General features: G+C 40.8%; 5 protein-coding genes and 3 long non-coding RNA genes across 37 annotated transcripts; 3 read left to right on the plus strand and 5 right to left on the minus strand.

Annotated features, from left to right (window-relative positions):
• Positions 1–124,815: 124,815 nt before the first annotated feature.
• LOC125401976 (uncharacterized) lies at positions 124,816–129,220 on the minus strand. Of its 2 annotated transcripts, none has more exons than XR_015001242.2 (5): positions 128,914–129,220; positions 128,412–128,489; positions 126,812–128,309; positions 125,678–126,062; positions 124,816–125,235 (listed from the first exon to the last, which is right to left on the minus strand). It is a non-coding gene; the product is annotated as an uncharacterized LOC125401976 (long non-coding RNA). The 2 variants fall into 2 exon arrangements; XR_007232505.3 differs by having other exon boundaries at positions 126,853–128,309; positions 128,914–129,216.
• On the plus strand, positions 127,013–128,528 carry LOC146894832 (uncharacterized). The gene is made up of 2 exons (XR_015001243.2): positions 127,013–127,130; positions 128,189–128,528. It is a non-coding gene; the product is annotated as an uncharacterized LOC146894832 (long non-coding RNA).
• A 5,862-nt stretch (positions 129,221–135,082) lies between the features above and the next one.
• On the minus strand, positions 135,083–143,365 carry Zbtb18 (zinc finger and BTB domain containing 18). Of its 4 annotated transcripts, none has more exons than XM_085687646.2 (3): positions 143,212–143,258; positions 140,986–141,069; positions 135,083–138,727 (listed from the first exon to the last, which is right to left on the minus strand). In XM_085687646.2, exons 2-3 carry the CDS (start codon positions 140,996–140,998, stop codon positions 137,148–137,150), a joined length of 1,593 nt encoding a protein of 530 aa, XP_085543772.1. In that variant the 5' UTR covers positions 140,999–141,069; positions 143,212–143,258; the 3' UTR covers positions 135,083–137,147. The 4 variants fall into 4 exon arrangements, with proteins under 4 accessions (XP_085543772.1, XP_085543774.1, XP_085543773.1 ...); XM_085687648.2 differs by lacking the exon at positions 143,212–143,258 and adding an exon at positions 139,879–139,986 and having other exon boundaries at positions 140,986–142,832; XM_085687647.2 differs by lacking the exon at positions 140,986–141,069 and having other exon boundaries at positions 143,212–143,365.
• Positions 143,366–188,109: 44,744 nt separating this feature from the next.
• LOC125401974 (uncharacterized) lies at positions 188,110–278,233 on the minus strand. The gene is made up of 4 exons (XM_085687649.2): positions 277,770–278,233; positions 266,468–266,509; positions 213,871–214,033; positions 188,110–188,339 (listed from the first exon to the last, which is right to left on the minus strand). Exons 1-4 carry the CDS (start codon positions 277,774–277,776, stop codon positions 188,216–188,218), a joined length of 336 nt encoding a protein of 111 aa, XP_085543775.2. The 5' UTR covers positions 277,777–278,233; the 3' UTR covers positions 188,110–188,215.
• A 59,254-nt stretch (positions 278,234–337,487) lies between these two features.
• On the minus strand, positions 337,488–348,740 carry LOC125401973 (uncharacterized). The gene is made up of 4 exons (XR_015737847.1): positions 348,372–348,740; positions 344,636–344,769; positions 339,498–339,718; positions 337,488–338,380 (listed from the first exon to the last, which is right to left on the minus strand). It is a non-coding gene; the product is annotated as an uncharacterized LOC125401973 (long non-coding RNA).
• A 446-nt stretch (positions 348,741–349,186) lies between these two features.
• Positions 349,187–591,018, plus strand: Akt3 (AKT serine/threonine kinase 3). 9 transcript variants are annotated; one of them, XR_015001246.2, is made up of 15 exons: positions 349,188–349,340; positions 358,730–358,896; positions 462,860–462,985; positions 490,248–490,359; positions 494,199–494,343; positions 503,288–503,419; positions 511,281–511,346; positions 512,767–512,835; positions 533,475–533,597; positions 552,284–552,412; positions 562,018–562,232; positions 569,794–569,881; positions 579,573–579,675; positions 585,665–586,883; positions 590,345–591,018. XR_015001246.2 is itself a non-coding variant. In XM_085687652.2 (14 exons), exons 2-14 carry the CDS (start codon positions 358,851–358,853, stop codon positions 585,748–585,750), a joined length of 1,440 nt encoding a protein of 479 aa, XP_085543778.1. In that variant the 5' UTR covers positions 349,188–349,340; positions 358,730–358,850; the 3' UTR covers positions 585,751–591,018. The 9 variants fall into 9 exon arrangements, 8 of the variants coding, with proteins under 8 accessions (XP_085543780.1, XP_085543778.1, XP_085543779.1 ...); XM_085687652.2 differs by having other exon boundaries at positions 585,665–591,018; XM_048436441.3 differs by lacking the exons at positions 349,188–349,340; positions 358,730–358,896 and adding exons at positions 458,829–459,037; positions 465,570–465,726 and having other exon boundaries at positions 585,665–591,018.
• Sdccag8 (SHH signaling and ciliogenesis regulator SDCCAG8) lies at positions 587,149–784,523 on the minus strand. Of its 6 annotated transcripts, none has more exons than XR_007232497.3 (19): positions 784,283–784,519; positions 773,470–773,622; positions 771,659–771,744; positions 769,414–769,524; positions 767,178–767,303; positions 762,329–762,469; positions 756,921–756,985; positions 756,458–756,646; positions 749,257–749,395; positions 740,245–740,397; positions 733,012–733,146; positions 729,312–729,428; positions 694,383–694,525; positions 664,047–664,174; positions 661,890–661,998; positions 654,169–654,300; positions 599,194–599,320; positions 598,425–598,552; positions 590,670–590,981 (listed from the first exon to the last, which is right to left on the minus strand). XR_007232497.3 is itself a non-coding variant. In XM_048436432.3 (18 exons), exons 1-18 carry the CDS (start codon positions 784,347–784,349, stop codon positions 587,852–587,854), a joined length of 2,145 nt encoding a protein of 714 aa, XP_048292389.3. In that variant the 5' UTR covers positions 784,350–784,518; the 3' UTR covers positions 587,149–587,851. The 6 variants fall into 6 exon arrangements, 2 of the variants coding, with proteins under 2 accessions (XP_048292389.3, XP_048292388.3); XR_007232496.3 differs by having other exon boundaries at positions 769,414–769,527; XM_048436432.3 differs by lacking the exons at positions 590,670–590,981; positions 598,425–598,552 and adding an exon at positions 587,149–587,872 and having other exon boundaries at positions 769,414–769,527; positions 784,283–784,518.
• A 651-nt stretch (positions 784,524–785,174) lies between these two features.
• Cep170 (centrosomal protein 170) lies at positions 785,175–875,049 on the plus strand. Of its 13 annotated transcripts, none has more exons than XM_048436420.3 (20): positions 785,183–785,435; positions 805,083–805,227; positions 806,106–806,195; positions 809,406–809,484; positions 813,609–813,667; positions 813,754–813,913; positions 815,201–815,335; positions 819,936–820,412; positions 825,394–825,551; positions 825,738–826,031; positions 840,253–840,402; positions 843,027–843,147; positions 844,326–846,146; positions 851,626–851,752; positions 859,387–859,564; positions 861,940–862,110; positions 864,733–864,821; positions 871,059–871,152; positions 871,783–871,834; positions 872,723–875,049. In XM_048436420.3, the coding sequence occupies exons 2-20, from the start codon at positions 805,123–805,125 to the stop codon at positions 873,010–873,012; spliced, it is 4,650 nt and encodes a 1,549-aa protein (XP_048292377.2). In that variant the 5' UTR covers positions 785,183–785,435; positions 805,083–805,122; the 3' UTR covers positions 873,013–875,049. The 13 variants fall into 13 exon arrangements, with proteins under 13 accessions (XP_048292385.2, XP_048292386.2, XP_085543777.2 ...); XM_048436419.3 differs by having other exon boundaries at positions 785,186–785,435; positions 851,518–851,752; positions 859,387–859,483; XM_048436417.3 differs by having other exon boundaries at positions 785,187–785,435; positions 851,518–851,752.
• Positions 875,050–1,153,433: the final 278,384 nt, after the last annotated feature.

Raw genomic sequence — 1,153,433 nt, forward strand, 5'->3', positions numbered from 1 at the left:
ACAAGCAAGCCAGCCTTCATGTTACAGCTGAGGGTGATTTGGAGACAGTGCTTCATCCCCTAAAGCCCAGGCCATCAGTGCATCTAAGAGTAGATGGTACCTAGAGGGGACAGAGACTGTGTCCTCACAGACAAGGGAGCAGTAGTTAGCGGTGCTGAGAAGCTGAACCAAAAACTGAGGTCACCTGAAGAAAAAGAGTGAGGAGGGGGTGGGGATGAAGATCACTGCCAGGACTGGAGCATTGGGGTGGCCTCCAGGGGAATGTGACAGCTGAACAAAGACAAGCACCAGAAACAACCAGAAAGCCAGGAAGGAGCCAAGAGGAGCTAAAATACAAAATGGCTGTCTTGAGTATCTTAACAGTCATGATGGAAGTCAAGAAAGGGTGCCTTTATTTTATCATTATCATTGCTGTTATTATCTTGGAGGTTTGGTTTTGTTTGTTTGAAACCAGGTCTTTCTCTACAGAGTTGGCCCAGAACTCACAGTACTGCCCTCAAACTCAAAGTGACACTCCTGTCTCAGCCTCCTAAGTGCTGGGCTTATAGACATGAATCATTACACCCAGCAATGAAGGATGCCTTTGTTTATTTTGTGTGTGTGTGTGTGTGTGTGTGTGTGTATACGTGTGTGTATGCTTGCATGTGGTATGTGAATGTGGGAGCCAGAAGCTGATGTGAATGGTCTGTCTCAGAACATTGCCTTCAAAATGACTGTGATTTGGTCATTGTGCACCATTGTTTTGGGTTGAGTATCTGATCTTGGTGGGAATTGAAGTGAGTAATATTTCTGCTGGGCTGAGAATAGATGCTACCTAGAGGGGACAGAGATGGAAAGCCATAAGTGGTATGCAAAACTCTGGAATATGCCAACTCCAGGGTCAGAACCACAATCTGCCTAAGGCAGGAGTCATGTAGAAGATCCAATATGACACCTCACCAGAACAGGAAGCAAGAAAAAAACCTGCCAGTGTAGTCAAAGACAAGCAAAAGCTCAAGAATGGGCTCTTGCCTCTGCAATATTTTACCTAAGGGTATTTTGGTTAATATATCTGTCATGGTTTGTATCTCTGCACTATTCTGAGAGCAAACTAAGCCAGGAAGGCAACCCAGGGAGATGCCCCACCACGTTCTCCAAAATGAGCCAAGAAGAAGGTGCTTGCACCTCCCCTTAGTTTTTGCTGTGGTTAGATGTGTCGGGAAGTCCATACCCTGGGCCTAGGTCCTAAGGAAGCTAATGCTGTGCTGTGTTGCATCTTAATGTCCCCACAGACTCATGTCTTGGTTGCTTGTTCCCCAGCTGTTGACTGTGCTATTTTAGGAGGCCACAGAACCTTTTGGAGGTGTTGGGGCTAGCTGTGAGAAGCAGATCACTGAGAATAAGCCTTTGAAGGCTATATCTACGTCTGGTTCCAATTGCTCTCTAATTCCTGGTCTGCTGGGATGTGGGAGCTGCACACTCCTGCCACCATCTGCTCTGCCGTGCCGTCCCCAGCACAGTGGACTGAAACCTTGGGAACCATGAGCTGAGATGAAGCTTTCCCCCCTTCCCCTCTGTTTTTGCCACAGAGATGCAACAGCAGCTGACAAACCTGAGTGGTGGACAGGATGTCAGTTCCAAAACATGCATGATGAAGGATGGTACCATCCTGTCAAGGACTCAAGGTCTGCTGAGAGAGGGCTCGGCTATCAGGAGTACCGCAGGACCACAGTCTGGGCAGTGACAGTTCTGGGCGCTTAACTGTGAGGAAATTATAGAGCACCAGAGAACTGGAGGACTTAGTTCAGAGATGCAGCATTGGATGAACGGAGGCCCCACATGTGATGCTTTTTCTACTCTCGGGGGTTTGTGATTTCAGAGTCCAGCCTTAGACACAGGTGTTTAGGAATCTATAAAAATGGATGAGAATTGGAAACCTTATTGGCCCCTAAAGAAAATGATTAAATTGAATTAATAAAATTTTAATTAGTGGAAATGGCACTATAATGATATATTTAATTGCTAAGCTTAGTACAGTTGTCCTTTAGGGTCCATGGGGGACCCACTCCAGGACCCCATGCCCACATCTGAATCAACAGACACCCCTGTGCTGTACAAAATGGTGGAACATTTGCCTATCACCTGCACAGACCCCAAATAATTCAAATCATCCCTGGATGACTTTAAGTACCCGATGTGGAGTAAAAGTGCTGTTGAAATAATTATTTCACTGTATTGTTTAGGGAATAATGTAAAAAAAATAAAATAAAAGCCTATACGAGTTCATTACAGACACACTTTCCCCCAAGTATATTCTATCCAACATGCCATACAGAACCTCCAGAGATGGACAACTGACTACTAACCAAATATCACATTTGAAACATGAAATCTATAGTTTTCTTTCCCCCCCACAGCAAAGATTCCTAAGCAGGCGCCAGAACTGCCAGGAAGTTGCCGCCAGTCATCATTTAAATTACTTGTAGCCAAAACATTTCAAAAGCAAAAATTATCATTTTAAAGTCCTTTTTTTTTGAGGCAAAAAAAAGAGTACTCAGTAGATTGGATATGAGATGTGGGGTTAGGGTCCAGATCTGAGACGTTGTCAGCAAGTGCTCGCCCGATCTGTGCAGCCAGGCGGGCAAAGGTGGAACAGCAGGCCCAGGTTAGGAAAACCTTGTTGCTCCAGCTTCCTGTGGGCGCCCCTGCCTCCCCCTCTGCCTTTCACACCGCGGCCTCGCTCATTTAGTTCAGTAACTCTTTTCTGGAACAAATTCTCCCATAGCGATCCTTTCCCGAATGCTACAGTAACAAGAGTTCTCAAAGACTATGATTGATGGGGTTTGAAACACACTTTCTTTTTGGCAATATTTATATTTGATCCCTTTTGGACCGACTGCACATAACTAGAGCTTATCACATTGCTGGAAATTATGGAAAGACTCAGAGGAGGCACAGGAACCCTGTGCCTGCCGAGCCCTGAGAGAACAAAGATTAATACCCGTTTCTGCTTCGTTGCCCCTGACCTCTGATATCTGTAAATAACATTTGGAAAAGATGGGGCACATCATGATCTATGATATGGTGGCGGCCATTTCAGTTGTTCTGTCTTCAGATGTGATTTATCACTCTCTATGGTGACACAAATCATGGACCTAGCTTGACATGCTGGAATGTTGGACCTACGGACTGCAACAGCGATGAACCTGAGTTTGCATCCTAACATTTTAAACCTGAGTTAGACCTATCTTCCCGTTTCAATTCAGAAACACGCTGAAAAGACACACTTTGCAAACCCTTTGGTTTTGCTGCTGGCGAGAAGCGGCAACTCCTTTCCAACTCTTGGGAGGACCAGTGAGAAGGAATATGAAGAGTGAAATGATCTAATTTTTTTATTTAAATATTTTTATATTTATGGAGCTGGAGGGATGGGTTAGCAGTTAAGTTCTTTGCTCTTTTAGAGGACTCCAGTTTCTAGTACCCATGTTGGGCAGCTCACAACTGTAGGTCACTGTGGTTCCAGGGAATCTGATGCCTTTGAACAAAGGTCATTAGGTGAAAGAGCTGTTCTACTGTGTGTGTGTGTGTGTGTGTGTGTGCGTGTGTGAGTGCATGTGCACATGTGTGCAGGTGCCTGAGGATACCAGAAGAGGGTGTTAGATAGTTCAGAAGTGAAGCCACTGGCATTTGTGGGGTGTCCACTAGGACATCCACTGGGATGTGAACTCTGATCCTCACATTTTCCCAGCAAGCTCTCTTAGCCAGTGAGGCAACCCACCAGCCCAAACTAGGTCTAACTGCAGATGAAAAATTGTCCGCGCTTTTATTTCTTGCCTGCCTTCCTTTCAGCATAGATACTATGCTGAGTGAGCACTGAAATGAGCCTGTTCCTGCTCGCTTCAGAAGCCTAAAGAAGGCCTTGGTAGCTTTCTGTCTTTAGACCTGAAACCCAGGAGCATGCTAGTTCACTCTCTGCCTGACATGGAGGGCCTGCAGGCTTCTGTAGGTGAGTGTTTGCCTCTGTGGAGGTATGAATTTGTCCCTAAGGCAGGCTGAGCAATCACACGAGACCCCCTCAGTCTGCCCCTTATTGTGACCATCTTCCTTGGAGAGGATGAGGACCAGAAGATGTAAGGAGATTCTATGTGAAAACACCCAATTTATTTAGAGCCTGTTCCTTTTTGTAGAGGGTGGTACTTACAGAAAGTACAACTTTAATTTTTAAAAATGACATTGTGTCACTTCTCTTTGGAATGACCTTTATATTTTAATCAAAATTATTGCTTTTTAAAATTTATTTAAAGAATCCAGGAATCTTGAACTTAAAAATAATTTGGTGATCTTTCCCCATTTTGAGACAGAAACTCACTATGTAGCTCAGGTTGGCCTAGTACTTGCTATGTAGCCCAGGCTGGCCTAGTACTTGCTATGTAGCCCAGGCTGGCCTCAACCACATCACCCCGCCTCAGTCTTGAAAGCGCTGGGATTACAGGCATGTGCCACCACACCCAGTAAAAATAATATTTGAGTTGCAGTGAGTCACATTTAAATGGTACCTTCAAATGGCTGCAGTTGTATGTTAGATCAAAATCTTAAAAATTAAAAAAATAAATGGTTCTGGATTCATGCTTTGTTTGGACTGAAATGCAGAGGCCTAGCCTGAGAGAGCAGTGAGGGGAATTTTTCTTCTCTTGGGTCCCACCTCTATCAGAGCGTAAATGCTCCCACCCAACCTTGGCTTATCTTACCTGACGCCCTCCCAGTCTCCTTGCTTCCCTCACAGATTGTCCCCTAGTTTCAAATGCCTGTCACTGAGCTAAGACGGCAGATTTACTCGTGCTGACTTGCAGAGGCAGTACGTACTTGAGCTCAAGTCTCCTGTGACACTGCTGGGCCCAGCGGCGACCTTGAGGGCATGAGTTTAGGTGAACCTGCATCCTGGGGAAGGGAGGACAGAGCGATCTGAGAGACTCCCGTCACCTCACTGAAAGGAAGACGCTGTCCCTTAGCCTACTTTGTTTTTCCAACTTTTAGATGTAGACTTCCGAGCCACACAGTAGAAACTTCCCCAGTGTTGTCCAAAGTGACATTCGCTTGCTCATCTCCCCAGATGAGGAGCGACAATGAACTTTTCGTGTGTAGCGCACTTTGTCATATAGAGTGGGTTATTAATACTACCCCAGAGCCTTGGCAAACGCTGGCCTCCATCGCATTCCACACTCCACTTTTTCGTAAACATCTTATCTCATCCAACCTAACATAGCTCTTAATTCTTTATATAACCACGAAGCTCAACACTCCACCTTCGCTGGATGGGTCTTCTGTTGCAAACCCGGTCCCTTTCATACCCGTTTTATATTACAACAACATTAATTGCTATTTTATGCACATCCACAGACAGACATCTTCACAACTTCTTGGTAACTTCCAAGTGCACTGGTTGACAGCATCCTCAATTAGCAGAGTCATTTCCATATCCTGGACATATACATTGATCAGAAAAGATGACAATTTATTTTTAGACAGACGCAGCCTGCATAATTTAAATATATTTCCCATTTGGCAAAAATGGTGTTGTAGCTAATGTATGTTCAATATTTCCAAAAACATTGGTACTTTCCCATAAATATCTTCCATATTTTTTTCAGTGAGTAATAAAAAAGGTTGAGGTGGGATGTGTTTTAGCCCACCACATTATATCACTCCTATTTTTCCTCTTTGTTGGATGGCAATCAGGGGCCCCGATGCCAAGCTTTGGAAGCAACAGCATCTGGCTCCTTGGCAGAACCCGCAGGCAGACTTGTTGCCAGCCTCTAAGCTGTGTCTGGGTCTGTTGCAGAGCTTGGCTGCAGATGGACGCTCTGGGTTGCCTCGTGCTTCTGGAAGCCAGTCCTGGCTTTCCTTTGATTCTGAGGACTTTACTCATTTTTATTCATTTGTGAAGAAGGGCCCATCCAAATGTTTTATGAAACCAACACAGGAGAACATTAATGGATCAAATTTTGCCTTTGAAGAGGCAGAGGTCAGTCCGCGTTTGGGCAGGAGACACGACATGCCGGAGACGAGTCCGCGCGTGGGTGAGCTTCGTCCCGTGAGCGTCTTTCTATTCCAGAGGGCTCTGAAGGAGGGTGGATTTGCATTCCTCTCTCTCTCTCTCTCCCCCTCAGGATGAGGCTGTGTGCTTACTGGAAAAACAGACACAGCGAGAGCTCAGCCATCCTCAGATGGAGAAAGTCCCTTGTTTCTTTTGTCTTTTTAATGGGCCCAGACCATGAGGACACAAGGACCATGAGGGAAGCCCTCACCAAGCTTCTGCTTCTCTCCTGTGCTGTGCCATTGTTCACCTGGGTGTGGGACCACACCATGACAAGAAAGAAGCATGCATGTTAAGTCTTAATTTAGTCTGAACTAAGCACATACGTTGAAGCCAGATTACGTCTACTAGCTTTGCCAAGACTATGGCCTCTGGGGCACGTCTTCCCCATTTTCTTAGAATTTTGAAATGCTGCCTCCAGCTCAGTGGGATGGTATACTTACTTCTGTGATACCAGGGAGCAGGGAGCAGGGAGCAGAGGAACAATAGTGAGTTCAAGGCCAGCCTGGGCAACCCGGCACCCTGGACTCCATCTCATAAACAACAACAACAAAGACATCACAAATCATAGCAAACCATCAACAAATGAAAAACTCCTGTCACGATCCACATTGTTTCCCACCAGACAGACAGACAGACAGACAGACACACACACACACACACGCACACACACACACACACACGCACACACACACACATGCACACACACACACGCACACACACACGCACACGCACACACACACGCACACGCGCGCACGCACACGCGCACGCGCACGCGCACGCACACGCGCACACGCACACACACACACACACGCACACACGCACACACACAAGTGTTGGTGGAGGCTTGAGGAAGAGTTAAGAACTCTAGCTGCTCTTGCAGAGGACCTGGGTTCAGTTTCCAGCACCTACAAGGCAGCTCGCAGGGGATCGGATGCTCTCTTCTGGCCGCTGCACGCACATGGTGCATAGCCATGCATGCAGACAAACCACCATAGACATAAAGCAAAAATAAAAGGAAAAAATCCACCTCTGTCTTGGGCGCATATGCCAATACCACTGTTTCGTCAACATATATTGCATGTACTCTAAAGATGCAACCATTTTGCAGTGTTTCCTGGTGTACTCCTCTCTTGATTCATCTGCAGGCAGCTTTGATTGAATTCTACTTATTTTTTTTGTCAAACACGAAGTCCTCTCACAGTGTTTATTTTCTAACAGGAGAGGGGTGGGTGTTATCCAATTGACTACCGAGATCACCGAAGGCAGTGAGCGTGCTGTTAGGGAAACAAGACAGCAGCACGCAGCACACTGTAGTGCAGGTGGAGAACCATTCGAGTCAGCTTTGGGCCCACTTCTGGGCATCCATCCAAAGGAAATAAAATCACTATCTCAAAAGAAATCTTCAGAAGCTGGGGAGACAGCTTGGTTGAGAGCTCGGGTTGTTCTTGAAGAGGACCCAGTTCAGATCCCAGCAGCATTAATGGTCCAGTTCCAGTGGGTCTGGCGCTCTCTTCTGGATTCTACCGGCACCTGCACACGCATGTAGCATGTAGAAATACACAGAGAGAGTGAAGGGGGATAATTCTTCTGTGAGGGCTTCTTCCCGCTGTTCACTGAGGCATTTTTCACAATAGCCAAAGTGTGTGTCCATTCACACACGACTCAATAGAGGAGATGTCCCATGCATGCACAATGGCATTTTATTTAGCCTTAATGAGGAGGGAATCCTGCCATTTAGGGCACCATCTACCAACCGCTAGGACACTATGTTCAGTGAAATAAGCTAGGCACAGAAAGACGATACCACACGATTATCACTTATTTGCACAACTTTCAAAAAAGAACTCCTGGAAACGGGAAGTAGAAAACTGATTGCCAGGAGCTAGAGGAGTGCAGAGACATTGACAGAAAGGCCACAATTCTTATGTAAGACGGCTAAGTTCTGGACCCCTGGCTTACAGAGCAGAGAGTAGTACTAACAAGCACGTGTTTCATGTTTGAGATTTGCTGTGAGTAGATCTTAACATGATTGTGCACGCACGCATGCACGCACACACACACACACACACACACAGCCTATGTAAGGTCAGCTTGTTGATACCATCTCTACACAAAGTGTGTATCCAAACATCGTGTTAAACATCTTTAATGGGTATACTTGCTTCGTCTGTTGGTTTTGTGTGACTGTGTGTGACTGCATGTATGTGTGTGCATGTTGAGGCCAGAGGAGGGACCAGTGTCCTCCTTCGTCACTCTGCCTTACTCTCTTGAGATGGGGTCTCTCACTGCACCGGAAGTTTACCGCTCTGGATGCGCTGACTGGCCTGCTTCCGCTTGTCTCCATCTCCCTACCCTGGGAAACAGTCACATGTGACTATCCTTGACTTCTTCATATGAGTGCTGAAGATTTGAACTCGGGTCCTTATGCTTGCAGAGAAAGCACTCTTATCCCCTGAGCCATTTCCCAGATTCCCAGACAATTTGTTTTGGTAGTCCTATCACACTTGAGAGAGGCCTGACTGCAGGCGCTGTTTAGGGGAGTGGCATTGGGTCTAAGATCTCATTCGATTGTTTAGGGGAGTGGCATTGGGTCTAAGATCACATTTGCACAACAGATCCTGCAGTGGTCGTCAGGGACAGTGGTCCTGCAAGAGTAAATAACAAGGCCAAGGTATCAATGCAGAACGACCCTGGCACGGCTGAGGCACAGGGGGCATGGAGTGCTAATCCTGCTGTTGTTGGGCAGGGCCTTGCTCACTGAGAGCAGATTTGTGAGTCATGCAGTATGTTCTAGCTCAGTGGGAAGGCACTAGTGCTTCTCAGTAGAGCAATGACACAGTTAGATTAGGAATTTGAAAGGTCACTTTGGCTACGATGTAGAGTGAGAGAAGAAGTAGAGAAGTGGGGAGGCTGTTATAATAGTCTGAGAGATGACAGCCAATAATAATGTTTATATTGGGTAATCTTTACACAAGCTCATGCACGCACACATGCATATGATTTTGGAATAATCTCCTGGACCTAACAGGACAAACTGTGGGATTCCAACTGTACATCAGGAAGACATGTTACCTCCTTGCACCATGAAACTGAGCAGAGGAAAAAAGTGTTATCTTTTTGTTGTCTTTAAGCAAAAACAAGATAAAGTTAAGCCTAGATATACTAGTGTATTCCTATAATCCCAGTATTCTGAGAGAGGTAGAAACAGGAGATACATAAGTTTGAGGCTAGCCTGGGCTACAAAGTGAGACCAAGGGAGGGGAGAAAGGGAGGGAGAGAGGGAGAAGAAATGGAAGTGTGTGTGTGAGAGAGAACAAAAGGATATATTCAGCAGGATGTGATGCCACCTTTAATCTCAGCATTTGGGAGGCAGAGGCTGGCAGATCTCTGTCTGTGAGTTAGAGTCCAGCCTGATCTACATAAGGAGATCCAGGCTGGTCAGGGCTACACAGTGAGAGATTGTCTTATTTTTTAAAGAGTCATTTAGATAGCAGACCTTTATATGTTAAGAAAATGGACCAAATAATCTAGAGGCTTGAAAATAGAGTGTGGTAGATTGCTCAGGAAACAGGAAGTCAGGCAGAGATCGCTGAACAACTGGCCAGAGGTGCTTGGCACACCTTTCTGTGTGTGTTAAGGGTGGGAGCACGGTCCTGGTCCTAATCCAAAAATCCGAGCTCTCCTAGGAGAGCAAGCTGCAGCTTCTCCTCCACCCCAAATCTCAGTGCTCCCCAGATGCCCTTATTGTCCTGATACTCTTGTGGGACATGGAAGACGGTCCCCTTCCTTGGGCTTTACAGATATTCCCTATCTTTTAGTCCCCAGCTATCGACCGCCCTGAGCTGAAAACCCTGACTGATACTGAGGAAACCGAGTTTCAGCCGACCCAGAAGGAGGAAAGAGCTCTTCCAGAGGTGCGAGGAGTTGTTCTTGTTTATCTTGTGGGTGTGTCTGGGAAAAAAAAAACCACAAAAGACTATAAGATGCAGTCCTTAACTGGTGACTAACGTGGGGTAAAACACAAGGCCGACAGCCGTGTGATCTGTGAGCTCTCGGGTGTCTATGGCTGTGGCAACCTGACCAGACTCAGATCTCACATTCTTAACTTCCCGCTCCCCTTTTTAACATCACCACGAATGTCAAGTGTCGGTACTTCTCAACGGCTTCCCAGTTCTGGCATGCTATCACTTTCTATGTTAGCCAAAGGGTACTTTCCCCTCGATTTTTAGTAAACTGCTATTAAACATTGCCAAACCTCTTCAATTAGTCTAAATAAGTGTAATCTACTTAGTGTAAATTGAAGTGTTCCATCCCTTTTGAGTGAGCAAATGCCTCATGATGATATGTCCATGTGGACAGCAACTTTTCTTTTAAGTCAAATATTGGACTGAATTGACCAATAATTTGCCTGAGTGTATTCACCAATTTGTAAAAAGAATGTATGTATACACACACATAGACACACACCTATGTGTGTATATATGCGATCACAATATTGAACTCACTTTCCTCTGAACCTGCTTTTTACTATTACCATGTAGAGCAGCCCATTGTTCATTCCCCCTTTTATATGAAAACTCTGTTCTTCCTCTAAATTCCACCCCTCGGTTTCTACCAGGGTTTTTGGTTTTGTTTTGATGTCAAATGAAGGCCTATGGATTTGTCATTACAAGTTATGACTGGAATGTGGCTAGTTTCTCATCCTTGTCATCAAAAGCTTTTAGGATGTTGCCAGTGACCTTGAGGTTCCTCATTTAGACTGGAGCAGAGTGACTATTGCTTCTGACAATGAAACAGAAGAGGCAGCCTGGTGTCCCCTTGGCTAGAGGGGCTCAGAACCTTCCTAAAACATCGAAGTGTTGTCTGACCTCAAAACTAACAACTTCTGGGCTCCTGCTGTCTCCTGTGGTGTTCTCTGAAAGCTCAGTGCTTAAGTTATGGTGATTGGGGTCAGTTCCAGAACAGGAGCCTGGCCAGAGCTGGCTGCCAGGACCTGAAGCATCTATGCGGTCTTCCCTTCCTTGGCAGTGAATCTGAGTGGGTATCAGCCTACCTAGTCCACATGACAGCATCTCACAGGCTGATTGGCCAGTGGCAGAGTTTTCAGAACCATTTGATCTTCTGACTCTCTTGAGTGTGTTAGGAGATATGATGTGGGTAGCTCCTAGCCCCAGCACTCCCCTAGCACAAATCAGGTAAAGATCTGCGATATGGAGAGCCAGGAATGGAGCTGGTCATAAAGTACTTGCTGTGCAAACATCAGGACCAGAGTTCAGATCTCCAGCACCCATGTAAAATGTCTAGCATGGCTTCATGCACCTGTGACCCCAGTGCTGAGGTGGTCAGAGACAGGCAAATGCTTGGAGCTCATTGGCTAGCCAATCTAGCCAAATCATGAGCATCAGGCTCAGTGGGAGACTCTGCCTCAAAAAGACAGACAGACAGACAGACAAAGAAAAAAAGAAAAGAGAAAAAGAAAAAAAAAAGATTGGGGATGTAACAGTGGAGAAGCACTTGGCTCACATATGTGAGGCCCTAAGGTCAGTCCACAGTGTTGCCAAACAAATACATAAAATAAAATAAGTAAATATCTTTAATCCTGGTACTCATGAGGCAGAAGCAGGTAGATCTCTGTGAGTTTGAGGCCAGCCTGGTCTACAGAGCAAGTTCCAGGACAGCCAGGGTTGTTAAACAGAGAAACCCTGTCTTGAAAACAAACCAACAAATAAATAAGTAAACAAACAAATAAATCATAAAGTGGAAAGCAACCAAGTTACCTGTCTTTGACCTCTGACCTCCACATGCACATGAATGCATAAACCCACACTAACAAGCACACACACACACACACACACACACACACACACACACACACACACCACCCCAGACATGCACACACAAAATTTTAGCCTGGAGCATGTATAAAGATTTGTGTCTGCCGGACAAGCAGCCCTGGCAGGAGCAGAGTCCACATCCAGGCAGCACACTGCAGCTCTCCTTGAAAACACTGAGGAAGTGCATTTATTCTTTCTTTTTTTGCCTATCTGAAAGTTTACTGTGCTGCTCTCGTGGGTTCACAATATGTTCTGAGGATCCAGCTGTCTCTGCAACTCTATATCTGTGGGACCCAGATACAGAATACCCTCAGAGGTATTCTGGCTACCCTGGTCTCTTTGCAGGCATCTCTTTCCTCTTTCCAACCCCCCCCCCCCCCCCCCGTGAAGCAGATGAGCTCATCTGCTTCCCTTCCTCCTCCTCAGACCCCAGTCACCTCTGTCACTCAGGGAAGACCTTGGCTCCTGTGCTCACAACACCCCCTCCCATGGCCATCATTCCTGGATACTTCATCGTCCTCAGCAAGGATCTAGCTCGCATCCTGGCCTCTGATTCTTGGACCTTTGCTTGAATGTTTTTCCTGGACTCCTGTGGTCAAATCCAAGATGTCACCATCCACAGGTATCTCCATGCAAATCAGGCTTCAGGGTTTGGGCTTCCCATAAGAGGAAAGTCTCCAGGTTGATGGGTCTTCTTCATTGCTGTTTTGTCACTTTGTAAGATCTCCTGAAAGCAGTCTAACCCAACCACTGTCCCCTTTACTGAATCAACATGGCTCTAGTCCCTATTACAGTCCAATGCCCTGAATTAATTCTCTGGCTTCTCCTCCCAGATTTCTCAACAGGGCTGGGCAAGGGTGTGGCCACCTCTGGCATCCTCCATTTTCGGGGCTTCCAGGGTGCTGTACAACCTGGACTGTCCTTCACTCTGGGCTGTGCTCCTCTGACTCCGGACCCTCTTCTTCACTTACTGGCTACCTACATCCTCCCAAGATGCTCTCAGCTCCACATGCTCCACATGTAAGGAGGCTGCTTGCCACGGTGTAGCCCATAAGCTCTAGCTTCTTATTTTGGCTAACTCTTATATATTAATTTAAGCCATCTCCATTAATCTGTGTATCACCAGTGGCTTACCAGTAAAGTTTTGGGATGTTTGTCTCTGGCAGTGACTCCATGGCTTCTCTCTGACTCCATCCTTCTTTCTCCCAGCAATCAGTTTAGTTTTCCCTGCCTAGCTCTGTTCTACCCCATCAGGCTAAGTCAGTTTCTTTATTAACCAATGGTATTCACAGCATACAGAAGGGAATCCCACAGCACCCACAGATTCAGAACATGTTTATTCCTCCGACCATCACACCAACGTATGTAACTCTGATATTTCTTGTGCTCAAGTCAGAACACAGCTGCCTACCCCTGAGCCTCTCTTAGAGGACTACCAGGCTCACGTCAGCACACAGCTGCCTACCCCTGAGCCTCTCTTAGAGGACTACCAGGCTCATTGCTGAACTTTGTTGTTGTTTTTTTTTCTTCCTCAATATAACTGAGCCTTCACTCCCTGCCTCAGTATATGTCACAACCACCCACCCAGCTGCTCAGGCTAAGAGCCTTGGGGTCATTTCTTATTCTTCTTCACTCAAACTCCACTTCCAACCCACGAATAGGTCCTATCAATGCTGCTTTCAAAATACATGCCACACTGAGCTCATCCCAGAACTATAACCCATGGAGCCAGAGTATTGGCCTCACGACAAACTGCTGCGTCTTTTCTGCCTCCCTGCCTCCACCGTGCCTCCTGTTGTTCATCCTGCACAGGGCAGATGGCAGATTTCCCTGAAGCATAAATCCGGTTAGATCACTCCCATCCCTAACATCCTGCGCTGCCTTTTCATTAGGCTTCAGACTGAATCCGAAATGGCTGCCCTGGTCTGATCCTGCCATCCCCTCGTGAGTGTTTCTCTGTGCCTTCCAGGCTTTCTGTCCTTTCAGCCACACCCATTCCCATCTTAAGACTACTGCACCTGCTACGCAGATGGTACAAAGCGTTCTTCCCTCAGGTCTGTGTGCACTTCCTACTCTTCTTCGGGCCGCAGCTCACATGGCACAGCCTCGCAGACTCCCTTGGTCCTGCAGTGCCCTCTTTCCACCCCAGCCCACAGCATCTCCTCTTACAACGCTCAGTTTTATCTCTTGGGGCACACAGAAAAACTCGAAGTCCTCATGTTTGTTTGCTGCATCTGCTCCTGGTCTCCATCAGATTATAAAGTTGTAACATCCCGTGGACTCCGTCTCAGATGATATTTCTTTCCATCAGGCAAGGAACCACGTCGTATACAGATGAACATGCCTCTTCCATGTAATCATCATCACCAGAAGAAGTCATACGCAGAGAAATGTGAGCATATACAGTTATATACATTTATATGGATATACATAAATACATGTATATAGGTATGTATATACATGACAGTGTGCTACTCAAGGTAAAATATTAAGAGATTATTGACCTATCAATGTATACATGACTTCTCTTTCTCATGGTTCATGTTGATTAATTATCCAGCACAGGTGTCTGAAGCAGAGTGACAGTCTCTTTCAGAGGGTTTGGTGGATCTAAGGTTTCACCAAGTCTTGACCATGTGCCAGCACTTGATCAAAGTTCATGATGAGTCTGGGGAGAGCCTAATGAGAACTTGTTTTTTTTTTAATTTTATCAATTTTTATTGAGCTCTACATTTTCCCCTGCTCCCCTCCCTGCCTCTCCCCTCCCCTTCAACCCTCTCCCATGGTCCCCATGCTCCCAATTTACTCAGGAGATCTTGTCTTTTTCTACTTCCCATGTAGATTAGATTTATTATGTCTCTCTTGGGGTCCTCATTATTGTCTAGGTTCTCTGGGACTGTGATTTGTAGGCTGATTTTCTTTGCTTTATATTTAAAAACCACTTATGAGTGAGTACATGTGATAATTTTCTTTCTGGGTCTGGGTTACTTCACTCAAAATAATGTTTTCTAGCTTCATCCATTTTCCTGCAAAATTCAAGCTGTCGTTATTTTTTTTGTTGCGTAGTACTCCGTTGTGTAAATGTACCACATTTTCCTTATCCATTCTTTGGTGGAGGAGCATTTAGGTTGTTTCCAGGTTCTGGCTATGACAAACAAAGCTGCTTTGAACATAGCTGAGCACATGTCCTTGTGACACGATTGAGCATCCTTTGGATATATAACCAAAAGTGGTATTATTGGGTATTGAGGAAGGTTGTTTCCTAATTTTCTGAGAAATCGTCACACTGACATCCAAAGGGGCTGTACCAGCTTGCACTTCCACCAGCAATGCAGAAGTGTTCCCTTTACCCCACAAACTCTCCAGCATAAGTTGTCATAAGTGTTTTTGATCTTGGCCATTCTTACAGGTGTAAGATGGAACCTCATGAGAACTTTAAACGTGGCTCACTCCAATTCCAAAGTGAAGCTTTTGTTTGACTAACACTAGGGTCATGGGCTGTCCTCACTGGTTTGGAGGGGGAGCATCCAGGTCTACCTGGGCTGTAGGAATAAGATCTGAGGAGCTACCCTGATGATGGAGCTCCCAGAGGCACAGACCACATCTATGATAGGTGCTGGTCCCCAGAGACCAGTCCTGCATTAAGGCCATCTAGGTAGTGCCAAGAGCTATGAAGATGGTGTTGTGTGTTTAAAACACTCTCCAACAAAGCCTGGGGACACTCAGGCAGTCAAATGAAAGGAAATTGGGTAACAGCAAAGGCATTGAAGACTCTCACTGAATTAGGAGTCCGCATGGAGGAACCCCTATCCCAGAAGGGAAGTGAGTCAGAACTTGCTTAGCGGCACTGCAAGAGGACAACTGGAACTGAGAAGAAATTTAATATTCTCTTCTTTAAATATTCTACCATGTTTTCTTATGTCCCACTGTCGAATCCTTCAAAAGGTATCTATCTCAGGAAGGATCTTCAGGTGAAACCATCTCTGACAAGAGTAAGTCTAGGGCACATTCTGACAGAGAGTGAGGTCCCACTGTGAAGAGGGCCACAAAAAGGAGTTTCCAGTGTTCCCTTAGCTGTGTTGAGCAGCTGGTAACAACTCTAGAACTACACCTTATCCCATCTTGTGTGAATGTGACCCGGTGCTGTGTGTGTGTGGTGCATGAAGGCAGGCGGTCTGTCTGTAGTTTACATGTTACTTAAAGTGCTTGAAACAGATAGTGGGAGTTCATTAGTATAAGCTTGCAAGTAGCCATGTAACCATTAACGGCCATCTAAAGGCCAGGGAGAAGCTGCCAGCCTGCTATACCTGGTACCCCAGGAGCAGTGTGGGGAAGACACAGGAACTTGCCCATCTGAGCATCATCACAAAACCCATCCATTCTCTCCTCTCTCATCAGAAGAGATGAGATATTTCACCCAGTTGACTCTCAGGCTTCACTCAGAGGCTGGACAAGAGCATGTTTTCATATTTAACAAACAGCCAGTTAAAGAGCTACCAATGGGGGGGAATGCCACCATGAGTGCTGGGAGATTCTATTTCAAGGATAAACCATGAATATACTCATCCTCTCCCTACTTCCTGGGGCCCTCCTAGGACTCACTCATTCTTTGGAATAAAATTCTCCTTGGGACCCTTGGTGGCCTTGGAAGTCAGGAGGATTCTACTGCCACCATTCATCTTTGTACAAGGGAAATGGTAAATGAACTATAAAAACAAGCAAACAGACGAACCTGTGCCCAGGCAAACAGTGGCCAGCAAGCCATGCCACCGGCAATTGGAAACAGCAATGCGCCTGAAGCTCTGTCACTTCACAACTGCTGGGTCATTCCACGTCTCAGAGCTTCCTGGCTAGAATGTCATTTGCTCTTCAGATCCTTCCCAGGGTTGATGAAAAGCTATTTAGTACTCTGTTGGGTTGAGACTCTTGATACATACGATCACCTGGAAGGATTCCTTCAAGTACGATTTACTAGCATTTGCTCGGCCACCAACTACTTGCTCATTCTCTAAAGACGGGTTTTGTGGGATCTCTGAAGATCCAGAGAAAGAAAAGATCATGCCTGCTCTCAAGGGGCTGATGGACAATGGGAAATTACAGGCCAGAAAGTGCACAGTGGAAGCCCCAGGGGCTATGGGGTATAGAAAGGATCGTGTTGGATAAGGGCAGGGTGTCTAATTCAGCCTCAGAGACCTCCAAAAGGAACTGCTTTGGGAGGGAGGGGACTTTCACATCTCCAGATTCCAACGAGGAATAGAAGACCAAAGAAATAGCAGACAAAGAGAACCTGAGGTGTGGTCCAGATAAGTGAGAAAGCAAGGCCCTCTCAGGCACCTGGCTACAGAAAACAGTGGGCGTACCCATCTGAAGAAAGATAAGGCAGGCAGGGACCAGACAGTGGAGATTCTTCTAGACAACTCTATGAATGCTGCTATTTGTTGTGGAGGCTGTGGGAAAGCTGGCCTAATTACTGCTGAAGATTCCTCCTGGCCAGAAGGACAGGATGTCGAAGAGCAAGCCCAGGGGCTTAGGTGAGATCAGGGTGTGCGGTTGAAACTAAGAATTCACCACCCATCAAATGTAAGGGAGTCTGGTGTTATGCTCAGCCTTCTGATACAGACAAGTCACTCTTACTTCTAATGCACTACTGATTTTGAACACACACACACACACACACACACACACACACACACACACACATATATATTCCCTCAGTGGCTACAAAATTTTCCTTATTTCCACAGGAACCCCCGCTCCTTGCTAAGGTTAAGCTCAAAATGATTTCAACTCAAGGAGTTTACTCTAGGTCTCACCTTGACTTTGAATCCAGAGTCAGAGTGTGAAGCCCCAGGAGGACTCTGGATCATAGAGCTGAATTATGATGGCTTGATGTTCTCAGGGTATATTACAGTTCTCGCTTAAATGGGGTGTGACCTTGAGGACACAAAGGATGGGGATCCCAAGAATAGAGGTTGGGCTGCCGTGCAAGTGAGATATATAAATATGAATGTCAAGCCACTCGAATGCATGAAAGGTTTTTAAAATGCCCGAGAGTTCCAAAGTACACCGGGCCTCACCGCCACAAAGAGATGGTAATGGAGGCAACCAGTGGCAGGGACCACCCACCAGCGGCTTCATTGCTGGAACTGGGAATGAAGGGTCTCCCTGGAACTATTGACACTGGATGGCATTGTCATTTTTAGCACATGCTAACTCTGTGCCTGTGAAAGGAATTGTCTCTGCTAAGCTGGAGCCAGACTATTTATGGACATCCCGGCTCCCACCGCATTCCGGTGCCATGGCCATAGGTAAGAAAAAAATGGAAAATGCTTGCTTGGTTTCCACACACTGACCCATAAATTCCCTGTCTGTGCTTAATTAACCGAGGAAGAAATATGCTCCAGGGCTCTCTTTTCTTTCTTTCTTTTCTTCTTTTTTGGGGGTGGGAGGGCTCAAGCTTAAGTTCAGTACAAACCCCTACCTTCATATTCCTTTCCTTTTCTTTTGGCTGACCTTGGGTCACAGTGGACACTGGGGCCACCCACAAAGAATAGGGTTAAGGCCTGCACTTAACCCTTTCTCCACTCATAAAGAGAGACAAAAATCACTTGCTTTTCTTTGCAAAATGCAAAGATCAGACAATAATTACTCCATTGTCCTTGCTTTAGAAATATAAGCACATGCGCACACAAATGAATATATATATATATATACCCTCACAGAAGTGTGTGCATGTGCACACATGTGTGCACACACGTGCATGTGCACACACGTGTGCACACACGCGCATGCACAAAGTGCTCTTGCCATCTGTGCCGCAAGCAGGCATGCACAGACACAGGCCTTGCTGATCTTTCTGTTACTCCACAGTTAAGACTACTCAGAGAATGAGGAGTGTGGAGGCTTTTGTAATTTTTCTGTCCTGCTGGATTTTCAGCTCAATACTCCACCCTTGTAACTGGGGTAGGCAGGGAGCTAAGAGGTGACAGCAGATAGTCGACAGGGGCTTCTAAGTGATCTGCACGATCTTGAGGGTAACCCAAGGAAAATGAGGTTGTGGTGGAGTCTATAGACCGTCTTTTACCCTAAGAATCTGAATAATAGGTAGCAAACATGTATTTGAGTAGAAGCAAACAGTTCTCGTATTGTACCATCCAGTGGGGTGACTAGGGGTCACAACAGCCCAATGTACAGTTTGTGAGTGATGAAAAGGAGGGGCTGAAAGTCTCCAAACACAAAGAAATGAGAAAGAGATGTTAATTACCTTCACTTGATTATTATACATGAATTGAGATATCACATTATTTATAAGTAAGTACAAATTCTGAGGCAGGAGTTAGGCCACCCTGACATGGAAAGGGTATGGTTCGTGGTGGATCCCTTGATGTCAGGTCCCATGGTCAGGACCCATCCCCTGAATCGTTAGTTATACAGTCTCTCCAAGTGCCCAAAAATGTCCAGTTTCAACAAAATGCCTTAGTCTGCATCTTGTTCTTTCCATAAATCCTTAAAAGGTTGCTGGGTGGGGTTTTCAGTCTAATTGCTTTCATGGAGCCCTTCCTATTCTCAGGAGTTCTTTCTCCCTTTCCCTTATTTCACTAAAAATTTCATCTATCTATCTATCTATCTATCTATCTATCTATCATCTATCTATCTATCATATATCTATCTATCATATATCTATCATGTGTGTGTGTGTGTGTATGTGCGTGTGTGTGCATATGTGCATGTGTGTGTGCACGTGTGTGTTTTGGAAGCTGCATGCTGCAGCATCCGTGTGGAGGTCAGAGGACACTTGCAGGAGCTGGTCCTCTCTTTCCACGGTGTGGGTCTTGAGAATTGAACTCAGACATCTAGACTGACTGACTGATCACCTTTCCTGCTCAGCCATTTCATGGCCCCTTAGTCACTTTTCTTAATGAATCTATGTTGACTCGCCTCGCTCCTTGTGTGTATTTTCTTACCGTCTTGGGTATGAGACAATGAACCCAGAATCCACCTGTTAGGGATCCTTTGGTGACCATTAATCATCCAGTGCCTTAGATACTTGGGTTAAGTCCACCAAGGGCTGAGTAGGCTTCAGCAGGACTTAAAAAAAAATCATTAAGACTGGGATGTCAATATAGTATGTGTTTAGCATGTACAAGACCTTGGATTCCACTCTTAGCAGCAACAAGCAAGCAGGTAGGCAGGCAGGCAAGCAAGGAAGGAAGAGAGGAAGGAAGGAAGGAAGGAAGAGAGGAAGGAAGGAAGGAAGGAAGGAAGGAAGGAAGGAAGGAAGGAAGAAAGAAAGAAAAAAGCAAGGTAAGAAGTAAGGAAAGAAGAAAGGAGAAAGCAAAGAAGTTTAAGAAAAATATTAACTATTCCTGATTTGATCATTTCATACTATGTCTACATATGGGAACTGTGATACTATACTCCCCAAATTTGTATAATTAAAACAAAAAATAACCAAGTAAAAGGGGGTATAAGGTTTTTTATCACAAGTCCATTTCACTGGACATCTGGCTTATTCTTACGATTTATGTTTGTTACCTAGCTGTTAGAATAGGAGATTCATTTGTTTAACAGAATGTGTGTCCTAGATACTGAGGAGAGCGAGGGCTGGTACGGTGAGGCTTTCTCCACAATAGAAAGAGGTTGGAGCTCACACCACAGGATGTCTGGAAGGCTGACAGTCCCATTGGAAACCATGAAGACCAAAATGGGCTCCATGGGAGGAGAACTGAGGGCATGTGTGTGCTGACGTAGAAGAGATGCCCAGAATCAGCTCACTGGGGTTGTGACAGCACAGAAGAGGTAGAGGCACTGGGTGGGCACAGCAACCCAAAGGTCTGTATCTGAGCCTGGCGTGGTTCCTCGGACTCTCAAAGGACCGTTAGTACTGAGCCCTAAGCAGTTGGGAGAGTGGCTAACTTGGATTTCGTGCACCTATTTTGGATCTCACCATTGCCCTTCATGACCTGGGTAGCCACAGAAAGGTCAACCATGCCAAGCTTCAGTTTCCTCATTAGTAAAACTGGGCATGAATAGGATCCAGTGGAATTATGGTGTGCCCGGGTGAGATTTTTAGAGTTCCCCAGCATGCAGTAACGTCAGCCACTGTGGTATCTTTGTGGAACTGGGGTGGAGGCAGGATATTGATGCATGACAGCTCTATGTCTGGGAACCCTGACTAGGGACTGTTATGACTTCCGAATAAGGAATAAGGAGTCTACTCTAGGATCCCTGTTCTCATTCACCGCCAAGCCCCATTGACCACTACACATTGCTCTCTAGGATGCAGTGGAAACCTCAGATAGTCTCACAGCATCACGTCAGGCTCTCGTTGCCAGGGGACACAGATATGTGACATTATCTTCCGGTCCCTAGACCAACGAGTAAAGTACATGTTTAGGAGGCCCCCACACTTATTTCACTATGATCAACAGAATGTGCGTCCCTCTGTACCCAGTGGCCTGAGGTTACAAGTTGTTAAAATCCTCCATTCACAGATGAATTAGAGACTCAGCTTTGTATTTGCTGAGTGTCCAGGGCAGGAGGAGAAGGGCACAGAACTCAGAGGAGCCAGGAAGCGAGGAAGTAGAAAGAAATAAAGTCAGCATCTGGGAATGACTCTGCACTGCCTACCCACTGCCGATGTGGCTTTCAAGAAGAAAAGTCCGTCATTGAGAAAAGAACTCAATGGGGTCAGAAGTGTGGTGGGGATTGAAGACACTCTAATGACTTCAGCTAAGAAATAATGATCATTTGATGTGTAGAAGATGTGACTGTTCTCAGTGCCTATGGTTTAAAAGGAGAAAGGACTATATCTCTGCTCATGATGTACCATTTCTACCATAAAAATCAAATTAGGGGGTAGAGCATGGCAAATTATGTAATTCATGCAGAAAATTGTACATTTGTACTAAAACAATGGTTCCCTCCTGTCTGACATCGTGTAAAAACTCTCGGGGCCTGTGGCTAATGTTTGGATTTTGCTTGTTGCGATATTGGCTGCTTCTAACAGACATGAAATTGTGAAAGTGTATCTAATGAGTCTTCATATAAATTCTCTGCTATGTTCTGATTTTTTTCAAATAGCATTTGAAATTTAATGCCAGAGAGAGAGAGAGAGAGAGAGAGAATAGAGTTAATAGTTACTAGCATACACCTAAGGATTCTGAATACTGTGAGTTTAGTTAAAATGTTTCCACAAATCCTTATCTTAAACATACCTCTATTGGAAGTCAGATTTAAGCTGTTTACCCTCAAAAGGCAACTATCATGATAACTCACACAAGGAAGCAGGTGGGTTACAATTTGCAGGTAAAATGTCCCCAACAGGCTCCTGTGCTTGAGGTCTTGTCCCCGGATCACAGTGCTGCTTTCAGATGCTGTCATACCTTTAAGAGTTGCCTTTAGCATGACTGGAGGAAGCTGGTTGCTGGGAGAATGAGCCTCCTTTGCAGCCCAAGCTCGCTTCCTGTACCAGTCAGATGTAACAAGCTGTGTCTCCAGATACTATGCCTTCTCTGATGTGATGAACGGTGGATCTCCTAAGCCTTTTGTGCAAATAAAGCTCTTTTCCTTTATGCGGCTTCTGCCAGACACGTTGTTCCTTCAGTGAAGAGAGTGGCTACATGGAAGCATGTTCACGCACAAGTAAGTGGGCCAACAAAGAGTGGCAACCCACACTGTGGAATTTTACTGAGCCACCCAAAGAGGGAAATCCTGACACAAGCTACAACACGGATGAACCCTGAAAACATTCTGCTGAGACCCTCCTGAAAGGACAAATACAGTGTAGCAACTTAGAGGAGAGATTTAGACTGATCATAATCAAAGACACAATAAACACAGAGTCTCAAGGGCTGCAAGAGGATATTGCTTCATGGTTACAGTTTCTATTTAGGGCTGGCATGGAACTCAGTGGTGGGGCACTTGCTTCTTTAGTGTCACAAACAAGCAAAACCCAGAGCTTCCATTTAGAAAGATTAAAAACTCCCCAGCTATATAGAAAGGAATGGTGAGCCAGTGTCATGAACAGACTTAATGCCACACCGTGTGCTTCAAAATGGTGACAATGCTATCTATAGCTTGAGCACATCTGTCAGCAAGCAAACCAACAACCAGAGGAGTCCCACTTTGCCCTCTGCTCCTCAGCTTCTAAAACTTGGGAAGAACAGAACTGAGTTTGGTGTCTCCGGATTCTAATGCTAAACCCTGAAATTTCTGCTCCTCAAATACCTGGAGGGACCTGGGAAGTGTAAACCCGGCATCGGCACTGGGGTAAGGGAAAAGGTTTCTGAGACTTGCCAATGGTTGTGTAACAAGTGGGCAGGGGAGGCGGGGCAGGATTAACACATATATGTTAGAAAGCAAAAACAAAATCAAAGTTTTAGAATAGAAAAATATCAGTAAAGAATGACGGGCAAAACCACGAACACGGAACCTGTCGGGGATGATACCAGACATTCTATGTGTAGGGATGATACTTCCCGCCTGTGTATTTCTTCTTAGACTCTTGAAAAGAAATTGAACGCATTTTCTTTTCTCCTTTCAGATGCCTAGAGCTGTGTTTTCTGGTTTTGATCACAGCAAAAAGTTAATGATTGTCTTTTCCCGAGCATTGGCTGTCAAGCGGTTGCCTTACGATGGAAAGAAATCCAGCTCCATGGTCTCCTGAAGTTGATGGTAGTGGGGCGGGGTACTACAGGGTGAGCCTCCCACACTTGGAAGATATTGCCATAGAGTTTATCAGCATGGCTGAAAAAAGCGAGAACCGTGTAGAAGAAAGCAAACAGCAAACAAAGCATCCCTTCCTGTAGCTGTTTTCAGGCATCCTCAGTGGTGTCAAGGTGCAGAGACTGAAGGGCTGAGAGCAATTGTCTGATGGGCTTTTGAACTAAGTGACCCGGACTCCACACATGCATGGTTTGGTGTGGGTGTCGTAGTGCCGAGGGCTTACAACAGTAACAGGGCAGTGGCCGAGAACTGGGGCAGATACCTTTAAATACAACTCAATCTAAGTAAGTTTTCAGTGGTGACATCCTTGTGTGCCTTATTCCTACAGATGCTCATCTCTCCCCATAAGACGTCCGAGTGGCAAGCACGGATCTACCAAGAGGGCCCATTTCTTCCAGGGTCCAGCTTTTAGAAAGACGCAGATGCAGCCCTGCAAATGCAGCCAGGATGATAGTGTCTGTGCCCGCCTCTGCGAACTTGGGTCAGCAGCCACACAGCTGGTCTCCTCTGTCGGTCTGTCTGTCTCTGTGTAAGTACACATGTGTGCATGTATATGTGAAGGCCAGAGGCAGATGCCAAGTGTCTTTCTCTGTGACTTTTCAACATATATTTTTGGCATAGGGCCTCTCATTGAACCTAGAGTTTGCCAATTTGGCTAGAACGCTGGTCAGTGAGCTCCAGCGACCCCCCACCAACCCTGCCTCCTCCACATCTCTGCTTCTCTGGTGGTAGGATTAAAAGGTTTACCTGGGTGTTGGGGATTGAATTCAGGTCTTCATGCAGGCATGATAAACGCTGTTCTGACTGAGTCAATGCCCCAAAGCTGGAGTCTTGTCCACGGTCACCACCAAGCAAACAGGGTGATGCAGATTTGGACAGCCCAGTACAGAAATCAAACAGAAGAAGAACACAGCAAAACTGTCTGGATCGTCCTTCCAGACACTTAGCCAATATGATTTCAGAGCTGCCCTTTCCTCTGACCCGGGTAAGGAAACGTTTGTGTGACCTGTGACTGAGCCCCATCCAGGCCATTCACATGTAAAGTTATCTTGGAGGTGGCTGGCGAGTGCAGCTGCCCAGCGAAGCTTTGTGTGGCTGCACCGTGGTCATCTCACCCTCCCTTCCAGGGCACTGGGGGTTCGTTTGTTGTCCCTGCCACTGCTGCCACCGCTGCTGTTCTTCAGCTGTCTGTGCGAGGCTGCGTGTTTGAAGCTGGGCACAGTGTGCCTTTGAGGTGGCTCTTTGGCCTGCCCACTGCAGCTGTCCCACTTGCTCTGGCACCGTGAGAGCAGCTGCCCAGAGGCCCCCTGTACACATCCGGCCCACAAAGCCCGGCACAGGCCGTGTGCCCTTGGCGTCTAAGAGCTTGCTCAAGCCACACCCTGCCGGTCCCCACTGACCTTGTCCCATGCCCAGTGCTGGCCGTTGCCCCCTCTGCCAGTTGTTTTAACATTACCTGGGCCAAAACTGCAAGTCTGATGTCCACGTGGTCTGGCTCAGCACACCCTTGATTTGTGAGGCCTGACTAACCCCAAACCTCGTAAAGATGAACTTTGACCGCAAGAGGCAGGGCAAGAAAGCAGGGGTTAAACCCATAAAAAGTCATGGAGAAATCTGATTCTACTATTTTATTTTTAATTTTTATTTGGTTTTATTTTATTTAATTCCTGTTTTGCATAGGGTCTCATGCCTGAGAAGTAGCTGTCCTACCGCTCCCCATCCCTGGGCCCTGACCCTGGATCGTGAGTGTTATTGTGCTTTAGTTAAAGGGTCTTCTCCATCAACAGTTTTCTTAAGTGAACTGCCTGATTTACTAAGACTAGAAGATCGCTGGAGATTTGTGAAAATCACGGATCTTTCTGTAGGACACATCACCAAAGCTCGATTATTTTGACCACTCCAGCGTTGGGTGGTGGATTTACAAAGGACATAAAAAGATGCTCAGCTTTGCTTTGTCCACAACAGACTCAGGGCCCGCCTTGTTCTCGGAACGGACTCAGGAACTAAGAAATGTGCTTATGGTGGCTTGGTTTGAAGGCATTTCCCACGGGTTCTGAGCCGGGTTCTTCTTCCTTCCTTCCTTTCTGTTACTTTTGTTTTGTTTTGTATTGTTTTGTTTCGAGACAGAGTTTCTTTGTAGCTTTGGAGTCTGTCCTGGAACTAGCTCTTGTAGACTGTTGTGCCCAGATTACGACCCCCAGAGAGAGGCCACCCAGAGAGGCCCAGACTGTAATAAGCAAGGTTTAATCAGCATAATACAAACATGTTTGGAACCCATCTCTGACCCCGCTGCAGTAAGATAGAGAGGAGTTCCAAACATGTTTGTACTATGCTGATTAAATTTTGCTTATTACAATCTGGGCTCTCTGGTGGTCTCTCTCTGGGGGTCGTAATCTGGGCACAACATAGACCAGGCTGGCCTCGAACTCACAGAGATCTGCCTGCCTCTGCCTCCTGAGTGCTGGGATTAAAGGCGTGAACCACTGCTGCCAGACACCTTTATTGCATATTTTTAAATGTAATGTTTTGAGAATTTTATATGAGTATAGTATAATCATTTCTGCCCCTCTCTCTTCTAACTCCTCCTGTGTCTCAACGTCCAAATTCATGATTTTTCTTCAATTTCTATTGTTACACACACTCACACACTTACACCACACACACACACACGTGCACACATGCACACACACATGCACATACCACACATACACATACCACACACACACACACACGCACACACAGACATGAATGTAGCCTGCCTTGTCCACTTAGTGTTGCTCATATGAACATGCGTTTAGGGCTGACCACTTGGGATTGAACAAGCTCTCAAGAGGCTCCTTCCTGGAAAAGTCTGACTCTCTCAGAGCTGCCTTTGATTGGCTGTAGCTCTTCATCTAGGGATGGGACCTTGCAAGATTTCCCCCATAAAATTCTGAGCTGACTTCTTCAGCAAGCTAGCATCAGGGTCACTTTTGCCTTACAGCCTTCCTTAATAAAAAACAAGTGATAATATCTTAGTATGCAATCTTGCTCGTTATAAATGCAAGGCAAAGCAGAAAGTCACTAGGTTGAAGAAAGAGGTAAAACACTTGATTGAAAATCTTAATAAAAGCGACACTTTGGTGAGACTTGACCCTTGACCTTTGATCCTTCACCTCCTGGAGTACTCTTGACCCTTGACCTCCTAGAGTACTCCCACAATAAATGTGATTCTCAAGGGAAATTTTTCTGGCTCTGTGGAGAGTTAAAGCTTCTAAAAATTAATACTTGATCTATCAAAATTATAAAGCTTCACAAAATTCACAACCTAATTTTTTCCTCAAACCTTTAGGTTTCACTCACACATCTTGTTATTCTATTCGTATATTACACAGATTTTTACAACTGCTTTCGAGAACTTTTTCACTTCTGGATAAAACTGCCTGAAATATTTTAAGGTATTTTAAAATCTGTACTAAATTCCTTTTTTAAAATGCTTCAATTGTCTGATAGAAAAACACCCAAGTTCATACATCACTCCTTAGATCTAATAAAGGAGGGCATCTACATGTAATGAATTTCACACTGGTTCACATTTAAACTGAACTATAAAATCGGATTGGTTATTTTTATATACCGGAATGTGTCTATTCTTCCTAAATATTCCAAATATTTGATATAGCAAATATATACATATTATTCCTGAATTTAGTTTAAAATCTTAGTATTTTGTTTTGATTCATTTTTTCAGATTTTTAAATTTTAATTAATTTTTATTTAATGTGCTTTGATGTTTTGTCTACATGTATGAGAGTCAGATCCCCTGGAATTGAAGTTACAGTTGTGAGCTGCCATGTGGGTGCTGGGAATTGAACCTGGGTCCTCTGGAAGAGCAACCAGTGCTCTTAACCACTGAGTCATCTCCCTAGCCCTCATTTTCAGGTTTTAACATTTAACCCTATATATTATGGGCTTAAGATCTTAAAAAAAATTAAAATTTACCTTTAATAAAAACAAATTTGGGGCTGGTGAGATGGCTCCAGGCTGTTCAAGTCTGCACTTGAATTTGATCATTGGAACCAGCAAGAATGGAGAGACTCAACTCTCTGGTCTTAACATGCACACACTCACATACACACACACATGCACACACACACACGTACACACACATGCATAAATACACACATGCACACATGCGCGCACACACAATCTTTATCTATAGAATGCATATTATATATTAATATATTTATGTATCAATCAAAAAATAAATATAATTTTTATCACACCAACTCATGCAAGTATATTGAAGTTTCTTAAGGATTTGGAGATACCTGTGAACTTAAATTTTCTATAATCGTGGTGAAACACCATGAGATTGTTTATCGTCAGCACAACAGACATTCGCCTCTTATCCTTGCCCCTTCATTAAGTCCTGTTGTGTCTTCACTTTTTATTCGTTCTCTGAAATCTCCAGTCTCTACAAGATACAGCTAACTGCTTCCATGACCTCTATTGGACTTGTCTGGTTTGGGCTCTTGTGATATACAACCAATGGTGTTGATGTGGCACATTGGAGGCAGTACAGGAGAGGTTGAGGTCCTCTGCCTAAAGGGACCTAACCGAGCCTGAGGAATAAGCAGGGGCTACCGAAGGCAGCATAGAAACTGCTTGGAGATACCCATATTCTGCAGGAGAGCATGCTGACAGCAGAGGGGATTGTTAGTTGTCAATCCTAAAGGCAGGGAGGTGACTGCCAAAATCCTAAGAGGTGTCATTGGCCAGTGAATGGCGGCACATGAATGGCAGGGACTGAAGATGACAGACCAAGGAGAGAAAAGAAATCCGGAGCCTTAAGCAAACTCTAGAAACAGTTGACTTTTGTCTGAATTTTTAAACAAGCATCTTTAGGTAGTGATTCCATGTTGCCACGCTGAAAGTGAGAACAGAAGCTTCTGAGTGACAGCTGCATTGGGGTTGGGTAGGAGGACAAAGCTGTCATCTAGTTATGAACATTCGGCAGTCAGACATGTGTTCACACTGCTCTTGAAGGTCGTCTCCTTTCGCTTAACAGCCCTTCTCCATGAGGGCCGCACCTCTTCTCACGCTCACCTCTCTCCTGCTCCCTGGGCTTCGCTTTGAATAACGCATTCAGATTGTGATTCAGGAGTTATTTGAGTAATTGGACAAGATCTGTCTCTCGTACTCTCTGAGAACCAAGGCTGGGTCTGTTTTGCTCAATGATAACATCCTCAACATCTAGTTCAATCCTAAATCTAAAATGTTCTCGTTAGTTCTTCATTGAATAACAAAGAATAACTGACTTAATTAATCAATTCATTAATTAAAGCAATAGACACAAATCTAGCAAATTCCTTTAAGTGGTGCTTAGGATGCTGTCCAAGCATGCATGGATCAACATGCTACAATGATCAAGACCATTGGCTTTGCTCTAAGATTCACACTTATACACGTCTCTTGGTTAGGGTTTCCGTTGCTGCAATGAAACACTATGATCAAAAAGCAAGTAAGGGAGGAAAGGGTTATTTGGCTTACACTTCTATATCATTGTTCATCACCAAAGGAGTCAGAACAAGAACTCAGTCAGGAAGCTGGAGGCAGAAGATGATGCAGAGGCCATGGAGGAGTGCCGCTTACTGACTTGCAGTCTGATTTCTTACAGCATCCAGAACCACCAGTCCAGGAGTGGCCCCACCCACAATGGGCTGGGCCCTTCCCCATCAATTACTAAATGAGAAAATGCCTTACAAGCTTGCCTACTGCCTAATCTTATGGGAGCATTTTCTTAACTGAGGTTCCCTCCTCTCAGACAATCCTAGCTTCTGCCCAGTTGACATAAGACTATCCTGCATAATCGACTCCTTGTCAACCTGACACACAAACACACCACCATTAAGCCACAATCTTTCCTTTCTCATTCATCCCCAATATTTTAGATTAAAATATAAATAAAACTTTAAAAATCCTAGTCTTTACAAATTCGAACACATTAAAAGTTCAGCCTTTTTAAAATAGCAAATTTCTTATAAAATCTAAAGTCTTTTCAAGTTCAAAGTCTTTCAACTGTAGACTCCTGTAAAACCAAAACTAAATTAAATATTTTCTTTTTTCAAGAGGGAAGAACCAGGACATACTCAAAATCAAACTCCAACAATGTAAATAACTCAATATCCAATGTCTTGGGTTCATTCACTGGGATTCACAATCTTCTGGGTTCCTCGCAGGGGCTTGGGTTTCGGTCACTTCTCCAGCTCCACCCTCTACAGCACACACAGCTGAAGCCCAGGCTGGCTCTACTTCACCAACTGCTGTTGTTCTTGGGTCAACCCATGCCACTGGCATCTCCGAAAAGCTGGGGTCTTCTGCTGCGCGTCCACCCATATCCTCTCCTGGGTTTTCTCCGCGGTGCCACGTTTCAAACGCTGCTGAGGCCGCACCTTCACCAATGGACTCTCTTGGCCTCTCCCAGGGCCAAGCCTCGGCTTCTTTCCATGACTTCATGCCCCCAAACCAGTAGCATCTGAGTGGCCCTTATACTACCAAACTCAACTGCCAGCAGGAGGGACAACCTTGGCCACCTTTGGGACATGGTGTCTGTGTGCTGACCCTGAAGAAACACTTCCCAGAAGATTTCATCTTAGTGATGTTGGTCTCTTCTTAATCGCTGCTGATTCTTCAGCTCCAGCTGGCCAGACACTTCACACGAAAGGCCGGATAGAGTCTTTGCTTCCCTCTGAAACTCCACACATCAGGCCTCCATCATTTGCACTCCTCTTGACATCTCTTGTCTTCCAGACCCCCACAGAACAACTCACTGAGCTCTCAGCACACAGTGGCTTTTATATCCCAGACTTCTAAAGTCCTTCCACCATCCTCCCTAAAACCACATGGTCAGATCTGCCACAGTAACACCCCAATATCTTGGTACCAACTTGTCTTCATTAGGGCTTCTTTTCACTGTGATGAAACCCCACAACCAAAGCGAGCTGGGAAGGAGAGGGTTTATTTGGTTTATACTTCCACATCACTGTTCATCACTGAAGGAAGTCAGGACAGGAACGCGAACAGAACAGGATCCTGGAGGCAAGAGCTGATGCAGCGGCCATAGAAGGGTGCTGCTTACTGACTTGTTCACTGTGACTTGCTTAACCTGCCTTTCTCTCTCTCTCTCTCTATCTCTATCTCTATCTCTGTCTCTTTCCCTTCTTTCTTCCTTTTCTTTTCTTTGTTTTTTTTTTGTTTGTTTTTTTGAAATGGTTTCTCTGTGTAGCCCTGGCTGTCCTGGAACTCGTTTTATAGACCAAGCTGCCCTCAAACTCACAGAGGTCTGCTGCCTCTGCCTCCTGAGTGCTGAGATTAAAGGCACATGTCACCACCAACTGGCTAAGCCTGCTCTCTTATAGCACCCAGGACCACCAGCCCAGGGATAGCACCTCCACAATGGACTAGGCCCTCCATCCATCAACCACTAATTAAGAAAATGCCTTACAGGCTTGCCTACAGGTTGATCTTATGAAGGAATTTTCTTAATTGATATTCCCTCTTTCCTGATGACTCTAACTTGTGTCATAAACTAAGTTGACATAAAACTATCTGGAATGCACATATATACATGTATCTATCTATCTATCTATCTATCTATCTATCTATGCTGGGTTTTCACAAGCAATCCACTTAAACTCTGGGGCTACTGTTTTCTCATTTGTAAAATGGGAATAATTACAGTTTAGGGTGTGGGGGTTGGTTTGGTTTTAGAGAGGCGGGGATTACATATCAAATAATTTTCTGCAAAGCTAGGGTCTCAAAACCAACAAGTTGTAGTCTCATCTCCCTTACTTTGCCTTCTGTAGAAATGGTGTAGAGTCTTCCAGAGTGCAGACACGCATGCTCATTTCAGAAGCTATAACTTGGAAGAGACAGGTCAGAGGCAGACAGGTGGGAGAGTAGACATTTTAGGAAACTCTTAGAACCTGTGTGCAGCTTTCAAAGAATACAACGGAAAACAATCCCTCTGTGAACTGTGTTAACCAAAGATTGTAATGAACACTATGTTTGAAATGATTTAAATGCTGTGATGACGTAACACCTATGAGCCATTTGACTGTAAGTCTCATTTACACTGTAGTCACACACACACAACATAGTGTCTTCGGTGTCTATTGATGTGAGGAAACACCATGACATGGCAACCCTTACAAGGGAAGACATTTAATTGAAGTGGCAGCTTATAGTTTCAGAGGTTTATTCCATTATCACCATGGTAGGGAGTGTGGCAGCATGCAGGCAGGCATGGTACTGGAGAAGGAGCTGCTACATCTTGATTCCCAGGCAACTGGAAGTAGACTAGGACAATGATCCTGGCTTGAGCATATATGAGACCTCAAAGCCCACCCCCACAGTGACACCCTTACTCCAACAAGGCCACACCTCCCAATAGTGCCACTCCCTGTGAGCTTATGGGGGCCAACTCCATTCAAGCTACCGCAGTAAGTATTTGAAATTGTTAAAAAGAATCTTAAGTTCAAGATCAGTTTGAACTTCATCAGGAAATCCTGTCTTAGAAGAGAATAATGCAAATTATAGAGTCCTGTTTCTGGGGTATTCTGACCTAATCCTAACATAAAAGATGGCTTCTCAAATCTGTTTGCTAGGTTTATGGTACTTTGATTTAAAAACAAATTGTAGACCTGTTTGAGTGCTAGAAACTTCTGACACCTAGTCTGAGAGTGAAGGATGCCTCTCAAGGTTTTTTTTTCTTGCCAGCTTTACAATTTTATGGTGATGTTTTATAACTGTAAAAGTTGCCATAAGACATTCTTGTTCCTCAAGCCACATTTATTATAACATTTTGACTTGGTATTTTTGTGCCTCTGAAAATTTTATGGTCCACAGGATGAGAACCCACAGAGGGTCTGCTCTGCTAATAACCCCTGGCCTTCTAAAAGTAAGCAGGGTCATAAGAGCTCATAGAAATGTTCCTATTTTTCACTATGGACAGGCTCAGGGTTTTAAAAAATTAAGTATTTCATAAAAGCACATTCAGACATTCACATAACTATCAAGAGTAGGGCCAGGAAGTGGTGGCACACGCCTTTAATACCAGCACTCAGGAGGCAGAGGCAGGCAGATCTCTGTGAGTTCAAGGCCAGCCTGGTCTACAAGAGCTAGTTCCAGGACAGGCTCCAAAGCTACAGAGAAACCCTGCCTCAAAAAACCAAAATAAACAAACAAAGATTAAGATGGAATCTGAAATCAGTTGGCTATGTACGTTCTGAGACTCCCGCATTTTAGAACTCCCTTTTAGTGACAGGAAGTGAGACAATTTCCAGTCAGAGTTAGGGTCCGTGAGGAATTCCAGGACTCCTTCACACCTTCAATTTTGTGCTTTAGGGAGCTATTTCTATTCCAGATAAAACTGTCCACACAAAGGATGAAGGAACTTGACCACTGGGAAGTACCTACTAAGTGTGAGAATTCTAGAAAGTTTTGCATGAACCTATAGAGAGGGCTACTGACTTAGGCCAAAATGCAAACTAAAGCCTAAGACCATTCCCAATTGCTTTGTGGGAAAGCAAGCAAAAGTTAGAATCTGGGATGTTGCCTGGCTCCCTGCATCCCCGGCTAAAGGAGAAAGGAGGTCTATTTACCATTTTCTCCTAAGTGTAGGCTTTCCAAAGATATGGCAGCCAGTTTACTTTCACATATATAGATCTTGGGTTAGTCATACTGAAGAGGAGTTGGTTTTGAAATGTCAAAGCGCTGGCCTCGAGCAAGTGGGCGCAGTTCCATTTCTACGGCAGAGTGTGGAAGCTGGCCTAGAGAGGAGGCGGGGCTTTGAGCTGGATCCCTACCTGTGGGCTCCTCCTTAGGACTCAGGGGCCCCACGCATGCTTTGCAATGTAAGCAAAGCTCAGGGCACCCACCCAACCTGCTGTGTCTTCCTTGATCTTGGAGTCAGCTTCTGGAGTCTGTCTCCTTCAGAGGAAGGTTTCCACTGTGTTCCGTGGGGGCGAGCACACAGTTCAAACTGTACAATGTGGCCTCGGTATGGTGGGCTAGGAACACATGACACATATTCATACCATGTCAAAAGAGACAGCTAGCCCTCCCTACATGCCTGCACAGGAGACGAATGACAGCCTAAGCAATCCTTGAGAAATTCCAAGTCTGTGACTTTTAATCCCTGCTGGGCTGCACATGACCCTAGAAAAGCCCCGGTAGGATTCCATTCTGCAGCAGTGTCCACATCTGGAGCAGTGGAGGCCCGGCCACACAGCTGGGAAAGATTAGCAGCATGTTACTGCTGAACTGATGGATGAGAGCCCCTCAGAACTCTGCTACCTTCCCCTTAGAGAACGGGGAGAGTTTCTAAGACATGAATCCATTTAGGGCTTCGGTAGACCCTTCACACAGTCCCCGGCCCATTTCTGGATAAAACCCCACCAGTTCCTTCACTCACAGCCGTCTCTGCCAGCCCTTAAGCAGTTGCCGTTGGATGGCAGGGGTGGGCAGAAACCACTACAAGCAAGAGACTGAAGCATGAAGAAAACGAAGAGGTTGGTTGAGCTGAGCATGGTAAACCATACCTCTAATCTCAGCATTTGGGAAACTGAGGTAGATAATGAGTTCGAGGCCAACCTGGGCTACCTAGCCAAGGCTATTTCTTCAAACAACCAAAGCAAAAATGAGGAAGTTGGCAATGGAAACTAAACATGTACCAGGGAAGAGGGGTTCAGTATGTGTCTTAGGGGCGTGATGGGACTCAGGCAGACAGACCTCAGCTCACGTGCCCAATGCAATTGTTCTCTGCGTCATTCAGTGAAGGCGAGCATAGGTTACCGAAGATGAAGCCATGGCTATGTCAAGATCCCCTTCTTACGTGAGTGATAGTCACTAAAATTCTTGTCATGCCCGGTCTATCTTATTGTGTCATGGACACCTGTCTGTTCCCCTCTCTGAGTTGCCAGAGCCTCAGAGGCAGGAATTCTACACCCCAGGTCATTTAAGGAGGTAACGTGTGTAGGACACTTGGCCTGATAAGTATGCATGTAATTCCTACTGATCAGGCTTTGGGAGACACGGGAAATATTTATTGAACCTAACTCTGTGGTGAGCATTTACAGTTTGTGCCCGGACTGCCAAAGTGGTTTAACATCTTTGAGCCTACAAAGTAAAGAACGATAAGGAAAAAAAAAATGTATTTTGTGTGAACCTACAGGAAGTGTTGAGGCTAACTTGAGAGTGAGGGTTTCCCGTCACTCTAGGCTGAAAGGGAACTCACGGCCAAGTCCCCACAACTTGCCCTATGCCGCTCTGTGTCAGAAACATCCCGGAGGTTTGTTCCCAGCTAAGTTGTTTTGCTTTCCAATGAACGTTGTTCTCGATTCGCTAATGCTTTACCCAACCACTTTTGCCTGCCATAGGTCGGAGAGAGTCCGACGTCGATGTCATAACAACAGAAGGGGCATGCGCAGATACTTCTTTCATTGACATAGAAGGAGGGCTCGATTGTCTACTACCAATGCTCCCAATGGCCACTTTATTGAGCAAGAAGCCAGTAGTTCTCATTCTGAATTCCCAAAGTTATGACCAAAATGAACCTCACCTTTAGCTTTTCAAAAGCCCGTACGCGTGTTTAAAGGATGTCAGCCTCAGCTTTGTGACAGTCACTGTTTCCCAGGATTACTCTGCAATTATTCTGTCACTAAACAACAACGTGTGTGTGTGCATGTGTGCGTGTACATGTGTGTGCACGCGCATGTGCGTGTGTGTGTGTGTGAGTGTGCCTGCATCATATGAAGGACAGCTTTGACACTTTCCATCACTTGTTTGTTTCCACGTGCTTCTGCCTCCCCAGGATCACAAACGCAGACCACCATGCCTGACTTTAAAAAAAAAAAACAAACTGGGTTCTGTAAAATTGGGTTCTGTAGCTCAAACTCAGCAAGTACTTTACCAACTTAGCTACCTCTTCAGATCTTTTGTTGTTGTTTTCAACTTAAAAAAAAAAGACAGATGAGGTCATTCTACATCAGGCGCTGTTCTATGCACTTTAGACCCTATTGACTTGCATTAGCCATTTGGTTCTAATTTTAGTATATGTGCTGTTGCCGTGAGCATTAGCCTCTTGATTCGAATGAGATAGGTTCAATTAGTGTTCATCTTTTGCAAATAAGGGAAGTGAGGCAGAGTGGTTAAGGAAGCTTCCATGAACTCACACAGTAACACCAAAGAGGAGCACTAAAGAAGGGCTAAAAATAACACAACTTTTCTCGTAATTTTTTAACGTATTTATTTAGTGTGTGTATGTATGTGTACAGGCATGTCAGTCCACAAGGCGTGTGTGGAGATCTGAGAACCACTTGCATAGAGTTCTAAGGATTTAACTCTGGTCCCTAGGCCTAACAGCAAGCATATTTACCCACTGAGCCATCTTCTTGGTCCACCACAGAACTTCTTGATTTAACATTCCCCCTTTTGTTAATGGTCAGGAACATCATTATACATATGCTTTTATTACTAGTATCTGACACTGCTCCATACCTTTGAGATATGCGTGTGTATAAACATCTTAGTTACGGTTTCTATTGCCATGATAAAGGCAGTGACCAAGGCAACTGGGGAGGAAAGAGTTTATTTCATCTTATGATCTACAGTTCCATCACAAAGGGAAATCAGGGCAGGAACTCAAGGCAGAAACCTGGAGTCAAGAACTGATGTAGAGGCCAAGGAGGAATGCTGCTTACTGGCTTGCTCCCTGGGGGCTTGCTCAGCCTGCTTTCTTATAGAACCCAGGACTTGCTGCCAAGGAGTGTCCCTGCTCACAATGAGTAAGCCCTTCCCCATCGATTATCAATTATTGATCTAGAACACACCCTGAAGACTTGACTACAGGTCAGTCTGACAACAGCATTTTCTCAGTTGAATTCCCTCTTCCCAGATGACCCTAGTTATATCAAGTTGACAAACAAGCAAACAAGTCAAAACAAAACAAAACAAAACCCACCCAGCTAGAACAATAAACAAATACAATCTCAATGCCCTGTGTAGCTGAGCCTTAAGATATGGGTCAGAACTTTGTACTTGGTCAATTTCCTGTCTTCCTCCTTTAAGAGTGTTTGTTTGGAGGGTGCTGATAGAGAAATGGGCTCACCACACATTAATTCGGCTGACTGGACACTTTACAGCCAATGATTCTGTTTGCATTTGTAAGTCTGGATTTTTTATAGTGTTATTGGGAATTTAAATGAGTTCTTTTAGATATATTCACAGTTGCATCTAATATAGACAGAAATTAGTGTTTGGAAGATTGTGTTTTAGCCTACTCTGCGCTCATAATGATTAGTTATAATACCCTGAAAGAACATTTCCCAAATATCTGTTCAGGTAACAAATACTGCGGTCATAGCCTAAGAGACAAGAAAGCAGTCATTGGAACACTTTCTTGCCTTCGACCAAACCCCAATCTATAATACAATAGAGTGTCTTGAATCCCAATTGACAAGCTTCCCAGAGAAGAAATTGGTCCCACCTAACAAGACGCCAATTTCTGAACAGCTTAATTGAGTCAATGGGAAGATTATTCTTCTGACAGGATGTTGTGTGTGTGGTGGGGGGTGAAAGCTGTTGGTTGCAAAGCGGACTAACTCAGGCACAACTGGCCACTGCTGTCAATCGGTGGTGTAGATCCTACCTCAAAGAATTCATCACAAAATTTGGTTAAAACAAGCATCAATCATCCTAAGTCTCTTTGGTTGAGTGTCTAAGTAACTCCCCTGCCTTTCAAAGGCACAGCATCTTTCTCTATCTTGTCTGTTCATTTCTTCTGCCCGCAGTGAGGACCTGGTACTGTGCCAACAGGATGTGGAATGGTGTGAATCTCAAAATGAAGAGGAGTTTAAGGCCTCTACTGAAGGAGGCTTCCTTTCTATGCCTCCAAACCATTTTCCTTCATGGATAATTTGAGGTTTTCTTTTGAAAATCCATGAGTAACCACTTCCTGACATGTTAATGATTGAATCTTAGAATTTGAACAACAGTGACTTCAACCTCTGGTTTGTGGCATTTAAAGTTACATTTCCTAAAAAGTTGAGAGTTGTAGGGTTTTGTTGTTCTTGTTTTGCTTTCTGGTTGTTTTAAAACATGTTTTTTTCCTTTTACTGGAAATAATTTTTCCATATAATATATTCTGATTATGGCTTCCCATTCTGCTACTCCTCCCAGTTCTTCTCCACATGCCCTCCCATCTGGATTCAATAATTGTCTCATTAGAAAACAATATCCCTTCTATGGGATAATAACAAAAAAGATAAAACAAAAAATAACATCTCAAAATAGGACAAAACATGCAAACAGAAAGGGGGGAAGCCCAAGAAAAGGCACAAGAAACAGATATAGGCACAGAGACTTGCTTGTTCATATACTCAGGAATTCCAGAAAATTAGTAAACTTGGAACTATAATATATATATATGCAAAGAAGTGGTAGGGTTAAAAAGGAGAGGGGTAAATAAATAAGTAAATGAGTAAGTAAGTAAATAAATAAATTATAAATATGTAAAATAAGAATTAAAAACTAACATATATATATATGTATATATATATATACATATATATATATATATGCCCTGACAGGACATTATGAGACAAGAAACTTCCAAAGATGCCCTTGAGTTTGCTTCCTATTGGCCATCAACTGCTGGGCATGTGGTCAACCCTTAAGAGTAGTTTGTTTCTCCAGGGAAACCCTTGGAGAAAGTTAAATTTTCTTTTGCAACTGGTTATGAATTGGAAATTGCTTCTGGGTTACGGACGGGGCCATGTGTCCACTTCTATAAGTTCTAGGCTCCATCTGGTATGGATCCATACCAGCCCTGTGCGTGCTGCCTCAATCTCTGTGCATTCATGTGAGCTTTGTCCATGCTGATTTAGAGGGCCTTGTGTGCTTGGTGTCTTCCATCCCCTCCAGTTCTTATACTTCTTCCGCCTCCTCTTCTGAGGGGTTTCTGATCACTACCGGGAGGGATTTCATAGAGACATCTCATTTAGGGCTGAATGTTCCAAAGTCTCTCATCTCTACATAATGTCTGGCTGTGGGGCTCTGTATTTGTTCCCGTCTACTGCAGGAGGAAGATTTTCTGCTGATGATTGGGCAAGACACTGATTTATGAGTTAGCAGAATGTCATTAGGAATCATTTTCTTGTTATGTGCTTTGGGTCTCTGGGCTATCTAGTCTCAGGTCACCCAAGCCATGTCAGGTATGGGTTCCATCTCTTGAAGTGACCTTCAGTCAAGTCAGGTGTTGATTATTTCCATAAGCTATGCATTCCACTAGCTTATCCTACAGACAGGACACCATTGTAGACCAAAGGCTTTGTAGCTAGGTTAGTGTTTACATTTCTCCCATGGCAGCATGTAGAGTCCCTCCCTGTACCAAAGACGGTAGCCCATTAGGGCAAAGGCTCTATGCAGGCGCCAACTTGACTTCTCCATGTTCAATAAGTTGTGCAGGGCCTGGTTGTCCATTTGTGGAGAGCAACCTATAATCTTGGCAACAGCCTGGTTGTTTGGGGTTTCTCATGGGACCCCCTTTGGTGTGGTTGCTTTCTGATGTGGTAGATGACACAATTGGGAGTTTCCACTTGGGTCATCCCAAAGAGGATGTTGGCCTCATGAGATACTGAGGTCAGGCTGGCCCCATTGCAAGAGGATCTGCACTCAGCTATCCAATTCTCCCAATTCCTTGACTCTCACTTTGAGTTTTCTCCACTATAGCATCATAATTCTGGATTCTAGAGGCTGAGGTGACATCAGGAGTCCTTTCTTAAATATGGGTCTATAGGCCAGAGTTAGAAGTGTATAGCTCAGGGTAGAGAGTTCCATAGAATGTGCAGTGAATATCCTGTGTTATCCTCTCTTCAAAATAAAAAGAAAATTATTTATATCACAGAAAGACTGGTACAGGGCCCAGGTGTGGAATAGGGAACCTGGAGAGGGAGGAACCACAGAAGCTGATAGAGGTATCTGAGACATACATTATTACCACTCTGGCAGTGTGGAGTCCTCCATCCACATACTAAGGGAGGGCGGAAGGAAGGCATGTGGGTGGACCCTCCCTTTTGTCCAAGATGGGGGGCTCCTTTCCTGACACTGGTCAGGAATTTGAGGTCATAACTGCATAGAGCCTCTTTTCTAGCTGGCTTCAGCTGCCAACTTGACGCAACCCAGAGTTACCTGAGAGGTCTCAGTTGTGGGTTCAGTCCCTGAATCAAATTGGCCTGTGGGCATGGCTGTGGAGCATTTTCTCAATTCTAATTGATGTAGAAAGACCCAGCCCATTATAGATGATGACATCCTTGGTGGGACAGGCCGGTATAAAAAACATAGCTGTACGTGAGCCTGGGAGCAAGTCAGTAAGCAGCATTCCTCCATAATTTCTGCTTCAAGTTCCTGCCCTGCTGGAGTCCATTTCACATCCTAACTTCACTCAGCAAGGGACTGTAAGATGAAATAAAGCCCTTTCTCTCCAAGCTGCTTTTGATTGTGGTGTTTATCACAACAATAGAAAAGCAAACTATCACACCCTCTGAAGACTTTCTGTTTTTTTCTGTAGCCATTGCCCCATAATTACAAGCTCCAGAAATGAGCATTCTTCTTAGTCGGGAAATCCGAGTGAGTTTATCTCTGAAACCGGCCCCTGGAAGCCAGCAGATTAGCTTGCTAAGAAGCAGACAGTTCAGTGGGCTGTAGTATAGGCTCACACATTCAAACACTTGGTCCCGAGCTGTTTGGGGGAGGTTATGGAACCTTTAGGAGGTGGAGCCTTGCTGGAGGAAGAGCATCACTGGGCGGGGGGGGGGGGGGGGGGGGGGGCGAGACACTTGGAGAACGTATAGCTTTGGCCTACTTCTAGATCAACCTCTCTGTCTCCTGCATGCTCTTAAGGATATGACTGCTCAGCTTCCTGCTCTGGCCCCTGCTTCCATACCTCCCCACCATTATGGACTCTCTCCCCCTGGAACCATAAGCTAAAATAAACTCTTCCTTCTATAAGTTGCTTGATCATGGTGTTTTATCACAACAGCTTAAAAGTAACTGATACAGGGGCTTGTGGCCACTCTTTAGGATAGGGAACACACATACACACACATATATTTAATTTGGTTTAGAGGTAGCCTCACCAATCTCTCTGTAAACCAAGACATGAAGCTTGAAACCTAAAATTCTTTCAAGGACACTTCAATGCCCTCTAGCCACTGACAAGCCTGAGTCCACGATGCCCTCTAAGAAGGAGCCCCATCAGGTGCTGCTCCATAATTTTAGTGTTGTCTGTCTCTCTGTTCTCAGATTTAATAGCTCTTAGCGAGGATGCGCATCTTTATTTACATAGCAGCTGATGAGGGCAATTTATATTTACTTCAAATAGACGTGATGACTTGCAGGACCATCTATGTGCTTACAGCGCTCTAGAAATGTCACACTGAAGCCGCTACAAGGATGTCAGCTGGGAGACTGCCTTATATGTGTGGTATTAGTCATGTAGATTCAACTTTTAAGATGTTTTAGGTATTAGCACATGAAAGTGATTTCTGCAATAATGTCAGTCCCTTGAGTATAACATTGGGCTTGAATGTTCCCCAAGGGCCCGTGTGCTATATAAAGGCTTAGTCCTCAACCTGGTGTCATTGGAAGGTAACAAGGTGATGGAATATTTAAGAACTGGGAGCCTGGAGTAGGAGTGAATATGTTTTAAATCACTGAGACACAGACTCAAACAGTATAGAACCTTTCTGTGTCTGTCTCTCTCCGCATGTTTCTCTGTCTTTCTGTCTCTCTGTCTGTCTGTCTCTCTCTCTCTCTCTCTCTCTCTCTCTTTCTTCCTCTCTCTCTCTCTCTCCTCCACCAGAATGTGCTACAGACTAAAGCAATGGGTATCAATCAGTCATGGAATGAAGCCTCTGAAAGCATGAGCCAAACACGCCTTTCCTCTGTATAAACTGGTTACCTCGGGAATTTTCTTATAATGATAGAAGCTGTCTACCACACACAGAGTGGTCTGGTTATCTAAGATACTGTCTATAATCATTTACCTTTATCATGGCCTGTCCTGGGCTTGGGAGACCAGCACATCTCAAGTACTCAGCTCTCGCTGAGACTGCAGCAGCTGAGGCTTCTGTCCTCTGAAGGCTACTTCAGTAACATGTCTGGTGGCTGGCCACGCCTGTCAGCATCTTTTATTCTGAAGCCTGCGATACCTGGGATTTCACTGAGGCTGAAGGAACACTCCTCCTAGGGTTGGTAGATTCGAGATGCGAGTCAACCATTGAGGGTCCATTCTTCAATCACCCCGTTTATCGGTTCCCTTGGATTGGGCTACTGTCTGTCTGCCATCGTCACCTTAGAAGCAGGCATCAGGCAACTAAAATAGTCTTTATTTTCTAAAGCCACTTAAATTACACAAAGAAGCCAAACTTAAGAGGCTAAGTCTAAGACTCTCATGATGCTTCTAGACAAAATCACACTAAAGGTCTTTTCTCCATCCCTGTATCTTTACTTTCTGACCCACACTGATGCACCCTTGTGCAATCCCCATGATGTGGCATGCCTTCTGAGATCTGCAAGCAGAAAAATGTCCTCCTTTCCCAGAGTCCTTTGTGTGTCTGGGTATCCAAGCATCACTCTCCATTCGAGTAAACCCAACATGAAGTTTAAAGCTGGGACCACAAGTCTCCCAGGATCACCTACACACAGCATCTGTGTGTGAGTTGGGCTTCCTCCCATCATGACTACTGAATTCCCAGGATACGTATCCAAGATGAGAGAGCCAGGTAGAAACTGCATTGGCCTTCTCACTCCTCCTCAGAAGGTATGTAACATGACTCACTGTGAAGCCCAGGCTGGTCCTAAATCCATGATCCTCATGCCTCAACTTCCTGAGTGCTGGGAGGCACCATGCACAGACTTTGTCTTATTATCGTTGATAGAATTCAATCGGTAAGGCCAACCTACATTCGGAGGGAAGGCTATTCGACCACATCTCAATGGGAAAGTGACAAGGAGCTTGCAGTCCTGGTCTGCTCGTGTGGGTCCCGACAAGCTCAGCTCAGATGTTTGCACAGTGCGCCATTTCCCACAGCTATTTTTGCCATTTCCCCTTCACTATCTCATGGTGGCAATCTGCATATTCAAAAACTGTATTTCTTTCAATATTTTATGGCTCCTGCATAGTAATCTTTAACGCCTCAAATTTCTGGGTTAAATTGTTCAAAATATTTTAAGGTTCGAATTTGAAACTTAAAGTTTGTCTTCCTGTCAAGTCATTTCCTTAACACAAATTTGAGGAATAATATACACTCCGAGAGCTGAATTGTGGCCCAAAATTAAAAATAAAAATAGACATCCGAAAACCAATCAATTAAAATGTAAAAATTAGGCTGTGTGAATGTGGAAAGTTGTTACTGGGATTTTAGTTATGGTATTACAAGAATTTATATTTTCCTGATCTAAATGTTACTTTAATTTCCATTAATTTAAAAAATGAAAAAAGGAAACAAATGTTTGATGGGGTGTAATTAACTGACTTAGAGTAATTAGTTCAAAATTCTTGATAGTCATTTTTAAACTAGAAGAAGAGAGAGGGAGGAAGGGGGCAGGGGAGAGGGGAAAGAGGGAGTGAAGAGATTGATTTGGTTTTACCAGCAAAGATGAACAATGAAGCTAAGCCCTCTACATGACAATATAACAGACATCTTGAATGGGCTAACCTCAGCATCAGAAGGGGCAAACCTTGGCAATCTGGAACAGAATTAGCTCTTTCAAAATAACCAAAATTAAACAAGAGTTTGGCCTTGGGATGAAGGAGGACTTTGTAGGCGTAAAAATGGCAAGGTAAATAATGAAACCAAAGGAAGCAGAAGGACAGAAAATAGCCTTGAGGAAAGACTGCATGAGGAGAGACGCCCCAAGCTCTCTCTCTTTTATAGATGGGCCCCATGCACAGAAACCATGCAAGAGGAAGGTGAAGCAGCGGTAGCTGAGACTCACAGGGTAATCTTTGAATCTACAAGTTCTGAGACTTTCATCCCTTGAGGGACTTTTCAGTTCATTGTGGAGGTCAAGCTTTGCACCATGATGAAATTTAACAGCTACTGAAGGACCCACACCAAGTGTGATAACCCCACTGAAAGCAAAGGAGGGGCCTCCGAGATACTCAGTCCTCTTGTCTCTAGGAAGGACCATGTAAGCCTCAGCGAAGCACTAGGGACAAGCTCCCCCAATTCACCCCTGTGACATGCAAAAAGAATACATATGTCAGTTGGCTCTTTGCTGAAACAATGCGTTCATTGCCCGGTCTGAATTAACAACTCTTTCCTGCTGTCATTTATAAGAAACATCTCTATTTACTCCTGTTTTCCCCAACCCTCATCTAGGCAGTGCTAATTCCCTCACCATTTACATTTGCTGGAACCATAGCCATTTAAATTTCAGGGCTTCTTGATGGTTATTATACAACCCATGGGACACCCTGAGCATAGAATCATCTTCTACTCCATTTTGCACTGATAGTAACCACTTGTAGGGGTTTTTCTTCCCTTTGTATTAAAACGTGGGGTGACTGTTTCCAGTTTTAAAATGCTATAGGTTACAGTGTAATTCAGAGTGTAACTGGCACATTTCCCTTGCATGAGAGACATTCATTCTATGTATGTTTCATCTCTCCTATTACCTGTTGTAAGAAAACACCACGACCAGAAGTAGTCTGGGGAGGAAAGGGTTTATTCCGTCTTATACTTCCACTTCACAGTCCATCCTAAAGAACATCAAGGAAAGAACTCAAGAGAGAAACCTGAAGCCAGAAACTGATGCCGAGGCTGTGGATGAATACTGCTTGCCAGCTTGCTCCTTGGGACTTGTTCAGCTTGGTTTTCCAGACACTCTAGGACCTCCTGCGTGAGGAGAGCACCACTCACAAGGGTCTGGGCCCTCCCATGTCCATTATTAATCAGGAAAATGTCCCCCACAGGCTTGCCTAGAGCCAAATCTTATGGAAGCATTTTCTCAGTTGAGGATTCCTCCTCTCAGATGACTGTAGTTTATGTCAAGCTGATAAAAATCTACCTAGTACAACATGTTAAGCCTTCATGAGGCCCTGGGTTTCCTCCACCTCAGTAAAAGAATCCCTGCATCTGTGTGACACCAACTACTTTCCTCCTTCTCCTCCTCCTCCCCTCCTCCTTCTCCTCCTTCTCCTCCTCCTCCCCTCCTCCTTCTCCTCCTTCTCCTCCTCCTCCCCTCCTTCTCCTCCTCCTCCCCTCCTTCTTCTCCTCCTTCTCCTCCTCCTCCCCTCCTTCTTCTCCTCCTTCTCCTCCTCCTCCCCTCCTTCTTCTCCTCCTTCTCCTCCTCCTCCCCTCCTTCTTCTCCTCCTTCTCCTCCTCCTCCCCTCCTTCTTCTCCTGCTTTCTCCTTCTCCTCCTTCTCTTCCTCATTCACTCTTCTTCCTCCTCTTCCTCTCTCTCCTTCTCATGGTGTCAGAGAGATGTGTGCATTTTGTCACAGTTGTCTTTAGGCAGAGACTGTTTTTTTTGTTTCCCAGTCTGTGGCCTACTGGTAAGGTTTTCTGGCTTCTTTCTCCTTCAGCAGCTACATGGCATCTCTGATGCCACCTACTTTCTCTATAGATCTCTTCCAGCCTGGCTTTACTCTGTTAAACCATTGGCCCAAACAGCTTTATTCATCAACCAACAAAAGCAACCCATATACAGAAGGACAGCCCACATCAGTTGTCTTCTTTGATTTTTGAACCATCGTAAAACATAAAACATATACTTTTCCTTTAAGTAAAGGAAAGATGATTGACAGGTAGCCAGTTGTCTCTGTCATCTACTGCACATTTTGTAAGCTGCTCGATTGTACTTCCTGCCTACTTAAGTAATATCATCTCCCTTCTCAGGTTGTTGATGGGTTTAAAGACTAGATAGTCATAGTTACTTTCCTCTTACGACTTAGCCAAGCCATTTCTAATACAAGACTTAGACTCCTTAAGATAGAATAATTATTGAAACATTTAGCTTATGTTTCTTGCTTAATATTGCTTATGCTGATTGTAATTCTGATTTTTATACTTGATATCTGTACTTATTATATAGTTTTGTTTTGTGTTTGGAACTCTCTTATTTAGATCAAAGGGGGAGGTGATGGGGAACCTCCTTCCGCCAATGGCCTTTGAGAGGCTGGACAGGTTGAGCGTGGCTTTGGGTACCGAAAGGTGCACTCCTGCCACTTGCTCTCTCTCCTTCTGCTCTCACACCTGGATGCTGGATTCTGTTCCCGTTCCCTGTTGTGATCTGTGAGTCCCCACTTAATAAAGAATCCCTTATTATACCCTATTCGGAACTAGTGTTGGATTACTTTATTCGTGTTCCCTTCATTTGGCGCGCTCCCCTTCACATACGTGTGGGGGGCAAAAGTCAACAAGGTCTTGTTCCTGTTGTCACTCCTCACATTTTTTTAAGACCGGCTGTCTCAATGAATCTACAACTAGCTCCTTAATTTAGGCTGCTTGGCCATTGATCTCTGGGGATCTGCCTGTCTCCAAGCTTTATGGCTCTGAGGTTACAGGCCCTGGGCACTGTGCCTGGCTTTAAGTGGGCGATAGGGGCCTGAATTCAGGTCTCTGTGCCTGTGCAGCAAACACTTCCCAACTGAGTCATCTCTCCAGCCCTCCAGCTTTCTTGTCCAGAGAACGTGGGTATCTTTTCTGGATTAACTCAAGCCCACCCTTGCAAACACACAGAGCTACTACAAGTCCAGGCAATGTTCTTTCTTGTCTGTGCTGGGCAGGATTTCCTGCAGAGGGTCAAGAAAACATACTTTTTCAATTGTCTTTGTTTAAATTGCAGAAAGTCCTTGTCTCCAATTGGAGAAGCTGTTAGTTGCTGCCGTGGCAACAAAGGAAGATGGGCAGATCATTCTTTGGCATTGTCCACAAACTCCTAATGATCACCTTCTTAGCTAAAGCGATTGAGAAGCCTGCATGTTTCTGAATCTGTCCCATGACTTTCCACACTACTCCAGTTTATCCAGTAGGAAAACCAGTGCAACTGGAGCCAAGGGAAGCAAGAAAAGACGAAGGGACATGCCGAAGATCTAGTCTGGTCTCCAGTGTTCCTACTCAAGACACCCACACCATCTGTCTCCTTATGAATGATGGAAAGGAGTATGGTGTCCAGCAAAAGCAGGAGGCAGAGTCAGAAATAACAACGTGAATCTTGAAGCGACAGTCTCAATGTCTTGATTGTCATAAATAAAGTCCTAAATGGGTTAGTAAGGGAGAGCCAGCAGATGGATAACCGATCTAGGACGTGAGCTGTCTGGTTCAGGGTCTAACAATGAGCTGGCAACAATGAAAGTAACAATTGGAGCAGTGAGCAGAGGACCTTAGATGTGACTCCAAAGAGGAGTAGAGCCCAACTTTGTCCCCACAACTAGAAGCTGCTGGCCTCCTGGCTGCGGTGTCTGTTGTGCACCCACTGCCTTCCTGCTCCTTATAGGCCCTGTGAGGAACTTGTCCCATAGTGATTTCACGGGGTTTGTTTGCAGCTATTTGGAGGTGGGAATCGCAGTGAATACCAGGGCCGTTTTCTCCGTCAATGTTTCCCAGAATGACTCTATTAGGAAGCTGCCTTTCAAAGCCTTCGTTCCCTGTGTCTCAGAATACACAGTGAAGGTCAGTGCCGGCCAGAATACCAGGGATGAAGAAAGCTTCTAACAAGACTGAAAGTGAAGGTAATGATATAAAAAATATTCTCGGAAGAGTGGCATGCCACTTGCCTGGGTTTACAGAGTTAATAGCAGTTTTCTTTTGAATAAACAAAAAAGAAGTACAGTTGGTCACAGGCATAAAAATCGTGTTTTGGTAGCTCATCCTAGCCTAGGGAGGGAGGGACCTTCCTGCCACATGGCCACTGATAGGACCCTTTGATTGGATTGATAGGATCCTCTATCAATCAATGATGTTACCAGAAAGAAGTTATGTGGTTAGCTACCTTGAAGGGCAACAGTATGTCAATTCCAGTCTGGAGAAACTACATTAATATAATTAAGATGGGGCTTATGCTTGCATTCATGCTCTGCTTCAGAAATTCAGGCTAATTTAGATATTGATAAGTTGACACAGAAAAATTTCACACACACACACTCACATGTATACTTACAAATACATTCATATACTCTCTCACACATACATGCATGCACAGGTATACTTACAATACACTCATACACACACTCACACACATACACATTCACACGTGTATACTTATAAATACACTGATACACTCACACACACACTCACATGTATACTTACAAATATACTCATACACTCCCCCTACACACGCATGCACAGGTATACTTACAATACACTCCTACACACACACACACACACACACACACACTCACATGTATACTTACAAATACACTCATACACTTTCACACACACACACACACACACACACTCACACACTCATACATCTTTAGGAATGCTGACTAGAGTAGAAAATGGAATCCTCACTTCAGTCAAGTTCACAGTAAAGTCTTAAATCTGCACCTTTCTGGGCTCAGGTCAACTGAATGATCCAGGTACATTAAGTTTAATGTATTTGCTCCCAGGTACTGTTTCAGAGCCCACTCTCCTCTGCCAGGAAGTTAATTAGGGAATTCAGCTTTGGTCTCTGAAGAGACAAAAAAATTATAAAAAAAAAAAAAAAAACAACTACCCAGACAGCATGCTATAAATGCCTGAAGATAAAATCATTATGATTCCATTTATGGAAATATGAAACAGTTAACGTGGTGCTGCCAAAAGGCTGGAGAGTTGTGACCCTGATTGGGAGGTGAGGGTCTGCTTCTAAGAGAGACTTCTGGGGTGCTGGTAGCTTACTGATCCGGGTATTGGTTACAACAGAATATCCAGCTGCAATCATGTAAATTTATGCACACAGTTTGTTTGCAAGTTACACGGCAATAACATTTTATTTCAGCTGATAGGTAAAGCAGAACTGAAGTCAGAGGGTCCCCATAGCAGGGAATGGTCTGCTTTAGGAAGTGAAGTTGAAGCTGTGTTGAGATTGATGGGAGCCCTGTGGATCAGGAGTGCCCACTCATTCCTAGAACTTAGAACAATTCTTGGCACAGCCAGGCTCTCAATAAACAGTTGTCAAGAAAGTGAATGGATTGACGAGTTAAATATGCACATTTTGCTAACAAAGGACTCAATAACACAGTTGTGTAGATCAGCCAGCAGGGTGACGCTTCCATCTTGTCATATCCTCAACTTACCTCTCGGGAGCCACATCATAGTAAGCCAGCCTAAGGCTGGGGTGAATTTGTCCAGGGCTTTAAGAGCCTCAGGATGCATACATGCATATATGTCTGCATCTGAGGCTCGGGGCTTAAGCATCCTCAAAGGCTATGTGTTAAGAGGTCCAGTCACTAGGCTAGACTTTGTTATGAGGTGGTAGGCCTTTAAGAGATGTGACCCAGTAAAAGGAGCCCGTTGGGGGCAAGCCCTTAAAGGGGATTGTGGTGTGGGACCACAGACCCTTGTGCTTATTTTTGTTTGTTTCACAGCCATAGTGGACTACATAGTTTTGACTCACCGCTCGCTCTTGGCATGAGGCTCTGTATGACCAGGCACCAAAGTAATGGAGCCAACTAATCACAGGCTGAGATCTCTGAAGCTGAGACAACACAAACCTCTCCTCCTTTAAGGTGATGATGATCTCTGGTGGTCGCATGGCAGAAAGTTGACCAACACGTCCTCACACCTGACGGTACCCACCATCTCTCATTTTGGACCCATTTGTGTTTGGTGGATCCCAGAAAGGATGTAAATAAAGGAGGCAGAGACCCAAGCATTTCTTCAAATAGTTACAACCTCCTTTGTTCAAGAACATTCTAGAGTATGAATTGGTCAAGGGCACGTCCCATTTTTACAAGGGCCTAAACTAGAGGTCAGCACATGATTTGATGCTCGGTGATGCCAGCTGAAAGAATGAGTTAAACTCAAGAAAGTCACTGTGTGGCTTACTCTACAGAGCTCCTGCTGTACCTTCTCTGTGTTTTTAAACACTAGTCAAACCCTCATCTGCTTTTTCAGTGTTAAGGGGTGCAGAGGTATGGATGAGGGAGAATATTAACTGGGTTGAGTCTGCACCTCCAGAGGCATGAGCTTTTGACATGGTCATCATAAATCCAGACCTGGTCCTTACACAGTTTTAAAGGTCAGGAGAACAGGTTGTGTTTTATTAGTTCATGCAGGCACAATGGTCTATGGGAAATGATGCATAAGGATCAAGGGGCACACCTATGTACACACTTAGAAGTGATTTCCAACAGGTTTGAAGCAGATACTTGCCTACTTCTCAGATCTCCAGCTTTAGCCTGCCTCTTTCACTCCAACCTCCACCATCAAGGTGGCCCAAGTCCTACAATGTATTTACCTTTGGTCCCAGGATCGCCAACCCCAACATGAGTGTGCCTGATAAACTCATCAGCTTCCCTAGGTGGACACAAGCTTCTGGAGGAGCTTGAACACCAGCATGGGTCTGGATAGTGGCTATGTCAGGGCCAGTATGTGGGGTGGTCATGGTGAACCAGAAGTTCCCATGCCCCTTGGAGCTAGAGGTGGATTCCAATATCTAGGCCATGCACATCCCCAAAGGGGAGAGATCAAGCCCTCAACGAGAAGTCCACCTCCTTCGCCCTCGAGGTGTGATTCTTTCAGCAACAGAAGAAGATCCTAGAAAGCAAATGGGACATCCTGCAGCAGGACAGAGTGGCTAGCAGCAATATGGACCGCCCATGTACAAGCTACATCAATAGCCTGAGGTAGTAGTTGATCACCTTGGGTCAGAAGAAACTAAAGATAGAGGTGAAACTTGGCAACATTCTGGCTTAGAAAACTCTAATAGCAGAAGGATGAGATCAACCAGAGATGGAGAATGAATTTGTCCCCATCAAGAAAGGTGAGGATGAGGCCTACACAAACAAAATGGAGCTGGAGTTGGGCCCTAAAACACTAATGGGTTTCCTCATGCAGACTCACTTAGAGGAGATCCATGTGCTACGGTCCCAGAGCCTGGAGATGGCTGTGGTTCTGTCCACAGACAACAGTGCTACCTGAACATGGATGACATCATGTCAGAGTCCATTCCCTGGGTAAGGAGATCCCAACAGAGATTGAGGTTGAGGCTGACAATGTGTAGTAGATCAAGTACAAGGATCAACAAATACTTGCAGGAAGGCACAGGGGTGATTTAAGAATCCTCCAAAGATGAATCATCAGCCATTTGCAGGCAGAAATCAAGGGTCTCCAAGGCCATGTCTGCAGGCTTCCATCACTGATGCCAAGCAAGGTGTGGGAAGCTGGTCATTAAGGATGGCAAGGCCTACCTGACCAAGCCAGAGGCTATTGGATAACAGGTCAAACAGGTCATTGCCCAGTTACTGCATGAGGACTGTGAGCTTGTGAGCTTCAAGCTGGTTACAGGCGCTGAGATCACCACCTACTGCAAGTTTTGGAGAGAGATGGAGAGTCTGGGAGGCAGAACTTTGGATTCTATATGAAGAAGATCATTGATGGTTACTTAGGAGGGTCAAGCTCTGTCTACAGGGGCCTCGGAAAACCAGGCTCCAGGGATGGTGTGGTTCCTTCCATCCTAGCTTCAGTTCTGCTGGAAGCTGTCATACCAAGGCCATGGTTATGAAGACGAGAAAGAAAATCACAACAGGCATCGAATCGTTGACGTCCTCTCCATGAGAAAGGTCACACAGGCCCTCCAAGCCTGCTTTCCTCCTGCATCTGTCCTCAGACCCTGGAGCCTATGGAAGAAACAGCTCCTTGGGTGAGTGCAGAGAACAAGGGGCTCACCTGAGGCTTCAGCCCGCCTTTGCGAGGAATCTCCTGCCATCTTCACCAAAACCCAACTTAATTGTCTCTTCTAAAATAAAGTGGCAGTTGGCTCTGTCACCCCATCTCCCAATGTGCTGTTTTAATGTCAGTCACGGCAGTGTTTATACCTATAGTCCCCATGTGTAGGAAACTAAGACAGAAAAATGGCCAATTTGAAGGCAGCTTGTGCTATCTAACGAATTTCAGATTAGAATGGGCTAGTAAAATCCTATCTCAAACAAGCAAGTAAATCTTCTAAGGATTTTAATTTTATTTTATTAATGAATGTGTGATGGGTGTGTTTGGGTGCACATGGGTACCTGCCGTGGCACAGTGTGAGGGTCGGAGAGCCTCGGCTTTGTCCTTGCCTTCTCTCTTGTTTGAGGAAGGGTGCCTTTGCTGTTTTGTCTGAATTTGACAGTCTTTCTACTCCAGAGCTTCTGGGGGCTTGCTTATCTCCATCTCTTGTCTCCCCACAGGAGGTCTTGGATTTCAGATGTCTCTCTACATGCACAGCTTTTCTGTATGGATGCTGAGGATCCAAGCTCAGATTCTAATGCTAGCACAGTGAATCTTTTACCTACTGAGCCATCTTCCTCAGGCCAAACACATGATATTTGGAGACATGTATTGACTTAAAATGAGGACGGTACATCAATTCTTTCATTCTTTTGATTTCTGATCAAAATTTTCTGGAAGGATGACATTAGCATGAGAATGTAGATTGATGAATGTAGTTAGAGTGAGGGAGTGAGATGATCTTGAATTCGCATTTGAATTTTATCAGCACCTTCTGTGTACAGAACAATGTGATAGCGCGAACCTAGATACCTTCTAACCTTTAATATTAGTGGATATTTTGTGAAATTCATATTACTATTTTCATGCTATAAATGAGTTAATCAAAGTTCAGAGGGGGTAATGCTGACACCACGGATGAGAAGAAATACATGAGTTACCAGTGCTTACAGAATCAATGTATAAGTTAATAAGTCACATAGACTCTGAACTCTGTTTCCAAATTCATCTGTCTGGAGTTCTGATGTAGCAGACAATGTAAAAACTTACTCAGCAGGCCAATCGGAATGACTCTGTCAAAGATCCTTCCCTGGCTGGAGGCAGAGAGAAGTGGACAAGTTACTTATCCCATATATGTGCTCATTCATTCTGGTAACAAATCTTAATAAGTGTATATCATGAAGCTGGTATTGCCTATAAATTACTCTGAGATGTAGAGAGGTGATGTAAGCAAGGCAGAATGGGGACTTTCTACCTCTTCTTGTTTTGGTTTCTTGTTTGTTTGTTTTGTTTCTTTGAGACAGGGTTTCTCTGTGTAATGGCTCCTTCTGTCCTGAAATTCACTCTTGTAGACCAGGCTGACCTTGAACTCACAGAGATCTTCCTGCCTCTGCCTCCTGAGTGCTGGGTTTAAAGGTGTGTGCCACCACTGCCCTAACAGAAGGATTTCTACTTTACATGGTTCTTATGAGAAGCCACTGACTCAGGAAGGGTCACAGGAATTCAGTCTAGTGGAGAAACGGTAAGAAAACAAATACAATACGATTGCATGGGAATTCATGGTTGAGCTTTGGAAAATATAATTTTTTTTAAAAAAAATAAAACTTTACCTGCCAGTTAACTTTGATAATTATTTTCCTTTAAAAAGGGTGCTCAGGGGCTGAGGGAAATGGCTCAGTTGACAAAGTGCTTGTCATGGAAGCCTGAGTTTCTGAGTTCCCTAAATAAAATCTGGGTGGTGCCCATCTCTAAGTTCTGTGTACTGAAGGCGCAAGGACACAGAGACAGGAGGATACCCAGGGCTCGTTGGCTAGACAGCCTGCTCAATCTCCAAACCAGATTCATCAGCAGACCCCCCAAATCAAGTGGAGATCGATTAAGGTACATGTGCGCTCACTCACACAAACGCATGCACATGCGTACACCATGCACAAACATATACCACATACACACAAAAATAAGAAATAAAAGCACTGTCGTTTCACTTCAGATGTTCAGGAGGCATGGGATGCAATTCTGCTTGGTCACGGAAGGCAAGCCCAGGCATCATTACCATGGTTTGGCAAAAGATTCATTTTCTGCAGACAGTATTGAAGGGAAGTGGAGGTTGACATCTATTTTCTCTGTAGGCCTATATTCAGCTGGGAAACTGTTGTGAAAAAACTAAGATGCCTGTGTCTCTGACTCTGCACTCACAGACATCATCAGCCACAAAGCCACGTGTTCTCTTGTGGCCCAGACCCTCCCAGTAGAAACAGCAAGCTGACAGAACCGTTCGTCTTCTCAGCGTGTCAGGCAAGGTAGATATTTTTGGTTGGAACATTACCAAAACACAGCTTTGCTTCAACACACACACACATGCACACACACACACACACACACACACACACAACTTTGTTTTTGTACATCTCTCAAAGCTGATTATAATATTCCTCAGGAAAAGAATCTACACACAATGTTGAAACCACATGTCTTGGAAAAGAGTCAAAAGATTTATAGCTTGGATTGGAGACGGAGTATTAAAATAGCATCTCTATCAACCATAGTCATCCGCTCCAAGAGCACACACATGGTCCTTCTGTCCGTGGGTGAAGGTCATGCAGGGGTTGGCTCACTTGAAGATGATTATGGACACCTTCCAATGCATCTAGGCTTTGGTTTTTACTTATCAGATGCACACTGATACTATAAGAAATTCCTTTTGGAAAGATCAAAGGCTATGGACAGCTCCAAAACCATAGCAGACTGTACTGATCAGACATGACATAGGTACAAAACCTTAATACTCACTGATATACGAAGTGTATGCTACATTTAGCTTTGATGTATCTGGTTTATTTTCTTGGTAAATAAAGAGGCACAATACACCATCATGTTCAATTACCCTTGATGCCAGTATGTGCTCACCTCTGAGACATGACCAACAATTTTGAGATTATGTCTGTTGCTGCTTAACATCTGTTAATTTCATCAGCACCAAAGCTTTGAGTTCTCCATTAACTAACTAGGAGACTTTTTATTCATGGCACAAAAGAGAGTATTGTGTTCTTAATTCATCCTTGTAAGTATAATGACTTTCTACTGGGTAAATTTAAAGTTTGAACTTCAGACAGAAAGCATTTGGAGGTGGGGAGATGGCTCAGTTGGTAAAGTGTGTGCATGCATAGGGACCTGATTTCAATCCTCAGAACCCAATATAATAAGCTGGGCACAGTGGCATCAGTTTGTAATCCCAGTTCTGAGGAGGTAGAGACAGATGGATCTCTGGGGCTCCCTGGCCAGTCAGTCTAGCCTACTTACTGAGGTCTAGGTCATTAAGAAACCCCATCCCAAAAAAACATGGACAACAACTGAGGAATGACACCCGAGCTGCCCTTTGGCCTCCACAAGCATGGGTACACATGTGCACCACTTACACTCCTGAACATGTGCACAAACACACATATACTCAAACTCACAAAAGAAAGCATTTTGTTGTCATTTGCAAAAGACATGGAGGAAAAAAGAAAGGTTTTCCCCGGAATACGACACTATACTAAACACGGCCTTCTGCTGAAGCAAAACAGCTGAGATGCTCGGCTTAAGAAGACAGGTCTGTTTTGATTCACAGTTTTAGAGGTTCAGACACTGACACTATCAGAGATTTCCTACTTCTTAAACCCCTTTGGAGGACCTCAAAGGCCGTGGACATCCCCCAAATCACAGGAGAGTCTACCAATCAGACATCTGCCATGGGCACAATGTTTTACTTTGTTATGATGATGTCAGTCTTTCCGATCAAAGTCCGATCATCATGATCATGGGTGTTGTCCCTCCGAAAGAAGAGGGCAGTTGAGTAAATGTTCTACTTAGCAGGCTGAAGTTAAAAGTGCCAAACCTGATTTAAATCTTTGAAGGAAAACAGTTTCTTGCGTGATTGACAACAGTCGAACTCCCAAGATACCTATATATTCATCTCATAGATATTTAATTCAGTACATAGTCATATCCATTTATGTTGATCTGTAGTAGCTTCCATTTCTTTCTTGTTTAAAATTTTTTGTGTGCTTGTGGGCATGTTCACATATTTGTTCATGCACATGTGTGTGCATGCATGTGTGGGTGTGTACACAAGTGCAAATGTGTTGTGTGTGTGTGTGCACTCATGCATGTGTCACAGTGTGAGTGTGGAGGTTGGACTATTTGTAGGTGTTAGTTCTCCTCTTCCATCATGTGGATTCTAGGCCTTGAACTGAAGTCATCACACGCTGGCAGCAAGCACCCTTACCTACTGAGCAAGCTCACTGACCCCAGCCTTTATCTTTTGAGACCAGGTGTCCTAGTGTGCTTTCTGCCACTGTGTTATAACATTGACAAAATCAGCATGGGGAGGAAAGGGCCTGTTTCAACCTGCAGTTTACAGCCCATCAGCAGAGAAAGTCAAGGCAAGAACTTGAGGCTGAACTTGGAGGCAGGAACCAAATCTGAGACCACAGAGAAAAGCTACTTACTAAGTTGCTCCCTCTGTCCACTGTCTTCTAGTTCTCTTGTCTGATCCAAGATCACCTGCTCAGGGGTGGCATTGCCAATAGTGTGCTTGGCACTCCCACGTCAATCATTAATCAAGATAATGTCCCCACAGACATACGTGCAGGACAATCTGAGGGAGGCAATTCTTCAGTCGAGGCTTCCTTTTCCCAGGTGTACCAAATCGACAACCAAGATTACCTGCCGCGAGTACAGACAATGGCTTTTGCAGCTCAGAGCTCCCAACTCTTCCATTTTCCTCCCACAAAACAACCCAAAGCATGAAAGCCACATGGCCACGTTCTCCACAGCCACATCCCTTGGGCTTATGGTTCCGGAGAGAGTTCATAAGCTGCAGAGAGACATGGCAGCAGATGGCAATAGCAAGAAGCTAAGAGGTCACATCTTCACCTGCAAACAGGACACAGAGAGAGCACACTAGGAGTAAGGACAATCTAGGAACTCTCAAAGGCCACCTCCAGCAAGGCCTCACAGTCTAAAGGTCCCATGATCCCCTCCAACCAGTTGCACCAACTGGACCAAGTGTTTGAATAAATGAGCCTATTAGAAACATTTCTTACTCAAACCACCACACAAGGTCTCTCACTGGTCTACGAGTTGCCAACTAGGCTAGGCTGGCTAAGCAGTGAGCTCCAGGGATCTGCTCATCTCAGTCTCCTCCGCCCTGGGATGACCAGGGTTTGCCACCGCACCCAGCTTTTGTGTGGATGCTGGCATTTGAACTCATCTCCTCACACTTTAAAGACTGAGGCATTTCCCCATGCCCACCAGCTTCCATCCTAACTGTACTCTATAAAGGTATATCGCCATTCAAGAGGAATACCATTTCTGAGGTATTCCCAATTTAAAAAAAAAAAATGAGATCATCATGCCAAGGTGCTGGGGAAAAACAAGAGACAACTGCATCAACTAGCACACTTAAGGACTTTCTCATCTCCTGAACAGCATTATGGGAAATTCCTGCCTACTTCAAGGTTGTCTAATTCAGCCTGATCCTCAGTTAGGGATAGAGTCACTGAAATTAAGATTTAGGGTCAGGATTTCACAGATACAAGTTTTAAATATAAAATACAAATTTTGTCTAGACGTGAAGTAAATTATTTTTATCTCTTTACGTGACTGGAAGGGTTTTAGATTTAGTCTGGCTTTACAGCTTCCTTCCTTTTATTAATCAGCAGGGAACAGTCGACATTAACTCACGACTGTGAATTTATGATCTAGAGGGTCTTCCCCACTCTTAGCTTCTTTCTGTTGTTGATTTAGTGTGTTGTGAGATCAATATATTGATCAAAAATGGAGGTACTAAAATTCAGGTTGACTAAGTTATTAAATGTGAAAGAATATTATCATACTCTTTAAGTTCTAAAGAAAATCAAGTTTGTATGTAATAGAAACCTAAGGTAGAACATCTGCCTTTTTTTCAGACAAGGTTTTGCTATGAAGCCTAGGCTGGCCTTAAAGTCATGATCTTTCTGCTTTGTCTTTTTGAGCAGGATAGAGGGACTCTTGGGAAGCGAGACTGCAGAGCTAAGCAGTCTGTTTCACTTACTCTTTGAGCCTGTACCTTCATTCTTCCATGGCCATTTCCTTCTCCATCTTGCTTTAGATTTCGGAGGGTTTTCCCATTATCTGTGAGTCCCAGAGTCAGTCACTGATTCCAAATAGAATCCTCAGATATCAGAAGTCACAGGTACTGCAAGTGGATGCTACTTACTGCTTCTGAAACAAATGGCCTCAGACTTAGCCTCTTAAAACACATTTGTTATCTTCCTGTTGTGACAGATGGGAGCCTGGGGTGCATCTCGCTGGGCTAACGTCTTAGTGTCCAAAGGGGCTGCATTTATTCCTGCGATCCGAAAGCTGCTTTGCTGCCCTTTTATGGGTTTTAAAGGTCTCTGTATCCCTTGCTTATGGTCCCCTTCCTTCATTTTCAAAGCCAAGAACTTGAATTGGGATCCTTTCATGTTATATCCCCTGTCTGTTGTTCCCCCTCCCTCTTGTTCTTTTTCAGCCTTTCCGCTTACTTCTAAGAACTCTCATGATTATTCTAACAGGCCATTTGTCCATTACAAGACCGTCATATCTACAGAGTCTCTCCTGACGTATAAGGTCATGTGTCCACGGGTATTAGGATGCAGACAAACATTCATTCTGTTTGTCAAAATATCCTTGGGACTATGTAAAAAGTTATGTTCCCAGGCCTGGGATGGTAGGAAACTTAGACAGTAGATGCAGGGTCCTCAGTTTGACCCCTACTGTCCCAAGGCAGCGCCAGTGTCTTTCAGGGCATGGTGAATTCTTCCTCCTGAAAAATGGTGTTGTGTCAGTTATGGGAAGCAAGTGAATTTCCCCAAAACTGTACCCAGAATATTGAGTAGACAGATATGGCAGCCAGTAGTAGTATCACCTACCTCTCTGGCCATGACCTTTCTGATATTCTGATCATAAAAAGGACAGGGAATCCACAGCCCCTGAGCAAGCTCTGGCTGGCAGGAACCGTGAGTTTCCCAGAGCGCCTGCTACTGCTATTTTAAGGTTCCATGAGGTACTTAGCATTAGTCCTGAAAGAGTTACTGTTGCATTCGGAAAGCTTTATTTTTAAGAATATTTGATCCTTAGGGAAGAAATGTATGTCCTAAATTTGCTACACTTGAAAAGAACCAAAGGGCAGCCAAGACTTCTTTTTGACATTATTCTAATCTCTCCTCCCAAGAGGCGGATGCTTTATGGATCCATATTTTGGATTCTGTTAACCATTTTCTGCCCAGTATTAATTGGTTTTTAGATTTTCACAAGCTGAACATTTTAAAATCATGCTTTTAAAACTAAACAACAACAAAAAAAATTCTCTAAACCTGTAATACTTTTTCTTATCCAAATATTCCCTTTCTCCCTTCCTTCCATCCTTCTCTCGTTCTTTGCTTCCTTCTCCTATTTCCTTCTTTCCTTATGGCAGTTACAAGGGCTTGAACCCAGGGCATCGTGCATACAGGCAACCACGCTGCCACTGAGCGGTACCCCAGCCTGAAACTCCCGTCTTCTTATTTCCATAATTTATGATTGGCATTCCATAGAACGGGGAGGCTTGCAAAGCTCTGACAGTGTGGACTGTGCTCCACAGTTTAAAACCATTGTGAGATTCACCCTGTATTGATCAGAGGAAAGACTAGGCGCAAACAAAATCGCTACCATTGCCAAGGGCACGTGTTTAATTGGCCAGAAGCTTCTGCTAAACAAGGCATTCCACATGTGAATTTAATACACCTGGGAAGGCTACCTGGCATTCCAGACTCGAAATGAGAGGAAACGGGGTCCTTCTGGGCTCCTTAGAGAGGAGTCAAGACTAAAGTGAGTAAAGGAAGATTTATTTCTCTGCTGGGCAAACAGCACAGAATTCCTTTTGATGGTAGACTTGTTGCCAACACAGAAAGAGACCCAGTGTCCGCAAACTCTGCCCTTGATCATGGATGCATTCAAAGTCACAGTAAGGATAATTGTCGGACATGTGCAGCCCACATTTCCCATTCTCTTAAAGCATCTCGGGTGAATGAGAGGGAAAGACAGTATTTCTTTTTTGCAACCCTACAGGTGGTTCTAGTTACTCAATCTGTATGTCTAATTGCTCAGATGTTACCTGAGTGGTATGGAGTGCGCATAATCTTCTGTAAAGTTCCTTCGTCCCCCTCCTGGAGGCTGCCTGCACCTTCTCCAGCACACGGAGGCTTTTCTGCATGCAAAAGCTGAAGTATGCCCTCTTCCTGTCTCACCCTTTGCCACGCAGACTCAAGAAGCTGAGGCTGACAAGCCTAGCAGTGAAGGTTTGGGGGAGGGACTGCCACCAGCTGTTGCTAATAAAACAACTGCAGCCTCTGCCTCAGTACTTTCCTCCGACTTCACATCCCTGTGGTGTTGGCAGTAATTGGGAGGGGAATTAAGGGAGCATTCCTCTCTCCAGGGACACAGTAGGAATATTAATATTAATGCGACTTTCTATTCCCTCAGATGGGAAAGGATAGGGTAAAATGTTTTAAAGGAGGCTGATCAATCATTCCAATTCTGGCAAGAAAATGATGCCTTTGCATTTAAGGAAAAAAAAAGAAAAAAAACATCTGGGTGGAATCAGGGGTGATTTTTTTTTCCCCAAAGGGGAGACGGCAATCCCAAATTCACCTCTACGATAGAATAAGCTTTTGCCCCTTTTGAGACCTTTGGCCCCATGGGAAAGAAAGTAAAACTTTGAAATTCATGCCTTGAAAAACCAGTACCTGTGTTTCAGTAGCCCTGTGTCTACTGCTTCTCTGAATTATTACCGGAATCCCCGAGGGCGTCTGGGGTGGTCAGACTCTCAGGACAGAGTGGATGCGCTGAGAGCCTTTCTGACCCTTTGAACCCACATCTGCCCCAGTCAAGCGCTTTCTGAGTTCTGGGCAGCTTAGGAAGTGTCTGCCACCACCAGCTCTTCAGAACTCCAGGACTCAGAGCCCCGCCTTTCAGCGTCTGGGAGGTTGCTGCTGGCCCGTGCTCAGGGCACCAGTGAGATCGCACAAAGGACTTCGGAGGTGGGCAGATAGACATGGGTTTCTCAAGACTTGAAAGGTTTCAAGGTTTTGTTCCTGGAAGTACAAGAGGGGCCTTGTGTGGGAGACAAAGATGTGTGGGCTTGGGGAGGGGGTAGGGACAGTCTGCTCCTTTCACTGTCCTCGTGCTGAATAGTGACGGGCCCAGCATGGAGACATTTGTGACCTCCATCCCCCTTGCCAGATGCCAGACGGCCATTAGTTAACCAGAGAAGCGACCTTTCCAGTGACATTCCGCCACCCGTTCACTCCCCCTGGGGAGGCCTAGGGCCTCAGAGCTGGCGTCGCTGCAGAACAAGGTGCAGTTTACTGGAGGCGCAATGAGCTCACGGAACAAATTTGGGAAAGCACAGCAAGGCAGAAGCATCGACTCGAAGACAGAATGAGGAGGAGGCACGCATTCAAAGAGGCTTTCTGTCTAGTGGGAGTTTTTAAAGATCATTGCGAGAGCCCAAGGGGATGATGGCTCATTTTCCTGAAGAGCATTTACGCACATGCTGCCCATCCCTCAGCCTTTATATTTTTAGGTGATTCCTTAATTATCCAGACCCCTAGGACCTCTTCTGCTGCTTTAACAGCAGGATTCATCCTGGGCTCCCCATCACCGTATCTGGCAGAGCAACCTGGGAATTTCCCTCTCATTCTCCCCTGTCTATCGCCCGCTACCTCTGCCCTTTATCCCTGCCTCCATACTCTTTCATGCTCTATTCTTGAGGAAGATTTAAATCAGCATTGACATCATTGAGAAGGCCTTGCACTGAGTGATGTGACATCTCCTGTTGTTTAGTGAGACATTGTCCCCCACCAGAATGTCACCTCTACTCTGCCACTGAAGCCTCCCCTGAACTGGCCCTGCATATAAAAAGTTCTTAGTGAGTTTTCAACTTAATGAGTGAGCAGATCTTTGTTGTTCATCCGCTAAGATCATAGATCTCAAGAAGGTATCATACAGTGCCCCAAGGCAGAAAGCTGGCCTCATTGAAGTGGACAGATAAATACCTGCTACATTACCTTTTCTAAGATGCATTACCATTGTTCCGCTTCTGGACCACACGCAGGTGAGGCGCTTCAAAACCCCTCCTGGGAACACACATCCGTACACGTGGTTTCTAAAGAAACCCTATTCTACTCTTTAGTACATTATGTTATTGCTATGGAAACGACGGTATTTTAAAGAAGAACACTGGAACTTTCCAAATACAGTATTTATTCTTCTGCTGCTAGCAAAATAATGTGTTTCGCCTAAGAACTTGTTAGGTGGCCTGCAGCTAAATATAAAAAGACAGATTCTCGTTGTGTATAAGTCTATGGGAAAATTTGGACCACCAGCTTTTCAGGATGCACGTGAAAATAAACTCCCTGCAAAAATTCTAGACGAAATTGGGGCCTTCAATGAAGCACTTAATATGTTAGGTTTCCTTTTTGAGTTAAAGAACCAATTTAGATGTGGACCCTGGAAATGCACTTTGTAGATTCCACCCTGGCGGTGCCCCTGGGGTTTCAGAGGATCAACGCGGCTTATTGCTGGCATCCATCTGGTTCAGTGGCCCCAGCTGATAGGCTGATGTCTTATTTAATCAAGATGTTAAGGGACAAAGTATGAACTCTGAGGCTAAAAGGAACAGAATGGGACTGCTTGAGTGTTGCCAAGGGGCTGTTCAGCTCTTGTGTACACATTCCACTTTCCACAGTAGCAGATAACACCCACTGATAGCCTCGCCCTCCTTCATGGTGTTAGTTTGTGAGTTCGTGTGTTTGTGGTGCTGGGGACTGGACCCAAGGTCTGGCACACAAGAGGTACCTTCTCCACCATTTGGAACATACCTTGGCATTAAATAACTGATGTAGCTTGGGTCTTAAACACCCTCGCCTTCTTTTGGTCCTCAGCCTGGCCTTCTGGGAGATGGTGGATGTTGGGGTAGGGCCTAGGAGGATACCCTTAGGTCAGGTGAAGGTGTGCCCCAGGTCAATGGTATGACCCTGGTATCTTTCTCTCTCCTCTCTCCTTGGAGGTATGTCCCTTGACACTCCAGCCTCACCAAGTTCTCCATCCTTTCTAATATATATATATATATATATATATATATATATATATATATATATATATATATTGCTTTAATTTATTATGATGATGGTTTTGGGAGGGAGAGTGATTAGGTGACAACTTTCAGGCGTTGGTTTTCTCTTTCCACTCTGGGTTCCAGAGATCAAACTCAGATTCCTCAGTCCTTGGCTGCAAGGCCCGCTACCTGCTGAGCCATCTCAACAGCTTGAGCTCCCCATTGCATAGGGCTGCCTTGAGGGTTAAGTGAGATTGCAAACAGGAGACCTAAAGCAGGTCTGAGCAAACATGACTTTCTTCTTTTCCCTGTTAGTGTAAAATAACTGTCATGCTTCCCCTTGTCCTTTTATCTGTTTTTTTTTTTAACCATTAAAATGCAAGGTTTTTGTTGTTTGTTTTATGCTCAGTAGCAGGAGGTGTCAGATTAGGATTCCATGAACATAGTTCGCTTTAGCAGATATTTCTTCTGCTGGGAGTTTAGTTCAGGTTTAAGATAAGAACTCAACTGACAAAATCTGTCTATTGTTCACGCCGTTCTAATTGGCGATGCCTTCCATGCAAGAACTCTGAGGAGAGTCAGGAGCGGGGACACAAGCCTGTGAATTTACATTTCAGAGAACTCTGACTTTTCAGATTAGAACTGATCTGCTAAGGCACTGATTTATACAATGTGGCACGCTGCCTTGATGGTGTAACTGAGAAAAGAACAGACCTTCTGGTTGACATGTGGCCTGCAAAGCCAGCGTCTTCTGTGAACTTGCCTGTGGGCCCAAACCCATCACAGCAGTGTCTCGTGTTGATCCCCAGAGTTTTCAACACACGGAACTCTAGGTAACATCCACCAGGCAAAAGGAGTTGGTTAGTTGGTTTAAATCTATCCATCTTCCCCAACTTAGGTGATTTTTCCAAACTTTGATTTCATTAAAAATACATCTACGTTTACACAGGGGAACAAAAAGGTTTACTTGGATACTTTCACGTTCACTTTAAAAAGTCAATGAAAATGTACTTAGTTTCCATTTTTAATTGGGCTAGACATAATTAAATCCCCAGCACAACAAGCTGGAGGAAATCATATCCATGTAATTCTCTAGCGCTCTGATCAAGCACTGTGAGGCTCATAGCTTTCACCCACTGTGTTTCACCGCTGATCCCCTCTCCGTCTGCCCTGCAGCAAGCTTCCTCTCTCTTACTCTCTCTGTCTCCTACATCTTCTCTTGGTTGAATTCTCCGAGGACATCCCCATCCTGTCTGGCTCCAATATGCATTCACGACCCCTGCTTTAAGCTGCTCCGTGATCTGGCTCCATCACCAGAACCGGCCCTTTCCCTGTTCTACCATCCTTCCCAAGCATCTCACCGAGCTTCTAAACCTTCATCAGTTTTCTTTCTTTTCTTTCTTTTCTGTCAGTCTCATCCCTCCAGCTTTCTTAACTCGGCAGGCACCAACCTGTCACAGAGAATTCAGGTGCCCTTAGCTGAAGTTAGCCACCGCAGCCTGTGCGCTCCTCACTGTTTTCCCTGGCTCTCATCTGATACAGGATCCTGTGCGGCTGTTTTCCTGCCTCTCTCCTAGCATACCTTTTTTAGGGCCTCTCTTCAAATGAATTCTCTTAGAGACTTAACTGAGATTAAGAGTTTGACAGTTCCAGGCATGGTGGTACATGCCTGCAATTCCAGTACGTGGAAAGTAGAGGCAGCAGGATTGGGAGTTCAAGGCCAGTCTCAGTTACAGGTAGAGTTTGAGAGCAACTGAGGCTCCCCATGACCCTGTCGGTAACAAAGAGCTCAGTTCACAAAAATCAGCTAGGCAACAAATAACAACAAAATAGCCAGGAAGGCAACACCCGGGCCTTCCAAAGATCCTGGACGTTCATGTGGACTTGTGTGCTTCATCTGTCTTCCGTGTGTCCTCCCTCTTGTTCCGTCTACCGGGGGTAGAATTCTGCCTATTTCTGTACCTCCAAATCCTGCCCTCCCTTTAAGAAACAAATCAGGGCTGGAGAGATGGCTCAGAGGTTAAGAGCATCTCCTACTCTTCCAAAGGTCCTGAGTTCAATTCCCAGCAACCACATGGTGACTCACAACCATCTGTAGTGGGGTCTGGTGCCCTCTTCTGGCCTGCAGGCATACACACAGACAGAATACTGTATACATATTAAATAAATATTAAAAAAAGAAACAAATCAAACGTATATTCCTTTCTCATAATCCAAACACAAGTAGTCCTCTGCTCTGGTAGCATATGCACCCCCTTCCTCACCTCTTTCTCCCTTGTGCTGTAAGCCCATAGACCACTCCTCTCTTACCTCCTGGGAACCCTGGAAGGTTGGGATCTGTGTCAGGTGCACGCAGTTGTGTAAGCTGCATTTCTGTGGGTGTTGCTATTTTCACACTGGTCACAAAACTGTGTCACAAAAGTCTCCATGATGCTTTCTAAACCACAAGGCCCCAACTGTCACGTCCCTTTAACTCCTATGCACAATTTTGTATTCTCTAATTTTTCTTCAGTTCTGTCACAATAATACCGTTTTTTATGGTCTGTAGCAAGCCTCTTTGGGTACCAGCTTTCTGAAGGCATTTTAAGCACATCTATTTCATGATGTACACAGTAGGAGCTAAATCAATATTGGATGGATGAGTGAGTATATTTTGGGTGATGTCATCCAGAAAGCTTAATTTCGTTAGGGGAGAAATCTGAAGTTTTTGCTAAGTGTGGTGGCACACAGTCTTCAGGAGGCCAACATAGGCAGGATGCAAGTTCCAATCCATCCTGGGATTGACTTGAAGCAAATTCCAGGCTCCAGCCTAGGCTACAGAACAACAATAACAAAAATCCTGTTTTACACATACACACACACACACACACACACACACACAGAGAGAGAGAGAGAGAGAGAGAGAGAGAGAGAGAGAGAGAGAGGAAAGAGAAAGGGGAGAAGTAGGAGGTGAGGAAGGGGGGGAGGGGGAGGAGAGAGAGGAGGGAAGGGGAAGGGGAAGAGGAGAAGAATTTGAAGTGTTTGGGCTAGGAGGAACATATTTGTTTTTCAGTTCTGGGTATGGAGCTCAGGGCTTCATTAATGCCAGGCAAATGCATTTCCACTGAACTAAAGCCCCAGCCCACGGGAGTCAGCTCCCTGTCAGCCCTGCAGTCCCAGCAACCCAGCATGCAGACCCCGCTCCAGACATCACGACTGAAGATCTGGGAGGAGTAGAGATTTCTCACCTCAACAATGTGGCTCCATAATCCTATTCTCCCTGTGTTGTGAGGAGCTGCAGGCAGGTCTGTTTTTTGTCCAGCCTGACTCCCGCATGGCTAGCTTAGCCCCGGAAATAACAACACACAAATTGTATTCATTTAAACACTGCCTGGCCCATTATCTCTAGAGAGTTAGTTACTGGCTAACTCTCACATCTTGATTAACCCATTTCTAATAATCTGTGTAGCACCACAAGGTGGTGGCTTACCAAAAAAGATTCAGCATGTCTGACCTGGTGACTGGCTCCATGGCGTCTGCCTCATTACCTTCTTCCCAGCATTCTGTTCTGTTTACTCCGCCTACCTAATTTTCCGTCCTATCAAAGGACCAAGGCAGTCTCTTTATTAACCAATGAAAATAACACATAGACAGAAGGCCCACCTACATCATCCCTGTCATCTCTGTCACTTTCTCTCTAACTGTGTGTGTGAGTGTGAGTGCATGCTCATGCGTGTGTATGCATGCATATACCTCTACCTCCCCAGCCCCCGTGATTATAAGCATGCATTTTTTTGTGTGTGGATTCTGTGGTGATCTCAGGTAGTCACATTTCAAGGCAAGCACATCCTTGGTTGTCCCGGCCCCTAGCATTCTCTTTATTGTGTTTCATTTTCATGTTTAGGATTTTGACAAATTAATATATTTTTAGATTATAATATAAACATAATTTGTTCTCAAATTCTAGCTGCCAAGTTCTGATTCTCATGATCAAAGCTAAACCTTTCTCGGGTCATAAGAAGCTACTAGATATTTTCTTTGTGTTCCCAAAGTTTCACCCCAGCAAGTAACTCATTGAGTCAGGGGACCAAGTTCAGATAATTAAGGAAAACTGGTGTAAAAAAAACCCCACAAAACAACAACAAAAAATTTCCATTGTTTCCTTAGTTTAGGATGACATGGAATATAAATTCTAATATGAATCCGACTGGGGACAGTTCTGCCGAAGAGGGCTCAGGTTCCTGTCTTACTCTATATGAGATGTGCAGTAGTGATGCTCTCTTACAAGCTCAGTTTTATTTAATTTGACAATGATAGGATGATACAGAAATCTCCAGGCACCACAGGCATCTTCAGATCAATGCACAGCTCCCTGGTTTGAAAGTGTTGAGGGTGCATATTTCATCATTGCAGGGCACATTGTAGTTCTTAATAGAGTTGGAAAAAAAACAATCACTCAGACCCCAAAGAGTCTTGCGTTCCTTAAAGAGGCTCAGTAGCCACCACAGATTGCCATGTTCAAACAAGGAAAGGAGGGCATTGGCCTAGCAGAATTCTCCAGCAAACCTCATGGGAACTGTAAGCATGTAAAGGTAGACTTAGAGCTGTACAGAATAAGGAGGGACATAGAAGGGCACAAATTAAAGTTGGATGTATTTGCATTTTGTTCTGTGATAAAACATTGATCAAACAGCTTGGGGAGGATTGTGGTGTGCACATCCCCATTACAGTCCACCACTGAAGGACGTCATGGAAGCAGTTCAAACAGAAACAGGAAGGAATCTTTGAGGAAAGCTACTTGCTCATCATGCTTGTCTGACTTGTTTTCTTATGCAATCTAGGACCACCTTCCTGGGGTTGGCACTGCGTACAGTAGACTGTGACTTCTCACACCAATCAACAATTAAGAAAGTGTTCCACAGACCAATACAATGAAGGCAGTTCTTCAACTGAGGTTCCCTCTTCCCATGTGACGCATTCTGATGGAGGCAATTCTTCAATTGAGGTTCCTGCTGCTCAGAACCGAAATAATCACACAGAAACTATATTATTTAAATCTTTGCTTGGCCCATTAGCTCTAACTTCTTATTGGCTAACTCTTGCATAGTAATTTAATCCACTTCTATTAGTCTGTGTATTGCTACGTGGCTGTGGCTTACCAGCTACAGTTGTGGTGTCTGTCTCCTGCGGGGCTACATGACTTCTCTCTGACTCCACTTTCTCTCTCCCAGCATTCAGCTTAGTTTTTTTTCCTGCCTAGCTCTGTTCCCCTATAGCTCTGCTGCAGGCCCAAAGAAGTTCTTTTATTTACCAATGTAATCAAGCATACAGAGGGAAATTCCACGTCACCTCCCCTTTTCTGTTTAAATAAAAAGGAAGGTTTTAACTTTAACATAGTAAAATTACATAAAACAGTTATCAAGCAAGAATTGCAGTTATATCTATTTTATCTTTTATTATAACTAAGGAAAACTATATTATTACTATCTATTCTTCAACTCCATCAAAGATTCCAGAAGGATATAATATTACCTAAGTAAATAGGAAGTACATTGTAAGCAACTTCCAAAACTCTAGAATTGACAGAGACATCTTGCTTCCTGGACAGTCACCCAAAGTTACTCTGTACCAATTAGGGCATCCATCTTCAGCCTACAGGCTCACAGTATCCAGTAAACTTTTCCATGAAGCAGGAAATTTCAAAGACAGGTCTGCCTATATTGGCAGTTTGTCAGTCACTTTCTTCTATGTCCTGCAGAATGTCTGGCAGACTCTTTCATGAAGCAGGAACCTTGACGGATCATCTTACCTTTAGGAAAGTTCAGCAGTCATCTCTCTGTGGGTTCTGCATGTCCAGTTTATACAGCATACCATCAAGCAGTCCAGACAAGAGCAGTTTCTCGACCAAATGGCTAGCAAACTCCATAAGAAGCCTCTTTGATGCCCATCTTCCTATTGAAGTAGCTTGCGGCTGCTAGGAGCGGATGTGTCTCACTGTCATGAAAAGTCCTAAGTTCTTAAAACATTTAAATACCGTATTCTATAGGTCTTTGAAATGTTTGAAGAATACCTATCTAATTGAAGTATATCTCTGTACATTTAGAAAATTTAACTAACATGACTACAAGCTTGACCATTATAAATGATTATCTATTCACCTATATTTCTTAATTATACACTACATTTTTAAATGAGCTACACACATGAAACCTTAAAAGCAGAAATATACATATAACAGAATTGACCTTAAATTTGTATCAATAGACCAAGATCCATACCAATGCAGATTTCTATAACATATCCCCCTTTAAATATAAACAAACATTTATAAACAATATTTGAAAATATGGGTGTAGTTATGTCCAAACTTCTTTCTGTTGTTTATTGGGCAAAGTAACTTCTTGAGGGGTGTTCAAGGTGACCTTTTAGGGGTTCTTGGTCCATCAAACCACATTAGCCTGGAATGAATGCACATGTTCTAATCCTCTGTGGAAACAAAAGAAGAACCTCTTTTCCAAAGCAACATATCCTTAGACCCATATTTTGAAGTCAAGATACCTTTAAAACATACATGTTCGTTTAGCTCAGCAGTCCCCAGAATCAAATGTCTCTCTGCAGTCAAAAAAAATTTTTAAAAAAACCACAATAATATACATTATCCAGACTCTCTGTGCATATTTAATCTTTATGTGGCTTGTTTTTCTTTACTCCTTTATCTATGACTATCTGTACTCTGTCCCTTTAAAGACTTTGATTCATTTTTTTAAACCATTTACTTCTTTTTATAAGAAGTATCTGTCTATATTCTTTTTCTTTTTCCTTCCAAGCCTATGTACATTTAGCCAACACTGTGACTCATTTAGAGGTCTTTTATGTCTGAATCTGTCCTATTGTGTATCTGTAATTCTTTACTGTCCAGGAGTGCTTCTTAAAATGCTAAGCACTTCTTAAAATTTAAGCTGCACCATTGCTAGGGAAATACGGTACTTCCTGCTTGCTCTGCCCAGTCCAACATGGCAGAGCTGTTTGCTGCTTCTGAGAGCCATGATCACAGTCCCATTTTTAGGCACACAGCAAGTATATGTTGCTTTTAAGCAAGCTGTAGCACTCTGGTCACAAAACCCATTTAAATGCTCTATAACCAGACCTCCAAAAAGAGCCAGAGCCATTTTAGCTATTTGCTGCCTCTGAGATTCCCATGTGACTCATTCTGATGGAGGAAATTCTTCTCTTGAGGTTCCCTCTTTCCATGTTACCCTTTCTGTTGAAGGCAACTCTTCAGTTGAGGTTTCCTCTTCCCATGTGACCCATTCTGATGGAGGTAATTCTTCAATTGAGGTTCCCTCTTCTCAGGTGACTGACTCATGTCAAGTTAACAATAATCAGGGCAATATCTGTGCAAAGGAGCCATAAAACTGAATACAAAGGTTGAACTACATCCCATTTGCTTTAGTCAAGCAAGCAGACTTTGTATCTAACTGGGACCTGCACACATCACTGAGGCAGAGTTGTGCATGGAAATGAGGAGCCCGTGACAGCACTGGTTTGCAGCTACCTAACACAACTTGTCTCCCCAGAATGGATATTTTAATCTCTAATTTATTAAAAGATGAAATGTTGGAATGTTGGAGAGATTGAAATCATTTGTCAGATCACGAAGTCCTCAAAACATTTCTCAGCCTTAATAACACATCTGCTCTTAGAATGTGGTCTCTTGGTAATAGCTGTCTGAAAGTGTCTGAATTTAGGGATTATTTGAGACAACAGATTTCCTTCTATTTGGAATTGAATGAGGCATCTGCTCCCTCCCCTGTTAGCTTTGTGCGATAGTCTCAAGGCATTCATAAAAGGCCAGATCATTTTGAACATTATGAGAAAGAAAGAAAAAAAAAGACCCCTGTCGATGTTGCAGATTCAGAAAGAGGAATTAAGACCCTTTAAAGGTAGTGTTTAATGTTTAGAGATGTTATTCTGTAGCTTACTTTATAATTGAGGGGACTGCTGTAGCTCCTACTAAAGGAGGGGCACGGTGTTCCAGAATTAACAGTTGAGGGACATTTTTTATAGAAATCTCAATAGACATTTACATTTGATCTCATTTGAGTCAATAGAACCAGCAGAACTCAGTGGAAATGGGCCTCTCTGAGCATTCCAAAGACCGTATGCCAAATTAATGCCCAACTGAAAGATGAGGCTACACACAATGAGAAACCACACATACGAAGCGTGCTCTTGAGGTCACTTTCCAGAGAACGTTTTCTAAAAGACGAACCATCACCAGCTTCCAGCATGTCTAGGAACAAATGCAATGAGCACAGAGCAACGCAAGACAGGGCTCGGGCACATTTAAAGGCGCGTAACTGATGAGAGCCTGGTGTCGCTTGTTAGCTGCAGTGACTTATTCAAAATCACCGTTTAAAGAGCTGGTGAAATTGTTCAGTTGGTAAAGTGCTTGTTGCCACAAGCGTGAGGACCTGAGTTTGATTTTCCAAAACCTGCGTAAAAAGCTATGCGTGGTAGCTATGTTTATAAGCCCAACATTGGGAAGGTAGAGCCAGGCAGTTCCCTGGGGGTCCCTGGCCAGCCAGCCTAGTCACGTCAGCAAGTCCTTGACCCTCCTGAAGACACCCTGTCTCACAAAACAAAGACAGTTCCTAAGAAGCAACACCCAGGATTGGATTCAGGGAAAGAGGAATTGAAGCCATGCCGAGAGACCCCCATGTGTCAGAAGATCTGACCCAAGGCAAAAAGGGTCCCTGAGGGAAGGAGATCACTGGTGGCAAATGTATAAAAGAAGGCCAGCAAGTAATGACACCCTGGGAAAGAGAAGGTAATTGGACAGGTGTTCCACCTTGGTTATTCTGAAGCAGCTACTGCTGTCCTGTATGGGCAGTGATCAGCCAGCTGTATTGTCCTTAGGCAGGGCCCTTGTTACAGCTCAGTGTTAAACGTCTGTTTGCAAAGTGCTGTTGTCTGAGAGTCTAGCTCATGACTGTGCACATTATGCATGTATATTTGTACATGGACACGGACTGATTTATAGGAAGAGTGGTTTTACAAGCAACAAAGTTGCCGTCTGTGAAGCTATCTGAAGATGACAAGATGCAAAATTTTAAAATTCAAAATGAGTTTGTCTAATGATAAACGTTTGTGTGTGTGCGTGTGTGTGTGTGTGTGTGTGTGTGTGTGTGTGTGTGCGTGCTTGCACTTATGTTCATGTTAGGGTGGGTGTGCACGCATATTCGTGTGAAGGTCAGATGTCAAACTTGGATGTTGTTTCTTAGGAGCTGTATTCTTTGCAAGACAGTGTTTCACAAGGGTCTGAGGTATAGTGTCTCACAAGAATCTGGGACATGGTGTCTCAGAGGATCTGGGACATGGTATCTCACAAGGATCTGGCACATGGTGTCTCACAAGGATCTGGGGCAGGGTGTCTCACAAGGGTCTGGGGCAGGGTGTCTCACAAGGGTCTGGGACATGGTGTCTCACAAGGATCTGGGGCATGGTGTCTCAGAGGATCTGGGACATGGTATCTCACAAGGATCTGGCACATGGTGTCTCACAAGGATCTGGGGCAGGGTGTCTCACAAGGGTCTGGGACATGGTGTCTCACAAGGATCTGGGGCATGGTGTCTCAGAGGATCTGGGACATGGTATCTCACAAGGATCTGGCACATGGTGTCTCACAAGGATCTGGGACATGGTGTCTCACAAGAATCTGAGGCATGGTGTCTCATAAGGTTCTGGGACATGGTGTCTCACAAGGGTCTGGGGCTTGGGCTGGAAGATCCACAGCTACATCCAGGGCAGTTTGTCTCTAAATGTGGCCTTTTCCAGTTCTCCTGTGGTTGGAAAGTACCACTGGCATTTAATGGGGAGCAGAGGGAGGAGGAGGCGGGGAGACGAGCAAAAGCCGAAACTGTTCTATGGGAACACAGATGGGTGCACGCAAGCAGCACCACACTCTCGAGAAACAGTCTCGAGCCCCTTGCTTCCACTGGGGGTGAGTCTCCTACATATTCCCAAGGCAGCCTCCCTTCCCACCCGGACATCTGCTTGATCTCCTTCTTAGTGCTCTCCTGACCCGTCATGCTGGTGGCTGCCAAAGGAGTCCTGATAGATAATTCCCGCAGACGTTCACCCAGAAACCTGGCAACTGTCATCTTCTGCTTGTCCCTTCTCGCTTATATACCGGAGTGCTTGGGCTCTGCCGTTCTGTTCACCTACAGCATCTTTGGAACTGGTTTCTTTGTCAGGGTCACAGCAGGTCCTCGGCAGACACCTTTGGTACCTTATGCCTGTCCTGATGGCCTTCCCCACCGAAAGCCTCTCTTTGCCATGCGCCTTTCACTCAGGGGAGCATCCCCCTTCCTGGGGATTCACAGGGCCAAACCTGCCTATTGGTTGTCATTGTGACCCTTCCTCCCATCCTCAATGATCTCCATAGCTTCCCCCAGCAGTTTACTTTTTATCCAATCAAGGATTTTGTCCGTTGTGGTTTCTCCTTCAGTGTTTTTGACCCAAGGTCTCACTGTCCCAAGGCTGCTACCTAACTCACTACACTGTGCTGCTTCAACCTCCATGGTTCTGGGATTACAGATAACCGGCAGAGTCAGACCTGGGCCGGGCTTGACAGCGCTTGCTATATACTTATTCCTGCTTAGACAATGCTTTATGATGATAGAAGCCCGAGTCAGTCTCAGTGGCCAGGAGATGAGTCCTGGTGGGGCTGAAGTTGCCATGTCTGAGGATGGCATCTGGAGGAGCAAGCACTATTGCTACAAAAGCTGACTGGGGAGGGGAGGAGGGAACAAGACAGGGTGATGGCTGTCTGGTCATGCTGAGCACGGGCTTCTAGACTTTTGTGATGCTGCTGTTTTGATACTAAATATCTAACCAACTGTGTCAACACTTCTAGACATCATCACCCATCGTATCTGAGTCCATTGCTGAGCATGAAATGAGGATGCCTTTCACGATGCCAAGCTGAACACAGGCCTCAGTTTGCAACCATGGCTCCTGATAGCTGCGTCAGAATCATGGAGGAGCGTTATGGTGATGGACACCCAGATTCTATCAGTCGGCCTGTGTGGAGCCTGGTCCCCTCAGGACTAAAGCACCACCATGGCTAAGAACTGTTAGACAAGCAGCTGCTGCCCCTGCTTGCCTGGCTTCCCGTCGCTTAATCCTCTGAAGCTCCCAAGATCAAACAGCATGGCCCAAACCTAGTAAGTAAAACAGTGGTCCTGGCTGAGACAATGGCCTCAAAATACAAGTGTCAGCAAGTCTGAGGCAGGGGGATTTGCCACAAGCTTGAAGTTAGCCTGGGCTGCACAGTAAGTTCTGGACTAGCCTGGGATACAGTGTGATAGATATCGTATTTCAAAAGCAACACACACACACACACACACACACACACACACACACACACACACACAGAGAGAGAGAGAGAGAGAGAGAGAGAGAGAGAGAGAGAGGAGAAACAGACAGACAGACAGAGACACAGAAACAGAGACATAGAGACAAACAGGGAGAGAGACAGGCAAACAGAGAGACAGACAGACAGATGGACAGAGACAGGAAGGAGATAAGGGGAAAGAAAATATGAGACGAAACTATAAATTTTTAAAGGGTAGGAACATTGCTTCTTATTCTTTCTTATTTTACTTTTGCTTTTCCTGAGATGGGGGACAGGTCTCACTATGCAATCCAGCCTACCCTGGAGCTCTCCACACCACTGCCTCCGCATCTTCAAGGCTGGCATAAAAGACACGAGCCTCCATGCCCAGATACCTTCATCTTTCAGCACGGCCCATCTCCCCAACAGGATTGTCTGCATTTTCATATTTTGTTAGCATCTTCCCAGCTACGGCTGCCATCAACGCCATAGTCTTTTCCTCCCACTCACAGACTCTCGGGGGAGCCTGGGGGGAAAAGAGGAAAAATCAGAATACTAATTGTGTCTTTCTTTAACATTGTGGCATTTAACTCATTATTATTTTTTTAGCTGTAATTTGAAAACTGCTGCATTCAAATAATCCTTTTCTTGATGCCTGAGGATTTTGGTGCCCTCTCCAAGTTTTGCCCAGGAGCCCAGGGGTTCTTGCCTCCTCAGCTCTCCTCTGTAACTTCCTCTCCATTTGTTCCTCTTCTCCAGGGAGGACCGGCTGGGAACTCCATGTGAATCACACCCTTGAAATCCACTACCAGCACCAATCTCTCCTCTGTGGAGTGTCCTGTTGGGTCTTTGCCACAAGCTATCGCTGGCCTCTGCGGGCGTGTGGTGCTTGATCCTCTCCAGAACCAGGACTCTCATGCTGCCCTCTACAGCAGAGGGAAGGGAACCTCTAACCAGTGGATGCTCAGTAAAGATCCAGTCATTCCAGAACACAGAACTGGGTGGATGGAAACCTAAGCTAAAGCAGCAAGATGTAGGAATAGCCTGTCAGTGTTAGAGACACGGAGAAACAAACCAAATATCCTTACATTACTGTGCTCTCAGTTTTGCTTTGGGTGGAGCTGAGACTGTAGCTGAGCACTCACTTAGCAAGCATGGGAAATCATCTGCAAATAAGCATCAGCTATGCGAAGATCTGGCAGATACATAGAGAGGAAGGTCAGTGGTGACTTGGAGGTAAGTCTATGGAGCACTTGACTTGTGCTGAACAGCTGCCTGCACCACTGCCCTATGTCGCTGTGGAAGACCCTCTCTGTTCACACCATCTGCCCTTTCATGGTGAAAAAGAGTGGGTACTGTTCCTCCTCCCTTAGTGTGAAACATACAGCTATCAGATAACAAGGTTCAGTCTTCCTGAGGCATGTGGCAGAATAAATTAGTTTCATCTTGCTAGAGGATGGAAAGACACCCTGTAGAAAGACAGGCAGATGTGAGCCCAAAGGCAGCTCTTCGGGAGCTGAACAGGACCTGCTGATACCATCTGGAAATGAGTGGTCAAGCATTGGGACCCTTGGACTTCAGGCTTCTGGAAGTTCCTCTCTCTGCTCCTCCCTGGTAGCACTGCACTGAGTTCTGATGTCCAGAGAGTGGGCAGCTGAGAATCTGGGTCAAACCTGCTTTCTTTCTCATCTGTGTCCTTTTCTCTCTCCTTCGTCACTCACCCCCGTTCCAGTCACTTCTTTTTCCTTTCCCATCCAAATCCCCTTCTTTGTCCCTAAGATGAACAACACCCTTCACGGCACAAGAGTAAATATGAAGTTGATTTTGTGCCAATAAATTATTCTTCTGTGTGTATACCCTGCTTGATAGTTTCTGTGTGTATGTTTCTTGTGTAGAACAAACTCATACTTTATACATAGGCTGTTCTTCTAAGATGGAATAATTTCTCTGAGATTTGGCTACTTTGAATGCTAAATGGGTCAATAAGAAATATACTTTCAGTACATCATGGATCCCGAGTGTTCCAGGAGTCCATTTGTTCAAGGGCTGATCTCCAGAGTGAGGCTCTCCAGAGCTGATGGAACCTTTAGAAGTTGGGGCTCAGTAGGAGGTCATTGGGTGATTTAGGGTGTGTCCATGAAGGGAACTGTGGGACCCCAGCCCATACCTGTTGCTTTGAGGTCTCTCTTTCTTTCTGGCCACCATGAAAGATGGATCCTTCTTACATAGCTTTATTGTGAAGCCAGAGGTACAAAGTAACAGGGCCAAGAGACCTCAGACTAAACCCAAAACCCAGAACAAGCCCTTTACGTCTTTGAAGATGATTCTGTCAGGTGTTTTTCCTTCCTTCTTTTCTCCCTTCCTTCCTTCCTCCCTCCTTCCCTCCCTCCCTTTCTTCGTTTCTTCCTTCTTCCCTCCCTCCCTTCCTTCCTTCCTCCCTCCTTCCCTTCTTCTCTTCCTCCGTCTCTCTCTGTTTGAGGACAGAGAGAGAAAGCTAACAAATACACATTTCCAACAAGAGAAAGACATAGACGTCATGACATCTGAGTGTTGCGCTGGGATTCACTCAGCTACCCTATTCTGAAAGAAAAATTACAGATAATGACAGGATCATTAAGGATCTAGAGGGATGGATCAGCAGTGAAGAGCAAGTACTAGTCTTGTAGAGGACCCAACTGTGACCTCTGGCACCCACATCGGGCAGCTTGCAATCACTTGTAACTCCAACTCCAGGAAAATCTGATGTCTCTATCTTTCCTGGGCACATGCACTTCACACACACACACACACACACACACACACACACACACACTTAAAAACACAACGAATGCTTTTTTGTTTTTGTTTTTGTTTTTGTTTTGAGGGGTTCTCTGTAGCTTTGGAGCCTGTCCTGGAACTCGCTCTTGTAGACCAGGCTAGCGTCAAACTGACAGAGATCAGCCTCCCTCTGACTCTTGGGTGCTGGGGTTAAAGGCCCGAGCCACCACCACCACCTGGCCCAGCAAACACTTTTTTAAAAGAGGAGGTGAAATACTCTAGGGCCATGAAGGCCGATGGGATGCAGAGGAGGCTCCCCTGGGTCACTGGGTGATTCTGTCTTCTCCCAGCAAGGCCCCTCCTTGCAGCGTCAGCTTGTTGAATGTACTGCCATCAACGGAACATCCAGCACACGCATTTCGTTTACTGGATGAAAGATTGTCTACGTTAAAAAGTAACAGATTTGAACATTCTTACCCCATCAATATCTGAAAAGCCCAGAAAGGCTTTTGAAAATTGTTATCTACTTCTCCAAATGATGCCTCACATCTTCTGAGCCCCAAACAACAATGTTTAAGGAAACCAGCGTGAAGCAGGGATAATAGTGTGGTGAGCTCAAATGTTACAAGAACACATATGGAATGTATTTTATAGAAACATAAATAATGTTCAGAAAGAAAAATAAAGTGGGGAAACTGAAGGGTCAACCCCAGACGATGACAAAAACCGCTCCATCAGTTTGAAGAAGATGGAAGGGAGCGCATTAGTAACCTGTGGCTGCAAATTGTCCAATGATTTAATGGCTTAACACCACAGGAATGTATAGAATAAGGCTGAAATCAGGGTGTCAGCTGCTGTCCACATTGTAGCATGAGGGCTGGCTTGTTGGGGTTTCCGTCCCGACCGGTACCCCAACAGCCGGCAAATCCCAAAGAGAAATTACACACAGGACTCCATAAGGTTATAAACTGATTGGCCCATCAGGTCAGGCTCCTTATTAGTCCTTGTAACTTACATTAATCCATTATCATTATCTATGTTAGCACATGGCTCCGTACCTTTCTCAGCAGGGCAGGTTACATGCTGCCTCTTCAGTGGTCTGCGCAGGAGTGGCGAGAGAGCTTCCTGTGTCCCAGAAAACTCCCAGTCTCTTTGCTCCACCCCTACTTCCTGTCTGGCTTTCCCGCCTATATTGCCTGCCTGGCCAATCAGTGTTTTATTAAAATATGATTGACAGAATACAGACAATTCTCCCATATCACCACATTCTCCAGGAGACCAAGGACTCTCCTTCCCTGCCACTCACTGTTTTCTAATCGTGTCTCTCCAGCCTGTCTCACCCTCTTCTATCGGTGTTAGACCTTCTTCTGCCTCCCTTTTACAAGGATGAGTGTGATTGCAGCTGGGGTCCACAAGGACAAGCCCGCATCCTTATTGTAATCCTATTTGCAAAGTCCCATTCCCCACATACGCAATGCGCAAAGGCTTCAGACTTGATGCTTCCATGAACCTTACTTTTTCTACTGTAGGAGCTGAGACTCGGGCTAACAGCCACAGCAGCTGGACATACGTAGAGACAGACACGATGAACAAAGAAGAGCCTGTCTTATGTCTTAGGACTAGAAAAAGATGAAACAAATTACTTCTAACTGCTTCCAATTTCTCCAGGAGGAAGAACTGCCTTCTTACTTAAAATGGTATGGTTGAACACATTCCATCAACTGATAAAGATAGAGTTGAGTGAGGAGCTGCTGTATGTACATTTGGTCATGTGTGTGTTTATTGATGTGTGTGTTGTTTAATCCAGGTCTATATGTCAGGTTCTCAGAGAAGTGGCAAATATAATCTCAAGACTACTAGAAAAAACCAAAACCTTATTGTATGAGTCTTTGTTCTTCATTCTGTGGCTTTAACATCACTCCTTGGGGAAACTGATCACCCTGAGGTTTAACACACACACACACACACACACACACACACACACACACACACACACACTGCTGCAAATCCACAGGTTATACATTCTTTCCTTTTCATTACCAACATATACCCAGCACCTGTCACATTCCTTGGCACAGAGGAATTACTTCACTGGTGTTTGTTAAATGGATGTTCATAGTCAATGTTTTGGGTACTTGATTGTACCAAACACTTTTTTGAGTACTTTATATTTGTTACTCCTCTTAGGGGAATTAGGAGAAAGGAAAACAGAAAGAGAAGGAAAAAATGATAATAAGAGAATTATAGAAAGACAGATGAACAAATGTCTCCATTTTTATAAGAGGAATAACAAGATATAGGAAAGATGAAAAAAATGTAACCCTGATGCTTATTCCATATGAAGACTGAGAATGAATTATTAAACAGACATAGGGTGTGAATAATGTCAGATCACTTCAAGCTTGGCACGGATCTTGAATTCAGGTCCCCCACACCTGCCATGAGTACGAGAGGAAACAGAACAAGAGTGGTGCGCGCGCCCAAGCCCCGAGCTGCTGCGGGTTTAATACGGCTTGGCATCCTGCTCCCCAGGGGAAATGTCACCCTCTCACGCTCCCGCTGTAGAAGCAGAGCCCACCGTTCGTGGGAAGAATAGAAATCACGGTGAACCTGATGCAGCCAAAAGAGCAGGAGGCCTTTGACATGGGTGATATGAGCCAATGGCTTAAAATGTCAAAGTTTTTTTGTGTGTTTGTTTTGCTTTTGACTTCACCACCTAACTGCATGTCTAGCCTTGGGGTTACTATAGTAATGAGGTGAAGAAAGGAAGAAGGGTCTGACGCATGCTGTGCTCTACAGGGTGCATTTGCAGCTCCTTTTCCTTCCGACTGTATGTTGCATGAGGCCAACAATGGGTGGGTGAGCAGCAAATTCAACACTGGACACTATGCACTAGGAGGACTGGACCAACTGTAGAAACTGGTGGACGGGGGCACTAGCTAATGAGTTAGCTAGAAACTATGTCTCATAATAATACTATCTTTTTGCTGTTATGCGATATTTTTAGTAATTCTTTGAGAATTCCACACAGGCATATAATGCATTTTGATCATGTCCACCCCCCAGACCTCCCCATAACTTCTTCCAGACCCCCACCAGCCTTATTGTATAAAAACTGACAATTCTTAGAGGGTTGACTCACCCAAAAGTACCACCAGGGCTGAATGTTAGCACCCCATCTTACAGCTGTACAAATGACCATTGTGATCAAGAGACTCACTGAAGGTCACATAATTCATAATAATTAAAGGCAAGTCACAGATGTATGCTAAGCATTCAGTCTAGAAACTCTTTCGTTTCTAGTGAAGCCTCCCCTACAAGCAATAGTAGAAGGCCTGGGAAGAGCCATTCTGAAGACGCCTAAAGAAAGACACAGCAACTAACAGAAAACATTCATCAGGCTGTGTCAAGCTAAAGAGAAGAGAATGCTTCCTGCATGTAGGGACCAGGAGTGCTGGGTGACAGCTACGGGCAGACAAACTTTGGCTACACTAGGGGGTGGGGGTGAAGGCAGGGCAGGGGAGGCCCTGGAGCCCTTGGAGGTAAACCGTCATAGATGAAGATTAGCTAGAGGACTAGTAAGTAAGACTAGTAAAGACGAGATGCTTGCCCTGTCGTACCCCTGAAACTCGGTTCATCCATTTAGTCCAAGGTTGAGCATGTCATTATCGAGCCAAGTGCTGCACCAGGCATCAAGGGGGATGAGTAGACTCTTAAGATGTTGTCTCTGGGGTGGAAATCACCTCAGATGCCCTGCACAACTTCAGAAATCGTGAGTGTTTGACATTTTTATTTAAACAGATTTTTGAAGGCATTTGGGAAAACACAGTTGGCATCAACAGTAGAGACCTTCCCAACTGGCAGATCAGCGTTCATGCTCACCTGGACGCTTTACTTCGGCATCCTCAGCGGGCATACGGAAAGAGGGCACGGCTCTGAGAACCTTGTGTGCATCTTCCAGGACTCGAAACAGAGGATGTGTCAGGGTGATGGTGCTTTCCCTCTCTGTCTTCTTTCTGCGGGGATCATTCTTTTTATTCTCACACAATGGAGAATGTGAGCTGCAGTTCTGAGAGAGGTCAGGTCAGTTCAGTTCCCATGCTTTTGAAATTTTGAAAAGGTAGCCACGTGCTAGTCCAGGGCCTCTCAGTATTTGCATTTCTAAGCCCTATAAATTATAAGCATTTGTTTTATGGAACTTGGAAAGATTAGTGTTTGTCTCAAATTACACTGGTTCTGCCGGCATCCCACCAGAACACAGAATGGTGGAGCATATGAGATAGAAACCTGACACCCAGTTCTCAGCGATGTGTTAAACAGAGAGGGGGGAAAATGTGCTGCTGTACAAAAAGCTGGATAACCAATCTCGGGTTGCAAATTAAAAGATTAAAAATCAGTCAAAAGGACAGAAACGATGTGGAAGGCTCTTCCTTATCCGAACCTCTAAGAGAGTCGAGGAGCAGAAGGCAGGGGAAACGATGCAAAGCCAAATGCTTTCAACCTGATCGTGAGGTGACTTACTTGTTTTAATTTTATTTATTTAGCAGTAGGCATTAATTCTAAAGCTTTGTACAGGCCTGACTAGTGCATTATCACTGAGTTATAACCAAGCTATTGAACTTATAATCTGAATCCAAAGTGGGATTTGTGTAGATCCATAGCACATGTCTAATTCTAGTGTGTTTAAATATGTTTGGGGTATTGGGTAATTGTTTTTTATTGTTAATTTAAAAAATAAAACTATTGTAGTCCCCGTCATGTAGAATAGTGTTTCCTATGATTGAAAGTAAAAGAAAAAAGAAAATGATGGTCTTCTCCAAAAATTAGTTTCAAAACTAGAGCTTCACCATACAAACAATTTCCATCCTGCAGTGTTTTCTCAGGCCATCCCACATATATAAGTGTCAAAGTAATGATGCCTCTAATAGCAGTAGACCAGGAGAACCTTAACGAGCCACCAAAGAGGCCAAGGGAACCTTAACGAGTCACCAAAGAGAAATTCTGCAGATCAGCCTCCCAAATCCTACCAAACCTTCTGCTTCCTACATAGACCATTTAACCTGACATATCAGAGGTACCCCCAGACTCTCTTGTCTCCCCCAAGAATTCAGACACAAGCAATCACTATCCAGAGCAGATCTTGAATTCCTGATGGCACTGATGTGTGTAGAGGTATTCTTTGATTGACAGGAAAACTGCTTTAGGAAGCAACATTTAAAAAGCTTCCTTATTTCCCAAACCTAATTTCTGAGCATTCAAAACAGGAGTGAGTAACCAATGTGAGATCCGGTGAGGGACTGAGACTTAATGCGAACCAGCAAGATGGCTCAGTGGTAAAGGTGCTTGCCGGCAATCAAGCCTGATGGCCCACATGATGGAAGGGGAAGGGTGACTCCTGGACATTGTCTTCTGACCTCTGTGTGAATGCTCTGGTGAATGCAGCACACACACACACGCGCACACACACACACACACACACACACACACACAGAGAGAGAGAGAGAGAGAGAGGCAGACAGACAACTAATTACAATTTCCTCTAGATTCAATGAAAATTGTTGACCCCAGTGGTTTCCCAGAGGAGTCACTAGTCTTAGACTTTGGTACTAGGAAAGAGACTGTTCTTAATTAGCAGATATGAAAGCCAGAGGCCTCTTACTTGTTCACAGCCTTCCCTGGCCGTGATCTGTCTCTGGACTATGCTCATCCAATTGAAAATAATGGAATGGGATCCACGTTTGGCTCCCAGAAGTCTGCAGATGCGTGGCTCCCATGAATGAGCTCGAATGACTTACTCCTACAGGATCATAATACCAGGGGACAATTCACAAAGGACAATAATGACACAGTCTTAGAGGGATCAGGTCGTGGGCCTTTGCCGTGGACCTACTCCACTTCTGTTTAAAGAAAAACCTGTGTTCTTTTCTAAAAAGAACTTCTGCAAGATGGTCTCATCATTCCCTATGTCAGAGAAGTATTTTGTAGATGGAACCAAAATCTTCCATACTCCTGATGTGATCAGCTCTTGGAACAGTTTGTGAGTACTGTGTGGCTACCCTCTGCACAGCACGGTTGGTTCTGAGAACAGAATCAATTAGCCCTCCGCCCTTTCTTCCCACGGCTTCCTCGTCCCCCACCATCCTGCACAAATGCTCCCATTAAAGACATTTGCTGCGTTAAGAATCTGAGTTTGGAAGTTGGGAAGATGGCTCCATGGTTGTGAGGGTTTGCCGTCTATGCATGAAGGCCTGTGTTCAAATCTTCAGCGTCCACTTAAGGTGGCAGCAAGTACCATGGCCCCAGCACTTAGGGAGCAGAGACAGGGGGATTGCGGACTGCTAGCCTGACTCCAGGTTCAGTGAGAGACCCTGTCTCAGGGAATAAAGACAGTGTTAGAGCAGAATACTCCATGTCTTCTCTGGCCTACATGTTCACACATGAGTACACACACACACACACGTGCAAACACACACATACAAATATATTTCTTAAAAGAATCTGAATTCAATATTGCCATGTCTCATGTGAAGATCAGAGGTGTCCCAGCTCTGGTACCTTCTTTAGCCATGACTTTTCTGGACATGTGATCAGGAGCCAGCTGCACCCTGTGTGGGGAGGACCCCTAACACCTCCCTTAGAAATCTGTTGAAAAAGCTGACTGTGGCCGGGGACACCTATAATCCCAGCACCCAGCACCCAGCACCCAGGAAATAGAGACAGGATTCTGGGTTTAATGGAAGCCAGAGCTACATACTAAAGTCCTGTTTGAAAAAGAAATAGCTGAGAAAATTCAGTTTTATAGTGCAAAGAAAATATTTAGGTCTCTGTCTATGCGCAGTCTACACTTGATACATGTTAGTCGATACCCATAGATTTAGACATTGAGCTATGATCAATTTGGGTAATAACCATAGACAGTTCATAGAATTGGCCTTTTTAAAAACAAATGTACCCTCAAAACCATGTGATATCTAAGGTTCTGTTTGACACTAGTTTATGTGAAGCCCGATGGATTTTGTTTGGTGTCTGCATCATTTCCTGTAGTATAGAAGCCCCAACAGTACCCTGGGGCTTTGGCAAGGTTCACACAAACAGAGGGAGAAATAACCCCAGGACTTTAGGAGAGGACCCTCATTAGGGCAGGGCTCTGCATGCCAGGTGACAGAAAAAAGATCCTGCGGGAAGAGTGTGGCTGCCTTGAGGGAGCCAGAGAAGAAGGGGAGACAGGTGTAGGGAGCGGCTTGACTTGCAGTTAGTTGGTCCTGCTATGGATCCTCTGATATGTGGACCGACCAGTGGGGGCGCGAGCAGGGCTGGGGCACCTCAGGAGCACACTCACGGGCAACCTTTGTGCTGAGCAGCGTGTCCAACACCCATTTCAGAAGTCTTCGTGGTATGCTCAGTTGTGTTAAGCAGGAGTTGGGAACACGCGCCCTGCTGTTCCTCTCCTTTCCAAAGTGCTAAGGATCAGAGGACATTTGAGGGCTTTCTCGGTTACACCACTTAAAGGGCACAGTGTTCTTAATGTGCTCGGAAAGTACCTAGCTTCCCATATCGCTGAAGTTTCTGCATAACCGGCTTCAGCAGTTGTGATGGAGATGCCTCAGACACAGGTTCCAGGATCTTACTCACGAGTGTCCATGTGCGCTCAGAGCTAGCAAGCATGCGTCTCTCTCTCTCCTTACTGTGTCGTTGCCTCCTCCTCCCTATCCCCTCCCCACTTCTGCAAAAGACCTTACGGTTTTGCTCTTTTATTCCAGACCCTTTACAGTTCCACAAGCAGATTTGAAATACATGCCCAGTGGGGGCTGGAGAGATGGCTCAGAGGTTAAGAGCACTGACTGCTTTTCCAGAGGTCCTGAGTTCAATTCCCAGCAACCACATGGTGGCTCATAACCATCTGTAATGAGATCTGATGCCCTCTTCTGGTGTGCAGGAAAACATGTTGTATATAACCAATAAATAAATCTTAAAAAAAAAAAACGAAAGAAAGAAATACATGCCCAGGATAAAAACTTACCATCGCAAAATATTTAATGACATAGTTATTGAAACAAAATGAGAAAGAAATCTAATTATATTTTAAATAGTATAATCCTTGTATATATAAGTGTGTTCATAGATACATAGGAGGGATTGTCAGTTGATCCAACTGTAGCTGTGAAATCAGAAAGAAAACATTTTCCTTTTTAAACCTGCTTTCTGGGGCTGGGGAGCTGGCTTAGTTGGTGAAGGGCTGGCTGCAGGAGCATGAGGATCGTTTGGATCCCTGATCCCCAGCACCCACATAATAAAGCTGGACGTGGCTGTGTGTGCTGCAAACTCGGTGCTGGGGAGTTGGGGACAAAAGGATCCCTGGGGCTTGGTGGTCAGTGGGCGGAGCAGAATCTGTGAGTCCAGGTTCCGTGAGAGATTATGCCTCAAAAAATAAGGTAGGTAACGAATGACGAAGACACTGGGGATGACCTCTGACCTCAGCATGAATGTGTACACATGTATTTGATGTACAGTGCACACACACAAGCAAGTACACACATATACAATACTCACACACGAGTGCGGCGCGTGCGCGCACGCGCGCGCACACACACACACACACACACACAGTTTCTCAGAGTAAGCCTCACTCATTATAGTATGCTCCAATCATGCAGATACAATTACAAGGCCGGCCATTTCTCTCTTCTCTGTCTCTCCTCACAGCAGAGGCATTGCAGTAAAAGGAGCAGTATTGATTTCAAGCTCAAAACCACCAGTTTCTTCGGGGAAATTACACTTGTGAATAGATGCTCTTCCTACAGAAACATCATGACAGGGGGACAAATTGCTGCGACTTCAGGGCAGGATATCAGGAAGGCAGAACCTGGGTCATTTGCTCGCTAACAGCAAACCCTGGGCAAAAGTTTTCCTTGAAAGGCTCAAGATCCTGTTTCCCAAGTTCAGGGTGGATCAGAGCAGAGAGGACCTTGGTGCTCATTGGGCCTGACATCTAGTTTTGTGCTGGGAACCTGAGAGATTGAAAGGGTTAAGGGACTTGTGGGTGATGCCAGGTAATTAATGAGCAAAGTCAGGAAGGGGTCATGGTTCAATGCCCCTTTTCCTCCTACAATGTAGTTACCTCTTCTCTTGACAGAAATGGAACCTGCATCAAAATTCTCCTGAGAGATGTCATGTGGAGTGTGTGTGTGTGTGTGTGTGTGCACATGCGCGTGTATATATATATATATATATATATATATATATATATATATATATATATATATATATATAAATATAAAATATATATATATAATATATATATAAAATATATATATAAAATAAAAATGCATCATTCATATATATATATATATATGAATGATGCATTTTTATTCCACTTTGAGAAAACTGCTGCCAAGCTGCTCTCTTGGGAGTGGAGCCTCCATGGAAAGAGGAGGGCTTCTGTGCTTGGGGATCACAATGAATAATCGCTCCTTTCACACCTACACGACATCTCAAAGGCCACCGCCACCCTGGGGGAGACGATCACGTGCAGAGGGCATGTGAGCTGGCTAAGGAAGGAAGCCCCATGAGAAGAGCAGAGGAGCAGAGGGGGCGGGCACAGGGGAGAGATGGAAACAAGGAAACCGAGACATCGAGAGAGAAGCCTAACCGATAGCTCTATCAATATTATATTATTTTTGGATGTGTAAAATACCTTTCTATAGCCATTGAGAGACCCATAAAGAACTAAATAGTTGCCTTTTGCCTAGGCTGCAGGGCATGGGGTGGGCGGCTTCCAGTGTCTTTCTATGTGTGTTTGCCTTTTAAATTCATTAAGTCATTAGGAAGCAGAGGCCTGTGTAGGAGAACAGGAGTCTAGAAGGGTTTAGGCAAGACAAAAGCATGCAAAAGGGGATAGACTTGAAATGCTGATGGGTCAAGCCCCAAGAGTTCTGTGCCCAACTCAGTGAAGAAGGGTGATTCGTTTCTTTAAGGCAGATGCTTTCTGATCTCGTCAAAGTCAGTTTCTTTTTTGTGAAACATTTAAAATAGTAATTTACTCACTATTTAGTTACTTATTGAGATAAGTCTCATGATGTTGTCCTGGCTGATCTCCGTTCCTGAACTTAGAGGATCCTCCTGCTTCAGCCTTCACAGTAACTGGGAGTGCTGGTGTGTGCACCCAGTTCTCTTTGTTCTGAAAAAGTCTAGATCAACACCACCACCTCCACCACCTCCACCACCTCCACCACCTTCACCACCTCCACCACCTTCACCACCTCCACCACCTCCACCACCTCCACCACCACCTCCACCACCTTCACCACCTCCACCACCTCCACCTCCACCACCACCTCCACCACCACCGCCTCCACCACCACCGCCTCCACCACCACCTCCACCTCCACCACCACCTCCACCACCTCCTCTACCACCACCACCTCCACCTCCACCTCCACCACCACCTCCACCTCCACCACCACCACCAGCTCCACCACCTCGACCACCTCTACCACCACGCCACCAAAATCTAGATATTCTCAGTGCCCCAAAGTTCCTGATAAAATTATCTTATTCAGATGTCAGTGGATATTACAGTATGTAGTATATTTCTTCACCCAGTAGGTGCTGAGGAGCTAGCCACTGACTTGGATCCCATGCAACTCTTTGCTAAAGGACTTAACCTGGCACCCATGTGAGACCATGTGATCTATTTGCACAAACCCAGTGAGCATCTTTCTGGGTTTTCTCCTGCTCACACGGTCTCAGAGCACCCAGAATCCTGAGAAGGAAACCCACATCTGAGATCAGTTAGATCTCACATCTAACTGATTGCAGGTTTTTTTCCCTTCCTTTCTTTCACCCACCTTGAAAAGAATCTTTTCAGCTCTTCCTGAGAATAAGGCAGTTGACACTTAGATCTTCCGCTCCTCCACCTGAGCACAAAGCGATACAATGACAGCAAAGAACACATTCTTCCTCTGAACTCACGAACATTCTTCCCAAGCCGAGCTCAAAGACGGAGAGAGAAGAAATACAGCTAGGTCTCGCTGAGGTGTGAGTCTCACAGCCTCCTGTCTGAATACACACAGCTGCCTGTAGGGGCCCAGAGGCTCTTCATCACAAAGGCCTTCAAGCTCCGCCAGCTTCCAGAGAGTTCCACACACTGGCCTGGAAGATGATTTTTGGTCTGGAAAAGCAGTCCTAATTTCTAAGCAAATTTTCATTTACAATTTCCTCATGAAGGATACCTTTAAAAAAAAATCCAAAACCATTTCTCCTCATACAAAGAGAAATATTCAACAGAAAGAACACACATCTCTCAGCTCATAAGTATTTGAGTTCCCACAGGCCTTTGCAAACCCAACACCACAAGTGGCTTGTGCGAAGAGTCCCCAAGTGACACAAGCAGCCTGGGAGTGGCAGAGGGACCACACCCTCTTGTGAGGGTTTCCCAGGAAGCCTGTAGGAGAAGAAGGACATCACGTTTTCTTCACGAGAAGCGGGGCTCTGGGCTCAGATTCCTTTGTCGTATAGAATTCCTTCAAGGTGAATCCTGCTTTGTTTCTTTTGTTTTTGAAACAGTTTTGGATTAAAAACTTATCATTTTGAAATACAGACTTTCAACAGTCCTCCTGTTCTTACCAAATTGTGATAGTTGCCATTATTATTACTATTATTAATTTTAAGTTCAAGGCTCTGCGCTTCCTTGCCGTTCACTCACAGTGGCTTCAGCATGGACTACCCTTGAAAAACACTGCTCCATTTCACCGTTCATCTGAGTTAAAGTGCTCAGAACTCTGTATCAACAAGCACCAAATGACCTTTCTAAATACACCCAATTTACTGCACCCATTAAGTTTATGATAATAAATAAAACCTCTGCAATACCTCATAATAGCAGGAACGCCTTTCAAACGACTCTGCGCTTAATGGCCAATTTCAGAGCATTAAACGTTGTTAACAATCAATTGACTGGATATCACTGTGCTTCCGTTTATAAATATCAAATTATAGAGGTCACGGTGTTACCTTTGCCGGCTAGTTGCAGACTTTATATCAGCGTTCTGTAGAATAATTACTAGACGCTTGATCACAGTGGGTTTTTTTTATTATTTTTTATTAGAAGTGAGAAAACTCTGACTTTCTGAAGGTCCCAGGCTCTCCCTCAGACACTTTCTCTAGCCCCCGCCCCCCCAGGATCAGGTAATTAAAAGGGTATTGATGCGGAGGGAAGCGGAGCACCACATGGCTTGGCAAAGTGCTTCCGTAAAGTTCCGCCCTGTAGCTGTGGATACAAACTCAAGCTGGTCACGTGCGGAATTCCAGCATGTCAGCCCACTACCCCTCGGCACAGCCAAATGTTTCAGCAGCTGCCCTTTTGTCCTGTTTCTTAAATAAACAAAGAACAGATACAAATTAATGACCTAAATTTATGGCAAAACACACTGCCTTCCCAGAGCAAACAGCCTTAAAAGAACAGATGCTAAACTAACGTTTCTTACCCACAGACCCCCAGAGATCATTCCGGAGAGCACTCCCAGTCCATAGTAGTGAAACTAATCATGTGTTAAAATGTAACGGGTTTGTGCAATGTCACGTTCACAAGCCAACTTCACAAGCTTCCGGGTGTGGCCAGTGGGGTCCCCGTGGTCTGTTTGGTGGTCCTGATGCCCCCATTCTGCTCCAAGGATCCCCGCAGCTTTATTTCACTTTTACATTTATTTGCACCCCCCGCCCCTGCCGCTGCACATGCACAAGAAACATCAAAAGGCCATTTTCTTCTAGGATTCTAAATAATATCCAAAATGGTTGGATTTGGTTGGCAGTATCGTGGCTCTGACTTCTAAGCTTGTCAGGATGGTGAAAAACCTTTGTTTTCGTGTCTTCACTGTGCAAGGAGGTTTCTTTCTTCGTGAAGATGGATGATTTCTATGCAACTCAGTTCGGAATTTGTTTTCTGCATTTCCCCTTGCTTTCTGTTTTACCCAATGCCAGTCACACATCACCTGCCCCCACAACCCCCTCCCCTGCCCCCAGGAATGATGAAACCAAAAGGCCTCACTGCTAACTTTGCGTCTAGGGACGGAGCTAGGTCACCTCCAAGCAGACATTAGAGCAAAAGGGTACAGCGTGTTCATTGGCCACACGCAGTGCACTCTCTTTATCCCACACTGTACAACATTTCCAATCTTATTCAATAATTTAATATACATTTTCTTGTCAAGCTTCTTGGCAGCCGGCTATGCAGCTTGCAAGATGGCCCGAGAATGCTACAGGTGGGCTGATTAGCGGGTGGCATTTCTGAATTCGAACAAGCTGTTAGCATTATGTCTGTTTGCTTTAGGTGCAGATGTGAAATGATTTGACAGTAGATTTCAAAAGTGTGTGAGTACATTTTTTGTATGTCAAACTATGGAAATCTGTGGGTTTTTTTAAAAAAATTTCACACATTGATAGTATGTATTGTATTTATTAATTTCAGAAAGTATATGCCACTGGCATGGCATAAATTTTTTTAAAAAAAGCAGTATCCATAATGTATAAAATGAACAGATTGGATAAACATCCCACCCCCAGTTAATCAGAAAGTCTTATCTCGTGTTTCAGAAAAAGTCAGAGGTTGGAATATCGTAGCCAGAAATGAGAATCTTTGCAAAGTTTGTTTTAATTGGTTTTATAGTGTGATGGCTATTTTAAAAAAAGAAGAAGAAAGAAAAAAAGGGGAAAAAGAAGCAAAAGGAATAACAGCACGCACACACACCAAATGGCGTGTGGAACATTTGCTGGTCACACTAAGTGACATCTGCCCTTGTCTGAAATTTCAAAGGTGATTTCAGGATTTATAAGGGGAAGTCTGCTTGACATATAAAAAGAAAAGCTAAAATAAATCTTAGGAATTTAAATTTCCATGTATGCTCGAGCTACAAGATGAATGTGAAAGCTGAGATGGCGGAGCTGGTGAGCAGCCTGGGTGGCTCCTCTAGGCCCCTCCAGGTGACCGGGAGAGGTGGGTCTTTGGGCTGAGGGGTCAGTCACCACAGCGGTGGAGCTCAAAGGGAGTATTCATGATCAAGGCTGGTGGGCACAAGTTCGCTTTGAAGTGATGAACAGTTAGGTAGCCCATTGTTCTCTAATGTAACTCTTTCCTCATCTTTGGAGAGTCCATTGTTAATCCATCTAGCCTCATCTCTACCCACAGAGGAACTCTGCTGAAGCAGTAGATGGCAGAAGGCCTCCATCCTTCCCAGTGCCCCGGCCCTACTCTAGTGTATCCAGGGGAGACTTGAGCCTGGCAGAAGCCTATATTCAACCATTATATTTACAGGCTTGTGTGCACAGGAACACAGGAAGTGGGGAGGACCCCAGAAAAACACAAGCGAGAGCCCTAACACCTGTAGGGTACAGAAGTGGAGACCTCTGGGTAAAAATATCACTCAACCCATCACCCGTCATTATAGCTAGTGCCAGGCAACCGGAGAGAGGCTCTCATTCTGTCCTCACCATTACCGCAGCCTAAATAGCACTAGGCAACCTTGAAGAATAGCTAACACGACGCTCCAATTTGACAGATGAAGACCCGTGGCTTGGAGAGGGAACGTGTCAAGGCATTTCACAAACAGACTCCGTTTGTTCATCTCAGCAGATTTTGTGACCGGCTGAAAAAGCCTGCTTCCCCAGGGACAGAACAGATGTGGGGAGAGCCATTTGCTCAGGGCCACACAGGTGGGTTTTCGGGCTCTGAGCTTTGCTTAAGATATATTTTCAAGACAGATCTATTCAGCACTATTTGCTGGACATTAGCTTCATGTCACACACCAGCCTATGTGCCGAGAGCGAGCAGAGAACACACTAGAGCCGCACCTCTGCCATGGGGGCCTGCTTCTGGTGGGAGAGCCCAGCAACAAACAGAGACAGTGTCTAGGGTGGTGACAAGAAGCGAAAAAGCCTCAGTGGAAAGGAGGTGACCAGAGGTGATGTCAGAGCTGAGGTCTGCTGTGCCCAGCGAAAATCTTTTTGAGGGTGAAAGAGGCACTCACACCTAAGGCGTGGGGCTGAAGACAAAGTCCTGAGGTGGAGACAGCCTGGTGAGACGATGAGACACTGAGTCAGCGTGGCTGGGGCAACAGGAGCTAGGGGACAGCAGGCAAGAGGGTATGTGAGGTGGAGCATGGGGTTCTGAGGCCATGCTAGAGAGGAAGAAGGCATCCTCAGGTATTGTCAGAGAAGCCCTGACAATGTGTATGTTCCTCATAGCCGTGAGGCAAAGCATTCCAAATTCTACACAACAGATTTCCAAGCCAGGTTTTGGAGCCCAGCTCATCGAAAACTGGGTTCAATTATACAACAGTCCAGAACCTGCTCACTTATTTTGGGTTCAAGTCCTTTGCACACAACACTGGAACATTGCTTTTAATCCTTGCTCTTGTGTCCCTGGGCGCTGGTCTCTACCTATTATCCTGTGTCTCTCCATCATTTCCATCCATTTGGACAATCAGCAATTTGAAAAAAAAAAGTGATCATTTTAGCCCCTAGACTTTCTTTAACACTGTTTTCCTGATTGTCCTTATAATAGGTCTCCAGTTAGTAAATACAAACAAGTTTATATATTCTGAAATAATATCAAAATAAGTAGTCATAAGGGAAAGGGCATATAATATGGAATCCACATGGAAATCTTTAAGAACCCAACCCACATGAGAGTCTATATTGTTGTCCTTGCCCTTCATACCTGACACACTGTAGGCACCTAAGCAAAATCTCATGAATGTTAAAAGGCATCGTCAACAGAGGAGAAGAAAGCAGACAACTAAGAAAACTTCTTTCACATTTTACATTTTTGTTATGATTGGAATGTGGGATGTTTTCTCCTGCATCAAAACCTACTTCTAAAAATAGCTGACGTTAGAAAGTGGCTCCATCCTGGATGTGGAACGGGAACAGCACCTCGGGAGTGGGAAGTGTTACACACAGACACTGCCCTGGGCATCCTTCCTGGGTGCAGGGCTTTGATGGCGCCCTTGGTTCAGAGACGAATAGAAAAAGTCAGAGTCCACAAACACTTCTTGACCTCTTGCATTTGTCCAGCTGCTGCGGCTATGTCTGGAGCCCAGCCCAGCTGCTCTTTGCTGCCCTTGTGTGCCCGGCATCCTTCATCCGTACCATCAGGTCTTAGAACCTGCAAGCATTCCCTGAAATGCGATACTTATCCTCTATCAACAATGTCCCATAAACACCACCTGTGTTCCTACATACATATGCCCTGCAGAAACCCCAAGCCATGAAGTAAATACCAGTCTGTGTTTATGTTCAGGACAAGAAAAAGTCTCCTTCAAAAAACGAACACAAAATTTTACAAAATAACCAACTTCATGGCAGCGTGTGCCTCTCTGCTAGGAAGTGGATGCTGCTGGCTTGCGGCGATCAGGGCCAGCGCCTGAGAGATGCATGCAGGGAGATGATGGATTTGAGCTGATCCATCTCCACTCCCAGGTTGCCCGGTCCCCCCTGTGACCAATGGCAAGCATTTGTGAGACAGCTGGCAGGGTGAGGGGTGGAGGCGAGGCCATGCTCCTGGCTCACCGGCCTCTGCACAGATCAAAGGCTCATTAGCATTTTCCTCTTACCAAATCAACTTATTGGCTCCGATGATCTGTATTGCTTTAAGTCTTCTGACAGCTGTAAAATCTGTCAAGCAGGCAGAGATAGGATTTGGTTTTTGACACTTCAGTACGTAATCCCTACACTACACGTATTACACATATTCAAGGGCTGTGGGTTTGCTTTTGTTTGTTTGCAAGGACAACTTTAAAAAATCATTTCCCAAAGTAGCGAAATACTGTCTGGGTTATACATCTGATGTCTAGGTCAAAAGAAAATGGAGGAAAATGGTCTCACCTCACACATCTGGTGGCAAACTGCTCAAGAAGGGACCTCAGAATCTATGGAAAGATATACAAGGCTGGGGAATTGCAGGCAGCATTGCTCATGCTTCCTAGGCTATGAAGCATTAGTGTCCAAGGGGCTCATCAGGCATCATCAAAGTGGAGAATGTGGAAGAAATCACCTTCCAATCCCAATTCATTTTTTCTATAATTTATTTGTATATTTATATATTGATTGATTGATTTATGTTGGATACAGGGTCTCAATATGTGGCCCAAACTATGTAACGGGCTTTTTCTTTAGGCTACCAGCTCACAAAAAATGACATGGAAACTTAGTATTAATTTAAAAACTCAAACTTACCTTAGGCTTATTCCTAACTAGTCCTTACAAGTTAAATTAACCCATATTGTTTAATCTGTGTGAGTTTTTTGTTTTTGTTCTGTTTTGCATGACTCAGTTATCTTTACTCTGTACCACCCATCCTGCTTCCACTGCATCTGGCTGACAACTCCTTCCTTTTTCCCAGAGCTCTATCTGTGCAGAAGTCCCACCTCCTGTCTAGTTATTGGCCATTTAGTTTTTTATTAAGCCAATCAAAGTGACTTATCTTTCCACAGTGTACAGAAAGATTATTCTACAACATTTTCCTCTTTTGGTCTAAATAGAAAGGAAAGGTTTTAACTCTAACATAATAAAACTTTCAACAATAAGAATGATTATCAGGTAAGACTTACATTCATAATGTCCAGTCCATTTGCGTTTTGCAAGTTCATAGAAAAACTCCTGTGTTCAGGGGACCCTTCTGCCTCAGCTCACAAGCAGCTAGGATAGGTAGATCTGGATCACCAATCCACTTGGAATTCAATCCTGTCTGCTGGCTGCTGATGTAATAGCAAGTTTGTGCCTGTGTCTCCCAAAGCTACCAGATAGAAAACAAGTACCAGAACCAGATATATGTCCTTTGTATAAACTTTGGAATAATTTTTATTTAAGTCAGAGTGCTTTTTACAAGTGCTAGTGGTCTATTTAAAACCCCACGAGACTCTCTTTCCCTAGAAAGGATACTGGCACAGACATGGAAGCTTTCCGTTTTGCCTCTGCTCAATGGAGACTCTCTGGTTCTCTGTGTAGGGTGTCCAGTCTTTTGAAACAGGAAGCACACACAACTCTTTGCTGTTTATTCTCTTTTAAGAACCTACTGGTTCCCTTTTTGGAGAGGTCTGGAAGGAAAGAAAGGCAGCAGCCTGCTTTCCACATGGCTCCAGACATGTGTTTTGTGCATCCCACTTTCCAGCAAGGCCCCAGCACAGTGCTGACCACAGAGCTGGCATGACAGCCAGGGCTGAGAGGGTTGTGCCCTCCTCAGCCTCAGTGGCCCATCTCTACCTGTCCAGTTCACCGAGATATCTGCCCTGAGCCAGGCAGTTTCTTAGACTTGCAGTGTCAAATAAAGTAATGAGAACGACCGCTTCGTTAGTCCCAAAATGAAATCATAAAAACTGTATAAATGTCTCCTTTTTTAAGACTTAAAATAAATTAAAAAAAAAAAACCTCATGGTGTGTGGAGTGCAAGCAAGAAACAGCTGTTGGGAGGATGGGATAATGGATAACGGGTCTGGCGAGCAGCTCAGAAGAGATGGCCCTGTGGTCCTAAGCAGGGCGAGGATGCTTCTGGCAGGGAGAAGGGAGGACGTCAGTATAATCAATCAAGTCAGGAATGCCAACCATTGCGTTTTACAGGGAGGACTTGCTTCTCAGCGGGTTGCATTTTCTCGCTCATAATCCTCTTCAGTGGGAGAGAGCGAGAGGAGAAAGAGAGCCTATTTTATGGGCAACTTGTTAGGAAGGGCCTTCTTACGATCCTTTGCTAAGCATGCTGTTAGGTACCCGAAGTCCCCGTCACACTGCCTTGGGATGCATGGGCCTAACGTTCATGTAAAAAGTGACTTTGAACCTGTGGTCCCAGTTACGGAGAAAGCAGATAGGAAGCTTGCTTGAGCCCAGGATTCAGAAGCCAGTCTGGGCAACATATCAAGACTCCATCTCTTCTGGGAAAAATAAAAGGGCTGGAGGATCAGTGTGGTGGTCGAGCAGACTCCGGAGGAGGGGACCATTGCTTGGCACTGCTCCCCACCCAAAGGAGATGAAGGAGATGTGTGCATCCAACATTCCAGTGTCTTCTGAGCCGGGATGTTTCAGCGTCTCTATCGAGACATTACTTTTCTGTTCTATATTGACCCCTAGCATAGTATTTACATGAATTACATAGTGCATCTACTGTTTAATGTCTGTTCACATTTTTAACAGTTTGAAGTCTTTAACAGCCATACTTATTTATAAAAGGTTAAATTGTCCTCGGATTAATACCTCAGTACATGACTTCAATGAAGTTAACAAAATATGTCAAGGATCTTAGTTAGCAGCATGCCTTCACATCCAGATTGAGCATATTGTTAGCACTGGGGAGTTTTTTTTTTTAATCCTATGCATTTTACTAAAAATAGTTTACCAAAGAAAATCTGCTTTAATTTAATTGTGCTTAAAAAAATCCATCATCTGCCAGGAATTAGTTACATTAACATTAGAATTTGAAACTATATAGTCAGCAAAAGGAAACTCCACATAAAAGAAATTTCACCGGAGCCGAAGATGAAGCTGGATGAAATCATGCCACAAGGCCAGGGGCTCCACTTCCAGCACCAAAACAGGATGGGGGGGGGGTGCATAGATGCGTTCCTGCGTTTACTTCTATCAGCCTCTATCTCCATGGCGAACAGAGATCTGGGGACACCCTGGAGCTCCGAGAGGTGGGTGGAAGACTTTGCTGGGCACATGGGATAGCCACATCCTTTTGAGGCTGATACGGAGAGAAGGGTCATAACTGTGCCAGGGCAGCCACAGCAGGAGCAGCAGCCTCCCCTACAGGCACGTGATGCTCAACTTGGTGTCTAAGGTAGCAGAACAGAGCCATAGAAAGCCATAAGAAAAAGGGAGCTCCATCCATTCCCTTATCAGTAGCCCTCTGCCTCCCAGAGGTGACCAGCTGTCCCTCGCCCACAAAACGCAGGGGCCTCACAGTTCTCCTCCATTTTACAAGTTTGTTCTAACCGGCCAGCTAGTTTGATGTATGCTGAGCAACTTAGCAAGCACAGCCAGAACTGGGGGTTCCCTTCCTAAGAAGCTTGCTTAAACATAGGAGTGGCGGGGAAAGGAACATGATGAATGAAGGCGGGAGAGGTACAGGGAGAGGAAAGGGTCAAAACAATAGCAAAAAACAGACAAAAGGCCATATTGCCTTCATGGGAAAAATTCTTGGCTTAGTGAGTAAATTTTTTAAAGAGGTCTTCTTCTTCTTCTTCTTCTTCTTCTTCTTCTTCTTCTTCTTCTTCTTCTTCTTCTTCTTCTTCTTCTCCTTCTCCTTCTCCTTCTCCTTCTCCTTCTCCTTCTCCTTCTCCTTCTTCTTCTTCTTTTTAATGTGAAGGAACAGTTCTCTAAGTGAAGATGCACCAAGATGTTCTGAACAACCATGGAAGGAACGACAACAAAATTTTCAGGGTGGCAAAAGTCAGAGGAACAACCAGACTCCATCGGAAAGGGTAATCTTGATACCCAGCTGGACACTTGAGATTTAAGGGACACTAGAAAGGGGACAACAAAAGGAATATGTGCTAATGAATCTGAATTATTTGGCCATATCATGAGTAAGTCTAAGTTAGCCTGGAAACCTCAGACTACCCAGATAAATGAATGCTTTTCGTTTTTTATTACACCTTCTTTTTCTTTCTTTCTTTCTTTCTTCCTTTCTTTCTTTCTTTCTTTCTTTCTTCCTTTCTTTCTTTCTTTCCTTCTTCCTTCCTTCCTTTTCTCCCTCCCTCCATCCCTCCTTCCCTCCCTCCCTTTCTCCTTCCTTCCTTCCTCCCTTTCATTCCTCATCTGTGTGTCTAAGTACACACATACCATCATATTCACTCAGAGGTCAGAGGACAGCCTGGGGGGTGTCAGTTTTTCCTTGGACCAGATGGACTTCATGGATAGAAGGTGGGGACTTGGCAACCAGTTCCCCTACCTGCTGAGCCATCTTTCCAGACTGAACTATTCCAATTGAGTTGTCATCCCAGCCTTTGAAAGCTTTTCTGAAAGTTCTCAGTCCTCCTGACTCTCAGTTCTTCCCTGTCACTGGAAACCTCTTTCTGTAGTTGAGGGTAGTGCTGAAGGACAGAATGTGGGGTCTGGGGCTGTACAACCTGGGTTCAGACTTGGACTTCGTCTTTGAGAAAGTTGCTTAAAACTCATCCGTACAGAAGACAACAGTAAGGATGACTAAGCCCTGGGATTGCCATGAGGCTAGTCGGGGGCAGTGGTGTACGTCACTCAGCGGTGTCTGCCACATAACAACTGCCTGTAGAAGGAAGGTGGGCTGCTTCCCGCCGCCCGGCTAGTTTTACCCAAAATAATTACACGGAAACTGTATTCTTTTAAACACTGCCTGGTCCATTAGTTTTAACCTCTTATTGGCTAATTCTCACATCTTGCTTTAACCCATATTTAGTAATCTGTGTAGCACCACAAGGTGGTGGCTTACCTGGAAATGTCCTAACCTGTGTCTCTCTTGGGCAGGAGAAGCATGGCGTCTGCCTCACTGCCTTCTTTCTCCCAGCATTCTGTTCTGTTTACTCCGCCTACCTAATTTTCTGTCCTATCAAAGGGCTAAGGCAGTTTCTTTATTAACCAATGAAAGTAACACATAGACAGATAACCCTCCTCCAATTGCCCAACAAAGCTTAGATGTTCATATTATGTATGAGGAGACAGGAAGCAAGCACTTGTCGGTTTGCACACATTTCCCATGTCACAGCTATGATAAGTCTGCTTTCTTGGACTTAGCTGTCTCTGCCTTGGCTATAGAATATATTAGGAGAAGCGGCAGAAGAAGGGATTTGACCAATTGAGGATCCCAGGCAGATAGGATTAAAGTTCATCATTTTGTTAATGTTTCTGATATGATAAATTGTTATGTGTTCACCTCTAAGTCACATTTAGAAACTGCCTGTTGTTGTCCTAAGTGTAAAATGAAAAGTTTATTACCACCTCTGTTTTCCTTCCTCCAGGACTGGGATTCTAATTCTCTCTACAATAGTGCAGTGAGATCCGTTAGTCCAGCACGTGTGCATAAAATCTTCACATCATTCTTTTCTTTTTAAATGTATTTACTTATTTATATTTGTGTGTCTGTGTGTACCTGTGTGTGTGTGTGTGTGTTGTGTAGGTCAGAAGACTTGTGGGAATCAGTTCTCACCTTCTGTGATGTGAATTCTGGGAGTTGAACTCAGGTCATCAGCTTAGTTGCAAGCACCTTTATCAACTGATCCCTTTCAAATCATTTTTAAAACGTTGTTGAGCCTTAAATTACTTTCTCAAACCAGAGTAAAATAATAAAGAAAAGGATTTAGCAAGAGGGCTATAGAGAGTTGGCTGCAGCAACTTCAGACAAATTGGCTTCACACGATTCTGGAGTTCCTGAAAGAACACCAGTGTGCTCCAGAGACCACAGAACCCCAATCTTAGTGCAGACCGTGATGGTCAGTTCTGCTGATGAGAGCTGAGACTTAGGTGCCCTCAGTATGAACACATGTGGAAAGGGAGGGTGTCAGAAAAGAGAGAAGATGCTTGTAGATTTTGTTGGGTCTTTCTTTTGGGAGATGAAGTTCACCATCTCAGAGTCTACTTCCCAGTGTAAGGAGGTCATCCTTCAGAGCCCCTCGGTACATCCTACCAACTGCCCTGACCCAAGTGAACCGACAGAAGTCACAGCCCAAGATGGGATGGTAGCAGGCAGCTTGACTAATGGCGGTTACTCCAGCAAACGGAAAACTAGACGCAACTTTCCATGGACTGCGTCTACCACAAAACTGCTGGATGTGGCAGAAGGACACTAAGAATTGCCCCTTACTTAATGGAATAAAATCGCCAGATTTTTACTCACATCCTTCGATAATTTTCACAGATCTGTCTCCAGTGATGTACATTTTAAATTCGGTCCTGTCCGCCCCGTGTAAAACTCACACCACACTACTAGGATGTATGACAGCTCCTGGTGCGTGGAGTGGCGGGCTCCTCTTTAAATGCGTGCTCCTGCTGTCTCCCTGACAAATGACCTCTCCTGGGTACTGCTCCACAGCCATCTTCCAATGGGTACACACACTTGGGCTTGCATTGCCGAGGAAGCGTGGTTTCCACCCACCGCCAGAATGCTTTGTGAGCATTTCGGTTGTTTTGTTTCATCTCTGCTTTTTGTTTAATTTCATTTACAGTGCAAATAGCCTCAGCAGAAGCCGACCATTAATTCTGGGAAACAGAGCTGGCATCTTGTTCTATTCCTTCCCTCCCCAGTAGACCAGCTCTTCATGGACTAGGAGGGGCCTTACTCATACTCCTTCCACTGTTGCTGGAAGGAGAAGGAGCCCCATGTCCCTTCACGTCTGCTGCAGGACAGGGGCCCATGAGGGCCTCAGCGCTCTGGCTGTGAGACAGAGGGAGGTGGTTGGAGCCAAGGCTGCAAGAAGCAAAGAAAGCTCCTTTTTTCAGGAGCTTTGGAAGGATCCAAAGAGCCTTCCAGTGCTGGGCAAGGGTGCCAGTCGGTGCTGGAGCCTTCAAACAGTCGGTGCTGTGATCTCCCCCTCCCCTTCCCCATTCCAAGGGAGCCCCCTCCAGCAACTTTGCTTAATTAACCTGTTCTGAGATGCTAGAAAATCCCCTCAGCTGAATAGCCCACAAATTGAGCCTGAACGGCCAGCAGATTCCTGTCATGTATGCCGTTCAGAGTATTAATTATACTTCCAAACCCTCTGTGTGCCCACCCTGCCATTAAAGGGGCAGAATTAAGAGGAGTACCCATTTGCTAAGCAAACCCATGCAAGTCCGCGGAGGCTTGGAGTGGGGAGGGGGTGGAGCCAGTGCATGCCTACACACTCAAGTTTCAAAGGATGGAGGTCAGGCTGGAGAATTAGTTCAGCAGGCAAGGATGTGAGCATGAGGACCCGAGTTCAAATCCTCAGCACTAGTGAAAACAGACAGACAGACGGACAGACAGACAGACAGACAAACTAGGTGCTGCACAAGCCTGTAGCCCCAGTACTGTGGCTGGAGCCCAGAGATGGGGAGATCTCTGGGGTTTCCTGGATGTCCACCTAGCTCCAGGCTCAATGATGAACCTGTCTCAAGGGAAGCAGGCGGAGAGTGAAGAGACTGAGACCGACGATCACCTCTGCGGAGATGTACACACGCACAAGCAAACACACATACACGTGGTGTAAGTTTCTCAGCGGGTGCAGACAGATGGTACCAAATCTCAGGTATGCTGTTCATGTATCTGCAACTAAATAAAAAGTAGTTCATAAATTAGGCCTGGAAAAATATTAATTCATCGTAGATAGAACAAGTGGGACAAATGCCATAATTAAAAGCTACATTTATGGGAATATACTCTTCCTCTCTCTTCAGATACTTTAATGAGACACACCCATCCTCCTTCTCGTGATGGGATTTGATACAGCAACTATGTGAAGAGACAGGACCTAAATGACAGAGGCATCATGCTATGGCAGAAATGACTGTGGCAGGGTTACCTGAGGACTACGTGACCATGACAGTTGACTTGATAACAAAGATGACTTCTGAGTGACTAGCAGGTGGGTGGTGGGTACAGTGCAGACGGTCTGAACCCAAGGAAGACACTAATGTCTGGAGATTATGAATCGTTTATTTCTGGAACGTCCCTTCTTCTTCTTCTTCTTCTTCTTCTTCTTCTTCTTCTTCTTCTTCTTCTTCTTCTTCTTCTTCTTCTTCTTCTTCTTCTTCTTCTTCTTCTTTTTGACTGTGGCTGGCTGTGGGCAACTGAAAACACAAAAAGTGAAACTGTGGGTCAAGAATGGCAACTGGCTTTGCCTCCGAATGGTCCTGGAGGATGGCTGAAATGCTAGTACACTGAGCTGGGGGTTTGAGGAAGTTTCCATCCTTACCTTGTCACCCACCTGTCTCTCTGGAATTTGTCACTCATCTCCCCTCAAAATGAGTTTCCCATTAGTAAATTCCAGGGAGGAATTGCCCGGGCTGTTACAAGGCCCTGTGACATAAAAACACAAGAGATAGCACTGGGCTAGCCAAACACAAGGGACATCTACATCCCCGCCCTCTTAGGAATCCCCTTCCGTGTCACATGTGATATGGTTGTCTGCTTAAGCTGTTTCTGTCAGATTGTTGGCTTTGCCTCCGTGGGTGAATCAGGCAGTCGATTTCACATGAATTAGAGAACTATGAACTGGTTCAAATTAAATAATTAAATTAAGTCAAATGGGAGTTTAGGGGATCCGAGATGGGGTTCAGAACCTTCCTTTGTCCCTTGCCATGCAACGTTGGACAAGTTATAGATCCCCACAATGGCCACTGCTGTCTTACTTTGCTTTCCATTGCTGTGATAAAACACCATAGCCAAAAGCAACTTGGGGTGAGGGGAAGGGTTTTATTTGGTTTACACTTCCACATTACAGTCCATCATTAAGGGAAGCCAGAGCAGGAACCTGGAGGTAGGAGGGATTAGAGACCATAGAGAAATGCTACCTATTCTTTTCTCTTTGTGACTTGCTCACCCTCCTCTGTTATACAACCCAAGACTATCTGCCCGGGTAGGGGTAGCGCCTCCCACAGTGGGCTAGGCCCATCCACATCAACCATCAATCAAGAAAATGACCCTACTGACTTGCCTACAAGCCAGTGTGATAGAGTCATTGTTCCAAGTGACGTTTCTTCTTCCCAGATGGCCTTAATTTGTGTCAAGTTGACAAAAGACTGGCCAACACAATTTCCTTTACTATAAAGTGTACTTGTGCGAGGGTAATGGCGTTCCCTACAGCCATGATTAAATGTGAGAATGCATGTGAAGCCTCTGTTCTGGCGCCTGAAGACGCTGGAGTGACTGCTTCTGGATGCTGGATCTCACAGCTGATTGTCTATACAGTCAAACTCCACCAGTGATACTGTAATTATACAAGTGGCAAGTGGCCAGGCCAGCAAAAAGGACACAAATCTGTACTCTGGAGTCCTTGGCACACATCCAGACTCTGCCAGGTATTATATGAAGAGCGTGCTCCCCATTCAGTGAAGCTACTTTCCCAAACTCCACTAGAGAGTTCCATCTTCCATAAAGCTGCTCTAGATTCAGTGTCAGCTCAGCCAGGTGAGTTCAAGTACTGTTGGCCATGAGCTCCAAGTTAACAGGTTGATAACTTTATGACCACATATATGAATTAATTTGCGTATACTTGAAAACGTTATAACAAGGATGTGTCCTGGTGCCCTTTCTGCTCTTGTGATAAGACACCCTGACCACAGGTATGTTAGTGAAAAGGGTTTCTTTCAGCTCACAATTTCGGGTTGCAGTCCATCACGGTGCTTACATTGTAACAACAGGAGCTTGGGTTAGCTGGTCATATTATATCCAAACTCAAGAGCAGAATAACAGGAATGCATATGTGCTCATAAGCTTTCTTGCTTACGCCCAACTTGATTTCCCCACTCTTAGACAGTTCAGGATCCCTCATCTAGGGAACTGTACCACCCACAGTGGGCTGGGTATTCACACACCAATCAACTTAATGATGACAATCCCCTCCCACAGACATGCCCACAGGACGCCCCAGTGCAAACACTCTCTCTTTGAGAATCTCTCCCAGGAGATTCTAGGTTTTGCAAAGTTGACAATGAAAGCTAATAATCACAAATATAATGATCAATTGGCAAAACTGTAAGAAGCTTGAAGAAATATTACCTGACATTTCTTGCTTGGAATAATTACTCAGTCCTCATTGAATGCAATGTTTACAGCAAGTTACCAAGCATAACTATCACTTGTCACAAGAATTATCTGTAACTCTTTCTGAAGGAGGTTAATAAAACCTGGTTTTATTAATCTTTTTATTTTTCCATTGTCACCGCCTCCTGTCTGACTGCTAGAAACATACTGGTGATCACAGAAAGTCAGCTGACTTATGAGGTCTGAAGACGCTGGAGGAGCGCCTTCTGGATGCTGGATCTCATTGCTTGTTTTCTATATAAACAAAGTCTACTTGTGATACTGCAATTACACAAGTTGATTCTACTCTGTAAGAATCGTCTTTTCCTTCGTAAGATGAGAAAGTACAGCTGCAAGTGGCCGCGGCCTAGTGGTCCCCAAAGTTTTGCAGTTCTCTGGCAAAAATCCTGAAAGCCTAAATGAATATGTATTAAGGAAAAAGATATCATAGAATTTCCAAAGGGGAGGTTAGTCAACTAAAAAGTCTGTATTTTACAGGGAATCCTGGATAGGGGAGAGATTTGATTCAGAGTCCCTCTGAAATGAAGCATTTGTCAAAGGTTATCCTGGATAAAGATCGTGGTGAGGAATGTACCCACCACTCAGGAGAGGACTGGCAGGCTTTTGGGATAAGCAATTGCTTTCGTGTTTAATGCAGTTAGGTTTGCTGGATCCCAGACCCTAGAGTCTACACAGTATAGAAGGGACGAAGTGCTTTTGTTAGTTACTAACAAGCCAATGGCAAAACCCATTCCACTCTCTCATAGGTGAGTGATAAGTAAGCACAGCTTTCTAAATACAAATATCATCCGTTCTCTATTGGCTGAGCCAGGCTCACCACGACCCTCTTTAGGAGGAAAGGAATCAAACTTAGCCACTTCATGCGAGGTACTTGAAGAAAAGCACATATATTGCATACATTGGGGCTTAGCAATACTCAACGGGTATAGCACTTGCCCAGTAAGCATGAGAACCTGAGTTCGAATCCCAGCAACCACATAAAGCTATTATGGTAGCACGCATCTGTAGTCCTATGTAGTCCTTAGTGCATCCTTATGATGAGACAGGGTGAGGGTGGGATGGGGGACACACAGGAAAATCCCTGAAAGCTTCTAGATCAACTAGCCTGGCACATGTATAGGATGCGGGGTGGTGGGTAGGATTAGCAAGAGGCCTCATCTCAAGCAAGATACAAAATGAGGATCAACTCCCAAGATGGCCTTCGACAGCCACACCTGCACTGCGGTACACGCACACCCACACCCACATTTACATACATAAATGTCTTTGCACATTCACACATCTACATGCTTAAATCATAGATACATCAAAAGGGTCAAGAGGAGAGACATCTGGCGTGTGGACACGATGGCTTCTCCCCTATCCCACTTCCCATTATCACCCTCCCCCATTCTTGACCTTCATTTCATAGCCAGACAAGACTCTTCAAGGGGGCCTTCTTCAAAAGCAGCAAACCCAGGTTGCTAAATAAACAAATAAGATGGAGACAGACCTGTCATTAAGATGGTAAAGCTTAGATCTATTCCACAACCTGTTGATAAAGCAGACATGAGGGTAGAGCAAGTAAGGAGGAAACTACCGTGTATCCTGACAACCTTCGTAACGTCTAGACCATATCTCTTCTGACAAAGAAATTAAAGGAACACCTTGGCCCTTGGTCGCGCTTCTTTAGGTTCACTTAGCAAAAATCATATGTGAATGGTAAGTCTTACAGCACAAAGAAGCCTCAGGAGAAGAAAGCACACATCTTCAGGAACCAGGAGGGAGGAAACAGCAAGTGCTGAGATCTGTGCAGAGCACCCTTGGGTGGGAGGGCACAGTGTGAAGGTGCATGTGGGAGGGGCAGAGAGGATAGAGCCTGTATCGCTCAGTGAAGTCCAGCAAAAGCCTCTTGAACTGGAGATAAAGGTGTACATAAGCCGGGAGACAACAGAGATCCACTGGGCATCTCTCAGCAGGGGCTCACAGTGCTTGGAGCTGCAGCGAGGAAAATAAAAACATCTGAGCACAGAGATGACCAGAGAAAGTCAGGGCCGCGCAGAGGCTCAACCGTGAGGAGGCTTAACCTCTGCAGGCAATGTAGAGGAAAAGTGGGTGCCTTCAGTCACGGTCAAGAAAGCTGGGTCTGTGGTCTTGGGCACTGAGCTGATGGAACAGGGGGCTCTGGGAGATAGAGATTCAAAGAGTGGGTTTGGAGCGCGGTGGCTGGGGGTGAAGGTGTGTGGTGAGCAAGGTGGATGGAGGGTTTGGTGTGTGATGTGTAAGACGCTGGAAGCAATTGAAAATTGGCAGAGTCCCCACATGACTTCATCTGAATTGCATTTCAGATATTAACTCACCAACTGTTCCGACTTTGTTTCTTTGTTACCTACTAGTATTTCCCAAAAAGAGTGGGTACAGGCCTGATTTCTGAGACCAGGGCTGGCCAAGTGGAGTTTAGTCTATCACTGACAAAGTGTTTGTTAGAAAAAAAGTGTTTCTCAACAAAGGCTGTCTAAGGATTGCATCCTTAGACTCTGGGCTGCTGATGCTAGCAGCAAAATCTTGAGCTGATCTCTCTCTCTCTCTCTCTCTCTCTCTCTCTCTCTCTCTCTCTCTCCCATCCTTCCTTGAGTCTCACTTCCACATAAGTACACATGTATACACACACACACACACACACACACACACACACACACATACACACTTCCTGTTATACTAAACCCAGATGCTGTCCACTGTGAAAGGCAGATGCCCAGGTGAATGGTCACCACGCACCTTTAAGAGAGCTTACAGATCTGTCGAGGACTCCGAGGGCTGACTGTGTTTATGATTCCTGAGCACCCAGCGCGCCTAAAACAGTGAGTTTGGCAGCACAGAAACGTGCACTCCTAACTGCTGAGCCGCCTATCCAGCTCCAGGTCAGCCTTTCTTGTTGTCAGAACCAAATGCCTGACAGACACAGTCTAAGTGAGGAAAAACTTGTTTGGGTTCATGGTTTTAGGGGCTTCCGTCCACGGTTGCTTAGTCCTGGTCTATTGGGTAGGACATCTGGGTAGCAGAAGCGTGTGGTAGAATTCTTCACCTGGAAGCAGAGAGAGGGAGGCCGGCAGGAGCTAGGAACAAGGTATCTTTCGCTCTGAGAAGTCAGACCAGTGAGCTACTTCCTCCAGCTAAGCCCCGCCTCCCAAACTTGCCAGACTATCCCCAAATGGCACCAAAGATAACAAGACAGTGAAACTCAAAAGTGTGTTGTATTGCTCATTAATACTGAGAATTTTGATTCAATTATTAAAGGCCATGATGCCTCAATCTTCTCATCTGTACAATGGTAGCAAAAACCTGGCTTCAATTTACGAAAATCAAATGCTAACTAGGACCTAACCTAGTGGTGCTAGGAACTCACTTATCCTCCCAGGATTTGTTAAGCGGTCATCAACACATCTTGGCGCTTCTTAATCAGCAGTGCCTTCACGTGTGCTATGTCATTTAATCCCTGCTGCCGTTCCACAAAACCAGCATTACTTTCTCCGCTCATAAATGAGGACCTCAAGACCAAAAGAAAGGGGCTAATCTGCCTCAAGTGGTTGACAACGCCATATGTTTTGTTTCAGGGCAGAGTGAATTAAGGAAGGATGCTGCGACTCTGTTTGACCTATAACCTCAAAACTGGAGGCAATTTAAAACTGGCCAGTCAGTAAATAATCAGTTAATGATGAGAGCTGCTGCTAGCTTCCCTAGCTTAAGCTTATCCCACAGATAGCCAGTTAGCGTTATTTGATTGTGATAATAAATTAGATTGGCCAGGTATTTTCTTCTTCGATTCTGTGAACTGTCCTCAGAGAACAGGCTTATTGAAAAATTAGCTTCTAATTTCCTACGATTGGAATGAGTTTGCTATAATTAATAAGTGAGTTGATGGAGTTTTAGACACTGTCAGCTTATAGTCAGAAGGCTCTGTGGAAACGTTAGTGAGAAGTGTGTGTAACACAGAGATGCCCAAGGGAGGTCAGGATGCTGTGAAAAGGAGCTCTGGGCCACACAGAAATGGATGACCCACAGGGTCTACTACTTCTCACTCACCCGTCTCCTGTGGTGATGTCTGCCCTAGGCTGGCTCCCCTTCAGCATTTTCTTATTTCTCCTGGAAGAGGCTTTTCCCTTTCTTTTTTCTATCTTTCTTTTTCAGACAGGTCTCACTACTACATAGCTCTGGTTGGCCTGGAACTTGTTATGTAGCCCAGGCTAGACTTGAACTCAGAGGTTCTCCTGCTTCTGCCTCCTTAGTCCCAAGATTAAAGGTGCACAATACCATACCCAATTTGGAAGTCTTTTTTAGTTGTTGTTGCTTTGCTTTTGTTTTGTTTTGTTGTTGTTGTTTTGTTTTCAAGACAGGGTTTCTCTGCATAACATCCCTGGCTGTCCTAGAACTTGCTTTGTAGACCAGGCTGGCCTTGAACTCATGGAGATGCGCCCATCTCTGCCTCCCTAGTGCTGGGATTAAAGGTGTGCACCACCACTGCCCAGCAAAGTCTTTTTAAACAAGATTTATTTATTTTTATTTGATGTGTATGAGTGCTTTGCCTGCGGTGCCTGCGGAGACTGGAGGAGGGTCTTGGGTCCCTGGAACTGGAGTGACAGACAGCTGTGAGTTGTCATATAGGTGCTGGGAACCAAACCCAGGTCCTCTGGAACACAACAAATGCTCTTAACCCTTGAGCCATCACACCAGCTCCTTAAATTTAAGAGATGAAAGGTCTCTTCAATCTGTAGCTTTATTGCCTTCTAGTTGATTATCAGCATGAATTTGGGTCCAAATTTCCTTTTGGGATAAATCAGGTAAAATGTTTACTTCGAGTGGCCGACAATCACATGATTAACCTTGACTCCAAATGAAAGCCACTGGTCAGTATAGAAGGAGGTGCATCGGGCACCAAGACAAAGAAACAACAGTAAAGACTGCAGATGAGAAGTGAAAATGCATGTGAGGTAAAAAGGACGATGGGGCTGAAAAGATTGCTCGGTGGTTAAGAGCACTTACTGCTCTCTCGGAGAACCGCATGTGTATCAGGTTCCGGGAGATTTAGCACCCTCACCTGACTGCCGAAGACACTACCCACATGTGGCCCACAGAAACTTACAAATACACATGTGGACACACAGATGTGGCTGGGAAGATGTCTCAGTGTCTCAAATGCCTGTCGCATAGCATGAGGACCTGAGCCCACATACAAAGCTAGGTATGCCTGCAGAGGTCTGTGACACCAGGCTGGTGGGGCAGACACACACAGACCCCTGGAGTTATTGGCCAGTCACCCTAGCTACATCTGTGAGCCATAGGTTCTACAAGAAGCCTCACCTCAAAAATAAGGTAAAGAGCAATGAGAAAGACTCCCAATGGTCCAGGAAGGAGACCGCCAAGCACGAGATGATACATTCTTCGTGGAGCATGGGGGAGCATCCCAGGCCTGTTCCTATAGGTGCTCACTGAATCTGACAGGAGCACAGCACTTGATCCATGTGTCCTCTCTACAGTAACTGAAACCTCTGTCATAGCTTGTCATTTTGTGCCCCCCACAGGGTCTGACCTATGGCAGACACTCAGCAAATGTACACCAAATGGGTGAAGCAGTGAGGACATGGACTCAACGTATTGCTCTAACCTCAACCTGTAGTAACCAACTGTCAACGGTGAGACACTTACTGCATGCCCAAAATTGTACTAGGTATAATGTGTTTGTGTGTGTGTGTGTGTGTGTGTGTGTGTGTGTAGTGTGTGTATGTCTATTAATAGATCCTCACAAACATTTTTATAAGGGAGATTCTCTTAGTCCATTGCTGTAAAGAGTGAAGTAAGGCATAGGGAACTTTTCTATCCTAAATACTAAGTCACTACTCAGAAATAGCAGTCTATCTGTTCCCTCACTTGACGAGTTTGACCTCTCAATTAATTATACTGTTCAAGAAGCACGGTTTTGTTTGAACCTGAATTGGACTCCAAGAGTTGTGTCAAGAGGCTTCCCTGTCCCCTCTGGGGATCCTCAATCAAACTGAGGTCATTGTTCTTCTTGGCAAGGTGCAGGGAAGGACTGAGGCAGGGTCTCGAGGAGCCCAGACTGGCCTTGAACTTACTTTGTGGCTGAGGCTGGCCTTGACTCTGGCCTTCCCGTCTTCACCTCCTAAGGCTAGGATTACAGGTGTGTGTCACCACGCCCAGCTTCCTTGCCCTTGCTGTGCACTCTCTGAGCATGTCCCCACTGGCACACTCAACACATTGTCAAATAATTAATTATCCGGTTAGCTGGGCATTCTGACAGCAGGGACTCTTGTTCACCTACGTTCTCCCATTGTGAAGAGCGAATGCCTGGAATACTATAAGTACTAAATAAATGTTTGTGGAGCTGATTAATTATCAAACTCTGAATAAACAATGGGTATTTAGAAGACATGTTGGCTGGAGACAATTTTGACTTTGGTCCAGGGTTTCCTTCATGCAAGACCTGAATGGTCCAGGTGATAAGATAATACAATGGTTTCTCCACTTTTCAGCAGCCCATGTGGGGCTGGATTTATTGCCCTCTGGAGTGCAGTGCTGGCCCTCAACTTGGCTGCTCAGTCAACCAGTGATTTTAAGTGTGGGGCTGTTGACGGCCACACAAGTTGACTGTGGAAACCTAAAGCTGTACCTAGTTCTGGGTTGGGAGATTTGTTATGAGGTGTTAACAGGACCTCTGGGTCCCCAAGGAGGGTGAGCGGAAGAAGTTAGCAGGAACAGGGAACATGATGCTCCACTTTAAAAGTTTTAATGGCAAAATAAAGGGTGACTTTTTAAACTACAAAACGTGAAGGCTTTAGTAAAACCCAGACTACAACATTGTAGAACCGTGGGCAGTGGGTGACAGCCCAGACTTTGGGAGTTCCACATTCATTTCAGTCCCTACCTTGACCCTCTCACTTCATCTGACACACAGGGAGAGTCTCCCTCTTGATGGTCTTGATAAAATCTACTGCAAACAATCTATTCCCTCTTCATTTCTATAACAAATACCTGAAATGAATCCAGCTTGTAAAACAAAAAGTTTGTTGTGGTTCACCATTTGCGGGTTCAGTCTGTAGTCTTGGCTCCCTTGCTTTGGGGCTTGTCTACAGCATCACCTCATGGCTAGGACACGAAAGACAAAAAGGAAGAAGCCATTGTTTCATAATCCCCTTCAAGGAACGCCCCCAATGACCTGTCACTGCCTGTTAGGCCCCACTTCCTAGAGGACTCACCACCTCCCAGGAGTAGCATCCTGGGGACCCAACCTTTGACACACGGGCATGTGAAGGGACGTTCAGTTCCAGACTGCAACATACAGCAGCACAGCAAGCATCCGAGGCTGCACGTGGCATTGCTAAGGTAGGCCGATTGTGTAACAAAGATTCAGCCGAAGATACTCGCACTCAAGCAATGAAAGACACACAGTTAGATCTGCAGCGATGGCTCAGCAGGTAAGAGCAGGCCCAAGTTTGGCTCACAGAACTCACACTGGCAGCTTATCATTTCCTCTAACTCTGACTCTAGGGGATCTGGTGCCTTCTTCTGACCTCTGCAAGCTCATGCACCCGTGTGCAACACACCCTCCACACACACATATACATAATTAAAAACAAAATAATAAATCCTTTTTAAACTATAAGGACTGAAGAAATGGCACAGCAGGTGGAAGAGGGTACTGGTCTTACAGAGGATCTGGTTTCAGCTCCCAGAACCCACCCTGGATGTCTGTTTCACAACCTCCTGTGATTCCAGTTGCAGGGGGTCTGGAGCCTCTGGTCAGGCACTATGCTGCCTACTTCTCCATAGAAAGGTAACCAAGCACAACTATACTCCCACTGAACTTGGAAAGTGAGCCACAGGCTCTTCTCTCAGAATCCACATCCGGCATCCCCTACCAATGCTCCCCACTACCTCCCCCCCCCCGCCCACCCCAACATGAAGTCAGCCATCACCCTGACTCTGACCAACACAATGTATACAGACTTGAAGTTTGTTACATGTTGTCCTGTCTGGCTGCTCACAAAGCCACCAAGAACACATGAGAAAGCCAAACTAACCCCACGGTCTAATGGATTAGATAGATAGATAGATAGATAGATAGATAGATAGATAGATAGATAGATAGATAGATACTACCAGGCGTGGTGGCACACACACCTTTAATCCCAGCACTCTGGGAGATAAGAGGCAGGCAGGCCAACCTGATCCATAGAGTGAGTTGTGAGTCCCAGGACATCTAGTGCTACACAGAAAGACCCTGTCTCAAAGGAAGAAGAAAAAAAAAACCAAACCACTACTAGCTGATCTACCAGACACATCAGAGATCCTACAGAAGCTGGCTAACTAGGCTTAGATCTGAAAATATATCACACCAACTCATAGAATCGTAAGCTTAAAAAATTGTAGTTTTTCTAAACAATTAAGTATTGGGGGCAATTTCTTATGCGGCCAAAGCTAACTGATACAAGCTTTCAGCCTACACTGGGGCTAATAAGCTTTTTCTGTAAAGGGCCAGATGGTGACAATTTTAGCTTTGTACGCCATCAGTCCTCTGTGGAAACTATTTGACTCTGCTGCTGTCACCAACAAGGAGCCACAGACAACATGGAGAAGGACAGTCATGGCTGAATTTGGTCAGAAAGCTGTCTTTGCTGACCCTTGTTCTAACACCACTGACAGGTAATCACCACACAAGAATGTATACCAGCTGCCCTTGTGTCTGAGCAACTGAGTCTTGTGTTTTATCAGAAAGAACCATTGGAGAGCCCACCACAGTCTGGCAACTTGGACGAGATAAAGTATTTAAATGCACCCTCCCCTATTCCAAACAGACCCCAAGATACGGAGTTCCGTGCAAGCAAATTCTGGGCAGGTAATCTTGATTGGGGAGCATGGTAGAAGAGTGGGATGTAAGACAGGAAGGAAAGTTCAGTATGGAGTCAGTTAGTGAGCAGGGTAGGACAGGCAAGTGATGTCTGCTCCATTGGAACCTCCAGAAGATGGCTAAGGCCATTGGAAGGGCAAGGACACCAGGTCATATGTCCAGGACTGCTCCTGGCAGCATTAAATCCACAGTGTTTTCTGGCCTGACCCCAAACTACTTACTGCAGCCAGAGAAAGCTCCATAACAAAGGATAAGAGCTTACAATTAGAAGCTGGCCTGGTGGGAGGCCAGCATCCTCTGATACAGAAGCCTTCCCTTGGGGAAGGTCTAGATGGGACTAGGATGGGATTTGTCCCCGAGAGAAGCTGCTTCTGGAGGGCAGGTGGAGGGAGTTGCCTCTGAGGAAGGTGTGCAGAGAAACATTAGGTCAGCAGTTTGACCGGAACGTGCCCTACAGGCTGAGTGCTAGAGACTTGGTCCTATCTGGAGGCACTGTATTGTGAGGTACTGGAAAACTGGGGAGATGGGGCCTATTTGGAGGATATAGGTTACTGGGGTCACATCCATGGGCCTTACCTTGACTCCTTCCCCTCCCCCTCCCTCTCTCTGGTTCCTGAGGACCATGAGATGGACAGATCTGGTTCTATGATGCAGCGTCCCTCACCACTGTCTAGAAACTGAACCCTCTGATGCTGTAAGTCAAAATGAACCCTTCACAAACCAAAATAGCCTGTGACAATTCACATCCATTGACAGCTGATCCTGGGAGGAGACTCTATCCAAGGTTGGTTTAACAAATTGCCCCAAACTTGGGACCTTACACGAGAGAAATTTGTTCTCCCATGGTTACAGAAGCAGGGAGTCTGAAATCCAGCTGGAGCTGTGAGTGTGCTTTCCCTAAACACTCGGGACCGGACCCTGCTTTGCCTCTGCCTGGATTCTGGGGGCTCCACTAGCTACCACCTCCATCATCACGTCCCACAAATGCCCCTCTTCTTACAGACGTTAGACTATAAGAATGACCCCGTTTTAACTGGATTATATCTGTCAAGCTTCCATTTCCAAACGAGTTCGTGTTGTCAGGTAGCAGGACTCAAGTCTGTCGTTTTAGGAATGCAGTCCACACCGTGAGAGAGAATGAGGACGCACAGACACAGGAAGGTGAAGAAGCAAGCGACTGTGTTGTCACATGGACCCCAAGGACTCGCCCACTGACACATTTTGAGGAGAAAAATGTGGTTGTCATAAATAAGAGGAAGATGAAAATATGCTGGTGGGACTTAGAAATGTGGACACCATGGTTCTTCTAAGAGATAAAATAGAAAAAGAGAGAGAGAGAAAGAAAGAGAAAGGAAGGAAGGAAGGAAAACAAACAAACAAGCAAGCAAAGACATGAAGAAAGAAGGACTGAAAGATCAGGGATAACAGTGATAGAGATGAGATGGGCGAGGGCAGAAATGAGGTCCTGGAGGCAGTGCAGACCCAGCCCCATCAAGGTGCTGAATTGTGCTGGGCGATGGTGGCACACGCCTTTAATCCCAGCACTTGGGGAGGCAGAGGCAGGTGGATCTCTGTGAGTTCAAGGTTCAAGGCCAGCCTGGTCTACAATAGCTAGTTCCCCTCACAGCTAGAGCTGTAAAACAGAGAAACCCTGTCTCTAAAAACAAAACAAACAAACAAAAACTGCTGAACTATAAAAGGAAGAAGTAGACAGGGGTTGAGGGAGGTTTTTGTTTGTTTGCTTTGCTTAAGGTGGGAGTGAGCATGTCCAGAGAAAGGACGTGGTTTCCAGGGGGTTGTTGAACATGGAGGCGATGTGCCTAGAGCCATGTGACGTTCTGGCTTCTCTGGAAGATGAAGAAGGGATGAGCCTAGTGGTACAAGTTCTGGAATTCCCTTCTAGTGTTTTGTGCCCCATCCCATAAACTATCATTACAGCACCCTTTGCAGCAGTCATCCCCCCACCCCCAAGTCTGCTATCACTATACATTTTCCCACAATTGCCTTTTGTGGTCCTTTTACTAAAACTTATCAATAAATGCTTTCTGTGTCCACCGTGGACCGCGTCTCCAACGCGGTATGACGAGGAAGCTTCAGGCTGCAAGGCTGGGCAATACAGCCTTACTCTACTGATCTCGACTGCAGCCCCTTATCCTCATCCTACACATAGACAAGCAACCTAGATTCTAGAGAGGGAAGCGCTCTAGGTACCACACGGACCCACCGTCATATCCTCAGAAATCTGATTGATGCCTTACGCTGCTTCCTGCATCAAGTGATAGCCAGGGCACTTCTAAGGCTACAAAAAGATAGGAGTTTTCTTTTCTTCGAAGGGAACCTAGAGGGAAATGGGTCACTCTTTGCAAGATTTATTGAGTAACAAGAAGTACGCATGGCCTCACTGTCCTAGAAGGAATAAAGGACGCTCATTAGTGGCTTAGGACTAACTTTGCCTCCCTCGAGAAGACCGTACAACCAAAGAACACAGAGAAAATGAAACAAGAGCCGTTTCTCCGTCACAAGTGAGCATTCTTTACCCAGCAAGCACTTTTCCAAGCTCCACTATATGTCAGGAATTATTCTCAAGACTGCGGGATGAAGATAAGTCGGTCGTTATTTTTTCTGTTCCCAAAGATCTTGGTGTCATAGTTTGTATCTAGACCTTTTCTCAGTGTTTAGAATTGTTCCCTAGCTAGACACTACTGAGTGGTGGGGACTTTAAGAGGGTTTCTGCTTGGAGGTAGGGATTGAAGGACCTCTTTTCTCCCATTGCAGTAACAGGAGCAGGTTTGCCTTATATCACACACTTCCCTAAGAGCAATGAGCCCAGTTCATAACGGACAGAAGCCTCCGAATTCAAGAGCTCAAAGAAACCATTCCCCCTTTCAAGCTAGGGCTGGTGTTTTGTTACAATAGTAGAAAGCTGACCGAGGTGCCCAGGATCTGAATGGCAGATACCATATGGTACAGATAACCTTGGCCACTGGGGTCAAGGAGCACATATGTTTGAGGAGTAATGACATGTCAGGTGAGCTGGTGGGACACAGAGTCTCTAAAGTAGAATGTGGGAGAAGTGGGGGGAGTCCTGGGGGATAGGAAGAGCTCTCTATCCCTATAACGGTGATAATAGTGACCATAACGGACAATCTTTATGTGATGTTTATGGCTGACAACACATTTTTACATAATTTCTTTTGCATTTAATCTTTATAATAGTCCTTTGAGAAGCAAACAGAAAGGCGCCTTCCCCAAGAAGATTAGGTCTATGAAATGACTGCTCCCCAAGAAGCAATATAGTCAAGAATAACACGAGCGCTCCACCGTTAGTACACGACATGGTCATCAGACATAGCTTCCTGCATACCGTTTGATGGCTTTGTCTGGTTTTGGTGGATGCTGATGTATATCACAGCTAACCCTAGCAGGGCTTCCCTGATCACTCTGTCCTACAGCTTCCCACCACCCCAGCTGATCTCCACTTCCTGAGCCAGATGCACCTCCTTCCTGCCTTTCTGTTGACTGCCACCAGTGAAGGGCTAAGAATGAACAGCCTCCACTGGAAAATTCATTTAGGTGGAGTCCCAAGCCGTCTCCCAAGGATGAACTTCCTTCTTGACAAAATGACTCATCCACCCACCCATTCAGTCAGCAAACTGTGGAATGCCCAGTGTATACAAGACTCGAGCATAGATTTTGTAGAGGACTCTAAAGGTCCAAGCATCTTTTCCTTTCTTCAGCAGTTATGAGAAAGGGACAAGGCCAAGGCGTTCACATTACTTACTGACTCCTCCCAGCCTGGCAATAGAGACTCTTGCCTTCACATTATAGGAGAAGTCAGAGCTTTCCTCTCTGCCTCTTGACCCAAGAGCTTCATGGAAGGAGTTTTCGGTTTGGTTGATCTTTTTGCCTTTGTTTGATTTTACTTCCTGGTATTGATCAAACTGAACTTTGGATCGACTTGCAACACTGGAGAGGGCATACTCTAAGGCCCGTGCAGGTGAGCCTTCAGGGCTCCATGCTACCATGGGTCCTTTCCAAGGTCCTAGGAGGGATCACAGGGGTGAATTCACATCTCCAAGTATTTTTGTGAGGTTTCCCCAAGTAATACTTTTTTTTTTTTGCATTCTTTTGTTCTAAATCAGGTAACTTCCAGACCTCATGTGATCAGGATACATCTCTGCATTTGGAGGTGGAATATATAAATATGTATTTATTTGGATGTTATATATATATATATATACATATATATATATATATATGACAACGAGAAAGAGGTCAGGGCTGTGCAAGCAATTAAATACAGAAAGGTGGACACCCATTGGGAGTCCTATAAGCTTTCTAGCCCTGTAATAAGAATACTGAGATTATCAACTTCTATGAAGGGAAGGTTTTTTGTTGTTGTTGTTGTTGTTGTTTTGAGTTTCAAAACTCCAGTCCGTAGTCCCATGGCTTTGGCACCTGTGGGGGGTCAGCATATCATGGCGGGAATACTTGGCTGCTCAAATAACTATGAGACAGTGGAAGGGCTAGGAAAGGAGCTAAGCTCCCTCAGTCCCTATTCAAGGTTGCACCCACAGTGGTTAACTTATTCCTACTAAGTCCCACTCCTAAGGGACCTACCTTAACCCAGCATCAGCATGGACTGCTAAAGGCAGTCAGTCATTGTGTGCACATGGCCTTCTCTGTCTTAGTCACTTCTCCTGTTGCTGGAGTAAAACATCTTGAGAAAGGACGGGCAAATTCAGGCTCACAGTTGGAGGGGCTGTTTTCTAGTATGGTGGACAAAGAATGGTGGCAAGCAGGGGACTATTGGTCATATTTTATCAGCAGTCAGGAAGCAGAGGAAGAACAGGAAATGGGACTAGATTATAAAATCAGAGACAGGAGGATTGCCATGAGTTCTAGGCCAGCCAGAGCTACATATAGCTTGTCATGTCTCAAAAGAACAAACAAAATAAGTGGAGGAAAAGAAGAGTGAGGCAGGGGAGGGTACAGAAAAAAGAGGAAGAAAACCCAAGAGAGGACAGCACCTATATAGAAGCCTTACCCATGGTTAGAGTATAAATGGCCTTGTTGGAGTAGGTGTAGTGTTGTTGGAGGAAGTGTGTCACTGTGGAGGTGGGCTTTGAGGTCTCATATATGCTAAAGCCACACCCACTGAAACAAACCACTGTTTGTTGTCTGCAAGTCAAGATGTAGGACACCCAGCTACTTCTCCAGCACCATGTCTGCCTGCACACCACCATGTCGCACCATGATGATAATAGGCTGAGCCTCTGAAAATGTAAGTCACCCCAATTAAATGCTTTTCCTTTTCAAGAATTGCTGCCAGGTGGTAGTAGTGCACACCTTTAATCCCAGCACTCAGGAGGCAGAGACAGGTGGATCTCTGTGAGTTTGAGGCCAGACTGATCTACAAAGCAATTTCCAGAACAGGTTGCAAAGCTATAGAGAAATTCAGCTGGGGGCGGGGGAAGAGTTGCCATGGTCATGGTGTCTCTTCACAGCAAAAGAAACCCTAAGACAGCTAGTACACTGTTAGTGACCACTGACACTATTTCCACTTACAGAAATAATGCAGGCTCATTGGAAAGTATCTGGAAAGCCCAGAATCTAAGAATCACAAAGGAAAAACATCCACTCCCCCAAGGATGGCAAAGTATTGGTGACTGTGTCTGGTGACAGGCAGCAGGTATTCCTAAGCAAACAGACATAGTGCCAGCTCTGGGGCCGGACAGAGCTCAACTAATCACTTTGTAGTGACCTTGGGCATGTCACCTCACCTTTGCTTGCTCTGTATCACAGTTCTTGGGGACCACCAAGGTCCTGAAGCTGATGTAGGAATTTAAGAGTCACTGTCAAATGCCCAAGTGATAGTAGTTCTCGCAGTCCCAAAGAGAGTGAGGACACTCAGGTTCTAGGCAATGAATGCTATGGTGTGTAGGAATGATTGCCCAGAGGGAACGAGGGAGGTTGCGGAGGGCAGCAGGTGTCTCTCCGGGCCAGGCCTGGGATGGCAGTGACCTCCACATTCCACGGCTTCTAGCTTCCATCTCTCCCTTCCCTCCAGGTCGCAGCGCTGGCAGGAAGCAGCCTGTGGGTGGTGCAGAAGGTGTGGAAGCTGTGACAGTAATACCGACAGTAGCTGTAGTAATAGCTGGCACCTTCCCGGAGGATCGCTGTGTGCCAGGCACAGAGCCAAGCCCCTTCTCACCTCCCCCTCAACTCCAAGAAAGGGGGATGGAGAAGTGGGGGGGTTCTGCGACAGCATCTAGGCCTGTGAGTGCCCTCCTGGAGATTGGGAGCCTGCATGGAAGATGCCTGATCCTCACCACCAGGCCCACCTCCTTGAGACCTGTGCAAGTACGTGCTTCTGAGAACAACCAAGTCCGCGATAAATGTGTAGAACCTGATGCACAGTCCAGAAAGGCTTCAGCGAGTAAGAGGCCGTTTCCTTCTTGGATGGGAACCTACTCCATGAACCTCAGATCCACAGTGCCAGCAAAAGCAAGCATCCCCTACCTGTAGACTGAGTCCTCAATGCAAAGAGGGGATGCAGTGGGGCTGAGCCACTGGCCAGGGGAAGCCTAGCTCCTACCAGAAGGCATAGGTACCCCAGGTTGTATGCACAGTCAGAACTATAGTGTAGTTTCTCCATCCAACACAAGGTGGAGATGACCTTTTTCCTGAGCCATGGGTAATACGGGTGCAACCATCTCCTTTACTACTCTGAGCAGCACCAAGAGGCCGGAAGTATGTGGGGAAGAAAACAAGTCTCCTGTCTTCGCTACAACCCAGCTGTGTGGCTCTGGGCCAGTCACCACCTCTCTGAGCCTCATTTTCCTTACCGGTATAAACAGAGATTTAACTGAGTTGAAACCCTTCTTTGTGACTTTCAAGACCCCTTTTGGGCATTTCAATCTGAAGTTCTGGGCCATCAAATCGAGGCAAAATTTGGTTGGTTCAAAGCTTCTTCTAGATGAAGCATCAAGCATCATGGCAAAGATTTATACAATAAATTAGCATATTTGTGAGGCTGTGGGCGAAAGTCAGCCAGGTAATAACTATATGGTGGGACTAGGACTGGAGAGATGGCTCAGTGGTGAGGAGCACTGTCTGCTCTTCCAGAGGACCTGGGTGCAATTCCCAGCACCCACATGGCAGCTCACAACTGTCTGTAACTCCAGTTCCAGGGGATCTGACCCTCACGCCAATGCACATAAAATAATCATAATCATAATTAAAAGAACTATATGGTGGGGACATTAAACCAGTGGAAGGGGAACGTGTTACCAAGGAGAGCAGGCTACAAAGAGGAATGAATGAAATATATCAAGAGGAAACCACAGTTCCGCTTGCCTTTTCCAGAGCTAGACAGTGTCAGCTGCCTTGGGATGTTTTGCTGGGTGAGAGATGTAAGAAAAAGAGAGGATGAAGACACCACTGCAGGGACAAGCTAAGCAAGTACTCAAAGTCTAGGTGCTCTGACTCCCGCCTCCCAGCTTGCTGCCTTTACAGCCAGTCATGCCAGTGATGAGGCACCAAAAGGAGACGTTTGCTGAAGGTTCCAGGTCAGTGGAGAGGGTCCCTCTGAGGACAGGTCCTAAGAGACCAAGGCTGCAGGTGGAGAGGGAACGAGAAGTAAGTGCTGGGCACAGTTGAGCCCTGGGGAAGTACCAGCCGGAAAGGGGACAGGCCAAGCAAGAGGAAGGAGGGGGAGCTACGCACATCTGGACACCCACAAGGTGCCAAGTCAGAGACCCATATCCTAGTCCTATTGACATTTAATTCTTCCAAGAGATCTGAGAAATGGAAGGAAGCCCTGGGACTTGAACCCAGATTTTTCCAACCTTCTTCCCATCTCCCAGGGCTGTCTTCTCGGGAAAAGCAGTATGGGGATTCAGATCAGAATGGTACTTTCTATCTATAATTCCCATGTCTCCCCCATGCCAGCTATCCTGCTGCCCCACTACCGCAGGTCTGTTGACTGAGTAGACCTATGAGCTAACCACACTTGTTCAGCCCTTGCTCTGGTGAGACCTTAGCCAGTTCCCTCCCTTCTGCTCTGGACCCCAGCCGTGATCTCCGGCAACATAGATATCCTGTTATCACCTTACTATCTACTTCCACAAGATATCGTGTATTTCTTCTGGAATGTACACGTGAATGATTCTGATTTCCTAACTCTAGAGGCCCTAAGAGCTGGCCCTGTCTAACAACCCAGAACACACTCCCTATTTGCCCCTCTGTTGTGGGCTGGATGGTAACTCACTAAAAGACACATCTTCATCTTAGCACCCAGATCCTGTGAACATTTGAGGCCAAACTGGGGTTCATGAGACCCTATCTTGAAGCAAAGCAAAACACCCATGCTTTCTACTACCTCCCCCTTGCTCCTGCCTTCTTACCCCAAAGTTCCTTTCCTAGAGGAAAAACTCAGTGAGACTTCCTTGTAAAATCTTCTCTGTTTTGACCTTCAGAACTTTCTAGTTCGACTTCTACCTCTAGAAGACCTGATCTAAGGCTTATGTGTGGTCCCCAAGCTGGTCTAAGCATGGCTCCCCTTCTCAGGTGACCAGAGAGCACAGTATCTAAGGGAAGCCTAGGTAGCTCTTCCTTAGGAGTGAAACACAGACATTCAGAGGGTGCCACCCCCCACCTATTGGGGTATGACTATCTTTGTCCATCTTTGATTATTTCATCATATAAAGAAAGTCTATTTTCAACTGGGATTATGAGAATAAACCCAAGAAATGTGGGAAAGGAGCAAGGAGGGAATGAGAGGGATGCCATCGCCCAAGCCTTCTGCATCTCTCCCTATCCTGGTTACTGCCAAGACCATCATCACCTCTGGACTCCTCAGTTACGTGAGTTAATAAACCCCATTCTTTCCTGAGTCGTGTCTGAGTCCATTTTCTGTCACCGGGGACAGCAAGCGTCTCAGCTGAAATGATGCTTCCACTATTTAAACAGTGTCAATTCTTGGGCTCTCATTCAAAGGGAGCTGCTGGGATGTCTGTCTTGACCTAGAAGCCAGACTTCAAGTCTTGCAATGCTGACGTCACTGCTTCTCCATCTTGACCTTCGGGGCTCACCTTTTGCATTTTTAGAGGTCAGACCTGTGGTGGTTTGAAAGAAAGAAAATGGCCCCCAAAGGCTCACAGGGAACAGCTCTCTTAGGAGCTGTGGCCTTGTTGGAGGAAATGTGTCACCGGGGGTGGGCTTTGAGGTCTTAGATGCTCCAACCAAGCCCAATGTGGCAGTCTCTTGCTGCTGCCTGCCAGTCTGGATGTGAAACTCTCGGCTACCTGTCTAGCGCCATGTCTGCCTGTGCCCTATCATTCTTCCCTCCATGATGACAATAGATTAGAATCTCTTGAGCTATAAGCCAGACCAAATTAAATGCTTTCCTTTATAAGAGTTGGTGTGGTCACGGTGTCTCTGAACAGCAACAGAAACCCTAAGACAGGACCAAGAGCATCTAGGGACTGGTACACCTGTGTCTGTCTTCCAATTGGTGTGGCTCTTTCCCTGGTCGCTGGACAGTGGGTCTCCTCGGGGCTTGGTCTTTCTTTCCAGGAGCTCAGTAGCTAACACCCTGACTGTGATCAGTGTGCTGTGCTCACAGACGGCAAGGATTTCGCTGGCACTAGCTCAACCTCAGTCCTCCTAGCCCCTCCCTGGGTTCCCACATCCCTAGGTGAAGAACACACCTTTCTCACCTGTGCCAGGGCAGAACTTTGTGGACACAGAACCTCCCTTCTGGGCCCCAGACAAGTAGAGAGGATGTGCCTCTCTCTGCTCGGCTCTGACAGTCTGACTACGCATCGCTGGGTTCATAAGGCACATTGGACAGTGGTCTGTAAAGGAGATAATACCTGCGGTTGGGTTCCATGGACTCTGCAGAATGAGCCAGGTAAGGACGTCGCAAGCATGCACGTGGAAATGCTCCAAAACTGTGAAATGATAAGGGAAGGAGTTGACACGAAAATTAATTTTTTCACAGTGCTTTATCAAACATACATTATTTCACTTAGCGCTTGACCGCGGGTTAGAAATTAACTGCTGTTACACCACAAGGGAGAACATATTATTCTCACTTCCAAATAAATATCTTTTCATAGTTTCCCTTTAAATTCCGTCCAGAAACATGATGGGCCCCTATTGTTTTGTCAGACTAGATCGGCCTCATTTCTGGGAACTGTGTCCCTGGCTCCTGGGAACTATTCCTCTGCCCCCGGCCCCCTGAACATGCAGGCCCCTCAACATGCATATGGCACCACAGGAGTCTGCCTGTTGGCACAATAGGATGCACTCTTGGCCCTGGCCATTGGTGGAGAGGTGGGCACCTGATCCGAGCTGACCAATCAGAGCCCTGCCCCAAGATTTGGGAACTGCAACTGACAAAAAGAAGTCAGTCTCCCCCTTAGTGTCTGAAAATGAAGACATGTAAATGCAGAAGCAGTTGGCAGCCCTGTTCCACCATGTGGACTGAGGAATAGAAAATGCCAATCAGCAGAAAGAGAAGCAAAGGCAAGAGAAGGAGAGCGAATCCAGACAGCCACTGAGCTGCGCGGTCTAGCTGCTCCCCAGGCCCAACCATATTCCACTTTTGGATCCCACCGAATCCACGTAGCCTTCTGACAAAAATTCCTTTTTGGCTTCAACTACCTTAAGTTGGATTTCTCTCCTTTGCCATCTCAAGAGTTTTAACTACTAGGAGAACACATCCCTGCTTCAATCTTGCTTCTGCGTCAAGCTTGAATTTCTCAATCATTTTACTTGATGACTTCAGAATGAAAAAGAGAAAAATGAAAATATTTTAATTAGACTCCCACACAAATTAATCTGCACTCATTCTCCTGGATGGTTTCTACACAGAAAACTCTGGGAGAATTTTCTTCCACATGGAGTGGATTAATAACACTAGAAATATGGGTGTATCGTGAGATTCTTCACTAAAAATTTAGTCTTCTTAGATCTGGTTGGAGAGATAGCTCGGTGAATAAAGTGCGCGCTGAAGAAGCACGAGGACCCGAGTTTAATCCCAGAATCCACATTAAAAAAAAAAAAAATCCAGCATGATAACAAGCCCTTCCAGCCCCGGGAAAGTAGAGACAGGCAGGCAGATCCCTGAGGCAAGCCCAGCTCCTAGTAAGAGACCCCCACACCCCCCAACAGAGCTGATCTTGGTGACTCAGACCTGTAATCCTAGCATTTAGAAGATTGAGGCAGGTGGATCCCTATACATTTGAGGCCAGCCAGCATGCACTAGTAGTGAGTTCCAGGACAGCCTGTCTCCCAGAACAAAAGAAACAAAAGCAAGGTGGATGGCCCCTGAGAAATAACACCCAGGTCGATATATGGCCTGCATGAACATACGTAACACACACACACACACACACACACACACACACACACACAGAGAGAGAGAGAGAGAGAGAGAGAATGAGAATCTGCTTTTCTCTAATTTTAAAGCTTATCTGCGAGAACAGTATGTTCTCTTTTTTATAATCTCTCAGATTTAATGTGGCCTCTGACCTCTAGATCTACAGGCGTCCCTTTGGCACTTGTTGAAGTCCCACAACCCATATCGGAGGGGCAGTGGTCTTTTGCATGCTTTCCTTTGACGGCTGCTTAAGGATCAGAATTAGCCTTTTCATAGGCGAGGTCCTGTGGTGCAAGGTGGCGGAGAGCTGTCCAAAGAAAGCTCTGCAGAGAAACTGAGACAGAAAATCCTTTTGCAGAACGAACAGGGAGAACTGCTTAGCTAGGCGAACTCCCTGTGTGTTCTGTGATCCTTAAAATAACCGATAACGAAATGTACAACATGGCCGATTCTGTCTTCATCCACTTTCTTAAGCGTTGGATACTTAGTGTCAACAAGATAAAACAAACCACAAAATAAGTTCTTGCTGTGTATTTATTTAGCATCTCTAGGGGTTTGCCTGTTAAAAAATAAAAATTAACCCTAAACCCACTGGGCTTGACCACAGACCAGAAAGCATATGCTTAGCACATGGCTGACATGTGTAAACGTGAGTGCAGTTAGATATTAAAACCCCAGCAGCCAGGAGAAACCCTCCCCAGCCCTCCCCCTGCCCGCCCTTATCGGAGCAAGCACGCCTTTGATCACACGAGCCTCAGAAGCCTAACAGTATGTTAGCCACCATCTCTACTCTAATTGGAAAATATTTCCCTGTTCAAGTTCAATCAGCATTTCAGATAAATAGGTAAAAGATGCCCAAGAACATGGAGCTGGAAAGAACCTCAGAGGCATATCTGGCTCAAAAGGTTTATTTTAAAGATGAAACGATAAAGTCACGAGTACAAGACAACACGGTTTAGTCGGCAAAGGACAAGAGGGCAGATTTCTCGTCAACTTTCTCCCTCCCGGTTTCTGGTTTTTAGAAGCAAGACCTTTCCAGCAAGCTTCCAAGCCTTCTCTTTTCAGCTTCTGGTCAGTCCTGCCTGAGGCAAGGCTGTGGATGCTTTAGAAATCAAGGGCGCCCCTCCAGAGGAAGTTGCAGGGCACTTGGGGGCCAGAGCTGCGGGGTTGTAAAGGAGCTCTGCTTTCAGGGATGCGGTCCAGAAGTCCTCACATCCTCTTCGCACACGCAAGCCTCAGATTGCCGCAGTCTCGCCACGCGACGGCAGAGTTGCAGGTTTCCAGGAGCCCTAGGGATACGTTTAAAGGATACCTAAGAAAACAGAGCAGAGGTGGTCACCCCACTGGGAAAGAAAGCAGCCCGCTGAATGGTAGGGGGATGAATGCAGGGACCCTGTCCTCCTGTGCCCTGCCAACTTCCTCCCACACCCCGTCATTGGTTATGGAGGGGCACGAGGAAACAACCAAGTAGCATGGCGCACAGAAGTCACACTGACACAGCCACACGTAGAAGAGAGGGCCCAGTTGCTCGGCAGCTTGAGTGGGAATGTGAGAAAAATCATGGGGATTTCACAGCGCAGGTGGAGTTCGGGCACAAACAACCCAGAGTGTCTTGCTAATCATTAGAGATGGCACCTCTGTACAATGTCAAGAAGTGGGATTTCAGGGGGCATTTTCTCCTTTTTTTTTTTTTTTTGAAAAAGACACTGTGCAGATAATACAAATTTGCTTTAAAATCAAGAAGTACAACAGACCAATGCGAGCTTCCCAGGTAAGGGATTGGGATTGGCACCGCCGCTCGTAGTGGCATCACACCATGGCTCCTCCAAGAGTCACAGGCACACGAAGAGATAGGCACCCTGCTCTCGGCTCCATCTCCTTTTGAACAGTAGGCATGCGCAGGACATGCGGGTTCAGAGCTGCTGTTGGATGCGCGTGACGAGGCTCTCTCCGTCCCGGTCATTCTCCCTGCGACTGGTTTTCAAGTCATTACCTGAACAGAGGTGTCAACTCCACATAGGCTGGCCCTGAGGAGAACACGCTTCTCACGCAGCTCCTATAAATCACCCTCTTCTCACTTTAATATCAAGTATGATATGTATTAGAGTGCAGGCTTTGGGCTAGACTCAAGTTGGAAGGCTGTCAAATAAAACACAAAATAGAAAAATAAATCCAAAGTGGAATTTATGACATGAGTTTTACTCCCATTACACTCCACTTAACAAATGCATATGTTTTACAATATCTTTAATAATAATTATTAAACATAGTAAAATACTTCCAAACTTGGCTCATTGCATAATTGTACTTCGAGTGAAAAAAAAATTATCTGAGGCCTTGTCAGTGTGCCACTTCCTCCTCCCCCAGTTTTTAACAGAAGCAGCCTCCAGTGGGATAATCCAAGCTGTGTTCAAGAAGTTGGCAAGTAGGTCCAATTAAATGTGGTTTTACTGTATTCTGGCGTTTGCATATCTAGTTTGCCAAGAAGTAATCTTTCACAAAAAAAAGAAGAAAGAAAAAAAAAGAAGAAAAAAAAGACAGAAAAAAAATTTGCACTGGCCCAGAATCAGACTGAATGGTACAATGTATCATATAACTTTACCCCATGACTAAGATAATCTCTCTTTTTTTTTCTTAAAAAGCTATGGAAAATGTATCATCTATCCATCATATTCCTGTATGAATCACGAAATGCCATCCTGTGTGGGATAGCTTACATTTACACATGACAAAACTGGAACTCCTCGCAATAGTTCTGTTTATTTTAATTATTAAACTCCAAGGGGTTAGTGCTCAGCCACCTGAGATTGATGTATTTATTCAGGTGTACTCCAGTCGGATTATCTGGAGGAGGCTGTAAATGATCCTATTGCCTATTAAATACCCACTTGTCCGAGCAGGAGCCGTACACATTCGCAAGCCTGGGTACCTGGAATTGGGGCGGGGGAGGGGGTACGCTCCTCAGCTTTTGCAACTGAAATGCCAGGCAGTCCCTTTGCAGGTGTTTTACTGCCCCGGGCCTTCATGGAGGGGCAGATTCGAGCAGTCCTTTCCAGCTCACCCAGGCTCCCCATGAACGGCCGGCCGTATCCAAAGTCCAGATGGAGAGCTGTCAACAAAGAGACTCCTTCCGCCCTGCCTACCGCATGATTCATCCCTGGCATGAAGACAGGCCCGGAGATGGCCCCACCACCTTGACTCCCATAGGTGAGCCAGGCAAGGAGCACAGGTGCTCACTCTGCAGGTCAGCGGGAAGGGATCAGGTCCGAAAAAAGGCTGCAAACCTCACAACCTGGCCTTTGTTACGAAGCATCATGAGCTCATTAAAAACACATGCAGAAATGGTTAAACAAAACCCTCTAAAACCTTTTACCAAATCACCAGTCTATTAGAGAGACAGAGCCCTCAGCGAACTCTCTCTCCAATGTGTGCAACGGAGCAGCTAATGTCCTTTGGACTCTTGTCTATGGCATCAAGCAGAGGGAAGGTTTGTGTGTGTGTGTGTGTGTGTGTGTGTGTGTGTTCCCCCCCGCCCCGGGATGTGTGTGTGAGTGTGTGTGTGTGTGCTTGTTTGTTTTTGGTTGCTGTTTTTTTTTTTTCTTTTTAAATTCTTTCTAATTTCTGATTAAATATAGCAACAAATAACCGTTTTTACCAAACACGTATTGTTATGTTCATTGCCTTTTACAAAAACTGATGAAAATTATAAGATTAAAAAGGAAAATTGTGCCATGATAACAAGGGGGGAAAGAAAGAAAGAAAAAGATGACTGTGGCCTGACTGCTTTTGTGGAATGGCACGGCATCAAAGAGGGATGTGGGCAGGCTGAATAGGGACTCTGCAGCCATCCGGTACTTGGCCCTGCTACACATTCACACACGCGCACACGCGCGCGCGCGCACACACACACACGTTGGAGCATATCTTAGTATTTAACGTGTCTGGATAAACACAACACGCAGTGGTACTCTGCTGTTCTGTGGACTTTACCCAGATGCACCGTCCTCCCGGTGGATGGACGCACACCCGTTTGCACGGCACCATGGTGTGGCTGTAACAATACATGGGGCACATCAGTGACACGAGACCTGACTGACACGGAGATGCTTGGGCTCTGACCCGGCATGTGCCACCTTCCGCTGGTTACAGGGAGTTGTGCGCTTGTCTTTTGTCATTCTGTAGATCCGTCATTCCAGTTTTTATACTTAACGATACTCCAGTGAACATCAGTCATAGCTTTTTGATCTTGATTTCTTCATCATTAGGAATGTGGGGAAGTCCGTATCCAGTGCAGGCTTGACACAGCAGATTTTCTCTGAGAAGTCGACGATGCTGTGCCTTCATCCTCCCTTTATCCCCAAAACGAAGTGATGTGGATGGGGCAGCCTGGATTCATCAGAACGGGCACAGAGAAACTTGTCAGGAGGAACCAAAAGTGTGGCATCAACGAGAGAAGGATTGCACATGCATTCGCACCCACAGGCCTACCTGAGAGTGTGTAAGCTTTTCACGAGTATGACCCTTCCTTTCACACAGCCTGTAGAAATTGCTTTCCGTGAGGGCATGCTGGAAAACATAAATAAAGTTGAGATTATTAGTCCTTGATGAATTTAAATTTTTTTTAAAAAAAATTTAGAGTTGGATGGTGGTTCACACCTTTAACCCCAGCACTTGGGAGGCAGAGGCAAGCGGATCTCTGTGGGTTTCTGGCCAGCCTGGTCTACAAAGCAAGTTCCAGGACAGCCGGGTTCCAGAGTAATCCTGCCTGGAAATAAATTGAAAGAAGAAAAGAAGAGAAAAGAAAAGAAAAGAAAAGAAAAAGGAAAGGAAAGGAAAGAAAAGAAAAGAAAAGAAAAGAAAAGAAAAGAAAAGAAAAGAAAGATCTACATTTAAAAAAAAATACCCACATTGCTAGGAAGGCTTTGTGATAGAAAAAAATCTTTCGTAAAAACAACTTATTTTTATAGTAGTATTGTTCCCTAAAACTGACCTAGCATCTTCCCTCAGAGTTCGGTGACCTGCACATTCCTGCTTACACGGTGCCAGGGAAGAGGTGATAGGGTATTGCCACTCTGCTCTTAGAAATGAAGAAACGAATGTGGCCGAGTGGGGCCCCTCCTGTGGCATCACTATGTCTTTCTGATTTTCCTTCAAAGCCTCTTTCCAGTAGACGATGATGAGAGGGGTGAGAGACAGTCTGAGAAGATGGGTCCAGTAAGGGGAAACACAGAGCTCCCACTTGGGCAGCAGAGGAGTTTTGAAGCTCTCGAAGGCTGACACCTCAGCACCTGACCACGCTTCTCCCACGCCTCCCCGTGCCCAGGAACACTCTGGCCAGTCCCCGCCTGGATCCGCCTGCACTGAGCACTGCCTCTTTGTGACTGAACAAATAATATGGGTTTTTTTGTGGGGGGGGAGGGTGGGGGGACTCAAGCAACTCTTTCCTAGCCGGGAACATGTCGGGAACGTGTGAGTCTGGAGGATGCTGTCAGGTTTCCGTTCAGACCCCAGCAGGGTACCCAAGGTGGAGGAAAAGACAGCATTCCCATCTAGATTCCGACAGTAAGTGTTTCTAGCAGACCAGGGGTACGGTAACTGTGAGGGCCTTACGGTGAGCGTTTGATCACAGAGGTGATCTAGCCAGGATGGAGGCTCAGATGCAGCCTTGATCTGAGACAAACCTAAAGCAAGGGATTTGACCATCTCGTGCCTCTAAAGAGAGCAGACATCCATCTTTAACATGCTACCCACCTAAGGTTTGGGAATGTGTGAGGTATTTTGCAAAGACCCAAATCTGCTTCTCTCTCCTTCGCCTTGCCTGGGCCTGTTTCTCATCTGAGTGAATGACTTGGAAGTCACTTCTGTCCCTGCCAGCTTCAAGTGTTGATGATTCTAGGTTAGTCCCTACACATGGCAGCAACCTGTGAGGAGAGACTATCAGACAAACACCACAGACCTTGACAGCATGGAGATCCGAGCCACTCAATCCTTAGGTTTTTTTTTTTTTAAATTTGAGCAACAAAACTCATTTATTATTTTAAAGACAATCAATCCAGAATGAAAATATTCAGCCTAGAGGGCAGATTTAAGTTTTGATTTGTTTCTTGCTTATAAAGCTTAATTGTTATTTTTGGAGAGATTAAAAATATATGTACTAATAAATAAAAAGAACATGAGGATTGATGGCTTCATTCTCTGATGGTCTTATTTGACTGACTTTTAAGCAACACATCAATCATTTAAAACCCTGCCACACTGGTCAAGCCTACAGAACGCCTGCCACATCTTCACTACAGCACTATTTTTACTGCAAGATAAGCACCTTTGCATAACAAACTGAACAAAGGAAGACGAGCTTCCCCTCCCTCCCCTCTGCGCAGAAGTGGCTCTAGCACCTCTTCAAGGCGTCCCTCAAGGAAAATAACACATAAATAGAACGTGAGAAACCACCACATTTTTCTAGACTTCACACGTACTATGAAAAGCAAAAGTTCTTTGTGCCCCAACGTATCCTCTAATTTCTCTGCCTTTTGCAGAGGGTTTTCATCCAGTTTGATGTCATTTCTTGTAAGGAACCCCAGAAATGCCTCAGCTCCCTTATCTTCAGGCTCAGGCCCCCTGCCTGGGTGTATTAACACATAGCTAACTGGTACCCAGGGTGGTAAATAGGCCAATTTAAATTGGAGTTTTCATTTCAAATTTCTTTCTTTCTTTTTTTTTTTTCACAAAATGGTAGAAAGACATGAAAACAACTTGGCTGGAAAATTCAGTTGTATCATGGTGTCAAAATCACTCAGTGAATAAACTTGATCCTCTTGTAGTAAAGAAAAGGACACGGAAACACTAAAAAGCAGAACACGAGGTAAGAATTTCAGCTTGTGTTTCAGCAACAGCCAGACCCGAGGAAGCACCCACCCAGCAGACATCAATTTCTCTTAGATTATTCACTTGCAAAATCCTGGGGATTTGGAAGAGATCTTAAATTTTACATGAGAGACTCTTGTCCTATGACTGTACATTGGCTATAAACCCATGTTGTTTCTCTCTCCTGCCATACTTGAATCTAGAACCTTCTTTGTCAAAGCCAGGTAGAAATAACTTTATAAATCTGACTTTCTTGAGATATGGTTTGTTTTTCTCTCTCTTTTTTCTCCAATTTCTTCTATTTGAAAAGAATTTTAAGTGACAGAGAAATTGCTGTAAATTAGAAAGTGGCTTTTTTTAAAAAAAAAAAAAACAACTAAATCCACATAGATATCAGTAATTTCTATGACTGCTTCAGCTTCAGCTCACCGGCCATAGATTTTAAATTCCTTCAGTATCTTAATTATTGTACTATTGTGCTTTTTCCAAAATGGTCTACAGCGACCTGCTTAAAAGGCATTGCTGTCTAGTAAACATGCAAATATTTCAGTATTACCAAGCCACATATGTGCTATGGTTTTTTTAAAAAAGCACATGTATATTTTCAATCTCTTAAAAAATTTTAAAGAGATTTGAAAGAAAAGTTTAAATGTTTTTACTCTGATCAAAGCTCATCTCAGATCATCAGAAACAAAAAATGTTTGAGTCATTAATAATCTCAGATTTTAAGGTGACATGCATTTCAATGAAATGTATATATCCTTTCTATAGGTTTGAGTAAATGTATTCATACATGCATGATTGGTGCATATCTTGCAAATTCTGTCACATGTCAAAAGTTAGCTCTGGTCTGGTATGACACATAAATAAAGCCATGCTACTCCTTCAAGTTCAATGGCATCTACACATTTTCTATATTAAAACAGATTTAATCTGCTCATACACGTTTACCAATATTAAAATACATTCTTCCATGCTCCATGTCATGTACAACAAGTACACTTTGGACAAACTTGAATATCTGGGACAATGACTTTTAAAGCATGCACACTGACACTTAATAAAGGCCACCTGATTTAATGATTAACTACAAAGATCATAGCAAACTGCATGCGGGTGCTTTCAGTGAACGGATTTTCTGAGTGACCAGAGACTTTCAAAGCCACCCTGCACACACTTATTTAAACTATTCCTGCCTGAATGTGCTACATTTTAAAGCCAAATGGTTTCTGTTTTTGTTTTGTTTTGCCGTCTCCATTCCGAAAATTTAGTAAATTCATGCCTAAAGCTTAGAGAAGGACATAGCGTGTTGTGGGGAATAAGTGACCACAAATTCAAGACAATCTTTGGTTTTAAAAGATATTGTTAAGGCTATCATCCCACATAAGGCTAGAAACTGAAATGAGATTATAAATATCAGAATAGAATTAGGAAAGGTAACTGGATACTCCGTCCCTCTCCCCCAGTCCCTCTTCCAGGTTCAAAACCAACCAATCAGACAAACAAACAACAACAAACCTGATCATTTTCAAGGGTTTGAATGTCTTAAGAAAACTATTCTATATGTCTGAATTACGTGGAGAATTACAACTTATTTAGCATAAGCAGAGACATGATAAAGAATTTGGATTTTTAAAGAAAACTGTTCAAACTATTGCTATTTGTTGATCTATTTCTACATAGCCAACCTTCCTGTTTATAGCAGCACACAAATTTGGAGTTCAGTTTCTTCCACAAGAAATCACAGAAGTCAATAGGTGAGGATTTTTATTTTAAAGGTATTGGTTTGCAAAAATGCCAAAAGCTTAATTTCTGAAGTTTCTCTTAAAATGAATTTCTGAAAGCTCTCAATGTTGTATCTAAGATGTCATTCGATAAGGCTGATGAACAAGGTGGGGACGGCTAGAGACAGAAAACATCTCTGAGCTAAACTGAATACGTCCAATAAGTGACTGCATGTCTAGACTAAGGGATCACATAGATTTTGCCAGGATTCCGCAGGCAAAAGGTAGAAAAAAAATTCTAACATAAGGGACAAAATCCTGTCAGTGTAATAAAGTTGGACTCTAGCCAAAATAAAATTCCTAAAAGCCATTTGCTTTTAAAAAATAAAACCACTGTTTTATTCTTAAGACGACATTATCTCCAGTTTTTAATGGCAGCGGGCTTTAATGAAAATGACACAGCCTTTTTTGTCCCTTACTTCAAAACTCATACTTCATTCACTAACCTTATCAGCAACCGCAAACATTGCAATAATAATCAAAATTTATATTATTATCTACAATTAAAAATTTTCTAGAGGTATGTGTGATTTCCATTGTTAGGTTAGAACTCAAATTTCTAAACTTTTTAGGAATGAAATAGTCAAACAGTGCAGAAAATTTTGAGATCTTAAGACATTTAGAAAATTTATATCGGATTTTTGGGTTTCCCAAGCTTTTTTTAGAATGTATTTTATATGTGTTTTATCTGTAAGACTAGGAAGTTCAAGACTTTTAAAGTAGACTTGCTTATTAGGTTAAAAAAATCCCAGCTATTTCTTTTATAGTATTTCAAAACTAAAATTTACTTGGAAAAACAAGCATTTTTAATACTAATTATTAATTTGAGTTCAAATATTCACCTTTTTCTAACCTCCCAAAAAGCTGTTTTTAGAGACCCATGTAAAGTCTGTTAAGGGTAAGCTCTATTGATTCACCTATTAATCCAATAGCATAATTAACTAGGAAGGAAGTCCCCAACCGGCATCCTTAGCATCTTCTACTTGTCGACTGTCCCCCAGGGTACACCTAGCACACAATGCTGGGCCCGCAGCAATCCAGGGCATAATTGATTATCTGAAAGAAACAGATGTTTTCCAAAGTAAGTGAAACCATATTTTTACCATGCATTTAGGGAACAGCCAGATGTCAAAGGAGAGCCTGATTTTACAGGTTTCCAACTGGATTACATGACAACTGTCTTTCTTCATTGTGGTGAATAAACACGAGATGCTTTCATGTCACATGCCAAATGTGACCATTTGTGTAATAGCACTCTGTGCCCGCTCTGCGGTATTTTAAGAAGTTCTTTCCAAATCACAATCAGAACGCTGTGTTGAGGAACGCATCCCGTGAAGGATATACTAAGGCAGTTCTCACTTAAGACAGTCAATGGAACTGAAAGATATGCCAACCCCCAGCATCTTCGGGAAGCTTTGCATGTACAAGAGAATGAAAGGTATCTCTCCTCACTTACTAACTGCTCAAGGGATTGTGTAGAGGCCAGATGAAAATGTCCCCTTCCTGTGAGATGTTTGTTTAAAACCAACTGTGAGTTGTTACATTTTTTCAATTAAAAATTGAATGTTATCACTTCAAACTGCAAATTATGGCTCGTATTTTATAAAAATCTTTGTGGACGTACAGCCAAAGCCATCAAAGACCTTCTAAAGGGCACGTTTCACACTCTGGATTCCTCATATTAACCTTTTTAAAAAACATAAGCTTTTTGGTGTAATTATATCTCAGACAGTAGTTATGTAATTTCCATATTTGTCTTTAAGATTGGGAGTTATGGGCAGTTTAAGATTTGATATTTATACAACTTCAGGACCTGGGCCCCACTGCAATCTACAGCCAGTGTGACAATCTCCCAAAATCCCATATACATGTGTTCTGTCAATTTTGCAGGCTAAGCAGCCCTTACCCAACAAGACAGGCAAATTGGGGTATGGGAATGACAAAGAGGAGGGAATAGTTCTTTCTAATGATGCATTGCTTAAATGTTTTAAAATTAGAACTTAAACACTAAGATCTTTTGAGTTCTGGTAAGAAAAACGGACATACGCAGCTAATCTTGAACCACCGAATGCCTCCTAATTCAATTGCCTAGACTTCCACTCATTAGCCAAGCAGTGTTCCAAATTGAGACATCCGGTCTCCTTCAATTTTCCACTTAAGCCAGAACATGGGAGAATGGATTTGACCAATCAACTTAGGATAAAACCATGCATGGAAAGTGACTTGCATTGTATATGGGTTAATAGCTGTGTTACTTATTATGAAAAACCTACCTTGCCACTTGAAGTTCTTTGTATTCACGGTTTTCTACAGTCTTTCTACACTGTAGAAATGTGTACTTGGTGTCTCCTTAAGTGGTGAGCCCATGCACATTTCAGTTTGGGGGACCGACCCTGAAGCATTCTAGTAACTTCCTAACCTGAATAAAACTGATGTTAAGATGAAGATGCCATGCATTATAAAGGCTTCAAAATCTGTTATGCGATCATAATACAAAAACCACACAGAGAATTCTCAGTTCATATAATTTATTGCAGTTAGCACACAGTTTAAAAATTCACCAACACACCAATAGTACAAAACTAAACAGCATTATAAGTTATTCCCCCTCAGGAAATAAAACAACTATGATTGTCAAAGCTAGATGTCAGCCTAAGATTTAGAACAAAGGAAGAATATGAAACTAAGAAAAAGAAAAAGCAATCACTCACAATGACCACAAAAAAATTCCAAAAAAGTCCGTTCTCTCACAGACACTGATTGTCTTCTCTAAATTAATAAAGATTATTTTAACATAAACTGTATTAAAAAAAAAATCTAGAAACTCTTCAAGTAACTAAATATAATGCTCCAAGGCCATTTTCACAGCTTTTTTTGTTTGTTTGTTTGCTTTAAATGCCATTACAGCCAAATTAACATACATTTGACCAAATATTTCCAAAACAGTCCAGCAACACACAATGGAGTTTTCCATTCAGTATCTTAAGCACAAAAATAGGCTATGTTTACAGTAGTTAAGGCGATCAAATTTTAAACAAAAGCAATTAAAAAAGAAAAAGGGAAAAACAACATTTTCCATGCTACTCCCATAGACCTTATTTGTAAGTGCAAGACAGGAAAACAAACACTGTGCAAAATGCTTCTCCCCTGCGTGCTGGTCAGTAAAACCACACGGTGGGCTGCAGCCTCTGCTGCCAATACACATACTCTACTGACCCCCTTCCCCACGTCAATCAAGGCAGTTCAGTCCTTTCAGCCTGGGGCTTTTTCAGTCCATAGAATCTTTTCATGAGTAAGGGGGTAGGGGGAAGGAAAGGAAATAGGGGAAAAAAAGAAAAGGGAAGCCAAGAGAGGAGAGAGAGAGAATGACCTATGACCTATTGTCAATTTGTGCAGTAGTTATTCTAAAAACGCTCAGCTGGGTACATGTGCACACCTAAACTCTGAGCTGGCATGGGTTCTGTGCAATTCCAAGTGTGTTATAAATGCACACTGCACATGCAAATCTTTAAGCCGTTTGTAAACATTTATATGTTCCTTGTAATGTAGCGAAGTTATCAATTTGCAGCTTAAGTTTTTATTCAGCTTAACAGTTTCAACTTAAAGACAGTGGGAAAAGTCAATTTAAATTATATAAAATAAAAATAAAAACAGTGCATTTACGTTCTTCGTAACACCAGTTTTTTCCCAAAATGGTGCTATTTTTCTAAGGAAATTAAATAATTTTAAACTCACTCGTTGAAGTTATACAATGCAAACAAAGACAAAAAATATATTGAAACTCATGCATTTCTGTAGCGTTAATATTTACTTTTCAAGACTCAACTAAGAGCATCAACACAACCTGTCAAGTTCTCTGACACCCCCCCAGCCCGTGTAATCAATTACAGTATACAAGAACAGTAATTCACATTTTAAACACACAGTTCAACACTGCTGAAGCTGCAATATCCTTTTTCGTCTCAAGCAAACCTTCACAGAGACAGTCCCAGCGACCCAGTGTACTGTCAGAATCTCTCACTGGGAACTGTCAGAAAACCAGAAGTTGCCACAGAAAGTTTTAAGTCAACTGCTTGTTTAAAAATAGATAATCCAGCATTTCAGAAATTTTCCATTTGGGTCTAAAAGCATTCAGGTTTCCAACAGCCAGAAAATATTCATGCAATTTGAGACATATAAAGAGGCTAATAAAACTGGAGGGAATTTCTACTTTGAAAACAAAACAAAACAATGTAGGGCACAAGAAAAGCGCTCAAGACAATGCAGTGTTTACAAAATTAAGCCATATGAAAGCATTTTGAGACAGAACCATTTGTTGAGGAGGATTTATTGGCTGACTTGGCCCACCCCTCAAAGAAAAGACACCTCTCTACTTCCGACTTGCTCTAAAGTTTCTTTTATCAGAATGCTAAATTAGTGAGATTCTCATGCTATTATTCTAAAGTGCAAAAACAAGTTAAGATCCCAACTTTTCAGTTCCAGGAAACAAGACTGCTTTTAGACCGTACCACAACTATATAGAGATCTATGTATATATATGTATATATATATATATTATTTATATATATATATAAAATTATTTCCAAAGTTCTTGAGAGCTATCTTCTAAGGTCCAGTCTCTGACAGTGGGCAAGCTCAGTGGTTCACTTTTGACCGACAAGGAGTTCACCAACTCACAGTGGAACTTGCGGATGTGTCTGTACAGGTCTCCCGACTGCGTGAACCTGCGCTCACACCACTTGCAGGCGTGGGGCTTCTCGCGGGTGTGCACCACGGCGTGGCGGCTCAGGTTGTGCGAGTACTGGAAACTCTTGCCGCACTGGGTGCACGTGTAGGGCTTCTCCCCCGAGTGAGTCCTCTCATGGCGCTTGAGGGTGTACATGCAGGAGAAAGTCTTCCCACACAGGGAGCACGTGGGCACATTGACATCGGCGGCAGGCTTGCTGCGGATGCCATCCTGCTCGCGGAAGTGCGTGCTCAGGTGGATCTGCAGGATGTGGGGGCTGGGGAAGACTTTGTTGCACAGGGGGCACATGAAGATCTGGCCCGCGGGGCTCAGGATATTGGAGACATAGGGAAGCAGACTGCTCTCCATGCCCCCTTCCACCTGGACCCGCTCGCTCTCTGGGGTCATCATCTCATCGTCGCTGGCTTTGTCCTCCCGATCCAGCTCCCTCAAGACCGAATCCTCCCTCAGCGGAGCCAGGTGGGCTGGCTCATACTGTACCCTGTTAGTGCTCACACTCTCTTTCACAGTGCTATGTTCCATGTCATAGTCATTAGTGCCAACATCACTGTCATCACAGGACGCCTCTTTCTCCACCTTCACCTGCACCAGGTTGCTTCTCAGCACGTCCTGTGAAGAGAAATAAGAGCTGTTCAGATTTTCAACTCCTGAAAGGCTGGACTTGACAGACAGGTCCAGCACACAGTCAACATCTGCCGAATCCCTCACGGAGGTGACAGACCTCTGGGACAAAGACTCTGTTGAGCTGCAGGGGCTGGCTACTGTTTTTCCAGCTGCTGTGGCGTGTGGCTCGGCCTCTCCGCCAGCCTGGGGGATGCCTGCTGAGTCTGAGGGCAATCGCATCCACATGTTCCCAGGCTCAGCTGCCAAGTCCCTTTTGCTGGGTAGAATGTTCAATTTCTCATCTTCACCTTCATCTTCATCACTGGGCAGGTCACCTGCCATGTGGCTGCTGCCGTCTGAGAGGCTCTCGACTTTGTCTGAACAACTTGAAGCGTCTTCTTCTTTTTTGGTGCTGTCTGCCTCTGTGGTGGCTTTCTCTTTCAGCTTCTTTTTGCAGACTTTGACAATGTCATACATGTGGAGATAACTGGCAGCTGCTAGCACGTCCTCAATGGGCAAGTCTTTGAACTGGAGTTTCCCTTCATACATGAATTCAAGCAGGAGAGCGAAAGCGGGGGCTGTCACAATGTCGCTGTTCAGATGAACAATGTCTCTTTTGTCCAGCTGGTCCTTGTAAAAGAGGTGGAAATACATGCTGCATGAAGCCAGTACAGCTCGGTGCGCCCGGAACTGGGCATCTCCCACCAGAACGGTGCAGTCACAAAGAAAGCCCTGATGTCTCTGCTCGCTCAGACACTGCAGCAAATGTCTGCTGTGGTCTGGAAACTCCATACTGTCTTCATAACCTGGGGAAAAAGGAGGTTCTCGTTAGAGCCTGCTTAGGAGTTTAGCCTCTAGACCCCACTCTAAAAAAATCCACCTTAGTAGTGGAGAGTTTCACGTCTATGAATTTTAAATCAGGCTCACACCCCAAAGGACTCCCAAGTCACACAGGCGACCTAAATGTACTTGCCAAGGACTCCCTCGTCCTTCTCAGAACTCCTGGTCAAGTTTAAAGACTTCCTTTAGCTATAGCCTACTACTGAGAACAAGAATTCAGACCACTTCCAAAAGAAATTTAACCAACTACTCATAAATGACATCCCACAAAACCTACAAGACAGTTTTGCCTTCACAGGAAAAGAACGGATACTAACAAAGCAAAGTTCCACACAAATTCTGTAAGAGTCAGGAAAACTTGCCCAATCATTCTTTGTATTTTATCACTTTTCATACCTGACGACTTAGAAAGCATAGACTGAACACACATACACATTTGGCTGAATTGAGGGGGAAAAATGAAATTGCATAATTAGTCCAGAAATCAGCAAACAACTTACTTTTAAAGTCAGAGTGTTACAACAACAAAAGCCCTGTGTATAAGAACAGATGTTGGTGCCGTAAGATTTGCAGGTACTGCACACGCAGGAGATCAGTCGGAACTGCACCGACAGATGGGAAAGATCATCTTTACTATGAACAAATCCAAACATTTTTAAAATGAATGGGGGGGGCTGTTTCTTTGTAGAACAATATTATTAGCAACTAGAGAGGCTGTTAACTTTGAAAATTCTCATCGAAATTTTGATCTTCTACACGGCAAAACAAACTCCATATTAAAATTAAACTTTTCCCACTATAAAATGAGGTACAAAAACTTCATAGGTTCAATATTTAGTATTTTTTAAAAGCCTTTCTAGAAAAAAACACTTTTTCCACCCCTGGCTCTGCCTTACCTCACCAACAGAAAATACTTTGTTTCAATAATAACTTGATATATTTTGCTTTCCCAGTAGCTCTGTTCTTTCAGTTATGCATCTTTGCCTTGTTTTCTGGCAAGGGAGGGTGGTGAATGAGGGAAGGCAAAGATCTGGTCAAAATTCAACTGTAGTGGCTGAGGATAAAGAGAGCCCACTTCCCCATCCAGTGAACAGAAGGAAGGCTCCCAGTCATTCACCTCAGCAAGTGCATCTGAGGGTGGAGATGGAGTCAATATTCAGAATTGGCTTCCCTCCTTGTCCACACGATGCTAAGACAGTGGAACTTTCATCCTAACCTCGGATACCTTCGGAAAGACACCACCAATAGAATAAACCAAGATTTACAAAACAATCACTTTAAGTGCCCCACAGCTAACATCAATCCTAATCCTGGAGAGGGCTAAAAATAAAGATTGGAGGGCAGCTCACAAGGTAGCCGTGATCAAATTAGGAGGCTGAGAGGACAGAGAGGGACGAAGAAGGAAGCTTACAAGCATCTGATCCAGCTGACTGTGGCCATATGGCAGCTGCTGCCCAGATAAAGAGATTAAGAATAGAGGAGTGCGATTACAGCTGTCTGGCCAATTCAGGCAGCTCGAATCTACAAGTTCTAAATTAGTCGCTAACACAGAAACTCCTGCAAATAATTATTGTTATGCTGAAATAAAAGATCTCTTAAATATATATTTGAAAGAGAAATGAGGAAACTGGTCAAACTATTCTCTTAGGGACAAAAGTTGTCTTTCTTTTTCTCCACCCCCCTCCCTTAAAAAACAAAAAAACCAACAACAAAAACCCTCCGGTTTCAAAAGCACTACAGCTGTATGCTGCTTTCAGCAGTGCTTGCCGAATGTTTTGAAGAATAAAGTTTCACAGTGGAATTAATTACACAACAACCTAGCTTCTTAACCAGAATAATCTTCTCATATAAGTTTGAAAGCTGGATTCCAGACAGTTTACTGTTTCTGCCCCCCTCAAGCAAAAGGAATCTAAACAGCAGTGAACAACAAAAGGCATCTTAATCCAAAGTGAGCTCAGAAAGCCATAGTCCAAAGCCTTTCTTGCCATCTGAAAACTTAAAATATTTCTATGTATTAAAGTTATTTCCTTGTTCAAAGAAAAGAAATAAAAATTTAAACCAAGCGAGTCCAAGACTTTCAGCTTCAGGAAGATCATCACTTCATGCTCAATTTCACATATTATTTAAAAAGTGGATTAGAAAAGTAATGCGATTTTTTAAAAAAAAAAATTAAATAAAACACCCAAACAGAAAGATGCTCAATCTAATCTCTTGCTACTCCTACCTTTAGGACACATAAACTTGATTAAGTCCTTCCCTCGGAGTCTTGCTGGCTCCAGGTCTGTTACATCGGTGGAAAAAAAGCAGACTAAGAGAGACAGATGCAAAGTGGAGATGATGTTGGAGAGGAATGAGATACCTTCCCCAGCACAGATCCGCACACACTAACTCCCTGTCTGTGTGTTAGAATAAAAGGCTGAGGGATGGCAGGCTGTCAGCTGCTCTGACATCATGTTCAGATGGAAATGCTACCTCCAGCTGTGCTCCTTTAATGCCATATGCTACTCCTCTACACTCCTGCCACCAGCTTTTTCTTAGGAGAACTTTTCTCTTCTGTTAGTATAAACAAAATACTTCAAAGTCTTCCTTTTCCCCCCCAAACTTTCGAACAGAAGAAATTGAAAAACTCAGCATATGGAGTCCTACTGTATTTATGGAATCGCAACACTTCTGCCTCGAGTTGGTGGACTGGCTTACATATGACAGCACACTCAAGCTCGGTGCTATTCAGGAAACCCACATTCACTTTTATTCAACTCCAACGTCTAGTTTCAAAGGCAGCTTAGGGGTATTTTTAAACCAACCCATTTGACATCCCAGTCCCATTTCAACGTTATTACAGCATGTTTTTCCCCCTGCTGAGATAAATGGTAGACATCTCCAAAATGTTGGCAGACTTATTAAAAACTATTACTTCAGCGTGGCTCACCTTATTATTTCACTCTTACTTAGCAACTTATCAGCAACTACCTCCCAGGAAAATAATTCACACTGCCACCGTGAATGCAAATTTCCATCCTCAGCATCAACAAACTGAAACTGCACTTTTTGAAATCCTGGAAAGTATTTCAGTCCAATAAGGCAAATTAATAAACCGAAACAACCTGCTACAGTCTCTTAGGATGACTGTGTGACCACTTCTCATTTTCTGCTCAGAAAAGGCGTCACTTTGTCTTGTCCTTGGTCTCTATCACTTTGGGGGAAGGGGCTGTAATCACCCGGAGGGGTGGGAAGCCAAGTGTAGACTCTGGGAACTTTCTTGTCCTGGAGTTTGTGGGTCTTTTCTAATGGCTGATGAAATGTTAATGTAAACGGGGCTGGGCCGACCGATCCCTGCAATGTGCTACGACATCTATGAATGTCAGGACACATCTCCACAGACTTGGGAGGTCGAGGAGTTAAAAAAAAAAAAAAACAGAAATTGGGGCCTGAACCGCAAACGTCCCAACCCGGGCGACAACCACTTAGGCTCGCTTTAGAAAACCGAGGCAAGGAGCTGGAGAACAAAACCCCAACTCTGTCCTGCCCTCGCTCACGACTCACAAACCTAACTTTCTCTAACTTCGCGGTGAATGACATAATTCTGAACTCGTTCTGGAGGCACACTATGCAGATACATTACTTCCCTGCCACACACACGCCCTCTTCTCCGCAGATGCCCTCGCCCCATTCCAATATATCCGACATTAATCACCCCGTTTACCCAGTGGGGTGGTGGTGGGGGTGACAGTCACTCACTGGAGCCCCAAGCACCGCAATGGCCCGGAGTCATCCACTCCACAGACCAACCCGTCCAAGTCTCGCTACCGCGGACCCACACGGAGGTTCTGTGAGGTTTGGGGTTTTGTTTCTCGGAGGTGGGGGCAGGGTGCCCCGGGTGTGTGTGAGGTTTGAGTGGGGGGGGAATGCAAATCTTCGCGCAGTTCGCCGTGCATAAAGCACTCAGGGAAAGAGGAAGGGTGAAACCACCGGGAAGGAGGTGCAGGGCACAGAGCCGGTGCAGCAGGAAAACACCTTCCACAACGGCCGAGAAAACAGACCCGGGTCGCGGAAACAACAAAAGAAAAGTCGCAAGAAGCGGCGCGGCGACCGCTCCCCCGCCGCCGCGCGCCAGCCCCCGGGGCCTCCCGGCAACCGCAACCCGGGCGCCGCGCCCTCCCCCTCCCCCGGCCCTGCAGCTGCACCGGCCCCGGAGCCGCGGTCGTCCCGGGCGCTGCAGCTGCGGCGGCCCGGACCCCTCCCCCGCCCGCCCTCCGCACCGGGAGGCGCCGCCGCAGCTGCACCGAGTCCGCCCCGCGCCGCAGCTGCACCGGCCGGGGAGCGCGGCCAGGCGAGGCGAGGCGAGCCCGCACCGCACCGCACCGCTCGCCCGCCCTCCGCCGCACTAACTAACTCCGCCCGGCGGGAGCCCACGGCCGGCAGCGGGGCAGGGCGGGCGCGGGGGACTCACACGGAGCGGCCCGAGTCGCCGCGTCCCCGCCGCGTCCTCCTCCTCCTCCTCTGCCGCCGCCGCTGGACTTGTGGGCGTCCTCCGCCGGCCCCCGCCCGCCCGCCGGCCCCGGCCCGGGCCCCGCGCGCCCCCGCCGCCCCCCGCCCGCGCTGGCAGCCTGAGGCGCGCGGCCGAGCCACAGGGCCCCACTCTTTCAACGGCTCCCCATGGCAGCAGCCCAGCGGCGGCCGCAGCCTGCCAGACGCACGGGCGGGAGCGGGCGGGCGGGCGAGCGCGGCGCCGGGCCGGGGGGCGGGGCGGGCGGGGCGCGGGCGGGGGGCGGACGACGCACACGCACGCACGCGGCGGCGCGGCCCAGATGTGGCCCCGCCCGGCCGGGCCGCCCCGCGCCGGCCGCTCAGCGATTGAGCGAAAGCGGCGGGCCCCCGGCCCCCGGCCCGCCCCCGGTCTCAGCTTCGCCCAATAGGAGAGCGGCGTTTTGGGGGGGCGGAGGAGCGACGGGACAGACGGGGCGGCTCGACGAATGATAGTGGCGGGCAGGAGCTGCCGCCTGCTCGCGCCAATCGCAGGCGGCGACTGTTGGGTGGGCGTGGTCTTTCCGGGGGGGCGGAGTCCGCGGGCCGTGGCGGCGGCGGCGGCTGCAGCGGCGCCCCTCTGGGTGACTTGGCCGTGAGAAAGTGAAAGGAGCCCTCAGGCGGCGGCGACAGCTGCGCGGGGAGGGGCCTGTTTCCAGGCTGGAGACGAGCGCGTTTTGGGGGTGTGGAGTGAGTGAGTCCGCGTGCCCCGCGACGGCCATAAGTATACTTTTACACAGGGCAGGTGTCCCGGGGAGACCGAGCGCGCGGGGCCGCAGCTGGCCTGAGCCGGCCTGGGGCGGCTGGATCTGGCCCCCCCTGTGGTGCACTCTTGGATCGCGTCCGCGGGGACGCGCCGCCTCCGGCCTGCGGTGTCGGCCGCCAGGTGCACGGGGGCCGCTCGCTTCGAGCGGCTGCGAGAGGCGCCTTTTCCCAGCGTCCTCCCTGCAAGTTGCAGCTGCGTTTCTCTTCACGGTCCCCGAGTCCCGTCCGTACTCACGGTGACAGGCAAAGACATTGCCCCGAGAGCAATCTTGGAGCTTTCCAGTGAGATTGATACTTAGAGACGCTTTAGCCCGTTTCTTAATTGGTACTTAACGAGCCAGGGCTTTACCTCCCGGAGGGGGAGATGTTGTTTTGTGTGGCGCTTCCCTCCCTCCCTCCGGATAAACTTCCTCCGTCTGTAACCTGTTCTTTGTAGCTAACCTGTGTTGATCAAGGAGGAAATGTAGAAAGGTTTTGCTCTCAAGACAATGGAAGGCAAGAATAGCACACAAGTAAAGTTGGGTGATAAATGGGGAAAAGGATGATTCGAGACAAAACAGAAAACTGCATAGCGAGGAAGCCAACACACTAGTAATTGTCTAAATGAAATGTGTTTACTCTGTGCTAAGTGGACTCAAACTGGCAAGCCCTGTTGCTAACCAACTCGCCGGGACTCCTTGCAGCTGAGCAGAATCTGCTTTGTCTTTCTTCCACGTAAAGAAGTTGAAAGTAGTTGTGTGGACAAATCAGACATATTGAATTGTTAGTGAAGAAACATACACCTAGATACACAAAATTCCTACAACTTTGGTATGCTATTAGAAACGGCAATGGTTTCTACTCTTTCCTCCACCCTCCTACGTTCTCATGATGGATTTCAGGCGGGGTCACAACTGTTCCAGATCCCAACCCAGTCCGAATCTGTTTCAAGATAGATGAGTTTACAAGTGGTTTTTGATTTGGTTTGGGTTGGATTTTTGAGACAGAGTCTCTCTACTGTCCTGGAACTCTCTCTATAGATCAGCCTGGCCTCGAACTCAAAGAGAGCTGCCTGCTTCTGCCTCCCAAGCGCTGGGATCAAAGGCGTGTGCCACCACACCCGGCTACAAGTATTCTTGGTGAAATGAAACACACTTAAAAAAAAAAAAACCACAAAAAGGAATATATGTGTTTCGTGGAGAATTCACCAGGTTTAAAGGGAAAAAAAAGACGTTTTTATTCATAAAGTCATTTCTCACCAATTAAAATTTAACAATAAGGGAATATGTAAAGTAACTGATAATGCCAGGATAGCAAACCATAAATTTATAAGAAAACTGGAACATTTGGATTAGCCACCAAAACTTCCACCCAGTTTTATGGTCCCCAGAGGAAATCACAGCTCTGACGGCGGGTTTCTAGAATGTACCTGCTAGTGGAGCTGATGGTTCCAGAGATAGACAGAAGATACTGGTGGGTCAAAAGTCATAAATATCTTTTGGTTTACTTGGGGCTGTGTTTTCTTCCAAGCTATAATTAGTATCCACTTTGAGAACTGAAAAGTATGTCCAGGAAATACAGACAAAATGGATATTTAAGGAAGCCAGTCTGTCACCCCTTATTGCTTTGACAGTCTTATCCAAGGTCTCTGGTACAATTGTATTTTCTCTGCCCCTTCCCCCTCTAGCTTCATTTAAATTGTCCTAAAAACTTATTTCGCAAATGGTACTTTCAATTCTGGTTGAAAAACATCAACAAACAAAGTAGATTGGCACCCGAGGTACCTCTACAGAAGGGCTACTGTTGGTATTCTGCATCCATCGGATCCATGAAAGATAGAGTCCCAAATAACTCCCTTGGTATGTTTCTGAAGCTGAGGTCTGCCTCACTCCTATACGACAGTCTAAACAAATTGACCATGAAACAGAGAGACTTGACAGAGTCCACTGTTTTAAACCTAACAGACTACTCCCAACACCCACCTCACACTGGAAGAACAAATAGGCAGAAAATCCCAACACTCATCTGTTGGAGAAAACATGCCATTGCTTTCTCTCTGGAGGAGTGGCATTGCGGCACAATTCTGATTCAAGCTTTTCTGGGAATTCTGATATTTAAAAAAAAGATACAAGAGACTTCTTGCTAGGGAACAAGTTTTAAGTTTTCATAACATGCATGTCAAACAGTAACAGTCTAACAGAATAAACATTGACAGATCAAATAAAAATTGATTTGATGAGCAGCTCCATAAAATGAGTGTCTGGGTTTTAGATGTGAATCACAAGTTAGAGCTTTGAAAAAAACATCTTTGATTTTACTGCTGGTAACATAATCATGTTGAAAGGTATAAAAGTAAAATTTAACCGTTGGATTCATAAGCTTATCGATTTCATGTATAGTTGGAATTTTTACTAAAAAAACTTAGAAGCAAACAGTAAAAGGTCACATAACCTAAGGTGTGTAACAACTGTTACAGGTATAAACGTATGGCTAGAATTCAACCTGATTATTTTATTTATTTATTTTAGATAAGCACTTCCTGTATTGCCTAGTACCATGTTTGGCTCTGGTTTTCATCTATAGCTCTGTAGAGAAAAGGCACACTAAAATAAAAAGTTTGTTCAAACTTCTGTTAAATTCACTGCTTTCCATACATAGCATGGGTAAGACTCTCTGAGCTTCCTGTTTCTTTTTGAGACAAATACCACTATGTAGCCCAGGCTGCTTGGAATTTGTAATCCTGCCTCAGCCTTCCAGGTGCTACAACACCCATCTCCTGCCCCACCCCCAACCCCTCTTGTGACTTAGGAGAAAGAGCAGGTTGGTTTGGTCTGAAGGGAGGACTGGGCACAGAAACAGAGCTGCAGCTAGGAGTTGGAAAAGTAAATGAGCTGCAAGCCACACCACAGTGGTGGACAGGGCGTATACTCCTTAATGGGTCTGTCTCTGTCTCTGTCTCTCTCTGTCTCTCTCTCTCTCTCTCTCTCTCTCTCTCTCGTGTGTGTGTGTGTGTGTGTGTGTGTTTCAGTGCAAACTACACTTGGTGCCAGTAAGGTGACTCACTGGGTAGAAGCACTGACTGCGTAAGCCTGAGGACGCTCCTTTTTTAAAAGCCTGATGGGTGGGTAGGGTGGAGAGTGTCTGTAGCTCCCTGTAACTCCGGAACTCCAATAGTGAGAGGCTAGAGAATCACCGGGCTTCAGGGCTAGCCTGCCTGGAGTTGGTGGTACAGCATCAAAAACAGGACAGACTTTACCTTAATCTGGAAGGTGATTACCCTACTCCTGAAAGTTGTTTTCTAACCTCCACATACATAGTATGGCATGCACTCACGTGCATTCACACACATACAAAATAAACAATGTTTCTGTTTAAAGTTAGGGTCTCACTATGTAGCCCTTACTAGTCTGGAACTTGCTGTATAAGACCAGGTTGGCCTTGAACTCACAGAGAACTTCTGCCTCTACCTCCTTAGTCCTGGGATTAAATATTGGCCATATTCAGCCAATAAAAAAATGTTTTGAAACACTTAAACACATGTGCACACATTTATGATTCTGTAGAGCACATAAACCAAATCATTTCCGAGGCTATGGCATATGTGGTTAGGAAGCTACACATTAAAGTCTTGAACTGATTGCCCAGCATTGGAGACAATTCCTTTAGATTGTCAGCCCCAAAGCCAGAAACAACAAGAGAAACTCTTGGGGAAAGATCCTTGCACGGAGTGTAAGGGCAGTGGGGTCACCTCTGTTCTGAGAGCAGAGTGGGAACCACACCCAGAACAGCTGGGGGGTGAGGGCGAGCGAAGCAAGCAATGCCATCTTCCCAGATGGCTTTCCTGGAGTTCTCAGCTGCCTACTGTGAACTGGCACGCTGACGGTGCGGTGACTGAAGGGGGCCTATAGTTTAGACTTGCTTGGGACCAGGACTCCTTGCTTCAGAGACTTCAGGAAGAAAGCAAATTTCGGTAGCTTTTTAGCCCACAATCCTTGTCTCAGTTTCTTTTCTCTTTCATAAATTATTTTATGCCTTGTGTGCATACAGTGGGGCTTTAATAGTCAGCCTTGTTCTTGCTTCATCGTCTCCATCGATTGCTTTATATACCATACGAGGCCACCTCCCCCCCCACATGCCCACAGCCCTCCCAGTTACACTGGCGATGGCACTCAGGGACTTATATATGCTAGGCAAGCGCTGTGGCACCCACTGGCATCCCTAACTCTACCCCAAGTTGGATTTCTTCTTTACTAAACAAAAAATTTGCCTACCATTTCTTAATGGGAGTGCAATAACTTAGCATTTATTTCAACCTAAACAAATTAAGCTGGTATAGGCAGGGCTGCCATCCTTGAAGATTACACAGAACCTCCTGAAACCAGATGTTGAAATGTTGAAGGCACATTAATTTGGATCACTAAAAGGTGAGTTCATTTCATCTGTCGGTTTTTCTTCCCCAGACTGGATTATTTGTAATAATCTTGCTTGCATAACTTTTCCAAATGAGTAACTTGCAGCAGGAAAGAGCTGATATGACCTTAGCGACTAAGGATATCAATTTTTCTGGGATCCCATGAAATATGTAATAAATAAAAGTGATTTGCTTTGCTTTGTAAAAAGAATAAAAATTCTAAAGATGTAAATGCTAGTGTTCATGATTGCATGTGGCCACTTCTGTTGGGTTGTGTCGAATACAGGGTACAAATGAACACAGAAGAAGGTAGTCAGGTGTTTTCTTCACTTTAGAGGGAAGGCAGCCATGGGGTGGGGGGAGTAGGGAGGAGTGGAAGTTGGGGGAACGGAGGGCATGGGGCATGGGTGAGTGTGTGTGTGGGGGGGCAAACTCATATTTGTTCTACTTCAGATGCTGTATAAATGGCAGAAACAGTGTCTCCCCGTCTGCATTCCAAACAGGATCGGAAGACTCTCTCAATTCTACCTTATTTCAATCCTTCATGAGCTCACACAGGCAGAGAAGAAAAAATAATAAAGATACATTCAAAAGTTATTGATTGAGAGCTTGCAATGCATCAGAGAAACAAATATGGACTCACATTCTCCTGGGTCCTGTAGAATTACTGCCCTGTGCTAGGTGCCAACAATACATGAATTAATCTCACCCCCTTTTATCTATTTTGTATAAATGTCATCTCGATTCTTATTTCAGTGGCTAATATGTAGATATCTGATAAATGTATAGCAATCCCAACCATCATAAGAAACCTTTTAATTAAAATCTTTGGTGGTAAAGAAGTTCTAAACATTTAACACAGAAGTCTTGATTCATACCAAATTCAGACTAGTCTCTGTAATAGGAGCAGACAGAAGGTTAAGTCTCACTCCAGAATTTACTTTGCCCTTAGCGATCACATGCAGTTCAGGAAGTTCCTTCCTTTACAAAGAAACAGCATTTATGCCTAAGACTAAAATGATTATTTTTAAAGAACCCATTTTACAATGCAAATGTGTATCTAAATTAAACTCAGTAAAAAAAATAAGCATCTTAAATTGAATCTACAGTAATGACTTTATGGGAGACAATAGGAAAAGTGGTTCTTCAGTATGAACTTAGAGAAAACAGATTTTAAATCCCTCTTTGGAGACTTTTTTTTTTGGGTGTGTGTGTGTATGTTAAATGTCTGGTACAGCTTGTACTGAGAACCCATTGCTCAGAAGTTACTTTGTAGCATTGAGGCTGTTCATCCAGATCGTATTCAAAAGGAAACAATGTGTGAAAAATCACAAGCAATCAGGCTTGGTGGGCAAGCCAGTACTCCCTGCACTCAGAAGACAGGCGAGAGAATCAAAGTTCAAGGCTAGCAAGATCTACAAAGTGAGCTCCAGGTCAACCAGGACTAAGCAGAGACCCTCTCAAACAACAACAAAACAAACCTGACATCCAGTCTACAATGCCAAGCCATACCTTTGCACTTGAAGTAGGGGACAGTTGCAGAGACCCCAGGTCCCTAAGACAGAACAGCCAGCGACAAGAGACGAGGGAACAAGGATAGACAGACAAATGCAGGCCCAGAAGAGCAGTGTAAGAGGGAACAGCCACACAGAGGCGGAGGGAGGGCTTTAAAGAAGAGCGAGAAGATGGTGACTGTAGGTTACCTGAAGAGATGGAGAAGCAGCAAGACCCCAAGGGGAAGTGGGTGATGCCCCATACTCGGAGAAAGTACAGAGAAGCAATGGCCACAGCAGCGTAAAGCAGACATCAGCACTCCCTCCAGGGCTTTGCCCATCACCTCCACTATTTTTTTCTGATCTGCTAATTGCCTTTAAATAATGTTTTGTGAGATTGCTAGCTCCAAAATTAAAAAAAAACAAAACAAAAAACCTACTAGAATACCCTTTGCATTGAACTTTCCTAGGCACAAAGCGTCTGTGTTGGTTCACACGCACTTGTGTGCTTTGCTCATTTGTTAGGTTGATTTTTCAGATGAGACCTGCTTAATACAACCTAGGTTTCCTTATGATCGGTTTAGTGATTGTTGCTTTAGCACAGTGATGATGGCTTTAGCGTGACCCTACTGGGAAAATATGGACCCGTGTTGACTTTTCAATGGCGAATACGAACTTTTTTGTTTTTGTTTTTCAAAACAAGGTTTCTCTGTGTAGCAGCCCTAGCTGTCCTGGAACTCTCTTTGTAGACCAGGCTAGCCTCAAACTCTTAGAAATCATCTGCCTCTGCCTCCTGAGTGCTGGGATTAAAGGCGTGCTCCACCACGCCCAGCTGAACTTTTTTTTTAAAAAAAAAAAACCATAACTAATCATACATTAAAATAAATTCATTAATTCGACGGTCACTGAATCCCTGTGATACAAGGTCTGGGACTAGGGATACTGATGCAATTGTTTCAACGTCAGTTGCTGAGCAAAAGACAGAAATAGTGTCTACCCATCTGCATTCCAAATAGGGTAGGAAGGCTTTCTCTGGTTTGCCTTATTTTGATCCTTCATGGACTGACTCAACCAGGCAGAGAAGAAAAATGATAAAGATACATTCCAAAGTCATTGACTGGGTGCTTGCAATGCGCCAGAGAAACAAATATGGACCCATGTTCTCCTGGTCCTGTAGAATTTCTGCTGTGTGCTAAGCTGAACATTTGACTCAAGGGTTCATGTTAGGTGCATCAATTAGCTTTGGGAAAGAAAAATTGTGTAGAGGCTGAAGCAGCGGTTCTCAACCTGTGGGCCATGAACCCTTTGGGGGATCCTTTCTCAGGGGTTACCTAAGACCATCAGAAAACACAGATTATTCATAACACTAGCAAAATTACAGTTATTAAGTAGCAATGAAAATAGTTTCGTGATTGAGGCTCATCACAACATGAGGAACTGTATTAAAGGGTCACAGCCTTAGGAAAGTAGTGAACCACTGGGCTAGAGAGATGGCTTAGCAGTTGTTGCTCTTCCAGTGGTCTACATTTCCAGCTCAGCAGGACCTGATCTTCTCTCCCTGCCTCTGAGGTCATCTGGACTCATGCGCATGTACACACAAACATATAATCAAAAAATCAAATCTTTAAGTATTTTAAAAATAAAGAATATGGAACTACTTTGATAACACAATCTAGGAATTTTGTACAGTCCATGAAACTTTTCTATGCTTTATTTTCAGTTTGTATGATTTCCGTGCTAGGGCCTGCGCGAGCTAAGCTGTGCTTTCTTACAGAACCACACTCCACATCCAGTGGCTAGTTTGCTTCCCTGTCTTCTTCGTAGGATTTTCCATGGTTTGACCATTTGTGCCTTTAGTATGTAGGATGCTACTTGACACCAAATAGGCATTCAAGAAATATTTTCAAGAAGAGGGGAAAAAGAACACGTGCAGAAATAAACCTCTTCATTTTTCTGGAGGTTCCGGGGAAAAGCAGTATTTTACACAGTCGAAACCTACTTCAAACTGCAGGGCTTCGTACAGATGAGAAGCAGGACTTACTTTGTAAAATATGTATCCAATTTCTGCCCCTCCCTCCTTCCTTTCTTTCCTCCCTCCCTCCCTCTTTTCCTTCCTTCTTTCATTTCTTCCTTCCTTCCTCACCTTCCTCATCCCCCCATTCCCCTTTCTTTCTTTCACTAGGGTTTCACTCTGCAGCCAAGGGCAGCCTCAGCCTCTCAGGTGCTAAAATTACAGTCATTCTTGACCTCACACAGCCAATTTGCATTCTTAAAACAAAAAACTTGAATTCTGGAGGGGTGTTTGGGGACAGGAGGAGTTAGAGGGGTAGGGAGGAGTGTACTTATTCATGTATGAAAGTCTCGACTTTAAGAACAAAAAAACCCCCAAAAAACTATGACTATGTGTATGATGTGTGTACATGCCACAGAACAACTTCATGAAGTGAGCTGTCTTCTTCCTCTTTTGAGACAGGGTTTCTTTGTATAGCTCTGGCTGTCTTGGAACTAGCTTGGTAGATCAACTGGCCTCAAACTCACAGAGATCCGCCTACCTCTGCCTGGGATTAAAGGTGTGTGCTGCCACCAACAGCTTCTTCCATTTCTATAAACATTCTGGAGATTGAACTCAAGCTACCAGACTATGCAGCGAGCACCTTTACCCACTGAGCCATTTTGGTGACCTGCCAATTTACTTTCATGAGTGTGCTGTTGTGTGTGTGGTGGAGGTGTGTAGGATCGTAGAGTCTCTGTACTTAGGAACTGAGTTCCAGGGGTTCAGGAGGCCCAGGAGGGAAGATCACTTAAGTTCAGGTGTTGGAGGTCAGCCTAGGCAAATTAGTAAGACTCCCAAGGGGGAAACGCCCTTCATCTTTATAGATGAATTAGCTCTCAGAACTTCGGTGTAAGGGGTGTTTTTTCCTCACTTGGAGATTGTCCAAAGGAAATAGCTAAGTGACTTTCCAAGTTTCTAAATCAACATTAGTGAGTCTAAGAGCTATCTCATCATTGTCATGGAGTCGTTGCATGCAGAACATTCGAAAATGAAAAGAAACCCCCACCAGACGGCCCATACCTCCAGTCCCAGCCACCACAGGGGAGGCCAATGCAAGAGGCTTTTCCTGGCCAACAGAGTGAGACTCTGTTTCTTTACGAAAAACAACAAAACAATAAGCACATAAAAGATCTTTATTGTTTTTTTTTTTTGAAACCAGAATCTGCAGTATTTTATAAAGAACTCATCTATCGAGTTCCTATATTTAAGGGAAAGCCCACAGTCTCCATTGAACCAGACAGACAAGCTAAAAATATAGCAGAATAAATGATTCCTGACTTCTTGGGAGAAAACATACGTTGGTGGTGGGTTAAAATGAAGATACTTTCCTCTCTGTGGCTGCTGCCGAGATCAGAGGACCCTGAGAACGGAGAATGCAGCGCTGCAGAAGACTGGCTAAAAAACGCTATCTGGGTGCGTCCTGTGACCATGACAGATAAAAGATTATATTTTCATTTGCATGGTTTGCTGGCTTTTATTTGGCAGATATAATAACACAGGCTACACGAAACCCATAAAACAAAGCGAGAACAGCAGCTCATTCGGTGGCAGAATGGAACAGTCATGGCCAAAGGGCTTACATAATTCATTTCAAACCCTTGTGCCTGTATTTATTGTTGTTTAAATGAAAATTAAACTCTCACAGCCATAAGGAGGGATCGGGTCAGAAATGTGATTGAGACTCTTCTTCTTGTGCAGCTCCTGACATCAGCAGTCTGGGGCACTCAAAAGCAGCCATGGAGCTAGAAGGAGCACACGCAGATCAAGCCCTCTAGTTACCCAGCCCTCCCATTCCACTTTGCTACTCAACTCTAGAGTTTAACATGGGGTATACTTTAGGGGAACGGCAGGATCATGTCCAAGGAAAGGCCGAGGCAAAAGACACCGGCCCAACGATTTCACAGACGTGCAGTGTATTTTAATATTATTAAAAACATTTCTATTATATCACATATCTAAAATATTTTTAAATTAATGACTTTAAATCACTTTATTTTCATAAGAGAGTAAACATTTTAACCTTGAGTGTGAGCGCTTAAAACAGTGGATTTGCTGTGAAGGAAGAATTTGGGGCTTTGGAGAAACAAACATGAAATATAAAATCTTAAATGAAAACCTACTCTTTCCCCTCAGCTGTAGGCACCGAACACAGGTTCTCACATATACTAGATAGAAGCTCTGAATATACTTGAAAATATCAGTAATTCCAATACTAATTTAATTGAGTTTCAACAGTATGGCTTACAACAAGCATTTAAAATAGCATAGTCTTATTTTCCTCATATTTCATGGAGGTAATCTATAATACTACCATATAAGAATATAATTTATGATAGTTAAAAGGTGCATGGCATTCAATGTGCTAAAGAGTTTTATATTTCTGGACTATAATCAAAATGGTCTTGAGTATATTAATTCTTCATTTTTATGTTTTTATATTTTATTTATTTGTTTCTCTTTTGAGACAAGAGCTCATTATGTAGCCCTCACTTGCCTGGAACTTGCTATGTAGGCCAGACTGGCCTTGAACTCACAGAGTACCAACTGCCTCTGCCTCCCAAGCACAGAAATTATTTATCACTACACATCTGGCCCAACTTTTAATTTTTTTTTTATAGTAGGGGGTTAAGATAAGGTTTCTCTGTGTAACAAACTCACTTTGCAGACCAGGCTGGCCTTGAATTCACCGAGATCCACCAGCCTCTACCTCCCTAGTTCTTGGATTAAAGGCGTGTACCACCATGCTTAGCTTCTTAATTATTTTTAAAGACAGTATTCTTTGTCTGTGAAAGTTGAGTTAATGTCATAATAGTTTATTTATTTATGAAAGTCAACCAAATAATATGGTCTAAGTTTTGCTCACCATGAGCCATGCACAGCAACCGTTTTTGAAGCTGGATTGTCACTCTTGATCTGACGGCTACTGCGTTATTTTTAGGTAAATCAGTACGGATGTGAGTGTCACTAGCTTATACTTCTCAAATTTGAAGATTTTATGCCACGTAGGCTGTTACTATCTACATATATAAGCCAATTTAGAGAGAATGATAAATATAGAAGAGAAAGTCATTTTAAGCCGTTATTAAGTGTAAGTAAATAATTCATTTTCTAAGTAATGAGATAATTGAAGGATTTCATTGTCCTTTGGTAGTAAGCCCAAGCAGTGTGTGTGTGTGTGTGTGTGTGTGTGTGTGTGTGTGTGTGTGTGTGTGTGAAACCGTAGCTCTAATTGTATATTCCTCTAGTTTAATAGGACTCAGCTAAGAGGGGAAAAGAAAATAAGAAATATTGAAAGCAAGAATATTTTGCCTTTGCCTCTGAGACCAAAATGCTACTGCCATACATGCATTTACTCTTCTTAGGAAGATGTTTCTTTGGTAATACATATTCATTTTTCAATCAGTTGACCTTGGTGGCTTCCCAGTGACTGCAAGAAAATCTGAGAAGTAGACAGAAAAGGTAATTTAACCCTGATTAGAGGAGAATTTCAGAAAGAAAAGGTCAAAGGGGGGAAAACAGATGGAGAGAGAACCAAATAAGATTAGGCAACATTTTAGAAACAGTAGTTTTACCAGTTTTCAATAACTAATTTTTCACCAGTACACTGTATATACATACACACATACATGTTTACATACTGCATTTTAGGGGATAAGACCGAAGGCCTTGTGAACATGGGACAAGTGCTCTACCTAAGTTGCAGTTACAGACCCCACAATCTTTTGTTTGTTTGTTTGTTTTTAAATGGGAAATCATGAGTTTTAACACGTTACTTCTAGAAAATCTCCCTTCACTAAACTAAAAACAAGGGACCCGCTTTGGGCAAATGCGAGCATTCACTACCTAACGCCTTGATCATGAGCTGAAAGGGACCACGGTAGTATTTGGGGTGGCCACTCCTCTATGAGGTGTGCGAACTTTTGAAGCAGCAAGATTTTTTTGAAATAAGAGGATCTTGTGAGAAAACAGTTTTATTTTCTTTGAAAGATATTGGAGCCTGAAGAAACATCCCTTTCATCAGGGCCTCTCATTAATGAGCGTAGATGTTTCTTTGCCCAAAATGAACACCCAGATTCCATTTTTCCAAATGCTTTGCATGGGCCTCAGACCTCACCTCCACCCCGAATGGTTTTCTTCATGCTGCTTTTTACGTTGGAGCTCGAAGCATAGCGTTATTATTTTTAGGGTTGCAATCTCCCATAGTCCTTATTTTCACCCAAAATTACAATCCAGGGGACTATGGCCAATGCTATGCAGATGGCCAAATAGATAATAAAGACTCGGTTCATGAATAATACCCACTCAGAAAGAGGACAAAAGCAACAGGAAAAAAGAACCCAAATTGGACAAAATGTGCATGCTATATTTAAAAAAAACCACACAGGCGATCATTGTCAGAGATCATTAAGGGTGCCCTGTAGTTTTAATTATATGCCAGTGGCACCAATTTGATGTGACTGTTTGCTCCTATAGTCAATAAAAAAAAGTCATAACTGCCATCAAATTTAAATTTAATTTATTTTCCACACAGCCCTTTCTGTTTTCCTTGTTTTTTTTCTTTTATAACATTAACACTTTTTTTGTTAAAAAATGTGTGAAAGATTAATTTGTAGAATGAGAGGAGCTGTGGGTGCACAGCAAAGGACAGATGGAGTGGGTGGGGCATGACGGTTTTTGTCTGTGGCATCATTTTGTTGTTGCCATTGCAAGGGAAATGAAGCTACTGCTACCACGATCCTTTCTTGGGGTGGGGTGGGGCTCAGAGAAGGTGTGCACCTTCGCCTCATGCTGGCCACTGATGTCTAAAGCCACAGACTTCCTACCGCCTGTGTTCCCAGACTGCTCATGAGCATTGCCTGCTTAGAGCACGTTCACGGCACAACTGAGATTTACATAGAATCCCACCCGACTTTTGTATGGAGCAGAATGAAGCATTGTTGCAAGGTGAAGATGCTGAAGTAAATTCATGCTTTATCTCCTCTGAATGCTGTATGGTAAAGCCAAGTGCACAGAGGTCTGATGGTGGGGGAAATTATTCTTTAAATGTAAACGATTTGGGCAGAAGTCAAGAATTTTTCTCATGTTAAAGGGGGTCTTGGGCTGGAGAGATGGCTCAGAGGTTGAGAGACCTCACTGCTGTTCCGGAGGTCCTGAGTTCAATTCCCAGCAACCACATGATGACACACACCCACCTATAATGAGATCTGGTGCCCAGAACACTATATACATAATAAATAAATTTTAAAGGGGGGTATCTCTCTCTCTTTTTAATGTCAAAATCACAATGTAGAACTTTCAACTTGATTTTTGCCTTAAAACATCTCTAATTTATACGTAAGTGTTTTGGGAGTTCACTATTGTAAAGTTTGTTATTGAAGAAAGCAATTACCAGAGAAAATCACTGTCATACGGCACACACAGACATTCTGAGAAAAAGTAAAACTTGGAGAAGGAGGAAGAGGGGAATTCAGGACACCATGTGGGAGGGGAGATGGGAGTTCTTTTTATGCACAAAGAGATCCATTAACAAAATCTTTATCTGTTTCCTTCCCCTTGTGAACTGAACCAACTTGCGGTGCCCAGAATATGTGAATGTGATTGCAAATAAATGACTCGGGTGGCAGAGGAAATGAGCGAGTGCCTTCCGATAGAGATTGGCGTTTGATTCCGTGGCAAGATGAAATTTACATGGAGGAAAACCTTCCCAACATCTTTGCCTCGAAGGTTCCCATCTGCCTTTTCGAGAGGCAAGGCAGGGCAAGGTGGTCCACCAACGGATGTCTGCAGCGCCAACTGAACACCCTAGCGCCGATTCTGCATTCCCCAGATCACTTCAGCTGATGCTCTGTGCTCCTACGGAGAGGGGATTTGAGATTCAGGTCATTGTGTATCCTTACGCTATTTTTCTAACTAGACAGTAGGCTGTCCTGGAGAGGGATGTCTCCTGAGAGTATAATGTCAGTGAAGTGGCCGTGTTCTGCCACTGTGCCTGGTTGACATGGTCCCTCTGCTCAGATCATGGGATGATGTGAGACCATAGGGAAGCAGCTGGGGCAGACCACCCACACCTGACATCAGGTTAGCTAGCTTCGCTGCATCCCAGTGACCAGTACACCCACTCTGTTTCTGTTTTTGTAAAAGCAGTCATGACATTAACAGCATGTACCTTCAGTGAGAAATTAGACCCTATCTGTCAGGAAGTTCAGTGACTCTAGCTTGTTAGGAGTCAAGCTTTGGATGTTCCCAACACCCCATCCTGAGGATACTCGAGTCCCCAGACCTTCAGTATGAAACAGTTATGTTGTATCATTAGGAAAAATATGGTGTTAAGAATAGATACAACTTAAAAACATACAGCAGTGTGATGCAGACAGAATGAAACTAATATTGTAGGAAATGGGGTGGGGAATGAGTCTGGTGTATATGCTCAGTATCTGTAGATTATAGTACACAGAAAAAAAACCACAAAGGTGTCCATTATCTAATTAATCTAGAGAGAGTTATTTGGTCTTTGTTCTCCCACACTTTCTCCTTGATTCCATATGGTAGCTGGCATTACAGAAATGGAAAATACAGCATGTTTTTGTGCATCCCAATACATGCACAGGCACAAACAGGCTCAGAAGAGAGTATCTACCCACAAATTAGTATAGCGGTCTGAACACTAGCCTTGCTGATATTGAGACAATTGCAGCCTGTTGTTATATGCCTGTGTATGCCCGCAATTTTCCCTCTCCATGGTGATGAACAAGTTGTAAAGTGGCCTCTTTCCTCCTTTACTGTAGAATGCATGTAAGTCTGTGCTACATCCTGGAGGATGATTAATTCACTGACTACCGAGGGATTCTGATGGGCTAAGAATCGGATGGAAATGGCAACCATCTGCATTCCATCTTTTCTCTTTTATGGTTCTGATGATGGAAGCCAGATCCTCATTCCCACTAAGCCAAGAGCTCTGCTGCGGAGCTACACCCTCATCCTGCTTATTTTCTAAAATTATAAACAAGAAAATATCTATATGTATATGTATACAGACGCATATCTAAAACAGCCGTTTGTGCAAGCTGACTTTTCTGTACAATAATACATTTTTAGTGACTAGCTCGAGTAAGTTTTTCTGGTCATTACCCTCCCGGCAGTTCTCTTCCTTAGTGATAAAACTCAAGTACATGATGCCTTCAAATAAACGGTTTCCCAGCTTCCTTTGCAGCTAGATGTCCATATGGCAAGCTCTGGGTATGTAAGTAGAAGCATTTTATGTCCTCATTAAAAGATAGTCAATATGCCTTTCGGAATCTTTGAGTTGTGTTGCTATATAACGTCTGAAATCTAAGTGTTGTGGATGGAGTGTGGGCTGATATAATGGACTCCAATGATGAGATGTATGTGTCTGTGATAGCTTCTATTGAATGTAACTAGATGGGATATAGACTCACCTAGGAGAAAGTTTCTGGGCATGCCTGTGAGGGATTATCCAGATTAGATTAACTGAAGTAGAGAGAGCCAGCTACTGTGGGTGGCAACATTTCACGGGCTGAGATCCTGGTTGAATAATAATAATAACAAAAAGACATTAAGTCGAATTAAGGACTCACCTCTCTGCCTTACTGTGGATGCAATGCAGCGAGCTGCCTCAAGCACCTGCTGTCATGACTCCTCTACCATGATGGATTATGCCCGTAAACTGCAGAACTAATACACCCTTCCTTTCTTAATTACCTTCAGAAAAAACACCTTTGAAGCAAGGTCTGTCACTGAACTGGGGCTCGCCAACTAGGCCCGACTAGCTGGGCAGCAAGCCCCAGTGATCCTCCTCTGTTGCCCCCCCAGTGCGGAGATTACAAGCACACGCCACCATGGCCAGACTTTTACATCGGTTCTGAGGGTCAAATTCAAGTCCTCATGATTGTGCAATGAGCACTTTATCATCTGAACTATCTCCTCAACCCCCAGTGCTGTGATATACTTGGAATCCACTAAGAGTGCAAATCTTAAGTGCTCTCCACACACATACACACACACACACACACACACACACACACACACACACATCCCTACTCACATACATACACACACATATATAAACACATATATACACACATACATATACACACACGTTATATATAGATATGTACACTTACACACACACATATACTCACTTACATATACAAACTTACATACACACATACATATCATACATATATACTTATATATACACACATATACTCACATACACACATACTTATATATATATATACATACACTTATACACACATACATATACATGTAACTGTAAGAAGAGATAGACATGTTAATTAACCTGACTAAGGAAATCATGTCACTACAGAACAAATATAAACTTCACGTTGTACTCCTTAAACATATACTATTTTTTACTTTAAAATAAAATGACGAAGAAGCTAAATTTAAAAAAGTTAAATAAAAGCAAATATGTCAACTTAGTTCTAGGTGGATAGAGTATGGTCACGTTTGCTTTGTTTGTATTTTTTATGGGCTTTAAAATAAAAATAAAAGTTGATCTGAAAGAGAAAGAAATCATGTATGTCTTGCTGAAGGCCTGGTTATCTGGCATTTCTTCACTGGCAGCCCAAGCATCTCTAGTTGAGGCTTCGTATATAACTTCTGCAATACAAGGGATGGCGGGTACCTATCACTACAAGGTCGCCACCTTTAAGTGGCATGCACGTGAATACATTACCTTCAGAAAGACCATCTCATCTCAAAGCAAAGGGAACACTGAAAGAGAAAAATCTAATATTCCTTTGAAAGCATGTTTGTGCTGCATGTAAGAAAATCAGCTAGGGTAAGTGTGTTAGTGAGCTTCTGGCTGCTGTGACAAATACCCGACACAACCCACTTACAAAGAGCAAAGATTTGCTCTAGTTTCAGTCCAAGCTTAACCTCTTAGCTTTTGGGCAGGGCGGCACACCAATATAGGGATTGAGAGCAGAGTGGGGAGGCTGCTCAACTCCGGGCAACCAGGAAGCAAATAAGGAGGGTAAACAGCTGGAATCCAGACATCCCTTCAAGGTGCATCCCCCAATGACATGCTCTTCCCACCAGGCCCCACATCTCAATAGTACCTTCAGCTGGGTGGCCTAGTCTTCAACACATGGACCTCTGGAGGACATTTAATATTCAAACTACAACAGTATATAAGGATAGGCGTTGAAAAACCCACCCTCTAACCTCAGCACTGCAATAGGCCAAGGCTAGTTTCTGAAGTAGCTGTCTGATGTGGGAGTCTCCGTTCCAGGCAGGTATTTGGGACTAAGATGCTCTGTCTTGCCATCCAGAGAGTTGTCCATATATGGCCTCCCAAAGCTTCACCAAATAAAAAAAATGAACTAGTGTAGGACATCATACATGAGAGGTTTTCATTGGGCCAGGCCTAGAATGGCATCTTACACTCCTGCCAACTTTCCATGGGCCAGAACTCAGTCACAGGAGGCAAAATCCACTATATGAGAACTTAAGGTGCAATGAGTTCCCAGAAGGCAGGGAGGAAAGAGAACCTAAGCCATAAACCATGTCTTACTCAGCAAAGAAGTGGGAAAGAGTTTCCCGTAGCCCTCTTTCTACCCCCCCTTTTTCGTGTGTGCGTGTGTGCAGGTTCACTCACTTATGTAAAGGCCAGTGATTGACACTGGGATGTCCCTTCCCTCCAGTGCTGGGGTGACAGGTACACACCAACACACTTGTTTTTTTCCGTGGGTCCTGGAGAGCTGGACTCAGGTCCCCGTGTTTGTGCAGCCAGCCCTTTGCCCACCTAGCTGTCTCCCCAGTCCACCTAGCTGTCTCCCCAGTCCATCTAACTTCATTTCCAGAGGACCACGTGCTCAAAAGGCACAGAGCATTCTATCGCGACATGATACTCTTCCAGGTCATCTTGATACTGAAGCATCACAGACTCAAACATTTCTCTCTTCTGAAGTAAAAACTTACTATTTCTCAAATGAACTGCAGAGATGGGTGTGGCTTCAGCCACGTGACTGGGCATTATTCTTTCTGTCTCTGGTGCTGCTCCACCCCCGTATAAATGTGCTTTTCCCCGGTGGTGAGGGAGATTTTTTTTTTCTAACTTCTATCTATAGAAGTTTAGACTTTAATAAGTAAGTTTCCATGGGGCTTTATGTTAAAAACACATCTAAGTAGTGGTTGTTGAAGACAGTAATTCACCATTGAGGCAGATAGGATGCTTAAATTTTCTCGTATTATCAGTGTTCTATGCTTTACAGTCTATGGTGACTAAGTGATTTCTGATGACTAAAAATGAAATCAGTTTGGGCATTTTAGTAGTGTCAGAAATTCCAAAAATGGAAGGGAGGGAGGGAGAAAGGGGAGAAAGAGGGAGAGAGGAGGGGAGAAGAAGAAAGGAAGGGAAGAACACAGATAGGTGGATGGGTGGCTAGATGAATGGCTGGACATGTAGATGGATGGATCAATCTCTATATTCCCTGAAAAATAAATCATGTTTTGTTGAATCACTGTTTCCATCCAGTGTAGGACAATTATCAGGAAGTCCATTTGAGAAAATATAATTGAGACCAAAAATAATCACAGATATAACACAGAAAATAAAAGCAACAAATTCAAGAGGAATGGAGCCCAAGATTCCATTTTACCCCATGGAGGCAGTGGCCTGCATTATCAAAACCATTCTCCTCCATCATCTTCTATCATGAGGGGTGCTGTAGCTTGGAAACAGTGTCCCCCACAAAGTTGCATGTTGCAGCCTTAGTCCTTAGTTGAAGCAGGCCTTCTGGGGTGCAGGAATCCCAGGCTCTCTCCTCTTTCTGCTGCCTGGCTCCTATGGGTGAGCAGTTTCCTCCTCATGCCTCCCTTCTGTGATGTTATCTCTGCCAAAAGCCCTGGGGCCAAATGATCAGGGTCTTAAACCAGGAGCAAAGATAAATCTTTCTTTTTTAAGTTGACTGTCTTGGGTATTTTTTTTTTCACAACGATGGAAAGCTGACAAGACCCCCGAACTTTAATAAAAATTGATCTCTACATTCAGAACTATCCAGAGGTATTATTGCCTTTCGCACCATAACTTTCTGAAGCTCAGCTCCCCTCTAGAGGGTTGAGGTTTATGAGATAATGGTATCTGACTGGTTTGTTGATTGCCTAAACAAATTTTAAAGTTTTAAAATCTAAAAAAATAAAATAAAAAAAATTTAAAAAAAAGTTTTGATGCGTTGGTCCCCCTGTCTCTGGAAGTACAAAATTGTGACACGAGGGCCAGGCTTGTTGGGGTTTCTGTCCTACCTGGTACCCCACAACCAGCAAGCCCCAAAGAAAATCACACACAGAGGACTCCATAAGATTAAAAACTGATTGGCCCATTAGCTCAGTCTTCTTATTAGCTCTTGTAGCTTATATTAACCCATTATTCTTATCTATGTTAGCCACATGGCTCAGTACCTTTCATAGCAGAGCAGGCCACATGTTGTTTCTTCAGTGATCTTGACTGGAATGGGAGGAATTGGCTTCCTCCTTCCCAGAATTCTCCTGTTCTCATCACCCCACCTCTACTTCCTGTCTGGTTGATCCACCTACTTCCTGCCTGGCCAATCAGCGTTTATTTAAAACATGACTGACAGAATACAGACAATTCTCCTGCACCATTTCCCCCTCTTTTTTTTTTTTAAAAAGAAACAAAAACAAAGGAAAATAGCCATAGTCCGTTTTTTGGGAATGTGGGCATAGTTTTCCAGGCTACTTTCTAATGGTTGGGGGCACTGATAATCTCATAGGGACCTAAAGAAAATTTAGAGTTATAATCAAGTCCTGACTGGAGTATCCTGTGAGTCTTGATCATCTCAGGCAGCAGTCTTGAATCAGTTCTGGATGTAGAACTCAGACATCCGGGCCATCTGTTCCTAGCGGAGAATTCTCAGGTGATCTTCCTTGATCAGACTGAATTTTTCTTAACTCAGAATGAATCCACAGCCTCTCATTTTCTGTGGAAACAAAAGCAAAATCTCTTCTCCAAAGTAACATACATTTTGACTTCAATTTTGAAGTCAAGGTATTTTCAAAATTGTAGTATGAGGGGGCTGGCTTGTTGGGGTATCTGTTCTGCCCAGTACCCCACAGCAGGCAGGCCCCAAAGAAAATCACGCACAAGACTCCATAAGATTATAAACTGATTGGCCCATTAGGTCAGGCTTCTTGTTAGCTCTTATAACTTATATTAACCCATTATTTTTATCTATGTTAGCCATAATGGCTCCGTACCTTTTTCAGCTGGGCATGTTACATGCTGCCTCTTCGGTGGTCTGCGCAGGAATGGCAAGGGAGGTTCTGCTTCCAGAATACTCCCAGTCTCTTTGCTTCACCCCTACTTCCTGTCTGGCTTTCCTGCCTATACTGCCTGCCTGGCCAATCAGCGTTTAATTAAAATATGATTGACAGAATACAGATAATTCTCCCACACCACAAAATACCTATCTTGGATTATCAACAGCATTTATAAGCAAATATCTTTTAGCAGCTGTTGCTCATTCCTCAGCATTCAAACAATTCAAAGAGAGCACAATAACATATAGTATCAAGATTCTCTGTGTATTTTTCATCTTTACATGGCTTTATTTTAACCTCTATTTCTTTTATTTTTACTTTTAACTTTTGGCTTTTTGAGACAGGTCCATTGTGTATCTTTGTCCTGGAACTCCCTCTGTAGATCAGGTTATCCTTGAACTCACAGAGATCCACTTGCCTCTGCCTCCCCAGTGCTGGGATTAAAGGTATGTGCTACAACACCTTGAACTCACAGAGATCTGTCTGTCTCTGCATCCCAGGCATTGGGATTAAAGGTGTGTACCACCACATTCAACTACTCTCTTTCTTTTTTTTTTTTTTAAGAACTTTAACCTTTTTTTCTTTTAAGGCTGCATATATTTTTAACACACTGTAAACCATTTAGAGGTTTTCTTCCTCTTTGAGTCTCTCTTTACTGTATATTTCTCTCTTTTTCTGACCACATGAACCTTTAATTTACTAAGCAATATGGAGAACCGTGAGCTTTCCAGCCTCATGGCGGAGGTACCAGCTATAGCCATTTTTTATTGCCACAACTCTATGGCATTTTAAGGTCCCTGCCAGCAAGCAAGCTGCAGCATTCTGCTCACAGACCACATTCAGATCCTCCATAGTCAGTCTGCCTGCCTGAAAGAGTTAGAGTTTGCCCTGACAGGACGGCCCAGAAAACCAGCATTTTAAAATGGCGCAGTTTTTTTTCCTGCTACGTAAGAAAACCAAAAAGCATGCATTCAGCTTTTCATCAATACCGTTTAAGTGTTGGGTGGCAGGACTTCTTAAAAGAGCTGCAAGATTTTGCAGCTAAAGCTGAGTCAGGAAGCCTCTCTTAGATGAGAGTGCTTACTTGCCTCTAACAAGCAGAGCAGATCTTACAAATTGCTGCTACCAAGAAATCATGCTTTACTCTATTCTTTCCCAAGCTTTCTCAGGCTTTCTGTGGATGCAGTTATCCACATAGGCACCATTCTGTAACAAGAGGGCAGCTTGTTTGGGTTTCTGTCCCACCCAGTTCCCCCTCTGCATTTCTCACCCAGACCACCAAGAAGCAAGATGTAACCTGCCAGGCTGAGAACAGTACCAAGTCATGTGGCTAATATAGATAAGAATACTGGGTTAATATAAGCTATGAGAGCTAATATGTAGCCTGAGCTAATGGGCCAATCAGTTCTATAACTTATGGAGATCTCTGTGTGATTTTCTTTGGGGCTTGCTGGCTCTGGGGTACCAGGCAGGACAGAAACCCCAATGAGCAGGCCCTTCGTGTTACAAAAAATGAATTTAAAATATTTCTGTCAACTAGAGAAATCTGAGGCATTGCTGTTTATATAAGGCTCAAGATGCACTGTACAAAAATACTTTCATAAAACCAGAAAGAGTTCCAGGCTTAAAAATAAAAACACCTTCAATATATTTGTGTATATTTCATGGGAGTCCATTTTTGAAGTATGGGACCACCTGTACAACAAGGCCGACATTCAGTGACGAGTCAATCGTTTTTGAATGCTGGGAAGAAGCGCAGGGAAGAGTCTTGGGCGGTGTTTGTTCTTAGTGTAACAGTGGGGTGTTTGCGTTTGCATGGTTCTGCAGACCCAAGATGTCCTCCTGGTCAAAGGGAACTCCCGCATCTCCAAGAGGATGGAGGGAATGCTTCCAGCATGATATGGTATGAGTATTCCACTCCTCATACTACAAGGAAACCACCCAGTACCTTGCCAGCTTCCTGGCTTAGAGGAGGAGGTGGAAGAAGAAGAGGCCGGGGAGGAGTGGGGAGAAGGAGGGGAGAGAACTTTTTAGGTTGTCTAACCATGGCTCTGATCTACAGGAAAACCACAAGGACTGCCCAGTCTCCCCCTGTGCTGCACTGTGGAACCAAAACTATCCCAGTTACTTCTTCAATGACATGTTCAGGCTTGGAGATATGAGAATGAACCTATGTCACTTAGATCACAAGGTCATGGCCTAGAATGTTTCTAGAACCATCTGGGGACTGTCTACCTCACCTCAGACTTAAGTGAATCCAAATTAACTGAAGTCAGGGAAAGGATATGGACAAGGTCTAAAGGTGTGTGCCTTCAAATGCCTCTCTGTTGAGTCTATTACTCACTCAAAATCAAGAAACTCTGTCCTGGAGGGGTTCGCCTTGATGGTTGAACAAAATGCATCGTACTTGCCCTGAACGCTGAAATCAAAGTCCTTAGTCACTAGTTCAATATGCTATGATCTGGATCGTAATGTCCCATTAAGGCCATTGTTGGAAGGTGGTGGAACCCTTAGGAGATGGGGACCTAGTGTGAGAAAGTTTAGTCATTGGGGAGATGCCCTTGCAAAAGATTCTGGGATCCTAACAGTTCTGTTTGTTTTCACGTCTTTCCCACCACACACCCTTGCTGTGCTGTACTGAACACAATGGGGCCGAGCGACCACAGGCTGAAACCGTTGAAATAATTCTGTGAGCCAAAATAAGCCTTCTGTCCTTTTAAGTTGATGACCTCAGGTGTTTTGTTATAGCATCAAAAAATTGGTTAATAGAACACAAAAGGACTCAGTCAATGTTCTCACTTGCCAGTGGCCAAGGGATCTCAAGTAAAACACTTTCTTACAGAAGTCTGTCCCCACTTCGCATCAGGAGGGACAGTCCTGGTATCTTTAAAATGTGCCGTCATACCTAACAACATAGTCAGTTCCTAAGCATTTGGCCCGAGTTCCTGTGAACATCTGAGCACTCAGAAAAAGAAAGATTGAATAATTGCCGGTGGACAGTTAGCAGACAGAAAATGGTCCTTACGTTCAGGGTACTTACATAACACCATGGAAAGGATTGATGCATTTCTTGGTAAATAAGTGGCTAGAGTATGGTGAGCAATCTGGTCTATAACCGGAGATGTTTGTGAAGGCGAGGCTGTCAATCAAACACCAGAGTGCAGGTCTGAGGCTACTAGACAATGCGAAACAGGATTGTCCGGTCTTAGGCTCCTTTCTTACAACTAGTGTTCTGAAGTCTACAAATGGGGTGCTTCTTGGGATTAATGTTCTATGGTATTTTTTTATTTGGCCTGCTGACTTTCTACAATACCGATTTCCATCTACTGAGTCTTTAGCTACAAATCAGTCAGACCAAATGAACAGAGCTTTTTGGTCTAGTTTGCTTTATCTTAATAGCCAGAACGGAGCATGCTTTTTTCCTTTCAGGACTTTAAAAATAGTCTATATAAAATCAACCACTACCTTTTCATACACACTCAACCCATTATTGAAAAATTATACTCCCTCACACCTCCAGGCCTTGCCACAGCTAAATGTAACTTTTTGCACTTCAATATTCATGGCAGGAAAAATCAGTAAATACTAATGTTCAAACCCCAAGGGGGCAGCCTGCACACAGATGAAAATATGACCGAGCGTGCACCAAGTTTTTGTTGCATGGCACCAGGCCCAGAGGAAAAAAAACCAAAGCAAAAGATTTACCCTGAGAAGTAAAAGAAATGAGTCCTCCCCCATATTCCAATTAGTAGGTAACTAATGGCTAAAGAGTCTACAGAAACCCCAACATTGTCTCAGGCCTCAGCAGAGGATTGGCAGCACAGCAAACACATGCATCTCTAGCTTGATCCCCTTTTCCTTAGTAATACAAACCATCAACTTTGTTGCCTCATGTCCAAGTAGCAGGCAAAACAAGTTATTTTTCTTTATGAGTCTAGCCAGATTTATGATGGTGTGTTCTAAGAAGCCCAAAACTACAAACACCAAAAAAGGCCATTTTCAGGATTATGGTTGCAGAACCAAGACATCTTGTTAGGGAAGCACCATCACCAGAGACCTAGGAGAGGGATGATGTGTGGGTATGACAGGCCTATTAGGATTATGGGAGAAATAAGCAGACGTGTGCAACGCAATGCATCCTGATGGCGGTTGGATGACTTTACATTCAAAGGGCTGTTTTTCCGTGGCTTTGCCTGAAGGCTTGATCAGGGACCGTAGCAAGTGAAATTCGTCTGAAGGCCAATTTTCTTAGGAAAGGGACTCAGGTAGGGAGACAGCAACAACTCTGTTGAAGACACACTGGCTCCTTACTTGATCCCTAGTGTTTCCTAACTGCTCACAGTTAGGCTGTGAGACTGCAGGTCCCTGCTCTCATCAAAATGAGCTGCAGGCAATCAGCAGGAATGTGGGGGCTACAAAACGCTTTTTGGGTGTGGTATTCTGGGAGAAGTGAGCCACAAGAACTCCTTGGCAAGTGGGACAACTTCTTAGTCCATCCCACTGTTCAGCGAGGCTCTGTCATCTTCCTTCTTCCCGCTCTGTGCTGTGCCAGGTACCAGGGTGGCCAGGACATCTACTACACTGTCCCAAGGAGCTTACCTGCCTATCATTTGTAAATAATAAAGATGCCAACAAAGTTTGCAGTTGGAGCACAATTCCTGGAGCATTCTGGAAGAGAAAGGGTAGGAACTTACTTACTGTGGGATCAGTGGTTCTCACTACAGTATGTCAGTATTGCTCACTGCATTTTGTCCTTGGTGGAGTCCTGCGAGTCTCACAGGTTGAAGGGAGGTGAGGAAGCTTCGCATCTTCAGCTGTATCCTCCCTCACCATGGCAGTTAAAAATAAGACCAGCTTGGCTGGTGGAGCTACAGTAGGAAGACAGACACCTAGCAGGGGAACCCAGCTTACCTCAGACCTCACAAAATGAGACCCAGCTTACCTCACAAAATGAGAACCATTTTCCGTGGTGTGAAATCACGGAGATTCGGCGCCCCCCTCCCCTTTTAAGCCACAGTATAGAATAGCCTATGCTGCCTGAGACCATTAATGAACATCTGTTTCACTTAGGACTTTGAGAGGAGGCAAGAAATCACAGACCATAGAGAGCGTCGTCACCCAGGCCAGGACAGCTCCAGGCAGAATGGGCTCAACATCTCCCCTATGTATCTTTCCCTCTCAGTCAGTGTGGTTATCACACTGTCCTTCCTAAAATGTCAGGTGCCACAGGCTCTGCTGCCTTCAATCCTGGTCCGCATAATACCGACTACCTGAAAGAATGCTAAGCATCTTCCAGGTTAGTGCAGGCACGAGTGGGTACTTCTAAGCAAACCTTTGTTACTAAGAAGGGGAGATAAAAATAAATACAAGTACATAGGGGCCGGAGAGAAGACTCCATAGTTAAGAGCAAGCATCGCTTCCCCAGAGGGTCTGAGTTTTCTTCCCAGCACCCACAGCAGGTAGCTCATACCACCTGTGACTCAGCTTCAGGATGGTGGAGTGTCTCCTCTGGCCCCCCACAACTTTGTCTCCTGCATCCTGAATTCATCCCATTAAAGTTTACCTGGAACCAAAATGGGGAGATTCAAAGCGGCTTATGTCTCGACTAGATGCTGGTTCTCTTTATCTATCCAAAATGGTGCCGGGTAAGCTTTCTTCTTTTCTGTGGCACGATCGCTCTCCCTGTGAACAATATAACTCTTCAAGAGCAATATTTTCATTAGCAATTAATCTGTGATTTTAGAGTGTTGTGTGTTCCTTGCGAGCTGCAGGCGCGTGAACAATGCCACTCATCACCATATTTTAAGTCTATTCATGCCCAGGAAAAGAGTGAGGAAGTGCTTTATAATGGAAATTATTCCTAAATTCTAGACATTCAGTTTACCCTGATAAACATTACTTAATTTCAAATTCTCCTATTAAAATATGGAATTGTTGGAGCAACAAGCTCCCTATGTAATTGTCAATTCCTTGAAGTGAAAACTCCACTGAATCTTGTCCCCAGAGGGAGGAAAGTGAGCGCAGACCGGAAGGAAGTTTATCTTGCAAGGCATGGTTTAACCATCTGGAAGAAGTCAGTTCTATGTCATTCACCCTTATTTAATTCCTTGTTTTTTAAAATTAAAATGATTTTCATTCTTTTTTCTTCCTTCTTTCTTTTTCTTTCTTAATGTGTGCGTGCATACGTGCGTGCGTACGTGGGTGCGTGGATGTCTGAGTGTGAGTGTGTGCGCATGCTCACCTGTGCATACGTGTATGGAGGTCAACGCTCAGTCTCTTCCTCTGTAATTCTCCATCTTGTTTTTGAGACAGGGTCTCTCACTGACCTGAGAACTCATGGATTGGCGAGGCTGTCTGGCCTGTGAGCTCCAGGAGTCTCCCTGTCTCTGCCCTCCTCAACTCTACGGTTCTGGACCAGTGTGCTGTTTCCACCTGCCAGGCTTTCCGTGACTCGTGGGGATCTGTCCTCAGGTCCCCGTGGTTGAGCCTTCTCCCCACCTCTAACGTGCTTTTCTTCTTTCCTTGTGAAGCTGCTACAAACCCACAGTTTAATAGGGAAGTGTACTGTAAAGGGTACACCATAGACTCCGAAGTTAGAATCCTGGGTTTAGCTCCTCTCCTGCCTCTGAACCTAGCTCTGTGAATCTGCACAGCTTCCTTCACTCTCCCAGGAGGCCTCACCTTGCCCAGAAATGATTGTGCTCCTATCCCAACTCAGTATCTAGTATAGCGTATGCAATTACAATGCCTACTGAACAAGGATGGATTTCTAATCTAGTTCTGAAGCAGAACCCCGACATGCCAAGCCACAGCACTTCAAAGCAGAATGCAGAAGAGGCAAACTTCCTTGGCCGACAAAGAGCACAGAGACTGCTCTTCAGAGATGAAGTTGAGCTCCGAACCACCTACCCTCTTGCCTCCAGGCCGACCCTACTTCACCCACAGCAGCTCTTCAGGAGAAGCCCAGGAGTCTGAGCTAGCACACAGCACACATCTGCAGGCGCACAGCCATCCTAAGACAGGCCTGGCTCTGGGTCTCTGCCGGCCACTGCCGGTGAATGTGACCATTGTCTTCCTCGGGAACTTCATTTTAATGACACTGCACTTCCCAGCAGGAGACTCGAGGGAGTGATTGCTGGAGGGCCAGCAGTGTTTAAGTCACGTCAGGTTTCTCAGCTGCTCTGAGGAAGAGCAAGCCTATGAACTTGACGAGACCCTGTTTCCACTATTATAATTTACTCAGCACCTGACTGAGTAATTTGGGGTAATTCAGGGCCACCATCTTCACTGATAAAGCTCTGCTAGGGATGAATTTGAGAGGGGGGCTCACCTCAGAGAGAAGGCTGGCTCACAGTGCTATTGGAGTAAGAGGCAGAAAGGAAATTAAGTCCTTAACCCATTCATGCTTTTGTTTGTTTCAAACCAATCATAATTAGGAGGCAAAATAGAAGATTCATCTATCAGTTCTGTTCTGAGCCGTCGTTTAGTCATAAGCCATATGCCCATCACGCCTCTAGGATAGTAGCTGGGCTCGAGATCCAGGACAGGAATGGATTGCTGAAATACTGGAGAAAAATGGCTTTCCTTCTCCGTAAAGCCAAGCTTTGTCACTTACTTGAATGATAAAAACATCACTGCTGTGGGTAAGGATTTTATTTAAGGGAAAAAATATGGGATATACATCTAAATTTGAATTTTTGATAAATAAAATTTTTGTATACATATATTTCAAATCTTACCCAACACACTTGAAATGCTAGGGACATACTTACACAAAACAATTATTAAACATTCTCCTACTATGTTAAATTCAGATTCTAAATGGGTTTCTGATATTTTATCTGGCATCTTAAATCACACGGTATTTTTACTTATGGACGCTCATCTATATTTTTTGTAAAGTAGCATTAATAGGAGAGGAAAATGAGCATGTGCACTGGCTGGTTTTGTGTGTCAGCTTGACCCAAGCTAGAGTCATCAGAGAAAGGAGCCTCGGTTGAGGAAATGCCTCAATGAGATCCAGCTGTAAGGCATTTTCTCAATTAATCAATGGGGGGGGGGGGTCTAGCCCATGGTGGGTGGTGCCATCCCTGGGCTGCTGGTCCTCCGTTCTATAATAAGGTAGGTTGAAAAAGCCATGGGAAGCAAGCTAGTAAGCAGCTACCCCCACCCCACCCCCCATGGCCTCTGCATCTGCTCCTGCTTCCAGGATCCTCCCCTGTTTGAGTTCCTGCCTTGACTTCCTTCAGCAATAAACAGCAGTACTGATGTGTAAGCCAAATCCTTTCCTCCCCAAGTTGGTTTTTGGTCATGGCGTTTCATCACAGCCATAGGGACCCTAACTAAGACAGCACGCAGCATAGATACAGCCTTCTTTAGTTATCATCTCAGGGTTGTAGTCTGAGTCTTAGAGAATGAACCCCAGGAGAAGCTGGCCTCGGGATAAAGCCAAATATGCAGCAAGGCAGAATCCAGCCCAGGTCCCTGGGAGTTCAAAGGCAGTTCTTCCTCCCCATCCTGTTTGCGGGTTCTCAGACATCCTGTTACTAACACAGGCAAGCTTTGTTTTTTTTTTTTTTTAAAATATGATAACATACATATAACATTAAATTTACTATGTTAACTACTCACCTCTGTGTCTCTTCAGCCCCTGGCAACCGTCATTTTATTTACTGTCTGTAAATTTGTCCACATAATACTTCTTAAAGATGGCATCACACAGTGTTTGTCTTTTTGTGTCTGGCTTATTTCACTTAGCTTAGTGTCTTGAGGTTCAGGTCCCATCTATGTTGTGCCGTGACCCTAGTCTCCTTTTTTCCAAGGCCGAATTGTATAATATATGTAATTCACATCACTGCATTTTCATTTACCCATCAATGGGCACTTGGGTCACTTTCAACTTTTCTCTATTATGAATAATGTTGCTTAAATCATACAGTAATTACAGTTTTCAAAACTTTATAGTTCTAGGACTTCAAGGCAGAACCTTAAGCACGCTAAGCAAACACCTACACCTGGGCTGCTTCACTACTTTTAGACCTCATTTTTAATTTTTGGAGAGACTACCACACTGGTTTTCAGCAAGGATGCAACACATTGTGTTTCTCCCAATATTGTGTCTCCTTGCCATCATTTGTACCTTCTTTTCCCTTGAAGTATCCTTCCTAACGGATGTGAAGAAACTTTGCTTATTATTTCCATGACAAAAACAAATGAGACATTATAGTTGATTTTAAAAAAATAATTTGACTATTTGTTGGAGTCTGAAGAGCTAACTTTATGGATCTGTGTAGACCTATTTCCTTTTCTCCTGAGATTTATTTTTATTTGTATGCATGTGTATCATATCTGTATACGCCCAGAGAGGCCAGAAGATTCATCAGAGTCCCTGGACTGGAGTTATAGGTGGTTGTAAGCTGCCTATGTAAGTTCTGAAATCAGAGCTCGAATCCTCCAGAAGACTAGCAAACTCTTCTAACTGCTGAGATACATCTCCAGCCCCTGGATCTATATATTTAAAATGATTTCCAGATTGCTAACTATATGGGTGTTTTAGTAGGTTAGAAAAAAAAAAAGAAAAAGAAATTATATAGACCCAAGTTTTTTTTAAAGCACTTTCTATTTTTGGCTGGTTTAATCTTTGGATATGGGACCCAGAGAAGACCAACAAAACTTTATTTTTTTTTAAAAAAAATGTTTTTATTGAGCTATGTTTTTCTCTGCTCCCCGCCCTTCTGTTCCCCTCTCCTTTACCCTCTCCCAAGGTCCCCATGCTCCCAACTTACTCAGGAGATCTTGTCTTTTTCTACTTCCCATGTAGATTAGATCCATGTATATCTCTCTTAGGATCCTCTTTTTTGTCTAGGTTCTCTGGGATTGTGAATTGTAGGCTGATTTTTCTTTACTTTATGTCTAAAAGTCACTTATGAGTGAGTACATATGATATTTGTCTTTCTGGGTCTGGGTTACTTCACTCAGCATGATTTCCAGCTCCATCCATTTGCCCACAAATTTCAGGATGTCATTATATTTTTTCTGCTCTGTAGTACTCTATTGTGTAAATGTATCACATTTTTCTTATCCATTCTTCAGTCAAGGGGCATTTAGGTTGTTTCTAGGTTCTGGCTATGGCAAATAATACTGCTATCAACATATTGAGCACATGTTCTTGTGGTAAGATTGAGCATCCTTTGGATATATACCCAAAAGTGGCATTACTGGGTCTTGAGGAAGGTTGTTTCCTAATTTTCTGAGAAATTGCCACACTGATATCCAAAGGGGATGTACCAGTTTGCACTCCTAGCAGCAATGGAGGAGTGTTCCCTTTACCCCACATCCTCTCCAGCATAAGTTGTCATCAGTGTTTTTGATCTTGGCCATTCTTACAGGTGTAAGATGGAATCTCAGAGTTGTTTTGATTTGTACTTTTCTGATGGCTAGGGATGTTGAACATTTCCTTAATTGTCTTTCAGCCATTTTAGATTTTTCTGTTTAGAGTTTTTATTGGATTATTTGTTCTTATGATGTCGTGTACAACTTCTTATGTGGCCAAGTGTTTCCATGTCTTTTGGAAAACTTTCTTAGTCTCCTGGGCTGCTATAGCAAAACCCCATAAGCTGGGTGGCTGTAGGCAAGTGAAATTTATTCCCAAATTCCTAGAGGCTAAGAAATCCAAGATTATTGGCTCTCTGATAGAGACTCATTCTTCATGGAGGGGAGGAAAAGGGAACTCTCTGACACACCAACCCCATCCACAATGGTGGCGCTGTCATGACCTAATAATCTCCAAACCACATTGAGCTTTTACCAGTTTAATATACAAATGGTCAGGCTGTAGTACATACCTAGGAATGGAATAAGAGGATGACAGGATGACTCTGGATTGAATAAGTCAGCAGCAGCCAGATGACCTTCCAGGGCCTCTGAACCATACTTTCTAACCAGACACATAGGAGTAGACTACGAGGTTCTTCAGTGTGGCTCATCAGACATAATCCTGATGGGCCTACCATTTGAATTTTCCCTCCTTGGAGATACAGCCCGAGCTTTATCAATACCGCACTATGCCATACCATAGAGAATTAAGCAAGTACAAAACTGGAAGCTTCATCTCTACTGGCTATACTTTTTTCCCCCCTGGAATATACCAGACACACGACTGTAGGAGAAAAATAGTCATTAGTCTTTCTCAGCTTCAAACCTTGTGAACTGCAATAAAGATTGTTCCGGCAATATATGTCCTCTAGTACACTAGCGGGGCAAACATTATGTGAGGAACCGACCATTTTCTGGTTGGATGTCAGGGTCACTCCACAGGAGGAAATGCATACCCAGTACCGTAAACCTGGTCAAGAACCCACAGTTGAAAGTCTCACAGGCCCCACAGATGACTCTCTTACTATTATTTTGCTAAATGACATGGAATCAAACTGCCCTGCAATGGTCAGCAGTTAATGCAGACACTCACAGAGGACCAACGTGTACACAGGAAGTTTCTGTGGGGTGCTCAGCCAACCACAACTGGGCCGTCTAGATCACACCCCCTCCCCAAGTTTTACCACAATAGAAGAGGGAGTAGAAGTATAAAAACCAGAGGTCAGGAAGAACTGGCATGAAAGGATGATTGATTCTGGGCACGGCAGGACTGAGCTCATGAATTCACAGCAGCTGTGATGGCCTGAACAATCCTAGACAAGATCAAGCTGGTCAGCATTCTAGTGTGGAGCGGGGAGGGTTTCATGAGCCCCCACCCTTAGCTGAACAGCTATCGACAATTGATAGATTTTGGTTGGGTGTGATGGTACACACCCATAATCCCAGCACTCCTGAGGCCTAGGAGGTAAGTCTACTTAGTGTATATAGCATATCTGCATGTGAGTGTGCGTGCACACACACATGCATGTGAACATACATGCACACTTGCACACACAAAAGAAACAAAATAAATAATCTCAATAAACACCGCTTTCTTCTACAGGTGCAACACAGTTTACCTTTAAACTGCAAAGCCCCAGTGCTAAATTATTTTCTCCTTAAAGGAGGATATAATCTCATATTTAACCAGCACAGCGTTTTCAGCCTTACAATTAAGTCTGCAGAAGCAATTATTATCACCCTTATGGTTACAACTGCCCCCCCCCCGAAAAAAAGTCAAGAATGAAATGCAAAGCTTCACCTAGAGAGCAGTAAGCAGACTGCTAGAGAGAGTCAGCCTGGATGCTACCTTTGGGGAGCCCCACGTGTCCTTGCTATGCTGGGCATTAATAAGTAGATGTCATGCACGCAGAAGGGCATTTCTATGTATCTTGGACTTGGACTTGGGCTTTTGAATTTGATTACATTCAGAGTTCAGTTTTGCCTCGTAATCTCTGTTGGCGTTCGCACTGAACTTGGCTATCCCTGGCTGGCTCTATCAAACAGTAGAAGTAACCATTTGAAAAGTCCAGCAATAGGAGTGGGGTTTAGAACCCCAGCAGCCAACTCCAGGGCTGGCCTCCTTCCCAGGGAGGGAGATGCTGTGGGTTGGAGCATAAGCAGTTCAGGGTGTGAGTAGAATGGAGAGCTTGCTATGGAATGTCTACTAGAGAGTGGTGACTTCTGGGCTAGAGAGAGCCTTGAATTAAGTTGGTGCATTCAAAGTTGCCATAGAAACCCTGTTGGAATGCCCTAATTTTCTGGAGAGAGTGGGTTTCATGTTTAAATGTTAGTCTTTTACATTTAGCGGTATATGGAATAGAAGATTAATATGGAACAACAACAACAACAAAAAACATACCCCCAGGTCTGAATCCCCTAAGATACCGAATGATCTTCCGATATGAAGTTACTGCCCAGTGGCGCGAAGAGGTGGGAGGCTGCCCCTGGGAGCTGTCCAGAGACTCCATGCCTTTGCGTCAACGCTGAGCTCTGAAAGGCCCCGCTGTAATTCAGCAAACCCAGCCTGCACTTGAAGCCAAATGAAATGCAAAGATCCTTTCAGTAGCAAACCTCACAGAGAGGAAAATGCCGGTTAGCAATTGTGGGAAGTTCCAGCTACTGTATCTCCCCCCGCCCCAGATTGAATTTTACCCCGCAACACCCGTGAGAAAAACATCAAGAGGCTCTTAAAAAAAAAAATGGTTACATTATCAATTAATCTATAGTATGTTTCAAATAAATATTTCCAGTAAGTGGAACAAAACCCAACATTTATATGGCTTGCACCTAAATTATCATCATCTCGGAGCAGATGCGGGAAGCAAGACAAGGCGAACAATCCACACTGTAATTTGCCCAGTAACATTGTCTTAGATCTAATTAGTGCTTATGCAGATCCTTTACAAAAATGTGAAAACGGCACCAGGATGTAATTGTTTAATGAATTTAGTGCAAAGCACATCTGCATAAATTCCATTTTAGCTGAAAAAACTAAGTTCAACCGCTATTTGCTCTAGAGCCAAAACATTGTGAATTGTGCCCACTGTGCTGATGCCTTGCTCCGCTGGCTCGGAGATTTCAGATAAATGCTGCAGAGTTAAAGCCTCCAGCTGCAGCCCAGCCCATCTGTAGATGTTCACTATATCTGGCCGTATTCTAGAATACTTGGGCCTTACTGCTCAGAAAAGGGGACAGGAGGCAACCCAAGTTTTGTCAAGAAAAAAAAAACGGGAGATTTGAAATATTTACTACCCAGGAAAAGAAAAAAAAATTGAAACTGAATCTTACCTACTTGGTAAATTTTAAAGACCTATTTTTATTGAGCCTTGTATGAAAATTGGAACGATGCTTTATCCAACAGTTAGTTTTGGTGGAAAAATCAGAGAAAGTTGAATTTGGACGTAAGTTTTTACTGAAATTGGAGTCTGAACCTGCCCATTTGCTTGTCTGAAATTTTACTTGACCCATGATCAGGGTTTAATATGGAATTCAGTAACTTCTATTAAAAAAGTGGATGAGTCACACACATTTATGCTGTGGTTAACTTGAGATATCTCTAGGGTTGATTTTGTTTTGTTTCTTTCTTCTTTTTGTTATTGTTTTTAGATTTTTTTTTTCTGATGCTGTGGAAACTGTTAAACCAAAACCATTTTTTCTCTTCACTGACTCTGCTACAGATGGAGTGGTGAGGACAGGGTTTGCGTATATGTGATATGAAGAAGTTGGGGCCCGAGTTCTCTAAGATTCTATAAAATGATAAACAGAATTTGTCTTTATTCATGGCAGTGATCCAGTTTAGGTATAATTAGCCTGGAAGCAGCATGCCCTGGCGTCCTGACTGAACCAAACACCATTGCTCTATCTTTATTGGGTTTCTATGGCAGATCAAGTTTCAGGCAAAGGTTCCCTGGGAACATTCAGAGGCAGAGAGATGTCTGCAGCACACTTACGGTGAGGTACCTTGAAGGGGGTGGAGCCTAGGACTGTGCAGGAAAACAAAACAAAACAAAACAATGTTTCTCAGAGTAGCCACAGATGCCTTAGTGACTGGGGGGTGTCACTTCATGCTGGAACTGAAATGAGATAAAAAGACTTGACCCTAACTTCTCCTACCCTCCATCAGTTAAATGTTGGGGGTACAAGGGAGAGGTCTAGACTTGGCTGGACTCTACGGGGAAGGGATCACAGTTCCCTGTGACTGAGGGGATATCCGTGAACTGACTGCAACCCACATCTAGAGCCTGGGTCCTGAGTGAGGATCTTGGCAGTGAATTATTATGCCTACTGCAGTCATAAATTTCAACCTACTTATTTTGTATAATAATTTTGTCCCATCTGGGCCCCGTGCCTGCAAGGTTCTTGCCATCTCTTCTCCTGGAGAAACTGACAGGGCGGCCAGTGGGATGAACGGCAGGAGCCAGTCTTGTCACTACAATTGCTGCTCATCCCTTAGTCTCCCCCACCCATCCCACATGGCCCTCTCCCCCAGCTGGCACCTCCGCCCACATAGCTCACCTGCTAGGCTAGACTAACCTTGTCCTTCAGTCCCTGTCATCCTGTGCTTCCCAGACTCTGCAAACTGCACTTGTCTGTTATCAAGATTTCCCAGAGGAACCCCAACGGATCCTAACGCAGGTCACCAGGACAGCGGGCACACAGTCCTTTGCCCCACTATGGACCAACAGTCCTACCTCCTCCCGATGATCTTGTGGAGGTGGCACCTCTTTCCCTTGCCTGTCAGCACTTCAGTCTCCAGGTGTAAGGTGACTCTTGCTCTGCCCCCTGGTGGAAGCATTCTCATTGGAGCCAAATTTCTAATCTTGCAAAAGCAAGTAGTGGGTGGGAGTGCAGATTCCCCAGGCAGATCCTCAAGAGTAGGGGTGGAGCTATGCTTTGGTTACCAGATCCTCCTTTTCTACATGTTGAGGAAATAGCATCACAAAATGGTTGCTGATTTAAGGTCCTACAGGTTAGTGTCCCATGCTGACGTGCCTATTGTCACCAAGCTGCTTCATAAACTCTTCCTTGAGGAATCTGCCTCATGCTGTTCTGCCTGCATTATGCCTGCATGCCAGAAGAGGGAACCAGATCTCATTACAGATGGTTGTAAGCCACCATGAGGTTGCTGGGAATTGAACTCAGGACCTCTGGAAGAACAGCCAGTGCTCTTAACCTCTGAGCTATCTCTCCAGTCCTCTTCTGCCTGTCTTTAAAGTCACTCCTAGGAGGGATTGCTATGCGGTCGGTGTAAATCTCAGGCTTGCACTTACTGACTCCTGCTTAAACTAAGCTTAGTCTTTTTCCTTTCCTCAGTTGTCCAAAAGTGATGGTGTATCTCTTGTCATCCTGCAGGTGAGCATCATGTACACGAACTGAGGAAGAGAAGAGGAACTGGTGTGAAGATGATGGGGACCATGGGGATCTGAAACGTTCTTGTGTCTACTTGCCCTGTTTCTGTCCAATGGGGATGTACCATTTCTGTCTAGTGATGGATGCTCCCAGGCCCACCTGACCTTACGAGCTGATGGGCTGGATAGATCTCAGATTATCATGGACAGTTTGGCCACATGGTCACTTGATATCCCTTGTTAAGCACTTCATCTCAACCAGGGCCCACTGGCATGCCAAGAGCTATTCTTTCAAATGGTATATAATTCTCTGCTGCAGATGGCATGGCCTCGCTCCAGAACCCCAGAGGTCTTCACTGTGAGTCTCTTATTGCCATAAACTCCACATGGCATCTTTTCCCACCACAGATACCTTGAATCACAGAGTCTGCTCACCATGGGGGGTCCAACCAAGGTCTCTGATTACTTACCACACCTCCTTCATCTGGACGTGTCAACACGATGCAGCGGCTCAGCGAATCACTGTGTTCTCCTTACACAGACAGACTAGTCCTGGAAGGACTACAGACAGCAGAAGAGTTAGCACAGGACTTGGGCAAGAGGTAAATGGATAGTAGCATCCACTTCATGTCAAGGCCGACTGCTTCTGGCCTTGCCCCCGGAAGGAATGGAAAAGGCTACCTTCTCTGGACCCAAGCTCATTTTTTTTCTGTGCTCTGCAAAACAATTATGCACTATATCTGTAGTAAGAGCAGTCATTAGGACAAGTCCTCGCCCAAGTTTGCCTTGTAGGACCTAACATCCTTCAGAGTCCAGCTTCTCTGGGGCCAAGACTGATGAATCAGACCAAGGCTCTGATGGGCGTGATTCCGCCTGCATTCCATAGGTCTTCATGCATGGGGTGACTCCGTGCTCTCCTTGGGGTACAGTGTTGTTTTCATTGCCATTCAATCTTTGGGCCAAGGGAAAGAGCCCCTTCAAAATCTTCTCATTCAACCCCCTTTACTTGGATGTGTGACTCTGCAGACTGACAAACCGAAAATCATCCTTGGGTTCTGCCAACAGCCAGCCACACCCATTCCAGGGAAATTCACAGGCTAAGTAAGTGCCTCTTTTGGGGGTTCCAAGGTCCTATGAGCCTGTTATAAACCATTCAGGTTTGAGTTTCTGCTTAATACCTGGCTCCCGTAGGCCCTGTTCCAATAAGATAAACATGAAGGGTCTCTAGATCCTGATTTAAATTAAGAAAAACTCAGAACCTATATCCAATAGTCCTGGAGCCCTGTAAGCATACTCTCATCCCTCTGTGTGGTGACCTGAATAAAGGGACATAGGTCCTCTCGGGGAAATACTATCTAGACCACTGTCATATGTGGTGGCTGTGGTGACTAAGGTACAAGCTCTCTTTTGGTTAGTAAATGCCAAGTCTAAAAACTGGCTCAAGTATAGACATTCGATAAAGGCATATGATGTTATTGGACAGCTGCCTGTGGCCTGGTATTCACTCATGATTTTTAAAAAAGACTTATTCTTTAATCTCAGTACTTGGAAGGCAGAGGCAGTGGATATCTGTGATTTCAAGGCCAGCCTGGTCTATAAACCAAGTTCCAGGACAACCAGGACTACACAGACGAAACCCTGTGTTGAAAAACAAAAGATTAAAAAAAAAAACCCTAAGAAAAAAAAAGATTTATCCTCTCTCCCTTTCTCTCTCTCTCTCTCTCTCTCTCTCTCTCTCTCTCTCTCTCTCTCCCTTTCTCCTCTCTTTTTCTCGTGTGTGTGTGTGTGTGTGTGTGTGTGTGTGTGTGTGTGTGTGTGTCAGTACACGAGCACAGGTTCCTGAGAAGCCAGAGGGATTAGGTCCCCCCTGGAGCTAGAGTTACAGGTGTTTAAATTACTTGATTGTGGGTGCTGAGAACTAAACTTGGCTCCTCTGCAAGACCAGCTGTCAATCTTAACCACCGAGCCATCTCTTCAGCCTGATCTCTTTTAACACACACATAGAGAGCAATACCCTTGTCATGTCCATCTTTTCTGCTCCTAGCAGCACCAAGCACTGTTAACCATCTGTACCCACCTTGATTCTGATGGGGTAAACCCAACATTTAACCTTCATTATTTGGGGCCCTACCCTGCTTACTGTCATCAGGGAGTGGGATTCTATATCACCATGTTCACCTTCAGTAGGTACCGCAGAGGACAGTCATTCCCAGGTTACTCCATATTGAGGCTCTTCCATCATTGTTTTCCATGCTGCACTGGGGGCATTGTCTTCACATGGCTGGAATACTGGATTCCTCTTTATCAAGTGATGTGGGTCTAGATTGGCCATGGGATTTCTTTTTCACCTTCTGCCTCATCTTCCTAAGACTTCCCATGTCAGTGGGTGGATTTCCTAAGGTAGCTAATCACACCCATGCACTCATCTGAGCCTTTTGAGCTCTTGCTCCATCAGTTCACACAGCAATCATTTGGTGGTTCTGATAATAAATCCCCAGGGCACAATCTTCCAGGGTCCTGGCAGGGTATGCAGTTCTGTATCAAAGGAGAATGGAACTATATTGACACGCTTTCTTCTTAGACTTCATCACTTGTAACATGAGGGGGCCGGCTTGTTGGGGTATCTGTCCCGCCCAGTACCCCACAGCAGGCAGGCCCCAAAGAAAATCACACACAAGACTCCATAAGGTTATAAACTGATTGGCCCATTAGGTCAGGCTACTTATTAATTCTTATGACTTATCTTAACCCATTATTCTTATCTATGTTAGCCACATGGGCTCAGTACCTTTCTCAATGTGACAGCTTACATGTTGCCTCTTCGGTGGTCTGCCCAGGAGTGGCAGAGGAACTTCCCTGCTTCCCAGAATTCTCCTGTTCTCATTGCTCCACCCCTACTTTCTGTCTGGCTTTCCTGCCTATACTGCCTGCCTGGCCAATCAGCATTTTATTAAAATATGATTGACAGAATACAGACTACGTCCATATTCCCAAATATTGTTTATAAATGTTCTTTTACATTTAAAGGGGGATATGATATAGATATGAATAATTTCATTGGTATGGATTTTAAGGTCAATTTTGTTATATGTATATATATTTCTGATCTTGACTGATGTATTGTGATTGTGTAGTTCATTTTAAAAATGTAATATATAATTAAAAAATATAGGTTGTTAATGGATAATATCGATAATAGTCAAGCTTATAATAATGTTAGTCTGATTTTCTAAAAGTACACAGATATATTTCAGATAGACATTCATATCTTTCAAAGACTACAGAACATGGCATTTAATGTTTTAATAACTTAGGACTTTTCATGACAATGAGACACGTCTGCTCCTGGCAGCACCAATCTACTTCAAGAGGAAGATGGGCATCAAAGAGGCTCCTTATGGAGTTGGTTAGCCGTTTGGGCAAGAAACTGCTCTTGCCTGGACTGTTGTATAAACTGGACACAGAGAACCCGCAGAGAGAGGACTGCTAAACTTGCCTAAAGGTGAGATGATCTTTCGAGGTTCTTGATTCATAAAAGAGTCTGCGAGACATTCTACAGGACACAACAGATAGTGACTGAACTGCCTTTAAAATTTCCTGCTTCATGGGAATGTCTCTGGATATTATGGGCCTGAAGGCCAAAAATGGATGCCCCAACGATACAGAGGAACTTTGGATGACTGTCCAGGCAGCGAGATGTCTCTGTCATTTCTAGAGTTTTGGAAGTTGCTTACTTCTTGTTTACTTAGGTAATATATCCTTCTGGAGTCTTTGATAAAATTGAAAAATGGATAGTCATAATTATAGTTTTCCATTATTATGATAAAGATATAATTATAAATATTGTGACTGTAATTCTTGCTTGATAACTGTTTTGTTATGTGTAATTTTACTATGTTAAAATAAAAGCCTTTCTTTTTTATTTAAACAAAAAAAGGAAAAATGATGGAGGAGGGTTATCTGTCTATTGTGTTATTTTCATTGGTCAATAAAGAGACTGCCTTGGCCCTTTGATAGGACAAAAAATTAGGTAGGCGGAATAAACAAAATAAAATGCTGAAAAGAGGACAATGAGCCAAAAGCCATGGAGCCAGCCACCAGGTCAGACATGCTAAATCTTTTCCGGTAAGCCACTACCTCGTGGTACTACCACAAGATTATTAAAAATGGGTTAATATCAAGATATGAGAGTTAGTCAGTAACTAACTCTCTAGAGATAATGGGCCAGGCAGTGTTTAAATGAATATAACTTGTGTGTTATTATTTCTGGGGCTAAGCTAGCTGTGCGGGAGCCGGGCAGGATGAAAAGCAGGCCTGCCCGCAGCCCCTCACTACAATCACTCTATTCCCCTTAACCAAGAGTTCTCAAGGTCCTACTCTATATACGCCTTCACTTTCTGGGTGCATGCCAGCTAGTTCCACGGCTTTGTCAGCATGCAGCCCCCTTCCTCACTTGCCAAGGCAGATACATCTTTAATCACATCACCTGATTCTGGACATTTATATGATAAGAATTGGACCTGGGATAGATTCTGAGGTGGGAAAGGGCCATCTGCCACTTTGGAGACAGAACTCTGTTCATCATTCCCATAGATGTAGGGGCCGTTTTGATGCCTCAGGTATCAAAGGGACTTTAGATGCTCAGGGTTCTGGAGTGCCTAATCCAGGTGTTCTCACCCCAGGTCTAAGGTTCTCTGTATTGTACTTTAGTTTCTCAGCCTCTTCAAAGGGGACAGAAGAGCCCAGTAGGTTCAGAGGCCACCATATGAGACTTAGGGGAAACCCTGGTTTTTAGAGGCTCTTGAGATGATCCTGTCTGTAATGGATTCCAGAATATGTAGGTCACACGTTCTGGCCTGTGGTCTCCAGGGAGGGCTCCTGGAGACTTAGTTACAGTCCTCCTAAAGGGAAATGTCTTGTCTTCATGGGTCACACATACTGTGCCCATCTACTCCAAACTGAGACACCAACAGACTAGGGAGAGCCCACATTGGGAATCTGAGTCACTGTTATTGCTGATCTCTCAAAACAGCTGGCTCCTGTTCATCTGCTCTCTTCTTGAGGAGGTGATAGCCTTTGAAAAAGCACCTTTAAAAGTAAAGTTACACCTTTGTGTGGAGACTATGGAGTCCCCACACATCTCACTCAGCTTCCCTTAGTATTAGCACCTTCTATTAGTGTGGTACATTTGTTACAATTCAAAACTGATAATAATATATTATTACCAGCTCTAGAATTTATCCAGATGTCTTTAGATTCACCTACTGTCCTTTTTTTCTGTCTCAGGATGCCACCCTGCACACTATATTACATTTAGTACTCAAATCCCCCTGAACTCTTCTGAGGTGTGGCATGTTCTCAAATTTCCCTCATTTTGAATGATTTTGGAAATCTTAATGGTTATCAGAAAGAATTTTGTAGGATGTCTTTTTTTCCTGGGGTTAGACTGAGTTTTCTTCTTATTATACTGAGGCTATAAAGCTTGAGAAAGAAAGGGCACAAAGTAAAATGTCATCTTGATCATATTAAATTAAGGGTACTGTGTCAGTCAGCTTTCTATTACTGCAACAAACACCTGAGATAAATCAATGTGCAAAGTGTAAATTTTTATTTTGACTTGTGGTTTTGGAAGTTTCAGTCTATGATCAATTGTTGTGGGATAATCTTTTGTGTACTGAGAAGATGTGTCTCTGCCAAGGCACATTCTGATTGGTCTAATAAGAGCTGAACAGTCAATAGCTAAGCAGGAGAGAATAAGTGGGACTTCCTAGAAGAGACAGAAACTCTGGGAAGAAGAGAGGTGGGATTTGCCAGTGAGACATGGAGCAAGTCAGATGTACAATATGGAGGAGAGGTAATGAGCCATGGGACAGAACATAGATTAATGCAAACGGATTAATTTAAATTTTAAAAGCTAATGGGGAATAAGCCCAAGCTAAGACCAAGCTTTCATAATAAGAAGTCTCCATGTCATTATTTGGTAGTTGGTATCCAAAGAAAGTCTGACTACAATTGGCACCCAACAAGGGGTACCAGATGATGTGTTTATCTAAGTTGTTCTATGACCAATAAAGACTTGGGAGTCAAATATTGGGGTGAAAACCTGATCAATCAAAAAAGCATCAGAGGACTGACCAGCTATCCTTCTCTCCACAGTTCCCAGATCAAAGAGACCATGACATCCCTAAGTCCGTCCTTACTCTTTCCTGTGCGTCTTCTCTATCTGGATTTATGGCTTCTCTATGGCTAATTTCAGTCAGCTAGTCACTGGCTCCACCCACTTCAAGGTTAACTTTTATTATTAACACAGTCTTGGGGTGTCATAGTTCAATTAAATATACCACAAAAATCAACTGGCCCTGTGATTTTGGGACCCATCACAAGTTAGCATACAATGGTCAAAAAACAAAAAGAGCAAGAAGACTACAGAGTCTCACATTAACCTTTGCAAAAATGATCCCAATAACCTAAAGCCCTCCCTCTGAGCTCCACCACTTTCCAGTAGTTTCTTGCTGGACACCAAGCTTCTAACACATGGGCAGTTAAGGGACACACAAGAATCAGACCTTAGCAGGTTCACACTTACAACGTGATTTATCACTGTTGGTATTGGCTTTGACCTCCAGAGTACAGCCCCGTCTATCAGTCTATCATGGTTTTCACTGTGAATTTACTCTCTCTCTCTCTCTCTATACACACACACACACACACACACACACACACACACACACACACACACTGCCCTTTTGAAATGGTAGTTACTATGTTCAACCCACACTTGAAGTATGCTGAGTTGGGTTTCACCTCCCCAAAGGTTGACTATTGACATAAAGTGTTTGGGATTCTTCTGCCAAGGAGAATTATCTTTTCTCCCTCATTCATTTACTCAATTATCTATGGAGACTTCTTATTAATTATGAAAGTTTGGCCTTAGCATAGGCTTGTTCCCAACTATCTCTTAAAACTTACTAACCAGTTTATACTAATCTACATTCTGCCACATGACTCGCTACCTCTGCTCCACACTGTATGTCCAACTTCCTCCATATCTTGCTGGCAAAATCTCTGCTTCTCGGATCTTCTTCTGAGTTCCTCTGTCTCCCTGAAGGTTCTGCCTATCCTCTTCTGCCTAGTTATTGGTCATTCTGTTCTTCATTAAACCAATCAGAAGAAGCCTTGGCAGAGACACATCTCCACAGTGTACAAAAAGATTATCCCACTACATCATGCTTTGTATTATCTCCCACCCTGTTTTATTTTGCTTTTAAAATTATTTCAACTTTGGCCACTGGGAGAGGTAATACATTTTAAAAAGCTGTATTCACTTTGGTGGATTTTCTGTTTCCTGAACTAGTGGCAGAGCGCTAAGAACACTGCACAAACCTTCGCAGTTACCCTTCTCTGTGTATGACTCAGCCCCATGTTAACTAGGAAAAAAAAATCATCCTACACCAGAAAAGAATTCTAGTCTTTGATCTACTATCTGGGAACTATCATAAATACAGCGGTCAGATGAATGACAACCAGCAAACCACACTGTACACTTGGACCACCTGTGCACATGTCAATCACACTGTAAACTTGGACCACCTGTGCACGTGTCAAGGGCCATGTTAAAAAGAGGAAGAAGTCACAGGGAGGGAGCAAAAGTGTGTGTCAGCCAGTATCATAGTTTAATACTCGACAGGAGAGTTTCCTTAGAGATTTTCGTGTATTTAACAGCCAGCATCATCAGACAAGCCTCCAAGTCTTCCTGACATGAGAGCTGTTGTCTACTCAGAGGAAGCCCAGGGGCTGAAGAGGCAGCTCGGAGCTCGGTGGCATCTGTTGTTCTTTTAGTATACCCAAGTCCAGTTCTCAGCTTGCAACCTCCTAAGACTTCAGCTCCAGGGGATCCTATGCGCTCTTCTGGCCTCCACTAGTACCACCCATAGTATTCAACACACACACACACACACACACACCACACAAAGATAACGTCACAAAGAGTAAATGAATTTGAGAAAAACTCAAAGAAATCTGATTACCAGGTCTATTTAATAGTCACACATATCTTATTCATGCTAATATTCATGAATGTTCAGCAAATTACATAAAACAAATATTTGGGGGGGGGGGGAAGACCAGCTAGGGTGACACCATTATGTAGCTCTTCTTGGAAACTTGACCCCACATTGAAAGTGGGGGGTTGGGGTGTTGGATACATGCGGGTCCCAGTTCTTCTGCTTCCTCCTTTCCCAGATTGCTGAGGCTGTGACATATTGTCTGTAAAATATTCACGGTTACCATGTTATACGTTGCCTGGGGAACTGTGAGAGCCTGTTTTTGTTGTTTATCATATACTCTTTGCTCTACGAGGTTGACTCATTTTGACTACCTGAAATTTAGAAATGTTTAACCTGGAAAGCGTATTAGAAACCACACAATGAACTTTACAAACAAACACGAGACAAGGAGCAAATGCGGCCCCAAATGCCCGCTCTTCGTGATGAATAGGTGAGTTCAGTATTAACCTAATAAAAAACATTGCTAACTTGGGAAAGGGGATAGGAGAGAGCTGGCGTTTTCCTGGTGGAGCCACAGGGTTTATTTGTTAAAGTGAAAATGAGATAAGAACTACAAAAATGCTAAAGCAGTGCTGAAGTTCATGTGCAGATCGCCGTGCAGTAAAACCACTGCAACAAAAACAATTATGTAAATGCTATTCAAGCCCTAGAATTACTGCAGTAAATGACTGGGTCTATGAACTAATTGGAGCATCATGACAAGATCTAGTTTGATTGTTAGAAGTACCCCCACACCCCAGAACTTTTAGGTCTCAGGCTTCTCAAGTATCCAGAAACGAACTCAAGCTAGACTATAGGATTTCTGGCAACTACATAAAAGCCAGCATTCCTCAGGTGGTGTGGGAGAATTGTCTGTATTCTGTCAATCATGTATTTTAATAAAACGCTGATTGGCCAGGCAGGCAGTATAGGCGGGAAAGCCAGACAGGAAGTAGGGGTGGAGCAAAGAGATTGGGAGTATTCTGGGAAGCAGGAAGCTCCCTCTGTCATTCCTGCACAGACCACCGAAGATGCAGCATGTAACTTGCCCAGCTGAAAAAGGTACTGAGCCATGTGGCTAATGTAGATAAGGATAATGGGGTAACATATGTCATAAGAGCTAATAAGTAGCCTGACCTAATGGGCCAATCAGTTTATAACTTATAGAGATCTCTGTGTGATTGGTTTTCCTTGGGAGTTGCCGGCTGTGGGGTACCGGGCAGGAACAGAAACCCCAACAAGCCGGCCCTCATGTTACACTCAGGAACTTGTGAAACTGGTTCCCATCTGCCAAAAGGAGTCATTTTCCTTACCTCTGGCAGAAGGGACATATGGCTCCATTGACCTGTTCCTATGGCTGCATATCAGAGCCCATGCCGGCCTCCAGGCTCCCCATGCCCGTCTCCTGGCTCCTCTCTCTTCCCAGCTACTCACTCTCCTTATAACCTGCTAGTCTCCATTATCCCTGCGTTCTTATTCTCTCTCTCTCTCTCTCTCTCTCTCTCTCTCTCTCTCTCCCTTCCTCTCTCCCTCCTTCCTTTATTCTCTATCTCTTGCCATCTCATTATCTGCACCATTCTCTCTCACCTCCCTAGCCCTGGCATGTCCCTGGATGTCCCCCACCCCCGTCTCTATCTGTCTCACATCTACAATAATGGAACAGTCATGCTGGGAGTTTCTTTACAGTGCCCCTCACATACAAGAACACAGTTCTAAGACCATTTTTGCCTATATGTTAAAAAGATTGGCTGATCTGTAGGGGTTTTTCACGCCTGATTGTAGAGCACTTTGTGTAGAGCTCCTCCAGACTTTTGGAAACTGGGACAGTACCGCAGGAGAAGGGCTTTCGGTGAGTGAGAACTCGGCTCCTCCTGGGAGGCCTAGAGATGATAGCCGGCATTAGGAGGGTACTCGGGGTAAGCAGGACAAGGGCATCAGCCTGATCCAGGGCCCCAGGGAAAACATTGCCTGGGATGAGCCAATCCTACCCTCTCTGGAGCTTCCAGGGGCTGGCTAGGGTAGCTGCCCTGGGAAAGGGCTTGTCTCCAGGCCCTGCTGGAGTGGCCAGCTGACGTGGTGTGGGGAGGGCAGAACTGAGAACTGAGAATACCCTCCCTTTACTCCCTAGACAGAGGGTATGTTTTTACTGGTGAAAACGAGCTTCAAGAGCAGGTGAGGAGAAGAAAATGAGCCAGGAAATAGTGTGTGCGTGCATATGTGCATGTGTGTGTATGTTCACTTGGAAGGGAATGTGCATGGGTATATGGGTGTGGATCTCTCTCTCTCTGTGCATACGTGTGTGTGTGTGTGTGTGTGTGTGTGTGTGTGTGTGTGTGTGTGTGCTTGAATGTGAATATGCATGGGTATATGGGTGTGGATGTCTCTCTTTCTGTGTATACATGTGTGTGTGCTTGAATGTGAATATGCATGGGTATATGGGTGTGGATGTCTCTCTCTCTCTCTCTCTCTCTCTGTCCCTGCATGTGAATGTTCATTGTTCATGGGTGTGGGTTTTTTTTTCTTTTTTACTTAGCTTTCCTGACCCTGACATGAGGTCAAAGGAAACCATCACACCCAGAGAAACTTGCAGCCATTCACTCTGCTTGCTTCCCCAGGGGCTCTGGTTCTGTGCCTGGAGAGGCCATTTGAGGAGCAGCAGGCTTCCCAACATGAGGAGTTTGCCAGATGACCACCAGAACCTGCAAGATCCCTGGACAAGCACATGGAGGGACGAAAATCAGTATCTCAACAATTTGTAAATGTTAACACCCAAGTAAAAGAATTCCCTAGCGCGATGGGGAATTTGTCAGCTTGGAGGACGCTGATCTTCAAGGTTCTGAAGAACTGCAGTTTCTAAAATGGAGAGATTTTATGCTAAAGTCTAAAGCTCTAGCTTCTCTTGGAAATCTTTCCTGGAGCCTGGGGTTGGAGGTGAGAGGAGGCTCTTCCTCGTGACACTCCAGTTTCCGGTTTCCCATCGCTCTGGCGCATGTTGTTTCTCACTGTTCTTGGTTTGCTGGCACACTGAAACACTCACCTGATCTCAGCCAGGGTTTTGAGCCTCTCCCTGATCTCCCCAGGGAGAAAGGAAAATAATAGTGACAGGTGAGAGCCGGCACTGAGGGGGCTGACAGGGGAACTGGGCTTGCCGCAGTGAGGCTGCAGGGGACGGAAGGAGAATTGGGACTTCCTGAAGATTAAGCCTGGGAGATGAGGAATGTAAGACCAGTTATTGGGAAATATCCCTGACCAAAGAATCTTGAGGGAAAACCTGTTAACGGGGAGGTGTAGAGTTGGATTTCTGTGGTACTTCACCAAACACAGCTACAAACACCAACTACACATGCCTTATAGTGACAGATTTTAAATTTAACAACTGAACATATATAAAATTTAATTAGGGCTCAGGATTCTAAGAAACTCTAAACAATTCCTCCCATTAGGAAAGCATTTTAAAGCCACCCGGAAACCATTTTCCTACGCACAGTACAGTGATGGATTCAAATTCTTTGGTATATTTCAATTTCTGGAAGAAAAAAAAATAAAGAACACACTTGGTGTATATCTTCCCATCTCTTAATGATTAAATGCCAGTCTTGGTGATTAGAATTGTAAAAAAAAAATATAGAGGAAAATGAACTCCTATGGACTTATCTAAGTAAAACAGTTGAATTTGACTTAAAATATTCCAAATAGGCCCCCGAAGCTCTTAGAATTTGAGAATAAAATTTACTGTAAATAAACCAGAGCCACGTGCGGCCAGAGAGGCTGACACCGAAGCCAGCGAGAAACTGCTTATTTCGCCTCTTCAAACAAAAATGAATTGTTTTGATGAATGAGAATTCCTAAATGAGTTACCATCTGACATGCCAGCCATTTTTTCAATGTCAACCACAGAAAGTCTTCATTTGTCTTTTGTTCAGCTAACAGCTGCTTAAAAACAATAGAAGGTCAAGGCCACAACACAACCCTTCCCATGGTGGCCGTGGAGAGGCCAGATGTGCCCACACTTCACCTATGGAGACAGAGGAGGAACAGGCCTCCTCCACCCACCAGTCTCCCTCTAGCCCGCCCTTCCTTTCCCTACACAGGGACTACAAGCAGCTGCCAGCGGAATCACACCTCCTGTAAGCATGGGGGTTGGGTGGCCACATTAGACTCTAGGCTCAGAGGTCAAGGATAGTGTGCGAAGCCTTAGCAGGAGGCGTGGGTACCAGTGAAGGAAGCTGAATTAGAAAGAACAGAAGGGTGTTTGGGGGCCATCGTGAGAAAACAAAGAAAGAAAGGAAACAGAGTCATTACATCTTATTCCAAGGCACCAAAGATGCCTTTCTCTGTACTCACATACACTTCAGGGTTGATGCCAACTGGGTAGAGAGGAGTCCTTTCCCACACCATCCAATTGTGTCCTACAGTTTAAGTGATCTTCACACTGGCTTCCTAGAGGTAGCACAAGCTCCCGGGCCCCACAAGACTACCGCAGGTTGCAGGTTGCATACTGGCCTACTAAACTTGCAACCGACTGGCTATAAATCAAAAGCTCCCTGCATCCTCCTTGGAGTAGAAAGCTTGGTCGTGGTTACTGGTTCACTATAATGGGTACAACTAGGAACAACCAGAAGGAGTGGGTGCATAGAGTCAGGTACACAGGAAGGGCGGTGAGTTTCCTTGGGGTCTTTACCCTCCCAGTCCCTCTGTGTTCACCAACCTGGAAGCTCTCCATAGCCTGTGGTTTAAGGGTCTTTATGAAGAATATTAGCTAGCTTCCACATCCCTTTGCTCACAATACCTGGAAAACAATCAAACAAATAACAGGACCCATGGTTTCAGAGGGATCCAGCTCACTAGGGTAGGGAGGAGACCATGGAGCAGGGCAGCTCATGTTACAGTGGGCCCACAAGCCGCAAGTGATTGGAACTATCCAGGGATAAAACCCTGAAGGTCCGGCCCCAGTGACCTGCGGCCTTCAGCCAGGCACCACCTCCCAGAGCTGCATCAGGGAGCTGAAGTTTCTATCTGGGACATAGTATCCAACATGAGTATATTGGGACATTTCAGATTCAAACTGGAATGAGATTGCATTTCGAACATTCTATAGACCTGACTGATGAAATCATTGACCAAGAAGTAGAGAACTGAAGGTGCAAAGCCTCATTTGTTGGTTCCCTTAGCAACCAGCTCCTATCTTTAAAGGCTTTCACTGGGGCATGGTTGAAAGACTTACCTCCTCCACTCAGGAAATTCCAAGGGGTTTTAGGAGCTCAGTACCAGGACCTGGGAATGAAGACCAAACTGACTTTTTTGGTGCATCATAGTATCACACAGGGTAAGGGCATACATGGAAGAGTATCATAAAATCAAAAGCATTAGACTTGTTGGAGGGAGCCACTTGTTGGTTCCCAGCCACTTAGTCCCAAAATAACCACACAGAAACTATATTATTTAAATCACTGCTTGACCCATTAACTTTAGCTTCTTACTGTCTAACTCTCACATATTAAATTTAACCCATCTCCACTAATCTGTGCATGACCATGAGGTTGTGGCCTACCAGCAAAGTTTCAGCACATCTGTCTCTGATGGCGGCTCCATGGCTTCTCTCTGACTCTGAATACTTTATCCTAGTATCCCGTTTAGTTTTCTCCACCTAGCTCTGTTCCCCTATAGCTTGCTATTGGCCCAAAGCAGTTCCTTTATTAACCAATGATAGTCACAGCATACAGAGGGGAATCCCACATTATAGACTAGAGTCAACATAGGGCAAGATGTGCCAAACTTAGGGTTTGAGAATAACAACTAAATTAATATCTAAGAGTTAGCCAATAAGAAGTGAGAGCTAATGGGCCAAGCAGTGATTTAATTAATACCAGTTTCTGTGTGATCATTTTGGGACTAAGCAGCCAGGAATCAACAAATTGCCCCCTCCTTACAACCCCCCAAACTGCAATAGAAGGCCTGGAACTGAGTCCTACCGGCTTCAGCTGACTCGATCTGGATGGTCAGACTTCCCTGATGTCATTGTAAATATGGCATCTGGCTCTGTGACTGAGGCAGTTTTGGCCTCATATCACCCTTGCAAATCAAAGACAGGGTCAACCCCCCAAAACTCAGATGGACCTAGAGTATCAGGAAAAGATCACAAATGTCCCCTGGAACACTAATAAGGGCTGAGCCTGAAGTCTTCCAAAGGCTGGGAATGTACCTAGCCAAACTGCCTGATGCTGTGTGCCCATCCATTGTACTTGTAATGATTGTTCTGCCTCTTTAAGAAACAAGCCACGCCCACTCTCTCCCCCATCTGCTGAGACAGGCTGATCTTCAGCTTTCAGCCTGAGTTCTCTCTCTTTACTATCTCCCTCTCAGAGGCAGCTTCTATCTCTCCCTTCTCTCCTCTCTCTCTCTCTCTCTCTCTCTCTCTCTCTCTCTCTCTCTCTCTCTCCTTTTCTCCTCTTCTCCCCTCCCTTCCATAAGCACTAAATAAATATCCAACCTCACCCTGCACGACATGCCTATCTGGCTGTCTCTCACCTGCCACCTGCCTAGGACTGGCTGCTCTCAGGTCCCGCTGCCCCCTGCCTGCCACCACATGGCCCACTGCCTGCAGCTGCTTGGGGACCTACAGCATTTCTGCTGCCTGCCACTGTCAGGGATCCTGCAGCATTTTTTTTTTTCGAGACAGTACTGAGTTCTGCTTGCCTTGGGGAAGTTCTTGTTTGGACACATGGAAATGAAAGGAAAATTATAACCCAAATGTGGTGATATACATCAGAAATCCCAGTAACTGGGGAGGCTAAGGAGAGAGGATTTCTGGAGGCCAGAAGTTGGGTCCAGCCTAGGAAACATCTTTAAAACTAACGTACAAACAAACAAAGCAAGAAGATCTTGAGTTTGAGGCCAATCTGAGTTGTCGTGAAACCTGTCTAAAGAGAAAAGCGTGGAACAGGAGGGTAAAGTAATAGCTATGATCACAGTCAAGTATTAAGTACTGGTTTTAGTAAAGTAATACCTACGGTTCTCTCCAAAACCAAACATCCACATCAAATCCAAGGCTCAGCTAGAGCCACATGTTGCCAGTCAGCCTCCTCTGCCATGCCCCCGCCACCTTATCTCATCATTACAGAAACAAAAGCAACTAGACCACCAACCACCGGCATTAACCAAACACCCGAGGCAATCTAGACAGAGACAAGGTGGATTTTTGATTCACTGCTTGATTCAGAGTCCACGGTTGGTGACTCTGTTGCTCTGGGCCTGTACTAAGATAACTCATGGTCATGGTGGGAATAACGTGGAGCAAAATGCTTACCTTGTGGTCACAAAATGAAAGACAGAGGTGGGAAGGGCCAGGCTTTCTTAATCCCTGTGGCGATAACCTCAGTGATCTAAAGCCTTCCTATTAGGTTCTACCTCTTAAAGGTTCCACAACCTCCCAATAGCACTAAGCCGAGAAGCAAGTCGTTAACAGTCACCTCTTTGGGGGACATTTCAGACCCAGCTACACAGGAGAGCTCAGACTGATCTAACATATCATTTATCCAGATAATTATTATGCATAGCTCTTAGACCACAGCACTCACCTCAGTGGCTCCCCGTGATGTAGGCTGTCATTTAGGACCCATGCTATCTGGTCCTTTTCTACTTCACAGTGGCTGTGAACTCTTAGGCTTGTCACCATTGGCTTACTCCCGCTTCTTGGTGAGTGCACACCCTCCCAAGGGGCAGGCTCACCCAATCCTCCAACCCAAGGTCTCTTCTCGCCACCACCCTTGGCCTGCAGGACCCCTCATCAGAGAAGCTTGCCGTGCTCTTCCTTGCTCACTCCCTGCTAGGAAGAGGATTTACACAGAGAAGTCAGGGATTATCAAAGCCCCATCTGGACTGCTCATCAATGCAAGACTGCCTTGCTACCAGGAGAACCAGCTGACCTATTTTGTAACACCCAAGGTGAGCCCAGGCTAGCCTGCTTGTTGCAACAAACCATTCCAGGAGTTGCTCTTCCACTGCCAGGCAGAGATACAGGAATGGCAGGTCCTGGCAGTCACTCCTCAACACCCCAGCACCAGACGCACAGGCTCCTTTTAGGTTCCCATGGGAACGATCGGCACCTGGGGAGCTGTGTTATTCTTTCCATCACTGTGACAGATACATGGGAGAAAGGTTTAAGGAGAAAAGATTTATTTCGGCTCACTGTTTCAAAGGTTTCAGTCCATCATCAGCTACCTCCATTGTTTCTGATCTGTGATGAGGTAGACCTATCCTGGTAGACACTGTGCCACTTGCAAACTTCATGGAGATCTGGAAGTGGGGAGGGGAAAGAGAGGGAGTGCTGAGACTAAAACCCTTCTCCCCAGTTTTTGCCCATGGAAACCCTGAAAAGTAATAGTGCTCTCAGTTTCTCCCTAGACGACAATCGTGTAGACCACCAAGAAGTTTTGTTTCTGCATTTTTCCTTGGAAGTAATTTGCTCTTCACTTCTTCAGGACAGCAGTAGAGTGACCTGGCCCTCTTCAGGGTGGCAGGAGAGTCCACATTTACAAGTTCAGTAAATATCCCTGTCTGACCAAGTGCGGTCTTTTTGTTGGCCTTCTTGGCTTCTGTTCATAAGGTCTAAGGTATGAAAAAAAGGCAAAGGGCACTGAAACCAGGCCATCTTCATTAGCCAGTGCTGTGTGGAAGGACGTGTCAGAAGGAAACACTAGTGAAAGATGCAGAGTTGATGCTTGGGGCTTAGTAACACAGGAACATTTTTCTGAGCCCAAACTATCCAGACTCTTTCTTTTCTGCCAATCACTGGGTCAAGACTTCCACATCGCTCCTGTTGTTTCACCTAAGGGTCTTCCCTTACTGGTCACCAATTAGTTTAGAAGCTCCTTTCCCCTCTAGAATTGGATTATTAGCAGCAGAAGGCAGATGTCACCAGAGGAAATGGTTTAGCCTTAATGACAATTCACCACCTGTCGTCTTCAGGTTCTGTCTCCTTGCTGAAGCCAGCACTCTAGGGACCACCCCATGCCCTGCCCACCATAATGCCCTCCCCCTCCAGTCTTACTGTGTGGATATCCTTCACACCATCCTGTTTCCTGTCATTTCCCACTGCTTCACTTCAGGCTGGGCCTCTCACCTGCAAGCTGCCCATTCCCCTCCTGCCCCTCCTCCACACAGGTCTTTCCATATGTCCTTTTATTTTGAAATCTGAGTCTGGTGGTTCAGCCCCGTTATTCCAGATACTCAGTGGGGTAAGGCAGGATGACCACAAATTCAGAGTTTGCCTAGTTGACAGATTGAGTTCAAGGCTAGCCTGGATAAATTAGTAATAACCTGTGTCAAAATCAATCAGTTAATCATCAACCAGTAGGGAGCCGGCAAAATATAAGCAGGATATAGCACCTGCCTAGCATGATTCAACCTAGGGAAAGAGAGGGAAAGCAGGGTCCCATTGTTCCTGTTGAGGGCATGCTTCCAATGACCTAACTTCCTCTCCTAAAGATTAGGCCTCTCCTAAAGATTCTGCCAGCTCCCAAAACCAAGTCTTATGGATATGTGCCTTGGAACAGTTAATTTAATTAGTTATGACAATTAATTTTAGAGTGAATTTTGCTATGACAAAATACCTGAAGCATGCAACTTAAGTGTTTGTTTCAGCTCATGGTTGGAGGCGACAGTCGGTTCATCGTGGTGGGAAGGCATGGCAGCTATACTGTGAGGTGGTTGGTCACGCAGCATATGTAGTCAGGAAACAGAGGGATGAATTCCGGTTCTCAGCTAGCTTCATCTTGTCTCATTTTATTTTATCTGAAACCCAAACCATACGATGGTGCCATCTGCATTCAGGATGGACCTTCCCCCTGGCCCTAAACCTCTCTTGAAACAGCCTCACAGAACTATCCAGAAGTATGTCACCTGGTGATTCTAACTTCAGTCAACTTGTCAATAAAGACTGTGTTACAGGGTACAGGCCAGGTCCAAGCTATAGTACTCTGGTCTCTGTCTAACTCTCTAGTCTTATCAGTGGCATAGTGTCTGGTACATAGGCTGTTAGTGTTTGGTGACTAATGAAAATGCCACATAGAGTCGTTAGTTAGATGTACAAATTTAAGGGATGAACGAGTCTACCTTCGGACTTCCCACTAGGGCTGTGTGATCGTCTCCCACGCTGTGTTTTCACAGCATAACAACAGACACGAGGCTCTACTAGAAGTCAAGTGCAACCCCGGGGCCAGAGTTGCCATCCCAGGTCACTAAGCACTTTTCACCCACCCTCTACCTGATTCTTGTCTTTCTTCTTACAGCCCATTCGGAAAAGGACCCCATAATCTTATGCATTTATCTTTTTTATATACTTCAGATGAATATGTTTAGTGAGACTTAACTCAATTTAATTTTTTGATTAGTCAGTTATGGTTCTCTTGATGTAAAATCTAATCTCTCAGGACTTAGGATCTTGGCTTTCTTATGAATATTTTTTTCATTTGCAGTGGCGGCTCCTATACCACCCCTCTACTGTGCATCCCTTGGGGCCGTCTTCTCCTTCCTGTATCTGCTGGTCAGAATGCCACCTGTTTCTATACTGTGAGTCTGAGTGGGTGGTCAGTCATCTCTCTATTACAGTATTCTAGAATCATCACAGTACTACTGAACTATGGTTGCCTAGTTAACATGGACCAAGTTTTACTACAGACCCAGACTTTTCACAAAACAAGAAGATGGTAGGATCCCTTTTTCTAACTGTATTCTCACCATCATGGAGTGCATGATCAGTTTGCTCTTTGGAGTTTTGACTAACAGTCACAGAAGAATTCTGGCACAGAATAAATCCTTTACAGACGAAGAGTGATTCAAATTTAACCTTTCCTGTCCAAACACACCCTTTCTGGATGTGTTTGCCACTAGCTATGTTAATGGGTTACCCTTGTTTGTGTGTTTATTTGTTTTTTATTTTCTTTTATTTTTTGAAACAAGGTCTCACTCTGTAGTCCAAGGCGACTAGGAACTCAATTTGTAACCCAGTGTGGGCTTGAACACACCACAATCCTCCTGACTCAGCATCCTGACTGCTGAGATTATAGATGAGAGCCACTGGGCCTGCTTAATGGGTTGCCTTTGAAACCAGGGCCAGCATTCATACAAACAGGCATCTTCCTGAATACTTTCTAATATCTACATTTGGAAACTGACAGTTAAATACCAACCAAAGCCTGTCTGACTGGAAGCGGATTCACTCTATCAGTTCTATGTATGATCTGAGTTTCTACTGAGATGAAATATTCAAGAGATCACGGACTGAATTTTGAAGTAGTCTCATTTTGTATATAAAAGCTATTAAGGAGAACAGGCCTGAGGCAGCGAACTCCACAAGAGCAGGATTGAGCCTGGACTGGAGCAGGCCTGGGATGGTGAACTCCATGGGAGCAAGAGCGGATCCAGACCAGGGACATTTGCGGAAGTGGAACTGGGCCAACATGCCTGAAGGGGTGAGCTACACGGAAATGAGAATGAGCCAGTGACCTAGGCCGGAGAGGGAAAGGGACGGAGACAGCAAGCTCCACGGGAGTGGGAGCAGATCCAGACCAGGGACATTTGCAGAGGTAGGACTGAGCTAGCGACCTGGGCCAGAGCAGACCTGAGACAATGAACTTCACAGGAACAGGTACAGGGGAGAAACTGCTGGGCGAGTGGACCAGAGCCAGAGCCCACTGCGGGTCTGGCCGTGAACTTGGGAGCTTGGAGGGAGAAGACCTGAGCCAGGACCCCTGTGGGTCTGGGTGTGAGTCTGGGACCTAAAAGGAACTAGGCCTGAGCCAGGACCTCTGAGGGTCTGGACATGAGTCTGGGACCTCTGAGAGAGTAGACCTGAGCCGGGACCTCTCTGGGTTCAGACATCGGTCTGGGATCTCTGAGGGAGGAGTAGGCAGGAACCAGAAACATGTGCAGGTTCAGGCATGAATCTGGGACTCCTGAGGGAGTAGGCCTGAGTCAGGTCCGCTGCTGTCCGGTCACACCTGAGTCTGGGACCTCCAAGGGAAAAAAAATTAGAACCAGAGGCCTTTGTGGGACCAACCCCAAGCCAGGTACCTCCACAGGAGCAGATACAGATCAGAGACATTTACAGAAACATGTCTAAGCCAGCAACCAAGACCAGAGCAGGACTGAAGCAGCAAACTTCATGGGAACAGAACAAACAAACACCAGGAGCGCTGAGTGACCTCCAGGAACACGGAGTGACCAATGGGGTAACTGGAACCATGGCACTGACTGTACCACGAGGAACAACCATCTGAGCCTTGGCACCTAGAAGATTAATCACCAGAGTCACAGACAGCTCCAAACACACAAATTAGAGGAAAAGATGAGTAGACAAGGTAAGAACACATGCAACACCACAAAGAGCAACACAACACCAGTAAAATCTAGAGACCCCACAACAGCAAGTCTTGAACAACCAAATATAGATGAAGCAGAAGAAAATGACCTAAAAAATAACTTCAGGAGAATTTTGAGACTCTTAAAAAAGAAATGAGAAATTCCCTCAAAGAAATAGAAGAAAAGAACCACCCCCTGGGTCAAGGAAGAAATAAATAAAGAAATTAAAGTCTTCCTTGAATTCAACGAAAATAAAGACACAGCATACCCAAACCTAAGGGACACTATGAAAGCAGTGCTAAGAGGCAAGTTCATAGTACTAAGCGCCCACAAAGAAAATGGAGAAAGCTCACATTAGAGACTTAACAGCATACCTGAAAACTCTAGAAAAAAAAAAAAAGACGCAGACTCACCCAGGAGGAGTAGAAGACTGGAAATAATAAAACTGGGGCTGAAATCAACAAAAAAGAAACACAGAAAACAATCCAAAGAATCAATGAAACAAAAAGTTGGTTCTTGGAGAAAATCAACAAGATTGACAAACCCCTATCCAAACTAATCAAATGGCAGAGAGAGAACACGCAAATTAACAAGATCAGAAATGAAAAGAGGGACATAACCACAGACACAGAGGAAATTCGGAGAATCATTAGATCTTACTACAAAAGCCTGTATGCCACAAAATTGGAAAATGTGAAAGAAATGAACACTTTTTTAAGATAAGTACCATATACCAAAATTAAATCAAGACCAAGTGAACAATTTAAATAGACCTATAAATCACTAGGAATTAGAAGCTGTCATCAAAAACTGCCCTACCAAAAAAAGCCTAGGACCAGATGGTTTTAATGCAGATTTTACCAGAACTTCCAAGAAGAGCTAATACCTATACTCCTTAATGCGTCTCACAAAATAGAAACAGAAGAGTCATTGCCAAACTCCTTTTATGAAGCTACAGTTACCCTGATACCAAAACCACACAAAGACTCAACCAAGAAAGAGAATTATAGACCAATCTCACTCATGAACATCGATGCAAAAGTTCTCAATAAAATACTGACAAACCGAATCCAAGAACACATCAAAAAATTATCCATTATGATCAAGTAGGCTTCATCCCAGAGATGCAGGGCTGGTTCAACATACAAAAATCTATCAATGTAATCCATCATATAAATAAACTGAAAGAAAAAAAAACCCATATGATAATTTCATTAGATGCTGAAAAGCATTTGACAAAATACAATACCCCTTTATGATAAAGGTCTTGGAGAGATTAGGGATACAAGGTTCATACCTAAATATAATAAAAGCAATATACAGCAAGCCAACAGCTAACATCAAATTAAATGGAGAGAAACTCAAAGCCATTCCACTAAAATCAGGAACAAGACAAGGCTGTCTACTCTCTCCATACCTCTTCAATATAGTGCTTGAAGTTCTAGCAATAGCAATAAGAGAACATAAGGCAATCAAGGGGATTTGAATTGGAAAGAAAGAAGTCAAACTTTTGTTATTTGCAGATGATATGATAGTGTACTTAAGCAACCCAAAAAACTCTACCAAAGAACTCCTATAGCTGATAAACACCTTTAGTAATGTGGCAGGATATAAGATCAACTCCAAAAAATCAGTTGCCCTCCTATACACAAAGAACAAAGAAGCAGAGAGGGAAATCAGAGAAACATCACCTTTCACGATAGCCACAAATAGCATAAAGTATCTTGGGGTAACTCTAACAAGGAAGTGAAAGATCTATTTGACAAGAACTTTAAGTCTTTGAAGAAAGAAATTGAAGAGGATACCAGAAAATGGAAGGATCTCCCATGCTCTTGGATTGGGAGGATCAACATAGTAAAAATGTCAATTCTACAAAAAGCAATCTATAGATTGAATGCAATCCCCTTCAAAATCCCATCAAACTTCTTCACAGACCTTGAGAGAACAATAATCAACATTATATGGAAAAACAAAAAACTCAGGATAGCCAAAACAATCCTACGCAATAAAAGTACTTCCAGAGGTATTACCATCCCTGACTTCAAACTCTATTACAGAGCTACAGTAATGAAAACAGCTTGGTATTGGCATAAAAACAGAGATGTTGACCAATGGAATCAAATTGAAGACCCGGATATTAACCCACAAACCTATGAACACTTGATTTTCGACAAAGGAGCTAAAATTATACAATGGAAGAAAGAAAGCATCTTTATCAAATGGTGCTGGCATAACTGGATATCAACTTATAGAAGAATAAAAAGAGATCCATATCTATCACCATGCACAAAACTCAAGTCCAAATGGATTTGATATAAATATAAATCAAAATATAAATATAAACCTCAATATAAATCTGACCACACTGAACCTGATAGAAGAGAAAGTGGGAAGTAGTCTGTAACACATGGGCACAGGAGACCACCTCTTATGTATAACTCCAGTACCACAGACAATAAGAGCAACAATGAATAAATGGGACCTCCTGAAACTGAGAAGCTTCTGTAAAGCAAAGGACACTGTCATTACGACAAAAAGGCAATCTACTGAATGAGAGAAGATTTTCACCAACCCCGCATCAGACAAAGGCCTGATCTCCAAAATATATAAAGAACTAAAGAAACTAGACATTAAAATTCTAAATAACTCAATTAAAAATGGGGGTACTGAACTAAACAGAGAATTCTCAACAGAAGAATATCAAATGGTCAAATGATACTTAAGGACATGTTCAACTTCCTTAGCTATCAGGGAAATGCAAATCAAAACAACTTTGAGATACCTTCTTACACCTGTCAGAATAGCTAAAATCAAAAACACCAATGATAGCCTATGCTGGAGAAGATGTGGATAAGGGGAACACTCATCCATTGCTGGTGGGAATGCAAACTTGTGCAACCACTTTGGAAATCAGTATAGTGGTTTCTCAGAAAACTGGGAGTCAACCTACCTCAGGATCCAGCTATTCCACTCTTGGGAATATACCCAAGAAATGCCCAATCATACTACAAAAGCCTTTGTTCAACTATGTTCATAGCAGCACTATTTGTAATAGCCAGAACCTGGAAACAACCTAGGTGCCCCTCAATGGAAGAATGGATAAAGAAGGTGTAGCATATATACACTTTAGAGTTCTATTCAGCGGTAAAAAACAATGACATCTTGAATTTTCTATGCAAATGGATGGAAATAGAAAACACTTTAATGAGTGAGATAACCCAGACCCATAAAAGACGGATATGGTATGTACTTAATCATTAGTGGATTCTAGTCATAAACAAAGGACATTGAGCCTATAGTTCGTGATCCTAGAGAACCTAAATAGTAAGATGAACCTAAAGAAATACATATATTTATCCTCCTGGATATTGGAAGTAGACAATGTAGCTGGACAAAAGTTGGGAACATGGGGGTGGGGGTGGGGTGGGGGTAAGGCGAGATGGGGAGAGAGAAGGGAGAAGGGGAGGATTGGAGAGAGTTTGGGGGAATGGGATGATTGAGATGGAGAAAGGGTGGATATGGGAGCAGGGAAGAAGATATCTTAATTAAGGGAGCCATTTTAGGGTCAGCAAGACACTTGGCTCTAGAAGGGTTCCCAGGTGTCCAAGGGGATGTCCCCAGCTAGGTTCTTGGGCAGCAGAGAAGAGGGTGCATGAACTGGCCTTCTCCTATAGCCACACTGATGAATATCTTGCAAATCACCACAGAACCTTCATCTGGCGATGGATGGAGATAGAGACAGAGACCCACATTGGAGCACTGGACTGAGCTCTCAAGATCCAGATGAAGAACAGAAGGAGGGAGAACATGAGCAAGGAAGTAAGGACCGTGAGGGTGCGTTCATCCACTGAGACGGTGTGACTGATCTAATGGGAGCTCACCAAGGCCAGGTGGACTGGGACTGAACAAGCATGTGATCAGACCGGACTCTTAGAATGTGATAGACAATGAGGGATGACTGAGAAGCCAATGATAATGGCACTGGGTTTTGATTCTTCTGCATGTACTGGCTTTTTGGGAGCCTAGTCTGTTTGGATGCACACCTTCCTAGACCTGGATGGAGTGGGGGTGAGGACCTTGGACTTCCCACAGGGCAGGGCACCCTGACTTCTCTTAAAACTGGAGAGGGAGGGGGAGGGGCAATGGGAGGGAAATGGGAGGAGGGGAGGAAGTGGAAAATTTTAATAAATAAGTAAATAAATTTAATTAAAAAATAAATAAAAAAGAAATGGAAGAAAAGACAAACAAAAATTTTGAAGACATCAGCAACTCCCTTAAAGAAAACCAAGAAAAATTAATCAAACATATGAAAAGAAACTATTCAAGACTTGAAAGCTGAAATAGAGACAATAAAGAAAACACAAGCCAAGGAAATTATAGAAACAGAAATCATGAGAAAATGATGAGGAACCAAAAATGCAAACATAAACAGCAGAATATAAGAGATGGAGGAGAGAATCTTAAGTGCTGAAGATGTAGTAGAGGAAATAGACTTGTTGGCCAAAGAAAACATTAAATCTAACAAAAGCTTAATGTAAAATATCCAAGAAATATGGGACACCATGAAAAGACCAAACCTAAGAATAATAGGTATAGAAGAAGGAGAAGAAGTTCAACTCAAAAGCACAGAAAATATGTTTAACAAAATCATAAAAGGAAACTTTCCCAACCTAAAGAAAGATATGTCTATGAAGATACAAAAAGCATACAGAATACCAAATAGACTGGATCAAAAAATCCCTTTGCCACATAAAAATCAAAATACTAAACATACAGAATAAAAAAAAGAATATTAAGCACTGCAAAGGAAAAAGTCCAAGTAACATAATAAAGACAGACCTATCAGAATTACACCTAACTTTTCATTGGAGACAATGAAAGCCAGAAGGTCCTAGTCAAGTGTTATGCAGACATTAAGAGACTACGGATGCCAGCCCAGACTGCAATACTCAGCAAAACTTTCAATCTCCATAGAAGGACAAAACAAGATATTCCGTGATAAAACTAGATTCAACTAATACCTAGCCACAAACTCAGACCTACACAAAGTCCTAGAAAGAAAACTCCAACCCAAGGAAGTTGGCTATATCAACAAAAACACAAGACAATTGATAATCTCACAGCAGCAAATCCCAAAGAAAGGAAAAACACAAAAATTACCATTACCAACAATGAAAACTAAATAAACAGGAGATAACAATCACTGGTCATTAATACCCCTTAATATAAATGGAGTCAATTCACCTATAAAAAGACACAGGCTAACAGATTGGATATGAAAACAGAATCCATCCTTCTGCAGCATACAGAAAATACATCTTAGCCTCAAAGACAGACATCGCCTCAGAGTAAAGCATTGGGAAAAAAAATTTCCAATCAAATGTATCTAAGAAACAAGCAGGTGTAGCTATCCCAATATCTAACAAAATAGACTTCAAACTAAAATGAATCAAAAGAGACAAAGATGGACATTTCATATTAATCACAGGAAAAATCCATCAAGAGGAAATCTCAATGCTGAACATCTATGCCCCAAATACAAGGGCACCCTCATGTGTAAAAGAAACACTTCTAAAGCTTAAATCATACATTGAACCCTGCACACTAATAGTGGGAGACTTCAACACTCCATTCTCACCACTGGACAGGTTAGTCAGACAAAAAATGAACAGAGAAATAAGAGAACTAACAGATGTTATGACTCAAATGGACTTAACAGGCATCTACAGAATATTCCATCCAAACAGAAAAGAATATACCTTCTCAGCACCTCATGGAACCTTCTTAAAAATTGACCACATACTCAGTAACAAAACAAACTTCAAAAAAAAAAAGGAATAATCCAATGTTCCTTATCAGATCACTATGGTTTAAAATTAGAATTAAACAGCAATACTAATTCCAGAAAGCCCACAAACACATGGCAATTAAACAATGCTCACCTGAATCATCAATGGGTCAAGGAAGAAATAAAGGGAGAAATTAAAGACTTCCTAAAATTCAATGAAAATTACCACACAACATACCCAAATTTATGGGACACAATGAAAGCAGTGTTAAGAGGAAAGTTCATAGCACTAAATACCTACATAAAGAAGCTGGAAAAATTCCATACTAGTGAATTAATATAACATTTGAAAACTTTAGAACAAAAAGAAGCAAACTCACCCAAGAGAATTAGACATCAGGAAGTTATCAAATTGAGAGTTGAAATCAACAACATAGAAACAAAGTAAACAATACAAAGAATCAATGAGACAAAGAGTTGGTTTTTTGAGAAAATCGACACAACAGACAAACCTTTATCCAAAATAACCAGAAGGCAGAGAGAAAATATTCAAATTAACAAAATCAGAAATAAAAAGGGAGACATAGCAACAGACACGGAAGAAATACAGAGAATCATCAGGTCATATTTTGAAAACCTGTAGTCCACAAAATTGGAAAACTTAAAGGAAATGGACAACTTTCTGGATAAATATCACTTACCAAAATTAAATAAAGACCAGATAAGTAAATTAAACAGATCTATAACTGCTGAAGAAATAGAAACAGTCATCAAAAGTCTCCCAACCAAAATAAAGCCCATGACCAGATGGTTTAAGCTCAGAATTCTACAAGACTTTCAAAGAAGAACTAATACCAATACTCCTCAAATTGTTCCACACAATAGGAATAGAAGGAATGTTGCCAAACTCTTTTTATGAGGCTACAATTACCCTGATACCCAAACCACTTAAGAAAGAGAATTGCAGGCTAATCTCACTCATGAATATTGATGCAAAAATACTAAATAAAATACTGGCAAATCAAATCCAAGAACACATCAGAACTATCATCCACCATGATCATACCGGCTTCATTCCAGAGATGCAGGGATGGTTCAACATATAAAAATCTGTCAACGTAATCCACCATATAAACAAACTGACAAATAAAAACCACATGATCATCTCATTAGAAAGCTGAAAAAGCTTTCGACAAAATACAACATCCCTTCATGATAAAGGTCTTGGAGAAAGCAGGGATACAAGGAATATATCTAAATATAATAAAGGCAATATACAGCAAGTCAACAGCCAATATCAAACTAAATGAAGAGAAACCCACAGCGAGCCCATTGAAATCAGGAACAAGACAAGATTGTCCACTCTCTCCATATCTATTCAATATAGTTCTTGAGGTTCTAGGTAGAGCAATAAGACAACAAAAGGAGATCAAGGGGATACAAATCAGAAAAAAAGAAGCCAAACTGTCACTATTTACTGATGATATGATAGTTTACATAAGCGACCCCAAAAATTCTACCAAGGAACTTCTACAACTCCTAAACATTTTCAGTAATGTAGTAGGATACAAGATTAACTCAAAAAAATCAATAACCTTCTTGTATACAGATAATAAATTGGCTGAGAAAGAAATCAGAGAAGCATTACCTTTCACAATAGCCACAAATAGCATAAAATATCTCAGAGTAACTCTAACCAAACAAGTGGAAGACTTGTATAACATGAACTTTAAATCTTTGAAGAAATTAAAGAAGACACCAGAAAGTGGGAAGATTTCCCATGCTCTTGGGTAGGTAGAATTAACATAGTAAAAATGGCAATCTGACCAAAAGCAATCTACAGATTCAATGGAATGCCCATCAAAATCCCAGAAGAATTCTTCACAGACCTCGAAAGAATGGTACTCAATTTCATATGGAAAAGCAAAAAACCCAGGATAGCCAAAACAATCCTGTACAATAAAAGAACTTCTGGAGGCATCACAATCCCTGACTTCAAACTCTACTACAGAGCTACAGTCTGAAAATAGCCTAGTATTGGCATAAAAACAGATAGGAGGACCAATGGAACCTAATTGAAGACCCCGATATTAATCCACAGATTTTTGAACACCTGATTTTTGACAAAGAAGCAAAAAATATCAAACGGAAAAAAGAAAGCATATTTAACAAATGGTGCTGGCATAACTGGATATCAACATGTAGAAAAATGAAAATAGAGTCGTATCTATTATTATGCACAAAACTAAAGTCCAAATGGATCAAAGACCTCAACATAAAACCAACCACACTGAACCTGATAGAAGAGAAAGTGAGAAGTACACTTGAACACATTTGCACAGGAGTCCACTTCCTAAATAGAACCCCAGCAGCACAGACACTGAGAGAAGCAATTAATAAATGGGACCTCCTGAAAATGAAAAGCTTCTGTAAGCAAAGGACATGGTCAATAAGACAAAACGACAACCTACAGAATGGGAAAAGATCTTCACTAATCTCACATCCGACGGAGGTCTGATCTCCAAAATATACAAAGAACTTAAGAAATTGGTCATCAAAAGAACAAATAATCCAAAAAAAAAATGGAGTACAGACCTAAACAGAGAACTCTCAACAGAGGAATCTAAAGTGGCTGAAAGACACTTAAGGAAATGCTCAACATCCTTAGTCATCAGAGAAATGCAAATCAAAACAACTCTGAGATTCCATCTTACACCTGAAAGAATGGTCAAGATCAAAAACACTGATGACAGCTTATGCTGGAGAGGCTATGGGGTAAAGGGAACAGTGCAAACTGATACAGCCCTTTTGGATGCCAGTGTGATGATTTCTCAGAAAATTAGGAAACAACCTTCTTCAAGACCACTTTTGGGTATATATCCAAGGATGCTCAGTTGTGCCACAAGGATATGTACTCAACTATGTTCATAGAAGCTTTGTTTGTCATAGCCAAACAACCTAAATGCCACACCTCCTAATAATGCCAATCCCTATGGGGGCCATTTTCTTTCAAACCACCATAATGTGTGTCTGTATATGTGTGTATGTATGCATGAGTGCATATGCGTGTTTGTGTATGTATGTATGTGTGCATGTGTGTATGTATGTGTTCATATGCATGTGTGTGTGCATGTATATGTATGTGTGCATGTGTGTGTATATGTATGTGTGTTTATAGACCATGAGAGTAGAAAGAGGACTGTGAAAGGAGAGGAACAGATATTAAGAGAGAGAGGAAGGAAGAGGGAGGAGAGGAAATGGAACACGTGACAAGAAAGCAAAAGGGGGAAATGTTTGGGAAAGAACCTTTGCTGAGGCTCTAAACTGACACCCCATTACCGAGCTTCACTGACACCCATAGACAATATTTAGGCCATTCTTTCTATGTTTTCATTTCCTTCATCTATTATTAGCATGTACTCATAGTGTAAAATAATGAAAGCAGTGTGGCATTCCCATACATGTATGTCATTCTATGTCACTTACAACCCCACCACCTTCTCTTTTACCCCCTACGGACTCCTGCTGCTTCCTTTTCTGGGCATATTTATTTTAAAAATATATTTTTAGCTGTAAGTGATAGTACACACTAGTAACTCCAGCATGCAAGAGGCTGAGGCAGGAGGATGACATGCTTGAGATTGGCTTTAGTTATATAATAAAGTCTTGTCTCAAAAAGCCAAAATTATACATGTAATGCTTTCGAAATGTACTTCAGGCCTCTTTAGTCTAGCCACAGAGTCATGTGACCCTCCCCACTCTCTAGTTCCTGAACAGTTTGTCACCCCATATCCATTAGTGGTCAGTGTCCATCTCTACCGCTCTCCCTGCCCCCATGGCCTGACAGTCATTACTCTGGTTTTCATCACTGTGGATTTTTCTAGATAAATAGGGAATTGCCTAAAAATGGAACCACACAAGTGTGGCTTTCAGGGCTCCCTTTCTTCACCTGGTGTTTTCAAGGCTCACCATGGTGTATTATTTGCCAGTAGTTTTATGTACTGAAACCTTACTGCTTCCCCCTCCACACCCAGGTTAATTTCCTTTCTTAAAGAATTCTTTCAAAAATGCATAAAACATCAGCATTAATTTTCTTCAGACTCAATATGCTTAATCACATCTTCATTCAGAGTCACATTTAAAGGAAATATTGGTTAAATATAAACGCTTAGATTCCAAGTTTCTTATCTTCGTGGTTTTGAAGATCATCTCTCCATGACTATCAATAATCCTGTTATCCATCTGAATCTTGTTCCTGCTAAGGAATGTCTTTTCAGTACATCTAGTGGAGTCCAGAGCCCTGCATCTAGCTCCACCCACTGCCTCATTCCTGTTTCCACTAAAGTGATTTGCCCTTTCCAGAAACTTGAAGAGTTTTCTCTCTGTCTTTGATTTCTTCCATGTGAGTGTGAAAGACCTGGATAAATCCAGATCCCCCTAGCAGGAAAACAGAGCCAAAAATCTAGCAGGAAGAGAAGAATCAGAAATCTAGGATTAACCAATTTCAGGGGTTCAGGAACTAGCTGAAGATAAAGGTAGATTGTAATCTTGAGAGTAATCTTGAGAAACAGAGAGATTCCCCCTAGTAATTATCACCCCCTAGTAATTATCATTGGTATAGGAACTAGCTGATTACGACCTTGAGAATGATCTTGAGTGGCAGGGAGTTGCCCCCTTGTAATCATCACTGGAATTTTCAGAGTTTTCTGTGACACCCTCCCTGCCCCCCTTTCGGATTACTGGGTTGTGTGGTTTCTTCCTATAAAAACTACTTCTCCGGGTCACTCGAGGTCGAACTCTTCCCCTGCGTGGGTTATGAGTCTCGGCCCCAGTGCACTGGTCCCCATCTTGTCGTCTTGTCATTAAACCTCATGTGATTGTAGCAAGGACGGTCTCTCGTGAGTTACTGGGGGGGTTCGCGTCATCCCGAGGCTCGAGTGAGAGTCTCCCCTAATCGGGGGTCTTTCAAGTGTAACACATCTCATCTCTTATTTACACCCCTTGATGGTTTAGCACTGGATACAACCTTGATTCTGAAATTTCTCTTTTTTCTCTAATCCTGGAAAACCATTTCTTACATTGTTGATGACACATGAGGGAATGGAGAGAGATAGAGAGACAGAGACAGAGACAGAGGAGAGAGAGAGAGAGAGAGAGAGAGAGAGAGAGAAAGAGAGAGAGAGAAACTGCCTTTTGAGGTGTTTTAGAACAGGAATGAACCAAAAACCCAATTCTCTGTTTCTCTCTGTGGTTTCCATCTGTTCTTAGTTTATGGACTGTGGCCTGTCTGTAGTCTGTCTGTTGTGTGTGTCTGATTGTCCTTGCCTGTCCCTGCTGCCTGCTCTGTATTTACTGAACAGCACAGAAAATGTGGTGTGGGAATGAAATGGGGACACTTTGTTGCTGTTGTTTTTAAACAGAGATCTTTAACAGAATTTCACAAGGGAAGAGGTGACTTTACTGATCCCAACTGACCCAGAACCTCACTCAAAACTGCACACAGATGTTGCCACCCCATTTCAACATGTTGCTTCCAATATTGATGGGATATTTGCTGCTCAAGGTTGCTTTCAACCTGATGGCTGTTTTCAATAAATGAAGAGTACAATACACATACTCTCTCTCCTCCCTTTCTCCCTCCCCCTCTCCCACTCTGGTCAGGGTGGAGGCATGAAAGAGAACAGAACAACACTAAAGCTATGCATTAACTTAGGCTGTCAAAGGTGATCATAGGGGAAGTGCTGCAAGGCCCAGTAGGGTTGTTTACAGTGTTCTCTTAAAGGCAGGTTAAACTTATCCAGACAGAGCACACACTAGGACAGCAGGTTAAAGACATAGTCTGAAATTATCTCAAGGCATATTCATAATTTGTTTTCAAAGTCTTGAAATAGATCACTGTCTTTGAAGGGAAAAGGTGCTTTCAGAAAAAAGACAACGCCACAATTTCTTTAACTATTTTTCTCCATGTTTGGTTTTGCCTCTTGTTTGGGAATTCCCATGATGCTCTCTGAAGGTGACCATTTTGCTTCAATGCCATTTAACCTTTCTCTTTTCCTTCCCTGGTTGCTTTCTTTGAGAATCTCCAGCTTGATCTTCCAGCTCACTGGAAGATCTTCCTCTATATCTGTCAGTTCTGGTCATTCTGTCCAGTGAACGTTTTCTTGGTGACTTTGCTTTGTGTATTGTATTTCTAAGATTTCTAATAGTTTTATCATAGACACGTCTCTCTTTTATGGGCTATTAATTACACACATTAAAAAAAACTTACTCAGGGCCGGGTGGTGGTGGTACACACCTTTAATCCCAGCACTCAGGAGGCAGAGGCAGCCTGGTCTACAGAGTGAGTTCCACGACAGCCAAGACCGTTTCACACAGAAACCCTGTCTCAGAAAAACAAACAAACAAAAGTCTTCCTTGGTTCCTTGGTTTCCTCATTCTTCTTCTTCTTCTTCTTCTTCTTCTTCTTCTTCTTCTTCTTCTTCTTCTTCTTCTTCTTCTTCTTCTTCCTCTTCTTTTTTTTTTGGTGGTAATGACTAATCACAGGGCCTCCTGAATGGGAGCTGGGTGCTTTATCACTGAGTGATCCCTCCAGCCCTTTTCTAGTAGTTTTGCTCTCTCCAGAAGCAAATGGGCAACGATAAAGAATGAAATTTAATGATACATACACCTGAAAATGTACAGTGAAACCCATCGCTTAGTATTGTAACTTAAATTTTTCATTTAAGGGCTAGAGAGATGGCCCAATCGCCAAAGACTAAGCTCACAACCAAAAATTTCATCTAAAAATTTTAAAAAGGAAACCAGCACAGGGCATTTACCCCCTTGGGTAAAAAGGTACCACAAAGGAGATGAGGCGGCTGAAGCTGAAGGACCTCAGAGCCTAACCCCAAAGCTAACGTGGTAGGGTGTGGCCTGCAGTGGGACAGCCAGAGCCTCTTGAGTCTTTCCTTCCATCGGTTTCTTCCTTCACATGCTGTGCAGGACACAAGTGCAGTGCCTGGGGGAACTGGGGCGAGGACAGCCCAGCACAGGCTGGGACACCAAGAGAGACAACTGGAGGACAGCCCAGCATGGGCAGGGACACCAAACACAGCAAGGCAGGTGGACAGCTGGCAGGAGTGCCTTCCTGCTCTATCCATGCCGGAGCCTTCCCGGGATATAACTCCTGGGTGATCCCAGCTGACTCCCAAAAGAGGGAGAAGAGAACTCGGTGAGCATGAATGCAACACAGGACTGGCTTACTTCTGAGACAGACCCACTTCTGACCCCGAGCCTGCCCAGAAAGCACAAGCAAGAAGCCTGGGAGACAACTTAAGACGGTAAGGCAATTGTTCAGAGAAAACAGAAGTCACGGGAGAGGAGTCGAAGGTGTGGCTCAGCAGTACAGCACTTGGGCCAACACTAAAAGGAAAGGAGGATGGGAAATAGGATAAAAAGTTTAAATGCATATAGTTAATAGCCCTGAAAGGAGAAAAAAGCTTAAGATTTAATCGATAAGTAACTGATGAATGGATAAAGCAGGGACGTGTCCAGTGTGGAGTCTGATTATGATGTCATTTGATTGACAGGGATGGGGAAATGGCTCGGTGGATAAAGTGCTTACCTTGCAAGCATCAGAACCTGAGTTGGTTCCCTAGAATCCTTAGGGGAAAAAAAATCAGTGCAGTAGCATGGGCACGTAATTCCATCACCAGGGAGGTGAAGACGGGTGGATCCTTGGGGCTCACTCGTCAGCCAGGCTAACCTAATTGGTAAATTCCAGGCTCCTGAAAATGACAAACACATCCAAGGTTGTGCTCTGTCCGCCACACCCATGTGCGCACATGTGCTCTTGCATGCAGGCTAACGCACCCTCACCCACACCCACTCCCCCACAGATAGCTTTTAAGGGAAATAAAAACCAGAAGGCCTAAAGGAGAAGTAGGAGTGTTGAGAACAGCAAAGAAATACTTCTACAAAAGAAGCTTTTATAATAGTTAAATTCATTTGGGGAAGATATCTTTATTTAATGGAGTGTTTCCTTACTTGATAAAACATTCATCATAGAATTGCCTTAAAACTGAATCTCTAAAAATATGACAACATGTCATAAATGTATTTACACTCTACTTCCTTGAGATAATTTATTGCTTTGAATGAATCTCATCTGTATTGATATTTTAAGTGTTGTAATAATGTAAAGGTGACAAACAAGCGTTCCTTTTTCTCCAGGGAAAAGAATTCAGCTTCACGGCAGCGTGAAGCGCTAGCGCGGGTGACGAGGCAGAGCATGAAGATATGAAGGGATGTCGCACGCACAGCGACAACTCCCAATTCAATTTGCTGTTCCAACACCTTCATAAATCATTAAAGATTCTGACTTAAGCAGGATATTTGAAAAGTGAGGGAGTCCATGAGCAAGACCCTTGAGTAGTCAACATTTCTCTACTTTACAAGCACACCCCAAGTCTCGTCATTGCGCATTGATCTGAGAGGGATCCCAGCCGCCAGGTCATTAGATCCTTTTCCACAGGCCAGGATCCCAGAAAGGTTCACAGACACTTGCAAGGAACTTGGGACTGGGAATGAGTTCTCTCCTGTATCATTTCAGGGTTCTTTCCAGCAGCTGGTGTGATCTCTTCTCCCAGTGACGTTTTCACAAGTCTGTTCATTCAGCTGCTGCTCCCTATTCAAGCCCGATTCAACACCCTGAACACCCTGACCAACGTTTTCCAGGGCCAGTGGCCCGCCATGTGCCAGTGCCTTTCCACTTTGGTGAGACAACCACCTCGCCGAGCAAAGACTGTATCTCTTCCAATGCCACACTGGATGGGACATAGAGTCAACATATTTAAACGTAACATTCATGATATTCGATCTTACTAATGAGATGTCACACATGTCACCTGTGACTTCCACCACTGAGACCATCATTTTTAGAACTAAGAAGAATCGTGTGGGAAAATATTCTCACCGCTGGTGGAAAAAAAATCACGTTTTCACAGAGTTTGCAAACAGGGAAATATTTGTGGGTTTGTCTCATATGTTTTGCTTTTTTTGGCAAAAGCAAAAGGCAGTTTTCTTTGCAACGAAAACGGCCTTTCGTTTTCGCCAATGCTTCACATCCATTTTTGCCAAGCAAAAAGCTGTTTTCCCAGGAGAAAACAGCTCAAGCTGAAATAAAAGGGAAGCACTATTTGTGAAAAATTTCCCTTTTTGAAGACAAAAATCACTTCACTCAATGCAAATGTCACCTGGGGGACTTCACAGGAAGGAAGGTAATGGGAGGGCGCCTGGCGATGACACACACTGATATGAGTGTAGCTAGGAAATAGAAAAGTAAGTTCAAGGTCACATGGGAGGCAGATTTTAAATTATGCCCAGAATTAACACACACACACACACACACACACACACACACACACTTTAAAATAGTAAAGGTTTGTGGCAAATTTTATGTGTATATTTAACACAAAATAGGGAGAAAGAATGAGGGTTTTATTTTAACCAAGGCTATGATTAAGCATGCCAATCTTAAAAGTAAAATATTTGCCACTTTCCTGCATGTGGCTTCGACTGTTTCGTGTGTGGCAAACATGGAGTCTCCTTGACAAGCTCGATCATGAATTTCCTGGAAACCTGAACCACGTCCACACCTAACCTAAGTCCCTCCCAAGGATTACACAACTGTGACACAGCAGACCCTAAATCAATAACTATTGATTGTTTAAGAAGGACTTCCTTGTTCCTGAATACATTTCAATTTAATGCATTTTTCAAGAGTCTTAAATACACATGGGGAAAGCGACTTCATGGAAAATCACAAAGGTCGCATTTTACTGTGCTGTATCTTAAAACTTCCCATGAACACAACCTCATCAACTTTATTTGTGTGTGGGTGCCATGCTGGGGATTGAACTGAGGGCCCCATGCATGCAAAGTGGACTTGAGCTACAGCTCCAGGCTCTTCCTTCATGAGACAGGGTCCCACCAAGCTGCCCAGGCTGAAGTTGAACTCACTCTGTCATTAACCCAGAAGGATCCTCCTTCCTCATCCTAGCTTGGAATTCAAGCCTATCACGTCACTTTAATGTTTATTCACGATTATCCTTTCTATGTTTAAGGAGATTTCGCAGAACAGCAAGGCAGCAAGCAACCAGCCCTGATTGATACCTTGGACAGCGCCAGGTGCGCCGGGTTATCCCATGCTCACGTGACTGACTGGGACATTTGATTAAGTGAACCTTTAGAAAGCAAACAACCAAGAAAAAAGGAGTGGGCAGGGAAGGAAGCAGCATGAAAAACAGCACACCCCTGTTACTCAATCAGAGAATTAGAGCACTCTGGAAACCCCTAGGGCACCACTTGGAAGCCTTGGGCTTCCTGTCTCCTTGTCTGTCCCTGGAGGCTAGGCCCTCCTGTGTGTCTACATCAGCCAGATGGTAGCAAGACATCTGGAGCGTGTCTACGGGTGCTGAGTTGTCCCTAACCAACAAAGGAAAAGGGGCTGTGGCTGTCTTCATCCCCAGTGGCTCTGGTGTGTGTGTGTGTGTGTGTGTGTGTGTGTGTGTGTGTGTGTGTGTGTGTTAGCTCTTCAGTGCTCTAAGAAAGGGTCTTGGGCTCAGCAAGTTCAGGACCCTTGTCTGTCACCCTTCCCTCTCCGAAGCGAATGTTAAGAAGCTGACATTTATGTACATGAACAAACACCTGCCACCAGTGACTCGTGCCCTGAATGAGGACACACAGGAGAACATCAGGAGCCTGTAACGAAAGCTGGAGGCTGTTACACTGAGTGTTACCAACAGCAGGCATCGACTCACACTGAACATGGCGTTTATTACAATCAGCCCCACAAGGAGGGACCGCTGTCATCCACGCTATGCTGTACAGACAACGAGGTAGGAAGTATCCTGTTTCCTTTTTGAGGCGCAGCCCAGAGCCTCTGCCTCCCAGTCCTCATTTGTCAGATGCAGTAGTTCAGTTATATTCTTCTGGGCTTCTGCACATGAAATCCATCTCTGAGTGGGTGGAAGTAGCCCCAACTTACTTCCAGGCTGTTCGTAGAGTTATTTTCATTATTGGTACTTTACATGCTATCTCTGTAACTCACTGTACTTGGAGAAACAAATGTTGAACTCTGGAAAGAGGAAAACCAGCTTAATTGCCTTGACTCCCTTATCACCGTCAGGGTGGGCATTGTTCTCCATCACCATGTATCAAATGTGTGCATCACTAAGCCTGGGTCTGAGGTTTCAATAGCCCTGGTAGGAAAATATTACGATGTGGACTTCGGGAGTAGAATTAGTATTCTGCCCGATGCCTTCATTTTTATGCACGGATTATGCAAATGAGAAAATGAGTGTGCTCCACACCTTCTGCTGGAAAACTTCCTTGCAAAGTTGCTTTCTGTGTCTTGTCGTTTGTTTTCTATACTGCAAGGGGTTAAAGTCAGTACCTTCCACAACAGTGTGCAGTCCCCCATGGAGCAACACCTTCAACCCTCTTGTTTCCTACACTTAAGATTTTGTTTCAATCCTTAGCACTGGAAAGATCTTAAGCATAAGTTCAATTATATATAGGTAAGGATTTGGTTCAGTTTGGGGGAAAGAGAGCTCACACTTAGCTAAGAGCCTTCCATGTGCTAAACATTTTCACAGGTCTATTTCATCGATTTTGTCTCGTGATGATTAGTGTTATCAGCTTGACCAAATCAACTGAGAAGGGGCCTCTGTGAATGTCTGTAACAGGTTGTTGTGATTAATCAAGGTGGGACAATCTGTCCACTGTGGGCAGCATCATTCCCTAGCCAGCAGATTCTCGACTGTGTAAGAGTGGAAAAGGAGGGCTGAACACAAGTATACACATAAGTATGAAATTCACTGTCCCTTGCTCTTGGCTGTGGATGTCATGGGACCAATTTTTTTCAAGCTCCTGCTGCCTGTTCATCCCCATCACGGTAGACTGTACCTGGAACCGTGAGCTACAATAGTCTATTCTTCCCGTAAGTTGCTTTAGTCGGGGTGTTTTACAACAGCAACAGAAGAAGAAACCAAGGCAGGCCTACAGTATCTCTGGGTGGGGAATCTTACTAAACATATGCTATGGATGAGGAAAGGGAGGAATAGAGAGGTGAAGTCCCTTGTTGACATGCAGAGCCAACATCCAAATCCAGGGCTGCTGCTTTTCATATTTGTGTCCTTTCCAATCTATTGCACAGTCTTTTCTAGTGTGCAGGGCCTATGGGACAAGTGCTAACGTCCAGAATCTTTCAGAGTGCAGCAGAAGGTGACAGCTGGACACTGCTCAGGAAATTGTGAATGCAGTCGGTTCTGATCCACACATCACACCTGACTTTTGCATTATAGATAATAAAAGAACACCTGGATCACTACACATACTTTCTGTCACGTTTGTCACGTGTTTTAATGTCCCATTAGCCTTAGTTACTCTTTCACATTTGACATACGTTTTCTGCTTTCAGAGACAACAAGTTCTATTGAGACAGCTGCCCAAAAGATTCATCTTTAACATCAGGATCTCAGGACTTCGGGATATAGCGCAGTGGTAGAGTATGCTTAGGCATGTTGCCCTGTGCTCTAACTAGAGAGCCATAGAGATATAGAGATAGAGGATATATATATATATATATATATATATATATATATATATATATATACAGATAGATAGATAGATAGATGGATGATCTTCAGAGATGAGAATTATGTCTCCATAGCCACATGGGTCACCTATTATGTTTCAATGATAGTCTCTGTTACTTACTGATAAATCTTGGACAATTTGCTTCTCTTTGTATATTTCAGTCACCTCATCTACAAAATTAGAAATAGTAACAGTACATCCTTCACAGCCTCATCTGGGGGCATCATATATTAATGTACCAGTCCTTGGATGACATCTGACCTTGGCAAGGGCCTTCAGTCTTTACTGCCCTGTGGCAACAGCCCTAGAATGGAGTCCTCTCTTCTTGAAGGGCCATGGCATGGCTGGCTAGGAGTCTGAGGACACTTATACTTACTAAGTTTGGGAGATGCAATGCTTTTGTTTTGTTCAATGTACTGTAAAACAGTCCTGGATTTTTGCTGTGTATTTATGGATTTATTCTCCTCTTTCATGCCTCTGTAACTTGGGAAAGGTCAGGGTATAACTGTTGATATCTTACTCTGATTATACACTTTGACTAAGGCCAGAACCTACATTGGAGCCTTTCCCATGACTTTTCTGGCATCTGTCTTGACAATACCTCGTTCCCCTTCACTGTTAATAACTTACACAATGTGGTCTACTCAATAACCCACACCCTGGGTCTAGAATGTGTTCTGTGTCCTATAATCATTTCACAGGATCTAAAAGAATTACAGAAATGAAAGTGCTTGGTTTCAAGGACCTTTCAGAGGTATCCTTTGGTTAGACTTTCAATTTCTTCTATACCTACAAGAACCAATGCATTGATATGTTGCCTTTTTCCATGTATGCACACCATGCATGTGTATATTTATATGGCTTTGCTCAAGCTAATGATGCTTACTATATTCTGATAGCTCGGCATAGTTATAGCTAAGAAATGTACTGTATCTAAATGTGGTGGCATGTCTTTAAACCCAACCCTTGGCAGACAGAAGAAGGCAAATGTCTTGTGAGTCTGAAGCCATCCTGGTTTATGTAGTTAGTTCTAAGCCAGACAGAGTTACATGGTGAGATCTCAAGAAAAAAAAAGGAAAAGGGCGGGGGGGGGGAGGGAAGGAAAGAGGGAAGGGTAGGAAGGAAGAGAAGAAGGCGTAGTCTAGTGGCACAGTGCTGAGAACTGTCTCCAGCACAGAACCTCCAAACAAAACAAAAATAGACATGTGTCATAAGGTCTACCTTTAAAATGTTGTTCAACAAAGAATACTGACTCACCTTTAGGGGCCAAATGTCACTCTAGGCCCTGGAGATAATGCCAAGGACATGTCTGCTCATGACATGTCTGCTACTCTTGTAAAATGACAGTTTAGGGGAGGGCAGAGGAAACACAGTTGGCCATACACACCGAGTATTGTATTGGAAACTCTGGAAAACGTAGAGGAGATAATAGGATGTGGGGGAATGTGGTAGAGAAAGGCCTGAGGGTGAGTGCACCAGGGATGTTTGAAATGGAGACAGTCCTTTCTGTTTGCAATGATGTTCAGGATAGTGTCTAGAGAAAGTGAAGACCCAGCACTAAGACAGAAGACAGAAGAAACAGTACAGGGAGAGGACAAGGCAGAAAAAGAGTGTAATACTCAAGTTGGAGAAAGAACGCCCATGTGATCAGACTAGGAAGCCAGGGCAGAGCCCACGGTTGTCAGCATAGACACAGTATAAGACAGACCATGGTGGCCATTGTAAGTCTTTGTGGTGATGAGTAACGTGTCCAAACCTTACACTGCAGGCTAGATTCAATGACACAAGGGTCCTTCTTTTCCTTCTTCGGGTAGCTATTTCTGCCAGAGTTAAACACCAATAGCCTACCTCAGAAATTACCAACAATGCCAAAGAAAACAGACAGAGACTCACGGGAAGGACTAGCCTTCTTTCTTTTATTGTTTTGTCTTTGAGATAGACTCTCACTGTGGAGCAGCAGCTAGCCTCAAGCTTGCTACCCTTCAACCTCTACCTTCTCAGTTCTTCAGTTCCAGACAGGGGCAGCCAATCCGCACGCAGAAATCAAGTTTTAGATACTGTGCCAAGAGCTAGATAGAAAGAGAAGAAAATAGATCTTCAGTTCTGGTGCTCCTATTTTTAAATTTGTGGTGGCTTTCATCTGGTCTGTTATGAAGACAAAGATGGCCCGGGAACGGCGATTCAGGCTTCTTTGGGTAACGCGTTTAATTGCTTTAACATGAAGTATTGGTATCAGAAAAGGAAAGTTAATCTGTTACAGACACATTCAAAATTCCAGACGCAATCCCTCAATTCTCTCATAGAAATAACAGCTTTCCCCTTGTCTTGCGATCTGAACTTAAATGAAGACGAGGTGCTTAGAGCTAGGTTTTCTGCTATGAGCTGAAAATTCAAAGGCCAGTGTTAACACGCAGAAGCTAGAGGAAGGGCTGACACACATCCCTTCGACAAACTGACGAACTTTGAGTGTGAAATGAAACTCAGAAAACTGCTCTGTACAATCGTTTGCTAAGTGTCATTGCCTGGTTTTAAAGTGCTGGTTTCTTCTAGAATGTGGTTCAAACTGTTATGCTAAGTAACTAATAGAGGCGTATTTAAGAGATGAATGCATTCTGTTTGTGGGGTCTTTTCCTTTTGTTGCTTGCTTTTGCTTTGTCTAAAGCTTTGACCATGCTTCTTATAACATCTCAAAAAGACAAGAACGGGGAGAGCCTCCTCGATGGAAGACCACGCCAGAATGCTCTCCCACCTCCGTGAGCCAGAGGGAGAGAAACCCAGTGATTTAGGAATCAGAGCTTCCTCTCGGGCAGATTTAATTAAATACTGAAATGTTAATGCAGCACTTGTCAGTGGACTCTTTAATTACCTTGAAAGCAATACACTCCCCCTTGTTCATTTTCCAGATGACAACATTGAAAATCAAGATTTATTAAATAATCACGATGACAATTAGGACAAAGTCCTCTACAATCTCTATTCTTGGGGAAAAATTATCTCACCTTGCCTCAGTCTTATGAGGCCAGTGCCCATCATAGGACCTTTCCTGTGAGCTGTCCTAGGGATAATGACCTCCCCAACCTTCCAGAATAAAATCATTTTCTTTTCTAATGCTTCCTGTAAGAATGGGCTCTAAATAAAAACTTAAAAAAACACACCACACATTGCTTGCTTCTCTATATTTACACCTTCTGCATTTACATCAGAAGTGAATTTTAATTTAAGAAACACAGCAGCATAATATTTTAAGACCAAATTAGCCTCACTGCCTAATATAAAATGCTGCTCCTCCAGCTATCACTCTGAGGTTCTTCTTTAGATTATATTGATCTTTTCTTTGCCACCAGAAGTCAGTCTTCTGATTGGAGAGTCCTGTGCACGGAGTTGCTTTGGCAACTCAGGTTCTGCACTTGGTCACCATCTTTTGCACACATCAAGAGGTATGCACAAGGAAGTGAAGAGCTAAGTTGCTCAAGCAAAAGCATTTTGTGGGTGAATGCTGAAACCACGTTTCCAGTAGCTACCTCTGTGAGCAACTGTGTCGAGAAGCCAGGCTCTTGGAGAACTGGGGCTTCTGACAGAAGAGCAATTGCATTTCACTCTGGCAAAGGGTCACAGCCAAAGCCAATCTAAGGACTTTGGAATGAAAAGCACGATGGTGATGCATTCTTATTTTACAGCCAGGAGCCTCCTTCCACTCCCCCAAAAGACAGTTTAATCAGCTGCTTATAACCCTGTGAGTCTCAGGAAGTGTTCTTTCATGTCAGTTTTAGTCTTCCATTCTTATGACAATTATACTTGAATCATAAATACTCATAATTTTTTGTGGCAGGCTTTGGAGTTTTTGTATTATAATTTAATACAGTATATTTTAATGTTTAAAAGAGCTGATGCAGAAGCCATGGAGGGGTGCTGCTTCCTGGCTTGCTCCCCATGACTTGATCAGCCTGCCTTATAGAATCCAGGACCACCAGTCCAGGGATGACACCTCCCCCACTGATCACTAATTAATGATCATGGGCTTGCCTACAGCTCAGTCTTATGGAGGCCTTTTCTCAGTCGAGGCTCATTCCTCTCGATGACTCTAGCTTGTGTAAAGCTGACATAAAACTAACCAGGACGTGAGTGTTACCTATAGGAATATGGGTAAAGGATTACTTACAGGAGCATGGGAAATTTGCCAGAAAACATCTCTCCCTCCCCCAGCAACCATGGACTGGTTATAGATGGTAAGGGGTGAGCAGTCCCTTGTGAGTCCCTCTGTCCTCTGTGGTGAGATGTTAGCAGACTCAGTCTAGCTTGTACTGGTGATTACAGCTGCCAAGAGTTCAAGAGTACACTGGGCATGTCACGCCGGGGACATACAGTCCACAGCATAGCACCGTTTCCTCTGGCTCTTACATAATGCCCACCCTCTCTTCTGTGATGTTCCCTGGGCCAAAGGGGGTGGGGTGGTACAGATGTTTCATTTAGGGCTAAGCATGCAGCAGTCGGTTATTTGCAGGGCTCCGAATGGTTATGAGTCTCCAACTATCACCTACTGCAAAAGGAAGCTTCTCTGGCAAAAACTGACAGCATGATTTATGAGCACAAATGTGCATATTTAGAAAGCAGCTCAGCAGGCATGTCTCATCCATGTAGCCTAACAGTAGCTTCTCCACTAGGGGCACTGACCTTCCCAGGCACAGGCTTTTGGCAAGACTTAAACTACAAGACATTAATTTCCTCCTATGGCAAGAACCTCAAATCCAATCGGAAAGTGGTTACCTCCTAACGGTCACACCACTATAGCATCACAGGCACTTTGTGCCTGGCAAGTCAGGATTGCTGCAGTCAGGGTCCACAATTGAGTAAGATTGGTGATGACAATTCTCCCCCTATGGCCTGCACGGCACCTTCTGGCACCATGAAATCTGGCCAGCAGGGAGGAAGCTTCCAGATGAGGTCCAGCTTTATTACCCCATGTTCTGCCACCAAAGCATGTGCTGTCTTCAGCAATAGGGCCTCACCATCTAGTTTTGGTTGGCAACCAACAGCAGTGGAAAGGTTTGTACTATGTTGGCAGCCAACAATTCATAAAGAGGTAGCCCATCTCTGACACGGTATTTTTATTTAATAACCTTATGGCTTCTGGGAGCAGCTTTTGCCAACCATACGAGGTTCCTCCAATCCAACTCTCTGTTACTTTGAAAGCTTTCACACATGTTTATGTTGTATGTGAAGTATATCCCCCCTCGTATCCTTTTTCTCCTCCGTCCCTCCTTTTTCTCCTCCGTCCCTCTTCCCCTATGGGGCTCCTTTGTCTCCTTAAAGTTGTATTTGTATTTTCAGGCCAAGTAAAAAAACACACACACGTAGTGATGGATATATGATTTTGTGTATCTATATAAAAGCCTAGGAATCACAAATGAGAGAACAATAAACACACACACATAGTGATGGATATATGATTTTGTGTATCTATATAAAAATCTAGGAATCACAAATGGGAGAACATTAAATTTGTCTCTTTGTGATTGGTTTAATTCATTTAATATGTGTATCTCCAGTCACATCCATTTTCCTACAAATAACATAATTTTTTTATGACTAATAAAATCCATTCCTATATGCCACATATTACCTACATACCACATATTACCTGCATATCACATATTACCTACATACCACATATTTCCTATACACCATATATTACTTATACACCACATATTACCTACATATCACATAGTACCTGCATACCACATATTCTTTATCCTCCTTAGATGGACATCTATAATGGCTCCATAAATTTACCTATTTAAGTGGTACTGAAAAAAAAACACACACAATGTGTCGATGTCCCTGTGACACACTGATTTAGAGTTCTTTAGAATACTTTTAAATATAAGTGTGACATTCTTGTGACTCTTTCAAGCCGGGTCACACAGTCCATTTCCTCATAAACCAGCCATTACATGCTGATCGTTTTTGCTGTCCTATGCTGATTTGACCCTCTTCCCTCAAATCTCCCTGCTTCCAAGACCAGAGCACAATATTCTGAGGTGGTCTTGCCAAATCCACTGAATTACTCCATGTCTCCCTCACATTGTGATGTGATGTGATGTCTCTACGCACACAGTCCCCAAATCACATTAGCTTCCACAGTATATTGCAAACATGTCTAATCGTTGTCTTCTGCTCTGCTGGTCTGGCTGTTCTCTGGACTTTCCTTTCTGTATGCTGACGTCTGCAGTCCACCCCACCTCTCCAAAGCACTGGGGTTGTACCTGTCTGATTTCCTTCTCATTTCATTTGATTCTGCCCGTATTTTTAACCTCAGAAATCCCACATAGCACTTCTCTTTATTCACTGGTGTGTTTCCAAATCCTTTCTGATTTAATTTCATCTGCAAATCTAATTAGCATGCTGTTTACTACACCCCCCCCCTCAGGTTACAAATAGAAATGCTCAGAATAAAAAAAAAAATGTAAAACCCAACCAGCATTAACAGGGATTCCCGGAGCCTTTTCTAGCGCCTCTCCTCCTGGGATAGCCTGGGAAAATGCAATTAACTTTCTCCAGCTCAGGGGATGGTTGTTTCAGCCACTTTACACCATTTTGATGGACAGCTGTGTCTCTTCCCTAATCAGCCAATTTGGAGATAGAACAATTACAAAAGACGGCAATTATTGAATGCAGTCTGTCATTGCGAAGATGGAAGCTGAGAAGGACAGAGGAAAGAAGATGGCCCACATTCTAGTCAGATGATAAAAAGATCTCAACTCTCAAGGGAGTGTACTCCCACAGGGGGATGCTAAAAAGAAAGACAGAGGGTGGAAATGCAGGCTGGGTTTCCAGCCCTCTCACAGGGTACTCCTGATCACAGGCAGCCATTGCTTTTCCTGTGTTTTGTTTTTGTTTTACTTTTATTCACACCCTGGTATTTAAACAATTGCTTGCAAGGCATTTCCTTTCATCTCGCTCTCTCTCTTCCTGATTTTTTGTTTTTGTTGTCATCATAGCTTAAATATATTGCACTTTATTTTTTAAAACTAATGAAATAAGTGGCAAAATCTTTCTGATAATAACCAGAAGCCACAAGACTTTGAAGAGAGAGATTTCTGTTCCCTCTTTCTTCTTCAGCCTCAGTAGTTCCAAGTTCCTCCTTGATCAGTCAAGCAGCTGTCTGAAACAAGACAGGACGTGGTGTTCCGTCTCTAACACGGAAAGCTGGAAAATGAAGATGCATCCTTTCTCAAGTTTAATAAGCAGAGTTTCTATGGTGAAGCTAAGAAAACATCACAATAAAGTGTGTCTCCATTTAAATGTATAAAATTGGAGTGATTTCAATGATTTCTAGGTAGCTTAAAAAATACAGGAACAAGAGAGTAAGGCAGTAAAATAACTCATGTTAAAACTTGTGGATTTTAGTGAAGCAGGTCCTTCCCAGCATAGGCTGTTAGAGTGTCATGAAAGAGAAGGCAAAGACCACAGTAAACAGATGGAAGCCAGGAAAAGCCTTCTCATATTTTAGAGGAGAGACTCACGTTAGATCATCTTAGGAACACTGCACAAAAGCCTTTGCTTCTCTCCAACCTTTTCCCCCTATTCTCAGTGGGAAGGTAGAAAACAAAAATTCCACATAAAATTCCACCCTTCTGGGGAGGGAGAGAGAAGGGAGGAGAGGAAAGGTGTGGATAGATATGTCTGAGGGAGCTAAGGATTACTGAAGTCAAGCAAGTATCTCCACCGTCAAGTAAACTGAAAATAGACCACAGGAAACTTTTAACACCCAAGCTTCCTGGAACCCTGAAGCAGGTGGAATGGGCTCCAGTGAGAAGTCTCCACCGTATTTATACAGATGCTCCAGAACATCTGGAGAACAGCGTGAGATACAGGCAAACGAGGCTGAGCGCTGAGCCTGGTGCCTGGCTTGCTTTCTCTTGGTTATGTGGTCTTCTGCATGTTAGCCCATCCCCATCGCTCTCAACGTTGTCACTGGTCACGTGCCCCCCCATCATGCTGCAGCAATGATCAAATTGAAAGATGGAAGCAAAACCTCAAGCTGCATGCAGCTATCAGCACATAACTAAGATTTCACGAAACCTTAGATATTTTATTATCACTGAGAACACCTAGAATTGCTGTCAAACACCACAGGGAAACATTCAGTTTTGTATTCGTTAATCCTCATCTAGTGATATTAATGCTTTAATTTTCAAAAAAACTTATAAGAACACAAAATATAAAAATGTTTGATGGCATGGGATATAACTTGATAGCAGAACACATGTTTGACATTTATGAGGATCTAGGTTTAATCTTCAGCACTAAAACCATTGTCATCATAATAAGCTTAAAAATTAAAATTACTAGTAAATACTTAATTGTACATACTTCGGTTGTTGTTGCTTTTAGAGACAAGGTTTCTCTCTGTGTGTAGCCCAGGCTGTCCTGGAACTCCCTCTGTAGACCAGGCTGGCCTTGAACTCAGAGATCCTCCTATCTCTGCCTCCTGAGTGCTGCGGTTAAAGGTGAGCACCACCACTGCCTGACTTCTTTTTTTATTTATTCAGTAGTAATCTTTCTCAAACAACCAAAGAAATCTTGTAAGTATTTTTTCTACAAGATTTCAATCTTGAAATTGAAGTTTATATTTTGGAATTAGTCTGCCATTTAACTTTTAAACATTTTGCTTTATTTTCCATTTTTTTCAATGATGTGAAGAAAACCAATTTAATACCTGATTTACGAAATGAAAAAACATTTAATAATCAAATGATGAATTACTAAATAATAAACAACAGAATAAAAGTTAATTCAATTCACTTGGGCGTAAGGATTCCTCAAACAAAAATACCAACCCTTCGGGAAAAGGATATATATCCACCTATTTTGAATACAGTATAACTGAGATTAACCAGACCACAAATATTGACCCTGACTGAACCCTGCAATTGCTAAGTGAGTCTTCAGTGTCAGTCTGCAAATGGTCTGGACATTTGAACATCAAAGCATGCTATTATCTTTATTTAGCCTCCTGTGATACATAGGTGACAAAACCACATATAAAACATGCTATGGAAAAACAAATCTGTGTGTGTGTGTGTGTGTGTGTGTGTGTGTGTGTGTGTGTGTGTGTGTGCGTGCGTGTGTGTGTGTATGCAAGCTGACACTGCCCGTTGGTCACAGGGAAGTCATGGCAGCAGGAGCCTAAGCTGGGTGGTCACGCAGAAGGCATGACAGCAGCAGCCTAAGCTTGGAGGTCATATTGTATCTACAGTCAGAAAGCAGAGGCAGACAGAGGTCGATGCTCAAGTGACTTTCTCCTTCCCCCTTTACTTTTGGGATGGGTCTTCTCTTCTCAGTTAAAGGCCTCTGGAAACTGCCTCCAGGACACACACGTCCAGAGGTGTGTCTCCTAGAAGGCACTGTGGAAAGAAGCCTAGTGATGAAGACATCACACCATCTGGATTTACTGAATCTCAGTGTCCCTGCCCCCACACAAAGTGATGCAGTAAGAAACAGACAGCAAGCACCAACAACAAGGTGTTCCCATCTAAAAATCACCCCTGAAGCTAGTAGGTGCAAGCTCTAAACACCAGTCCACAGGAGGGACCTGCAGAAATGTCGCAAAGGAAACCTGTGGGATAGGGGACTAGGTTGGAGTTATTATGTTTCTCATGGTCATGACAAAAGCGGCTTTAGCGAGGGAGGATTAATTCTGGCTCATGGTTTGTGAGGGTGCATCCATCACAGTGGAGAAGGCATGGCGGGATCTACAGTCTCAGTGGACTAGAAAGAGCTATAAACCACAAGCTTCACCCAGGACCCTGTATCTGTCAGCCGGACCCTATATCCAAAAGCTTCCACTACCTACCAACCAGCACCACCAGCTGGAGACAGTTCAAACACAAGAGCCCATGGTGGGGGCATTTCACATTTAAACCAAAGCACAGTCTAAGAGCCTAGGGACAAAAGGCCCAATTGACCCAAAGAATCCATGAAATGAAGGAAGGAAAGAATGAAGAAAGGGAGAAAGAAGGAAGGAAGGAAAGAAGGAAGGAAGGAAGGAAGGAAAGAAGGAAGGGAAGGAAGGGAAGGAGGAAAGGAGGGAGGGAGGGAAGGAGGAAGGAAGGGTGAAAGGAAAGAAACATTAACCTTTGGTGGGTCCTGATGTGAACAAGGCAGCAGTACAACCACACCCATGGGATAAGCAGGGGACTTCCAAGGTGGATCATAAATTAGATGGTGTTAAAGATACACTGCCTTGTTGTCATTTGATGGTTAGAATTTTAAGCTGCCTTTTCTCAACTGGAATGAACACTGTAATCTTTCAGAGTGAAATGACATTTGGAGTTTGGTTTAAAATACTTCAGGGAAGGAGGAGAGAGAAGGGTGTGTGTTGGGGGTGGGCGGACATGGCAGGAGGAAAGACAAAACACAATCACCACACTGTTGTTCAGAGCTGGCCCAGGTGATGAACACGGGAGATGCAAGCATTCTTTTGTTTGTTTAATGTTTTTTTCCACACTGAAACATTGTTTTAAAAGTCAGTAGGTCTACAGTGCATTTAAGCTTTTCGTTCACATCCCATCCCATAGATAATTACACAGTAGTTTTGGAGAACCACCAGCCTGATAAACAATTATCACTCAGATCAGTCTAAGCTGCAACGAAACTAAGCTGCCCAATACCCTCAATTCTGAACTACTCTGGTTCACATTAGAAAATAAACAAGATGTAGTGGTTTGAATAAGAATGCCCCCCACCAGGCTCATAGATCTGAATGCTTGGTCACTAGGGAGTGGCACTATTAGGAGAAGTGGCCTTGTTGGAGTAGATGTGGCCTCGATGGAGGAAGTGTGTCACTGGGGGTGCGCATTGGACTTTCAATGCTCAAGCCAGGACCAGTGTTACTCTCTCTTCCTGCTGCCTGTGGATCCAGATGTAGAACTCTCAGCTATTCTCCAGCATCATGTCTCCTTCATGCTGCCATGCTTCTTGCCGTGACAATAATGGATTAAATCTCTGAACCTGCAAGCCAGCCCCAGTTAAATGTTTTCTTTTATAAGAGTTGCCGTTGTCTGGGAAGAGGGGCGGAAATGGAAACTTTTATAGTTTAATAAACTTTGAAAAAAAATAAAAATAAAAAAAGAGTTGCCGTTGTCATGGTGTCTCTTCACGGTGACTAAGGCACAGACAACAAGGACTCACTTCCTGTTCAGTGTCCTTGAGGAAAGGTGGTGACATCTCTGTAGAGCCTGGTGATGCTGAGGTCTGTCAATGTATCCCAAGCTAGTGAAAGATGTGGAGAGCGTAGAGGGAAGGAGAAAGGACTACCTACAGAGATGCTGTCACACAATAATCTTCCTCTTTCCCTATTGGTAGAAGGCTCCGTCTTACTTCTGCATGGTCATAACCACAGCCCAAAACCCTAGACTTTGAAGTGCACTGGATAAAAACAACATCAAATTATGAAGAACATGGTACACACCACTTGTATATGACTGCAAAGCAAACCCCACCTAGAGCTGAGCCTAGTCGTACATGTCTGCAATCTCAACACTTGGGAGGTAGAGTCAGGAGGATCAGGAGTTCAATGTCATCCTCAGCTACACAGTGAATTCAAGCCCAGCCTGGGCTACATGAGGCCCTATCTTAAGTAAAAAAATAAATCACCTGATTTTTGCCTGTGTCTCCTTCCCTATTTCCAACAAGAGTAGAGCCACTCACAGTGACGTCATTGCATCTCTGTGTGGGAGTCTATGTAGAGCTGGGAACTGATTCCTGGGTTTCAAGACTGCTAGGGAAGATCTCTACCACATGGGCATCCCAGCTCCAGTCTGGGCATCCTTGTCAACACACACTTCCCATGGTAGATGGAGGGAAGAAAAACATTCCTCTCTTGGGAAGGAGCTCCACCCCACACATGAGCTCTTCACTCCAGAAGAGCAGTGACTGGGCTTGAGGGGATGTGAGGGATGCACCTGGAGAACATAGGGAAGGTCGGAGATGATGTCCGGATGTAAATGTGTCTTAAGTTTTAAGTATATATATATTTCCCTTGGGTCTTTGTTGCGGTGCCAGTGGTTTTATTTTAGGTGGCTATGCAGACTTGATTTTATTCACTAGCTCACCAATACAACAGATTTCTTTTTATGCCCAGGAAAACGTGTACCTCCAGGCCCCTGTGCAGAGGAGTAAAGCTGCTGCACGTAAAAGGACCCCCGACTCACACCCCACCCTGCAGTTCCAAGCACACACGGCTCCCCGGCCCCTCTGGGGAGGGCAGAGAGGCATCAACACTGAGCGACTGTTTGAAGGGCGGAACAAAAGCTCACCCCCATGTCTTGGAGCTAACAGAAGGAAAAGGACATTTACATAAGATGAGACGCCAATAAATCGGAAAGTTCAATGTGCTTAGAAATAGACAGCGGCGGGGACAATGACAGGGAAACCGAATCGCTGCAGCAGATTGCATCTTTCATGTTCCATTTGCGTTTAATTCCTAAAGAAGGCAGAGGTTCAAAGGAATGGCTCACCCCCAGACTCCTCTTCCTGAAAAACTTCTGCCCACCCCTCAGGCGCCAAAGCCCAGAGACACCCCCTGTTCGTTACACTTGAACCGATCATTTTTCATTCGATACTTATCGATTAGAAGCAATGTTCATCTGAGTCTCAGCCACGAAGTAGGGCTTCAATCAAGCGAAGATGGACATTTCCAGCCTGTTCCTGTGCGCTGACCCATCTGTCACCGTCTTCGTGCCCAGAGGGAACAGCGAGTCCTCTTGCCTCCCCTCCTCTCCCTTCGCTGCTCTTTGTCATACACAAAAATACACAGGCAACACAGGAATGTGTTTTATCTGTTCTAAGCAGAAACTTTTTTGTCAGCTCAGTCAAAAGATGAAAAAAAAAAATGGATAGAATTAAATCTCCGAGTAGCGAAGAACTGTTTCATTGGGTTCAACACGAGGTTAGAACAAAGTAGAAGCAATGGGGAAATTGAAATCAGATATGTTTAAATGACTTTAGACGGTGTTTTTTATTAGTAAAGGTAACGATATGCAGAGCCATCTGGAAACCGGGACCACATGTTTTTGATGGTCATGAACTTGACACCCAGTGAGGCAATTAACCCTTACTGTCCTGGCTTCCTCCCTAACGTCTCAGGATTGTTGTGTTGTGCTGGTGATGTTGTGCTGGTGATGGCTGGAGCTGATTTCAGCCCAGGTTAAATTGGGAGACATAAAGAACTTGGGCCTGACTCAGGGACATAGAGAAGGTGACATCAGCTAGTGTTCCCTTCTGTGGTTGCCCGCAGGGAAGGAACAGAGCTAAGCGTTGAGATGTAATGATTCTTATAAAATCTGAGGCCTTGAGCAAGACCGCAGGTTGATCTGTTTGGTTTCCTCCCTGAGGGTGGTGATTGCTGTTTTAAAATTATGAATATTGATATTCACTTAGACTAGAGTTCATTCATTCAACAAGTCTTTAAGGAGCATCAACTATATTTAGGACAGCATGATTTGAAATTTTAAAGTTCGTTATTTATTCCTTTATTAGGTTTTTATTATTTTATAATTAGGCATTTTTTTTTCACTTTGCTGTGAAGGAAACAAATCTGGGTTATAATAGAAAGGACTTGTGGCCAAACCTGGAGCTTGAGATGGCTCCTCTGGTAAAGGCCCTGCTGCTGGGCCGGACAGCCTGGATTTGAGCCTCAAGACCCACACAGTAGGAGAGAAACAACTCTAAAGGTTTATCCTTCGACACACTGCGACACAAGGGTACAAGTGCGTGTGCACACACACTCCCCCAACACACACACACACACACACCACAAAATAAATGTAAAAATGTGATTCTACTTACTAACAAACAAGCTGCTTTGCTCTTTCAACTTTTCATCTGATATACCATTGCCCAAAAGATTACGCTATATTGTATTCTTAATTCAAGCCCCAAATTATAGAATTTCTAAATGAACTCAGAGCCAAACCCCACTGGTATTTGAGAGTGTCAGATCATCATTTCTCCACATTTTGTATTCCAGCGTTTGTTTTTTTTTCTTTTTCCAACCTGTTCTGTAGACAGGTTTCCAATTTCATACCCCATCTTCAAGTGTGATTCTACAGGAAACCGCATAAAATGGGAAATACTCATTCTACTTCTGAGACAAATAACCCTCTAATTTGATAACAAATACATTTCACTTAAATGCAAAGCTCACTTTCACTTCCAAAAACCTGACCTTTATTTCCCACAAAACTCCTATGAAGAAATCCCATTCATGAATTTCATCAGTACCAGAACAAAAAAATATCTAATTGCCTCTTCTATGAAATCTGTATTTATCAATTATGGCTTTCTCGGGGAAATTCTAATTTGCAAAAATGCTCTGCATTCCAAGCTTTAACAGTTGGAGGTGGATGTCCTTAAGGATGGAGGGGAGAAAAGTTCTTTTTTAAATGGCACATTTACTAATTATAAAATGCTCTTATCTCGCTGTAGCCGGAGCCAACAGGAACATGTGCCTAGCACTCAGAAATCCCAGGATTGTCACAACTTGTGCCAGCTGTGGAGGTTATGACACCTGTGCCAGCATCGCCAGCTCTGCCCACTGTCATCTGTTCCAACTGTTCCATCTGCACTGTTTGTACCAATTCTCCCATTTCTGCATCTGTACCTTCTGCAGAACCATTTCCAACAATGCCAGCTGTGTCATTGGTGCCAAATATGCCAGATGTTCTATTTGTCCACCCTGGGCCAAATCAATGCAGTTTTGTGCTCATTAGTTTTAGCTGGTAGATTCTATTTTACAATTTTTTGAGATGTATTTAGATTGAATCCAGGCAAATATCCCCCTCTCTGTCCATCTTTTCTGCAACCCCAACTTTATATCTGATAGCATGGACTTGGTCGGTGTGATCTGGATTTTGTTAAAACAACTCACCAGAACTGGCTCGATATTAATTATGGTAGAGAATCTCCTACAAGGTAAAATTATACACCTCAAAAGGCCGTGGAACACAGCATCAAATTTCCAAATTAATTAAAAGAGAATAAACTTTGTTCTGATAAACAAATCGAGAATGCTCAGAAATCAATATGGTAAGCCGATTAGAGTAATCTGCCACATAATGTCCCATTAAGCTGCCTGTTTATTGGTCTTCTAATTGACAGAGTTTTGCATGCGAATTAATGGTTATGTCATACTGCCCCCCCCCGCCCCCGTCCTTCCACTTTCTGAGTTCTGCTCTGGAGAGTATTAACCAAGGATGTGCCTGGATGGGGAGGAAGACCCAGTAACCTTGCTGCTTCTGGGTTGAATGTCGAAAACTCAGGGTCTGGTCCTCCGGCTACAGTCTAGCTTCTCTATTCTCCCAAATGTCATTTCCACTGGTGCCAACACAAGCCATTCTTATTCATGTCATCTTCCAGCTTTAAAATTGGAAGGAAAAAAAAAGTGCTTTCATGCCCACAATCTCAATATTCCATATCGCCACAAACCAAATCCTTTTTTTTTTTTTTCCCCTCATCTGGGAAGGTTCTTCTAAGGAGCCCTGATGCTTAATCTCTGGGTTTCCCCTCAATTTTTTCTCCTCCCATCATTCTTGTGGGTGGGGGTAGGAGGATGAGCTGTTGATATTTGAAAACTGAAGGCCTGCCAGGAATGTGAGGTCCGAGGAAGAAGAAACATCTCATTTGTTGACCGTGGATTAGCTAGCTGAGCCCTTCAGGTGATGTAAATCACATCCATTAGCTAATGCTTCAAACCATTTGCTATGAAATTCTTGACAGTGGGTAGAACGTCAGCTCACAAACAAACCCGGAGGTCTACATTCCATCTACATGTGTGTTTCAGAGTTCCGCTGAGATTGCTGGGGGATAGGAGGGCTTGGGGTGGAGTGGGACTTGTAGCTCTCAGGGTTGGATGGATGGGAGGGTGGTGTTGGAGCAGCCTACCTCTCATCTATGTGTGTGATGATGAGAACCCAGACTATGCCTCAACAGCTTTATCGGGCTTTCAAATTCTATACAGGAAATTCTAAGCATAGAAGCGCATCCACCACTGAGGAACACACCTAGTTACACCTTCCTAGACTGGGGCCTGTACACCGAGGTCCTAAAATCTACAGCGTAACAGTCCCTGAATATTCCTGTTTGGGGACAACACCCTCCCTCCCACACACTCTTCCTTTAGAAGGTCAGAGGTTATTTCTCAGTATATTCCTCCATTCCTCCCACCGGAGTTTGACCTGTTTCCGATCCTTTTCCTCAGAACCTTTCCTTAACTTTTTCTGAACATGGGGAGGAGACTGGATAAATATCAATTTATTAAAAATGGTAGTTTCGTAACAAAACATGCCCACTTCTGAGAGGGATTCAATCTGAGTCTGCTGACCCTACTTCTAGAAATGTCACCAACTTTTTTATTCTAATTTCTGTGTTGCGAGATGCCAGTAAGGAACATCTTAATTAGGATTAAAATAGTCTGTGACTCGTCAGGAGTGCACCCTGTACCTTCTTGGTACATTTTAATTAATACAACTTCTGCTCCCTGCTGACAAAGATGTTTCCGATGGTGTTTTGGCCCAACATATTTACCGCCTTCATTGATGTGAGTCACTTGAATACTTGGAGGAATCCACACACTCCATGGCTTCATGTAAAAGGGATTGAATGTTAGAACTGCCAGGTGGGCACACACAGCAGAGAAGACTTCCAAACATCTCTCTGGTCTTCTTTGATGCAGATTCTTAATGCAAACACTGAAGACCACAAAGGATTTGCATACACAGAATAGAGAACCACACATCTCAAGGTCCGAATGGCAAAGACCTGAGTGCTTTGGAAACCTGTTATTGTTCCATTTGCCTTTCTAGAATTAGTAAGTCACCAAGGAGAAGAACACTATCCATTCTAGCTATCTCTATCTGCTTGGAGTCAGCAGAGAACCACCACAGGCCTTGTATGTTTCTTGAATATTTATCTTCCTACTGTTCCAATTTCAAAGTCCACATATTTAAATCTAGAAGGAGAATGGAAAACTCTGTCCTTTTCCTTGCTTCATGACTAGGCACCTTGGTTTAGCATGCTGTGTCCTTCCCTACATTAGAACAGGACAGCAGTTGTAAGATCAATTTCCATTACAACAATATGGAAGGGATTAGAGAGCTAGCTCAGTGGTTAAGAACACTTGTTCTTGCAGAGGACCTGGGTTTCCCAGAATCCACATGGTGACTCAGAACTATCTGTAACTCCAGTTCCGAAGATTCAACACCTTCTTCTGACTTCTGAGAACACCAGGCATACATGTAGTGCACATAGATATATGCAGGAAAACTACTCATAAACATAAAACAGAATAAATCAATCTTTAAAAATGATATTTTAAAAGACAACATGGAAGGAAACAATGACTCTCCCTGGGGTATCGTAGCCCAGCATTACTTTGGTTGCTATTTTTGCCATTTTCACTATTTTCTCACTCATTTCTAGATGGTGGTGTTTTCAGGAAATGTCATATCTTGATGCGCTAATGTAATGTTTCAAGTCTTTGTACTTGGCTCCTAAGTGACAGTCCTCGATTCTAGGATGGATTCATCAGACAAGCTAACTACATCTAGAAGAGAAGTCTGCCCAAATGTACAAGAGTTTGAGGGATCAGGATGAAGCTTGATAGAAGACAGAGGAGGGAAAAGAGGAAGTCATTGCAGCCACTCAGGGCAATCAATGGGCAAGCGTAGATATATTTTCTTCTAAATAAAAGAAGATCAGAGAGCATTAGGAATTAAAGACTGAACCATCAAGCAGATTTACTGAGTCATCAAGCAGAAGACAGTCAAGGAGATTCACTAATATAACTATAAACTGTGAACCCAGGAGTAAGCAATGTAGCCACATTCACCCATTTAATTGATAGCAAAACTAAAATCAACCTGTCAGCCAGGCATGGTGGAGCATGCTTATAATCCCAGCCCTTGGGACGCTGAGGTAGGAAACTACTGTGAGTTCAAGTTCAGCTAGAGCTTCATACTGAGATCTTTGCCAGCCTGAAAAACAATTTCAAACCCTAAAAAAACAAATTAATTGATTGAAACAGTATCTGAGAGTTCAGGGCCAGCCTGGTTTACAAGAGCTAGTTTCAGGACAGGCACCAAAAGCTACAGAGAAATCCTGTCTTGAAAAAAAAAACAGTATCTTAGAGTTAGGTGTTTGGTGCATGACTGTAATCCCAGTACTTGGGAGGCTGAGGCAGGAGGATCACAAATTCAAAGCCAGCCTGACTATGTAGTGAGATTCTGTCTCAGGATGCCAAACAGCCAACCCCTCTGTGCCTTTGTTTCCTTGTCTGCAAAAGGGGGATGAGAACACTCCCACCTGGCAAATCAAAGCACTCAAAATGAGATCTTACAGGCAATGAACACCGCATTTGTGGTCATTATCATCACCATCGACGTCACCATCACCATCATCATCATCATCACTATCACCATCATTACATTCATTATTATCACCATCACAATCATCATCACCATCACCACCGTCATCACCATCATCATCATTACATTCATTATCACCATCATCATCACCATCATCATCATCATCATCATCACCATCATCATCATCACCATCATCACCACCATCATTACATTCATTATCACCATCACAATCATCATCACCATCACCACCATCATCACCATCATCATCATTACATTCATTATCACCATCATCATCATTACATTCATTATCACCATCATCATCACCATCACCATCATCATCATCACCATCACCATCACCATCATCACCACCATCATTACATTCATTATCACCATCACAATCATCATCACCATCACCACCATCATCACCATCATCATCATTACATTCATCATCATCACCAACATCATCATCATCACCATCACCATCATCATCACCATCATCACCATCACCATCACCATCATCATCATCACCATCACCATCATCACCACCATCATTACATTCGTTATCACCATCACAATCATCATCACCATCACCACCATCATCACCATCATCATCATTACATTCATTATCACCATCATCATCATTACATTCATTATCACCATCATCATCACCATCACCATCATCATCATCACCATCACCATCATCACCACCGTCATTACATTCATTATCACCATCACAATCATCATCACCATCACCACCATCATCACCATCATCATCATTACATTCATCATCATCACCATCACCATCATCACCATCATCATCACCATCATCACCATCACCATCATCATCATCACCATCACCATCATCACCACCATCATTACATTCATTATCACCATCACAATCATCATCACCATCACCACCATCATCACCATCATCATCATTATATTCATTATCACCATCATCATCACTATCATCATCATCATCACCATCATTACATTCATTATCACCATCCAGAATCATCATCATATCACAATTGTTGTTAGGATTTCTTTTTTAGAAAGATTCTCTCTCCCTCTGTCCCCCCCCCCGTGTGTGTGTGTGTGTGTGTGTGTGTGTGTGTGTGTGTGTCCGAGTGTGTATATATAAAGCACATGTAGGAATCTTTGGAAGCCGGAGGAGAGAGTCAAGTCATCTGGAACTTGACTGAGTTTCAGGAGGTTGTGAGCCACCATGTGGGTGCTGGGAACTGAGCCCAGGTCATCTGCAAAATCAATAAGTGATCTTAACCACTTAACATTCTCTCCAGCCCTGTCACGATCCTTGAATGAACCACACAATCTTAACTCTTCTGGGTCATACCGACTAAATCTCACAAGCTACAGTATCAATTGAAGGCTAAGCTGTCACCTTGAATCTCATTTCCGTATTTTTATTTTGATGATCATATTTCTGAGAAAAGAAGTTGGATGAGCCTGTAATTAAGCATTGACCCAACGACCTGCTTTCTGACACTTACTACACAGTGCAGATTCAACCCATGCAGGGGACGAACTCCAAAGGTCCCAAGTTAATAGAAGGGAAACAAAAGCGTGATTAATCCAGGACAGTAAATAGCGCCAAGCAGTGTCATTTAGTTTTACAAAGAAAGCACATCATCCATCAACAGCAACCCCACCCAGACTTACTAAGATATTTTCCATAAAATTAGTATCTCATTTAATGTCTAAATCATTGTTTGTGCATGTGATTCTGAGGATGTGGCCCAAGGCCTCTAGTATGTTAAGTATAGGTTTTACAGTTGGGCTATACCCTATCTGCTGTGATGTACTTTATACTTCAGAGTTTTTGTTTGTTTGTTTGTTTTGTTTTGTTTTTTAACAACCAGGTGGTGCACACCTTTAATTCCAGCACTTGGGAACCAGAGGCAGGCTAATCTCTGTGAGTTTGAGGCCAGCATGGTCTACAGAGCAAGTTCCAGGACAGGCAGAACTGTTTCACAGAGAAACCCTGTCTCAATAAAACCAAAAACCAAAAAAGGAAGGAAGGAAGAGAGAGAGGGAGGGGGAGGAAGGAAGAAAAGAAGGAAGGGAAGAGGGAAAGAACATCAGGAGTGGAGTGGGCTCCGTAACAGAGGACATGCTTAGCATACATGAAGCTCTGGGTATAATCCCTAGTACCAAAAAACCTTGGTAAAGTGTGGAAATTAAATGAGAATCTCTTTGGGAAAAATGTCAGGCATTGGGGTGGGGGATTTGCTGCTGTTTGTTTGTTTTTTAATGGTCCTGGGAAATAACCGAGGGTTTCACCCATGCTAATCACATAACACCCCTGAGCTACACCCACAGCCTCCTGTTGTCTGTATTTATAGATTGTTCTGATGCACTCTGAAGGTTGAAAAGCCACTTTGTGTTTTATACACACACACACACACACATACAGATATATTAATTTACTTATTTATTTACTTACTGTATGCGTGTGTTTGTCTTTGTGTATTTATGTAAACCATATGCATGCAGGAGCCTGAGAGGGGCAAAAGGGTGTCAGAGAGCCTGGAATTGAAGTTACGGAAGCTTTGAGTCATTCTGTAGGTGCTGAGAAACAAACCTGGGTCCCCTGCAAGAGCAGGAAGCACTCTTAACCTGAGTTATCTTCTCAACCCTAAACTGGTCCATACTCGTCCCCCTTCACTGAAGCAATTCCCTGACCGGGGGCGGGGCTCTGACCGGGGGCGGGGCTCAACATCACAGCAGCTGCAGGTGCACCCCAGTACCAAAGGGAAAAATAGCAGCTTCTAAGCTTGGGTTTGAGTTTTAAACAGGAAATTGGTTTTCGTTTGTTTGTTTGTTTGTTTGTTTACAGAATGTTCAATGCCAAAAAGGTTCGGATGAAACTGGGTTAACTTTTCCTGTCTGGGCTTCTGTTTCCAAACTCATTTCTTGCCTGTCTCAATCCATTCAATTCGGATTGAGTCACAGACCCCAGAGATGGACAGAAGATGAGCTTCCCAGTTTGCTCCCTATGCTCCTGTCAGAGTTGCCTGGCTGTTAACCTTGCTGTAACTCCAGATACATTAGGACAGGTGTTGGGATGTGATGACACAGACGGAAGTGTGTTAAGGAGATGGGTCATGGTGCTGGTACGTAGTGAGATCACAAATACACAGCGGCATCTAAACTCCTCTTCATATGCTAACGCGGAATCCATAGGGATTGGATGTACAGCAGATACGCTTTTTTTCTCACCAAGCAAATGTTTCAAACCGTGTTAAATACAATACCTAGCGCTCTTGCTGCCCAACCTGTGAACTATGGCATACGCATGGGGCCCAAATGGTTCCCTAAGGTGGACAAGACAGGGGACCCTTCATCCTGAGGCAGCACTGCTTCTGGGCTACTTGCATTCAGATATTAGCAATCTCATCTATTGGTCATCCAAATATTGCCATCTCTGTACACACAAGGATTTGTTAACTGAAATTCCCTGAAAGAAAATCCACACCTGCAGGGAACGTTCCACCAGGCTGATTAGCTGAGTAGCAGGTCAGTGGCTGTGGAGAGGTTGGGATGTTGCAGGTCCTGAGTCTAATTCTCTTGGGTTATCTTGGCTCCCTAGGCAGTCATTTCCTATTCACCTCTGGGTGTGATCTAACATCCCTGTGACTATTGGATAAATTCTTTCGGGATGTACAAACAGATCCTTCCTGTCCACCAATCCAACCACTAAGAACAGCTATAGACAGCATCGAAGGCCGCTAGGTGAGGCGTCCTTTATGCGCTGGGACCCACCCCCCTGATATTTACACCAATATATTTTAATATTTTTATGATTTTTTCTGTTCTGTTATTGTAAAAGCTTTGTGAAACTGTTACCCATTTGAACACAGTATTTGGGGTAGCCTAAATCTATGTCCCTAGCTCAGTTACTCGTATTTGGCTCCAGATTTATCCTCTTACTGGCTTTGAGGTAGGGGTAGTTTTTGTTGTTGTGGTGGTGGTGGTTTTGTTTTGTTTTTGCTTTATTTTGACCGAACGCTAAAGAACACTGAATAGCACAAGCCAAATACGTAGAACATTGCTCAGGAGACGTCCATGCTTTAAAGAAAAAAAAAGAATCTTGACTATGCTTAGAAGCCCAGTCCTAGAGAGGCTGAGACAAAAACATCATGAGTTCAAGGCCAGACTTCACTGGTTTGTTGAAGACCCCCATCTAAATTCTTCCCAGGAACACATATTCATATTCTACCTCTCCCCTCCCTTCCTCTGCTTCTTTCTCTCTCCCCCTCCCTCCTTCCTTTCCCTTTTGTTTTACTTCTGATGTGCATTATGCATTTTAACAATATTACAAAAGTACAATCAACAGTATATGACCAAATGACTGGTTGTCTAAATCATAGTATTCTGGATAAAACTTCAGGGAAAGGGTAATTTTATATTTTTCAAAAGCCCACTAGCACCCAGTACCACATTGTTCTCTGTTCTCACCTCTTTCAACGTTCAGAGTGTAATGAAGGATAGGACCATTTGTAATGAAAGATAGGCCCACTCTCTTGCTAAATTGCCAAGTGATCATTCAGCATTTTAGGGTCCCACTCTGTAGACTGGAGAGAAAGCCACATCTTTTGACTACAGTAGATGTTCTGAGTTCTAGAGGCATCCTGGCTTTAAAGCCTACAGGCTCCAAATTCATTGTAAGTTTAAACAACTCAGATCATGAGTACAAAATCAAAAAATCAAGACTTAAACACCAACTTAATACTTGAGATTGTTAGAATTTTTAAAAGTCAAAGGGTATAGGCTGAATTTTCTTTTTATCTGCTGTAACTTTACACAGTCTGTTCTTTAATGGCCAGTATGTTTATCTGCTTTTAAAATGCTAATTTGGAATTGGGAAGATGGCTCAGTGGGTGAAGGCACTTGTCATCAAGTCTGACAACCTGAGTTCAGTTTTCTGGAACTCATGTGATGGAAGGAAAGAAATGACTACCACAAGTTGTCCACTGACCTCTAAACAGTGTGCACATGCATGTGTATGCAAGTATGCATGCATGCACATGCACAGAAGAGGGAACGATATCTTTGAAAGGCAAGTTTTGCAACTAGAATAGGATACGATTGTCACTGGGGTCTTGGATGGAACACATGGGCTATCATTTCAGTGGTGATAACAGATCCCCTTTAACCATCTTATGGCATCCTCTCCTATCTGAGAGGCAGGTTAGGGGCAGGTGGTTTGTAGACTTCCTACCTGACAAGGGAATCTTTCAAACCACAAGTTATCAGGCAAAAAACAATTACCAAACGCCACCATGTCCTTTAGATAATGTGTTCAAACATTATAAACCAAGCAACCGTTTGTATCATCATTTCATTGACTGAACTCAGACTTTTTGCTGGAATCTCAAAATGACCAGATGCCTTGCATTAGCAATCTCTGTGATGTTAACAAGGCAGTCATGCAGCTTTGGGTGCCTGAGTTTCCAAGTTGGGAACAAACAACAGTGTCATCTTCCTGAACTCTTAGGCCTTTCCCACTTGGAACCAAGACTCTATTATAGCTTCTGGTTGCTAGTATTCCTCTGGGATTCTATCTATCCTGAGACCAGGAATCATGGTATGATCCAACCTGCCTGTCGAAAAATGAGAATGTATATTTATAAACCTCCCAAGGTAAATAATGTGCTACAGTCTACCCATTTAAAGAGGAGACACAGAGAGTCTCCTAGGATTAAGAAGCTTATTCAGAAGTAATGGCGTGTCACAAAGAGAACACACGTGACTGGAGACTGTGGGTGTAGTCACAGAGGTGGAGGGGAGCTTTGAAAGGCAGCTTGAGGAAAGATGTGTAGGTTCAATAATTCATGGATACAAGGATCAGTAAAAAGAACAGCATTAGTCCAAGGCTGGTGCCTTCAGATGTGTTTTCTGAACAAGGCTGAGGACCTACCGGAGTCTTCCATGAAGTTTTCACTGTCAGGCACGGGTGCATGACATACCTGCTTTAAAACCTTCTGCCATGGTTTGGTTTTGTGCTAAGGTCAAACACGAGAAACTCTATTTTGATTCTGACAATTTACACAAAGAAAAACCAGTCTTAAACTTAAAAGAAAATGTGTGTGCTTATGATGTTCAGACATATCCTTAAATGTTAAATGCTCTGCATATATGAAAATGTTAGCAGCATCATTTAATTTTATTTTGAGCTTTAGTGCTGAGGGCAGAACCACCAGTCCCCTGAGCCACAACCCAAGCCCCATTTGACATGTTTAACAAGCAAATCAAGATGTTAGGACTGATGAAGACTAACAGCTAGAAATAGCACGTGATGGCACTGGGTTAGAGAACTGGACAGATATGAAGGTGGAAACATCAACAATTCTCTGTTCCCCAAAGAGCAGCAACAATGGTTTTAGCACAGACTGTGTTCTCAGATATTTAGGACCCTCATTGCAGAAACATGACACAGAGGGTCCCAGAGCTAAGGCCACACAGATATTTATAGTCTAACAGCTGCAAACTGTCCTTGTACTGAGCAGTGGTCACACAGTAGGTGCTTACATAACCAAGCTGGTTTGGATTCTGTTTGTCTCCTGCAGACCCATGTGTAAAGATCTGCCTCTCAGCATGGTTCTACTGTGAGGCAGGGAAGACCCTGAGAGTGGGGAGCAGTGGGAGGTTTTATGTTGTCTGTGAGACTCCAGGCTCCTTCTCTTCACCTCTTACACATTCCAGTCAAAATGTGCTGTCTTGCACCAGGTCTAAAAGCAATGGCTCCTTAGAGCCATAAACTAGATCCTCTACATCTGTGATTCATAATAACCTTCCTTCTTTATAGTCTGATTGCCTTGGTCATTTTATTACAGAAATAGAAAGCTGACCACCACATTTTCAGCTTCCTCAAAGCCAGCCTCACTGCTCTCCACTAAATTAGGACACAAGAGTCAACTGGAGTCACTTTTTCTACCATTCAGCCATGCTTTCATGATGTAATTCCAACCTAAGGCCTTCTCAGTTAAGAGCAAGAAGAAAGGCCCTATTGAATGGTAGCCAGAGAGAGACTGTGTGATAAGATTCACCTTAGTCAAGCCCTAGATAGCTAGGAGTTTTGTATACACTCTAGCTGGAGGTAATTAAGCTCATAATTTGATATTTGTCTTCTCTTTTATTAATTTTAATTTTAGAATTATTGTGTGTGTGTGTGTGTGTGTGTGTGTGTGTGTGTGTGTGTGTGTGTAGGCACATAGCCACTTCATTCATGTATAAGTCAGAGGACAACTTTGTGGGGTCCGCCTTTCCACCTGTATGTGAATCTCAAAGATCAGGCTTGTGTGGCAAGTATCTTTACTCACTGGAACGTCTCACCACTCCTGTCTGATTTTACAGACAGGGTCCTCCTGGTCTGTAACTCACTACGTGGTCCAGGTTGGCCTGAAACTCACAGCCATCCTTTTGCCTCAGCCTCCCAAGTGCTGGAATTGTATAAGTATTGTAGTAGGAGGCTGCTTGTTTGTTTCCCAGCTATCCTGATCAGAAATAATCACACAGAAACTATATTATTTGCAATGTTGTTTGGCCAATATCTTAACCATATTGCTAGCTAGCTCTTATATCTTAAGTTAACCCATTTCTATTCATCTGTGTATTGCCACACTGTTGTGGTCTACAGGTTCTGTCCGGAGTCTGTCTCCTGCGGAGGCCCAATGGCTTCTCCTTGACTCCACCTACTCTCTCCCTCTGCCTTGCCCTATTCTGCTAAGCCACTGGTCAAAATAGCTTTATTCATTAACCAATAAAAGCAACACATAGACAGAAGGACTTCCCACACCAACGTATGGGTCACCATACCCAGTTATACTTGTGTTCTAAATGATATTTTAGGTAATATGAAAATAATTGTGAGTTTTCAGTGTTTTAAGTTTCTGTCAAGATGTACTTGTCATGTAAAAATTACTCATTTCTTATGTTGTGGCTAAAAATAGTATGTGTGTGTATGTGTTTGTGTGTGTATGTACAAGGTAACGGGTCAAAGTTCTCACATGAGTCTTATTCTCAAAACACACCAGGAAGAAAAATTGCTGTCCTCTGCACCCCCCCCCCCCAGCCTGCCTGTGAAGGATGTCTCCTCCTTGAGCATCCTGTCAGCTGCTGCTCACTTTTGAGAGTCTCAACATTTAGCTCATTCCTTGCCTTCTTCCCAGGACGTTTTTCCAAAATGCCCTAAGCATGCCATATGAATCACCCAGACTATGTTTCTGACAGGTGACAGCCACCTCTATGAAAAAGCCTTCTTTCATTTGCCCCTGTGCCCTCAGGGTCTTCCTCAGTGTCTGTGCATAGTACACACTCAGTAGGTTCTTTTCCTAGAATAGTCAGTGAGTGCTTGAGGAATGCCTTCCCAGTCAGGATCATCCACTGCATTGGGGATTTTCTTGAAGCAATTGTCTCACAAGTCAGCGAAGGGCTGAGATATGACTTGAAGGCCTATGTTTCCGGAGAATAACAGACAAGATGGGGTTGGGGCTTGGGGGTTTATTTAGGAAAGTCATAGGTATAACTGTAAATTCCAATCATAAGCAGGGAAGAATAGGGGCTGATTCATGTCTGGGGACAGCTGAGGATCCTGGGGCCTTCACAGGCAGGGATGTGGAAACAATTCTCCAAGGTCCTAAGCCGCTTGGGCAGTTCCTACTTGTCCTGTTTAGACAGGCTGCCTCTGTTGTATGACCTTGAATAATGGACCCTGCACACACAGATGACTGGGTCACATGCACACAGAGAGTCTAGGAAGTAGATGAAGTTTAAGACTTGGGCCTGGAAACCGGCCTAGACGTCTTGCTAGACTCTCGAAAGACCCCAGACAATTGCGCATTTGTTGCTGTACGCTGTTCCTATATGAGTATGTATAATCTACTTCCCAGTGTCTCTCTCTGGTCTTGAATGTTCTATGCAATTACAGTTCTTTTCAGAATAACAGCATGGACCCTCTCAAGACGGTCCCTTTGGCTCTTCCCAGCACCCCACCACTGACCATGGTCCTCTCTGACTCCCCCTACCCCTGCCCATTCATCTCACAATAAGACCAGTCTCTCATCCTATAGAGCTTTTCTTGACCAGAACCTGGGAGCGTGCAGGCGAGAGCCTTGTTTTCCTGGGACATTCTCTTTCCAGTCTTTCTCTCCCACTCAGAACACAGTTCTCCCCCACCACAGAATTCCATTTCACAGTGAAAAGAAGCACAGGCCCTGGAAGTTTTAATAGAAAAGGTGGCAGCAGAACTCAAGGTCACCCTGGCAACGGAGACCCCCCGGGGATCTGCACCTACATCTGATACAATAACTTCTGACTAAGCTCACCAGTACTAGTTAACTCCAGTTACTCAGTTAATCCACCTTCATGTGGGCAATTCCTCTGCTGCTGACAAGTGTCCGGTAGAGGTAACTCCTCCAACCTCCCCTCACACAAGGTTATTAAACTTCTCACAGAGGAAAGGTCTTTCCTACCCCGGGACATTGGAACTCAGTTTTCCCTCAGCCCCAAACCACTGTTATCCCACACTCAGGAACGGGCTGCTGCCTTCTCATCCTTCACAGCAAGGTATTAAACACCACTTCCTTAAAAACAGGTTTCCCTTGCCCTCTAAAGAGGCTCCTCTACCTTTCTCTGTGCACATCACATTTCCTTCTCAGAATATGAAATTACATACGCATTGATTTACTCCTTGTCTGTACTTTCCTTCAAACCACAAGCAGTACAGAGCTATGCACTCTGACCGTCTTTACCGTATGGGAATCCGTGTGACGAAACACAGCCCCTACCTGGTTAAGGCCTCGACTGATATCTAGGGAGAACTGTTACTGGCTTGACAACAACAGGCATCATTTTTTTTTTCTGACTGTTTCCACAGTGCACAGGAAGGCACAGAGCCCTTGGCTAAGGTCAAGCACTTCTAGCAGGCAGAAGCAAGGGACCTGGCTGTGACAGCAGTCTCTGGGCTCAGAAGTTTCTTTCTCAAGCACACAGGAGATACATGCCACCATCAAGGTTCCTATGGTGTCTGCTGCCTATGGCTTCCCCAACAGGCTAGCTCTTGTGCACTTGCTTTGTGAGCCAGTATGGCCCAGCCAAGGGCAACTCACCAGTGCCAATGAAAGGGTCTTAACCAGGTATCCTGTGACATTTCTTTTCCATAGGATATTTGGTTTTCAGACATGGGTTCTTCACTTATACAGATCTCCCCCGTCCTCACTGAGGAGGAAAAGTAGGTAGACGGTCCCCTTCAACAGCTTCTCAGGGCCTGAGGGAAGAAGCAGCGAGACTTCCAGGGTTCTGGTACTAAAGGAAGTTTCTGAGATTCTGCCCTTTTCTCCACTCTCTCATCTGTGACAGTGTTCAGCCGCAACTGTAAACCCAGGGGGTCATCAGAAGGTTATGCTGAGATCAGGGCCAAGTGTCACTCAGGATCTCCCCATAAGACCCAGCACCACAGATTTTGTACACAGCATAAATGCAGCATAAGTAATGAGAGGAGAGGGAGGGGAGGGGAGAGGAGGGAAGGGGAGAGGAAAGGAGGGGAAAGAAGGGAAGGAGAGGCGAGAGGAAAGGGAGGGGAGAGGAGAGGGGTGATGGAGGGGAATCTTAGCCTCCACCAAGAATTCACAGTCTTGTCCAATCTGGGTTAATCTTGGGAAACTATTGGCTTGGAAGTTACTTGCACCAGCTATTTTTTTTCTTCTCTTCTTTCCTATACAGAGGGAAATTTAGGTGGATGCTTTCTCAGGAGACCTTAAAGGCTGGAGTTTGCATCTAAGACTAATTAAAAGAAGACAGGTACCTCATTTGTGTTACAAATCTCTAGATTTCTGTCCTCCATTAGCCGTTAATGATGTGAACAGTCAAAACATGGTTCAGATGTTAGGTTAGACTTTTGGTCACTGTGACATAAAAATGAGAGGACCAGCTAAGTAAAAGGAAGAAAATGGACGATTGGAGCTCATCGTTGGAGGTTCTGATACATCGTCACTTAACCCTGTCACTTTGGGTCTGTGGTGGCACAAGACATCGTGGCAAGAGGTCTGTCCAGCCCTTAGTACTCAGGAGGCAAAACGAGAGCGAGGAAGGTTGCTGGGATCTAGGTATGTCTACGTAGGCATGTCAGTGATGAACTACCATCCTATCTTCAAAGACTCCACTCAACAGCACTGTGGGCTGGAGACCAGGCATCCATGCAGTAGCCTTTGGAGAGATACCCCTAGCCAATAGCAACTCAAGGAAGGGACTGCTGTCCCTCCCTGGAGATCTCATCAAGAGACAGCTATGACATGCTACCTAACTTGGGACAGGACAACTATGCAATTGAATTTCTTTGAGGTAACTGTGGCAATTGTTCAGCATGGGCTTACCATGACACCCCTGCCAATTATAGCTGGCAGGAGATTTTCCAGCAAGATTTGCATTTAATATAGAACGAAGTATGGGGGGGTCATGGGTGTGCTGCCATGGCAGGCACGTGAAACTCAGAGCTTACTGTCTCCTTCTGCTACAAGATTTGGAGATAGAATCAGGACCTCAGGTTTGAGTGATAAACACTTTCACCCACTAAGCGACCTCACTGATCCAGAAGAAACTGTTTCTTAGGACCTCTGCATTACAGGCTGAGCCCTGCAAACCAAGGAAGTCGGCAACTCGGATGGTGAGTGAGGAAAATGATGACAACACGCAGCCCAACTCAGGCTTCCGCATTGTCTGGTGTTACGCTTATATTTTTGGTACCCACTGATCAATGAAGAGAATTCTCAGTGACAAAAAGCTGTCATGAATTCAGTCATGCTTTTAAATAGAGTCCTCTCTAATTAAATTAGATACAGAAGTATCTACCCATTTTCAAAACATAATGAGAGTACTTATATAGAGCATTCTACATTGGGTCCCCAGACGAAGCTTGGTAAGACGTCTGGATTCCTTGCAATGTACCATTTCTGGCCAGGTGCCGACAGCCTTATTTCAACCACTGACTTGAGACTCTGTATTGAAAGGTCTAGCCTTTGAGGCAGGGTACAGAAAGCCATGGATATGGTGACAAACCCAGCCATACCTTTAAGGACCATAAACCAGCAGACCCTGATTCTGAGTGGGTGGGAGGAGACACATGAGTGGGCCCCAAAGGGCAAGACCAGCAGAAGTCAGCATCGTGGGGTGAAGAAACCTATCCATCAGGCTGGGGCTCAGGACAGGACATGGCTTAGTCGAGGTGGCAGAACAGCCCAGTGGTCTTCGGTGGATGGAGACACAGGTATGGCTCAGGATGTAGTAACTGGGGGCGGGGTGCAGAAAATCAGTGGTCATTGTGGAGCTGTAGGACAAGAAGGAACATTGGGTGCAGAAAGGTTAGCAGACATGGCCCTGTGTGGCATCTTGAATCTATAGAGGTTTTGACTTCACTCGTTTGATACTATTGAGTCTACGGACATCTTTCCATCATCAGGACCGATTTTAGGAGCTGGGGTTGGATGGAGGAAGTTGAGAAGACAGATTGTCAGACAGAAAGATGCTGACAGGGCAATGGAAGTAAGCAAATTCTTCCCACAAGCCTAAGAAAATGGCAGAACATTCCAGTTCCTAAAGCATGGAATTTTATCATGGAAGTAGGGCGAGGCAGAGCTGGAGAGCAATGGCCCAGCAATGAAGATTATTTATTCATTTTCCAGAGGACCAGAGTTCTGTTCCCAGCATCCACATTGGGCAGCTCACAACCATCTTTTCTCCTGCTTCAGAAAGATGCTACACCTCTGGTGTCCTTCTGCACCTGTGCCCATGTATGCACTTGCATGCATGTGCACAGTGTATATGCACATATGTGCACACACACACGCGCATGTGGGCACACACACACATACACACACATTAAAATATTTTTAAAAATTAAAAAGAAAAACAGTATCACAGGGACTCAGAACACACTCCTCAAGATCCTGAGAACCTAAGTTATGTGTTAGGGAGGGGAGAACTTTCCAAGTCCCCCCTCTTTGTGTATTCCACTTGCAAAATGCATTCCATGGGGTAAAACATTAATACTTGGGACCTCACTTCCCAAAAAAGAAACTGAGAGTGGAACAGCTTTCTGGGCAGAATCTTTGTGGGCTCTCTTGATTCAAATCCTTATTGTAATTCAGGAGCCAAAAGCTTTTCCACACCGCCCCCACAACTCAGCCCAAAGCTGCCTCTCCAGACTGGAGGCACGCTCCTAGAAACAGCCCCTCCCCGGGCCCAGCAGAAATGCTCCTAGAGACAGCCCCTCCCTGGGCCAAGCAGAAAAGCTGTGAAGCTTTTGTTTGTGCCTCCGAAACAGGATGATTAATGTGGAGACCGGCATGCCTTAAAAAGGATCCCTGAGACTGGGGATGTTATCTAACGACACGTTTCTCCAAAATGCTCTCCATACACTTCCCAGCCTTCCCCACTGAACTCACCCAGTGGAGCAGAGTGAAAAGACCAGAACAGTGCAATGCAAGACAAACACACAACAGCAGTGTTTGGAATAGCAAAAAGTTCCAGTAAAGGGCTAAAGTCAAAACACCCCCTCTAGCAGCAGGAGGATGGAGGTGGTCGGGTGGGTGCGACACCTCTGCCCCGAGACTAACCTTCATGCAAGACAATAAATGAAACCTTCAGCATGAAGGGGAAAGGCACAGCCTAAGAAAACAGTGTGCACACGGTAGACTGGGAGTCCTGTCACTACCCAATGGGACACATTTTGCCAACTTTCCCCTGAGAAAGACAGATTCTTGGCAAGAGAGGATTTTGGTTAACTCAAGAGGAGAATTATCAGGCAAAGTCCTTAATCATCCTTCAGGTGTGTGCTAGCCCCCACAAAATCCTTCAAGGTAGCAATGGTTCCTACTCAAACAAGTTTCTACCCAGCTCATGCCTCAGGCATACAAGTCGGATCTGGGAGCTTCTTTGTCTTTTTTTTCTGTCTTGACCACTCTCAGTGTGAAGCAGAATTTCCACAGGTTGGGAAGGTTTGGCCAGTTTCCTTCCCCACTTCACCCCTTCCTTTTACAACATAGGCCAAGTTCAACACCTGTTGTTAATCCCAGAGGTCACCAGGCCCTGATAAGCAGAAATAACTGCATGTCATCTACTCTCTACTGCATGTGGCTTTGTGCCAATGGTCCCTGGGATGGAACGACTGCGCCCACTCCTTCCTTTTTCCAAGTGAAATCCTGGCTAACCTCTCCCCCCACTAAACTCAGGTGACACATGGGAAATTGGCCCCATCCCCATCTCTAGAGATAGGCAATGCCAATTCTCTATGAATCACACTGTTTACTAGGGATTGACTTTGGAACACAGGCCTGTGTTAGGCATTGTTATTAGCTAGAGGTAGGCATTGGATCTAAGTTGGTCCCATACGGCTGGGGTCCTCTCTGCTCTCTATCCATGTAGCCAGAGAAGCATGCTCCACCTGCTGCTGTGGGTGGCTATCTCAGAACCACGGGCAGAGAGCTGACGTGTGCAGGTGGGATGAACGAGGAGTCCTGGATGTGGAGCCAGAACCTGAATCCTTGTATACTAGAAGGCTGTTTGACTCAGTACTTCCTGGTGTGGGAGACAAGAGATGCCACGATTTTTTAAAGCAACTTTGGATTGAATGTTGTTACTTATAGCCAAAAGCATCCTAACTGATATAGTTTATCTCTCTTCTCTCCCCCTTGCTCCTCTTCCCCCCTCCCCGTCCTCCTTCTTTTCTCTTCTGTCTTCATCTCCCCTTTCTATCGCTCTCTCCTTCCTTCCTCCCTCCCTCCCTTCCTTGTCTACTACTGCTGTTTACTCTGTGTGATGTGACCTTAGGCAAATTCCTCAGCCCCACTAGCCTTTGGTGTCTACATGTTTAGCAGAAGAGCTAGACTAGAATGGCCTGTAAGATCCTTTCCGATTTCTCCACTGATAGCAGAAAGCTGTAGAATTTTCAGCATGTCTACTGAAAAGACAAGTGTCACGTTGAGGAGGTGCGCCACTGAAACGAGCTTGAACTAGTTCGAGCTGAAAGCAGAGAGTTGCCAAAGCGGTGAGGAGATGCCTGGAGAGGACCCGAAGCGGGCTCCGGCAAACAGCAGCCTTCAAGTCAATGAGCACAGAAAATCAATGAGGCGAAAGCTGTGGACCCCTGAGAATGGACGAGGTGAAAACAAACTGACCACAAAATTGTATGCTCCCTTTAACACTCAGCCAAATATTCACTCAATTGCCCATTACTCTGTGTGCCTGCTGGAACTGTTTACCTGGAGAAGATGAGGAGAAAGGGCTCCAGCAGTCTTATTCATGGGGAAAGAATAGTAGAAAGAGCTGGAACAAACAGAAAATCAGAATGCTGCTGCATGAGTCCAGGGGCCCTTGTCCATCTTGGAGATGTTTTTATTGATGCATACCCATTGTTTTGGGTTTCATGAGGGCATCGTCTTATGTCTACAATCTACTTTGAGTATATTCCCCCATGCCAATCCATCATTTTTCCTTTCTATATTCATGTGGACATTTAGCTACTTAGAGTCTCCAGTTATTGTGTGCTATAGTCACCAAATGCAGGTTCAGTTCAGAGCAGTTTTGCTCCAGTAAACAGACAAAAGCCTTCCTGTTGGCAGGCCTGGGAGTGTAGCTCAGAAGTAGGGACACACATAGCATGCCCAAGGCCCTGGGTTCGGTCCCCAGCAGAAAAATGAGGGGGAAAAAAAGAATTGTTTGTAGAAAAAAATAACTTTCTGTTTCTGCAATCTACTGCCACCAAGATGATAAAAGTGTAGTTTAAGCATTATTATTATTATATTATTTTCTCTCCTTCTCTCTCCTTCTCTCTCTTTCTCTCTCTCTCTCTCTCTCTCTCTCTCTCTCTCTCTCTCTCTCTCTCTCTCTCTGTGTGTGTGTGTGTGTGTGTGTGTGTGTGTGTGTGTGTACAACTATCAGGAGTCAGCTCCTTCTACTATGTGAGCATCAGACTCATGTTAATGTCAAGGTATCTTTACTCTCTAACCCATTTTGCCAACCCCAGATTGACGGACTTATTGATTGATTGATTGATTGCCTTACTTTCACTATGTTGCCAGGACAGCCTAGAAACTCCTGATTCAAGAATCCCTTCGCCTCAGCCTCCAGAGGAGATAGGCCAATAGCCATGCACTACTACTCTTTGCTGTTGAACACAGGTAATGGTGTGGCTGTCGGTTCAGGGATTAGAATAACGGGTGCTCGGTCTCGAGAACCTAGGAACAAGCTCAACCTTCTGTGTCTTAAGTAGCAATGGTCATGAGAGCTTGGGAGCAGAACTACTGAGACCTGCATTAGGAAGGGAACGAATGCTTCTTAACACTGACCCTACGGAGCCCAATGTCATAGAGAAAGACCCTGCCATGAAATCCAAAGCAATGCTTCATTGATAAACTTGGTAAAAACACATCTGAAAGAAGATGCTTCATGAAAACAGGGGCTGGGAAACGGAACAAAGGCGATGACAGGTGGGAACTGTGCCTGGAAATAATGACGGGCTGGGGTCCAGGCTAGCAGCAAAATTTGTACACTAGGAGCTGTCAACTGTGGGTGACATTAGAATCATCCGAAAAAAATCAAAGACGTCAACCACGGTGCTTGAACCCCACCCCAACAAGTTTTTATTCAGCTGCTCTGTGGTGGAGCTTACGTGTTGAAATTGCAAGAAGGGAAATAATGGTTTAAATCAGCCCTCACCGCTGATCTTCAGGCGCTCGTGTTCCCCAAAGGGCCATGCGTTAAAGGCTTAGGTCTCTGCTTGGCCGTATTGAGAAGCACAGCCTGGTGGGAGGTCTTCTGCTCATGGGGTGTGCCCTTGGAAGACATAATGACTCAGAGGTTAGGAGCACTTGCTGCTCTTGGAGAGGACCTTTTCATTCTAGTTCTCAGCACCTACACTAGCAGCTCACAACTACCTGTAACTCTAGCCCTAAGGAATCTGACACCCTATTCTGAATCTGAGAACCCCCATATGCATATGCAAATACACAAACAAACACATAGCTACACAAATAAGAAACATGATTTTTTTTCTTAATTCATTAAAAATAGATTTGTAAATTTTAAGGTCAGTGTCTATACTCACGCCCCCATGCTTGAGGTTCTAGAAAGCAGTCAAAACCACTCAAAGAGCCTGGGAACTTGGTCCAAGATTATATGTTGAGTAGAATACCTGGGTGGGGGGGGGCTTGGAGTCATGGAAACGTTTCTCAGGTCTCGAGGTTGCATTTCTAACTCATTCACTCAACAAGACCCAATGTATTCATTGTTGTTTGAAACTGGGTCTCTCTCTGTGCAGCCCAGGCTGTCTTTGAACTCACAACCCTCTTGCCTCAGCCTCCTGAGTGCTGAGACTCGGATCAATGCCATTGCACCCAGTCCATTAGTGTGCTTGTTAGATCGCAGCCTTGAATAGATGCATACTGAACCTCCCAACATCACAAGCACAGTTCTGGGCACGCTGTACATTTGCCGAACTGCTTTCATGTGTGTGTGTGTGTGTGTGTGTGTGTGTGTGTGTCTGTGTCTGTGTCTGTGTGTGTGTGTGTGTGTGTTCTCAGATCATCATATGATGGACACGTAGATTATCCTCCCCAGTGTACAGAAGAGGGCACTCAGAGCTGACAGGGTAAATGGCTTCATCCAGAAGCTAACTCTATAAAGCCATGATTGAAAGGTGGCTCTCTGAAACCTAATTTTTGGAAGAAAAACCCAAGAATACGGAAATGTGATTAAAGATCCACTACCCAATGGCCTAGACGATCTGCCAAGGAGCACCAAATGCACGCGTTCCACTGCAAGCCTCCAGCCATGAGCGAGCAGCCCGCGCAGAACCCGATTCTCATCAGCAGTTCATCACGCGCCGTGTGCCAGGCACTGCGCCAAGGAGTCGCAAGCGCATTTTTCATTTAAGTTAATAATCTCTGTAAACCTGTGTAGCAGGCTTTTTTTCTCCCGGAAACACAGCCCCTTCCCACCTTTAACCCTTTATTTTCTTCTTCCAAGGAAAACTTCTTTGGACCTCAGCACAGACATTGCCTCCTCATAAGAGGCATTCAGAGAACAGCCTACTCCAGGGTTTTCAAGTATTTTGAAGGCCCTTCAAGACATTTAAACTTAAAAAAAGAGAGAGAGTTTTTTTTTTAATTTTATGTGGGTTATATTATACTAACATTTCTATAAAAAGAATGCAAAACATTAATTGGTTATTTCATTTAAAATAACAATAAAAGTTTCATTGCAAGGTAACATAAATCATGTACTTTTATAAAAAAAAGGTTATTTTTTTCTACAAGATTTTTCTAGAATAATCTTTTCCTAAAAGATTATCGAAGTGGCCTGGTTTATAGTTTTGCAGTTCTCTTTACTGCTCAGTGTAAGAGGAAGGATTTGGACTCCATTGTTCCTTCACCATTCAGCCTGATGGGATACATGGTTTGAAGTGAAGTAATGGAAGAAGATCTGACCTTGTAGAATTCTGTAGTTAGACAAGGATAAGCAATATGCTAATAGACTCCAAGTGGCTTTCACCCATTCCCAATTTTGTGACATTATACACTGGTCATTTAGAAAAGAGTAGTTTGCTCAGTTAGGCTGATCTCTCAAATGTTGAGACATCGCATGACACCCAGTCAATATTAAATGCATTAATGTCAATGTTGACCTCATCAAAACAAGCAAACAAGCAAGCAAGCATGCAAAAAACACCACTGGGACTCTTATCAAGTACAGAGGGGAAGACAGAAGTTTTCCAAAAGTTTAATTTTTACTTGGGAGCTTGAACTTTATTATTGGTAACAAATATTGTCAGTTACTTTCTCAAAATGACTCAGTACTTTCTTTGAGAAAAAAATATCCAAGTCTTCCTAACAGTGATTTTCCAATTAATCAATCCATCCATCAATCATCTTTTAAGTAAAAGTAGAGTTGCATGAAGGCAAACAAAACAAAGCAGCTGGTCTAACTGGTAACTCCAGCCATTCCATGAGTGCTTTTCCTGAAGGTTAACTATGACACTCTGGTTTGCAACAAACGCTATATGTACCCTTCCTGCCAAAATTCGGATCTGGAATGTTCCCAAAGGGCCACATGGTAGAGAGTTGTTTCTCAGCCCACAGAGCTATGGGCATTGGTAAGACCTTTAAGAGGAGGGGCTGAAGGAACTTTAGGAGACTATACTAGACCTTAAATCCTTAAAGGTGTGCCCTGGAAGGGGATACTGGGACCCAGTCCCAGTTCCTCTCTTTCTCATATGCTGACTGATGTGAGCAACACCATTGTATATTCTATAAATAGGGCACTGCCACATGACAAGTCCAGAAGCATCACTTAGTGAAATCTCTGAAACCAGAAGCCCAAATCAATCTACTTATAAGTTGATTATTTCCAGTATCTGTTCCAATACCAACACACTTCTGGTCTTTCTACAAATTATTTAAATGTGAGGTGACGACAGCAAAATAGGCAATGATAACATTCTGTACTAAAAGACGTGTGAACACGTTCTCTCAGTCTAAAAGGTTTAATATACTGTACTAACCTTCTTCCTGTGTTGTCCGGAGAGGAAGCCAAGGGTGAGACACAGCATCAGGGTACTTTATTAGGGCTATTTGAACACAGACTCTCTGGTACCTTGGGAGCTGATCTGCTAATCAGTATGGATGCTAAGTTACAGGAAGGTAGCATGCAAGGTGCGGATGTTCTTGAGAACTTCCGCCCTCCCTCCATCGTCCCACTCCATTAACTGGTGACTCGTAGCATGAGATCCCCATTATGTGGAATTCTCTTTGTTTCTCACTTAATATCTATTACTCACATTTGAACATAAGTTCCTCTTGAATTCCAAATCTCCAGTGTCTAGCTTAGTAACTGCCACATGACAGGTGCCCAGTCTTTTTGTCTTTGAAGGTTTTGTTTTTGAAACAGGACCTCAATATGTAGCCCAGGTTAGCCTCAAACTCACCCGTATCCTCCTGCCTCTGCCTCCTGAGTGTTGGAGTTACAGACGTGTGGTATTGCACCTGGTTAATCAATCATTTTTGACAGATCAATGAACTTCCCCCACTTTCTATATGAAGAAGCCTAAACTCGAGGGATCGGTTCATGTTGAGAGGAAGAGGTGAGTCTTTGGACTGAAACTGAATTTCCTGCTGACTTATCAGTAGTCAACCAACAGGGGAAGGTGAATTTGATAGAAGATTCTACAAAATAACATTTCATTCTCGACTACACTAAAGAATAGATTTCAAGTCCGGGAGACCCAAAGGATGACTTCCTGCTTTTGCTTGGTTCAGCTGGTTTTGTTGTAGCAAAAGAGACTAGGGTAGGGAGGGGTATACTAGCCTTTACCTCTAGCTTGAAGCAGAAGTATGGTTGGGGGAGCCTGCAACTCTGGCAGCCCTCAGCAGGTTAGCCTTAACCCTTTCCTGCCTCTTCCTGGTCCCACCCCTTGCTGTTCACCGCCTACCATCTCTGCCCTACTCTTTCTGTCACCAAAAGGCTTTTTGTTTTGTTTTGTTTTGTTTTTGTTTTTTTGACAAACAGGACCCACTGGAATGTTGCAGCAAAGAGGAAGTTACAACTTTTCTACCCCAACCAGAAACTGCAAATGTCAAGGAAAATCCTGCGGGCCTCACCCACTCCCACTCAGAAACAACATCTGAACAACCGAATGGCCAAAGGTGATTCGGACAGGGGCACTCAAAGCCCTGATGCTTCAGCTGTGGCTCCTGCCTGGGGTCGCAGCTAATAGGGAGGTTGAGGCAGGAGGATCAGTTGAGCCCAGGAGTTGGAGATGCACCTAGACGACAGGAAGACCTATGAAGAAAATAAGGGAGGAGTTGAACTCATCATGCCTTTCTGGTGACCCGCCTTCAGATCCGTTCGCTTTCATGAGTGTAACAGAAAAGCTGGAGACCCAGATTCTAACCCCAGGGCTGCTTACGATTATTTTCCCAGCTCAGCCATGTAAAATGATAGATCATGTGCCTGCTAGGTCTAGCATCAAACTCTTTCTTACTCAGGCCGGTCACCTACAAAGGTCATAGCCGAGTGAAATCATTTTCCCACCCGACTAAGGACTAACAGGACCTGCGTCTGTCTGTCGGTCTTTGGAGATTGCCTGCTTTGCACAGTCCTTCCACCTCTAACAGAAACAGCCTCTGACCGGGGTTCTCAACGTGTGGGTCGAGACCCCTGGGGACCCGAAGGACCTTTCCACAGGAGTCGCCTAAGACCCCCGGGAAGCACAGATATTTACATTACGGTTCATAACAGGGGCAAAATTACAGTTATGAAGTAGTGATGGAAACAATCTTATGGTCGGGAGTCACCACAACATGAGGAACTGGCTTAAAGGGTCGCAGCTTTAAGAAGGTTGGGAACCACTGAATGGACCATTCATCAGTGTGACTGCTCTGTCTCATAGCTGCCAGTCAACCCAAGCATACAAAAAGATCCAAACAACAACAAAAACAGGGGTTGGACTCAGCATCCTCTCCTTGAATCGGAGTTTGGGGCTGCCTGGGTGCTGGGGTGCAGAGCACCTGCAGCTCTGCGCAGGGGAAATGGGGCGGGAACGGGGAGCAGCTCCACGCGGGCCCCCTGATCCGAGTGTTTTTCCTGCGCCAGCCCTGCAGAAATCTTCAAAGGCATGAGAGGAATGAGCGAGGTTACAGGGGCGCATTATCAGCCGCTCGCCCCCTTTCACCAGCAGGACCATAATCCCCTCTTTGTGCTCGCTGCAAGAGCCCAGAGCCACTTGTAATTCCTCTCCCTTTTCCAGGTCCGCCGTGGAGACCCGCCGGGCTCTTAAGTCCCTCGATCCTGCACCGGGTAGCGCCGGGAGGGTGGCGGATTCCGGCGCGGTCCTCGGCCCACACAGCCTCGGGCAGCGATTCCCACACTCTCGGCCCGAGGGTGGCGATGCATTCAGATGAGGGGAGGAAGTGGTTCAGCCAGGACCTGGGGCAGGCAGGGGCGATGATGCCTCCCGACTGAATCCTTCAACGAAAACACTTTCAGGATCCTTACAAGTGAAAGCGCTCAAACAAACACACAGGCGAATCCGCACTAGTATGGGCGCCCAGCCGACTGAACTAACGTGCGCTCACTTTCAGATCCACTTTAGGGCCCAGGAGTTCAGGAATTGATCCGAAACTCCCTTTGAGTAGAATAGGAAAACGGGAATTTCCTACCTTAGGGACGACGGTAATGCCCCACTGGGTGCTACAAGGTAAAATTAAAAAAGACTTGAAAGAGAAGAGAAAACGGAGGTGTGTGTTTGGGGCGGGGGGGGGGGCGGCACCTGTCAGAAAAAAAAAATAGTAAGGGACTTTCTCTAGGTGTCAGGCCCAGCTGTACACTGTTGTAGTATTTAATCTCACACAGTTCCGGGTGTGAGACATTTGACACCACAGCATGCCGGCATACATGTCTGTACACGTATACATATATGCACATGTATATGTATGCATACACACAGACGTCTCAGTGGTATCTGTCCCGTCCAGAACCCCACACGTTAGCTCGGAAGCTGGAATAGTTCATTTCCAAGCCAGGCACCCAGCCTAGAGGTTTTCAGCAAACTCTCTTGAAAGGACAAAGTCCCCGAGTCCTGCTCCTTTTGTTTTGCAAAACGAGACTAGTGGGCAGACCCCTGGGAATTCACCTGGTTTCAGGTGACTCCCAGCCCCTCCCACCTCCCCAGCTCTTTTCATCTCTTCAAGCCCCAGTTTCTTTAACAAAGCTGAGCATGACCACTGTTGACTTCTCAGGAATGTTGTGGAAATCAGTGTGCTTACAAGTACTTTGCCCAGCAGAAACCACTTCTCAACTGTAATTTCCATCGTCCTAGTAGAACTGAGGCCCTAATCACATCCCCAGAGAAGGCCACCAGTGTGTCTGTCTTATCACCCCTCAGAGACACTTCCGCCTCCATTATGGATTACACAGACGATGGAAAATCTCATTCCAAGTACCCAGCGCCCCATCCATTATTAGAATTCTTTCTTCAACATGTTGAATATTGAATTTAGGTTGCTTCCCACAGGCACGTCCTTGTAACTGAGAGACAAATTACAAGGCACCGTGTTGGTTCTCTGGTTATTATCCCAGACTAGAAGAGAAATTTGTTTGTTAGGCATAAGGACAGCTAGTGAAGTACCAGCTCTTCTCATTGGCTGTCTACTCAGCTCATGGCTATACAGGAATTTCGGCGAGACTTTGCTCAGGTCCATAGTGTCCATAGTGCTTTTTAAAATCCTTCACGAGGGCCGGGCGGTGGTGGCGCATGTCTTTAATCCCAGCACTCGGGAGGCAGAGGCAGGCGGATCTCTGTGAGTTTGAGGCCAGCCTGGTCTACAAGAGCTAGTTCCAGGACAGCCCCCAAAGCCACAGAGAAACCCTGTCTCGAAAAACCAAAAAAAAAAAAAAAAAAATCCTTCACGAGGATGTGGTCAATGACATCCTGCAAAGGAAGAGAACACATGCGTAACTCTGCACACAGCTGGCTTGAAAACCCTGTGTGTCTTCTGCACACAGTAGAAAGCAAGCACTTCTCTGGACTTGAGAACCAGCATGTGGAAAAGTAGCCCAAGCAGTGGAGTGCTTCCAGGAGAAATGCCTTCTATGGACCAAAAGGCTGCAAGGGTAGGACTGCTGCCTTGCTCAAGATTAGAAATGTCCCCAGACTCAAGTGCTGCACCCTTGGCACATGGCCGAGCTGATAGGTGGGATCTAGTGAGACAAGCTGGTCACTGAAGGCCTGGAAGGGATATCCTGGCTCTAGTCCTTTCTTCCATTTTGCCTCCCTGACACTGTGAGGAGAACATCCTGCCGTGATACCATGCCACCACAGAGCCAAGGCAACAGGGAAGAATAACCATGGATTGAACCTCTGCATCCAGGAGTCAAAACAAACCTCCCGTTCCTTATTGCTTGTTTATCTCGGGTACTTGGTCACAGCAACGGAATCCAACTAACAGGTACGTTGTCCGAGGCAAGAATATCCACAACCTGTGAACTCTGACTACCCTGTCAGGAGGAAAACTTACGTCTTTTAGGAAAATAGAATTCTTTGTTTACTATAAAAATGGCAAATCATCAAAGAAAGAATAGTCCCTTTGATATCACAACTTGCCACATTCCCCGTTTTACTCCACTGATCAGAGAACTTGGACACAAATTTGTTCTTTTTAGTGCAAGAACAAACTTTTATTATAAATACTTCCACACTATTTTTTTTAAGACAGGGTTTCTCTGTTTTGAAGCCTGTCCTGGAACTAGGTCTTATAGACCAGGCTGGCCTCAAACTCACAGAGATCCACCTGCCTCTGCCTCCTGAGTGCTGGTATTAAAGGCGTGCACCACCATCCAGCCCTCCACACTATCTTACATTGTGATGTCCTGGAACCCTGACTTAATGATTTCTCTGTTAGTATACTATATATTCTAGGTGTTGTATCTGTATTGTGGAACATCAGAGGAATATAAATGAATAAGATAGTAAAGATTTCTGAACTCTGGCTGAGACCTGAGCCTTAACAAACACCAAAGGAAGAGAATTACATACTAATGTATATTAATGAGTTAATATTAATGACATATTTGCTCCAGAGAGCATGAAGCCACTTCAGAAGCAGAGTTTGTCAATGAAGCAAAAACAATCAAGGAAGTTAATACTCTTTCTAAACCAAGCAATGTTCCATCTCTTGGCAAATATTGTGTCCTAGTGACTACTGTCCTGCTCAGCAGCCTTCATCAGCTCTACCTGACCCCAGCCTTGGGACTTACCCTTGCTTTATATTCAAAGGTTGTGCCTGCTTTGTTTATGTTTCAACGGTTTTTAAAAATTTTAATGTAACTGAATGTCACTTCATTTTGACTCAGAATCCATAGTTATATACTAAGACATACGTACAAGAACCATATTTTTGTGGCAATAGTTATTATATTATGCAAAGTGTCCTGCTCTCCTGCTATTTTTCCTTTGTTTCTTATATCCTTGGACAGTTTCCCATGTCAGTACTAAAATTATATTGTCCTTAAATGGAAATACGATGTTGAGAAGTCTGACTTAGCTAATCTATATAAGTCATACAAGACAGTGTCTAAAGAAAATTTTGTTTCAGATAACTTACAAAATTGTTTCCTTGAGGTTCTAAATTCAAAACACCTACTTGGTAGAGCAAGGTCACAATAATCAGATACAGTCATATTTGGGGATAGCTTAGTTGTTTTACTGAAAAGCCTTTGTTTCATAATAAAAGACAGGAAGGTAAGTGCCACTATTCAAATATTTTCCATTATGAAAGCAGGAGACCCGACAGACAGCACTAGGGTTGGTGCCACCTGAAGCTAAATTATCACTTAATATACATAGGGAGCAGCTGATGTCCAGAAGTGAGCACCAAGCTTCTTGCTAACATGATGAGCAATGGCCATCTGTCCCCACAAAGCCAGGCAGCGTGACCTTCAGTCCCAGCATTTGCCAGCATCACTCTTTCCCCGCAATGAAGGATGGGAGGGGGGAAAAATGCCTGAAGAATTTTCTGTTATGGACAGCAACAAAGACAAAGTTCTTGTCCCTGTTTTACTACAAAATTTTCAAAACAAAACAGCAGCAGCAGCAACAGAGAAAGGATCAACAGGAATCTGGGCAAAAAGTTAAAGAACAGAGCTGAGTGAATCTATTTTCCTTATAGGAAGATAATGTACATAATTAATATGTACTCAAAGAGCAAAACAGAATGCAAGCATTATGCTAGAAATTCCTTCATGTTTCATTAATCTAAAGTACATGAGGATATCAAGCTGGAACAAAAGGCACAGATCAAAACCTCCTACCACCAAACGTCTATTGACAAAGCGCACCTGACACTCAGAGGTGACTGCTGCTGTTGGCACAAAGTACACACTCAGAGAGATAGGTGAGGGCAAATCACTGCAAAGATACAACCTTGCAGGCGAGGAGTTTGGTGTTAGAGTGGCTCATTAAGTCCTTATGTGAACTGAATGCATTCCCCCATTTGTCTGTCAACTGAATGCATTCTTCACTGTGTCTGTCACACAGGAATCATTAGCATCATCAGAACAAAAAAGAGAGGAAGGAGGAGGCTTCCTCTTAGTGGGAATCCAGCATTGGGCAGAGGGTAAGATAACCATGTCCAAGATCAACACTGCCAGACATCATATAATGTTTTTCAAAGCCAATGCCGTTCTCATGATATCTAACAAATATGGATGTAGCCTGTTATTTTTGTAAAGAACTCCATTTTTCCATAACCTTTATCTTAGCTCTTGGGATTTTTCAGACTTTTAAAAAATGTGTGTCATTTCTTAAGAACTTGGTTTGACACACTTAAAGAAGCAGGAAACATTCTAGAGAGCAGTAGGCTCATCATGATTGGTTGATAGTTAATGGATAGTTTAAAACAACTAGTATAGCACATCCTCAACGCTCCTAGCACAAAGAAGTACTGCTGATCTAAGGTGACAGATATGCTAATTAATCTGATCTGTTCATTACATGTTACATACAGTACATGTCACACTGTAATCCGCGAATAAGTAAAATTACTATGTATGGACTAAAAACAAAATATGCTTTAAAAATGTAAGAAATAGGAACACATAAGACAGGAGTCAGTCCTTCCCTCAGCCTGTGTTGAGGAATAAAATGCTACACCATGGAGAAAGCCATAAAGATGCTGTGGGATAACGCTTTTGTACACTGTCAAGATTTGTCACTCATAATGGTTTAATAAAACGCTGATTGGCGAGTAGCCAGGCAGGAAGTATAGGCAGGCAACCAAACTAAGAGAATTCTGGGAAGAGGACAGGCAGAGATGTAGTCACCAACCAGACACAGAGGAAGCCAGATGAGAATGCCTTACTGAGAAAAGGTACCAAGCCACATGGCTAAACACAGAATTATGGGTTAATTTAAGTTGTAAGAGCTAGTTAATGATAAGCCTGAGCTATTATTAGATCAAACCACTTATAATTAATATAAGCCTCTGTGTGTTTCTTTGGGACTGAATGGCTGTAGGACCAGGCAGGATAGAAACTTCTGTATATATAAAGATTAATCATTGCTTACCTGGGGTGTAGCTCAGTGATAGACTGATAGTTTAGCATGCTCAAGTCTCTAGGCTTGATTTCCCCCAATATCAAAAAAGAAGAAAGGTTATTCATTATTTACTCTAAAGATTCTGAAGGGGGCATGGCTTCAGGAAAGGTCAGTGCTCTATAATTACACCTCTCACTTTTCTGTTTTCCTATGCTCTGTGTATTAGTTTCCCACACAAATGTTTGTCAACTCAGACCCCAGAGATGAGTAATAATACTTCATGTATCCTAAGATCTTCTTACTAGCATCCCAGGGAGCAAGAAATCTGAAATATTCCTGCTTCTGCCTTCTGAATATGAGAATTAGAAACCATGGGTCACTGCGCTGATGCCTTAGGTTCTCTTTTGATACAGGAGGGGAAGTTCTCTGTAAATTTCCCCTTGTGTATTTATTATTTTTCTCTTCACACTGACCAAACACCCAACAGAAGTAATGTGTGGAAGGAAAGATCAACTTTGGCTCACGATTTCAGAGGGCTCAGTCAGTCATGATGGAGGAGGCCTGGCACAGTATGTCAGCTCACTCCAAAACAGCCATGGAAGGAGAAGAGGCACTATAGAGTAAGGATGTATCCACTGATCAAGTTCCTCCAAAGGCTCTGCCTCCTAATAATGCCAGCATCATGTGAGTCAATTGAAGGATGGATGCATTGATTAGGTCAGAGCCCCCAGGATGTAATCATCCTCGGAAATGAAGTCACAGAGACACCCAGTGGTGTGCTTCACTTACTTCCTATGTGCCAATTAATTCAATCACATTGACAACTAATACTAATCATCACACCTTCTATTGTGTTGGTGACAGAGTGTTAGGTCCATCCGCAGACCAATCACTAACAAAATGAAAACAAGCTTCTGCCAATCAAAATTGAATCTTGAGATGAAATCCCAACAGCAGCCAGGAGTAAAGATGTGGGCAAAGGCTTCTGGGAAGATGAAGAACGCTATTTCAATGTCTAGCCCAGTAGGCCAGGCCTCGTTTTCTCCCCACACTTCAAAACATCTTCTATCACATGGAACTGCCAGGACTTTAACAACAACAACAACAACAACAACAGAGTTCCATGTAAAATAGCCATGCATGGAATGGGGATGTATATTCAAAATCTGTTTTTATGTTTTTCCAGACATTTATCTATGGTTTTTTCATTGTTCTAATGTTTTTTTTGTGTCACCTGTCAATACCTCTCTGTCAACTCTTAGGGCTATCTCTGAGTCTTCTTTCATAGTACACCCTATGTCTGAATACCTTTGCATGAATAAGTCTTACACGTTGAATTCTTTTTCACTACAGAAATTGAAAACTCAAGTGAGCCTACTTATGGATATTAAATTCAGAGTGATATTGTTGAAACCATGCCTTCAGTTCCCAGGATCAAAACTGCCTCTCACAAGACCATCTGGGCAAATTCCCTCAGTAGTAACAGAGTATCACACAGCAGAAGCATTTAACTGAGGGTGGAAAAACAATGGTCTTTGAAAGAAGGGAACTTGTCTGATCACCCAGTGGCTGACAGCTACCTTCTGCCTCTTCCCACAGCTCAGCTCTACACCAGGTGTCAAGTTCAAACCTGACCTATGTCAAAACACGCTCAGACAACTGCACTTCCAAGCTCTGGCACATATTGTTTGCCCCATCCTTATAGAAAATTATAAGGAAACTGTTGACCCACACACTCAAAGAAAAATGAAATAAAACCAAATGTGTGTCACTTGAAAAAGAAGGCAGAGTTTGAAACTTAGATTCTTCTCTGTGAATATGCCATGATGATTTAGATCTCCACACCCAAGGTTGACCTTACCTAGCAGGTCAGTGGAGAGAGCACAGCCGTTAGGGCCAAGTGTGGCTGCCTCTGTCTTGCTCTCAATCCTTGGGGCTGCAGTTGAGGCCAGATTTTACAAACTAAATGTTTATAAAGATACAATAAAAAGGAAGCGTTAGTTTAGCTTACTGTAAGTCTAGGGGTTTACCTCCAGTCTGGCTCCACTTCACCTTCCTATGTTGGAGACCATCTACAACAGAATGAGAGAAGGGCTCTGTGAGGAACCAAAGGTTGATTGCAACTTAAGACTCTAAAGCAGTGCTTCTCAGCCTTCCTGATGCTAGAACCCTTTAATAGAGTTCCTCATGCTGTGGTGACACCCAGCCATCAAGGAGTTGAGACTCACATGTTGAGAATCACTGTTCTAAAGCAATCTATTCTAAGCAGGGGTAGTGTGCCTTCCCACACCCCACTCCTCCTTCCTCCCTCTATCCTTATCCCCACCCCAGTTCCAGGGAACACATGGCAATGACTAGACATGTTTCAGCTGTCACAACTAGGGGAGACAATAAGGCTGGAATGGAGTAGGTAGAAGCTGAGGTGTAAGCAGAGACTGCTCACTCTTTTTCCCAGCTGCCCAGACCAAATAATGACATAGAAACTCTAATAATTGCAACACCACTGGCCAATAGTATAAACATATTTTTAGTTATCCCTTACATCTTAAATTAACCCATATCTATTAACCTGTGAATCACCACAAGATTGTGGCCTACTGGTAAGGTTCTGGCTAGCAGTTGGCGCCTTTCTCTTTTGGCAGCTACATGGCATCCCAATGACTCCACTTACTCTCTATCTCTGATCAGATTTCCCTCCTCGCTTTATTTTGCCCTGCCATAGGCAGAAGGAGCTTTATTCATCAATTAATAAAGCAACACATATACAGAAGGAACTCCCACATCACTGAGGTGTTGCTCAACATTCAGCAGCGAAGAGTCAGGTCTCATGGCAAGGAATTCACTCGCCCAAGTGTTCTGAATGCTGTAGCTAGAAAACCCTGCCCTAAGACAGGCACACACCTTTAATCCCAGCACTTGGGAAGCAGAAGCAGGAGGATCTCTGAGTTTGAGGCCAGCCTGGTCTATAAGAGTTAGTTCCAGGACAGGCTCCAAAGCTACAGAGAAACTGTCTTGAAAAAACAAACACAAAACAAAACAACAAGAAAGAAAGAAAGAAAGAAAGAAAGAAAGAAAGAAAGAAAGAAAGAAAGAAAGAAAGGAAGAAAGCCCTAGAGGAAGACAGTGGTCCAAATTTAAGGAAAAAGGTGAACTAGAGGCATATGAGGAAGAGGACAGGGCTGCCAGGATCTGTAGCGATCTCTGCAGCTCTAGGGATGATAATACATCATGGCCAGAATATGTAACAAAGCAAAATGACTTCTCTACACCTGGGAAAACAAAGGAACAAAGGAAGAGACTGGAATCCCAGTATCCCCTTATTGTGATCAAACATTCTCTCAGGAGACATCAGTGTTTAAAGCTTCCCTGATATAGGGTGTCCTTCTGTATATGTGCTGCTTTTATTGGCTAATGAATAAACTGTTTTGGTCACTGGCTTAGCAGAATAAAGCTGGGTGGGAAATCTGAATACAGATATATAGAGTAGATGGAGCCAAAGAAATGCCATATAGCTGCCAAAGGAAAAAGATGTCACCCGAACCACAGCCTTGTGGCAATACATAGATGAATGGAAATGGGTCAATTTAAGATGTAAGAGCTAGCTAGGAATATACCTGAGTTATCAACCAAACAGTGCTGTAATTAGTACAGTTTCTGTGTGATTATTCAGGTCTGGGTGACTGGGAAACACAATCACAGTCTCCATCAACAAATAGCACCAATGTGGGCCAACTACATCCACATAAAACCTGAGAGTTTGAGAAGGAATTCTACACACACACACACACACACACACACACACACACACACACACACACACACAACAGAGTTAAGCACGACTTCTTGGTAGCAGTATTTTCTTGGGTGGGCTCTGTTTGCTGGAGGCAAGCAGAGGAAAATGATTCCCTTAAGAGAAATCTTCCTGTCTCAATTTAGCAGCAAAAACTGCATGGCTCCTTTAAGAGTCAGCTCCCTGGGTCATGCTGGCTGCAGGAATGGCTCAGAGGTCCTGTTACAGAGCACTTAAATGAGGTTTGTGCGCAGAATGCTATAAACTGTTTAATGGTGACATAGACCCACTGTGCCCCTGGAGCTGGAGCAGTGAGTATGGCTCGCAGAGGCAGTGAACATACCTCCACTATGTTGGATGGGGTGGAGCCAACAGGAAAGGCTGTGGAGTTGGTCCTAGCCATGCCTGTTTAGCATAAAAAAGGCACTCCTGGTCAGAAAATGATACAGATACACAATAGGGCAGATTCAGACATAAAAGACCTCTAAATGAGACAGTGTGTTTAAAAAATGTACATAGGCTTGGGAGAGAGAGGAAAAAGAGTATAGACAGTTATAAAAAGACAGAAAGTCATAGATTAAAGGAATAAAGATAACAAAATAAATATTGAAAAGTAATAAAATAAAAAAATAAGCCATGTAAAGATGGAATATACACAGAGAGTCTGGGTTATGTATACTATTGTGTTTTCTTTGGATTTTTTTTTTTTTTACTGTGAATGAGATAAGTACAGAGAAACATTTCATTGTTTGGGTTACTAGGCTAAACCAACATATATATTTTAAAGGTGCCTTGACTTTAAAATTTGAATCTAAGGATATGTTACTTTGAAAAAGAGGTTCTGCTTTTGTTTCCACAGAAGATGAGAACCTGTGGATTCCTTCCAGGCTAATACAGTTTGATGGAATAAGACTCCCTGAAAGGTCTCTGTGAACCCTAACAAACATCAAGAAGCAATTTGGAGAAAACTATGCCAAAATCCCAAAATGATTACTTATAAACATTTGTTTTCATTTAAAAGGGGTTGCATATAAATGGTTAGTGATATAGAGAATACTTTGCATTAGTATGGATCTTGGTCTATTGATACAAATTTAAAGTCAATTTTGTTACACTGTGTACATGTATATTTCTACTCTTATTCTTGTTTAAGGTATTATGTTTATACAACTCACTTTAAAAATGTAATGTATAATTTAAAATTATGAATTAATAGTAATTTATAATAGTCAAACTTGTAATCATGTTAGTAAGGTTTTCTAGATGTACAGATATATATTTCAGATAGATAGATATTCTTCAAACTTTTCAAATACCTAAAGAATATGGTATTTAAAATGTTTTAAGAACTTAAGACTTTTCTTGACAGTGAGACATGTCTGCTTCTGGCAGTGCTAATTACTTCTGAGAGGTTGATGAAGAAACTCGTTATAGAACTTGCCTTTAATGTGACAAGGCTAGCCATTTGGACAAGAAACTGCTCTTGCCTGGACTGCTTGATGGTATGTATGCTGTATGAACTGAACATGCAGGACCCACAGAAAAACAGCTGCTGAACTTTCCAAAAGAAAGTTAGATCAGATAGTCCTTCAAGGTTTCTACTTTATAAAAGAGTCTGCCAGATATTCTGGAGGATAGAAGAAAGTGACTGACAAACTGCCCATATAGGCAAAACAGTCTTTCAAATTTCCTGCTTCATAGAAAAGTCTGCTGGATACTATGGGCCTGTAGGCTGAAAATGGATGCCCCGACATTACAGAATAACTTTGGGTGACTGTCCAGGCAGCAAGATATCTCTGTCATTTTAGAGTTTTGGAAGTTGCTTACAATGTACTTCCTGTTTACTTAGGTATTATTATATCCTTCTGGAGTCTTTGTTAGAGTTGAAGACAGATGGCTATATTTTCCCTTAGTTATGATAAAACATAAATTAGATATGAAACATTAGACTCACAAAGAAATATTGTAACTGTAATTCTTGCTTGATATATGTTTTGTTATATGTAATCTTACTATGTTAAAGTTAAAACCTTCCTTTTTAATTAGACAGAAAAGGGGAGATGATATGGGATGTCTTTCTGTATATGTGTTGCTTTTACTGACTAATGAATAAAGCTGTTTTGGCCAATGACTTAGCAGAGTAAAGTCAGGTGGAAAATCTGAACAGAGATATGGAAAGAGAGTAAGCAGAGTCAAAGAGAAGCCATATAGCTGCCGAAGGAGAAAGATGCCATGGAACCTTACCAGTAGACTACAGCCTCATGGCAATACATAGATTAATAGAAATGGGTTAATTTAAGATGTAAGGGCTAGCTAGGAATATGCCTGAGCCCATTGACTGAGCAGTGTTGCAATTAATATAATTTCTGTGTGATTATTCAGGTCTTGGTGGCCAGGAAATAAATGTGCTGCCTCCATTTACACTTTCCCACCTCCCTGAAGCCACAGTGGTAACTTAAACCTTAAGCACATTGGTCTAGGATAGAGAAACACATTTAAAATACAAACTACAGCACCTCCCTTGTCTCTTCGTCTGAGTCTTATTCCCACACTGGACACCACAACACAGGTAAGGTAGGCCCTAGATGGACATAATTCCTTAGGAGCTGAAGTACTCCCCACCACTTTTCCTTCCACACCAGAAAGCCAATACACAATTCATAAGTGACTTTACATAGACAGAGCCTGGAATCTAACCTTTGTGAAATTCTTAAAGCGTTGCTGCTCTGCTATTGCTCCTACATTGCTAGGGGCACATGACACAAAGAGTCTTGACAACTGGGAACCAGTTAATGGAAAGACCAATGACCTAGCTTCACTTCTAGCTGCTGTGCTTGCTAGCAAGGCCTTGCCCTTGGAATCCTTTGTCTCCACTTCCTCACCTGATGAAGAGGCCTCCAGTTGTTATGGGGACTAGTGAGGTGAAATGGTTTGTAAAGAATACTGTTTCCATAAATGTCAGCCTTCTGTGCACAGAGAGGTAGCTTGGAATGCAACTCATGGAACTGGAACAAATCTGACTTCTTGCTAATTTTACCTGTACTCTTGTGTGCATCTGTGTGTGTGTGCTCTTGTTGCTGAAAAAGGCTATAAATCTTTCTGTTCTTACAGCAGGACTGATGTACGTGTCACCATGATTTCTGCTCCATGCATCTGTTGCGGTGCTTTCTGTTGCAAGCAAGCTTTAGGCTTTCCAGCACATATTTTCTCATTCTATTGCCAATGGGTGACTAAATCAAGGTCATGTCATCAAGAGCCCACTATTTCTTCTTTCTGTTCTTTCATACTCAGCACGGTTGCTTTTGACTTCAGGCATATTGTTTTGCAGTCACAAGATGACCATAGGTAGCTCTGAGACTTGTATGGTTACAACATTAGCAAGGTAGATAAATGGAGAGTTTCTTTGCTATTTCCTTTTGAAAATCCAAAAATCCTTTTGTAGAAGGTCACTTCTGGGCCATCTTCCTTTCATATGTAACTGGTCAGAACTGTATCACATGTTTATGATTAACCAATCAGGTCAGAGTAATGATGACCCAACTAGGAATGGCTTAGACCAATTAGGATTCACTCTAGGAGTATGGAAGAGTACAAAGATACCAGAGAATGAATAGACAAGGAATGGTCAACTCCAACATCCAAAACATTATATCTAGGCTGAGATGCATGATTTTTAATCTTTGTCCTCAATTTGACAGGATTTAGGATCATCTAGGAGATGGTGAGGCACACTCTGGACTTGTCTGTCAAAGTGTTTCTAGAGAGGATTAATTGAGGTGAGAAGACCCTCCCTAGACAAAGGCAACACCATCCTCACACTGGTGGAGCTCAAGCAGAGTTATCACACCCCTTCTCACTGCTTCCTGTCAGTCATGGGCAGAAAAGCACATGAAACCAAGTGGTCACAGACAGAAATATCTGAAAATAGGAACCAAATAAATTTCTACTCTATAAGTTTTTTCAGGTCTTTTTTCATCATAGCAATGAAAAAAGTAACTAATATGAACATCATGTGAGTCCCCTCAAAGTCATCCTTGATGCTGGGTAAGAGGTACATGTAGTGGTTATAGACAGTGACTTCTAATTTGCTCATCAGAGAAATTCATTTCCTTGACCTCTTGAATATCTCTTCTCCTATGTTCCTGTCATGTTTCTGACAGATTCATTTACATTTTTATCAAAATAATTATGCTCACATTTTTACTCACTTTTAAATTGAGCAATTCAAGAAGAAACAAGAGAAAAGTTTTTTTTTAAAAAAATCACTACAAATCCCACTTCTCCAGACTAAGCAATACAAAAATTTAATTAGCATGGTTGAAGGCATCTCTATCTGTGCAAAATGAATGCCAAAATGGATATATAATATTTAATTCAATGGTCTTTGAAATAAAGATTCTTATCTGAGCATTCAGGAACAAATAGCTACTTTCTGCCCCTCCTTTTTCTCTTCTCTCTCTCTCTTTCTCTCTCTCTCTCTCTCCTTCCTTCCTTCTTTCTTTCCTTCCTTCCTTCCTTCTTTCCTTCCTTCCTTCCTTCCTTCCTTCCTTCCTTCCTTCCTTCCTTCCTTCTTCCTTCTTCCTTTAATGTAAGTTGTTTCTGTCAGGTATTTTGTTATGGCAACAAGAAAAGCAATTAATTCAGTGTCTGAAAGTAGTGTCTTCCAAGAAGACTCCCTATGCTCTTCCTGGATTTTCCCATCAGGCAAATGGTGACCGCATTGATGTCTAGCCACATGCTGTAATTCCTTATTTTGTGCTTTGCTATGATACTCCTTTCTCACAGCTTAACTAGGCTCTACCTGTTCTTCAACAGTCATGGCCAACACCTTCAAATCTCATCGCCATCTAGTCTCTTTCCCTCCACAGCATCTACCTTTCCCCTGAAGTTCTCCTAGAGTTACCGTCTCTAGCACTGAGTTTACTATTGGGTCTTCTAGCAGTTGTTGCAAACACTTCTGTGTCATTTCCTCAAGTAAACTCTAAATATCTGGAGGGTGGGGACCAAATACAAAGCTACAGTTTTGCCCAGTAGCAGGCTGGACTAACAGAATTGCCCATTTAAAATGACCACGCATGAGCTACACAAAAGCAAGAGACTTCTGCTTAGAAGATTACAAAGGCACGATACCTATAGGAGGGACCACTTGTTTGTTTCCTGGCCACCCAGACTTCCGAAATAACCACACAGAAACCATATTATTTAAATCACTGCTTGGCCAATCACTTAAGTGTATTGCTAGCTAGTTCTTACATCTAGTATTAACCCATTTCTAGTATTTTATATTTTACCACGAGGCTTATGGCCTACTGGCAAGGTTCCAGCATGTCTATCTCTGGCAGCAGCTCTATGACTTCTAACTCTGCCTTCCTTTTCCCAGCATTCAATTTAGTTTTTCCCGCCTAGCTCTATTCTTTTGCCTTATCACAGACCCAAAACATTATTAACCAATGATATTCACAGCATACAGAGGGGAATCCCACATCATACACCTATCCCCCAATGACAGTTACTATTCATTATCAATTTGGCTGGACTTGGAATCCCACATGAGACCCAGTGATGGATATGTCTTTGAGGGTATTTCCAGAGGACTTGACCTGATGAGATAGGTCTCACCTTGACTGTGAGTAGTTTAGGTCCCTGTCCTTGTTAGCTTTCTGCTACTGTGATGAAACACTGCTCAAAACAACTTGAGAAGGGGAGGGTTTATCTGCCTGACAGTTCCACATCATGGTCCACTATGGAGGAAAGTCAGGGTAAGAACTCAAGCAGGGATCTGGGGGCAGGAGCTGAAGCAGAGACCATGGGAGGTCCCCGTGGTTCACTAAACTTGCTTTCTCCTGCAGGACCTACAGGGGCCAGACTTAGGAATGGAAATACCCACAGTGGGCTGGGCCCCCACCACACCTATCACTCATAAATTATATGCCCCAACTTGCCCACAGATGGAGGCAATTTCTCAACTGAGATTCCCTCTTCCCAGATGACTCCGATTTCTGTCAAAGTGACAAAAAATTAACCAGCATGGTCCCAGGCTGAATAAGGAAAGGGATGGGGGTGGGGAGGACAGCTGTGGACTTACGCTTAGCTCACTCTGCTTCCTGACTATGACACAACCAGCTGCCTCATATTCCTGCCACCATGACCTCTGCACCCTGACGATCCCACCCAACAGTGAGCCAACATAACCCCTTCCATCTTTAAACTGTCTTTTTCTTTCGGTTGGTTTAGTTGTTGTTGTTGTTTTGAGACAGGGTCTCCCTATGTCATCATGGCTGGCCTGGAGTTAGTTCTGTAAAACAGACTGGCCTAATCTCATAAAGATTCCCCTGCCTCTGCCTTCTGGGTGCTGGGACTAAAGGCACGCACCACCATGCCTAACCTTAAATTCCTTCTTGCAAGGCAACTGGTCACAGTAATGAGAAAGTAACTATCACCTACTGCTTGCTAATCGCAGACAGCTGGTGGTCTCCAAGCTCCTTACACCCTTTAGTAGAAAGTTTGTCTTTGCCAGGCGGTGGTGGGCAGGCACCTCCACCTCAGCACTTGAGGCAGAGGCAGTGGAGCGCTGTGACTTTGAGGCCAGCGTGGTTTACAGCTGTGGCTGTTACACAGAGAAACCCTATCTCAAAAGACCACACACACACACACACACACACACACACACACACACACACACACACACATGGTTTTACGTGTATGACCATGTATAAAAAGATTTTGTATGTCTGGTGGTGCTAATGTTTGAACCCGGTGCCTCACATTGGTTGAGCAGGTTCTCTATCACGAAAGCTCACCCCTAGTCCCAAGAGACTTAAAAAAGAGAGTTATTTGGAAGGATGGTTATTTTCAGTTTGTAAAAAGTTCAAGTCTATTCACGACTTGAACAATTGATATTGATCGAAGGCTATGTGCTAGGTACTGAGGATACATTACTGAGCTTGATTTAACAGACTCTCCTTAGGAGATTAAGGGGCAAAAAGGGCAAGCATTAAATACACAAGCACTGTTCCAGCAGGCAACTCCACAGAAAAACTGCAAGTGTTAATGGGATCAGCCAGGACGCCTGGCTGATCCAGGGTTCAGGAAGGCTGTACCGCGAGAAGTCTGTTTAACGCGAGAGCCGAGGGGGCTGCGGTTTCTGTCCCTTGGTTGAAAACGCTCCATTGGAAGACGATTTTACCTTTCACAGCACATGCTGAGGATCGACAACCAGGGGCTCGTGCATGCTAAGCACATGCTCTACCACTGAGCTACAGCCCAGCCTTGCACACAGGTGTGGCACTGAATGTCAGTGCCCACAAGACGGGTGGCTTGACAGCAGGAATGACCTCTTGAAACATTTGGCAGCGAGTTGCAAATAAGGACAAGAAAAATAACCAGAACTTCTCACTCTGAAACAGAATGCCACGGCTGAATATCTCCTTTGATAAGGAAATTAATAAACCTTCCTGTTTGCTGGTTCAGTAGTTCATAGCGTTGGCTGATTGCAGGCTCAGGATGGAAGGGTCAGTAGCTTACACTTGTGCCTTGCACAATTGCTTTTCTTCAAATGAATCTTCAAGGCTTGGGGTTTTTTGTTTTTTTGTTTTGTTTTGTTTTTTGTTTTTTTGTTTTGTTTTGTTTTGTCATTCTTTTATGTGAAAAGCTGGATTTTTAAACAATGTAACTGCAAAAGTGATTGCCCAATAAACATTGACATATTTGTTTAGTTTTAAAAATGTTACCCCTTTAAATACATTTTATTTATTTTTATTTTATGTGCATTAGTGTTTTTGCTCACATGTGTTTATGTGTACCACATGCATGCCTGGTGCCTCAGGAGCCCCGAAGAGGGTGCCCCATTCCAGAGAACTAGAGTTATAGAGTTCTAAGTGACCATGTGGGGCTTAGGAACCAAACTCAGGTCCTCCTCCACAGCAGCAAATTCTTTTAACTTCTCCAGCCATGACAGTTGCCTTCTTATTTAAGACTCTGCATGAGGTAGCTCGTAGTTCCTAGAAGCAAGCATATTAACTGTATTTACATTCCCCAGAAAGGGAAAGGGTTTGCTTGGTATGTTTTGTTGCAGAGGGACCCTAAATCAAGTGTTATGGTGTGTGTGTGTGTGTGTGTGTGTGTGTGTGTGTGTGTTTCTTTTGATATTCTACTCTAGCAACACAACCTTCCAGCTAAGGAAACACATAAACTCTAGAAATAAATGCTTCCTACATAATTGTTGCAGAACTATCAAGCCCATGTTTTCGAGACAAAAGGCTCAGTCACCATTGACAGAGTAAGGTCCCAGTCACCCCTTTGTGTTTGCAGATGCTGCTCCATTAACCAGCTCCTTTCAACTGCCACCAATCCAGACTCCTGACTGGGTACCATAGACTCAGGTTAAGGTGCTGGGGTTGGGGTGCATCTCAGAGGAAGGAAGTTTGCCTAGCATGCACTAGCACCCCGGAGTAGGGGAGACTGGAAAGGAAAATACAAAACAGGGAATATGGGTTCCCTAGCCCTTGAAGAGACTCCAACTGCAGCGACAGAGTGGGAGTTGGAGAATATGAATTTTGTTAGGGTCCTTGCTAAGTCATCTCAAAATGGGACCTATGCCTAACAGCCTCCCACTTCAAAGGGCCCCATTCTCTCAACCCCCTTTCATTTCCCCTGAGTGTTGTTCTGTCCTCTCTCCTGTTGCCCTTCTTCTCAAGTCCACCCAACCACATGCAGAACATTCTATTACTCTATTACTTTTCCTAGTCCCCAGAGGGGCTCAGAATCTTTAATTTTTTTATTATTATTTTTTTTAGAACAAAGAAGTTTAAACAGGGCCTGGTCCTATGGCCCTCATTAAGTCTCTGAGAATCCCCTGTGTCTTTTTAGGGGTGGAAAGGCATCACTCTGCCGTGAGGTCACTTCCGCATGAGCTCTGGCTCCAGGTTCAACTCCAGAATGTTGGTGTATTTTGTGGCTTCTATTAGGAGCAGGTCACCTTAGACTTCATCATCAACAAAGACGTATAATTGCACGGACTCACGGGCCTGAGATCGCACGTTCTAAGTTCTAAAAGATATCAAAGGGAAATGTGTTGTTTGGGAATCTTAACGAGGCCCTTCCCATACTCCCGGCTTCTACAACACCACGAAGAGTATTATTTCCCTCCTAAGAACTCGTTGTTAAATTAGCCGTGTCTGGATAGTTTTACATCAGAATTTTCTGAACTCCTCAGTCGTTGGAGGCCTAAAGAAGAAATAAACTAGAGAAACAATTGTGTAAACAAGAAGAATATACAAGGGCTAAATGCCGGTTCTTTTGGATAGAAAGGCAGCCTTGGATGTGCTTCAATCTCAGCCCTGGACCGCAACAGTCCTCCTTCCCAAAACTACAAATGAAAAGCAAGCCGAGAACGTAGTTGTTTTGGAATGCCTGCATTGCGATGCGTATTTACCACGGTCCTGCTTAAGCCTCGCTGCGGACGCGTTCACAATATAAACAGGAAGGATTAGAGTGACCCGCGTCCCCAAAGACTGCGGCAGCCCGGGGAAAGTTCCAGTTACCTTGCATCCTGCGCAGCCTGCCCCTTGATGACAAATGTCCCAGATTCGAGCATTCTTTTGTAGTTCATGGGAAAGCAGGCTAATCCGTGCGAGCCCGCCCGCACATAGCCCAGCTCCATTCAGCGCTCCCGCACAATGCGCTCTCTGGCGCCAGGCAGCCCGCAGCCGCAGCTCCTTCACCGCGACCTGGCCCTACCCGCGCCAGTTATGTTCCTTCCCCTCCACGTGCGGGGCTGCCGCTGTGGAGTCGGTGGGAGCGCAGCGTGGGAAAATCTGCACCGAAAAAATAAACAAACAAAAAATTCAAGACGTGGCAGGCTGGCCTACTCGCTTCAAGAATTCAGGCTGGCCTCTGTGTTCCACTTAACACTCCCTCCCCCTTTTTAAATCTTTCCATCCGTTCTCACTCTTTCACATTCCTTTGTTTCATTAGTTCGGATCTCTGTCTCTCTGTCTCTGTCTCTGTCCCTCCCTCCCTCCATCTCTCTTTCCTCCATCGAGTCACGGGGAGTCACGGGGCGCTAGCCCTCTGTTAGCTCTTTCAATACGGCAGGTCACGGGAGCTTTTCTGGAGCGGAGGAGTCATCACAGTAGCCTTGTGAAGGAGGCACATATCACAGATGAGGGAGCTGAGGCACAGATGAGCCCAACCGGTACTTAAAATAGAAGCAGGCCCCTTAAGCTACAGGTTGTCCTGGCTGTCAACAGCTCAGATCCACAGATCCATTCCGACCTGCAGCAGGTCAATGTGCACAAATACAATCGTGTTTCCATCTCAGCTACCTCATTCAGAGAGAGGTCACGTGCCAATCAAAGGAAGTATAGACCCATGGTTGATTCACAGTTCACTGAAACGCTTGTCACCGGCAAAGATCTGCTTGTCTAGGATCCGCAGTGTCTTCCATGAGAGCCCCCACTTCCACCACCTGCTCCAGGTTCTCCTCAGGGAGTTCCCGCCACAGGAAGTTGCGACTATGAGCTGTAGCCCAGTACAATGGAGCAACCCACAGGCTCAGCTATAAAACAGGCTGAGGTGGAAGGATCCCCTGGACCCAGCAGTTCCAGGCAGACTTGGACAACACAGCAAGACCATGTCTGATATCAACATAACACTCACGAAACAAAGTTTTAAAAACATGACCCAAGCTTGGCATGGTGGCACAAGTCTTAATGGCCACACAGCGGGCTGAGGTAAGAGAATGGGGAGTTCCAGGCCGGCTGGGGAGACCCTGTCCCAATAGAACAAAGAAATATCATCAACAAAGCCATGAGCCGTCCACCTGGCTATTTCTCCGTTCCTCGGATGAAAGGAGGTTGGTCTACAGGGTCTACTGATGGCCTCGGTGTCCTGGAAAATGCTGGAGCAGTGTGTCACTCACATACCTAGAATAAGTGCAGAGTGCGGGAGACAGTGAAGCAGCAGTCAGACTCCAGAAAGCCCAGGTTGATGGTTGAAGGGTTTTGGTGCACGATAGAAAACGATACTGAGTATGTTAGGGGTCAGGGAAACTTTGCACGTGATTATAGACATGAAATTAGGAGCTGAGGATGTAGCTCACTAGTAGACTGGTGTGCTTAGCATGTCCAAGGTCCAGCCACACACACACACACACACACACACACACACACACTGAAATGTAAACACCAAAAAGATTCCAAATCTTACTCCTGCAATAGCGTGGGAAGAGATAATAGCTTTTAGTTCATTGTTATCGTGCATGCCCGTGACGCATGCTGGTGGGTGTCATGGTGTGCATGTGGAGACCAAGGTTCAATTTTGGGGACTTGACTCTTTCCTTCCACCCTTATGTGGACACCAGGGACTAAACTCAGGTCTCCAGCCTTGCCCATCACGTGCCTCCACCGCCCCCACCCACCCACCTCCAGCTTCTTAAACTGTGGGCATGATCACACATAGGGTTTTATAACTGAGTGTGTGAGGCATCCATAACAATCAGCAACAGTAAATGTGTTCTGAAACCAGAACGGCCAAAAACGAATGTAAAACCAAATCATAATGAAGCCAAAGTATTTCCCGAAGCAGTAGTTCATACGGTATCATTCAGTTTTCCCTGCAGCCTTGGTTATGAGTGCAGAACATGGGCAGTTTGCACTGTGCATGACCTCGTGCCACACAGTGCCAGTGTACACTGCCTAGAACACCTCTGTTGAGATCGGAGGTTACGGTGCCAGCAGTTACAGTGTACTTATCACGTACACAAGGTGTCCTGCTCTTATAGTCACATAATGGTCTGATAATGGGAAAACAGACTTCAATATTTTCCTACCATCACTCCTCAGCATATATATATATATATATATCACATGAGTATATCTTTGTATTGTGTTAGGATGTTTGACTTTAGAAATTGCCATTTGTGGGCTGAGAAGATTGCCCAGCAAATAAAGTGTTTGCCTTATAAGGAGACTATAAAATAAAGTGTTTGCCTTATAAGCAGAAGGCTATATGTTCAAATACACATTTATTTAAAAGCTGAACATGGTGATACTTGCTTGTAATTCCAGCACAGAGGAGGTGGAGACAAGAGGGTCCCTGAGTCTCACTGGCCAGCCAGTCTTGTCTATTCGAGAGTTCCAGGACACAAAGAGAAATAATAGGGAAACATGAAAAGGTTGACCACACTTGATGATGACGCCCACGTTGGTTCTTTGACCTCCACAGGCACACACATGTGCATCAGCACACACAATGAACACACACGAATTGCCATTTTAGTTGCTACTTGAATTCATAACAAGTCATTAAATGAAAATTTGGCTTGGGATTAGGACAGAATGTCTAGCAGTTCCTGAAATGGCTCTAAACACACTTCTGCATTTTTGTACTATATATTCATGGTGGTATTCTTAGTATTGACAATTACAAAATCAAAATATTGATCAGCTTTACAAATGTTGAAGAGAGGCTGGGAAGATGGCTCATTGTTTGTTACAGTATTTGCCACACAAGTGTGAGGACCGGAGTCAGATGCACAGAATCTTGCTGGGTATGTGAGGCAGCCTCCAAAATTTCCAGCCTTGGAAGGTGAAGCCCTAGAGCAAACTGACTGCAAGAGAAGCTATATCTCTGAGCTTTGGGTTTGATTGACAGACCCTGCCTCAAGGATTAAGGTGGAAGAACAATGGAGGACGATTCCTACCATCAACCTTTGGCTTCCACATTTGTGCACACATACACACACACGAACAATTGCAAGCACGTGTGAATGTATAAATGCACAAGTGTGTGCTCCTGCAAATGCAAAAGCTTTCATACACACACATGCATGCCACACTCCACACTCACACGCAAAAATAGAAAGAAGAAAAATAGAATTAAAATTAAGATAAATAAGCACTCACTAATATTAAATTTTCTTTAATCTTTAACAAACAATAAATTGAACCAAAGAATTGCTTTAAAATAAATTTCTTTAGGAGTTATCATCAGTAAACTTTTGATTTATATACCCGTTTTATATACCTACTTTCCTTGATGTTTTAAACATTTCTCAAGCAAAAGGAGCAAGAATAGAAAATGTTTAAGATATTGTGGACCTTCCCATATAGTTGTGGGGGTACAAATGGAAACAAAGTTATGAGACACACTGGAATTATGTCTCAAAAGGCATAAAATGTATATGTTTTAACACATATACATATAGTTTCCTTTTAAGGCAATAATTTAAATCTGTCAAATAATTTAGGCACAGGAGTTAATGAAATATTGCTCGTAACAGCAGAAGAATCGATCTAGATATCCATCAACAAGGTTTGGCTTAGTTAATGTATGGTGTCATAAAAAGGGAGATTGTAATACATTAGTAATGGAACGCACAGCATCTTAAGAGTATGATATCTTAATACTTATTGGGGATAAAAAGTATGCAGAACTATGTATGGAGGGATAAACAAAAGTTGGGCTTAAGGACCAATGATTGTTGCATTTTTCCTGGTGTGTGCATGTGTGTGTGTGTTAATATTTTCTCATGGATCTTCAGTGAATATGTATTATATGGGTGATAAAGAAAAACAAACTAGCTTTTGAGTTAGGCTCTTCTATGTTACCTAGGTTGACCCCAAACTCCTGGGCTCAAGTGGTCCACCTGTCTCAGCACCCCAAAGTAGCTGCCCACCACTGTACCCCGCTAAAAGTATTTCTTTTTAAAAGAATACCGGTGTCTGTTCCTGCGATGATGGTAAACGAGATGGTTTCTGATCTGAAAGGAAAACAATTCTCCACATGACTGAGATGCCCCCCGGGCTTTCGAACGTTCGTAAGAGAATATAACTTTTGCTACTCCAGTGTCTGGTCCCTCAGCATTAATATGTCCACAGAGTACATGGCCTTAAGGTCCTCGCCAGGGAACTCCGCTGGAAAGCGTTGTTGCTTGTGCTCAGCACTTGCCCATCCAAGAGAAGGGATGTTTGAGTGCACAGTTCGATCAGCTTGCGACCCTTGTGGGTTCGTTCAATAGGATGTAACTGCACACTAGTCAGACCAAGCTCTCAGCACTAAATTATTGCTCCACAGAGGTACTTCTGCTGAGCTATGTCTCCTGTTCTGTCATTGGCTTCCATCTGAGCTTAAAGTGAAATGGTCACAAGAGGAATGCCCTTTTAAATGTCCTGTGCTACCTGTGTTTTTCATACTGTGTAATAACCTTGTATTGACTTCCTCCATAGAATTCCTCCAGCTCCCAGAAGCTACTGAGGGACCTGAGGGATCAAGCATCTTTTCCCTTTGTAGGACAGAGGGCAAACCTATGGTGATGTCATTCCCCTCCAACATCCCCCTCAGAAAAGGAGTCTCCTCGATATTCATTCCCTTAACTTCCCTCATGTCACAAGGTACTGAAATAGTTACCTTTTTTTTCTGCATTTTTCTTTTTCTTTTCTTTTTTGAATATAAGGTTTCTCTGTGCAACGGCCCTATCTGTCCTGAAACCTGAAACCTGCTTTGTAGACCAGGGTGGCCTCAAACATTCAGCCATCTGTCTCTGCCTCATGAGTGCTGGAATTAAAGGCCTCTCTCTCTCTCTCTCTCTCTCTCTCTGTGTGTGTGTGTGTGTGTGTGTGTGTATGTATGTTACTGAGGACTGAAATAATTAAGGACCTGTACATCAAGCAAATACTGTACCACCAAGTTACATCCCCTCCTGGGATTTTCGAGACAGTCTCACTGTGATGTCTAGACTAGTTCTGAATTCACAGTCCTCCCCCTTTCACCTTCACTCCCCAGCCCTGGAGTGCTGGGATTGTACACATGCTTTCCTACGCACAAAAGGCAAAACAAACAAACAAACAACCAAAACAAACAAAAGAAAAAATATAGTTGAAGTGAGTATTGTTTTAAAAGATAGCAGAGAAAGTCAGCCGAGATTTAAGCTGCTTTTTCTAGAGTTAGGGCCTCACAATTGAAAGTTTCTGGATGCCACTGAAAAACGCCTTTTAACGGGCATTTTTTCAGGAAGTGATAACATAAGTGACTGTGTTGTAAAAAGACCACAGCCATGGACTATATTTGTTTCCCAGGACTCTTGTAACAAAATACTGATTGACTTAAAACAACATGAATTTATTTACTGTCTTTCAATTCCAGAGGCTAGAAATCTGATGAAGGCATCAGAATCCTGTTTCCCTGAAACCTGTGGGAGAGGGAGGAGTCCCTCTTCACCATGGTAGCTCCTGGTGTCCACTGGCAACCCACAACATCATTCCGATTTCTGTTGCTATAACCACATGGTGGTCTTTGCCTTTTGTGTGTCTCTGCCAGTCCTTTGAGAACACTAGTCACATGGGGTTAAGGCTCTTTCCTATCACAGTATCACCTCCTTGTAACCAACTACATCAGCAATGACATTATTCACAAGCAAGGTTATATTCCAAGACACTGAGGATTAGGATTTTAGCATATCTTTTTGGAAAGACAAGATCAAACCCCGTAACTATGCCGACAGAATTAGCTTCCTATAGTCAACTAATCTGGTTTTGTATAAATGGTATTTGTGTCTGGAGGTATCATATGCAGATGCAAAGACTGCCATCTCCCGAATATTTTAGATGGAAGAAAAGCTATTATATATGACTCAAAAGGAAATTCCATTTGAGGATGAGCTTCCTGTGAGCTTTCAGTTTCTATAAGCGAAATGTTTACTCTGGCGGATTGTTCTGAGATTCCAGTCCATGATGCATTCGGTGCTGTCGCTTTGGGACAGTGATGAGATAGCCCATTATGGCGGGAAACACACAGCAAGCTGCTCACCTTGTGGTGGCCCAGACACAAGGGGAGAAAGAAGAATGGTATAATCCCTTTCGGCAGGATATCCCCAATAATTAGACAGCCTCTCACTAGACCCCACCTCATCTCACTGTGAGCACAGTGGGAATAGGAAACAATCTGTTAACCCTAGGGCCTTTGGAGGATGTGTCAGAGCAATACTGATATTTTAAGTTCCACTCAAGCTGGAAGTAGTGACACATGCGTGTGGTCCTGATGAGGACCAGCTGCTTCGGTCCTGGGTCTGTAACAAGGCAGAGCATCATGGTGTAAGGCCTGGAGCAACACAGCTGCAAATGTCTCAGTGGTCAGAGAGCAGAAGGAAAGGGACAGGAAGAGGCTAGGAACAAGGTCTGCCTTTCCAGGTCATGCTCCCAGTGACCTACTTCCTCCGGCTAGGCTCTGCCTCCCAAAATTTCAGTCATTTCCCAAAATAGTACCACCAGCTGAGAGCCAAGCCTCTCACATACTGGTCTATGAGAAATGGTTGGTTTTCAAACTATAACACTCCCCTATTTTAACTAAACCAACAAAACACAGTAACAAGATGTGTGTCCTTATCAGCAACCCAAGTCATGGGGGTTTGGATATTAACATTAGTTTTGGCATTGTCACCAAACAGCACTTAAACGTCATCCCAACTTTAAAATTACTGCAGTCACCAGACCTATAGATATTACTGTGACATATAACTTCTAATCTCTGTCTGACCCATATCCAGGCTTCCTCTCCTCTAGGAACACTGTACTCACTGTGGCTTCCATTTGCTTGTTCGGATCCTCGTAAGACTTCCTTCCTTCCTTCCTATCTTCCTTCCTTCCTTCCTCCCTCACTCCCTCCATCCCTTAATTTCTTTTCTTTTCTCTTTCTTTTTCTTTTTTGTTTTTTTGAGACAGGATTTCTCTGTGTAACAGCCCTGGCTGTCCCGGAACTAGCTTTGGAGACCAATTGGCCTCGAACTCACAGAGATCCGCCTGCCTCTGCCTCCTGAGTGCTGGGATTAAAGGCGTGCACCACCACCACTTTCTTATCCTTCCATTTCAATTCCAGCATCAACCACAGCATATCTTCTTACATCCATGCTTCGTACCTGTTTCAAGTCTCTCTCCCTCACCCTAGAGTAAAAGAAGAAAGGGGCATTAAGGAGGCCAGGAAGATGTTTCAGTGGGTAAAGTGCTTGTTACACAAGGATAAGGACCTGAATCCAGATTCTCATAACTTATGTGAAGTCAAGTGTAATTTCATGGCTCCTGTGAGTAAGACATAGAATCCTAGGAAGCTCGTAGGCCAGCTAGTCTGGAACTTGTAATAGCAAGAAAACAAAGAGACTCTGTCTCCAATAAAGTGGCAGCTGATGACCAATACCTGAAGTTGTCTTCAGACCTTCATACGTGTGTCTCGATACACACCTGCAATCACACATGCGCATGCACACATTCTAGGGAGAAGAATCAGTGGGTAAAGAGCTCTCTGTGCAGACAGGTGGGTGTGGTGGTATGAACCTGTAGTTCCAGCATACGTAATCACCTCCTTTGTAGTTCTTCTGAAACTTAATAAAAAATCATGCAAGCTCATCCCTCAGAACCATGCCACTGTGGCAGAGGTGTTGATCAGCTGTCCTCCACAGAGTCCTCACTTTGTAGTGACTGTCACCTTGGTTGGTGCTGATGATCAGGGATGACACAAACACAAAGAGGAAGTCCTGTTTAAGTCACGATAGAGGACGCTGTTTGTGCGTGCAGTCAGAAAGGCATTCAAGAAAAACCAAACAAATGCAGGATCCGCTTTGGACAGTAAATACAAGCCAAAAGGAATATGGATTCTGGAGGGAAGTAGCCTGCCTGGCTCAGGCTTTGCTGTTTTCCAGCATCATGTGTGGGCAATGCATTCCATGCCTCTGGGCTGTGCAGAGCCAGCAGAATCTGCATTACAGGTTGTAAAACCTGAATGGTGGACATGGAACAGGCTCTCTCTATGCAGCCACTTCTACTCCCTCAAGGTCTCCTCAAAAGGAAAAGCCCCTAGAGTTGCAAGGATGGTGTGGGAGAATTGTCTGCATTCTGTCAATCATGTTTTAAATAAATGCTGATTGGTCAGACAGGAAATATAGGTGAGTCAACCAGACAGGAAGTAGAGGCAGGGCGATGAGAACAGGAGAATTCTGGGAAGGAGGAAGCCCATTCCTCCCAGTCCTGCCCAGATCACGGAAGAAGCAAGATGTAATCTGCCCGGCTGAGAAATGTACCGAGCCATGTGGTTAACATAAATAAGAACAATGGGTTAATATAAGCTACAAGAGCTAATAAGAAGACTGAGCTAATGGGCCAATCAGTTTTATAACTTATGGAGATCTCTGTGTGATTTTCTTTGGGGCTTACTGGCTTGTTGGGGTACTGGGCAGGACAGAAACCCCAACAAACTGGTCTTCATGTTACACAAGAATCCTTACCAAGCTCCGATTGTGTCTTGTGGTATTTAGTGTTAGACATTTTGTTTTGTTTTTGCTGTTGTTATCTTTTTGTTTGTTTTTGTTTGCTTGTTTGTTATTAACCCACATACCCTTTGCAGGATAGACTGTTACATACAAGGAAAATTTACACCAGATTCTTTATGACATATTCTTCCCCCATCATCAGCATTAAATCTGAAAAAATCCTTTTGCAAGCAATCGTGCTGACACGAAATCACATCTGTATTCAGCTGGGACTCCCACTGTTCTTTAGGAGTAATTTTCAAATCTTTCCACACAAGTTGAAGCATAGTTCCCATTGATAAATAACAGCTTCAAGCTTTTACTTCCACACACTATTTTGACAAATCACTACCCCAAAGAAGGTTTTGTGCTTGAGAATACTAATTCATCTGAAGGAAGAGGGTATTTTCAAATCACACTTCAAAAAATTATGTCAAAGAAAAGGAATAAAGGAAGAAATGAGCTTTGGAGTCAAGGAACAAAATGGGGGCAGGGAACTGCCTGATAAAACAGAGTAAGAAGATCAAAAGTAAACAGAAAGGATAGTAAGAATCCAAAAATTTTTTGGATGTAGAAAATAAAGGGATAACAGCGCATCACACAATTCTGATAGTATTCAATGACACGAATATCAGATGGACAGAAAAAGTGGGACCTTGGACCACAGTATTGAGGATGGGATGTGACAGACTCCCAAAGATTCTTGTACTAAGGAGGTGGTTGCCAGCTGGTGGTGTTATTTGGGGGAGGTTCTGGAAGCTTCTGGAAGGGGACACACCTAGATGAAACAGAGCACAGGGAGTATAACCTTAGGGCTCTTTCCCTGGCCAATTGTATTTTATCTGTACTTCCTGGCTGCTTGTGGAGTGAAGGGCTTCATTATACCATGCCCTTCTGCCACCATGTTCTGCTTCACCACAGCCCAGAAACAACAGTCAGTGACCATGGACCGTCTGACCCACAAGACAAAGTAAATTCTTCCTTTGCTAATTTTCTCAGAGATTTGGTCATAGCAACACGAAAATCCACCTTTGAGAAAGTCTCTTGGGTGTGGCACATCTATGAAAGCTCAACAATTCAGAAGGCTGAATGATCATGAGTTCTAGGTCTTCCCGGCTGCACAACAAGACCTGTCTCAGAGACAGAGAGGGGAGGCAAGGCAGTGAGTCAATTTCCTATTGCAGATCTGTCTTCATTGTTTTAATGAACAAGTATTATAACTTCAAATAACTTGCAATAAGAGGCTCAGTTATCGTCTCATTCCCAACTCCATCAAAATGTGGCTCAGCAAGACACTGCTCACTGAACTACTAGACCATCTGTTGCTACTGAAAACTAAAAACTGTAAGTTCACAAGCCTAATGTGACGACATGCACCCGAGTTCCCCGTTGCTTGGGAAACGAAGCCAAGAGCATTTCCCGAGCCCAATAGTTTCCTGAGCCTGGGTAGTATAAGGAATCTTGGTTGAGAAGAAAAATGTCAACCCCAAAGTAATTATTTCCACTTGGTTTCCTTATGCATCATCCTTAATAACAGAATCTATAATAATAATAAAAAAAACAGCTATTCACTTTAGAAGAGTTCTTCTCACTGACCAAAGCCCTTAAATCCACTTTTCTTAATTAAACTTCATCCCAAGAAGCCCATCCCTGTGGCTGTTTCAACCATCACATTCTGTAGCTGTTACCCTACTGTAGGGCTTTTGCTAATCAAGCCCGTTGGGTGTGGAAGCTAGTTATAAGAAAGATTAATTTGAGAGAAGACTATTAGGCACCCAATAAGATTGCTATCCTTCCAAATGTTTCTAAGTAAATAGATACTCGAGGGTTTTGTTTTTGATTTTGATGTATTTGTTTTGTTTTTGCCTAGAGTCAAGGCATGTTATAAGGTTTCCAAAAATGGTTCTGCAGAATTATTAGTCATATGCTATTTAACTACCACACAGACTGTGGGGTGAAATAATCTGGGGGAAGGTACAAACTATGTGAAACCATAAAGCAGTAATCAGCATGGCTATATGGAATCCTCTTCCTTCCCCTTCTATTCCCCCTCTTTCTGCCCCTTCTCATTCTCCTCCTCCTTCTTTGACACAGGTTTCTCCATGTAGTCATGACTGTTCTGGAAATCACTCTATAGACCAAGCTGGCCTCGAACTCACAGAGATCCACCTGTCTCTAACCCCCAAGTGCTGAGATAAAAGGTGTGCACCACTGCACCTGGTTGGGAATCTTCTTTTTGTATTTACAAGATGCTGGGTTTCAGGCAATAGTCTAGGATATTAATTCTACCTCACCGGCGGTTCTGGTTCTCATAAAGAAATATCCCCAGAGACTGGCACATTCTAACAATACTGTCACTTCCTATGACCCAGGGATGATTGGAGAAACACTTCATGTGCATTTTCCACCTGCTTTCATACCCACATCACAGACGGAGGACATGAGGCTTTCAGAGAGCAAGTCAAGTGCCTACGGTCACCAAACATGGCCCTTTGACTCTTTGGAGAGGCAGTCACAATTCTTAGTGGAAAAAAAAATTGTGCTCCAAATTTATAAAGTTCAGCCAATTCTACACAACTTGGAGCATGACTGTCTAGTCACGGACTACTTTGCACCCCCACCTCCACACCATTTTCCTAGGGTGCTAGGGATCGAACCCCCATGTCTTTGTACACACGGAGCAAACACTTTACTACTATATTCTCAGCATTATTTATTCCCTGAATTTTCTGACAGGATACATAAATACAGAAAGGAACTGACTTCTTAGAGTACAAATCATCCTTGTGTACTGACAAGCAAGTTGGCACTTAGTAAGAACTAAATTAAAAACTCAGTTGGCAGAGTGTTTGCTTAACATGCACAGAATCTTGAGTTTGAGTCCCAGCACTGCATAAACCAGGCATGGTGGCACAAGCCTGCAATCCCAGCAGAGGTAGAGGCAAACAGATCAGAAAGTCAAGGTCATCTTCAACCCCATAGTGAGTTCAAGGACAGCCTGGGCATGTGACCTTGTCTCAAAATAAATACATGCAACAGATTCCAGGGAGTGAGGGGAGAATGACTAGCTATTTTCAGCAGAAACTATTAGAAAAATAATAGGCTATTGATAGCCTTTCTGGTAGGTCAGCAGAAATATAGGAGAGGACTGGGGAAATGACTTAGTGGGTAAAGTAATGGCTATGTAGGCCTGAGAAACTAAATTTGGATCCTCATCTCTCATGTAAAAAGCCAGGCAGGGTAGTGCATACCTGTAGCAGCAGAGCTAAGGAGGTGGTAACTAACACAGGTAGATTCCAGGGGCTTACTGGCCAGCCAGTCTACCCAAAATGGTAAGCTCTGGGTTCAGGGAAAGACCCGATCTTAAACAATAAGGCAGAGATAGCCAGAAGAAAGCATTCAACACTACTCTGTGGCTTATACCACAAGTGCACCTGTAGAAGTGACCTACACACACACACACACACACACACACACACACACACACACAGCCAGAGGAAAATGAGCACTTGTAAAGGGAGGTTACGCACCTAATACCACAGCTAAAACGATGCCAACTGAATGTAGATCCCACAGTGACCACGTCAGACATGAGTCACAGCAGGCCCATCAGAGCCAGGATTGGGCACTGCACTATTGCCATCACCAACACTCTTGGAAGCCAAAGCAGTTACTCTTTGCTGCACTAGCTGAGTCATCAGGCAGACTCTAACTGCCTGCTCCTTTACCTCACCAGAGCCTCACCAGAAGTCCAGGACTGGAGACTCTTGTTCATGCATTGAAGAGGACAAAGAAATGGGCAGTCTAGCCTTTTAGCTTGGTAGTAGTGGGAAATATACTCAAGATTCCCGTGATGAGAAATTTTCCTTTAGAAGGAAAAAGACCATGTTATTTATCATTGCCCATCTCATGCATTTGGCATTTATACCTCCCTCCAATACATTTTCAAATCAGTTCATGTATTTTGGTTTTCATTATTGTTGGTTTGTTTTATTAGTTTGTTTTGGAACTCCTTATGTAAGCCAGGCTGGTCTCCTCCTACCTTTTCTCCCAAGGGCTGAAATTAAAGGACTGAGCCACCTTGAATGAGTGAGGCAGTTGTCTCTGGGAAGAGACCATGGAGACTTAGAGACCAAAGAAACACATTGCCACTGGGTGGTATTGCTCTGGACATGGGCAGACAAGGAAAAAGCTCAGGGCAGGGTACGAATAGAGCCATACTCAAGAGCACAAAGCTTCAAGACTGAGGCTGGGTCATTTTCCCTTCCAAAGTATATTCTCTGCTGTGGGAGTCCCCTCTGTGTGCTGTGATTACCATTAACGAATAAAGAAACTGCTTTGGACCTATAGCAAGGCAGAACTTAGGTAGGCAAGGAAAGCTAGGCTGAATGCTGGGAAGAAGAAGGGTGGTGTCAGAGGGAGACACCATGGATCCACAGCCGGAGGTAGATGTGCTGAAACTTTGCTGGTAGGTCACAACTTCTTGGTGATATACAGATTAATAGAAATGGGTTAAATTAAGATGTAAGAGTTAGCCAATAAGAAGCTAGAGTTAATGGGCCAAGCAGTGATTTAATTAATACAGTTTCTGTGTGGTTATTTCAGGGCTAAGCTAGCATGGTGGCCAGGATGAACAAGCAGGCCTTACTCCTACATTCTCACTCTTAGGGTTCTGTTATCCCAGCAAGATAACAAATTTAAAGAGCCCCAAACCCTCTCATCTACTTCATATAACTATTGTCAACCAGAGAAAATGACCTACTTGGAATCAGTGGGCAGCTACTAGCTGCCCAAAGTTCCTTGGACATTATATCAGTAGTTACTTTTCTCATATGGCAAAAGCCAGATAAGAAAAGAAGGACTTACTGTTTAAGAGAAGATACATTTCAACATGACAGAAGACACGGCGCAGGGGTATGAGGTCAGCCTCATCTGCAGTCAGAGGCAGAGAGAGATGCTTAGGTTCCTTTCTTCTTTTCACTAAGTTGGGACCCTAAACCATAGGATGGTATGTCTACATTCAGGTCTAGGCTTCTATCCCCCAGTTAAATTTCTTTGAAACAACCCTTACAGGTACACCCATAGGTATGTCCCCATCGAGTTGACAATCAAGATTGACCATTACAGTCATGATTTCATGTAATGAGATTGCAACCTTAAGAATTACTCTTTATTTAAGTGGCATCATATTAGAGATAATTACTTAGGGTCAGAAAGATCAGGGTTCAAATTTTGGCTTTCTTATCTCATCACTTTGTGGTCTTGAGTTAGACATTTGCCTCTCTGTCTGCTTCTCCCTCTGGAGATGGCAGAGGCAGGTAGAGAATGGCCCTGGACTTGGATTCATCATGCAAAATAAAGAAGAGAATGATTGTGGAGATTTCCCCTTGTACCCATGTGCAGACAGGGCTCAATATCTGAAGTTTTAAAGTCATGGAAGATAGAGTCATTTATGCCTTCCTCGCTTATGAGAAACAGACTCCTCTATGGGCAGCATCTGTGCTTTGCTTCTCTTGGCCCTTCTCCTGATACAAGGCACATACACAGAAAAGAAAACCTCCTGGATCACAGGCTGGGTGAGTAGATGGGTAATTTAAAGGCCAAATACATATGTAATCCAAAAGAATGAGAGCAAAGAAAAATGGAAGGAAGAAGAGAAGAAGGGAATGAGAAAGCTATCAGATGCAGCTCCATTTCACAGATGAAAAGAGCTCAGGGTTAGAGAGAAGGAGAGGCAGAATCTAGTTTTGAATCCATGTCTTGTTGATCTATGCCTACCTTCCCAGGCCTCAACACAAGACAGTACAACATCACTTAATTATGAAAGCAGGTCATTGCAGAGGGCTTTTCTGCTGCAGAATTCGTAAGCCTTACTGTCAACTTATTATTTAGTATTTCACTTCACCCCTCCCCTAAGAGAAATCAGCATATCCTTGAACTGGTGGTTAGGGTGAGGGAAATGGAGGACTGAGCTCGATGCTCTCCAAGGTTCTGAAAAGCAAGGTTTGAATTTCTAACTTTAACTGCCAGAGGAAAGGTAGCATCATTTTATATTGGCTCTTCAGTTTTTACACTCAGGGCAAAACCATCTGTGAGCGGATGAAAATGAAATAATTATGAAATTTAGGCAGTTCTTAAAAGATGAAGTTTTCAACACACCCACATCCATTCACTAAAATTAAGGGATATGAACTCTGCAAACAGACTTCCTTTATGCAGTTTTGGCTTTCCTCCACAGTTATGAAAGTCAATCCATGCCAGTAATGTCTAAATTCACGATGGGGATTTTTTTTTCAGTTCTGCAGTGAATATATTCTCCTAGTGGTGCATCGTTGGCCCTGGAACATAGCGGAGGCCAGGATAAGCATCTGGAAGCAGGTACCCGGTGGCATAGGTAAGAAACAGCCAGGAGGGTGAGGATCAGTGTCAGCATTGGCAGGCTGGAGTCTGGAAGAGGAAAGGAAATCGAAAGGAGAGGAGGGGAGTAAAGGTCTGAAATAAAGAGGTAAAAACAAAACAAACAAAACAAAAACCAAAAACCCAGAAAACTTGAATGGAGCCAGTCAGGTAGGACAGGAACCTGCGGCCAGTGGCAAGTCAGAGCTTTCAGTTCCTGGGGAGAAAGGTATCGTTTGCTCTCTCTTTCTCTTGATGCCAACTGCAGCAATGCTGTTTCTTTCCAAGTCTTTCTACAGAGCTCCACGGGGGTTGACACTGGGCTGGACTGACATCTGCCGCTACTTCTTGCCTCATTCTGTGCTATTTGGAGATATTCTATTGATATCATCTTCTTTGACCTTGCTTCGCTCCCCGCCCCCAACTCTCCTTCCGCTGTCCTATTTGTAGCAACAGCTCTCGTCCACTAACAAGGACTCTTTTATCTATTGGTCTTGGTCTTGCTTTTGTTTCTCTTGTCTATTCGGAGTTAGCTTCTTGAGAGAAAGCCAGCACGAATTCACTCCTGTCCTTGAGAAACTGTTGAACGCAGCCGACTTGCTAGAACCAGCATGTGCCAGTATAAACGAATCCTGTATTTCATAGCAATATGCCTAGCGGCTTTATGTTTGAACTAAGCAAATGACCATTTTCCTTGGCAGATATTTTCATTGTGCCCTTAGAATGACAATCCCAGGCCACTGAGTTGCAAAGACCACATGCATTTAGAAGAAATAAATAAAAAGAACCAGCTCCTGTCATACGGACCCTGGCTCCGGCTGTTTAGATGATACCATAGCAGCTGAAGATGTTTGCTGCGAACAGAATACTAATGGCTCTGGCTATTTGGAACTGAGCTTTCTTGCAAAAGAAGAAAAAAAAAAGATATGAAAGGGAAGCTTATTTTGAATTGGTCACTTAAAATCATATGCTGAGTTGGGGAAAAGTCTATGTGTCACCAATATATGGATACAGATAGATCCGCAAACATATAGATCTACAGACACAATTTTTCCGAGATGCTTTGGTGCTCAGACCAAGTTGGAAGTATTGTGACTTTTCAGTTATTTAAGTTTCGTGTGCTAACTTTGTCACAGCGGTCTGCCAACAGCATTGACTTGTGCATGTGTACACAGGACAGTCAGAGGCTACTCTTATTTATCTGACTCAATTTAGATAGAACAAATTGACTTAAAAGTCCATTCACCAGAGAGTTACCATTGATCATGTGTGCTTCGATACACTATCCATCTCTTTATTGTTCACGTGGGTGTTAGGGAACTTGAAGATGAAGAGAACTGATCCTGAGACCTAGCCAAAGGGTTTCCTGCTTGGTGGGAAGGCTATGAATTTGGAGGTAGGAGTCTTAGGGAGGGGTTCTTGCCTTGATACTTACGAGTTGCTGGAATATAAGCAAATCATTTGCTGTTTCTCAGCTCTGGTTTACTATGTCTAAAGTGAAGGGGGAAAATCCAACCTGACTATGTCACACTATAACCATAAGGATTAAGTGAGGCCATGATGGGAGCCAGGCCGTAGAGACTCGACAGTGCAAGGGATGAGAAATCTTGATGCTAATTTAACACTGTGGCTATAAAGCAGCGACCACAGTTCAGAGGCTAGCCGCTCGAAATTATTGTCAGCCTATTCTCCCACGTATAAGTTAATACAATTATAATAAATTCAAAATGTGCTTCAGTCACCTCCTATGGGGATTTCATTTCATCAGATAAATTATTCAGAACTGAAAGAAAAATCATTTGTAGGGGCAGGAAGTAACCTGGTTCAACAAAGGTCTTTTTATTTTAATAATTTTTTTATAATGTATATACTGTAAAAAAGGATCAATTAAATAATCTAGGATCTGGAAAAAAATAAAACAGCTCTTCATATTTTCTAATTAATAACTACCCCCAGGCACAAAGTCCGTAAGAGGACCATTAGGAGGGACTTGTTGGGAGACACATCCTCATGGAGAGGTAGCATTCAGACGTTCTGAGACACACTAAGAAGTGTTCAGAGCATGTGTTCTCCAATGCACACATGCTCTCCAAGGTAAAGAACAGTTCCTGCTTAACTGAATCCACCTGGACTAGAGGAAATGTTTCGAGTGCCAGGCCGGTTATCTCTAGTTAAGGACTGCCAACCTGTTCCCCAAAGTTAAAAAAAAAACAAGCAAACAAACACAAACAAACCTCCAAAACACAGCATGAATTGTCACCATAATTTGGTACTCTTTGTCAAAGGAAGAGTGTTATCTTTAACACCAACAAAATGTGTCTCTCTGAAGGAGAGTTGTAACTCACTGGTATAGCACCTATTTAACAAGGGTGAGACCTTCGATTCAACCCCCAACATCACAAGAAACAGATAAATTAAATAGACAAATAGATAGTGAGATAACCATACTCCCTCATAACAAGCAACCCTGAAAATACAATCATTTAGCTGATTGGAAAACTAAAACCGTCCTTATAGTTGTCATTTTCTTGTGAGGTAGAAAAACGTCCCTCAGCCTTCTGGTGCTGGCTGGTTGCTATGTTCATTTGATGGATTGAGGGTTGTCTAGACACCTTTTACCCCGAAGACACCATGATCACCTATGTGTATTTAAACTAAACGATTTATAGGCCTTTTAGTTCAAAATAATACTTTCCAGTTGAAACACATGAGCAGTTATTTGTATGGTGATTGATATCTTTGCCCTTTCAGGGCCTCAAACTGTCATGTAAAGTTTTGATGAAGCAATAGCTCGATGCTTTTGTTAATGAGTTCTGGTCACTCATCGTCATCCAGTGATTTTGCTTTAACAGAAGAAAATGTCTATTGATAAAACTGCACAATTCTTTCACGTATTTATAACAAGCATTTGACATTTCCCCAGGTGCATGGAGGTGGCATGCCCCATTTCTGTCCCGAGAACCCAGGTGCTCTTTGTCAGGGCTGTGGGACTCATCTGCTGTCTGCTGTTTCTATTAGCTGAGACTCTCTGTGTTGGAGTTCCACCGGAGAGCCTGACTGCACTGAGCTCATTCCAGAGAGAGCAGTTCCTGCTGGGAAGGTGTTGCTGGATGAAGTCTTATGACCTAAGTGTCTGGGAAATACAAGTTCTGCAGCTTTTCTCATCATTGCTAAACAGGAAGAAGATTTGCATTATAATTTGTCTTTGTTTCCCCCGTCATCCTTAGATTCTCTCTAGGTTGAACCATGATGTATAGAAGCTCAAGATCAGAATAAATGGTTTCTTAACAGAACAAAGAAGCTGAGAGAGAGAGAGAGAGAGAGAGAGAGAGAGAGAGAGAGAGAGAGAGAGAGATCCTATAAATGGAATGAACAAGATTGTGTCTATATGGTAACAGTTCAGACTTTATACATGTGCTATACATAGCCTTTCCATTTAGCGTGCAGACTGCCTCTGCCCAGTAGAGTGGCTGAAAAGCATAATAATTGTTTCTGTCTAAATCAGGTTTCCTTTTTTAAAGCTCCTGGAGGAACTGAGTTGATTTCTCGTCCTTATTTTCTCCCGATCTTGAGCACCAGCAAATGCAGATGCGTTCAGGGAGAATTAACCCACACCACCCTAATGCTCGCTCGTCCATCAGTCCTCTTCATTGTGGTCATTTGTCGCATGTCTACTCCCTGTAAGGCACTGTGCTCAACTCTGTGATTGTCAAGATGAAAAACCAATTTCACAGTGTGATGGGATCCGAGGAGGGACCTAAGTCAGCATATATCAACTCAGAGGTGACTGAGTATTTCTCAAAATCAAAGCTTTTAGAATTAGAGTCTGCAGTGAGAAGTTGGTATAAACTCACAGATTACACATAGATATGTGGTCATTCAACCAAGATGGAAAAAAATCTTTGACTAGCTTCATTTTTTTCTGTATATATTATATTGAAATATTTCCTTTCCTAGTTCATGTAATTTTTAGAAAAAGACTCATGTGACCAACTGAACTGACAATGGGTCATGAGTCTGTGGAGTCTGTGGGTATCTCAGTGTGTAATGAAATCACAAATAAAACTATGACAATACACTATGCAGGAAATAAAGCAAAAGGCATTGTTAAAACAGTGTGGCAATGCCCCAGCTGACTTACTTGAGAAAAGTAGTTCCTACCAGAAAACTTCCTACCAAAAAATGGGACATCCTTTTACCTGGAGGTCAAAGTTAGAACTGATGAAGAACAACCTCATAAAAGGCACTAATTGGCGGACAATAAATTGATGGCCTTGATTATGTGGCAAGAGGGGATATATATGGGAAAAAATGAAAAGATGAAATTTAATCTGTTTTGCTTCCATCCACCACATTGGCACCCTGTACGTGCTTAGTTCAAACACAAGTGGCAAGAGACAAAAATATATGATAGAGTTAGATGTTTTCAGAGATTTAAATCTTGCAGGGGAAAATCTGAGAAACAAGCATATGGACTATTGAACACAGTCAGAGACTAACTGGTAATCTTCTCCATGAAGGTTTAAAATGTTGGTGCTTTGACTATTTCATACGTTTTTTCCAGGGATTTGTCTGCCTGGTCACCTCTGTTCCCCTAGTTTGCCTGGGAAAGCTTATGTGGAGAAGGTGATCAGTTTTTCTTTTTATTGGGGGGGAGTTCAAGACAGGATTTCTCTGTATAGCCTTGGTTGTCCTGGAACTTGCTCTCTAGACCAGGCTGACCTTGAAATCACAGAGATCAGTCTACTCCTGGCAGCACCAATCTACTTTTTTTAAAAAAAATATAATGGGTAACAAAAAAACCCCATATGGAGTTTGCTTTCTTTGTGGCAAAAGCTAGTCATCTGGGCAAGAAACTGCCCTTGCCTCAACTGCTAATAGTATGCTGTGCAAACAGGAGAAACAGGACACAAAGACAGCAAATGCTGAACTTTGCCAAGACAAGGTAGGACAGTTGTTCAAGAATTCCTGCTTCATAGAAAAGTCTGTCAGATATTCTACGCTTATAGGTCAAAGATGGATGCCCCAACATTATAGAGGAACCTTGGGGTGACTGTTCAGGCAGCCAGAGGTCTTTGTCATTTTCAAGCTTTGGAAGTTACTTGCTCTGCACTTGCTGTTTACTCAGGTAATATTCCTTCTTGGGTCTCTGATGAGGTTGAAGATTAGATAGTTATAGTTACAGTTTTCCTTAGTTATGATAGAAAGTAAATTAGGCACAAATAGAGTATTTTCTCTGAATTATTAAATACTCATGGACTGGACCTTGTGAATGCATTTCTTACTTGATAATTATTCTTATTGTATACAGTTTACATTCACAGAGTTAACACTTTTCCTTTTTATTTAGACAAAAAGGGGAAAATGTTTTGAAATATTCCTTTATGTTGTGTGAAGATGTACCACTGTGATTGGTTTAATAAAGAGCTGAATGGCCAATATCTAGGCAGGAAGAGGTTAGGCAGGACTTTTGGGGACAGAGAGATCTTGGGGAAAAAGAAAGGCAGAGCCTCCAGCCAGACAGAAAGGGAACAAGACATGTAGGAGGAGAGGTAAAATCCATGAGCCATGTGGCAGTACATAGATGAATGGAAACAAGTTAATTTAAGTTATAAGAGCTAGTTAGCAACAAGTCTAAGCTATAGACACAGCTTTCATAATGAATAATGGGTCTCTGTGTCATTTTATGTGAACTGGTGGCCCAAAGAAAAGCCCAACATGGTTTTGCTAAGGAATTAAAGTCCTGACAGGGAATTTGTGGAGATACATGCAAATTTTAACAGGATCTTCTGTCTTCACTTTTCTTAGAAGACTTAAGAGTACCTATTCCTAGGTAGTTTTTTGGCTGAGTCAGTGTGGTCACCATGAGTGCCACACCAGCCATGGCTGCTAAAGGAACCAGACTGAGCAGCAGTTGACTTCAGGCCTGTGAGGAGATCCAGCATCAGAGATCTGCCAGAGCAGGGGATTCCTAGTGCTTTGGGGCAAAAACACAAGCTTGGGGAATCTCAGTACAGGATTGGCCACTCATCCCAATACACCAATTAGAGAAATGGTGAATTCAAAAGGAGATTGAGTCAACATGGTCACATTGGAAGGTACAGACTCCAAGGGCATATTCCAGGCACTAACACCAGCTTGAATTTTAAGTGGAGAGAGAATTGGGGTCAGCACCGGAGGTCCAAGGCGAGCCAATCTTGGTGGAAGTGCTGTCTTGTGGTCATTATCCCCCTTCTGGTTCTGCAAGGCAGTTAAAAGAGGTCATTTATTGTTTGGGGACACGTGCCGGTTCCCTTGAGATAGTTGTTCCTGCTTGTGGAATCTCATCATGGAGCTATCTGTCTATGAGACTCTGTTGTTCCTAAAATCCAAAGGATGGGAGACTTTTAGATGCCTTTGTTGGGGGGAGGGCAGAGTCTGTAATAGTGTATAATAAAGCCTGAGCAGAAAGTATCTCAGCTACTTTTACTTTCAGGCCTTCACCCTTGAAGACAGGTGAAAGAGAGAGGAGTGGAGGATGGAGAGAAAGGGAGAGGGGCATCGTTGGAATTTAAATAGATACTCCATGAGTAATTTATATCTCTACACACAGAATAAAGTAGGTAGCTGACTCAATGTAAAGGAGACAAATAAAAAAGAAAGGCAGAGCCTGGGGAGATGGCGCATTGGGGTCAAGTGCTTTCTGTGCAAATGGAAACACCTGAATCTGGAACCTTGGCACCCATATGGTGCGGGAGAATTGTATTCTGTATTCTGTCAATCATATTTTAATAAAACGCTGATTGGCCAGGCAGGCAGTATAGGCGGGAAAGCCAGACATGAAGTAGAGGTGATGCAATGAGAACAGAAGAATTCTGGGAAGCAGGAAGCTCTCTCCCCACTCCTGCGCAGACCACCGAAGAGGCAGCATGTAAACTGCCACACTGAGAAAGGTACTGAGCCCATGTGGCTAATGTAGATAAGGATAATGGGGTAATATAAGTTATAAGAGCTAATAAGAAGTCTGACCTAATGGGCCGATCAGTTTATAATCTTATGGAGTCCCGTCTGTGATTTTCTTTGGGGTTTGCCGGATGTGGGGTACCGGGCGGGATGGAAACCCCAACAAGCTGGCCCTCGTGTTACACCCATAGAAAACCAAGGTAAGGTCACATGGTTGTAACCTGAGTGGTGAGAGGCAGAGACAAGTAGAACCTGGTAGCTCACCAGCCAGTCAGTCTAGCACAAAAGGTGGGCCTCAGATGCAATGACAGACCCCGTCTAGCTTCAGGTTGAGTGAGACCCTGTCTCAAGATAGAGAAAGACAGACGAGGACACCCTACATCCTTCTCTGGACTTTGCATTTGTGTACAGTGTGCACACAGTCATACGTGTGTGCACCCCTCACCCTACACACATGAAAGTAGAAAATTCAGGTTTTGAAATTGCTTTGAGTTACTCTATGAAGTCAGTGCTTTGGGGGGGGGGAAGCAGTTTCCGAATTACAGAAACAGAAGCGTTCTGCACTGAATTAAAAGGTTTGCCAGTCAAATCTTCTATCTTCAAGAACAGAGATACACAGAAGGGCTGCAGAACAGCTGCATCTGCATACAGTGGCAACCATGTTAGCATCGAGCTGACAAGACAACAAAGAGGCCAGAGACGCGGACAGCTTTGTTCTCATTTGCCGTTGCAGTGGTCAACGTCCTTCCCTGCTCTCTCCATGTTCTCAGGCAACCCCATAAGTCATCTGCCCTGGATCATCAAGTCTTGATTGCTCAAAAACCTAGTCTAAAACTTTCCACCCTCTCCAATCTACCTCCTACACAGTTGCAAATGATTCTTCAAAAACACAAAACTGGGGACATTCCTGCCTCTTGATTCTTTTTGTCTTCTGTTTCCTCACCAGTCAGAAACTTCCAGTCCTGAACACAGCATGACATCTAGCCCTTCCTATTGCTGTGGGTCTCAGCTTTTGTCACTGCACTAGCCTGTGTGACTCTGACTAGCTACGTGCCCTGCCTCTTGCTCATCCTCCAGTCCCCCTGATAAGCCTAGCATTTGCCATGCCTCATCATACATGCTCTTCTCTCAGGCATGCATTTCTTGTCTCCCTGTCAGTTCCTTCTACAAAGTTCCATGAAAACAATGACCAGGTGTGCCACAAGCCCTTCCGTCTGTTTCTAGTCTGTCTTCACACAGATAAAGAAGGGTCAGGGTTTCTCGTTAATTACTAGCATTTTTCATTTCCCCTCTGATTAAATGTTGTGTGATAAAATATTTCCTGGGGAAATGCAACAAACAGGTCTACTCACTGCAGATAGGGAACTCACAACAGCCCCAAGTACGGACACCACCAAAGTCCAATTTGGTGAACTAATGCATCCTATTGAGATTACTTACAGGGATATGGGTGATAGATTACTTAGAGGAGCAGAAGTGACCCAAAGACAGCTGAATCACCAAAGCCCACCCAAGTATGGGTGACAGTTCACAAAGCTGAGAGTTTAGAGCCCACTGCACAGCCTGCAGGCAGCTCAACAGGTTGGAGAGTGGCCTTTTAAGGTGCCTGAGTTGGTCTAAATCTCTTCTAGGCAGTAGGAGTCTGCTTCTTTCAAGTAGCTGGTCTGGTTTGAGTCTTTACAGACACTCTCCTCTCAGAGTCTTCTCTGCAGCTCAGCTTCACTTCATCTGAGAAAGACTGTCATCTTTCCTTGCAGGGAGGAGGCAAGTGAATCTGGTCAGTTTCATGGTGAAGCTATTTTGAGTTATTTACCTTCCTGCTTAAGGAGCCTCCTTGGAGGATGGACTGTTTCAATCTTGGAGGAGACTGTTACACAACACTCAACAAATACTTGTTGGCCTCCTAAATAGATGACCCTTTGAAGGCACAACTCTGAGCAAGAGAGATGCAATCCTTATCCACCCTTCTGCCACCCCACCACCCCGCCATGATTGGCATACAGGAAGACAAGGGACAGGTCAAAAGGAGAACAGGACCCCATAGGAAGCAACAGCACAGCTGAGAATCCTTCATGATCTAATGAGGGTCACTGGAAACCCAAGTGAGGAGTGGGGTACTATGGGAAAGAGTTTGGATGGGAGGAAGGATGGGAAATGTTAACATCACGGGAAGCAAACTGTGTGTAAAACCACGAAGGTAAGACAGAGCTTGGTGGGATATGGAAGAAACACTGCTGCAGATCTTAGAGCATCCAAAAGTGGCAGACAGGAAGGTAGGAGAGAGGAACAGTGGTCAGTTCAGTATTTTGCATTCAAGAATTATAAAGAAAATTATCCATGATACTGAGTAAGAGGAAGAGGAGGTCTTGACTTCACTTACACTGACTACTATACTTAAACTCTTAATATAATTTGTTTGCTAACAAAATTAACATGTATTCATATTTTTATGTGATGCAGTATTTTATGTATGTGTCTTAATTAGGGCTTCTATTGTTGTGAAGAGACACCATGACCACAGCAAATCTTATAAAGGAAAACATTTAATTGAGGCTAGCTTTCAGTTCCGAGCTTAAATCCATCGTCATCATGGCAGGAAGCTTGGGATCATGTAGGCAGAAATGGTGTTAGAGAAGGTGCTGAGAGTTCTACATCTTGATCCACAGGCAACAGGAAGCGAACCGTGTCACTGGGTATAGCTTGAGCATAGGGGACCACAAAGCCCTCCCCCACAGGGACACATTTCCTCCAACAAGGCCATACCTACTCCAACTAAGTCACACCTCCTAATAGTGCCAGTCCCCTATGGGGACCATTTTCTTTCAAACCACTACAATATATACAATGTAGACTGGTTAAGCTAATAAGCTAAGTAATGTAAACATCATCTGATAAATTTTAATTTTGTTTGTGGTGAGAATATTAAATTTTAGTCCTTTTTAACTAGAGTCGCAACAGTGGACAGTAGGCCTCCTGAATCTCTTTTCTTGTGTCTTGTCCATTTGAAACTTTGTACCCTTGCCCAGTGTTGATCTCCCCATTCCAACACCCTCCCATCATACCCTCTATTTCTTATATTTCTTAGTCAATTGTGCCCATGATTCTTTTACTCTTTTCTTTTCTTTCCTTTTTTTTTTTTTTTTGGTTTGTTTTTCAAGAGAGGGTTTCTCTTTGTAGCCTTGGCTGTCCTGGAACTCACTCTGTAGACCATATTGGCCTTGAACTCAGAGATCCAAATGCCTCTCCCTAACAAATGCTGGGATTGTGCAGCACACCTGCCTGGTTCAGAATTAGTTTCAACCTCAAGCCTTTGGTTTATAATGTCCCCCTTCAAATGACAACAGTCTAGCAACATGTCTGAACCACTCTGTCTCTCAAAAAGGTCACCTTAGTTGAAGGAAATGATACATATTCAAATTCCAATAGCTTATTGTATTACATACATGCTCTTGAAATTTCCTTGGTTGTTTTAACTAAAAAAATTCATGGATCCTACTGGTATATAGTTAGTTTCAGTACTAGGATTGTGCTGTAAAACTACCCCCAGACTTCTTTTATAATTGTTAAAAATTTGGCATATTAAGAAACTTATAGGTTAGGCTTTCTTAGATAAAGTTTTTTTGTGGTGAAAATGTTACACATACTCAGGTGCCTCTATAATTTCGTTCTCTGAGCTAGGGAGTAGTCAGCACTGACACTGTCCCAAGAGGAAAGAGTCCACAGCAGGTAAGTGACAAGTGACATCACAGAAGTGACATCAGAGTTACAGTTTTCAGTTCTAAATACCTGGTCCTCTCAAGTCAAATTCTGCTTTTCCAACAGTAGCTATCAGTTATATTATACGTCTGAATTGTAAAACTGAACCTATTAGAGAATTCTGTTTACTGTTTTAACCAAAACCCTGGAAAACACAATTTCAGAAGAGTATGAATATTAAAACTCAGATAAATTTCTTACAAACTGAAAAAAAAACCCAGCTTAAACTAACTGAGCAGGTAAGGCAATTTTGTTCTTTAATGACAATCCACAGCTGTTAGAAATAATCATCTCAATAATCAATGATGTATGAAGACTTACATAGCATGTATTTTTTAAGGACTGTCTAGTTTGGAACAATCATTTTAAACCCCTGTAAACTGAAGAATTAATTAGCATGAACAGAGGCTCAGTAAACTAATGTTTTAGTCTGTCAAAACATCTGCTCAGAACCACCCTTCTCAGATCTTGGCATTGTTGAGGAGGAGGAGACAGCACTTCTGATGCTGATGCTGGTGGATAGGTTGCTTGTGGACATTTAACCATCCCATCTTCCAAAGGCGTGGCAAGAAACAAGAACATAAAAGTCTTTTCTCCCTCTGCACTTACAGTCCAGCCACAGGGTGAAGCCAAACTTGATAAGCCAGGACCAGGAGTATTGTTTCTTTCAAGTAAATGTTGAGAAGGTTCTACCAAAAAATAATAATAATAAATAAACAAATAAAAATTTTAAAAATCCATGAATTCTCCTATTCAGATTATGTCTTGAAGTTTCAGTTTGGAGGGTTTTTTTTGCACTGTTTTACATATTCACCTTCAAACAGTGAAGAAAGGATCTTACTCTGTGTAGAAGGGAAAAATATTTTGCGTAAAATATTGCCTGAAGGTTAAGTTAATGGGACAACTTTATGTTTTTTTTTAATTGACCTGGGAGGCAACTTAAAAATAAAAATTAGAATTCCTGAACCTTGTTGAGTCACAGACAATGTGATTTGAATCTAGGCTTAGTGGTACAGACTTATAGTCTCAGTTACCTAGGAAGCTGAGGCAGGAGGATTGTGTGTTCAAGTCCATCCTGAGTTACAGAGTGAGTTCAAGGTCAGCCTGAGCAATTCAATTTAGTGTGACCTTGTCACAAAATTTAAATGTTTTCAAAGGGTGAGAAGTAGTAGTTCAGTGGTAGAGCATCCTGTAGTACACATGAGGTCCTGGGTTCGATTCCCAGTATGAAAAAGAAAAGAGATGTTTTGAATAAGCATGTGGCTTTCTAAGGTGGTTGCTATATTTTTTGTATAAGAGTTGCTTTCAAAAAGAAAAGAAAATACAAGAAAAGAAAAACTTCCTGCTCTTTAGCCAGCTTCACACAGGGCTGGGTATGTCTCAGTGGAAGAGCATGTGCTGAGGAGACTCGGGCCCTGGAATCAATCTTCCTCACCAAACCAAAACACCCCATATTTAACAACTGAAGTATAAACTTGTTGCTTTTTCTGCTCAGCACTAATCCTGTCCTCTTGTGAGGACTGAACACTGATTTCCTTCATGGAGCAGCCCTTTATTCATTTTCAGTTCATTTAGCCCTAGGGAGAGTCCACAACTAGGACCATACCTTGGCTGGCACAGTCTATCATCATGACTACCGTCTTCGATTGAGAGATGAGCCCCAGACCCAAGTGAAACTAATGAGATTCAATTCCGGGACCTTGGCTTCGATACTGGGAAGGACCAATTTGTTTTCTTTTGGGGTTATCAAGAATGTAAAGCTGTAATCTCTGAGAGACATCAGATGAGGAAATCCAGCTGAGTATGGAAGAGACAAAAGAGAATCGCAATGGCATTGTTTTGGTAGCTAGGCATAGCTTAGCCTGAAGCCACATTCCTGGAAATTTCAGTTATATGAACCAAAAAAATTAACTTCTGGATTTATATCACACTTTAGTGCATTTTCATATATGTAGGTTCAGTCAAGAAAAAAAACTACTAGAAAGAGATATACTTTATATACATACAAACATAGTATGCCTTGTATTGTACCTACTTGCCTTGTCATTTTCATCTTGCTACCATTAATAATTTTCATATTTCATGTTTTGCTTTCATAGCCACACAAACTATTTCCAATCTTGGATTTCTTTTACAGTACTGAAGATTTAGTGATAAAAGCAGGAAGGAAAAGATGACAAATCTTTAAGGTATCTTTCGCTGGTGACTTCTTAAGTTTGGAATGTAATGATTGTGACTAAGAGATATCCAAAGTCAGCAGCCTTACCTCAAGGGCTAAGAGAAGGTAAACAAAATCAACCCTGATGTCTCTTGCTTTCTGAGTTCCTGCCTGCCCTTTGCCTCACAAGTCAGCAGGTTTTGGCCGATGTGCCCTGGCTATCATAAAAGACACTCCTTGTTTGCGACATCCCAGCCCCATGAAGCCATTAGAGGCTGCTCTTCTCTAAAAATCGGATCAATAACATCTGTTTCCCCAAGGGTAGAGAAAGAACAAACACCAAGTCCTGATAAACCTTCCCTGACATCGATGGCTTCCTCAAGCACTATCCTCCACGCAGTTTGTACTCCAGTCCTTTGCTATTAATAAGTCCCTCTTGGGGAGAAGCTAAAAGCTCTAATTTTATCCAGATGCAGGCAGTGTGCAGAACCAAGCCACTCGCCCCAGTGTTCTTGCTGGAAGCATGGCGTGACTCACTGCCTTCTGAAACGTTCCTCCCTATCCTCCGTCTGAAACCAGGTTTGGAGCAGGATGTCCCCAGCTAGTGTAGCTCACACTATGGCTCTGTCATGTATTTCCTCTGCTCACAGAGAAAGGCAGTTACAGAGGAAGAATTCACTCAGGAGTTCAGGACTGCACCCTTAAAATCCCTCGGAGGCAAATCACAAGGAGGCTTGGAGCAAACTCTGGGCATCCTCAAAAGATTTATAAACAAGTCCTTCGCTGCCGACTCCACTCCTGGAACTTCTGCAGGCAGAGTCAGGAACGCGGTATTCTTTCAGGCCCAGTGGAGAGAATGCGCAGCAGACAACCTCTGATAAACCGAGTTGAATCTTCAGATGCAGTTCTGTCCGGCCTGGGATTGCTATCTGTTTCTCTCTCTGCTGGAAACCCACTCAGCAGGCCCCAGTTGTTCAGAGAAATTGGCCCATCTACCTTTTCTCTCCCTGTTCCTCTCCACAGTGATGTTCTGGATAGTGAGTGCTCCCAAAAGGCAACAGTATAAAAATAAATAAATAAACTCTAGTAAAAATTTTCATGAGTACTATTCTGGAACTTTTGTGATTAAAAGTTTAAGGAAAAACATTTCCACTATGAAAAAAGTTTATATGAAGAACTTACCTATCTCTACCAAACCATCTCTTCCGGACGGAAAACTTAACCTAATACATGTCTAGGAGAAAAGTAAGGGCGGTGGCACACTCAAGTGCCAGATAACTGGCCCTAGGTTGTTTCTCAGCACACACACGTACACACACACAGGCATGCACGCACACGCATGCATACATACACACAGCACGCCCTGAGGGGAATGAGAAAGGAAGGAAGGAGCTAGGAAAATGACTCAGTGAGTAAAGTGTTTGTGCAGTTCAAATCCCCAGCACCCACCTAGAAATCTAGGTGTGGCTGTGCATACCTGTGACCCCCACTCTGAGTGGCGGGGACAGGAAGATCCCCAGGACTTGGTGGCCAGGCTCTCTAGGAAATTGATGAGCTCCAGGTTCACTGAGAGATCCTGCATCAAATAATAAGACGGACACCAATGGAGGAACATACCCAATGCTGATCTCTGATTTCCACACAGACACATGGATACGTGAGAAGAAACGAAAGAGGTGGGAGTCAGTGGGGGAGGGAGGAAGAAGAGAAGCTATTGTTTCTGTCTTGAAGTAATTGTCGGCTATTTGTAACATGTTGGAAGTTTGAAAGGGGCTAAATTTTCTAGAACACCTTCTTCCCAATTATAAAAGTTCTACTAAAAGGATGGATGTTCATTTCAAATGTAAAGGGACACACAGCTTGGTCTGTTCTGTGATATTTTGTTTGTGTTCTGACAATATCAAGCTTGCTCGGAGATCAGAGGGTGAGATAGTCACCAGTTAATCATAGAAACTGGACAGTGGTGGCACCCGTTTTTGACCCCAGTGCCCGGGAGGTGGAGACCAGAAGTGAGGAGGTGGGGTTGAGCCTTTTCTGTGCGGGAAGGAGACAGGCAGAGAGCAACCGGCGACTACTCCGGTTCTCTGGTCTCCTAGGTTTTTACCCCAATATCTGACTCCCAGGTTTTTATTAATAAATATTAATTCGGTTAACACTTCATTGGTCAAAAGTCGTATCTCCTTCATTCTAAATAACATCCTCTAAGATCTTTAAAATAAATGTATACATATGACACAAATATTTGGTGAAGTCTTCTTTTGCTATTATATAATTTTCAATGCTGAGGAATATTCTAATATGTATGGACAGTATTCACAAATTATGCAAATCAAGCATGAGACCTTTAGTTGTGATGTTCAAATCACCACACAGAGTGACTAATTTTTCCAAGTTGGTAGAAGAAGGTAGAACTCTGAGCCAGTGAGAGGCTCGCCCTGATGAATAGAAATAAAACTTATGCTTTTCCCAGATGGACTGCATTTTATTTTTAAAATATTTATTAAGGCTTATTAGTCTTGTGCCTGAATTCTGTTAATAGATCTTCTCCATATGTGTTTTAACTCTTCAGAGCACGATAATGTTTAGACATGAACAGTCTAATATTGAGTCATAGGCATGGAATGGACTTGGACAGCTAATACACATAATAATTCAATTCACTCAGAGCCATAGACATGCACTCTCTTCTACTGCCACCCTTGAAAGCCATTCTGATATGTAACACAAACTTTAGGTTTAGAGACTAGTTCTGCACCATTTGTTTAAATACTATCTACCATACTATAAGCCCAGTGATAAGACCATCATGTGCCTATTGCTCAGACCTTGTCAAATGTCACACATAACAGATCTTACTCGGGGTAGGAAATAGTCTTCTTAAAGATGACAACAAACAGATAAACAACCTTAATTATCAATTAACATTAATTTAGCAATCCCTCTTGAGATCATGGCAAATATTGAAATGAGTCTCAAGAATGTCAGCAGAAGTCAGTGACCTATCTGTGGTTTTGAAATGATACACACATACATATATGATACTAACCAATGTCTATTCTATGTCTATGAATTAATATGAGATGGTTCATGTATAAATACTACATGAAGAGTCAATACACATATAATATACCCAGCACTGTTTAAAGTCTATGATGACTAAAGAAAAAAACCATACATTTTCTACCTTCTAAAAGATGCATTCAGAGGTAGCCTTGTGAATGGATGTGATATGGGAGTGTCACACTAATGACTTTCCAAAAGTATTATGTATTAACCAAAAAATTATGGGTCTGGAAAGATGGTTCAGTGGTTAAGAGCAATGAGGGCTCTTCCAGAGGACCCAAGTTCAACTCCCAGCACCCACATGACAGTTCACAACTGTCTGCAACTCCAGTTCCAGGGGCCCTGACACCTCACACAGACATACATGAAAGCAAAATTACCAATGCACATAAAATAAAAGTAAATAAATTTTAAAAAATGTAAGACTCTAGTTCTGTTTTTAAAAACATTTTAATTTATTCATTGTGTGTGTACATGTGGTGGTTTAAACATTCCATGGCACTCTGTAGAGGCCAGAAAACAACCTACAAGGGTCAGTTCTCTTCCATTGTGTGGGTTCTGAGTGTCAAAGTGAGGTCACCAGATTTGGAGACAGGGCCTTTACTGGCAGAATCATCTGGCCAACTCCAATGTACTGGTGTTAAAGAACAATGACTTATGATCAAGAGAGGAAGTAAGACATGTGAAGAAATCCTTTTAATGTAAAGAGCAAACAATAAATTATTCTGAGTGTTATGTGAAGGCTCATAATACAGTCACAGTTCCTCCAAGAGAAGCACAGAGGTGCAGAGAAAGAAATGCTAGAACTCTTTAGAGACTCTCTGGTCACAGTAAGTTATAGAACAGTTGAAAGCTTGAACACACGCTATGAACAGATAGATCCACGGGGATTTGAACACCAAAGTTCAACAGTCATGTGAAAGCCTATGTGGATAGACACAATGGACTCAGAGAGAATAATAAAGTCATCTTTTAAGGAAGGCAATTGAGAACTCTTTTAATGCTAGCCTGGCAACACATCTTAAAATCTCACAAAAGTGAAAGTTTCTGTCCTGCCTGGTCCTGCAGATGTTTGCTCCCAAAGAAGCACACAGAGGCTTGTATTAATTATAAACTGTTTAACCTATGGCTCAGGCTTATTATTAACTAGTTCTTACAACTTAAATTAACCCATATTTAGCCACTGTATCTTCAGTTAGTATCTTTTCTCAGTGCAGCATTTTCATCTTGCTTCCTCTATGTCTGGGTGGCAACTATAGACTGAGCTGTTCCTCTTCCCAGAATTCTCCTAATCTGATCACCCTGCCTATACTTCCCTCCTGGCTAATGACCAATCAGTGTTTTATTAAACCAATACAAGTGACAAATCTTTACAGGGTACAAAAGCATTATCCCACAGCAGTGCTTTGATTCCAAAAGAGATGTGGATGGTGGACATGATTCTAGGGGAACACAACTGATTGTGTGTGTGTGTGTGTGTGTGTGTGTGTGTGTGTGTGTGCGCGTGTATGCGCGCACGCTCACGTACGTGCGTGCTCACACATGTGAGTGTGTTATAAAATAGGATTATCTTACAGATAGTGACTGGGTTGTCTAATCATGGCTGTTTGCATGTTGGAGAGACTGCGAACCCAACAGCTGCTCAGTTCATGAAGCAGGATGACTCAGCAGCCCCACACTAGCTCTGAAGGACTGGAAGACTCCTGGGTAGTTGGGAGTTGCTGTGTTCAGTCTGAGTTGGAAGTTCAAGGAAGCTGGAGTCTGACAGCAGCAGTAGAAAGGACAGATGTGTCCACTCGGCAAGCAGGAAAGGCAAGCAGACATTCAGCATTGGGTATTCCAGAGACCTTTCTACATTTGAGTTATTTATGAAAGAGCCACTCACCCTAAGGGAGGGTCCTCCCCCAGCCTTATTAGCCCCCTCTGGAAATGTTTTCACAAGTCCAGTCAGATGCTGCCAACTTGAAAATGAAGATTAGTTATCACTGATGGATTTGGTTTTCTTGCTTCTATTGGCTGCTGCTGAATTATAAAGGAAAATGGGGTCACAGAGAAATAAGGATTCCAAATAGACTAATTATAAAGGGAATATGCTTGCCTGCATACTTCATTTCTTCTCATGTTTATTCTAATATGACTCAGCTGACTGCACTATTATTTAACAGGCACAAAGTCATTACAGTAAGGAAACAGATTTGTCTTACAACATATGTGACTAAAACAAATATATATGTATATAACATGTACATACATACATACATACATATGTCTATATATTTATTAAAAGAGATAAGGTCTTTCTTTGTTGTCCACTCTGGCCTTAACTCCTAGATGCAAGTGATCTTCCAGCCTCCACCTTGTAAGTACCTAGGATCATAGGAGCATCCCTCTATACCTTGAAGAAACTATTTCAAAAATTTTATTGCATTTAAATTTATTTATTTTGTGTATATGCATTGCGTGCGTGCGTGCGTGCGTGTGTGTGTGTGTGTGTGCATACACCAGAGTATACAAGTGGAGGTCACAACTTTTGAGATTTAGTTCTCTCTACCATATGGATCTCAGGGATCATATTAGTTGGTATCAAGCTATACCTGCTGAGTCATATTACTGGCTCAGCAGGAATAATCTTTAAAACTGAAATGACTACTGAATGATCAATTCTTTAGCACATAATAATAATAAATTCATAACATCTCCTCTGCATACACATATCTTGAAAACACAGTTTGGAGTGATAGCTGAGTGGTTAAAAGCACAAGGCACATACGACACCTGTGGTCCATGTTCATTTCTCAGCACCCAGGTGGGCAGCTCACGATTGCCTGAAACTCTAGCTCTAGGGGATCTTCTTCTATAGCCTCCACGGACACCTGTACTTATATACTCATACAGACACACATACAAAACATTAAAAATGAAAATAAGCTAGATATAGTTGCATACACCTTAAATCCAGCGTTTAGAAGTCTATGGTAGGCAAATCTCTGTGACTTCAAAGCCAGCCTGAGCTACACAGTAAATTCTAGACCAGCCCGGGCTACATAGTGAGATCCTGTCATAAATAAATAAATAAATCTTAAAAAATTAAAAGAACATATTCCATATCTACCTCCTACTTGATATTTTATAAGAAAATACAGTGAGTATATTTTCTTTGTGTATATATTGAACAGAAACTAGACAGACATTGGTAAAATTGATTGTTATCTACAAGGGTTTATCTTTTTGGGAGGAGGGCAGGTTTTGAGACAGGGTTTCTCTGTGCGACAGTTTTAGCTGTCCTGGAACTAGCTCTTGTAGACCAGACTGGACTTGAACTCACAGAGATCCGCCTGCCTCTGCCTCCCTAGTGCTGGGATTAAGGCATGCGCCACCACTGCCTGGCAAGTCTTCATCTTTTAAAGTTATTGGATACTATTGGTCTCTTTAGGCTTTTATATAAATGGTGAACTTTTAAATACTTGAAACCATGTTCACGTTTAGACTCACTTTCCCTGGTAGACACTAGTCATGTCTTAGTTTCTGGGAACAAACTTGCATCAGTTCTCAATGATCCAAGGTGGAAGCTGTTAAACACTTTGGGGTTTACATGATCTTTTGTCTTTGCTTTTTAAAGTGCTTGTAGCTGTAATCTCTATATTTTGGAGTAGTTACCCACTTGATATTTATAGATCTGGTTTTTTTTCCACCCAAGAAACAGAATCTTATTCAGCACACTTAGTTTTATAATGATCAGGAAGCCAAATCTCTGGGCTGTATCAGATGCACAAAGTCTAGAACGTGTATATTCACAATGTATGTATACTTTATGACTATAATAACTTTGAAAAGTATCTCCGAAAATCTGTCAGTCCCCTCTAGCTTCATAAGAGCTTTATATGTATTTAATGAAGATGATTGTGTACTCTAGTGAAACTTTTGGGCACAACCAATTTGTGTCTCTTCACACTCATCCTGTATGATCTGTATAGAGTACATCAAACATAGAGGTGTGACCTTAAATTTAACGTGTAAAAAACTAAGGCAATAAAAATGTAACCTGCTTAACAACAACAACGAAATGAAAGATACCACCTAGGACACATCTTGTGGGCTTACGCTGTTAACAGCAGGGCTTCGATGTGAGTAGCCTTTATGGGGTTATTGCCCTGTCTTTGCTTGGCACCCTAAATTCTGAAGAAAAGTCACACTGAAATGATAAGGATATTTACTGCTAAATTATTATATGTAACCCAGAACATCTGGTGGCCTTCCAATTATAGCAGAACGAATAAGGTGGGGCTTAGTTTAGAGCAAAATAACACATTTATCTAAAGAATTATAGAGACTTCCAAGGTTTCTGGTGATGTTCTAGTCAAAAATGGGGAGAAAAAGACATATGCCCGAGGAGGGCTCTTCTCAACATGTGATCTTCCTCCACTTGTCGCACAGAGTTGCCTTCCCTCCCCATAGAAGCCCTTTTCTATACTTTGGTCCCCCAAGAGGATGGTCTTTTTGGGTGAGGGGATGGCAGTCTTTCCATCCTCTCAGGGTGCTGTTTTGAAGAAGCTGGATTTCTTCCCACCAACCCTTGTTTCACAAGGATCGAATTCCATGCAGTACATGTACAGCCAAGGGTTTGGTAACATCCTCTGTCTCTTGTACTCATAACTTATATTTTCTTAGGTGTCAAAACCCTGGAGACATATAAATGGGAAGAGACATGTTTAATGAGAGGACTATTTTTTTTTATATCAGATGCAGTAGGAGACTGCTTGTTTGTTTCCTAACTGCTCAAACCCGAGTAATCACACAGAAACTATATTAATTACAACACTGTTCGGCCAATGACTCAGGCATATTTCTATCTAACTCTTGTATCTTGAATTAACCCATTTTTATTAATCTATGTATTGGCATGAGGCTGTGGTTAACTAGCAAAGTTTCGGCAGATAAATGGTGTTTCCCTGACTCTATTTACTCTCTCTTTCTATCTCTGTTTGGATTTCCAGCCTGACTTTACTTTGCTAAACCATTGGCCAAAAGTAACCAATGGTAATAAAACATATTCACAGCATACAGAGGGGAACCCCACATCAATCGGAGAGCGATTGTTGTGGATAGATCCTCTCTCTGTGGTCTTTCAATTTTGCATCAAAAAGAGTTTCAAGATTTCTTTCCCCAAAGATCCAAGCTTTTGGGAAAAGATATACAGGAAACAAGTGGATGTCAGATGGGGAAGAGAATTTTGTCTCCCACGTGTGAAGCCATGTGGAGGCACATGAGGAGGCACATGAGGAGGTAGACGGCTGCGGGAAGAGTGGGAGTGTTAAGCAGTTGTGATTTGAGAGTGGAGGTAGCAAGTGTGGGAAGAGGAGGAAATGACAGTGCTCAGTTGAGCAGTGGGCCTCACAATCTGGCAGTAAACTGGGAGCTAACAAGGCCCACCTGGAGTGGTTAGTGACAAAAGAAACATTTGTAGCTCACCGAGAACATTTAATTGAGGAGAAAATAATATGATGTTTGGCTAGCAGGAGGCTCATGCTGTATCTTGGCCCCAGCCTCTTTTGGAATTTTGAAATGGGCAGGGAGTGACTGACAGGTCTGTGCTTCTGGGCTGGAAATTGTTTTGTTTTTTGGGTTTTTTTGGTGGTGTTTCAGCTCTCGTACCAACAGTCGGGTCCTCCGCGCTGCAGAGATGTTGTCTTTTCTTTGGTGTTTCATAATTTGAGACATTCCATTACTACGTGGCTTATTAAAATTGTTCCGTCTTATTCCTTGATTAAGTTCTTGGCACAGATGTACTTTCTGAGCTAATCATAGATTTGTGCCTTTTAACATTTTATTTTCATGAAAGTTCAACTTCGCTTTTTTTTCTGTATTCTTTATAAAAACCTGTCTTCCCTGTTTAATCATAAGATTCATTCACCTTAGAGATTCCAGTATTCAGTTTTTAAAAAGCCTACAGTCCATCTGTTACCATCTTCTCTGATAAATTGTATTACCCTTTGCTGTTTCCTCCAGCTTTTGGCAGAGGGGCCTCTTCTCCAGCAAGCTCACTTGCTTCGTGTGGCAAGAAGTGCATCAAGTTTGTGCCGGTTTTGCTGAAGCCAAATCATGAAACCTGTCCAGAAATGTTTACATCTGCTACTTGTTTATGCGGCTGGTACACTGTGGAGAGTGGGGAAGAATTGGGTTGCAGATATGAAGACCCGGAAATGGAAATGCTATATCAGTTTTGTATTGCACTGCAACAAATGGCCTCAAGTAGTGGTTTAAAACCTCCTGCTTTTATTGTCCCAGCCTTTTGGGGGTCAGCAGTCCAGGCGTAGGTTAGCTGAGTCCTCATGTAAGGGTCTAGCAAGGCTGAAAGCAAAGTGCCAGCAAGGATGCATTCCTTCCTGCAATTCGACTTTCAAGCCCACGTGGCAGGCTATTCCTTGTAGCTAAAAGACTGACATCCCTATTCTCTTGCTGACTGTCAACTGGGCTTGTCTGGACACACAGAGGCCGTAAACACTTCCTTGCCCAGAGCCTGCTCTCAAAGCCTGACAGTTTGCTTCTCGGGGTACTATCTATTCTGGTAAGTAAGTCATATGTTATCTAATTGGAGTAACATATGTCATCTAATCTGTCGCCTCTGTAACACTGAGAGACAATGGAGACCATCACACTGGGCATCAAAGAGATGCATCTCTGTCTCACTGTGCAGTCAAGTTAGGAGACGCTCAGAAGAGGACCAGGACCTAACTATCCAGTTTGCTATGAGCTGAACTGTGTTTCCACGCAATTCCTGTTAGAAACCATAATCTTTATTATGGTTTTATTTAGAGAAAAGAGTCTGTAAGAGGTAGCTAAGGTAAAATGGGGATCTAAGTGAGTCTTCAATATCATCAGATTGGTGTTCTAATAAGAAAAGTATCAGAGAGCCAGTGCCCCCTTTCTCTTTGTGTCCACAACAAGAACATCAAAAACAAGGCCTTGACAAAACCTTGATTTTGGATATCTAGTCTCTAGAGCTGTGAGAAAAATCACTTTCTGAGAAGCCACTCAGTGTATATATTGTGTTATGGTGGCTCCCAAGGACACATGAACATCAGTAGCTGAAAGGCATGTTTTTCTCCTGTGTTCTTGCCTGCATGGATGGACCATGGCTGCCATTCCTTGGAGGCCATATGGACTATGAACCTATCATCGCCATGCTGTGCCATTTCTGTTTTCACACCAGAAAATGGGTTTGAAAGAGTAGTTTTTGAGGGTGATGCCAGGTCCAGCACCAAAGGTGAGTAAGAATGGAGTCAGCTTGGTTCCTGATGTAGCCCATGGATGCCCACGGATGGCCCTCTAATTCCTACTTCCCTATTTTCTCAGTGTCATCGTATTCGGCAGCTTCCTCCAGGCAGAAAATTAGATCCAGACAGACATGTTGGGGTTAGGCACGTGGAAAACCATACCACTGAGTTACCATTGAACTCCGAGATGCTCTTGGAAGCCCTAGTAGACACAGAAAGAATGCTCTGGGCCTCACAGCTGTCACATTACAATTTCTCATAACCTTCTGAGTGGGAGTGATGTCATGGGTTGTGGTCAAGAGTCCTTCTATAATGTCAGCTGTCATGGATGGCTTTGCCTGGACAGCTAAGAAGTTGGTGGTCCCGGAGCCATTGATCATAATCTCGAGCAAGTTTGCCTCCTTCTCGGGGTTTATGCCTCTCAGAAGGGGTTGAAATGATGGTCCTTCAGCTCTTCCTTTCAAGGGAGGCCTCACCGTCTCCAAGGTAGTAAGGACACCAGCAGTCTTCACAATGCACTTGGCATCCTATCACCCTATTTGATGTTAGCGGGGTATGCTGGCTAGTTTTATACCAACTTGACACAGCTGTAGTCATCTGGGAGAAGGGAACCTCAATTGAGAAAATGCCTTCAAAAGACCTGGCTGCAGACGAGCCTGTAGGCCATTTTCTTAATTAGTGGGGGAGAGCCCAGTCTGTTGTGGGTGAGGCCACCTCTGGGCTGGTGGTACTGGGTTCTATAAGAAAGCAGGCTGAGCAAGTCATAGAAAGAAAGCCCGTAAGCAGCTCCCCTCCATGGTCTCCGCCTCAGCTTCTGCTTCCAGGTTCCAGCTCTGACTTCCTTAGATGCTGAACAGTGATGTGGAAGTATAAGCTAAATAACCTCTTTCCTCCCCCGACTTGCCTTTGGTTATGGAGATTTATCACAGCAGGTGTAACCCTGATTCAGACGTGGACTCTTGATCCTGAGAGAGGGGGATGGCCTTCCCCTTAATGGCAAGCTTCTTGTTCTTCGTTAGGCCTTGATTGTGTCATGGGCTAGTTGTGAGTAGAACTGTACGAGAATATGAAGACCATGTGGTTGAGATCAAAGAGAAGATGCACTGATAGTTACGATGCCCCCTTTGCTGAAGTCTAAAGCATGTTTGGTGACCAGGTGCTGCATACAGACAAGCCCAGTCACTCCTGTCTCACCATCATGCCTTGGGGATGCAGCTGGTACTGCAGGAAAGGGTGTCACTGTCTGCCAAACAGGGAGGAGTAAAAGCTAAAATGGATTTTTAAACAGAAAAATCCAACTAAAATAAGAGTCTGTTGATGAGCTCCGCAATGAAACAGAGAAGAGGAAAGAGGCAGTGAACCTGAATGTGAACCACAGAAATGAGCCGGTGTGGTATGAAAAGAAAGCACAATGAAAAATTTAAATAAACGAAGCTTCAGGGACATGTGAGATCAGGAGGAAACACATACTATTCATGCCATTTAATTTGGGAAGAAAAGGATTTAAAGATAAGGCAGAAAACATGCTACAAGAAATAATGCCTGGAAAATCTCCCAAACTTAGCAAAAAACATCAATCTGCCTGCTCGGGAAGCAGAAAATTCCAAATGGAACAAACGTGACTGCCTGTAAGTGAATGTGTATTTTTTCTTGGTAACATTATGTATTAGTAAGTGTTCTCTTGAGTAACAGAACTTATAGAATGAATCTATATAAATACATATAGAAAGGGGTTTTGTTAGAATTATTTACAGGCTGTGATCCAGATAATCAAACAATGACTATCTATACATGGACAGTCCAAGAGTCCAGTAACTGTTCAGTCCACAAGGCTGGATATATCAGCTGGCCTTCAGTATATACAAGAATCCTGAAGAAGTAGACTCTAATGCCAGTGAATGAACGGACTTGCTAGTAAGGAAGAGCAAGCAGGCAAAGGACAAAAGTTTTCTTCTTCTGTGCCCGTTATCTTGGCTTCTAGCAGAAGGCATGGACTGCTTAAAGACGTATCTTCCTTTTTCAAAGATCTGGATTAGAAATGGATTGTCCCACTTCAAATTAAGCAAAAGTCTCTCACGGGTGTGCCCCTCCATTTGGGGTCTTTGTTAATTCCAAATATAGTTAAGTTGACAGACAAAAGTCGCCATCATAGATTATTGTCTTTCAGTTACTCTGTCTTTGTTTTGTTTTTAAATGAAACCAATTTAAGATCTACTAGTTCAGGAAAAGAATATTTGCATATTGGTGATACTACCTTCAACAAATTTCTGAGCTTCTGTGTTCACGCTCCTAGGCTGGGATAATTAGGAAACCCCAACTCTCTACATGGCAAAGAACAGACATCTGATTAACACTCAATTCTTTCCTTCCCTCTTGTTTTTCTTGCACTTTGTACACTCTTGTTTACAGACTCGCATGATTAATTTTCAGGTTCAGTTTGGCCTGTGATATAATGTTTTCCTCTTTCTCTTGGATGATACCCTATTTCAAGATACAGTAGTCTTAAAGGAGATTGTTTGTACCATTGAAGAAGATGCTTTTTGGGTGGGGGTGCTGAATGGCCACTAAGCACTTTTAAAGCACTATTTAAATCTGATAAAACTGCTATCAATGTTAACAAGTTTTTTTTCTTTTGTTGAAGGAACTCTTCAGTGTTCTTCTGAACTTTGCAGTCCAGAAGGCTTCAAAGAGCTGAAAAGAAATGGTAGCTACTGGTAAGTGGAAGAGTTCCAGACAGCTAGCAAATCTCTGGGGACAAGCCAGGTCTGAGATTGTAGCTGAAGTCAAGGGCTGAGAAATCTCAATACCTGTGACTGCTTAGAACAGTGGTTATCAACCTGTGGGTCATGACTACTTTGGGGTTCAAACAACCTTTTCACAGGGGTTGGCTAAGACCATCAGAAACACAAATATTTACATTATTATTATTAGCTTAGCAGCAGCAAAATTACAGCCATGAAGTAGCAACAAAAATAATTTTAAGGTTGGGGTCACCACAACATGAGGAACTGTATTAAAGGGTTGCAGCATTTCAAGGTTGAGAACCACTGGCCCAGAAGCTGTCATGCTAGCTGCTATCAAGGGCTAAGGAATCCAAATACCATAAATCTACAGAAGATTTTAACACCAGTAAGGTTCACACTCGAAACTTACACAGAGTTACAACTCCAGATGGTGCTGCCTGCAGCTGCACTCACCTGTCTGCTCGTACTGCTTACCAAACACTGAGGGATAAGATTGTGACCTACTCGGAAGAGCTTCTCCTTGACTAGGTAGTGTCAAAGGATTCTAGCCAGCTGACTGATAACACCATCACAAATCTTCTTGGAAAGAACATGCTTAGGTTTTTCAAGATAATAACTCTTAGCCTAGGTAGCAAAAATCCCATGGATAAAAGTAATTAAAATTCTGTAGAAGTATATACTTAAAATCCAGGTAAGAAAATAATTGCCTACACTAAGTCTTAAATGTCAGTTGTGCCATACGATATGAAGCTCTCAAGAGCTAATGAGTTCTTTTCTAAAAGAAATAGACACCTATTAAATTGAATACATTTCTGCTGGTCTCAGATGGCATGAATGAGGCATCAGAGAGAATGGGAGGAAGTGGCAGCAGAGACAGTACTTTTCAACTCCGAAATTCCTCTCAAAACATAAAGAGCAACAAGGACAACAAACTCAAGTTCTGGGGTGACTTCTATACAAACATCTAGATAGCAGAGTGTTCCCATGAACCAATTCCACTTTTGTACTAGAAGAATGTGGGGGTGTGAAAGAAAATGTACTCCACAGAGGGTGGAACTATTAGGAGGTGTGGCCTTGCTGGAGGAAGTCTGTCACCATGAGGGTGGGCTTTGAGGTCTCCTATGCTCAGGTTATGCCCAGTGTCACAATTTGCTTCCCTGTTGCATGCAGATCAAGGAAGAATTTTCAGCTTCTTTTCCAGTGTCTGCCACCCTAATTCAATGTTTTCCTTTGTAAGAGTCATGGTGTCTCTTCACAGCAATAGGTACCCTAACTAAGACAAATAAAAAGGCAAACTGCAAATGAACTCCTGACCTTATCCTGAGGTCAAGAGAAGTCCTACATCAGCAGGAGCACTCATCACAGAGTCCTGGCCAGTCTGAGAGCAAGAGCTGAGAGTAGGAGGAGGCACTGCTGAACGAAATGCATATAAATTCAAGAGGATATTGTAACAATGTCTAATGGTGTAATATGGTCCAATGAAGCCAAGTGGGTCCGATAAATACTCAAAAACTAACCAAATGTTTCCATAAAGCAAAGTCCCCCATTGATGATAAAATGTTGAAAATAGAATCCATATTGAATGGGATGCGAACCATAGCAGCCAACAAAGTGAGCATCTATTTAAAAACTAGGAAGAGAGACAACATGGTGTGATGTGTAATCCCAGCTCTTGGGAGGGAACTTCAGGAAAACTGTGAGTTCAAGGCCAGCTTGGGTTATAGGCTGAAGCCATAAACACACAAATAAGAAGAGAAGAGAAACAATTCTCTTTCAGTCGTCTTAGAAAAGAAAATAATACAGAATTTCTGTGTCTTTAAAGAATTGAATTCCATCCCTCTTCTGAAAGCACAGAAAAACTCATTTCAATAAAACAAAATAAAACCAATAGCTATGGCCTTCTGTTTTAGCCACCCAAGTGCTCGAATTAAACACAATGAACCATCACACCTGACCTAATACCTTGATACCTTCTCAAGTTCTAAGTATAAACTCTACAAGAACAAAGACCCTGTGATTCAATGGCTTGCATGCTATTTTCCATATACCATGTACAAAATACATATTAAGTGAGCAGATGAGAAGTAGTTGAAGAAACAGAATACAAAGACGGTGCGAAAGAGGAATTAACCACTATCAAGACTTTATAAAAGGCATTACCCTGGTTTTGCACTGGGGTCACCAGCAGGGCATTGAGAATGCTCTCTTGGGGCTTAAGAGATGGCTCAGCAGTTAAGAGCATTGGCTGTTCTTACAAAGAACCTCAGCTCAGTTCCCAGCGCTTACACTGCAGCTCACAAGTATAACTCTAGTTCCGGGAGATGGAATGGCCTATGTTGGCCTCCAGGGGTACCAGCACTCATGTGCACATACTTACATGTATACTTAATATAAAGATAATGAAAATAAGCCTTTAAAAATGATAATTTAAAAGCCATGCGCTATAAAAATATTTTTAAATCAATTTTCTTTTCATGTTTAAAGAAACAAATATTTTTTCTGAATGTTAACAAGGCTCTAATTTAACTAGGCTAAAAGCAAATAATCAAATTAGCTGCATCAGGAATGACAGAAATTATTACACATGAGCAAACATTAGAAGATACTATGATCAACTAACCACCAACACACATAACAGTTTATGCGAATTGAGCACACGCACTAAGGGACATGAATCCACACTGGCACAGATGAAAAGAAATATCAGAAAAACCCAATTTCCATTAAAGAAATTTAAAGTTTAAAAACCTTCTTATGGGGGGGAGGGAAGCCAAACCCAAAAAACTCCAAGTCCAGAGAGCTGCATTTGTGGATTCTAGCAAACATTTAAGATACAGAAAGAATTAATTTTATGCAGTCTTTTTTTTTCAGAGAACAAAACAAATACTTTCTAATTCATTTTATGAGATCAACTGAAAAGAAGACATTACAAGAAAGTAATATTATAGAGAAATATCTTTTATGAGGAGAGATGTGATATCCTTTGAAGAATAAAATTCAGCTAGGAGATGGTGGCGCATGCCTTTAATTCCAGCACTCGGGAGGCAGAAGCAGGCAGATCTCTCTGAGTTTGAGGCCAGCCTGGTCTACAGAGCGAGTTACAGCACAGCTAGCACTGTTATGCAGAGAAACCCTGTCTCGAAAGGCAAAACAAAAGAATAAAATACAGCAATATATATAAAAAAATACAGCATGTCCAAGTGAGTTTATCCAGGAATGTAAGATTAGTTTCACTTTAAAAATAAAATCAACTAAATCAGTAGTCAGATAATGCTGTCTTGGTCCATTTTTGAGCTCCTACAGCAGCATATTTGAAACTGGGTGATTTATAAAGATGGGAGATTTATTTCTTATAGTTTAGAGGTTAGGAGTTCCAAAGGCAAGAGACATGCATTTAGGAAGGATCTTGATATAACATCAGTATATGGTGGAAAGCTGAAACGTAAGGGTGTATACAAAAGAGAGAGTGGGACAGAATTCATCCTTTCCATCAGGAACTCAATTCTGTGTGCTAGGGATGGAACCTAGGGCCACATGTATGTCAGGAAACTGCTCTACACCTGATCCTAAAGGATCCAGCTTTATTCTTATCATTGTTACATTCAGATCAAATTTGGAACACATACATTTCATACTTTTTAAAAATACAAATCATATGTCATGATCATGGATTGGAAATGTTAATATTTTAAAGATATGGATTCTCTACTAATTTAAGATTTTGTGCAGCACTAGTAAAGATACCATTTGTGTGTGTGTATGTGCTCATGCACATGTATCTGTGTGTAAACTGACAAGATGATTCTAAAGCTTTTACAGAAATGAAAATAATCTAGAATAGTCAGAATAACTTTGAAGAACAGCAATATTTGAAAATTTACAAAGACTTTATTTTGAGGCTTATAAAATTACCATAATCAACAGAATGCAATCTGCATATAAATATGGATGGACATCTGAATCAATGAAATTAGAGACACCAGAATATATCCATGCACATGTGTATGTGTTTATATGTGTGAATGTGTGTATGAGGGAGGAATGTGTGTATGTGGGAGACAGAGAACTGAGGATAATGTCTTTTCAATAATTGATGTGATGCTGAGATAACTAGATATTTTGTGACAAAAATAAACAGGTCTTGTCCAACATGGGGCTTTGCTCACCTTTTAAAGTCTATCAGGCCTTCATGGGGCTGGATGACAACCATCCCCAGTGGCAGGAATAGTCATATTTGTTATACTGAATAAGTATTGGGAATATTCTATCAGATACACCTAGAAAGCAAAATTCACTTGATATCTGGGCATTTCTCAGCCTATTCAAGTTGACACATAAAATGCATCCTTATACTGATATAAATATTAATATTTTCTTGATTTTTATGGGTGACAAAAAATCTTAACTTCATATTTTCATATTTTACACAGAAAAGCTGAGACTCAGTCACAAATCCCGATGCTTACATTAGCTCTGCTGTATTTCATTTTTATTTACAGACTTGTCTAGGAGACAAATTAATAATTTCGGTGTTCCTTCATAATACTCTGATAAAGTTTGTGAGCAAGTGACCTCCAAAGACATTTCATTTCCTATTTTTCTATTATTCGATGTTGTGTAGCAGTTTTCTCCCTTTGCATCTCAGAGGGAAACGTCTGAAGGCACAGGATGTGGAAAGGGAAGTGAAACAACAGGCTATTTTAAGATAGGATGTTTATAGGGAGATGAAAACAAAAACAACAGACAAAACCCACAACAGGATGTTCCAAGGGAAGGTGAATCCTCCATCCTGCAAGGGATCTCATTGACAGAGGAACTCAGAAAAGCTCCTGGAAGTCCCTGAAACTGACCATATTCACTAAGCCCTTCCCTCTTCAAGAATATAAAAACAGTAAAGATCACTGAGCATCATTCTCAGATGGATCCAGTTACTTGAAAGAAGCAGAAATAAGCTCCCTGGAAGAAGAAAAGACCAGTTGAGCTACCTAGGAGAGACTCACACCAACTGAGCCACTGGGAAAGGGAGCCCTACTTGTTGAACTGCCTTCAGGTTGTAAGGTGTATTCTGTGAGCTGTCATCCATGCTGGGATGGGCTCTGATGATACAGCTATCTTTGAGTCATTTCTGCTCCTGTAAGGAACCCCTCACCCATGTTCCTATAAACAACCTCAGTAAAACATTGATTCACCAAGTTGAACTTGGTGGTATCTGTATTTTGGGGTGAGTAGACATTCATTTACATTCTCTCAGGAATAGTCCTTTATGATATTCCATAAGGATAGTCTTAATGTTTTGGTATTGATATACCTCCATTGAGTCATTTACTTATCTAGTAATTTATAATGGTTCATTTCATTAAGTCTTGCCCCTTAGGAATCTCTTATGATCATTCTTATTTAATACTTACAAGATTGTATTCTTTTTGTATAAAAAAAGGCTTTATTTTTCAAAGTAAATTTATGTTAACTGGCACATGAAACATAAAAAACTACATTATTCTTTGGGTATTGTGATGTTTTGATGATATGGTATAATATTTAAATCAGTTAAATACTTCTGTCTTGGAGCTGGAGAGTAGGCTTGGTGGATGGATAAGAGTATTTGCTGCTCTTCCAGAGATAAATAATGCTCAGTTCCAAGCACCCACACTGAGTAGACCACAACCAGGGGGAGTTAACAACCTCTTCTGGCCTCTGTTGTCACCTGTGTACACATAGCACATGTGTGCACACACATTTACATGCAAAATAAAAATAAATCTTTTAAAAAAGATAGCTTTAAAAAAAGATGTCTTCAAATGTTAATGATACAATTTTTAATGGTATAATAATATAATATTCCATTATGTATATACATCAATCACATTGTCACTCATCAATTGATATTTAGGCTACTTCCACATATTGGTTATTGTGAATAAGTTTCTTATTCTTTTGTACCATATGTTCTTATCATGGCAGTCAATATTCTAGCCTCTATATGACTAGAGAGTAAAGACGTATTAAATATTATGCAATTACTTAATGATTTCTCTTCAGCAAAAGTACTATCTCTCCATTCTACACCAGTGAAACTGAGGAACTGGGAAGGAGTTACTCATCAAATAGCACAATAATACAAAATAAAATTCACTAATAAGACAAATATAACAATTTATCTGTAAATTGTTATACTCATAAATATGTATATACATATGTGCTGTAGAATTACTGTACTCAAAATGGAATTTAGCAAAATTTATCATGAAGTTCTGAATATACTTGTAAGAATTATTAATCAACCTTGAAAACGACACATTTTCTTGCTATGAAATACAAAGTAATGACAGAAGTTCTAGTTTCACATGAGGAACTTGAACAAGAAAGTCAAGCATACATACATCTTAGGAGTTAATTCTTAGGTATTTATCCCAAAGAAATGCATATGTTTGTGTACTAAATGATATTTAAGTTTGCTCATAGAAGCATTTTTATAACTTCCCCGCAGGGAAAGCAACTTAAATAGCCATGCAAATGGAATGGACTTTCTTTTTTTTCTTTCTGCTTTAGCATATACCTGTCTGTCTTTCTGTCCGTCCATCCATCCATCTATCGTCTGTCCATCTATCTATCTATCTATCTATCTATCTATCTATCTATCTATCTATCTATCTATCTATCTATCTATCTATCTATCTATCTATCTTGGGGAGTTGGCTCATTCTATGCCTCACCTATGAAGGTCAGAGGACATTTTGTAGGGATTAGTTCTCTTCTACCATGGGGATTTTGGCAGCTGAACTCAGGCCATCAGCTTAGTGAAAAGCACCTTTACTTCCTGAACCATCTTGCCAGCTCAGTGTCCCCCTCTTTATATGTGACATAGTCATACAATGGGATCCTACATGGCAATGTGCTTGTATCTTGAATGTCTTCCAAAGCCTGTGTGCTGGTGTTGAAAGTCTGGTTCCCAGCTTACTGTTCTATTGGCATGTAGGTGGAATCTTCGGTAGGTTAGGAGGATGGGCTTTTGGGATGCTTCCTAAAAGGGAATTATGGACTCCAGACTGTCACCATTTCTCTGTTTCGCTTCTGGGCCACCATGAAGTGAGTGTAACCATGAAGTCTGTCACCACAGAATAAAATCTGTGAAACTATGAGCTGTCATGAAACTTCCATTCCTTTAGCTCAGGTATTTGTCACAGACAGACAAATTTAATATTGAAAAAGTAAACCAAACTTTAAAAAACAAACACAACATGTTTCCACCTATGATTTTTTTTTAGATGGGCAGAATCAGTGCTTTATGTTAGTCGGTGTGACGCTGGTGACTTTTGGGATGAGAGAGAATGGCATGACATGTATATGTGGGATCCTGCTGCTTTATATTTTGACCTAGGTAGCAATGACATGACTACCTCTGCTTTTCTCATAACTTTCTGAGGATTCCTGAGAGTTGGATTTTTGCTGCTATGACAAAGTTCCCAAGAAAGCTGAGCTAAAGGAGGGAAGGTTTGTTTGAACTCAGCTCCAGTGTGGTCTCTGGGCCTTCTTACTATGAGCTCGTAGCAGCATAGTATAGCATCATGGTAAGAATGGATGGTAGAGCAGACCTGTTCACCCTGTGGTAGACATGAAGCAAAAGAAAGAAAGGGAAGAGACTGGGGTGGAAAGGATGTCTAATACCCTTGCAAGGATGCATTCCACTAGCCTAACTGCCTTTCACTCGGCTCCACCTCTGAAAGCATAGATCTATGCCAGGTAACACCACAGTCTGGGGACCAAGCCTTTAACACATGGATTTTAAGGTGGTACTATAGCAGAAACTGTAATAGCAGTATTTTTGGTGATGTAGACACTGCTTCTCCTTCAGTGTTTGGCCTCTCTCGTCTCTTATTCTCTTCTCACCTTCCAGTGCCTCTCCTTCTCTTCCCTTCCTCTCTTAGTTCCCCCTCATACTTTTATCAATAAAAGACTACTTTATTAAATTAAGAGTTTAAAATGGCATTTTAAAATGCACAAAAGTCAAGGAACTATGTAACTAGCAGGTAGGTCCTCACTAACAAAACATGTTAGCTGAGTTACTCAAAGCAAGGTCCACAAACTACAAGTCTGAGGGTCCTTGCTACCAAATGACAGACACCCAGAGACTGGACAGTTATAACTATAACTGTGCAGGACATTTTGTAGCATCAAACAGAACGCTTTTAATAACTTTTGTAGCATCAATCAGAATGCTTTTTATAACTTTTGACTCCAACAATAAACACACAAGGTTTGTATTGTATAAATGCTTTTTATAACTTTTGACTCCAATAATAAACACACAAGGTTTGTAATGTATATGCCCTTGATGGGCTAAGAGTGGAGGTTGTTGGTTACTATGAGTTGGTCCTTCGAGGCATATTTTCCATAGGTACTTCTTGTCTTGTTCTTTGTTTCCTGGCACTCCATGTAATGAACTCTGCTCCACCATACTGTCCCAGTCACAATAAACTCAATCTCCTGAAACTATGAGCAAAAATATATCTCTCCTCCTTGGCATCACAATGAGAACATGTTTTAAAAACAAAACAATCTATGTCAATATCTTTCAAAGAACAGGAAAAGAGTCCCAGGACAGCCAGAACAAATGGAAACCATCAACTAAGATAATAACTAAATTTTGTAATGGTTATAGTAAATGTAAATGAACTATATCCTCAGTTAGAAGACAGAAATTACAAGACTTCGTTTTAGAAATGTAAAATACAAGTATGCAGAAAAGGGTAAAGAAAAAGACACATCTGCAGTCAGAAGAAGTGGGCAGTGAATGCATGTGTGCTGTGCTCAGTTTGTTTCTCCACACTTATCTGAGATGAAATCAAGTACAGGAGAAAATGATGTGCTCACGAGACAAGCTGAATGTGAGCTATACAGAATCCCACCCTTTAGTTCTGACTTAAAGGATACAGTGTGTTGCTTTTACAGCAAGCTTTTGAAGAATATGCTCATGCCAAATAATAAAAGTATACTATATGAACATATCAATAACAGCAGCCATAGTTGGTGCCATGTAACATGAGGGCCCGCTGTGGGGGTTTCTGTCCTGCCCAGTTCCCACAGCTGGTAAGCCCCAAAGAAAATCACACAGAGGTCTCCATAAGTTATAAACTGATTGGCCCATTAGCCCAGGCTTTGTATTAGCTCTTATAACTTATATTAACCCATTATTCTTATCTATGTTAGTTACCTTTTCCAGTGGGGCAGGTCATATCCTGCTTCTTCGGTGATCTGGGCAGGACTTGCGAAGAACTTCCTTCTTCCCAGAATACTCCTGTTCTCATTGCTCTACCTCTACTTCCTGTCTGATTTTCCCGCCTATACTTCCTGCCTGGTTATCGGCCAATTAGCGTTTATTTAAAATATAATTGACAGAATATAGAATTGTCCCGCACCAGTGCCATGCTTTTATTTATGCATGATTTTGTCCTGTCGTAGACAGACTCCAGGTCATGCATTCTAAGGAAATGCTGTACCAATGAGTTACACCCAAGCTTGTGTGTTATGTTTTCACATAATTGGAGGTTCAGTTGGTATGTTTACCATCACAAACACATGAGTATTGCATCTGTATTTTCTGTGTTTAAAATTAAGCAATATTCATGTCAAAAAGAGAAAAAATTATCATTACAGAACTATATGTATAAAAGAATGGATCTTATTCGTATAAATGCTTATATATTGATATTACGTGTGCATATGTAAGTGGTTACTCAGCTTTTTCTTTTTAGTATTTACACCCATTTCTTTGTCCTTCCCAAATATCCTTTTTGTCTTTTTCAAGCTCCTGATGCTTCCAGCACCTCCCAGTAGTGCCCTCCTGGAGATCAAGTCTTTAACACTCATAGTGGCAATGGACTTTTGGCATCTACACTGTGACAGTTGTCTTCATAAATTTTTAACTGAAACTATTGCCTTAGATAAGTATATGCATTAGATATGTGACAAAATTCTAATGCCAAAAAGAAGCAAAATTAGCATAACTTGTGTGATAGTTAATTATATTTTTTAATCTCTGTGTGTTTTGTAGTTCAAAACCAGGAATGTGTGTGTGTGTGTGTGTGTGTGTGTGTGTGTGTGTGTGTGCATGTGTGTTTTAAGGACCTTGTATATGTTCAGCATGTGCTCTACCATTGAGTAGCATCTTCAGCCTTCAATTATTTTCTTATATTGGATCATTATGATTATTTGCAAGAATTGCAACACACATCTATAATTTCTCAAAATTCACTTACTTTGTAAATCTCTGTGGCAGGAACATATATCTTCTAATTGGAGAGTTAGGGAAAACAAGCTTTTATGCTGGATACCAATGCGGTCCCCATGTCAATCTTACTGCTCAGCTCTAGTAGGTTTTCTGTTTAACCTTTGCATTTCCCCTACATTGCAGAATCTTTGGATTGCCAGCTCCCGAATAATGACATGAAGACTTCTTACTAATTTTGAAAGCTTGGCCTTAGCTTAGGCTTGTTCTCAACTAGTTCTTAAAACTTAACCAATTTATGTTAATCTACATTTTGCCACATGACTCATTCATTACTTCTCCTCAGTTCCGAGCCTCCAACTTCCTCTGGGTCTGGCTGGTGAATCCTCCCCAACTCAGATTCTTCCCAGAGTTCCTATCTCTGCCCAGAAGTCCTGTTTATCCTCTCCTGCCTAGCCATTGGACATTTAGCTCATTATCAAATCCATCAGAAGGTGCTTTAGGCAGGTGAGGTGAAGCAGCAACACACCTTCAAGCAGTGTGATCAAATATCCTGCAGCAGTAACTATCACCGCACATGTCACTATGGTTTGGAAATTGTCTTCACATCCATTAGTCACGTATTAAAAATTAGTTGAACTGGAGAACGACATTGTGTTACTCATGAAAGAAATGGAGAGAAAATGTAAACGTTTTGAGTTTGACAGGTTTTATTGAAATATGTTCTATGAGTCAAAACGAAAGGGTGAACTTCTGTCCTATGACTATAAAATATAGTGTTTTTGCTTCACCAAAGTCAAGCTATTAATCGTGTAATTGGTAAATGGGTTTTAAAATGCTCTGGAGTAAACATTAAAGAAAGGCTCGTGATCAGTACAGAAACGAAGATGACACAAAGGCAAGACAGTTCAGTGTCAGCTTTGACTCTGATGCTTCTGTGGGGGTTCTGAGCAATGGGGTCTAAAACCCTATCTTCACAGTTGTGGAGAGTAATTCTGGAATTTGCGATGAAATGAATAGCTTAGTAGGATGCTGACATATCTTCTGTTGTTGCCCACAGCATAAGGATATTCATTTAAAAATAATTGGCACATTCTGGGATGTTTATTATTTAATGTATACTGATTTTCTTGAAGTGATTTGGGTTGATATGTCACTTGTAAAATTTAAAAATAGTCTCTTCCTGTTTCTAAAGTTATGATATTATGATTTTTCAAAAGACATTGATTGAATTCAGGGCAGTTCTCAAACACAACTGGAGTCAACTGCTGAGTCGATGGGTTGACAAATGAGGACACTGTTACCAGTTTAATCCCCATATGGGCCAATTAGTTTCACATTGAGAAGAACTCTGTTCCAAAGCCACAGATTGCACCATTAACCCCAGTCAGTAGTCTTCAAATTGAGTGCCATTGATCACAAGAGGCCCAGGTTTGAGTGTCAATAGCTCAGCACAAACCCATCATCACCTCTGAGAGCTGAGTGCCCTGTTACCTTCTTCATCCTTCATCTTGGATGTCATGGAAAATATGACAATAAGATGAAGTTCAAGGTCCCTTTGCCGTTTTACACTTCCTGTATCCCACTATGTTTTTATCAAAGTGGAAAGCCACCTTTGCATAGCTTCAATTTTTTTAATGGAATCTGTGTGCTGTAGTAAAAACAGATAATAGTATTATTGATTAGCAATGCTAAGGGAAAGCAACAAATAATGATTGGATTCATTTCACTGATACTTAATGGTACCTTAAAATTTTTATCATTGACCCAAATATCTAAGAAAAAGTCTAATACTTTTTTTTTAGTTTCTGAAACCTGTAACTTCTAGCAAATAAAAAGTAATATTAAAAGAATTATTTCATATATGACATCTATAAAAGGAAATGCCTACAGTAACTCTTTGATCCAACATATAAATTTGACTTCCTCTTGTTCTCAAAACAAACCAAATCTTACCTAACTTCTTGCTATGGAAAACTTCAGAGCCATCGTGAAGTTTACACTAAGACTAAAAAAAAATGGAGTAATTTGAGGTAAAATGAGGTCACATTAAAGAAACTTAAAAATAGGCATGAATACAAATGGTGCCATTCTTACAGTTACTTCTGCAAATCTATAATAGATGTTTTGATTTAAGGATTCATTTAGCATACTTATCTTTTAGTAATAAAATGTAATTAAGTTAATGGTAAAACTGATGTTAACAAAAAACTGGTTTAGTTTTTCTTTGTAACAAAGCCAACACTCTTGAATCTTTTTGAATCTTTTGAATAAAGCCAAAAATGTGGAGAATAAAGGAACAATGATTTGAATATAGTGCCTAGGAACTTGGGTGAATTCCATTTGTGGTTTACTCCTCAAACAGGAACTGCTGTGTGTAGGTCCAGAGATTAGGGGCATTTTCTAGTGTTGGAACACATGCTTCTCTTTGATATATATATATATATATATATATATGTGTGTGTGTGTGTGTGTGTGTGTGTGTGTGTGTGTGTGTGTGTGTGTAGATACATACATATATATGTCATATGATTTTATATAGATATAGATATAGATATGCTGCAGCATGTTTATTTTCACATCCTCAACATGCTTCAGTTGATATTTCTCACTGTCAAGAACAATCCAAACACCTGGCAGCATTTTCTTTCTCTTTCAGAAGTATAGGAGCAAAGATATCAGAGAGTAAAGTCGGCCCTTCTTTCTTGTCTTGTGAATGTGGATCCCAACTGAGAAATGCGAGGGGACCTGGAGATGAAAACACCTTTGCATTGGTAAAAGTTAGAGTGTGAATGTAGGCCTACAGAAAAGGGAGCTGACTGACATTTCACTAGAGACTCAGAGAACACAGGCTGCTCTATGAGTAGGCCTCTTTGGGCAGGGGGGAAGAGTGTGATGGAGACTTCTCTGCAGGAAGTTTTCTGGGGAGTGTTCTTGGGATAAGAACCCGGGGGGAGTAAAGGAGGGAAGATGATGCAGATGGTGTCATCAATATAAAAACCTTACTGTTCCTTAGAGGCCCAGGACAGGTGAGGATTGTGAGGAGCTTGTAGATACATCCTGAAAAAGTAAGGGGGATCTTACACCTTCTACCCCATAATAGTATCATTGGGGCAGTGATGCAGTCTGTATAGTACAGTGACTTTTTCAGTAGAGGGCAATTCCTGAAAAGGCAACTAATGAGGTATCTGTGGTCAACATTCCCAGCACTGAGAAAATGTCCAAACTAGTCTCCTGAGGATTGGTTGCCGATCTGAGCATGGACTACACCAGCCACTGGCATGTTGTTTTAATCATGGTACTATTGCTGTGTTGAAGCACTGTGACCAAAAGTGAGTTGAGAGGAAAAGGTTTATTTGATTTACAGTTCCACATCGCTGTTCATCATCAAAGGAAGTTCCTGCCTTGTTTGAGTTCCTGTTATGGCTTCCTTCAAAAATGGACTACAGTATGGAAGTATAAGCCAAAATAAACCTGATTTCCTCCCCTTTATGCTTTTTGATCATAGTGTTTTATTGAAGCAGTAGAAACTCTAAGACACATGTTGAAGGAACTCAGATGTAACACACACACACACACATCATCTTATACTTAAGGAATAAAAGTGTAAAGGTTTTAGCCAGTCTTTATCTTCCATGCATCTAGCAAATATTGTCACTCCGTCCTTCATCTTTAAAGCCATGAGAAAGCCATGAGAGATACCACTTTCTCTACTACTGACTGCTAAATACTTTGTATCTATACAAATATTTTCACATTCATATGATGTGGGATTCCCCTCTGTATACTGTGAATATGTTTTATTACCATTAGTTAATGAATAAAGCTGTTTCAGCCAATGGCTTAGCAGAGCAAAGCCAGGAGGGAAATCCAAACAGATACAGATATAGAGTAGGCAGAGTCAAGGAGAGCTATATGGCTGCTGAAGGAGAAAGATGCCTTCTGGAACCTCACCTTACTGGTAAGCCACAACCTCATGGTGATACACAGATTAACAGAAATGGGTTAATTCAAGATGTAAGAGCTAGCTAGAAATATGCCTGAGTCATTGGCTGAACAGTGTTGTAATTAATATAGTTTCTGTGTGATTACTTAGGTCTGAGCAGTTGGGAAATGAACGAGTATCTCAGCCTACATTCATATTCTTCCTTCTCCCTTCTTCTTTCAAGTCCTAGAGATGGGATCCAGGAACTTGTATATAACAGGCAAGTACATATCCACATCTCCCAACCTTAACATTAGTCCTCAAGCCAGAGAGGTACCCTCCAACCTCCCTTCAGTATTTATCCCTTTATGCTTATTCTTCACATGAGACTTTAATAATTCTAAGAAATAACCCTCTTTACCCTCCTTTTCAATCTTTCTCTCTTAGCTGAAACTTGACAAGCTACTTTTTCACTTCTCTCATTCTCAGTAATAAATAAATATGTTAATATTGATGATAAAACAATGTATCACATCACCTGAATCCCTGGTGGCCACAGCGTAAGTTTTCCTTCTTTACTAACAATCTTGAGGAACAAATACCTTTAGCGGAAAGAACGCTAGCTGCAGTGTAAAGCTGAACTGGGCAAGGGTCATGGCTTTGTTGCTTTCTGATCTGGGAAAGTTCCTTAAGCCCTCTGAACCTTTTTCATCATCTATAATGTTGGGAAGACAATTCCAGTTTTGTGAAGTTGTAAATGAGGATCAAATGTTATAGATATGATGGACCTCGAGTTAATTTTCCCATTTCAGGAACACAGGGAATATGCTGTATTTAGAACTCGACTTTACTTCCATGTTGTATCTCCATACTGCTAGATGATTGAAAACTGCCTTTCTGTTTTGTGTTATGCTGGTGTTCTGGAGGGAAAGTTGAAAGAAAACAGTTAATGATTCATATACCACCCATGTAGCACATTTGTTACTTCAGTTGCCCTTTGATGGCTAGTCCTTGTGTAGCTGCTGTGATACCCACAGTCCTTGAATCCTCATTTGGTGGTAGGATGGAACAGGATGCTGATCATGAATTAGTAAGGACCCTAAAAATCTACATCAAGTCTTGTGCAAACTCAGAAATCCTGGTCACACAGGAATCATTGTTGCTGACCTGTTCACACAAGGATCCAGGATATGGGTAACCCTAATAAACTGAAGTTGAAGAAATTATTAAGTGGAAGGTGTATTTAGGAAACCTAATCTACAGAACATCTGTGCTTGGTACCACAATGCACTGTTAAATGACTATTGTTTACAATCATGAGTAGTAACTAGTGTAGGCACAGATTGTTCATTTCCTGGCTGCCCATGACCCAAAATAATTACACAGAAACTATATTAATTAAAACACTGCTTGGCCTATTAGCTTAGGATTCTTATTAACTAACTCTCACATCTCCATTCAACCCATTTCTATTAATCTGTGTATTACGAGGCTGTGGCCTACCAGTAAGGTTCCAGGGGGTCTGTCTCCTTCAGAAGGTACATGGCATCTCCCTGACTTTGTCTATTCTCTCTCTATATCTCTTCCAGCCTGGATGTATTTTGCCCTGCTAAAGGGCAAAATAGCTTCTTAATTAACCAATGGTAATAAAACATATTAACAGCATACAAAGGGGAATCCCACATCATCTCTCTTTTTCTGTCTAAATAAAAAGGAAGGTTTTAACTTTAACATAGCAAAAACAGTTATCAAGCAAGAATTATAGTTACAATATTTAGTCTATTTGTATCTGGCAAAATTAAATCAAATATACTATCATCTATTTTATCTTTGTAAATCTAAAGTTTTATATTCAATTTATCCTTTTTCATAACTAAGGAAAACTATAACTATTTAGATTTCAACTCCATTAAAGACTCCAGAAGGATATAATATTACCTAAGTAAACAGAAAGTGCATTGTAAGTAACTTCCAAAACTCTAGAATGGGCAGAGGCATCTTGCTGCCTGGACAGTCACCCAAAGTTCTTCTGTAATGTTGGAACATCCATCCTTAACCTACAGATCCATAGTATCTGGCAGACTTTTCCATAAAGCAGAAACTTTGAAGGTCTGCTTTGCCTTGTACTGGTAAAGTTTACTTTATTTTCTGTCATGCAGAATGTCTAGCAGTTTCTTCTGTGAAGCAGGAACTCTGAAGGACCATTCTGTCTTTTGGAAAGTTCAGCAACCACTTTTCCGTGGGTCCTGCATGTCCATTTCATATAGTATACCGTCAAGCAGTTCAGACAAGAGTAGTTTCTTGCCCAAATGGCTAACCTTGTCACATTGAAGGCAAATTCCATAACGAGTTTTTCAATGCCTATCCATCCCTTTGAAGTAACTGGTGCTGTCAGAAGCAGACATGTCTCACTGCTGAGAAAAGTCTAAGTTCTTAAAACCTTTTAAATGTCATAGCCTGTAGGTCTTTAAAAGAGTTGAAGAATACCTATCCATTTGAAATATATCTCTGTACATCTAGAAAACCTAACTAACATGACTACAAGCTTGACTATTATAGATGACTATCTATTAACCTATATATTTTATTATGCATTACATTTTTAAATGAGCTGCACAAACACAATACCTTTATCAAGAGCATAAATATGCATATAACAAAATTTACCTTAAATTTGTATCAATAAACCAAGATCCATACCAATAAAAAGTACTCATCTCTATAGCATATCCCCCTTTAAATGTAAACAAACATTTATAAACATTCATTTAGGGAATTTGGACATTGTTCTATAGATTACTTCCTGATGACTGAGGGCTCTTTTAATCAGGTTTTTCATGGGGTATTCTGTGTGAAAGGTCCATCTCAGTCAGCAATCCTGAAGCTATCATTGATGTTGGACCATCTGGGTAACTTCTTCAGGGGATCTTGTTTGATCAAACCATATTTGGTGTGGGAGAATTGTCTGTTTTCTGTCAATCATGTTTTAAATAAACACTGATTGGTCAGGCAGGAAGTATAGGTGGGTCAACCAGACAGGAAGTAGAGGCGGGGCTATGAGAACAGGAGTATTCTGGGAAGCAGGAAGCTCCCTCCACATTCCTTCCCAGACCACCGAGAAGCAGATGTAACTTACCTGGCTGAAAAAGGTACCGAGCCATGTGGTTAACATAGATAAGAATAATGGATTAATATAAGCTACAAGAGCTAATAAGTGGCCTGAGCTAATGGGCCAATCCGTTTTATAACTTCTGGAGACCTCTGTGTGATTTTCTTTGGGGTTTACTGGCTGTGGGGTACAGGGCTGGACAGAAACCCCAACAAGCAGGCCCCCTCATGTTACACATATCAGCCAGTAAGGAATCCACAGCTTTCTATCTTCCATGGAAATAAAAACGAAACCTCTTTTCCAAAGCAACATATCCTTAGACCCAAATTTTGAAGTGAAGATACCTTTATGTTGGTTTAACTTAGCAGCCCCCAAATCACATATCATTCTGTGGTCAAAAAATTCAAAGAAAACATATATACATATAATCCAGAATCTCTGTGTATTTTCCATCTTTATGTGGCTTGTTTTTTCACTCTATTACTTTTTAATATTTATTTTATTATCTTTACTTCTTTAGTCTATGACTGGCTGTATGTCTTTTTCTGTCTATACTTTTTACTCTCTCTCACAAGCATAAGTATGTATATTTTTAAGCACACTGTGACTTGTTCAGGGGTTTATTTTTGTCTGAATCTGTCTTTATTGCATATCTGTAATCATTTTCTGACCAGGAGCACTTTTTCTTTAAATGCTTAGAGGGTGTGGCTAGGACCAGCTCTGCAGCCCTGCCTATTGGCTCCACCAGTCTTACATGGCAGAGAGAGCTATGCACACCACCCCAGCTTCAGGGTCTCAGTAGGTCGGGTCTATGTCACCATTAAGCAATTTGAAACACCCTGTTAACAGGACATTTAAGTGCTTGGACACCTGAAAGAGCCAGAGCTGTTCACACAACTAGCATGAACCAGCAAGCCCTCCCCTAAAGAAGCCACACAGCCTTCCTTCACTGCCAATACTGAGTCAGGAAGACCTCTCTTAAAGGAGCCTTGGCACCCCTGCTCACTATTAGCAAACAGAGCCTATCTGAAAAAAAAAATGCGGCTACTAAGAAGCTGCATTTAACTCTGTTCTTTTGTGTCTAGGATTTCTTTTCAAACTCTGTCAGGTTTTGTGTGGATGTAGTCAGCTTATGGTGCTCCAACTTGTAGGTGGAGACTGCCCATGACTCGAAATTATCACACAGAAACTGTGTTAACTCTTACATCTTCTTTATTAACCAATGGTGATAAAGTAAATAATAAAATAACCAATGGTAATAAAATAAATAATAAAGTAAAGCAGCTCCTTTATTAACCAATGCTAATAAAACATATTTATAACATACAAAGGAAAATCCCACTTCAGGCTAGTCTGGTGGCTTGCAGCTACTGCCCAACATTTCAAGAGAATGTTTTATCAAGTATCACTAGCCTGATAAAGATGAAAATTCAAAGTACAATTTCTACTACATGCATCTTGTTTTCACATAATCATACAGTTGAAAAAAAAACTGTAAGCCAGGGACTATTTGTACTGTCCTCTACAATAAGCCATGTCCTGACACAGAATTGGGAGCCAAGTAGCTAGGGTTCAAAAGCTAACACTTCTTCTCCACATCTTTGTGCCACCCCTCTTTCTCAATTTTCCATTTTCTTTCAAATTCAGCTCAGTGAAGATTTCAACTCCATTACACCATGAAATTGCTTCAGCCTCGGAAACTAGTATCTTCCACTTGTTCAGTAGGCACTTATCAGACCCGTTCTTTTATCTGACCTCTGTGTAACATTCATTCTACTAAACCTTCCTTTCTTTCTGAGACCTTCTCCTACTTTGGCTTTTATAACTCTGATTATTCTCTTCCCCATTTATCTTTTTCCTTCCTTTTCATTCTGTTTGCTAATGCAAATTGTTTCCCATGGTGCATCTTACTTCTTTGTGCCATTTACCTGATGCAGGCCTCTACCTCCTTATCAACATTTATAGTCATACCAAGTTTATATTGTCTAGTTCCTCTCATATTTACCACTGACAGTAAGTCAGTTAATTCTGCTAAAGTGCTTAGGATGGTATTTGTCACAGAGTGAGCATTGTGTCATGCCACCTCTTATGCTATTGCCCGGTTAGGTAGCCTCTGTTAGCAGGACAAATACCTGAGATAAGAAACTTACCACAAGAAAAGACTTATTTTGGTTTACAGTTCTAGAAGTTTTATTCCACTTCTTAGGGCAAGACAGCTCATCATGATAAGGGGCACATGCTGGAGTCAAACCACTTGCCTCCTAGACTGGAAAGGAAAGAGAAAAAGGATTGGGCTTGTGGTATGTGTCCCATAATCTCCCTGGAGGAAACAGCCACAATGACTGAAGTACCTCCCATTAAGTCTTACTTCTTAAAGTTTTCAACATCTCTCAACAGTGCCACAGACTAGGGACCAGGACTTTATTAAATGGACTTTGGTAGTATGCTTTAAGATCACATTTTTACATTTTTTGTAAATAAAAATAATACTTAAAAAATCAAATTATAGATAGAACTGAGTTCAATCTCCAACAACATAAAAAAATTCCATTCCAAACTACAGCATGTTATGGAACAATCCTTTGCACACTGTGAAAATGTGTTGCTCTCATTGTTAATAAAAAACTGACTTGTTGATAGCTACGCAGGATTTTTCAGGGCAGAGAGAATGCTGGAAGAAGGGCAGAGTCTGAGGAGTCTCGAGCCAGACATGAAAGAATCAACATGTGAAATTCACAGATGAGATAAATGAGCCTCTGGACAGCACACAAGTTAATAGAAATGGGTTAAGTTATAAGAGTTAGCTTGGGGGGCTGGTGAGATGGCTCAGTGGTCAAGAGCACTGACTGCTCCTCCAGAGGACCCAGGTTCAATTCCCAGCACCCACATGGCAGCTCACAACTGTCTGTAGCTCCAGATTCAAGAGAATCTGACATTATACGAATGCACATGAAATAAAGTTAAATAAAGTTTTTAAAAAAAAGAGTTAGCTTGTAACAAGCTTAAGATATTGGATGGGCATTTATAATCAATATTAAGTCTCTGTATGATCATTTGTGGAGTAGTTTCCAGGGCACAGAGAAACTCTACCCACAATAGCAATTACCATATTAACTCAAAGTTTCAGAAGTGTAGTTTGATTCTATCAAAATAGTTTATCTTCTCCAATTTACACATATGGTATATATCTTTCCAAATTTTTGCCTCTTAATATAAATAATCTCTCTCTCTCTCTCTCCCGTACACACACACACACACACACACACACACACACACGTACACACACACACACGTACACACATGCACATGCATGCCTGTATCTAAGGCTTTATATAGCTCAGTGGAATCACTGTCTAAGTGATCTTTTCTCCCAGAAAATATACCTTTACATTTTTACTCGTGATTTTGTGGCATCTGTATCTTGGAATCTCTGGAGATGAAATTCCATTGTGTTCAGGTTGAAATGTTCTATTTCCTTAAAGCAGGATCTCAAGATGCCTTAAAGCAAGATCTCATGATGTAGTCCTGGCTGGCCTGGAATTTGTTTTCTAGACCAGGCAATCTTTGGACTCACAGAAATTCACATGCTTCTGCCTTCTAAATGCTGTAATAATTTTAAATCGGTTAAGAAAAAAATTTGAGGAATCAATCCAGGGCAAGAGTCTCTAAAATATTTATAACATTAATGTAAATAACAGTGTACAAAAATAGAAAAATTTGGCACATACTTGTCAAACAAAAATACAAACAAATGTAGAGAAGATATAATTTTAATTAATTTTGTCTTTAACACCTGTTAACCTAAATATTTTATTCTGTATAATGTAATATTCTGTATATTAGTCATATGAGCACATATCCAAATAAGAGAAAATATTTACACAACAGGATCTACCTTGTCCTGAAGTGAATATAAAAACTCACGACTGTCTTCATAGTGAAAGCAGCTTAGACCCAGATCACATGCTGTCTCTCTGCCTTCTTATCTCTGCCTAGTTCAAAATGTTTGCATCTCCTAATAGCCAGCATTCTCTTGGGTCTCAGTCAGGCTTAACACACGCAAGCCTCAACATGCCCAACATAATCCTCTTTGTAGTTCTAGCCTTTTTTCCCCACCAGAAAATAGGCTTAGACTGCCCACCAGCCACTGTATTTCCTGTCCTAAGGCAGCCTCCCCTGAACGGATAGAGCATCCTTGCCCTTGCTGTGCTATGTCATTTCATGAGGTCAATACCTGCCACATTTCTAGCTGAAAACCAAGCATGTTTTATAATGTCTACCATGTTTGCAGGAGGATAGCGGTGCAGAAGGGTGAGGCAGAGCCAGAAACAGAAGCACTGATAATCTACTTTTTAATAGGAATTACAATTGAAGTTTCAACTGAGAGTTCAAAACATAAAAGGGACCATTTTTCATACAAGGTCCTTATTATGAAGAAAAATGGTTCCAAATATAATCCAAATCTTTTCATTTGTTTTAGGAATATAAAATAGTGTAGAAAATACCAAATAAAAGAGATTTGTGAGAGGAAGTTGGGTTCTTCACCCACAGTGGGGAGGCATTGGAGGAGGCTTCTTCAGCTCATGCCACTGGGCTTCCATGGCATCAGGTAGATTTCCTGAGATATAATCCCCAAAATGAGGGGATGTATGGGCTGGGATCTAATTCCAACTTTAGAATTTGTAAATAAGCTGCCCAACTGCTCCAATGCAGAAAAGAGAGGGAGGAAGAGACAGAGAGTAGGGAGAAAAAGTTCTGTCAGAAGAGAATTAGCCTGGAGCTATTCTGCATCCTGTAGAGGACCTTCTGGCAAAGTGAGAAGATTGAAATAGGCTAAGGAAACAGAAGCTAAGAGGTGATTGGGAATAGCCTGCTGTGTAACACCCATGTCATATGGAATGCAGGTAGAGGAGCTGGTTGCAACATTCATAAGAATTCCTAGACAGACAGCCTGCAGCACTTGCTAGCCTTGTCATGGATGTGCACTGTGCAGGGAGCTGTGCATGGTCTTTAGTGCCTCATTGTCACTATCTTGAAAGTCCCAATTCTTCTTCAACAAAGGGTATGGCATTTAATTTTGCACCTGACCCTGCAAATCACCTAGCTGCTTCCTGATGCCAGATGGAAAGAGTGCAAAGATGGCTAACATGGGACCATCTTGGTGAGAACTGCTTAGCCTTCACTCAGACTGACTGAGGAGGAGGCATACAAGGTGGAGAAGAAAAGAAACAGAATCTGTCTACTTTCCTTTCTATGGCTATTAGCCTAAAGATGGCTCAAATTCAGTGTTATTTTAAAATCAAATTACTAATTGAGCGTTTGCAATTTAAAGTGGCCATGGTTTTGTCTAGAAACCGAAAATTTCGCAACTAGATTTCCTTCCATCATAAACAAACTTTTCCAGAACATTTGTATCTTTCTAGTGTCGGAATTTATTAACTAACAGTAAGTTTGAAAGTTACCGCAGTTTCAATGGCTTTACTCACTGATCCTCCTGATTTGTTTGACAGTCATGACCATGGCACTTTCGGTTTTACAGCCCATTTCATCGCTAAAGTCTATGGGATTGGAACACACTTCACAGGCAGCACAGAGGCCGAGAAAGGGTTAAGAGTGTCCACAAGATTTAAATAGACTTTACCCCTGAACAAAGGTGGAGAGCTGATGCAAATGTCTGGTCACTTCACAAACATCAGATCTATCTAGGGCAGAGCTTTCTAGGCAGTTCAGGCTCGCTTGCAGTTTCAAAGTGAACAGTGTAAAGCAGGGGATTGGACTGAGCTAAAGCCAGGGACAGAATCATAAGTTCATTGACTGGAGATCTTGTAATATGCACACTGGGAGGTTTGGCAAAATGGCATGTAGATGTGTGATATGATGCCACATTCTTAGGATTTTATGTTGTCTACGAGGAGCTTTTATTGTTCACTGATCTGGTATATCTGATATACTCGCAAGCATGGTGTTTCTGATATGGTTTGATAATTCCATGTGTTGTTGATTTAATTAGAAGTGTAAGTGGTATTTTAAATTAATAAATTATGAATTTGGGCCTTATGATTATGCTATGCAGCTGATGGCTGTTCTTTGTAAGTTTTGTGTGCCCAACATCTTGGGGCACTACTTGCTTACACAAGTTACCAAGTCATTGTGTCTTAGTATATGTATCTAAGTCAGGTGAAATTGCTGTTTTGTAATTTAGGACAAGGGACAAGCCTGACAGCTGATGTTCTATACAACATAGAGTACCCCAGGACAGAACACAGCCCACCTCCATAACTCCTACTAAAAAGAACTAATTAGTATGCATTTAATGAAATAGCATAGAATCAACAATTGAACAAAATATGAACAGAGTTGGGGTGGCTTTGAAACTTTCCATTTGATTCTGTGCATTTTTCAATTAATAGAGGAAACTTTTTACATGAATGAGGGAACTTTCAGAAACAAGACTGTATTTGCCTGAGATAGTTGAGGAGAGACTTTGGGCAACCCCCCAAGTGAAGGTTGGAAGTTTACCACTATTATTTCTCTGCTAGTTGTTGCATAGTTCAATCAACACAGAGTGGACTCCATAAAACCCAGAGACATATGATATCATGGACTAAAGCAAGGCTCTGGGATAGCACTATGTATAAATTTATTGCACACCAAGATTCCATTGCATTACCAGAAATAATTACTATGTGAGCTTGTTGCTTTGGAATTAGAACATGAATTCTAGTTGGAAGACATTAAATAATTGTGGCTACTAACTTTCTGTGACCCAAGTGTCTTGAAAGAAAAACATCTAGAGATTGCTTAAGTTGGTAGCAGATTTATCTAAAAGACTGAAAATATGGATAAAAAATTTATTTATACTCTAGTAACATACCAGGAAAAGAAACTGGAAAGAGGGAACTCCTCACAGAGGTTTAAGTATTTCACTTTCATATAACCCCACAACAGTGACAGAATCTGTCTTCAGGATTGCTCACAAAGGCACCTGCTTATGCTTTATTGATCTAGGGGACCACTTGTTTGTTCCCGTCTACTCAGTTCAGAAATAATCACACAGAAACCGTATTATTTAAGTCAATGCTTGGCCCATTAGCTCTAGCTTTTTATTGGCTAACTCTTATATCTTAATTTAACCCATTTCCATTAATCCGTGTATTGTCACATGGTTGTGGCTTACCGGCAAGATTTGGTGTGTGTCTCTGGCAGAAGCTCCATGGCTTCTCTCTGACTCTGCTCCCCTATAGCTCTGCTATAGGCCCAAATCAGTTTCTTTATTAATTAATGGTAATCACAGCATACAGAGGGAAATCCCACATCACTTTATGATTAGAGGAAAGGATAAAAGACAGCTCACACTGGTAACTATTACAACAGTTTTTTATTGACTCACACTCAGTTCATGCTGCTGCAGCAAAGTCTTACAGACTGGGTGGCTTAACCAACAGAACTTTATTTCTCAGTTTGGAAGGCTGTGAATACAAAATCGAACTCACAGCTCATGTAGTGTCTGGTAGGGGCTTGCAATTTGCAGTCTTCTTGTTAGAGAGGACAAAAGCCCTAATGTCTCTTGTTCATTCAGTTTTTGATTTGGTTTAGCGTTTTTGAGACATTATCTTTATATAATCTGGCTAGCATTGATTGGTTATCTTTCCGCTTCAGCCTCCTGAGTGTTGGGACTAATAGTATGCACCACTATGTTGAGTGTGGTGGGTCTTCTTAAGACGACATTAATCCCATTCGGAAGGGGCTTCATTCATGAACTTATTACCTCCGAAAGGCATCATATAATCAACAAATTATGGTTAGAATTTTAACATGCAAATATTTGGGGAGGGCAAAAATTTCATATTACTTATGACTCCGTGTTAATCCCTTTTCTTTTTTTCTTTTTTATTTTTTTTGTGTTAATCACTTTTCTTGTTGCTGTGACCAAATTCATAACTGTTCTTGAATATTACGTTAACTAGGCAAAGATGTATTACATTTGTTTATGCTGTGGAACATTACTTTAACTATGTGAAGGTGTTTTACATTTATTTGTATTGCATTTGTTTAGTTATGTAAAGATGTGCTGCATCTGTTTCACCTTGCCTGTCTAAAGCACCTAATTGGTCTACTAAAAAGCTGAATGGCCAATAGCTAGGCAGGAGAGGGATAGGCAGAACTTGCAGGTGGGGCGAATAAGTAGGAGAAATCTAGGCTTGAGAAAGAGAAGAATGGAGAGAATGAGGGAGAAAGAGGGACAGGCCTGGCATTGGAAGCCAGTCAGCCAGAGACTGGAGGAGCAGGAAGGTAAGATATACAGAAAGGAAGGACTGAAGGAAGGTAGGTAAATAGCTCTGAGACAAAATCTAGATGAAGAGAAATAGGTTAAGTTATAAAAGCTAGCAAGAAATGAGGCTAAGTTAAGACTGAGCATTCATAACTAATAAGTCTCTGTGTCATGATTTGGGAGCTGGTTGGTGGCCCAAAAGAACAAGCCAGGAAAAGCATCTTTAAGAGGAAAGGTACTTTGACTCACAGTTTGAGGGTACAGTCATCGAAGTGGACACATCTTGATGGCAGCAGCTTGAGGCAGGTGGTGGGATGTATTCGATCAGGAAGCAGAGGGAGATGAATGTTGGTGTTGTGCTTGCTTTGTCCTTTTGATTCAGGCTAGAACCACAGCACATGGAATGTGCAGACTAATTAACCAGAGATCTTTCAAAAGTACAAATGGCCAATACATGCATAAAAAAATGTTCAGCAGCCTTAGTCACCAGGTAAATGTAATTAGGTTCATTTCACCTGCATCAGAATGGCTGTCAGCAAGCAAGCGCTGGAGAGAAGGCTCAGTGGGTAAGAAAGGGCATCTGCTTGGTAAGTATGAGAACTCGAGTCCATATCCCCAGCTGCTTACTGTGGTCGTGTGTGTCTTACTCCAGCACAGGATGGGGTGAAGACATGGTGATTGCTGGCCGCAAATTCGGTGAGAGCCCGTCTCAAGGGAATATGGAGCATGTACACTGCCCCTTCCAAAGAAATCAAAGAACTACCAATGCCAGAGAGGATGAAGAGGGGAGGTATACACAGAAAGCAGTATGGCAGTTATTATTTAAAAAAAACCCTAAAATTACAACTACTGTGTGATCCAGCCTCATCAATCCTGATCGTATATCATAGAAATACATTAATCTATCTATATTTATTGCACCATTGCTCACAATAGCCAAGACATGGAATGTTCCTAGTGTTCCATTAGTGAATGAACAGATAAAAACAATGTGGTGTATATTCATAATGGAGTTTTATTCAGCTATAAAGAACAAACATCATTTGCAGGAAAATGGGTATAACCAGAAGGCATTGTGTTGAGGGAAATAAGTGAGACTCACAAAGATAAATGCTTTCTCCCATATATGGAAACTAGATTCAAATATATATTTGAATATTGAAAGTAAAAGGAGACTCTTAGGCGAGGAGGTAGAACAGAGCGGGTAAATGAGGGAAAGACTGTGAACAAAGTACCTGATAGCTGTGTGAAGATCGAATGAACAAATACCTGATATCTGTGTATGAAGCTCTAATGAACAAATACCTGATATCTGTGTATGAAGATCTAATGAACAAATACCTGATATCTGTGTATGAAGCTCTAATGAACAAAGTACCTGATGTCTGTGTATGAAGCTATAATGAACAAAGTACCTGATATCTGTGTATGAAGATCTAATGAACAAATACCTGATATCTGTGTATGAAGCTATAATGAACAAAGTACCTGATGTCTGTGTGTGAAGATATAATGAAACCCACTGTTTGGTATGTTCACTAAAAGAACTCCTCAAACAATTCTGTGATGGTGAGTTTCCAGTAACTGGTTTGATACTGAATGGGGTAACAGTAGACAACAAAGCTTACAGTGAAATAGCATTGTTAAGAAAATATCATGTCAAGCCGGGCAGAAGTGGCATATTTCTTTAATTCCAACACTTGGGAGGCAGAGGCAGGCAGATGCTTGAGTTCGAGGCCAGCCTGGTCTACAGAGTAAGTTCCAGAACAGCCTGCGTGGTTACACAGAGAGACATTGTTTCCAAAAAACAAAAAATAAAAAGGCAGAAGAGAGGGGAGAAGAGAGAGGAGAAGAGAGCAGGTATACATGAGCAAGTGCATGCATACAGTTCAGAGGTAGAGTGTTTGTCTAAATGGACAAGTCTCAGGTTCTGTACAACGCTCAGGATCGACCCCCCCCCCCCGCCATAAACAGGTGGTGATCTGTGGGGAAAGAGCTTGACATTATTTGTATCACTGCTATTATAAAGACTATTTCGTTTTAAAACTATTTATTTTTTTTTGTGTATTTGTGTCTGTGTATGTAGAACTGGAGTTATAGGCATCGAGAACGGCTTGGCGTGGGTGTGGATGAGTAGGGAAATGCTCTCAACCATGAAGCTATCTCTCCATCCCCAAAGGGAATATTTTCTTAAAAGAAAAAAAAAACCAAAGCATCTTAGGCTGTTATAAAATAAAAATCTGACCCATTTTTGTTTTATACACATGAAACCCGAAACCCCATCGTTTTGCCAACAGCTAATGTTAGAGATCTGATAATGTTGGAAATGTGTATTTTGGACAAACTGAAAAGAATTAAGACTTACTCATTTGTACCCATGACTTTCAGGAGCTATGGGAAGAGGAGAAAGCCCTTGACTCCTGCTTTATAGGTCTTTCCCCAGTCACCACAATTGCTTTAGATAACCTGTACTGCCTTGGAAAGCACTATTCCAGGCAAGACCAACCTCGTGAACTGTTTTGTGGTGCTGGGTATTGAACCTGGGACCTAGTGCACCCTAATCAATTATTTATAACTGAGCTACATCAGTTACAACTTAGTGATTCTTAAGCGGTATTCTCAGGCTAGATGGTACTGGTCAGCATCTATGTCTTAAAAGAAAGGACAACTGTCCTGCAAGTCTTGCTATCAAGTAGCATAGAACAAGTATTGAATTAATGAATAAATAAATCAATGGATAAATCTGTGAATTATACAGAATTATACAGACAAGACAGGATTCCTCTGTACAGCCCAAACAGGCCAGGCTGTGGTTGGTGGAACTGAACGTTGTCTTGAGTAGTACAAATATAATCCTTCCTTTCCACACCCCCTAGGAGACAACCTTTTTTTCCCATTACTTTTTTTGGTAGCAGTATCAGGCCCAATGAAGGATTTCTCAAATGGTCTTTCCATGTTTCCCTGGGATGTTTACCATGGGTAGAGTGGTCGGAAGTAGTAGCAGGAAGAGGAAAAGGCAGCCCAGCTCCAGTGGCAACAAGCCATGGCAAGTAGCGGCAGCAGCCAAACAGTCGAGACCAGCATAAGCGGTTGTGGGTGGTGAGAAACAGGTGCTGGAGAGGGCGGTCACGGCAGTTATGGACCTTAGAAGTCCAGATATGCAGGTCTGTCACTAGGTATCAACACCAACAACCCAAAGGCCGTACTCCTCCTAGCTGATGCTCACTACTGTCAGCTGTTAAGAGACCCAACTGTTGAGCCTCAAGAGTTCGGGCTATTGGAAACCAAAGCCAGAGCAGTAAATCTTAATATACGTTCTTAGAGCTATTTGATTCTGGTTTTTAACATTCAGAGACACAAACTACAGTTCTCTGGCTAGAGCTATAAACATCTGAAACCTGCCAGCCCAATCCAGCCTTTGCAACTTGAGGATCCATGTCTTCCATTAGAAGACATATACCACTACCAGTGACTTTGGACCTGATGGGGACCCAGCTAGCTCACTGGTAACTGCGCAGCACGTAAAGACACGATGCACTGCATAGACAAGGGGGAGTAGTGCTAAACAACAGAGCTAGAGAAGAGGGGCAGGCGACAGAAATGTGTGCAGGAAGAAGCCCAAGGTACCAAACACATTCTTGCAATGGGAGAGACTAACGGGTTCTTCAAAAGACTAGAGCCACGAGGATTAATATCGGCTCGCGAGGTGTCTCCAGAAGTGCTGGAACGGTATCAGGAAAAGTAAACTTTTATGACTTCCTGGAGTGGGTGATATGTGGTAAAATATGGTCATTTTCTAAAAAGCACTCTCTACTGTACTAAGTCTCCTCAGCCATGAACTTCAAAAGAAACGTCTTCGTAATGCCCCAAAGTCAAAGGAACCAACACCCCACACAAGGAGGTGATAGAGGGGCTCGGGATGTCACTGCCACCTCCAGGTTGGCTCTCCTACTGGACGGCCACGTCTCCCGGGATGGTCAGATACCTGGTTTGCACTGATCCCGAGTCCGCCTCGCCCTGGTGCAGGTGAGAGCGACTCACCTCGCCCCAGGCCCGCACCCCCCGCGGCGTCCCGGTGCGGTGGGTGTCCGGGGAAAGCCGTCCAGGGCCTCGGGCGCCCCGTCGAGGGCCACCCTGCCCGGGGAAACCCAGAACTTCCCGGCGGCGGGAACGGCGGCCCCGCGGCGCGGGCTGCTAGGGGAGGTGTTCTCGCGAGAGGAAGCCGAGGGGCGCGGGTCGCCACGGGTCTGAGGGGCGCGGGGCAGCCTGGGGACAAGCGCCCGACTGGGGCGCGGAGCTGAGGCGGCGAGCAGGGGCCGGGGCGCGGGGAAGCCGCTCCCGCCAGTCGCGGAGAGCCAGCCCCTGACGTCAGGAGTTTTCCTCAAAGTCAACAACAAGCCCCGCGGCGGCGGCAAGAAGCTTCGGCGGCAGCCCCCGGAGGGAGGAAGGAGGGGGCGGGGAGGCGGCTGCCGGGTCCCCGAGGCGAAGCGAGGCCGCAGTCCGGGGTCTCCGGTTCTGCACGCTCGGCCCGGAGCCTCCGCCCTGCGGCCGAGCTGCTGGATCCGGCCCCCCGCCCGAGCGGTGTTTTCTGGTGATGAATTGAATTTGTAGCCGATATCCGATTCCCAAGTAGAGTCTCCGCCTCCTCCTCCTCCCCGCGCCGCCGCCCGCCCTCCTCCTCCCTCCTCCCGCTGCCGCCGCCGCCGCCCGCTCCAGCGCCGCGGCCCGCCCGCTCGGCCGGCTCCCTCCCTCCCTCCCCTGCAGCCTTCGTCTCCCCTCCCGCCGGCAGCACCGGGCTCCAGGGGGCCAGAGGCTCAGCGGGGTGGGGGGGAGGACAGGAGGGGAGGAGGAGGGAGGGGGACCCCCGAGTCGCCCCCTCTCCTCCCCCCGCCCCCCCGCTCCATCCTCCGCCACCGCCCGAGCAGCTGCGGGGCTGCCGCCGCCGCCTTTGCAGGTAACAGCCGCCGCCCCCAGCTCTCGCCCCGCTCCCCGCCTCGACGAACTCCCCGAGGGCCCGGCGGCTCCCTCCCTGCCTCCCTCGGGAGGGGGCGGCGGCGACGCGGGTGGGTGAGGCGGGGGCGTCTGGGTGTCACCGCGGCCGCCGGGGGCGTGGGCGGGGGACCGGCTTTCCCCCTCCCTTCGGAGGCTTTGGGGCTCTGGGTGTGGAGGTGGAGGCCGGGGGATGCCCGCGTGGGTGACACCGACACCCCCTCGCTTGGGGGTGGGGCGGGGGAACGGTGGCAGTACGCGGACGGACGGGGAGGGGGTGTTCCCGGCCTAGCGGTACCGTGTGCTGCGCGTCTGGGTCGCCCGGCCCGGCGCCCTAGGGTTCTGCTTCGCTAGAGCCCGGCCTCTTCACCCTTAACTCGCCCGGCCGCGCGGCCAGGGGAGGGGGCGGCGGGCCGGGGCGGGGGGCGGCGGCGAGGTTATGTAACGCGAGCAGCCGGTGGCGAGTCGGTGTTTGGGTTGGGGGGAGGGGCTGTCTGCGCATGTGGCGGGAGTGCGGGCGAGGATGCACCGGCGTCCCCGGGGTCTCCTTCCTTCTCCTGCTACCCACCCCACCTTGCCGCACCCCGCCGGCGCCCGGGAGAGGACGGTGCTGATGGGGTGCGGGTGTGCGTGTGCGAGGTGGGTAACGTGCAAGTCTGTGTTTTTAATAGTAGTGGGGTTTTGATCCGCTAGGGAGTTGTGTGCTAAGAATAGAAATGTGCGGAAGATGCTGGGTTTGGCTGATCCACTGATGCTGTCGCTGGCGGCGGCGGCGACGGCGGCGGCTCAGGCTGCAAGTAAACAAACCAGCTTCTTCCTTGTCCACCTCCTCCGCCTCCTGCGCATCGGTCTGGTCTGCATCAGCCATGATGCTGGCAAGGCCCTTTAGAAGCCCGAAGTTGAAGCTTAGGCTGGTGACAATGATAGCCCTGATGCCGAGGCGGGGTCGCCCCTTGTGTGGGATTTCCTGGGAATCTACACTTAGGTTAGAGATAACTGACTCTCTTTAGGGCCAGGTTTTTACAGTAGTGGTGTTTTCTGTTATCTTTAGAAATCAGGGGAAAAGAATGCTTACCCATAAGTTAAAGCTTGGATTCTCTCATATCTCCATCAAAAGAATGTTATGAAAATAAAACTCATTTCACCAGTGTAATATATTTTGGTTAAAAGCATTGATAGATTGTAATTGATAAAGTTTACAGGTAGAAATTCAACAATAAAACCTGTGAATCTGTATTGACTAATTTCTGTTATTGATAGAGTTATCACATGTTTGGTGTGTCCTGAAAGGGATACAGCACAAGAGCTTCATATGTAATACATTGACACTTGTCTCAGATCATCAGTTTAGACATGTGTTCCGTATTTGGTAAAGCACGGTCATATTTTTTTAGTAGAAATATAAATTTCTAAACAGCCACTGCATTTGTTTATGGTAGGAACTCCTGTTAAGTTATATATTCACTTAGGAAAAAGTTGAAAAAGCCGAAGGTGGAAGAGTCCAATAAATATGGTTTAGGACATGAAGATGGGTCTGAATATTCCAGAAGACGGTTGTTGAAAACATTTTTGAAAAGTATTTTCATGAATTACTAGTTTTCCATATTATATGACCAGAAACTGCTTCCAAGGTGCAGTTCAAGACTGGATTTTGTTCCTTTTGTCATTATGAAATCTTGATTCTATTTAATAACTTTCTGAAAAACGGAGATGACCCTAGTATCTGTTACTTGAAGTTCTAATTTTAAAGTGTCATTTGAATGTTACAAGTTTGGATGAATGTAGGTGTAGGGTTTTGTTTGTGTTTGTTCTGTATATTTACAGTAGTGGGTTTTCTTAGTTATTACTACAAAATTATGAAATTTGTTATTCAGTTTTCCTCTACAGTTAGGTTTTCTATAATGATGAGTGAATAGTTTTCAACTTAACATTATTTTTCTTTAACCTTGACATTGGTAGTTTTGCATTGTATATGAAAGAATACTTGGAAATCTTTGGATTTTTTATATTTGTAATTGTATTTATTGTGATTCTGAAATAGAGGGGTTTCCCTGTATAGCTTAGGCTTCTATGAAGCTAACTCTATAGTCTAGGCTGGCCTGCTAGGGATCCTCCTGCCCCAGCCTCCTGAGTGTTGGGATTATAGGTGTGTGCCAACAGTACAAGCTTGTAGATGTAATTTTTCAACTAAAACATTTTAAGTAAGGTTCAATTCACTGTATAAATAGTAAGATGAGGATTGTGCTTTGGAGGGGTAAGGTTTTAGCACTTCATTCAGAAGACACCATCATTAAAGTTTGTTTTGTAGAATTGTGCATCTAAAGTCTTTTGATTAAAGTTCAGGGACAAAGCATGGATTTCAGTGTAGGGGTTTAGGAATTTTAAATTCCAGGTTTTGATTTTAATGTGAAAGTTTCTCAATGCTTAGGCTTCTTTCTAAAGGGGAACTTGTCTCATACATTGTTGTACAAGTTTAGCTTTTAATTAAACTTTGCATATTTTTATGAAGAGATAACTAGTAATACTTTACTTTGTAGTATCTGTAAGTTCAAGAATTTATCCCTGGGAAGAAAAGGTGATTCCTGTTAATGTGTAAATTGGATCTGAGTCATAATTTAGTAAGATCTTGGCTTTATAGTGATTAAGTTTATAGCATTAAAAAGAAGACCAATTTGGGATCATTTTGAATTTCTACAATTAAATGCAAGACCAAAAATTAATTTATTTGGTTAATTTCATATTTGATTGCATTTTTAAGTTACCCTGAATTAATAATGCAACTATTTTTAATGGAAGGTTTGTGTTAAAATCTTTAAGTAATTTAAAAGTTGCTGTTGAGCGCCATATTTCAAGCATCCTCTGCATTCTTAATCTGGTTTAATGCAGCATATTCTTTTCTAAAGTAGACTACTATTAACAGATGTGTCATTAAAGTCTTTAATATCTGATAGGACTGGACTTAGTTTCCAGTTAATTCTAGCCACTAACCCTTGCCATGTGCCCGATATTGCTATATTGCTATATGTACTTTAATATTGTAATTCATCTAATCTTTGGAACAATCTTGACGCACTTTTGAAAGTGAACTTCAAATAAGAAAACACTCCATACAGTATAAAAATCATTTCGTTTAAAATTTCCTATTCTGAAACACTTTATTTGTACCCATTCTTAGAGTCCACAGTGACATTGCTAAATTATATTTATATAATTATATTATGATCTATACTTTAATAAGTTCCAAAGAACCAAGTTAATATAGTTTTAAAAGCTGTATTGATTAAACTGCTAATATTTCTTTCATTTTAGTTCTTTCAAATGTCAAACTAAATACCGCAACTGTTTACATAGTTTATTGTAGCATCTTTCATCAAATTTGAAGTACATTTATTTCTTCTGCAAGGAAATCTTCAAATAGTTGGTGAATAGATCAATATGCCTTTTGATTTATAAATATACTTTTAGTTCTTAAAAACTATTCAAATATACTTATTTAAAAATTATTGTGTTAATGTACTTTGTATTTCTAAATGGGTAATTTTTCTTGTATTCTGAAAGGAAAGTAAAAAGGTTTTCTAGAAGAAAACAAAAGATGTTCAGATGAGAATTTATCTTTTCTATATTAAGAAAGCCCTTGACTATATCTGGATGTCTGGGAGTTTCAAACAGGAAGGTAGAATTTAGCCAATAATGGAGATTAGCCCAGATTTGGTTTGAGTTGAATGCCTACTTGATGTTTTGTTTTAACTGTATATTAAATTTTGAGGATAGGAGCTGTACATAATCATGATTGTCATCTGCAATGCCACTTCTGTATGAAGTCAATTGTAGATTTCAATGTGAAGAATCCTAAATATCAGCTATGAAAAAGCTATCAATATCTAATGCTACATTTCCTTTGCAGCTAAGGAAATCGAGGCACAGAGAATTAAAGGGACATTATCAGCACCCGTCTGAGTGAAGCAGAGTTGGAAACAGTTAATCAAGTTTCTTGGTCTGTCTGGTACTTTTTCTAAAGAAAACTTTGAGAAGAACTTTGCCAGGGATTCTAATCCTGGGGGGAAAATCTGCCAGTAATTCTTGACGTTTAGTGGACTAGAGATAGGTTTTATGTGTGTACATTAAGTACTTCCATTTTACAGTTGAGAGGTGTCTGAGGCAGATTTTAGAATTCTATGTGTATATTGAATTAAATGGCCAGCTGAGCCAGTGTTCTTTAGTAGCCCTAAGTTATCATAAGTGCCTTCATATACAGTTAAGCAACATTTTACATTAGAAGTAAAAAAGGATTTCATTAGCTTATTTATTGGTTTATGTGAAGCAGAGGATAAGCATATTAGTGTTTTAAATCAGAATATTAGGTCTATCACTTAGCACAAGCTTTTTAGTGATGGACATGTTGAGATGTACATTGGTTGAGATTGTACATTGATGTAGAGAAAAAGAGGAAATGCTTTTTTTGTATGTGTATTTTTGTTTATAAAGTTGTTTTTTTTAAGAATTAACAATTTGAAAGATCTGACAGTTTGTCTAAAAGTTCCAGGTTTTAGAAAAAAGTTCTACAGTGTTATTACTGTATTTTGAATAGAGTTTATAGGGTAACAACTCCAAGTAGGAACAGGTTATTCAAAATACACGACAAATTGTTTTGAATTTCATTTCTACTTCTGTGTGTTTACTTTTCCTGCATATACTTTTGAAAGTTTGATACAGCTTTGTGTATTTGTCCTGGCATATACATTAATTTCTTCTCTTTTCTTTTGGGGGGGGGAATCAAAAGCAAGGGTTTGTTTATCGTACCACTGTTCACAGCTTCTCCCTTTTAATGTTTTTATTTTGAGCCATGGTCTCACCAAGTGGCCCAGACTAACCTTGAACTTACTATACTGATCAGACTAGCCTCAAACTTGTGATTCCCCTGTCTCAGCCTCCAGAGTAGCTGGGATTGCAGTCATGTTCTACCATCCAGGCTTAGATTTTCTTACAATATACTTACTAAAATCTGAAACTTCCATAGAATCTAAAGTAGTTCCTCTTGCTCATCATTTATGTTTTAAAATATCAGTTGTTTAAATTAATTTCCTTTATTAATTCAGTTTGACTATCATAAAATCTATAAAATGATAGCATAGAACCTTAGAGCCAAAGATCAACTATAGTTTAAGGAAAGTTATTTTGAATTTTAATTTAGAAATAAGCATGTAGGAAGCCAGGTTTGATGGGTCACGTCTTTAATCCCAGCACTTGGGGGTTTGAGGCAGGTTCAAGGCATTTCCTAATAATTAGTGAGCTCCAGGGTTGTCAGGCCTACAGTTCTCAGAGATCCCCGCCCCCCTCCCCCAAAGAAAGAGGTAGCTGACATACAGGAAATTATTAACATGTGAACTTTGCACTTACTTGCATGAAAGAGAATTACTGTGTGCTTTCCACTTGTATGAAAGAATTACTGTTTGCTTTTTAATCTAAGTTTAGTTTTTTGTTAGTTCATTTGTGATAGTTTTCTTGATACTTTTATTTTTTCTTTGGTTTACTTTAAAACATTTTGTTAATTTGACAGTTTATATTTTGTTATTTCGTATAAAGCAGATGAAACTAATGGAAGACCTTAATTGCAGGTGATTACTTTTATTGATTGACCCTATGTCTGGTAACTGTGAGAAATACTGTCATTATTGCTTTTGGCCACAGTTTTCTTAGGTTCATAATTAAGAGTCAGATAGGGGTTATAAATGAAAGATCTTGGATAGCAGATATGTAATAGGCTTGGGAAAGACTTAAGATGCTATTTTAGTTCTTGTCACAGAGTAGACAGTATATACATATATATTATAATTTATTGACTGAGTAAGTATAGGTATAGTTCACATTTTTTTAGTGAATGACATTCTAAAGCATGTTTGATATTATTGCTTTAAATTGCATGACTGGTTGCTGAAGTCTTTTGAAAATTATTTAAAGCATCAATAAGAAAATCTTCCGATAATGAATAATTTTGGGTACATTAAGGTTTCTTTTATTTGGAGTTGAAAATTGATGATTTTTAACACAAAGTGATTTAAAATGTCAAGAAAAAAATAGGGTAGTTTTAATGTAGTCTAGTCCTTGCACCTTATAGAAGGCCATAGGAAACATGATTTAACATACAGGAATTTTAATTACATATAACTGCTTCCATATTGTTTAAACTTAGTTTTGTTTTAAAAAATGGCAACTTGCCATTTTCGCTGTTGACTTACTAAACTTGTTTGCATAGCTTATTCTTTATTATCTTTGTTCATTCATCTACTTATTCACTAATTCTGTATTTGTTGAAGAAGTGCCAGGCACAGTCAAATTGCTTTAATAATTTATATTGTGATTCAGTGAAATTAAAGAAGGGAAAGGTTTTGTACATTGTAAAATGATATTCAAATGAAGTTATTATATTCTTTAATGGTGAATCATGAATGAAAATAACTTTACTATTGAATTCACTATGAATTTTGTGTGTAGCTTTTTATAAGAATGATAAAAATTAGATTATCTAGCACTAAAATATTTAATTCAATAAACTTAAAAATAAACCAAATTTTATGTTAACTCACTGGAGAGAGCCCGCAGAGAGCATATTTCTACAGAAGTTACTATGGGAGGAGGGTCAAGTTTGCTTTACCATTGAAACAGGTGGCAGAACTTTAGCTCATCTTGTGGACTAATGTTTATGGAAATGTGGGTGACTGAACGGGAGACTAGATGACTGGAACAGGAGCATTGCCACTTAGGAAATCAAACCAGAGAATATGTTTACTGTTTAGGAGCCAGTAGCATTGCTTTTACATATTAAAGACAGCCTTTCCTGCTAATGTAATGATTACATTTTAAAAATTATCTTTAAAGATGATAACCATTTTAGCTTTTAGACAAAAGGTTTTAAAACTGAAAGTTGTGGTTATAGGTAAAATTTGATAACTGCTTCAAATGCGATGGAATAAGACCATCTCTAACAGTTAGGTGCAGTGGCCCTAATAAAGTTTGTAAAACTTGCTGCTTTAATTTAATGTACATTTTAAAAACTTTTTAAAAAACATATATTCATTGATTGTTCCCTCCTTCCCTCCCTCCCTCCTTCCTCCCTTTTTTCCCCTTTCCCCCCATTCCTCTCCCTCCCTCTCCCTTCTTCTCCCCCCCCTCTGTGTGTGTCCAAGAAATTAGTTTTCAGAAACAGGTCCATTATAAAATAAGATTAATTGATTTGGGTTGATCTGGTTCAATTTCAGGAAGACTTCCATTCTCTCAGTGTTATTTGTAAGGGTATTCCAGCACATTTTACTTTAATTGGAAGTATCTCTTGGATATATTGTTTTTGATACTATCCTAATATTTATTCTACTTTTACTCCCAAGAATGATATAAATTCTCTTTTGTCCAGATTGTATAGTTTTATAATGCGAAAAATAAACAATCTTACTCACTTGTCTAAACCGTACCAATGAGAAGAGCTGAGTGCAGCTATGATGGTGACATAACTTTGCACTAGTCTTTTCCAGTGTTTAACTTACAATTCTCTATACGATATACAGAGTTAACCCTTTGATTTAGCTAGTTCTATAATATGCAGTTACTTGGGTTTTTCAGATACGATCCCAATCAAAATAAAATGTTTGAATGCTATTCTTTAGGGCTTTTATTTTTTTCTGTTTGTTCTGTTTTTAATGTGAAGTAGGTATTATTTTAAATGATGTGACTTTTCTTCTGGCAGTATTCAGTGTGGGAATTGCTGCTGGTAAATTATATCTTATTTTAGAATATTTAATGTTAGTAGAGATGTGTCAGGAGGACAAAATTATAAAATTTCCCCAAAGTTACCTGAACAAACAATTTATTTTTTTCAAATTTCTTTTAGTTTAATGTTCTTTCAGACAATCATGGTTTTGGAAAAGAGACCCAGATTGCAGCATCTGTCTTTATTCTGCAGCAACAGGTCTCCATGATTATGATTTTGAGTAGTTCTGCCCTTTCCCATATGTATTGCACATAACGTATTTGCATAGCCCACGACAGGGTGGTCTTCTATTGAGCCTTTGTCAGATTGTTCAGAGAATGTTTAGTTTTAATCACTGATTGATAAAAAGTTAGGCTTTACATACAATATGTGTTGGAGGAAAATTTGTAATTTAGTTCAGTACTAGCTGGGAATCCAGTGTTGAACTTAATACTGTGTACTATTTATGAAACCCAACTTCATAGAATAGTACAGTACTCTATGTACCTGTTTTTTTTTTTTTTTTCCTAGTTACCTAGAGTTCGTGCTGTTTGTCTTTGGCCACCTAACACCAGCATATCTAGTCCATATTTTTGCAAATGTTGAAGCAATTTTTTTCTTAGATTGGTAGGGATAACAATAAATAGTTCATTAAGTTTATTGCCATATATGTAAGGAAGCCTTTTTATTCCTAATTTATCATATAAAGACCCAGGGCATACATTTCTACTGTTTGTCTTAGAAAACAATCTATTTCTTTTGAGCAATTCTGTTTTTTTGTTTTTTTTTTATATTACAGATACTGTTAACATTGAAACCTGTCATGTTTTCAAATTTGCAAATTTCCTAAAACATTTTATTCCATAACTTTGGTTCATCTTTCACATGTAGAGTTTTGAAATGAAGAGAGCAGACTTGAGAGTCAGGTTCTGAGTTCAGAACTTAGCTCTACAGTTTACTGCCTTGAAGTCTAGCAAGTTCCCTCTTCTCTGTGAGTTCCAGTTCTTTTCATTCTGTGAAGTTAATAGTGCCCTAATGATTATGATAGATGAGCAGTTAATTATTGTCATGTCTTTTCTACTTCATATTCCCTTTGTTTCACTTTCTTTATCTACCAAAAAAATTACTTAATGTTGTGCACTTAATGTAATCTACCTAAAATATTTTTAGAGCAAGGCAGATAATATAAACTATTATAAACTATTATAATATAAATTAGTTTCGTGGCACATTGTATTTTACATAAAGTACAGCTATTAAAAATACTTTGACATAACTATCTGAAATTAGAGGGATTTGGACCACTTAACTTTTATTCTTTCTCCCGTCATTTCAAGTATATGTTCTAAGACATGGTTCCTGTTTATTTGTGTAGGTCTGACATGGTTTTGTCAGGACATTTTATTCAGTCACTGTCATGGCACATTTGTCCCAAGACCAGAGCAGTATCCTCATTATAGAACTGTTCAATAAATAAGCCCCTCATGTTTGAAGAGCTAGACTTAATGTGACGTCTGGTCGGATGAAGACATTTACAAAGGCTTAGTTGTTATTGTTATGTGAGTTCAAGAGTGGGGAAAAAAAGAAATTCTTTCTTCCTTACTTCCTTCCAGGCTGAATCATCGCTAGAGAGTGGGAAGCGCAGCAGCAGCAGCCACAGCAAAGAATCCAAATCCTCAAACTGATCCTGCAAAGCATCATTTCTCCAAGTTGGGGGCTCAGAGGGGAGCCATCATGAGCGATGTTACCATTGTGAAAGAAGGTTGGGTTCAGAAGAGGGGTAAGTTAAGTGCTCAGCAAAACTGCTGACAGTAAGGTTGGCGAAAATGCTGAACAGTGAGTGTGTGCTGAGAGTTGATATGCTGTCAAAGACAGAAATAATGCTCAACATGTAGGCTAGGAATTTGCTCATAGGGAATTTCCTTCTTAATTTTGATTTTTGTAGTTTGTAATTATGATACTAGATTGTATATGCACACATGTTAGTACTGTATTTTTCTGTGGAGTCTTCAGATTCTACAGACTACAGAATTATTTAACATATAGAAATGGACTCTTGTGTCTATATAATAGAATATAGATACTTAGGTAAAAATACTATATTGAGTCAATTTGTATAGTGGTAGAAAGGTTTAATGTATTAAAGGGAAAGTTTAGTCCATACACTGTTGAATTGTTGAACAGGTCCATATTAGGTAAGTTAAAGCTATAATGTAAAAAGTTCAAATGTGGAGAGTGATTTTCTTTGTGTGTTTAATTTGATATTTCTTGTTTATATTATCTACTTTTACTCTATTTCTTGTCCATTCTTTAGGTAAACACATCATTTTTATTATTAAATAGCTGATGTAAAACTTAGTTTATAATCTGAGTGATCACCACCTTATATCATCTATATGTTTATTAGAGATCTAGTCTTTAGGCTGGATGCTCAACCACTTTACCTGTCTACCTGCATGACCAGTCAAATAGGATGAGGGATGCTTTTGAGTCTTATATTTTTTGTTAACTAAGTTACCTCTTACACATGACTTTTCATATTCTTTGGAGATCTTTGGTTAATATCTATGCTAAAAAGTCATATGTATTATGGAATTTTTAAATAGGCCTAAGTAAGTTGTATAGCATTTTAATGAGTTATGTCTAATATTTATGGTGATGCAACAGACACTACAGTCCTGATATATGTCCATCACTCTAAAAGTTTATTTCTGCCTCTTTTTGGTTCAGTGCTTCTCTTTCAACCTTGACAACCACCTAATGTGCTGTCTGTTACTATAATTATGCTTTTCTAAGATTTCAGTTCAATGGACTCTTGAAATCCACAGTCTTTTGTGTCTGGTTTCTTTCTTGTACATACTTGAGTGCTTTATCCATGTGGTATATGTGAGAAGCAGGATTCTGTGGTGTGGAAATAAAGTTCTTCATTTATTTGTTTATTTTCAATTTTCTTTTTGAAACAGAATCTCACTTTATACCCAAGGTCATGTAGCTCAGGTAGTCATCCAACTTGATGACCTTCCTGCTAGGCATCTTGAGTACTGGGATTATAGGCATGTCACTCACTTCTGCCTTTATCTTTTTAATACTTGGTAGAAATTTGGACTGTCTCTGAACATTATGAATAAAGTTTTTATGAACATTGAGTACATGCCTTCTTAAAATGTATTCCCATTTGTTTTGGGTAATAACCTAGCATAAGATTTTGGGCTATATGGTAAGTGCCTGTTTAAATTTATAAAATTGTCAATTTGTTTTCCAAAGTGACTGACTGTAGTGATAATATTTTGTGTGTGTGTTTTAACAGATAAAACTTTCCTGAAGATCAGAGTGCAGAACTAAGCCCCTATAGGCCTGGGAATGGTGGCTCACACCTTTAATTCCAGAAATTGGGAGGCAGAGGTAGAGGGATCTTTGTTAGTTCAAGGCTACCCTGGGCTACAGGAGATTGAATCTGTCTAAAAGAGAAGCAGAGCACATACAATGGTGATCCTAGCACTTGAGAGGTGGAGATAGGAGTGATATGGCTGGGTGGAGAGAGGACTACACAGTGGAAGGAGCTAAGAGCTTAGTGCTGTCTGAGGACAGGATTGCTTCCTTGGTAGAGGTTAAAGGTCTCACTAGTGGCTGGCTGTACTGCTTCTCCCATCCTTCAGCTCTCCTCCCCTTATTTCTGACTCCAGGTTTTATTAGAATTCGTGCTACAACTGACCTTCGATGTTAACTTTTTTCTTTTATTCTCATGTATTTGGAAAGCATTTAAGATCTCAGTGCTGTGATTTTTTTTTCTTAACTAGTTTATATTAGTTCTCTCTCTCTCTCTCTCTCTCTCTCTCTCTTTTTTTTTTTTTTTTTGGTAGGGAAAGGGAGGAGAGAAGATAGCAAATCATTTAAGCCTTCAAAATTTTTCTTTATTAGTTCCTAAAATCTGGTTTGTAAGATTGTTGTAAGGCTCAAATGAGGTAATGGCTGTGGATATCTTTATATTCCTGTCTGTCTAAGGCCTAAGGCCTTGAGTATTTTTAATTAACTACATCTTTTCTGAAATACCATGTTGGAAGGTTGGTATTTAGTCTGTAGACTATATAATAGAAAACAAAGAAAATGGTATGTAAGAAATTCTGTTGTTCCTATACTGGACAGAGAAGCACACACACTCTGTGTGTCTGTGTGTTTGTCTGTCTGAATTTGTGTTTATGTTTTGTTGAGAAGTAGTGACCATCTGAACATAATGTGAGTATGTGAGTAGGTACTCAGGTGTCAAATGAAATGTAAAACGTTTCTGTGCTTTACCTCTTCATTTGGTTCCTATCTTTAGAGAAAATCATTGTAGCGTCTGTCTGTCTGTCTGTCTATATATCTTTTTAGACAGTTTCTTTGGCTGTCCTGGAACTCACTTTGTAGACCAGGCTGACCTCAAACTCACAGAGATCCTCTTGCCTCTGTTTCCTGAGTGCTGGGCTTAAAGGTATGCACCATGACTGCTCAGCTGTAACCTTTATTTTTAATTCTTGTGTTGATCAGTATCCTAATTGTGCATAAAATACACAGTACTTTATTTTTGAATAACTGTTTTTACATAATCTGGTGTTTTTGCTAAAAAATGAAAAAAGTTAACTTGAGAGACCTATTCACCTTTCCCTTTTTGTTTTGTTGCCTTTATGGCTAAAACTTAGATGTTGGACCATCACCTTTGAGAACATTATCTCTAAATTTGCTTTTGTAAACTGTGTCTTGAATTCCTAATATTCCCTTCAAGGATTGTGCTGTCTATAATATTTATTGTTTATTGTCAAGGTTTATAGTAGTTAAACTGCTATAACTGAAAAACAGCGAATAACATTTATGATGGTATCCTGAAGATAAAAGGAACCTTTTTTTATAGCTTCTCAGTTCTCAATATTATGTCTTTCTATGGTTTGCATCCTGATTTTTTTTAACATTTTTTTTTCTTTTATGGCTTTTGAGACAAGGTCTGACTATATATCCCAAACTAACCTTCAACTTGTGTTCTTCCTGCCTCAGTCTCCCAAGTTTGGAATTGTAGGTATTGGTGACAATGTCTGTCTTTTTCTTAAACATTCTTATGGCCATGTTTCTTCCCTGCTGGTTGAAGAATATATACTTTATTCATTGATTGTTTTGCTTTTTAATCCTAATATGTGAAGTACTAATGTACTGTTTTTTGGGTATAATGCTAGCTAACACCATGTCATTCTCTATTAAGTTACATGCTTCCTTGGATCTCATATTGTTATTATTTTGCTTTGGACTCATTTCACAGTTTCCTACAATGTCTCCTAAGCTGATGCATGTTTTCAGGAGTAATGTGTATGGGTGCTTGTCAGTGTAATATTTAAAACTGTCCTTTTGACTTTCATGTCTGGTATATTCCTTGGCTGGGTTTAAATTCACATTTAAATTACCTTCATTCAGAATTTTGAAGGCTACATTCCTTTGCCTTTAATAACCAGTCTTATTGAGGAGCAGTGTGATGGTGTGATGGCTCATGAATTGTTTCTTTGTAGGAAATCCACTTTTGTTCTATGGAAACTGTTGATGCTTCTGTGTCTTTGGAATTATGAAATTAAAGGAGGGTGAATTACAGTCTCATTTTTTGCTCATTGTCTTAAAAGGTTTAGTAGATAATTTGAATATAAAAGTTTAGGTCTGTCTTCTTTTCTGTAGTGGGTTTGTTTTCATGTCTTTTTTTTCTCTTGTGTATTCTCTTACTTCCTAGAGCTTCTAAATGAATTTGATAAGTAAAAACATTCATTCATTTCCTGTGTCTTTCTAGGAAAGAGGAGAGAAACATTTTTTTGGATCTTCCATTGACATTTCATTTTCTTCCAGTGTATTACTGAATAATTTCAGTAATTTATATTTCTAGCAATTCTTTGTAGTTCATAGTTACTTTTATAATAGTTTAGAACACTAAGTTTTATTTCGAGTTTTTCTCCTCTTTCAGTTAAGTATTCCACTGTGTTAATTATCGTTGTTTCTTTAGGTGTCTCGTGATGTTTGTGGCACTGGTAGTGCTCTCTTATTTTATTTATTTATTTTTACCATTTTCTCTGTATTTTTGGCAACTAAGTGTGCTGAGTTAGAATTTGTGATGTAATTAACCATACTTTTGAAAGCATTATTTGAAACCTGAGAGTAAATAAATTCTGGTATCCCCCACTCTTTGTTCTTCTAGACAGCTTCAGTACTGTTCGAATAATAATTTTGTGTTTCAGTCAAACATATTTCATAATATAGACTGTTATTTGGCTTTCGTTTGGCTTTGAGAATTTCTCTTCCCCAAAGCATTGTTATTCACCCTGGACAGATAATTATAACTTGAACCCTGGTGTATTTGTTTGGAGGTATCTGTCTCCTTTACATTATAGTGTGGTTTTAAGCATTATTAGGTATGACTGTAGAGAATTGTATTAAAATTAATTACTATAGTGATTAAAATATAAAATAAATAATGAAGTTAAATTCATTGCTGAGAATGTTGCTTCCAGGTTGTTCAGTGGTAGAGCACATATTTCCAGTACTGGAAACAAGTGATAATATAGTTCTTAGTTTGAATATTAGTTTTATTTCTCTATAGATTGGAATATATATATATATATTTGAATCAGTTCTTGTTAATATATATATTTGAATCAGTTCTTGATTATTTAACTTCTTTCTAGATAAGTTGAATTTTCAGTAAATAACTTCACAGACAATGGGAAAAAAAGGTGCTAAATAGTGATATTCGTATAGGATAAATGATTTCTTAATATTGTTTGTTAGAGATTTATCAATAATGAAACTGTCTTGTGGACTTTTCTGTAGCATTTGAAGATGATGATTCAGATGACATACAAACTTGGCATTGCTAGTGTAGAATTGATAGTTATTGCATAGCATAGACTAAGTTAATATCTGTGTTTTCCTTTGAGGTGAACCTAAGGAGCACTTTTAAGCTTGACTTTATATTAACATAGTAACTACCTGTATATTTAACAAACTCTTACTGATAATGTTCTGGGTGACTCCAAACCTTTAAAGTTGGATGGTGAGTTTTACTTTTGTGTTTTCTCAGTTTACTATAACTACTGGTAATACTTGCTATGTAGAAACACATAGTACATTAGTACAATAGAAAATTCAACAATTTAAAAAGATTTTAAATGATAAAATTAAATAAGCTGCAATAATGTAGTTTCATAATTTTTAAAACTTTTTAAATAATACTGTTTCTTAAAAACCTAAATGTTTTAGCCTACTTTTTAATTCCATAGTAAAATACCTGAAATAAGCCACTTTGTAAAAAGAAGAGGTTTGTTTAGTTTATTTACAAGTTTGGAGGCTCAAAGGCATGGCAGCTACATGTACTTAACTCTGTTGAAAGTTCCCTGTCAGGTGTCACATTTGGAGACAGGCGACAGGGAGAGGACAAGAGGGACCATGCTTTGTAGCAGGGCCTTTTTTTTTTGCATCACCAACCAGCTCCCAAATCATGATGTGTAGACTTAACTAGTTTTAAGTGCTTGGCCTAGCTTAGGCTCTCATTTCTGGCTAGCTCTTTTAACTTACATTAACTTGTTTCTCTTTATCTACCTTCTGCCTCAGGGCTTTTTACTTTTCTTTCCTTCTGTGTATCTTACTTTCATTGCTACTCCTGTCTGACTTGTTGGTGACTGCCTGGCTCCCGCCCTAGGCATCTCCCTTGTTCTCTCTGCTCTTCCTTCTTTCATTCTTTCCTTTGCTCAAGCCTAGATTTTTCCTCCTGTTTATTCTCTCTGCTTGGCAATCCAACCTATCCCTTTCCTACCTAGCTATTCAGCTTTTTATTAGACCAATCAGGTACCTTAGGCAGGCAAGGTGAAATAGATGTAAAACATCTTTACATAATTATATACACGTTCTTACATTGTTAAAGAAATGTAGCATAAATAAAAGTAACACACCTTTACAAAAAATAATATTCTGAAGCATCAAATGGAACACATCTTTGCCTAGTTAAAATAGTATTTTACAACAGTGCTTATTTTTTTTTAATAATCACTTTCTTATAGGAACTAAAGAGGTCTCATGAGAATAACCCAGCAAGAGCGTGCCCCTAGTGACCCTGAGGACTTCTCTTCAGGCGTCACTCTCAAAGCATTTATCATATCCCCAAACTGCCACCGTGGGGACCAAACCTAACATCACAAAGGATGCTTGGGTGACTCTTATCATACCCCAAGTATAGCACTAAGTAATAATTTATGAGTGTAGAAAGTCAGTTCTTTGGTAACAAATTAGGAATCTTAGTAGTCAATTAATATATAATGTGACCTTTGGGACGTTAATACAGATTTAAGAGATAACTTATTGAAAACATTTGATTGATGAAAATGATGCTGGTATGAATTTGTTATACCTGTTTATTATTTTAATTTTTTTTAACAGATTGAACCTTTCTGTTGTTACTCTGTTGTAACCAGTTGTGCCTTCAAATAACCATTTTTTTGTTATTTAGCTTGTATTTGTAATATCCATAAACTCTGTCAATGGAATACTTGTCTTACATTCTATGAAATGGTTTAGTTAAAGTAGATTGGTAATGTAAACATTTTATCTCTTAATTGTCTCATAGGAGCTAAATCCTGTTATGCAAAATACACTGTAGCAACATAAGGATTGTGAGCAGGTTATGTTGTGATTTGTGGAGTTGTGATCTAATAAAATTACATAATTTGTTTTATGGAAAGCAAAACAATAATTTTTTAGGTACAAAAATCTGAGAGCCTTTCTTTCTTTGTACGTGTTCCTTTGTTCATGTTTTATTTATGAAGTAACTTTAGAAAATAATTTTTAAAGTGGTTAAAGAGAAAGAAAATGACGTGATTTCCTGTTTACTACCTAGTAGCAGGGTTTTTTCCCATAGAAAGTGGATAGCTGTGGTGGTGACTGTGTAAACCACATTTCAGGTTAGAGAGACATGCTGTAACTGTTGAAGTTACCAACAATGAGTTTTCTCTTCTACATCTCATGTAGCCAGGATTGGCCTAGAACTTGCACTACAGTGAGACTGGCTTTGAACTTCACTCCTGCCTCTACCTCCTGGGATTACATATGTGAACCACTACTAAGTTTAAATTCATTTTCTAAAGACTTTGAAATTTAGAGACTTAATGTATTTGTAATCTGGGATTTTTCTCAATTTTCATACGCTTATTTTGAAAATTGTAAGCAAGAAAGGCTAACAGAGAAAACCATCAAGTGATAAGCTCTTATACACATTCTAGGGTTAAGGAATTGTGAAATTGCTATGATGCAGATATATACTTAATTGTTTCCAATTAAGAGTGAAGCTATGTGTCATTCAGTTTACTTACAAATGTTAGTTTGTTTTCAGTGTGCACAAGGCAAATTTACCAGGGAAATATATGTCTATTTCTTCATGCTAAAGATTTTCTTCCTATAATGTCAAATAATCTGTGAAGAACCAGAATTCTTTTTTTGTTTCTACAATTCAGACATAGCCGTCATTAGGCCCATGGGGTGCATGTGGCTGAGTATAGCTATAAACACTGCTCAATGTTATGAGCTTAATTAAAATATGAAGATTTTTTGTAATTTAATTTGTGCAGTTTGCAAGTGAATTTTGTAGATGACAAAATCATGTTGCAATATCTAAAGGTTGGACAGTCCTCCATGTCTTCTCATTTCTTTTTCTGACCATATTTTACTGGGTAGGGTCTCTACTACAGTGCCCAATAAAAGTGATGATGGCGTGTTTTTGGCCTTCTCTCTTTTCAGGAGAGTGCATTTTACCACAAATACTCAAGCTGTTGCTTCTCCATTTCTGCTATTTGTCAGGCTGCATTTCTTTTTTCTGTGCTGAGTTCTATGAAATTGTTTCTCAATTATTGTTATTATGGTTATATTTCAGAATGACCATAATTCATACATTAATATATTAAAATAAAAATGGTTATTAATGCGTGAATTAAGATAATCTGGAATAAACCCCATTTGAACAAGATGCATTTAAAATATGTTCCAAATTTGGATTTAATAATAACCTATTTATGTTAAGTGTGATTATTGATATAATTGAGTTTTCTATTTGTGCCATTTGAACATTATTCATTTTCCCTGTTTTCTTGCAGTGTAAAAACTTAGCATTTTTCATGTATTCTCTTTTATTATTTTTATTGGCTTGTTATGTTTCTTAATTTTTTAAAGCATTTATAGTTAATGTTTGATGTAACTGAGTTAGTAATTGATGTAGTTTTGTGTGGTTCAGCTTTCTGTTGCTATGACAGAGTACCCAGGAAAATCAGCTTAGAACAAAGAGTTATTTTGGCTCAGGGTCTTAAGGACATCATGTTACTTGGCCTTGTTGTCTTTGGGTTTGTGACAAAACAGCACATCATGATAGGATACGTGTGGTTAAGGAAGTTATTCCTCTCATGGTGACCAGGAAATAAGACAAGTAGAGGACAAAAAGAGGGCCTAGGGTTCCAGTATCCTCTTCAAAGTCATGTTCTCAGTAACCTGACATACTTTTACTAGCTTCTGCTTTCTGAGGATTCCTCTCAGTGGTGCTACAGACTGACAACAAAGCCATCAACAGTTGCCTTTTTGGGTGCTTTTAAGATGAAGCCATAATAGGTTTGTTGTTATTTTATATGAGTTCAATCAGAAAAATTCCTTTGCTTATACCTTCTTGCCTTCTTTTGGGTAAGGTAAAGACAGGTTTTTTTTTTTTTTCAACATTTTTCTATCCCTGTCTGTATGCCTTTTCAATGAATATGGCCGTCCTCCCAAAGGTCTGTAAATTGGTTCTTGGAGGAGAGTCTAAAAGACACTTTGTAGATGTTATAATAATTTGTGGTTCTCTAGTGGACCATATTATGAAAATAGGTTGACATATGTGTGGTATTAAAATTTCATGGAAAGAAACTTAGTCATTAGTGAGAAAATAACTGAAGAGGCTCTTTAAATATGGAAGAAATTGAGAGACATTGTTCTGCTACTATTGTAACTTGGATTTTTTTATGCATTTTCTAGAGTAATAATTTTCTTTTTAAATTTTTGAAGTTTTTACATTTGTCTGTCTATGTATTTCCTTTCATGATGTCGCTTTTGGGGACTGAACTCAGGTCATTAGGCTTGACAGCAAGAGCCTTTCCTTAATGAGTGACCTTGCAACCAACCAGCTGTGTTTGTGTGTGAGTGTGGTTTTTTTTTTCTTGTTTTTTTTTTTGTTTTTTGTTTTTCTTTCCAGTACAGTGTTTCTCTGTGTAGCCTGGCTATCCTGGAACTTGCTCTGTAGACCCCACATGGAGGCTATTTCTCAGTTATGATTTCTTGGTCTAAGCTTGGCGAGTTTCTTTCCATCTTTTCTTAAATTATCCCATCTAGCTTTGGCCTTGGGGCTTTTAGCTTTCACTATTCCTGTTCTTTCCTTCTTACTCTGTGTCTAGCTGTTGCTGGGTGGCTGACTGGCCTCTGAAGTCCTCCTCCTTCTTCTCTCATTCCTAGATCTGTTTTTCCCAGATTTCTCTCCATATTTAGCTCCTCTCTCCTGCCTCACTGTTGACTGTTCATCTCTTTATTAGACCATCAGGTATTTTAGACAGGCACAGTAACACAGCTTCACAGAGTTAAAAAATGTAACATAAACAAAAGTAACACACCTTAAAATAGTATTCCCCAACAAGCAAGGTCAAGTCTGACATACAACTTGAAGAAAATATCATACTAAGCTATGTAAAGGTAGTGTACCCTTAAGTTTCTCTTATTAATGTAATGATAAATGTGATGTTTTTTAGACACACTCTGGAATCATGTAGGAAAAGACCCTGATAAAGGGTTTGTTGTTATGTTTTAATTAAGATGTTAAGTTTCTTCATTGGGACTGCTATACATAATGAATTATAACTTTGAATTGTAAACTAAAATAAACTTACCTTCCCCTGCTGTGTTTTGTCATGTTGTTTTATCACAGTAACATAAGTAAAACTAGAACAGTAAGTTAAAAGCCAACATGAACTTTCAACTATGTGAGCAAGACATCTTGGAAGTAAGTGGAACCCCAGATTATAGTACAGGTCAACTTACTGCATATGGTGCCATGAGAGATTTAATTTCTGAATCAGCTAGGTAAACTTCTTCTAGCTACCGAATAAAGCTGTAGATTAAAAGTTTGTAGTGTTGAAGGTGCTGAAACTCTTGGAGTAATCTTTGTTCAGTGGTAGAGAAGTGATATTAGCCGTAGAGTGGTTTTAATTTTAGTAGAGTGGTTTTGTTTTGCTACAACAGAATTACAGGACTATCTTGAAATTCATGAATGGGACAAAAGTTTGAAAATTTTGAGATAGTGGAAAAACAGTTTATATACAATATGAAAGCTAAGAGAGAACCTAAAATTTGCAGCTTCTTTGTATACCTAATTTAACTAAAATCAAGAAAGATCCTGAATGTGGGAGATGTATAGACTATATATTGAGTATTTTCTCAAAAACCCAAGTCTTTCCCACCTTAGCCCACCCCAAAATACAAGAAAATAGAAATAGTTTCTGGAAAAAATCACATCTAGAACATTTGTAAAAAAAATGTAGTTGCATATAAAACTGAAGGTGTGATATTTAAATCTTCTGTGATCCTTGAATGATCCAAGGTATGATTTGTACCTTCTTACAGCATTGTAAAGGACCATCTTTGGCCTTCCTATTCTTCTTTCTTCCCTCACTTTCTCCATATATTATTAAAGACTTGTTGTGGTATGTCCTTCTGTATATGTGTTATTTCTACTGGTTGATAAATAAAGCTTATCTGTTTGACTTATCAGAGTAAAACCAGGCAGGAAATCCAAATAAAGATAAAGAGAGTAGGTGGAGTCAAGGAGATACCAAGTAGCCCCTGAAGGAGAAAGATGCCAGAACATTACTGGTAAGCCACAGCCTTGTGGTGATACATAGATGAATAGAAATGGGTTAATTTATGATGTAAGAGCTAGGTAGGAACACCTGAGCCATTGGCCAAACAGTATTGTAATTAGTATAGGTTTTTTTTTTTTTTTTTTTTTTTTGTGATCATTTGGGTCTGGACAAAGGGGAAATGAAAGCACAGTTTCCATTTACAAAATGACACCCAACATTCAGCAACGTACATAAAGCCTAAGAAAGCTTTAAAAAAGTGCTTCTAAACCCACAAAAATGGGAGTCAGTTACCGCTTCTTGGTAGCCACATTTTTTCAGATAGGGTCTATTTGCTGGCAGCGAGGAGAGGCATGACTTCTGTAAGAGACAGCTTCCTGGTTCATGCTGGTGGCAAGAACTGGATCTTTTGGGAGGTCCTGCTGTGGAACACTTAAATGGGAACTGTGAGCAGCATGCTACTAGTTGCTTGATGGAGACATAGACCCGCTTTGTCCCTGGAGCTGGGGCAGCGAACATATCTCTGCCATGTTGGATGGACTGGAGCCAACAGGCAAAACTGCAGCTTTAGTCCTAGCCATGCCCACTTAGCATTTTAAAAAACCGCTTCTGGTTAGAAAAAGATTGCAGATTCACAGAAAGAAACAAACAAAAAAAAGGCCTCTAAATGGGCCACAATAGATTTGATAAATGTGCATGGGCTTAAGATAGAGAGGATCAAAGATAGAGTCATAGCTAAAAAAAAAAAAAAAAAAGTACATTAAACTGAGATTCTTTAAGAATCTATTCCTTTAAGGAATCTATTTCCTTTAAGGAAAAATAGAATAAAAAATCATGATTGGCCATGAAAAGATAGAAAATACATGAAGAATCTGGATTTTGTATATTGTGGTTTTTTTTTTTTGAGGTTTTTGACTGTGGAGAGACAGTTGATTCTGAAAACTGTTAAGCTAAATCAACAGATATATTTTAAAGGTATCTTGACTTTAAATTTTAGTCTAAGGATATGTTACTTTGGAAAAGAGGTTATGCTTTTGTTTACACAGAGGGTGGGAAATTATGGATTCCTTCCAGGCTAATGTGGTTTGATGGAACAAGACCCCCGAAAGGTCTCTATGAACCCTAAAAATACCTAACAGCAAGAAGCAGTTTAGAGAGTACCCAAATTCCCATAATGATTATTCATAAATCTTTGTTTTCAGTTAAAAGGGGTTAGGTATAAATAGTTAATGGTCACAATCATTCTCTTTCTGAAAAAAGGGATATGATGTAGAAATGAATACTTTACATTGGTATAGATTTTAGTCTATTGATAAAAAAATTTAAGGTCAATTTTGTCACACTACATATATATATTTCTACTGTAATTTAAGGTATTATGTTTATGCAGCTTATTTAAAAAGGTAATGTATAATTAAATACAGATTACTAGTCATCTATAATAAACTTTTAGTCATATTCATTAGGTTTTCTAGACATACAGAGATTTATTTCAGTTAGATAATCTTCAGCACTACAGAGACCTACAGAATATGACATTTAAAAAGTTTTAAGAACTATACTTTTCTTGACAGTGAGACATGTCTGCTTCTGCAGTACCAATTACTTCAGAGAGATTGATGGACTTTGAGGAAACTCGTTATAGAACTTGCTTTCAATGCTACAAGGCTAGCCATTTGGGCAAGAAACTGCTCTTGCCTAGACTGCTTGATGATATGCTATATGAACTGGACTTGCAGAACCCACATAAAAATGACTAATGAACTTTCCAAAAGATGGAATGGTCCTTCAGAGTTCCTCCTTCACAGATGAAACTGCTAGATATTTTGCAGGACACAGAAGAAAGCAGCTGACGAACTTTGCTAGCACAAGTCTGCCAGTTGTTATGGGCCTATAGGCTGAAGATAGATGTCCCAACATTACAAAAGAACTTTGGGTGACTGTTAAGGGAGCAAGATGTCTCTGTCAATTCTAGAACTTTGTAAATTGCTTACAATGCATTTCCTGTTTACTTAGGTAATATATGCTTCTGGGGTCTTTGAGGAGTTGAAAACTAGATAGTTATAATTATAGTGTTTCTTAGTTATGATAAAAGATAAATTAGATGTAAAACTTTAGACTCACAAAGATAGGATAGATGATAAAGTATTTTCCTTAATTTGCCAAATGTTCTATTTACATTATATATATATATACTAAAAATATTGTAACTATAATTCTTGCTTGATATATGTATTTTTCTGTATATGTAATTTTACTATTTTAAAGTTAAAACCTCAGTTATTAATTAGAAAAGGGAAGATGATGTGGGATGTTCTTCTGTAAATGGGTTACTTTTATTGGTTAATGAATAAAACTGTTTTGGTCAATGGCTTAGCAGAGTAAAACCAGGCGTGAAATCCAAACAGAGTTAGATTAGTCAGAGTCAAGGAGATGCCAGGCAGCCTCCAAAGGAGAAAAATGCCATTTTTTTGGTAAGCTACACGCTCATGGTGATACATAGATTAATATAAATGGGTTAATTTTAAGATGTAAGAGATAGGAATACACCTGAGCCAAACAGTATTGTAATTAATATAGTTTCTATGTGATTATTCTGACCTGGGAAACTGGGAAATGAGAATGCTGTCTCCATTTACAAAGACCATGTCCCTATCTCCCTGTAGCTATACTAGCTATGTGGGTAGAAGAGGTGCTACTTGATTCATAGGTAACAGGTTTTCTATTCTTAAAAATCAATGACTGGGAATCTTAATATTTCATTCAATATGTCTGGTTTGAAATCTATCCCCCTATACTTTCTTCTTTCTGTTCTTTATATAATCTGATTATGTTGCTCAGGCACTCCCTTTGCCTAAGCCTCCTAGTACCTGGGCACTTAATTTATTCATTAATTACTAAATGTTTATTGAGTGATATACTGTCATATTCTTATTACTGTTTGTGTAGTTAGTGGCGGAATGTGTCCCAGGTGCCTACTCTCTAATGGGAGGACAGAGATAATAAACAAGTAATTAACAGGAACATTTCATGTAGTGATAAGTATTATGAAGGAAGTAAACCATGATATGTGTTAGAGAATTATGGATAAATAAGAAGATGACTGTAGGGGTGATCTTGGAAGGAGTCTTTGGATAGAGGAGTCTGTTTTTAAAACTGTCTTATCAAATTTACCATTTTAAAGTGTTTTATTTTACTGCCATTTGTTCTATTGTTTGTTTTGCTATTAATCTGTAGAACTTAATTCTTTTGTCTTGGAAAATTGAAAGTTTGTATTCATTAAACATCAGACTCTTACCTCTTCTCCCAGCAACCATTACCCTTTCTGTATCTGTGAGTTTGGTGCTTCTAGGTACTTTGTATAGATAGACTCTGATGCAAGTTTGTGATATTCTAATACTTTGAGGAATTTTCACTTTTGTGATGAATCCTACAGTCAGCATCCTATTTTCAGAGGCATAGTCTAGAAGATCTGAATAACTGTCAGGCATATAATAATAACAAACATTTATCTTCTTTCTTTCCTCAATCCCTACCAAAATGGAATAAACAGAACGAGACGAGATTAGCACAGAAGACAGAAATTGCTGTACTTTGAAAATAATACTGGCAGACAGTCAGTAGTTTACTCTAATGAGCAAACATCATGGCCTGTAGGCACAGTGCTAACCATATGAAGTGCAATACTGTGCTTTTCTGAAGTTCCCAAGAACTTCAGCATTTGCAGATTCCAGATACCTAAGGAAGGTAGGTGTCAGAATAGGGCTGAAAACCAATTGATTGGAAAAACTATCAGATGGGGGTTTTCTGGTTATTCTCACAGATTTTTATTCTCATAGATTTTTGTAGATGAATAATTACTTTGAACCCAACCCATAGATTTAGGAGACCAAGGTTTATTCTTTGCACAGTTATGGAAAACATGCCTGAATTAAAATATTGGATAGTAGATAGCTTATCAGGCTAATACAGGGAGACAACCAAGGCTAAATATACATCTGAAGTAAGAAACTTGAGGCTGTTATTTTCTACTTTTTTCCAGCACTCAGATTATATTTGTTCTACTTGTGTTCATAGTTTCCTCCTTTTGTGGCTTAGATTATGCATTTGGATAATTCCTAATCTCAGCCAGTCTAAAAGCTCTTTTGCTCACTTTTATCTTTTGTATCTAGCACGTATTTTTCACTCAGGACATATTTTTATAAATTAACAATTCCCCACAAATAAATGAATAGAAATATGACAAAGTAAAGCTCAAACTATTCTTTAGGGTTATATTCATAACCTTGGTTTTGGCCAAATGGTGAACTTAAAGACTAATCAAGGTGGTTATAGGAAGGGCTTTTATTATTGTTTGTCCAAGAACAGTGAGCATTTCCTAGTACAGGAAATGACTTTCAAAAACTGTTGGCAGAGCTATGAAACCATACTGTTGTTGGCCCTTAAATCAGATGTTTTAGAGCCTGAATTTCCTTAAATCTTAATTTAAAAAAATCAATATTTTGACATAATGGAAGTTTTATTTCATCTATATTTGGCCTTTAGATAGATACAAAGAACCTGACTAAATTGGCTGATGAAACAAAATCTAGTTTTTACTAGTTCCATTTTAAAAATGTTTTCTTTCAAGTATGTAACACTGTACAATGAGCTCAACTGTGGATTAGTAGATAAACATGTTGATTCATTCAGCCCACAGCTACTGAATGAAGCCTGGAGGGGCACAATTTGTTCTTTACTCTGCCCCTTGGCAGCATGTTTTTCTTCTTGTCTCTGTGGAGGGAAGGGGACTAGAATAAGTTACTTTGGACAGCTTTACTTGAATTATTGAGAAAGGCAAGGAAAAGGATTTTTTAAATCACTTTTGCTTATTTTTCTCATTAACATAAAGCCAGTGCTACACATCCCATGCTTATTGTGTAATACCATGCAGAAGAACAACTTACCTTGTGATATTTTCACGGAGCCATTTTGCTTAATGCTTTATTTAAAATAGCCTATTGTTTAAAGCTATGTGTTGGGCATCTTCAGATATATTACATTTTTAGGCCCTATTTGAGTTTGGAAGCAGAATGCAGTCTGCTTTAGCCAGCAGAGTTTGATATACTCACATGCATAAAGTTGTAGTACAGATTTTATTGGAAGCATTTTGACAGGTTTTGCTTAAAGCAGTAAACATTGTAGTGTACAGAGGAGTCATGACTTGTGGTAAATGTGGGAGAAAAGGAAAAATGGTCAGATTGTGATAGGTCTAATTGGGAAAGGTAAATATTACCTTATAAGGAGAGTTAGGCTTTTGAAGAAAGATTTAATATGATCATCTCAGTGCAAAATGATCACTTTTATATTATGCATAGAGTCTATTAGAAAAGAGGGAGATAACAGATGTAGGACCTACAAAACACAGTTGTTGGTTAAAGTATCAAATACGGAGCAGCTAGCCATAGTTGAAGCATGTTTTGGCCATATAGTTTACTCAGCCTAGATTTGCTGTTACTCTGTTAATAGGATTCTTAATCTTTTAAAAATTTATATGTTAGTGGAATCATTGACAAGTTCATTCCAAATGTAATTGACTGTGTCTTGTTCTAGCTACATTGTGTTTTTATAACTTTGTTTATACTCTATTATCTCACACCTTCGTCTTTAACCTTGAAAGCCGCTTTCTCCTGAAAATTTTTGCTTACATTGTTTGATCCACTTACATAATGCTTACTACGTTATGATTGATCATTTTCTGTTTTTTATTTTTTTCAGTAAAAGTTTTTTGGGTTGCATGCTCTAGGAGCTGCGTCTTTAGCAGTCCAACTGTTCGTCTATATCATGTGATTAGATAAATGAATTCTGTAGGGGCAACCTTTTATTTCTTGTGTGCGTAGCAAAGTTGATAATACCAATGAGCCACTCAGTACTGTAAGAGACATTCAAGTATTGCTTGAAAGTTGCATTTAAATTCTGGCTTTAGTTTCTTTAAGCTGTATTTTTCTTTTCTGTGAATTGTATTTGTCTTTTTAGGTGTCATAACAAAGTACAGATTGGGTGCACAATTCTGGAAGCTGAATGTTTGAGTTTGAAATACCAGTATGATAGGGTTTGGGAGAAACCCCCCTGGTTTCTTGCTTTGTTTTCACATAATGAAGAGAACACAAAAGAGTAAATTTAGTTATGTTTATTGTTTTAAGGGCCCTACTTCTATCACAAGGGCCCTACTCTCATGACCTAATCTAATCCTAGTCCTCTCCAAAACACTCTTATTTCCAAATATATTACACCGAGGATTAGGACTTCAGCATGTAAGTTTTCGAGCAGAAACATTGAGTCTACAGCACTGTCTTATGTTACCCTTATGGAAAGGATTCATCAGTATGTTTCTAACAGAAGAAGTGATAATAATTGGTTTGTTACAATGATTTCCCCTTGGCATAAATTTTGCTTAAATGGTGCTGGAAGAAAACTGTTCTTTGATAGTGAGCCTATGATAACATTAGTTTAGAGGGGAAATAAAAAGAGATGTATCTTGAGCTGTTTCCTTTGCTGTATCTATAGATAGGTGTATGGGTATATACCAATGATGCTAAGTAGAACACAGAAGCTTTAATGTTGTTCAGACATACAGAACCTTCAAAGCACATTTTTGCTTTCAAGTCTTTTTTTTTTTTTAAATTTTAGTGATAGGTTTGATGTTTTTGTAATTTGGGGAAGCAGAAGTATCATGTAGATACCTGTCTATAGACAATACTAAATTGACTTTTGAGCATGAATAATAAAAACCAAGAGACAGATGTTGGAGTTCAAGCTGAAAGATCAGAGAAACAAAGCAGCCATCCCCTAGAGAGCTCTTACCTCTACGGAATTTTCAGATTGAAAAGAGAGTGAGTTCTTGTCTTACCCCACTTTATATTCCTCTCTAGTGCTGGGATTAAAGGCATGCACCACCACTGCCCAGTCTCTATGACTGACTAGTATGGCTGTTGGGATTAAAGGTATGTGCCACCATTGCCTGGCCTCTGTGGCTGACTAGTGTGGCTAGCTTTGCACTCTGATCTTCAGACAAACTTTAGTTATTAAAATACAAATAAAATATCACTATATAGTTTGATGAATTTTGAGCAGTTCTATTTCAGATATTTAGGATCCTCAGCATATTTTGCTATTTTAAAATTAGTGTGTATGATTTGTTCTTACCTTCTAGTCTTTGCATTTGACTTTCTGTTCTCTAAGTTAGCCAAAGGCTTATTTTATTAGCCTTCCTGGGACTGCGAAGAGTCTCTGTCCTTTCATAGTTGGCAATATTTGTATGAACATTTGCTGTATAGAATCCACCATGGGGGAGCTCACAGCCAGGGGAAGCATAGGATTCCTAAAATGGTGGGTGGTGAGTGCCTGAGAATTTGGGGTAGAACTTGGTAGGGTTTCTTTTTATGATAGTAGGAATAAAACATTCGAACATTTCATTGTCTGAGTGAAAACTAAAAGTACAGTAGGTGGTATAAGGTTTTTTAGTGTAAATTTTATTACTAATTTATGTGGAATACTTAGTTTGCTACCTATTTTATGATTTTCTCTCATTTCATAGTGACAGTACTTAGGGACAATAAATAGTTTGACACAACAGTGAGTAAGTAGTATTTACCAAAGTAGATGTTTTCTTGGCAGAGGTGGTCAGGGATATATTATTCCATTGGGGTTTGGACTTTCCTTTCCTGTTTTAGTAAAAATCTAGTTCTTTAGCGCATATATATATATATATATATATATATATATATATATATATAAATTTATTTTAAATATTTTAAGCAAATAAGCTTCTAGAAACACAGATTTCAAACTTGACTAAAAGAGAATACAAAAATCTCTTTATTTATACAAACATAAAATAATCATTAAGAAGGAAAATGATCAGTTTTTCTGTGTTATTCATAGTTAAGTTGAAAAGTGGTTTTTGAACAGAACAAAGATGAAAAGGCAATACATAGTCAAGGAAGGAGAAGTGCCTTAAGAGTGAAGACTCCAGTAGGTCTATCTGTGGCAGGTACTCTAGTTCTCATGGTTAAAATAATGGGAAATTGTACAATATCCTGGTTTACTCATGAATTTCTGAATTTTTCTGTGTATAGCATAGTGTGGTTTTTTGTAAAATGGGGTTGATGGTAATACTGAAGAGGAAAATGTTTCTAGGAGGTTTTTCCAACCTAAACTTTACCCCTTCAGTCTCCTGTAATCCAATCCATAGGCCTTTTCCTGTTTTGTTATTATCAAAGGAGAGCTCTAGGGACTTGAAAATTCAAATGATTTGTACATGATAACATTTAAATACTGACTTCTCGTGGGGGTGGGTTGGGTGCATTATTTTAGAGAAGCAAGCTTTTTGAGTCTGACCTTAGGTCCAACCACTTTGTGTATGAAGGGAACTAGTTCAAATATTAGTGTCTCTATCTGTAAAACCTTTTACTCAAAGCTTGTAAGGACCAATGTTCTTAATGATGATATAGAAAAGATGACCTGAGAGAAGCATGGGGAGACAAAATGCTCTTTTTAAAGAGATCATAGTGGAGGGACACAGAATTGTTCCCTTCAGACTTTAAAGACTTTGCCTTATAACAAAATAATTTTATAATTCTTTTATTCTTTTGCTCTTCTCATGCTTAATTAACCCAGAATACTAGACTGTTTTTTTTTTTTTTTTTGGTAAGGTCATTTTCCTGATTTCTTTCTTGGCATCATGTTCAATATTAATATGTAGAAAAGCTAGTGTTTTTTTTTTTTAAATACTGTTACTTTGTTGAAACTGTTCATGAGATCAGCATTTTTGGTGTGTTTAGAGAATTTTATCATCTGCAAATAGGAATAATCTTGAGTTTTTCCTTTCCTCTTTGTGTGCCTCTTATTTTTCTTGCCTCATTTCTCTGCCTGAGATGTTAAAATATTGTAATAAGTGTGAAAGAGTAGCTACCTTTATCTTGATCCTGATTTTAGAGAAAATACTTGCATTTTCCCCTCTATCTAGTGTAATGTTGGCTATGTGTTTGCTGCATATAATATACTCTTTATTATTTTAAGAGGTATGTTTTTTCTATTCCTAATTTCTTTGGGGATTTTTATTATAAAAGAACATTGAAGTTTGTGAAGGGCCCTATCTGTATTGAGATGATCATGTGATTTCTGTGAATCTATTTCTATGCTGTATAAGACCTATTTTTATTTATTTATTGTTTATTTTGAACCATCCATACTCCTTGGAATGAAACCTTGATGATACTAGTAGAAAATTTCGAAATTGTATTGTTGAATTCCTTTTGTAAGTATTTTATTGAAAATTTTTGTTCCTATAGTCATTTAGAAAAATTAGTCTGTGTTGGGGGTACAGAGATCCTTGTACTCACAGAGAAGTACTAAGAGAATCAGGAATGAATGTTAATCACTCAGGGGTGTCTCCTCATTGGAGGAGATAAAATCAAATACCTGCATTCCATCTAGAAAGCTGAGATTGGAGGTTGCTACAAACTTGGTGACCTTTTGCTCTCTGAAGGGACAAACCTCATCCAAATTCCCCAAAATGGTTATTTCAGCTCTTTGCTCCCTAGACATTTCCCATCCTTAGGGTAGATGTCACATGTACTATCTTGTCTACTGACCTCTGTACTCTTAGAATATATAGAACCCACCCTTGTGACAAGTGCTGTGTAAAGGAGTCTCTATGTAATTACACCTTAAGCTTTACTGTGCACCTGGAATTGAACTGATTGTTGTCAAGAAACCTTTTCCCAAATTGTACTGTGTATTAAATATGATAACAATGAACCACAACTTGTTTTAAATATGCGAACTATGAGCCGTCTGACATTAAACTCCCCAAAGTCAGTCTGTACTTGTTTTTCATTCTTATCTCTTCATGTGGTTTGCTTCCATGTATGACACCTGTAGGAACCAACCTCAAGTCTGTAATTTTCTGTTTTTGACCTGTTGTTTGGTCTGGATAGCTTGGTAGTAAGTATAGATGAGTTGGTACCAGTCTGCACATCTTAGTTTATGGGACAGTTTGAGGAAACTTGATGTTAGTTCTTTGAAAGTCTGACTATTTGACAATGAATCCATCTAGTACTGAACTATTCTTTTTGGGAGACTTTATCCATCTAATTGCTCATTACAGATCGACTTAAGTAATTTACATGCTCCTGGTTTAATTTTAGTAGGCCATGCATATTTAGATAATTCTCCATTTCTTCTAGATTTTACAGTTTTGGGAGTATGTACAATTTTGAACCATTTTCTAAAGATTTTTAAGATTTAATTTCATTTTGTAATTTTTTTTTACTATTCATTTTATTAATTTGTGTCTTCATTGTTGTGGCTAGAGGTTTGTAGATCTCAACTGTTTTAAAAATTTATATTTGCATTTTATTCTTTTTTAAAATTTCCTCTCATTTTAATATGATTTATTAACCAGTCAGAATTGTATTATTCAATCTCCATATATTTGTATAGTTTCTTTCTGATTTCTAGTTTATTATGATCTGATAAGACACAAGAAAAAAATATATATTATTTGTTGAGAGATTTGTTTTATAGCCTAAGATATGACCAGTTTTAGAGAACGGTCAATAGGCTTCTGAGAAAAAATATATGCTGTAATTGTTGGATAGAATGTTCTGTAGATGCCATCTAAGACCATTTGATCTCATAGCGCCTTTCGACCCTAGCATGGAGGTTCCAGGTATGCATTGTCACACTCAGCTTTTTATATGGAAGCTGGAGATCCGGACTCAGAGTATTGTGCTTATACAGCAAACACTCTCAGCCACTGAGCCATCTCTTCAACCTCTTCTTTATTTCTTTTGACTAATTTTGAGGTAACCTTTGTCAGGTACGAGGATAGTCATCTTTGCTTTTTGTCAGCTTCCAGTGGCTTGAAATATTGATATCTGTTCTTCACTCTGTGTATTTCTTTACCAGTGAATTATGATTATTGTAGCTACACAGTAAACACAATAAACAGAAATAGTTTACAGTATTTTATTATTTTTAATTAATTGATTAATTATATTATTATAGTGTGTGTGCGTGCATGTACATGCGTGCACATGCCACATACCTGTGGACAAGATGTGGGAGTTGGTTCTTTCACTCTACTGTATGAGTCCAGGGTATCAGGCTCAGTGGCAGGAACCTTTACACACTGAGACATCTTGTTGGCTTGGATTATGTTTTTAATCCAGTGAGTCAATCTATTTCTTTTGATTGCAGAAATAATCACCATTTATCTATTGGATTATTACTGATAGATGTTTGTCAGTTTTTTTTTCAGTTTTTTTCTATAGTTAGTTCGACTACTCTTTTGTTCCATTTTTCCCCCATCCATATAGTAAGTTTTTCTCATACAGTAAGTTGAACATTGTTTATTTCTAGTTCTCATTTGCTGTTCTATTTCTCTCAACACATTATTCTTTCCTGACATCATTGTTTGGGAATGACTGCCTTCTCTCTGTGTAGAATTTTTGTATGTATTATCTGAGCTGTTGGATTAGTAGTTTTGAATTGCTTTATTTTGAGCTTTTCTCAAAATAAATCTATTTTTAATAGATATTATCTATATTTCTATATTTCTCCATCAATTTTAAAGAAATTTACTAGATATAGTTGTCTTGGTCAGCAGTTTACTTTCAAGGCTGAAGTATATATATGAAAAGCTCTTCTTTCCTGGCTTTTAGAATATCTGTTGAAAAGTTGATGTTATCCTCATGAGTTTTCTTTTATAATTGAGTTCATATTTTTCTGTTGCAGCTTTTCATATTTTTCTTTTCTCTGTATGCCTAGGATTTTTAACTAAAATGTGTTGTGGAAAGGTTCTTCAGCTCTAGTCATGCCTCTTGAGGGTTATCAGTGATTCTTGTGTTTGGATGGCTATTTCTTTCCCTAGACTTGGGGAAATTTCTGTTACAATCTCACTAAAGAGACTTTTAAAAAATTCTTTTAGTTTTTATTTTAACTCTTTCTTCAATTCTTTAGATTCTTACGTGAAGTTTGCTCTGTCATTTTTATTTTTTTGGGTAAACATTTTAATGTTTTGGTGTTTGATCTGTTCATTGTCTCTTGATTAGCTTATTTTGAGGGATTGTTATTTCCTTTTTAGCCATCATTTTGCCTTGTTTTTTCATATTCCATATCATTCTGCATTGGAATTTTTCACATCTCTTGCGTTGGGAATCTTCAGCTTTCATTTTGAGGGTATTATTGAGCAGGTATCTCTTGGGGGCTTAGTCCCTTGTACCACTCACACACAGATGAGAAAACAATTCATAAAAGCATTAACACCAACCTAAAGCAGATTCAAAAACATATTCGGGGTCAGTTAAAGCCGACTTCCATGCCCACAGTGATCACAGAGAAAAACAGAATAAAACAAAAACAAACAAAAAACCCAGCAAAAATGATGTATAGTAAGACATAGAATAGATGATTAATTATTTCAAAGCAAAAATAATGAATAAAATAAAGTACAGAGGTAGAGAAAAAGATGCAGCAAGATCACACAAAAGAAAAGGAGAATTAGCAGAATCTTAGATGGCTAAAAAAGAGGGTTGACTGAAAACTAGTTGACCAATAAAATAAACAGACAAACAAACAACAACAAGTGTTAGCGAAGGTAGAAGAACATAGGAATGAAAAGTAAAAACAAAAAATAATGAGGTAAAAATGGTCCCAAACAGTAGTTCTTTTTTTTTTTTAAAGTGGGGTGGTGGGGTACACAATAAACCACTAGGTTGACTTCCTTCTTATTCTTCTTAGTATTGAAGTACTGTCAGCTAAGATTGTAGTCTCATTTGTCCAGGCTTATACTGAGCCTGGACCAGTGAAGGTTCAGTTATTCTGCAGAGCAGTATTCATTGTAGGAGCATTTCTTTTTACTGTGCCAACAGCTACTTGCCTTATCTTGCCTTGGAGTTTGTGGGCTATACATTTTCTCTCTCACTGCAGATGTTCCCTAGTTTTTACGTTCTGAGGCGGTTAATGCTCAAAGAAATCCTCTAGTGCATTGGAGAATGTGGGAAGCAAGCAGAGCTCTTAAACACCTGTATTGGATGCTTGGCTTTGGGGGCTTTCAGATCACACCAGCATTAAACATTCTGAATTACTCTGAGCTTAACATTCTTTGATCATAAGAAAATTTATAGTCTATGTATTCATATTGCAATATCATATAGTGTATTTCATTGTGTCAAGGTTGAACACTGAAAAAGTTTCTCTATATTTTTTCTTTTGCATGCTAGCTCTTATATGTCTCTGGTTATTAGAATCATGCAGACCCAATTTCTGCGTTCTTTAAATTTCTGCATTCTGTAAGTGATGGTGTTGTAGTTGTGGGAAATGTAGAAAAGAGCAGTAATAGAACTAGACAACTGATTATGTTACCATTTTCTAATTGTTACACAAATGGGTTTCTTCTGTTTAGAATAATAAACTAGGTTATTGAACAGAAAAATGAAGTTAGAGAAGAGTTATGTGGTAGAAAACATATGCTGTGTCATCTTTTAATTCTAGCTCTAGGGAAGTGGAGACAGGAGTGATTTGATTGGGCACAGCGAGGAATATAAGGGGGAAAAGACAGGAACTCAGTGGAGTATGGAGTCTGAGGTTGGAGTTCTATGCAGGATCACCCGTTTGTTTGTCTGAATCTAGGTAGAGGTCAGATCTCTTTAATGTCTTGGCTGCTTTGCCTTTCCTGATCTTCAGGTTGAGCCCCAATATCTGTCTCTGGGTTTTTATTATTTGTGGTACAATGTTTATTATAAAAATATATCTTACTTTTTTCTGGAAAAAAGAGATCTTTTATATTTTATGGTTAGCTTATAAATATTTAGAGTATAGTATTTTATAATTTAAATATTTCATGAAACCAGAATTAAATCCTAGCACTTGTTTGTAAGATTTTTTTCTTTTTCCCCTGCTTATGTATTTTGTGTCAAGTTTCCAACTTTTTGTTATGTAGAGAGCATGTCTTTGATTCCTTTTGACCATTTGAGGTTAATAATCAGAGAAACTTACAGGCATTATTTGTTATATCTGTTTGCTGTTCGGTTGAAAACACATTTATTAAGAAAGCATTTAAGAGGGTGAAGAGACGGCTCAGTGATTAAGAGCACTGGCTGCTCTTCCAGATGTCCTAAGTTCAGTTCCTAACACCCACATGGCAGCTCATAACGGTCTGATGCTTTTTTTGGGTGTGCAGATGTACGTGTAGACAAAGTACCCATATACATAAAATAGATGAATAAATAATATAAAATGCTGTTTATAAAAATATATGAAAGAATAAAAATTAAAAATACATTATAACTTTTGATTGGAGAGTTTGTAAAATTTGGCAGTCATATTCACAAACTTCAATAAATTGCCACTTTGGTAGTTGCATAAGTGAAAAAAAATTTGACTAAGTACTGAAGAACAGAGGGTAGTAGAACTGACACCCATTCAACAATCATTACCAGTTTAAACATTTTTTTAAGCTCATATTCATTCTTATTTTATCTCTATAAAATTTCTTATTTCTTTGTTCTTTCACTTATTTCCAAGCTAACCTCAGATACATATTCATAGAAACTTTATTTCTTTTTAAATGACAAGAATTATTTTAAAATAAGCTACATTTGTTGTTTTTTAAACATTAAACTTTAAAAATTAAACATTAAAAAATCTATTGGTAAAAGTGAGTTATTCATGACTGAACTAATTTAAATACATACACATTTCTCAAAATAAATATTAAATATGCTTATAGAATAAATTGTTATATAACATCAGTTATAAACTAAATGTTAGAAGAAAATAGCTTATATATTAATTAGGATTAATAATCATTTTTGAAGTTAATAATAATTTAGTAGGACTTGATCATAGTCAGACTTTTTTGTCAAGACCTTTGGCTACCAATAATGACACCAAGGCTTATTAATTATGAAAGCTCAGTGGATAGCCTAGACTTATTTCTAACTAACTCTTATAACTTTAACCCATTTCTATTCCTCCTCATGTTGCCATATGATTCTTGGTGTTTACCTCTCCTCCTGCTTGTCTGATCCCTCTGCATCTACCAGCAACTCTGCCTTTCTTCTTCCCAGCATTTGTCCAAAAAATCATTCCTGCTTAGCTATTGGCCACTCAGCTTTTTATTAAACTAATCTGAGTGACACATCTTCACAGTGTACAAAAAGATTATTCAACAGCATTTCCCTCTTTTTGTCTAAATAATAAGGAAAGATTTTTAATTCTAACCTAGTAAAACTATGAACAGTAAGAACAACTGTAAGGTAAGAATTACATTTACAATATCCAGTTCCTTTGTATTTGACAAATTCAGAGATAGTAATGTATTGTCTATGCTGTCTTGGTGAGTCAAAAGTTTTGTACTTAATTTACTTTTTATCATAGCTTGTATTACCAATCTAAAAATACATTTTTCGACCTTAAAACATTTTCTTAGATAGACAATTTGTTTTTATGTATCTCAACTTTAAAATTTTTACATCTCTCACATGTTTCTTTTTTTGAATTTGATAGCAAGGAAAGCTGTAAAACTATTAACTACCTAGTCGTTAATCTCCGTCAAAGTCACAAGAAGGATAAAAACAGCAAGTTCAGAGAAAGCATCTTCTAAAACTAAGAAATGACAGAGACATGTGGCTTCCTGGACAGTCACCCAATGTTCCTTTGTAATGTTGGGGTATTCATCTTCTGCCTATCAGACTAGAATGTCTGATAGACTTTTCTATGAAGCAGGAATTTTGAAGGACTGTTGTACCTTGACTTGGCACAGTTTGGCAGTCACTTTCTTTTGTGTCCTGCTTGTCCAGTTTGGACAGCATACGGTCATTATTTAAAGCAGGGACAGTTTCTTGTCCAAATGACTAACTTTTGCCACAAGGAAAGAAGAGTTCATATGAAGGTTTAATGTCCATCATCTTTTTATGAAGCAGATTGGTGCTGTAGGAGCAGATGTGTCTCACTGTCATAAAAAGCCCTATGTTATTAAAACATTTAAAATGCTATATTCTGTAGGTCTCTGAAGTGTTTGAAGACCATCTACCTATTTAAAATATATCTGTGTATGACCTTGAACACATACCTAACATGACTGTTTTTTTAAAATTTTTATTTATTTATTTATTAAAATTTTCCACTTTCTCCCCACCTCCCTTTTCCCTTCCCCTCCCTACCTCCTCCTCCTTCTCTAGTCCTAAGAGCAGTCAGGGTTCCCTGCCCCATGGGAAGTCCAGGGTCCTCCCCCCTCCATCCAGGTATATAAAGGTGAGCATCTAAACAAACCAGGCTCCCACAAAGTCAGTCCATGCAGTAGAATCAAAACCCAGTGCCATTGTCCTTGGCTTCTCAGTCAGCACTCATTGACAGCCACATTCAGAGGGTCCGGTTTGATCACATGCTCCATCACTCCCAGTCCAGCTGGCCTTGGTGAGCTCCCATTAAATCAGTCCCACCGTCTCAGTAGGTAGATGCACCCCTCGTGGTCCTGACTTTCTTGCTCATGTTCTCCCTCCTTCTGCTCCTCATTTGTACTTTGGGAGCTCAGTCCAGAACTCCAATGTGGGTCTCTGTCTCTATCTCCATCCATCAGCAGATGAAGTTTCTATGGTGATATGCAAGATATTCATCATTGTGGCTATGGGACAAGGCCAGTTCAGGCACCCTCTCCTCCGCTGCCCAAGGAACAATCTGGGGAACTCTCCTTGGGCCTGGGGACCCCTCTAGAGTCAAGTCTCTTGAAAACCCTACAATGGCTCCCTTAATTAAGATATTTACTACCCTGCTCCCATATCTACCCTTCCTCCATCCCACCCATTCCATTCCCTCAAACTCTCCTGAATCTTCCCCTTCTCCCTTCTCTCTACCCATCTCCCCTTACATCCACCCCCCCACCCCTGTGCACCAAACTTTTGCCTGGCTATCTTGCATGACTATAAGTTTGATTGTTATTGATGACTATTAACCTGTATTTATTAATTAAATAGCTTTCAAGGACTAAAATTTTACATTATATTTTTAAATGAGTTGCTTAGGTACAATACCTTAAATAAGAAATAGAAACATATAATATAGTCTAACAAAAATAACTTTAAATTTATATCAATATACAAAAGTCCATACACATGTAAAACATTTGAGACTCGTGGTTATTCAAAAGTACATTCAACAGTCTACCCTTTTATCCCATCGTTTCTATACTATTATCCCTTTTTTCTTTCAGAAAGAGATCTGTGAATCTAATCTCTTTTGTTTAGCTATCTCCCTGATCATGATCAGTAGCAACTTTTAACCAATCCCTCTAAATACTGGGATTGGTTAACCCATTCTTGAGAATGTGGGTGCTGTGTTCTCTAGATTGCTTCCTGTTATTTGGGGACAGTGGCATCTCTGAAGAACCCTGAGAACTAGAATAATGATCAAGTACTGGCTAGAATAGTCTGTGAGACTGACTATCTCAGCCAGCAGCCTTGAAGCTGTTCTGGATGCAGAACTCTGAGGAAATTGCAACAGAGACACTTTGAGAGGCTGGATCTTCTGGGTTACCTGTTTTCATTGGTATTTTGTCCTCTTGCTCTGAAAACACATAAACTTTCAAAGGTAATATGCATATCTGCATTAACACAGTATGGAATGAGTGTTGTGCCCTAGTCAGTTTAAAGATGGTTTTTTTGTTGTTGTTGTTGTTCTATATTTGAGCAGGTAAAAGGCGTCTGTCAACTTTATAAGTCCATTTGGACGGCATAAGCAAAGGTAATATGAATTTCTATCCATGCAATATGAAAGGTTGCATGGAATAATAAGTTACTAGGCTCTGTAGCCAACAGGATTTATCATGTCTCATTCTGTCTCTGAGTTATTCCCATGCAGAGGGATCAGCTTACATGTCATCCGTCTGTAGTCTTTCTTGGCTCTTTCTCTCTCATGTCTACAGCCAAGATGCTTAGGAGGTCTCCCCCAGTCAAATCTGACCTCTATTAACTTGGGAAGGAATTCACAGGCTTTCCTGTGGAAACAAAAGTATAATCTCTTCCCCAATGTAATACATTTTTTGACTTCCATTTTAGTCATTACTAAAGTGTATGGGTTGGTTTAACCCAGCAGTCCCTTCCACAGTGTAGTGTCTCTCAGCAACTTGTCTTTTCATTAGCATTCAAAAAATTCAAAATTAACAAAACACCATATAAGGTCCAAATTCCCATCCTTAAGTGGCTTATTATTATTTTTTAACTTCTCTCTTTAAAGACTTCAGTATTTTAAAACTATTTTTTAATCACTGTCTATAGCCTTTCCTCTTTTTCTTTAGGCCTAAGTACACTGTAACCTGTTTTAGGTTTTGTTTTTTTTGTCTGAAACTGTTTGACTGCATTTCTGTCTGCAATAGTAAAACCATAAACTGTTGTGCAGTTTAGCTCATGGTGTGCTGGTAGCTTAAGCCCGCAGGCAGTTGCTGGGAGACGTGTCTGTACTAAGGTGAGTTTGAGAGACCGCCATGCTAGGAAGATGTGTTTGGCTCCATTTTTGTGTGTTTGGACCCTCCCCCTCCACCTTTTAAAAAAGCTTTCTCTGGTCTTACGTGGAAATACATTCCCCCACTTTGGATGTCATTTGTAGTCAGACTTTTGTGAGGACTGTTGGCTTCCCAATAATGACATGGATACATTATTATTATGAAAGCTGAGTGGATAGTTTAGGCTTTCAACTGGCTCTTCTAACTTAAATTATCCCATCTCTATTCATCTGTGTGCTGCCTTATGACTCATGGCTTTTACTTCTTCTCCAGCTTGTCTGCTCCTTCTGTGTTTACTGGCAACTTTGCATTTCTTCTTCCCGGGGTCCTCTCTGTCTAGAAAATCGTGCCTAGCTACTGACCATCCAGCTTTTTAAAAACCAATCTAACACATCTTCACAGTATACAAAAAGATTATTCCACAATACTTGATTGTTTTATGTTTTGGTTACTTGTTCACTATTGAAATGTATACCTTATTTGATTTCCCTGATATTTTCCTTTCCAGATGCATTTCTTTATTCGAGTACTGTTCTGCTGACTTTTTTTTAAAAGCTACCCATAAGATATGAAGATAGCCCTTCTTGAGTCAGTGTTTGAACTTTGTTGGCTCTCTTCTATATTTTTGGCATTTCTCATGTTTTGGCTATATGTTTTGTCTATGAGTCAGTGAGTTGCAACGGTTTCTAAAGTGCAGTGTGTTTGCCTTACACTACTACAGCAAAATATTTGCAGTCCTTAAAAAGGGAAAGGACTTACCTTGAGTTCCAAGATGGGAAGAAGGTTGTGGTCTGAGATTGGGCATCCACATTGTGTGGGCTTCTTACCAGGGTGGCATTTATGATGAAGAATGTCTGACAGGGCAAATTGTTTACCTAGAAACAATGAGAATGTGACTAGAATTCCAGTGACCTAAGGACTTATTTCTTATTAGGCTCCTAAAGCTTGGTGACATTTACCAGTAGTGCCACCTGGAGATGAACCTATAAAACAGACTTTAGTGGCATTCAGTAATCAAGCTGTAGTTCCAGCAGAGAAAGGGGCTTCTCTAAGTGTTCTAGGTTAATATTTAAAACCTTTTCATGGATGTCTCATCGTCACCATAAAGTTACATCCTCAGAGCTTCCATCTTTCCTGTGACAAATCACGAGGCTTCTTCAGGCCGCTATGCTAGAAATGACAGGATCTTCGGCCTTTCAAATGATATTTTCTAAGCTGTTAATTTCTTCAAAATATGTGTTATTTTGACTAGTTCTAGGACTTTTTCTCCACAAGGAAGTTTATCATATCAAATTTGTTATATCTCCTTCTCTGTGATTCTGTAAATCCACGTGTTTTCTGTAGTCAAGGTATTTACTGTTCCTTCTTAATATAAACCATATGCTCAACTGTAACACAGCAGGACCTTAATAAATACTCACTAAATTTGAATGGGTGCTTGTTTTCTTCCTTAGTTGAGAACAGTACACATACACATAATACAGTTCATCTTCCTACATTTATGAACTGTAAATTTTAATTCCGCTATATTGATAGGTACTATCCTGATATTTCTGAATTAGCAGTTTTGCTAATGAAAAATATAATCATATTCATTCTTTGTTAGACTTGATAGATTTAGATATTTTAAAAAGAAATAAGGCATCATTTCTGGTTTAAAAAACATTTATTTTATAATAGGTATGTAAGTATTTTGCCTGCATGTATATGTACACATATGTAGTGTACTTTGTGCATGCAGTGTCCACAGTGACTTGACGAAGGTATCAGATGTGCAATTTGAGTTAGGGATGGTTGTGAGCTACTATGTGGGTGCTAGGAACAGAACACAGGTCCTCTGCTGAAGGCATAAGTCACAAACAATCCCACACCAGTTTGGAATTATGATTAATAGAATGGTTATTTATACAAAGGGGAAAAAACTTACTGATTACCGTCCCAGACAACAGCCCCTCCACACGAACAGGAAAGGAGTCTAGGAGCCGGAAGCGGAGCCGGAAGCCAGAGAGCGAGCGGAGGACAGCCGCTGCTTTTTTAAAGAGAGAGAGACCACGCCCCAATGGGCTGGTATCTCAGTGGCTATTGGTTGAAGGAGCAAAAGGATCTCCTGCAGCATCTCCCCCTTTTGCTTATGTAAGAGAGTTCTAAGCCTACTACGAAATTATATACAATAAGTACAAACCTACGAAATTATATACAATAAATACAAATATCCTATTCTAACTAGCCTAAGTCTTGTATAACAAATAACTTGGCCAAGTCATGAGAGGAAAGTAACTACATTTATATAATCTTCAATCCCATCGAAGATCTGAGAAGGGAAATAATGTTACCTGAGTAATTAGGAAGTGCAATCAAACAACTTCCAGAACATGTAACAAATCACAGAGACAACTGGCTACCTGGGCAAATACCCAAAGTCACGTTTTCAGCGTTGAAGCAACCAACTTTGACTAAGGCCTGACATAACTGACATACCATTTTCAAAGGCAAGAAATTTTTCAAAACCATCTTACCCTGTCTTGGCAGGATATGACAGTCCTGTTTTATCCATTTACGGATATTCTGTAACTCTGTCAGTAGTTGAGGTATGGGCATTTCTTTACCCAAAGGCCAGTTCTGGCAAGAAGAAAGGCTCCAGGTGGAGTGTCTTTGGTGCTCAACATTCTCTCGGGACTAGATCGGTGTTGCCAGGAGCGATTGTGTCTCGCTAGCACAGAACTCTGAATTAGATTAAAGGTTATTTTCTACAGCTCTTTGAAGAGGTTGAAGATTATCTATCTATACTGAATATAATCTCTATGTATCTAAAGAACCTGATTAGTCTAATTATAAATGACAAACTTAGATGACTATTGATCTATATAATTCTCAATACCTATCTAACTTAAAGACTGAGACAATAAACAACTGTGCAATAAATGAGGACACTATGACCTCCAAATATAAACAATGTGCAAGTATACATTGCAATATGATAAATATATATATCAATACATAAACAGTATATAAGTATCTTAATCAGAGGTAGAAGTGTACAATGCAATATGGTAAATATACATATGTCAATACAATATATATATATATATCAATACATAAAAATGTTTTAAACAGAGGTAGAAGCATGCATGCATACAATAGTCAACATAATTTAACTTTGTATCAATATATAAGAAACGATACCAATATATTTGTCTAAAAACAATAACTCACAAGTACAAACCTATTATCCCATAATCCAATTATCCCTCTTTTTTTTTAAGATTCCTGCACTTATAAAATTCCTCCCCCAACCCTCAACCGTATACTAATTATAACCAACCCCTAAATGATATTCTTAAACCCAAGGACAAACTTTATTGGGAGAGGGGACTTCGTTCTCTAGAATTACTTCCAGCTGTCATGGGGGCGACGTTCTTTCTGGGGGATCTTGTGAAAATAAAATGATGGTTAAATTTCAAGATCAGTGTCTTTTAAAATTGCAAATAGTCTCTGAGTATTTTGTGGAGGTCTGGCCAGAATGTTGTACAAGATGTGCACCATTTCAGCTAACCACGTTGGAACCATCTTGTGCAGCTGGTACCCAAAACAGGTCTTGTAGTAGTGCTATCAGTATCATGATGTCATATCAACCAGGTGGAGTTGTTGTTATGGGGCCCCATCTTCTTCCTGGAAACATCAAATGTCACTGCAGGAAAAACTCATTGTTCATTGTGGAAAACTTAAACAGTAATCATATAGACATATACAGACATGCATATATTCAATGAAAGGCATGATAGATATATTTAATGAAAGGTATGATAGATAATGAAGAAAAGTGAAGATGTTTTCTAAACTCATATTTCTTTCTGTCCCATATCATGTCTCTTGACATGAGACAGAAACTCCAGAAACTCTGGGTTTTTCTTTTAACAACAGGCTTGGAATTAGAGAGGGACTGAGCCAGAGTCCAACTCCAAAACCAGCTCTGTAAATTTAGAAATATGATTTAGTATATTTTACTTACAGAACCTATTCAGTTTTCTTGATAGTTCCTATTGGGCCATTATTTTCCATCTCTCAGTATTCAAATATCCAGGGTCCCTTGAATTTTTCAAAGATGAGTGTTTTCCTGTGGAGATAAGAACAGAACCCTGCCCCCATTCTGTATGTTTTTCTTACCACCTGTATGAATATCATCATTGTAGATGAGCTGTCATTTTTCCTGTCCAAGAGGTTTCTCCTCTTCAAATGGAACCTTTATTAATTTTGATGGTACCCACAATTTTTCTTCTCCTGTGGAAACAAGAGCAAAACCCCTTCCCCAACGTAGCACATCTCCTGGCTTCCATTGAGAGGTCAGCATGTCTTTGAAATAAACAGGTTGGTTTAGTTCAGAAGTTTTTTCCATTATCCAATGCCTCTCTGCTGCTGTTGTTCCTTTCTCAATAGCATTAAGAAAATTCATGGTTAATAAAGCATTATGCAATCTATTTCTGGGAGTATCTTTCGTCCCTTTCTGTTTGTTAAGCATATCCTTTATAGTATGATTTGATCTTTCTATAACTGCCTGACCTGTAGGATTATTTGGTATACCTGTAATGTGTTTTATATTATAGTAAGCAAAAAAGCGTTTCATTTTCTTAGATACATATGCTGGACCATTGTCTGTCTTTATTTGTGCAGGTATACCCATGATGGCCATAACTTCCAATCAATGTGTGATTACCGAATCAGCCTTTTCTGAGCTCAGGGCCGTTGCCCATTGAAAACCTGAATACGTGTCTATGGTGTGGTGTACATATTTTAATTTACCAAATTCTGGAAAGTGGAACACATCCATCTGCCAGATTTCATTCCTTTGAGTACCCTTTGGGTTACTCCCTGCAGGCAACGGTGTTTGATTATAGAAAGAACAAGTAGGACATCTCTTTATAGTGTCCTTAGCTTGTTGCCATGTAATGGAAAACTCTTTCTTTAAGCCTTTACTATTGACGTGATGTTTTTTTATGAAATTCTGAGGCCTGCAGAACGCTTCCAATCAATAATTGGTCAATTTCAGCCTTACCTTGTGCTAGAGGGCCAGGCAGACCGGTATGGGACCGGATGTGTGTTATGTACATTGGACAAAGCCTATTCCTAATTATGTCCTGTACCTGGATAAACAATGAAGTCAACTCTGTGTCATCTGGTATGAATTCAGCAGTTTCAATATGCAAGATAACTCTTTCTGTATATTGTGAATCTGTAACTATATTAAGAGGTTCTTTAAAATCCCTTAGCACCAGAAGAATGGCATACAATTCTGCCTTCTGGACAGAATTATAAGGACTTTGTTCCACCTTAGTCAATTCTTCCAATTTATAACCTGGTTTCCCTGATTTATTTGCATCGGTATAAAATGTCCGGGCTCCAGTTATTGGAGCATCACGTACAATTCTAGGAAGAATCCAAGAAGTTCTCTTTATGAGGTTAAGTCTATCACTTTTGGAATAGTTGCTGTTAATTTCTCCCAAAAAATTAGCACAAGCTCTTTGCCATGGTTCATTATCTTCCCATAACTTTCTTATTTCCTCAGTAGTAAAAGGCACTATAATTTCTGCTGGTTGACAAAGTCAACCTGCTAGTTGACGAAGTCTCAGTTTACCTTTTATAATTAATTCAGAGACCTTTTCTACATAAGTTTTTAATTTTTTACTTGGTTTATGAGGTATAAATATCCACTCTAACATAATATCTTCCCTCTGCATTAAAATCCCTGTAGGAGAAATTCTGGAAGGCAGTATGACTAGGATGGAACTAAGATTCGGGTTCACCCTATCCACATGTGCCTCCTGTAATTTTTCCTCAATCATTGTCAGTTCCTTTTCTGCTTCAACTGTCAATTTTCTGGGACTATTCAAATCTTTATCACCATCTAAGGTTTTGTTTAAATGAACTATTAGATCAGGTGTTATCCCAACAACTGGTCGTAGACTGGAAATGTCTCCTAACAATCTTTGGAAGTCATTAAGTGTCCGTAACCAGTCTCTCCTAATTTGTGCCTTTGCGTTCGAATTTTCTCTAACCCTATTCTGTAACCTAGGTAATTAATAGAATCTCCTCTTTGAATCTTTTCAGGGGCAATTTGTAATCCCCACCTAGGCAAGACTTTCTTTACTTCTTCAAACATACTTTCCAAAGTATCTTTATTTGAATCAGATAATAAAATGTCATCCATGTAATGATAAATTATGGACTTGGTAAATTGCTTACGAATTATTTCCAATGGCTTATTACCAAAATATTGGCACAATGTGGGACTATTGAGCATCCCCTGTAGGAGGATAGTCCATTGATATCTCCTAGTAGGCTGAGAATTATTATAAGTAGGCACTGTGAAGGCAAATTTTTCTCTTTCCTTTTCTTGCAAAGGTATAGTGAAAAAATAATCTTTCAAATCAATAACTATAAGAGCCCATCCTCTTGGTAATAGAGAAGGCAAAGGAATTCCAGATTGTAGCGGACCCATAGGCTGAATTACCTTGTTGACAGCTCTTGCACCAGCTGTTCCAAAGCCTGTAATTTATCTTCAGCTAGAGGCCACTGCTTGATCCATATTGGCTTCTCAGCCAGCCATTTTAAAGGTAGGGCTGTTGGTACCTCTAAAGGTTTGCTATTGGCTGTATGTTCTTGTACAGTCTGAATGGCTGGTGACTTTTTTCCATAATACCTCATTATATCCTTCCCAGAATTGTGAGTTCCTGAAACTACAGGAATGTTAATCTGGGTATTCCATTGCTGTAGCAGGTCACGGCCCCATAAATTTATTGCAATATTTTCTATATATGGCCTTAGTCTTCCTATTTGCCCTTCAGGCCCTATGCTTTCCACCCATCTTGTGCTTTGTTTTACACGAGATAGGGTTCCAATTCCCAGGAACTGAACATCTACCTCTTGAAGAGGCCAATTTGGATGCCAAGATTCTGGAGTAATGATACTTACATCCGCACCTGTGTCTAATAAACCTTCAATAAAAATGCCATTTATATAGACTCTTAGCTTTGGTCTTTGATCGTTAATAGAAGTCTGCCAAAATATATATAGACAGTTTACTCTGTCCTACTGAATTTTTTGACTCATTCGCCACATACAATTCATCATTTAGACCAGTATTAGACCAGTATTACTTTTTACGGCAGACATTGGAGTTTTCAATTTTCTTAGTGAGACACATTTTCCACTGTAACTGGGAATGATTGGGCCACTTTTGGCTTGGGGGTCTGCGAGAGGCCCCTCAAGTAGTTTCCCGATGGTATTGTCTGTTGGTATATTGATGGTATTTTGCCTTGTCTGTCTGTTGTTGACCTGCATTCATTGGACCAATGTTGGCCTTTACCGCATCTCCTACATATACCTGAAGGCTGAGGTCTCCTACTTTTGTCATTCCCAGAGGAGATATTATTCCTAGAATTTCTTTGCCTGCAATCCCTTTTCAGATGTCCTAATTTACCACAATTAAAACACCTGGTAGTTTGATGTCTCCTCATAGCTTTGGAAATCGCTTCTCTTACCCAGGATTCATCATTATAGCTAAATGTCTCAACATTCATTGTATGCTGTATCCATTTTTCCATAGGTGCTGAGTTAGATCTTAAAGGCCCAATCATCTTTTTACATTCTGTATTTGCATTTTCAAACGCTAGAGATTCAAAAAGTATTCGTCCAGCTTCTGGGTCTGTTACCCCTATGTCCAGAGCCTTAATTAATCTTTACACAAAATCAGTAAAGGGTTCTCTCTGTCCTTGCCTAACCTTGGTATATGATTCGACCCTTTTTGCTGGATCTTGTATTCTATTCAAAGCATTCAAGGCTGCTTTGTGACATAAGGACAGCACTTCTTCGTCATAAAGAGCTTGGACCTGTGGATCAGCATATGCTCTTACACCAAGAATTTGATCTTGGGAAACCTCCACACCTTTTGCTCTTCCTTGCTGTTCCATATGTTTGGATTCTTCTCTGAAATTCCAAACATCAAGGAAGTCCATCATCTAAAACTACAGACACTAGCTGAGAGAAATCATGGGGGGTAGCTCTGACATTAGAAGCCCAAGTCCTTATCATTTCCTTAACAAATGCAGAGTGCAAGCCATAATTAATGACAGCTTGCTTAATTTCTTTTAAATTATTCATTGCTATTGGTGTCCATCTAGCTTCTTTAACTCCCTTTGAGCCTTTAAAAGTTGACCCTTTGTCAGAATAAATTACAGGGTATGTCGTTAGAACCCTGGGTAAACCAGTTCTCACAGCTGGTGGTGGCATTGTATCCTGTCCTTGTGCCTTCTTACTCTGTTCACCAACTCCAATAATTTCTTCAATCATTTCTAATCTTTTTATCATTGTCTCCCTTAAATCCTGAATCTCCTCACCTACCCGTGTTTCTAGGAATTTCACTAAGGTATCAGTTTTTTGGTTCCCATTCTGGAGGTACATTCTATCTGTTACCTTATCAAAACTTTGTGGTAACGTCTGAATGTCAAATTCAACAGCCTGAACCCTTTCAGGTAACTTCCTAGTACCCTTGGATATGGAGTCAATTTTGTCTATCATAGTATCCACTTGTTCAGATAACCCCTGATTTTCAATAATTTTAATCCTTTCAACTAGTTGTTCATTATTAGTCTGTAAAAATCGTATCTTCCTTAATGATAAAATATTGAAAAGAAAACTGAAAGCTAGTAACAAGTAAATTAATGTATCCCCATAGTCATATAAACCTTGCATGATATAATCCATTGTATTAATCAAGAAAACAGTAAAATTGGCGTTGGAAACAAAAACTGCCATATTACCTCTTGTCTAGTATGTGGCGCTGTTGCCAAGTTGCGACTAGAACCACTGTAAAGGTGACGGAAATGGGGTCCTGTTTCAGTGTCCGCCTTAGTATTTGTTAAAAACTAGGAAATATAAGTTGCTCAACAAAGAAAATGTAATTAAATCAATTCCATACACGGAACCAGAAACCCAGAATCCAGGGGTAGAAAAGAGCAACCTGGAAGCCGGGTATGCCTCCATGTGACCAAGTCGCCCTGAGGGGTTGCAGCTTTTGCTGATTGCGTTCTGATTCACGTCACTCAAGCACCGCACTTACAAGGGAAATTTAAAAACAGCTCAGAAAAGAGCAAACCAGGCAGGCAGAAACTGTCCCGAGCCTGTGGAGCTTGGGAGGCGTGGGGTTTAATTGAACTGCTGACTCCACACATAGGGCACAGGCCGCAGCTGAGGGAGGGCTCGTGACTAGCCGAGCTGGTGGCAAGCTGTTGAGAGTGGGGATGGGGAGGGGCTTCTACAACCAAACATTGGGCGCCAGATGAAGGCGTAAGTCACAAACAATCCCACACCAGTTTGGAATTATGATTAATAGAATGGTTATTTATTCAAAGGGGAAAAAAACCTACAGATTACCGTCCCAGACAGCAGCCCCTCTGTGTGAACAGGAAAGGAGTCTAGGAGCCGAAAGCAGAGCCGGAAGCCAGAGAGCGAGTGGAGGACAGCCACTGCTTTTTTAAAGAGAGAGAGGCCACGCCCCAATGGGCTGGTATCTCAGCGGCTATTGGTTGAAGGAGCGGAAGGAGCTCCCGCAGCACTCTGCAAGAGTAGCAAGTGCTCTTAACTGCTGAGCCATGTCTTTAGACTCTCATTGCCCCATTTCTGTATTTAAAAGATGGAATTAGAAAATATCAAGAGGCAGACATATTTTGCTTATTGAACAGGCTATTGAAAGCTTCCTAGAGGATACTGTTTTCTCTAAAGCTTTTTGAAATTTTAATTTGAAAAAAATTCACTATATGTTTATGTATATTGTAGTGTGTTTGTAAATAGCGCAGGACAACTGTAACATTAATTCTAATTAGCCTTAATAAGTAAAACCCAGGATCAGATATTAGGGAGTGAAAGCTGAGAGATCAGAGAATCAGAGCAGCCTGCCTCTAGAGAGACCTTTACCTCTGCTGATGCTCAGACAAAAGGGGTATCCTGTTTTCAGACTGCTTCTCCAGACTACCACTGTCTCCACCAAACCTCAGACTACACTGCCCGTCTCCTCTCTCTGCCCACTCATGTCATTCTAATCTGTAGTGTTGGGATTAAAGGTGTGGGATCTCAAGTGCTGGGATCACCTTGTGTGAGCTCTGTTTCTCTTTTAGACAGATCCAATCTTGTGTAGGTCAGTGTGACCTTGAACTCACAGAGATCAGTCTGCCTCTGACTTCCTTAATTCTGGAATTAAAGGTGTGTGCTTCCACTCTCTGGCCTCTAGTGACTTAGTTCTGGCACTCTAATCTTCAAGGAAGTTTTATTTGTTAAAACACAAAATATCACTACAGACAGATAGTGAGAATAGGTTCTCTCCTTCCACCATGTGGATCCTGGGGGTAGAATTTAGGTTGTTAAGCTTGACTCATGTGTTGTTATCCACTGAGCCAGCTTGCTGGTCCTCTAAGGATATTTTCCATTAAAAAATAGTACAAGTCACAGGTGCCATTCATTACCTGGGTAGATGCAAAGAGAAAGAGTGAGAGTTACCAGCAGGGAATTATTTGCTAGTCATGAGCCTTCATCCCGATTAATTTGAACATTATTTAGAGTGGTTAGTACTTTCTAATACTTTTCGAATTAGAAATTATTTTTAGATTATTACTTTGCTACTTGAAGTAATTAAAAGAAATGTTCAGTTATGTTCTGTTTGGCCTCATAGATGCTAGGGCAAACTTTGTTGTTAATGCTCTTCAGTTTAAAAGAATCAGTGGGTGTTAACACTCAGCACTATTAATATTCTATATAATTTATTATATACTGTAAGCAAGGATTTATGTAACTCATTCATTGTTCATATTGGCTGACATAAAATTTTTTGCCTGAAAATTCAGCAGACAGTGAGAATGTGATGAGAATCCCATCATTTCTTTTTGGACTGAGCACATAAGAAACAATTGATAGGCATAGCAAGGTATTATAAGTGCATTGATGGAAATAAAAGTGAGTTACATAGCTGAAAGTATCCTAGCTTTGGTTTAGGAGCAAACAGGATGGAGTGTTTTTAATTTGATGATGGGTATTTATGAAAATATTTTTTCTTGTCACTTTCAGTTCTTCCTATCACTGGTGGTTTATAAAGTCTTTAACATCCTTCACAGGTTTAAATATAAATTTTATAATCATTGAGTTCATTATTAATATAAGCTATCCAAACTAGTTTTTTGTTTTGTGTTTAGAGAATATTTCTGTATTTTCTTCTCTACTACAGCTGTAAAATGGTGATTTTTAAATGTTAGTTTTCTTCTGTAAAGTCACCAAATATGCGCCAAGAATAAATAAAAGTGTAAATGAATTTACATTATTCAAAATTCTAGAATTAGACATCTGTCTAATGAATGCTGTTCTAAATGTTGCTAAATGATTAATAGTAATTAAAAGGTTAAATACAAGCTGAAGAAAGCTTTGAATTTTGAAATGTTTGCAACAGCTAGTAATCTGACTGATGCAGACGTTTTTGTCAAAGTTGAAAAAGTTAGAGCTAATTAATTTCTTGGGAGACATATGATGAAATTGTAGGTGTGATAACATATTTGAGTAACATATGGTGGTTATTGGGCACCTTTCTAATGACTGAACAGCCAGTTAAATATAGAGTCTCCAGTTTCTTTTCTTTCATTTCCATTCTTTGTTACTATGTATTTTTAAACTAATTTTGTTCTAGAGGTCAGTATTCAGGATTGAACAATTTGTATTTAAAATGTTAACATGATCTTGCAGTCTTCTTCTAAATGGTATATATTTTAGTCACTTTGTTTAAATATATAGCCGTTTACCCCAACATATGTGTATATTTTAGTTAATGCTACTAAATAAATCAAATGATTGGAAAATTGTACTGACAGTCCATACTGCTTCACTCTGATCACTCTGGAGTGAAGACTGAGGACGTTACGTTGATCCTTAGCAAAATGTATTTATCTTTCTTAAGAGTATAACAATTTAATTTTTATACCTTTTAAGCATCAATATAAGGTTCTTGAATATTGCTTGGTAAATAAGATTCGGGTATGGAAGTTTTTTTTGACATTTGTTGAGATACCACTTTATTGTGTTGATATTTTGATGAAGGACTTTTGAAATAAGACTTTTACAGTTAGAGTCAACATAATACAATGGCATATAGCTTATATTCTCATTTTTAATGCTTGTATTTTTACCCCCTTTTTTAAAGTGGCATATTTGTGTGAATTTTCTGTTATTTAATTATGACTGAAATAAGAGTTGAGAGTGCAAGAAGTTTGGATGTACTGCGGGCTGGGTATCAGAGGATGATGTTCCTGTTAGCTTCCTAATATTCTGCTGATATGGTTCATGAAATGAAAAAGGAAGGGAAGGTTATAAATGTACAAGTCTTCTGAATTCGACCAAAACAAAAGTAGTATTTGTGTCTAAAATGAAAATAAATGGAAATAAGATGTAATTTTAAACTTTAAAATAAGGTGATGGATAAATTTTAGAATTATTTAGCATATATAAAAATTTCTAGTTGTTTCTCAAACACATTGGTCAAATATTAATGTATTGTAAAATATAATTGTAATATTTGCATATAGTTAAGAAATTCTAATCAAGTTTAGAAGCGCTCCAAATTGGTCTACTTTTTTTTTGCATCACCACAATTGTTGTTTTCTAAATTGAATATCCTAGCAAAAATTTTGATATGAACATCTGTTGTATGAGTCCTTCTTATTCCAAGTCTGTTGTAAGATTTCCCCTGACAGTTGACATGCTTTTAGGCAGTGATGGGCTGGTGAGGTAATTTGTCTTGACGTAGTATAAACTCAGGTGAACTTTCAGATGGGTCACAGGAAAACATTGGCATTGGTCACTTAGGATTCAGTTTGTAAAATCTGGATTGCCACTTAATATCTAAAACAATCCCTTTAAAACCCTTCGCTTTAATTATAGCATAATTCTCAAAAATATGGATTAACAGTTGAAAAAATAACTTTGAAGATTTATTCTGAAGCTGTAAATTGTAAATAATTTAAAATTGATAATATTTATAATGATAAGAAACTTTAGAAACAAAAATCTTAAGCAGGCTCATTTACTTTGTAAAGTGTAATGAGTTTTAGTCTAGAGAAAAATGATTATAACTTGATTAGTTTTCTTTATCAAACTATAAGTTGAAAAATTTTTTTCTTATGGTAATAAAGTACATAATCATTATGATTTAATTTTGAATTGTTTTATATTTGAGTCTAGTAGAGATTGTTTTTATAAGTTGTTGAAGTATTTTCTGTTCTGTTAAGTGTGGCTTATGTCATAAGTTGGTAAATGACAAACATTCATTATAAACCAACATTAAAAATATCTCTATAACATATTTGACCTTATTCCCTGAAATCTAACGTTCATTCTGGAAATGTTTCTGAAACAGTGAATAAATGATTTTGGAATAGTTCAAAGATTAATATCATAAGTATAGTACCAGCAGTCTTTACCTTCCTTGCATGATTTACATCGCCAGATGGACCAAGGGCAGTGCTCTCACATTTTCTGAAATTCCTTAGTAAGTCTTGAAGAAACTTATATTTGAAAATAGGGTTTGAAAATAAAAAGAAAAGTTGGAGAGAATATGTAATTGATCATCTCACTCATAGTGTGGGAAGTCCATTTCCCCTGGGGCATGACACACCCTGTCACTCAGAAACAATGACTTTTATAGCCATTTGTTGAGGGAAGATCATTGCTTGTTTATCAGTTAGGTGTAAAAGATAATTCTGATGTCATTATCCATTCCCTAAATATATTGCAATACATAGCATGCATATTAGCTTGTTCAGATCATTATAAACAAGTGCTGAGGAGGCAATTAAAATTAAAATTACTATCTATGGTTTTATTTTAATATTGTGGTTGACTTGAAAACATTTAAGAACACATGATCCACAGTCTAGTCTGAGAATAAATGATTATTTTCACCCTCTAGGAACGAAAGATTAATTTTAATAAACATTGTAGATCTATCCATTTCACATAATTTAAATACATGCCAAAGTGTCTCAAAATTCAGATTTGTTATGAAGATACTGAACTTCAGAATATTATAAAGTATTCTTCAGAAATACCAGAGTGACTAATGATTTTATTTATTTGTAGTTGCCATTTTCTCTGAAAAAAAAATAAAGTTGACTTTACAAAAATTTCCTACAGCCATAAGTTTTTCTATTTCTCTTCTCTTTCTCTGTTGTTTGAGACCAGGTCTCAGTATGTATCCCTGGCTAATTTTGAACTTGATATGTAGACCAGGTTGGCCTTGGATTCATAGATATTTATCCGTCTCTGCCTTCTGATTTCTGGGATTAAAGAAATGGACCACCATTCCCACCCAACTCCAGTCCTGATTCCTTAAGGGTTCTGAGGTTTGTGTTAAAGTCATAGTTGAATCCACAGGAGAGACTGTGATAAGAAACTTAAATTCTCTTTGAGTTTTGCTTCAACGAAACAATGCTTACTTTCTTAAAATGCCTTCATAATATATTCCTTTAAGTACATTTCTATTGTTTTCCTAAGGAAATTTAATATTTTTAAGCTAATGGATACTGCTTCCTAACTAGCACTTAGTTTTTAATTGTGTATCAGTTACGTGCTTTGCATGACATTTTATTTAAATGGTTAAGTAGGGTCTTCTGATAATTCTTCTGATCTGTGTTCTTTCTGATCTCATATTAATGGCAATTAAAAAAATTTTTTGTGTATATACTTTACATCTTATGACCTAATATTTAATACTGTCTATTTTCTAAGGTATTTTTTTTTGTGCTTCTGTAGTTTTCTCTGTTTTCCTTGTTGTGTGATGTGATACTACATTTTTCTGTCAGTTGTTTTCATGTCTATTTTTTGAGTTCTCAAATGACCTTTGCTCGTTCATATTACTCGTTTATTTTAATTTATTGTGTGTTTTGGGGTCCACAGTGTACATGAGAAATTAAGAGGACAATTTTTGGTAATAAGAGCATCTGTTCTCTCCTGCCACCTTGTGGGTTCTAAAGATCAAACTCAGGTCTTCAGCCCTGCACCCAAGTGCCTCTACCAGCTGAGCTTTGTTGGTCCTCATGTTATTCACACAGTTTTATGTTTTACTGATAAAACTTCAAGTTTAATCTTTATCTTCTTTAGCATAAGGTAAACATACTCATTTGAAACTTATAATCTATCTGATAAGTTTGACCTTCTGAAATCCTTGAAGGGGCATTATTTTATGGTTTGTTAGTTTTGTTTTATTTTGCTTCTGACATCTTGGCTCCTAAGGTACCAATTTTAAATGACACTGATTCTTGTTGTTCATGGTAGCCATGTACTAAAAACTCCCTATACAAACTAATCATTGATTTTAGAAAGAATTTCAGGATCAGGTACCTTGAAACTTCTGCTTCTATTCTTGTCAGCTGACCATATATAATGTTACATATTTGATTATTTTTAAAGACTCCTTAAGTATTATTTCCACAACATTGAATTTATAGCCACTGATACTTTGAAGTCATGACTGAATGAAGGTTATTTAAACAGCAGGTATTTTATAATTTTCTTGCACAGAGAAACAGTATTAGTTCTTAAGCTTATATGTAGGATCTATTTTAAACAATAAAGTCATTAGAGAAAGTGTGAAGAGTGTGGCACTTCACTGTACTCTCCATAATGACTTTACTTATAATGAGTGAGTGATAGCAACAAGACAGAGTGATACCTTGTTCATCCACATCTGGAAAAATAGGCATGATTAGGTATTCAGATTATTTGCTCTTTTATATGTCACGGATGACTAGCAGAATAACTGGAGTGTTACTGAATTTTAGATTATAAAAATTTTTAGTGAATAGGTGACTTTGCAAATGCAGAATCCTAGAAAGAACACCGTCTTTGTGCTAGACATGATAATAGGAAATCATATGTATATTTACATGCTTTGAGTAAAGTAATCCCCTTTCCCTCACCACCTGGAAAAAGATTTTATATCTTTCGGATAGCTTGTAGAGCTTGTCGGCATTAAAATTCTGGAAACAAGAACTGAGGGTATTGGACTGGTTGGTAAATTATATTTGCCTTGCAAGCATGAGGACCTGAGTTCTACCCTCAAAACCCATGTAAAATTGCTGTGTTCAGTGGTGTTCCCTTGAAATTCAAATGCTGGGTAAGCAGACACAGGAAGGTCTCTGGATCTTGCCTAACTTATAAGCTTCAGGCCAGTAAGAGACCCTTTCTCAAGGGAGGTGGAGTGTTGCAAAAGGAGCGGCGGGCTGTGTGTGCTCCTTAGAATGGTTTCCAAGGTTGCCCTCTGGTCCTCATATCACATATTACACTTATACAGGGACACACACATCCACACACACATACAAGTACTAAAATGCAAGCTCAAGGGCTGATTTCTTTGGTAATTTAAATAAATGGTGTGAATTTATGCTACAAGATCTAGTTTATTTTTTAGCACCAATAAAATATATTTTTTATCCTTTATTCTTCCCTCCTTACCTTTGTATCTTAGTTTCTTCTTTCACTCACTCCCACTCATAACTATCATATTATTTTGGAAAGGTATGATGTAATGATGTAATATATGCTTACTTAATTTTTGTTTTTACTTAAAAATTTCTTTTTCATTTTATATACTAATCTCAGTTTCTCCTCCCTCCCATCCTTTTGCCTCAACCTTACCCCATCCCACTCCTCATTGACTCCTCAGAGGGGGTAAGGCCTCCCTTGGGGGGGGTCAACAAAGTCTGGCATACTATGTTGAGGCAATACCAAGTTGCCTCTGTATCAAGGCAGAACAAGGTATCCCACCATAGGGAATGGGCTCCAAAAAGCCAGTTTGTGTAGCAGGGATAGATCTCTTCCCACTTCCAGGGGACCCCTCCCCTCACTCCCAGTCCTACTCCCAACAGCTCAAGCCACATAACTGTCACCCACATTCAGAAGTCTTAGTTCCATGCCGGTTCCTCTGCTGTTAGTCCAGAGTCAGTGAGCTCCCACTAGCTCAGATCAGATGTCTCTGGTTTTCCCATCATGATCTTGACCCTCCCTTGCTCATATATATGATTCCTCTCCTCTCTTTCATCAGCTGAACTCCAGGAACTCAGACAGCCCAGTGCTTGACTGTGGATTGCTTACATCTGCTTCCATCAGTTGCTGGATGAAGGTTCTATGATGACAATTAGGGTAATCACTAATCTGATTATAGGGGAAGGACAGTTCAAGCTCCCTCTCCACTATTGCTAGGAGTTTTAGCTGGGGTCATCTTTGTGAATTCCTGGGAGTTTCCCTAGCATCAGGTTTTACCCTAACCCCATAATGACTCACTCTATCAAGATGTCTCTTTCATTGCTCTCCCTCTCTGTCCCTCCCCCAACTTGACCACCTTGGATCTCTCATTCCCATTCCTCAACCCCTCCCTTCTTCCCCCTCTCAGTTTACCCAGGAGGAGATTTTTAACTATTTTCTCTTCCTAGGGCCCCCCATGCATGTCCCTCTTAGGGTCTTCCTTTTTACCTAACTTCTCTGTGGTTAGAATTGTTCCCAAATTGCTTTTATAATTTAAATTAACCCATTTATATTAATCTACATTTTGCCACGTGGCTCATTACCTCTCATACTGTATGACCTACTTCCTTTGTGTCTGACTGTTGAATCCTGCCTCTCTGATTCCTTCCCAGAGTTCCTATTTGCCCAGAAGTCCTACCTATCATCTCCTGCCTAGCTATTGGCTACTCATCTCTATTAAACCAATCAGAAGATGCCTTGTCAGAGAGACAGCATTACAGAGTACAAAAAGGGCTCACAACACTTGATGCTTTATTTATGTTTTTCTTTATTGTTTTTACTTAAGTATATATTTATTTGAAACAGGTTTTGCTATGTAGCCCAGATTGGCCTTGAACTCGATCGTCCTAGCCAAACATCTTCATTGCTAGAATTTTAGTATTTATTTCCTTATTCAACAATAATTCTTGACTACAGGTATTTTTGTGTGCAGATTTTTACACATCTGGCTAATTGGGGCGTCTTAGATTCATGTGGTTTAATATGTCTCTATAATTCTTTGAACAGCTTTTATTGTTTGGTACAGTACTGTGTTTCAGATTCACCTTGTAAAATCTCTGCCTAGACTTCGGAATCAGAATCAGTTGTTTTCTAGGGAATATGTTGAGTCTTTTGCTTTTGCCTTTGTTTTATTTATTTATTTTTTGTAGAGAATGATACTTAGAAACCCAAATTGTTTACTAGGTCATTGTATTGGGTGTCATTGTTCTTTGGCTCTTAAAGTAAACAAAATTAGGGAATGACATATGTATACATTTATACTCTAGTTCTGCACCTATAATCAGAAACTTAGTTAGCATTGATCTTTCAATTTCTGGCTTACAGCAAACATTTTCTTCTAGCTTCCTCCGTCTACATTTGTAACTTGGAGCAAGAAACTGAGATCCATTTTTCTGTAATTAATCTATAGTTAGTGTTTTGTTTATGACCAAGCTCTTATTTGTGCAAGCAAAGCTTTATAATGCCTTTGGTCTTGTCTGATAACTTCAGGAAGACAAGAAGCAGATTCACACTTAATGAATACTACATGGGAATTTGAAAGTTTGTTTTAATATTTTACTAAGGACTTATCTTTGATAATATGGCCAGTCTTACACTTGTATTCTGGTCTTTATGAACATGATTTGTTACATCTAGTACTTGTTCTATGTGTAAAGCAGTTTAAAGACTTTTAACCATTTTTTTGTGATTCAATTTAAATTTTTGTTAACAAAGTACATTATTTAGATAAAGCTCCTTTATCCAGTAGTCTTGGCATTTTAAGAACTAATCAACATCCAAACTTTAAGCCCTTGATGGATCTAGTCTTTTATGTGTGTTTGCAAATGTGACTAATGACAAGAAACGAGAAAAAACCTTAATAAGAGCTAATGAAACACCTTGAGTGAGGCGTTTATCCACTGTTTCATATACATTAAACTTATAGCAGACTTTCTTGGATTGTCATCTTCTAAATTGTGACACAAAGACCTATCATTAATTATGAATGCTTGACCTTAGCTTAGCCTTATTTCTAGCTATCTTTTAAAACTTAACTTAGCCTGTTTTTATTCATCTACATTCTGCCCTCAGGCTCCTTTACCTTATCTACATACTGTCCATCCTGCTTTCTTGCTTCCTCTGAGTCTGGCTGGCTGAGCCTAACTGGTTGTACCATGACTGGGTGGTCCCTGCCCTTTCCTTTTACCCACAGCCCCACCTATTCCTCCTCTGCCTAGCTATTTGCTGTTTAGTTTTTTTAAAATTAAACCAATCAGTTACCTTAGGCAGACAAGGTGACACAGCAACACATCTTTACTTAGTTAAACAAATGTAGCATAAGCAAATGCAGCAATCCTTGTGTAGTTAAACAATTATTCTGCAACACAAATAAATGCACCACATCTTTTCATAGTTAAATAATCTATTCCACAACACAAACTCTTCCGGTAAAGTTGTGAGTCAAAACAGACCAGTGTCCTTGGCCTCCCTAAATAGTTCTCCGTCTTCTAAGGGTTTCTTTATTTTTATGTGTGTTGAGTGTTTTGTCTATATTTGTATCTGTAAGTGCACTATGTGTTCAGTTCCCTGAAGAGGGTACTTGACCCCTCAAATTGGAGTTAACAGGTGGTTGAACTGCCATAGGTGTCCTGGGAGCTGAAGTCCAGTCCCCTATAAGAGCAGCAAGTGATCTTAACCAATGAGCTGTATTTCTAGCCTCATGAAATATTTTCTTAATCTTAGTGCTTGAACCAAATAATTTTTGTTGTAGGAAGCTGTTCTGTACACTAAGTTATCTCTCTTCCCCCTTTACCCAGCTGCAGTAACCAAAAATCTATCTAAATACTAGTAGATGTCCATTGAGGATGTGAAGCAAAATCACCATTTGGGTTGTGTACTGCTCTTGACAGTAAAATAAAATACAGATACATAAATTCAACAGCTAATATAATCTTTGCTAAATATAACAATTAATAGTTTCATAAAACTAAAACCAAGAAAATGATGGCTATAATAGATTTGAATTTCAAATAGATCAAATGTTTTTATTGAGTATATTTGATGTGCTAAAAGAAATTTAAGAAATCTTTAAGGAATCAGTATTAATAAGTATGCTTGAGTAACAGTCAGAAATAAAGCAATTTTTACAAAAGGATTACATACTGTATTTATGTATTTTTACTGAAGGATCAAGAACATATAAGTATATAGATAATAAATTGAGAAAAATTGTAAATTAAGTGCTGTACTGTGGTATGTGGTTAACACAAGAAGACTCATTTTTATTTCTCCATCTTAACTTTGATAAAGGGCTTCAGAGGTATCTGCTCTTCATTTTATATGTTCTCTGTAGTGTTTCAACATTCCTGTTCTGATGGCACATTCAACTGCTTAAGCCCCTGGCTGTTGAAGACTTAGAGTGTCTGGAGTAGAAAACAGAGAATCACTGGGGACTCTTAAGTCTCATGGCATGGTGAAACATTTACATGCTCTAGAAGAAATCATTTATTTCTGTTTAATTTTGATACTTTCAACATTGGTTTCCAAAAAAAGTCACTATAAAACACACAGTTTAAATTGTGATATCTCCGTCAGATCTCTCTCCTCAGAACTCAGGGAACCCCACTGGAGAGGAGGTAGAAAGGGTGTGAAAGCTGGAGGGGGCAGAGGGCACCAGGAGAGCAAGTCTCTGTAAATCAGCTGAGCAAAGTTCACATAAACTCAGAGACTAAAGCACAAACACAGGGAGTACGTAGGTCTCCACCATGTTCTCTGTGTCTATATCACAGCTTTCAGTTTAGTCTTTTTATGGGCTCCTGAGTGTGAATAAGTAGGTTTCTGATTCTACTGCCTTCTCGGGATTATTATCCTTCTATTGGTTTGCCTTGTCCAAGTTGATTATGATGGTTTTTATTTTATTTTATCTTATTGTATTTTATTTTTTAAGAATAAAATAAAAAGAACCATTATCAAGCACACCCACACAATGCACACACTTTTCCCCCCTCAAATTGAACCATGTATCTGCTTCTTACAAAAAAACGTATTTCCTAGAACTATTGAGATATACAAGTGGGTATCTTGTGTGTGTGATTCCTGACAATAGCAAAACATTTTGAGAACAGTATGCCCAGAAAAGGGAAGGAAGAAATTGCATGGAAGTGAGAAAGTTACTGCTTGTAGGTCTGCTTCTGTAGGAGTTCCTTCCAATTAAATACTTTGCTTTGTATCTTGACTTTCATTTAATTTCAATAATTTCCTTGAATTTATTCAAGTAAGGCAAGATATTTGAATCTTTTTTTGTTATCTTTTGAAAGGTTTCAAGTCTTTCCACCCATTCCTTTATATCAGTTTGCACTCTGGCTGGCTAATATTGATGGAGGGAGAGTAATTCTGAAATGTGCAGAACAGTTGGGAGAGTTAAGGCTGACCAAAAATGGCATGATACGATGAATTAAGTATGATGAACGTGGAACTGGTATAAGTAAAAAGTAATTTAAAAAGGAGATACAGAAAAAGGGTCTGCTAGGGAAATAGGAAGAATTTGTCAAAGGTTCCCATTTTAGATAATACTTCTCTTCTTTTACCTTGCCAGTTAGGCCTAGATGTAGGGCTAGGTTAGCCAACCCTAATTACAACTGCTAAGTGAAAGTTCTCACAGTTATTTAGAACATACTTATTGGAACATCATTCAGATTGCTCAGAAGCCACTAGTGAGTTAGAGGAGCATGGACCACTTAGAAACCTGCGAAGTAATTCTCTTGTTTAAAAAGTTCTTGTTTTCTTTTAATCCCAACACTGCAGGTGGATCTCTGTGAGTTTGAGGTGCCTAGTCTTCAAGAACTAGTTCCAGAACAGGCCCAAAAGCTACAGAGAAACCTTGTCTCAAAAAAAAAAAAAGTTATGGTTTTCTTGAGTTTTGGAGAAATAAAAAGTTGAAAATGCCAAATCTAAGACTTACATATAATTAAAATAGTATTTAGAAAATTTGGCAAATGATTAATCCTTAAGATGTAATTGTTTTATTTATTTTTGGAGGAATTAATTTTTTTTTGGTTTTTCAAGGTTGGTTTTGTCTATGTAACAGCCCTGGCTGTTCTTGAACTTGCTTTGTAGACCAGGCTGGCCTGGAACTCACAGGGATCTGCCTGCCCGTGCCTCCCAAGTGCTGGGATTAGCCATCGTGTGCCACCATGGTTATCTTGGAAGAATTAATTTAACAGATTATTACTAGATGAAATTTAGATAATGAATGTGGATAGTATAAAATTTCCATAATATTTATATTGATTTCAAAAAAGCTGAACTAAGTGTCATCAGTTACAAAGATTGTTCATTTCAGTATCAAAGCTGTTTATAGTTACTATAATCGATTCATTGTTTTAGGGCATTTAAAATGGCTGTGCCATATTACTTTAATAGGTATTTCTTTCAGGTGCATGAATGCTTGATTTCATATGTAAACATGTTTTTATACTCTCCAGACCTGTTAATAACTTTGTCTCATCCAGTAACTATTGTTATTGTACCTAAGATAAAAGCTATCTTCAGTCATGTTAAATCAGTTAAAACATACACTCTAACAAGCTGTTTCAGACCTATACATGTCTCTAAGCCAGCTCATCTGTGATAGGCTGGCCAGTTATCTGTCTTTTCCCTGAATCTAGTAAAGGTTTGGTTGGGTGAATTGTAGATTGGCAAGTGAAAATCAGTTTATTATACAATGCCAGAACTGAAGTTTCTGGAGGCCATATGATCCCTGGAAACTCCCTGAAACAGCTTCTGTTCCTGCTTGAGCTATTTCCCTCTCCTTGTCTCGCTCCCAACCCTCACATTTGTGCAAGCCCTATTCTTTGATAGTCTAGGTTCTCTTTCTGCCCTTCCATGGATGTCATAGTTCTAGTTCTGACAAAGGCTCGTGCAACAATGAGTGTATTTTCCTCTTCCATTTTCCATTAATGAATCTGGGTCCCTCGGTACCTCCTTAATAAGTGCCTTTCATAACAATGGACAAAATTTTGTTATGACCCAATAACAAAATGTTCTGACTCTATTTAGTGAATTAAGAACAAAATGGAAAAAAGATCATTTAAAACACAAGTATACTTCTGTCCATTCTCACAAGAGAAGGAGACTATTACATACGTAAGATTTATAGTTTGTGTTAATATATTTTTACTACAAGTAAGATATATTTGCATTATATATTAAACTCTTTATTAAAATTTTGAGTTTCTTACCATATTACTCATCTAGGCTTTCTTAACTCTCAGCATTTGGTAAGAATGACTACTTTATTATTTTCTTGAACTATGAATGAAATTTTGTATACTCTAACACTTAGATTGTGTCTAGTGGTCATTTGATGCTTAACATGTGATGTTTGTGACTGTGCTTATAATATTTCAAAAGTCTTTCCTCCCTTTCATAACTTTGCTTTTAAAAAGAAGCACTTAAATTTTTTAGAAAAGAATATTGTTTTGTATAAAGTAAATTAGACTTGTGGAAGTTTATTTTTTCATAAGTAAAATTAGCCAGTACCTCAGACTTAAATTAATCTTTTTTGCAAAGTATTGTGTCTGTCTATAGCCTAATAGAATCAATACCAAGAAACTAAAGGGGTCAACTTAATTTTTTTTTTTTTTGAGACAGGGTTTTTCTGTGTGGCTCTGACTGTCCTGGGACTCACTCTGTAGACCAGGCTGCCCTCAAACTCAGGGATCCGCCTGCCTCTGCCTCCTGAGTGCTGGGATTAAAGGTGTGCGCCACCATGACTAGTTTAATTTTTTTTATTTTTATTTTTTTAAATTTATTTATTTTTAAATTTTATTTATCTTTTATTGGTGTGAAGGTGTCAGATCTCCTGGAACCGGATTTTCAGACAGTTGTGAGCTGCCATGTGGGTACTGGGAATTGAACCCGGGTCCTCTGGAAGAGCAGTCGGTGCTCTTAACCGCTGAGCCATTTCTCCAGCCCCCCTAGTTTAATTTTTTTTAAAAAAAGATTCATATATTTTATGTGCATGAATGTTTTGTCTACATTTATGTTTATTCACTATATGCATGCTTGATGCCTGAGGGAGTCACTAGAGGGTGTCCAATTCTCTGGATCTGAGTTATAGATGGTTGTGAGCCTCCTTGTGGGTGCTGAAAATCAAACCTGGGTCTTTTGCAAGAGCGGCTAGTTCAGGATTACTGAGCCATCACTCCAGCCTTCGAATTTTTAAAATTTTGATTATCATTTTAACGAATTAACCTGTTTTTCAGGCTATGTCGATTTCTGTAATTGATAGATATTCACTAACACCATACTGTATAAAGAGTATGTTTATAGTCTTGAGAATTTTGAAAAAATATCCAGAAAAGGAAGACAAAGACACTAAACTTGCTGTGCTTCTAAAATACTGTACAGTGTAGGAGAGTTTAGGGAGGCAGTGAGTGAGCTAATAACATGTTTGTAGACTATAGATTTGGGCAAACTTTTTAGACAAATTAATTGTCATTTACTAAATGAACCATTTTCTTCAGAGACAAAATTTCCACCTCTGTTTTACTAAAGCATATATGGATACTGTGTTTGATTCAGGCTGTGTAAGAAGGCGGCAGAGGAGTTTGAAATGAGCTAGAAAGCTCACAAAAGGATTACTGTGTTCCTTCAAAGCCAAGGAGAAAAAGTTATCTCAGTTTGAGAATGTAAAGAGAACACTAATGATAAACTTGTTCGTCATCTCTAAGCAGTTAATGTAAATAAGATTGTAATGGTAAAAACTAAATTGTCTGGAGTTCAAGAAAGAAGGAATAAAGAAACTGGAAAAAAAGCATAGCGCCTCATTTTAAAAAATAGATTGCAGTAGGGCATAGAAAGATCTTTTGAGGTGGAAACATGTTGAATATATTCATAGATTTTAGAGAAGGCATCCAAACTCAGAGGGAAATTCTGAAGATTCCAAAAACAAAAACAAAGACATTAGTAAGTATTGGAGAAAGAACAAACATGGGATACATGAAAGGAGCTAACCCTTGGAAATGGTCATTCATGTTTCTCAGGCATAGGGAAAGATGTATTCTGATGTTTTTCACATGGTGAACTGAGACCTTGAATATTGAAGTTATATACATTTAGTTGTCCGTTGTTTCCTAAATAGGTAAGGAGGGTGGGGTGTGGGGGAGAAGATTTTTGAATAGGTTAATTATATATAGTTAAGTCAACTAGAAATGACAATTTCTCAGGGTAACATGAATTACAGTGTACTCATTTGGCTTAGCTTTCATGACTTACTATATTTACCCTCAGAAGAAATAATCAGGAAGCAGTTTATGAAATAGGTTGAAGAATGATAAAAATGTGTACAGTCAAAGAAAAAGTAAATGAGAAAAATATGAGTTAATCCTAGATTTTGTACAGAACTAAATAAGTGAAAAAGAACTTAAGGCTTGGGAATATAACAGAGAAGTCGAGGTGCTGGGAAAATGAATCAGAAGTTCAGAATACTTGAAAAATAGTAATGTTAGCTAAAAATATCAAAGTAGAATTTATGTAGAACAATGTTGCGCTAGGTATGGTGCTTCATTTGTATCTGAGAGTATTGCTGTACCAACTGCCAACTTGCCACTAGATGTCACTCTGACTCATATGGTAAGTCTAACTTCGACTTAAGATTCAGAATGTTGAAAGTCAGACATACAGTATTTCTAGATATATCTTCGTGATCTTTGAGAGCCTATTCTAATCAGTTTCTCCTTCAGGTTTTCTTAGTTATAAAGCTACTTTGGAGAGGATAAGTTATTCAGAACAAAACAAACCATTGCATTTGGATAATTTGAATGATTAAAGTTTATTTAATCATTTATTAAATAAATGATTTATTTAACAGTACAATCAAAGTCACATTAAATAGTATTCCTTTTGGCCTATGTACTTTAAAAAGTTTTAAAATTTTCTGAAATTATGCATCTAAAAATCAAAAGATATTTTGTCTCCTATTGTTTTGATTATTTGTCTGCTGAGTTGGTTCTGGTTTTACTAATAGAAAACTAACAGCCTTTTATTGATATTAACAAAAGTGTTTATTTTTAAGTGGTCACGATTATGCATGTTGACACCAAATCTGTGAATGTAAAATTTTACTTCTAGAAATTTTCTAGTAGAGCAAAGCAGTAATGACTACTGTAGTCATATTTAGGAAGTATGTCAGACTTGTTGCCTATCCATAGTCTTTTTTAATGTGCTTCTTTCAAAGTCTCTGAACTGTTTGGAAAGCATTTATACAATATTATTTTAAAAATATGAAACATAATGAAATGTATTTAGATATGTCCAGGATCACATATAGACTGTTCAGTTACATGATATATGTTATAAAACTCATTTATGTTCTTACCGGTTTATTAAATTTCTGCTTTGATAGAGTAGTTGTGAAATTGTATTACACTATTAGAATTGTTGAGTTGCAGATCATAAAATATAATGTTCTAGGTTTTTGCTTGTCATTTGCCTAATGATATAGTCCAGCATTTTCTTAAAGTTCTCTTTTCATTGATATCTTTCTTAACTTGTGGTCCATTATTATAGTAAATAATTTTTAGCCATGTTGGCAAACGTGCTATTCTGGAATTATTAAGTAAGCCATCTTATACAATCCCCTTTACATTTAGTAGGATTAATTTTCTGGGTGTCTCCTGAAACAACACTTTTCATTTGGAAAAGCACCTGCTTGTTTAATCTACATAAAATGTATGTTAATTAAGAAATTCCGTTGTACCAAAAGCAGAGATTGGTAAGATGAAAGGAAGAAAAAAATATACGTTCTTTAGAGTAACTGAAGATAGACTGAAGATATCTTTGATATTTGACCTAAAATAACTTATAATAGTCACTGATTAGGCACTTAATTGTAATTTGTATTTTAGGACCAAATTATAGGTAATATTTTAGTCTGCATTCAATATATGCTTAGATTTTTTCTATGAATATATCACCCTTTAATCTTTTCGTATGCTTCGGGTTTGTGGGTATTATTTGCTCTTGGACAGATGGTAAACTTTTTGCATTGGCTGAGCTGTGGAGAGTAAACTGCTAGAGCAGCAGAGCAGAGCCCAGTGAGGCTTTCCCAGCGCACACCTTAACTCTGCTTCTCTAAAAGTACATGGAGACAGTCACTTGAATAACAGATTCTGTTTTTTTAAAAAGCATTTTATACAAGAATACCCAATATTGGTTAGCATAATGTAAAAGTACTTTTTAAAATTAAGGAATTATTCTTGAAATTATTCTAATTTCTCATTTTATCCTCAAATGCACTTTGTCATGTAACTTTCAAAATGATGTCCCCCCCACCCCCATAAAGAAAAGTGTTTTATTTCTTAGGACTTTAAAAGTTAAACTATTATATTTTTCTTTATACACTATGTGCCCTTGTTATGTCAGAAATAATAAGTTAGATAATACTAGCTGTCTAATACTCTCAATCTCTTTTCTTCAAAGGCCTTAACCTCCACTAGGAACAAATGTAGAGTTTTGTTTGTTTGCTTTCTTGAAATGTCTTCCTGGGCATGTATAAATGCTTTTGACATCACTATGTAGGGCCTCCTATCCTCCCAATGAAATCACGACTAACACAGAAACTTGGCAGCTGGTGAACTCCAGAGCCCCTTTTGATGATTGTTGTTAAACTCAGCATGGCAGCTCGCAGTTGTTCCTTTCCTGTTCGGCCCACTCCACCTCGCATACATGGTCTTCATGACAAAGAATTCTCCAGAGGCAAAACACAGGTTCGAGATTTCATTTGTGTTTGTCTCCTGTTCTTCCTCATTCATTTTTGCTTTAATATTAAGCATATTTAAAAAGCTTACTGGACACAGTCAAGGGAAATACCACCCCCTCCACTGTTATGATAAACTTCTCAGGTCTTAGAAAACCAGATTAAACTATTGGATACCAAAGAATTAAATATGCAGAACTGCTATGGTACCTCATCTTTATGTAGAGTATGCTAGTTTAAAATAGATTCACGCCAGAGGTTCAGTCCACACTTCTGCCTGTGACCTAGTTCTTCAAATTTGACATTTCCCTTCTTTTATATGTTCTCTGTGAATAAAACTGAGTATTTCTAACAGAAATAATTACAGTTAATGACCTTGTAACTTATCAACAAACTGATTAATAAGTTTTCATTTTAACTTTAACTAGTTCTTTTTTAAATCAAATATAGGCTTGGTTTAGTGTTACTTAGATGAAAAATATTACTCAAGGTAAACATACTTATTGAAATATAAATATGGAATCTGTTTCATTTATGAGCTAAATAGGATATGATATATTAATTGGTGCTGCAGATGCTTGCTAATATAGTAATCATATCTTGAACTAATTGAATTTAACATAAAAAACACAGTATGGTGCATTTCTTTATACAGTAAACCTTTCATTTTTAGATCCAAGGCTTAAGGGTGTTCTAAAAATAGAGTAATATTACCTATTACTGGCTAGTTGTATGACCCTGGAAGGCCACTTAGCTGTTTTTTTTTCTTGTTTTGTTTTGTTTTGACTTGATTTGCTTTATTAAATTGCAGGATCACTGTAGTCTACATGTTTTGGTAAGCTGCATTATTTTAAAATTAATTTTATTTTCTGTTTCCTCATTGAAAATAGATTCTTTTTCATGCAATACATTCTGATTATGGTCCCCCTTCTCAGTTTCTTCAGGCTCCTCCCCACCTTCCAATCCATTCAAATCTAAACCTTTCTTGGTTTCTTTCATCAGAAAGCAAGCATCTAGAGATAGAGAAAAATAATAAGAGAAGGTAAAATAAAAACAAAACTGGGTAGGACAAAACGAGCAACAGCAAAACAGAGGCAAAGAAAAAAGACAAGAAACACATGTAGATGTAGATGTACATGCACATGTAGACACATTCAGAAATCCCCTAAAAGCACAAAATTGGAAACCATAATATGTAAGTAGAAGACCTTTAAAAACAAATGCCCTGGCAATTATGTGACCAAAAAGCTTCTAAAAGTGTCATTGAGTTCATTTTGAGTTGCCTATCTACTCTTAAGCATGGTTTGTATACCCAGTGAGACTCCATTAGATAAAACTTAATTTTTCATTTATGAACAGTTACAGTTGGAGGTAGCTTCTGGTTAAGAATGCTTGTGTCCATTTCCACTCTCAGCACTGGAATCCCATCAGGCCCTGAGTATGTTGCCACAGTCTCTGTGTGCATTGGTTCTGCTGTGTTTAGAAGGCTTTGCTTCCTTGGTGCCCTCCATCATCTACAATCTTTCTGTTTCCATTCAGTAGAGTTTCCTGAACCCCTCTGAGGGGAGGGACTTGATAAAGACATCTCATTTAGGAATGAGTTTTTCAAGGCATCTCACTCTCTGCATACTGTTTAGCTGTGGGTCTCCGATTTATTCCCATCTACTGCAGGAGAAAGTTATTTGATGAGAGCTGAGCAAGACATTGATCTATAAGTATAGGAGACTATCATTTGGGGTTAGTTTGTTACTTTAAGAACAGTAGTATTTGGTTTTCTCCTGGGTCCTTGACTTATCTGCTCCGAAGTTCTTGGCCACCGAGGCAGTGTCCAGGTGGGTTCCAGCTCACAGAGTGAGCCTTAAATCCAATCAGGTATTAGTTGGTTACTCCCACAATCTTTGTGCCACTATTTCACTGATACATCTTGAATACAGGTCACCACTGTACATCAAAGGGTTTGTAACTAGGTTGGTATTTATTTTTCCCCTTTGGTAGCATGCAGAACCTTTCAGTTCCATGAACACTAGTCAGCAGGAGTGAGGACTCTACGTCGGCACCAACTCTGTCTCTTCATATTCAGGGAGTTTATAGGTATTGTTCAGCAATAGGGCCTTACTATTGGTTTGTAAACAGCAACCAGCAGCCTTGATGATAGCCTCAATATTTTAAGGTTTCCTATGGGATCCTTTGACCAAAAATTCGATTGACTGTAACCCATTACTGGAATTGGTCGCTTTATTTGTTGATAATAAATGTTCAGTTAGGGTTCTGTCTCCTCCATTATTTGGTAAATCCATTTAGATCACTTTCATGTATGTATATATTTTAGGAAGCTGTGCATATATTAGGTTGCCATATTCTCTTTCAAATGACCCTACTTTTAGCTGTCCTTTACTATATTCCCTCCTGCACTCCATCTTTCTTCTACTTCCTGTTTAATCCTCCCATTCCAGTCACCATCCCATCTATGTTTAACTCTGTATTTTCCCTTCTTTGGTGATCCATTCCTCTCCCAGTCCCTTAGTCTATACCTGGCCTCTGTAATTATATGGATGGTAGCCTGCTTATTGAAGGTGGAACAGCTAATATTCGCATATTAAGAAAACACATGTTATACTTGTCTTAATACCTTATTTCATTAAAGTCTGATGGGCTCTATACTTCTTTTCAGAATTGAGAAACTTTCAATAAAATAATACAAGAAATATAAAGAGTCAAGGTGTAGGGTGAGAGGAATGAAATTTAAAACTTGTGTTACCTGTGAAAGAACATCCTTTTGAGGAATTAATAAAGATACACTTGTGTATGAGCAAGGACTCAGGGAACAGTTATCACAAACAAGGCATTGTGGATTGTTTTTGTTTTTGTTTTGAGGTCGTATCTCCCTATGTAGTTTAGGATTGCCTGTTATCCAGTATTACCCTGGCTTAGCTTATTTGGAGCTGGGATTTCAGAGGCATGTCTCATTGATACTGTGTTTTTTAGCCTGCATTCCCCTGATGACTGATAAAATCAAGTGCATTTTCATTCATTTTGTACTTGTTTAGAGTAATGAAAAATTGCATGACAATTGGAATTTTAAAAAATTCTTGGGCTGCGGTTATAGCTCAGCGATAGAGTGTTATTGGCATTTGTGAGGCCCTGGGTTTGATCCCGGTATTTTACACACACACCCTTCTCATACCCCTCTTATGTTTAGAAAGATTATTTTAAATTTGATATTATCTAAAATATTTGGCATATCTTCTTTTAAACCTGTATTTGATGAATTTTGAAAACTTTTGTTAATGCAACTATTCTCTATATTTCAAACAAAATTAATGTCAAAGATTTTCCTTTTCAGTACTAAGATTTGTTATTGTTATATATCATTTGAAGAAAAGCTAACAAAGTATTTTAAACAAAATTTTTTAGCTTTTTTCTCCTAGGAAAACATAATTAGGCATTGAGGAAAGTGTGTTTAAACTTGGTGTGTCTAACTAACTTAGGCGCTGGTCAGTTACAAACATATGTTTTAACATTTTCAGATTTCCTGGAGCAGTCATGTTTCTGGGGTGGAAACTTACCTTCTCTCATGTTCTGATTGTTTCTAGTTTCCCACATCGTGTGGCATGACTGCTGTGACTAGCTTCTGACCAAGGGTCTGTGAAAGGAAGTATCATGCGGTGCTTTGAACTGCAGCTCTTACAGCTGGTGTACCTCCTCCCTGACCTCTTGCCATAGTGAACATATTAGTACTCAAGAGCTTGTATGTTCAAGCAAAGCCAGTGCTGAATAGCAGTCACTGCTAAGTGATCCAGTACAGTTTCTTTTCTTTGAAACTTTTTTATGAAAAGATACCCTGAGACCCTTGAGATATTTTGTGCCCCTGATTTCTTGTAAATAGAGTGTTTGCTTCCTTTCTTTTAAAGACTAGAGTTTGGAGAATAACCTTAGGAATAGATTTCAATTTATAAAAATAGTAAAAAGTACAGCAATCTTTTTTTCTATATTATCTAAAGGAAAATATAAAATATGGTATCTGATTGCTAAAGATTATATTCAATCTTTATTAATTTCTGTAGTTTCATAACTAAGATAATTTTTATTATGAGTTTGCTTTCTAACTAGTTTTTTAGTTTAGGAAGATTATCAGTCATGGAGGCATGTAGCCCAGACTACAGGGGATTATAATTTACTAAATTGTGCTTGGTAAATATTTTTTAATATTGTTACCTCAGAGTATTGCTCAGTTGGCATGAAAAATATTTAAGAAAGGGAAGTTTCTTTCATCTTAAAATTTCTTTTTAATACTTTCTTCAAAACACTAGTGATTAAAATAACAAAACCTAGCAACTTTAATTTATATTTTCTTATACTTAATTTTGCTCTAGAAAGAAATCATTGAAGCCCAAAATAAACTGAGTTAGTAATAAAATATGAAATAGCTTAATGTTGCATTATGTCTGCTACTTTTCTTGTATTAAATTACTTGAGAAACTTTAGAAGAAAGCATACAAATGTGAGATTTTTTTAACATTTAAATAAATGATCTTAAATATGGCAAAATTGTTTAAGAAATTGAAATAAGCATGAATATGTGATGAGAACCAGGGTACTGGATGGCTGGTAGAGTGTATAGTTAGCATGTGTAGTGTGTGAACCCCAGAACCTATTTGGTGAAATGTAAATCCCTTTCAACTGTCTAGGAGTTAGTTGGGTTTTTATCTTTTCTGTCATTTTTAACAAGCAGTTATTTTTTGTGATTTTTTTTTTGTATGTTTAAGACAAGGTCTGACTAGGTAGCCCAGGCTGGCCTGAAACTTAAGCTCTTCTGCTCTCCCCATAACGCTCAGATTACAGGTATGTGTGCCACTATGCCCAGTTTGAGTGTTATTTTATATATAAATATTTCTAAGTATATATGATAGAATTATCACTAGTAAAAAATTAGTTTAGTGAACATTAGCGTGAGAAAAAAGATGAATGTACCTTGATACATTTTTGGTGTGAAATTTATGTTATTGTAAATATATGATCTAGTGCATCTTCTTGCATAATGTTGGTTTATCTGTTTTGAGGGAAACACACAGAAGGACCAAAAATAAAAATAAAAAACCCCAAATACCAGTTTCAAAGACTAGCAACATTTCTACAGAGCCTAGAGATCCGTATTTTCATGAAACAGTGGAACAACATGAGATAGTAAGTCCCTGAAGAACTAGGCTGGTGTGTATAGTGCTTAGTTCTCACTATTGGCTATGAGGAACATGCAGTTAGATATCTGAGGACATTAACATTAGTGATACCAATTTCCCTGTGAAGGGCTAGCATATCTTCAAGAGCACATTTCCATATATTTCACAGCTTGAACAAGCATTCAACTGAGACTGTTCCTCTTAAACCTTGTATGTTAGAACTTAATAAATATGAATAGAAGGTATATAAAGATGAATTATTGGTGTTTCTAAAAGATTGTTTTCTACTTGGCCTTCTAAAGACTATTAGATACAATATGAAGATCAAAGATGGAGGCCAAAATACATTTCCCCCCTCTCTGTAGTATGTGCTTGAGAAAAGCATATTGGCTAAAACACTATATAGTTCATATTTTCTCATACACCTACTTACCTAACATAAAGTTTAACTTAGAAATTAAGAGCAATAAAAGATAAATAACAGTAACTGAAACTAGACCATTTGTAATAACATACAGTGATACGTAAAATGATGTCTTTCAGAATACCAGGTCACACTGCCTGTCAGTGTTGTCATAATGGGATGTCTTTGTGATGAGATGGAGTTAGAGTAAAATGATTATTAGAGGAAGTATGAAGCATTAGGCTACTGTAGGATTACTTGAATACAAGCACTGTGATGCCATTGCGGTGTACCTTATAACTGAGGCAGCTACCAACTACATGATGGGTATGTAGCATGATACACTGGGCAGAAGAATGATTCACATCCTGGGTGGATGAAGCAGATGGTGCAAGATTTCATCATGCTAATCAGAACAGAACAAAATTTATCAACTCTTTATTTCTGTTTGATATGCCAGACTGTTACTGACCATGGGCGACTGAAACTGCATGGAAAGTGAAACCATGTGTAAGGCATCAGCTGTACTGTGATAGCAGCTAAATGGGAGGTTTTACTGTGAGAGCCAAGTGACCTGTTGATTGCAGAATTAGGCAGACTTTCTCCAGCACATTTCAGGCTGTTCAAGCAAGATAATAGCTAGAGCACAGAGGTCTCTGTTGGTAATTATCTTTGCAGATAATATGGTTTTTTAATGTAATTGGAGCTACTCATCTCTGTGACTATTGTGTAAGAAAATAGCCATGGACAACATGTAAAGGTGTGTCTGTGTTTCAATAAAGCTTTATTTTAAAAGATATTTCTAGCTTGTTACAGTTATCTGTTACTTGTGTAGAGGAAGAATGACAAAATTTGCTTTTTCTACAACTCACTACCTTCAAAAGAAAAGGCTCTAAACTGAATTATTCATATCAAGATATCTCTCACCCCAGATTTATTCATCAGAATTAGAATAGTAAAGACATAGACATCTGGAATGATATGATTCCTCTTATGGAAAGAAGGGGAAAGCTTTCCTTAGTAGTGACTGAGGCAGTTTCTCTGACAATCAGGAGCACTGCCCTTCCAGTGGGCTTACAGGACTTGGAGCATAGAATGTTATTTTGTACTGTACATTTCAACTTTGACTTTTTCAGTACTGCAGTATTTTGGTAGTTTCCTTTGTACATAGTTTATTTTTTAGTTAAGTGATAGAAAAAACATGTAATGGGCTCTCAAAAGAAGCTATAAGAATGAAAGATGGAGCCTTCAGACTTTAAAAAAGAATTAAACATAGTAAATAAATACTGAACAGAAAATTTATATTTGTAGACAAAAGGCAGTGTAAATCAATTTTAATTGACAGTGCTTATCTTCCTGGCACCTCTGAACACATCTCCAGCATACTGAAGAAGCTCAGGTTATTGTTAAAATAGTTAATACTTTCTGAGTACTTACAAATGCTTTTTTCGCACTTTAATAAAAGCAAGAATGTGGGAGCAGGAGCAACATAGTTCTCGACCTGCTTTAGAGAACTAGTGTGTTATGTCTCTAAGCAGGGAAGCTGAAGAATGAGCTGGCCTGTTGATGGGGATGGGCCACAGGGGTGTTGTGCAGACCTTGCAGTAGTAGAAAAGGGTCAGTGTGAACAGAGCTCACCATGACCATGATCTGGAAGTATAAAAAGGAAAGTGGGACTAGTTGAGGCTGAAAAAGGAGGAGGAGTCCGGTGTTGAGACGCTAGTAAGTGTTTGGGTTTTGCCAGGAGGTTAATGGAATTTAGTGAAAAGGCTTTTAGGTTTAAGATGATGTGAATAATTTTCAATTATGAATATGCTGAGACTGGTTTACGAGAGGCATGTTGAAGAACTTATAGCTATATTATCCAGCAAGATAGTCCTAAACTAAATATGGCTGTTGAGCTCTTGAAGTGTGGTTGGTGTAGCTAAGAAGCAATTTTTGATTGTATTTTAAAAATTAAAATTAAAAAATTAGAGCAAGTTAAAATATGCTTTCAGTTTTTTTTTTTGAGTAGGTTGACATGTCCCTTAAAGTGCTGAAAATTTGCAATCTGAATTGCGCTATGTTGTAAGGAGAAAAGGCATGATGGATTTTGAATTCACAATGTGAAAAAGTATTTTCTATGAGTGTTGAAGTCATATTTTAGATATTAATAAGATCTAACTCAAATTAATCTCATCAGTTTCCTTTTGCTAGCTAAAATATGTCTCACATTTAGAAACTTTGAAGTTACGTATATATTTGACATTATATATTAGTAACCTTTTAGAAATCAGCCTGGAGACTTGCCTAAGAGTCAAGCAAGGTAGCATTATGTTCTGAACTGGGGTTGCCATAGCAGGGAGGATGCGTGAGAAAACCAATCACCAGGGAGCTAAAATTGATAGACTATAACATTTAAGTAAGAGAAAGGTTGCTGAATTACTTGTAAGGAAGAAAACAGGAGCCTCAATTCTAAAATATAAGGAAATGAATAGAAGTGAATAGAATGGAAAATTAAAATGTGTAAACAAAAGTTATAAATATTATATTTCACTGATAATTTAAGCTAAAAAGTTCAATAGTTCTACCATTGGACTTTAGTTTTGTTTAGGATTGCTGTGTGGAAGGTATTATCTGTTAGTTGATTCTTTAGTTATATAATTTTCCATTTCTTAGATTGTAAATGAACATCAAATTTATAATTTAGTGGTTTACTATCTATGTTTCTTTGGTACTGTTTACCTCTTTTAACTAATTACTAAGTAAGAGTAGGGTCTGAGGTCCTTACATACTTTTGAACATGTAAGTTTTCTACATATTTTCACATTCAGTAATATGAAATTTTTATCTACTTAGATTTTTATTTTAGATTAAGCTTTTTTCTGTTTAAAAGAGAAACAACTTTGTTTTTATGTGGTTTATTAGACTCTCCCTCAATTAAACTTAAATATCTTGGGTATCTGATGCTGGTTCTTTCTGTTGACAAGTGAAAAAATAAAATGCATGGCTATTTGCATTTTCTAGTCTTCTAAACTTTTGAAAATAGTCGAGACAGTTTGTTGACCTCAAGGAGACCTTTTAGTCTTTGGCTTGTTAGACAACAGGGTCTGTACTCTTCATTGGCATTCAGATCACAGGCAGCCATTGGGCTCAGTGCAAAGCCAAGCACAGCTTTAGGGTTTAGACAAAGCCACTCTGGCAAAGGAACCCAGTTGTCAGGGTAGCTGGCTGGATTGTAAGAACTGTTGCATAATGCGGAGACCAAGTAGAACTATTAGGATGCAAATGTGAAAAAAATGGTGGCGCTAACCTGCAAAAACAAACATTTCTTTTTTAGTGAAGAGTCTATTCATCGTTGCTTTCTTCTGTTTAACTTCTCTGGGCCTTAGATGTAGTTGGTGCAATTGGAATATATTGGTTTATCTTAATCTCTGTCCATAAAACTAGACTACATGTAGAATCAACATCTAATTTGTAGGAAGACCAGAGTGCTTCAGTGTTTGGATTCTTTTTGTAATGCATAATGGGTCAGTTATATATGTGTTGTTTATTATGGGTTAGGAAGAGGAATCTTATTTTGCTATTGATTTTTTTATTTATAGCAAATTATTCTTATTATTTCCACCTTGTAATTTCTGGTGGTGGCCCTTTAGAAAGGAGTCTTATATGTAGTGTAGCATCATGATACATGCTAAGAGTAATGTTATTCAAATTCTTAGGGCAGTAAGAAAATTTAATTTTAATAATATCTGAAGGAAATCTACCCCTCTTGTTTTTGTTCCTTTCTGTCTTGAGAACCAGCTTTAGCTTTCTTTTTTCTTTCCTACCTTGTTTTCTTTAGCAAAATATAATGCTGTCTATGCTTTGGTAAATGCTGTGCTGGGAAATAGGAAATGAGAAAACATAGCAGTACTAGTGGGAAAGGGGATTTTCACCAGGGTCAGAGAACAGCAGTAGTAGCCATGCTTTTTTATTTTATTTTATTTTTTTGACCATGATTTTTTTAAATTTATTTTTTATTAAAAATTTCCACCTGTAGCCATGCTTTATTGTGTCATGAATTGTCTCATTTAATTGTTAAGCACCACCTTATGAGGTATATAACATGTAACCCCCATTTTGCAAATGAGTATACTGAGTCAAAAAGAAACAAAGTGGCTTGCTCAAAGCTAAGTTTTATTTACAGCAAAACTAAGAAATGGTTTGAGGATCTGCCCTAAAAGAAGAGTTCTTTGGTGAAATGTGAAAATGTTAAACAAGAAGGACTCCCTTGTCTACCTGAAAGAGACATAGTCTGAGGAATAGGCTGGGATGATAATTAATTGATTTGTGTCAGTTTTTTTTTCTTTCCTTTTTTCAAGACAGGGTTTCTCTGTGTAGCTTTGGAGCCTGTCCTGGAACTTGTTCTGTAGATCAGACTGGCCTCGAACTCACGGAGATCCACCTGCCTCTGTCTCCTGAGTGCTGGGGTTAAAAACATGCGTCACTACCACCTGACTTTCATTTTTATTTAACACGTTCAGATATTTTATGTATGCTGTTTAATTGTACAGAATTGACTTAGCTCATGTGAGGGGAATTTGAGGTTGATTTTAAAGTAGATGAATTTAGTATTTGATAGCTCTCGTTTTAGATGGGCAAATCTCATTCTTTTAGTAGTCACACGTCTATTTCTTTGTACTTTTCAGTGTTTTTAACCTTATTAAAAGTTGTCTTGTATTTCTGTGTTTCCCATTCTTTTTTTTCTTTACTTTCAAAAATAACTTTTATGCAAAAACAATGATATCACTGTTGCTTTTCCAGACAAATATTAACTTGCATTCCAAGCCATTTGTTTCATTCTTTTCTTTGACCTGAATTTTACTGAAACCTGATATAGGTGATATGAAAGGAGAAATGGCAGAAATGGGGAGGGGCTTTTGTTTATGAGTGGAAGATCAAAATAGGAAAGGGAATAAAGAGGTATTTATGAATTTATTTCTGAAAGCTATAAGGAATCTTACCACTTTATATTGACCAAGAATTATGTATAGTATATTTAAGTGTATGTTTATATATAATGTATATAGTTTAAATGAAGTTACCAATTTTCCACACAAGAACCATAGACTATTTAACAAAGACTTAAGTACCAAGCATGAGAAACCTCTTTTCAAGTGATTGGTTAGGAGAGACCAAGAGTCTCTGAGAGCAGTATAGGGTATTGCTGTTACCCATGGTTTCCCTTTAGAAATTGAAGGTAGTTTCCTGTTGCTGAAGATACCATACACTTTGAGTACAGAATTCAGAGGAATTGAGCTGGATCTCACCTGCAGGTGCTATGCAATCTATCAAGGAAGACAAGCAATCAATAGTTCTACTCAGTTGTGACACCTTTGAATCACAGCAATAACAAGCAGTGCAAGATAGCTCTAAAGGTCCAATGATGGCACTCATTTCTTCACAGTAAGTGATTGGACTTAGGGCCATCTCAGCAGGAGGGAAATCATGCCCAGTACTGCTAGCTTCCACAGCTACTCATGACTAGTAGGACCATAGAACTATAGAACTCACAGGAGAACTACTGCTATTATAATTCCTTGCTACATGTTAAATGCTTATCCTTATACTCACAGGTAAGTGTAGCACACATTATTAAGGAAGTTTCTCTTCATAGCAAATGGAGACCATTACAGAAAACCAAAACTGGTCAAAATTGACCTTGGGTGCCCAGGCCCTGCTGATATATCTACACCGCATCTACAAACCTGAGGATGTAGAGAACATAGAACAAGAAAGGGTGGGAAGGTTGCAAGAGCTAGAGGATCAGAAAATCTGCCATGAGACTATAGGGAGCCGGTAACCTTGAAACATCAGCAGTATGAATACCCAAATAAGACCTAAATAAGGAAAACACTAACAGACATGCTAACATGGAAAGGTGAATCTCATGGGCCCCTTACTAGATAAAGAGCTTCAGGTATGAGCTATAGACTGTTGGGAGAAGGAAAATTAGTTTTCTCTGTGTATGAACCTCCTAATTGCTTATCCAATGCCAAATGGTCAGCTCTGAAAATCATATATACACAAGTGACACTGAGTGGACTCAGCAGGTTGTGTTTATGTATTTGTGCTTACACATACACACAGAAGGGGTGAGAGGAGTTAGAAGAAAAGGATATGGGCACGTCCTCGTTCAGTCCCAGTCCAACAGGTCTTGGTGAACTCTCATTATATCAGTCCCCTTGTATCAGTGGGTGCTCGCATCCCTCGCAGTCCTGATTACTTTTTTTATTTTCTTCATCCTTCTGCTCCTCATTTGGACCGTGGAGTGCTCAGTTCGGTGTTCCAATATGGGTCTCCATCTGTATCGCCATCTAACGTCGGATGAAGGTTTCCTCTGCCCTTGCCTTCTTTGCTCACGTTCTCTTTCCTTCTGCTTCTCATTTGGACCTAGGGAGCTAGGTCCAGTGTTCCAACGTGGTTCTCCGCCTCCATCTCCATCCATCACCAGATGAGGGTTCTATGGTGACATGCAAAATATTCATCAGTATGGTTGTGGGCCACGGCCGGTTCAGGCACCCTCTCCTCTGTCCAGAGAACCATCTGGGGATCTCTCCTTGGACCGGGGATCCCCTTTATAATCAAGTCTCTTGTAAACCCTAAAATGATTCCCTTAGTTGAGGTATATACTTGCCTGATCCCATATCCATCCTTCTTCCCCCCCCCATCCCAGTCCCCCGATCTTTCCCCAATCCTCCCCTACTCCCTTCTCTCTAACCCTCTCCCTTTCCGACAACCCTCCCACCCCCCCATGCACCCGAGGTTACCTGGGACTCTTGTCTATTTCCTACCTCCTGGCGGATAGCTAAATAATCTTCATCAGGTTCATCTTCTTATTTAGCTTCTCTAGGATCACGAATAATAGGCTCAAAGACCTTTAATTATGGTTAGAATCCACTTATGAGTGAATACATACCATGTTCCTCTTTTTGGGTCTGGCTTACCTCACTCAGTAAAGCGTTTTCTATTTCCATCCATTTGCATGCAAAATTCAAGATGTCATTGTTTTTTACCGCTGAGTAAAACTCTAATGTGTATCTGAACGAGGACGTGATCCAACCAGATTCTCTGAATGTGGCTGGCCCGGAGCCTTTTTGAAAAGCCATTGACAATGACACTGGGACTTGCTTCCTCTGCATATACTGGATTTTGGCGCTCCAGTCTGTTTGGACTCTCACCTTCCCTGGACCTGGAGGGAGGGGGGAGGAACTTGAACTTCCCACAGGGCAGGAAACCCTGACTGCTCTAGGGGATGGAGAGGGAGGAGGAGAGGGAGTGGGGGGAGTGGGAGGGTGTTGGGAGGAGGGGCTGAAATGGAAACTTTTATAATTTAATAAAAAAAAATAAAATTAAAAAAAAGAAAAGGATATGGGCAATGATGTAATATTTCAATTTTAAAAATTGCAAATAAAAAGTTTGATATTTTAAATTATTTTAAAGTGATAGCATGACATAATTTAAAAAAACTAAGTTCATTTTTTGGGTAAATAATAGTATAGAGTTTTGGTTTATTTATGGATTTGTGTATGCCTTCCATCACATATATTCATGAATTTTTGTTGATGAGGTGCTGGTGAGGTACAGGAGATAGAGTGGCATACAGGGCTGATACAGTCATGGCCTTGAGGTCTTGACAGTTGGATCTGTCACTGGGTTGGATTTATGAGGTTTAACTCTGCCACATTTTTCCTGTTGTGAAATTTAGACTTTTCTACTATCTAGGTTGTGTAGTAATGTATTTGAAAATCTTGGTGATAGAATATATATATTCATTTGGCTATTTATATTTGTTTATTATGGTTAGCTATTATACTCAAATGTTCTAAAATGCCCCTTCTTTTATTAAGTAGTATGTTTTCTTCCCATCAATGATCTGTAATTATAACTGTAGCTATTGACATGCCATGCCTTTTAATTGCTGTGTAGTATTTCATTTATCTAGTACCCCATTTATTCAATCTTTAGTTCGTAGAATTATAAAAGCATTTTTCTCTTTCGATTAAAATCAACTCTACAATAACTTTATTCTCTCCTGAGATGATATTATAAAACAAATTATAGAAAAGCTATCTTTTTGTCTCATTGATGAATGGTTTAGAAACAAAGTCCTAGTTTTTCTTTCAGTGGTTTTGATTGGCCTATTTTGTAGAAGGTTCTAGTTGACTTGGTTTAACTTGAGTTTGAGTTTTCTTTTTGTCATACCTTAAGAGGTAAATCCTGGTCATTTTACTTAGAGTGTGTGACTTGGCATAACACAGTTCTGTACAGGTAAAAGCAAACAAAAGTGTAGGAAAGCGGCTAATTATAGTAATTGCAGCTGGTTTCAAAGTACTCCTAACAGTTTGTGTGTACTGCTTCCTTGAAAGCATCAAATGGGTGCTAGTTGTGAAATAGAACACCTGTTTGTTGTTGAGCATGTGTTTATGCAGATGATTGTTGTTGTCAAAGCACCTTGATGTAGAGTAGTCCTGTTTACATTTACATTCTCCCCAAAGGATTAACAGTGTTCTCTCAATAAATTTGCAGTCTATTCTCTGCTCAAAGGCTGCTGTTTGGAGGGTGGTGTGAAAGAGGCAACAAGTGCTTGCTAATCACTTGAATATACATAATTAGCTACAGTCTGGTGCACTGGAGTCTTTGTAGGACCATAACAATACTGATTGGCAAATGCCCTGAACAATAGATGTGCCACCATATTGTTGTTGAGAGTACTTATTGTCTTTTCATTGGCATTTATTCTTTAATTTCTGAACTTAGGTTTCATTACAAGCTTTTATTTATTTATTTATTTATTTTTATCCTTGAACTATGTAAAGTCACCATTAAGATATAATGTTTCAGATTTATTTACTAGGGTCTGAGACTATTATTCCAAAACACATTTGACATTCAGTAATTACAAAATTGATATGTATCAAGTTTGTTAGATAGATGAACTTAATTCACAGTTGAAACTCTGTGGTGTGTGTGTGTGAGAGAGAGAGAGAGCAAGCGAGAGAGCGAGCGAGAGAGAGAGGACAAAATACATTTCTTAAAAAGTTACACTCTAGCTTTGTAATTAGATTGTTAAATGGCTCTGTTGTAGGATATGTAGACCCCAAATTCCAGATTTTGGGCCTTTTGATATGATGCAGAGAAAAAAAATGGGACTTTGAAAATGCTGTTTAGCTCTGGTAATTGGTTCCTTCCCCAGCTCCCACTACACTCAGATCCATGCAGGCGTCTATGCTGCTCTTATTAAAGCTGGAGACTGTTGATCATTACTTGACATTCTAGAGATTTAAGTGTGGTTTCTCTGTCCTCTAAAAAACACTGTGATTGTGCTGTGAGATCTCAGAAACCCCGATATGGGGGTGTTCATAAAGAGGACAATTTCTATAGAGAGTAGAAAAAAGCCTGTTTCCTTTGGCTCCCAGAAGATTGTATTGCTGACTAATTTGCCTGAGAATTCTACATTCTTGTTTTTAAGCCAGGTGCAGTGTAGTATTTATCAGAGTGTGACACTTGAGATTCTAGATGACACATAAGGGAACAAATGAATGGACTTGACTTGGGGTCTGGGTTATGACCACAAGTTCAGTAACAGTGTAAATTTTTATTAATTATTTTTATGTATTAGAAGAATGTAAATAGCCTAACAAATTTATCCTGATATAGAAATTCATACAGACCTCCCTAACAAGGACAGTCTGTTCAGAGATTGTATAGGAAAGACATTAGCAAGCAGCTTTCCTTATATCTGAGGTTCAAAGGTCAGCAGAGGAGGGATAAAACTTGATTGTCTGGCAGGGGGATACCTCATCTGATATGATTGAAGGCTCTGGGTCTGGGACAACAATTCTCTCTGATGAGTTCTGAGTTGAAAGCATGAGCAAAATCTAGGAAAACTAGCAGGGTTTGCTTCGGCTTTGATCATTCTGAGCCTTCTGCTCTCTAGAGTTTGTTCTTTGGCTTCTCAGGTTGGTTCCGGGCCCATTGAATATTTAAAGGTGTGGTGTCTGAAAACAAGATTGAACTGCTAGGACAGCATAGTATATCATGTAGTTACCCTGTGATCTTGCAGTTGCATTCTTGTGTTTCATTTTGGTTTGTAGTGGATAGCTTTTAACGTTCTGGATCCTTACATACACAAATTTATGCTACCAGAAGAAATAATACCAAGATACTATTTCCTAGACACCTCTGTAATGTCCCCACTCTCATTGGAAAAACTGAAAATTATACATGAAGAAAATTATAATCTGCTTTATGTTCAACAATGTTATTCATACTTTTGTTTCCTTAACTTTTTTCTTGTGTGTACATGGCTTTGCATATTTGAAATCCAGTGTTTTATACTGAGAACCAAAGTTTGGTTTAATGTCTGTAATGACAAGTTTATGTGTACATGTGTATGTACATCTGCATCTGTTTGAAGGTCATTAAAGAATTTTATAAATTGTTGATAATGGTTGGTGGATGTTTCTAGAAGTTTCTGTAATGGACAGTCAAATCATTTTCTGGGGTTATATGTTCTGGAACAGAAAAGTTATGTTGCACAGACAGTAAGTTGTTCAGGGAGTTAATAGTTTTAGTCTTCACTTTTCAAACTGAGTTATTTTCCTTAAATTATTGATGTCATAGGATCACACACACACACGCACATCCCACCTGTTAGAATAAAAATTCTCCATTTATTTTAAAGCAATGTAGTTGAGTTCCATGTCCTAGATTAACTTTGTGGCTAACAAATCAGTATTGCAATTTTCTCTTTCTTGTGCGTGTGTTCCTTTGTGTGGGTGGGGATGTATGCACATGCCTGTGTACATGATGTGAGGAAGCCAGAAGAGGACTTGGGCATTTACTCTGTCATTTTGTCCTTCTGAATTTAGAGTGCATGTGGTGACCAGAAAGTGATCCCCATATCTCCATACTGCTGCTCTCAGAATTGGGATTTGGGGCAAATATGGCCAAGCACTTTTTTTTTTTTAAAATATAGGTGAGTGGCATTTGACCTTAGGTTCTCATACGTGCATAGCTGTGCACCCACTGACCACTTGAACCACCACCACTCATTATTCCCAATCTTGTTTCTTAAGTAAGACCCATACAGTTGAGTCTGATGTTTGTACATTGCTTAGGATACATTTTTAAATTTTTTAGAATACTATGAAATACTATAGAGTTTCTTTTTTATAGACTAAAAAGACTTTGAATGTTTTGTCCTAAAAATTATAATTAAGGAAAGAATACTTACCATAAACTCAGTGTTAAAAAATGTACCCTGGCAGCTCTTTATTTTCCCTTCTTTTAGCAGAAGATACCTGGTTGAGTTGCCTTAATCTTCTTTTGATCAGTAATATAAATTCAATGTCTGTTTGTAGGTTAGGTCTCTTTTAAATGTTAATATCTCTCCTTTTACCCATGTGAACAACAACATCATCTTATTATTATTATTGCTTATGTTATTGCTTATTATTATATTATTGCTTATATTATTATTATTTCTTATGTTGTTGTTGTCATAACCTGTGGTGTATGCAAGCAACCTTTTGAAGGCTGAGAAGACTGGTTTTTACACTGTACTGACATGTCTGCATTACCCCTATCCTAGCCATGGCTTGGCTGTCTGTGCCAGTGTTTAAGCTGAATGGATTGATAGAGTCTTTTTTTTTTTTTTCTTGCTTTGATTTGGTTTTGCTAGGGTGTGATGAAGAATACCAGATGTTTGGATAAAGCAAGTTCTTTTTTTATTCTATCTCTTCCAAATCTGTACCTCTGTCTCACAAGGATTTCCTACCTTCTAAGAGCTGCCAGAATAGTAATGGATCAATAATAGGACTGTTAATGTGGGCTTTCTGACCCATTTTTTTTTTAACCTTGTCCCCTCTCCCAGTTTGTTTTTCTTTCTATTTATTCTGATAACTCCTTTGGGGCTATAGGATTGTTTATAGAAAAAGAACTTTCTGTTTGATTAAGAAAGAGAATGTTGGTTGGTAAACCTGGAAAATCACAGTATGTTTTTCAATAAAATTGAAGCTTATTATTTTGAGAAATTCTACTTGTAGGGTATAGCAGTTAAACTTACATGGAATTAAGTGACCATATTGAGTATGTGACATATATTTAGGTTGTTATATGTATTGGGTTTACATATGTGAAACATATTTATGTTTATTAGGTATATCAAATGATTTTTAAAATTATAAACAGATTTTAAAATTTATTATTATATCTAACTTAAGCATCATCTAATGTGAACATAATCAGTACCTGCTTAATATTGCTTAAGCACTACCCTTTTAAAAAGGACAATAGATTTTCTGGTTTTCTAAGTTTCTGATAAGTACACATAAACATCTTTCTTTGTGTATTGATCCTATGGTTGAAAATCATAATATTTGGAAGCACTTAGTAGTTGTAGAATTGCCTAAAAAAATAAAAATTTCACAAGAAATAACTATTGCTTTTTCACATTCTCTGAATCAGTTGTAATGAGTTTTTTTCTGTACTACCAACCAATTCCCAAAAAATGACAGAGACTTCTTATTGATTATGAAAACTTGACCTATAACTTAGATTTGTTCCTAACTAGCTCTTAAAACTTAATTAACTCATTTATATTAATCTACATTCTGTCATGTGGTTTTACCTCTCTTTCATCTTGAACTTTCGGTTTTCTCTCCATTTCTCCTGGCATTTCCTGTTTAATTGTTGTGCCTAGATTCTTCCTCCTCTTTCTCTTTCTCCCCAGAAATCCTGCCTCTCTCTCCTACCTAGTTATTGGCCGTTCAAATCTTTATTAAACCTATCAGAAGATGCCTTGGCAAAGACATATCTTCACAGTGTATAAATATTCTGCAACAAGTTGTGAAGTTTTTTTTAGCTGTATTATATATGGCATATGGGTACTTTTTATTAATGCTGCTAAATCATATAAGTCAGTTACTGTTATTTAGCAAGGTGGATTTGGAAAAATTAAATACATCTGCATATTCAGAAGTCTCCAATGGTCTTCAAAAGGAAGGAACAGATACATGATCTCTTCAGTGTTTCAGTTGTCATGGAAGACTCAGCTTCTGTGGTCCTATCTCTGCCATGTGCTGTGAGTAATGTTCCTACTGTAGGATGTTATCCTTCTCTTTAAAGTATAGATAAAACCAATGGAGGCTTACTGAACTGTTAATCTAATAGGTACATCACCTTTCCTCAAACAATGGCACAAAACAATACCTCTTCCCACCATCCCTTCAGAAGTAGCACTATGCTTTCCTGGAGTTAAATGGCAAAATGCTCTTTCCCATCCTCAGACAGTAGTTCACTAGCCTTGATTTATTCCCCTCAGAAAACTAAAAGCTCCCTTTAGAACATTGCCAGTACTTTATCAGAACTTTTCTTAGTACTTATAATAGCTTTACTACTTGTTTGTGTATATGACTCCCTGTTATATTGCAGAATATCTCAGAATAGTAGTGGTTTTTCATCCCTCTCAATGTCCAAGTAATTTGTTGACCAGAGCTTTGCTGAATGAATTTTATATTTAAATCCCCTTATAGGAGCTGGGTGGTAGTAGCGTACACCTTTAATCCCAGCAGTTGGGAGGCAGAGGCAGAGACAGGAGGATCTCTGTGAGTTTAAGGTCAGCCTGGTTTACAAGAGCTGGTTCCAGGACAGGCTCCAAAGTCACAGAGACATCCTGTCTCCATAAAAATCCCCTTATAGGCATTGAAATTTCAATTTTCAAGAATTAGAATTTTCAGATGTGGGATCCTAGAAGGTGGGAATCCTTAATCTTTGTTTTAAGTAACCTTAGTCACTTATCTGTACAAAAGTTTAAGACTCTAAGCTATTATAGAAATAAATAAGAATGTATTTTAGTTTGAGGAAGTTACAATTATCAAAAATAACAACATTTTAAATAAAATATAGAAGGTATCCCTTTTGTATTTGATTCTTTGAAAATTACCTTATTGATTCTTTTGAAAATTACCTTACTGATTTTCATTTTCTGTTTTATTACTGATTGGTTTACATAATCATTTTTTTGTGCAACAAGCACAGAATCAGCCAGCAGGACTTATTACTTGTAAAGTAGGAAAGAGAAGTGATCTGTACAATGAATAAAAGGGTAGTTTTATCATTCTTTGAATTTCTTGCCCTCTTCAGTTTTTCTTGAATTTGGTTATCCCTTGTATTGTTGCAGGTTTTTAATTTGCCTGTTTTCCTCTCCAATCTTACTGAGATGCTGGGTTCAGACCAGACAGAGCCTTGTAGATGCTACGCAAACACTCTTCTACTTTCACACACCTTTTCTTGTCTTGCTTACTGTGTGTAAACCTTCTTTGGAGTGCCTGGGGGCTCAGTTTCTCTTTTCTGTCTGAATGATCAATGTTCTAATGGTGCAAAACAAAACAAAACAGAAAAACACATTTCTACATACAATAATTTGTGGATTAGTTTTAAAACCTCTGTTTTTTGGATTTGACTTGAAAAATAAGGAATTATTGTACTGTTTCTCTAAGTGTTGATGACTAGTCTATACTTTTCTGTTCTTTTGGTTTTGTTTTTTTAAAGACAGGGTTTCTCTGTGTAACAGTTTTGACTGTCCTGGACCTCACTCTCTAGCCCATGCTGGTCTTGAACTCAGAGATCAGCCTACCCATTCCTCCCAAGTGTTGGGATTAAAGGTGTGTGCTACCACCTGGCTTAGTCTGTACTTGTTTAAGTATAGGAATCAAATACTTTAGTAGCTTTACATGGTGAGAACATTTAATGCAATGTAGTGAATGAATGACAATGCCTATAGAAACTTTAATTTGGATTTCAAGGGATAATTTTTATATTTATTAAAACATAAAAAAGATAGGTTTAACTCAACCTACATGCCTTCCCTTTCTCTTTCCCTCCCTTTTTCTCTTTCTTTCTTTGTCACAAAGATGTGACAGGCATCTATGAATAGTGATGAATTCAGGAAAACTCCTAAGCTAGACATTATCTTGACAGTTGGTGGACAGATGCTCCTGATTTGAGTGTGAGACTGAGGTATTCAAAAAGCACTTCAAAACACTCTCCTATGCCAGTCAACATTATTTTCCTTATATTAGGATAGTGTTTTTAGCTACTTTGTAATAATGTTTATTGATAAAAGACCTAGTAATATATGAATAAATATTTATGGTTCATTTTTTAATATAGCAACATGAACTTTTATAAAGTTATTTTAGATCTTAATACTTAGAAACTGATGCTTTTTTTAAAGAGATGAAACATGTATCTTTCATATTTTACCATGCATATGTTAAATGAAAAATCACAAATATTGAATTCAAAAAGAAGTTTTGATTTTGAAAATAGATAACTCAGAACTGAGGATGTAGGTAACTTCATAGAGCATTTGATTAGCATGTATGAAGCCCTGGGTTCAGTGCTTAGTACCCCATAAGAACAGCAGTGATGGCATGTGTCTGTGATCCCCTACTTGGGAGATAGAAGCAGGAAGATCTCAAGTTCAAGACCATTTTTGTCTACATAGCACATTCAAGGCCAGGTTGTGTTGCATGAGACCCCATATCATTTTTTTTTCTCAAATGTGTTTCTCATTACTTGAGACACATTACCTCTTTTACTGAAGCTGTAAGCCATTGCTTTAATATTGCTCATACCTAATGTACAATATTTGAGGCGTGACTTGCCATATTTTTCTGTCACAGTCAAAGGCTTGTTGAAGAAACAAATCTTTATATATTTTTACATTTAGGAAAATATTTTCTAGTGTGATTGAGAAGATTTTCCAGGTTCTCCATTTTGTATTTGTGTGTATGTATGATTTGTTATTTCTGTTTGTAGTACAAAGGTCTTCTTAGACTTTATTACATTTATTTATTTGTTTATTTATTTGCATGTGTTGGGGGCACATGTGTAGAAGTCAGAGAATATCTTATGGCATTTAATTCTTCCCTTCTGCTGTGTGGTTTCTGACTCAAATTGTTAGGCTTAGTAACAAATGAGCTTACTTCCTGAGCCATCAGTGACCGTTCTATGACTTTAGGTTTTGGTCTGGGAACATGATAGTCCTGAAAACTGTCTTAATTTAACAGTATGGGTTTTGAGAGTATATGTTTTGTAAAATAAATTTTGGTTATGTTGTAACATGAATATAGACAGAAGATATGTCAAGATATAGTAAATGTTCTTAATGTTAGAAACTTGGCTCATAAGAATAGCACTACACCTGAGACTTTTTAAACTATGCAAATTTTAGTGACTAGAACATTAAAATGTATTCATTTTCAAAAGATGTTTAGAAATTACCTAGAATGTTTATGTTTGGCTTGTTAAAAATTTTGTTATGTAGTATTTGATTTGAAATGGAAATTCATAAAATATCTAGGCTACCTTTTGTCAGTAATTTTACTTCTCATTTACATTTTCCAACAGCAACAGAAAGTTTATGTAATGTTACACTATTATCTGTCTATGTCATATAACTCTGATATTCTGTGATTCTGTGACTATTGAAGGTTATCAAATGGATAGAATAATACTGGAATAATAAATTTCATAGGGTTATTCTCTTTGTATGATGTAAAGAATAATGAAAAGTTAGAATTAGAGTATTACTTATGAGACTATATTATTGGTAATCTTATTTTCAATTTCATTGTGTTATAGAAATACTTAATGATTTATTTGCCCACTTTTTTGAGATATGTATTGTGAGGTTTTAGAAATAGCTGAAGCAACCGGGAAGATGTAAAAAGTAAAAGGGGGAAGGCAAGAGCAGTTTGATTGGCCCCAAATTATTTTACCCCTTAATATTTATCTGTGCTATAACTTTTAAAGATGATCATATTTGGAGATAGTACCTCTTTATTTTGTTTCATTCTTTTATTGAGGCAATATTGTAATTATTGCCAATTCTGTGTTTTTAAAAAAATGTATCTTGAAGCCAAGGACAATGGCACTGGGTTTTGATCCTACTGCATGTACTGGCTTTGTGGGAGCCTAGTCTGCTTGGTTGTGCACCTTCCTGGACCTGGATGGAGTGGGGAGGACCTTGGACTTCCCACAGGGCAGGGAACCCTGACTGGTCTTTGGACTGGAGAGAGAGGGGGAGGGGACTGGGGGAAGGGGAGGGAAATGGGAGGTAGGGAGGAGGCAGAAATTTTTTAATAATAAAAAATAAATAAAATAAAATAAAAAAAAGAATACCAGCAGTCCGTGAACAGGCATCAGTGGGAGTAATCACGGCAACACACTATCATTATTGGTGCTGAGCACAGTGACCATCTTAGTGATACATGCTCATTGATTTTCATCCCAGATTTCTGGAACTGAAGTCACCTGAAGCCATTTATCTTTTCTCCAGATCTCGGATTAAAAAATAATAACAATTGGAAATTCCAAAAAAAACCTGTTTCTTTAGATACAAACAAAAAGGTCAACTCAGATTGAGACTCTAGGATAAAAAATATTATAAAATTTTATGTGGTAAAACATGATTATATTTAATTTTATGTATTTTACATTGATTTACTACTTTGAAATATCTTTTAATAGTTAATTTGTGTACAAATTTTGTCTCAGTAGAAATATTTAGAAGAAACTTTTCTCTATATATATTCCTGACTCTTTCCTAAATATACATACCAAAATTTTATCATTTTAATACTGTTTAGACATATAGATGCTTTCATTTCTTAATTGTCTGTCCTAAAACCAAGGAAATTAAGGATGAATCTAGAGACTTAACAGTAAATGTTAGTATGGACATTTGTATGGACCACTTTCCTCAACAGCCTTTCTCTTCACAGTCCAGACTCCCTTCTAGTCATTTGGAAGTCAGGCGTCGTGATTCTTAGTGGTAGCTACTTAAATTTGAGCAGAGATAATGAATATTACCTCTAATCTTGCTCATAGGCAACTACTATGTTTAATCCTATTTGTATTTTCCCTTTTGGGTGCAATCAGGAAACCAAACCTCTCAGAAGACTAGGTCTACAAACATTGAGTCGTTATGAGGGTAGCATGGTGGCTCGTTGAGCAGGATGATCCATTTTGAGTTTACCTGAGCCAAAAACTTGTGCTAAGCCACTAAGATGTTTTTGTTAGTCAGGACTTCTTGTTACTCTGATAAATACCTAAAAGAAAACTCGAAAGGGTAAAACATTTAATTTGTCTCCCCCTTTCAGAGTTTTTTTTAGTCCACTGGCTAAATGAATTCATTGCATTGGGCCTCAAGTGAAGCAGAATATTATGGCAGGAGTGTGCAGTAGAGGTTGCTATCTCATGTTGCATAGCCAGGAAGCAGAGAAAAGAAGACAGGTACAGGATACACCTTTTCAGGGTGTATACCTCAAGTGACTCTTCAATTAGCCTCCATACTTTGCTTCACACTGTCTCCCATTAATGCCTCACAATATGAATTTATCAAAGAATTAACCCATTGGTTAGGTCTGTGCCCTCACTTTCTAAAACCTATCATTTGGCAGTCAAGTCCACTGTACTTAAACTTGTACCACAATGTAGTGACAGTGAGCACTGTAAACCAGTACAGGGAACAGTTCTTGGGATTTGCAAAAACAGAGTATTACAAATAAGAAAATTTAGTTTCTAAGAATTACATAGATTTTAAACACTGTTGATTTCCTAAAAAGGAAATTTGCCATATTCTACATAAAGTTTGAAAGTATAAGTTTTGCTTGTTGTGATGGCTGTCGAGCATTTGTGATATTCAGAAAACATGGAATGGCTGACGGCTAATAGGAATGGAGTTGCAGTCCTATACTGTAGGTTAAATTTGGACTCATTACTTGAATTATTCCTCTAATGAACCATTCTCTAAGGTACATGAATGAATTCTAATTATCACTGCTTTAAGTATATATAAAGTTGAATGGCTTGCATTCCTATAATGTTTAAACATAGGTGATATTTACCTTGTATTATTGAATATGTGAAATACCAGAAAGAATATTTTAAAAGGAAAAATTCATCCCATTTTACCATTATTTATTTACTCTTCATATTGAAGTTGGTAGATTTTGACTCAGCCCCAAAATTGGATCTTATCAAACGTTAAATGTAGAAAAGTTAAATGTGTGTTTTAGATTGCTTTAAAAACAGATAGTAGCTATAAATTTTGGGTTAAATATAACCTCTGAAGTTTCAATGAAATTATGGACTTATAGAGCAGATATGCTAACTAAAATGTAAATCCTTGGAAAATTATGTCATAATCAAGTAGCCATTAACTTTTGGGATTGCTTCTTTTTGTCAGGTGGAGTTGCTCCTCCTGCTTCCTGTATTCTAAAAGACTCTAGTCCTTGAGATTAAAAGTCGTACATACTTTTAAAACCAATAGACAAGATTTTTTATGAATATGTAGTAATGTTAACTAAGAGATGGTAAAATAAATTATAATTATATGAAAATCATACAATTTTTGTATATTTCTGCTATAATATTAATGTTTTCCGGAACATTTTATGTAAAGTAGTCACCAGTGCAAAAACATATTTTATTTTAGAACTAATAGGGAATTATATATTCAAATTTGTCATGCTTGGATGCTTTAATAGTTCAATGTAGTAGTCATTTGAAACATATGAGTTGGGGTTTGTTACTAATATATTTAATGATTTATGTCACAAAGTCTTTATTTGAAAATTTTCTAACAGCTAAGAGTAACACAATAAACTACAAATCTTTTCAGTCCCTTCTCCTGTTCTTTTTACCTTTTCTCTTATCCCAACCATCTCACCCACTTTTTTACCTGTGTTTATGTGAATTACCAGTGATTATTGCTTCATCCATACTTAGCCCTTTCTAAAGGAAGTTGGCCTTCCTGCCTCTCCTGTTGTTTTAGTGGACATTTGACCCAGGAAACTAGAAGGACTAGAGGGTATAGAAGACTGAAGAAGCTAAAGAAAGTAAAACTGGAACATTTTGAGTAGGATTGACAGAAGTGCTAGACAAACACTTACGATGGAACTAAATCCTCCTGAGCAAACTAAGTTGGTTGTAGAGGTCTTGTGACTAATACTTCAGACATTATGCAGAGAGAAAGATGGGCTGGGGAGGAATAGAAGACGGATAAGGAAAGTGGTGACATCAGACCTTACAAAGTCCCTGAACAAGACAAAGGGATCTTTTCTATCACTTTCCAGATCTCACATGCAGGAAGTTGGGTCAATACTGCCACATCAGTGTGCCCCCTTCCTTGAGTAGTGTGTATTCTTAGAATAAATATCTCATCATTGTCACGTTCATCATCATTCTCTATTATTGTTAATCAACATTATCTTTATGGGTGAACTTTGTTCCTAGTAATCAGAAGAGTGTTATGAAAGCACTAAGACTAAAGACAAATGTCAGGCTGCACTCGTGTTAAGAGCCTGCTTTGTACACTGTTGTCCACAGGACCTTTCCTCTACTCATTCTTTTGTGTCGTCCTTAGAATAAGATCCTTTCTTACTTTTGGGTCTTTCAGTTTGAGAGTTTGTGATAGATACTCTTACTGCTTAATTTGCCTTTATTATGGAAGTCAAACATTTATAGTAAGCTGGTATATTGCTCAAAATTCTGCTCTGGAAATTTGTGTGAGTGTGTTAGCTTTTTTGTGCTACATAGCCTTACGTAGACCTTTATCAATGTTGTAAACAAACCAACAAACCACTGTATTCTTATCTAAGCACTTCATGACAATGTTGACCAAGTATTTAAGAGTTACTCCACATGTTATAAATCGTGTTTACCCTTTGCACACCTCAAGTGCAGGGACTCTCATTTAATAACATCACATATTTGAGCTCTTAAATGTACACATTTGGCATATAGAAATGAAGATGTTTTTAAAGTCTAATATTGGGTTCTGTCATTATGTGCTAGGAAAATTTCTTGTAACTTTGTCCTGTATAATGTTCATTCTTCATCCCTTAGGTCAAGAAATTGCTTACATGAAGGACGCAGACTCTAAAATGTTATTTGGTCTCTTGGCAAATATTCAGGAAAGGCTTTTAAAATAGACAATGAAATTTGGGAGGTTTTGTCATTCTTATTATGCCAAGTAGTTTCAGGTAGTTTAGAAATGGATAGACTTGTCTAAAATCCTTTCGATAAAATTCTGGAGAAACACTGTTTCAGAAGCCGTGCCCATCATTCCATTAAAATTTCAGAACTTGCTTTCATTTTAGATTTTATATCTAAGTGGAGCTTTCAGCCTGCAAACACATTCCTAACTTGATATTCCTAAATTAAACCAAATTCTTTGCTTTTCTACCAAGAATAGCTTTCTGTCATTATGTGGGGAAAGAGATCAGTTTCATCATTGAATGTGTTTTCTAAAACAAAGTTTTTCATTTTTTGCTATTCAGTTACACTAGAACAGTAGTTATTATATAATGTTTCTCTGCATATTTTAGAAAGGAAATTACTTTATCCCCTTTGTTGATTTATACATTTTTTTGTTTGTTTAACACCAGATAGTGTCTTGAGCTTGTTAATGTAATTGGATTTACCTGTCTTTAACATATATAGGATCACAAATGATGCTAGTCAAGTATTTCCCAGACAAAACAACAAATTGCTGTTGTTCACAAATGAACCTTTAAGACTCATTTATATTTGGCAATGTTTAGTAAACTGTAAAGCAGTATACAGAAGTGAAATATTTTTACCCAAATTAAATTGGTTGTATGACCCAATAATAGTGTCTTAACGGAAGCTACCACACTGTTGTAGGGGGATAAAGTTTATCTTTTTTTTAAAGCCAAGGTGGAAATGTATTATAGGAATTAGTTGTTGGCATTTGTTGAATGGAGTTCCTTTTTCTTCTGAATATAATTATCTCTTACTTCTAGAGTGGGCTAGGTCTTTTAGAGTACTGGGATAGTATTGCCATTGATAAACATATTTCAAAGTGAAACTTAAGTAGGGATTTTGAGTTTTGATTTGGGATAAAATTTCTAAGATATTTTACTTTAAATGGACCACACCATTGATTAGATGGATGCTTGTGGCAATTGTAGTAGTTTAGATTCATGGTTTTACTCTGCTATAAACTTTGAGGATTTCTAGTAATTCCAGTTGAATGCCACAGTGTTTAAAACATAGTTGATTAAATCAACACATGACACTGTTATCTGAAGAAAAACAGTGATCACATTAAAGTAAATTTACCTGTGTTTAAACTAGTAAGCTAATGGAACATAAAATTTTTTTTCAGAAGAAAATTTGATAGATATGGGACCTTGATAAATAGTGTATTAGTGCTGTTAAAGTCTTTTTTAAACATTAAAAAGACTTTGCTGAATTTTAAAGTAGACAAAAATATTGTCAGTTTATGATTGCATGTGTGTGTGTGTTTGTAAGCTCTTCTGTACTATGTCCTCTTCTCAGCCTAGAACAGAACTTGGGACTGTTACATAACTATTCTGTTGTTACATAGTATATATAGCAGAATTTCTAACAAAACAGAACAAACCTAGGTTGTGTATAAGGAACTGTTTCTTCCAGGTTTATGGTGTATATGAGTGAGAATTCTGTGTGTATCAGTGAAATGAAGCTGATGAGTTGAGTAAAAGATCATTTTCATGCATACCTTATCTTTGAGGTTGGCTCTAGAAATCTTATCCGCTGTCATAGTTTATTCTCTTGGAATTTTCAGAAGTACTAACAGCCTAGAAACCCTTCACTGAACCTGTATTCATTAATTTCTTTGGAGTTAAGAAAAGACATTTTGCAAAGTGGACACATTGTTTAATTTTGTTTTGCATTTTACTAGATTGCAGTGCTAGGCCAATAAATTAAACCTAGGCAGTTCTGTTGCTAATTACACACAACTTCTCTTGGTATCAGATATTCAAATCCATTTTATGAATATGGTAGAGAGAATAACAACTGTAAAACAAAGCAGTGTGCATGTAAGTGACTGTTAGCGTGCATTTCAGAAAGGATAAATGCTCACCATATGGTACAATTACTGTGTCCAAGTTTTCAAATTAGCTTCTCTCATCCTCCTTATTACTGTCTTTAAAAAGAGAGGAAAAAACCCAACATGATTTATCTACTCTGCAGCAGAACTCTTGACGCAAAACAGCAGCCCAGTTCTGTCCAGTTTTTTTTTCTTTAGCATAATAGAGGCTGTCGGACTTTTTTATACTAATTACTGTGTGAGCCTCAGATGAACCCCTTCAATTCACAAGGCTTTGTTAAGGGAGGAGCTGTCAATGTGTCTGCCCGTTTGCAGCTGTGCTGTGGCTTTAGCTTGCTTAACATTATGCTGCTTTTTAGACTTGACAGAAGGGATTTTTTTTTTTTATTAAGGCAAAGCAGCCTTGTAGCGAAATGGTTTAAGCAGCTGCATTGTAGGAAAGCACAAAGAAGTTATTATTGTGTCTGTTTAGGAGGGGGGAGGATAAAGGGGGAGATATTCGGCTGCTGTTGATGCCGATTGTTGACTTGCCATCTGCCAGATAGGGAGAAGAAAAAAATGACAGCTCCAGCAGGGTGTTCAAGAGGTTGTTTGGAGAGACGCATAAACATGTGCAGATGTCGAACTGAATAATGGCTAGAACTGGAGACGGTTTATGATGCTGCTGATGTTTGTGCATATACAGAATGAATGTATGTGTGGATTTGGTTAACCAAGGGTACATACTAATTATCATTGTTTTCCTGCATACCCCCCTCCTCTGATTTTGTTAATTAGTTTAGGGGTGTAATACTTCCTCTTCCCTCTCTTGTTCTTGTCTAGGTTTAGAAAACAACTTCCTGAAATGACAATACAAACTTTCTTACTTTTCTATAATGAAGGTAGATAACCCATTTAGTTAATGTCAGATGTGTATTCCTAACTGGTAACAGGAACTTTTGATTAAATCTTTAGTTCAGTTACCATTTTCTTAATCATTCCACTGACAGTTTAACTAGCCAGTACTTAAAAGTATCATTTAAAACTGTATTGATTTATTCTATAGTTTATCACTAGGGGTAACTTTATACCACATTTATTTTTTTAAGTAATTCTATAAAACTTTGAACCTAGATATTTCCAGTTGTGAAAGAAAAGAAAGAAAAAAAATTGGTTGCACAGAAATCTATTCTTTTTTTTAAAAGTAATAGCAGTTCTCTTGTTTTTGTTTCTATTAATAATAGGAATTTTCATCAAGCATGGATGAGTTGTTTTTCTTTCTTGTCATTTCATATTATTAGGTCTTAGATTTTTGAATATCTAGAATTCTCTTTGCACATAGATAGAAATAACTATTTATCCAAATATTTTACTTTGATCTCAAATAAGATGATACAGTGATGTTATGAGATTTTCAAAGTTTTTTTTTTAAGGACACTTTAATTTTTAGTAAAATTTTAAAGTTCAATCAGAGTATGAATAAAATGACTAGAAAAGAGAGCACTGTTTTTTATTTCTCATTTAAAATGGTGTTTGGATTTTTAATTTAAAAAAGAACATGTTAGATGAATTGCTAAGAAAGATCGTTTACTTTGAGTTTTGGTACACTTATGCTTTTCTAAACACAAAAGATCTTGTAGCATAATTGTGAAGTAAGAATACCTAAAGTGGTTGAAAGACCAGTATCCTGGCAGCCTTGAGTCCAAAATAATGTCTTTCTGAAAGGGTTATTTTCTACTCATAAAGAAGTTGAGTCAGATCTTTCAGGGGATGGGGAATGGTTTTATTGTCAGTTTCTTCTCTGGCTACTCTAATCTGTACTTGCTATGAAAACACAGATAATCATCAGTTTCACTGGGCTTCTACTTTGTCTCCTGTATTTCTTTCATTTTGAAAATGTAGAATTATGCATGTATTATTTGTAGTTCCACAATCAGTACTGATATCCCTTCTAAGTTTGGGACAAGCAACTGATGTTTTGTACATAGACGTGTTGTTAAATTGAGAGTGTGGTCTGCTGGAGGGCAGTATGTTAGTGGGCAGCTGACTCGAGCCAGCTTGAAGAGCGCAAACCTGCCCGTCTGTGCTGCATTAGTCATTATCTTCTCATTTATTCAGAGCCATTGAACAACCTTAGTACAGGCCAGCACACACAGAGAAGTCATTGAAATATTCAAGACAGAGTACTTTTGAAGTTAAAGGGACTAGATTTAAATATCACTAATATAGGTGAGCTTATAAAAGTCACTTAAACTGCTGGAACCTGAATTTAGCTTTGAAGGAAATAATAACAGCCATTGAAGAAACCTGAAAAGACTAAATAAGATAGTATATTCAGCATGTCTGAAACAAAGTCAGTACTAGCTGTTAGGAGTACTTCATTTTTGGTTGGTGTTGATGAATGTCTAGAGATTGTAGATGTTGCAGTTAGTATTTGCAAAATGTTCTGTTGGGAAGTGAGTACACCAGTTTCTAGAGGATGTTTTAAGGAAGTGGTCACAGATCGAAGATTCTTATCTCAGAATCTAGTGTTTAGTGACTTACTGTTGTTTCATAAATCTGAAGGGAAATCACTCGTTTAAAGAGAGCGTGGACTCACTCTACTTGAAATTAACAAATACATTCTGTCTTTGTGGAGAAAACTGTTGAATGTCAATACTTTGGAGATGTGGTATAAATGGCTTTCCCTAATAGTTTTATAGTGTATAAATTCATTTTCCTATTTAAAAATAGGCATGCAGTTGCTATGAAATAAACCGCCTTTAATGGTAATCTCAAATTATTTTTGGAGGTTTTTTTTTCTGCTATGGCAAATGCTAGTAGTGAACAAATAGAACTAAAAATATGGCTTCATCTCCTGAGGAAGTTTAAAACATTATTTGATTGTCAGAACTCTTTACTTTGCAGATAAAAAATGTTGTCAGCTCCCTTTGGGCTAAGTGCCAGGGTGGATAGAAGTGTTTCCTTGGTGTAATTAAGAGGAAATGCCTTTATTGAGCTGAGTCGGTGAATTCCCCAGAGTATGAGTAATTCCCACACAGATGTAGCTGGTAGTTTTTAAGATTTTTCTTTTCAAATGTTTCTGTTAAGCATGTACTCTGTTAGTACAAAGCAGTAACTTGGAATGATGACTGAAGCAAGGTGTGTTGCACCTAGGAGAATGCCTTACTCAGCACTAAAGTGTGCTTCTTAGGATTAGAGAAGATGACAGTGGAGAATTTCAAGCAAAAAGTGGTTGTAGTAGGAAAAGTGGTGCATGACTTTAATCCCGGTACTCAGGAGGGGGAGGCAGAGGCAAGTGGATACTGTCCTTTAATGCCAGCGTGGTCTACAGGTCAAGTTGCAGAGCAGCCAAAGCTACAAAGAGAGACCCTGTTTCCAAAAACCAATAATAATAGTAATAATGATGATGCTTTACTGATATAATACTGTAAAAAAAACAACTGTTTACCAGAAGTAATTTACATGAAAAAGAAATGGGACTGTTTATGTCTGTGAACTGTTGTGTGACAGATGAAGAAGCCACCTAAAAATGACTGTAAAGGCATTTTCATAAATGAATAAAACTGTACTACATGTATTTTCAGGACAGCTGAAAAAAGATTTAGGATCTAATTTTTATGGTATATGAATGTATTTGAATTTTGCCTCAAAAATTATATGAATAGTAATTTTAAAAAATATTGGCCACTGTGTTGAAAACAGAAGACTATTTCACTGTCTGACATATACTCTTTAAAGCATCTTGCGAAATGTTTTGGGTTAGTGTTTTTAATGTGTTTTTGTCTCATGAAAATCTGATTGAAGATGTTGGTAAACTTGGTAGCACACTTTTTAGAACAGGAAACGATTAGACAGAAAGGTGGAATGGCCCCAATCTAAGTAGTTGGAGGGCATTCCTTCATCTCTCCCCTCCTTTTTGTTAACCAAGCAACTCAGTTTGTTTGAGACTGGAACACGGCGTCAAAGTTCATTATTTTATACTTGCAAGTGAAAACACGTGGAACAGCAGCTGTCGCTGCCTGGCATCTTTCTGAAGAGATATTTGTGTGTGTGTGTGTGTGTGTGTGTGTGTGTGTAGAACATTATCAAATGGCCATTGTTTCCTTCTCTGTGTTTGTGATTAGTTCACTCTACTTTCTGGTTTGTTTCTGGTCAAAACGATTTGGAATTTAATTTTAATTTTTTTCTCCCTCCCCCACCAAGACATTCATGGAACAGTGTAGTTTCAAAGTAATAATTTTTTTTAATTTTGGTAATAAAAATGTTAAAGGCCTCGGTTATTCAGAGTTTAAAAAATGAACATACTTGGTAAGGGGGAATTAATACCTTAAGTTATAGGGAGAAAAGGACTTTTCTAAAAGATATATAAAAATCTACATCAAAAATTCAGTTTAAGCATATGACAACTGATTGGCTGTGTAAACATAAATTTTCTGTCACCGTCTTGTAATAATTTTCATCTCTTATCAGTATGCCGCTTTATGAGCTAGAGTTTTTCTTTCCATTTTACATATTTTTGTGTGTGTGTGTATATTCCTGTTATTGGTGTGACATTTAGGTGTGGCTAATCATCAGTTAACTTATACATAAAACTGTGGTGGTAAGATTAACATTTTTATAATGCTAAATAAATGATATATCACACCACTGTATTTTACATGGTTATAATCTGTTTCATGAAAATGGTCAATAAATTAATTGTAAAAAGCATTTTTCCACATAATGTACTTTTTGAGAAATGAAATAAAATTTCCAAGGTTCTCTGAGCTAGTGTGGAGACCAAAGATGTTTTTCCCTTTGAGAATTAGTTGTGAAAACTCTGTGCTTTATAGTTAACTCACCTTTGCATTGGTTTTTATTAATTAACGAGTAACTTATTAAGTAACTTTTATTACTTTTATTAAGTAACGAGTAACTTTACAAATAAACTTATTGATTGTTTGTTGCTTTGAAGAAGAAATTTTGGGGTTAATCTTAGTTGTTAATCTGTAAGTTATTTTATTCCTAAGAATGTATATTGCCTTATAATTTAAAAACTATAAAATGACCGTTCTACAGAGAACAGCACAATGTGTGTGTGTGTGAGAGAGAGAGAGAGAGAGAGAGTGAGTGTGTGTGTGTAACTTAAAATAAATTTCTTTTGGGTGACTTTTATAGGAGACTTACAGACATTTTTCTTCCAGATATCTTGTTTTTTTTTTTTAAGTTACTAAAGCATTTCAAAATAACCATTTTGATGTCCATATACAAATGATGATAAAGATAGAAATATTAATATATAATGAGGAATGTTGTGCTCATTTACATTTTTTAAATCTGATTTTCATTAGAATGATATATAAATGTTGTTTCCTGAAATATCTGGCCATGTGTTAGGTAATACTGCCCTCAGAGGGCCAAGGTAAGCAAATTCGTTTTTAACGTTGAGAATTGGCTTTCCTGGTATTTATCCGATGTGTAAGCTTGATTTGAAGAGGAGAATGAGTTTATTTGAATAATTGAATAGTGTTTTATTTCTTGTTACTTTTCTTTGATTTGCTCTTCTTTTTAAACAAGATAAAAGTATCTGGGCTCTTCAATTTGATGATAACATTTAAGCACAGTTCTTTTTTGAGAAAATTTCTAACAGCTGACTGGCCGCAAATTGCTACATTAGCTCCATATTCGAAGAGGATAAGAAAATCAACTACCTGGGAAAGTCAAGGGGATTCTAGTTATGTGTATTTTACTTTTTCTTGCATTTAACTATAGATATTAAAGTATTATAAATTATTTGTATTTAAAATAATTTTTGTTCTTACATTTGAATCTGTATATAACAGAATTCATTGAAATAGAAGTTTATTTTCTTTTCAATTTAAAAAATAAAAAGTTTAAAATTTTAATCAAGAATATGTACTTCACTAATATTTAATGGCTATATATAAGATATTAACAGTTAAAAATGTAATTTTTCCAAAGTACTTTTAAAAGCCTAGACTCATAATTACTTTAATGTTTCTAAAGTCAGAGTGAGATTAAGTTGTACAATAAAAGAGGAAGCACAGGAAAGGAATAATGTTAAAAAAATGAGATACAGTCATTGCATTGTTCTTTTCAAGTAGCATTTTTAATGAGGTAAGAAAGACATGAAATGCGTAAGTAGTCTATCCACTTTACTGCATTTCCAGGATTACTTGATATTGAATTAAGAAAGAAGATTTCTATGAGAGTATTGACAGTCTTTTTTAATTGACATTATTTTTAAAGAGTATGGTAAATAAAAAAACAGGATCAAGTACAGTAAATAATGAAGTTGAAGATTTTTCATGTGTTGTGTTGCACGATTATGCAGAGGGTTCAGAGGTCAATGTCAGGTGCCTTCATCATTCTCTATCATTTTTGTTTTTGAGGTAGAAGTCACTCTTTGGAAGTTCACATAATCAGCTAGACTGACTGATTTGTAAGCTCCAGAGATCACTTGTGTCTGCTTCCCCAGTACTGGGAATACAAACTTGTGCCATCATGCCCAAGTTTCTTATGCAGATTCTGGAGATTGAAGTCAAGTCTTCATGCTTCTGTGCCAAACACTTTACCAACTATCTTTCTAGCCCTCAAATTTCCTTTATTTGCTTTAAAAAGATAAGTGTTTAATGCTTGATTACATGTATCGTCACCTTCCCTCCTCCCTAAGTCGTTTTCATTGTTTTTTTTATCATAGAATAGTTTAGTTTATTAGCAAACAAATAGATAATTCTTACTATGAGTATACATTTAGTTTATTATAAATATTAATTTATTTTTTCTGTTACTGTTGTCTCCATTTTCCAGAAGAAGAAACAGGTATAGAGAGACTGAGTGCCGCGTTTGTAAAAGGATGTTGTTCATATAGCTGTGTGTTCAAGTATCGTCTCTGTTCTCTACTGGCTTTTCCTTATGTCTCAGTTCTGTGTGACTGTCTCTGCAGTGAGGATGTTACGTTGATTGCCTCTTATTTTTGTGAGGACATCCCTCAGGTGAAACGTGAACACAGGGCTTAACTGAGAACTTTTGTTTTCTTTGTTTCTGTGTTCCCTTTCGTTCTTTCAGCCTGTAATCTGATGGTGATGAATGTCTGAGATTATTGTTTAAGAATGAAGAAGGAAGAAGAGCAGAGTTTCGAAGGGTTTGGATTTACCATTAAAATGATAGCAGCCTTGGGTTTGAAGTTCTGTCATTTTTAGGGTCCCATACCACTAGAAAGTGACCATTGGAGAGATTTGTAGGAAGGTCTAAGATAAAGCAGTATTCTTTCCACTAATTTTTTTAAAGTGGGGGTGAAATGGGTCATGGGTTGAACTATCTGATGTTTTTGCCCCCATATAGCACAGGCCTCCTGATTAGTGAGCACTATAGCTTCTTAGTACTTGCACAGTAGACACCAAAGGGGAGGCAGAGAGTGATCCAGATTTGTAGTATACTGAGATGTCCTGAGTTTTTCTGCCATGAGTGTAGTTCTTCAGAATAGTGGTAAGTTCTTTATTTATTCAATTGAAAGTTATTTCTTAGCCTGATCTGTTCCAGGCATTGAACAGACATGGTAAGTAGGTTTATGTGTTATGGTTACATTGTTTCCATATTTGATTTTATAAAGACTATTTACTATGATTATATTACATATATTGTTTAGACTTAAATATTTAGAGGGTGATGTGATAAAAATGGAAAATATTTACGGTATAGATGTTAATTTTTGTAATGAAATTATATATTTATATTATTAGTCCATTTCTTTGCAGATTTTTTCTTACTATTTTGTTTTGTTTTGAGGCATGGTCGCTCTACATAGTGCTCACTACCCTGGAACTCACTCTGTAGATCAGGCTGGCTTCCAGGGATCTGCCTCCCTCTACCTTTTCAGTACTTTTAACATTTCCTCATTATAAAAATAGTGTAGAAATGACTTCATATTCAAGAGTAGTATGGTGTAGAAATGGAGAGTTTTTGCAATATTGTAGAAGAGGAAAGCTCTGCTTTCACATTCTAAAAGGGCGTAAGTGAAAGGAAAATAATAATTTAGCTCACATTTAACCCAGCAGGAAGCTGAGTACAGATTGAGTAATTCTCCACAACATATCTCTTTCTATGTAAACTAATCTCATGGTTTATTCTTCATTAAATTGCCAGGATGCTATTTTCTGTTGGTGAGAATATGTGTGTCAGTGTGTGTTCTCCACTCCCCTTGATTTTCTCAGTAAAATTTGGTAACATAATACGGTTAGGACGTTGTTGTGTTTAAAAGAATAATAAAAAGGCATTATTTCTTGGTGTAAAGTGTGATGTTGCCTAAAAGCAATAGGAACCAGGGTTTGATTAACAGGTTCCTGAGTATCATTGGACAAATATCAGAACGTTTAAAGGTTAGGTGTAATTATTCAGGTTCTAGAAATATTTAAATACATTACTGATAGATCAACCACACTGAGGTCTTAGAGAGGTTGAAGTTGACCTTCTAACATCTTACAGCAATGGTTCTCAACTTTCCTAATGCTGCGACCCTTTAATGCAGTTATGTTGTGGTGACCCCAACCATAATTTTTTTTGCTACTTCATAACTGTAATTTTGCTACTGTTATGAATCATTATGTAAATATCTGTTTTCTGCTGGTTTTAGGCAACCCCGGTGAAAGGGTCATTTGACCCCCATAGGGATCACAACCCACAGGTTGAGAACTGTTGACTTACATTATTAAGTTCCTAGATTTTTTTTAAGTGTTTCCGCTTCCAATCAAAACCTGGACCCTAGTCTTTCTTAGGAAGGAGACATGAAAACTATACTTAATATAAAAATGACAAGTTCATGCATTATGCAGTGGAAGCAGAATTTCTTGACTATATTTCTCAAAATAATCATGGAGGAACATATGGAAAAGCAGAAAAATGTGGGTACATCTGGAAAGCTTTTAAGGCATCTTGGAAGTACAACGCAGAATCATCAAAATTGTAAACAACTTCCATGTTGCCAGTTGCAGTGTTGTTATTATTGTCCAGTCCAGGAGCAGTCAAACCTCTGCAAGATGAGAACAGGCAGTGCCTCTTTAGCTTATAGTTAGCACAGCGGCAACGGAATGCTGAACTGTGTGCTGAAGTCACCCCCAGACAACAAATAGTATCAAGTGCTCCTTTTCTCTAGGCACATGTATAGAAATTTGGAAATGGCAGAGAATTAGAGATGTTGCTGTTATTTACTGTGATTAAAGACAGTGCATAGATCTCATAGTTCAACACTGGTTAGTTCAAGGAGACTGAAGTGACTCCTTCGTTGAAGGAATCAGTGAAGGAAAATGATACAACTGTTTTTCATCAGAAATGAGTAAATACATTTTTATTTAGAAAACCTTTATTTTGAGTGCATCTATGTCCTAAAGTATTTTGTCCAGGCTGATCTCAAACTTCTGGGTACAAGGGATCCACTTTTCAGATTCCTGAAATATCTGGGATTGCAGATGTGTGCCGGGCCCAACTTTATTTCTCATTAAAATTTTATGACGGTTGGACTATACCTGTCTTGTTCATTTCTACATTCTTAATACTTGTATGTATTTCAATACTAAATAGTTTTAATTTTTTAGGATTTATTTTTGTTTTCTGTGTATAGGTATTTCGTCTGCATGTATGTCTGTACAACCACTAGTTCATAGGCCAGAAGAGGGCATTAAGTCCTCTGGAACTGGAGTTACAGTCAGCTGTAAGTCACCATGTGAGTGCTGGAAACTGAACCTGGGTCCTCTGTAAGAGTAGTCAGAGCTCTTAAGCAGCACCATCTCTTTAAACCCACAACATTAATTTTTTTTTAGCAATACAGCCTAATTATACACCTTTTTCTAAATTCTAAAAGCATGTTTTCAAGACATAGTCTTTGGTCTGTGGTGCTCAATGACTATCAGCCACTTAGAATAAGTGACCTAGATTGCTTATAAAGGCCTATATTGCCTTTGGTGTGTTTTGTAGACAAATTCAGGTTTTTTTAGCTTATTCAAACTAGCATATATTCAAAGCCAATTATAGCAGTTAATCAGTAATATTGATAATAGAATTTATTACTTTTAATTTACTGAAATCAAAGAAATAGCATTTGATTGACCTAGTGAAAAGGAAGGGACAATCTAAACATTAAATTTTTAAAAATTGGAGAAACTAAATTATATATCTTTATTAGTGTTTCTTTCACATTCATGTATATATCACTATGCAGATATAAGATTTTTAATGTGTTAAGCTGTATGTTGAAATAATAACTAAAAATTCTAATTTCTTTTGGATCATCTTTATCTCATTAAACAAATTGAAAAAACATGAGAATTGCCTACTGATCATCATTCTTAATGGAATGATTTACTATTCTTTGAATTATAACTATATCCCTTAGATTTAAATAATATGTTTTTATAAGGACAAAAATTTCTTTTTTAATAGTTGCATTTAAAGTAGTCCTTTGCAATTCCAAAGTATTATAATACTTCATTGCTTTGTGAATAATACAAAATAAAATTATTAGGATTGTTTTAAAGACATCTACGAAATATGGTAATGATAAGTTTCATGAGAAACCTGTTTCTTCTCCCTGAGAGACATGAGCAGGCTTCCACTTATAGCTTATTTGACACCTTCACATAAAAATGCAACAGGCAGTTTTAAAGATTGCAGATGTTGTGCTATACTTAACATAATGTGCTTTCCTATATAATATTTGACTGTAATATAGTTAAGCTATTATCATATAATGCTGCACTGTACAATATATTTTGTTTTGGGGGATAATATTTACTTATGAAATACACTGTAGAAAGAAATCATTTTCTTCTAGGAAGCTCATGTGTTTAAATTTAGTTTGTATCTATTAACAAATAACTAAATATTTAATATGATGTGAACCATGAAATTAAACAGATATTTATGCTAATGGTAACATTAAACCTCTTTCTATCTAATGTTAAAAATGAAACCCATGAAGATTTCTATTTTAGAGTACTGGTAGAGATAGTTTATGGAAAGATTTAAGTTTTGTCTTTACTGAAAGGTGCCAGACTTTTTTGGTCTGTGTAAAGACATTTATTAGAATTGTATGTGTGTATGTGTGTGCATGTGCATATGCACATACACACATGCATAAATGTATGCTTGCAAAAGTCTGAGAGTTGGCATCTGTGTATGCAGGTGAACACACATTTGTGAGCATGTGAGGATGGAGGCTAACGGCTAAAGTCAGCTGCCTCCTCCTATTACTCTCTGTTTTATATACTGAGGCAGGGTTTCTCACTTGAACCCCGAACGTGCCGATTCTGCTAGTCTAGCCATACTGTTCCAGGGATCTCCTGCCTCTGCCTTGCACATGCTGGGATCACAGCCTGAAATTTCTATAGGTTCTGGGGTCTAAATTCTTGTGGTCAGGCTTGCACAGCTTGCCTGCTGAGCCATCTCCTAAGCTCCTAGAAATTCTTTTTTTTAAATTTTTATGATTTATCTTTTATTTTATGTGCATTGGTGTGAAGGTGTCAGGTCCCCTGGAACCAGATTTTCAGACAGTTGTGAGCTGCCATGTGGGTGCTGGGAATTGAACCCGGGTCCTCTGGAAGAGCAGTCAGTGCTCTTAACCGCTGAGCCATTTCTCCAGCCCCTCCTAGAAATTCTTAAAATATCATTTATGTTTATCAGTTCATAAAAATTGTTCATAAAGAGCAGGGGGGAAGCTAAAGCTAGAGGATTGCTGAGCTTAGTTCAAGACAAGCCTGGACGGTATAGGAAAATCCCATCAATAAAGGAAAAAAGTTATGAAAGCTCTGAGACTTCTGTTTGCCTTTCTGCTATTTTATTTTTGTCTTAAAGAAGTAGTATGATTTGAACTAATGCTGTAGTTAGATACTGCATATTTGCATATTGCATAGTTCTCATTCTCTGTGGGTATCTTCAGTCACCATACATATACCCTCCCCACATATGAATTAAAATAATAAAAATAAATATTAAAAATATTTATATACTTGTCACTAGTTTAAAAGACTTTTGTTGATGATATATACTCATTAATGTTTTATGATTAAGTGAATATTCCTGAATAAGTACATTGCTGATTATAAGTCAGTTAGCAGTGATTCCATTTAGTAACAAAATCTAATACCTAATGTATGACAAGAAATATTTTAAGAGTTTCTATATTATGTCCTTACATAATTTGAGTAGGTACAATGATGATTCTCCTTTTCCAGTTGAGATGTGGAAAGGGTAAATTCTCTTAGTTAAGCAGTGGCATAATCACAATTTACATTTAAGTTGTGTGCTCCAGAGTCTTGCTCCAAACCATTACATTACAGTGTTTTTCTTAGTTTTTTTTTTTAAGTCTTTGAAGACAGTTTTACTGTGTAACTCAAAATGACCTCAAATATGTATGTAATCCAGCCTCGGCCTCTAGAGTGTAAATTACAGTTGTGTGCCAGTATGCCTGGCCACTGAGAGAATGACGAAATAGAGTAGATATTAAAAAAAAAAAATTCTAAAGCCTAGCTTGAGAAGTTTGATTAGCTTTTATTGTTTGTTTGTTTTTGTTATTTATTTAAAGAAGTCTTTTCTCATTTTACATACTAATCCCAGTTCCCTGTACCTTCCCTCCTTCTGCTCCCCACCATTTTCCAACCCTTCCCCCCATTTACTCCTCAGAGAGTGTAAGGCTTCTCTCATGGGGAGTCAACAATGTCTGGCACATCACTTTGAGGCAGAATCAAGCCTCCCTCTCCCCATCTAGGCTGAGCAAAGTATCCCTCCAAAGAGAATGGGCTCAAAAAACCAGGTCAAGCACTAGGAATAAATCCTGGTCTCATTGCCAGTAGCCCCACAGACTGCCCCAGCAACAAAGCTGTCACCCACATTCAGTGGGCCTGGATTGGGCCTTTGCAGGTCCCCCCAGCTGTCAGTCCAGAGTCAGTGAGCTCCTTCTAGCTCAGGCCAGCTGTTTCTGTGGGTGTCCCCATCATGGTCTTGACCCCTTTGCTCATATTATGGCTCCCCCTTTCTTTCAGTGTATTCTGGGAACTAGGCCCAGTGGATCTCTGCCTGCTTCCGTCAGTTGCTGGATGAAGTTTCTATGATGACTATTAAAGTAGTTAGCAAGAGACTAGCAAGAAACTTGGCACTAGGGGAATTCCCAGGAATTCACAATAGCTTAGCTGGTGAACCCAGCTAAGACCCGAAACAATAGTGGAGAGGTACCTGAACTGGCCTTATCCTGTAATCAGATTGATGAGTACCTTTACTGCCACCATTGATAACCTTTCTAATTTTTGATAAATCTAATAGGAGTGACCACTGGAGTCCTAAGCAGCAACATATCATATGTATATTTTAATAATTTAAGGTTATTCACTGTTAGTAATTAGGGTCTTTGATTTCTGTGGGGAAAATATGGAACTAAATTCATATCTCATCTTATAACATCCAATGTTATAAACATATTTTTAATATAATTTTTGTATAATTGAATTCTAAATGGTTGTTTTATGAGATTTGTGAAAAAATAGAGCCATAATCATACCAAATATTTGGGCTGGATTGTGTCTATATTTGTTTTAACAATGTCAAAATTATTTTAACTAGCTATTATTATATCTTATTAGCCTAGTTCATATTAGAATAGACTTGAGGATAGGTTTCCTGTATATGAGTATTTATGCAGTGTTCTCCACTGGCACATCTTCATTCTTGCATCTAACTGTCTGATAATAGCCTAGAGCTTTTGTCAAGTTCTTCAGTACAACCTAACAGTAAGACAGAATCATGTATTTGTGACCTCATTATAACAACAGAAGTTTTTGTCACAGTCATGGAGACCAGAGCATAGAAAACAAGACAATGAGCAGGGTTCTTCTTCCTTCAAAGGCTTTAGGAGAAAATCTGTTCTTCCTCTAGTTCCTGGAATCTTATGCCGAATCATCTGTCCTTGTTCCTGTGATCACTTGCCTCCTTTTTTGCTCCATATGTCATGTTTACTCTTCTGTCAAACATTTTAAATTTGATATGGGGCTCCCCCAGATAATCCAGGAGAAGCTGTTCTAAAAATCTTTACCCTCCTTTCTTGGAAAATGAGACGTCTACTCTCTTCTGCTATATAAGGTAATATTCACAAGTTCCACAGATCAGGATTTATACCTCTTTTGTAAATCTATCATTTAGCTCATTACAAACCCCCAAATACCAGAATTCTTTTTGGGAAATTGAAATACCATACTTGGAATTGTAGCATAATATTGATAATAAAGCTGAGAAATCCTGCTGCCCTAATAATGTAGTTATAGTAAAATTAATTACTTATGTGGTTGTGCTGCTTTTGGTATAAACAACTCTTGGCAATTGGTTGTGCAAAACAATTGCCATAGCCGGGCAGTGGTGGTGCACACCTTTACACAGCACTTGGGAGGCAGAGGTAGGGGGATCTGGTCTACAAAAGCTAGTTCCAGTAAAGTTAGAGTTTCTTTCTTTCTCTTTGGTGGTAGGGGATGGGTTCCAACTTGTGTTCTCAGCACCTAGAACTAAGTAAGTGACTGAATAAATATACTGCATGTTCATTCATGTCATAGATGAAAAATGACAGGAAAACAGAAAACAAATTAGGAATCTTGATTGAAAATTGACACTAACTTTTAGTTTAGTGGATAGCTCAGTTGCTGAGTATGTGAATCAATTAAAACCATTAATAAAATATTGAAGAATACTGCCTACTTTATTAGTGGAAGAGAGATTTTTTCTTTTCCATTTTTTCTTTGTTACACTTAAGTTTATCCCTGACTGGATGTAATGCATTTTTCTTAAAGAATGTATAATAGATTCATTTTTCACAGAACTTTTGATAGCTATAAGACCTACTGTAGGTCACATCAGATTTTTTAAATTCTAAGGATTCCTTAATTTAAAAGATAAAAGGTATTTGTGGTGTTTTTTTTTAAAAAAAACTATCATCTGAACATGTAAATTTAGGTTTAGAAATAAAATTTTAATTTTTTTGACTTTTATATTTCCATATAAATCTATCACATGCGAAGCAATGATTCGGTTTTATGATTTGATCTTTATATTTTTCAAATGAATTTGTTTTATTTTATTTTGGTATGATTATGAAATTATCACTTGCTATTCAGCTTGATAGACATATATTGCTTTAGCATAAATCTGTTCTTGTTAGCAGTAGCCTTTAGAACCTAAGTGCTGCATCATTAAGTGGAGATTTAACACCTTACAATGTAAAACTGTATAGGAATGCATAGTTAAATATGGAAGAATCAAATAATGAGGGCAGTCAACAAAGGAACTGCTTTATGTTTTTTTAAAATAGGAATTGTGAATTTAGTTACTCTGGTTTTATAGATTTAAATTGTATAGTTGCTAAGAATAGAACTTTTATTTTTCATAGTAAAAGTGGAGAGGGCATCAGGTATTGTGTGTTTGTGAGTGTATGTGTTCAAATTTCTTTTATCTACCTGCATACATTTGTCAAATATATATATATGTATGTATGTGTGTGTATGTATACACACACACATACACACATACATATATTTCATTTATTTAATGTGAGTACCAGTCAAGTGATAATAAGTAGGGGGTTCCAGAGTATATCACTGCAAGTAAAGAAATACTGACAGTTTTTGTTAGAATAATGAAAATGAGCTCTAATACAAAGATTAGAATTTTGAAAATATGTCCACTATCGTGAGCTTTAAATCTTCCCAGTACTTTAAAAAGAGATTTTTAAAAAAATGAAATCAGTTAATGATCACAAATACAACTAACTATATAAGGTGTTTCAACTATGAAAGCTGAACTGCTGAAGTCAGTAAACCAATCTTTTTATGACTAATGCATATTTTTAAAATTATGTACAGTGTACAAGAGTTATTCAATGTGGAATCTGAGTAAATGGGAATTCACTTATTGATAAAGTTGCAAATTTCGCATCACCATTAATATTTTAGAAACAATTCCTTATTTTGCATTCCAGTGTAGTATTCAATACTACTATTTTCTGAGCCAACATGGGTGCATGTATACTTGTAATCCTAGCACTGCCCATAGCGCTGTATGAATAGTCTTCCTCTTTCAGCTACCTGATTTCATTTTCTTCTTATGTTTCAACCAGAACAACATACTTTAATAGATTGGATGCATTAGTAGAAAATAATTCCAGTTAACTTGTATTTAAGAGATACGGTGTTGTTGTTGTTGTTGTTGTTTTTTAACTATACAGTGCTACTCTTCTTACTAAAAGGTAGGATGTAGCCTTAAACTTGTGGTCCTAGTGCTAGGATTACATGTACATGACACCACACTGGCTCATAAAATAGGTTTTAAAATGTATATATGTTACATTAAGTGTAATGAGTTGGTTTTGTTTTGTTTTGTTTTTGAGACAGACTCTCACTATGTAGCCCTGTTTGTCCTGGAACTCTCTGTAGACCGGGCTGGCTTTGAATTTTACTTATGCCTCTGTAACCCCATGAGTGCTGGGATTTAAGAAATGCTCCCCATGCCTGTCAACTTGTGTTAGTGTTAAAGTATAGAGTGGTTCTTTACAGCAAAAGAGTGTTAAAAACCAATGAACTAAAACATAGGTAAGATTAATCTGGAGTTGGTTTGTTAGTAGGAGCTGTGGTGAGTATAGGTTGGGGAAAGCGGTTAAGAACATTAGTAGAGGCTGATATAACACAGTAACATGCCAGTTTAGGTAAGGCCAGTAGGGAAGACTTGGGAAGTCCCTTCTGACTTAGCTACTGGTCCTGTAAGGCATGGAAGAAGCCAAATGCTAGGCTTAAACTTGGTCAAAAGAAGCTGCTTTGTAGCTAAGGTAAACTTTTCAGATTTGTAGTAGTGAGATTCAGCATTTGAGATTTACTATCAAGAGACAGATAGTTACATGGTTCCCTACTCCTCCTCTGCTTTTTCTTCCTTCTCTTCTCCCCTTTTCTTTCCTTACCCACTCACTCTTCCTCCACCACCACCCAGTCTTGCTTTGTAGCTCAGGAAGGTCTGGAATTCATGGTGATGCTCCTGCTTCAGCCTCCTCAAGTGCTAAGACAACAAGTGTGAACTGCTGTCCCTGGTTTGCCATTAAGTTATTAAGGTGTCATGGAATCACCTCTGCTGTTTCAAATTTAAGCGTATTTTGGTGGCTAGGTAGGAGCGCGTATGTACATCTAATAAGTGTACATTTATCTACTGTTAGTTGTGCTCTGTAATGGCTGTATTTTTCTATATGTAAGTTTGATGTGGTTTTGAGCGTTATCAATTCATGTTCTTTTATTTTTGTGAGTTGTTCATAGCATGTGTGAAAAGGTTATTTTCCTAGAAAGAGGAAGTTAAGGTCAATATTTATCATGGAAATACACCCTATAATCATCCCGTACCCTGGAGGCTGAGGCAAGAAAATTGAGAGTTTGCGGCAACTTGGTCTATGTAGTAGTGAAACTCTGTCTTAAAAATTAAAAGTAATTACTCTTCACCTATTTTGAAAAACAAAAAGCATTATTATTGGTCATGAAGATGGAACATGCATTTCACACTGTGATTATGATGTGTTTTTCCTTGAAATTCATAAATATGTTCTGGGTTATTCACCAATGTTTTCTAAAATGGCTGAAAAAATGTTATAACAGCTGTCTGATAAAGTAAAAAAACTGAACAAAATGTGTCTTCAGGTGAATGATTTTCTGAAGGAAAAATGGTGCAGATGAGTAATCAAAGTATGAAATTATTAAACACAACTGTTAGTTTTGGTTTTTACTGAATCTTAATTATAGATTTATTTTCTTTTGTAAATCAAGTTTAAAAAATGCCTCACTAAAATTTTGAAGGCCATTGTTCAGGACATGTTATATCATAATTTACTTTTTACACAAAAGTAACTTCATTTTTTTGGCATTAATGTATGCTTTCTTCATGTAGGAGAATATATAAAAAATTGGAGGCCAAGATATTTCCTTTTGAAGACAGATGGTTCATTCATAGGCTATAAAGAGAAACCTCAAGATGTGGACTTACCTTATCCCCTCAACAACTTTTCTGTGGCAAGTAAGTGTATAACAATTATTAATTCATCTTGGGTTTATTTATTTGCATGGCTTTATGTGTCATATGTGTTAATGTATCTGAAAAACCAGTACAAAAATTTAAGTTTACATTTAATTCCAAAGAAATTATAAACTCTGTAAGAATTTTGAGCTCTCTAAGATAGAGACTTCAATCTTATGCAGTGCAATATAGTTTATTATTTTTATATTTAGAGTTTGAATATGACAAATATAATTGCCCAACTATGTGTCTTATGTTTTTCATTATAAAAGAAACATAAGGATGTGTAAAGCTGGTCCTAATATCTTATGCTATTTACTACATTTCCTCCAGAATTCTGTCACAGTGGTTGGTTGGTTGATTGATTATATGTTTTCTATTAGAAATCATTTTCTAAAATTATTTTATATTTTTAGTCATAGTTGTTTTTCTTATGAATAGCTAACAAAATGCTAATAGTTTACCTAGAAATGTTCTTCGTTTAATTGAAAGATGACTGTGATAATATTTTTTTTTATTTTTATTGATTTTTGAGACAGGGTTTCTCTGTAGTTTTTGGTGCCTGTCCTGGAACTAGCTCTTGTAGACCAGGCTGGCCTCGAACTCACAGAGATCCACCTGCCTCTGCCTCCCGAGTGCTGGGATTAAAGGCGTGCGCCACCACCGCCCGGCCGACTGTGATAATATTAACATTGATTATTTTATACTTATTTTTATGTTATGACCAAGCTCTTAAATGGCTTATACTTACTGATCCAATAAAAGGATCTTGCTGTGCTAATTTAGAAGTGGAGCATTTTTAAGTTTAAATTTGAGTATATAAGCCTTTTTGAAAAGCCATTGACAATGACACTGGGACTTGCTTCCTCTGCATATACTGGATTTTGGTGCTCCAGTCTGTTTGGACTCTCACCTTCCCTGGACCTGGAGGGAGGGGGGAGGAACTTGAACTTCCCACAGGGCAGGAAACCCTGACTGCTCTAGGGGATGGAGAGGGAGGAGGAGAGGGAGTGGGGGGAGTGGGAGGGTGTTGGGAGGAGGGGCTGAAATGGAAACTTTTATAATTTAATTAAAAAAAATGTAAAAAAAAGAACTAGATAGAGATAAAAATTTTAATTAGTCAATCTCCTGTACTCTGTTTTAATTGGATTTTATCTGTTAGATATAGTTGAAAAAAATTGAGGTAAAACTGAAGTTTATAAACATAATTAAATAACCAAAGAAAAATCTTATAAAACATTTAAGTATTACAAAATTAATTTTGCCTTATAGGAACTTCAAACTTTATTTTCAGTTTTAAAAATAAACCTAAAAGAGTATGGAATTACAAATAATTATAGAATACTAACTTTATTTTTCCAAGTTTTTTATCTAAAAGTCTTTTATATGCAACGTATTGATCATGCGTTTTGCCCTCTTTGATACGTCTCCCAGATCCTCCCTGAGAACTAATTTTAAAACCCTCTGCATTCAATTCAGGAAATTTTCTTGTGGATTTTTTTTTTATTTTTGAAGTGAAAGCTCCCTGTCATTGTATAAATTATACATGCACATTTTTGTATGTGCTTGTACATGTGTGTATTAAGGAATACAGCCTTTTCAGTATCAAAACATGTTCCTTTTATATTAATTGCTCTACTAAGAAAGAAATTATTTAAAATCATTTTGACAATTGGAATAGTATCTTTTAGTTTTTAAGTTGTTTTAAGATATGTATTTTTAGTCTAAAGGTATTTTGGTTGAACATTTGTTTATTAAGGTGATATAAATTAATCTTTTAAGCAATTTCCATGTCCTACCTAAATAGTTTGTTTATTTTATGAGCAGTTCTATAGGTTTGTCTGAAATAATTTCTGAAAGTGCAGAAAAATCTCTATCTGCTGATCAAAATGCAGCATTTTTTGACCTTATGAAATTTCACACCCCAACAAGTTTTAAAGACATACTGTATGTCACAGTCTGCCAACATCTGCTCTAACACTTCCACTGGCAGAGGCTGAAATAAATGTGTACTTGTGGAAAGAGATCCTATTTAGTGACTGACAGCTTTTCCACAAAATAAATAGCGGTTGACATCTGTAATTTTTACTTGCACAACCAAATACTTGTTGGTACTTGACTTTCACAGGTAAACTTGTAGTTGAACCCCAAATTTTCAGGATTATTACCTTAGATCTTACTATGACTCCATCATTTAATTTTTTTAATTTTTAAAGAATTATGGTAACCTTAAATTATATACCTAATTAAGGAAATAATACCTTAATTGAAAGGACATGAATGAAAGAAAAAGTCCATATTTCAACTTTGGCACATGCCCCGAGTATGTTTAGAAGCAGATCATTTTTTTAAACTCTGATTGTAACAATTCCCTCATCATCATCCTGGACTTCTTTCTGTTGCTTTTTAAGGTAGAGTTTGAGCAGGCCCATGAAGATTAAGTAAGTAAAAGCTAATTCAAACAAAGGAGGAAGTATTAAAGGCAGAGAGTGACAAATTTTTTGACGCATTGTGCAGGAAAAAAACCTGCACACCCTATTTTCTTTGTCTGATAGTTCTTTACTTGCCTTGGCCTACATTACAGTATTGTTCTCAAAGAGGCTGGAGAGATGGCTCAGCAGTTAATACTACTTGTTGACTATGGCTCACAGCCATCTGAAACTCTGATTCCAGACGATCTGACAACCTCTTCTGGTCTCCATGAGCACCTTCATGCATGTGGAACACATTCAGATAAACAGGTGAACACACATACACATAAATAAAAATAAATTTTAAAATTTAAAAGAATTTGTCTAGCTTAGTACTTCTCAGATATATTAGAAATACTGTATTTTCCATTGAGAGCTACAATTGGGGTCCCCTATTCTTTTTGTTGTTGTTGCTTTTGTTATTTTTCTTTTTTTAAAATTTTATTTATTTATTAAAAATTTCCACCTCCTCCCCGCCTCCCTTTTCCCTCCCCCACCCCCACCTCCCCCTCCCTCTCTAGTCCTAAGAGCAGTCAGGATTCCCTGCCCCATGGGAAGTCCAAGGTCCTCCCCCCTCCATCCAGGTCTATAAAGGTGAGCATCCAAACAAACCAGGCTCCCACAAAGTCAGTCCATGCAGTAGAATCAAAACTCAGTGCCATTGTCCTTGGCTTCTCAGCCAGCCTTCGTTGCCAGCCACATTCAGAGTGTCCAGTTTGATCACATGCTCCATCACTCCCAGTCCAGCTGGCCTTGGTGAGCTCCCATTAGATCAGTCCCACCGTCTCAGTGGGTGGACGCACCTCTCACTGTCCTGACTTCCTTGCTCATGTTCTCCCTCCTTCTGCTCCTCATTTGGACCTTCGGAGCTAAGTCCAGTACTCCAATGTGGGTCTCTGTCTCTATCTCCATCCATCACCGGATGAAGGTTCTATGGTGATATGCAAGATATTCATCAGTGTGGCTATGGGACAGGGCCAGTTCAGGCACCCTTTCCTCCGCTGCCCAAGGAACAATCTGGGGACCTCTCCTTGGACCTGGGAACCCCTCTAGAGTCAAGTTTCTTGAAAACCCTACAATGGCTCCCTTAATTAAGATATTTACTTCCCTGCTCCCATATCCACCCTTCCTCCACCCCACCCGTTGCATTCCCCCAAGCTCTCCAGAATCCTCCCCTTCTCCCTTCTCTCTACCCATCTTCCCTTACATCCACCTCCCCACACCCCCGTGTACCCAAGTTTTGCCTGGAAATCTTGTCTACTTCCAATATCCAGGAGGATAACTATATGATTTTCTTTGGGTTCACCTTATTATTTAGCTTCTCTAGGATCATGAACTATAGGCTCAAGGTCCTTTGTATATGGCTAGAATTCACTTACGAGTGAGTACATACCATATTCCTCTTTTGGGGTCTGGGTTACCTCACTCAGTAAAGCGTTTTCTATTTCCATCCATTTGCATGCAAAATTCAAGATATCATTGTTTTTTACCGCTGAGTAGTACTCTAATGTGTATATGTTCCACACCTTCTTTAACCATTCTTCTATTGAGGGGCACCTAGGTTGTTTCCAGGTTCTGGCTATTACAAATAGTGCTGCTATGAACATAGTTGAACAAATGCTTTTGTAGTATGATAGGGCCTCTCTTGGGTATATTCCCAAGAGTGGAATTGCTGGATCCTGAGGGAGGTTGACTCCCAGTTTCCTGAGAAACCGCCACACTGATTTCCACAGTGGCTGCACAAGTTTGCATTCCCATCAACAATGGATGAGTGTTCCCATCACTCCACATCCTCTCCAGCATAGGCTATCATTGGTGTTTTTGAGTTTAGCTATTCTGACAGGTGTAAGATGGTATCTCAAAGTTGTTTTGATTTGCATTTCACTGATTGCTAAGGAGGTTGAGCATGACCTTAAATGTGTTTTGGCCATTTGAATTTCTTCTGTTGAGAATTCTCTGTTCCGTTCAGTACCCCATTTTTTAATTGGGTTAATTAGAGTTTTAGTGTCTAGTTTCTTGAGTTCTTTGTATATTTTGGAGATCAAGGATGTGTCCACCCACTGAGACAACATAAGGAGATCAAGGAGATTCGAATTGGAAAGAAAGAAGTCAAACTTTCATTATTTGCAGATGATATGATAGTGTACTTAAGAGACCCAAAAACTCCACCAAAGAACTCCTACAGCTGATAAACACTTTTAGTAATGTGGCAGCATACAAGATCAACTCCAAAAAATCAGTTGCCCTCCTTTACACAAAGGATAAAGAAGCAGAGAGGGAAATCAGAGAAACATCACCTTTCACGATAGCCACAAATAGCAAAAAGTATCTTGGGGTAACTCTAACCAAGGAAGTTAAAGATCTATTTGACAAGAACTTTAAGGTTTTGGAGAAAGAAATTGAAGAGGATACCAGAAAATGGAAGAATCTCCCACGCTCTTGGATTGGGAGTATCAACATAATAAAAATGGCAATTCTACCAAAAGCAATCTATAGATTCAATGTAATCCCCGTCAAAATCCCAACAAAATTATTCACAAACCTTGAGAGAACAATAATCAAGTTTATATGGCAAAACAAAAAACCCAGGATAGCCAAAACAATCCTATACAATAAAAGTACTTCCGGAAGTATTACCATCCCTGACTTCAAACTCTATTACAGAGCAACAGTAATGAAAACTGCTTGGTATTGGCACAAAAACAGAGATGTTGACCAGTGGAATCGAATCGAAGACCCAGATCTTAATCCCTATTCTTTTACTAATTAATAAATGTTCCTTCATGGGCTGACTTGAGAGATGGGTCAGTTGGTTTATCTGCTTTCTGTGCTGAAATGAGTGTATGAGTTTGAAATGAGGGTCCAGCCAACCTCTAAAACAGGTGCAGCAGAGGATGTCTTTATTCTAAGTCTCCAGTGGCAGGGACAAGCTGCTTCATGGAGCTCATGGCTTGGTCATCCAGCCTAATCAGTGCACTCCAGGTTTAGTGGGGGATTGATAGGGGAGTTCAGCCAATCACATTCTGTTCGTGTGGCGTGTTGCTCTAAGGCAAAAGTTTACCTATAAACCTGGCATGTGCAATTCCCCGCCCTCTCTCTTTCCCTTTCCCTCTGGCCTGGATCCAGCGTTTTGGACTGGTGGGATTCTGTGTAAGTTTTTCCTTCTTTTTTATTAAAGCTATGTCTTTTGTAAGATAATCTGGGGACCTTTCATTACCGATCACACCACGTCTTCAGGGGATTACCTCAAAAGTAGTCTGGCCTTCACATATATGTGCACACACAAGTGCCATAAACATGTATTACATCTATATGGACTTAAGTACAGTTTCACAGAAGCAAGGCTTTTTACTCATTTGAAAAACACTTAAAAAAACTTGAAAGATTTAAATTTTTTTTCCAATCTTATATTTGGTTTTCTTCACTTATTCATAACATTGCCCAGGCTAGGGGTATATCTCAGTAGTAGAGTACATGTTCAGCATACATAAGACCCTAGGTTTGAGCCTGGTGTTGGTGATGTACACCTTTAACCCTAGTGCCTTAGAGACAGAGGCAGGTGGATCTCTATGAATTAGAGGCCAGCCTGGTCTAGAAAGTGAATTTCAGAACAGCCAGAACTGTAACAAAGAGACACCCTCTCTTGAAAAACAAACAAATGAACAAACAAACAAAAAGACTCTGGGTTTAGTTCCCCAGTATTTGAAAGAAAATTCTCAAAATCCTTCTGTTCTCATTGATTACACTTTTTTTCTCTGTGCCAGAAGAAGGCATCAGATCACTAGAGGGGACTGTGAGCCACCATGTGTTGATGGGAATTGAACTCAGGACCTCTGGAAGAACAGCCAGTGCTTTTAACCACTGAATCATCTCTCCATCCCCTAATTCTACTTCTTAACTGCTGTGATCTAACTTCTTCTCTTATCTATCTGATTGAAACCACTTTTGATGATTTCTCTAGTGGTTACCTCATTTCTAATTTGGGGAGGAGAGTAAACATTTTTTTTCTACCTATATTGAGTTCATGGCTAAGGACTCTATAAACTCTATAAAAGAAAAGTATACACACACATTTGTTTAGCACTGATTTTTGTCTAGACTTTAGAAACTCAGACTCAAAGAAGACTTGTATGTTTTTTGTGTTTTTGGTCCCCCACTAAAGTTTCACTGTGTGGCCCTGATTGATCTGGAACTTTCTATATAGGGTAGGCTGACTTCATACTGACAGAGATCTTCTTCCTTCGGCATCCCCAGCGATGAAATTCAAGGCATGTGGATTAATGAAGAGGTAGATAATCATGGGGAAATATGACTGGGAATATGGATTATAATAATGGCAATAGGTTGGGAAGAACTGAGCAAGGCCTTTGTGCTGAGAACTGCCTAGATGAGGATATTTTCGTAGGAATAGGAATGGCACTTGTTAAGGAGGAGCTAAGACCTGCTGCACAGGAGACTCGGCAGTCTTTACTAGGTTAATTGTTCAGGGGAAATGGGATGGGCATGAGAACATGGAAAGTGACTTTCTTGCTTTACTTTTTCCTTAAATGCCAAGGTAAAAACCCCTGATTAAGCTTAAACTTAATTTTCAGTTTTAATATGTTTTCTGGATTGGCATAGAGACTGCATTTCATCTGCTGACCAAGATTTGAGATCGTCTTTTCCTCTGTGTTGTAAGGTTTCTCTGTGTCCTTGTGTTTTCCTTTGCATAGTGGATAATTTGTGTTCAGTAAAGTATATAGTATTTAAGAAACCTCTGGTCAGGACTTGATCTCATTTTTCCTGCAATTGTAGTTACAAACTGTCCACCTTATTCCCACTTTTTCATGTATTCAGACCAAGCTGCTCTCCTGAGAGTTATGTTGTCACATTTCACTTAATTTCACTATTAAGTTATTGCCACCATAGATGTTTTATAGCCTTTACTTGTCGTAGACTGTCCTCAAGATGGTTCTCTATTTCCCCTAGTTATTCAGTGTTTCAGTTCTGCCTCTGCTGGAGCAGAAACCTTCTTTTCTTTTTCTTCACATCTTTACCACACTCTCAGTTCATATCTAGTTCTGCTGATTTTATTCTTATATTTGAATTTACATAGTAATTATGTAGGTATTTGAACATACTAGATTCAAATATGTAGGTTCAAACTTAAGAATTGTAATGATTTTCCTGGAATGAATCACTCTCTTACTCTCTGATGCAGATTCTTAGTAGCTTCTCTGCCTCTAGTTTGTGACACTCATGTTCTTCCTTCAGTTGTCTGTCAGAGTGATCTTTCTAAAATTACATCCTAACTATGCCATCCATCCCCCCATGAAAACCCTGTCTTGGATCTTCATTGCCTACTGGATGACATCCAGCTCCCTTAATGTATCATACCAGGATCTCTTCAATCTGGCCTCTTCTTTCAGCTCCTGCTTCATGTCTCTCTGTCTGCAGTTCTGCTCAACACTGCTGAGCTGCTTACAGCTCCCTGGGACTTTGCGGCTCCTCTTCTTCTGACTGGAATGGCCTTAACTTCTATTTGTCTGTGCAATTTTCTTTTGCCTTTTAATTCATATTAAAATTTCTTTGCTCATTCATGCCTTCAAAATTGTTCGCTTGTCTTTCTCAAACGTGTGTGTGCGTGTGTGTGTGTGTGTGTGTGTGTGTGTGTGCGTGTGTGTTATCTTGTTCATGAATATGTCCCACTTACTCATCTGAGTTATTTTAGGTGAAGTAGTTTAATCTTATCTCCTAGTGTTTATATATTATGACTTTAATAGTTATTCTTGAAGATCTGAGAACATATTGGGTAAATTTCTTCTTTTTATATAAAAAATGAAATCTTTTAAATCAGTGTTTTGTTTAATGTTATCTTAGTAGGTAATGCTTTTTAAATATCAGGATTAAAACTATATACTCTAGGCTGAAGAAATGGCTCAGTAGTTAAGAGTGTATAATATTGACCTGAGTTCAACTCACAGTCCCTGAATCAGGTGACTCATAACTGTCAGTACCTCAAGCTTCAGGGAAGCTGAGGCCTCTGCCTCCATAAGTACCAGCCTCACTGGCACAGAACCTGTCCCTTATATATATTTAAAATTAAAATGAACCTCTGTTGTGTCAATGTTGTTCTTTTCCCTGTCTTCATACTAGAATATTATGTTAGTTAGTGTATTATGTACTTATCTTCTCATTGTCATGCAGTGCCTAAAAGAAGCAACTGAAGGCAGGAAAGTTTTCTTTGGCTCATAACTTTTGAAGTTGTCTTCAGTGCAGGTTCACAGTGAGGCATGACTTTGTGGTGAAAGCATGTACCAGAGAAAAATGCTTTACCTTATGATGGGGGAGCAAAAAAGAGAAAGGACCAGGGTCCTATAATAACCACCTTCACGAATCTGGTACCAATAATATAAAAAGTTCCCAGGACGCCCATTGTTTAAAGTTTCCTCCATTTCCCAAGGACTCCATGCTAAGCACCAAGAATCCAACATGTGTCAAGGGAGCATATTTAAGATCTACTAACAGCAGGCAGTTTTCATCTTCCCTTTTCGTAGATTTAGAGTAATAATAAACAGTACTTAAATTGCTAAGTACCTGTTGGCATGCAGAATGGACATTCATGAAGTTCTAAAGGATGTGGATGACAAAATTTGACTTTTATTCTAATCTGAGTGTATTAAATAAAATATGGACTGTGATTGAGGCACCTTCTAAATGCAGTGTAGGAGAGATGAAATTTATATATATTTAAAACAAATTACAATCTACAACTTGACTTATTTCTAATAATCATAGATTGAGGTCATCTGTGGTCATCATTGAGAAAATATACATATTGGGTTGAAAAATACTGTTAAAAATACACATTGTCACAGGTACATTAAGAAAAGTAGCTTTTCTATTTAGTAGTCATGGTCTCTGATATTGTACAGCCATTATCCTTTTTACTGAATTATTAAAATTATCTTTTTTACTAATTATTAAACTACAAAGTAGAAATAGTTCCTTTATGGAAGACTGGGTGAGTAGCTGCCTAGATGTTCTTAGGTTCATCCATCTTTCCATGTTTTCTTCTTACTCTAGAAGCAGGTGTACCAGCAATTGTCCCCAAGAAGCACCTCTTAGAACTCTTGCCTTCTTATGTGTTTCACATGTTGGTCCATCCCGAAAAATGTCTCTTATCCAAAACTTTTCTTCAATATCTTCTATTAAAAACGGACATCGACATTTCTAGACCATTTTTTAAAAATAAATATTCTCTGTCTAACCTATTTTTTCCTTGTTTTTAAAGTGGAAAATTATGGGTCTTAAAACCACCGAAATCGTCTTTTATGCCTGAATAAAAATTAAATATAGCTTTTAGATATGGAGAAAAACCAGTTCTTAGTTCTAATAAAGATTTATGGGGAGAGAGGTTTATGGCTTAGCAATAACCCAGTATGTTTAGAGAGCTATAAGCTGCATATATAGATATGGATTATGAGAGTTCAGAATAATTCAGTTTTAAAGATTTGTTGATCTTTTTACTTGATGCCTACAGGATTATATTATAAAGTTTTATATATAGGAATTTGACATAGAGACTGGATATCATATTATCATTGCACATATAGTCGGGGAAGAAAAAAATAGGTTTAGTTGCCAAAATTAATTTTTCTTTCTTTTCAAAATTAATTTTCATAGAAAATAAATGTTTTACAACATGTGTTATCTATAGTTATGTCAGAGTTTACTTTTGAGTTGTTAAGAGCTCTCGATGATGGAGTTTGGAGGAAAAAAGGTATTATTAAATACATAAGCATTTTTAGTCAGAAATTAATACCTTGCTTGAACTTCTGGTTATATTGTGTGGTGGTAGGTGTGCATCTTCAAACAAACAACAACAACAACAACAAAAAAAAACCACTGTCAATCAGTGCTTTATGTTACCAGCCAGCTCAGGTTTTTATTAATTCTTCCTGGATTGTGTTAACAGTCTCCTTATTGGTTTCTTACGTTCAGATATTCTCATCTCTGCAGCACTCGGAGGCAATGCATAGGATATGTCAGGACCAATGTTGTGCAAATACTGTTCCTTTTCTCAGAAAAAAATCTTAGGAGTTGCTCCTTTTTTTTTATGTGGGGAAGCTGAATTATTACTGCTTTTACTTATCTATAAAGAGTTATAAAAATAATCATATCAATGTTTATATACTTTATGTCTTTTCAATATTCCTATATATGCCTTAATATTCCACAATTTTTGTTGTGGTAGTGGTGGAGATCAATTCCAGTGCCTAATACATATTTGGAAACTCTGCTGATGAGGTACACCCTCTATGAATGTTTTATATGTAAATTGCCAAAGTCTGTTGAGTTCAGTACCATGATCATTTATAAGTGGTTTTCTTTGAGTGACTTCTTAGAGTATTTTATATACTTAATCCTTTGAAAATTAGGTGTGTTTTATTCTTAATTGTGGGGAAACTTTTAGATAAATGGGAAATGAAGTCTAATAGTAGGTATATTCCTCTATAAGAAATCGATGCCTTGTTTAAAAATAAACCAGAATGTAATAGTATAAATGTAGTCAAATGACTTTTGAGGGATGAAGTTTCTGCAGGCTGAGTAGTGCCCACATGACAAGTGTTGCCCTTGTGTAGTCAGAAGTTGCCTTTTTCGTTTCACAGTCTTTCAGTATCTTTCTAAATTTTTTAAAAGAAAACGTTGCTTGCTATCTATTGGGTAGAAATTAAAATTAAGTTGTTTGTAAATTGAATTATTGTTGCTTTAGAAAGGGAGAGAATGTTGTAGGTAATGGTTTTAAGGAAAGCAGGTCAGGACTGGTAAGCCGCATCATCTTACAATCTATGACACCAAGATGGAAGTCGACCCCAGCAGAAAAAGCCTCTGCTCCTACTCTTCTCTTCTGCCACAAGTTTTCCAAGGTCCATCATCTCTTACCTGTCTATAAGAGATGGTTTGTCTATAATTTTTACTAAATTTCATTTTAGTTCTTCTGACTCCTTTTTCTTGTTTGCTATTGTTTTCCTAAATTACAATTTACACACACACACACACACAAACACACACACACATATAATTTAATATGTGTATTTTGACTCTATAGGAACAGAGCTGGTAGAGTGAAAATACAAATATATGAGATTTATTAGAGTGGATTATAGGCTCTGATTCAGGTAGTTGAACAGTGGTTGTCTCCTAATGGCAATTGTTTAATCTATGAGACTGGTGTCTGAGCAGTTCCAGTCTGGTGCTGGAGTCCCAGGGAAGTCCTGGAGTGCTGCTGGCTTTCTATGTTGGGTTCTTGAAGAAGTAGTTTCGAATAACTATTGAAGGAATGCCTCAGGAACAAGATAGATGAACTTACTAGTGAGAGTGAAGGCAATAAAGCAAAAGGCAAAAGCTTCCATCTTTCATGTTCTTTTATGTGGGCTGCTACTAGAAGTTGTGGCCCAGATTTAGGGTGGACCTTCTCACCTTTTAAATAATCCAATCAAGAAAAATCCCTCACAACTGTGTCTAGCTGTCTAGCTGCTTGGGTTTTAGTTAATTTCAGATGTAGTCAAGTTGAAAACCAAGATTAGTCATCACAATATTTACATATTTTGAAAACTTAAGTTCTAATGAATATTTAGAAAGCTTTTTTTGGGAGTGTCATGTTCTTAACATTGTATCAAGTACTCAGAGAAATAAAGAAGGAAGGAAATAAACTTTTAAAAAATGTTATTATGTGCCACACCCTTTTATTTAAGGGCACATAATAACATTATTATCTCATTTAAGCCTTACATTTATAAGGTAAATATTGTGTTTCCTATTTTGAAAAGGTTCAGAAAAATGTGGCATGATTATTTGATAGTTCTCGGAGCCAGAAGTTAAATGCATGACAAACAGAATGTGAACTTTGAATTCCATGTTAGCTTCAGTACTCCACAGAGAACAAGTAATAGTCATTAGACCTGAAGAATTTGTAATATAGTAGCAAAATGTTCTGTGACACTTGGGATTAGTGCTTGAAATGTTCCATGATTAAAATATGGAATTGGAGTAGGTTTTACAATTAAAATACAAAGTTTAGGAGATTCATTAGAAATTAGACTATCAGAAAAATCTCTTTGGAGATTGTTTAGAGAAATGGTAACATTTTAAAGGACAAACTGGTTTCTAGGTAACAGTACTAATCTAATTAAAAAATCAGTTCTCAGAAACTTGACCTGAATAACTTCCCTCTTGAATTAAGTGGGTATGGAATTCTCAGAAATGAATCAGAGCTTCATGGTATGTCCTTTTCCTGTCCCTGTATAGTGTGAAAAATATGGAGGGAAAGGATTTCTTTCTTATGGTACAGTTGCTGTGATGAAACACCACATGACCATGACCAAAGCATCTTGGGCAGGAAAGGGTTTATTTCACTCTCAGTTCCATATACCAGTTCATCATCAAAAGCAGTGAGGGCGGAAACTTAAGCAGAATAGGAACCTAGAGGCAGGAGCTGATGCAGAGGCCATGGAGGGGTACTGTGTACTGGCTTGCTCCTCATGGTTTACTCAGCCTGCTTTGTTATAGACCCCAGGACGACCTGTCCCTTTCTAGGGATGTCACCACCCACAATGGACTAGGACTCTCACATCAACCACTATTTCAGAAAATGCTCTACAAGCTTGCCTACATACCAGTCTTATGGGCATTTCTCACTTGGGGTCAAGTTGACATACAGTTAACCATACAGACGGGTGGTGGTGGTGCTCACCTTTAATCCCAGCACTCAGGAGGCAGAGGTAGGAGGATCTCTGTGAGTTCAAGACCAGCCTGGTCTACAAGAACTAGTTCCAGGACAGGGTCCAAAGCTACAGAGAAACTCTGTCTCAAAAAAACAAAACAAAACAAATAAAAAAATAACCATCTCAGAGGGATACCTAAAAGAAAGAAACATGCCACTTGAATTAGTTAATAGATTGCTTTAACCACTCCAGATACTTGTTTTCTTAAAGCCAGAGTTAGGAATTCTGTTAGCTTACCTAGTGTTTCATGTACAGTTTCTCTAGTATCATTGCTATTTATTGTCTTATTTAGTAACTTATAAAATAATTTTATTGATACAGATAAATATTGTATTTCAAGTCTCATCTCAGGGGTAATATTTTTAAACTAAAATGTTCTTAACTATAATTTTTAGCTTGCAAAGGATAGATATCTCTTGAAATATTTCATTCATGTGGGCATGGTGTAGTAAGGTGGGTAGAGAGAGGAAGGATGGTTGGGTTGAGCACTGTCTAATCAATGTGTATGTAACAAGTCACACATGGTGAACTTACTATAGAGTTTGTTTTGCCTTGAATTGCTTATTGATAGGTCAGTATATTTCAGTTATTCGGGCCAGAATTTATTAAATGTTTAGACCACGAGATACCTAGCCAACTTTGATGCAGAGTTAAGGATCCTTGTATTATTATCTTATATTATTGCTGATCCTTGTATTTTCTTCTGTGATATCCTTTCATATTTGAATGGTAAACCACTTCTTTCTACTGCTTTCCAAATGCAATCAGTTATGACCTGATAAAATATGTACAAGATGTTTGCTTGAGTATATATATTTTTATCTGGTTTAGTCCTTGACTTTCTTTTTAGCAAATCATTTTTGCAACTTAAAGCTTGAATTTTTAGAAAGTAGATTGTGTGTAGTTTAAATATAATGATTAGAATTGTGATTATGTGCCTATCATAATTGGTGCTTTAATCACATCTTAAAATTAAATAGGTAATTTCCTATGAGTAAGGAAAGAATTGACAGTAAAAAAATATTTACTATGTATTACCTATTTGACTTTTTGTAAATATATTTACCATGAGAAGCATGGCTTAAGCATTATTCTTTTTTTTTAAAAAAAAAAACTAGATAGTAAAGCAGCCTTATAGACATTAAACATGTTCTTAGATTCTCTAAGCAAGTAACTCTAACTCTTAGCTTGTATTCAATTTGATTATATATGAAGTTGAGATGCCTCAAGTGATGATTAGCCAATACCCACGGAAAATGTGATCTTCCAGGTCTGATACATGGTGCATCCACATATTCTCTTATATGCTCAGAGTATATTTTGAGTATGGTGAACCTATTTAGGGTAGATCAGGGGGAATGCAGATGTAGTGGGCATTTTGTTAAACAGTGATTATTTTGTAAAAAAAAATATTGTGGAATTTTGAGCAGATCATATAACTGTCCCAAATCAGAATTTTATTATATGTAGAATAAAGGAGTTGGATCATCTTGAAAGTCCGTACATTACAAAATTGTTGATTTCAAATTCTTAAATCATTATTCAAATGAGACTACTACTAATAATACATTACTGTTAATTAAGCACTTGCCTATTATGCATTGCATACATTCATTGTTGCTTTTTTTTATTAAAAAAACATGTCTGCAGTGTGGCAGTACTTGTCTCAGTGGTAGAACTGTGAACACATCCATGGTGCTCAGGCTTTGGGGCAGCACTCATGTTCTCCCTCCTTACTGCAGCATGCCCACCTGCTTAGGGCTTCAGGGTCAAAGTTTTTCTAGTGAGAACTTCAGAAGGTAAGTGCTTATTGTGTCTCTTTACTAGTTTGTCAGTGTTGTGGATCAAATCTTGTCATTCTTATCTAGTATATAAAGATAGATTTCAGAGTTTTAGGTTACTTCCATTTAAGGAAAGTGGAACAATGCAGAAGAACCCCTAGTGCTTAAAGCCTTCAACATTGCTCGTCGAATTACAACAGAAGATATAACATAGACATTAAGTTTCAGAGAAAAGACCCTCTGGATATTTTTGGTAAATTATATAGTATCATTTTTGCAAATTGAATTTGAGGTTCTCATGTTTGGTGCCACTTTTCCAGAACTGTTAGTTCTATATCGCTGCCTTACTGCCCCCTCCTGTGTCTTTATTGATTTAAAAACATTTGTTATATTTCTTGTAATGTTAAATGAGGCCTAAGGCCAGAGTGGAAGAAAGGGCCTTTCAACCTCAGTATTTAGAAATAATATAGAAGAGTTGTTTTGGGTTGGAAATAATACATAATCAAGCAGATGCTAATGAAAAAATGCAATGCAGAGGAAGAGAAAAGAGATTGGGGTGCTGTTTGGAAGTTCCATAGAGGAGAGTACATTACCCCTTTATTATAACAATGTTTCTGCACTATAATAAGGCCTTTCACTGCAAGTTCAGCCTTTTTCATTCATTTGTTTTGTGCTCTGCTTCCTCTGTTGCTAATTGTCAGCACAATAGTCTTCCAACTATGAAGTCTCAGTGTCCTTTTAGACCAATTTGTCATTGTGTTTCTCTCTCACCCCCAACCCGTGGACTCAGAATCTATTACCATGGTTGCATTTTTAGATTTCTGTATGTTTTAAAATGGCAGTGCTTTTGAAACATGCCAGAATAGTTCATGGTAATTGAATCATCTAACTAGCAACAGTTACTGCTTCCAAAATGCATGCTGATAGTTTCTATTTCTATAGGCTATTCTTATAGGATGGCTTAAAATACAGATATAATATATTTAAAGCAATATTTCAGTCGTTCTTTTTTAAATTAATTGTAGTTTGTATTATTTACATATTTATTGTTTACCCTGTAAAGTTTTTGTGACTTTACAAAATTGTATATGTTCCTTCTCCATCAGTAACTCCTTATTCTTACAGATAATCTTACTGACTAAAGAATAAGCAAAATTGCCATAGGCTGACAGAGTTGAATAAATTCTGTTATAAGATTCAAAAATAGATTAGGTTGATAGACTTCCTTCCTAGAATTTACAAAGCCCAAAGTTCAGTCCTAACACCTTGTCAAATTGGATCTGACACTCATTGTAGAAAGCCAAGATGATCAGAAGTTCAAGTTCATTTTCAGCTAAAAGGTGTATTTGAGGCCAGTCTGGGGTACATGAGATCTTATCTTAAGGGGAAAAAAGATACTAAGCAGAAAATAATTTTGAAGTAGTAAATTGCATTTTGTTATAAATTTCATCAAAATATATACTTAAAATGGTTGAAGTTGGAGATTACTTGTTAAAGTTACAGATTTTAAAGGGCCATGGCTAGTCTATTGCAATAAGTAAATAAATAAATACAAAAATATTGTGCCTAATTTCTTATTTTGAGTCTGCTACATATTTGTATTTCTATTAAAATTCTCTCAGTAAAATGTTGCACGTCAATTTTATGTTTCAATTATTGCTTCAAAGTTACTACAGTGTATTTTTACTAGAAATTTTATGTATGCAAGAATGGTTATTCTAGAAAATTCTCAAGAGGTGCATTTATTTTATGAGAGGCAGGATGTGGTTGGTAGACAACATAGAAACATTGATGTTGAAATTGTTGACTAACAAAATGTGCTTTGGGTTAATAGTGGGAACTACAGTAACCATATTCATTAAAGAACAATTTATTTTGAGAGGTTCAAGATTTAAAGCCACAAATAATATCCCATGTAATACCAAAGTAGTATTTTTAAGTGGTACAGTTTGAAATGCATGTCATAAAATGAAAAATAACCTGCTAGAATAGAAAATAATGTTAGTAACCTGATCTTAGACTCATCATGTGTCATGTAATAAATAAAAAGGATTTATTTTATCACTGTTCTTTTATGTGGAAAAATAATGTTGTCTTAGGATAATAGGTAATTGGCTTAGGCAGCAGTAACTAAAAATGTGGAGCAGGATGTAGGAAAGTTTGAGAATCAGTTATTTGCCATTAATAAGTAAATATGGTTATTATCATCAACTTAATTGTTAGTGTACAGGGCGAGATCCATCTGTGAAAAGAATCCAGAGAGACTAATGTCTTTCTCCTTGGCTATTCCTTACCTGAGAAACAGTCAGTGCCATGAAGCAGGATTCTCCCAGGGAATATTCCTTATCCTGTTCTTGTAGTGTCAGAGCCAAGAAATAAAATGCCTCTAACCTTTTCTTTCCCTCAGTATTGTTAGCAGGTGAAAATTTTCCTTGATTTCTTCATAAGGAAAAGAAATCAGTGTAGAGAAACCAAGACCAGACAACAAGAAAGGACAACAAGGTGGACTAGGTTTAGTCTTTTTCTCAAAGACAGTTTCATAACACTGTGCTCTCTTCAGAAAAGCATGAGATTTGGATTGTTATAGTTCTGGGATACATCTTTTAACAGGTTCACACAAGCTATGCATTTCGAACAAGTTGTTTAACTAGTCAATCCTTATAGATTTGCTCTTCTATAAAATGGAGCATAATACCAGTGTTAAGGTTTGTGTTTTGAGGTAGAAACCCTCAGGAACCACTCAGAGTGTCATATGTGGCACATGATAATTCAGTGGTTATTCTGAGACTGTTCTCCACTGGGCACCGACTCTACCTATCTTCAGTATATTAAATGAATATCTTTTAAGGTGGAGTTGTAATTGGACATCATGTCTTTTTGCTTGAACAATAGTGGAAACATTAAACAAAAGGAAATATATTAAATGAAAATATTATACTTATAAACTTAAAAATCAACTTGCAGTTGGCATCATTTAATTATTTAAATTATTTAATTATTCAGTATGAACTGCATATGTTTATAATAAATGGAATGTGTTATGTTCCTTTTACATTGACCATCAGAATTTTTTTGTTTAATTTTGAGTTCTTTGAGTTGAGGAAGGGGGTTGTAATTTGTAGCTCTGGCTATCCTGGAACTCCTTTTGTAGATCAAGCTAGCCTCAAACTTAGAGAAATCCATCTGCCTCTGCTTCCTTAGTAATAGAATTCTGCCATCATGCACAGGCTCTGTAGAATATGTTTGAAAGGATAAAATTAATATTTAAAAGATTAAAAGGTTGAAATAAAATCTAAACTTTTTAATATAATCTGAACAGATGATGTTTCAGAATTTCTTTTGGAGATTTTATATATATATAAATATATATATATATATATTGATTTGGCATGTTACAGTCCTGTTAATTGACTTTCAAGTTTGCAGAAAAATTAGAATTTCGAACAAACTTTGTCGTCTGTGGTTCAGAATGGTGTAAAGTAAGCAGAGTGTTTGAAATTCAGCTTGTCGTTGGTTACTCTGCAGAAGCTTAACTAATATAACTGCCTAATGTAAGAGTCAGTTTAACAAACAGCTGAAAGTAAGCTTCAAGTTGAAAGCAGATGCTTGCTCTTGAGATGGTAAGATGGAGAATGAGAAGGAAGATGTCCAGTGCCCTGCTCTGGGCTCCACATCTACAGAGGCAGTCATACGCATGTTTCACATATACCATGCATACACACAGGAATAATCTAAAAATTTAGTATTTTTGTGGCATTATAGTATTCATTTTCTAGGGCTCTGGGTTGTGTTAATGATTTCCTTTTAGGCTTGGTTGATTTTAAGATGTCTTGTCTACAGGTTTGAGTAGGATATGGAGGTCATGTATTGTTAGTTAGGATGACTTGTCAAGAGATTAGAGTAGAATATGGAGATCATGCATTATTAGTTTTTCAAAACCTATTGTGGCCTGTTATGTCCATCAGTTTTACATGAAATTGGGAGACCTAACATTTGATAAATATTTATTCATAATTAATTTATTTTCTTGATGAGTTTTTCTCATTCTTAATATGCAGTACCTTTCTTTTTTATCTCTTTTGACTAATTTTACTGTTAAGTCCACTTTATTAGATACCTGAATAGCTCTAACAGCTTGTTTTCAGTTTCTGCTTGCTTGATAGATTGTTTTTTACTCTTTGACTTTATTTTTTGATCCCTTTTCCAGTGAAATGTATATCTTGGAAACAACAGAAAAGTAGATTTAGTTTTTCAATCCAGCCTGTTAAATGGTATCTCTTCATCGTTGAGCTGAGATTACTTCATTTTAAAGTTAATATTAAGAGAAGCTATTATAGAGCTACAGTAATAAAAATAGGCTGGTATTGGCATAAGAACAGATAGGTTGACCAGTGGCATCAAATCAGAGGTCTGGATAATAGTCCACACACCTATGAACACCTGAGTTTTCACAAAGAAGCTAAAATTATACAATGGAAAAAAGAAAGCATTTTCAACAAATGGTGCTGGCATAACTGGATATCAACATGTAGAAGAATGAAAATAGATCCATATCTAGCCCTATGCATAAAACACAAGTCCAAATGGATTAAAGACCTAAATATAAATTCGACCACACTGAATTTGATAGAAAAAAAGTGGAAAGTAGCCTTCAATGCATGGGCACAGGAGACCACTTCCTAACTATAACACCAGTAATACAGACACTGAGAGGAACAATAAATAAATGGGACTCTCTGAAACTGAGAAGCTGCAGAAAGCAAAGAACACAGTCAATAAGACAAAAAGTAACCTTACTAAATGGGAAAAAATCTTCACCAGCCACACACCACACAGAGGACTGATCTCCAAAATATATAAGGAACTCAAGAAACTAGACATCAAAATACCAAATACTCCAGTTAAAAAATGGGGTATAGATCTAAACAAAATTCTCAACAGAAGAATCTCAAATGGCCAAAAGACACTTAAGAAAATGTTCAACATCCTTAACCATCAGGGAAATTGTAGCATGAGGGGGCCGGCCTGTTGGGGTTTCTGTCCCGCCCTGTACCCCACAACTGGCAACTCCCAATGAAAATCAATCACAGGACTCCATAAGGTTATAAACTGATTGGCCCACTAGGTCAGGCTACTTATTAGTTCTTACAACTTTTGTTACCCCATTATCCTTATCTACATTAGCCCATGGCTCCGTACCTTTCTCAGCTGGGCAAGTTACATGCTGTCTCTTAGGTGGTCTGCACAGGAGTGGCTGAGGGAGCTTTCTCCTCCCTAGCCTTATCCTATTTTTATTGCCCCACCTCTACTTCCTGTCTGGTTGACCCGCCTATACTTCCTGCCTGGCCAATCAGCGTTTTATTAAAATACATGATTGACAGAATACAGATAATTCTCCCACACCATTTCCCTCTTTTTTTTTTTTTAAACAAAGGAAAATACCCATGGTCCATTTGTTGGGAATGTGGGCGTAGTATTTTAGGCTACTTTTTGCTGGTTGGGGGCGCTGATGATCTTATGGGGACCTAAAGAAAATTTAGAGTTATAATCAAGTTTTGACTGAAGTATCCTGTGAGTCTTGATCATCTTAGGCTGTAGTCTTGAATTAGTTTTGGATGTAGAATTTTGTCATCTGGGCCACCTGTTTTTGTTGGAGATTTTTTAGGTGGCCTCCCTTGGTCAAAGATGATTTTTTTAACTTTGAATAAATCCATAGCCTCTTATTTTTTGTGGAAACAAAAGCAGAATCTCTTTTTTAAAGTAACATATCTATTGACTTTAGTTTTGAAGCCAAGGTATTTTTAAAATACCTATCTTGGGTTAGTTTAGCAGCATTTATAAACAAAAGTTTTTTAGTAATTGTTGCTCCTTCCTCAGCATTTAAACAATTTAAAGAGAGCATAATAGCATACAGTATCAAGATTTTTTGTATATTTTTTATTTTTATGTGGCTTTATTTTAACCTCTATTTTTTTAATTTTTATTTTTAACTTTTGGCTTTTTGAGACAGGTTTTTTGTATATATCTTTGTCCTGGAATAACATTGTAGACCAGGCTGTCCTTGAACTCAGAGATCTCATCGTCTCAGCCTCCCCAGTGCTGGGAATAAAGGTGTATGCTACCACACCTTGAACTCGTCGAGATTTGTCTCTGCCTCCCAGGCATTGGGATTAAAGGCGTGTGCTACCATACCTTGAAGTCATAGAGGTCAATCTCTACCTTTGTCCCTTGAAGTCACAGATGCCTCTGTCTCCCAGGCTTTGGAATTTAAGGTGTGTACCATCATACATAACTACTCTCTTTCTTCCTTTTTTTACATTAAGAACTAACTTTTAGCCTGTATATATTTTTAACATATTGTAAAATATTTAGAGGTTTTTTTTCTCTTTGAATCTCTCTTTATTGTATATTTTTTTTGACTACATAAGCCTTTAATTTATTAAGCAATATGGAGAGCTGTGGCTTTGACGGCTAGATCCAGCCCATTTCTCATGGCTGAGATACCAGCCAGAGCTTTAGTTCATTGCCACAACTCTATGGCGTTTTAAGGTCCTTGCTAGCAAGCAAGCTGTAGTATTCTGCTCACAGACCACACTCAGTCGGACTGCCTGCCTAAAAGAGTCAGAGTTTGACCTGGCAGGACAGCCCAGAAAACCGGCATTTTAAAACAGCGTAGCTTTTTTTCTGCTACGGCTGAAAACCGAAAAGCATGTGTTTAGCTTTTCATCAACACCATTTAAGTGTTTTGTGGCAGGACCTCTTAAAAGAGCTGCAGGGTTTTGCAGCTGAAGCTGAGTCAGGAAGCCTCTCTTAGATGAAAGCCTTGCTTGCCTCTAGCAAGCAGAGCAGACCCGAGAAATTGCTGCTACCAAGAAAACATGCTTTACTCTTTCCCAAGCTTTCTCAAGCTTTTTGTGGATTCAGTTATCCACGTGGGCGCCATATGTAACATGAGGGGCCAGCTTGTTGGGGTTTCCGTCCCGCCTGGTACCCCAACAGCCGGCAAGCAACAAAGAAAATCACACACAGGACTCCATAAGGTTATAAACTGATTGGCCCATCAGGTCAGGCTCCTTATTAGTCCTTGTAACTTACATTAATCCATTATCATTATCAGGGCCAGCCTGTTGGGGTTTCTGTCCCGCCCTGTACCCCACAACTGGCAACTCCCAACGAAAATCAATCACAGGACTCCATAAGGTTATAAACTGATTGGCCCACTAGGTCAGGCTACTTATTAGTTCTTACAACTTTTGTTACCCCATTATCCTTATCTACATTAGCCCATGGCTCCGTACCTTTCTCAGCTGGGCAAGTTACATGCTGTCTCTTAGGTGGTCTGCACAGGAGTGGCTGAGGGAGCTTTCTCCTCCCTAGCCTTATCCTATTTTTATTGCCCCACCTCTACTTCCTGTCTGGTTGACCCGCCTATACTTCCTGCCTGGCCAATCAGCGTTTTATTAAAATACATGATTGACAGAATACAGATAATTCTCCCGCACCAGGAAATGAAAATAAGAACGACTCTGAGATACTATCTTACACCAGTCAGAATGGCTAAGATCAAAAACTCAACGATAGCTTATGCTGGAGAGGGTGTAAAGTAAGGGGAACACTCCTCCGTTGCTGATGGGAGTACAAACTTGTCTAACAACTTTGGAAATCAGTATGGTGGTTTCTCAGAAAATGGGAATCGACCTACCTAAAGGCCTCTCAACCAAAGAATGGATAAAGAAAATGTGGTACATTTACACAGTAGAGTACTACTCGGCGGTAAAACACAGTGATATCTTGAAATTTGCATGCAAATGGATAGAACTAGAAAAAAAAAAACATCCTGAGTGAGATAACCCAGACTCAGAAATGTGAGCATGGTATGTACTCCTTCATAAGTGAACTAGATGTAAAGCAATGGAGAATGAGTCTATAGTCCATGACCCCAGAGAAGTTAAGTAACAAGGAGAACCTTAAGAGAAGTATACAAGATTTCCCTGGGAAGGGGAAATAGACAAGATCTGAGAATATTGGGAGCATTGTGGTGGGGACAAAAGGGAGGGCGAAATGGGAGAAGGAGGGGAGAAAGGGATGGAGGATGAAAACTAGAGGGAATAGGATGATGGAGGTGGGGGAAGGAAGAGACAGAGAGCAAGGAAAGAGATAATCTTGACTGAGGGAGTGACTGTGGGTTAGTAAGAAACCTGACACTAAAGAAATTTCCAGGAATCCAAAAGGATGCCACCAGCCAGCTAAGACACTAAGCAGTAGTGGAGAGGGTACCTGAACTGGCCTTGCCCTGTAGTCATATTGATGACTATCTTAAATGTCATAGAACTTTCATGTATCAACTGGTGGAAGCAGAGGCAGAGCACTGAGCTGAACTCCCAAAGTCCTGTTGAAGACTGGGAGGAGTGAGAATATGAACAAAGAGATCAAGACCATGATTAGGATACCCACTGTTACAATTTACCTGAGCTAATGGGAGCTCACCAACTCTGGCCGGAAAGGGAAGGAACCAACATAGGCCCAAACGAGTCCCTCTGAATGTGGGTGACAGTTGTATGGCTGGGGCAAACTGTGGGGCCACTGGCAGTGGGACCAGGATTTATCCCTGCTGCACGTACTGGCTTTCTAGAACCCATTCTCTTTGGAAAGATACCTCGCTCAACCTAGATATCGTAGGGAGGGCCGTGGTTTTTCTTCAGAGTAATGTGCATTACCCTGTCTTTGGAGTGGATGAGGGTGGAATAGAGGGGAAGGTGGAGGGAATGGGAGGAGTGGGAACTGGGATTGATATGTAAAATGACAAAAGATAGTTTTTTTTAAATAAAATAAAAAAGATCATTCATTATTATTGTTTTTTGTTGTTGCTGCTATTTTTTGTCTAGTTGAACCATTGCTATTTGCTCTTTTCTATCCTGTTAGTATCAGGATGTGTTGGTTTACTACACTGAACATGGTGAACTCTTTTCTTAGGTTTCTTTTCTTCATGCATTCCCATCATGAAATTTGCTTATTTTTGTGCTCTTGTGACTGGACTGCCTTACTTTCTGTGTGTAGTGTTCCTGTCAATAAATATCTCCTGTAGTGCCGAATTGGTGGTCATAGACTGCTTTGGTTTGTGCTTGTCTTTAAATGTCGATTTGTCTTTGTCAGTATTCATAGCTATCTTTGTTGGGTAACAAAGTTCCATGTTTCCTAACTTGTAAGGATACTAATAAGAAATTTGATCTTATTCTGAGTTCTGTTTGCCTTTGTTAGTTGGAGGCTTTTTTAAAAATTTATTTATTTATTTATTTATTTACTATGTATACAGTGTATGCCTGCAGGCCAGAAAAGGGCACCAGACCTCATTACAGATGGTTGTGAGTCACCATGTGGTTGCTGGGAATTGAACTCAGGACCTTTGGAAGAGCAGACAAAGCTCTTAACCTCTGAGCCATCTCTCCAGCCCCGAGTTGGAGGCTTTTCCCAAACAGATTTTAGTATTGTCTCTTTGCGTTGGATTATATTACAGTTTGACTTGTGTTTGAAGAGATTTCTATATCTGTTTGGGATTTTAAGCATCTCTTGTGTTTGGATGTCTGTCTCTATAGATTTAGGAAGTTTTCTGTTATAATTTCATAAAATACATTTTCAATTCCTTTAATGTTTATTTCCGATCTTTCTATTCTATGGATTAATGCATTGCAACCTTGATCATATTGCATAATTCTTAGATGTTTTGGTCAGGCCCAGTTACTTACTTTTCCTTATTGATGTTTAATTGTAGTTCTTTGTTGACTTTTATCTCTGATTTGTTCTAGTCTGTCTTCACCTGGTCAAATCTATTGATGGTGCTTTCTGTTGTGCACCTACCTACTCCCTCCATTGACATTTTTATTTCCAGTTTACCACTTCTGTTAATCAGTTTCCCTTTAAATTTTTCTTTTATTTTGGTGTTTTATAAATATTGCTGATTACTTCCACTCCATTTTCCTCTATTTTTTTCTCTTTTCACATATGTTGCCGACTTTCTGGTTTCTGGATTGAATTCATCTGCTTGTTTTTATATTTTTTCATGTCTTTATTTTAACTGGTAAATTTATGATATTTTTACCTCCTATTTTTATATTTTAGTATATTGTACTTTGGTAGTTGATGTGTTACCGAACATTTGGAGGAATGTAGTATGAGGGGGCCGGCTTGTTGGGGTTTCTGTCCTGCCCGGTACCCTACAGCCGGCAAACCCCAAAGAAAATCACACACAGGACTCCATAAGGTTATAAACTGATTGGCCCATTAGGTCAGGCTTCTTGTTAACTCTTATAACTTATATTAACCCATTATTCTCATCTATGTTAGCCATAATGGCTCCGTACCTTTCTCAGCTGGGCAAGTTACATGCTGCCTCTTCGGTGGTCTGCGCAGGAATGCTGAGGGAGCTCTGCTTCCAGAATACTCCCAGTCTCTTTGCTCCACCCCTACTTCCTGTCTGGCTTTCCCGCCTATACTGCCTGCCTTGCCAGTCAGCGTTTTATTAAAATATGATTGACAGAATACAGACAATTCTCCCGCATCAGAGGAATCATGATACCTTAATTTTTTATATTTCTTGTATCCTTTTGCTATAATTTGCATGTCTCTTAGTGTGGCTTTTTCTTCTGGTTTTGGGATCTTATCAACAGCTGCTCTTGAAGGCTTAATCCCTAGTAAAACTTAGGGAGCAAAACCCAGTGTGCTTTAACAGCATCAATCACAGAAATACAAACATATGCTTAATGTCTGTTTAAGCCTTCTAGTATACAAATGGCCTTAAAATAGCAAATGGAAAAATGACTATAATGTGCTATCGAGTTAAAAATTAAGTAGGATATGTATGAATATAATTAATATGATGAAGTCAGTGTCTTCGTTACTTTCCTACTGCAGTGACAAAGCACTGTGACCAAAGTAATTTACAATTCAATTTGGGTCTCATGGTTTCAGAGGTTTAGAGTGACTATGACCATTAGACAGATCATGATGGCAGGCAGGCAGGCAGGCAGGCTTGGTGCTGGGATAGTAGCTGACAATTACATCTATCTGATCCAGAAGGATGAGGTATAGAGTAGAGACTGACAGACAGATATGAAGTGTAGAATAGAGACAGAGACATACATATATACAGACAGACAAGCAGACAGGCAGACAGACAGACAGACACACACATACACACAGAAAGACACAGAGAGAGAGACAGAGACAGAGACAGAGAGTGGTGTAGACTTTTGAAACCTTAAAGCTCAGCCCTATTGACACACCGTTTCTAACAAGGCCTTCCAAACTTTGGACCAAGCATTCAAACAAATGATTAAATGGGAGTATTTTCATTCAAGCTAACACAGTCAGGAGCCGGGAAGGATAGAAATAGAGGAGAAGCAAGAAGAAATAAATTAAGAGGGGAAATTGAAAAGAGTATTATAAAGGGGTAGAAAAGAATAAGAGATTAAGGGGAAAAGAAGAATAGAAGATTTATCAGTGATGAAGTTTTCATAAACAAAATCAGGTAAATGAAGGAAGGGAAGTAAGGAAAAATGTAAAAATGTATTTTTTTAATTCAGTGCAATCAAGTTAAAGTAGTATTAAGATTAGAGAACAGGGGAAAAGGAACAATCTTTTCTTTGAAGTCTCCCTAGATATTCTCTGACAGAATCTAATCAGTTCATGAATGACTAATTCTATTAAGTATGGATACCAAGAATTACAAGAAGTTTATTGTTTTAGATGGCTTCATAGGGTAAAAGCTACCTTAATATGTTTGGTACTGTAGTACAATGTCAGGTGAAAAACAAGGGGCATAATGAAACTATAGAGGGCAAAATGGCAAATCTGTGCCAAAAAGTGAAAAAAAAATGTAATGAAATGAGTATGATTTCACTTAGCCCTTAAAGGATTGGTATTGCTATGACAGTTGGGGTTTACAGATTTGGAGGGGTAAAATGAATAGTTGTTTCAGATAGGAGAAGCTGCTGAAGCAAAGTTAAAGATACAGAAAGAACAAGATGTGTTTGGGAAAAATTTAAGAGTTTTTGTTTAGCTGGTTGAACTGGTCATAGTAGTGATGAGCTGGAAAGAAACACTAAGGTCGTGTTGAGAATAACCTTGACTTTGTGGAAGACTGTCAGTGGGAGCGCATTCTGTTTGACTAACACTGTGTAGTTGTTAACTACTTACTTAACAGTTTAAGTACTTGTGTATATAAAGAGATATTTAACTTTATTTGTAGAATGCCAGTTAATGAAAACAGAACGACCAAAGCCAAATACATTTATTATCAGATGTCTTCAGTGGACCACTGTTATAGAGAGAACATTTCATGTAGATACTCCAGAGGAAAGGTAAGAAACTTTTTTATTGGTTATGTTAAAAAAATTAGTCTAAGATGTATTTGTAGATGTATCTATTATTTGTAATTAGATATAAATAAATGCAATGTGTTACACTTAATTGTTCTATTTCTGTTGTCTTGCATGTTTAACTGGGGCTGAAAAACGATAAATCACCCTTGGTCTATTTTAAAATAAACTCTTTAAAATCAAACAGTATACAGATATTTTTGAAACTTGAGCACATTTTATATACAAACTATCTTTTTATAATTATTGATTATACTCATGTTTGAAATTCTGAATGAAAGACAGTAGTAAATGGTTGAAGTAGCATTCCTATCTGTATGCACACTAGGTTCATATGACTGCCTGCAATGTTATTAAGTATTTTCCTCCAGATGTTACTATATGTGACCCTAATTAACAATTTTTCAAAGTAGAATGTTAATAGCCTGTAGGTATATCCATGTACCATTTGTGTGTACTTCCTTCCCAGTGGGACCTGAAGAGAGTTTCAGATCTCCTGGGACTGGAGTTGCAGATAGAAGATTGTGAGCTCCCCTGTGAGTGCTAGGAATCAAATCAGAGTCCTCTGGAAGAACAGCCAGTGCTCATAATCACTGAGCCATGTATCTTCAGCCCCTCCCCAGGTTTTTAACCAAGTGTATCATTATTATAACCTTTGTTTGCTTTTGTAATCTTGATAGCAAGGATCATTCATCAGCTGATAGCCCCTTTACCTTATTTTTTTTGTTTTTACTTTAACGTCTTCAGCACACAGTCCAGGGTGTGACAAAGTGCTTGCTAGATGACTGAACTAACACAGTGCTGCCCAGTTACTGCATTTTCTCAAAAATGCTATGTAGAGTGAATTTTTAACATTTGTTGAACTTTGATTCGTTTTGAATTGTTGTTCCCAAAGTTGGATATAAGCTAGGTCTTTTAAATTTGGGGTTGGGGGCTTAGACAGCTGTTTGTCCTGCAGTCCAGGTTGTCCTAAAATTGTAACTGTGTCACCCAGGTTTGCTTCAGACTTGTGACAGTCCTCTGCCTTAACTTACTAAGAGCTGACATAGATAGATCTTAAATTTCTAAAACTTTTTGATATTCCTTCAACATAAGTCTACTCCTTGAAGTATCATTTTTCACTTATGTTTAAGAAAATGAAAATTAGGCTATTGAGTATGCTTGTCTAGTTCATGAGGCATCTACTATCTGGAGATTTCATAGAGCTCTAATCTAATGTCAGTAATGACTTAGAGATGCTCGGGGTTAGAAATCCTCTTTTGTGTCATAAACTCGATGTATCTCTACAGTGTGTGCTGTATTTATTTGAATGAATAATATGAGATTAGGCAGCTTTTTTCAAAGTGGAGAGTCTAATGTTTCAGATGTTACTAATTCATTCTTTTTCACAATTATTAAATTATATGTACATGTGCATTCATGCATGTGTGTGTGTAGTCTTTCAGATTTTCATTTTCTTTTTTGTCTTCATTTTTCTGTTCTCTTTAATAGTACTCCTGACTTTAATTAGAAAAAATTCATTAAACTTGAACTCAAAGCAGTTTCCCATACTATCTTTTGTTGTTTAAATAAAAAAGTTCTTAGATATTTAACTGAATTTTTGTTTCTAAAATTGTTTAACTTATAGTTGAAAAGATTTTAGTGTATACCACCTCATATTTTAATGAGTATAAGTTTTTATATCTCTCTCCTCACACATTTATTTAAGATAGTTCCTTTTGTTTTGTTTTGTTTTGTTTCTTTGAGACAGGATTTTTCTGTAGCTTTGGAGCCTGAAACTAACTCTTGTAGACCAGGCCGGCCCTGAATTCACAGAGACCCACCTACCTCTGCCTTCCGAGTACTGGAATTAAAGGCACGCTCCATCACTGTCAGCTAAGATAGTTCTTACAAATGTATAGTATATTACTGTCTGGTCACCCTACTGTACTCTAGCATATCATAGTTTCTTCTTCAGCTGTACTCACATTCACTAATCAGTCTTTCACTATCCATCTATTCCCTCTTATAGTCTCTGTAGTCCTAGGTCATCACTATTCTGTTGTGAACAGGCCGCTTGTTGGTTCCCCACTGCTCAGCCCCGAAATAATCACACAGAAACCATATTATTTGTAATATGTTTGGCCAATAGCTTAAACCGTATTGCTAGCTAGCTCTTATATCTAGAATGAACCCATCTCCATTATTTTATATTTTACCATGAGACTTGTATTCTACCGGCAAGGTTCCAGCATCTGTGTGCTGTGGGGCTACATGGCTTCTCCCTGACTCTACCTTCCTTCTCCCAGCATTCAGTTTAGTTTTTCCTGCCTACCTCTATTTCCTACGCAGGCCCAAGACAGTTTCCTTATTAACCAATGGTATTCACAGCATACAGAGGGGGAATCCGACATAATTATTATTTTCAAACTTAGAAGATAATACCTTTAGATCCTTCATATAGATGATAATGTTCTTTCTGTGATGAGATTTCTTGGCGTAATGATCTCTAGTTCCATCCATGCTGCCTTAAGTGACTGGATTCTTTTCATTTTTAACAATGAAGAACATTCTACTGTATATATGTTAAATTTTCTTTATTCATTTATCAGTTTAAAGACACTTAGGTTATTTCAAGCTCTTCACTTGTGTGAATAGTACCACAATGAACATGGTCAAGCAGTTGCCTATTTGAATCACCAATTTAATTCTTTTGGATAAATACCAGAAAATGGGATGGCTGGATCATAGGGTAGTTTTTAAATCTTTGAAGGATTTGCAATATTCCTTTTCATGGCACCTGCCACTAGTACCACTAACACCTGTCATCATCTACTTCCTTATTATAATGTCCTTTGTAGCAGGGTGTGCGATATGATCTGTGGCTTCCATTTGCCTGAAGATGAAAATGCTGAGAACAATTGTTATATAACTGTGAATCCTTTTTATGACTTTGGAGAATTGCCCATTTAAGTTTGCTCAGTTTTAATTAGATTACTTAGAAAGGCACTCTTATGGTGAGAAAATGTATGTTGTGGTATGTGGGAGGGGGCAGTCAGACAGAATGGTTCATGTCCTGTGGACAGAGGCATATTTGAAAGCTGGAAATAGTGAGGGAGCAGGCTGAGGTGAGTGGATTAACTGTCACCAGGGCCATAGTGATGTCCAGATAAAGTGTAGGAACCTCTATCCTGCGTGCTTCAGCTGGTGAGGGGCAGGGCCGGTTCCCCCTAGAGATGCAGCCAGTGAGGGGTGAGGCCAGCTCTATACAGCCCTATCTTCTCAGCCCCCAGTGCTATCAGGAGCCATGGACATGAACACAGATTGAGACTGCTTCAGGGCAATGAACTTAGATGTGGGCCCCAACAGAAGCCCAGGCCCAGACATCACTATGGCCCTGGTGCCTTTCTGTATGGAACTACAAAGCACCATGTGGGCCTGTGTTTTCTCCTTGGAGCCTGGAATATGGGTCTCCTTCTTCTACTCAGTCCATCATAGTGCTAGGGGCACCAGGGTTTTTGTTTGATAGTCTATGGTTTTTGTGGAAGTACTGTCACCCCAAAGGGTAATTAAATTAATGTGTATGTATGCATGTGTGTGTGTTCGTATATAATGTGTATTTGTAGACAGATTTTACATTTTGTGCAATATCAAGTGAACATAAAATAATATAATTTTCATATAAGTGCTACTCCTGACTCTAGGCTTTTAGGATTGTTATCATCTAGAGATGATGGCAGACAGGGTGGCTACATAGAAGATTATTTGCAGTCATCTTACAAATTATGAAAGGTTTAAGTAACTTAACTTCTGTTCATGAGAAATTGTACTCATTTTTATAGAGAAGAATGGACAGAAGCTATCCAAGCTGTAGCAGACCGACTGCAGAGGCAAGAAGAGGAGAGAATGAATTGTAGTCCGACTTCACAGATTGATAATCTAGGAGAGGAAGAGATGGACGCATCTACAACCCATCATAAAAGAAAGGTAGAGAATGGTGATGACTTATTCGAACTTCTTCTAGAAAAACTATGATGAAAACTGCTTCTGAGAAAGGTGTTAGTTTCCTTATTGTATGTATAATTTTGTGAACCTAAAATACCTGTTGCTTAAAACCTAATAATGTGCCAGCACTGCAGTGCGAGTGCTTGCTGAGCTTGTGAAGGAGTGGTGATTGATGTACTTCATAGATGGCATCTCAGAGACCAGGGAATTAATGTCTGCCCCTTGAATTCAACTTCATCAAAGCTACCTCAAAAGGTCAGTCTTAGAAATAACACATTTTCTTTTCTCTACTGCTCATGAGCCATAAAAAGAGGAAAACCACAGCTTTTCTTTCCTCAGTGCTCCAGATTAGTATGTAATTTTATAAGAATTGTAAATAATGTTTTTCAGTACTAGAAAGTTTAAAAATGACTTTATTTTTAAAAATATGTTGTTTAAACTAGTTTAATTAATTATTTGAAAATTCTAACACAATGGAAGAATGGACTGAAGCTATCTAAGCTATAGTTGATGGTCTTTATAGTAGATTGAAATGTCATTTGCATGTATATCTTAAATATACATTTGCTGTTTATTTTATGAATTATATTCAGGTGTGAAAAAGCAAATGCTCAAAGTATTACCAATTACATTTTTTACTTGTTTAATTAATTAATTTTTCAGTATTGGCATTTTGAATTATGGGTTATGCAAATGTTTCTCTACTACTGAACCCTGCCATTTGGTGTTAGTATGGTGCAGAATTGCTTTTTATGTTAGATTTCCTTAGTTCAAATCCTTTCCTTTCCACATGCTTTGAACTTAATAGAAATGATATAGTCACAACTTAGAGAATTAATTCACTATGTAAAGTTTTTTCTTTAACATTCTGTACTTGATGCGTGTGAACATTTTCAGTCTTTTTATTTTTAATTTTCTTCCATTTTATTTTATATGCAAACTATGGATATTTTGCTTTCAGGTGTATCTGTATACCAAGTGTGTACAGTGCTCAGGGAGTTGAGAAGAGGGGCATTGTGACTTCTAGAATTGTATTTAGAGACAGTTGTGAGCACCATGTGGGAATCAAACCCAGGCTTTCTACTAGAAGAACAGCCTGTGTACTGAACTTCTCTGCCACCTCTAATATGCCCCCATTATGTCCTTTATGTAGACAGATCCTCTCTTTTGTGGTTGTTGATTTGAAATACTGCTTATTATAAGTTGATTTCTCAGTCAGGAATATGAACATAACTTATATTTACCCATTTATTCGGATGAGAAATTTCCTTTTGCATGGATGTGTATAACTTGAAGTTTGACTGCATTAATAAATTTGAATCAAGTTCCAATTAATCTCGTCCTTTGAATTTTAGACAACTGAGCCACATTTATGGTTACTTTTTCTTCTTTTAAAAATTTAGATAGATTCTCACTGAGTTTTCTAGAGTGGCCTTGGCTTTAATGTATAAAAGCCCTGACTCAGATTTACTTGTTGCTGGGAGTACAGATCTCTGCTACAGGTTCAGCTGATGGAGATATTTTTAATGTATTTGGTGCTTGAGGTCTTAACCACATATGGTTTCCATTGTTTTTAATGTAATTTTAAATGTATGTGGTAATTTAAAATAGTTTTAAATCACAGGAGTATCAAAAATGAATGTTTGTACAACTGGCTTCTCTGTAATGACTCTAATGATTTATTTTAAAGTGGTACAATATTACAGCCAGGTATATGACAACTAGATTTAAAACTGTTTCCTATATGTGCATCAGTCACCGTGAAAAGAATTGTGATTTACATTCTATTTTAATTTTGTACTTCAGCACATTCAAAATAAATCCAATTATTTATTTTGGTAAAATCCAATTGCCACTTTATTTTTTATTTTTTTGAAAATGTGCAGAACTATTCAGAGGACACTTAATGGTCATGGTAGCTGTGCTGAGAGTGGTCTTGACTTCTGCCTCTTGACCTTGCACTCACCTGGTTTGTTCCCAGAGTAGAGTTTTGCCACAGTATTTTTTGACACACCCAGGACTCTATTGCCATAGTATTTATCCATGTACCTAGGGCTCTTGGGCTCTTGAAAAGGGAGATACTGCATGATGGAGAAAAGAAGCAAGGTCTAACAATCAGATTTAAATATCATTCTGTTTGAATTAAAAGTTATTTCAAAGCAATGTATATGATTTTAGTACATTTGTAAGGATTTTGTTATGTGTATGCATTAATTTCTTAGATTAAAATGGCCAATTTTAAAGGAGCTATTTTTCTGAGGATTATCCATGTCCCCATCTAGTGATGATTTCTTCTATGTCTGTCTCTCTGTCTCTGTCTCTGTCTCTGTCTCTGTCTCTCTCTCTGTCTCTCTCTCTCTCTTTCTCTATGTACACTATGTAGCCCAGATTAGCTTTGCATCTGTTCCAGTCCTATGGTCATTGGGATTACAGGTTTAGACTGTCATGCCTAACCTTGTAATTGTTTCCTCTTTTTGTTAATCATTAACATTTTTATCATATCATTTCTTGTATCCCCAAAAGGAAAACATTTTGTAATACTTCTATTTCATATTTTAAATATTAGGTAGTTTCAGTGTATGCCATTCTGAGCATGTACATTTGCTAATAGACCCTTTTGATTTGCTGAAGTGATGTCAAAATAGATGCTTAACCTGTTTCTAATGATATCTTATAGAATGCTATTTAACCAATAATAGTTTCTATGTAGATTCCTTTTTTGAAAGGTTAACTAACAGACTGACAGAAAATGAAATTCATTTGAAGAATGTTGAAAGGAGTGCAGGGGTCCCTTTGTTTGTTCCAGCCGCCCAGCTAGCTTATACCCGAAATAATCAAACAGAAACTGTATTCATTTAAACACTGCCTGGCCCATTTAGCTCTAACTTCTTATTGGCTAATTCTTATATTTTAACTTAACCCATTTCTAGTAATCTGTGTATAGCCACATGACTGTGACTTATCGACAAGATTCTAACCAGCGTCCCTCTCAGGCAGGAGCTCCATGGCATCTGCCACTCTGCCCTTCTTCCCAGCATTCAGTTCCGTCTATTCCACCTACTTATGTTCTGCCCTATCAAAAGGACAACACAGTTTCTTTATTCAACCAATGAAAGCAACACATGTGCAGAAAGACCTCCTACACCAGAAGACTGTTACATTAATTTTCTTTTTTGGCTTCTTGTCCCTAAAATTTGTAACCTTCAAGTAGTATAGTAATATTTTATGTATTTTTTCTTGTATCTTAAAATGTCATAAAGCTATTTACAAATTATTGTTCTATTTTTGTCTCCAAGAACTGGGGATAACAATAATATTTAGTAATTGTGTATATTAGTATCTTTTTTTAGTGCTTTTAGATGAAAAATAAAGAAGGTACTACATGCCATGTTGAACAATATAATCTATTTTTGGCCTGGTTATGAGTCTTTTTACCTGTTTATTGTCACAAAAGTACCAGAAACAATAGCTGTGTTCTTTCTTATGGTCTTGTTGTTGGGTGGGCTGTTCTGCTGTTCCAATTAATTATTTTTGGCTGCTCATGTACTGACCTTGAAAAATCCAAAGGAAACTTTTTGTTATGTCCCAGGGTTTGGTGTTGACTTTTCCTTTGTTATCGTCATGGTTTCTGCAGCTTCTCTGTGCATGTGGTATCTTATCTTCCAAGGTCTTAGTACATAGTCTTTCCTACAACAAGCTAACCTCAGCTTCCACATAGAAGGAAAGCTAGCAAGGACCCTTGGGGTCCAGCCTCAATGCCCCTCAGGATTCAGAGAGGATGCTATAGCAAGCAAGGTCTAGGGACCTGAGGGCAAAAATGAGTTTCTCATTCCATGCTTCTTTGTGCCAGTTTCTCTTTTTATTGTCTTGCTTCTATCCTAATACTCCAGTCGTACTTCTAACTTCTCCTTCTTTCTCTCCTTCTCATCTCAAAACACTCTTTTTCCCAGGAGTCTTGAAGTAATGAAAAAAAATGCAATAGTTGTCTTTCATTGATCAATAGCACATTCCTAGGACAAGTAATAACACAAGGGTCCAAGGTTACAGGATTAATGCCATGACCAGTTAGATATGCTTTGGAGACGTAGGTCTTTTGTCAGTCAACACGTAAGCAAAGAATTGGCATGCTTTTCTTAGTAACCTTAGTTGGACATTTGTGGCCCTGACCTTGTGCATAGCTGTAAGGTTCCAAACTTACGATCTAGTTACAAAAAGCCCTTAGTTTAGTTTGAACTTGCTCTGAGGTAAAAGGGAGCTAATTGTGTGCAGTTTGTCTGAACAGAAGAACAAGGCAGGCTTTTAAGTGTCCATAGTCCTTGTGGGACAAATAGATCCAGTTATGATGCATCTCCCAGTATATATTCTATATATCAAAATTATACAACCAAATGAAAAATCATCTTCCTGGCCACCCATAGATATATGTGCCCAGTAGATAGGATATTTTCATGAGATAGACAGAGAAGCAGTGGGAAAACACCCGAAGTTATTCTTAGGGAAGAAATGAAGTTCTTAGGTAAGCAATGAAGTGACTCATGCAAGAAATTACAGACAGGAACAACTGATTTCCACAACTAGTATATGGCCTTTCCAGGTGTGGCTCCCTAGCATTGACTCTCTCACTGGTAGTCATCCTGTTGAACATTAGTTATCACCTGCTTTATTTCTCATGGCCCCTGACAGAAAGCTGTCTCTTGAGAGTTTCTATGAGAAAAAAAAATGAGGTGCCATAGGCTAGCTCTGGAATTGGCATAGACTGATCAAAGACAGGTTAAAAAGCCATGAATTTGAAAGAGAGCAGGAAGGTGTAAGGAAGGACTGGAAAGAGGAAGGGGGAATGGGGAAATTGTGTACTTACATACTATTAAAAATGCCAATCAGACAGACAGAGTGTCAGGGAGGGAGAAAGGAAGAAGTAGGGGTTGGAGGGGTTGGAGGTTGCTTGATGGAAACAAGATACTCATATGTGGGGTCTATTGGTTTGCTTCTTATCCTCTGAGTTTTTAAAAACTGTTAGTGAAATTAATTTGTCTAGCTATGTATTATTTTTTAATGCCTGAATTTGTTATTGTTTTCTGCATATGTGCAGCTCCATTTGATTTATAATTGAATCAATAAGTATATGTTATTTTCCTGCTCTTTTTGACATTTATATTTTCCTTTGAACTATTCGTATTAAGACATTGTAATTTGACATTTGGATAAAATTATCAATGTTATCAGCAAGTTTTATTAAAATTGAATGTAGCCATTCACTTATGAAATATTTAAAGTGATTTTTAATGTCAGAGTGATTTTTGGCCTCAAGGAATAAACTGAAAAATATTTCTCCCATTTTAGTTCTCAAGAAGAGTTTGTGTATGATTGGTACCATTTTTTTTCTTTAAATGTTGTGAACTTTTCCTTATTATAAAAAATGTTAAGAGAAATTCAGTCCTTACATAGGGTTCTTTAGCTTTTCTGTTACTTTGTCAGTGAGCTTTTGTAGTTTGCAGTATAGGTATTTGCTCATTTCATTTTGGTGTTATTTTGCTGGCATAAAGCTGTTTATTGTCTTAAGGTCACTTTAATCTCTGTAGGTTTGGTAGTGATGTCACCTTTATCATTTCATGTTGATAATTTTATCTTTGTGTTTATCTTTTTTCTTTGCAATACTCATTTTATTTATTTATAAAAATTTCCACTTCCTCCCCTCCTCCCAATACCCTTCCACTCCCCCTACTCTGTCTCCCCCTCCCTCTCCAGTCCTAAGAGCAGTCAGGGTTCCCTGTCCTGTGGGAAGTCCAAAGTCTTCCCCCTCCCTCCAGGTCTAGGAAGGGAGCATCTAAACAGACTAGGCTCCCACAAAGCCAGTACATGCAGTAGAATCAAACTCCAGTGCTTTTGTCCTTGGCTTCTCAGTCAGCCCTCATTGTCAGCCACATTCAGAGGGTCCGGTTTGATCACATGCTCCGTCAGTCCCAGTCCAGCTGGCCTTGGTGAGCTCTCATTAGATCAGACCCATTGTCTCAGGGGGTGGACGTACCCCTTGCGGTCCTGACTTCCTTGCTCATGTTCTCCCTCCTTCTGCTCCTCATTTGGACCTTGGGAGCTCAGTCCAGTGCTCCAATGTGGGTCTCTGTCTCTATCTCCATCCATCACCGGATGAAGGTTCTATGGTGATATGCAAGATATTCATCAGTGTGGCTATAGGATAAGGCCAGTTCAGGCGCCCTCTCCTCTGCTGCCCATGGAACTAGTTGGGAAAATCCCGAGGACACCTGGGAACCCCTCTAGAGCCAAGACTCTAGCCAACTCTAAAATGGCTCTCTTGGTTAGGATAACTTCTTCCCTGCTCCCATATCCACCCTTCCTACATCTCAACTATCCCATTCCCCCAAGCTCTCCCCAATCCTCCCCTTCTCCCTTCTCTCTACTCATCTTCCCTTCCCCCCAATCCACCCTATCCCCTGCTCCCAACTTTAGCCCGACGATCTTGTCAACTTCCAATATCCTGGAGGATAAATATATGTTTTTCTTTGGTTTCACTTTCTTATTTAGCTTCTCTAGGATCATGAACTATAGGCTCAAGGTCCTTTGTTTATGGCTAGAATCCACTTATGAGTGAGTACATACCATATTCCTCTTTTTGGGTCTGGGTTATATCACTCAGTAAAGTGTTTTCTATTCATCCATTTGCATGCAAAGTTCAAGATATCATTGTTTTTTACTGCTGAGTAGAACTCTAAAGTATATATGTACCACATCTTCTTTATCCATTCTTATATTGAGGGGCACCTAGGTTGTTTCCAGGTTCTGGCTATTACAAATAATGCTGCTGTGAACATAGTTGAACAAATACTTTTGTAGTATGATTGGGCATCTCTTGGGTATATTCTCAAGAGTGGTATTGCTGAATCCTGAGGTTGGTTGACTCCCAGTTTCCTGAGAAACCACCACACTGATTTCCAAAGTGGTTGCACAAGTTTACATTCCCACCAACAATGGATGAGTGTTCCCCTTACTCCACAATCTCTCTAGCATAGGCTATCATTGGTGTTTTTGATTTTAGCCATTCTGACAGGTGTATCTCAAAGTTGTTTTGATTTGCATTTCACTGATCGCTAAGGGGGTTGATCATGCCCTTAAGTGTCTTTTGGCCATTTGAACTTCTTCTGTTGAGAATTCTCTGTTCCGTTCAGTACCCCCATTTTTAATTGGGTTAATTAGAGTTTTAATGGCTAGTTTCTTGAGTTCTTTATATATTTTGGAGATCAGACCTTTGTCTGATGCCAGGTTGGTGAAGATCTTCTTCCATTCAGTAGGTTGTCTTTTTGCTCAAAGCTAGTCCACTAAAATCAGGAACAAGACAAGGCTGTCCACTCTCTCCATACCTCTTCAATATAGTGCTTGAAGTTCTGGCAATAGCAATAATACAACATAAGGAGATCAGGGGGATTAAAATTGGAAAGGAAGAAGTTAAACTTTTGTTACTTGCGGATGATATGATAGTGTACTTAAGCGACCCCAAAAACTCCACCAAAGAACTCCTACAGCTGATAAACACCTTTCGTATTGTGGCAGCATACAAGATCAACTCCAAAAAATTAGTTGCCCTCCTTTACACAAAGGATAAAGAAGCAGAGAGGGAAATCAGAGAAACATCACCTTTCACGATAGACACAAATAGCATAAAATATCTTGGGGTAACTCTAACCAAGAAAGTGAAAGATCTATTTGACAAGAACTTTAAGTCTTTGAAGAAAGAAATTGAAAAGGATACCAGAAAATGAAAGGATCTCCCTTGCTCTTGGATTGGGAGGATCAACATAATAAAAATGGCAATTCTACCAAAAGCAATCTATAAATTCAATGCAATCCCCATCAGAATCCCATCAAACTTCTTCACAGACCTTGAGAGAGCAATAATCAAGTTTATATGGAAAAACAAAAAACCCAGGAAAGCCAAAACAATCCTATACAATAAAAGTACTTCCGGAGGCATTACCATCCCTGACTTCAAACTCTATTACAAAGCTACAGTATTGAAAACAACTTGGTATTGACATAAAAACAGAGATGTTGACCAATGGAATAGAATCGAAGACCCGGATATTAACCCACAAACATATGAACACCTGATTTTTGATAAAGGAGCTAAAATTATACAACAGAAAAAAGAAAGCATCTTTAACAAATGGTGCTGGCATAACTGGATTTCAACATATAGAAGAATGAAAATAGATCCATATCTATCACCATGCTCAAAACTCAAGTCCAAATGAATTAAAGACCTCAATATAAATCTGACCATGCTAAACCTGATAGAAGAGAAAGTGGGAAGTAGTCTGCAACACATGGGTACAGGAGACCAATTCCTACATATAACCCCAGTCACACAAACAATAGGAGCAACAATAAATAAATGGGGCCTCCTGAAACTGAGAAGCTTCTGTAATGCAAAGGACACTGTCTTTGTATTTATCTTCCTGATCAATCTCGCTGGAGATTCCAGTTTTTATTTCTCTTTTCTCCTGTTTCTTCAAAAATGTTTCTTTGCTTCTATTTTAAAATGTTCATTTGTATATTCTTGGCTATCACTTTTTTCTGAGGTAGCACTTAATTTAACAGAACATGAGAACTTGAAAATATTTTTTAAAAACCTTATTTTAATTTTAAAAAATGTTCTGTTTGTATGGTTAACTAATACTTTGACTTATGGTGAAATTCTAGGTTCAAAATAATTTCTACAAACTCTGAGAACTATGTTAATTTTTTCAGTATCCAAGGTTGTTCAAGAGACAACCAATAGTAGCTTTTATTTTGTTTGAAATTGCTCTAGAAATTAGTAAGATCAATATTGAGTTTACATTGCAAGTACTGCAAGCAGACTAACAGTAAATTATGCCAACTATTTCATCATAGTTTCCTAATTTATGTTTTTCAGACGATGAATGATTTTGACTATTTGAAACTACTAGGTAAAGGCACTTTTGGGAAGGTTATTTTAGTTCGAGAGAAGGCAAGTGGAAAATACTATGCTATGAAGATTCTGAAGAAAGAAGTCATTATTGCAAAGGTAACTGAGTCTAAAAGACAGTGATTAATTTTTCTGTAGTATGCACATGTATCTTTGTACATCCTTGTAAATGGTATTGAGATTTCTTGAAGCAATCAAAATATTGAGTATTAACTATTACTTGCAATAATACCTATTAGCAGACAAAATTATTAAGTTAAAATTTTTTAACAGTGTATAATATTATATAAATTATAGTGAACCTGTCTTATTCCATTGAGCAAATATTTTTACTTTAATTTAGCGAAACCCTTTAGGTATATGTTTGTGATCCATATCACTAATTGTGTTAGTGTTGTTTTCACCATTTTTCCATAATATATATGTACCATATCAATTCAATATTCATTCATCCGGTGAAGGACGTAGGTGATTTTTATTTCTTAGCTATTATGTATAGAGCAGCAATGAATGTGGCTGAGCAGGATCTATGTAGTGGGCCCTTGAGTCCTTTGGACATATGCCAACAAGTGATACATATGGGCCATATGGTAGGTTTATTTGTAGCTTTTTGATGACTCTACCATAATGATTTCTAGAGTAGCTAGATGACCTTGCAGTCCACCAGTGGTAATGTGGGTTCCACTTTCCTCATGTCTCTGTGGCATTTGCTGTCAGTTCCTTTTGGGTTATTTGTCAACTGATTGGTAAGATGAAATTTTAGAGTCGGTTTGATTTGCATTTCCCTTATTGCTAAAGACTAAGAACATTTTTGAGTGATTCTTTTTTAGCTGTCTCCTACCCTTATTTTGAGAATTCTCTGTTTAGATCTCAGATTAAAAAGAATGAGCCATTTATTTTTATACTGTTTTTGAGTTCTTTATATATTCTGGATATTAATCCTCTGTCAGTTGTAGAGCTAGCAAAGATTTTCTCCAGTTTTGTGGGCCTCCTCTTCACCCGGTTGATTGTTTCTCTAGCCATGCAGAAGCTATTTAGTTTTCTATCATCCCACTTTTCACTTGCTGGCCTTAATTCTTGGGCAAAAAGAGTCCTGTTCTGAAGTCCATTCCTATACCTGTATGCTGTGAAGTATTGCCTGTTCTTTTTTCTAGCAGTTTCAGCGTTTCAGGTTTCACATTTAAGCCTTTGAGCCATTTGTAGATAGTTTCTATACAAGGTGGTAGATAGGGATCTAATTATATTCTTATGCATATGGACATAAAGTTTTCTAAGCACCATGTATGAAGATGCTTTCTTTTCTAGAGCATGTTTTTGTTTTCTTTGTCAAATATTAAGTGGCTGAAGTTTCATGTGTTCATTCATGTTTGAATTTTCAATCTTGTTCCAATGCTCTATGTTTGTTTTTATGTCAAGATCATATTTTTATTACTGTGGTTCTGTATTATAGCTTGAAAGGTCTGAAATGATAATCCAGTATTGTTCTTTTTGCTCAGAGTTGTTTTGCCTACCAGTATTTTTTTTTTTTGTGGTTTCATATGATTTTAGGTTAGTTTTTTTTTCTTCTATTTCTCTGAAGAGGAGATGGAGATTTTGCATGGAATTGAAATAAATCTCTTAGTACCTTCTGGTGGAGTGGTTTTTTTCACACCATTAATTCTAACAATTCGTAAGTTTGGAATGTCTTTCCATTTCCGAGTGTCTTTATCTCTTTCTTGAGAGGTTTCAGGTCTTCATTGCAAAGGTCCTTCACCTCCTTGGTTAGGTTTATTTCTAGATATTCTATTTTCTTTTGACTTTTGTGAATGAGAGTATATATACAACCTCTTTCCCTGCATATTTGTTGTTGTTGGTGTATAGAAAAGGTATTGATGTGTTCGAGTTGATTCTTTATCCTTTCATCATTGATCTACCTTAGTAGAGAGATTGTATGTGGCATGGGAGGAGACTGTAGTTCAGGCAGGGCAAGTTCCGTCTAAAGCCTATTGGTGAAATGCTGTACAGGAGGGCTGGACAGAGTAGTCCTGAGCAGTGGTTCAGGGCCTAGGCTATACCTCTAGGGGATTGGAGAAGGTGTGTTGAGGGAAGGCTGGGGACTCAGATGGGGACTCTAAAGAAGGATCTGCAGGATCTGGCTGATTTGAGACATTAGAAATAACATTTGTTGAAATTTGAGAGAAACACTTTAGTTTCTTTTAATTTCTTTCTGCCCTGCTCTATAGTAGTTTTCATTATGGATTCAATTGTAATTATAGTAAATATTTTTGCTTAGAAACATTTTGATAATGTACAAAAACTTTTTCAATAGACTTATCTTTATCCTCTCTCTGTTATTGCTGTCTTTAAATTACATCTTTTTATATTATGTGAATGTATTTATTTTTTGATATTTAGAAAAACACAGTGACATTGCAATTCAAGATTACAACTCCTGTAGTGTATCATTTTACACACTTGACCTATAGTAGAGGTCCTTATTTCTCATATAGTCTCAAGTTACTAATATTCTTTTATTCCCAACAGAAGGATTCGGCTTTATCGTTTCTTATAGTGCAGGGTTAGGGGTAAAGTAGCTCACTCAGTTTATGGCATATCTTAGAGACATGACAATTGAGGATTTGTTCAGTTTTTTTTTTTTTAGCAAACTTACTATCAGCTGTGTTGTTATTTTTCTTCTGAGTACTCAACTTTGGTTTTGTGTTCCTTTCATTAATTTATTCTTTAGATCGTTTTTATGCCCTTTGACATATTTTCATTTTTAAACTATTGTATAATCTCTATTCATTTTATCAGTTAGGAGCAGATAATAAAACATTACACAGGGTATTCATTTATTTTAATGAGAATAGCTAACTAAATAAATCCCAGTCTTATTCTTAGAGTGTTTTTATTATTGTAGTAATAAAAATAGAAATGCCCTTTGGTTATTAAGTAGTTATTTTTGGAAATATTTAAGTTCCAGGTATGGTGATTGATACCCCTTGTTGGACATTCTTGGAGGCCAGAACTTTTTTCATCCTCTTATACTCTTCAAGTGAAATATGTAAATGTACATTTCCTAATCTATGTAGGAAAATTTATGTTCAGTTTTTCATTCATAAAGTCGATCATGCTCTATTAGTTTACCTTTTTACACATAATGTGAACAAACTCCTGAGCATCACCAAACAGATGAAAAACATCTGAAGATATAGAATAAACAGTAAACCACAATAGAGTTCATGCTAATGGAAACAGAACACTCAGAAGATGAGTTGTCAACCATGGACTAGTGTTTTATTGAGAGGTATTAAGTATGAAACAAAACTAGGCTTGATAAATAGAGCATAAGAAAGAACAAATATAAATCTAATTATAATTATTATAATGAAAATAAAATAATGAAAGAGTTAGATTTAGGAGTTTATCTGGGAATGAGAAAACAAAAATAAATATACGGACAATATTGAGAGAATAATTTTAACATGGAGTCTCATTCAAACTAGATAGAATATCTGAGATTGTAAAGTTAAAGTAATAGAGTCCAAGATATAAAATTTGCCAGAACTGAAAAAGATTTTGGACGGAAGGGTCTGCTGCATGCTGGCGAGTAAAGGAAGCAGCTCCCCTATCCCTAGGTCTTCATGTTCAGGGTATTCTGAATGTCAAGGCAGTATACTTTCCAGCTGAAGAAGTGCTGAGGGCAGTAGTGGCAGGATATGGTGGCAGTCAGAGAGAGTATGGCACTCTATCCAGGATGTGTTTGAAACAGAAGCATCAATTGTAAATACCACACATAGTATTGAGAATGGTAATGCACTGTTCATGGATAACCTTTTTCCCCTTTCAAGTAGGTAACAACGTCTTAAGCAGACAAAATAACGAATAATGAGAAAGCAAATAGAGAGGAATGAAATTTTAGAAAGTGGAATCTAGTCCAGTGCTCAAACTTTAGGATGATTTAGAGCTTGATAAGTAAGACTTGTCTCATAAAAAGCCAGCAGAAAAGTAGACAATGTTGCTAATTCCTGACTTGTGGAGACAGTGAGCCAAGTAAACACTGATCCTTGACAGTTACAGTGGTTTAATTAAGAGAGTGTCCCTTCTGCCCTTCTGCTATTCTGTCTAATACTCACTTCATCTGTTCTTTTCATCTACTGCTCTGGAGTTAAGGAGGAAGTAAATGTTTTCAGATACAATGTATTCTGATGTAGAGTCAATCACAGGAGAACTATGGCCAGTATACAGAAAGTAATACGATTAGAACAAGGATCTGGTTAAGGAGGTATTCAGATATTTGAAAATAAGAGGGAGTGGAAGTAGAACTGAGCATTACAATTGGAGGCAGAGATGGATTAATACTCTTTCATTTTTGATTGAGAAATTATGTTCTGTAAACTTCAATTTATTAATACACTCATAATCATATACCCAGGTTTCACCTTTGTTAAAGGATTAAGCATGTTTTCCTGTTTTGTTTTTAATTAATATTCTGTTTTCTTTCCTTCTATTTTTTCCCCACTCACTTAAGCAACACAACTGTCATAAAACAGCAAGTGTGCAAATGAAGGAAGACTCTTAGGCCATTTATCTTGGAGGGTTAGTGATAAAATTGGAGAGAATGATTGTATCTCATGCCCTCAGGAAATAGTCTCCTCCAAAGTGTCTTACTCTGAAAGAAATTAGTCTTGAAAACTCATTATTTAGTTTTTCAGGATGGTTGAATATATGGAAATCTGTATTTTGAAGGCATTTTTATGAGATCATTATTCTTCTAAATTTTAGTACTTTTAAAGCTCTTCATTTATAATTATCAACAAATGAAGTTTTAAATAGTCATTGCATTGTTTTAGCCACTAAGTTTGCCAATGTTATTTTTAAGTTCTTGTTTTGACATGTTGCTTTTAACTGTAATTAAAAATTATTGGCATCTGTGTTTACTTCTTAGCTTGTATGTACCATATCTCCATAGAAATACTAATTAGTATGTGTAATACAGTACCACTAAATTTGCATTAATGGGAAATTTTCTAACCATAAATATAAATTAATGATAAAAATACGGTTAGTATATTAATTGGTCTATCCTATTACCTTTCTGTTGTGTTATGTAACAAAGAATTTTCTTAACTTTTGTCTCTTTGTATCTTTGCTTGACCCTGCATATGTAGTTAAGTAGATTGAAGAATTCAGAGGAGGAAAGTCTTTTCCGGTGAAATTTACTAACTGACCTAGAAAAATACTGTATGCAATGCGGATGTCTTACCAGAATAGAATGAAATACCCCATAAAAATGTTTTCTAAAGCACCACATTATCTTTTCTGCTATCACATTGGTTTGTTATTCAGTATTTGTAGTCTTTCTGTACTTTATTGATTGACTCACATTACTTAGCATACTACTTCACAGCAGGTAATGTTACCTTTTCTGTAAATACCTTTCTCACTGCATATATTTCTTCTGATGTACCTTTTCGGCGTAGGCATGTAACTTTTAGAATATTTTTTGATTTTATGTATAAAAATATCTCAAACTACCTCATCAGTCTAAATTATCTTATTTCTAAATTTGAGTACTTTAATGGTCTCCTAATCGCTCCTTTCTGTTTTACTTTACTCACCAGTATAGCATCAGTAAACCTTAAAACGTATAAATCACATTGTGCTATCCACCATTCCCTTCAGTACCCATTGGGATTATATTACTGAGCGTATGTTCCATTTGTTTTTCCTTTCTATCTTACTCTAATATAAATCCTCTTTTGTTAATACATATTGCTTTTAAATTGATTAGTTACTTATCTTCACTAGCCTGTGAAAGGCCCTCTTCTCCAGTATGTAAATCATACCTAGATGATTCTGCATAGTTGTTTATGTAATGGTTAAATAAAGAAACTTTTGGATTTACGACATTAAAAATACTTGCTGTATGGTAGCCATTATGCTAGATAATAATGGGTATACAAATCTGTAAGTTCTTGTGTTATTTCCTCTTCTGATTTATTTTCTAATAAAATGTTGCTATAATTGATTTAGGCAAAATAGTGTAGTATGGCAGTAACTTTCACATTGTTTGAGCACTTAAACCTGGCTCTTATAAAATAAATAAGACTGAAGTGGTTTGTTTATCCTTGGCTTAACTTGCTTTAAATACTACATTGTTAATTCACTTTACTTTTTGTTCATACACAGTTGGTATTCCCTTGCTTATAATATTAGCTTCTTTTATAAATCTATTTCTTATTTTTCTTCTAGGCATAAACTAAGGTAAAATGCTTTTGTAAGATAATAATTATAATTCAGTGTTTTGATGTTCTACTCTTCATTCCTTTCTTTATAATCTAACTTTTATTTGCCAACAGTATTGTTGATCCAGCAAGATATTTGTTTAAGCATTTCCTAGAAGCAAACTGGAGATGTCAGTTTCCTCCCTCCCTCCTTTCCTCCCTTAAGATGACAGACCTTTGAAATCTGAAGCATGTTTTCAGCTCCCCATATGTTCAAAAAATCCCTTCTAGTTTTCTTCAAATCAAGGTGGGAATGTGATTTTTACAAATAAAGAACACAATCGGGGAAATACTTTAATTTTTGTTTATTTGTTTGTTTTATGTAGCTTTTAAATTTATTTATTTGTTTTACATCCCAACTGCAGTTCTTCCTTCCCAAATCCACTCCTCCTCTGTTCCTTTTCAGAAAGGGGCAGGCCTCCCATCTGTATCACAAAGCATGTCAAGTTGCCATAAAACTAAGCACCACCCTTTATATTAAGGCTGTACAAGGCAACCCAGTATAAGGAATGGTTCCCAAGAGCCAGCCAAAGCATTAGGGACAGCACCTGCTCCCACTATTTGGAGTCCCACAACAGGAACAAGCTACACTTCTGTAATATATAGAAAGAGCCTAGAGCTCTCCCAGCAGCTTCCCTGTTTGTTGTTTCAGACTCTGAGTTTCTAAGAACTACATTATTTGTTTCTGTGGGTTTTCTTGTGACTCCTTGACCACTCTGGGTCCTATCATCCTTCTTTCCTCTCTTTATCAGACTTCTCCAAGCTTGACCTAATGTTTGGCTGTGGGTCTCTGCGTCTGTTTTTATCAGTTACTGAATGAAGGTTCTCTGATGACAATTGGGGTAGTCACCAACCAATCTGATCACAGTTCAGGTTGCACATTTACTATTTATTGCTAGGAGTCTTATTTGGGGTCATCCTTTTGGATTTGTGTGAGTTTCCCTTACATCAAGTTTCTTCCTAATGCCAAAATGTTTCCCCTTTCAATCATCTCTTTCAGTACTGTCCCATTCTACTCCCCCAACCCGATCCCTCAAGTTCCCATCCCCACCCACTGCCAGTCCACCCAGGAGATTTCTTCGTGGGAAAATACATTCTTTTCATGAAAGATGCTTGCATTTTAAAATTCACTTGAAGTAAAATATTTAAGACCTGTAAAAGAATATTAAAAAGTATCAAACATAAAAGATGTGATTTTGCACTCTCTAACTTTTTTTGCAATGTGTAATTTAGAATTAAATTGTGTATCCTGTGGTTCCTTTTTAAATAACTGACTATTAAGAGGAGAGTTTATTTTATGATCTTCTCTGAATTGTGTCTTAATGTCTCCCTGAATAAAGTGTATAACTGTGGAAATACTAGCTTAGTTATGCTATAGTATAAGCTGGTAAGCCATTTCTTTTACGGGAAAAACCAACATACTTAATATTTTCACCTTGAATAATTTTGTTAATTTTATATCATTATTTATGTCATTTAATTAAATATGAGTGAGTTTATATGAATTTATATCTTCTACCCCTCATAATTAAACTAATAATTTGAACTTTGTGTGTAGTGGTAGAGAGGAAGCATACCAGTATATATTAATAACCCTTTTTATGTCTCAGCAGTGTCTTCTGATTTCTGAAAATGATGAAAGTGTTGTGTGTTTAGTATCTGTGACATGTATTTATAGTTGTCTTTTCTTGTAGGATGAAGTGGCACACACTCTTACTGAAAGCAGAGTACTAAAGAACACCAGACACCCATTCTTAACAGTAAGTGCTTAGAATATGCTGTTAGGACAGTGTAAATTTAGGGAGATTTTATTATAGAATGGAACTATGACAATGTTTTAAGTAACATTTACTTAGCTGTACCACATTCTTTATGACAGAATGTAAGTTCAATTTGTTTGAAACTGTTGAATGATGTGAATTAAGTATATATTTTATATAGAATGCATTTATAATTCTTCTTTTGTACAAAGACAAAAATTGTCTTTGTACAATTTTTAAAAAAGTTTTTCTTTCCTCTCATAAATGTCCCTGATTTAAATATGTATCCATAGACCAAACAGGTCTCCTCTGGCATTTTAAGTTTACCGATAAAATGGTAGACTTTTAAAAGCCTGTTTTTGTTTTTCAACAGTTGTGCAATCCAGGCATGATAGCTCATGACTGTAATACTAGTACTGAGGAGTCTATGACAGGAGGCTCTCCCCGTGTTTGAGGCCAGCCTGGGCTTCCTAGTGAAATCTAGGGCCACTGGGTTACAGGGTCAGACCTATCTCAAGAAAAAAAAAATCAAGTGAAGATTTTACTTTTTCTTTCTTTGTTTACTGGCTTCATATAAACATTAAATTAACACACAGTATGGTCTTCAGTTTTCAAAGGTCAAAATTTTAAGTGAACAAATTTCACAGAAATAAGATCCCTTTCATGATAGAAATACAGAAATATGAAATGTTTTAAATACAGGGAGTCCTGCTGTGTTTTCTTCATTAGAGAAAGTACGAATCATGACTTAATTCTTGCAGCATGTTTTTAAACAGACTATTTTACATCTAGTCTGGGGTTCTATGTAGTAGAGGATAGTTTATAAAGTTTCTCTATGTTCCATATTATACCAAGCTTATTAAGATTAAAATAGCAGCTAAAGTTTAAAATTAGAACTTTTATTAACATTTTAAGACTAGCAAAAGTAAACATTTTCACAGTTACCAATAGATTCTGGTCTTTGCTAAAATGTTTCTTGTCTGTTTTCTAATATGATAATATTTTAGTATATTCTTACGACTTACAGAGTTACCAAGTCTGACCTTCCTGAGTTGGGCTGGGTTTTATCCTCAGTATATACAAAATAACACTGAAACGACATTGATCATATTGAATAAAAACAACTGTTCCTGTGGAACTTTTCCTAGAGTTTTTTGTAGAGACTGCGAGATGAGAACCAGAGTACTGAGTACCAAGTCAGGCTCAGGGGCACAGCCGGCTGAGAGTGCTCACCACCATTACTGATTTATTTTTACTTACTGTATTTCTTAGAAAGCATTCTTACAAAGTAAATATACTCTTACAGAACAGTGCTAGTCCGTTAATTATGCCGACTGCTTTCAAGTGCTCTATTTTTGGTACCATTATACTTTTAAGACTACAGGATTATAATTAACATTTTTTTCTTTTTCATTTCAAGTCCTTGAAATATTCCTTCCAGACAAAAGACCGTCTGTGTTTTGTGATGGAATATGTTAATGGGGGAGAGGTGAGTCAAGAAGTCAATCTAGCATTTGCACGGACTATTTCCTTGAAAGTATTACAAGCAGTATGAGTTATGGAGATTCTCACCTTGACGGGTTTGCCTATTTCTTCCAGTTGAGTAAACAAAAGCTGGATAGTTTCCAGTGGGATATTTTGATCCCTGGAAAGCAAAATCACTTTTCTTATTTTACTATATTTTGAAATCTAAAATATTTTACTACAGTGTGATCTTTTTAAAAGGGACATGGTTCCCTTTATTCATTGATTTTAGATTTCTTTTATTTTATGTATGAGTGTTTTGCCTGCATATGTTGTACCTGTGGAGCATGTTTGTGCTTAGTGCCCACAAAAGTCAGGAGAGGGCATTAAATCTTGTGGAACTGGAGTTACAGAAGATTCTGAACCAGCATGTGGATGCTAGGAACCTAGTTCTCTGCAAAAACAAATTCTCTTAACTGTTGAAACATTTCTTGAGTCCCAACATTATTAGTTTTGAAATTTTATTAATAGATTGTGGAACTATAGATACATAGTTAATTTTGTTTCAGTTTTTCAAATAAGCCTTCGTGAAACTTCTATAAAGTTTTTTTAACCTATTTTGAACTCAACCAAACAGTATTATATATTATATATATATATATGTTTATATGTATGCACACACACACACACACACACACACACATTGCAGCTGTGCTTTTTTTCTTGTATGTATGTAGTTACCAAGATGATAATCAAGAGATTTAATAGATCTTACACTTTTGGAGAGAAATTAAGTCGTTTCACTTGTACCTTTTCTTTATTTTCCTTCCTGTTTTGAACAAAAATCAATGTAAAGAAAAAGTGAAATGAGCAGAAACAGTAACTGGAAATGCTTTACATTGTGAGCTTTCTGAAATGAATGTATTAAAAGAAGCTTGTATCTTGTAGACTTAAGTCTTATTTCCCAATCAAAGTAAATACCTGCTGTGGAATAGTTTTCATAAAGATTATCTGGTACATAGAAATCACTGTGTTTGAAAATTTCATTCACTCACTTGGTGAATATATTTTGAGTGTTTAGACAGTACAGATTTTTCTGAATGTGTTAAGACCTTGACTTTGCTATGAAGGAGTATATAGTTTCTTTCATACAACTTGTAGGAGTATAAAGTTTCTATTGTGAGTATATTATCAGTTAGGATATTTAAGCCCTAAGTACAAATAAATTTATAAAAGGCAGCTCATTAAAGATGGACTCTGAAGGAGATTATTAGTGGACTGTCTAAGCTGAAGTGGCACTTGAGGTAGAGATGACAGCGTCGCACTGGAAGGTGAGCACAGAACAAGGAGAGCTTGAGCAGAAGATAACAGTGACCCAAGCATGGGAAAATGGGAACTTCAATTAGATGCCCGTGGAAATAGGAAGAAGTGCATGGTTTGGAGCTGTGGAACGAGTATCTTAAGAGCTAGTTTGTTGGATATGGGTAAAAAACTTTATTGTAAATATCCATACATAGTTTATGCTGTAATCGTGTGAAATTAATGGATATACTCAAGTTATGAAAAACTTTTTAGAGTGAGACTATAAAATTGAATTTTAAAAAGTTTTTGCTTTTTGAAATGTTTTTAAAAATAATTTGGAGATTATAGCTGTTGGATTAGAAGAGTAAAGGAGAACAGATTTGCAAGCTCTTCACCTAAAGGTTGTAATTTTATTTGTAGAGGTGGAAATTAAATTAATGAAACCTCCATGTTGGTTCCAATCAGAATTTAAAATATACATACTATTGGAGTCAGTGTGATACTCAATTCTCAGAGTGATGAGACCTAGATTTCTTGGGAGACAGGCCTCTTGGCATGCTGTGAAGGCTATCTTAAGTTAACTGAGCTGCCAAGTCTACTTTGTGAGTAGCACTGTTCCCTGAACTACATAAAAAGAAACTGTGAACAAATAGAAATATCCATCATGTATCACTTTCGACTCTGAACTGTGGTTCTATTGTGACTGGATGCCTCCAGCTCCTGTAACTTCCCTGTCCTGATGGATTATATCCTTGAACTGTGAGCCAAAATAAGCCCTCTCCCCATTTAGTTGCTTTTTCTTAGTGAACAACATGAAAAGTAACTGAGACACTCAGCAATTCCATTTCCAGTAATTGAAATTCCAAAAAATGAAGATAAATGACCAAATGGTATGTGAATAAATACATTTGTTGTACAAGTATGGTGTCTTAAATGAACATTCAGTAAGAATGCTGAGAAAGTATGTCAAATGTTGCAAGATGAGAGAATACAAAGCATGTTACTATTGTGCTGAGAGAAACATAGATCATGTACATGTGAATATCTCATTATTCACTTGAACTTAGAACTGACCATAGATCATGTACATGTGTACGTGTGAATATCTCATTATCCACTGGAATTTAGAACTGACTATATAGATTATGTATGTGTGTACGGGTGAATATCTCATTAGGCACTGGAATTTAGAACTGGCCTTGTGACTGAGTAAAGAGTAGAAGGAAAGTTTAATTTTCACTTGTGTATTCTTCTGTAACTTTTCATATTATAGTTACTTTGTATTTAATAATTAAAAATAAGCAAATTGACGGATGACTAGAGGAGAGAGTGATAGAAAGGAAATGAAAATCTGCAGTAAAACTTAGAGCAGCACTGAGTGCAGTGCAGGCCACAAATCAGCATCTGTATAATTAATTTTTAAAGTCTAGTAATATTGCTTCTAATATGCTAAGGGCACTCTTAGTAATTTAGCTGCTATTAAATTTAAGTGAGAAATAGAAAAATATCCCCAGGAGAAATTGTAATTTTTGGAAACAAGGTAATACCAAATTTAGTTGAAGAAGTCTCCCCTTAGATCTTTTTGTAAACTGTCTTTAGTTTTACATGTTTTAAAGCCTCTAAATTGGAATTCTGTGATCTCTCACAGGCTCAAATTTCATGGGAGCTAGAGATTAAAAGCATGGTAAATCATGTGGACCTGTTATAAATCTGATAAGTTCTTACTATTCTGTTACATTCTTTCTGTATGTACTAATGAACCTACCATTTCCATTTTTTACTGCTCATGCCTGTCAGCGCTTTGCACAGTCTGTATTAATGTCTTTGATGAAATCATTTTAGTTTTTATATATGACTTTCAGTTACATGTCATTCTTGAGATCTTCTCTTACTTATTCATATTTCTCATTATTTGGCTGGCATTTTCTCTTCTGTGAACCGAAATCATCTCATTTTAAATTCTCAGAAGACAGAAGTGCCGGCAGTCAGCATTTGAATTCTACTTACTAATTTGTGGAGGTGTGATTTGGGTGATTTTTAAGTTAGAAGTATTTCAGATTCATGGTGATGCTTTTAAAACTTGATATTTTTTTTACTAAATTTATGGTTATATAAATATCTTTATTACTAGAATCTGAGTTATTAAGCTTTATGTAGTTTATGTCACAATTTTGTTGCCTTCATCCAAATCTTTCTTTAAAAAAATTTCCATACCAAGAAAGTTACTTTGCAATATTCACATTGACATCTAAAGTTCAAGGCAAAATGAGCTTTATTTTACATGCTGTTTTATGATACAATTTTATAGTATTTGAGGTCCAGTTTCCTAAAATTATTAAATAATCATCGGAATACAATTTAAGTTAACAGAAGACTTGACAAGTCTCATTGTTTAAGATGGTTAGCTGCCTAGAACTATAAGCAATGTCCAGGAAGCCCTCAGTTTTCATGATTTCTATACATGGGGTTAGTGGTATACAATGCAGTTTCATAGTAACTAACTTCTTAAACGTTGCTTTTCCCAGAGTGACCCTTTTAAGGAGTTGCAAATAGAAAGAATTTCTCTCTCTCTTCCTCTCTTCTTTCTCCCCCTCTAACCTATCCCTAAGGAAGAAAAACAGAAAAACAACAAAAATGTTATTTACATTTTTAAAACTATGGTCCTAAAACACAGTGCACATTTTTTGTATTCTGTAAATTTCACCTACCAAAATCCTTTAAAACTCTTTTATGATTATGACACGTGCTAGTAGTTTATTTCAGTTTGCAGGGTTGCTGCATTGCAGTCATGTTTCTCAGTGTTTGCCTATAGTCATAAGACAGATGACAGAGTTCTTAGCAGTTTGGAGTTATTAAATAAATAACTGTCGTGAATATTACAGAACAAATCTTCATGAGTTTTTATTGGCTTTTAGTTATGCATATTTTTAAAAATAATGAATTTATTGTGACATTATCTGTAATTCTTAATACATTTTAGTTTATTTTGTGTGTATACATAGCACCTGTGTAGGGGCCAGAGGTACAACTTTTGTGAGTATGTTTCACCTTGTAGAGCTTGAAGAGTGAACTCAGTTCACCATGTTGACTCCTGTTAACTTTACCTACTGAGCCATCTTTCAGCTGTTAGGACTTGTTCCTTTATTAATGGGATAATTGTGTTGTCCTTCACCCTCACCATTCACCATCTTGTACCTTCTTCCTCATACTGGTCCTTCTCCACAGATATCTCCTTCTAGCTTTGTTTCTTTTTAAATGTTGAGAGAAAACATGCAATATTAGAAAATCTCCAGTTCTTGCTATTGATTGAATAATATTACATTGTGTATGTATGTGACATTTCTATTCATCTGTCAATGAGCATATAGACTTATTATATTTTAAACACTGTGAATTATTCAGCATTAAGTATGGATGTGTAAATTATCTTTGTGGTGGATTGGCTCTTGTACCCCATAGTGGATTAGCAGGGTCACATGATGGTAATTCTGCTTTCAATTTTTTGAAGAATTTCTTTTCCCATGGTGACTGGACTGATGTGCATTCTTCTCCTTTTCCTGCATCCTCTGTGCTTTCTTGATGAGGGCTACTCTTTCAGTAGCTAAGAGGACGCTGTGCAGTTTATGTATACATTTTCTGTTTGACTGATAATTACAACACTTTATCATTTAGTTGTTAGGTCTGTTTTTTCAGTTCTTTTGTTCATTTCCTAATAGGATTATTTCCTGCTTTGCTACTTAGTATTTCAAATTTGTCATAAATTCAGAATATTAATCTCTGTTACACGAATAGTTAGCAATGATTTTTTTATCCAGTTCTACTGGCTGTATTTTCACTTTGGTAATTGTTTCATTTACTGTGCATAAGCTGTGTGATTTCAGGTAACCCAGTTTGTTAGTTCGTGCTATTAGATTTGGAACCATTCAAGTTGTATTCAGACCGTTATTGCCTGTGCATATATCTTACAGTTTTCTGTTAGTGGTTCTAGAGTTTCAGGACTTTTAATTCATAATGGATTGATTTTTTTTCTACACGTGAGAGATAGAGGTATAGTTTCTTTTTTCTGCATTTATGTATATCTAAGTTTTCTAGTACCATTTTGTAAATATTTATTTTTTTATGTGTATTACTGTTTGCTTCTTTTTATGTATGTGTACTGATTGCATGTTTGGTGCCCATGATGGCTAGAAGGGGGCATCCAATTTTTTGATCCACTGTGTTTGTGCTTAGAACTGAGTCACCTGCAAGAGTATTGTGTGCACTTTCTCTGCTGAGCCATCTCTCTAACTCTTCCAGTGCCATTTACTAAAGAGGCCTTCTCTTATCCGTCTTGTATGTTTGGGGCATTTTTGTGTAAAGTCAGGTAACATCAATTTCTTGGGATTCTTTCAGGTTTTTCTATTTCATTCCATTGGTCTGTGTATCCTTTTTTGTGTGTCAGGGCCTTGTTAGCTTTGATACTGTGGCTCTGTAATATAATCTAAAATCTCGTATTATTATACTTGCAGTATTGCTCTTTTTTCTTAGAATTGCTTTGGGTATTCTTTGTTTTGGCTACAAAAATCGTTCGTGCTTCTATGTGGGTATTAGAATTCTTTTTCTAGGTCCAAAATCATTGAAATTTTGATAGAAAATGAATTCAGTACATAGAGTAGTTTGAGTAATATAGCCATTTAAAATATAAATTATGTTTATTCACAAACATGGGAGAACTTTTCTTTTTCTAATGCCTTCTTTATTTATTAAGCTCTGGAATTTTCACCATGGCAGTGTTTAATTCCTAGCTAGATTATTCCTATGTAAATGTTCTTGTTGTATATGTTTTTGTAATTGACATTGTTTCCCTGATCAGCACGATTGTTAGAGTATATAGGAAAGCTTTTCATTATGTTTATTGATTGGAATTCTGCTCAAAAAGTATTTATCAGATTTAAGAGTATTTTGGTCAAGTTTTTAGTCTTTTAAGTATAGCATCATATAGTCAGGAAACATTGAGTTCTTTCCTATTTGTCTCTTTTATTTGTTTGTACTGTCTTAATGCTATAGTTAAAAATTTGAAGACTACAGTAAACATGAGCAGAGGGAGTCAGCACTCTTACCTTATTGCATCCACCCACACAGAGGGTGGGACTGATCTTATGGGAGCTCACCAAGGCCAGCTGGACTGGGAATAAAGGAGCATGTGATGAAACCAGACTCTCTGAATGTGGCTGACAATGAGGGCTGACTGAGAAGCCATTGATATTGGCACTGGGTTTTGATTCTACTGCATGGACTGGCTTTTGGGGAGCCTAGTCTGTTTGGATGCACAGCTTCCTAGGCCTGGATGGAGGAGGGAAGGGCCTTGGACTTTCCACAGGGCAGGGCACCCTGACTGCTCTTCGAACTGGAGAGGGAGGGGGAAGGGGGGGAGGGAGAGGGAAATGGAGGCGGGGAGGAGGTAGAAATTTTTAATAAATAAATAAATAAATATACATATAAATTTTCCCCATTTAATATACAGTTGTATATAATTTTGTAAATTGCCTTTCTTATGTGGGGCATTGTACTTTATCCTATTTTTTCCCAGGATTTTCATCAACAAATGATATTGAAGATTGTCAAATATTTTTCTACATCCATTGATATAATTGTAGAATTTTCATTTTTGAGTCTATTTAGGTGTCAGAATTATTATTTGCATACATTGACCTATCTGTATCATATTTCATTTATTTATTTACATATGTTGAACTATCTTTGCTTACCTACTTCACAGTGTAGGATCTCTTCAATGTGCTTTTAAATTCTGTTTGTATATATATTATTGAATCGTTTTGCATCTGTATTCTTTAAGGAAGTGGCATATAAGTTTCTTTTTTTGACTACTTATTTGGATTTTATATGAAAGTAATGCTTATTTAGTAGATTGATAACATTCTTTTTCTAATTTTTAGAGCTATTAGAGAATATTATTGTTCTTTTTGGAAAATATGATAGAATTTGGCAGTGAAATTTTTGGACTTAGGGGTTTTTTGTTGGGAGACTTTATCGGCATTTTAACTTTATTTCTTGTTATAGATCTGATTAAGGTATTTCTGTCTAGTTGCTTTAATTATAGTAATATATTGCAAATCTTATCTGATTTTTATGTTTTGTTGAAAGATACATTTTCAGCACTCTGAAGTTTATTAGCATCTGTTGTAATGTGCTTATAGTCTCTCAAATTTATTGTTTTAAGTCAGTCCTCTTGAATAGTTTGTCTAAGCTAGTTATTTTTTGTTTTGTTGATTGTTTATATTATCCTTTTAGTCTACATTTCATTAATTTTTTTTTAAAGGTTTATTTATTTATTATGTATACAACATTCTGCCTCCATGTATGCCTGCACACCAGAAGAGGGCACTAGATCTCATTACAGATGGTTGTGAGCCACCATGTGGTTGCTGGGAATTGAACTCAGGACCTCTGGAAGAGCAGCCAGTGCTCTTAACCATTGAGCCATCTCCCCAGCCCTACATTTCATTAATTTTTGCCGTTTTCTCTTATATTTGTATTTAATACTTTTGATTTGAGTGTGTTCATTTTTCTTGAGAGTTGAAGGTGTATCATTAATTTTTTTAATTTTTATTTTTCCATTCAATTATTTACACTTCCTTCCCTCTTCACAATCTCCTCCCGCTCCTCCATACCCCCTGCTTTCTCTCCTGCCCTGCTTGAGAGAGGGCCAGGAATCCTGCCCTGTGGGAAGTCCAAGGCCCTCCCCACTACATCCAGGCCTAGGGAGCTGTGCACCCCTATAGACGAGGGTCCCAAAAAGCCAGAACATGCCATAGAAACAAATCCCAGTGCCTTTATCAATGGCTTCTCAGTCAGCCCCCATTGTCAACCACAGTCAGAGAGTCCGGTTTGATCACATGCTCATTCAGACCCAGCCCAGCTGGATTTGGTGAGCTCCCATTAGAACAGGCAGACTGCCTCAGTGGGTGGACCAACCCCTTGCGATCCTGACTTCCTTGCTCATCTTCTCCCTCCTTCTGCCTTTCAACTGGACCATGGGAGCTCAGTCCGTTGCTCTGATGAGGGTCTCTGTCTCTATCTCCATCCGAAGATTCTATGGTGATATTCGAGATAATCATCAGTGTGATCGTGGGGCAAGGCCAGTTCAGACACCCTCTCCTCTGCTGTCCAAGGACCTAGCTGGGGACATCCCTGTGGACACACCTGGGATCCCCTCTAGAGCCAAGTCTCTTGCCAACCCTAAAATGGATCCCTTAATGTAGGTATCTTCTTCCCTGCTCCTATATCTGCCCTTCCTCCATCTCCACCCTCCCACTACCCCACGCTCTTGCAAGTCCTTCCCTTCTCCCTTCCCCCTCACCTTCTCCCCTTCCCCTAAACTCACCCCCACCCCTGTCCCCACCCCCATGCTCACAACTTTTGCCCTGCAATCTAGTTTGCTTCCAATTTCCAGGAGGATCTATATGTTTTTCTTTGGGTTCAGCTTGTTATTTGGCTTTTCTGGGCTTGTGAACTATGGGCTTAATGACCTTGGTTTATGGCTAGAGTCCACAAATGAGTGAGTACATATCAAATTCATCTTTTTGGGTCTGGGTTATCTCACTCAGGATAGTGTTTTCTATTTCCATCCATTTGCATGCAAAATTCAGGATGCCATTGTTTTTTACCACCGAGTAGTACTCTAATGTGTATATATTCCACACTTTCTTTATCCATTCTTCCATTGAGGGGCATCTAGGTTGTTTCCAGGTTCTGGCTATTACAAATAATGCTGCTATGAACATAGTTGAACAACTATGTATTTGATGAACAACTATCATGCTTTTGTAGTATGATAGGACATCTCTTGGGTATATATCCTTGGGTATATTGCTGGATCCTGAGGTAGGTTGATTCCCAATTTTGTGAGAAACTGCCACACTGATTTCCAAAGTGATTGCCCAAGTTTGCATTCCCACCAGCAATGGATGAGTGTTCCCCTCACTCCACATCCTCTCCAGCATAGGCTATCATTGGTGTTTTGATTTTAGCCATTCTGACAGGTGTAAGATGGTATCTCAAAGTTGTTTTGATTTGCATTTCCCTAATCATTTTCCCTAATCGCTAAGGAAGTTGAACATGACCTTAAGTGTCTCTTGGCCATTTGGACTTCTTTTGTTGAGAATTCTCTGTTCAGTTCAGTGCCCCATTTTTTAAGTGGGTTAATTAGAATTTTAAAGTCTAGTTTCTTGAGTTCTTTATATATTTTGTAGATCAGACCTTTGTCTGATGTATGGTTGGTGAAGATCTTCTCCCATTCAGTAGGATGCCTTTTTGTTTCAATGACAGTGTCCTTTGCTTTACAAAAGCTTCTCAGTTTTAGGAGGTCCCATTTATTCCCTGTTGCCCTTATTGTCTGTGCTACTGGGGTTATATGTAGGAAGTGGTCTCCTGTGTCCATGTGTTACAGTCTACTCCCCACTTTCTCTTGTATCAGGTTCAGTGTGTTATGATTTATGTTGAGGTCTGTATTTTAAAGTCTTTGGTATGTTAGGCTTCTCTTTTCGTTTAATTTTATGAACTTTTAAATTTTTTCCCTAACCTCTTTAGTGAACCGCAAATCACAGAAGAATATATTGTATAATCTTCATCAGTTTGTACAGTGTCTGTGCTATCTTTTGCTATACATTTCACATTTTATTCCATCATTATCTGGTTAGATATAGTGTTTCATTTTTTTTGTTTGTTTAGACTTGTTTCTGTTTTTTTTCCTCAGTAAATGTTTATTTTTTTATTTTTTTCTCAAAGTTTGTTAAAATACAAAAGTCTCCATTTCTGCCCCTCCTCCCAACACCCTCCCACTCACCCCACTCCCTCCCCTCCTCCCTCTCCATCCCCAAGAGCAGTCAGGGTCTCCATCCCTGTGGGTAGTTCAAGCTCCTCCCCCCTCCCTCCAGGTCCAGGAAGGTGAGCATCCAAACAGACTGGATCCCAAAAATCCAGTATATGCAGAGGAAACAAGTCCCAGTGTCATTGTCAATGGCTTTTCAGAAAGACTCTGGGCTAGCCACATTCAGAGATTCCGGCCTCATTCAGAGAATCTGGCTGAATCACGTGCTAGCTCAGTCCCAGACAACTGGCCTTGGTGAATTCTCATTAGATCAGTCCCCTTGTATCAGTGGGTGATCACACCCCTTGCGGTCCTGATTTCATTTTTCATGTTCTTCCTCCTTCTGCTTCTCATTTGGACCTTTGAGGACTCAGTCCGGTGCTCCAATGTGGGTCTCCGTCTGTATCGCAGTCCATTGTCGGATGAAGGTTCCCTCTGATCTTGCCTTCCTTGCTCATGTTCTCTTTCCTTCTGCTTCTCGTTTGGACCTAGGGAGTTAAGTCCAGTGTTCCAATGTGGGTCTCCGTCTCCATCTCCATCCATCGCTAGATGAAGGATCTGGGACTCTTGTCTATTTCCAATCTCCAGGAGGAAAACTACATGAATTTTATTCAGGTTCACCCTCCTATCCAACTTCTCTAGGATCACGAATAATAGGCTCAAAGACCTTTAATTATGGCTAGAATCCACTTATGAGTGAATACATACCATATTCCTCTTTTTGGGTCTGGCTTACCTGACTCAGTAAAGCGTTTTCTTTTCTTTTCTTTGTTTCTGGTTTAAAATGTTTTCTATTTAGAATGCTTCATAGGTAGCCAAAACATGTTTCATGGGAGTTGATGGGAATATCCTGTAGATGGTGTCTATTAAGTCTTGAAGTTTCTTGCCTTATGGGTGGTGAGGTAGGGTATGAAAGTAGTGTTTACAGTCCTTACTATTGTAATATCTTTATCTAGACTTTAATACCCAGTACTGTCTACTTTGTGAAATTGATCATGGTGCTGGGTTCTCCCTTCTTTAGTGGACAGTAACCTTCTTTATCTCCTATGACTAATTTAGACCCGAATCTACATCAGATATATAGCTGCTTCTGTTTAACCCTGTTTTCAACTAACTTGACATAGATATTTTTTGTTGTTGTTTCCTTTTTTCTTTTTTTTTTTGCATTCATTCACTTTGATCTCTGCTTTTCTTTTTAGTGAAATGTATTTCTTGAAGCCGTCCAACCTACTTGTCTGCTTTTTTAATTGGACATTTTAGGCCAGTACATTTAGCATATTTATTGAAAGATATTTGCCATAACTTTTAAATATATATTTGTTATTTTTCTTTCTCTCTATGTAAGATTATTTTAAAGTATCTTTTGGAATGCTGGCTTTCCAATTGTTAATTAGTTTGTACTTTCCTTGAGATATATCTATTTTTCATCAATTAAAATAAGACTTTACTTATTAGTGTTCATTGGTAGTTGTAGTAGTTTATTTTCTATTGCTATGATAAATTCCATGACCAAAAGCAAATTAAACAGAAGTTTATTTTAACTTAAAAGTTACAGTCTATTGTTGAGGGAAGTTAAGGCAGATACTGAAGTTAAAGCAAAAACCATGGAGGAATGGTGCTCCCTGCCTTGCTTTCCATTGCTTGCTCAGCCTATTTTCTTACACAGCTCAAGACCACCTGCATAGGTGTGGCTAGGCCTTCTCACACCAACCATTAAACAAAAACATACCTTCCTCCCGTTTTCTACGTATAGGCTAATTTAATGGAGACATTTTATTAGTTGAGGTTCCCTCTTTTCAAATGACCTTAACTTGTATCTAGATGATTAAACAACCAAACAAACCTAGCTAGTGGTCATTTCCTGCCACAGCTTTAAGTGTTATTATTGATAGTTAAGTTGGGATTTTCTCTTTCCACTTGTAATAGTTTTTTGTTTGATAGTCATTGTCTTTTAAAAATAATTTATTTCATATTTTGAGATTATAATTAATTACCTCAATTCCCCACCCAAGCCTTCTCATATACCACTCCTTGCTCTTTTACAAATTCATGGACTTTATTATTTTATTATTATTATTAATTGTTGTTTTAAACACACAGACACATACACTTAAATATATGAGTACAAAGTGTTCAGTCTGTATAGTATTCCTTGTACGTATGTTTTCAGGGCTCACCATTTAGTATTAGGTAATCAACCTTTCTGTTCTATCCCGGGAGAACTATTTCTCCTGCTCACAGCCTTCCTTAGTTACCTGTAGTTCTTTGTGCAGGGCCGAGATCTCCTGGGCTTGTCCCATTCATTTTAGCGTGGTTTTTTTTGTTGTTGTTGCAGGATAACTTTAAGGGTGCAGTAGTGGCATGCATTTCTCATAGTATCCAACAACTTTCTAGTTGGACTTAAAATCTGCCCAATAAGGGAGGAATCATACCCTGCCACCGAAAACCTAGTCAACTACCCAGGGCTAGTGAAGTCATGATCTTGGAGGAGAACTTACAATTGCCATTTTACTGAACCCGCATAATTTCTAACTTTATTCTAATATGTACGGATAAATGTGGTATACTGCATCAAGGAAACTTTTCTTTGCAAGAGACAGACCATTACAAAAACCACAACTAGTAGAAATGAAGTTTTGAAGTCCAATCCCAATGAATATGTCTGCAAAACAACTCCTTTACTTACTGCTCAGGGAGTATTGTAAAGCAGGGGTACAAAGTGCCAGAGGACGAGAGAGTATGCTGTGAGATTTTGTCTCCTAGGAACATACCTGCTACACTCATAGTATTGCACCAACATGACTGCCTAAACATGAAATGAACAACGACAGGAACAATAGATGTTTGCCTGCATGTCAGAAGAGAATGCCAGATCTCATTTCAGACGGTTGTAAGCCACCACATGGTTGTAGGGAATTGAACTCAGGACCTTTGGAAGTGCAGTAGGTGCTCTTCACCTCTGAGCCATCTCTCCAGCCCCCAGTTGTAGTCTTTTTATAGAATGACTATAATGAGACATGACAAAGTTATTTTCTCACCATATCTACTTGCAGTTTTAAATGCCTCCTTTGCTTTAATGCCTATGTCTTCCTGTGATTTGGGATTCTTCTGTTCAACTTCATTGAATGGATTCTCTGTGACTTTATTTTATAGCTTAGCTGATGTGGAATTTCCCTCTGTATGCTGTGAATACCATTGGTTCATAAACTGTCTTGGGCTTGTGCAGGGAATAGAGGTAGGCAGGAAAAACTAAACTGAATGCTTGGAGAAAGAGGAGGAGTTAGAGAGAAGCCATGGAGCCGCTGGTGGAGACAGATGCTGGAACTTTCGCCAGTAACCCACAGCCATGTGGCTTTACTCAGATTAATAGAAATGGGTTAAATTAATATGTAAGAGTTAGCCAATAAGAAGCTAGAGCTAATGGGCCAAGTCGTGATTTGAATAATACAGTTTCTCTGTGATTATTTTGGGGCTGAGCAGCTGGAAACAAGTGACCTGCCTGTAACACTTAGCTCCTTCTCTTACCCCATGGATTCTTAGATTATATCTCAGGATTTTTTGAAAGTTGTGCTCATACTTATTTTTTCCTTATTTTTTGTGACATTTAGTGTCATATGTACTCTACCTTGTCTTTAGTCCCTGATAGTCTTTATTCTGCTTGACCTATCCTATTTGAGGTTACTTTTCACTGTGTTTTTTTAAAATGTATTCTCTGAGAGTTTCATACATGTGTATACAATTTCATTATATTTTTCCACCCTATCCTTCATTCATGGGAAGCACCAAGAGTCCTATAGCTGCTCCCCACGAATTCATGCCTTTTAAAAAAATGAAATAATGTGCTGAGTCCAACTAGTACTGGAATGTGGAACAAGAGCAACCTCCCAGCACCTCCTTTCAAAAAGAAAAATTATTCTCCTTTAATTTTCTTTGAGCCTTGGGTGGGGAGTGTTAATATCAATATTAACATCTATGGCTGAGGACTCATTAGAGTAGCTAATTCTTAGCATTTTAAATATTAATGCATCTGTATTAAACTTTATCCACTGCAGTGAGATGCTGTTTTAGCCGTGGTTGGGAGTAGCACAATCTGTGGGTATAAATAGAAGTATTTAGAAGGTAATTTAACAGTATCACCTTTTAGAAAAACAGCATCAATAGATTCTCTCTTAGAACATATGTCTTCTCTAGCTATAGGTTTTGATCATGCTTACAGTACCAGGCATGAATTCCCTCTTTTGGAACAGTGCTCAGATCCATCGAAAGAGGGTTTATTTATGCCCAGAATCAATCTTGACATTGTTATTCCAGTGGGCACATCTTGGCTGGTAGGTCTGTATTTTCGAATGCAGGGTCCAGTGCTGAGGTTTTAAGAATTTTTATTTTTTTTTAATTTCTAGTATTTCAATGCCCCTTCATCTCCCAAATCTCAGTTTCCTTGCAGAACTTCTCATCTCTGTTGCTGACTTGACTATTAGTAGGTCTGGCATTAATGTCTTCATTTTATTTATCTTGTTAGAATATCTTTTACGTTTCCATCATATTTACTTCAGTATCTTATAGTTTGGTTTTAAGCTTGAAAGGCTTTATATTGCCTTGACTTTTCATATTTCTTGAATTTCTACATTAGGATTTATGCAGCTGTTACATGGGTATGTCTTTGAGACATTTAATAAATTTTAGAGATTTTATTTTTATTGAAAATAGACATTTTCATACAATGCATTTTTTTATGGTTTTCTGTCTCCCAACTCCACCTAGACCCTGCTCACCTCTCCCTCCTCTTAAATGTATACCTATAGGTGTTTTCTCAGTGTGTTGTCTTTTCTTGGATTTGTAGCCCCATTATAATCATGTAGAGGGGGCAATGTTGACAGCAATGGGAAAGCAGTAATTTGACAAAATCAGGTATTAATATATAGTAAAAATGGAAACATCAACTACATCTTCAAAAAGAAGAAAAGGAAACTAGTTTATACTAATTCAGTAAACTAGACTGTAGGAATTCTCACAGCTAGTGCTAATGGTCGTCTTCCAGACAGTGCTCGCCTCTTGTCCTCCTAGTCTCAGTCATTTCATTAGAAAACAGTGAAAAAAATTACAAGTTGTTGCTCTCAGCATGTTTCTTTTAGGATTGTTTAACAAAGGTTAGTGATACAGACTTGGGATATAAAAAAAGGTATTACTTCTTCTTATCAAAGTTTTATATGAAATTTCTTTGTTAATCCCTGAAGTGTTCATGAGCTGTGTTCTCTGAAGCAGTGATCTGTTGTTTATGATGTGAGCACTTCAAGCTCCTCCACACTTCTGGCATGAAACAAGAATTTTATATTACTGCCTTGTAGATCCTAGTCCAGACACCGTAGGGTGAGACTTTTAGAGGTGTATTTATTTTATGAGTATGAGTGTTGTACCTCGTGTGTGTGTGTGTGTGTGTGTGTGTGTGTGTGTGTGTGTGTGTGTGTACTTACTATGTGCATGCAGTGCCCATGGAAGCCAGAAGAGGAGTTACAGATAACCATTAGCTATTATGTGGGTGCTGGTCCTTTGCAAGAGCAGTAAATATGTAAATCTTTGAGGCATCTTTTCCAGCCCCTTTAACAAGAATTAGTGAACTGCAAATAAAGGAAGAATAAACATCTTAGAATAAAATATCATCTAATATAAGAGGGAAAATGTGAGTGAAACTATAGGACTGTGTAGTACATGAAATAAGCCAGACCTCCCCCACTCCACTCCTACCTTAAGTTGAAGCTGGCAGTATGGATTTCATGAAATTACAGACCAGAAATACTAGTTAAAATATGTTAAAGTACCAGTACTCTAGGGATGGGAAAGGGGAAAAGAAAAGAGTTGGTAATTAGATACAGAAACAGATAGGATGTATAGTTCCAGGGCTCTATAGCTAAGTGAAGTGACTACAGTTAATTGATTTATTTCGTATTTCAAAATAGCTATAAGAATAGGTTTGAATGTTTTAAATGTAAAGAGATGACAAATGGGGCTGGGACAAAGCTCAGTTGGGAACGTGATTGTCTCACAAGCCCAAGGACCCAAGTTTGATTACCAGAACCCAAGGAGAAAATGCTAGGCATGGTGGCATATATTTGTAATCTCAGTGTTGGAAATGTAAAAATAGAAAGGTCCCTGGAGACCCCCCTGGCCAGCCAGTCTAGCCTACTTGGCAAGTTCTAGACTAGGGAAACACACTACATCATGTTCACAGACATCGCAGGTTACCCTTTGGCCTCTGTGTGCATGTGCTCCTGCAGCTGCACTCGCATGTGTATTTGCCATGGTGGTGCTCTTCTGTAGTCATGCACTTGTTGGGGAAGTGTTTCCTTAGATCCAGAGACCTCCATTTAGGCTAGGCTGGCTGGCCTGGGATCTACAAGGGTTTGTTTCTGCTTCCCTACAATGCTGAGTTTACAATTACATGCCACCATGTCTGGCTATTTGTACAAGTTCTGAAGAATGCAGTTCAAGAATTTCGTGAACTGAACCATCTCCCCAGCCTTTTCTTGATGCTTTTTCTTCCTTTCTTCATGTTCTTGGTTTGTTTGTGCTTCATTTAGCACTTCTTATCAGTATCCTCTTTTGCTACTTGTCCCTAACATTAAGTGTAGTAATACCCTGAGACTCTGCCCCTAGTTTTTCTAAGCTTTTGGATTGTACTTCTTTGGTTTTAACAATTTCCTTGGTATCCATAATTCTAAAATTGAAGTATAACATCAATTGCATATTTGAATTTCAGTAGGTCAAAATAAAGCCCATTGCTCCTGTATCCCTATCACCAATTTTTTTTCCTCTATGTTGTTTTCAGCAACATCTACTCAGCCAGCCACAAGAAAACCTCAACATCATTGATCTCTCCCTTGGTCCAAATTCTTCTGGAGTACTGATTCTCCTGAAGGGTGCTTATGGTCTCCTTAGCCGATGGCCCTCAGAAGCACTCGTCAAGATCCAACATAACTTCCGGTGTTCCCAAACATACTTATTCTTCCAAAGTCTTTTATAGTATTTGCCATGTTTCAGCACATTATTGTGTCCTGTGTGTTAGTGCTATTTCCTTTAATGTCTGTAGGTTTCTATAGCAGTTAGTACTAATAAGTGATTAATAACTTTTTTGCACTTTCAGAAATTATTTACCTGAGTATACCCTCAGATTCTTTTATTATTTACTTGTTAAGCTCTCTCTCTCTCTCTCTCTCTCTCTCTCTCTCTCTCTCTCTCTCTCTTTCTCTCTCTCTCTGTGTGTGTGTGTGCTCTGTGTGTGTGTGTGTGCTCTGTGTGTGTGTCTCTCTGTTAATTTTTCTAAATGTATATTATTCGTGCCATATAACTACATGTTCTCTGAAAATATTTTTATTTTATTGGGAACTTGTGGATTTTATAAAAGGAGATTGAAGAATAGCAAGGAGATCCAGGAATAGAAGGAAAGGTGATGATGACAGAGAATAGAAATAAAGCATATATAAATATGAGAAATCACAATAAAAACCCTTTTCTCTACAGTGAATATACACCACCAAAAAATTGTTGCTTTCTCCAAATGTTTATTCTTCACCTATTTCTGTGTGGCTCTTGTTATATAGAAGTACACAGAAGGATACATTTTAAGTAGTAGTCTTTATATCCCTTATGTTTTCCTTTGGTGAAAGATTCCATCTTTCAAAACTTCAGTGAACTTTATCTGTGACGTATCTCCAGATCATCTTATATAAATTAATCACTCTGTCTCCAAAGTGTTGTTACTGTCTCACAAAAATGTGTTACAGCCTGCACTTTTTGTAAACATGCCGGCATCTTCCTCATTGAGTAAGAATTCCCTAATAGTGGAGGTTATGTTGGAGATGAGTATGTATTCTTAGGCCTTATCACAGATAGAGCTATACATGAGAGTGTATATCTTAAGAGTCAGTGTACTCCTCTTTTCCTTGTTCTCCTGCCTCACAGAGTTACCTTAAAATAATCGATGGTCATTAAATAAATATTAGATTGAAATGTTTAAATACACAGATGGACACAAATAACAATGATTCAGAAAGGCAGTCCATAAATCAGGAAAGCTGTGTTAAACCAAAGCCAAGAAACACACTTTGTGAAAGAGAACACAGATAGTCTCCTAACCTCCAAAACAAGAAGGGAAGGTGACTATACATAGATCATCGGATTTGGCAATTACAGATCACTGCTTGTCTTTACAGAGTGCATTCCATAAAGTAGCAAAAGGACACATCATATGGCAGTGAGTTTTGAAATACAGAGTTGTTCTTCTTAATTATAAAACATGAGCTGATACTTTCATGGAAGTTGGTCGGCAGACCAATTTTAGCTATGCCATCCAAATAAAGACCTAGAATCTTGAATGCAGTATATTAATTTAGAGAGGCTCCGTATCTCTTTTGTCAGTGGCTAGCCAGTGATAGAATTGTTTTTTTAAAGAAATCTAGACACTGTGAAGACTACTGCAGCAACATGTCATCACAGCGTCTGCAATGCTCCTGGTGTGTCAGACTCAGTGGCACAGATCTTACTTTTTATCATTTTTTATTTTGATGACCCATTCTTCAGAAGTAATTCATTCTCCACTTGTGGTGTCACAGATTTGACAAAACATGGGAATAAAGTAGAGAACATCATAGTTTAGATATGTCTAACAAATTACTTCCAAATCTATCTAATGTTCTTTCAGTCATTTTTTAGCAATATCAATACTCTTTCTTCCTCTCCTGTCATTACTTGGGCAAATGAGTCACGTACAAAGCTGCCTTACAAAATAATTCAAGAAGAGATAGGAGTAGAACAAAGGAAGAAAGAGCGAATGTATAAGAAACTGTGTAGCCAGGTGGCAGTTGTGGCACACCGGTAATCGCAACACTTGGGAGCCTGAGGCTGATCTATCTCTGTGAGTTATAGGCTAGCGTGGTCTACAAAGTGAGTTACAGAACAGCCACGGCTACAGAGAGAAACCTAGTCTCAAAATTATTATTATATGTTGAACAAGCCTTGGTATAAGCTACAGTTCCTAGCAATTTGATATGAGTTAGTGGTCTGTATGGAAATAGTTATATTCTGGCCTTACAGTAGAAGGCACTGTTTTTTGTTTTTTGTTTTTGTTTTTGTTTTTGTTTTGGTCACAGACTTCTTGTATTGAGTATGCTCAATGACATCTTAGTGGTTTATTCAGGATTGTAAATAATTTTCATTCTTGGCATATTTCCTTTTTTTCTCTTCCATTTATTATGTGTCTTATTTTACACAGAAATTCTTTGCATTTATAAACTAGATACTGATTTATTTATTACCAGCCCTACATAATTTGGTTTTGTAAGCATGTGCATTTCCTATAATGTATGTTTTAATTTCATAATTGTGTTAAAATATGTGTTATATAAATACTAAAATCAAACATGTCGTAGTTATGTTTATACAGGGCAAAGATATTTTAGATTATCAATCTTGGCAGATTTCTTGATAAAATATAATCGTTCAACAAAGATTGATGATCAGTTCATCGTTCTCAGATCTGTTTCTTGATGTCTGTTTTTCTAAGAAAATAGATGTTTTTATTTATTCTGTGCTTAGTGTTTTTTAGCTTTTTGTGGTTCTGGGAATGGACACAGGTTCTTGCAAGTGTTAGGCAAACACTATCCTCCTAACTGTGTCTCCTGTTGAGAGATGAGATATGATGTTAATCAGTAAATGATGGGACTTATGTTCCATAAAACTATAACTTTAGTTTGTAGTTACAGTAAGTTCCCAGTAAATACTTGCTGACTGTTGGAATACCTTTGATTAGCTAGGAAATGATTGGTTTAGAGTTTCTATGATCATAGGAAATCACAGTTAAAATTGAAAATAAAAGGACTGGGCATTAAAAATCACTCCATATCAGGAGTGGTAGAAACCTCAGTTCAGTTTGAGCATTGTTAAGATATATGTAAAACTTTAAAGTTGTAAAATTTTTTATTATAGAAAATGTTATTTGAAGCTTCAGAAGTATTTCTAGAAATATGATAAATAATGGTTGTAAACTGTGACTAATATGAGTTTAAGAAAATTCTTGTTTTTCCTTGAAATCAAATATAACTTAAATAATTAAATAAAAACACCATACCTATGCTTCTGTTCATTTATTTTGATAATGTCAATATTTATTCCTTGTAAGAGTGGAACAGCAGGATAGTTAGAAGGAAATGCAATCTAATGATGCATACTTTTTCCTTTGGTACCTGAAGGTTAAATGGGTAGCAAGCAGAATGCCTTAAACAAGATTGGTATATTGATTAAAGCGCTGATTTAACAGCTCGCAGTTTCCCCTTGGAAACCTGCAAAAGATAAGCCAGCTGCTGTCTTAGAGTGCTCAGTGTCCACTGAGAGTACACTACCTATCATCACAATATGGTGATGAGAGGTGTTTTATGTTTGTGTTAATTTCCCCCACTAAATCAGTAATTATTACAATCCTGTCCCTGCTGTTTACCCTGCAGCTGTTTTTCCATTTGTCGAGAGAGCGGGTGTTCTCTGAGGACCGCACACGTTTCTATGGTGCAGAAATTGTCTCTGCTTTGGACTATCTACATTCTGGAAAGATTGTGTACCGTGATCTCAAGGTAAAAGAAAAAAAAAGTAATCAACATTTGTTTTTTGTTTTTTTTTTCCCAGAGACTGTAGGGACAAACAAAGTTATTACAAAGTTACACAGTTTTGAGAAAAGCACTCTTCTTAAAAATGTTTTTTGCTGTAGTTGATCTGAAATTTCATTCACTGATATGTAAGTGGTTCTTTTATGTTTTGATTTTTGGCATATGAAAATTCTCTTGACTGTGTAAAACTGATCTACCAAGAGTAATTTCATTTTCCTGTAAATGCTATAATTATAGAAATGATAAACATCTGAATTAAAGTCAGGTGATTTGCAATGTCATTATATTCAGACATAAATTATTTATGAAAAGCTTTGATAAGAAGGTTATTTGAAGGAAAACATGCATTTTCTTTGTGGTATTAACTTTTTGATAGGATTATATTCCTCACATTTTTCTATAAACTCAGTAATTTGCTCAGTTTTTAATTTGTCAAAACCCAGTATTGCTGTGTTGGTAATAAAAGCGTGGACATTGCTACAATAGCTCTAATAGGTAAACATTCTGTAAGGCAAGGTAACAAGTAGTCTTGCCTTTTCTGTCTGTCAAGTCTCTATTGGAACTATTCAATTCTGAAAAGTAAAATCAGCCTTAGCCATTATGTAAGTCAGTGTTTGGCGATATTCCCACAAACCTTTACTTATGAAAGCAGTTAGTGGTTTAGATTTGACTACACTCTATAATTTGCTGGTCCCTGCAGGAGATCCTGTCAGCAAATGATAATTCTCATTATGTGGTCATGAATAAGGTTGACTATGTTAAGGAATCCTGATCCTGGCATATTTTCAGCAAATTCTTAAGTTTAGCATCTTCTTTAAAATGTAAAGGCTGGGAGTACAGCTCAGTGGCCAGACACTGACTTCCATCCCAGCACTTAGTCACCCAGTGCTGCGGTTGGGGCAGGGAAGCTAGAAATAGTCTATATTTACAATCCCACCTATATAAAAAACACTGAAGTATGATCCCAAATATGAGGGTACCTTGGGCGATCTAGTGAGACTTGGTCTCAAATAAATACTGGAATGAGTGTTAGCTCAGTGGGTATAGTGCTTGTTGGGCAAGCAAGTAGACTTGAGTTCTGAACTCCATTGCCCACATACAAGCCAAGCATGGTCATATGTTTTAAACTCTAGAAAGTGAAGATAAGTGGATCCTGGGGCACATCTGGCCAGCCAGTTTAGCCTGAATGACATGCTTCAGGTTCAGTGGGAAGTTTTGTCTCAGAAATTAAGTGGAGAAGTGATTGAGGAAGAAATCCCAGTATCAATTTCTGGTTTCCGAATGTTCTCACAGGTACACTAATACAATTTAATCAAATGATTTAGATGTACTTCTTAGAATTTTAAATATGGTAAAATTTATCACTCTTACAGGAACTTCCCCAGCACATACAAACACATGTGCCTGTACACATACACTACAAACACATACCAGGTGTGTGTAGCCAAGTGGGTTTGCCTAGCATAGATGATTTCAGACCCCAGTACTTAGAGAAAAATAGAAATCATGTGGTAATATTTCCCTATTGAAATTGGATTGATAATTGCCTTACTGATCATAGAACTATTTCACTTAAAGTACAATTTGGTTTCTAAAAATAGAAGTTATGCTCCAAAGCTACAGAGAAACTGTCTTGAAAAAACAAAAACAAACAAACAAAAAAGCTATGTGATATTTTCATGGAATTACATTTTGTATGAAGTTGAGTGTGTGCCTAAGAAATAACAAATATCCTGTTATTACTGTCTTCCTTATAAAGCTGTTTGGGACTCTTACTTCTTATCCAGTTATGTAAGCAGGTGCCTAGTTTGTTTCAACATTTTCTATAACTCTCATTTATGTTATGGATAACTGTCTTAAGGACTGTCTTTTAAAATATCATTTCATACAGTAATAATAAAATTAGTATATATTGTTGTATAGTCAATTAAAATTTAAATGAAGGATTAGAATGCTGTACTTAAAGATAATGAGATATACAGCCATAAAATACCTAGTTCAGGGATGTTTAAATGTCTGAGTGCCATAATGAACACATTCAACTAGGTGGTTATATTTAGGTTATCTTAGAACTAGGAATATGGTGGAATTCGGCACCTTTACATCTATTCTATGTGTTAAGTATAGATGCTTTAAAAACCCTAGTTATACATATAATATATATAAACATATATATATATATATATAATTTTCCAACTGTACTGAAAAATCCTTATCTCTTCATAAGTTTACCTTTTTCATCACTACTCATGCTAATGAATCATATTTATGGAAAACAAGAAGGCAGAGAATCCTGGAGTTAAAGAAATAAGAACAGTTTTGAAGTACTGGATAAATCTAAAATAATCAACAGTAGTAGATAGACTTACTAGTTCAGAGAGATCTGAAGAAGACCGTTCATCTGAGCCCTAGCATCAGTATGGAGCGCAGCAGTCAGAGGGTCTTGGTCAGAGTTGCCTACTAACATCCCTAGTCAAATGAATTATTACTATAGTAAAGGTCATTAAATATGCATTTTATTGCTATATTGCTGATGATGAAATTAGATTTAATTTATCGACGTATAATATAAAGTGTGTACTCTATATGTGAATGCCCATCATATCGTTTACCATATACAAGGCTCTAACTTTATCAAGCTTTTTATGTTCTATGTTCTGTCAAAATTCCCTTTTAAAATGTTGCATTAATTTAATCTTTGAAATACATTTATAATATAGAATAGAGAGCATATCATATATCACAGAACATACATAATTAAGAAAGCAAAATTTAAAATTTACATTCATGCTCTTTGCATCTGAAGTTCACAAGCTTTTGCATGACAGAATGGGATCATTTAGGTAGGATCACAGGAAATCAAAGTCTGGATTCAAGACAGTTCTGCAAGCATAAAAATAAATTGACACTAACAAGATTATTGGAACATGGGTTTGTCAGTCAGTTTTCTATTACGATTATATAACACTTATGAAGAAAAGGGTTTTATTTTATCCCATAGATTTTAATGGTTTTATTCCACTCCAAAATTAGGTAGACCCTTTGCTTTTGGACTTCTGATGTGAAGAATCCACATAGCAATACAGGAATCACATAGTAGGGAATCTATCTAACTCATCAGTGAGAAAGCCAATGGAAGAGAAAGGGTACTCCTCCCACTGTTCCCTCAAGAATGTGGACTAAGGGACCAGGGCCTCTCACTAGACCCCATTTCCTAAAGTCCTACCCTCATCCAATATTACCAGACTGATCTAAAGAACAGCTAAGGTCCAAAGTATAGCACCATGAATCATATTTCCTGGTTTAATGTGCTTTTGTTTACAACATTCTTTCTAGAGTTGAAATGAAAACTAGGTAAGAAAATGGAAATGCATTGCATTATGTCTGTTTTTAAAGTCTTTGTGATATGTATATATGTGTATTTAGTATATTATGTGGTGTATGTGTAGCATGGTATACATTTGGAGGTCAGATGACATAACCTTGTATGTAGTCCTCATCTTTCATCTTGTTTGAGACAAGGTTTCCTGTTTACTATTGTTTGGGCCAGGCTAGGTGGATCTTGAGTTTTCAGCAATTCTGTTTCCACCTCCTTCTCACTGAAGAGTCACTGGGGTAATGCTTTCCATGGGTCCTGGGGATCCAGACTCAGGTACTCATGCTTGGATTGCAAGCCCCTTACCAACTAAATCATCTTCTCGGCCCTTATGTTTATTTTTAAAGATTTAACATTTTTATTTATGTGTGTATGTGTGTGTGTGTGTGTGTGTGTGTGTGTGTGTGCATGTTTATGCATTTGTGCATGTTCCCACAGAGACCAGAAAGAGGTATAAAATCCCCAGGAACTGCAGTTGCAGAACCCTAGTGTGGTTCTGGGAACTGAACTCCAGGCCTTTAGAACAGCGAGTGTTGCTAAATCCTCAGTCATCTCTCCAGCCCCAAACCTTTAGGTTTTTATGAAACTAAAATTAACCGGAAATATTTGAATGACTGCTTTAGATACTAGATGTATTCAAAACAGTATCACCAAAAACTGATTTAGGGTTAGGTATGATAGCTCACAACTTCCCTATACCTAGAAAACAGAGTCAGGTGGATCTCACAGTTCAAGGACAGTTCCTTCTTGTAGCCCAATAAGTTCCAGGCCAGCCAAAGCTATGGAGTAAAACCCTGCCATAAAAAGAACATCTCCTGTCCCCATTTAGGTACTCATGTTGATCAGTCTCAGAGTGGACTCTGATCTTATTAATGAATTGGTAGCTGTTTATATACCAATCAGCTTGAGATGCCTGCAGTAGCTGAACTTCTTTCTTTAAAAAGATTAAGATTCATTGTGTGTGTGTGTGTGTGTGTGTGTGTGTGTGTGTGTGTGTGTGTGTGCGCGCGCGCGCGCGCTCGCTTGCTGTAGAGATTAGAAGGCAACTTCTGGTAATCAATTCGTTCATTCCATCCCATTGGCCCCCCTGAACAAGGTACTATTACACACTGAACTTTTTTCTCTGGTTCCTGGATTTCTTTAACACTGCAAATAGTGTTCCCATTCAGAATTGGAAGCAAATCCTCTTGTTGTATTAACTTAGAAATTTTATTGGTCCTTGTTTGGTTTCATAGTTACAACTAATTACTAAAACCTTTGTTACTTTTTTAGAAAGTAGCTTTGCTTTATTTACTAGTATATGCCATTATATGAAATTCTATTTTATTAAGTACCTCCTTAATAAACACTTTGGTTACTTAATAAAAATTGATATTGTTTGAGGATACCATAAAAATTTGAAGAAATTTCTTACAAGAATCTTCAATAGTGAATGTTGTATATTTTCTTTTCTACATATTCCCTACTTACAAGAGCAATATTTATTTACAGTGACCATGGTTGTCCATGTCCAGACAAGGCTAGACAGGGACATTTACAGACGTGAATGTAATGATTCTAGAATTAGTCATTAATTTCTCTTAGTGATTATGAGGAGATAGAAAGATCTGTATGTTGCCACTGTATAATACTTTGGAATATCTAGTTTTATTTTCTATCTGTTTAGGATACCAGTAAAAGAACCCTCCAACTGTCCTTTTACCACAGACTTGGAGTTTTTATAAGTCCTCTGATATTCTTCTGAAATAATGATATATATTTTTAATACAGAAAGAGAGACTTGTTCGCATGCTGAGTTGAAGACAGATTCTGTAATTCTCAAATATTTAAATAATTTAAAAATTTATGTGTATGGGTATCTTGCTTATGTATATATCTGTGCAGCACATGCGTGCCTAGAGTCATATAGGCTAGTAAAGGGCCTTGAATCCCCTGGAAATAGAGTTAGAGACAGCTCTGAGCCAGTGTGGTGGTGCGGGAGAATTATCTGTATTCTGTCAATCATGTATTTTAATAAAACGCTGATTGGCCAGGCAGGAAGTATAGGCAGGTCAACCAGACAGGAAGTAGAGGCGGAGTAATGAGAATAGGATAAGGCTAGGGAGGAGAAAGGTTCCTGAGCCACTCCTGTGCAGACCACCTAAGAGACAGCATGTAACTTGCCCAGCTGAGAAAGGTACGGAGCCATGGGCTAACGTAGATAAGGATAATGGGGTAACAAAAGTTGTAAGAACTAATGAGTAGCCTGACCTAGTGGGCCAATCAGCTTTATAACTTATAGAGATCTCTGTGTGGTTGATTTTCCTTTGGGGCTTGCCAGCTGTGGAGCACTGGGAGGGACAGAAACCCCAACAAGCCAGCCCTCATACTACAGTGTGGTAGCTGAGAATCAAACATGAGTCCTCTGAAAGAGCAAGTGAGTTTACTAAGTAACCTCTCCAGCCTATGTAGCTCTCACTTCTAACAACACCCTTAACTCTGCATTTCACCCTTTCTAGAAAATTTAAGCCAGTAACTATAAGAGCAGCTTCCACCTGTATAATTAAATGATACCATAGAGGTATCTCCTTACTTGTATATAGCAAATTTTTCGATACCTTGGTAATGTGGTGCTAGAGTTTCTGCCACTGCCACTATTGTATCTTTCTTTTTCTTTTAGTATTTCTGCTCACTTGGATCCATGATCATTCAGTTTTTACAGGTCAGCATGCGAGATGTCAGCATCTGTCTGGATAGGCAGAAGCCTAGTAAATGGAGACTGCACTTTCATTTCTCAGGCACCCAGACTCGAATAATCACACAGAAACTGTATTAATTACAGCACTGTTTGGCCAGTGGCTTTGGCATATTCCTAGCTAGCTCTTACATATTAAATTAACCCATTTCTGTTAATTTGTGTATTGCCATGAGGCTGTAGCTTACCGGTAAGGTTCTGGCATATTTCTTCTTTGGAGGCTACATAGTGTCTCTTCACTCTGCCCTCCCCCGCTCTTTGGATTTGCCACCTGGCTTTACTCTGTGGAGCATTTGGCTGAAATAGCTTTATTCATCTGCCAATAAAAGTAATCCATATAAAGAATGACAATCCCACATCATCTCCCCTTTTCTGTCTAAATCAAAAGAAAGGTTTTAACTTTAACATAGTAAAATTACTTAATAACAAAACATTTATCAAAAAAGAATTACAGTTACAATATTTAGTAGGCAAAATTTGAAGAAAGAAATCTGTCATCTGTTTTATCCTTGTGAGTCTAAAGTTTTGTATTTGCTTTATCTTTTATAATAACTAAGGAAAACTATAACTGTCTTCAATTCCATCAAAGACCCCAGAAGGATATAATATTACCTAAGTAAACAGGAAGTCCATTGTAAACAACTTCCAAAACCATATTAGCCTAGAAAGAATCCACAGGTTCCTGTTCTCTGCGGAAATAAAAACAGAACCTCTTTTCCAAAGTAACATATCCTTAGACTGAAATTTTGAAGTCAAGATACTTTTAAAATAAATTTATTGGTTTAGCCTATTAACCCCCAGAATCAAATGTCTCTCTGCAGTCAAAAATTTCAAAGAAAACAAAATAATATACACAATACAGACTTTTTGTGTTTTCTATCTTTTCATGGCCCATTATGATCTTTTATTCTATTTTTCTTTATATTTTTTTAAATCTATGGCTCTGTCTTTTATCCTCTCTGTCTTAAGAACATGAACATTTATTAATCTTACTATGGCATATTTAGGGGCCTTTTTTTTTTTTTGGTCTGAATCTGTCTTTACTATGTATCTGCAATTCTTTTCTGACCAAGAACATTTTTTAAAATGCTAAGCAGCTGTGACTAGGATTAACCCTGAAGCTTTGCTTGTTGACTCTGCCCCATCCTCCATGGTGGAGGCATGTTCACAACCTCTGTGCTCATGACCCCAACTTCAGGGAGACAGTGGGTCTTTGTTGATATTAAACAACTAGTAACATACTGCTCACAAACCCATTTAAGTGCTCCATAACAAGACCTCCCCAAAGAGTTTGTGTTGGTAGCACGAACTAGGAAGTTGTCTCTTAAAGAAACCTTGCCTCTGCTCACTCCTAGCAAACAGAGCCTATGCAAAAAATACGCTTACCAATAAACTGCAATTGATTCCGATTTTTGTGGGTCTAGAAGCACTTTTTTAATGCTTTTTTTAGGCTTTATGTGGAGGTATGTTGCTGAACATTGGGGTGCCATTATGTAAACAGAGACTGTGCTTTCATTTCCCAGGCACCCAGACTGAAATAATCACACAGAAACTGTATTAATTACAGCACTGCTTTGCCAATGGCTTAGGCATATTCCTAGCTAGCTTTTACATATTAAATTAATCCACATCTATTAATTTATTTATCACCATGAGACTGTGGCTTACCGGTAAGGTTTTGGCATCTTTTTCTTCTGGCAGCTAGATGGTGTCTCCTTCAACTCTGCTTACTCTGTCTCTCTCTGTTTGAATTACCTGCCTGGCTTAACTATATACTAAGCCATTGTCCAAAACAGCTTTATTCATCAACCAATAAAAGCAACCCATATACAGAAGAATATCCCACATCAGCTAGATCTGCTTGTGTAGAATAGAACTCTGCGCTCTTGAGCCATAGATATTAGATATTATTGGTTTCTAAAACTGAAATTGGTTCATCTGTGCTAAAGTTAGGTATAAGGGTGAATGGTAAAAAATATTTATTGATAATGCATCTGTATATGTATGTATGCATATATCTATCTATCATCTGTTTATTCTTCCTGACCTATAATAGAACAAATGTTTCTCATCTCAGGGTCACCCTTATGTTTAAGCAATGGCTTCCCTTGCCTTCAGAGGGTTCAGAGGCACCTCCAGAATACAATTGAATGAATGATGAGCATTTAACACACTCAGTTCCATGCTCATTCAATCTGTTTTCTGGTGCTGTTTTGGAATGTATGTTGGTCACCTAGATATAAAATGTGCTGAGCAGGAATTTCTTGTTACCTTCTTGTGCCTGTGGCATCATCATACCTAAAACTTGAATTTCTCAGGCAGCCTTTCCACTGACCTTGGAATGTACTCTTAATTTCAGTTGTTTAGCTTTACTATGAGGTATAAAAGCTTTGGAAACAATGATTAAGGATAGCTAAGAATTTTAGAGTTTTATTCTACACACCAACAAAACAGAAAGAAACTAAGTAGGTTGTTAATTTTTTTTCTTCACAGATCACCATGAAAAATAGTTTTTGTTTGTTCTAGGGTTTATTGTTGTTGTTGTTGTTGTTGTTTGTTTGTTTGTTTTTGAGACAGGGATTCTTTGTATAGCTTTAGAGCCCATCCTGGAACTAGCACTTGTAGTCTATATTGGCCTTGAACTCACAGAAGTCCACCCATCTCTTCTTCCCAAGTGGTGGGATTAAAGGCATGCACCACTACTACCTAGCTTAAAAGGATTTTAAGTTTACAATTTCTTCATGTACAAATGGAGTCAAGATCACTGTCAAATAATGTTTACCACTTGAGTTGGGCAATAAATGTTGCCATTTATTGGTATAGTAATTATCTACGGCATTGTATCCTAATAATGCCCAGCTCAAAAGTGTGATATTCCTCAGAGTAATAAAAATGGTGTTGTCTACATTTTTTATTTATAGGCATGGCATAAATTTTTAATTTAATTTTTACTTTTTTCATTTTTTATTTTACTTTTTTCAAAAGGAAACAAACTTATGTTTTTTCATTTTATGTACCAATCCCAGTTCCCACTCCCCCCCAATCCCCCATCCACTCCTCAGAGAGGGTAAGGCACATTGCTCTGAGGAAGGTCCAAGGCCCTCCGTAGTATATTTAGGCTGATAGATATAATATCTATCAAAAAGCTTTCCATCTAGAGATAATGGGTTCACAAAAAGCCAGTACAACAGTAGGAATATTCCTGCTTTTGCTAGCTGTGCACCATTAACTGTAAGCTACTATCGTATCCTTAATGTGGAAAGCTTATTGTGGAAGTAAAACAGATGTCTTAAATTTTAAAAATTCAGAGTGCTTGAACAATAACCAATAATGAATTTTGCATTTATGAGGAAGAAAGGAAAACGACGAGATTTAGAAGAGAAAACCAAAGAGAGAGCATTTTCAAATGTTTAGTTTCTTATTTACACAGTAGAACTGGATTTTGACTAATCTAATACACAAATTGCTGACATTAAGAGTTCTGAAGCAGTAAATCTTAGATGTTTAGGTGAATTTGTGGATCCTGCAAGCTCATAAATCACCTCACTTATGATTTTCTTTATATATTGTATAAGAATATTAGTGAATCGTGCAAAATACTGAGTATATAATAATTATATATTACTTCCTAATTTATCTTAATATAAGATTAGACTTGATTTTTTTTTAAAAAATGGGGTATTTTCTAAGGTGATGACCTCTGTTTATTCTTTGGTGATAAGTGATTTTTTTCTCATTCATAATGTGATATTTTAGGTATGATAAAATATGATAATTATAAAAAACAAGTAATTGATGAATGAAAGTAGACATGTAAAATTACTAAGAAATAGATGTTTATATTTTATTTAAAAACTAATGAAAGTACTTTAACAAACTTACTGACCTGAAGAAATATTTTTTTTGGTTTTCATCCTTGAACTTTGCTTTTTTATTAAAAGAAAGTATTGTTCAGGAGTTCTCAGGACATTTTGATAACTTAAAAATCATCCTCTGAATGTCCGAGCATTGTGGCATGCACTGCAATCCTAATGCTTGTGCAGCAGAGGCAGGAGCATTGCCCTTAAAACCACATGGATTTGCATCATGAATTCCAGGACAATCTGGGCTACACAGCTAGACTTTTACCCCAAACAAACAAAAACATTGTTTTTTGTCTGTTTGTTTTGTTGTTTTAAGAAAAGTATACCAGTCTTTTGGGCCACCAACTATCTTCCAAATCATGATGCATTTTGAATACTCTGCCTAGCTTAGGCATTTTTTTTTTTTTTTGGCTAGCTCTTTTAACTTAAAATAATCTGTTTATCTGTTTCACTTTATCTTCCTTTTGTTTCAGGGATTTTTACCTTCTTTCTTTCTGTATATCTTATTTTCTCATGTCTGGTTGACTAGCAGCTGAGTGACTTCTGGCCCCAGGTGGCACCTATTTCATTATCTCCTCCTTCTATTTTTCTCTTTTCTCCTGAGCCTAGATTTCTCCTGTTTATTCTCTGCCTGCTTTTCCTTTTCCTCTTCTGCCTAGCTATTGGCCATTCGGCTTTTTATTAGACTTATCAAGTGTCAGCTCTTTGTTGACCAAGCAGGCAAGGTCAACATATGCAACACTTCTTCATGTAATTAAACAAATGCAGCATAAACAATCTTTGAGGCAGATTGGTGTAATATATACAAACTAGATTGTAATGGGTGCAGAGTAGGATAGAAGATTTATTCTTTTTCTAATAATTATTATTTGATCTTTTACAAATACTGTTTCACAACAGAATAGACATCAACTTCTCCATCATTAAGAAATAATTGTCACATTCTTACAGTTTTAACTCTTTTTTATTCATCTCATTGTATGTTTAAACCCCTCATTTCAAATAGGTACTGTAATTGAGTACTGTGTGCAGATGGAAGTTAGGTATGTAAAAATTAATGTGTCGGGTATTATTAATGAAAAGGAGCAGAGCACTAATTTAATGCAAGCCACCAGACCTCACTCAATACCCTAATTGTTTTGCTGCCTTCCCACGCCATGTATTGTGTTCCTGTAACCTTCACTGTGACTCCTTGCCATTTCTACCATCATCCTTAGGCTTATCCCATTTATTAGTATATCATTGTAATACTGTTTGAAGAGAAGCTAATGCAGTAATATAAAAGGAATGATAGCCAACTGCCTGGATTTACTCAAGAATTTCCAGTTAGAGCTTTTTAAAGTTCCATATTCTGAGAACCAACTTCTGGGACAACTAGAACAGTGGTCACCATTGTTCTGTACTTGTCTATCACTTGTCTTCATCTCTTTCCTCAGCTGAGATATGAGGCCACAAATCTTGGTGCAGTTCAGGATTTTTTTTATGCTTTTTTTTAATTTTTCCATTCAAATATTTTCACTTCCTTCCCTCCTCCCATGCCCTCCTGCTCTCCCACACCCCCTCCTTCCTCTCCCTCCCTGCTTGATAGAGGTCAGGGAACCCTGCATTGTGGAAAGTCCAAGGCCCTCCCCACTACATCCAGGCCTAGGGAGCTGTGCACCCCTATAGACGAGGGTCCCAAAAAGCCAGAACATGCCATAGAAACAAATCCCAGTGCCTTTATCAATGGCTTCTCAGTCAGCCCCCATTGTCAACCACAGTCAGAGAGTCCGGTTTGATCACATGCTCATTCAGACCCAGCCCAGCTGGATTTGGTGAGCTCCCATTAGAACAGGCAGACTGCCTCAGTGGGTGGACCAACCCCTTGCGATCCTGACTTCCTTGCTCATCTTCTCCCTCCTTCTGCCTTTCAACTGGACCATGGGAGCTCAGTCCGTTGCTCTGATGAGGGTCTCTGTCTCTATCTCCATCCGAAGATTCTATGGTGATATTCGAGATAATCATCAGTGTGATCGTGGGGCAAGGCCAGTTCAGACACCCTCTCCTCTGCTGTCCAAGGACCTAGCTGGGGACATCCCTGTGGACACACCTGGGATCCCCTCTAGAGCCAAGTCTCTTGCCAACCCTAAAATGGATCCCTTAATGTAGGTATCTTCTTCCCTGCTCCTATATCTGCCCTTCCTCCATCTCCACCCTCCCACTACCCCACGCTCTTGCAAGTCCTTCCCTTCTCCCTTCCCCCTCACCTTCTCCCCTTCCCCTAAACTCACCCCCACCCCTGTCCCCACCCCCATGCTCACAACTTTTGCCCTGCAATCTAGTTTGCTTCCAATTTCCAGGAGGATCTATATGTTTTTCTTTGGGTTCAGCTTGTTATTTGGCTTTTCTGGGCTTGTGAACTATGGGCTTAATGACCTTGGTTTATGGCTAGAGTCCACAAATAAGTGAGTACATATCAAATTCATCTTTTTGGGTCTGGGTTATCTCACTCAGGATAGTGTTTTCTATTTCCATCCATTTGCATGCAAAATTCAAGATGCCATTGTTTTTTACCGCTGAGTAGTACTCTAATATGTATATATTCCACACTTTCTTTATCCATTCTTCCATTGAGGGGCATCTAGGTTGTTTCCAGGTTCTGGCTATTACAAATAATGCTGCTATGAACATAGTTGAACAGATGCTTTTGTAGTATGATAGGGCATCTCTTGGATATATTCCCAAGAGTGGTATTGCTGGATCCTGAGGTAGGTTGATTCTCAATTTTGTGAGAAACTGCCACACTGATTTCCAAAGTGGTTGCCCAAGTTTGCATTCCCACCAGCAATGGATGAGTGTTCCCCTTATCCACATCCTCTCCAGCATAGGCTATCATTGGTGTTTTAATTTTAGCCATTCTGACAGATGTAAGATGGTATCTCAAAGTTGTTTTGATTTGCATTTCCCTAATCGCTAAGGAAGTTGAATATGACCTTAAGTGTCTCTTGGCCATTTGGACTTCTTCTGTTGAGAATTCTCTGTTCAGTTCAGTACCCTATTTTTTTATTGGGCTATTCAGTTTTAATTTCTAGTTTCTTTTTTGTTTGTTTGTTTTTCTTTGTTTGGATTGTTTTTTTTTAATTAAAAATTTCCAACTCCTCCCATTTCTCTCCTCCTCCCTCCTCCCTCTCCAGTCCAAAGAGCAGTCAGGGTTCCCTGCCCTGTGGAAAGTCCAAGGTCTTCCCCCCTCCATCCAGGTCTAGGAAGGTGAGCATCCAAACAGACTAGGCTCCCACAAAGCCAGTACATGCAGTAGAATCAAAATCCAGTGCCATTGTCTTTGGCTTCTCAGTCAGCCCTCATTGTCAGCCACATTCAGAGAGTCCGATTTGATCACATGCTCCTTCAGTCCCAGTCCAGCTAGTCTTGGTGAGCTCCCATTAGGTCAGTAACACCGTCTCAGTGGGTGGGCGCATCCCTTGCGGTCCTGACTTCCTTGCTCATGTTCTCCCTCCTTCTGCTCCTCATTTGGACCTTGGGAGCTCACTCCAGTGCTCCAATGTGGTTCTCTGTCTCTGTGTCCATCCATCGCCAGATGAAGGTTCTATGGTGATATGAAAGATATTCATCTGTTTCTTGAGTTCTTTATATATTTTGGAGATCAGGCCTTTGTCTGCTTCAAGGTTGGTGAAAATCTTCTCCCATTCATTAGGTTGCCTTTTTGTCTTTTTTTTTTTTTTTAAAGAATGATTTTGGTATGAACATAGTTGAACAAATGTCCTTGTAGTATGATTGAGCATCCATTGCGTATATGCCCAAAAGTGGTATTGCTGGGTCTTGATTCCCAGTTTTCTGAAAAAACGCCATACTGATTTCCAAAGTGGTTTTACAGGTTTGCATTCCCTCCTTTTATAAAAGGAGTGGCAGGGCGCTTCCCACCGCCTGGCTCTTGGCTACCTTTACCTTTACACGAAAACTATATTCATTTAAACGCTGCCTGGCCCATTAAATCTAGCCTCTTGTTGGCTAACTCTCACATCTTGATTAACCCATTTCTAATAAATCTGTGTATCACCATGTGACTGTGGCTTACTGGGAGAAGTCTAATCTAAGTCCATCTTGGAGAGGAGAGCTGTGGCATCTGCCTGACTTTGCTTTCTTCCTCCCAGAATTCTGTTCTGTCTACTCCGCCTATCTAAGCTGCTGTCTTATCAAAAGGCCAAGGCAGTTTCTTTATTTAACCAATGAAAGCAACACACAAAAAAGACCCTCCTACACCATTTCCCATTTTTCTGTTTAAAAAAATAAAGGCTTTGACTTTAACATAGTAAAATTACATATAACAAAACAGTTATCAAGCAAGAATTATAGTTTTAATATTTATATCTATTTTATCTTTTATTATAACTAAGCAAAACTATAACTATCTATTTTTCAACTCCACCAAAGACTCCAGAAGGATATAATATTACCTAAGTAAACAAGAAGTAATCAACTTCCAAAACTCTAGAAATCACAGAGACATCTCGCTGCCTCTGGACAGTCACCCAAAGTTTTTTTTTTTTTTTTTTTTTTGTACCATTGGGGTATCCATCTTCAGCCTACAGGCCCATAGTATCCAGCAGACATTTCCATGAATCAGGCAATTTCAAAGACAGTTCAGTCACTTTTTTCTGTATCCTGCAAAATGTCTCTCAGACTCTTTCATAAAGCAGGAACCCCAAAGGATCATCTCACCTTTAAGCAAGTTCAGCAGTCCTCTCTCTGTGGGTTCTTCATGTCTAGTTTATGCATCAGTCCAGGCAAGAGCAGTTTCTTGCCCAAATGGCTAACCAACTCCATAAGGAGCCTCTTTGATGCCCATCTTCCTCTTGAAGTAGATTGGTGCTGCCAGGAGCAGACTTGTCTCATTGTCATGAAAAACCCTAAGTTATTAAAACATTAAATGCCATATTCTGTAGTCTTTGAAAGATATGAAGAATGCCTATTTAACTGAAATATATCTCTATATATCTAGAAAATCTAACTAACATGACTACAAGCTTGACTATTATTGATGATTATTCATTAACAGCCTATATTTTCTATTATACATTACATTTTTAAATGAACTATATAATCACAATACCTTATTGTCAGAAATACATATACATATAACAAAATTGACCTTAAAATCCATACCAATGCGAATTATTCATATTTATATCATATCCCCCTTTAAATGTAAAAGAACACTTATAAACAGTATTTGGGAATATGTGCACAGTTATTTTTCTCCAAACTGCTTCGTGCTGAATGGGGGTGTACCTTTTTGTCTTAATGACAGTGTTCTTTGCTTTACAGAAGCTTCTCAGTTTTAGCAGGTCCCATTTATTCATTGTTTCTCTTATTGTCTGTGCTACTGGGGTTATACGTAGGAAGTGGTCTCCTGTGCCCATGTGTTGTAGTCTACTTCCCACTTTCTCTTCTATCAGGTTCAGTGTGGTCAGGTTTATATGGAGGTCTTTAATCCATTTGGACTTGAGTTTTGTGCATGGTGATAGATGTGGATCGACTTTCATTCTTCTACAGGTTGACATCCAGTTATGCCAGTACCTTTTGTTGAAGATGCTTTCTTTCTTCCATTGTATACTTTTAGCTCCTTTGTCGAAAATCAGGTGTTCATAGGTTTGTGGGTTAATATCCGGGTCTTTAATTCGATTCCATTGGTCAACGTCTCTATTCTTATGCCAATTCCAAGCTGTTTTCATTATTGTAGCTCTGTAATAGAGTTTGAAGTCAGGGATGGTAATGCCTCCAGAAGTTCCTTTATTGTATAGGATTGTTTTGCCTATCCTGGGTTTTTTGTTTTTCCGTATAAAGTTAATTATTGTTTTCTCAAGGTCTGTGAATAATTTTGTTGGGATTTTCATGGTGATTGCATTGAATTTTGTATTGCCTTTGGTAGAACTGCCATTTTTATTATGTTAATCCTACCCATCCAAGAGCATGGGAGATCCTTCCATTTTCTGGTGTCCTTTTCAATTTCTTCTTCAAAGCCTTAAAGTTCTTGTCAAATAGATCTTTCACGTCCTTAGTTAGAGTTACCCCAAGTTACTTTATCCTATTTGTGGCTATTGTAAAAGGTGAAGTTTCTCTGATTTCCCTCTCTGCTTCTGTATCCTTTGTGTATTGAAGGGCTACTGATTTTTTTTTTTGAGTTGATCTTGTAACCTACCAAATCACTGAAGGTATTTATCAGGTGTCGGAGTTCTCTGGTAGAGTTTTTGGGGTCACTAATGTACAGTATTATATCATCTGTAAATAATGAAAGTTTGACTTCTTCCTTTCAGATTCGAATCCCCTTGATCTCCTTATGTTGTCTTATTGCTATTGCTAGAACTTCAAGCACTATGTTGAAAAGGTATGGAGAGAGTGGACAGCCTTGTCTTGTTCCTGATTTTAGTGGAGTGGCTTTGAGTTTCTCTCCATTTAATTTGATATTAGCTTTTGCTTGCTATATATTGCTTTTATTATATTTAGATGTGATCCTTGTATCCCTATCCTCCCCAAGACCTTTATCATAAAGTGGTGTTGAATTTTGTCAAATGCATCTAATGAAATGATTGTCAGTTCAGGATTTTTTAAAAATAAATTTTACCCAAATTTTGAGAAAAAGATAAGTTTATTTTCGATTCTTTTTTCTTTTGTTTATACTAATCATTCAGAATAGGCTTTTTTCAAGTGCATCAAAATAATATTATATTTCTCTTTTTAATAGTACTTTCTGGGGGCTGACAAGATGGTTCAGGGGTCAAGAGCATTAGGTGCTCTTCTAGAGGACCTGTGTTCAATTCCCAGAAGCCAAATGACAGCTTAATTCCAGTTCCAGGGGTCTGACATCTTTACACATAAATACATGGAAGCAAAACATCGTGCACATAAAATAAGAATAAATAAATCATTAATAAGTTTTTTAAAAGAATACTTTATGATGCATATAAATCATATGAGGAGGATTGGTGTATTATGTACGAAATAGATTATAGTGCATGTAGAGTAGGATCGAAGATTTATTCACTTTTTTCTAATTGATATTTATTGTTTGATCTTCTACAAAAACTATACATTATGTTTATAAGAATTATTACTATTTTTGAAAATATTATAGATATTTTAAATTCTTTAACACATTAGTTAAATAAGGACTAGTATGAATATTCATTGAAAACACATTTTAAAATATTTAAGAACTGGGAATTTAGGTTGTATTCAGCAAGACAACTGAGCTTCAACATGTGCCTCGTTTTAACTGTGGCAAGTTAGAGGGGACTGAATAAGGAATGTGTTTAGAAGAGACCCAGAGAAAAGAAAGACTAATCCCAACAGCGAAAAAGATAAGAAGAGACACTCTTGAGAGTTCTTGGTTGGAGTTAATGCTCAGGACTTAATGCTGTGTGTGCAAATTGGGCTTTATTTCTAGGTTGTAAGCTGGTACAAAAATAAAATAAGGATGCAAGCAAATTTATCTGAATTTGGATAAAATAGCTTGATTTTTGGAAAATAGTTTAATGGTATTGTTAAGGTTCTTTATATCGTTCTGTAAAGAAGTTGAAGAAACAGTTACTGTTCAGAAGTACATTTTGTTGGAATGTATTGAACATTCGGTTCAATCAAGTAATCTGTTGAAGTGCTGTATAAAAAGACATGTCTGCTGTGGTTTCTGCTTGAACATAATGTGCTCACTTCCAGTTTTGATTATATAAAACATGACCATATTGCAGAATGTGCTGTGTGCATATTTGTATGATTTGTGTCTAACCTACCTGTGTTCATATGTGGCATTCTCTACATTTCACATTAACTTCAGAGTTCTGAAAAATGCTTTGAATGTCATATTAAAATATCTACTCCTTAAATAAAAGTGAAGTATTCTGCACCTTGTTAAGGTGCTTTTCACAGTCTGTATGCAGCTGTATGATTGTATCTCAGTCCACACAGATCCCTGTGTGATAATACTGTAGCTGAGGTTTGAGTGGGAGGGTCAACTACACTGGTATTCTTAATTGTGTTGGCTTTGCCAAAATTTCTTGTTCTCTGAGCATCTCATAACTTGAGATGTATGATTATGCCACCAAAGGTTAAATCTTTACAATTCTCTTTGTTACCTATCAATTAAAGTTGGGTTCAGAGATTCCAGCTTTATAACATGTTTCACTTTGGTATTCTTTTTCTTTTTATGTTGAAAAAAGTTGGGTTTTTTTTTATTAGTAAGAACTACAAAAGGAATTATATTCTCTTCCAAAACTCAAACTTTCATGAGAATGTTTCTGTAAGCCAAAGGCAGTATGCTGTCAAGGGAAGTATTGAAACTGACAGTAGACGATATGAAACTTGGGATTGTATAAATACTTTACAGTACAAAGTATTGATGTTGCTTACTGAGATTGATTCTGATTAGTCTTTTATCATGAAAACTTAATCAGGAATGGTTCTTAAGGCTGTGCTACTTTTTCCACTGATGTTAAAGTCGGAATTTTTTTTTTACAACAAATGTTTGATAAAAGATCCTTCATTTTACATGTGAAGTTATAGGACTTGCAAGGACTGACAGACAACTCCATTAAATATACCCGTGTCTCTTTCTAGTATTTTATTAATCATTTTCTGAAATTGTTCTCATGTTGAAACTTACAGAATAATTTATGCTGTTTTTGCACAGTTGGAGAATTTGATGCTGGATAAAGATGGTCATATAAAAATTACAGATTTTGGACTTTGCAAAGAAGGAATCACAGATGCAGCCACCATGAAGACATTCTGTGGTACCCCAGAGTATCTGGCACCAGAGGTAGGCCTAAATTCCATTTAAAGGAACAAGAGCACTAGTGTTTCTCAAGGAAAAAAAAAATATTTTTTTTTCAAATTGCAGTACTCCCTACTTTAAAAAAAAAAAACAAACTAGATTTCAATCAGAATTTATTTTGCCTTTAACTCATTTAATGGGGTATTTTCAGGCTACAGATGTGGAAATTAAATTTTGTGGTTTGTAATAAAGTTTTTGATATGTTTGTAATGGTTTTAGTAAAGTAGATTAAATCATATTTTTTCTTGGCTATACATTTTATTTTGTCTTATTTCTTTATATTTTACTTTGCTTATTAAAGTAGAATAATTGAATAATTCAATAAGCATATTTATAGTTTTTTAAACAATCTTGGACTTTATAGTCCAAGAAGCAGCGATTATAGTACTTGTTGGTGTTCATGCTTAACTACTGGAAATTGGGGGGGGGTTGAAAATGAAAAAAATCAATTATATTTTGGCATTTAAAGGAAAGGAGGAGGAGGAGGCTCCCAACCTATGAAGTGATCATTAGTTTATTTAAGAATCTATTGTGTTTCTGCTCTTTTGAGGGTTTGTGTGTGTGTGTGTGTGTGTGTGTGTGTGTGTGTGTGTGTGTGTGTGTAATGTGCCAGTATAGGAGCAAGATAGAAAATGACTGCTCTCAATGAACGTCTTCTATAGGACAGAAACTATATATAAATTCATTAGTTTCTCATCCTTTCTCTCTAGGCTCTCCTTGTAACTTTTTGAACATTTCATGTAAATAAAATTATATAACATGACGCCTTAATATGTCTGGCCCTTTCCCTTAGCAAATTGTCTTTGAGTTTCACCCTCATTGTACCCATTTTGGCTGTTATGGAAAATGCTGCTAAGATCATTTGTGTGTCATCTCATTTTTTGGCCTTTTTCATAGGATCCACATCACTTTTGTCATATATTTATTCCTTGAAGCTGTTGTATGCACTCACAGACTCAAACAGTACATACATAGATTATACCACCCGTTACAGAGGAGCATGTGAGGTGGAGTTACTGCAGATACATTTGGGTAACAAAATCTTCCACAGATAGAAGGCTACAAAAAGGGATGTTTGCTCAGATACATGAGTACTAAGAATGAGGAAACCAACACAGAGGAAGAAGAAGGAGTACACAGGGCAGTCAGAAGGAGTGGGAGCTGTACCAATGGGCCCACCCCCATAGAGTGCAGCAAAACAGTGTGGCTGATGTTAAAGATGAAGGAATCTTCCTTTGAGGAGTGGGATTTCTGTTATTAATCATCACTCTGTCCCTGTAACATTTGAAATAACATGTGAGATATAGTGAAACTCATTTTTCTTTTTAATAATCTGAACTCAGCTAGGGGGATATTGTGGGGGTAAACAATAATTCAGGGTTCTTTGAAAAATAAAAAACATATTTATTCTTGGAGAGTGTCATCTATGTAAATAATATATTTTGGTCATATTACTCCTCTGTACTTTCCAGGAGGATCAGGATTCTAATTAGGGTTGGTAGACCATAAAGCCTACCTTTTCATCTTCAATTATATGAATGATGGCCCGACAGGAAACGGTAATCAGAAGAAATTAGAATAAATTATGTATTAGCATGTTGCCTTACAGTATTAGTTTTTTAAACTAGGAGTTCAATTAGCATTTCAAAAGACCTAGTAATTATAAATAAGTGCTAATACTTAAAATACAGTACATTTCCAAGGATTGTTGTCTTGCCAAACATGTAATTTTCTCTGTTATAGAGGCTAAAGTTTAAAATCCTGTTTTTGTGAAAGAATTAAATGAAATTTTAGAAATTATATTTTGTTTATTCAAATATAAGATGATATTTTCTGTACTAGTTTTGTTTTTGTGCGAGTCAGGGAAACAAGTTCTTTGTTTTTCTGGTATTCAGTTGCCTTTGCTATACATTTGTGATGAATGATGGCATCCCAGATTTAGAATACCAAAATTAGTTATGTCTTAATTAGGAGAAATTATTCTGGAGAAGATAAACATGTCTCATTTGAGAAGCAGATGATCTCCTAAGAAACAAGAAAAAATACTGTTTTCTGTGGAGATGTCAACTGAAAGACAAAACCAATAACTGAATGTAAAGAGACTTGTTTCTAAGAGTTACCAATACTCAAGAAACCGTGTTTCTTTAAAAAGACATTAAGTAGTCATTCTACATATTTAATATTTTATTATTTTGTTGTTTGTGCATTTATGCATGTGTGTGCATGGGCTGCCATATACACGTGGCAGTCAGTGGACAGCCTTCAGACACTCATTCTCTCTTTATACCATATGGGTCCTGGGAATCAAACTCAGTTTGTCAAGTTTTCAGCAAGCACTTTTTAACTCCTGAGCCATCCCCTGGTTAACTCCTGCATATCTTCTTAAAGTATTAGAGCCTTTAAAAAGCAATTTGTTTATCCATTTGTGATTGATACAAATATTTTATTAATTTAAATTTTGACACATTTGTAGAAAAAAGTGGTCATTGCAGTTCTTTTTTTTTGTAGATGACAGACTTTGAAACAACCAAGTTTTCAAGTAGTTTAAATTATGTGTCCTAAATATCTATATCTTTTACTACATTTTTGTTAAATCGGAATATCTTGGAATATATTTACCTTACCTAAGACATAAAAATGTACTTTCATATTCTAGTCATCAATTTGTGCCATGTCATTGAATAATATCTATTTGTGGAGTAAAGAAATACTGAATACTTAAAAAGCTTTTAGGCTTTATGATAAGTGCTAGGTATACAGAAAAAGTAGGAAATGATTTTCTTCAATTATCTTTTGGTTTAGTAAAGTGATTGAGTATAATGAATGCAGGTTGCTGCTCAGGAAAATAATGTCTAGAGTTGCATATAACAGTGGAAGACAAAATAAGCCCTCCTGGGGAGTGTGGCATAGGGACCCTAACACTGAATAGGAAGGGAGGGAGGATGGACATGTGGCTAGTGGTAGGGATGCAAAGGAACTCACTTGGAATCCCTTGGGTAAAGGAGTACTTGTGAATTGTAAGCCAGGGGTGTAATACAGTGGGATTTACATGGTCAGCTACAGAGAAACTATGTCATGCTGAAATTAGCCTTTCCTTTTACTTTCAGATAGTGTCTACCATGTTTTGAACCTTTCATTTCTATTCTGCACCATTATCAATGCTGATCTTTTCTTGATAGGAAGATGAGATCAGTGCATCCTTGACTGCTGCTCTTGTGCAAGAATCCCGTTGATTTCTCACTTCTGCTCTTTGAGCACTGTCTGTACAGTTTGTGGGCATCATGCAGCAGCCTTCCTTTCAACTTGCATGCTCTTCTTTCAATTATTTCTATCTGATTGTAGTGGATTGCTATTTAAAGTGGATGGTGTGAACATCAAAGATTCCTTAAAAAGCATATGAGAAGTCATCTAAAGCCAGTTTATTAAATGCCCTTTGTATCAGACCAGCAGCATATTTAGGTAAATGCTTACATTTATATGGACTCCGATTATTTTTATTATTTATTATTATTATTTGGTAAATATCACCTGAAAAAGTAATTTTGCTAGATAAAATACTATTAATTAAAAAATGAATGCCTAAATAAGTATTTTCTCTTAACCTCTTTTGATGAATAATTAAGCTTACAGTATAATACCTTTAGTGGCAGTTTACTGATAGGAAGATAATCTTTGAGGAGGTTATATAGTTTATGATCTGACAAACTAAAAACTAGACATCTCATGTGCAGCATCTCTGGAAAGGCATTGATATGTACAGCTTTAAATGAGTTCATTTTTCTTATTGTAGTCCAAGGAAATAAAACCAATCCATTAGAAAATTATAGGCCATAAGATGTCTTGAGAGGATTCTGTTTTTTGTAGTCTGTGCTGGGTTTAAACACCTATAAATTATAAAAGAAATTAGAAATCACATATAATTTTTTTTAATTTCATTATTTAGTTTGGATCCTATTAAATCCAGATGATTTTATGCAGTGCTAATTATTTGGAGTCTCAGCTTTGCTCTTGAGTTAGCAGTACCTGCTCAACTTTCCAACTGTAAAACAGTTTGAAAATCAAATGTAGCTTACATGCAAGACCCAACAAAATTAAAAGTGTTAAGTGCGTTTTGGCAGTTCACTTTTATTGTGCCCAGTCCTCAAATGTACCAGCAGATAATCATCTGAATGTTAGTTATTTTTCACATGCTTATGTGATCACACAAAAAGTACATGCTAAAAAGAAGCAGATGGTGACAGATGGGCAAGGTTGAGGAAGGTGGTGTGGGAACCCAGAGAAATGCACTTCTGTAATAGTGTAAAAATAAAACTATTTGATAACCAACTTAAAAAAAAGCACAGAGATTCTGAAATGACTTGATTTTTGAGAAATATATAATATCTAGCTGTGGTTATTTTTGAAAATGGAAATAGGAAATCTTATTTTTCTAAGTGTATAAAGTGCTTTTCCCCCTACTAACTAAAAATTTAGTTTTAAATTCACTCTTTTTAGTTCTCAAAGCCCATTTCTAAACATTTGCTTATTAGAATTCTGTATATTTTTCTTTTGAAATCTATGTCTAATATCTGATGTGAAGTATTGAGAATATATAAAATGCTTCTGAAAATTGATAGCTTTTGTTAAAGAAATCTGTTTTATTGTAATAAATCATAGTACAATTGAAAATTAACTACATAAAACTTTAAATATACATTAACTTCCTAAGAAGTAAGTAGGAGCATGGAAAGGATGAGTGTGAGGCAAGATAGGTGAAGGGACAGAATGTCTAGGAGACTCTTCCAGTATTATCTTTGGGAACTCTGGGTGAGAGATGAGTATGGCCAGTGATGTGTGCTTGCACCTTTAATCTGCAGGCAGAAATAGTAATGTGCACAGTTACGTTCAGAGTAGTCCTTGAACAAGTTTTTGCTATATTCCTAAAAGTTATGAAATTATTTTACACTACTGAGCTTTGTGAGAAAGTTATTTTAAAGCTTCCTTTTTCTGAGAGTCTGGAAGATGTCATCACTAGTATTACCAGGAAGTTAAATACTTTTAAGTCCCATCAGGGGCAGAGTAATTAGTTCCGGTTGTTGTCTGCCTGATAGTTAGAATTTATATTTAAGAATCTCTATCAAATGAGTTGGCTTGTTACTTGATTAAATTTATGTCTTTACTATGGCCCTATTATGGGTGACATTAACAGTCATCCCGATGTCACATAATTGGATATTGTTTAAACGTGAAGTCAAATAGAATAAATGCCCCTTAACTTTTACAGCTTGTGCTTTTTACTAATTTGGGAGGTTTTTGTTGTTGTTGTTGTTAGGTAAATCCCACATAAGCTTCTTTTTAATTTGATGAATCAGAAAATTGGGTATGATTTTAGATATAGTCCAAGGTTTAATTGTAATTAATTGTAAATTTTCTAACTCCTGAGGATATACAAAACAGTAACCTTAAGTTAGTTACTTAAGGAACACTAATGATGCCTATTTTTACTTCAGTTACAATGACACAGTTTCTTAGAATTCATTAATGTGTATTGCTTTGCCATTAAAGAAGCAGTAGAGATCTATAGGAAGATATATGTATGTATGATTTATTTCCTGATATTGATACACCTGGCTTTCGTCTTGAGGGATTTTCCTAATCTGACTTTGGTTTACTTTTGAAATTGTGATGTTAGTTGTCTTCAGGCATTTATGTTTATTTGTAACATAAAACTTAGAGCAATAACATGACATTTATGAATGCCATATTAAGAGTTAGAGCAGTTGGTTATCAAATATAAAATGTTATTTAAAACAGTAATATGAAAAACATTGACAAACCATGGAACTCAGAATCTTTATGAATTATAAATTATTATAAATTATAAATTATTACTTCTTGAAACTGTACTCTTAAAATATGAATAAGAAAACTTGTCACTTTTTTTTATCAAGTGCCAATTTGATAAAATATCAAATGATGTGAGGAATAGAGAAATAATGTTTAGAAGTGATGAAGTATATGCATTGATGTTTTTACATAACATATATATCAGTTACCTGAAATGTGGGGTTACCAAAGAAAAATTTGAAAAAGTGGTAAATTGGTTCATCCAAGTTCACAGTTTACTTTCACAACATAGGTGTGTAGACAGTTTGTTTAGATGTTTGATTTTTCTCCCATCTGTTCTGTCAGGATTATTGATTGAGCAGCAAGCCACTCCAGGGCATACATCGTCTCCTTATAATTGGTAGCCTTGGGTGCATTGTTTGGCCTGACTAGCAAACTGAGAAAGGTGTCCCTTTACTTACAGTAAATCTTGTTTGGTAAAATAATACTGGAATTAAAATGTTTTTGAAAATGCCGGTTATATTAATGTTGGAAGCATTTACTTGATAATGTCATTTTGAAATACACAATTTTTAAATCTTTAAATTACTGTTTAAGATCTTATTTGTCAATTTAAAATTGTTTTTCATTTACCTACCATTTTTAAAAAATAAGTGTATTTACATCAGCTTTTAACAAATGTTTGGTATTAACTGATGCCTGCTTTAACATGCTTGAATATTGGGTTTTATTAGGTCTGAGAGTAAAGCAATTTCTGGGTTCTGGTAGGAAAATTGAAACCCAACCTGTTTCTTGAAGTTTGTGCTGTTTGACTTTAGATTTTACATGGCCTCTTCTTGCTTAATGGCATATACTTTTTCCTTTAGTACATTTTCTTTTGTCCCTTGTTTTTGTGGAAATTGTTTAGAGTGAACAGGCTAAATCTAAAATTACAAAGGGCATTAGGATGGAAGGCGGCACTAAATGTCTGCACCCTTGCCGAGGTAAAAATCTGTGTCATTTTAAGGTAAGAGGTGCTTAGGTCATTTCACCAAGATCAGTTTGGAATAATTAATTTCATTTGGAAATTTGAGAGTATTTCACAGAATTAAGTTTTAAAAGCATTCTATTTAAGAGAGAAAATATATAATATGAATAGTAGAGTATGTTTTACATTCTGTGTCTGTGTAGAATGTAACAATCATTTTTATCTTTATTTCTTGAACATTTCACCTCACAACTTACGTAAAATATTTCTTTGTTGTTGATAGCAAAGCTTCTTAAGAGTGTGGCTGAGTTGTTAGAGTGCGTTCCCAGCAATGCTAAAGTCTGCATGTCAGTAATACAATGCATTATATCAGGATTGTTGACCACAAAGAGATACAGCAAACAGTTCCAATTACGTGATCATGTATCTGTATGTCAGTGAAGGTCCATGTGTCAGATGCAAAACCACTTATATTAAGAATGTGTTTATTTTAAAAAGTAAATAAAATGTATTACATTTTATCTACCAGTTTTTTCTTACAATGTAGTTTTGGTTCTCAGTTGCTATTCTCTTCCAAATGAAACCTTCTTTTTATGTACTCCTACCCTTCTGGCTGAAAACCAGGTATTTAAACAAAAATAAAGGATTGCCAGTTTTGCCAGCTGGGGATGAGAACCCGGCTGGTGAAATGTGGGTTCAGAAGGCAGTTAATCCAGCTTTTATGCTTTTTATGGTTTTATGAAAAAAAAAGAGGTTAAAAACCACATTTGGCTCCTTTTCATGTATGCCACTGTTTTGTTGGTATTGTAGGAATCCAGTTAGAGATTAGTTCGGTTTTTGTTTTGTTTTATTATTGGGTAAAATCCTGTATCAGTTAGATAAAGATAAAGGTCTAGAAAACTATGCACTTTATTGTGAATTTTGAGATAGTCACTGTTACTTTAAAAGGTCAATAGTATTTTTTAAGAAATAAAAAATTCCATGTGCTTCTTGAGGCTATTCTTTGTCTTCTGTTTGTTCCCATATTACTTACATTGAGTGCGAAGGTTTTGTCTATTAAAAAAGTAAAGTTTGTCTTTCAGAAAATATTTTCTTTAGTCACAGTAACCAGGCTTTTGATCTTAAGTTACAGATGGTTTTTTTGGTTTCTTTGGCAATAAAACAACTATATGGTTGAAGTTTTTACATTCTGCCCTTCATCTTTAAATCATTCTGCTCAAATGCCCTTTGTAGTAGTTAACTTTAATGTAACTATCAGAAATACATAAAATTCAATAAAGCATTTGATTAATTCAAAATAAGAATTTTCTAGTTGATGTAATTCATATTCTACACCAGGTTTCCTCGAAGCTTGAAAGGGTCAGATAAACTTAAGTTTAATATTAATTCAAATGTAGTTATCTAAATAAAGTACTGGACATTGTCTCTACGTGAGAGATATTCCATTGAACAAGAGTCACATTTGCGGTGAGGGTATAACTTGGTAGAACACGTGGCCGACTGTGCACAAGGCCTTGGGCTCTCCAGTTGCAGTTCCATGCTGGGGTCAGCGCGCATAATAAGTGGCCCTGTTTAGATTTGAAGAGAGTGTTTTAATATAACCAAGTGATATCTTTGTGCCATAACTAAATTCTTTTTGCATTTTATATATATATATATATATATATATATATATATATATATATATGACGTATACCACAAAGATTCCATAGCTTCTCTCTGTCTCTGTCTTTCTCTTTGAGACAGGGTGTCTCTTTGTAGCCCTTGGGTGTCCTGGAACTTACTTTGTATGCCAGAGATCCACTGTTTCTGCCTCTTGAGTGCCACCACACCTGGATAAACTTTGTTGTTTCTGAGGCTTCAGATATAAAAAAAGATTATATTTCAGAACAGTAAATACTGATACTCATTTCCTTCAGTATTTTCTGAAAGATTTTAAACATATAAGGGATCCCATAAGTTGTCATATTTATTGTTTTACAGCCACACTCTATACTGTCATCATTTAAATTGTTTGATGTTTTCATCTTTTCCTGTTTGATTTGTATTATTGTCTTTAAAAGTTCTTTTAGATTTTGTGTGTATAAATGTTTTGTGTGTGTGTGTGTGTATGTGTGTGTGTGCGCACACACATAATCATGGCCACCAGATGCCCAAAAAGGAGGATGTCTAACTCCTTTAAAGTGGAGGAACAGATTTTTGTGAGTCACCAGGTGAATTCTGGGACTGGAACCCACCTCTTCTAAGTACTCTTAGCCACAGAGCCAGCTTTCCACCCCGTTTTCTTTCTTGTTTTAACTTAATTCTTAAAGTAAAATGTACAATGCACAATATGTGATCTGTCACCAGCATGGCCTAATTTTTTTTTAAGTTGTTGAAAGGACTCAGAGTGTGAAATTCAGTAGACCTAAAAGAAAATAAGCAAACATACTAGCTGATGGTTTTCATTTCGTTATGTAGATTTGGATATGCTTCAAATTCATTTAAGAAAATCTTTATGACTTTTGCTTTTTGTACATTGAATGTTTCTGAATTTATATTAACTGTTTTATATGTAAGTAATTGAAGCTTTTTTGTTTTCATATAGAATTTACTCCTTTTGAATGATACTTTAACCATTAATGTACATGAACTAGGCATGGCACTCCAGAGGCAGACAAACAGATCTCTATGAACTTGAGGCCAGTTTAGCCTACATAGGAAGTTCCAGGCCAGCCAAGGCCATATAGTGAGAGTAGATGATGATGATGATGATAATGAACAACAATAATAATAATTTTGCTGGTTTCACTTCTAGGTATTAGAAGATAATGACTATGGCCGAGCAGTAGACTGGTGGGGCCTGGGTGTTGTCATGTATGAAATGATGTGTGGGAGGTTGCCTTTCTACAACCAGGATCATGAGAAACTCTTTGAACTAATACTAATGGAAGACATTAAATTTCCTCGAACACTCTCTTCAGATGCAAAATCATTGCTTTCAGGGCTCTTGATAAAGGATCCAAATAAACGGTAAGCCTTGATATCAGTCTATAAGTTGCTGATAAATTTGGTTAGAGTTCATGATTTGAAAATAAGTTGAAATATACATGATTCCAGGAACCATTGTATTTGGTATAGACATTTTCTTACTGAGATACGGACTTATTTTTAAGTCCATAATATAGAACAGTTTAAAAACACATAAACTGTTTCTTAATTTGAAAATATTATACAAACTTTTCAAATAAGGACTTTTGAAAAATCTTTATGTATATTATGAGTAAAAAATGTCTTAATTACCCTAGGAATGGAAGGCTTTCTTTTTCCTTTCAGTCCCTAGGGCTTTATGTTTCTCCTGATTCACATCATAGAAAAAAAAGGCTTGTTTCTACTCTTTCTGCCACTAATTTAGGTTAACATTTCTATTTTCTTTTTATCTGTTTGTTTGATTGGTTGAAGATTTCTACGCAGCTTTGGAGCCTGTACTGTACTCATTCTGTAGACCAATCTGGCCTCGAACTCACAGAGATCTGCCTGTCTCTGCCTCCCCGGTGCTGGGATTAAAGGCTTGCGCCACCAGTGCTTGGCAACATTTCTCTTTTTTGTTATTTAATTTTTTTTCCAGGTATGGCTGAAAAATTGGTTGTAAGGCGAGACACTGTAATTTTGTTTTTACAGCTATGTTTTGGTTATGATCTAAGCTCTCCTATAGCCTTTACTGCTCAGTCACTGTCTTTTGTCCATTTATATATTAATTTACAATATACTCACTAGTTATATGTGGAATAATTTGTTTGTAAAATGACCCATAACTTGACGTAGTGTTTATCTTTCCACCTTCCCATAATGTGTGTGTGTGTGTGTGTGTGTGTGTGTGTGTGTGTGTGTGTGTGTGTGGTGGGGGGGGCAGGCAGGCAGGCAAGCAGGCAAGCAGGCAGAATCTGTCCTCTCCCCATAAGTATCGGCACTTCCATGAAAGCTCATTAAACTCTAAGCACCTAGAGAATAGATGACTTCATCTTTTTGGTTGCCCAGAATACTTCACCTAATGCTTTACCAGTGTTTTTTTATTCATTCTTAACATATATTTGAGAGACTCTTTAATGTTTGAAAGAAGTATGTGAATTCTTAGAACTCGATCTTTGTTTCCTTTAGCAGAGGTGTTCACTGTAGGTATCTAATTTTTAAGTGTATAAGAATGTAGGACTGGAGATGTGGTATAAGTAGTTAAATGACTGATTGCTCTTGCAAAGGATCCAGTTTCTGTTCCCAGCACCTAACTAATGGTTTACAACCATCCGTAACTCCAGTCCAAGGGCTCCAACACTTTCTTCTGATCTCCTGAGGTGCATCAAACATGCAAAAGATATGTGTGTGTGTGTGTGTGTATGTGTGTATATGTATACATATATATATGTATATATATCATGTATGTAGGTAAAACGCTCATACACATAAAGTAAAAAATAAGTTTAAAGGTAAATAAATTTTTAAGAATGTCATACTGCTTTCAGCAGAAATAACCATATATAATAGTTTACCATCACTTTTTTATTTCTTTTAATTTCTCTTGATTCTTTGTATATTTCACATCATGCATTCTGATCCCACTTATCTCTGTCCCCTTTCATTCACCCTCTGCCTTGAAACCTCCTCCCAAAACAAACCAAATTTAAAAGAAAAAACAAAAACTAAATCAAAGAAACAAAAACAAACAAAATGAGGGAGGGAGGGAGGGAGGGAGGGAGGGAGGGAGGGAGGGAGGGAGGGAGGGAGGGAGGGAGGGAGGGAGGGAGGGAGGGAGGGAATCTTGTTGTGGAAGCTGTAGTGGGGCCCATTGAGTCACACAATTTACCCTGTAGTCTGTTCATCTTTACTTGCCAGTGCTCACTGCTGTAAGTAATTGACTTGACTAAAGGTCTGTGGCTTCTGCTACACCACCGATAATGGGCTCTCACTGGGGGTTCCTCTTGGATATCCTGTTGTTGTTCTGTGTCATGGTGATCCTGCTGTTTTCAATCTGTAGGTTCTTCCTTCACATGTTTCAATAGTTCATAATTCAATGGGTGTTGAGGTGGGACAACTCATAGCCCTGTCTTTGCCTGGGTGGTAGTTGGATTGGTCAGCTCACCAGCTTTTCCCTCTCCAGCACTGCCTAGACTAGCTCACCTAGTGCAGCCTGCAGCAAGGAGCGGGGCCAGTTTTCCTGCTCTCAGGTCACCCAAACTCACACCACCAGGGCCAACTCTACTATTTTGCCCAGGCAAGGTGCAGGGCCCTCTCTCCTGATTGCTATGGGGAGCATATTGGGGTCGGGGGTGGGGGTGGGGGTACTCAGCTCAACTGTCCTGCTCTCATGCCATCGGGGCTGGCTCTCCTGAGTTGATGTCAGCAGGGTCAGCACTAGCATGTTGCCTTGGCGGGTGCAGGGTCTGCTCTCCAGTGTGATGCAGCTAGTGATGGATGGGGATAATTCTCTCACTCTTGAGACCCTGGCCAGCTCTCTCATCTGCTTAGGTGGTAATGATGGTGTCTAAAGGCAATGTTACTGCAGGGGCCATACTGATCTGGGTGACCTGTGCTGCCACTGGGACTTGGAGACTCTGGGCCTGAGCTGCTGCCAAGATCCATGTCTGGGACCCTTGTTAGCACAGGGGTTAAGGGAACCATGCTATATTGAGCAAGCCCCTTGCTAAATACTGCAGCAGGAGAGCTGACTCTGCCCCTTAGAGGAGAGCTGACCTCTGCACTAGGAAAAGATGGCCCCACCTCTCACACAGGTGTGCACCTCACCTAGATGAGAAGAAGAGCAGGAGAGCGGCCCCTCCCCCGTCTGCCATGTGTGGTATGGGTAAGGGAAAGAGGCCTCTTCACTTTGTTTTGTGAAGACCATTCAAAGATTGTATTGAGTGATCTTTAGTGGCTCAGTTGTTTCCTTAGACCTATAAAAAGATTTTCATCCTTTTTTCCCTGAGTGTGTGCTTTTCTGTTGATTTAGTTTGCTTTTTAGGGGGCCTTCCAGAGTAGATTGAGTAGATACTGTAAACATTTCATGTGCAGAAGGTAAGTGATGTGTCTGGGTCTCACTGAAAATTCATGTGGAGCCAGAATAGAAAACCAAATTTCCTGATGTGTGCATAGTATTTCTCGTGTATCTTGTCTGCAGAACCAACTTCTCAGTATAGTTTTTGAGATGTATTGAAGTTAAGGTGGTTATTTCAGTTATGGAATGAGCAGACTTTGCTGAAAGATTGTTTTTAAGCAGAGCTGTGCCTACCATTTCATCTTTTTGGGTGGGGGAGAATCTTAATATTTGACCTGGTTTCAAGGGCAGTGAATTTTTATCCCATCTTTTTCTGACTCTTCCAGACAACTTTGGTCACTCTTTGTTTTGTGGTGTTTCTGTAAGTTTCTGGCAAAACAAAGTCTTGTTTATGTTCTTTGTATCTCATTAATTTATCTAGTATTGGCTCATTCCCATCGTACAGATAGCACATAGTAGGTACTTAGAAACTTTTGAATATATATTAGGTAAATTTCAAGAATGTTAGGGCCCTGATACATATTTTCTTCTCTCAGGCCTATAAAGCTTTTTTATATAGTGTCAGGTCTCTGTACTGCTGCATCAGAGTACTGAGGATGCACAGACAGACAGCAGGAGCACATCGCTCTAAACATTTGTAGAGTAACAAAGGGCACAAACCTATTTGCATATTTTTAGGCCAAACTATGTGCAAATGCTCTTGATCATTAGCTCAGCCGAAGAGATTTTGAGAACCTGAGCTGGCTTCAGGCATCATTTGCATGTAAAATATAGCTAAACTTGCACATGAACATGACATTTGAAACGCTCAGTGCCTAGACTATAGAATATGAGTTGAGCACCATTGAAAGATGGAACAGGTTTATTAGACTGTAAGGGTCTTATGTTTCTTAGAAAATAATCTTTATTCGGGGAAGGATGAAAAACCAGAAGAATGCTTTAAAGAAAGAGATGGTGTAATGAGATATGTGTGATAAGAAAACAGCCCTGGCTGCTGTGGAGTGGTCTGATTTGCAAAGTAAAGGACAGGAAGACAGAACACTTTACAAAGCCTGTATGGCAGATACATTACTTAGGATGCTGAGGCAAGAAGATTTAGGGTTTGAGGCCAGCCTGAACACTATAGGAAGATTATATCTTAAAAACAATAAGCAAATATTTCTAATAAGAAAGCAGGTTCTTTAAAGGATTTTTAGAAACAAACAAACAATACAGTTGTGAATAAATAAAAATGTGAGGAAGTTGGTATGGATAATCCTAGAAGTACCCAGTTAGGGTGGTTAATTTAGGGAGTACAAGCAAAGATGGAGGCTTGTAGTGGTGGATGCTGAGAGTAACTTTATAGCACGTCTAAGGTTTCGTTGGCAAACCTAGATGGAAATGTCAAGTAATCATCTGGAAGAAATGCAGTCAATGCTTAAAAGAGTCATAGTAGCCAACTATAGATTTGGGTGGTCACTGACATCTAAGGGGGTAACTGGAGACTGAAAAGTAGCACAGAAAGGAGGGTGTGGAAAGAGGACGGCCTGGGCAGAAACCTGGGAAATAACAGTTTAGCTCTAGGAAAAATAAAGCCAGCAACATTCTCCAGGAGGCTTTGAACATAATCAGATACTGGGATTTCTTTTTTCATTCAGCTACTTTAAGTGCTGCTTAATTTTTTTTTCTTTTTTTGTATTCTTTGCTGAATTCCTGTGAGTTCTCCTAAAGGATTAACCATCTTTGAGTTTTTTTTAATATAATATTTTAATGATTATTGATTATTTGGGGATTTCACATTATGCACCCCAATAACACTCACTTCCCAGTCCTCCCAAGTCTGCCTGCCCATCCTTGTGACCTCTCTTCCAAAAAAGAAGAGAAGAGAAAGAGGGAAAGGAAGAAGAGGAGGAAGAGGATGAAGAACTCCTGCAGGTCCCATTTATGTTGCCCATATACTCCCATATACTCCCGTATACTCCCATTGGCCAGCCCCTTAGAGAAAACTGAAACCTCCTCATCCACACTTCTACCAGAAGCTTATTCTCTGTTACTATGTGGCCCTTCTGCATGTCTTTCCTTTATCCTCCAGTACAGCTTACATGAAAACCACCACCTCATGCTGGGTATACTACTATAGAAAAATGGGAGTTCTGTGATGTTCCTCATAGTAAGGAATACATGGGAGTTAACGGCTTATTTAGTATTCTGATGTTGAAGTTTATGGCCTTAGGCATAAAAAGGCTCAAAGCATCAGTTCAGCTCATATTTTGACACCATTTTGAAGTATTTAAATTATACATTAGGGGGCCATTGACGTTAAATTTTTTGACAGCTTAATACTTTAAAGAATTTTATGCTAATGGATTTGAGCTTCTAAAATGAAATCTATAACTATAATTTTGAGATTGCATAGCATTCACTGGCACTATTTTATGTATCTTGATAAACATGCTAGCTATGTCCTAAGCCAATTATTGCAAAAGAACTGAGGTTTTATACAAAAATGAACAACTGTATCCAGATTGACATTTTTTAACTTATAGAATGGCTGCTTCTCTAATTCATGTGCCTTCTCAAGTACACATAAAACAATATTGTGAACTATAAACAAACTGTAAACTTTAAGAAAATAGAGTTCTGATTTTTTTAATGCAAACTGGTTTGATTTATACTTTGAAATATTAAATTCTTTTCAGAAATAAATATTTTGATGTTTTTGCTTTTTTTGTTCCTTAGGCCAAGTTTAGGATGACTTTGTTAACCCAATACTGATCTCTGCCTCCCAGGGAGAGACAGCATACCAGGGGAGAGATAGCATCCCCTGGAAAAACAGAGATCAGTTGCTTAATCTTAAATACGAAATCATAAGACTGAAGGTTCCAGATAAGAACTTTGCTATCCTATTATACAATCTAATGTTTTCTCTGGAGTGGAGTTTATTTAAAGACTCCTCTGAAGATCCTAGAGCAGGCTTGCTTGCATTTCACACCAAAGCTATTCATGTATCTACTAATTGTGTCAGATTTCATTCCATGAGTTAGGTCCTGATAGCCACAGTTCAGGGACAGTTGGTCTGTCCTTACTTTCCTTAGCTGTTTGGTTTTTTTTATTTTGTTTTGTTTTCTGGCTAGTGGTGTGTTAATGTTGGCATGCACAGATCACCAGTACTGTTAAATTTCCCGCTGTTAAATTTCCAGGGATGTTGTAAGCTCTACCTTTTATTCAACAGTCATTGATTGTTTTAATCAAATGATACAAATTAAATCAGGTTCTGTGACATTGTAAATGTCGGGAGAGATAAAGGAAGTGCTCTTCCCTGTGGAGAGTCTCACATGTTTGAGTACTCACTGACAGAAGCAGATCATGGTTGCTGTTTATCATGTCGCTTTCTTCTCTGGCTTTACCATAAACAGACAGTACCATGTCAGAACTCATTAGAAAACATATTCATTTATAGTTGAATTTGTAATTGAGCAAAAATGAAATGTTTTCTGTGAGAATTCTGCGGCTGGTTGATAATGGAAACATTCTATTCTTTTTCTTTGTATTTATTACACTTTACACACTTTATAATAGTAAAAATCATAATGAACTCATACACACATGCATCTATGCTTGATTAACTTCAAAGAGAGTTTCCTATGTTAGATCCAAACTCCAGTTTGTTCCTTTACCTTCTTTTTCTCTCATTTTTTTCTTGTTTTTTTTTTTCTGTTTTCTTCTCCCTCCTTTCCAGTCTTATTTTTTATACATAGTCTCTTTTTAATGAACAGGTACTAAATTAAACCTTAAAAGATAGAAAATACTTGTTTTTCCCTATTTTTAACTTTTATTTTTTATATTCTGAATTGCACAGCAGATTAACTTGTAAGAATGTGTCATGGGTAACAATATTGTCTCTGTGCAGTTCTTTTGCAATATGACAGCAGTCTGAGATTTTATTTGGAACAGTGCTCTCCAGAGATAGTTTTATTGTTTTTCTTTTTGAAATATGATCTTGGTCTCTCTCTGTACCCCTAGTTGTTCTGGAACTCACTGTGTAGACCAGGCTGACCTCGAACTCAGATCTGTCTGCCCCAGCCACTTCAGTTTTGGGATTAACTTCACCACTAACTCCATAAGATCACAGATGTGTCTCTAACCAGTTGTTTACTTTGGGATTTACATTAACAAAGGAACATTTTGACTCAGTTACTAAAAAGGAACAGTGACTGTAGCTTCCATTATACCTGGTGATACCTGTGTATTTCTGAATCTTGTAACCCCCAGAGGGGCTGCATTATCTCTACTTGGGAGTTGGTCACTTGTTCATTACCCCCTCTCTAAGAAGTGCTTGCCTCTTTAGAGTACTCTCCAAAGCTTTTGTCTTTTACCTTGGTCTAAGGGTGGTTTTTATTTAGTAGTGTGTTTGGAAATTTTAGTTATTAAAGTTATTTAATTTTTATTTTTATGACTATGCATTTAAAATTATTTCTAACACAGTAAATTTTATCTACACAAAAGGTTTTATTGTGTGACTTATGTAAATTTTTTCCATTTATTAAATTTTATTTCTATACTCAACAGCCTTGGTGGAGGGCCAGATGATGCAAAAGAAATTATGAGGCATAGTTTCTTTTCTGGAGTAAACTGGCAAGATGTATACGACAAAAAGGTAAGATGCCTTTGTGATACTGTACACAGCAGAAATTTATGGGAATAGACTTTAGTAATGCAGTGATATTTCCTATTTTACTTTAGTGATTAAACAGTAACCAAACTTCTTAGCATAAATTTTTATTTGTAATTTTGTGCCTCTTGAAACGCCTCCCAATTGTCAAGAGTTTATTTTTCCTTTTCTTAATAATTTCTTCAGCCTTATTTTTTCCAGTTGAAAAAGAAGACACCTGACATTTTGTTTTTCATTTAGATAAGCCAAAAAGAAATAATAATTTATAAAAATTGCCTTTATGTCTTTAATTCAAAACATTTCACATTCAAATATATAAATTCTTTATTTTTAAAACAATTTACAGTGAAACAGTTTTTGTATTTAACAAAGTAAGGATTTATGGTCTTATTTGTATCCTTTCTGTTACTTGTAACAACTTTATTTTCCACAGAAATGACTTCTGCCAATTATGTACCTTTATTTTAATTATAATGTGCATTTTTCCTGATGGTGTTTGTTCATTATTTGAGACTGTGTCACACTTGGCTGGGCCTGCCGTCAGCTATAGTGGTTCTCTTATCTGGCCTTCTCAGTGCTGGGTTCCAGACGTACAGCACATGCGTGTCTAAGTCGATTTTATACTTCACTTTGCCTTCAGATATTGTTAATACAGATAATGATTTTGATTTTTAAGTGCTTACATAATTTTTTTATATGTTTGTATGTGAGGGTGGGGTTGAAGTCAGATTATTCTGCATTCTCTTACACTGAGCCTGGAGCTTACTGATGAGGCTGACCTGGCTGGCCAGTGAGCAGTAAGGATCTGCTTGTCTGTGTCCCTCAGCCGCGGGGTATCACTGTGTGCTACCATGCCTAGATTTTCGTGGGTGCTGGAACTCTGAACTCATGTTCTCATGTTTGTGTGCCAGTTACTATACGTAAAGAGTTATCTCTCCAGATCTTTATATAAAATTTTAATGTGAAATTTTGATGCTCAGTAACTTACTTGATGTTTTATCTAATTATTTTATCTAATCTAACCATTTCTGGATTTCTTTATTTTTTTATCTGAAATATTTGTTTTGTGCCAAATACTTTCCTCTTTGAGTCTCATAAAAGGATACCAGTACAAATCATAGGGGAATGATCGGTATTTCACTTCTATGTTAGATTGTTTACAATGGGAAATTTGGTTGTTTTTTTTCCCTTTCCTATATCTAAGCATTTAAGGTAATTGTCCATTTAAATACTTTACCTAAATCTTCACTTTAACCAAACTTATATATTTTGAGTTTCTAACATATGAAAACACATGTGTGTTCTAGGTCTTTCACAGCCTCTATGAAACTCCATCAGCATTCTGAAAGCTATGAATGTTTATTGACTTGATCCAGACAATTGCATCCACATTATATCATAGATAATGATCCTTACGAGATACATGTGTACCTAAGAAAGCCTCTGTGAGCTATGCTCTGGTTATCATGTCTCTCTACTACAAAAGAACTGGAAATAATGCATGGTCAGACATAAGCACCTGCACTTACTTACTGGGTCAAGGTCACCTGATATGGCCACGAGGAATGAAATGAAGCCAGGCTGGAAGAGCTGCAGCACAACTGAGGCTGTGATAGTTTTATTGCGTGGCCCCATGATACACATGGTAGAGAGAGCCACTCCTACCAGGTGTCCTCTGACCTCCACATGTGAGCTGCACCACATGTGACCTTCTACACACACTCAGACAAATAAGTATAATAAAAATTCAAATGTAACTTATGTATAATTAGGTATTTCATCTTTAAAGTTGGACACTATTACTTACTAATAAACTTTGTGTTTATTATTTTACGTATTAGTCCATAATTAATGACTAGTTTCCTAATTAAAATGTTTTTTTGAGACAGAATCTCACTGTCTCTGTGTAATGTAGAACCAATGGTGGTAACCAGTCTGACCTTGAATTCACAAATAAACTGCCTTTTTTTTTTTACTCCTTTCTAAATATTTGTGACAGAGTAGAGATGACATACTTAGTATCTTAAAACTATGTCTTAAGCATTGTCTTCAAAAACAGAAGTGAAGTAGCTATAGTAGCATGGTAACCCTCAGAAGAAGGTGGAAGAGCTGATCCTTTGTTCTCCAGTGCATCTTGTTCCTTAGCCCCCTTTGCAGAGAGGGACAAGCCATTTGAGCCTTAGGAGAGCATGATCGTTTTAGCACCCTTAAGCTGGGAGATTTTTCTGGCAGGTTGTTTGCTGGTGTAACTCGTCTACGTGGTCTTTCCTGCTGGGTCTTCCTGTGTAACCTGTCTTGCCCTCAAACCCAGCATCCTCTCTCCATTGGTACTTTGAGTTACAGGTATGCACTACTAACTAGTCCAGCCTCAGATTTTATTTCATCTATTTATTTTAATATTTTTAGAATTATTTATTTTATGTGTGTATGAGTGTTTTGACTACACATGTAAATACTCACTCTGTGTGTGTGTAGTGTCATGTTCACGAGTGTGTAGTTTCCATGGAGTTCATAGTATTGCAGATGTTTGTGACCTGCCATGAGTGTTCTGGAGCCCAGGGCCCTAACTCCCGTCCTGTACAAGAAGAGCAACAATTAACCATGGAGCTCTCTTTCAAACCCCCAGCCTCAGATTTGAAAAGAATCGAATTAATTTGGATTTAATTAATTTTTCTCTATTGTGGGTTTGCTTGTTTGTTTGGGATTTTAGTTTACTCTCTCTCTCTCTCTGTGTGTGTGTGTGTGTGTGTGTGTGTGTGTGTGTGTGTGTGTGCGTGCACATGCGCGAGTGTGCTGGGACTTGAACTTAACCAATGTCTTTCCTGTTATGTGCTAGGGAAGTGTGCTGCCACTGTGCAGTCTCACTTACCCCATTTGATTATTTCATTATTTTGCCGCATTTGTGTTTATTTTTCTAGTTTTGTAAGTTAGAACCATGATTATTGTTGAGACTTTTTTTTCCCCTAGGCCAACATTTCTTAACCTGTGGATCATGACCCCTTTGGGCGTCAAATGACCCTTTCACAGGGACCGCCTGCGGCTATTGGAAAACACAGATATTTACATTACAATTCATAACAGTAGCAAAATTACAGTTTTGAAATAAGAACAAAATGATTTTATGGCCGGGGGGTCAGCACAACGTGAGGAACTGTATTAAGGGACATAGTGTGGGAAGGCTGAGAGCTGATGCTCTTGAGACTTTAAAAGACCTGTTTTCTCATTTTGAAGTACATTTTCTTTTAGAAAATATTTTAAATATTTTATCTATATGGCATGTGGGAAAGATTAAAAAGTACAGCTAAATAATAGGGGTGAGGAAGGACCAATTGGCTGTTGTAATTATAGAAGTTCATTGAATTATCTCTGAATCTGGATAATTTTGTTGTTTGACATTTTTGTGTGACATTTTTTATAACAAAGTTTTTTTTAAAAATAAATCTTTAAGCTATCAGGGGTAGAGTAGGGAGGAGAAGAAGGAACACAGATTCGGCTTTCACTCTGTAGCATGCTTTCCCAAGATGCTCCTGTGGGTATGGGACACATGTTCTGTTAAGATGGCAGATGGTGCAGTTCATGCCGACAGCATTCTTCCGTGTACTGGTACTATCAGTTACTGACAAGCAGTTGTTGAAATCTTCAGCCACAATTGTAAACATATTTTTAATTTTGTGTTTCTTTTTTGGTTTTGTTTATTTGTTAATTTTTTTTCAGTGATCCTACTCAAACCCAGATCCTTCCATGTGCGAGGCCAGTGCTCTGCCACAGAGCTGCACTCCTAGACCGCTTTCTGTGTTCTGAATTTGCACTGTCAACTGTATATATGTTTAAATTTGGAAGTGGTATATCTTGATGAATTAATCCATGGGACTAGTTATTGTTTTTTCTCTTACTAAATATAAGGTTGTGTGTGTGTTTGTGTGTGTATATGTGTAGTATGTTTTTTCTCATCATTTTACTTTATCTGTTTAAATTATAAATAAGTAGATTCTGTTTTTGTGTAGTGTATTGTTTTTTCTTATTGCATAACGTATGACTTAATGAAATGTAATATACAGCTATCTTCATTTAATTCATTTGTTGAATATAGTTGTCTGGCTGATTTTTAGCTTGTCTTTTTTGCCTTTCTTCTTGCCTACCTCTTTTGTGATTTGTTTGGTATTTCTGCTTCCATTTTGCCTCTGCCATAATCTTACTAGCTCGTAGTTGTTTTTTTGTTGGAGGGTGTGTCTAAACTCTGCAGTGTCTGTTTCCCCTCAGTCTGCTTCCAGCTGTAACCACATCACATTCAGCAGCTTTTCCTCCTGTCACCATTTCTGTGCTGCCATTTTCCATCACAGCATATGATTATTATGATTGTTGCTTTATAGATAACAGTTCTGATATTTGCAGTGTTAGGGATTAAACCCAGGTTGCATAATTGCTAGGTAAGCTCTCTACCATAGGGCTACACCCACTAAACTCTCAGCAGTACTGCTTTAAAGTGGTTTAAAATGCTATAAATTCATCATTTACTATAGATCTATGCATCTACCTGTGTTTCGTAGGAGGTTTTTTTTTTTTTTAGCCTGCATTCTAAGGCTGCCTTTTGCTCTACACTTCAGTCATTGACCTTTCTTAGCTTTGATAACATTCATAGAAAGGAAAATTAAAGGAAATATGATATTGAAATAAATGGAAATGTGATATTTAAGAAAGGGAGAAGAACAATTTAAGGAAAGAAAAAGCAGTAATAAGTGGCATGACTGACTGGAGAGACAAGGAGAGATGTGTTAGTGGAGAGATGCCTGTCAACATAGCACACCTCTGAATAGTGCTGCTCCTGTGCCTGGTGGAAGGAAATGACGTACAGTACAGGAACCTTTTCTAGATTTGTTGGTATAGTAGCAGGGAAAGGGTCTAGAAAAGAATCCCATTAAAAGTGTGCCTCAGTGATTGTTTTAGTTGGGGTTTTATTGCTGTGATGAGACACTGTGACCACAGCAACTCTTACGAAGGAAACATTTAATCGGGCCCAGCTTACAGTTTCAGAGGTGTAGTCCATTGCCATCATGGCAGGAAGCATGGTAGCATCCAGGTAGACATGTGTTGGAGAAAGAGCTGAGAGTTCTACTTCTGAATCCTAAGACAGTGGAAAGAGAATGCCACACTGTGCTAGGTTTGAGTATATGAGACCTTAGAGCCCACCTCCAGCAACACATTTTCTCCAACAAGCCACACCTACTCCAAGAAGGCCACACCTCCTAATAGTGTCACTCTCCATGGGCTGAGCATTCAAACACATGAGTCTATGGGGGCCATTCCTATTCAAACCACCACAGTGATGTATATTAACTTTCAGGGGTCTTGGAAATTAAAATAGAGGCATCAAGGAAGGAAAAGGAAGTATGGATTCTATAGATAACTTAAAAGAAATAGGAACTGATTTTAGTCTAAAAGTATAAGGAGAGGCAAGAGGAAAAGTGCTTTAATTCAATAAAAAAAAATTGTCTAAGGAACCAGCATTTGAGTTTGAACAGGAAAGACTGTAAACCTCTGGGAGTCAGGAGTATAGAGTTGAAGGATGGGTTTCCTCTATAGGAAGAAAAGGATGACAAAGTAGGTGGGAAATGTGGCTTTGACATGGAGAATAAGAGAGTAGACGAATGGTACTAAGTACCAGGAAACATGCATGGTCAAGAATGGAGTTAGTTTTTAGAACACATTATTGCAACATATTTCAAATTCATTGGTGAAATGTCATGCAAGTGTTGTAATGGAACTTTCTGAGTCAGACAGGGTATTCTAGTGTTGCAGTTAGCATTTCTAGTTGAAGAGTTGAGTGACAGAAGGCGGTTATCCAGATGTTAGTGATTGTGATTGTTTTCATGGAACAGGAAACGAGAAGAGAAACACAGATTTATCACCCTCAAATGATGACTCACTTTTTAAACTTTATCCAGAGAAAGATGCATTCCAAATACATTCTAGACACTCTCATGGCTAAACATCATAATTGCTGCCTTGTTTTGGTCATGAGGTATTTTACGTAGGATGTAAAAGAACATAGACAGCTGTCAAAACTAACATTAGTTTTTCCATATAATATAAATAGCATAAGCTTTAAGAAATGCCTATGGATAAAATATATATCGGTTGTTTCTTATAAGAATCTCACTTAACAGAATCGAAGACCCAGATGTTAATCTACACACCTTCGAACACATGATTTTTAACAAGCAAGAAATATCAAATGGAAAAAAGAAAGCATATTTAACAAATGGTGCCAGCATAACTGGATATCAGAATGTAGAAGAATCAGATAGACCCATATCTATCACCATGCCCAAATCTCAAGTCCAAATGGATCAAAGAACTCAACATAAAGCCAGCCACAGCCACACTGAACCTTATAGAAGAGAAAGTGGAAAGTACACTTGAACGCATTGGCACAGGAGTCCGCTTCCTAAATAGAACCCCAGTAGCACAAACACTGAGAGAAACAATTAATAAATGGGACCTCCTGAAACTGAAAAGTTCTGTAAAGCAAAGGACATGGTCAACAAGACAAAATGACAGCCTACATAATGGAAAAAGATCATCACTAACCCCACATCAGACAGAGGTCTGATCTCCAAATGTACAAAGAACTCAAGAAATTGGTCATCAAAAGAACAAATAATCCAATAAAAAAATGGGAGTACAGACCTAAACAGAGAATTCTCAACAGAGGAATCTAAAGTGGCTGAAAGACACTTAAGAAAATGTTCAACATCCTTGTCATCAGAGAAATGCAAATCAAAACAACTCTGAGATTCCATCTTACACCTGTAAGAATGGCCAAGATCAAAAACACTGATGACAACTTATGCTGGAGAGGTTGTGGGGAAAAGGGAACACTTCTGCATTGCTGGTGGGAATGCAAGCTGGTACAGCCCCTTGGGGTATCTTTGTGGTGATTTCTCAGAAAATTAGGAAACAACCTTTCTCAAGACCCAGTAATACCATTTTTAAGTATATATCCAAAGTATGCTCAGTTGTGCCACAATTGCTTAAGCACCACAGCCTTAAAATAGAAAACAGACAAACAAAAAAATTAAACATACAGGTACAAGATAGTCACAAATGATTTGATACTAAAGGAAGTCTGGGGGGATTTACTTCGAAGATCTTAGTCTTACACTCATAGAGTATTTCCAACCCAAGTTGAACTATGGATTGTGAGGTATTCTCATGAATTTAAGAAAATTATCTTTCAAATGTATTCCTCTATTTATACTGTAAAGAAACATAACTATTTAATTTTAGGAAAATAGTGAATGTTAGTGTGTGATTTGATTGCTAGAAGAGTACTCAACATACTTGAGTATATACAAGTAAACCCAGCTCTAAACATGCCTTTTCAGTCAACTGAATTTAATGCCTTGAATACATTGTCTTTTGTAATAACAAAATAATCAAGATAATCAGCCCCCAAAGAGGCTTATTTGACTCACAATTTTGAAAGTTTCCACATGTGACTGACCGATCCTATTTCTATTGGATTTATCATGATGCAGATGGCACATCATGGTGGGAAGTACAGGTGGAACAAGCTGCTGACTTATGACAGCAATGAAAGAGAAATAAAAGGGAGAAACCGAGGCTCAGTGGTCACCTTCAAGAGCACGTGATCTAAGACAAAAAAAATCATTAACTTTCTGAAATCAAGGACTTTATCACATGGACATTTCTAGATCCATACTGTAGTAGCCCATAATCTTGATCCTGTTGTTCTGATCATTAACAACATTTTCTAAAAACACAGTAACTTTCAAAGAAAGATCTATTAGAAGTACAATATATTTGTTGGGTAAATATATCAAGTTTATACTTTAATAATATGGTTGCTTTTTACTGAATTAGCACACAAAAACTAATTTGTAGCTAGGTGTTTCTGATTATTAGTGCTTACCATTTCTATAGGGTTTACACTGGGGCAGCTGATAGAAGAATATTCTGAAAGAGGTGCCTAGAGATATAGATAACAAAGATGATATGATACTGTTGGCTTAAGGCCAAAATAGAAAAGCTCATGCAGTAGTTGTGTGCTGGGGTTACTATGGCAGAATGTCACAGACTAGGGGGTGTGGTTTGGTTTGGCCTGTTATTTGTTCTCGTTTGTAAAGAAATGAAGGGGGGGATTGTTGCAAGTCCAAGATCAAGGCTTACATTTGGTTCTTTCCCTGAGTTTGACATAGCCTTTCCTTAGTTCATGTATTTCCTTGAGTGTCCAAATTCCTTCTTTTTATAGACACTTAGGAGCATTAAAGCCACTTTAATGTTGTTATCTCTTTGAAAGCTGTACTTATATATAGTCTTACTTCTTTGAGACAGGGTCTCTGTGTAGCCCAGAATGGCCTCAGGTTCACAGTTCTACCTCTGTCTCCTGGTGCAGTACTTTAGGTGTATGCCACTAAATCTGCTTCATATTTTTGTTTTGTTTGCAGACCCCACTTACCAACTTTAAAAAAACAGAATCTGTCTAGAGAATAAACATTTTAATACATATTTGGTGGCAGTGAGAATGAGGACAACACACTTCTCTCAGTTCAACTGTGTTTTTCTTCTTTAATATTTTAGCAAAACATGCTAATTTATTTATCCTGTTTCTTTTTCCTATCCTTGTAAGAATTACATTTTGTTCTGATGAGACTCACAAAGTCTGGGACTAAGCATCTTGTTTTCAAAAGGAGATATATATGCTCTCTTGCCCTTTGGGGTCAGAGTTCTGATAAGTGAGAATCCTATCACCTTGCTCCCCTACAGCCAGTACAGGGTAACATGGATCAGCCACCTGAGGCTTCCTTTCCATCCTCTTCTTGCTTTGAGACCCACTCAAGTCAGTCCAGCTCCAGCTCTGTTAGTGCTAGCATACTTGCTTCAGACTGCCTTCAGGATACAGCCCTTGTGAGGGAGTAAAAGCTTGGATGCAGTTTTTCATGAATTTCAGAGGCTGCTAAGAATTCTGATTCTATGGCAAAGGTAGGCATCAATGCCCATTCCAAGAAAGCAGAATTCTTTACAAATTATAAAGGTAGAGTGTTGTCTGTGCTTTACAGAACAGCTGTGTTAAGTTGACTTTTGCTTTTTCTTTGTTGATATGTTGGTTTGTTGATTTTGAAACAGTGTCTCACTATGTAGCCCAACTGGCCTTGGATTTGTGATCCTCCTGCCTCAGCCTTCTGAATCCTGAGATCACAGGAGTGTATCACTACTCCTAGATCAGTTATATTTTTAATATTAACCAATTAAGCCAGTTACCAGGAAAGAAAGAAAGGGTAGGAAGCAAGATTGCATTCTTGCTGCCCCAGGAAGAACCGCCATCTCACTTGGTTGCCAACTTCCTTACAATAGTCCCTCTAAGCCTGTTATCAGTGAATAATTAGAACAGACTATACAGTGCTCTCTTCTCAACATGGTTCATGATTTACCCATTCTTCTGTTTCACATAATCAGTTGTTAATGGCGTAGCCAAGATCTTACTATCCTATCTTTAGACTATTGACAGAGGGAGCCAAGCACCTTGTCTACCTTAAAATGTGACTCAGCCTTCTAGTCTTTGGCACCATTCGTTTCGTTGTTTGCTCTCTAATTATATCCTAAAAGTAAGGTTTTCTTAATTAAAATACATTGACAGTATTCTCTTTTCTTATAGCTTGTACCTCCTTTTAAGCCTCAAGTAACATCTGAGACCGATACAAGATATTTTGATGAAGAATTTACTGCTCAAACTATTACAATAACACCACCTGAAAAATGTAAGTAAATTTATTACGCAGTTGATAGCTTTCTAAAATAATTGTAAACAGTCCTTTTCAGAATCATTTGCTACTTTAAAGATTAAATCAAACTGTGACTTTGATTCCATTTCTCTTGGTAATTTGGAGCTCCTTGTGAGGGAACAGCAGAGCAGCAGGAACAGGAACAGTCCTGGGTAGGAGAGTTAGAGGCTGAAATACAGACTTAGTCTTCCTTGCTGCTGTCTCAGCCGTGCTTTGCTGACTGTTGGGAGCATTCCCTAATCCAGACCTTGTTTCCTATGTCATATCGTCAGAATTAATGCTTGTTTTGCCTCCTCCTTACTTAGTCGTTTGAACTTTTTACTTTTAAAATTAGGTTTTCCTTAAACAGTAGTATCTTTCAACACAGTTTAGATTGTTATTTTCATGCACATACTTTAAATTAAAAATGGATTAGGCTGTGTGGTCATACCATTTCATGTTGTTCCATATACATTAAAATATGCCCTGTACTCTAAGAAATGCTATAAATAAGTAAATTTTGATGAAGAATGAGGATAGGGTAGAGTTTTGAGGTGATGTTTGAAAAGCTAAAAGTATCCCAGACATTCATATATAGCATCCTTTAGCATTTCTTCCTTACTTTTTCGTTGTTTGAACATATTTCTCTGTTGTTTATTGGTACTACTCAGTTACACTGAATGTCTGTGAGACAGAAAAAGAAAAAGAAATGCTATTCCCATAATGGTCACGGTTGACTAATTTTATTGTTGAAACACAAACTAGGACTCATCTGGGTTCCATGGCTCTGCACCCAGGAGAGTATATGCCCTGAGAGGAAATGTCTGTGTGGACATATGTGCACTTTTGGTCCTTTGTGCCTTTAGATTCACCAAGAAGAAGTGTTTAACATTTTATAAGTGAAGACTTTGGAGCCCAGTGTCTCACACACAGCTAGGAGCTGGGCTCATCAGCTCAGTTGGGATACCAGCAAAGCGCTCAAGATGCCCACATGCTAAAATAGCCCATGTGCTATTGGTAGACTTTTAGCATCACTAAGAAGTTGGAGAGTATTCAAAGGCCTGTGGAGTTGCAGGCAATTAGTTAAGGGTTATCTGAGTAGAAATTATGGGCACAGGCCTTGACCTCTGGTTCCAGCATAGAATGTAGCAATAGAATTGTTCAAAATGCTGGGAAGCACCAGTGAATGACTGAACACGTCTAGAAAATGCCTACCCTATGTTCTTTCTGGGCTGTGTCATTTGGATCTAAGGCTAGTTGTTTTCAGAGCATCATTCCCCAGGGTAAAGCTCTAAGCTGGGTTCCCTTTACAGTATACATCTATATTCTCACCCAGTCCAAGAAGTAGTGTAGTCTTAACAAGCTCCATTCTACTGTAATGCTTCTGTCTTGATGATGATGCCTTTATTTGCTTTTTTTTGTTAGTTTGTTTTCTATTTTTGTCAGTGTAACATAATATTACTGAGAGAAAGGATCTCATGACTTAGTAGCTGTTTGTCCCAGGTCCCAGGATAGATGCCTGGCCCAGCATAGATACTTGATAAGTATTTATTAAACAAGTGAACATAAACTGTGACTGGGACCGGGGACAGTTAGGGTAAGGAATATGCCCTGTTCTGAGCACAGTGCAGTTGCCTTTGGATATCTGGGCTTCCTTTCCTCCCAGTTGACATCCATAGTCTACACCGGGATAGGAAGATATTGGTGTCTTACTGAAAGTGTGTTGGAGGGAATCTCACAAGCCTAGCTAGGTCTGGATCTCAAAGGATCCTGATGCCTCAACCTTCCGAATAACGTGCCTGGGCCTTAACACCACACTTGACTCATGACCTGTCCCTGTCCTCAGTCTCAGCCTTGTCAAGATGGTTCTTTTCTTAAACAGAAGTTTTGTCATCCGAGGAGTCTTTTTAAGACAGCTGAATATGTGAATTTGAAAAAATATAAATAGGTAGGGCTTGAAAAGGAAGAGTCATGAGTAGATAGTTGACTTCATAAAGTTAAAAGTAAAAGCCCAATTTTACAAGTTAGAAGATGTGAAAGCATAGACTCAGAGCTGGGGAGCTTACTTCACATCTTGTCTCTGCCATTTACTAGTTCTGAGATGAGATGCCTCAACTGCCTGATGAGTAAGCCCAAGGTTTTTGGAATAATCTCTAGAGCCTGTGTTTCTCTGGAGTGTGCCTGACAAGCCAGCTCTTAAAGGCTCTAGATGACTCCAAGCTTGAGTGGCCGGATTAACTGGTCCTCATGATCTACATGAAAGTGAGGGGTGGGTCCAATATAATAAATTCCTAAGTGAAATGAGCATGAAGAAATATAAGACTAAAAGGTAGTAGCTGTAAAAACAGTTTAAAACTCTAGACAGTCTCGACCAAGTGAAATTAGAAGCTATCAAAGATACTCTTTTAGCTAGTCAGTCACTGTTTCATGAATAATTTGGCTCAGGAGTCAAGGACCAGGACATCTTGACTCCTGTTTTCATGTTTATAACCCTTAACTCATGGTAGCTGTCCTGATGAGAATTTGTATGTTAATTTCTCAGTTCCTAAAACCTCTGAAATGTTGGAGAGAAGATGCTTTATATGCTCTGCTTCTAGAATTTAACTTTAACCTCTTTCCTCACCTCCATTCATCAACCAGAGTAGGCCATTCTGCATAAGCCTCCTCAGTATCTTTGAAGGATGATGAGTTCCTTTCTAGAGTGATAAGACTGTACAGAAAGCCCTTAGGGTAGATAATTCCCAAGGTGGGTGCTATTAGCCTGTGGGAAGCTGACTTCTGTGGGCATGAGAAGTAGAGTATGGCTTTGCTCCTGCTGTACCGTGCAGCAGCCAGTGTGGTCCATGCCTGTCAGGGTATGCCGTAGACTAGGATTCGGGAAGCTATACAGCTTGGCCTCCTCTCGCCTCATTCATGATCTCTAGGCTGGAAAGGCAAGTGAGATGATGGCCAAGCCTCTCTCTGTCCCAGCTTCCTGCTGGAGGGGAGGGGTCCCAGTGGCTGTTAACTGAAGTTCTTGGTTCTAAGTGCCAAGGCAAGGGCTTTAATTTTGGAAGTCCATAAATCGTAGCTGTCCATTATGGGAAGAGAAAGGGGGCAATAAAGCATTATTACACAGAGAGTGGGCCTTTTTCTTTCTTATTTCTTTTTTGGTCTCCTTGTTAGAAGCTTACACACCAAGCTCTGGTTCAGAAGTCCACAGAAATGCCATTTGTTAGCAGTTATCTTCCCACTTGCCACCTTGGTTTTATAAATAAAAAAAAATCATTATTTTTTAAGAATAAATCATCAGTTAAGAAAGACAGCAAAATGTTCCATTTTCTACAAACAGCTGCAGTAATGTGCCAGATTGTCCTAACTGGTGTTAATTAATCGAACAGATTTTAGAATGTGTTGTCTTTCATTACATCCATCAATGGTCCTATGCTTTCCTCTCACAGAAAAGGAAAATGTCTTTGAGAGAGATCTGGTCACTTTTACTACTGTCTAATTACACTTTGTTAAATGTTCTGAGAAAAGCAGGTGCCTGAGGCTGTGTGAGTGCAGAGAGTCAGACATAACTGTAAGGTTGATAATTTCAGTGTAGTGTATGTCCTCCAGAGTAGGAACAGGTTCACATCCATTGACTAGGTGCCCAGGGAACTGCTACCATCCTATCTCAGCTGGACATGATCAAAGAACTATTTTCATTGTGACCAGCCCTGATGGAGCAAACAGGAGCTGGAGTGGGTCGCTTTAAGTGTTGGGCCTCACAGCCAGACTGTAGATTCAGATTTGTGTTTGTTCAGAATTGCTATATTATTATTGAAGTTACAATGGAGACTGTCTTAATTCTCTGGGGATACCCAACAGTATTCCCTCCCTCTCCAAGCAAAACCAACACCTTTCCATGCAAAGCCCTTCTGGGTTTAGGACAAGGTCTGGTTACAGCCAGGAGCCAGGGCAGCCCCCGTCATCTGGAGTAGAAGAGCACAATGCTTTTAGCGAGGAAAATGGTTTCTCAGACATGCTTGGCACATGTCAGAATTATAACATAACTTCAGCTGACTTTTTTGTAGAGATTTTATGCTGTGTGACTCAACAGTGGCTCAGTCAACCCTTTTCAGCTTTCAAACAGATAAAGAATTTGATCTAGAAAATGCATGATTGGCTTGTTTCTAAACCCATATTTTTTAAGGAGGCAGAGAGTTCCCTTTACCTTAGTACTACCTAGGATTGCTTCCCAGCTTCTGGCAAGGCAGTGGTCTGTTTGCAGAGGGGAATTTGTATAGAGTTCAATGCAAACTATATGTGGTATGTTTCTATCTACTGCAGCAATAGTTTATGGTACATTGTAGCTGAAAAATTTAGGTTAATGCTAATTCAGTTTTACTTCTGAAGTCCCTATGCATTTACTTCTGAAGTCCCTATGCATTAACAAGAGAATATAGAAAGGAAAAAAAAACCAAACAAAACAAAAATGTTGATTTTTTTTTCAAATGAAAGCAAAGCCTTTTATGGGGTACAGTACAGCCTCTGTTTTTGCTGTTATTACATGAAATCCGTGCTCCCTAGGGAGGCTGGGAAACAAAACAAATGGAAATAGTCCTTTTTAATGGATTTTAGGAAATGGAAATATTTTGCTTATATATATAAAAAAAGGTTATAAGTCGGAGAGAGATGATGTCCCCGTAATTAAGAGCACTTTCTGTTCTTACATGGGACCTGGGTTCAGTTTCTAGCCCTACATTAGGGCCTCACAACGTATGATTCCAGTGCTTTGTTTATATTGCTATGATGAAAACCATGACCAAAAGCAGTTTATTTGGCTTACCTGTCCTGGTCACAGTCCATCATCAAAGAAAGGCAGGACAAGAACTTAAGGCAAGAACCTGGACGCAGGAACTGATGCGAAGGCCATGGAGAAGCTGCTTCGTGGATAGCTCCCATTGGCTTGATCAACTTAACCCTTTTTTTGTAACCCATCATGGACTGGACTTTCCGATGTAAATCAGATGGAAGCATTTTATCAACGAAGATTTCCTCCTCCCAAATGACTCTAGCTTGAATCAAATTGACAATAAACAACCAGCATACAGCAGCATACGGGGATCTGATACTTCTAGACTGAGGAAACTTGCACTCATGTGTTTCCCATAAGTGCATGTGTGTTCTCTCACCCCCACACACACAATAAAAATAAAAACAAATAGTTTTTAAAGGTTTATACTGACTTGTTCATCTGGATTTCAGGTGGATTAGTGTGCAGTGAACATTAGAGACGAGCAGGAGTGGCGTAGATGGAGGCCTCTAGGCTTGAGCTCACCCCAGGGAAGAGCTTTGTGACTCTGTTCTAATCACAGAACATTTAGGGAGGAAGAGGCATGGTCCTTCCTGGCCGTTTACATCCAGGAAAATAGAGATGACGAGAGGGGCAGGTTCATACATGCTACCTTTTCCCCACATCTTGAAAATCCCTTATTTTCCTGATGAACCAGGACTTGAATGCTGCCCTTTGTTTTCCATCTTTTATCTTGCTCTCTTTATTATAGCTTAAAGTTTTATCACAGAAAATTGAGAATAGTGAGTTAATTGATGGTAGATCTTGACTAATGCTACTTAAGAAGATTAGTTTGCAGTCTTATTGTAAGGTCACCAGGAAGAAAAAGAAATACAAGCACTTTGAAGACCCAATGGATTGTGTAGAATTTAATAATGACCTAAAACTTAGAACTTAATGTATCCCTGAAAAGCATGAGTCTTGAAAGGAGAATTCTGTTTTCTTTAGTAACATTTTTTCCTGTTAGTATTGAATCTTGATATTTTGATGTTTTAAAAACGGTTTTATAATAGTATTTCTTTGTAGATCATATACATTTAGAAATAGTAGTTTTCCTTTAAAAATAAGGAGATTTTATGGAGATTGTTTATAGATTTATTGTCTGTAAAATGGATAACAGAGATAATACTGCAAACATAAATGACGATAGCTGTCTGCTGCCCACAGATGATGAAGATGGCATGGACTGCATGGACAACGAGCGACGGCCACATTTCCCTCAGTTTTCCTACTCTGCAAGTGGACGAGAATAAGTCTCTTTCATCCTGTTCTACACTGTCATCTTAGATTTTTGTCACTGAGAATGATTACTGGACATCTCCACCAGTCCTCGCTCTTACAGATAGCAGGGGCACTTCTGACATCCCTGACCAGCCAAGGGTCTTCACCCTCACCACCTTTCACTCACATGAAAACATATACACAGACACTCCAGTTTTTGTTTTTGCATGAAATTGTATCTCAGTCTAAGGTCTCATGCTGTTGCTGCTACTGTCTTACTATTACAGCAATTTTCAGAAATAATTTTACAATCTTTGGGAGTCACAAGCCCATTGTTCATTTGTGATCAATTGTCATCTTCTTTCAGTTTCTGTTTTTCCCTAGCAGTGAAGGTTGAATGAGATACACTGATTCTAGGTACATTTTTAACTTTCTAGAAGATACATCAAGAACTAATTAGACTAAGAAGATGTAGTTTATATTTCTGAACAAGCATTGTTGAAGGGTGGTGGTGTGCATATGTAAGAGTATAGCAACGCATATCTGACCAGTGTATAAAGCGCGTATTGCTGATATTTGGCTGGAAATCCTTAGGAAGCATTGAGAGGACTGAAGGGCTGATGAGATACACATGGCTTTTAATTCCTGTTGGATATTGTGGAGGAAGCCCAGGGTCACCCATGGACACCCAGATTTCATGGGCAAATGGATGCTGTTCCACCAAGTACTGAAGGTGCAGAGTCACCTAGAGGGTCTTAGGATCTACATTGTACCAGAGAGTATTTTGCCCTTGGGCTTGACAACCTTTTTCCCTTCTTGATATTTATCACCTCTGATGGCTGAAGAATGTAGACAGTATAATGATCCTGCTGTCGCCAAAATCTATACACCAAGGTGAACAGGTGTTTGCCTTATCAGTTTTGAAGTTTTACTTTCAGTTATAGGTGAATTAGCTTTTTCTCAGATGTTAAAATTCTGAATGTCCTTTAATGATTTTGTTTATATTATAGTAGTATTTATTTTTTAGTGATAAGAAGTGTATTGTCATGTTAGCAGACGCAGCTCCAACTCACAGGACATTGACTGCGGTTTCTTTTGAACCATGTGCAAGGAATGTACACACCCATTAGAATCATGCACTTTTTCTCCTTTGTACAAAAAAATGGTAAGGCTCTGGAATTATATCTGTTGGTTAGAATCTGGTTTTGGGAGAAGAGATGCTGTAATTAACCCCTTGGTGCCGAAATAAGAAAAGCCCCAACTACCCAGTGCCAAGGGGTTGGTGGAGCAAATAGATGTTGATGGTTGCTCATTTGAGTGGATGTGTGAGTATGGCCTGGAGAAAGCTGAGACCCAAATGATGATAAGAGATGAACTTTACTTGGCAAAATGAACACATCACAAATATTTACACAGTAGGAAGCGAAGGATAAGAAGCTGGTGTGTTTATTCTTATCAAGGTACATTCATTACTGAATCAAGCCATCAGGGAAAACAACAAAACAAAACACCTCTAGCTTTTCTTTTTCTGTACATACTCATGTCTCCCAATCCCAAACATTTCTCACTGAGAGGGGACATGTATGCAAACCTCATCTTTCTCCTTCATTAATGATGATCTTCAGATTAAACCCTTTGGTGCTAGGAGCTGACACTTTCCAAAGCAGACTATGAAGTCCAAGGATCAAAGCCTTTCTTGCAGCAAGCAGGAGGGCATCTACTCCAAGGAGTGATCATAGAGATGTATTCTAGTTCCTAACTGACAGCTCCCAAATGGAAGACTACAGCGTGACACAGTATTGTTACCGCATTGTCTTTTTGAGTAGAAAGTCATGTTTTCATGCAGAGGTCTTGGCCTCTAGGCTCAGACTTGGGGAGCAGAGCCGCTGCTGGCAGTGGCTGGCTGCTGGGACTGCTGGGGTTTAAAGGGCATTTACTAAGGCAGCTAAGACGGATTCAGACATAGCTTTTGTCCTAGTTTTTCATGTTTCTACCTGAGTGAGTTTATCCTTAGTATGGAGTAGGAAGTTAAAGTAAACAGATGTTCATTCTTGCATCTGTAGTCTTTTTTCCTACTTGGAATTATGTTGAATGTTTCACGCTGACAGGAAAGTAGATTAGATGGTATGTCCTTTAAGTTTTCTTGCATCCATTCTGTAAGAAAGAAATGTGAGAGGAAGAAAAGCAAGCTGAGCCTGGCTGATGTTCAGAGCATTTATCCCTCAGAGGGAGCAGACACTGTACACTAAGCACACAGCTTCTTTTGTTCTGTCTCTCCTTCCCAAGTCTTAAGGTGACTTCATGACCTTGGCCAAGGCTGCTTTCTAAAGATTAATGAGGGGGCACTGGCACTGACAATGCCTCAGGCTGGCCACTCCTCACACCTGGCCTTGGTCCCCATCCATTTGAGGGCTTTCTCTTCCCACCCCAGGCTCCCTGAGTGTCACAGCAGGTGTGTTCTTGGCTCTGATTTCAAGAATTTTTCCCTTGCAACCCCAGATGTCAATTAAATGGCAGAAGTAGAACAGAAGAGAGAGATGTGGGGAAGAGATTCCTATATCTAAGCGTAGGGTTTAGACAACTGAAATGATTTGAAACCTGGAATCATTATGTCTGGATGCAGTTCTGGCCTTGTGATTCCAGCGTGCCCTCTTGTCATCATGTAGGGTCGTCTGGAGGAAACTGACACTTGTGCTCAGATTGCTTGCAGGGTTGCTCACAGCTTTGCTTTCTACACTAACAGCATAGCATTATTCCAGTATTGTTTCCATTCCCATACCTGACCTCGAGCTTCTCAAAGCTGACTGTTCTCACAGGGGCCACATGCTTCTCCTTTCCTCACTAACTGCAGGGTCTCTACCACACCTCAGTGTACACACTTTGCTGCTACTGTCTGTACTGTCTACATCACAGTTCCCTAAGCTTGCTCCTGGTAGTGCATTACAGGCAAGCATGAAATGTAAAGTATTTATTTAAATAAAAAAAAAAACCTCTGAATTGGTCATCGAGTCACCTCCCTGGAGATTTGTAGTTTGTAACATATTTTGACTTTCTAGTTTTTCTGCTAGATCAATTCAAGATCTGGTCATCTGGTTAAGGGTTTGGAACAGACAGAGATATGAACATAGATGCTGTATCATTATCATTGCTGGTCACACTACAGACATTCGTTTCCTTACATATATGACCCTTAGGATATGAAATAACTACAAAAAAATGGCTTTGTACACTCCACCCTTAGAATCTCACAGGCAATTGGTAGGGACACACATTACTTCCTTCATACAGACAGCTTAAATAAAGCCCTGTGTCAATCTGCTACTTCTCTGCTTGTTGTTGTTGGATATGGCTCTGTAATTTCAGAAAACTAAAATTTGTTCTTTTCTGGAAAATTATTATTATAATACCCAGCTAGTATTAACCAACCCCGTATGAAGGTGTGACAGGTGGATAGGTAAATTCATCTTAGAAACACATGGGATTATTTTTATGTGAGTAGAAATGCCAATAGCATGGTCATGTGAACTAATGGTGGGCTAGGAGTGGAGTCACTGGCCACAAGGGTGCCAGAAACAGAGCATGTCATAGACCCTAAAGGTCCTAGTAAGAAACGGTGTGGACCCAGAATCCTCACGTAATGTAGCTTATCACTAATGTCTTCCTGATAACATACTGCCCCATGCACTTCCTTTGCAGTGTATCTTTAACCCTTATGGCAGTTTATGCCTTTGACTATTGTCTGGATTATGCTGAAACATTTTGGATGGGGCATATTTCTGATTTTATCTCATAAGCTACAATTGTAGAACTTGGCTGGCTTTGCTCTTGTGATTTCAGCAGAGAGAGGCATGACTTTTGTGACCAGTTTGTCAGACATTCATGTGTATTTCTCACAGCCAAATTTGGGGACATTCTACATGTGCTGTCCTCAAAATCAGCTGGGGTTGGCACATCCAGGAGGCTGAAATAAAGTGACCTCTATAACTCTTTAAAGGTGCTATTTTTAGAATATTGTATAATTTATTCATGGTATACATAAAATAGAAGGACAGTTAAAATACGTGACAGCTTTATGTCTAGCATGTTTGATGAACTCAGAAACTTCTGACTCAGAGTAGAAGTTGTGTTTGCGGTGTGCACCTCTGACGCCCCAGAGATGAGGACAGCCTGTGCACTGTCATGGCACCACCTCCTTGGCCTACGCTGCATGATGGTGAGGGGCGGGCTGAGCATGTACAAACCAGACTTCCGCTGAGAGCCCCAGGCTGCTGGGTTGCTGGCTAGGAAAGGAGGTAAGGGTGGGTTTATCCCACATGCAGCCGTGCCCTTAGTGTTTTCATCCCTCCTCAAACACCATGATCATCTCAGCAGCCACGATTTTCTCTCTATTTTTTTTTTTTTTTGTGGTGCTGGGGAAGGAACCCAGGGCCTCACACAAATTGGGCAAGTGTTCTTCAACTGAGCTACACCCCAGACCTTCCAGTGTCCATTTGTATTCCTTTAAAGCATTTGAGGGCTTGACTGTATAGTAGAAATACTATTTTAGATTAAAAAAATATGATCTGTGTACAGATATTTGATATACTGTTAAGTAAATTTTCTAATTTCACATACATTTGTTTTTAGGCTCCTCTCAAATAACTGCTATTGAAGACTAAAATCTGACACCATCGAGCCAAAGATGCCTTTTTGGGGGGAAGGGAGAGGGGGCTGTTTTGTGTTGTTCAGAGAATGGAAAGAATAATGCAGCGTGTTTCCTGAGTGCACAGTTCGATGGTAAATACTGGATGCTGGCTAAAGGTGTGCATAATCTTTAGATCACACAGGGAAGAACAGTGGACGGCAGCAGGAGAGGTGGTCTTCAGTACACTTTGGCTGACTTACAGCCTGTGCCTTTGCTGTGTTTTGTCTGTCACTGCTAGAAGATGAAAAGGAAACAGAACAACTCAAGTCTTTAGAGAGGTCATTTTATTAATCCCGTGCATACTCTAGAGTAGAGACAGTGACTTGAAGTTGTTTTGAGCACACACTCCAACTAGCCCGAGCCAGTTCATGCTGAAGCACTCCCTGTCTGTAGCACAGGGACAGAACCATGGCATGAGGACCAGCCCCCCTGCAGTCCCAGGTGGTGTCTCCCTGGGGAGGTTTTGGTGCACTGTGGCACATTAAGTACAAATCAGATGAATGTACATATCTCTTTGTAAATCATTTATTTCACTCTGTTTCATCCAGGTCAGCAATCAGATTGTGGCATGCTGGGTAACTGGAAAAAATGATAATAAAAAGTAAGTTTAAATAGATCATGGGTATTTGTTTTCTCATTTGCTAGTTTGGTCAGTTGTTATTGCTGAAGTTTTGGAGAAAAGGTTCTTGTTGCTAAAATGTGGAAATCATATATAGTCAACTGTATTGAAAACTTGTGCCTCAATCCTTGCACTGAAGACTAAAGAAAGCCCTTTTGTGTCTAAGTCTCAGGCTGTGTACCTCTTCTGCTTTTCTTCTGAAAGCAGCCTGTACTCCAGGCCTGTGTATACCTTTACCTAAGAAGAGTTGACATTATGACAATGTGTCCAACTATTTGTTAGAAACAGATCTAACATTACAATGGGCTTTAAAGTAGGGGAAAATTAGGATGTCAGCTGGTCTATATGGACTAACACAAAGGAGCCTCTGTTACCTGCAGCTCCTTGTAACATATATAAATGCCTTTTTACATATTGACACCCCACCCACATGCTGGAAGGTGTGACCCATGATACTGAGGTCTCATTTCTAAGATTTTGCACTTTTTGGTATGGGGAGAGCCAGGGGTTGGGAAAGTGCTGAACACCATTCCCCGATGACTATTCTGACTTTGCATGACAAGTTCATGATGCTATGCTAAGTATATCAAAAGTCTCCCTATTTCTGCAGTGCCTTTAGTGGAAGACAGCCAGCTATAGTGCTGTGTGAGTTTGAGGAGGGTTGTCTCTGGTGGTCCTAGGACTGCAACCACCCAGCTTGCATGACCAGATCTAGAGACCAGGCCAGAGCTCTGCTGCCTGGTGGAAGCCATGATTACATGTTGGGAATTTCTGAGTTGGAAGCCCAAGTGAGACATACTGGAAATAAACACACACACACATCCCATTTCCTTCCTGGAAAAAAAAATCATGTGTCCATTTCAGGTAGATGTATGAGTACCATGGTAGTGAGTTTTAATTAACTGTTAATTTGAGCAGAGTGGTTTCCACACAGGGAATGCAGGTGGGGCTGTGGCAAAAGACAAGATCATTTCAGGATAGCATAAGGTTAAAAAGATGAGGAGCTTATCTGAGCTTGTGCGAGCTCTGTTCTCAAACTGTTCTAGAGGGGTCCTTGGGACATCTGTCAGTCACCAAAGCCTGCCACCAACTGTAATAAACAGACAGGGGGTCTCCATTAGAGCTGACACCATCCCTCACTGAGCAAGCAGATATTGATTCTGAGAGTGACTTGCTGGGATGCCCTCCCCAGTGCTCTGAGGATAGCCAAATAGGACAGGCTGCCTGGTATCCTGGGTCCCTAGACATTGGGGCTTTTAACTCAAGAAAGTGGGTGACTGAACAAGGATCAACACAGACCATGACATTTCAGAAGACAAAAACAAATGCACTTGGGCAGAAAATCCCCACTTGAGTGCAGACAGTGGCATAGACTTCTGTGGCAGAGTGCAGCTCTGGGAAATAACATTTCCCAAGTTGTGGCTCCAAGTTCATCTAGTGATGTGTCATCACTGGGCTCCCTGTTGACTCTTGGCCTGCTTTTCTGACTGGGTACAACCTCCTGTGATGACACAGTGAGGCAAGACAGGAACACACGAAGTCCCCTGCTCTCCTATCAGCGCCAGCCTCCATTTCTAGTAGACACTCTGCCTCCTTACTGCCAATGCACCTCTTCTTTAAGCATTGTACTCTGGTGCAAAAGTTCAGTATAGGCCTGCGTGTAGCACTGCCACATTGTACGATAGTGACTTTCATTGCTGCCTGAACTCTGCAGTTACCCAGAGACATAAAAATGTGAGTTACTACCACTATCTGACATATCTGCCATCACTTGTCGGGGTGTTACTGGTTGTCTTTCTGTGGCATCAGTCCAGAAGAGAAGATGTGTGTGAAGGGAATGTTTTTAGTTTGGAACTTTAGCTTGAGCCTTTGACAGCCACCTCCCCCCTCCTGCCACCTCACCTGTTACCATGACCCCTACTGTGGCCCCCCTGAATCTGTGGCTACCCTGGGAACAGAAAAGACACCCCTTTGCTTTCCTGGTGCAGCCCGACGTTCCTGACCCATGTGCTTCTTGTCACTTTTAACTCCTATCACAGTCTTTCCCCCAAAACCTTGGGTTTTATGCCTAATTTATTTCTGATATTTACTTTAGACTTGGAGTTTAGGAAGCCAGTTGCGTGGGGCGACCCAAACTGTTGTTCAGTTGGCTGTGTTTTAGGGTCCTCAGATTCTCAGTTTGTAGTCTCAGCTGCCATTTCCATTTATTTCTTTGCCTTGCTATGTGGTCCAGACTGGCCTCACCCCAGCCTCTTAAGTGACTGACCCACAGGTCTTTGCCCTTTCACCCCAGTGTCCTACAGCCCTCCAAGTCAACATTCTTCTGTTTTTTTCTGCTCTTTATCCTATGTGGCCATGTCCACAGACATTGTTTGTCTATGCCTCTGGCAGTGAGCACCTACTTTTAAAGAGGTGGACACTTCCTCAGTGGTCCTTCCAAGCTTGTTCTGAGGTGACAGAAATACACCCAGGCCCCAGGCTCCTCTTTGTGGCTTGCCTTCCCTTCTGGTGCTGTGGGATTCTCAAGTACTCTGCTTCCCCATCACACCACATCTTTGGGCAATATTCCTCCATCTTTCTGGGAGGTTTTGAAATGACTTCTGTCTGATAGCCCCATGGTCCTGCTGTGATGTTGTCAGTAACTCTAAACTTCAGTAGCACCTGGACTGGGCTTCAAATGGGACCTATCCTATATTTGAAGTGAAGAACTGAGGTCTTAACCTAGGCATGTGACCTCCAAGTACAGCTCCTACCATGATTCTCAAGGCCTGCTTTGGCACATCATGAATTACTGAGAAGCTGGCACGGCAACATTATAAAGGGCAAGATGGGCTGCAACCCAGAATGGATCAACCTAGACAGAATAAAGGCTACGTGCTATAGACATCAGTGGGTTATAGCAATGAAGGACACCTAGCTTAGCAAGTGGTAATGTCCACAAAGCTCACAATTCAGCAGTGCCCCCAGATCCTAGAGCAGTCTCCCCAGCACAGGCCACGGCTTCTGCTAGGAACCACTAAGACAGGAAGTCACAAGTCACCATAGAGCAGCAGTGACTCTCCTTGCTGGCCACTTGTCTGGGCTTCTGAGAATAGCTGTGTTTCCCTTCCACTGATGCTCTGGCTCTGCTACCTCTGAGGAAGCCAGAGCAAGAAGAAAGCAGGATGAAGAGGCTGCACCTCTGTGGATAACTCTGTGCTGGGCTCTTGTAGAAGTCATTCGTCAACAGAGCTCCTCCTTAGGTCAGTGTTGGCTTCTGGTTCCTAAGCTCTTGCTCTGCACAGGGGCAGGTGTCTGTGTTATGGGAATCATATTTCCATGGAAAATACATTTTAAGAATTCCCAAAGGACAGACAGTGTCACCAACAGCAGGGAGTGGAGCCTCTGGTTGCCTCATGTTTGAAAGTGTTAAAGATGAAGACAACATTGACATTTGGGGTTGCATGTGACGGAATTACAGTCTTTTAAAGGCAAGAACCACTTATCTCCACTGCATGTAATATTCAGTGTTTTGTTCACTTGTCTAATTGGATTAAAATATTTAGCTCCCTTTAAAAACTTGATTGTGAATTTATATTGCGAAATGTAATGTCTAACTCAGAAAGCAATAAGAGGAGCAAATGCATCAGGAGCAATATAAAATTCAACATTTTTCATCCACTGTTCCTATTCTGGAAGTAGGCATTCTTGGACAAAGGGAACTGTTAGAAGAGGCCTGCCATAGATGGAGCCTGGTACACTTTTCAGTATTAATGACGCACACGGTGCCTAGATGAACAACTAGGCTAAGTGTGTGCGGTCTTTACTGCTTGGGGAAGTATCTGTGAGGGTTGCAGACCCTTTGTTAGAGATCCAGCCTGAGGTCTTAAGTCATTCTCTTAAAAACACCCAGCAGCAGGCAGTTAATGACATCTTAGCTGCATATGTTCAAGTTGATTTAAAAAAATATGCAAGTCACTTTGGTTGACAGTGTCTTGTACACAGTTTTGAAAGAATCAGGGCAAACTTTAACAGAGTCAGTTTTTATTTGAAAAATATTTTCTGGGAATGTATCAGTGTTTATTTTTGAGACTGACAATTCGGGTGAAAATCAGGATAAAAACAAAAAAACAACAATTTGGTTGAAATCAAATTGTTTGTTTTCATCTATTTAGAATTCTTTCCAAAAAAAAAAATCCTGGTTTAGGAGGAGGTCTTGTAATTTATTGTATTTAGTGTATTTTCTGTTCTTTCATAAGACACCATCTGTCTTGCAGGTAGTTAACTATGTGGGCCCTGAGGTCAGCTCGGCAAAGCCCCTGAGCTCTAGGAAGGACAAAGGAAGAGTGACCACCTCTAGGTCCCACGTTGACTGCCAACTCCCTACCAGCCAGTGGGTCTGGACCACCCTCACTTGAGCTGCCCCTCTCCAGCTTCCATCCTGTGTCTGCTAGTTACAAGCAGGCCTCTCCTCCCCTAGAATCTCCCTCGTATGCTTGTTTTCAGCTCTATTCAATGAGTCCTCTGATGTAATGAGATAATGTCGATGATCTTGAATATAATCACATATGGCTGCTGGATCCATGCACAACTTTAAATCAAATTAGAAAGTACATTCGCTGCCAAGAATGCTTAAAAGTCATAGGGCCAACTGATTAACCACTGACACGGCAGCTTCAGACTCTGTTTTCTAAACTGTGAGTGATTCATAAGAAGGGACTCAAAGGGAATCCCTCCCCAGACTGAATGCTGAGAACTGAACAGGCAGCCGGCTCAGGGTGGCAGCTATTGGTGGATGCCAGGCAGCTGAAACCAGAGTCATTACCCAGTAACTCCCAAACTCATCTTGATGGGAGAACAGTCCTCCAAGTAGACAGACCATTTGTGTTTTCTTCCCTCTCCCAGACCCAAGAACAGACTCTCATTTCCTCACCAGCTGGCCCCACCCTTCCTAGCCAGATGTCAGAGTCTCTGGGCTTGGGCTGCTGACCCCTGACCCTGCTGCAAGCTGTCAAGCCTTGCCTAGTCCCCAGAGACCCATGACCCTCACCAACAAGCTAGGCAACTCTGCCAAGGAGAGGGCTGGTGCAGCCCTCTCCTCAGTCAGGCTGTGAGAGGACTCGGGCTACTGGCAGGATAAGATCAAGCTAGAATGGCCGTGCCCACACAGGCAGTCAATTGATGGCTTCTAGAGGTCCTTTTCTAAAAGTTCCTCCCAGTGTGTAAATCAGGAAGTTAAGAGAGCGGCCATTTCCAGTCAGTCCTAAGTTAGGTGCACACTGCAGCTGGAGGGTCATCCTGCACTCTGGACAGTGACTTTCCTGACACATAGCAGCTATGTAAGCTCTCCAGCCGGAAGTGGTATTGCACAAGGTCACAACCAGGACTGGTTTCCTCCATGGGCATAAAGCTGTGTGTGACTCGGAATTTAAACAGAAGCCATTTAGGCTTAGAAACAAGACATTTCCTGTTGGGAGCCCATCATTCTTTCTCTGCACTGGCCAGGGCTTAGGACGTAGAGCCAATCTGAGCAATGTGCCTAAACTTCTAAGCAGCTGTCTGGTCAGAAAAATGCTCACTCTCTTTTGGGTACTGAGCAGACAGAGATTTTCAGAGTTTGACATGCAAAATTAAGTATTGCGCTTTATTCATCCAGGCTGAGAAAATAGAACCCTTCACCCTCACGTCGCCACACACAATGCACACAAAGGCAGCTGCAGGCCTCATGCCCAACAGTCCAGCTGTTCCTTCCAGAGCCCTCTGGAGCCACTTCCCCTACCAGTTACAGAGTCAGCCAAACTTTGGCCTTCTTATTTCAAGGGTTCCTTTAAAAACCCAGTTTATAATTCATGTTGACTTCAAGACAAAAATGCATCAACAGAGGCTACCAAGTGCCAACACACAGAGATCACTGCAACACTTGTGCCAAAAGGGTAGACTGTGGGTACAGAGTTGGTAAAGCCATACTGGTCTCTCTAACAGCTCCCAGCATTTGGAGCTGGGAGCCAACATCACCTCTGCCAAATTTCTTTCATCTTGGTCATCTTGAAATAACTTCCAAGATAGAATTTCAATCTAAAAATCCCCATCAGAAATGCTCCAGATAGGTCGGTATCAGAGAGCAAGGAGCAGACAAGTCATTTCTGTTGCCACTGGTAAGGGAAGAAAGACTTTTTCCAGGAATATTTTCTTTTAAAAGTGTTCCGTGCAAATCCTGCAATGAATTTTCATCTCAGACTTTTTATAGCCTAGGAAAAGGCTTCTAAACATCTCTGTTCCATGTTAAGGCCTGTGTGCTGTAAAGAGAACAGATAGAGTCCAAAGGCCAAGGTCATGTTAGAGAAAGGTCTAAAGTCCAGAGAGAAGGCAGGCTCACTTATGCCACGGATCCTGGTCCTTCATGACTTGCAGCAGAAGCCCAGTCACTAAAAGCGGGCTCTGTTGACTTTGGACTTTAAGCAGGCAGTTCTTCCTCAGATCTGCCCGCACACCCGTATTATCACCAAAATCAGGCTACTCATTTGAGAGATGGCCTCAGCATTGGGCACAGTTAAGAAGGTACTGACACCTCTGGCTCTATAGGACCTTCTCAGGAAGGAGAGAGGGTGACTTCAAGCATGGGATAGTCAGCCTACTAAGTCCTTGAGGTACTAGGGAGTATGCCACTATCCCAATACATCCAGATTTCCTAATTTCCATGGTACTCATAAGGACAGCTCAGAGAACCATGGGTGACTTGGCCAGTGTCTTCAAATGGAATTGGTTTTGGCTCTAGAACCAAACTAAGACATCCTTTGTTCCTTTCCAGTTACCCCAACAGCTTATAAATGGAGGCTTCCAGACATGCCCTGGAGAGTTGGTTGGGGATCCCAGAATCAATCAATCAATCTCTCCTCTCTCTCTCGCTCTCTCTCTCTCTCTCTCTCTCTCTCTCTCTCTCTCTCTCTCTCTCTCTCTCTCTCTCTGTGTGTGTGTGTGTGTTTATACACATTCAAGACACAGTTGTCAGTGTCTGGTCTGATCCCACTGGCCTATAACCCTATAAATCCATATTTCTACTCATTGCCTAAGTCCTCTGCCTGGTGTCCAATTTGGCTCCTTTACAACTGTGAACTCCGAGTGATTTATAAAGGGACTGAACAAGCTGAGTGTCACTGCAGGTCAGGATGATCACATCAAGGTCATTTTGAATGGAGAAATGGTCTTTCCTCCCTATCACTTCTAATGCTTCCCCACTAATCAGGCACATGCCATGTGAAGTCCCTCAGAGCCCTCACAGAGCATCTGGCTGCAATCCCTTACAAGTCCAACAGCCACCTCTTTATCTTAAATTGCTTGACGGGTGGGGAGAACCCTCTCTGGCCTCCCGTGTAAGGAAAAGCTGCTGAGAAGAACCGGAGTTTCGTGCCGCCCATCCAACTCACCTGGACTCTCTTCCGCCATTATCTAACCTGAATGGGGACAGCTTGGGCTCTGAAGTCAGACTTAGGTTCCATTTGTTGTGCCCCTATTTGCTAGCTGAATATGCTTGTTTGAGCCTCAGTTTCCCTATCTGCAAAATGGAGACAATAAAATCAATTGTGCTGGCTTGCTTAACTGGACAGTGAGTGCATGTTCCAGACAGTGGACTTCTAGGCCCTCTGCCACCCTTCCCCATCCCCAGAGCCACTGCTACTGAGTTTACTGAATTGGGAAAGGACATCTGATTCCACGGGAACACCTCTTCCTTGTAGGGCTGAAGTCCTTCAGTCCTCAGGGGCAGTTCACAGCTGTCTCCTTCCTTCACATGTCTGGCCTGACCACTGCTGCTCCCACACTCTCACTTTCTCTGTCTTTCCCACCAGTGTTCCTGCATGGTGTGGCTGCCTTTGGTGTGACTGGGTGATACGTGTGCCTAAGGCTGCTGGGAGACAAGCCTCAGCTCATACTTTTCCATGCTCATTTCAATTGGCAGGCCTGCTCTCCCATCTTCTGATCCGACCCATGAGATCAGCAGGGATTCAGGCCTGTCACAGGGGAAGAGAGGGCTCCGGTGTGCCGCCCTATCCTTGAGCTGCAGTGCACTTTGTGTGCTCTCTCATGGTCCTTGGCTGCCCTGAACTTGGCCTGCACTGGTCCCTGTGTGTATTCCCACTCTGCACTGAATACTTGGTACTTGGTACAGCTCGTGTCCCATGTGTCCTCACACCCTACCTGGGCTCGCAGACGGTCCACCTCCTCTGACAGGTTCTGTCGCTCCAGGAGAAGCTGATTCTGCTTGTTGAGCAACTGCACCAGCTGCTGGGCTGTAGCCTGGCCGTGCTTATCCAGCTGCCTGAGTCTGCAGAAAAGAATTGGAGATGGGTTCTGGGGGCTGGTTGTTTGGAGAGCACAGAGAAAAATGAGAGGCATCGGCTCCATCAGTTCTATGTGTTAATATTCCAGCACTATGCCAGAATACTCGAGGAAGAAATGGCTTACTTTGGCTTATGTATTTATAACTTTCAACCCATGATTAGTTCCCTGCATTGATCCCACAATCAGCTGCATGGATCTGGGTCTGCGGCAAGGCCGTGTCCCTTGTTTAGGCGCTGGTGACAGAAGTCCTCACTTCAAGGAGGACAGGAAATGGAGAGGAAGCCAGCATCACGATCACACCCACAACAACCCAACCTCCTCCCATTAGGTTCCTCCCTTTAGCACGGGGGCCTGAGAACAAAGCCTGTGAACAGAGAACAGGGAGATGGGCAGGAGGTGAAGATGGAGCCTTAACTGTGTGCATAGCTGTGGACGCTCTGAGAGCATATAGACATGCAAGTCCAGGGCAGCCACCTGGCTAGCACTGGGGCTGGCCATTGGCCAGCACTGTTGAGCTAGACTGCCTTCTAGCAAATGACAAGGTAAACAGCAGTCCCTTCAACATGTTCTTGAAATTGGGTATAGAAGAAAACCTGAGGCCTTAGACTCATAAGCAGAGGTTTAAAAAAAATATCAAGGGGCCTAAATGCCTGCATTGTTCATCTGGGAGTAGCTGGGGCAGATTGCCGCCCTGGCTCCAGAAACACTGAACTAAGGACTTTCCATTCTAACCCCTGTAGCTATAGGCTATGGCACTGCTGACCAGATGTCTTCAAAGATCCTAAATTTGTCCTTCTGCTGATAGGCTCTCCTACCCAGACTTGCTAATTCACTCCAGCCATTATCCTCATCCGTCCACAGACAGCCCAGGCAGTCACACGAGCACACGTGCCCATGGAAGGCAGCTTTGCGTTAAATTTAGAGTGGAGTTGCCGCCCAGAGCTTCTCTGGAAAGAAAGGCACAGTGCAGTCTTCCTCGGCCCCCAGGGGCAGGAGCAGCACTGCTGAGTGCGGATGGCACGAGCTCCATGTGCATCTCAAATGCCAGGCTCCTACACCTGGTGGCCCATGTATGCAGCTGCTGACCTGGAGGCACCTCTCTTCAGGCTCTCCTCAGGAAGTGCTTCTGGTGGGTTCCAGCACAGGCAGCATTACAGAGCCACACCTTAAGTCCTTGGGACATTTTGTTTACTAAAAATGGGCTAGTGTCTGGCTATAAGCAAAATGCATTTCTGGAAACCTGGCAACAGCCTAGTATTTTACACACACATGCGCACAGACACACACACACACCACAAAGCATGGTATAACCTGTTCCCATCTGCCTTCTCTGTACAATAAAGCATGGTATAACCTGTTCCCATCTGCCTTCTCTGTACATACAGGACCGGGCCACAGTTACTGCTTCCAAGTTCCAGCCCTATCTCCTCTTGCCAACACTTAGTGAGCCCCCTACTTCCACTCCCACGGAGTCAAGGGTTCTCATCTGGGACATCCTACTGTGCCTGACAAGAATGCAGAGGACAGTGCACTGCACATCAGTGCCCCCACCCCAGGCTTCTGTGGTCCTTTTCTATTGTTCAGATGATGGAAGGACGAAGGGGCCTAGCTTGGCTTCCTCCCCAGGGGTCCCATCACTGCCCAATAAGGGTTTCTTGCCTGCATCTGTGCCACATCCTTCCTCTGCCCTTGGAGAAGGAACCAGCATTGGGAAGCCCATGGCCTTCCACTCCAACACAAGGTCAAAGAGCAGGGGTTTCTGCGGGGCCAGCCTCTGTGCTAACCCAAGGAGGGGACTGACCTGCCTGAAGCTTGGGGGGTGCTGCTGCCTGGACAGTCTGTTGACGCAGGCCTACACCCCCTTCCTTTGTAGCACTCTGCTGTGCTGGAGGCCTGGAGTGGCCACACTGGAGGGCCACTGGCAGCCTTGTTCTTCTGAGAAGCAGTTAACTGTTCTGTGTTCCAGTCAGCAGCCGAGAAGCACCATGGGGAGCTTCCCTCAGAGTAAGTCCTATGGCAGTAGTGGCTTTTGGCTTCCTGCTTCTGAGAACAAGTTGGGCAGGAAGATGATGTTTGTGAGCAGTGTGGATGTTTCTAAGCCTGGAGTGGAGGTGGCAGTCCATGCTAGACAGAAGCTAACGCTGAGTACAAAGGTTTCCTGCATCAGCACCCATGGAGTGGTGAGGTCCTGAGATGGGAACCTGGACCCCTCCTTCCTGGAGGGAGGCATTCCTCTACCCAGGCCTCCCTTTGTTGCTCAGGCTGGTCTCAAACTCGCTGGCTCTATGTTCAAATCATGCTCCTGCCTCTCTCTGCCTCCCAAGTAGTTTTTGCTCTGACCACACACTATTGCACCAGACTTGGCTGTTGTTTCAAACCAACTTGATCACTCTATGCAGTTGGTCTCGGATATGATTTTTCTCCATTAAAAAAAGTATCCCTTTCTGTTTGGGGAGCAGCCCCAATACTGTCACTCCATATACTGCAAGGAAGTCAAACAAACTCAGAAACTGAAAAACACCCCAACTGCACATTTTCTGAAAACAGTATAGACAGAATTTAGAGAAAAGGGGTCTGTTGAGGAAACCCACTCTGGAAGCTCTGTGAAGGCACACCATGTATACCAGGAGAACGGACTTCTATTAATTTAAAGTTGTTTTAGAAACAATCCCGCAGTGTATACTACAGTGGGGACTCTATTACAAGAAGCAGTTTCTTGGACAGTTCTATGGACAAGCTATATGTCACTAGAGTCATTTTTTGATGACCTAAACTGATAGCTGATAGCAGTTGCCAACATTTGCTGATGCCCTGGACTTACAGCTTCACACTGGTTATCCAGTTATAATCCTCTGAAATATCTTTGAGTCACCAGGCCCATTTCACAGATGGCAAAACTGAGCATGATGAGTTACTTAACTTGCATAAGTCCTGCCTGTACTTGGCAGAGCCTGTAGTCAAATCCAGGCTGTGCCCACTTGGCTATCTCCCCAAGCCCACCAAGCTTGGGGGAGCATTTCCCAGAGTCCCTCACCATGCTCTTCAGCTCTGCGTGGCTGTGATGAGATCAACGACTGGAAAGAGGAAGGTTTCAGTTCACGGTTTCTTGGGTTTCAGATCCCGGGGGGAGTGTGCAGCATGGGAAGTCCCTCACCTCCCGGCAGTTAGGAAGCAGAGACAGACAAGAGGGGCCAGAGTCCCGTTCTCCCCTTGTGCCCCCCACAACCTGACTTTTTCCCAGTAAGCCTCACTTCTTAGAGGTTCTGCCATAGGCTGGCTCGACCGTGGCAAGTGCTAAGGTGACCCTGCCCTCAGCAGATGCTCTGTGACCTGTGAAGAGATAACTGTGCCAAATCAGACATGTAACTCCAACAGGAGCCTAGGTCAAGATGGCAGATGTGTGGTCTGGAAAGGCACACACCAAGCCCAGCACTCACTGTCCAGGGTGATGTGCTTAGTGCAAATCCTAGTGCTCGCCACAATTCCACGAGTTGGGAGCTATACGCCCACTTTCAGGATGAGCAGACTGAGACAAAGAAAGTTCAGTCACCTGGCTAGCAGGCTGTGATATGAAGAGATGAGTGTTACTAGTCTGTCAGGGGCCAAATAGCCCCTCAGCCTTTGGTGACTCCAGCATTTTCTCTCCTCACTGGGGTGTCTGAGCAGGTTCACCCCTACATGCTCCCCCCTCCTCACTGGGGTGTCTGAGCAGGCTCACCCCTGCATGCTGCCCCTTCTCCTCACTGGGGTGTCTGCGCAGGCTCACCCCTGCATGCTCCCCCTTCTCCTCACTAGGGTGTCTGCACAGGCTCACCCCTGCCTGCTGCTCCCCCTAAGTGGCAAGAGCTGCTTTCAGTGTCAGGTCTCATTTCAGTCTGTCATTCGACACAAGGAATCTTCCTGGCTTTAGCCTCTCCTCCACAGTGTGTTAAGTAGTGACGGGAACGAGAGGGGAGCTGCTCTGATGTGGTTGGAAGGCAGCCCTTCCAGGAAGGCACCTCACAGGTGGCAAGCCACACTCAGGCTCCACACTGCCAGGGAGAGCCACGAGCTCTCAGGACAAAGACCTTACCTGGTTCAATACATTTTCTCTAGGCTGCTCTCGCATCCTAATAATGTGTGGTCATTCTCACCTTGTTCCAGGGACCTGTCACACCTGGGGACTGCGGCTCTCAGAGAATGATTGTTCCATGAAAAAAAAAAAAAACATTCTTTTTAAAAACAGGTAGGTGCTGATCTGCCATCTGGGTCACATGGCCCCCACTTTAGGGACTTCAATGTGTAGAACCACCACCGCTGGGGGCAGCAGCTACCTATGCCAAGTTACTGGCACAGGCTTCCTTCCGAGGCATCTCCAGGAATTTCAGGTACGTAAGGGACAGCAATTTCCCTGACAACAAAGAGGCCCAGGCTTCTAAAAGTACAAATAAAGATGAAAATTATAGGAGAGCCCCGTGTGCTGGACTAAGCACATCTCAACTGGTCTAACAACCATGGTCTCAGTCACACTACAGGGACATTATCTGAAACAGCACATTTGAAAGCTATGCAAGATTCCGTGATGAGATGGAACAAGTGGTAAAATACAAAACAATTCTGCAAGCAAGTGGGCTGAGAAGAGCACATGCAGACTAGCAGCAGGGCAGGCTGCCAGCCCGGGGCCTGGGCTTCAGACACTCCTCTGCTGTGAGCACTGAGCTAGCGAATACATACACTTGCGTGTCTGTCGTTTGTGAGATGGGGATATATGTGTAGCATGTGAGCTGTGAGGTCTAAAATGTAAAGACCGTTTAGATGCCCATACCGTTCCGCTGATCCTGTCTTTCTGCCAGGGGTCACCATCCATGTCCTGCACACAGTTCCACTGGGTGCCTCCCATGGACAAGGTGGTGAAGACTTTTGTTTGGTTTTGAAAGGCTGGTGTTTTGTTTTGAGTTTTTGGTGTAGTGGTAAAATGACTTTTGTTCTGAAATGTTCTCCATCCCTATGGAGATTCTGATGGTTCTTCCTTCCTGTTCTTAGATACACATTCTAAGAAAGTTTGGATCCACACTTTCCCTGGGAGAGAAGTCTACTCATAAAATTAAGGGCATTTTCCAAACAACATACAGTTCTTAAAACTGTAAATGTGTTTGGTTCTCCTCTGCTTCTGGTGAGGCTTCTCCCATTGACTAAGCACCTTGGGACCTGGCTGTGAGCATCTCACAGACACTACACAACTCTGACTTCTCGTGTGTGGAGGAGCAGCAGAGGGGGCAGACCTGCAGATTCCCAGGACCAAGGGATAGTGCTAGGACAGCTAAAGCCACCAGGATGTCCCCCAGCTTACAGGGCTGCCTCATCTCCTCATCTGTCCATGTCCTTCACTCCTGTATCCCTTTGACATCTCCTCCATAGACTGCAAGTGCACATTCTCCAGGGCAAGGCTGGACTGAGAGGACCATCTCCTCTCTTGATGCCTTCTGCAGGCTCTCTTCCAAAACGCCTTAGGAATTTCCAGTGTGCAAGGGACAGCAATCACCAAGGTCGCAAAGAGGCCCTGTCCATATCAGATGCTTTTCTCAGACCCTGGCTCTGGGTGGACAGTTCGAGGTGCCTTGGCTCTGAATACTCAGGTCCAAGCAACCTATCCATCTGGCCTCAAACTCATTACGTGACACACTGGACCCATTCCTTCCCGTGATCTTTCCTCTGTTCCTCTTCTACTGTTGGGGATCCCATGGTCATCTTCCACCCCACCCTGCCTATGTGAGCTCAGGTGTCTTTTAACCTTTCACACCCCTTCCTTTTGTTCTTGCTATACTCCCCAAAGTTGGACTGATGACCGGTGTTTCAAATTGCTCAAACATAATTTGCAATCCCAGCACTTACAGCGGAGATGAAGGCAACAGGATCAGGAGTTCAAAGTGAGCCTCAGCCACACAAGTGGGACACCAGCCCACTACATGAGACCCTTCTCAAAATAACAACAACCCCTTCCCCTGGGGTCTTGTGCTTCTATTTGCCTTTCCAAACCCAGAGTTCCCACACTAGCTAGACCAGAAGGCTCTTTCTAGAATACCGCTCAGATCATGTCTCTGTTGATGGAAACTGTTACTCCAGCTCTATGGCCATGCTCCTTGCCATGGTAACAAGGCCTTCCATTGTCTGGCCCATCTCACCACACAAAAGGTATCCTAGCTCTTCCAAAGCACCCAGCAAAAATGCCCTCCTGCTCTGCACAAACTGGGATGCGTGTCCTACGTCCTGGTCCTTCATGGCTCTTTCCCATTGCCTCACCCTTCCAAAATGTGACCACAGCATCCATCCACACTGGCAGTCACCACCCACCCCCGCTACACTGAGCAGTGGCATCCCCAAGAGCCGGCTGTTTAACTGCAGGGATGAGCATACAACCTACCCATGTCCAATATTTAAATCTGAGCCTAGTGTGAATATGCTTTAATTCATCGTCACTGTGTTCAGAAAAGTACTGCATGAAAATTAAGCATTCTCAGTCACCATTGAAATTTGAAACTCCTAAAACAGATGAGCAAACAGTAGACTTGGATGCAGGGATACCTACTCAGAATCCACTCATATGGGCTACTCTAGCCTGGGCTTGATGCCTGTCGGTCGGGCCCTCCATCCAGACACCAGAGTCACACTTCCGACCTGACTCCAAACACAGAGGTTCAGCCCAGCGTAAGGGCATCCACACCTGGTGCTAAGGGACTGCCAGCCTCAGAGCCACTGGCACTCCAGCTTCACAGCTGTAACCACACGGCCAAAGTGGGCCATTTTGAGGAAAACATTTGTGTAGCTTCAGTTTTTGGTCAAAACAATGGACAGTTTAAACGAGAGCCATCTTTCTCTGTTCCTGAAATGTTTGGCTGTCAATCATGAGAACGTGGGCAGATCCTGGGGCCAATCTGAGATAAGGAGACACCAAAATGGGGCGAGAAATCTCAAGACGGATGACTGAAAAGTCAAGAGGAGAACAATAAGAACATGTATGGAATCCAGTTTGCAGTGTGTGCAGAATGTGAGCAGTGTGCGATCCCAGCTTGTGGTGAGTGCAGGCCCACTGAAAACCATACCCACCACATACACACACACACACACCCTTTACCTGGTCTCAAAAAATCAAGCCGATAAGGAAGGGCACAGAGACCGCATGGCCAGAGAACATACAACAAGCAGCACCCGATGAACGAACCTGGGAGAGAGCAAGCCCCCTTCTCTCTAGAAATCCCAAAGACCACGCCGCACAGGGTTTGCCACATCCTCATCTCCCGCATCACCAGCTACACAATCATAAAAGAACGCACAGAGTGGAAGTTTTGAAAATCCAATTACCCTAATTACTGTTCAAGGTAATTAATTTTGGCGACTTAACCATGCTAATCTAAAGTTGTTTACTTTATTCCAATACTTAAAATTTGCTGCTGTCTTTTACGTACTTCACCTGTCACTAACGTGGGCAGACGGACTCCCACGATGAACTCATACCCAGGGTTAAAGTGTCAGTGACTGCTTTGCAATTTAAACATCCTTGGCCTAAAACCACCCTGCTTCAAGCATGCTTTCAACAATTCTGAGGACAGTTTGTACCTTTGATAACGATGCCTTACACCCCCAAAACTGGTGGTCCTCTTTCTTTCTCGGAGGAGTTCCTCATTGGTCCTGCAGACACAGCATAGTGCTGGAGGCCGGTGATGGTGCCACATGCCATGTTGGAGCTGAGATGTGACTTAGAGATCATATTTCAGCCCCTCATGAGGTCAGAGAGTGTGCTTTTCTGGCTACCCCAAGTCCAGTTCTTGCCTTGTTGCAGCCCAGTAGCAAATCACTTGAGGCCAACCGCAGTGGCTCTCACTGAGGCCACTGAATAGTGTGGGCAGGGGAGAGGCAGGTGCAGGAAGCTGTGAGTCCTCAGGTGGCCTCTGGACACTTCTTGAGGGTCATGGTTTCACTGTAGCCTTCCTTGGCCACTGGGCTCACTGAGTAGGGCTCAAGGTGAGGTGTTCAGGTCTCCTGAGTGTGCCCAGTTGCTTTATCAGGTCCCCTCAACCTCAAACAGCACAACAAGGCTCCACTATAGAGTTTCTGCTTGAAATGGAGTTTCTACCAGAATAACCCCTTCCCCTGAGGGAATTTAGGAACAGGCATTGTATCCCTACTCTGTTAAGAGGGTCAGGGGCTTCCTGCAGAGCTAACCCCTGCCCCCAGTACTTTTGGGGGACTGGCTAGGAATGACCTCAGTCCATGAAAAAGAGACAGGAGGTGTTGTGGGGATTCATTCAGCCAAGAGCCTTTTGGGTATCAGCCCACTAGGCTGTGGTCTGAGGTGCTACACGTGGATAGATGACTGTAGAGGGAACCGTGCTGGCTCTCTTGGGTGGTCTGAGCTATGTTTGCAGCTCCCTGCACCCACAGCCCACAGCTCTTTATCCTTGTTGTGAGTGTTTCCCCAAATAAATATTTGTTATCCTTTATTCCAGGCTCTCGTGGGCTTCCTTAACTATGCCTAGAAGGAGGTGACAGGAGGTGACAGGCAAAGCGTTTCAGAGTCTGGGTTGGGTGCCCTAGGTAGCCCATCACTTTTGTAGCATATACAAGGCCCTGCGGTCCGTTTTAGGATCTCGTAAAGCAGAACTGTTGTCTTCTGAACCTTACAGACCTAGAAAGCTACTTGCTTGAAGCATAAGTCACCCCAAGTGGTTCTTCCTAAGTGAGAGCAGTGCCACATAGTGTGCGCTGCCCCCGTGCAGACAACAGGGCACAAAGAATCATGGCCGAACAATCTGCAGGGTTGAGTCTAGGGCTCAGGGCCATCCAGAAGGAAGACCGTCCCCTCTATCAAGCTGTCTGTCTGCACGAATGCTCCTACTCTTGTGAAACAGTGCCCCCCGCCCCAAAGCCAAACTTGTAAAATGTTGCAGGAAACCCATGCCATCTTCCCCAGACTGCTGCGATGGTTTGCTGACCTCTCCCCTCCAGCTCCCACACTTGCTCTTTTTTTCTCCTTAAAGAGGTCCTTTATTTTCTGTATATGGGTTCTTCGAGAGGCCAGAAGAGGACATTGTCCCCTGAACTGGAGTTAAAGATAGTTGTGACTATGTGGGTGCTGGGAATCGATCCTGGTCCCTGAAAGAGCAGCCAGTGAGTGCTCTTACCTGCTGAGCCATCTCTTTAGTCCCTTTGCTCTTCATTCTTTCTTTATCTTTCTGTTCCTTGAAACATCACCTGGCTATGTAGTTCAGGTTGGTACCAACTCCTGGATTTAAGTGATTCTCCTTCCTTAGTGTCCCATGTCATCTCTCCTGCCCCCTGCTCTACCATACAGGATCTCCCGTACCATTCCACAGTGAGATGCACACCCCATTGCCTTTCCTCTAAGATGCTGCAGTGTGTCTCCTAAAGAAAGAGCTATCCCTTATGGAACTGCATAGCAGCAAGTACATTATTTAACTACTGTAACACACAATGGATCTACCTAACCAGCAGGTTCTCAGCGGACCCAATGCTGTCTGTCACCTCTGCCCCTTGCAGAAGAGATCCTTTACACTTAACCATCAGGCCGGCTTTCCCATCTGGAGTTTTGCTTTGGTGAATGCTCTCCCAAGTTAAGCCAACAACAGTCCTAAAGGCAGCTATGTGGCCTCAGTGTGTGGCCTTCGCTCAGATGCTGCCTCGGGTCTTGGAGGCACAGTGCCCTGTTTGGGGGAAGATTCTCTTCTAATGAGGTCCTGTTGCTCCGGGGACCTCAGCCCTCATAAAGGGTGTCAAGTGAGGGTCTTTGCCACTTCCTTTATAGTGGACCATCCTTAGGGTGGTCAAATTGGCCACAGAGGTGTGATGGAGGAAGAGTGAGCCCATGGCAGCTAAGTAACCAGATTCAGTCACTACGGTGTACCTATTGGCACATGTCTTAATTAGGTTTTAATGCTAGTAATTTGATAACAACTCCTGGCTATGGGCTAGAGAACTGTCAATGTGAAAGGCTTTTTATTTCGTTTCTCTTCCCTCTCCACTGAGGCAGCCTCCCTGCTGACCCTTGTCGAAGACCCCCATCTGCTGGTTGCCACGGTAACTGAAGGAGACCAATTGAGCTGAACACAGTGACTCAGAAATAAAATCTGAAGCCAGAGGAATTCTACTAAGAGTAATAAATCATTTAGTAAAAGGGGGTCCTCCGCACGGTGATGAGTGTTGGGATAATACGATGGCATAACTCTTCCAGCTAGAAGGCCCATGACAGATCGGGGTGATTAGGCCCCGGCTGGAGGGCTCATTTGGTTTCTAGTGGGCTCCGGCATTGCAAGAGACAGATCCTGCCTAGTTATGTGCCACCGTCAGGAGGAGGAGTGAGCTTAACACTTGGCCCATCACATGTTTGAACTTGAAGGGGCGGCAGGAGAGCCAGCTGGGCTTCCAGCACACCTTATTCTTACTTCCTCTTTTAAGGTTGTACAAGTTAACCAATGGCGCCGTCAGCAGCGGCGTCTCCCAGCCGGAACCATCTATGAGGGCAGGCAGTGCACTCCTTGAGTGGCAGGGCACCTTCTATGGGTGTGACCCAAGAAGGGCTGATAAGGGACTGGGGCTTTGCCCCTAATTTTGTGAGGCTCCTTCTGCATTGAATTATGGGCAGATAAAGGGTCCTTGTCCCCAGTTCTGGGAATCCTTTGAGGCCAAAAGAGAGCTGCATTTTCGAAACAGAAGCTCGAGGTTGTCCTAACCGTCAAGCAGGTCCCTACCTGCCAGCTCTTTCTTTGGTGGGGACCAAGAGACAATGTCCTGACGGCAGATCAGGACAGGAAAGACACAGTGCTGCATAGAGCATGAGGACTTCTTACCCTGCCGGGCCTCTCCTCACTGGCTGCCTGGCACTGCTCTAAGAGGTCACGGTCAGGGTCTGGAATACTCCCTGACCCAGAGAATACACTAACAGTACCTTGGAGATAATTTTCAGCCAAACTGAAGGCAGATTTTGTTTCCTCCCTTCTGGACATTGCCAACAAAATGCTTCAGTCTTAGTTTGCGGAAGAAGGGCCACTATGCGCTTAGACCCTGCAGCATGCGGGCTCTGAACCCAGACCTCACGGCCACAGTCCCAGCAGCCTCCAGTGCGGCTGGCCACCCCTTGCTGGGCAATTGTCTTCCTGCAGGTGCAGTCGCCCCTGGGCTTGGCATGGGCCACTGGGGCGTGCCTGCCTGCTCCGCCTCTGGACACTGGGGGCTTGGCCAGCACTCCCTGCCCACCATGAGAGGGCCGGCACCTGGCAGGAGTGGGCGCAGGCCTGTAGGGGCCCAGCTGGGTGGCTAGCATCTGGTTAGGGAGGCTCCACAGGGGCTCCCTGGGCCTCTGGACTCTGGCAGAAGGAGGGGATTAAAGAGAGCTGGCAGTTGAGGGAGGAGATGGGTGAGAGCTTCATTAACTCCACGCTCACAGCCTAATTTCATTCTCCAGAGAAGCAATGAGAAAAACAGGTTGATTTCCCTGCCACGGGAGAGGTGCTGCAGATTTTATTTGCTGCTCTTACTCTTAATTCCTTCTCTGGATACAAATAAATGAGTCATTGTTTGTTGATGATCATAGGCAACCCAAATTTTAATTAAAGAGAAAAAAAATTTGGCTAATAGGCCAAAGAAATATTACAACTGCTTTAATTTTTACGCAGTTGTTAAGCCTCTCGTGTGATCTAATTGAAAACGGCAATGACTTAAGAACTCAGGAGGGAAAAAAAACGGCACTGGAGAACTGCGTGGGTTCTAGAGCCCAGGTCTCCAGTGTGCCACGGGAAACAGGACTCTGGGAGTCCACAGAAGAATTCTTAGTGGGCACCACTGTGTGCCATGGTGTTCACACCTGACCTCTGCCCCCTTCCTAGGAAGCTGCCATTCCTGTAACTTCCCAGCCTACTTAGAAACTCTCCTTCCAAATGCTTTGTCTGTCTTCACTCCCGCCAATTCCCTTCACAGTTCAGTTCCCAGACCCTCTTGAACTTTGTGCACAGTGCCAGTTCAAGCCTGCACGGAACACTCGGTGTATTAATTCCACTCAGAGACAGCGCGATTTCTCTAACACAATCTGCCCAACCTGAACTCTTTCCTTCAGAAACAGTCTGCGTTTCAAAAGAAACTCCCAGCATGAAGCTCATGAGAGGCGACATGTAACAGACAGTGCATGTGGCGCTGGGCACGCCGCGCAGAATGAAGAGAGAATTCTGTACTTTGTTCCCTCGGTGCCATGTGCATAATGTACACGTGGCCGAAACTGACACGGAAAGTAAACCGCCTGGGGGGAGGGGCTGTGAGGGTGGGAAAGACAGAAAATATGTGGATAAAAACAGTAACTTCTGCTAATCTACATTTTCCAGTCACTGTCTTAATTAAGAATGTTAGGAAATATGTTGCAGTTTAATTGCATTGTTTCAAGAAACTCCAAGGCTGACAAACTCCGGGCTGTGCACACTTGGAAGAAAAAGGGACCGAGTGACAGTTTCTTCTAATTGGTGGTTAGCAATCAGAACTGAGCTTTTCGCAGATACCGCCCCCCCCCCCCCGCCCTGTGCATCCTGAACTCACAAGACAGCATAAGAATATCACCCCAACATTTAACAGGTTAGCAGGAAATGGACTCTGGAAAAAACGGAAGTGGGGTGTTCCAAATGTGTAAGAACGTAATTTAAAACACAAATGCCAGGTCCATCAAATACTCTCAGCCATGGATGGCACTTGACATGAAATTGTAGGGAAACTTCTTATCTTTGCGGAAAATGGTTACTTATGGCAGAAGCTGGCAAGAATCCCCCATGATGTTCCGATAACCCCACTTAACAGAATGCAGAAAGGATGCTGGCTTGCAGATACATTCCCATCTATAAAGTGTCCCTTTCTCTTACTCCAGTCCAGTTACACAGACCCTGGGTTCCGCTCTTCTTTCTGAGGAGGCTGTGTGTTGCTACAACAGACAAGGTAGAAAGCCTTGTCACTGCCCCATGTCCCTCTGAGAGAAGCTGTGCTAGACACACGCCACATTGCTCAGCTTTTTTATTTAGTAACTTTTTGTCATTGCAATGTGTACATCTGTATATGTATACGATGTGTGTGTGTGTGTGTGTGTGTGTGTGTGTGCATGAACCCATGTCCTTGTGTCCGTGTCTGTGTGTCTGTGGTATATGTGGAGGTCAAAAAACAACTTGAGAAGTTGGTTCTCGCTGTCTACCTTTGTGTTGGTCCTGGGCATCAAACTCAGGTCAGCAGGCTTACACAGCCAGCGGCTTTATCTGCTGAACCATCTGTTTAGCCCAGTGAATCCGATTTACCCTGCCTCCTGTCCTTGGTTCCACTGGGGGGGAGGCCTGTGCAGCTGGGGTCCGACATTCAGCGTGCTCTGTCCCGACAGACCTCAGCGCAGGCCAGGAGCTCACCAGCCTTGACTTCACAGTTGAAAACTTGAAAAATGATTGTTTGCTTATTGAGAAAAGGGTTATATATTGAAAACTCGCTGGATGACTCTCCCAGGTCGGCCCACTGCTTCTTTGACTGTTCTCAGCTATTTTACCTTCCACTGACCAACTTATGACCCCTTGAGCCTCAGAGTTAGCTATGGTCTCCAGAGGAGGTGGACCTAACTCTCCCAGGAGCGCTAGGTCCTGCTGGATGTGCAAGGGCAGGCCTCAAACAGCAAAGAGCACAGTGCCTGCACGTGGTGGCCATGTGCTGCCCGAGTCCCAGGTCTCACTTCTTAGGCTTACGCACAGTATGTATTAGAGTAGCGGTCTGAGTTCTCAAATGTGCCAATGAATGGCAGGTGTGGCTCCACCATCTCAGGACCTCACTGTTAGAGACTGGGCTTAATTTTTTATAAAGGATTTACTCTCATGGGCTCACCATGAAGGTCACACATTTGTCTATCCCCTGGAGTCAGGGTAGGAGACACAGGGCCCCCGGGACTTTGACAGTCTTCCCACACAAGGCATTTGTCAAGGCCCTGGAAACTGCAGGACTTAGCCAGGAGCCCTGGGGAGGGCAGAGGGAAAGCACACAAGAGCATTGCTGAACATGACTAATTAATTACCAAACTGGGGACAGAGAGGAGAGTTCAAGGGGGCCTAGAGCCCAGAGAACCCAGGCTTGTAATTAACAGTTGAAAAGTTCTAGTCAATTCTGAGTTCGAAGAACATGAAGAGAATACGCAATCCTGGGCGGGGCGGGGGGGGGGGGTGCAGGGGGCGGGGGAGAGTGAGGCAGTCGCCGCCCCAGGGCCAATCGCCTGCCTCTCCAGCAGTGGCAAGGCTGTTCCCTTGCTCTCAGGACCATTTGTTCCTTTACACAATCTCCTGAAGCCATTTAGAGAGAGCTCAAACAACTGCCTGTACCAACGCGACACATGGCTTCCCATCCCGACTCTTTGCTAATCCAGACGCTCCAACCATCTTTCTTTAAGATGCCATATGGTTGGCAGAAGCCTGTAGCTCTAGCAGCACATCTGCTTGTGCCTTTCTCCTTCCCTCCATCCCCCAACAAAAGAGGGCTAGCAAGACAGCCCGAGAGGAGGGCTCGGTGTGCCCATCTGGCTGGAGGCCCTCTTAGGCGCTCTAACCAACGAGGCTTTTAAGGGATGATTAGGAATTACTTGGGATTCCACCATTTTTAGCTGCAGGGCGTGACTTTTTTTTTTTTTTTTTTGGCCTATTGATGATTTAAAAACAAGACTTAAAAAAAAATGTAAGATAGTCTTACTTTCCCAAAAGTTGATTTTAAAGCCACTTCAGAGTGTTCTCCTGGGATTTTTGCAATGCTGTCTTCTACCAGAGAGAGAGCCTCCACCTTGCCTGAGTAGTTTCTTTTTGGTCAAAGAAGACAGACTGAGAGAGGAACAGATACCGAGCTGGCTTTGTTAGCTAGCAGAGCGGCTGTATGCTAATGAGGCAGCTCCACAAGGGGCTTTGTGGTGCGAGGAGCAGAGACTGTTGACACTGTTGACATCCTGGCTCTCCTGGCCTGTGAGGCCATGGGCTGTCTTCTTGGAATCTGGCCCCCAGTGAGACACTCTATTCAACTGTCTGATGACTGAAACCTGGCTCTTCTCGTAATATGGAACAGTTTGAGGCTGGGGGTTAGGAAATAGTCTATCAAACTCAGAAAACAAGTAAAACTGATGGCTTTCTTCTGCCCAGAAAAATATTGTAGATCTGTAAGTGACAAAGACCATGAGAATAGATTCAGGAACAAAGACCTGAAAAGTGGAAGTGAGGGGTGCAGGAACTGCCTCTGTTTTGGGGTGCATGGCACTCGACAGATGGGGCTGCCCCAGTGATAGTATTACCCCCCACACAAGGCGCAAGCTGAGTATCTGACCTCCTTGTAAAGTGGTTTGGGCCTTTGGCTAACAAACAGTTCCTCATGTTTATGGGAATGTGGTCTAGGCAGAGAGGAAGGGACTTTTCTGCTGGGGCCAGGCAGATAGAGAGCAGCGAAGGGAAGAGGCAGGTCTTGGGTGCTCTGGACACTGTCTGAAGCATCGCTCTCCTGGACCAGAGGCCGTGGGAGACAGATGAGGAGACCCGTGTCTAGAAGGAGGGAAGGGAAGGGAAGCAACAACAACAAACAATCTTTAGCAGTCTTCTGTAGGCAGGAAGACCCCAGCCTCAAAGGCCCACGGCAAGTCTCACTGAGGGAGGCGAGGTCTCGGTTACGCAGGTGAAGTTGCTACACAGAGCCAGCATCTCCAGACTATGGCCCCACACTGCGAGCCAGTGAGCAATAAAGCTATCATCAGCATGCAGGCAGGGGTATCACATTGTAAATTCATTTCTTACGCTCTACAATATGAATGAAAATTCATGTAACTGAAATGTAAAAACACGAGGAATGACTTAAGAAGCCCTGAGCACAGTGATGGGAAGTCAGCTTCCCTGGTTCAGACAGCAGGGCCAGGCCACCTTGAGGACAGGCTGTTGCTGGCCGGTTCTGTCTTTAAACTTGCCTTTGTGTGCTCGGGCTGGGTGGCACAAAAATCTGTAGCTTTCAGTAAGTTGATGTTTAGCTTTGTGAATGAATATAGCTTAGGCGCATTTCATCGAAATTATATGTCTTACCCCAAAGTCCATGCAGTGGATGCGATACTACTCAAAGAGAAAACATCAGCCTGGAACTGGATGATAAAAGCTAAGTTCTACCTACCACGACGAACACAAACTGCTGTTGGCACTTTAGGACTGTAATCACGGGGATGTGGGTGTGGAGGACAAGCCTGCAGCTAAAATAAACAGGTCTCAACTGAGCTCTGAGCATGAGGCATGATCCCAAGCAAATTCTTGGAAGGCTGTTCCTTAATTTACAATAAGAAATAATGCCACCTAGCCCACAGGACTGTTAGGAGAATTGGAGCCGGCGCATAAAGGGCCTGGCTCTCTGTGGACCCATACGCGCCTGCACAATTACTGCAGTCGCTAGTTTAATGACGGGCCAGACAAAGTTCTTTCTACTCGCATTAGCTGCTCAACTGAGAACAGCTCTGCGAGGGGGAGGGAGTGCCTCTCCTGGCAGATGAATGGGGCAGATGAAATTCAATAACAAAGACAAACGACGCACAGCGTGAGACTCTTCGTTTCCCTTTATTCTTTTCTTTTTCCCAGCAGGGTCTGACTACTTTGCCCAGGCTGGTCCCGAATTCCTGGGTTCAAGCTATCTTCTACTTCGGCCTCCCAACTAACCAGGGCTATAGTTGTGTGCCACAGTGCTCAGTAATAGTGAACCCTTTTCTATGCCAAATGCCTTGCCAAACAGTTCAATCTTAACATTACGCATCACTAATGCCACCATGATGCTCATTTTATGGAGACTGAGAGACACTGTCAATATCTGGTCCTGGTACCTACTGATAAGTAAGCAGGTGTCAAGGGTTGGCCTAGGTCTACCTTTTAAGCCCACAATACTAATAATAAAAATAACGAAGTGACGGTAGGATAAAAAGTCAAATTTCTTGACAAATCCTGGCTCTGGTGTCTGTACACTTGCCACAGCATCCTCTGATGAAACTTAACCTAAAGCATTTGACAAGAAAATTTCCCAGTTCAAAAAAAGAAAGAAACCAACATCTTTATCAAGTATCCATGTGTGCTACCTAATTCTAATGAGTTCTAGGGTCAAGCACCCATGTTTGCATACATTCATTTAGCATGTGTGCTGGATGCTATCCACACCATAGTTAAGGATTAAGGCAGAATTCTTCATAAGCTAGCAGGATATGGCATATGTACTTGAATGCATCATTCATGCAAGCACACACCAGCAATGCCTTCATTACATATCTGGAACCTGGTTTAATACTGCTATAATTGTCAGAGGTTTTGTACCATGAGACTTAAAAATTAGCTCTCGATAGAAAGTTTCCAAAGTGGAATTATTTGCAAGGAATACTGGAACATTCCGAAGCTGATGATCAGATGCTGACATGAGATCTGGATTCATGGTGCACATATGTGCTCCCCAGACAGCGCTCTCCAAACACAGCCACTCCACTTCTCTTCCAGATTCGCCTCCTGCTTATGGAAGGAGGCAGGGGGCTGTCCCAGGTGGGTGCTTTTGAGCCTTCCTGTGGTGTTTGTGTCTACTGGCCAAGCCTCTCTTGCTTGTCCCCTTTAGGACCACATCTTTCAGGGTCCAGATCACATCATGGATGTCAATCTAATTAAAAGTCCAATAGGAGTCAAGCAAGTGTAAACACCCACCCAGAACTCTGGGGTCTGTCGCCAGCTCCCTGGGGTCTCCTCCAGGAAGGCAAGATCCCTGAGACTGAGCAGAGATTCAGGGGAGCCCTGTGCTAAGCATGAGGTATACCATAAACTTCAAATTTTAAGAGAAAAATTCTGCGGGTATCTCTGGAATGTTCTTGCAGGTATCTCTATGAAGGAGCACCCCTATTTCTCAAGGTGGGCACCTGCACAGTGCCTGTCAGTGGAAGGCTTCACTCTGTCCTCAGGGGCAGGCATTTCAGTTGACTAGTCCTTAATTAATTCTGTTTGTTGAAGCAGTCCTAGCTTGTCCCAGGAGATCCAAAGAGCTTTTAATTCCAGTGTTGCTAATGGTGTGGGCTGGATGAACTTCCTCCCCACCGGAAGTGAGAATGCTCTCCTTAGTCAGCCTGGCGATGCTGGGTGTGACTCCTATGCTGCCCAGTGTCCTGGGCTGTAGTCCTGACTCACGGGCACTGTTCTGAGTATTTGTGCTATGCTCATTCTTACAGATGTAGCGTAGGCCACGCTGAGTATCCTGCTACAAGTGACAGCACAGAAGCACAACCTAGATCTCAACTGAAGAGAGATTTTTTTTTTTTTTTTTTTTTTTTTTTTTTTTTTTTTTGCAAAAGGGTTTATACAGTCCTGGCTAGCCAGCAACTCACTATGTAAACCAGGATGGCCCTGAGCTCACAGAGATCTACCTGCCTCTAAATCCCAAGTGCTGGGACTAAAGGTGTGCACCACCATGCCTAGCTTAGATCTTGCACTCTTATCCACTCTTCATTAGGGATCTCAGAGACATTAACTAGCAAAGTATACGAGGCCAGTTCACAGCCATGGGCCTTGTGGCCTGCAGTGGCTCTGTTTTTCTGGATTTCTTCAAAGTGCCACGGAATTATACTTCCATCTGTCTCACAAGGGCGACAGGAAACTATATCCATTAATATTGAGAGGCAGCGCAGGTCAGTTATATCGGCTTCAGCAGAGCTCATCCGCGGCCCCCTTTGGTGCTCACTGGACCACTAACTGGAACTACGGTCTGCTGTGCCAGTGAGAGAGACGGGGCAGCGGCGCTCATGTCTGCATCCTTACTCAAGGGTCTCAGACCAACTACAAGGCAGTGAAAGGGCCAGCCCAGGGAAGATGCAAAGCTATGGCCACCACATCGGGAAGTGACAAACAAGAGCCCTGGGTCAGGCTGGGTATCTGAACATGGAACAATGACTGTTAACACAATGCCACAATAGCAGACGAACACCACTAAAAGGATGGAAATGAGGGTGGCATTTTATATAAAAAGAAATGCTGCCTGTCTTCTGGGGACGGCGCAAATTGTTAATGCAAACAAACAGCTGTTTGGAAAGAAAACATGATTTCTAAAACCCAGATGAAGCTCTATTTATTACATTTCAGAGACATTCAAATTATAGTGTCTGAAAACTATCCTAAGCTGGATATCTGTGACACCTAAATTATCTGAAAATCGGAGAGGTTAAGCCAAAATTGAGACTTCCCTGTGAACAAGACTCAGAGAGAGTAAAAACGCCATTGTTTCCTCAGAGGCTGAGGAGAGATCTGGGGCCAGGACAACCCAGTCAGTGACAGAATGGTAAACCCAGCATTTATTCCAAGATATTAATATATGCTATCTTCAAATCCTAAATACAAAATCCATCACTACCACTGGTTGGCTGACATCCGTCTGTGCTGCTTCTCCAGTGCACAAATCCCCAGGTGCATGCCTAAAGTTCTGGTACATTCTCTGTACTGGCTGCTGCGAGACTAGGCCCACCACAGGCAGTGCTGGGCACGGCAGCCTCTGAGGCAGGCCTGGGCTGAAATTGTTCTCTACTCTCCTAGAAGAGATGAGGGTCCACTCCTGCCTTTGCCAGTGACCAAGAAATGTCTGCCCATTTCCAAGTATTCCCAGTGATATGTTCTGGCTAAGGAAACATAAAAGAAACCATTCTTTACTGGGCCAAAGCAGATTTCATCTGGTTAGATTTCACCTGGTTAGATGGCCAGGTTTGGAGCCACCCCCTCAACCTGGTGCAGACTGAACTCTGTAAGCTTATTCATTCATTCAGATCAATTCAGAGTAAAGAGATAGATTCAGGTTGAACAAAACAGCAACAGCAGCACACCAGAAACATGAAGTCTGCAGGTGCCTGTGTCCTCCGCAAGCCCCTCTGGTGTATTTCCTCGGTATGGGGTGACCTGGACCTGAAGAGCCAGGAACAACCCAGGGCTAGGGGCAGTCCCAGACAGTACTCCTGCCATTCTCTGTCCAGGCATATCCTTCCTGCTCTACTTTACATCCTACGTACCTCACAGGGTGCCACACAGTTTGCTTAGTTAGTGAAGGCTTGAAATTTCTCTAATGAAAGGTGTTATGGTGTTATGTAAACACACAGTATTATTTTGCTTTTATTCCAGCATTACTAGTTTAAAACAGCTCGGTGTGTATAAATATATCTAATAATATGTATCTGATTTTTTTAGGAGTAACTCCTTGGCATTCCAGCTTAACTAAGTCATACAGCCTTATGTGTACAACAAAATACTCAGTATAATTTCAGGCCACTTTTTACTAGTCTCTGTCTTTTTCAAATCAATCTTCTGCTAGAGGACTTCATTAAACCTTATAAACATTTGCTTGACTAAACAGACTTGCCAAGCTGTGACCTTCTGCGAGTCTCAGCGGAGGCAGATGCAAAGGTCAAGGCCCACAGCGTAGCACTGGCCTGTCCCAGGGGTGGAAATCAGAGTGTAAACACCTGTGAACACTTAGCACAAAAAAAAAAATGCCTAAGTTCACAACAACAAGAAAATCCAAAGCTTTCCCAATACTGCCACAAGCATTGGACTTCAGTTTATAAAACTAAATGTCACTCTGAGGATTAACGCTGAGCTGGGGCCATGGCAGCTACTGGCAGCCATTTTTGTTCCGCTTTGTGAGTATCTTTTGGTTCATCCACATTAAGAGCTTTGGGCTAAGGGATCCACAGCAATTCTCCACCTTTCTATATAAGGTTCTCAATAAGGGGCCGTTTCCATCATTCACCCCAGTTACCTTTTGACTCTCACAGAAGCGCTCTAATCGCTTGCCTGGCCAATCTTTCTAAGAGACCCGACTGAAAGGGAGTATGTGGACACGTGCCTACTTGAAGGACAGGTGCTCTGAAGGGCAGAGATGGCAAAGTGTACTTCCGCATAGGTCAGCTCCGCTAACCCTAAAGATGAGAGGATGGTAGTGTCAGAGAAACAGTTAAAAATGCATCAGATACTGGTTCAGTGAGTGACGCTGTCATAGATGATATTTTTATCTGGCACATTATTTGTTCCTCTTCAAACTGAAAAATCTGCCTGTACATTCACACCATAATTTGATGATGCTGTAGAGGCAGGGAGAGCCTTGGTAGTCTGGAGGTTACACAGCCATAGAAACATGCCAGACTGGGCAGAGAGAAGACTCACCGAAGTCCAGAGCCACATCATGATACTGGGCACACAGGGGTAGCCAGCCACAAGGCAGGTGCTGCTTCCAACACAGGCGACTGTCTATGGTTGCTTCCCAAAGGAAATGGTGAGCAGAAGTGCCTACCGTGCATCCAATCTGTACAGCCTTAGGAATGATGTGGGAGCCTTTTCCAGTTTCCCGTCATACCCATTCCTTCTGTGATTTATAGCTTCTATGGGCTGGCCTGGCTCTCCATGCAATGTACTATGCCGAACCCTTTCTACACTAACCCGTGACCTTCTTGATCCTCACACCCTGGATACAGCACTTAGCTGGTCCCTTTGGCACTCGGCAGATGCCCTAGACCTGTAAGCGGCATGTGATGACAGCACCGGAGGAGCTTTAAGTGAGCTTCTAAAGCTCCTGCCTGCCCTGGACCACGGGGCACGTGGCACACACTCACAGACCTATTCACCTTTTAAAGAACCATGCTCATTTCTCTGTTCAATTACAATAGAGTTGCTTGTATCTGTGGCTGTCGTGTTACTTTCCCCTTCCAAAGAACACCCCCAAATTGACCCCTCCCAAAAAAAGAGAAAAAAGAAGAAAAAAAGCAAGAAAGAAAATAAAACTGGATAAAAGTGTGAAAGAGGGTGATGTCTTGGTGCAGAAAAGGCCTTGGGGACTTTCCAGGAAAACACCCTCCTTGGCAGCAGCTGGGAACTCAGCCGCGCTATGATGTTGCTGACGCTGGATAAGTGCAAAACACAATACAGATGCTGATGCTTCCTGACTGACCCACAGCCAGGCACTTGAAGGCAACTGTGGAGGAAACATGAATGCGTTTCTATTCTCACTCCCTCACTGTTCATCTAATGTCTTCTGAGCACCCCAGGGTGTTCTCTAGAGAGTATTGAGATATGGTAGCAAACAAGGCTAGACTGCACCCCAAGGTGCGGGAACAGCTGTCAGCAGGACCCACACTTCTGTCAAAGTCCTCATCTCCATAATCTGTATGGAGTTTTCTCTGTCCTGCCCCTCTCATGTCTGTGTTACCTCACACAATCACATAAGAGCTGAGGGTTTAGGCGGGGAGAGGTGATAAAGCAGAGAATGCTGGGCATTTCCATGGTGTGTGTTACAGCTCCTCCCCCACCCCCCGCTAGGTGGTGCAGGACCAAAGAGTTAGTAAAGCGGACAGTGCAAGGTTAAACCTTATGCCAAAGGACTATTTAATGGGATAGGTCTTCCTTGCAAAGAGACCCTGCTTGTATCAGATACTGGCCCTGCTCTTCGAAGAGGTCACAACTGCTTTTTGTCTAGAAAAGACTTGGCCAACAGGAAAAGAAAGAAGAAAACATATGCCACAGGGAAGGATCCAGGTGGTGCTGAGGTGGGGGGGGGGGGGGACTTAGAACTCAGAAGAGAAGTCTTGTGAGAAACCATTATTGGTTACAAAGTATTATGTGTTGTGGAAACAACAATGCTGAATAGCTATATTCAGATACACTGGCAACCCGGAAGTGAGGGGTGGAAGAATATTAAACCGACTGTCTCGCTGGTAACAAGCGGTTCTATAGAATACACTTCAAAACAGCAGAAGGCCGACACAGCTCAGGGCAGCTAGGCAGCAGCACCAAGACAGACAAGTGTTTCCCACGGATGCAAATGATCGCAGAGATAAGAAAGTTGGCTTGCAGAGCTTCTTAAAGACTGCCAGAGAAGTCTTTAAGGTACAGAGAACCGAGCCCTGAGAGCCATGCTGCGGAATTAAACCAAAGACTTTGGGGGACTGCTGACCCCAGCCATACCTGGAGGTCAGAGACAAGCTTCAGAGACACCTGGGGAAGTCAGACTGACCCAATGTACTTCCCTTTTGATCAACCTTATATTTGACTGTATTTTAGTAAATTATCCATGTAGTTGTATTTTGACAGCTCTCTTTACAGCAGTAAAACAAAATGTGTGCATCGCAAATGGCAAAGATTCAAATTTCAGCTATGTTTATCCAAAATAGCACTGAACTGCTTCTGTACTTATGCTATACTGCCTACAGCTTCACGGAAGGGGAGACAGATGGGATGAATTTAGCAGGGAAACAGCTGTGGCTTGAAGAAGAGACTAGCAAAGTTCTGCTATCAGGCTTCATTATGCATCAAGGTACCAGTGAAACGTGTATCCGTAAGGCAGCCAAAAAAGTGTTTCTCATTTGACTCGTGATAATTACCTTTCCTCAACAGCTGACAATGTTCTAAGTAGCATTAAATAGGTATAATAATTAAGCTGAAATACGCACCAGGCAGTGCCTTGCTTAGGATGGAGGTTTCCTTCAGGAGTGCTGGGAAGGTGGGGCTGAAGGGCCCATCCACACTGTTGATGGGAGAACGTACAATAGGAGAAGCAGCGGGGGACTGCCTAGGCATGCTGCACATGGATGTGGGTGATTGTAACATTGCTGAGGGGGAGGTAAAGGAGCCCCTGCCCACAGCAGGCCTATCTGTCTTCACACGAACATGCATCATTCACACTCTGCTTGCAGCTACAATGCCTTCAACTCATATAATGATGAACTTGCATTTTTAGAACCATCTCCATCCATGTTAAAATGGTCAGTCAGATGTTCTTCAAGACTAACTGGCTTCAGCTTCCCAAGAACTGGAAATGTCCAATTCTCATAATGTTGATGTTCACTTTGAGAGTGAGACACATGCAGGTGACAACCCTGGCAGATACTGGTTCCATTCTCTAGGGAAGCCCTCCTAGAACACACGTGCATACACACACACACACACACACACAACTATTGCAACTCTCCAACACATCCCTCTAGAAGGCATTATGGTATTATACATACTTTGTATTTAGAATAAGAAGCCTTACACTGTGTGTGGGGGTGGGGTGGGGGAGTTGCCTGTTTATCAACGATCTTACAGAAAAGCTTCTATATTGGGTGATCCCAAAATAAGAAATATGTATACCACTAACACCTAATTCACTGCTCTGCAAACAGGATCTTACACATCTGACATATGCCACAGGGTTGAATAATACCATGTTTTATCCAAACCAGTATCATTAATATTACCATGGTAACAGAAAGAGGAAAGTCAGAGAGTCTCTAAAGAAGAAACAAGATAAAATAAGCAATAAACCAATGGAAAGTGCTTTTTGTTAGGACAGAAATTTCCTAAAAGAAGGGCAATGAATGGCAGCATTGTCAGCCTCACAAGCAGGTCCATTGGGACTTACTGGGCTCTGAATAGCCCACCATCTCTTTATTTACCTGCTCAGAAAAGGTGGTGCATCTTATTTCTTCCAATGCTCTGTGACCGCCTTGGTCTTTTGACGGGTCTGTGCGAGGCAGGGCCAGCAGCCTGCAGCTGCGCATGCCTCTCCACTTCCTCTGGGAGAGTCTGGCTGTCTGTGCCCTCCTGGCAGCAGCAGAAGTGCAGGCTCCTGATAGGAACACACACTTTGCAGTTCTCTGAGCACCTGTGGTCACTTCCCCATCATCTGAGCCTCAGTTTCTTCAACTGCAGATTAGAGAAAGCTTGTGGGATGTGAGTAGAGCCCAACACTGTAGCCATGAGTGGAAACTATAGTGACTGAGAATGACAGCTTTTGTTAGAGGAAAGGAAGCCTCTGGAATTGCCCTCCCCTCCAGTCCCTTGTTGAAATCATCTTTCTTCTTTCTTTCCCCAGTCTCAAGCAATCTGCCTCAAATTCAAAGTAACACAAGTATATCTAAAGTTTATCATTTTGTTATCTTCTTTTTTTTTCCCATATAGCAAACACTATTTAACTCCACTGGTTACTACAAGGTATACCAGGACATTTCTACTAGGTAGCTGAATGTTTAATAAATCTTCAGTGTACTCTCACTGTGCAGACTGAGGAATAAAATTGCATAAATTGGGGAAATCAAGAAGACAGTCAGTTCATGAATGATGGGACCCAGAAGACTAAGATAGGATCTCAAAAATTGAGGCCAGCCTAGGTTACACAAAGAGACCCTGTCAAATAATTTAAAAAGCCAGTAACCAAGGAGTCTTGAACACTGAATGACAGCCAGGAAGGGTGATCTACAGTTGAGTCTTCCTGATAGCAAGGTCATGTGAACTTGAACCTCATGAGAACCGAGCTCAGATGGGTCAAGAAGGTGCCCAGTGAGAGCTCCATCCATACCAAGACTCCTGGTGACCATTTCTGATAGAGACAGTTATCTTTGGTGCCAAAATTACATTCTGTTATCTTCTTAGAATATAGAAGTAAACACAAAGTGTTGGCCTAGCAGTGGTGTGAGTCAATACTGCCCCAGACACATGTGTTCTTGCTTTATAAACAGAGCTAGCTGTCCTGACAACCACCTAACATTCTGGTTGAAGGATGGCATGTGAAACATACAAGTCTGCCTGGGGCTGCAGTTATGGGTGAACAAATATAATCTTTCCAGCAAGAATCAATTCAGTGTGACTCAGATCCAAGTATTAGTAAAGAGGAAAGCATGTACATCAAAGGAGAAAGTAGACTTAGGTGCCATACCTAGCCAGCAACACCAGTGCAGAAATTACCACCACATCTGTTTAAGATGCCTGTTCAGAAACAAATGATTTAGTTGAAAAATTATCCAAAAGGCATGCTGCTAGTCAATACAAAGACTTGATGGGCCAAGTGTAACAGAAACACAGATTACATGAAGAGGGCATTCATACTGTGTGTCTTCCACTGTTCCTGTTTACATGGCTGGCACTGGATGGCAGATTTAAGAAGGAAAGGCAGTGATATGATCACTGAAGAATGTGGACATTTGAGTGAATTTCTTTTGGTTTATGACACTTTCATCACCAAGATGACAGTGAGAATGTAATGTAATTTCTTTCACATCCTCAAAATCAAGAATAGACACAGGCTCAATCTGGGTGTTTATAATATTTCTACATAAAATTAGAAAGCAGCCAATCAGCTAATTGTTACACAATGGGATGAATCTGCCCCGAAGAGAACTGAAGGTCTATTTCCCCTACACGTAGCGCCAGTGTCTGTAGCACGTGTGATAAACACCTGTGCTTCCCAAGCTTTCCTGTGTCCAAGTTCATCACTGTGAGTGTGACAATCTGCTTCCTAAAATTCTGAATTTGAATAAAACAGATTTGATTGCTTCCCTTGCCCAGAGTAATGCACAAAGAGCCTTTAAAATGAATATTCTGTACAAGACAGTTGATAAGGGTATCTAACATCTATTAAAGACACAGGTCTTCAGGCTGAACTCCAGCTCATCCACTCAACTCCCCAATACAAAGTTAAATATGAACAGAATAAGAGGTACAAGAAAAGCACAATTAGAGAAAGAGAGAAATAAGAAGAAAGGGTGACCTTAAAGGAAAAGGGGGCGGGGGACATGACTGCACAACATTCATTTTCTTTTCTTTTCATTTAATACTTTAAAAATTGTGGGTGGGTGGGGGTCACACACGTGTGCATGTGTGTGGTGGCAGAGATGAGAGGACAGCTTGTGGGAGGTGTGTCTAAGGATGGAAGCAAGCACCTTTACCTTCTGAGCCATCTTCCTACCTCCACTCTTTCCTATAAATGTGGAGAGTGACATTCTTCAGTCCAGCAGTGTTCCACATCATTTATACTGAGTACTTAACCAGCTCAGTAACTTTAGGTCTTCTGCTTGCCCCAGGCCAGACAAGAGCCAATGTGAACTTCTCTGCTGCCCAGGGCAGGAGCAAGAATAAAAACAAGACCCGAGGAGTCTTCTCAGACCTAATCTCTGGGAGTGATGCCAACCTAGAGAGAAAGTTAAGGAGTTGGGGTTTCCGCTGTGACAGATGTGGCATATCCCTGCCTCATCCAATGGATGAAGAGTAGGAAGACTTGGGAAGCTAGGGTGATGTAAACCAGGGAAGACTGCCTGCCCTGCAGCTCCCTCTGCCCCTTGGCACAGATTGTTGGCCCCACTAACCCTCCCTCTGAAGAGACGTGACTGAAATGCAGAGACCTCTGTCACCCACGTACATGTTTCCTAGTAAACACTGAACAAACAGGGAGTGACTGGTTTGTTTGGTAACATTATTAAATGGACTCTGTCCGTGAGATGTGACAAATGCAAAGGGCTCTAATAAATTAACATTTAGAAGCATCACAAGTAAACTTACTACTGCAAATTCGGCTGCTAAGTGAAGAATGACCTCTTAACTAATTCATTTTGTAAATTTGGATTTAACATGTTGGGTTTGTATAAGTGAGATCTAGTAGCAACAGCTTGGCTTTCTATCAGCTGAATTTCGAGTCAGACGTTTTGAACTTGGGTCATTTGTTAAGTTTCCGAGTCTCTGGTCTCCCAGAGTAATCAACATAATCAAGACGACAAAAGCAAAGCCATCATGTGTTCACACTGGCACACTTCTTCACTGCAAGGCAAAAAAGACCTCATAATTTTCCAGGAATTCTACAAAAGCTTTTGGAAGTGTCCATTGCTTCATTAGAAAATAGAAAGATCCCCTTCTTTTACAACTGCTGTTGTTCTTTTTAAAAATATGTTCTAGATTTTTCATGTCTTGTGATTATGGCATTTAAATCTTATATATTATATACAACTTTAAAATTAATGCTGATTTGTGGTGTTGTGACAGCACTATGTGACAGGGGACTTTAGTTGTTTTGAGACAGGGCCTCTTTAAGCAGGCTCCACTGAGACGAAGGCATTAGCGTGCAGGCTTCCGCAGCACCTTCCCTAGGATCCCCGCCATGTGACTGCACAGGCGGCTCCGTAATGATGGTGTCAGTTTCTCCATCCAGCAGCTCAGGTTCTCCCTGATATCACTTTTATTGTATGTACTGGAATCCTGATTTGTTAATTTCTAGTGTGTTGTGAGATGCCTCAGGTTCACATGAAAATGCAGGGACAATAAAAGAATTCTTGTCTAGAGCTGTAGGAGACAGCTGGGGGAAGGTGCAGATCTTTAGACAATATAGGTTCTCGGTATTGTATCTCAGTTATTGGATAATTTAACTTCTCTGCGTTCCAATTTGATATTTTTAATAAGAAGAAAGACATTCTTATTATTTCTAAATGAGATAACATGTTGCATTTAACTGCATCCAAATCCACAGAGGCTAATAAAACCAACCTCTCTTCTTAAACCTGATCCAACAGCCTGTGTCAGTCGCTATGGAAAATACTTGAGATAATCAGCTTAGATGAAGGAAGGTTGGTTCTCGTTAAGGATTTCAGAGGTTTCCGTCTGTGGTTGTTCCCTCTGTTGCCATCAAGCCTCGGTATGGCAGGGCCAGATGGCAGGCAGCAGGCAGTAAGGTAATCCACTCATCTCATGGAAGCAAAAGACAGAGGAAGGGGCTTGAGTCCCAATATCCTGGCCAAGGGCACACCCTCAAATGCCCAATGCCAAGAGCTTCCCAGTAAGGCTTCACCACCTCCCATTAGCTCTACAGACCCATGACCAAGCACAGAGGACTTTTGAGGACATGGCCTTAATGATGGGCACGGCAGCACACACGGTCGTGCCCTGGAACAGCAGGGCACAGAAAAAGCAACAAGAGTGGACGACACTCTTCAGGACAACCACACAAGAATTAGGCCTCTCGACCCAGCTGAGTAGGCATGGGCTAGAGCTTCTGAGTGCAGCTCCATGGCTCTGTGCTCGGCTCCTGAGTCCCAGACTCACAGCCGCAAAAAAAAGACTTCACTAATAACCAGCCTTGTGCAGGGTACACAGTGACACGCTAATAACCCACCTTGTGCAGGGTACACAGTGATGTAATAACCCGCCTTGTGTCGTGTACACGGTGACACGCTAATAACCCGACTTGTGCAGGGTACACGGTGATGTAATAACCCACCGTGTGCAGGGTACACGGCGGCAAGTTTCTGTTCAGTTTTAAAGGTCACTGAATACATAACAGCTCGATAGTTGAAGGCAAATACCATATTCATCAGTGAGATGGGAGCTTCGGTGGCACTCATCTGTTCTTATTTTAAATTTACCACAGTATGTAAATTAGAGGATTTAAAAAAGCATCAGGCAAGATCTCAGCTAGGTGCGAATGAAAAGCACAATCAGAGCGAGTTTGTGACTGCTTCAAGAGCGAGCATTTGCCAAATGCAGAGGGCTTAGGTTTTACTACTAATCTGAGCTTACGCAAAGCCAATAGAAAGATCCCAATTATTGTTAAATACCCAGGGCAGGAATTTGCTGCTAAACTGCCGCAGAGTATTGGTCTCGGGTTGGCGTTTGTGAACATCTTCCTGTGTGTACTGAAATCATCACAGGGGCACCACACACAAAGCTGAACTTTAAATACACAGTGCCAGTCACACAGCGCGAAGAAAACACACCAAGTGCTGCTGGGATTGGAGGCTGAATCACCTGGTTTAAAAACTGTTTTTCCCCTGGAGCTGAATCTTTGTAGCCAGGAGCAGCAGTACTCTACCAACTTCACATTTCAGAACACGATTGATAGCAAAATGAGATAACCTGATCGCTCCTCGCAGGATTTTCTTACACATGAGAACATTCACACAAGACAGAAATGTACAGAGGCGGGTCTGCGATTCACACCCTTGGGGATCGCAGTGGGCCAATATGTTACACTGAGACATCAGCCTACTATTTCAACAACACCCTGTCTGGTTTCCATGGAACAAATTACCTTCAAAACAAGATGAGCGACATCACATGCAGCCAAGGGGAGAGCAAAACTCAAGGGCTACCACCCTCTCTCACACAAGCTTCATTAGAGCTGGGCTTCCAAGCTGCACAGATCCTGCAGGCGCAGGCTGGGGCCTTGAGCCATCTGAGAACAGTGTGTTTCTGTCTCTGAAAGGACCTAGGTTACCACAGAGTGCCTGTGGGGCAGGGACACCACTGGAGAAAACCGAACCCTGATCTGACATGAATTTTGTGACCTCCAGTCTGAATTCCTAGTCTCAGAGTTCTTTTGATTATCTCCTGGTTCCACCTAGCAATATAATGATATTTAATCAAGTCTGAAAAATTAAAGTACTAAAATAAATGCTTTCTTTGCCTCACAGTATCCATTCAAAATGTACTCTGCTAGGCTGTGGGAAATCAGTACTGAGCAAGATGAACCCCACATCAGACAGAGGTCTGATCTCCAAAATGTACAAAGAACTCAAGAAATTAGACACCAAAAGAGTACATAATCCAATAAAAAATGGAGTACAGACCTAAACAGGGAACTCGCAACAGAGGAGTCTAAAATGGCAGAAAGACACTTAAGGAAATGTTCAACATCCTTAGTCATTAGAGAAATGCAAATCAAAACAACTCTGAGATTCCATCTCACACCTGAAAAAATGGCCAAGATCAAAAACACTGACGACAACTTATGCTGGAGAGGTTGTGGGGAAAAAGGAACAATTCTGCATTGCTGGTGGGAATGCAAGCTGGTACAACCCCTTTGGATGTCAGTGTGGCGATTTCTCAGAAAATTAGGAAAAAACTTTCCTCGAGATCCAGTAAAATCACTTTTGGGTATATATCCAAAGGATGCTCAATCGTACCACAAGGATATGTGCTCAACTATGTTCATAGCAGCTTTGTTTGTCATAGCCAGAACCTGGAAACAACCTAAATCCCCCTTGACCGAATGGATTAGAAAAATGTGGTACATTTACACAATGGAGTACTACGCTGCAGAAAAAAAAAATGACATCTTGAATTTTGCAGGAAAATGGATGGAGCTAGAAAACATTATTTTGAGTGAGGTAACCCAGACACAGAAAGACAATTATCACATGTACTCACTCATAGGTGGTTTTAAAACATAAAGCAAAGAAAGCCAGCCCACAAACCACAATCCCAGAGAATTTAGACAACAATGAGGACCCTAAGAGAGACTTACATAGATCTAATCTACATGAGAAGTAGAAAGTAGAAAAAGACAAGATTTTCCGAGTAAATCAGGAGCATGGGGACCTTGGGGGAGGGTTGAAGTGGGGAGGAGAGAGGCAGGGAGGGGGCAGAGAAAAATGTAGAGCTCAATAAATATCAATAAAAGAATAGAAGAAGAAAGTCAGTATTATAAAGTCTATAATAAAGTTCAGTTTGGCCCATGAAATCTTTTAGTACATGTGCACATCTGCACTTGCATATAAGGCCTTAATGCTAAATTTATGCATTACTTGAGACCCACACTAAAGTGCATACATGTATGCTTGAATAAATGTATCAAGGTAAGAGGTGAAGGAGAGTTGAATTATTTCTGATTATATAGGGTAGAGTGTGTGCTTCCCAGGATATGGGCACAAGGATGGGCAGGCAGAACAAATGTTCTAGGGTAAGAACAGCCTGGACAGAGCTTAGCAGAGAACAGCATTAGTGACATCTGTGTGGTTTGAATAAGAATGGCCCTCATAGACTCCTGTATTTGAAAACTTGACCCATAGGGAGAGACACTATTAGGAGGTGTGGCCTTGTTAGAGGAAGTGTGTCACTGTGGGGGCTTTGAGGTCTCAGAAGTTCAGATCAGTTCACTTTTTGCTGCCTGAAGATCCGGATGTAGAACTCTCAGCTCCCTCCCCAGCACCGTGTCTGCCTGCATGCTACCATGTTTCATGCCATGAAGATAACGGACTAAACCTCTGAACTGTTGCCACCCGCAAATGTATTCCTTTATAAGCCGTGGTTATGGTGTCCAGAGAAGAACCATCTACATTGCAGTGAGGATGGCCCTGGCTGGGTGGTGGGGGAAGGGCACATCCCAGCAAAGTTAAGATGAAGCGATTGATGTTACAGAATGTCTTCTAGACATGACAGGGAAGCCACAGCCATGAAATTGCAACAGTATGGTCTCAGACAGAATGACAACATTAGTAACACGCCACGGGGCAGGGGAGCTCTCACAAGGCACCACTTCTAGATGAAGAGCTACAGCCATTCAATGGCTGATCAAAGAGGAGAATCAGTCTTTCCCATGGAGGAACTTCTTTATAGATGACCCAACCCAGCTGGGCAGAACTAAGCCTTTCAGATATGAGAAACACCTACTGTCCACCTCGCCAGTGCCAATTATACTGCGTTTTAGTCAAATGTGGGAATGCATGTCTTTCATCTCAGCACTTGCAAGGCAGAAGCAGGCAGATCTCTATGAGTTGAGTCAGCGCGGTCTACACAGACAGTTCCATGAGCGCTAGGGCTGCATCTCTGTGTGGCCAGTGCAATAGCAACAACAGAACAGAGAGCCACACTAAATGTGCTTTGTAGATTTCACATATGCACATGTATGTATGTGTAACAATATGCACATGTATGTATGTTTATGCACGTATAATGCATTTATGTGTAACAATCATAATTATGGAGAAGAGGTCATGAATTTGAGGGAATGGAGGAGGAATTGGATGGTAGAGAAGGGCTGGTAATAATGGAAATACAGTATTCATATATGAAATTCTCAAAAATGAAATTTTAAAAGGATGTAATTTTGGATAAGTCAGAGGTCATATTTCTTCTGATAAAATACTTCATATTCATTTCTTGAGATTAAATATCTTTTATAAAAACTATAAGTCTGGTTTGGTCATATAAACAAGATTATTATATGGTCAGTGTAGTGGCGCACACCTTTAATCCCAGCACTGGGGAAGCAGAGGCAGACAGATCTCTGTGAGTTCAAGGTCAGCCTGGTCTATATAGTGAGTTCTAGGATAGCCAGAGATGCACAGTGGGATTCTGTCTCAAAAAAAAAATGAATAAATAAATAAATAAATGTACATTTGAAAATAAAAATATAGACTGACTGAAGAACAATCTAAACTCAATGAGACCATTACCAACAATGGTCTTTTCTTTTCTTTTTCTTTTCCTCTCTTTAGATAAAGTCAAATGTAGTACAGGATGGCCTTGGATTTGCTGTTTGCAGAATTGTTCCTGCTGTATCCTCCTCTCCACCTCCCCAGTGCCACTTCTACCACTTTGTAGAGCATTCTGCAAGCACATTTCCAGGCATCTAAAATGTCCTTAGAAATTAGACCAGAGAAAAGCATGTCACTTGACTCTCCCCTTTTCCTCCCCCTCTCACCCCATGGACTGTCAGACAACTCTACTTCCCAAGCTCTTCTCCAATCATTCTGCTTCCTCTTCCTAGTCTGATGCCAGAGCATGGTCACGTCCTGTTTATCTTCCCCACCTGGATTTCTAAAGACCATCTTCATGTTGCTGGCAGGGTGAGCTATCAGAATCAACCTCGGCTTCCATGCCTTATTTCCAACCCTCATGATCTCTCCATTTCTGCAGGATAAAGCCCAGGTCCCTGCCATGGCTCAGGGCAACTTGTTTCCTAATTCCCTCACCTGATTCTCACCCCTTTGCAATTCTCCTCTTACGGGATATTAACTCATTTTTAAGATTTATTTTTATTTATATGCATATGAATGTCTGCCAGTGTGTGTGTGTGTGTGTGTGTGTGTGTGTGTGTGCGCGCGCACGCGTGCGTGCACGCGCATGCAACCAGTCCCCTGCAGCTGGAGTTACAGGTGGTTGTGAGCCACCTGTTATGGGTGCTGGGAACAGCACTCAGGTCCTTGAAGGAACTGAGGACAGGAGTTGCCTTGTGATAATCCTACCCCATTGTCTAATAAACCTTCAAATAAAACCATGCCAGCTTGCAGTGAACTGTCATCTGGATCAATAGTTTCACACTCCAGGACTTTGGAGATCGCTAACAGATGGTTCATGCTGGAGACAACATCTAATGAGAGAACACAGAAGACCACAGATGCACTGCCTTGGCGATAAAATGAGACACTGACTACAGAGGTGGGAGGGAGTCACTGGCTACCTTGAGTTGGGGACACTGGCCACCAGTGAAAGCACCCTTTTGCTAGCCTTACCCCTACCCAATGTTGAAAAATCTTGTTTTGACAAAATTCTGGAGTAAAATGTCTGGAGACCAAGCCCAACACATTTTCCAGACTTTCTATGGGGCGTTTTGCTCTCTGCATTGAGCAGGGAGATCCAGAATTTCACGATGGAAGTGGCTGAAGGGGCTGCAAGGGATGCCACACTTGAAGTCACCCTATAAAAAAGCCACAGTGTCCAGGACTCTATGCACCTGTGCCCAGCAAGAGCCACCCCCACCCAGCATCAGAGGGGGTTAGTCAGATGAGAAGTACACACTGGCATTGCTAATCTCACTGCACAGAGAGCACCTGGAGACACAGAAGTCCGTTTGTTTGGTTAGAACAGGAAATGTCCACCTTCCTTCCAAATGCCGGTTTTCAAAGGCTGTTCTGCTTGGCCAGCTGAAAGAAGACAAGCTTCCAACCCTCAGCTACTGTATGGCATTCTGTTATACAGAAATCACTAACATTATGAAAAATTCCATTCTAGCTGATTAAAAAAACCTGTCATAATTTGCACCTCAACAATCATGTTTAGTATATCAGGCCACTAGGGGAAAGCAAAAGCCTGGAGAAAAGTACAGAACTCTTTCCAAATGTCTGGCATAGGATTGGTAAAGTCAGTCGTTTATGTAACTGCTAACAACCTTAGCAAGTAGCTCCATTAAACACGACCTACAAAACCTTCCAAAACAGGGGCCAACTGCAAACACAATGAGTTGCTACATGGCCCAAGTAGACAGCACGAGCTATTTCTGCTCTAATGAGATCAAATCATATCTACTAAGTGTAGTTGATAATCGGTGAGTGCCCACTGGGCACTCATCAGTATACACACAAACTTTAGGTTTATATTACTTAATGACAGTAATTAGAGAGACACGGACTGAGGAAATTTCCCAAATGTGAGGTTATAATCAAAACCTTTTTAACAAATGTCACACAGACACATCAAGATTCGTATTTTTCTCACTTTTGCTTTTTCATAATTTGAGGAGAACTATAAAAGATAATTTGTAGGTACATGTGGACATCGCAGGCCAAGCACGACTGTCACACTCCTCAGGAACTATCCATCTTCCTAACACAGTCTCACTGGGACCTAGGACTTCATTCAGCTAGGCTGGCCACCCAAGGAGCCTCAGCAATCCTCCTGTCTCTGGATTACCAGCACATGCTACCAGGCCTGATATATATATATATATATATATATATATATATATATATATATGTATGTATATATGTGTGTGTGTGTGTGTGTGTGTGTGTGTATGTGCATGCTGGGTCCTCACGCTATGTGGCAAGCACATTACCCCCAGCCTTGAAAAGATGATTTGTACAGTGTATAAAAGTGTTGTAGTCATTTAGTCATGTCCCTCTGAGTCAAGGCACAATGTTGTGTGCAAAAGATACAAAAATGGCTGCTCTTAAGGAGTTCACAGTCTGTTGAATCAGACTTTTTTTTTTTTTTGAGACGTCATCTCCCAATATAGAGGCCCTGGCTGGAACACCCAAAGTAGACCTGTCTGGCCTCAAATTTACAGTGATCCTCCTTCCTCTACCTCCAGATTGCTGAACTTATATGGCATGTGTCACCACAGCTAGCACAGGTCTGACATTCTCAGGACAATTACGATATCCTGTATATTTGATCAAACTATTCTTTGAACAAACTGTTGGGTAATACAGAGAGTGGTGTCCAGAAAGGCTGCAAGTGGAGCCTGGAAAGATGAACCAGCAGGTACGAGCATTTGGCATGCAAGTAAAGGACCTGCGCTCAGGTTGCCAGCACTGGGTAATCAGCTGGGTGTGGGACTGCAGCTGCCCGCACCTTGAAACCCCAGAGCTGCATGCGATTGCTGTGAACCTATAACAGGGGCATCTCTAGGGCTGTCTCTCACCTTAGCACTAGGGTAGGTGACAGCCTTGTATCAAAGGAGTGAAGCAGAGAGTGACAGGACAGGACAAGACATATGATGGTCTCTAGCCTCTGCATGCACTCAGGGTTTTGCATACCTCCATAAACATGTATGCATACAACACACATATACACACTCAATACAGATATACATACAAGTTATTTCAAAGAGGAAAACGAAAGACTGTACACAGAAAAGTCCAGATATGATGGCTCATGCTTGTAACTTCTGGCCTCAGAAGATCAAAGAAGGGTACAAGTTCAAGGACAGCCTGGGCTATACTGCAAACACCTGTCAGGGAAGGGAAAGGGGGGGAGGGAAGGAGGGAGGGAGAACTAAAGAAAGGCAGGCAGGCAGGCAGGCAGGCAGGCAGGCTGGCAGGCTACAGCTACAGAGGAGCTGAGATAGCGGGTCTGGCCTTGACAAGTAAGAACTACAGGCAGTGAAGGAGAAGGCAGTGAGGCACAAAGGTGGGGTTTACGGCTGCTGCTTCTAAGGGACCATGCTTCAGTCTTACACACCCTTTCAATATCTGAGCCTACGACTACTGTCATGAAACACAGTAAATACATGTGTGTACACATATGTAAACAGTGGATGTACTGTCAGGAAACGAACGAACACCGGTCTTTCAGTTCATACTTAGAAATGAGTCTAGATTTCCAGAAGGGATAACAAAACAAACAGTAACAGAGAAAGCCTTTTGACAGCCCACGAACCCTCTTAACTTGTCCAGGATTTACACTATCTCAACCTCCTTGAGACTGCCCTGATGGTCTGGAATAATCACACCAAGAGCTTTGCCTGTGGGCGTCAGAATCCCCAGAGCAGTGGATGGAAACAGTAGCTAAGGCTGTGAACAGCTCTTCCAGGCCATAGATGAGACTGCAAGGAGCACACACCAGAATAAAGGAACTAAAAACCAGGGCTGGCACATACGTGACCTATCAGGACATGCCTGTCACCGGAGAGCTGGGACCTGTGCAGATTCAGACCGGCGACTGGCTCCCACTGTCTTGTACTGCAGCTTATAGCCGCCTATGCCCCAACCTCACAGCCTTACCTGTTGGTTTTAAATTTTATGAATGAATTTGTTACTCAATTATAACTAATTTAAACTTAGAGAATGATTAATGGATTTAAAAAGTCATCAAAGTTTTAAAAATATATTCTGATTCTTTAGCAGATGGATATTGCATACGATATTTCCCTAAATCAAAATATGCAAATTTTTTCAGAACCACGTTTCAAGAACTAGATCTGAAACAAAAAATATGCCCCACACCTCTGGGCTACAACAAATGTAGCAAAGGAGCGAAGAGTCATGAACACACAGCATTTTTTCCTAAGTGCGGCAGCTCGAACTGTGCGGTGGTGGCACGCGCCTTTAATCCTAAGTGCGGCAGCTATGTGCTATAGCCGTCATATTGATCAACACTAAAACCTAACTAGGAAAGAAAAGTGGGGTAGATGCTTAGATTCAGCCCCAACTTAAAAATGAATGAAAAGCAAAAGTGGAACTTTTCCCTCAGAACAGCTACAATGACCCTGTGCTTGCTCTTCGTAAATTCAGGAAGGAGGCCTAACACCCAGTAAGAATTAACTTTACACATCAGGAATCAACCTTAATCCACTGACAGAGTTCTGTTTCAGTGGCTGATGGTTCTTGCCACAGAGTCTGGGGACTGGAGCCCGGGACAGGAATTGTGGAAGGTGAGAATTAACTCCCCGACAAAGTGTTCTCTGACCTCCACATGTGCATACACACATAAGAGAGGGACAAATGAGGTTTTTAGAAAAAAGGTACTTTGGTTGGACGTGCTGACGTAGGTTGTTGATCCCAACACTCAGAAGGGAGAGGCAGGCAGATCTCTTGTGGCTGAAGCAAATTTGAAATACTTAACAAATTCCAAGTCAGCAAGAGCTACACACTGAGACCCTAGCTTCAAAAAAGGAAGTGATCTAAATCCATTTGTCTTAGTTAGGGTTTCTATTGCTGGAGGAGACACCATGCCCACGGCAACTCTTATAAAGGAAAACATTTTACTGAGGTGGCAGCTTATAGTTGAGGTTTCATCCATTATCATCATGGTGGAGCGTGGCGGTTTGCAGGCAGACATGGTGCTGGAGAGGGAGTGGAGAATTCTTACATCTTGATCCAAAAGCAACAGGAAGTGAGCGGAGACACTGGGCGTGGCTTGTGCATATATGAGACAGCAAAGCCCAGCTCCACAGTGACATACTTCCCTAGTAAGCCCACATCTCCTAATAGTGCCATTTCCTTTGGGGGCCATTTTCTTTCAAACAACCACACCATTTAAAAATCATTTGTATTTTCAACAGTTTATTTTTCTAACAAAGTTATTCTCCCATGACCTTATGGGAAAATTCGTTTGTTTTCCTATCTGTGACAACATGACTGCCACCCCTACGACCTCCGCCCAGATGACCCCAACTCTAACCATCCCCACCCCTACGATCCCCAGTGGGTATCAGGTCAGTAGAGACCAACATGAAGGACTAATCCGCAGGCTGTGAGTGTTTTCTTGGTGTAAGAAATCTCTGCTGGCCCAGCTTCTGGGCAGGATGAGGTGGTTATTCTTAACCCAGGGACAGAAAGCAGAAAATAAACAGGAAAGAGTCTCTGTTTTGTGCTTCCAGGTTGGCTTTATTTTATGATGCAAAAGGAAGCAAAGGGCGCTCATGGAGAATGCAAGCCTGTTATGCTGTGTATTTTCACTCTGACTCCAGCAATTTCTTTCAAACTACTTTCTCCAATTAAGACATGAGCCAACAACACTTTCCTCAAGTCTGTGCCCAACAAAAAGAACGGTCACCATGCACAACCACGCCCACCACGCACAGCCACGCCTACCACGCACAGCCCTGCTCCCAGGAGCACTCTGCACACACTAGGCTGCTACTCCCCAGCACAAACGGACACCTCTGCTCCCGCCAGTACTATCATTCTTCTCAAAGTCAGCTTTGCTTCTTCCAAAGTGTGGTGATGCCACTTATATTAACACAGTTGTTTAATGAACTCAGAAATATAATTGCTGAAATACTGATTACATGAAAACAAAGAGGAATGGTTTAAAAAGAGTCAACAAACCTGGATAGCCTACACACAAAGTAAGATGTGCACAAAATAAATATGAAAGAAATGCCCATCTCACAGGGCCACCAAACCGCAGACCCCACACACATGCTGCTTACCAGCTGTCTGGAGGAATGCCGCCTGTTTAGGAAAACCAAAACCGACTACGAAGAAAGATGCAGTCTGGGTGTGGTTTACGAGAAAAAAAAATAAAACAATAACACTATGCCTAGAACAGGTTTCCACATATAGAGAAAAACATCTTGTGTGTGTGTGTGTGTGTGTGTGTGTGTGTGTGTGTGTGCGCGCGCGCGCGCGCACGTGTTACACAAAAACCTGACCACTCGATATTCTTCTCTTGCTTATTAGTACTAGCCACTTGTACTCCAGAGCACGGACGAGTGAGGACAGGAGAGAACACTGGGCCTCAGTCTCCTCAATATAAGGCGTGCACTCTGAGAATGGGGGTGAAGAGTGGGTGTGGAAGACAGGAACAGAAGTGGGGCGACATAATCATTCAGGCCCTTCTGGATCTCCAAAAAGTCATTCTCTGAAATTCAACTCATATAAGATAGGCAGGGCTCCTTAAAACATTTATTAGTTGTCAGGTATATAATAGATGGAAATATTTAGAAGGGAATATAAAAATTATTAATATCAAGAAAAGTAAATTTGAGAAAATAAAATCATTTAGAAATTTTCATTACAAAGAAAATACAAAATTAGCCACCAATATAAAATGATTAAAATGAAATTTAAGTTTCCAACATAAAATACTTGTTTGAGAATGAAAAGGGATATCTTAAGTATCTAATAATAAGTGAAAACTTTTGTTTAATAATAATAAAAAGTCCTAAAATTAAAAAACAAAGCAAACACTACCACTACCACCAAAATAAAACTGACTATCTCAATTTAAAGCTTCAAAGGCAATCACAGACAGGAAGCAAGCCACAGCCCAGGGGTGGGGGCAAAAGAACGATGTTCTGAGGCTGTCCTGGAGGCATTTTAATGGTACACACATAAGGCGAGAGCCTGATCAGAGGAAACAAACACCATCTCCGCTACAGTCTTTTGGTCTCAGAAAGAACCAAATTGAAGTTAAGCCTGAGTCCTGAAGCTGGGACTGCACCTCATGGACAACAGCTGACCCACACCACCTGAGGCCTAGGCACAACCCCCAGGACAGGCAGACCACAGTGGAAAAGTCAAGGCAAATTGTACCTGAGCTGCTCTGCCAGCAGTATGGTGTGTCCAAATCTGTGTTTGTAGATAGGAAGAAAGTTGGCTAGCATATTAACATAACATTTCTTTAGCTAACTGCTAACTAAAGTGGTGCCTGAACTGCCCCCTATGCTGAGGTGACGCGAACTAGATCTTCACGAGGATAGCGGTCTCCCACCTAGTCTGCATCTTCTTTCAACACGTCCATTTGCCATTCATGAGTAGGCAAAGTAGGCCCATGTAATATTAATTTATATGCTGCCTGGGAGTCTATATGAATTTCAAGTTTCTTTTGTGATTCAGCTATTCCAAGAGTCTCAAAATATTTCATTAAAAATTAATGTGTTATCCACACAAACGGCAAATATTGAAAACTAGGAATATAAATAAAAAATAATAAAAATAGTAAGTCTACTAATACTGAAGAGGAAGGAAGACAGGAGGGGGAAAGCATGTGAGAGGGAGGGCGATTTTAAACATCCGGTTTCTATTCTGGACCATCCATGGGAACAGACAGACACAGCAAGCAGAAGCCAAATATATTCCCGGCTCTGACAGGATTTGTTTTCTATCTTGTCATTATTTCTTACTGTATTCTTCCTAATAATATTTCCTCACTGTTCTAGATTTTCTGACTGACACAGCAGCCTCTTAAGAGCCTATAAAGAACCGCGGCAGATTGAGGCACGTTCACAGACAGAGCCAGGCGGCTTCGCGAGGCTTGTGGCTGGGGTGTGAGGCTTTTCCTGCAGCAACTTCCCATATAAAGGCATGCACCATGTGACTCTGCCCCGTGTTATACAGACTTCTCAAATTCCCGTCAATCATTTTCTTAGGTCCATCATACAAGTGGTCAAGCTATAGGTGCCTGGTCTAAGGCAGCAGGCGAAGACTAGAGCCTGTGCCTGCTTCTCCAAGGCTCAGACAAAGAACAAGCCCCACATACACTTGCTGTCTGCCCGTCTCACAAGAATCAGCGAGGAGCAAACAAACATTACCTTATTCTAGTCCACCCTCTCCACTGAAATGAGAGGAAGTCACGCTGCTAACCAAATGTGCAGCATGGCAAGTACTTGATCCTACATTAGAATCGAGCAACAGAGCTGCACTTCATCCAAGAGAATGCAGGGAGGATTTTGAAAATATCAAAGATTTGTTTAATACCAACTATAAAACACCCCTTTGCATCAAAATAAGTGTCCCTCTTTATTGCACTCTGATTATTTTCTATAGAATTTAAATTGTACATAAAATTATAATTGTGCCTTGTTTTATGTAAATTGATTGTCTCAATTATTGGGAAAGGATTGGAATGTTAATGGGCTATTTTGCTGGAGACATGCCAAGTAAACCAGCACACACTCTAAAAGCTCTGACTAGAGGTACACAGCCAAACACTTACATAAATTAGGAGACCAATGTGGACTCGAGAATCAGTCTTACAGTCTAAAACAAGACTGAGTTTTTTCTCCAAGAAGATTAAATTAGCTTTGGCATTCAATGTTAGAAGGCTCTGTGACTGTGAGATTCTAATTTGGATTGATTTTTCTAAAAATAAAAAAAAATACAAAGCAGGGATCATATTTGTAGAAAGCATGACCACAGCACCATCCTTGCCCCTTCCTGCATCTTACTGAACAGGTTAGCTAGGAATCACAGGGTTCTCTCCTGAATATCGAGCGACATAAGGTCCAGTGGCATTGTGACATACTTGAGCGGTGTGGTACACTTGACTGTCTGAGGGAAGACCACCTCAGGAAGCTTGCTGCAGACACTTCCCAGCCTTCCGCCTTATACTTACTGCCTGATGTATCTCCTTTAGGTCAGTGTGGTGTCTATGCATCAAACATAATCTTCTCTACTCTTAGGTTCATGGTGCTGGCAGACCTCAGCCATTGGGTTCCCAGATGGTTACATGATTTTGATAGGTAAGTTATAGCCAGGGATGCCAGAGTTATGGTTACACATCTGCCTCCAACAGCCAGCCTTCTAAAATGGCTTCCACAAACCCTTCCCACCAGGAAACACTGTCAACGAAGGTTTAAAAATCACCCCAGGGTAGAAAGCCGCAAACCATTTTCTACACAGCAAGATTATTCCTAACTCAGATGTAAGTATGATGGATTTACTTTACTGTCAATTCAATTTGAAATATTTCAGGAATTGAAAATTTAAAGTTTTAAACATTTTAGACTTGAACAGAGTTCTTTGGCATTAGTAATAAAGGCACACACATAGATGTACGTACAGAATATAATAGAAGAGTTGAAGCAGGAACTAAAGATTTCTTCCGATCTGTAAACTATTTTGGATGAAGTTCTAGAGTGGCTAAGAATGAAGCTGAGCTTAAGGCACTTCTTTCTGGACCAAGTTCTGCTCTGGAGCCTGGAAGTTTTCCCCAGTGACAACTGAGGCTCGTTCCTTCTCTAGTGCTCGCCTGGCTGCAGACAACCTCAGCACAGAGAGAGTCTCAAGTCCACATGATAGATGTGTCTATAAATTTCTCAGAACCCAGCGTTTTCTGACAACTATGGGTGATTAAACTCCGTGGATCAAGAGCTGCAGCTGTAGAGCGCTTGCCTAGCATGCGGGAAGCCCTGGGTTGGTCCATTCTTGGCACTGTGTAAACTAGGTGCAAATCAAGGGCACGGAATGCTGCTGTTAGATATTTACAGAAAATTGTCTTTAAATACTTTCTCTTTAAACTGCTATGTATTTATCAAGGATAAGAAGGAGAAAATGGACCTGCCCATGTTCATATGAAAAAATTATTTTATAGATATTAAGTATCTTAAACCAGTTAATTTCTCAGAAACAATGGCCCAGAAATAATTGCTATAGAGCATCAAGACATCATAAAGCCAACATTCTCTTTGATCTGTAAACTCCACATCCCCAGAAGAATCCCTGTTACATGCGGCTGAAAAAAAAAATGCCTGAAATTGCTCCCCGTAAGTCCACGTCTTCACACACACAAAGGCCAGCATCTTTTAGAAGTTGTAAAGGCATCAGCCTCCTGTTCAATCCCCAGAAGTTATTTTGCTCATCATCACCAAATGAATACCAAAAGAAAGGCACCCAACAGCAGCCAGTGCTCTGGTCTTCCACTGCGGGTGACACCCCCAAGTTCCCTGGACAAGTGCTGCCTTCTTCCAAGTCAGGGGAAAAGAGTGACCTCGTGGCAAAATTCCACAAAGCTGGCCTAAAACTAGAACTTTCTAGAAAGCGAAGCTTTTGTAGTCCCATGTATTGATCAGGGGAGCTTGATTCAGATTAAAAGGTGTCCTGATGTCCTGGTTTTCTTTTTCCCTGGCTTATTTGTTACTTACTAATTACTTACTACTAAGTTGGAATGGTAAGATAAACCCCTTAAGTTACAGTTATATTTAACAAAAGCCTTTATCCTTGTCCATATGCCAGGCAGACACAATCCCAGGAGCTGGGGAGTTTCTTCTTAGCCATGAGGCAGTTGAATCACTGGGAGGAAGTTACTTTCCCAAAGTCAAGAGCAGGTTCAGAGCTGGGATCAGAACCCAGGCGGAGAACCTGCAGAAACTGCCTATCTGTAACCACTAGGCACCATATGCTCCATTAGGAATTAACGTCTTTTTAAAAGTTCACTGAGTCTTGCTGTAAGTCAGGTGGCCCTTGAAGGCAAATTAGCCTGAACAGTCCCTAGCAGAGAGTTTGACTCTTAGAAGTAGCAGTAAAGTGGGAGGCCGCTGGTGACCTGTGTGGAGGCGACTGTGAGGACCTGGGGTCCACACCCAGCTCACACTCTGACTCTCGGGAGAAACAGAGGAGATGCAGTGAATTCAGAGTGAAGACTGGGGCAGCAGACAGTCTTGTGTTCCTAGACTTGTATATCACATATGTGTGACTTGGGCACAATGCACACGTCCAAGTCTCAGTGTCCCCTGAAACAAAAGACAATGCTTCTACCCAATGGAACTGCCCTGAGGTTAACTTTCAAAGAATTCCTTGCTTTGGGAGTACCTGCTTTTCCCTGTTCACTAGCCCACTTCCATTCTTGGAAAGATTTTCCTTTTCTTAATAAAGAATCTCTTTCTACTTTCAATATAAACAAATAAACAGATAAATAAATGGATTTTCTGTTACGGTTTTTTCCACTTATTAAGTGACAGACTTGGGTTGAAGGAGGTAGCAGACGTACCTGTAGAAATGACCACGGCCAGGGGAGGACATGGCTCTGTTTGGGAAGAACAGCAAGGGGGGGTGGGGTGGGGGATGCAAGATGTGTGTGGAGGAATCTGGGGGAGCTGAATTCAAAAGCAGACCTGCTTCCCCGGACAAAAACAGGGCAATGGGTCATTCTGTTTCCAGCAGAGAGTACGAAGGGGATGAGAGAAACATGGTAAGATTTTAGTGACTGTCTTACAGTGTGAGTAGAGGCTCTGAAGCTCCCCACACAAGAGGGCAGGAGGAGCCTGCACTCAGTCATGAATTCTCGGTAGACTTCTTTCTGCTAGTCCCTACCAAGAATGGGGTATGCTCCTAGAGAATGAGCAAGGCCTTTCCAAAGATGCGGTGGAAAGCAAACTACTGTCTGCAGGAGACGTGTGGGACCTCCTCCCCCTGGTCCGGGTCACTGAGGGAAGTGGGAAGGACGTCTCTGCCTGAGGTGTAAAAGTAAAGCACCAGGTCTTTGAGAAAGACAAAGTTCTGACTCAGAGTGTCTCAAACTTCTGTGACATAAAGACTTCTACCATGGTCAATTTTAAGATAGAAAAGTAATGCAAAATGGCTCATGTTTCCAAGGATTTATTACTAGCTCTAGCACCCTGAACATCGGCTACTAATCCCATCTCCTTCCCCATCTCCGCCATAAGCCATATGAGAGTCAGATGGAAGTTCTGCGAAACAAATACAAAGTGACACAAAACAAAATCCACACTGAGAGAGAAGCCACAGCAAGAACAAAGAACTTCTTTGATGGGCCTATCAGAGAGTGCGGTCAGGGAGGGGACTGTGTTAGTTATGTCACTGTTGACAAAATACATACATAACTTACAGGGATGGATCGTTCATTTGGGCCAGGTTTCAGAATGTCTAGTCCACACTCCTAATCTCCACTGACTCTAGGCACATGGTGAAACAGAATGACATAGGAGTGGCAGTGCCTGGCAAGCTGCTCCTCTTGTGACAGACAGGAGGCAGAAGAAGGGACTGGGGACTGAGTGTCAGTTTCAAAGGCATTCCTGTAAGTTCCTGGAGGTCCTTAAGTGCCCAGGCCTTGTCCCCGAGGACCTCCAACCACCAGACTCTGCCCACAGGACAGACCCAAGGCCCTCAAGATGTAGATAGCCAAGCTCCACTCAAAAGAAGTCCAAGACCAGGCCACAAAATCCCAGGCCACCCAGGAAAGGTGTGTCCCAAAGACACACCTATATAAAGCTTCCCCTCACTCAGCTCTTTGCTGCTTCTCTCCTGAGCAGAGACAGCCACCTTCCTGTGCTTCTCCCAAGAAATCTCTCGTGTGCGGTTCCCGTGTGGTATGACTTTGTGGTATTCCTTGGCTCCCAACTATCAAGATACCTTTCCCCTCAAAGCTGTAACACTTGCATTGGGGATACCGTTCCCCTCAGAGTTGTAACACTTAAAATTCTGCCTGTAACCACTTCTTCCAGCAGGATTTCACCCCCTTTCCAAATAGTGATACTGGCTAGGGTAAAGAATTCAACACATAGGCAGACACCTTTGATCCCAGCACTGGGGAGGTAGAGTCAGGTGACTGTTGTCAGTATAAGGCCTGTGCTGTCTATTTATAAATTACAGGCCAGCCAGCGCTACATACAAAGACCCTGTCTCCAAATATCAAACAAACAAACAAACAAAAGGATTCAACACAGAAACCTGTGGAGAACAATTCTTATTCAAACTATTGAAGGGAGCATTAATCCTGAAGGTTGGCCACTCAAAGATATCTATGCGGAAGTATCTATAGGGATGGGGAGAGGATAGAAGAGGGCATTCAGGAGCTGCCAGACACCATGAGGTCCAGCTGGTGTAAAAGACAGCAAGAGGATGGGATGACAGCTCTCCTCCTGGTCTCTGCCTCAGCTGCCGCCAATCTCCTGTCACATTTAAAGCCGCAGTGCTATGTCCTTGGCTGTCCTGAGCACAGTCTCCCTTTTCTCTCTCACACATACTTTCACTTCTCTACAGCACTGTGCTAGCTAGTTGTTTCTCTCTCTCTCTCTCTCTCTCTCTCTCTCTCTCTCTCTCTCTCTCTCGCTCTGTGTGTGTGTGCCTGTCTGTCTGTCTGTCTGTCTGTTTCTCTCTCTCTCTCTCTCTTTCTCTCTCTCTCTCTCTTTCTCCCTCCCTCCCTCCCTCCCTCCCTCCCTGCAAGTCCAGGCAAAGATAGTTTGGGCACCCTAGAGGGCCTTGAGTCTATTTACTCATGAATCTTACTTTCTGGTCACTCTGCTTCCCTGACTAAACCAGAAGCTGTTTTAAGACCTCAGTCACTTTTGCTGTTGTCTGGAGTGCTCAATAAATGCTAATTAGTGTGGTGATATTGTAATAAATAGACATAAAAGAGAGCTCAAACCAGGGAATCGGAAGAATGGGTTGACATTTAACATCTCATGTCTAACATTACAGGAAGCGTTAGTGGAGGCAGCAAACCTGACAGCAGAAACGACAAACCCCATTCAACTGAAAGTGCTTAATCTAGGATAACGAAATTTCTAATCAGAGTTTACCAACCTACTCTAAAGGTAAACTAGAGAGAAAAATCTTTCCAGAGTTGACTCTGTGAGCGTGGAAAATGTGGGGTTCAAGGTAGCCTGCACCCCAAAGCATGGAAGTTTATATTAGTTATAGGGGAGAAACATACTTCTCCCTGCAACATGAGAAGAAGAGACACTTACCTGCTCAGGGACAAATGAGAGACGACCAGGTCAAGCACTGAGAATGGGCAGAGCACCGACAACACTGTGTAACAATGTATTGACAGACAGATGTCAGACAGGAGACACAAAACTAAAGGTGGAGCCAGAGAAATGGGTGGGTAAATAAAGCCCGATGGCCTGGGTTTGGTACTCAGTGTGGGAGAGAACAGATTCCTGCAAGCTGTCCTCTGACTCCCATGCAAGTACCATGACACTCCCACCTAAATAATAAATAGGTAATTTTAATAAAATAAAATATGGAACTAAGAGGGCAGCTAATGTAAACAATGGATGACGTTGGTCACGCTGATGAAGGTCTGGTAGCTGTGACTGATGTGGGAGATGGTGGCAACCAGAGAGGTTGGAGGACAGGAAGTGTAGCGTCAACCTCGTGCTTTGTGCGTGTGTACGTGTGTGCGTGTGTGTGTGAACCTAAAACTTCTCTAAAAACCAGTCTTTCAAGAAAAAAGGCGAATGCTGCTCCTAATTTCTAACTATGCTCAAAAATGTGATTTTTACAACAACTAGGTAAATATATCCCACTTGAAATCTGACTTGGAGCCAGTTTATAAGCTGACACTGGCTCATGCTGAAAGCCTACACACTGAGCAACACGAAATGTGCACACACATTCACATACTAACACAACATCACAGCTACATTCCAAGCTACAGTTCAAAATGTTCAAAATCAAAAGTTACATTCAAAATTCGGAAGGCATTTTCCCATAGAAATAACATTATGTAAACATGGTATTTTGGTTCACAGACTAAATCACAAGAACCAATTTAACCCATAATGTAAATAAACAATGATCTGGAATGGAAGGCCCTGCAGCTCCTGCTAACCCCCGGAATCCACAGCTGAGAGGCTGGTGCACGGTGGAGGTCTAATGAGTGTATTGACTATGGGATATTGAGTACACTCCACGCTGATCACGGGCCTACAGACTTATTGCGTTAAGCATTACAAGGTAGCACTTTACAGAGAAAAGAAAATGACGAAGATGAAACTTGAAGAGGAAAGAGCTTACTATGACTACAAGGCTAGACGGTAAAGGGAGAGAAACCCAGAGCTCACTCTTACCTACAACACAGACCCTCTCAGAATTAGGCCTTAAGAAGGAGCTTATGCGACTGTACATTTCACAGGGTAGGGATATGTGCTTGACCAGTGATGCACCCAAGCACACCCTAATAATGCTATAGTTCAGATACGAAGTGTTGCCACTACCCCATGTGACTAAGGCTTCATCTCTAGGTTGGCTCTATTGGGACATGGTGGAGCCTTTAGGAAATGGGAATCACTGGGGCAGAGTGTGCTCTTAAAGGGCACTGTGGGATTCCATGCCCTTTCTCTTCCTCATTCCTGCTTTCTGAACATGGTCTGAGTACATTTGCTCTGTCCAACAAGCAAGAGGCTACATTAGTCATGGACTAGGGCCTCCACAACTGAGGTACAAAATGAACCTTTTCTTTTAATAAATTAGCTGTGTTAGGAATCTTGTTATATGACAGAAGGCTAACAAAACTAAGCATTCAAGAAATACCTGGAGATTAACTGAAAGACCATGTTTCTCTTTTGCTGAGTATTGGACTCACTGCAGCTGAAAGTAGAAATGATCTAATTATGTCTTTGGTATTTTCCTAAGTTTCTTTCGCTGGGCTCCCTTCATGTTCCATCTACTCCCAGGTGGTCAGCTATCAGAGCAGCTGCCCTGTTCCATGAATGGAACTGCACAGGCTGTTTAAAGTAATTCATTAACCCAAAATAAAATCCTAACTCCTGAGAGGTAGAACTTCCTGTCTATTGGGAGGCAACAATCTTATTTCAGGTCAAACAAGGCTCCTTGACCTCTAGGGCATATTTTAGCACTGCAAAGAAAAGTGCATTTTAGAGAGATTGCTTATGAACCACAACTGACTCATAATTCTTGCACAATCTTGGGAAAAAGGAACCTTTCTAAGCAGTCTAATATCACAGCTACCCACTTTTCCATACAACATGCTCGGCTTGCTGTTCTTGGGCTCCAAGGGTTAGGGAAAGATCTAACGCACACAACCCTGTGGCCAGTGAAGCCAGTGCTAAAGAAAAAGTGCAAAATAAACTAATGAAAAACAGTGGTTAGCACGGTGTGAGCCACTTACCACTTCCTTCGGAAAAAGAACGTAGTTGTATGTTCTAACACAAAGGTATACAAACCTAACATAACCCAGACATCTTGGAAATTCACATTTACTAGTATGCTGTCAGTCATAAAAACAGACTTGCAAACAGCATAGCCAAGGAGGCCTTCTCTATGGAAATTGGTGGTGACAGGGTAGGAGGCAGAGGATCACACATCCATCTGCTTCAGCAGGAGTTAGATAGATGATATGCTTCGGAATTATAATTCATACAATTCATACCGATTACAATCCATACAATGTGTCAGTGTGTGTGTGTGTGTGTGTGTGTGTGTGTGTGTGTGTGTGTGTGTGTGTACGTACGTGCAGGTACGTTCACATGTGTGAATAGGACATGCATGTGCGGTGTGTATATGGAGGTCAGAGGACAACCCCGAGTGTCACACCTCACCTTCTGCTCTAGATGAGCTAGCCATGAGCTTCCAGGCTTCTGTCTCTGTCCCCATATCCCCATGGCAGGACTCTTGGGATGCTCACACTGTCTGGCTTTTACATGGGTTCCAAGGATTCAAATCCAGGCTCTCACTACTGAAAAGCATGTGCTTTCTGCCCACTTAACCATCTCCTTAGCACCAAGATGTAGTCACTGAAAGGGCCAAGCGGACATTATTATACTGGAATGGGTTAATAAAATAACTCAAAGCAAACTGAATTATTATAATAAAGCTAAATCTTTAATTAATAGAAGGAACAGAAACATGAAAACTGAAATGATCTCAGCACAACCTTGCTAATGAACAGTACCTAGATCTCCTTCCCACGGATGGCAGTGAGTCAGACGAGCAGAGCTTGTGTGGTAACGCGGGAGGTCTGCAGGGAAGGGCTTCACCAGTAGATAGCAAAGTAGCTTTCTTAGGAAGTTGTTTGTGCTTACAGAAACCAAATTTCAGACTCTTTAAAACATTCACTTAAAAGTCTCTTAGAGTGTATACACGAAGATGAGGAAAGACCTAGAGGTTTGGTTCTGCCGTCTGCCCACAGCCACAGAGTGAGGTGTGCTAATGACGACTCCTCTCAGTGAAGATGCCTGATTCAAGAAAGTATCTTGGGGATAGGGACTTATTTTAAACCTCGTGCCCCAAACTTAGCATTAAGACTTTCAGTTTATATCCATCACAGACAGCAGGGTGTCTTTCCCAGGTGGCCAATGGAGGCCAGTCCCCTGGGGAACCATTTCACCTCCTCTCTATGGTTTGTAGAGGCCTTTGAGCAGCCCCGAGTGACCTCATAGGAGACAGCGAGGTCAGCCATGGCTACGCAGAATCGTGGACTCACAATGCCCCAACTAGCTAGCCTGCTTGGATTTGTATTAAAAATCTCAACTCCCAGACTGACACTCTATGAAATGGGGTCTACTGGAAGGCCCGCCCCCGCCATGTCACAGGAGGCCCTGTGAAGACGACAGTGGCTCGGCTGTCTCCATTGTTCTAATTTAGATATGAAAGGTTCTCAGATCTGATGTGCAGTTGGTGGAGCTATTGCGAGATCACAGGACACTAAGCACACACAGCTCATCACTGGATTAGTCCATAGCTTGTCGGACTGCTTGAGGGTGAGCCCTCTTTACAGGGAGAACATTATTGAGGAGTATGTCTTTGAAGGCTAAATTCTGCCTCAGGCTCTGGCATTCTCTGCTTCTTAACCCTCAAGAGGTGAACGGCTTTGCTCAGCCATACTCTCTCATGATATGCAGCTTTACCTCAGTCCCCAAGGCAGTAGGACCCACCAAAGACAGACTGAAGCCTCCAAGACCATGATCCAAAACAAGCCCTTTCTCCTCTAACTTGTGTTCTGGGAGTCATCACACTGCAGAGCCGCAGCATGGGTACAGCAGCTTCGTTCTGTCGCTACCATTGCATCGCCGCGGAGCATCAGGAGCACTAGATTTTGGACTTGGATACTCTGAGCCAAAACCATCCCATTTCTTCTTATAAAGTGGTTCTTTAGGCATTTGTTAGTGACGGGGAGCTGACTGGCACCCTAGTCCGAGTACAGAAGGCACTCTGTAACTGTGGCAGTGGGCAGAGCAAGTCCGTCACACGCACGAATCCCTTGGTGAACGAGGAACAGCATGGACAAGAGCCCCACCAAGTGCAGAATAAACAGATCCAGCCTCGGCCGTCCTCACTTTCACCACAGGCTGCTTTGCAGTTGCAGGGTTGGGGAGGGGGCTCTCACAGTCCAGGACTAATCCCTGCCTAACGCTGGTGCTTTGCCACCTGCTGTTCTCAGCATCTTGACAACCTTGCCTCTTCTCCTAACTCAGCATCCGCATATTTCTCCTGACTCTCACACACTCTTCATAAAAACACGGCTTTGAGAATTCTCCTAGGGACTGCTAAAACATTCCCTTATTATGGTATAATACCACAAGCAGGAAAAGTTCAAGTAAAAACATTTCATTTAAAATAGTCATAAATGAGAAGATTTATATTAAATTTTCCTATTTCATAAATAATGTCATTATTTTATGTATATTATATATATTTTAATATATTAATTATATAAGAAAATGGCATGATTGGCCAATAACAAATACATTTTAACATAAAGATATACCCTAAACTGTCAAAATTGAAACTAAAATCATATTATAGAATCAAACAAATTAAGCTAGACTCCTTTTTCCCTGGAATTCCTGCTTTCTGAATGCATAATCTGATATGTTTATGGCACTCCTCTTTTGTCTGAAAAGGATGGAAGACAGATCATAATTTCAGGTTTAGATTCTAAGTACTTCTTGGAAAATTATGAATAATCTTAATTCTACAAAATCAAATGCTGCCATATATAAAGTTCAATATTACAATTTTCTATTTTTAACAGTGGTTTTTGAAAAGAGTTTCCATTAGCAAAACAGAATGTGGGGATTTCATCCAGATGATTCCCTGGGTGACCGAATTACCAAGTTTAAACTCATTATTAGCATGCGAGTTTCAGCCGGAAGCTGCAGTGGCCTTATGCACACTGCTCACACAAACTGCTCACTTATCCAGAAGGAACGCGCACAGTATGGTCCTATCGCCAGAACAGCCAGGACTGCGGGGCTGGAGACAATGTGTGGCCAGATGAGAGAGCACAGCCTCCAGCAGAACCCTACTGACTGCCTGGATCCTTCTGCACACCGAGGGACTTCCGTCCTGCCTGGTTTCCAGAAGGAACACGTGTCTAGGTACTCTTTTTAAAACAAAGAAGAAAACAGTAATTTTTTTTAAACAAGGAGTTTCAATACTATGTCCACTCCAAAGAAAAATCTAATTTTCTTTCTCGTTCACTGAAACTTTCTTGATCTTTACAATGATAATATTCAATGTAGTTACATCTACTCCAACTTAAGATAAAAACCTCCTTGCTCTAAAATGGACATGCCTCCAGTACATGCCCATTGTGAGCTGGCTGGTCTGGCTTTCTGTATTTCCTTGATCCCCACTGTGAACTAGCTAGTCTGGCTTTCTGTATTTCCTTGCTTCTCATCTGAGGAAACCGTGGTAAATGGCTATTTCAGATTTTCAAATCACTCCAACTTCCAATCCACTTTAATCTACCGTCTGCACCTCTTCATCAAAGTTGTTCTTGCTGACTTAACTGGTGATGTGCACATCACCCAGGCCAACGGATGTGCTCTGTCTTACCGTGTGGCTAGCATCTGCTCGACTGCTTCCTCTTTTCCAAGGCAGTTTTATCATAGGAATGAATAACAGTCCTTTCCATGTATTGCTTAGACTGCTCTGTGTTCACCTCTTTTGTTAACCTTATCTTTGAGAGTGTGGTTACTATTAAGGGTCAGTGGCCCTTCCTTCCTTCTTTCTACTTCATCCTGATGACACATTTATCCCTAAAAGTTCCAGATATTCTCCACCGGCCAAGGGAAATTTCAGCCTACAGCCTAGACCTAGTTCCCAAGTCCAGTTTCCCTAAAAACATGCAGGTTCCCCGAGAGGGAGAGCCATATCTGCTTTGTTGTTTTGTTCTCAGCAGGTGACAGATACCTCATAGCACATGGCACATAGTGGTAATCCATACATATCTGTTAAAGAGACCAATCATTCATCTGCTCTCTGACCTCCAGTTGGCATGCTTCCCTCTCCAGGCCTTAGTTTTCCATCTGGAAATAAAGATGACAACGGCAGCTCTTTCCAGGTTTGCCTCAAGGCACGTCACAGTGAACATAAGTGTATTTTATGAGTTAAAAAGCAATATGCCAGTGTAAAAGACAGACACCCCCCCACACACACACATAAACATAGCTTGTAAAGGCTAAAATATCTACTCTTTGGACCTTTATAAAAAACAAAACAAAAGTTTGTTGACCTCTAACATAGAATAGTATCTAGGTTTAAGTATATATCATATGGATTAATGAATGGATGGCTATTCCTGCAGGTCTACCTGTCCTATAACATGCTGTCAGGGGAAGGCAGCCCGCCTTGGGGCTTTTCCCCCCTCTACTTAAAGCAAGTCATCAAGGTACCAACACATAGCACCACTGTCTCCCCTACTGCTGTTTACCTTAAGTTTAAGAAAGTGCAATTGATATTCCTTTCCACTTTCCCCTAATTGTATCAATGGAAACAGAGAAAGCACAGGTCTCTGGAGGATGCAGTAGAGATAGAAGCTTGGGCGCCATGAAGCCTTCTCTACAAGAAAGCTGGTAGCTGTTCAGTACACAAATCCAAGTCCACAGAAATCTACTCATGGTTGCTACAAAACATGTATTTCATTCTTGAGGGAACTCTAGGATCAGAAGTTAGAAATGCGTATCCATAAAAGGGTCTATATTTATTACAAAAAATAAAACACTAACCAAACACTACACAAAAGGGAAAAGGAATTTGAACTCAATCACTCAAGATTTAAGTTTCAACCCTACCATGTGTTTCATACGTGACTCTGAGCAAATCCACTACTCCCTGAGTTTCTGTCTCTAGAAAAGACAGTGATCACCCCGGCTGATACCTTGTTGGTGGCAACTCTGAGCCAGAGCTGACTCCATCTTGTATGAAAAGCATCATCAGCAACAGCAGGCGGGTGAAGACACAGAAGCTCAGGCCCGCCAACTGCCTGCCTAGAGAAGCGTTACGTAAAAGCCCCGGGCTTGATGATGCAGCTCTGCTTCATCCTCTGTCTTACATGTGCTACATTAGAGCCCACTAGCCAGCAGGGAAGGCCTGAAACCCTGCTATGCTATGACACTGCCAGTGTATACTTTAAGGAGGGGTGGTTCCCCCACTGTTCTATAGGAAGTCCACGCCATTATCTTTAGAAAACAGTGGAAGAGAATGTGTGCTACTGTCTGCACGTAATGAGAACACTCCGATCTCAGAAGCAAAACTATAGGAGCGTATTCCATTCTGGTCAGATACCTAGTGAGCTCCTGACACACTCAGCGAGCATGCACCAACATTACCTTTCCTTCATCGTCTCATGCACCCTCCCGTGCTGGACGCACTGCTCCTCCAGCTCATTATTTCTCTTCTGTAACTGCTCCAGTTTGTCACACATATATCTTTTTTCTTGACTGAGTCGAACTATTTCCGATCTAAAGAGGTTAGAAACACAGAAACAGTAGATGGTAAAGATCTACCTTACTAGAATGTACTTTTATTGTATAAACCTTAGCACTGTCTTAAACTCTGCACTTAAGGCATAATAGTGAAGGAAAAAGTATTTTATATCAAAGGAAATATTTCACAAAAGTTAAAAGGCCTAGTAGAAGAATATGTACTTCATAGGGTCTCTAGTTACAATACTGCAGAGATCTGAGGGAGCTCTCCTTACAAACTGGGGAAGTGGCCTCATCATAGACGTCTGTGTTCTGAAAAGTTACATCTTCATTCCCTTTCCGCCCCGCTCCTAGGCTGCATAGTCAGGGCTGTAGCAGGAGTGGCGGACAACCTGCCCTGAGAACAAACCCACAGAAGTCTCCATAGTGACAGCTGATGTCTTTCAGGACATGACCTGTATTGACAGTGTCTTGGATAACAATCCTAACTCTTTTTCTTTTTGATTTTTGAGACAGGGTTTCTCTGTAGCTTTGAAGCCTGTCCAGGAACTTGCTATATAAACCAGGCTGGCCTCGAATTCACAAAGATCCTCCTGCCTCTGCCTCTAGAGTGCTGGGATTAAAAGCATGTGACACCACTGCCTGACTACAATCCCAACTCTTAAATCTCTGCAATCAGAAAGATATCTAAGGAAAAAGTTGTGTCCTTTTAAAACTTGAATGGCCAGCCCTGAAATCATTTCCTCATGCCTGCGTCTCATCAGTTAGAAGTCACAGTTTAAATTTCTCTACATTATAAGTAATTTTTAAGTTAACCAAAACCACTTTGACACAAAGTTAGTTCTCTCCCAAGAAAGGACTGTTTTACTACACAAGGCCACCTTTTGTTCTAGTCAGAAAGACTTTGGACTTGCTAGGAGAACTCTTACTTCACAAACTGAACATCCCAAGCATCATGAAGCTGGCAGGGTGGAGCAAAGTTAGTTCACCCCAGGCCTTTCTTCCTTTGCTCAAGGGCATACTACCACAGCCTGCTCAGACCCAAATCCTCCCCTTCCCCAGCTCAGACCTGTATCCTTCCCTTCCCCAGCTCAGCAGGGCTTTGAAACCACCTCTGCTTACCTAGACATTTCCTTAGAGCTCATCGTTCTGAACTATGCTCTACGCCCACCTTTCTCCCAGTTTTCAGGGAGGACAGAGAACCGCTCATCTCCTTCTTAAGTTCAGCTCAGGTCCTCTCCCTGCATTTGCCTTTCCTGCTAAGAATGCACCCACATGTGAAATCATCTACATCCCTGAATAAATGGCTCTTGTCTATCCATTCAAAACCACACAATACAAAAAGTAATCTGGAAGCTATAATAGTATTTGAACTTAGTACTTCTTCCCAAACTAGCACCTCCTGTCATATACTGAAATAAATTCCAAAAGGAAAAAATTCCTTAAACCAGATTAGGAAAATAATAAAAGCCATGGAAAAGAACCTACGCCTGTCCAAGAAAAGAGGCGCCATTTTCAAAGAAAGGTACAAAGAAAAATAGACAATATCAAAATATAAAATGTTCACATATAAAATCCTGTATTTGGAAAGCCATGTGTTTATGTTTATATTCATCGCAGCACTACTCATGAGAGAATCTTGGTCTAGGACCCAATACACAGAAACTTTATCAAGAACTCTATCTATAGAACATTGGATATCTTGCTTGTATGATAGGAGTTATTTATTGACCTAAAATGTAATGTTTTGATAAGAAATGCAAACATTAAAAATGAGCATGCATAACGTAATTCCATTTTACAATGAAGTTATTGAGGCATGCACCAAATATTAATACTGATAATTTCTGGATGGTGGAATGTTTTCCCTTTTATTTGTCCATATTTTTCTTACGATGGAGTTGTATTTTAAAAGTCATTTTGAAAACAATTTTAACAGCAAAATGAAATGTGAACAACAACAAGGGAGAGGTTTGGAGACGGTCAGGGCTAATAGGGTAGGGACAGTAGAGGTGGTGTTTCTGGTCAAAGTTAGGACAGATAGGGTGGGAGGGGGAGGAGAGGGCTACTAAGGACCCTGTACTTACTGCTTGATTTTACTTCTGAATCTAAACTGTCCTTAAAAAGTTCATTAATTTAAAAAAAAACACAAAACACTACAAAACTTGGTGAAATTCAGACAGATGAGGGTTAAAAGCATCATTAAAATGTTGTACCAACAAAGTTACAATTCTGAAAAAAGGAAGAAATATGGAAAATTTCGCTAGAAGGCAGAACAGGAAGTGATATTTATGAAATGGCCAATTTTACTACTATTTGAAGAAATGCAGAAAATGATTTGATATTACTGTTGAACATTTATTTCATCCCTACTCTATATCAAACCCATCTTTAGCTTACCTCAAAATCCCTGAGGCAGTAAAGATTTATTCCTTTCTCTGTGAGGAAATGTGCAATCTAAGGAGCTGTCTAAGGCTAGCAATGGGGAGTGGTCAGTCCTGCATGTGGCTCTCTTATCCTGTGTGTCCAGCTCTGCTACCCACAATGCAATGCTCATGTTCATCTCCTTCACTTTTTGCTGTAACGTATTGATAGAGGGACGTACGTACAGAGGAGAACTTATTTTAGCATGTAAGCAAAATAATGCATATTAGCAGCCTTGGAAAGTGTGTCTGGCTTTTGAAGTGTTAATCCCCTTTTTAAAACATCATCAAAATTTAATTATGTTATAGTTATTTTATTACTACAATAGTTCAAAGTTGGGGATGTCATAAACATCCAATAAGTACAAACACATGATTTGATTACGACTTGTATCTGGAGTATCCACTGACATAGAAATATGTTCATTAATGAGACAGGTAGACACCAGCTGTAAACCTGCATAGACCGCATGAACCTATCATGATATAAGCTGCTGTAATGACACATTTACACACACATGAAAAATGACCGACAGGAAGCTTGTCAAAAAATAGCAGTGATATTCCTGAGATAGCAATGCCACAGGAAACTGTCTCCCTAATTTTTCTTTATGATTCCCTACAGTGAGACGTCTTCAGTAACACAAAAATATGGATGCTATTCTATTTTCAAGTACAGACTGCTGTAATACGTGCTATTGTAACAACAATCTTTCCTGCCTTGTATATTTCCCCCCTATATTTATAATGGCAAACTGCCTACCAGCTTCTGTCATACAATACAGTTTCACTATATGTATACATATATCATTCTTCATTTAGATGGAGCTGACAATATAGTCGTACAACTGGTGGCTTGCACAGTGAAAAAAGAAAACAGAAAGCCACATTTACCCTACTGCCATGTTAAAGGGAAAGCGACTCTAATTCATTTTCATGGAAATGTAGGTAATTTCTGGCTTTCAGAAGCATGAACTTTTCCTGCATTTTATGAGGCAGCTATAGAGTATAATTGCATTTGCATGAATGGAAGACATTTTACTAGTATAATTCAGATTATAATGATAATTGCTTTTAAAGGAAAAATATGACACCTTAATTTTTTTATTCTTTTGGATTCTGGTTTGACTTTTGCTAACAATTAACAGAAGGTCAGTGTCAGGCTCCTTTTGTAGAATGCAATCTTTGTAGCAGTCCAACCTAACAACATCTGAACATGCAAGGGAAAAAAATAGTTCAACCGGGTGTGTGTTCTTTTACTTCAATTAAACTCGCACAGTTGGATACCTACTGCTGCCAAAACAGTAATATAATTTATACATTATAGTCCACATAGTAAAACTACACTAAAAGTCATTTAACAATATTTATAACACCATAAAATACAGTGTTAAAATATATGAACTGCAATATGTACCAAAATTATAAAATTTGTTTCTCATCATCAGTGATTAAAACCAGGATCATTACTCTAGCCTCAATACTCACAACCCTGGTGACAGATTAGAATTCAAATCTTAATGATCAATTTACAATTAACAAGATAGAAGTGAAACAAATTAAACCAACCATTATATATAACGAGACCCCATGGACTCCCATTGTTCCTCTTAATTACAAAACGCAAATCACAAATACACAATGGGCAGTGCTAGACATCAATCCACAGGCCTAGCAACCCCGCGAGTGACAATGACAAGAAAATGAGGAGAAGCAAAATCACACAGACCCGGCTCTGAGCTCGTTCCTGTCCTCCCGGCGTGCAAGGAGGGAGAGGGGGAGACCTAGAGCAAAGGGTGCTTGATCTCCAGCACATAGGGCTCTGCCAGCATGGGCACAGGCTCCTCAGCAGCCAGTGTCCAGCATTTCCTTCGTCTTTCCAGACCAGGTTTTTGATCATAATGCAAACTGTGTCTCAAACATTTTAATGTGGATTTTCCCAAATGTCTAGGGAGAGAGAATACTTACTTCTCTTTGATAAAGAAAATAAATTGCATGGAAGATATTTAAGTATATCTATTTACCTTCCCTCAACAACCTCATAACTATGTAAATTCTCAATATACTAGGGGAGGGAAGGGGTAGTTAAAATTTATACTTCAACTAAAACCAGTCAGAATGTCTGCCTGGTGCCAATTAAAAACAAAATGCAATTAATTCTCTTGCCTCATGGTCAAAAACAAGCTACAAAAGATGTAAAGTATGAACCAGGATTTGAGTCTTCATTTTAAATGGGACATGTCATTCATATCCCCTGCGGTGTAGGCACAGTGTAGGGTACACGCACTGCTCTGACTGTGGAGGCTTCTGAAACAGACGCAGTCGTCATTGTAATAATGCGATGTATAGTTTAGGGGGCGGGGGGACAAGCATCTCTCTCTCTCTCTCTCTCTCTCTCTCTCTCTCTCACACACACACACACACACACACTCACACACACTTTCCACAATTTCGGCACATTTCCTGCAGCCATGCAGGAGGCTGGGTAGAGAGGCAGGATATATGGGCATGGAGAGCCCAGACTGTCGGCTTCTCAATCATTACTCATGGGCTCTAGTCAAACGCCTAGATCTGTAAGCGAAAAAGCATATTTCCAATATTGAGTCCATTTGTTTAGTGTGGCATTCTGAATAACACAAAACGCTTACAGAAATTTTAGCAAGGAAAGGGGAAAATATTTTCATTAAAATCTTTACTACAGTACTTTGAGAAAAACTGGAACCAAAATTACTACATGGATTAAACAATTATTCTGGAGACTGAGTTTCCACAATGAGAGAACTTTGGAAGCTAAGACACCTCAAGGGCCAGCAGAACTTATTTATCCCCAAAGTCGGCTCAGAGCGCATGAAAGCATGCCCTGAAGTGATAGGTCTTACTACATTATTTTTCTTATTTTAAAAGAAATATTTTGAGTCTTTTGGGCTTTATAGCTGGTTTCATAGCAGAAGGTAACATCAAAGTGGAATGTCAAACAAATGGGCACAAACGAGGGGTGAAAATGTCTTAATTCCTTAGATATTGGGGGAGAAATGACGTGGGCCTGAGGAGAAAACAAAGGGTTTCCGACACACAGCCTTCAAAACAACTTACTTTATTTACTCTTTGGTGCGGCACATAAACGGTTTCCAAATAGAACAATTTATTGATGTTCACTCCATGCAAGGCCTTAGCTTTGAATGGACTCGGGAAGTTCCATGGGTTAGAACCTGGCATCAGAACCTCACCTACAAGTCATGAGCTCCAGCCTTTCCAGGTTGGTTCTGTTTGCCCTACAGATATTTTCATTGCAAAACAGACTTTGCCCATTAGAAAATGTTACTTAGCTCATGCCCAGTTACAAAGTCTGTGCTGCGACAGCAGCCCCCATACCTTACTACGGGGTGAGCAGGCACTGTGCTGGGGGCTTACAGCTGCCTTCCCCAGCTGCGGGTTCTTCAGCAGCTCGGCCAACCACAGATGGAAATGCTGGGGCTGTACTGAACACGGGCATTGTCCTGTGGTTATTTTGTATCCAGTACAGTTTAACAACTGATCATGTGGTATTTGCATTGTATTAGGCACTATAGGTAATCTAGAGATAATTTTAAATATATGGGAGAGGGGTCAGGGTGTTGTTCAGTGTTGGACTACTAGCCTAGCATGTGTTAGGTCCTGGGTTCCATTTTCAATACCACAAAAATATGAAATAGCATAAAAAATAAAATCTGTGGAAGTATATAGGCAGGTTCCATGTACCTTCCATGTTGTTTATGTTAAGAAGGTGAGCATCTGTCATCTGTGAATTTTGGTATGGTATCAGTCCTGCAACCAACACCCTGAGTTTGTTGAGGGGCGGCAGTACACAGCATAGGTGCTAACCATTCCTGCCATTAAATAAATTAAATCCCACAACCATCCCATAGCATGACTTCAGAAGTACATTCATAGATAACAGAGCTGAGGTTTAGGGAGATGGGACAGCACAAGTCAAGACTGCATACACCGGGAAGGGACTGACAAACTCAGATTCAAGTCCACGTCTTCCTGAATCCCAGAGAGTTCCTTTCTGCACACTGCCTGTCACCCACAAAGGAACAGGCTGGCACCAGAAATCAGGCCAGCATGTGGAGGGTAGCACCACACCTGCTTTTTCTATTCATTTATCATTCACTCAATAACTATGCATTGGGTGCCATCTATGTGTCAGATATGAAGGAACACGATCACTGCACAAAGCAGCAGCTGGGCTGAGAGATGCTGAGGTTCAACTTCATGAGACTTGTACCAGTTATGACTGATTAATTTAAAGAAAGAAAATAAGATCCCAGGAACACAGTGCATGTTAGCCCTGGCTCGCAGTTTAGCTACCGCATCCCACGAATGTCTACTTTCCTCGGGGATTTAAAGGTTCACTTTTCCTTCCTAGCCTTTCCACCAATTACTACTGTGACTGAGCATCCTCTCTTCTCCTTGCTATGATGCCTAGGCTGGCCTAGAACTCCTGGGCTCAAGAAACCCTTCTGCCTTAGCCTACGAGTAGTTGAGACTGCAGGTGCAAGCCACTATAGCCAGCAAGCCGGAACCTCCATTAACAGAATGTATAACTATCACCATGGATGTAAGAGAGACTCTAGATATCAGTAACAGCAATACTTAGGCCAAAACTTCTACCCACAAGCTACTCAAACAATTATGTTTTTAATCTATAAAAGAAGCTAATCACTGTCTTAAGCTGCTGCGACAGTTAACTATGTATCATTCCAAGCACCTTTGCCTCCTCAATGTCCCGAGCAATTAGCATTAAAGACAGCTTTTGTATGCTTCCAAAGAACTGTAGAAATTGATTAAAATGTATTACCTATATCAATATAAGATTGTAAAACTGCTTAGCCTATTTGTATTCTTTGTTACGGTAATGGTTATTTTGGCCTTTGTTCCTGAACTTTCATGATTTTAAATTCTAAACATTATAAAAGCCAAGTAAGCAAGTAGCAGGTGGAGCAGGTGAAGAGCGGGTTACTGCGCACAAGGAACGTTGTCTAGATGAACAGTCACAGAAATATGCATATGGAAACTTGTTTTCACAGAAAACTGACATCAACAGATGACTAATTTTAATGGCAGATTACAGTATATAAAAAATGCAATTTTAAGGCTACATTTTAGTTATCAAATAAACGGAGTTCTGAGACTATTTTATGATGTTGCCCGCTCACCTACCTGCTCTTCTGTGAGATTTTCTCCAGCTTCCTGGCTAGCGTGCGGCACTCCTCTTTTAACTTTGTCAGAAATGCATTCTGGGAGGTCAGCAACGAATACTGCTCATTTTCTAGAAACAACAATAACCCCACCAATATAAGATGTTTGTACCTTTGCTCTGCAGTCTTCCAGTGCCCAGTGCTAAGGGCTTCCTATCCCTGCACCCTGCCTAGAGCCACCGCATCACTGCCAGTGTCCGACGTGAACGAACTTAGCGGGTGGGACACGGTGCCTTGAGAGACATTTATTTTCATAATATATTTGTATACCCGGAATAATTTTGATCACATCAGCTTGTGTAACATTTTAGCATGCTCATAAACTGTCAAATATCTCAAATGAAGTCATAAATGCTTATATCTTTGAAGTATGCAAGATATTATATTTTTATTTTGACAATTTTACTATAAACAGTGTCAAAAATTCTCACAACCAGATAATTCGAAGCTGAAGCGGAGGAATTCTGTTACACTAGAGTTGGTGCTCGATGGTTCTCATATTTTACCCTCTTGGAGCCTTCATATTCTCCAGTTATGAGGTGAAATTACACAACTGTCCCTAAAAACTTGATCATTCTTTAATAGAATGTGTTTCGACAGAGCTCTGACTCAGGACTAAAGAAAATGTGATTTGTGTGTATTTGCAAAAAAAGATTTTAAAGATGATTTTAACAATTAAAACCTTACCCAACTCTCAGATGCTGCCCAAGACTCTTGGACCAGGACTGTTCTGCTAGCAGAGGGCCAAGCGACAATTTCCCCTACAAATTCCTCCTTGTGTTTTAGTTAAAAAAAAACGAACTCTGGAGGATTTCCATGTTCTCTGGCTAAATGCTGAGGAGAGACTCTCTACATGAGGCATCATGATAGCTGCCTTCATAAGAAAATAAATCATTTAATAAGTAAATAAATTATCAATGAACAGAGTATCCATTTGTGACCAATAGATGGAATCATTTTTTATCATATGATTAAATATAATATGCATTAAATCATGTGTAATTCTTCTGTAAGTAATTTTTTCCTTTTCAGCTAATAGTTGGTAAAAAAAAAAGCATATAGCATACAAAGCACAATAAATCAAGGCACTAAAATTAAGCAACATTTTTTTCTGGAAGAGACAGGATCAATTAAACTTTTGTTTTAATGGTACAATCAGCGAGGAGTATGTGGTGTGGAATTATAATGACTGACACTGTCTTGTTTTGACTAACACTGTCTGTGAACACACAACTCAAAAGCGAAAGGAACCACATAACGCTCTGACTGCACACATCAAACTGCCTATTTTCAAAGTGCATTTTACTTTCAAATTAAAGGTAAGGAGTTACTGGCCAACTCAGACTGCAGAACAGTGCCAGCGTGATGAAAGATGGCGGTTTTCAGCCAAGCTGCCAGCTGTGGTCAGTGCCTTGTATTAGTGGATTTTAACAGCAGTTGTGAGAAGCTGAAGAATGCCGAGGATTAAGCATCACTCTCGACTGCATTGGGGGAGGTGGGGAAATCATACAAATGCTAAAAATGTTCGAAGCTGCAAAGATTAAATAAAGGAACATATCAATTTGGAGCCACTGAATTCCATCCAGCTGCGACAGTGAATTAAGAACCGATTAATGGCTGAAGCTTTTCTCCAGTTTGGATGCTGCAGCAAACTCATTAGGCCTTTAGAGTAGCTCTAATGTGTGCACTGTGGGGACTGTTCAGTGCTATTCAGGAGACTCTAACTGTAAGCTCAGAGCATTTCCCGCAGAGCTTCTGATGCTATTTTCTTTATATAACATGTGTGCCTGAAAACCCAGCCAAAAACAAGCCCTTTGTTTTTCTACTTTGTTGTGGTCGCTCTCAGCTTTACGTTTCTTGAACACAGGTAAATAAACTCATAATCCAGATGGTGCAACAGATGTGAGAGCAGCACTCTGAAATCAACAGACAGTGGGCAATACTCTCCATTTTCTCTTTTAAACGCTAACTAATATGTAATTCGGAATCTCCGGTGTAGTTAGCATCTGCTCCCTTCGGCCAGCCAAAGGTTACAGGTGTTCCTGATGTCATTTCACAGTAAGGCGTGGGCCTGGCTTGTGGGCAAGTGCCCAGGCTCTGATCTCTCCCTACCACCCACCAGTTTTGTCGTGCTGGGCCTCCATTTGCTGTATCTTCTGTGTCAGCTCCTGCTCTCTCTGCTGGGCCTGAAGGGCTTGGGCCTTTGCTTCGTTGCTAAAGCTTTGCTGAATGCTATCTTTTTCCAGTCTGCAAAACAGAGAGACAGATAGAGACGTAATCTGCAGGTGCACAGACCTCCATGTTTGCTGCACAGACCACAGACATCAGGCAGGGAGTAGAGTAAAGCAGCAGAGACTAATCTTCCTCCAGTCTCCCCGCTCTGCTGAAGAGACCGTCCACAAAACTACACAGTGTACCACACGTGCCAGAAATCCAGACGGACGAAAGGGCCAAGCTTTAAAAATTAAAACAAAATTGTAACAACTAAACACTTGTATTTTGCAGCCTGGTTTTTGTGTGTGTGTGTTTGTGTGCGTGCGTGCGCACACAAAAATGCCACTGCGTAGGTGTGAAGGTTAGGGGACACCTTGCAGGAGCTGGTTTGCTGGTTTTCTCCTTTAGGCATGTGGGCCCTGGGGCCTGGACTCAGGCTCTTAGACGTTCTTCTCACAAGCACTTACACCCCCGGGCCATCCCGCCAGCCTTGTGTTTTGCACCTTCACAGTGCACACACACTTCCACTTCCCCACTTCCGTTGTTCTATCCTTTCTGTCTTGTACTATCGTTAATCGTTCATCTTCTGAATGCTCACTAGTTCCTAAGATTTTGAAGTTCTAGAAAGAATGTGATATAGTTCTTAGCTTATGCAAAATCTATTTTATAACTAAGCCTTGTAGACTACTTCCGGTTTTCTTCCAAGATGTAAGAAATAACTTCAGATATACTGGAAGGGACTGGAGAGGAGGGGCCGGAACCACATTCATACACCAGGCTACACTCTGTGAAAGGGACAGGAAGGTGAGCATCAACTACTTTCCCTTGTCACTCCATAATAAAACATCCCTTTGGGTCATGCTGACGGGATTGGAGGACAAAGACAACAACCTATCAGTGGCTCTCTTTAAAAGAGAACTTTCAATTTCTTGTGTTTTGCTGAGACTGGTCTCACGTAGGCAGGGTGGGCCTCCAACCTGCTTTGCAGCTGAGGAATACCTTGGATTGGTGCTCCTCTTTCTACCATGTGAGTATTGGATTACACACACGCACCATCGCACCCAGTTTTGTGAGGTCTGGGCATGGACCCCAGGGTCTGGTGCGTGTCAGGCACTTGGCCTACTTACCTACATCCCCATCCAGAGAGGAATTTCCTAAACAAGTCAAACCCGAGCACGGGCAAGGCCCTTGTCACCCCAACACTGTATGCATGTTGCAAATCATGTTGGAAACCCTTGCTGGGTGGGTTCTTCCAAGCTCCATGAGACGCAACGTGAGGGTTTCCTTCAATTAAGTGACTCAGTTATTTCAAACTCCTGATCTCCTTGTGGGCATTTCTCATCCATGCTGCTTTAGTTTACTAATTGAGATATTTACTGCCTAGCCTTTGCCAAACTAAAAATAAACAATTCCATAAAGCTATCGCTACCAGTCTATGTACCGCTGTGGAACTTCAATTCACTGGCTTCTAATTATACGGCAACATAAGGAAAGCCTGTACTGAGATTGGTCAATGCATGTGGTAATGTTGTAGTGTAAAGCCCCAGAATGAAAATACACCCACACCTCACTCAAATGGAATCATCAGGGGTCCATGCTAAATGTGAAATAAGGTCCCTTCTGGTACTTCTAACAACAACACCCCCCTGGATGCGGTCCAAGGTCTTGTCTCACACTCAGTTCCAAACTAGTATATCGCAACAAATGGATCGTCAGACGAGGCTACTTCTGCCTCCCCCTTCACACCACGTATTTTCTGGCTAAGGATCATTGCACATGTTCTTCCTCTTCTTGGAATGCCCTGGGCCACCCACCCAACCCCCTACACGATGCACACTAGCCCTCTTGGGCAAACCTCAAAATCCTGCCTTTCTTTCTCCCATCTCTCCGAAATCAACTATTCAGCCCTAGATGCCCTTAGTATGTGCTGTGTCCATCTTATAGTGATACCACGCATTTGCGACCAGTTTACATATGTCTTCTCCTTTATAATCTTAAACTTTCTTTACCCTAACTCAGCTCCATGCTCTGCACATGGAAAATGGGTGGTGCATATTAAATGACTGTTCTTTTTTATGACCTGCCTAATTGTGGGGGATGGGGGAGGAAGGCAAAAGAGGGATAAGTCTTTAGGTGAAACCGGAGTCCACTGTAACTAGGCAAGACTTTCTCAGACTTGTTAGAACAGAGTGCCCAGCTAGATCAACCTCAATAGCACTGCATGATATAAAGCATGAGGCTGATGTAGGAAGCTTCTGCATTCTTTCAGTGAGCAGCCATGTCCGAATCCGAGCACTAGCTGGAGTCTAAGACAGAGGCTCGAGTGTGCAAATGAGATCACTACAAGACTCTCTGTTGGACGTGTATCTGAGCGAGGAAAGGGAACATTATTCATAAAGCCAGAAGCAGAGCAGAGATTGCGCGAAGCAAGCACGGATTTAGGGTTCCCAACTGATAAATGATGGGAACCCCAGCAGTGAGCACCGCCTAGGAAGTGACACTCTGAACTGGCCAGAGAAGGGACACGGGCCGAGTTCTCATAAAGCTGCACAAAAGACCTCTCGCCACAACTGCCGATCGAGAGGATATGCATGCTATTTTCCACGGGAATGCGCATGGCACATGACTGTTTTCCTGCCTCCTTCCCGCTTTGTCAGCCCTCTGCTGTGTTCCTCTCCCCTCTAAGTCCTTTCTGATTAGGTCAGCTTCTCATGAACTCTTACAACATCAGATAGAGAGGAAATCATATTCTCTTTCATGCAACCTTTTCATTTTAGAGTTGAACAACAGCAAAATACAATCCATTTAAAAAACCCTGGGGGCCATAAACAATTTGAAATCCACTTATAAGTTATATAGTGAATGATTTTTAAGGAAAGGTAAGAATAAAGCTATCTTTGCTCAAGGAGACCTATTTTTATAATACTGTAGAACTAATGCAATAGTGGACCTGAGCAATTAGTAAAGACCACTCAGGTATCCAAGGAAAAGACTGAAGAATTCAAATGACTAATTAAGTATTTATCATATTTGTGGAAGACATTATACTAGGCATTGTATCTAGTGGAAATAAACAAGGTTTAGTGGGCCTTGACTCCAGAAGGGATTTCAAACTGGACAAAGATAAATGATAGATTGATGGTATAACACTCCATGAGAATAAGGTATAAAGAGGAAGGCTACCAAGGTGTAGAAAGCTGAGAGACCAATTGGCCTAGTAGCTTGGTCACCTCCTGAGGACAGCTCAGACAGCAACCCCCTCCCCAGTAGGTTTTCTCCCTATGGTTCTCTCAGTTACTGATGGTCGCATTAAACAAAGCAGCTATTTAACCCTATTATGCAAATAAGAACACAAATAATAATGTTAAAAATCATATTCATGGTGGCTAAAGACTGGAAACAGCCTAAATGCCCATTACCTGCTATATGAATCAACTGTGTGGGATAGCCTAGCCAGAGAAAACCTAGAAACCCAGCAAGAATGGGAGGAGCTATGGTACACACAACACCTGGATGGACCCTAAAGCAGTATGCTTAGAGGAACAGGACACCAAATTCATGCTTATAATCTTGTGTTCTTGGCACTCTAGACTAGTTACTCTAGACAACAGGGTTGACAGGAGAAGGCTGTGAGGGAAGTTCTGGGCTGACAGAAAAGGGTCTGGGTCACGGATGTGACAGCTCGAACACTGTATGTACTTCCTACAACACACTAACTAACTACCTACAATTAGTGACTTTTGCCCTGTGTGTCAGCCTGTGGCTATGGCTCTGGCACACGGATGGTTGAGCCCAGCTTGAACTATATTATGAGTCCCTGTTTCAAGAAAATTTAACTTTTATTATATTTAAATTCGGCTCAATAAATCTAACTTGTAAAAAGAGCAAATACTGTAAGAAAAGAAACCTATTTACCTTCGTTCTTCAAGTTACCGACAATAGCTGGGATCTACATGCTAGCCATGCCCATGGTTTCTTCTTCTTTTCTGTCTTTGTTTATGTGTGTGAGTGTGTGTGTGTGTGTGTGTGTGTGTGTGTGTGTTAGAGTTGTAGTACTTAGTCCCAGTTGGCTTGAAACTCTCTATGTAGACTAGGCTGGCCCTGAACTCAGAGAAGTCCACCCACCTTGTCTTCTAAGTGCTAGGATTAAAGGTGTGCACCACTACTTCAGGAATTTTTTTTTTTATAAAAGAGTTAAAAAAAAGTGAAAAGGTACTAGAAAGGCTTTAAAAATAATCCAAGTCGCCCAGTGTGCTGTCACACATCTCTAATTCCAGAACTCAGGAGGCAGAAGGAGGTTAATTTCTGTGAGTTCAGGGCCAGCCTGGTCTACATAGTGAGTTCCAGGATAGCCAAAGCTAGGTAGAAAGAGCCTATCTCAAAACAAAACAAAACAAAACAAAACAAAAACAACAAAAATATCTAAGTATACAATTATTAGATACCCCTTTTCCAATTACAGTCCCAGCTGACTATATTTTCTAAAACGATCGCAATGATATTTATAAATCTGTTTTCCATACTACTCATTATTTTCTTGTCATTTCACATGTAACAGAACTAAAGTGACCCCTTAGCTCTTCATAAAATAATTGATAGTCCTCAAGTTCAACAATAAGCCTGGGACGGAAGTGCTGTATGCCGCCAGTCCACTATGGACCTAGCGGTGTCACCAATACCATCTGCGGGTGGTGACTAAGGTACCTCTCCCATCCCACATCGCGTCACCTTTCCTGAGTGTGGAAATGCGGCTATTACACACAATCCCTGGGGATACAAGGTGTTCACTTTTAAAGTGTTATATAGAGCTCTTTGTGGTAGTCGGCACTCTGGTTGAAGAAACCTCCAAGAAGCTGGGATTTAGTTTGGTGGCAGAGAACTTGCCTACCATTTCCTATCTCTAGCAGCTACCACCACCACCATGAGAAAGCATCAGCAACAACAAAGCGGCAAGATCTACATGTGGACGAGCCAAAAACTATCCTGGAAGGAATGCAGAAAGGCGCAGAAGGCAAGTGTTTGGTGCAGGTGGTATTTTGGACACATGATACCCATTTGTCTCAGATTGGTAACACCAGTCTTGATCACTTGGTCTGTATCATTAACATGCTTGGAATAACATTCTTGGGGTTGGGGAAGAAATCTCTCATTTGTAGAGGTAAGCAATATCCATTATAGATATTTCACTGCAACCTGTTTTAAACAACCATAGAAACATCACTGGCCTAGTGTCTGGGAATAAAAACACATGATTAACCACATGAGCTGGTATCATAACAGATGGGGTTAGGTGAGCTCTCTCAGGTTTGAAATTGGTAGATGATCAGAAGATGCTGAGATTATGCAAATATTTCATTGTGTAACAACATTTAACCTGCTAGTTCCACATCTAATGATAAAGGCTTTTCCCTAGTTCTTTATATATATTTATTACTGCTAGACAGCTATCGTCCCGTATGGAAGAATTCCCCTAACTCCTTAATGAGTTTACTGATCTTACTTTGGAGTTCTGGATTAGTGTATTATAAACCATTTTGACTATTTATTTGAAGATTCACCTCATCCTGGAGTTGGGTAATGGAGTATCTTTCAAACTCATATCTGTCACTCGGACAAGGTTGTTGCTATGTGGAGTCGCTGCTTATAAGTAAAATATGTAGGCAAAGTCAGGGTACAACACATACAAGAGTATAAATATTAATACTATTAATACAGATGTAAGAAAGTGTGTGTATCCTCCATATGCACAAATGCGTGTACATGCATCTGAACATTTCAATTATAATCCAATAACACACATAGAATCTCATCTCTCCTCTTTCCATAACTGTAATTTTTGCACTCAATAGCGAGAAACTTGGCTCCTATTATTTTAAACATATTCACTGATTTGTTCAAACTTGGAAGCCATGGAAAGTTTCAAAACTGCTAACAACAGAGCAGATATACCAGTTACTAGAATTAAATATTTGCTTACAGTTCTGTTATGCACACTTTTTTTTACTAACACATACATACTATAAAGAAAGCTCACAGAACAGAAGACAGAGAATGGCATGTACCTCCTTATTATATGTGTGGCTGTTGAAAAACAAGTGTTTCTGTATTATCAGGTTCTTCATTCACAACAGGCAAAATTGTAAAATCCCTTGAGGAACTTATTATTCAATAAGCTAACACCTATTAATGTTCATCATAAACTAAGTTCTTTCCAGGTAATCACCTTTTATGTAACCCTCCTACCAACCCCGTCAGATGGCTGTCTTTTTGTCTTTTTACAAACAAGGAGTCTTAAAGGTTACGTAAGTTCTTTCCTCCTCAGTTAAGTGTGTAACCTGGAATTCCAGAACACTCTGCCTCTGACGTTCAGGAATTTACTACACTTCAGTTATTTCTAAGATGCAGAGAAACTACAAAGGGTTAAAAAGTCTTTGAGTCTCATTTCCATCACCCACACGTGCACGTCTCACACGGCAGGTCCTGGAGGTCAGATCTAAGGCCAGCTCTTCCTAATTTCCCAGATGTCCTGTATGGGTGGGGCCGCTTCTTCTTCCTAGTGTATCTATCTTGTACAAAGAAATACAGTAGCCTCTTCGATAACCCTGAAAGGTGTCAGGAACACATTTTCTGACTCAAATTGACTAGGATAGACTGCACGGAAAGAAAACACAGAGAAAACTGACCTTTGCTTTCTCATGAATGTACCTACAGATCCTTACATTGTGTCTGATATAGTTGTGCAGTCAATAAATATTTAATGGATGAACAAACAGATAAATGAATGAATAACTGCTAAAGGAACGCTGTAAGGATGCACCCAGAAGCACAGGTCTTTTTACTGACTAGAAAGGATGATGAGAAAATTCTCACGTTAACTAAGAATTTAATTTTGCTTTATCATCATTATTAGTCAAAGCAACACAAACCAATCATAACCTTAGCAGACGGCATGGTGTTTTCCATGTTTTGGGATGAACCAAGTGACTGTTGCCAGTGCCTGGCTACTGCCAACAGTGGCTGTATTCTTATATTTAAGTAAACATCAAAACTCTGGGGAGGAATAACCAGGAAAGGCCCCGGGTTCCACAATCCTCCTTCCTCAGTGGCACCCCCATCTTTCCTACAATAAATTACTTTCATTTTCCTTGCTAGAAACTGTGTCAGAACTCTAAGTGTAATGTTGAGATCTGAGCCTCGGATCCAAGCATGAGTCAGTTCTTGGAAAGAAAGCAGAAACCAAAAGGAGGTCAATCTCTTTCAAAGAAATATACACAAAGGAAAGGAAATGTTCAACAGAAACATACATCTCCCTCCCAAAATGTTCTTACAACATCTCCAAAACACCTGAGACCTCACTTTCAAGGCCAAGGAGGATGCAGCTACACCTACATAGGGGCCTGCTGATGTCAGACACATTCTATTCACATTTACTTACCCTCCCCCGTGTGTGGGGGCGGGCTCACACATACTAGGTAAGAGCTCTAACACTGACTGCACCTGCCTTTGCTCCTGTTTCATCCCGCACATGACTGTGTCTTCTGTTTCACAAGACACAGTCAGATGCATCGAACTGTCTTTTCTTCCAGTGAATTCAGCCACATGGAAGAAATTGTTCTTGTTTAACAGGAAGTATCTCAAGCTTAGGGTACTAAGATATTTCCTTTCTCTCTTTTTTAAATATTTATTTTTATTTATGTGTATGAGTGTATGGTGTGTGTATGTTGTTGGTTGGGTGGGGCAAAAGAGAGTATCAAATATCCTGATGCCGTAGTTACAGGTGGTTGTGAGCCAACTGCCAGCGTAGGTTCTGGGAACAGAATTTGAGTTTTGAAGAAGAGCAGCAAACTCTCTTAACCACTGAGGCATCTCCCCAGACCCATAGGGGGATTTTCTCAAAGCCACCTGCAAATCTGGTTTGCTAGCAGAGTTGGAACTATACCTGTCTTCTGCCTCCAAGTCCAGGGCTCTTTCCATTCCATATTGCCTTATACACAGGGAGCTCATGTTTAATCAAATAGTGTAATGCTCATTCAGCAAACACTTGAGCAATTACTTTCTGCCAAACACAAATGTATGGAGATGGATCAATACAAAATACAAAAGACACAGACCATGCTCTAAGAGTTTTTAGTCTAGTCAACAAAATAAACAATGTTTTTTTTCTTTAAAACTCAACCAAGAGTATAGTAAATACTGAAATAGGGCTAAATTCCTGCAGTCACTCAGGTAGAATGGACAGGAGAGAGGGGCTGGCTAGTGACAGGGAGGGCTGATGTCTGGAGGCTTACACAGTCAGCCTTACAGCCTGCGTCCAGTCACCTTACAGAGAAGAGGAAGACTGTCCCGACAAGTAAAGTGGGCAGCATGTGCAAAGACCCGGGCAAGAGGGAGAGCCAGGTGCCTTTGGAAAACTGCCATCATCTGGCACCAGTGGAGGCTGGAGTATATCTGTTGTGGGGTAGCAGTGAGCAGTTGGTGAGGGGAGATTATTGAAGAAAGATGAGACTGGAGATGGAAGCAGGAGCCAGAACTTGAGCTATTTTTAAGGCCCTTATCCCGAGGGAAACCGGGAGCCAATGTAGGGCTTCGAGCAGGAGACTGTTGTGATCACACCCGTGCTTGAGAAAGATCACTCTGGCGGCAGCGAGGGAACAGATGGGGAAGGGACAACATTAGAAGCAGGCAAAGCACTTATTACTACAGCAATAGTAAGAGCAATTTCTACAATGGCTTCTTTACACGGGGTAGAAACCACAGGTAGAGATAGCCATAGGCGAAATGGCCATCAGAGGCACATCTCATTAGTTTTCTGTTTCACTTCCATTGGCCCAGGGCAGGGGTAGGTGCCTGATGCATCAAGGGATTGCCGGACAAAGTTCTGTTGAACGGTAAAGTATTTCTACAGCCTATTTTACAGTACCATGTGCCCAAATCTTCACACTAAAAAAATGAATATAAATCTGCTACTACATAAATAAGTTCGATGATGATTTTGATTTTGTATCTTCACATCACCAAAAGTTCCTATTTTTCATCCATAATTAGTCCATGTAAACTGATGTCTTTGGTTCACTTATGTTTTTTCTCTGTAAAGTATCAACTTGTTTAAGAATTCCTCATGATCAATTCATCTGATGAATAACTTCAAATCAGACACTAATAGGATCAATATATATTACAAAGGCATTTCCATGACCAAATAAAGGCTGTGCATCATTCTCAAAAATTATGGCTTACTGAAGAATTCCTAATGCAATTAAAAATATTAAATTATTTTATAGAATAAGGAATTACATGGTGACAATTTGGGGGTCATTTGTAGCTATTAAATTTATTGGTAAATATGAAATAATGGTAAGAATTATTAGGTAACTTTTTATAATAACTTATTTAGCAAATATGACAGAGTAAGGCTTATTAGTCTGGAGTGCTAGGATAGAGGTGCTTTTCATGAGAGCATTCTGGGTAACAGAATACTGGCCATTTGCAGCAGAAATATGTTTAAAATATATTAATTATGTCAGTGCTTTCTTAAGCAAACTACAGCAAATCAACAGACTCTGATTTGTAATTAAGGTTCATAAGTTGAAAACAAAGTCCTCTTGAAATTATATCTCAGTGTCTAGTTGGGTTTCGAACAGAAGAAACAGCCAGGAGTTTGAAGGCGCGAGGACTGTGGTAGCGAAGACAGCAGAACCTAACTATTGTAACCTATCGCCTCTTCAACAGCGCGTCACCTCACTACTGCTAACCTGTGGCCTCTTCGACAGCGCGTCACCTCACTATTGCTTGAGCACTGCTGGCCAAACATTCAGACATCTGTGTACAGGACTCAGCCCTGTGATTTACTGACTACTAGTCTTGACTTGGTAACAAAAAGAGAAGTTCACCTCCAATGCTGGGGTGACATTTGTGTCACTTGTCCCCATGGAGCTGAGAAGTACTATGCTTCCATGGGGAGCATCAGATCTGAATGTCTTTAGATTCCCATTGTTTTGTTCTTCTCAATGGGGTAAACATTTCTCTTGCCTCAGTAATTATAGTGTCATGATTTGACTTTCTGTTTGGCTTTGTTAACACTTGCTGGTGGCAATTCTTACATACATTCTTCAGTCTCCTCTACGTCATAATTTAGGCACTCACTGGTCCTCTCTATTCCCTCGCCAGCTCTCAGTGTAACCTCTTGGGCCCTCCTGCTACCTCTTCCATCCCCATCTCGATGGCCAGCCCTTTGTCCATCCTAAAGCAATCTCCAACCTCATGTCTGTGTTTCTACTTCTTAGGAATGTAAGCAACTGAAACCCCATAATACTCGAGAGCAGCCGGGCTTTGAGTTACCATCTCTTTATCCCATTACCACAGTAGGACCGCGGCAGTCCTTTGTACACAGGAGGCAAAATTTAAGAAAATGGGCTCTATTGTCTACCAGGCATGGCATCAAAGCCCTGTGTGTGTTATCTCTGTGCCTTCAGTGTGTCTAACATTCTATTCAATAAAAAGAAATGGGGTCACTAATAGTACCTCTCCGTATAGAACTATACAGATATTGGACATACAATATTTTTGGTTTAATGATAACACAGTAAGTACAAAAATAGTAAGTACAATCATTACATGTATTATTATTCCTTAGACAATGATTATTCAAAGTGAAGCAGTAATTATAATAATCTCAAGGACAAACAACCTGAGGAGAAATGAAACCTCCATCTTGCAGCTAACAGCTAGCTACACAGAGAGTGTGGAAGTGCACAGCAGGTGTGCACTTGAGCTCTGGGGCACACACAAGCCAGGCTTCAGGCCTGGTTCCTCTCAGGACGGTGTGATGTTCAGGTGGAACTTCATCTTTGTCAGCCTCGCATCCATAAAGTGAAATCAGGATGCTGTGGGGTCTCCACACGAAGCAATTAGCTATGCCCAGTCTGGACCACCAGTTAAGGGGTGTCTAAACCTGAGTATTGGTCTAGCATCTAGTTATTTTCTTTCAAAGTCACTTTCCACAGCTCCTAATATGTCAAAGATGGGGTACTAAGATCTAGAACCTTTATACTATGATGCTGGTCTAGTTCATATGCTCCTTTATCTGATTCCTCCTCGAGAGATGGTGCGTCAGAGCAGTCAAAATGAGGCTTGGCTAAAGAACAAGCTGAAATAAATTTGTTTCATTAAAAGACCTTGTAACCGTAGAAATAGGATTCCAGGTGTAAGCTCCTACAATACAGCTGCATCTATGTTATATATCATGGACAACAGCTTACAGCTAGCAGATGCTAGTACAGGAGGCTATTGAGCATCTGAACTGGAGCTAATGGAATTGACAAGTGCTGGGAGACAGACTCAGATGGAGAGAGCAGGGGAGGAAGGGAGAAAAAGGCAAAAGTGTCTTCAATGTGCTATCCTGATCACATGTAAAAACTGTACTATTTCCTTGCTATTTAATTAAATAAACAACACCATTAAAATTAATTTTACTAGTTTCCTTTTGCTTTTAAAAATGTGGCTATTTGAAAAATTTTAAGCCTATTGCTTAATTGCAATATTTGCTTTCTGTGTGGCTCCCATGCTGGTCTATCTCAGCATAACTCTTTGGTCTACCTCCTGCACCAAAGTATTATTTTTGGTTTTTTGTTTGTTTGCTTTTGTTTTTTGAGACAGAGTTTTTCTGTGTAACAGTCCTAGCTGTCCTGAAAGTAGCTCTTGTAGACCAGGCTGACCTTAAACTCACAAAGATCTGCCTGCCTCTGCCTCGCAAGCACTGGGATTAAAGACATGTGCCATCACTGCTCAGCCAAAGTATTATTTTTAATCCAGTACTCCACAAATAAAAGTGCATTCCTCAGTCATACTTAATGGATATGCCTTATAGAGACATGAAAATTCAAAATATATAAAAGTAGATGCTATTAAAACATCTTGATAATGTTCTCATTTATGTCAGTTATCACTTAAAGGTAGAAGAAAGGATAAATTCTAACAGGACACTGAGACCAGCTAAGACTAAAGTATGTGCCACATTCTATGAGATAAATGATAAAGCTGGTAATGTAGCCCAGTGGCAGACAGCATGTCTGGGATGTGTGAGGCCCTGGGTTCTATCCCCACCCAGTACAATCCGTCACCTCCCCAAAAGTGATGATATCTCTTTAGGTTATTGCAAATTAAATCTGATTTTAAGTACCTCTCAAAATAGAACTTTACACTTAAAATTAAATTACAGACCATCATAGAGAATTATTCAGTGAAAGCAAGATATTTATTTCTGTAAATGGACTGAAGACTGAAATAAAGTTGGAAAATGTTTATCAAGTTGGAAAATGTTTATCATGTAATCAGCTTTCTGTAATTTTTAATTGAGAAATAACAGGTTAACTGAGAGCCTCCCCAGGATTCCTGGGCTCCATTTCCAGCCATCATGATCCCATCCTTGGACGTTTGTTTTTAGGAAGAAATGAGCCCTTTCCAAATTCTCCCAGAGACTGCATAGCTATCAACCTGCTAGCCAGTTTAGCGAACCATCCCTGCCTGGCGAGTTAATCCTCTGCCTCTGCAGTTAATTCTCTTCTTACAGGACATTATCTGCACCTTGAGAAACACAAATGAGCCAGTGAATGGTTCCAAAATTCCATAAAAAGCGGCGGGGTTCAATTTCTGGAAGGAATTTAATTTGAAAACCCAGAAAGAGGAGCGAGTTGAAAAGCTAGGGCAACATAGACTAAGTCCTCTTGAGAGCCCCAATTTTAGGCATCATTATCATCTCAAGATGGTTATTTATAGAAAACTCACTGGTAGAGTCTGCTTGAACTAAGGATAAGTTATATGCGCCTCCCTCCCACTGTAACTGCAGAGTTCACACACAGTGAATGCAAAGCTCTGGATTCTGAGAGCTTGCTTACCACTCACGGGCTGCTCCTCTTCTGTGGGGGGCAACAACATAGAAGGGAGGATGACCCAAGGGTTGAGGGATGAAGGAAGGGGAATTCTATCACAGAGTCCAATTCAGGGGTCCATCCTTTTCAGTGTCAGCCAGAGACTGTCTGAAGGTTTATAGACCAAAGTATCCATACTAATAGTTTATTACATTAAATCTCAGAATCACAAAAAGTATCTAAACTCAAACAGCCACTAACTATTTACATGCCAATGTTACCTTCAAGAACATCCATAAAAGCAAAATCGTGGCAGGAGAAATAGAAGACCTTCCAGCAAGGTGACTGGTGTGGGAGTGGTCAGCTAGTCACTGGGTGACAATAAAGAACCTTTACACCCTACATCCCACTTCAACAGACGGGCTAAGCTCAAAGCGGATGAAACCACCTTCCTTCTTTTTCTAGGAGTTGCAGAGCTCAGCACAAGCAGACTGGTAAGGGGTAGCAGGAGGTGTGACACAATGAGGAATAAGAACAAATAATCCCCGTATGGCAGTTTAATACGTTTCTACCATAAATTAACTCGGTTTTTCCTAATGTGTACCTTTAAAGTCTTCCTCTGGGAGATATGTAGAGACTTAATGATAACGTTCCATAAGGTATAATAACGTACTATGGGCTTTTATATATTTACTTGACAAGTCACACTGTTAAGACACAAGTCCAAATGAGTAGAACTTGGAGAATACAGGAAGAACAGTTCGCTTAGTAAGGAGACGAATATTCTATGTCCTGCAGCCACTAAACAAGTGTGGCCTTGCGCAAGCCACTTAGCTTAAGTGCATTTCAAGTTCTCACTATTACAGAAAGTATTGCATTAGCTAAATGCTTTTATTAACCCATTCATTTAATAAGATTAAATTATAACTGGTACATAATGCTTTCTAAATTATATAGACAAAGATACCCAGACATAATCTTCCAAACTTTATCTGCTACTGTCTGGTATCTGTGAAGAAAGACCGTGGCTTCTTCATTTTAAAACCTAAATGCTGTCTGGTGCAGCTGAAATAGAATATGTGCTCCATCAGTGATGGATAACAGCAAGCAAGCTGCTAACGTTTCACTGAAAAACATCTTGCAAGACCCCCTTAATTAAAGGCCTGGATTCACCACACTGGGTACAACTAACTTGGCCTTTTCTGGGGAAGCTACTTGTTCTATCTGTGAAGGACACACAACCAAATCTGCGGGTTACGTGCTATGTACAACACTGAATACTGTAGGACGTTTTCTGTCTGGCATTTTGAACCCCACAGCTCATGTGCATTCTAGTTACTACTGTGTAAGTCAGCACCACGCTACAGGCACTACAGGGAGACAGCCAGTTACTCTGACAGGAAAGGTGGCATAACCAACTTACTACAACTGAAGCAAATGTACTCCAGCCATTTTCATGTAAAATTTGAAATCACGTTGTATTTTGCCTCCCAAACATAGTTGTAGATAGCCTTGCCCAAACTTAAATGAGACCGAAAGTACTGAAGCCTACAAACAGAAATAAATGAACATCTTCCTCAATTAATAATCAAAGTTTGGTTCTTAATATTTACTGACAAAAGTGTGCCACAATCCCTAGATTATCTGAAAACTCGGTTCCATCCATTCAGACTTGGTCAAGTACCCTTTGCTGTCCAGACTGTTCTGGGTCAGGAAGTGCTCACCCTTGTGTCTGTGAGAGTGCGCAGGTATGTGCGAGGAAAAATCACTAGGTTCTGAAAACTTCAAACGAATTCTCCATTTTTGCTGTCGTCTTTGAGATTTCTCCCTAATTGCTCCTCCTCCACTGGCATCTTCTTGCTGGCCACCAGACACAGGAAACTTTTCAAGATAATGTGGGAGACAAAGGCTCATGTAAGCCACACACATGGTGTGACCACACGGACTACCAGCAAGGACGGAAGAAAGTTTAATTTTAAAATGTCCAAGAAAACAAGCAAAGCCTTTTTTCTTGCTCCACTGTTTGTTGTTCCCATTTGAACGTGTACCTCAGTGTGCAGGTGTCTGCCTGGAGGCAGGTCATGGAAGGCCACGGAAGCTAGGGCAACCTCCGAGAGGAAACCGACTGGCAAGCTGTGGCCAACAAATGTGTATTTTCAGGCATTCTCCTCACTGAAATAAGATGCTGGACTTCGCAAAATGAACAGAGACTCCGAACAACAAAAACAACCCACAGCATCGAGCCTAACATTGCAAATCTCTTAGATATTACAGATGTCACCCAACACTGCATGCATTTGCTTCCCATATGTGAACAAAACTGAGGCATCACGAGATGAATCTGAATGGAACGCTAACCTTCACTTCATTTTTTTTCCCTTTTCTTAGCTGACGACACAATTTTAGTATTATCACAACGAAGCTTCTGGCTGGAAAAAAATAAATTAATGATGGATTTAAAAAAGCTTGGAAACTTAAAAAAATAAACAACTTTCAAATATCTATACTTGATGGTGCAAAGAGCCAAGATGAATGTATTTCAATTGCAACTTGCAAACTAAACTCACAAATTACGACCATTATGCTAAGTGTTAGCTACCCCACTGTGCAGTTTTGCTTTGTGAATTTTTACCTTCCTCTATGAACACTTTTAGCCACTGATCGCACAGCCTTTCAATGTTTTCTGCCTTTTCCTTTAAATAAACTGGCTGTGGCTCCTTCCATCTGGTTCCCCTTCCGTCAGCAACCCTGCACCTGTTCACACCTCCTCTCCTGTTGGATTCCACTGAACATTTCCTCCTCTGCCAGGGCTATTCTGGCACTCGCAACCTTTCTGTCATTCAATCCATCTGTCAGAAGTGAACTTTGTTTACCGCAAGCTTCTGCTTTCTTCTTCAAGAAGCGAAGCCCCTCAAGGTCATTGTCAAATGAACTGTCGGCGTGGATTTAAATCCTCTACTGCCAGCCAGCAGAAGATGGAGTTCTGTTGTGCAATTTACTTGTGAAAATTACTTTTGGGTTCGGGAAGACAATAATTTGGAGTCAAAGTAGTAAAGACAGGGTGTTTTAATGATCATTTGTAAAGGCAGACAGCTGACATGTATTTTCTTCACGTGTGTCTGCACTTCTCATTATATTGAGTATGAACTATATGTATCAGAAGCAAAATAAAAGTTTTAAAGTGAAATCAAAATATCGCAAACAAGCTTACACTATGTAAAAATTGCTACATAGTATGTAGCATTAACTTGAGGGATAAATATTTTCACTAATGAATTAGCCAAGGGGGAAAGTATTCCAATGAAGAAATTTTACACTGAAAGGCTTAAAATGTGCAAATATGTACCATTTCAATTATAAGCTAAGGATTAACACACAGCTCCATCACTGCTTTGAAAAATTTATAATCAAGAATATACACATCAACCCATGCACATTTTAAATCTAGCATTAAAAAATAAGGTTCTGCTTAAATAATAATGAAATAGAGGCTGCCAAGCGAACACACAATCTACCTATAGAAGTGTAAGCTGTCTGACAGATCAGCTCTATGAGGAACAGCAGCCCACAGAGATGAAGTGGGAACTGGATGTTCGGTCGATCCGAGTGTCAGCTACAGCTCTGGGTACCAGTCTCACAAGACAGACACACAGAACTCCTTAGGGTTTAATAATTTATTCGTATTTTAGATACTATTATTGTCCAGGAAAGAAAAAATAACCCAGCGACTCTATTTTCAAATTTATCAATTCAAATTTAAAAGGGGAAGCTATTCTTTAGAGATGTAACCAAAGCCCTGTCACAATGTACACCTAAATATGACACAGTGGCATCCATGCAGGAATGCTGGATAACTGTAGGACCACCCTGAGATTTAAACAAATCTCAGATGTGATGTTAAATCCAAAGGTCTGAAAATTTTTATAAATTCCCTATAAAGAATTCCACTTTTCTTTTAAAAACTGAAAAAAATATTAATTTATAACCAGTCGAAGAAACACAGGGAATTTAATTTGAACCTGAGGGTTTTTGTTGGTTAAATATGTACAATTTATAAAACAGATTTTTCTCAAAGCACTTCTCTGGACGTGTGAAGGAAAAGCATTGTGTTGCTAAATACAAAGTCAAATAGAATTTACAGCTAAAAAAATGGTGCCATTTTTAGCACCAATTTCCAATATATTACTAAACTTAAATATATTATTTAAATCCTTATGTAATATGCAATAATATTTAATATATGGATTTTGTATGAAAATATGGTCTCCACGGGGAGATTTCTTATCTCACTGAAATAGCATTTCTAAATAGTTTCTACTTCGTGTGGAGAAAATTCCAACTGCATCTGATGGACCCAGCAAGCTTCATACCTTTCTGGATATTTTTTTTCTCTTTAGTGTAATCTGTGTTTGGTGGGAGTTTGGTTACCTGGATCCCTGCTTCTGGATGGCACTGAGCGAGTCCTGGTAATTAGATCGCTTCTGTGGTGGCTACGCTACATGAAAGGAACTAGCATTAGCAGAATGCTAGCCTAACAGAGGCAGCTTGCATGGAACACTTGCTCCTCAGAAATCTGTATTTCAGAAAGACACCGGAGCCGTCTTTTAGAAATATCCAGATAAGAACAGAAAGAAATGAGAAAACCAGCGAGCTTTAGCAATACTTCCAGCCACACACGGGCATCCGAATGAACACATGCAAACACGTTTCCCTTCTGTAAAAGCTCAAGGCACTGGAAAGGGAGCAGCACCAGGCTATTACAGAAGGACTCACTTAAGAATTCAGAGAGCACAAATATTTGTCTGCCTAATACTCAGTGTGCTTATTTTATCTTTGAAATAGTAAAATTAGAAAGGAGAAAGTTCAGTTTGATAACAACACCTGAGACATAAATTCGACAAGAAAAAAAAAAGGCAGCTCAGCACTGGTGCCAGGCTGCAGCAGGGAGAGGAAAGCCGCTCCTAAGGGCACTGCTAGGTGAAGACGGAGCTGGTGCCGCTCACATCTTTAACGCCAGTTTTCCTGAAACGACATATGGTGTAGGATGCAAGGTAAAACATTTAAGTTCCTCAATAAAGAGCTGATGCGTGTGTCTCTTCATTCTGGACGCCCGGCTGTCCAGCTTCCTAAGAACAAGGCGGGCTAGAGACGCGACCGTTTCCCCTGGCTCACTGATTTTTGTCTGCCAGTGTTATTTTGACAACAGGAGATAGTCATTTTTCACCCCTTTTCTCAGCTACCTTAAGGCAAGACCCTCTCTGAGACATAAAAATATTGCATATCTGGAGGACAAAGACCTGAGATGTTTTCATAGACTTGCTGAGGGGGGAAACGGGTCTGTAAGATTCTGTTAAGAGTTAGAAGAGACTAAGTGACAACTTTAAATCTGCCACAATCATTTACTAATGTGCTGCTATATCAAATAAATCTAATTTTTTGACAGCACCAAATTAGAGTTATTGCAGAAACTGCTGCACAAATCGCATATGGCTGTGTTATACCACCTATTTCAAATCCTGGGAATGCTACCCCTCCCTCTCCAACATGAATAAATCGAGCCAAACTATCAACCTTCTGGAAGAAAAGGAGAAAGAAAGAGACAAGTTTGAAAACAGATGTCAGAGACCTGGGTATCCTGTCAAAGACACGGCGTTTGCACAAATGTACTGACCCATCAAGAACGACGGCTCCTCAATGCACAATTAAATTGAACAGGTTGGGTTCTCTCTCTCTCTCTCTCTCTCTCTCTCTCTCTCTCTCTCTCTCTCTCTCTCTCTCTGCAAATTTTATTTTTGTGTTAATGTTTGGGCTCTAAGGTAAGTTTAGATTTTGATGTTTAATCCACGATTACATGAGGAAAACAGGAAGAGTAAGGGGCTCTAAATCAAATGCAGCTTAAGTTAGGTTATGAAGAATTATTAAGGAGACACACAAATATCATCTGGTTGCTTTTAGTTTTCATTTGTGAGAGACTTGTGTGGTAGAAATCATATCAGAAAGTCTTTTCTGATTTTAAGTATTGTCCTGATGCTGTAAACTGATGCATAAAATATATAAAGTGACCACTCTGTGTGCCACGCCGGAGACTAGCATGGCAGAGCCACACAGGCTGCAAAAATCAACCTTCACGGAAGCTGACACTGGAAACTCATGCACTGAATTAGGAGATGGACAGTTCCCCCGTTCTCAGTCTAACACTCAACCCCACCCTCAAGTTTGACATAAACCAACTCAATTCTCCTTTATGAACAAAAGTTTCAGTTCGTCCATAGATGGGAAAGACATTGCAAGGTCTTCTCTCAGACCAATGGGCACACCACTGCAAACATCATGGCACTCAGCTACCCCGCAGGCTCCCTCTCAGTGGTCAGCCTTCCCAGCTGCCCTATCTGTTACTGTCTGATTAGTTCTGCTAAGGAGCCCCTCCCCTGCCAGCTTTCAGTGCCATCTGTTCTACACAAGATGGCTGCTGCCCAGCAACCTAACACTGCCCTCCTACCTGGCACCCGGCTACCATCCTTACCCCAAAGTGCTAACACAGGTTCTCGCTGCTGGCAGAGTCAGAGTTTCATTACTACGACTTTGACAAGTGCAGGGTTGTTTGTAATTTCTCTTTTATCCTGATTTTGATTGTACAACCACCTCCCACTGATTCGGTTTGCTTCAGTTTTGTTGCTCACAGATTTTACTCTCCACATTAATCTCCCTCTGGCATGTTACTGCATCTGTTCCCTTCTTTATTATTAATTTTCAAATTCCCACCATTTTTGACAAAAAAGGAGGTAATCTACACTCTGTTTCTGCCCATTTCATTTTCTTTAATTTGGAAGATAAGTATGAAAGCATGCCAAAGAAGTTAATTCTCCGTTAACAGTTTGCTTTCTGGCATCCCTAAGCCTTTGTATATGAAAAACAGATAGGGATAAATGTTGATGGAATCACAACAGCAGAATCGAACCAGTCCCGACTCTAATGAAAAGCAAACATATGAAACATCATTAAGAAGTTTATTAGTGATGTGAGTTGTCTCCTGTGCCGTTATTCCCTCTACTTTTAACAGATAATTCTTTGTAAAAAATCAGTCTGGGTGCAGGAGCAAAATGTGGGTTCCTCTTCAGTTCTGACATGAGTTTTCTTTTACTGTAGATGGATTTCATTATTTCTTAATAGGATTATCATCTTTTCTCAGCTCCAACACTGTTGACCAATTCATCACTAATGGCTCTGAATCAGTGTCTCCTTTCAGAGACAGGTAAAGGACACAAGTGCCACCAGTGCTCACAGTAGATGCTAAGGAGCTCCTGGGTTGCAATGTTGCTTCCATTAGCAAAGGACAATATCAGGAAGAGACGGAAGACTATGTAAGGTTAGAAAACAGGAAGCAATATATTCAGCAAAATACTCTTTGTAGCCTTAATTTGTCAACACTACCACCTTGTCAAAAAGGGCTAGAGTAATAGATCATGCCCGCAACTGTCCCAAGTTTTCTAGACTGAACGTTGTGACAACAAATTAGCTTCTTTTACATGAACTCATATTAAAATATTGAAGTCCCTGAACAGATAGATGAACCACCCCTCCAATTTACAGGAGTATGGGTTAACAGAATTTTACATATGTGCACATCCTCATGAAGCCACAGTTAAGATCTGTAGAAAATGAAGAGCACCTGGAGGTTTTCCTCCAAGGTGAAGGATATGTGTCAAGATCAAGTGAAGCCCACTGGCTGAAGCACACCAGAACAGCTTCTGGAAAACCAGCAAGGACAGCCCACTTACAACACCTCCACCCCTCCACGCGCATCAACAGTGGATAGGGAGGGTGGGGTAGAAGTCTTCCACTAGTAGAAGTCCATTTATATAAAATCAGCCCTCCACCTTTGGGTAAATCTCTTAGTATGAAACAGGGTCTGATAAAGACAATGACATTTCCAAGGCTGACTTCTTACAGGATCTTCTTTGGAGAAGCAATCCCCCCAGTCCCCAGAACCCAAGCAACTCATCTTTCCCTGTACACCCCAGGACACGATCAAAGCAGGAGACACTTAGTTCTCTCCCAGGTGAGGGGATGCAGGCGGGGGAGGCCACGAGGAGCCATGGTAGAGCACAGACTTCCATAGCTAGACATGTGCTTGACAGGCTGCTCCCGATGGCTGCTTTAACTACCGCTTGATACACGCATGCTCTGAGCTGAAGTTGACTGTAACCCACCCTCACTTGCACACATAACCACACAGTGTAGCAGTGCACGCCCCAGGAGGCAGACGTGGAGTCAGGTCACTGAGGAGACTGAAAAATCTCCCAGCCTCTTAAACCATCTCAGGCTTTTTAAATAATCTTTGCTTCTTGGATTTATCAATCAGTGACTCATTGTTTAATAAATGTGTGGCTATTAAATAAAAAACGAGTAATGCCCAATAATTGACATACGAAACAAAGCCAGTTAGGAGGGAGGCAGTGTTTGAGAAGAAATTAAGCATCATTAAGTCAACTGACTGTTTTCTTCCCTCCTTTATTCTTACACTAACATTGGAGAACAGACCTCTCTCTTAGAAATGCTCTGATTCGGGAGTATTGTACTAACTATACACTGCTGCCTTTCCCTGTCTATTTTCCTTGAACTTGATGCTCGCTGTTGTTGAGTCAGGCAAGTCGTGTGGGCAATACTTTCTCGGTTTCCTCTGGGCTTCTTCAGAAAATGAGTTGGCTGCTGCCGCCACCATGCTCCAGGCTGTGGGCCTGTGTGGCAGGGGAGAAGAGAGCATCCCCAGCGTCGATTTTCATTGCACACACATTTGGGCGTCGCGGAACTGAGAGGAGCGAGCCAGGGAACGTTGAGCAGAACCTGCAGACACACATTTCCTGGCAGCCTCTGACTCCAGCCTCTCTGCCCTGGGCCACACTGAGACCAGTGGCCCTCGGCTGTCAGACAGGTGGAGAGACCACGTACAGGCAGTGTGGTGTCCACCAGAGAAAATGCAGTGCCTCTCTTTTCCTGGCTCTTTGACAGCCTGCTTTCCTTGATACTAGGTGGGGGAGGAAAAGAGGATGCAATTTATAACAGTACCAAGGCCATCTATTTTGAGCCTTGAAGATGTTGGTTGCACATATATTCATTTAAAATTATTTTTGACACGTTCTCTGCTTAATTTATTCATGAAAGGAGTACAAGAGGGGGAAAATGAGCTTAACTTTTAAATGGAAACTTTAGGCTAAAAATTCTTGAATAAAACTCAAGAGGAAAAAAAATGCAGTTAACTGTGTAACGGCCAGAGACACATCAATGTTACACTTTCTTCAAATGAGTCCAGGGTTGAGACCTAAGCTAACTGATAAATGCTCTTCTTTCCCATTTTTTCTTAATAATAAAGAACAGAAGTAAATTTATGCTAAACACTTGATGTCAAACTTGGTGTTAGGGAACCAAAAATAAGAGAGGTCTGGGTCCTGGCTCCAGAGCCGAGATTTTACAACCCTCAAAGTCTATCTCTAAATTGTTGTTTTTGTTTTCATACTTTTGTGTATGTGTGACTGTGACATCTAATGGCCTACTTCAAACCATGCTTCTCCCCTGCCCCAGCTATAACTTCAAGTCTCACCCTTCTAGACAGTTTCCTTATCTACTAAGGACGGCTTTCCATCTAACTCAGTGTTGGCACTGAGACACGGAGTAGCTCAAACCCTTGTAATTAAACAAGTTAGTTTGAATTCTGGATCATTTGCTAAGTACTAGTTTTGTAAAACTGCAACACAAATGAGTTGAATATTAATTTAAAAAAATACCCACTCCCATTTTTAAAAAGCCCACTCATCCCCAATTGTTGCAATTTACATTGCTATGGGTATGTATGGCTCAGTCCTCACTGTGTGCATAGCATACATAAGGCCCTGGATTCAACCCCTAATACAAATTCAAAAAAGAAGGGAGGGAAGGAGGGAGAAAGAAGGGGAAAGAAAGGTGTCTTATACAGATAGATGCATTAGCTTCTATACTGACACGATGTTTATTTTTCTCACACCATCGATGGGTACCGAGCAGACACTGTTGTAGGGATCTAGGCAATACTGGCGCAGGCTCAGTGCTTTCTTTACCTCTTGCTTGACCCTGTGAATTGGCCACGCCTCTTTGGATTTACATTGGCAACGGACAATGCCAGGCTCAGGTCAACATGAACAGAGAAGATCTCTTCTTTCCCCTCTTCTCTCTTCAAACTATTTCTCAGGTCAAGGAAAAGTTGGTGATCATCTTTTAAAATTAACAGGGACAATAGAGCAGACACCTGCTCTTTCCTTAACCAGGGTCCTTCCCACCTTCTTCCTAGTAAAAGAACTTTCTCCCAGCCAAGGGTGACTTTCCCCTGGCTCCCCGGGGCTCTGCTGGTTGCAGACTGCCATATCCAAAGGCAGCCATGGACACAGCACAATCTGCTTCTAAGCAGATTTTGTAAGTGCAGGTTGAGAGGTCATATACTTGCAGTTTGAAATCAAAGGCATCTCCTTTCTTTCTCTCCAGTCTGAAGAATTAAGGATTTGCTCTATGGGATGGAAAAATCTGAATGAATGAGCCATCACCAGACAAGAAGAGCTCGCCATAGACAGTTCCAATACCATGCCATGGTGGTGCTGCCGCCAGTCCCCAGTCAAAGAAACCAAAAGACCAGCTGCCCTTGTGTTGTATTTCTTCTTTTGAAGGTTTCTAAGAACTCAGAAAGTCTTGACTCACGCTGGTAGTTTGAGCAGTCAAACTAACTCAAGAAAGCATCTACAGCAGTTATTATCTAGAAGCTCCAGAAAAGGAGTCTTAATCCCCTGCTCTCCCAGTTACCCTGCCCGTCACAGCAGGACAGCCTCGTGACTTCCCTGCTGGAGCTTTTCTCAATTTCAGAATGATATAAAAGCTGAAAATCAACTTGCTAGCTATCGAGGACAGAGGTCAGATCTTCTCATATGAGTCATGAAAGGTCAGGGCATAATGATCTTTTATAGTCTCTCTCTTAGATGACTGCTCTGAGAAGTCTATGAAAAAACACTTATGTAAAAGAAGAGATAAGAAGTTTCATAGCAGTCACGTTGATAAAAACAGGAGTCTGCAGCCTTAATGACAACTATGTTGTCCATTTGCACTTAAAGCTTCCTATAGGAACGTCCCTCCAGGACAAACATGAGAAAAAGGATATAGAATTTAAGAGAATGTATGTCAATGAGGTACGAGAGCTACGAGGAAGACTGCCACCCGTGTAAATAGCTAATAAGTCACATAAACATGCAAGAATGGCTGCTCTAGAGAGTTTTGTCACAAAGTAGCCTGACACATGTACACAAAGAAAGATTTTATGGAGGGAATAAAATCTAGTTTTGAAGACATCTGGATTTATTAAAAATAAATACGTAAAGGGATTTCAACTTTTCTGTAAAAGCCTCCTTCCTCTTGATAAAAATGAATCCAGGAGAAAGACAGTTTCACTACAAACATGAAAGGAAATGGCCACAAGACCTAACTGTAGTGACATATATTCCTATCAGTACATGAAGGATTTATGAACACTTATTTCTATTACGAATTAGCGTTACTGATTTTCTCCGTTGTCTTTTTGGGAACAATCACATTTATCCATTTCCCTAGCAATTTACATAGAATTACAGCCTAATGGATAAGGGATTAGCTTGGCAGGCAAATTACTAGGGTTCAAATCTTCTTCTATAACGTATCAGCTGAGCGACCTTAGATAACTCATCTTACTTCTCTGTAAACTGGGAAAACAGGAGCCGACATCAAGTGAAGCTTACAAGGACAGCACACTGCCTTCTGGCCAGTTCCTGGGGACAGACTGGGGCTAGTGAGTGTCAGTTTCTGCTGCTGGTTTTGTTCTAAGAGCTATATGGGGATCACGGTACCAAGCATATACTCAAATGAATATATTCTTAGCCTAAGAGCTTTCCCTCAAGGGGGATGGAGAAACCGAGAAAAGGAAGTTCTCTGTTCTAGCAGGAGTCACCAGGCAAGGATGCAGCAGGGAAATTAGGATTCAGGGGGATCCTGAACAGAAGATAAGGTTACAATTAGGCTACAAGAAGCCACTGAGTTATTTCATTTGTAAAACCGGGAAAGGAGAGAAGCGCTCACTGCTGTATGGGGTGCTACATCCAGCTGCATCTGGTTGGGAATCAGCCTCAAGGGTTACTGGGGAGGAAGGAAATGGGAAGGCCCACGTCGGCCAGGATGACCCAACTGTCCACGCTCAGCGAGTCTGACCTCTGTGACACCCAGTGTGGTGCGATGAGAGGCTTTGAGAGCAAGAGGCAGTCATGAGGGTGGTGTGTGAGCACCCCCTGTGCAAGGCTTAGCTAAAGACTGGACAGGTACTAGATGACTATCCCCATAACCGCTGCTGGGAGCTCAGTGGAGCACGTTACAACAAGCAGATATGGCAACATGAGTGACAGTTCTCGAAATTCCCTGTGAGGTGCAAACTCAGGAAGTAACTCATGTAAAGGATATTTGAAACAATCTAAGTGTTCAGAAATAGGAAATTAAAAATGCGTAATTTTGTGCTGGGCAGTGCTGGCACACACCTTTAATCCCAGCTCACGAGAGGCAGAGGCAGGTGGATCTCCTAGAGTTAAGGCAAGCCTGGTCTACAAAGCAAGTTCAAGGACAGTGAAGGCAACACAGAGAAACCCTGTCTTGAAAAATCATTAAAAAAAGAAAAAAGAAAGGTAATCTTGTAAATCAGTTAAAATTATTATCAGAGTCACAATAAAAAAATGAATAAATAAATAATCCGGTCTCACTTCATTTTATAAGTAATAAGACCTAAAGAGTTAAGTAATTTGTCTAAAGATTAAAAAACAGTGAAGCCCCGAAGAAGAAACTATGACCCAGGTTTTCTCTACAGCACTAAATGCCCCACTATAACCATGGTGTGTCTCCATAGTCCAATGCCCCACTATACTCAGGTTTGTCTCCAGAGTCTGAGATACCTCAGTATAACTCAGGTTTGCCTACACAGTGCTAGATGCCCTGCTAGAATCAGATTTGTCTCTGCAGTACTATGTTTTACTATGGCCAGGTTTGTCCCTAGAGTCCTAGACACCCTCTATGATTTCCCTTTTGGGACAGCATGATCTTTAACAGCATTTGACTGTTTCACCAAGTTGTCTCAAATTGTCTTTCTGTATTCTTATGCATCCAAGGGCCGCATCTGATATTTGTTGCCCAGTAGCTCTTACCCATTGACTTTAAACACAGGGCCTTGGGCTGGGATTGCATTTCAGTGGTAGGGTGCGTGCTTAGTGTGCATATGGCGCAAGACCAAAAAACTGGGTTCAACATGCTCCCATATTTATATATTTGTATATACTGGTTCCTTATCATGAAGATGTGTCTGTCTGTCTGTCTGTCTGTCTATCTATCTATCTATCTATCCATCTCTCATTAAATATCTCTGTGTGAAGTGTCAGATCTAAAGCTCTAGTCAGAATCTTTTCCTCGCATGGAAGCCACATGACCCTCAGGTTTCCCAATCCAATATATTCTTTTCTTCTGTTACTTCTTTATGTTTCCTGTTGAAGCTGAGGATTACCCAGCCAATCTAAACTAGGAATTATGGAGTCACTTTTGATTGTTCCTCTCATATTTATTACTCTAAGAATGCCTCTTGTATACATGATTCCCCTCCCATTTGGCGGAGACAGCCATGGGCCAGCCTTCATTGCCATCCCCTGGACGTCCATGCTTCCTTTCTGATGGAACCTCCACAAATCCTCTCTTCCTCAATCAATTTCAGAACACTTTTCACTCATCTTCTAAAAACAACATGTGAACCTGTCCTAAATTCTCTTGACACCTCATGTGCCGCACCTGTGGAAGTTAACTTCTCTATAAAAGGCCTGGTAGGGACAGTCCAGGCTTTGCAGACTTCATTGAGCTCAGCCACACCGTCATCATTCACACACAGGACAACCAGGTCTCACAAAAGTTCAGTTACAGACGATTAGGTATGATAAAATACTAATTTCACTCGCCCTAGTTACTAAAACAGTATAAAAATATTCTTCATGCATTGATCATACAAAACAGACAGCAGGCCAGATGTGGTGCATGGGATTTAGATGCTGACCTTGACCTAACCAGGGTCTCTTCTCCAACCTCAGTATAAGGATCCTAATTCAGGACGTCCATTGTCCACTGCGTTGACAGCAAGCTTAGTGTATCAAGAATGGCCAGTCCCTCTCAGAACCACCTTCCTCCACAGCACTGCCCACTACACATCCGCTGGTCTCTTCTTGAAAACTTTTCTAGTCTTAGCTCCTGCCTGCCGCCAAGCCTTACAAGAAAGTTTATGTTTGCTTCCATGTTTATATCTTTGTATATACCAGTTCCTTATCTAGAATATGTATCCTATCTCTTTCCACTTTGGAACTTTTAACATGAACTTATTTATTAAGAGCTTTCCCAAACAGCACCCTAGCCGTATCGACTTTGGTTACTATCTTTCCCTGCACTGCAGAGCTAATCCATTCTCCCTCCTATGAATCCCTGCAGCTGCCGTTATGCTCAGCCCTGCGCTGCTGTGACACTCGATGGTGATTCCACAGAAGAGTGGACTCCTCTACTTAGTGTGAGCAACTGAAGGGCAGAAATTGACTCTTATTTTCTTCCCTATGCTTAAGGATGAACAAATTCCTTAAAGCCTAGTAGGTGTTGAATGAACAACTATGCACCAAGTAAACATGACACTCACCAGCTGGGTCCTCAGGGAAGGCTGCACTCCTATTTCCCAGCTTTAACGCAATTTGAATTTAAAGCAGGACAAATAACAAAAGTGGTAGGTGATTCTTTCAGAATGTTCTACAGATTTCTATCCTGTTTCAATTTTTTTTCTCTACCTATATAGATTCAACTCATTATTTCACCATCATTTTGTAGAATGGTTTTCACATTTACTTTTAAAATGTGCTAAAAATGTCGGAGAGTGAATGGCAAAATGCTTACTTGCAGGGGGGTTCTGCACTTCAGCTGACCGACACAAAAAAGAAAGACGCCGTTTCCCGGTCACACTCCCGGGTGCACAGAAGGAATACAGAACCGCGAGCGCAAAAACCCCACAAAGATGTTAGGAATACTCAGCCCAACAGGCACGGCTGGCTTCCAGAGTAAAGGGGAAATGCGTCTGGTTCCCTGGCGTTTTAATTGTCATTTTCAAATTTGTGATTGTGGCTTTTTTTTATTAAACATGAACATAAATGAAGCACAAAATGCTTATAAAAAGTACTACACTTAAAATAGCCAATTAAGCTTCATTCCTATGAAGTGGGCTTACGTTGTTACAGACTCTGAATAAGTGAAGCACACAGAAGAAAGCATTCTAGGGAACCAAGCTCAACCTTTTCTCTTAAGAACAAAGGAATTGGTTACCACGCATCCACTTCAGCAGGGACCGCATCTTAATATGCTCTGCTTGCAGGAGCTGATCTTGTCAAACGGTACACACTGATACTATAGGGAAACTCTCTACGGACTTTGACTCCAGAAATTAACTCAGAACAAGACAGAATCGCAAAGGGGCACAAGCAGCATTAATATTTATTTGCCAGAGCTCGATCATACCAAGACATTAAAAGCTGTCCCATTTCTATAGCTTAGTAGTGCTTAGCACACAAATGGTTGCATCTCAATAGAAGTCTGACAGAAAAGAAAAGCCAGCAACATTATCATGATGAACTAAAGTTTAGAATTCTGAGGATTAAATAGCCACAGGAACCGGGTTAATAGTAGTTCTCAGTGCCACGGTGACAACGCCTTAAATGGGCACCAAAAGCGCAGCTATTATTCTGCAATATTAAGCATTTTTCCTCATAAAAGAGTTTCATCTGTTGGGGCTTTCCCCAGGGATCATACACGTCTAAATGCTTTCTTTTCTCTCTTCTCTTTTGCTCTCTCCTCCCTCACTGCTTAAATCAGAAGGTGTCAAGCCATTTGGAAGATTATCATAACAAAATGTTTTTAACAAAGTTTGATTTGAACAGAACTGGAGGCATCTTAGCACTAACCCAAAACTTTGGGAGGTTCACCAACCTCTAGAATATTTTTTTTTTCTCCAAATGCAGGCTGTTCAAGTAGTGTTTCTCTCCATCTGTTATCATACCGTGCTCAGAATTACATTGTCATATTTAATGCAAAAAGGATCGTTCCCCTTTCATAGCTTAAATTCAACACAGTACCGCAATGGGAAGACCAGTGTTTTCCTATGCTGTAAACTAAATCAGAAACCATAAACTCACACGGGATTGTAGACAAAATTCCCTCTAAAAACTGAGACACTCTGAGAATCGAACAGACTCAAAGGCTTGATAGAAAAACTGAAAGCTGTAAACTCTGAAATGGTGAAGTGAAGTAGCTACTTCTCTTTCTTCCTGGATTGTTCTTTCGGTATATGTTTATATATGTGCATATGCACACACATGCATGCATGCTTATATATGTGCATGTGCATACACATGCATGTATGTTTATATATGTGCATATGCACACACATGCATGTGTGTTTATATATGTGCATATGCACACACATGCATGAATGTTTATATGTGTGCATGTGCACACACATGCATGTATATTTATGCATGTGCATGTGTACACACGTGCATGTGCACGTTTCTATATCAGCAAACTCACAATGTTTACAACCTAGACTCCTATTTTAATTTCGAATGAGCTATATGCTCACTTAAATTCACAATGGCAAACTCAGCACAGTACCTTATGACGAAAACATTGCCATTCAAATCCTTGCTGCAGTAAACCTGCTTATAATAATGATCTGAATGCAAATAGTCTCAACTTCATCTCTAATTTTACACCTCCTTAGGAAACACATTCCTTATTTTTGTATCAACTCCATTGCAATCTGCTCCTAGCATGTCTCTTCCTTTTGTCTCTCACTAGTGACAGAATCTGGTTATTTTCATAAATACATTTCCTCATAGTCTTCATTTCAACATTTTTATTAGACATACAATTAATAAGAGAGGTGGTGGTAGAAATATGCCATCTTGCTTATACTGATAAAGAATCACTTAAATATTTGAGTACTGTAGACAAACGGTTTTGTAATATATCAGTGATTCCCTGCCACACTCATCATTCACGTGTCTGGGTGTTTTGCTTGCCACATATCCACTTTCTGTAATATGCCTGAAAGCTGTGTGTGAATTGAATGACTAAGAGTAACAACTGTCTGGAAGCCTGTGGCAGAGTCAGTGGGACGGACTGGGTGCTGTGTGTGGCAGAGTCAGTGGGACGTACTGGGTGCTGTGTGCGGAGTGGGGTTAGAGCACACCTGGCACTGTATGCGGAACGGGGTTAGGGCATACCTGGTGAGGTGCAGTTGGCGCTCAGACTCGCCCAGCAGCTCTGTGACTTGCAGGCACTCCTGTCTGGCCCGAGCTGCCTTCTGCCGCTCCTGTTCCACATGCTGCCTGCTTTCGCTCAGTTCTAGTCTCAATTTCTCTATTTCCTTAGGCAGACAGAAAAAAAAATCCATATCAAATATATACAAATGAATTAAAAAATAGCCCAATTTCATTTCTTCCATGAATCTTAATACAATCAAAACTCATTGGAAAATTGAGACTAGCTGCAATTCCCTGACAAAGAGAATTAGCACATCCACAAATGCACACCCATGAAGTAGTTCTGGACTGTGAGACCAAGTCTGATTTAAAACATGAAACAATTGATGTAACCAATGCAAATGATTTATTTAATCTACTGTCATGCAAAGGCTAGGGTAACCCTAATCTAACAGGGGCTACCTTTACAATGCCACATTCTCTAAGAGACCTGATCAGACACAGGCAGTGATGTTAATCATGTATGTAACTGTTTACCTCAAAAGACAGATTCATGGTTTTATTTGGATGTCATAAAAACCAAATTAAAAGTTGAAACAATTTGTTTTTAGGAAAATGTGAAGCATTAAAAATCCATTAGCATGAAGCTTAATACTGTTTGTCACCAGCATGGGAAGGGGCTCGGCATGCGGTCCTCCAGCCTGAGAGTGGGACCTGAGCAGAGCACCTGCGACAGGCCGGCAGAGCACTGCCGTACTGAGCTTGGATTTCTACGTGTACGGACATGCACAGAGATTATTATTTGAGGAAGAAACTCCTTATCTTACTGATACGCAAATATTACAAAGCAAAAATAAATTATACTGTACATATTTTGGATAGTTTGTACATTAAAGTAAAAATATTCATCACAGAATATCTATGACATTAAAGCAAACCAAAGTAGCTGGACATGAAAAAAATAGATGATAAACACACACACACACACACACACACAAAAAAAAACAAAAAAAGGTCAGGAATATTTTCAACTTCATACATACTAAGTGAGAAGCAAGTCTGTTGCACAAATGCAATGTGTTTTCACATCTTACCAGACCATTTCAAAAACAGTATTTATACATACTTTAAAATGTTCTTATGTCATTTCTCAATAGTCTAAGTGACCTCTCACCACATTCCATATATCAACTAAGATAAAGCAAATGGCTCATTTTTCTTATATTTATAATGCTATATTCAGTTTATTCCATCAAAACTGCGTATTGCCAACTATATGATAAAGTCACTTGCTATGAGTATCAAATATTACTTTATTTTTGAAAATTCATATACATATAGGCATACTACTTTCATTCAGAGGATGTTTCTATACCTTTCAAACTGAAATATCAAATATTTATTTAAAATATTTTAAATTATTAAAGTTATACTAACATTTTTTAGTCTTACAGTTAAATGCAGCTAAAGATGTAAAACATTAAAAAAAAAGTCAGTAAGTTTTATTTACCTAGAATTTTTGAAATTAAGAGCAGGGAAGTCTAGAACTGGAGTTATATATTGACATTAAAACTTAAAATTTAAATCAATATTTTCTTTTACATCATGTTATTTATATAAAAAAAACTGTACTCAATATGACCAAACCAGAGCATTCCCATCTTTTCTTAATTCCACAGGCAACAATTCATGTGATAGATGAGGAAACACACACACAAAGACAATCAAAATACAATACACACACAGACACATACAGAAATAGCAAATAATTATAGAGAAAACACATGTCTCAAAGTATGGACAGACAGATTGGCATGGATGAGAACAGTAGAAATCACGTGAGGCCACAAGGACCCATGGGTGCAAGATGGGATCGCACCACCAGAGACCATGGGCTGTAGGTCCTATTCTTATTATGAATGGTAAGAGACAATGGTTTAAACAGATACGCAATTTGAGACGCTTAGTTTTAAAAACTGTATCAATGTGTATGATTAATTTTAGGCAGCAAGAAATGACAGATGGGAAACCCTGAACAGATAGCAGCAATATTCCAGACAGGGGTAGAGAGACTTAAAACAGAAATATAAAAGAAAGTGGTGATATTTCATTTAAAAAAAAAGTGATGTATCTGGCTGGGGACATCTCTCAGTGAGTGACGTGTTCATGGTGCAACTGACCACCTGAGTCTGGACCCCCAGGTCCCGTGGAAAAGCCAGTATGGGGTGTTGCCCTGCATCCCTAGAGTTGCGAGGACGGAGGACTCCGGGAGCCTGTTAGCCAGCCAGCCAGCCAGCCTAATCCACTTGACAAGCTTCAGGCTTAGTGCAGGACCCTGATTCAAATGATGAGATGAAGAGCTATAGAGGACAACGCCTGACATCAACCCCTGACCACCACCACCACCAACAACACACACACGAGAGGGAGGAAGAGGGAGACCAAACATATACACTAGAGTACTTCATAAGTACTCTATTGTTTCTTTTGAAAGAAACAAAATTTAAACTTCCTTAAAAAGAACAGACTCGATTCTTTGAGCATTATTCAATAACAACACACGTATTTTGTGCCGTTTTAGGTTTACAGCAGCTGCCTTCCTACCCTCACAGAACAAAGCGGCTGCACTGAAAGTCAGTCAGACTTACAGGCAAAGATCATGGTTTCCCGAGCACGCATAAATCAGAACTTGGGGCTTTGCACCTGTGACCCTGGGCAAGTCACTCAACTCTCAGACACTCTCTTCAACCCACACTCAGAGTGATGACTGGACCTGCCTCCAAAGACTGTGGTGAAGACCCAAAAGGACGGAATCAGGAAGGAATAACCTGGCAGGGGAAACATGGCTGTCTGTGGTGCCTGACTGAGGGCTGAGGGACAGTTCAAAGTATAGCACCTGTCTAGGACATGTGAAGCCCCGTGTTTGAGTCCCAGCACTCTCCAGCAACAGAGCAATTTAATCTAACAAACCTCCCCTCCTCTATAAAAGCATAATCTTGGTAGAAACTGAATAAAATTTTACCTATTCTAATTTCAAAATACAAAGTTCCTTTTTGTGTGGTGGCCTGCTTCTGATTAGATGTGCCAGCAAAGGGGCTCACTGGGACAGATGATCAAAACCAACAAACAAGCTCCCAGTTGGATGGAGGTTTGACACTTAGCTCCCCGAGTCAGGAAAACCTGCCATGGCACCAACTCCACCAGTTAGAAGAGAAATCTCTTGCCAGAAATGCCATGTTCCCACTGGCAGAATAGCCCTGTGCCTCGCCCAACTGGGTCAGGGCTGCTTCCTGGCTGCAGATTAGTGGCTCAGGGACGAAAAACCGGCAGTGGTCATAGGCCAAATGTACATTCCTCTCAAAGTACACTATTAACCTGACATCCACAAGGCAGCCTGACACAGCCATCTTTCGGCCAGCTGGGTGACAGGAGAGCTACATAGCTTTACACCTCACCAAAAGACAAACCTCGAGATCGGAGTGTAGCTCACTGGGAAAGCACCTGCCTAGCATGTGCACAGTCATCAGAAACAAAAGGATAAAATAAAAACAAAAGCATGCATATAATCCCCAGAATGACAAAAGTAGAAGCCATTAGGAATGGCCATTTTGAAGCTCTGGCTATATAGGTCATAGGTTGAGGAGAGAACTTACCACTGTTATTCTGCTAAATGGACATAAGGAGTAGAATTATGCCTAATGATTGTTACTGCACCCAGAGATCAGAGACTCTCAGACCTCACCAGGAAATCTTCTTGCGGCAGAGGGCAGTTACCACAGAGACCCACAACCACTCCTTGTGCAAAGAAACAGAATATACAGTGCTAGCCGGGAATGACACAACCGTGTTAAGATTTTCCTTAATCATATGTATAACCTTATTTTTACTGATTAAATTTTCTTATCAAAATAACCACCTAATTTGAGTCAAACAATACTCAATAATTAATTATCTTAAATGATACATTACTAACTCTTCTAATATTCATCTTCATTTTTTTAAAAAGATATTTTTTAGTGTATGAGTGTTTTGCTTGCATGTATGTGTAGGTATCGTGTGGGTGTCTGTTAGTTGCAGAGGTCAGCAAAGGACATTTGATTCTCTAGAACTGGAGTTGCATGTGGGTGCTGGGAACTGAACGTGGGTCCTCTGCAGAAGCAGCAAGTGCTCTGAACCACCGAGTCACCTCCATAGCTCCCATATTTTAAATGACATACTTAACATTACTATTTCTTGGTTTGTAATCTAAGACATTAGCTATCATCTTCTTCTAGGGTACATAGAAAACTGAGGCAGGAGGACCACTCGAGTGTAGGCATTCTTTGACTGCCTACATATCACTCTAAATTTCCAACTCACGACTTCAGATAAGGTTTACTTACTAGTCAGTAGTTCACTTACATTATAATGGAAAGTTTTCTCTCTACTAAGACAAGCGTCATTTTTTGAGTAAATTTTCTTCAACAATGTTTTATTATTTGGGGGATTAATAGCCTAGTACTTGTGTACAAGGGGCACTGTTTGCTTTGGAGCAAGGGTCTTGCTGTTTCAGAGGCTGGTCTCAAACTCCTGTATGCAAATGATCCTCCCTGTCTCTGTTGCATAAATAGCAGAGACTACAGGTGTGAGTATTCACTCTGACTGCCCATTTAAAATAATTTATCTTTCTAAGTAACTGACATTTTTTCCACAATTATTCAAAAACAGTTGCCAAGTAGTCACACTTCCAAATAGTGAAATATCGAAGCATAGTTTCTTCCTTAATTCTGACCCTTTGGATCTGTCTTGTATCAACTCTTTATGCCTTCTCTAACGCACCTCAAGAGTTCTTTGCTAGTCAAGTATAGTGATATTTGTGCTTAATCTGAGCATTCTTGATGTAGAGGCAGGAAGATGTCTCTAAATTCAAGACAAGGTCTGGAATATTCAGTTCCTACTTTTCTGGGTCCCATGTCACTCTATGTCAAAGTAGTTCTCAAACTATAAAGTGTGTGTGTGTGTGTGTGTGTGTGTGTGTGTGTGTGTATGTGTGTGCGTGTACATGTGTCTTTAAAAACTCTTACAGATAAACTCAAGAGTTTGTCTGTATATAAATCTGACTCTGAAGTTTGCCCTCACTCAGAACACGATAGGCCCTAGACCACTGTCTTCAGGACTGTAAGGTTACCACTGACGAGTCTCCCTAATTTCTAATAACTGCTCTGCAATTTGTTTTTTCTCTTCCTGGAAACCTTTACAATACTCTCTCTCCCATTTGCTTTGCAGTTTTATGATTGGGATCTCAGAATATGTTTTCATGCTTTGTGTCCTTGTTTTCAGTAGCCCCTTTCTATCAGAAGGCTTATCTAGGGTGGTTTAGTGTTGAGTTTTGGGACACTGCCTTAAATGACTGTTTTTAATTTTTTTTCTTTTTCCCAGAGACAAGGTTTCTCTGCCCTAGCTGTTCTGGAACTTGCTTTGGAGAACTCACTGGTCTTGAACTCACAGAAATCTGCCTCCTGAATGCTAGAATTAAAGGTGCCACACCTAGCTATATTTTTAAATATTTTAATGCCAGACATTTTGTATTATCTAGACTGCCCAGGCACTGAACCAGACTACCAGACTGGTTATCGAAATTACCTCTATTTTCTAACCAGAGTCTAACATCTGGAATTACTTCTCTTTCCAAGCTTTCTATTAAACTTAAGGAAATAATATACCATATTTCGCATTCCCATCAGTTATTTACCACATTCCCTTATCCTCTGACATAACATTCATTTTTACTTTTTCAGGTAAAATATCTCATCTGTTAGAATGCACAATATTTCAAAAGTTCTCTTCGGTTCATCATCTACATCACCTCAGTTTCATCCAGGTTGGTTCAGGGGTACTTTTGCTACCATGATTAACTGACTGGGTAATCTCTGAAAGAAAAGAGGTTCATTTGGGGTCATGGTTACAGAAAATGGGAATTCACACTGGCAGCTGTGTGGAAAGGGAAGTGCAGGCATGCAGCACAGAAAACACAAAGGGCAGGCAGCTGTCCTTTGTGAGACTTCTCTCCTGCATAACAAGCCTAGGCCCTGAGGTCATGCAAGAAAGATACTAATCCAATCATGGGGCAATGTCTCCAGACCCAAACACCTCCACTGATCCCCGCATGCACACCTCCCAACACTTCCACACAGAAAATTAAAACTTCAGAACAAAAGCTCTTGCGGGGCATATTTAAAACATAGCCAGATTCCTTTAGATTTGTTTTCTTGTCTACTTAGACCCTTTATTATATGACAGGCAGTGGATGGAAGCATGGATGTGAGGAGCTTTGGATAACACACATTGTTTTATCACATACTGCTCTGCAAATACCCACTCCTCGCGCCCTCTTCCCTGACAGTAGGATATACTAGTCTCCCCCAGCAACTCTGGACTTAGCCATGTGATTTCATTTAGCCAATGGTATCATAACACAAGCAGAAATGGTTTGACTTTACCTTCACGATGTGATGATTCTCCATGAGAAAAACATTACCTAGTGTTGCTGCTGCTGCTGCTGCCCTGGTTGTCTGAACCACAGAAAGAGCGCACATGGAGAAGGATGAAACCCTAACTTTGGCCAAGCCAGACACCCAATGCTGTCCTGATTAACCAAACCATCTTCAAGGCTCACAGACGTTAAATAACTTGGAGAAGATTCTATAGTGTGAAGTTGCGATGAACACTGGGCTGATTTCAATCTCAATCCTCCTATCATATCATATAATCTCTCTAAACATACAGCCTAAAATAAAAATCTCAGTTTGCAATTTAGTACAGGTAGAAGATACAAACAACAGGGTCACTGGAGAAGATAAAATTCAGATGGCCTGGATCAAATACCACAATTGTCACTGGTCATACAAACAAAGCCATGGCCATAGTTTCCAATGAAGAAGGATTTTCATGCCAGTATAAGCCAGTGTAGTACTGACATCTTACTAGCCTCCAGATCAAATCAAGTATTTCTGTGAAACATCTGTTTTTCTACTTACTTCTAGTCAGTTTCTATGGTGAGCAAATATTCCTTGAAGAATTATTCTTAAAAATGTCCTTTTCTCCCTATAGAATGTTACGAGAAAAGGCAACTAATGAATTCAAAAGCACTTCCTGAGGGCCAGTGCGGATCTCTGGCAAAACTGTGCACAAAACAGGTGAATTGGGACTAAGACAGATATTTGAGATGAAGCAGATTCAACTACACTATAACAATTATATAACTATACAGCAGATTTTTGGTTAAGCCAAATGTAAATCCACTGTTCTGCCATGCTAGTAGATTCATGGCAAACTAAGAATGTCTGCGGCCCTGCAGTCCTGCATGAGACCTGAGCCTTTGGGCTGGTTTATAGAGGATTTACACCCACTGTTAAGTGGGGGGTTCTGTCCAGTTTTAGGATGTAAGTCTGGTTTACTGTAGACAAAATATCAAGTCATGAAAAAACTATATTTTTTCTTTAAAATGTGTTATGTTTTTGCCCCTAATTATATCACCCCTTTTATTGTGCTAAAAGAGTTTAAATACAGCAATCTGTCAGGTGTGATAGACTTATCGATGCACACTGCAACCACCATGGACAGAGATCTGGACTGCAGTACTGTTAGAAATACAAAGGAACATTAACACAACCTAAATGAGGCAAATTACCAAATAAGATGTGATTATTGGAAAGCTAGGAAAGAAAAAGGAAGCAACTTTTTCAAACGATGCATGGCAAAGAGCAGTTAAGGTATCCTGGCGATGGCTGAAATTGACAGTATCACAGATAGAAATGAATAAAGATGACCCAAAAGCACAGACCAAAAGGAGGCAGCATTAAATAAGGTAACTCTGAGGGTGAGATGATTCAACTACGAAAGGTTAAGACTCCCAACTGAAAATACAAGACAATGCGGAAACAAATGGAAAAGTCACAAATCGTGACAGAATCAAGACTCTCTTGATTGTTGATGACACCATTTTTCATGGCGAGTTTTGCTTAGTTTTACAATATCAGGTATGAGTTCCTCCCAACTGTGGCTTTAAGTTCAGACAGCTGCTGGTTGGACAGATCTTGCCAGGAAGTCATTTCTGTAGTATGCAGGATTTGCAGCTAGGTGGGGCCACTGCTAAGCCCTTCCCCATCAACATGATTGGCACCTTCTAACACCCTGAGAGTTAGCTATCAGGGAAAGGGCATCCAGGCGAACAACAGCATGATTTCTCCACATCTTGTGGCAAAAGTATGTAGAGTGTTCAGCACAGTGTCCTAATCTCAAGTTCTGGCAGGCAACCAAGAGCAATAAACTATACCCTGCTATGGTTTGGGGTATCTCTTAAAAAGCCCTGGCCAACAGCTCTGAAGTAGTTATCCCACAACTGGCACCATTTGGTAGTCCATGGATTCGGGGGTGGGGGGAGGCATTGTGCCTCATGTGAACCATAGTCTCTAGAGAACCTACTAGTATTACCATTTTACTAATTGACAGGGTATCTAATTGCCATTTAAACACATGTCCTTATTTACATAGGTCAGTGCACCTCTGGTCCCCCATCAGAGGCTCCTTTTTGTAATAGATGGCGGCTATTACAGAGAGTCACAAATGGTTTAAGTACAGAGCATAAGCGATTATGGAATGTTCAGCCCCAGACGAGACATCTGTATCATAAACCCAATACTCAAGTCTTATGGAGCATCAAGGGAGAGGAAGCAGCAAGGGTGTGAGAGCCAGAGGCCTGGGTGAACTGCTATGAAAAAGTGTCTTCTAGGCACACAAGGATGCTGCACTCATGAAGTCTCAACAGCTATGGCTGATGAACAAGACCTGCCCAAGACCCTACCAGTCCACATCCCAGAGTGGACGGGAGAACGGCTCACAAGGCCCCGACCTCAGGTGAGGGCTGAGGAAAGGGGAATCAGTTTTGTTCATGAATGAGCGCCCTGATAGGTGGCACATGCCTAAGTGATCAGCCTTATTAACTCACGTGTACGTGCATACAGTAAACACTAATAGGGAGTGGTAGAATTTTCATATAATAATTATTATGTTATTACTACACTACTATAAAAGAAAAGGAAGTAAAGTCAATAGTGGAATATGGGAGCACTCGAGGAGGTGGAGGGGAGAAGAGGCGGATGTGCTCGACATGAAACAGACTTACGAATGACAACTCTGGAGATTTAAAATTCTTTTTTTTTTTAGATTTAAAATTCTTACAATCAGTTTTTCCTTGTTTGAATATCGGAAAGTGCTTTGAAAGCTGCATTATTAAAAGCTAACCAGCACTGCCAGTGGCAGTAAGGACCCAGCACTACAGAGCATGCCTGTCCACAGCTGCCCGGGCTGCACCACCCACCTTCTGTGTGCGGTCCCTAGTGCTTAGTGTCCCCCGGGGTTCAATGTCGATGCCTTGTGAGGGATGCAGCCTCCCAGGAGCAGACACTTGCATTCTAAAGTCACCCACTTTGTACAGAAGCTCAGCATTTGTAGCCGGCTCCACTACAGTGAAACCGTACACTTGCATCTCAGTGAGCTACAGTGACAGAGAACGGGAAGAAGCGAGCACTGAATGAGCAAGGGCTGAGAATCTGCTGAGCCTCAGTCCGCTGCACACGCCATCCCCCAGCCCATGAGCATCCCACTACTACATGTGATGCCATCAAAAATAGGCCAATTGTCACAGAAAGCATCTCCATAAATACACTTATTTATCTCTTTCTGTCTGAATAAAGAACAATCTATCCCCAAAATGGTAGAAATATTATATACATTTTGAGAAAGGGTAAATATGTTGGTTGGTTTTTTTTTTGGGGGGGGGGAACTTGACACATGCTGAAGATATCTGTGAAGAAAGAACCTCATCACTTACTTGCCTACAGGCCAGTTTGATTAATGGTTGACATAGGAAGGGCCCAGCCCACTGTAGGTGGTGCCGCCCACCCCTGGGTTGTGTAAGAAAGTCAGCTAAGCAAGTAAGCTATGGGGAGTGAGCCAGTAAGCCCCATTCCTCCAGGGTATCCACTTCTTTTCCTGCCTTGAGTTTCTGCCCTGACTTCTCCCTTAGAATGGTCTAAGCGCTATAAGTGGAAATAAACCCTTTCCTCTTCCGTTGCTTTTGGTCACCGTGTTTTATCACAGCAGCAGAAAGCAAACTAAGCCAGTATGAATGTTTGCAGTTTAAGCGAAAAATGTGGCACTAGACACAAAAATAAATATGTGCAAATCTATCTAGACTACTAAATAAGGAGCAACTTAGGAGATTTTTCAAGAGTAAGCTTGAGCAATAAAATTTCCCTTCCTGAAATGACACTCCGCCGTAATGAAACACACCGAGTTTATTTTAGCAGAAGGCTATATTTCAATAGCACATCTTGGCAGGTTGGAAGGGGTCAGTAATACTTGACTACGTTAAGTGGGAAGAAATTTTTGCTCCTGTCATTTGTGAAGATCTTGGAATTTACCACCACAAATACCCAGGGTCTGTTGTAACTGCCAAGCTGACAGTTTCCTGAACTCCCCAGCCTAGCTGAGTACTCAGTGACACCTGACACTTTAACAACTAAGTTTAATGTTTCAGCAAGTAAAAAGGCTGTAGGCTGGGGCCATGCCATCCCGGGCAGTATTTCTCTGTTTTGTTTTGTCATGGCTATATTGTAAGATCTCTGTTCACAAATTTAATAAACTCAAAACACTCTGGGTCTTTGGCAGCTCCTTATTTTACATAGTGTTCTATCTCACATACTAAGCTATACTGAGACATCGACTATCATAGTCTTATAGGTTGTCTGTGAATAAATATAGCAGAAATGATTAATGTAGGCTATATTGTTTCTTTGCTTTGTGCTTGTAAAATGAATCTCCATGTTAGAATGCTTAAAACAAAACAGGGCTCAAAACAGGAATAGATAAGCACCTTACGTTCTAGAAAGAATTTGTTACCAATATAGTCAACATTCCAATTCAATAGAAAGGGAAATAACTTTCCATTTAAAATACTAACATATAATTAAGAATTTATATGCATTTACAGATAATATCTAAATAAAGACACATATGTAAAATATATGTATATTATAAATTATAATACATTACTATGCAAGTATATAATACATTCAAATTGACTCTATGCTATTTAATGAAATAATGACTGAAATGTTAGTTTTTTAAAAAAAATCCAAAAAGGAAGCCTGGCATAGTGGTTTATATTTATAATCCCAACATCTAGGAGGTAGAGGCAGGAGTCAGGTCAGGCTAGGTTAGTAAGTTCAAGGTCAACCTGGGCTACATGAAATCTTATTGTAAAGAATGAAAAACAAAATTAAAAACAAACAAAAAACAAAAAAAAGAGCCAAGAAGATATTATGACTCGTTTTGTTCTAAGAGCATGGGGTCACACATAATCCCTGTGCAGAAAAGCAAGAGGTGGGGGCTGGAGAGATGGCTCAGAGGTTAAGAGCACTGACTGCTCTTCCAGAGGTCCTGAGTTCAATTCCCAGCAACCACATGGTGGCTCACAACCATTTATGAGATCTGGTGCCCTCTTCTGGCATGCAGGCATACGTGCAGACAGAACATTGTATACATATTAAATAAATAATTTTAAGAAAAAAAAGAAAAGCAAGAGGTGTGGCTGAGAGCAGCCAATGCAAAGGAGTACTAGACTTGTGTTTTTGGATAAAATGACACAATTTTTAGGTGGCTGGCAGGATGGCTAGGTGACCCAAGTTAAACCCTAGAGCCCATAAAAAGGCAGGAGAAACATGACTCTACAATGCTGTCCTCTGACTTCCAAATGCACACATGCCCAAGCACACACACCATGCACACACACGGAACAGCAATGATGAGTGCATAAAATAACAAAGTGCTCACTTTAAATTGACTTCATATTAAAAAACAAGTCACACTAAACTGGCCAAGTCCTTCTGAAAGCATTTCAAAAGAATGCTGGATTTAGAATAACTATTGTGAAGGAGAAAAAAAATGTCTCAAGTTGTTTCTTTGAAAATGATCGGGAATAAAAATAGTAAGTTCTAAGAGAGACTCAACTTACAGAGACTAAGACACTGAAGTTCTCAGTTCTAATGGGACATACACATCACTGCACTCTTCCCAAGGCTCAAAGATCTGCATAGAAGAGGAGGTGGGGAGACCGTAAGGGCCAGAGGTGGTCCACACCATCAAGAAAACAGTATTTTCCAGACACAACACAGCACATGTGTATTGAACTTGCAGAGATTGTGACGGCATATACAAAACCTTTACATGCTTTAGCTAGACAAAATCCCAGCACAGAGTTGCGTGAGAGGGGCACAAACCCTACTGGTGGTTGAAGAGCTATAGGCATTTATAGCTGCTGGGGGAGAAAAAGGGAATTTTTGTTAATGATGTGACCACACACCAGGGTAGGCCCATTCCCAAAACACAAAATGAACTTGATGGGGAAAGAAGAAAAAATCTTAAGTTGGGTGAAAATGGGTACAAGAGATAAGAAGGTAGAAATGGGAGAAGCTGAAGGTAGTGACTATGTTCTAAATATGTTGTATGAGAGTCTCAGAGAATTAGTCCATATGCTGTTTCAAAAATGGGAATTCCTTTTTCTCTGGAGAGACAACACATACAAAAGAATGGAATTCTCATAGGCCAAGACATTGTTCTATATGATTTTCACTTTTATTAACAAAAATAATGTACTAAGTACAAATGCCGTAAGGAAAACACATTCTTAATAAAAATCCATTTACAATTGTGACTAGAACACTTGCACGGCCTGGGTCTTGCAAGGCAGAAAAGTAGGAGAGAAGAGAAAAGCAGAGAAGAGTAGAGGCGGGAAGAAGATGGACAAGAGAAAGAAAGGGACTCTAAACAGCTACCCCCCAACTCAGGAAAGCACGCCATAGCACGGGAAAATATTTATCACCATCTGGGAAAAATCATTATAAAACAAAAATAAAATACAAAAATTTTGGTTTGGGAAAGCAAGCTATTAATTTACTGCTTTACATAATTCCTTCCCTTAAGGAAGAAAAATCATGGTTCTGGAGACGTGGGTCAGCAGTTTCGAGTGCATACTGCTTGTGCAGAAGACCAGAGTTCAGTTTCCAGCATCCAGGTCTAGAGGCTCACAACCACTAACTTCAACTACAGAGCGTCTGATGCCCTCTTCTGGCCTCCACAGGTCCCTGCATTCATGTTGCAGACACAGACAGTCAGACATGCACACATAAATGAAATAAATCTTTAAAAAATTCCTTAAGTTCTTAGTTCACTATAGCAAATGTTTATGAATACAAAGTATATAGCCTACTATGCCTCACACTATATATGCATATTTATGTTATTTCAATATCTACTTATGCAGATACGCACACATGCATATGCACTATCCATGTAAAACATGCAGTATATCTAGTCTTCTGTCCTTTATAATTACTGAAACATAAATTGCTTACCATTTTGATAAAAAGGCAAATTCAATGATATATATAATTTCTCCTTTAAATTTACAACTGCTAAGCTACAGTAAATAAGAGAAATCACTACAATATTCTTGTTCCATTCTTAGAAAATTCACAGGAGGAAATGTCTCATAAATAATAAAATGAAAGCTCCAGAACTCATGATACATTAAATCCAACCATCAACTTCATACTGTATCACTCTACTCTGGGATTATTTCATGCTTCTGTCAAAGCTATTAATACTTTCCAACAGAATAATTCAGTTGACAATATGCTGAAAATTAACATTAAAATAATTTAGTTTCTGTTGCTCACTGCTAACTAGCGACACTACCACAGCCTCCACATAAATGAGAATCTGACTAAATTCAGAAAACAGGGTAAACACAAAAGCCACACTGAAGCAGTGTTCACAGACACAGTGTGATGGTGTCTCCAGGTAACACTGAGATGTTCTTGCTAATTAAAATAAATTTCAGCTGAAAATCCTCCATCTATAAAGTTGTGTGTGATTTTGCTATAGAAAAACTTGATCTGTAAATTTAAAAATAAGATTTATTCTTTTTTTAGTTTTGAAAATATCTTTCTTAATAGTTATGTTTTCAACACTCTCAGATTTTATTGTAACATCAAAAATAAGTGAAAGATATTATTCATAATTATAAATCAAATAATTTATTTAAAAGTTTGTTCAAAATTTAAAATATTTTAAATGGCTATCAGCCTAACGATCATTCAGTGTGAAAATCTAATATTCAAATGTAGTATTTTCATAATCATAGGTATTGGTACAACATACAAATACATTTGGTTGATGTAGGCATAAAAAACTAACTATTAAAGCAGCAGTTTCCTAAGAAAACTGTACAATTAATTAAGTCATGACATCAGCTAATAAAAACTACCCTTTAAAGAATTAATTCCTTTACATGTATGCAGAAAAACAGGCCATCCTGGCAAGACTATTTTGTCTTCTAACAATGCAATTTTTATTATTTTCCTACTAGCATAAAATAATTCTTATATGTGATGTTAATTTTGCAGAAGTTGTCTGGAAAATAATCAGTTAAATATTCCCGTTTCTAAAATATATATACCAGAAATCTCTTGAGTTACTTGATACGCCTGTGTATATTTTTAAAGTTGTCTGCCTGAAATACTGTGTTAGTGATACATTTTGGAAAGTGTGTTCCTACCCTGAAGGTTTCAGTTATTTATTAAAGACACAGGCTTTTAGAAATAAAGTAGAGGACTGCAAACAGAAGCAGAAGGGAGGGGTGGGGGAGACCACAGATACTAGGGATGGTATTCTTCAGTGGTCACCTGGACCCATCCCATCCCCCTCAGCTCAGAACCCACACAGTCAACTCCATTCTCCTGGACAGAAACTCAGGCTCCCAACTCTGCTCTTAGGTGTTTTCCTACAAATGTGGAATGATGCCAAGTCAGAATGCTAACTAGTCACAGACATAAGCAAGCTTCGACAGGCAACAATTAATTTTTAAAATTAACAAAAACCACATCATTTGTTTCTCAACAAGAACTTTTTCTTCTGTTTCTTTTCTTAGCTTAATACTCTGACTTCTTTAGCTTTCAAACATCCTTTGTCAGGCACTGTACATTACACCTTCATCATAAATACATTTTCTCAGGCTTAAATTGTATCACATTCACTATTTAGTGAAAGTTGGGGACAAAATAAAACAATTCTCCCCAAACAACAAAGCCTTCATCGGTTTACCCACTCGAGATCTCTTAGATGGTTTGTTTTATAGAAAACAATGTTTTAGCTTGTCCTCTAATCGACTACATCCAGGACAAACAGAAAACTCCCCCTGTAGTCTGGGTGACATAACAGCACAGACAGGGAGTGTGCCCCCTCACTATAACAATGTCACCCCTCCCCAAGTTGCTTTTGTTGTTGGGTGCCCAGGTTACGGGAACAACAGTCTGAAGAGAGCAGATGAGGAGACATGGCTTGAGTCACACGGAAGCAAACAAACCCACAGCTGCTGCCTGAACGCCTCTGGAAGGACTCAAATGCCCTGACCACCTCAGCAACAGACCTGTGTGCAGCTTACCTCCTGGATGTATTCGGCTGCATCCTGAACACCATGGGCCTTCCTTCACTGGGAAACTGGGCAAATTCATCTTATTTTGTTGGAAGATTTTCATCAAAACTAATGAGATGTTCTTACGTGACGAGGAAATAGCAAATTTTTAACAACAAACAGCTTATTTATAGAGACACAAATGATTGGAGAAAAAAAATCCTTCTGTACTGAGACACGGTGTACGTGATCTCACCTTATGGGGAGTTTTTAGAAAAATTGACTTTAGCTGTGGGTTATAAAAATATTTCTGTAAAATTCCATTTGGAGAACTTATGAATTTACTGTACTTGGTTTTAACTGAAAAAAAAGTAACCCATTTTTTTTCTAGCTAATTTTATCCAGCAGCCCCAAATGTGAAAATAGATGTTCTTATTAATAAGTTTTCTGAGTGCAGCTCCTCTGGGTTCAGCAAAGCACACAGGAAGAACTGTGTCCAGTTTACTCTGGGAATGATCTATGTGGCTTCTCGTGGATAGAAGCCACTCTCATTTACATTACTAAGCTAGAATACCAACACTGCTTCCTTTATTTCATACTAATAATAAAAATAAAATAGGTGTAGTTCAGAGAGACTGAGGTAGGGATCAGGGAGAGTGCTTTTCATGAAGGAAAGCTAAACAGAATGAAAAGGCCTCCCACGGACTAACCTCATCTAGTACAAATTTCCACTTTAGCCCATGTAGGAATATACTATCTACAAAAAAAGTTGAATTTCAGACAAGTCCACTTCTACTTTCTTCCTCCCCTGGGAAATTCTCAAGACATATTTATATCTTCCCAGTTCTAGAACAATACATATTTTAAAAATTACATGTAAGTGTTTGGATATGTGCAGGCGAGTACAGGTGCCTGTGGGGCCAGAGAAGGCACCAGACATTCGATGCTGAAGTTGCAGGAGCTGTGAGGTGTTCGACGTGGGTGCTGGGAACCAGGCTGAGGTCTTCTGTAAAAGCAGTACTTCTCAGTAGCTGAAGCAGCCCTCCAGTCCCACAACTCATACTTAGGAAGGCACTTTCTTTAGGCATCTATGCCCAATTTCTGCATTGTTTGCCACCAGCATAATTTATTTCTGAGATCAATGGTACCTGAGTATACTGAATGAGTAGAAAAAGAAAAAAAAAATGCGGAGACCATTTTTCCTTATGTATACATTTTATGTTTGTCAGTCCCTGTGGGCTTGTCCCTACGGTTCTGTAGCAGAGTCTGAGACTGCGCTCCTCCAGCGCTGTTCTTTCTGCTCGGGCTGTTTTAGTTATTTCGGGTCTTTATGGTCTACTATGTGAATTTCAGAATTTCTTTTTATTAATACTTCTCTAAAAATGTGGAATTCTAGTGAGAATTTAGTTGAATCTGCAATTCAATTTAGGTAATACAGTAATCTTCAAAATATTAATTCTGCCAATCTTTCTAAAATTAATTTATTTTCAATCATGTGTATGTGTGTCTATGTGAGTGTATGTCATACATATTTGGGCGCACATACAGACCAGAGACATGAGATCTTCTGGAGTTGCAGTTACAGGTGGTTGTGAGCCTCCCAATGTATGGGTATTAGGGATTGAACCCAGGTTCTCTGGAAGAGCAATAGGTTCGCTTAATTGCCGAGGCAGTGCCTGCCAATACTTGAGGATGAGAGCTTTTTCCATTCTCTAGTGTTTTCTTCAACTGCTTAAGCTTTGTAAAATATTTTTATTGTAGATGTCTTTCACTTATTTATTCTTATTCACATACATATACACATACATACATATATAGTATATATATAAATACTTTATACATAAAAATAGACATATATGTATGTGTGTATATGTAAGTGTATTCACACTGTGAATAAGAATGAAATTTTTTTCTACTGGTTTCTTTCTTGGCAAGTTTATACTGGCATAAAAATGCTACTGATTTTTGAATATTGCTACTATGCTTAAAGTATTTAGCATGTCTAAAATTTTCTGATGGTCTGTAGATAAGACCATGTTACCTACAAATAAGGATGTTTGGACTTCTTCCTTTCCTGCTTTTATCCCCTCTGCTTGTCTCTTCTATCTCTCTAGCTAAGACTTTGAATATTACATTGAGGAGAGGACAGAGTGGGCATTCTTGCTGTATTCATCATTATAGAAGAAATGCTCTCAGTTTTTCTTCATTTAGAATAATGTAGGCTTATACATTTGTTATGCATAGTCTTTATTATGTTGAAGTATCTTTTTTCTACACCTAGTTTCTTCAGGATTTTAACAATGAACACATATCGAACTCTGTTAAAAAATATTTCTTTCATTGGTTGAGACATTCATGTGATTTCTGTTAAGTCTGTGTTGGGATCTCGTTAACAAATGGTGCTGGGAAAATTGGATATCAATCTGTAAATTAATGAAACTAGATCCACATATCTCACACAGTATAAAGAGTTCAAAATAGACAAAAGAGCATGATGTAAAGTGTGAAATTCTGAAATTGCTAGAAAAAAAACCACAGGTGGTAGATTTTAACAAACAGGAAGAGACATTCTCTAAAGGACTCTAACAGCACAAAAAAAAAAAACCCAAGAATTTACAAGGGCATTGTATAAAATTGAAATTTCTAAACAGCAAAGGAAAGCATCAGCTGAGTGAAGAGGCAGACTTTAGAATGGGAGAAAACCCTTGCCAATTATATGCCTGGCAGAAGATTGATATCTAGAATTTATAAAGAACCTTAAAGATAAAGCAACCCCTCAAATTACCTAATCAATAAATGGGCCAATGAAGTAAAAAGACAGAAGTACAGATGACCAATAGACATCTGAAAACATGTTCAACATATTTAGCCATCAAATGAAAATAAATCTGCTTTGGAATTCCAGTCCATCACAGTTAGAATGGCTCTCATCATGAAAACATGGCAACAGGTGCTGGTGAGGATGCGTGCAAGAGAACACATATATGCTCACGTAGCCATTATGGAAAGCAATTCAGACATTCCTCAAGTGATCCAGCTATCATCATTCCTGGGTATACCCTAAGTCATCAAATGATTTCATGCTGGTATTACACAGAGATATTTGTACATTTATAGATCTATTCACAGTAGTCAATAGATGTCTACCAACAGACAAATTGTATGAGAAACACATATATAATGGGCTTTTATTTACTTGCAAAGAAAAATAAAATTATGTCATTTTTAAGAAAATCAACAAAACTGAAGATCATCAAATGACAATAATGCAGAATCAAAGGAAAAAATTTCCTTCTTTCCTCCCATATACAGAAGTAAGTCTGTCTGTGTGTGTGCGCACACACATGCATGCATGCATGTATATATAGAAGATTGCTTAGACAATAGGTAGATAGATGGATGGAAAGAAACACACAAAAAAGACAGACTATGAGAGGAAATGAAGAGACCGTTTTTAAAAGGAATAAGGGAACAAGGGAGGCTACTAGAACATATAGATCATAAAAGCAAAAGGGAAACAAACTATTTGGGAGAGAGGAAGAGCAACAAAATGAAGAGGGGAGGATATAGAAGGGCAGTAGGGGTTGGTAAACAGTGCTAAAGTATAGCGCGTGCACGCGCGTGCGCACGCGCACACACACACACACACACACACACACACACACACAGTGAAATCTATTCCTTTAACCCAACAAAACATTTTTAAAAGGTAAACTGAGAAAAAATGAGAATTTCTTGACTTAATTATGTTGAAAGCAAGTGGTCTGATTCTTAAATGCAAAAATACACATGGTTTTGTTTTTAAACATCAGTTAAAATCATATAGACAAAAAAGCCAGATGAAGATGTTAGAGGCCTCAGCCATTGGCCATAGGACTCTGCCCTGCTGCTCTCCTTGCCACGCTGCCCAAACCTTTGAGGAGGACACCACTGGAATGCTGATGAAAATTTGCATGTGATATCAACCTGGGAGGTCTAGTTTGTTATGATGTCAAAAACTGTATCTCAGAGGCTGACAGAACAATGCCCAAACAAAAATGAGCAAGTCCTGAGAGAGAACAAATATAACTTACGCCCAATTCCAGGGCAGTAGATATGTGCCATTCCGGATAATTTTCTGTAATTTTCTTTAACAAGATCTTACACTAAAAAGTGTGGTAAACATACAATCCAAACGATAACTCGCTCTGAACGCTGGACTAACAGATGATAACCCATTTCATCTGCTGGTCAATTGACATTGTAGTCTCATCACTAGGACTCTAGAAAAGAATGAAAAAATGGAACATAGGACAGAGAAGACGGCAGACAATATGAACAAAAAGCTAACTTAGTAAACACAATATATTATTAATATTTCTTGAGCAATTGTTTGCATGCATTTACCTGTGTGGGTCAACAGAGATTGCCTCTAATTTTACACAACTGTGGAGAGCAGGAGTTGTATGTATTCTCATTTTAGGGAGACTTGAAGAGCCTCACCAGGTAGCACATAGTAAAATAAGAATTCCACATCAGGCAGACTGTTCTGGGGGCCTGAATACTTCGCCCCATCCTTCATCTAACCCTCTACCCAAGTCTGTATGCCAGGCCTGGGGTACAGGAATATAGTAGTTATGGTGACCTGCAAGGGCCTCCGCCCTCATGTACGTTCCAGTGGGAGAGACAGATATCTTTAAAATAAATGCCAGCAAAATTTATGGTACAAGGAAGGAAGGAAGGAAACAAGGTACTGTGAGAGAGTAGACTTGTGAGTGAAAACCAAATGAGAGGAGAAGTCGATGAAACAGAAGAGAGAGGGAAAGAGGAGGAGCATGTACGGCAGACGTCTGTCCGGAGCTGACAACTGCCCACTGCCCACTGGGGCCCTGAGCACAGGGAGACCTTTTCTCAAACAAAATGAAGCAAGGCAGAAGAGCCGCCATTTGCTTCCTTTATACACATGTGAGAATGAGTGGATCAAAATGGTCAGTGTTTTAAGCAAACAATCATGTAAAATTCCTTTAGTCTTTTACAGGACAAAGAACTGTGGGTGGCTATACAAAGGTCATTCTTTAGCTCATTCATGCTGCCACCCACGCATCCCTTCAACCAACAGATAACTATGGCAGGAAAAGAAAGAGTAATACAGAGCCTCACTTGAAGTAAGTCACAGCCAGTTCTCACAAAAGGCTCTCTGCTCTGGGTTGGTCTTCTGCCCCGCGGTTGCACCTCTTTTTGCCATCTAGACAGTAGTTAAATGAACCTTTGTCTAGTAACTTGTGAGTTGGCCTTCACTACCCACTCATTCTCCTTCTACACTAGGCTAACCTATGACATTTATGGTGAACGGTTTTCCAAAATAACTTAATACAGCGTTCAGAATCTGCCCACTTAAAGTATATAAGCAAATTTCTCTTAGTGTATGCAGTTAGGCATCCATCCCTACAATACAATTCAAACACGTCATCTTGTCCAAAGAAACCCAACATACATTATCAGTCACTCACTCGCTTTGCCTTTCGTCCTGAGCAATCACTACGATTTCTGTCTATATATGTTTGACCATCTGGATACTGCATAGAAATGGGATTATACAACTGCTATTTCTCATGACTGTTATTATTCATTTGGCATAATATCTTTAAGGTTAAGCCATGATGCAAATGTCATTTTTTAGAGACTGGATCTTACTATGTGGCCCTGGCTAGCCAATATAACTTGCTATCTAGACCAGATTGGCTCTGAAATCAGAGATCTGCCTGCCTCTGTATCTGGAATGCTGGTATACTGCCATGACTGACTCAGTGTTTCATTTCTTAATGCCACAGGTAGACAGTTATACATATTTCATGTATCCATTTGTCAATAGATGCTTAGCTGTCACCAAATTCGGGTACTAGGACTTGACTATGGACATTCAGGTGCACGTTTGTATATAGGCATCTTTTCATTTCTCTTGGGCATATACTAGGCATCATATGAGAATTCTATGTTGAACATTTCAAACAGCTGCCAGACTTGTTTCCAAAGCAGCTGAACCACTTTACAAACCTTCAAATATGACGGTTCTGATTTCTGCACATCCTTGCTACTATTGTCTCATTTAATTATTGTGTGCTGTGGGAGCACATTCTGCTCCTTCAGCCAATAGCCTTTAAGATACCAGCCCACTTGAGCATGGTCTCTTCTGTTATTTATGCCCGTGTAAAGCACGTGTCCGGCCTTTTTTTCCGGATGTGGAATTTGGTTGCTGTTCCCTGTGCCAGCAGAGGATTGTGATCTGTGAGTCTAATCCAAAATAAATAACCCTATATTATTCTCAATTCTGAGCTAGTGTGGGATTTCTTTTAAGTCTCCTTCAATTGCATGCACATGTATGATTGATACACTGCCATGAAGATGTACATGTGCCAGATTACACACATGGAGGCCAGAGGATAAGGTTCGGGAGTCTGTTCTTTCCTTCCACCATGGTTCCAGGCATGGACTCAGGCCCTCAGGCTCACATGGCAAGTGTTTCTGACCACTGAGCGACCCCACCAGTCCATTACTGTCTTTTAAATTAGAACTATCCTTATTAGACATGATGTGGTACTTCATGTTAGCTTGATTTGCATTCTCCTGACAGTTGATGGTGATTGTTTTTCATAAAACTTTTACCATTTGGTCATTTTCTCTAAAGAAATTCTATGCAAATCGTTCCTCAAGGTTTAAAGCAGCCTGACCTTATAGCATTAAATTTTAAGTATTCTTTACATATTCCTAATATAATATATGACCAGGAATACAGCATATACCTGTAATCCCAGCTCTTAGGAAGAATCATAACGTTCTAGGCCAGCCCCGGCTACATAGCAGGGCTCTGTCTCAAAACAAATAAGGGAAAACAGAAAAAAAAGAGTTGGGAGAGCAGTAAAGACAGTCTGTTTTTCATGGAGTTCCTTCGGCTTGCTTGTGACATATACTCCTTAATAATATTACATTAGTACACACCTAGAAATAAGAATTTCTCACAGCTCATTTGTAGCCCAGTCGTCTATCAAATGTGGGCTGGGCTAAGTTTTTACTCTTTCAGACTTTGGGAATTCTTCTAGTCATTTTTCTTTAGTATTTGAGATTTTTGTTCAATTGTTTATATGTGGTCAATGAAATAAAAAACGCTAATGATAAAAGTTGCTTCCAAAACTAAAACCAATAAACCATTACTGTGGTCTTCCTCTGAAAAGATTAATGTGTTATACTGATGGATTTTGGTCATGGTTATCCCGTCTAGTCACGGGAGGGAGTGCAAATAACGGCCAAAGCACAGTTCTTCCTGCAACACTGGTAGAAGGCTTTCTGCTCAAACCTTTCCCATCTCTTCTCTCCCACTTTCTTCTCTTTTCCACTATGCTGTTTACTCTCTTGGCTGCTGAGGTAAGTCTAAGGGATGTTAACTTCAGCACATAACACTTTAAACTTCAGAGTTTGCCCAAGGGAAAAAATATCATTAAGTCTCACTTCTTGGTTACAGATTACTGAGACACACTGGAAGACATAACCACACATAGACTTTCAACTGTAGCTGTAAAAAGATGCTGGCTCTAGTCAGTAGTGTGCCACTGTCATGATGTCAAAGTACTACGTGTCGCAGACATGGTCCCCACCATAGCATTACCTGAATGGTAATGGGTGGGGACCCAATGGGAGATCTTCAGGCCGTGGGACATGACCCTGCAAGGGCCGTGAGACCTCAGTGTCTTCCCCTTCCTGACACGAGGTGGACTGTTCTGCTCTGCCACACACTCCTACACCACATGCATGGCCTTGCTGCAAACCTATACAAGAAGAGGGCCAACGAGTAGCGGACTGACATCTCAAAAAATATAAGACAAGCAAAACTCTTGGTCTTTATAAGCTGATTATTTCAGATGCTGCTTATAGTCAAGGAGAGGTGATGGACATAGTAGAGTATCCCTTTAGGATGAGGTATTTCTGACTCTTGTCCTATAAACCCCCCATGGCTTAAATCAGTACATACCTCTGATAGCCCTAAATTGGGGTAAAACCTATAAAGGTGAGGAAAATATTCTGAGGACCTAAAAAATATTTTGTTTTCATTTTCCTCCTTAAAAACATACTTAACATGCTTATATTCTAGGTCACCTGTTTCCGGAACAGCCATACTTCGTCCTGTGGATACATTTTAAAGATGATCACCAGCTGTACCAAATGTGCTTCTCCAGCAGGAGCCCGCAGATAGATCCCCTTTATCATGAGCTCACACCCGGGGAAACTCTGGCTGGGGAGGTTGAATTTCCTGTTTTTTGGAAGCTGCCAGATCCCCAAGTTCCACCTTTACAGTCCACTGGTGCTTAATAGTAGCCTTAATTAATGTTGGGGTTTAATCCTTTTGGAGAATTAAATGATAGCTGCTTTGTAATTAAATTCAACTGTTTGAAAGGCTAGGCATTTCTTTCCTTATTAATCACAATAGAAAGAATCTGATTTAAAGTTGCTGAGACTAGAATTTCAACCTTATAATCTCAACAGAAGTGTCACTTTTATGAGAGTGAATAACTGAAAATGTGAACTGATATTTGAGAGAATATGTTCTGTAAATATAGAAATTTAGAACTAGAGAGAAAATTTTGGTTTACTTATCCAGGCTTCACAATTTACATGGGGAAAAAAATTCCTGCATCACTGAGATGTCTGCCCTTTGCCAAAGCCAGAAGTTTTGAGGCAACCATGTGGCTCAGTAGTATGGTAACTGCATGAGGCTTCAACAGCCAGCACCAGAAAAAAAAATATTGCCTTTAGATTCATGATAGACGGTTAACGCATGCATAATCTATGCTTCATCCTTCATTGTAAGTCATTGATAATTCTCCATGTATCAAGACAACCCAAACATTAATTCTTCTAGGAAACTAATTGGAATGTTAGAGATCTTAAATTTTCTGGTAGACATGGTAAAAGATGCCTGCCTGTAGTCTGTGTTACTCTGGAGGCCAAAGTAGGAGGATGTTTTAAGTTTAGGAGCTCAAGAACAACCCAAGTGATGCGGTGAGAAGCAGTCTTTAAGAAAGGGAGAGGCTAGTTGACACAGTTCACTGGCAGAGCACTTGTCTAGCATGCCTGGAGGCCTGGGTTCCTTCCCAATACCATTTTAAAATGTGGTGTGGCAGGAGATCATACAAAAGAAATTCAAAGTGACTATGAATACTTCCACAGTATAACACTCTACCAGCACTTGATCCAGGGTGCTCAGTGTAAGCAGACGGTTAACTTGAGATCGGCACGGTGCAGATGCCCAGCTCCACAGGCCGACGGCTGTAAGACTGCACTGGGGATATGTTAAACAATGCTAGGAGTCAGGAGACAGATTTACTTTGACTGTGTCTCCTTTTTCACTCCTTTGTTCAAGTTGCCATGTTGGTCCTTCTAGCCAAATGCCTTTGTCTTCCATCTGTGCTAAGCAACATCCTGGCCACCTTGCAAGGATACCATCATCCCCTCTTCCGAATCCCAAGGTCCATTTGCCATTTGCTGTTACTGACATAAGAAATATATTTGCATGCCTACCTTACCCTCTCCCTTTTGACAGAAATTCATTATAGGCCAACACAATGCACAAAACATATGGCTGTTAGATTAGGGCAGCAAGTGAAGTCTAAGGCAATGGGGTTCTTAATCTGTTAAGGTTTTGTTTCCTTCAAGATCTAACCTACCATCTTCCTTTAAAAATGAAGCTAAATGGCTATATTAAGGAGAATAGTGTAAAAAAATAAGAAACAACAAAAATGCTTAAGACATGGTAACTGAAAAAAACAGAAAACAAGATCATACCTAGGCTGTGCTTACAACACAATATCATAGCTGGATATGAATAAGAAGCAGAAGGTAAAACAAACAAACAAAAAACCAATTTACTCCATTGTATGATAGAGCCATGGATTCTGCCAATGTGCCTGTGTTTGTATAGTAAATACTGTTTTAATTGCATACACAGGTATTAATCAGTAACACTCATGCTGGATATTGGTGCTAATATTTCTGAACCATTAAGGCACGGGGTAGCTTTCCTATGTCTAATGACTGTCAGCTTGCTGGCCTGCAGGGACACATTCAACTAACTGCTGCCACCTGATAGCAACCAGACTTGCAGGCTTGCCAGGTGAGTAGATACTGCGAAAGCCCAGCAGGCTAGCCTGGTGAGTCAAGACTGAAAATAAGTATACAGAATTCAGTTTACAGTCTTAAATTTCCATCCAAAGAAAAGGTTCATTAACAAATACTTCACAAGGTGAATTACTTCTCAATGGTCTTGTTTTCTGTTTATGCTTTGACCTATTAAGACAGTCTGAGAGCAATACTTTCGATTGATACCAAATACTATTCCTATTTATCATTTAATCCTTTAAAAATAACTAGGGTAAACAGAATGACCACCTTTTCTGGAAAGTTAAATTACAAGTGAAACCCAATCATATAAATGTAAATGTATGTTTCTATGTTTTGATCTGAGGCATACATATCCTGCCACCCAAAACAACTGGGAACGCACTAGCACACAGGTGTGCTGCAGACCCAAGGCCTTGGTCCCTCCCCCACACTGACTTGGAGTTGCTTCTCTGTGAAGACAAAGCGGAAGCACAGACTCATTTATGGCTAATTTTGTGATTTTACCAACACAATGCTGACTCAAACGAAAAGCTTATTTGGCACAGTGCTTTAGAAAAATAAGCTCAATAAATCGAAACCTTTATTAAGTAGAGATATGTTAAATTCTCTACATAATCCAATGAATTCTATTTTCCACTGGAGCATCACCCAGGATAAGAACAAAAGATGGTGCTTTATTAGACAGACGCTAGGCTGAAGAATTTTCTCAGAAATCTCAGTTAGGCTGTGATAGGAGCACAAATTTCTCTAAGTATGCTGAACAACGCTTGAGGGCATACTTAGGGAAGCTTTATTACATTGCACACGTGGAACCAGATTCTCCCTCGTGGGTTGCAGCCAGCGTGAAGTTCACACTACATTAATTTGCACTTGTCGATATGCTGCTTTGCAAGTATTCTTACGGCATGTTCAAATGTGTACTCTGCCTCCTCGGCTAGAATATAAACTCCCCAAGGGCAGGATCTGGGCCTGCAGTAATTTCCCCCTAGCGTCTAGTACGCTGGTCTGGGTAAGCCATGCCCCCAGGAGCTGCCGTATGACATGGGAGAAGGGATGGCAATGTCTAAGAAGACAGGCACGCAGCGCTGTCATCACCAGGACCGCGTGACTGCACGTGCCAGAGCCATGCCCATGTGGCCCCGTCCCAGGCACTGTGTGGAGGGAATGCGATGGCAGGTGGTAGCTGAGTCTCTGAAGTCTAGCTCTCAGACTTCACCCATTAACTCAGGATGCTGCAGAGCGCATACAGCTTCAGAGAGATCTGAGCTGCATGAGATTTATTCTAATCTGTAGGTGCTAAAGTTACAAGTAGAAAAGACTAACCCTGCTGCTACCCACTCCCAACAGATATGATGGTCTATTGCTAGGATGTTCCCAGAATCAGACAGTGGATTCCAGAGGCTGAGAATCTAGGTCTCCAGGTATATTACACTCTTACTAGAAAAAAGGAAACGACTTCAGGAAGCTCAGTCCATGGCCCGCTATAACAGTCTATTTCAATCTCCTTACTGTCAGGAAAGCTGCGCTGCCAGTCGCTGTAATCAAACTGCTGTGGTCCTGAATTTCTATGTTAAACATCAAGATTAGATCCTCAGAAAGAATCAGTCCTAACTCACAAGATCCTAATGCAGGGTTTCGGGTTTTCCTACACAATAAGGTACAGTTAGTTCTCCAACCTTCCTCTAACATTGGTATTTCTCGGGTCTTAACTAGGCGTGACTTTTAGGAGCTGCCATGTTCCCCTGGTCTCTTTGCAAAGCTTCACCAGACAGACAGACAGATTTCCCCCTGCCATCTGATGGACTAATCTTGAAGAGTAATTCCTGTGTTGACACACTCCGCACACCGGTTCAGTTCTAAAGTGCCGACTCATAGTCAAACAGAGGTGAGCAATTTTTAAAGCCTTTTTAATTTTTTTGTTCTAATTTTTCCAAGAAGAATTTTCTGATGATTTTGTGTATGTGACCATACTCTTAAGTATTTGCCTTGATTACTCTATGAAGGTACTTGTAACATTAAATATTTCCTACTCAGTGGTGAGTAGCACTCTAAAGTTCTACCATATGCAGTACCGCTAAGAAGAGATACATCTGCCTTTTTATTTCTGAAAAATAAATTGTACACTAACCTATAAATTAAACTGTAAAGAAACAATGATGCTGTGTTATTGTACTGTCATCTATGCCACATGCCATTATTAAGTCGTGACTCACTAATAAGATGTGGACACAGCCAGCCATGCACTCACCAGGCAATGCTACCAGAGGACCGAGAGAGCAGAGATAAAGCATACACACTGCTCTGTGCAATATTCTAAAACTTGCAAGTTATAAGTCAAGGCTGATGTTCGCCAGTAAGGCATTCTAGTAATGGAAAAGAACTCCCAGCCTGGAGGGCTAGCCAACTCGTCCTATAAAGTAAAGGAAAAGAACCCCCACCCCAGAGGAGAGCAAGCAAATTCTTCCTATAAAAGCTTAGATAATAACGAAAATATTTGGGTTTTGTGGGCTTAAAAGTCTCTGCTACACATTCTCAGCTTTTTTTTTCCAAAAAGAGTTTTACTATTTTTAACTATGTGTATGTAGGTGGGTGTGTATGTATGTGACTGTAAGTTCCAGCAGAGGCCGGGGTGTTGGACACCCAGGAGCTGGAGTTACAGGAGGTTGTGAGCTGCCATGTGGGTGCTGGGAAATTAACACAGGTCCTTTTTAGGAGCAGCAAAGGGTCTTAACACCGAGTCCCACTCAGTTCTGCTCTTTACCAGGGAAGAAGAGCAACATGTGGGTAATGTTCCTGTGTTTTCATAAAATGTCACGTGTAAAAACAGGCAGTGTGCAGGCCTAGGAGAAGTCTCAGTTGGCTGACTGATACAGGGAGCAGAGGCATCAGGTGGACACGGGCCCTGCACCATTACTGCAAGGTGTGGCAGTGCACGGCACACTCTCAACACAGTCTCACGGTGCTGTTTAAGAAGTCCTTGCAGCTAGGTGAGATTCTGAGTTGAGAACAGTCTGGACGACATAATATGCTAAGTTCCAGCCTAGCCTTGGCTACAAGGTGAGACCTTGTCTCACAAAACCAAAAGTACAAAGAAGGGCCTGGTATTTATAACTTACGACCTCACAATCAATGTTCCACAATTTTTAGTGACTTCTATTTGGGGATTCGTAGTTTGCCATAGTCTGATGGACCAACGGAACATCAGTTCATCTTTTTGTCCTTTCTGTTGTCACTGCAACCCTGGAACAGTGCTCAGAGAGGTGTTTTCTCCAGTTTCTGCCTTGTGCCAGCCTAACTACTGCTGGGATTCCCGTAAGTGAGGGAAGCTTGTGGTCTAAAGTTGTCCTTGCTCCTAGCAGGAGTCTAGATGTGAATGCTGGCTGTTGGATATGTATCTACACATGTACATGTCAGGACCATCCATGCTCTAAGCTTCAGTGTAAATCCTTTTGGTCCTGGATCAGGAACAAATATAGATCCTCAGGGGGGAGGCTATATTCTCTTTGGGACATCTACCTGTCCCCTTTAGAATACAGGAGACTGACTCCCACACTACCTGATGGGACACAGTGCCTGGAAGAAAAAAAAAAGGGATGTTTGGGGGAGATGGGTCAGTGAGGAAAGTACTTGCCAAGCACGATGAGGACTTGAATTTGATACCCAGAACCCAGAAAAATACCAACCATGGTGATCATTTGTTTGTTTTGAAGTTTAAAACTTAATTTTTTATTTCTGGTGCCACTATAGCAATTTGCAAGGCAATATACTTGATGTAACAAGGAAAAGTAGAAAGAAAAAAAGACAAAGCTACAGCAGATAAAGACCTCAGGAATGAATACATCCAATTGACACTGCCTGCATGAATAAACAGCCGCAGGTCTACAACAGTCCCGAACAGAAGGGTTTCCTGTTTGAGCTGGGATGATGTGTCTGACCAAGGACCACTGTTGCTTCTGTGGCTGATTTTCACATTCCTCCAAAGCTTTTGGGATAACCATCTCAGAGTAACCTACTGCTTCCCTGACAACTTACCTGATGTGAGATTCCCCTCTGTATGCTATTAATATGTTTTATTGCCATTGGTTAATAAAGAAGCTGCTTTTGGCCAATGGCTTAACAGAGTAAAGCCAGGTGGAAAATTCAGAGATGTACAGAGAGAGCAGGCAGAGTCAGAGAGAAGCCATGTAGCCGCTGCAGGAGACAGACACCAGATGCTGGACAGAACCTTACCAGTAGGTCACAACCACATGGCGATACACAGATTAATAGAAATGGGTTAATTTAAGATATAAGAGCTAGCCAATAAGAAGCGTGAGCTAATAGGCCAAATGGCATTATAATAATATACTTTCTGTGTGATTATTTTAGGTTTGGGCGGCCAGGAAATGAATGAGTGGCCTCCAGCTACACTTACCGTTCTTTCTCTAAGAACTGGAACCCTTTCCTGCTGTTCACTGAAGCTTCTGCTACCAGGTTCACAGTCATTATCACCATAGGGACGACCTGAGTGTCCTCCACCAAAACTGCCCTCCTTCATGGATCCATATTTTGATTGCTGTTGCCCAACATAATTTTTGAAACCATTGTACTTCTCACTACCATAGCTACCTCTACCAGAATTTCCTCGCTCATCATAATATCAACCATATCTTCCTCCTCCACTACTGTATCCACCACCTTGGTTTCCATATCCTGGTTCACCATTACCATAGTCTCCTCTATTACTATAACCAGGACCACTAACCATAGCTGCCACCATCACCTCTAAAATGCACTGTATCAACCTACATAACTACCTCTGCCACCATAGCCTCCTCTTCTACCAAAGGTTCTACCAAAACCAAAATTACCTCTCCCATGTCTCATTTCCTCCATAGAGTTGTCAGATCCACCTCCCTGACCACTCTGTGATCAGTGGACTGCATTTTTTTAAGAAAAGATGAAATGGCCTCTTTCACTTCACAATTATGCACATTGGCAGTTGGCATTTCTGAACAATTTCATCAACTTTGTTCCCCACTCTGCCTGACTTCTAGAACTTGGATGGCTTCAATATCCCATACTTTTCAAAGTATTCTCTCAGATTCTATTCTTCTATATCTTCAATACCAACAAAAATTTCTTGTTTGTTAAATGGGCTCCAGGCTTTACAGCCTCCTCTTGAAGAATGGCTCTGTAGTTCCAGCACATGCCCACCAACCTTTGGTAGTCCATATACAATTGCTTCACCAACTCTTCAACACAAGAGTAAGTCATAAAACTAAAGCCAATGAAATGTTTTGTTGAGGGCTTCCCTTCACCACACAGTCTGAAAAGGTGGCCCACTTTTCAGAACATTCTCTTAAGCTATCATCTATAGATCATCGAATAAACAGCTTCCACAACTGCTCTGGTTTCTTTGGGTCATCTCCCCACCTCTACGGCAGCCTCAGCAACAATGGCCTGGAGACAAGCTGGGGTGACTGGGCAATAGTTTTCCCTCCATTCTGAGGCTTGACTCACCTCTTTCTACTGGAGTTCTATATGGGACCGAGAGGAAGACATTGGAGCGGGGCATCTGTAATCCCCCTACTAGTGGAACAGCGACAGGATGATCCCCAGAGCTTGCTGGAGAACCAATTAGCATAACTGGTAAACATCAGACCAAAGAAAGACCCTGTCTGAAAGGAGGTGATGGCATTCCCAAGGCTGACAGCTGAGGTTATACTCTAGCTTCCACATGAATGTGTATACACGTGAAGAAACACACACACACACACACACACACACACACACACACACACACACACACACGATCACATATGCACCCTCAGTTATAGGGCACCTATGAGGATATACGTCCAGTACGTTAATCCTTGTGCTACATATAGTTCCAAATTAAATAACAAATTTAAAATACTATGATGGGGAGCAGGAAGCAGAGGAGGAAGAAAAGAAGGAGTGCAAGAGACTAAAGAAAAAATAAAGAAACGAAAGGCTTCCTTTAACATCCTGCTTCTCTTTTCTGAACAAAAGGTCCTGTACCTTGACTTGCACTGGCCTGACGAAGGCTAGAGGCTGGAAAGGCACATCTTTGAGACTCCACTATATACTTGAAAGTTGACAATTCCCAAGATGTACCCCTCATTTCCAATCAGCTAACCCAGCAATGACAGGTTAAACACAAGGCTCGGAAATGTTGTAGTCTGCATTTCAGAGTCTCTGGCCCCCTTCTTGAATGCAGTGAAAAGCAATGCCACATGGTAGCCACATGCTCCAATAGTGTGGCAGGGGATGAAGGTATAGCTCTGTAGAGGGCAAAAAGATGTTTCAGGAATATAGAACACACACACAGCCTTCCATAGGAAATTTAATAGACAATAAAGAAAGTTGATTTTTTTTTAACTTAGAGTTCCTTTCACCTCCTTTAAATGAGGATAGTACCTGAGCATTTGAATAGACAATACCTGCCTTGCATTTTGGAATAAGCCAACTGTGAAACATTTTTGAGATAAAGAAATGTGAACATTGTCTGGGTGTCACTTGCTACTAATCATTGTTAATATTGCTCAGTGTGATAATATAATATGAAAGTTTCCTTCATGAATATAAAGTATTTGTAGATAAAATAATAAATAAAATGTTTGATATCTGTTTTAAAATTTTCTGCAAAAGGAGAAGAGGTAGAGGAAGGCAAGGAGAAAGAGGAATTTGAAAAAGATAAGATGGAAAATGTATGACAGTGGAGGTGAAGCTTAGAGAGAAATTCTAGGCTGGCCGGAACAGAATTGACACAATAGTGAGTAAGTACTAGAAGTACATAAGTTGTTTATAATATTCTCTGTTTCAAGTGCCTTTAAAGTCCCATGATGGGGTGTGTGTGTATGTGTGTGTTCCTGATATTTACCAAAAAAACCAACCAACAAACAAACAAACCAAAAATCAAGGCAAAAACTTCCCAATCTCCACACCAAACGCCTTTCTTTGCAGAACGCGTTTCTATGCAGAAGCACCCCTGAGACCCGCAGCGCTCTCTAAGCTGGAGCAATACAAAGGAGCTGATGGGAAGGGTAATTCACCCATGGGTCCTGACACAATATAAAAAGAAAAGAAGAAAGTGGGCGGAAGAGACGGCCATTGTCCCTCCTCTAACCTCTCTTTCTAATTATGCCAGAGTCAAGGCTCAGGTCACGAGGAAAATCATTTTGGTGGTCAACCATTTGCCCTGTTTTGTATACATCAAAGAGGCTCTTGTTCTTACCACATTCCGATCTCACAGTTTCCCACCTACTTTCAAAACCCATCAAGTGGCCAGATTAGCTAAAATATGAATAAAATGACTACATTATGGGGAACACCTGTTTGCAAACCAAAACACAGGCCTCTGGTTCTGATGACTATGATATGTAAGGCTTGAAAACTGAATATGCTTTATATCATTGTAGGTATTTCAGATAAATGTTTGCCATGGCCAGCTTTTCAAAGCTAAATGTAAATTTCTCTCCTGGGTGCAGATGGTGGCCAAGCTAAATAGCTCTTCGGTCTTACAGACAGAAGGTCAGGTCATGGCTGAAAGACCAAAGAACAATTGGTTCTTTGCTGCTCCAAATCATCCAGGGAATAAGAAGCTACGACTTTCTGAAACTGTCTGTTCAGTGCAGAACAGTTACAAAGAGTACCTACACGATCTCCTCAGTCTGTCCCAGGAAACACGGAAGCAGGCAAAGTCCCCTGACCCTCCACAGGCTTACCCCTTAACCACTGTACCGCCCCCACCAAAGGCGCATCTCTGTCTACACCGCATCACTAAAAACATTGGGAAACAATATTTCAGACATCCGGAAAGAGTGGCAAAGGAAAACCGTTCCCTGCAACTTCAGCCTTTAGGAAGATGACAGTGTGCTGAAGACAGACACTGGAGATGCTTTTAAACTCAGCTATCATTTCCCAATGGTCCTCTCCTTGTTAGCTTACCATATTTGTTTTTTATCACTAAAACAGAACAATATAAATTTAAATCATTCCCAAACTCTTTGCTTCTGTGTTCTATTAGTTGAAAATATACTTCTAGAGTGCTGTATAATAACTCAAAAGATATTTAATATGTTACAGGGTGTGCCAATATAGCTCTAAAAACCTGCGGGCATCAAAAAGAGGAAAGTGCTCCGTTGTTTCAGTAGTCCCAGGCTTTCATGCCTTGGTAGGAAGAACTTCCATCCCACTATCAGGCACGCCCCCAGCTGGATGAAATGAAGCCTGAACAGGCTAGTATTAAGATCTCCAAAGTCTGCATATAGTGAAATCAAAACTACTTTTATTCTGGTTGTCTGGGCTTCATTTTAGCACTAAGGGTTTCAGCCAGGATTTGAATTTTTTTTTTTTTGCAGCAAACTTCATTAGCACTTTCTTATTTAATCCTTTCCCCAATTGCCTTTATGTCATTTGTCATCAACAGCTGATGGGCTAAAAGGGAAAATATGTTGAAAATATGATAGAAAGCCTTCATTAGAAATATGTTGCAAAATTATCTGGAGCAACTTACTTCTAAATTGTAAGGATATCTCTAAATTATTGATACTGATACCTCAGTCTTATTATTTTAATAGAATACACAATCTGCTTTTCTTGGCTATAAGGAATGCAAACCTTCAATGGCCTATAATGTAACATAAAAATAGAACATCAAAAGTCAATCTGCCATAACTTTCTCTTTAAAAGCCTTCCCCGGAGTCAATTAAAATTGGAGTATCTACACACTCTCAACAGAGTTCTAACATAAAACATCTGTTCAGACTGAAATTGAAGCAAGTAGCATTTTCCCTAACATTTCTAATTCCACTGTATTTAGGCTTCCTGAGCAAACGTATTCATGGCTATCTTAGTTAAAACTGGTTCCATTCTGCCAGCAATCAATTTGATTGACATATTTACATATCAACTCATCTCATCTTACAAATTTTAAAGTTTTTCATTTAAAATTGGATGCAAGTTGGCATCTTTGAAGAACTTTATGTACGTATATTTTAGGTTCAAACTGTGCATTAGAACATTTTTTAAACTTTTCTAAGTAATAGATACATATCCAAATGTATATTTATGAACTGTCAAATTGGAATTTCATATGCAAGCAGTTGTATTCTCACCACTTCATGTCAGGCAACTATAAATGAAATTCTTTTAATAGTCTAAACTGGGTACTTACATTAGCTAGAAACAATACAAGAGAAACAAATAGCTAAGGGATAAAGCCACACCAACTCTGGAAAACGTGTCACTGATAGAATAGCTGTGCTTGTGTCTTTCCTTACCTCATCTTTAATTTCAAGATCCCTTTGAGATTTTGCTTTGTATTCTCTGTGCTCCTTCTCTGCCTCATCCTTCTCCATTTTCGTTTTATTCAACTGAAAACGCATTTCTCCACACACCTGTTAGAGCATAAAAACAGATCAATAGCCTCTGGAATCGGCAGAGCAATGCCGACAAATAGATCTTTTGGTGCCCCCTAGAGGACACACAGATAAAGTACAGCAAGACTTTTCTAAGAGTATTAAATATAGTGTAAGATTTGAAGGCAATACAAGGAATTACTGAGTTTAACATTCCAAATTATGACAATGAAAGGTTAAGCCAGTGAGATGGGCCAGCAGGTAATGATGCTTGCCACCTGCTTGAGTTCCTGAGTTCAACCCAGGGTCCCATGAGAAGGACAGAACCTACTCTTTTTCCTTCAAGTTGTCTTCGGACTTCCCTGAGTGCCATAGCACAGTGTGGACACACAGGAGCATGCACGTGCACACGTGAGTGCACACGTGAGTGCACACGCACACACGCACACACACACACACACAAACACACACTTGCACACACCAACACACCCTTGTGATCAAAAACAATAAAATAATGAAATGCATAATTAAGAAATTGAAGTAAATTTTCAGGATTCTTTCATATAAAGTAGTTTTAAATAGCCAAGCAGTGATAGTGCGTGCTTTTAATCCCAGCACTTAGGAGGCAGAAGCAGGCAAATCTCTGTGAGCTTGAGGCCAGTCTGGTCTACAAAGGGAGTTCCTGAGAAGTCCAGTCTCAAAGAACAAAAATGAACAAATGAATAAAAGCCCAAAAAGTCTTAAATAAATATTATGAACAAAAGACACTAACATCTAAAATTATACTAATATTGGTAATTAAAACAATTAAACTATGTTACTATTTACACATATAGTCAAACATTCTCTCTATAATATAAAATATTTTTATTTGTTTTCTTCACAGACAGGGTTTCTCTGTGTATCAATGACTGTCCTGGAACTTACTCTATAAACCAGGCAGGCCTTGAACTCAGAGATCCACCTGCTTCTGCCTCCTGAGTGCTGGAATTAAAATCGTGCGCCACGACCTGGCTACAAAATATTTCTTTAAAGACTTCATCTGTTGAGCTTTTAAGGAAACTTAAAAGGATTTTTCCTTGCTGATAAACTATATTACTGATGTTGAGATGTACAGCAGCAGAATTTACTGTTAACATTACAAATAGCATCAATCTTACTGTCATAGTACACAATACGACTTAAACACTATAGAGTAACTTCCAGTAAAAGCCATATATTGGCTTTAAGCACACTCTACAATTATAACTGTATATAAGAGGAAAACACACATTCAAATGAAGTAACTATGATATATTATTAGATAATTAATACATACAACACCTTTAAAATGTTGTGAAACATTATGTATGCAATTGGTTTTTTTTTTCCCTCTAATCCAGGTCACTGCACACAGAGAAACATACTTGAGAAACAGAATTATCAGTAAAGCTGAAGGAGTGTCGAGCCTTTGCTGAAACTGAGAACCCACAGAAAGCTGGGTTAGATTACAGCCCTTTCTGATATTCAAATGCAGTCTTTATGGTCATATGGCATCTAATTCTTGCCTGTAAATTTTCAATTTGACATTTCTTCAAAAATGATGGTTTTAGAAGCTTCAGAAATTAGCTTCATCATTTTTGAAATTAAAATATAGCAAAGAATGAAATCTATATGTCTTCCTTTGCTCAAATAAAAAGCTCTTTAGAAACAACAGGAACAGGAAAGAATGACACACATGGACACTCATGTAAGCGTGTGCACACCACACACACATACACACACACACAATCAATCTTTAGTGCATGAAAATTGACTCTTCCATTCAAAAAATTATAAACTGAGGTCCCAGCTCAGTGGTGGTGGCGCACGCCTTTAATCCCTGCACTTGGAGGCAGAAGCAGGCATATCTCTGTGAGTTTGAGGTCAGCCTGGACCTACAGAGTGTGTTCCGCGACAACCAGGGCTGTTACACAGAGAAACCCTGTCTCAACACCCACTCCTGAAAAAAAAAATGAAAATGAAAAAATTCTAAACTGAAAATACTACATAAAATTGAAGAGTTACATTAAAATTTCTCCCCCATTCCAAACCGTTTGGCTTAAGTAGGTCGACTAGTCAAGCGGAAAAACTCAGAAAATTTCTAACATCAGAAAATCAGTCCCTCCACTGTGATAGCAATGATGTTTATCTAAGTGTGCTGCATGACAAATGTCTGAGTCTAATCTTCTAAGGCTCATTTGATTCTTCAATTTTACCTCTCACTTTCTGAGTCCTCACTGTTTACTTTATTCATCCACACACCTGAACTTCTAAGATGAGTCAAGGCATTATACTGAGCCAGAACCATCTCAGGCTTGGAAACTATTTCAAACTCATTTAGTCTAATACATCACTCTCTGGTGTTTGAGTCCTTGTGTACAGCTGTAGGGCCCAGAGTTCATCCGTTACCTCACGATGCTTCATCAAAGGTGTCTCCTGCAATGACCCACAAACCAGTGCCACGGGTTTCACCAGCAAACCCATTCCAATGCCCATTCCTCCACAGACCCCACCTCCACCCCGGTCTCCAGACAGACACAGAAGGTCTGCTAGCAAGCAGGAGCTTCTTAAATTCCTTCGTCAGCAAGCATGACTTTTAGAAATTGGAGAATTAGACCATGAAAAGAGAAATAGCTCTTATTGTAAGTTGTATATGTACAAATTAATGTATAAGCTAAAATATTTCTGATTAATTATAAAGTAACAATGAAATAAAATGTATCAAAACTTAAGAATATGTTATAAGGTTATAAGATTATCTGTGAATTTAGTGGTAGAGAAGGAGTTGATTTCATGTATATAATTATGTACGCCAATATTTGGTTTCTTACTAGACAAGTGATTTACATGAAACCCAGATAAACTAGCATTCTTAAGTCATTTAAAACCATTATACTTCATTGGAAGTATAATGCTGCAGTATTTTAATATATAACTTAAGCATTAACAAAATAAGAATTTATGCTAAATCTAAGGTTTAACTAAGTTTAATCTAAACTCTTGGTTTTAGAAGTAGATCTGAAAAAGAAATGAGAGGAAGCAATTTTTATATCAGACACCCCTTTCACGATGTCTTAAATAGTTATTGGGAAGACCAGCCTCGCACTATCTGCAGAAAAACAACCACTCCTAGTTACCTAACGCAGAAAAGCGAGCTTTGTTAAGGAGTCCACAATTAAGGCAATATAACTTCCATTCGCAAGTCTGTCTTTGCCAATTATTTGGTATAAATTATCCTTGAATTTTCAGTACCATGGAGGGGATGCTTGTGCTAATGTTTGTTGATAGACTCACAAAGTTGACCCTTATTAAATAACAAAACTTTTCTATTCCAAACTTTTTCCTGACCACACCAGGAGCTGTGGATATTAAGGAAAATGGTTTCAGAGTGGACGAGATGACTCAGACAGTATCTGAACGAGAGGAAGATCCCACAGTGGAGAGAAAACTGGCTCTGACTTCTACAGGAGTATCATGGCCATGGCATGTGTGTACCTACACGCACACACGCACGCACACAAACACACTAAATACATCTAAATAAAGCATTTTCAAAGAAAATATGTACTTAAGCAATTAATAAACCAGGCCTTGCTCAGACCTTTGAGACATCTGCTTCTTGAGAAGCAAGCCGGCTCTGAACGTCCTCCAGTTGGCTGACAGCCGAAACCTTCTCCCTAGTCACCGTTTCCACCTGGGCCTCCAGCTTGGCAATATTCTGAGATAGGATCAATATCTGTGAGGAAACAAAAAATACAGCCATGCTAATTGAAAAGTATTAAAAAGTCATTTCAATAGCTCAGTGTCCGCAAAGCTTCTGGGCTCTGTTATTTCTCTGTGGCCTGGATACGCCCACCTCTCTACTTCCTCAGCTCACCTCACCACCTCAAACGCCTCCTTCACTCCTGCACTCTAACTTATTGGGAAAGGTGTAAGATGATAAAGTCCAAAGGCTGGTTGAAACCCTAGACAGCAGGTAGGATACGCTATGGAACACACTGCGATGGGGAACCAGGCAACTCTTAGGTCCCTTCTCACATGGCCTTGAAACATTAGGAAAGATAATTTAAAGAGAGGAGATTCCCTCCCTCCAAATCAACACAGGGCTCTCTGCTGCCCTCTCTCTCAGGCCCCACTTATCCTCTCGTTATTTAGTGTTCCTCAGTCCTGTCAAGAACCAGATGTGCAATTATGTCCTGTCTTCCAGGAAGCCCTCAATGTCCCAGCACAGGTGACCTTCACGGCCCTGCTAATCAGCTGCTGTGCACAGGACACTTCCGTCCGCTCTCTGGACCTGCTTCCCTTCTCGCTGTCACTGTCCTGCTTAATACTCTGAGAGTTACCCTGGCATGTAATTCTGCAGCAACGTCCGCGTATGCACCTCACCCCCCTCCGCCTCCGCATACCACTGCTGTGGTACCTATTACACTGTTCCATTGTTTTCACCTGTCCCTTTGGTTTTGGTTTTTTGGGTTTTGTATTAGAAGTTCCTCAAGGGCATGTTCATTAAAAGGTACCAAATGCCCCATAAGTACGGATGAATAATTAGGAGGAGTGCTTTTCTGAGGGCGTCTGTAGGCAGTATCAGGTCTTATTCGTCTCTCCTCAGGACCAAAAATGCTTTCTAGTCCTTAGACTTCGTGGTTGTGCTCTGTTTGAGTGATTCCAACTTTTCTGTGCTAACCTCTAGGAGAACTGACACATCTAAGATGAAGGAATGCTACCCCAACCCAGAACAAGCATATGGGATATCGACTTCATCTGCTAGAGAAACAATGCTGCTTGAATTCTACCACAGTCCCTGACATGGACACATTGTTCTATAATTGAAATAAATAACTAAAATTTTCTCATACATATAAGAAGCTTATAAGAGGCGGGAGAGACGGCTCTGTGGTTTAGAGCACTGGCTGCTCTTCCAGAGGTCCTGAGCTCAATTCCCAGCACCCACATGGAGGTTCTTATCTATCTGTCACTCCATCTCCTGGGTTTCTGTGACACCTTCACACAAACATACATGCAGGCAAAACATCAACGAGCATAAAACAAAATACCCAAGCAAACAAAACCAAATAAGCCTAATTAAACTCATTGGTTCATACATGCAGAAACAATAGGCCAGTGGAACAAGAGACAGCAATGGGGATGGGACAATGAATATGATGGAAATATATTATATGCATGCATGGAAAATCCTGATGAAACCACTGTTGTACATAATTAATATATGGTAACAAAACTCTATTAAGATATCAATATTCAACAAAAGTTTTGGTAAATGAAGAGCATCACAGCAATAAAATGATGTCAGGTGTCTGCATTTGATTACATAAGTAGCAAACTTGACGCATGCAAACAACAAGCCCTGTAGATTCTTTGGTTTCGAATGATCAACAATTGAGTTTTCTAAAATCATGGAGAACTGAATACTTGGTTTAGTTATTTTCATGTTCCAAACATTAAAAGATTGTACAAAAACTTAATTTGCACATAGCTTTGCTAATACCAAACTGCAAAGTACCTTTGTGCATATTACAATGTGAACCAATAATTAAATGTCAAAGGAAATAACAGGAAATCAAGTATCAATTTAATTAATTTAAGAACTCAAATTCATGACTATCCATATCATAAACCTGTAATTATAGGTCTTCTGGAACCATACAACAATAGTAAATTTTAGTGACAAGCTATTAAAACTAATATATTACATATTTATGTGAAGATAAATCTGACTATTAAACATATTAAGGATGCTCAATGTTTCAAGTAAATCTGCAGATATTTATTTTGCTAATTGTAAATGCTGTCCATTTCTACAAGGCATACATCAAATCCCTCCCTTCCGTGGGACTCCCGCCCTCTACCACCCATCATTTAGGTCCTCTGCCCACTACCTGTCTGCTGCCTCCTGTCACCCACTTCCTGAGGCCTCCCCTCCTGTTGTCACACCTTCTTCTCCCCCACGCCCACCATCTGGAAGTCAGCATTACACTGCAGGAGCTTCTCCATCCACATCTGTTGCAGGGCCAGAAGCAACACAGACAGCTGCAACACGGCTGGATGTCCAAGGCACTGACATCAGGTAAGTTCTTTAAACTTTGACAGGGGCAAGGGAGAGACAAGGACACCTAGGCTGGGAAAGCTTGATAGAGATTTCTGCAAAGTGGTTTCCAGTACATTGAATATTGCATGAAGTGGTAGAAGAGATACAAGAAATTAAGGATTCAGGCAATGGGCTATTGTCGAGGGAACCAACTAAGAAAATGTGTGGGCTGTGGGGTGGGGGTGATCAAATAAACATATGATGAATGACAGACTGACAAACCAAAGGGGCTCAGAACAAACAAGGCCTATTACTGAAAGCAAGAGACAAACTCACAGCAGGTAATATTCATGGGAAATGATGCAGACATGGGCAGGTAGGCAGAGACACCTGTTCTCCTAGAGTTTCTCACACAAATGGAGGAGCGGGGAAGGAGGTGACTACCTACTGTTGGGAAACCAGGAGCACCTGTTTGTGCAGTAACTTTACCAACCTAATATTTACAGGTAATGATTAATTTGTCACTTTCCCTATTAGATTGTATTCCAAAGCTTGGTGCTAGGTGTGCGTGCGTGTTGTATATGTGTGTACTTGTTTGTTTGTGTGCAATGTACATGTATGTATGTAAATACATGTATATACATTCATATTGGGGTCAGAGGTCAGCCCTGGTATCTTTGTCATTCACTACCTACATTATTTTTTGAGATAGAATCTCTCACAGAACCTGGACTCACAGATTCTGCTCCCCAGGCTGGCCACCAAGCCCCAGGGATCCTTTTGTCCCCAACTCCCCAGCACCGAGTTTGTAGCACACACAGCCACGTCCAGCTTTATTATGTGGGTGCTGGGGATCAGGGATCCAAACGATCCTCATGCTCCTGCAGCCAGCGCTTCACCAACTAAGCCAGCTCCCCAGCTCCAGAAAGCAGGTTTAAAAAGGAAAATGTTTTCTTTCTGATGCCATAGCTACAACTGGATCAAATGACAATCCCTTCTATGCATCTATGAACACACTTATATATACAAGGATTATGCTATTTAAAAATATGAGGAAATTTCTTTCTCATTTTGTTTCAATAAATAACTCATTCAATATTTTGTGTTGGTAAGTTTTTATCCTGGGCATGTATTTCAGATCTGCTTGTGGAATTGTAAAAGGTCTAGAACAAAAGAGCAAAACCGCAAGGTCTTTTGCAGAAGTGGGGAGGGGATGGGGAGGAGGAGGCAACGACACAGTAAGGAGAGACAGGGACGCATGCTTGCTAGCTCTTAGCGCACATGGACACTCGTGAGTAAGATCCTGGAACCCGTGCCTGAGGCATCTCCGTGACAAGTACTGAAGCTGATTATGCAGACTTTCCTAGTGTTGCACACGTCTGTGCGCTTCAGTCCCTTTAGAGAAAGAACTGTATCAGATTTAGATGAATGGAAATTGGATTGGATTAATTTTCAGTTCCCCTGAAATGAGATTAAGAAAACTAAGCTACTTGCCCAAGTATTCTCTGTCTGTCTGCACTGACTCACGGGTACAATAAAGCTGCCCAGAAAGCCCACTGCTCATTCCCTAAAATAAAATGATAACAGGTACAGGCTCATTTTTATTCAATGTCCACCATACGACAGGAATTACGAGTTTCAAAGCAAAGCATCATGGCTTTTAGTCCCGTCAAGCACTTAGAGCGGTCATCACTCCCACGGGTTGGACAAAGTCCCAAAGAGGTCAAACTGGACTTTCTCCCCCAGCTTCTTCTTTGAAGCCGTTCTCCCTGCTGAGACCACCTGGGTGCCAGGACCTGGTGCTTCCTTACTCTTACATCTGTCTGTGTACTCAGGACCCGACCGGAGATCCAATGTGCCAAAGCTTACTTCCCTGTGCCAGCGTGCTGCACTTCTGCTGCCACCTTCACTCACGAAGTGCCCTCCAGGGAGAGACTCTGGTAGAAACGCACCTGGTATAACACCAAGCACAATCCGTTGCTCTTTTTCCCCCTCTTTTTTGAAATTCTCATCCAAGCATTTTAATATTGTAAGGCTGAGTCAAAGGGTTTCCACTAAACAACCACCTTCCCAAATAAAAATGCCCAGGTTGTGAGCAATAGCTGTGTGTGGGGGGGGACATTTTGAGGTGTGTGAATTTCGTTTATGCTGCATTTATTTAACTCTGTGAAGGTGCGATTCTTTGCTTATCTAAAACACCTGATGGTTCTAATGAAGCGCTGAACAGCCAATAGCGAGGCAGGAGCAAGGACAACTGGGGCGGGCTGGCAGGCGGAGAGGATAAGTACAAGAAACAAGAAGAAGAGGACATCAGAGGCCAGCCACCCAGCAAGCCACGAACAAAAAGTAGAAAAAGATAAGAGCCCAGAGGCAAAAGGTAATCTGGATAATTTAAATTTAAAAAATGGCAAAAAATAAGCTAAGCTAAGGCCTGGCATTCATAACTAAGAATAAGCTTCTGTGGATGTGATACATTTGGAAGCTAGGTGGTGGGTCCCTCATAAATTCAAAAAAGTAAAAGATCACACAATGTGTGTGTGTGTGTGTGTGTGTGTGTGTGTGTGTGTGATTCTATTTTCTCTCTCTCACACACACACACAAACGATAGCCAATTCAAAGCTACACCTCCCTCCATACCTTCCTCAGTCACTAGGATTCTAAATCCTGCCTATTCTTTGTACCTCAGCTAATACTGCCGTTGCCCCGAGAACTCACATGATCACTTGCAGATGGATCAGTTCCGACCCTCTCCCTTAGTCCTGCCTTTCCAATGCCATGGTGCCCTCTTTCCCTTCCTTGTACATTATCCATACTTCATTCAAAACTACCTATTTGAGCAGGTGCTAATGTGCCAACAATGAGGATACTGGTTTATACATGCAGGGACTCACAGAAAGAGAAGGCAACAATCCCACAAGAATTTGCAATCAACTCAATTATGGGAACCCATAGAGCAGAACCTAGTTTTGCTTTGGGAGGCTCTGATGGAGGCTGTTCCAAGAACTTTGAAGGATCACACAGAACAAAGAAGGACTTCTCTGGATAAGAGACGAAGCCCACTCAAACCTTGCAAAAAACAGGCAGTGATGACACACACCTTTAATCCCAGCACTCGGGAGGCAGAGGCAGGTGGATCTCTGTGAGTTCAAGACTACCTATTCTACAGAGCAAGTTCCAGAACAGCCAAGACTACACAGAAAAATGCTGCCATGAAAACCCAAAACAAACAAAAGCAAAAAAACAAACAGGGCAAACTGGTCCTGAAAGATCGGGGAAGCGCAAGGATGTCAGTGTGGTAGGGACACGAGGGGAAAAGTGAAGGGGGATGAGGCTGAAGAGACAGGAAAAATGGTGGAGAGACTTTAGGTTTTGCTTTAGGTTTATCTGAGACTGCAGGGAGACGAGAAGGCTTTTAAAGCACGAAATCATCCCTGCTGGGGTTTAAAGAACAAGATAGGGAGCTGAGGTTGGTGGCAATGACACCACAGGGGCTAGAAGTGCCTGCCAACGAGGGTAAGAGAACAGCAGGGTAGGGAGAGGGCAGTCAAAGCGATGGGATGGGCTTCTTTAACTTGGTGGCAATGAGGGGAAGGCAGGGAGAGCAGCCAAGGGTGATAAGGTCCCTGTCTGGGACAACATGATGAACTGTTTCTACTGGGAGAAGCAGAAAAAGGAAAGGAGGGTCAGGAGCTCAGTGGAAAATTAAGGCTTTAGGAACCGATACATCGATGAATCAAAGGCAGAGCAGTTCCCAGTTATCTAAATCTACACCTGTTAAGGTCTATAAACCTTTCTGGATGGGTCTTCTCATGTTTTAGAGGCACACATCATCAACTCTCAAATCAAGGATATGGGTTCAAAGAAAATGCCCCAAAAGTACCTTGCAAGAAAAGAGAAACTAAAAATCTTAAAAGGAAGTACAGCACAAGGTGGGGGAGGAAGCAGCCAGTGATGACATACTGTGAATCCAGCGGCTACCTCCCAGTGATCTCCTGAATCCAAGATGTCACCCCGCCGTGCCAAACCTAACCCCAACATGACCTCCTGGCATATACTCTACTTCTACTCCAATTTATCAACAGGGTGATTTTCCTCAGATATTCATATCATGGCAACACCGTCCGATATATAAAGCCTTCTGTGACTTAATGTCACATCTGAATGAAATTTCTAATAATCATGTAGACTTTAAGAGCATGGGTGATTTATTCCCCCGTATACTTCTCCACACTTCACCCTCCACTATTCTTCCCGGGTCCCTCTGCTCCACCACCTGCTGGTTCTAAACTCCGATCACGCACAGAGCGTCAGCTCCTAAGGGCTTGTGTTTTTCCTGGACATGACACCTCCTCCTCCTGAACTCAATCAGCCCCCTGCCTATCCCTTCACCTTTCTCAGCCTCACTTCAAAATCCTCCTGACAAGAAGCCTTTTGTGACTGTCTAGGCTTGAGAGATTTGATCATTTATGAACATATCTGCTTAGTAGCCACCTTTCCCTAAAGTCTGTACTTTTAAGGGACAGCAGCCTTAGTTGCATGACTTCATCCTCAGGGTCTCCAATTCATCTGCCAGAGCCGAAAGAGGTAGAAAGGGTTGCATGGGGATTGCAGAAAGCAGCAGGAGGGCTGGATGAGGACTCGGGTGTACATGCCCCCACTGCCAGGAACTCTGCTGCCCTCCCAGTCAGGACAGACTGAAACTATGAGCAAAGCCAGCCCTTCCCTCCCCCTACACTCCACCCCTCAGATGCAATCCCTTGGGCCCTGGGAAAGTGTCTAGCACGGTACCTTTGACTCTGCATCCTCTCTCTCCTTGGCTACTTCTTTCCTTATCATCTCCTTCTCAAAAGCCCGTTTCTCTTGCTGAGCGGCAAGCTCCTTTTCCAGTCTTTCTGTCTGCCTCTCCAGCTCACTCTTCAGCTGCTCACACTGGATCAGAGCCTGGCAGACAGGGAATGAGAAGGGCATCAGGAGTGAGAAAGCACCAGCGAGCAGTCAGACAAGTACACGTTCTTCTATCTAAGACAGTTCAGACCCACTCGACAGCCCACCACCACGGACTGTCATGGCAGATGCCACCCGACGTCCCACTTGCTCACAGGTTTCCACGGCACAGTTGAGGATTCAGGACTAGCCAGGTGGAGAGCTCTGCTGGCCCTGATGGTGGCCACAGGGCAATCAGAATCTGAAAATGAGCTCAGAAAGGCCAAGCGCCTTGCTATGTGTCCTTCTGTGGTGCTAGTGCTTCATGGAAAACATACTAAAATCTCATTTCCTTGTCATTCAAAGTATTTTCATTCTTTAAATGACACATAGAAAATTTAAAGTAGATGTTGAAAACTACATTTTATTATATGCAGGCATCTATTAACACTATTTAGTAAAGCTTCCTTAATATAACTAAGAATTAGTTCACTCCCCTTAAACACAGCTTACTGCCTGCTGTTATCAGGATGGACATCTTGCAGCAACAGTAAAAGTTCATAACTGAAAAAAAAGTCACAATTTTCCTTTGTTCAAAATTGCCCACAATGCTTTCCAGAAATAAAAACTCTCCTACTTCCTTTGGCCATTATCTATAATGGCCAACAATAAAATGGAACTTCAAATCACCATACGAAAACCCAACACAGTTCTGCTGCTCTGGTGTCTGTCTTCTGAGCATTGTTTACGTCTCTGGCGCCGACAGCACCAGCCACAGAGAGCCCAGGTTGTAGAAGTTGGATGGTCACAGACGTTGACAATGGAGATGGAAATGGTCTCAAGGCACGCTGTTAGGCTTTCTGTATAGTTATACTGCTCTTTGCTAAAGGCTAACTCTAGACTGAGAATATCTAGGATCTGTGAACTGTCCTCCCTTCATCTAGAAGACATTCACCTTCAGGTCTTTATTTTGGACGTGTCTGCTATCCTAAAGTATGACAGCCAATTTCACACGTGTCTGGTTAACCAAAACAAACACAATTCTGAGTTAGACAACAACAGAGTTAGTCCCAAGCTAAAGACTAGAAGAATGCCTCAGAAAATAAATTTAAAGCTGATTATAAAAAAATGAAAAGCATATTTTTCATAACTAAATCCCTTGGAGGATAAAATACTAGGAAATACTGAATTCTGTGCTTCAAAATACAATTATCAGTGACAATTACTCTCCATTAATCTAGTGACAACAAACGACAAAGCTGCAACTTTTCCTGTCGTAATGAAAACTACCGGTAGAAGAAATAAAACCAATATATCCGAAGAAATTTCCAAATGGACAACAACTTAGGCTGAGAACACCCGAGAAAGCAGCCCAACACAGATGGCAGGAGTGGAAGGAAGAATCCAGTCAGCACAGAACAGGAGGAGAGGTCAAGGCACAGGCTGGTTCGGTGGAAAACACAGAATGTGGCTGTAAGTCACATGAGCACACCGTGCTGACCGCTGCTGGTGGACGGCCTTCTGCCAGCCACCAGCAAGGGAGTGGTGGGGACAAGAGAGTGGTGGGAACAAGAGGAGCACTGAGTAAACCTTAGGTTACAAACCAGTTATGACATCATTGGGTATGTAATCAATAGTCAAACATTTTAAATAGCTTTCACTTTTATTTACTTTTAATTTATTGTGACATTTATACCTGGTTATAATGAGAAAAGCAGTGGACTTAGTAACACTTGGAAATAAAAAAATTAGTAATGTGTGTGTGTACATGTATGTAGTGAACATATATATGTGCACGTAGAAGCCAGAGTACTCCTCAACTTCTTCTCTACCTTAACTTTAGAGACAGGGTTTCCCACTGAACCTGCAGCTCACCAATCAGACTGGTTGGCTGTCATGCCCTAGAGATGCCCGTCTCCCCTTCCCCACACAACGCCAACCTCTGCCCCAGTACTGAGAGTACAGGAGCACACACCTATCTGGCTTTTGATCTGGGCATCAGAATGCAAAGTCTGGTCTTAATGCTTGAGCAGCAATCGCTTTACCCTCTGGTCAGGGAGTTTGGAGCCCCTAAGATGCAAAACTGTCTCTTTTTCCATTGGACCTCACCTGTGGCTGAGGGGTTCCTAAACCCGATACTTAACCCCAACACTTACAAAACTATTGCAGAATGCTAGTCCTTGTAATTCAAGGGCTACCATTTATTTCTTTTCCAGGACCCCAGCTGACATCTCTCCATGAGGTAATTAAATCCTCAAAGCTATGTCACAACTGGGATGGCGTCTCCACGTGTGCCCTGCACTCATTTTCCCTGGGGTATCTGGGGAGATGGGTTCTCCTTTTCCTTACCTGGTAGAATTGGCTGCCAGCCTTGAGAATGGGGGGAATTGTGCGTTTCCACGCCAGCAAATTCAATTCAAGATTCTTCATTTGCAGCCAGCCATTTCATGCTGTCCCCATCAACACTCATTTCAAAACGTAATGTGTTGGACTCAGTATTTCTAATTCTAGTTTTAGTAAGCCAAAGGTAACTATTACTATCATAAAGGAGTCAAACATTTTCCAAAACAAAAATGATATCTATCAACTAAGGCTTTAAATCAGGAAACCTATTTAATGACATCTCTAATTCCCCTTCCCAACTGTTACGAATAGTTTCCTAGAAATTCCAGTGAAAAACTCATGAATAATAAATAAGATATTATGAGGATTTACTATTCACTGTTATTGGACATAAATTTTGAAACATGAATATGGATTTATTTTTATGAAACAAGACCATTAAATAAAAATGATTATCAACATAATTGAGCTCCTTACTTATGAATAGAACAATATATTGCTTTGAATTTATAAATAACTTGTTTACCAGAAATACGTCCATAAATCTACACTGAGACTATTCACAGGCATGCACCAGCAACCATGTTCTGAGAAAAGCATCATTATGTAATTTCACACTTACATAAGCCTAGATGTTATAGGTCATATGACTACCTGATGCAATCAAGAAACACTCTAAACATGGAATGCATAAAGTTACTGCTGGTGCAATACTACACACTGCTTCACAGTGAGATACATACGTATATGTATATGGGTTACATAGTCAAATAACGACAATAGAGCAAATATATAAACTAATAACAGTTGTTTTTATTACTGATGCCTACATATCCTATATAACTGTATATGCCACATTTTAATGCAACAGTAAGCTCACTTATTCCAGTACCACCACAAAAATACCTGTTAATACTACCATTTCAGTAGACAGGAATTCTGTCACCTCCCTTAACATCTTCCGGGGCTTCTGTCCTGTGTGTCTGTCTTTGTCTAAAGGCACTGGCAGCTTGGTTTTGTTCTGAGCAGACGCCGTGCTGCGAGGAGGGCGTTACTTCCATCCCCGTAGCTGGAGCCCAGTGCTCACTGCTTTTCTGATAAGTTTTTCCACTCCAAGTGTCCCAGGCTTTTTTGAGGGGGCCACCAACCAGCTCCCAAATCATGACACGGAGACTTACTATTAGGTTTGAATGCTCTGTCTAGCTTTGGCAGGCTTCTGACTCATTCTTTTAACTTAAATTAATCTGTTTCTCTTCATCCACCTTCTACCTTTGGGCTTACTACCTTTCTCACTTCTCTGTGTGTCTTCTTTTCTGCTGTCTCTGTGTCTTGCTGGCTGACATCTCTCTCGTTCTCTCTTCCTTCTCCTTCTCTCTCGAGCCTAGATTTCTCCTCCTATTTAGTCTCTCTGTCTGACAGCCCCACCCATCCTTTCTCTGCCTAGCTATTGGGCATTCAGCTTTTTATTAGACCTCAGGTGCCTTAGGCAGGCAAGGTGAAACAGATGCAGCTCATCTTTGAATAATTAAACACAAATGCAGCATAAACAAAAGTAACACACCTTTACATAGTTAAAGTAATCTGCACATAAACAAATGTACCACATCTTTACATAGTTAAACAAATATTCCACAACATCCAAGTTTCTTATTTCTGCTTTTTTGATTCTACCACAATCCAAGACACAAAATAATGGAGAAATTTAAAACAAACAAACTAACACTTATTTATTTAACCTACTATATTGACATTTTTTTAAAGAAAACCTTCTTTAGTGGGTTATCTTACTTCTGCTGTGCTCGGTCCATTTCCCTAAGCCTGTGCCTCTGCACAGCACTCAGCCGCTGCACTGTGAGGACAGTCAGCCAGGCTGGAGGCCCGTGAACTTTTACAGCTGCTTCTTGGAGTTTCATCAGTCCCGTACTACAAACCCTTTGTCATTCACATTTCTTTTTAAGAACTATCTCCGGTTGCAATAATTTACACTTTCCAGTAAAGCTTTTCACTGAGCGCTTGCTCTGCATTAGAGACTTTCTAAGTGGCTGGCACAGCCTCATTCCATTATCCCCAGTATGAAATTTTAAGTGGTTCTTAGCACTTGGGTGTTTTCAAACATGAAAGAATTTGCCCAGATCACACATCTATAAAGTGGAAGAGTAGAGATTTGATGGATTGTAGTTTCACACCATTACCTGAAAATGACATTGTGGTCTTCTTATCAGATACTTGTTTTCTTATAAACACTATGGGTATTTTCAGTCACCACAACCATAAACAGTGCAGTAAAATCTTTTACCTGGCATGCAATACAAATAACTTCCACTAGATGGCAACAAACACCAAGACACTAAGAAACACATTAACTTCTGCTTTGTATTAAAAAGTAGTTCTAAACTGAAAACACCCATGCTCACTATCTTTTAAGACTCCCCGAAGAAAAATTCCTATGTCTTATCAGAACTTTAGGTAAAAGCTCCTAGACATTCACCACATCACGTCAACCAGCCTTTGCCTCCATTCCTGTCACTTGAGTGAAAATGTGGATTCACAGTATGTGAAGCCTCAGTGCGCCTTCTCCCCCCTCCTTCCTTATTCTTCTCTTGTACCAGACACCCTGACTGCAGTTTCCCTGCCCTCCACTCTTCCCAGTTCTCCCTCTCTCCTGACCACCCCCCCCCACACACACACACACTGATCCACTCCTCTTCTGGCTCCCTTCAGAGAGGACAGGTACAACAAGACTAGGAGGCATGAACCCTCATATCAAGGCTGGTGAGGCAACCTAGCAGGAGGAAAAAAATCCCAGGAGCAGGGAAAAGAGTCAGAGACATGCCATTCCCACTGTAGGAGTCCCACAGAAACATCAGGCTAACAACCATAATATATATGCGGGAGACCTAGAGCAAACCAATCATGGCTCCAAAATTGCTGCTTCAGTGTTTTCGGCCCTGTTTAGTTGATTCTGTGGGCCGTGTTCTCCTGGTGTCCTTGATTCCTCTGGCTCCTACAATTTTTCCTCCCCCACTTCCACGAGATTCCCAAAGCTCCAAGGGTAGAGACCTGACGAAAATCTCCAATTCTGGCTCTCTCCCTGCCTCATGTTTGTTGTGGGCCTCTGCATCTGCCCCATTAGCTGCCAGAGGTAATGTTGACAATTGGGCTAGCTCATTCTTAACCATTATATTTCAAAAGACATTAATTACTTAATATCACATTTATAGCTAAAATTACTAATTTCTCTTCATTGCAATGAATATCCAAATGGCACGTGAGAAACCCAGGGCTAGACATAAGAGTCCTTCAGACAGCTAGAAAACGTCACCTCGACTTTATGTGACAACAGTGGGGGCAGAGAAGCAGAGATTAATTCAAACAAGAAGCCGCAGAGTTTGTACAAAGACTGCTACCTGAATTGAACCTCCTCTGACAAACGTGTTTGTCACATAGGAGCACAAAGCAACTGGTGCTGGCCCAGTGGACCCATGAAAATGCTGAGTCATAACTCACGTTCTTCAGTTGTTTGAGTATGGAGAGAGGTGACTCCAGGACAGTCGGAGAACAGCCAGACTGAAGGCTCTGAAAGGCCAGCTAGGGAATTAGTACATTTGATATGGGAGTTCCCTCAGTGGGAGTATTTACAGTTTGGAACACTAAGACAATGCAAAAGACAGGCTGGAAAAGGGAGATGCCCAAGAGAAAGCAATCAGGGGGCTACTGCCACAGTCTGCACACATGGCGGAAGGGCACAGAAAAACCACAGGGGTAGAGGAGGTGAAAGGTGGGCACAGCCGAACAGGGAACTCTGCAGAGAAACAGCATGGGAATGAGAAAGTCATGGTCGGGGTGGGGCAACGCTGGAGGGATTTTAAGGACTGCCGTCTAGGAAGAGGGATGGCATTACTCAACAAACAGTGGACAGAAGAGAAATGGGAGAGGAAAGCATGGCTGTGCGGAAGACACCAGCAGCGTAGGTCTAGGAGCAGCAAGAAAAGAAGCTCCAGGGAGCAGTGATGGGGGGTGGTGGGGAGCCTCAGGAAGGGGTGTTCAAGGACATGGGTGAAGGAGGAATGAAGCCCACCCAGGAGATCAGGCAGAGAAATGGGCATTAGAGAAGGAGATGATAAAGAAAGAAGTAACCAAGGAGAGAGAGGATGCACAGTCAAAGGTACCGTGCTAGACACTTTTCCACAGCCGTGGATTGCCTCTGAGGGGTGGAGTGTGTGCTGGCTTTGGCTCACAGTTTCAGTCTGTCCCGGCAGGGAGGGCAGCAGAGGTCCTGGAGTGGACACATGCCACGGAGGCTCCTTATATCATGATAGATGCATGGGGTCAGAAGTGGGGCCAGCCTGAAACATGCGGAGCCTGTCCACGGTGACCTGCCTCCACCAGTCACACTTCTTGTCCCCACAGTTTCACAGCTTCCTCAAACAAAGCCACCAGCTAGCAACCCAAGCTTTGAAATGCATGACCATAAAGGGGGCATTCCAGCTCAAACCAGAACAGGCAGTGGAGGCTTAACAAGGCACATTTGATGGCACTGCAGTGAGGAACAGTTCTCAGCTGAGACGAACTTGCCCAGTGAGAAAGTGTGAGTTTCATGAAGGGAAAAAGAAAGCCTTCCAGAAACTATGACTTGACTGAAAGCCAGGGCTAGAAGAGCGGACAGGGTCCTGTTTCTAGTCTGGGCATCGTAGTGGACTAGGTGCTTTTCAGTGAGAAACAGACGGGATGGATGGCAGATACAATGAGTGCCGTCTGAGGCCATAAAATTCATATTTAGGTGAGAAGGGAAGCCCCAGCTGGAAACAAGGAGAATGACAGTCAGAAGGAGAGGCGGAAGTGAAGGCCAGGAAGACGTGGAGTGAGCAAGGCTGGGCGTAGAGGACCAGGAGGAAAGGCTTGGGCTGGGGACTAGTTTCAGAATTTATGGTCTTAGTTTGTATGACACACAGAGAGAGAAAAGGATCAGGAGTTATGGGGACTGGCGTGGCTGCTGCTCCATATATTAAATGGATCTCGAAACCTTTATGAGCAATGGCTGGAGACGAAGAAAGAGAGGAAGGGTCAGAAGCTAAAGCTCCTCAGTGTCCAGGAACATCTAGAGTCAGTTTCCCCTGGGTAATGGTAGAGAAACTGTGACGAGTACAGTAAATCTCAGTCCTCCAGCAGAGGCCCTGGGGACAAAGGAAAAGTCAGGAGAGCTGGACTCTCGTGGTGTCCAGACCAGCTGAGTTTAGAAGAGAAGGAACATGTGAGGGAGTTGGGTCACAAGTGGATCCACTTGGAAAGGAAATCAGCGAAGAGTGAGGGTCAACCAGCCTGGGAATGTTACAGAGGGCCTAGAGGGAAATGGATAGGGAGTGGCTGTGATGGCCCTGGATACAGAATCAATTGGCTCTGAATTATCACATTTTCATAAAACACTGATGGAACTACATACTGAGTACCCCTTTCTTCAAGGTGTCTGGCTAGAGGTCCTTTCAAATTTCATATTCTTCATACGTTGCAGTATGTGTAGTTTGAATGTAACTGACCCCCATAGTCTTAATAGGACTGGCACTATTAGGCGGTGTGACTTTGTTGGAGGAAGTGTGTCACTGTGGGGGAGGGATTTAAGGTTTCTTATGCTCAGGATCAGTATTTCAGTCAAGTTCCTTTGCCTGCAAGATGTAGGACTCTTGGCTACTACTCCAGAACACGTCTGCCTGTGTGCCGCCTCGCTCCCTGTCATGATGATAATGGACTAAACCTTTGAAACTGTAAGTGAGCCACCCTAGCTAAGTGCTTTCATTTATAAGAGTTGCATGGTCATGGTATCTTCACAGTAAGAAAATCGTAAGACACAGTTCTGTATAGAATTTACTAGATGAGCACACATAAGCCAAAACCACAAATCTAAAATGTCAAGAATTAATCACTTCAAGTATAGCCAGTAACACATCAAAGGGAAATACAGAACAACTTTGATTAAAGTATGATCCTCAACCACAACAATCAACCAATAGTAACCTTCAGTTATTCAAAGTGTCTAGAACACTGGCCACTTAGTGTGAACTATTATTTTATTACTATGACCAGGTACAACTAATTCAGCTCACAATGAATCTAAGTTACATCAAAAGATGCTACTGGACACACACGTGTGATTAACACTGGCATATTTCGATGTACCAACAGTTCCTGCTTACACAGAGGAGAAACATTTGCCTTTAGTCAAACAGGAACACAGACACACAAGTGAGTCGGTGATGAGGCTGTTGCAAACCTGAAAGCACCCAGGAAGCAAGCAGATTAAGCACACCAAGGCACTTCCCACATTGTGCTATGAGCTCTGAACAGCAATAGGACAGACATATTTGCAGAGGAATAAGAATTCTCCAAATAGAAAGTTTGCTTAATTTAGAGAAGTCAACAGTGGTGGACTGGCATCTGCTTTGTGTGGTTAGAATTAATTTAGTTATTAAAACAATCATAGAAACATACATGGGGAAACAGTGGCTGTGTATTGTACCCATTTCCAGCCATTAGACTTGCCTTGGTCTTTTCAAAGCTGGCCTCCTCGGTCATCTGCACAGCGTGCTTCACCTGTTTGTAGGCACTTGTCTCTCTCTGCTGCACTTCTGCCAAGCTGCTCCGCACAGAAACTAGCGCAGACATTAAGTCATCCCTCTCTCTGTCAGCACAAATAGAACACCCACATGAGAAGTGACCATGTGATCGTGTACTCAGAAGTCAGAAGAAAGGAAAGCATTCGTGTGTATCAGAAGAACTGCTACCGAGGGCCTGCCCAGCACAGATTACAGCGCAGCCCAGAGAATGGCCCTCTGTCCTCCCTCAGTGAGTGGCAGGCAGAGCGGCCTGAAAGGCTGAGCTGCTCATGGCGGGACCACAGCTGCATGGGACAATAGGCTTCTGTGGAAAGGGCTGGCACATGAGGGACCACCGTGCAGAGCTTCAGAAAGAGCAAATGACTGAGGAAAAGGAAGTGGAGGAGCTGGGGAAAGCAATGGAGTTCAGAAGACTGCACTGCACATCAAAGGCAGCCTCTCAACAAGGAGTCCAGGGAAAGATTTTCAGTTTCCGAAGAGGAACCAGGGTCTGCCTCCTTGGCAGGGCGGGATGCAGAGGCAGTGCCAGGACTGCTGCTCCTGCTTGCCTGAACAAATACAAACCCGTACTTCTGCATCTTTCTCATGGGCCTCATAGTTTTCCTTCCCTTCCAGTTAAATTCTCTCAGCTAGTTATGAACAAACCTGTAGTCCGTTCACTTGTTCTGTGCATTTCAGTGGGCAGGTGCTATGCGACCCTCAACCCTCCAGTTATACATATGACATTCAAGTTTAACAAAATCTTGGCCACTGGTTTTGATCCTGAGCAAGCTTCACCTATTCCTAAACAAGTTTCAGATGTACACAAAGATAAAGCTGCTTATTGGGGGCAGCATTAAGCAGAATACTAATTTTCACGCATGTAAAATAGTAGGATCCAGCTTCACAGGTTAAATAAACTCCAGATCAAATTCTCAGGATACTTTGGAACTTATCATTGTATAAAAAACTCCAGTAGAGGGGGCTGCAGAGACAGCTCAGGTAAGAGAATTTGCTCTTCTTGAGAACCTGGGTTCAGCAGCGCCATTAAGTGGCTCACAAAGCTGTGAGTTTAGTTCCTCCCTTGGGATCCAATGCCTTCTTCTACCCGCCACAGCCATCTGTGTGCATGTGGCACACATACAGACAAGCCGGCACATATATATGTAAAATAAAAATAAAATTAAAAAAAAATGACATGTTCAGTGAGCCAAAGAGAAAGATAAGGTGGTCTGTTTTCTACACATACAAAGCATAACGCAAAGCCTGCCGGACTGTACATATGCCGTCATGTGCATTGTCAAGAGGACCAGCTATGCAGCGCAGTACCCAAACCGCTAAAATCAAAGCTCACAGTTTGCTTGCACTGCCAGATTCCAAACTGTCAGAGGAAAAACAACTGGGATTAAAAAGAAAACCAAACATTAATTTAGAAGATTGCAAACACTGAGTCTGAATGCCCTTCTAAACTAACCAATAATTCCTTTTAACAAATCTCCCGAAGACAAGAATTTAAACTATTTGTGGTTATTTGGAAAACAGTCATATTTTAAGAAACATGGAGTGCTGAACACATTCATAAAAGCCCTTTTTATTAAAAAAATTGTTACAAACAGCATGAAATTCATAGAATTATGATGAGCTTTCCTTTAGAGCTTCCTGATTTGTTTGAAATTGATGAAAATTACTCAATTTTTATTCTACATGAAATAAAAAAAGTTAATTATTCTGATTGAATATTATGAAGCACAATAATTATATGGAAAGTGGAAGACTCAAAAGCAGATTAAATTATTCTAAAGTAAAAGATAAATTGAATGCAAGCAAAGTAGAATTTGTGCTTATCTGAGTCGCAAAAAATAAGTGAGATAAAAGGGGACTAGCTTCGTAGGACACACAATCCCAAAGAACTGTGATCCTAGAAGAAAAGTTTCCTGTATGGCTCACAATCTGAGAATCATGGGGTCGCCTCTCTTAAGTCTCTGAGAGCTACCGAGAAGCAGACGTTTTAACTCAGTGACACCCTTTATCTGCCCTGAAGCTACAGTATCACAAAGATAGTTCCCAACCCCGAAGAGAACGGCAAGCAGTTCAGTGTGTGGACAAGTTAGCAGATACCACAAGGCCAAGGTCTAACAGATCTGCTTCTCATGGGAGACATCTCTAATCCACTTAGTCTATTTGGGGGCATCCACTTATCAAGACTGGCATTTGTCATGTAATAGATGCTCAACAAAGTAAATGACAGAAAGAACAAATGTACAGGGCCTGCAAGGCAGCTTGCTGGGGAAATGCTTGCTGTAAATGAGGGCCAACAAGCCAGCTAGATCCCAAGGTCCTGCATGGTGAAAGGAATGAACCAACTCCCGAGTTCTCTGACTTTCACATGTGTGCCATGTGTGCTCCCACAAACATACGCACACACAGTACTTCAACGTAAAATTAAAAACTTAAAATCTTTAGAATACTTTAATCTGCTTTGGAGTCTACTACTTTTCCATATTAAATAAAACCAAAAAGCTCAATATGGAAATCCCCAACAGGAAGACTCCAGAAGTGACCCCAAGAGAAAGTTCCCACTGTCATAATATTGTGAGATTTAAATGGAAAAGGTCGTTTTTATTTAAACAGCAGAGTCAAAGTTAATTCTTCTAGTTCAAGATGTTTCAGAATGTAAATCCATCCACTCTTAATCTATGGAAAATCATTAAAGATGAACCCAAGCACAGCTGTTTCATTAATCATCTTTCAGAAGATGGCAAAACGAGTAACTGAACATCTGCAGAGACTGGCCTGACCAGCTCCAGCTTCCTCCCATGACCACTGGCAGCAAGGCAGAATCATCCCAGCCAGCAGCTTAGGACCCTACTCTTAGTTGCAGCTCGCCTCTGGCTGGGTTCCATCTCCGCTTCCTCATTGACCCAACAGCGGATACTCAGGAAACAAAGAGCTCCGGGTGGCAGCCCAGGCTCTCAATGGGAAGTGGTGCTTCCGCCACCCCATCTCCATCTGCCTGACACTTTCTTAGCTGATCTCCTGTTTCTCACCCCACACTTGCCTCTTGCATCTGACAAGACTACTGGTTATCTGTTCTTCAGAAATATGAAGTCACCACGGCAGGCAGCCAGGTGGACTACTGGGCAGTTGTACTCCTGCCCCTAAAGCTGTACTCAGAGGGCAAATCCAGCGCTAGGCTGAGGATGTTCTCACAGAGGGACAGACATATGTGACATCTTCCAAGGCAAAGTTCCACAAGCCCTTTAAAACAGCACATGGATGGCTTCAGGGACTCAGCCAGGGAGCATCCTAAGGAAATGGCTGACCACATGATGTTAAGCTCATACTATTCCACAGCCTGGTGTGAGCAGTTAGGGCAGAAAGACACCACCGGAACACAGCTGGAGGTCCTGAGCCCGAAAGGCCTGCACTAGCAGTCACTGGTGACCGTGGTACATTAGGAACCTCATGCAGCACTGAAAGCAGCAAAGACCCTGAGCGCCTTCAGCCATGAGAGCAAATACACAGGGCAGGGCTGCGTTAAGAGATATGTGTCAACTTTACCTTGAAATGCGGAATAACTAGGGAATGGCATCACCAATTTGAAGTATTTATAATAAGCATTAGTACTACTGATCTGAAAGGAAAGTCCAGAAAGCTGATGAAGCATTTCTTTGTTCCCGTTTCTGGAAAGCTCCCTGTTGCAGCCACTCAAAGCCAACTGGACAGAAGCCAGTCAAGGATCCCAAAATGGATCGAATCCCAGGCAGCACGAGGGGAAACATTTCTCAGAAAAAAAAAGTAACCAAGATTTCACCAGGATTTCTCTGACAATTCTGAACTACCACCTTGATGGTTACTGACATGTGATCACTAAGAAAAGGAATAGGAGAAGTAAATATTACTTTGACCTTCTTTCCAGCACAAAGCGGCCCAAGTGGAAGGCACTTCAGAAGAACTTAAATCAACTTAAGAATCACAACCAATATCAACAAATACTAAGTTACTCACTACAAATCCCTATATGCCCAATATAAAACATCACAAACATACGGCTGGTCTGGTCCCCAGGTTATGCCTCATCCCACTCTGGTCTGCCATGCAAGTCACCCCTGAATCACACGTCTGAGCAGTACTTGCTGGAGGGTGGAGTGAGTCAGCTGACAACCAGCTTCCTAAGGCCATATTTCAAAAAGGCCCCAGCAACCTCTTTGGATTTATCATATTTAAGGTCCAGTTTTTGAATTCTACCTAAAACCACGCAGTATGTACCAACTTCAAGTACACAAAGCTAGAAACCCAAACCTGATCCATGCTGGGTGCCTTCCAAAGTCAGTGTGACACTCAGTGGGCAACAGTGTGCAGTAGTAAGTTAGAAAGGTTAAAAGCCAGAGTAGGCAAACGGAGCTGTACAACCCCAAAACCCTAAAAAGAACAAAGCAGAGACCTTTCACCCTTTTCTGTTTCTAAAGCAGAACATGGAGCACACTGCTGACACGGCAGAAACGGGAGCTAGGCAGCCTGGCGCTTCCTTTCTGAGGCCGAGTCAAACTTAAGACAGTGACAAGTGTCTTAACTGGCAAGAACCTAATTACTAAATGAAAGCCAGATGCTCAACCACAGTAACCATTGTAGCCTCTGCTCCCCACTGTGAACACTGTGGCCCCTGCTCACCATTGTAAACATTGTGGCCATTTTATTTGTTGGGAAATTTTACTAAACTAGTTAAAACTACCTTTGAAAATCTACTTAATATAAAATATTTTTTATTTTCATTTTTTCTAACATATCCAAGTAAAATTAGTGACTAAAGACTATTTGAAACAAATCTAGAATTCTGGTCACCTTTTTACTTTAACCATTGCTAAACATCTGGTGTCTAGTCTTTCAAATCAATTTCTATGAACCTAGAGGAAATGTCTAATATTGTTTTTGACCTAACGACTTTACAATGGTGTTATCTTCAGTAGTTTTATTTATTTTGGAGTTAGTTTCACATTAGTTCACATGTATCCTCTATACTTCCTTATGTGTGTACGTGCAGATGCAAGTTTGTGTGAACTATGCATGTGAACAATTCTTAACTTCTCATATTTATTTACTTTGTGTGTGTGTTACACGTGCATGTGCCACAGCACACCTGTGGAGGTCAGAGGACAACCTGCAGGAGTCGGTTCTTTTCTTCCATTCTGTGGGTCCAGAGATTAAGCTCAGATCATCTAGCAGCTTTACTGGCTGAACCATCTCTCCAGCTCCCAATTCTTTTTTTAAAATGCCATCCATAACTCATCAGGGTTGGCACAAGCCACAGTTTGGTTATTCCCATAGAAGGATGCTCAGGCTCCCACACCATTACAAACAATGCTCCGAAGGCAGTCTTTATGCGTGCTCTGCTGTGAGCACACATGAGCTTTTCTTCACGGGAAACCATAATGCAAAATTTAAATAGTAATGGCTAGAGCTACAGCGCCCTGCAAAGTGGCTGTGCTAATTTCATATTCCACCAGCAGGGCATAAAAAATGGTTGCCTAACCTTGCCCTCACTGCAGTCACCAATCACTAATCCTCACCACTCTGATGGGTTAGTTTTTCCTCAGCTTGAACTTCCTTAAGTACAAACTGAATGGCCATCTTCTCATTGCTGGCAGCTTCCTCTCTCACAGATTCCTTTCCTTTCCTTTCCTCACGGTGTAGTCGATGTGCTGCTTTCGTCTCAAAACTGTACGCATACTCTATTAGTTAGTTATAAATGGCAAGTATTTCCACAGTCTTTTTCTCTAATTTGGAATATCTTACTTTACATAAATTAATGAATTAAGATTATTTCCAGCTGGGCATGCTGGATCAGTATCACACCTCTGAGCAACATGCCCAACCTTATGTTCTGTGAGAAGGATCTTGTGCTATAGTTGAGGCTGGCATACACTTCTCAATCTACCAAGTGCTGTGGCTACAGGCGTGGGCTACCATGCCCAGCGTCCATGAACTAATTTTTTAACGAGTCGAGGGAATAACTGTTTTCTGTTTGTGACTTTCTCTTTGGGCGTCATACTCAGCACCCAACTTAAAGGCCGGCAGTTCGCTTCTAATACTCTCACAGCCTGAATTACATTTGGCTCTTCATACGTAATTCATTTTTGTAAAATGTTAGGGGATATTTAATCATATTGTGACCCTCCGAGACTGTTAACACGGTTAACCTTTAATCAGGGGGCGGAGTCAGAGACCAGCTGACTGGAATTAGCCTTAGAGAAGCCAGGAATTTGGATAGAGAAGACCTGAGCAGATACTCTGCTAGGACCAGAGCTAAAGCAATAAACCAAGTGTCCATGCTGCTTTCACGTGTACATGACATATTCTAAAACTCTATAGGAAATCATGATGCCAGCTGAGGACCGAGTGGGTGGGGCCTAGTGAGGAAATAACTCTGAAATGGATGCTGGCTGGGCTTTTGGATTGAGCAGAGCAGACAGAGGAGACAAGTGTCATCTGCATAGAAAAACACAGAATGCAAAGCAGCACGGGATGCTACAATAAACAATAATTTTCAATTTCCACTGAATGAAATTTTAGAGAAAAAAAGACTTCTTCTTCCAAAGGAAACAGAACAAGAGATGCACATGGAGGACTGGAGTATTTCAGCCTGGTGAGAACTTGGACAAAACCTCCATAACCACTCCCCAGTCAGCCTACATCTGCATCCTTCTTGCACTAAATCAGAATAAATATTCTTTGCAATAGGCACATTAAGAAGATGTACTGACAGTCCATTCTGCCCAAACCACACTGGTAAATCCAAGATACAGGGAAATTGAAAGAATTCCCGCCCTACTCAGTCTTGTAAAGAACAGTGCTAAGACTGGGTTCACTGACCTGGGCGACCCGTGATGATTATCTGTTTCAATTCCCTTACTTCAAATGAGATTTGAACTAAGAGGTAAAAAGATTTGTTCAGTGATATGGTTACCCACAGCCGGCAGACCAGACCCTAGCTATTATTTCTTCAAGAAAGTTACAATAAAAGAACCACCTAAAATCTAGATATTTTGGAGTTTAACCACATGTGACTTAGCATGGGATCAAAGGACACAATGCCCTTAGAGACACGATATCCCCCACTGGCAAGGTGTCCAGACATGATGCATACTTACTTAGTCAGTGTCTCGATGGTCTGGACGTGCACGTTGCTGTGGGTCTGGGAAAGAACAGCCTCGTGCTGAGCACATTTCAAACAGAGGCCGCCCACGCGGCTGGAGGCACCAGCAGCCAGAAGAGATTCTTTATGCTTCAATCTTTCCCTAAGATCCTCACAGGTTTTCTGATATTCAACTAAGTCTTTCCTAAAAGGAAGAGGAAAAATTCTAGGTAATGTCCAGGGAAAAGTGCAGTGCTTTCAAATGAAGCGTCAGAGAGAACTTCCATCACCATCTGTGGTGTGGACACATGGTCTCACCTACCCCAGTCTGGAGCACAGAGCGACTGCTCCATTGCTCTACTACATAGAAAATGCTATCAAGTAACACTATTCTGGTAACACTGGTAGCTCACCAAACATTAGATTCTATCTTAAGCCCATCCTTCTGCTCAATCTGCAAATGGATAACGTCACTTTACCTCAGAAGTGTCAACTGAGACTCCAGAAGGTCGCTCTTCGCCTCATATGTGAATTTCAGCCTCTCCTGTGAATGGGGCAAGAAAGCACACTTTGGCAATGCTTGTTTTCATAAGAAAATTTAAATTCTAAATATTAGCTCAAGTTTTTCTCTCTTACCCACAGGAAAAACAATGCTGTAGGGACGTTTTCACTAGCTCACTCTAATTCTGTTGTTCTGGTTATGAGGTGAATATCAACAAAAACAACAACAAAAAAACCCCACTAGGTCCCAAAGTGGTGACTGACTTACAGTTTTTATTTTGTTTCAAAACTGCACATAGCAGGTCTTAGCCTTCAAAGTGTGGCTCTACAGAAAATTGGTAGAATCATGAGGGTAAAGCCCAAACCTTAAGAGAATCCCCCAATGTAAGCAAAGCAAGTTTGTCATGCAATATACACATATAACGAGTGGGAAAGGCTAAAAGTTTAATGCCAACCATGATAAGATCGATGGCCACCCTACCTGTCAGCCAGCTTGGTGTGCAATCTACCATTTAACAAGTATTTTTCGATGTCTACATAGGCTGCCTCAAACCTCAGCAAGAGCTGAGACTCTATAAGGAACAGAAAGGCACATGACTCTCTGTGAGATAAGTGGGAGGGAAAACAGAATCCAGCTAAAAGAAGTCTATTGGGCTTCCCAGGGCCGGTGTTAAGACTTAAAGGATGCCCGAGGCTGTGGAACCTAAAGACACTGTACCATATCTTTGTAACGCCAGAAGGTAAAATGCTAAGAGGAAGGGTAGCTGGAATTGGGAGAATCAGGAAAGCTTGGAACATGGGATAAATATAAATGTTAAGAAATTTATTTATCCAGCCCATGTAGCTGAGGCATTGGACATACATTTTGAAAACTTTTTACCAGATTGAATTACACATCAGAATAAAGGGGGAAAGGATGCTTATAAAAAAGTAATTGCAGATACATAGATAAGAGGTCAAACTGTGAACCAAAGGAACCCAGCAACAAACACTGAGAAATAAGTTTTTAACATAGAAAGGTATTCAAGAGTTGGGTTGACTAACTCCTATAATTGGTTAGATATGAGATAGAAAACAGAAAAAGACTCTAAAAATAATCTGAGTGTTTTGAATTGAGCAATAAAGTGAATGCTAGTGCTAAGATTACTTCAGATCAATTAAGCAGAGAAAAGGAACTCACAAAAAGAATTCAAACAATGACAAAAGGGGGTAAACAACAGTACGGTAAAAAGAACTCAGACAGCAACTTATGAATAATCCCACTAATTAACAATGGCACAGATACCATACCATAAAACCAACACCAGGGTGGTGGAAAGCTAAAGCCCAACTATACTTTCTCAAGGAAACTCCCCTCAGACACACAGATAAAGACAGGTTAAAAATAAAGCGCATCAAAGAAGAAATCTCGCCATTCTAATGCTAGTTCTTAAAAAGTGTGCTTAGTAAAGTAGCTAAGCCTGTAAGATTTTTATCATGTGAGGGGTTAGGAAATGAAATGTGAAAATAGGTATCATTTATGATAGATCTGAACCAAGTTAGAACTAGTTCTAATGAGAGACATTTAAATCCTTTACTCAGAGAAACGAGTAACCGCCAAGCATGGCAGTGCATTCCATATGCCTTGTACTTCAGAGGCACAGGCAGGAAGATGATGCGTTCTAGACCACCTTGGATAGATCATGCTCCAGGGCATCCTGGGCTACACTGCAAGACCCTGTTTCAAGAAATCCCAGGGCCAGGAATACAACTCAGCAATTCAGGGCTTTGACTAGATGTGCATGGCCCATGTTTTGACTTCTAGCACCTCAAAAAAAAAAAAAAACCTACTAGAAATTAAGGATGACTTAAGCAAATGGAGTTGTGTGCAGTTCATAAGGATGGGTAAAATGGTATTTTAAGGATATCAGTTCTCAGATAACACATACTCTAAGGTCAGTCTAAATCAAATTCCACAATGAATGTGGAAGTGCAAGAGGTCAAAATAGTAAAGGTTTTCTTTTGAATGAAAAAAATGTTTTAGGAGACATGATCTACCAGATCAGGCTGTCATACTCAAGACAGCATAGCATGAACTCAATGAAACTGATAAAGAGCCACTCTTAGCCTGTGGGAAAGGTGTGTGATACAGGGGAAGCTCACAAGAGGATGCCAGCCTTAACCTGTGCAATGTCTTGGGTTTGAACCCTCAACACCACAAAAGCGAAATTCAGAAAGCAAACCATGAAGGCAAACGACTACCTTTTCAATGAATAGAACTCTGGTATATTGATAAACACACGAGAAAAAACAAAATGTGATCTGTGTACTTCACGTAACCTACTAAGATGAATTCTGGGCAGACTGTACATCTATATGTAGAAGAAGGCACAGCTATCCTCTCCGGAAAACACTTCAGGAAAAAAATCCCCTTGTCTGAGTAGGAAGGGACTATTAAAGAAGACACAGAAGGTACATCACAATGAATCAACATTGAAATCTTTGTAACTAAAGCAAGCAACTAGTTATCAGAAGTACTAAAAAGTTAGACTACAAACTTACTATACATATTAAAATGTGTGTGTGAAGAACTTTGTACCTGAATATAAAAATAACTCCCCAAATTAACATATCAGATAAATGTAATAAAATATGGAACAGAAACACTCTGAGGTAGGAGGTTTGTCATTAACTCAAGGACAGCCTGGGGTACATAATAAGTTCCAGACCAGCCTGGTCTACAAAGAGAGACTTTATATAATAAGTTCCAGACCAGCTTGATCTACAAAGAGAGACTTTATATGAAACAAACAAATACATAAAGAACAAATAAACAAAACTCCCAAGCACAGGCACACAAATCATCAGAAAAAAAAATGCTGGCAGCGTATGAAGAAGGGAGTGAATGTCAGGATCATTCCCGGGCAGTTGACCAGGAGTAAAATGGTAAAGAAGTACTTGAAAGATGGGCATTGAACACTGACATAGCCTGAGACCAAGAGTTCCATTCTCAGGGACACATACATAAAAACGGGTGAGGTGCACTCCCCCAGGTATAACGAAAGTCCTCTGCAGCAATATACCAGCACCAAGTGATATAGATATGAATAAATTGCATTGATATGGATCTTGCTTTATTGATATAAATTTAAGGCAATCTTGTTATATGTATATTTCTGCTCTTGATTAAGGTATTGTGATTGTGTAGTTCATTTAAAATGTAATGTATAATTAAGAAATATAGGTTGATAGATAATCATCTATAATAGTCAAGTTTGTAGTCATGTTAGTTAGATTTTCTAGATGTGCATAGATACATTTCAGATAGGCATTCTTTATATCTTTCAAAGACTACAGAATATGGCATTTAAAATGTTTTAATAACTAAGGGCTTTTCATGACAATGAGTTATGTCTGCTCCTGGCAGCACCAATCTACTTCAAGAGGAAGATGGGCATCTAAGAGGCTCCTTATAGAGTTAGTTAGCCATTTGGGCAAGAAACTGCTCTTGCCTGGACTGTTGCATAAACTGGTTATGAAAGACCCACATAGAGATGACTGCTGAACTTGCCTAAAGGTGAGATGGTCCTTCAGGGCTCCTGCCTCATGAAAGAGTCTGCAAGACATTCTGCAGGACACAGAAGAAAGTGACTGAACTGTCTTTAAAATTTTCTGCTTCAAGGAAAAGTTTGCAGGATACTATGGGCCTGTAGGCTGAAGATGGATGCCCCAACAGTACATAAGTCTTTGGGTGATTGTACAGGCAGCGAGATGTCTCTGTCCTTTCTAGAGTTTTGGAAGTTGCTTACTTCCAGTTTACATAGGTAATATTATATCCTTCTGAAGTCATTGATAGAGTTGAAGAATAGATAGTTATAGTTATAGTTTTCCTTTGTTATGATATAAGATAAAACAGATAAAAATATTGTAACTGTAATTCTTGCTTGATAATTGTTTTGTTATATGTAATTTTACTATGTTAAAGTTAAAGCCTTCCTTTCCTTTTTAAACAGAAAAGGAGAAATGGTGTAGGAGGTCCTTCTGTTTATGTGTTGCTTTCATTGGTCAATCCATAAAGAAACTGCTTGGCCTGATAGGGCAGAAGTTAGGTAGACAGAGAAGACAGAACTGAATGCTGGGGAGAAGGGCAGACAGGCAGACACCATAGAGCTCCTTGCCTGAGATGGCCGTTGGTTAGAATCTTGCTGGTAAGCCACAGTCTCATGACAATACACATTAATGAAGATGGGTTAAACTAAGACATAAGAGTTAGCCAATAAGAAGTTAGAGCTAATGAGTCAGGCAGTGTTTAAATGAATACAGTTTCTGTGTGATTATTTCAGGTGTAAGCTAGCTGGGCGGGTGAGATGAACAAAGGGCCTGCTCTCCCTGTAACAACAAAGCTAGAAACACCATCAGTGTCCATCAACACTAGAGAAGTCACTTATGGTAGACTAAATTTAAAAGATAAAGAGGAGGGCAGATGGGGGAAGAGAACAGATGCAAAAGCATATACACCATTATAAGATTCCACCTTATATACCATTTTTAATTGGCAAGATTCAAGTACAACGTTCAGTAATGCATTCTTGGCAAATGTTGATGAAAGAAAGGTTGGTGATTAGTTATGGGGATGCCGAGACAGTGAATGGCAGGAGCACAGCAAAGCCTGTGGAGCACAAGAGTGGTCAACAACAAAAAAACATCCTGACCCGAAGGATAATTACATGAATGCCTTTCAGAGCTAAATCACTGGGCCATGACACTTTGTTTGGAATACCTTAATGAGTGCATCTCACGTTGTGCCAGTGTTAGAGGTGCTAAGAAGCAGCCTGTTGACCTGGCACATATGGGATCAACACTGTACGGGGAACAACAGCTCACGCAGGCTGAACACACTGCTAGTGTCAGAGTGAAAGTGGGAGGCAAGGAACGCAGATACGGATATACTCAACTGTCTGGGAAAGTTTGGGAAGAAAGGGGGAACAGTGTAGGGTCATGAACAGGACAAGTGGAAAAACAAATCTTGGAGAAACCACAGACATCAAACTTACTAAAGAAATGGCTTTAAGCAACTGCTTTGAATGCAACCAAAGAGCAATTAGGAAGTATAGCCAAAGAACTACAGAAAGCAGGGGAAGTCACAAAAAGGAACCAAAAACAAAACTCTAGAACAACAACAACAACAAAAATACAATACCTGACATGACAAATGCATTGGAGGGGTTCAAAAGTGGATGTGAGCAGGCAGAACAAAGCACTGGTGAGCAGAAGGGGGACTGAAATGGTTAGCGCTAAGGAGCAAAGGGGAAAGGTGAAGAATGACCATGTGATCCAACAAGTCCACTTCTAAATATAAACTCAAGATCAAAAGGAGATGTGTAATTAAAAAAAAATCCACACTCACCAGCTCTAGCTTCCATTTTTCAGCATCGCCAATGGATGTAGTTTTGCCGATTTCAGCATCACCGTGAGAAAATGGTCTCTTTGCAGCTTCATCCACCCTGGAATCTTCTCCTGTCTTAATCCAAGAATCCTGAATGTTTCCCTAAAATAAAATGAACCATTAGTTGCAGCTGGCATTCAACATTAAATAAAAATGCAGACTATAAATGGAATCATGGTTCCCACCCATGAGGAAACATACATGCCGAGGCTCTAAGTCATGCATCACTGTGCATGGTCATGCTCTCAGAGCTAGGCTGGAAATGGGAAGTACAGGGTCAAGTGCCCACATGGGCAGAGAGCGTTTAAAACACTACTAAATGCTGACTTACAGGTGATCAACTTCGATGAACCTATAATCAATTTATAATTTCTGCTTTAAACGTTCAAGGATATAAGCAACTTAAAAATCTGGGATATGCGTGTGCATAGTAAGGACTACCATAATACTAATTCAGAGTAATCAATAATCTCTGAGTCTTTGCTAAGTGCCTAAGGATGCAATACCCATAAAAAAGGAGGGGCCCCCAAACACTGAACTACATATGACAGTGCCATATCGATCTGAATATACAGCAGTGCCATACCGATCTGTACACATGCAGTGCTGTAATCTGTACGCACAGCAATGCCATACCGACCTGTACTGTGGTTGACTGCATTCTAGAGCAGTACTGATGAGGTTTGATGGCACCTCATATAGAACTCCTCCTGCTATATAGCTTTGTGGTTTTTGTGTTCTCTATCTCTTCTCTCTCTCCTTTCTCTCATTTTCGCTCTCTCTCATATCAATTTTCCCTCTCTCTTATTCTGTCTCTCCTTCCCTCCATCCCACCTATGAACATATAATAGACTTTTCACTAATCCTCTGTGATCTGTGTTATTCATTAATTTTCTAGACAAGAACTTGAGAGTCACCGGCTGTGAGTGGCCATTGAGTTTTTCAGGGTTGTAGTTCTTCAAGCCAACAAAAGTTCAGTTGTTCTCAAAGACCCCCATGAGCCAGAATAGGGGAAGGATGTTGAGAGGAATCAGAAATTCAAATGAGTTTTCTGGAAAAGTTTTGATCCTGGTGTGCCATTTAGATGGGAAAACATCCAGAAAGAGGCCACCTCCCGAGGAAACTCAGAGTGGGACTGAGCACAGCACCCACAGGCATGTTCACAGAAAGCTCGTCCTCATTGGCAGCAGAGTTAACATACAGGTTGTGAGAAGAGAAAGCTGGGCAATCAAGAGGGGTCCCAGGCAACAAGTTTGCAATCTATTGTGTAAGAGGGCCAGCTCACTCAAGATCTTCTCTATTCAAAGTTGCTTCTGGAGTCAGTGGAGGATGAGAAACTGGCTAAAACACATACACTACACATGCTGACTCATGATATCAAATATTATTCTTTATAAGTAAGTACTTGTCTTCTACAAAAAGCTCTAAAAAACCTTGAATAGTATTTAACCAACATTTTGCAAATCCTTAAAATCATTGAAAACTTATTTACCTATTGTCAGAAACATTAATAAAGAAAATGACTCAAACATTTTCTTCTTAAAAAAAAAAATCCTATCCTGGCTGAGTGGTAGTACACATCTTTAATCCCAGCACTTGGGAGACAGGCAGGCAGATCTTTGTGAGTTCATGGCCAGCCTGGTTTACAGAGTAAGTTCCAGGATAGGCTCCAAAGCTACACCAAGAAGCCCTGTCTTGAAAAAACAAACAAACAAACAAACCTATCCTAGATCTTTAAGTGCCAAAATTTCTAATAAGTAACATATCTGATATTATTATACTTTTTAACTATAGAAAAAAATCCTGAAAGAGGAATTTCATGAGAACTAAAAAATTATTTAAGCTCTCCCTCTCTCTTTCTTTCTCTCTCTCTCTCTCTCTCTCCTCGTTCTCCCCTTTTCCTTCCCCTCCATAAATGTTCAATTTTAAAAAAATGATTTAAAAAGATGAATAATGTATACTTTAAATAGTTTATGTTTTTTAAAAAATATTTATTTATTTTTATCTTATTCATATTGGAGTTTTGCCTTTATGTATGTCTATGTGAACATGTAGGATCCCCTGGAACTGGAGTTATAGACACTGGTGAGTTGCCACGTTGGTGCTGGGAATTGAACCCAGGTCCTCTGGAAGAGCAGCCAGTGCTCTTAACTGCTGAGTTATTTCTCCAACCCTGTATAGCTTTAGTTATAAACTACCACCACCATTCTTCTATAACATCTAGGTCATCAACTAGTTCAAAAGTTCTGAGTCTTGTTGGCTAGCATGCAAGTGCAGAGATAAAATGGAGAACAGAGAAGACTCCTCTCTTCCCTGGGAGGAACTTCACCTCAATACGGTCTGGTGCAATACAAGTATCTCTCACTAATTTATGCGGACAGGTAGCATAATATGAGGTTAAGTCAATGGGTTCAGGAGCCAGACAGTCCTGGCTGGGCTCCAGTCATACCTTTACCGTTTTATAGCTCTCTGACAGTTTACCACTTACTTACTTAACTACTACATATTTTAACTTTCTCCTCTGCAAAATACAAAAAATAACACCTGCTTTATATGATTATTGTGAAACTGAAATAATAACAAGATAAATAATAGGCTTGATACAGCGCCTGACAAACCCATGCAGTCATGACAAATGATAGTTATTACTACATCACTGTTTCAGTGATTCACAAAAGAGGACATTGCACAACACTGAAAAATCTAAGTTCAAATTAACCAATGGCATTGCTGAGATTTAGTATGAACATTTGAGTTACTCTTCCTTAGAAAAATATGCTTAACCCACTGACATTTAAGGTCTCCTAAAAAGTCTTGTTCATCTTAACTGGAGTACAATATGCATTGGTGAAGAACCTGTTTTCCCACGCACCTAAAAACCAGGGGCAACTGTCCTGCAACAGTGGAGACCACAGAGACGACGAGGGTCAGCTGGCAGACCTGCAGCAGTCATTGCCATCTCTGCTTCACTTCTCATTTCATGTGAATGAGTAAGATCCACAGCAAAACCTCCCTCGTTTATTCTAAGATTATGACTGTGCTGTTTTTGGCGAAGATGCTTCACTGCAGGCCAGATGTGCCGTGCCCATCACTTCCTTCCCCCGCATTGCTCACTTCTCCTGGCCTCTTATTCCCTTGTCTGCCTGGCTTCCTCTCACTTCACTTCCTCTTCTCCCACTTCTTTGCCGCTGTATAAATATTGAAGACTATAAATAATTGACTTACTGCTAAGTGATTATATAGTTAGAGGAAAAGCAGAAGACTGTATTTTTAAATGGGCTATTCCAAAGTACTTTTTATAGAGTGATAACTTTTTCAATTTGACATTCAAATTATAAGCACTAAGATGGAATTTTTAACCACCAATATTAATTATGTAAAGCTTCAAGATAATTATATATCAAAGAGTAAGTAACTTGTCACCAATGGAAATGGAAACACAGAAAAACAAACGGAAACACTAATCATCAGTCTACCGGAGAGTTTTCAAAGTTAAAACAATCAGATGCTTCTCAGCAGAAGCAGAAAATTCTTACACACACAACTCAAGGACCAGAAATGAAACACTGAATCAGACTGAGGCAAGAAAGCTTCAAAGCCAAAATCAGACAATACATAAGTAAATCATCAAGACTCTCCCATATTCTTCTTAATATAATTGATTTACTAATGACTCCTAAGTATAAAAAACAAACAAAAAACACCAAAGTTCATAACAAAGTAAAGCACAGCCAACAAGCACTGAAACTCTCCCATGGAAGGTAGAATTTGTCTCACAAAGAACAGGCTATAACCAGTTATGTTCCACAGTTAAAAGTATGAAAAAATACTTTAATACAAAAGTATCTTTGATAGACAAGAAGATATTAAGTTTAAACACAAATTAAATATAATTCCAAGAACTTTGTGTCACAAAATTCTAAAGACAAATTGACCCACACTCTTCTTCAAAATTTGGCCAGTGATACTAGAGTCACATAGGTAACTTGAAGCTAATATTTCTAGGGCCCAACCAGACAAGGAAAATCAGCCTCTCAGGGAACAGAACCCAACAACTCCTACTGCAGACCCGGATGTGGGTAAAGCTTCTCAAACTACCAATAGAGGAGCTAATTATCCTCGAGGTTAAGCCAGGCAAGACTTACTAAACTACTTACCAAATACCATGGGGGACTAAGACTTCCGGACCACAGAGGAAGCAGCTTGAGTCTCAGCCTCGCGGCTCTGTGTTCTTCCACTACAGGACGCTGCTCATCATCTTAGCGCTCCAGAAAAACTTACAGAATTCTGGTCAACAGATCCGGGTAAGACTCTGAACCATTCCTATGTTGAGCACAGTTCCTCCTATGTAACATATTCTGCGCTTGCCAGTTCCTCTTTCCACATGGAAAAGGCATAGGAGCACGCTCAGAGGAGAAACTTGAGGAACCTCCAAGTGCCCGTTCAGTTACTTGCAGATCCACCCCACCACAGCTGATTCTGACTTTTGAGGCACCATGCAAACGTGAGCACGGTACTCTTATCAAACTTCAAAGATATGGACCCAGTGATTCCAACCTATGTATCATGGGCAATATGAGCCCCAGAATAGCTATGAAAGGAACCCAACACAAAATTATCAACTTACTTAAAATACCGTGAGTTTTTGTTTAGTTTTGCTTCTTTTTCTTTGTAACTCAACTTCACAGTTCTTGAGGATAAACGTTGTAGATGACAATTTATGTCAAAGGTGGAACAAAGTTGAAAAACTGGGATAAAGGGTGGAAAGAGACACGCCGAATAAAAGATTATGGTCATAAACACCACTCACAGATGCATCCAGAAGTGTCTGCTCCCTCAGGGTCTCCTCCTGTCTCTGAGATTTCAGTTCTTGCTGGAGCCTTTCATTCTCAAGTACAATTACTTGGACCCTATTTTTCATTCCAGATAGTTCATCCTATTAAAAGCAGAAATCAAAACATATTAAAGCATTTAAGCAATACATATATTTATTAAGTACTATGGAATCCAGCATGAAATGAATTATGGAAGACTTGTACTATCAATTTCCTAACAAACAATTATATGAAGGCAAAAAAGGACATCCAGCAATAGGTAATGTTATCAGGTACTGGGGTTCTTGGGTTACTTGACGGACAGTTGAAGGTCTGCTGATGGCCATATCACAAAAGTGTCCTTTTTCTGGAAGTTTGTTTCTTCAAGGAATCAAGGCCTAGAAGAAAGTCTTACTTAAAATGGTTACCACTTAAAAAAAGAAAAGGAATTTTTTTTAAAAAAATGCTGAAAAGTAAGAAACTTACCATCAATGGTCAAATGTCAATCACGTGTGAGGACTAAATAGCAGGAGAGACAAAGACGGAAATGCGCAGTGTCCCTGAACCAGTGCCCAAAAGAACCACAAATGCAGCAGGCTGCTCTAGAGTTTGAGCATCTTTGTTTTATACACAGTATTGGCCCAGCAATAGGTAATATAAGGAATTAGAGAATCAGGACTTGAACAGCTACTGAGTGGCACCTCACTTTCTGAAAACAAAATTCTCAAATATATGAATGCTCAAGGTAATATTCATTATTACTATAATCAAAAGCTATGATACGATATGCAGATTTCTTTCACCTACTTTAGGGGAAAAAGCAAACCTGTAGTTAATGTTGTAATTTGAAAAATGGTTTCAAAAGTCTAGTTTTCAGTTTGCCATGCAATTGATCTTGGAGGATGCCAACCCAATCTCTCTAATAAAAAAGCTTAAGAATCAGAATTTAAGAAATGAAGTCACAGAGAAAGCTGCTCCTCCAGCTTGGAGAAAACTCACTTAGAATTGCAACACTGGCACAGAAGCCAATGAGAAACCCCTGCAGCAGCCAGTACTTACGAAGGAAAATCCAAATTGTAATTGACTAACGGTTCAAAACTCAGTGTGGATCAGTTTAAGACTTAAAAACTCTGGAGAGATCAAGGAACCCCTCAGAGTTTTAATTTCATGACTACCGTTTTCTCCAAGTGAAGACTAGAAATCAGTCTGCATGCCAGGAAGGGGCAGAGCACCACTTCTGAAGGATGCCCAGGAGCCTGCATTCTCTGTAACAAGGCCTGCCGGGGTGAAACACTTTCAAGGACATATAGACATCGGCTTTATTAAAGTCTAAATGGGGTGTGGGATAATAAACACACAACCCTAGTCCTCTTCCCCTTCCCCCACCCTCCCCCACCTCCAGGGCATGTACTCAGTGAACCTTGAAAGGGATTTAGGATTAGACAGCACCACATCCCCTCCAGTGCTTTATCAGACCAAGAGGGCTCCATACACAGTGGAGAAACTCGACCTAAGGAATCTCTAGGGAAATCTGAAGACAGCTGAGGAGACAATCCCAAGACCATGGAAGGAATTTTAGACTGATGGTTACAGTAAAAGCACACTGGGAAACAGCCTAACTTCTAGTCATACAAACAAGGCCTCAAAGCAAAGACTTATAATTCTAGTTAGGTCTCTGTTGTTTGAGAAATATCAGAAACAACCTGGGGGAGGAAAGGGCTTATTTAGCTTACGAGTCCTGATTACATCCATCAGTGAAGGATGTCAGGACAGGAACTCGAGGCAGGAACCTGGAGGCTGGAACTAGAGCAGAGCCATAGAGGACTCACTGGCTTGATTTTTCAAACAACCCAGAATCACCTGTGCAGGCACAGTCAAACCCACAGTGGGCTGGGCCCTCCCACCTCAATCAGGAATAAGAAAATGCCCCACAGACACACTCATAAGTCAATCTGATGGAGGTAATTTCTTATCAAGGTTCCCTCTTTCTATAGGACTCTCTTTGCTTGAAGCTGAAAATAACTAGTTACTCAACTTGGTTATTATTACTTAGTATAACACATACAACGTTCACCAAAGAGATACCAAGGACTTTAAACAACCATAAATGGCATGATGGAGAATACCACGTAAGAACAGTCATTTTCCGTGGACGACAGTAAACACGAAAACCAAGAATAGCAAACTTCAGCATAAGGTATAATTGACATGAAGTCCTAATGAGCAACCTACCTTGCAGAACTTAACTTCTGCTTCTAAATGATGGATGTACTGAGACTGGTCGTTAATGATAGGAACGAGGTTGTGCAGAGATGGCATGCTACTGTCCTCACATTCTGATGGCTGCTAAGGGAGAAAGGACAAATTAAGCAGCCTCACATTTAGCAAAGAGTTATCTGGTTGTCCTCTCTGTATGCAATTTAGTACTGAGCAAAGACTAGATCACAATGTACTAGATCACAGAGTATATAGAGTATTTATGTCTTTAGTCTATAAATTCCACAAGTATAAGGATATGAATATTTTTGAAAGATAGAAAGTGAACAGTTATTAAAAGCACATGACACATGGAGTTTCTTTTTCAGAGCCGGGTACTATAACTGGCTTGGAATGGCTACCTGCTTAGCTACCTAACAATGTGACAGCCTGCTGAGACATAAGGGACAGTTCTCTTCAAGGCCCTGCCTGAAAGAGGGGGGCCAGCTGAAACTGCACATCTGCTCTCCAACGGGAACTTGGGAGTCAAGTGCACGCCAGTGAAGCAAAAACCTACTTCACAGGGGCACATTGAAGAGAGCTAGAGTTTGGGGTTTAATTTTGCTGTTGTTGAGTGGACTTTTTAAGCAAGTGCTGTGTGTGTGTGTGATCCTAGTCTAGCAGCAACTTAAACCTGTGCATTCCTGGGCACAGATCCTCTAAGGCTAAGCCATAAAGGAGACACACAAGCTGCTCTAAGGAGCCCAGAAGACATTCCAGAAAGTTCTACTGCTGTTGGTTTTTTAAGGAAGAAGAAAGAAGGAAAAGGGAAACGAGAGTCAGCAGGCCACCTGACAGGAAGCCCTGCAAAGAGAACCTTTCTGTTTCTCACCCAGTTGATTTTTGATGGCTTTAATTTAATTAGTTAATTTTAATGCTTTTAAGGCATTATTCCTGACTGAAGTATTTTCTTTCCTAAGAATAGGACTGGGTCTAAAACAATGAACTCTGAACTAGGCCAAATCATAATCTAGGCTGTAGGTCTACACAGTGTATGTCACAGACTTGCTAAAAGGACACTGTGCCTAAGTCCTGGAATTCTTGCAATCATAAGGGAAGATGATATATTTAAAACTCTTTAGAAACCCATGAAGGAAAACATAAATATTAATAATCATAGCAGCAGTGACCACCTACAATTCCAGCCTGTGTGACAACGGAACGTAAAGCCTGCATGCTGCACTCTACAAACATGAGGCTTGCCGTGGCTCCAGAACAAGTGTCACAACAGCCTCCTCGCAGGAGCGCTGCATTCTTCCCAACACATACTCTTATGCTTACCTCTTACTTTACAGAAACACATTTCATTCACATACTCGATATTTATAGCTATTGATTATAATTTTAATAAGCTATCTTATCACTCAGTGCATTTACTACTGCTGGCCTTTGGTTTCTGGAATGCTCGTAAAAGCATGAGGTGAATGGATGTTCTCAAGTCAATTAGAGGAAGCTACTAGAGCTGCGGCACATTCAGGTACATAAGTAGCTTTGAAGACAAGGCTGAGCACTAGCATTCTGGAGCTTACAAAATCAGGATAGGGAGGAAGGTCTGCACCAGGAGAATTTCTTTACTATTGCTTTACAAATGCACGGGTCCATTGACAGGAGCATATGTAAAAGACTGGTAAGCTTCACTGTGTATTTCTATGTACTAACTATAAGGCATGCTAATTAGATGTACCATGCATCTCTCTGTACTGTGACATATACTCTCATCGCCAGTACAGCATGCTAGAGGCATGTTGGGTCTCCTGAGAGTAAAACTAAGGCATTGTTGGGATGGAAAATATATCTAGTATTATTCTTTAAGTTTATCCAAACTATGACAAACTCTTCAAAGTTATACAAATTCAAAGAAATGCTGCATAATTTCTCACTAATTATAACACTAAATAAAACAGTATTAAAAGGAGGGGGTCTAACATTACAATTAATAACCTACAAATGATTAAATATAGACATGAACTTCTAAAACATATTTCCAAAACATTATGCCTTTGCATTGATTGTCATTTTTATATATTTGCTAACAGTTGCAAAATACATTTCTCAAACCGTTCTCTTGCCACTTTTGAATCTAAAAAATGAATTTAAAATACCAAGATTCCCTCAGTTCAAATGATTAGAGATGAAGGAATTTCTGACAAGGAAAAAAAAAAAAAGCAAAGCTAGAAAACTCATGCTTTTGTCAGGCACCAAAGGATGACCTGACACTTACCGGAAGGGACATCTTTCGTCTTCGTGGTGGAGACATCTCATTGTCCTTACTTGCTTGTTGGCGCAACAAAGCTTTGAGTTGATTGACTACAGAGCAAAAGCAATGAATTTATTGACCTTGCTAGAGATCCATGGGTTATGAATAGTTAAGGTTCTTAATTTCCCCCAAAGGTCATGCACCAAAGAAAATGCCCTTCACTTAACATTAATGGGAGATAAAGGAAATTAGAAGATGTAGGACCTAGTGAAGAGGTGGGGATTTAGTCATTAAATCAAATTATTAAATGTAGGAAGTCTTTAAGTTACTGGGGAAGGTGGGTTCCACCTATTCCTTCTCTTGTCCCCTTCCTGGTATGAGGTGAGTATTTTATCTAACAATATGTGCCTGCCTGGAGGAATTTCCCTGTCACGTGACCAAAGAAGCAAGGACAATCAATAATGGGCTAACATATGTAAAAATGAGCCAAAACAAACCCCACTAAGCTATGTTGGCAGACTCCTGTAATATTGTCACTTTGGAGACACAGGCTTGGGGTGACCACAAGTTCAAGCCCACTTGGTCTACACAGAGGGCTCCTGATCATCTAAGGATTTATAGTGAGACCCTGTCTCATAAAGAAATAGAAAAATATATTAGTTACAAGTTTGTTTATTTAGATGTTGTTATAGTGATGGAAAGCAGACTAACGTTTTATTACCAAACATCAAGCCAGCAAATATTGCTTAAACTACTATTAGGCAATAAGAACTTTGCTAGTGGTTGGGGATACAAAGAAAAGAATGAAAATTTAAAAACAACTTTTTAAATTTTTTATTGATTTTTATTGATCTCTACATTTTTTTCTGCTCCCCTCCCTGCCTGTCCCCTCACCTTTAGCCCTCCCCCAAGGTCCCCATGCTCTCAATTTACTCAGATCTTGTCTTTTTCTACTTCCCATATAGATTAGATCTATGTAAGTCTCTCTTAGTGTCCTCATTGTTGTCTAAGTTCTCTGGTATTGTGATTTGTGGGCTGGTTTTCTTTGCTTTATGTTTTAAAACCACATATGAGTGAGTACATGTGATAATTGTCTTTCTATATCTGGGTTACCTCGCTCAAAATAATGTTTTCTAGCTCCATCCATTTTCCTGAAAAATCCAAGATGTCATTATTTTTTTTTCTGCTGTGGAGTACTCCATTGCGTAAATGGACCACATTCTCCTTATCCATTCTTCGGTCAAGGGGCACTTAGATTGTTTCCAGGTTACGTAATAATTGAATAAGCCAAGTAGTCACACCAGTAGATACACGCTCTGAATGTAGCCCAGAGTGTGCACGAAGCTTCATGGACATGGAACACGGCACTAAGAGCTTGCTTCCCGGTAGGCACTAACAGTGGTAGCCAACAGGACCTAGACGCTAGGGAAAGGATGGGAAGGTGTCAGAAGCTGCAGTCATGAGGAACTGTGGTATAAAGGCATGGACGCAGGGTCAGGTCGCTAAGAGATGGCTGCGTTCAAAGACAGACGGTTCAGATGAGGCCTGTGAAAAGGATGGCTAAAACGTGAGCACGAAAGGGTCTGGCTGGAGAATTAGGTTAGGGAGTGTTGGTAAGTTATGAAAATATTGTTATTCCATCCTAAGGATTTGGAACTTAAGCCTATAGGATTTTGGAAGTCAAAAGAAAAACAGCTAAGTGAAGAATTACATAGCTCTCTCATTACACAGCAAAAGAAACTTGGCAGTAGAGTGGCCACCTGAAGGGAGTCAACCTGGGAAGGTGGGAGAAGCTGCTGTGTGCCATTCATGCTCAGGCTGACAGCCACACTCACCAGCATGGCTGTGCTGCAGTTCATGCCAGGCCACCCCTGAGTCCTCATTTTCTACATTGACGCTGGTGGGAGGATCCAGTGCCTCTTCTTCCACAGTGGCATCCACTTCTCTCAGGGCACATTTCAGTTGGTGAATGCTTCTGTTGGCACGTTCTGCAATAAAAGCCTGACGAGAGTCAGGGCCCATAGAATGGTGGAACACTTGCCCAACAAGGCATCCTCAAAATGACTGTCAGTTTCAGGGGAACCTCATGGTAAAAAGTAGAATTCTAGCTCCATTTAGCTAAGGAACATAACAGAGGAGGTATGAGAAGATAAAGTCCACAGTTGACAAGACTTGGGAATCGCCACAGTTCCTGTTCACGCTTTCTGAACACTCAGTGTGTGGGATTGCCTAGTTAGGGTTTCTATTGCTGCGATGAAGCACCATGACCAAAAAGCAAGTTGGGGACAAAAGGGTTTATTTGGTTTACACTTTCACATCATAGTCCATCATTGGAGGAAGTCAGAACAGAAGCTCAAAGAGGGCTGGAAGCCCGGAACAGGAGCTGATACAGAGGCTATGGAGTTCTGCTTGCTTACTGGCTTGCTTCCCCTGCCTTGCTCAGCCTGCTTTCTTAGAGAACCCAGAATCAGCGTCTCAGGAGTGGCACTACTCACAATGGGCTGGGCCCTCCCCCACTGGTCACTAATTGAGAAACTGCCCCGCAGCTGGGTCTCCTGGAGGCGTGTCCTCAACCTGCTACACTCTTTCTCCCTGACACAGAAAACCAGTCAGTTCAGTGATGCAACCAGGAGGACTGAGCGGCTGAGCTCCCTCTGTGGTGAGATAAGAGCAGCCTGGGGAGATACTTCCTTTCCCTCAGTGCTTGAGACCCGCCTGTCCCACCTACAGATATGAGGTGAGTGGACAGAACTATTCTGGCCCAGGGAAGCCTCGTTTTCTCTGAAGACCTAACAGCCCTGCCTCACCAAAAGAATTCAAACTGTATGACCTAGTTCTGATCAAGAGTTGGACAGCTGGGTGCTTACGGTAGCAACCCCTAATGCATAACCTGGCTGACTACATCACACCCACAGACACTTGGTTAGTATGAATGACCACCCCTGGAGTCGAAACTGAAATTAACCAGCATGAAACATGTCTCTGATGAAATACTTCAAGGTATATTGTTATGATAGCTCATCTCTAAAAATAGCCTCAGGGCCACACAGCACTTCCTCACAAGGCCTAAACTTGCATTAACAGGCTACAGTGACAGTTACATCTCATGTTTAGAAGGGTCAGCGGGTTTGCTTTCTCTGCCTTGGACTGCTTACTTGAGAGCTGACCACACTACTGAAGAGGCATATAAAGAAGCTAGTGGTTGGGGACAGACCCTGAGACTACAGGAAGCAACTCTACCTATCTTCCGAAGTGCTTACTGTAGCCTTCAAAGGATTCCAGAGACCATTTAGCTGTAAAGGCATGCAAATGAAGCTGGGGAGAAAACACGATTGGGAAAGTGCTTGCTTTGCAAACATGAAGACCTGAGTTCGGATCCCCACCACTTTTGTAATAAGCTGCATGTGGCAGAGCACATATGTCACCCCACTGCTGGTGTAGGAGAGAACAGGAGGATCACTGAGGGTCAGTGGTCAGTCACTCTAGTCGAACCTATGAGTTTCAGCCTAAGTCTCAAAAGATGCCTTGTCTCTGAAGATAAAGGTAGAGAGCAATTGAGGAAAGACATTCAAGGCCATCCTCCTAGTTCCATATACGTGCATGCATAGGCATAAGCACGTGAACACACACACACACTTCTAAAAGACTTAATTCATTATCAGTCATCTACGAAAACACATTTATGAACATACATTCTACATTTTTCTACAATGTCACTAACCTTTAAGTTTAGAACCAAACATAATAATCTTAATACTTAACAGAAAAAAATACTCCATGTTACAAAATATGTGATGTGATTTCATCACTTAGAGAAACTCACCTTCCACATGGACAACACATGTGGCTTTTCCTGTCTGAGATGAATGGTGAAACCCTATTGTCTTCATGGTGAATTTACCACCACAGTTTTCTGCATAGCAACCTGATTTCCACACAGACCATCCTCTGAACACACTCCTGGTGCTGACTAAGAGCCAGGTCTAGCCCCTCCTTACACACTTTGGGTTCCAGAAGGTCCAGATTAGATGCAGTCCCGATTTTAGCAATACAAGAGGCAACAGTGGTTTTCTAAAACTCAAACTCAATCTTTTCTGAAAAGACTTGTCAATGAAAAAGGAAAACCAAAGTGGTTTATGACATGCAATGTAGTTTAGACATTTGGATTTATGCCCTTAAACCTATAAATAAAGCTCTTGCCTTTACAGTATCCATTAGAGAGGAAACAGAAGACTCAACTGACATTAAAAGTATGCCCACAAAGCTATCAAATTACATCATTTCTAAGACAAAGAATAATTATTTATTTATACCTACTCTAATTAAAAGCTAAGAGTTATATTAGGAAAAGGGGGAAAATATCATGAAAAAATGTAGTGGGCAGTCCCTATAGGTACCGTTCTTTCATGAGATTACAACGATGGCAGAGTTTCCACTTTATACATTATTTATTTTGTGAGCCTAGGGATTGAACACTGGACCTACGGGAAGGCTGGGCAAGGGCTCTGTGACTGAGCAACATCTTCAGCCTGTAGGTCAACTTGCAATAACCCTTTTAACCTTGTTTCCAGTATTCTTATTCAGTCTTTCAGAAATACACCAGTATTACATGCATCAAAAATATTGCATGAAATTACAAGACACTGAGATCAACAATTAACCTCCCTCAAAAAGTGAATTTTGGTTTATTTGCTTTATCTTTGCAACTACTCACTCAGTTGTAAGGTTCAGAGAATGAATTTTTGCAAGAACTACATCCTAAAACCAAATCAAGGAGGTAAATGAAATTTTAAAATCATTTTAGGTAGCATTTCAAGGCACACTAAGAGATTTCAATTCCCTATAGCAGCGTGCCTAGGATATGCAAACTGACTTAATCCTGAGGGATAAATTCAGATGATTGAAGACAGACAAAATGCCATAACTCTTTAGCTGGAGCCACTGCAATGGAGCCTCCCATAATCCCCTACTCATCAGAGGCAGCTTAATGCTGCTCTCACTTGAGGAAGCCAGATTAGATGGGAGGGTCCCGGTATCAGTTCCCACCTGCTGCTCATGGCAACAGTCTAACAAGAGCCAGAAAGACTATCTGCTTCCCCTTTCTCAGAGCATAATCCCCTATCTCAGAACACATTCTGATTTCTTCTCTCCCGCACTAGCCGCAGGCTGTCTGTAAGCTTAATTATGAATATAAATGCAAACAGATCACATGAAAATAAATGCAAGCGAACATTTTTTTCTGCAGCCCATTATCTAAACATCAATCAATACAATGATCACTGAAAAGGTATGTAAGCCAAAGACTGAATCAAAGTGTGTCTTACTCATTTCTCAGTCCAATTTCTCTTCTTCCTACGTTTTAACTCCTGCCTCACCATTGAGTTCCTTTTCATCAATGTTAACATTTTAAAAGACAGTCTTAAACTTTGACAATATAAAAGCATGCATATAATGCTTTTGATCATATTCGACATCCATTACTTTCTCTCAGCCTTCTCACATCGTCCAGACCCCTTTCTGTGCCCCCAGACGTCTTCTCTTATTTAAATGTGGTTTATTTTGTTGTTGTTCTTTTGTAAAGCCCTGAGTTTATTAGGATCGCCTGCATGAGGACGGGTGTGGAGCCAACAGCTCCTGAGCTAGGGGTGACATTAACATGTTTTTGAACAATACATAATTCTTGTAAGACCAAAAGCTACATTCATCTAATCAATTATTCATTTTTACATTTTCCATCTGCCTAGGAGATGTGAAAGAAATGTCCTGGTGTAGGGGTGGGGACTCATCCCGTAAAATGCCCAGCTGTCTCAGAGAAAACACGCGACCAACCATTTCCAAGCCTGAGATATGGGATGCTGTGCAGCTCCTGACACAAGCTTAGGTCAGGAAGACAAGCAGAAAACTGAAACCACAGGAAGACAAGAGAAACGTGTCTGTTCCTACTTGACCAGAACACAGTCCAGTTTAGAATACAGCTGCCATGGTTTACTAGAGAACCAACAGGGAGCAAAACCATGAGAGAAATAAAAAGCCTCATCCAAAGTCAGACAAAGACAAGTCTTGTAAGTAGCCAGCACCACAGTGAACGCTATTAAAAGACCTATCAGAAGTGAAAACGTCTCAACAAATCTGTGACCCTAACTCTAATGGCTACAAACGGATGGAGATGGCACCCATAGGGAAAGACAACCGCAACAACAGTGTGATCTTCGTAGAGAAAGCAGAGCCTGGAAGATTATCAATGTCAGGTGTGAGGTGGCCAATCAGAGATGGGCATGTCCGCCCTGTGGCATGCACCTAGTACCTCCTTGGCACCAGCAGGGTGGACTAATGCACCTGTTCCTTTTGCCAACAGAGAATTAATTCTAGCTGGGCTGGCAGAAACCTTGAGGTAGAATCACCAAACAATACAGTCTTATTCACAATTGTAATTACTCTTGCTGGAGTCTCTTGCTAAGGCTACAACATTGTTACTGAACACAGTGCTATTGGTGTTTCAGACCTGATAGCTTTGTCACAGGAACCAGACTAAGCATCTTTGCCACTGTCCCTGGCTTCTACTCAGCAACAGCCCTCCACCCGCAGTCATGAGGATCAACAATGTCTGTGAACATTACTAAATGTTTGCTTGCCAGATACACTGTCCCTGGTTTAGAATCACAGGTTGAGATCAATGAAGCAAGATCGCTCCTGCTCAGGCTGGAGGAGCTATTCCCAGTGGCACGCCCCAACACCTACCACGTTTTATACCTACAAATGCAACAGCCTTTTGATGAAATGGGCAGCACGGCCAGCTATTGTTGTTAGTACTGGTAGGGCAGGAGAAAACCAAAGCCCACCACTGCCAATGTAGGATTCTTTAACATTTCTATTGTAATAAAGAGATCAAATTTTTTGGTTAGTTTAGTTTATTGCAAGGTTGGAGCCTGATGTAGTATCTGCTCTAGGTCCACTCCTTCAAGTCTTCCAGTGGGCTTAGGGAACTCCATCACGATCCAGGTAGGTTGCTGAGATGTGTGCAGAGTGCACTTCAGGAACCTTTCTTTGGACTCACGTGAAAACTTTGCCATGCACTGGTACTGTCACTGAAGTACAGATCTTTAAAGATTCTGAGCAAATATAATTTTTCTCATTATCCAAATAACTGGGCATCCTCTTTCCAAGAACACAACAAAGTAACATGGTTACAGTAATGGTTCGGGGTGACTTCCATGAAGTGTCCTTTCTGTCTGTTGTTAAATCTTGTCTTTGACCTTGTCAGTAGAAGATAAAGAAAATTGGGATTTTTGCTTATCTGTTTTCAATTACCCAGGGTAGCCTTGAACTAGAACTCGTCCTGCCTCAGCTTCATCAACACTCAAATGACAGGCATATTTCACCTATGCCTTGCTTATTGATTTTTGTCCTAGTAAAACAAAAAAAGAAGCCACTAAAAGCATGAATATATAAACAAAAACACTCACAATTAATTTTTAGATCTCCCAAAGTGTACGTGTACGCATGTGTGAGTGTGTTTGTGTACCTACAGACATATAAATACAAATAACACATGGCAAAAAATAAAAGTATCAAGAAATATTTATGGAAATAGAAAAGAAGAAATGTAAGATTTTTTTGTGTAAATCTGAGAAAAAGAGAAATTTCCCTGAAGATAAACATGTGTTCTTTAGTGGGCCAAAGGTCCTGATGACATCATTGCTAGCTGCAAACCTCTCAGTTACTAGTGTTATTACACAACCCTTCTGCAGATGTGAATTCTTCCCTACATCCAGGAACAACATCCACCATCAACATTATCCCCAGTTTTCTCCAAGCACACCAAATACAAAGAAAGGGACCTTCCTCAAGATTAGTGTTCTTGCCACAGGCCCCATCTCACTTTCAATGTCCTACTCCAATGTACTCCCTACTTGGAACTTCATTAGACATGAGCACAATCTTTATCCTTCAGAGCAATGAAACGGTCACCAGCCCTCCAGGTGACAGAGGGAACACTAGGCTCTTAGAGGTGTTTACGCTTGGCTTTCTCTTTAGAGCAAGAGCACAAGAAAGGAAGAAGTGGGGGAGAAGGAAGCCAGGAAGAAAATGCAAAGCACAGGACACAGAGGCTGACCACATGCTGACCCTTTCTCTACTGTCTTTCACCAAGTCCCTTACACACTTGGTTGCCTTGGCTCCTACAGGCAACAATTCTCACATCTAGTCCAAGCTTCTAACTTTGCAGACGAGAAAGCAGAAATCCAGATCCAACTTATTAACCTGTTCGAGGTTACACAGATGCTAATTGGCAAAGCGATAAGAAGTTCAGTGATCTGGCTCCTAGTCACACATTCTCTCCTGACTCTGTCATATTCCCCACAGATTGCATCTACAGTCTGAAATACCAATGTTATGAAGGCAAAGGAGAGAACTGCATACAGGGTGTATCTAAAGAGAAAGTATGTGTTCCTGTCACAGACAAGCTTGTGTGAACAGTCTGTCCACTCAGCCTAAGGTGGGGAGGAATCGTCTGATCAGGTGAGAAAGGTGCTGCTGCTAGCTGCATGCATTCCCCCATGCTGCGCCAGGAATGCGGCATGGCTCTGTGGGTGGGGACAGACACACTGCCTTGCAATCTCACGCCCCCTCCCCCTTTTTTGGGTTTTGTTTGTTTTTTTTTTTTTATTTTTCAAGTCAGGGTTTCTCTGTAGCTTTGGAGCCTGTTCTAGAACTAGCTCTTGTAGACCAGGCTGGCCTCGAACTCACAAAGATCTGCCTGCCTGTGCCTCCCAAGTGCAGGGATTAAAGGCATGTGCCATCACCACCTGGCCTCACTCCGTTTTAATACTGGAACTGATTGCTAACATGCATGATGCCTAAGACATTCAGGGTTAAAGTGCAATTCTGACTTTCTTCCACTTTTTTGGCTATAAAAATTCATCTCATGTCCTCACACAGTTTGATTTCATCTCATGCTCTCACACAGTTATGCACTGAAATTATTTAATCATTTATTTCAATGCTGGAGGTTAAACCGACCTTCCATTCAGCAGGCAGCTGCTCTACTGCGGGGCTACACCCCCAGAGCAATGCACGAAATTTAAATTGAAGAATGTATTAGTTACTTTTCTCATTACTGGGACTCAATACCTCACAGAAGCAACTTGAGAAAGAGTTTTACTCACAATCCTAAGGTCCCTAGGAATCCTGGCTGGGGTGGCACAGGGCTGCCACTCAGGATCTGGGAGCAGGAACTCTCAGCCTGCTCCTACTGTAGACACAACCAAGAAGCCAAGAGCTCAGCCTCCTGCTTCCACCTCCCAAGTAACAGGAGCACAGGTGTGGGCCACACAGCCTCTTCCGCAGGTTCTCACTGAGGCCACAGGCAGCCCAAAGGAAAGAATAACTGGGAGACAATCCATCATGTTACAGATAACATGGAGTGATGCTATGCTAGGGCTCTCACCCTAAACATTCTGCAACCTCCCAAAACAGGGCCACCGCCTGGGGGCCAGTGCTAAACACATCATTATGGGGGCTGAAACAGAGGAAGCAGATGCCTTTGCTATATTCCCTAGATACAAATATGTCTCCCATCCACTGTGTACCTTGACTGATGCCCACCTTAGGTAAATGGACACCTAATCACACTGCTAGGACGCCTTAAAAATCCCTTCTAGTTCTACACTGAGCTCTGTGGCGCCCAGGACACCAGCGATACGCTCACTTAGACCATGCTGGAAACTTAAATGTTCATATGGCTCATTCATAAAATGAAGAGATACTAGCAATTAGTAAAAAGTCTCAGGAATAAATAGGAATACCAATACTTGACTTGTCTTCCAGTGTACATGAACTAGGGAAGACATTTTATACCACTACTCTTAAATATTGGGCACTCTTGAAATAACAAATGACTTCATATTTACCAATGTTTGACTATCCAGAAACAAATGTTTACTTTAATGGGAGCTATTCTTGCTGGGTGGTGGTGGTACGCACCTTTAATCCCAGCACTCAGGAGGCAGTGGATCTCTGAGTTTGAGGTCAGCCTGGTATATAGAGCTAGTTCCAGGACTACATGGAGAAATCCTGTCTTGAAAAACAAAAACAAAACCAAAACAAAACAAAACAAAAAAACCTCTCTGAAGGTGGCAATTGATGTTCGACTCTGCTCAAGTTCACATTAAACCTGTTTTGTTTCCTTATAAATACTGTTGTATATGCCAATATAAGTAAGAAGCCACCAAATCAATAGACAATACATCCTGAAAATCAGGAGAAAATCAAGTTGTTAAAACTATGGCTTAATCATTTTCAAATGTTCATCTTTTTTTCTATATCTCACATTTGCCATTGGTGAAATGTTTTGACTTTAAATGACAAGCACACTAATTATAAAATTTACATTTATTTTAACTAGGAATTCATGCTATAATTACTGGAAGCAATAGCAGTACTACTACACATATTACTACAATATTTAATTTTTTATGGTGCTGGCAATTGAACTCAGGCCCTTGTCCAGGCTAGACAAGTGCGATTTCATCAAGTCAAGTACCCACTTCTTTGAAATTAGTTTGAAATCAGCCCTATGACTATATCAAAATGTTTAATACTAAAGCACCCCTCAAAGTCCTGCATGAATGTGTATTTTTGACAGGAGCACAGCCACGTCCAGGATTCCAGTGCCTCAGACCCATGGGAATGGCCAAGGCCTTCCCCAGGTCAGACTCTGGAGAATGGTGAAGATTCCCCTGGTCAAATTCAGGATACAGCTGACCTTTTGTTAAAATCAGTACATACAGGAAATACAGACAGACCACAGCTTCCTCATCCCAGAGGACTTCAGCCTCAGACTGCTCACCTACAGAAACCCCCTACTCCTCCTGAGTTTCCAGACCACTGCTGTTGTTTCTCCAACTGAGTCCATGGCCCATTCCACGCCATCTGGATGGAACTTGTATCTGTCATCTCTTCATTCCCTGCTGCCCCAGTCAGATCAATCATGTGACTATATCAAAATGCTTAATATTAAATAGTTCCCTAGTTGTTAAATAAAGACCCAGAATTTTGTCACAGAAGTACTAGATAAAACAAAAAAAAATCAGAAAAACTTTACCAATCTAAAACAGTTACAACCATTTATATCTCTGACTGAGCACAGTATTTTGCTTGATTCCAGATAAAAAGTTAGAAACAGTTTCTTGGGTATCCAACAACTCTGGACATACCAATAGGCTGAGGACGGCATTTAATTCCTTCATCCTATAGTTTGAACGTGAGGATGCTGACAGTCTACAACACCACCAAAAGATACAGACAATAAACACCAATAGATACAGGCCTACAAAGTCAAGAGTCATAAGGAGATAAACTTTCCAGTCTCCTTTTTTTTTAATTTTGAAGGAAGCAAAAATTAGCGACTAACATTTAATGAGCATTTATGTCAAGCATTGGTTGTCACCCTTATTTGAAAACACAGCAACCTGCAATTGTGTTATCTACTGTCGTTCCCAGTGAGCCAATGACTCCACAGCGATGGGGACTCATGGCAAAGTCATGACATGGTATGAGCAACACAAATCAGGCATTCAATTATTATTTGTTGAATAAATCACGCTACAAATGATTCAAACATTTTAACTGTTGGTCATAACCTATGCGATTATGAAAATGCAGAATAGAAAAAAAGTGCATCACAACCAAGAGAATAAAGTTTTTAGTGTTTTTTTTTTACTTTATATGTCCCGCATATACTGTATGCCCATCTCTTCTTCCTTCCTTTCCACACGCCAGATAGGCATTCTAACACTTATTCATATTTATTTTGTTCATTTGTTCCCCACAATAATCAGGTGTAGCTGACACTACAACTTCAATATAACAAGGTCTCAAGTTTCCTGAGGTTATATATGTTGTCAAGATAACAGAGCTAAATTAAGTATGGACACAACTTAACCAAATAATCATTCCTCTGGTGTTTTGCTCAGAAAAACGTGATTGAACTAAATAGATCTTCAGTTACAGTAATTATGACTTGATTAGTAAAAAAAAAGACATAGGTTTTGAAGGTGGATAGGCCTGAATTCAATGCCTGCCTTTGCCACTAACCAGACAGCTGTGTGGGTTTTGGCCTACAACTCAATCTCTCTGAGCTTTGATTTCTTGGCATGTAAAATGGGAACATTAGTAAGATAAAGTTTTAAATACTTTTCTATATGGAAATAATGTAGATCAATAAATACTATATTATTATAAATAACTACTAGTGTTTTGTTTCTGGTCTCATAAGAGTCAATAAACTAAACCAGGATTTGAATGTGTAAAAAATATGAATAAGAAATTTATTGGATTAAGCAGCAAAGTATGGCAACAGGATAAAAGTGGCAAAGAGATGTCCACAAGTTTGTACTGGCACTAGTGGACAGATGACACCTAAATCAAGATGTAGGTACCCTGTTAGGTCAGGTTACCCTAAGAATCAGCGGTAACAACGCTGCTTACTTAACCCTACCACCAAAATCAAACTATTTCATCCTTGAGATCAGAGCAGCATCCGTCTTCTTTCTCCACGGCCTGGCTGGTGCTCAAGGAAAGTGTTAGGAAAACCACCCATTATTGCCCAGGGTACCTAGGAGCTAGGCACTGAGATTCGGAGCAACTCACCCCGGAGACTCCGTTGGTATTGCCCCAGACTGTCCTCCAGGGTAGAGTTCCCTGGGGACTTTGCCATGGAGTCAGAGATGGGAGTTACGCGGGAAAGTGTCCAGTGCACCCCTCCGAGGACAGGCCTAGCGCTGGGGGTTGGGGGATGCCTGACTGCTTCCTGTCGCTGCTGTCACTAGGGAGCCAGGAACCCCGGACTGAGCTCCTGGGGGCTCTTCCTATCCCCTGGCCCTCATGGTGATCGTCGGGAGTTGTAGTTCACAGGCTCAAAGATGCTGTCTCTAGAGTCCTATGCGTCCTCCAGCTACACTACAATTCCCAGAGGGCTATGCGCTCAGGGCGCTTCGCCGGCAGTTTAGCGGCCTGAGCCCGTTGCCAAGAGACGGACTGGCAGGCCGCGCCCTTTCCCTTCTGCCCAATTTGGATTAGTCCTGCTGTCCTGCCATCCTCCAGCCACCTGGGTCGACAGGCTAACAGAAGGGGTCCGGGGAAGGCCTCGACTCTTCACAATGGGTCGTTTGTGGAGTTGATATCTGAGTCCTCTTAAGGATTTACTGTGAACTCTGTTTAAGTTAGGATTACTGTTCAAAATTGTTTCTCAAAAATGAAGCTGTCAATCTTCCAAACAACCAGACTGTGAAGGCGGGGGACACTACAACTCCTAGCATGCCCAGCGCCCCGCCCTCCGCGTGGAGTTGGCGCACTGCCCGCTGGGAATCGTAGTCCGGGTTGGTTGCGGTCCTACTCGAGCCAGGCAGCTCTTCATTGTTCAAGCGAATCTTGCGAGCACGCCTGCGCAGTGGGCAGCTGAGGGAGCGTGTGGGTGAGACCCTCCTCAAAGCCCCCTTTCATTGTCTGGGTCTGGCGCCTGCGCAGTGAGGCGTCGCTAGGCCCCGGCTAGAGGAGGGAGAGGGCCTGGCGCCTTGCCCTTCGCGAAGCGCCTGCGCACTGAGCTGCCGCTCGCTGCCGTTCCCGCTATGTGTGGGGCGTGTGTGGAATAACGTTTTTGCCCAGCGGAACCGAGGGGGCCTGAGCTCCACGGCGGCGGCGACGACGACGACGGCGACGGGGTGGGGGGAGGACAGCGTGGCAGAGACTGACGGGACGCGCCGCGCGCCCCGCCTCCCGGTCCGGTCCCTCTCCGCGGTGAGGGGTAAGTGATGCGCTCGGGTTCGGCGCGGCCCGTGATTCTGCACGTCGTCGTCCTAGCCGTCCTCTGCTCCTGCGGCCGGGGGTCCGGGCGCGGCCCGCGGCTGGGTGGCGTGCGAGCCTGGAGACCGAGGGGCGCTGCGCGGACGCCCCGCGCGGCCGCCGCCCTCCGGTCCCCTCCCGTCCCCTCCCCCACGGACTGCGGCCGGACGCCCCAGGCTGGCTTCCCTTCGGTGCGCCCGCTGCTCTAGAGCTGGCTCCTGGCTTTGTGCAGCCGCCGCCGGAGATGTTGGCAGACGCTGCGGGCGGAGCGTCCAGGGAACGAGTTTTCCGGGGCGCCCATCCCTTTTGTAGGGTTGCTTTTGGGGTGTGAGGCGGGGGGGGGGTATCGGAGGACGAGCCTTAGGGTGGTGTCGGGAGGGCGTGGAAGCCGTGCTGTCACGCAGCCTCCCCGGCGACTGCACCCCACGTCGCCTCGAGCTGGGTAGTAAACCAGCTGGAGGAGCGAGTGGCTTCCTGTGGGCTTCATTGTCCCAAGATTCAGTTGTAGCGTTTGGATCTGGTTCCCTTCCATTTTATTCAAGGGGGAGAAATAGCAGCTGCGCTGACGCGGAAGGGAAGACAAGGAAATGTGTCCTAAGTCATATGATCTCTGTTTTCTGGTCTTGAGTAGTTTTACTGTTTTTTTTTTTCTTTTCTCCCAAAATATAAAGAAGACAGGCTGTACCTGCTAGAGTCCAAGTCTGCCAAGGTGATCAATATAAAATTACTAGGTGACAATGAAGGCTGGGCTAGGTAGGGCCTACAGGGAAGCTGTTGTTTAGCAGGGAAATGAACCAGCGGAATTATTTTTTCCACTGGGTGGGTAATGCGTTCTTGTTCCTAAGGGAATACATTAGGATACACTTTAAGCAAACAAAACAAAAAATAGGCCGGGTATATTTCAGTTTGAGAAATTGATTGGTTTTTATTCTGCTAATGAAAATTCAACCGTCGGAGAGGAATTTGTCGATGTAGACAATACGTTTAGTTGAAAATACACCCTTTAAGATGATTTGAATCTGAAGCGCATGGTGTTCGCAGTGCTAAGCCAACGTTTCTGCTGAATACACGCAGGCGATAGAATGAAGAGGATGAGGAGGGGCAGGTGGAGGGATAATGTGAGATCTACATTCATTATAAATAAGAATCTAAATCTTTATGGACATAACCCTGTGTACTTAGCCTTCAGGGACTGAGGAATTCACTGAGAAGTATAGCAAGGTTTTGTTTTGACCACGTTTTTTAAAAAAATAAAACCAGGGATGCTTTTAGTTCTTTCTTTTGTGAGTATTACAAAACTTTGGGGTCCTAAAACAGGAGTTGTAAGTGGGCTTAATGGAAACCAACACTGACCAAGTTGGCTGCCTTGTCTGCCGACCAAAGCAATGGAAGGTAGAGCCAAACAAAACCAGGATCTGTACTCAGTATGATCTCTCCCACGTGTGTGCCCTAGACCCCTGCCCTGAACAGAAATACAGACCATCTTCTCCACGCACCTTGAGTGGTCTTTTTTCTTTTTTAAACTCGATTCTCATCAGTTGTATTAATTTACTCCTTGTGTTGTGTTATAAACTATTAATTATACTGAAATGGAATTTAAGTTTTATAGACTAAGGAAAAATATCTTCAATTGTGCTTTTTGTGAAAACAGACTGGCTTCCCTACTTATTAATAACCAAAACCTATTATGTCATGACATTTAGTAATATTTTATAGTGTGGTCAACTCTATAACCTGTGTTAAAAGTAAAATGTGCATATAAGAACTTAATGATGTTTGTTTTTCTTTAATTTGGTGAATTATATTCTTCTCAACTTATACTAGGACTTACCTTTTGATAATGTATTTTGGGAGGCTTATTTTACTTTAAAATGGGGGTTTTGTTAAAATATTACTTGTTTTTTTCATTCTTCTCAATCTTAACGTTATTTTTAGAATGTGTTAGATTTTAGCCAATTTTTTTGTTTTTTCATGGTGGGGAGGTGGGTTCAAGACAGGGTTTCTCTGTGTAGCTATGGCTGTCGTGGAACTCACTCTGTATGTAGCCCCGGCTGGCCTCGAACTCAGAGATCTGCTGCCTCTGTTCCCCTAGATCTTCCTGTGCTGGTGTCAAAGGCTGTGCCACTGCTGCCCAGCTTTATTAGTTGGTTTTTTAGAGACAGGATTTCTCTGTGTAGCTCTGGCTCTTCTGGAGCTTGCTCTATAGATAGGCTGCCTCAAACTCAGAGATCCACCTGTCTCTGCCTCCTGAGTGCTGGGATAAAAGGTGTTTGCCACTTATGTCAGGCTTAAATTTTAGCCAGTTTTTAAAATTCATGATTAAATTCCATGTGTAAATTTTACTCAGTAAAATTTTAAATACATTTTACTAATAAATTTTATGGTACCCTAAAAGAATTTTGTGTGGAATCTTCTTATTTCTTATATTAGCATTAGAATAATGAGATCTACATTGTGAACATTTACATCAATTCTGCATGCTAATACAGGTGGTTTTCAAAATTCTGTGTTTCACCTTCTCATTTCTTTTTATTTACAGTGGGGGGAAAATCAAAACTTGAATTTATTACTGCATCTGCTAGTAATCAGATATTGCTCCTCTGGTGGTAAAAGCTCTGTATTTGAGCTTCTTATCTGTATGGGTTTACAGTGCATGTGTGCATAGTTTGCATGCATGTTTACATGTGTCAGGGCATGCATTGCCTGTGCATATGGAGACCTGAGGTTAAAATGTTCCTTGATTGCTTTTCTACATTGTTAATTTTGAGGCAGGGTGCCTCCATTGAAACCAGAGCTTAGGAATAAGCTTAGTCTGACTAGATAGCATGTTCCAGGCATCCAGTCTTTACCTTTTAAGACTAATATATCTTCCCCCCACTCAGCATTTGCATGGGCCCTGATGATCTGAGCCCTGTCTGGTCTTCTTACATGCCCGGCAAGTCCTTTAATTGGACCTTGTATGGTTTATCCACTCAACAAAATTCTGTTCCTGATAAATGTTTTTACTAATTGATGCATAATGATTTTTGTCTTCTGTCTTAAATATAAGGTTGCTAAGCAATGTCCTATTCTCGTAAGAATATGATAGGTGATGGTAAGTTGTAAAATACCTGTAAAGCTGTAAATTATTCTGAATTAGCTATATGCTACCAGTGTTTGATGGGTAGACAGTGATTAAAGCATTAAACATTGATCTCTTTCACACAAAAAATGGGGCCATGTTTAGTGAAGTAAAAGCCCCGAACCATCTTTTCTCTTTTAATTTTCTTTAACGATGAAGATTTCTAGTAATTACCCATGGCAAAGTGAGCATTGTTTTGCTCTAGTGTTTTATGAGGGGTGTGTTCAGTAATGAGTTCAGTTTTTGTGGTATAAAAAGAATAAGAAAACATCTGTGATTGATTAAACTGGATATATTAACTGGTTTGGCTGAAATGATTATGCAACAGGATATGTATTTTTTAAGGCAAAGTAGCATAGTCAAAATGTATGACACCCATTTACATGTCAAACAAAAGCATAAAAGAACCTAAGAGGAGGAAAGCTAAGGTCATATAAATTACTTACAGACAAATAGTGACTGAATAGAAGCAGGAATGAATCCCAAGCATTGTATAGAACTGAAAACCAAGTGAGACATGACAGAGAACAAGTATTCATTTTACTGCATTAGTAGTAAAAGCTGTAGAAGACATTTCTCTTAGGGGGCATGGTGTTACTGAGAAAGTGACTACTACCTACCTGCATGGAACAGCTATTAAATGGCAGTTTTTGCACCATTTTTTAAATCAAGGTATTATGTTATACAATTAAAGTTGATGAAAAACTAAGGGTTGGAGAAGTGGCTCAGCAGTTAAGATTGCTAGCTGCTGCTCTTGTGGAAGATCCAGGTTTAGTTCCCAGCTTCCATGCAGTAACTCACAACTGCCTACAGCTCCAGCTCCAGGAGTCAGGTACCCTCTTCTGGAATCGACCCCAAGAACACGCATGGTCAATATCTGTACATGCAGGTAAAACACATAAAATTTTTAGTAAGCTCTTTTTAAAATTTGAAAAAAAAATGAAGCACAGAGTTAGTAAATAGCTGTCTCTGTGACATACATTTCAGAATTGTAGAGTCTGTAACTGAACTCTTGTCTTTTAACTTAACCTTTTCCTGTAAGTTTAATGATGATACCTACTCCCTTATTGACATTGACGAAATGCTGGTGCTGAAAAGCAGTTTACAAGTTTTCTGTGCGGTGTGCCCGCACAGCGTGCACATTGCTAATATTCTTGAGACCCAGCTTCTCCATGCACCCTTCCCTGGGCTTGCAAGGAAGCCCATTTAACTTCAGAAAGTTTAATGGAAGGTTGTTGCCAGAATCCTAGGCCCGAGGAAGTCCCAGGTGACCAGGTTGGGCCATCTGCTGCAGGGGCATAGAGAAGAGAGAGGTGAAACCAGGAAGAAAATTTTCTCTGTGGCTATACTAGCAAGTACTAGAATCTGCATACTAACCCCTGTCTTCTGGAGAATGATTAAAGTAGCTCTGGAACTATAGAAGATAAGGATCAAGTGGGGAGCCAGAGCCTGACATAACCAAACTGTATTAGCCAAACTGATATGATAGATCGTTATCTGGTTCTGCTGTGTCCTGTTGGCACCACGAAGTCATTGATGCTTGAAGGGACAGCTCAGTTCCTTTTAGGGGATGATGGCTCCTGTTTAGGAGAGGAGCCTAGGATCCTTTCAGAAAGTGTAAGACAACAGGGCTCAGTGTTCCTACAACGCAAGATATTGTAGAAAAGGGACTTGAGAGAATAGACAGAGGGAGCAAAGTAAGATCAATTGGGACAGTAACTGTCTTTCTTCAAGGAAGCAAAAGATAACTTCAAATGAGCCATATCGCAATTTTTAATATTTATAAGTGACATTAATTATAATAATGGCTTTTGTTATGACATTTTCATATGAGTAACAATATATTTTGATCATCTGTCTGTATCTCTCATCTCTCTCTTTCTCTCTCTCTCTCTCTCTCTCTCTCTCTCTCGTACACACACACACACACACACACACACACACAAACTTATATAGAACCTAGGGCAGTAGAAAGGAGCCCATGAGAGGAAAATATGATTCTTTAGGGAAATGGAAAGGTAGTAGAACACATGTGAGTTAGAAGGATTAGAATGCTGGAGATGAAGAGTAGGGAGTGAGGACAAAGCTAGGGGAGAAATGATGGTCAACCATATCAAGGTATAAACAGCCCCAAATCTAGTGCTGGTTTTGCTATCTGACTTCTTCCTGTTAGCTGTAGCTGCTGTCTTCAGAACAATACACTAAGACTTTTCTCAATAAAATTTTTCAAAATTACCATTTGCAACTTCATATTATAGTTGAGTCAGTGCTGCTTTTCCAGTTTAGCTTCCGTATTCCCCTCTGCAGTTATGGTCTGACTGTAGAGTGTAGTGACCTGTTGCCTGTTTACAACCATGTATCTTTGCAGTTTGAAGTTGGGTCACGTCTTTAGCAACAGTAATGCTTTTCCAGTTTCTAAGAAATGGGAAGGAAGGGGAGTAATATAATTCTTAAAAGTTACCTTCTTGTAATTTAGGATGAAATTCTGTACTTCTGCTAATATTAAAGTTCTTCCTTTTGAACTGAAATTGTTAATAAGTGGTAAGCTTTCTTTGATACTAGCTGTGGGTTTTGTTTTGTTCTAGTGTTTTTAGCCTTTGGCAAGTCAGCAGTCTTGTTCTCATTTTGTTTTTTGAAATGTTTGAAAATTGCTGATGCAGTCTATATAAACATCGTTATATTTACCTAGGTTTCACATACTCCATTTATAAATAGGTGATATTTCTGAAGCCATAATTTATCCTGACCTACTACTAAATTTTATCTTTTTAAATGTGAGTACAGTTAAAAATCTGTTGGGATTTTCTTGGATCATGATTCTGTCTTGTCATCTAAGGGATTAGTTTTACTTCTTGACTTTTGGACATATATAAATTTAATAAGCCGTATCTCTATTGTCATCATCCTTCCTGTCCATGTACTTGTCATAGCCAAGGATTAAGCCATCCAGATTTATAAATAGAATCAATGATACATAAAATATGCTGGGGGTGGAGAAGTAATACAGAGGAGATGAAAATTATTTGCATAGTTTTGGCTTGTTTTCTTATTTCCCTGAGTAACAGAGGAATTGTATGAAACTAAGAGTTTGGAGGCAATGGATAATAATATTATATGATAAAGCTGAGTAAGGAAGGATGCTACAAAGATGAGTTCATCAGAACCAAGAAAGGCCTTGCTGAGAAAAAGGATGTGACACAACTTTAGACTGCATGGCTGGGAACGAGGACAGTAGTTATATCCCAGCTGCACTTACACTGGAGCTACAGAATTGAGCGTGGAAACTACATCAGAATTGTAAAAAATAGCATTGACAAAACTTTGGCAGAAAGGAAAGGCAAAGGAAACTGAAAAATTATCAAAATTAAAGAGAGAGTGATGGTTGACTTTCCTTTTTTCATTTTCAAAGTATCAGTACATACAAATGGTTCAAATGGTCAATTTTTTATTGACGATGTGTAAATTCCTTCTTACCCCAGTTTTGTAAATAAAGAATTATCACTTTCTCCCATGCAGTTAAGTAACTTTATTATATTTTATTTATCCCTCAGTTCAAAGAAATACAAATATTCCTAACTCTCCTTTCATCTCTGACAGGAAAGAAAGCCTCATTACACACTGTATCTTGAATGCTGTTATTTCTGAGTGTTTCAGAAGTCAGTCTTAGAAACTCCACCCCACTCAAAGGATTTACCATTCCATCCTAGTTTGCGGGGGGGGGGGGGGCATGTAGGTATCAGGGTAGAGAATATTCTCACATGCAGTGTGGTTCTGCAAGGAATGGGTAAGTAACTTTGAGAACAAAGAGACCACTGTGAGTGAGATGCGTGAGAGGAGGGAAGAGTAGGAGGAATTAAGATTGGAGGGAGCTTTTATTGCATAATGTTATTTAAGTGCCGTGGGAATTTATCGAGGGCTTTGAAAGGATCGCCCTGTTTTATAGATAGTGGCTAGTGGGGAGCAAGTATGGGAAAAAGATGAACTAAGAAATAATTGGAGTGATCTAGACTAACTTAAATGTGATGGCGGTAATGAAAGCTGTCCTGGTATGGCTTTACAGAATCAAGAGCTAGGATTGATTGTAAACTTAGGAATCATTATTGAACATGTAAGTAACCATGTCAAGTAGGTAATGGGATATATAAGACACAAATTCTGAGGCGAAGTGTTAGAGATATATAAAATTTAACTACCACTGGTAAACTGGAAGAGTGCTGTGGGACAATGGTCTGTACCCTGTCACTTCTATTTTAAATGAACGCTGATTGGCCAGTAGCCAGGCAGGAAGTAGAGGTGGGGCAACAAGAATTCTGGGAAGAGGGAAGTTTCAGTCTGCAGTCATCACCCAGACACAGAGGAAGCCAGACACAGAGCAAGCAAGAGGTGACTGCCTTGCCGAATAAAGTACCAAGCCACATGGCCAACACAGACAAGAATAATGGGCTAATCTAAGTTATAAGAATTAATAAGAAGCCTGAGCTAATAGACCAATCAGTTTATAATTAATATAGACCTCTGTGTATTTCTTTGTGACTGAACAGCAGCCTGACCCAGCAGGACTGGGTGGGACAGAAACCCCTGTCAACAGAAGAGGTCACTTTAGGAAATTAAGGTGCCAAGAGGGCCAACATTTAGGACCCTACATTGAACTATTAGCACTAGGAACGATTGAAATGCAGTCAGAGATGTGAGAAAATTACATGTGTGTGATGCCCCAGAAGCCAAGGGAGGATAGAATGTTGGAAGGTAAGAGTGTTCGGACACTGTCATAGTCAGGTACTTGAATACTTAAGAAATATAGTACCCTCTCACTGGTGGTCTCTTAACACATACTTTAATAGGCCTCTCTTTGTTCTCATTTATGAGAATGCTTGCAATCATTCTTCCTCTAAATTAGCCATCTGTATCCTTGAACAAAGATTGTTCACAAACAGAGCATTGTTGATTTTAGGTAGACTGACAGTGATCTGTTTGGTGAGAGTTGATTGGGTGGTGCTCAGTATTACTAGTAGTGTCTTATTGAGTCTGTTACTTTATCTCAGAAGCTCGGTTTCTTCTGCTATGTTTAGTTAGTGCTAGGCTACTTTCTCTGAGGCTTATTATAAAAAATAAATGAAATATTTAATCACAGATTTTGCTTTTCTTATAGCTTCAAGTTGCATGCCACCTCATAAAAAATACCTTTCATCGATTCTGTAGAAGTAATATTTACCTCTCGTGGGTTCTGTCTCATTGGGCAGTTTTGCATGTCATTTTATAGCATTCTGTGGCATAGAGAAAGGGGCACGATGCCAGAAAGAAGAAAAGAACAAGCAAGCTTTTAGATAACTTTCTCCAATCCTCAACTAATCTGTTCCAAACTAACCAAGTTTTGTTAGATGGTTTACTGAGTAAAGGCTTGTTACATGTTACATGGAATAAAGGATAGCAAGTCAAGCCTTAAAGCTTAAATAGAGGTAAAGAACTAGAAAACTACTTTGAGCAAATTCAAGGAAAAGGGGAAAGAGAGCCTACTGAACAAAAATGAATTGAATAAAATATTCAATTTATTGGAAAGCACGTTGAAAATAGAAAACTTTATGTGGTAAACTTCATGAGACAGGGAATACATGATTTAACAGTACAAAAGCTGAAGGTATAACACAGTGGTAGACTCTGCTTAGGATGTGAGATGCTCCATCTTTGGTCTCTAGGATCACAAAATAGACAACCACACACAAATGCAGTTATCCTATCAGTATCCAAGGGGAATTAAATCTTCCATTGCTTGAGATCTTTAAATAAAATGGGATACCGTTTAAACCTATTAACATCTTCCTATATACTTAGAAAAAATTTCATTTATTTGTGTGTGTGTGTGTATATGTGTATCATGAGGAGGCCAAAGGATATCTTGGACAAGTCAGTTCCCCCTTCCATGTGAGTTCCAGGAATTAGTTCTGGTTATCAGGCTTGGCAGCAAGTGCATTTGTCCACTGAGTTCTCTCTGCTTGATCCTCCTATGTACATCATTTAAATCATCTCTGTATTACTTAGATTGCCTAATACAAGTCAGTGTTCCAATATAATACTATTTAATTATTTGTATTAATAGTATTTAATACAATACTATTCTCTGTCGCTTGGAAAATGGTGGCAAATGAAAAATGTCTATATATTCAAAACAGGCAAAAATTATTCTCTCCTTATAGTATTTTTCATCTGAATTTATTAAACCATGAATTTGGAACCCATGGTATTATGTGTTTGAGTGTGTCCGGATACATTTTGAAAACTGTACTGTTATTTGCTGTGGTTGCTCAAGAGAAGTCTTTCTCGTATAACACATTGCAGAGTCAAAAGCTACTTACTGTTTTCTTATTCTTTTACAAATTTAAAAATAATTCTTATACATTGTAGAAAGTTCTAAAAGTGTTGAGTCAAAAAGCCTACGCATTGGTCACTAGCCTTTGTTATCTCTGTCACATATTGTATATTCTTATTTAATTTGGCATGATTCTATCTTAGGGTTAGACTTTTTAAGTATTTTCTAATTTAAATATTTTTATTAAGTTGGAAAAAATTATAAAAATTTTTGTATAGGCCTGGGGGTAAGGGAAAAATCTCATTTTAAAATGAGTATGAGTTTTAGAATTCTGCATTTGTATTTGCGTTGAATCTGATACAGTTCTTTCAAGCTAAAGGAAAACAGTGATTTCTACATAGATCTGAAGTGTCCATTCTAATGTTTACTATTTTTAAAATGCAATTTCCGTAAATTATAAATAAATTACATATTTGATATGATGAACTCATAGTTGTGAAAATTCCAAAGGCTATTACCAAAGTTCTGGCAAGTTAAATACCTACTAAAGGTATTTTCCATAGAGATAGCATCATCTAAGTATGCAATGGATAGATGAACAAGAGGACCGACCCTCCCTCAACTTCTGTCTTTTATATGAATACTGATTCTTCTTCCTCCCAAAGGCCATGTCTCTCAGTTGTATTGAGGATGCATGAATTTTGAAAAGGATACTGTCTTGGCTATTTTTTTCATTGCTGTGTACAAATGTCTAAAAGAAAGAATGTGAGGAAGGTTGTGCTTTTTGTTTTTCTTCTCAGTTTTACTTGGTGTAGTCCCATCATGGGCAGCTAGAGCCTAGTAACTGAACTTCAGTAAATAAGGTAGAAGAGCAATTGAAGATGATTTCCAGTTCTAACATCAGGCTACCACATATATGTGCTCTCATGTTCACTCACATGGACACCACACATATACCATTACCATGTTAAGCATTTAGTCTAGTAAATATACACAATACTGTACAGCCATCACCACCATTCATCCATAAAACTGAAATGTAGAACTATTAACCTGTAACTTCTTCAGTGCTCCCATCCCCACGCCCTGGCAACTCCTACTATGTCTCTACAATTTTTGCTACTGAAAGTACCATATAGTTAAAAATCACATAGTGCTTACCTTTCTGTGAATGGCTTATTTTACGTAGCATATTGTCTTCAAGTTGATCCATACTGTACCAGACATCAGAATTCTCTTCCTTTAAATAATTGTGTGTACCTTATTTTGTTTATTTATACATGGGACCATGAACACTTGCATTATTTCCTATGTATTGACTATATTGATATCAGTAATCATTTATCTACTTTAGCTGTTTTCTACCTCAAAATTACATAAGTTGATATCCAAGTGAAATAATACATCCAAATATTTTGTGCTGGCTATGTCTAGGGATTATCCCTGTTAACAAAATCTCTGTATTTCATCTTTTCAGAAATTATCACATGTTACACTGTTACCAGTGAGTTCTTAGATAGTTAACTACTGGATTCAGGTAATAGTGTAGTGAGTCTTATCTTATGGTGGAGAACCAAAAGAATACAGTCTAGCCTATGAAGGAATAGACTAAGAGACTAAAGATGATTCAGAGATTAGCTGAAAGGTGAGAGTTCATTTTTTTCTAATTTACTAATTTATTTGTAAATTCTTTGCTGCTGACTTTAGAAATGAAAGCACAAAACTCTTTATGCTCTTTTGATTAGATCAAAACTTTTCTACGTAAATTATCAGCTTAACCATAAATACTTAGCTGAAGCATGTGATTTCTGATTGTGGAACTGTAGTAACTAGAGTAGCCACTAACCACCCGTTTAACAAGTTATACAGTTTTTAAAAAGAAAAAAAGGCAAATCACGCTTTACATTTTCCCTAAGCGCACGTAGAAATGTTGGTAAGAACTTTTAACACCTTGGTCGTACAAAGATGTAGCATTTTTCTGGCAGGACATTGAGGAGTTAATAAAGTGATTTTATGAAGGAAGTTTAAGTTGCTAGCTTTTCTTACATAATTGAAGTTTTCTTTTGAAAATATATAATGAAGTTAAATACAGCATAAGGCTTGATACTTGGAATGCCATCATCATTTTTTTGGAAAGTAGGACTTTTTAATGCTATTTCAAATGTAAGTTGTAGATTACATTTGCCCATAGTTATTTATTGTAATTGCTTTTAAAGAAGAATTCTCCATTTATTTCAGCTAATAAAGGTAAACTTTGGAGCATTTATTCCAAAACCATCACGAATATGAGAGCATTTTTTTTCTTGCAAAAGTATTCGCATTGCTGGTTTTTACATGAGTGTGGAGTCAGTATCTTGGTAGGAATCCAGAAACAGCACAGCTGTTATTTTTTGTGGGAACTGTACAAATGAGGGTGGAGTTGCAAGTAAATGAAATTTTCCCAAGAGTGTTTTTCATTATCTGTCCCAGATCAAGTTAACTATACAGCAGAGTTGAAATTTTTGATGTTGTGTGGCTTTGTTACTTTCTCAGAGCTACAGCCTCTGACCATCCAGCGTAAAAAATGCCACCCTAAACTGTTATAGCTTCCCTTTCTCTTTGGTTTGTCAGGGAAACTGTTTTAGTTTATTTAGGTATTTGTTAGTTTTGCTTCTATGAGATTAGGTACTTTTTCTGTATTGATTTTCCACTTTCTCCATTATAATATTTAAAACTTGGAATGAAAAAATGGATTAATTTTCTCAAATATATATAGTACTGAAGAATTCTTGGGAATTGATAATTAATATTTCAGTTTGTTTTCAAGGAAACCAGGATTTTGTTAAGACAATATATTTATACTTACACATGTTCATTTCTTACATGTGTAATTCCTAGAAATGGTTAATTTGTGCTGTTCTGTTTTATTACAAGGTAACAGAAAATTGTGTCTATGGTTTTGAAACCAGAGTGGCATTTTGTTTGATCCTTAGTCCATATGTAAAATTCAGCTTTAGCTATTCTATTTTCAAATACATGGCGTCAAAAATCAGAGTTTAATTTCAGATGTATTTTCTGTTAGATCCTGAGTTCAGGGCCAGAAGTGAAACAGGGATCTCAGTTTTGTGCAAGTAGTTAAAGGTTTTTTGTGTGTGTGTGTCTTTTAAATGTTTGACATGATGGGGGAAAAGGGATAAGGTATAAGTTATGAAGTCTTAGGAACTAGTTCATGCAGTAGCTTATTACATTTGTCTAGTTATGAGTTTTACTGATGGTCAAAATACAAATTTTGAAGGTGAAATTTATTACTTTGTTTCTTTTTGTTTAAAATTTCATTTATTTTATTAGGAGAAAAACATATCCTTTGCAAACAGGGAGTCAGTGGGCCAAGTCTCTAGAGGTGGTTGTTTCTCGTACCTCCTAGTAACTGATAAAAGGTTATCACATGATAAAATGATAGTATTTTATTAAACTAGAAAGGTCAGAGAAAAGTCCTTTCTGCTCTGAAGACTGATAGCCAACTATTTATTTCTCTGCGAGAGCAGAAATTACAGGCTAAGGTGAACATTATTCTGTGTAAAGCCATCTGGTGATGAATCAGCCAGCTGCTTCCCAGCTGATAGTTAAAGATGGACTTAACATGTGGCTTAGCTCAAGTAATTGCATGCATTAATTATATACTAGGTATGCAATGTAAAGAAGCCAGAGTTTTTGGCATGGATTGCACAATGCACTATTTCCTAGTTCTGGGCCAATGCTGTTGTCCATCTCGAAACTTCATTATAATAATTTGCATCATTCAGACCCCTTGACATCAGTTCTCAATTTGAATTACATGTAACTACAAGCAGCATTTAAAAAATTTATTTTTTTAATAACAACATAGTAATGGGTTTCCCTCTGGCATTTTCATACATACTTTAACCCCGTTGATCTTCTTCCTTTACATCGCTCCCTCACTCCTTACTCTTTCTCTATTTTCTAGACTTCATTCCACTTTGTTTGTTTGAGACAGGGTTTCTCTGTGTAGTTTTGAAGACTGTCCTGGAACTCACTCTGTAGACCAGGCTGGCCTTGAACTCACAGAAATCCACCTGACTCTGCCCCTTGAGTGCTGGAATTAAAGGCGTGCACAACTACCGCCTGGCTCACTTTGTCATTGTCTAAAACCTTTGATGTGTGTTATTTTGGTTGGTTGTTCTTGAATCAGAGTTTAATTATGTAGAACAGACTAGCCTGAACTCAGATCTGCCTACCTCTGCCTCTACTTCTGGAGTACTGGTTTTAAAGGAGTGGTGAATAAAAAAATAAAAACTAAACTTTGCTGTCAGAGCTTCTTCAGCTGCATGATAGGTTGCACTATCGATTTCATTTAATAATTACAACAGCCAACATTTTTAACATAAAGCATTGGAATGTACAGTGCAGTGAAGCTATGTGCTCTGCTTGACAACTGCACAGATATTTTGATTGGTCTCTTTTTAGACTTCAGAGTTTAAATATTAAAATGCTAGTCCATTGTATCCTAAGATGAACTGATTCCACAGGAAAGCCCAGTTTTAAAACTGAATATAGTTCTAGGAAGGTGAAAGCTTAACTGTGGTGCTAGGTGGTGTTTACATTTGCTTAGCTCCCAAAAGTTTGAATGTTATACCTCTGTCATCTAGTTGTGTTGGTGGGAAGCTGCTTATTTGTTTCCTGGCCGCCCGGGCTCCCAAAATGATCACACAAAAATCTGTATTAATTGCAGTACTGTTAGGCCAATAGCTTAAGTGTATTCCCAGCTAGCTCCTACACCCCAAACTAACTCATCTCCATTAATCTGTGCATCACCACGAGGTCATGGCCTACGGGCAAAGTTTCAGTTGGCTCCAGCACAGGCATCTGTCCCTGATGGCTACATGGCTATTCACAGACTCTGCCTTCTTTTTCCCAGCATTTAGTTTAGTTTTCCCGCCTAGCTCTCTTTTACTAAGCCACTGACTGAAACAGATTTATTCATTAACCAATAAAAGCAACACATAGACAGAAGGACTTCCCACACCAGTTGCTGAAAAGCCAAGTCCTGTGTGGAAGAAGATAAACTGTAAGAGATTGTTAAAGAGGAACATAACTAGACAGTAAGGACCAGATTTACAAGTTTGGTGACCCTAAAGAGTTCCAGGTTACCTGCTCGTCAAGACTTCTGGTGATCATCACTGCTTCTTCATTTATTAAAAATTGCTTCTGCTCTTAGGGAGAGGGAGGGAGAGAGATGAAAGAGAGGGAGAGGGAGATGGTGGGAAGAAGGGAGGAAGAGTGTCAACTATGGTGGGTGAAAGGCTGTTCTAGACTAGGAGCTAGAGATGAAGAAACTGTTTTGGCCTCCTGCTGGCACAGGTGAGATCTTGTGTTCTCGGACCAGTTTAGAATAAGGACAGCTTCCTGTTTCCATCTAACTGTGCAGCATTCTCTACAAGGCTGAGTTCCCTGAAGCAAGATTCTTTTGTTTGTTTGCCCTAGCAACCCTGGATTTGGTAGGCTTCTCAATAGGTGTGTATATATACTTAAGTATACCATATGTTTTAATACATAGATACTTGGTATAGCATTTACATGAGTTGAACTTGTCTGTTTCCTCAACATTGATTTTTTTCCCTAGTATTTTGGAATTTATATTAGCTATGTAATTTAATAGCTATAGTATGTATCTATAGTAATCTTATGCAATGGTATATCGAAGCTTCTTGCTTCCATTGAACCATAAATTAGTTGATCATTGATCGACCAGCCTCTTCTCATCCCCCCTCTCCTGGCTATTCCCAGATTCTGGTATCCACCATTATATCTTCTACTTCTGTGAGAGCAATGTTTTCAGATTGTACATACGAGTGAGATTTTATACTACTTTCTTTTTATGTGCCTAGCCTATTTGACTTAAACCAAGAGCCTCTATGTCCATCAGTGCTGGGTCGAATGGCAGGATTTTTTTGCTTTATTATGGTTGAGTATATGGACATTTGGGTTGTTTTGTTTCTTGGCTGTTGGAGTTAGTGCTGCAGTACACATGGGAATAGAAATGCTTCTCCCTTCTGTCTCACTTCCTTTGTATATAAATGGGCCTGTATATAGGGCTGCAGCATCATACAGTGGCTCTATTTTTAGACTTTTAAGAACCTCCATAATGCTTTCCATAATAGCTGTGCTAATTTGTATTCCCAACTACAGTTACTACCAGCACTTACTATCTTTGGGGTACCTACTTTGTGGATTAAGGTGATAAGTAGTTCATTTTGGTCTTGACTTTCATTTCCCTGGTGTTTACTGTTGGCCACTTACATGTCTTCTTTTGAGAAGTGTCTCTTTGGGTCTATTTCCCATTTTGAAATTGCTTAGGAGCCCACATGAATGACCTACCTGTAATTCCAACACTTATGAGGTATAGGCCTGGGGTTCCTGGTGCAGTCTGGTTATATCAACTAGCTGGATCAGTTCTAGGTTCAAGGAGAGAACCCACCTCAATAAATGATGATCAAGGAAGGTATCCAACAGCAATCTCTGGTCTCTACATTGTTCTCTTGCCACATAACCTGTAAACACAAATATATCACATATACATAGACACATGAAAAAAGAAAAAAAATGAGTACCTGGGAGAATGATTGTAAATCTCTCTTAGAGATATTTAAAGAAAAGCAGGTAATCTAGCTTTATGTTATATTGCATTCCCCAGAAGAGAAGATACTTAGTAGGCTCCAGGTCATTTTGCCTTAGCCCATAAAAGAATATACTAAATATTACGTTTTGGTTTTATTTTAAAAAATGTGTATTCTCTAACTTACAGTTTCATGAAAAACCAAATAAGATTTGTAAAAAGCAATTTTAACTGCATTGTTTTATGTAATCATAATAAGTGCATAAAAGCAATTATATATCGAATAATTATAATTACAGTTATAATATTACGTGTCATGCTAGAGACATGTTTAAAGACTATCTTACAGCAAATGAGAATTAAAAACTGTTTTTTAACATATGAATAGTGCTTGTTTAAACTATTTTTCTACATAAAGAAGTTGCTCTTTTTGTTCATGTTTGGTCCCTGTGGTTTAGATTGCTTTTTTTTTAAATATTTATTTATTATGTATACAGTATTCTGTCTGCATGCATGCCTGACGGCCAGAAGAGGGCACCAAACCTCTTTACAGATGGTTGTGAGCCACCATGTGGTTGCTGGGAATTGAACTCAGGACCTTTGGAAGAGCAGGCAGTGCTCTTAACCTCAGAGCCATCTGTCCAACCCCTAGATTGCTTTTTAAGCTGAATTGATTTCTTTTTTTTTTTTAAATATGTCATACTGTAGTTTTCATTTTTAAAAGTATGTAACTATTGACCTACCTACTATTCAGTGTTTTAAAATGGCTTCTTCCTTGTAAATGGAGTATGTAAATTATGTAATATATTTGCATAAGAGATTTCCTTTAGTTGAGTTCTAGTTCTCTATTGACGTGGTCATGGAGACTATTCTGAAATAGTGAAAGAAATGCTGAACACCAATTTGACAGAAAGTACGCATTGAATAGCTGGATAACTAGAAAACTTAATTAAAACATTTAATTCAACCAAACTAATTAAATAAGCTGAGAAAGTATTAAGATTCTATTGTTTTAACTTTATACAAAATTGTTTGCTTGTTTTAGTAAGAGTTGTGTGCATCGTGTATTGTTCATGACTGTAGTGGTTAGTTTTCTGTCAACTTTATACAAACTAAGGTTACCTAGAGGAGAGAACCTCAGTTGAGAAAATGTCTTCATAGAACTGGCCTGTAGGCAACCTGTGGAGCATTTTCATGACTGCTAACTGATGGGAGAGGGCCTATCCCACTGTGCACCGTGCTGCCCCTGGGAAAGTGGTCCTGGATTGTGTAAGAAAACAGGCTGAACAAGCCAGTCTGACATGTTCCTCCATGGCCTCTGCTTCAGTTTCTGCCTCCAGTTTCTTTCTCTGACATCCTGTCTTGGCTTCCTCTGATGATGCCTGTAAACCAAATAAACACTTTTGTGTCCAAATTGCTTGTCATTGTGATATTTATCACATAACATAAAAGGAACTAAGATAGTGACTTTAACATACAATTCCCCAGTACATTGGACAGTGTTTGCTTGAATGTATGCTTCCATTTTATTGGAGAATTTTTTCTTCCATTATAGTTTATTTTCTATTCAAGTGTAGCATAGTGTACATCTTAGTAAAGAATGAAAATATTCTTTGGATTCCTAAGATAAAACTTGAGTAGTTAGAACTAGACTCTTGAGTTTAGGAGAGGAAGCTAAGGAGCTTAGAACTTAGTACCTTCCCTAAGGCCTTGCGGAGGAGAAGCAGCAGAACTTCTGGTATTCAGACTCACCCATCGATTTGTTTGACTCCAGCGGTTGGGTTTCTTACAACTCCACATCCCATAAGACAATAATTGTCTGAATCTCAGTCTACAGGTCCTTCGGGGTTCCTGAAGGAAATAATTTCAGTGGTCCATGGGATCAGATGTTTAATGATATCAAAGAACTTTCTCCCTCTCTTGTTGCATTTGTTAGTACACATGACACAGAAACAACTGTGGTAAACTTCAGCTCGGCAACTCAGACTAGGGCATAGGACCAGACTGTACCAGTGGTAGCTATAGTCATCACTCTTGTACGACTGCAATTAGAAAGTCTTAAAAAGCCACCCGCTTCGCCTAAGATTGTCTCACAGAAATAGTAACGGTTGGGTACTATCTTAAATCTTGGGTTCATATTTTTGTAGTGTGTTCTCAGAACTAGACGAAAGTACTTATAGGGTAGTTATACTCAGTGCCAGACTATTGTGGTTGTCTCCTAGAAAGTAAGTTGTGTCCCTGTGTGAGTTGTAAGCTGAACTAGACCCATGCTTTCATAAAATATCACTTTATGTCAGTGATTGGCAGATTACTAAAGTAGAGCTAAGCATTTGTCAAAATGAACCTTAAAAAGTGACAGGATTTTCTTTTCAGTAATAAAATTTTAGGTATCAAGGACATCATTTGAGATAATGAATTCTTCTTGTGAGCTTAGTAGCAAACTAATATTAAAAATCTTTCTGTGGAGATGAGTGGTAATGTTTAATGAATGTGTTTTAAAGTAGTGAAAATGAAAGAATCGTGTATTTGAATTTTACACAATTCTGAAACCCATTGTTCTTTCAAAAGAACAATGTATGATGTTACAAAAGCCCACCCGAGGGAAGATGAACATGTGCATAGTCTATGCAGGGTTTCCATAGTGCATAGAATCAAGAAATTTTGGCTTTGTATAGTTCTTGTTAGTGTCTTTAAAACACCCTACAGATATTTCAAAGATTTAAGATAAAATCCTTCTTCATCGCTCTAAAACAGCTTTCCTTTCCATACTTATAGTCCAGAATTATGGGGGACAGTGAGTTCAAGAAGTAGGGGTTTTCTGTTATCCGTCGTGTAAAAGATAGCCCATATTGTAAGTAGTGCTGTTTTTCTCAGTGGGGAGGGGGCTAGAAATGAAGTTTTCTACAAATACTAGCAATTTTAAGTGAGATTTCTTTGTTGTTATTCTTTTAAATGAAACAAATACTAGTTTTTCAAGTTTATCATAACCCATGTAAAGCAGTACTCTTAGGGGTCCTTTTTTGTAAGTACTAGAGAGTCCTAAGTACCAAAATTTTAAGAATTGCCACTCTAGGAAAAACGCATTGGAAAGATAGAGTGGTATCAGCAGGAGGAGTGGTCCTGACTCAGGATGGCCTGGTCTGCCTAGGGGCTTCTTCTGCACTTGACAGACAGGCGGGGTCTCTGGATTCCAGAGTTATTCCAGTTATATATCAGATTTACTTTCTCAGTTTCATTCTTTCTCGAACTTTTCCCATAAGACATGCATTTGTACTGCATAGCTGTTTTTTATATTACTATACTATTAGCTGTATTTGCTTCAAAATTGCAGATTGAGTCTAGAAGCCTTTTAGTAATATAATAAAAAATTTATTAATTGACCATCTACTTATTAACCTTAATTCTTTCATTTTTAACTGGACTCTTAGTGGAGTTTCTGGATTACAACACTGATGAGAATGTGGTTTATATTGGGTGTAAATGTTGATAAAGGCAATTCTATTTTAGGCCTACTCACAGTGCTGGTGACTAGATACTGAAGAGTTTCTGATGTGCTTTTCTTCATCTGCAGGATGATGTAGCTTTGCTAAGGATTCAGAAGCTAAGCAGAAATGAGCTTGACATCTTGGTTTTTGGTGAGCAGTGGAGGCACTCGCCACAGGCTGCCCCGAGAAATGATTTTTGTTGGAAGAGATGACTGTGAGCTCATGCTGCAGGTAACGTGACAGCCTTTTCTGTATGCAAGCACTAACGAGCTTAGCTAGGCCTCGAGAGCTGTCCTCCCCTTTACAGAGCCATAGGATTCGGTCAGCTAGCAGATACACTTTTTAAAATTAAGACTTAAATCTTCTGGCTCACCTAACTCTTATATCAGTTTATTAATTTTATTTATAATTGTTTATTAAATAATTCATACTATTTGTAAATAAGTTGTGTTTTGAGGATTATATTTTGACAGAGGAAATCTTAAAATAGAGAAATGTTTGACGCACACACACACATGTACACTTACCTATCTTTATAGAAAAACTCTTTTCTAAAAACTGCAGTTTTAGAAATCACACTTTAAGTGATAATCAATTTGGTCAGAAAATACTACATTTTGTCCCTTATTATCATCTTAGTCTTTGGGTTTCTTATGCGGTTTATATTATAATAGTATTAAAGGAAGAAATCTTGCAAGGTAGCAATTTTCTGACAATAGGTAAAATAGAAAATAATTCATTGAATTTCTGTGTAATAATTCTACAATTTTTAAAATACGTAATTTGATATATCCAACAAAGTTCAATTAATTTACATTCAGAATTAAAATATGAATTTATTGGAAAGAGTATTCCAATATGTATTCCAGTATTCAGAAGTAAAATATGAATTTATTGGAAGTTTAGCTACTTGTGTCTTTAGGAAATGATGCCAAATTGATGTTTTAAATTTATCATAACACAGTTTAGATTTCATTTAATCTACTTTTTTATCTATCCCTATATTTATCAGCTGTCCTAATAATATTGTCTAAATAGATAAAAAAATCTTTTTTGTTACTTATTTTAGTATTTTCTTGTAATTATTAGCTTAAAGTTTTTCCTTTTAGTCCCGTAGTGTGGATAAGCAGCATGCAGTAATCAATTATGATACGTCTACGGATGAACATTTGGTGAAAGACTTAGGCAGCTTAAATGGGGTAAGATAACGATGTGGTTTTTTGATCGAATACTTATTTAATGTTAAAGTTATACTCCTTATTTGTATAGTCCCCTTTTCTTTAGTTTATCTTTCCCTTTCAAATAATTAAAGGTGCATAGTGCATTGAAGCCATACTTAGAAGAGCTAAAGAATAAAGAAGAATTAAGAAAAGCATTTAATGATGTGATGTGTGATAAAGATTCCTTTAGGGAGATAAGATGGAGTTTGAGCTCACTGTGTGACTGCAGTTCATGTGCAGGGAAACAGAAGGCCCTGGTGGTCAGAATGTGTAAAACACTACTCTGGGCACAAGAGATACATTCTCACTTTAGGAAATAAGAATGGAAATGTAGATTTGGTGCTAGGTACTGGAAGACCTCCTCTATTCTATGGCTGGAGTAAACATAAGGGATTTAAACATGTGCTTTAACACACACACAATACATTATTGAAACACTAGGATTTGCTCTTGCTGCTCTTTGTCTTTTTAGATATATTTGTGTAACTGGTAGGGTTTTTTTCTTATTTCTATATGATCTTTCTACATTTTACAGAATATTTAAAAGTCACAGGATATGAAAGAAGATTGATGTATTGATTTATTTCAACATTTAAATTTTGATGTATTGAATTACTTCAACATTTTAATTTCCTTATGACTCTTCTAACAAGCAAATATGTTATCTTTGATATTATATCCTGTTGAAATTTGACAAACTGTTTTTTGGGTGATTCAAATTGCTGCTGTGAAAAATACACATTGACTACATGGAAAGCAAATGCATAATTTTTTTTTACTTTTTAATTTTGATTATTTGAACTTTTTTGGTTAGCTATTCTGTTGATTCTAGTACATGTAATTAAGTCTGCATTCTTCAACTTTGAACTGAAATTCCTCCCATGTGGCATGAGCCATTATATAGACTGTCACCTTGCCCTTTGACATTCCTCCAGAACCAGAGCCATAGTCTTCCTGCTCTTCTGTTCCCCCAGGAGAAGTCTGAACAGGTTAGACTTTCTTTGGCCAAGTTATCTTTCCATTCTCCTTGCCATTCTGTACTTTTTAAAAGAGTAAAACTAAAATTCTACTTTTTTTTTTTTTTCAAGACAGGGTTTCTCTGTAGCTTTGGAGCCTGTCCTGGAACTAGCTCTTGTAGACCAGGCTGGCCTCGAACTCACAGAGATCTGCCTGCTTCTCCCTCCCGAGTGCTGGGATTAAAGGTGTGCGCCACCACCACCCAGCAAGAGTAAAACTCAAATTCTACTTAAAGGGACAAAGAGAAGGCCCTTGCATTTAGGAACATAAACTAGTTTATGTTAACATGCTGAAAGAAGTAAAATTAAAAAATAAAAACAGACAAACTAGGCACACGTGCTGTAAAGGATATATATTAATAGTGTGGATTACGATTTCTGTTGACTCCTTCCACCAGAGCACTTGCCTCTGTACCTTAACATGCCTAGCACATCCCAGTCCTGGCTTTTGTTGCTATGCCACTACACAGCAGCCTAGGTTCCAGCCTATACCTGTTGTCTCCCTTTTTTCAGACTGGAGTTCCGTGAGGACATGATTGCAATACCCAGCACATTCATAAAAAGTTGAGTGTGATTACCTGCATGTTTGTAATTCTAGCACTGAGGAGCGGAGGCAGGTGATTGGCAGCACTTGCTGGCCAGCACACCTAGACTAACAAGCAGTCCTGGGTCCCAGGGAGACTGACTCAAAAATAAGTTAGATGGATTGTGAAGAACACTATCTGAAGTTGACCACTGTCCTCCACAGACAGGAGCACTGATGAGTGCATGCACGTGTGTGCACACAGTGTAAATAAAACATTAAAATAAAATTTAAAAATATAAAATTATTTTATTTAGGTTCTTGTTGGGAAATACTGCATGGTCCTTCTTACTAAATGGCTAACAGTATGAAAATGTTTTCTTTTTGTTCTTATAAGTACCCTTTTCTCTTATTGATTCTGGATGAAAGAAAAGTGAGCTAGAATTATCTTCATTCCCTGAAGATACACAATGTGATTGTTTTGTCTATGCTGTGGTTATGTCATCATTGTCATAATCTACAGTGCTCTTGTCTATTCATTGTATAATTGAGTTGTAAAAGAAACTGAAGGATGGCAGAATGTTGATTTATGTCTCTATTGCCTTATTCTATTGTCTGGGCTTTTCACTGTAGCTATTAGCAGCCATTGAATACTAGAGATGTAACTAGGTTAAATTCCAAAGACTTATACATTTATGTAAAATACCTAACTAATTTTACTTCTTGAACTAGTATGTTTTTAATGCACTAGATTACACCTCAAATGCATTATCAAAACTAATTTTAGTTCTTGTTATAAGCCTGCAAGAAAATACAAGTGGTGTATACTGTTTGGGAATTCTGATATATTTCTCTTGTATAGTGCCTTTCTAAGTAATTCTGCTGTCTTGTTACTTTCATAATATTCAGCATTGTTAGAAATAATTGAGTAAAAATAAAATACCCTGGTAAAGAGAAAGTAGAATTTCAACAATGTAGTAAAAATCCATTTACTAAGATATCATTGTGTATCTTAGATTCATAGATCCAAAGGATCCATATGGTAGCTTGTAAAGCAACCACAAGATGGCTCAGCAGTTAAAGATACTTACAGCTCAGCCTGATGAACTGAATTGAATTCCTGAAACCCACATGGGGCAAAAAGAGCTAATTCCAGCAAGATGTCCTGACCTCCACATTCACAGTGTTACACACATGTGTACATATACATATAACACATTCACAGTATTACACACATGTGTACATATACATAAAACACAAATAAATAAATGTAATGTTTTAAAAGGAATGATTCTGAGAATGATGTGATAAAATGTTAATCCCTACAAATAAAATTACTAAAAATCCTGAAGCTGTTTAGAATTAAGTATTTTACTTTGTACAGGTTTCCAGCTTCAGGTTAAGCACTTTCCTAACTTCCTTTTTAGAAAAATTTCAAGTGCCAAAATTCAGCCTGGCCTCACTGTGCTTTGTGATACCAGTAATATTGACAACAGGTTTAGTATGAAGTAATTATGCTGCAGGCTACTTCACACGTGTTAGGATACACTTAACGGTAAATACTTTTTGAGTAACAGGTTGATATATTTGACTGGAATATGAGAATTAATACTTCATATGCAATGAAACCTTTTTGTTTCTTCCTTGTAGACTTTTGTGAATGATGTAAGGATACCAGAACAGACGTACATCACTTTGAAACTTGAAGATAAGCTGAGATTTGGATATGATATCCTCATATAAGTTTTTGCATTTATTAAATGAATTAAAAATATGTACTATGCTACAAATTAACATCTTGTGATATAAGGATTCACAATATTGGAGTTTATGCTTATTAGAAGCTTTCTGCTTAATTTTCCGTTACTGGTTCCTAGGAATGGTTCTGGAAAGCTTGCTAAGACGCAGCTGCTTCCCATCTCTCTGCCATTCTGCTGTGCATATAATTTGGGTGCTTAAGAGTGGAGCTGGTGGGGAGGACAGTGAAAGTCTTAAGTACCATCTGCCTAGGTTCTTGCCAGGGGGATTATGAGGGCCCAAGCCAGTCTCTTAGGAGGATATAAAACATTAATATGCCTTCCCTTCCATGCTATCCTGCTGGTTTAATTCAAACTTTAACATATCCTGTGTGGTCTCATAAACCTCAGAAACTTGTGATCATTCAAATGACCACAAATGTGGTGGTGAAGAGGCCTAATAAATTCCTTCCTTCATATCTGGTAGGTGCTTCCTATTGTACAAGTACAGTTTTGGTGGTCTGGGGATATACTAAATGATTTTTTAAACAGTGTTGTTTTAGTCTGAAGAAATCATGCAATATATTTTGAACATACTTTCCCTCCCCCAGCTCCTTTTGTAACCACCATCCTCTCCCTTCCCTCCCAACTTTGAGTATTCTTTTTTTAGTTACTCGCCCCCACCTCCTCAGTTTGTGTGGCCTAGCTAGCTAACATTGGGGGTGGGCCTGACCAGAAGAGTAGTTAGCCTACTCGGGTTTGCATCAATAAAGAAAACTGACTCTAGTCCAGTGATTAATCTCAAACTCATAAGCCTTTTGCCTTCATTCCCTGAGTGCTAAGATTATAAGCATATGTCACCATACCTCATTGCATTTTACTTTTTTTCTTAAGATTTTTAATTGCCATACAAAGTACTGGGTTTCAAATACAGTTTGCTTTTGTTATCCTCTTTACAATCTTACATGCCCTTTGACTTCCTTCCTGCTCTCATGTCGTGTGTGTTCTATTACTGTCTTCTTCATTACCTTTTCTACTCTTTTGATCTTCTTTTCAGTTTCTCAACCTATACTCTTATCACACACACATCTATACATATATATGCACATTAAGATCCAAAGTCTACATCCAAAATAGAAAATGTAGTATTTGTCTTTCTGAATTTTAATTGCCTTCCTGAGTTACAGATCCACCCACTTCCATGCATACTTTATAATTTCTCTTTGTTTATAGCAGAGTAAAATTCCGTTATGTTTATGTACTACATTTTCATTAAACATTGAACTGTGGATAGACATCTGTGCTGGCTCTGTTTCCTTGTATTGTGAATAAAGAATAACAAATACAGATGTTCAGGTACCTCTTTGGTGGGATGTGGAACACTTTGGTATATTTCCAGTTGTGGTAGATAGCTGAATCATATGATAACTGTCTTTTTGTTTTTTGAGACACCTTGATACAGATGCCTATAATTTTTATATCTGCTTACACTCCCATCAACAATGAATAAATGTTTCTCCTACCCCCATATTTTCAACCAGCATTTGTTGTCTTTTATTTTCCTAATAATAGCCAGCCATTCCGATGTGGTAAGATAGAATCAAAGTACTTTGGATTTTCATTTTTCTAATGAATGTTCAACATCCTTTGTGCATATACATATATATGTGTGTGTGTGTGTGTGTGTGTGTGTGTGTGTGTATGTACATATACATATATATATATGTTGTCAAAACTGTCTTTTTAATTATTTTAATGATTTGCAGTTTTTCTTTTAGTGGCCTATTTTTGAAGTTCATTATGTGTTCTACATATTAACTCCATTGTACGTATAGCTAACACATTTTCTCCCATTCTGTGGCTATTTGTTCACTTTGCTGGTAGTTTGCTTGGCTGTGCAGAAGTTTCATAGTTCCATGCAATCCCACAAAGGCTATTTGCTGTGCTATCAGATCCTGTTCAGAAAGTTTTTGGCCGTGGCTACGTCTTGAAATGTTTTTCTCTAGCAGTATCAGAATTCGGGTTCGAAATTAAAGCCTTTCATCCACTTTGAGTTGATTTTTGTGCCAGATTTGGATCAAATTTCATACTTCTGAAAGTAGATACCGAGCTTTGCCTGCAGCACTGATTTTTAATAGACTGTCTTTGTTGCAGCATGTGTTCGGACAACCCTGTCATATTAGCTGTTCGTCGCTGTGGGGGTCTCTTCTGGATCCTCTGTTGTGTTCTGTTGATCAGTATGTCTGTCTCTTCTTGTGCCAGAACCGTGCTGTCTTTGTCACTTGCTCTGCAGTGTACTTTGGAGATCATATACTGTGATATTTCCAGCAGTGTTCTCGTTACTTAGAATTGCTTTGGCTATTCTTGGCTGTTTGTGTTTCTATATTTTTTCTAGATTATTTTTTATAGTTGCATAAAGAAAGACATTGGTATTTTGATTAAGATTGCATTGAATCTGTAAATTACTTGTGTAATATCCATATTCAAGACATAATTCTGCCAGTTAGGAGCATTTCTATGGTCAGCTATTTTTCCAGTATCTGAAGTTTTCATTGAAAAGGTCTACTTCCTTAGGTGTATCCCTAGGTACTTTATTTGGCAGATGGATGGAATGTTTTTTTTCATAATTTTTTCTCGGCAAATTTGTATTGTTGTCTTTATGTTGATTTTTATGCCCTACAATATTTCTGAAAGTGTTTATGAACTGATAGAATCTGTAGAGCCTTTTAGATACAGAATCATCAAATGTGCAAATATGAATAACCTGACTCTTCCTTTTGTAGTTTATATCTTTCTCTTAATTCCTGAGGCAAAAAAGTGCTAGACCAGTGATTCTCAACCTTCCTAATGCTGTGATCCTTGCGGTGACCCCCAACCATAAAATTATTTTGTTGCTATTTCATACTGTAATTTTGTTAGTTATGAATTATATATCTGCTATTCAGGATATCTAATAGGCAACCCCTGTGGGAGTTGTGACCCACAGGTTGAGAACTGCTTGCTAGATGATTTTTCACTAAATATTTCGTTACATGTATGTTTTTATGTGTATCAGCAAATTTGTACATGACAAGAAAGGAAATAATTTTAATATTTCAAAGTAGTAGGAAGCCACTTTAGTGACAAGAAAGCTCCAGACATAATTCTATAAGTAGATTCTTTGGAGGTAGGGGCTTCTGTTCGTTGAATTATTTATTGAATAAGGAAAAAGTCAGTGGATTGAACAGAGTATTCTTCAAGGTTGTTACAGCTCTAAGAAGCACAGTTAATAAGTTTACTGCTCCCATTACATTTGGACATTCTCTCTCTCCTCCCTTCCTCCCTCCCTCCCTGTCTCTTTCACACACACACACACACACACACACACACGCACCACAGTGATTACAGTTTTTCTACCCTTAAAGTAAGTGATTAATGAATGCTTTGAATTAGTATATTATTATAAAATTTTAAGGTTAACTAATGGTAGGAAATATGACCTCTAGTGAATTGATCTTTAATAAGAAACCTCATTGTTTTGGTATAATAACAAAACTATTCATTATATTTAGCACTTGCTCTTATGTGTATAGAATCATTGTTTTATAATGTAATATGACCTTACTGCAGTACATGGAGGGAAGGGGGGTATTATGGTTGCATGTGAACCCTAATTATAGCATTCATTTTCTTTGTACTTAGAAAATGAACCTCATTTTTATTAAAGTTTATAAAATTTGAGTAATCAACTCCTTCAGAATTTTTAAGGTTGTTAATATTTATAAATGACAAATTATATATTTTAAGTATTTTTTCTTATTAAAGGGAGTATTATAGACACATCTTACATTCCAGGTATTCTGTGAGCTGCCAGAATTTGAGGACAGCCTGGAGAACTTGTCTACAAAAGAAAAATAATTTTTTTTAATCTGAGGATGTGGTTCAGTGGTAGAGTAATAGTCTATCATATGCAAGTTCTTGGATTTAATTCCCAGGACCTGTATAAATAGAAAATAAATAAACACAATGATTCTATATTTATTCTTGAAGTAGGACAATTTCCAGATTATACTTGATGACCATTTTCAAGTACAGGAACCAATATTTTGGAGTTATATTCTTCCTTAGCTCTATTTACATACAAATCTCTTCACTGTAGTTCGAGGAGAGATGAGAGTCCCTGAAGAAGCTCTTAAGGTAAGCGTTTATCCTGTTGTTAGCCTATTGCTCACTACAGTAGACATCTTTCATGAAAACTTCCCTTTGGTTTAAATGTTTTGTAGCATGAGAAGTTTACTATTCAGCTTCAGTTGTCCCAGAAATCTTCAGAATCAGAATTATCCAAATCGGCAAGTGCTAAAGGCACAGACTCAAAAGTGGATGCTGCTGCCGAGGTGCAGCATAGAACCACAGAAACCCTGAAATCCGAGGAGAAATCTGTGGGTAAGTGCCCTGTAGGATCTGAAGAGTGATGTGTAATAGCTGTATCTATTCAGGGGGAGAGAAGGAGGGAAGGAAGTGGGAGGGGAAGAAGAGAAGAAGCAGACACTTAAATATTCCGGGATTAATAATAATAGCCTCTGTTGTCCTCAAGAACATATGTTTTACTTTTGGACGCTTTTGTTTTCTCTCAGCCATCAGAGTTAGGGCCACTAGCTTATCCCCAGACCTTTTGAAACATACCCGCTCAGGGTCTGAAGTGGGGGTTGGTGTCTACCCCAATCCAGAACTAACTTCTCAGTGACCTCAAACAACACATGGTAGTTTGTCAAATATAATGTATATTACAGTAACAGCCCATGATCATTGTCGATATAATATACATTACAATAAGCTAACTCTTTTGGAAATTCCTAATTTATACTTGATTTTTAAGAAATTATATTCTTTGTTCCCAAACACATGTGCCTGTATAAAAATAATGTGTACTAGTGATTGATCCCGGAGTACATTTTAATATATCCAGTTTTCCCTAGGAAACATTGACAACTATGTGCAGGTACACTCAATATGTTAAATATTTAAAGTGAATTCAGTATTTGCAGAAAATGATTTATTGTTTCATATTGTTTATATTTCTCTGAATTACAATTGAAGTAAAAGGAAAAAATTTAATAATACTATATCATCCTTATATAATGCTTACAGTTTTAATAGCTACAAAGATGCTTTATGTAGATAAACCCTTCACATAAGAAATGTATTAAATTGATAAACTTAATACATTTATACATTACATTAATGTACATTAATTAGTACATTAATAACAGTACTACAGCTACTGAAACTACAGATTTGTTAGCATTGAATACAAATATAGTTACTGTGTAATACCTTGTGTTGTTGCTCATGCCAGTATTTCCTTTCATTTCATCTTTTTATGTATAAGACTTAATGATATTTCTGATCAACCTGGTTTCATTATTCGTTTGATAATTCTAACAAAATTCTTCCTAAGACACTTCTGTCTAAATACTCAAAGATCATTTGTAACTGAGGCTCAGATATAGATCAGAAAGACCCTAACACTTAACAAAAAGCTGTTGGATTGTACGTAGTGAGCTGTATTACTTGTTCGCAGTCACGTTTAGTGCTGTTTAAGATCATTTTCAAATGTTACATTACTGAAAGTTGAGTACTTTTAATCAACTAAGTAAATCTAGCATCATGCAAAATGTATTTTCCTGCTTCATCTACTTTAGTAATCTTTTTTCTCCCCACCTCTTTTAGATGTTTCTGCTATGCCCCGTGGTACTCCCTTATATGGGCAGCCATCATGGTGGGGAGATGATGAGGTGGATGAACAAAGAGTTTTCAAGTCTAATGGCAAACCTGAAGAAAAAAGTCATGAAGCTGGGACTTCAGGTAAAAGTACCTCAATGGCTATAATATTCATATTGGTCAAGTGTATTCCAAATAAAAGTCAGTCTACTCTGAAAAATGATCTGAACCATAACTTGATTTTTTAAAGGTGATGGTGGTTTGCTTTTGAAATGTTTATAAATGCTTGTTGTATTTTTTCCAGCTTATGGAATTGTTGAAAACTATACAAAATTAATGCTATAACTGAATATATTAAATATTTTAAAATATTTACATGAATTGATAAAACATGTGAGTTACATGTTTTTACTTAATTCATGCTTATATACTCACTGTAAAATAAAATAATTCTGTTATGTTCAGAAATATAATATGGAATTATAAATTCCTTAAAGCCTTAGTATGCTTATTTTATTGAGATAGGATAGCAGTAAGATTCAGAGTTCAGCAACCAAAGTGCAGAAATAGATCCTCATGTCGGTAACTACAAGATTTCCAAGATAAATGGAGATAGCGATTGTCACAGTTATTGAAGGATGAAACAGCCAGTTTGTTTAGTAACAACAGATAAGTATCCAAAAGTGGAAGAACTAAATACAGACATCAAGGGTCAGTTTGGAGGACATAGTGTGACTCTGATACAAGGACAGACCACATCAGAATGCTTTAAGGTTTTTTTTATTTTATTTATACAAAGTAAGCAGGACAGTTTTCTTAGCTGGAGAATTATGAACATTCTGTCTTTTGACATAGTGTAATTACACCAGAGTACAAGTCTTTAAAAGCTGTCATAATGAAATAGGTCTTATAATACCAAGCTTGCACATAAGTTTCTATTACAGTTTTGTTTAAGCAGTACTGTTTCTTTGTATCACTTAGTATTATTTAGCCTGCCTTCAGGTGTAAGTGAAAGAACCGCTGTCCAGTACTAAGTAGGAAATGAATGTTTTGCGTCCCATACATGATTTTTCTCAGGGTTGTTCGGTGCAATAGACAGTATTGTTAGCTAGTTTCGCCATCTCTGTCTTGCTATCCACAGTACTTACATACTGATGGAGTTACCACTCACATTCAAAGCTGCAGCCATCAGCATTTAAAGTTAAAAATTTTTATCACACCCAGCAATAAAGAACAAATGTTGTATACAGAAGACCTCTCCAAAAATCTTCAGCCCATCTCTCATTAGCTCCTCACAGATTGGGGTCACCTGCTGTTCTAACCAGTCTCTGGCAAATCATGTGAGGTTATCATTATCTTGCTCACCTTGAAGCATGGTATGGAGTTATTTGTCCCTAAGGCATGTGGGCAATGTCAAAGAAGATTGGTTCTAGAAAGGGTCGAAGTTCTTTTAGGAAAAAGTTCCTTTAGGAAAGAAACTGGGTGTCAATCAAGAATGTCTCTTTTTTTTTTTTTTTTTTTTGTCTCTCCATTTTATCTAATATATTACCTACCTTTTTTTAATCTTCGTTTTCATTGCAGAGTCATAATTAAACTTTTGACCTTAAGTTTCAACCTCATTGTAGTAATCTTTGCATAGCAAATATGAACTGATCTTTAGTTCCAAAAACTAGAGTGACCTTGTTTTGCCTGACAAGATTTTGAACTTTTTGTTCCCTAGTGTACCTTATATCTGATTATTATTGTTTTAGTGTCCTTTCCCAATATACTCCTACATTAATTGTGCTAATTCCTGCTTCCTCTTCTCCCACAATATGTGACATTATATTGCTAGTGTACGGTACTGTTTCATTTATTATTTTTGTGTAAATCTTTATGACTGAACTTTAAATTCCTAACTTCAAGTACCATATATTCTAACCTCATTTTGCACCAGAGCTAACTATCTGGTGTGGAGTAAGGGGAATATAACTAATTAGAAGGGTTAGAAAACACAGATCAATTTAATTATTACAAAATTCAGAAAATAATTGCATGATAGTGAAAGGTAAGGAGGCATAAGAAATGTAGCCTTTGCTCCCTCACACAACTTTGAAATTCTGATGTACATAACTTGTAAAATACAGTGATACCTGCGTGTCACTATGGTGCAGAATAGAACCGTAACAAATGATAACAAGCATTCCGTTGCACTTGATTTGTCCACTTCTTCCAAATGATCCATATGCATCTCACCTTTATGGCATTATCTAAAGGTAGTAGTCACTGTTATTTCTGCCCATTTTATAGATAAGAGAATAGAGGCAGAGTGATGCTGATTTCCTTCCTGAAGAGAACACTCTTCATGGGATTTCAAGAATAGACACGCCAGATTCCCATACAGCAAGTGCAGAGCAGCCTTTATTTACCATTGAATTTGTTAACAGTACACAAAGAAAATTCACTTTAGAGACCATGTTACAAAATTCACTTTTGAGCAACTCCACAAGTCAAAGAAGTCCTCTGTATATTGAGACTCTGTCTCAAATATAAATAAATAAATAAACAAGCAAATAAAGTGACCTGGGGCCACATAAGACCTATCTCAAAGTGTGTGTGTATATATATATATACATATATATATATATATTAGCAGTTATATATATAACAGCTATTAATATTGTCTAGTTTAGGCATACAAATTCAATTCTAGCTTAGTTGCTAAATTACTTTTTAAATTCTTGATAATTGAGATTAATTATAAAATATTAATTATAAAATATTAGTACAAGCAAATACTATCCCATGTACTTTAATGTTCATAAATTCCAAACTGTCATCTGTCAGTGTTGTAAGAAAACCGTTTAATTTTTCTAGCATGATCTTAAAACTCATTAGCAGTTTTTCTAATATGTATTTCTAGTCAGACCACAGTTGTAAAAGGAACACACCTTTCATGGCTTTGTCTACAGAGAAATTAATCTTTGTGAATACTAAATTTTCCAAATGATTGAACTTTAAATTATGCAACTAAGTTATTGAAAAGTTAAACCATTTGTCATTATCAAATGTAATGTCTACATCACCACCTTCTTAGACAGAGAGCTAAGAACAATTTAAGTTTTTCCTTTATTATTGAGAATCATCATTGTATAAGTAATTGAACAATGAAACCTACAGTAATGGCCTCCAAAGCCTGAGCCTCTTAGGTTCTTGAAACTGTGTTGCTGGGAACTGTTTTCAAGGTCATTTATCTGCCCTTGATTTTCACCTTCCTCGCTATAATAATTTCTCTAAAATACTCTCACTTTTCTTTGGCAAAACAAATGAAGTAAATTTTGAAAAGAATAACTTTTACTTCGAAATTTTCTTTTCTTGATGTTCTCTGCCTTTTGTGTACAGTTTTCACAGTGTAACCATGGCTATTATAATCATTATTATTTTAGTAATGGAGCCTGATATCACCTATACATAACTCACATATTTGATGACAAGAATATTACTCTGTAACATAAAAGAAGATGGTTTTGTTATAATTTCATATTCAGTGTACTCTAAAGAAATCAATTATTGTACCTAATGGGTTGTAGAAAGATGTAATATTCGAAAATTTTTCAGAAGCCTAAATACTTCGTGTAATTAAAAAATTATTGGAAGCAGCCTAGTGTGCCTGTTTTGCTTTTTTTCCTAGTAAAATGTGATTGATTTATTCTGAAAACTATTTAAATAAAGTTAATATTTAAGCCTTAGGGAAATTTATTTCATATTAATTCTTTTATGATAATAGACTGTCTTGGTAATGGATTTTATTTTCTCAAAGGGCTGCTTAATCTTCACCTTTTTTCTTGTACATTGTGCTACCAAACACCATCTCTTCACATCCTTATGCAGTCAGTGGCTTGAGCAGTGGAAGAACTGTCACAGTGTTCCGTATTTGCCTGTTCTCCTTGTCACTCACAGCTTGTTACTCAGCTTTGACCCATGGCCTTTGGGCGGTTGTGCACATTATGCTATACTGAGGTGTAACCTAACTTTTTCCTGACTTACTGGCTAACTACAGAATTTTCTGTTTTTTCATTATTTCTTTCATATGATTGTTTGAATTGCCATTCTGCAAGTAAACCACGTGTTTTATTGTTAACTACTCTTACCTTATAACATATGTGTTATCTCCCAAGTTTCCATATTATCAATTTTGTCCTAAAGTGGGGTCTCTGAATATGATAGAGACTGGTAAGTGAAATTGTTACTTACAAAGCAATGCTTATTTATATCCTTCCTATCTCCATCCTCATTGACTGCCTCTTCACTATTAGAGCCCTACATTTATTCTCACGTGTTTCAAATAGCTCATTCTGGTAACTGAATTAGGAAATTCATGCTTTTTCTATCATACTATGTGTGTGTATTTTACACACACATGTGTATGTATAGAACATCTCCTTCTGTACTTTAATTCTTTCTCATCTTGATGATTTCTCTCTTAAGTTTTCTAGTTGAGAAATGGATGAGTCTGTCCATACAGGGTCCATCTTTTACAGTTTTGCCTTTTTTTTTTTTTTATCGTTGTTGCTGTTTCTCTTCCATCTCCTATTGGTAACTGAATCGTCTCTGTGACTTTTTTTCTGTCTTATCAATGCTGTTGTTTTTCATCCAGATTATCATCTGCCTTCCGTGTCTCAGAATAGTGCTGATGGTCATTCCCAGGGACCCTTGTGCTACAGGCTCCCAAATATTTTGAATTCTCTCTCATTTTTCTCATTAGGGTGCAGCATAGATGCCAAGCAAGTGGAGGAACCATCTGCAGCTGCAAATGAAGAAGCACTTTTTCCTTTCTGTAGGGAACCAAGTTATTTTGAAATCCCTACAAAAGACTTTCAGCAGCCATCACAAGCAGCAGAGAGCACTATTCATGAGATCCCAACAAAAGACACATCAAGTTCCCATACAGCAGGTGCAGGGCATGCTTCATTTACCATCGAATTTGATGACAGTACACCCGGAAAAGTAACTATTAGAGACCATGTGACAAAATTCACTTCTGACCAGCGCCACAAGTCAAAGAAGGTCTCTCCCGGAACTCAAGACTTGCCAGGAATTCAGACAGGAATGATGGCACCAGAAAACAAAGTAGCTGACTGGCTAGCACAGAACAACCCTCCTCAGATGGTGTGGGAGAGAGCAGAAGAGGATTCCAAGAGCATTAAAAGTGATGTTCCCGTGTACTTGAAAAGGTTGAAAGGTAAAGTGACTTTTAGAAATTCTTACTGTGTCATAAGGAAAAGATGGTCATCAAAGTTACCAGACTGTTATCACTTAATTATACAGTGGAAAATACCTCATTTTTCAAATTTACATATAATTTTAAAACTCAAAGGCCAACAACACTGGTATTATCTGAATTAATCATTGGTTTTGGCAGATGTGTTTATTAATGTCATTATCTTTGTTTTTTCCTACAGAAATATAAAATCTATTAATTATATAAAATAGAATTTCCTAAAAGATAATCCCCATTGTTTTCTTGATTTAAAGAAAGGATACATACAGATCTTTTCACTGTATCATGCTTTCAATAAAGTATCATATTTAGGTTTTGAAAACCAAATTAAAGTGCTTGGTGTGGTCTTAAAGTTCTGTTTCTATCAGATAGTCACATTACTGATGGGGCACTTCAGACTAAGCTGTTAGCAGAGGCTGCTCACAATACACATACTTTCAGTTTAGATTTATTTACTAGACATTAATTATTCTAATATAAAATTTGTGCTATCAGGAATTATAAGTTAAATGTTCATTTATGAACATTATATATTATATAGTAACATTAGCTATTGTATGTACTGTATTCAACACTTAATCATAATCACTAAAAACTTTATACATGTACATTGGTTATAGCAAATAATCAGCTTTATTCCCACTGGCTTTTGTGAATTGAATTTATTTTGGAATTTATGTTATTCTGTCTTGTGTTTTAATATGTTATCAATATAGGAATGATTTTGAACAAATTATGACTGTATGTGAATCTAACCATTCTGTGGCTTTTATTAGGAGCTGATTAATTCTATTTTTAAAAAATATTTTTTGAGGTAGGGATCATGTGTAACTTACTCTGTTCCTTAACACTTTATTTGAACCTCAGCATATATGTTAACTAGTGACATCATTTATAATGGCATAACTGACTGGTTTAATCCATACCGTATGCCCCGGAATTCTAGTCAAGTAATGAAGAAAGAGCAATTTATATTTAGTTTCAATTGGTTTCTACGACATTTCAGGATAGTGAGATCGTGTTATTACCTAATCTTTGTTGTCACGTATTATAATTTTTAATTATACTTGTCAGTAGTCACCTGGCACAAAGGTTTTTGAGTTCTGGTGTATGATATATTTACTCCTACTAGATGATATTTGTATATAATTGAAAAATATGCATATACAGGTTGAAGGAGCATTTGTAAACTGACCATTAATATAAATTTGATAAATAATATTTATAAGCTATTATGATACCAGAGATAGTATATACCTTGAAAATAAGTTGCCTTAAAATTTATGCTCTTAATAATTTGATGACTGACTTGAAAAGATCCTTTAGGAAGGTACCATTTAAAAAAATCTTAGTTCAGGAACTGAAGAAGCTCAGCAGTTGGACCCAAGTTCTGTTTCCAGCACCCAGATGATAGCAACACAATCCTCAACGAGGGGTCCAGTACCCTCTGCTGATTTCTTCAGGCACTAGATACGCAGAGGTTGAACATACATACATTCAGGCAAACCACTTATAGACGTAAAATAAAATAAATGCTTGGAAAAATCTTTTACACTCCTTTTATAACAGTGTCATTGTTATTATTTCCTGTATTAACAATTATTTTAAGCCATTAATTTAGTTTATTCTCTGCTCTTCACCAAGACCTATTTGATCCTAATTAATAGTAAGATCATACCAAAAAAAAAGCTCTAGTGCATTAAAAAAAAAAAAGCCAGGTGGTGGTGGCGCACACCTTTAATCCCAGCACTCGGGAGGCAGAGACAGGTGGATCTCTCTGAGTTCGAAGCAAACCTGGTCTACAAGAGCTAGTTCCAGGACAGGCTCCAAAGCTACAGAGAAACCCTGTCTCGAAAAACCAATAAATAAGTAAAGTTTTAGTGCTAAGAGTAGGGTCATTAATATCCATCCATATGAACACTAAACTGATCAGTATGTATTTTTAAATTTTGTCAAAAATCTATTCACTGTCCACTTTTAATTTGATTTACAGGTAGGCATCTTCCAGTGAGGTACCATTGCTGGGAACTCTTCTTTCAGAATTAACATTATCCTCTTTTGAAAGCCCTTCAAGAAAATCCCTTCCCAGCAATAACTCACTTTGTGTATCAAATAGACCCTTGTTATTTCTTCATGCTTATTCACTGATGATGTTTGACTTGCTTCAGAAATCAGAGCTGCTATCAATAGACAATAGTTTCAGGGTGTGAATAAATGAAGGAAGATAGTAGTAATGATTTCTTAAAACTTGGACTTTTAGAAGCTATGAAAATGAGTTAAACAATTGATAATGGATAGATGGATGGATGGATGGATGGATGGATGGATGGATGGATGGATGGATGGATAGAGAGAGAGAGATGGATAGATAGATGCCTTGCTCCTACAAGAGTAAAGTGCACGCGCTTTGGGACAGTGAGGAAAATAATGTTCACAAAGCCCATACACTTTCACCCTTTAGGAGAGTTGCAGCTTGTTTTAGCCATAACTTGTTATGGAGTACAGCCAAGCCAACCTGAGAGACAGGAAATGAACATCTAGATTTAGGCATAATTAGTGATGGGCATGTTGAGCATTTCGTGGTGGTCTTTTTGCTGAGTAGAAACAAGATCGTAGCTCTGACCTGATGCCTCACCTTCTCCCTTGTGTAGTACACAGAACCATTAGAAGGAATAGTGATTTTACAAGAAGGAAAACAATGAATCTCCAACAGATTAGTAACAGGAAAAATACGAAATGATATTTTCATTAAAAATTCTGATTGTAAGTCTTGCTGTACAGAAAATATTTTGGACCTTAGCAAATGGAGTTCTTATTGAGTTTATCAACCCCAATATGTTTTAAGCAGTGCTGTAGTAAAAATTGTATTTAAACTAGTAGTTTAATTTATATTTACTCCATATACTACCCATGATTCCTAGATTATCAGTGGCAGAGATTCTATTTACTAAACAGGTTTTTTTTTCTTTTCAGATTACATTTTTGATATATTTGGATGTTATATTACTATATCACTTTGACTGTGACCAACCCCCAATATTTTTACCTTATTCGCTCCCTCTGTATCTTTTTCAAGATGTCATTCAATTCTACCATTCCTTTGTCTATCCTCGTTCCTTTTATCTGCTACATTTTGTAGGAAATTCTCTTGTGTTAAATTATCACCACTGTTGGTAGCTTCCAAGTTTACTAGGAATAAGCCCGTGCACTTTTTAAATCCTTTCCTCTACATATTCAGCTCATATTCTTTCATACACATCAGGTCTTGTCTTCTGATTGACTTTTGTTGGCTAACACGTTATCTGCAGGTGTTCACATTAGAGTAGGTAGCCTGGAAATGTTCGGGAGTGTTCAGAATCAGATTACTTCTACAAGATTGGAACCTGCCAATGTATTTTCCAGTGTACTAGATTCAAAGGATTTTAGTTAATCCTTGATTGATGATTCCATATGAATCATGCCTAGAGTAACTCTTGCACTAATCCAGAAAAACTGTTGCTAGAGGCTGATGGGTCAAAAGTCACTTTGTTTCTGGACATGACATCTGCCTATATTTGTACCATTTGAGTTAGTAGATGGAAGGGTGTGATAAGCTTGATTGTTTTGGGTAGGGTTCTCAGCATCCTTTAACTCTTGAAAGCCACTAGAGTTTAGAAATCTCTGCTAAAAAAGCATTTCTAAAAATTATGTTATTATTTATAGAAGTTACAAAATCCAATCTTTTCAAGTTATACTAAACTTTTAAAAGTATTGAATGTCACAATTTAGATATACTCCATTTTTATGACATTCATATTCTGTTTAATAAGTTGTTTCAGTTACACCAGTCTTTTAAAAAATTACTTTTTTTTTTTGAGGTTATAATGACTTCATTTTCCCATTTCCTTTCCTCCCTCCAGACCCTCCTGTAGAAGGAGCAGTGGGCCACTTCCCGCCACCCACCTCCCAGCTAGCTTTACCCCTGAAATAATTACACGGAAACTGTATTCTTTTAAACATTGCTTGGCCCATTATCTGTAGCCTCTTATTAGCTAACTCTTACATATTGATCTAACCCATTTCTAAAAATCTGTGTAGCACCATGAGGTGGTGGCTTACCAGGAGAATTCTAACCTGCAGCTGTCTTGGAGAGGAGAGTCATGGCAACTGCCTGCCTCTGTTTTCTTTCTCCCCAGCATTCTGTTCTGTTTACTCCATCTATCTAAGCTGCTGTCCTATCAAAAGCCAAGGCAGTTTCCTTATTAACCAATGAAAGTAACACATAGACAGTTAACCCTCCTCCATCACCCTCCCAGACACCTTTTCTCAGTTCTGTCTCTTTCAAATTTTTGCCCTCTTTTTTCATTAATTCTTGTTGCAAGCGTAACTCCTAAATTCATAGCATAACCTGCTTAGTCTGTATAATCTTGTTTGTGTGTGTTTTCAGGCAGGGCTGGCCATTCGATATTGGACAACCAATTGGTTTGTTCTTCCTTGAGGAAGACTATTCCTTCTACTCAGCATTTCTTACTTGTCTGTAGTTCTTGTGTAGGGTTGAGGCTTTGCTTACTCTTAATGTTAAAAGTCAGATTTTTTTGCAGGGTTTTGTTGACAAAGGTTTACGGTTCAGAGGCAGAACTAATGTGTATTGCTGTTATAAGTACAAACTATGAGAAATGATGGAACATTGCTTATCTTTTAAGTCACTGATAAATTTTTATAAAGATTTAGAGAAAGAAAAGTAATATATCCAGTTGTTACTGAAGGAGCTCATTGTTGATTAAATGTATTTGTAACCATTGCATTTGAGGACAGTGTGCAGAGCCTGTTACAGAAAAGAACATGTGACTTTGTATTAGAAAGGGGAAGAGTGTCAAAACAAATAGCAGTTTTGTGTATGCTTCTGATTTTCTTTTTGGAATTTTTTTGGTTTGTTACTATATCATTTCTTTCTTGTGTCTAGGAAACAAACACGATGATGGCACCCAGAGTGATTCAGAGAATGCTGGGGCACACAGGCGCTGTAGCAGGCGTGCAACTCTTGAGGAACATTTACGACGCCATCATTCAGAACAGAAAAAGAAGGTCCAGTCTACTGAAAAGCATCAAGACCAAACCGTTGTAAGTCAAACTGCTTTTATGATTGCATTCTTTGATGAAGATCATTCCAGAAAGAGAAGGTCATATTCTTTTACTCAAAATTCAGGAATCTTATGTCAGGAAACTACTTTCTCAGCACCACATACAAAACTTGAAAAAGCAAAATCTCCACCAGCAGATGCCAAAGTGGTTTCTTTGTCTTTACAGACTAGCTCTACGCATCACAGAGGGGGGCATGGTGTTCCACATGGGAAATTGTTAAAACAGAAATCAGAGGAGCCATCGGTGTCCATACCCTTCCTACAAACTGCATTATTAAGAAGTTCAGGGAGTCTTGGGCACAGACCAAGCCAGGAGATGGATAAAATGTTAAAAAATCAAGCTACTTCTGCTACTTCAGAAAAGGATAATGATGATGACCAAAGTGACAAGGGTACTTATACCATTGAGTTAGAGAATCCCAACAGTGAGGAAGTGGAAGCAAGAAAAATGATTGACAAGGTAAATAATTGAAATTTGAGTATGATGTTAGTTTTGTGGGGTTTTTGACTGTTGGACCTTACTGGAGAGTTGGTGTGAAATGTTCTTATGCAGTTGGTGATATTGGAACTTTAGAATTTTATTAGGGACCTAGAAGACTAACAGCAAGAACAAAATATTTTCTTTTACTTGTTTATATTCTGAATTTTCCCAAGTTCTATATGTAAGGTCTTCTACGTTTAAACTAGCTGGGCCTTTTGAAGGTATATAAATTTTATTGGCTTTAAAAGTAATGCCATTTTGCATTTATTTATATCAAAACTGAACAAAGAAATATATTGCTATAATTATTAAATAAATATAAATATTAACAGCTTTCTACCTACTAATTTCGTTTTGGAAGCAGGTTAAAAGCATACGTTCTGATTATTTTTGATTCTCTTTGTTTCTTTTTACTTCTATCTGATAAAATCAGAATAAAATCAGTTTTTATATTTTAATCAGACTTTTACCCAGTCCTAATGATTGTCTATATTTCAGATATTTCTTTGATGTTGTTGGTTTATTTATATGATTATTGCTGTATGATTTAAAAAGTACTTCCCAATCTTGTTGTGATAGTGAAGAGTTGACCTTAGAATGAGCTATTTATTTTACTTCCTTGGAAACAGCAACCTAAGTTTGGCTAAACAGTAATCTCATTTAGATTCTTGTTACTCAAAATGTGCTCATGAGTGTAAAACATTGAATACTTAGGAGGCCAGTACAGACATATTGAATCGAATCTGTGATTAAAATAAAATAATCATGTAGTTCATATGCACATTAACATTTGGAATGTGCTAGTTAGGTGATGAGTCGTCAGATTGTCCTGTCAGTGGTCAAGATCTACCCTTCTGGGATGCAGGAAAACATGGGATTATGTTCTCTTAATTCTCAGTGTGTCGTTTCTATTTTAGTCTGTCCTGTAGTATTATGATGCATTCACTGATATACATATATAATTTGTAGACATAAGTTTATTGAGGAGTCTAATTATTTTACTGTTAAGAGTCACATAATGCCAGACTATGAGACCCATTAGTCTTGGAAATAATTGTTATATGTTTTTATTGTATATAAAAAATATATACTTTTACTGATGTTAAAAAAGAAGTGTGGGTTTTAAAAAGCCATTGATATTGGCTTAATATTAACTAATATTAATATTGACAGTGATTAATATTTTTCCATTAAAATATTATTTTATGATTTTATATATATTACAGAGGTTAAGAACATGGCTACTTGCAGGCATCTGGAATTAAGTGTATAAACTCTACATGTACTCTTGGGATAAATCAACAACTTTAAGCTTAAGTGTCATTCAATTCCCAAAATGAAGAGTTCTTTTAAGTTTAGCAGGAATTTAAAAACACATAGCATGCTTATTATGGTATCTGTCATGAGAACTGTATATAAACGATCTCTTATTATTACTTTTTATATTATTCATTTCCACATATAACTCTCTACCCAAAGTACTAGCAAGTTCTGGAAAGTTCTTTCAACACTAAAAGGGTTAAATGTGAAGCCAAACTGAAGTTACAGTGTAAAGGACCAGCCTGACCTGGACCAGCCATCAAAAAAAAGGGCACTGCTACAAATGGGCCCCTTTAGGAAACTGATATGCAGTGAGGAGTTTGCAGAATCTGATTATTAATTATTGTTTAAAATTATCATATGTATCCTTTTTTATTCTTAAGGAATCCTGTATTTGACAAAAAAATAACATCAGCACTTTCAGAATGGAGAAACCAAAGATTTTAGGGCAAGATCCATTAAAAACAATGGCATTATGTGACTGGATAGCTAATTTAGCCATTCTTCATTTGGATAAACCAGTAAACTAACACCAAGATTGCTTCAAAGAAAAAAAATAATCACTCCATTATCATGGAACTACCACAGTAAGAGAGCTGAGAGTCCAGTAGCTCTGCTTAAACATGGAAGCCAAAGTCAGGTCAGCTTAAAGTTTGTTTTGCGGGAGCAGACATGGAGAAGTGGATTCATATATCTGAAGAAGACAAAGTATCCTGTAGATGCAGAGAAAAAGGAGGACAAGAGTAACCATACTGAGGCATAAGCAGCACCTTGGATCAGAGTAGTAAACAGACATGCTCAGTCATCTGCAGTCCCCTTTTGAAGTTTGAGTATGTGTGATAACATTTGGAGCATCTGTTGTCCAACTGAATTTGTTTGGTACCCAAAAACTTCCATATAGCTTCTTCCTTTCTTACTTCACCTTTTAAGGAGTAATTATTTCATTGATAGTGTGCCAGACATTGCATGAGGAGAGGATTATTCGAATTGAAAAGACTGTGTATTCTTTGTCTCAAGAAATAAGTATAGTGGAATACAATTATAAATAAATTTAATGTAGTATATTGAATGCTTTGAGAAGTTTAACATGTTGAAGGAAATGTTACAGTAGCTCCCTCAGCCATCTAATATAACAGCTAAAGCCGTCTAATCTAAAGAGCATTCCATAGACACTATCATCTTGTTAACCTTAATCCTAAGCATTATCATTACTTTACTAGTTCTGTGGTTTTGTCTTTAGTTGCCTAAGGAGGAAAGAGAATTACAAACTCCATGGCTATAGGAACTGTCCTCAGTATTCTCAATGAATACTAGATTTAACTGCCAGATGACTTATTTTTCAGCATACACAATTAACCCTGTAAAAGGGATAACAGTTTCAAAAAAGAATAGACCAGTCTTATTCAGAAAGTGAAGGGCAAGAGTAGCCAGATTGGGGCATCATCAGTAAAGGAAAAAGTCTTGTTCAGAGGACCACAGTTAATTTTGGAGAGAATTGAAGTTCCTTGAATATGACACTGAGGACTTCCTACTTTTTCTTTTTAATGCTGAAGTTTGTGGAGATTTATTAAAAATATCAACATTTATAGATTCCCTTTCTTAGCAAATTGTCTACTTAGTTCTAGTTCTTGACCAAGGAAAGACTCAAGAGACTATAAATAACAAGACAGGAAACACCATATAATAAAATGGACAGAGCAGTGAGTCAGAAAGCCAGTACTGAGAATATGGATCCAAGAGTGACAGTTTGAATCCTGATGGTGACAGCAGGATCAAATCTATATCAGAGCCAGGGAAACCATTATATACAGAATCAGAAAATTGAAGAACTGGAAATGTTGCTGTCTCTAAAGTACTTTGTACAAGCATGAGGACTTATGTTTGGATCTTTAGCAAACATATAAAACCAGGAGTGGCAATACACACATCTGTAACCACAGAGCGAGGGGCGTGTTGACAGGGCAGAGATAGGTGGTCCTCCTGTCTTACCTCATTGGCCAATCAGTCTAGCTTAATCAATAGACTCCAAGTTTTGTAAGAGATCCTGTCTCAGAAATTAAGGTGAAAGGCAATTAAGGAAGACATCCAGTAATAACCTCTGGCTTCCACACTTGTGTGCAGTGCCCATGCATGTGCACCTGAATACATACATACACATGTCTACATGAACACTTACTTTTACACATAAACACACCACAGAGAATTTGCATTGACATAGCCAAATAGATGCAGAAACTGGAATACACTTAAAAATCTACATGTGTATGGAAACCAAGAGAGTAATTCAGAGAGCCTCAGATGTTATTGTAGGACTTTCATATAGATTTCTACATTTTGAATTTTGATGGTAATGTTTTTTCCCCTTCACTTTTTTTTTGGTTGGTTGGTTTATTTTTGAGAAAAGAAAAGTTATTTACTTCTTTTCTGTCTAATTCTCAAACCTTTTTAGCCATTTTCATTCCCTTCATGGGTATAAGAAACTATCCTATGCTAATTTTCAAAGCTGACTGAGGGAACTCATTTGTCTGTTAGAAGTCTGACATTTCATAGATTGTTTCCTTTTGTTTATTGTTTTATGGAGTCTTGATTTTTTTTCTGCTTGAAGAGTTTTTCTCTTAATGTTCAGTCCAATAAGTGCTTGTATTCTTACATGCCTATTTCTTCATAATTCACCTTATTTATTCTTTGAATATTTTTATTGTAAAAAATATATAGTTTGCCATTCTAAGTGTATAGTATAGTGTTTTTAAATACATTTATAACATTGTACAACCATGAGTACCATCCATTTCAGTAACACATACATCTGTGTGTGTGTGTGTGTGTGTGTGTGTGTGTGTGTAAAAGAGAGAGAGAGAGAGAGAACATGAATGTAGAAGTTAGAGGACAGACAACTTGGGGGGATTCAGTTCTCACCTTTTGAGTTCATGGGATTGGACTCAAGTTGTCATGCACGACAACAAGTGCCTTTATCTGCTTAGCTGTCTCACCAGCCCCTCTATAACTCAATTTTGTCTTACTAAAACAGGAACTCCGTTCTTGTAATTCTCTTTAAAGGCTTTATCTGATGCTTCTAGAGTAACTACTAGATTGTACTGTCTCTCAGGGCATCTATCATGTAGTTTCTTTTTCCTCTATAGAAGTAACCTCTGTCTGATTTAATTCTGCTTGCCATCTCTAGAATGATCTTTCTTGGTTTGTAGTAGAACAAAACTATCTTTGAAAGCATGAGTGTAAAAGTTTGGTGTACTTTTTCATTGACTATATTTATATGATCTTTGATATATTAGCTAATGAATTCCAGTAAATTTATAGATTGGTTAAACTCAACATGATACCCAAATATTTTATTTTCTTTTGGTGTTTTGAGACTGGGTTTCTTGGTGTAACTACTGTTCTGGATTTGCTCTGTAGACCATGCTGACCTCACACTCACAGAGATTCCCATCTCTGCCTCCTGAGTTCTGCGATTAAAGGTGTGCGCCACTACTGCCAAGCATTCTTTTTTATTTTCATGAACTAAAACTAGTTTTTACATCTTGATCTTGAAAGGTCCTGTCTGTGTTACAAGCTTAGCTAGTTAATAGTATTGAAAGCTGTAAATGAATAGAGATTAGGTCAGAAGAAAAGAGGATATGTTAATTTCAGTAAAAGTACCCATATAGTGGAAGAGTATAGGGCCTACTGAGCTCTACCAATAGCTAACACCTCCAGCTTAAAATCAGTTTGGCACAAACAGTCATTGATAAATAGCCAGATTTAATGAGGTGATACATAAAAAGGTGGACAAATTAGAAATTTTAACTATATAAGTAAGTAATTTAACTATATAACAAAGAAGTTAAACTCTTGGTCTTCAGAAAAATGCACCAAGGAAAAGATAAGGTTATGTAGTACTTATTTTAAAAATTGAAATAAAATTCACATAACATAAAATTGGGTATTTTAGTCATAGAGACTGTGCAATTCAGTTAGGTGTTACAATACACACCTCTAACTCCAGGAATTAGTAAGCTGAGGCAGAATGATGATTAGCGGAACGTCAGCTCTCAAAAGTAAAACATTAATGTACAGTCTGGAAGCTGTAGTAATTCATACTGTTGTGGGATGAGTGCATTGCCTAACTCCAGAATGTGTTCATTACTCGATAGAGAAACTGCATTTCAGTAGTCTCTTCCCATTTTCCAACCCATTGGCAACTATTTGCTTTCTGCCTCTATACATTTATTTAGTCTAGATATTTTAGATTCTTTATGTGGCCTTTATGACCAACCAGTTTTATCTTCAAGGTTCATCTATGTTGTGACATGCATTGTTTCTCGTTCTTTTTTTTTATCATAAATCTTAATTAATTCTATGATAGAACTTTTTATCTATTCATCTATTGACAGATGTTGAGCTTGAGTCTATCTTTGTAGATAACAATGCTGTGAACAAGAATATATATTTATATATGTATTATATATACTGCTTAAGTGGTAAATGGTCTCTCATAACCCATTCTGAGCTCTTGTATCAACCTTTTCTAAATTTTACATTTGAAAAGTTAGTTACAAATAACAGAATCACAGTGTTAAATAATTACTGTATATTTATTCCATTGAATTTTAAGGTATTTTTCTTTTTTAAAAGTTAAGTTATATTTTCCTGGGAACATACTATAAATTTAAGAACAAAACTTTTGGCCGAGCGGTGGTGGCACACAGCTTTAATCCCAGCACTCAGGAGGTAGAGGCATGTGAATCTCTGTGAGTTCGAGGCCAGCCTGGTCTACAAGAGCTAGTTCCAGGTCAGGCTCCAAACCTACAGAGAAACACTGTCTCGAGAAACCAAAAGAAAAAAAAAAAACCAACCAACTTTTTAAGGTCATTTTGATTTCTTTGACAATATATCCTTGGAATTCAGCATAGTTCTTCAAGGATTGACTTTTTTTTAAATTGTTTTTATTTAGCTATATTTTTTTTCTCTGCTTCCCTCCTATCCTCTTCCCTCCCCTTCTACACTCTTCCATGATCCCCACACTCCCAATTTACTCAATCTTGTCTTTTCCTACTTCCCATGTAGTTTAGATCCAGGTATGTCTCTCTTATGGTCCTCTTTGTTGTCTAGGTTCTCTCAGGTTGTGAATTGTAGGCTGGTTTTTCTTTGCTTTATGTCAAAAAACCACTTATGAGTGAATACATATGATACTGTCTTTCTGGGTCTGGGTTACTTCACTCAGTGTGATGTTTTTGGATCTATCCATTTGCCTGCAAAATTGAAGATGTTGTTATTTTTTCTGCTGTGTAGTACTCCATTGTGTAAATGTACCACATTTTCCTTATCCATTCTTCGGTTGAGGGGCACTAATTACAAATTGACTATTACAAATAATGCTGCAATCTGTACCACTTGGCACTTCCACCAGCAATCAAGGAGTATTCCTTTACCCTACATCCTCTCCAGCATAAGTTATTATCAGTGTTTTTGATCTTGGCCATTGTTACAGGTGTAAGATAGAATCTCAGAGTTGTCTTGATTTGCATTTCTCTGATTACTAAGGATGCTGAGCCTTTCTTTAAGTGTCTTTCAGCCATTTTAGATTCCTCTGTTGAGTTCTCTGTTTAGGTCTGTACCTTACCTCATTTTTTTTTGATTATTTGTTATTCTGATGGCCAATTTCTTGAGTTCTTTGTGTATTTTGGAGTTCAGACCTCTGTCTGATGTGGGGTGGGTGAAGATCTTTTCCCGTTCTGTAGGCTGCTATTTTGTCTTGTTGACTGTGTCCTTTGCTTTACAGAAGCTTTTCAGTTCCAGGAGGTCCCACTTATTGTTTCTCTCAGTGTCTGTGCTACTGGGGTTGTATTTAGGAAGTGATTTATATTTTAGGAAATGCCAATGTGTTCAAGTGAAGTGTACTTTCCACTTTCTCTTCTATGAGGTTCAGTGTGGTTGCTTTTATATTGAAGTCTTTGATCCATCTGGACTTGAGTTAGTTTTGTGCATGGCAATAGATATGTATCTGTTTTCATTTTTCTATATGTTCATATCCAGTTATGCCAGCAACATTTGTTGAAAATGCTTTCATTTTTCCATTTGATATTTTTTGCTCCTTTGTCAAAAATCAGGTGTTTGTAGGTGTGTGGATTAATATCTGGATCTTCAATTCGATTCTATTGGTCCTCCTGTCTGTTCTTAATGCCAATACCAGGCTGTTTTCAGTATTGTAGATCTATAGTAGAGTTTGAAGTCAGTGATCATGATGCCTCCAGAAGTTACTAGCAGTCTTACCAAAAAAAAAAAAAAAAAAAAATCCGCAGATTCAATGCAGTACCCATCGAAATCCCAGCAAAATTCTTCACAGACTTCAAAAGAACAATACTCAACTTATATGGAAAAGCAAAAAAACCCAGGATAGCCAAAATGGATTGTTTCTTAAATGTTCTTTTATTAGGTGTGGGACCCTGTACTAATGATTTAATTTATAGAAACCCCATTTGACTTAGCCAGCAGGATCTTGTTCTTTGTGGAAAAATTATTCTGGTCTAAAACTCGACTGTGTTTTTATTTATTTTGATACCTCATTAGGATTAAAATCTTAGTGCTTCACCATCCTTTAATTAGTATAAGCCTACAAAAGCTTGGTGTTCATTATTATCTTCCACATTTCTTTGAGAAGGTGGATTCTAAATTTTAATTGATTAGGACTTTTTTAGCACTGGGCCTCATTCATGTTAGATATGCATTTTGCCACTTATCTATACCCTCAGTTCTATTTTTAATTTAATAAATTAAGTATTATGCAATGAAATTCTCATTTTGTCTTCATTTGTGTTGTTTTAATTATAACATAGTTTTTCCCTTTTCCTCCTCCTTTCACATTGAGCTCTGTTTTCTGTTACAATGAACCAGTCTCCTATATCTAATATTAACATGTATAATTTTGACCTGTGTACTTGTTTAATAGGTGGGACATAAATATCCATAGACTATAAAAAAATCAGCTACTTAATAGAAGTACCACTAGTCCCCAGCCCCACCATTACCATTTTGAATTGAAAGGTTTGAAGCGCTGAACTCTATAGTTTGTACTTTTAAATAATAGCCTAGTAATGGAAAAAGCAAAGTCATGGGCTTCACTTGTGTTGTATATAACAGTCTGTTTTATCTGGAGGATTCCTTTCTTTTATGTTAATCCAAAGTTGAGATCAGAATCTAAAAGTCTGGTATTCACAGGTGTTGGTTTAATAATGGAGTGCCTCTGTATGGTTCTAAAGTTCTGGGGGCGGGGGTGTATTAGACCTAGTAGGACTAAGTCATACAGACTTTTAAGTTTCCTGTAGTGTCCACCGTATTGTACATTTAATAAATACCATGCCTCAGTAGCCAGTTGTTTTAATTACTTAGAGTAGCCACTGAGGTGTAGGTGAGAATTCTACAGTGAATATGGTATGTGCATATTCTGAGTGAAGCCTGAGACTGTGTTCTGTGAGATATGCAGTATTGTGGAGTGAAAGGTGCTCTCCTCTTTCCCCAATACTAGAGTGTGTTGGAGGGATCAGTCCCAGGTGTCCCAGGGTGCGGATCTCTCTGGATCAAGGAGACAGCAGTAAATAGCGTGTGGATGTCATTCTTCCCCTCGAATATATGAGAGTTACCTCAGTAATCTGTCAGATCCCAAAGAGCTCCCGTTGTGTCTGTTTCTGTGACTCTTGTAGTAAGGAAGGATACTAGACAGGTGTGTGTCTTTCTCCAGCCTAAAGAATTCCTGGCTAAAGGAGAGAGATTTTGTTTTGAACAAGTTTGAAGTTGTAGTAGGCACCAAATAGAGTAGGGCATAGAGAAAATAATGAGCTTAAGACAGACAGACTGCTTTTGAAGTATCTTGAGCTGTCCATGATGACAGGTAAGCTACTTTTTGTACAGTTGGTAAATCAAATAGTTATGTGCATATGGATGAAATCTCCTGGTGACAGTCTAGAATGAAAGATGGAAAATCTTATGAATTCGTTCTTCGTGTTTGAGGCACTCTCAGATTCTAGACCATTTGTAGAAAAGGAGCAGTGGACTGCGTTCCCACCCGCCACCCAGTTTCGGCTAGCTTTACACCCGAAATAATTACACGGAAACTGTATTCTTTTAAACACTGCCTGGCCCATTAGTCTCACCTCTTATTGTCTAATTCACACATCTTGCTTTAACCCATATTTAGTAATCTGTGTAGCACCATGAGGTGGCTTACCAGAAAAGATCCTAACCTGCATCTGTCTCGGAGAGGAGAATCATGGCGACTGCCTCACTGCCTTCTTCCTCACAGCATCCTGTTCTGTCTACTCCACCTACCTAATTTTCTGTCCTATCAAAGGGCCAAGGCAGTTTCTTTATTAACCAATGAAAGTAACACATAGACAGATAACCCTCCTCCATCATTTCCCCTTTTCTGTTTAAGCAAAAAAGAAAGGCTTTAACTTTAACATAGTAAATTACATATAACAAAACAGTTCTCAAGCAAGAATTACAGTTACAATATTTATATCTATTTTATCTTTTATCATAACTAAAGAAAACTATAACTGTCCATTCTTCAACTCCATCAAAGACTCCAGATGGATATAATATTACCTAAGCAAACAAGAAATAAACAACTTCCAAACTCTAGAAATGACAGAGACATCTCACTTCCTGGACAGTCACTCAGAGTTCTGTACCATTGGGGCATCCATCTTCAGGCCCATGGTATCCAGCAGACATTTCCATGAAGCAGGAAATTCCAAAGGCAGTTCAGTCACTATCTGCTGTGCCCTGCAGAATGTCTTGCAGACTCTTTCATGAATCAGGAACCCCGAAAGACCATCTCACCTTTAGGAAGTTCAGCAGTCCTCCCTCTGAGGGTTCTCTGTGTCCAGTTTATGCAACAGTCCAGGAAAGAGCAGTTTCTTGCCCAAATGGCTAAGAAACTCCATAAGGAGCCTCTTTGATGCCCATCTTCCTCTTGAAGTAGATTGGTGCTGTCAGTAGCAGATGTGTCTCATTGTCATGAGAAGCCCTAAGTTATTAAAACATTTTAAATGCCATATTCTATAGTCTTTGAAAGATATGAAGAATGCCTATCTAACTAAAATATATCTCTATATATCTAGAAAATCTAACATTACTACAAGCTTGACTATTATTGATTATCCATTAACAATCTATATTTCCTAATAATACATTATATTTTAAAATGAACTACACAATCACAATACCTTAATCAATACCAGAAATACATATACATATAACAAAATTGGCCTTAAAATCGATACCAATGCAAATTATTCATATCTATATCATATCCCCCTTTAAATGTAAAAGAACATTTATAAACAATATTTGGGAATATGGGCGTAGTAATTTCTCTCCAAACTTCTTCCTGCTGTATGGGGGCACTGTTAATAAGGTCTTTCATGGTATAACCTGTGTGCCAGGTTCATCTCAGTCGGCAGTTTAACGAAGTAATTTTTTGAGGGTGTTCACAGCAACCTTTCAGGAGGGCGTGGTCTATCATACCATATTGGGATAGAAGCAGTCCACAGGGTTTCATCCTCTGTGAAAATAAAAGAAGACACTCTCCAAAGCATCATGTCCTTAGACCCAAATTCTGAAGTCATAATACCCTTATGAAATCCATTCTGGTTCTGCTTGGCAGCCCATATAATGAAATGTCTCTCTGTACTTAGCTCCTTTACAGTCAAAGGATTCAAAGAAAGCACAATAATACAAAGAATCCAGACTCTTCATGAATTTTCCATTTTTACGTGGCCTATTTTCCTTTATTTCTTTTAATCTATAACTATCGGTACTCTGTCTCTTTAAAGACTTTACCTTTTTCTTAAGACATTAACTTTATTCTCTATATTCTTTTTCTTCTCTCTCCCAAGCCTACATACAGTCATTCAACACTATGACCCATTTAGAGGTCTTTTATGTCTGAATCTGTCCTATTGTGAACCAGTAATTTTTTACTGTCCAGAAACATTTTTTGCTTTGCACTTTTAAATCGCTAAGCACTTAAGAATTTAAGCTGTGACGTTCCTAGGTCAAAAACAGGTACTGCCGGCTTGCCATGCCCAGTCCAATATGGTGGAGCCGCTTGTGCCTATGAGCTGCAGAGCCTCTGGCTGCTCTGGATGTTGGCTCCACCTCCTCAATTTCAAAATGGTGAATGTACTATTTCTGTTAGCTCTGGGGCCACCAGGTAGGAGCCGCACTCAGCAGTTTAACTCTGAGACTGAGCGTGTAACACAGAAACGCTTTTCATCCAAGTTACATCCAAATCTGACACGCAGAGAGCACTGTGCAGCCTGGAAACATCTCTCTGTATGGTGGCAGGAATCCACCATGCTCTCCGACTTGCCTAAGCCTGATCCCACAGTCTGCCCAGGCTGGGAGTGCTGAGCCATTGGCATAGTTTCAGAGTACTTTTCTTCCCGAATCAGAGCAGGCACACAAACATCCAGTCTCATAAAAGCCGTTGAAATGCTTTAAAGCCAGAGTTTGCACTGGCGGCACAGCTCAGGAAGCCGCGTTTTAAAATGACACGGCTTTTTTTCTGCCGCTATTGCTGAAACAGGAAATCTCTCTACAGCATGTCCTAGCAAACAGCAAAAAGCTGTGTTAAACTCACTTTCCTTTTTTTTTTTTTTTTTAGCCCTCTTAGGTTGTGGAGTTCATTACCACTCTGGGCGAGTCAAAATGTGTACTTTAGAAATGCAAAAAACATGCATGCCTCCGAGCATATAGATAGTGTAACTGACTGCACTGTGTTTCCTCATGCAAGCTGTCACAAGCGAATGTCTGTGAGACACGAATGCATGCTAGTTTAAGGTAGACTAGTCATTGCTATCTTACTCATATTTTTTAATGTGTTTTTTAATAAGCCATGGTGTCTTATTCATGCCTGTAATTACAGCACTTGAGAAGCTGAGGTGAGATAAATAGTGAGTTTTAGGTCAGTCTGGACTACACTATGAGATTGCCTCAATTGTTAACAAATCATAAGTGAAATCTCAAAGCTTTTTATCCCACTGGAATTTTTCCTGCCCTGCTACCTGTATAGAAAGAAATTGGCAATTCTCTAACAGACGGTACTTTAAAGGGAATGTGAAGAAAATCGCTGGGAGTTCCATTGCCTTCAATTCCCATGAGAGCACAGTCCTGGGTATAATTTGTTACATTTTCAAAATACTAATCTAATAATGAAATGTCCAAGTCATTTTTATTAGCAGTATTTTGAAGAGGTTTACCATATTTATTGGAAACTGGCGATTGTATTTTAAGAAGTTAAATTTATGTCTGATTCCGTTAACCAAATCAGAAACTATAAATTGACATGCCACAGTGATGCAGAACGTAAGGAATCATATATGGTTATTTTACGTCAAATTTGAGTTACTACTTTTTCTGGTAATATCACAATAACTAACCAATAATTGTAGTGAACTATTTGACAAAAGATTCAAAGCCACTTAAGCTCTAATGTTGCTTTCCTTACAAATCAGGGTAAAGTCAACACGACGCAGGTATACTCTTTTTGTCTCTTTGCTTTAATTGCTTAGTTCACTCTGATGTTTAGCAGGATGAAGCAAAGAAAGTATTTTTATTTATTCCCGTCTATATCCTGTATTCCATGTACTATTAATGGTTTCATTTAACTTAAGTTAGTAATGTTCAACTTGTTTTTAAAGAAATAATAATTCTAATCAAATTCTTGAAAAAACTGCATTTAAATTAAGCAATAAAGATGCTTACTGGTAAAAATTTACATATTTCACTGGATTTAGAGATGTGGTCTCTACTAAATTCACAGTTCAGAATTTATCAGATTTATATGACCATCAATTTCCAATCTACAACCTGTGGGCTTCATGTGTCCCAGTGTAGCTATAAATACTGTCCTACATATTTGTAGATACATCAGCATGAAAAGAGTCGGGACCACTGGAAGTGGTTTTCTCTTGTAGGAAATGAAGATTTCAAAGGCCATTTCTGTAGATTGCTACTTCAAGGGCCTATTTTTCTGATTGTAATGATCAATGCCCCATACAGTAAGAGTAATGAGTAAGTCTAAGGGACATTTATCCATTCAGTTGAACCAAGTTCATTTTGAATATTAAAATAAAATGGTAAATGTAATTAGCTATTGCTTTATTCCAATTTGTTGGCAAAGTATTATATCCAGGTTTTTTTATGTGCTGGAAAATAACAAAGTCTGTAGTCTTTCTTGTTGGGAAAATATAATCGTATGACTATTGTCTCTGTGTTGAGAACTTTTTAAAGTGTTGACCATTGACAGTCATTTACTTATTGATGATCTATGTGAGTAGACCAAGAACCTGCATTTCAAACTTTGTACTTTGTGACAATCAGCAATAAAATCTTTTTTTGGCACCTTAGGAAATTACATGTATAAATGTAAGTGATATATGTTCATGAAACTTTTTTAGTAAAAAAGCAAATAAAGAGGAGGCATGTATTTCTTTTTTTTTTTTTTTTTTAATGTGCTTCTCCAGAATAGAAACAAGAAACAAGCTTAAAGCATGCTGAAGATCTTTCCGGACTCTTATGATTGTAGTGCTTAGAATCATTAAATCATTCAACAAATCTAATGTAGTGTTCTGAATATTTCCCTCTATCAATTAGAGTATTTGCTAACTATTAAAAAGGATAGCCACATCTGTAGCTGTTGGCTTCCTGTCCAGTCCAGCTGGGGAGTCATCCTGTCATTAAATTCTCCTGTTTCTGAAATTGCTAGGTGAGGTTATTTAGGATATTTTTATTTGCTTCTGATGCTGTTGATGATGTTCACATACTAACCTGGTACCCACACTTTCATTTTCATTGTGAAATAAATTTTTCCTCCTAGGTATTTGGAGTAGATGACAATCAGGATTATAGTAGGCCTATTATCAATGAAAAGCATAAAAGTCTGATTAAAGATTGGGCTATCAACTCTGCTTCAGTAGTAATGGAAGAAAGAAAGCCATTCAGCACACCTGGGTTTCATAACTCAGAGGTATGCGATTCTTTTTATATGCATAAAATGTAAGTTCTTACCATTTAGAAGTAATTTAAGTGTTGATATAGATCTCCCCTTGTAAAATACTTCAAAAACTAAATTTTGACTTTTTATTTTGAATGAAAACCTAAAGCAGTTTTGGTTTAGTTCTTAGTTTTCATTATTCTTTCAAAGTTAGGAGAATAATCACAATTCAGGAAAAAAAAAAGTAATAAATTATATTCCCCTTTTTGTAAGTAGTACAATGAGGAAAAACAGAAATACGCACTACTTAGGCTTTTTAAGAGGTATGTGTTTGGCTGTAAAAGACCGAGCTCAGGAAACATGCGAAAGGTGCAGCTTAAGCACTGCAGTGAGTGCCGTGTGGTGCGAGCCAGGCTGCAATGAGGACAACTGAGGATAGCTTGATTGACATAGCCATGACTTCAAACTTCCACTCCATTTTCTGTAGAAAAGGAAAATATGAAATATTTGTATGAGTTGGAAGTATTATTTGTTCAGATAATAGGCAGCAACTTTCAATGGAAGGAAGCCTTCAGGCTGTTTTACGAATTAGGAAAAATGCAAAGCATAGAAATTAACCTTGCTGTGGTCTTAAATGTTGTCATTTGTGGAGCCGGAATTTGAACTTTGGTTATTTATTTTTGGGGGGAGAGAGGTAGGTGGATGCGTGCATGTCTGCGTACGTGCATTTATTTGTATGTCTGTATGTGTGTGTTGTGCGTGCATGTGAGAGCCAGAGAAGCACACAAGTGTCTTCCTCTATTAACTCTCCACCTTACTCTTTTAGGACAGGGACTTTCCTCAGGCACACATAGCCATACCCAGCTTTTTATGTGGTTGCTGGGAATTTGAACTCCAGTTGTCAGACTTGTACAGCAAGTGTTCAGAATCACTGAGCCACTTCCTCGCCTGACCTCACTTTCTTAATTTGTTATCTTACTCTTAAGATTATGTTTCTTTTAGGAAAAGAGTTAGTTATAAGTGAATGGTGGGTAAATATAAATTAAAAATCATGTTATATAACACTATTTCATTTATAGTCTTACAAATTAAATATCTTTAGAAACAGGTATGTTTATTGAATAGTATTAAAACTATTCCTCAGTGGTTTGCTATTATCTGAAAATTGTCAAAGCAATTACAAAGCTTTTTAGTGTTCTTTATTTCCCCTTTAGAGAAATTTGTTGTTTCTTTTTAATTTACACCCTGAAAACAGGTAATGTTAATAGTAATATCAGGTAGTGTGTTGATATTTTGATAAATTCAGGGAAAGGTTTTTGTGAATTACTTTATGTTCCCTCTTCTCTCTTCCTTAATCCATGCCAAGTAAAATTCATATAGCTCTAATAAGTCCCCACCTTCGCAGCTGTCACACGACAGACCATTATAACACAAAACGGCATATCCTAAGTATGTAAAACCACCTGTTTGGGGAAACACCTATCCCAAGACCACCCTGTTGAGGATTTTTCAGCATAGTACAGGGTGATGTGCTCTGAGCTCTCTGTAGTGCTCAGAGCTGTGGACAGGTACTGCAGGACCTTGGAAGGGAGTTCAAGAAGGCAGATAGCTTTGGTGTCCTTTTGTCTAAATACATCAATCTCTGTACTTGACTGTTTTAATCTATTCTTGAAACCATACAGTGTATTATTTATATGAAATCATTACTTTATAAGTATCCAACCTTAGCCTATTCATAGTTAACACAGTAACTTGGGTTTCTTTCTTTTTTTAATAAGGTATGTTTTAAATAGTTCAAAATAAACCTTATGTTGTTGTTTTCCATTTCCTATTGGCATTTCAGTTTTTGTGTGAATTCCTGAGTTAAGATTTGGAGAGGTGTCTCTTTTTGTTTGTACTATTAGGGATCCTTTGTGCTGGGCAGGTGCTCTTCCACAGAGCTGGATACTCCCAGCATCCCCCCCCTTTTTTACTTCACCAGTTGTTCTCACCTCTGATTATGGGTTGAGAGATACAATATTTATATTACCCTTGTCTTAAGAAATGCTAGGGTGTTGTGTTCATGGGTTAAGGAACCTATACACTTCACTAGAAGGGTTCTAAAAGCATTTGTCTAAAAGACAAATCTAAACACAAATGGGTCTGAGTTCAGCCTGGATATAGAAAAACTGATAGAGTTATTTTCAGCTTAAATACCATAAGAGGCTCAGGCTTTGGGTTCTTGAAATATATTAAGACTTGTCCTAGCATATTTGATAGTTCCTGAAAGTCGGAGTCTGCCTGATTTTTTTTTAGAGAGTAGAGGACTAGCAGGTGCTTCAATAGCTCTTTATCCTCTCTGTTGTTCCTTTTAATGGATTAAACCTGGCTCCACTGGGCTAGCTGCAGAGCTGTGATATGTAAACTGTAAGCTTCTGGGGTGGGCCTGGCACTGTTACTGTATAAGAATCACAGGAAATGATACACAGAATTCAGTGATGGTAAAATCTGGTTGAAAGGGGCAGTTAGAGAATCTTCCTCTTAGATATATGAAGCATAACAAGCTGAGCTTCAGACATGGCTTCAGAGTCACATGATGTGACTGAATGAAGGTCTCTTTCATGACAATCAGCGTTGACAGGAATGCTGCATTGTCTCACTCTGTTTTCCTTGTTTAGGAAGGGGTAGCTTCATCTGGAAGCAAACGTTGGGTGTCACAATGGGCTAGTTTGGCTGCTAATCACACAAGACATGATCCAGAAGACAGGTTAATGGAATTGTCTGCAACTGTAGAAAACGGTAATTTTTTTTTCTCATCCTCCTCCATTTTTTACTTTTTCTGTCTTCTTTATAAATAGATCATGTGTCTTAGAAAGAAACAAGCTAAACTTATGTAAATAAGCTTAAATGAACATATTCATATATTCTCATGTTTGAACAATATGTTGACTTTAAGTAAATGCTAGGCTTTAATTAATATTTTGTATTTTAGGGAAATATAAGCAGTAGAAAGTATCTAACTAATAAAGCCTATCTCTTTCCACAGTGTTGGAGGTAAACTGAGGAGCTCATTTTTTATGTTATGCACAGTGCTCTGCTGTACGACCTGGCCCCAAGTCCTTTTCCCTTCAAAAACTTTCATGTAGCTCATAAATTTAATCTTCCAAAGGCAAAAGGATACTTACTAAGATTTGGTAGTTCATTTTCCAACACTCTGTTTTTTATTGTAAATTTTTTTGCTATTCAAGTATAATTTTAAAGCTTCATGGTTTTGCTTTTCAGTTAAAAAATACCCTTCTTGATATGCCAGTCTCTTAGAAAATGTGCAACTATCATTACAATGTAATCATAAACTAAAGATAAGTGATAATTTCTAGATGAGCTTTATATATGAATTTATATTATATATTAAGTTATCAAAGAACTGATTTAATTATTTTTCACTGTGTTCATAAGCAATAATGTCATCTTATACCTATAAATATATAGAATTCTAAACTGTCAATTTATACTTAAATTTTTTATATTTAGTTTTACAGAAGTAAACACAAACTTATAGATCCCCTCAAAATTTTTTTAATATTATCAAATTTGTCTCTATATTGTTGCTTCAAAGTATTGTTTTTTCATTGAGACCTACTAAGTTGAAAAGAAGGAAAGTAGTCTTTTACTTTTATAAGCTGCCTTAATATACCAGATGATTACAGTTTAAAAGTCCCTTGGTATATAAAATTATGACATATCCTGCTACTTTTTTTTACTACTCTCACATTTTTTATTGATACGGATTTCTTTTCATGCCTTGTAAGGGCTAAAGTGCCCCCCTCAGGAAGTACAGATTTCCTGAAGTGATGGCATTCATTTCATACCGAGGCTATTTTTAGACTTATCGCTCAAAATGTAGTATAATTTGACACTTTTTATATTTATATCTTTTTGCTGTAATGAATTCCTACTTTGGTGTTTTTATTTCATAGAGACAGATGCTAGTGAAGTTGGTGTTTCACTGAGAAGTGCTAGCTCTGCAACTTCCTTGGCTAGTCAAGGAGAGAGAAAGAGGCGAACTCTTCCCCAGCTCCCAAATGAAGAAAAGCCTCTGGAAAGCTCCAGAGCAAAGGTGGTAACACAGAGGTCAGAGATAGGAGAGAAGCAAGATACGGAACTGCAGGAAAAAGAAGCCGCTGCCCAGGTACCCCAGCACGAGAAGCATGATGCAGACAGAAGCCTGAGTCAAATGAACAGGGCAGTCAATGGTGAGATTCCTAAAGCTGGTGGAGACAATAAAGCTCTCCTTCACTCAGGAAGCTCTTCTAGCAAGGAGAAGAGTGAGGCTGATAAAGAAACTTCTTTGGTAAAACAAACATTAGCTAAAATCCAACAACAACAGGAACAGAAGGAGCAGGCCCAGTGGACTCCTAAACTGTCTTCAAAAAGTGCTTCATGCCACATAGATAAATATAGGGAGGAGTCTTCTAAGCAAGAGTCCCAGCCTGTAGAAAGAATTTCAGGACATTCTACAAGCAAGGGAGAAAGGGTTATGCAAAATGAAAGCAAGAGAAGAAAAGCTGAGGAAATTCCAAAAAGTCAGACTTGCAAAGGAGACAAGAAAGAGTCCTCAAAGTCGTTAGTGCGTCAAGGGAGTTTCACCATAGAAAAGCCCAGCTCAAACATACCCATAGAGCTCATTCCCCATATCAACAAGCAGAGCTCTACTCCCACTTCCTTAGCCTTGGCATCTGCAAACAGACTTCGAGAAAGAAGCGACTCTTTGGATACTGACTCTAGCATGGACACAACCTTGATTCTAAAAGACACGGAAGCAGTGATGGCTTTTCTAGAAGCTAAACTGCGTGAAGATAATAATAAAACTGATGAAGGCCCAGATACTCCTAGTTACAATAGAGACAATTCTATTTCACCAGAATCTGATGTTGACACAGCCAGTACAATTAGTCTGGTTACTGGAGAGACAGAAAGAAAGTCCACACAAAAGCGGAAGAGTTTCACTAGCCTCTATAAAGACAGGTGTTCCACGAGTTCCCCTTCCAAAGATGCTACAAAGTCAGGCACTAGGGAGAAAATTGAAAAGAAAGCAAAAAGCCGCTCTACAGATATAGGTGCAAGAGCAGATGGTCGGAAATTTGTCCAGTCCAGTGGAAGAATCCGGCAGCCTTCTGTAGACTTAACAGATGATGACCAGACCTCTAGTGTACCTCATTCTGCTATCTCTGACATCATGTCATCTGACCAGGAAACATACTCCTGCAAACCTCATGGGAGGACTCCACTCACCTCAGCTGATGAGCACAGTGTACATTCCAAACTGGAAGGAGGTAAAGGAACAAAGTCTAAGACTTCTCCTGTTGCCTCTGGTTTGTCAAGTAAATCTACCACTCTCCCAAGGCCAAGGCCCACCAGGACTTCCCTTCTGCGCCGAGCCCGGCTTGGTGAAGCTTCCGACAGTGAACTTGCTGATGCTGACAAAGCATCTGTTGCCTCTGAAGTGTCCACCACAAGTTCCACATCAAAACCACCCACAGGAAGGCGAACCATCTCTCGAATTGATTTATTGGCTCAGCCTCGAAGAACAAGACTTGGCTCATTATCTGCCCGCAGTGATTCTGAAGCAACAATATCAAGAAGTAGTGCCTCTTCCCGCACTGCAGAAGCCATCATTAGGAGTGGAGCCAGATTAGTGCCGTCAGATAAATTTTCGCCTAGAACTAGAGCCAACAGTATCTCGAGGCTATCAGACTCCAAGGTCAAAAGCATGACCTCCACTCATGGCTCTCCTTCAGGTAATTGGATCCAGATTTCTAATAACATTAGCATGTTCTCTGTGTGGGATCTTTATTTAAAATTAAATTTCTAGCTCTTTTAGCAAAATCATTCAAAAATAAGGTTAAGATTAGAGGGTTAATGTCCCCTCCATTAAAATGCAAAATTCAGAAGTCAGTGTACTTCCAATTAAAGTCTTAGACAAAGTAGTGATTTCAAAATAGCTGAACAGATTTAGGAGCTTTAATTTTTTTATTTGATAATAGTTAAATTTGTTTGTCAGAATTATATTAAGAATTACTGTCTATTTTAAAAATAATGTTATGCTTCTAAAATCAGAAATTTCAAGTGTCTTCTGAACCCAAAGAGAAGCAGTATACCTTTTTTCAGTCCTTTTGGAAATAAATCACTGATTTAAAGAGTAAATATATATGTATATTTATTTATATAAAATAAGTAATACATATATTTTATGTTTTGTATACTTACATTTGTGGTTGGAGCTCTTGAAAATTAACTCTTCACTTATTTCAGTGGAAGAAAGTGGATTCATGGAACAATCATTAATCATATGTGGGTTAAACTAAATTGGAAGGCTAATTAATTGTGAGCATTATCTCACAAAGTCCTGTTGTAGCATTTAACTGTAGTAATTACCTAACTGAATATAATTGCAATCAGTACATACAGTCTGCCAGTATTGAAGTGCTGTTGGCTTATTTGTATTTAAGCTGAAGCCACTGAGAGTATGTGACCACAGCAGTGAGACAGATAGCTTTGTGTGTATTCTCATGTAATAAATGTGTTCTTATTACCTCACAATCAACTACTTATGTGGGTGTGGCTGAAAAGGCCAGGAAGGGTAGACCGACTGAAGACTTGAAGGTTTATGATTCTTTTCCAGCAAGCTAAGTGAGCCTAAGTCTTGAGTTAAAAGTGGAGGAACATTGGTATATAATCTTTCTTTTATTTTTGCTTGATTTATAATACATCCTCCATGACTCAAAACAAGTAGTATTTTGTAAGTGTTGGGAGGGTTGTTTTTGTTTTTTTACTGCTGCTTTCATCCACTCTTATTTTCTTTCCATCTCCATTGGTCAGGGGCTTTGATAATGACAGTCGTAGACTCTGGTAGGATCGATGTAGACTGAAGCTAGAGAATACAGTCACGCTTCCTGGAGGATGAATGACATTTTCTTTGTTATTCTGGTCTGCTTCCACATGTCAGTCTTTAACCAACTATTAATTAATTGCTAGGTATTGTTATTTGTTTCTTATGGATCTTCTCAGTTCCTTCCCTTTGTGCTGTGTTCTCTGGTGTGTACTCTGATTTCCTCTGAAACACTGCTTGTTTTACTACTTCACCCCCATTCAAGCACATTAACATATTTACGTTTCCTTGCATCCTGACGTGAGCCGTGATGTAAGCTGTGTGTTAGCAAGAAGCATGAAGTGCCTTCTTCTCTGCTGAATGACTCGCTCTTTCCATGTGGACAATCCAGCTTTATTCCTTATTCTTGAGTATGAGGGGCTTTTTTAAGATGTGGTCTAAATAGGACCACTTGGCAAGTCCGAGAAACAAGTATAAGATTTCATGTTATATATTTGATTTCTGCTTTGAATATAGATCTTGATACTCACTTTTCTTTATCTAAAACAAATCAAAAATCTTAGAATTCCTTAATTAAATTCTCAAGGGAAAATTGTTACTTTTATTCTTTTTACTAAGTAGTCAGATATTACATAATTGCAGTCATGGAATTTAAGAGGGGAACTGGGGATGTGAAATAACCTGCCCTGGTCAAATATCAGGACAAGATGAGAATCCAGGGCTTTTATTACTAGCTTTTGTTACTGTACTGTAAAGAACTGGAACTATATACTAGCCTCCAGAAGACAGCTAGTGTCTGTTATGAGTAGACATAGGAGACCATGCAGTATAATAGTTTGGGTGTTGTTTACTAAATCATTGAAATCCTATTGTATTAGCCAGTCCATGTCAGTGAAGAATATACTAAATAGTTGTTGCATGGAATGATTACTAACAGATTTATGTTTGGTTTTAACAACTGAATGTCTTTGATGCTATAACATTTCTGTTTAGAATAATTGTATTATCTTGAGTGGGAAAAGAGAAGAAAATAAGGCTTAAAAGAACATGGAATCATACTGATCAATGTTTCTGTTCTCCATTTAAACTTTAAAGATCTTGAAGTTACCTACCTCCTGTTATACTGTCCACATTAACATGTGTAACAATTATTTTGATTCAGTATTTTGGACTAAGTCATGAGCAGGTTTTTCTTTCATTTAATGTGGTAAGCATTGTTGATTGGAAATGTCTAGCAACATTGGTAGCCATTCTTTTATGCATCTCTGGTATAATTTGTTTCCAAGGGTTTAATGACTTACCTTTCTCCCATATTCTTTTGGTAACAATGGAAATACCCCAAGTTTATTTTATTTGAGATTTTGGTGTTTAAAATTAAGGGCCCTAAGTTATGAAAATAAAGCAGTTAACCAGCTGCAGTCTAGGCTAGCCTGGGCTCCTTAATGTGCCCCAGATTTGCACTATACAGCAGGATCATGTCTCTAAAAGCTATACTCTGTTATGAAAGCAGCACCACCATTACTAATAAAGTAGCTGAGGTTCATTAAATGCACAGTTTAGAAAGTGTTATTAATATTTTTAATTTTTTTCTTGAATGTTTTTCTTTTTATTCTAAATCTCAAAATCTAAATAGTGAAAATTAAAAAAGCATACATGACTTTTGTTAATTCTTCCTTCAAGTGAAGAACAAAAATACAAAATACAAAGTATTCTCAGAATTTTTTGTCCCCAAATGATCTTACCGCTAAATGCTTATAAGTATATACAGCAAAACTTTTGTGCTTTAATTCCCCTTTAAAATATTCTGATATATAATGAAAATAAAATGTGTTTTCTAACCTTCTTCTAATCTGTAATTGTATTTTAGGGTTAATATATTAATTACATTAAAAAGGAACATTCACAGCTATATACTAATGAACCCTTTTTTATTCTAGGCATCATGGATAATAGTATTTTGTAGTAAACATGTTTACACCTTCAGCAAGAAAAGAATGTTGTACATTTTATAACTAAAATCATTTTTGGCAGTGACAGAATATCATTTATTGTCAAATTAAAGCTGCAAAAATAATTTAATTTCTCAAAGGATTATATAAATACATATATGCACTTTCAAGACATGATTCTCTTTGCTATGTGAAAATAAATTTAACAATGTTATAAATAAACCAGTTTCCTGTGACTTACAAGTTTAAAATGATCTTGAAACTTACTCTCATTTTTATTTGTATAACTAGTACTCCACCAACCAACAAATTAGAAATTGGTGTTTCAAGCATTCCCAGATAGATATTCAATTTAGTGATCTATTAAGTGCCTTAGTAAGATCAGTCTGTCAAATGAACCTAGTTATATGAATTAAATGTATTGTGTAAACAGAAAATTCCAAAGAGCGAAAATATTTTTTTCATTTAACCTGAATAGGTAAAAGTTAGAAAACCTTTTATATTCTATTTTCTTTGTCAATCCACTTTCTCCTCTTTTTTTTTTCTCCCATTCTGGGCTCCAACCCCTGAGTTTAGAGCCGGTCTTCGATGCTCAGTTAAATCTTTCTAGAAACATGCTCATAGACACCAAAGTTGTGTTTCCATGATGATTTTGAAATCCTGTGAAATTAACAAGGAAATAATAACTATTACACATCTCCTGTCAGGAAAAATAACCAAACACTATATATATATATATATATAGTTGTATATATATTATATAACATTTAAATATATATAACATTTAAATATAATATTTAAAAATATATTTATGTATTTTTTTATGGTGACCCATGAACTTTCTCTACATATGCTTATTCTCCTGTACCCATCAATCTAGATCCCAACCCAAGAGCTGCAAATATGGTATTAATGAGCACAAAGGAGTGGACTCTGATTTATTATATATTATTCGTATAGATTTCTCTGCTTTAAGCCATCTCTGTTGGCACTGATGTCGGTTTTATCTAAGAACCAACTCATTACAAGGAAAATACAATTTTGGGAAGAGGTATCAAGAAGAGTACAAAATTCTAGTAGAAGATGAGGAAATTCTGAGATTCCCTTCCCTCAGAATTCTGAGGTTATATGGAGTAAGTCAGGTTCATAATTGAAGATTAAGAACAGAAAGAAAAGTCACGTAGTGCTATTAGTGGCAGTTGGGAATTGCAGCGGTTGCTAAATTTTTCGTCACTTAGAATACCAAAGGTATCTCATTATTCTAAATTTTATAAATGCAAATGATATCTATTCAAGAATTCATTCATTATTCAAAACTCTTTTTAGCACTTGCAAGCCAGTTACTTGACCCAAGTGCCAGGTATATATTAGTCATTAAATAAATATTTCCTGCCTTAGTGAAATTTGCCATGAATTAGACATTATCTTCTCTGTTCTTCACTTGTTTATACTTTACAAATTACTTGTTTTAGTAAGATGTCCACATTAATTTGTCTTCTGATTTTTGGTGTGTCAGCAGTAATATTTTTAAATGTCTTTACTAACTGTAAATGAGAAGTTTCTTTAATATACCTATCTGAATGATCTCTTGTGCCTTAAATGTTGGTGGTTGTGAGAGTAGCTTTTGTAGTTTTATGCTTTGTAGATTTTACCTCATTGTCTATTTTGACCGTATGTTTTCATTGTTAAAGCAGCAAAGAGTTGTATTGAAGATGCTTTGTTGTGTTTTTTTACCATGTAAAAAGTTTTTTCCAACCATAGCGTAACAGGATGTTGAATGACAGAGGTAATGTTTTTTTTTCTGCCATAAAGGCATAATTTCTATAGCAGGAATTATGCACGTTTCTGTGTTGGGAAAAGAGGGTTTTCATCATCTCCGTGTTCAAAGTCCATGTGGCATGAGGAAATCTTTTCCCATTTTATTTTTGTCGTGTTAATGTTGTTGCTGTCATTTAAGAAGCATCCATATCGCTACTCAAGAAATATTTGCAACTGAAAAACACCGTTAAGCATTTTTGACTAGAGCTTGCTTAGTTGTTTATCATTAGTGAACTTTTTCATCGGAATGTTTATTCACTACAGTATTTAAAAAAAAAAAAACGGTCTTTCAATTGTTTTTAATTATTCATTGTTTTTAATTTTCCAAAATATAATGTTTCTATCTTAAGGAGTAGTAGACTACAGTTTTTTGTGAGGTGTGTATATGTATGTCAGTTACTGAAAATTGTGTTATGTGTGAGCTTTCGTGGTGATTTTGAAGTCATGATTTTTATTTTATCTTTTTAAAACGATAACATAATAATTCTTTTTTTAATAATTAAACTAATTTAGTAAATTCAAGATGGAGGCGCTTTCCCACTGATTATGCTTCCACCTCAGAAGATGAATTTGGATCAAACCGTAATTCCCCTAAACATACTCGTCTACGTACTTCTCCAGCCCTGAAAACCACTCGCATGCAGAGCACTGGATCAGCAATGCCTGCTAGTTCTTCATTCAAGCACCGAATTAAAGAGCAGGAAGACTATATCCGAGATTGGACTGCCCATCGAGAAGAGATAGCCAGGTTGGTTTTCAGTCTTTAGCAGCATTGCAGATTGATGGGGCTGGAGAGAACTGGCTAAGGGCTAGCAGTTAAGGACTAAGTAGATGACCTGAGTTTGACTCCCAGCACACACATGACTGTCTGTAACTTCAGTTCCTGAGGATCTGCATTATGTGATGCACAGACATACACATGCACATATAAAAATAAAAACATTACAGGTTAATAACAAAAGTTCCCTTCTACATTTGTACAGATTATCTAAGAAATGAAATCCCCCAGTTAATTAAATGTTTAATCTCAAGAATTATTCTCTATCAGACTTTCTGTTTGTTTTCATTTTAAATTATTTAATGTTCATGCTCTTGACATAGGGCAGAGCACATCATAGAACCCATCTATTTTGGTCCCCATCACACTTTTTAAGATTCTAATAGAGATGCTGGTAAGAATAACTTTTGAAAGATGGTTTAACTACAGCTAGTTAACATTAGTTTAGACAGTGTACAGAGTACTTTCCTTTTAATCTAATCTAAATGAATAATCTGTCTGTTTCATATAGACTACGAATGTTACTGAGCAACTTTAAACAGGCATGTTTTTTTTTAACCTTATTTATTGTTGTTTGATTTTTGAGACAGTTTTGTTATAAAAGCTAAGCTGAGTTGGCCATGAATTTGGGATCCTCCTTGTAGGCCTTTAGCAAATGTTGGGGTTACAGGTATGCTCAACCTTTCCCTGCTTTGTTTACATTTTTATAAAGTCATAAAATACAGTTAGTACAGCCCTTTAATCAAAGCATGATTATTTTGGATATTAAATGACTACTTATTATAACATTTAAATATGTACAGAAAGTAAAACACATTGCATCTATAGTTAATAACACATCAGTAAAGCATTTCATTTCTTTAAATCTAAGATTTTTAAATTTTACTGTAGTATGCTTGTGTTGCCTAAACATTTTTTACTATGTTATATGCTCATTATTTTTGCCTTTCCATTAAGACATTAAATTTTATACTTGACAATATTATCAAACAATGTGTGTACAGTAGTCTATAATGCTTTCTGGGTAGCAGCAACTTTTACCATAATTTGATGTTACTTTCTTTGTTGACTTCTGTGATCAGGGTTTTTTTTTTTTTTTGAGAAAGTAATTTTAGTAAATTATAAAAGTTTCCATTTCCGCCCCTCCTCCCAATACCCTCCCACTCCCCCCACTCCCTCTCCCCCTCCCTCTTCATCCCTAAGAGCATTCAGGGTTTCCTGCCCTGTGGGAAGTTCAAGTTCCTCCCCCCTCCCTCCAGGTCCAGGAAGGTGAGCATCCGAACAGACTGGATCCCCAAAATCCAGTATATGCAGAGGAAACAAGTCCCAGTGTCACTGTCAATGGCTTTTCAGAAAGACTCCAGGCCAGCCACATTCAGAGAATCCGGCCACATTCAGAGAATCTGGTTGGATCACATCCTCGTTCAGTCCCAGTCCAACTGGCCTTGGTGAACTCTCATTAGATCAGTCCCCTTGTATCAGTGGGTGATCGCATCCCTCGCAGTCCTGATTTACTTTTTCATTTTCTTTCTTCTTCTGCTCCTCATTTGGACTTTGGGGGGCTCAGTCTGGTGTTCCAATGTGGGTCTCCGTCTGTATCGCCATCCATCGTCGGATGAAGGTTCCCGCTGGTCTTGCCTTCTTTGCTCACGTTCTCTTTCCTTCTGCTTCTCGTTTGGACCTAGGGAGTTAAGTCCAGTGTTCCAATGTGGGTCTCTGTCTCTATCTCCATCCATCGCCAGATGAAGGATCTATGGTGATAAGCAAAATATTCATCAGTATGGTTATGGGCCAAGGCCGGTTCAGGTACCCTCTCCTCTGTCCAGAGAACAATCTGGGGATCTCTCCTTGGACCTGGGATCCCATATATAATCAAGTCTCCTGTAAACCCTAAAATGACTCCCTTAGTTGAAATATATTCCTCCCTGATCCCATATTCATCCTTCCTTCCCCCCCCCATCCCGGTCCACCGAGCTTTCCCCATTCCTCCCCTACTCCCTTCTCTCTAACCCTCTCCCCTTTCAACAACCCTCCCACCCCCCCCCCAGGTTTTTAATGAGAATACATACTAAAGTTTTTAAGGTAGTTGTTTTAATTAGAGAAAAGGAATCTGTGAATTGTGGGCCCACATATGCTTGTAGTCAAAGAATCCTGTCATGCGTCTGTTCTGATCATAGCTGCCAGCTTTGTTTTTGTCATTGTCCCCCTGGCTCTGCAAGGTCTGTCTCTCTGCTATAAATTAGAAAGACCAATATCGTTTTACTTTGGGAGGGTCATATCTTTCATTAATCCAAATAGAGAAGAGTGAGCATACAGAAGGAACACAGTGGCTCCAAACATTGCTGTCCCTGAGTTTTATTTGTTATAAGTTTTAGTATTGCTGTTGTCTCTGTATATGCTGCAAGAGGATTCTATTTGTCAGTAGAACTGTGATAATAATATCTAGTCTTCGGGATTTTTAATTTTTAGAAGAATATAAGCTGGAAAACTTTCTTTCCCCATGAAAAATAGAAGAAGAAGGATGAACAAAACTATCGGGGGTGGGAATTGATGTTTATAGTGTTCTAATAAAGATAAGTTAGAGTAATGTGAGAAATTATTTTCAACAGCTTTAAATGAAACTAAATAAGAGAAGTAATTGCCTTCTTATGGAATATTGCTGTCACCTAAAGAAAACTCAACTAAGCGTTGAAGGGAGATTCTTGTAATAGAGAAATGTAATTTTAAACTTCATTACAAAGATGACTTATGCTCTTATAGATTCGTCTCTCTTTTTTTAATGTAGACCTGTTTCATTCCTCATTCTGTGCCTGTATTTAAATAAAAACAAAGTTAATACAGAATAGAAAATGTATAAGAAAATACAGCATAGTTGGTCTTTCAGTTTGTAAAGGAAGATTTTCTTCCAGATATTCCTGACCCATGTACCTAAGTACACTATAAGTTTCCTTCCAGTAGGAATTTGATAGATTTGGGTGGTTTTATAAATACTACGGTAAACAAAGCTATAGTTTTACCTTGGCAAATGACCAAATACTTTTAACATTTGGATCACAAGGAACCTAGCAGTAGTATTGTATTTTAAATTCATTATTACATATGCAATGTATCATTTAATTATACTTTGAGAATTCTAGTACAGTGTATTAAGAGAAAACAAGCAGTTCATTATAGATTTTACATTAAAACATTTAAAAAATAAAGCCAATATAGTATTTTGTCTCAGCTCTATGGTTTGTAGATATTCTGCTCTTTTTATATGCACCTCTAGAATAATATTTTGCAACTGTTTAATATATAGTTGAGTTCTTTATATGTGTTCTGTATATTAATTCAAGATTTTAAGTGTTCCCATGATGATAACATAGTCATATTTTAGTGCTGAGGCATAAGAGACCAGTTGGAGCTAGGGTCATAATTGTAGAAGTCATTCACAAAATAATTAAAAGCCATGGTGCTAAATGGTATCACAAGAGATTGTGAACGGACTGAATACTTGTGGCTCTAGGTAACCTAAATTATAGAACCAAAGTGTAACCAGATGGTCCAGAAATGGACTATAGAAGCACACCTGGATTCATACCCTTTTTTACGGTAATAGCTGTATAAATCTTTGGTGGGCATAATACCAGTCTAGCATTAGTGTTTGATACTGATAGTAAGTTACTAAAAAATGTTACATTTTGAGAGCAACAGAGAAAATAGTAGTAGTTGCTTTTCATTAGGACTTCAGTTTTCTCTTTATTCCATAAACATTATGAGAATCCACTTATAGTTGGAGTTTAAGGCCAACATTGTTTTTAATGGTTTACAAAATATTTTGCTAGACTATTATAACCAAGAATCCCAACCAAAGAAGGTTCATATCTTTAGTCAAAACTCAAATAATTTTATAATTTTATATTATTCTCATAATAAAAAATACTTTATAAGTTGTCTGTGGTTTCTTAATACTAAAAATAATTCTTGAAATATTTTAAGCTTACAATATAACCTGTAAGCCTGTAATAATGTATTTTACAAGATACACTCACAAGAAAATAAACTTCTGATGTATCAAATAAAGAAGGTTCAACACTAAGCACATGCCTAAAATTCATAAACTTTCTGACCCAAAGTATATTTTTCAGTTTGCTTTACTTTTTAACAGATAATTCCTTCTACAAAAACATGAAATGTGAGGGCAGCTTTTGTCACGTGGTATAGAAGCACTAGTGTGTATTCTTGGTCGTTCCACTTGGTTTATACCTCTGATCTTTGGGACGTTTTTCTCTTAAAATTTTGTAATATAGAAAATGGGATAACATGTGAAATTGTATATTAGGTTTTAAATTTGGCAACTTTAAAATTTTGGTACTTGCTAAGGAAATATTATTTTATACAGCCCCAAATAAAATGTTTTTACTGTTTTAGGATTTTTTGTAGCAGATTTGAAAGGGGTGGAGAATGAAAGGAGCAGCAGAGATTTTTAGGCTGAGAGTTTAAAAGCAGAACACAGCACTACGTGTAAAGAAACATGTGACTGTAATCCAGTAGATGCAATTGAGAAACTTTATAAAATGAAGTTAAAAGCTCTAGTTGGTAACTGCATGATTTAGACCCATTATCTAGATTGAGCAGGTACCTCATTTCTGTTTGGATTATTTCCATAACACTTTTCTACCACTTTTATTTTCCTCTCAAATTTTCTTATGGTTCTTGTAGTAAATGCTGAGGGCTTGCTTGTGTCTTCGTGTGTGCAACAAGGTCGCATGCAGTCCAGGCTGGCCTCGAGCATAAGCTGAGGATGATCTTGGCCTCAAGCATAAGCTGAGGATGACCTTGAGTTCCTGGTTTTCTTGCTTTCCCTTCTCAAGTGTTTATATTAAAGATATGTGCCACCACACCTGACCAGCTACTTATATTTCTAGTAATAGGCTGTTATTATTGAAGCAACTTTAAGACAGGAATTACCTTTCCAAGATATAGCAGGCATGTACAGAAGATGCCAGCAAATAAAAGAGGTTGCTCCTGTTGTTGCTTGCATATTACATGGTGCACATACATGAGAATCTCTTATTTTTACAAAGTTTTTCCATCTAATAGATGAGAATAACTTATTTCCTTTTTATTACCATTTTAAATGATTGTCATGTTTCATTGGATAAGATTCTGCAAAGCAAAATATTTTTTTAAAAAAGTAAACTGATGCTTATGTTTTTAAAATCACATCAAACCTTTATTACTCCGCTTCTTAACCTAGCTCATTTATTTCAGGAAAGAATTTATAACCCAGATTGGTCATCTTGTCCAAAGTACTTGAAACTAGAAGTGTTTGTGGTTTGGGATTGGAGTTTTTATTTCATAAAAATGGTGAGGTATCTTGGGAAGGGAACACATTTCTTGACACAATTTATTTCATATACTTTATACATATAGCCTGAAGATAATTTTGAACAAGTATTTTTTTTAATGTACCTAAGTTTGACTGAAACTTAGGACATAAGATCAAGTATACAATTTTCCATTTTTGCTGTTATGTTGATGCTTAAAAGCGTTGTGTTTTGAAGCATTTTAGATTCAGTTATTTCAGTTTAGGGATAGTAAATCTATCTTACATAACATACACCCCAACTTATTCTCAGTTAAGTTTGAAAAATTGCATATTAGTGTGCTGTCATACAAAGGTCTTGTGGTATTCTTACTCCTGTGTCCTTAGCCTACAAAGTTCACATTGAGTCTAAGCTTCGTTTCTATCATCTGTAAAATAAGATGATAAATACTTCACTTAGAAGACATTTGTGAGTTTCTTAAGTTCCTTATAATGGTACTCATTATTCTAAGCTCCAGAAGAGCAAAGGGTGGTATCTGGCAAATAATAAGTGATCAGTACATACTTGGTGTTTTCCCTACCTTTTTTGCATTGGCATAAAAAAAGCAAAGCTGCAGTTTCTTACAAGAAATATATCTATATGCCTATAAGATATATATATATATAAGGTTATATGAAAATATCTTACATATCTGCCAGCCCATAAACTTCAACACAGCTTCATTTTAAAGTTGACTAAATTTTTACACAATGCTGTACTCCTTGACTATCTTTTAAACCCGTTTTGGGGCTGACAAGATCGGAGGTTAAAAGTGATTGTTGTTTTCCCAGAAGACCCAGATTTGGTTTCTTACACGTACATGGTGGCTCACAACCTTCCATCAAGGCCCTCCTCTGACCTCCGTGGGCATCAGAATGTATATGATCTGTGCACACATGTGTATATACTTATACATGTGTGTACACGTACATAGGCATACAGACAAACATCCAGACACATAAATCTAAAAGAACTTTTTTAAGAAAAAAATCCATATTTTGTATAACTTTTTAAAATGTTTCTTTGTACTTTGAAAGTTATTTAAGCTTTCATGTGTGTTTAAGATGTATGAGAATATCAGTGACAGAATTCTGTTCTATCTTTTGTTTAAAGAATTTTCTTTAAATGCTAAGAGATAACTCTTTCCACTTTTAGTTGTCACTGCGATTGACAACTGAGCTGGAGGGGTGACTGGGAGAGTGCTTGCCTGGCATGCTGGTGAGCCAGATATTGTGAATACATTATCCCTGTACTCAAGAGTCAGAGGCAGAATGAATGCTGAATATTTCAGTCTTCAGACTAGCCACGTACTGTGTCTCACCAAACAAACCTCACTTTGCTGAGCCCATGTGAGTGAACCCAGCTTCACAGACTTGGGTGATGAACTAAGAGCTGGTCCTTCCAAGTTGTACAATCATAAGCAAAGTCACCAAACTTTTCTAGTAATGTGTTTATGAACAGTTTCACCTAAATCCTACTTCAAAAGAATATTATGTCCTCAGATAACATGATAAGGAAAATGCTATCATAGTATAAAACAGTGCTTCAGAGCCCTTAGCTTCTCAGTGCCATAGTCCTCTTTGGTGAAGCTTAGGAAGCTGTCTTAGCATTTCCAACTGCATGGTTCCAATTGCATACAAAGAATTTTAATAATTATCAGTTTAGTAGAAATATTTTGATAAATATTCAATAATATAGTGGCTGATGGTTCTTTATTAACACATTTGTAAATGTCATTAGTTCGGGGTTTTAATGGCTGTATAAATTTGAAAAAGTAATCATATAAATGATGTTTTGAAATATTTATAAATGACTACAATGTGATTTCTGTTAGTGACAAAAATCCCTAGCCTTGTCAACTCTACTGTAGTCTGTTGCATCAGTTAGGTTAGTGAAAATAATGTCCTTGTTTCTTGTTATTCATGTTTAGATACTTCCTGAATTCTGTTATTTCCAAATTTAAGATTTCTGTGTCATGTTAATGCCAATCACTCATATTAACTATGTTCTTTAGGGTATTCAAAATGCATTTTCAAGATAGATTATTTGGAACTACATTCTTTAATGTTAGTATTTGAAGCTAAAGGGGTGTGTGTGTGTGTGTACTAAAATAGTAAAGAACATTTCCAAAGAATCTTAATTTGGGCATATAAATGTGTAATTAAATATACAAGTTACATGACTATCAAAGCTGATTGTCGCTAAAGCTGTTACTTAAAGGAAATTAAATTTCTTTTTTAAAATTATTTCCAGGATCAGCCAAGATCTTGCTCTCATTGCTCGGGAGATCAACGATGTAGCAGGAGAAATAGATTCAGTGACTTCCTCAGGCACTGCCCCTAGTACCACAGTAAGCACTGCTGCCACCACCCCTGGCTCTGCCATAGACACTAGAGAAGAGGTAGGAGATCTTCATGGAGAAATGCATAAGGTTCTTTCTTTTCTTAATTTCTTTTGCTTTTAGCTTTTTGCTTAGTTTATTTTAATTATGTCCACCCTCCCTGTCTGCATGCAGCTCTGCATTTTCCAACTTTAACAAATTTATTTTTTGTAACAATTTACTAAAGACTAAAAGGCTAATATTTGGTCTACTATTAACATAAAATGGAAAATTATTTAGCTATAAGCACTTTACCTGTTGATTCCTGATCTATAACATTACTTGAAATGTGAATGTAAATGTTATTTGGAAAGCAAACTGAAGTTCAACAAATGACTATAAAAGGTTTCAATGAAGATTGGCATGAAAATACTCTAATTCAAAGAAATGATCATTGCTAGTTAATAGCAAAGAAAGAAAAAAATGTCCAGTTTTTAAAAATAGTAATTCTGTTGACAAATATACACAGTATTGGTTCTAAAAACTGAAATGTATAATATCCAAACACTGTTTCTCTCACATACACATATATACTCCAGATATTCTTACAAACTCTGGAATATAAGAATTTGTAGACTGTTGGCCACCCCAAACCATGTCCTCACCAGTAAGTACAGCTCCAGGAGACCCCACTTGTATAACATTGTTTCATAAAGAACCTTTAACTTAAATCGATTATACAGTGGTCTATGGAGATTAATTCCAAGGCTCAAAACTTGAGTATCCCAGTCTTTTAGATAAAATGGTACAGAGTTTACATGTAGGCTATAGGCATCCCTCTTCTTTATGCTCGTCTTTGGATTATTCACAAAACTTACTATAGTGTGTACTATTTAGAGAATAGTGACAAGAAAGAGGTCCATATATCTCTAGTAAACACACAGCATTTAAAAACAAATATTTTTAATGCTTAGTTGACTCCCCAGATAAGGAAGGTTAACTACACTGTCTAGCCATATTGACTGTCTTTATTTTGACCCAAAGTATAAGTCAAAGGTTATCCTTTAAAGAAATGAATTTGTCTTTATATGGACTAAAAGCTAAAAAATAAGATTTTTTTTATTTTTAAATGTTTGAAAATATGAAAATAGTAATTGATAACATGAAAATCATTTTAAATTCACATTTCAGTACTCATAAATTAAGTTTTATTACAGTATAGCCATTCTCGCTTGCCTAACTGTTGTCTATGGCTGTTTCTGTGTTGCAGTGCAAAACTGAGTTCTCAGACAGACTGGTACGGTTGCAAAGTCAAGAACATTTGCTATCTGCTACTTTACACAACAATGCTGCCAGCCCCACATACCGATAACTCCACTTCTTTATCTTATTAAATGTTCTAAATAGTAACCAAAAATGCCTAGCCTTTTGGACATTTACTTCTGGTAAACTGCGCTGATAATCTTTTCCTCAGTTGCTTTTCGTCACATTTTTTTCTTATAAAGCTCCTTAATGGTCACTTCTTATTTATTTTTTGTTTGTATGTTTTCTAATTTAATAAATGATGTTTCATGAATCTGTGTAGAGTTTTGTTACCACACTGATCAATTGTAAATGTAAATAAAATCATCTTTGTTGGTTTAAAAAAACAAAAAAACAAAACAAAAAAAAACAAGAGGATCTTCATGGTGGCAAGACATACACATGTCTCTGGTACATTTAAATAATATTATTTTCTCAGCTTTCTAACTCAGTTTTACCTAACACGGTTATTCATTCACTGAGACCCTGTGGAATTACCGAGATATTTCATGGGATATATCTCCATTCCCCCTTTATTTATTTCAGATTTTACACTAGTTGTTCTCGTCGGTAAACCCGTTACTTGGTGTCGCATGTCCATAGTCTGCACTGTAGGTGGCAGGACCATTTTTTACTCTAGGAAGATGTATGTTCTCTATCGTTGTTGAAAGTTTGCCGAAGGCCAAAATACTTATGTGAATTAATTTTTTTTCCTTTTGTAAAATTAATTGAAATTTGCCATTTATGTATCTTGTGAAGAAATTTGGCACCTGGATTTGGGGAGGAAAAAAGATAGAAAACTAAGAAAAAGAAACATTGTTTTATCCTGGTAAGGCAATGTGAGTAGAGTGAACTCATTGTCCACCAACATGTGTGGCCCAGGGTGCTTTCTTTTAGCATCTCTTCTTCATTTGGAGAACATAGGAATCATGAAGCGGTTGAATTTAGCATAGTTCAGTGTTTTCGATTCTGAAAATAAGATCAGTATAGATAAACATCTACTTCATGGAAGAAACCTGTTTGGTGTGCTTATTTAAAAAGTAATTGGTTTATTGAAGATACCATGTTTCTGTTACTCATGAAAATAAAGTGACTTCTCTCTAATATAAAAAAAAAATATAATGCCAGTATTTCTACACTTGCTACTGCTCTGTTCTCATAAGGGTTTGCTTTTGTCCTACTAGTTGGTTGACCGTGTTTTTGATGAAAGCCTCAACTTCCGAAAGATACCTCCATTAGTTCATTCTAAAACACCAGAAGGAAACAATGGTCGATCTGGTGATTCAAGATCTCAACCAGCAGAGCCTCCTGATCACTTAACAATTACAAGACGGAGAACCTGGAGTAGGGATGAAGTAAGCAAACTGCCAACTTTTAACATATAGTGAAGAGACATCCTTACTTGCCGTTAGGTCCCAGTTACTTTAGGGATTATCAAGTTCGTTAATACATTACTAAAGAGGATGAGTTGTCCAAGCTAAACTAATAATGTTTATAAGAGTTGAGATTAATTCTAAGTTAACCTAAAAGCCACTATTTATAAAATTATTAAATCTTTAAAAAATAATTATGAGACTAGAAAGATGGCTCAGCAGTTAAGAGCTCTTACTGTATTGTACAGGACCCAGGCTTGTTTCCTAGCACCCACATAGTGACTCATAACCATGTCCAGTTCCAGGGGCTCTTACACCTTCTGATCTCAATGGGCACCAAGCTTGCATGTCGTGTACATACATAAAGGCAGGCAAAAAAACAAAAACCAATCATACACATAAAAAAGTAAATCTTGTTGTTGTTAATGAATATGTTAGCAGGTGCAGTCGTATACACCTGAATACAGTTCTTTGAATCACTTGAGCTCAGGAGTCTGAGAGCAGGCTGAGTAACACGGAAAAACCTGTCTCTAAATGAATGCCAGTGAAAAACAAAAAAAAGAAAGGCTTATGCCAATGGGAAAATAGATGAAAAGGGCTTGGGGGATCTCAGGGATGTAGAAGGGATTTTTACACACACACACACACACAGAGAGAGAGAGAGAGAGAGAGAGAGAGAGAGAGAGAGAGAGAGAGAGAGAGAGAGAGAGAGAGAGGAAGAGAGGAAGAGGAGTCATTTGAAACAGCACCATGCAAAGACTGGTTGAGAACAGTATATAGAGGGTAGTAGAGAAAGTCTGTAGCAGCAAGACATTCACAGAAAGGAACTGATCACAAGTCTGTACTCTTGTATCCTTGGGTTCAAGGACCCAAATAGTAGTGTGTATGAATGTTTGGGGTTGCCAGGTGTGGTGGCAACCTTTAATCCAAATGCTTGGGATGCAGAGGCAGGCAGAATTCTGAGTTTAAGGCCAACCTTGAACTGTGTAGACCACTACATAGAATAGCCAGGATAGCCAGGGCTACATAGAAACCCTGTCTTGAAAAAACAAACTTAGAGGTTCTGGAGACAGGGTCTCATGTAGCCCAGACTGGCCTCAAGTACCATGTAGTTATGGTTAGTCTTCAGCCCAGCTCTTTTCCTCTTGCCTCTACCTCACAAATACCGTTTTGTAGATGTGTTCCACTGTGATCAGTACTGAATGTTTTAGTAATACTGAACCGAAGATTTGCTGAATGAGAAAACTACAGAGTTGCAATGCCAATCCTTGAGAGACTTCTATAACTTAATTTTCCTATGTACACTAATAGTGGATAGTTTGTTTTTAGTATAAACAAAATAATCTATTCTCCTAATTTTACCCATATTCATTATGTATCCTCAGGTATGAGAAGACAAATTCCTCTAAATGTAGTGAAATTTTGAGGAAGACGTTTATGTTTTTAATGAAGTCATCTCAAGGCTGATATCAGAAGTTTAATACACTGTAACACTGCCCTATACTTTATGGAGTAAAAGAGAGAAACCTTGTTCTATGTGGTATTCTTTCCATAGAATGCTGCTCCCTTTCTTCTTACATAATTTTCTCTTGTATTTCATCTGTTTCCTCGAGGCCCACTAATCACATAACTCCTCCTCACCCTTTCCTTGTCTTCTTGTGAATTTCCGTATTTCCTCACTCAGCCTGCTGTCCTCAGTGCGTCCAGATCTGTGTCCTGAGCACTTCCTATTCCTGTCACACTCATGAACTACTTCACAGTTCTTACTGTGCTGCATCACAAAACCTAGAGTGATTGCTTTGCCTGCTTTCTTACACAGTATTTAGTTGCATCCCCTGTGTTACATTGTTATGTCATGTTCTGTTGTTTTTTTTTTTTTAAAGCATTTTGTCATCCAAAGTCGTGTCTTATCTTTCTGGGTTCTTTTTAGAGAATCTGCAATATAGGGCTATTTTGGAAGCCACATCTTGAATCAAATTGAGTCCTTCTTCTACTCTTCTACACTAGCTTTGTCTTTTGTGATTTAAGCCCAACTCAGCTTGCCACCTATCTTAATACTCTGTGCTCCTTGGCTTCATGCTGTCTGTGACTGTCTTCTCTCTGCAACAGGAGATCATGTGACCTTGGGGACCTAAAATCTCTCTGTGGCATTGACATAAATTTACTGACCTCACTTTTACCCCTGGTTCACAACTGCAGCAATGTCAGCCCCATCATGAAAATTTACTACTTTGAGTAAATTCTTTAAAATTTATCTCCCTCAATAGTCTCCAAAAAATAAGTAGATAATATAGTACTTTGCTTATATTTTTCCTTTTATGATAATGTGGATTATAAGTATGAGAGGCAAGATCATGTTAGTGATTAAAGAGTATAAAATGGGTTATTCTTGAAATTGGATGACCAAAATAATAGAGAACTTTGACAAGTTATTTAACAAAGCAACTCTGTTGGTGTTTCTTCTGTTTTCTCAATTTAATTACTCTGATCACATCATTTCTTTTAAATTAAAATTGCCATAAATAGTATTAGTATAATCAGTTGCAGCTAGTGTTCTTAAGTTATTCAGTAAATATATACTAATATACTTTTTCTCTGTTTCAGGTCATGGGAGATAATCTACTGCTGTCATCTGTCTTCCAGTTCTCTAGGAAAATAAGACAATCTATTGATAAAACAGCTGGGAAAATTAGGTACTTTGTTTCTCTAATCTTTGCTTTGTTTCCTGTTCCATTTTCTGTTCCAGCTGTTGCCACAGCTGTGAGGAGCTGGTGACATCACCGATGTGGATTTTTACTGCTGTTGCTGCCAGTTACTTTTCAGCTGTAAGGAGTAGTCTCGGCTAAATCAATGTCCCTGGTCATGAACCCATTTATAATTGAGAATTAACACTTTGAGTTATTAGTAACCAAATCCATTTTCCTCCTTCACAAAATATCAGTAAATGTTTTTAAATTAACAGACTCTTGAGGTTTCTCTAACTCAAACTGGACTCTAGTGTCTTCTGCAGGGGAAAAGGGCAGTCTAAGCTCTTAAGACTCGGGGAATATGTGGCACAGCAACCTTAATGATTCAATCTATGTACACTGCTCAGCTCTAAGTTCTTTAGTTTTTAAAAAACAGTCTTTTCTCATTCTACATACCAATCCCAGTTCCCATTCTCTCCCCTCCTCCCACTCTCTCCACCTTCCAGAAACCTACCCCACCCCAGTTTACTCCTAAGGACGAGGCTTCCCATGTGGAGTTAACAAAGTCTAGCACATTATTTTGAGCAGAATCAGGGCCCTCCCCATTATATATATAGGCTGAGCAAGATATTCCTCCAAAGAGAATGGACTCCAAAAAGTCAGTTCAAGCAGTAGGGAAAAATCCTGGTCCCACTGCCAGTGGCCCAACAGACTGCTCCAGCCACACAATTGTGTCCCACATTCAGAGGCTAGTTTGGTCCTATGCTGTTTTTCCTGCTGTCAGTCCAGAGTCAGTGAGCCCCCATTAGCTCAGATAAACTGTTTCAGTGTGTGTCCCCATCATGGTCTTGATCCCCTTGCTCATATTATCTCTCTTCTACTGGACTTTAAGAGCTCAGCTCAGTACTTCCCTGTCTAGGTTCACATTCTTAATTTAAAAAAAAAATAGTAACTGAGTTGGGCAGTGGAGGCACACACATTTAATCCCAGCACTCAGGAGGCAGAGGCAGATGGATTTCTGTGAGTTCAAAGCAAGCCTGGTCTTACAGAGCTAGTTCCAGAACAGCCTGGACAGAAAAAAAAACTTATCTCAAAAAAGAAAAAAAAGTGACTGGAGCTGGTGCTAGAGTCCAGAGCCCATGAAGGTTGAATGGTAGGGTGCTTGCCTGCCATTTGTGAGGCTTTAAATTTGATTTAGCTCTGAACCTAAATAAGTAAACAAACAAATAAATGTAGTAAAAGAATCTTCATTAAAAAAAATAGTGTAGTACTTAGTCTTACTGCAACTTGATATGCCATGTTTTATTGATACTCATGGGAGACCTGCCCTTTCCTGAATGGAGACAGAAGAAGAGGGGATTAGGGAGGTGGGAGCCAGGACTGTGGCCAGGATGAAATAGATGAATTAAATAAATAAATAAATAAATAAATAAATAAATAAATAAATAAATAAATAAAATGTGTGATCTGCACTGTCCATTTTCCTCTTTACTTTTAGTAGTTTTTAATAATATATGAGCATGATTTAAAGATAAAAATATTCAAAATATGTTTGTATTATACATAAAATATCACATGTATATGTATTTTCCCCTTTAAGTTCAGCTCTCAAAAGTCTCAAACAGATGGAAACATGATTACTTGCTCTTTGCATCTTGGGCCTTTTTTTTAGCCTAATATCTTAGTTTTTCAAAAGTATCAGTTAAACATATTGATAGATCCTTAGTGTTTGATTAGAATAAGAGGCATAGTACCTTAAGGGATTGAATATTTGACTTTTCTTAATGAGCAACTATAAACAGGGTTTTCAAAATTATTTTAATGACTTCTTTCATATAGTATGCATTGTTTTTTAAGAAAATTTTTTAAGAAAATTTCTCTGTTAATTCTCATACACCCCTGATATTTAAATAAACTTAACTTTCCACAGAATAATAATTCCATATTCATTAGTAAGTAGTTATGGAGAGCACAGATATATTAGACTTTACCAGAACAAAGACACACATGCCAGCTTGTTCGCCTAGTGAGTTAGCCTGGGCTTAATTTCTGTGCACTGAGAAGACTTGTCCTCATTTCATTGTTTTGCTTGAGTGGTAACTGTGCTTCACTATTTGCAGTTGCTAGTCCCTCTAAATTAAGTCTGCCCATTTTTATTATTGAAATTACTAATTGGATAAAGATGATGAAAATTATAAATTGTACTAATTTCGGTGAATTATTAAAAGTGAGTTGAACTTTAAAAGTTACGGTTCACTGTTGATTTTAGAGAAATTAATTGAATGTTACTTACAAAACACTGCATATGTCTGATCTTATCTATTAATCTTTTGTTTGTATTTTACTCATACTTCATACTTGGTAATGATGTAGTTAATTCTGAACCTGTCTTACATGAGGTTTATTTTGCTATGATCATATCAGACCTGTATGTTGATTCCATTTTCTTTCATGAGCAAGAGCTCACCTCACAGGTCACTCCATCCACCTGTGATACCCTCAGGTCAGTATGTGCCTACAGGGAGGTGCATTCTAGGGGACAGCCCACTTAAAATCAGTATGAAAAAAGTAAACTAATTAGTTATTACACCTAAATTAACAAATCTCTAGGCCTAGGTCACATGCCTTGAACCAGAGAAGTCATTCCTCAAGTTTGACTCAGATATTCAGTTTAATTGGTGGTGAAACAGTTGCTGCTGTTGTGGTTTTAATTCCACTAAAATTGTACTCTAAAGTTGAACGTGGAGGATTAACCAAAGGACTGTATAAATGAAATAAATGCTGGCCATGGCAGACTTATATAGGAATTAAAAAGGAATGTGCAAAACCCTGGGTTTGGTTGCCAGATTATCACCAAGGGTGGGATGCTATTAAAGTCTCTAAATTTATTCATTGAATTATTTGTGGCTGTATGTTATTTGTAGCATTTTTGACCCCTTCACAATTAAGTACAGAAGGCAGATATGAAAATGTGAGATTATGTCAGAGTGACAGTGTTTTGGAAAGGAAATATGAGATAAAATCATGGGAACTCATACCAAAGACCTTTGGGTAATTTCATAGAAAAGAAGAGTGAATTGAAGAGAAAAGAGAAAGGGCAAGGGGTCATGGTGACAGCTAATCTAATCCTGTATAGAGGCAAAGGGTCAGTTTAAGCAGAATTTATTACTGAGTTTATCCTTCTTCGTAAAATGCCATGGGAAGGTAATAAATCAAATGAGTGTTCTCTCTATACCCTGTTGTCCATGGAAATGTCACAGGAGTCACGTTGCATGGCTATGTGTGACTTGCTAATGGAAAATACTTGAATATATCATACAATGATACCTTACTGAAATAAAAATCCCCTCCCTAATAGCTAGATTCTTATCCAGGTAGTCACTCAGTCAACATAGTATCCTAGACTGCCTGCCATGTACTTGCCGTTGTTGACTTTTACACAGAGCATCTGGCTCAGTCTGCACTGAACTCATTTCCAGACTCCCTCACAGGAAATACCGTGGGTTTTACATTTAATTAAACTTGAGTCCAGATACTATATAGATTAATAAATTGACTAATTGATTTTGCTCTTTTTGAAATTTGATGGTTGGGGAAACTTGAAAAATGTCTGTAAATGCCTTAGTGACATAAATCACAAATGTTACATGTATTTGAATTGCCTTCTGTGTGAACTTAGAGTTTTTGGTATGTGTAAGCTTATAGCAAACTTTATAAAAGATTATAAAGATGATAAAATGTCTTGATTATTTTTATGAAATTTATCACTGATTGCCAAGCTTGAGGCACAGATATAATGAGCCAGTGTATAGAATCGTATATGATAGAGTTATGTCTAGTTAAGAGTGAAAGGTAATGGAAGGAGAGTTGTAGCCAGTTTTTTCTTTGGGCCATCAGCTCACAAGAAACAACATGGAAACACTTTAACTATGAAAGCTCGGCCTTAGCTAGGCTTGTTTCTAACTAGTCCTTATAACTTAAATTAACCCAATCTATGTTCTTTTATGTGGCTCACTTACTTTTACTCTGTACTGTCCATCCTACTTCCTCCGTGTCTGGCTGGCAACTCTGCCTTTCCTCTCAGAGTTCTTTCTCTGCCTGAAGTTCCACCTATACCTCCTGACTACCTATTGACCTTCCAGCTTTCTGTTAGCCAGTCACAGCAGCACATCATACAGTATACAAATATTCTGCAACAGAAGGTTCACTTTCACCTCAGATATTCGGAAAGGGGGTGGGGGAAGTATTTAAAAAGCGTATGTGACTTCTGATGACTAAATCTAAGGGATGCAAACTGGCCTTCTGCATGGAAATTACTATGGTGGTTTGGGGAATGACCACAGCTCAGAAACAGACTCAAGATGCCCAGTGAAAATCTAAGCATATGTATACTTAAATTGTTTGAATGTCCCTACTATCCAGCATTCTTGCAACCTTCCAGTCCCCTAGCTCTGTGACAATTAGCCCTCAGAGTTTTGAACTACTCAGGTGGCCCAGACTACTTGTATTAAGGACTTAGTAAGACGTTTTTTCTCCCAATGCCAGTAACTTCATTGGAAAGATTTTTTTTATTTTACTAATTTTGAATGAAATGAAGCTTAGCCCAGCTACTGTTTTGAATTTAATTATAATCTGATGACCATTGTTAAATGACCATTTTAAATGAAAGGGTTTTGACCAGTATAGCTTTGTCTAAAATAACGTGCTGATGTGGTTTTCTGCTTCCTTAACATCCACATATGTAATTAGAGTTAGTTTCCTAAAGCCAAAGTAATAGGTTTGACATGTTTTTAAAAATAAGGTCTTATTCTTTCAATAGGACATTGTTTTCAGTGAATCGGGAGCCTTAAGTAAGTGCTGCCCTATGTTTTTTTCACCATCATGGAAATTTTTAGGAGTTTTAGAAGCCATGTGTGTTGCAGTCATTCATTATTTTATGGGGAAAGTCCCTTAATTCTTACCACCTCAATACTAAGCACACACTACTTTGTCCCGGCCACTTTAGGTCTCACTTAACCTGTAGAGCCCTCATTATTTTCTTGCTTTCTGTAAATCTTGTTGCTAAAAAGACTACTTAAAAAGGAACAGCAAATTTTTTTATTCCTTGGTGTTATCATCATTAAATAAAGCTCTTGGGTACCTGGCACTGAGATTCAGTCCTTTCTATTTGAAAAATTTCTTAGCTCAGAAGAATTTTCTTCTGCAGACTCTCCACTCTTTTTAACCTGATTATGAAAAATTGCAGATGTTCAGAACTTGATTTTAATTAATGTGTGCTTTTAAATAACATTTGAAGAAATACCATTAAGAATGTTAAAGTGAGGGCTGGAGAGATGGCTCAGAGGTTAAGAGCACTGGCTGCTGTTCCAGAGGTCCTGAATTCAATTCCCAGCAACTATGTGGTGGCTCAAAACCACCTATACTGAGATCTGGTGCCCTCTTCTGTCATGCAGGCATACATGCAGGCAGAAAACCGTAAACATAATAATAAAATAAATCTTTAAATGAAAAGACTGTTTTAATGTACAGTATTTAAAGTATATTTCTAGACCAGATTTTATTGGAGAACTTAAACAAAATAGTGTTTAAATATTTCTAAAAGTGCTGATTTGTGTCTGAGATTTTAATGTATTGGTTGACCAAAAATTGTAGTGCTTTAAAAATTAAGAAGTTTGAGTTTCTCATACAGAACAGTTATTTTATTAGTTCTTTTTGTTAGAAATGTATAAAACTTTACACTGACTTTACTCGTAAGTTTTGTGCAAGTACACTAGCATGAATTAAGAGTTTGAATAGCAGCATAGTAAATACTTTAAGATGTTCATTCTTTGATCCATCAACAAGGTTGATGGTTCCTCTGTAAAGAGGTTTTAACCAACAATTACATACCTGTAAACATATTTTGTTAATTTTGTTTTACGTATTCTTTACATTTCTATCACAATAAAGTTAAATCTTTCTTAAGTGGTAGGTATATCATTAGTTACAAATAATAATAACACTTTCATTCAATTTTCAGTTAAAAATAAGACAAATACTAGTTTTAGGCATGTATTTGTATCCAGTTAGTTATGTTTTAATAGTTTTTCCACAAGCATGAATTGATAGTATTAGCTAATTATTAATTCTGAATTCAATTAATCATTTTATTTTTCATTATGTAGTTTTGAAATGATATCTTGTTTTTTTCTATTATCACCAAGACCATGAAAGGTTACAATGCTTGTGTTTTTTGACCTGTAGAATATTATTTAAAGACAAAGATCGGAACTGGGATGACATAGAGAGCAAGTTAAGAGCTGAAAGTGAGGTTCCTATTGTGAAGACGTCAAGCATGGTATGATGGTTTTTCAAAATTAAGATATTTCAGTAGCATGGCTTCCTTTGTAGGGAAAGAAATGGTTTTGAGTATTTATTCACATACTCAAAGACTATGAATGCATAGATTGAGTAAATTTCAGCCAAATGGTGTTTAAAACATCAGTTGTTTAAAGGCTGCAGAGAGCACGGAGAATCTTCTGTACTTCTCACTGATACATCTTATTTACATGATAATTATACACTATTAAAGAAGTAGCTTTAAACTTTAAGTTGACATGTTGTTTTCATTTATTTAATACAGTTTTTGTCTGTTTTAAAGCATGGATTTATCAGGTTGTTCTATGTTGATGTTTCACTTTATATATTTTTCCAAAGAAAACTCACAGGCACATTGTTAAGATATTACAAAGTAGACTAGGCCAGATGTTTCAAAATCTTCCTTTGTATAGTAGTAAATTGCCTTGAACGTCTTATTGAAAAAAAATTACTCAAATTTCATTATTAAAGAATCTAATTTGGATCTTGTTTGCTGGGTGTCCTTTGATATGGCTACTAATGCAGTCAGTACTATAGAAATAATGAGGTGCATGGCTTGTAGTCTGAGAATGTCTTAGTAAGCTAATTTGGAGTATTGCTTTCCCTGCAGGAGATTTCTTCTATTTTACAAGAGCTGAAAAGAGTTGAAAAACAATTGCAAGGTAAATTTACTACTAAATTAAGTAGTTATGCTTCTGGATTTGGTAGTGTAGGGTGGATGTCTATAATCCCAGGATATAGGAGGCAGGGGCAGGAGAATTGATTTTTGAGACTAGCTTAGTGTATTCTATTTCTGAAAATGTACTTCTTATATATTTTTTTTAATTATTGAGACAGTATTTGACTACTACCAACTAGTACATATAAAAGTATAGAGCTGAATATATCCAAATTATTCATAAAAGGAAAGTTTTACAACTCTATATAAAGGACTGGAGATGTTCCTTAGTCCTAGAGTGCCTGTCTTGCATGTGTGAGGCGCTACCTTCTATCCTACCCACATAAAGTGAATATATGGATAGCTCCCAATATAAAAACTAAAATATTATAAAATTAGATTTTTTAAAAAAAAATTTCTGTTTTGCTTTTGGTGCAAATTGGTCTTGAGCTCTCTCTATGTAGCTGGGGATGACCTGGAACTCTTGGTCCGCCTCTCTCCACTTCTGGTGCCACCACACTTGGCATAAAGTGAGATCGTGAACATATTTTGGTATTTATAGTTGGCAAAATCTGGGTGTTAGAAACATAATTAGTATTTTCAGTACCCTTCAATGATGGTAAAAGTTTCCGAAGGCTCTTGGCTTTCACCCTTCCAAGTACTAGTCTGTTTAGTTTCCTGAAGTATCTATAGGGACTGTAGGGGCCTAGGAAGCACATTCAGGTCTGCGTAATCTACAATATAGGTTAACCACAGGATTATTAAATCAGGGTAAGTACAGTAATAAAGGACTAACTAAATTCTGTCTTAATGATAAATCAGTGCTCATACCCACATCTTATTGAAAGCAGAATTACATCTCTTTTTCCTTTTTTTTTTTTATCTCCTTCAGTGATCAATGCCATGATTGACCCAGATGGAACTTTGGAGGCTCTTAACAACATGGGATTTCCCAATGCTATCCTACCGTCTCCCCCAAAACAGAAATCCAGTCCGGTTAATAACCACAGCAGCCCTGGTCAGACACCAGCACTTTGCGGCCCAGACACTAGGGCTCTGCACCCTACAGCAGCTGCAGCCTCAACTGAGTTTGAGAACGCTGAATCTGAGGCTGATTTCAGTATCCATTTCAATAGGTTCAACCCTGATGGGGAGGAGGAAGACGTGACAGTACAAGAGTGATGTTCCCTTGGCTGGTAGAGACGCTACCTGTGGAGTGACTAGGGGTATTGGAAGCAGCATGGTGTTGACATACAAAACAAGAGAGCTTGGTCAGCAACAATCTTATCTTTGTCTTCTTGATTTATTTATTTATTTTTACCTCTAATGTGTCATGCCAGTCTTTTCAAACCACTCAGACAACCACTTGAAGCACACTTAACAGAAGGCAACTTGTGTCAGCTTTGCCTTTTGTGGTTTCGTGATTTTCAAATTGAACCACATCGTTGCATCCTTTCCCTTCATGGATCTTTGTGTTTGTTTGTTTTAAGCCATTCTGTGACCTACAAACAAACTAAAATATCCAAGGTTTCTGAGCCCCTATGTCTCCTTGTGCCAAGCTAATCTCTGAGATAAACTTCTTGTCAGCTGTACAGATTGTTAAACCATTCAATTTGCTTCTTAATAATAGGGTTTATATTATTGCTCACTGCCACTGGACACAGTGACACCATGCTCTGTAAGAGTAAAGCAGACCCTCCACAGCAGTCATCCTGGGTCCTAAGAGTTTTGCAGCATAGTGTGATTTATATAACCGTTGCTAAGTAACTTGTTGTGGGGTTTATGGAAAGTAATTATTATGTTTGCACTAAGATTTACCGGGAGTGATAGATGGACATGCCTATATATCATTAAGGACTGACTTGTCCTTCTGTACATAGGAAGTTGACAATACTTCATTTGTTTTAACCCCACAGTGTTTTACTCCACTTTTCAAAAAGATCCATTTGGCACTTTTTTCTGTTTTTCCTTTGCTCCCTCCCTTCCTTTTTTTACTTCCTTTCTTTCTTTCTACTTTAAGGAAATAAGATTTTTGTCTCTCATTTTAGATGAAATGACAGCTAGAAAGGTTAAACTTCACAGATAGTTTAGGTGGAGTATATTTTTTAAACTAAGAACATGTATATTTATCCTGTGTTACCAAGTTTTTATGTGGCAGTTGGGGAGGGGGATCCCTCTGAAATGATTATGAGGTTAATTTTTCTTCATTAGGAGATGTTGAGAACCAGTAATTGTGAGAGTAGTTGATAGTTCCACTCCCAGTCATTGAATTGCTTCTGTGTTTCCCTGTAGGTCCATAGTAACCCTGTGTCAGTCTTACACATTTGTAAGGACCCTGCAAGACAGCGACGGCGACTAAGGCTTTGGGCTAATAGCTGCTAAAGAAAGCCTGTGAAAAATACCTTCTTTAAACTGTTCTGTTACTGTTTTGTTTTCTTTCTGGTAAACTCACACTTCAATAAGTTTTTAAATAAAGGAATTATTTTTGTGTTCCCAGAATGCTATAATTTGGGTGAATCCTAATTCTTTTAAATATTAATAGGCCTGAATTTGCTTTAATGGCCCCATTAGTCTATAAAGAATAAACTGCAACTTTTATGATATAATCTTTGATATATTAGCAATAACCTATGCTACATTTGTTTTAAGGGGAGATTAACTGTATACTTCAAGATTTTTCAGGATCTAAGAAATCCTGTGCTGTTGGATCAGTTAATAAAAATACAAAATCTTTTTGTAAAGATGTAAAAGCAAAAGTCTGCTGTATAATGGATCTCGTATTTTTCTTTAAAAAAAAAACCGGAATTGTTTTCTTTATAAAACTAAATTCACAATTCTCATGAAGTAAGGCTTCAAAGGGATTTCAGAGGTTGTAAGGGGAGTGAGGTGCTTTGACGAAAAACAAAACAGAAACAGGGTCGGTCCATTTGAAGAAAAAGTTATGCAGAATAATCACCATTGTTCCCTCCTTTAGTTAATGTTTGGTACTGAGTCTGTCCACATGGAAGTACATGATAAGGAGTCTAAGAAAGTATAAAATATATACTTACATTATTGCTTGTTTACACAGTTTTGTTCAATTATAAACATTTGGCCTTTTACTATGTTATTTTTATTTTGTATGAATACATTCTCCTTATTTATTTTTGTTACATTTATTACGTTATTTTGTTATGCATTTACAACTCCATTTTTAAATAAAGTGTTTCTGGAACTTTATGCATTATAGAATTCATATCTTCTACCATCTGATAGATGTATGTTCATCAGTTTACCAAACAACTGTTTACAGGGCATTTTCTAGTGCTCTAGTGAAGGAGACTTCCAGTGTTAATGAATATATGATCATCCAAAGAAAATATTCTTAGAGAATTCAATAAATGTATACAGTAGTTTAATACTTTAGTGTAACACACACATACCTGTTAATTGTAGTGAACCTTGGGTCATCCAAAAGCTTTGTGATAGCAGTGTTTTGGGGGACAAAGGAGAAGTTTCAATATCTTCAACATCATTGAGAACTATCAATTAGACTTTTTTTCTTCATTCTCAATAGAGCTTGAGTCTTGAATGTCACCCTTTTACTAAACAACACTAGTTTCACAGCTTGACTGTGGGGCTTTCCGTGTTCTAATCCTGTTTATGTGTCATTGTACCCAGTATAATTTTCACTGGCTCCTCCTACAAGACTCTGGACTGTCTTGGGCATTTCATCCCTCTGTATGCTTGTTCTTTGCCTTCACTACTCTCTGATAGCCCTCCCATCCTCAATTCCCACCTGTATCCTCATAAAGTTTCCCTCCTTTGATACCATAGCAAAGTGTTTTGCTTTCATGGATGTGTACTTCTCTTTAAATCCCTTATATTGTCTCCTGGGTGGACCCCATTATTCTGTACCATTTAGCTTCCTGTGTGTCCTTGGACTTGATTTTTTTGGGTAGGCATATCCTTTCCAGATTTTGTACCATTTAGCCTCTTTCATGTCCATGGTCTTGCTTGCTATATCTCTGATAGGAGTAACTCTTGGATTTAATGTTTTGAGACCTGGCACTATCCCTGTGGATGTGGTCCTCCAACTCTGATTTACAATATGAGAGGGCATCATTCTTATCCAAGGCTTTTGTAGGGAGTATGAAATACACTCCTTCAAAAACACTGCAGGTTCTTCTCATTGAAGTCTCTTAACCCATCAGATTTAGTTTTGCCCAGACAGATCTGATCCATTCTATAGTTACTATCTTAACATACTAAGTATTTTTATCACTGAGATTTCTGGCAGTGAACAGAGACAGATGTCCTTGACTCTACAGTGAAAGGGAGACACTGCTAGCTCAGAGTTGAGTGAGTAAACATTAGGTGAGACATAGTCTTCTAGTATCATGGTATTCATGGGCTATCCCTTTGCTGTTCTTGAAGGGAGTACATACTGCCTTGTATGTGCAGATTCATTTCAGTTCATTTTTCTTCTGATCTGTTTGTAAGAATGTTCCATGTTTTGCCTTACAGCCCTTCTCTTCCCTTTTGCCTCCATGTGTGCTCTTAATTTACCTGACATTCACTGTGCCTCACAGTCCCATTAGTAGGTCTTAAACAGAGCTGGGGAGGCTCCCCGGTCAACCTCTGAGATATTCTCCTGTGCAGTTGAGCTGGACCTGGAGCTGCATGTAAATTGCAAATCTCCAAGAAGCTATCCACAGCCTGTCTAGTTTTGAGGAGCTCTTATGGTATGTGAATGTGAGAGTGTCCGGTAACAGAAAGCAGTAGTGTCTGAGTCTTGTAACTCTGGATTCAAAGATTTGTAAGCTCCGAGCTGACCTAAGTTGGTTCTCCTACTAGCTCCCCACTTCCTTCCAAATGCAATTTTCTGAGACAAAGCCAGTCTTCCCCCCCACCCCTGCTCCACCAACTTCACCACCTGGAGCCATTACTTATTGGAATGTTTGCTACTCTGCATTGCCCTTGTGCAAAACTCAATATACAGTAAACATTTGTTCATTGACATCTTTTCCTCATTTTCAACATAGCTACTCAAGCTATTGCAAAGTCTGATTTTTAAATAGACGGAATCCTTTTAGTTTTGAGGTGTGCAATATTGGATCTTGACAGAATTGGCAGACATTACATAGTTCAGCTACTTCATGTTTGAGGTAGTTGAGGTATAGATGGAGAAAAGGACAGGCCTTGTTGCAGTATGCCAAGTGGGTTAGCTGCACTATCTCAGTTCTCAGAGCTCTAAATGAGCTCATCTCTTAAAGATTAAGGAACCTGCAGTCTAAGAACAGGAAATTTACTCAGTAGTCCGTTTGGGATTTGAATCAAGATCTCTTTGACTTAGATGTTCAGATTGTTCATAGTTTATAAGCTGAAAACAGCTGGTAGAGCTTGGACAAGCCAGTGACCTCTACCCATCCACCCTTGCATCAGTGACTACTGCCCCAGAAAGGATCATCAGATCCCACTTTGGAACAGAAGCAGAAAATCTTGCTATTTCTTACAATAAACTCTGATGGAAGTAAGAACCCTCTACAGAGCTGGATGTTGAGTGCTTCAAGGAAAACCATGTCTACAGAGGAGCTGTCTGTTGTTTTAAAGGTGGAAACCCAGGGCTGTAATAGGAACGGGTGGCCCTGCATCAAGACTGTCACCAGAAATGTGCTTCTAACACTTTCCACCTATCTCTAAGTAAGCCAAGTTAAAATAAGAGGAGCTGTCCCTTGGGTCTAGACAGAATACAGCTAGAACTACTGGGAGAGGAGGAGGAATGATACCATCATGGAGTTTGCCCCTTGTAGATACAATAACATAGGGTTTCCAGTGTCACTTTACAATACTCAGAGTAGGGGGCCTGTTTGTTGGGGGGTTTTCTGTTCTGCCTGGCCCCCAGCTGTTTAGTCCCAGAGAAAAATCACACAAAGGACTCCGTAAATTATAAATCTGATTGGCCCTTTAGGTCAGGCTTCTTATTAGCTAACGCTCACATCTTGATTAACCCATTTTTCTGATCTATGTTAGCCATGTGGCTCAGTACCTTTTTCAGTGGGGCAGCTCACGTCCTGCTGCTTCGGTGATCTGGGCAGGAGTGGAAGAAATCAACTTCCTCCTCCCCAGAATTCTCCTGCTCTCCTTGCATCATTTCCACTTCCTGTCTGGTTTTCCCACCTACACCTCCTGCCTGGCCAATCAGCGTTTATTTAAAACATGATTGACAGAATACAGACAATTCTCCCGCACCAGACTTCCATAGAAAGGAAGTTGAGACGGTTTCTATGTGGAACAGCCCTGACTGTCCTGGAAGCTCATGTAGACCAGGCTGGCCTCAAAGTCACAAAGATTCACCTGTATCTGTATCCCGAGTGCTGGCATTAAAGGTGTGCGCTACCACTGCCCAACTAAAAGAGAGTTTTTAAAACAGAAAAATGTGCCCACACACCTCTGTGCTATTTCTTTCTTGGTAACCAAAAGAAGTCTCATGGCCATCACTCCAGTTTCCCAGACTTTAGTCCAGCACAGGATGGATGGATGAGCTGCAGTATCTGCTTTCCATTGCCAGTATCTCGAGTTTCCAAAGAAAACCAATTGACATTGAAATTTTAAATTACCCTATAAAACTTCATAATGTGTAATTATACTTTTATATTTAAGACAGGAAAGTGGTTTCAGAAAATGGTATATAAATTCCTTTTAAAACTATCCTGCAATCCAGTCATTTACTTTCCAAAAGAAATCTCATGGCCATAAAACATACACAATCTTTGTATTTGTAATATCCAAAACCTGGAAATATGACCAATGTTCACCAGCAAGTAAATAAGCAATTATACTTATCCATAAGATGAAGTTCTATTCAACAATGGGAAGGAGCAAGACAGCTACAGACGTAAGTGGTAACAGTTTAAGAAAATACAAAAGACACTGACAACAGAATACATACATTAGGGACTCAGTTTGTATAATTCTAGGAAAGGCAAAACCAGTAGCCACTAAGCACAGATAGGAGATTGGAAGGATGAAAACGAGGGAAGTGACTGAAAGGGTGGGTAAAGTACATTTGGAGATTCACGAGGATGTACATGCAAAAGGGTACTTAACATGTAAATTATTTATCAAGATACTAAAAAGACATAGATGTTTCCTTTTAACTTTGATGTGTATTCTTCCTCAAAGTCCTTGGGTGTGGGTATCTTCATTTTCTTCCCAAGCTGATTAGTAGCTCTCTAATAAGTCTTTTCAGTGGGAGAGAATCATCCTTTCTTCAAATCTGCTGTCTCCCACCCTAACCCCAATTCTCAGAGAAGTCAAATTTTCAAAAGGCAAAATCGAGCAATGGTCATTGCAAAAGTTCAATCGAAATGAAGTGCTTCGCCTTTGGTTCCTAAAGGTATAATAAAGTGTTGAGCGATCTATGCCTGGTCTTGTTTCTGTGGTCTTGATGGAAAGATGTACAGTGAGCTTCCTCCTTCAGCCCATACACAAGCAGTGGAAATGAAATAAGCCTTCACTGAGCTTATGTACTTAGTTCATTAGGAAGAGATCATAGGATGCTCTGTGGCTAGAGACTCTTGACCAAGCCATGCAGTCTTTCCTTAAGCTAGGTGTCAATTTACTAAAGAACCACTAATTTCTTAGGAATTAAATGGTTTGCTAGAATACTTCAAGCAGTATATAAATACTTTAAATACTATTTGAAGGGGAGACTGTCATTCTTGAAGAATGTCAATGACAGCAAGTGAACCAGCCAATAATCGAAAAGCAGGGCAGGCGAATTTCTTGGGACATTAACAGTTGTTCTTTTGGGTGATGTTTGTGATTTCTGTAGTGTCAAAAAGTAAGAGGGCAGGCTACAGAAGAGGAGAGATGCTGCCAGGTAGTGGTTTCTTTTGTTTTTGTTTTTGGGGTTTTTTTTTGTGGGGGAGGGGTTTTGCTGCAAGGGTCACTGGAGCGAGAGATAGTACAAATGGTTATGAAGCAAGGTAAAAGTTTTTGTGTGGATATATATATATATATATATATATATATATATATATATATATATATGAATCCTTTACTCATACAAGAGACAGAGCTGAACAACTTCATGCCGTTTCCATCATCATGCAGGGACCAAGTTGTCAATTCCAGCATCAACTCTAGACTTCTAGCTCAGGGTGCTATTTTTCATTCCTCCCTGAAAATGTATGAAATAGACCATGCATGGTGGTCAATGACTACCCTTGAATCCTCATTGCATTGGAACAATATGCACTCCTCTCTAAGCCATTAAAGGTATTTCTAAAAATAATAAGGAAAAGAATTACATCCTTTTGAATGGTATAAGGATTTAAATGCACTAATAATTTAGGCATTCGTTAGGGTGATGCATTGCTCAAGCTGCAATATTTCATGTGTTTTCAACTTTGAACTCTAAGTAGTTGTATTAAGCAGCCTTCACAAACTTCTGAAACAATGAGACAGACTGACTTTGCTCTGGGCCTGAAGTGGCACCTCCTGGCATGAGTATGTGGTATGGTAAAGCCACTCTCTCCAGGCCAGGCAGCAAAAGAAAAAGAGGACTCCATGGTCTCCTTTGGAGGCACACACCCAGTATCCCAGGAATCTCCAAGTTGAACTTGCCACCCAAAGTCTCTACCACCTCTCAGTAGCACTGTCCTGGGGACACGACATTTAGAACATTAGCTACAGAAATAGCCAAGATTCACTCTAGTTGAATTTGGAGAATGCAAAAAGTAGAAAATGGTTTTCTTCTTAGACCCAAAGATTCTAATGTTGAAATTATAGTTAAAGCTGTCTTGCAAACAGCAGAGATAACCCACCTATGACTTGGATTCACAGACTGTGCCTACATGAGCCCATTTGTTACATTGGTGAGCTACACACTGGAAAGAATGGGAAGAGGTTCCAGGCAGCTCACTGTCCCTGATGACTAAGCCGAAGAGAAATCCCCCAAGGCTGGCCTTAGTCTTCAAACAGAACAAACTGGCAGAAGTACCATAAGCAACCAAGGAGACTTTAATGGGTAGCTTACATCTCCCCGAGAAGATATATAGGCTGCAAAGACAACCTATTTAATTGCTTGATGAAGGCATTCAGGCTTTCCCTGGCCATCAGAGTCTTAATAATATTCTAAGAGAAATGAAGATCCCTTGGAGTCTGTGGAGATTGATAGTGTGAGTTAGCAGTATGATGCTCTAATAAAACTTCAGTGACCCCAAATTCAGAGAGTGTTGGCATATCTGGACTGAGCCCAGGGAAAGGAAGAGAAATGAATACATAGTGTATAATGTGTCAGGACCTTATCTCCCACAGTTCCACCAATGTTCCCCCTCAATAATGACCACTATCATCATTAACAGAGGTGGAATAAAGTCTAATGAAGCTGAGCCACTTGCCCAGGTCTGCGGCACAGTTGGGTCTGTGGACTTGTACATTTGAACTGGATTTGAACTGTGTTTTATTACTTTCCAAACACTCAGAAGGGAGCAGGGATATGGCTAGGCCCTGAATGTCTACAATCCAACTATAGCATCCAGAGTGGGTGGGAGCAACTTCCAGACAAGAGCCATAAATAATCATTTCTGATTTTCTTTGAGTTATAAAAAGTTTTCATATTATTTTATGAATTCTAGGGTTTTGTGTATAAAGGAAAAATTAACCTGTCAAAAGAAAAATATTCAATATGTATAGTTGCTGTGGAATAATCTTGTGGTTTAATAAAATGCTGATTGGTCATAGTCAATAAAAAAGATAAAAGTTAAATTCAAAGATCTCTTTCGTAAGGAAGGAAGATAGGGAAAGATAAAAGAGTTAAATTCAAAGGTCTTTTTCAGAAGGAAGGAAGATAGAATATAGAAATGATATGATAAAAAGATAAATTATTGAATCTACTTGAATTCAAAAACCAGCTATTAATCTCAGGATATCTTATATTGTTATGGATTTTAGTTTATTGATACAAATTTAAAGATAATAAAACCCCCTAAACAATGACAAACACCCATAATCCACTTTTTTTGGACATGTGAGTATTGTTTACTAGACTGATTTCTGTTAATTGGGGGTTCTGGGTATCCTTGGGGGAACCTGAGAAAAATTAGGATTATGGTCAAATCCTGACTAGAGTACTATGTCAAGCTGTATCACTTAAAACAATCTTGAAGCTATTCTGAATGGAGAACTCAAAAGAAATTGCAACTAAGGCACTTTGAGACAGTGGATCATCTAGGCCATCTGCTCCTATCAGAAATTTTTTTTCAAGGGGTCTTCCTCAATCAAACCTGATTTTTCTTTACACAAAATGAATCCACAGCCTCTCATTTCCTATTGGAATAAAAGCAGAACCACTTTCCCAAAGTAACACTGTAACTGGAGGTTTCTCTCCCAACTGTCAATTCCTGAATAACTACTCTGAAGCTTAGTATTAGTTACAAATCGTTTGGCCTATTAATTCAAGCTTATTATTAACTAGCTCTTGCAACTTAAATTAACCCATTTCTTACGGGGTATTACATTTATGCAGCTCACTTAAAAATATAATATATAATGAAGAAATACAGATTAATAGTACAGATTAATAGTCATCTATAAACTATAAAAGCAAGCAATCAGGTTAGGTGTCTTTTCAAGGTCATACAGAGATATATTTCATATAGGAAATCTTCAAACACTTTAAAGACCTACAGAATATGGCATTTAAAATGTTTTAAGAACTTAGACTTTTCCCGACAGTGAGACATGTTTGCTCCTGGCAGCACCAATTACTTCAAAGAAGATGAAACTCCATATGAAACTTGTTTTCTTTATGGCAAAAGCTATCGATGCAGGCAAAGAAACTCCCTCTTGCCTCAATTGCTGACAGTTACTGTCCAAACTGGAATATCAGGATGCAAGAAAGATGACTGCCAAACTTTGCCAGGACAAAGTAGAAAGTCCTTCAAAATTTCCCCACTTCACAGGAAAGTCTGTCAGATATGTTATGCCTGGCTACTGACCAATCAGCATTTTATTAAACCAATATGAGTGGCAAATCTTTTTTATTTATTTATTAAAAATTTCCATCTCCTCCCATCCTCCCATTTCCCTTCCATTCCCCCCAACCCTTCTCCCCCTCACTCTCCAGTCCTAAGAGAAGTCAGGGTACCCTGCCCTGTGGAAAGACCAAGCTCCCCCCCCCCCGTCCAGGTCTAGGAAGGTGTGTGCATCCAACCAGACTAGGCTCCCAAAAAGCCAGTACATGCAGTAGAATCAAAATCCGGTGTCATTAGCATTGGCTTCTCAGTCCTCCCTCATTGTCAGTCACATTCAGAGAGTCCGATTTGATCACATGCTCATTCAGTCCCATTCCAGCTGGCCTTGGTGAGCTCCCATTAGATCAGTCCCACCATCTCCATGGGAAGATTTATGGTCCTGACTTCCTTGCTCATGTTCTCCCTCCTTCTGCTCCTCTATTGGACCTTGGGAGCTAAGTCCAGTGCTCCAATGTGAGTCTCTGTCTCTATCTCCATCCATCACCAGATGAAGGTTTTTTATCAATGGGTTCTCAATCAGCCCCCATTGTCAGCTACAACCAGAGAGTCTGGTTTGATCACATGCTCATTCAGTCCTGATCCAGCTGGATGAGTGGCAAGTCTTTACAGTGCACAAGAGTATTATCCCACAGCAGTCAAATACAAATGGACTGGATATTGTACCTGCAAATCTTACTTATTACTTATTATGAATAATAAAAGGGTTATTTATTTAAGGGTAAAACTTACAGATCACTGTCCTAGACAGCAGTTTTCTATGCGAACAGAAACAGAGTCTAGCAGCTGAAAGCAGGAGCCAGAAGCAAGAAAGTGGGCATATGCTTACTGCTGTGTTTACAGTATAAGAGACCACGCCCAAGTGGGCTGGTGTTTTAAAGGCTATTGGCTGAAGGAACGGAATGTGCTCCCACAGTACCATGTGGTAATTTGGGAAGCAGCTGCTGGTAGTTTGAGCAAAGCATCTCTGAGACAGGAAATTTCTTCCAGTGTATAGTTACCCAACATGCCTGGGATCTTGGGACTCGGGTATGTGTTGCAATACATTTCACAGTGTACCCCATCCCAAAACAGTCATTTGGCTTCTTGTTTTGTTTGGTTTTGAGATGGGGTCTTAACTTGATAGCCAAAGCTTAACTGGAACTCAAAACCATCCTACATCTGCCTCAAAAGTGCTAGAACTGTGGGTGTGAGCTGTCCTACCCAGCCAGTTGGACCTTATGGGGCAATCATAGTGACTATAGCAGTGCAGTAAGGCCCCTTTCTTCCCTGTGTTATAGTGGCATTTTTACTGTGCAGGGTAATGAGCATTCTATAGACCCCTCCAAGGTCAAAGGGTGTCTCAGTGGTAAGGGCCACATTGCCACTTTTATCTGCTGGCCATAGCTTCAGTGGATACTCTGTATTGCCAGAAAACCGAGGCATGCTTGTTCGACTCAGATTGGGACTCTGCCTGTATGTTACACAGACTTTACAAAATGAGTATGATCATACAAGGACCCAACACTAAACCTGTTCTACCCACAGCCTTCCCTCCTACATTCAGGAATGCATTTGTTTCTTTTCTTGAATGAAGTGTGAACCTCACTAGGACAAAAATTATAAACGATTTATGGGTTGGCCCATAACAGGTGCTCCAAATGTATCTGAACGGGATGGATAGTATTGATATGGATATCTAAATTATAAAATCAAAGAGAGTCATCCTAATTCTCATGTTTCTGCTTTCTCCAGAAGGTTTTTAAAATAATGTGGTACTGATCTAGCTTTGGAAGATATTGACTAATACTATTGACAACAGTAGACCAGCCATTGGCTGTGTATGCATCTCCTTGATTCTCCCTCTGTTCTATATAATACATCATTCTTTCTCTAAAAGTGCATGGGATAAGTGTTAGCTGTCCATTAAATTCAGGGCAATGTCACTTAGACAATACCACAAAAGAACTTGTTATTCTTAAACACAGTTAAACCCTTTCAAAAGCAGATGCATGTTTTCATTTAGCATCACTTCTGGGTATCAAGGACAGCATATGTCCCCTGGCTTCTGTTTTAAACAATATAAATTGTATCCTCAAGACATACATCCATTTAACAAACACAAATGTGAGCTAAACTCAGGGCATGACACAGGTGCTGAGAGAATTCAATTGTCAGAAAGGTCTTCACTCTTCAGTGACATCATCAAGGTACCTATGAACATTTGCTCGAATGCAAGTTATCAAGCATCTGACAAAGTGTTCTGTGCATCCACATTTAATTTGTGTCTATCACAATATGTACTCATTACACACACTGTAGGAGAATTTTCAGTTTTACATAAGTATTTGCCATAGGAATCCTCTAAATGACAACCTTCCTAATTAATTAAAACTGCCATTGATATTCCATAATTGACTTTTTATAAAACTTGTTCCAGTTAACTTTCTGTCACCAAAACAAATACCCAAGGCAATAGATTTAAACAGAGGAAAAATGTATCATGCACATAACTTTGAGATCTTAACCCAGGTCTGGTTGATGTCAGGAACATTTATCATGAGCTGTTGTGGTCTATAATGCAATTACAGCTTATACCAGTTGGTAATTCAGATGTCAGCCCATCAGAGAAATTATTCTCAGATGGTGGAACGCTGCCTTGCAGGGCTGGCAGGGCCACTGGCTCTAAAAACTTTACTTTCATCTCCAATTTCACTTGTGCAATAACAGTTATGATATTTCCCCATTACCGTGCATTTCCATGTAATGTGTACCTGTAATCTCATGATTGCATCTCAATCTTATGGGTACATATATTTGTGGATGGTCAGAAAGATGACTTCTGTGTTGTTTTGCTATATAGAACAAGCTCTTGTAGACCAGTCCTTGTCCCGTAGTATGGTGAGAAACTATGACATCTTTTCTCTATCAATAGTCTGACTGACAGGGCAAATTGGCCAGACAGGTGTCCTTGTGGACAGGTAACAAGCAGAACTTTCACAGTTACTATTCATGAATGGAATTGCAGATGTCTGGCCTTGTTTGGATCAAAGTCCTTCAGAAGCCTTGGTGAACTAGAATGAATGCATGTGACTATCCTTGCTATATCATAGTCCTTCAAGAAATAATAGCTCCTATGCTGTCCTTAGCTTCCTTCATCAACACCTCTCTGTTCTAGTTCAAAATAGCTGCAGTTAGCTAAAATCTAACTGACAAGTTTTGCTATGTATCTTCAGAGAAAGCCTGTATTCCTGAGAATTTTTCTTGCAGTGTTTTTAATTACTAATAAGTTGTTAATGATTTTGGGATTTTGTAATGGTGAGGAGAATAAGAATGTAGAAGAAATAAGATTGAGAAAAAATAAGATTGGAAGAATGCAGAATGTAGAGAGATAAGAATGTAGAATGCAGAAGAAATAAGAATGATAGAATTGGGACAGAAAATTAGAGTTAAGAAATTATAGACAATTAGGACAGGAGAATTTGAACTAAAGAAGAAATAAAGAAAATAACCCTCAGATACTGTGTGACATTTTAGAAATCTTTTGATCCCCACTCCGGAGAAGCACTTCTCTGAGGAACCATGGATAGCTGAGAGCTCTTCTCTTGGCCTTTACAGCTGTTGCTTTTGCTCTTGTGGTAGCTTGGTCACACACCAGTACAAAAAGATGAAGTAGAGTAGGGCCGCTTACATCATGCTCAGGAAGCAAAAAAGATAGATTTCCACAGCCTTTGAGGGCACATTTCCAGTGATCAAATGACCTCTCACTAGGACATGCTACAAAGTTCCAACAGTGGCATGTTGGGATCCAACCTCTAATACATGAACTGTTGAGGAAAATTCAAAATCCAAACTGTAGGTTAATTCTTTGGTGCTTGTGTTTACTTAGTAGGGTGACACTTTGTTTTGCTTGTTTGTTTCTTTGTTTTGTTTAGATTGGGCTGTAAGCAAGCCTATAGAGCATTTTCTTAATTAGTGATTTTTTATGTGGGAGGGGCCAGTCCATTGTGGGTGGTGCCATCCCTGACTTGGTGGTCCTGAATTTTACAGGAAAACAGGATGAGCAAGCAATGGGGAGCAAGTTAGTAAGCAGTACTTGTCCGTGTTCTCTACCTCATCTCCTGCCTCCACATTCCTGCCCTGTTTGAGTTTCTGTCCTGGCTTCCTTCACTGAAGGATTATGAAGGTTCATCATAGTAATAGCAGCCCTCACTAAGACAGTAGGTTTGTTTTAATGGCTTTGTTCTTTCTGCTTCACCTTCCTAAGTGCTGGATTCTTTGTCCTGGCCCTCCTTCACTCCTCAACCTTGGCTGAGATCTTACCACCTGCAGGGCCTAGCAGGTGTGATCAAGGGTAAAAGGTTTCAGGTGAAAAGGTTTCTTAGCAAGGACAGAGCTCTGTCCTTCCCAAAGTATATGCCACCCAACCCCAGTCACTTGGGCTGTTGGTGTCACTTGGTAACCTGATGTGGGAGTCCCCTTTGTATGCTGTGAATACCATTGGTTAATAAAGAATCTGCTTTGGACCTATTGCAGTGCAGAATAGGGGAAGGTGGGAATTCTAAGCAGATAGAGGAGGAGAGAGTAGGCAGAGTCAGGAATCTTACCAGTAGGCCACAACCATAATATAGTTTCAGTGTGATTATTTTGTGTCTGGGTGGCCCAGAAATGAATGAGTGATCTCTACCAACAGTAACCCCCATTTATTTGTCTTCTAATTGCACCCAGTTTAAGGGATGGTTAGTGCTAAGTGCCCTCTAGAAGAGGCAAAATCCCATAGATGGCAATGACAAAACAGAGAATTCAATTTACAAAGCAAAGGAAGACCAAGTCCTGTTCCAAACCTGCAAGCAGTTTCTAAGCATGCAAATCAGATTTGAACCTCATTCTCTCTTAAGTCTTCTCAAAATATTCTTTGGTGCTCCTGAGATACTATGAAATCCTTTTGAGAGAGGTGAGAAAAAATATAATTGCATCAGATAGCTGACTTCTGATCAGCATGTGAACACCAAGTTCCAGGCGGCAGTGCAGTTTAAATTTACTATGTGCCAGAATTATTTATTGATCTCCACACCAGTCAGTAGCTCTGTGCTCTGGGAAAGCATTTCAATAATTCTAATCAGTTTTTATGTGCATGGTAAACCTGTTTGTCACGCTGTGACTGTTGACATTTCTGGGTTGGCATTTGATTCTGCTTTACCCAGGTCTGTTCACAGGCAGCTAGTTATTCATTACCGACAGATGGAAGCCGGGTTCCTCCTTCTACCTTCTTCCTTAAGGTGGGTTGAGGCAGTGAAGGTTTGCTCCATCAAAATGCTAGCAAAGAAACTGGCCTGAGGTCTGATCTCCCATTGGCTGTACATTTCAATGAATGGAAAGCCTAGTGAGTTAGAGGACCAGAGAGACAAGTGAAGTGGTTGTGTGTGGAGGAAGATTCAAAGTCCAGATGTAAAGTCAGATGACTTGCATAATACTGAGGACCCTGGGGGGTTAAGGGAATCGGTAGACCAGAGGAGCAGGTAGTAGTGTCTGGTTTAGGCAGATGCAAGGTGATCAGTTACTTCAAAATCCACTCACTGATCACCTACGAAGTACAGAAAAATATCCAGATATTTGGGTGGTCAGAACAAGAGGTTGTGAAATGGCTGCGGAGATTAAGACCTTGTTAAGTAGCTCTTCCCAGAAGACTCCATAGATGAGATTCGTGTAACTTTAAACCAAATTCATTTTTTTTTTAAAGGACCCTAAGGAAAGTTTGACTCTTTTCCTTTTGAGACAGAGTTTCTCTATGCTGCCCAGGTTAATTTTTAATTCAAGGGCTCAAGTGATTGTCTGGCTTCAACTTCCAAGTAGTGAGAACTTTAGGCCTGCCCTAACATGTATCACAAATTTGTTGTCTTAGCAGGGCTTCTCCACTATGATCTATAGGCTATTAATGTCATAATTTTGTGGATCACAAATGGAAGAGATTGAACACCAACAATTCAGATACTTACAATGTCCTAGACAAAGAGAATGAAAGAGCATCTCACTTGCATGGAGAGTCATATGCAGTTCTTACAGAACCTCATGTTTAAAGGGATCTTTTATTGAGTTTGGTTTCAAGAGAAAAAAAAGCATTTTTTGAAAATTGGGATGTCCAAACTTAAGCGTGGTGCAGAAATTGTAGGAGTGACCAACCAATGAATGGTCCAGCCTGAGATCAATGACACAAGACTGAGCCCATCCCTGACACTGCCTGGAGCACCAAGCCTGGTGTGGGCAGTCCTTCTGTCTACATGTTGCTTTTATTTGTTAATGAATAAAGAACAGAGGTAGGCAGGGAAAACAAAACTGAATGCTGGGAGGAAGAAGGCAGAGAGAAGAGAGAAGCCAGGGAGCCGCCGGAGACAGACATGCTAAAACTTTGCTGATAGGCAATGACCTCATGGTGATGCACAAACTAATAGAAATAGGTTAAATTAATGTGTAAGAGTTAGCCAATAAGAAGCTAGAGCTAGTGGGCCAAGCAGTGATTTAATTAATACAGTTTCTGTGTGATTATTTCGGGGCTGAGCAATCAGGAACGAACAAGTGACCTCCCCCTACACAAGTCCCAGAGGAGGCTGGTTAGTCCAGAGACCTAGGCTAGAACCAAACACAACTGGAGAATAAAAATTCAGTGTAATGATGCCTAATGATATTCTGCTATGCTCATAGATGGGCACTTACCCCAATTGTCATCATAGAGGCTTCATCCAGCAACTGGTGGAAACAGATACAGAGACCCTCCATTAAACATTTGACCAACTTCATGGAATTCTGCTAAGAAATGGTCAGGGGATTGTAAGAGTCAGAGGGGTCAAGGACATCACAAGAAAAACCACAAAATAAGTTAACCTGGGCTCATAGGAGCTCACAGAGTATGAACCAACAACCAGAGAGCCTGCATGGGACTGACCTAGGCCCTCTACATATATGTGACAGTTGTGTAACTTAGTCTACTTTTGGGACTTCTAACAGTGGGGAGCAGGAGCTGTCCCTCACTCTTTGGCTGGCTTTTGGAAACCTATTCCTCATACTGGGTTGCCTTTCCTAACCTTAATACGATAGGAAGTGCAGCAAGCTTTCTGTTTTGTGTTACCAACCAGCTCCAAATTATGATATGGAGACTTATGAATGGAGCCTTAGCTTAGGCTTATTTCTTTCTAGCTCTTATAACTTAACCTTTATCTATGTTTCTTTATCTATGTTTTTCCTCAGGGCTTTTTACCTTTTTTCCTCTCTGTATATCTTATTTTCACTGCTTCTCATTTCTGCCTGGTGGCTGCTCAGTTTCCAGCCCTGGGCATGTCCCTCTCTTTCTCCCTCAGTTTCTTTTCCTTCTCTCTCAAGTCTAGATTTCTCCTCCTACTTATTCACTCTGCCCACCAACCCCACCTATCTCTCTTCTGACTAACTACTGGCCATTCAGAATTTCATTAGACCAATCAGGTGCCTTAGGCAGCCAAGGTGAAACAGCAACACATCTTTGTATATTAAACAACTACAGCATAAATAAATGCAACACACCTTTACATAGTTAATAAAGACAGCAGAAACAAATGTAACACACCTTCACACAGTTAAAATAATATTCTGTAGCATAAACAAATGTAATACACCTTTACATAATTAAATATTCCACAACAGGGAGGTGCTTAGTCCTACCACATCTTGATACGCTATGCTTTGTTGATATCCAGGGGAGGCCTGTCCCTTTCTGAACAGAAATGGAAGAAAAATGGATTGGGGCAGAGAGAGGGGAGAAGTGAGGGGAGGGAATGGGAGAAGAGAAGGGATGGGAAACTGGGGTCAGGATGTAAAATAACATTAATAACAATAAAAAAGAATTCCTATGATGTTTTCTTAACTTTCTTGATTGGCATTGTGACAGCCACCAATTAGGAGAATGCTATGGAAACTGTGACCTGAAAAGATGATATTAGAGCAGGAGACAGAGAGCTTTGGATTCTGCACCCTTCTCCCAGGGGATATATCATTGTGAGAAGACAGAATGTTCACTGGGTGAGATGAGTCCATCAGGAGATAAGACTACTCTACACATCTGTGTACGCCTTGCTACTAATCCACGTCTGAAGTATTACAGAGACTCAGTAAATGATTGGCTTTGTTTAACTGCTTGTCAGACAGCTTAAAACAACTGACTTGCTTGGGAGCTGAAGTTAGCTCGGAGTGGGCTGATCTCAGCTTAGCACTGCTTGGATGGGAGCTGTAGGCAACCCATCAGCTTTCTGTAAGTCTTTTGTCTTCCTTGCAGTAGCAGGCCAGCAGGAGTGGAAGACCAAGTGAAAAAGGGAGGTGCATGGACCTTCTTAAAGTTCATGCGCAGAACCAACCAAAACTCTAACCTTTGCCCCTATCCAATCCGTACAGGCAGTTCCAAGGCCAGAACCAAAGTTAAGAATTAGGGAAATTTACAAGTGTAGTGGGAAGAACTGTAAGTGTGTATCTAAACTGGGTAGCCTGGGGGAGGGAAGAAAACTTATGACCAATAACTCAGTCTCTTGAAATCACTGATCTCTGAAAAAGCAATTTTTCTATTTGTTTGGGTTAGCAATTAGCGATAGAGGAAAGTCAGATAGCTGCAATGTGGCAGGGAATTACTTGCATCACAGATTCATTAGGAGCCTGATGCAAGACTCCTTATCGAGCCCTGTTTATGCACTGAATGACTACTCCTGATAATTCCTAATTCCTAGCATCTGACATTCTCCAACAAGCCAAATAATATCAATGGCCAATCATAATCTTAAGCAGGGGCTATGAGTAGAAAACCATATTTTCTCTTATTTCTTTTTTTTAATTTCTGTGTGTGCAGATACAAGTATATGTGTAGGAACATGTGAGTGGAAGCTAGAGGCCAACCTTGAGTGTCAGTCTTTAGGAACTAGCTACTTTATTGCTGAAGCAGAGTCTAACTCAGGAACCCGAGGCTCACGTATCTGTGCAGGCTGGCTGGCCAGCAAGCCTTAGGGACCTTCCCATCTCTTTCTTTTCCTTGCCATCAGGCCCAGTTTTTTACATGGATCCTGGGATTTGAACTCAGATCCTCATGCTTGAACAGCAAATCCTTCCCTTTCTCCAGCTCCCAAAGTGTTATTCTTTACTGTCACTTTAAGAGCTAACCACGCCCACCCCAGCCACGTCTGACCTCGTCGCCATCTTGGCTCCTCTCTTTCCTGTCCGTCTCTTGCCATGTGCACATGTGCTTTCTGTCTCTCTCTATGTTTGTCTATGTCTCCCTTTCTTTAAGTAATAAATGTTTAGCTTTATGTATAGCCTTATGTCCATTTACTCTGCCGTCCACCGCATCCAGCCGCCTGACTCTGCTGCTTGCCTGGGGACCCTGAACTGCTTTGGCGGCAGCAGCCTCTGCCTGGCTCGCAGGCCGCCCGGGGCATCCCATCATCATATTCTTTTTAAAAGAACAATACAAAGTATGGTCTCAGTCCTACATATTATAATGCTCTCCAGTTTGTCTTAGAAAAGAGAAAGCATTCTCCCTAGAAAACTGCAGCAAAATTCCAGTCCCGGTGTTGCCTGTGCCTAGAAATTACTCTTTGTTGTTTAACACTTCATGAGCACCACTAAAACCTCATTAATCTTCAATTAGCCACAAACAGGCACCTCACATCTCATCACAGTTTCTGTGTCCCAAGAAACCATTAGTCATTTCTGGGCAGAAACAGTTATGCCATCAGGTAGAAAGCTCCCTGCACACCAGTAAGTGCAAAACTTCAGTTCATAATTATTCGAAAGAGGTGGGCTGCCTGTGCTGTTGATTGATGTTGGTTGATGACCTGGGCCTATTCCATCGTGCCTGGATCCTCAGCATGTCACTATCCCTATGTTGCCTTCTATCAGCTTGATCCTTCCCATAATGCCACTTGGTGTTTACTTCAGAATAGCGCTTCAAGGATGGAGAGGGTATGTCTGTAATTTTTACAGGCAACGGGAAGCTGGCACAGAAATCTGGGTTTCTGAGACTTCTGTAATAAATTGAAAATGCATAAGTGTTAAGAAGTAAGAATGTAGAGATGGGCCAGGCGATGGTGGTGCACACCTTTAATCCCAGCACTCATGGAGCAAAGTCAAGTGGAGCTCTGTGAGTTTGAGGCCAGCCTGGTCTACAGAGTGAGTTACAGGACAGCCAGAAATACACAGAGAAATGCTATCTTGAAAAACCAAAATAGAAAAAAAAATGTCTGATACGGGATTCCTCTCTGTGTGCTGTGAATACCATTAGTTAATAAATTGTCTTAGGCCTGCACAGGGCAGAATAGAGGTAGGTGGAGAAAACTAAACTGAATGATGGGATAAAGAAGGCAAAGTCAAGAAGAAGCCATGTAGCCTCACTAGAGACATATGCCGGAAATTTACCCAGTAAGCCACAGCTTCGAGGCGATACATAGATTATAGGGCCCATGCTTCTGGGGTTCATTTTGAGGACAGTTTTTGGCCAGCCAGCATTTCCTGTTTGTTCCTGTGATCCCTCTGCCCCGCCTGGTGTTTAGCTATAGGGCATTGTTTACTCCATCTTGGGTGTGGCAATTTCCCACCTGCCTTGGGGGAATTCCTTGTGCAGCAGCTAGGTTTATAAGGATTTTCCCTAGGTAGATCAAACTGCCACCCAGGTGATCTCCTTTCAAATGACCCAGATCTCTTGTGTGTTCTTTCAATCTCCAGGCCCTTGCCCGGCTCGTGTACAGTACAGTGGCGCACGAACTGTACCAAGAGTAACACAGGGTAGGCATTACAACAGATTAATGGAGATGGGTTAATTTAAGATATGAGTTAACCAGAAATATACTTAAGCTACTAGCCAAACAGTATTGCAAATAATATGGTTTCTGTGTGATTATTTTGGGGCTGAGAAGCTGAGAACTCACAAGTGGTTTTCTACTACAAATGTAGACATGAAACTATACAATAAAAAGAGGTCCCCATGCCCATCCCAAGCCCTCTGCTTCTGCTACCAGCTGGTCTTCACCATGTCCATTCGGCACATTTTACTAAGAATGGTTTCAAAGTTGCACTCACTGGGCACTAGTTGAGTGTATCTGCCTCTCCCACACACATGGGACCTTTTGCCCAATTCTCTGGTCACCAACACTCTTACCAGTGTTCATACCAGAGGAGTGCTCTAAGGTCCCAAGTCATCGGGGTTTCAGATATCCCTGGGAAAAATAATCTTTAAGCTATGCTCAGGGAATTGTAATTGCTTTGGTAATTCACATTTTGTCACCAGAAAAAAAACAAAACAAACAAACAAAAAAACCTCTTCCACATCAAGCTAAATTAACCTCAAGTTCCTCCTTGTAAATTGTACTTTTGAGACAGCGGCTATTCAGGTCTACATGACTACCTAATTCTTTGTTTTTTGGGTTATTTTATTTTAGTTTTGGTTTTTTTGAGATAGGGTTCCTCTGTGTAGCCTTGGCTGCCCTGGCGCTCACTCGATACATCTAATTCTATCCTGGCTCATTCTGCAGTTTGCCTGGCCACGGATGCCCTATATCCTTGTATAATAAAGGTTTAAGTTCTCTCCAGCTGGCTACTTAATAGCTTTCTTCTCTTGGCATTATATTTGGAATAAGATTTATTTGTTCTTTGATCATTTTATACATGTATGCAATGCATCTTGATCATATCCAACTCCAATTGCTTCTTTCAATTTCTTTAACAGCCCCCATTTCACATTCAAATCCTTAAAAAAAAAAAAAAAAAAACGAATATCGTTGTAACCGAGCGCCATTAGTGCTTCTTGCTGGAGTGTTGACTGGTCTCCTCAGCTTGACCGTGTACAGATAGCCACAGCTGCAGAGTCTGCAGTGTCAGATCCGTGTTCTGTCTAAACAAGGCACAGCACTCCCGCCTGTTCTCACGCTGACGTTCATTCTGTCTCCTCTTCTAAGATGTCCCCTAACCCTTGGAGTGTAGAAGGTCGATATGGCCATCTCATTTAAGGTTGGTCACTTGAACAGTTATGAGTCTCTACATTTACTGCTGCCCAGTGCAGAAGCAGGCTTCTTTAGACAAGGCTGAGAGCAGGGCTGCTCTGTGGAGACAAGCTTTACTATTTAGAAGGCAGTTTGACAGCTTGTCCACTGAGAACCGAGCAGTAGCAGGAGTGTGTCCTTCCTCCATCCCCCACACCAGGGCCCATGACCTCTTGAGGCATGGGCTTTTGACCAAGTTTACAGAACTATCTTTTTTCTTTCTTTCTTTCTTTTTTTTTTTTTTAAATCCCATGTGTTGTCTCATCAGTGACAGGCAGCTTGGGTCAAACAATGAATTCATCACAGTGCTCAGACAGAATTTCTAAATATGGAGAAAGGTGATTTACAAACAATTCACTACGTGACGAGTGTGGATAGACTTTCCACAGACACATGTTTGATTGCTAATGCTAACTGGAACCAGGAAGAACACGGGTAGTTGACATTCTGTTCCCCCCACACATGCTGTTCTAGTTGCTGTGGTTTTGTTGTTGATGTTGTTAATGTGTCAGTTTAGCTTGGCTGAATTTAGCTTGAATTATATTTTTCTAGATTCCTTTTCTTATAGGCTGGGTTTCTGGTAAGAATGGATCCCAGCATAGGATTTTATGGGAACTTTATGAGAGTGCAAGTCCAATAATACTCATTTGTAGGTCACACTTCACTTACCTGCTGGTCAACACAAGACAGGGCCCTTCCTGTGGACCCCCCGTCAACTTCTTTTTCTGCATTAGTGTTCAGCTCTCTGGTACGTTGGCTTTGACAGGAGACCTACACCGTCAAGATAAGTGCAGCAAGGGTGTGTACTTCAGTCCCTTTCTGTGGACTCCAACTCCAGTTTGTGTATTTTAGCTAGTTTACCCTGTGTCTACTTCCCTGTTAACTCTGAACTCCCGGGAGCAGAGGCTCCAGCAACAGACATAGAAACAACAGTCTTTAACAGTAATTAACCTACAACTGTACAAGGTAAAAACCTCTGTTAAAATCCCTGTGTCTCTTTTATCTCCATCCCTGTCATCATTATCTGTCTGTAACCTGTGTCTTTGTGTCTACATCTTGACCTCTGTCTCTATCATCTTTAGTTCTTTCTGTCATCCGTGTCTCTGTCAACTGTCTCCTGGTGTGGGGAGTCCTTTTGTATATGTGTTGCTTTAATTGGTTAATGAATAAAGAATCTGCCTTGGCCTGTGATAGGGCAGAGTAGAGCTCGGTGGAGAAAACTAAACTGAATGCTGGGAGAAAGAAGGTAAAGTCAGGGAGACACCATGGAGCTGCCAGAGGGAAAAGACACACTCTGCCAGCTAGAACATTGCTAGTAGGCTACAAACCTCATGGTAAAATATAAAATAATAGAAATGGGTTAAGATATAAGAGTAAGCAAAAAAATATGCTTAAGCTATTGGTCAAACAGTATTGCATATAATATAGTTCTGCATGATTATTTTGGGTCTGAGAGGCGGGGAACAAACAAGCGGCCTCCCTCCTCATAACAGTCTCCTCTGCCTCTGTCCCCACCTCTAAAATCTCCATCTCTGCCCTTGTCACACATGTATCTATTTCTTCCATTTCTTTCCATGTATATCTGCATCTCATTTCTGTCTTCTGTAAGATGCTGTTTCTGGTACTCTGGCAGACCTGGACTACTGTGGTTGCTGTGGTCACATGCTTTCCAATGGAAGAGAGTAGTTGGGAAGAAAAGTATTGACAAAGGGGAGAAGCCAGGGTCCCATTCTGGAGCCCCTGGGTAACGGCAAAAGGCCTGGTAGGTAGAGAAAGTTGGCTGCACTCTTCTGGGTTAGGGAAGGATTTTCTTCAATTTCCTGATTCACAGACTACTTTTAGACTTGGTCACTAACAGCTGATTCCACGCATTTGGTTAGGGTGAACCTTGATGTAGCGTTCTTCCTATTTCTTGTGTTTGGGACTTAGAACTCATGTCTGTGAGCTGAAAATTTGTATCAACTCTGGAAAGCTTTTGGTTATGGCTTCTACAAATATTTTCCGCCATTGTTCTTGCTCACCTTTCATTTCAGGAGAACAAATTGATGGATCTTATCCTCCTTAGCTTTGCTCCGAGACTATATTCATTTCTTTGTATTTTCTTCTTGTACTTCTTTTTAAAGATAGTTTCTACTGCAGTCTTTAAGCTGACTAATCTTTCCCTCTCAAGTGCCTATCTGCCATTAATCTCTCTAACATCTCTTTCATCTTATATTTTACAGCTTTATCTTTGGTAGTTTAATCAAGGTCTTTCAAAAAATATCTTCTTATTTTGGTAAGTTGCTCAGTTAGTAAAGGCACCTGCCCTAAGCCTGACCCTTGTGACCCACAGGGTGGGAGAAAATCAAATGCCATTCATTGCCCTATGACCATGCATGTATCTCCTATAGATAAACATGAAAAAATTAATATCTTTTACAATTACTTAATATGATTCATCTTCTTACTTTCTTGAGTAAAGGGGTCATAATATTTATAACTGGTCTGGTGTCCATCATCTACCAATTCTCTGCTCTGCCATTTCAAGGTCTATTTCCACTGATTAGTTTTCCTGTTTTCTGTGAGTCACACTTCATTGCTCCTTGGCATGTTGGATAATTTTGACTAGATGCCAAACATTTTCATCTACAGTGATGAATAACTGTATTTCTAAAACATTCTTGAGCTTTATTCTTAAATGACTCTTTTTTTTTTTTAGGCTAACATTCATTACATAGGATCACAGCAGTCTTTAATGTCAAGTTATCTTGTCTCTACACTGATTAAAAGCCATCTATTGATATACACAGTCCATGAATTATGAGGTTTTTTTTCCCCCTACCTGAAAGCATTATATTTTAGATTCTGAATATATCCCAAAGACCCGTGGTAGATACTCTGTGGCACTGTTGGGAGGTGGTGGAATTCATGGCAGGAAGCCTTAATAAAGGAAGCGAGGCCGCTGGGGAAACCAGGAGACAAAATAATTTCTTTAAGAGACAAAAGAAAAAAAAATCCTTTTTAAGTGGATTTTATCAGGAATTTTGTCACAGTAACAGAAAGCTGATTAACATCGGGGAAAAACAAAACAAAACAACACCAAAAAGCTATGCAAATGGATGGAACTAGAAAAACCCATCTTGAGTGAGATACCCAGACCCAGAAAGACAAACATGGTATGTACTCGCTCACAAGTAGATATTAGACCTAAAGCAAAGGATACCAACCTACAGCCCACAACCCCAGAGAAGCTAGGTAACAAGGAGAACCTTACGAGAGACATACCTGAATCTCCCTGGGAAGGGGAATTAGACAAGATCTCCTGAGAAAATGGGAGTGGGGGTGGGGGAGAAGGGAAGGTGGAAGGGGAGGAGAGAAGGAGAGGGAGGAGAACATAAGGAAACGGGATGGGATGGTTGAGATGGCAGGACAGAGAGGGAGAGCAAGGAAAGAGACATCTTGATTGAGGGACCCATTATGGGGCTAGTGAGAAATCTGGCACTAAGAATATTCCCAGGAATCTACAAGGATGATCCTCAACTAAGACCATAAGCAATGGTGGAGGGGGTACCTGACGACTACCTTAACTGTCGTCATAGAATCTTTATCTAGCAATTAATGGAAGCAGTTGCAGAGATCCACAGCTAAGCACTGGACTGACCTTCTAGAGACCAGTCCAAGAGAGAGAGGAGTGATAATATGGTTGAGATCATAGTGGGGAAACCCACAGAAACAGCTGACCTGACCTAGTGAGAGCTCACTGACTCTGGATAGATAGTGGAAGAACCTGCCGTAGGACCAAACTAGGCCCAGTGAATATGGGTGACCGCTGTGTGGCTTGGGCAGTCTGTGGGCCTACTGGCAGTGGGATCAGAATTTATCCCTAGTTCTTGAACTGGCTTTTTGGAGCCCATTCACTTTGGAGGGATACCTTGCACAACCTAGATACAGGGGTCAAGGGCCTCAGTTCTGCCTCAAAATAATGTGTCAGACTTAGTTGACTCCACTTGGAACCTTTCCCTCTCTGAGGAGTGGATGGGGGGCTGGAGTGAGGGGAGGGAGTGGGAACTGGGATAGGTATGTAAAATGAGAAAAGATTGTTTTTAAAAAATAAAATTAATAAAAATTAAAAAGTAGTACTCTATAGGTTCTAGATTTAAATCTCCTTGTATCCTTTATTCCAAACTGGCACTTCCCAAACTGTGTTTCAGGATGTCTCATAAACATATTTTCAGGAAATGCCAATATGGACTTTGTGGATAAAAGAATCTCACGAAATAAATACTGAAAAGCCCTGCATACAGTGGTCTGTTTCCAGGTATGTGTATAATGCACAGTCATGTTAAATATATAACAGACCTTGCTTTGAATTGTTTAAACCAACATTTTATTAAATTTCACATGTCTTGAGGGAAATGTTATTTGAGAAATCAATTTGGCAAACTCTGATCCAGGTATATAATTACGATGTGATGCTGTGACTCTGGTGATAATTAGGACTATGCCATGGGCCAGACTCTTTGCATATTAAATATGTCTATGTGGTGATTATTTTAATCTTCTGCTATGTAAAAATGCAGCCACCAGTCAGGTGCAACTATTAAAGTTAAGATAAAAAATTTAAGTCCAATTCTTCAGTTACACAAGCCATATTTTAAGTGTTTCACAAAAGTCGTCTAGTTTGTAGTTCTGCTTTGTGGGGTCCATACTAAAAATCTCAGTAATGCAAGTCTTCATATATTTCTAAAATACACAATAGCAATGCTTTTCCAGAGTTCCTAATCACCACCAAAAACATTAATTTATTAATCTTCATAAAAGCTTTTTGAAGTAGAAAGGCAGAGCCTTCCTGCAGGGAAACCTGCAGGTGTTTCCATTTAAGGGCATCTTGAGTTGTTGGCTTTAAGGGAATTGTTCCATTAGTAATCCACAGAAGTCCCCTGTGGTCATCTGCATGTGCTACAAGCAGATGTTCTGGGCATTCAAAGCTGCAGCCTGAAGCCTTGCCATTTCACGACAGGAAGTGGGCGAGTCACACAGATACAGGCAGGCACAGTCTGCTACACGTGCCCCTGATCTCGGGTGCAACCCGAACCCGGAGCTCTTCTTTCAAGAGGGAACAAGTTTTTCTCCTTTTCTTCATCCGGTGTGTTATTTCCACACCAAACACCCGTTTCAATCAGTGTGGCAGGAACCAAACTCACTTACTCAAACAACCAGTGTAGCTGGAGAGATGGCTCAGTGGGTGGTAGTTGGGACTGGGCAGGCACGAGGACCTGAGTCTAAACCCCCAGCGCCACACAAAACATTAGGCCTAGCTGTGTCTGTAATCTCAGATACGGGGAGTGGAGATGAGTGGTGGGCTTGGGGTTCAGTGAGAGATTGTATCTTTCAAGGAATAAGGTGGCGGTGACAGGACCCCTGACATCCTCCTCTGAACTCTGTGTGCCAGCATGTGGACATGTGCACCACACACTCACGGACAGGCCCCACACATACTTCCCACACACATACTTTTAAATGTCTGTTGAAAGTGCATGTTTAGATGTCAAAGGGGAGCCCAGTCTATCAGAGGAGCCCCAGTTGCAGGAGGACATGGGGCAATAACCTTAAGCTTGCTACTAATGATGTCAGAAATCTCTTCCCTTTCCGAGGACACTGACTTCTGTGCTCCTTAGTAATCCCTCTCCAGGACAGTGCTGGAGGCAATGTGGAGGTAACAGGGGGAGGCTTCAGGGTCTACACTAAGGAGAGCCTCTGCTGGCTGTTAGATTGAGCGAGTAGCCCTACAGGACGTCTGCTTACATTTGAATTTCAGACTAGTGGCCACTTTTATCCTAAGGTTGGGCGTCAGCTTTGCCTGCCTTACTGAAGCTTAGCCTTCTCTTACCTCACTTCTCAGCAGGCCTTCTTCACTGGCTTCCCCTCCCCCAACACGCTGTGCTTCCTCACTTCTCTCCAAGCCTCTCCCCCAAGTGTCTGCTTGTTGGCCACGTGTCTAACCTCCATGGCTACTTCAATGGCAGGCTTTTTCCCTTCTCTTCCCCACGCAGCTGCTGAAGTTTATAGTTTGATGGCCCTGGAGTTGTGCTTTTAAAATCTAATAAAAGAAATAGGGTTGGGATTCAGATCCACGCCACTCTCAGTCATCATCAGAGAAGCCTTTTTTTGTGATAGGTGGGACTTGACACAGCAACCCACGACTGGACAATAAGGAGAGGGTGAGAAGCATTCACATACTCAGTACTAAGTAGGATGTCTTCATCAGGCCTCAGGGCTCAGGGACCTATGCGGAAGAGGAGGCAGAAAGACGACAGAGGTGACAGGTGACCCCAAAGAAACTGTCTTCCAGAGGCAATAGGACTGATGTGCACGTGAGCTTGCAGCGACTGTGGCAGCATAAACATTGACAGCACAGGTTTAAGCCACGCGTCTCCCAGCACCGAGACTGGGGAAGTGGATGCAGTTCCCATTCCCAATCAAGAAGCTATCTGCAATTGCTAAAGGCAAAATTCGTCTTCTCCAGTGAGTTTCACTGGGTATATTAGTCACATTTCAGAGTAGGCTTCATGCCCAAGAGTAGATGGCCAACCCAAAAGGAGCTCAATGGTGTTTCTGTAGATTTTTGTCTTATAGAGCTTTGTTTGAGCTTTTTTTTTTTTGTCTTATTGGTTTTTACTTTTGGTTTCTGATTTTGTGTTTCTGTGGGGGTGTGAGTTTCTTGTTTTGTTTATTTTTTAGAGAGAGAAAGAAAGGGTGTGAAATTGGGGAGGTAGAGAGGATCTGGGGGGAGTTGGGAAATGGAAAACTGTGATCAGAATATACTGTATGAAAACAATTCCTTTTTGGTTTTTTTGTTTGTTTGTTTGTTTGTATTTTTTTATCCAAGACAAGGTTTCTCTGTAGCTTTGGTACCTGTCCTGGAACTAGCTCTTGTAGACCAGGCTGACCTCAAACTCACAGAGATCTGCCTGCCTCTGCCTCCTGAGTGCTGGGATTAAAGGTGTGCGTCACCACCGCCCAGCTGAAAACAATTCTTTTTCAATTTAACACTTTAGTAACATTGTTCTTGAGCTTTCAGTTGGGTTCATTCTTAAATTCTGTTACTGTGAGACTAAAAATCTACAAAAGGGAATATCTATTGCCCTATATCATGAAGTCAGCTAAAGATTCCAATCTGACTTTGTGGATGAGTGACTAATTTTTCCCCAGGAAGGCTTTGGTACTGAAATTGAGAAAATACCATGAATTTTCAAAGTGAGCATGTTTGGGCTTGAATCCTGATCTTTCTTGTACCAGTCAGGTGGTTTGAGGAAAGTTGTGTAATTTGCGAGTCTTACTGAATTTAATAAATCTAATTTAGATGGCTGAAGGGATTAAGTAGGCATGATCATTGCTACTGGACATGACCTAGAATCACCCAAGAGTTGTGTTGCTTTGCATGACCATGAGAGAGCATGTAAATTCCTCTAGTGGAGGTGGAAGGATCCACCCTGAATGTGGGTGTCATCATTCCCTAGACTGGGGTCCCAGATTGAATCCCAGAAAGGGATCCTGATCACACTTTTCCGTTTTCCCAACTCCCCCCAGATCCTACCTTCCTACCTACCCAATTCCACACCCTTTCTCTCTCTAAAAAATAAATGAAACAAGAAAATCACACACCCCACAGAAATCCAAAGTCAGAAACCAGAATATGTAAATAGAAACCAATAAAACAAAGAACGATCAGGCAGAGCTCCCAGAAAGCGAGCTGGATGACTGGATGATCTCACATACTCATTGCTCTCTGCTTATTGGCTGCTGATATAACGTGACCAGTCCCTTCACACTTCTATCCCAGTGACTTCCTCACCATAATAGGCTATACCCTCAAACTGTAAGGTAAAATTAATCTGCCCATCTTGAAGGTGCTGAGGTTAGAACATTTGATTTCAGCAATGGGAAAAGTAACTAACAGAGTGAGCGATGTTGTTATGATGTTCCCAACACCTCCCTGGAATGAATAAAGTGGGTAACTTACAGAGGTCATTGAACTGCACTGCAGAGGGAACTTTCTGTGTTTGGTTTATCTTGGTTCTGACTCCTGTTTTTGGCCTATGGACTGCAGAACCACGGGAGGCTCTAAATTGCAGTTTCTAGATGCCATTGACTGGTGTATTTCTACCCAAGGCCAGAAGGACAGAGAGATTAGGGGTTTAGAGGAATAAGGTCAATCTTCTCGTTTTGTAAGAATTTCTAGCCTTGCTCTCCGAGTTGTCCACGTTACTTGGATAGAATGAAGAAGCTGACACAGAGCAAAGACATGGGTGCAGATCCTAGATTAATTAATTGGTCCAGCTGAATTAACTCACAGTACATCGGGGCAGCTTGTCACAGGTCCACTGGTGACTGTCATTCCCTAAGCTGGTGGCTCCCGTGTCATGACCTTTTGGGACAGCTTTGGTTATTCTTGGACTTGTATTTTCCAATTCTCAGTCTCCAGGCTTTCCATTATGCCATGAGCTACTAAATATTCTCCTAATAAATTCTTCGTACCTACTATTTGTATCAGAAAGCACCCATATTAAGTGGAACCCATATTAAGTGGAACCCATATTAAGTGGAACCCATATTTTAAAGAGGTTGACTAAGCTGGTGAGATGATTCAGCATTTGCCACCAAGCCTGACAACTTCTATCCTTAGGACCCCCATAGGGAGGGAGAGAAAGGACTTCTTCTTGTCACCTGACTTCAACACATGTGTGGTGACACATGAACACACACACACACACATACACACACACATACACACACACATACACACACACATGCACACACATACACACACACATACACACACACATACACACACACACACACACACACACAAATACATATACCCCTACAGAGTACATGTATGCATACCTCTAGAGAAGTTCAACATATTTTAATTAGTTTTATTTGTTAGCTATAGTATTTCTTTGAGCTAAAATGATCTTCCTAGGCAACTGCATACTCTTTTGTGAAAACAGGGAACTGTCAAGAGAGCAGTGGGTTTAACTGAAATAAATTGTCATCTCCTGGGAAATTCTGAGGCCAGCACAGAGTGGGCAGCCATTTCTCATGGGCTAGCATTGCCTCTCTGCAAAGCTTAACCTAATATCTCTCCAAATGAATGTTCTGAGACAGACCAGCCTGCCCGGCCTACTTGGTTAATCCAATTCCTCTCCCACTCTCTCTTCCTCCTAGGCAGTTGAAGATGCTCTGACTATTTCTCATTTGTCAATTACTGAGGAGACCCACATTCCCTTCGACATTCTGGGAGCCACACCTTTGTTCAGGTTTCTAGCCTGTCCCCAGGCTCACGCTATGCTCACTGATGGCCCGCTGGAGACTATACTTGAGTTCAACGTCCTGGCACTGTACTGTGGTGTCTACTACTTCCTGCCCATCAATCACATTGGGAACTAGCTTAAGAAATAGTTCTTTTCCCCCTTAGGGTTTGCATTCAGAGTAAGTGTGGTGGGCTTTTATTCTGTTCTTCAAGATTCTGTTTAATAGAAAATGCATAAAGTTGAGGAGGATGGAGAAGGGAGAAGAGTAACTCATAAGCCCCTAGTTTTCACAAAATGTTGGAGTTCTAATCATGGCTGTGTGGTCACAGACAGCACTGCCATTTATTTAGTAATTGCTCTGGGCCACACATTCTGTAAAGTGCTAAGCATGGGTTATGTAAGTTACTTTAATTCTCTTACTGAATCAATGAAATAAATATTACCTTTTTACAAAGGGGGAACTGCCCAGAGCAGTGAAAAAAAAAACTGGTCCATTTCATAATAGGTGAAAGAGCTCCTCTGAGATTTGCTCTCAAGCATCCTCATGCTGATCCCAAAGCTATTGCATTATATAACAAGTACTATAGCCAGGTTGGCCCAAAGGACTTTTGGAACATTGAAACATCTCCCAAAGATGCTTACTTCCTGGAGGCTAATATGTAGAATCACAGCTGGCCAAAGAGTAAAGAATAAAGTACCTGGGAGTTCTCAGCTGTAAATGAGACCTGTGCATTGTGCCTCCTTCAGCGCTTAGGGAACATTGAGTAAGAGGTGGGAAGAAGGCTGTAAGATTCACAGTTTGGGGAGGGTTGGGGCAAAAACAGTGTCTTCTAGGTATGCTAGGGCCACTTTGCTCACAAACTCCTAGCAGCTGTGGTTGTCTGTACAAGACTTGCACAGAATCAAACTAGTCTGCTTTCCAACATGGATGAGGGATACAAGCCCCGACCCATACTTAAGGAGCTGTTGAGAGTTAATGGGTCCAATAGGAAAGAGTCAGTTTTCTTTAGGAATGAAGTCCCTGAGAGGTTGACAATGTCCCAAGCCCACGTACATATAGGCAGTGTTGGTTTTGGACTCAGTGTGTCATAAAAAACATAAAAAAGAACCTCACATAGTTGGTAGGAGGATGGGGAGGGGGAGTTCCAGTGAATAATAAACACATTACATTCATATATTAAATTCTCAAAAAATCAATAAAATATATTAAAAATTGACTGCCTGCTTTTTTATCTCCAGACGTACATGCTAGGCATGCTAGGCTTCATAGAGAATGAATATTAATGTTATAGATGAAACTAGGTTTGCCAATCTGCAGTTTCTAAAATGGGGAGATCGTCTTGGGTTTCCTAGGTGAGCAGAATGCAGTCACAATGGTCGATCCTTTTAGCAGTTCAGACACCAATGTGGAGATGCTACTTTGCTGGCTTTGAAGATGAAGGAAGAGAGACACAACCAAGGGGTACAGGCAGCCTCTGTAAGCTGAGAATGGCAGGAAATAGATCGTCTTCAATAGCCTTCCAAAAGAGTGCACCCAGATAAAACGTGATTCTAGCCAAGCAACTCAATGTAGACTTGTGACTTGCAGTAGCTTGAGGAAACTCATGTACATCTATCTATCTATCCATCCATCCATCCATCCATCCATCCATCCATCCATCCATCCATCTATCTATCTATCTATCTATCTATCTATCTATCTATCTATCATCTATGGTGTTTCATGTAGCCCAGATTAGCCTTAAACTCCCTATATAGGCAAGGATGAATGTGATGACTGTGAATGGCTGATCTTTCTGTATTCACTTCTCAAGTGCTGAGACTAAAGGCATATGCTGTAGTAAGAGATTGCTCTTTTGTTCACTGGCTGCTCAGACCCGAAATAATCACACAGAAACTGTATTAATTACAACTCTGCTTGGCCATAGCTTAGGCATCTTTTTAGCTAACTCTTGGGTCTTAAATTAACCCATTCCTATACTTTCATATTTTACCAAAAGGCTTTGTGGTTTACTGGTAAGGTTCTGAGGCATTTCCAGAAGGCTGTCTCCTTCTGTAACTACATGGCACCTCCTCTGACTCCACCTTCTCTCCTCCTCTATTTGCTTGGAATTTCCACCTTACTCTATTCTTCCCTGTCATAGGTCAAAGCAGATTTATTCATTAACCAATAAAAGCAACATATATACATAAGGACTTCCCACACACCAATATGCCACCATGCCCAGCTATGTGTATTGTTTTAAACCATGAAATTTCTGCAGGTTTGTTATAGTGATGGGAGAAATCAATCACAAATCCCTGTCCTGGGAGTTACTCGAAGGATGGGAGGTAGAGAGAGGAAGAAGAAAGGACAGAAGCTGCCTGTGCTGGATCTGAATGGGATGGATGGTGATCCACTCGGAACAAGCTGGGTTTCCTCTGCCATGCTAACCACATTTTGCCTGGGAAGAGTAATCTGAATGATGACAATTAAATTTTATTGTGGCTCTGCCTTACTTCGGATTTCTATTTTTGTGATGAAACACCATGACCAAAGCAACTTGGGGAGGAAAGGTTTTTTTTTTTTTTTTTTTTTTTTTTTGGCTTACACTTCCACATCACTATTCCACATCACTATTCATCATCAAAGGAAGTCAGAATGGGAACTCAAGCAGGGCAGAAACCTGGAGGCAGGAGCTGATGCAGAGGCCATGGAGTGATGCTGCTTACTGGCTTCCTCCTCATGGCCTGCTCAGACTGTTTTCTTATAGAACCCAGGACCACCAGCTCAGGGATGACACCACCCACAACAGACTGGGCCCTCTCCCATCAATCTCTAATTAAAAAACATCTCTACAGGCTTGCTCACAGCTCAATCTTAGGGAGAAATTTTCTCAATTAAGTTTCCGTACTTTCAGAAAACTCTAGCCTGTGTCACGCTGATGTAAAACTAGTTAGAACACACTCTATTACACATTAACTATTTAAGTACATTTTAATGCTTATTGTTCTTATTTATAATATACAACACTCTATTTGGCGTACATGAAAACAATGAAAATATTAGTGTGGTTAGGGAAATGGACATAGTCACCTCCATCTATACTATGCTTCTATGGTAAAGGAAACTTCTGGAAATCCCCCCTTCACAACTTCCGCTTTCCTGGTTTAGTTAGAACTAGTTTATATGACTTCACTTGACCCCAGGGGAAATTAGTCATTTATTTTATTGCTAAAAGGTTCAACTGAAAGCAGAATCAATCTGCTACTAAAGAACAGGGGAGACTTGTTACTGGGAGGCAACGGATGTAGTCACCGAAAGAGAATGTTTAACTCTAGAGGGACGGTCTCATATTGACCTCTATTCTTACCTTAAAGGCACAGCCAAGGTGGGCATGGTGGCTCCTATCAAACTGCAGCCCTCGGGACACTGAAGCAAGATTGTTGGGTTTGAAGCTGGCCTGGGCTACAGTGTAATAGCCTGTCTCAAAACAAGCATAGACAGTCAGACATTTAAGTGACTTTCTTAAATGTGATCTTAAAAGTGATCTATAAATCAGATCAATAACCAATACTGGAACACAGTGTCTGTTATAGAAACACCACTTTTTGGTTTGGTGTGGAACACTGCGGATGGAGCCCAGAGCCTCACACTTGCCTGACAAATGCTCTACCACTGAGCCACACCACTCCTAGCCTGTGGCATTTTTTGTGGGTCTCTAAGTTATGTACAACAATGAGCAACGTTGTCAAATTGTTCAAAATAAGTTTGCTTATTAGATTTTTTTTGTAGGTAAAGCAAACACAAAGCTTTGTTCCTAAAGTACGTTTCCATGGATACCAAAGATACCTCATTTTCTTCAATCCAGAAGTGGCTGCAAGATGATTATAACCCAGAATTATTTTAAAAGTTAAACAAACTATTTTAAGAATTAAACACAGCATGTAACATGTGCTTGGCACAGAAGACATTTGTACAAAGCAGCAGTTGTCGGTTTTCTAACAACAATAATCTTACTCATTTTATAAATTGGAAAATGAAAATAGTGGAATGTTCTGATGGACAATGTGATATTGTGACATATTGGGGAATGGCCACATTTAGCAATTATCTCATGTATGAACAGACATGCTTTCTTTTTTTGTATGTGGGAAAGTGTATAATCCACTCTCTTGGGGGCCTTCATGACTGCTGTAGTCATGGTAAAGTAGAGCAAATCTTTTTAACTTGCTTCCCCTGAGATTTTGTGACCTTTGACTCACGTATCTCCAAACCTCTCTCCTTCCAGATGCACTAAGTAATCGCTATATTGATCTGTTTCTAGGAAAGTGATGATATTTTTGAAGGAACATCTGTCTATGTAGGAATATAATAGAATTAAAAGGTGAATTCTCTGAAATTCTTTGCTTCTGTGAAGACTTTGAGGTATCAATTGCTAAGCGATTGACTACTCTGATAAAAAAAAAAGTCAGACCATAGAACTGTACTGATGTCTCAACAAATCATTTCCATTTATATTCAACTGCCTTTCACAAACAAACTAAAATAAGGGGTAGAATCAGAGACCTAGGACTTCAAGTGTGACTGTGCTGGTTAGCTTCAACTGTCAGCATGACACAGCCTCCAGATTCCTGAGAAGGGAGTCTCAGCTGAGTTATTACCCAGATCAGATTGCTCCATGAGCATGTCTTTGGGGGACAGTCTTGCCCGACAATTGATGATGAAGCCCACTCTAGGAAGCATCATTCCCTGAGCGGCTCACTGAGTAGCCTGAAATGAGTTAAGAGTGAGCCTGAGAGCCAGCCAGCAACATTCCTCCATGGTTTCTGCCTGACGTTCCTGCCTTGACTTTCTAGGATGATGGAGTGGGATCTGTAAGCTGAACCACATCCTTTCCTCCCCTGTGGTGCTTTGGTCAAGTGTTTTATGGCATCAACCCAGATGAAGCTAGGACGGTGACTCAGAGTCCTTTAGCGCTTCCTTTCATGTCTAACAACACACTGGCAACTGGGAAAAGTCTATTCCATTATCCGAAAGTAAAAAGGCGTTTTCTGCACTTACTCCCCCCCCCCCCCAACCCCGAATGAGTCACAGCTGGGTGCTGCTGGACTCAAGTTTCTGGTTTTCCTAAGTCTTGGTGTCCCCCACAGCTACATGTGTCATCTTGGAATTTTGGAGTTGGGAGGACTCCCTCAAAGACACTCCTTTTTGTGTCTCTTTGCCATTGCAGTTAATGAGATCAAACCTGCAGAAGTTAAACAATAGGACTGCAACAATAGAGTTGTCACTCTCAGCATCCCCTCCCCCTGCACTTAGGGTTTAACCTTACCGCTTGAATGGAAATGGAGAGCAGACATTTGTGAATATGCTTCAAGCTCTGTGAGGTGTTCGTGTGTATTAACCTCACACCCTCGGAGAAGGAATAAAGTGCTTAGCCTGGCAGTGTCAGGACTACTCTACAATTCTAATCGCATGATGGCACAAAACTGCTTTGATGTCAGTAAAATCATACACAGTACATGCAAAATGAAATGTGTCTGAAGCGTTTATCCTTGGCTGATCACTTCCTCGAAGTTGCAGACACTGTCAGGGAGGAAGAAAACCTAATTTTTCAAAGAAGAGGAAATTTAGGGGACTTTTAAATGAGGAAAAAGCAGAATGAGTCTAAGATCCAATTAAGGCAAAATTTACAAATGAGAGAACACACATTATTCTGTCAAGAGCGGTTTCATGCCAGGGTCTGGGGATACAGGTGACCCACTGACTTTATCTCTTGTTGAAGAAATACAGATTCTACCCCCAGTAAACAAGCAGGCACTGGAGGAAGGGAAGAGTTGCTAAGAAGAGGAGACAAATGCAGAGGAAGGGAAGCAATAGAAATCCCAAACACCACAAAAGTTTCTGTTCTCCAAGACTGGAGAACTTTGTCCTCTTTCCATCATGGACTGCTCCCCAGGGTGTTCATGGGGCCCCGTGGGGAGAAGCAAAAGGGCAGGTGGTGTTGCCGACACAGAGCGATTCATAAAAAGGAGAGGCAGCTTTTCTTAGTTGTACTAGTTCTATCTTTGTGATGCTGAGGATAGAACCTGCTAGCCAGGGCCACATCATTTTATGGCTATCTCCTATTTCAGACACTAACAGTTAGCTGTAATTATAATAAGTTGATTACCAGAACTAAAGTGACTTATTTTTCTAGATTCTTCTGTCCTCTATTGCTCCCTAGTAAACAGTCAGCCAGAGGAGGTGTTTAGCTTATATTATTGTTCTTAGAGAAAACTGAGTTGCCTTCTCCTAGCACCTGAGAATTGTCAGGATTCTCATCCGGGGGTGGAGCTTCATAACAACCGCCTCTCTGAGCTGGGGTTTGCTCTGGATTGAGTTAGCATAGGCCTTGACACACAACTGTGAGTTCATATGTGCAGTCGCTCCCCTGTGTCCAGGAGACACCATTCCCTTGTAGTTATCCATTGCCTCTAGCTTTTACACTCCTTCTGCCCCTTCTTCCTCAATGACCCCTAAACCTTCGGGCGGTAGTGGTGGTAGTATAGATGTTCCATTGAGGACTGAACACTCTCCAGTTTCTTATTCTCTTTACCTTGGCCAGTTGTGGATTTCTGTGTTGGTCATTACCTACTGTAAACAGAGCTCCTCTGATGGGGATTTGAAGATACCTCAATCTATGGGTATAATGAAATGCTATTAGAAGTTGGTTTAATACTAGGTCTAGCAGGGTGGTGGTGGTACATGCATTTAATTCCAGCACTCAGGAGGCAGAGGCGGGTGGATCTCTGTGAGTTCGAGACCAGCCTGGTCTACAAGAGCTAGTTCCAGGACAGGCTCCAAAGCTACAGAGCTACAGAGAAACCCTGTCTTGAACCCCCTCCCCCCCCAAAAAAAACCCTAGATCTATTTAGTAGAATACCAGTGATAAGTCCTATCCAAAGGTCGATAGTCTCTAGCCATTGGTTCTTAGCCTGATACTGGTGATGGATATTGGTTTTAATCTTGTGGAGAAGACCTTAAATTCAAGCAGAAAGTGGTTGGTTACTCCCACACCATTCATGCCACTATTGCAGCAACAAGCAATGTCTTACCAGGCCAGTGATTACTGCAGCTCACAGAGTTCACAGCTGGATAAGACTGATGATTACTTTTCTCCTTCAGGATTACACAAGGCACCTTCCAGTACTGTGAAATCTACCCAGTAGAAATGTTAGCTTTGAGTATTTAGATATGCTTTATCTGTAATACCCATAGAGGCCAGAATCTTACTAAGGGGCATTCATGGAATAGGAGATAAAATACACTGGTCTAAATGGGACTTATGGAAGAGAAAGGGATAAATTTGGGTGAGGGAGGGGAGGAGAGAGGAAGAAATCTGGGAGAATTAAATAATACTAGTCTTGACAAAGAAGGCATATAGAAACCTACAGCTGTTGAAGCTCCCTAAACTATATCTATGTACAAACATAAAAAGAATTAAAATGATGTTACCTTATAAAATTGATCCCTGACCTCCACAAACACCCCCACCAGAAACATGGGAATACAACACACACACACACACACACACACACACACACACACACACACACACACACACGAATGCACCAGAAAAACTTTGTGTTTTTGTTTTTAAAAAAAAGGAAGGAAGGAAGAAAAAAAAAGAAAGGATACAGTAGGTAAAAGAAGACAATAGAAGGCATCTCAGCTTCTACTAGAAAAAGGCAACTGTGACTTCTCTGGGCATACATATTTCCTCTGTCTCTGCAGACTCTACACAGACCACTCAGCTGAGTTTCAGGACTCTGTCCCTGGATAAATGAACAGATGTCTAGGTTATCAACATAATACTTTTTCATGAAAATCATTAGAATTTTGCCTTTGCTTTTTAATCTGGATGCACAGGTCATTGTCCCAAGCATAGAAAAAGTGACTCCACCCTTAACTGTTGCTGAGGTTCAACATGAGGCCACAGTCGAGTGAAGAACTCCTTCATTTTGAGTCACATTTTGTCATTTTGAGAGGATTTAGAAGCATTATGAACTTTGGGATATTTGATTGAAATGATTTTCCTCACTGAGAAGTGGTAATATCCATACAAAGGTAGCTGTTTGTTAGGCATCTTACCAATGACAAAATAGCTGAAATAATCAACTCCCAGGAGGAGAGTTATTTACTTTATTATTATTATACATATGTGATGGTGGTGGCGGCGGTGGCAGTGGCAGTGGTGACGGTAGTAGGGTGTATATGTATGTGTGCTTGCACGGGTGTCATGGCATACACATGAAGGGGAAAGAACAACATTTAGGAATTGACAACTCTCCTTCCATCTCAGGTGCTCAGACAGGATTCTGCGGTAAGCGCTTCAGTCCACCGGAACATCTTCCTGTTGCAAGGTGAATTATTTTAAAGTCACAATCTAAAGATTTTCAGCTCATGATCACTTATTCCTGGTGCTTTGGGTCTATGGCAGCATGACAACAGAAGCATACGGCAAATGATGTTCATCTCATGGTGCTTATGGAGCCAAGGGGCTGAAATGTCAACACCCAGTGCACACGCTCACCCTCCAAGACCTTGTGTCCTCTCCCTAGGCCCCTCCTCTCAAAGGCACTACCATCTTTGCGCACCACAGAATAGGGACTAAATCTCAAACACATGAGCTTTTGGGGAATATTTAAGGTCATAACAGAGAAAATAAATTAGAAAATTCAGACTTTGAGTTCCTACTTTCATGGGCTGACAAGTTGGTTAATCATCTAAGTGGGTCTTGGTTTGACTCTGGAATGGGGAGGTTGGCTCAGAGTTTTAGAGCCCTGGATTTAGGAAAATCCAGTCCTCTGCTCTCTAGCCTAACGTTTGCCCAGTTCAGACATTTCTATTGCAGCAGCCCCAGCAGCAGGTGGCAGTCTTGCCCAAGACTGAATTCTCTAGGCGACAGGAGCTCTCTTTTTCCACCTCATTCCATGCCACTGATAGATAGTTTTAGAAATAAGGACCTTACTAATCATGTTGAAACGATTCTCCCCAGCAATTCTCTTCCATATTCCGTGTCTGCTTTCTGGTCCACTTCAATTTAGCTTTTATACTTTTTTTTTCTGGCTCTGGTCTTCCTGACATTAAGCTCATTAACTTTTGCAGTGGTTGGCAGATCCACTGGCTCTTTCCATCAGCCTAAATTCCCTTCACTGTGAGGCACTTAGACTGAACATGACATCCAAGAGTGTTCTGCTTTGTGGAGCCTCCACAGGCTGTGATTCCTGACAAATAATGCAGGACATAGGATGCAGGACTTAGGACTGGGGATGTTGCCCAGTGGGAGAGCACTGACCGAATATTCACAAAGCACTGGGTTTTATCCCAAGGGCTAAAGAACTAGAGTATATGCAAATAGATCCCAAGACTGAGTTAGGATTGGGGTTGTCTGTTGGGGTGCTTTTCCATCTCATAGATTCTCTATTTTAATCCTCTGTGCAGGATACTGAAGGAGGCTAATCTTGACTTAGTACCTCACTCAGATATCTATGCTACTTTGATCCTGGTTGATGAGAGCCAATGAGAGACCTCTATAAAACAGAGAGAGAGAGAGAGAGAGAGAGAGAGAGAGAGAGAGAGAAACAGACACACAGAGAGAAACAGACAGAGAGAGAGAGAGAGAGACTGAGACAGAGACACAGAAAGAGACAAAGAAAAATAGACACACACACATACAGAGAAACAGACACACACACACAGAGACTGAGACAGAGACACAGAAAGAGACAAAGAAAAACACACACACACACACACAGAGAAACAGACACACACACAGAGACTAAGACAGAGACACAGAACGAGACAAAGAAAAAATAGACACACACACACACAGAGAGAGAGAGAGAAAGAGAGAGAGAGAGAGAGACCCCAAGGAGATACTCTATAAAGCTAATCCCTAGTACCTATTGTTTATTAGTTAACTAGCTCTGTGACAGACCTTTCCTAAAATTCTCCTAGTTAACTCTTGGAGAATGCAACCCCTGTCTCTGCCCACCCTATGGGCATAGGAAGCACACAGATATAAGGATGTTGAAGCACTTGAACTGCACAAGAGCAGGTCTCCTTGAGTCTGCGTATGTAATTGTCTTAAGCTCCCAAATACATGACTTTTGAACTTGGTCCCCAGGGAGGTATTTAAAACTGGTGTTGAGAAATTGTGACTCTTGTTTTCAGAGTTCCCTTAGCCTTCCTTCTCGATGACTTGTCAGCAATGTACAGCTTTTATGAATGTGTGCTCTCCATCTTTAACCATGGAGAGGCAGTATAGCATTATGAGGAAAACTGAACTTTGGAGCAGAGAATTCAGTTAGAATCATGAGCCATGCAATACAGAAAAGGGAATCTAAACCCAACAAGCTTCAACTTCTTTATACACAGAGAGAATCAGAAAGATTTGGTATGCCTTTAGCAAATATGCCTGCCAATCTCTTCTGCTCTGTTTGGCCCATAGTAGGGATTCAATAAATGGTGACTTCATATATAGAAGGGAAATGATCCTATTTTTTTTTAAAAAAACATAATGGTAAGATGGGTCCCTCATGAGCTGTGTCACTTGAGAATAGGAGACGCATGACCCACCTATATGGCATGGGCTGGAAAAACAGTAGACAGGAGAATTCTTTACTCAGACTTCTAGAAAGAAGAAAATGCTCTTACTGGCAACTGCAAACATTTGAAAAAATTTGAGTGGTACCTTTCTTTGGACTCCTGATTATCTCTCTGCATTTTAACTCTCCTGCTGACTTTGTTCATTTAGTTCTCTCTAATTTTTTTCTCTTACTCAACACACACACATGGACACACACACGGACACAGACACGGACACGGACACACACATAGAGGGAGAGAGAGAAAGAGCGAACTGAGAGCTCTCTCTCCAAATTTGCCAAGGTATTCCCCTATTTTTTGCCAAGGGCTGGCTTTTGGTACACGAATTAGCCTGATTTGTTTCCTAGCTCATTAGTTCCTGCTTCCATAGTTATCATTACACTAATGTCACTTTCCTCACAGTCGCTAATCTTTTAATTTTTTGTTTAAAACAATGATTTATTTTCAATCTGCTGTAGTTGTTTTTCATAAGAAGTCTTTTTTACTGTCCCTGCTCTCTAAACAGTCTGCAAATTTTGTTTACATTTCTTTTCGATAAAATCATTATTTAAGAGGGAGCTTAAAATGTCCATGTTGTAATTTCTAACTACATTGCATTGCAATCAGAGAACATCAACAGTATACATTTTTGTTGTTGTTGTTGTTTAAGCTTACTGTGGAGTCCTGGCAGGCATGGAACTCTATATTTTACCTAGAATTGTCTCAAACTCCAAATGACCTAGCTTGTAAGAATGCACCACCACACATGTATAGGAAACATTTTTATGTGTTCAAATTAATAATTCAATATTTTTCTCTTCAGGTTGTGAACACTGCTACATAATTATGTGTCTATGCATTGAGGCCTCCCATAGAGTTTGATTATCTTATTGCTTTGTCACAAAATTAGAGGCAAATTAAATCTTATTTTATCTCAGTTTTTCTTCATGGAGCTCCTTTCATTCCAATGCGCCATCCTCATGAAATGTTTTATAAATATACATTAACATATTGCTCATGCATGGCATCAAGGTTTTTCCTCTATTCTCTGAGCCTGATGTGTTCTGGTGTTTAACACGAGTTTTAAAATGGCAGGGAGAGGTTTGGCTAAGATTCCAGCAGATCTCAAAGATGAGAACAGTGCTTCAGGACCACGGACAGCTCCCACACCATAGGTTGTCCAATTTAGGTAGCCCTGCCCAAAATTAGAACAGAGGCATGGAGAATCACCTGCAAACAGGAGAATTGGCATCTGGTTTTATGCAAGACTTAATCAACAGTTATTGGACCTTCCAAGATACCATGATTTGAATATGTAATGTCTCACATAGGCTCACCTGTTTGAAGACTCGCTCTCCAGCTGATATCTCTGGGAAGGTTGCAGAACATTTAAGATGTGGAACTTCCTTGGATAAAGTGAGATACTGGAACTGAGCCTTGAGATTATGAACCCTGGCCACACTTGGTAACTCCTCTCTGTTTCCTGAGAGTAGTTACACTGTTTCTATCCAGTCCCTGCTACTGCCTTCAAACCTTCTTTGCCTACTACATTGTTATCTTTGCTATGATACAATGTATCCTTCTAGAACCTTCAACTAAAGTAAACTCTTTATCTTCTAGTTGCTTTTATCAGTGTACCTTTCCACAACAAAGAGGAAATTAACCAAAAACTGTCCAAAGCAGAGTATTCATTGTATGTCTTCAATGTTACTGATCTACTGGGCAAGATAATCTTATGGCAAAGGGTATCTCATGCTATTTTGCCTCAGGTACATTCTTTTTTGTGTGGTTTTTTTCAAGACAAGGTTTCTATGTAGCTTTGGAGCTTGTCCTGGAACTAGCTCTGGCTTTGAACTCACAGAGATCTACCTGCCTCTCCATCCCAAGTGCTGGGATTAAAGGCATGTGCCATCACTGCCCCGCTTGAGGTACATTCTTACAAATGTACCCAATTAGGATTGAGAGCAATCTGGCTGCAAAATTTGTTTCCACATTGATCCCAGGGTTGATTCGATTGACCAAGTTAACTAGGCAAGTGTCCCTTTCCTCTCAGTGTACATCCCTCCCGAAGCTGTTTGATCAGTAGAAGAGGTTGATCTTCCTTCCTTGATAGGAGGCCTGGTCTTTGGTCAAGCCAATATAGAGATGCTCACTCCTGCTAGAACCTCCACACAGGCCTCAAATGTGTTCAATTAACTTCTCTCATTGTGGGTCATCATTCACCAAACATGATTCTGATTGTAACTGAGCATTTCATAAAAGCCCCTATGTATGGAGAGGATGTGTGTGCAAAGCACGACACCACTAGACAGTTCAGTTCCTTCCTGTTACTACAGAAAGTTCCAGTCTAACCTGGTATCTCATTAGCCCAGTTCTGTACAATTAGTGTGATGATGACTCCGTCTCCAGAGATCCTCCATCCTTTCTCAGTCTCAATATATCAGTCTTTGTGTCTCTTACATTGAAAGTTAGACCTTCACAGCGATTGCTCAGATACTGCCTGTGTGGCTACCTTCTAATGAGGGATATCCTGAGTCCTCTAACACCCTGTTGTTCTTCCCATAAAAGCCTGACAAGAGAGCAGTGTGTCCTGTGATGCTTGACCTGAATCCCTTCTCCTAGTTCACAAGTTCCCATAGATGGGCTCGCCAACTCACAGTTATGACACACTGTAACTGATCCTGGGTGCCTGACAGGATGGAAAACCAGCAGGTTCAAGCAGCAAGGTGGGCTTTCAAACATATGCTTAATTCCTGGGAGAAAGTCTTTGGTTAAAGAAAAGTATCTTTTAACAAATGTTTGTGTTTGACTGAAGATGAGAGAGCACATACTTAATTTATGAATATAGTAATTTGTCTTCTCAATTGATAACAGCCTAGCTGAGTATTCGTTGCTATCATCCAGGTTTAGCACAACATAAGTCTTGAAGTCTTGGGCTAAATGACAGTGGGTATCCAAGGATGGCTATAAAACAACCAGAAGGTCACCAAAGTTCTTGACAATGGCTCTTGTTCTTCTCTTAAAAGCTTGAGAACATGTTTTCTACTGATAATAGCATAATAATATCTCTCTCTGTCACACACATGCTGTAGAAAATTCTACAGCCCATAGTCTTCAAGTTACCTGCCCACTTGGGCATGGTCTCTTACACTATAAATGCTGGTGTAAAGTGCATATCTCCTCTCTCTTCCAACTGCAGGATTTGGTTGCTGCTCCCTGTTCAAGGGGAGGATTGTGATCTGTGGGTCTACCCCGAAATAAATAACCCTTTATTATACTTATTTCTGAGCTAGTGTGGGATTCTTTTCAGTGTCCATCTTCACAACACACACACACACACACACACACACTAATTTTTATTTATCAGTTAAAAAGCATCCACTAGAAAGGCACACGTCAGTGCCTTTCTGCTATCTGAGAGTGATCTAGGCTACTCAGCATTCTTTAAGGTAATTCCTTATATATTCATTGACCCCCCAAAGCTATCCCTAAATTTTGTGAAGACCATTTTTTAATGAAGTCAAATGGTCCTAGCAGTTAATTAGTTATCCAATACTAATTTAAAAACCCCACACAACAGAAATGAATGCAGACAAAAGTCACAATTTATGAAGCCCTCACTGGGTACTTAGCCTGCCATTTCCTAACAATTATTGTGTCTCCTTTTTTTGCTGTGCTCAGTCCTCTGGCAGTAGGTGGGGGAATTCAGATATCCATGTGACCTTCAGAAATAGCATATATATATATATATATGTATATATATATTTAATTTTTTAAAATTTATTTATTTATTTATTTGTTTGTTTATACAAATTTCCACTTCCTCCCCTCCTCCCCATACCCTCCCATTTCCCCCACTCCCTCTCCTCCCCCCCCCCACTCCCTCTCCTCCTCCCTCTCCAGTCAAAAGAGCAGTCAGGGTTTCCTGCCCTGTGGGAAGTTCAAGTTCCTCTCCCCTCCCTCCAGGTCTAGGAAGGTGAGCATCCAAACAGACTAGGATCCCAAACAACCAGTACATGCAGACGAAACAAGACCCAGTGCCATTGTAAATGGCTTCTCAGTCAGCCCCCATGTAAGCCACATTCAGAGAATCCGGTTTGATCACATGCTCGTTCAGTCCCAGTCCAGCTGGCCTTGGTGAACTCTCATTCGATCAGTCCCCTTGTATCAGTGGGTGAACGCACCCCTCGCAGTCCTGATTTCCTTTTTCAGGTTCTCCCTCCTTCTGCTCCTCATTTGGACCTTGGGGGAGGCTCAGTCCAGTGCTCCAATGTGGGTCTCCATCTCTATCGCCATCTATCGACGGATGAAGGTTCCCTCTGGTCCTGCCTATCTTGCTCACGTTTTCCCTCCTTCTGCTTCTCATTTGTATCTAGGGAGTTAAGTCCAGTGTTCCAATATGTGTCTCTGTCTCTATCTCCATCCATCGCCAGATGAAGGTTCTATGGTGATATGCAAAATATTCATCAGTATGGTTATGGGCCAAGGCCAGTTCAGGCACCCTCTCCTCTGTTGCCCAGGGAAGAATCTGGGGACCTCTCCTTGGGCCTGAGAACCCCTCCAGAAACAGGTCTCTTGCCAACCCTAAAATGGCTCCCTTAGTTGAGATATATACTTGCCTGCTCCCATATCCATCCTTCCTCCCCCCATCTCATTCCCCCACGCCATCCCCAATCCTCCCCCTCTCCCTTCTCTCTAGCTATCTCTCCTTACTTCCACCCCCCCCACCGTGCACCCAAATTTGCCTGGCAATCTTGACTACTTCCAATATCCAGGAGGATAACTATATGATTTTCTTCAGGTTCACCTTCTTATTTAGCTTCTCTAGGATCACGAATTATGGGCTCAAAGACCTTTAACTATGGCTAGAATCCACTTATGAGTGAGTATATACCATGTTCCTCTTTTTGGGTCTGGGTTACCTCACTCAGTAAAACGTTTTCTATTTCTATCCATTTGCATGCAAAATTCAAGATGTCATTGTTTTTTACTGCTGAGTAAAACTCTAATGTGTATACGTTCCACACCTTCTTTAACCATTCTTCTATTGAGGGGCACCTAGGTTGTTTCCATGTTCTGGCTATTACAAATAGTGCAGCTATGACATAGTTGAACAAATACTCATGTAGTATGATAGGGCATCTCTTGGGTATATTCCCAAGAGTGGAATTCCTGGGTCCTGAGGGAGGTTGACTCCCAGTTTCCTGAGAAACTGCCACACTGATTTCCACAGTGGCTGCACAAGTTTGCATTCCCACCAACAATGGATGAGTGTTCCCCTCACTCCACATCCTCTCCAGCATAGGCTATCATTGGTGTTTTTAAGTTTAGCTATTCTAACAGGTGTAAGATGGTATCTCAAAGTTGTTTTGATTTGCATTTCCCTGATCGCTAAGGAGGTTGAGCATGACCTTAAGTGTCTTTTGGCCATTCGAAGTTCATCTGTTGTGAATTCTCTGATCAGTTCAGTACCCCATTTTTTAATTGGGTTAATTAGAGTTTTAGTATCTAGTTTCTTGAGTTCTTTGTATATTTTGGAGATCAGACCTTTGTCTGATGAGGGGTTGGTGAAGATCTTCTCCCAGTCAGTAGGTAGTCTTTTTGTCTTACTGACAGTGTCCTTTGCTTTACAGAAGCTTCTCAGTTTCAGGAGATCCCATTTATTCATTGATTCTCTTATTGTCTGTGCTACTGGGGTTCTACTTAGGAAGTGGTCTCCTGTGCCTATATCTTGTAGACTACTTCCCACTTTCTCTTATATCAGGTTCAAAGTGGTCAGATTAATGTTAATGTATTTAATCCATTTGGACTTGAGTTTTGTGCGTGGTGATAGATATGGATCTACTTTCATTCTTCTACAGGTTGACATCCAGTTATGCCAGTACCATTTGTTAAAGATGCTTTCCTTCTTCCATTGTATACCTTTAGCTCCCTTGTCAAAAATCAGGTGTTCATAGGTTTGTGGGTTAATATCCGGGTCTTCTATTCGATTCCTGTCTTCTCTGTTCTTATGCCAATACCAAGCTGTTTTCGATACTGTCGCTCTGTAATAGAGTTTGAAGTCAGGGATGGTAATGCCTCCAGAAGTTCCTTTATTGTACAAGATTGTTTTGGCTATCCTGGGTTTTTTGTTTTTCCATATAAACATGATTATTGTTCTCTTAAGGTCTGTGAAGAAGTTTGATGGGATTTTGATGGGGATTGCATTGAATCTATAGATTGCTTTTGGTAGAATTGCCATTTTTACTATGTTGATTCTCCCAATCCAAGAGCAGGGGAGGTCTTTCCATTTTCTGGTGTCCTCCTCAATTTCTTTCTTCAAAGACTTAAAGTTCTTGTCAAATAGGTCTTTCACTTCCTTGGTTAGAGTAACCCCAAGATATTTTATGCTATTTGTGGCTATCGTGAAAGGTGATGTTTCTCTGATTTCCCTCTCTGCTTCTTTATCCTTTGTGTATAGGAGGGCCACTGATTTTTTGGAGTTGATCTTGTATCCTGCCACGTTACTAAAGGTGTTTATCAGCTGTAGGAGTTCTTTGGTAGAGCTTTTGGGGTCACTTATGTACACTATCATATCGTCAGCAAATAACGAAAGTTTAACTTCATCCTTTCCAATTCGAATCCCCTTGATCTCCTTATGTTGTCTTATTGCTATTGCTAGAACTTCAAGCACTATATTGAAGAGGTATGGAGAGAGTGGACAGCCTTGTCGTGTTCCTGATTTTAGTGGAAAGGCTTTGAGTTTCTCTCCATTCAATTTGATGTTAGCTGTCGGCTTGCTGTATATTGCTTTTATTATATTTAGGTATGATCCTTGTATCCCCAGTCTCTCCAACACCTTTATCATAAATGGGTGTTGAATTTTGTCAAATGCTTTTTCAGCATCCAATGAAATAATCATGTGGTTTTTTCTTTCAGTTTATTTATATGATGGATTACTTTGATAGATTTGCATATGTTGAACCAGCCCTGCATCTCTGGAATGAAGCCCACCTGATCATAATAGATGATTTTTCTAATGTGTTCTTGGATTCCGTTTGCCAGGATTTTATTGAGAATTTTTGCGTCGATGTTCATGAGTGAGATTGGCCTGTAATTCTCTTTCTTGGTTGTGTCTTTGTGTGGTTTTGGTATCAGGGTAAATGTAGTTTCATAGAAAGAGTTTGGCAATGACTCTTCTCTTTCTATATTGTGAAATACATTAAGGAGTATAGGTATTAGCTCTTCCTGGAAGTTCTGGTAGAATTCTGCATTGAAACCATCTGGTCCTGGGCTTTTTTTGTAGGGAGTTTTTTGATAACAGCTTCTAATTCTTCACGACTGACAGGTCTATTTAGATTGTTCACCTGCTCTTGGTTCAACTTTGGTATATGGTACTTATCTAAAAAAATGTCCATTTCTTTTACATCTTCCAATCTTGTGGCGTACAGGTTTCTAATGATTCTAATGATTCTCTGAATTTCCTCTGTGTCTGTGGTTATGTCTCCCTTTTCATTTCTGATCTTATTAATTTGCATGTTCTCTCTCTGCCATTTGATTAGTTTGGATAGGGGTTTGTCAATCTTGTTGATTTTCTCTAAGAACCAGCTTTTTTTTTTCCTCAAAGTTTATTAAAATACAAAAGTCTCCATTTCTGCCCCTCCTCCCAACCCCCTCCCACTCCCCCCACTCCCTCCCCTCCTCCCTCTCCATCCCCAAGAGCAGTTAGGGTCTCACACCCTGTGGGTAGAAGAACCGGCTTTTTGTTTCATTGATTCTTTGAATTGTTTCCTGTGTTTCTATTTTGCTGATTTCAGCCCTCAGTTTGATTATTTTCAATTTTCTACTCTTCCTGGGTGAATCAGCTTCTTTTTTTTCTAGAGCTTTCAAGTGTGCTGTTAAGTCTCCAATATGTGCTTTCTCCATTTTCTTTAATTGGGCACTTAGTGCTATGAACTTTCCTCTTAGCACTGTTTTCATAGTGTCCCATAGGTTTGAGTATGTTGTGTCTTTATTTTCATTCAAGGAAGACTTTAATTTCTTTCTTTATTTCTTCCTTGACCCAGAGGTGATTTAATAGTTGACAGTTCAACTTCCATGAGTTTGTTGGCTTTCTGGGGGTAGCATTGTTGTTGAATTTTAACTTTAATCCATGGTGATCTGACAAGACACAGGTGGTTACTAATATTTTTTTGTATCTTGGAAGTTTTCTTTGTTACCGAGCATGTGGTCAATTTTTGAGAAGGTTCCATGGGCTGCAGAGAAGAAGGTATATTCTTTCCTATTTGGGTGGAATGTTCTATAGATATCTGTTAAGTCCATTTGATTCAATACCTCCAATAATTCTCTTATTTCTCTGTTGGGTTTCTGTCTGATTGACCTGTCCATTGGTGAGAGAGGTGTGTTGAAGTCTCCTACAATTAGTGTGTGTAGTTTGATGACTGCCTTGAGTTCTAGAAGTGTTTCTTTTACATAAGTGGGTGCCTTTATATTAGGGGCATAGATATTCAGGATTGAGACTTCTTCCTGATGAATTGTTCCTGTTATGAGTATGAAATGTCCATCTCCATCTATTCTGATAGATTTTAGTTTGAAGTCAATTTTGTTAGATATTAGAATGACCACACCTGCTTGTTTCTTAGGTCCGTTTGCTTGGAAAACCTTTTCCCAGCCCTTTACTCTGAGTAGATGTCTGTCTTTGTGGTTGAGGTGTGTTTCTTGTAAACAGCAGAATGTTGGATCCTGTTTTCGTATCCAATCTCTAAGTCTGTGCCTTTTTATAGGTGAATTGAGTCCATTGATATTAAGTGATATTAATGACCAGTGGTTGTTGACTCCGGTTATTTTTTTTTGAGGGGGTAGTAGAGTGTATGTGTTTCCCTTCTTTGAGTTGTTCTTGTGAAGGGTCGCTAGATGTCTGAGTTATGGTAGGCGGTGTTGGGAATGTTGGATTCCTTGGGTTGTGATTTTCCTTCTAATACTTTCTGTAAGGCTAGATTTGTAGCTACGTATTGTTTAAATTTGTTTTTATCCTGGAATATTTTGTTTTCTCTGTTGATAGTGAACGATAGCTTAGCTCGGTATAGTAGTCTGGGCTTGCATCCATGGTCTCTTAGTTTCTGCAGTACCTCTATCCAGGACCTTCTGGCTTTCATGGTTTCCATAGAGAAGTCTGGTGTAAGTCTGATAGGTTTACCTTTATAAGTTACTTGATCTTTTTCCTTTGCAGCTCTTAATATTCTTTCTTTAATCTGAATGTTTTGTGTTTTGATTATTATATGGTGAGGGGATTTTTTTTTTGATCCAATCTATTTGGTGTTCTGTATGCTTCTTGAACCTTCATAGGGATATCGTTCTCTAGGTTGGGGAAGTTTTCTTCTATAATTTTGTTGAATATATTTTCTGGATCTTTGATCTGCAATTCTTCTCCTCTTCTACCCCTATTATTCTTAGATTTGGTTTTTTTTATTGTGTTCCACATTTCCTGAATGTTTTGTGATGAGAATTTGTTGGATTTCCTGTTTTCTTTGGTCAGAGCGTTTATTTTCTCTATGGTGTCTTCAGAGTCTGAGATTCTTTCTTCTATCTCTTGTATTCTGTTGGTTATGCTTGTTTCTGAAGTCTCTGTTCATTTACCTAGATTTTTCATCTCCAGCCAGCCCTTGATTTGTGTTTTCTTCATTGCCTCCATTTCAGTTTTCAAATCTTGAACTGTTTCCATTACCTGTTTGATTGTTTTTTCTTTGTTTCCCAGAATTTCATTTACGGATTTACTCATGTCTTCAACCTTTTTGTTATATTTCTCTTCCATTTCTTTACTCATTTCCTCAATCGTTTTGTTATACTTATCTTCCATTTCTTTATGGCAGATTTTCACCTCCTGCTTAAGTTCCTCTATTATTTTCATAAAGATCCGCTTAGAGTCGATTTCTTCTATTTCTTCTGGAGTAGGGTGTTCAAATTCTTCTAGTTTCATGATCCCTGGATTCTGGTGATGTCATGTTGCCTTTCAGGTTGTTGGAGGATTCTTGCATTGGCGCCTGCCCATCTCCTCCACTCTGGATGAAACTCCTCAGCACTCTCTGGATAGAACTCCTCAGCACTCTCTGGATAGAACTCCTCAGCACTGAAACATGGACATCTGGTATTCCAAGGACACAGGAGACAAAAGGGCGGCAGCAGTGGGGGCAGGGAGGCATCTGGTGGAACACCGAAGACCCTGCCTCAGAAGCTGAGGGGGGAGGGGCTGTGTTCTTTTCCGGGACAGATGGCTCTGGCGAGCACCCACTCACCTCTCTGGACTGAACTCCTCCTATACATATTTTTAGAGGTGAGGTCTCTATGTAAAGATGATTTTTAAAAAGCCATGAAATGAGTCAGCAGCAATGGCAGAAAGAGAAGAGTGAGATCTCTATAAGATGCTATCTTGCACATGGAGTTCTAAGGGAAATCCTGGGTTTCAGAAGCACATTGCTTGCTTTGGTTCCATTAGAATGGGATAGTAGGGGACTAGCAGCCTAGAGAATAGAATTTGTATGATTTCTTACCTAGAATCCTGAGGACCAGCTCTATACACACACACACACACACACACACACACACACACACACACACACACACACGGGGAGAGAGAGACAGAGAGAGAGAGAGAGAGAGAGCTCATGGGGTCATCCATTCATGAGTTAATTACTTATGTCAACAATACCAACAATACCGCTATCAGGAAAGTCAACTGGGCTCCATTTCCTAGCTATGCACCTCTTGCTGTGTTACATTCTGTGCCTTCGCAGGATGTGGTATAATCCCCACCAGCGAGAAGAAGACCCTCACTTGATGGCACCCCTGAAAATAACACAATCCAGTACTCAGACAGTACTCAGACACAACAGCAGAGGAGGGACTAAGGCACTGAAGTGAAGTGTTCTCCAGAGATGGTGCTGCTGTTGTATATAGCTTGTGCAGTTAGACGGGAGGCCTGGGTAGGCATTCTTATTCTTTATACCCCACATACTCACTCACAGACACAGCACAATCCACACCACTTCAATTTTACTTGCAAGCAGGCTTGTTTCTAGCAGGGTTTAACCTACTCACCTGTTTTCTCACTAGAGAAACAAAATGAAAAATGAAACAAAACCAATTTCCTCCAATTTCTTTCCGCTTACCCTCCCAGAACCTATCCCTCTTACAGCAATGTTAGAAACAGTGAAACAAAACAGAAGCAGAGCATATGAGTTTGCTTCATTCTCGAGTCTACAAATGGGGGTTCATCTCTTCTTTTTAGAAAAAAATTTTCATTTTATGCGTATTTTATTGCTTCTGTGTATGCAAATGCAGATACCTGCCCCATTTCCTGATGGTCTCAGGGTGAATGTGAATGGGGGTTTCTGCAAGAGCTGCCTCCTTCCATGCTTTCTTCTTCTCCTTCTCCTTCCTCTTCCTCCTCCTCCTCCTCCTCTTCTTCTTCTCTTTCTCCTCCTCCTTCTCCTTTCTCCTTTCTCCTCCTCCTCCTCCTCCTCCTCCTCCTCCTCCTCCTCCTCCTCCTCTTCTTCTTCTTCTTCTTCTTCTTCTTCTTCTTCTTCTTCTTCTTCTTCTTCTTCTTCTTCTTCTTCCCTTCCATATTTTCAACGCTATGGCCACATTAGCCCCAAGGGAATTCCAATTTCCAGTCATCTAACAATTCTACCCACCAGGCTGTCATGGTACTGGACAGTGAACCTGGGCCCCATGCATCCTAGACTAGTGAGTGCTCTCCCACTGAGATGAGCTATACCCTCACTCCCACATACTTGTCTTTTCTACAGCCCGGGGTAGAAACTGCTTCAGCCTCTGGAATTCCTGGCTTTATTGCTTGTACCACCAGGCTCAGCTCAATGATTCATACTGAGTTAAGAGTGACATTCATCCCCTTATCAGCAATTTACATTTCCCAGAGCCTATAAATCATGGCATTTGTGAAACTTTCTGATTGAGGATGACTTCTCTGTGAAGCTGTTTGCTCCATATCCAAGACAGAGTGGTCCCCTAATATAGCTGGGAGGCGTGGCTGAAAACCAACTGTTCTCAGTTGTCAGGCACCAGGCCTCTCTAGCTGTGAGGGATGAGACCCGCTAGTGGCTGTGTGTCCCCCTGTGCTCCTTCCAGCCTTTCTGAGCAGAGTAACAGAGCTGATGACAAATGTGCACTGAATTCCTTGAAGTCATTGGCTTACTGTCCTGGAGCATCCTTGGATGGACCTGTCCTTTCCCTGTCCAGTGTGACTTGGGCAGCCTGAAGGCTTACTCCATGTGAGGTCTGTTCTGTCTTAAAGTAGACAACACAAGACAAAAAGACCTCTGCAGCTTGGGGAGACAGGAGATGCAGACGTTACATGTGGGGATTTCGGGAGGCTGAGGCCTCTGATGAATGCGTCTTTAATAGGTAGCTCTGGGTTACAGGTTTGTTGGAGACATTTCTTTTCTCCTTTCCCAGATTCTTTCATACTTTCTGCAATAGACATATATCAATTATACATAGGACACTGTTCAGAAACCACTGTCTCCTGCTGCTTTTATAGACGTGGTGTTTCTGATCCATAGAAATTTAGGCCTGACAGCACAAGCAATGGAAACGGCATTTACTCCAATAAGCATTCTTAATTTTTAACTCTTGGGAATTCTAAACATGTGATTAAATGAAGAGGCCCAGAGACTGCACGAATACTCTGATCACTTCCTTTGTCTTCCTCCTGGTAGCTACTTAGGTTTATTACACTTTGGAAATGGAGATGGTACAGCCATGAGGGATGGGGATGTGGTTCTGTGGGCCTATGTAAGAGCATGCACTGTGGGAGAACATAGACTTGAGTTCAAATCCCCAGCACCCATGTAAAAGGCTGGGCATGGCTGTATTTGCCTGCAATGTGACCCCAGTGATGGGAGTTAGAGGTGAGAGCTCATGGCCAACCAGCCTAGAAGATTCAGTGAACTTCTAGTTCACCGGACTTTATCTCAAGATGATGAGATAGAGAAGAATTGAGAAAGATGCCGGACGCCCTCGGGCTTCTGTGTGCAAACATAGCTGAACATTCGTGTGTGTGTGTGTGTGTGTGTGTGTGTGTGTGTGTGAACGTAGCTGCACACACAACAAACACCAAACACCAATTAATTAATTTTAAAAAAGCTATTATGCTTTCTTCTAAGAACATCCAGGTTCTCCTATCCTCTCTTTGCCTTAGGCTGGCCATAATTTTAGGCTTTCTAGATTTGTGTCACAGCCAAATGAGTGGTCAGAGTTCCTTTTATCTCTGCCCTTTAGGAAAACATCTACTTTATGTCCACATTGCAGATTGCTAAATTCAAGCCTATGACCTCAGGGGCAGGCATATACAGCTTTGCCTCTTCTCCTATGGGAAAAGAAACACATCCACCCCGGAATCTAGGTAAGGTTTGAAATGAACACATGTGCGCACAAAGACACACAGACATGGGGCAGGGGATGCAATGTTAGGGAACTTTCAAGATTGAACCCATAAAAAGCCTTGGAGCATCTACTTCTCCTGTCTTCAGACAGGGCCTGAGATGGGTGCGTGTCTAGCCTCCTGGAGGATGAAAAGTCAGTCAGTGGAGAGAACAGGACTTCTCGCCAACAGACGGGCTTATGCATGGAGCTTACTGTCCTCTTTGTTTTCTGTTGCTATCGTAAACACCATGACCTAAAGCAACCTGGGAAGGCTTGAGCTTACTTCAATTTGTAGGTTATGCAGTCTATGCTTAAGGAAAGCTAAGGCAGGAGCTTGAAGCAGAAACCACAGAAAAACTTTGTTGACTGGCTTGCCCAGATACCTTTGTCATGCAGCCCAGGCCTGCTTGCCTAGGGGACTGCACCACTCACGGTGGACTGGACCCTTATCTATCAATTAGCAAATTTAGAAAATGCCTCCTAGTCACGGCTGCAGGTCAATCTGGTCAAAGCAATTCTTCAACTGAGGTTCCTCATTCCCAGATAATTTGTGTCAAGTTGATAGGGAAGCTATAACACTCACGATGGATGAAGATGTCATCCCACACAATACAGCTGAATAGCATATGGGTGTCATGTGTTAAGTGGTGTGTGTGTGTGTGTAGGCCAGAGGGAGATGTTGTGTGTCCTGTTTTATCACGCTCTGCCTTGCACCTTTGGGACTGGGTCTTTCACTGGAAGTGGAGCTAGGCTAGTGGCTGGGACCTCCAGCAATCCTCTTTCCTTATGCCTTGTGGTTACAGGACATGTGGATATACTTAGCTTTACTAATGGGTGCTGGGATCCGAACTGAGGTCTTCATACTGCACAGCAAATTTGCTTACTGTTGAGCCTTCTTCCAGCTGCCAAATTTAGGTTTTTTTAAAAAAGAAATATTGTTTCTGAATGCATTTGTGTGGAGAATGCTGATGGGCAGATCCATATAGAGGACCTCATCTAAACAGAACAGGAGTGAGTAGATCCTAACATGGAGAATGAACAATGTCAATCAAATGAAAAAAAAATGGATTCTCATTTCCGTTGTAGGCAATATACAGAAAAGTCAGAAAGTCAGAGTTCCATTTTTTTTTTCTGGGCAAAGATGATTGCAGAATCTATAGAACAGAATGTACCACCGATTTTTTTAAATTAATCCTGAAGTTCAAATGAGAACAAGGAAGGTTGTGTTTCATAATTTACGATGGGGAGCATTCCAGCGTTGATTTCATAAGAAAATTCATTAAGTCAGTATCAAGCCATGCCATTTTAACTGTGGTGTTTAAGTATCTTCAGTTCTGATTTTTTAATTAGCAGAAGCAAATAAAGAGAGTTTCTTTTCACCTGTGGGGAATCATGCTTCTGTACTTTAGGTGACTTCAGATTTGTCCTGATGCAGCCATTCTGATAATCACAGTGCTTACCAACATATTGCTAATTTCCTGAGCCATCTACCCATTGCCTCAGTGTTGGTTCTTATAAGATCAGATGGGACAAAGGGCACAAAACCTCATAGTAAGTATTGATTACTTCTGGGGAAACTAGGCATGGGAAGTGGCAGACAAAATACGATGAAAAAAAATGATTTTGTCAGAAGAGGCTTTATTGATTGTTTGTCTACTTACTTCCTTCTCTGTAACACATGTGCATGTGACATATTCCCACAACCGGAGTTTCAAATGTCCACCAAAGGTCAGTGTGTTGAAGGCTTTATCCCTGGGGTGGTGCTGTTTGGGAACATGGCCTTTCAGGGGACAAGGTCCAGGGAGACATTTTAGGGAACTGGAGGCATGTCGTTCAGGGGGCTAATCGTCCCCCCCTCACTTCCTCTGCTTTTATTTTTGAGCTGCCATTGTAGGATTAGCTGTGCCCCACCATGTGTCCCTGCTGTAAAGGACTGTGTCACCTCTGATCAGAATCCAAAAGGTCAAGCCATGAAAAAAAATCTCTATCTTAGATATTTTGTCTCAGTGATAGACACTAACTAACTTGGACACACACACACACACACACACACACACACACACACACACACCTACACACACACCCGAGGCACATAGGATATTAATAAAGATCATATCTTCTGTGCCTTTTAAGTGTTCTGTATTTATTAGCTCGTTTATCTCTGAACACAATCCTGCAGACTAGATTTACTTACAATGGACCACTTTGTTCATTTATAAGACAGAATCTCCCATAGCCAAGGCTGACCTTGAACTTCTGATCCTCTTGCCTTTACCTCCCCAGTGCTGGGATTACAGGTTTGCACTGCCAGGCCCAGCAGCCACCCTTTCTTATCATAGCTGGGGAACCCAGAAAAGTGCAGACCAAGGCCATACAGGTGTTCGAAGGTCAAACAGAATGCTGGCTCAGCACAGACTCTCACAGGAAGATGTCCTTCTGCCCAAGCCCATGAATAGAGACGCCCGAGTAACTGCTGCACACTGCTTCTCTCTACCTCCAGCCCCAGCCCCTTCTTGGCTGGTGGCAGCCCTGGAGGTGGTGCTGAGCCAGGCCTTAGCTGGCTGCAGGAGCAGAGCTTAGAAGACCTGGTAGTCTGGCTTGTGTTCCCTAAGCAGCCCTCGGGAGAGCCCTGACAGGCTCTGGAGAAGGTGTGTCCCCTGGGACAGGCAAGTCTCCTCCCACAGGCACCGCAACAGCAGCAGCTCCAAGGGCCTGAACTTTTGGTGTAGACTCAAAAGTTTGGTTTTGCCTCTTCTTAGAACAGTGACCTTGAGAAAGTCCCCTAGACCCTGGTCTTCATTGCTTTTCTATCGCTTCGGTAAGATGTCATGACTAAGACACCTTATAGAAGGAAGAGTTGATTCGGGGCTTACAGTTTCCGAGGGTTAGAGTTCACGACGACTGGGAGGGGGCAGGACTACTAGCGGGAGGCAGGGCGCTGGAGCAGTAGCTGGCTGAGCGCTCACATCTTGGATGCAGTCACAAGGCAGAGAGAGACTGGGCACAGTGCGGTCAACATCTCAAAGCCCACCCCCAGTGACACACCTCTTCCAACTAGGCCACATTTCTTAATCCTAATCTCAAACCCAAACAGTTCCACGAACCAGGGACTAAATGTTCAAACATATGATCATACGGGTGCTTATTTTCACTCAAACCACTGCCCACCTCCCCCCACCCCAGCCTCCTTGTTTATGTCTTTAATGAAGAGAATTATACTTACCTCGTAAGGTAGCTCTCAGGATTTAACGATACAATGCTTCCTCCTGCTCTTACCTTGTATTAAGGTGGGCATTTCAGCTGTTTCCGGGACCGTCTTGGTGTGATTTTGTAAGTGGGATTATTGTCTGTCATGCTCTATTTTCCACAATTGTAGATAATGATTTTCCCAGAGTGTTTCCCACAGAACATTAATTTCTACACAGGCTATAATAAACGAAGGGGCAATTGGGAATATTGAAAGGAGAGCTCTAATTCTTAATTTTCCAAATTTGTTCTTTTGAAGAATTTTCTTTTAGCTATATGCTTGATAGAACATAAGTTGTTTATATTATAAAATGTTTCATTTTTTCCTCTTTATTGTTTTGTTGACACTAACATCCTTTTGACAGCTTCAAGTATAGATACTATGTATTGTGATGGCATTAGTGCCCGTTACTTGTGATGGCATCTGTGCCCGTTAACCGTGCATCCTCCTCCTGCTGCTGCTGACTTGCTTCATGTTCCCAACTAGCTTCTCTCCGTCTTTCATGCCTTTTCTTTTGACCCACTGAATTTAATTAGCATTGCTTGAGTGATCAGGGGTAAGGTGTGGTTTGATTGGAGCATGAACAACTCACCGTTGAAGGAAATGACACCACCAAACCTGCCCCCCTGCCAGCCCCAGCGGCTATGAACTGCCAGTAGGCCCTCAGGAGCCGGTGGGCAGCTCAGGAGCTCGCCCCTCCCCTGTCCACGATGGAACGCTGAAGGGTCTAATGTTGTGCAGGTATTATATTGGTCTCTGCTGCTGCTGGGTGAGCTTAGGGTCTACAGAAAATATTCTGAGAAATATTGGTTTGGACAAGAGTACTCAATCCTGACACATTTGACAAATTTTATTGAAATGTCAGGCCCAGGGGGTGCTGAGGGTCAGTTAGGTTTTAAAGTGCTGCTGAGCAAGCTTCAAGACCTGAGTTTGAGCGCTGGGTAAAGCTAGGTGTGGGCCTGGCGTGACTGAGTGTGATGCTATTCACCTTTGATCTTAGTGGAGCAGGGCGGGGAGGGGGGGAGAGGGCAGAGGCAGGTGAATTTCTGTGAGTTCAAGATTATCCAGGTCTATATAGCAAGTTCTCAACCAGCTGGGCATAGAAATACATAGTGTGACCCTGTCTCAACAACAACAGCAAACGAAAAGCTACCTGTGGTAGTGGCCTCCTGTTAGAATCCCAACACCGGGGAGGGAGGGAGAGACGAATGAATCTTCCGGGCTCTCTGGCCAGTCAGCCTAACTGGTGAACTCCAGGCCAGTGAAACAAAACATGGTGAAAAACTCTTGAGAATTACACCTGAGACTGGCCTCTGTACACAGCTGTGCACACACTCGTGTACCCATGGACAGGCGCACACATACCACACACACCCCAAATTCCACCCAAGACAGCAGTCTCATGCTTCATAGTTTTAGCTCAGGTGGCAGGGTCGAAGGCTAGGTGAGCGTCTTGAATGACCCTCTTGTAAGTCAGCGAGACAGCTCAGAGTCTGGTCTGACGGGGTGGAAAGGAAGGCAGTAAGATTCTTCAGTACGTTTCTCTTGCTAGGAAAGCCTGGCATGGATTGGTAAAGTGGATTCTGAATAGTCAATACATTATAAATTCAAGAGTCTCCCTGGTCATTTTGGTGCCCACTGGTGTTTGCGCCACAGGGAAGCTTTAGGGAGAATCAGTTTCACACCTAAGTCATCTGACTCCAAGTGAAACATTTGACACCATTGGTGAACTCACTCTGCCGGCACCGGCAAGCAGGCGCTGTAGAACACTCATGGCTTTCCTTGAGCTAACTGTGTTATCTGGTATTTTCTGATGACTTTGGTGTTGGGATTAAGCCCTGGCCTTCAAGTATGTTTGGTATGTGCTCTACAATTCACTTATATCCAAACCCTCTGTATGCGCGCGCACACACATGCAACCTCACATACACATGTGCATGCACACATTATCTCTCTCTCTCACACACACATGCATGCACACTGCACTCTCTCTCATGTATACACAAAGACAATTAAAAAATATTACTACTATTTTCTTAGTGAAATCAAAGTCAGAAGATCGGAATTTGTAATTTGTGAGGTAGGTTCTGCTAGGCCCTGGGAAAGGGGAGACTGAGCAGAAAAAGTGGGAGGAGTACAAAATAAGGGGGTGGGAACTGGGGGGTCTGACTAGCCTTTTGGGGTATCAGAAAGTCATGGCTGTCAATTCCTTCCTCAGCAACAGATGGCATTTGAGGATAAGAACTGATTGTTGGAGCTGATGAGGGGAGAGGGCCACTCTCTGAGTCTTTTTCCTCAGAGTTCTGCTCGAAGGCTTTTGGCAGCTCCATGTGGGGTCTGGTGTCTAGAGAAAGCCCACAAGCCTGCAGAGAAGACTGTCTCTGTTGGGGGTCAGTTTCCCTTACCAGGCCTAATCTCAGAGAGCTGCCAAGGGCCATGGTTTCTTCTACGTGAAGGAGCCTTGTTTGTCTTATCTGGCTTTCTGCCTTAGACATCGACTCTCCAGGGTATCAAGACAGAAGTTGGGAAGGAAAGATGAATGAGTCACTATCTCTGTCCCCCAGGGGCTCTTGGCTTCCACACATGCGCACACTGACACCTCACATGCTTCAGTGTAGTGATGTTTTATTTGTATTTTAATAAATAAAGCTGGCCTGAAGATCAGAGAGTAAAACAGTCATCCTGGTCAGCCTTACAGACAAGGCAGTGGTGACACACACCTTTAATCCCAGTAGCCACATTAGTTTGCCATAGAAACTGGGCTGTAGTGGTGCACACCTTTAATCCCAGCACCAGAGAGGACTATAAAGCAGGAGGAGACAGTTCTCAGTCAGTCTCATTCTGAGGATTCCTGGAGGCAGGCTCACCATTTTGGACTGAGGTAGGGGTAAGAGCCAATGGTTGGTTGTTTTACTTTTCTGACTTTTAGGTAGAACCCCAATATCAGTCTCTGGGTATTTATTAATAGTGTTACATCTCAAGACTATAGCGATGACAAATACAAGTGTATCACATTCTGTGTCTCCCTAGAATCCTTCCCTCAAATCACGACGGATGGAACTGAGAGAAGGGTATCCCGGAAGTAGGCCTTTATGGAACATTCTTCTCAGGAGGCTGCTCTCCTCTGGATCTGACTATGGTGCTGCCCTCACGGGTTGATGACCTCCCACCCAGGCTCTGGCTCCACTTGTCAGACACAGCCACTTCATCTCATTGCGCCCTCATGCTAACACTTCCTCAGACACGTTGTTTTATCTGAATTGTTATTCTTACTTTACAGAGGAGGGAAGATGAGCCCCAGCACAGCTAGTCCATGGCAAAAATCTAAGAGTTTGTTTTGTTCCTGATCTCCATTCTTCTCCATTTTACTTCCCATAAGCCCATTGTCGAGGCGGGAGGAGCTGGGGAGAAGCAGTCACCTACTTCATAGGCATCCAAATCAGGACTGGCCAGAGCCTTTGAAAACGCAGTTGCCTAGATTAAACAGTGCCCACGTGAACTCTGAAGAGCTTCCTACAGGAGCACAGGATTGGAACTTGCTCCTCTTTTGCTCTGAGTTTCTTTTGTTGGCCCCAAGTAGAGTACTTAACTTGCTGCCTGCAATGCTTCCAAGCTGGTGTAGTTCATCCCTGACACTCGGGTGATGGTTTTCTTAAGAGCCCCCTACCCCAGGCTTGCCCTACCCCAGCCTCGCCCTACCCCAGCCTCGCTTCACAGTGATCCCCTTTCTTCCTATTCAGAGGATGAATTAGGATTGGCGAGATGGTTGGGAGAGTAAAGGTCCCTGCTGCAGACTCTGACCACCTGAGTTTGAGCCCAGGGACCCACAAAGCGGAAAGGAGAGAACCAGATTATCCAAGTTGTCCTCTGACCTCCACAGGTGCAAAATCCATAAAAGCAGAATAAAAAAAAGATGAAAATATTGCTTCCTACTCTACCAGGAACCAAGGGCTCAAGGTGAGGTGATGATATGTATTCTAAATCCCAGGCGGGTTCTAGGCACAGTGCAGAGGCCCTCTGTCACTGGAGAGTCCCCTTTCCCTCTATGAAGCAGTTAAAAACTGCCACTGTATGTGATGTGTTGGCGGGGGACACTGGTGACAAAGCTAATTCTATAATTACACTTTGCACTTCTCACCTCCTCCTGAAATCACAAAAGGCTTTATAATTCCAAACTCTGAATAGATCCATTAGTTAGGCTAAGATAAAAAGGCTACAGATAAGACACCTCCCATCAGAGCCCAGTGGGGAGACAGCCAAATGGAATTAGAGAGCCTTGTTCACCAGTCTCTTCCCCTGAAATGTCATTCACTGCAGCCTTCTAAATGGCGGTTTGGGCATGAGGTCTACACTGGGCTGTGGAGGTCAATGAAGAGACGATTCTTACCTACATGGGCTCACTCCCTCATGAGGACGGGATGGATTCCAGCCTGCCCCTGTGGCTACTTATGGATGGCTGCCCTGTGATTTCTGCCACTCGGCTCATGCCACCCTCTAATGGGACAACCCTGGAGGAGAAGACGTCTTAACTAGGGTGCTCTTGGTTCTTCTTGTAGACTCTTCACTGTCCCAGGCTAGTTCCCTTCTTGTACAGTGATGCTATAGTCTGGAAACTGACATCCTCTAAGGCTCGCATCTCAGAAATTTGGTTCTGGGGCTGCACTGTTTGTGAAGTGATGGAATCTTCCAGGGTCAGACCTAGAGGAAGGTCTTTAGGTCACTGAGACTGTCACGGAGGGGAATAAAGGGGCACTTCCTGTTTCTCCTATGGTGAGCACCTTTGTTACAACAAGCTTACAACAAGCATGCCCACTGTGATGTGCAGGCTCAGCTCCATCCCAAAGCAGCAAGGCCAACTGAAACCCCCAGAGCCGTGAGGAAAATTTAACCTCTCCTCTTTATAAGACTCAGGTATTTTGTTACAATGATGGTTCACTAACTGGCATAGAAGCTGCAGAGAGAGAGAGAAAGAGAAAGAGAGAGAGAGAGAGAGAGAGAGAGAGAGAGAGAGAGAGAGAGAGAGAAGCCCTGCATGCTTGGTAAGCATCCGTGGATATAGCTGACTGGACCAGAGATAAAGTCCAGAACTCTCTGAACAGGTGCTTTCTTCAGACAGTTGAGTACTAGCAGGAAATGATGGCCTCTAGAGCACCGCAGGGCTTCCGAAGACTGTAGCAGCATCGACTGGACTGCAGGGAATCAAGTCTGTCATGGAAAGTAAAGCGAGAGGACAGTTCAGTGTTCAGGCCCAGGGACACAGTTCAGTCAGTAGAGTGCTTGCTTAACAGGGACAAAGCACTAACTCGGCTCTATGCCCAGTTTTGTATAAAACAGACATAGTGGTACGTGTCTGAAGACCCAGCACCCAGAAGGCGGCGAGTGAGGAGGTTCAAGCTCATCCTCAGGTACTTAGTAAATCTGAGGCCAACCTGGGGGCACAGGAGAATGTTTTAAAAAAAAAATCCAAGCCACATGTGTTCCCAGCACCATTTCAGAATATTCTGGCATATTACCGACCAGCCCCAAAGACATTTAATTGTCTAGGGAAATAGTCTTTGTTTGACTTACTATTTGCTATCGATTACGGTCCAGACTCTATGAAGTTACATGGTAATTTTTTGTCTGGCGAAGATGCTAATGGCTTTCTTCTTGCAAAAAAGATTTTATTGCCTCCCAGCACATTAACCAGTGTGGTCTGGAAATTAGCATACTCTTTCAGCTGTTCCTGATGGCCCATTGAAATCTTTGCCCTTCAAATTGTTCTTGAAATAGTGTTACCCTCTGTGGTTCTCTCTCTTATGAAGCCAATAAATCTCCACAATGTTCAGGGGAAGACAGTTTTCACTTTTTGAAAGTTATACTTTGACAATTTAACTAAAGGCCCCAGGGGAAAATCCAAAGAATTGTTGGGGCTTAGGTGGAAGTGAGGAGGGGAGAAGCAGGCTATGCTAACTTGAGGTTCCTTCTCGTGTGTGAGTCATGGACTAGGGTCCCCTGTGGAGGTGGTGTGAGCTCACGTGTGTTATACGAAACATTGGGACTCCGGTAAGGGAACCAAAGTATGGAAGATGGGAGCGGGGAGAAAAGGGTAACACACACTGAACTCAGCAAACAAGGAAGACTTGATATCGTTGGGCAAGTAGTATGGGGGTCAGGGCTCAGGCAGCCTGGTGAGAATCCTCACTTAGGATGCACCAATGGGCCCTCAGTACTCATGTCTTAGATCTAGAATGTCACTTGCTGTAATTCTAGGGGAAAATAGTGTAAAGAGTTAAATGAGTTTCTACGGTTTAGTTGCCCAGAAGAGCTAGGAGCCCGCCTCCTGTGACTGTTCTTTATCACCTCTGCCATTAGTGTTATGAGGAACTAATGTTATTAGTGTTACTCCAGGTAAACAGTGAACCCACCCCTTGTTTGTCTTCTGACACAGGGTCTCACCATGTCGTCCTGGCTGTCCTGGAACTAAAAGAGATCTGCCTGCCTCTGCCTCCACAGTAGTGCCATGGTGTCTGTCACCATGCCCACCATGCCTGGCATCTCATCCATATTTTTGCACAGCTATAATTACTATAAAAATAATTTTATTTGTTTTTTTTCAAGACATACTGTATGTAGCCTTGGCTGTCCTGGAACTCACTTTGTAGACCTGGCTGGCATCGAACTCAGAGATCCGCCCACCTCTGTCTTTCAAATGCTGGCATTAAAGGGGTATGCCACCGCAGCCTGACATAAAAAAGAATTTAATTCCAGGAATTTTTTTGTATCTTCTTTTGAAAAAAATAACTAATAGTTTATGTGACTCCTCTCTCTCCCTCCTCTCCTCCCTTCTTTTCTTCTCCTTTCCTTCTCTTCCTTTCCCTCCTTTTCTTCCTCCCTTCTCTTCCTTCTTTTTATTTCCTTGTTTCCTCCTTCCCTTTCTTTTCTCCCTTTCCTCCCTCCTTTCTTTCTTTCCTTCCTCTCTTCCCTGCCTCTCTTCCTCCCTCCCTCTTTTCTCTTACATTTTCCAAACATGTCTTTAAGGCATTGTGTATAGTCTTCTGGGTTACAACAATAAACTATGTTCTTGCTCCCTTGGGAGTTTACATTCCTGAGAGAAGGACACCCACACACATATGAAGCAAAGAAAGAAAAGAAAATTCTCCCATGACAATAAAATGATATGGAGATTATAGTCTTCATATTTATTGCCTTGTTACATCACCACCACCAACAAACGTGTTCCTCTGGCCTGGGAAGACATCATAAACACATCTGCGGTTCTCCCCTTCCAAGGCTGTTGGCATAGGCAGGCCAGCTTGTAGCAGACAAAGCCACTGGAGGCAGCAGTGCTGTTGGCTGCTGAATGCCTCCGCACTGGTTTATGACAAAGGCAGCAACTGCTGTCGTTGGCTGGGTGGCCTGAGACAAAGGGGGCATGCAGAGCATCTGCAGCCCTTTCCGGAGTTACTGTGCATATTTGATGCCATAAGTTCTTGTTGAGAAAACTTGTTATTTTCTATTAAGATATGCCTTCTTGTCAGCAAAGCAGGGGACAGGGCTGGAGGTGCCGCTGAGGAACACAGCCCCTGCCTGGCCAGCACTGGACAAAGGAGCACACCTACTTGCTTGCTTCAGCTGGGCACAGGGGTTCTTAAGAGGCAGAAGCAGGACGACCAAGAGAACAAGGCCAGTTGAGCTACACAATGAAACTCTGACTCAGAGAAACAAAATGAACAAACAAGCAGGCAGGCATCATGAAGGCTGAGACAGAGAAGAGGAGGTGTGGTGTGGGATGAACGAGCTGTGTCACCAGTCAAAAGACCTTTTGCTTTTCCCAGAGAGGCAGGGAGAAGCTCCTCAGGCGTTAGTCTTCGCCCCTCTTTGTGACTCTTGGTGTTTGACAGCAGCGAGTGGACATGCAGTGGACAGGTGGGAACAGAAGTGGGTTGTGACTCTAAGTAAATCCTCTTGTCGGCTTCAGGTACAAGAGCCTCAGCCCTGCAAGTGTCATAACTCCTTTGTCCGCTTAGGAAGTCGCGATTCCTCAGCCCTTGACTGGGTGGCCCAGGTATTGGAGTTCCCCAGCCTTTGGTAGAAGCCAATGCCATCTCTTGGGTTGGCCTAGGAAAGCAAAGTCGCCCGGCTTTTAACATTGGCCATATTACAGCTCTTATCACTGAGACCTGTGGCCCTCAACACTTGGCATTCCCTGGAACTCCCACTTGGCTCCTTACCTGCCTTTTAGCCTTCTCAGCCTCAGCCGTTGACCCGCTGTTCACGTCTCTCTCCTTCCTCCTTCCAAGGCTGTTTCTCAAGCTGTTCTACTACTTTCGCTTCAACTGCGAAGCAGCCAACGATCTGGCCATGTTCCCATGTTCACAGTTTGGCCTGCCAACTGCTCGGCTGGCTCTGCCAACTGCTCCTTTGACTCTGCAGTCACCTCTATATTGCTGTCTCTGCTGCTTCTTTATTTGTGTTGCCTTTAGAGTCCACACCACGAAAAGAAGTCAATTGAAGACCACTCGAGTGAGCAAGCCTTATGGGGCTTCATGTTTTGACACCCAAGAGGCAGCATAAGAGTGTGCGTCCCAGGTTAATCACTGAGTATGAGTGTCGAACAAAAGATGTTCGGTCCAATCAGAGTCTTGCCTCTTGAACACCGATCATAGTCATAGATGTTTACATTTGGGCCAATCACAGATCGTTTCAGCAGTGTCCCTGCTGGGCACCAGGGGAAGTGATCCTCCTCCAGCATAGATGGAAGCAGTTGCAAGATTGGCTGGCGCAAACTGCTTAGAGCTGCCCTGGCTTCGGCTGTGCCTTCTGGAGCTGGGTCAATTTGCTTCGATTGTTGTGCAGTTTTCAAAATGGGTCTGTGGAAAGTCCCAGTTGCTAGTGCTTGTACAGAGTTTTGTTGACTGGCCACATGAGTGACAGTCTTTTTACTCAAGGCATCCAGGGGGGTCTGCAAAAATGCAACAGCTCCTAATTAGAAGATCAGATTGCTGTATTCTCACCTATCTATGAAGATGAATGTCAAGAGTTTTTACAGTACAAATTTAAAGAGCTTAACATTAACCCTAACTGATTTGAGTGGTGCTAAATGCTTGTCTGGAGGTCCCAGGAAAAGTAGGTCCTTCTCTGTCTCAGCCAGAGTAGGGGTATATCCCTGTGGGCTGTTGGTGACAAGAAGTGACTGGCACAGAAATTCAGGTAATACAGATAAATCAAGAATAGATTGGGGATAGTGTGTGGGAGGTGCAGAGACAGCCCTACCTTTGCCAGTCAATAAAGCCATGCATACAAGTGATAAAGAGCCCATGGTGCTGTATATCACCATGTTCTCTGATCAGCCTTCTTGTGTCTGCTTCTGGGAATGCCACTTCAGTGTGACTCTTCCAAGGCTTTCTATGGCATATAGAATCATGCCCAGACCCTGGATTGAAGAGTCAACCCTTTGCACAATTTCACCTGCTTCTACCTTTCTTGAGCTATCTCTTACTGACCTGCTACCTACCCTGGACTTCAGGTCCTTTGTTATAATGACTGTGGCCTGAAAATTCTGAGGCACCGTCCCCGTTTCGACTGGTTCCCCCACCCTCAGACAGCTCCATTCTCAGTCCTGTGGAGGCTGATGCCATGGCTCAGTTCACTGTCCTCCTGTTTGTCAATGGTCTTCTGACAGCCTCCAGTTCCACTAAAGTCTCCTTTTTGGATTGAAAAAACAGAGCAAGCTCAGCATCATTTATGTGTAACTGTCTGTACCTGTGAGTCTGCCCAGCTCCTGACACTCACAGAAGGCAGGAGGGAAACACCAAGTGCAAAGCTTTCATTCCTCCTAAGAGTAAGCTCAACAATATCCTAGAAAGCACTCCGGTATGTCATGCTCATCCATTTCTTCTTGTGCATAACTAACCGCCATAAACAAGGCAGTTTGAAGTGCATGCTGCTTCATGATTCTGAACTTTTCCTAACTCAGAAGTTCGCGTGCTACACGGCTGGATGCTCTGCCTGGGAGTCACACAGGGCTGAAACCACTGTTGTTCTCATCGGGAGCCTCATGTCTTCCTTCAAACCACAGCTTTTGGAGATTCAGTTCCTGAGGTTGTAAGAATGAAGTTCCCGTGTTCTTGCCATCTGTGGGTGTGGGTCCATCTCTTCCTTCTCCCTCCTTCCTTCCTTCCCTCCCTCCCTCCTCTCCTCCCCCAACTCTCTCTCTCTCTCTGTATGTGCATGCACTCAGCTCCTAAACTGTGTGGAGGAACAAGAGTATCCTGTATAGCTGAGAATTCATGAAATGAGCGTGGCCATGCCAAGAATGCCAATGCCTTGGACTCATGGGAGTGGCAAGGCCTATCCCAGGTCAGGCTCAGGTGAATGGCAAGGACTTCTGATTCAAGTCTAGATATTGATAAATGCTTGACATTTAGCTAAAAGGAGTGCATGTAAAAAGAACAGAAGGCAGCTTATTTGTCAGGGATAACTGCATGACCACACTTCCCGGAGCTGTCTCTTCTACTGATACTGTCTACTGAAACCTCCTACTAAGATTAGCTAGCCCACATCCTCATGCATGCTGTATATAATAACCTCAGTGAGTGTCCAGGCTGCTGATGCATCTCCATGCTAGTGCATCTTCTCTCTCTCTCTCTCTCTCTCTCTCTCTCTCTTTCTCTCTTTCTTTTTTTCTCATGACAGGATTTCCTTGTGTAAGAGTCCTAACTGTCCTGGAACTCAATTTGTAGACCAGGCTGGCCTCAAACTCACAGAGATCCACCTGCCTCTGCCTCACATGAACTGGGATTAAAGGCACGTGCCACCACACCTGGTATGTGTTTCTTTCTTAATCTCCCATCCCTCACAGTAAATTCTCCAGGACTCAGCCACATGAGCGGTAGCACTGAACTGGGTACTTGCCATTAGGGTCCTACTCATGTTTGAAGCCTTCAGATAGGTCTCTTCTGCCCTGCGCTCGGCCTCGCCTGCAAGAACCACGCGGGACACAGGATCCTTCTGTAGAAATGGCTTTAATCCTCTTGGGAGCTAGAGCATAAGCCACATGGCGGAGACCCAGATATGAAGGAAGCCATCCCTAATATATGAAACAGACCCTGCTTTGGGACGTGTCACTCTTGGATTGGTCAATTGTCCATAATCCCAGGTGATGCCTCGGGAGTAGTGGAAAGTTACCAACACGTGTGAGCTTTCTAGCTCACCTGGCGGTGCAGCGCCATCTATGGTGGAGAGTGTGGTTGCGGCCTTCTACATCTCCCCCTAATTTTATTTCTTTGCAGAAAGGCAATTCCCTCAGAAGGTAAAGATAGAGGTCGCACTTCCCAAAATGAAAACATTAAAAAGAGCTTACATGGAATCTGCCCCTAGGCTCATGACACCTGGAACCTATCTGGCCTGTCCTCTGCCATTTTTTTGGGAAAGGGAATATATGGCAGGAAACCCTTATGTAGGACGACATATCTCTCAGAGAGGGCCATTTTCTGTGTGATGCTCTTTAGCTCAACAACCTTTAGGGCTAGCTAAGCTAAGCATTCCACCCTGTGCCATGGACCACAGTCCTAGGGGTGCAGGAGCTGGTTGGCTTAAACCTTATTGTTTTAACATAGATAACCATATATCAGAAGAGGCTCCCTGTTTCAGGGAAGCCAGCGCTGTGCAAAAACCATTTTGTCTCTAAGACTTTGGGATTTGAGTCAGCAGACCATCCAGAGGAGAAACATTATTCCATAGCATAGGATTGTTTTAAAACATTTTCATCCCCACCCATTTTTTGAAGTAGGGGATGAAGGACATAATCCAGGACTGGAATTCTTTGGCCAAGCTTATGTCCATTTGCGTGGAGTTGATTGTCACGATGGACCGTTTTAAGGAGGACAGCAAATCATCAAAATTTTTTTGCAAGATACAAAGACAATTTTTGGGACAAGTTAGTCACTTTTATAAAGTTTTTATATGGTACACTGGTCACACATAAGGCTGGAGTTTTCCATTTACAGCCCAATTGGGCAAGCTGCCATAAGATATCCACCTGTTCTTGTACTAGGTCAGTTATTTGATTAAGAACCATTATTTTACCTCTAATAGATGTATCTATGGTAACCTGCTGATCCAGGGCTGTAGCCATTGTGGTAGATAACTGATTGAGGGTCTTTGTTTTTTATGATATAGGCCGTGCTGTCCCAGTGGCGCCTAGGAAAAACCCAGGCCCTGTTTGTTGATATTAGATTTAAGATTTATTGGCTCCCGTATTCCTTGCCCGGTACGGTGGCCTCGGGTTCCAGAGCACAAAACCTCTTTCCCAAAACATCATATCCTTACCAGTTTTTAAGTTTAAATATCTTTCTCCTATCCGGTACACAAAAGACAACATGAACAACATAACATAAAGCTTTTGACCTTGTAAATCAGCCTTCTCCCCCATTTTTACTTTCTTAGAATCACTGGGGGGTCCTTTTTAACTTATCTGGGTGTGCACACAACCTCCCACTGCTGCTCAGTTTCTGATATGCTCTCTGGACTTTAGAGCGTACCTCTCTGAGCATGCATGCCTGCAGTTCTGAATCCTTCCTGGTCTCCGGCGGTGTAAAGTTCTTCTTCTTCCCGGGTTTCAGCACCAGATACCCTGCACTCAGCCTCGCCTGCAAGAACCACGCGGGACACAGGATCCTTCTGTAGAAATGGCTTTAATCCTCTTGGGAGCTAGAGCATAAGCCACATGGCGGAGACCCAGATATGAAGGAAGCCATCCCTAATATATGAAACAGACCCTGCTTTGGGACGTGTCACTCTTGGATTGGTCAATTGTCCATAATCCCAAGTGATGCCTCGGGAGTAGTGGAAAGTTACCAACACGTGTGAGCTTTCTAGCTCACCTGGCGGTACAGCGCCATCTATGGTGGAGAATGTGGTTGCGGCCTTCTACACTCTTCACAGAATCTCCTGCATTCTTTGTGTTTCTAGCTCTCCTAGTCTCTGACCCCTAGTTCCAGAATTGAAGGGTGTGCTGGCTGGTTTTGTGTGTCAACTTGACACAAGCCAGAGTCATCAGAGAGGAAGGAGCCTCGGTTGAGGAAATGCCTCCATGAGATCCAACTGTAAGGCATTTTCTCAATTAGTGATCAATGGGGGAGGGCCCAGCTCATGGTGGGTGGGGCCATCCCTGGACTGGTGGTCCTGGATTCTATAAGAAATCAGGCTGAGCAAGCCATGGAAGTAAGCCAGTAAGCAGCCCCCCTCCATGGCCTCTACATCAGCTCCTGCCTCCAGGTTTCTGCCCTGTTTGAGTTCCTGTCCTGACTTCCTTCAGTGATGAACAGAAATGTAGGATTATAAGCCAAATAAATGCTTTCCTCCCCAACTTGCTTTTTGGTCATAGTCCACACAACAATAGAAACCCCAACTAAGACAAATTGATACCAGCACAGGTATTGCTGTGACAGATCTGACCATGTTTTTAGGAGAGTTTTGGAAGGACTTTGGAAGTTTGAGCTAGAAGAGCCATTGAGTATAAAGAGCTCTGTGGGATGATCTGTGGGAGCTTGGAAGGTAAGAATGCTAAGAACAGTGCAGAAGATGGAGGCCTGATTTGTGAAGTTTCAGAGAGAAATTTGAAGACTCTATCAGGGCCATTTGTTATTTTGAATTAAGATTCTGTGGTTCTGGTTGGCTGGGGCTGCAGAGTCATCTGCGATAAACAAGACACCAGAACTGCTGAAGAGAACTTTACTTTGCTGGGATACTTGATGTTTGTCAGTTGGAGCCAAGGAATTAGCAGTGATCAAGAAGAGACCAACATCATTGACGTGAAATCCTCTGAGAGTTGTGTGGATGGAAGTTTCTGTCCTGTCTGGTCCTGCAACCATTCAGTCCCAAAGAAACACACAGAGGCTACTATTAATTATAAACTGTTTGGCTTCTTAGCTCAGGCTTATTATTAATTAGCTCTTACAACTTAAGTTAACCCATAATATTAAGTTTAGCCATGTTGCTTAGTACCCTTTTATGTAAAGCATTCTCACCTTGTTTCCTCTGTGTCTGACTTGTGCCTGCATCTCTACCTTTCCTCTTCCCAGAATTTTCCTAGTCTGATCACCCTGCCGCTACTTCCTGCCTGGCTACTGGCCAATCAGTGTTTTATTAAACCAATACAAGTAACAAATCTTTATGTCTCCATGAGCATTATCCCATAGCAGAAGTGTTTCCAGAGAGAATAGTTAGAAGCTACACTTCAGAGATGGCCAAGGTTGTACTTTGTGCTGGCAGCTGGACTTGGTAATGTGTAAGAGTCACCCAGGTGATACTGCCTTTGAAGGCATGAAGAGGTCATATAGAGCAGCTGAGGCTTGGCACTGTTAGAGGCCAGGAGTGGTCATTGATGATGGTGCAACCTCAGTGCCAGTTCAAGGCTCAGTACTGAAGGAGTCATGCAAAGAAGTTGAGGCTTGGCACCGTGAAGGGAGTCTGTGAGAGGCTATTGGTCAAAGTGCAGCCTGGCTACAGCAGAAGACCCCAATATTTTGGAGGTGCCAGTACCGAAAAATGACCACTAAGAACAGCAGCAGCAGTGGAATAGAGCCAGTTAGAGCCTAGAAGACAAGCTGTGTGCTGCAGAGGGCAGAGCTGAAGAAGGGACCCAAGCCCATTGCAGGAGTCGAGAAGATGGTCAGTAAATTCCAGACACTGGGTGGTTGTAACTTGGTTTTGCTTTGATTTGATTGTGACTATTTCCCTCTTGAAGTAAGAAAGCATTTTACTGGAGTCCACAATTGAGAGACTGAATTCTAAAAGGCTTTGGATTTTAAGAGATTGACTATTTTAAAGGGCCTGAAATTGTAATGTGTTTGAATTTGTAAAGACTATGGGACTTTTAAAGTTACTTATGTTTTTAATGTGAGATCTTGGGGATGAATAAGAAAGGAAGGGTTGTGGCATAATGTGTTTGTGTGTCAAGTGGACACACTAGTGCATCTTTCTTTTGCTGTATGTTTTGTCATAACTTTACGCTGGGATTCATTTAGGGTCCCACTCACACTCAGAGGTGTTCAGTATGAGTGAAAGACATCAGGTCATCTTCAAATCATGATTATGCTGTATATTTATTAAAGTGCACTTAGTGGTTATAGGTCATTTTTATTCTGATCCTTCTTAAATAGTATTTATAGTTTCTTATGCTCATATGTGAGTCCCATTTTCTGAGAAATTGACCTATCATTTTTCATCAGATTCTTTAAAGGCTGTGAGATTATTCACCTCCCATAGAAATCCATACCCAGAGAATTAAGTTGGAACTCTGGCAACTGGACAGACTGTGTATAAACCCTCCTTGGTAGAAGGAGCATGGGTTTGGGAAATAAGTGACCTTGGTTTTTAGCTCATTCCCAGTATCTTCGTCTTGAGGCTTTAGCTGACTCACTTTCTCTGGGCCTCATTTTCAAAAAAGATCACAGTAGTACATCTTATCCCTCATGGTTAGAAGGTTTAAAAGTGTGCCAAGGTGTTTTCCAAACTGTGAAATGCTAGTGCTAACCTTTGCCAATTGCCTTATCAGTGTGAAAAGACAACGGAGAAGTTGGTGGGTGTTATGGTTGCACGGGAAATGTTCCTCACAAGTTGCTGAGTTTGAACGTTTGGCTTCCAGCGGGTGGTCCTATTTTTGAGGTTTTGGATCCTTGGGTGATGAGCCCTAGATGAAGGAGTGAGTCTGTTTCATGGTCCTTGGAGATCCATGGAGTCTACTCTATCATGTTTTCCACTCCACAGTGGACTGTACACTTTCAAACCATGAGCCAAAAGAAACCCTTCCGGAAGTTGTCTCTTGTCAGGTGTGTGGCCACGGTGATAAGAAAGCAACTTATATAGTGTGACAGAACATTGATATTGAAAGGAAAGTAGAACTACTGTTATCAGAATTAAATATTAGGTAACTAAGCACTTTGCCAAGTTTGTTGCTCATGCAGACTAGGGACATTTTGCAACCTTCATGGAGGATTCAGATATTTACATCAGGAGTTTTAAATCATCTAAGCCATTTGGACAGGAGAGATCATTTTTAGAAATGACCTTTAGGGATAGAACTAAGAATACATACAAAAATTGTAGGAGAACAGAATTGGAACTAATTAAAAATTTAACAATAGAGATTATTTAATGATACTGGAAATAATATCAACATTCCATTGCCTTTAAATATTTAATATGGAAAGATGCTAATAATAAATAGTTAAGCATAAAAATAATATATAGTCTGTTCATTCTTCAAAGACGTCTAGAAGGATTTACACACAAAAAAATTGAAAATGGTTGACCTCTTGTGATGAAATTTGGGGAAAGACACATTTATATGTTGATTTTATATTATTTCATTTTTTTCATTTAAAAATGATCTTCAGATAATCTCTGAGTCCTATTTCGTATTAGTTAATTATCAGGTGACAAAGTGTGGCCTGTGGACAGGTCCCCAGAAGTCACTGCTGGTCTCGGTTCTAACCTGCATTTCAGTGAAGAGATTACACCACCTACCCTAGCTACTGGCACCTTGCAGGCCCTCTAGAGAATTCACGCATGGACTCTTTCTTCTTCTAGTCTTCCTTATGAGAGCTCCCCTAACAGACATTTGGGGACTCCTCCACTAGAGACTTTCTGAAACCTTGGGGTTGACCTGTTTTGCATCTCCCACTGCTATTGAACTTACTGCTTAGCTGTGAAGACTGGATTTTTCATACCACCATGCCATTATGCCCTTCAAATGCAAGAGTATTATTATTATTCATCTAAGGATCCAGTGACCCTGCACAATGGCTGTCACAGGTCTGGTACTCTGCTCCATAAAGTATATTGTCCTGCAGTGAATTAACACAGAGAAGGGCTACCAGGATTTTCAGGATCAGGGTGATTCCTACCCTGCTGAGTTGTGATGTTTTAACTCTAACCTTACTGCTCATGAGCTGTGGGCTCTCTGTGCCTTGCAGTCACTCTCTGAACTTCCACTTCCAGGCTTGGCCCTGAAACCTTTCCCACTGCTCCTGGAACTAAAAGCTGATCATTTAACCACTGGTTCTCAGTAGAGAACGGGGCCTCCCAAAGTGAACTCCTTGTATCATATGTTCCAAATTGTTGAATTTTGGTTGAAAATGAGATCTTTGGTTCCCACTGTAGATTCAAGGATGCGGACTGGTTGTGGGGACATATGGGGATCTATGCTGTGGTCACATTTTCTGTGTGGTTCTGTCTTGTCCCTAAAGACTGCTTGAAAATCAGCAATCCAGAGTCGAGATTCTGGGCATAAACTTCTCAGAGGCTGTTAGCTTCTTAGCCTCTACAACTAGTGGGGTTTGGTTACTGGTCCTTTCTACTTCTGGTCTTTGACATCTAATCTGGTCTTTGACATGTAATCTCTTGAATCATTGATATCCTTCCACTTACGAGTAAGAAATCAATCTAAAAGAATTTCAACAAAAATAGTGGTTGTTGTAGAACTCCATAAGCAACTGCCTTGAGGCCTGGCTTGATTTAGGCACACATAGTCTGTCACCGGGAGGCGGCTTCTTCCCATTTTCACACTTGACTGTACCTTGCTCCTTTTTGGCTCCTTTTCTGGTAGGATTGAGTCTGTATCACAGAATTACTGAAAAGGCTATAGATCCTTTTTAAGTTTTATTATTATATTTTATTGTGTGTGTTATGTCTGTGTATATGTTTGAAGTATGTGTATATGTGTGTACTTGCTATTGGAGGCCAGAAGTCAATGTCAGATGACTCTCCATTTTATTTCTTGAGACAGCATCTCTCACTGAACTTGGGGCTTAGTAATTCAGCTTGACTGGCTGGCTAGTGTTCACCAGGTGTGTGCCTGTCTCCACCTCCTCAGTACAGGGATTTCCAGTGTTCAACTCCACATTTGGCTTTTTGCGCCAGAGAGTCACACTCAAGTCTTCATTACTTACTTAAGAACTTAGCCCTTAAGTACGTACCCCATTTCAGGGAGAATGGATATTGAGATGCCCTTCTGTGAACAATGGGTTCCACCTAGACCATAACAACACAGGCAGTGCCCTGTTTTTCAATCTGTGTCAGGTCCTATGTCTGGGTTGGGGGCGGGGAGAGCTGCCCCTGTGTAGCCCAGGGCTTCCCATACTCTGTTCTATTTGCAGTCAGACTATCCATGTGCCTCCCATCTCAAGGGGCCCTGGTTCCTAAGTACCACCCGCCGTCAGCCAGGTCTTTACACCCAGAAGTAAAACGGAGATATCTTTTGAAAGGCAGAGCGGGAGATGATAACTGAACTGAGATAGAACCAGGCGTGTGAAAACCTCTTTTGTAGAAGCCCTTTGCCACCATCAGGGAGGATTTCAGTCCAACTCTTAAGAGCACTGGCTAATTCGCCCCCTACCGGCAGTGCTGCCAGTCGGGCTCAGGGCCCCATGCAGAGAGTGGATTGGAGATAAGAGACTCGGCTTTGTTCTTGCATGAATAAAGCTTCCCCACCCGGCTGGACAGCTCCCGCTGGAGTAGGAGATAATGAAATGCGAGGCTAGGTGAGAGCCAGCCTGGGTCAGGGACCAGCCTTTGTTGTCTGGACCACAAGCCAGAATGGAGGCTTTGAGGGGGTCCCAGTGTGTCTGGCTTTGCTGTGTGAGGTAGAGACTGGCTGCGTCCTTCTCTTACCTGCTTTTGAGCTGAGCCGAATCTTCATAGATAACATACCTCCTGGACGGGGAATGGCTCGCTAAGAACAAGTGCGACGAGAGAGAAACGGAGCTTTGAAACCCTGATAAGAGGCCAATTCCAGACAGGCACACAGAATGTGAACGCACCTCAACACCTGGGGCATGCACCTCAACACCCCAGGCATAGCGGAGAGGCAGCATGGGGGCATGGTGGGAGAGGCTGCGTGGGTCCTGCTTCCCTAACTCGCCATCCTTCCATCAGCAGTCAGGGAGTCCTCACTCTGTAACCCTGCCCAAGGCAGTCTCTTACTGAACCTGGAGCTCATCAGCTGGGTAGGCCAACAAGCCCCAGAGGCCCTCCTGCTTCTGCCTTCCCCAGGGCTGGGGTTACAGCTGCATAGTGCTATACTCACAGGGCCTGACGTTTGCACAGCAAGTGCCCTCCCTACTGAGCTAGTTCCCTAGCTGGTCATGGTTGCTTCTGTTGTCGCCTCCCGCTTCTAGTCCTGATCTAATGTGGCCACTAGGGACAGCAGTTGGTTGTAACCATCAAAGGATTCCTTTTATTTTCAACTAGTAGAGTCCAGTGGGCTTTGTAAAAAAAGTTGGAAACAAACAAACACAACACAACAAAACAAAACAAAACCCAAAAAGATTCAATGGGATTGGCCACAAGGCAGTTTTTATAAATGTCACACCATTGATCTTCTGTCCCCTTAACTAAGTTTGGGGCTCTTCTCTATTTGTAAAGTTTTGCTCAGAGACTTTGACTTGGGTTTTATGCTTACAGCACCCAAAACAAATGGATCAACGTTAAGAAATTAGGTGCACTATCAAACGTTTAGTTAGATGTGCCATGCAAAATAATCATCTCCACTAAGTCTTGAGAGAATTCAGTGGTGGAACTGCAGAGACGTCTCAGGCCTTAAGAGCACGCACTGCTCCTGAAGAGGACCCAAGCTCAGTTCCCAGCACCTTGGTCAGAATGCACATAGTCATCTGTAACTCCATCCCCAGGGTACCCAGTGCCCCTTTTTGGGTTCTGTGGGAACCTTCACTCACATGTTCAGACACACATACAGACTTATCTACATAACCAAACAAGTCTCAGAAAGAAAGAATTGAGCCATTTGTTATTATTTATGTCGGTGGAACTTTTATTGAATCTTTCTATTACATCTTAGTGAATTGAAAGGCCCCTGGGCTTGTTCTCTGTAACTGTAACATTGTCTCTGAGACTATCAACTTAAAAAGAGGAAAGTTTTATTTTGGCTTAAAGTTTTGAAGGTTTCATGCCGAGGTTGGTTGAACATATTGCCTTGGTCCTGCGGCATTACAGAAGCATAGAAGGTAGGGGAGTGACTTACCTCATGGCTCATGGCAGAAGAGAAAGCAAGATGTTCTCTGTTCCCTTTGAGATTATGCCCCCCGGTGCTCTAAGAAACACCTCGGGACTCACTTCTCAAAGCTTTTCCACAGAGAACCCAAGCCTAGAGACCAAGTCTTTGCCACGTGGGCCTTTGGAAGACACTTACCCAGATCACAGTTGCCCTTACTTTGACATTATTGATTAGTATTGACTTGACTTGATTGTGCTCTCAGAAGAATCAGGGTGTGGTACAAGAGAGAAGAAGTTCTTCTCTTAGGAAAAGATACACATACAAAGCAGGGAGAGAGAATGGGACGAAAGCGTTTTTCTTTGTTTTCTTTCGAGGAATAATTAAGCCTCCTTCGACACCATCTCTGAGAAATAACTACCACCTAAATCTACATAAGATTATGTAGCAGGCCATGTCTTTCTGCTAAGCTTTCATGTCTGTTCCCAGAACCCTGCCTGACGCTGCTTTCCGCGATGCCCCTGGCAACGCGACATCTCTAACCCATCTTTGGGCTTTCCGACAGTTTCAGTTTGATGGGACAGTCCTGATGATGAGGCTGAGCGCTCAGGACCGTATGTCTTTAGAAATCAAAGAATTGCCACTGAATACAAACACAAGGCAAGGAAGGTTTCTCTAGAGCCTTCCAGTATCAGGGTTTAGTCACAGGTGGGGCTGGTCAGTCACAGGTGGGACAAGTTCAAGTGCTGTCACACCAGTTCTTGCTCGCTTACCTCTGTCGTCTTCTTACTTTATGACTTTGGGTTAATTTCCTATTCTATTCCTAAGATCTGAAGATAAATAAAATAGAATAAAATACCCATCGCTGCTGTGAATGCCAAAAGAATGTCTGAATTAGATATCTACTATGTCCCAGTCACTCTGTTGGCACCTGCCCATTGTCAGCCCATGCCATCCCCTCAGTGACAGCACCAGTCACTGTCTATGTTTGTAAATCCGAAGGTGAGCCTACAAGCACATTGTCAAAACAAGCTTCTAGCAAGTCTCCATCACGCTGCCCTCAACGACACTTCTTACAACCTGGACTCTTGGAAATGCCAAATCAAGAATGCCTCTTCCCTGACAAGCCATTAAATTGCCTTACTGAGTTTCCTCCAAGGCTGACTTTATTTGTTAGGACAATCCCAGATTAAGCAGAGCCCGTCTGAGATGAGCTGTTGTAAGTTTTCTGTTTCACTTCAGTTCATTTAAACACTGGAGACTCCATCCACTGTTGCTGGGCACAGAACAGGCATTCTCTGAGCTCAGAAGGCATCCTTTCCTAGCCTAGAACATCAGGGCTCTTACTGATGACCGAAGAACCATTTTATGAATTGCTCTGAGATTTCCCCTTCTGTGACTTCAGTTATTTACAGTCAACCATGGGCTAAAAATACCAAATGAAAATCATGCGTGCTTCTGAGTAGCTGGTGAAATGCTATTCCCACGGAAGCGTGGGTCAGCCTCCTTTAGTGTGCCTACCCTGTATGCAGTACCCTCTTATTACCACGCAGTAGGAATCTCAGTTATCAGTGTCGCAGTCTCACAGTGTTTGGGTGAGAGTAATTCTTATTTACTTAATCAAGGCCTCAGAATGCAGCAATAGCAGTGTGGGAGACTCTGGTAGAGTATTGTGCTCATTGCCCCATTTCGCTGTTAGTCACAGCTGTTACTTGCACTGTGCCTCACTTATTGTGGCACATATGCATACAGTGGGCACATATGCATACAAAATAACCCCAGTATTTTCCCAGTCAGTTTAGCTTTTCAATTAGCATAAAGTAGCAGATTTTATTATATCTTTATATATGCATACATTGCAGGCAAGAAAGCAGAGGCACAAAAAAAGTAGATGATTTACCCTAGGACACCCCACTAGCAGCTAAGGGCAAGAGTAACACAGAACTTCAGAGCATCCAATTTCTACTTCAGAAGCTTTCCCTTTCTTAACTTTGCCTGCCCTTGCTTAAAATTTAACTCCTGTCTTTTCTCTTTAAGAGTCCAACTTTCCCTCCCATATGGTTCCCCAGTAATATTACTATACTATATATACTATATGTAATATAATAGCATTCAAGCGTATCTATTTGAGAACATGAGTGTTGAAGAGAGCTCACGTTGCCTATTATTGACTGTCATCAGGCAAGGACTCTGGGACTCTTGGCATGCACAGATGCCCCACTAAGAGATAAGGGAACAAGAAGAGCCACTCTTTATGAGCATTACTGGGGAGTTGCGCTGGGCTCTGCTACTTCTTACCTTTCCTTCTCTTGTTCTGTTAATGAGTATTCCCAACACACAGTTCACACTGACTTACCCAGTCTTGCAACATTCTTTTTTTGCAACTCAAAATTGGATCCCTGTTCTTTGCACACGCTGTCATAAATAGACACAGGGACACTCTCTGTGCTCTCCTGATGCCAGTCCACTAATGAAATAAATGATCTATAAGTGATGATAACTGGTACAACAGCAAGCTGATATAGAAGAGGAAGCAGGAGGGAAGGGGTTAAATTTGTCTCAGACTGGGGATATAGGTAGGCGTGCAAGTAGGTCTAGAAAGGGAGGTCGCCAAGGAGATGAGCTATAGTCATGCGCCATGGAGGTGTCATCACTATGGCAAAGACTGACTGGCCTTTCAGGATTCTGTTCTAGGCTTCCCGAGAAGCTCTCTTTCTTTGTGGTCTGGAGCCACAGGGACCAAGTAGCCAATAGAATCTGCTAGAAATGGTGCACACTATTTCAAGGCCTGGCCTGCAGATTTTTTGATACGCCGTTCTTCATGTATCTTGCAGATAGTGCAACATCTGTAAGCTGTGTTACAACATCTGAAAGATGGTTACCATGGCTTGGATCTAGAACGTCCTCAGCTTAGATTCATTAGAAGGTGGACATTTTTAAGAGGCAGCTATGGGAGGTTATTAGGCCCTGATGTCTATGGGTAATCAACGTCCATGATGTATGTGTGTGCACACGTGGTGTGTGTGTTAGGGAGTAGGGCATGGGTGTGGAGGTCAGAAATAACCTTCAGTTTTCACACAGATCTGTGGATCAAACTCAGGTGAGCAGGTCTTGTATCAAGTGACTTTACCCACTGAACCATCTTGCTGGCCCATTTTATAGTGTTTTAAGCTATTTTAAAATTAGGGGGTAATTTTTTGTTGAGGCATTCTTCAGTATCATTTCTTTTTTTTAAAAAAATCCATAATTTATTTTACATACAACAATAAAGTTTACACAGCAAATACTGCTGTTGCAGACTGATTGGATACTGTCCTAAGCAAGAAAAAAAAGAGAGAGAAAGATTTCAGCTTACAGTCCCTTCAACAAATCAAAGTACCGCTTTTTCTAAGAGGGTCAATGGGATGAATGTATTCAGTGACTAGCCATGGTAACTAGTCAGGTCTAAGCTCTATTGCATGACTGGTCAATGGAACTGTAAAGAAACCACTGCCTCAAAGGAATAACGTGTTGGATTCTTTGGGGATTCAAAAATTGTTCTTGCTGTTTCAATATCCAGGAAGTAGGATTTACATATCCACCATGAAAAAAAATCCCAAAAGACCAAAGTATGAAAAAACCCTATGATGGGATTGAAATTAGGAAAACTAACAAACAAACAAACCCATTATATCCTTTATACCGGGGTTATTTCTAAAACAGCAATTGCTAAACCCAGAATTCTGGATTTAGTCAAATTATACCCAAAAAATCAAACTGGTGAAGCTAGTTTGAAAAAAATACAATCAATAATTCTGGCCTCTTAGTTGCCTGGCCAATGAGTTGACAGGAAAAGCTAGATCCAAAATATATTGCTTTCTTGGAAAATTCTATTTGAAGTATATTTGGTTCTTTATCTGTAGAGAAATCGCTTCAACCCTGATTGGAACATTGCTGTTTCTGCCAGATAACATGGCTTACTCCTCAGCCTGTGGTTGCTGCAGCAAGCCCAGTCTGCCTTTTAGTGCTTAAGCAAAATGGAAGGCAGGGGGAGGATGGGGAGGACTGGGGGAGGCAAGCTTTTCCCCTGTAAAGAGAGGCAGAGAGGGCTGGCAGTTAACAGGAGCCAGGACAAACAAGACGGAAGAGTGGCGAGTGTCTTGGTGACGCTTCTGGGCTCCATGCTCTAACCAGCTCACAGCACATTTGCTTCCATTGTCCTTACCACATCAGATAGTTCCAACACAAATCAACCTGTGGACTTTTATGTTTCCTGACAATAAGAAAAAAAGTGGACTATTAGAGAAATTTAAAGGAAAAAATTGTCTAGACATTGACATTATTGTGGCAGCTCGCTTTGTAGTCACCCACTGAGACATCTGTGTTGGTTGTCTATTACACAATAAACAAGTCTAAGGCTTGTGCTGCTGCTGCCAAGAGTTCCCTTCGCAGTAGAGACGTGAGACTGCCCAAGACGGGTGTTCTGCCTCGGGGTCTCTCGTGAGGCAGCGAGCAGGATGATGTTGGGGATGTGGCTGTGTGAGGGCTGGACTGCATTTGAGGGTCTGCTTCAAGAAGGTTCACCCGATGTGGCTCTAGGCCGGAAGCCTTGATTCCTCATTCGGTGGGTTATGCTGCGGGGCTATCCCCAGTGTGTCAGAGTTCTTCACACGCAGTGAGAGGTTCGTGAGAGAATGAAAAAAACAGTGGTGCTTCAGGGGAGGACTGTCATGAACTATGACTGTAACTATACTATTATGAACTATGTTATAATTATTACATAGTTATAACAACTAGGCTGCAGTTGGGTTTGGAGATATTTCCCCAGCTTCCCTTTCCCACTGATACTTTAGGCTACAGAAAGGCTACAGTAGCCTTAAGGCAGACAGACAGGTATCTTTGGACTGGCTGAGTATCCTCAATAGCACAGACAATGCAAAGAGTACAAATCCTAAATGCAGTGTCCGGTTGAGGACGTCCTGACCTTCCAGCTTCCCATCTGATAGCAGGCACATTGATACACTCTTCATATTGTGTGTTTCTCAGCATCTGTAGGCCTTTATGCAACTAAATTTTGACATGACTTTCCTTGGAAATTTTATTTTCTGGCCAGCATGCTTGTTGATAAATTGCATGTTGATTTATTGCATGATAAAAAGTAGAAAACGAAGAAAGTTAGTGCAGTGAGCACTCGTGATTTGTAGTCTTGGTGACACGGGGTAAATTACATACCCACAGTGGGACTGACTCTTTCGGGAACTCCCTTCAGCTGCCCCCTTTGATTAATGGAGAGGTGAAGGCAACTTTGGGTAACCTTGGGTGTTTTGATGTGTACTGACTTTTACTGACGTCAGCAAAGCATTGGTTCTAAGAGCTGACTGTAGCACACCACAGCTCTGAGCAGAAGACACTGGCTTCAGCATCAACGCCTAAAAAGACAAGGTCGGAAGTGGAAGGACCCTTGGTCATGAACAAGTACAGTCTTCCTATTTTTACTTCATAGAGATGGATGAGGCTCACGGAAGGGGAGGGACTCACTCTGCATTTCCTAATGGCTGGTCGCAGAGGTAAGATGGCCTAGCAGATCTCCTAGTCTTGGTGACTTCCCATCCTGACTTCTTCCTCTGGAGTCCATGTCTCCTCTTGTGATAGCTGCCGCCAGCCTACTAAGCAGGAGCCTACTGGCTGCCATTAGCTTTTTCAGAACTCTTACTCCTTGCAAAGAGTTCTTCAAACATTTGCAGAATGTAAGAATGTAATGATAGACAGTTTATGTGTACATGCATGCATGTGTGTGTGTGTGTTCACACACATGTGTGCAAAAGACAACCAAGAGAGCCATCTACTTCATTTTTTTTTTCTAGATGGGGACTCCCAGAGGTCTGGAACTTGTCATGTAGGCTAGGATATCTGGACAGTGATCCCTATGGACCTACCTGACTCTGCCTCTCTAACGCTGGAATTGCATGCGTGTACCACCATGCTTGGCTTTTTAAAAAATGTGGATTCTAGGGAGCAAAGCTAAGAGCCTTATCCTTTCAAGGCAAGCACTTTGCTGACTAAGCTATCTCAGGTTGGGAGACAAGACTTTTGTAGACTTACTATTTCTAGGAATTGTTCTCAGATTCATTTACTACCCCCAAACCCTATGTGGTTGGCATTGTAACCATTCTCCCTTGATAGCTGAGGCAGTCACTCATGGTTTCTGGCCAATAAATGTTAGCCATGACCTTGGAATCCTGGAGCTCATGCCCTTCAGCAGGAGGCTATAACTGATTGTGACATTTACCAGCCAAGTGTCTCCACTGAGCTGAGTCTGTGTGGGCAAAAGTCTTCACCTGTGCTGCCCACAGAATCTTCCTATGGATTCGTACTTAAAGATATACAATAGTCCAACCCCTTTAAGGGCATCTTTCTGGACTGCCTTTAAGATACGAGGCCATATTTTTGCTGCCAGATTCTGGCAATAAGCCTCACTGAACCCCTTCCTACTCCACAGTGCAGTAGCTGTTCTCTTTTTAGCCAGCCCAAGACTAGGCCCAGCCCAAGGCATCAGCATGCAGCAGGCTGGAAAGGGAAGCTCTGAGTTTTAGTCCGCTACCAGCCATCAAACCATCTGAGCTTTGACTCTGTAGAAAGAAATATCAGCCGTCCCATAATCCTTGGTGGAAGTGCCACAAGCAAGACTTGTTAACATCTGCCATAGTCCAGCATCCGATGCTGGGGGAGCAGCTGGTCACTCCCAGATTGCTCACAACATGTAGGCAAAGCTCACTTGCTTACCTTAGAAACTCAAGGTTAGATGCTTCACCAAGAAGCCAGATGGGATTCCATTCACCGATTATAATACCTGAACTCACAGGTATCACAATGAGTTACAAGATAAAGTACTGCACAAGACAAAATCCTGGGGGATTTTCCTTCTGTATTTTTTCTCAGCAGCTAGATTATACCTTAATCTACATGTGCTGCAATTCACTGATTCGAAGCACATACAATTTGAGGTCATTTTACAGCGACAGATCTGTATAGGCACCGCCACAAGATCATTTTAGGATATTTCATCCCCCTTCTGCCTAAACCCATGCCCATTAGCAGCCACTCCCACACCCTGCTCCCCCTCCGCAGAGCCACAAGAACTGGAACCCAGAGCCGCCTTTGCGCTTCCCACACATCTACTTACTCTATAGACCTGTTTGCTCGGGATGGTTCATCCATGTAGGATCTTCTCAGCTGGCAGCTTTCACCTGGTGAGTTTCTGGGGTTCACCCAGACACCAGGACGTCATTTCTTTTTATAACAGGGCAGTGGGAGGCTGTACTAACTTCCACGTGCCCTTCAGTGAGTGGACACCTAGGCTATTTTCAAAGTGTCCTGTGTTTCATGCGTATGCGTCATTGTGTTTCTCTGTCAGACACTCCGGTTGTTCCCGCCTTGGACTTCTATTATCAGTGCTGCTAAGCACGCTTCTGAACACATTTCTGTTTGGACCCATGGTTTCATTTTTCCTGGCTGTGCACCTTAGAGGGGAGTTGCTGGCACCTGCGGTGAGTCTGTGTTTCTGTTTGACACCTGAAATTGTTTCTGAAAGTCACTGTGTGCTCTTACCAGCCATGGCAAGGAGCACTGCGTCTTCTTGTCAGCCATGTTGAATCTGCTTAATGAGATTTAATCTGCTTAAATGAGGTTTAATTTCCAGTTGATAGGACACATTTGAGGGTGGGGGAAACAGTTAATGGACTCGAGGAAGGAGCAATCGGAAAGCTCAGAGGCAGGCTGCGTAGACCCAGCCTGCTCTTCTCACAAAGCCAGTGTGCAGCGTCCTGACATAGAAGGGCTGGCCATGACTTTCAGACTGAAAAGTGTCAAATAATCTGATGTACATCTTAATTAGGTTCTGCTTAGAACAAAAGCATTTTAAAACATTTTTTTAAGAACAAGTTGGGGCATTTAAATATAATGGAACTAGGGAATTATAGTTTTCTTTGATACGATATTTGAATTTTAGTTCCATGGGGCAAAGTTTTAATTTTTTAAAATTTTTATTCTTTTTTAAAGATATATTTAAAGATTGAATTAGGTACCTATGTGTTCTGCATATAGCTTATGAGCTGCTCAGTAACCTTTATTTTCCCACTCTCTGTCTGTCTGTCTCTCTGTGTTTTGGCCCACCCCTCTTGTGGACATGAAGCTAATAGCGGCAGCTGTTAGGGGGGTCTCAGTGAACAGAAGGGCGTTCAGCGCATGCTCCAAAAGCTTTTCTCTCTGCTGTCAGTTTTTCATAATAAAAGTTGGAAGGGAAAGAGATTACTTGCTTCATGATTTACGGTTTTAGCCATGCCATCCTGGGAAATGAATCTGCAACCGTCTCAAGGGCACGGGCCCTACTTTGTAAGGCTGTACCCCCCCCGTACCTGGGCCAGTGTGGGGCCTTGCAGGTTTCTATCGCCAATGTCTACATACAGGTGCCTGTTGTTAGCCAGGGAAACAGAGAAATCCACACTGATGAATGAACACTGCTAAAAGCGTTGCAGGAGTGGAAGGCAGCCCGGCATCCTTCATTCTTTATAGCCTTCGCTTGGAAAATGAGAGGGTGGTGGTAATTGCAGTCATGCCCCCGATGCCTGCCGGCAAAACAAACTTTTCTAACTTTCCTCCCAGAGCAGCTGATGAAAAAGAAAATAGAAATCAGCTGCTCTTCCAATTAGTATCACTCAAGTCCACTGCTGTTTCTGTTCAAATCGAAGCGAGTCCGAGAAGTAAAATCCTGAAACAATATACATCCCTGGGATGCTGAGTTCTCACTGTTGCCCTAAGGAGAGGTCCAGAAAGCTTCATGACAGACATGCTCCACTCCATTACTCAGTGGGCACTTCAGAGACCAGCCTTGGTGGCACATGGCCTTCTGGGGTCTTGAAGTAATATCAAAGGTAGCCGAGCTAAGGAAAAGCAATAGTAACCTTGTATTATTTTCTTAATTCTATTCATCCCTTGGCTGCCACTGCCAGGAGATGGGAAAGAGCTGTCTTCTGTCACAACACAGATTTTTCATTTTGAAATATGGATTTTGTCATTTCTTCTCTGTGGTTTTGGTTTTCGGAAAGCAGAGCAAATACTGGAGTTGTAACATGCGCCCTGGGAGATGCTGAAAAGTAGTGTGGACCTGAGGGGCATCCGCGAGACTGCTCCTCATCAAAGACAGTGCATCTCATTCACCCGAAGATGGCGAGTTTCAAACATTTGCCTTGTTGTTATTTCTACAAGCAAACTCTGAGACAATCTTTTTTTCTGTATACAAATCTGTATTTCTCCCATCTCTTACTCCCCACTTGTGATATAAAAATCTGTTTCTTCCCTTTTTATGCAGTAAGTTTGACCAGGTTTTGAAAAATGTCTCACAAAAGTTGTTATACTGCAAGAATGAATAGTTTCCCTGAAGGAGAAAGGAGATTTGTTGTTGTTGTTGTTGTTTTGTTTTATTCTTGCTTATGTTTTAGAAAAGTCTGACCAGAGGCTTTACATTGTAGGAACAAGGTAGGTTTCAGTACTCCACGCTTTTGATAAGTCATATGTTCCAACCATGTGTCTGCCTAATGAATACTAAACTTCTCTTTCCCAGAGTGTGGGCCCATCAACAGTTACCACTTGATCTGTAACCAGACTTCAGGCTCAGCAGGCTCCTCGAGGGGAGATAGAAAGTGTAGCCCATGAGGAGGTGAGCTACACTATTAAAGAACTTAATGGTTTGCTAATTCATTCAAGCAGAAGTCTGGGGACTATGTGTCAGAATAAATGTTAAAAGTGTGTGATAATGGTGGACAGAATATAAAACTAGATGAGACTCAGTTTATCAATACGGGTCCACTGGGTGGAAATTCTAAATTCAATATGGAAGCTCACACAGTATAGAAAGGCATCAAAGATGTGTTTGTTTGTTTGGCTGTCTGAAGCATTTGTCAAAAGAGAAGGAGGTAGGGATGTCTGATATCTCTTGGTGAATGATGAGGAAGAGAGCTCAAGGCTCAGGGAAACATGGTAACTCTGTAATAACTGTCCTGAAAACACCATCTTGTTAGTGTCACTTAGCTTTTACTGGAATGGAACTGGTTTCTGGTAAGATTTCTAGGACAAACCAGCCTTGGTGACATGTGTCTGACACTCTAGGCACTCAGGAAGCACAGGCTAGATTATAAAGTTAAGATCAACCTGAATTATAGAATGACTTCAAGGCCAGCTTGGGTAAGTTCGCAAGAACTTTCTCAATGGATAAGAAAGTAAGTAAATAATAAAAATAATTTTTACAGGCTGGAGATATAACTCTATTTACTTAGCACAGGTTTAATCTTTAGTATAACTATCAAAAACAAAACCCAAAAACTCAGTGTGTGTGTTGAGTGTGTGTGTGTGTGTGTGTGTGTGTGTTGTGTGTTCTAGGACAGGGCCGGCCTGACTGGCGTTAATGCAAGAGGAAGAAAATGAAGACAAAGTCACATCGTTTGTCTATCTAAAGAGTTCCTAAGATCTACTTCAGCAGCTTCCCTCCCTCTCCAATAATCCAATAAATAAATAGGCAACTGAATTGAACAGAAATTTCTCAAAAGAACAGGATGGGTGTGGTGGTTGGTGGTGCACACTTGTAGCCGGAGAATTGGGCAGCAGGACAATCAGAAGGTCAAGGCCTATTTTGCTACACAAAGAATTCAAGGCCAATCTGGGCTACATAATCTCCTACAAGAAACAAACACAAAAAGTACAAATGGACAAAAATTACACAAAATCATGTCTACTTGTTTAACTACCAAGGAGATGCAAACCAAAACTCCAGTGAAATATCTCAGGGCAGTCATCAAAATGATAGGTGACTATCACAAAACAATAAACAATAGCTAATGACAGCCAGTGAAGTGTGCCAAGAAAGAGGTGGTCATCTTACACACTGCTGGTGGACATAGGAACTATGGAAATCAGAATGAGGGTGCCTCAAAGCACTGACAATGCAACCACCGTACAATCTACCTACTCAGTCTGTATGCACCTGGAATAGTCTACTTCAGCAATACCTGCACACCTGTACTGTCCATGGGAAAACATTTTGAAAAATGATGACAATGATCACCATAAAGAAGAATATCATGTTCACATAAAAAAATTAGGAGGCGATCACTTGAATATCAATTGTAAATTTGGTTGAATAAATGAGTATTACTTTTTAAAGTGTAATGATGAGATTCTGGTCCTCCTTTTTCTTTTTCCTGGCTGTCACATGCAGATATATTTACAAATGAAACCATTTAATATATGAGTTCTGCTTTAAACAATCCAGAACAACATAACTTGGAGTACATTACTGCAATACCCAAGATGGAACATTGTGTGGTATCTGTCAAGGGTGTGCTTTCTGTTTTCCAGGACATGTACCTGTTGCAAAACTTCCTTGCTAATGGTGGAGATCTGAGAGCTGTTTTGATGATAGGAATGTACTTGGGGAAATATTTCCACTTAACTTTGAATCCACGATTAGAGCGAGACAGCTGATCCAAGAAGATGCCAAGTATTCAGGAGATGACCACCAGTCAGCCCTAGCTCAGGGCTTCTCTCCCCCCACCCCCCGCCCCTGTACCGGCACTTGCTTGTTGGCACACTGACACAGTAGAAGAGCTGACGCATCTCACTCAGGCACACATCTCTGGATCCCGGCATTGCAGGACAGCTGTCTAAAGATCTTGTTTAACAAGTTATGACAAGGAGTCTCTGCAGCAGGGTGAGCTCCAGGGACTTAGAGGCTCAATGGAGCAGAGGATGTGGGTCCGGAGCTTGACTTAAGGATTAAGCTAGGACTCACCACTGTGTAGTTGGTGGGGTTTGAACAAGGTACTTTGACTTTGGTTCTTCCTTCTTCCTTCCTTTTTGTTTTTCTTTTTCTGTCTCCTCACTTATTAAATTAGAATAATAGCAGTATGATACCCTCCCAATAAAGCGTTTGTGACTATTAAATGGGCTGCTGTAATGTCCTTGGGGACCGTTTAGTAACTATCATTATCATCATTATCGTCAGCTCGTCTTTCTGGCTGTTTGCTTGCAGGCATGGCTCCTTCCCTTTCTGAGTAGCTCACACTCAAGTCCTCTGACTCCTTGCTTTCTAACAAAGAAAGGGAAACCGATTAGAATGGAAATCTACAGTTTCCAGGCAATCGTGACACACCTATCCCCGTGAAGTCAAGCACCTAAAAAGTCTTGAGCTAATATTACGAGCTCTTTGGAACACTGGGCATTTTCCTCCATTTTAGGACCCAGAGAGTACAATTTAATATCCTTTTAAATTGAGGGATGAGGCAGGCAGGGAGATTTCTGACCAGCAAGTGGCACTGATCCTGTAGCAGAAGATCCAATGGAGGGGTAAGTGTGTTCCTGACCGCCACACAAGCCCGGTAAGGGAACACACAATTTTCCCACCATCCTTATCTCCCTGGCTATTCCGAAGGGGCGACTTCCCCCAGCTAAACCCTCTCTCCTCCTACCCCATCCTGGCTTTCAGCCAGGAACCCCTACCCTTCCTCTCTCCCTTTTTCGGTGCATAAAATCCTCCAACTCAGCCTGTGTGGGCACCACCGGGACGGGGCAGTGAGTGCAAATGGGAGGGAGTTCCTTTGTTTTAATAGCCTGCCTGCAGCAAGGTAGGACTGCAGGCAAAGTGATTCCTGGATAGCAAGGGGCACTAATCTGGTAGCAGAAGACCCAGTGGAGGGAAGAGCCATTGGAGAGCATCTGAAAGAAGAGATGGGCAGGTGCCAAGGCAAGAATTCCTCCAACACTCTGAAAAACAACATGAAAACACCAGATCCCAGCGAACTTACGAGAGAAGGACTTGAACACCCTATTCTGGAAGAAGTTGAAAACAGTGTCATTATGAAAGCAATAGAGTCTCTTAAACAGGGTATGAATAACTCACTTAAAGAAATAGAAGAGAAATATAACAAAAAGATTGAAGAAATGAGTAAAGAAATGGAAGAGAAATATAACAAAAAGTTTGAAGACATGAGTAAATTCGTAAACGATACCCTGGGAAACCAAGAAAAAACAATCAAACAGGTAATGGAAACAGTTCAAGATTTGAAAACTGAAATGGAGGTAATGAAGAAAACACAAACCGAGAGCCGGCTGGCTATGGAAAATCTAGGTAAACGAACAGAGACTTCAGAAACAAGCATAACCAACAGAATACAAGATATAGAAGAAAGAATCTCAGACTCTGACGACACCATAGAGAAAATAAACTCTCTGACCAAAGAAAACAGCAAATCCAACAAATTCTCATTACAAAACATTCAGGAAATGTGGAACACAATAAAAAAACCAAATCTAAGAATAATAGGGGTAGAAGAGGAGAAAAATTGCAGATCAAAGGTCCAGAAAATATATTCAACAAAATTATAGAAGAAAACTCCCCCAACCTACAGAACGATATCCCTATGAAGGTTCAAGAAGCATACAGAACACCAAATAGATTGGATCAAAAAATAAATCCCCTCGCCATATAATAATCAAAACACAAAACATTCAGATTAAAGAAAGAATATTAAGAGCTGCAAAGGAAAAAGATCAGGTAACTTATGAAGGTAAACCTATCAGACTTATACCAGACTTCTCTATGGAAACCATGAAAGCCAGAAGGTCCTGGATAGAGGTACTGCAGAAACTAAGAGACCATGGATGCAAGCCCAGACTACTATACCCAGCCAAGCTATCGTTCACTATCAACAGAGAAAACAAAATATTCCAGGATAAAAACAAATTTAAACAATACGTAGCTACAAATCCAGCCTTACAGAAAGTATTAGAAGGAAAATCACAACCCAAGGAATTCAACATTCCCAACACCGCCTACAATAACTCAGACATCTAACGACCCTTCACAAGCATAACTCAAAAAAGGGAAACACATACACTTTACTACCCACCCCCCCAAAAAATAACCAGAGTCAACAACCACTGGTCATTAATATCACTTACTATCAATGGACTCAATTCACCTATAAAGAGGCACAGACTTAGAGATTAGATACGAAAACAGGATCCAACATTCTGCTGTTTACAAGAAACACACCTCAACCACAAAGACAGACACCTACTCAGAGTAAAGGGTTGGGAAAAGGTTTTCCAAGCAAATGGACCTAAGAAACAAGCAGGTGTGGCCATTCTAATATCTGACAAAATTGACTCCAAACTAAAATCAATCAGAAGAGATGGAGATGGACATTTCATACTCATAACAGGAACAATTCATCAGGAAAAAGTCTCAATCCTGAATATCTATGCCCCTAATATAAAGGCACCCACACATGTAAAAGAAACTCTTCTAGAACTTAAGGCAGTCATCAAACCACACACACTATTAGTAGGAGACTTCAACACACCTCTCTCACCAATGGACAGGTCAATCAGACAGAAACCTAACAGAGAAGTAGGAGAATTATTGGAGGTATTGAATCAAATGGACTTAACAGACATCTATAGAACACTCCACCAAATAGGAAAGAATATACCTTCTTCTCTGCAGCTCATGGAACCTTCTCGAAATTGACCACAAACTCGGTAACAAAGCAAACTTCCACAGATACAAAAAAATTAGTAACCACCTGTGTCTTGTCAGATCACCATGGATTAAAGTTAGAATTGAACAACAATGCTACACCCAGGAAGCCAACAAACTCATGGAAGTTGAACAGTCAAATACTAAATCACCCCTGGGTCAAGGAAGAAATAAAGAAAGAAATTAAAGTCTTCCTTGAATTTAATGAAAATAAAGACACAACATACTCAAACCTATGGGACACTATGAAAGCAGTGATAAGAGGAAAGTTCATAGCACTAAGTGCCCAATTAAAGAAAATGGAGAAAGCACACATTGGAGACTTAACAGCACACTTGAAAGCTCTAGAAAAAAAAGAAGCCGATTCACCCAGGAGGAGTAGAAGACTGGAAATAATCAAACTGAGGGCTGAAATCAACAAAATAGAAACACAGAAAACAATCCAAAGAATCAATGAAACAAAAAGCTGGTTCTTGGAGAAAATCAACAAGATCGACAAACCCCTATCCAAATTAATCAAACATCAGAGAGAGAACATGCAAATTAATAAGATCAGAAATGAAAAGGGGGACATAACCACAGACACAGAGGAAATTCAGAGAATCATCTGATCTTACTACAAAAGTTTATATGCCACAAAGTTGGAAAATGTAAAAGAAATGGACATTTTTTTAGATAAGTACCATATACCAAAGTTGAACCAAGAACAGGTGAACAATCTAAATAGACCTGTCAGTCGTGAAGAATTAGAAGCTGTTATCAAAAATCTCCCTACCAAAAAAAAGCTCAGGACCAGATGGTTTCAATGCCGAATTCTACCAGAACTTTCAGGAAGAGCTAATACCTATACTCCTTAATGTATTCCACAATATAGAAACAGAAGAGTCATTGCCAAACTCTTTCTATGAACCTCAGTTACCCTGATACCAAAACCACACAAAGACACAACCAAGAAAGAGAATTACAGGCCAATCTCACTCATGAACATCGACGCAAAAATTCTCAATAAAATACTGGCAAACCGAATCCAAGAATACATTAGAAAAATCATCCATTATGATCAAGTAAGCTTCATCCCAGAGATGCAGGGCTGGTTCAACATACGCAAATCTATCAATGTAATCCATCATATAAATAAACTGAAAGAAAAAAAACATATGATCATTTCATTTGATGCTGAAAAAGCATTTGACAAAATTCAACACCCATTTATGACAAAGGTGTTGGAGAGACTGGGGATACAAGGATCATACCTAAATATAATAAAAGCAATATACAGCAAGCCGACAGCTAACATCAAATTGAATGGAGAGAAGCTCAAAGCCATTCCACTAAAATCAGGAACACGACAAGGCTGTCCACTCTCTCCATACCTCTTCAATGTAGTGCTTGAAGTTCTAGCAATAGCAATAAGACAACATAAGGGGATCAAGGGGATTCGAATTGGAAAGGATGAAGTTAAACTTTTGTTATTTGCTGACGATATGATAGTGTACATAAGCGACCCCAAAAACTCTACCAAAGAACTCCTACAGCTGATAAACACCTTTAGTAATGTGGCAGGATACAAGATCAACTCCAAAAAGTCAGCTGCCTTCCTATACACAAAGGATAAAGAAGCAGAGAGAGAAATCAGAGAAACATCACCTTTCACGATAGCCACAAATAGCATAAAATATCTTGGGGTTACTCTAACCAAGGAAGTGAAAGACCTATTTGACAAGAACTTTAAGTCTTTGAAGAAAGAAATTGAGGAGGACACCAGAAAATGGAAAGACCTCCCCTGCTCTTGGATTGGGAGAATCAACATAGTAAAAATGGCAATTCTACCAAAAGCAATCTATAGATTCAATGCAATACCCATCAAAATCCCATCAAACTTCTTCACAGACCTTGAGAGAACAATAATCAAGTTTATATGGAAAAGCAAAAAACCCAGGATAGCCAAAACAATCTTATACAATAAAGGAACTTCTGGAGGCATTACCATCCCTGACTTCAAACTCTACTACAGAGCGACAGTATTGAAAACAGCTTGGTATTGGCATAAGTACAGAGAAGTCGACCTATGGAATCGAATAGAAGACCCGGATATTAACCCACAAACCTATGAACCCCTAATTTTTGACAAGGGAGCTAAAGGTATACAATGGAAGAAGGAAAGCATCTTTAACAAATGGTACTGGCATAACTGGATGTCAACCTGTAGAAGAATGAAAGTAGATCCATATCTATCACCATGCACAAAACTTAGGTCCAAATGGATTAAACACATCAATATTAATCTGACTACTTTGAACCTGATAGAAGAGAAAGTGGGAAGTAGTCTACAAGATATAGGCACAGGAGGCCATTTCCTAAGTAGAACCCCCAGTAGCACAGACAATAAGAGAAACAATGAATAAATGGGACCTACTGAAACTGAGAAGCTTTTGTAAAGCAAAGGATACTGTAAGTAAGACAAAAAGGCTACCTTCTGACTGGGAGAAGATCTTCACCAACCCCTCATCAGACAAAGGTCTGATCTTCAAAATATACAAAGAACTCAAGAAACTAGACACTAAAACTCTAATTAACCCAATTAAAAAATGGGGTACTGAACTGAACAGAGAATTCACAACAGATGAACTTCAAATGGCCAGAAGACACTTAAGGACATGCTCAACCTCCTTAGCGATCAGGGAAATGCAAATTAAAACCACTTTGAGATACCATCTTAAACCTGTCAGAATAGCTAAACTCAAAAACATCAATGATAGCCTATGCTAGAGAGGATGTGGAATGAGGGGAACACTCATCCATTGTTGGTGGGAATGTAAACTTGTGCAGCCACTGTGGAAATCAGTGTGGCGGTTTCTCAGGAAACTGGGAGTCAGCCTCCCTCAGGACCTAGCAATTCCACTCTTGGGAATATACCCAAGAGATGCCCTATCATACTACATGAGTATTTGTTCAACTATGTCATAGCTGCACTATTTGTAATAGCCAGAACATGGAAACAACCTAGGTGCCCCTCAATAGAAGAATGTTTAAAGAAGGTGTGGAACGTATACACATTAGAGTTTTACTCAGCGGTAAAAAACAATGACATCTTGAGTTTTGCATGCAAATGGATGGAAATAGAAAACGTTTTACTGAGTGAGGTAACCCAGACCCAAAAAGAGGAATATGGTATGTACTCACTCATAAGTGGATTCTAGCCATAGTTAAAGGTCTTTGAGTCTATAATTTGTGATCCTAGAGAAGCTAAATAAGAAGGTGAACCTGAAGAAAATCATATAGTTATCCTCCTGGATATTAGAAGTAGACAAGATTGCCAGGCAAACTTGGGTGTACGGGGGGTGGGGGGTGGAAGTAAGGGGAGATGGTTAGGGAGAGGGAAGAGGGGGAGGATTGGGAATATCTTGAGGGAATGGGAGGGGGGAGGGAGGAAGGATGATTATGGGAGCAGGGAAGTTTATATCTCAACTAAGGGAGCCATTTTAGAGTTTGCAAGAGACTTGATTCTGGAGGGGTTCCCAGGCCCAAGGAGAGGTCCCCAGATTGTACTCTGGGCAGCAGAGGAGAGGGTACCTGAACTGGCTTTGGCCCATAACCATACTGATGAATATTTTGCATGTCACCACAGAACCTTCATATGGCGATGGATGGAGATAGAGACAGAGACACATATTGGAACACTGGACTTAACTCCCTAGGTCCAAATGAGAAGCAGAGGGAGGGAGATCGTGAGCAAAGAAAGCAATATCATAGGGGGCCTTCATCCGACGATGGATGTAGATAGAGACGGAGACCCACATTGGAGCACTGGAAGTCAGGACCGCGAAGGGTGCGTTCACCCACTGATACAAGGGGACTGATCGAATGAGAGCTCACCAAGGCCAGCTGGACTGGGACTGAACGAGCATGTGGTCAAACCGGATTCTCTGAATGTGGCTGACATGGAGGCTGACTGAGCCCCCAAGGTCCAAATGAAGATTGAGAAGCATTGACAATGGCACTGGGTCTTGTTTTGTCTGCATGGACTGGCTTTTTGGGATCCTGGCCTGTTTGTATGCTCACCTTCCTGGACCTGGAGGGAGGTGGGAGGAACTTGGATTTCCCCCAGGGCAGGAAACTCTGACTGCTCTTGGGAATGGTGAGGGAGGAGGAGAGGGAGTGGGGAGAACGGGAGGGTATTGGGAGGAGGGGAGGAAGTGGAAAGAGTGTTTTTGGATACTTGAATAAACAATTCTAACTGAAAAAAAAAATAAATTGAGGGATGACAACTAATTCGTATTAAATGTATTAAGTCAAGAGAAATTCTACTTGATGGAAACTTGAAAGAATACTATTCTCTTGGTCACAAATTAGAGAAAGCACATTTCTCAGAAGAATCTTCAAGCAAATGTGTTGCCTGATACACACGAGGAATGTCTGGATTGCTTTGCTTCAGGGTATTAGCTTTGTGAATTTTTTTTCGTATCATTGATGTCAAATTATTAATTCATTAAAATACTTTTATAATTATGTTAGAAAATATGTCTTCCTTTTTTTTTAAAAAAAAGACTATTTTTGTTTGTTCAAATGAGAAGGGCAAATAGTACCACTTCACCTTAGTTTATTTAAACAAGCTTTGGGTTTATTTGCATGTCTCTGTGTTTGTGTCTCCTGTGTGGGGAGCCCTTGGAGACCAGAAGATGGCACTGGATTCCTGGAACTGGAGTTACAGACGATTGTGAGCTGTCTAACTTGGGTGCTGGGAGGTGAACCTAGGTCCCCCAAAAGAGCAGCAAACACTCCTAACTGCTGAGCCGTCTCTGCAGCACCAACATTAAACATGTTATTATCCTGTATGCTGACTTAAATACGTCACCTCGGAAAGGAAGAAAAATGGAGAGATTCTGCAGTGAGGAGCCCAGACTCCAAACTGTTTGATTTGGGAAGTCCTTTTGTATATGTGTTGGTTAATGAATAAAGTAGATGCTTTGGCCTGTGATTGGGCAAAACAGAGCTAGGTAGAAAAACTAAACTGAATGCTGGGAGAAAGTAGGCAGAGTCAGAGAGATGCGATGTAGCCACCACTGAAGAATACAGATGTCTGGGAACCTTTCCGGTAAACCATGAGCCTCATGATAAAATATAATAATAGAAATGGGTTAATTTAAGATGTAAGAGCTAACTAGGAATATGCTAGAGTCATTAGCTAAGAAGTGTTGTAATTAATATAGTTTCAGTGTGATTATTTCGGGTCTGGGTAGACAGGAAATGAGTGAGCAGCCTCCTTCTGCAACTGTTCCCTTCAAAGAATAGCTTATTTTCATTGGCTTGCAGTTCTCTCTCACAAGTACAGTTGGGTGGTTTGGGGAGGCTCAGAAGAACAAACATATTTCATACTTTCAATATATGTTATTTTCACTGTGACCTTTTCAACTTGAAAGAAAATCTACCATATATATTCAGAAAAATTAAACAGTTTAAGTATAACCTGACTGATCCTGAGAATAGCTATGGAAGAAGTGTGGTCTGTGCTAAAGGCTCTATAGACTAGTTTGTAATGGGAATATTCTTTAACTTTTGCCAGTTTTCATTTTGTCATTTGTAAGAGTCTACTGTGAAAACATCAGAGTGAAAAACATTTTCTTTGTATGTTAATTAAAACAAATGTTGCTCTGCTGTAGCAGATCCAAGAATTGACAGATTCAAGAATTGTTAGCACAGCACACACTAAACATTAGCTGCTATTGTTATACTTAGTCAATGAACAGTTGTCAAGTGACCAATGGAGTTTTAAAAAGTGGTTTCTCCATTTGGAAATGAAGATTGAATCCTTCAGACTCCCCCTTTTTTTCCCTCTGAGAGTCAACCCTCCTCTGCTCTGACAGCCAGACACGAAAGAATTCTGTGTCCTTTTCTTTGGAATACCATGATTTTAATTCATTAGGTTGTTTTATAACCTCAGCTCTCTGAGGGCCTGCAAAGGTGTGTTTTGTAGCCTCTACCACTTCTCCTGGCTGTCAGCATAGAGGCATCATTCCTATGGGATATAGATCCTAACAGCAAGAAGAGTCACCTACCTCTTCTTCCTTTGACATTCTTGGAAGTAGCTCTCTTAACCACTGCTGAGAGACAGACAAAGACCTTGGACAGTTAAACTGGACATCACCCAGCTATGTGAATCACCCTGAGAAATGAGCATCCTTAAAGAGATACCTCTTAAAGCTTCCTCTGCAGCTTCTTCACTATTCACTGCCAAGGCTTTCGGCCAGAAGCCAGGTTGATGGACAAGTTTCCTGATGTGCCTCAAGTCTGGGAGTGCCAAGTAGTGTGGAAATGGACATAGCCAAGAAAAAGATGGTCCTGCCAGCCTCATGAGCTGTCTGTAGGACAGCGTGTTTCTCTTTTCCTATCTCCCCCATCCCCTTTGTTTCTTTGTATTAAATAAGGAAGAAATCCAATCAGAAAGTTTTTATATGTGTCAAGTGACAAGCGTGCATAGAGTGGCTTTCGCAGGCTTACCCAGCGTGAATGGTGAGTAGCACAGTCTATTTTCTCACTGCATGAGTGCGTCATCTCATGCTGTAATGAAAGCTGAATGAGTGCACATACCCACAGCCTCTTGATGGATGGCATAGTCACTGTCTCTAAGGAAATTCTCTAATCAGTTTAGCCCTTAAGATTGCTAGTGGTCCCTCTTGACGTGAAATGTCAGGGAGTTTATTACACTGTTTTATTACTCTGTTAGAACGGTCTTCTATAATCTTAGCCACATGAATTCTCTTTATCCCTTTGACCCCCTTATTCTCCTGAGTAGAACATTTAGATTAGCAATAAATAAACTTAACTGGTAAATATGCCACCACTTGTTATAGGTCCTGAGAAGAGGAATGCTGTCTATTCCTGTAATTTACTACTGAGAGTGAGGTTATACAGAGACTAAGTAGGGGTTCCTTGTGTCTGATGGTGTATTACTGTCAGAACTTGTCTCAAGGTGAGGTGAGAGCTGGAGAACCTGGCCTGTCTCAAGGATGGAATGTTTTCCATGGAAAACATGGGGAAGCCGACACTCATTCAGATTAAGTAGCTGATAAAAGTATTTAGGGTCAACCTCAAGACAGAGAAAAAGGACTGAACCTCTTATAGAGAATACAGTGGGGTCTGATGATAAATGAATGGCAGTTACATTTGTTTTCTTCCAAGCTCTTCTAGAAACTCATTCCCTTCTGGTCCATTCGACATCGTAAAATAAAGAGATTTTAGCCAATGGCATGAGAAAGACCAGCATATTGGGTGTTTACTTCTAACAGTCTAAAGTCATTGACTTAAGGGGAGGTTGTTATTGTTGTTGTTGTTTTTCCAATCACATAATTAAAGAGGCTTTACAACAGCAGCAATATTGCAAGGATGGGGAAGAGACTTAGTTTTATGGTAGAAGCAGCTGGAAAAGTAAGACTCTCTTTCATATGCACGCCAAGGGCTAAGAAATAAGCCCAAATAATAAGGAGAGGAAATTCTTTTTATTTTGCAGCCAGGTCTCTCGTCACTGTGGGTACTCACTGGTCTGGCTAATAAGTGTCAAACTGTAATGCAATATGTGCCACCCAACTCATCAACGGAAAGGCTGCAAATGAACTGTAGCTTAGTGTTTCATAACTGCATGGTACTTGTGTGATATCTTTAAAGATCTGGAATGCCTTAGCGTTACTGCTGTTGGCATGGTGGTGTGTAATCCACCAGCTACTGGGTAAGGAGCAATGAGAGCTAAACCTGGCACAGAATGAGTAACCTGTCAGGGGAATAAAGCTTGGCTAAGTCCTGGGCTAGAGCTATTAGTCTCAGGCCAGTGGTCCAGGTCTGTTGGTCACTCTTCCCTGAGTTGGAAATGGATTTACAAATGCTGGATACTGTTGAAAAAAGTCCCAGAAAATCTGCTCAAGCTGTAACCATCATTTACATGGTTTGTTCTCTCTAGATACATAGGCACCTTTCTTCTCAGTTGACTCATACACAGCCCCGGCATGCGATTAGAGTGGGCAAAGGATTAATACACTTTTTTTAACAAGGCCAGTTAGTCACATAAGGCCAAGAGATAATTTCTTTTTAAAGTGTGCTGTCAATCTGAGTGTGATGTGTGACTGGCTTTCCGGTTGGAGTATAAGTCTCAGGAAAAGTTCTCCACCCAGCTCCCTGCCTCCCTTACAGAGGATTTTGCAATGAATTTTGACCAAAGAACATCCAGAAGCCAAAGAATTCCAGTGCCTCCTTTCAGATTATGAGACTTGATGTACGAAAACATATAAGGGCAGGACCAAAGGAGGGACCAGATATACCTGCGACTCTATGCTAACACCTAAGGCCCACCCTACATATATTCAGTCCTTGCTATCAATCAATGAAGTCATGACTATCAGGGATAATTGAATCAAGGAGTATACATGTTTAAAAGATCAGTTTTAAGAGTATTGATAATCTTATTAGTAAATCTCCACCCAAATAATCCTGTTATTTGTAACACTTGTCTTCAGACTTTTCCTTAGAATGTTTAAAGAGAGTATTCAGTGGAAAAGAGGAGTCGTATGGGAAGGCATTTTTTTTTAAAATCAGAGAATCAGTCTTTCGTTTTGCTAGAATGACAAAAGCAGTAATTCTCAAGTCTAACTAATCCATAAACATACCTAGAGAAAAAAAATAAGCAGATTCTTTATAATTCTTAGATATTTCTCTTTCATTGGTTTTGGGTAGGTCCTAGGAATCTCGATTTTAGTAAATTTCATAGTAAGATGTTCTATTGGGACCAACTGGCCCAATGGCATTTGAAAACAAACAGTCGACATTAAAGTTAAAATTAAGTCTGTTGAGCTATCATACACCTTTGACATACTAGCAGGTGTTAGGCAGTGGAATGCACCGTTCTGTAAACAAACGTAACGATAGTCTTTGATAAACACGATTAGAGTGAATGTGTGTGAGAAATGACGAGGAAACGCTATCAGGACATAGCAGCAGACCGCGATGATAAATGCTACTAGGGTCACTGTGTGTGAGATTCGATGTGGGAAACTTAGCAGCAACATCAGAGATTCCACATCATGCTTCAAACACATCCCCAGAACTCCAGGAACATAATGTCTAAAGCAAAGTCAGGAAGTCTTTAGTAGTAGTGGTACCTGTCTGGATGTTGTTAGAGTGATAAAGGAAGCCCTTGGTCCTCCCCACTCACCCAAGTGCCTCCCCACACTAGGGAGCTGCAGTTCTCAGTACCTCAGTATCTCAGTACCTCTTGCAGACAGCAAAGACCAAGGAGGGGAACCTAGAGAGACTGACACGTTTGCTGGTAAACACTGGCAGGTGTTAGTTGGATTACGTATGGAAGACCCTGAGTGTTAAAATCCTGCACTTGACTGAGGTAATAGCGGTAGACAGATAACAGGCTCGTGATTAGGGGCAGAACTTAACTGGAGAGGAGAGAGTGAACAAAAAAAAAAAAAAGAAATGAATGTGTTGTGTGCGGAGAGTAGTCATTTTAATGTTAAATGGTTAATGAAACCGTAGGAATCAGAATATTAGATTTATATATGCCATGCTTTTTTGTTGTTAAGTCTTAATGTGAGGAAGGGCAGAAACATACAAAATATTTGAGTTTCAGTTATCTCAACAGCTCTGTCAATCTAGTATGTGGAATACCTAGTAGGTCTTGGAAAAAAAACTTATGAATAAAATCAGAACAGTTCTCTATCAAACATTCTAAGATGATTTAATGTCAAGTATTCACAGACTATCCTAAAAAATAGAATAGCAAGGAACATTTCCAAACCCATTCTCCGAGCTCAGTATCTCTGTGATGCAAAACCGAAAACATCAAAAGAAAATGAAATTGCAGACAGCTATGAGTACAGACATAAGAATTCCCAATACAGTGCTAGAGAGCCAGCACACACTAAGCATTATGCACACAGTGAAAGGCTTATCCTAGGGAGGTAGATTTGGTTTCACATTTGCAATCAACTTAGTTCAATTCACTGCATCAATAGAAGAAAAAAAAAGTATCATCGCCATAGAGAAAGCATTTGACAAAACTCAACATCTTTTCAAGATTGAAAATAAAGCAATGAAAGGATTGAGAAAATTTTCTCAAAAATTTTTTCAATGCAGTAAAGGGCATTTCCAAAACCTCACCACTGTTTGGGAGAGATGGAGCAGCAGGAAGCAGAATCAAAGGCTCACAGATGAGGGAGGAAGAGTTTGTAAAAGTGTCTTTATTCATGGGCGACCTGATCATGCTTGTAGAAAATTCTTATGAAATTCACTAAAAATTGTTAGCACTTATCAATGAGTTTAGCAAAATTTCAGGATCTAAGCCAATAAAGATGAAATGTTTTTTTTCAGATACTTACAATAAAAAAATGTAAAAATGAAATTGGGAAAAAGATATGTACAATGGCATCAAAGAGAATAACACATGAGGAAATGAATTTAACAAAAGAAGTGCAAAGCTTGTTCTATAGAAACTACAAAACACTGTTGAAGTAAAGAACAGTTCAATAAATTGAAAGATATTTCACTTATAGGAACTGGGATATTGCCAAGATGGCAGGACTCCTCAAATTGAACCCCTCCCCCCCCCAGTTTAACATGATTTCTGTTTAGGTCCCAACTGGTGTCCTTAAAGAAATTATCCACTTGATTCTACAGTTCCTAATAGCATTACAAGGGACACTGGAGCAGCATTAGTTACAGTATCGGAAACAGGCAGAATCTGGAGACAAATCAAATGTCTATCTATGTAACATGAGGGCCTGCTTGTTGGGGTTTCTGTCCTCCCAGCAGGTCCCACAGCTGTTTGGCCCCAAAGAAATCACACAGAAGTCTCCATAAGTTATAAACTGATTGACCCATTAGCTCAAGCTTCTTGCTAACTCTTATAACTTATATTTTCTTATAAATTATTCTTACCTATGTTAGCCACATGGCTCAGTATCTTTTTCAGCAGGGCTGGTCACATTATGCTTCTTTGGTGTCTGGACAGGACTGGGGAGGAATGGGCTTCCTCTTTCCCAGAATTCTCCTGTTCTCATTGCCCTTCCTCTACTTCCTGTGTGGTTGTCCTGGTTATACTTCCTGCCTGGCTACTGGCCAATCAGTGTTTATTTAAAATATAATTGACAGAATATAGACGATTGTTCCGTACCATATTGGTTGGCGAATAAATGAACAAATGTGATATACTGTGCAAAGAAATAGTTGACCAAATGCATACATAAAAGTTACTTGCAAATCAAAGCATGAATGAACCTTGGAAATTGTATGTTAGTGAGGGACAATTATGAAGGACAGTGCATTATCATCCTATATGAAATGTCCAGAATGCATAAATCTAGGCAGACAAAGTGTAGACTAGTGGTTGCCTGCAGTTGAGAACACTGTGGGAAGACAGAGTGTGATATGTAGCTCAATTTTTCTTTTGGGGGTTATGAAAATCTTCTAAAATTGATTGTGGGGATGACTGTATAACTTTGTGGCTATATTGAAGACCCTTTAATCCCTTTGGAAACTTTATTTTAAATGGGTGAATGACATGGTATGTGAATTGTATCTTGATAAGCAATTGCCCCACACTGAAACAAAACAAAAGAATGTTAATGAGTTCACTTAAAGATTTTTAATATAATCTACTATATATAAAAATAGATTTAAACAATGCCTTTCAAGCTCTAAAATAAGAGCTTTAGAAGCAACACAAATTTCATCTGCATTAGAAAATAATCCAAGCAGGGTATGATCCAACACCCTGGAGGGTGAGACAGGAGAATCCTGAGTTAAGTAGCTCCTGTCTAAGGGACAAACACCATCTTCTTACAATTGGGTTGGATTTATTCTGACACCATGTCCAGTTTCCACATTCTGGGGGACGAAGCTTTCACACGGAATTTCTTATCGCTCTGTGTTAGGGCTGTAAATTGGCATTGTGCCTTTAAATACATTTCTGACTGCTGGTAGGATTTGGGTGAAGCTGTGGCAATCCCCTCAGTTCACACAAAGCTGAGTTCCCTGGTGGCCACTGCTTAGCACATGTGATACCGTGACATTTAGCGACAATATCTGAAAAGCAATTTTGATGCTATGAATATTTCCCCAGATCATTCTTAATACGAAGGGAGCGTTATTAAACCTTCTTTCTCATTTGCTTCTCTCTCGCAGCATCTCATGAACATAGTGGTTACCCTGACAGCTCCCTCTGTCCTTGGTTGTACTCACTCTTCCCTCTGCTCCTAAACTTGCCAGCCCTGTGCAGATAGCAGCTGGTGTTCCTATGTCATGTCATCCTCAGTGTCCGCACTCTGCTCGTCGGCCCTACATCCTGTCATTTCCCGCAGAAACCAACTCGGTCCCACTTTATCTGCCTGCCACTTTTTATCCTGTTTTTGCACCACAAAGAAAGATCATAAACACAGAGTTCACATTGACAGGCAAAGGAAAGAAAGGAGCTGTGTGTTGTTGTTACTGACAATGTCCAACATACTTAAAAACCAGAAGTGACAAGTTAGTGACAAGGGTGGTGTTATTGGAACTTGTGAAAGAGAAAGTGGATCTCATTCTGCGTGTTCTGGAATCTTCTACCTTCTGGGAGCAGTCTGAACATCATTTGGTTGTCCGTCTTCATCATCCACCTGGTTTGAAGCAGAATCTCTGGTTGAGTGCTGAGTAGACCAGCCTGGCTGACCTGTGAGCCCCTGAGGATTCTCCTGCCTCAGTTTCCCATCTCACATGGGCATGCTTATGTTCTGCCACGTGTGCCTTTAATTTTTAGGTAGCTTCTAGGGGATTGAACGCTTGTCCTCCTGTTTGCACAGTGGGCCTTCTCCCCATCCTCAGAGAAATACTGGGAAGCTAAGCTGTTTCTGGTTGTCGTGACTGTCATCGGTTTAAACCTCAGAAGCCATTTCCATTATACCCCTCTGATGTATTGACCCCCAAACCCCCAAGGTCGATAGAATACAAAGGACTTAAAGATCTAAAAGAATCCTAAATGAGCCTAGTTTTTAACATGAAAACCTCAAGAATGATTCTTTAAATACCAACCCAAACCAGGCTGCAAGGGGTTGAGACATTATCAATTCCACCAGCATTCTGATTGCTTTTCAAGTTATTCACCAGTCAATAGTATTTATTGAGTGAGTGTCCTCTGTGTATCAGGCACCAAATTAGCTTGCAAATTGCGTGTTCTGCAAAAAGAGCTCTCTAACCCCATGGCCAAAGCAAGTATATGTTTCTCGGCAGATGAACTCCTTCTGGGAGTTCCATGGCATTCTGGATGCCTCTGTGTGAGAGCTGAAGAGATTGGTGCTCTAATCTCATAGAAATAGAAGAGACAAGCTGCCCTTATTTCCCCCTCCATGCCCCTATTCATTCTCTTCTAGGTTGAAAGTTGAAGTACAAATCTGAAATGCACATTGGGACAGTCTAGGCAGACTCAGGCAGCTTCTCTTGGTGGGAGATGACTTCCCTACCTGCCACCCACCTATTCTATCATCTAACGGTGGTCTTTCTTCTTCCTTGGAGCCTCTCTCTGAGAAAGGAGGACCGTGGGAGTCCTGCACAGACGAGTGGGAACCCCTGTTGGGATTGCTAGTTGAGTTCTCTGAGGAGAAATGCCAGATAAGGTCTTGTTAACCACTGAATCAAAACCATTTGTACCAAATACTCATTGAGAATCTCTTTTAAAAGAGGCAAAAATCAATATTTACCATTTGAATTCTTTTTACCTTGTATTTTTTCCCCTCCAGTTTTGGGCTGTTTTTGAATTTAATAGATCCAGCAAAAAAGCAGTTGCGGGAGAGGAAAAGAACAGAGCAGGGACTCTTGTTTAGTCATATGCAGGTGGAATGCTCTGGGGAGGTTGACTTAACTAGCAAAGTTTTTTTTTCTTTAAAGTTTGACTTCTACACTGTACTTAGATGGGTAATGAAGGGTGGTAACAAATAAGATTTATTTTGATAAAAATAAGGGTATGAATGTTTTGCCTCATGTATTTCTGTGTACCACAGGTATGCCTGGTGCCTTTGCAGGCTGAAAGAGGGTATTGTATCCCACCAAAACTGGAGTTACAGATGATTGTGAGCTGCCATGTAAGTGCTGGGAATCAAACAGGATCCTCTGCAAGAGCAACAGTGCTCTTGACATTTGAGACTGTTCTCCAGCCCCACGTGCAGCAAGATTGAAGAGACTGGTTTCCCCATCCCCGTCCTGCCTGAGGACCCATATGCACATTGCCTGGTTTATTCCTCTCTGGGAGCCTCTGAGACCCTGAGGGGCTACATTCATTCTTATACATCTCACACTCTACTTGATCAAGGCTGATCTGATGTAAATATACTTACTGACATTGAATTCTGAGCAAAAGTCTCTCCCAGAACTCTTCTGTGCAAGTCTACTCACCTTGTTTCCTTGTCAAAAGAGAAGGGAAAGTCTTACCTGCAACTGAAGAAAGACTGTCTTGTCAGACAGGGCTGGCTCACACTGTGGCCTGGATATCAAGTTCAATTATTTCTTGGGAATTTCTTAGCTGTCTTAACAAGATCATATGTGTGGATATGGATATAACTATATCCAAGGGAGTGGCTCAGACATGTCCCAAATTTCTATTTTCTAGCATCACCATGCATTTTGAGCCTGATTGGATAGGATTCTCTTAAACAACATTAAACAATGACACCTAACCTTCAAGTCCGAAAAAGTGGGTGCTGTAGAAAATACATAGCTGGGAAAATAGAAGGAAAAGAAAAAAAAAAACTTCCTTGGGAAAATATCAGATGGTGGACTTTAAGAACTCGAGCTTCTGAGGCTGCCAGAGCTGCTGAGGAGAATTAGGCAGTGGTCTTAGCCAGAGACGAGGAGTGGTTCTCCATCACTGAACTGGGCTCTCTCATTGACAACCTGAAGATCAAGACCCTGGAGGAGATCTCCCTGTTCTCCTTGGCCATTAAGGAATCTGAGATGACTGACTTTTTCTCCTGGGAGCAACTCTACATGACGAGGGTCTAAAGACCATGCTAGCACAAAAGCAGACTTGAAACGGCCAGTGGATCATGTTCAAGGCTTTGATACTACTGGGGAGACTATAATGGTCAGCTGGCTTGGGTACTGAGTGTTCCAAAGAGGCTGCCACTGTAGTCTGAGGGCCCATTATCTTAGCAAAACTTTCCATTGTCCCAGATCAGAATCATTACTGGGGAAACAAGACTGACAAGTCTCACAATGTCCCATGTAAGGTGACAGGCCATGGTGACTTTGGGCAGATGAACCATTTTCCATACAGATACTGGCATCATCTTTGCTCTTGTGCCCATGTAGCTGGTGTTAATAGCCAATGCTGATGACAGCTACACATCTGCTAAACTGCTACCCTGGGCAGCTTCACCCATGCATTTCTGGATACACATCCGCAAACTGCTACCCTGGGCAGCTTCACCATGCATTTCTGATGCTGTCTCCGAGACCTAGTGAGAAATGATAGTAAACTTCTGAAAAAAGACTGTATTCACCAAGTTTCCCTATCAGGAATTCACTGATCATTCTTGTGGAAACACATACCAGAGTCTCATTCAGGGAACCCAAATTCCAGCTATTACACATGATTTTTTTATTCCAGAAAAATAAAGTACATTAAATCTGGGGTGGGGAGAGGGGAGAAAAGGAATGGCTGTCAGCAGTGTCTTTAGATAACATGAAGACTCCTTAAGAAAAAAAATTGTTTTAAAAAGGCAAAGCACTCTTAATTCTGGCAGGGGAATTAAGAGTGTTGCTAAGAATCAGAATCTGCCTAGACCAGATTAACCACTGAAGGGGCCACAAGGAACATATTACTCACAGGGCATATTACAGTCACTGTCCAATAGCAAATGTAGCCAAGGTAGGGACTCTCTGATTTGTCTGGTGTTTTAGAAGCAGCTCGTTGGTTCCCAGCTGCTCAGCCCCGAAATAATCACACAGAAACTGTGTATATTTGGGAATACAGGCATAGTTCTCTCCAAACTGCTTTCTGCTGTTTTTTGGGTAAAATAGTTTTTTGAGGGGTGTTCAAGGTGACCTTTCAGGGGCTCTTGGTCCATCAAACCATATTAGTCTGGAATTAATCCACAGGGTTTTCATCTTCTGTGGAAACAAAAGCAGAACCTCTTTTCCAAAGCAACATAGCCTTTGAGTTTAAAGACTCAAACTTTAAAGACAAGATACCTTTAAAGTATATATGTTGCTTACTTAGCTCCTCTACAGTCAAAAAATTCAAAGAAAACATAATAATATACATAATTCAGACTCTCTTTGTATATTCCATCTTTATGAGGCTTTTCTTACTCTATTACTTTTTAATATTTATTTTATTATCTGTACCCTTTAATCTATGACTGTCTCATAAAAGACTTTGTTTCATTTTTTTTGTAAACCATTTACTTCCTTTTATAACTCTCCATACTCTTTTTCTTCTCTTTCCTAAGCTTACGTACATTTATTTTAAACACAGTGTGTCTCATTTAGAGGTCATTTTTATCTGAATCTGTCTTTATTGTGTATCTGTAATTATTTTCTGACCAGTAGTGCTTCTTAAAATACTAAGCCCTGCTTATGAACTTAAGTGGTACCATTGTTAGGAAAATCATGGCACTGCCTGCTTGCCCTGAACAGTCCAGCATGGCAGAGTTGTTTGGTGCCTCTGAGAGCCAAGCTCACAGCCCCATTTTTAGGCACACAGCCAGACTATGTTATCATTAAGCAAGTTGTAGCACTCTGTTCACAAACCACATTTAAATGCTTCATAGCTGGACCTTGTCAGAGTTCTTACTGGCAGCATGGCCCAGGAAGCCACAGTCATTTCAAAATAGTATGCCTTTTTTTTTTTCTGCTACCACTGAATCAGGAAAACCTTTCTTAAAGGAACTGTGGCATCAAGCCATGCTTAACTCTTTTTTTTTTGTTCTTTGTTGTTGCTGTTTTGTTTAGAATTCCTTCCCAAACTCAGGTTTTAAGTAAATTTTAGTTGGCCACGTGGGTGCCAATTTGTTGTAGTAAGGCCACTTGTTTGTTCCTGGCTGGTGAGCCCCGAAATAATCACACGGAAACTATTTTATTTAAATCACTGCTTGGCCCATTAGATCTAGCTTCTTATTGGCTAACACTTATATTTTAATTTAACCCATTTCTAGTAACTTGTGTATTGCCATGTGACTGTGGCTTACTGGGTAAAGTTCCCAGCATCTGTCTCCAGTGGGGGTACATGGCTTCTCCCTGACTCTGCCTTTCTTTTTCCCAGAATTCAGTTTAGATTTCCCCGCCTAGCTCTGTTCTCCTCTATCAGGTCAAACCAGTTTCTTTATTAACCAATGGTATTCACAGCATACAGAGGGGAATCCCACATCAGTCTTGCATTTGTGGAGGTTTGGGGAAAGAGTTAATGGTACGAGAGCAGTCTACATGTGTGGAGGGGCTGCCTTGAGTTGTTCAGTACAGAGAAGAAGGCTCTCACTTTCTCAGGAACTGCCCCAGTGCCCACCCCTGCAATTTTCTCCATCATAGGAGTTCTGAATGTCCTAAAGTAAGGTTTAACAAAAGGCACACTTTCTGATGAATGCTTTTTGTTTCCATTCTGCAGCTGGCCATGGCCGCTAATGCTGCAAAGCAAGAAGGTAAATACTGTGGTGGGGCATGGATGGTCTACTTTGTAAAAAGTCACAGAAAACAGATTCTCTGAGATCTCTTTTTCTTGGATTCTTAAGAAAAAAACTTAAAAAAAAAACCCCAACCATGCAGGAATACTTGAAGTATCAGGAAAGAATATTCCCACGTTAGGGTGTACAGTGTTTAACCATATCTTTCCTTTTCAGGAATAAACTCCTTAGGTCCCAGAGGATTACCCAGTCACGAGTCATTTTACTTCTTCAGAATCATGTATCTTAGACACACTATCAATGTGCCAGAAGCGCTTTTCCTCTTCTGGAATGTTCTGTTCTCTCCATGTTCAGACACTATAGGCTAACATGTTATATATTTGGTGTATAACCTACCACTGCCTTAGTGATGGATTAGCTCCAGCTAAACTCGGGGTCTGTAATCTCACAGCTGGAGATGATGTTTTAACCCTTTCTCCATAGCAACACTAGTATAACAGTATGGCCGTGCTTTGATCAATATCCACACAACCTCAGCAATTGGGGTTTATAATTAGATGCAGCAAGCAAGGAACTGATGGCCAACACAGCAGTTAGAGAGTATGCTGGGAAATATTATGCCCTGTTAATCAGAAGCTTTCTAGAAGTGCTTTTATTGATCTGTCATGGAGGATGGATTATCACTGTGCTGGTTTAGAGAAAGACTACAGGGTAGGTTTTCCTGGCCCGGCCCTGTTTACTTTGAAGGAGTACTTTAAATCACTGTGAGCCTCTTGTACCAGAGATGGTTTCCCTTCATCCCCGAGCAAGGACCCTTCAGAAACTTAGAGGCTCTAAGCTCTCTCATGAAAGCTTCTCTGTAACTGTGTGGGCCATACCCAGTCTGGGAGAGAGTGACTGCCAAGAGGTGACTGCCAAGATTAGCAGCCAGTAGCTAAACCAGGCTCTGAATATCATGATGGCAGTAGCAAAGGCAGAGGCTGTGCATCTGGGAGAACACTAGCCTCGGCCCTCAGGCCATGCAGAGAGTCTTAGAGGTGGGGTGGCCAGTAGTTGGGACTTGTAGAAGCATTCTGCCTCTGGCTAAAATTGGGGAGCACAAGATGTTCTCCATTTCCCCCCAGCAGTCCTGAGCATGTCTTCCTCTGCAGAGCTCAAATAACTTATTTCATTGTTTATTTGGTCAACAAATATTATTGGACAAGATCAACAGGTATTATGCTTGCCGAGGCTTCTATCTGAACAGAAGGAGAAAGGCTGCCGCTCTCCCTGATGCTTATCCTAGGCTCCTCTAGTCTGTGGAGAACCCACGTGGAGCAGATTGCCAGTGGGAACACTGATGTCCTGCTTTCACTTGTGGATCTGGGCTGCCGCCTATACCATTGGCTCTCCTGGGTCTGAATGTCTCAGCTTTCATAGTCTGTGAGCCAGTTTCCTTGCAATAAATCATTTTGTTCCTCTAGCGCACGCGCGCACACACACACACACACACACACACACACACACACACACACACTTACGTGTTGTGTTGATTAGCTTTTACATCATTATGAAAAGTATCTTATGCAATCTAAAGAAGGAAGGAGGTTTTATTTGAACTCTGTTTCAAAAGCTGTAGTTCATCACACTGAGGAGGATGTGGTAGAACAAAACATCTCACGTAAGGGTGGCCTGAAAGCAGAGAGAGGAGAGGCACCATGGCTAGGCATAACCTTTAAAGGGGCCTGATTCAAGTTACCTGTTTCCTATAGCAGCCAGTCAGACCTTGCTGCCTAAATCTGCTATGACTTCCCCAAATAGCACCACAAATAGCACACACATGCGCGCGCGCACACACACACGCACACACACACATACACACACACACACACACGTATGAGTGTTTCTATGTGTCTCTTCGTGTATGTCTCAATGTGTGCATGCATATGTGTGTAACGGGGGGACCTTTCACATTGAAGCCATCATACCAGTTGAACATCTCTAATCTGAAAATCTAGTATCCAAGACTTCTAACTGTCTTGTCACTGGTCACACAGGTAACATCAGCGATACTTGATTTGCATGCGTGTGTGCATTCTGTTTCTCTGAAGGGCCCTGCCTAGAACAGAGAACACGGTGATGACAATCACAGGGCCCTGTCCTCACCAGTCATCATCTTTTCTTCTGTGTGGAAGAGATAAGTAAGCAAACAAGGTGAGTGTCCGGTAATCATGAGTCTTCAGCTGAGAAAGGAAACAAGAGAGTTTAATCATAAGTGACCGATTAGTCCTTTGGATTGGGCAGTCAGGAAAAACCTTTCTGAAAATGTGACATTTGAACTGAAAGCTGAGTGATGAAGAACATCCCCATGGAAGACTAGGGTGGGGATGGGCGGGAGGAAGAGCCTTCCCACCGTGCGAAGAGTAAGTGAAAAGGCCCCTGGGAAGGATCTAATGCACAGGAGGTGAGGGATGGGAAATGAGGTCAGAGAGCCATCAGAGCCTGCTCAGCAGAGGCTTGTGTGAACTGTAAGCCAGACAGAGTCTGAATTTAATTACAATACAATAAAAGGCCGTTGACAGGATTTCTGGTAGTCATAGGATTTGACTTGACTTTTTTTTTCATGCTTTTAAAATGAATTACTCTGGAAATTTAATACATGTATACAATATATTCTGGCAACACCACTCTCCACCCTCCCTTAGCCTGTGCCTACCACCAGATCTCCCCATTCCTCCTACAAAGTCCCAACCCTACCTTCATGTCTTTATTTTGTTTCTGGTTTTGCTTTGTGACCTACTGGGTTTATCCAGGGGTGTGATGCTTCTCACTTCGTGTTAGTAATTTACCAGTAACTACATCATTGAAGGCAATGGCTTCTTGTCCTCCAGACTTGAATATGTTTTAAAAAGTCACTGTTGCTGTTTCATACAGGACATTCCAAAGGTGGTGGGTTTGATTACCCGTCATCTTCTACTCTTTTCCTGATATTTCACTAAAATGATAATAAAAAACTAAATAAACTGATAGGTCTCTTAAGCACAATAAGAATTTACATGGCAGCAACATTACTTTGGAAGTTGAACAAATGGGTGAGATTGGGCTTATCAGTGTGAGAAAATATCTGCTTTGTCAGGCAAAAAGATGACCACATGTGAATTTTGGGGACTTGTATTAGACGCAAAGCATAAATATCTGTCTGTCTGTCCACCCATCTATCTACTGATTACCACAGAGGGGGAAAAATCCAGAAGTCAGGCTATCTTCAACTCTAAATAACCAAGCCCCTAGTCACCCTCTATTACCTCTAGAGGAGTAAGTATAAGGCAAGGGGAGGAGAACAGACAATAGACACCATGGGACTTCAGGGTTCCAACTGTTGCTTCTTCCTTTGGGACTCTAGGTGTGGCCTGAGGCTTGCTGTGGGGAACACAATGTAAGGAGCTCCTGATTCTCACTGCCATGAGAAGGTGTGTGAATGGAGGGGCCATTCCTCCAGCTCTTCTTCATGGGTGCTCCCAAAGCTTCAAAGAGAAGAGAGAGAAGTCGGGCGGAACCACGGCCACCTTCCCAGTGTGAGATGAGATGCCCAAGGAGACATCTATTTCAGATGCCTGTTCCCTGAGGCTTCATCTCAGGGTGCTTGATGTAGGCAGAACATTGGTACTGGTCATTTTATTTCTGTTAAATTCAGAATCTTCCTGTAGCTATTTCCCCCTAAACACACTTGAAAATAAACTCATCTCCAGAGTAATCTGGTTTATATTTCCCAGATTTTATGTCTTTCATGACACAAGGGATATAGCTCACTTGTTTTCCCCAAACACTCTGTTTCTTAAATCCATCCTATTATTCATTGAATAAGATGTTTTATGTAGATATAAAACTTTCTGTAACAATGTAATCTCTGCTCCATGAAAAATATTGGAAAATAATTTGAGAAGTTGTTGCTGGCCTTACTGTCTTCCTCGGGGGAGGGGGTGAAAAGGAACAATGCCAATGAGCACAGACCCTGGGAGTCAGGTGGAAGGCTTACAGCAGTTTCATTTGTTTAACAATGGGGAAAAGTTTATATACCCTCCCAGCACCCAGGTGTTCTGATCCGTTGACAGTTGACATTTCATGCTTATTCCTCATTGGCTAGTCACGATCAGGACCTCTGGCAGCACCTGTTGTTAGGCACTAGGGAAACACTGGTTGCTCCTTATTGGCTAGGCACAGACAGGAGCTTTGGCAGCTCTACACAGACTCCAGGTTGGTTCCTTTTGGCCTGGTAGGCCTTATCTTCCTACATATCCACCCTTTTTTGATTTTTACATAGGGTGCTCAGCAGGAGACAGGGTTCTTTGCTCAGGCCTTGTTGACCCTGCCTCAGGAGGGCTGAGCAAATGGACTATGCCTGTCTTAGGTTGACCTGCCAAACAAGCTCTTACCCATCACTGACTATCAGCTCTCAAAGAGCATTCTTTCCTGGAGAGTTGCCAGGATTGGGAAATGAGGCTGTAGCCTTTTGAATTACAAATAACCACACTGGGAGAAGGATGCCTAAGAACCATTAACACCTGAAGTTGCAGTCCACTGATGTCAGATCTGCTGAGGAAACATTTAAGGAGGGTAAGGATTAACAATCCCACACCGTCAATTAATGCATATGTGAGCACCCAGTAGCCTTTTTATATTATGCCAAACTTCAAAAACAAAAACAAAAGAAAATGAGGACTCAAAGGCCATAAACTCTGTTCATAATTAATCAATGAGTTTGGGGGGCGATGAGAGCAAGAAAGGGGAGTATATACATTACCCATCCTGAGTTATTCCCTCCTTGGTGGAAGCAGGCTGACCCATGGATATATATCTAGGTATATATCTCTTGCCAGAACCCATATTGGTGTTGTGGCAGTCTGAGAAAAAACACAAGCATACCTTCTCCCATGGGTTAACAGGGGAGCTGGCAGCTGCCATTGGAGGGAGATAGGATTTCTCTATCTCACCAGGGGCAAGGGTGTTTTCCTTGGCAGAGATGCCCAGTGCTTGTAAGCTGGGCTGAGCCCCTTGTCATTAAAACTGAGGACGTTCATATGGAAAAGAACCTCTGTTAATGACAAATAAGGATCTCTCCCAGCCTCTGGAAAGATAGTACTGGCCAACAGCTTCTTAAGAGCTATTGTTGGTCCTCTCCACAATGACTTGCTTATCCCAGTGGATTTTAGGGGGTCACAGTGGTATGGAAAATCTTCCAAGAGCCCAGAAAGTCATTGAATTGCTGAAAGAAATAGACAGGACCATACATGACACATAGACACATACACACTTACAAATAATTAAAAATAAGATAAATATGTTAAAATGTAATAATATTCTACTGAATATAGGTCACATCTATTATCATCTATCATATATCTACCTTCTATCCATCCATCCATCCATCTATCTATCTATCTATCTATCTACTTATCTATCTTCTATCTATCATCTATCTATTTATCATCTATTTATTTTACCTATCAGTCTGTCAATGTATACTTAAGTTGGTTAGCCAAAGAAAAGTACTAAAGTGTCAAAGAAAGAGAAATAGAATTTTGGAGAGATAACAGGGTTTTGACAACAATAGTCCCTAGATTTTTGAGTTTCTGTCTCATATCAGAGGAAATTACAAGTAAGAAAAAGATAGAGTTCCCCATAATTCCATTGCCTAAAAATAGCCATTGTTCTGAGCAGGTGGCATCCATGTTGTACTCACGGGGACCACTGGGGGGAACAGGTGACATGTCCATCTACAGTTGATCTCAAGTGCTCAGGGCTTGAGAGGGCCCATATTTAATGACACATTGATCGAACTTCAGTTAAGTGTTTAGTATTTATGTAAAATGTGTATTTAAAAGTGTAAAAACAATTTTCATACTAGGGAAGATAAGAGAGGTAGTTTTGAAAATCCACACATGAGCTCATATTCAATATCCTATTATGATCCTTGTAATCCCAAGGGCAGCATTCTTCTTCACATCCCCTGGAGCCCGAATTGACTATGTTCCCATAGTCATGCCTCCTACTTTATTTCTGTAACGCTCTTCCCTCCTACAAACAGGCCAATATGCTGATCTTTGCCCCATCGTTCTCTGGTTTCACACCAGGCCTCATCTTCCATCGAGAAGCTGCTTCCACTTACTTCTCTTTGCTTCACAGAGTTTAGCATTTACTTGTGGCCAGCATGAGTCACAGGGCATTTCTGCAACTGGGACTGTCTTACACCTTAGCAGAGGGCTGGGCGTAAGCCACATTCTCCATCAAAGAAAAGCATATGCTTTGGTGTCTATTCAGAACTACACATAAGCAGCTAACCTTAGACTGGGGTAGTTCGTGGGTGCTGCTAAAATCTTTGAAGGAGAGGGGCAGTGTGTTTTTTCTATTATTTCACAACTCAGAAATAGGAAGCATGAAACTGGCTTATTTAGAGTCTGTGGGTTTATCACAATCTACCTCATGCATGAGCTAAGGGCAATTTGCCCTCACGGTTATGATTTGGGTGTGACATGCTCCATAGTGTCATGTGTTTCAGCGCTTGGTCCCTCAGCTGATGGTGCTATTTTGGGAGGCTGTGGGACCCTTAGGAGGTAAGACCTAGCCAGAAGAAAGGGATTTCTAGGAGACATACCCTGATTCCAACCTGATCTCTCTTCACTCCCTAGTCCATACGTTGCCCCTTGTTATGTGTTTGGTTGCAGAGATGAGAAAAGTAATCAATACTCCTTCTGGGGTTTCCATGTACTTAGCAGAACGAGACAGCTATGGTATAAATGGGGAAAAGGCTAAATAATGCAGCTCAACTCAAGAACTTCACACGAGAAATGTTTTATTATGTTCTTACAACACAGCAGCTTCTAAGAGAACAGCAGTTAAGACTTAGTGCTTAGGTTTTGTATCAAGGGAGTAAGATAAGCCCACCCAACCACCACATTGGCTCCTTGATAATGTTGCTCTCATGGGAATCAAGAGCTGGCCATCAGCGAGAAGGCTCACAGCGCTGTTTACTTTCTTCCTTATTAGATAGTTTGCAAATAACCCCCACAAACTGGTATTTAAATCTCACAGCAACACAATGAAAGATGCTGGTGGGAACTGAGGCTGCCCCCCCACAGCGTGTTTGTGATTAGACTTCATGGATGGCATCTCTCACAGGTACCATCCTTGCATCTCATCTACTTAATTGACAGTAGTTTGAATTTGCTGGTTCTAATACGATGCTTACTTACAGTGTCCTTTTCTCTCCCACAGTTTTCTCTCTCTCTCTCTCTCTCATTCTTATTCTTTCTTTTAAATATGTTTTTACTCCACACAATAGACAGATTGCGCTCAGGGACAAGATCTCAAAGTGGCAACTTGGGAAGCTCATTGGTATCCTGCCACAAAAGTGAGATATAGGAAAGGGGTAACCACTACTTCAGTGGCCACGAGGGGTGCTAGGAACGGCTGGGCACTGCTGATCCCTAGGGTGGAGCTGGGAGATGTGAGATAAAACAAGTAGTTCCAGACCAAATGGGCACCAGGGGAAATTGCCAGAGTAAATGTGACGAATTCTGTCAGGGGAGCTTCCTGTCTCTCTCTTGTTCAGTTAAATCAGCCAAAAGCTAGCTATCTGCAGAAAGGAGCCAATTGATGGCCATGTCTGTCTTCTGAAGAAACTTCTCAAAGACTCTGTGCCCAAGGGATGGAGCCAGAGGGAACTGGAGCCCCTGCTGCCTGGCAAGGTTTCTCTAGGGCAGAAAATCTTCAGGTCAACCTCTGTCAGTGCCTTTGTCTGGGGTGTTCAGTGCAAAGCGTTGTCTCGGTGGTGGTGAGGTGTGCTGGGTGCGTGGGGGAAAGGAGATGCAATTGTATTTATGCCTCGAGGATCTCAAGTGGTTGAGGAAGATGGACAGGCCTACCCAGCTTTTATAAAAGCAGAATTCATTTTGTATAGTTAAAGAGTTTCAGAGGCTATAGGAATGCCTTCATCCTTTGGGACATCTAGAACAAAACTGTGATTAATTAAGTGACTTGGAACCAGAAGATATTTTCTGCCACTCACAGTTCTAGAAGCTGAAAAGTCCAAGGTCAGGGTGTCAGCAATGTCCCATAAGGGTTACATTCCTAATTCATAGATGGATCTCTTTCCCCTCGGGAAGTCACTTGGTATACTCACATGTTGGAAATAGCCAAAGCTCTTATGTACAAGGGTGCTAACCCCAATCATAAACTTCCAGCTCTCATGACCTAACTATTTCCAGAGGCCTCCCTTCCTCCCTCCACATTACCCCATGATAATTACCTTTGGGTGGAGTAAGAATTTAACATAAGCATTTGGGGTAGTGTCAGCATGTTGCATGTTGCAAGGGTCAAGAAGATAGAGGATGCTGAGCCTTGAGGAACTAGGAAAAAACCAGTAAAAAAAAAGAGGTAGCATTTAAACATGGCCATGAAGGCTGAACCAGGCTTGGATGCAGTTTAGTGATCTGGCTCCTCTGGGAAGCCCGGCTTGCTCTAGTTGTCTATGAGGAATGAGGCTGTACAGAGTCACAGTTTAGGGGCACAGATTCGAGAATCAGATGGTGCCATTCTAATCTAATTCCAGTATTCCAGTTGTGTGACCACAAACAAGCTATTTCTCACAGCTGAAGTGGTGTGGGAGTCCCCTCTGTGTGCTGTGATTACCATAAATGAATAAAGAAACTGCCTTGGCCTGTTGATAGGGCAGAACTTACGTAGGCGGGAAAGACAGAACTGAATGCTGGGAGAAAGGAAGTGGGGAGAGATGCTACGGAGCCACTGCTGTTAGAGTCATACATGTTGGAACTTGGCTGGTGAGCCACGACCTCATGGTGATATACAAATGAATAGAAATGGGTTAAATTAAGATGTAAGAGTTAGCCAATAAGAAGCTAGAGCTAATGGGCCAAGCAGTGATTTAATTAATACAGTTTCTGTGGGATTATTTCAGTTCTGGGCAGCCAGGATAAACAAGGGGCCTTCACTGCAACACTGAAGTGCCACACCTGTGTGGAGATCACCCCTGACCAGGCGCTCCCCACAATGTCTGTTGGGTCTTGTCATTTGTGTCAGGATAGGAGACTGCCCTGGCTTTAGAGCAGGTGGGGACCTCTCATCTCCAAGACTCCGCTTTCCTTGCCAAGTACTTGACCTGAACTAAAACAATATTGGGATCCCTGTCTTTCCTCAGTCTTCTTTTCCAGCCTCTCCTCCACAGCTTACTCTGTCCACATGGAGACCCAGACCTCTCTGCTGGGTCACTGCACCCTTCATGACAGTGTTTCTAGCTACAGTACTTGCGGGAGAATTGTCTGTATTCTGTCAATCATGTTTTAAATAAACGCTGATTGGCCAGGCAGGAGGTGTAGGTGGGAAAACCAGACAGGAAGTGGAAATGATGCAAGGAGAGCAGGAGAATTCTGGGGAGGAGGAAGTTGATTCCTCCCACTCCTGCCCAGATCACCGAAGCAGCAGCATGTGATCTGCCCCACTGAAAAAGGTACTGAGCCATATGGCTAAAATAGATCAGAAAAATGGGTTAATCAAGATGAGAGAGTTAGGTAGTAAGAAGCCTGACCTAACGGGCCAATCAGCATTATAACTTATAGAGATCTCCTCTGTGATTTTTATTGGGACTAAATAGCTGGGGGCAGGGCAGGGCAGAAAAACACAAACAAGCTGGCCCCCTCATGTTACAAGTACTGTGGACAGAGACTTTGGGCTTCCACTCTCTGTCAAGTGTGGCACCAGCGAGACAAGTTAAGGACCAGGGACACTAACAGACTCGCTGGCTCTTTAAGTCAGGCCTTCTTTCTACTCAGTGATGAGGAAGGGGAGGAAAGAGGTGGACATGTATAAAAGGAACGAGACTGTCAGTCTCCTGTGTGTAAAATGGACACAGTGGAAGCATGGGTCTCACAGAGGCCTGTGAGAATCCAGGGAGAAATACCAGGCAGGCCCAGATTAATCCTTCAATAGTTATTGCTCAACTAGTGTTATGGCTTCTCTTCAGGCCTAATCATTGGGGGCTGAAAGACCATGGAGTGCTGAGATGGCTGAGTGGCCAAAATCTTCTTGATTCTCTCTTGCAAATTCTCTCAGGGCACTTTAAAGTTGCCTTACTTAAGCGATATGATATCTAACCCTGATGTAAGAATTGTATTCATCAAGCTCCTTTTTTTGCCAATTTCCCTATAACATTTAATATGTAGAAACAGCCTGACTCTGGCAAAAACTGCCTGGATGAATCTTTTAAAGGAGCACTGGAGGCTCCTGTAGATTCTAAACAACAGAAGCCCGAAGACTGAGAGCTTTTATACTCCAGAGACTTGAGCAGAAATGGCTTTGTGCATCTTTCCCCAAAAGAGTTCCATGAATGTGACCTGAACTCAAACTGTCTGTGTTCCAGTTTTCTTACCTGTTAAATAGGGGTAATCATTATAAAGGCACACAGCACATGGAATGGATGTGAAGATGTATAAAAGTTAATGTTTATACTTGCTCACAATAGTCTCTGGCACACAGTATGCCCTGTGGTTACTATATCAGCATCATTGTTGTCATCATCGTCACCATTGTCATCATCATTACCAGGGACTCTGTTGGGCTAAGAGTCTCCTAGGATGCATCAGTTGTAGAAAGTATGGAAATGTGGTGGTTAATATGTCAGCTTGATAGAATATGAAAGATTAGTCTCTGGTATGCCTTTGGGACTTTCTCTTGGTTGTGCTAATTGAGATGAGAAGACTCACCCACTGTGGTGGTACCATTCCCTGGCTGGGATCCTGAATGGTAGAAATGGGGGAAGGGATCCTGAGCAGCAGCATCCATTGGTGTCTCTGGCTGTGTGCACGGTGTGCATAGCTGCTTCAGTCCCCTGCTGCCTTGACTTTCCAGGCCTGATGGACCGCACCAGGAACTGTGAGCTGTAACAAGTGCCTTCTTCCTGATGTTGCGTTTGTCAGGGTGTTTCATCAATTGGTGGAGGAGGGTTATATGGCTATGTGTTACTTTCATTGGTTAATAAAGAAACTGCCTTGGCCCTTTGATAGAACAGAAAACTGGGTAGGTGGAGTAAACAGAACAGAATGCTGGGAGGAAGAAGGCAGTGAGGCAATCGCCATGACTCTCCTCTCCAAGACAGACGCAGGTTAGGACCTCTCCTGATAAGCCACGACCTTGTGGTGGTATACAGATTATTAGATATGGGTTAATCAATATGTAAGAGATAGTCAATAAGAGGCTACAGATAATGGGCCAGGCAGTGTTTAAATGAATACAGTTTCTGTGTAATTATTTCAGGTAAAGCTAGCCAGGTGATGGGAAGCAGTCCGCCACTCCTACAGAGCAGCCCGCCACTCCTTCTACAATCAATAATGACAGGACAAGAAACTAAGACAGAAATATTTCCCGGGCACAGTTGTGACCTGTGGGGAGCTATACCCCTTCTTTATAAAGGAGGCAGCCCCAAAGGAGGTGGCTACTGCAGTCTCTGCTCCCACTTCTCAGATGAGACAAGGAAGGATTCACTCAGACAGGTTATCTGCTGTGCTCAAGGTCACACTGCACCTCAGTGAACTGGAGAACCTAGATTGAAATGTAAATTTCAGTGTCTTTTAAAGCCCAGGCCCAGAACCATCTGCTAACCTCCTCAGTGTCCTTCTGAGCCATTTTAAATAGGTATTTTCAAACCAAGCCATGATGTGGCAGCTTCCTTTCACTGGAAGGAACTATAAATGATGAATGATAGCTACAAGACAATGAGATGCTAAAATGCCTACTTCACAGGAAGCTGAAGAGAGAAAACCTGGAGTTCACTTTCCCACTTTCAATTAGGTTACACAGCCCATTAAGCCAAGTAATAGGAGCTTTTTGGAGTTTTTGGACAGTGTACAGTAGCCATATCTTATTGTTATGCAAACAAAAACCGGACATTCAAGGTTAAAGGCCCAGAGCCCAGCTGAAAACTAACCTCATCTTCAACACTAGCCGTATAGGAGAGGATGGAAAAGCTTTTCGACATTTGTCTTGGCTGTATTTTTATCACATAATTATCTTGCATGTGCTATTTGTAATGGAACTATCTAATTGATTTCTTAAAAGAAACATTGTCAGTAGTCAGGTTGTCTTGCTTTTGGAAGATGTGCTAATGATGGGCCATTTTAATTATGAAAATAATTGTCTTGCTATAACTTTGTCCCTTTATTTTAATTATGTGAATGCAGCCCATTCAACCTGATGATGTGGAGTTGAATGGATTTCAGGAGGTTGTGTGCAAAATCCTGTAACCTCTACAGGTCCGCTGATTCTTTCCTCATTCTCTGCATGGCCAAAGAGTGTTCACAGATTGTTTACAGATTTTCTTTTCTCTGAACATCTTTCCTTTTATGATAGACAGGACATTCCTCAGAGATAGGGAGGGCCTTCCCTGTCTTGCTCACTATTTTTGTCCCTGTGCCTGATAGAGGTTTTATGCTTAGCCAGTTTCTCTGGGTGAGTTGGATTCCAAGAACTTTGACTTCTCAGGCCTGTAAAATCACCAGCACATGAGTAAGGAGCTGCTGGGCCAGGTACGGTTTTCAATGAGGCAGAATGGGAAAGAAGCCCTTTACTCTGGAGTTTGATTGGAATCTCTCACTAGTAAAGAATCAAGTGTCTAAGACAATTACCACCTGCTTATGACCTCTCACCTTCTCCAGTCACAAACCTGAGTTTTCCTAGGGACCTCAGTGGAAACCTAGTCACAAGGAAAGTATGTGTTCTAACTCCCTTGTGAAATTCTAGTTTCTCTTGTTTTTATACTATTACATTATAATTATATGCAAGGTATCTCCCTCTAATCTCACTTATGGGGGGGGATTCTTATCAAATTCTTGAGGTATGTACTGGCTAGTTTTCTGTCAACTTGACACAAGCTAGAGTCATTTGGAAAGAAGGAGATTCAATTGAAAAAAAAATGCGCCTACCAGATTGGTCTATGGACCATTTTCTTGACTGATAAATGAAGTAAGAAGTCCCAGCTCACTGATGGTGGCTCCACCCCTGAGCTGGTGATCCTTAGTGCTGCAAAAAAGTAGAGTAGGCATGCTCGGAGGAGCAAGTGAGTAAGGACCACCTTCATGGCCTCTACATCCGTTCTTGTCTCCAGGTTCCTGCTCTGACTGCTCTGAATGGTGGAATATAAACAGTAAGCTGAGATAAACCCTTTCTTCTCTATAAGAAAAAGAAGCTAGACCCAAAAGGAGGACAAGGCAAAAAAATAACCAAATGATCAAACTTAGGCTATAATCAATGACATAGAAACAAAAACAACAACAAAAATAATACAAAAAGATCAGTGAAACAAAGAGTTTGTTCGTCGAGAAAATCAATAAGGTTGAGAAATCCTTATCCAAATTAACTAAAAGACAGAGAGAAAGAGGACCCAAATTAACAAAATTAGAAATGGGGGGGGGGAGATAGCAACAAACACTAAGAAAATCCAAAGAACAAAAAGGACATACTCTAAAAACCATACTCCACCAAAATGAAAAGTCTAAGAGAAATGGATAATTTTCTTGATACATACCATTTGTCAGAGTTAAATCAAGATCAGATAAGCAATTTAAACAGACCAATAACCTCTAGTGAAATAGAAGCAGTCATTAAAAATCTCCCGCAAAAAAAACCTTAGGGCCAGATGGTTTTAGAGTATAATCTTAGTAGACTTTCAGAGGTGAGTTAGTGCTAATACTCCTCAAATTATTCCACAAAATATAAAGAGAAGCAGCACTGCCCAATGTGTTTTACAAGGACAGATTTGCCTTGACTTCCAAACCACATGAAGACTAAATAAAGAAAGAGAATCACAGACCAATTTCTCTTATGGAAATAGATGCAAAAATTCTCAATAAAATACTCGCAAACTGAATCCAAGAACACATAGAAAACATCACCCACCATGATCAAGTAGGCTTCATCTTAGGAAGGCAGGAATGGTTCAATATATATAAAATGATAAATGTAATCCACCATATAAACAATCTGAAAGACAAAAACCACACGATCATCTCATTTGATGCAGAGAAATCTATTGACAAAATCTAACACCCCTTTATGATGAAGTCCTGGAGAGATTAGGGATACAAAGTATATACCTCACCACAATAAAGAAAGTTTATAGTAAGCCCATAATCAACATCAACTTAAATAGAGAGAAACTCAAAGCAATTTCAGTAAAATCAGGAACAAGACAGGGTGGCCCACACTCTCTATATCTATTCAATAGAGTACATGGAGTCTTAACCAGACCGATAAAGAGAACCTAAGGAGAACAAAGGGATATACATTAGAAAGGAAAAGTCAAAGTACTTATATTTTCAGATGATATGATAGCATACATAAGCAACTCTGAGAATTCTACCTGGAAAATGCTAAGTTGATAAAAACTTTTAGTACAGTAACTGGACCCAAAATTATGTCACAAAATCAGTAGCTCTTCTATATACAAATGACAAGTGAAGTGAAAAAGAAATCAGAGGAAACAATGCTGTTGACAACAGCCTAAATAATAGGAAATATCTTGCAGTAACTCTAATCAAGCAAGTGAAAGACTTAAATGATAAAAACTTTAAGACATTGAAGAAAGAAATTGACGATTTAAGAAGATGGAAAGATCTCCCATGCTCATGGATCTATGGGATTAACATAGTAAAAATGCTATCCTACTAAAAACAGTTAACAGAGTCAATATACTCTCTATCAAAATTTCAACACAATTTTTCACAGAAACTGAAAGGACAATTTTTAGCCTCATGCTGAAGCACACACACACACACACACACACACACACACACACACACAGACACATTCCAGGGTAGCTGAAACAGTACAGAAAAATAAAAGAACTGCTGGTGGTATCACCATCCCTGATTTCAAGTTGTACTATAAAACTAGAGTTATAAAAACAATATGGTATTGGTACAAAAACAGATACATACATCAATGGGATGGAACTGAAGACCCAAGCATAAATCCACACACCTATGGTCACCTGATATTTGATAAAGAAGCCAGAAACACATACTGTAAAAAAGACAGCATCTTCAACGATAGTACTGGTCAGACTGGATAGCTGCATGTAGAAGACTCCAGACAGATCCATACTTATCATCCTGCACGAAAGTCAACTCCAAATGGATCAAAGACCTCAACATAGAACCAGATACACTGTGTGCCTGACAGAAGAGATTAGCCTTGAACTCACTGACATAGGAAAAGCCTTTCTGAACAGAACACCTCTAGCACAGGAACTGAGATCAACAATTAGTGAATGGAACCTCATAACACTGAAAAGTCTCCACACTACTAAGGACACTGTCATTTAGACAAATTGGCAGCTTACAGAATGGGACAATATTTTTTATCAACTGCACATTTGCTATAGGGCTAATATCCAAAATATACAAAGAACTAAAAAAAATTAGGTATCAAGAAAATAAATAAACCAATTAAAAATAGGGCACAGATTTAAACAGAATTCTCAAAAAATAAAGAGGAAAGTCAAATGGCCCCAAAACACTTAAAGAAATGTTCACTATCTTTAGTTATCAAAGAAATGCAAATTAAAGCTACGTTGAGGTTTTATCTTATACCTGTCAGAATGGCTAAGATCACTTAAAACAGGTGACAGCTCCTACTGGCAAAGATGTGGGGTAAGAGGACCACTCAGCCATTGCTGGTGGGGATGTAAACTTGTGCAGACACTATGGAAATCAGGGAGACGGGAATCAGTCTATCTCAAGATCCAGCTAGTCCGTGCTCAGTCATCATCATTGCGGCTCCATTCATAACACCCAGACACTGGTAATAACCTAGATGTCCCTCAACAGAAGAGTGGATGAAGAAAATGTGGTACATTTACACAATCAAGTGTAACTCAGTCATTCAAAAATGAAATTATGCTCCCACAGGGCCAGTCCATGCAGTACAATCAAAACTCAGTGCCATTGTCCTTGGCTTCTCAGTCAGTCCTCATTGTCAGCCACATTCAGAGAGTCCAGGTTGATCACATGCTCCATCAGTCCCAGTCCAGCTGGCCTTGGTGAACTCTCATTAGATCAGTCCCATTGTCTCAGTGGGTGGACCCACCCTTCGTGGTCCTAACTTCCTTGCTCATGTTCTCCCTTCTTCTGCTCCTCATTTGGACGTTGGGAGCTCAGTCCAGTAGGCTGTTACCAAGACTATAGGCTCACCTCCACAAATGGACAGCAAGGCCTTCTTGCTGAAAACGATGCCTACACAACTAATTGAATGTGGAAAAGTCCAGTTGGGGCCTATAGAGAGCCTTCAAACTCACATGCTAGTGTTTTTTATATAGGAAGTTACTCTGCATACTGCCAAAGTAGAAGCATAAGAACCAACCCAGCCACAAGCCCTTTGATTTACAGTGGTCTAATGCCCGAAGATATGCCTGGCTATGCTGACACAAAGCCTGTGGGAATAACCAACCGATATCTGATTTGAATTAAAGCCTACTCCACAAGATGAAACCTATATCCAGCACTGCTTGAGTGGTCAAGAGCCTGAGACTAGACAGCAGAGGGACCTGGGGTAAAAGCAAACACTATTGTCCTACTAAAAGCATGTAGCAATAAATAACTCCTAGCAACATTCTACTATGTGTGTAGATCAGTGTCTTACTCAGCCATCAGCTACAGAGCTTCCTCCTGTAACAGACAGGAACAAGTGCAGAGACCTGCAGCCAGACATTATGTGGAAAGTGAAAGACATTGGAACACTCAGCCACCAAAGGGACAGCTCCATTAAATCCCTCCCCTCAGGGCTCAGGGAACCCCACAGCAGAATAGACAGAAAGAGTAGAAGAACCAGAGGGGATGGAGGGCACCAAAGAAACAGGACCTTCTGAATCAACATGTTTGACATACACATGAACTCACAGAGATTGTGGCAGCAAGCACAGGGCCTGCATGTGTCCTGCACCCAGTGGGGTCCTAGAGCTGAAAGGAGAAGTGGACACAGGCTCCCACCCCTAACCCGGAAGCTATCTCTAATTGATAACCACACACAAATGAAAATTCAGTGTTTTTCAAGGGAGTCTTACTGGGGACACAAATTACTCTCAATGTCATCTTTGGAGCTTCCTTGATTTACAGTGTCACGTCAGGGTTTTTCTTTTTTGTCTTTTAATTGTATATTATTATTTTTGATTTTTGTTTTTATGTATGTGTGTGTATATATACATACATACATACATACATATATATATATATATATGCCTTCATGTATATTTCTCCTACAGGTCCTTTCCCTATGCATTATGGCTTCCAGTTTAGTGTTTATATGGGACTCCTGAATGTGTGAACAAGGGGTTGGGTTTCTTGTGCCTTCTCTTGTGTTATTTTGCTGTTTGTTTTTGTTTGATTGTTTTTCCCTGTTCTGATGTATTAGTCTTTGTTTTATCACATTTTGTTTTATTCTATCTTGTTTTATCTCATTTCTAGCCCTTAGAAGCCTGTTTGTTTTCTAATGAGAGAAAAAAAAGGGGGTTGATTTGGATGAGAAGAGAGGTGGTGAGGATCTGGAGGGAGTAGAGGGAGGAAAGCCATAATCAGATATAGCATATGAGCGGAAAAAAAAATCCATTTTTGACAAAAGGGAAAAACAAAGTAACCCTTTACTCCTCAAGATGCTCTTGGTCACGGTGTTTAAGCACAGTAATAGTAGCCCTAAACCAAAGCAAGACTTGAATGCCAATAAAACGGTATAGAAGACGTACGCTAAGATGATTAATTGCTAAGCTTCTTGAGAAGGCTTAGTCACACTTGGGTTAGCCTTTTTGTGATGATTGGAGAAGCCTCCACTCATGCCCTTAAGTATGCCTTTTTCTCTTCTCAAGTGTCTCTTTTAAAAAAGTTTATTCTATTTGTATGTGCGAGTGTGTGTATGTGTGTGTGTTTGAGCACATGTATGTGTGTATAAGCGTGTGTGTATGTGTGTATATGTGTATGTATGTGAGTGTGTGTGTATGTATATGAGGGTGTGTATGTGTGTGAGTGTGTTTGAGCACATGTATGTGCATGTATGTGCATGTATGTGTGTATATGTGTGTGTATGTGTGTGAGTGTGTGTGTATGTGTAGAAACAGAGGTTGGGATTCAGGGTACATGCTTCTGAGCCTGTACTTGGTATCAAGCAGACCCGCCTACCTCTCGCTGGTCTCTGACTCTGCTCTGTGACAGCAGGGGTTACAGAAGCACCACTTTGTCCTAGCCCGCACACCAGAAGACACTGCTGTGGAAATTTGGGGGAATTATTGTCTTCAGTCATTTCAGTCCTCATAGGTATGATTCACCATGAAATGTGGAAAATTTAATAACAAATTATGAAGTATTTGTCATTGATATGATATCTTTTTTTCTTACTGAACCAAGCCAACATTTTCTAAACCCAGAGAAATGGTGGTCATTATTATTTCATGTTTTGTCTTCATAAGAAGTCATTATGCTCACATTGTGTTTATAACTCCACAATGATCAATAAATAAGCAACTACACAGTTCTCTAATCATTTTGTCTATTGAATCAAGTTCAGAACTCATGATGGATGTATCCAAACCCAATGCAATCACATTGTTTAATATAAAATCTTTACCTCCTCCATCTTCAGCCCCAGCTTATTGAAGTTTTGTTTTTCTCTTTCATTACAGAACACATTTCTGATTTTCTTTATCTCCTAATGCTGTTTCCTTTCCTGGTTTCTCCAAATCTGGGTTATATTCATGAGCACTGCAGAAGGAGTTAGCTGTGTGTTTAATAGAGAGGCTCATACTTGTTTGTTAGAGTCAGTTGTCAAAATTCTGCACGCTGGCTATTCATTAAACACAGCTGTTTTTGAAAATTTAAATTGTTTATACTGTGAACTAAATAGCACTTTAAAAAAGTAATAAATATTACTCCCTTTGCTGTACTTTATTATTGTCTGTGCTCTTGGGGTCACTGGTATGTTGCAATTCTGATGGACTCATTTGCTCTCTCCATCTCTCTTCCCCTTTGTGTGCGGCGATGCCACACTGGCGGCTTGAAATCGGTCTTGTGGGATATATTCTGGGTACAAACAGGGATTTTACTGTGGACTACAGTCACTGAAGAACTTCAGTCTATTACTAATTTTTGACTTTGCCCTTAGTCTTTCCTTCCATCCTTCCTTATTGCGGAGCCAATAAGAAGACTGAGCAGTGAAGGAGATTCCCACTTTTGGCCATAATAGGGGAAGTGGAAGACAGACTCTCAGGTCAACTTCTTCACATGGTAGGGACCTGGGGAGCACAGGATGATTCAGGGTGGAAGAAAGGAGCAAGTGGGATAGGCTAGTCGAGGGGATGGGGTACTCTGTCTTATCTGGGAACGGACAGAGTTTTTTTGTTTTTTTTTTTTTTTTTAGAATTCAGTTGCGGCATCTTACTGTTCTCTTTATGGTTCTTTCTGGTTATGCCACAGCACTTGTCAACTGTTGTGGTACTGGCAGGAGGTGTCATTTGTCATGAAGATGGGACTACACTGAAGTTACAGGGTGTCTGAGGACTACTCTGGCAGTTCATTTTGCTCTAACAAGGACCGTTTCCTTGTCTTGTAATGATCCTGCTGCCTTGGGAGAAATCACTCATCTTTCTGAACTTGCATGTCTCTTGCTGGAAGGTGTGTCTGTTGTGAAATCATTGCCCTGTTTTGACTAAAGCAAGCCTAGTTGTGAATAAAGGGAATCACATTCTAGAGGTCAATCAGAATTGTAATCCAGGAAAATAGAGATTCAGCCAATCTTAAAAAGATGTGTTGAGGTTTTACAAAGTGGTGGCTGCCATATTTCCAGCTTTAAACCATAAGGGGGACTGGTACCCCAGGAGCCATGACTGCCAATGACACTGTAAGCTACGCTGTCTTGTAAGAAAGGAGTTGGGTGCAGTCTCAGACTCTGGGTATTTTGTAGGAGGGTTTCTTTGTGCCCAAGAAAGGCTAGTGATGCTTCAAAGGTCAACTTACAACTGGCGGTTAGCATGCCTTTTCAACAGCCCCACTACACGCAAGTCTGAGGTCCGATTAATGCTGCCTCCAGGCTCCAGCAATGTTATTCCAGCTTGATCTTTTCTGTAATGTGGTCAAAGGGGCCATCTTATGAATGTGGTTAAAATGATGGCTCTTACAACCCTCCTCTACTCTTCCTATGCAGCAGGAGGAGATACATCTGTCCACGGGCGGCAGCTGCTGCCTTTATCGGTTGTGAAAGAGGCTGCCCTGCTTTATGCCGATGTCTTTCTGTTGAAGAATATGCCTTGATGGGGCCTTAGAGATCATAATGGACAGAAAAACACCCCACACACCAGACTTCTGTATTTTAACTAATTAAAAAGCTGGACTGAATCTATCTACATAGTAAATGAACAAGATTTTTGAGATTCATTCTCTATCCGGGAAGAAGAGTGGACAACAAAGCCGAGAACTGCAGAGTTCTAGGTGGTGCCTACAAGTGGACAGGGAACCAGGACAGCTATTATCTCTCACAGCGAAGCCGTCAAGGGCTAACAAGAAATCTGTCCACGGAGACAGTTTCCTCGGTAAGGGTGGGGTGGGAGGGGTAAGAACACATTGTTCCTGGCTTTGGCCTCATTTGCTTATCACTGCCACACGGAATCAAAGTGTGGGATGCTGTCATAGTGTGGCGAGTTATGCATCAAAATGAGCCAATTAGGAGAGTTGTAGAAAATCTAGTGAAAGTGAAGGGGTAAGGCATAAAGATACACCCTCTGGACCTCACCCCCTTGGGAATTCACAGACCAGGAAGTGAGCCAGCACCGGTTAAAACTGATTACCACCAAGCTTGATGACCCGAGTCCAATAACCAGAACTGTAGCATGATTAATAAAAACTCAGGGTCACAAATTGGGGTTCAACCTGAAGATCCAAAAAGCAAAACAGTCAGCCACTGACTCTTACCTTGACCTCAGTCTGAAGTGGTGATCTTGCCTCCCGGAATCTCAGAATGAGACTGTGTCTGAGAGCTGTCTTCCCCCATCTTATATTCCTCTCTAGAGTTGGGATTAAAGACATGCACCACCTGATTTCTATGGCAACTAGTGTGGCTACTAGGATTAAATGTGCGTGTCATTGTGGCTACTGGGATTAAAGGTGTGTGTTACAACTATGTCTGCAAGGCTCACTGTTTTACTCTCAGATCTTCAGGCAGTCTTTGTTAAAATACAGTTGAAATGCCTACACAGGACTCTCATGGTAGAAAGAGAGCATGAACTCCCACAAGTTGTCCTTGCCATGTGTGCGTGTGTGTGTGTGCATCTTAGCATTTGGTTTCCTATAGATATGAAATGGGAATAATTCACTTTCTTTAACCATTAATAGTAAAGCGAGAAAGAAGAAAGGCAGTTAGGCAACAGAATGCTGTGCTGTGGGTGGCAGACAGGCTCGTCAGAGTTCCACACAGTTATTTATTTGCCTCATATATGTTGCTCCATGCATATTCATTTTCATGATTCTCAAACTAGTATGCCTTTCCGACTGTCTGATCTCTCTTGTCCCTCTTCCTCTTCCACTCAAACTCCCTTTCTTGAGTTGGCTGATCTCTTTTCCTGTCCCCCAAAAACCATGTATGAAAACTGCGTGTTAGTAGCCCTCTCTCATAAACACTCTTTTCCAGGTTGTTCATTTTTATCATGTACCATTTCTCTCTGTGGTGTTTCCAGTAAACAGCCGCAGATGCTCCTTGACTTGTGATGGGGAGCTACATTCTGATGAACTTGGCACACATTGGAAATAGTATAGGCTGTACAAATTCACCTAATCTACTTGACCTGCCAAGCATTTTATCAACACAGTGCTCTTAGAGACTTATTTGTTCATCCCCACACTCTCATGACTGACTGGGTGCTGGCTGGTTGTCGCTGCCCAGCACAGAGTACCAGCTCAAATTTCAATTAAAAAACTCATAGTGTGAAAGAGCCCTTTCCGATCTGAAGGAGGGGTTTTCTGACAGGGCAAAATCTGAATTTTCTACACAGAGATTGAGCCTTGGGAAAGATTTGGAATGGGCCACTTGGAGCTTCTAGTCTGATGTTAGAACCTTGATGGTGAGAATGCCCAGTACCTGCTGCTTCCTTATCCGCCAGTGCTGGTCCCCTGAGCCTGCTCCACCTTCCTACCTGCTAGATGTTTATGCCGCCTTCAGATTGTATCCCCTTACCATTTCCCCCGAGATTTTCTGTCTTACTCAGGCTGAGCAAGTCTCTCTTATTGTGTTCCCGTACCATCCCTTAATATATTCCTCTTCCACAGGGCTGTGCTATCATGGTCATTCCGTCTAGGGTATGGGCTTCTGGAGACTAGATAGGACTCATTCTCGTGCCACAAGGGCTTTCTAGTGTCTCCCACATAGGAGATACCCATAGTGTGGCTGTTTTGATGACTGGATGAATGAATGAGAGGGTCAGTCAAGGTAGACAGAGGTGTGGTGATGTATGAAGACTTGGGGAAGCAGCTCTGGTATGCTTTTCTGGTTAAAAGTTTATCTTGAAAACTAATGCTTTTGATTTGGGAGGAGAGGGCAGCGAGCATGCAGTTCAAAGGGGGATCTTACGAGTCGATCTTATGTAACTCAATAACTCATTAAGTGGCAGGCTTTGTGTAGATCGTCAGATGAGACACTACAGTGATGATGTAGCCTGCAAGAGGAGAAAGAATATCAACCATATTATGAACTTTTCCAGAAATATTTGTTACACCTGTGACCCAAAACTCACTGCCCTCAATGACTGTCTCAGGTGAGGTAGCTGATAGTCACGTGAGGGGGCATAGTTCCCAAGACAGAGATCCATGCAGGAGAGATGCATTCATGGCCAAGAATACAGGCTGCTCTTTCAGAGGACTGGAGTTTAGTTCTCAACACTCATGTTAGGTGGCTCAATAATACCTGGAACTCCAGCTCCCTTGGACCTGATGCCCTTTCTGGCCTCTTTGGGTATTGACACATATGTATATGTGTGTACATACATACACATTACTAATAAAAAGGAATCTGGTTTTAAAAATCCTGAGAGTTGTAATCTATTAAGTGACCTGGGTAAGAAACAGAAAATCAGCCCCCAGACCAACACACTGCTGCAGAACAGCTCTCTCGTGGGTCTCTTGGGGTGTTTTCACTCATTGTCATTGTAAGTCTAGGATGAAGGGTGGTCAGAAACAAGGATTCAGCACGGTAGCTTAGGAAATGGTTTTAACCTCACTTCTGAAGAGACTGAGATTATTCTGATGACAGGGCCCAATGACTGTACCAGGTGACAAAAGCCAACATCCAAGACACATAGGCTTAAAAGAACATCTGTGCTTGATCAGGGACTGGAAAAAGAAAACAGGATAGCTTTTTGTTTCTCTTTTTGGAGAGATTTAATTGCTGTCTTACATTGGAGAAGAGCAAACTGAGGTCCTGCATCTTGTTGAGACAGATAGTGGGTCCCAACTCTTCCCATGACACCGGGACAAGGGTTTGGCACTGTTAGAGTTGTTGAATGCTATTGAGCATGATAAACACTGTAGAGAAGGCTAATTTTTCATTAAGATTGTTTTTTGTCTTTACTGTGGGGACTCTCTAGTGATTTTATTCCATGCAAAAGGCACAGTCACAGGGGGCAGACTCTTCAGGGCACGAAATAACAGTGGGTAGAACCTTCCCTATGCCTGAAAGCCTTCTATCTAGCAAGAGGTCAGATGACTCTCATGACAACCTGACTTTTGGACACCATCACTCTGAGACTACTCTAGCAGGTAAGGGACCCTTACAGCCATACTCGCTGCCAAGAACACAACACCTGCCCCACTCCCCACAGTTCGACTGTAGCTGAGCCAGCCTTGAGAAACAATTCTTCAGGCAAGAAAAGCTTCAGTGAATTTCAGATGACCCTGCGGCAACTCAGCAGCTCAGTGAGTCCTGATTGGTGAAATGTGAAACTGGTCCTTAATCAGAGCCTATGATTGGTGCAAATGCAATCCTTTATTTACATTTCCACAGTCATGTCACACACTAGTCCTTCCAGGCTGTAGAATCAGACTGTTTGGCTGTGTTGTATGTCCTCTGGTGTGGCAACAATGTGCCCAATGAAAGCCTTCTTCTAAATGGTTTTCTCTCGTTTCATTTGATTTTTATCATGGATAGAACAGGCTGAGTGATTGTTATTGGTTGTAGTAGCTGCAGAAGGCAAAGATGCTGAAGACAGTAGGGAGTGGAGGCATCATGAATGATGGAGGAGAGCAGAAATGTAGGGAAGATGAAAGGTTGAAGAGCCTCTAGTTTTCAGGGCCTGGAGCTGTCAGTCTCTGGTTATTGGCCTGTAGACTAAGTAGATCAAAGCTATCTTCTGAAGCTGCTTAACTTGAGTGTCATTGGCTCCATACCAGGGGTTCGGTGGTGTAGGGCTGTCTATGGTTCTGAAGTTGGAGGGTGAGACTCCCAAGGGAGGCCTTTTACCTTACTTCCTGCTCAAAGCTGTAACAAGTCACAGACACCTCCATCCAAATGCATTTGTGATCCTCCCCTGTGATCAAGTTGAATATAAAGTGCCCTGGGGAGGCTGGCCAGGGCCGCAGACTGTAGACATCAAACTTTGCCTCACTCTCCCTCAGTCTGGTTTCACAGGGTCTAGAACAATCTGGGGACTTTTCTCTTGTTGCCAGATTCTTCCTGATACAAGTGAGTGTGGGCTGGACCACTCTCTCAGGATGTATGAAGAAGTTGAAGCACTTGAGAGTGAGGGTACCAATGGAGCTGTGGTTTAGGCTGGTAGAGCCTTTCCCCTTTAAGAGAGTTCTGCTCATATCCGTCTATCTTTTCCAACTGAAATATACTGGGATGCATTGCGTTGCTAACTTATCAAGCCCGCTTACTTGCAAGTGAGATTGCAGGGACTATAAATTCAGTCTTTAAAAGTTGTCAAGCCAGGGTGTGATTCACGTTCTGACTCTTACCCTTACCTTGGCATGTGGGAGAAGACACATACAACAGTGTTCTTCAAAGGTTGACTCATTCATCCTGGCTTTCCACTGGGCTAGATTTTTTTTTCTTTAATTGAAATTTGCCATGTCATAGGCTCCTCTTCCTAGCTTTTTCATATAGAGTCTCTCATTGGTCTGGAACTTGATAAAGAGGCAAGTTTGGTAGACCAGCAAGCCCAGAGATCAACCTGCATCTGCCTTCCTTGTATTAGGATTACAAATATATGCCACCATGCATGGCTTTTTAAATGGAGGTTCTAGGGGCTCAAACCCAGGTCTTTTGATTATAATGAAGGATCTACACTGACTGGGCTGTCACCGGCTCCCAAATTCATCTGATTTCCTTATTTAAATATTTACTTTCCTGGCTAGAAAAAAAATATTATATGTAAATTTCTTCATGCAATATTATAGCTATATATATATATATATATATAATATTACAATAAGGATCTACGGAAATTACTGAGGTAAACATAAGGCCTGTGGGCGTCAGGATTGGCCTGGCCCTAAGAAACATAGACGTCCCTTAGGCTGTTGTAAAACACAAGTGACATTCCACTTAGGAATGGGATTTGTGGTTTAAAAGCAATGTTCAAGATTTAGGGGGAAGGAGTAGGAGTTATGTAAATACAAACGTTCTGGAAGATACGAACAGAGCCTGTCTCATCAGACAGCAAAGGATCACCAGGTGGTAAAACTACATCTTTCCTGGCATCCCAGGAAGAGTAGCTACTCACCCCATTCCACTGAAGAGGTAAGCTGTGTGTTTAGCTTTTCTGGCTTCTCTAGTGCCTGTCTTTGTGTACAAGGCCTCTTTGCCCTTGATGTAACATGTGACATGAGGAGCCTCTCTCTCTCTGTGCATATATCTGTGTGTCTATATGTATATATCTGTGTGTCTATATGTATGCATCTGTGTTGGTGTGTCTGTGTCTCTCTGTGTACTTGTCTGGGTATATGTGTGTCCATGTGTGTAAACTGTTGCAGAACATGATTTTAAGAGGTGTTACATTTGTTTATGCTGTGAAACGTGTTGTTTTCTTTTATGTTGTATTTGTTTAACTCTGTGAAGCTGTGGTACTTTGCCTGTCTAAAACACCTGATGGTCTAATAAAGGGCTGAACGGCCAATAGTGAGGCAAAAGGAAGTATCAGTGGGGCTGGCAGGCAGAAAGAGTAAATAGGAGGAGAAATCTGGGAAGAGAGATGAAAGAGCAAGAAAAGAGGGGGCCTAGCCACCCAGCCACCCAGCCACCCAGCCACCCAGCCACCCAGCCACCCAGCCACCCAGCCACCTAGCCACCCAGCCACCCAACCAGCCCTGGAGTAAGAGTGGAAGCAAGATATACAGAAGAAAGAAAAAGAAAAAGTCCAGAGGCAAAAAGTAGACGGGATAATTTAAGTTAAGAAAAGCTGGCTAGAAAAAAGCCAAGCTGAGGCTGAGCATTCATAACTAAGAATAAGCCTCAGTGCATTTGTGTGGGAGCTGGATGGTGCCCCACGAAAAGAGTAAAGAGTAAAAAACCAGGAACAACAAGTGTGTGTGTGTGTGTGTGTGTGTTTGTGTGTGTGTGTGCATGGGTAATGGTATTTTTGTGTCTTCCATTTTCTATATGGAGAACAAATCACCCTAGGCTGAGCTTCTTCGCAGAGACATATTTCCATCAAGATGCAAGTCAGGACTGTTTTACGATTATATATTTTAGGATAATATGATACACTATATACTATGTTTTCTATATGGTATGCCATGACAGATCCAAAAGAATTAATGGATAAAAGATCTAAAAGGAGGCAGGATAAGTATTGCCAGATGTGTTTCATGCTCCCTCTCAATGACTAGAGACGTGTGGTTTGTGGTTGTAATCTGTAGATACATAAAGCACTTCACTCTTCAATGCCACCTTTCTCATGTTATTCCATTTGATGCTATCTTAGGTTCAGTGTTATTCCCATTCTATAGACTATGAAACATCCATCTAGGTGTTAAATGGCTTGGGCAAGCTTTGTAGAGGGGTCAGGAATAAAATCGGGTTGCCTGGCTTGAGTGTTCTTCTTCACCCCTGGTCTCCTAGGTTCCCCCTTTGCCCATGTTCATTTTGGTCTCCATCTGGATGTAAGAGTGATGTAAGTCAGATCAAAAGCCCCCTGCACTCTACCAGACTTCTATTGGTTCCCTATTGTACTGTCAATCAATGCTGAGTCCTGGTAGTAGCCTATAGGTCCCTGGATGCTCTCATCTCTGGCTGTTTCTGCCTCTTCACTTTCTGCTTTTCTTCTTGCCTATTGTTCTCCAGCTTTTCTGGATTTTTATTTCTTTTTTTTAATTTTTATTTTTTTATTATTTTGTGTATTTATTTTTCTATTTATTGAGTTATACATTTTTTTTCTGCTCCTTTCCCTTCCTCCCCTCTCCCCTTCTACCCTCTTCTGTGACCCCCACACTGCCAATTTCCTCAGGAGATCTTGCCTTTTACACCTTCCTATGTAGATCCACGTATGTGTCTCTTAGAGTCCTCTTTGTTGTCTAGGTTTTCTGGGGTTGTGAACTGTAGGCTCATTTTCATTTCTTAATGTCACAAGCCCTTTCAAGCCCTGGGGCCTTTTACGTACTATTCCCTTTCCCTAGGATGCTCCCCATTCATGGGTGACAAGTTCGTTCTCATCACTTGAGTTTCAGCTCAAACCAGAAAGCTGTTCCTTGATTTCCCTAAGAGAGCAGCACCCCTAGTCCCTGTAGCCACCCACTGCAGTTTAAAGCGTGAATCCAAGCACACACTTCAGCAAGTTGATGGATTGCTATCGGCCTAATATTTTGTCACAGTGAACCCACAACCCGTGGGAAGGCTGGGGCACGTAGTCCTTCCGCTGTGTACAGCTTGTTATTTCCCTGCACTGCTCCAGAGAGATCGTGGGGTTTTATGTATAGTATCAGGTGAGCATGCTTAGCATTTGCAGCTTGCAGCACCCCGTTATTTTTCCCTATAGGTTTTATGACTTTCAAATTCATCCATTTGTTTATTTACTTCCTCTCCCTTCCCTGTAGCAGCCAACTTTATTTTGCTCACCCTTCTGTCTCCTGCAATGGCTAAAATAGCACATGGCACTCAGAAGGCAGTCAGGGGTATGCTTGTTAAGACAATGAGGCCTCTCTTGTCAAGAACACAGTAGTTGGAAGAGGAACTGGGTAAGGATTCCTGAGAAAACTGAGGCACCAGGCAGAAGAAACAAGCTCACAGTTGTTGATAGGATACCTTACACTTTATCTTAGGGCTTTTAGCTGCTGCTACAGTCCAGAAATAAAGAAAATGCAATCAAGTACCATTATTTTTGCAAGAATCAAAGTCATAGAAAAATCAATAGATTTAAGTGTTGGGAGGTCTGTGGACATTCCAGCCAAACTCAGTGATTGTAAATTCACACTATTTATTTAATACTTAGCACCAAAACCAAACGACAGAAATTTACTGAGATAACAGCTTCCATCCATTCGGGAATGTAGTCTAACAAAGTCAGAGGCGTATGCATGCTCCCCCCTCCCCGAGCTATGAGTTTCTGCTTCCCATAAATTTCCGTTCTTGGTCAATTGTTAGCTGAATGAAAATCAAACCTTCTAGTAGCCATAACCCCAGCAACATAGCTCTCAATCTGACAGCAAGCCAAGGTTCGTTCTTCTCTAGGAAAAAAATCACACAAGTTCCAAAAGAATCAAGGTCAATAACAAAGCTCTATCCTGGTGATTAAGCTTGGTTGTTAATCTGACTGGCTCTGGAATCAACTCGGAGACAAGCTGCTGGGCACACCTGCAAGGAATCTTCTTGATTACCTTAATAAGAAAATGCACCCTGAATATGGGCAGCACCAGCTTGCAGGTTGGAAGGAAAAACTTTTGGGATTTGCTTGCTTATCTTTCCGTCTTGCTGGAGAGCCCATCTACCCTGCTCACCAGCAGCCCCTCTGCCCTATGACTGACGCTGCCATTCTCCACCGTCATTGCTCTGCTCACAGCTATCCCAATAACACTCGGATGACGTTGCAACCCAGCTTCTTTGGTCTTGACTGAGTATCAGTGGCTTTCTAGGAATCCCCCAGGCCCATAGGGGCCAGATTGGGATTGGGCCAGATCGACTGGGAAGCTATCAGTTCTCAGTATCACTAGGATAAAGATAGCCAACACTCTATCAAGTTAACCTAATAAGTCTCCCTTTAACGTATATTCATTCTACTGGTTCTGTGTCTCTAACCAACACATATGCTAATAAGAATATGCTGTATTCCACATGTTGAATTTTGTCTTTGTTTTATCCTCATAAAATGCACACAGACAAATACACACACATACACACACACACACATACACTTGCTATGGGAATTTGCTTTCCCTACATTTGAAATTTTTTCAGTGACTCATCCACCTACCTAGTCTTTAACTCACCCACTACACACTGAAACAGACGGCACAGCCCCCTTTTAGATACCACCTATCTTGCCAAGTTGGCAAGAAGCATTTTACAACGCTGTCAGAATCATGACTTCAGCTACAACTATTATCCTAGGAAGCTGGGTGGCCAAACAGCTTCTCAGATCATTGGTCCAATTGCCAGCCTCTCTTGCTTTGACCCGGTGCCACATGAGGGGAATGCAGTCAACTTCTGCATGGTATGGTCCTGTTCATTCTTTAGTATCAATTGCTCAGAAATGGCTTTCAGTCATCTGGGGGGCATTGCCAGCAGATCAGGGACATTAGCAAGAAACAATCCTAACCTCTGTCTTCAGGAGTTCTCTGCAACTGGTTTCCAAGTGAAACATGCAGTCAATCAGTCTTGGCTTTTGGATGAAGGAAACACACAGCACAAGTTACTACTGGCTTTCCTCCACTGAGGAATGAGGAGTTTCAAATCAGCTGAATCGAATGCTGGTTAAAGAGAAGTAGCTTTTCCCTATCTCGAAAATCAAGGGGGAAGGAAAAGAAAAGGAGCAGTTAGATGGTGTAGGGGGCTCACTTGAGTTGTGTTTGCTTGGATTGGAAGTCAAAGTCCAGGACTGGGGAGATGGCTCGGTGTGTAAAGTATTCACTGTACAAACACGAGGGCCTTGACTTGGATTCTCCAATACTCACATAAAAACTGGACACGCTGGTGTGCGTCTGTATGTCTGTAACCCCACTGCCGGGGAGGCAGAGAATGGCAGATCCCTGAGCTTGCTGGCCAGCCAGTCTAGACAAATCATCAGCTTCCAGTTCAGTGAGACTTGCCTCACAAATAGTGCAGAAGACAAAGAAAGATTCTTGATGTCAACCTATGACCTCTGCACACACACACATGAGTGCACACACTCAAATGTGAGAGTATGCATTTGTGTGTAACACACACATACGACACAAGCCCAATCCCTCTAGGGTCTGTGTGGGTGTGTGCTTGTGCATGCATGCACATGTGATATTAGGGCATACCTATGAAGGTCAGATGAGAACAACTTGTGTGAACTGGTTCTTTCTTTTTACCACATTGATATTGGACCAAGGTCATCAGGCTTGATGGCAGGTGTCTTTTTCTACTGAGCCAGGCTGCTACCCCTGGAAGCCAGTTTTAGAGATAGCACAGTTTGGCCAGTTCTTTGTGACAACAGTTGGAAGTTATTCCTTTCCTTGGACCTCTTGGATATTTCTCATATTTAAAGCATTCCCCAAAGATCTATATGTGAGAGGCGTTGTCCCCATCTTGGCACTATTGGGAGATGATAGAACCTTTGAGGTAGGCCTTAATGGGAGGTGTTAGATTATTGGGATATGCCTGTGCTTCCTCATTTTTTTTTTAACTTCCTGTCTACCATATGGTGAGCAGCTTGCTCCACCATGTCCTTTCTGCATGGATAGGCTGCCTCACCACAGCCTCAAAAGCAACAGGCCAGTTGACCATGTCTTGAAACCGCTGAAACTGCAGCTGATAGAAACCTTTCCCCCTACTAATTTGACTGTCTCTGGCATCACAGCACAGTGCGGGACCGTTGATGAGCACATTCCTCTGTGGGAATCCTCTTAGCTGCATTCTTGCTGATGTTACAAAAGACCTCAGAGGTAGCTGCAGAAAGGAAGGACTGAAGACTCAGGAGATGGCTCCATGGGTGAGAACTGGATTAGATTCCCCACTACCTGAGTAAAACGCCATGTTGGCCTGGTAGCCTACTGTAATACTAGCACTTGGGAGGCAGAAGCAGGGAGTCAAAAGAACAAACTGGTTAACGAGACTCGCTGAGGTGAGCACTGGGTACAGCGAGAGACCCCGTCTTGGGAAATAAGCGATTGAGAGAGACATCTTGCTTCAACCCCTGACCTCCATATAACAGGCACCCCCAACACACACATATGCACCTATACACATATGAACACATACGCATAAATGCACAAGGAAAGGTTTCTTTGAGCTCATGATTTGAGCAGATGAGGTTTATCATACTACAAGAGGCATGCAAGCTAACCGGCGCCCTTTTGTCCTCATGTTCAATCTCGTTTTATACCAGTCCATGGGGTGGCACCACCCACATTCAGGGTGGGTCTCTTCTTCATCTAAACTTTCTGGAAACTCTCTCAAAGATACACCCAGAGGTGTGACCCATAGGAGATTCCAAATCCAGTCAAACTGACAAAGAATACTAACCCTTATTATAAATTGAGAGAGCTAAGCTTTCTGATTTCCACTTGACCCAGAATTTGCTTCTACTGTAGAAAGGAGATGCCATCTTCGGAAGTGGGCACATTATCACATCATTTCATTTATCTGGACTGCTTCCCTATGTTAGCCAATCACACAGACAGGAATGGCAGAAAGAAAAGGACAAGCAGGGTAAAGGATCCTCCCTTCCCTTTTGAGTTGAAGGCGCAATGTGCACATGATCTCCAGGCAGAAGGACATGTTGAGCTGACTGCAGGCGACCTCGTCTCTCTTCTGGGGAGGAAAAGTATTAACACATCGAAGACCTCTGGGGCAGGGATTTCCCGACTTCTGATGTGGCCTTTGTTAAATACCCTTGTGTTTTCAACCCAAACTGGCATTTCAGAGATGAACAGTTAGTAGTAAGAGGACAGAGGAGAGAAGATTTTGTTTGTTTTGCTTTGCCACATGGCATTTCTTGCAAAGATGAGCAGTAAAATCCATTTCTCTTGAGAGCTTTTCTAAGAACAGTATGACTTTCAAGGAATAAGGACCATGTATTTTGTGAGCAGGAAAGGGAGGAGGGGAGGAGGAGACAGTAGAAAGTGGAATAAAGCCTTCTCTCTTGACACTCTTAAACAGAATGCTTTTGTTTTTGGACAAGTAGCCTACATTTTCATTTTGCACAAGGTCCTCAAATTACATTGCTGGCTTTGACCCTGTCTCTGACAGCGCCTCCATTCTGTGCTCCCATCACTGAGCCAGTTGCCCCCCAGGGCACAGTTAAGGGCAGGATCCAGAAAAGGAAGGCAGAGGCACCAGCACCCCTCAGGCAAAATGATGTCACTGTGGCTTCTACAAGAAAAACCCCAGCAGCAGCTTTACCTCGGTCTCCATGGAAACGGGTAATGGATTAACAATGAAAAGTTGAAACATCTTTCTAGGGACCTGCTTGTAGGAGGGAATCTCCAAAACCTATTCACTAAAATATGTTAACAGACGTCGCCTGCCACTCTCTGACAGACATAAGGGGGCAGAGATTCTTCATGCGCTTCAGAGAACCGATGCAGGACCCAGTGTAAAATGAGGCAGCTTTCTTCTCTTCAAGTCTTTCTACTCAGGAACTAAGATAAGAGAAAGCCAGGTCCAACCCACTGCATTTCAGTCTCTGCCTGCGCAAGGTTTTTAAAAGCCATGGGCCATTGAGCTTTCTTTTTCCTAGACTTCTGTTAGAGAGTGCTTTCTTATTTGCTTTGATCTGAAAGCTAGGAACTTTTGGAAGGTTTATTTATTGTTTGCTCTAAGCTGGACTTGGAGGATTGTTTTTCTCTCTCTCTTTCTCTTTTCCTCTCTCCTTTCTCTGAAGTCTACCTTCGCAGTGGGAAGAGGTGGTGAAGTTTACTCCTGCTAGAGTCTCAGAGGGTCATCTGTGATGAAGGAAGGGGCAGCCCAGAGTGAGTGTGCAGCAGAAACCTGTTGGGCCATTTGGAGCTGGCTCTGCCCAGGAAGCTATAACTATTCTTATGAGATTAGAAGCAAGAAGCTTCATCCTTTGGATGAACCATGATGGAAACTTCATCCTTTGGATGAGCCACGCTGTAGCACGGTCACTGTCTTATCCTTGGTCAGAAGCTGGAATGTCTTCGGTTTGTCTTGGTTAGAGGTGAGAACTGCCAGCAGGGAGCCCTCCTTTCTCATATCCAAGCCCGCCTGGATGCTACCCACGAGGGCGTGATGGGTAGTCCAGTCCGGACTCCACTGGTGAACAACTTTGGCTCTCTGAATTTTCCTGGTGAAAATGGGTTGTACCTAATCCTGTATTTCAACTCATATCCTAAATGATTTTAGGCTCTTAATTCTTGAGGGGATAATGTTTCTGGAACCATTTGCCTCGGAGGCCATTGAGGGTGGACCCTATTTTCTATTTCCCTGGTAACACTAGAAAAGTAAACAGCAGCTTTGGACTCCTTAGGTCTAGTGGGTCTAAAGAATGGAATACCTCTGGTCTTTGGTGGAGATAGGACATTCAGACAGATAGATTAGAACACTACAAATGTTGTCCTCTGCTTTAAGAGTTAATCCAATGGACTAAGGCCGTCAATCACTGACCAGGAGCCCACTCCTCAGGGTGTTTGATTCATCTGAAGGGGAGGAGTAATTATCCCTCAATGAGACAATGCACTTTCTTTCTCACAAAGTCCTTCCCCTAGGGCAGTGGTTCTCAACCTTTCTAATGCTGTGACTCTTTAATACAGTTCCTCCTGTTGGGGTGACCCCCAACCATAAAACTGTTTTCATTGCTACCTCATAACTCTAATTTTGCTACTGTTATGAATCGTAATGTAAATATCTGTGTTTTCCAGTGGTCTTAGGCTACCCTGGTGAAAAGGTTGTTCAATCCTCCAAAGAAAGTCATGATCCACAGGTTGAGACTCTCTGCTCTAGGCAGATGGAGTCTTTTCCATGCACGTGCCTGCTTTTACTGAGAAAAGTGTAACTTCATTTTTCCTTCTCTCCTTTTCTCTAGGAGCCGGCACAAACCACACACATGCTTTCCCGGACACCTGGCCTTTCTCACTTCTTTTCTTTCTTTATGTCACCATCTCTCCCTTTCTGCCATGTGGTCATTGGGAAAGCTAACTTTGTTGGATCCCAACTTAAAGGCATGGCTTCCCCTCCTCTTCTTTCCCATCACCCTCCCCCCGGAGTTCCTGTTATCCATAGCTCACCCTTCCTGTTGCTCTTTCTCAAACGCTGAGAACACTGTCCTTGAACTTCCTTCCTAGTACATTTCTAACTTCTTTCATTGACGAAACTAAGAACCCCTGAAAGGGAACCCTAGTATTCCTGCTAGCATTGTAAGGAATGTTGCATCATCTGCCAAAAAACAAATGCTTGAGAAACCTCTCCCCATGAATTTGGGGTAGCTGGCCTCTACTTTTCAAGAATTGACATGAATGACAGTTACTCTATAACAGGAGTTGAGGGCTGTCAAAGTCTTCCCTGTTTCTGAGACCTGGACATCTTCATCATCCAGTACCCTAAATTCCATTCAGGGTGTCGCTGTGGAAAAAGAGGCAATCAGGTGGACCTTATAAAACCTGCCTTAGTCCATGGCATAAGCAATATTGTGCCATCAGACAAAGTAGAACAAAACATAATTTTTCTCTTTGCTTTCCAAAGGGCGACATGCCAGGCCTTTGCTGTGCACCTGAGAGCCCGCCCTGCAGGAGTACTGGCCCGAGAGTCTCTACAGACTCACCTGTGCAGCATCCTTGACAAGAAAAGAAAAAAAGCACACTACTGGTACATCTCTGTGGAGAGGCGATAAGTGCCCTCATTAGGAAGGCTTCGAAAATGAGGGATATCATTTGGTCTGACTTGGGTAGCACTACACTCTTTGCCTGCATCCATTAAAGAAGGGTGAATTAGAGTAAAAGCATAGGGTAGAGAGAAGGAAATAGAAAAAGTCTATTGAAGACAAATCCTTAATGAGTTTTCTATCGAGGAAGTCAATAAATAGCCTGTTAGAAACAGGTCAAGGGAAAATATGTATTTATATATTCATTCTCCATCTATCTTCTGTGTCTGGCTTGCAGTCCAGAAAGCCTTAATTCTGTGGCCTATTACCATCAGAGCACGAACATGAATAACAATGACGCCTGCAGTTAATGGCTTTCAACATTGACAGAGTTGTCTGAACGTTGTATGCTGGGAAGTCAGGCCGATTTCTTTACAGGGGTCTTTACACTGCCATTCAAATTCCTGCAAACAAAACCCAACACATCTGGGGAAAAATTCTAGGTTTTTTTTGCCACCCTCCCATGCCTTTTATATACATATAATTACACACACACACACACACACACACACACACACACACACACACACACATTATATACCTAGCAAGCTGGAAGCCCTGAGTTCAGTGGCAGGCACAGCATAAACCAGGCATAGTGATGCAGACCTATAAGCCCAACACTGCAGATGTAGAGGCAGGAGGATCAAAAGCTCAAGGTCATCCTTGGTTATATGGTGAGTTTGAGGTCAGCCTGAGCTATAGGAGACCCTGTCTATAAAGAGGCCACTTAGAAGATGATTACCTTTGACTTAGGTTCTGTTACTGTTTTCTGCATTGCACAGTAAAAAGTTTGGGGACACTGAGTCAGACAGTGCTTCCATTATTGGGGCAAGCTGTGAGTCAGATTCTTCAGCTGTAAAGCAGGGGTAATGGTAATGAGCAGCTGGAACTGTTTGTTATATTTTTAAAATAGGGCTTAAATGGAGTAATATATGTAAAATGTAGACTGTGCATTCTTTAAGAGTAAATTCTAAGCTAATTATTCAAGGAAATCACTTACAGTGTTACCGTAATTTTCAGTCTCTCAAACTTTCCAGTTTGTTACCTCACAGAGTGAAAGAAACTTGGCAGGTGTGACTGAGTTAAGGACCTCGAGATGAAGAATTATCCTGGATTATTTTGGAGGTTTCAGTGTAATTACATGGATCCTTAAAAGTGGAAGAACTCAGCTAGTAGTGTGCTGGCCTGATGTTCAGGAAGCCCCAGACTTGATCCTCAGCACTGCACAGGTATTGACGCACACTCCTGTACCCACAGCTTTCTGCAGGCATAGACAGAAGGATCAGAGGTTCATGGTCAACCTTGGCTGCATAGATCATAGCCAACCCACTACAATATGGAACCTTGTCTTGGGGACAGTTGGAAGGAGAGAGAGGGAGGAAGGAGAAGAAGAGGAGGAGAGAGGAGAGGCAGAAGAGAAAGCCAGAATGTTGATCCGTGAGGTCATCACTCCCGTTTCTTTCTCTGTAGAGGGAGAAATCAAAGATCAAAGCTAGAATAGACAAGGAATGGATTCCCACTAGACTTCTGGGGAAGCGAAGCAGCCCTGGTTATACCCTAACTTTAGCCCAGTGAGACTCATGTCAAAAGTCACAGTGATAGATGGCATGCTTAGTATGAGTAAGGCGCTCTGTGTGTGTGTGTGTGTGTGTGTGTGTGTGTGTGTGTGTGTGTGTGTATGCTGTGACTCATGAAGTTTTTGGTGATTTGTTTTGGCAGTAATAGCAGATGAAGTATGAAATATTTATCCATTTTTTTATCAGTAAAAACTCAGGAGTCAGATATTGGGGCAAAAACCTGATGGCTCAGGGAAGCTGAGAAGAAGAGACCAGTGACTTCCTCTCTCTCTCTTTCCTCAATCCAAAATGCCTGAGCATCTCTCTAAGTCCCTCATAACACTCCCTGTTGTCTCTCTATATATCCTGGGTCTTCCAAAACTTCTGTGGCTACTTTGGTCAGCTAATAGCTTGTTCTGTCTTCTGATTCAATGTAAACTTTATTGTCAGTCTCGGGAGTGTCAGAGTGCAAATATCCCACGAAAGAAGTACATTCACTTTAAGTATGATTCTTCTGCCTACACCCAGAACAGACTTTATGAAACCGTGGAGAATTCATGAATCTTTCTGTGTAAAACCATCTAGAAGTGTTAGTCTTTCTCAGATTTCACTAAAACCTGATATAATAGTGGCTCCTCAAAGCAACGGGGGAGCCTGCTCTGCACCACCTATGACCAGTGCCATATACACCAAACAAAACTTCTCAGACATGTCAGGCTCCACAGGGATCATGGCTCATTTCTAATGCAAGGCCTTTGGGCCTTTGCCTAAACTCAGGTCCCCCATGTGAAATGATTCTCCCTCAGAGAGCTGCTGGGGCAGGCGGGTGAGCACGTGACATGAGTCAGTTTGCTTGGGTACATACTTCTGCCACTTGCTAGAAAGGTATTCCAGATAAGGCATTTAGTGTGTGCATGTGTGTGCTTCTTTTCCCCCATCTGTGCAATAAGAATAACCACAGCACCCGTACTGAAGGAATTACTCTATGTAAACAACTCAAGACTGCAACTGAGTCAGCTAGACCAATGATTATTGTGATATTCATCTTAGAATAGTTTTGCAATTGTACTTGAACCCTTAGTCCAAGTATAGTGCAATGCACCACTATGTGCCCCGCGTATGAGAATGGCTCTGCTCACAGGCATATTCAAGAGGGGACATCCTTAGTGAATCTGAGATTGAACTGAGACCTTAAAACTTTTTTCTTTCCCCATAACTGAATGTTCACAAAACCAATGAGAGGTTGACTCACCATTTGAATGCTGGCTGTGTGTTTGATAGCTCAAATTTCATCATCCTTCTAGCTGATTCCTCTCCTAGCAGTGATCTCCAATGAGCCTTCTTGGTCCGTCCATTTTCCCATCTCTGGTGAACATATTTTATTTGTCTTCTTGATGATATATGTATATCACTGAGTCACATATCTCCAGAAAGCATGGGGCTAGGACTAATCCAGCTTAAGATGCATGTGTCTTCAGTATAGCTATCAAGACCCAAAGGGTTAGCCTTGAGGCAAAAGTGCTTAAATCACATGACACAAAGATTGACATTCATAGCTCTTGCACTGGCTGTGATTTATAGAAATTGCTGACCTGTAGACTGTGGTCTATTTGGAATCTAAATACTGCAGAGTTACAGGTCATTGATGGCTATCTTATTTGAAAACATTTGTCCTTGGGTTTCAGTGGCATTTTTGCTGCCACATACAAACTAATGGCTACTCAAATATCATTCAACCCAAATGATAGATTTTTAAAAGTGGAAATAGATGACATTTCATTTCATTCATGGGAGCTAAAGAGATGGTTAAGAATATACTCTGCTCTTGCAGAAGTCATATGATGGCTCACAACCATCTGTAACTCCAGTTTAGGGTATCCAGTGTCCTTCTCTGACCTCGAGGACGCATGCATAGATGAACATGCATACACTCAGGCACACACATAAAGTGAATATTAAAAAATAAAACCAACCACTTGACATATATCAATTGAGGTTTTAATGAAGACAATAAACACAATTTTCCCCCATATTTTTCTTTCTCTCATTGTGAAATATGTCATCAAAATTTCCATGTTAATAGCTGTTAAAATTTTGATGCTTTTTATTTCCCCACCTTTACCATTTGCTCTGCCTAGGTTTTCAAGTACTATATGGAAAACAGGAGACAAACGACAAACTGTGTGTCATTGGCCCTTCCTAATCTTGAGGGAGAGGGCTTTGATCTACAGCTCCATGAACAGGGAGAGTCAGTTTTCTTTAAGGTTGTGTCACATTTTCTATTTCCTGGTTGAATTCTGGTAAGCTTCTAATGGCGTGCCCATTTCCTCTATGTTGCTTTATTTTCTGGTTTGCAATCATTCCCCATGCCCACTCATGATTCGTTTGACTTCTGTAAGGTTGGTAGTGATGCCTCATTTCCACTCCTTACTTTGGTAATCTTAGGTTTGCTATTGCCGGAAGTGCTGGAGATAGAACACAGAATGCTCACACACTCTTCAGTCTTTACTCCAGCTCAGCTGCGCTCATGGCTCAGAGTAGTATTTTCACTAGTCGACCTAACTAAAGCCTCAAATAACTTTAAAAAATCTTTCCAAAGAAACATCTGATTAACTTTTTCCTACTTTCTACTTCATTTACCTTTATCACTTCTTTCTTTCATCTTTGTACAAAATTCAGTCTTTTTAGTCACACTATAAAGTTAAATTATTGGCTTGGATCTGTGCATTTATAGCCACCATTTCCCTCTCAATATCACTGTCATTAATCTCAGTAGCTAGTTTCCTAATATTCCACTCTGTCTTCTACTCTCCACGTTTACACACATCCTCTAGATTCATGCCTTTCCATTTCTTGAATGAATTCTCTTTTCTGTGTTCTTATCATTGTCATTGGGTTGGAATTACAATCAGGATTTTTACTGTGCTGTTCCAATAGATATTTCATCTCTTCTAGTTCATTTTTCACATTCCATAGTTGGTCTTGAATAACAACATGATGATCTCCTCTTAGTAATATGGACATGCTGCTGATTGATTCCCCCCAGCCTTCAGTGAAATATGAACTTTGACCATGACTCAGGAATGTCCAACCTGTATCCTGTAAGCCCCATGTGACCCAGGAGAGCTATGAAGGTAACCCAGCACAAATCATAATCTTGCAATATTGTGTAATATTTTTGTGATTTTCTTTTGAAAAGCCAATTGTGTAATTCCCAAGTATGAACTCTGTAGATGGCAATATTTTATTCCAATGTTGAAATGTTGGACATATCTGAAGGGTCTTTCACACATGACCTCTATAGCCACACCAGTCTGGACTCTCTCCTCATCAGCTTCCTCAGGTCATGCTTAATTAACCACTGGTGCTTCTACAAAAGCCAGTGTGTATCATTTGTAACCACTTGCGTGGAAAGGTCTTTCTTTTCCTCTTCTTTGGATAAATTGTATTCATTACTTAATACTGGTCAAAGACACATTTCATTTGGAATTCCCACAGCACTTTCTCTCCGCTCTAGACTAAATAGGACTCATGCTCCCAGCACCTTGTAGACACATCCATCATGACACTGAGCACATCTTGGCCTATAATATTTTGTTTGTATAAGAATCTTCCCACTGTACAACAGGGAAAGGAATCTCTGGCATTTATGTTTTAATACCTATAAGAATTGGGCATGAAATCATCATGGAATGACTAAATGGGTAAATCTCCACCATCCTTATAACACAGTATTTCTTTTCATACTGCTCAAGAAAATTAAAAAGCTACACTATTATTAATAATTTAGAAACACTGAATAGATGAATATATAGGAAATTTTTGATGGGTTTCTATATTTTTTTAAGAAAAAAGATAGAGTTAATGTAATACAAGTAGCTTTTGTGAAACTTTTATTGATATAAAAGTTCTTTTGTTTTTCCAATTTATGAGACACAAGCTACATTTTCCGCTCAGTCAATTAAATATTATAGATTTGTGGCCTATTCACATCTCTCACTTGAAACCATCTTGCCATCCTCCTTGCCACTTTTATTACTTTTCATTTTCACATCTTTCTCCCAGCCCCATGATAGAAATGTGTACCTTAAGGCAGTAGTTATTTTTCCTTTACTGAAGGAAGCTTCACTGTTGATGCAGGACCAGTAGTTTTCCCAGCATGCAATTTGCTATCACTTTAGATAACATTCTACTCTGGTATTTGCTGAATATTTTCAGAGATGACTTGAAATGTAATTCTTCTAAATGAGTGGACTTTCTTTGAATTTTGGTCACAATGATAGTGAATACCATAATCATTCTGGTGGTACATCCTGTATATTTCAGTGCCTCCTGTCAAGGGTCAATTTAATCCAACAGAGTTGTAGAATGACTGGGAAAGAGTGCTGAAACAAATTAGATGAAGTCCACAGAGAGGCAGAATTTGTACAGCACCTCTATAAAGTGACCGGCCATTCCCACAGTGGTTATTTTGCTTAGAGAGGAGAAACAACATTTGACCTTAGAAAAGTGGCATTGTCTGGAAAAGGGAAAAGTAATTTCAAGTTTCTTTGGCACAAACTGCCAAAGATGCTGAAAGAAAAATGTGCTCCTGCAGAACTTATGCCATCCCACTCCATTCTCCCACTAAATCTCCATCCTGTAGTTTGCTTAGGCTATCTCATTCCTTCTCAGCTATTCTCATTTTAATTTAAATTTATGTGCTTTTCAAACGCAAGGGATTATTTCTTCTTGGGAATATCCAATAGCACTGCATTTTGCTACAATGAACCTGTGTTGTTCAATCACCCCCTCTTTATATGCTTTATATTGTGATGACTCACATTTTGTAAATTTTACTTTCTCAAAACATCCGTGTTGGTGCCTAGCATAGTGTCTTGAATCTTGTGATAGGTAGGCCTTCAACAAGTCACTGTTGAGTGTACCTTGAGAGACATTTGATCCAGAACAGTGGTTCTTAACCTTTCTAATGCTGAAAGCCTTTAATATAGTTCCTCATGTTCTGGTGACTCCCAAACACAAGATTATTCTCATTGCTGCTTCATAACTGTAATTTGCTACTGCTATGAACCATAGCATTTTCCAGTGGTTTTAGGCAACTCTTATGAAAAGGCCATTTGAGGTTCCCCAAATGGGTCACCACCTGACGGTAGTGAAATGCTGGTCTAGAAGATGCAGGGAGCTGAGAGTTGGGGATCCATGGAGATATAAGGGAAGTCAATGCTGAAGAATCACTTCCACCACAAAAACTTGGAAGAGATGATGCTAAGTCAAAACAGAAACTGCATTAGGAACTTTCAGAATGGGGTGTTCTCTTGCCCTCTGAGAGGGACTGAAGGACACAAAATAGAGAGGAGATATCACAGTTCTCAGTGGTGCTGCATTCTGGAGCAGATATTCTGGGAAGACACAGAATGTGACCCGAGTCTCAAGGAAGGTGAAGATGCTCTCAGCAGCATGAAAGTTTTAGGTTGAAAAAAAATGACCTCAGCTTTTTGTATAAAGAGCATTCAACTTATTTTGGCAACCCCAGGGAGTCACTGGTATTTGGAGAGGGAGTTCAGATAAAAATAATGTCAGCCATTTGCACTCAGTTCTTTCAGTGGGTTCAAGGTCTGGGTAACATTTGCTATTGCTGATAGAGGTTTGATTTGTAAAGTCCACACCTACTGAGCTTCAGACTCAGACCCTGGGCATCCAGGGCTGTTTGTCACATCTGAAAAAGCCTGAAAGTACACATTTACCCATGACAGGCTCTTCAGGCTGACTAAAATATCAAGTAATTTTACTTTATACTAGAATTAAATTCTGTCCATGTAGGAACACTCTTATGCTAATGTGAAGTTGATTGGTAAAGTCTAAGTTAATTAAAAATGCAATTTCTTTGGTAGATAAGGGCTTAGAAACATGGGTTCTCTACATCATTGGAACAAAGACTTTGGTGTATGTTGTCCTGTTTGTTTGGGATGTTTTAATTTGTTAGCTCTGGAGTAGTTTGTGTTCTGTGTTGTCACTAGTTGGACAGGTTTGACATTCTCTTCCTGTCCCATTCTCCCTCTCTTCTCACTTTCTTTCACCTGTTTAGTAACTAATTAGCTTCAAATTACTTCTCTTAGGTGTGAGTTTGCCAACAACTGTAGGCGTTCACAATCTGCTAAAAAATCATTCATCCAGACACACTGTTTGCTGCTTTCTTCTAAAATTTTTAAATGTACCTGAATATAACATGGCATCTGAGGTACACAAAAGTCTTCAGTTTGATGGTTTCATCATGGAGTTTGTCAGGAGGCTGTGCTGTTTTGTTTGTGTATTCTTTTCATTCAGTTGATCAGTTCATAAAGAACAATTCCCATAGAAAATGAGAACACACAATTTGAGAATACTAGCAAAAGATTCTCACATTGTATCTTATCCTCTAGTGTTCACTAATATACTCAATGAATTTTAAAGTGGCTTTCTGATACTGTTGAAATTGTTGTATATGTGTTTTGGTGCTCTTTTAACTAAAGCCATACAGTATCAAAATAATACTTTACTCTAAATTGATAGGTTAAGAAATCAAGAGTAGAACAACAAAGACAGGTATACTGAGAACTGAGGAAAGGATGAAAAGGTGGAAAAACAAAGAAGTGAATGAAAGAAATATATAAACTGATAATTTGTTAATCAAACTATATATGCTTTTTAAATTAACACTCTTATCTATTTTAAAACACAGTCTTAGTCGATAGTCTGTTTTTCCATCCTGTACATCAGCTACCAAAGTGTGGGATGACAGGTACGTGTTACCACCACCAGTGTTATAATTTTATTTTTAAGATATAACTTGAGTTACACATGACACTACTGATACTCTCTAAGTGTAAAGTATAATAATATAATGGACACCTGTAGCCTACACTTCGATCAAGGAATTTTAACACGGATCCGTGATTTGCATATAGAACACATTGTACTTTTATTTTGTCTTTCTATTTTATCCCTCCAACTATTTACCCACAAAAATTCTTTGGGGCTAATTTTTTCCGTTGGTTTCTTCTTCTATGTCAAAAATTGAAGTACTAAGTACCATGGCTTTAGGTGTAAAATTTACAATTTACAGTTAAACACATTAAAAACATAATAGGTTACACACCTACATAAAGTCTAAAGAAAGAAATGAGAAAATAAAAATGTATAAATATAAATAAAAGGAAGCTTTAGAAATAGAAGAGATGAAATGAATATTGAAACCAAACTAATTAGTTTTTACTGAGGGAAGGTGACCTGCCTAACAGCCACAGCAACAAGAAACATTCCTAGGATGGATTGTGAAGCAAATACCTGGCAACTTGGCATCCAAAGGAGCCAACAAAAAAATAACTTAAGAGCAGAAGTTTGTCAGCTAGACATGCAGTCAAGATATCAAGTTTGTAGTCAGAAGGTTGCTTATTCATTTCCCAGCTGCCCAGACTCCTGAAATAACCACACAGAAGCTGTATTAATTAAATCACGGATTGACCAATTACTTAAGCATATTACTTACTAGTAACTATTACATCTAGAATTAACCCATCTCCATTATTTTACATTTTACCATGAGGCTCGTGGCCTACCTGCAAGGTTTCAGTGTGTCTGTCTCTGGCAGCGACTTCATGGCTTCTCTCTGACTCCACCTCCTTTCTCCAGCATTCAGCTTAGTTTTCTCCACCTAACTAAGTTCTACCTTGCTATAGGCCAAGCCAGTTCTTTTATTCATTAATGGCAATCCCAGCATACAGAGGGGAATCCCACATCACCTCCCATTTTCTGTTTAAGTAAAAAGAAGGTTTTAACATTAACATAGTAAAATTACATATAACAAAACAGGTACAAGCAAGAATTATAGTTACAATATTTATATCTACTTTATCTTTTATCATAACTAAGGAAAACTATTATTACTATCTACTCAAAAAAAGTCTTTGATGGATAAAGACTTTAGAAGAATATAATATTACCTAAGTAAGCAGGAAGTTCATTGTAAGCAACTTCCAAAACTCTAAAATTGACAGAGACATCTCGCTACCTGGACAGTTACCCAAAGTTGTTCTGTACTGTTGGGGCACCCATCTTCAGCCTACTGACCCATAGTATCCAGCAGACTTTTCTACTTAAGTGGTACTATTACTAGGGAAAATATGGCACTGCCTGCTTGTCTTGCCCAGTCCAGCATGACAGAGCTGTTTGCTGCCTCTGAGAGCCATGCTCACAGCCCTACTTTTAGGCACACAGCCAGTCTATGTTGTCATTAAGCAAGTTGTAGCAGTTTATTCACAAACCCCATTTAAATGCTCAGCCTCCTGAATGAGCCATATGTTTCACTGGCAGCACGGCCCAGAAAGCCAGCATTTTAAAATGACATGGCTTTTTTCTGCTACCACTGAATCAGGTAAACCTCTCTTAAAGGAGCTGTGATACACCACCAGCAAACAGCAAGAAGCTGTGTTAAACTGTTGTGTGTGTGTGTGTGTGTGTGTGTGTGTCTAAAATTCCTTTTAAATCTTTCTCAGGTTTTATGTAGGTATAGACAGCCACATTGGCACACTAATTTGTTGCAGGGAGACCACTAATTAGTTCCTGATTGCTCAGTCCCAAAATAACCACACAGAAACTGTATTAATTAATTCACTGCTTGGCTTATTAGCTCTAACTTCTTAGTGGCTAACTCTTACATCTTAATTTAACCCATCTCCATTAATCTGTGCATTGCCACGAGGTCATAGCCTACCAGCAAAGTTTTGGCATATCTGTTTCCAGCAGCGGCTCCATGGCTTCTCCCTGACTCTGCCTTCTTTCTTCCAGCATTCAGTTTAGTTTTCCTGCCTAGCTCTGCTCTACCCTATCAGGCCAAGCCAGTTTCTTTACTAACCAATGGTATCACTACGAGGATGTGGTAGTCAAGAAGTCTGTTAAGGAGTTTAGTTCTCAATGATTCAGTTAAAATAATGAAATTCTACAAGCCAGATGAAGTTTTGAAGTACAGAAAGCAAATAAATATAAGGAAAAGTTTTTTAGTACGATAGTTGTGGCAGGTGTTATATCCTTACCTCTCATGCTTTGATAAGATTTTGAAACAAAAACAATTGAGATATGAGTGCTTTATCCATGGATACTGATGTTAAAAATCTAGGCACCAAACTTTATATTTTACAAACAGAAATCACATTTTAATAAAAGATTGATGTTGTTTAATTACATGCATGAGTGTGTATTTCTGTGTGTATAAGTGCATATAGATGCAGGTGCCTGTGAAGAACGACCTTGGATCCTCTGGTGCTGAAGTTATAGGTGACTGTGAGCCAACTAACATGGGTTCTGGGAGTCAAATGCAGGTCCTCCACATGAGTTGTTCATTCTCTTGCCTGCTGAGCCGTCTCTCCTACCCCAGAAAACACATATTCTTTTCTATCACTCATCTAGTTTTAAAGCAAACATGGACCATATGTTAGATGAAACTAGTTGAATTCCTCAAAATAAAAATAGTATAGGCTACATAATTTGGGAAGAATGAATTGAAAACAGGAATAAACATCAAAAGTAGAATTCACAACTTCACCCCAAATTTAAACAACGATTTTGAAATAACTCTTAGATTAAAAAAAGTATTTCATTTCTGAGAGGTCTGGAAAATAGTGAGGATATTAAAACCTATAGTCATGATCAAAGATATAAATAGAATCAAATTCATATCTGAACAATTTCTATTTTGCTTTTTTTTTTAAAGAAAGAGTAAAAGTCAGTTAACTGTAACTAAGTCCCAATTTCAAGTCAAGGGGGAAAATCCCATAAAATAGAAGCAGAAGAAATTATGATAAATATAGTTTATTTGATAAATGAATTATATACAGTCAATCAAGAAAATCTAAGAAACAAATAAAACAGACATTAGTACTAGGTCCAGGCTCATGGGCCCAGAACGTGGGGAGAAATGGTTCCGAACCCAGTGCAGATCACATATTGGAAAAGGGATCCTGCAAGGATGCGACCTGATTTGCACTTTCATGTCAAGGACCCTGTGCTCACATGCAGCTCCAGGAAGGAGAGCGGGACAGTCATGTGTCCCACTCACAGGAGGAGTCAGCCTCCTGCTCTACCACAACCTGACCTTCAGCTGACCTTGGAATCACCAACGTAAAATTATAGAGATGCTAAATTCATCATTTTATCATCTAAAATAAGCAAATTATCCTGAAAGACATTTTGAAAGTTGTCAAGATTGAGCATCAAAAAACAGAACAAAACAACAGCAACAACAAAAAAATTGAGCTTTTGCAGTTTCATAATCAAATTCCATCAAATTTTAGAACAGGTGATTTGAACCTTTCTGATGTCTTAGAAAGAAAGAGATCATATTTTTATATAATTTCAGCATAAAAACATCCATCAAAAAAAAGGCAACGATAGTACATCAAAGCAAACCATAGATGAACCATACTTTCTAACGTGAAGGTGTAAACCTCTCTTAAATGCCAGCCCACAGGGACTCGAGGCACCTTAAGACAATAATAGCTCCTGCTCCATAGGGTCCATTCCAGAAATTCAGGAATGCCTCATTATCCAGAAATAAATGAGTATATAGCATTGTTGTAGTAGTTCCGTGGAACTCAGACTGCTTTATCTCACTACACAGAAAGACGCTATCTGACCAACTTATTCCACTTGTGAGTTTAAAGTAAAATGTTTTCTCAACTCAAAAATTGCAAATACACGCTTCAAGTTGTCAATGAGACAAGACCTCTCAATTATCCTTTAGATTTTATTCAGCCACATTTCATTAATCCTAGAAGTAGTGGCCATTAGAACCGAAGGAAAGAAGCACAAGAGGCATAAACATGGCCAAGTGGATTTTGAAACGTTTATTCTCAGATGATATTCTCAGTGGAAGAGTTAAGGAAACTAGCTGACATGACTGCAGACCATAGAGGAACTCAGCCAATGATCGTGGCTGTCTATGAACACAACCCATGCTGTCTGTAGAAACTCAGCTTGAAACCTGGATGTGTGTGTCACTCAGAGAAAACAGCCTGTGACGGCAAATGTGACAGACCCGTGTGACAAATGTCTTCATCTTTAGAAACAATAAATCCACGTTTGTTTAACTGATAGATGGCTGGAATTGTTCCCTTTGCTTTTACAAAGTCTAGGTTCTTTTAAGCCCCAGAAACAAACTGCAATATACTGAGTCTCTCACAATGGGTTGGATGTGAAATGTCCCCCACAGGGTCATGCTCTGAACACTTGGTCACCATCTAATGGTGCAGTTTGGGAGGCGGTGGAGTCTTTAGGAGGTAGAGCTGTTGCCAGATATTTGATAGCGCTATGAAATGCTGAGACCGTATTAATAAAATCAACTTTGGTTCAGGGGGTGGAGCCAGCGGCTAGTTGACAAGAATTAGCCATAATGAGTATGGAGGACCCAGGAAGACAGATAGACACACGGGAAGGAGTAGGGAGGGACTTAGAGATTCCCAGATTTTTGGTTTGGGACAGGTAGAGTGACACTCTCTTGCTGAGTCTCTGGCCAAAAAGGTCAGCAGATTGCTTCTCGGCTTCTCTGATCTAGTAAGTTTTCATCTCAACATCTGACTCCTAGGTCTTTATGGATAAATAGAACAACTTAGATAAGAACAACAGGGGTTCGAAAATTATAGCCTGGGCCTCTGATTCAGGTTTGATGTTTGCTTCTTGTTGCTCTGTACCGCGAGGAGACTCTGCCATGTGTTCTCATCACTGTGGACTCCACCTTGCCTCCCCACCTCCCTGTGACAGGCTGAAGCCTTCTGAAACCACGAGCCAAACAAATCTCTTCCCCCTTAAGCTTTTCTGTCAGTTATTTTAGACACAGAGACCTAGACATGATACAACCACAAACAATGGAAATTCGCTTCTCACAGGTCCAGAAGCAGGAAGATGAAGGAGCCGGAAGATTGTGCGTCTTGTTCTTCAGCTGCACTTTCTCCCTGAGTCCCAAGTGGTAAAGGGAGCAGAGAAGCTCAGTGGGAACTGTTTAATAAAGCCACAAATTCCATGCATGTGAGCCTTCCTCATGTTCCGATCAGCTCTCTGAAATCTCGTGAGTGTGTGTGTGTGTGTGTGTGTTCTGTGCTCCATGGTATGCATGTGGAGATCAGAGAACAACCTCAGATGCTGGTCCTCACCTTCCACCTTGTTTGTGACAGGATTTCTTTGTTGTTTTCTGTATGTTTCAGGTTAGTTGGTCCACGAGTTTCTGAAGATTCCTCATCCCCACTTCCCATCTCCTTGTGAGAAGACTGCGGATTACAGACACATATACCACCTGCCCTCCTTTTATGTAGGTTCTGGGTATTTGAAGTCAGGTCTTTATATGTATGTGACAAGATTTACCTATAAGGCCATCTCCTCACACTCAATCATACTTCTTAATCCTATCATATTGAGCATTATGTTTCAACATAGGAGCTTTGAGGGAGACACAGGTACACAAGCCATTGCAGGAAGAAAAATAATATATAAATATGTAATGGACTTTGACTTGATGTTGTGATAGGACGAGCTTGTTGTAAAGTTGAAGGAAGTGAATGTATGATATATTCAAAGGCACATAAAGCACTGGGCCAAGCAGACCCTAAATCCCACCCTCTAATGTGTCCCTTCCCATAATGTAAATAAAGACAGTAAATTATGATGGACTATTACTCCACAATTAGATTTCTAATATGTTGACTTGATAATTTCAATAGAAAAGAGAATTCTCGTAGATGGGTATTTTCTTTTTTGTTACTTTTCCTGTTGCTTTGATAAAACACTCCAGTAAAAACAACTTAAACAAGAAAGGGATTAAAAGAGAGACAAAGAGATTGTTGTGTCTCATAGTTCAAGAATTCAGTCTATTATGGTGGAAAAGTAAAGGGGTCAAGAGCTTGAAGCAGGCAGCTACATCCCGTCTACAATCAGATACAGAGAACAATGTATGCATGCTGGCCCCCAGCTCATTTTCTCCATTTATATGGTGCAAGATCCTTGCCAGGGAATGGTGCCACTCACAGTGGATGGGTCCCCTTACCAGAATTAACGTAATCAAGATAATACCGATAGAGATCTGCAGAGGCCTGTTTCTAAGGCCATTTCAGATTCTGTCGAGTCAACAATGAACAGCAATCGCGGTGATGGGCCTGTGTGAAAAGGAGTTTCAGACATCCTCTGGATCAACCTGTCTTTTGCACAGAGCAGGTACGATGCTCATGCACCTGTTTCACTGAGGGTGAGTTCCACTTATGACTCCTCCGTGGCTCCCAGGCCAGCGTCCTTGAATCCCCTAAAAGGGACAGTATTGGGCATTTCTCAAAGAATAGAGAAATTCTTGCTGGCTTTGAAATGAGTTATGTCAGTCTTCAGCCACTATGAACCAAATTTTGTCCACACACTGAAACAGATGTGACAGGACCCCAGCTCTTGATGAGAACACCACTGCCCAGCCCAGTCCTTCATTATAGCCCTGAGAGACCCGAGCTGAGAGGCCATCTGAGCATTTCCAGATTTTGATATAACCAGAGGGAGTTACCAAACGCTGCTGTTTGTGGTAATTTTCTGCCTCTCAGCCACAGAACACAAGCACACAGTCTTCCTGTGGGAGAACAGTGGGAACCAGAGGGGGCCACTTTATTTTGCTTTGTTTGCAAACATTTTTAGCTTTTGCGTTCATAGAGCCATTCTGCTTTCCTTCATTCCCCAGATTCCTTCCTCCCTTCCATTCTCTCCTTGCCTTGTTCTTGCTGTCCCTCTGCAAGATTTTCCTTTGAAGTTTCTCATCCTAATCAGACATCATCCCTGTATCAGCCAGAATTTGGCACTCTATCATGGCCAGGAACATTGATTGAGCAGCTTAAGAGCACTGGCCCAGGAGTTATAAGGGGGTAATGGAAGGGAATTCACCCTTAGTTAGCCAGGTGCTTTGCTCCTTTGCAAAGGACAGGTTGGTCCAGAAGATGTCTGAAACACCTATTCTCACAGATGCTCTGTGATCCCATGAGCTGGTTGCATCTCCATGCAGTACCGGAGATGATGGTACCAGTGTTCCTGGTGCGCTTCAAGGAAGGACGGCACAGATGGCTGCAGACAGTAATTGATCTTGAACTCGCAGCTGTCTCCCCTGGATCAGGCTCATGATGTTCTCCGATCAGCACGGCCTCATTCGAGAGGCCCATTTAGGCTGAGTGTTGGGCTCTCATTCCTAGCTGCCTTCTGTTTTGCATTTCCTGCTTCATTTTTCATTTTCATTGTTTCATTTTCCTTACCAATAATGTGGACAAAATAGAAAAAGAACAGAAGCCAGAAAATGAAGAATTCATTTTGCCTGCCATTCTCCCTTAGATTAGAAATGGCCTCGAGAGATTTTATCCATGTCCCGTCATCACCACGCATTCGAGTCCTGGGGATGCACAGAAGAAGAAATCAGACCCTCAAGTGGATGGCAGTCTAGTTGGTCACGGTTTGTTCATGACCATGAATGACTGTAAGCAAATCAGATTTTAATCATATTGTAAGGGTTTAGAGTGGGGAGTTTTGGGGTTGAGAATTTACAGTGTTTTTCAATTGCTGGCCGCCTGTGCCCAGATAAGCCATGTTGAGAAATGTTGGAGAAGGGGAAAGAACTTGGGGAGAGAGCTGTTCAACTCCATCATCCCTTACCTGTGGGAAGGCGACTGCTGCTTTCTATTTCCTTCGAGCTTAGTGTGTGTGTGAGGCGATTTAAGGGGATTGTGATGCAGTATCTGAGTCACCCTGAGAAGTACAAAGGAACAGGAATGGAGTCCGGCAGGATCCTGGGCAGTTGCAGAGGAGAAAGGTACATGGGAGTAGCTGGGGTTACCCTTGGGAGATGCAAAGTGTGACTCGGGGCCAGAGTGATCTCACAAGAGGATCCAGCAGTGATGTTTCTTTCTTTTTTCTTTAATTATTTTGCATACCAACCAGATTCCCCTCCCTTTTCTCCTCCCATTTCCTCCCTGCTCCTCCCTTCTACTCCCCCCAATTCATTCCCCCTCTGTCTCCATTCAGAAGGGGAAAGGCCTCCCATGAGAGTCAACAAAGCAAGCATATCAAGTTGAGACAGGACCAAGCTCCACCCCCTTGCATCAGGGCTGAACAAGGCATCCCACCATAGGGAATAGGTTCCAAAGAGCCAGCTCATGCATCAGGGACAGGTCCTGATTTCACTGCTAGGGGCTCCACAAAAGACCAAGCTTACAACTGTCACCCAGAGGCAGAGTGCCTGAGTAGGTCCCATGCTGGCTCCCAAACTGTCCTTCCAAAGTCCATGAGCTCCTACTAGCTTAGGTCACTGTGTCTGTGGGTTTCCCCATCCTGGTCTTGAACCTCACCCACCCCCAAACTCCTACACTCCCTCCTATACTGGACTCTCTTCAATTGGACTCCCAGAGCTTGGCCCAGTGCTTGGTTGTGGATCTCTGTATCTGCTTCCATCAGTTACTGGATGAAGGTTCTATGATGACAGTTAGGGTAGTCATCAATCTTGTTACAGAGCAAAGCTAGTTCAGGCACCCTCTCCACTATTGCTAGGAGTCTTAGTTGGGGGTCATCCTTGTGGATTCCTGGGAGCTTCCCTGGTACCAGGTTTCTCTCTAACCCCATAATGGCTTCCTCTATCAAGATGTCTCTTTCATTGCTCTCCCCCTTTGTCCTAGCCCCAACTGAACCATCCTGATCTCTCATCATCCTCATCCTCTTCCCTCTACTCCCCCCACCCCTGCTTCCATTTCCCTGGCAAAAGAAAATAGATCAGTGATGTCTTCTTAAGAAGACTGTTCAAGAGGTCTGTGGAGAGGCAACTCTAATTTCAACATAAAATTTGGAGGTGCTGAGTGAATGTTTAGGGCTAGAGAAGTAGTCTTCCATGTTTTTGGTCTCAGAACATTTTATCCCTTTATATGTAATTGTAGACCTGAATAGTTTAGATTGATGTGGCTGAGAGCTATCAGTTCTCACCGTATTGAAATAACCAGAACAATTTAAAAAATGTTAATTTACAAATTTATTTTAAAACAGCAGCAATAAACTCATTATATGTTACCACAAACATTTAAATGAAAAATGACAACTTTTATCAAGAAAATATGCAGAGAGGAGTGAGTTTTGCATTTTTAATTTAAAATACCTTAATGTCTTATTAGAAGACAGTAGTACTCTGTCTGCCCTGGTGTTTAATGCAATATGTGTTTTGGTTGAGGAGTAGGAAGGAAGTTCAGTTTGACACAGATTGAAATTAGAAATGGATATTTGTTAGGTTTCCTAGATAATCTCAGCTTCATCATTTAGTTTCTGAATAATCCCACTGTGTACTGACGAGAGAAAATGTGAAAATGACCCAATCAAACCTTGGTATTGTGATAATGAGCTTGTAAGGTTCATGAAAAGCATTGCAGAATTTCCCAGGGCACCCTGCCAGGATTGAGGTGTATCAGTCTCCATTACTAAGTTCTCAGTATAAGAGGGTCTCAAGCTGGTTCCCCTTTCCCAGATGTCTTTGTCTGGGCTGCCACCATGAAGGTATCACCCACATTTAGGGTGGTAGTCCAGACAAAAACATCTGGAAAAGGGGAACTGTTGCCTTTTGCCTCCTTGCCTTCAACTGTACTGACAAGTTCACCTGTCCTATCGCTAGTGTATTCATTGCTGATACCAGAACCAGCATTTTCAGACTTCTAACAAATATTGAAGACCAGGAACCCTCCAGGCCTTCAGTGACAGATTGGAACTGCTGAGACATCCAGACTTACAAACTGAGCAATTAACTACCTCTTGGGTATGAGACAGCTACTGTTAATCCACTGGGACCACATCATGAGAGCCAATCTAATAAACCCCTATTAATACATATTTGCCTTATTAATTTTGTTTACTGGACAACCCTGACTAACCAAATATAGCATTTTAGCTAATCATCAGAGGATCTTTTGGTTATTTAAAGTAATAAGACAAGATACCTGCATGTATTTCCTTCCTCCCTCCCTCCCTCCCTCCCTCCCTCCCTCCCTCCCTCTCTCCCTCCCTCCTCCCTCTCTTTTCTTCTTTTTTTGTTTTGACAGGCTCTTTCTGTGTAGCCCAGGGTAAACTATTTATCCCTTTTCCCAGTCTCCAGAGTGTTAGTATTACAAGACTGTGCCACCATGTCCAGCTGAAGTTTCACTAAGTGACCTGAGAAGAAGGAGGGGGAAGGTGGAGAAAGAGGAGAAGGAAAAAGGAGGAGGGAAAGGAAGAGGAGGAAGAAGCATTCATTAAATGCATATGAGTAGAAAATAAAAATAAATTTCCTGCTTAGCATATCGGTAAAAAGACACTTTAAGCAAATACAGTGAACTGAGATGTGTTGTTTTGGTTGATGTACTAGGAAACAAGCTCAACTGCATGTGGCTGCATGGCCGCATTTCGATGCATAAATGCACCATGACCTCCTCTAAGCTCTTCTGCTGCCTGTGAGAGGAAGAACACAGAAAGTGATGGTTTGTCTTTCTATAATTTCTATGAAGAAGTATAAACAATAATGCCATCTCATGTAGACTTGGGAGAAAGGGCTCATTGAAGCCAAGATGACAGAGATAGGATTGGGGTATTCCTGGACCACTTCCATCACTTGCATTGAGTTTCAGTTCTGAGAAACTGTGTGAGCCCCAGGGGCTGGATTAACTATGAGCTGCCACCCCTCCCCACACTCCAGGAGATGAGAGGCTGCTGGTGCCTAGGACGAGCTGGCTATTTAACAAGGCAAATCTCTGATCTCAGGAAAGTATTCCCGAACCTTTCAACTATCCATAAAACCTGTCTTTCTACCCTCCCTTCAGATACCAGGCTCTCTCTGAAGTTCTGTCCACAACAAGGCTCACTCTGGCAGATTTCCAAAGTTGCTTTCTGAAGGAGGACCTACTCTGCATTGAGTTATACCCAGGGCAGGCAGCCTCTCACCACACTTCCGAGTTTCGTTTTTGTCCTCTTCATTCTGCATCTGGAAAGTGCTCCATTTTGTTCTTGAGTCCTCCCGAGGCTCCACCTTGTTTGCTCACGATAACCTCCCAGACCCCATGGGTCTAGATAAAAGGAGCCTCATTACAGCTACTGAGACAATAAGAAGGCCCAGAACTGAGCAGATTGGGAACATTAGGGCATCCGGTCATGGGGTGCAGAGAGGAGAGGAGCCCTGGTGTCACCCTCAAGGAGGCCCTTAATGGGCCATCCTGGCTCATTTGCTTGAATAGTTCCAGGAGAAAGATGCACTTGAAAATGACCTGTGAGGCTCAGCTTCCTCCCAGAGGAATCTTGTCTTATGGGAGCAAGTGAACGGTGACAAGTTGGTGAAGGTGTATGTGTGTGGGGGTGGGGGGACGGGGACAGGGAACAGGGGACGGGACTTGCTCACATTTGTAATATTAATCAGGTTCTCTGTGTTAATTAGCACACTTAGCCCTAAGGAAATTCTGAGTACTCAGTTATTCCCTATCCCCAATAATACGGATAAGGAAGGCGGACGTTGAGAAGTCACCTGTCCAAGCCATCACTAGTAACACAATGTGACTGTGGTACTCAGACCACTTTCCCTACCCTGTGACAATGCCTTTCCCTCCTGAACCCTAGCATGCTGCTCAAGTACACCGTGCTCCCTACAGCTTTGTCAGTTATTTGTTCGGAAGGAATCGTCTAAAACCAAGAAGACCTAATAAAGAATTTTCTTCTGTTTTAGTACTCTGTGGTTGAGGGTGTTATCTTTCATGTTTGTTATTAAATTTGAAAGGTCGTAGAGGAAGAAGAGCTGAGGAATGGCTGTTTTTGTAAATTGATTCTGATTTTTATCCTCTTATGAAGAAGAGATGACTATGTAGAGAAGTCAAATATCTTTTCTTTTTATATTTCTCATCTTTTCAGATTTCTCTACGTTTTTGAGTGTAAGAGAGTCCACATAATAATGAATATCCATGTAGCCATGAATCCTTCTCTGTAGGTTAGAAACAAATGAGCCCTAAAAATACTCACCCCATTCCTTTCCCACTTGTCCCCCAAAAGGGACAAGTCATCTCCAGGCTCCAGCTTTGAATTAAGATCTGATTTTAGCTCCTACTGAGCAGCCGCTGGCTTCTAATGAGATACCCTCTTCCCAGCATTTAGATTTCTCTTCTCTCTGTCCACTTCCCCTTCATTCTAAGACGGAGGAGCCTCCTCAGTGGCCATCTTTACAGAATGTTTCAAGAGCTAATGAGCCAAGAAAGAACTGCCATTTTTTAGCTTCTTCAGGGGAAAAAAAAGTAGAGCCAATTTCTTCTCCTTCGATGTATTTTTAGAATCAGAGCGAGCCTGTCTTATCGTTCTTCACACAGCCACGTCCTCGACAGACTCTGCTCCAGGGTTTGCTGAAGGATAGAAACTGGGACATAGTTTTTAATTGAATACTGATAATGGGAAAAGATTCAGGGCCCTTCTTCCATAGTGGGAAATCAAGGCGTCATTAACTGATAATGATGATCATAAAGCACAATTGGCTCACCCCATTATCAATCAGCAAGGAGCACAAAGTGATAAAAGTTATTTCCTAGACCCGCACTAGAGTTGTTTGGTTATTTGGGGGCTCCACGGCAAAAGAGAAGGATGTACATGTTGCCATGAACAAATCAGAAGAAAGAAATGTACTGATTCTGCCTTTGTTACCTGCCTGGCCTTCAAGTCATTTCCCTTCTGGAAGCCTTTCTTTCCTGTATGTAGCGCGGTGCTAGTGAGAGTCCCCATCCGAAGAAGAATAGAGCATCTGGCTTGCCATTCACTGAACTGTGTTCGGTGAAAGGCTGCTGCTACTTCTGCTAACAATAGTTTTGGCAACTGATGGAGTAAAATCTGCAAGATGCCCTTCTAACTGTCTGCTTTGCAGATCAGGAAATGCCATGGACATTTCTGAAGGCATGGCTCACAGCAAGCAGGACTACAGGAAGACTGCCTAGATGCCCCTTCCACTAAGAATTGCCCCAGCTGTGGGGCTGTGGTTCTCAATCAGCTTCCAGCTGTCAGCTCTGCCTAAAATTCTCACTCTCCAGGGCAGCCTGCCTCTGGGGCCAAATGATAAGAGTGGGCATTAAGGTTGGCCCATCATGGAACTATTTGGATGGATCCTGCTGCTTCCCAAGATTCCCACAGGGCACGGAAGCCTTATGGGGTCTAACTGAGTGCTTTTTTAGTGGCAAAAGCTGAGAGGGTGTCTTTAAATGACTGTGCCTGGCTAAGAAAGTAAACAAAGCCTTGTTTCCTCCTGCAGAGACAGAGAGGCTGGTACCAACCACAGGGAGGGAAAGGCGGCACGGATGGTGGTCATAGTCCTATTTCTGATTACTGTCAGCCAAGTTCTTAAACGTTAGAGGTTTTGTGAGTGTGATAGAGACTGAAGAACAAGGAATAAAAGTTAAGATTTTGAGATTTTGTAAAACTACTTAAAATAGTGTGTGTGTGTGTGTGTGTGTGCACACATATCCTCAGCACACAAGTGGCGGTTAGAAGACTACTTACAGAAGTCAGTTTTCTCCCTCTACAGCATGGATCCTGGGGTGGGATTCAGTTCAGTAGCCTTAGTGGAGACTCTTCCCTGCCCAGCCATCTTGCTGTCCCTTCCTTGATGTTTGCATGGAAGCTTGCTCCAGTTTCCTTCTGGGTAGTTTTCAGGACTTTATCATGGATTAGGACGGTATTATCAGTTTCTTTCACTGTGAAGTTTCACGCTTCTTGGACTGAGTAGCTAAGGGCTACCCTGGCTCTCTCTCCTCTCTCTGAGCAGTGTGGGACTTTTCAGCCTCTGTGTTTGTGTGGGCCAATCTAGCAAATCATCTCTTGTATCAAAACCAATTATATTTCTCTGGAGAATGCTGTCTAGTGTGCATTGGATGCTAAAAGACAAATAACTGAGTCTTGTGTCTCCTACCTGGAAGTAAGGACACTGCCTGCTCAACCTCTTTGTGTTCGGTGCTCAATCTACATCACACTCGGTGATGGCCTGGGAAGAAACGTCATCTGCAGCAGGTTAGGGTGTGGTCAAGCAGTCCTAGCAAAGACCATAAATGTATCGGGATGAAGGAAGATTCCGTGTGTAATTGGTGGAAATCCCCCAAAGCACAATCACTGCACAGGTCATTGGAATTCCTGAGCATTCCTGTTGCTATGACAAACAAACAAACACAAAACCATGACAAAAGCAACTGCAGGGATGAAGGGTTTTTTCAGCTCACAAGTTGAGCTTGCAGGCCATTGTAGCAGGGACCTCAGGTAGCAGGAGACTGAACCAGCAAATGACGTCCACTGTCAAGAGCAGAGAATGAATGCATATATGCTTGCCAAAGTTCAGTTGACTTGCTGTTTTTTGTGCGGTCCAAGGCCCAGACCCAAAATGGTGTTGTCCACATTCAGGGCGTGTCTTTCCATCTAGTGAACTCAACTAAGAAAATGCCCACAAGCCAAGCTAATCCACACAGTTCTCTACCAAGACTCTGTTCCAGCAGTTTCCGTGCTGTGAAAACTAACAGTCACAGCATGGCTACATTATCATACCTTTTACTTTCAAAATAACTCCTGGATCATACTGGTCCTGACAGAGAGAGATGGAGAGATAGTGAACCCTGACCATAGATAGCAAATCATCCTGTGACTCAACTTCTTAACAGGAGCTAGAGTCGCAGGGGGAGGCAGGAAGAGACTAAGCTGGGCCACCTGAGACTGTGCATGAGCAAATAGCACAGACCCCCATAATGTTTACCATCATTGAACCTCTACCTGTCCCTTAGCTCAGGCCTGATGAGAGTTCTATATAATCATGAATCGAAAGAAACTCCTAGTTTTGAAGCATTGGAAGGTCTGCTCAGAATCACTCCACGGCATCTTGAGGTGCAGGTGAAAGGGAATCCTTCCCATAGGCAAGATCAGGCCTTGGGTCTTGCCATCTGTCTTTGAAAAGGCATAGCTCAAGGTGAAGATATGTTTGAAATCAAGAACACTGAAGGGTTTGCAAGGACAGAGATAGGACCAACCTGGATAGTGAGCACTTTTGATTAGGAAACAGAAGGGACTGCTTTCCAAGAGGTAAAAATGATCCCTACAGACAGACAGCAATCCCAGGAAGTGTCTGTTGCCTTGGCAGTTGTGATGGTGAATATTCATTGGCAATTTGATGGGATTTGGAGTCACCATAGAAACAAACCTCTGGGCAATTGAAATGGGAAGACACATCCTCAGTGTGGGCTGCCCTACTCCACGAGGTAGAGTCCTGGGCTGAGTAGAAAGGAGACCGTGAGCCGAACACGTGTTTATCACTCCCCGTTCCCTGACCGCAGACGCAAAGTGACCAGCTGCTTCAAGGGTCTGCCGCTGTCCCTTCTCCTGCTTGACAGACGGTTGCACTGGAACTACAAGCTAAACCTTCCTTTCTTTACATTGTTCTTGTCACAGCAGTGAAAAAACACAGACAAGTTTAGGTTTCAGAAATTTCAGTAGCAGAATTGGAAAACTATAGTGAATCTAGGGGCGTGTTTTGCTGTTTCTTTATCTAGTCTTGATACTTTCTTTTCTTGGTTCTGGGAGATGGGCCCACAGTCTTCTGGCTGTTTTCATGTGTAGGTTCAGTGTCTACAGACATTTGGACATGCATTAGAAGAGCAGTTCCTCTTCCCACAGCTCTGAGCAACCAGAAGGTCACGTCCCAGGCCATCTATCTGAGCTCTCACGACAGAAATGATGCTAAAGGTCTCCTAGGCTCTTTCCCACTCCTGGTATCTTTGAGGGAGAGGAACTTTCTTTCCAGAAGCATTTCTGTTGGTTTTGCTGTAATTACATTTGTGAGAAGAAATTTTTTTAGGAGAAGAAATTTAGGCTTTTCATAGTGTGACAAAACTGAAGCCAGGAAACCAAAGTGGCCCTTCCTTGTGCATGGTGTGTGTGTGTGTGTGTGTGTGTGTGTGTGTGTGTGTGTGTGTGTGTATGTGTATGTGTGTGTGTCTTTCACAGAGACCAAAGAGCAACCTTGGGTGTCAGACTTTGGCTAACTTGGTGTTTGAGATAGGGTCTCTTACTGGCCTTGAACTTGATAAGTAGGCTAGGCTGGCTGAATTGAGAGACGCAGCAATCCTGGGGTTTCCACCTTCTTAGCACTGCAATTACAAGCACGCACCACCATACCCAGTATTTCTTTTTTAAATATGGGTTCAGAGAATCAAACTTAAGGCAACACACTTATGGGGCAAGTCCTTTTCGGGCTGAGCCATATCCAGCCCCTTCTCCCTGTAACAGCTAGAAAACTTAGAGCTCTAACTATTGCCCAACTGTAAGAATTTGCTCCACTGTCGCTCCCCCCAGAGCCAGCGCTGTCCTCTCCTTCCTGCAGACATATTTTTGCTCTGTGTTTAAATGTTCCAATGCACCTTTGTGCAGCATTTTAGAGCTGTGAGCTGGCTTCATGACCTTGTACAAACACACAGTATATAAATCTTAAATAAATAAAGATAAGGCGTCTTCCTCCTCTTCCTTCTAAAATAGAAAATAGCCAGGATGGTTTATTGGAGAGATAAGGGAATGGAAAGATTGTGAGGAGGGAGAAGTGACCACACTGAAGATAAGTGCTGGGCCTTCTGTAGATGGAGATCAGTGTTCACAGTGAGTCCACAGGCGCTTGGCCCCAAATCGGGGAAATTTACAGTGAAATTGTCTTTTCTAGGTTGCCTCTGGGACAAGAAGGGGATACCATTACCATCTGACATAAAAATGTCCCCATGCCCGCCCTTTTGTTTTCTCAGATCTGCTGGTCAATAACCCTAGCCAGGGCACCTGCAGACCTCACCCCTTTGTTGCTGTGAATGGCTGTCTGAACGGGGGCACTTTGGACCTGTTATCCCTCCTTCGGGGCAATCAGAGTATATCGATATCTCAGTTTTTCTCTCACGAGGAATTTCTAATTTTAGTCCCATTTTACTCAGCGAAAACACCAGCTCACATTTCCCTTCTTTGGACTGTTGACCTGTTTGGCTAGACAATCGGTGTTCAGGGCATTCGTTTAAATCGTGTCCATTTGCTATTCAGCAGCTTCTGTCTGGGTGTCTCTGTAGCCTTCTTAAATGTAACAAGATGTCATCTAGTGAAGGAATATACTCAGCCCTCTGTCCTTGTGGGCACAGAAAGGCAAGGCAGGCACATGAGTTGTTGGAAGCAAAGCACGCTGAGGTAGAAGCTATAAACAACTTTCAAAAGGGGTCAAAACGTGGTGGGGGCACCGCATCGTTCCTCACAATCCACTTCTTTTAGGGACAGATCCACCACACACATACTAACAATGGGTTTATCCATCTTATTGCATCTGCTAAGGTGGCTATGGAGCCTATTTCTGTAGAAAATGTTACAACTAAAATGATAAGTAGGTATATCTAGTTGCTAGGGCTTTCATGTTAAAATATCACGCACCAGCTGGTTTTAACAACAGAAATCTATTGTCAGATTCTGGAGGCAGGAAGTTAAAGATGAAGGTGTTGGCAAGACCGGCCCCTCTGAGGCCTCTCTGCTTGTCTTGCGCTCTTACTGTGTTTTCATGTGAACTTGCTTTTTACATAGGTGTCCCTTGAACAGCCTCTTGTAATTAACTCTCCTAGTGGGGTGTAGCAGTTAGGTCTGGGCCTTCCCAAACAGCTCTATTTTTGCTTAAGTTTACTGCACTTTTTTTTTTTTTTATCTCAGAAGCCTCCCAAAGCCCATGTGTTAAAGTCAAGAGCAGTTCGATTGGAAGGCAGTGGGATCTTTAGGAGAGAGGACCTTGAGGGAGGTTTATTAGGGTCATGGCTATTGAGGACAATTGTAGGACTTTCCCCCTTTTTTTCTCCTTTTCTCTTGGCTTGCAACATGAGCAGATTTGTTTATCTGGCTCCTTAGAATCCCAGAGCTGTGTTCCCATCAAGCCTGGGCTAGGAACTCTAGGGCTGTGGACTGATATAATCCTTTCTTTTTTAGGTTGATTACTGTAGACAGGTTTCTGTCCCGTCCAGTCTCGCAGCTGTTCAGTACCAAAGAAACACACAGAGGCCTACATTAATTATAAACTGATTGATCTACTAGCTTAGGCTTTTTATTAACTAACTCTTACATCTTAAATTAACCCATAATTCTTGTCTGTGTTAGCCACGCACCTTGGTATTTTTTTTTTTTTTAATCAGAGAGGCATTCTCATCTTGCTTCCTCTGGGTCTAAGTGAGGACTGCAGACTGAGCCTTTCCTCTTCCCAGAATTCTCCTGTTCTGGTCACCCTGCCTATACTTCCTGCCTGGCTATTGGACAATCAGCATTCTATTAAACTAATACAAGTGACAAATTTTTACAGGATGCAAGACCATTGTCCCATAATAGATTATCTCAAGTATTTGGTAACTATCACACTGCTCACTTGAATCTAGTCACATTCTAAAGCATTGCTTGCTTGCTGATGATAGAGGGTGACCAGTCCCATCACATGTGATGTAGGAGGATCTATGTGTTGCTTTCATTGGCTAATTAATAAAGAAACTGCTTGGCCTGATAGGTTAGAACATAGGTGGGTGGAGTAGACAGAACAGAATGCTAGGAAGAAGGCAATGAGGCAGATGCCAAGCAGGCAGCCGCCAGGTCAGACATGCTGAATCTTTCCCGGTAAGCCATGAGCTCGTGGTGAGACACAGATTATTAGAAATGGGTTAGATCAATATCTAAGAGTTAGCCAATAAGAGGCTACAGATAATGGGCCAGGCAGTGTTTAAAAGAATACAGTTTCCGTGTAATTATTTCAGGTGTAAACTAGCCAGAAGCCAGGTGGCGGGACACAGCCCGCCATTCCTTTTACCCATGTGTTTGCCACCAAACCTTCCCCACCGTGATGGACTGTGTTCCTTCTTTAACTACGAGAAAATAAATGCTTCCCTCCTTTAAGTTGCCTTTGTCAATATTTTTGTCATGGAAATAAAAAGAGCAACAAATACAGGTCATATTTGCATTTATTATGTGTCCATAGCTAAACTGGGCCTGAGAATACCTATCAAGAAACCCAGCAATACATGTCTGAGTTCTAGATACACTCCTTTCTGCTTCTGATGAGAGGAAAGCCACAGCAACACTGTCTGTAGGACCATTTTTCATGTACTAGGGTATCTTAGGGCTGAGTCGTACTGGCCTTTACTGGACAGGTCATTCTGCCTGCCTGATGGTTGAGCATCCTACCACAGTGGATGCCTACTGATAGGAGTAATGCGCACACGAGCCACATATTGTCTTAGAGTTTATATTTCTGTGATTTTGGTCATGGTGATGACCAAAAGTGACTCGGAAAGGAAAGTGTTTCATACTTCCAGCTAACAGTTGGTCTCTGAGGAAGTCAGAGCAGGGACTAGAACTGAAGCAGAATCAATGGAGGAACGCTGCTTACTAGCGGTCTTCATGGTTTTAGAACAGCTGGCCATGGTCACTGACTATTATAACATGTGCTCTGCTCAAAAGTGGCTTCTTGGGTCTCAGGATAGCCTGTGAATCCAGTTTCTGCAGTCAGGAATTATGGTATCACAGTGATCTTGATTTCTGTTGTTGCCAAGTAGTCTCTTGAGTAGTGACAATGGCCACACTGGCTTTGAGGAGAGGGAGCCAATGGCCACACTCTGTATAGGGTTATTTTTCAAGTGTAGTGGTTATTTTGCATGGCTTACCCATCTGAATTTCTTATACAGCCCAGGGGTGGCACCACCCAGAGTGGCCTGAGCCCGCCTACATCAATCATTAATAATAATAGTAAAAACGCCCCACAGACTCGCCTATAGGCTGATCTTGTGGAAGTTTTCTCTCAATTGGGGTTTCTTTTTCTTGGATAATCCAGTCTGTGTCAAGTTGACAAAAACAAACAAGTCAAAACCAAAACCAAATCAACCAGCAAACTAAACTAAAAGGGCAGAGATTGTTAATGGGAGCCTTAAAGGTTTCAGCCTTTAAGACTTTCACTCAGACTTCAATTAAAGACTCCATGAATAGCTAAGGGGGCGGGGGAAACCTGAGGGTCAGAAATCTGTGGGGTAAAAAAGTCTACTCATAACAGGTCCCATCTGTCCATGTTTCTATATTCTTTTCTCAATCCTTATTGTTTCTTGTTCTCTCTTGTTCTACCCATTACAAACGTTCCCATATATGCCCTTAACACCAGCAATTGACCCAACCCTAGCAGATTCCAGGGCTGGAATTCTTTTGCCCCATAGAAAATCAGATAAGGGTTTTCACACACACATACACACACACACACACACACACACACACACAGAGAGAGAGAGAGAGAGAGAGAGAGAGAGAGAGAGAGAGAGAAACAAAGACACACACACACAGAGAGAGAGAGAGAGAGAGAGAGAGATGAGACAGAGACAGAGACAGAGAGAGACACAGAGAGATCCATGGGAGTGGCTGGCACACCCCGGTGAACTCCTTAATGGAGAAAGTTAGTTAAGAAAGGAATTAAATCACCAGGGAATGCTAGAGGGGAAGGTTAGTGTGCTATTCTACATTTTTAGGTGGTTAGTAAAGGGCTAAAAGGTTTATTTCTAGTAAAATCATGAATAGGGCACGGATTGTTTAAGTCAGCACACCACTTATTTTCTTGCACACATAATTCCACTTACAAGTTCTTTCCCAGACTCCCTTTGTTTCTGAACAAATTTGCTGGCAAAGCAGCTATGGATTCCGCAGAGAATGGTCTCTGTAGGTCCTGAGTGGATGACCAGAGGCACATGTTGCAGGTAACTTCACTTGGAGGGTACCCTCAGTCGCTGGGTCTTCGAGCCACAGGTGAATGCAGCCACAGGGAAACAGGGATCTTTTCCCTACCTCACAACAGCAGCATATATTCAGTGGCCGCTTTGTAACCCAGCCCAGAACTTTTCTACTCATATCAACTAGTTGTAGAGAACTCCATAGTAGGGCATGGGGGTCAACTGAGTGAATGGCGTTGGCACAACAGGACGGGTAATGCTGGAACTTGAGCACTTGCTCATGCAGCTTCTCTGTGCCTGATGGTCCCTAATCATGGCTGATCCAGATAAATCCTCAAACACTGTAGAGGGGCTTGCTGGTGTGCCCACACAGCTACTCGAGTTGACTGATATATACTCACAACTAGCTCTTGATTCGAGAGTTCTGGTCTTAGGGAAACTTGATGCCCTAAAGTCAGAGTTCAGTCTCTGAAAAGATACAGGAGTTTGGTAGGAGGGCCTTCTCAAAAGGACTTGTTCTAAAGTCCTGGAACCTTCTAGAAATTTCAAGAGAACTTTCCAGGTGTCTTTACCATATACACTACTAGCACCATGGGGTCTGACATCACTGTTGTAGAGCTCCAAATTGTTATGCTTCTTCATCTAATAATCAGTGAGTTGAAGGAGTTCTGTCTCAGTGGTAAGAATATCAAGATTCCATACTTGCTGTTTTAAAAATATTTGGGCAAGATTTTTGGCATGTCGTCAAAACTTCACCAATCCAGTAGAGTCCTTAATCTTTGTAGAGCTTGTCATCCACTTTTATATGTAACATACTTATCAGTACATCCAAAGTACATGCCATATTTTGCCCAGCAGATCCAGCTACCGTGATGTCATTCCCATAGCCAGCCAGCATGCTTCTCCTTGGGATGAATTAATGAAAGTTCTCTTCAGACAACACAACAAAGACAGCAGAAGTGTCACTTGAACCCCTGGCCTTGAAGGTGAAATGGCAGTCAATATCTGACCACATTCACACTGCCTGGGAACCTACTGTGTGGCTTTTCCCCAGAGAATGTAGGAGTCCTGGGGATGTTGATTCTGGCTCATGAGGGCTGGACCCTTTGTAAATGGAGAATCCGCTTCTTCTCTGTGGCTCTCTTTTGGGTGTGACTGTCAGTACTGATTAGAAAGCAAGAGTTGAACCATTTGAGTTGGGAGGACCCCTCACTCTTTGCAACTCCAGGGGATGGGATCGTTCTAAATGTCAGGTTTTCTATGGAGACTGAACATTTATAATGGCACACCACACAAACATCAAGACATAGGTATTGCAATATTCTAGATTATAATGAAAAGCACCCTGTAACTCCACAGGACATCCTCCAGAGGGAACAAACGCTTGCATTCGTTTTCTTCTCTAACCCATTTCACCAGCCCCACTTTATTTATCATCTCAGATAGGGTCTCCCTGGGTACCAGAAACACTAATAAGCTTAAATTTCGAGCAGAATTGAAGCTGCGAGTGTCTGCTGCCACTGGAGTTATTATAAACCAAAGACCAGGCTGCCTTCTTATAATCCTTTCAGGCCTCTGCTTCCTTATCTTTTCTACCCATGGAGAGCTGCATCCTAAGATAGAAGGAAGTGCAAACAGAAAGTGTGTCCACGGCCAGGCACGAGGGAAGGGCAGGGAAACAAAAAGCTATTATCTCCAGCAAGAGATGCTTCTTGTTCACACTGACAGGGACCCCAGTGGATGGGTTTCTCTCACCAGACAGCTTTAGGCACGCAAATGCCTTTGTCCTGAACTTGTATCTAATCTTGGTGACTCAGCTTCAGGTTACAGCCAGTGTACAGACATCCATAGAGGGTTATTTATAGTGGATCAGATTTAGGTGGTTGATGAATAAAATGAACTTCTGTGTTCATCCTTTCGGAAACTCGCCCAGAAACTATGCACAAGGGACCGGATTCTGAGGCGCAGAGGACTCATAAGAAGACAGAATAGGTTCTGCCTCTCTTCAGAGGTGAATGAAGACAAAGCCATGGGACTCGTCACATCCCACGCGGACGTTGCTTTTGTAAAGAGCCCATTTAGGAGAAAGGGGCTTTTCAAGTGCTCTGTCTGGTTTGATTCAGCAACTTCCCAGGTATTCTAGGAGACCCGAGAGGTGAGAAAGTGTCATGATGCTAATTCAATTGTTCTATTCATCTGTCATGTTACCATCAGAACTGTCTGCTCTGGAGACATAGCAGCTGTAATAATCAAAGAAAAATAGCAAAAAGCCCAAAAACCAAAAACCAAACCAAACCAAACCAAACCAAAACAAAACAAAACAGTGTTTGTGCCCTGACTGAGTGGAAGGCAATACAACTTTGGCTGAAATCAACTTTGCTGACATATGTGTATCTTCATTTTGAGTCCTTCAGAAGAGCTTAGTGGTCGTTCAAAGATTTTCTATTTCATCTTTGAGACATTCTCATAGTTTTGAGCCAACCCCTCCTCCGCAAATTTTATTTCTTCTATGACACATTTCTTTCTGAGTTGGCCTTTTTTTGCATCTTTTTTATAAAAACTTCCTATGACTTTATATCCTAGCATTTTAACAAACATCTAGAATACCATGCCCATCCTTTGTATTGAGTGGGTGTGTTCTATGCTAGGGTTTTTCATTTCTGGTCTTTTGTCTGGTCTTGTGGGTCTCACAGTTTTTGTTCTTTTGGATTAGTGTTTCTTCAGGCTGGATGTTTTTTGGGGCTGGGTTTGAGACAGGATTTCTCTGTGTAGTCTTTGCTGTTCTGGAAATTACTCTGTAGATGAGCCGGGCCTTGAACTCACAAGAGATTCACCTGCCTCTGCTTCCCGAGTGCTGGGATTAAATGTAGGCATCACCACCTCCTAGCCAGGCCTCATCTATGACTGTGGCTCTAGAGACCATTCCAGCTTCTCTCTTTATTCTACCCTCTAAATCTCAGCACTAAGTCCAGCCTCTTCCCTGCTTCCCTGACAGGATCAATACCCATAGCTCTCACTTAGAACAGAGGAGTTGAAAGTGTTTCAGTTGCACGTTTTTCTTATTTGTTAAAAGGTGGAATTGATCAACCCAATTTGCTCAAGCATTAAATGATTAGGACAGGCATAGTGTATAATCCAAGGATTAAGATCTACCTTTTAACAAGGTCTAATACTTGACCCAAGAAAGCAATGAGCATCTTCTAGTTGAGTTTCTGACAATAAGACTAATTAATGGAGAGTCCAGGTTAGGGCAGAATACAAATGCAGATTTCACAACTGAGCCGTCACAACTTTTTCACATAGAGCTTGCTTTAAAGGAGAGTTTCCAACCAGGGATCTACTTTTCCCACAACCTTGATCACCCAGATGTCCAGTTTATACCAAAGAGCTCATCCATTCAAACAAACATTTTAACTAAGTGAGGTTGGAATATAATGGACATTGGTTAATAAGACAGTTATTAACAGACAGTTATTAACAGACAGTTTAATAAGTATGGTTTTGTGTGGTGATTGGTTACTGGTGTGTGTGTGCGTGTGTGTGTGTGTGTGAGAGAGGGAGAGAGAGAGAGAGAGAGAGAGAGAGAGAGAGAGAGAGAGAGAGAGAAGAGGCAATAGAACTGAATATAATGACAAAACTTGATAGATGTGCCTTGCCTGAGTGTGATTATACTGATTCTGCTGCTTTAGACCAAGAGGATACTTGGATGAATGGGGAATGTATTATCTATCTATCTATCTATCTATCTATCTATCTATCTATCTATCTATCTATCTATCTATCCATATATCTCCAGTCTATACATCTATCTGTCATCTATCTATCCATCTACTGTCCATCTATCTATCCATCCATCCATCTATCTACTATCTACCTACCTACCTACCTACCTACATATCATCTATGTATGTATGTATGCTTGTATATATTTATATATCTGTTTTCTCATCCTCTGAAGAAGAGTCTGGCACTAGATCAGAATTTAGTAAAAATGTGCAGTCTAAAATATCTTAAGGTTATGTGGAACTAAACGAGCATCTAGCTTATATTTTACAATCTGCGGAAGGAGAGGTGTGCAGCTAATAAATAGTGTGTGACCGTCACAGCTTGATGGGAGATCAGAGATCAAACCAAAGCTTTTCTGACTCCAAACCCAGGCAGGCCTTGTTATTTTTTCTTCACCTATTCTGTATCTGATGAATTTAAAATAAGTGGTTTGCCAAACCATTAATCGATAAACTGTGATAAGGATTGATTTTCATTAATTAACCTCTAAGAGCTTAAAATTTGGGGATTTCTAAAAGACATTGAAAATAGTGCAATATTTAAAATTGCTCGTTTTCTTGTAACTGAGACATTTCCTGAGGGAAGTATACTAGAAATCCTAGCATCTTCTGCCTAAATTGCTTCCTGGTACTGTTTTATATTGCTTCCTAAGCCCTGACGGTGGATTAATGGCCTCTGAGAGACTTGACATTAACAGTTTTCTATGACCCACTTTTGTACAAAACATCCTATTTAAGAGTGAAGGAAAAAAACAGGAGAAGAGTGGAGGAAAATACCTAAATGGAGAAATCTATTAATGGGAAAGGAATGTTTGAGTTTCTTCATTTTAAAAGGTATTAGGGGAACTGCAAGCCAAAATGAAATGATGCATATAATATTCAGATGAAAGGGCTGAAAATAAGTGAAAGTCACCCAAGAGGCAGCCAGGCCTTTCCCTGCTGGGTAGAGCAGCTTGGGGTCATAGTCTGCCGATATCTTCTGGGGGTAAACCTTTCTTCCCCTCATTTGTGGATGCGTATGTATGAGTGATTTACTGTGTGAAAGAGTGGGAGTGACTGAGGATTGGAGTGAGATTTTATTTTCAGGGTTGTTCTTTGAAAGACACTGTGATGTTGTGAAAGTTTCCTCCAGATCATTATATAACACTGTGAGGGTTAGCTGTATCCCAAAATTTAGGGGTTGAAACGAAAAATTTTTCAAGCTATCAAGCAGGAAAATCTGAATGGGTGCTCCCCAAAACTTGTTTATTTGGCTCTCTGTGGTTGAGATAATCTCTTGGTACCTTTTTCTTCCTGTGTTAGGGATGGGACCCAGGACCTCATAGTAATAGCCAAGTGACTTTATAGCTGAACTTAACTTTAGCCTCTTCTTGTATTTCTATTATTGGCATTGATTCATAATTAACTTAGATTCAAATGTGAGAATATAAAAGATGAAAACAATTCTAACGTTATTTTCCTAAGGAATATAAAAATAATTGACTTAGTATGATGGTACATGCCTGTAGTTTTAGCACCTCGGGGACACTGTGCTTCTTTAGCTAAGGAGGCAGAAATAAACAGCTACTCACCCCAAAAAGAGCATTGCTGACAGACTGAAGAAATGATTCCACTCAGATCAATTGTGGTGAACCAGAGAGCTCTTTTTAGACTTTACTTGCAGGAGTAAGGGGGTGGGGAGTTATTTGGAGGAACATGAGTAACTCAAAGACAGAAGCATCACTGAAAAGCTGACTCTGCCATGTGTGGTGACTCATTCAGTCAGAATCATTGGCTTGCCCTGCACAACTCAATACAGCCCAATAGATCAGAGTTTCCTCCCTAGAATTGGTACTGCTCACATGACTTTGGGGAGGAGCTGTGTGAATCTAGCAAGTTTCAGAAGCTTCCTGAAACTTGTGAGTTGTATCCACTTTCTGAGTCTTAAGGAGACACCCTCCCCTTTCCAGGGATAATGGTTTGATTCAAAGGAAATAGATACACAACAGGAAACAAAGGCATCCCAAAGAAGACCCAAGTGCAGGGCTAGTATGGACTACATGATACATTCAAGACCACACTGTGTAGTGAGACCCTTTCTTTTCTCAGCAAATCCAGACTTGGTATGTAATTCAATGATAGAGTGCTGACCTAGCCCAAATAGATCCTGGGTTTGATACCTAGTACTATAAACAAAAAATTGTGAACTATTGTTATTATTAATTGTTAATAATTTGCATGGCCAGTCTATTTCATATTTTCTTCTGATATATGGTGTTTTAAAAGAAACAAATGAAATTAAAAAATAATGTAATAGTTTTTTTATCCAGAATAATTTAGAGTGATCATTTTTTAGAGTGATCATTTTTCATCAGTGCCTTAAAAATGAAACTTTCTCTTTCTGTTGGTTTTCCCAAGTTCTGACTGCCGACTGAGGTTGTCCTTTGGTCTCTACATGTACCTGGACACATGAGTGAGCCTGTATTTCCTGCCACACACACACACACACACACACACACAAAACCTGGATTCAGCCTGAGCTTAGTAAATATGATTTTCTCTTTTACACAGGCTCTGATAAATCTAAGGCCAAATTTATGAGTTTATGGACCAAATAGAAAGACAAAAGACCCCAAGAGGCCAACTTTGTTTGACTATTTTTTTTCTCTTTAACATAAACATTATTTCAGGCCAGGCTATTGAAGACATACACCCACAGGACAGAAGACTAGAAGGATAGTGACCAGATTTTAATCCTGGAATGGAGTGAGGGATCAAACAAACAAGCCTTATATTTATATTTAAACTCAAGGAAAGCCTTGTCTAATGGCTTTTAAGATACCAGTTCAGACACCTCTCCTACCCAGAAAAAAGACCTCAGGAAAGAAGCCTGTACCAGTACTTCTTCTAGAATACCTTAATGAAGATTATTCCCAACAAAGGTTTATATCTTGATATAGAAGGAAAATTTGAGGCCTGTAGCTTGGTCATAAAGGAAAACTATTCTATAGTCAGCCTGGAGTTAACTGAAACATTGAATTAGCTAAAATACCCCAAGCATCTGGATTAATTAAAATTTTAGTAGAAGAGAGATACTTATAACCAAATGGACCATTTGAATACACAGTGGGGTTCAAAGCAGGATGTACTGCGTGCTGAATTTGAATAGGAAACAGGCAGACAGGTGCTGAGTATCAGAACTTGTTATTGGGAAAGATTTTGGAAGGTCCAAAATGGGGTACATCATGATCATTAGTCTCCATAGAAGATCAATACTTAGGACAATATGACAGTCACTGGCCAGTGAAAAAATTCAGTGAGATACTTAGGTGTGAAGCAATGAAATTATTTGGTTAAGTTGATATATTTATTTTTAATCCCGAGTGAAGGACTTATTAGCTTTGGAGCTGGATTGACAGAAGATTGAGTCATGCATCAACACAAACAGTACTCTAAACCCCAGAACTGTCATAGACCTGAGCTTCTCCCTCAGGTAGGTGCAGAGCTTCACCACTCTACATTTGCCTCTGGAACACTCTAATCTTCTCTCTTATAAATCTGTACAAGAAAAAGCAGGACTGTCCTTACTGCATGCTCAAAAGGTCCAGGGTTGACATCCTTTGTCTCTCTAAAGTTTGGTAACAATGCAGAACCAACCCTAACTTGTATAGATTCTCTTTCATTCCAGCTGAACTGAGCATGGTTTTAGGAAAGATATATATATATATATATTTAGGAAAAAACTGAGGGAAAGCAAAGTTGGTGTCTGTCTTAGTCACTGTTCTATTGCTATGAAAAGACTCCATGGCCAAGGCAAGTCTTACAAAAGGAAGCATTTCATTGGGGGCTTGCTTACAGTTTCAGGGGGTTAGTCCAGTGTCCCCATGGCAGGGAGCATGTCAGCATGCAGTCAGATGTTGAAGCAGTACCTGAGTTTTACATCCTGTACCTCAGGCAGAGAGAGAAGCTGGGCCTGGCATGGGCCTTGGAAACTCAAATCCCATCCTCACTGACAACTCATCCAACAAGGCCACACCTCCTAATCCTTTTAAAGACTAAGTATTCAAATATATGAACCTATGGAGGCCATTCTTATTCAAACCACCGTATGAAAATGAGGATACAACTACTGCTATATATGGTTAAGGAAAAGGATTTTGTTGTAGATATGAGGGAGGGCACATCCAAATGCATCTGGAAGGGTCCAGCCTGCACCAGGCTATGGGGAGGGGCAAGAAGGAAGAGAAGAGGAGAGAGGGCAGGTAGACCAAGAGAGGAGATAAGGGCTACAAGGACAAGGAGAGCATGTGGCCGAAATGACAGGGTTAATAGGAAAGAGAAGCTGGGGAAGAGGAGCCAAGCCTTTGTGATGAAGAGGCTTAGGGGATGGAGTGAGAAGTGCTGGGAGGAGCCACAGGTACTGGGTGAGCTTTGTCCCAGGTTTCTTTGGGAGCTGAAAACCATCACACTAACATTGACATGGTATTAAGAAGTCATAATCTATTTTGATTGACAGATTAAGATAAATAACCATTTCTCTACTATATATGTACCTTCCTGCAATGCATCTGATTTTAACCATGTGCATGCCTATTTACGTAGGCATGATGATAGGGTATTTTCTCTGAAAATTCACTTTGAGGACACAGTTCACATGCTATAACACATATACCCCAAACTTGGTAAGGTTGGATCAACCTCCCTACGTTCATGGCCAGACATAGCTGCTATACAAAGACTAGATCTATGTTTGAAAAACATTAAAGAAGGAGAAGCAGTATATTATTCAGAGAGCAGTGTACATGCCTCTCAATGTATGTTTCTCACCGTACATGTATCTCAAAGGTATGGGGTTTCTAAGTTGCCATTGGGTTGCTAGGTGCATTGTTTAGAGTAGGACACACAAATAAAGGTCCTAGACTGCTAAGTACACTATTAGAAAAGGAGTTTGTGCATAGCCCAAATCAAGTGGAGTCCCAGGTTGCTAAGCTACTCCCTATGCTGGCTAGCTAGCTTTGTGGAAGGGCAAGAGGTACTGGGTCATAACAGTAGGCTTCAGGGTTGTCATATCTGTGTTTCTGGTGCATATTGTAGGGGCAGAGCCTGAAAAATGGCAGCAGTTTTTAGTGCCTCTGAATGCAGAATTTATGTCATTACAGCTCACATGTAATTATTACTGGCACAAGACCCTTGTTGTCTGTGTTATAGACAGTATCTGAAGTTCCATTTTAATTGCCAGCTCCCTAAGCATGCCTTAGTACGGAATATAGGCACTTTCGCCCCATATTATTAAAGTGTAAAGAAAAGATCATTTGTCAGTAGTATAATTTTTATTGTTAAAAAAATAAGTTTCCTTTGTGCCATACAAGGATCACATTAGATGCCTTCAAAGACCTTTAATAAGCAGTAAAAAGCCAGTCCGATTAGGGAAAGAAACTTAAATTTAGCATTAATAAAGCTCTTAGGCCTCTTTCCTGAGAAGGTATTAGTAGTCAAAACACATAAGGGTCCCATATCACTCAGTAGCACAACAACAAATACCACCATTGTGAAAGGCAGACCATGGGTCTGAATGAACTCACACGTGAGTTAGTTTGTGAAAAAGTGTCCGAAGTGTGGGCTTGGCTCAGTGTGGAGCGTGTGCAAGAGGATTCAGTTCCCAGCCCAGGACAAAAAGGTTCTCAGAAGTGATAATCAGGCAAACAGATAAGACCACCTCACATCTATTTTTAAGATGGCCTTTTTTCCCTAAGTCTCAATGAAGGTGTGGATTAAAGGAAACCTGGGTACACTGCTGGTAGGAACGTGAATTGGTACAACTTTTATGGAAATAAGTCTGCAGTTTCCTGTGGTCTAGCAACCCCACTGCCAGGTGTGCATCCAAAAGAACAGATGTTAGGATCCGGAAGAGATGCCATATTTCTGTGTATACCTCTGCAATACCAATATATCATTGCATTAAAATGTGTCAAATGTCAAATGGGGAGATGAATAGCTACATAAAATGTCCTATCTACAGTCTTGGATAAGTTAGGAAATCTTGTCATTTGTCACCATGGGCTGATCTGGAGGACATTATGCTCAGTGAAACAAACCAGACATAGACAGTGGGACTTCTCGTATATGGGAGACGGTGTTCTGAAGTCCTAACAGAGAATATGATGCCTAGAGTTAACAGCACCACATTATAGACATAAAACCCAGCATGGGATGTATAGTGAAATCCTGTCTCACAACAACAAAACTGCTGGGAAGATCATATATTATTTTCTTTTTTATTTCGTTTTTAAAGAAAACAATCTTTTCAAACTTTACAAACCAATCCCAGTTCCTATTCACTCTCCTCCTCCTGCTCCCTCCACCTTTCTCCCACTCCACCCTCCATCCACTCCCAACATGAAAATATCTGAATCAAAATTGCTGAGAGTAAGATATTGGGACTGACATCAGCAACACGAGTTGGAGATGAAAGGAGTCTGGGGATAATATTGAGAGGCCTCTAGCAAGTGTATTCCACAAGTTGGAGAAAGGCGTTAGGAACTGATTGGATGTAAAGGATGGGACATGTTAGGAAGTCAAGTCTCTTGAACTGTCATCACCTCTTGAGGCAGAAGATCATGGTTTAAAAGTGATATGCTTGGTGACAAGGGGGGTGCATTGTGATGGTTGTATTTACCATCAATTTGACAGGATCTAGAATCACTTTGGAGACAAATCTCTGGGTTTTCTGTGAGGGTTTTTCCTACTAGGGGCTGGAGTACCAGACTGTATACAATGTGGAAAACAAGCTTTTCCTCTGCTTCCTAACTTCAGCCTCGATGTGACCAGTAGCCTCGCGCTCCTGAGACCGTGTCCTCACTGACACGATGCTCCTGCCTCTGGGTCCAGATGTCCCCTTACTACCTAAACCTACACAATGATGCTCTATCACAACGATTACCTTCATCTCTATTTCCAAATGAGGTCACAGTCACTAGGACCCGGGGAGGTTAGGGCATGAAAGTCGACACAATTCAACCCTAACAGGATAATGCGGTTTAGGAAACTGGAAGGCAGTTGGTTGCATGAGAACACCTATGGAAGATGGTTGTATCTATGCAAGATTCAGCCGGGAGCAGGAACACCTGTTGAATCATGAGCCAAACTAGACCTCTCTTTCCTTCAGTTGCTTTGGGTAGGTATTTTGTCACGGAAATAAGGGGAAAAAACTAATAGAGCATATGAATATTTATATAATATCAGATTGTGTTCTGTATAGTCTACAGATGGAACAAAGTACGCAGGAGGATTTATGCAGGCCAATGCAAGCATCATGCAATTATATCTAAAAGACTTGAAAATCCGGAGACTTGGACCATAGAACCCTGTGGAACTGAGGAGCAGCTATATGCTGAGAATAAAGGGAGCTGTGAAGACCAATGGCATCTCCCATGAGTGATTTTTTTTTGTGAGTCTGCTCTGAGGACAGGGATACCCTCAGTGTATCAGGGAAGACTCAGTAGGTAGAATCCTCATCCTTTATACCTTTAAAACAGCTTTAGTTAAAGTGTTTTTTTAAAAAAATTGATTAGCAATTAATTGAAGCCCTTTAGTTGGTTTTCTTTTAATTGTTTTTTTTTTGTAAGCTTTTGTTAAGAGGAAAAGTGGTTCTATTGCTTGCAAAGTTATCGAATTCTCTGCGTAACTTATCGATATGGCCATTTCTCTGCCTCATCAACCAGTGTTCCTGCTCCAGGTTGATTTTTTTTACTATGGATACAGTCATCTCCCCTATGCACTCTGCATGCAACCAACTGCCTGTTAGCTTCCTAAACCACATTATCCTGGTAGGGTTGAATTGTGTCATCCCACAAGACATTCATACCCAAACCTCCCAGAGCCCCAGTGACCATGACCTCATTTGGAAACAGAGGTGAAGATGATCACTGTAATAAAGCATCACTGTACTTGTGTAGTAAGGGGACATCTGGACCCAGAGGCAGACAGGCATGTAGGGAGAGCCCTGTGAGAAGATAACAGCAGGATTCAGAGTGATGCTGGCCCAAGTGAAGAGTATCAGTGACCATGAGCAACTGGCAGGTAGGCACGGCACCAACTTTCTCTGGCTGCTCTTGGGACTTAACCCACTATTCTGACCCCTCTATTCCATACCCTAGAACTGGAGAATACACTCAGTGTCATGTGTTACTACCTTCCCCTCTGTGGCTTTTATTTTTGCTAATCCCCCGAGAAAGTTAGTGCCACCCTGCACTGTATCCCTGAGATTAGTTCCAGACCTCAACTGCACACTAACGGCTTTAGTCTGTGATTTTTTTTTTTTTAACCGGCAATGATCTCATTCATCAAGGATGAGTTCTGTGTTTAATTAGATTCGTTCCAATTAGCAGCCTCATTTCCAAACTCTTGTGGGGTTATAGAGTGCACATCTCATAGATTCTTCCTTGTAGTATCAACAAAGCCTTCTGTGTCATGGTTTGTTTATCTCTAAAATGATGAAGGGGCGAGTCAGTGAGAAAACCAAATGGCAAGCTCTCAGGGGCTAATAGAGAAAAACAAATAGTATCATCATGGGTACAGGCACCTGTCTAGATGGGTCCCCTTAGCCCTTTCTCTCCAGAAGATTTGATGATTACCAGCAAATATCAGGAGTACAGAGAGATCAGAGACTTCTTAATCATTTAATATCCTTGGTCTTAAACCAGAGAGAGAGAGTTGGGAAAATAAACCTTGACAGTAGGCAATGTTCGAATAAGTTAGTGCAAGAATAACACGTTTTTAATTACCAGTTTCCATACAGAAGTGGCTAAGACAATAAATGCTGGCACCTGAGCTGCAGGCTCATTTGCATTGTTTTTATAGGACCTTTGGAAGCCTAGAAACTCTTCCAATAACTTACTACACAAGAAACGTGTAGCCCCCTTTATGCTGGGACTTAAGAACTTCCTTTCATTTGGTCTTGACTCTCAGGGTATCCCAGTAAGTTTACAGTCAAAGCCAAGATGCCCTCTCTAGGAATTCTTCCCAAGGACACATGGATTTTTATGCTGTGGTTGCCTGAGATTTTGATTGACACTCCATCCGCCAAATTGATTATGGGCTAATTAAGCATCTTTGAAACTGTCCCCTTTCTGTTTGCCAAGGTCTTGCCACGTGCTTCCATTTTTATACCCAGTTAGCTCTCTAGTCCACTTCTGACAGCTGCTACTATCTTCCCTCATAGCGTCCCACTTATAGGGGGGCAATAACTTTGTGATTGCACTCTCTTCAGTCTTCCCACTCTATTCTGAGCCCCCTAACAATATGGCCAGAATAAACTGGACTCCACACTACCTGCTTATAGACTCTTAACTCCACTTAAAATGCTTAAATTGCTTCTACCGCTTGAGTCAAATGTTTACTGAGTGACTTGACGCATAGGAGCTGGAGGGAACAAGCAAGCCTTGATGGATGCTTGGGTCCATCAAGCTCAGCTGGAAGTAGGTAGGAAGACACTACTAAACCCTTATACTTTTTCCGTGTGTGTATGGATCTGTGCAATATGTACATCTTCATATGGGTGTATGCACATGTATGTTCAGGTGTGGGTGCACATACACACGTGTGAGTGCATATGGATGCCACAGCTTCCCCAATGGCTTTCTACCTTAATTTTGGAGGTCTCTCACTAAGCCAAGAGCTCATCCATTGAGCTAGGTTAACTGACCAATATGCTACAGATCTCTTGTCTTCATCTCACTCCCTGCTCAGCCCTTACTCCCCACTCGCATCCTTACTGCAGCATTGGAGTTACAGGTTGGAACTGCTGCTGCTTTTACTGGTGTTCTGGGGTCTGATTACAGGTCCTCGTGCAGCGAGAACTTCACTGGTCGAGTCATATGACCAGCCTGAACTCTTACATCTTTGTATAAAAGGAAAAGGTACAGCAGGTATAAATACTAGGGAGAGGTTTATGCCTCTGGGATCTCATGTTAGATCATAGCAGGTGAACGGGTAGAGGTTACAAGAGACCACATGGCAGAAGGAATGTTCTCTGAAAGCATCCTGTGTGTGTGGGAGCCAGGCTTGTTGGAAGAAAAGAAAAATGGCATGACTTGTGTCTATAGTAGGCAATATGTACAACCAAGTATTTTGTCATGTGAAGGCTTTGATCTCTGCCTGAGAAGGGATGAGAAGACTGTGAGAGACAGTTTTCTAGGAGAGTGTTCCTGGTGCATACAAAACAGTAGGAATCTGATAGTGTTTGACTCTGGATGAGATCTGCCTGCTTGGTAGAGCATTTCAAAAATACTGTCTGTCACTTGTAGCTCTCATAACATCAGACATACAGCTGGGACTAAGGATGGGAGGAGGTGGCTGATAGGGATTTTCAGTTTATTGCCAGCTTTGTGCGCAGTGCTATCCTTCATACTGTATCCTTCGGTTTTTGTTCTTGGTGGTTCTGGCCGTAGGAAGACAGCCTTGTGGTAGAATTTAGAACCACCTTCAGCAGTCTCTTTCAAGGGTTTGGCAATCACTAAACAGTTTGAATCAAAGATTTAGGCAAGTAAATTTTGTTAAGAATCATCACAAATTTGGGATACAGTTAAGATATAATATTTGCATTTTAAAATTAAGTAACATTAAAACAATTAATAAATATTCATGTACATTGGTAATGACAATGGTTCCAACTTTCACATCATTAAGTCTTCTTTAGCTTGAAGACAGATAACTCAGGCCCAGGTTAGAGTCCATGTCGACCTTTCCGGCTTTTCATTTCTACCAAACTAGAGATTCCTAATTCACAGTTACATGGTATCTAGAACAGACACAAGCATCTTGTGACTCTCTCAATTCTCAGAACTAAACACTAGGAAATTTTAGAAATTAAAACACATTCTTTGTGATATAGCAGGGAATGAGTTACTAATTAACTTTTTGGATGCTTTCCTGGACACTCAAATTGTTTTGTTCATGTATTAAGACAAACTTGATTTGACATTTTCCATATACTTGACTAATTTCGTCCTTCAATTAGTGAAATACCAGATATTACCCAGAGCTAAACTTTTATCTGTGCAATTATTGAACTCATTATCTGGGCTTCTTCTAAGTCTGAGGAGCATTTTGATTCTTGGGTGCTTGCTAGGGAAACTCCTCCAGCCAGTACCCATTAAAATACTGGTCCACTTTGGGCGTGGTCTCATTTACTATAAATGCAGATAGAAAGCGTGTGTGGGCTTCTTGGCTGCTGGATTTGGTTCTGGTTCTCAGTGCACACAGAGAACTGCAACTATCCTTTCTGTGAGTTTATCCCCAAACAAATAAATCTTTGTTATACTCCATTGTGGGTTATTGTGGAACTGTTCAGTACAAAAACAGGTCCGGATGTGATTTAGTCTGGGTGATTTAGAATTTTGTATGTATTTTGGAGCCAATTTGTACAATAAAGTGATCAGAGGCCAGAGAAGCAGTCTTTACTATTACTGTCTTGCTGTCAGAATGCTTTTCCCTTTCTCCTCACAGTTGGAAAATTCACAGGAACATTTCACAGCCATTTTTCATCGGGAGTCAGCATTCTCTTGTTCTTATTGTCTATTTCTTTCCCTACACATTCCAATGTACACCCAGAGGAAAACCAAGTGCTCCAATTGTTCTATTTTCTTCGACATTGGTTCAAGGTCAAGGGATAAATTATTGATCATCTTCTACTACAAGTTTGGAAAGCAGACTATGAATTGAGATTTGGTGACAGCTTTGATTCAGAAGGCTTACCCATTCTTGTTGGCTACTGAGGCTCTACTTTTCAATATAAAAACAAATCCATTAGTTGTTATAATTCAAATAAGATTGAATTTTAATAGACAGTTGAATTGCCTTCTTTTCTGCAGCACATACTTGCCAAGTGCTGATTTGAGCTTGGCACTTGAGTGATATCATTCATCTCCTTGGCAAAGTGTTTTATTTTTACACTTACTTATGATAGTGTCTCTTTCCTCCTTGCTAAAGACCATTATCATTGCTCAAGTTTTCAGGAAAAAAAATGTGCCCATAGGAATTTGATTGTATTCGGCGTTCTTTTTGGACATCTTTTCACAAGTTTTGCTCTTATCTCATGACTCCTGGCAATCACAAACCTTGCCCCACTTGCGCTTATCAAAAAAATGCAATTGCGAGCGATGGCTGGTTGGCTCTGGTCTCCGCTTTTGGGGAGGGAACGCATTACTTTGGTGTGGAGGAGCTTTCTTATGTAGTCATTTCAGGATATTTTCATTGGCTTTGAGTCAGGAGATTGTTTTAGAAGATTATGCAAAATTCTCCAGTAGTTTTCTGCCAATATTTGGCAAAGCATAACAGACAATATGCCAGAAACAAATATCTAACAAATATGGTCTTCATAGATTTATGATTCTGCTTCCTGCTCACGTGTTTCATTATTAGCTGTTACAGAATCTCCAGTTGTCTCAAAATAACCACTTCATTGGAATTATTGCTCTTTTCTATGTGTACTTTGCTATTTTGAGTTATACTTATATTTTCATCATTGTTTTGTGCATCAATGCACCATGTTGGAGCCAGTAATCCCTTTCTGCATTGATGCCTGTGTTATATCCAGATGAGGATGAGGGAAGAGTCTAGATGAAACAACCTAAAATATTGTATCCTTGGAGCTGGAGAGACAACTCAACAATTATGAATATGTATGACTTTTGAAGAAGACCAAAGTTGGGTTCCCAGCACTTATGTTGGGTGGCTTTTAACTGCCTGTAAATCCAGCTCCAGGGATCCAGTTGTCTCCTTTGGCCTCCATGGGCACTTAGACTCATAGCACATACTCATACACAGATACACAAATACACAAAGTCAACATAAAGAATTTTTTAAAAATCACCCTTGTTTGGTGGTAGCATGGGAATATATTAGCTAAGATGCCTTGAACCTCACAATGGAATGCTAATCAAGATAGTTTAATTTATATATTACTTTAAGTAGTTACATAGAGATATACAACTTAAGAATACTATCACTATTAAAAATATAACCAATTTTATTAATATTCCAGTTATCTTGACATTTAAATGTAACATAGTTGTGAATGTGATGGCTGTTTTTGTCATCCTGACTACATCTGGAACAAACTAAAAGCCAAGTGACTGGATACACCTGTGAGGGATTTATCTTAATTGAATCATTTGAAGTGGAAAGACTCATTTTAAATCTAGATATTTTGAGGTGGGATGATCTACCTTAAATCTGGGCCATGCCTTCTGCTGGTATAAAGGACATGGAAAAAGGAACAAAGAGCATGAGTTCCAAGCCAGCCTTATGTGTAAGATGAAAAACAATAAAACAGAAAGAACCACATTAAAAACAGACACAATAACCTTTAAAACAAACAAAAAAAACTCTATTTTTTAAAGAATCGTTTTAGGTTAACTATAGAGAACTTGATTCACAGCTATAGAGAATGCTCCTGTTCCCTCGTCACAGTTTATGCACATGTTTTTCATTGTGTACCATCTTGGTACACTTGTTACAGTGCTGGACCGTGTTGGAGGAGGCCACTTGTTGGTTCCCGGCTGCTCAGCCCTGAAATAATCACACAGAAACTATAGTATTTAAATCACTGCTTGGCCCATTAGCTCTAGCTTTTTATTGGCTAACTCTTACATCTTAATTTAACCCATTTCTATTAATCTGTGTATTGCCCTAAGGCTGTGGCTTACTGGGAAAGTTGCAGTGTCTATCTCTGGCGGGGCTACATGACTTCTCCCTGACTCTGCCTCCTTTTCCCAGCATGCCTTTTAGTTTTCCCCACCTACCTCTAGTCCCTGCACAGGGCCCAAGACAGTTTCTTTATTAAACAACGGTATTCACAGCATAGAGAGGGGAATCCCACATCAGTACTGTAGTTCACAATTTAGGCTATGTTTACCTCTGTGACCTTTGAAAGTTTTACAATGGTAAGTCTATCGGTTTAAGCATCAAACAATTTTTGGACCCTGAACATTGCCTTCTACCACTTCCCAAGGCATTGTCATTAGCTCACAGGTAAATAGTCTTCTGGTTTCAATCCCAATCCATTGACTTCAGTGTTTTGACCATTATATAAATGAAATGATTCATGTTAGATTGCATGTACATATACAGTCCAATGGGGTTGACTTTTGCCCATCTTCCATCTGTGGGAATCAGCTATACTGACACAGAAGTTCTTCTGTGTGGTTTGTTTCATGGCTGCACATCAACCCATTGGGTAATGTGTCACAAATTATCCATTATCCTGTTGATGGACGCATGGATTGTTTAATTTTTTTTTTTACTTTGTCAAGGTTAGCTTTTATGAACATTCTTTTGATAGATGTATGCACTCTTTTTTCTAGGTTACATCTCAAGGGACTGAACAGATGAGATATAATTTGAGCTTTGGTAGGCACTGGAAAAGATTTTCATGAAGCCAGTTCCAATTGACAATGGCCATGTTTGAAAGTGCTAACTGCTTTGCAAAATCCCCAGTGACATTTTCTTTTTCAGTTTAGCAATTGTGATGGTGAGGTCATGGTAATTTTATTTGCATTTCCCAAATGAGGACTTAACTTTAAACATTTTATATGTTTATTTACCGTTTGTATATTCTTTTTTGTCGAGTGTCTATCCAAATATTTTCTATTTTTAAAAATTGTTTTGGTTGTAATTTTTATAAGTACCCCATTTATCATGCATTTTCCATTTCTAGATTTATTTTGTCCACAGTTTGTATACATCTTCTTATTAAGAACTTTTTCTTAGCTGGTCTCAGAAATGAACTCAGAAGAGGGCTCTCTCTCTCTCTCTCTCTCTCTCTCTCTCTCTCTCTCTCTCTCTCTCTCCTGTCTGAAAGAGCTTGCATAGTGTTGGAATCATTTTTTCCCTATAGGCTTGGTAAAGCTCTCCTGTGAAGCCAACTAAGCTTGCAGGTTTTTTTGTAGAAAGGTTTTAAGCATTTGACTTAATTTCTTCAACAGATGCAGCACAATCCTTATTTTCCATTATTCCTTGTATTAATTTTAACAATTCGTGTTGTTTTAAATTGTTCATTTCACTTAATTAGTCCAACTTATTGGCATAAAATTATTCATATTCTTTTCTACTTTTCTGGCTAAAAGATTCATAGGGAATTGCTGAATTTTGTTGCTGCTTCTTTTATCTTCTTTTTCCTTGGAAAGTCTTATTGGATCTATGTTAATTGAGGTCTTTCTTCTGCTTCCTTTACATCGTTTTGCTCTTATTACTTAATCTTTCCCTTCTATTTTCTTTGGGCTTAATTTACTGTTTTTTCCTTGCTACTTAGACTGATAAAGGCCTTTATCTTTGGTTTTAAACCGCATTGCATTTTAGATACAAGATTAAAACCGCATGTTTTCCTTTGTGCACTATCTTGCTTGCCCCTAGTTTCATACACCAACCTTCCATTTGCAGACATTTTATAACATTTTCCAATTTTCTCTGCAAATTATCCTCATGTCTGGGTTCCCTTTAGGGATTTTGTTTTATGTTTATATACCTGGGATTTTAGAGTTATTCTTCTGATATTGGTATTTAATTAGTTTCCATTCCCTGTGAAATTTTTATCCTTTCAAACCTGTTGAGATTTTCTTTATGGCTTAAATAAAAAAGAATATTTTCTTTTTATATATCTGGATGGGGTGGATGGTGTCCATGGGGACCTGAAGCCAGAGGCGTCTGGCCCCCTGTGCTAGAGTCACAGGTGGTGATGAGCTGACTGCTGTGGGTGCTGGGAACTGAATGTTAGTCCTCTGCAAGAAAAGCGTGCATTCCTAGCCACTGGTCATCATCTCCCAGCTGACTTTTGCAACTTTTTATCACCAATTTTGTGGTATGTTATTGTTGGACATAGTGTTTTATGAATGTCTGCTGTGTCAGCCTGGCTATCTTCTTTTCTCAGATCTTCTGGGTCCATACTGCTCTTTTGTCTGTGTCTTCTATGAGCCCTTAAGTAATATTTATATTTACAACAATGAGTTTGAATTTGCCTCACTCGCTTTCCATTTGTTGTCAAGTTTCACTTTATGTATTTTGCATCCTGTGCCTGTGGCTTTAAGAGTACACTTTTGTTGACACCCCCCACTCTCTAGGACCTCCACAGTGGGATAAATTGCCAGGCCCCTCCCCCAACTCTCTTGACTTTTCTAGCCAGCCAGCTAGCAGGGAGTTTCTTGTGGGTAGGCTGCCCCAAAACCCAAACCCAGTCAGTGGCCACTAGAAACCACTAGCCCCACCCTGTCCCCAAACCCCCTATCTTTCTGCAACCTTGGTGGAACTCTGAAACACAGCTTGCTCCAATACTGAGGGGACTTAGAGGTGAGTGAACAGTTCACAGCAGGACACCCAACTCTCTAGGACCTCCACAGTGGGACAAAACCCCAGGCCCCTCCCCCCAAACCCTCTGCTTTTCTATGAGTTTAACAGACATCTATAGAATATTCTACCCAAACACAAAAGAATATACCTTCTTCTCAGCATCTCATGGAACCTGCTCTAAAATTGATCATGTACTTGGTAACAAAGCAAACCTCTACAGATACAAAAAAATTGGAGTAAGCCCCTGTGTCTTATTGGATCACCATGGATTAAAGTTATAATTTAACAACAATACTACTTTCAGAAAGTCTACTGATGTGGGATTTCCCTCTGTATGCTATGAATACCATTGGTTAATAATGAACTACCTTGGGCCTGCACAGGGAATAGAGGTAGGCAGGGAAAACTTAACTGAATGCTGGGAGACAGAAGGAGAAGTTAGGAGAAGTCATGGAGCTGACTCCGGAGACAGACATGCTGAAACTTTGCTGGTAGGCCACAACCTCATGGTGATGCACAGATTAATGGAGATCGGCTAAATTAAGATGTAAGAGTTAGCTAATAAGAAGCTAAAGCTAAAGCTGATAAATACCTTCAGTAATGTGGCAGGATACAATATCAACTCAAAAAAAAACATATCAGTAGCCCTCCTATACACAAATGATAAAGAAGCTGAGAGGGAAATCAGAGAAATATCACCTTTCTTAATAGTCACATATAACATAAAATATCTTGGGGTAACACTAACCAAAGAAGTGAAAGACCTATTTGACAAGAACTTTAAGTCTATGAAGAAAGAAATTGAAGAAGGCACCAGAAAATGAAAAGATCTCCCATGCTCTTGTATAAGTAGGATCAACATAGTAAAAATGGCAATCCTACCAAAAGCAATCTAAGGATTTAATGCAATCCCCATCAAAATCCCAACACAATTATTCACAGACCTTGGAAGAACAATAATCAACTTCATATGGAAAAACAAAAAACCTAGAATATCCAAAACAATCCTATACAATAAAGGAATTTCTGGAGGCATTACCGTCCCTGACATTAAGCTCTATTACAGAGCTATAGTAATCAAAACAGCTTGGTATTGGCATAAAAACAGAGAGGTTGACCAATGGATATTAATCCACACACCTATGAACACCTTATTTTTGACAAAGAAGCTAAAATTATACAATGGAAAAAGAAAGTAATTTCAACAAATGGTGCTGGCATAACTGGATGTCAACATGTAGAAGAATGAAAATGGATCCATATCTATCCCCATGCACAAAACTCAAGTCCAGATGGATTAAAGACCTCAGTATAAACCTGACCACACTGAACCTGATAGAAGAGAAAATCTGGAGTAGTCTTCAGTGCATGAACACGGGAGACCTCTTCCTAAGTATAATTCCAGTAGTACAGACACTGAGAGCAACAATAAATAAATGGGACCTCTTGAAACTGAGAATCTTCTGTAAAGTAAAGGACACAGTCAATAAGACAAAAAGGCAGCCTACTGAATGAGAAAATATCTTCATCAATCTCACATCATACAAAGAACTGATCTCCAAAATATATAAATAACTCAAGAAATTGAACATTATAATTCTAAATAACCCAATTAAAAATGGGGTACAGGACTAAACAGAGAATTCTCAACAGAAGATCTCAAATGGCCAAAAGATACTTAAGGAAATGTTCAACATCCTTAGCCATCAGGGAAATGGAAATCAAAACAACTCTGAGATATCATCTTACACTTGTCAGAATGGCTAAGATCAAAAATGCCTGTACTAGCTTATGCTGGAAAGGATGTGGAGTAAGGGGAATACTCATCCATTTCTGGTGGGAATGCAAACTTGTATAACCACTTTGGAAATCAGTATGTTGGTTTCTCAGAAAATTGGGAATCAACCTACCTCAGGATCCAGCAATACACTTTTGGGCATACACTCAAAAGATGCTAAATCATACTACAAAGGCATTTGTTCAACTATATTCATAGCAGCATTAGTTGTAATATCCAGAACCTGCAAAAAACGTAGATACCTCTCCACTGAAGAATGGATAAAGAATATGTGGCACATTTACATATTCGAGTACTGCTCAGTGGTAAAAAACAATGGCATCTTGAGTTTTGCATGCAAATGGATGGAATTAGAAAATACTATCCTGAGTGAAGTAACCCAGACCCAAAAGGATGAATATGGTATGTACTCACTCATAAGTATATACTAGCTATAAACAAATGACACTGACCCTATAGTTCATGATAGTAGAGAAGTTAAGTAATAAGGTGAACCCAAAGAAAAACATATATAGTTCTACCTGGAAATTGGAAACAGACACAATTGCCTGACAAAATTGGGAGCTTATGAATGGGAGAAGAAAAGAGGGTAGAAGGAGACGTGGAGAAGGGGAGGGTTGAGGAGAACTTGAGGGAATGGGATAGTCGAGATGGAGGAAGGACAGAGATGAGAGTGTAGGTAGCTGGACACAGTACTAGTTCAGTAAGATGGCCAAAAAATGTCACAGACAAGTTGACCTAAAGAAACACGTGCTTCTTCACAATTCCATGTGTAAGAATTCAGACCAAGATATCAGTAGGGTAGGTTCCTCCAGAGGCCCTGACTTGCAGATGGCCATTTTTCCCCTGTGTCTTTGTGTGGTTTTTCTGTGCCTATGTCTTAATTTCCTCTCCTAAAGATACCCATTATATGAGCTTGAATCTCACCATTAAGCTTTATATGTTGCTGGGTATGGTGACACATGATCAGAACCCTAGCACTTGGGACAGTGAGGCCAGAGGTTCTAAAGGTCTGGGCCATCTGGGGCTATAGAGTGAATTCTAGGCCAGCCTGGGTTATACAGAGACATCTTGTTTGCAAAGTAAGCAAATGAACAAACAAAATATTATCTTGACAATGATATAGATCTTCAAATACAGTTATGTTCTAAAGTAATAGGCATAGGCATTCAACATATAGAGCCAAGGGGGAGACACCAGCTTCTAAGGGATACTCTCTGCTTTTGATAGATACTTTTGCATAATGACAGATAACCTCCATGAGAAAGGATCTAGAAATGGTACTCATATTAAATAATTGTGTCCTATTTCTGGTGTGTAGTAAACCAGAAAATAACAAAGGCAAGACAATAAAACCAGTATATTCTGGTCCGAAGTGCCGAAGTGTGATTCTCACATCCACCACATTCCACCTGAGTGATGCTGGCAAGCTATGTACTTCCTGTGAACTGGGATTGCTCTGAAATTGGAAAAACTTTCCTCGTCTGTAACAGGAGGTTAGCAACATTTCCTATATTATGACATTGCATTATTTTGAAAATGAAATGAACAGTGTTTGTCATGTGCTTAGTATATGTTGTAAAAAGAAAGCACAGTATTCCTTTCTAAGTGCTTGCATCTTGGCTTCACTCTATGAAGACACATCCAGTTTCCTCTTGCCTAGCTCTTCAGTCTGGGGCTATATTCATACCACAGCGACCTGTCTCTTCATTCTTGAATCTGCCACTTCTTTCTGCATTATTTCTCAATTCTGTTTGTTTTGGATCTTTCTGGGATCCCTTTCTTGGACTGCTGTCATCCTGACCCCTAATTCCCTTTCCTGACCTTCTGTTTTTCTACTCTCATCAATAAGTCTGCGAGGTGATGTAATCCAGCCTCAATCTCCTTCTCTTGGAATAACTGAGAATACAGAATCACTGACCATGTCTTTGATTTCCACCCATTAGGGTTTCTCATAATTGCTTTTAAAGTTTTTTTTTGTTCCCAGTTAGGTTCCCCCGTTTAGAGGAAAGACAACTTGCGGCCCATAGCTCTGAAGACCTCAGGTTCCAGTGCTGTTTTGGCTGCTAAGACAAGAGGCTCCTCAAGCTTGCTTCATTTCCTACCTCTTACATGGAAGAGTTAGCCCAGCCTTCTTTCCGTGAGGACATTTTCCTTTTTGAGGACAGTTTTTATAATTCTGTTTTTGCCCAACTGGCAGACTCACATGAATTAATATTTGCTACCCAGAGGGGGCTAGGCTGCCAGGAAAATGCCCCATTTTGTGAGCAGTGGAGGCTTAATATCCCAATGTCATTTTCATTTGTCTTCTCTGAGACAAAACAAAACAAAACATAGAAAAAAAACCCTGCAAAACAAAAAACTAAGGGCTAGGCTTCCAGACAAGAGGATTCTGCCTTTGAATTCCAGATCTATGTGACCTTGAGTGGTTTCTTATCCTTGTGAGCTCCAGCACTTTCCTTGTAAAGTAAAGCCAGTCCCACCCATTGGGAAGGCTTGTTTGTAAGCTGACGCCATGCCCCTAGCATGCCCAGACTGTGAGAATGGCCCCATAAATGTTAGTGGTTGCTATGACCACTCAGCACTTTACTGCTATGAACACCTGTGTTTCACAGAAAGCCATCATGCGATTTCATTCTCAACTTTCCCTCTGCCACCTTAGTCTGCCTTGCTTAGATTTTGAAATAGTTGTGTAAAGAAGAGCTCACTCCTTGGATGTCACATGGGTATGATGTCATAGGATTTAGGAAAGACTCATGTGCCACTGGCCAGGCAGATGACGTAGGCTTTGAAACAAACAAACAAAAAAAGCTTCTAGATGATTTTGATTCCTTTCTCAATGTAGCTGAGTGATCAACTAAAGACTTCATTGGAGCCTGGTGCAACTTATGCTTACTTTGACAAGAGTTGCATCCTCTGGATTCTTGAATTCAAGCTTCCACAGCTGTTAGTTCCCATCTTTGTACTCTTCTCGAGAGTTGGAAGAAACTTTGGTATCTTGCTCTAGTTTCACTCTTAATATAAGAAATAGATAATGTCAAATAAGAATTTCAATTATTTTTATATCGAGGTTGATAAATGTTCTCAACTTGCCTTCATTGGTCATGAGAAATTGGTGTCCTGTGTTGAAGAGTTTCGGGCATTGAATCCTGGCGGGAAAGAGTATTTGCCCCATTGTCAGTGTCTATTTCAGAAGCGAGAATGAAGTGGGACGAGGCAATGGGTGTTCACTGGCTTTCTCATGTTCCAAGCCTGTCTCTCTTATCGGAGCGCTGTGGGCTGCATCAGCCATCCTTATCGTCTTCTCTCTGCCTGACTGTGGATGCCAGGAGTGATACATCTGAGATGAGGGAGCCATGGATAAACAGTCATTGCTTCAGGTTGAGAAGGCTGAGACATAAAAGAATCTATAACCAATAAAGTTGGATGTAATTTGACAAGACACCCCCCCTCAAAAAAAATAACTTAAAACATTTTTACGACACCAAATAATTTTTGTGGCAGAATTTTGTCACTTCCAATGTCATTAGTGTCACTTGGTATGCATCCATATCTCCTTATTTCCTGTTTTTGGCGAGGAATGGAGAAACTGAAACATTAGTGTCGTTAACACTTTGCATGGTTTATAGGGACAGATGGAACAGCTCAGCGCTACTCTCTGCTCCACTTGGCTGTGACACCAAATGCAATGCTGTCAAATTCATTTTCATTCCATTCACCTACGTAACATTTGCCTCACTCCAGCAAGCTCTCATACATCATCATCATCATCTCTATCTATCTGTCTATCTATCTATCTATCTATCTATCTATCTATCTATCTATCTATCTATCCATCTCTATCTGAAATGGTGTTTCAGTGAATTCCATGCTGGCCTCAAACTCTCTGTATAACCAAGAGTAGTTTTGAACTTCTGATCCTCCTTCCTCTAGCTCCCAAGTGCTATAATTACAGGCTTGCATACCACATCCAATTTTATGCAGTGCTGAGAATCAAACCCAGGGCTTTCTGCATGCCAGCCAAGCATTCTATCCACTGAGATTCACCCAGTTTCTACTGTGTTATCTTTCCATTCACCTTCCTTTCTTCCCTTTTCCTGTGTATAACTATTAGGTATGTGAAAACATCTCTATTTCAATAAAAGCAAAACATGGTTCATTTTTCTAACTCTCACATTCTTCCAAGTGGAATACTCACTTTTGTTGTCTAGGGAGAGAAAGCATCAAATCCAGGTCTTTCATAGGCCACTGAGAAGCAAGGCAGGGACGATAACTCAGGGTTCTTACCTCAGGTCTGACCTTGTGGAGTATGGGTCTAAAACACAGCCAGAAGCTGAACTTCTGCTGAAACCTCCATCTGACATCAATGCATAGGAGAATGTTCCTTTTGGAATTGTAGTGGAGGAAATGATTTATCCAAATTCGGTGAGAAAACTCAAAAGTATCAAGCATTTGTTAGCTCTAAGCCCCAGAGAGCCCCCTACATGGGCGGGCTTGTTTCACAGGAGCCGCTGTCAGCAGTGTCCACACCTGAGCATCTGTTTCCCAGGAAGCTCTAGGGATCCCTGTTTATGAAAGCTCGTCCTGATGTTCCTTCCAGGCATCTCATCAACCGAATCAGAACGTCTCTCTCTTTATTAGGTGCATAAATATTTATGTCACTAAGTGTCAGAGCCTCGGGGCTCTTGTCATTTGTCACCCTTGCGATGCCTGTGCTGCACCTCTTTTTGGAGGAGTCTCAGATGGGTGAGGTGTAGAGTTAGGGACGGTCTCCGGGCCTTCGGGAAAAGGGCTCAGTGTGTGCATGGTGGAACTTGGAAACTAAACAGGAGGGATTTGTGCAAACATCTGTTTGTCGCTCAGCACCCCCCAGTCAAGTAGCAACTTTTACAAGTTTTACCCCCTTAAGACTATACTCTCCTCTCTGTTTTCACAGTTCTTAGATTTCTAAAGGTTGCATGAAAGTTAGGCTCAATTACTCCATTCTACTCTAGAGAAATTTGGGTGAGTGACTGTGTTTATTGTTCTATAAGTTAAACAGCCAGGACACAGCCTACCTGCTCAGATTGCTTGGCAAGTACTACAAAGGTCTGTTATAGGGCTGAAGACGCAGCTCTGTGGCAGGGCACTAGCTCGGTGTTTGTCAAGTTTCCATCCACAGTAAAAGAGAAAGAAAATAAAGGAAAAAGAGAGAAAGGAAGAGGAGGGAAAAAGGAGGAGGAGGAGGAAGAAGGGAAAGAGGAGGAAAGAGAATATCTGTAGCCAATACTGATTAATCCAGGCTTTGTGATTTTTTTTCCCTCCTGATAATTCACATTTTTGAGAGTTCCATGTCTATACTTGTAGATGTTACCAACAATTATAAAACATTTAGAATATCTCCAAATATTCTACGGTTTACCTTTTAAAATTAAACATTAACTAAAATTTAAAAAAATCTTTTCAAACATTCGCCATTTATCCAACTCCCAGTGCCTACAAGGAAAGGGTCCCTAGGACCCAACCATTCAAAGTTCCCATGACCAAGTGACCTGGGCTTCTTTTCCACTTTGCTCAGAGAAGCTTCTTTTTACAATGGACAGAACTCAGTGGAGAGCTGAATAACTGGTCAAAGTGCCGAGAGTAAGAGACTCAACAGTAAGACCTAAATAGGATATCTGTATTAATCCTGTTATCACCACATCATAGACAGCAAGGATGAAGGGACAGACAGTGGGGAGGTGAGCTGTGAAATACTGTCTCCGGGACACAGAATAGCTATTGCAGTTATAAACTCACAGCAGCTGTGGTTACCTGCTCAAGATCAAGCCAGCAAAGATTCTGGTATAGACAAGGTAGATCTCCAGACTCTACTCCTAGCTAAGGAGCTGCTGGATAGTTGCTGGGGAGTGGGGAATTGTTCTATTTGGGGACCACTGCTTGGTTTCCCAGACTCCAGTGGTTGGCTACACACCTACACCCAGTATTAACAGCACTGACAGGACTTAATGGATTATTCCAAAAAATATGAAGTCAAGAAGGGGTGTGTTGGGGGAAAACAGGAACTGGAGGGAGAAAATAGCCATATATTTACAAGTATTGTATACATGCATGATATTCTCAAAAATAAAGAAAAATTCAAAATACATCATTCCTTTTGGAAAAAAATACCTTTTATTTTTCTTTTCTTCCCCTGCCCCTGTTAAAATCTAAGCCTGACAGAGTACATGTAAATATCACCATATCAAGAGAGGCTAAGTGCTACCCTCCTTAGTTCATGGATTGGCTTCCTGCTCCTTCTTCTTGCCTCCTTCTCTCTGTCCATCTTCACCTCTCTTCTTCCTCCCCTTCTCCTTCTTCAAGCTTCCTCTAAGTTTGTTTGATAAAGTCAGATTTTTAGAGGTTAGAATTTCTCACAGGAAGTCAGCTTGGGACCAAGGAGGAACTATTAAATTAATCTCTGATTTTTTTAAGGCATTCAAGAGACTAGAGGGGAGGGCCTGACCCTAGAGCAAACTGAATCTACCTTGTGCAGCATTCCATTCCTGAAAGAAATGGTAGGACTACTACTTTAGCCCATTTTCTACTGATAGTGACATCATAGGACCCAGTAGATAAGAAGTCAAGAGAAAACAAATATCGTCACTCATGGTTTAGTCCAAGACCAAGGGACCACATGTGATTGTAATTTTCCTTCTAGCAATCCTCAGATGGCACAGTAGGTCATATGACCAGAAACAGGAGATGCTCCAAGGCCCTTGTCAAGCTGTTTTTCATGTCAAACCCACCCTTGAAATAGCCCATTCATCACATGATAGGGTTGGTCTCTGTGCGAAGGTAGATCCCTAGTCACCTCTTTGAGGCTCATATGGCCCCACCTTCTTAATTTCTCATAATAAAGACTACATTTCAACATGATTCCGGAGTGAAGAAAGCAACTCAAACCATAACAACTGCACAGAGACTGTCTAGATATTGTCCGAGTGGGCAGAGAACTGAGAATGAGACCCTGAATGAGAAGTGTGTACCTAAGGAGAAGTCTGTTTTACACGTATTTTCTCAAGGCCTTGGTCTGCTTGCACAAGCTTACAGTTTATATTTTGGTATTGACTTAGAAACACTAAGCCAAACCTCCTTAAGTAAAATAGAGAACTTAGTGGTTCATGTAATGGGACAGATGTAGATTTCAGCAAAGGCTTAATCCTTCACTCAAAAACTCTGGACCCAAGCCTCCCTTCCTCCTTCTTTTCCCAGTTTCTCTTGCTGGTTTGATTCCAGGTTCAGTGCAGGGTTTTGTTTTGTTTTTTGTGGTGGCACTGTTGTGTTTTCCAGCAGTTTTGGAAGCATTTCTTATCTTGATGTCATCCAGAGGTACACAAGTATCCTGTGATTGAATCTAAATGTTTATTTGGCCTCCATTGGGTCACATGATAAGTCCTGAGACAATCACTTTTATTAAGCTAAAGGGACCATGAAGGTTGTGTTAAATGAACCAGAGCTTGGGTGTAAATGCAGGGCAGTGAGGGTCAGCTACTCTTAAACTGGATATACTTTATACTTTATAGTGGCAAAAGTTCTAGTCTTTGTAGTAAGAAATATCCTGATTTTAAATACAGCCACATCACTTAACCTCTGATAAGTTTAGGGAAACTCTTGAACTCGAAGATCTTTGGCTTCGTGTTTTTTTGTTTTTTAGCAGGTGTTTAGCAGATAATAACTGTTATAGAAAGACATTGTCAGGTTTACATCTTGAAAACCATTGTAAAGCTCTCAGCAGGGTTTCACACACTGTAGATTTCACCAGAAACCTGGCTTTCAGTCGCTTCATTGTCCCTGTGGGCTGTGAACCATTTGGAAGACAACAGATATCTTCCAGTTGAAAAGTTGGGAAGGTTGTTTGGTTTCTGACTGAAATCTTGGCCTTAGCATGATTTGGTTATAGACTTTACAGGAAATTTCCTGTGATGTCTGAGGCTGATAATGTCTTACCGCCCCCTTCTACATGGGACAACACAGACTGGTTTATATCGGCCCTCCTAGAGCTTGGATCTTCCTGATCTCAATTTTTCTTATATTTCAAGTTGGCTAGGAAATGAAGACCAACAATAGGCATGCCAACATGGTCTAAAATGTTTGGCGTTGGTGCCTGCCACCCACTTCAGGTCTGAATGCTTATGTGCCCACATTGGAATAGCAAGAAAGTAGTTGAGACCATGCCCGTGACTCAGCAACCCCTCAACTGGGCAAGTGGCAGAATTGGGTCTGCTAGGCATGCACAGGCAGGAAAGCATGGCAGATTCTTGTGTACACAGAGATATGTTCAGGCTTCACAGTGTGCTGCATGGCAGATTTAGCTATTACTCAAATAAATAAAGGGTTTATTTGCTGCACACTCCTTCTCAGAGTTAAAGTGATGAGCATGGCTCCTACCTGGCCATCCCAGAGCTGGTGGTAATGATACTTCCACAGCACTGAGAGGTGGAGAGAGGTGGAGCCAGCATCCAGAGCCACTGCAGCCAAGATGCTTACCATTTTAAGAAGCTATCCTGGTCAGAAAAGGATTACACTTATGCAATAAAGACAGATTCAGATGGAAAAGACCTCTAAATGGGTCACAGTGTTGGATAAATGTATGTAGGCTTGAGAGAGAGAGAGGAAAAAGAATATAGACAGTTATAATATAAGAGAGTACAGTCATAGATTAAAGGAGTAAAAAGAAAAATAAGCCATGCAAAGATGGAAAATACACAGAGTCTTGATAATGTATATTATTGTGTTTACTTTGAATTTTTTGACTGTAAAGGAGCTAAGTGCAGAGAGACATTTCATTGTATGGGCTGCTAAGCTAAATCAACAAATATATTTTAAAGGTATCATGACCTCAAAATTTGGGTCTAAGGATTTGTTGCTTTGGAAAAGAGGTTCTTCTTTTGCTTCCACAGAAGATGAGAACCTGTAGATTTCTTCCAGATTAATGTGATTTAATGAACCAAGAGTCCTGAAAGGTAACTGTGAATGCCCCCAAAAATTACTTCACCCAGCAAAAAGCAGAAATCAGTTTGGGAATGAAATATGCCCACATTCCCAAATATATTATTTATAAATGTTTGTTTACATTTAGAGGGGAATATGCCATAGAGATTTGCAGTGGTATGGATCTTGGTTTGTTGATGCAAATCTAAGGTCAATTTTGTGTTATATATATATATATATATATATATATATATATATATATATATATGTATGTATGTATTTCTGATCTTGATTAAAGTATTGTGTTTGTGCAGCTCATTTAAAAATGTAATGTATAATTAAGAAATACAGGTTAGCAGATAGCCGTCTATAATAGTCAAACTTATAGTCATGTTAGTTAGGTTTTCTAGATATATAGAGATATATTTCAGCTAGATAGATATTCTTGAAATCTTTCAAAGACCTTCATAATATGACATTTAAAAACTTTTAATAACCTAGGACTTTTCATGACAATGAGACACATCTGTTCCTGGTATCACCAATCTACTTCAAGGGGATAATGGTTATTGAAGAGGCTCTTCATGAAGTTTGCTAGCCATTTTAGAAGAAACTGCTCTTGCCTGGGCTGCTTGATGGTATGCTGTGTGAACTGGACATCCACGACCCACAGAAAAATGACTGCTGAACTTGCCTAAAGGTGAGATGGTCCTTTGGGGGTTCCTGCTTCATGAAAGAGTCTGCCAGACATTCTGCAGGACACAGAAAAAAGTGACCGACAAACTGCCAATATAGCTGGAACTGTCTTTAAAATTTCCTGCTTCATGGGAAAGGCTGCCAGATACTATGGGCCAGTAGGCTGAAGATGGGTACCCATAAAGTTACAGATCTTTAGGTGACTGTCTAGGCAGCAAGTTGTGGGAAGATAAAGATCCAGAGGAGACTTGTCTTAGCTCAGGGAAGGGAATGATGGATTATAGATGTAGGTTCAAGAATGCACTTTAAAGAAATGATCAGGAATGTACAGTGTGATTTTCAATGAAGTATGTGTCTGATCCAAGTCAGAAAGAATGAGAAGAAAGACAGATTTCAAAGAACGATGAATTTTTTCAACAGATTGTACAAATAATAGTGTAGAGCAAAGTTCACATCATTCTTTAAGTGGATGACATTATGATTTCATTGTCTCTAGTCACAGATGAACTCTTAGCAATGCTTTCCAACCTACAGTATTATTTGTACAATCTGTTGAGAATATTCATCATTCTTTGAAATCTGTCTTTCTACTCATTCCTTCTGACTCGGATCAGACACATACTTCATTGAAAAATCACACTGTACATTACTGATCATTTCTTTAAAGTGCATTCTTGAACCTACATCCATAATCCATCATTCCCTTCCCTGAGCTAAGCCAAGTCTCATCTTCCCACATCAGCACCTTCTAACCTTTAGTGCTGGCTCCTTCTCCTATTTTATTTCCACCAGCAGTATTTATATCTTTCTTAGATAATATCCATTTTCTATTAGCAGCCACAATTCCCATTTTCATTTAGTTTTAGGGATTCACAGTTGTTCATTTAGAGTTATTTCTTTAAAAACCAATTATTGACTTATTTTAAATGTATTTGTGTTTTGCTTGCATGTATGTTTGTGCACAAAGTGAGTGTCTGGTACCTGAAGAGGCCAGAAAAGGGTCTTAGATCCTCTGTAGTTGGAGTTATTGGAGGGTGACAGACAGTCAGTGTGAGTGCTAGACTCAGGTCCTCTGTAAGCGCAGTACATGCTCTTAACTCCCGAGCCATCTCTCTAGCCCATCCATCTTGTTCTTGATCTCTCACGGGGACTTGGTGTATATTGATTTGACTAGGCTGAATGGCCATCAAGTCCCAAGTATGGTCCTGTTTCCATCTTTCTGGAGCAGAGTTTGCAAATGCATGCCACCGTACATGGCTTTTTGCCTGGCTTTTCCTGTGGCTGTTGAAGATCTAACTCAAGTCCTCATGCTGTGCAGAAAGCAGGTTATCTATTTCCTAGGTCCCTAGTGCTCATTTTAAACTCTTTGTGACTTTTAACAGTGCTACATTATTTCTCATTTTGACCTGGACTTCCCGTTTCAATGTATTGATCCCCACCTCCCACTCCTATTTGGATTTTTATTAGTTAGTGCGTGATTAAAAGTTTATTAAATAAGAACACTTTAGATAAAACTATTTTCCTTCTCTATTAGTTTAAGTGTACAAAAATGTATATAGTAGTTCATAAGCTTTCATAAAATGTATTTGAAAACATTTCAGGTGAAAATTCATATGGCAAACAATACTTATTCATTCATTCATTTATATGTTCATTCATTTATCATGTGTTTAGTCAATAGATATTTACTATCCTGAGTAATAATAGCATAATTATTAAAAATAGTTACATAATTCCCTCTTGTCACATATGTGAAATGCAAATTATATACATCAAACACATATGCATGTCTGTTTCATGCATATCTGTTTCAAGGTCTCAGGTTAAGCTTTCTATTCCTTTTCCTCTTTTTATCTAAACTAATTATCCAGATGGTCTCGTCCAGCCTCGTGACTTTAAATGACACCTACATACCGAGGACACCCCAATTTTCATCTCTAGCCCAGACCTCTCCTTGAACTCTAGAATCAAATATCCATTTACATATTAGACAGATCTCTTTAGATACATAAGAACATCTCAGATTTAACAAGTTGGAAGTCAAGCTTCTGAGTGTGTCCCATAAGTCTGTGACTCCCGTGGTCAGTGTCAGTGTAGTCAACAGTAACTCTGAACTTGTGTCCCTCACACCAACCTCCTTCTCAGGTCTCTCTTCCCATCTGCCACCCCTTTTAATCAATGAATCTTGTGGTCCATCCACTTAACTGTTTTGCTATCAGGCTTCTAAAAAGGGCAATCCTTTTTTGCTTAGGTAATTGTAAAATGTTCTATATACTACCTTTGGTTTCCCTACTGCCTCTCACAGTGTATTCCCAGCCCAGCACTTAGAATGATCTCTTCAAACCTAGTAGCACACACCACTCATATGCTTACAATTCCTCCAGTGCTTCTTGTCTCACTCAGGGCAAGAGGTCAAACCCTTCCATTCCCACAGATTTTCATCTTCACTCCTCACTGCTCCTCATACACACAGGAGGACTCTTCTTTAGGATCTTTGCACTGGATGATAATTCTGTGTGGACTGCTCTCGACCTTGACACTATAACCAGTCCTTTACTTTCAGAAAGGCTTGTTCAATCATAGTTTCTTAGTGAGTCTTGTCCTGACCACATTACTTAAACTGTCCTCTCTCTCTCTCTCTCTCTCTCTCTCTCTCTCTCTCTCTCTCTCTCTCTCTCTCTCTCTTTCTCTCTCTGTGTGTGTGTGTGTCCATTACTCCAATTATCTGTCTGTCTATCTATCTATCTATCTATCTATCTATCTATCTATCTATCTATCTATCTTCTATCTATCTATCTATCTATCTATCTATCTATCTATCTATCTATCTTCTGTCTGTCTGTCTGTCTATCGATCTGTCTTTACCGTTTTTTCATCCACCCACCTTTCTTGCAAATATAATTTTTCTACTTCTCTCTCTCACTAGAACTAATTTTCTTAAGGCAGGGCTTTTGTTTTGGCTACTCCTGACTTCCAAGAGGTTAATATCCAATAGGCACACAGTGTTTACATTTTTAATATTATTCAGCCGGTTTCTTATGGATATCCTATTTTTGCTGTTACCATGTTTTTATGATATTGCTACATTTTGCTCATGGATTGTGGAGTAAATTGGTTATAATTTTTGACTCTACAGAATTATCTGGATTTAACTATTTCGGGAAAAGATTCTGAAATATACATGTAGGTTATTTGAGTGGGCAGGGCCCTTTAAAATATCCTTTGAATAGAGAAATTCACCTGTGATGTCATTGCTAAAGAACCTACTGCTGTTAACACTCAGAGAGCCCTTTCAAACTCCCCCCTCTGTTTCTCTCTCTCTCTCTCTCTCTCTCTCTCTCTCTCTCTCTCTCTCTCACACACACACACACACACACACACACACACCATCCTGTTGAATATTGACTGACTCTAGGACCTATTTATTTATGGATGGGCCACTCTTTTTAGAAACAGCAATTTCCTGAAGAAAAAAATCAGTGCTTGTGTCCTGAGGGAGAGAGTCTGAGGTCTGAGTGGTGATTTTAGTGCCAATAGTCAAACTCAAGAGGAAAATGCTGGAGAGTTGAGTGTACAGATCTTCAGCTTCAGGAAATTTTGTCAAATTAGTTTCAAATTGGTGTTTTTCAATTGGTCATTTTTTTTGTAATGAGACATGAATGGTTTTGCTATGTTCATAAATCAGAGAATCCCACCCCAGTACTGTGTGAGTCAGTGGGAACATAGTTTGGGGACTGTGTCTGTGTGCTCCCAACACTGTTGCAACTAAAGCTGAAGCTTACTATATTGGCCTGTGATAGCTGTGTACGCAGAGATGGGCACTGAGTTGCAATAGGTCAAGCATTTTGTTTCAGAAATGACAGAATAGTTCACAGAGGTACATTTTTCTCCCACAGGGCTGCACTGAAAAGCATATTAGACCACCTGAATGTTCTTCACACTTTAGCTCTTTATACCTTGTCTTTGCTTCGAGTTCATAGCTCATATTCTGTTTGTTATAGATCATTTATACTCAGTTAATCTGCCACCAATTTTGATGGATTGGGCAAGGTGTTCTGGGGAAGGGAACATGAACACCTATAAATCTAAACCCTTGAGGTATTGAGATGTCAGACACCAAGCATATTTGTCCGTACCAGGGTTGGGACAGAGTTTGTTCTATTTTTGCATCACTAACCTTACCTTTCTCTTCTCAATACTGAATGGACTCTGGTGAAAGGACAAAGGTCAGTAACTTGAAGGTAACTTTGAGCTGTAGAGGACTAACAGAGTTTCAGGCACTGGACTTAGTGCTTCATGCATCTTATTTCATTTGTGTTCATTTTTGTAAGGATCTGAGTGGGTTCACTAAAGATGGGAGGGGAGGCTTAGAGGGCAAGTGTATCCAAGTATCAAGAGGGGCTTGGCAGGAAAGTGGCATGGTTAAGAGGAACGGCTCTGGACTTGGCCCTTCTGGATTCCAACCTTTGCTTGGACACTTGGTGTGGGATGATGGGCAAGAAATGAAATCTCTGTCTCATTTTGTCCTCATAGTGACTGTAGGAACTTACTAAGTCTGCAGACCACCCTGACTAGTCCCTGGATATTGAAAGTGCTCAGTTAGGGGACAGAAATTCCAGCACAGGGAATTTATTTGGATTCATTTCTCATATTCGTCACCATTCTGTTTGTCTCCACTTGAAGTTTTTGTGTGTATGTGCATGTGTGTGTGTACATGTGTGTGTGCATGTGTGTAGCTATGTGTGCACATGTGTTTGTGTCCCCACTGAGGCCAGAGATCAACATCAGGTGTATTTTCCCCTTGATCTTCTCTTTATTTTTTTGAGAATACATTTTTCACTTAATCTGGAGCTCATCATTTCTGCCAAATTAACCGGGACCAGAAAGTCCCGGGTACTTTTATGTCCCTAGTTCCTCAGTACTAGTACTAGGAATACAGAACATACCTCCACACTTGGCTTTTTGCATGGATGTTTGGAATCCAAAAAAAGGGGCAAGCATTTTACAAGTTGAGCCAACATCTTTGCTCTCAGGTCTAATAATTTTTTTTAAAGGAACAATAGAAACTTGGTGCCATCTCTTGTTTCATTTTTGTCTGATTATTCCAGGAAAATAAAAATTATGTTCACACAAAAAGCTGTCCATACATGTTAAAATCAGCTTTATTAAATATAGGAATTAGAAATAGTGCCTTCGAGACAGGAGGATGGATAATCCAACTATTATGCATATCTGGAAAATACAGCAATAAAATCCAGCAATAAGAAAGAGCAATAATTGGATGGCCACAGGTATTTGAATCTCCAGAAAATTATGATGAATGGAAAAATTACAGACATTAAAAGTTAGATACTATATAATTCCATTTGTAGAATGTTCTTGAAATGACTAGGATTCATCTCCATTTTTTGCAAATGGAGAAGAGATTGGTCATTGCACAGGGTTAGGTATGGGGAACATGGGTCAAGTGAGATGAGTTTAGTTGTAAAAGAGCATCATGGGGAATCCTTACAATGTTACGGTGGATTGCACATGTAGGAAGAGGCTAGTACCTGATTCTCCCTGTGTTGTCTTGTTGCCTCTTTCTGTCTCTATGCCTCTGTTCCTTTCTCATATACAGACATTTTATGTATTTATATTTAAGAAAAACTACATAAATTTGAATAAGATCAGCAAGTCATATTTGTGTAATTATGAAACTCTATTATGCAAAATTTCCTATTAGAGGTATGTTGGTTTGAATGAGAATGACCCCTATAGATTCATATATTTGAATGCTTGGTCCCTAGTTAGTGGAACTGTTTGGGAAGGGTTGGGAGTTGTAGTCTCATTGGGATTGGTGTTGCCTTGTTGGGGACATATGTCATTGTGAGTTGGTTGTGAGGTCTCCAAAGCCCATACCAGTTTCAGTCTCTCTCTGTGCCTGTTGCCTATGGATCAAGATGTAAAGTTCTCAGTTACCTCTGAAGCTCCATGCTTATCTGCATCCCATCATGATGTTCATGGACTAAACCCTCTAAAACTAGAGGCAACCCCCCAATCAAATGCTTTCTTTTATAGAAGTTGCCTTGGTCATGTTGTCTCTTCACAACAGTAGAACATTGACTAAGATGGGGAAACCGGAATTTGAATATGTATTTCTAACCTGCTTTCTATTCTTAGAAGTAATACTCAAACACCAGAACAGGTTTAAATCTGCATAATCAAAAATGATAGATGTGTAGCTGAGAAAACAAGCAAATATCAGAATTGGTTTTAAATCCCTCTGCTAAGTCAATGGAAACTCATATCAGTAAATAACCCCCTGGCAGCTACCAATCATCGACAGCTTCATCCTTCGAATGGCAGCCTGTCCAATCAGGCTCATTTCAAGTAACGCATTTCTAAGGCTGATGTCAACCTAATATTTCTCTATAAGAAGCCATGTTTCCTAGAAGAACAACATCTTGACCCTGCACTATGCTGTCACTAGACAGGAACCTTTTCCCAAAGACATTTGGTATGAGATGAGGGGCTGGCTTTGCTTAATAAGATACCTGGCCACACCCAGTCCTTTGCTTAAGGAACAACAGGCTCATCTTGGTTTCAGACAGAGAGTGGTAGTTTTCTCTTTTAGCATTAACTTTGTTTAGTCAGATATGTATAAATATGTGAGATATGTGGTCATTTTGTCCTGTCCAGAGCAGAAGGCCTAACCATAACTCAGTCTCTGCATTACTTCCTCCTTTCTTCCTTTGAGATGAACTCAGTGAGAATCTTGATTTTTGAATGTCTCTTATCAGGCAAGTAAAGCAGTTATTGGCTAGTCTAGTGGCCATTGTCTTTTCATGTAAATGATCTTGCAGTGGATGTTCATTCCCAAGTCTTCCCTAGTTGGAGGAGGATCGCAGAGAAGGGAGCAGAAACTACACCTCCCCTTCCTGATTTCTAGCCGCCCCGTTAGTGGGGCTGTCATCATCAGAACTGTTTTTGTTAGTCTAAGGGGCAGGAAACAGTAATTTCACATTTTAACTCAGATTTCCCAATTACTGTTTGGTTCCCTTGGCTGGTCTTCACAGCTGTGGTTTGGGTGCTTCTCCCAAGGTCCATATACAAAGTCTTAGTCCCTAGGGGTCAGGGTTGGTTGATAGATGCTGTGGAGCTCACAGAGATGTGATTTGATGGAAAGCCCTGGGTTACTGTAAACATGCTCCTTTAGGAATTGTGGGACCCCAGTTTCTCTCTCTCTCTCTCTCTCTCTCATCCTCGTTCTTGATTTCCTCTTTCTCCTTCCTTGACTGAGAGGAGAGCACTTGCCATGGTTTGAACTCTCACCACAATGTATTAACTAAACCCAAAGCCCAGGGCAATAGAGTCACTAGATTTCCAACTTGCATTTCCAAAACCCATGAGCCAAACTAAACTACACTTTCCTTCACAAGTAGCTTATGCCAGGTATTTTATTATAGTGACAGAAAACTGGCTAATGCAATAACTAATTTATTGTTTTCCTATATGTGTTATCTGTTTTAAACTAACTTTCTAGGTAATTTTCTTATGAGTTCTTTATAAATTATCTATGTCAATGTTTTGCTATAAACTATCTCTTGTCACCTTTATTTTTCTTACAATCTTAGTTGAAAACCAGATTTGGAGGTTCACATCTATGACACCAATAGTTGGAAGATGGAGGTAAGAGTGTCAGAAGTTCAAGGCCGGCTTTGGCTACCAAGTGAGCTAGAGATCACCATGGTACTCTTCACTGGGAATATATCTGTGAAAGGCAGCTTCTTTACTACCCAACAATTTCCAAATCTTTAGGATGTCCCCTGATTCCATCTTTGTAGGGCAGATATCATTGATAAGATATTTTTAGACTCAGTAATAAACCTGAGAATTTTGATCTCTCTACAGTTCTGATGACTCACCTCTTAAGAAAGAGTGATATTTTTCACTATTGTCATTTTACCTAGGCAAGATTTTGACTGACAAATGCTTTGATGTTGAACTGAACAGAAGAAAACGAAAGAAGCTGCTGGGTGTTCTTTGTTTGGGTTTCTGTCTTCATTAGACTTCACATCTACCCTGACGTGTACTCTCTCTATTCTGATGTATTGCTCACTGTGTTGGCAAATCAGTACTTAATTGAACTTAGACAACCCCTTATTGCTAATTATTTTTGCCTAAGGAAGAGACCCATTATTTTCTTATCATTCCTAGGGTTGCTGTCAGAGAACATCCTATTTAACCAATTTTTAGCCATTAGCGAGAACTAATTTGCTAAAATGATGAAGCTAATGATGTTGGGGTTGATGACTTACTGCCCATAGGACAGCACTCGCTCGGTAATTAGGGAATGACAACCCACTCCTTGGGCTATCTCTACCCCTAATTAGCACCTCATTATTTGCTAAATTGTACCTCAAAAAAGTGATGCTTAATGAAAACTTTTTTTGTTTTGTTTTGTTTTATTCTTTTTGTTTGTTTTTAAAGGATTTTTTTTTTTGCTTTTGGTTTTTTTTGTTTTTTTGGGGTTTTTTATTTTTTTTTTTTGAGACAGTGTTTTCTCTTTGTAGCTTTGGAGTCTGTACTAGAACTTATTCTATAGACCAGACTGGCCTCAAACTCACAGAGATCCTCCTGCCACTGCTTAATGAGCGCTGGGATTAAAACTGTGTGCCAAAAGCACCCATTAATGAAAACTTATAATGCAGTATAAAACCAAATACTAGGTAATCCAAGAACCATGATATTCTTATTTGTCCTTTTATATTGACTAACAAACTCCGAATTGTACTGCTTTCCCTTCCGAGGGAAGTGGGAGTCATATGAGGATCTAGGTCAGTTTGTCAGGCTTCAGCTGATGTGATGGTAAGTCATTAGCCATGGTTCCATCACCATCGTCTACGCTGGAGAGTAGGAGTAGGAACCAGCAGTCATTAAAGTGCATTCACAGGCTGAGTCTAGCCAATCAGCTGACTTTAGGTTCAGTGAGGAACCATGTTTTGAGGAAGACAACTGATATCAACTTCTGGCCTCCACACGCATGCAGATACATACCCCATGTTTACACACACATAAATGTACAGATATACACACTAATACATATACATATCCATGTTTACACATGTAAGTGCACATACATACACATTAATAAATAAAACAAAGTAGCTAATTTTAAAATTCCAAGGTTTTTTCCCCACTAAAAGATTCAGTTATTCTAAGATTCTCCCCCCAGCTAGCTTTTTAATACTCCTGAACTCAGTGGTACATGAAAATGCTGGGATTTTTCTTTAAAGTGTGCGCATGTATACATACACACACACACACACACACACACACACATACACCACATGCCTTTAAGAGCCTAACATTATGGGAAATGCTGATGACACCTCACTTATGGTATTTGAACTTGATAAAACAGAGCTTCATATACAGACTCAAGGGGAGTTTCTGAGTGGAACTCAGAAGTCAGGGAATACGCACGGGGAAGAGAATTAATAACCAAAAACTATTTCTCTCAGCCGTTGCATTTGTTAAAAGCTCATGGTTGTAGAAAACATTGAACTCCAATGATTGAACAAAGTACAGAGTGAAGCCAATCGATTTTAAAAATGTTTTTAGCTATGTGGTCACTCACGCTTTCCTGATCACCAAGAGCATCTAGAAAATTCCATTCTTTTGAGTGGGTAGTTTATAAAACCTTTAAACTGTGGCAAAGTTTCCAAGCCTGCTACAGTAAAATTGACCACAAATCACAGATTTAATGGGAATTATCAGCAATAAAAGTCACAGCCCTTCCGTCCCCCAACCTTGCTGCCAGGTCTCCTGCTAAACACTTTATGTCCATATGCAAACACTCCTTCATTTTGTGAAGCAGCCTGAGACTATTTCATGCCACATTGTAAACGTTTTCTCCCATGGATACTGAATAACAAAATCTGTGTCTTAGCTCTCTGGAAAGCCCATTCATTTACTGATAAAGCAATTCATTTTGCAAGTTTCATATCATTTAAGCTTTTCTCAGGTAAGGAAAGATTTTTCCCACAAGAGGAAGAATGCAGAATGAGTGGAATCTGACCTTTTGCATTTTAATTATTTTTCTAAGTGGAGTATTAATGGCATATGTCACTCCAACTCTTAAAGACAAAATACAATGAAAAAAAATGGAATGTTTCACCCACGGAATTTAGCTTTAAGCCTTTAATTTCCTCATAACTGGCCATGGGCTTATGCCAGGGATGGGAGACAAATTAGGAAATGAATTCAGAGACAACAACTTACCTTCAAGTTTCAAACACATACTTTCTAGCTTCTAGGGCAACCACACAGCCCTAACGAGTTGAATGAGGGAGCATGTTTCCTGCAGCTTCACACAGAAGCTGCTAGAAATTACCAGGGCTGTGCAATAACTGTCAATTTTATTTGGTCTCAAATCTGATTACGAAGAGGTCAAATACAGTGGGATACACACTTGGGGATGAGCTATCCATAAATATTAAAATGTTGCCTACACTAGTCTCAAACTCTGGGGCTTGTGTTGGCCTTAGCCTTCCAAGTAGCTGGGACTTTTTAAGCATGAACGTGAACCATCATGCCTCACTAGGGAAAGCTGTTTAATTCATTTGTGTACTTACTCATTCAGTGGTGTTTGCTGAACCTAGTATTTTATAGGCACTGCTGGAGCTAGATGGATGGATAATACACATCCCAGGAGTAGCAAGACAAGAAGACAGAGTATATCAGAATGTGATGAGGACCACGAAGTAAAGTGAATCAGGAAAATGAGCTGAAGTGTGCCTGAGGGGCTAAGAAGGTCCTGGATTATTTTGTTTATTATGTGTCTAGCAAGTGTTCCTCTACTGAACTACACTCCCAGCCCAAGATGATGTTTTTTTATTTTACACGTTTGTGTGTGTGCTTGAGTATATGCATGTGCGTTCAAATGCCTGGAGAGGACAGAAGACGGCATCAGATCCCATGGAACTGGCATTGCAAGTGTTTGTGAGCTGCCTGATATGACTTCTGGAAACCACATCCCATCCCTCTACAAGAGCGGGAAGTGATCTTTGCTGGTCTATCTCTCCAGCCCCTCACTGGTTTTAAGTGTTGCAAAGACTTCTCTCAGTTTGTGAATTCTCTTTGGCAGCATTTGCTCATCCGAAATTTTTATTGTTGATGTCACCTAGTTAATTAATATTTCTTTGTGGCACTTAACTCTATTTAAAGAAGTCTTTCCCTGCACCTAGTTCATAAGAAAAACTTCGGCTTTTATTCTTTCAAGCTTCAATTTCAAAGGCTTTGCCTTTGAATATTAGGCCTTTAGTTCTCCAATCAATGCCTTCCATAGTTTAGAGCATCATGTAGTGATCCAAACTCAAATCTTTTTAAAAATAGGATACAGGTTTTCCCATGGACTCTTCCCTGCCCACCCTTTGCCCATTGGTTTTGGTGATATAGAACTGCTCCCAATGTTTGCAGCGCACTTACTTCCCCTACCTTTCCTCCTGCTCTTTGTGTGTGTGCTGGCTAATTTCTAATGTCAACTTGACAAAAATTACAGAATAGGAAAAAGTTTTTACCAGCTACAGATTTGATAGAGGACCAATATCCAAAAATATATAAAGAACTTAAAAAAAATACTAGAAATCAAGAAAACAAATAACCCAACTTAACATGGGGTAAAAAATCTAAATAGAATTCTCAAAAGAGAAAACTCAAATGGCTAGGAAATACTCAAAGAAATGTTCAATATCCTTAGCCAATGGGGAAATGCAAATCAAAACTATGTGAGATTTTATCTTATCCACCTTTTCCCATCAATAATACAAGTGACAGCTCTTGCTGGCAAGGATGTGGAGTAAGGGGAATACTCATCTATTGTTAGTGGGACTGCAAACTTGTATAACCACAGTGGGTCAATTTATTTATTTTTATTTTATTTATATATTGTCTCTCTTTTTATCCTATAGGTCATTTAGGTATAAATTATGGCTTCTAGTTTAGTGTTTTTATATGATTCCTAAGTGTGGGAACAGGTGGATTTCTATATCTATATCCATTTCTTATGTCTTTCCTTGTGCTCTTTCTGTTAGTTTTGTCCTATATGTTATTTTTGTCTTATCATATTATATTTTATTATAATCCCTTAGGAACCTGATTGTTTTCTAATGAGAGATGATGAGGATAGATCTAGATGAGAGAAGGGAGATGGGGAGGAAATAGGAGGAGTAGAAGCCTGGAGAAACTATAATCAGGATATATTACGTGAGAAAAAAATCTACTTTTTAATTAAATAAAAACAAGATTCAAAGCACACAGAGGAAGATTTTAAATTTCCCCTTCACACCATAGTTTGCAAATGTGGAGCCAGCCAGCCAGAAATATTAAGCGACAAACCCATCTCCACTTCCCAGTTCAGACCCTGGTCCTTGAGTCTCATTCAAGTCTCTTTGATGCTTGTTGAGTTTTCCAGAGACTTGTTCTAAGTAGTGAATGAATAATGTTAAAAATGTTCTATTGATTAGATTCTTCAACATCTGTTTATTAAACTCTGTTTGAGGTAACAATGATTTGGATGAGTGTTTTTAATTTTTTATTAGTTCTTTGAGAGCTTTCCACAATTTCCTATTCACTGTCCACATCTTCCTAACTCTGGCCCTGCCAGACCCAACTTTGTGTCCATTTTAAGACTCTCTTGAGTGGATGTTTGTAAATTATTAAAAACATGAAAGAGTTAAGAAGGCATTGGTGAATGAATGGGAAGATAGCTTTACCCACAGAGCTTCAGAGTTCAGAAGCTTCAGACCCACATAAAAAGCTGGGTGCAGTAACACATGTGCATGCAACCGAAGGATGCCTCTCCTAGAGGAATTGGGGGCCAGAAAAAAGAAAAACCACCAGGAACTCTAGGACCATCTTGGCTTGTGTATGCAGGAGCAATGAGCAAGACAAATTCTGTCACAAACAATATGGAGGGTTAGGACAGAAACTCCAATTTGTCTTCTCTGGTTCCCACATGTGCATGGTGGCATAGTTCCACCTCCATTCACACATACACACACACACACACACACACATATGCACACATGTGCACACACGTGCATACACAGTCACATGCACACATGCATACACACATATGTCCAAATGTATGCTCAAACACTTAAAGTCACTGAGTATTTTGCCAACAAAGCTGATTCTGAATAAATTTCAAAGTTAGCATGTCATCTGTCCCCAAGGGGACTTGGATGAGGACTTAGTAATGATATTAGTTTCTGTGGATGGACATTTCATCCATTGCATATGTGCAGAGAAAGATGAGCAGGTGCATTAATTCTTTATCTACATTCTCGCTTAGAATTCTGGGTAGTAATTTTTTTCCAAAGTAAACAAACACTTAGTGCTTTATCAAAGTATCTTTTGAATGCAGCAGATGCAGGGAGGTCATTGTAAACTGTCATGTCAATGTCATATTTCACAGGATGAGAAAAGCATGATCAGAATGCTGATAGCTGGCATAGCTAGAGCCTAAGGAGACCAGTAAGAGTGCTAGGTTTTAGTCACTTGCTTTTTTCTCAATTTATTAGGTTTTCCTGGTCAGAGGCACCCTCTGAGCTTGCGATTCTCAAACTAGTGTCTTCCTCAGCTTGGCTAGTGCTGGGAGAAAGTAGGGACAGTTATAATCGCCAATACATTGTAGAAGGGACTGTGAGTCCCAAGGCTCTTGCCCCAGCAGTCTGGTTGTTCTTTCACAGTCTTGGCCTTGGGGAGGCTTGCGGAGATTTCTTACTCATGTTCTTTGATAGCAACCACACAATTCACTTTTACCAAAGAGAGATATGGGTTTACTCTTTTGTTTTTCTGCCTTTCTAGTGGGGAGTACAGACCCCAGATAGCACAGAAGATACAGAAACATAAGAAGCCAGTGGATCAAAGCTACCCTAGTCCATCTGTGGACACCAAAGAATATGTACTTGTTTTCACATGGTACTGAGTTTGCTGAAGTTAGCATTAGGGCTGGGAAAATAGCTCATCTGGTAAGTGCTTGCTTCCATGCAAGTCTCAGTACTCGAGTTTAGGTTCCCATGAAAAGCATTCTGGGAACAGTGGCACTTGTAATCAGAGCACGAGGGAGGCAGAGACATGTCGATTCCAGATGCTTGCTAGCCAGCTAGCTAGTCTTGCATATTTGATGAACTTCCAGGCCAGTGAGTGATCCTGTCTCAAGGAAAAGGTGGAAAGCACTTAAGGAATGCAAAAATGAGATTGCTTTATGATCTTCACATACCTATAGGTACATGTGCATGAATGTACACACACACACACACACACACACACACACACACACACACACAAAGTCAAGTATAAAAAAGTTTTATTATAATCATTCAATCATTAAAATGGTGTCTTATTTCATCCCCCAAATACCTGATTTATAATAAAGGCTATTCATTTGGATTTAAACTCATTGACTAAAAAAATCAGAATTCTAATTTTTCTTGCTTTTCTTGATATTCTAGAAAGTTCATCACCAGCTTGCTGCCATCTGGAGGTATGTGCTCCACTGTGGGGAGTGTCAGCATACATGTGTTGCATATGAATTGAAGTTTTCCATGTCTTTTCTTTTGTCTCACAATGCCATTTAGGTAGACCCATGTTTCATGACATTCTCTTTTTTTAAGTCAGGAGCAAGCAGCATCACTTGTATTTGAAACAAAATTTCCAAGAGCCATGGCAGGTTGTCATGGCCAGGTGGATCATGCAAGGGGATGAATTACCTTTAAAGGGAGTGGGTAATTCCCTTTCTGCATGGAGGTTCTGGCTCTGCCGCTCTCGTTTCTCTACCCTCCTCTGCCCAGCGATCTTTACTGAAAGCTGCTGTATCAGCCTGGCTCAAACAGGTGAAGCAGGACTTGTTTTCTGCGTATTGCTTTCTTTTCTTATTTTTAGCAACATACTTCACAAAGATAATCATGCAGGAGATTGAACATCGAATTGAGAATAACAGGCTGCAGAATATAAATTATAGATCCAGAGAGAGAATTCAACTTTTCCTCTCGTAATAAAGCGTGAAGATGCCTATTGACACAGGAAAGCACAGCCTGGGGACAAGAAAAGTACAGAAAATTCAAGCTAAAGACCTTCACCAGTCAAACAGAAAGTTGAGTTCTCTAGGCGAGTCAAGCTCCAAACCTGTTGGTTTCTACCAGTATGGTATCTCACAGTGTCCATTTGGCTAGGCACATGGCAGGAGACCACCCCTGGCTGGACAAACCAGGCTGCTATTAGGTACATTTAGACTTTGAAAGTTCTTAGATAATTTTACATCTATCTATCTATCTATCTATCTATCTATCTATCTATCTATCTATCTATCTATCTATCTATCTATCTATCCATCCATCCATCCATCCATCCATCCATCCATCCATCCATCCATCTATCTATCTATCTATCTACCTAGTTATCTCCCTGTATGTATAGTGTTTGTGTGTGTGTGTGTGTGTGTGCGCGCACATGCACATATGCTCATGTACATGTTCATGTAGATTTCTGTGTGTGCACATGCATGCATGTACATAAATGTTTATAGACCTTAGGTCAACATTGGAAACCATTCTCCAGATGCTGTCCTCCTTCTTTAGGAGGAACAAGATCTCACATTTGATCTGGAAATTGCTGATTGGCCTAGGCTGGCCGAAGTCCTGGGACCATCCTGTTTCTACTTCCTCAGCACTATAATTACAAGTACACGTGACTGTGCTTGGCTTTTTTATGTGGGTTCTCCTCTGGCTTGTGTGATAGACATTTTACTGACTGTACTATCTCTCTAACCCCTACTTTTAATTTTTGTTCTTAAAATTTAAAAAACTGTCTCCATCTATAAATGAATGCATGTGTGACGGTAGGAGATGAAGGATGGGCTGGGTGTTGTTCTTTTCTTATCTGCTACCAACACAAAAGCTTCCAGGTTTTGACACAATAATTATGCTTGACAAATTTGGCAAATAAAAATACAAAGTATCTTGTTTCTTAAACTTCAGAGAAGCAGCAAGTCATTTCAAGACATATTCATACGAGAATTATTTGTTGTGTGAAATTCAAATTTAACTGAATGTCTTGTATTTTATCTGGTAACTAATTAGGCTGTAGATTTTTTACTATGTGGCAATTAGAAGAAGTTGAGTGAAGAATACATGGGACTCTATGCACTAGTTTTGCAATTGTCCTACAGCAAGGCAATTATTTTAAAATACAAAGTTCTTGGGAAATGATTCTCCCTTTTGTTCACTGTGTACCTGAGATTATGGGGCAATGAGCATCCTCAGCTCACCTGGAGAGGAGACAGGGCTGCTGTCTTGGTGATTTGTATGTTATTTATTTGGCTACAGTGGAGGCTAGGTTCTTTTATGTGCACTGTGGAAAATACCCAGATCAGACAATTGTCTAAGACAAATTGTGTGTGGCAAGATTTCCCTCCCCTTCAGCTCAAGCTTGAACTGCATCCTGTCTTCGGGTGGCTGGGCAGCAAACAGAATTTGTGTCTGAATTTGAAGGTGGGTTGTCCTCAGTGTCTTATGTCAGTGACAAACTGTCACGCTTTCCGTGAACTTTAAGGACAAAGATTAGGCTCAGCTGAAATTAAGACAATTTCTGTTTCTTATTTAGGGAAACTGTCTCCAACAGCTAAATATGTTATGGAGTCCAGGGCACCGTATCATCCACTTCTGGGGTCCTTGGGGCTCCGTGTCAAGGTAACAGGTCAAGCCCACCCATTCTCCACCTGCCCACACATAGGCCCTGCTCCCCTTGTGGTCTCTTGGCTCCTTTGCTGTGATTTGATAGTGAGATTTTCAGAGATTCTCAGCCCTTTTCTTCTTTTCCACGGAACCAGTTGCCAGTCACCAAAGCCCAAATGCCCGTCCCCAAGTATCTGTGGAAGAGTGTGGAGTTCAGCAGAAGAGAGGTGGCGTGCTTTGCCCAAACGGTGCCTGTGGATTTCCTCTCTTTAGCTTCCTAGATTCAAGTATTCAGTCAACACACAACTCAGAACTGCACATGCCCGGAACATCTCTTTCTTAGTCTGTATTCACTGATCACTTTAGAAGAGGCGAAACTTTCCTCTAACAAGCCTAATTGGAAAAAAAATTAAAATAGCATCAATAATATAGAAAATTCTTTTAGAGCCGCAATTCACTATTGGCAAGATCATGGGTATGTTTGGTTTTTCTTTTTTTGGAATTGCTGTTGGATTCGAAATAAAATAATCTATAAAATTTCTTTCAAATATATTTCCGAGATTTCTGGTTTTCTTGTTGAATGATTGTTCTTAAGTACTCTAACTAGATGTTGAAGAATATGTGCCAATGTAGATGCCAAAGGAGTATCCCTGGGTACCAGTCACACGGGATAGCTAGTAAAAATCAAAAACAAACAAAAAAAACTACACTTGGAAATGATTGCCAAAATCATAAATGTAGTCTATTAAAAGCAGGCTGAATGATCCTCAGTTCCATTTTGTTTAATGTTTGCAAAATTGATATGGAAAACTTACCACCATTTTTATTTGTATTTAGAATTCTAATGGGGATAAACTTTTTAACTTTTAAAATCATATTTTGGTTCTTTCATCAGGCATAGCATGAGTAACAAAAACCCAGATGCAGATATTGGGATTCAACCTGAAGATCAGAAAAGCAAAGCAGCCAAGCCACTAGGGAGCCCCTCCTGTAAAATTCCTCAGACTGAAAGATAGTGAGTTTCCGTTTCATCTCGGCTTATGTTCCTCTCTAGAGCTGGTATTAAAGGTGTGCACCACCACTGCCCAGCTTCTATGGTGAACTAGTGTGGCTACTAGGATTAAAGGTGTGTGCCACCACTGCCTGGTCTTTATGGCTGACAAGTGTGGCTGTTTTACTCTCTGATCTTCAGGCAAGCTTTATTTAGTAAAGTGCAAATGAAATATTACTATAATCATGTAGTAGTAAATTTCCTGTTTATATCCTTTTCCAACTTATGCTTTGTATACACCAAAAGATTTTTCTCTGTTTGCATAGTAGTGGTTTTTTGGTGCTGTTTGCTTCATAGAAACATTTTATTTTTTTATAATTAAATATATAAATCTTGACTTTTATAGTTTCTGCCTTTGGTTTTTGTTAGAAAATCTTCCTCCCCTACAAGACTGAAATATTGACCAGACATTAGTAATAATGAGAATGGTTATGTCAGTCATACAGCTGCTTACTGTTTACTTATTTACTAGAGAAATTATGAGTGGCTGAACTTAATAGAATTTTTCTAAATTCTCTTAATGATCCAGCAGCCTGGGTGCCCTTACCTTGTAGATGAGGAAACTGAGACATGGGGAACTCACATGTTTTCCTAAAGGACACAATGTTCTGTATACCTCTCTCAAGCTCTGTTAAGTGTTGGCAGGATCATGGAGAGGGGCAGCGCCAGGGAGAAGAGCCAAGTAGACTGCCAAGTGACTTGGAGCGGGAGTGTGTGGCTCACTTGTGAACCACAGCAAGCCTGTGGGCATCTCGGGATGAGCAATTCATCTTTCAGGCTGGCGACAGTGGGAGAGGATGTGCACCAATCCCTAACCAACTTGTACTGAGCATCCTCTCACAGTGTGTTGGAGATGAGAAGATAATTGAAGAATACATGAGAGATCCACAGCCAAAAACATCATACAAAAACAAGAAAAATTGGAAAAAAAATGGGGTACCCAGAAAATAGGATATATTGTTTGTTTAGTTCACGATGCCTCTTCTGTGCAAAATAAGCCCTACTAAAAGCAAAGAAACATGAATATGCACACATGCACACACACAGACACATACACACACACGTTTATGCACATACAGACAGACGCAATTGCACACACACACACACACGCAAACATACCACCACCACCACCACTATAAGCTACATTATGGAAAAGGTTGGATATCATTTTTAAAGCTACGTAAGTGTGAATAAGAAAATACTTAAATTGAATTTCCCACAAACCAAGGCACTGACTGAAGAGGAAAGACAAGGAAAGAGAGGGGCATATTTTCTTATTTCTCTGAGTTTTCTTAAATTTTTCATGAGAATTTATCGCTATTTGACCGTAAGATTTAAATAGCCCATCATCCTTTTCACTTTTATCTCATATATTTTTTTTTAAAAAATTGTATTTCAAATATTTACATAGCTTACATCTCTCATCACAACAACGTCCATTTTGGGCAGCTTTGTTATTCTTCATGGCAACAAGCACAGTAAAGGAAAACTGCAGCCACATCCAGGGTTCTGGCGGGCCTGAAAATAAAAGCAAGAAAATACACTGACGCGGGAAGAGCATGCACATGTGTGAATGTAGATGTAAAAGCAGCTTCAGAAATGAAGACCCAGAGAAACGTGGGGGACTGCATTTTAATCTTGTGTGTGATGAACCGTGGGCAGAAGGGGATATGCTTCAATAGCAATTAACTAGAGGGAGGAAAACAAGGCCTGTGTGCTCAGATCCCTCTATGTGTCTCTGTGTCTTCCTGCCCTTTTCATGGGCACAGGACATGACACCTGTCACATGAGGGTCTTTAAAGGGAGAAGAGGGGAAAGGGGGTCAGAGACACCATCTTGCTTCTGCTATTTTCTCAGATGACAAGATGTCGTATTTGGGAGCAGTGTGCCCTGAACCCTGCCAATGATGTGGTTCAACTGAATTATGGCCCTGACTTCAAATATAGCTCAAGTTAGTCATGAGCAACATGGCTGGATGTCAGAGCTGCCTACTCCCCTGCCTTTCTGGACGTATCTCTTCAGACCCCAGTCTATAGCTGCTTGCATTAGTTCTTCTGTTACACTAATTCAACCGTATGCTGAGTGCATCAGCCTCAACTTCTGATTGCTGCGGTGCCATTACTAATACAAATGCAGAACTGTGAACGGGGCTGGAGAGAACTGCAAAGACAAAGGAGGCTGGGGAGCCATCCTAAGGCTTCTGTAACCCTTTGTGCCCAGCTACCCTCTTTGCTGGTTGGTAAAGTCATTGTCAATTAAGTGCTTTAAGAACAGAATCGTATCTCTAGATTCAAAGTGTAACTTCAGGGACCACTGTCTAAAACTGGAAAGTCAAATGGGACCAACGAAGCTCATCTCATCACAGAGTCAGATAACAGACAAGAATCAGCGGATAGGAGGAAGGATTATTTGGCTTATGTTTTCTTGGCTGGGAAGCCATAATGGCTGGGGCTCACCTGCAATGGCAGGGACTTTCAGTGTGCCATCAGCAGAGAGGTTGGTGTGGAACAGGGACCAAACTGGAACACCCTATCTCTGTTTCCATGGTCTTTACTCAACCAACTGGGCTCCATGTCGGAAAGGTGCCACAATCACTGAAGGCAGCAACATCAGCTGTGGGACCAAGAGTTTAAACACACCACGGGGAGGGAAGGCAGTTGCCGTGAAAATCCTTCAGGAACACTCGCTAGCTGAGCTTTCACTGTATGTGAGTACAGCCTGGGACTCTGGTTCTTTGCCCCAGTCAGGCTGGCAGCAGTTCAGATGTTATTTTCTTTTTAATATTTCTCTTTTGACTGCAGAAGTTGGGATTTTCATAACAAAGCAAAGTTGACAGTTGTTGGTTCCTAATTTATTGACCAATAAATATCTCAGTGAGATAAAATGCTGTATGTATCAGCCACACCTATTCTTTTCTTTATGACTTTGACGTCTGGAGCCTGAAGAGATTACCCTCTCCTGGGCTGACTGAGTCACCGAGAGGTAAATAACCGAGAGGTAAAGATCTGAATGTACTTTGCAATTAATCTAGAGCCCATGTCTTCAGCCCCTCCCTTTATGGGGCTGTCACAATCTAGGCATCCTCTATACTTCATCTGCACCCACACTGTCTGTATTTTTAGCTCAGTTCATGCACATTTCCTAGCTAAACTGTGCATTTTTCATGGATTCCTAAGAGGAATGAGCATAACCACCATCCACAGGCTTCATCCCATCAACTCGAATGTCTCTCAGTTCTTGTTGGCTGTAACCTTGAACCATGACTTTGTCTTCTGTCTGGTACTCTGTCTTGATGGTTTTTTCCCAGCCTCTGTATCTAGATAATAATTCCTCAATCTCATCTTCACCCCTTATTGGTAGGATAGTGGCCTCTGAAGGTTAAGTATCAATGTTTCACTCCGAGGTTGATGAGAAATAGGAATCCAACTTCTTTCTTTGGCGTGTGACTCCCCCTTTGCTCAGCTCCACTTCTTGATGAGACCGACCTTTCTCCAATGTGTCCTTAGTACCTTCATGGAAAATCAGTTGATTGCAATGAATGGGGTTATTTTGGGGTACTCAGTTCTCTTTCACTGGGCTGTGTACCTCTTTCTGCCAAGGCCACGCCTTTTAATCACTCTGGTTTGAAGTCAGGTAGCACAATTTCTCTGGTCTTTTTCCCCCAAGATTGCTTTGGTTATTTTGGGTCGTTTGTGATTTCATATGATGTAAACATTATACAGTGTATACATACCTCAAAAGCTTACATGGAACCCATTAATATGCATCACTTTTATGTTTCCACGTAGTTTAATCTTAAGAATGCTTTTCTCTGCATGTATCTAAAATTTTACTTGACATATGTTTATTTAATATGCTTTGACCTCTTTTATGGAATGAAGGTCACTTATAAATTGAATTTCTTCCAAAATTCCAAATGGAAAAATAGATATAACACCCTACAAAATTTTATCTTGATTTCTTTATTGTTCCCTTTGTCTGACCACAGGTGATCTCTGGGTACCACTCATCTGCTTTTCTCCATGGCGCATCTTCCTGACTCCAGGTCAGAAATAAAAAGATATTTAGCCTTCTTAAAATTTTAGATATTTTTCTTATCAAAAGAATCCTAAGTATATCTGTAAGCCAGAAATCACTCTGTGTTTTTTCTCTTTTTGCAAGATCGTATTATAATCTCTATCATCTATCATAATAAATCACCTCTATCTCTATTTGGCTGTTAACATTTAAAGATCATTTGTTTGTTAAACGATTCACAAAACTGTACAGTTTGAAGGTCAGTGTTATAGTGGCAAATACTTTTGGTTTCGCCTTGTCCTGGGGCCTTAGTGAGACGACCAGGGCGCACAGGACGTTAGGTAGTAGGGCTGTTAGGATGTGGCTGCCACAGAGGTACCCTTATGAAATCACTGCTAATGCTTTGTCATTACATGGTGATATATTTGCATAATTGAGGAAAACCCTTTACCATTGTAAGATACCTAAGATGGTCTCCAATTCCTGGGATCAATTACTTGTCTTCTCTAAACCTAAGCTTCAGAATAGTGGAGACTACAGACACATGCCACTCTACCAAACTAATACTCTTTTTCTCCAAAATGAATGAACATTGACTTTTAAGAAGAGCTGGGGGCTCTGGTAATATGGTTTCTTACCTCTCATCTATCGATGTAAGTAAATCTAATTTCTCCAGTGGCAAAGACAATAGAAACTAACCATTGACTAGAAATAAAAGCAGGGTGGTGGGGAGAGCGTGGGGTACTCTAAAGAAACAGAATAAGAGCCGAGTGGTTTGGGAGAACAAAATTCAGTAGTGCTGAGGAATGAGGCAAAGGCAGGAAAGGTGGGGGGCAGCTCTGCCACCTGTGCATCCTGTAATTTATCCCCCATTTGCTCAGTGGTGGTATTTCAAAAAATTCAGAGAGCTGTGCCGAGAAAGAAAAATGTAAGCAGGAAAAACTGAGTTTTTCCTTCCTTCCCTAGACATCACGGATGTGGAGGGGATGCTGGATAGTGGTTTGATACCACATCTCGCTGCTAACGAGAGGCAAGCCTGTGGAAGCTGGTAGCTGAGTTTCACAAGTGGCACCGGGTTCAGTTTCCCCAGGGATCCACTGTTTTCCTACCATTCTTCATTCTTATGCTTCTCCATCATGGTCAGGAAATGGGTTAGAATATTTACTGTCTCAGGCTTCTCCAGAATTAGTTTCATTCTCTTTGTCAGAATTCTCAGCTATAGCCACATATCAGCCATTAAATCTTGGGGCTGGCATAGCTCTCATGGGCAACCTGTCCTGTCACTTTAATTACTCTGGGGACTTCCTGGGGAGGTTTCATAAGAATAGACTTAGCTCTCTTAGTCAGATCTGGGAAATTCCTAGGCTAAGCCCTTGTTTCTTGCTCCTGGGCCATAGCCTCAAATGTCCATATAGAAGAAATACCTGATACCCCATCCTGAAATAAATAACTCTTAAGATCACTTATCTGCGTTATCTGATCCCACAGCCACGGTGCTATGTCTTAGCACAGGCAATCCTTCTTCCCTGGACACTCACCAGCCATAGATTTAGCATCAGCAATTTCAGCGTGGTCTTCAAATGCTTGGGAAATGGTTTAACTTGTAATCTTGCTGGGACATTAACTTGAGTAATGCTTTCTGTAAGGCTGACACATAGAATTGAGTCACTTAACTCGGATGTGAACCTCGACAGAAGGGTCACTGTTCACTTTTATTTTTTTTTTGTCTTCTTTTTATGTTTACAGTAACCCCACCAAAAGGAGCACACTGCCATAAAAATGATTTTCATCCCTAGTTTATGATTTATAAAGGTTCCAAAAAGAGCCATTAAAGTTTTTAGCTATACTTATTCTATTTCATGAGAGAATAGACGTCCTTGGTGGCATTCTGCATTGGCTATTTGAAGGCCTTGTGGGGTATTTTTAATGAATGCCAAAGATCTGCTCACTTCCTCCTGGACATTTTCCTAAAGAGTTCTGAGCACTGCCTAAGCAAGACTTTATTACTAGGAAGGAGATATGAATAAGGAGATGTATTAGAGCCCATAAAGATTTTGACTTGTCAAAAATCAAATAAAGTCATACTGCAGAGAAAAAGTAAGGGATGTGGCTGGGATGATTAGTACTTAAGGAAGCCAGTAATGTGCCGTGATTGATGTGTGTCACAAAGATGAATATCCGTGTAGAAACTTATGTGCGAGAGATTTGATGTGTAGCAACCATTCTTCATCAAATAAAATGATCTCTGCCTTATTTTCTGTGTATCCCCCTTCGCTCCAAAATTGGCCTGAGCTAGCTTCTGAGGCTGTCGAATCGTTTGATGGCAGAGTATGAATTAAAGGTAGTAACGACATAGGCAACGGCCCCCAAAGGTGTCTCACCGGTACACAAGAAAAATGTATTCATGAATGTATGTCAGGGTTGGCAAGCTGTAGCCCATGGGTCACATCCAGTCCTATTTACTCATAACCTTCCAGCTAAGAACAATTTCCCTACATGTTGAAATAGCTTTAAACAAAAAATGGTAAAATCACAATATTTTGTGACAGGATAAGGGCTTATTAAAATCCAGCTTTCAGAGCCTTCCATAAAAGTTTACTAGGATGATCAACACAGTCATTGACCTACAATTCACCCACATAAGTCAACTTTCAGTTATTGCAACAAAGAGCTGAGCACATAAAAGAAAAGTTTATTTTGTTTCACTGTTTCAGAGGCTTGTTTTGGCTTACGGAATTGGAGGTTTGTTTTGCCTTATGGTTTCAGAAGTTTTGGTCCATGACTGGTTGTCCTTCTTGGTTTGAAACTGGCACCTGGTAGACAAAGCCTGCTATGGCATGGCTGGAAAGCAAACAGGAGGAAAAAGGCTGGTGTCTCGTCATATGAGCCTAGGGTATGCCCTCAATTGCCTGGTGTTTCTACCAGTCCCCACCTCTTAAAGATTCTACCACACTGGATAGTACCAGGCTACAGACAAGCCGTAACCAAAGTTTACCCACGGGCTTTAACTTTGAAAGACAGTCTGGATCCAAAGTACAGGTTGACTCTGTGATAGTCATGCCACACTGTAGGTGAGTAGATAGATGGTCGAACACTGGATGATCTGCAATGCCAGGAGTCCTGGATCCTTCCAAGTGAACGATTGATGATGCATGATGTAGATCAGGGCTTCTTCAATTTTTGTCACTCATAACCCATTTTTGTCTGAGAAACTTGTGGATCTGGGTATCTGGGTACAGGAAACAGGAATTTACTGATAGTAAATCAGGAAGAATTTTTATTGTAAAAGAAGTATTTGGTGTACATATAATTTTACCAGTTAATAATGATGAAAGGAAGTTCATTTTCTAATGAGGTGAATGCAGCTGTTTATTTTAACATAAAGAATTAACTTTTGGTTTGAAATTTGATATATTAGGGTATAGTGGATCACCAATGTTTTTTCAGAGTTGATCGATGTTTTAATTTTATATTCACACCATAATGTATACAAGTATGTAGTATAAATTAGCAGAAGTATGTTTAGGGACATTTCAGAAATGATTAGAAATCATGTGCTAATTTTAAAGCAAAGTTCAGTTAATGATTCTTTAAAAAAATTGAAATGCAAATCAAAAACTCGAACAACAGTTTTTAATTCTGACATGACACGTGCCAGGCATATACTAACTCACTACAGACATCTTAGAAATGGTAATGGGGAAGTATCAACAGTCTTTGTTTTCTGCAACCATGTTCCTATGAGGGCAGCAAGTTTCGCATGTGCAGCAAAAGCCCTGCAATTCTCAATGCGCATTGTCTTGAGCCTGAGCCCGGGTCTTTCCAGAAGTGTGCACAGGCATTGCCTGGCTTGATGGCATGTGCAACGGCAAGTGCGCATGCTGTGGGTTCAGAACCAAGACTGTAGTGACATCACTCAGCGCAGCATAGGTGCGTGCTGCAGGCGATGCCCTAGATTCATTCATTTCTGTCATTATGTGTTCTGGAAACCTTTACTATAGCTGAGTTTTTCATGACCCACCTCAAACACACAATTTGAGAGACAGCGCTCTCTAAAACAGCTTCTGCATGAGGAAGGATATGAAGAAGGGGGGCCCAGATAAGCACCGGCTCCCTGGCATCATGTACCCTTCAGCTTCATTGGTTCTGAGTTGTTCTGGTGCTTGGTGGCAACACGCTAGACAAGGCTTAGCTGTTTCAGCAGAGGAATGGGCCAGGAAGTTGAGAGAACCTGTACAGTAGAGTGTCCTGAAGCCAGGCCGTATTTACTATCTAGCAAATGCAGAGCAAGCTCAGAGGGCTCTACCCGGCATGCCACTGCTAGTCCTGGAACTCGGACTTGAGTTTAGAGTAAAGAGAAACAGAGATGGGAAGGAGGGTTGTGAGGGGATGCAGAAGAAAGGCTTGCATGTGAGAGGTGAGGGAGGTTGTTTTCGTAATCACCCCTACATTTCGAGGAAAGGACTGGTCAGACTGGGGTAGAAGAAAACACTTAATGACGATGATTTCATTGTCAACAATTGCTGTTTGGACTGACTCATCCGAATGACTGAATAGCACACAGTTAGATGAACTGATCACCATGGAAGGAGTAATGCCAGTCTTTGAAAATGTGTCACGATAGTAAGAGTAGAGAAGCCGGAATGCCCACAGTGAAGCTAGCTTATAATTGTGCTCCACCTTACCCCTACTTACCTGTCCCACTTAGTGTTGGACAATCAGCTGCATCAGTTACACTCACGGCACAGAAGGCCAATGAGATAGAAGCACTGAACCAGACCCTGGATTCATAGTACTTGTGGGAAATCTGGGTTAAGGGATGATGTTTAAGTGGGATCGCATCAGAGAATACTATTTACCTTGCTCTAACCTTAAGTGGCTACTTTGGGGTGTTTACTGGAGAATTCCTATAGTAGAGGGAGCTATTACACATCATCAGCTTGTGTGTGTGTGTGTGTGTGTGTGTGTGTGTGTGTGTATGTGTTTATGTGTATGCATGAATGTTTGGACCGTCTCACCCAAAACTTGAGGACAGGTTCCAACTTTGTTAACAGCCCTCATTTTAAAAAGAAATTCCAAGTGGGAGAAAGGATGAGATTGCCACACACTGCGGCCCTGGTCTGTGCTCTATGCTCTAGACCCCAGTTCGCGAGCTTCGGGAAAGGGGCTGGAGGTTGATAATACTCACGCAGAGACAGACCGACACACAGACTTTCAATCACTGGTACCAAAAGCCCTCTTTCATAGCACCTTGGAGGCTTAAATACCCTGCTGTCAATGGCCAACAGGTGAAAATCCCATTCTCTGATCCTCTAGGCAAAGCACAGCTTTTAGTCACTTCAATTAGAAGGTTCTAGCAGGGAAGAGCAGCTGAAGGCCAGGAACCCAATTGGTCCCAACATGAGATAGCTACTTGACATGCTCCACTGAAGCGGGCCTGGCTCAATTTTCTCACCGACATAAACATGTACAGAAGATGCAGGAGGTGCATGGCTCACATTGTCTCTAATGCTTTATGACCCCACAAACTAGGGGAAGGACCACCTCAATGGCTTTCAATTAGTTAAATTAGCTGCATATCCTTCTCTGCAGATTTGTGGTTTAGGAAGAGAGGGAAGCAAAGCAAAGGGAGACTATCAAGGCACCTTACACCAAACACCCCTTGGTTTTTATGTTTCCAAAGCCAAAGGATGAAGCATTCATAAGCAAGGCAACATCTTGCTTAAAATTTTGTGTTTCACTACTTAGAAATGAAGACAGTGGTTTGAAATTCACTCCCTTCCTGTTTGGCATAGAATCTTCTCTGGAATGTTGTTGATTAAAGGCTTGATGGAGAGCAATATGACCCCCAGATTATCTCCTAAATCTCACTCGGCTGAGTTCCCAAAGGGCACACTTCACACAGATGCAGTCACACCGACCTGTTGGGGTCTTTACAATTCAGGATCTCAAGGGATTGCTTCAGAACGTGTCTCAGAAAGTACAGGTTTATCTCAGGCTTCCACTTGGAGGATGAAACAGCAACCGAGGGCCCCGCCACTGCTTTTTCCATTGTTTAGTAAATGGATGTATCAGTATGGATTATATTTGGCCGCAATAAAAAATAACAGGAGCTTAAATAAGTTAGAGAAAAGCTTATTCTTGTCCTTTATACAGAAGAAATCCTGAGACAGGCTTTGCAGGCTAGTATGCTGGCTCCACGTCATCTGGAATGCTGTATAATGCTGTTCTATCATCTGCACACACTTCCTGGCCTTCCCCTCGCTTCATTTTCCAAAGGGGCTGCTGGGACACCAATCACCAAGCTTTCCATCTGTGACAAAAGGTTGTACCATTCACTGGAGTCACCTTCCTTTTTGTTTATGGTATTTTATTTTGTTTAGAGACAGGAGCCTGTCTCTATCCCAGGTTGGTCTAGAACTTACCATGTAGGTTAGGCTAGCCTCCCATGTGCTGGGATTACAAGCGTGTGTCCCCATAACTGGTGGAGAGCCTGCTGTCTTTAAGCAGTCCTGTTTTGCTACTTGTTGGATCTCATCAATCAGAACTTCATGAAATGGCTTTGGTGATGCACGGGAACCCAAACAAAACAGACTCCCCCATCTGAGTCGCCATTGTCATAGCTATTGCTTTTTGGTGAAAACAAGAAGACTGGATTTTAGCTGAGAGGCATCCTTTGCTCCCAATGAAGATGTTGCATTCCTATCTGCTTCTGGTCCAGACACAGACAGACTTAGGAAGAATGTTCTCAGTGTGGTAGAGGCTCCTCCAGTCGCCAGGTGAATTCTCACCTAGAAAAGAACATCCCTAAGCTTCAGTTGAAGCGTGGCTTCCATTGTTACCAGGAACATGTTTGAGTATATTTCCTTACTTAACAATTAAGGATGCCATGTGATTCCTGTACTATCTGCAAGGCTCAAATAGGCAATGAATTAACATTTTTGAGCCCTCACTATATGAGCTAAATGTTTTATATTTAAGGCTCCATAGTCCTGAGAGGTGGATCCACACTCAAGAGCTTATGTGTTTACCAAATATTAAATGCCTTGAGCACACAAGTCGTCAGGACTCAAACCTAGTGGTAGTGTACCTCTGAAATCCCAGCTGCTCAGCAAACTGGGGCATAATTGTAAGGTCAAGACGACCCTGGACTGTATAATGAGTTCAAGGCCAACCTGAGCAATTCAACAATGCCTTGTCTCAAACTTAAATTTTTTCAGAAGTGACTGGGGTGTAGCTGAGAGGTTGAGCACTTGCCTAGCCTGCCCAAGGCCTTGGGTCTCAAACGCTGCTGAAGGTGTAGGGTGGATAGGAAGAGATCTGAATTCGGCGACAAATCAGGAAGTATTCTCCTTCTCCCCGAGTTACCCTTGTCACTTTGTCAAATACTAAGCCACACATTGCAGAAAGAAAATGCTCCAATGGGGTAGGGCTATGTCATGTCTTGGGAGGCCGTAAGGAAGATATGTGTTTGCCAGTAAAGACTTGGGGGTGATTTTATTGGGAGATACACAGAGGATTCTGGAGGGAGGTGAATTAGAAAAATTGGGCCAAAGGTTCCACAAATGGGACATTCTAGGTGAAAAGTCACAAGAGAAGAGACGGGGATAATGATTCCTGCAGGAATGAGGAGAGGCTGTCCAGCTTCTGCTCTGGAATGGGGCAGTGCTTGGAATTGCTGCCTCCCTGTTACACACACACACACACACACACACACACACACACACACATCCTTCCCACACAGAAACGAATAATTGCAAAGACTGGTTTATCTGTAATTATTTTTATAGACAAATGAAATCTTTTCAGTCTGAGCCAGTGCTACCCTGCCAAAATCCCAGTGAAGCTGAACTAATGATTGTTCTGAGATGTAGCACCTTGAACCTGTCTCTGGTGTAATCAGAACGCCAAGAGGCTCTGCATTGTGAAGGTTTGGATGGTGCCCAGGACCCGGGTTCATCTTAGTTTTCTTTTATTCGTGAGGTCAGGGCCCAGCAGAGATCATTTTCAGGAAATACACCGCTCTGCCAACTGCTAACTTCCACTGTCAGCAAAATCCGCGGTTGGCTCTTTCAAACTTCTGTCTCAGCCGGGAAGAGATGGAAGGAAGAATTGGAGTTGAAAGGGAAGCCAAGAAAAATACCACTGTCCCTTGCTTCTGGATGGCTTTATTGCCATATCTGATGGGAAATATTTTATCTTGATTTTTTTTTGGAAGTTGAAATTTTTCTAGGGCGTATACTCTTTGGTTAGCTCTTCATGATAATGCAGACTGCATCATGAGCCCTTTACCCAGACTGCAGTGTGCATCAGAAGCTCACATATCAAATCTTATTGTGTGTTTCTGTTTTTTTACTATCTGTAGTTAACAGACAAAATTGCATGTATTTGTCATGAGCAGCATAATGCTCTGAAGTGCACGGAACTGTCGAATGATTCTGTCTGCTAACCAGCATGTGCACCACCCCTTCTTCATGGCGCTCAGGATGGAGCAGAGGGTCTTGCTTGTGCTAGGCAACTGTTACACTTCTGCTATGTTCCTAGCCATCCCTGGTCCTCATGTTTGTGGGATAATTTGTTACTTCAATTCTCTTAGCAGCTTGTCAAGAAAACAATATGACATTAACTATAGTCATCATGTATTATGGTAGATCGCCTGTATTTATTCCTTTTATCTAACTGAATATTTGTTCCCTTTGATTAACCCATCTCCAGAACACTTTCCCCACAATACCCACTCCCCTAGCCTTTTGGAAGCTGCTGTTTGACAATGTCTATGGGAGTCTCTCTTTTAGATTACGGATGTGAGTGAGACCATGCAGCATCTGTCTTATTTCACTTAACACAGAGTCCTCCAGATTCATTCCTATTATCCCAAGTGACTGACTTCCCATCTTTTCGGTGGATGAATAGTATCCCATTGTGTACGTCAGTTGCTTTTAAAATTTACTTACCTGTTTTTTTTAATGGTATCCTATGATAAATATATATGTGTATGTATATATATTACATTTTTGTTTTAATTCAACTCACTTGTTGAAGCATGCTGAAATTTATTTCATAGCTTGACTCCTGTGAGTTGTGATGGAATAAAAAAGAAAGCACATATATTCTGTCAACATGCTAAGTACATTTCCCTTAGCTGCATCTCCTGTAGTGGGAATGGGGTTGTATTGTATAGTGGATATATCTTTAATGTCTCAGTGGAACCCTGGATTGTTTTCTGCAGTACATTCACTAGTCTACATTTTTACCCAAATACCAAGGCTTCCCTTTTCTGAACACATTTGCCAACACATCTTTTTTTCTTAATAACAGACATTGTAACTGTAGGGGATAATATGATTGTGATGTGTTTTTTGTGACAGGGTCTTACCATGTATTCTGGTTCACCTGGAACTTGCTGTGTAGACCAGACTGGACTTGAACTAACAAAGATCCACCCGCTTATGCCTTCCAAGTGCTGGGATTAAAGGTGTGTGCTACCACACCCAGCATCATGATGATGATGATGATGATGATGATGGTGATGATGATGATTTTTTATTTTAAATTTCTCAACAGTTAATGATGCTGAGCGTTATTGTGCTACTCATTAACATCCCAGTCTATGAGCCTGAGTGTTTCCTTTAGCATTTCTTATGGAACAGATCTAGTAGTGATGAAATCCTCCAGCTTTTGCTTATATGGTATTATTTCCTTATTATCCCTTTCCTTTTCCTTTTTCTCTTCCTTTCTCTTGTAACTCTGGGGATGGATCCACCCAAGGAGCTCATGAGTGGCAGACTTGTGCTCTACTATTGAGCTACTGCCTCAGTCCTGCTTCATTTCGAAGAACAAAATAGCTGTTTCATTTGAGTTTTAGTAGACTTGCTTAATTCAGCCCTTCAACTGCAACATCTGTTCTTCTCTGGCCTAATCCATCTTTGCTGAGAATTTTTCAGCTAGCTGTATTAGAACTCCTTTGTATATGACTTTCTCTTTATGTGCTGCTTGACCAATTCTATTGTTGATACTTACATTGCACTTTTTCTATTGCAGTTTTCAGCATTAGAATTTCTGTTTGACCTTTTAATTTCATTTTATTAGAAACTGTTATTTTAGTTCCTTACTTTCTCATCTCATTGAATTACCTATTTGTATTTTCTTGAGGCTTTACTGATTTTTCACATTATTCTGGTTTCTTTGGCAGTTTTTATAAAGAGTTTAAATTTTTATTTATTTGCTGTGTCTGAGCTCATACATGTGTATGGAGGAGTGTGAACACACATGTATGTAGGGGTGTGCCATTATGCATATGTGGAAGTCAGAGAATCACTCTCAGGGGCCATTTTTTCTTTCTGCCTGACTGACATGGGTCCCTCTTGTTTCTTCTGTGGTGCTGCATACTCCTGCCTGGCTGTCCCATGAGCCTCTGGGTGATTGCCATCTCTAGCTTCCCCATCTTGCTGTAGGAGTACTAACGTTACAGATGTATGCTATCACGTACAACTTTAATGAAGGACAAATATGGGTTCTAAGATCAACATTGCCAGGATTGCACACATGGTACCTCTACTCTCTGAGTCATCACCTCAGACCATGTCCTCATTTCTTTAGAACCAGCCGTGTTTCCCGGATTGCCCCTCCTCCTCATGTCCATGCCTCAGTGTTGGCACTTTTGGATAAGTAGCTGTATTTCTCCATGTGTTGTTGCTACAGAGAAAGAGGGTTGAGTTAAGCTGCCTGCATAGAAGTTGATTAGTAAGAATTAAAGCTCCACTCAGTGTCATCACTGAGCTGTCAAGCTGCTATGCCACACCCCTCCTACAGCTTCCTCTCTTGTAACCAGTTAATTGTGGCACTGGTGGGCAATGCTTTATGATATAATTAGGCTCTCCCTTGCTTCTAGTTTCATCCTGACCTTTTGCACTTAGCTCAATCCTGCTTGGTATTTAGACAGGAGGCTATAAAATATCTATTATGTGTTTCTTATTTGTTGACCTGAGCTCTCTGTAGATTCGTGTGTGTGTGTGTGTGTCTGTGTGTGTGTGTGTGCGTGTGCTTGTGTGCGCATAAGTATACATGTGCACACTCACGCATATTTGTATAGATAGAAGAGATAGGCACAAAGGCTCCCCGACCTCCACCACATCTCCACCTCCTCAGACACAGAAAGATGAGCAAGTTCTGGGACCTGTGATTACGGACCCAGAACCAGACAACAAGCACATCCTTTGTTGCCCTTGTGGAGGACCATGGCTTCTTAAACAGAATGGAAGTGAGGCTTTACCAATATCTTGAATCAGGTTGACTAAGAGATCAGATTAAGCCCAAAAAACCCATAAAAATTCTGAGATGCCTTTGGCCTATGTGTCAGTGCAAACACCATGCCTACGAAGAACACTAATACTTATCATTATAGTCATTTTAGGTGTGTTTTCCTGGTGCCAAAAAAGATGCCAGAAGACGGCAGTGAATTATTTCTGATTTAGGTTTTCTGTAACAATGTCCAGGAATTTCACCTGTCTGTCTGTTTTGTCTCTAAATGTTGAAAACAAGAGAAAGAGAAGTCTCGCAGGAATGGCAGAGGAAGCTTCCTGCTTCCCAGAATTCTCCTGTTCTCATTGCATCACCTCTACTTCCTGTCTGGTTTTCCCGCCTATACTGCCTGCCTGGTCAATCAGCGTTTTATTAAAATATGATTGACAGAATACAGACAATTCTCCCGCATCAGAATTACCATAGGAGATATTGTTGACCACATTCCCTCATACTACAGTAATTCCAATTTAAAATGGGTCAAATATGAAGAGGCAGACTCCAGCACAACCATGCGAGACTCAGGTGCTTATTTCATGTAGCAGGGAAGGGTGGAGGGTGGCTTGTAGAGGCCTTCTTAGCAGCTCTCAGCGTTTGAAGCAGAGAGCTTGCTGATACATCCATGTCTGATTCTTCTCACTGGGTCTAATTCCATACAGTTAAATCGCTGAGCAAATTCTTTGCCCACCCATTGTTTCCTGGCACCTCCCAGCGTCTATGAAAACTTCACATAAACCAGCTGCTCCACTAAACAGATCAACCCTCCAGGATGAGATTGTGTAATCCCAGGTTAATGTCTTTTCCTTGCGCTGACTCATGTTTGAATGATCTCCCTGCCAAAGAGGCAGATAAAATACACCTTCCCTTTTACTAGCAGGTCTCATTATCTTAGGAAAATCCACTGACCTGGAACTAAATTCCATCTCTAACGTAGTCCTGGCTTCTCAGGATACACCTCGCAGGCATCACGGGCCTCTCTATCAAATGCATTCCCTGTCTGATGGGAGCTTTGGGAGGTCCCTACTCGGTTAGAGGTGGAAAACTTTAGTCTATTACAGAAATCACTTATGGTAATAACATCTCACCACCTCTCACTCGTAACCTATCTGGAAACCAAAGGAAAACAAAATATCATTTCAGCTCTCTGATGCAGATTCTTAGAAATAAAACGACAGCAAAAGAGCCTTATTTTAGTGTTAAAAAAAAAGATGTAATGTCTAGTCAGGAATTCATGGTTTAAGTTGCCAGTTTAGCAATTATGTGATCACAAATAATTAATAAGGTCCCTGCATGCCTGTTTATTCATCAGCTAAAATAGGAAGAAGGAAAAGGACAATGGCAGAAAATGGAGGGAAGCTGCCTCCTGTTTCCATGGCAGAAATGAACTGCAAGGGTTAAAAACAAAGCAAAACAAAGCAGCTCCATGTGCCCCTTTCTATCTCGGTTTCCTTCCCTCGTTTGCCCCGTGCCTTTCTCCTGAGACCATGTGAGACCAGAGATTTGTCCGTTACCAAACATCATTAACAAATGTCATTTTCCAAAGGATTAAGAATGAATTAGTCAGGTGCAAATTAGGGTAAAAGTGTTTTTTTTTCTGTGTGTCCTAGAAAATACCAGGAAAGAGTGTGAATTCAAAAGAATTACAAATTATACAACTCAAACACACAGAACTTCTTAATTTCACAGGAAAAAGATATATATATAATATGCACACACATATATACTTATATATAATGCATATATGTATATATAAAACAGTATATATACCATTCTGCATATACTATATGTTCTATATACTATATAGAAGTATATAGGTATATATATAATAGTCAATATACTATTCAGTATATACTATATACTATATATACAATATATAATTTTCTCATGAAATTAAGTAGCTTTTGTGATATATATGTATGCATACACACACACACAAACACACACACACACACATATATATATATGTATATACTTCTAAATTAACTTTGAGAAGAGCATATGGTCTTGAAGCCTTGGTGAACTGCCTTCATTTCGATATGGGAGACAGAATATGCATACTTCTGCATTTGAGCACACTTGTCTTTTTCTCTATGACCAGCATTTTTAGGGTTGGGTGGGCTTGTGTATAAGTAGAAGTAGTTGAGGATGACAACCATTTTGTTGGGAGAAGAGAAACTGTTCTTCTTTCTGGTTCTGTTGTCTTATGACGCCCTCTGTGCACAGCTCTCCACACTAGTCCTAGCTCCACACTAGTCTGGCTTTTGGTGTCATTGACTGTCAGGTTGCTTAAGTTATGACTTAGTTTTCAAGTAAACTAGTAAACTTAAGACAAGCATGTGATTCAAATTTAATATACATGGAGGATACTATTGATGTCATTTGGACCTTGAACCTCCCCCCTCCAATGTGCTAAAGTCTTGATCTCTAGTGTGGCACTATGGCAGAGATTTTGGAGACCAAGAGCTTGAGCCTATAGAAGCCCTTAGTCATTACGACTATCTCTTGGAATGGTATATGTGACCCTGACCTCTTCCTCTTCCATTTATCTATGTTCTCTGACTGCTGAGAAGAATATCATATGTCTTATCCTCTTGACGCACTGTATTACCTCTCCTCAGATCTAAAACATGGACATGGGACTGGCCATGTCATGAGACAGTCATGAGCTGAAGCCTCGAAAACTGTGAGCCCAAATATTTTTCTCTTTATAAATTGATTTTGTGGGCATTTTGACAAGACAATTGTCTCATATACTGGTAATTTTGTTGTTGTTATGTCTCTTGCTGACCAAACCTTTGCTAGTGCTTGGAATGCAGCCCTCACTATTCCTATCTACCTCTTGATGTCTGAAATAGTTCTCTTTTTTAAACTGAGTTTTCCTTCCAGACACTTGTTTTGAGCTGCCTGCTTTACAACTCTGAAACCTGGACAATCAAATGCTCCGCTCCTCACAACAGCGGCTGAATGTGTTTGAGATGGTATGCCTCAGGAGGATTCTAGACGTCACACAAAGAGATAGGCCGAACGACTATGCCATTAAGAAACATTTCCATCTAGAGAAGAAAACAAACTATAGGATACGGCAATGGCACTTGAGATACTTGTTATGGGAGTGTTATGAGAATGAATACAGATACTCAAAGATGGCACTGCTTGAAGGAGTTCACAGGATAAAGCAAAGAGGAAGGCTCCTAAAATGCTGGATAGGCAGCATAAAGGAAGACTGTGGAACCTTGGTTATGACAATAACACAAGCATCTAAGGCTGCTCAGGATAGGAACAACTGGAGAACCACCATACACGAGCTGCCCCATGAGTGCTTGATGATGTGGGCATGTTGCTATTGTAGCAGAAAACTGACTAACATGGAAGACATGGAGTAAAGTCTACTTAGTGTCCCCAGAAAATATTAAGATCAAGGATTAAGTTCATGTTGAAACCAGTGCACTCTAAAGGGTTAGATAACGGTTAAAGTGTTGATGTGTTTGATGAAGAGTGGTGTGGGAAGAATGGAGACCGTTCCTCCGCAGAGGGAAGCTGAAACACTGGTCCTTACAGAATCCCGTGGTTTCTGTGGCTTGGATGCTTTCCCTTGACTGACTGTTAAAAGGGCTTTTCTCTCACCACATTCCACATCAACCACAAGACATGATCACAATAACAGGTGCCTCATAAACAAGTTTCTAAAAAGTAACTCTACTTTGGGTTGAGCAAGTTTTCTTGCGCTTCCATGAATTTTAACAGAAATGTTGGATTTCTTCTTGAAATAACCACTTCCTCAAAATAAAGAATTAAACTGGTAATGGATTTATTTGCAATGGACATGGCTTTAAAAAGTAAGTCTAAATTGCAGATCAATCTCAAAATCTGCTTTCTTTTTATTTGCATGGCAAATTTTTACATAGAATGTTATAGATACATGTACATCTGTGAAAATTCGCCAGGCTGTACCACTTAGAGTTTCACACTGCTGTAAACGACAAGCAATATGGGAAAATAATAAACATCGGAAGTACAAAGATGGCAAGCAGAAATCTCTATTTCATTCTCTGATTTGCCAGCCTTCTCTGTGCTCGGAGGACCCCTCCTTCTGCACGAACACATCTGTTCCTCTTCAGGAAGCATACAGCCTGACATTTCTGCTTGTCTTCTTCATGTGTGTAACTATTCTGTACGTGCAATCATGCTAAACTGCATTATTCACTTGAGCCTGTGGTGAACTCCCATATAAATGAACCCGCACTCCACTCTGCAACACTTTCTCTTGCCCTCCCCCTCAATGTGAGAGTCACCCATTTTGGCCTGTGACACTGCCATTCTTTACTATGGAATATGGAGCCCTCCTGTCACACTAGAGTGAAGGACTTAGATTACTTGTAGCTGGAGTTCATTTCTCCTGGGGTCTTGAATATTTGTAGGCCACTTTACAGTTCTGCAGACCAGACTGGCAAGCTGGCTAAGCGGGTAAAAACACCTACCACCAAGTCTGCTGACCGGAGTTCAATCTCCCGGACCCACATGGTCTCAGGAGAGAATGGACTCTCATAAGCTGTCCTCTGACCTACACGTGTGTGCTGCGCATGCGCATCCCCCCAACATCCCAGAGATGTCTGTACTTGAGTACTCAAGATGCTGTGATGGCTTTGTTTATCTCATAAGGTGTATGGAGGATTTATTAGTATCAAGTAAAGTTAATGTAATAAGGGGAAGGTCTCTTTACAGACCACTTCATGGCATTCTGTGAATCTTGGGATTTTGTGTTGTACGAAGGTTTGAAATTATTTTGCTTGGCTTGTTTTGGGTTACAGCTGTAGTTCATGCAAGCTTCCTGTTTTGTCTCCTTCATCTTGACAGGTAATCTTTTCTGGGAATTTATACTGATTATTGTTCTTCTAAGCCATTCATATTCTTGTCTTTCCACTCTTAGATGGCTTTTTAAAAAATGAACTTTACTTTAAAGAAAAAAATACAACCCTTGCAAATAAATAAAAACCACACACCAAAGTTAATCAGATCTGAAGTCTACAGAACTTAATGAACTTACAGTTAGACTTGGCATTCAAAATGGAAGCTGCGATTTCACATTAAATTTATACTTTCAGTAGTGAATTTATTCTTAAGTAGACATATTTATTTTATTTTAAGCGTGGAAATGTTTTGCTTGCTTGTGTGTCTGGGTACCACATGCATGCCTAGTGCCTGTGGAATTCAGAAGAGGGTGTCCCATCCCCTGGAGCTGGGGTTACAGATGACGGTGAGCTGCCATGACAGTGTTTGCAATCGAACCTGGATCTTTTGCAAGAACAAAAGGTGCTCTTAGCTGCTGAGACATCTGTCCAGCCCCAGTATGGAGTATAGTTTATGTATGTATCCATGACCAATGCCAGAATAAATAAATAATTCTGGCAGATTTGGAGCTAGAAAACCAATTAACTTTATAACTTCATTCAAAGCTCATGCTCATTGCCTGCCTTCAGCTTCTCCTCATCTCTTTGTATTTAGTCTCCTTGTTCTCTTCCCTTCATGTCATTCCATGCCTACATGTACATTTGTTTACATATGTACACGTTACTAGCTAGATTCCACATATGAGAGAGAACATGTGGTTCATTTCTTTCTCAGACTGTAGACCCTACTTAATCTGGATGGTTTTATACTCTATCCGCCTTCCATGACACCAGTTGTTCATTTTACCAGAGATTTGTTTATTAGTTTTTTCTTTTTTTATTAAAAAATTACATTTCGTTTTACATACCAACCCCAGTTCCCTCTCCCTCCCCTCCTCCCCCACCAACCTCCTTCTCTCTCTTCCCTTATCTACTCCTCAGAGGGGGTAATGCCTTCCTTGGAGAGTCAGCAAGGTCTGGGATACCATCTCGAGGCAGGACAAAGCCTCTCACTCTCCCCACCCCCATATGAAGGCTGAGCAAGGTATCCCACCATAGGGAATGGGCTCCAAAAAGCGAGTTCATGCACCTGAGATAGGTCCTGTGCAACTGCCAGCCCCCCAAGCAGATCAAGCCACATAACTGTCACCCACATTCACAGGGTCTAGTTCTGTCCCATGCAGGCTCCACAGCTGTCAGTCCACAGTCCTTGAGCTCCCACGAGCTCGGGTCAGCTGTCTCTGTGGTTTTCTCCATCATACTCTTGCCTCCCCTTGTTCATCTGATCCCTTCTCCCTCTCTTCAACTTTTCAGTGTTTTTCTTTGTATTGTGTATTTATATTCAATTTCATAACATATGCTTTAATCCTTGTAATTCCTTCCACATTCTTGTGGTGACTCTTTGATACAGTTAAGATGGGTGGTCTGCCTGTGGGCTGTGAGCTTTCCTTCTCTGTTCTAAGTGAATAAAGCTGTGATTTCCATGTATTTAATGTTTTATCTAGATCACAGGCCTTGATACGAAACTAAAATTGAGTTTTAACTTCCAAGTTTAATCAAATTTCTTCTTGAATTTTAAGTGATTTAAAATATGTTTTAAATGTGAGGGTTGTAAGTTGTCTTTTATTAGTCATTTGTAACTTGACATTATTATAGCCAGAGAAGTCAGAGTATATTATTCCAATTTAAAAAGACCAGAGACTTCATTTATAGTTTAGCATACAACTAAATTTCATGAATGCTATACATAAGCTTGAAAACAATATTATTATACATTTCTTTGGTAATAATTTCTTTTTAAATTAAATGTACAAAGTAATATAGGTTTTATACAGTGTTTTCATACTATGAACCCCTGTGCTTTGCTCTTATTTAACCGTCTTCCTTAGTGGGCCCTGAGCCTTGAGAGGAGTAGACTGTCAACTGTCTGTTTCTATGTGTGTGTATATGTTTGAATGTGTTTTTGCCTCTGTGTGTGTATACAAGTGTACATACCTGTTTGTGTGTATACAGGTGGATACTAGTGTGTGTGTGTGTGTGTGTGTCTGAATGTGTGGGTAACAGGTCTTTCTCTGGACAGCCAGCTCCCGAATAATAACACAGAGATGTCTTATTAATTATGAAAGCTTGGTCTTAGCTTAGGCTTGTTCCCAACTAGCTCTTAAAACTTAAAGTAACCCATTTATATTAATCTATATTCTGCTACGTGACTCGTTACCACTCCTCAGTGCTATATATCTGACTTCCTTTGTGACTGGCTGGCAAATCTTTTGCATCTCTGATGCCTTCCCAGAGTTCCTATCTCTTGCTGGAAATCCTACCTATCCTCTCCTGCCTAGCTATTGGTTATTCTTCTCTTTACTAAACCAGTCAGAAGGTGCCCTAGGAAGTTGAGGTTAAACAGAGACACATCTTTACACAGTGTACAAAAAGATTATCTCAACATGTGTGCTTGCTTCTGTGTGTGTACATACAAGTGTACACACCTGTGCATGTGTGTACAGGTATATAATCCTGTGAGGGGGGTATATGTGTGTACAGGGTACACACCTATGTATATGCCTGTGTATGTATACAGGTGAACCACTTGTGTGTGTATACAGGAGTACGCAACTTTGTCTGTGTGTGTGTGTGTGTGTGTGTGTGTGTGTGTATGTGAAACAGAATAAGACATTAAGTGTCTGGTTCAAAATACAAAAATCTGTTAATGTAATTCACCATATAAACAATCTGAAATGAAAAACCACACGATCATCTCATTAGATGCTGAAAAAGCATTCAATAAAATTCAACAGTCCTTTCAGAGTTGTTTTGATTTGCATTTCCCTGATAGTTAAGAAAGTTGAACATGTCCTTAAGTATCTTTTGAACATTTGAAATTCTTTTGTTGAGAATTTTTTGTTTAGTTCAGTACACCATTTTTTTAATTATTTAGAATTTTAATGTCTAATTTCTTGAATTCGTTATATATTTTGGAGATCAGTCCTTTGTCTGATGTGGGTTGGTGACGATCTTTTCCCATTCAGTAGACTGCCTTTTTGTCTTATTGATTGCGTCCTTTCCTTTACAGAAGCTTCTCAGTTTCAGGACGTCCCATTTATTTATTGTTGCTCTTAGTGTCTGTGCTACTGTGGCTATATTTAGAAAGTTGTCTCCTGTGCCCATGCATTGAAGGCTACTTCCCACTTTCTCTTCTATCAAGTTCAGTGTGGTCAGATTTATATTGAGGTCTTTAATACATTTGGACTTGAGTTTTGTGCATGGCAATAGATACGGATCTATTTTCATTCTTCCACAGGTTGACATCCAGTTAAGTCAGCACATTTGTTGAAGATGCTTTCTTATTTTCCATTGTATAATTTTAGCTTCTTTGTCAAAAATCAGGTGTTCATAGGTGTGTGGATTAATATCCAGGTCTTTAATTTGATTCCATTGGCCAATGTCTCTGTATTTATGCCAATACTAAGCTGTTTTGATTACTGAGTTCTGCAATAGAACTTAATGTGAGGGGTGTTAATGCCTCCAGAAGTTCCTTTATTGTACAGGATTGCTTTGACTATCCTGGATTTTTTTTTCCATATGAAGTTGATTATTGTTCTTTTAAGGTCTGTGAAGAATTGTGTTGGGATTTTGATGGGGATTGCATTGAATCCTTAGATAGCTTTTGGTAGGATTGCCATTTTTACTGTGTTGAGTCTACCTAATGAAAAGCATGGGAGATCTTTCCATTTTTTGGTGTCTTCTTCGATTTCTTTCTTTAAAAACTTAAATTTCTTGTCAAATAGGTCTTTCACTTCCTTGGTTAATGTTACCCCGAGATATTTTACTTTGTTTGTGGCTATTGTGACAGGTAATGTTTCTCTGATTTTCCTTTCAGCTACTTTATCTTTTGTGTATATATAGGAGGGTTACTGATTATTTGGAGTTGATCTTGTATCCTGCCACATCACTGAAGGTATTTATCAGCTTTAGGAGTTCTCTGGTAGAGTTTTGGGGTCACTAATGTACACTATCATATCATTTGCAAATAACGAAAGTTTGACTTCTCCCTTTCCAATTTGAATCCCCTTGATCTCCTTATGTTGTCTTATTGCTATTGTTAAAACTTCAAGAACTATGTTGAAGAGATATGGAGAGAGTGGACAACCTTGTCTTGTTCCTGATTTTAGTGGAATTTCTTTGAATTTCTCTCCATTTAATTTAATGTTAGCTGCCAGTTTGCTGTATATTGCTTTTGTTATATTTAGATATGATCCTTGTATCCCTAATCTCTCCAAACCATTATCAAGAAGGGGTGTTGGATTTTGTCAAATGCTTTTTCAGCATCTAATGAAATGATCATATGTTTTTTCTTTCAGTTTATTTATATGATGGATTACATTGATAGATTTTCATATGTTGAACCAGCCCTGCATCGCTGGGATAAAGCCTACTTGATCATGATAGATGATTTTTTGATGTGTTCTTGGATTCGGTTTGCCAGTATTTTATTGAGAATTTTTGCATTCATGTTCATGAGTGAGATTGGTCTATAATTCTCTGTCTTGGTTGAGTCTTTGTGTAGTTTGGGTCAGAATGACTAAGATCAAAAACATCAATGATAGCTTATGCTGGAGAGGATGTGGAGTAAGGCGAACACTCACCCATTGCTGGTGGGAATGCAAACTTCTGCAACCACTTTGGAAATCAGTATGGCAGTTTCTCAGAAAATGGGAAATCAGCCTACCTCAGGATTCAGCAATACCACCCTTGGGCATATACCCAAAAGATGTTCAATCATACTACAAAAGCATTTGTTCATCTATTTTCAAAGCAGCATTATTTGTAATAGTCAGAACCTGGGAAAAACCTAGATGCCCCTCAACTGAAGAATAGATAAAGAAAGTATGGCACATTTACACATTAGAGTACTTAGCAGTAAAAAACAACGACATCTTGAATTTTGCATGTAATGGATAGAATTAGAAAACACTATCCTGAGTGAGGTAACTCAGACCCCCACAAATGAATATAGTATGGACTCACTCATAAGTGGATACTAGCTATAAACAAAGGACATTGAACCTATAGTTCATGATCCTTGAGAAGGTAAGTGATAAGGTAAACCCAAAGAAAAACATATATAGACCCACATGGGAATTGGAAACAGGCCAGATCGCCAACAAAATTGGAAGCATGGGGATGGGGGTAGAAGGAAGGGGAGAAGGGGAGGGTTGAGGAGAACTTGAGGGCATGGGATGGAGGAAGGACAGATAGGAAAACAAGGAAAGAGATATTTTGATTGAGGGAGCCATTATTGAGTTAGCAAGAAACCTGGCTCTAGAAAAATTCCGAGGAATTCACAAGGCTGACTCCAAAAGACCCTAAGCAATAGAAGAAAGGGTGCCCGAACTGGCCTTGCCCTGTAGTCAGACTTTTGATTATGTTAAATATCACCATAGAACCTTTGTCCAACAACAGATGGAAACAGAGTCAGAGAACCATATCGAAGCACTGGACTGAGCTCCCAAGGTTCAGTTGAAGAGCAGATGGAGTGAGAATGTGAGCAAGGAAGTCAAGACCACAAGGGGTTTACCCACTGAGACAGTTTGCCTGAGCTCATGGGAGCTCACCAATTCCAACTAGACTGGGAGTGAATGAGCATGAGATCAAACTAGTCCCTCTGAATGTGGTTGAAAGTTAGGGCAGACTGAGGGGCCACTGACAGTGACACTAGGATTTGTCTCTACTGCATATACTGTTTTTTTTGTGGGGGAGCCTATTGTTGTTGGATGTATACCTTGCTCAACCTAGATGTAGTAGGGAGGGCCTTGGCTTAGCCACAGTGCAGGGTGTCTTGTCCTTTCATAGGATTGGAGGGCAGGAGGGTGTGTGGAGAGAGTTGGAGGAGGGGAGGAAGTGGGAATTTGGTTTGGTATTTTTTTAAGTAATGAAATAAAAAGACATTCACCAACCCTTCATGATAAAAGTATTGGAGAGAGCAGGGATAAAAGGAACAAACCTAAACATAATAAAGGCAATTTAGAACAAGCCAGCAGCCAACATCAAACTAAATGGAAAGAAGCTCAAAGCAATCCCACTGAAATAAAAAACAAGACAAGGTTGTCTACTCTCTCCGTATCTACTCAATATACTACTTGAAGTTCTAGCTAGAGCAGCAAGACAACAAAAGGTGATTGATTGAGATACAAATCAGAAGTCAATCTCTCACTGTTTGCAGATTTGCAGACAATATAGTAGTATGCTTAAGTGACCCCAAGTTCTACCAAGGCACTCCTACAACTCATAAACACTTTCAGTAATGTAGCAGGATACATGATTAACTCAAAAAATCGGTAGCCTTCCTGCACACAGATGATAAATGGGCAGAGAAAGAAATCAGAGAAATGTTATCCTTCACAATAACCACAAATAGCATAAAATACCTTGCAGTAACACTAACCAAACAAGTGAAAGACATGTATGACAAGAATTTTAAAACTTTGAAGAAAGAAACAGAAGAAGGTACCAGAAAATGGAAAGATCTCCCGTGCTCTTGGGTAGATAAAATGAACATAGTAAAAATGGCAATCTTACCAAAACCAATCTACAGATTCAATGCAATGCCCATCAAAATCCCAGCAAAATTTTCCCAGACCTCCAAAGAACAATATTCAACTTCACATGGAAAAACAAAAAACCCAGGTTAGCCAAAACAATCCTGTACAACAAAAGAACTTCTGGAGGCATCACAATTCCGAACTTCAAACCCTACTATACAGCTACAGTACTGAAAACATTCTGGTATTGGCATTAAAACAGACAGGAAGACCAATGGAATCAAATCAAAGACCCAGCTATCAATCCACACACCTACAAACATCTGATTTTTGAAAAAGAATCTAAAATTATAAAATGAACAAAAAGAAGGTATATTCAACAGATGGTGCTGGTTTAATTGGATATCAACACATAGAAGAATGCAAATAGATACATATCTATTGGCATACACAAATCTCAAGTCAAATGGATCAAAGACCTCAACATAAAACCGACCACACTGAACCTCATAGAAAAGAAAGTGGAAAGTACACTTGAATGCATTGACACAGGAGACCACTTCCTAAATATAATCCAATAACACAGACACTGAGAGAAACAATTAATAAATGGAACCACCTGAACATAAGAAGCGTCTGTAAAGCAAAGGTCAACAAGACAAAACATTAGCTTTTGGGATTGGGAAAACATTTTCACCAGCCCCACATTGGACAGAGGACTGATCTCCAAAATATATAAAGAAGTCAAAAAACTTGACATTAAAAGAACAAATAACCCAATAAAAATGGGGTACAGACCTAAACAGAGAACTCTCAATGTATAAATGTCAAATGGCTGAAAGACACTTAAGGAAATGCACAACATCCTTAGCCATCAGAGAAATGCAAAAAACTCGAGATTCCATCTTATACCTGTTAGAATGACCAAGATCAAATACACTGATGACAGCTTTTGCTGGAGAGGATGTGGGGTAAAGGGAACACTCCTGCATTGCTGGTGGGAGTACAAACTTGTACAGCTGATTTGGAAATCAGTACAGTGATGTCTCAGAAAATTAGAAAACAATCCACCTCAAGACCCAGCAATACCATTGTTGGTTATATACCCAAAAGACACTCACTTATACCACAAGGACATGTGCTCAACTATGCTCATAGCAGCATTTTTTGTGATAGCCAGAGCCTGAAAGCAACCTAGATGCCCCTCAACTGAAGAACTGATAAAGAAATTGTGGTACATTTACACAACAGAGTACGACACAGCAGTAAAAAAATAACATCTTGAAATTTGCAAGCAAATGGATGGATCTAGAAAAAAATAATATTGAGTGAAGTAACCCAGACCCAGAAAGACAATATAATATGTATTCACTCATAAGTTGCTTTTAGACATAAAGTAAAGAAAAAAAAAACCAGCCTACAATTCACAATCCCAGACAACGAAGAGGACCTAAGAGAGACATACACAGATCTACATAGGAAGGTGAAAAAGACAAAATCTCCTGAATAAATTGGGGGTGTGGGGGTCATGGGAGAGGGTAGAAGGGGAGGGAAGAGGAAGGGAGGGGAATGGAGAAAAATGTATAGCTTAATAAAAACAATTTTAAAAAGAGGGCAAAGAAGAAAAAAGACGTCGTTTATCCCCTCTGTCATTCTCTGCACGTGGCTTCTAGTCAGGGTCTATCTTTGAGCGTGTGGTTCTCTCTCATCTCAGCTGAAAGCCAGCAAGACAGTGATCCTCCTGTCTCCATGCTGTTCAGAGATGGCGTGCCAGGAATTTGTGAAGATGCCTGGTGTGTTACCTGGGGCCTGGTCCTCATTCCTGTGGGACAAATGTTCTTAACCACTGAGTCATTTCTCCAGCTCCAGTGTTGTGCTTTCAAGAATTTAATGATGCTATTCACCATTGGATACATATAAAGCCTTAAAATGATAAATTATTTGCTGGAGAGTAACCAAAAGTAGTAATGAAAATAGAACAGAAAATAATTTTCAATACTCTTATTCAGAGACAACCACAGTTAACACTGGTTTTTAATCTAGTTTTGAATCTTTAAAAACACACAGCTGTATTAAATTTGGATTTTTTTTTAACACATTTATTTCTCTCAGAGCCAGAGATGCCAAACTTTTAAGCAGTTCCTAATTTTAATATTCATGTTTTAATTTATAATTTTAGAATAGCTTTGATAAACTCCCATTTAAAATATTTTTTTAGTATTCATTGAGAAGGCAGTCAGTACTGTGTGCCTTACTACAACAACGGATGCTGCAGTGTCTTCAGCCAGAGACCATTAACAAAGAGGCAGACGTTACAGGGTATACGAGGGCCTGTGATCTGCTGAAGCAGGAGCCGCTAAGAAAATGAGAGAGTAAAGTGACAAGAAGAGAAGGAAGGTTGCAGTTTTAGGAATACACAGCACGGTGGATTCCTTCGGTAGAGACTTGAATGCATGGTTGTGAGTTACAGACACGTGGGACAGTGTGTCCTGTAGAAGAAACAGCAGGCGCCAGTGCCTGGGAGCGGGACACTGCCTGGTGCTTCTTCTCATCCGCGGTACAGAGGAAAGGCAAAGGTTTCTGGACTATGGGGGTGAGTGGGACAGATGTGGAAGAAGGTGTGAGTATTATTTTCAAACACAGTGGAAACTGCTTGTGTGGCATTCATGGGGATGCCCTGGCAGGACAGCCTTTGGCTTCTGTGTGGGAGAGAAAAGAAGAACCAGAAAGACCCACTTTTTTTTTTTAAATATTTTCTTTTTTTTTAAAAAAAAGGAAACAAATTATCCTTTTTCATTTTACATGCCAATCCCAGTTCCCACTCCCTCTCCTCCTCCTATTCCCTCCACTCACCCCCACCCTGCCCCATCCACTCCTCAGAAAGCGTAAGGCACAGTGCTTTGGCGAAGGTCCAAATCCCTCCCCACTATATCCAGGCTGATCAAGGTATCCATCCAAAGAAAATAGGTTCCCCAAAAGCAGGCACAAGCAGTAGAGACAAATCCTGCTGCCACTGCCCGTGCCCAGTAGTCTGCCCCAGCCCTCCAACTATCACCCACATTCAGAGGGACTAGTTTGGACCTATGCTGGTTCTGTCCCTATCTAGCTGGAGTTGGTGAGCTTCCATTAGCTCAGGCAAACTGTCTCAGTGGGTGAACCCATCATGGCCTTGACCTCTTTGCCCATCTTCTCACTCCTCCCACTGGAAGACCCACTCTTGCTGATGTAGTGGATGATGTAGGCAGAGTGGGTGGTGGATTGAGAAGCTGGAAGAGCGATCTCAGCTTACTCAGAAAAGAGAGTGAGGGAGGAGCATGGGAATGGGGGCCAGGAGGACAAAAGAAAACAACACAATAACAAACAAGTGAAAACCGATGGGGAGTGTGCACGCTTTGCCTGCAGCAGCCATCACCGCTCCACAGTAATCATTAGTTTCTCAACTCATTTCATCACTACGGCAACTACACAGAGCCAGGTAGGATGACTTCTCTCATCTCGTAAGTGAGGAGATGGGGCTGAGTAAGATACTGGGTTTCAACACGACCTGAACCACAGGTTGCTCTTGACAACGGTACTCTTATCACATTCTGCTGCCTACGCTCCTCTTCATCATGTGCTTCCAGTCTTCAGCACAGCCGCAGGCAGGGTGGGCAAATGGCTGCCAAACTAAATAGATGAGGAAGGTGACTGTCTGAAGGGGACTCGGTGATATAGAGGTTTGCCGGGTAGAAAGTCCAAAGAATACTGGGTTCTCATTTCACATATTCAGAAACCGTATCCTGTACTGCATGCTGTTCGCGCTCTGAATCTGTCCTTCTAGCTTCCAGCTCAAACAAGCTTTCCTTCTTAGAGCCTCGGGTGAATCACTCGTCTAGACCTTGTTTTCCTCGCCTAAGTATACCATATTATGTTAAACTTTGCTGTGCTGCAGTTGGGATAGGTTTATGAGATGGCTACTAGATGGTTAATTCATAGTAGCTAGCATTTATTCAATATTTACAATGAGCCGGGCTCTGTACTACGAATTTGTCTTCTATGATTTCATTATGAGTCTAATAGTCTTAGGAGCTAGATGTTCCCAGCAACTTTCTGTAGATAGTGAAGCCGAGATATAAGATGAGTAGATGATTTGTAAATCTAGTAAATTCCAGAGACTGGTTAGAATTGAGAAAAAGGCCTTTCCCATACTTCTGTGCAATAACATGCCCTGCCCATGTGACTGCTGAATAAATCTGTACACCTCTCCCAGTGAGGGGTAATGTGTATGTGTGCATATTTCTGAGTGGCCTATTTATTTTCTTTCCTGTCTCTCACTCTAGAATTTTGCCCACCCATTCATAGCAGCCTTCCATGGCCCATGTGAATAACTCCAGATTGAATGCATTTCCTACAGCATCAACTGCAGTGCATTCCGTTTGAATCATGCCCACACATGTTGATCTTCTCTGCACTCCAGTTAGCATTCTGTACCAAACCCTGACCCTTCAGACAAACTGGCAGGTCTTATCGAACATGTACATAAAGTCAGAAAAGTCTTTTTCTGGAGCTAGAGAGCTAATCCAGTTATTAAAGCTCTAGCAAACAAGCATGCCGACCTTAGTTCAAGCCCCAGCACCCATTTGAAAGAGTTGGCTATGGTGACACAAGTTTGTCTTCCCAAGGCTGGGGTGGGAGAGAAAGGTGAAGCCCCAGGTCCCAATAAGAGATGCTGTTTCAAAAGGAAAATCAGCTGAGGCCAGCAAGATAGCTCAGCATCTAAGCCTGATAATCAGAGTTCAGTCCCTGGAACCTACACAATGGAAGAAGAAAACTGACTTCTACAGGATAGCTTCTATCCTCCACAGGCATGCCATGGCACATGTGTGCTCACATATATACATATGAACACAGCAAATACATGTAAATAAAATAAGCAATAAAATTTATAAAACAGCTCTGTGGTGGCAGCACAGACATCTAATCCCAGCACTTGGAAGGCAGAGGCAGGCAGATTTCTATGAGTCTGAGGCCAGCCTGGTCTACAGAGTAAGTTCGAGGATAGCCAGGACTACACAAAGAAACCCTGTCTTGAAAAACCAAATACCCATGTGTGCACATGCTGGACACGTGTGCACACACGCACAAAGATGGATGGTACCAGAGGAACAACACACAAGGTTGATCTCTGACTTCTGTGTGCTCTCACACCTGTGTACACACACACACACACACACACACACACACACACACACACACACACCAAGTTCTACTGACAGAGAGTAATCTAGCACATCTCTTCACTTTCCTCAGATCCTGCATGGGCTTCACCACCAAGGCAGGATAGCCACAGGGTTGGGAAGGGTTCATGGTCTCTGACCACAGAGGGTGGTAGATGCTTAGAGAGGCTAGGGTCTGTCAGGACTCCAGGGCCCACAGAGACACTCTGTCTCCAGGCTACTAATTTGGAGTGATGTTTATGTGGTCATTGTCAGCTCCATTAGGAAACCTGGGTGAAGCATTTTCTTTTTTCCCCTTATGTATTGTGAATATTTTTCTCTCTGTACCCAAAGGTTTTTCTGTCTCCAATATCCAAGCAGCTTATTTCTAGAGAAGTCAGTCAACTCTGGATTGCCCTGGAGTGACAGGAAGCCAGTGGTGTGTTCTCATTGTCCTCAATCTCAGTTCTTCTGAGTCTCAGAGGTCAGATCCTCAGAGTGGCACACTCATCAGTATGACTTCCCAGGGTTCTCAATTCCTTTCCTTGGATAGACTATCTCAGAATCACAGTGGCCGTGCAGGAAAAGTATCAGTCACCCTGGTCACATCCAAGATCTGCCCATCAGATTCTCTAGGGCTTGACATGGCTCTGTATTTTACCAGGTTTTCAGAATGAGGCAATCAGTACTATCCATCAGTCTCTGGGACTCCTGCTTCCTCTGATATTTGGGTCTTCTCCACTACAGAGTGTCCTCTGAAGTTCCAACCAGACAGTTTTGATGTGGGATTCCCCTCCGTATGCTGTGAATATGTCTTATTACTATAGGTTAATGATTCAAGCTGTTTTAGCCAATGACTTAGGAGAGCAAAGCCAGGCAGGAAATCCAAACAGAAATATAGAGAGAAAGTAGGCAGAGTCAAGGAGACACCATGGAGCTGCCAAAGAAGAAAGACGCCTGCAGGAACCTTACCAGTAGGTCACAGCTTCGTGGTGATACACAGGTTAATAGAAATGGATTAATTCAAGATGTAAGAGCTAGCTAGAAATATGCCTGAGTCACTGGCCAAACAGTGTTGTAATTAATATAATTTCTGTTCAGGTCTGACCAGTTGGGTAATGAACAAGAAGTCTCTGCCTACACAGTTTCTAAGCAAAATGGTCTCCAGTACAGCCACTCTTTTCCTCAATCCTGTCTCCCCAATTGTCCTTGCTTTGTTTTGACCCCTGCTTATGGAACTTGGCAATATCAACTCCTGACATCTGTTCTCTACCAAATTGTCTCTTTCTCCCTGCACATTCGCTTCTCAGAAAAACAACACGTTAATTCTGCATTAATTCTGCGTCTCCTTATTAGACATTTATACTTTCAAAGTGGAATAATTTGGCTCACAAAATGTGCCCACAGGTCACATTTAACTTGTTACCATGATTTCATATGGATGGAGAACAGCCCTCTCAGGCACTTCTGTAAAATACTGGTTTGGGTGTATGCATCTGTAACCCCAGGGCTAGAAGGAAGACACAGGAGGGTCCCTGGATTTTCCAGCCTCACTGAGTCAGTGAGAGATCCTGCCTTAAAAATGAGAAGGTGGAGGGAGGCAGGGAGGAAGCAGAGGAAGGTATGATGCCTTTCACTGAGATCTGGCCTCTAGTGCTTACATACTTGAATGTATGTACACATGAGCACACCCACACATACATGCATAGACAGTACCTACATGATTTACATATTTTATCTTGACTTTTTCTAGGTACTATTCCATTTTCAAAGTCATTTCAAAGCAAAAACTTTTGTGAGGTTTGACTGAATTTCTCCTTTACCTTTTCATATTCCTACCTCATTTCTCTTCTTGATGATTCTAGCCACACATCACTGAAGTAGTAACCACTAAAATCTCTGATGGTGTTCCTCTCCTCAGAATCCAGTGTCACAACTTATTGCTTTCCTTATTCTATATCTCCCAGACATGGCTCATAGGAGTGGCTCAGTTTTGCCCTCCTTACAATCCCTCTTGAGGCTCCACGGTGTGCTGGTTTCCACCTGAGAGCATGAATTGGATTTTCCTTACTAAGGTAGGAGGATCACCAACCAAAGGAGGACTGGGAAACAGGACACAAAAGGCTCTGTCACCAAAAGAGAACTTTGCTTTATAATCAGAGAGAGATGATATAAGAGAATGTTTTGAGGAGAAATGACACATTTTGATACAGTCTCTCTGGGACCCCATGCCAAGAATTACCTAAAGGAGTAAAGCTGAGATCTCAACTAGAAGGTTATTTTAAGGTCTGAATCTAGCTGGGGAGGCCACGGTGGCTGGGATGGCAGATGCAGTGGAGATGTTGAGAATGGTGGCTGCTACTACCTTTTGAAGGTAGAGAGATTTGTTGGCAGAGTGAAAGTGGGGTCAGAGAGGAAGAGAAGGGTACAGTGTAGAGGGTACAGGTCCTTGTGATAACAGATAAACACTAGGAAAATTGAACACTCAGGGTTGTCTATTCAAAGAGACGTTTAACCTGTTTTCCACCCAGAAGGCTGGGAATGGATGTGATTAATAGCCCAGTGACCTCTGTGCTATCCTTGGGGCCAGGGCACATCTGACAACCCTAGACTCTTATGTTTATTTCAGTTATCTTAGTCATTAGAATCCATTTTTATGCAAGAGGTCATTTTACTTTGTAAAGTTTCCATGTAATTGTGTCTTAAGCTTTGTTTTATGTGTGGGATTGAGTTAAGTATCATCAGGAAGCTTTTCTCCCAAATTGTGTGTGCTTAAATATGCCTAAAATAAACTGCTCAATATCTGACCCTAGAAGTTTGAACCAACGCTAGCTACTGAGTCATGTTGAACTGGATTTCCTCCTTGCCTCACATAGATCAACTCTCTGCTGGCCCTGGTGGTCTGAGAGACCCTGGCAGTATAGGATGACACCAATAATTTTTTTTTGATCTGGGGAGCTGGAAAGATTAAGGAGGTGTCATTGACTGTATTGAGAAGTTGGATGAGGGCAGCTTCCTCAGGGCAAGGCATGAATTGGATCTCAGCCATGCTGTTTTAAAAGTCATATAAATAATATCTTGGCCACTATCCAACTCTCTGAGAGATTTCAGCCTGGTGACATCATCCTGGCAAGCCTTATGGGATCCTATAGCAGGAGACCTAGTTAAGCCAAACCCAGACTCCCAAGCACAGGAACCAGGAAGGAGATGATAAATCACCAAGTCTCTGGCAGCATCCTTACATGGCAATAAATAGATGCCCAGTCTAGAGGCTGTCCAATGCAGTTGTGTGCCACCAAAAGGTGTTGTTATTTTATTGAAGAGTAGGTCATCAGTATATTTAGGTGGTGGACTCACCAGTATAGCACATATTACACAAAGTGAGATCTGTTTCCATTAAGATCTACACTTCAGGGATTGTAGGGCTTACAGAATATCTTTTCTTTGGAAATTTATGTTTTATTTGTTTCCTTGCTTTCTGTTTTATTCTTGTTGAAACTCATGAGGTTCTATCAGCTTGATTTTTTTTATATTGTGTATTTCATACTGGTTTAACCAAAGATAACTAAGAAGTTCCAAAATAATCCATAGTCCTAGAAAATAAATTTTGTCTGACAGTATGAAAAATGGAGATTTGAATCCTGATGCTTCTCAGATACTTTTAAGATGCATGTGGCAGTTGAGAAGATTGCACTTTGTACATTTCAGACAACTCGTGGGAAGGAAGCAATTGGGAAAATCTAGTTGTTCTTGAACTCTAAGAAAATATTTATAAGGGTTATGCTGATGTCAGTGAAGAATTATGATGACAGCTGATGCTTGGACAAATAATGCTTAGCCCATGTAGGTGAGTATGAACTGCTAAGGAGAGGGAGGCATACCTGCTTTCTCAGAGACGTGGGCAGCCACAAGCTCTCACTTGCTTTTGGCTTCACACACTTTGTATACACAAGGGAATATTAAAGCATATAACTAAATGAAAAAGTTAGTTACTAGCATTCATGCCAAATGTCTTGCCTTAATTATGGTAAACTGTTTAACTGACAGACTTTCAGATGTACTTTTATTTCTTACTGAATTGATTTTGCCAGAATTGTGAGATTTCCTTATTTCTCCAGCCCATTAAAAAAATTAAATTTAATCTCACAAATTTTCCAATGGTAAATGATTTTCAAAATTCTTTCTTTGGAAGGAGATATATTGTGGCTCAGGCAGAAAGTTAGAAGCTTCCCCTGCCCCCTCCCCCCAGGCTCTGTTCAAGGTCCTACTAGGTCAAATACCATCAGTGGAATTGGTTTTTAATTAGTACATTAGTTACTTTTATGTGGTTTGCTGCTATAGCATAAACAAGGAGGGGCAGTTTTATTTTGGCTTGCAGTTTTACTTTGGCTCACAGTTTCAGGGGGTTCAAGTCATCATGATAGGGAGCACATGTATTGGATGCCCCAGGAAGCTGTTTGTTTATAGCAGACAGGAAATCAAGAGTGAAATGGGAAGTAAGGCTAGGCCTAACCTCCAGAGGCCAGTTCACAATGACCCACTTCTACCAGGCAGGCTCTACCTCCTAAACAGTCTGCCATCTCCAATCACAGTGCCACTATCAGGGGAGTAGATGTCCAACCATGTGACCTTGTTGAGGAGACGTTTCAGACTCAAACTAGGATGACTGAATCAGGGTCAGGATGCACAGAGGTCAAAGCACAAGAGAAACCACTTAGCATTATTTTGTAATTATGATTTAAAAATCAGTAATATTAACTTAGAATATTAAACATCTAATCAAAACCAGAAGAATCTGGGTCAGAACCATACAGTGAGACATACCATCTCCGAGTGAACAATTGTGAAAGTGTATCACAACCTCAGGGACAACAGTTGACAGCTCAGCCACTGCTGGTCTCTAACAGGAGAATCCTGTGTGAAACCCTGAATCTGTTTTGGATGTCACATGCCTACCAACATCGCAGACAATTACTAAGTGACACATTTATAGGATATGTATTAACGTATGCAGCACACACATCTAAACAGCTGGCTGAGAGGCTGGAGTTAACCTTTCTGTTACAGATGGTGGGAAGCAGAGGCAAACATAAATATGCTTGCTTGACTTGTTTTAGGTTGCTGGATTCCTAACAATGCTGTCTGGGAAGATGTTACCTTCCAAAGGGCTCTTGGCAAAATAACTGCTGAAGACATGCTCAATAAGATGCACGGGGCATTCCACAGGCACAATATTGATGAGAGAAATGCATGGCCATGTACACAGATGGAACCATGTCTAAAAGAGCTGAGCTGAGAACCAGATCATTCCACGCCCAGAGTGGCAGCACATCCAAGAAACCAGACCCTGCCAAACCGTTGACGAAGATACCTCCCTTGGGAAAAAAAGGCTGCCCATATTCTTGATGTGTTTATTTGGAAGTGTGGGATATAAATCATGGTTTCTCTACAAACACTTGCTTGCAATTTTAATCTTTTAAGGAAAAAATTGTCAGGAACCCCAAAAGGTCTTTGAAAGCTGGCTTAGGCAGAGGCAAGTTGTTTATGAGAATTTATTTTTCCTAAATGGACCTCAGGAGTGTTATAAAGATGAATCATCGCCATACCTCATGTCATCCTGTCATCTTTAATTTACCCATAAACCAATTTTATGTTCTTTAAGTAAGAACTCTTACTAATTATAGAATGGATACCTATGAACTCACCACCCAGTGTAAGAGTGGAAGTTAATGACCTGCATCTGCCAGTGTTCTTTCCTTCAATATTTTTCTATAATCCCAAAGCATATACTTATTGTTTTGGTAGTTCATCATTATAATCCAGACATTCAGGAGTTTTAGGCAAGAGGGCCACTACTTAGTGTTCAAGACTATCCAGGATTAAATAATAAGATCCTGTCTCAAGAACCAACCATTACAAAAACCTTGATTAGAGCCAGGCCTAGTGGTCTAGTCCTGTAATCTTAATTATTCAGAAGTTGAAGCCAGGAGGATCTCAGGGTCAAGTTCAGTCTGGGCCATTTAATGAGACCTTGTTACAAAAAAAAAAATACAAAAAGACTGGGGCTCTAACTAAGTAGTGAGTTCTTGCCTAGCATATGGAAGGCTCTTGGTGTACTCCCCCAGTCTGGAAAAAAAATAAAAAATAAATACATCTAGTTGAGAGCTTTCTGGCTTTGGTTTAATAAATAATTTCCTAATGAAACTCCAATGTCTGGGTGCTGTGAAACTGATTATTAATTATCTTTCTGCTTTAACTGGCTGCTTCCGTAGTTACTCTTGTGGTTGACTGAGGGTCACACCTTATTGCTGCTGGGTGGCAGTGAAAGTTGGGCCTCACTCATTCAATCTCTAAGGACATTCTCAGGATGACGGTCCTGCTGCTGTTGGTTGGGACGGGATGGGTGTTGGGCGTTTATCTTATGTGTGTGTGTGTGTGTGTGTGTGTGTGTGTGTAGGTATCATCTGATCCTTGAGATGACTGTAGTTGCCCAGCAGATCATTCCCATCAATGGCATCTACTCACTGGCATCCTGGATGCCTTCTAGAGAAGACAGAAGTCATGGACACAGTTTAAGCTGTCCATGACCCTGTCTAGAAAGAACTGAGAACCTGGTGATAGAATTACAAGAGAGTCTAGGTCTATCGCTAAGCCCCTTCAAAAGTGGATAAGGATGAGGAGGCAGGGTAATTTTTATTTTTGTCTCCACCCTCATCCTGTGGTTTTTGGTCAGCCTAGACTAGTCACTACCTAAAAGGCTTTGGCTTGCTGCATTGCATCTTTTCTACTCTTAAAGAAAGCAGGATTTCTGTTAGGGATGATTTGTCCATGTCCATGGGTTCTACACATTTTGTGACTTTTCAGCTGCAGGGATGGGATGTGTTAAGCACAGAGAAAACCTGCGGCGCGTCCCACCACACCGTTCTTGTGATGGCAAGGTTCGTGCCTGCTCCACAGCAGCAATTTCCTCTGCTTGTTCTCAGTGGAATGTCCAATAATTGCCACAGTACTCAGATGAAGGAACGATGAAAATATAGTAGCTCCATATTCTCTCAGTAAATTGATTTCTTTTGAAAATAGCCGGAGAGAGAACAAATCTCAACTCTTTCTTTCAGCCCAATATTGATGCGCTAGCAAAGCCCGACAAAGATCTTACAGGAAAACTAGAGAAGGTATTCGTTGTGAATGTAGACATTAAAGATCATCAACAAAATGCTATCAAGTCAAATCCAGTGAGGAATAAAAACGATTATACTAGGACGAGACAGAATTTTTTCCCACGAGGCCATTCTATCATGTCTTAGTTAGGGTTTCTATTTCTACGATGAAACGCCATGACCAAAAAGCAAGTTGGCTGACACTTCCACAATGTAGTTCATCACTGAAGGAGTCCAGGACAGGAAGGATCAAACAGGTTAGGAAGCTGGAGGCAGGAACTGATGTAGAGGCCATGGAGAAGTGCTGCTTAACTGGTTTGCTCCTCATGGCTTCCTCAGCCTGTTTTCTGATAGAACCCAGGACCACTAGCCCAGCGATGGCACCTTGCACAATGGGCTAGACCCTCCCATTTAAGAAAATGCTCTACAGGTTTGCCTATAGCCGATCTTATAGAGATATTTTCTTAAGTGAGACTCCCTCCTTTCTGGCACTCTATCTTGAATCAAGTTGACATATAACCAGTTCATACAGTATGGGATGTCAGTAGAGCAAAGAGCAAAAGTCACATACAGGAATCATGGTACATTAGAACTAACAGTTGACAAAATCACAACACCTTTTCAACTTAAAAATGTTCAAAATGCTTGGAAGAAAAGGGACTTTCTTGGTTCCAACAAGTCACAGGGAGTACACTTCCCAGAGAGAGGCTGACACCTCCCCCCCGACACAGGGCAGGACAAGAATATGTGTTATCACCACTTCCTACCTGTGCTTTGCTGGGGGTTCTAACCAGTACATCTCAGAAACAAGTCCGAGTGAAAGGGCTCAAAACTGCAAAGAAAAGGTTTTTATTTATACATGACATGATCCTGTGTATGGGAAATACAAAGGGAAACCTGTTAGAACAAATCGGTAAGCCCAGCAATTCTGCAGGAGTGACCATAGATACACAAAAGTCAGGGCTTCTTTCTTTCTCCACCTCTCTCTCTCTCTTTCTCTCTCTTTCTCTCTCTCTCTCTCTCTCTCTCTCTCTCTCTCTCTCTCTCTCTCTCGTGTGTATATGTCATGGGTGCTATGTACTATGCACCTTGAGGATGAACGCTATGTAAAGACTGAAGGAGATGCCAGGTCTCCTGCTCCATCACTCTGTCTTGTTCTCTCAACACAGAGTCTCTCACTGAACCTGTAGTTAAGCTGAAGGCCATCAAATAAGCACTAACGTGGATTCTTCTGCTCCCCCACCCCTACCACAAATGCTAATTTCATGGACATGTGACCACACTCAGCCTTTTAGGTGGGTTCTGGGAATTTTTAGCTCAGGCCCCCATCCCTGTGCAGCCAGCCCTCTTACCTGTTCCATCTCCCCAACTCACAAAGTCAGTAATATTTGTAGGTTCTAGAAATGGATAATATAAAAATTATTAAAAATTTCATGTGCACTAAATGTCAAAGGTAATAAACTTACTAGGGAGAAATTCAACAAAAGAAGTGAAAATACAAAAACACATCCTTGAAAGAAAATAAGTACCTAAAGTAGACAGAGCTCACTGAATTGATGAAGTGAATAGTAACATGATTAAGAATATAACATTCCTTACATTAATATGTAGATCTGATATGACCTGTATCATAGTTGACTTATAGTAGACTTTTGCTTTTTTTCAGAAATTGACAAGATGATCTTGAGTGAAAATGAAAATGCAAAATCCCCATCAGTCCTTTCAAAAGAAGTCAAAATCATGTTGAGAAGAAAGAAAGAAATTGGAAGACATACTTTTTATTATTGCAGCTTTATTTAATAATATTCTACTCAAGGCAAGCATACTGCCATATGCTGTCGAATAATCTTTGTACAGTGTGAATATGCATTGCTCTCATTGGTTAATAAAGAGCTGACTGACCAGGAAGAGATTGGGAAGGAAAGTCAGACTAGGAGAATGCTGGGAAGAAGGATGGAATCTCAGGAGTCACCAGCCAGACACTGAGGAAGCAATCCATGAGCCACTTGGTAAAACTTACATAAGAAATATGGGTTAGAGGACTGGAGAGATGGCTCAGAGGTTAAGAGCATTGCCTGCTCTTCCAAAGGTCCTGAGTTCAATTCCCAGCAACCACATTTCCAGCAACCACATGGTGGCTCATAACCATCTGTAATGAGGTTTGGTGCCCACTTCTGGCCTGCAGGCATATACGCAGACAGAATATTGTATACATAATAAATAAATATTAAAAAAATATGGGTTAATTTATGTTGTAAGAGCTAGTTAGTAATAAGCCTGAGCTATTGGCTGAGCATTTATAATTAATGTTAAGTTTCTGAATGGTTATTTGGGAAGCGACTGCCAAAACACAGAGAAATTCTGCTTACAGCCATAAAGATAGATGTATGGATTAGAGGGATGTAATTGAGAATTAAAAATAAACTCATCGTCTGTGGATAACTGACTAACTAGAATACCAACAGAGTTGATTAGGTAGCTGGTGGTTTTCCAAATGAATGATGTTTAGGCAATTGGGCCTTTAAGTATAGAATTAATGTGAAGGGCTTTCTTATACTACATATGACTTGAAATACACCCAAGGTATAAATGGAAAGCCAAAAACCATATAAATCTGAGGAAAGAGTAAATACTATATAAGTCTTTGTGACCTCCATTACAAAACATTTCCTTAGGCCATGGTGGAGGTGATGCATGCCTTTGATTTCAGCACTCAGGAGGCAGAGGCAGGCAGATCTCTATGAGTTCAAGGCCAGCCTGGTCTACAAGAGCTAGTCCAGGATAGACTCCAAAGCTACAGAGAAAATCTGTCTTGAAAAAAAAATTCCTCTTAAAGTGACAACAAATGGCAAACAATCCAAACAAACCAAAGAAAAATAACTCAGATTTCATGAAAATTCAAGTAATGTGTACTTCAAAAAATTCAAAAGTCATTATTAAAATTAAAAACCAACATAAAGAGTGTGATAGCCAGGTGTGGGTGGCACAAACTTTCAATTGCAGAGCTTGTGAAGTAATACCTTTGCAACTAGTTCTAGGCCAGCCATGGCTACATAGGGAGACCGTGTTTCAAATATGTTTGTGCATGTACATATATATGCATCTATACATGCACACATACATATATGCGTCTATACGTGTACATATACACATATGTATATAACATGAACATATATATGTGTATATAACATGACCATATACATATATGCACCTATACATGCACACATACATATTATGCATCTATGCATGAACATATACATATGTGCATCTATACATGTACATGTGCATATATGCATCTATACATGTACATACACGCATCTATACATATACATATATGCATCTATACATGTACATATATATTTTAAAATCATCCAACAAGAGTTTTACATCCAGATTATATAAAAACATTCATCTGAAGAATTTAAAAAAGACCCAATTAAAAAGAAAGAAAACCAGTTTAGGTCTCAACATCTAAAAATAGAAAATAAGTACATTAAAATGTTCAATACCATTAGTCCTTAGGGAAACACACCTCAAAACCACACTGAGGTACACCTCAAACCATGCTGGTGTCTGAAACTAGAAGAACAGATTAGAGTTGATGAGAAGCTGGAGAAATTTGAAGCTTTAGCATTGTTGGATGGAAAGCAAAAACCAAAAATCGATCTGAAGAGTAAAAAAATGCCATAAAGAACAGTTTTTCAAAAAGTCGAATATGAAGTTCTCACATGGTTCCAAGTATTCCTTTCTTCACATGAAACCTGTCCACTAATGTCATTGCACACGGATACAACCCACGTGTCAGTCAGCTGACCTAGTGGAATATTATTTGGCCATAAAAAGAATGAAGCATGGTGATGAGAAAGCTGTTAACGTTAAACCACACATTCACATTGTGAAACAGAACACAACACTGTACATTCTAGAGGGAAGACACCCGATTTGCTGTTAACCATTGCAATCTATACCGGTGTCAGGTCTAGTGAGGCCTTTTCCAAAGTTACATTTTTGCCAGAAGTGTTTGGGAAACACCATTCTAACACCATTCTGATTCACTCACCTTCCGTCTGTAACTTGAAATCACAGCTAAAGTTGAATGTTAGTTTAGGAAGATTTTTAGGCTTGTCTAATTAACACCTACAGATTACATTGCAAACTGAATTCTTGTTTCTTTTCCTTGACCTCTCTTGATGCCTTTTCCTAGTGTCATAGTTTCTGTCAACTTGCTATAAACCTAAACATATCTGGGAAGAGAGAACCTCAGCTGAGGAATTGCCTCTCTCAGATTGGCTTGCGGGAGCACCTGTCAAGCATTTTTAAATTGCCAATTGATATGAGAGGACCCAGCCCCAGCCCTAGGCAGCTGGCTCTAGACTGCATAAGAGAGATAATAAAGCAAGCTGGAGGAGCAAGACAATTAACATGGCTCCAGCATGGTCTCTGCTTCAGTTCCTGACGCTGGATTCCTACCTTGGCTTCCCTTGATAATGAATGAGCTGTAGGCCAGATAAACCCTTTCCTCCCAGAGTTGTCTCTGGTCAGTGTTCTATCGCAGCAACAGAGAAGACAACTGGGACACCTAGTAAGTACTTTTTACAGCTCTGATTTTAAAAATTGTGTTTCCTGGCTTTTCATAGCCGCTTGTCTGTGGCTTCTGATACAGCCACACTGGAGCATTTGCTTTGGATTTCAAATGTGCGCAAACCAAACAGTGCTAGGTATGGGATGGTTTTCAAAGAGTTCCCATCTGTACTGACTGGGTTTGTCTGTCAGTTTGACACAAGCTGGAGACATCAGAGGAAGGAGCCTCAGTTGAGGAAATGCCTCCATGAGATCCAACTGGAAGGCATTTTCTCAACTGGTGATCAATGAGGGACAACTCAGCCTATTGTGAGTGGTGCCATCCCTGGGCTGGTGGTCCTGGGTTCTATAAGAAAGCAGGCTGACAAGCTATGGACAGTAATCCAGTAAGCGGCACCCCTCCACAGCCTCTGCATCAGCTCCTATCTTTATGTTCTAGCCCTGCTTGATTTCCTATCCTGGCTTCCTCCAGTGACAGACTATGATCTGAAAGTGTAAACCAAATAAACCCTTTCCTCCCCAGCTTGCTTTTTGATCATTGTAGTTTGTTGTGGCAACAGAAAGCCTAAGTAAGACACTGTCTGGGTTTTTTGTTTGTTTGTTTGTTTTTGTTTTGTAGTTTAGCAATGTTCGTCCAAATATACAGTTTAGGCTTATCACATTGAAAGGTGGTGATGCAGCTAGGTGGTGGTGGCACACGCCTCTAGTCCCAGCTCTTCGGAGGCAGAGGCAAGTGAATCTCTGTGAGTTCAAGGTCAGCTGCTAGTTCCAGGACAACTAGGACCGTTACACAGAGAAATCCAATCTTGAAAAAAAAAAGGTGGTGATGTAGGAGGCATACAACATAGAAATTAATCTCGAAATATATTTTTTAAGGGAGAAGGGCGAGGGTGGTTTCATGGCAGGCTTTTTTGGGAATTGCTGCTAGCTTAAAATTTAAAACCAATTCTCCAACTTTCCCATCTGCGACAAACTGGATTCATCCCACAAATACGAAGTTTAAAAAAACATATATTTCGCATGTAATATATCAACCAACTCTGGCCTGGCTAAATGTTGACTCTGGCGGATGAATTGCTACACAGCTGTTTGATGCCACTGTTACTCAAGGTCTCTAATTCTCATCTCCATCTCCGAAATGCGTTTTGGAACTGGCAGAAGGAACATTTGGTTTCTAAGTTGAGTAGATCACTGCTAATCCCATTAGCAATCTGGATGTTCACTTTCGTTTCATAGATGCTTCTCTGTGCTTCTTGGGGAATCCTGGAGGTTTGTTTTCTACTCAGCTTTCTGCTCACAGATTTCTGAGATAAATTGATTAAGTCTGTGTCATGCACACTCATGTGAACCTGTGTGCGTGAAGGATCTGGCATCCTTGAGGGTGATGAAGTCGGGTGTACCAGTCATTGCTTGTCATAGTGAGGCTATTGTAATCAACACACCTAATCTCTGAGTCCTTGTGGTGGTTTGAAAGAAAACAGCCCCCAAAAGGGGGTGGCACTTTTAGGAGATGTGGCCTTGTTGGCAGAAGTGTGTTACTGTGGGAGTGGGCGTTGGGGTCCCTTTTCTCAAACTTCACTCAGTGTGACAGTCAGTTGACTTCCTGCTGCCTGCAAGACGCAGCACTCTCAGCTTGAGCAGAGTCTGCCTGTGTCTGTCATGTTCTCTGCCATGATGATAGTGGACTGAACCTCTGAAACTGTAAGTCATTACTTCAATTAAATGTTTTCTTTATAAGCGTTTGCTATGGTTGTGGTGTCTCCTCCCAGCAATAGAAAACCCTAAGACAGCCATTTAATGGAAAACATTTACGTCTGTTTCATGAATATGTAAATTGGTTTGTCCTCAGCTAGACTTGGTTCCAAACCGTAAGTATAAATATATGTTTACTGTTATCTTACTTTTCCGGAACAAATAAAAACCTCTCCCCTGTTCAGCATGTTCTTCTCATACTGATGTTAAGGTGCTGTAAAAATACAGAAGGTAATAAGTTACTGGTTCAGGCAAACAAGTACATTAACCAAAGTGGCTAGGAAATTATAACCTGCCTTTCATAAATTTATTTTTATTTTAAATTGGGTGTGTGTACATGTGCACACAGTTGCTCATGGAAGCCAGAGGTGACAGAATCCCTGCAACTGAAGTTGCAAGTGGTTGTGAGATTTTCCCCCTCCAACGTGGGTGCTCGGATCCTCTGCAACATCAACAAGCACGTTTAACCAATGAACCCTTCCTCTAGCCCCTAAACTGCTATAGAAGAACCAATGAACCCTTTCTCTAGCCCCTAAACTGCTATAGTATGAAGAACTGTAAAACCTCAGTGCTAAATTGTATGGATGCAGAAGAAGGCAAAGAATTGGAGCCAAAAATTCAACAGATGCAATGCAGATTATTTTTTAATGTATCAATTGATAATAAAATATGTGTAAGTTTATCATTAATAGTACATTTCCTAACTTTCAGAAGTGTGACTCGCCCCTTTTTCTGCAGGACAGTGATACAGGACAGGTACATCTTTTTCTTGTCACGTGCACACAGACGCAATGATCATCAGCTACCATGTAAAGGTGTCCTGCAATAGCTCCCTCCTTTTAAAATGTTTTCAAGGCATCAGAACTCCCTTTAAAACCATTTTATATAGAATCATGTTGGACCATGTTAGAGCTACTTCCACGGGAGGGTGGAGAAGTGGGAACTGTGATGTCAGGAACAGCTGCAGGGTGCTCAGCTGAATTTGAACCTCAGATAAGCAATGGATGATTCCCTCATAGAAGCATATCCCATAATGTATTTGAGTTTTTCCTTTTTTCTTTTACTTCTTGCTAAAGGTAGTAAATCTATCTGACAGCCGTGAGTACCCATTCATTTCTCACCTTCTATTAACTCCTGAGGTTCCAAGAATGACCCTGAATCTCTGGCCTGGCATCCCCCATTCTCAGAGTTGAGATTACAGATGCACTAAGTTTATGCAGTGTTGGGGATCGAATTCAGGGCTTTGGGCATGCCAGGCACTTTTCCTCTCCAGCTCAGAAAGAGTCAGTTTGCTGCAGGTGGGTTTGAGATGGTCAGAGTGAAGCACATACCTGCAGCTCCCACCCTCCTCCTGAGCCTTTTGTACTGCAGCAGCTCCGTCATCATGCATCTTGCAAATTGAGACACTCAGTACCCTGTCAGAGAAGATCGTGGGTTCTCAGCGGAACAGGCAGACCTCTCAGGTAGCTTCTTGCCTGTCAGAAACGTGACTCTGCAGTGTCCTGTATACAATCTTTCTAACAGACAGTGAGCCATTTATGTTGGGAAAACCCACACTGCTAGAGTGGATGCTGTGTAAGCTTGAACCTAGGGAGTCAAGGAAAAAGCTTGAACTTATAGAAACGGAAGCTGATTACATTTGTGAGGCTTAGCTCATAAGTAGATGGGTCTGTAGACTCTTGTGTCAAAATATTACCCTCTTTAACAGCATGCTCATCTTCCCAAAGATTTTAATGACTGCCAAGCTTTGACTCCACTGTTATGCAGACAGCAGTGAGCCTGAAAGTTCTGGAAAAATGCATTAAATTCTTTCGTTTTTGTTGGTTAAAGTTCTCATGTCCAAGGGAAGACTGGAGGGTAGCAGTCTCTGGAAACGGGGGGCTGGCTGTCGCTAGGTCTGGGTCTGAGAGCAGACAGGGATGGAGAAAGCTTCTCATTCCCTCCTCCACCTCCATCCTTCCTCAGGGCTCAGCTGAAGCCACAGGCACCAGCATGACTTTTTGGCTTCTCTCTGTCCAGCTCCCGTAAATAAATAATGCATTAATGTTATTCATGTCTTCATGTAATAACTGCAAAAGGAAAAAAGCCAAAATCATTTTCTTGTCTCGGAAATGACAGAAAGCTCTATGTGCTTTGGAAAGAAAAATCTGAACAATAAATGGAGCCAAGGTAAGGATCTGGCTAGAACACTAGAGGATAAACCAGTAGAGTCCCAGTCGGAAGTGATAAGCAGTGATGTGGTCACAGTCACTTCACAGATGTGCTGGGAGAACCCAAGCTGCTTATCTTCCTTTGTGCCTTGCCTGTTGAGACCAGAGGATTTTATTTCATTTCATCGCCTTTATTTTAGGAGCCGTGGCAATCTGGCGCTGTTATCAGGGCTGACAGAGGCAGGCTCTCCTCCTTGCAGAAGGTGGGGGAAGGGCTCAGGGCCATCCACATGCACTCTTTGTAATCTCATTAGGTGGTCCTTGTGCCACTTTCTGGGAGGAAAGAAATTATGAGCATGCCTTTGGGCACAGGAAGTACCTCTCAGCAGCAAATCCACTCATCATTGCTTTTCACCCATCCTTCTTCCTCCAGGGAGGGATGCAGGAACACCAGGCTCTGCTCTTTGGATTCCAATTAGTTTTCAGAAATAGGTGGCAATATGACCCCAATCAAAGGGATCCAAGAGGTCCAGCTGTGTGAACATAGCCACATAAGGCACTTATGCCCTCAGGATGGGTATCAGGACCCTCTAAGACCTTGAGTGGTACAGAATCCTACATATACCATGCTTTTTCTTATATAATGGTTCTATGATAGAATATCATTATAGATTAGACAGTAAGAAAGGAACAATAGCTAGTCATCCAAGAGCACAGTTATGATGCTATATGGAGAATGAATGATCATTCTTGACACATCAGGGCAAATAGCAATATTTTAAAGAGCTGGGTTAGGGCTCAGTACAAGAGCACTTGTCTGACTTGTACAAAGCCCTAGAACTGGCACCACTGTATATCTATCTATCTACTATCTATCTATCTATCTATCTATCTATCTATCTATCTATCTATCTATCTACTATCTATCTGTCTGTCTGTCCATCTATATCTCTCTATATATTTACTTAGTTTTATATTCATAGCTTTTTTTCCTTTTCCAAGGAAGATAAGAAAGTGAAGCCACAGGTAACAAGACACTGTGGTGGTTTAAAACTGGAGTCACCTTACAGTTGTTAAAGGCTTACTCTCCCAGTGTGCACTGGTACTAATTATTGTAAGAACAGCGAAGTCCTCAGCCAGCCCATGCTGGTGGCATCAGATAAATGTGTGTCATTGTCAGGTGATAGGAATGGGAGAGGGTAAGAGGATATTTCAGTTTGGTACCTAGGCTAGCCCTATCCTAGAGTTCTTACAAAGCTTTTTAAGGCAGACCAGGCAGGCTTTCACATCTGCTTACTAAATGGAGAAGCTGACGAGAAAAGACTAAGTGTTTGTCGAAGCAGAGAAAGCAACTCATCTAATTTGTTCACCTTCCGCTACTCATATGTCTATAGGTACTCACACCAGATCATATTTTGTCCAAATCTCTTCTGCTCAAAGGCGTCCAGCAAGCAAATCAATAAGCTTAGATTTTGTCTTAGCGAGTGTTCTCTAGGGTAAGCCTGCAATTTGTGTAACCTTGTTAGAAGGCCCTGATGGCATTTTCCCAGAGAAGGAAGGCTATGGGTATAGCTGCAGAGAGGGTGTAATTATAAAGGAGATTGTTTATTTGATTGATTTGCATAGTTGGACGATGGACAGTCCACCGATGGCCACTAGCACGCGGAAGACAGGCAACTCAGCAGTTTCTTAATCCCAGACACTGAAACCATAGACCAAGGAGGACCAGTGATGCAGCCAAGTCCATGCCTGAAGGCCTGGAAACTGTCTGAAGATTCACCGATGTGAGTCCATGATGGAAGTCAGGGAATAGCTGGAGTCTAATGTCCTGCAATCTGAAGCACTTCTGGTCTCAGCATTTTAGATCATGGATATTTAACCTGTGTTGGATAAGTGACTTGAGATGTGACTGAACGTGGCTGCCTGTAACAGAGCAGGACTGAATGCAACGGGGTGGCAAAATGCCCACTCTGAGGACCACTGGCCACAGGCCCCTTCTGACCTCTTGAACTGTGGCTATTATGACTGAGAAGCTACATTTTTACAAAACTTAATTCACACTAAATTAAGTTGTACCTGAAATGGTCAGAGAGATCTAGTGGGTACCGACTTAAATGACACAAATACAAGGGACACACAGCTAGGACAGCAGCTATGCCCCTTCCTTGCTGGGACTTAACCAGATGACCTTGGCACGGTTGTTTTCATCAGCTTCATCCTTCTGCAGCAGGCTCACCCAAAACCTATCCCACTGATGAGCCTGAAGGCCGAGGGGGGAGCTGAAGACCAGAAAGAGAAAAAGACCAATCTCTGTGGCATCTTCATCTTTGAATTCCATCTTTTCTCTCTTACTATCAAGAGCCTAGCAGCTATTATACAGGGTTTGCTCTGGTTTAAAGCCAGCATCTATCCCAAACTCCTCCCAACATTGGACCATGTCTTGCTTTCTGTACCGGATCTTCTCTTGACCTCTGACTCGCTCATCACCTTCTACAACTTTTCCCAACAGCCCAGGGCAGAAGTTCTGTCTGTCCCACCCACCAGCACTTAGGAAACTTTCCACTTAGGACCAGCTCTCTATCTCTGGGCATTCTATAGGCTGATACCACCACCTGGGGCACCTCCCCTTGCTCCTTCAATCCGTGCCCTGTTTAGTGTTCCAGCCCCTATCATGACAAAGGTCTGCAGTGGTCACACCTACTATCTCCTCCCTGGGTCCTTTTAGAGGCAGTGGAGATCAGAGCCAGGTATGGGCTACCAGAAGCCTGTTAATGTTATTTGCCTTCAGTGGGCTGAGTACGACACCTCTGTGGCTGTGGCCTTTGAGTAAAACTTCCCCCTTTTGCATTGCAATATTCTGATTTCTCGTGGGCTTCCTCCACCAACTCAGGGTTTTTCTAACCTCAGGCCATAAAGTCTACCTAGTATGATTGGTATTATTTTTTTCTAATGAGTGGAATAGAATAGAGTGTCAGAATTTGTTTTATAGCTCCTTGGTCAATATTGTTTGGAAACATCAAAATTGCTTTGTTTTTATACACGCATATCAATATCTATCTTGGTATGCCTGCATATTGTGTCATATGAAATTACTTCACACTGTGAGTGAAAAACGGTCCTTGTAGACATTGCCCTAGACTAGTGGTTCTCAACGTTCCCAATGCTGTGACCCTTTAATACAGTTCCTCACGTTGTGCTGACCCCCAAGCATACCATTATTTTCGTACCATTATTTTTGTTAGTACTTCATAACTGTAATTTTGCTACTGTTATGAATTGTAATATAAATATCTATGTTTTCTTATGGTCTTAGGTAACCCTGGTGAAAGGGTTATTTGACCAAGAAAGGGGTCATGCCCCACATGTTAAGAACCACTGGCCTAGACTAAAAAATGGTGCATTCATGGCTGTACCTGTAGGACCCAACACAGTATCCGAACCACTAATCTGAATACATCTCTGAGAATGTACTCCAGGGCAGGGCTGGAGTAGGCAGGTTGCAGGTCTTGGGAGGAGGCAACCTGCCCACAGTGCCAGTGACCCTGACCAAACAGGCCTGGTAAGCATAAAACATTACCAGTCTAGGTATAAAAGATATTTGTGGCATACATTGTGGTCCTGTGACTATGGCTGGGTCAAATGGTATTTAAGTGAACATTTAGGGTGAAGTCAAAGACAGACAGACGCGAGGCAGGTTTGGAGTCAGAGATTCTACTCGGTCTTCACAAAGGGAAATGCTGTGATTTGCATTTCAGGACTCAGGGGTCAGTCATTCACTTCTAGCCCCTTGCCCAGGATGTCTCACCCCCACCTCTTCCCTCCAGTCCCTTTCACCATCATAGTAATCTCATTTGCATTTCCCCAGCAACCTCTACTGCTGGACCATTCCTGAACCACCCGCTAAGAGAACTAGCTTATTTCGTCGATCTCATTCTTGGCCAATAAGCCCATTTCCAAGCCCAGTGTCACTCTTCCCCCAGTTCAGTGTCTCTTAGACCTGCCTTCCTGTACTGCAGTGGCCTTGTGCCCATCCCTCACTCTGGTCTTCTGTCAGCTGAAGGAGGCTTCTCCCTGGGATCTTAGCATGTGATAGTAGGGACGAAACCAAGAGGGATTTAGTTCAGGGGCCTGCCAAAGTCTCTCAGGGTGGCCACATTAGTCACCCAGAAGCAGGAGGGGCATGAGGTTGACACCAGGACTAGGAAATCCAGCAGTAATGTATTGTTATGTTGTGGTCTTTACTTTTGGCAGAACACTTTTTTTAGGAGAGACTCTCAGATACCTTATTTTAGGTGAATCAAGCTATGTAAGGGTCAAGATAGGAAGAAGGTGCTCCACCAGGGACAAGCACAGGCATACCGATAAGGAAATGGGAATGATGATCAGGTTGGAGTTCTCAAAAGCTTTGCAAGACATTATAATGCTGGACTTCTAGTCATTGCTGTTCCTGAAGCTATTTTGTGCAGAGTCCAAAGTGACGGATTGGCCTCTATCACCAGCACAGGGATGCTGGAACTTGGAACAGTTTTCTGCCTCTTTGGATGTGTATTTACATATGTCTTCTGCTTTCCCAGAAAGAGGTAGGGACTGCAGTTTCCTGAGTACCAGCTTTGTGCCAGTGATGGTCCCTAATATATGATGTGACTTGGTGTCTGTCTTTCTCTTCGTGAACTTGTCAAGTCCTTCTCATCTTCTGAGAGGAACGGACAGTGATATTGGGAGTCAGCTGCAATGACAGCATAAGAGTGGGTGCTAGCACTAGAAGGTCAGAAGCCACCGAAGGTATGGCCATCATTAGCACCCCACTCTGCTGAGCAGGAAACTGACCTCAACATTTTTAACATCTTTTGGGAGGGGGTGATGTAGGTGGGCCTTCCGTCTATGTGTTATTTTCATTGGTTAATAAAGAGACTGCCTTGGCCCTTTGATAGGACAGAAAATTAGGTAGGCAGAGTAAACAGAACAGAATGCTGGGAAGAGGGCAATGAGGCAGACACCATGGAGTCAGCCACCAGGTCAGACATGCTGAATCTTTCCTGGTAAGCCACCACCTCGTGGTGCTACACAGATTATTAGAAATGGGTTAATCAAGATGTGAGAGTTAGTCAGTAACTAACTTTCTAGAGATAATGGGCCAGGCAGTGTTTAAATGAATACAATTTGTGTGTTGTTATTTCCGGGACTAAGCTAGCCGTGCGGGAGCCAGGTGGGATGAAAATCAGGTCTACCTGCAGCTCCTTTCTATGGGAGAGAGGGGCGGGGGGCGATGGAATCTGAATTGAAACCATAGTCTGACCCTGAAGTCAACATTCTTAACCATTGTTGATTCTTTCAGCAGATATTATTTGAATACCTTCTGTAGATCACACATGGTCTATGTCAACAGATCACACAAAAGTCAGCCGTTTAGTGTTGAACTTTGCAGGGGAGGGTGAGTAGGACAGGAACAAAGCATTTGTGAGAAATAGTATATTAGATGTTAAGTCCTTCAAGGGTAATCAAATGGGAAGAGTAATAGAGGATATTGAGAGTTAGCGTATGTATTAGCATTGGCAAAAGTCTTATAGAAAAGTGGCAAGCCATGATAGTCTGATAAATTTGAAGAGTTAAAAAACATCCTTTGTTTAAATAAAGGAAGATGTAGTTAAACCAAAAATTATTAGATTATAAAGATTAAATTAGGTAAGTGGTAAACATGATCTTGGAAATAAAGCCATGTAGTGGACAGAACTTGTGGGTAGTAGGGAACTATTAATATGATCTGAGATGCATTAAAAGTTGGATTGTGACAACGACAGTGATATACAAAAGATGCAAGGTGGCTCAGTGGGTAAGGTACTTGCTACTAAGTTGAAGGATATGAGTCTGATTGTTGGCACCCACATGTGGAAGTAGAGAACTCTTGCAAGTTGTTCTCTGACCTGCACACATGTGTGTATGACCCCCACACCCTAATACATACCAAAAGCTAAAATAAAATAAGTACATGTGAAAAAGAGTTTTGTGTATTCCCTCTGGGCTGGGGGACAGCACAACCAGTGAATTTTCTGCAAGTATGAGGACCTGGGTCTTATCGTCAGAAGTCACATAAAACAGCTGAGTATGACAGAGCAGGCTTGTAATTTTAGAGCCAAGAAAGCAGAAACGGGTGGATTGCTGGCCAGGTAGCCTAACCTACCTGACAAAGAAGATACCATGTCTCTGAAAACAAGGAGGATGGTGTGTCTTGAGTAACAACACCTGGGGTGGGAACTCTTGACTCCACATATGTGTGCTCACATGTACACATGACCACACAAGGATGTGCACACACAAAACAAGCAAGCATAGGAAAATACAGGGTTCCTGGCGCTGATGTCTTTGTCCAGAGACTGAAATCTCTTTTCTTTGTGTGCAGTCTCTGTGTGGACACCTGTTGGGGGTCTCTGCAGGAGCCTCTGACATAGGGTGTTCACCACCTCAGAGGCCATCCGTCAATGTGTGCTCATGGTGGTGTGACAGTAAACTTTAATTAGGAAGCTTTCCTTGCAGGTTCAGCAGAACATTGATGCATTCTGCTCCTTCACAGTTTGCTTGGTAGTGTTCATGCCATTGCAAATCTGAGTGAGAACTGATAAATTTAGCGCTGATTAAACACTGAATCCTCGGGCTGTAAGATGAGGCACAATTGCTCAGCGCAACTGTTTTCTCTTCCTCAAAGGGAAATGGCTTTCTAGGAAAGCCTGGTGTAAAACATATAATTTGATACAGACTTCTTAATTGCCCATGAATTCACACAACTCTTCATTCTCTACAAGAAAATTCTGAACTGTTTTGAGGCTGTCTGACATTGTCTACATTATCACACCTGAAATCATGATAGCACACCAGGAAGTCATCATTGAAATGGGAGTAAGACCTGAATTTGTACTTGGCTAGGAGATAAGAGTATTATAAGTGAAAGAGGTTATCAACCAGCAATTAGCCCCCTGGATGTGAGGATTGAATTAGGATGCCTAAAGCAGTCCATGTGGGCAAAACAGAGCATCCCACACAGTCAAGCTCATTAAGTTTCTATTGGACAACTACTATGTGCCAGGTCTAGGACAAGGTGCTAGGCTCACAGCGATGGCAAGGTAATTGTATGGTGGTTGAGCATGTTCATCAAAATGTCACTTTCCATGAGCCAACGAGAATGCTGTAATATCCACCACTGGGATAATTCCTTTGTACTGGAACACATTCTCCTCAAAGTCACTTTGAAATGCAAATGCATTGTTTGAGAAAGGGTAAAATACCATCATTCATGCTGCTACTGCTTAGACAACAAACAAAATGTGTGATTCATTTTTTTTTTGGAATTGTCTGTTGAGTACCTACCATGTGTCAGTCACTGTTTGAATAAAACAGACATTTATTTATTGTAGTGGCATTTGAAATGTATTTTAATAAATAAAGCCTGCCTGAAGATCCGAGAGTAAAACAGCCCCACTGATCAGCCTTACTGACCAGGTTATGGTAACACACACCTTTAATAACAGGAACCACAATGACATGCACCTTTAATCCCAGTAACCACACTAGTTGCCATAGAAACCAGGTGGTGCATGCCTTTAACCACAGTGGTGCATGCTCTTAATCCCTGCCCTAGAGAGGATTATAAAATGGGAAGAAATGGCTCTCAAAAACCAGTCTCATTCTGAGATTCTGGGAGGTAGGATCCCCCTTACAGACTGAGGTTGAGGTAACAGACAGTGCTGACTGCTTTGCTTTTCAGGTCTTCAGGTCAAACCCCAATTTCCCTCTTGGAGTTTTTATTAATCGTGATTTATTTATTTAATATAATTTATTGCTTTCAAAATATTTACCTTTTATTGAAAGAACAAAATGCAAAGGAGCCTAATATGAATTGAGAGGGTGTCTCAAGATAGTATAAAGGAAACCATGATATAGGGATAGGAGCGGGGAGAAAGGGAGCTGACCCCTTTTATGCAGGGTTATCAGGAGCTTTGAAACAAGGTGAAATTCCAGTAAAGATTGAATAGAAAGGATGAAAAACCATAGCAGCCACCAGAGTAGAATGCCCGGGGAGCATGGAGGCTCAGAGGCAGACGCTCTTGCAGTGATCATGGCACGTGCCAACAATGAAGGGTTCCTGGGAGACTGGGCAAGAGGGATGAGGGAAGCATCAGGAAAGCCAGGTGGGAACTATCCTGGAAGATGTGAACAGGGAGCTGGGCTTTAGTGCAGCTAGGGGCTGATAGATGAGGATGCCAAAACGAAAGACAGTAGTTCACGCCCAAAGTCTATTTACTCAGTGCCCATACTTTCCTGCCCAGGGGGTTCGCTGGTGTTTTCCTTGCCTTCTTTTCTCTGGATTAGCCTCTTTGCAAACCAACCAGACCAGATGGAGAGCTGGAAGACACGATTTCCAGCCCTGGCTCTGCCGTTTGCAACCATGTACGTTGTGAATCTTTCCTCATTTTATGGGTGAACGATTCCGT

This window comes from Myodes glareolus, chromosome 5 (genome assembly GCF_982192425.1).
Source record: "Myodes glareolus chromosome 5, mMyoGla1.1, whole genome shotgun sequence".
NCBI lineage: Eukaryota > Metazoa > Chordata > Mammalia > Rodentia > Cricetidae > Myodes > Myodes glareolus.

Coding starts and splice junctions, on each gene's coding strand:
- Cep170 (XM_085687651.2), top strand. CDS start 805,123: ATGAGCTTGACATCTTGGTTTTTGGTGAGCAGTGGAGGCACTCGCCAC. Junction 843,148..844,325: donor GTCTGCAACTGTAGAAAACG/GTAATTTTTTTT, acceptor TTTATTTCATAG/AGACAGATGCTAGTGAAGTT. Junction 851,753..859,386: donor CATCGAGAAGAGATAGCCAG/GTTGGTTTTCAG, acceptor AATTATTTCCAG/GATCAGCCAAGATCTTGCTC.
- LOC125401974 (XM_085687649.2), bottom strand. Junction 214,034..266,467: donor GAAGTGGAGCCAGACTGGAG/GTAAACCCCTAG, acceptor TGTCATTTTCAG/GAGCCTGGAATTTACCAATT. Junction 188,340..213,870: donor CAGGTTCTGATGCTTGCAAG/GTAAGCACTTTA, acceptor AATATTTTACAG/ACAATATGTCACAGCCTCAG.
- Akt3 (XM_085687652.2), top strand. CDS start 358,851: ATGAGCGATGTTACCATTGTGAAAGAAGGTTGGGTTCAGAAGAGGG. Junction 494,344..503,287: donor CAACCCATCATAAAAGAAAG/GTAGAGAATGGT, acceptor TATGTTTTTCAG/ACGATGAATGATTTTGACTA. Junction 579,676..585,664: donor AATAACACCACCTGAAAAAT/GTAAGTAAATTT, acceptor TGCTGCCCACAG/ATGATGAAGATGGCATGGAC.
- Sdccag8 (XM_048436431.3), bottom strand. CDS start 784,349: ATGGCAAAGTCCCCAGGGAACTCTACCCTGGAGGACAGTCTGGGGCAA. Junction 773,623..784,282: donor ATACCAACGGAGTCTCCGGG/GTGAGTTGCTCC, acceptor CTTTTATTGCAG/AACGTGCCAACAGAAGCATT. Junction 694,526..729,311: donor ATCTTGAAATTAAAGATGAG/GTAAGGAAAGAC, acceptor TGTCTGCCTAAG/GAAATAGAGAAATTGAGACT.